The sequence below is a fragment of the Ambystoma mexicanum genome, chromosome 10, assembly GCF_040938575.1.
Source record: "Ambystoma mexicanum isolate Mex_15411 chromosome 10, UKY_AmexF1_1, whole genome shotgun sequence".
Lineage (NCBI taxonomy): Eukaryota > Metazoa > Chordata > Amphibia > Caudata > Ambystomatidae > Ambystoma > Ambystoma mexicanum.
Genome location: NC_090932.1, coordinates 416,002,101 through 417,155,533, shown reverse-complemented (window position 1 = coordinate 417,155,533; position 1,153,433 = coordinate 416,002,101). Strand labels below are relative to the sequence as shown.

Below are 1,153,433 nucleotides of genomic sequence, written 5' to 3'. Positions count from 1 at the left end.
AGAATAATCTACAGTAGAGAAAAGAAATACTTCATATCGGAAAAAATAAGGGGGAAGTTCATGGATGTCTATTAGTCTTAATTAATCAAATGGATAACTGGGGTGGGGGTGGGATGGAAGAAACTGAACTATACATATGGCTTTATGTATATAGTTAAGAACAATTACTTTTTGTTTTTCTAGTTTTTAATATTGTAATGTATATTTCTATGTTTGGATGTTTTAATTCTACGATTTCAATTGTAATTTAAACAGTTTAATTTATGATGTTACTTTATGAAAATGTAAATACATTATTTTTCCCACTTGGAAGTCATTTATTTTTATGTCATCATCCTGAGTAATTTAAGATTAACCATTCATTGTTCAGTATGATGTGAACATATTTTTATTTTGTTTATTTTTACAGTGCCTATTGTTTGATATAAAAATTACACAAAAATAACAGACACATACCATTCAGGATAACATTAATACAATACGTTCTCAAAATACATTTCAAATCAACATCATTTTGGTTCCATGTCCCTTTGCTGACAACTTTTTTTTAAGTAATTTTTTTAATTTTGGGGTGTCCCTCCAAATTCGCCCTTTCCTATACTATTATCCCTAACACAATCCCCTCCTCAGCACTTTTAACCCCTTACCCCTTATATATTTCAATTTTTGTTCATAGTAATTGTTTTGTTGAAAATTACTTTGAAAAAACACCTGTCGGTAAAACGACACAATACCCATCTGTTACACCTCGCCCTCGGCCATGCCGCGTTTCCCGGGTTCTGCCTCGTTGCTCTCGTATGAGCAAGAACAATTGGGGAATTCCGGTTAGAACCAAAATAAGGGACAGGAAAGTGATCGCCCTTCATAAAGGGATACGGCGCCGGCACGCGCCCTTCTTATCGCGCTGGCAGCTGCCATGGCAAATTTCTACACGAACTACAGTATCCAGAAAACCTGTTACGTTGTAGTTCTCGGCGTTGAGAGGGGAGCCTCATTGTCAAACGATACGCCTCTTGTTGTTATTTATTCCACAGCGGCATACAGAACGCTGCTTCTGTTTAAAGTTACTACCGGCATACTTTCCGAAGTGCCATCCCGGTATCTTGAATTGTGAAGTCCTTGTTTTCCCGTGTACCGACCCTGCCTGCACACGGACTCCTTATTCTGAATCCCCGATTGAACTGTTTTCTGACCACCCGTGTACCAGACCCCTGGCCTGCTTTCGGAACTCTTGGACACTGATTCTGCTGTGTTTCGTGACCGCTCGTGTACCAGACCCTTGCCTGCTTTCGGAACGCTTGGACACTGATTCTGCTGTGTTTCGTGACCGCTCGTGTACCAGACCCCTGCCTGCTTCCTGGACTCTGAGACAGTAACTACTCCGGTAAGAAAAACTCTAATTGGAACACCATTTTCTGTGGAATTCGACTTCATTCCTAAGTGCATCTTTTTGAACGCTTTGCTGTGGTGCACCATCCCGAAACCAGTGCGACCCTCGTTCCGTTCGGGGATAGCTACCTTACTAACCTCCCTATTTTTTATTTTATACTTTCGTTGTTTTCCAGGACTCTTACTTCAATCCTATTTCCATCAGGGGTAAAGTATAGTTTTTCTTGGTTTTTCCATACTGCAGAATTATACGTTAGCCATATACTAAGACCTCTCTACTTTATAGGTTACTCCGGTTCCTTTTGGCTTAAGGGGAGATTAAACCAGGTACTACTAAAGGGGAATAGTCTTGGGAATAAACCAGTTTCATTATTGGCAGATTATTAACTTGTTATCCTTTCCTTTACAGCTTGGGTTTGAGACGGTCTGTTCTCCCCGCTTTTTTGATCGATCGGTCCCCTTGTCTGTACAGTTCAGCAAGTGGTCATATCGGTTTAAAGAGCTCATTCCCTCACAGAGAGGAGGCTTGGGTAGGAGGCTCCAACCCTAGCTCCTTCAAGCAACTCCCCAGCAATAGAGGTCCGGCCTGTTTACGTACTCTCCATTTCGGTGAGTAACAGAAACAGAAGCCATGGAAGAAGTTGATCCTTTAACCACCTTGGTTCGCTTGGTATCCGAACTTCGTTCTGATATGACAACCGCACATAGTGCTCTCCATCAAAGGATCGACAATTTGCTGAGTTTCCCAAGCCCCCACACCCTGGGGGTGGATACGTCTGCTGCTACGGCATCAGGTTCAACCGGTCCCATACCCTCTGCCTCTGGCTTTACGACGACCCCGGTGCTTATGGCTACTCAATTCCCACTGGCCCCCCCAGAACGATTCTCTGGGGATCCTAAACATTATCGCACGTTTATCAACCAGTGCAAATTACATTTTCTCTGTCGGCCCACTGCTTTCCCTAATTCTACAACGAAGGCAGCCTTTGTTCTCTCTCATCTTGGGGGTACTGCAGCCGCTTGGGCTAATCCGTTACTGGAATCTAATAGTTACGTCCTATATGACTGCGATGCTCTCATCACGGCCATGAACAGAGTATTTGACACCCGCTATAAATCCCAGGCTACTGACCTGGAGTTCCTCAATCTGCGTCAAGGCACATCCTCTTTGTTTACATACCTTACTAAATTCAATCAGTTGGCAGCTGAAACTGATTGGCCGGAGGAGAAAAAATCAGCCGTGTTTTACAAAGGGTTGTCAGAGGAATTAAAGGACGTTTTGGCCACAGTACCAGTGGTTCCAACCACTTTTGGTGAACTATTAGACCTGGTATTACAAATAGATGCTAGAAGAATCGAAAGAAGGGGTGATCGCAAGTCACCAGCCCCTGTTACTCTGCAGGTGGAACAGTCTTCTCCTTCTACTTCGCTTCCCGAACCTATGCAGATCGGGGCAGTAAGAGGTCCTTTGACTTCTGCACAACGGGATTATCGCAGAACGCATAATTTATGCATGTATTGCGGATCTGCTGAACACCTTCTGAAAGATTGCCCTAAGAGACCTGTCAAAAAGCCGGGAAACGCCAGAACCCGGCGATAGACAGGGTCCCTACGCCGGGGGTGCTTTCCTTGGACTCTCATGGTGCTGTTGCTATTCCTGTTAGCCTTCCTGTGGTATTTACCACTGAAGATAGTACCTTTACTTCATTGGCGATCATTGATTCCGGGGCCACCGGGAATTATATGGATTACGATTACGCCACAAGTAAGAACGTTTCGGTTGTCCCTAAAGCCCAACCCGAGGCTGTTCACGCTGTGGACGGTACATCCTTGGTCTCTGGCCTAGTCACACAAAATACCTCCTTAATTCATATGCAAACCAGGGAAGGACATGCTGAATCGATCTCCTTTGATCTCATTAAAGCCCCTCAATTCCAGGTCATCTTGGGCATCCCTTGGTTGCAACATCATAATCCAGCCATCGACTGGACAAGAAAAACGGTGCAGTTTCCTTCCACTGAGTGTAACGAAAAGTGTTTCCTAGACACTAGTGTGTCCTCTGAATCTTCTTGTCAAGCCTTGGTAGCATCTATGTCCATGATTGGAGCCATCACTAAATCTCCCGAAACCGAAATCCCTCCTGAATACAAGTCTTTCTGTGATGTGTTTGACAAGGGAGGGGCAGACCAATTGCCACCTCATAGGCCTTACGACTGCCCAATCGATTTACTGCCAGGTGCTAAGGTCCCGGCGGGTAGGGTCTATTCCCTTACGGTTCCAGAAGATAAGGTATTAAAGGACTATATTGACAAGGCATTGGCCACGGGGTTCATTAGACCTTCCAGGTCCCCTGCGGCTTCTCCGCTCTTTTTTGTTCCGAAAAAGGAGGGCGACCTCCGCCCCTGTATTGATTATCGGGCTTTAAACGCGGTGACGGTAAAGAATCAATATCCCCTCCCGCTCATTTCAGTGCTCCTGGACCAGCTCGGTTCTTCTGTAGTCTTTACCAAGCTGGACCTTAGGGGGGCATATAATCTCGTTCGAATGCGAAAAGGGGACGAGTGGAAGACCGCATTCAAAACACGCTACGGACTATATGAATATCTGGTGATGCCGTTTGGTCTCTGTAATGCCCCTGCCACCTTCCAGGCATTCATGAATGATATTTTCCATGACTGTTTGGATCAGTTTGTTGTAGTATATTTGGACGATATCCTCATATATTCACCCTCCAGTGAGGAGCACACGAGGCACGTGCAATTCGTCTTGCAACGGTTGAGGGAAAACCACCTGTTTGTCAAAGCTGAAAAATGTGTCTTCAACTCCACTGAAGTGGAGTTTCTTGGTTACGACCTGACTAGTAGGGGTATAAGAATGAGTCGCTCTAAAGTCAGGGCTGTCTTGGATTGGCCTGTTCCTACGTCAATGAAAGCCTTGCAATCCTTTTTGGGGTTCTCGAACTTCTATAGGCGCTTCATCCGTTCTTTTTCTTCTATATCAGCGCCGTTGACGGCTTTGACCAGCTCTAAGAAATCCTATCAATGGAACCAGGAGGCACAAAGAGCCTTTGACACCCTTAAGGCAGCCTTCACTTCCGCCCCAGTGTTACAGCACCCTAATCCGTTACTCCCGTTTTTGGTGGAGACCGATGCCTCTGGCTCGGCTATTGGGGCGGTTCTATCTCAAAAGTGTCCAGATTCAGGGGAAGCCCATCCGATTGCATTCTTCTCAAGAAAATTGACGCCCTATGAGCGCAACTATCCAATCACAGAAAGGGAACTCCTAGCCATAAAAGACGCCTTTTCCGAATGGCGGCACCATCTTTTGGGGGCTCGACATCAGGTCACAGTTTTTTCGGATCATCGGAGCCTTTTGGCGTTTAAATCAATGAAATGTCTTACTGCACGACAGGCTCGCTGGCATCTCTTCTTTTCCCAGTTTTATTTCACAATCACATATCGACCGGCCCGATTGAATACTTGTGCAGATGCTTTGTCACGCATTGCCTTCCATTCTGACAACAAAACCTCTGACAAACCGCTCTTGTTACCTGGTAACGTTGTTTGTGCCTGCACTCCTCAACCTAGCCTGCGGACTTTGATTTCGGATTGGGTCTCCGCGCATAAAGAAGAATGTGAGACTCTCAATCTTGATGTGGTTCATGGCCTACCCTACATCCAAGGACGCTTGTTTGTGCCTCCAGGACAGGCACGATTACGGGCTCTAGCCTGGTCTCATGATTCCCTATGTGCGGCTCATCCGGGTCAGCAAAAGACGCTGGAGGCATTACGCCGTTGGTCCTGGTGGCCTACCATGTCAAGGGATGTGATTGACTATTTGGCATCCTGTTCTGTATGTTCCCAATGCAAGGTCTCCCGTTCCAGACCTGTGGGTTTGTTACGCCCTCTCCCTGTGCCTCACAAACCCTGGTACATGGTTTCCATGGACTTTATTGTGGACCTACCTCCTGTGAAAGGTTTTGACACTATCTGGGTAGTAATTGATTATTTCACCAAGATGGCGTTGTTCATTCCCTGTACAGGTCTGCCTTCTGCCCCTGTGTTGGCTTCCCTTTTTCTCCAGAACGTTTTTCGGTTCTTTGGATTGCCTGCCATCCTGGTCTCGGATCGTGGCTCTCAATTTACATCACGTTTCTGGAGGGCTTTGACTGCTTCATTGGGTATTGACGATCGGTTCAGTTCTGCTTATCATCCTCAGACGGACGGGCAAACCGAAAGGGTAAATGCCACCCTTGAACAATTTCTTCGGTGTCTCTGCCTTCGTTTCCAAGCATCCTGGTTGACGATGCTTCCCTCTGCTGAATTTGCGTACAATAATTCCATGCATACCGCCTCAGGGGTCTCCCCGTTTTTTGCCCTATATGGTTGCCATCCACGATCTTTACCGTTTGATCCTACGCTTCCCATTGATAACCCGGCGGCTTTGGACTGTGTAAGGGAATTGGTGACGACCCGTAGTACGGTTCGCTCTCATCTACTTCTAGCTCAGGCCAGGGCAAAGAAAAATGCTGATCGTCACAGAAAACCGGCACCTGCTTACAAGGTGGGCATGAATGTTTGGTTATCCACCCGTAATTTGCGGATTCCTGGCAAGCGCTTGTTGTTGCCTAAATTCGTGGGTCCTTTTCCCATTATTGAGATTATTAATCCGGTGGCTGTACGCCTTTCTTTGCCTTCCTCGTGGAATCAACATCCGGTATTTCACGTATGTCTCCTGAAGCCTTGTCCACCCTCTGTTCGGCTGCCCGATCATGGGGATGATGAATACGAAGTGGCGGACATCCTGGATTTTCGTCTCCGTAGGGGGCGCCCCTTTTATTTGGTGGATTGGAAGGGTTACGGTCCCGAAGACAGGTCCTGGGAGCCCTTGTGCAATATACATTCTCCGGCTCTCTTACGCCGTTTCCATGCACAGAGGGGGTCTGCGCCGCCTTTGGGGGTGGATGCTGTTACACCTCGCCCTCGGCCATGCCGCGTTTCCCGGGTTCTGCCTCGTTGCTCTCGTATGAGCAAGAACAATTGGGGAATTCCGGTTAGAACCAAAATAAGGGACAGGAAAGTGATCGCCCTTCATAAAGGGATACGGCGCCGGCACGCGCCCTTCTTATCGCGCTGGCAGCTGCCATGGCAAATTTCTACACGAACTACAGTATCCAGAAAACCTGTTACGTTGTAGTTCTCGGCGTTGAGAGGGGAGCCTCATTGTCAAACGATACGCCTCTTGTTGTTATTTATTCCACAGCGGCATACAGAACGCTGCTTCTGTTTAAAGTTACTACCGGCATACTTTCCGAAGTGCCATCCCGGTATCTTGAATTGTGAAGTCCTTGTTTTCCCGTGTACCGACCCTGCCTGCACACGGACTCCTTATTCTGAATCCCCGATTGAACTGTTTTCTGACCACCCGTGTACCAGACCTCTGGCCTGCTTTCGGAACTCTTGGACACTGATTCTGCTGTGTTTCGTGACCGCTCGTGTACCAGACCCATGCCTGCTTTCGGAACGCTTGGACACTGATTCTGCTGTGTTTCGTGACCGCTCGTGTACCAGACCCCTGCCTGCTTCCTGGACTCTGAGACAGTAACTACTCCGGTAAGAAAAACTCTAATTGGAACACCATTTTCTGTGGAATTCGACTTCATTCCTAAGTGCATCTTTTTGAACGCTTTGCTGTGGTGCACCATCCCGAAACCAGTGCGACCCTCGTTCCGTTCGGGGATAGCTACCTTACTAACCTCCCTATTTTTTATTTTATACTTTCGTTGTTTTCCAGGACTCTTACTTCAATCCTATTTCCATCAGGGGTAAAGTATAGTTTTTCTTGGTTTTTCCATACTGCAGAATTATACGTTAGCCATATACTAAGACCTCTCTACTTTATAGATTACTCCGGTTCCTTTTGGCTTAAGGGGAGATTAAACCAGGTACTACTAAAGGGGAATAGTCTTGGGAATAAACCAGTTTCATTATTGGCAGATTATTAACTTGTTATCCTTTCCTTTACAGCTTGGGTTTGAGACGGTCTGTTCTCCCCGCTTTTTTGATCGATCGGTCCCCTTGTCTGTACAGTTCAGCAAGTGGTCATATCGGTTTAAAGAGCTCATTCCCTCACAGAGAGGAGGCTTGGGTAGGAGGCTCCAACCCTAGCTCCTTCAAGCAACTCCCCAGCAATAGAGGTCCGACCTGTTTACGTACTCTCCATTTCGGTGAGTAACACCATCATTTTACCACTTTTACAATACATTTTGTGAGCTGTACGTACAACATTGCTATCTTGTATGAAAGTTAAAGACGCTAAGTATGCTATTCAGATTAAGCACTAAATTGATCCATTTTAGTCTGACCGAATACTTAACACGTGTTATTACAAGAGAAGCCACGTTACCAGTCCACAACCTGAACCAGAAAATATCTGTAGAAATAAATGCTGTATTTTGAACATATCTATTAAAATACGAAATGTGCAATGCATGCAGGGTGGGGCACTCTATTAACAGTGGTTTTAAAGTTTCATATTCCAACATACAATACCTATATGTAAGTTTGTTTTATCACTAATGATGAATATTTCTTCAGTTGGAAACATATTTAATCAAAATCAGATTAATTGCGAATGCTAGGTAGTCTTAGAAAACTTTGTTAAGTATGGAGCAGCCTCACCCAGATGTTAATGTTCAAAAGCCAGGTTTGAGAACAATTTATAGGGTATAGTATTACAAGTATTAAACCAGTCCCACTGCTAAAGTAGGCTTTTTACGCAAGTTGGATTTTCAACTAAGGCAGTGGGATCTAAGGCAAGCTTTGTGAGTATGTTCTGGAATAACTCTGTGACTTTTTTCATGGATCAAGAATTTGGAGTAGGATCAAGACATTTCTTATAAAATAATAATTGTTTTCACTCCACCTGGGTATTAGTGGACACTAAGCCAAGTTTGAAACATAACACTACAGATGGAGGACAGTTGGGTAGTGTGAGTGCCCTCCGACCAAATAGCAACCCAAATAAAGCGCAAGTCAACATCAACCACCTGATGGGAGGTGTCTAACCCATAAAGTAATGTAGGTATAGCTTTTGCTTTATAGAGATTTATGACAGGCAACACCAAGACCTTGCCATAATTATTTGTCATTCTTTTTATCTGGGAACACAAATAGGCTGCTTTCCCAAGCAACCTTTAAATGATCAGATCTTCATTGGGTCTGGAAGATACTGCAAGCTCTAAGTAGATCAGATCATTTACAATATCAAGGTTACGAATTCCAGTTGTCCAGAAAAAACCATTCTGCTTCTTGGAAATCAAAAGGCGAATAACGTTTTTTCAGAGGCAAGATACAACAATGAGATTTGTCTATCAATTCCCCTCCAGCACCCAAATTATTTTGGAAAGCGGTAAGTAGGCCACTAGAAGGTCTGCCATATTTTTACCAGGTAGTTGGTTGGATACAAATAGTGAACATTTCAACTGCACTTTTTTCTATATTTTTGTGTAGCGATCACTTTCGTAATTCAACTCCTATTCTGCAGGGACTGTTGATATGGAAGAAGCAGAACTAATCTTTCTAGGTAGGAAATACCTGTATTTTCTTAAACCATTTTTATGAGCCAGGTAAATAAACTTTGACTAATCAGAATCAATACAGGATTTGTTCATTCAATTACATTTTTATTTTATTTATTTAATTTGCTGAACACTCCTCACTATCTGTTTGATTTGAATTACATACCCACTGATACCCGTATTTAAGATTTTACATTGAGCTCATGGGTAATGACTCAGGAAATGTTTTGGCTAGCCCCATGCAGTGATGTGAAACCACCAAAATGGAAGGGTGGGCCAGAAGACGTCGTGGGCCTCATTAGGACCCAGGCGGTAAGGGGTTTACGGCGGCGTAAACAGCGCCGACCCTTACCGCCTGATTCCGAGGTCCCTTAGCGCCAGGGAGGATTTAACACCTGCTTTTAGCAGGTGTTAAAATCCATGGCGCTAAGGGACCTTGTTGTTAATTACGCCACAGTAATTTACGGTGGCGTAATTAACGCCTTCCCCACTCCCATTATGCCCTATGGGGCAAAAATGGGAATGGGGAAGGGTAAATGGGGATTGGGGACTTACCGCCCCGCCAACCTCGGAATGGGGCGGTAAGTCCGCCAACCACCATGGCGTAAACGTAGTTTACGCCATGGTGGTAAAGGTACGACCCAGGCGGTAACTTACCGCCTGGGTCGTAATGAGGCCCCATGTGTTATAAACTACAAGGGAATCTTCTCCAGCCAATCAACTTCGCACAGGCCAAGGTTTTATTCCCAGATGAAAGCCCATGCTCAACGCCGCTGGGCAGGGCCATGTCCTGACTGCATTACCCTTTCCTGCTCTTTCCCACTGCCCTCCCTCTACCCCACACTGTTTTATATATTCCTAGCACTGCACTCTGTAGTCCCAGTCTTAAATGTCTGGTCTCATGCATCTGGCAGGCACTTCAATGCCAATGATATGGAAATAGAAGAGGGGCTTCCATTTACATGGTGGTCCTTTTTTAAAACTACAGAATTTACGACTGCTACCTCATACTTAGCACCACAGGTGTTTGTCCCTAGTTAACAGCAGCCAAAATGCCCCATTCTTCTGGCCATACAAGGTGGTAACAGCCTCTGTAAAATGCCCTTTCTTAGTTCATATCCATTAACTTGGGCTTTAGCCACTACCACCCAGTAAAACCCTCAGAAAATGGAATGATGGCTTAAAATAACATTTTCCAAGCTGAATCATTCTGTGTGTACCCTCTTTCCAGGGAGGTTTCTAGGCAATATAGAGCTGATGGTGAAACTCTAGAATGGTCACCCTGAGTTACCTGGGGGCAACCAGACGTGGACTCCCTGCTCACTGTGCTCAGAGAGGCACTGCTTCACCTCACCGATGAGGCCCAACAAGGCTGAAACACGTATATGGGGTTGCTGTTGGTACTCTTGTTCAGAGAGGAATTACCATAGTATTTCGGTGCTGGACTGCCCACGTGGGTGGGACAAAGACTGATATGGAAATGGATATTTCCCATCTGTGAAAGGTACATTGAGCAAAAAGTGTGTGCTGCAAACTCTCATCTCAGAACAGGTTATCATGCCATGTTCTTTCTGGAGAGGAGCACCTGCTTCCTTTTTTTGAAACTCTAGAATGGACTCGACACCGCGAAGCATGCACTGCAGCCCCCCAAAATGATAAAACCATTACAAAATTAACAAAAGCGAGTGTTATTAACGTGTATTTAAAGTAATTTAAAGTAATATGTAGACACAGCAAAGTAGACAATATTGAAAAATAGAATTCACTTTCATTATCTTGTCCATATGTTCACTGTCTAAACCACACTCTGCTAGATTTTGCAGCAGCAAAAGTGTCTATTGCTGGTGCATTATTTATTCATTTATTATCATTTTGCTCTCCATTGAAAGTGTAAACAAAGCCAATAGCCTCACTTTAATTTACTGCAACTCCTGTCAACTATCACAAAAAGCAACTGAAATCAAGATCCTTAGGGCAACACACACATTTGCAAACAACCAATATTCCTTTGTACAGTGAAACCGTTATAATAAAGAAAACGTTTTCAATGTACACAAGCCATATTTTTTTTGCATTACCACTGCTGTAGTACAGTTCAGTTTACCAAGAGTGACATTTGTTTCAATAGTGTATCCTGCGACCTTAATCGCTTCTAGGCACTACCAGATAAGGCATGGTGAGATACATGATTTTCCAGCATGACACACTTTGGATAAGCCAGATTTCGATCCCAGTCTGCAATTTTGGTAATTGACCAGATAAATAACCAGCTCCAGTTGGTGCTGATATATATTAATATTAACCAGTGATAAAATAATATTTTGCTGTTAGAGTTGACTTTAAAATGTACACAAATCACATAATAAACCAACATGACAAAATATTGTTATAGAAAGATGTTGAGCAAAAGTAGTATAATCATAACTATTTGTTCTACTGTGAGAAACCAGAAGGTGTCACACCCAGTAGTCCCCAGGGATCTGACATCCAGGTGGCCAGGACATGGACATTGCTTTTAGATCCAGTTCCTGGGGGTGTACCAGTGCGGGAGGATCGCCTGGGTGAGGGGTCTTCAGGTAGTGGCAGTGGGACACCGAATGGTGAGACATGGTATCTCCTTCACTGTAACACCTTTAGCCCATCCTACCAGGTCGGATATTTAGGAACTCCACCCCCCCCCCCTTTTACAACACAAACACTTTCACATGGACAGCACGCTGTGAAAGAAAACAGACTAACACGAGAGCAGTATACCTGACGTGTCCCAACACAATGGTCAGGTGAGGTCCGGCAATTACTGCCCATCACACACACAGCTGACTTCCATTAAGCTTCCGCACATGGAGAAAAGGCGGAGCATGAGAGCACAACCTGAGCGAGACAAAGCACATGAGGAAACAGCAGTTTTGAGATGGTAGCTGAACGAGAGAGGAAAGACGGCAAAACAGAAGGGGATTGCAAGGAGGGAAGTTCCATTTACCTTTTCAACAAGGAATGGTTACTTTCCAGTGACCTCAAGAATTGAAAGCTTAAAACCAGGTAACCAGGCTAAACAATCCTGCATTGTGTGCCGAAGATACCCGGGGCCCACCTGCGTCAATAATCAAGGCGAGGGGAAAAGCAGCAGCCACTGTGGTACCGTCCTTGGCTCCAAGAACAAAGCAGCCTCAGAGAAATCAACACAGCTGGTGAGTTGGGGAGACCGATATAAGACTTGTCTGTGTTGAATCCAAGGTTGCAAGCAGCAACATTGTATGGCGAGCACTGGAACAAACATTCTTAAAACGCACGTGATAAGAGACGCAAGTAAAGTGAACTGATGATGAGTGATTGAACTTTGAAAGTAAGATGCAATACCTTTGACAGAGTGGTCCGGCACTGCGTGGCTGCTCAATCAAAGGTCTCCGTAAGGCATCCAGCTCAAAAGCGGCAAAAGTGATGGTGAGGAAAAGTTCATATCAAGAAGAAAACAAGTAATTATGAATCGAAGTGGTCCTGCGACGGGTCAAGCAAAATCCTGTGCACAGTCGAAAGTCTCTGATTTGGATGAAGCAGAGAAAGTTTGGAAAAGTAGAGAAATTTGGTCCGAGCCCGGCGGAGGGAGACCAATTGAGGATTTTGTGTCAAAGTGCTGGCTAACCATTGCAAGAGCAATTGCGGGGGCAAGACTGGATTACTGTAACTTCCTCTTTGCTAGTACCTTTAAACGGAACATCAATAAACTGAGATTATTCAAAATAACTCTTCAAGCTGCTCTAAATATTTCCAAAAGAGACCATATCTCAGCTGCCAGAAAAAAGGCGCACTGGCTCCCCATTAGGAAAAGGATCATCATCAAAACTATATCAATTACCCATAATTGCCTGAGCAACACTGCCCCACAATATCTGGCTAAGAAAATTGGAAGATCAAAATCCAGCATCCCGGGAATGTCCCTCCACGCAAATCGGCTGGTCCTCCCCAAAGTGAAAAGAGCCAAAGGAGGTGGAGTGAGCTTCCCATTGGTGGGCGTGTACCAATGGAACGCCCTCTCCCCAGAAATAAGAACAGAAGACCCCTACTGGGCCTTCCGCAAGGCCCTGAAAACCTGGCTATTTGCCAAGCAGTCCCTCTAGGACACAACCAATGCCTACTGCTCCTAACTGTACTGTTACCACGCTGGTGTGTCAGGAGCGACATGACACTCCTCTACTGAAGCTTTTTGTTTCATGTAAATGGTTCGCAACAGCGCCCTGATGCCTCAGGGTTTAGTCGTTTTAATAATGTAAAAATAAATAAATAAAGTGAGTCTGAGCCTGGCGGAGGGGGGCCCGGGGTAAACAGTAAATCACCTGAGAGAGGTTAGAAAGGAACTTTAATGTTTGCTGTGTTGCATCAGGCCCTCTGAAATAAGAGGCTTTGAATGGCAAAGAGACTTTTGCACAGAAGGCCCTGATGCTGAGGTTTTGAACAGCAACCTCCTGCTAGAAAAGCCACCAAGTGTGCTAAGCTTGAGGGTGTGGCCTTGTCCCATTCTGAAAACGTGGGGAAGGGAAGCCAACGGCTTGAATATCATGACATATCATTTCTTGAGCACTTTTCTTTTGCATAACGTTGTTTACCACACTATTTGAATTTAGAAGTAAGGATTGGCAAAAGGTTTATTAGTAAAGGCCCTTTTATTTTGACAGACTCGACTAGGACTGCCTTATTATTATTTGATGGTCGTAGCTTGCTCCCATCTTTAGATTTAGTATTAGATAGGTGGTTTTCAAACCCATTTGAAGTTCAATAAACACCCTTGAACTGTGATCAGTTGTATCTGTCTTACTGGTTGATACAATGCCTTCCTTACACTACCCATAAATAAAAGTCAGCAGGCAGGCCAGGCATCTGTACATTGAGGACTGGTAAAGTCGGGCATGTGGCTGGAACTAGTAGGCGGTGTTCGCAATGTCCTCCAGAGAAAGATATCAGAGGACCTGCAAACAAGATACTTCTTATGTAGGCCGCCATTCCACTGACATTTTCCTAATGCCTTTCCGTGTCTGGGGCGGGAGCATCACTCCAGCAAGAGGAGGGTGTCGGCATGATGGCATGGCATACCAAATGTAGAACAGAGCACTGTGCTAGAAGCAGGGACGCCTAGGCCCAGCGTCACACTGCCAGCATACAAAGGTCTCTGCTCGAGGATACAAAAGTCTCTGCTCGAGGAGTGCTTGCAACTGTGGCTTCAAACCAGTGGTGGCACTCTTAGTCTAAAGTGATACCCATGCTTGTCCTCATTTTTTGAAAGCACCCATTTTCTTTTTTCTGACACTAATTTGTCTCCACTACCCAAAACCAACGATTCTGTAATGTCCATTACACAACCCACATGCTTGAAAATGCAAATTGTTGCCATTTAGTCTGCAAGATTCCATTTTCTGTTTTATTGAAGGTCTGGTTTTAGGAATGGGTATTCATATTTCCTTTCTGTGATACCTTTCACTGGGAGTGTTCCTTTGTCCCGGTTATCGCTTGTCTGCTCTCTCACTGTCTCTACACCAGGTGCAACTGCTCCAGGGGATTGAAAAAGCCACAAAGAGGACTTTTCTGTCAACTTTTACAAAAGAAATCCAAAACTCAGGCTCTTTCTATCAGCCGTTTAAGAAAATTCTAATTCCAGTAATACACATAAGCCACTGCACACTTTTCTCACCTAACAATTATTTCAATCACACTCTTAGTTCTCTAAAATAGGCAGTAACAGAACTCTTAAACCCTGTATTGTCAGTCCTTTTTTCTTTATTGCATGCCGTTTTGCATTTCTGTGTACTTTCCACATAATAATGTAGTGCCTATAAGTACCAGAATGGAATAGGCTATCAGCCTAAAAGCCAGGACTGACTGATTATTTTTGTTGCAATGATTAACTTTTCGTAACTTTCTCTCCATTGACATCAATCGAGCACCCCCCAGGTTTTTGCCAGGAGGTAAGTAACTTTTTTGCCTTAGCTTCCTTTCTCAGATTAACTCTTTTCGGGCACTGGTCTGCCTTTATGGCTACTAGTGCAGAGAAACCTTTTCCCCATTGCAAGATGCCTTCAATGTTTTACTGTAGTACACATTACTTTGGATTGAAGATCTGCAGGGGTATTTTGTATCCCTTTTCCTTTTTCTTTGTAAAACCTTTTGTTACATTTTCTGATTTGCCCAAAACATGCTACTAGCACTGGATATTTTTTCGAATGTATTTTTAGTTTTTTCTTCGTGCACTTTAATGGTTTACTGAATAGTACCCTATAATCAGAATGGCCATGCTGTGGGTTCTCCGCCCTGTCTGTTGCCCGTCTTGTCCTCTGGCCTGCTTCCTGCCTTCAGAGGTCAGAAAAAGCAATATGTGGTAAGCCCTTTCCCAGGCAAAACCTTGAGTTTCCTAGACAAACCGGTGGTGCGTGCACTGCAAATAGATATGGAGTTTGGGTCTATCTTCTCCAAATCCACGTTTCAGGCAGGGGTTGTCTGTTTCTGGGCAGATGTGGGGCAAGAGGCTGTCCAAACTGGACAGCCGATGCCAAACTGAATGGTGCAAGTCCTTGCCGGTCTTCAAGGCGCTCCTCAGATCATTGTTTGAGCCAAGGCCACTACTAGGAGGACCTGCCTCTATGTATTAATCCCGAGAAGACCCGTGTCAGTACTTTGACTCTTGGGCTGGTGGGACCAACTAGTCCAGGCCTCTGTAGAAAGATCCTGATGACAGAAGCCTTTTGAAGTGACCACAACCATCCTGTGGGATAAACTGCTTAATTCAAGGGATCTCGGTTTCATCGGTCCCTGTTCCTAGTTACAACTTGCAACACTCCAGGTTATCTACTTTGGTCCCAAGAAGTGTCCTGCAGCTGCTTCTCTCCAACACAAAGAGTGCTCTTACTGGAGCTGTGCCTTCTTCATCACTACAAGTGTCCCCTGCTGTCCCCTGATCGGGGTGCTCCTCGCTGCTGCCCATCCTATTTGTGACCTGTGGGTCTCCTGTCATTGTGGGACCTTTGGTGGTCATGGTTCCTGTGGCATTGATTGTTTGGCTTCAAGCCATCTCGTCGGAGAACTGAACCATCATCTAGCCTCACCCACTGCCAAAGGTGAAAACTACGACTGCACCTGCGGACCCACTGCAACTGGACAACTACTGAAGCAAATGCAAAACAAAGGGGGGTCTTCACCGAAATTCTAGGCGATTCTTCTCTGAACAAGAGTACCAACAGCAACCCCAGGCACATGTTTCGGCCTAGTCGGGCCTCATCAGTGAGCTGACTTGGTAGAGTCTCTCCCAGGTGCCATCCACCCAAGAACAGTTCAATTGGCTGTGTTTGTGCTGGTAGAGGGTCTCCCAGAAACCCCCTTGTTTTACTGAAGCAAGTGAGCACAGCAATTCTAAGGACCCTATGGGTGGTCCATCAGAACATTGATTAAGGGGCAGGAGCTTGTACATTGCTTCCACCACCTCGCCAAAGGGACGGCATGGGCATGAAGCCCACTCTCTAACTCTGCCTTGCTTGGTCGTGAAAGGTGGTGTTCTGGCTAAAAATTCCCTCCCACGTTAACCCTGAATGATGTGGGATTGGGAAATACCCTAATCTTCTTGATTGACCTCATATCCTTAAAAGTGTTTTTTCATCTGGAACATTTACTTACCTTATTGCGTCCAACTCCCTGCAACAGGTACTTAACTGGGACTTTGACACTTTCTGAGGCATCAGATCTACTTAGCTAGCAGGGACGTACTTCAGTGTGATAGGTCCCTGAGGGACCTTATACGTATAGGGCATTGTATACGTTTTAATTGCTTTGCATTGTGTTTTATTTCACTTTACTGACTAAAATGTACTGTTTTTTTATTGCCAAACTGTTTTACTTTTTAGCAGTCTAAAGTGTGGCTGATCTGCAGTCGAGATCATTGGGATCATAGAGAGAGAGAGAGATAGAGAGAGAGAGACAGAGAGAGACAGAGAGAGAGAGAGAGACAGAGAGACAGAGAGAGAGACAGAGAGAGAGAGAGAGAGAGAGAGAGAGAGAGAGAGAGAGTGTGTGTGTGTGTGTGTGTGTGTGTATAGGATTGTTTTAGGGATAGTCGCTTACCTTTCATTTAACCAATCTACAGTATTTTTAAAGGCTTTGTAAATATAGGAGTAATTTTTTGTATTGTTCATGTACACAGTCTTCTAAAGGACTTTATACGCATCACATTATTAATATTATACAATAGCATAATTCCCAACAACCTACATACAACACTTAACACCCTCCTTTAAAAGCTATAAAACATATACACAACATTTCATATAGTATTTTGTATTTCTGTCTAATCTGATTTATTTGAGTGTTCTGTGTGTGGCTCACTATACCATTACATCATCCACAGAGCTCCTGATGTTTTGACTTACGGCTCGGCTTCATTACCTTGATAGAGTTTGGCTGGACGTAAATGTCAATTACCCTGTTCATCAATTAGGTTGACCTTTCAGAATCCTCTGACAGGGTTGGTTCTGGAAATCCATCTTGACAATGTCATGCCTCACAAGAAAATCACAGATTTCTTTTTAGTTGCTGTTTCTGAGTGGTGTGCAACTCATTATGCAGGACGTGAATACAATTAGCAATCTGGCAAAAATGTTGAATAATGAACACGTTGTTTTCATGTCCATCCAGAAGATACAGCACACAGACTGCCTTGTGAGGTTTAAATCTGTGGTTTATTTCCTGAAGGTATTTACTTGGGAGCAGGCATATACTTAGGAGTTAATGTAGATTGAGGGGCTTTGCAATGCCAATAAGTCAACACAGTGAGCTGTGACATATGAGATAAATGGGCTAATTGTTGCCCATTTCATACTACCTTATGCTGTAGCCTGTAATAAAAGACATACCAAATGGGTTGCTTAAAAGAAGCAAAGACACTTTTAGGGATGGGGAGGATTGCCTGCAGCTACAGCCTGTGAATCCCTGCTGGAACATTTCCTTACCTTTCTTTTAAAGCCCTCGATCACTGACTTCCTGGCACAAACCTCAAAGAGTAACATTTCATTGGAAAATCACAGAGGCCCTTCAAGGGAGTCTGCCCAGCTCATTCAGCCCAGAGCATTAATTTCTTGAGGGGGTTGAGCCCCATGGAACCATTTAACTTGGCACCTATGGTTGAGTTATAAACTCAGATTCCTGCTAACCAAAATGTAATACATTTTACATATGTATTACCCATCTTAAATGGAGGTAAATTCGTTTTACATTTTTAAAAGATTAATTTTAGTGTAGATATATATTTCTGAGGCATAGTTTATCATATTTCATTAGGGTCTGTGAAGATTCAAAAATATCTTAGGTTTGTTTGACTCCAGCAATATTACTAGAGGTAAGATTTAACACCTCACCCATTATTTCTAAGGTTATCAGTGAAGAGGCTAAATGATTTATTGAGCATCCTGGAATAACAAGGAGCGCCTGTTAAAATTAGTAACAAGGTCCTTTTGTTAGAGTGACTCGTGGAAGTAAATATGCCTTTGCCTTTCATGAATGCAACAACGATGGTGAATGGTTTTAATTTGCAGGCATAATAAATGCATTATTTTGGCTTGCTATCCATCCGTATCCTTCTCCCATATTTCTAAAAGCAGGGCTATTCCTTGCGTCTGTCTCAGCAATCTCAGCAAAGCAAAACATTTTTGAGTATTATAATATCATCCCCACAATCCCCAAAGAAGAACACTTTACATGCTTTTGAGTGAATCCAGAGGTTATTCCCTGTTCAGGAAAATAACAATGTGTTTTGGAAGTTATAAGTCGTAGCTGAGAGCTATTGCAGAAGTTGAGCAGTTGGGATTTTGCTAGTATGACAACTACGATATTTTGAAACATAGTCTCCATGTATGACACTGATAGTTCTTCTGGCTAATACATTATGCAGGTTTGGCCTACCTGGCCTTCAGCTCTTTTTCAATTTAATTTGAATGTATTTGCATATGTTCCACTTCAAGACCTCTCATGGATTGTCCTGATTTTCACTCCCATTATCATCTGTGTCCCTGTTACCATCCTGCATTAATAAGTGGAATGAGGCAATTAAAGCTGGAGCCTCCCGAGTTTGCTCTACTGCCAAACAATATTACATCTTCTCCTCGTACTGGACTTTTGTCTTCGTATTAGAAATTAAAAAGAACAATGAATAGGCATGATAGCGAATTTTTCCAATTTTCTGCAGGCTTGAGCTCTTGGAGATGTGTCTATCGTCAGGTGGCTTCAATCTGGACAGCTGATTTAGCCTGAGGAGAAAACCGTTGAGATTAATGATACTATTCGCTGCTAGATGAACTTTGAACTTCTTTTTTATTTTCCAAAACAGAGGACTTTAACCAGGTTAAATCATAATAAATAATGTATTTATTTGAAGTATTGTTGTTTCAACGGTTCTAGCATCATAGGCTATGGATGATGGAACTTTATTTGCTGTATTTGTGGTTTTTCTTTGTTTAAACAGTTGTGGAGGCCTATTATCTCTTGGGATATATACAGAAGAGTCTATATGTTCACTTCTCTAAACAATGAGTGCTCACTCCAAAGGAGCTTTGTTATAGCTATCCTCCCCATGTTTCACGAATACAAAGCTTGTGAATCCCCCCAACCCCCTGCCTGATTAGTTATGTCTTCCTTACTCGGGTGATCGGAGAGGGAACTTGTCCTTGCCTCAATGCACCTACATTCTGGCTGATCTTTTATGTACCATTTAGTATTGTTCCATTATTGGTGCAACTGATTTTGGTCCCAGGAATCCAGCATCCATGGTTGTGATTGGGGTCTTTATCTACCTGCTGCTTTCACTTTCTGGCTGTTACCTTGTTCCCCATCCCAAATCTTAGGGTGCCTTCATGCTGCAAACAAATCTCATTGCATGATGTGCACTATAAATCACATATAATTAAATAAATACATACATTATCTTACGATTTCTGTGTGAAGATTGAAGATTGAGTAAGTAGTCTGGTCCAGTCAAGTATTTTTCTAGAAATCCTAATATAGATAGTAAAATATTACTCAACTTTTACATTAGCAGCCTCGGTGGGTGTGTCAACCAATCAGGTTGCTCAAAACCCGGTCTGAATCTATTGATACAAGCTCGAGTTATGAGCAAACCGAGCAGTGGAGGCACCCGCCGTCCATCTTCCCTCCCGCGCGCCCCCACTGTCCCCCATTTACCAGTAGTGGGGCCATGGCACTCACCTCACCCGACTCCACCGATGGCTGCCATGGAAATGGAAGAGGGGCTCTGTAGCAGAGCCCTGACTTCCAGTTTCATGGCGGCATCTTAAGTGAGAAATGGATGCCTTTGATGCAACAAAGTGTTGCACGCTCACCGTAACCTGTTGATTCATACACATATATTGCTGTTGCCACCCAGAGTGTTAGACTTTCGGTGCTAATAGCAATAATCAGTCGTTCTAGGGGCTTCACTGGGTGGTAACAGCACCAGATCTGGCGTTAAGGCCCTTGTGCCGATCGGGCATATAACTTGGGACAGAGGCCATTACCACCTGGTGAAGCCCCCAGAATGGCTGCTTATTGCTATATTAAACAGACCACAAAAGCTGTGGGTTCCAAAGATTGACAATTTCTCACAAATGGGGCTGATTCCCCCAATAATTATTTTGATTTACTTTCTTACATTTTTCTATTAATTAATAATTCATTTGATTAAATGGGGATGAATGAGATCCTGATTCTTGAATTGATTTATAATAAATTGAATTGTTTCATATCTTAGGAGGGCTATAGCATTTCATTAGATGAACATATGATTATCTGTTTGTTCCTTTACTACTAAATCGATTTAATTTATACACAATTGATTTAAAGTCTAATTACTTATTATCTCCCTAAACAGCTGAATGGCGTTTATCTTTATTTACAATGCCTTCAGTACAAATGCCTTATCCTTGTAGCAAGTGGGGGTGACCATCCTTATACTTCATAACCGAAGTTACAGAAAAGTGTAAATTTCAGAAAACAAGTTCATATGCTGTGTTGCATGCCTTTTACCATTATTTATTTGTGCAATCAAATTTATTAAATGAATACATTTGCTTAGTGGGGATTTAGATAGTGACATCCTTAACGTTTTATTTTAATGCAACAAATTCACCTTAGAGCACTGTGAGGGGGAGAAGAGGAGAGGTTAGATTGCCTAAGAGGCCTAGTAGGTCTTGTGACCCATTAATTATACCTAATAGGTGCAAGGTAGGGATCATGTGCAGGTAAGGATATTTACAGTTCATACAATGAAACAACATAGGCGATTATCAGATACAGAGTTCAGGTAAAACAGAATAGCTGGGCAAGAATCCCAACATGCAAAACAACCTAATGGCTGTATTTAAATTGACGTTACATTCATAGTCCGCAGACATTTGTCAGTGTCTCTAAGTTTGTATACAGTGTTGCCAAATGCCTGGCCAAATAGCATTTCATGTATTTTTTGAGTTTTTGAGAGCTTGTTCTTGCATGTTTAAAAGCTCATCACTGCTGATCGTAGAGAGGGGTCTTCCTCCCAAACATAGACGCATTGGATGACTCACATAACGCAGTTTGGCTGACGTAGGGTGGGTAGTTCTATTGGGAGCATAGGGTTCCATATAATATTGGAGCTATATTGCACCTTTTAACCAAGTATGCCATGTGAGTGGTGCAATATTCAAGGAATTCCATTCTTTATTTTATTGCAAGCTGGTAAATATGTGCTGTTGCTCCAGTTATGTGGAACCTGTTCCTTAGGGAGTAAATCAGACTGTGGCTCTGTTCTGAATTACTTGTAAGTCTAGATTGGGTTATTCATTTTGGGGATTGAGGATAGGTTGGCGCTAAATGTTATAACTAGGATCCTCACCTGTACAGCAGGGGCATTTGTGGAATCCCTAAAATGGGGGAACAGATAAAGTGCAGGAGAGGTATATTTCTCGACCTGCAGAGCAGGTCAATTTCCTCTCCATTTAGGCAGCATATCCTGAACTTAGTCGTGGATGTTTGCTAGTCAGTACATTAGGTTACTGGGGCTTGATGTAATCTTTCTCCAGGAGGACCATGAGTTGACAGTCATTACCATACAGTTACAATGGTAAGTTAAAGGATTTAATAAAGGAGTGCATGGGTCTTGTATAGAGATTAAACACAGACATTGTGAAAAGGCAGATCCTTCAGAAAGCCCCCATGGTACCGGAAACTGACCGATAAGTAATATTTCATTTTGGCTAGCACCATACATTTGAGCAACCCTGGGGCTGGTTTATTTAGACACATGTAGGTTTCTACTCTGTGTATGGTCCACCACATCGTAGGCTGCAGACAATGCTAGTGCAATACAATGAAGGCTGTTCATTGATTGTTGTTTTTTATCCCTATTTTGCAGAAGCCCGTTTAGCAAACAGGGGCTTTCCCTACAGGCAGGCTGCTCTTGTTTTGCAAAATGCACCGCTAATGTATCTATGCTATGGCATGGCTTACACACAGTGCCAGAGGGTTACATAATATATAACAAAAACAGAGAAAACGGTATAGGCGGAGGAGTTGCCATCATTGCCAGAGACACTTTGAAGCTATACAAAGCCGATTTTGTATGCTCGGGCTGTGAGGCAATCCAACTAAAATTTACATTTTCACCGAACGATAGTCTTAATATCATTACCCTCTATAGACCACCTTCTCTAATCTCCGATTTTGAAAACGAAGTCACTTCTCAAGCTGCTAAACTTATCTCGACCAACACCTCCACACTGCTGGTAGGAGATATGAATAGATGGAGAGGGAACATCGAAGATAAGGAAGCAATACAGCTGGAGAAGTCCATGAAGAATCTGGGCTTCCCGGTAGTAAATAAAGAACCAACCACCCCCCAAGGGAATCAGTTAGATTGGATTTTCACCAATAACTTGAAGTGCCATAACGTTGTTACCGAACCATGTATATGGTCGGATCATCATTTGGTCACTCTGGAAATAGAACTAAACACACCTTCCGCACGAATCAAAAATCCCCACATTAAAGTTTGGAGCAGACATTTTAAAAATATAGGCCCTGAAATATTAAAACCACGCCTACAGAAGGTTGCTGAGTCCTTTCTGGAAAAGGAGGACTGTGAGAGCATGCTTAAGAAGTATAATACCCATATGCAAGCTCTGGTGGAGGAATATGCCCCTCTGAAACAGAAATTGGTGAGGGAAAACAACAACCACCGTACATGGTACAGCGGAGAGCTTAATAATCTTAAACAGGCGAAACGAACTAAAGAAAGGATATGGAGGCAAAATCCCAACCAAATTAATAAAGAAAATTGGAAAAGGGCTGATCACTGTTATAGGAAGGGGATTAAGGAGGCAAAAAAGCTATTACAATAAAGAAATTGAAGCAGCATCCAACACCAATAGTACAATTTTTGACATACTTAAGGGGATGGAAAAACCCAGGGTGTTAACACCACCACATACACCTACCAGAGAAGATTGTGATAAGGTGCAAGAAGCTTTCGCTAATAAGATACAAAAGGCTAGAAACAATATTATTACAGCCAGAACCGATTGTGACAGACCTGTCACCCAAGCCGCAACTACTAATGCGGAAGCAAATGGGAGTTTTAAGTTCCTACCCATATCAGAGGACGATTTATGTAAGGTCCTAGCCAAGATGAAACCGACATTGTGTGCAGAGAATACTCTGCCTACCAAAATTATTTTGGAGCACAAAGAACTCTTCCTACCGGTTTTAACGAAGATAGTAAATGCATCTCTCAGTGAAGGGGTGGTGCCTAAGGACATCAAGGAGGTAACTATTACACCACTAGTAAAAAAAGCAGGATTGGACCCCAAAGATCCTGGGAACCTACGGCCCATCACTAACTCGAACTTTATTTTGAAGGTGCTAGATAAAGTTGCCACAAACCAACTGCAAAAACATGTGGAAGACCTGAAGCTGTTGCACAATCAACAATCAGGTTTTAGGGCCGCCCATAGAGCTGAATCTGCTTTGCTGGACCTCCAGTCACATATGTTGAGCCTGAGAGATAAAGGCAAAAAAGGGGTTCTCATGCTTCTCGATCTAAGCGCGGCCTTTGATTTGGTGGATCACCAGCTCCTTCAGGAGGCACTGGCCAACATTGTTGGTTGTTCCCCTAAGGCTTTGGCTTGGTTATCATCCTTTCTCAAAGATCGGAGCGCTAGAATACACTGGGGTGATAATTTCTCCAAGGCCGCTCCCATCCATTACAGAGTCCCGCAGGGAGCTAGCCTGTCACCTCTCTTGTTTAATCTATATCTGAGAAGCCTCTGCGAACTCCTGGAACACATCGGCGTTTTCTTTACTAATTACGCTGATGATACGCAGCTCATCTTTGAACTCACTGGTGATTACACCACTGACAGTGCTAAAATCTCAGAGGTTTATAACATCATAGACCACTGGATGCAACATCATTGGATGTGTTTAAATAATACCAAAACAGAGCTGCTGATTTTCGGCACGCGACAGGCCAGATGCAAACTAGGGAATGAATACAAGTCCTTTACCATCAAGGACGCTAACATCCCGGTGTTGCCACATGTTAAAACTCTCGGGATGATGGTAGAGGCCTGAGTGGGCGCAGAGATACAGGTAAGATACCTGCAGAAAAACAACACCTACTATCTACGACTTATGAGAGCAATAAGACCATTCATTAATGAAGTCAATGCTGCGACAATCGCTAGGGCCATCATCCTGTCGTGACTTGACTATGGCAACGCTCTCCTGCTAGGAGCCACAAAAAGGGAGATTCAAAAGTGCCAAGTCATACAAAACAAACGCAGTTCGCATAGTTAAAAACATAAATAATAGAGAACATGTGTCAACAGGGAGAAGAGCACTACACTGGCTAAGAGTGGAGGAGAGAGTCAGGTTCAAGGCTATGACTATAATTCACAGATGCCTATATGGAGAGGCCCCTAGCTACTTCAAAAAACATTTCTCTTTCTATGCTCCTGGAAGATGTCTAAGATCAGCCGACAGGGGCACGCTGAACAGACCTGGGGCTAAGTCCGCACTTAGGCAAGGCAAATCTTTCCCGGCGAAAGCAGTAGACCTCTGGAACAAGTTGCCGACGGCATTACGGCTTGAAGCTAACTACCAGAGTTTTAGGAAATCGCTAAAAACCTCATTGTTTCAATGAGCATTAGAGCTTCGCTTCCCTAGGTTTTCTACCTGTCTTAATGAGGTGTTTCGTGTTTCTGATCTTCTTGGTTTCCCGCAACCTAATGCCTGCGGGCTACCGGCGCGTAATAAGCACGCACATAACATAACATAACACAGAAGTCCGATAAGTAGTGTGGAAGAGGGCAAGCAGGCCTCCAAGGGGTTTCAGGCAGGGGTCTCCCTGCATAATGAGGAAGGCATTTGAGGGTGGTGGGGGAGGGAAATGGTGCACCACATTTGTCTCCCAAGCAATATGCAGAAGGGGTGGGGGCATTGGGAAACCATAAAACAACATGCAGGAAAGTGGCCAGTGAGCAGTGCAAGAAAGCCGCCACAGGGAAAAGGGAGAGACAGGTCCTTTGAGAAAAGTGGCTTGTGGGAAGCCATCATAGAACCATTGTTGTCCTGGGATGTGTGGACATTTTGGTGACTGGTCAATAATATAGACTCTTGTTTGTTTGTTTGTTTGTTTGTTTATTTGGTAATGCACACCAAAACCCTTAGGTAGCTGGGCGCAGCAGTTACAAGAATACTTAAAGCTTGGTTACAGAATACAGGCAAGTGCATAAAATATGATACAACATCAAGATTCAATTTGCATACAGGTTAGGTCTGGTATCCATGGGAACTGGTAGTTACGTGGATAGGCCAAAAGAGGGAAGGTCAATAGGTATACATGCAGTGTTCAGGCAGAGAGGTCGGGGTCCAGCTGAGGTTAATAGCTAAGTGTCATTGGTTCGTAACCAATTCTGTAGGTTCCGTCTGAAGCAGGAGTACGGCTTCTCCATTCTGAAGGAAGCAGGTAATGCATTCCAGCAGAGAGACGCTTTAACAGGGAAGCTAGATCCGCCTGCTTTGGAGAGTTTGTATCTGGGAATTTCAAGGCAAAGATGGTTGGATGCTCTGGTGTGGTGCGTTGTAATTGTTCTGGTCAGTCTGGCCGAGAGATACAGGGGGCGGCATTATTGAAGCCTTTGTGGGTAAGGGATGCTGTTTTGAGTAGTATTCTATCACTGATTTTTAACCAGCGCTGGTCTCTTCTATGATTGGAGATATGCTCCCTTTGTGGTATATTCAGAGCTGCTCTCAAGGCATTATTTTGTAATATTTGGATTTTGTTGATGGTGCTTTTGTTGGCTCCGGCATAAAGGGCGTTACAGTAGGCTGTAGAGGAGGCCATGGAGCTGACTTGTTTTTTTAGTGATAGTGTGGAATCCAAGTAAAAGCCTAGTGTTTTTACCTGATTAACTACTTTAATTATGCTGCCGTCGATAGTGAAAGCAGCGTAGTTGGGAATACGTTTTTTTAGGTTAGAGTCCGAGCCCAGGATCAGGATCTCAGTTTTTGTCAGCGTTCAGACAGAGACCATGTGAGGCCATCCATGCCTGAAGGAGGAGGTATATTCTGTTCACCAGAGCTGTGACTTCGACAAAATTGCCTGAGAGGGGAATGAGAATCTGAGTGTCGTCAGCATAATTAGTATATGTGACACCCAGTCGGTCAAGTTTGTCGAAGAGGGGCTTGGTGAAGATATTATACATTGTTGGTGAGACACAGGAGCCTTGTGGGACACCACAGGAGATTTGGATTGGGTCTGCAGAGGCTAATGAGGAGAACATTTTCATTGTAGGGTTAGCTAGTAAGGATTGAACCCATGCTATAGCGTCACTCGAGAAGTGAGCAGCTTATGCAAGATGGTCGCATAATACTGCATGATCCACCAAGTCAAAGGCTGCCGACAAGTCAAGGAGGAGTAGTATAGCTGTTTTACCTTTATCCTTCAACTCGTCAATTTGTGTCTTTAGGTCAATTAACGCTGTTTCAGTACCATGTTGAGGTCTGTATCTGGATTGGCGTGATCCTAAGAGGTGGTTGGCCTCCAGATAGGTTTGGATTGGGAGGTAAGATACTCTATCAATGTATTTGAGGAGAAACAGAACAGTAGTAATGGGTCTGTAGTTGGTGGGGATGGAAGAGTCAAGGGTCTGTTTTTAAGAAGTGGTAGAACCCACGATTCTTTAAGATTGGTTGGGACAGTGTTAGAGTTGAAGGAGGCGTTGATGAGTTTGGAAATGAAAGGAGCTAGCTCTCTGGCAGCATCCTTGATTACTTGTGCGGGGTAGCTTTCACCCTGGAAGTTGGAGGGTTTCAAAGAGAGTATAGCCTTTTCAGTATCCAGAATGGATATGTTGGTAAATTTGAAAGGCGTAGTCAAGTTGGATATAATAATGGGAGGAGGGGGGTGAGTCTCAGTAGGGTGCAGGGAGGCTTTCTTGGCAGCTATTTTGGTCTGCAGAGTGGCTATTTTGTTGACTACGGCATTTTGGATGCTGGTCCACCATTGTTTGTTTTTCGGGACATTGTGTGTAGGTAGTGTGGGATTTTCCATTTCGCGAAGTATAGTGAAAAGCTCCTTATTATTGGAATTCGCTTTGGCGATTCTTTCATTGAAGGTATTTCTTTTAGTGCAGATTATTTCCTTTTTATACATATTGGCAAAGTTAGTTAGTGTAGTTTTGTTCTCCATAGTAGGGGCGTGTCGCCAGATGGCTTGGCGCTTTCTCTTTCGTAACCTTAGTTCTTTAAGCTGTGGGGTAAACCATGTATTGAGGAGGGCCTGTTGTTTACTTTTTACGAAGTTTAGTAGGTGCAATGATATCAAGGGCTTTCAACATAGTATCATTAAAGGTAGATACTAGAGTACTGGGGTCAGTACTGTAGGTGTTAGATAGTGTGGGTAGAAGGAGTGGGAGTAGTTTTTCCGCTGTGATGTCTTTTTTGCCTCTGGTGGGGAGCGGTGGTACTAATACAGAGTTTTTCTGTTTTGGTGACTCTATGGCGGTTGAGAAGTTGATCAGATAGTGGTCAGTCCAGAGTTGAGGGGTTATTTTGGTGATGGTGATGTGACAGTTTAGATTGGCTACCCAGTCTAAGGTGCGCCCTTTTGTGTGTGTCGGGGTGAGGACTTTTTGGGATAGGCCATGATCAGTCAGAATATTTTCAATAGATAAGGCATGCTTATCCCTGGGGTCATTGAAACCCAAGTTGAAGTCACCTAATAGTGAGATCTGTGAGGTGTCTTTGATGTTATTAGTGAGGAGGCTGGGGAGGTCTTCTTCGAAGGTGCCAATTGGACCAGGAGATCTATATACTAGAAAGATGGTTAAGGTGCTATTGTCAGAGATAGGGAGTTTAGCAGAGGGTAGTTTACAAGATTTAAGTTCGGGGGATGTGGATAGCCTCAGTGCTAATTTAGTTTTAGTTATGATGGCAAGGCCATCCCCTCTGGCATTGGGTCTATCTACTGTAAGTATTTGGTAGTCCTCGGGTATGGCTAACATGAGGACTGGGCCAACTGCGTAATGGAGCCAGGTGTCAGTCACAGCTAGAATGTCTAGATCATCCATAGCGAATATATCTGCTATTTCTGTGGAGTAGGCCAGGAGGGATCTGGAGTTAATAATGGCTCCAGTGATGGTTGTCGCTTTGTGTTGCCCTGGGGTGGAGGGAGGTCTTTGTTTATGGCTGTAAGTTTTAGGATGGGTTCTATACACACTTTCTGCAGGTGGTGTAGGTAGGTAGACGTGAGCATTTTTCATGTTACATGTTATGCTGTCTGTCAGAGACGTGGGAGTTGAGGCTATTAGTCTTAGGTTCGTAAATCTAAGCAGTCTTGCTCTGAGTCTTGTGTTTCTTTCCTGTGAGGTGCAGGGTATGAGAGTGAGGTAGGCCATAGTTATGAGCATGCTAAGACATAGCAGCCATGTAAATGTTAGTTGGAGCTCAGGAATTGTCATGGTTTAGTTAGGCAGAGGGGGAGTAGGTGCCCCAAGTGGTAAGTATCGCCAGAGTGAGCTAGGGGCAAAGTTAGTACATAGTAGGGGTATGTGCTACCAGATGGGAGGGTTAGGACACATCATTCCACAGTGTATTCTTACAAGTACAATCCGTAAAAAATCAGGCAATGCGTATTAGGGTGCATTGAGATGCAGTACAAGTTATAAACAGTGTGTGCTAACAGTTATAAACGTTCAATTCATGAAGCAGGTTCGCGCAATGCTCTATTGAAGGTGCAGTAAGTTCACAGTAGGTTGACAAAGTGATGTTAGAAGGAAAGGCCAATTCGATTGAGGCTGATGACTATAGGCTATTGGGTGGCAGGTTCAAGACACACACAGTACAGCATTCTGCGGAGTAAGTTTACAGGTGCATTCAGCACAGAATCAAAGGTGGAGAAAAGTGTGTTAGCGCCGGAGGGCAGGTTTCAAAACAACATTGGTAACAGTATAAGCTAGGTAGGCAAAGTTCTACTCGTGAACAAGTCAAGGGTATATAATTGAGGTACAGACAAATCGCGGTAGATGTGTACTGTAAGGGTGGAGGGGATGGGCAGGTTCACTTTAACGGTAAAGACTTAATGTTGAGACCAATGGCTGGTTTGGCAATCGTGGGAATACGGTGGTCTGGTTTGAGACACTTAAAAACACCATCCATTAGTTTGAAAAGGTGCACAGTTTGCAGTACACTGTTCATAACATTATAGTATAATAGGAGTTTATAGTAGCAATGATAACTGCCGTCAATATTTCCAGTGCTGGGCAGAAGTCTTTTATACCATACACGTCAGGTGGTGCAAACAGAGGCTCAGGAGGCAGGAATGTAAATATAACGAGTCCAACAAGCAGTGCTGTGTTGCTAGATCGCGAATCTGCCTATTGTAAGGGCAGCACAGTATGACCGTATGGTCTATAACATTGGCTTGTGATGCGAGGTGATAAGTGACAGCCGTTGCAGGCGTTGAGGAGTTTGTAGCCCAATATGGAGGACATGTGGGGGATGTTCGTTGCCATGTAGAGGAGGTAGAAGCCGTGATAAGTTTACAATATGGCCGTAGGTGCAAACCAAGGATCGAGGCACTTGCTTGTGGAGCGCAGAAGGCAACAATGCAAAGGTGAGGAATTACCACTACTCTGTGTTTCTTCCTGGTCTAAATCCTGACTGCTGATTGTATTATATTATTGTATTGTTTATTCATTTATAGAGCGCACCGGGCCGTCAGACATCTTTGCGCTTGCAACAAGAAATGTTTGGTAACTTACAACAGAACACGAGAACTACAAGATAAAAGCAACATACAAGGATAATTTACAATAATATGTGAAAGTGCAGAGAAGGTACAGTAATACATTTATACACGTCATAGCTGGTTATCCAAGTCATTCGAGTATAGGTACAATAATATAGATACATTTGTACAAGTCATAGATTTATGCGTCAGAGGTCACTGGAATGTAGCCATTGTTTAACATTGGTCTTGAATGATTGAAGGAGGGTGAGGCTCTTAAGGTGTCGGTATTGAGTTCCAGAGTTGTGCTGCCAAGACGGTAAAGCTGGATCCTCCAGTTCTTTTAAGTTTGAAGTTAGGGATTCTAATACTATTGGACTGTGCCTTTCTAATAGGGCGTTCAGATGTATGTTGGTGAATTTCTCTGAAAGGTATGCTGGTGCTTTGTTGTTGTGTCGGGGATGGTTGGATTTACTGTAGGCCTGGTGTTAAGTCACCACTTTCCTCTAAAGAACTTGACCTTCAAAAGGAAAGTGGGATATTGAACTGTAGTTGGCTAGAATTGATGGGGGGTATGTTTGTTTTAAGCAAAGGTGTGCTGGTGGCTGACATTAGCCTAGTGGGCACACTGCCTGGTCTCCGGGAAGGATTTCAAAGTCTTGTTAAAGCAGAAGTTAATGTAGTGTTTATTTCAGCCAGCCAAAAGACTTCATTTCAGAAAAAAAACATAAAGGCATTACATTACGAAGAAAAAAACATCTAAAATATAGCCATCACAGGAATCTGATACAAATAGCACTTTTAAAATGGCATTGGCATAGAATGCACATAGCTATGCAGTTTTCCTTCTAATGGCAGAACGCAAAAATAATTGGATGACCCAAGAAAATGCATGATCTGGAACCAAACGGGGATTAGAAAAAGGGCTGGGCGACATTTCGCAAACCCTCCCTCGCCCCTCACACACACAAACAAAAGGGTAAACATTGATCACCACTTCACATGTCAATTCCCTGTTCAGGGAAGGGTTTTGGTTTCACACCCCTCTTCACAAGGCTTCCTAAGGGCCAGCCCTCCTCCCCCATTCCAAGAGGCTGCTGGTTGAAGCCAAATCAAGAAAGAAGGGTGAATTGAGCTTCAAGATGTCGTGACAGGCTTCTTCTATGTGAGGCTTTATCCTAGCACTTATCTGCCGCCTGTCTTGTGCGTTATCGATAAGGGCCCTCACCATCCCATTGGGCCTCTAATTTAGAGCGACCTGATAACACTCGGGGGGTCATTTTGTAAGTCCCGTGGAACGGAGTAAAAGGTGTAATGAGAGCATTTATACATGAACACTTGTCTTTACACCTTATTGTCCAATGGGGGATTTTCTATACGTTTTGAAATGGAGTGGGGCCACCGAAAGCACTAGGCGAGTTCATCATGCTTCCCTCCTCCACTTTAAAACATCATACAGCTCATTTCCCCAGTCCCGGGGTAAATACAGGTGCAAAAGACTGGCATAAAGGTGTTAAACCTGTCTTCACCACCTTTGTTCATGCTCCAGGGCATTTTATTTTTTTAAGACGTAAGAGGTGGTGGAATGGGAATACATTACCAGCTCCCTTTTCCCCTCTACCTTCAATAAACACTTGGTTTTAGGCTGGGGTAGAACAATGGATTCCTGTGGAATCCACCTTCTTTTAACACCAACAAAAAGCAGGCAAATTCCATAGGAATCCATTGCAAACGCTGCCCACTGCATATACTTTTTTAGAGCTACAGAGTGCAAAAGGGAGTTATAAAGATACTTACACCTCCCTTGTGTAATCCACAGTTCAAATGGCATACATTGGCCAGAAGGGGACTTCTATGCAATTTCCGCTTTAAAAAAAAATGTGCTCCCATGGGTTTCTATGCTATAATTAATCCAATATGGAATCCGCCTGACTTTTTTAATTATAAATGCCTCCCTCGCTCATTAATCGCTGGAGGCATTTACTTTTTTCTGACAGTGGAACCACCCAGTGTTAGTTGGCCCACATCGCTATGTGGGCGGGCCGCCGTTGCGGCCTTGGTGCGAGACGTCCAGGACGTGATGTCAGGGGAAGGGGAGGGGCAAGGGAACGTTACGGCAGTTGCCACCTGTTCTTGAGTAAAGAAGGTTGTACGTAAACCCCTGGCTCCCGCATATCGTTGGGGAGGGCCCTGCTGTACCAGGCACACGGGGAGCGATAATAACAATGGCGACGAAGGGTAGCAGAACCCATCCGTGCCGTTGCGAGGTCTGCTGCCGGGCAGTGTAGTGCGTCGGCGCACCTCGGCCAACCAGCACATTCGCCCCACGAATGCTGGGGCACAGGCATACGCAGTTGGCCCTGCAAGAACTTGCATGCTGCGAACGAGCGACACATGCCCACAACCACTTGCCTGACACGGGGAGAACACGTGGGCACGAGGCGAACGCAGGCAGACCTGCTCATCACCATGGTGGCAATCGACAGGCACAAGAAACAGGCCGTGTCTAGCGATGAGCACCGCACACGCCCCACTCGGGCCCCATGGGGCTGACCACAAAGATATTCCACCTCATCACGTCCCACGGACAGAGCAGGGAGCTAAAGCCCCAGCCCATCAAAGGCAGGGAGGAGGGAATACGAATCAATAAACACGAATCAATAAACACGTAACTCGCTCCCTCAGAACAAGGGAAAATATACCGAAGCACGCCACAAGAGACAGCAAACACCCACCACCCAAAAGCAGGGTTTCAGGATACCAGCCATAATGTCGGACTTAGCAAGAACCACAGCCTCATCATCAGGAGGGGTGGGCGCCGCATCAGCATCGTCAGGAGGGGCTGATGCCACCCAAGGCAACAACCAGCCCACACAAAATGAAGGGGGCGCATCACAAGTCATGCACATGCCAAACCCATTTGAGATACGGGACACCTCGAACCTAGGGCCCCGCTGGGCCATATGGCTCCGGGATTTCAAATTCTATGCCGGTGCCATAGGTTTAACGGACGATGCAAGACTAAAAAACACACTATCCATGGCAGTGGGACCGGCAGTGAGAGACATTGCGGGCGAATTGCTAAATGTAGACACTGTGACGTATGGAGAACTCCATGCCAAACTGTCAGATTATTTCGCACCGCACACGAATGTTGACTATGAACGCCATATATTTCACACGACCAGACACAAATACTCCAATGAAGAAGTGCTCAGATCGCAAGTGATCGCTGGATGCCTCTCACAACCATTCCGCAAACAACTCCTACAAAAGCAGAGGTCCCTGGAAAAAATCTTACCACTGGCCCGCATGGAAGCCGCAGTCGACTCATAACTGGACAACCTAGGCAAAATGTCCCTACAACAACATGCGGAAAACACTGAAACAGTCAACAAGCTTTACTCAAACCCTACTCAAGGAGGAAAATGCCCCGAGGCCACATGCTACAAATGCGGGTACGAGTACCCCCATGCTGGGGAATGCCCAGCCGTAAGACAACAATGCGCCGCATGTGGGGCATGGACCACTACAGGGCCATGTGCAAGAATGCACAGGTACACACCAGGCAAACCCCGAACTTAGGACAGGCGCAAATACATCCACCAGAGCTCACCCAGGTCCAGAGGGGAGAGCGACCGAAAACCTACGAGAAGAGAAGAAAGCGATCGGAAAAGCTGCTACACTCGGGAGGACAGATGCTCATCCGAAGACACAAGACGCTCACATAGAAGGCGTTTTGTAAGATACATCGAGACACGGTCCCCCACCAGCAGCGAAACTCCAACGTCAGAGGAAGATCAAAGGAAGAAGGGTTATGTGTGGGCCATAAACGACAACACTGCAGCTACTCAACAAAGCCCCGTACTGAAGCTACATGTGAACGACACCCCGCTAAAATTTCTAATAGATACCGGAGCAACGGTCAACATCATCAGCGAACAAGCTTACGAGTCGCTTGCACCACCTCCAAAAATCAAGAAAGCCTCGGTGGACATTTACCCCTATGGCTCCGCGACACCTCTGCCGTACAAAGGCACGATCACGGCTTAGTGCACCCATAAGGAACACACAGCAAGGATCCCACTGCACATCCTAAAAACCGAAGCTAACAGCGGGTGCATTCTAAGTTTCAGAACAGCAGTTGACATGGGACTGGTACACATCTTATACCAGCTGATGGCTCACAAATATTTCGCCAAACCAGAGGCAATTGAACAGACTTTCCCGAAATTATTCACCGGCCTCAGAAAACTAAAGAACAGGAAGGTACACCTTCACATAAATCCACTCGTCAAACCCTTGGCCCAACATTATCGAGAAATCCCGATCAATATTCAAAGACAGTTGGAAGAGGAACTGGACAAACTAATCAAAATGAATGAAATTGAACATGTATCGGGACCCACACCCTGGGTGTCACCCACCGTCCCTGTCCCCAAGAAGTCACCGGATGGATCTATACGCCTGTGTGTCGACATGCGCAGAGCCAACATCACCATCAAGAGAGAGAGGCACCAGCCACCCAGGATCACGGACATGATCCATCTCATCCACGGAGCAAGAATTTTCTCGAAACTAGATTTGACGAAAGGTTACCACCAAATTGAAATCGCGCCTGAATCTCGATATATCACCACTTTTGTAACCCACCTTGGCCTTTTTCAATACAAAAGACTCTGTTTTGGCATCTCCTCCGCTGCCGAAATTTTTCAAGAGGAGATTCATAGAGTGATTCGACATGTCCCAAACTGTTTGAACTATTCAGATGATGTTCTAGTATACGGCAAAACACAAGAGGAACACGACATGGCACCACACAGAGTGTGTCAGGCATTGGAGGAAGTGGGACTAGCGCTAAACAAAGCAAAATGCGAGTTTTCAAGAGGGTCACTAAGATTCGTTGCCCACATATTCTCGGACAAAGGAATGAGACCGGATCCAGACAAAGTCAAGGCACTCAACTCAGCCACCACCCCCCATAAACACGACAGACCTGCACTCATTTCTGGGCTTGGCCAGTTACTGGTCCAGGTACCTGAAGGACTACGCCACTGTGAGCAACCCCTTGCGCCTGCTCTTGTGCAAAGACACACCATTCATCTGGTCAAAGGAGTGCCAAGAGGCATTCGAAGTGATCCGAGGTGCCATATCGCAGGCAGAAGACATGGCATACTTCGACGCGAGTCGAGACACCAAAATAATTGTGGACGCCAGCCCCGTAGGACTCGGCGCCATACTTACCCAAAAGGACCCAGAAGAGCCACGCAACATCCACATAGTGGCGTATGCCAGCAGAAGTTTGACGACCACGGAAAAGGCGTACTCGCAAGCGGAAAAAGAAAGCCTGGCAGTAGTATGGGCCTGCGAGTATTTTCATCTGTTTCTGTTCGGCAAGCAGTTCACGATAGTCACTGATCACCAGGCACTGCTCACCATCTACGGTAACCCCAAAGCCAGGATGCCGCCAAGAATAGCCAGATGGGGCCTGCGGCTACAAGACTATAAATTTACAGTAAAGCATCGCCCTGGGAAAGAGGAAAACCCTGCGGACTACCTATCCCGTCACCCCACGGCCTCAACCGCGTCTCAACCATCCATCGCAGACGCATACATAAACTACGTCATACACCACCTACAACCGCTGCCGGTCGGATGGGCAGAACTGTCGGTGCAGTGGGAGTTGGACCCAGCACTCCGAATTGCAAGGCACTGCCTGCAGACAAACAAGAAGACCCTCATGAGACAGCAAGCAAGATCAGAAACAGACACGACGCGGGAAGACGTCAAGTGGCTCAACCAAGTCCGAGAGGAATTAATGGTGGTAGAGGAAAAATATACTGCTAAAAGGCTGCAAAGTGATCGTCCCCAGAACTCTCCGGGAAAGGACAGTACATCTGACTCATGAAGGACACAGAGGGGTGGTGACCACGAAGTGCCTTCTCCGACAAAAGGTGCGGTTCCCGTAGCTTGACCGCCTTATAGAAACCATTGTGAGGGGCTGCCACATTTGTGCAAAGATAGTCCCAACCCCACACCCAAATCTATTACAGACGTCACAACTACCGAAACAAGTGTGGGAGGAGCTTGCAGTAGACTTATTTGGACCGCTGAGTGATGGCACGCACGTGGTTTTTGCTCATGGATGAATACTCACGATACCCGGACGTGCAGATCGTGGAAAGCAGTGCAACATCAAGCGTCATCCCAGCACTCGACCGAATGCTGTCAGCATACAGAATTCCCAACGTCATAAAGTCGGACAACGGTCCCATCTTCATAAGTCACGACTTCTAAAAGTTTGCAAATTACATGGGGTTTCAACATCGACGAATAACCACTCGTTGGCCACAGGCAAATGGCATGGTCGAAAGGTTCATGGCTAGTGTCAAGAGGACCTTACAAATTGCACACATTCAAAATAAATCATTTCAGCAGGCTCTCAACCAACTGCTCAGGGAATACAGACACACACCCTATAGCACGACGGGAATATGCCCCGTGGACCTGCTATTCCAGAGGCCGATCACCACAAGGTTACCAGAGGATCCGAGACCAAAAGAACCAACGATTCCGGAACAAGAGGCAAGAGTCAATGATGAAACGAGCAAGGCTAAAATGAAGGAAATCACTGACAGGAAGAGACGTGCCCGAGAGAATCCAATGCAACCATGTGACGAAGTATGGCTCCGACAACCAAAGAATCGAAAGGAGGAAGACACCTTTGCACACACCCCCCTCATCGTAACACAGAAGAAAGGTACAATGGTTACGGCACAGAGGAGTAACTGCTCGTCAGTGACCCGAAACAGTTCGCATTTCAAGCGCGTGATACCCCACCAGGGAGATTGGTGGGAAATGGACAGAGACAGTGAAGAGGACAGAATCCATGAAGAACCATACCATGGAGATGGGGAAGAGTCTGGAAGTGAAGCAAGTACCACAACGCCAGCAATCGAGAGGACGACCCCGGGCAAGTCGAGGCGCCCACAGAGGAGCCGCATGAAGCCACTTCGCCTCATAGAAGAAATGGGGTAAGAAGAAGGACAATGGTCTTGCATGCTAAAAAGGGGGGAGATGTTAGTTGGTCCACATCGTTATGTGGGCGGGCCGCCGTTGCGGCCTTGGTGCGAGACGTCCAGGACGTGACGTCAGGGGAAGGGGAGGGGCAAGGGAACGTTAAGGCAGTTGCCGCCTGTTCTTGAATAAAAAAGGTTGTGCGTAAACCCCTGGCTCCCGCGCATCATTGGGGAGGGCCCTGCTGTACCAGGCACACGGGGTGCCATAATAACACCCAGTTTTTCATATTTGTTTTCCACTCTATTTCAGAAATTATAAATATTCCATGGAGGGTCATTTTTTAATGTAATTGCAATGTCCCCGCACCGAGTCCTACACGTCCTCGTCATGGTCCTGTAATCCCTCCATCTCTACATAGTTTGCCTTTGAGCGTTAGGGAACTGCTTGGTTAGTACTAACAGGAATATTGGTTAGATGCTTCATAACCAGTGTAAGGGGTGGAGATTACAATTATTTTTGTAATTGAAAGAACTAACGTGGTTGCCGGTTTCCTGGACATGGCTCTTCCCCCAGCGAAAATGGATGAAGAGTAAGTAGGACTCAATATAATGAATATTGGCAGTAAAAGAATCAGTGCATTTGGATACACGTGGCATAACACTAACAGGCCTCATGTTCAACGAGCACATAACGTAAAATAATGATTTAAATGGAAGGCTTTTACGCCATTCATTCATGTTACGGTTCATAGTCAATCATTTTCACGGAAGAGACAAGAGGTAAAAACACAACTTGAATTTCCGCCGCCTCTCTTCCTCTCCACCATACAAATGCTACAGCATTTGAGCCGACATGGATTTCGAGGGTGGCACAAATGCTGAAGATCCCTATGCGGTCTACTGTACACAATGCCTGCCATGGTCGCTTTGGCAGGCAGCGTATACAATTACAGTTAAACCCTGCCTGACATGCGCACATGATGGGGAGGGCTTCATTGTAATTGTGAAACGAGCAAGGCTAAAATGAAGGAAATCACTGACAGGAAGAGACGTGCCCGAGAGAATCCAATGCAACCATGTGACGAAGTATGGCTCAGACAACCAAAGAATCGAAAGGAGGAAGCCACCTTTTCACACACCCCCCTCATCGTAACACAGAAGAAAGGTACAATGGTTACGGCACAGAGGAGTAACTGCTCGTCAGTGACCCGAAACAGTTCGCATTTCAAGCGCGTGATACCCCACGAGGGAGATTGGTGTTAAATGGACAGAGACAGTGAAGAGGACAGAATCCATGAAGAACCATACCATGGAGATGGGGAAGAGTCTGGAAGTGAAGCAAGTACCACAACGCCAGCAATCGAGAGGACGACCCCGGGCAAGTCGAGGCGCCCACAGAGGAGCCGCATGAAGCCACTTCGCCTCATAGAAAAAATGGGGTAAGAAGAAGGACAATGGTCTCGCATGCTAAAAAGGGGGGAGATGTTAGTTGGTCCACATCGTTATGTGGGCGGGCCGCCGTTGCGGCCTTGGTGCGAGACGTCCAGGACGTTACGTCAGGGGAAGGGGAGGGGCAAGGGAACGTTAAGGCAGTTGCCGCCTGTTCTTGAATAAAAAAGGTTGTGCGTAAACCCCTGGCTCCCGCGCATCATTGGGGAGGGCCCTGCTGTACCAGGCACACGGGGCGCCATAATAACACCCAGTTTTTCATATTTGTTTTCCACTCTATTTCAGAAATTATAAATATTCCATGGAGGGTCCTTTTTTAATGTAATTGCAATGTCCCCGCACCGAGTCCTACACGTCCTCGTCATGGTCCTGTAATCCCTCCATCTCTACATAGTTTGCCTTTGAGCGTTAGGGAACTGCTTGGTTAGTACTAACAGGAATATTGGTTAGATGCTTCATAACCAGTGTAAGGGGTGGAGATTACAATTATTTTTGTAATTGAAAGAACTAACGTGGTTGCCGGTTTCCTGGACATGGCTCTTCCCCCAGCGAAAATGGATGAAGAGTAAGTAGGACTCAAATATAATGAATATTGCCAGTAAAAGAATCAGTGCACTTGGATACACGTGGCATAACACTAACAGGCTCATGTTCAACGAGCACATAACGTAAAATAATGATTTAAATAGAAGGCTTTTACGCCATTCATTCATGTTACGGTTCATAGTCAATCATTTTCACGGAAGAGACAAGAGGTAAAAACACAACTTGAATTTCCGCCGCCTCTCTTCCTCTCCACCATACAAATGCTACAGCATTTGAGCCGACATGGATTTCGAGCGTGGCACAAATACTGAAGATCCCTATGGGTCTACTGTACACAATGCCTGCCATGGTCGCTTCGGCAGGCAGCGTATACAATTACAGTTAAACCCTGCCTGACATGCGCACATGATGGGGAGGGCTTCATTGTAATTGTGAACACCACTTACCATGCGCGCCTGGTAATTAGTGTTCAGAATTGAAATTAAACCCTGCGAGGATGTCTGGCAGGGATAATTTGTAATTGTGAGCGCTAAGCGACACTCACAATTAAAAGTAAATGCTGTCTGACATGCAAGCATGACAGGCAACGTTTACTGACTTTACACGACCGAGTGCAAACGTGCAGGGAAAAAGCCACCTATGTGTATGTCAACAAGTAAAGGCTCTCCAATGTCAAATTACTAATTTATGGAACATTAACACCGAACTGTTTTGTTATTTATGTTGCACACAGGTCACCTGTTCCTACTGATTTATTTCCTTTAGGATTACTTTCTGAAACTATTACTGTCCATTACTCGTTTGTATCAATGTTCGTATTACCTTTCTCTGTGGCGTCTAACTCAAGAATGTGCGATTACTTATAATGTACTTATTATAAAGCATTGTAAATAATGAACTATATTTCCTTTGCAGTTTTTCATCTATGCAACTTTCTACGCACTGATAGCTGGAATGTTCTTCATAAGAGGAATATACACCCTTGTACGTGCAAGCAAGATAGCGGACCATGGAGAGCGTATGCCAACAGACCAATGCACCAAGTTTTGATGGCCCAATGGACAAAGCAAACTTTATATTTGTGTGTTTTTACTTAGGCCTTCTCAAGCTAGTTAGGAGCTGCGAGTAACAACATGTTTTTCTTGTACAGGTGTAAATAGAATCCAACATTTTAGCGTGCATACACATTATGGATACAGGTAGAACGTCTCATGACTGGCATTACTATTAAGAGCAACTTTATCTTGTACATTTGTAAGTAGAATATATCGGAGACGTTTTTCTTCTCTCGAATATGTGATATTCCGTTAAACACACGCTACCATTTTTCTTTTGGGGATTACATTTTTCTTCTATATTGATGCATTATGCCCCTTCTATTTGAAGTCATGGAGAGTTAAGTTATTGCAATTCCACCTAATCTTCTATATAAATAAAAATATAAATATATGTTTGTTCAAAATCTTAAATCTCCGAAAGTTCTTCACTGATTACTTTGAAATTTTGACACAATGTTGCATTTGAATTGACACATGTTTTTATATACCTACTATACATAGACGTCACACCTGTGACAGGGAAAAACAGCCCCATCTGTTGGATGTAAAACATACTAAATATTTTACGTTTTTTGGGAAAAAAGCGCCATCTATTGGACGTAAAAGCAACACACGCTATACTAAATAATTTACGATTCCATTTCAATGTTTCCGATTTAGAATGGCTCAAATGCAGCCAAACTTGAGGATGCACGGTTGCGAACACGCCGATCGCGCGCATCTCATTTAAGAATGTATTAATTTGGCTGATGGGTGCAGCAACTGCCAAAGTTATAATGCTCATGGCAGAGGGCTGAGGAACACTAACTGAGCTAAGTAGCATTCCATGCTGTGTGTATCCTGCAGCAGGCAAGGTAGCACAATGCAACCTCTGACCCATGAAGAGGGATAAGCGGGGGCACAAAACCCGGACTACAAGCAAGGAGGGAATGGAACTGCACTCTCTCCTCCGCCAATGGCACCACTGAGAGGGGGAAAGACTATATACCTGACTCCTGGATTATAGGGGAGGAGGAGAGGGCAGGGGGGTTGTTTTGCACTTTCTCTTTTCATTCTGTTCCATTTAACCAGACTGAGCCACAGCAACGCGTGTCCGGGGACAGCTAGTGCGTAATAGCACTAGATGTCTGTATTCCACATGAAGATCCACGAAGCTAGCAGAGGAACCACTATAAAGTTGATCAATTGTAACCAGCAGAATTACTTGCAGCAATAATTCCTCCAATCAACAAGGGAATCCCCTGGGACTCTGAAAGGGAATAACATTAACTCATAAGGATGTGAATTTCTATACTGGGATAGCAGTAAAAGTGACTGGCAAAGTTAGCCCTGAAAATCCCCCTAAAATCGTAATTAGGGCCAAAATACTGTGAATAATGTATGCTTTGTGTCCCTCGTGTGCGTCTTTCCTTTACAGCATCTCAGTTTTTTTCCTTTTCACGAGAGTTGAGACAATGTTTTCAGCCAGTCAAGAATGTTTATATTTAGAACAGACGTCTATGCCTATAAGCTTAAAATTATAAGTATTATAATTATGGTTGTTCTTTTATAACGCGCATAATACTGCTTAATACTGGATTTCGAACCTGTGTTGGGCTGTGTTGTCTTGCTTCCAAGAAAAACGCGTTGCCCCTGAGCTATCCTGTTGTATCTGTGTCTTGGCTCTGTGTGCATGTCTTGGTGAGCGGTGATGTCAGTGTGGAATGTCAGCGTGGAACTCTGTGTGTCTGAGCAGAATGTTCTGTGACTGGAGTTCTGACGTAGGCAGTTGATTGAGATGTAGCCTGGGTGGTGGGAGCCAGTGGGCACTCCACAAGATCTCTCTTGATGATACCTGTTGTAACCTGATTACTATGATGTGGTTCTGAAGAAATAAACTGATGAACTATACTACGGAGTTGGCATGTTATTATGAAGCCCACATCATAGCATATCCTTACTCACTTAGATGAATACTTTTGTGCCTGAGAATATCAGCATTCGACAAGTGCTTTTCAAATGGCTGGAATATTGAGGAGTGGTACCTCTCCCCAAAAAAACAATCAATGGTTAAAATCTGTTGACCTTCCTCAGTTTCATCCAGAAATTCTTGCACGTAGAGCCTGACCCAAAACACATGCCTTAAAGTTGCACTTCGCTTTCACTGGCAGTATGAAGGGTGTGGCAGTTGATATTGGGTTTGCCTGTTCTTGATGCTAAATGAGACACTGATAATGATTCTCCAGTATGTCATCATGACTACCTCTCCAAAGTCCACACCCTGTTTTTCTGCTTAGGCATTTACTAGCACATTAGTTCCTTTAATTTTTGTCATCCGTACTTTGGATGTGTTTCTTTCAACATTATTGGGTCTCCTATAAAAAATCTCCTTTGGGGTTTGCCACTCCCTACTGGGTTTGGCAAATCTGTAAAATTCATCATACTGGAGGGAAGATCCCTTTTGATCATAATGGATTGAAATTAGGAGCACACACATTTGAAGACCTGCCTTAAATTCTTATATCATTCATTTCTAAGTATGGGTTATTCATGTTTTCCATGTAAATGAACCAAATGTATAAATTTAGTTGAAAGCATAGAGGAGCTACTTTTGTCTTAGTCACACACTTTTTTAGTTTTAGCTATTAGGTGGCACTTTAGCACCACTTCTAAAGCCAACGCTATTGGCACAGGAGAACAGCTAGGAGGGAGATAGAATGTGAGGAGGGACATGCAGGCCGTGAGAGGAGATTTTTTTATCCACCCATGCTAATTCCTATGGCTTTTTCCACCCACAGATTTCCACCCGAAACACACTTCTTTGAATTGTGTCCTTCATTTGAGTCTCTTTACCTATTGTGGTGCTTTCAACTTCTTTCAATATCCTTTACAATGTATACAGACAAAGCGTTCAAGGTTTCCATAGCAGCAGTTTGGGAGTCATTCAAACTGTCCCCCTTATCTTCCTCGGATATAAGGTTTCTGCGTTATGTCTTTTTAAGAAGAATCTTAGTTTGGTATTTTCCATTTTGCACTGCATTTCTATTGATGCATAATTGATAATGTACACATTCCTTCCAAGGTTGATACTATTCAGGGTTATAGACCATAACATGTCTAAGTATTCTGCATTTCTTTTCACTGTTTCTGATACAGGGGATGCACGTAAAGTTTGGCAGGAAATGAATTGCAAATGTTTAGATATTGTATTGCATTGCAAATGCCAAGAACGGTATTGCAAAAGAGTTGCTGCAAGGTATATGAGAAAGGTATTGGCTTCAAAGGCCCATTTGTGTTGGTACTCGCTTGATGGGAGTCTAAATATGCAATTAAGTGTGAAAGTGAAACTAAAAACTGCAAATAACTAGTCCCCTTGCAATTGTACCAAGCAACTGAATTTCTATTGTTTCAATTTACACATAAGACCCAGGGCATTGTGGGACAGATCCAGAGAAATTGTCCGCCTCTCGACAGAGGATGAGGTTGGGTTTATTAGCAGAGGTTACGCCCCTAAAATGTACTATATTTGAAGAAATCACTAACAAAAAACCCTAACAAAAAACTTGACTTCAAAATTGGACCAAAATTCTGCAAATGCACTGAATCCCAGTGCCTGAGCTCTCACCCATCAACCTAATCCCGGACACAATACATATTGAAATTGTGAATCTACACAGATGAAAGATGGAGTCAGTTAAACCTAGTCTCTTTTTCGGACCAATTGTTTCATGCAGTCATACCATCCAAATTCATGAAGGGGGTCATAAAATGGTGCCTGGTTATCAACCTGCAAATGTAATGTTCACCATCACATACATCTGTGACAGAGCAATGTGTTAAGGTGTCCAACTTAATTTTTGTGTAAGGAACAAAGTCCTCAATTGGGTCTGCTCTCAAAAAAGGGGCCAACTTTCATTGTTGGGTTCGAGCTGGATCGGGGATAGCCTCTGCAAAAGTGACATCTGCAACATTGCTCCACATGTGGCTAATCTTGTAATGTTTTTCTAACATGAGTTGGGATACTGCACAGAGACGTCATTTTAACAAAATGCCAGGGGTAGCACAAGTGATATCACAGGACCCTTGACCTCTGATGACATCACAGGAGGTGATGTCAGTTGAGCCCACCCACAAGTGACATCATGGGAAGTGATGGCACACGACCATCAGATGCGTCTAACATCTGTGTTTCCACCCAGAACATTCAAACACACACTATCACATTCCTACTCATTCTCCCACCAGTCACTAACTCATACACCTTCTCTTATATCCACTCTCACTGCATTCTTCAAACTGGCACACACCCACCCAGATCATTAAAATACACACACTAGCACATTTCTTCTCATTCACCCACCGCTCACTGACCCATAGCTAATACATACATCTGGCACACACTTCACACGAGCAAAACACACATCACATTTAAAAACAAAAAGCCTTATTACCTGTTTTTCCAGCTTTGGCCCATCACTCCAGGCCACCCTTGTCTCCTCTGTGCTGCTCACAAATAGGAACCAGGAAGCTGAGAGAGCTTCCAGGTTCCTGTATATGAGCCACGAGGAAGCAGGACGAGAAGGGTTTTGAGCTGAACGTGGAATGTGACACGTGCCATATGTCATGGTCAGCTCAACCTACTGAGCGTTTCCTTCTCACGCTGCACTGCAAGCCCTTTGCCCAGCCTTACCTGATGGTTGAGGTCTGGGCCACACCCAGACCAGGTGTGGCAAAGCATCTACTACTTCAGTGCCTAGGAGCCTCCATTCTTTTTGTTTTGTTTTTTTTATAGGGGTAGAAAGGGAAACCACAGAGGTCACAGCTGTGACCCCCAAATGACGTCGCTGGTCCTGCATGATTGTTAATTCATGTATTTTAAAAATAATCAATTTATGTGTATTTGTTGTAGGTGCTGTACAGTAGTCATACATGTACATAGTGTTGTAGTTGTGCAATGTGGTTCAATTGTTATTATTGATTATTCATAGTATGTATTGTCACAATAAATATATATAGTTTTTATACATTTGTAACTAACTTTTATAAATTGTATGATTGATTTTGAATGTTGTATTTGTTAATTCTAGTTATAGGTGTATTGTACTTCTGTGAAGTGGTTTTGGGAATGCCCAAGGCAGGGGTCTGCAACCTGCGGCTCTCCAGATGTTTTGGACTATTACTGCCATGATCTCTCCTCATTGACTATTCTGGGTAGGGCTGATGGGAGTTGTAGTTGAAAACATCAGGAGAGCCAAAGGTTACACACACCTGCTCTAAGGAAACATGTGTTGCAGTTGCACATAAAAAGGATTGTCATTCCCAGAGGCAAAAGCTGTAAAGGTCCTGCCCCACAACTTGGACCCTTCAATAACAAAAGCACTGAAAAAATGGAAAGACAAAGACCAAGGACAACAATAGGCACCCCTGCTTAGTGCCCCTCTTGAGAACATTTATGTACACCTAGCTTGCTTCTGTTATCAACGTAAGAGTGGCCTACCAGGGACATGAAGATAGGTCATTGAATACTTCAACATAGAGTTCTTCACAACTCCATTGAATGTTTTATGGGTATCCCAGGACTTTGCTTCCTGCTTCTCCTCCAACTCTCCTCCCAAATCCAAAATGAACTACAATAATCCTGTGGCAGATGAGGAAACTCTCAACTAACAAACATGGGGCTTCATTGCAACCGACCCAGTATGGAAACAACGGTGGCGTTAAACCCGCCGCCACCGTTGTTTCCATGCCAGGTGATCACAACTCCTGCAGGCGGAGGCGTCAAACCCGCCAGGTCTGACCTGGCAGATTTAACACCGCCCGCCTTCAGGCGGACGAGGAAACACAGGCACCATCACGAGATGGTGCCAGTGTTTCCATGATCCCCGTTCCCATTGAGTCCTATGGGACTCTACCAAAACAGTCCCTGTACAGATGACATTATGAGATGGTACATGCCTTCTGACATCCATGCACTCGCACACCATAGAAAGATATCTAACATGGTTCTAGAACATGAGATTCTTTGGTAGGTTCACATTCGCAACATTAAAGGCTCAAAGAGAATCAAGTAAGAGTTGTATTTAACCAAGGGACGTTAGAGCCTTATCGGGATGTTCTTCGAAGACCAATGTAGAGACGCAGTTTCATGCCTCTGCAGGAAATCCCGCCCCCCTACCTCCTATATGTTGCAAGTCTGAGATCGTGCCATGTTTGACACCAGCAGTTGTGCCAATACCGCAGCGAATATTCAAAAGAAGGTACCCTCTAAAACAACCCTATTGAATGTATTCCTGTAGAGATGACAATCTGAGGGAGGAACTCCCTGAAGAAATATGAAAAGGAGCAAAAAGAGAAGCTAGTGACATATGGGACGTCCCGAGAATACTGGCTGAAGAGAATGTATGGATCTTAAAGAAACTAATGATGAAGTTACGAATCGAGTCAACTTTGATATGCAAGAAGAAAAATTGCACGTTTGCGAAGTGCTGCAGAAAATCAACTGTTCAATAATTATACAGATGCTGAAACGCAAGTAGACAAAGTCATCATAGAAGCTGGCTATACGTAGTGAATAGACTACAGGTGAAGCCACCATTGTATAGAAGTTGGACATCAGTGTCATGGTAAGCCATGGTAAGCCAGAACCCATGAAGAGAAAAGGTGAGAATTGTGTTGCTGCAAGAATAAGCTGAAATTATGGAGCTGCATGGTGAGGCTGTCTCGCCTGGTATCAAACTGAAGCAGCCAAGGTCGGTTATCTATTCTTGAAAGCAGTGAACGTGCAAGGATGAATCGTCCCTTGTTAAGGTGCAAAGAAAGAACACAAGGGTGTCAAGTTTTATTCATTTAAGACATTTAAAAGTTGCAGAATGGACCAAATCGTGGTCTCCTGTCATGCCAACAATGGAAATAAGAGTTGAGCTTGGAGTCCTAGAACAACGATAGTGAGTGCCTGCAGTCCCATATATTTCCAGAGACAAGGATACTTTGCAAGGCCAAATTCAAAGACAATCTTCATGGCAGAAGGCATGGGTGATGAGAGATGTTGGGCTAATTGTATGGGGAGGTAAAGTCAAGTCCACCTCCTGGCACCTGGGTCTGGGCTTACGTGCTGCTAAGTGAACTGAATGTTCCAGACATGGCACAAGCGTGCCTACCAATAGTAAAAGGCCGTATAATGTAGGGCCTTATAGTTTGAAGACCAATGATAAACTGTGTACTTAATAGTGTTGAAGATTAACAGGGTAATTCATAGAATTTCGCACAAAAGTGGCGCACGCGGCTGGCGCACAGTGTTCCCGTGCGATACACTGCGCCAGCCGCGTGCGATAAAATCCATTTCATCGCACAGCGTATTCATGGATTTTAGCCTCCAAAACCAGCCGTGGCGCAGAGTGGTGCAGCGACCCTGCAGCAGTGCCAGTTATGCCCCCAAGAACGACCTCGCGCAAGGAAAAGCCATCAAAATCCCCAATTCATCGCAAATGTCTGCGCTAACCCTGGACCAGTTCACAGGGCTGCCAAACAGCAAACGCCAAGCGGGGAATGTGTATTTCAGGGGTTCGCGGGAAGTTTCACACGCAATTGTCCTGGGTACGTGTATTTCAGGGGTGCGCGTGAAGTTTCACACGCGATTACATCAGGGCACGTGTATTTCAGGGGTGCGCGGGAAGTTCCACACGTGATTGTCCTGGGTACGTGTATTTCTGGGTGCGCGTGAAGATTCACACGCGAATCCTGGAGGGTACATGTATTTCGGGGTGCGCAGGAAGTTTCACACGCAAATTCAGCAGGGTACGTGTATTTCAGGGGTGCGCGGGAAGTTCCACACGCGATTGTCCTGGGTACGTGTATTTCAAGGGTGCGCGTGAAGTTTCACAGGCAAAACCTGCAGGGTACGTGTTTTTCGGGGTGCGTGGGAAGTTTCACACGCAAATTCAGCAGGGTGTGTGTATTTCAGGGGTGCGCGGGAAGTTCCACACGCGATTGTCCTGGGTACCTGTATTCCAGGGGTGCGCGTGAAGTTTCACACATGATTCCATCAGGGCACGTGTATTTCAGGGGTGCGCGGGAAGTTCCACACGCGATTCTCCTGGGTACTTGTATTTCTGGTTGCGCGTGAAGTTTCACATGCGAATCCTGCAGGATACATGTATTTCAGGGGTGCGCGTGAAGTTCCACACGTGATTGTCCTGGGTACGTGTATTCCAGGGGTGCGCGTGAAGTTTCACACGCGATTCCATCAGGGCACGTGTATTTCAGGGGTGCACGGGAAGTTCCACATGCGATTCTCCTGGGTACGTCTATTTCGGGGTGCGCGTGAAGTTTCACATGCGAATCCTGCAGAGTATGTGTATTTCGGGGTGCGCGGGAAGTCTCACACGCGATTTCAGCAGGGTACGTGTATTTCAGGGGTTCCGGGCAGTACTACACGTGAATTGGCCGTGTGGGTCCTCCCAGGTGTTCCCTCTACACCCTCCACGGCCCCTGCAAGCATCCCACACCACAGGGGACTACCCTGCACCCCTGCTCATGTCCCGCATGCAGCCCATCCACCATGGGCATGCCCCCAAGCCACATGTCACCTTGCACTACTGATCAACAACGCATGTCTCCCAGCACCCCCACCCCCCAGCACTGTGGGGCACCTGCCAGCAGGCCCCCCCCACTCATGTCCAACTCATGTCCCCCTGCACCCCCACCCCCCAGCAGTCAGGGGCACCCTCAACCAGGCCCCCACACATGTCTCCCTGCACCCCCACCCCCCAGCAGTGCAAGGCACCCTCCACCAGGCCCCCACACATGTCTCCCAGCACACCCAACCCCCCAGCAGTCGGGTGCACCCTCCACCAGGCCCCCACACATGTCCCCCTGCACCCCCACCCCCCAGCATTGCGGGGCACCTGCCAGCAGGCCCCCACTCATGTCCCACTCATGTCCCCCTGCACCCCCACCCCCCAGCATCCAGGGGCACCATCCACCAGGCCCCCACTCATGTCTCCCAGCACCCCCACCCCCCAGCATCCAGGGGCACCCTCCACCAGGCCCCACTCATGTCTAACTCATTTCTCCCAGCACGCCCCACCCCCTAGCAGTGCAAGGCACCCTCCACCAGGCCCCTACACATGTCTCCCAGCACCCCCACCCCCCAGCATCCAGGGGCACCCTCCACCAGGCCCCCACTCATGTCCCCCTGCACCCCCACCCCCCAGCAGTGCAGGGCAGCTGGCAGCAGGCCCCCACTCATGTCCAACTCATGTCCCCCTGCACCCCCACCTCCCAGCAGTCAGGGGCACCCTCCACCAGGCCCCCACTCATGTCCAACTCATGTCTCCCAGCACCCCCACCCCGCAGCAGTGCAGGCCACCGTCCACCAGGCCCCCACACATGTCTCCCAGCACCCCCACCCCCCAGCATCCAGGGGCACCCTCCACCAGGCCCCCACTCATGTCCAAATCATGTCTCCCTGCACCCCCCCCAGCATCCAGGGGCACCCTCCACCAGTCACCCACTCATGTCTCCCAGCACCCCCACCCCCCAGCATCCAGGGGCACCCTCCACGAGGCCCCCACTCATGTCCAACTCATGTCTCCCAGCACCCCCACCCCCCAGCAGTGCAGGGCGGTGGTCGGTCAAAAGGCCGAAAAAAAATCCCGAATAACAAAAATCTCGAAAAAAAAGGGCGAAAAAAAAAATATCTAATTTATTATTTTTTTATATATATGTATTTTTTGGGTCAGGTAAGTAAAAAAAGGGTTAAAATAAAAAAAATAGAAAAAAGGGGGGTTAGGGGGGAACCCCCCCATTTCGAAAAAAAACGTCATAAAAAAAAAAAAAAACGATTTTTTTTTTTGGGCCTTTTTTTCGCGATTTTCTTTCTTCGAGATTTCTAATTTCGGTTTTATTACCATAAACCGTGCAGGGCACCCTCCACCAGGCCCCCACACATGTCTCCCTGCACCCCCACCCCCCAGCATCCACGGGCACCCTCCACCAGGCCCCCACACATGTCTCCCAGCACCCTCACACCCAGCATCCAGGGGCACCCTCCACCAGGCCCCCACTCATGTCCCCCTGCACCCCCACCCCCCAGCAGTGCAGGGCACCTGCCAGCAGGCCCCCACTCATGTCTCCCAGCACCGCCACCCCCAGCAGTGCAGGGCACCCTCCACCAGGCCCCCACTCATGTCCAACTCATGTCCCTCTGCACCCCCATCCCCCAGCAGTCAGGGGCACCCTCCACCAGGCCCCCACTCATGTCCAACTCATGTCTCCCAGCACCCCCACACCCCAGCAGTGCAGGGCACCCTCCACCAGGCCCCCACACATGTCTCCCAGCACGCCCACCCCCCAGCATCCAGGGACACCCTCCACCAGGCCCCCACACATGTCTCCCAGCACCCCCACCCCCAGCTTCCAGGGGCACCCTCCACCAGGCCCCCACTCATGTCCCCCTGCACCCCCACCCCCCAGCAGTGCAGGGCACCTGCCAGCAGGCCCCCACTCATGTCTCCCAGCACCCCCACCCCCCAGCAGTGCAGGGCACCCTCCACCAGGCCCCCACTCATGTCCAACTCATGTCCCCCTGCACCCCCACCCCCACCCCCCAGCAGTCAGGGGCACCCTCCACCAGGCCCCCACTCATGTCTCCCAGCACCCCCACCCCCCAGCATCCAGGGGCACCCTCCACCAGGCCCCCACTCATGTCCAACTCATGTCCCCCTGCACCCCCACCCCACAGCAGTCAGGGGCACCCTCCACCAGGCCCCCACTCATGTCCCCCTGCACCCCCACCCCCCAGCATTGCGGGGAACCTGCCAGCAGGGCCCCACTCATGTCCCACTCATGTCCCCCTGCACCCCCTGTTAGGGAGAATTCTCTGTTTAGGCTGAATTTCCTAACCTAGTGAGTCCCCCAGCAGCTTTGCTGGATTTCTGGAGTTTGTTTTTTCCATCCTGCCAAGAGTGAGACTCTTTTCTCCCACTCTTGGACATGAATGTGGTTAATTCCTTTGAATGTCAATGTGTTCTATGGGCTATGGAGTCTTTTACTCCATAGGGTCTCATATGTTTTTCTATGTGTGTTACACCACAACCTCTGTGCCGTAACACTGGGGCGTCTTAGAGGATCCCCACCATAGACTCCATACCCTGGGACTGACTACTGTCTCCCAGGGCATGTAAAGTCACCATTGGCTTTACTAGACCTAAATTTACTAACAGAACTAGTACAAACCATCCTATTGTGGACGTACTGGTAGGGGTAATTCGATTACCCCTGGGTCTGTTATTCGAGGGGGCACTGTCCCGTCCCCCCTCGTCGAGTTTTGGCTGGTGGCAGTGGAAACTACTTGTTATATTCGACCCCGAATATAACTCTATGGGATTCTTCCCATTGTTGGAGGTTAAAACTTTTTCTCGTTAATCTCTAACATACCACCGGTTTATTTATCTTAAATAAATCTATCGGTTGGTATTTTCTGCCAGAACTCGGTTTTTAAAATGGCGTCTGTGTTCGTCTCTGTGACTCCTAAACCAAAGGTTGAGGCCTTTGTTCCACTTTTGGCGGGCTTCTACACAGAGGCCCTCCAAAGTGGTGCCATTCTGTCTGGGTACCACAGGGGGTGTGGGAGGGGGTTTAGGCACCCTGGACTGAGTTGCCTTGCCAACTCAAGTCGCACTCTGGTGTGATTGGCCCAAGTGGTGAGCCACCCCGCTCACCACTTAGTGTGTTTTGATTGACAGCTAGGCTGAATGAATGGGGGATTTCTGCATAAAAGCAGGGCTTTTGGGACTGGATCTTCAGAAGTCGCCACAGGACCTAAGAATCCGACGAGGGTAAAGCTGAGCCGACCTGCAACGACGACACCTCCGGTGGAGCCCTGCTGAACCGACTCACCACTTCCCGACGAGAGAGGAGATCTCCCGGCTGGAGAGACTTCTTCCCCTGACTGGTGGGAACAACCAGTCCCCTTTGCTTTTTCTTCGCTTCCAGGGCATAGTGGTTGAATTGCCCGTGCTGAGCACCCCGGCAACCGGATAGCCACTAACCCGTACCGCGACCAAAAGGTGGTGCCTTGTGACGGAGCACTCTGCGGCTGGTCTCTTCCCTGGTGGTGCAACGATCTTCAACTTTCCTTCGACGACAAGACCATCTCTTCTCTTGGCAAAGCCCCGACTTGCATCCACCACCAGGAACAACTGCCCCCGCCGGAGCTGTCTCTCCACATACAAGGTACCGTGTCCGCCTGGCTTCTCTTTTTGACGGGTAGTGTGAGTTGTCTTAATCCTCGCCTCTCCATTGGGTCGCCTCCAAGCCTTCTTAACTTTCTGTTCTGAACTGGTCCAATCTTTCCATAACAATTTGCGATAAAGACTCGAAGCGCAGTTCCACTGAGACACTTTTCTTTTTGGGACATATCGCCTTGCCTCTCTCTGAGTGGGCCTGGCCTCTGAACTTTGTGATCTGCCGTGGACCCTGCTGTACTTGCCTTGCATTTGTTCGTAAAAGTGTTGGTGCCGAGTGATTTCATAACCTGCCTTTTTCTCTCCCGTCCTAACGAATACTAGAGTGCCATCTAGGTTAAAGCAGACACCTCTGTCTGAAAATAAGTGATGCCGTTGAACCTAGACTTGTCGAACTATTGTTAGGGGGATTGATCTTTTTCTTATAGTAATTGTGATTGAAGTTGTTTGCCGTATTAGTGCCCGAGTGTTTTTCATAGATGTGTTTTTATAAATAAATAACTATATATCTTTACACCGAAGCCTTGTTCCGTGTTTGCTTGTTCTACTGTGTAAATTGCCCTATTTTGTATACTCCACATACTGCCTAACTCTTCTTGAGGGAAGTCTGACTGCTCAGCCACAGCTACCAAGTGAATCTGTGTGGTACAGACTGCTACCAAGTGGGTTTACTGCCAAACACCTGTAGTCCTAAATCTTTTGCAGTGGTCCCAGAGGGAACTGCACAGGTTTCCGCCTAACACTGGTGGCAGCGGTGGGATTTGTATTGAGTATACATTTTAGAGTGCTTTTCAACACTTTAGGATAACTAACCACAAAGCTTAGCACTAAAAAGCAACTTTCAAAAACATGTCTACTATGGAAGTTTACAGTCAAGAGTCCTTGTCAGGTGAAAATACTGAGAGTTTGAGAGCTCTCTGTAGACAAGAGAATCTTTCTGTAAGAGGCAAGAAAGTAGAACTGATAGCGAGATTGCTGGAAAACCAAAGTCTGGGTACTGGTTCAGAGGAACCAACTTCTCCAGCAAATGTAGATAACAGTTATGGTGTTGATCTAAATCAAAGTTCCGGTGATAGCGATGAAGAGGCTGAAGAGGAAGGAGAGTCCAATGAAACTGTCTCCCCTGCTCCTCTGTCTGCCTTACCAGCTGTGCCTACAGGGCCTAAAACAGGGCCCACACTAAGTCCTCAAGTCCTTGATCTAGAAAAAATGAAAATAGACTTGGAATTCAGAAGGATTACTGCTAAAACTGAACAGAAACAACAAGAAATGCAACAAATTCTTAGGCTCCGAGAAATGGAGCTCAAGCATGAGTTAGAAATGAAAAAGTTTTCTGTCGAAACTGCTTCTGTCTCTGGCTCCTCTGGAAGCTCCAGTCCCAAAAGACCCCGGATGCCGAAGGAATTAATTGGTATGTATGAACCAAAGTTGGATGTGTTGGATTGGCTGAGTTTGTTTGAGTACAATCATGGGCTCCAGAACATCACAGGTAACGAGTTGCTTACCTGGTTGTTCTCTAGGCTCCCCCCTGGTGCAACTGATGTGGTAATGGAGTTGGGGGAGGAGGATAGGAAAGAGTACGAAAGTTTGAAACTAGCTTTGATAGCTAGGTTCGGGAAGACCCCTTCCCAGTATCTTAAGAGGTTTAGGACCCTCAAAAAACATGATGGTACCCCTTAGGCTACCTGGGTGAGTGAAGGGTTGAAAAACTTAGAGGGATGGATTAAGGGTTACAAAGTGAACACTTATGAGGGTATGAAGAATCTTTTTATGTTGGAGTCTATTTATGATGCCTGTTCTCCTGAGCTCAGACAGCACTTGGCTGATTCGAAGGAATTGGATTCCAGGAAGCTAGCTAAGGCTGCTGACTTGTGGGTTGCCAACAGGGCTACTCATAAGGATTCTGGGGCAAGTCAGAAAAAGGATGAGGGAAAACAGCCTAAAAAAGACTCAAAAGAGAATTCTAATAACTCAAATTCCAAAGAGGGCCCCAAACAAAACCATAAGGGTAAGCCACAAGGAAGACCGCAGCAGAATAGTGTGCCTTCTGGTACTAAACCGGAAGGAGGCCAGAACAAGCCACCATTCCAGAAAGCATTCGGTAAATGCTTTGTTTGTGGCTTGACTGACCACGTGAAAGGAGATCCCAGATGTAAGGGTAAACCTTCAGGGGTCCAGCTTGTCTCCTTAGCCTTCGCTCCAGAGGAGGAAGTCCAAATGGCAAGTGGAAACTTTCTACTGCTGCCTGATGAACCCACTGGAGTCTCAGCCAGTGTTTCTTTAGTGTCTCTGGGGTTGTGGGAACAACAGAATTTAGATGTCTATAATTTTATCCCCGATAATACTAAAGAGTATTATAAGGACAGTGTCCAGGTGAATGGTCAGGAGACTCCTGCCATTAGGGACACTGGGGCCAGCATAACCGTGGTGGATAAATCATTTTTTCAGGCTGAGGATGTTGCTAAGGCACCCAAACGCCTCACCAAGTTAGCTGGAGGGCCTGTGCAGATGCTTCCCCAATTACCAGTTCTCATCCAGTGTAACGACATGACTGTGAAGATACCTGTCAGCATACAGTGAGGTGCCAGGACGCGTTCTGTTAGGTAACGACTTGAAAACTCTCGGAGTTGTGTCACATACCCCCAGACCTCCTAGTAAACGGTTACAGGAGCTAACCAGACCTGCAAGGGAGAGAACCATGCGAGGAACTCTCCAGGAGATGATGAAGAAAGATATCACTCCTGCTCCACTGGAATTGTCAGCTGCTGTCTCCAAGAAATCAGAAGCGAAAGGGAAACCTAAGAGTTCTATCCCGAAACCAGCAGCCAGCATTCCAGTGCAGCCAACAAGGACTTCCCCGCGGTTGTCCAAAGTTACACCCGTAACTCCCCCTCCAGCTGAGGCTGAGAGGGAGGTACAACCCTGTGTGGTAGAGTTAGACTATGAAGAAGAGCTAATGGAAGGCCAGGAACTCATTGGAGATCTGGATCCTGTTGACCATCCTGAGCTGCAGTCTTTACTGGCAGAAGGTGGACCCAGCAGGGCAGACTTCAGTAAGGGACAGAGAGAATGTCCAACTCTGGAAGGTCTTCACCACCAGGCAAAAGCTCAGGCTGAAGGGCAAGAGCCTGGGAAATACAGGTTGCACTGGGAAGATGGCCTCTACTACAGTGAACCGACCGAGTCTGCACCTGGAGACTACAAACGACTTGTAGTACCCCAATAGAACAGACCACAGTTCTTGCAGTTAGCCCACGAGATTCCTTTGGCTGGTCACTTGAGTTCCAAGAAGACTAAGGAAAGGCTCTCTCTCTACTTTTATTGGCCGAAGATGGGGGCCGAAGTAGAAAAACACTGCAGGAGCTGCCACACCTGCCAGACCTCTGGTAAGGTTGGCTCCAAGAATGTGGCACCTTTAGTGCCTCTCCCAGTTTTGGGAGTCCCATTTGAGAGAGTAGGGATTGACATTGTTGGTCCCCTTGATCCTCCAACCTCCTCAGGCAACAGGTTTATACTTGTTGTAGTAGACCATGCTACTAGGTATCCTGAGGCAATTCCTATGAGGACTGTTACAGCTCCGGCTGTGGCTAAGGCCCTCCTTGGTATTTTTACCAGGGTCGGGTTTCCTAAGGAAGTAATCTCTGACAGGGGGTCAAACTTTAGGTCCCACTACATGAAAGCCATGTGGAAAACCGGTGGGGTTACTTACAAGTTCTCAACAGCCTACCACCCCCAAACCAATGGGTTGGTAGAACGGTTCAACCGAACCATGAAGAGCATGATAGGTACTTTAGAAGAACCCCTTAAGCGTAAGTGGGACCTTCTACTGCCATGCCTTCGCTTTGCTTATAGAGAAGTCCCTCAGGAGGGAGTAGGTTATTCTCGCTTTGAGCTTCTCTATGGTCATCCCATCAGAGGTCTATTGGCCCTGATTAAGGAGGGGTTGGAGAGTGCTCCTTCCCCCAAGCCAGTCAGAGTGACTGACTACGTGATAGGTCTCCGGAGAAGAATGTCGCACATGATGACAGAAGCAAGCGATAACTTGAAAGCTGGACAAGCATTGGTCAAGCACTGGCATGATCAAAAGGCTAACATGGTTGAGTTCGCTCAAGACCAGCTTGTTCTCGTTATGATCCCAACAAGGCAGAGGGCCTTGCAAGACAAATGGATGGGACACTTCAGAGTTGTGGGTAAACTCGGAGAGGTCAACTATCTGGTGGACTTGGGCAATCCCAAGGAGGCTCCGACAGTCTTCCACACCAACCAACTCAAAGCATATGTCTCAAGACCTGATGTAGGAGCGTTGCTTCTAGCATCATCAGAGGAAGAAGAAGAGAGTGAAGCTCTTCCGGATCTCCTCGGAGGCTTACCTTTAGACGAAAACATTGAAGGAGTCTCTCTTCAAATCTGACACCCGAGCAACAAGAAGAGTGCAAATCTATGTTGAATCAGTTTGGCTCTCTGTTCTCGCTTTCACCAGGCTTGACCCCTTGGGGGCAGCATGACATACTCACTGGTGACTGTCTGCCAGTCAAAAGCAGAGGATACCGAATGTCATAAAACGTACGAACCCACATCAAAGGTGAGGTCAGCAAGATGCTTGATCTCGGGGTAATAGAGCCCTCTACTAGTCCATGGTCTAGCCCAGTAGTGTTAGTACCAAAGGCCAGATCTAAAGAACTTAGATTCTGCATGGATTATAGAGCTCTTAATGCAGTCACCAAGACTGATGCCCACCCTTTGCCAAGAACAGATGAGTTGGTGGATAAACTTGGCGCAGCCAAGTTCCTCAGCACATCTGACTTGACGTCAGGCTATTGGCAAATAGCCCTGACAGACCATGCCAAGGAGAAAACTGCATTTTCTACCCACGTTGGCTTATACCAGTTTAAGGTAATGCCTTTCGGATTGAAAAATGCACCTGCTACATTTCAACGGATGGTAAACCAGGTTCTGAATGGGATGGAGGACTTCTGCATGGCATACTTGGATGACATAGCAGTGTTCAGCAATTCCTGGGAAGAACATGTAACCCACCTGAGAGATGTTTTGCAGGCTCTTGGACGAGCCAATCTGACCATAAAGGTGAGTAAATGCCAAATTGGACAGAGTAAGGTAGTCTATCTTGCACATGAGGTAGGATGTGGAGAAATAAGGCCTTTGCTCAGTAAGATTGAAGCTGTGCAAAATTGGAAAAAAACCTACTACTCAGACCCAAGTGAGAGCCTTCCTAGGCCTCACTGGGTATTAAAGGAATTTCATTGAGAACTATGGGACCATAGCTTCTCCTCTGAATGTCATCTCCTCTCCCAAATTTCCTAAAACGGTTAGATGGAACGAGGAGTGCAATCAGGCTTTTGAAAACCTGAAAAAGGCTCTTTGCCAAGCCCCAGTACTCAGAGCTCCTGATTACCACCAAACTTTCATTGTGCACACAGATGCTTCTAATGTAGAAATAGGTGCCGTACTCAGTCAACTGGATGGGAAAGGTAGGGAGCACCCCGTTTGCTTCATCAGCCGCAAGCTGAAGGATCCTGAAACAAGGTGGGCAACAATCGAAAGAGAATGCTTTGCTATCGTGTGGGCTCTGAAGAAGTTTAGGCCATACTTGTATGGTTCAACTTTTGTCATTCAGACTGACCACCAACCCTTGAGATGGTTAATGCAAATGAAAGGGGAAAACCCAAAACTACTGAGATGGTCGATCTGCCTGCAAGGGTTTGATTTCACCATTGAGCACAGGTCAGGGTGTCACCACCAAAATGCTGATGGTCTCTCTAGGATGTATGTCATCGACTAGAGGTATGAGATTCATCCAGGAGTGGATTAAATCCTCCTGTCCCTTAGTCTGGGGGGGGGGGGTAGGGAGAATTCTCTGTTCAGGCTGAATTTTCTAACCTAGTGAGTCCTCCAGCAGCTTTGCTGGATTTCTGGAGTTTGTTTTTTCTATCCTGCCAAGAGTGAGACTCTTTTCTCCCACTCTTGGACATGAATGTGGTTAATTCCTTTGAATGTCAATGTGTTCTATGGGCTATGGGGTTTTTTACTCCATAGGGTCTCATATGTTTTTCTATGTGGGTTACACCGCACCATCCGTGCCGTAACACTGGGGCGTCTTAGAGGATCCCCACCATAGACTCCATACCCTGGGACTGACTACTGGCTCCCAGGGCATGTAAAGTCACCATTGGCTTTACTAGACCTAAATTTACTAACAGAACTAGTACAAACCATCCTATTGTGGACGTACTGGTAGGGGTAATTCGATTACCCCTGGGTCTGTTATTCGAGGGGGCGCTGTCCCGTCCCCCCTCGTCGAGTTTTGGCTGGTGGCAGTGGAAACTACTTGTTATATTCGACCCCGAATATAACTCTATGGGATTCTTCCCATTGTTGGAAGTTAATACTTTTTCTCGTTAATCTCTAACATACCACTGGTTTATTTATCTTAAATAAATCTATCGGTTGGTATTTTCTGCCAGAACTAGGTTTTTAAAATGGCGTCTGTGTTCGTCTCTGTGACTCCTAAACCAAAGGTTGAGCCCTTTGTTCCACTTTTGGCGGGCTTCTACACAGAGGCCCTCCAAAGTGGTGCCATTCTGTCTGGGTACCACAGGGGGTGTGGGAGAGGGTTTAGGCACCCTGGACTGAGTTGCCTTGCCAACTCAAGTCGCACACTGGTGTGATTGGCCCAAGTGGTGAGCCACCCCGCTCACCACTTAGCGTGTTTTGATTGACAGCTAGGCTGAATGAATGGGGGTTTTCTGCATAAAAGCAGGGCTTTTGGGACTGGATCTTCAGAAGTCACCACAGGACCTAAGAATCCGACGAGGGTAAAGCTGAGCCGACCTGTACCGACGACACCTCCGGTGGAGCCCTGCTGAACTGACTCACCACTTCCCGACGACAGAGGAGATCTCCCGGCTGGAGAGTCTTCTTCCCCTGACTGGTGGGAACAACCAGTCCCCTTTGCTTTTTCTTCACTTCCAGGGCGTAGTGGTCGAATTGCCCGTGCTGAGCACCCCGGCAACCCAATTGCCACTAACCCGTACCGCGACCAAAAGGTGGTGCCTTGTGACGGAGCACTCCGCGGCTGGTCTCTTCCCTGGTGGTGCAACGATCTTCAACTTTCCTTCGACGACGAGAGCATCTCTTCTCTTGGCAAAGCCCCGACTTGCATCCACCACCAGGAACAACTGCCCCCGCCGGAGCTGTCTCTCCACATACAAGGTACCGTGTCCGCCTGGCTTCTCTTTTTGACGGGTAGTGTGAGTTGTCTTAATCCTCGCCTCTCCATTGGGTCGCCTCCAAGCCTTCTTAACTTTCTGTTCTGAACTGGTCCAATCTTTCCATAACAATTTGCGATAAAGACTCGAAGCGCAGTTCCACTGAGACACTTTTTGGGACATATCGCCTTGCCTCTCTCCGAGTGGGCCTGGCCTCTGAACTTTGCGATCTACAGTAGACCCTGCCTTACTTGCCTTGCATTTGTTCGTAAAAGTGTTGGTACCGAGTTGATTTCATACCCTGCCTTTTCTCTCCTGTCCTAACGAATACTAGAGTGCCATCTAGGTTAAAGCATTCACCTCTGTCTGCAAATAAGTGGTGCCGTTGAACCTAGACTTGTCGAACTATTGTTAGGGGGATTGATTTACTTATAGTAATTGTAATTGAAATTGTTTGCCGTATTAGTGCCAGAGTGTTTTTCATAGATGTTTTGTTATAAATAAATACCTATATATCTTTACACCCAAGTTCTGTTCCGTGTTTGCTTGTTCTACTGTGTAAATTGCCCTATTTTGTATACTCCACATACTGCCTAACTCTTCTTGAGGGAAGTCTGACTGCTCAGCCACAGCTACCAAGTGAATCTGTGTGGTACAGACTGCTACCAAGTGGGTTTACTGCCAAACACCTGTAGTCCTAAATCTTTTGCAGTGGTCCCAGAGGGAACTGCACAGGTTTCCGCCTAACACCCCCACGCCCCAGCATTGCGGGGCACCTGCCAGCAGGCCCCCACTCATGTCCCCGAGCCAACACGTCATCACAATCTAGATCCCTGGCCCTTATGGGCAGCCTCCACATGCCAAACACCCACCCAAGTATTGCATCCACCCACTTAGAAATGCCAATTACATGATACAACCCCAATGGCAAGTATGTAAATGAACACATGTCCCTCACATACACACAATGGGTGTCAGTGAATGTCAAAACCCATATCATGATATGCATGAAACCAATGAGATGATACTACACATTGAAGTTTGATGAAAAAAATGTATTAAAAGCAACATAAATGGAATCAAAAATAAACAAATGACAATGGGAATTAAAAACCAAAAGCAGCATGTACGTAAAATAATGAAAAACCACAAATCATAATCCAAAGGAAAGGTGTCCAAAGTCACAGTTCAAAAAAGTAAATCCAATGGAAAAACAAAACCGAAAACCATTGCTCCATGTGTAAAGTCCCAAAAAAAAAACAAAATCCAACAGTCAACTATATACAGATAAACAATCCAGAGTCCATGTCCGAACGGAAGAAATGAAACCTATCTAATAATACTACCTAATAAAAAAACTATATACAAAAATGTGGTCCATTGTCCAAAAGGTCCCAAAAAAATAAAAAAGCAAAGGAAACCTAACACTAACTACATAACTATTAACAAGGGCAGTGGGCTAGTCCGACGGCTCACTGGTTGTTGTCATGGGCCAGGGCATCATCGAACTCCTGTTCAATGGCTTGGAGGCGGGCATGTTCCCTGGCCCTGAGGTCTCGCAGGGATAATGCAGTGTCCAGCTCCAACTCCCTGCGAATACCCTCGAGGCACTCAGCCCGCCTCAGCGCCCTCTGCATGGAGTTCTCCGCCCTGACCATTGTGATCTGTTCCTCCTCTGCCCGCTGCTGCTGCGCACCTATCTGCTGGCCCAACCGCTCCCACACGGAAGACACTCCCATTCCAGGGTTCTCCTGCCCTCCGGCGGATGCCTGCCCCCCTGATGTTGATGGCCCCGAGCCATGATGCCTCCCACGTCGAGCCTGCCGCTGCCTCCGACGCAACTGCCTGGCCAGCACAACGGCATCCAGGCTGATGGAATCCACCGACGCCGTCGTGCACGTGCCCTGCCCGATGATGCCGTCACATCCTCCATCTGCTGGGGTCCAGTTGCTGGTGTGTCCACCCCTGCTGGACCTCTGACTCCCGACTGTGGCAGGGATGGGATCCCCACCGAGTTGGCTGCGTTGGTCGGGGCAGGTCCACAGGAGGCCCTGGTGGCATCTGGGCCGGAAGACGGCATGGAGAACGACTGGCGCATAGCCTCCATAGAGGAGGAGAGGGTCGCCAGAGTGCCCGACACATGTACAAAACCCCCGACCATGGCCGCTCCCAACTGGGCCATGCTGGCACGGTGCTCTTCGTGATGATGTGCGTGCTCCCCTTGGGAAGCACGCACCTCATCACGAATGACACCCGTGCGCAACGCGACACCAATCAGGACCTTCTCCATACGGCCAGGGGTCCCCTCGTCCGCAGGTGGAGGGGAGTCAGATGACATGGACATCCCCCCCTAACTGCGGACAGGCCTGGGATGGGGCATCCCTGCTGGTGCATGGTGGTGCAGTCACAGTGTCAGGGACAGTGAAATGCACAGTCACCTCCACGGCGACCTGTGCTGCCTCCTGCCCCTGGACTGCACCACTTGCACCAGCAGGGATGCCCCCACCAGGCCCCATGTGCGGCTCAGTAGGGGCCTCCTCCTCCTCTGTGGAAACCACCAACCTGGATGGCTCCAACCCGTCTTCCGCCGTTGCAAGCCCCTGTGTGGGCTCACCCACCCCTTCCGCTGCAGCCATGTGGACATCCCCGCCGCTTGTTATGGAGAATTCTCTGTTTAGGCTGAATTTCCTAACCTAGTGAGTCCCCCAGCAGCTTTGCTGGATTTCTGGAGTTTGTTTTTTTCCATTCTGCCAAGAGTGAGACTCTTTTCTCCCACTCTTGGACATGAATGTGGTTAATTCCTTTGAATGTCAATGTGTTCTATGGGCTATGGGGTCTTTTACTCCATAGGGTCTCATATGTTTTGCTATGTGTGTTACACCGCACCCTCCGTGCCGTAACACCGGGGCGTCCTAGAGGACCCCCACCATAGACTCCATACCCTGGGACTGACTACTGTCTCCCAGGGCATGTAAAGTCACCATTGGCTTTACTAGACCTAAATTTACTAACAGAACTAGTACAAACCATCCTATTGTGGACGTACTGGTAGGGGTAATTCGATTACCCCTGGGTCTGTTGTTCAAGGGGGCACTGTCCCGTCCCCCCTCGTCGAGTTTTGGTTGGTGGCAGTGGAAACTACTTGTTATATTCGACCGCGAATATCACTCTATGGGATTCTTCCCATTGTTGGAGGTTGATACTTTTTCTCGTTAGTCTCTAACATACCCCCGGTTTATTTATCTTAAACAAATCTATCGGTTGGTATTTTCTGCCAGAACTCGGTTTTTAAAATGGCGTCTGTGTTCGTCTCTGTAACTCCTAAACCAAATGTTGAGCCCTTTGTTCCACTTTTGGCGGGCTTCTGCACAGAAGCCCTCCAAAGTGGTGCCATTCTGTCTGGGTACCACAGGGGGTGTGGGAGGGGGTTTGGGCACCCTGGACTGAGTTGCCTTGCCAACTCAAGTCACACTCTGGTGTGATTGGCCCAAGTGGTGAGCCAACCCGCTCACCACTTAGCGTGTTTTGATTGACAGCTAGGCTGAATGAATGGGGGTTTTCTGCATAAAAGCAGGGCTTTTGGGACTGGATCTTCAGAAGTCGCCACAGGACCTAAGAATCCGATGAGGGTAAAGCTGAGCCGACCTGCAACGACGACACCTCCAGTGGAGCCCTGCTGAACCGTCTCACCACTTCCCGACGACAGAGGAGATCTCCCCGCCGGAGAGTCTTCTTCCCCTGACTGGTGGGAACAACCAGTCCCCTTTGCTTTTTCTTCGCTTCCAGGGCGTAGTGGTCGAATTGCCCGTGCTGAGCACCCCGGCAACCCGATAGCCACTAACCCGTACCGCGACCAAAAGGTGGTGCCTTGTGACGGAGCACTCCGCGGCTGGTCTCTTCCCTGGTGGTGCAACGATCTTCAACTTTCCTTCGACGACGAGAGCATCTCTTCTCTTGGCAAAGCCCCGACTTGCATCCACCACCAGGAACAACTGCCCCCGCCGGAGCTGTCTCTCCACATACAAGGTACCGTGTCCGCCTGGCTTTCAATTTTGACGGGTAGTGTGAGGTGTCTTAATCCTCGCCTCTCCATTGGGTCGCCTCCAAGCCTTCTTAACTTTCTGTTCTGAACTGGTCCAATCTTTTTATAACAATTTGCGACAAAGACTCGAAGTGCATTTCCACTGTGATACTTTTTGGGACATATCGCCTTGCCTCTCTCCGAGTGGGCCTGGATCTCTGAACTTTGCGATCTACAGTAGACCCTGCCTTACTTGCCTTGCATTTGTTCGTAAAAGTGTTGGTACCGAGTTGATTTCATACCCTGCCTTTTCTCTCCTGTCCTAACGAATACTAGAGTGCCATCTAGGTTAAAGCATTCACCTCTGTCTGCAAATAAGTGGTGCCGTTGAACCTAGACTTGTCGAACTATTGTTAGGGGGATTGATTTACTTATAGTAATTGTAATTGAAATTGTTTGCCGTATTAGTGCCAGAGTGTTTTTCATAGATGTTTTGTTATAAATAAATACCTATATATCTTTACGCCCAAGCTCTGTTCCTTGTTTGCTTGTTCTACTGTGTAAATTGCCCTATTTTGTATACTCCACATACTGCCTAACTCTTCTTGAGGGAAGTCTGACTGCTCAGCCACAGCTACCAAGTGAATCTGTGTGGTACAGACTGCTACCAAGTGGGTTTACTGCCAAACACCTGTAGTCCTAAATCTTTTGCAGTGGTCCCAGAGGGAACTGCACAGGTTTCCGCCTAACACCCCCACGCCCCAGCATTGCAAGGCACCTGCCAGCAGGCCCCCACTCATGTCCCCCAGCCAACACGTCATCACAATCTAGATCCCTGGCCCTTATGGGCAGCCTCCACATGCCAAACACCCACCCAAGTATTGCATCCACCCACTTAGAAATGCCAATTACATGATGCAACCCCAAAGGCAAGTATGTAAATGAACACATGTCCCTCACATACACACAATGGGTGTCAGTGAATGTCAAAACCCATATCATGATATGCATGAAACCAATGAGATGATACTACACATTGAAGTTTGATGAAAAAAATGTATTAAAAGCAACATAAATGGAATCAAAAATAAACAAATGACAATGGGAATTAAAAACCAAAAGCAGCATGTCCGTAAAATAATGAAAAACCACAAATCATAATCCAAAGGAAAGGTGTCCAAAGTCACAGTTCAAAAAAGTAAATCCAATAGGAAAACAAAACCGAAAACCATTGCTCCATGGGTAAATTCCCAAAAAAAAAACAAAATCCAACAGTCAACTATATACAGATAAACAATCCAGGGTCCATGATCCCAACGGAAGAAATGAAACCTATCTAATAATACTACCTAATAAAAAAACTATATACAAAAATGTGGTCCATTGTCCAAAAGGTCCCAAAAAAATAAAAAAGCAAAGGAAACCTAACACTAACTACATAACCATTAACAAGGGCAGTGGGCTAGTCCGACGGCTCACTGGTTGTTGTCATGGGCCAGGGCATCATCGAACTCCTGTTCAATGGCTTAGAGGCGGGCATGTTCCCTGGCCCTGAGGTCTCGCAGGGATAATGCAGTCTCCAGCTCCAACTCCCTGCGAATACCCTCGAGGCACTCAGCCCGCCTCAGCGCCCTCCGCATGGAGTTCTCCGCCCTGACCATTGTGAGCTGTTCCTCCTCTGCCCGCTGCTGCTGCGCACCTATCTGCTGGCCCAACCGCTCCCACACGGAAGACACTCCCATTCCAGGGTTCTCCTGCCCTCCGGCGGATGCCTGCCCCCCCTGATGTTGATGGCCCCGAGCCATGATGCCTCCCACGTCGAGCCTGCCGCTGCCTCCGACGCAACTGCCTGTGCCAGCACAACGGCATCCAGGCTGATGGAATCCACCGACGCCGTCGTGCACGTGCCCTGCCCGATGATGCTGTCACATCCTCCATCTGCTGGGGTCCAGTTGCTGGTGTGTCCACCCCTGCTGGACCTCTGACTCCCGACGGTGGCAGGGATGGGATCCCCACCGAGTTGGCTGCGTTGGTCGGGGCAGGTCCACAGGAGGCCCTGGTGGCATCTGGGCCGGAAGACGGCATGGAGAACGACTGGCGCATAGCCTCCACAGAGGAGGAGAGGGTCGCCAGAGTGCCCGACACATGTACGAAACCCCCGACCATGGCCGCTCCCAACTGGGCCATGCTGGCACGGTGCTCTTCGTGATGATGTGCGTGCTCCCCTTGGGAAGCACGCACCTCATCACGAATGACACCCGTGCGCAACGCGACACCAATCAGGACCTTCTCCATACGGCCAGGGGTCCCCTCGTCCGCAGGTGGAGGGGAGTCAGATGACATGGACATCCCCCCTACCTGCGGACAGGCCTGGGATGGGGCACCCCTGCTGGTGCATGGTGGTGCAGTCACAGTGTCAGGGACAGTGAAATGCACAGTCACCTCCACGGCGACCTGTGCTGCCTCCTGCCCCTGGACTGCACCACTTGCACCAGCAGGGATGCCCCCACCAGGCCCTATGTGCGGCTCAGTAGCGGCCTCCTCCTCCTCTGTGGAAACCACCAACCTGGATGGCTCCAACCCGTCTTCCGCCGTTGCAAGCCCCTGTGTGGGCTCACCCACCCCTTCCGCTGCAGCCATGTGGACATCCCCGCCGCTTGTTATGGAGAATTCTCTGTTTAGGCTGAATTTCCTAACCTAGTGAGTCCCCCAGCAGCTTTGCTGGATTTCTGAAGTTTGTTTTTTTCCATTCTGCCAAGAGTGAGACTCTTTTCTCCCACTCTTGGACATGAATGTGGTTAATTCCTTTGAATGTCAATGTGTTCTATGGGCTATGGGGTCTTTTACTCCATAGGGTCTCATATGTTTTGCTATGTGTGTTACACCGCAGCCTCCGTGCCGTAACACCGGGGCGTCCTAGAGGACCCCACCATAGACTCCATACCCTGGGACTGACTACTGTCTCCCAGGGCATGTAAAGTCACCATTGGCTTTACTAGACCTAAATTTACTATCAGAACTAGTACAAACCATCCTATTGTGGACGTACTGGTAGGGGTAATTCGATTACCCCTGGGTCTGTTGTTCAAGGGGGCACTGTCCCGTCTCCCCTCGTCGGGTTTTGGTTGGTGGCAGTGGAAACTACTTGTTATATTCGACCCCGAATATCACTCTATGGGATTCTTCCCATTGTTGGAGGTTGATACTTTTTCTCGTTAGTCTCTAACATACCCCCGGTTTATTTATCTTAAACAAATCTATCGATTGGTATTTTCTGCCAGAACTCGGTTTTTAAAATGGCGTCTGTGTTCGTCTCTGTAACTCCTAAACCAAAGGTTGAGCCCTTTGTTCCACTTTTGGCGGGCTTCTGCACAGAAGCCCTCCAAAGGGGTGCCATTCTGTCTGGGTACCACAGGGGGTGTGGGAGGGGGTTTGGGCACCCTGGACTGAGTTGCCTTGCCAACTCAAGTCACACTCTGGTGTGATTGGCCCAAGTGGTGAGCCAACCCGCTCACCACTTAGCGTGTTTTGATTGACAGCTAGGCTGAATGAATGGGGGTTTTCTGCATAAAAGCAGGGCTTTTGGGACTGGATCTTCAGAAGTCGCCACAGGACCTAAGAATCCGACGAGGGTAAAGCTGAGCCGACTTGCAACGACGACACCTCCAGTGGAGCCCTGCTGAACCGTCTCACCACTTCCCGACGACAGAGGAGATCTCCCCGCCGGAGAGTCTTCTTCCCCTGACTGGTGGGAACAACCAGTCCCCTTTGCTTTTTCTTCGCTTCCAGGGCGTAGTGGTCGAATTGCCCGTGCTGAGCACCCCGGCAACCCGATAGCCACTAACCCGTACCGCGACCAAAAGGTGGTGCCTTGTGACGGAGCACTCCGCGGCTGGTCTCTTCCCTGGTGGTGCAACGATCTTCAACTTTCCTTCGACGACGAGAGCATCTCTTCTCTTGGCAAAGCCCCGACTTGCATCCACCACCAGGAACAACTGCCCCCGCCGGAGCTGTCTCTCCACATACAAGGTACCGTGTCCGCCTGGCTTTCAATTTTGACGGGTAGTGTGAGGTGTCTTAATCCTCGCCTCTCCATTGGGTCGCCTCCAAGCCTTCTTAACTTTCTGTTCTGAACTGGTCCAATCTTTCTATAACAATTTGCGACAAAGACTCGAAGTGCATTTCCACTGTGATACTTTTTGGGACATATCGCCTTGCCTCTCTCCGAGTGGGCCTTGCCTCTGAACTTTGCGATCTACAGTAGACCCTGCCTTACTTGCCTTGCATTTGTTCGTAAAAGTGTTGGTACCGAATTGATTTCATACCCTGCCTTTTCTCTCCCATCCTAACGAATACTAGAGTGCCATCTAGGTTAAAGCATTCACCTCTGTCTGCAAATAAGTGGTGCCGTTGAACCTAGACTTGTCGAACTATTGTTAGGGGGATTGATTCACTTATAGTAATTGTAATTGAAGTTGTTTGCCGTATTAGTGCCAGAGTGTTTTTCATAGATGTGTTGTTATAAATAAATACCTATATATCTTTACACCCAAGCTCTGTTCCGTGTTTGCTTGTTCTACTGTGTAAATTGCCCTATTTTGTATACTCCACATACTGCCTAACTTTTCTTGAGAGAAGTCTGACTGCTCAGCCACAGCTACCAGGTGAATCTGTGTGGTACAGACAGCTACCAAGTGGGTTTACCGCCAACACCTGTAAACCTAAATCTTTTGCAGTGGTCCAAGAGGGAACTGCACAGGTTTTCCGCTTAACACTGGTGTACAGCGGTGGGATTTGTATCGAGTATAAAGTTTAGAGTGCTTTTCAACACTTTAGGATAACTAACCACAAAGCTTAGCACTAAAAATCAACTTTCAAAAAACATGTCTACTATGGAAGTTTACAGTCAAGAGTCCTTGTCAGGTGAAAATACTGAGAGTTTGAGAGCTCTCTGTAGACAAGAGAATCATTCTGTAAGAGGCAAGAAAGTAGAACTGATAGCGAGATTGCGGGAAAACCAAAGTCTGGGTACTGGTTCAGAGGAACCAACTTCCCCAGCGAATGTAGAAAACAGTAATGGTGTTGATCTAAATCAAAGTTCTGATGATAGCGATGAAGAGGCTGAAGAGGAAAGAGAGGCTAACGAAACTGTCTCCCCTGCTCCTCTGTCTGCCTTACCAGCTGTACCTACTGGGCCTATAACAGGTCCCACACTAAGTCCTCAAGTCCTTGAACTAGAAAAAATGAAAATAGACTTGGAATTCAGAAGGATTACTGCTCAAACTGAACAGAAACACCAAGAAATGCAACAAATTCTTAGGCTCAGAGAAATGGAGCTCAAGCATGAGTTGGAAATGAAAAAGTTGTCTGTCGAAACTGCTTCTGTCTCTGGCTCCTCTAGAAGTTCCAGTCCCAAAAGACCCCGGATGCCTAAGGAATTAATTGGTATGTATGAACCAAAGTTGGATGTGTTGGATTGGCTGAGTTTGTTTGAGTACAATCATGGGCTCCAGAACATCACAGGTTATGAGTTGCTTACCTGGCTGTTCTCTAGGCTCCCCCCTGTTGAAAGTGATGTGGTAATGGAGTTGGGGGAGGAGGATAGGAAAGAGTACGAAAGTGTGAAACTAGCTTTGATAGCTAGATTTGGGAAGACCCCTTCCCAGTATCTTAAGAGGTTTAGAACCCTCAAAAAGCATGACGGTACCCCTTGGGCTACCTGGGTGAGTGAAGGGTTGAAAAACTTAGAGGGATGGATTAAGGGCTACAAAGTGAACACTTATGAGGGTATGAAGAATCTTTTTATGTTGGAGTCTATTTATGATGCCTGTTCTCCTGAGCTCAGACAGCACTTGGCTGATTCGAAAGAATTGGATTCCAGGAAGCTAGCTAAGGCTGCTGACTTGTGGGTTGCCAACAGGGCTACTCATAAGGATTCTGGGGCGACTCAGAAAAAGGATGAGGGAAAACAGCCTAAAAAAGACTCAAAAGAGAATTCTAATAACTCAAATTCCAAAGAGGGCCCCAAAAACCAGAAGGGTAAGCCACAAGGAAAACCGCAGCAGAATAGTGTGCCTTCTGGTGTCAACCGGAAGGAGGCCAGAACAAGCCACCATTCCAGAAAGCATTCGGTAAATGCTTTGTTTGTGGCACGACTGACCACATGAAAGGAGATCCCAGATGTAAGGGTAAACCTTCAGGGGTCCAGCTTGTCTCCTTAGCCTTCGCTCCAGAGGAGGAAGTCCAAATGGCAAGTGGAAACTTTCTACTGCTGGCTGATGAACCCATTGGAGTCTCAGCCAGTGTTTCTTTAGTCTCTCTGGGGTTGTGGGAACAACAGAATTTAGATGTCTATAATTCTATCCCCGATAATACTAAAGAGTATTATAAGGACAGTGTCCAGGTGAATGGTCAGGAGACTCCTGCCATTAGGGACACTGGGGCCAGCATAACTGTGGTGGATAAATCGTTTTTTCAGGCGGAGGATGTTGCTAAGGCACCCAAACGCCTCACCAAGTTAGCTGGAGGGCCTGTGCAGATGCTTCCCCAATTACCAGTTCTCATCCAGTGTAACGACATGACAGTGAAGATACCTGTCAGCATACAGAGTGAGGTACCAGGACGCGTTCTGTTGGGTAACGATTTGAAAACTCTCGGAGTTGTGTCGCATACCCCAAAACCTCCTAGTAAACGGTTACAGGAGCTAACCAGACCTGCAAGGGAGAGAACCATGCGAGGTACTCTCCAGGAGATGATGAAGAAAGAAATCACTCCTGCTCCACTGGAATTGTCAGCTGCTGTCTCAAAGAAATCAGAAGCTGAAGTGAAACCTAAGACTTCTATGCCGAAACCAGCAGCCAGCATTTCGGTGCAGCCAACAAGGACTTCCCCGCCGTTGTCCAAAGTTACACCCGTAACACCACCTCCAGCTGCGGCTGAGAGGGAGGTACAACCCTGTGTGGTAGAATTAGACTCTGAAGAAGAGCTAATGGAAGGCCAGGAACTCATTGGAGATCTGGATCCTGTTGATCATCCTGAGCTGCAGTCGTTACTGGCAGAAGGTGGACCCAACAGGGGAGACTTCAGTAAGGGACAGAGGGAATGTCCAACTCTGGAAGGTCTTCGCCACCAGGCAGAAGCTCAGGCTGAAGGGCAAGAACCTGGGAAATACAGGTTGCACTGGAAAGATGGCCTCTTCTACAGTGAACCGACCGAGTCTGCACCTGGAGACTACAAACGACTTGTAGTACCCCAAGAGAACAGACCACAGTTCTTGCAGTTAGCCCACGAGATTCCTTTGGCTGGTCACTTGAGCTTCAAGAAGACCAAGTAAAGGCTCTCTCTCTACTTTTATTGGCCAAAGATGGGGGCCGAAGTAGAAAAACACTGCAGGAGCTTCCACACCTGCCAGACCTCTGGTAAGGTGGGCTCCAAGAATGTGGCACCTTTAGTGCCTCTCCCAGTTGTGGGAGTCCCATTTGAGAGAGTAGGGATTGACATTGTTGGTCCCCTTGATCGTCCAACTTCCTCAGGCAACAGGTTTATACTTGTTGTAGTAGACCATGCTACTAGGTATCCTGAGGCAATTCCTATGAGGACTGTTACAGCTCCGGCTGTGGCTAAGGCCCTCCTCGGTATTTTTACCAGGGTCGGGTTTCCTAAGGAAGTAATCTCTGACAGGGGGTCAAACTTTATTTCCCACTACATGAAAACCATGTGGAAAACCTGTGGAGTTACTTACAAGTTCTCAACAGCTTACCACCCACAAACCAATGGGTTGGTAGAACGGTTCAACCGAACCATGAAGAGCATGATAGGTGCTTTAGAAGAACCCCTTAAACGAAAGTGGGACCTTCTACTGCCATGCTTTCTCTTTGCTTATAGAGAAGTCCCTCAGGAGGGAGTAGGTTATTCTCCCTTTGAGCTTCTCTATGGTCATCCCGTCAGAGGTACATTGGCCCTGATTAAGGAGGGGTTGGAGAGTGTTCCTTCCCCCAAGCCAGTCAGAGTGACTGACTACGTGATAGGTCTCCGGAGGAGAATGTCACACATGATGACAGAAGCAAGCGATAACTTGAAAGCTGGACAAGCATTGGTCAAGCACTGGCATGATCAAAAGGCTAACATGGTTGAGTTCACTCAAGACCAGCTAGTTCTCGTTATGATCCCAAAAAGGCAGAGGGCCTTGCAAGACAAATGGATGGGACCCTTCAGAGTTGTGGGTAAACTCGGAGAGGTCAACTATCTGGTGGACTTGGGCAATCCCAAGGAGGCTCTGACAGTCTTCCACACCAACCGACTCAAAGCGTATGTCTCGAGACCTGATGTAGGAGCGTTGCTTCTAGCATCATCCGAGGAAGAAGAAGAGAGTGAAGCTCTTCCGGATCTCCTCAGAGGCTTACCTTTAGATGAAAAAATTGAAGGAGTAAATCTCTCTTCAAATCTGACACCTGAGCAACAAGAAGAATGCAAATCTATGTTGAATTAGTTTGCCTCTCTGTTCTCACTTTCACCAGGCTTGACCCCTTGGGGCCAGCATGACATACTCACTGGTGACTGTCTGCCAGTCAAAAGCAGAGGATACCGAATGTCAGAAAACGTACGAACCCACATCAAAGGTGAGGTCAGCAAGATGCTCGATCTCGGGGTAATAGAGCCCTCTACTAGTACATGGTCTAGCCCAGTTGTGTTAGTACCAAAGGCCGGATCTAAAGAACTTAGATTCTGCGTGGATTATAGAGCTCTTAATGCAGTCACTAAGACTGATGCCCACCCTTTGCCAAGAACAGATGAGTTGGTGGATAAACTTGGCGCCGCCAAGTTCCTCATCACATTTGACTTGACGTCAGGCTATTGGCAAATAGCCCTGACAGACCATGCCAAGGAGAAAACTGCATTTTCTACCCCCGTTGGCTTATACCAGTTTAAGGTAATGCCTTTCGGATTGAAAAATGCACCTTCTACATTTCAACGGATGGTAAACCAGGTTCTAAATGGGATGGAGGACTTCTGCATGGCATACTTGGATGACATAGCAGTGTTCAGCAATTCAACCCACCTAAGAGATGTTTTGCAGGCTCTTGGACGAGCCAATCTGACCATAAAGGCGAGTAAATGCCAAATTGGACAGAGTAAGGTAGTCTATCTTGGATATGAGGTAGGAAGTGGAGAAATAAGGCCTTTGCTCAGTAAGATCGAAGCTGTGCAAAATTAGACAACACCTACTACTCAGACCCAGGTGAGAGCCTTCTTAGGCCTCACTGGGTATTATAGGAATTTCATTGAGAACTATGGGACCATAGCTTCTCCACTGAATGTCATCTCCTCGCCCAAATTTCCTAAAAAGGTTAGATGGAACGAGGAGTGCAATCAGGCTTTTGAAAACCTGAAAAAGGCTCTTTGCCAAGCCCCAGTACTCAGAGCTCCTGATTACCGCCAAACTTTCATTGTGCAGACAGATGCTTCAAATGTAGGAATAGGTGCCGTACTCAGTCAACTGGATGGGAAAGGTAGGGAGCACCCTTTTGCTTCATCAGCCGCAAGCTGAAGGATCCTGAAACAAGGTGGGCAACAATCGAAAGAGAGTGCTTTGCTATCGTGTGGGCTCTGAAGACGTTTAGGCCATACTTGTATGGTTCAACTTTTGTCATTCAGACTGACCACCAACCCTTGAGATGGTTAATGCAAATGAAAGGGGAAAACCCAAAACTACTGAGATGGTCGATCTGCTTGCAAGGGTTTGATTTTACCATTGAGCACAGGTCAGGGTGTCACCACCAAAATGCTGATGGTCTCTCTAGGATGTATGTCATCGACTAGAGGTATGAGATTCATCGAGGAGTGGATTAAATCCTCCTGTCCCTTAGTCTGGGGGGGGGGGGCGAGTGTTAGGGAGAATTCTCTGTTCAGGCTGAATTTCCTAACCTAGTGAGTCCCCCAGCAGCTTTGCTGGATTTCTGGAGTTTGTTTTTTTCCATCCTGCCAAGAGTGAGACTCTTTTCTCCCACTCTTGGACATGAATGTGGTTAATTCCTTTGAATGTCAATGTGTTCTATGGGCTATGGGGTCTTTTACTCCATAGGGTCTCATATGTTTTGCTATGTGTGTTACACCGCACCCTCTGTGCCGTAACACAAGGGCGTCCTAGAGGACCCCCACCATAGACTCCATACCCTGGCACTGACTACTGTCTCCCAGGGCATGTAAAGTCACCATTGGCTTTACTAGACCTAAATTTACTAACAGAACTAGTACAAACCATCCTATTGTGGACGTACTGGTAGGGGTAATTCGATTACCCCTGGGTCTGTTGTTCGAGGGGGCACTGTCCCGTCCCCCCTCGTCGAGTTTTGGCTGGTGGCAGTGGAAACTACTTGTTATATTCGACCCCGAATATAACTCTATGGGATTCTTCCCATTGTTGGAGGTTGATACTTTTTCTCGTTAGTCTCTAACATACCCCCGGTTTATTTGTCTTAAACAAATCTATCGGTTGGTATTTTCTGCCAGAACTCGGTTTTTAAAATGGCGTCTGTGTTCGTCTCTGTAACTCCTAAACCAAAGGTTGAGCCCTTTGTTCCACTTTTGGCGGGCTTCTGCACAGAAGCCCTCCAAAGTGGTGCCATTCTGTCTGGGTACCACAGGGGGTGTGGGAGGGGGTTTAGGCACCCTGGACTGAGTTGCCTTGCCAACTCAAGTCGAACTCTGGTGTGATTGGCCCAAGTGGTGAGCCACCCCGCTCACCACTTAGCGTGTTTTGATTGACAGCTAGGCTGAATGAATGGGGGTTTTCTGCATAAAGCAGGGCTTTTGGGACTGGATCTTCAGAAGTCACCACAGGACCTAAGAATCTGACGAGGGTAAAGCTGAGCCGACCTGCAACGACGACACCTCCGGTGGAGCCCTGCTGAACCGTCTCACCACTTCCCGACGACAGAGGAGATCTCCCCGCCGGAGAGTCTTCTTCCCCTGACTGGTGGGCACAACCAGTCCCCTTTGCTTTTTCTTCGCTTCCAGGGCGTAGTGGTCGAATTGACCGTGCTGAGCACCCCGGCAACCGGATAGTCACTAGCCCATACCGCGACCAAAAGGTGGTGCCTTGTGACTGAGCACTCCGCGGCTGGTCTCTTCCCTGGTGGTGCAACGATCTTCAACTTTCCTTCGACGACGAGATCATCTCTTCTCTTGGCAAAGCCCCGACTTGCATCCACCACAAGGAACAACTGCCCCCGCTGGAGCTGTCTCTCCACATACAAGGTACCGTGTCCGCCTGGCTTCCCTTGTGACGGTTAGTGTGAGGTGTCTTAATCCTCGTTTCTCCATTGGGTCGCCTCCAAGCTTTCTTAACTTTCTGTTCTGAACTGGTCCAATCTTTCGATAACAATTTGCAACAAAGACTCGAAGTGCATTTCCACTGTGATACTTCTTGGGACATATCGCCTTGCCTCTCTCCGAGTGGGCCTGGCCTCTGAACTTTGCGATCTACAGTAGACCCTGCGTTACTTGCCTTGCATTTGTTCGTAAAAGTGTTGGTACCGATTTGATTTCATACCCTGCCTTTTCTCTCCCATCCTAACGAATACTAGAGTGCCATCTAGGTTAAAGCATTCACCTCTGTCTGCAAATAAGTGGTGCCGTTGAACCTAGACTTGTCGAACTATTGTTAGGGGGATTGATTCAGTTATAGTAATTGTAATTGAAGTTGTTTGCCGTATTAGTGCCAGAGTGTTTTTCATAGATGTGTTGTTATAAATAAATACCTATATATCTTTACACTCAAGCTCTGTTCCGTGTTTGCTTGTTCTACTGTGTAAATTGCCCTATTTTGTATACTCCACATACTGCCTAACTTTTCTTGAGAGAAGTCTGACTGCTCAGCCACAGCTACCAGGTGAATCTGTGTGGTACAGACAGCTACCAAGTGGGTTTACCGCCAACACCTGTAAGACTAAATCTTTTGCAGTGGTCCCAGAGGGAACTGCACAGGTTTTCCGCTTAACACCTCTTTGCTCCACAGTGCCGTCTCCGCCCTCTTCTTCACTTTGCGCTGTGTAGAGGGAGACATAGAACACAAGCATCAGGGTACTGTAAAATGGTCCCCTAGACAGGAAGCAATAGCAGATGAGTGGCACTGTCAAAGATCACTTCCATCATGTCCCTCCACAACACATGGGTCAGTGCAGGCAAAACACATGCAGTAATAGTCATGGCACATGCTATGGACATTAGCAAACATGTCCAAGGGACTCTTGAAACATACAATGTTGTTTTTGAACTCACATGCATCGTGGGTCATGCCTATCACATGCACACACTTCACCGTACTTTCTTCCATCTGGACTCGTACACCCCAGACACAGTGGATGCAAGGATAACTAGGCTGCATCAGTGATTCTGAACATTGTCACAGACATGTGTCATGCATCCATGGCATTCACAAGTCACAGACACGCAGGTCAGACACACAGACATGGACACCATACATGTACATGGCATCAGCACCCATCCCTCACCCCCACGCATGTCCAGGAACAGAGACTGGCATGCTCTCATGTGTCCATTCCGCATAGGGCTCCCCATGTTGCATTTAAACACATACACCAACCGTGTGCTTCACACATTACTGGTCTCACATGCATGACCATGATGTCCCTGTACACACACACGCATACATGGCCTATGTCACACATACAGGCAAGTATCAGACAACCAGCACACTGCAACATGCCCTGTCTCACACAGCAATGCTTGGCCTCGTACCGCTCGACTCCAGACGGGTCTACCTCTCAAGGATCTGGGCATGGAGCGCTGGGCGTACGCGTTCCAGGACCCTCAGCTGGATGGTACTCATGCTGCCCCAGCCCCCTCCACGAGGCGCCGGGCCTTCATGAGGATCCTGGACCTCAAGTCCTTCCAGCGCTTCTTGACTTGCTTGATTTTGCGGGTTGCCACCCCCTCCGCATTGATGGCAACCACAAAGTCGTCCCAGATCCTGTCCCGTCCTTCCTTGTCGGCGCGTGATGATCCGAAGAGGGCATCATAATGCCCCAGGACAAGCTCCACCAGGACACCAACTTCCTTCTGACTGAAGCTGGTGGCCCTCTGCCCCTCTGGCTGGGGGTCGCCAGTGGTCTCGGATGGTGTTTGCCCCGACATGGCGACCCCCGAGGCAGGTGTGGGTGGGCAACTGGGTCCTGGGGCTGGGCTGTGGAGCGATGGTATCCCAGTCGGGAGTCTTCTGTTCCAGCAGGGGTGGACACAGCAACTGGACCCCTGCAGATGGCTGATGTGCAGGCACCAAATGGCAGGGCACGGTGGCGGCAGGCAGGCAGGCAGCAGCAGATGGCTCGTGGGAGGCTGCTCGGGGCTCTGGGGGGCAGTAATTCGGCTTTTTGGGCAGGAGCGTGGTCTTCCGTGTGCTTAGGCGTGGCCAGCTTGATACGGAGTGATTTGGCACGTGAAAATTCTGCACGTCAGCGTGTAATTCGAGGTAAGGCCATTAGCGCGTAAGCGCGTCAGCATGCATACGCGATTCCATTACACCAAAGGCCCTAAGCGCGTAAGCGCATCTGTGATGTATCATGCACGGGCGTTGCCCTGGCAGGGCTTGAAGATCCCACGTGGTTTTCCATTGCTCTGTACGTGCTTTTTGTGGGGTGCGGTGCGTGTGTTCTGCAGGCGTTGGGGTTCACACGCTATTACTTCACAGCGGGTGGGTGTTGGCTACGCGTTCTTCTACACTCAAGGCAGACGGTGAGTGGTACCCTGCTCCCCCAGGCCCGATCGCGTGTTAAACTACCCACGAGCCCCTGAAATACACGTACCCCGCTCCCCCAGGCCCGATCGCGTGTTAAACTTCCCGCGAGCCCCTGAAATACACGTACCCCGCTCCCCCAGGTCCGATCGCATGTTAAACTTCCCGCGCACCCACGAAATACACGCACACGCTATTATTCACACAGCGGGTGTCCGTGTTTGTCGCGTACCCCTTTGCATGTCATTTAGGGGTGCGCGTGAAGTTTCACACGTGAATCCTGCATGGTATGTGTATTTTGGGGTGCGCGGGAAGTTTCACACGTGAAATCAGCAGGGTACATGTATTTCAGGGGTGCGCGGGAAGTTCCACACGCGAATGTCCGGGGTACGTGTATTTCGGGGTGCGCGGGAAGTCTCACACGCGATTTCAGCAGGGTACGTGTATTTCAGGGGTTCCAGGGAGTACTACACGTGAATTGGCCGTGTGGGTCCTCCCAGGTGTTCCCTCTACGCCCTCCACGGCCCCTGCAGGCAGCCCACACCATAGGGGACTACCCTGCACCCTGCTCATGTCCCGCAGGCAGCCCATCCACCATGGGCATGCCCCCCAGCCAAGCCACATGTCACCTTGCACTACTGATCAACAACGCATGTCTCCCAGCACCCCCACCCCCCAGCATCCAGGGGCACCCTACACCAGGCCCCCACTCATGTCCAACTCATGTCTCCCTGCACCACCCCCCCACCAGCATCCAGGGGCACCCTCCACCAGGCCCCCACTCATGTCTCCCAGCACCCCCACCCCCCAGCATCAAGGGGCACCCTCCACCAGGCCCCCACTCATGTCTCCCAGCACTGCCACCCCCCAGCAGTGCAGGGCACCCTCCACCAGGCCCCCACTCATGTCTCCCAGCACCCCCACCACCCAGCAGTGCAGGGCACCCTCCACCAGGCCCCCACACATGTCTCCCAGCACCCCCACCCCCCAGCATCCAGGGGCACCCTCCACCAGGCCCCCACACATGTTTCCCAGCACCCCCACCCCCCAGCAGTGCAGGGCACCCTCCACCAGGCCCCCACACATGTCCCCCTGCACCACCATCCCCCAGCAGTGCAGGGCAGCTGCCAGCAGGCCCCCATACATGTCCCCCGAACACCTCATGACGATCCATAATCATGGCCCCCATTCCCCCTCAATACACTGCCCACGCCACCCCAGTCCGAACACACCACCAGGTATGACATCCACCCCACAAAGAAATCACCAGCACATGATGTATCCCAAATGGCTAGTCTGCACATCAACATATATCCGTCAAACCCACACAATGACAGCATGTGAATGAAAAAACACACATTGCGACATGCATGAAACCAAAGAGAGAATACCACACATTGAAGTACCAAATGATAATGTATTAAAGAGAAAAGCAAGGCAATGAAATGGAACAGAAGAAAATGGAAATAATAAATGAAATCCAGCATGTCCAATAAATGAAAAAGACGCATGAAATCCAAATGAAAAGCAATCCAAAAGCAAGTCTCCAAAGTGTCAGTCTGAGAAAATAAATCCAAGGTGCAAAAATAATAAAAAACCATTGATCCATGGAAAAAAAAAAATCAACAATCCAAATCCATTGTCAAACTATGTACAAAGTGAACATCCAGGGTCCATGTACCCAATCCTTTAAGTGAAACGTATAAAATAAAATCCTACCTAATGAAGAACTATATACAAGTAGTTGGGGCATTGTCCAAGCGCCCCAAAACAAAACAAAACCGAAAGGAAACTTAACACTAAAGAACTATTTACAAGGGCAGCGGGCTAGTCCGACGGCTCACTTATGGATGTTCCGGGCCAGGGCATCATCGAACTCCTGCTCAATGTCCCGGAGGGTCCGCAGGGATGATGACATGTTCTCCTCCAACTCCCTGCGGATTGCCTCGAGGCACTCGGCCTGCCTCAGCGCCCTCCGCATGGAGTTCTCCGCCCTGACCATCGTGAGCCGTGCCTCTTCTGCCCGCTGCCGCTCCGCATCTATGGCATGGCCCAACCGCTGCCACATGGAAGACACTTCCCGTCCTGGGTCCTCATGCCCTCCGGCCGATGCCTGCCCCTCCGATGTCGAAGGCCCCGAGCCATCATGGCTCCCACCTCGTTGCTGCTGTGCCTGTGCCCGTGCCCTGGCTCCTGCTGCCTGCACATCCTCCACCGGCCGGGGTGCAGTCGTTGATGTGCCCACCCCTGCTGGACGTCCGACTCCCGACTGTGGCAGGGATGTGTCCTCCACCAGCCTGGCCGCACCGTCAGAGGCAGCTCCACAAGGCACCCAGGTGACAAATGGGTGGAAAGATGGCACGGAGGACGACTGGCGCATAGGGTGTTCAGTTGAGGAGGGGGTCGGAACAAGCTCCAGCAAACGGAGGAATCCGGCCTGGGTAACCTGTCCCAGTAGGCCGACGCGGTCAACGAGCCATTCGAGATGACGTGCAGTCTCCTCATGAAAAGACTGCAGGTCACCTCACATGGCCCGTTGACGCAACGCCACACCAGTCAGACAGGCTCAACCCGTACCTGGATAGCCACGTCCGCAGTCAGAGGAAGGCCAGTTGTTGTAAGCTCATCCCCTGCCTGAAAACGGGTCTGGACGTAGGCATCCCTGCTGGTGCAAGATGATGCAGTGACAGGATCAGGGACAGGATTGCACACAGGCACCTCCGCGGCGGCCTGTGCTGCCTCCTGTCCCTGGTCCTGCACTGCACCACTAGCACCAGTGGAATCCCCACCTCCAGACCCCGTCTCTGTCGCTTGCACGGCCTCCTCCTCCACCAAACCCCCCACCAACCTGGATGACTCCGTGCCATCTTCCCCCGTTGGGCCCTGTGGGGTCCCAGGTGCCCCTTCTGCTGCTGAGGAGTCCAACTCCGACCTCTGCCTCTTGGACCTCCCCCCGGCAGCTGCAGCCTGGGACGCGGCACCGGACTCCTCACTCCCCGACGAGATGACAACCTGGGAGGGGAGCCGGGCCTTGCGTCTCCGGCTGGTGGTGCAATCCCTGCCGCTGTGCTCCACAGCACCTTCTCCGCCCTCTTCATCAGTTGACGCTGCAGACAGGGAGAAATAAAACACAGGCATCAGGGCACTGTACAATTGTAACGCTCACCTGATTCCCGTAGAGGCGCCGGTCTTGACTGGGCGTATACCGTATCTTCAAAGGTGATGTGTAACACACGGCTGGCTCTTTGGGCTGGACCTCTGTGCACTGTATGTCTGACTCGAAGGGTAAGATGTCTGCAGATAGAAAATATGGGATTAAGGAACTGGGTTATTGAATGTCTCTCTCTTCTTCCCTTTCTCTTCTCCTGTACAACCCCAAAGGTTAACGCTCTCACCTTAGGTAAGTGAACGCCGTGCTCTCCATCTGCCTCGGGGCAGGGTGCTGTAACCAGTTTCTTCACTGGATAAGGGGAGCAGGCCTCTTGACTTCAGAGGACTGCTGTCCGTCGTTTACTGCACGAACGGTAAGTTTCGAGTAATTCTAATGTCTTTAAAGTCTTTAGTAATGATGTTTCTTGTTTTGCAGGGTTCCGGCGATGGCGGGCTGAAGTGAGTTGAAGATGGAGCCCGTGTGATGAATAGAAGCGCCTGGAAGCACGTAAGTAAGCGCTTGTTGCCTGCTTCACGATGCGCTCTAACTGTCTTTTTATTTTGCAGGTACAAGTTCGGAGCGGCTGCAGGGTGCCGGAATACCCACTGGGTTAGATGTGGAAAGGAGTAATGGCACGTGAGTATTAAAGTTCCCCAATGTCTTTAAACGCACCTTGTTTTGTCTTTCAGATGCGGGATGCAGCGCCGAAGGCCTCCGGAGCGTGCGAAGAGTTGGTAAGCTTTTGTCTTTCAGATGCCGAAATGCAGTGTGAAGACCTCCGGAGCGCACGAAGAGTAGGTAAGCCTTTGTCTTTCAGATGCCGGAATGCAGCGCGAGGCGTTGGTGACAGCCGATGGACCAGGTAAGTGAAGAGCTGTCACTGAAGACCGTAATGCTAACCTGTTCTTTCTTGTCTTTATAGGTGTTGCTGATGACTGGATTCAGGATGGTAAGCCTTTTTCCTTAGGCCCAGGATCAGATTCAGAAGACACGATGAGCGTTCTGCTGCAGAGGATGCAGAATAACGCAAAGCAAGATTCATCCATCGGGTGTGGTTTAAATAGCCTCCTGTAGTGCTTAGGTGTCTCCTTCCACAGCCACGCCTAGGTAAGAAAAGAGTTCCTGCTTTCCAGAAGAGTTCCAGTGTTCTGAATCTAGGGAGTGGCTCCTGCCCCACCCAACAGGAAAAGTAGTTCCAAACAGAAGAGGATCAGAGGATCAACTGGCAGGCAAGTAAGCAGCATGGTCCGCTGCAGGTAAGTCCACCCAAGCATTATGAGCCCGGCGCTTCCAGCGCTGGGACTGGGCATATTTATGAGCCTGGTGCCACTGGCGCCAGGACTGGGTCCAAAAGGTCCCAATTGGGACTGGTTGGCACTCGGAACCTGGGTTATGGATCTGCTTCCAAGGGAGTTGGGAAAACCCTGACCTTTTGGAAGCAGAGATCATGACAACAATGGACACATACACACATGACAGTTGTACATGAGTGGCATTGGCAAACCTCAGACATGGCATCACAATCGCCAACACACATGTCATTTCAACTCGCACACATGAGCCATACCACAGCCATATCGCAACAGCCAGCACGATCCATACACATACAACAGCATGAGCAGGCAAAGGTGAGCCAGACATCACATGCAACACAGGGAGTGCACTACACATGCACACACACCACCACACTTGCATACATGTGTACACCTCTGCCAACTGTTGCAGTGTTGAGATCGGCATCCATGTCACATATGCCAATCAGTCTTCCACATCCCGGTGTCACATACATCCATGTTTCATCACTGTTGCCCCCTTGTCAAATACACACACATGCATATGTACACAGTGCAGATACATGTAGCTGAAACCAACATCCATGTGTGACATCACGAACATGCCTACTTACATACACATTCATTCAAACATGTGTGCCCACACATCTGCATTTGGCATGCAAGCCTACACACACAAGCACCATCCATGTCTCACACATGAGAGCCCTCGCATGTGTTAGCCTCATGGCCCTGTACACCCCCCCCCCTACTTGGCCCCATTAAAACACATGTGCAACCTGCACACTACTGGCACACCACCACACGCACAGCTTACAATCAGGATGCATGTACACTTACCGCTCGACTCCAGACGCGTCTGCCTCTCAAGGACCTGGCTGTGGAGCACTGGGGATATGCGTTCCAGGACCCTCATCTGATCTTCCGACAAGTGGCCCCGGTGCCCCTTAGCATCCGCTGCCTTCAAGAGGCGCCAGGCCTTGTTGAGGGTCCTGGACCTGAAGTCCTCCCAGCGCTTCTTGACATGATGGAATAGTCGGACTGCCACCCCCTCCGCGTTGATGGCAGTCACAATGTCCGTCCAGATCCGAGTCCGTCCTTCCTTGTCGACGCGCAAACTTCCGAAGAGGGCATCATACTGCCCCAGGACTTGCTCCACCAGGACACCAACTTCGGTGGCAGTGAAGCTGGTGCCCCTCTGCCTCTCTGGCCGGGGGTTGCCAGTGGTGCCAGATGTTGCAGTGCCCGACATGACAACCCCAGAGGCAGGAGTGGGTGGGCAACTGGGTCCTGGGACTGGTCTGTGGAGCGATGGAATCCCAGTCGGGAGTCTTCGGTTCCAGCAGGGGTGGTCACAGCAACAGCACCCCTGGCTGATGTGCAGGCAGCAAATGGCAGGGCACATGGGCAGTAGGCAATCAGGCAGCAGCAGATGGCAGGTGGGAGCATGCTCAGGGCTCTGGGGGGCAGTAATTCGGCCTTCTGGGCAGGAGCGTGGTCTTCCGTGTGCTTACGCGTGGCCAGCTTGATACGGAGTGATTTGGCACGTGAAAATCCAGCACGTCTGCGTGTAATTCGAGGAAAGGGCCATAGCGCGTAAGTGCGTCAGCACACGTACGCGAATTCATTGGCCCAAAGGCCCCCAGCATGTAGGCGCGTCTATGAGGTTACGCGCACGTGCGTTTTCCATGGCGCGTAGAAAAAATAAGCATGTCAGAGTGTCATAGCGTGTAATTGGTGGAAAGGGCCTCAGCGCGTATGCGTGTCTGTGACGTGCGTGCGCGTTTCCCTGTACACCGGTGCATGTTACACGTCCAATGACTGCACGTCAGAGTGTCAGCTCGTGTAATTGGAGGATAGGGCCTTAGCGCGTACAAGCGGAAGTGACGCTGGACGTGTGGGCATGTTTAAAAGGTACGTGTAGAACGCCATTTCCTTGTACGTGCTTTTCGTGGAGAGCGAGTGGGTGAAATCTGTACTTCTTGTCGGTTCACATGCGATTTACTTCACGGCGTTCCAAGTTCGTACTCCTTGTTACCTCTGACAGCTTTTTCTCTTTTTGTCTTTTTCCTGGGCCTGTTTCCTCAAACAGCGTTCACTTCTTCTGTTGTCCTGTCTCCTCAGACAGCGTACAATTCTTCTTTTGGCGGGGTGTTGCCAACGCGCACACATGCGTCTTTTTCACGCTATTTTTCCAGGCAGACAGTGAGTCGCGCACGTATTTAACATCTGTGCTTGCCCCGTGTGTCGCGTACCCCTTCCGAGGTCATTCTAGGCTGCGTGTGACACGCATACGTTCATTTTTGTGTTTCTGGGTGCTACAGCGTAGTGCAGGTTTATTTTTCCATGCACGTGGTCTCAGAGGGGTTGCGTGCACATTATCTCCCTTTTTTGGGGTGCCTGTGCGTTGCGTGACCCGTCATCTTCCCCCAGGGGTCACATACAGCCTTGCTAGAGCACTAGGGTACGAATTCCATCTAGTACCTACCCCTTTGACCCCCAATTGCCCAGGACAATAGTTTACTGCAACTCCCATACGCACAACAACATCAGTGCCATGGTTGGGAGGCGAGCACGCGGTAAGGGTGGCAAAGTTGGCCGAGCCTCAAGAGGTGGCCGTGGTGGATACGGTAGGGGACGTGGCTGGGACTTGCAGGGTGCCCCTAGCCCCCCATGTGTGGGTGACCAGTCAGGGACACCCATGCCCCCCCCCCTGGTTGAGGGTAACGTGGCTGACACCATCCGTGCTCAGCCCTTGTTGGACCAGCCCATTGTGGCACCAGACCTGGCAGAGGGTGACTCCATGGCTGACTTCCAGGTCAGCAGGTCTAGGCCACGTGTGGCGGTGCATGTTGGTGTCACCAGGCCACGTGGATCAGGGGCAGCTATGTCATCCGCTGCCCCGAGTAGGCAGGGTGGGGAGGCTGCAGGGGCAGCTGCGGCTCCATCCACCCCAGCTCAGAGTCTCCCAGCCAGGACAGTGTCGGTCCCAGTCCATCCTGCTGATGTTCCCCCTGACTACATCACATTTCAGCTAATGCCTGCACCAAGTCCCATGGTGAGTGTTCATTCCCACACTCCTAGTCCACAGTCCACTGGGGCTCCTGCCCCTAGTGTCCAGAGCGGCGTAGGACACTCAGGATCCCCACCACCTTCCAAGCAGAAGAGGAAGAGGGCTCTTCCAGTACAGGCTGATGCCCCAGACACGGCTACACAGTCCGGCCCGCCAAGGAAGCCCAGCTTCAATCAGGCCGAACGTGATGCACTTGTGGAGTATGTGTCCGCACATGACAGCGAAATGGTGATTACTGCAGGATGCAAGACCACACCTGCACAATGTCTGGCACACTGGCAGACCATCGCAGACATAAGTGCCCTTGGATTCGTGAGGCGCACAGCTAATGATTGCTACAAGCGCTGGAATGTCCTGAAGCGCAGGGCAAAGAAAAAGCTGGCCTCAAGTCATCAGGGCCGCCTCCAAGGGGTGGCCATGGCCACCCTTATAAAAATGCTGCCCCCCCCATCGGCCACCCCATGAAAAAGCAAAAAAATACACTTTTTTTTCTTCCCCTCTGAACTGTGCATGGACAATAATCACATGTGCAGTTCAGTGTGAGCACATTTTTTTGTTTGTTGCCGCAGCTCACCACCCGCGATGGACTGGATCAAGCCACGTATGATGGTGGCCCTACCCCCATTGATCGCACAATAAACACAGCCTGAGTGCACGCATTTCTGTTTTGGCTTGCACTTGCAGGCTTTGTTCACTTCCAGGCACTGAAAAGGAGACCTGGGCTGCGGCGCTGAGGGATCGAGTGGTTGTCCTAGGCAAGCACTTCAGAGTTGAGGTATGCGGCACCAGGGGTGGTGCCAGGCATGGGCGTGGGAGGGCTAAAGTCCTCCCCCTTCTGCAGCTGCCTATTTGCCATGCACAGGCCTGCTCGCTTGACCTCAAGCCGGCGCTTTCCACACCGCTTTATTTTCTCCTCACAAAACTGATTGTGGGGGAGGGAGGAGGCATTAAAATGTAACAAGCCCATTATTATTAAATAGAACAATTGTGGAGGTGAGACGCCCCTGGAAGAAGAGAGTACCTGCTGGCTGCGAGATGCATGCTGGCCACCTTAGCAGGATAATCAGTGTCTCTTTCAGTGAGGCCATTCTCCTTGTACCCATCGTGAAGAGTACACACTTTGTCAAAAACGTGTTGCTGCGGTGCCTGCCAATTGAAAGAGCAGCTCTTTAAATTGTATCTGGCCTACGTGGCCAGACCATGTCGTATGCGAACCCTGCCACGTCGTCATTTGCCAATCGGCAAAGAGCAGTGCTGCCATCATTGCTGCCTATCCAAAAACAGGGCCCCTCCTGTCACAGCCGTCCCCTGGACTAGAGGCCCATGTTCGGTGACCTTTACTTTCTACCCCCAAATACCTTTGCCCTTCTACCTGCCCATTCGACAGGTGGGAGGCATTTCACTGCCCTACTCTCCACACAAGACACGTGATTGCTGCCCACCTTCACCCCACCCTTGACCGAGGCCAGCACTGCACTGCCCTGATCTCCCTACACAATTCTGCTCTCCTCACACACGCAATTTCTTTATACTTACACCTCCTTACGCAATCCCGACCGTTCTGTCACCACCCAGAACAAATGAGCTCCTAGGCCTGTTGTGCACAGCTAGATTTGGTCCCTCTATGTAGGACTTCTAGAAACATTTAAATTAAATAACTATCAACTTTCCCACTAACAGATGTGACTCCCCTCATTCTTGTGTGCACTTCAGAATGCTGCATTAAAATAGAAACGAGCACCCCTCTCTAATGCTTCAGAGGATGACAGTGTCCATATTACTTGCCAATATGCTTCAATACACCAAGTCCTTCCCTTCCTTGACATAGTCCTTACAACTTGCGGCACTTTCACCTCTCGAGTCACCTTATGTAAGCAAATAGCTTTCAAATAATACTTTAGTTTAATTCAAATGCGGACTCCAAATAGCACTCCTCCCACTCCCAGAATGCTCTCTTTGGCTAGAAAGCTCCTAAGCATGTGCACAGGCTGGCAGCATTACTTGGCAGGGTAGCAGGAGGGTTGAGAGTGACAAGAAAGAGTAGGATTTGGAGTAACGCGAATCCCCTGTGGACACTATAGCACCTTCCTCGCCCCAGTTGTAGATATATGAGGCTATAGCAAGCACCATTAAACACACACACTGGAAATGCTGCAACACATTTGCTGAAGACCAGATCCTTAATGAGCAATGCTTTCTGAGCTAAAATGAAGTCCAACAAAGTCTACAACATGAAATGTGTAATGCTTAATGAATGTTAAGGGACACATGCTTACATTGTGGTCCTGCAGATTTTGGGCACTGATACACACCTCCTTTCTGCCCATAAAGCTGCAATGCCACCCGAGTAATGAAATTGGATCACATTAAGTAGTAGAACTTTCTGGTGTCCTTAGTCCAACACAATCCTTTGCTTTGCCCATCTGCCTTTGATAGTAGTTGCATGTTTCCAGCTCCATTTCCCTGGAACAAAAGCTACTAACAGTGTACCAACAGAGCGAAAAGGAGCAACCCTGTGTAAATAGATGGCCCTCCCTAGGTACAACATATGAGGCAGCCCATCAGGGCAGTTTTACAGACTGAAAGTAGGGAGAATATGCTTCAGTGATATATGAAAGGGCATTTACTTACGAACAAACCCAGAGTAGAAGTCATTTCAGATGAGGCTCAGAGGAAAGAAGTGCCCCCCAATTTCCCTAAGAAGTGAGTTGAAGTAATAGCCACTAAATGAATAGTGCCATAAATGACAAAAGCTGCAGGTGCACCTTTTGCAGAAGGGTCTAGTCGGGAGACTCACACTCTAAGTGCATGGCATGTTTTACTGCCATTTTTGTGCAATGGAAAGCCTACTTGAGTGTTTGTATGTGATGGTGGGGTTGGAGTGGGGATGGGTGGGGGAGAATACTGCAGTGGGGCTGGCCTGGCAGGGTCTTACTGTGGCATGGAATGTTGTACTCGCATTAAGGTCAAAGGCAACATGAGTGTTCTTACATTGGGAGCGCATGCTTCCTTATCTTGACTTGGGTCTTTATTATTTTACTGGTGTTTAAGGTCAAAGGCAACATACATATTGTTACATGGGGGAATATAACATGATGTGTGCAACATAAATGTTCTTATATGGGGGGATTTGTGTGATGATATGCTATTTATATAGCGCTTTCACCAAAGCGATTTTCAGAGAACATATTTACATCAAATGTATCACCCAGCCGAAGTTTGCACTCATTTAATGAGCTTTATTTATTTATTGCATTTATTGACATTGCGCAAACCCATACGTATCACAGCGGTGGTACAACTTGGTGAGCAGGGAAAACAGTACAGTACAGAGTAAGAGAGGTAACAAGTTGCAAAAGCAACATAATAGTACGAGGTCCATATAGGAGGGTAGAGATCACAGAGATCACATTGAAGTATGAAAGACAGAGTTGGCCTTGCCTGGATTTGAACCTGCGAATCACACTCGGATTACAAAAGCATGCGCTCAGCCCAGTGAGCTATTTTACCGGCTTGCCAGCAAGAGCATGTTTTCTTTCTGTGGCATTGCAGTGTATTACTGGTGTTAAGGCCAAAGGCAACATACGTATTCTAACATTGGGGTGGGGGCATTCGTGCTGCCTGCAAGGCTATATGTTTTTTTACTGTGGCATGACATTTTTTATTGCCGTTAGGGAGCAAATACAACATGATGAGTGTTATTATATGTGGAATGGGGGATTTTTGTAGCCAGCAAGGATATATTTTCTTAATGTGGCATGGCTCTTTTTTCACTGGCATTAAGGCAAAGCCAACAGGAGTATCTTCTTACATGGGGATTCTGGCGCGTATTGGGAGAGCTAGCATAAACATGCTTTGTTATAGTATCGTTACTGGCATTATGGACAAAGCAAACATGATTATTGTCATATATGGAAATATTGGCATATATAGGTGCACCAGAAAGGACATGTGTGAGCACAATCAATATGAAAATGCTTTTTTACACTTGCAGAGTACTGGCATATAGCGGACAAAGGCATTATGAAAATGTGTTTGAAAATGCTCCGGTGCATTGTTGGTGGTTTGGAATCTAACATACTTTTCATGTCTTACCCTACAAAATCGATTGTAAACTGGGTGGTTTTTACCTAATTTATCACAAATTGTACTGTAAAATGCACTATATTTTAACACATTATTTAAAACCTTTTCTCAAGGGGACAAACCCCCTTTGATTGGTTCGCCCTCCCTCAATACTCTGTCACTCCTATGTATTTGGCTGGGGGCAGAACAAGTGCCCTTCCTTCTGCAGGCTCTTCTTAATGTGGGCCCTACTACATTAGCTCCAGGCCCCACTTGTTACAGAATAACGGCTACGCCTCTGGTGAGTTGGGGTGAAAGATGGATCTAATGGGCCAAAGGAAGGCGTGATATCTACTCAGCCTACTGGACTTGCAAAGCGGATGTTAGGACGAGGGTGGTTCAGTAGCCCAATAGGTTTAATGTCCGGGCTCACTAACAGTTTTCAAAACTGCCATCCAGCCCCGCCAAAATGTTGAGGCTGGATCCGCCCCTGTTTGGCACCCTGTGTGCCACCCCAAGATTTCCTGTGGCCTCATCAGGCCACCCCTATGAAAATTTCTGGAGGCGCCACTGCAAGTCATGCCGCTACTCTAGTGACTGGAGGTGGGTCTCCAGCAGAGGACATTGAACTCACTCCACATGAGTATGTTGCTGGGACCTACGTCACGGAGGGACAGATCCAAGGCGTGGGAGACCTGCCAGATTACGAGGCATTGTCCGGTGACTGCACATGCATGTGTGTGTCATCCATGTGCATGGTGTGTGTGTGAGGGCTTCTGATTCAGTGCCAGGTGAGGGTGTGTGTGCCTGAGTGGTTTGGGTCACCCATGTGCTTCATCCAATACATTCTGCGCACCAGGATTTGGGTATTGCAGTATCCCTTCTGGCAACAGTAGACATTTAGCCACTCCTCACGCCAGTTGCCCTTGAAGTGTCATCTTGCCACAACATTGTTGCGTATTATTCTGTGTTCATTCAGGCTGATTGTTTGCATTCCACCACTTTCACTAGGCATTTCTCAGTCCTATTGTCACATGTGTGACATGGCTATGGTACATGCCATCTGTGTGATGGCATGTGTCATGTATGTGTATTGGACATGCCAATCACAGGCCAATGTGTGATGGCACTGCTAGCCAGCATGCAGCAAATGTGTTGGTCTTCCATCTTGGTGTCATCAATGTGTGCCATTTGCCTCCCCTTCATACGCAGTGACGGTGCATGCATGGGAGGGTTATAGTCATGTGGGACATGTGTCAATGAAGTACTGTTTATGTTGCTTCTCAGCCCTGATTGTGTGCCATGGTGCTAATGCCTGTTCCCATTTCTTTTCTTTCATGTCTTTGCAGGGGATGACGCACTTGATACTGCTGGGGTTGTGGAGATGGTGCCGACCCAGGAGGGGTCTCAGGCCCGACCGGGCACCAGTGAGGGACGTGGTGTGATGGTGGGTGAGAACCCACACTTGCTGCAGACCATTATCTCAAGGGGTGTCTCTGGGTGCACCTCCCCCGAGCTCTATTCAGGTGTCGATTCGGATGATGAGACCTATGTGCGGTCGCAGGTAAGTGTTTCTGGGAGGGATTCTGTACTGTCCAACCCACCTGCACCAGGGGAAGAACCCTCAATGGGGATGTCAGTGTTGGTAGGTCCGCCTTTTGTGGTTACGGATGCAGGGTCACACTCTGCAACATCTGATCCTGTTCCTGGGCCAGCAGATCAGAGGGGCAATGCAGTCCTGCAGCCTCAGGCAGTGCCGGCACAGCAAGGCGCAGTTCGCCTTGCCCCAGACAGGTGTGGTGCCCGCCGACGCGGTGGCCGTACGCCACCTGGCAATACCGCATGGGAGCAATCCATATACGGTATGGCAAACCAACAGGCAGCATCATCTGAGATGATGGCTCAGGCCATGGATAGGGTGGCCACTTCCATTGTCCCACAAGAAAGGCTGATTGAACAACTACAGCAGGCAACAGACTCCATTTGCCAGTCACACAGGGAGGACATGTTGGCGTCCAACAGGGACAGACGGGCGGCACTGGTGACTCTGCGGGAAGCCATTTCTATTGAGTCCCAGGGCCACAGGGAAGCCCTGAGGGTGGAACTCTGTCAGCTCAGGGTGACTCTTGTTGAGCTTGAGGCTTCAACTGACATGAGGACAGAACAGCAGCTGGAGCGGCTCACACGTACGCTCTCAGCTGAGATGCAGGCAACTAGGGAGGAGGTCCGGGCATCCCGTGAGTTGTTGCATGGGGACCTCCGCACGATTAACCTCCAGAACCATACCTTCCACACCCGCATGCTTGCTGCCATGGAGGACCAGACTAGGGCTTTGCGTGGGCTGCCTCCCATAGTGCCACCACCTCCTGATGCAGCTGCAGAGGGTGAGGAGAGCGACAGCAGCGATTCTCTCACAATAGGGTAGCCGTGCAGGTCATGAGCCCATGGAGGTGTTTTTTTTCCCAAAATCCACACAGGTGGGTTTTGGTGTGCGCCCTGTCCTCGGACCTCCTGGGAGGCCTCCCCCACCCCCCCCCCCTTGCCATACATGGCCATTTTTGATTTTTGATTTTTTTTACAGTGGCCCTCATTACGACCCTGGCGGAAAGTGACTGACCGGACCGCCACAGCGTAAATAGCGTTTCCGCCATTGCACGAAGGAGCAAAGTGCGGCCCATTCCGACCCATCGGGCACGAGCACCACGGCATGGCGGAAGTGCAAAGTCCGCGATGGCGGAAATGACCCCAAAACGGCCCACACCGCCGCCGTACGGCGCCCTAGGTGCAATACCGCCACCCATCACAGCGGACACCGCAGTGTGCGCCTACCGGAAAGTACGGTGACCGGAAATATACGGAAACGGAAGTTAAAACATGGGCCCGGAACGGGAAACATCCCGCCGTACACCTATAAACCCACTAAAACCACACAACCACTAAAATCACTACCCTGAGACACACCCCAACCCGTCATCCACCCTAGCGAAACCAAGAAAAATGGGAAAAGTAGCGAAGAAAGCGTGCGACCGCAAGCGGCAGGTCCACTTCTCCCGTGAGGAACTCACCGTGCTAACAGAGACCCTCCAGGAGAATGCTGCCGTCGTCTTCTGCACGCAAATGACCAGGACGGCACTTGCAAACAAGAAGGCCATATGGGCTCTGGTGGCACAGCGGGTAAGTGCGGTGGGGACCGCACCCCGCACCCCACAGCAATGCCGTAAGCGATGGGACGACCTGCGGATACGCGTCCGCAGCATACTCTCTGCCAACCGCAACATTGCCACAGCCACCGGGGGAGGTCCTGAATCACCCATCAAGTTGACCCCCTGGGAAGAAATCTGTGCCTCCACCATCGGAATGGAGAGCATAGAGGGAGTCGGAGGGATGGAGAAAGGAGTGCAGACATCCGAAGATTCAGGTAGGTGGGCCAAATAAAACAATGCCAAATCCACAAAGTCCATCCATGTGAAGTACCATGCGTCCACATAGTGCAACAGAAACACATGTCCAGGAGAACGTCCACACACATCGGCCTGATAGCGCACGTTAAAACCCACAATAAATACATAAATAATTAAAAACCCCTAAAACACGCACTACACGTGCAGCAGGCACACCCTAACTGCAGGCTGCCAAACAACTGCACCCTCACTCCACACACAAATGAAAGCACCTCCAAGGCCCCGACCCAAATCACCCTCAGGTACCACCCCAATGCATGTGATACAATGCCATTCCAATTCCCACAGACCCATCAATAACCCTCGCCCTCCTTTACTCCACCACAGGGTCCGATCCAAACGACGAGCTTCAGGACACCCCTACCAGCACACCTGCAAAGAGGGCCAAGACCAACGGCCAAAGACCCTCCACCTCAGCTGCACGCATCAAGACACGGCAGCAGCACAAATCAGGTGGCAGCACAGAGGAGGGAACATCAACAGGCACCCCAGCAGCCAGCATGCCCACAACACCACCACCACAGGTCCCCCCAACGGATGCCACAGAAGGCACTGCCTCCGGTGGCAGCAGCACCATAGGTGACACCACATTGATGGCAGCATGCTCCGACACAGAAGACGGGGATGTCGAAGTCAGATCCATCCATGACCTGTCCCAATCCCCCTGTCTGTCCCATCCCGTACAACATGAGGATACCACGCAGGGGCACCCACAAGACGACTGGCCATCCCCCACAAGCCCTGTGGCAAGGCAACATGAGGACAACAGCCCCTCTGTGACACCCCCGCAAATGGCCATGGCCCAGCAGAGGCAACAGTCCCTCGACCAGTTAATCGTGCAACAGCAGCAACTGGCCACGCTCCTCAAGGACCATGCCGATGAATGTGGGGGCACTAAGGCAGACATAGAAACATCAACTGAGACACTAAGGGCACAAATGGAGAGAAGCACCGAGAGCCTGAGGGGGGAACTGCATGCGACGTCCAAGGACGTATGTGCCGAACTTGCCGCAGTAAACCGTGTGCTCACTGAGCTCTCGCAAACCCTTAGGGACATGCATGGACGTGAGCAGGCAGAGACATCATCCGTTGCAAGTTCCGTCCAGGGCAGCCCCCAACGTAGATCTGGGAGGAACCTGCGCTCCACAGGCAGGGGTGCCCCTGATACCCGCAGAGGGGGCTTGCAATAGCGACTGCCCACTGACAATGAGCATCTTTGGACACTGGTGTTCGGGGGGGAGGTAGGAGGGTGGAGGGGGTGTGTTGGGCTCACTTGGGTGGCGGGTCGATAGGGTGTACAACATGATATCACATATGCCATAAAAAGTGCACGATCAACCAATGAGATGTGTGGACATTGATCTTTGTGTACTAGGCCATCATAGGCGTACAGTCCATATTGTGCATGTCCCAGACACACACAGTGCCACGAGTCCCGTGTCCATGTATCAGCCACCAGGCGTGAGTGCTAGAAGCATACATCAATGAGATGCTGACGAATGTCACGGCCCTCCGGTGCCTCGCAGACTCCTTGAGGTGCTGCCACATCCCCACCCTCATCATGACCATCATCAGGTGCTTGCAGTTCTGCGTCAGGGGGCATGGGCACATTTCTACGTACGCACATGTTGTGGAGCATGACACATGCCATCACCATCTTTGCAACCTTCTCATGGCGGTACAGGAGTGCCCCGCCAGACCTGCTGAGGCAGCGGAAACGACCCTTCAGTAGGCCGAATGCCTGTTCAATGACTACACGGGTACGTGAGTGGGCATGGTTGTAGTCCTCCTCATGCTGGTCCCGTGGGTTCCGGACTGGTGTGAGGAGCCATCTCTTCAGTGGATATCCAGCATCACCTGTATGTGGATGAGAAACGTATGATGTGGAATGCCATTGCTACGTACGCACACCCCCCCCCCTTCCTGCCAGGTCATTGCCGAATCACATACCCCACATTATCATGCATGTAATGAGACTCACCGAGTAGCCAGGATCTGTTCCCTGCGTGTCGCTCCATGTAGCGTGGTATTGTAGAGTTCCTCAAGACCATAGAATCATGGGTTGATCCAGGGAATCGGGCACAACAATGTGTAATGATCCTGTTGGAGTCACACACCATTTGTACATTCAGAGAATGAAATTGTTTTCGGTTGCGGTACTGGGCCTCCATGGCATGTGGGACGACCAATTCCACATGGGTGCAGTCGATGGCACCAATGCAACCCGGTATGCCGGCAAGTGCATGGAATCCCACTTTTGTGTTGGTAATTTCCTGCTCCGAGCGTGGTAGGGAGATGTAGTCGTCTGCGTGCTGCAGGAGGGCATCGAGCACTTGCAATAGTGTCCGTGAGAACAGTGGCTGAGAAATGCCATGCAACTGTCCGACTGTGTGCTGGTAGGTGCCTGTGGCCAGGAAGTGGAGTACAGACACCACCTTCAGTAGGGGTGGGATGGCGGTTGGGCTATCTATCATGCTGACAAGGTCAGCCTGTGTCATGTCCACAATGGCGGCTATGGTGTCCCGGTCCAGACGGTAGAGGGTGTGGATCTGCTCATCAGTGAGGTTGAACGGATGTGCTCGGAGGCGTGGGATTGCGGGCTGCCTGCGTGGTGGTAGTGGCTGTGCTGGCGGCCTTTGCTGGCCCTGCCTTGGCCTCCTCCTCCTGCGTCTCCTCCGTGCGGCCGGTTGTAGTTGGTGTTCGTCTTCTTCTTGGAGTTGGAGTACTTGCAGTGCTATCAGGTCCCCCAGGGCCAACATCGCGAGTCCTGCCGGTAGCATTTCGGTGTGGTTGTGGGAGGAGACTGGCTGTGCAATTTATGTGTTTTCAGGCTGAATGGCCTCCACCTGTGGTGATTCATTCCACCTGTGCAAACTGCTCTCCCCTTTGGCCGAGCACGTCCCGCGCACAACGCTGCAATTCGTGGAATGGCATCTTGCTATTGCAATCATGTATTTGTACCCGATGGCCGTGTAACATTGGTTGATATGTTCATTCTGCTGTGGTCCCATTGTTTCACATACTATCTGTGCAGTCGCGAACAGAGTTGTGAAGGGTCAGTGGAACGTAGTACTCGAGTAACGGTGGGCCCTCATTCATCACTGTACCGAGTTGCAACGACGGGCGGGGCGTCCCATTCGTGGGTGAAGGCAGTTGCCATTTTCACACACAGCCGCACTCGATGGATTAATTAGTGTTTTCAAACGGCCACAGATGCCTCTTCGACGTGATGTTGCAAATGAGGAATTCGAAGGGCGGCGCTTTCGGTTTTCAGCTAGCGGCGAGGAAATGGCCACAGGTCTGACTGCAAATATAACGTTCTATTGTTCAATGTCCTTGAGACAGGGGCCATGGCGAGAATGCAATGATTGATATGAATGGTTTGGGATGCGCAATAGCGACGTGGGCGATGAGGCCGGACGTTCCCAAATACATGTTACTTCACTACACTGGAATTACGGGCTGGGGCACTGTGGATTTTGCAGGCTGCATAACGCACAGACTCAATGGATATTTCTAATGTTATGTGAGTAAATATTCAGGCGTTTTAATACCGGGATGAGGGAATGATGAATGGATGCATGGGCAGGTGATTTGATACAGAGTTTGCCATGTACAGGGCTTCTTGGGATCTATCCGCCTCCCCTACGCTATGTGATGCAGGGCTGCCATAGTGGGACCATCGTCTATCTGGCCTTGTTGAGCCCTCCCTGTCTCGACGCGCCCTCAGACACTTGTGTCCATGCACGTTACCAATCCCATCAGATGGATTCTGTTTTCACAGGCGCATGCACAGGTACACTCGTTTGTGATGGTGTTTACACCTCGATATAGATAGTTATGAGTCGCAAGTGGTTTTTGGGTGGTGATGGACCTTTGGAGTGGGCTAGCATACATGTGGCTGTGGATTTAGTGTGATCATTGCAGTGAGTTGTTGGAATGTAGTACTGATGGCCATTCTGTTCTTTTTCTTTTCTTTTGGTTGACAGGTATCTCCTCCCCTTTTGCCACTGCCATCTGTATGCCACTCCTGCAGATGGGTTTTACTCCCGACACCTGCTGCTTCGTGTTAATCAGTGGGGCAGCATTACGATCTTATGGGACGATCGCCAATGGGCCACATGCCCTTACGCAGTACTGGTGGCTCGGAGCAACATTTCGGCCTTTCAGCTGGACTAGTGCCTCCCCATTGGGACGGCCCTGCGGTTCTGTGCGCTTCCATGTTGCCTTTTCGTACGTGAATGTGGCTCTGTGTACCATGAGGGAACAGGGCGTCACACAAGTAGTGGCTGGTCATTTCTTGCGGATGCAGCCCACAATGGTGAAATGTGTTTTGGAGTTCATGGCCTGATGGCTGTATGGGCTTGGTGATTTTGATGTGCATTAAATTTCTATTCTGATTTGGCCCGTGTAGCGTTCTTCTTTGCAAGTGATGTGGCATATGCCTATTTGGGGGGCGATGTATTGTGAGGAGATCTGCACTGGGTTCCAGCTTCGGAGTTTAGTTGCGTGGTACTGTACTGGGCGCGTTTGCCTACGAAGCCCGTGAGGTCAGGGATGGGGGCTGCCAATATGACAGTTTGAATGTTGTCATGCTCAGGGGCGGGGGATTGGGTTTTGTGTAACAGATGCCGGTCAGCCAGGTGGACTGGTGGAATGATGTGATTTTCGGAATATTGCTGGTCACAGGTGCCTGTGTTTGCGTGCGTTTCTTGGTGGGGGACTGTGGTCATGTCCATTGGGATGGCTTCTGTATTCGTGCCATCTGTGCCCTGCAGCTCCCATTGGCCCCTGTTGTGTTTCTTTTGTTCGTTGGCATGCATGGGTGACTTGTACATTTCACTGGTTGCATTGTGACTTCATTGCACCTACGGGGAGTTGTACTTTGTGGGCAGGGAGCGGTGTACGGGCACTCAGTGGGGCCGTTTACGGTTGATTCGCGATGCCGTACTTCTCACCATGGCGGAATGGTGCATTCCGCCATGCTTGATGGCGTTAGGTACATGTCCGCTAGGGTCGGAATTGGCGTACCCTTGCGCCATGGTGGTGTTTACGGTTTGGCATGGCGCGCGCGCGCGTGCTTGGTGCAGTTAGCGTTGGCGTTCACTACGGTGTCGCTAATGGCATCGTACTTTGCGGTGACGGGTCATAGTCGCACCGAGCGCTATTCGATGGCGCTATTGCATTTCCGCCATCGTTTTCCGAATTCCGCCAGGGTCGTAATGAGGGCCAGTGTGTTGTATTGTGGCTGGGCACATGCAGGCTTGTCCTGAATTTGGGTTAGATGCTTGGGTTTGTGTGACACACACCCCTCCTGCTTCCCGTTTCCATGGGCTTGCAAAGGGTGTGCCCAAGTGACATCGACTTACACAGTGACGTTGGACTCCCATTTGATGTGTGGGCAGTCTGTAGTCAATACTGTGTATACATTCCCAGTGCATATTGTTGTTGTATTGTACACTGCATGGTGTATTGATATGTGCCTCTGCATCCTTCTCATCCTCCTAATTTGCAGGTCCATTCCTCGTGTCTTCACAAGGCGGTCTACTTTGGAAATGGAGTCCATGTTGTAAGCAGTGCACCTACACTTTTGCGTGGCGCTAACACTGCACAGTTGGAAGTGGTCGAAGTGCTGGCATTATCAGGTAGTGAGACTACCAATTTTTTAAATCCATACTTTCATGTTTATGGTAGGTTGGAGGTTGTGTAGGTGATTAGTATTATTGCTAAATATTTGGTAATGTGTGTTGTTGGTCCTGCATTACTATGAGCATTTCATGTGTGGCCAGTTTCCATTAGGGACACTGTACTTTGTGACACTTGTGTCATGTTGTGGGGATTAATTTGTTGGCTCTCACATAGCATGACATGCCATGGTGTGTTGTGTGGCGGTGCCGGGGAGGGGTTGGGTGACATGGCACTGTTCTCATGTTGTATTTTGCAAGTGGGTATTCATTTTTGCTGCATAGAAGTGTGTCTTTTGATGACACTGCACTGGTGGTGTTTGTGTAGGTAGGGATGCACACATTGTTACACTTCCAGGTGAACAATCTCAGGCTGCTATGGTTCTGACAGTTGACTGTCCCTTCATTCATTCATCATAATTGTCAGATTGAGGCATCATTGTTTGTCAGATGGTATGTGCCAGGGCTGTGTGCACTCCACAGGGGTGTGATTTCTATGTGAAGTAATTAGCCACCAGCTGCGTACGGGGCTGCCTCACCCCGTGCCCTTTCCCCTCCCATGCGCAGCGGGCGTGCATGTGGTTGGGGATGTGGGGGCACCACCATGTCCACAGCCAGGCCCCGGCATGTTGCAACATTGTGCAGGACACATGCTGCCACTATGATCCTGCACACTACTGGGGGAGCGTATAACAGCTGCCCGCCAGAACGGTCAAGGGAGCGAAAGCGTGACTTGAGCACTCCGAATGTGCGCTCCACTATGCCCCGGGTTGCAATATGGGCTGTGTTGTATCTTACCTCGGGAGGCGTGATGGGGTTCCGAATTGGTGTCATCATGTGGGTGCTCAGAGGGTAGGCACTGTCCCCTGGGGAGGTGGTGATTGGGGTTCATTAGTGGGGTAGTGACATTACTTTGTATCTGTCATGCATGCGTGTGCTGTGGCATTTATACTCACCAAGCAGCCATGCATCGCCATGCCGCCCAGCTTCCATGTCCCGGTTTAGGGTTGACATCCTGTAAATGAAGCTGTCGTGGGTGGACCCTGGATAGTTGGCATATACTGAGGTGATGATTCCCTTGGCATCACATACTACCTGGACATTGATGGAATGCCAGTGCGTGCAGTTTCTATAGATGTGCTCAGATGCCCTGGGGGGACGTAGAGCCACATGGGTGCAATCAATGGCACCTAGCACTTTGGGGAATTGTGCCACCCCGTAGAAATCCTGGCTGACAGCCTGCGTTTCTGCAGGTGTTCTGGGCAGGTATATGTGCCTGCGGACTGATGGGCGTGCAGTGATGATGACCAACACCTGGTGTAGGCACCGTGAATGCGTGGCCTGTGACACTCCCCCCACTATGGCACTTGTCCGCTGTAATGATCCGGTAGCCAAGAAGTGTAGTACATTGAGGACCTTCTCCAGGGGGCTGAGCGCTTGGGAGCACAGGGTGGGTGATGTGAGGTCATCCTCCCACTTACTGACCAGGTCGAGTATTATGTGAGGTGGAAACCTGTACCTCCCATACACCTGGTCATCAGGCATACCAAAAAGGCTGGTTCTGGGTGTAAAGATTCTGGCCCTGACTATCCTCCTCCACCTCCTGCGGTATCCCACGGCCACTGCTGCTAGGAACGGTATATTCATCCTGGCGTCTGAGCTTGTTTGTTGTTTGTGCACACTTTTATGCTGCGCGGGACGTGCGCCTGCTTCATGCTGGCGTACGTGTTTCCGGATTGGACCTTTTTTTTGGCGCGTTGTAGGCGACCGTGTAAATCTTCCCGCCCACCCCAGGAATACACGCAACACGCTCTCCCAGGCCCAGTCGCGTGTAAATATTCCCGCCCACCCCAGGAATACACGTAACCCACTCTCCCAGGCCCAGTCGCGTGTGGAAGTTTACGCAGACCCGTTGTTAGGCGGAAACCTGTGCAGTTCCCTCTGGGACCACTGCAAAAGATTTAGGACTACAGGTGTTTGGCAGTAAACCCACTTGGTAGCAGTCTGTACCACACAGATTCACTTGGTAGCTGTGGCTGAGCAGTCAGACTTCCCTCAAGAAGAATTAGGCAGTATGTGGAGTATACAAAATAGGGCAATTTACACAGTAGAACAAGCAAACACGGAACAGAGCTTCGGTGTAAAGATATATAGTTATTTATTTATAAAAACACATCTATGGAAAACACACTGGCACTAATACGGCAAACAACTTCAATCACAATTACTATAAGTAAATCAATCCCCCTAACAATAGTTCGATAAGTCTAGGTTCAACGGCACCACTTATTTGCAGACAGAGGTGAATGCTTTAACCTAGATGGCACTCTAGCATTCGTTAGGACGGGAGAGAAAAGGCAGGGTATGAAATGAACTCGGTACCAACACTTTTACGAACAAATGCAAGGCAAGTAAGGCAGGGTCTACTGTGGATCGCAAAGTTCAGAGGCCAGGCCCACTCGGAGAGAGGCAAGGCGATATGTCCCAAAAAGAATCACAGTGGAAATGCACTTCGAGTCTTTGGCACAAATTGTCACAGAAAGATTGGACCAGTTCAGAACAGAAAGTTAAGAAGGCTTGGAGGCGACTCAATGGAGAGGCGAGGATTAAGACACCTCACGCTAATCGACACAAGGGAAGCCAGGCGGACACGGTATGTATATGGAGAGACAGCTCCGGCGGGGGCAGTTGTTCCTGGTGGTGGATGCAAGTCGGGGCTTTGCCAAGAGAAGAGATGCTCTCGTCGTCGAAGGAAAGTTGAAGATCGTTGCACCACCAGGGAAGAGACCAGCCGCGGAGTGCTCCGTCACAAGGCACCACCTTTTGGTCACGGTACGGGTTAGTGGCTATCCGGTTGCCTGGGTGCTCAGCACGGGCAATTCGACCACTACGCCCTGGAAGCGAAGAAAAAGCAAAGGGGACTGGTTGTTCCCACCAGTCAGGGGAAGAAGACTCTCCAGCCGGGAGATCTCCTCTGTCGTTGGGAAGTGGTGAGTCGGTTCAGCAGGGCTCCACCGGAGGTGTCGTCGTTGCAGGTCGGCTCAGCTTTACCCTTGTCGGATTCTTAGGTCCTGTGGCGACTTCTGAAGATCCAGTCCCAAAAGCCCTGCTTTTATGCAGGAAAACCCCCATTCATTCAGCCTAGCTGTCAATCAAAACACGCTAAGTGGTGAGCGGGGTGGCTCACCACTTGGGCCAATCACACCAGAGGGCGACTTGAGTTGGCAAGGCAACTCAGTCCAGGGTGCCTAAACCCCCTCCCACACCCCCTGAGGTACCCAGACAGAATGGCACCACTTTGGAGGGCCTCTGTGCAGAAGCCCGCCAAAAGTGGAACAAAGGGCTCAACCTTTGGTTTAGGAGTCACAGAGACGAACACAGATGCCATTTTAAAAACCGAGTTCTAGCATAAAATACCAACCAATAGATTTATTTAAGATAAATAAACCGGTGGTATGTTAGAGATTAACGAGAAAAAGTATTAAACTTCAACAATGGGAAGAATCCAATAGGGTTATATTCGGGGTCGAATATAACGAGTAGTTTCCACTGCCACCAGCCAAAACTCGACGAGGGGGGACGGGACAGTGCCCCCTCGAATAACAGACCCAGGGGTAATCGAATTACCCCTACTAGCACGTCCACAATAGGATGGGTTGTACTAGTTCTGTTAGTAAATTTAGGTCTAGTAAAGCCAATGGTGACTTTACATGCCCTGGGAGACAGTAGTCAGTCCCAGGGTATGGAGTCTATGGTGGGGATCCTCTAGGACGCCCCAGTGTTACGGCACGGAGGGTGTGGTGTAACACACATAGTAAAACATATGAGACCCTATGGAGTAAAAGACCCCAAAGCCCATAGAAAACATTGACATTCAAAGGAATTAACCACATTCATGTCCAAGAGTGGGAGAAAAAGAGTCTCACTCTTGGCAGGATGGAAAAAAAACAAACTCCAGAAATCCAGCAAAGCTGCTGGGGGACTCACTAGGTTAGGAAATTCAGCCTAAACAGAGAATTCTCCCTAACACTCGCCCCCCCCAGACTAAGGGACAGGAGGATTTAATCCACTCCTGGATGAATCTCATACCTCTAGTCGATGACATACATCCTAGAGAGACCATCAGCATTTTGGTGGTGACACCCTGACCTGTGCTGAATGGTGAAATCAAACCCTTGCAGGCAGATCGACCATCTCAGTAGTTTTTGGGTTTTCCCCTTTCATTTGCATTAACCATCTCAAGGGTTGGTGGTCAGTCTGAATGACAAAAGTAGAACCATACAAGTATGGCCTAAACTTCTTCAGAGCCCACACGATAGCAAAGCATTCTCTTTCGATTGTTGCCCACCTTTTTTCAGGAACCTTCAGCTTGCGGCTGATGAAGCAAACGGGGTGCTCCCTACCTTTCCCATCCAGTTGACTGAGTACGGCACCTATTCCTACATTTGAAGCATCTGTCTGCACAATGAAAGTTTGGTGGTAATCAGGAGCTCTGAGTGCTGGGGCTTGGCAAAGAGCCTTTTTCAGGTTTTCAAAAGCCTGATTGCATTCCTCGTTCCATCTAACCTTTTTAGGAAATTTGGGAGAGGAGATGACATTCAGAGGAGAAGCTATGGTCCCATATTTCTCAATGAAATTCCTGTAATACCCAGTGAGGTCTAGGAAGGCTGTCACTTGGGTCTGAGTAGTAGGTGTTGTCCAATTTTGCACAGCTTCAATCTTACTGAGCAAAGGCCTTATTTCTCCACCTCCTACCTCATGTCCAAGATAGACTACCTTACTCTGTTCAATTTGGCATTTACTCGCCTTTATGGTCAGATTGGCTCATCCAAGAGCCTGCAAAACATCTCTTAGGTGGTTTACATGTTCTTCCCAGGAATTGCTGAACACTGCTATGTCATCCAAGTATGCCATGCAGAAGTCCTCCATCCCATTCAGAACCTGGTTTACCATCCATTGAAATGTAGCAGGTGCATTTTTCAATCCGAAAGGCATTACCTTAAACTGGTATAAGCCAACGGGGGTAGAAAATGCAGTTTTCTCCTTGGCATGGTCTGTCAGGGCTATTTGCCAATAGCCTGACGTCAAGTCAAATGTACTGAGGAACTTGGCTGCGCCGAGTTTATCCACCAACTCATCTGTTCTTGGCAGAGGGTGGGCATCAGTCTTGGTGACTGCATTAAGAGCTCTATAATCCACGCAGAATCTAAGTTCTTTAGATCCGGCATTTGGTACTAACACAACTGGGCTAGACCATGAACTAGTAGAGGGTTCTATTACCCCGAGATCAAGCATCTTGCTGACCTCACCTTTGATGTGGGTTCGTACATTTTCTGACATTCGGTATCCTCTGCTTTTGACTGGCAGACAGTCACCAGTGAGTATGTCATGCTGGCCCCAAGGGGTCAAGCCTGGTGAAAGCGAGAACAGAGAGGCAAACTGATTCAACATAGATTTGCACTCTTCTTGTTGCTCAGGTGTCAGATTTGAAGAGAGATTTACTCCTTCAATTTTTTCATCTAAAGGTAAGCCTCTGAGGAGATCCGGAAGAGCTTCACTCTCTTCTTCTTCCTCGGATGATGCTAGAAGCAACACTCCTACATCAGGTCTCGAGACATACGCTTTGAGTCGGTTGGTGTGGAAGACTGTCGGAGCCTCCTTGGGATTGCCCAAGTCCACCAGATAGTTGACCTCTCCGAGTTTACCCACAACTCTGAAGGGCCCTCTGCCTTGTTGGGATCATAACGAGAACGAGCTGGTCTTGAGCGAACTCAACCATGTTAGCCTTTTGATCATGCCAGTGCTTGACCAATGCTTGTCCAGCTTTCAAGTTATCGTTTGCTTCTGTCATGTGCGACATTCTCCTCCGGAGGCCTATCATGTAGTCAGTCACTGTGACCAGCTTGGGGGAAGGAGCACTCTCCAACCCCTCCTTAATCAGGGCCAATGGACCTCTGACGGGATGACCATAGAGAAGCTCAAAGGGAGGATAACCTACTCCCTCCTGAGGGACTTCTCTATAAGCAAAGAGAAGGCATAGCAGTAGAAGGTCCCACTTACGCTTAAGGGGTTCCTCTAAAGCACCTATCATGCTCTTCATGGTTCGGTTGAACTGTTCTACCATCCCATTGGTTTGGGTGTGGTAGGCTGTTGAGAACTTGTAAGTAACTCCACAGGTTTTCCACATGGCTTTCATGTAGTGGGACATAAAGTTTGACCCCCTGTCAGAGATTACTTCCTTAGGAAACCTGACCCTGGTAAAAATACCAAGGAGGGCCTTAGCCACAGCCGGAGCTGTAACCGTCCTCATAGGAATTGCCTCAGGATACCTAGTAGCATGGTCTACTACAACAAGTATAAACCTGTTGCCTGAGGAGGTTGGAGGATCAAGGGGACCAACAATGTCAATCCCTACTCTCTCAAATGGGACTCCCACCACTGGGAGAGGCACTAAAGGTGCCACATTCTTGGAGCCAACCTTACCAGAGGTCTGGCAGGTGTTGCAGCTCCTGCAGTGTTTTTCTACTTCGGCCCCCATCTTCGGCCAATAAAAGTAGAGAGAGAGCCTTTCTTTAGTATTCTTGAAACTCAAGTGACCAGCCAAAGGAATCTCGTGGGCTAACTGCAAGAACTGTGGTCTGTTCTCTTGGGGTACTACAAGTCGTTTGTAGTCTCCAGGTGCAGGCTCGGTCGGTTCACTGTAGAAGACGCCATCTTCCCAGTGCAACCTGTATTTCCCGGGCTCTTGCCCTTCAGCCTGAGCGTCTGCCTGGTGGCGAAGACCTTCCAGAGTTGGACATTCTCTCTGTCCCTTACTGAAGTCTGCCCTGCTGGGTCCACCTTCTGCCAGTAAAAACTGCAGCTCAGGATGGTCAACAGGATCCAGATCTCCAATGAGTTCCTGGCCTTCCATTTGCTCCTCTTCAGAGTCTAATTCTACCACACAGGGTTTTACCTCCCTCTCAGCCTCAGCTGGAGGTGGAGTTACGGGTGTAACTTTGGACAACCGCGGGGAAGTCCTTGTTGGCTGCACTAAAATGCGGGCTGCTGGTTTTGGTATAGAAGTCTTAGGTTTCCCTTTCGCTTGTAATTTCTTGGAAACAGCGGCCGACAATTCCAGTGGAGCAGGAGTGATTTCTTTCATCATCTCCTGGAGAGTACCTCGCATGGTTCTCTCCCTTGCAGGTCTGGTTAGCTCCTGTAACCGTTTACTAGGAGGTCTGGGGGTATGTGACACAACTCCGAGAGTTTTCAAGTCGTTACCCAACAGAATGCGTCCTGGTACCTCACTCTGTATGTTGACAGGCATCTTCACAGTCATGTCGTTACACTGGATGAGAACTGGTAATTGGGGAAGCATCTGCACAGGCCCTCCAGCTAACTTGGTGAGGCGTTTGGGTGCCTTAGCAACATCCTCAGCCTGAAAAAAAGATTTATCCACCACAGTTATGCTGCCCCCAGTGTCCCTAATGGCAGGAGTCTCCTGACCATTCACCTGGACACTGTCCTTATAATACTCTTTAGTATTATCTGGGATAGAATTATAGACGTCTAAATTCTGTTGTTCCCACAACCCCAGAGATACTAAAGAAACACTGGCTGAGACTCCAATGGGTTCATCAGCCAGCAGTAGAAAGTTTCCACTTGCCATTTGGACTTCCTCCTCTGGAGCGAAGGCTAAGGAGACAAGCTGGACCCCTGAAGGTTTACCCTTACATCTGGGATCTCCTTTCACGTGGTCAGTCGAGCCACAGACAAAGCATTTACCGAATGCTTTCTGGAATGGTGGCTTGTTCTGGCTTCCTTACGGTTTGGCACCAGAAGACACACTATTCTGCTGCGGTTTTCCTTGTGGCTTACCCTTCTGGTTTTGTTTGGGGCTCTCTTTGGAATTTGAGTTATTCGAATTCTCTTTTGAGTCTTTCTTAGGCTGTTTTCCCTCATCCTTTTTCTGAGTTGCCCCAGAATCCTTATGAGTAGCCCTGTTGGCAACCCACAAGTCAGCAGCCTTAGCTAGCTCCCTGGAATCCAATTCCTTCGAATCAGCCAAGTGCTGTCTGAGCTCAGGAGAACAGGCATCATAAATAGACTCCAACATAAAAAGATTCTTCATACCCTCATAAGTGTTCACTTTGTAACCCTTAATCCATCCCTCTAAGTTTTTCAACCCTTCACTCACCCAGGTAGCCCAAGGGGTACCATCATGCTTTTTGAGGGTTCTAAACCTCTTAAGATACTGGGAAGGGGTCTTCCCAAATCTAGCTATCAAAGCTAGTTTCACACTTTCGTAATCCTTCTTATCCACCTCCCCAACTCCATTACCACATCAGTCGCAACAGGGGGAAGCCTAGAGAACAACCAGGGAAGTAACTCATTCCCTGTGATGTCCTGGAGCCCATGTTATATTCAAACAGTTTTAACCAATCCAAAACATCCAATCTGGGTTCATACATACCCACTGATTCCTTAGGCATCCGGGGTCTTTTGGGACTGGAACTTCTAGAGGAACCAGAGGGGAGAGAAGCATTTTCCACAGATAACTTTTTCATCTCTAACTCATGATTAAGTTCTATTTCTCTGAGCCTTAACTCAGCTTGCTTCTGCTCAGCCTGGGCATTCATCCGTCTGAACTCTAGCTCTTGGTTTCTTTCAGATTGAGCCAAAAAACGCTTGCATTCTAATTCGAGCTTCATTTTTTCAAGTTCAAAATACGCAGGGTTACATGTGGGACCTGGTATGGGCCCCGTAGGTACAGTAGGTAAGGCAGACAGAGGCTCAGAGTGGCTAACTTCATTAGGTTCGCTTTCCTCTTCTGACTCATTATCAAGACTTTGATTCAGATCAATATCATTATTGTTTTCTACATTCGCTGGGGAAGTTGATTCCTCTGAACCAGTACCCAGACTTTGGTTTTCCAGCAGTCTCGCTATCAGTTCTACTTTCTTGCCTCTTACAGAAAGATTCTCTTGTCTACAGAGAGCTCGTAAACTCTCAGTATTTTCACCTGACGAGGACTCTTGACTGTAAACTTCCATAGTAGACATGCTTTTGAAAGTTGCTTTTAGTGCTAAGCTTTGTGGTTAGTTATCCTAAAGTGTTCAAAAGCACTCTAAACTGTATACTCAATACAAATCCCACCGCTGTACACCAGTGTTAGGCGGAAACCTGTGCAGTTCCCTCTGGGACCACTGAAAAAGATTTAGGACTACAGGTGTTTGGCAATAAACCCACTTGGTAGCAGTCTGTACCACACAGATTCACTTGGTAGCTGTGGCTGAGCAGTCAGACTTCCCTCAAGAAGAGTTAGGCAGTATGTGGAGTATACAAAATAGGGCAATTTACACAGTAGAACAAGCAAACACGGAACAGAGCTTCGGTGTAAAGATATATAGTTATTTATTTATAAAAACACATCTATGGAAAACACACTGGCACTAATACGGCAAACAACTTCAATCATAATTACTATAAGTAAATCAATCCCCCTAACAATAGTTCGACAAGTCTAGGTTCAATGGCACCACTTATTTGCAGACAGAGGTGAATGCTTTAACCTAGATGGCACTCTAGTATTCGTTAGGACGGGAGAGAAAAGGCACGGTATGAAATCAACTCGGTACCAACACTTTTACGAACAAATGCAAGGCAAGTAAGGCAGGGTCTACTGTAGATCGCAAAGTTCAGAGGCCAGGCCAACTCGGAGAGAGTCAAGGCGATATGTCCCGAAAAGTATCACAGTGGAAATGCACTTCGAGTCTTTGGCGCAAATTGTCACAGAAAGATTGGACCAGTTCAGAACAGAAAGTTAAGAAGGCTTGGAGGCGACCCAATGGAGAGGCGAGGATTAAGACACCTCACGCTAATCGACACAAGGGAAGCCAGGCGGACACGGTACCTTGTATGTGGAGAGACAGCTCCAGCGGGGGCAGTTGTTCCTGGTGGTGGATGCAAGTCGGGGCTTTGCCAAGAGGAGAGATGCTCTCGTCGTCGAAAGAAAGTTGAAGATCGTTGCACCACCAGGGAAGAGACCAGCCGCAGAGTGCTCCGTCACAAGGCACCACCTTTTGGTCGCGGTACGGGTTAGTGGCTATCCGGTTGCCGGGGTGCTCAGCACGGGCAATTCGACCACTACGCCCTGGAAGCCAAGAAAAAGCAAAGGGGACTGGTTGTTCCCACCAGTCAGGGGAAGAAGACTCTCCAGCCGGGAGATCTCCTCTGTCGTTTGGAAGTGGTGAGTCGGTTCAGCAGGGCTCCACCGGAGGTGTCGTCGTTGCAGGTTGGCTCAGCTTTACCCTCGTCGGATTCTTAGGTCCTGTGGCGACTTCTGAAGATCCAGTCCCAAAAGCCCTGCTTTTATGCAGAAAACCCCCATTCATTGGGGGAGCGGGGTGGCTCACCACTTGGGCCAATCACACCAGAGGGCGACTTGAGTTGGCAAGGCAACTCAGTCCAGGGTGCCTAAACCCCCTCCCACACCCTCTGAGGTACCCAGACAGAATGGCACAACTTTGGAGGGTCTTTGTGCAAAAGCCTACCAAAAGTGGAACAAAGGGCTCAACCTTTGGTTTAGGAGTCACAGAGACGAACACAGACGCCATTTTAAAAACTGAGTTCTGGCAGAAAATACCAACCGATAGATTTATTTAAGATAAATAAACCGGTGGTATGTTAGAGATTAACGAGAAAAAGTATTAAACTCCAACAATGGGAAGAATCCCATAGGGTTGTATTCGGGGTCGAATATAACGAGTAGTTCCCACTGCCACCAGCCAAAACTCGACGAGGGGGGATGGGACAGTGCCCCCTCGAATAACAGACCCAGGGGTAATCGAATTACCCCCTACTAGCATGTCCACAATAGGATGGTTTGTACTAGTTCTGGTAGTAAATTTAGGTCTAGTAAAGCCAATGGTGACTTTACATGCCCTGGGAGACAGTAGTCAGTCCCAGGGTATGGAGTCTATGGTGGGGATCCTCTAGGACGCCCCAGTGTTACGGCACGGAGGGTGCAGTGTTACACACATAGTAAAACATATGAGACCCTATGGAGTAAAAGACCCCATAGCCCATAGAACACATTGACATTCAAAGGAATTAACCACATTCATGTCCAAGAGTGGGAGAAAAAGAGTCTCACTCTTGGCAGGATGGAAAAAAAACAAACTCCAGAAATCCAGCAAAGCTGCTGGGGGACTCACTAGGTTAGGAAATTCAGCCTAAACAGAGAATTCTCCCTAGCACTCGCCCCCCCCCCCAGGCTAAGGGACAGGAGGATTTAATCCACTCCTGGATGAATCTCATACCTCTAGTCAATGACATACATCCTAGAGAGACCATCAGCATTTTGGTGGTGACACCCTGACCTGTGCTCAATGGTGAAATCAAACCCTTGCAGGCAGATCGACCATCTCAGTAGTTTTGGGTTTTCCACTTTCATTTGCATTAACCATCTCAAGGGTTGGTGGTCAGTCTGAATGACAAAAGTAGAACCATACAAGTATGGCCTAAACTTCTTCAGAGCCCACACGATAGCAAAGCATTCTCTTTCGATTGTTGCCCACCTTTTTTCAGGAACCTTCAGCTTGCGGCTGATGAAGCAAACGGGGTGCTCCCTACCTTTCCCATCCAGTTGACTGAGTACGGCACCTATTCCTACATTTGCAAAGCTGCTGGGGGAATCACTAGGTTAGGAAATTCAGCCTAAACAGAGAATTCTCCCTAACACCCGTAATACACGTACCCTGCTGATATCGCGTGTGGAAGTTCACGCGGACCCGTAATACACGCACCCTGCTGAAATCGTGTGTGGAAGTTCACGCGGACCCGTAATACACGTACCCTGCTGATATCGCGTGTGGAAGTTCACGCGGACCCGTAATACACGTACCCTGCTGAAATCGCGTGTAAGACTACCCGCGTACCCCTGAAATACACGTACCCAGGCCAATCGCACTGCTGGGGGGTGGGGGGTGTGGGAGACATGAGTGGGGGCCTGGTGGAGGGTGCCCCTGGATGCTGGGGGGTGGGGGTGCTGGGAGACATGAGTGGGGGCCTGGTGGAGGGTGCCCCTGGATGCTGGGGGGTGGGGGTGCTGGGAGACATGAGTGGGGGCCTGGTGGAGGGTGCCCCTGACTGCTTGGGGTGGGGGTGCAGGGAGACATGAGTGGGGGCCTGGTGGAGGGTGCCCCTGGTTTCTGGGGTTTGGGGGTGCAGGGAGACATGAGCTGGACAAGAGTGGGGGCCTGGTGGAGGGGGCCCCTGGATGCTGGGGGGTGGGGGTGCAGGGAGACATGAGTGGGGGCCTGGTGGTTGGTGCCCCTGGATGCTGGGGGGTGGGGTGCAGGGAGACATGAGTGGGGGCCTGGTGGAGGGTGCCCCTGACTACTGGGGGGTGGGGGGAGTGGGAGACATGAGTGGGGGCCTGGTGGAGGGTGCCCCACAGTGCTGGGGGGTGGGGGTGCAGGGGGACATGAGTTGGACATGAGTGCAGGCCTGGTGGAGGGTGTCCCTGGATGCTGGGGGGTGGGGGAGCTGGGAGACATGAGTGGCGGCCTGGTGGAGGGTGCCCCACAGTGCTGGGGGGTGGGGGTGCAGGGAGACATGAGTTGGACATGAGTGGGGGCCTGGTGGAGGGTGCCCCTGGATGCTGGGGGGTGGGGGTGCTGGGAGACATGAGTGGGGGCCTGGTGGAGGGTGCCCCTGGATGCTGGGGGTTGGGGGTGCAGGGAGACATGAGCTGGACAAGAGTGGGGGCCTGGTGGAGGGGGCCCCTGGATGCTGGGGGGTGGGGGTGCAGGGAGACATGAGTGGGGGCCTGGTGGTTGGTGCCCCTGGATGGTGGGGGATGGGGTGCAGGGAGACATGAGTGGGGGCCTGGTGGAGGGTGCCCCTGACTACTGGGGGGTGGGGGGAGTGGGAGACATGAATGGGGGCCTGGTGGAGGGTGCCCCACAGTGCTGGGGGGTGGGGGTGCAGGGGGACATGAGTTGGACATGAGTGGGGGCCTGTTGGAGGGTGCCCCTGGATGCTGGGGGGTGGGGGTGCTGGGAGACATGAGTGGCGGCCTGGTGGAGGGTGCCCCACAGTGCTGGGGGTGGGGGTGCAGGGAGACATGAGTTGGACATGAGTGGGGGCCTGGTGGAGGGTGCCCCTGGATGCTGGGGCGTGGGGGTGCAGGGAGACATGAGTGGGGGCCTGGTGGAGGGTGCCCCTGGATGCTGGGGGATGGGGGTGCAGGGAGACATGAGTGGGGGCCTGGTGGAGGGTGCCCCTGACTACTGGGGGGTGGGGGGAGTGGGAGACATGAGTGGGGGCCTGGTGGAGGGTGCCCCACAGTGCTGGGGGGTGGGGGTGCAGGGGGACATGAGTTGGACATGAGTGGGGGCCTGGTGGAGGGTGCCCCTGGATGCTGGGGGGTGGGGGTGCACGGAGACATGAGTGGGGGCCTGGTGGAGGGTGCCCCTGACTGCTGGGGGGCGTGGGTGCAGGGAGACATGAGTTGGACATGAGTGGGGGCCTGGTGGAGGGTGCCCCTGGATGCTGGGGGGTGGGGGTGCTGGGAGACATGAGTGGGGGCCTGGTGGAGGGTGCCCCTGACTGCTGGAGGGTGGGGGTGCTGGGAGACATGAGTGGGGGCCTGGTGGAGGGTGCCCCTGGATGCTGGGGGGTGGGGGTGCAGGGAGACATGAGTGGGGGCCTGGTGGAGGGTGCCCCTGACTGCTGGGGGATGGGGGGGTGCGAGACATGAGTGGGGGTCTGGTGGAGGGTGCCCCTGACTGCTGGGGTGTGGGGGTGCAGGGGGACTTGAGTTGGACATGAGTGGGGGCCTGGTGGAGGGTGCCCCTGGATGCTGGGGGGTGGGGGTGCTGGGAGACATGAGTGGGGGCCTGGTGGAGGGTGCCCCTGGATGCTGGGGGGTGGAGGTGAAGGGAGACATGAGTGGGGGCCTGGTGGAGGGTGCCCCTGACTGCTGGGGGGTGGGGGAGGTGGGAGACATGAGTGCGGGCCTGGTGGAGGGTGCCCCACAGTGCTGGGGGATGGGGGTGCTGGGAGACATGCGTTGGTGGGCAGTAGTGCAAGGTGACATGTGGGTTGGCTGGGGGGCATGGCCATGGTGGATGGGCTGCCTGCGGGACATGTGCAGGGGTGCAGGGTAGTCCCCTGTGGTGTGGGCCGCCTGCAGGGGCTGTGGAGGGTGTAGGGGGAACACCTGGGAGGACCCACACGGCCAATTCACATGTAGTACTCCCCGGCACCCCCGAAATACACGTAGGCTGCTGGATTCGCATGTGGAACTTCCCGCGCACCCGGAGTACACGTACCCTGCTGAAATCGCATGTGGAACTTCACGCGCACCCCGAAATACACGTACCCTGCAAATTTGCGTGTGAAACTTCCCGCGCACCTTGGAATACACGTACCCTGCTGAAATCAGGTGTGAAACTTCACGCGCACCCCAAAATACACGTACCCAGGCCAATCGCGTGTGGAACTTCCCACGCACCCCGAAATACACGCACACGCTATTTTTCACACAGCGGGTGTCCGTGTTTGTCGGTACCCCTTTGCACCTCATTTGTCCTAGAGGGCCACAGTATGGATCATTCATCATAGCTGTATATAGGTGCTTTTTGTTAGCGTACATTTTGGCGCACATTTATTTCAGGCGCAGGGACGCTACCGCCTGCTTTCTTGTGGCGGACTTGTTTGGCCCTGTGCGCGTCTTTGCCCGTGCGCTGGTTTGCCCTATTCGATTCCATGAATACGAGTTGTAGGCGAGCGTGTGGGCGTTCCGCGCACTTGCCTCCTGTACTTCCCCGTGACGCCCATATTTTCACGCGTTGTTCCCCATTCCGATTGTTACGCCCCGTGTTCCGCCTACTTTTGTTATGTGCGCCGCGCTATGTGCGATTTCGCTGTGGCCGTGGCACACGCCGTTGGATGACCTGTGCGCCGGCGTGCGGTGCACACTTTTTCAGTGCAAATCCAATATTTTTCTCGCGCACGGACTTCCATGAATCGATGTGCGCTGGTTTCCCTGCGATTTTCGCTCTTGCACTGCGATTCGCACGTTTTGGCACCACTGCGCCGGAATTTTCGGTGCACATTAATTCCATGAATCGGCCTATAAATGTTTTAGAGGTAGGCATAAATTGTCCACCTGACACTATCCTAGTCCCTATAGAAAGTATATTTAGATGTCTGCCTTAACCAATCCCAACCATTGATAGGTTTTCTATTATTTGCCACGTAGTATGATGTCACCTCTGATGTATTTTTTGCATACAAGGATGTAGTTATGAGAAAATCATTGAGAGGCTGAGCGACCGTCCCTTAATGTCCATTGCAATTCCCTGTTTTAGATAACTGTTAATAAAAGAGTATCTTTGCCATCTTCCTGAGTTGGTTTGATGATTTGGAGTCAGAGTTATTCTGCAACCCCATCCATTGCATGCATCTTACTTAAGGGCCATAAGCTCACGTGGTAGCAGAGGATGGTTGAAAAAGATCCAAACTAGTTCTGCTACAGTGTTTCGGACAATAGGGAATCCTCCGCCAGTAGCAGTAAGATCGCAGGGTTTCCTTGGAGAGCGGCCGATAGAAATAAACTTGCAAGAAGAAGCGAGACAGTGGGCAGGTGCCTCTTTGACAAAATCCCTGCCCGGTTTCCACGGCGCTCTGAGGACGAAAGACAAAGTGGTCAGATTGAAGGAGGAGTCGATACCGAAGGCCTCGAGTCGATTCAGGGGTATAATAAATAAAGGGAATGGGATTGTGATACATTTTTGAGCAACGGGAAATATTGTGAAGAGAGAAGGTAGCGCCTAGGAGCTCTGCCTCAAGGGAGTTTAGAAGGAGATGTCTCAAATCCCAGCGGGGGTAGAGCAGAAACATATTAGTGTTTTCACCTCGTTGACCCCGGATCAGCCTTGTAGAGTTGTTGGAATATAAATCAATTATTACGTTTAGGAATGTGCCTGGGACATTGAGCACTGAAAATAACTGCAAATAATACTGGCGATTTATAGAATCAAGAGCCGTTTGTGATCTACAAAGACAACAAATAATGTCTCCTTTCTGAACATCGCATATTTTTGTATTAGGGCAGGAATAAGAAAGAAAATGTACCTACATTGCCTGCTCCATGCCGAGAGCCGGCCTGCAGGTGTGAGGGGATCTGATGAGCAGTTGCCCTCAGAGACTGCTGTGTGCCTTGATGCGTGGAGAGACACCCCTGTTCGCAATTGTGCTGGGAATAAGTGTCTACTTAGACCATACAGATGTACACAACGTGCAGAGCGCGGTCAGAGCAGAGTGAGCAAGAGCAGTTGCCCACAGTTAGCCGCAGTTTGACGTGAGACGTGGGAGCAACCAGAGGTGAATAGACAGGGCTAAACGGGCCTGGGCTAGCTCTCGAACACATCACAAGGCCGGTGAGTGAATTGTGCGAGAGCTCTATTGCCTCATGGTGGGAACTTAAATTGCAATTTATCTCACAAATTGATAAGAAAAACATAACAATGGTATGCCTCCAACACTGGGGAGAAAAATAATACCCCTCGAGGGGGAAAACATTGTTAGTAGATGAAACTATCCAGGGGACTTGTGTGTTGTCTCAAATAAAAAAAAAAAAACGAACTGGAGCGCATTTGGGGGCAGAGAATATCATCACGCAAGAGGCAAATCCATCTATATTTGTCTCAGGAATGCAGGGATCCCTAACGCCCATTCGGTAGAATAGCCGAAGCAGGGAAAAACTATCACCCCAAAAATGAATGCGTTCTTCTATAAACCAAGTACACTTGAAGGGGGGAACAGAGAAAAAACACAATTGTTAAATGTGCAGATGTCATCTGGCCTGGAGAGGCTTGATTTAACTAACAAACCACCTAATGATATTACATCCCTGATTGTAAACGAAAGAAGGGAAATACAAACTAAAAGGAGGGGGGGGCTAGAGAATGGCGGAAATCTACCACTGATTACTTACTCAAGACTATAACAAGCACATGCTGAGCAGTCATCGCTGAATGAACAGCCGGAAATCACATTAGTCGATATCACACCAGAAGCGGACAATAAAGGCACTCATGAGCAACACCAGATAGTGCGAAAGCTAAGGGCAGCCCTTTCTGCCCCACCAGTGTTATACCAAGACTTTTTGCCTGATGATTTTAATGAAACCTCATCCTCTGGTGATTCCATGCTATTGATAAGTGCACGACTAAATCTTTCTAACCGTACTAAAAACAACGGAATCGTGTAACCCGGCCCGATGGAGTTAGCATTGACGACACTCACTAAACTGTATGATTACATAACCACAACACAGCAGAGGAACATAGACCTGACACCCATCACTAAAAAAAAAGAGAGATTTGAAGCCTGGAAAGGTACGAGGTTCAACACTGCACCTGTTCTAAAATCAAGCTAAAGACAATTAAGTGTGGCGATGGGATACCAGGAAATCGCTCCCTTGAGCGAAATTGAATGTCAGTCTTTGTCAATGTTTATTCAATTAAATGAAGAGGAAGACACTGTACTGGAAGGAAAATTACTTTTGCCACAAGAGACGCATGGATTAACTGAGCCGGAAGAAAATAAGGTTAATCTTGTACTGAGCTGAAGTGAATTAAACACCACAATAACAGAGGAAACTGAGGAACCAATAACCTAATCCTTGCTCCAGCCTAGGAAAACTAAAAAAAAGGGAGAAACAAAAACAAGACCAATGGAAAAGAAATCCAAAAATGAAGTTGCCCCTAGTAAAGTTGTAAATAAAGGATCAAGGAAGTTCCTGTGAAATGTAACCATCTTGACCTTTTTAATGGACTGAATAAGGAAGAACCTAAAAGCCAAAAAAGGTAGGGGCTACTAAAATCAAAATAAACAGAGAAGAGCCAATAAAGTCTCTAGAAAATGTCTCCCAAATGGAGGTTATAATAAAACTCTCTACTTATATGGTACATGAGACATTGATTCCTCCTATACCTTTGGAAGAACCGGCAAGGCTAGATTCTCAGAGGATGATCCTCATTTATCAGTCTCAAATCCATGCTGACAAAGTCACCTCTGGTCGCAGAACGGATGACAAGGCCCAGGACCCAACGGGCCTTGCCTTGATTTTTTGATACCCTTGACGAACGACAGGCCCATCTAACTCAATCAAAGGTGAACAAAGCCCTTTATTCATGCTAAAAAGAGGGCCTGCATACAGACAGGTCAACAATGGACTCCTGCCTCCTACTAGAGAAATTGCCAATTTGTAAAAAATACAGTCACGTTAAACCAGATGAATGTTTTGCGCCTGTTTGACTCAATACCAGCCTTAAGGCTCATTGAATCTCAAGATATAAGTCAAATAGAGTTTTGCAGAGACAAACATTTAGATGAGGTTTTCATGCATGTTTCTTCATCTCTGATTAGGGCGGTCATTTTAGAAAATGTTCTTACATATGTGCTTTGGCTTACTAGAAGTCAGTAGGAGAGAATTTTTTGAGACATTACATTTTGTCGGAGAACAGAAGAACCAAGCAGTGAACACATCTCTAAGAATACCCCTTAGAATAACCTGCTTGGTTATGGGAGAAAAGTGTGTGTGCAGGTTGGTCTAGGTGTACAAGGGGTGGAACCTGATGATTGGTGCTGGGTGGTGAGTGCTTTGGTGGAGCGGTCTAACATCTAACTAGAAAAACCAAATAAAGAGTTCTGTCTTCAGACGGGATCATGGAACACAAGAGGTTTCTCACACTTATTAAAGCCCTGGGAGAGCTTTTTGGGAATATGCAATCTAATTCTCCTTCACGTAACCTGGCTATCACAGTCACCAATAAGGGATGGCTATTCAAACCTATTGATTACAGCTGTAAGAGGTACGAAAGGAAGTCCAAAGTCAGGCCTTTTAACTTTAGTGAGAAATGGATTGGTTATGATTGTGAAACCTTGGAAATACCCTAATTAATTAATACAGGCAATACAATTGACTTTGAATCCTAAGATTTACTCAGGAATGCAAATCACTTAAAACATTTTTCTATCGGAACCCCAAGGCTATAGATACTGTCACTTTCATCAATGAGGTCATGGACCTAATCAATGAACCCCTCTCTGCCAAATACGTGACCTTGATCATTGTCTGTAGTGACCTAGACATTTCTTGTAAGGAATTAGATTGTAAGTACCCCAAGCAAATATCTATACAGGGTCCTAATTGAAAACAGGCCAATGCATGGTCTGACATGATGGAGATCAGAGGTCTACATGTGTTGAATGGGTCAGTGTGGGGAGACATACCGGCAAAGGTCACTTGGGCTAGATCAAACCAACAGGCTATTCTTGACTATATATTTACTTCTAGTAATATACAAGCATATGCAGTGGAAATGAATATAGTCAACACTACTAATAGTGACCACAACATAATACAGACATGCTGGAATTTTCCCAAAATTGAGCAAAGGGACCGTTGGAATAGGACAAGATAGATAGAGAAAACATTAGGTAAATGCACCTATGCGATAGGGCACTGGTTGGATAGACAGGTCACAAATCTCCAAAGGCAGTAGGAGTAATATACAGCTATACTTGATCTATTCGTGCCCAGCTCTATTATTACAGACAGATCCATTCATAAACATTGACATAGTTTTGATCTAAAAATACAAAAAAAGAGAATTAAGAACGGCCATAAGAGGAATGAAGGAAGAAGGGTCTAGGTACACCAACCTCAGTAAGGAAGCTGAAGCAAAGGTTTAAAAATTAGCTATGGGGATATAAAGCGGCATTTTTGCAAAACGATGCAGAGGCTATGCTATGGGCTATGGCGACTAAGAATACATCTGATATCTGGAAGATGCTAAAAAATATTGACAGCCCACAGAGTGCCCTGAAACAAATCCAATTGCTGAGGATATCTGGGAAGCCTATTTATTGAATATCTTTTGAAAGCCTAAATTCTAACGAGATGCTTAAGAGGTTACCAAACAGGGAGCCCTGCCCTTAGATTTTTATATGGAAGACATTTGTGTCTCCTATATGGAAAAGTAGCTCCCCAAGAGCTCTTGGAATAGACAGGCTTTCTAATTTTGTTCTAAAAGCAGTCCTTGACATCCAGGCCAGTGCCCTTTCCAAAACATTTACCAAACACTATAAGATCTAAAATAATACCCACTTCTTGGAAGAAAGTGGTTGTGATCACCATCTTTAATAAGGGGGACAGAACGTTCCCTCATAACTAGCGTCCCATCACGCTTTTAGATGCATTGGGCAAATTGTTTGCCTTGTTTGTTTTGGGGGATCTAAGAGAATGGGTTGTAAGGTCCCACACTATGATAAAAATCAATCAGGCTTTGTCTGAGGGACGGGTACTGCACTGACTGGTTTCCTTCTGATTTTTTTGAACAAGGTGGCATTAAAAGCCGGAACTTCTATGTATCTGGCTTTCATTGACTTTGCAGGTGCCTTTGATAGTTTGTGGACAGATCTCTCCTATGGCAAAATTAAAAGAATGGGGCTGCCCTTGTGGTCTCTTAGAGATCATTATCCAATTGTATAATGACACCGCAATTTATGTACTACTAAATAAACAGGGTAAACTGTCAAGGCAAATTCCAATGTACAGAGGCCTCAAACAAGGATGGATCCTTGCCCCAGCCCTATTCAACTTATTTTTGTCAGACCTATAGACATGGCTAAGGTCTTGGTATTTGCACCAAGAATAAAAGGTCATCAAATTCAGCGGCTCTTTTACACAGACGATTTGGTGGTATTAAACAAAACCCCAATCGGACCGCAAAGATCTCTGAAAGCTCTTGAAAGTTACAATGAGCGTAATCACCTAAAGGTAAATAGTGAACAATCAAACATCATGGTGATTGCAGCTAAGAAAAACAGAAAGAGAAATTAAAAGTTTACCTGGGTTATTTCAAACAGAGTAATGACCAGAGTTAATGATTATCGTTACTTGGGTTACAACTTTAATAATGAAACAAGTGAAGTTGTTTGGACCACCACATTTAGATCAAGGATGGAGTAACTAGCCGCACAAGTACTACTCATATTAACAAAATTTGGAAAATATACTTTACAATATTTCAAACTAAACGTAGTCCCTATAAATACATACGGAGCAGATATGGAGACTACCTAAAAGTGTCCCTATCCAAATCATTAGGTACAAACTGGGGTTATTGTTCTTGCAAGTTATGGTGAGGTGGAAACATTTAAACCTATATCGAAGGCACTTGTTGACAGATAATGACTCCTTGTTCCACATCATTTCTGAATCCCTAGAGAGAGGAGACATCACTCACCTGAAGAAAGAGAGAAGAATTCAAGGAGACCATAATGTAAGCAGGCTGTGATGAAGCAGGTCTAATCTCAAACCCCCAACAGACAAAAACAAAAATGTGGAGGAATGAGTGAATTAGGACTTTTGATCAGTGCACAACTTACAAAGTGTTTAAAAGCTTTGGGGATGAAGCAAAAGCACGGAATCACGTACCGCAGTACCTTCAGAAATATATAGACGCAAACTTTAGGAGAGCCTTCTTGCAGATGCGTTTTAATCTATTGCCCACAAGCAAGGTTTTGGGCATTAGAGCAGCATGGACCACTCAACAAAGATGATTTGGATTTTGTACAAACCTGGACAATCTGGAGACAACCAGGCATCTCCTGGTAGATTGTAGAGACCTGGCGGACATACGAAGCTCCAAACTAGACAAATACATCGTGCAGCACAGTTGGTGGGCCATAATGTTTAGTGGGAAATACTTCTGCCTCTTGATAACAATAATGTGTTTCTTGCCCCACTGTTGGAGAAGGATTTGATGTGAGTTAGTTTGACAAAAGGACTTAATGAGTCAATGAACATCTGGAAGGAGGGGGTTTAGCAGCCGGAATCAGTGTATTTTAGTTATGTTGCATCTTAAGTTGATGTGTTTTGTGGCTCATGGTTCAGATTTAATGAAGAAAATGGTTCTATCGAAAAGTGTTTTAACTGATGTATTTAAAGTGAAATGTGTTCTATTTTATCTTTGTAGAGCTCACCAAGCACTGAGGCATCTGGGCGCTTTACGTTACATGGTTACATACAGGTTAGTGAAGTACAGCAGGTTCAGTAAAGTGCAAAGCAACAGTGCAGTCAAACAAACAAGAGAAGGAAAAAGGTTACTACTTCTCTAGTGAGTTGAGCCGCATTTTAGCATTATTCCTGAATATATGGTAAGAGGGTTCTGTTCTTAAGGTTATGGGTCGAGAGCTAGATTGCGCTAAAGGTTTGCTTATGCTAACCAAAAGCAATACATAAAAATAATAGTACATTCAAATAAATATTGGTCGATACTTCCCTGGCTTCCTTCTGCTATCAGGCTGGCCTTGTAGAAAAACAGAGCTCTTCCTAGCCCAGAGGGGGAAGGTGGCAGTTGGCAGGGCCTAAGCTCATGTTTCCACACTAAGTGCCTATATGTGCTTGGGCAATATCACTCATAATCACCCCATACTTTTGTATGAAAATGCTTGCTTGTCTCTTTTTTCTCATTTAAGGCAACTACCAGCATACTCAGTGGATCGCAACAAACAAGGCGATGGGTTGGTGGGGATGCTGAGGAATGCAAAATTCCTCGCCACTCTAGACCTTACCACAGGCTACTGGAAGGTGCTGCCGGAGAAAGAAGCTAAGGAACAAGTTACTTACCTGTAACTGTTGTTCTCCAGCATGGGTCTGACATGGATTCACATGCTCATGAATATAAGAATACATAGCAGTATACACATGCACAACCACGAGAGGTGGCAACAGGCTCAACATTAAGCAATACAACAACTCAACATTAAGCATCTCTTACCTCCTCACCAGGCTCACCTTAAGCGAACAGGTTGCGCAGCACTGCTTGGCCGACCCTGGACTCCTCCCTGGAGTCCCGATCGACGCAGTAGAATCTTCTGAAGGTGTGCGTCGACCTCCACGTAGCAGCCCTGCAGAGGTCCAGCAGGGGCACACCAGACAGGAACGCCGTGGAAGCAGCGATCACTCTGGTCGAATGGGCTCTCGGACGGCCGGGCAGCGGTCGGTTTGCCAACCGGTAACAGTGCATGATGCAGCCGGAGAGCCATCTGCAAATGGAAGCCTTCGAGAGAGCCTTCCCTTGATTCACAGGCCCAAAGTTCACAAACAGCTGTGATGTCTTCCGAAAACTCTTCGTGCGGTCCACGTAGAACTTCAGCGCTGTAGCTACGTCCAGCGAGTGCAGAGTCCTCTCGGGCTGCGACGAAGGCGACGGGAAGAAAACTGGCAACACCAAGGGTTCATTGAGGTGGAAGTCCGACAGCACCTTGGGCATAAAGGAGGGGTGCGTCCTCAGCACCACCCTCGTGTCGTGAAAAGTCAAGTATGGAGGCTTGCACGATAGGGCCTGCATCTCTCCCACTCGTCGTGCGGAGGTGATGGCCACGAGAAATGCTGTCTTCCACGACAGGAACTTCAACAGCGCCAAATGCATAGGCTCGAATGGGGCCCCCATGAGCCTGGTCAGCACCAAGTTGAGCTCCCACGCCGGGGCAGGGGCCTTCACCGGCGGGAACGATCGGAATAGTCCCTTCATAAATTCCTTCACCAGGCGATGAGACCACAAGGACGCCCGTCCTGTAGTTCTGGTGTATCGGGAGATGGCAGCCAGATGTATCTTGATGGAGGCTTGAGCCAGTCCAGCTTTGGCCAGCGACAGTAGGTACGCCAATACTTGAGGGGCCGTAATCCGCAGAGGGTTAATCTTCTGTGCACGGCATCAGACAGAGAACCTCTTCCAATTATGTCCATAGCACTTGAGAGTTGAGGACGCCCTGGCTTTTGCAAGAACCTATCTGCAGTCAGCCAGCATATCGTATCCTCCAAACTCTAGTGCTGCAGGAGCCAAGCCTGCAAGTTCAGCGACTCCGGGTCGTGATGAAGAATGGCGCCTCCTTCTGTGGAGTGAAGATCTGCGTCCGTCGCAAGCTTGATAGGTGGGGACGTTGACAAGTCCAGAAGGTTCGGGAACCAGATCTGTCTTGGCCACGCCGGTGCGACGAGGATCATCCTGCACCTGCACCGCTTGAGCTGGTTTATGAGACGGAGCAGCAATGGCAACGGAGGGAACACGTACAGGAACAGGCCGTCCCAAGGGAACGAGAAAGCATCGCCCATGCTCCTATGCTGTGTGAACCTGCTGGCGAACCTCTGGCACTTGGAGTTCATCACCGTCGCAAACAGGTTGATCTGGGGTTTGCCCCATCGTTGAAAGATCCGATCCACCTGGTCCTGGCGTAGTTGCCACTGGTGGCACGAGCGCAGCTCCCTGCTGAGTGAGTCGGCGATGGTGTTTTTTATTCCTGCCAAGTGGAAGGGAACCAGAAACATCCCCTGGGCGACGGCCCAGTGCCACAGATCCTGGGCATCCTTGGATAGGGCTGGGGATCTGGTGCCTCCCTGCTTCCGGATGTAGAACATCGTGGTGGTGTTGTCAGTGAAGATCCTCACCACTTTGTCCTTGAGGGACGGAAGGAACGATTTGAGCGCCCAGAACATGGCTCGTAGCTTCAGGATGTTGATGTGGAGAGACCTCACCTCCGGGAGCCAGAGGCCTCTTGCGTGGAGATCTCCGGTGTGGGCCCCCCATCCCTCCAGGGAGGCGTCCGTCGTCACCGTCTCCTGATACGCCGGGGTCTGAAAGTCTGTGCCTGCCGCAAGGTGTGCACGGGCACCCCACCATAGAATCGCCCGACGGAACTCCTCGTCGAGCGGGATCCTGTCTTCGAAGCTGCCCGCGCTTGAATCCAGCGGGTGTCGAGGAACTCTTGTAGCGGACGCATCCGAAGTCTGCAAAGGGGCACAAGGTAGATGCATGAGGACATCATCCAGAGGAGGGACTTGATGGACATCACCCTGGCCACATCCGTGGCTAACAGGCGCTGCACCTTGCCCAAAATGGCCTTCGTCCTTTCTTCCGACGGAGATGCCAATCGCTCCACTGTATCGAGCTTCGCTCCCAGAAACAGTGCCACCTGCGACAGAACCAGGTGGGATTTGGGGTAGTTTATGGCGAATCCCATTTCTGGGAGCAGGCGGACGTCCTCACTGTGTGTTCGATGGCGAGTTCTCTTGACCTTGCACGGATTAGCCAGTCGTCAAGGTAGGGGTAGACGTGGATCCCCTGCAGGCGCAGCCGCACCGCCACTGGTGCGAGGCACTTGGTGAACACCCTGGATGCCGACTTTAATCCGAACGGCAGTGCTCTGAATTGGTAGTGACGCCCCTGGACTACGAATCTCAGGAACTTTCTGTGTCCTTTTAGAATGGGGATGTGGAAGTAAGCATCCTCCAGGTCCAACGACGATAGGAAGTCGCCCTCCTCCAGCTGTCCCAGCACATGCTGGAGGGTGACCATCCTTAATTTCTGTGCCTTGATGTACTTGTTTAACCGACGCATGTCCAGGATAGGGCGCCAACCGCCTGTCTTCTTTCTGACGAGGAAGCACCTTGAGTATACTCCGGAGCCCCGAAGCCTCTTGGGGACGAGCTCGATGGCACCTTTCTTGAGCATCGCCCTTACCTCCAACAGCAGTTGAGGGACGTGATTCTCCTTCCTGGCCACGGGAGGAATGCGAGGATACTTCTTTTGAAATTCTAGCGAGTGTCCGCGGGCCAGGGTGTCCAGCACCCAACGGTCGGTGGAGATGGACTCCCACACGCTGACGAACTTCGTCAGCCGGCCTCCCACCGGGGTGCTTCAGTGGGGGCCCGACGCTACGGCCGGTTCAGTCCTGCTTGGAAGAGGCCTTGCCGCCTTGGCCTCCTTGACGATGGCGGCAAGACCCTCCTTGCTTGCCGCAACCTCTGTAGGCCTCCTGGACGAGGAGCGGGCTGCCTGGCGGTACGTAGAAGAGCCACCGCTGGATCCCTTGGAGGCTCCCTGTCTGCCTCCGGAGCTCCGAAAGGGCCGCCGTTGCTGAAGGACTCCTAGGGCTCTGGCTGTCTCTGTGTCGGTCTTGATGGCCTGGAGGGACTCATCCACCGTCTTCCCAAACAGGTTGTGCCGTCGAACGGCATATCTGGTCTGGACGTCCTGGTGAAAGTCCGTAGCCTTGAGCCATTCTCGTCGTTGAAGGCAAACCCTGTTGCCCAGCTGGCGAAATCCGGTATCGGCAATGTCCGTTGCCACCGTTATGCGTGATCCGACGCCACCTCATCTTCCTGCAGAATCTGTAGGGCCTCCGCCCTCTTGTCGTCTGGTAGGAAGTCTAGCAGGGGAACTATCTTGAACCAGAGCTCCCTGTTGTAAAGGGCCACAATCGCTAAGGCATTGGCCACCTTAATCGTCGTCGCCGCCGACGAGATGACTCGTCATCCCATGGAGTCCAACTTTCTGCCCTCGCTGTCCGGCGGGGAAGTGGAAGTTGAAGCCGCCGCACCCGCCGCTTTCTTCTTGGCCGCTGCCGAGACGACCAAATCCGGCGTAGGCTGGGCCCTGAGGCACAAGGGGGCGGCGTCGGGGACCCGGTACTTCTTCTCGTACCTGTCCCTTTTGGCGGGTGTCATGGAAGGGTTCTTCAGGATAGCCAGTCCTTCGTCCCAGATGTCGTCGAGCAACGGTACCGCGAGGACCGTCTTTCTCTTGGCCTCCCCTCGTTGGTAAAGAAAGCCTTCCTTTTTCTGTTCCTCAGGGCAGAGCTGGAAGAGCTCCGATGCCCTGGCTATCATGGCATGGAAAGAGACAATTTCGTCGGGCGGAGAGGCCCGAGGGGGGGTGATGAAGGAATGTCCGTTGTATCATCGCCACCGTCGTCGTCCGTCCCCGTCGCTGTATCCGTCGCTGTATCATCCCGAGGGTCCGGTGAGGGGGATGAGGGGTCCACAGGCCTTGTGGGCATGAAGGGCGGTGCGGGGTGGACTCTCCTCTGCTTGTTCAGAGGGCTTCCCGACGGTCCAGGTTCTGGATCCTCCGTCGGGGTCCGTGGTAACCTCGTCCTTATCTCAGTACATAAGGATTGGATTGCCAACAAAATGGCCGCTGAGCTATCCTGGGGCTCGGGCAATGGCTGCAACGGGCGGGATGGCTGCTCCACTGGGCCCTCGTCGTCGCCATCGTCGCTATCTTCGATCACATCAGCAGGATCCTTCCCCTGGGATCGAACCTTCTCGAACCTCTCGTTGAGGCCTTTCACGGTTTCCACCAGATCCTCCTCGGAGGCTGAATCTGAGTCCGTAATGGCCACCGCTCCCCCCCCTCTTTTTCCACCGGGGTCTTCACGGGGGTCTTAACGATGGGCTGGAAAGAGGATTCCCTCCGCGGTGGCAGGGAAACTCTGGGCCCGAGGCCGCCTCCACTGGCGTAGTCTCTGCCGGCTTCGCCAGGGCTGCTGCAACAACTTCGATAGAGGCCTTTGCTGGGTGGATCAAGACCCTCACCACCTTAGGTGTGTCCTGGGCCTTCGCTTTGGGGGGAGGGTCATCGCCTCGCTCCCCCTCGGCTCCCTTCGAGATCGACTGGGGCCTCTCCAGAACCTTACCCGGGTTCTCGGACTTCCTCTTCCCCGAACCAGAGCGCTGGCTCGCGGTTGATCGTGCCGGGGAAGTCACGCCCTGCTTGGCAGCCGAAGAGCCCGACTTTTTGGCGCTCCCGGTGCCTGTGGACTCACGGTGCTTGGCCTTCTGTTGGGCCCCCGTCGCCGGGGCCCCCTCACAGGATTTAGAAGACCACTCAGACTTTTTCTTCGCCTTCTCACCTGCTGTGCCCTTCTCCAGCCAGGCAGTGAGGCGGGAACGACGATCTTGCTTGGTCCGTTCCGACAGATTCTTGCAGAACGCACAGTCCTTTTCCACGTGCGTCTTGTCCTCATGAAGGCAGTAGAGACATCTCGAATGCTCATCCTCCTTGAAAACATTTTGCAATCCGCATCCCGGGCAGCTCCTGAACAGCTTGGATCTGGGAGTCGAGCTTCCCTTGTCCTGGGCCATCCCTTGTCCTGGGCCATGTCCGTTGAGGTAGGCCTCAGATCTTCTGGAACCTCCAAGAAGCGTAACTCGACGAAAACTTCACCCTTGAGGGGCGTAGAAGAATTCCGAAACAGGTCCCGTTATCGGAAGTGGAAACGGTGGAGCTTGAGGCTCGATTAAACCGAAAAAATGAGAAAATCTCCTGAAAAAGTGCGAAAACGTAGTAAAAGCTCGAGAGCTAAGCACGAGGACTCCCAACACTTGAACGTGCGGTAAAAATCTGAGGATGGCTGCCAGGGGAGGGGCTTAGGGAGAGGGCAGTCATTGGCTGGGGGCAGTATGACTCAGAGATCAGTGATTGGTTACTACTAAGAAAGACAGATCAGAAACGAAACTGATACTGATTTTTTCTTTATCGAGGATTCCCAGCCTGACGACGGGGAATATTCATGAGCATGTGAATCCATGAAAGACCCCATGCTGGAGAAACTTAAAACTGCCTTTTCAACACCAGAAGGTCTTTTCCAATTGGCAAAAGTTCCATTTGCCCTTCAACGGTTACCTGCTACCATTCAGAGACTAATGAACCATGTCAAGCAGTTGCTTGAGCATATCCTGACAACATTGTCGTGGACAGTATCACCCGTGGAGCTCAACTAAAGCATTCAACTGCCGCATGTGACCAGCTGTATTTTTCATACACAATGTATGAAAAGTGGAGTTAAATACATATTCATAGAAGGTCATTGAAATTCCTAGAAATAGATCTTCACAGATACACATATTCCATAGGCACAACAAAATGTGTTCACAACAAAGACATACAATGAAAGACACACGTATAAATGAATGCAAATATCTCACTTAAACACAACATTCCCTCATTTGCCCATCTCCACTTTGCTTTCTTCCTCTATCTCAGGAGAGCACTTTGCTGCACATACGGAGTGATATTTTAGAGATTTCCTTAATTATGTTACTTTTTTATTAAAATGTTTGATATAAATAAGGATGACCAAGTACGAAATAATTGTGATACAATAGAATCTGCAACTGTGTGTATACATATTTGAATGAATGAATCCTCTAATCTTACATTTTTTCAAAAGTGGATTACGGTAGCTTGCATTTAGTTTCAGTTTGCCCCGAAATGCAATGGGTACACAAACTGAGATCAAGTGAGGAAAAAGATAACCTTCGGGCAAACAGAATAAGTCTGCTGCTTGGTCTGACCAGTCAAATGGAAGCATACATGTATTTGAAGGAGCTATGTTCCATGTGATAAGCCAGTACAGGCTGCATCCCCTATGTTTTTGGGAGGTATCCAGAAAGTGAAATCCAAGATGGACAATAATGGAGTGCAAGAATGTCATCTTTGAGCCACTATCATCAATAAAATCCTAATTAAAATCGCCTAACATCATCAGTGGAAAATAAATCTTAAAAAGGGAGATTAACTCCATGAAATGATAAATAAAGCTAGAGTCACAATGGTGGGCCTCACTGTTAAAGACATCTGGAAATTGGTCCAACAAATCCTGGATGTCCTTTTGTTGTTGGGGTGTTAAATCAGGGGAGATTAAGTTGCTTTCTGGTGCTCCTGTCTTTTGCAACATGGCCATCAAAACTGAAGAGGTTTCGACTGGGTCCACCCTCCACTCCCTCAGGAGGTTTATGTGATATACCTGGGTTTTTACTTTCCGGTCGGATTGGGCTACGCAATAATTGTACCGTTTTTTTCTACTATTTCACATGGCCCATACCATTTCTAAAGCAACTTCTGATATGGACAAAAGAACAAGTACCATTTGACCTACAGAAAAGGAGCGATGGACTGATTGTAATGGGCCTTCTGGCTTTCCTGGGCTCACCCTAGATGCTTATTTACTATCTCTCTTACAACAGCAATGCGTTCTTTCAGATTTTGTGTAGTTTGTAACATGGGGAGGGTCGCTTCTTCCCTCTCTTCCCAGGTTTCCCGGCGCATATATAAGACGTCTCTCAGATCACGTCCATAGAGAAGTTCAAAAGGAGAGACACCTAAGGAAGCCTGGAGAGACTTTCGGATGGTGAATAGAGCCCAATGAATCATCGGGTCCTATGTTATAGCATCTACTGTGATATTCTATGTCTGTCATGGCAGTGATTTGTTCAGCAGCCAGGTTTGTAAATGTTCAAGAACTTCAACCCTTTCTTTTACATAGCTATTATCCATATCAGATAATCTACCAGATAACTTCAACTCTTCCTCTAGGGTCTGGAGAGTTGCATGCATTAGTCTTCCTCTCAGATTTCTTTGTCACCAAAAGTTGGTCTGTGTGTGTTCCAATCATCTCTCTGCCATGGAGATCCCCAAGCCAACTCGCAGCAACACCAATGCTCTTTGACTTGTTCAACCAACAGGGCTGCAGACTGGCGACTCCATTATGCAGCATTGTGTGTGCAGACCTGGTGCTACAGAGTAGCCTCCAATACCTGCCACTGCAGTGTGTCTCTTTTGTTCTAGAAGGTCACTGAAACTGCCAGGTAAGCATATCTTCAGCGTACCCACATACTTAACTTTGTAGTCCTGCCATATAATATGCTGGTTACCAGTATTGAAGTTAAAAAACAAGACAAGAAGACTAAGGAGTCGCATCAAGAATGGACACATTGGGATTCCATTTATTATAGACTTGTATGCCAATAAAAGGACAGTATCTCTACAAGCCCATTAGCCAATCCAACCAACATCCAATTTGCCTACCCAGTTTAATGTCCTCTTGGTCGGGCCCCTTGCATTGCATGTCACTTCCGTTCAACTTCCCGGCCCCCAAAACACAATGGCATCCCTTGTGAAGTTACAGAATCTGTCTTCTGTTTCCGTCTCATCATCAGTTGTCACGTCACCCTCGGCTTCCGGGTCGGTCACTCTGGTTTGACAATATTCGCTGTCCACCTCCTCAGGTGAGGGGTGTAGGTCCACCATCACCAGAAATGGTTCTGCAGAGGAATAAGGCTCTATTGTTCTGACCAGTACGGACTGGTCTGATCCAAAGATGGCGGCTGGGTGTCCTTCACCCAGTTACTCAGAGATCCTCTAAAAGCACTGCCTCGGGAGCACTCTCCTTCAGAGAGCCCTCGAGGAACTGCATTAATAGAAACCAATTTGTGGTGATTTCTCTATCAAATGTCCACTAGGATTTAAAGAAAAATAATAAACGCTCAGGCTATATGAAGTGAGTGGAAATTCAGATATCATTTACCTATATATTGAGACTGCACATCATGATATGCCTTCATGGCGTTGTCAAGATACAAATCCTTGCCCCTCCCTCACGGTCTGTCCACGTTCACACTGGTTGCGTAGCACGAATATCGGTGTGTAATGGGATTAAGATGTAGCATTCAGGAATGAAGCAGTTATTTTCTGTAGCGGCTCTGTGGACACCTTATGAAAATGGTTTTGAGAGTATTCCTTAGACATTGAGTGGTAGTTCATTTGAAATCGCTGTCAATGCCCTAATCTGGGTTTTAAGGATTTTGAATTCACGGGTTAAACTACATAGCCATGTCGAGGAATAATGTTTTTTTCTGGTGACAGATCGCTCACGGATGAGCTGATCAAGGGAAATATCGATTTCCAGAAATCTGAACATTTTTAGGATAGGGAGGGATGGTCCAATGTAAGGCATGGTATGGAGCATGAGAGTATTTCAATGTACAGGTCCATTTGTGCTAGACACCCTATAGGTAAGGTCCATCATCCATAGGAAATTCAACCATCAAAAGATAAAAAGTGTAAAAATAATTTAAAAACGGGGGGCCTCTTTATGCATTGGTTTTGCCATATGGAAAAAGTAAAATTTTTGCCAAAGTGCACAGCCCAAATCACTGGATGGATTTTTGCCAAATAAAAGTGTGCAAACGAAATAAGGAAGTCAGTTATTGGTTTGGTGTTGATTCGTAGAGCACGATTTAAACGTTTGCTGGAGAGGGTGGTGCCAACGGCATTAAAAATATTTATATACCCCTATCATAATGCATTACTCGAGCAAAGGCTTTTAATTTCTTAAAATGCACCATATTGAAAAATGCAATTAGCGAATGCAAATGTTTAAGATTCATTTGTGAAAAACGTCAGTAAAATGATATAAGGGGATGGCAAGTAGGGTTGTTTTACAGCTGGGAAGCATGTTAGCAATGCTAGGGAAGTGGATTTTTGGAGTTTTGGCGTCTAGGGAAAGTGTCGATTTTTGTGTGTGTTTTTTTTCCCCGAGATTTAAGATATAAATACTGATCAAGCAGCAATTAAATACAGTTACGTGGAAAGCAAAGTATGAGCATGTTTAGGGGAGAAACGTGTTTTAATGAAATCAGAAAGCAAACCCTGTTTTTTGATTTAATAGAAATCGAGGGGATCAAATCCTAAATTCACTAAACATGTCTGAGGACCTTGAAAAAGAGGAATTTGAGGTTTTGGTATTGGAGAGAATATCCTAGCTTCTCCTCTGAAAGTGAACCACAGAAGCATCATTGGTTGTGATGTGTATTTTCAATGTCCCGTGTTTTGATTGGACAAGTATGTCACATGATTTAAGAATTAAGACCTTAATCTTCACATTGCGTTAGCGCTGACAATCACAATCTTAATATAAGATCCTTGAATTTAAGTACATATATAAAATAACACGAATATTTATCAGAAACATGGAAGATGAAGAGTATAACAACAGGTATGGATCGAGTCACTTTGGAAACTGATGATGGGAGAATATTATGCCAAGGTGGGGAATTGTATATAGTTTTACAATGGATAGGTAGAAAGAAAAGTACTATTTGTTGAAGCGTCTCAATTTGTATTATGGTGGCTGAGTGCACTTTTAAGATCAAGATCTTAGATCTAGATTTTTAATAGGGAGAACATAAACAAAAAATGGTTCATTATTAGGATTTGGTAGTTATGGTAAAATAAAAATGTTAGTTGAAAAATATTTTATGAGAGATTTTACCAGGATCACAATCCCATAGCGTAACCAGTATGGAAGACCGTGATCTGTAAAAAGGATGCATGAAAAGGAAAAATGTTTGGTGAAAAAATAAATATTAGTACATTGCAGTGTGGGGTGGCTTGGGTAGTCTTTTTTTTGCGACTTTAGCTTTCAGGTCGATTTTTCAAGTCTGGTAAGATGTAATCTTTGTGGCATGTGTTTTTGAAGATCTCATTCTTAATACATGTATCCAGAAATGGTAAAGAAATAAAATAATGTACTGTTTTTAATGAGGAAGGACATTTTTTATGAGGATAAAAGAGACGTTTTGGTGTGTAATGGTCAAGTAAGTACAAAGATAAAAATGCACTATTTAGTGAGATCTCTATCTTCAACTAAAGTATACACAAAAGAAAAGTGTTACTGCACACATGCTTTTTGTTAATCGAGATCTGATAGGATGACTTTTGAGCGGGGGTTGGGGGGTTTGAAGACTTCGATCTTCACCTTAACAAACACCCTGAAGTTGGACATGAGTTATGAAACAGCGTGGAGCAGAAATTGACTTGTCCTAAACAACTTCCTCTGTCTTTGGAGCATCAGTTCTTGCCCATCGATTGAATTCCCCCTCAGACTTCCATTTTATGTTTTTCCTCTCTTGTCTTCCCTTTGGTTGTTTCTCAATTGGCGTTTAAAGATACGTATTGTACGTATTGTAAAATGTTTAGTTTTTTGTGCTTTTACATTTTCTGTAGAATGGAGAGGGATGAGCCCAAGGAGTCAAACACGGATGAGAGGTAAAGGAGGTGACTGCATGTGGAGTGCATCTGGAGACTGTGGAGGTGAAGAGCCCTGCCCCAAGCAGGAAGTACTGGCACAAGCTTTTTATCCACCCCTCTGTGCTGTACCGCACCACTTTCGGAGGTGGAGCAGGCCGAATGCACCTGTAGCCAGGTGATGCGTCATGGATTCATAAGGTTGTCAGTGCAGAGACTGGGGACGATACTGTTTGTAAAACCAGCAGATACAGTGTCAGTGGAGGCAGATGGATCAGTCCTTCTGGGACACCTCCAGGAGGTAGGCTGTCCACCTGCGTGCCAGCATTTTTGGCCACTTCGTCCCAACAATCCTCTTTATCATTTACTGCTGCTGTGGCAGGAGTGGTTTCAGCCTTAGTGCCTCTTGTTAATGAGTCATCAGGGACCACCATCCTCAGCTGGTTACTCCATGCCGGCGCAGATCTCCGGTTAGGTCACAGCTGACCTGCCACACAGATTTTGAGCTAATGGCACAGGCTTGGTTAGAGCATGACTGTCACTGTCCTTATTTCTCTTTTCGACCTCATTTCAGTTATTTCTCCCGTTTTGTTTTTTCAATTTAAAAGATTAAAACAAACAAAAATGTATGTTCCAATCCCGTTTCTTCCATCCTTGTTCATTTTCCCCTCCCCACCTTAACCCATCAGAGGTTCTTTTCAGAATCCCCATAGTAGCTAAAAAATAGAATGAACATTATAAGGCATTTGGCATCATATTGGTGCTGGCGTGGAGTAAAAATGTTGTGTAAATTGTATGCATGAAAATGTTTCACACGAATTTTAGTGTACGCCATATTTCCTCCATTGGGCAAGGATCATAATTTATGATTCTGCCTTCCCTTTCCTCGCTGCTATACACATATTTCAGCATTTACATCAGCACATTATTTTCATGCTGGTGTAAACGCTGTGGATTCCCGCTGAACTCGCCTGCTTTTAACGCACGCAAAAAATCAGGAGGGTTCCATAGGAATCGCTTATTTGCATGTTGGACTGCCGAAGAGAGGAGTAAAGGCATTTTCACCTCCACGTTCCGCCTCCCTTTTGCACTCAGACGCACATACGATGACAATTATTACAGGAAAGGAATTTGTTTGCCTTTAAGTGCGCATGCAACAGGTCTTCCTCTATGTAATTTGCAAGGAACTCGGAAATGGGCCCGCTATATGGTAACTGTCTTTAGGGGAACATATACGGCTGTTTCATGGCATATTGTCCTCTGTATGCAGATTTCCCCATTGAGAAAGCTCATGTGAGCCAGTTTGATAAGTATTCTTTCATGACCACTCTGGTGTACAGTGGTGCAGATAGTCTTTGTATTTTTGCAACATGTCCCAAATGGGTCCACACATGTGGGCCAATATGGTGACACATTGCAGCAGTTATGATAACATTAGCATAGAAGTATGTAAAAAAAATTACTATGCCACAGTTAGAAAATATGAACAAAGTGGCTTTACCAATGTTCGGATGGAGGGTAAGCTACAGGAAACGCACAAGCATTGAAAACCCTAAATGCATTTTGTAGACAGAAATTGCCAAAGAGCATTAACTACATGTGGATTTTGTGGACACGATAGAAGTTAGAGTATTAAACCTTCAGTGTTCATTCTGAAGGGAGAGAGCAGCATAAAAGCACTAAGAAGCCCACGTGATTGATAAAGAAATCAAGATTTGAGGAGCTGTTTGAAACAGAAGAGGGAGAGACAAAAACAAAAAAGGGTGGAGAAAAAGAGTGGGGAGGCTTGTGAGAGTGTTAGCAATTTTAGCACAAAAGAAGAGGCAATAGTCAGTAGTAGGAAGGGACACACTCAAAAAATTCGACAAGAGATGAGAAGTGATATTTTGAGCAACACTTAAAGGGGCCGTCCCTCTCTCTAGTCTCCCTTGGCACTTCGCCCTAACTCAGGTATCTGTAACCCACTGTTAAAACTACCAATCGGTAATCCCTATCTAGCTTTGCCTTAGAATACAGATGACTCCCTAAGACGATGGCTCTCTAAACTTCTTAACTAGCCATATCCTACCCAGTTGTTAATGTTACGAGGGGCTAGAGAGAAGAGTACCTCTTCCTTTCCATTCATACGGTCTCTGTTAGGCAGAACTATATGCAGTACCCTTTGGTAACACCATACACAATTAAGACTGCAAGTGACAGTACAAATTCACCTTCGGTACACGCCTGCACTACACAGTTAAAGTGGTAGCATTGGCTGAGCAGCCAGACTTATCTCAAGAGTAAGTGAGTAGTATCAAATTGTTACACAAAGGACAGCAATTACTATGATTCAGGCAAACACTGACTCAAGGTTTCCAAGTAAAAGAACATACATTTATTTCACTCTTCAGTTGTATAACATTACACTATTATAAGCAGTTTAAAAATCACACTCTTAATACACCACACCACTCCCAAAATGTTCCAGACAAGTTAAGCTCACAAAATGAAGTGGGAGCAAAATGGCACTCCAGCAATTTAAAAGGGAGGGAAAAACAAAGTTAATAGAAATTGAACCACACCAACAGGTAAGTACTCAGGGCCATTGAGCAAGAGGAACTACAGTGATAGAATCAGGTAGAAAAGGCTTAGGGCCAAAGCAATGGGTCAAAAGTCTTTTGCTCAAGATCACACAGTTCAGGGTAGTTCGCAGTAGAGTTTGTTCAAAGAGAAGAGGAGGACAAGCCCTCGGTTTGGAGAAAGATTTGAAACACTTTCACCACGGCTGAATGAAACGAACAACTGGCTTTTCACAGTACCTTAAAACGGAAAGGAAGCTGTAGCTGAGGCGGACGTTCCTGGTAGTTCCTGCAGGCTCATGGTTCCTGAAGCGACTGTCGGACTGACGAGAAGTAGGAAGACTGGAGGGTCCTGCACTTCCCAGGGAAGAAGCCAGCAGCAGAGCAAAGCAGCAAATAAAAGGTGTGCTCCTTAAAACCAAAGCAGGGTCCGACCTTCCTGGCTATCCGGCCCACTGTAACTCTGTACAGCGAATTCGTCCAGAGGAGGGGTCGTGGCTTGCAGTTTGGGCAAACTGGTTGGTCCCACCAGCTCAAGGGAAGAAGTTTTCTGGAGGATCTTCTTTGTCGTCGGATTCTGAAGATTCGGACCTGCAGCAGGGCTTCACCGGGCGGTTCAGTCGTTGTAGGGGTCCTCTTCCATCAGCTCCTCGTTGGTTCTTTCGTTCCAGTGGTGACTCTGAATTTCCAGTCCCAGAGACCTGCTTTTTATGCAGTTTTCCCCCATTCATACAGCCTGGCTGTCAATCACACAGCAGGGTGGCTGTCCTGGCAAGGACAGTCACTCAGCCAATCAAACAGGAGTGCGACTTGGGTTACCAAGGGAACCCATGGCAGGGGTCCTAAAACCCCTCCCTCACATCCTGCCTACCCAGACTTTCAGGCGCCTTAAGGAGGGCTTCTGTGCAGAAACCCGCAAAAAGACGGCAAACAAAGGGACCAAACCTGGTTTGGCACGCAGAGTAAAACCCGAGAAAGACATTTACAAAAAGAAATGACGATTAAACCCAGCCGGAACCGTAATAAAATACATATGGTCAAGCAGGTTTATGTTTGAGGCTAATATAATAGCATAAAACAATACCATGGTTAAGATAACTGTGGTATAAATAAAAAGGGTAGTTACCACTGCCACCAGCCAAGTCTTGATGTAAAGGGAGCGAAACAATGCTCCAAGAGACACAGACAAAAAGGGATAAGAATTAACCCTTTCCAATACTCCATGTAAGATGGGGTGTACTGGGTCTGTGGTTTAAAGTGACTAAAATAAAGTTAATGGCAACTTTATCTTTTCTGGGGGACAGTAGTCAGCCCCAGAAAATTGAGTCATTGGGAAGTCTCATAGACAACCCTGTGTCACTGCACTGAAGGTGCTGTGTAACACACATGAAAAATATGATGCCATGGAGTAGGTGAGGCTCTATTGCCCAAGATCACACAAAAAGTAAAAACACACACAGCAAAACACATGTAAGAGTGGGAAAAAGGCTCACACTCTTACCAGGTGAAAAAAATAAACCCTAGAAGTCCAGCAAAGCTGCTGAGGGACTCATTAGGTAAGGGAAATCAGCCATTTATGAGAATTCTCCCTAACAGTTTCACACGCCACCTTACTTCACTCACCACTCTTATGTCCCTAGAAGGTTTCACTCCTCCTAGGTCACACTGCCACCCTTTGATCTAACCCCTCCTCCCAGTCCTTCTCTACTCCTGTTACCACTACAAAACCTTTCCACCCCTACACACTACGCACTATTACACTCCTCCTTCCACTACAATTCTCCTCTCAGTACTGTTGCGTGTTGGCCTAGTGGTTGGATTGAGAGAGAGCGTCATGACTATGTCATGACGCCTCTCTAATAAAAGGAGCTCTGTTGGCACGCTGAAGGCAGTGCAGCAGAGCCACAGGAAGCGGCAACTCGTGTCTGTGTGGACTTCTTTGGGGGAGGTCTCAACCATGTGATCGTGGCCTGTGCGGGTCGGCTCGGCCTGGGTGCCCCTTGGACGAGGCCGACACTTGCTGGGTGCCCCCAGCAGAAAGGAACTGCCCGGTGATCCGGGCCGATCAGGGTGATCCCTGGTCCTGGCTCGCAGCGTGCCCTCCGCCACTACATCTGTGTCGTGTGTTCCTGACCCCTGTGGAAGCCCCCAACAATGGCGACAAGGGCGGACTAGGCCCCACATACTGAAGAGTGTGTGGGCTGCTGGAAGCCTGTGGAGCGGCCCTGCGGAGTCGGCCGCAGAGGACTGGGGGTGTCTTCAGCCGCGCAGCTGTTGGCCCAGGGACCTTGTGTGGGACACAGGCATGGGTTGCCTGGTGCCAGCGAGGGGGGCTGGGTTGTTTGAGTCTTTGGTTCCGTTGCAGCAATGGCCGCGTGACTGCAGAAGCTGCTGGGCGGGGTGGTCCGCCCAGGACAAAGGAAAGGGGCAGAGCCTATCCTCTGTCGGCCCGGCGCAACTGTGCGTGGGGGGAGAAGTGGCCCCCAATTGGACCCGGGCCACCTGGCGGCGGTTGAGTGGCTTGTGTGCCAGAAATAAAACAATAAACCACTCTTCCTCTGATTTTTGTTGCGGCATCGGCTGCACGTGTTGGGACACTGCCGGGCCACGTGGTCCACCTGACACAAAGAAGGGGTTGGAGCCTAAAGGCCCGGTCCCGCGACCCATCCCGCCACGAGTGATGAACGTGAGCATCGTCCCCATCAAGACCCGGGGCGCGACGGGTGAAAACATTATTAAGTTGGGCTGTGTATGAAAAAAAATACAAAAAAAATATATTTCTTTTGAAAGTGGATCTTGAGGCCGGTGAAGCGGCCCGAAAAGGGTGTGTGGCCTCCATTGGACCAGGGTTCACCATTACCGGGGACCAAATGGGAACAAAGGAAAGAGGCGTGGCCTACTAAACCCAGCTGCGGCGGTGACCAAAAGGAGAACAGCATAACACCAACCCTTCCTGGGTGCCACATCTGCGCCAGACCTGAAGGTAGCGGCTCCACCTGGAGTGCTCGAGCGCCCTCAGGGAAATCTACGCTGTCTGGCACCACTGAAGCCCATCACCAGAGAGTGCCAGGGGTGTGGCCTGCAATGGCAGGAACTCGCGAGCCCAGGCAATTGGGCACGAAAACAGGGCGGGACCCATCCCGGCATCTCTGACACCACCAATCTGCCCAAAAGGTAGCAGCCCCCTAAGAAGTGCTTGTGCGCCTTTCGAAGACTTCCACAAAGGGGGGGTCAAGCCACTAAAGGCCCGCTGACTGTGAGCACACCTTGAAATTCGCCAGCAGTGGTCCCATCCTGAACCCCCAGTGGCCATCATGGCGGACGACGACAACGAAGGGGTATGTCAAGGCCAGCTCGTGCCTCTACATCATTTTGGTTCCCCGGCCAGTTTGGGGCCCCGGTGGACAGCCTGGGTAGAGAACCTGGAGCTGTACTTTGAGGCAGTGTAGATCAAGGACGCAGCCAAATGCCCAACACTCTTGTACTCCGCCGGACTGGCTGTTCAGAGGCTATTCAAGACATTAAGGCCTGCAAACCAGTCATATGCGGCAGCCATCGCAGCGCTGAACGAATACTTCCGACCCATGGTTAACAGGGACTATGAACGGTTCAGGATGAGGTGTGCGAGGCAGGAGGAAGGGGAGAGCCTCGATGCGTTCCATGGGAAGCTGCGCGGCATTGCCCTGTCCTGTGACCTGGGAAACCTCGAGGAGGACGAGATCAGAGCGCAGATCATCTACGCTGGCAAGTCCTGAGGGACCCAGCGCTGACCCTCGTCCGGATACTAAACCTTGGCTGTGCCCAGGAACTGGCAGAGTTGCAGGCCTCAGTCATGGACTCATCCAGACATCACCTCAAGCTGGAAGCCCCCATGCAGCGGATCAAGCTGGAGGAGGTGTCGGCGGTCGGCAAGTGGCAAGGAGGAAAGCCAATGAGGAGGGGAGACTGGCCAAGGAGAGACCCCAATGCCACAATATGCAATCAGTGCGGGCGGGATCTTCCACACTCGCAGGACTGCCCGGCGAAAGGGCACAACTATGGGAAGTGCGGGAAGGTGGATCACTTTGCACGATTTGCCTCTCCCCGACACCAGCCAGCATGGCAGGCACATCGGGGGGGAGTGAGTCGAAGGGGAGAAAGACCCCTAGAGTGGCTGCGGTCCAAGTTGCGGAAGACCAAGGGAGAACGCAGTCTGATGTGGGAGAGGAGGAAGATGAAGAAAATGTATTCATCTTGGCATGCAACAGCGCCACTTGCCAGTTCGATCCCGGAGTTGGATTAGCCCGCGCTGCCGGGCCTTGTGGTGTGCAGACTGGAACACACCTGTTTGTTTGCAGTGCTAAAAGTTTAAGTTTGTGAGTAGCTAGTAGGTGGTGCTCGGACTGGAATGCACCCAATGTTTGCAGTGATGATTTAGGAGCACAATGGGTGCGTGGACTAGAAAGAACCAAGTTTGACCCAGTAGAGGGATCGCTGTCTGCAGTGGGGGGTGATTTTTCTTTTGTTATAATAAAGGAGGGAAGTTGCGTGTTGGTCTAGTGGTTGGATTGTGAGAGAACATCATGACTATGTCATGACGCCTCTTTAATAAAAGGGGCTCTGCTGGCACGCTGAAGGCAGTGCAGCAGAGCCCCTGGAAGCGGCGTCTCATGTCTGTTTGGACTTCTTTGGGGGAGGTCTCGACCACGTGATCGTGGCCTGTGCGGCTCAGCTCGGCCTAGGTGCCCCCTGGTCAAGGCCGACACTTGCTGGGTGCCCACAGCAGAAAGGAACTGCCCGGTGATCCGGCCCGATCAGGGTGATCCCTGGTCCTGGCTCACAGCGTGCCCGCCGTCACTACCTCTGTGTCGGTTGTTCCCGACCCCTGTGGAGGCCCGCCCTGGTGACAGCAGGTGGGCCCCCAACAAGTACTACCCTCAGACACCCTCCTTCCATCTAGTATTAGCCACTTCAAAGTCACTCCTTAAAATAACTTACTCTACTCTGTCGTCACACAAACACACACAAGCTCAAACGGCAGAACCCCCTCCACTCCAACCAACACCTCACCTGACACATAAATCTCCAGCAACTGCTTCTTTCTGCACTTTATTTAAATATCTTTGCCTTTGTGGGGATAAGTTCCCTATCACTTTCCAATCTATAGTCACCTTCGCCCCATGGGTGCCTATGTGCAGGAGAGAAGTTTCAAAAGCTGGATAAACCATGTCCACTGCCTCTAGGCAGGCTTGCTGTCCTACAGGTATGATGGCAGGGAACAATCCAAGTTCTTTTTTTCAAATGCGTCCCCGATCTGGGAATGCTTAATTTGAGGCCATGGGGATGCAGGGGTGAGAGAGGTAGAAGATCAGCTCCTTGGTTAGTCCCCATTGGACCAAAGGGCCTAGGAGATTGTGGTGGGGTTTGCATGGTTCTCTGTGGTAGCCCTGTAAGGATGTTCCGGCCACCACATAGTTGTGCAGACTCTGTGACTCTCTCCACGGTTTCTCCTTGCATGAGTGCTATCAGCTGGGTTCGGCAGAGACTCTGCCTCTTTGTTTCCCCTTGGCGACCCCTGCTTTTCGAACAGCTGCACTCCTTCCAAAGACGATCCAATCGCCAGTCCTCCTCCTGGTGTGGCTGCCTCATTTCTCCTCCTAGTTTTGCGAACACAAAGAAAAGACGGCAAGTAGGTTAGGTAGGGGTTAGAAATCTGAAACCAAGCATACAGAGACATGTCCTCATGCCCACCCCCTATATGAGAAAGCCTGGGTAATGGCCTTGTCACACATGCCTGTATTTTCAAAGTATAGCGTTAAACTCAAGAGTAAAACGAGGCAAACCTACCTTTACACTCTGGGCTTTTACAATCCGTATTGTAAATAAAAAGTAAATACTGCTTGCAAAATATCCTTTGGAGGGAGTGTTTACTAAAAGATTTCTATGGATTCTGCCTGCTCATTAGCAGATGTAAATGCTAAGTGCATTCCATAAGAATTCAATTATTTTACTCCTGCATGAAAAGGTCATGTGTGCGTAGTGCATGCTCTTACAAGACAGAGGAAGAAAGCAAAGTTGAGAAGGAAAGTTCTACTTTACGACACTCTACCTTGGAAGAAAAAACGCAAAGGGCATGTTTCACGTGAGGATCGATGGACCTAACCCAGTTTCCCACATTAATAATGGGTAAGCCACCAATGAAAGTCCTTGACCCACTAGAGTACCCCCTCGAAAATCATGGAGTCTGGAATAACATAACACAAACTTATTCATAAAAATATTTATTTTTTATTTTACTGTTGTTTATTAACACAATCACAGTCTTATTGACTGGTGGTTGCCATCAATTCTGACTGGCACGGTCATTAATTCTCATGGTCGGAATTAACAATTAACAATTAACACATGCTACTTTCAACTTCCACGACGACTAAATCATTATATCCAATAGTCTTCATCAGGACCAAAACTACAGTGACGCAAACCTCCATGGTCAACAAAAATAAAAATAAAACACAAACCTCATGTGTCACTCATCAAGGTCTATTGGCTCAGACTCGATATTTCCAAGAGCAACCTCAAAGGTGGGGAAAAGGAAATGAAAACAGAATTAACATACCTCTGTGAATCAACCGTGCAGAAAATGTTCCAAAATGGGTTGCTTCATTGAATATAACAGACATCCAGGTGTAGTATGTCTCCTGGAAAATATAATAAATGCTCAATGTTACTGCACATATGAGCATGCTCATCTCACGTTGAGATGTAAAATCTACTTTGTGACACTCCACCTTGGAAGGCCAAGCAAATGATATGATATGATATGCATTTGTAACGCGCCTATACACAAGTGTTTCAAGGCGCGACGAGGCAGGGAGGGGGGAACAAGGGGAGACAGACAACAATCCTACTAGGCCAGGTGTCTTTCAGATCGCGCATGTGCATGGGTAGAGGGGAAGGGAAAAGTGCAAGGGGGAAAGGGAGAGGGGAAAGTGCAGTACAGGGTTAGTAAAATACAAGATAACTAATAAGGGCCAGCTGGTGGCAAGTGCAAGATAAGTGCAGACAAGTGCTGGGAAGGGGGGCTGTAGGGATACAGAGACAGTCCCGAAGTGCAGGGGTTGCCAGGGAGGCAGTGCAGGGGAGAGTGGCTGGGTCAAGGACCGAGATTGGTGAGTGGCCCGGTTGCAGATTCAGTGCAGTTTCAGTGATTTAGCAGGGGAGAGGGGGAGAGAAAGCAGAAGCAAAGAGGAAGGTTTTGAAGTGCTTCCGGAACCGGAGATGGTTCTCCTCAAGTTTCAGGGAGGCAGGAAGGCTGTTCCAGAGGGAGGCCCCTGCTGCGGAGAGAGATCTCCCCCCAACTTGTTGCTTGGAGAAGCGGCTGACCCTGAGGGAGTTGGAGGCGGATGAGTGAAGAGCTCGAGAAGGAAGATATTTAGGAAGAGAGAGTTAAAGGTATTTTGGCCCAGGCCCCAGAAGGCCTTGTGGACAAGGCAGAGGGTTTTGAACTTAATCCTCGCAGCCACTGGGAGCCAGTGTAGCGATTTCAGTCCTGGAGAGATACGGTCCCTGGGCTTGAGGCCAAGGACAAGTCTCGCAGACCTGTTCTGGGTGAGTTGCAGAGGGCGGAGAGTAGAGGCAGGCAGATTTAGATAGAGGCTGTTACAGTAGTCCAGCTTTGAGAGAACCAGGGCTCTGGAGACAGTGAGCTTCTGGGGGAAGGAGAGGAAAGGAAGGATACCTCTGAGGAGGTGCAGCTGGTAGTGTGACTTTTTAGAAACGTCAGAAATGTGAGGAGAGAAGGAGAGTGTGGAGTCGAAGATGACCCCAAGGTTTTTTGCCCTGCAGGTAGGAGCAGGAAGAGGGCCAAGAGAGGCCGGCCAGAGAGCTGCAGGGAAGGAGGGAATGGGTGTGCCGATGGGTAGAATCTCAGTCTTACTGGCATTAAGGCAGAGGTCATTGGCGGCACACCATTCCTGGATAGCAGAAAGACAGTCAGAGATGAGGGAAGGAGAAGAGGAGGCTGAGGGTAGCCTGAAAATGAGCTGGGTATCATCCGCATAGCACTGAAAGTTGGGGCAGAGAGCAGCGATGCGGTGGGCAAGGAGTGCCAGATACTGGTTGAACAGCCAGGGAGAGAGGTTAGATCCCTGGGGGACACCACAGGTAGAGAAAAAGTTGTCAGAGAGGAAGGACCCCAGATGGACCTGGTAGGGTCGATTGGAGAGGAAAGAGGTCAGCCACGCCAGGGCCTGACCAGTGATACCCAGGTTATCACAGAGACGGTTGAGCAGGATGGCATGGTTAACAGTATCAAAGGCAGAAGAGAGATCGAGCAAAATGAGAACACACAGAGTGTTAGAGTCAAGGTTCGAGAGCAGGTCCTCACGGATGTTCAGGAGAGCAGTTTCCATGCTTCTGGCAGCTCTGAAGCCAGACTGATGGTCATGAAGGTTACCAACAGATTCAGCATGGAGCTTAAGCTGGGAGATGGCCAGTTTCTCCAAGAGCTTGTCCAGGAAGGGAGTGATGGAGATTGGGCGATAGTTAGCTGGGCAAGAGAGGTCGGAAGAGGGTTTCTTAAGAAGAGGGTGCACAAGGGAGTGCTTAAGGGGGGATGGGAAGACTGCAGATGCGAAGGAGTGATTGCAGAAGTCAGCCAGGGCAGGAGCCAGGGAGTCGATGTGGTCCTTGATAGTTTTGGAGGAACAGGGGTGGACCTGTTTTGACGAGACTTTCATAGATCGGACTTGTCTTGAAACCTCGTCAGCAGAAAAAAGGGGAAAGGCAGAGAAGGAGGGAGGAGGGGTGGCTGCAGAAGGGTCAGAGGAAGACCAGGGAATAGAGGGGGGGGAAGTGATAAGAGGAGAGTGAGGACAGGATGTCCTGAGTTTTTGAAATGAAGTGAGAGGCCAGTGCCGTGCAGATGGCCTGGGAGGGGACAGGAGAGGTAGAGACTGCAGCAGGGTTGGCCAGCTCCTTGCAGATTTTAAAGAGTTAAGCCGAATTGTTAGATGCCGCGGAAATGCAGGCTTGGATAAGGGCTCTCTTCTTGGTGAGAACGGAAAGCCGGTATTGCCTTTGGAGCAGGCGGCAGGCCAGTTTGTCAGAGGATGAGCATGAAGCACGCCATTTCCTCTCTGCCACCTGCCAATAAGGTGGCGTGTACAACTGAAGCATAAAACCAATAGGTATTGATTGTAGGTTTTCATTATGCAGTCTGATTTGTGTAAAATGGCCGCCGTATTATCTTCAGATGCTTGTGACACGCGATAATTGGCAGTTTTGGGCTATCTTTTATTAGATAACAGTGCCTGTTTCTGTTGGACCATCCTGCAACCAATCATTGGGCATATACCCTGAAGACATTGCCCCCTGTGTGGACTTTGGAACATCATTTATATTCAAAAGGCCTTCTTTGGGCATGCTCCAATGAAGATAATTATCAACACGATTAAGGTTTAGCAGTGGGGAGTAACTGGCATCCTTTTAAAGGTATGGAAGAACTGCCAGTCTTCAGATTTATTTATTACATTTGTTAAACGCCCAAACCCTTGGGTATTATGGCGTTGTTGCAGTCATATTACAGTAAAATTCAACAAGTCCAATTACATCCAGGGAGGCACTGGTACAAACGATATGTACATAGGTTAAAACATTGCATGGTCACATTCATTATTTACAGATTCTGGTAACAGTCAGCCCAAGGGAGGCATCTAGCTGGGCCTATGGCTGGTAGCTATTTTAGAATACGTATGGTTTAACTAGTGTTGGTTGAATAGCCAGGTTTTTAGTACTTTTTTGAAGCAAAGGAAGGAGTCTTCATTTTTAATGTTTAGTGGAAGCTTGTTTCAGAGTTTTGGGGCCATGACTAGGAAGCTGCTGCCTCCTGCTCTGGAGCTTTTGAAGCGGGGGACCGCAAGGAGCGACTTTTTGTTGGATCTGAGCGTTCTGTTTGTGATGCTGGAAATGCATTGGAGGGACAGAGCCTCTGAATCCTTGTCCTTTATTGCTTTTTATCATGTGTTCTGACTTGTTTTCCGTGCAGGAGTTCATGTGGGACTCCTAGCGGTGCGGCTCTTCCTGTATTTGGTTTGGTGAACAGACCCTTGGGATACCCATATGGCACCCATGGGTGAGAGTATGACCCTGTACTCCTAGTGTATGTTTTTGGGCACCTGTGTGTGGCCCACACAGCAGGGTACAGGCTGGTGGCAGCTCCATGCTGAATTGACAGGTGCTCTGCGCATCCTCCATTTTGGGATGCCCAGGCCCTGTCATTGGAATCAGTGGATTTCTGATGGAGACAAGATGGCCCTCGTGGCCTCTTGCCTTCCATCGTCTGTTACCTTGGATTCCCGAAGTCCCGGGAAGCCCTAAGTCTGTCCCTTCCCCCTGACTGGCTGTTGGGTGGAAGTTCCATATATGGTAGTGTGGCGACGTGCCGACCAGACTGGCTGGAGCCTTCCCAACGACCGTATGTTGTGGGTACGCCCATGGGGTGGGACCTGGGTGAATGGAGTGTGTGACGAATACGCATTCTGTGTTATGGGTGTCTAGTATCTGGTTTTTGACACAATGACTGAGACAGCCCTGCCCGAAACTGGTATGAATGCAGTGTGTAGTGCTGAATGACAGAGTGCTTGTCCAAATCCACATTCTGTGTTGTGAGTGCCTGGATGGAGAAGAATGGCCTGAATGCACTGTGCGCCTGATTGGCTGCCTGACTGCCTGAATGCCCTTCTGAGTGATTGGTTGTCTGAGTGTGACCCAGCAGAGTGAATGGGAGATCAACAGTATATTTGGGGGCCTCTCACTGCTAGAAATTGTTCAGAAGCTGAAGTTGATACTTGATACTGACTCTCGAAGCCGAGCCAGAAGAAGGTGAACCGCTGTTCCCTTCCTTGCAATCTGAAAGCTGCTGTGCCTTCAAGAACTGATCCAAGAGAAGACCTGGCTAGGATACCTCTCCCCGAGCTACGAGGGACCATCGTGCACCAGCTGATCTTTGCCAAAGCTCCCTGGTAGACCGACCTACGAAAGGCAGCCGACCGGAGAAGGGGACCGCCGAGGAGAACAAAGGGAAGCACGGGACAGCCGTCCACCGTTGATGATCGCTGTCACTGACCGGAGCCGCCGTGCTCCCTTTGCCTAAGAACATTTGATCCATGGAATCCCTTGCTCACACTCGTCGACCGCTTTCGTCTTGCCATGGAAAGCCAAGGTCGTCGACGACCGAGGGGAATCCGCCGGTGGGTTTCCTGCCACCCGAAGACCTCAGAGACGCAGACAAAGCTATTGAAGCCAGCCGTGGTCACGTCCCGTTTGCCGTAGCCAAACGCCGACGACTCGACACCCTTGCTGGGCCAAAGTTCTTCATTGACTCTTTGCAGCACGCCTCCCCTGGCTGTTGCAGGACGTTTTCGATCACTTGTCTACGAGCGCCGCAAGGACTGAAGCTGCTGCCCCAATGACAACATTCACCCTTTCTTCATCTCAGAAGTTCGACGACCCGTGGCTCCTGCCTGAAAGGGAGCGTACTCAAGAAGGGCCCGTCGATTCCCTGATGAAAAACTCTACAACACAAGGTACATTTGGGTTGCAGAACTATAGAAGATAAGACTCTAATAGAAAACATATGGACTGGGCTTGTAGTGTATCTTCATTTACAGGTTGCCCAAGTGGGGGGATCCTCATACAAAACTGGGTCTGGTTGGTAGGGACTCAGTATTTTGCCAATTGTCTAACCAACTTGGCTTCCTCCTAAGTCTAAGGATGATATTGTTTGGCTGTGTTGATTCCTATGCTATTTGAACTGAGTACAGTTGATGCATTTTAATGGAATCAGAGTAATCGTGGTACCACCTAGAACTGTATATATTTACCATTTTAGAATTGTCGGAGCACAAAGTGTATTATTGTGATTGTGTATATAACCTTGAGCCTTATTTATATAAAGACTGTGTTTTAACTAATACAGTGTGTGGACATTCCTTTGTAGATGCTTGGGGACTACACTGTACTTAAGAACCAGCCTGCATCACCTCCTAAGAAGCAAGGCCTTGACTGCTCGCCACGTTTACAATATAGAGAATCTTGGCTTGGGTCCCCTGTGCCTCTCCTCTGCCATATAGAGAACAGGAGTACAGACACCACCCTCCGGTTGCTTTACACTGGTGACAACGGTGGGATGTAAGTAGATGGGAGCTTTATTTGCAAGGCATTTATGGGTAACACAAAGTGATTTGAAAATGATTCTAGCATTGATGGATAACCAATGAGTCTCCTTCCTGATATTAGAGATATGGTCGGACTTCTTGATTCCTATGGCTGCTTGTAGCGCTTTGTTTTGCATTTATTGTAGTTGGCCTAATAAAAGTACATTACAGTAATCCAACTTAGATAGTATTAAGGCTCTGGCTGGGTGATGCAGTATGTGGGCGTGAGGTACTGGCGACTCAGGGCAAACAATTTAGAAGTGTAGGATGTGGATGACGATAGAGCGCTTACATGCCTAGTCATTGTTAGATTAGCATCTAAATAAACTAGTGTTTTGACCTGTTTTGATACTGGGATCAGAGAATCATCAATGTTAATAGATGCATAGTCTGAATGGAGGGCACTGATTTTAGCTTGGGAGCCCAAAATGAGTATCTCCGTTTTCTCATCGTTAAGGCAGAACCATCCCATTTTAGATTATTTCATACATCTTGTTGATGATCATTGTGTCCTGGACATAGTCCCCTGCGAGCGGGATGAGGATCTGGGTGTCATCTGCGAAGTTGGTGTAGATGACACCCATAGCATCCAAAGACGAGAAGAGAAGCTTAGTGTACGTGTTGTTTAATGTGGGGGGGAGACAGGATCCTTGGGGTATCCCAATGGGGACTGGTATGGGATCTGCAGCCTCTTTACCAATGCTTATCTAGACGTGCATTCGGCTAGAAAGAATTTCACCCAGAGGGTGGCATCTTTAGAGAAACAGATATCGTTGGCAAGAGTGGCACATAGTTTATCATGGTCCACTAAGTCAAATGCTGCAGATAAATCTAAATCTAACAGCAGTAGTATACAAAGTTTGCCTCAGTCCCTAATGGTATCTAGCTGGATTTTCAGATCCAGGAGAGCTGTTTCTGTGCTGTGGTTGGGCCTGAATCCAGATTTTCTTGCTCCAAGGAGCTGATTTTGTTCAAGGTAGGCTTGAATTTGGTTGTAAGCTATTTTATCAATAATCTTGAGCAGAAACGACACTGTGGTTATTGGTCTGTAGTTAGTGGGTACTGATGCATCAAGAGTTGTTTTTTTTAGTAGTGGGGTCACCCACGCTTCTTTTATACTTGCTTGAACGGTATTAGTGTTGAATGAGGCATTCACAAAGTTTGTGATGATAGGGGTGAGGAGAGGGGCGCAAAGTATATCTAGGTGGTCCAGGAAATTGTCCCCTTTGCAATTTAAGGCTTTTAGTTTAGGGATAGTGTCTGCCACTGTGTCTTGGGTCACTGGGGTAAATTGGAATTGCAGGTTCACATTTTCCTTAGTTTTATTGAGGTTGGTATTCGAAACATTTTTATTGGCTAAAGTTTTTCTTTTAGTGAGAATTTTATTTTGGAGTAGTTCAATTTTAGAAGCTAATGCGTTTTGGATGGTAGTGCATCATTCCTTGCTGGAGTTGGCAGGGGTAGTAATTGGCATTGGGTTTTCCAATTCTTTAAGAATGGAGAAGAGTTCTTTAGAGTTAGAGGAGGCATTGCTAATACGAGTGTTATAGACCTTAGTGAGTTATGATTGCAGTTTTATAGATTTTGTTGGCAACTCTGAAGGCATTGGCCGAGTCTGGTGTTGGGCATTTTTTGGTAATATGTTGTAGCAATCTTTTAGTTTGTCTTAGCGAGACTAATTCCTCATTAAACCAGAAACTCGATTGTTTGCCAGCACGTTGTGTTTTGGTTTTTAATGTAGATTACCCCTGCTAACTGCGCAGGAAGTATTAATTCTATTAAAGACTAGGAGACGAGCATTATGCTTCAACTTCTTTTATTCACTCTACAGCAGTTTCAACTATAAACATAAGAAAACTGAAAAAGTGACTTTCCCGTAAGCACTTTTCTTTTCTTTGTTTACAAACTACAAGTCCATTGGTTTCTGTAGTCCTTTTAACCACTAGTACATGTTGTGACCACAAAATCTCCTTAAGCTCCTCCTCTTCTTTTGATGCTCTGAACTGCATCCTTTCAAACTTGAAATAACGAACGGTCCATCAAACGTGTTGAACCTTTCCAACTGATGCTTGCTCTTGCTGCGAATCTCGCTGTGTGGCGAATACTTCTCCCTGCTTGGACACTCGGACATCTCATCTTCAATTAATCTTTTGGTCGTCTCCTGGGGAGCATATAAACAACAATGTCAGGGTGGTGTTCAAGTACTGTCCTCATAATAACACAATAGTGCATACAATTGTACAGTACATATGAGGGTTGGAAATGAATGCTTGCCTCCTAGTCTTTAATAGAATTAATACCCCCTGCGCAGTTAGCAGGGGTTATCTACATTCAATGACAAGACTGGAGGCGAGCATTATGCTTGTCTAAAGCTTCCCTAGCACTGTTGTTGCTATCCCTCTAATCGGTTTAAAAAAATGTACAAGCACTAGTCCAGTCTGCTGCTTGCATAATATCCTGCAGAGTTACTCCTGTTGCAAATAGTTTGGACGCCATGGCCCCTCTTACTGAATGTGCCCCGTATTCTTTGAGGTTGATGCCTGCTAGCTGCATCACCTTGCGCAAACATCTAGCTATGGTGGCCGTAGCCAGCGCCTGGAATAGTTTCCTGCGTGCTATTAGCAACTGCGTGGTGCCTGCTGCTCTGCACTCCGCTGTTCTACTCTCGTACTCTTTGATACATCTGGCGACGCACCATTTGGAATTATTAGGAAAATAAGGGTAATGTACTGAGGTGGATCCTGTCTTTGTAGTTGAAGCATAATGCTTGCCTCCAGTCTTGCCATAGAATGGTGCTACTGTGTCGATAGTGGCGGTAAGGCACTTGTGGTAGGTCTCTGTCAGGAGACAAGGGTTGTTGCTGGTGACCATGTTAGAGGTCAGCTCATCGGTTATGATGGGGGCTAGATTCTGTCTGGAGCGATGTGGAAGAAGAATCGTGATTGGAAGATCCACCTGGTCAACAAGACCGCCTACAGTGTTTTTTGTTGTCCTTATGGACCAGGGACTGTTGTTCAGTGTGATGTTCAGCACTGGACAACCTCGAACAAGTCCATTTGTCACCTTTTGCCTTGTGGAGGAATGGGAACAGTTGTACCAACTGTTCAAAAAGCGGGTTGGGGTTCATTAACTGACAAACTGCAATCGTGTGTGCCATTCCCCTCACTGAGGCAAGAAAGACAGATCATGTGGGGATGAGAGTTGGACATCTGATGTCCACAGTCAATTCAGGGTTTAAAACCTGAGGACTTTGACGGATTCAGCAAAATGTCAAAAATATGAGAAGTAGAAAAACTTTCAAAATGAAGCCGTGTCCCTGAAGCGAGTGCGTGGAAAAAAGGTAGTAAGGTCACGGGGCACGGAGATTCAATATATTCTTGCCCCAACATCATACCCAGATTGGAGAGCATAATGACGTCAGCTGGAGCCAATGCAGTGCCACGCTGCACTCCCTGGTGGCAGAAATGTTTTCAAAGAGTAGTTGTGCTGGGAGATCTCAACAAGGAGGAGTCCATTAGAAGATGAACGCAATACCCTTGACCTACAGTATGAAGCCCCCACTTGTCGGACTTTATCCCCTCCCATGGATGGGTGGATCAAGTGAATCTCCCACCTACTGGGAAGCCATTGCAAGGGACTTGGACCTTGTTGTTACTTAGGTGGTAAAAGAACCCCCTTTTTAGTGTCTGACCTCTTTGCTTTTGTCCATGGTGTTGACGTAGGGTAGATCGAAATGTATAGGTTTGTGGTTGAGGCATAGTGAACCACCCACTACTTGACGTCTGGGTTGTCTGGGATGTGGCATGCACATATAGTGTGGTACAAAAGCACCCCACATTAGTCGCGGATTACCTTTGTTGGTAGTCTCTGCTTCAGGGTGTTGAGATTTGTTTGCCTTCTCAAGTGCTCCATCAACTGCCTTCCCAAAGAGAACGGATTCCTGCAAAGGTTTGTCCAGCAGGGTGGCTTGAGTCAATTAGTTTGAATCCAATTTCCCTTATCCAGGTGTGTCATTTTAAGACTGTTGCCCCAACCTGATCTGATGTTTCAGCTATATCCAGAGTATTCTTAATGACATTAGCTGTCCGTTTCCCCTCTTATAGGAACTTTGGAAATGATGGCTGTAGCTCAGGATGTCCTTCCCCAGGGCTTACATGACGTTATTTTTATAATTGTATTTTTATTGTTTAACGAAATGACCTTCCTCGAGAGCAGCAGACTGCTGCACAAGGTATAGGTAGTCTGCATTTAGGCTAGAATCCTTTAACAGTAGCATAGTACTCTCAGTTTCTGTCTCTACTTTGGTATGTGCATTCATTGGGATTAGCCCATGGTCAGGTATTGTTGGAAAAGCCAATTTTTGAGAGATTTGCAAAATTGGAGAATTGTGGGGGACACTCAGGGTAAATAGCGGGATGCAGTTCCAGAGCGTGGGTGCATGACAAGTAATGTTTGCAAGTCTTCTCTTTGCGGGCGAGTTGTGACTTGAGCAAGTTGGTCGATTTTCTGTGCAAGGAGCGTGTGCCATAAAATATGTGGAACTTATCTGCCAAGTATGCTGGTATGATACTCGTGACTGCTTTGCAGCAGATACATGCAGATTTGAACAGTTTCCTGGCCTGGAGAGGAAGCGAATGTCGCTTGCATAGGATGGGGAGTTTCAGCGCACCCTTAATATGACAAGCTGCCTCATGGTGGACTGCTTTTAGGGGAGCTAAACGAGACGCTGTGAGCTTCGTCAGGAGGGCCTTTCAATGTTCTATATAGTGCCTGCACCACAGTCTGGAAGTCCTGCAGTGGGATGCAGGGTTTAATTTGGGCCTTCTTGGCTATGTTTTTCTGGAAGGAGAGGCTGCTGTTATTGGTGAAGCCTAGGAATTTTGCTGAATCCAAGAGTAGCAAATCAAATCCTTCTAGGCGCACGTCATTGAGCCATTACTGGCCTAGTTGTTAAGCAGGGGGACCGTTGAGGACAAATTTAGTCTTGGATGGGTTAAGTTTGAGGTAGGCAATTGACATCCACGACTGGATGAAGGCTAGGTAACAGCAGAGACAATGGATGTCCTATGGGATTTTTACTCATGTAAAACTAGTTATTGTCCATGTATTGGTGGGTGGCTATATGGGGATCTTTGAGGAGTGTGCCCAGAGGCTCCATGTAAAGGTTAAAAAGGATCAGTGAGAGGATTGAGCCTTGTGGAACTCTGCAGGAGATGTGGCGTTGGTTGGAATGCAATGTTCATCTGGACGGTCTGATGTCTGCACAAGTGATAGGAGGTAAACCAATTCAGGATAGTTCCGCAGAATCACATGCTTTCAGCAAAGAGGAGGATGCTGTGGTCAACAGTGTCAAATGCAGCTGAAAGGTCAAAGAGGAGGATGAGGCATGAATTGCTCTTATCCAGGATTCGGAGGGCATCATCCAACTGGATGGTGGATGTCTCAATGCTACACTTGGGGCAGAACTACAATGAATAGTCATTTAGGCGGTGTAATTGTTCAATTCTGGCGAGTAGTTGTGGAGCGACTACTTTTTAAAGATTTTGCCAATACATGGAGGTTCATAATGGGCTGGTAGTTGGCCAATTCTTATGGTTTTATGGTCAATTTTTCAAAAGAGGTCCTATGAGACCAGTTTTGAGGGTATGCAGGAAAGATCCATTTGTGAGGAAGGCATTAATGATGCAGGAGTGCATTGAGCACTAGGCCTTTCAATTGTTTAATGATGGAGCCCGGGAGGCGATCAGAGTAGGAAGTCGGTATGAGGGAACCCAATTGTTTTTAGGAGGTCCGGGGAAATGAGGAGATAATTCTTTCCAAAGGGGCAGTGTGTGCTGGGATGCAAAAAAGGGGGAGGAGGAGGGGCCAATGATGTGGGAGGTTGAGTCGATCTGTCGGATTAGGTCTACTTTTTTTAAATATAAAGGTTGATCCCATCGTATTTTTCCTGAGTTGCCGGACCCTTAGGATCGGGTAAGGGTTTGGTGCAATGCTTCACTACTTCAAAGATGGCTTTGCTCCTGTTAAATGCTGCCGCAATGGTGGTGGAATAGAAAGTAGCTTTGGCCTGGGTAATACGAATCCTATATTTGACGTAGATAGATTTGATGTTGGAAGATCTCCAAAGTTGTTGTTTTTGCACCGCCTTTTCTCTAGGGATCTGATTGATCCTTTGTTGGAGGTCAGCTTGGGGGGTTACAATTTTTTTGGGGGGGCAGAAGGATCCACCAGTTTCAAAGCAGAGTTGTTGAATAATTCTAGGAGGACTGATGCATTTCCTGTGGTGGGGAAGTCTGCAAAGTTTGCTTCTAGATCATTGACCGGGAACATTTTGAATGAGCAATACTGACTGATGGGACGTTTAACCTGACCTTTGTGGCCCATAGTCGACTGGGTGAGTGATAGTGGGATGGCAGATGGTCGACCAGTCAAGTGGGATAGGGTCTGCACAGGTGATAAAGGGGGGATGATGTAAAGACTTAGTCTAGGGGGATAGGGGGTGAGGGTGTGTGCGTGTGTTTTTTTTTGTTTTCTTTCTTGTGCTCCATGGATCCGGTCAGTGTGCTTCAAGTGTGGCTGTCAGCGTGGGACTCAGGGACCTTAAAATCTCTGAGAAAGACAGTGTGTGTGAATTTGCAGGAGGAGACAAAGTTGGAGATGTCAGCGATGAGTCACTCCTGTGAGATGGTCTGTAGATGGGGGGGAAGGTGATTGATTCCCTGCCATGTCTTGATATATAGATATAGATAGGGTGTTTATTGTGGATTCTGCCTTATATTGTTGTCTGCTGTGGGTGGAAGATAAATATTGGTGATATCTTTTATTTTAGATGATGGATGGATACGTTTTTATTTTTTCTTGGCACTTGCCGGGAATTTTTTGACTATTTGGCTTGTAGTTGACATTTGGCCAATATTTTTCTTGCTGGGTCATGTGTTTGGATGAACAAGTTACTCTCTTACCTGGTAACGGTCTTTCTTTGGGATAGTCTGACGACGTATTCCATATCTATGACAGTAATCACCACAGCTGTGCTGCTTCGGAAAATCTTTTGGCGTCTGCGTCGATGACATCGATATGCTGTCCTCGAGGGCCTCCGTCGAGCCGACGTCACCGGATGTTATAAGTAGGACGCACGACGCCCGTAGCCTCAGTTGTAGTTTTTTCCCCAGAACGTGTGGCACCAATCTTCTGCAATTATATGACCATGAAAAAGGATCCACATTCTTAATCCTGCACCAGTTGCAGAACTTTCTCCAACGGCAACGGTACAGGGACTTGGTTACAGGCCGTCTGGCCGAAAGCAACACCTCCATCAAGTCTTCAGGGAGGTCCCAAACCTAATACCTCAACCTTTCAGAAGCCAAGCGTGAAGGTTGAGGGATCTGACCTCTGGATGGAGAACCTGACCCTCCTCCCGTTAGAGCAGATCGTCTCGGTAGGGAAGACAACGTGGAGGGCAGATGGACAAGTCGAGAAGGTCTGGGTACCACGTTCTCCGGGCCCATGCCGGAGCAATGAGGATCATCCGGGAACCGAACCTCCGTAACCTACGCAGCACTTGCAGGATGACAGAGACTGGAGGAAACGGGTACAGCAGTGGGAAGGACCACTCCACCACGAACGCATCACCTAAGGCTCCACTTGGAGGAAATTCCTGCGAGCAGAACCTTTCGCACTTCCGGTTGACACTTGAGGCGAAGAGATCTACTTGAGGGGTGAGCCGCAGCCAGACGAGGCATTTGGTAAACACCCTTGGTGTGGATTTTAGGCCGAAGAGCAAAGCCTTGAACTGGAAGTGTCATCCCAGGACTGAACTGTAGGAACCACCTGTGGTGTCGAATCGTGATATGAAAATACACGGCATCCAGGTCCAGCCATGACAGGAAATGTCCTTCCTGCTGTTGGCTTAGGATGTGCTGGAGTATAACCAGCCGGAAGGTTTGAGACTGAAGGATGCGCAAGTCGAGTATGTGTCTCCAGCTGCCGGATTTCTGGATGAGAAAGTATCTTGAATAGATACCTTGGCCTTGCTGGTGGACCGGGTCATGCTCAAGTGATGAATGGAGGGCGGGCACCCAATGAATTCCAATGTGTGCCATGCTGGATTAAGGACAACACCCATTAATCCATGGTGATGGAGCACCACTGCTTGACGAAACTGGAGAGGCACCCTCCCACTAGGGTGTGAAAGTGGAGAGGCGGGTCACGGCCTGGTAAATTCTGCTTGGAAGATTGCCCTCTGCTGTGAGAGGTACCATGGCAGTGTTGAGTGCCCCGGTAGGCATGGTACCTCCCTTTGAAGGTGTCTAAGGTGGTGTATGTGTTGGAATGGTAGGTATGACTGAGACAGATAGAAAGGTCTGTAGTTGCATGATGTCCATGAAAAGTACGTTTTGATGGCACAAAAGGACCGACACCATGGCTGGAGCATACCAAGAGAAAAAGTTGCAGCGTGTCTAACGTGTCCATGACCAAGGTGCATGACTCCCCATCTGCGACTCTAAGAAGGGTTTCTCAGGCCCGAGACTCAGCACCTGCGCTTTCAGTGCTACTGGGGCCTACTTGTACACATTCACTCTTTACACTGGTGCCACATGTACTTTCAACTGTTTCAGGTCCTTTTACAGTTCCCCCAGAGGACATATTCGAGCATGTCATCGATACAGGCTGTGAAGGTAATGAAAGGTGTTTTTTCTGATGACAAATATGTGGAGGTTCCTCCATCTCCCCCGGCTCAGTCTCCATCTGTCATGCTGCCGCCATGTGCACCGTTGCGCCACCTTTAAATCAAGCTCCCAGTCACCGTGAGCCTCGTGACGTCTCCATTGACATTTTGTATCCAATGCAGAGACTGGTCCTACTCTCTCCTCCTATTCATCAGAATCTTCCTGCACAACCATTACCTGCTCCTCTGCCTGGACGCAGGTGGTTTTCCATCTCCTGCCAATCTGACGGATACAAATTCGAGGATGACACCTCTAAGGGTGGTGTGTCTACTCTCACAAATACTAGTGATGAATTCCACAATCTGGTAACAGTGGATTGTGAACCCGACAATCTTATGCTCAGAGGTTTTTCCCCTGTTGAGATTGGTACTTCCACATTCTCATGTCTAGGGCTGCAAGATTCTTCGATTTGATACCAGAAGAGCAGAAAAAGGAAGTTTTCCTATGTCAGTGGAGGGAACCCAATAGAAAATGTGTGGTCACCATGCCGATCTCCCGAAGATGGTCTCTTGGCCTTCAACACTTTGACTACTCCTCCCAAGAAGGGCCGATATGAAAGGATAAGGTGCCTGATTCTGCGCCTCAGTGTCTGGATGCGCAGCCCAGCTAGGATTCAGTTGTCCCTGCAGCCTGAAAACACTGCACCAATCCATCTTCTCCATGCAGTCCCGCCCAACAAGGAGGAAAGGCAACTGGATTCCTTTAGGAAGCGTATAATCTCTTTGGCCATGACCACCATCTAGGCAGCTAATTCCATGGCTGTCCTTTCCCGCTATGACAGGGACTTATGGTACAAGATGGGCTCCATTTTGGACTTTCTGCCTGACAATAAAAAGGAATATCCTTTTGTTCTCCTTCGTGAAGATGGTGCTGCTTTGGACCATGCTATATTTGCAGGAGTCAATATTTCAGACACTGATTTCTGGCAGATGGGTAATGGGGCAGTCCTATGACCACCAAGGCTGGCTTAAGACCACTAATTTCCAATTTGAGATTCAGTCTAATGTAGTCGATATGACTTTTGATGGAGTAGAGCTTTTTGGTCGATGAGACACTTCATGCCATTAAGGCCGATACTGTTCCCCCAGAGGACATATTCGAGCATGTCATCGATACAGGCTGTGAAGGTGGCTGTGCATGGAGCTGGTAGCAGCTGTGCAAGGAGGCTGTTGCACCGTCAACAGTGTTGTCAACAAGGTTGTCAGGGTGTACAGGGCCATAAACGAAGTCAACGGAATGAATGGCATGACCTGCCTATTGGCCTGCGACGAGTGTCCTCGACGGGGCGTGACTAGATATCAACGATTGCTTCTTAACAAAAGACTAATGCAGGCTAGCAGATGACGTGGATGCGAGTTTCGTAGATGTTGCTGATGATATCGTAGGCTATGCTGTCGACGACGTCATGGTAGCCCAAGCGTGGTTGGTATGCCCCTTTTTAATTCTCTTCCCATGGAAAGAATCAACGTTAGACCTTAACCTCTGAAGAGCAAGTACGCTCTAGTGGTCTGCTCTGCTGAAGGGAAGCATGACTTCGGACAGAGGATGATTCAGAGTCTCCAACACCTTCGTCCAACCAAGCCACTAACCTTCTGTGATGGTCCATGACCGTCTTGGTGGAGAATGATTGGCAAATGAAGCAGCCGTTGACCTTGTGGCCCTGGTAGAGACATTAATGACAGTCATGAAGACCTTCAATATACACATTCTTCAGATGACAGGAGGAACAGGCCTTGAAAAGGCTTTTCTTTCTGTAGTTTGCCATAGTGTCAATAGACACACCAAAGGGTCTCAACGACGGAAGCTGAAACTGGAGGCTACGAGAAGCTGGAACGTAAAAGATTCGGGGAGGAAAGCACAGAACCTCTCAAAATGCATAATTTGCATCATCAAAATGAAGAAATGGCAATCAAATTGTAAAAAGATGGAGAGATTATTTTGAGGACTCTCAACGCTGAACGTGCAGTAAAAAAATCTGAAGATTCCTCCAGGGGTGGAACTAAGGAAGACCGATCTATTGGCTGTGGGCAATATAACCAAAATATCCAATGGAGCACTAAGGCAACAGCAATTTTAAAATCTGAACGTAAACTGCTTTAATGCTATGGAGGATTCTCAGCCTGACGGAGGGGAATATTCAAACAGCATGTGAATTCATGAAAGATACAATGATGGAGAAGAAACCCACTTAGCCGCCTGGCAAATATCGAGAACATGGGCTCCACATTGAACAGTTGTGGTAATAGCCTGTTCTCCGTGCAATGTGCTCAGAAACCCTTAAGCACGTCTTTACCAGCCAGATCATAGCATTTCAAGGTGCACAGAATAAACCACATTTACAGGGTCTGTTTGGTCACAGCCCTGCTAGCACAGGCACCAGCATAATCAACAAAAAGCTGGTCATCCTTCCTCGCCTCTCGTCCGAGAGAAGTACTAGTTGAGGGGCCACACCTGGTCCAGCCGATCGAATCATTCCTCTGCCTTGAATGGGTGAGGAGAAAAAAAAGAAGAAAAGAAAAGACAGGTAAATTGATCTTTTGGGAGAGATGAACATCAGAGTACCTTCGGGGGCAAGAATGGTCTCATGTTCAACATCACCTTCTCCTTAGAGAAAACCAAGTAGGGAGGATTAACGGACAACACCTGAAGCAAACTCACCTGTCTAGCGGAAATTATGGTGACCAGGAAAATTACGTTAAGGGTGAGCAATATTAATGAACAAGAATATAGAGGCTCGAAAGGTGCACCCATAAGAAAAGTTAACACAAAGTCCCATGCTGGAACAACAAATTGGAATGATTACATGGAGCCAACAAAAATTGGATGACCATGGAGATAGTGAAAAAGGATCCCAGCTCAGATGTCCTCTTGTGGAAACATAGAAATTGACATGAGGCCGGGAAGCCCAAAAGGAAACACACCAACACAGGTTACAAAGGACATACAAAGCGCTTTATTTCAAAGTTACAAAGTTACCAAAGTCAATTGACATGCGAATAGCTATTCGGCTCTCTGACTAACACACGAACCTTCAACGTTAGGTTCGCACTGAAAGTGGGAGAGACCGACCATCGGGATGCTTGGGTTTTTATACATTTTAGTACTGCATTGGCCAGCCCTCTTACAAGTTAACCATTTCTGGAACCATGGCTAGGGTTCGTAGCCAGGTCGAACACACAATTTCCATACATTAGATCAGTTCCGCTGATACGGTTACATATTTACACATAGGTTAAACAGAGGACAGGGTCTTAGTTCATGACCCTAACAAGTAGCCTACAGACATATTATTCATTCACGTGTGCGGAGGTCACCATGGCCGAAGTCTTACTCGAAATGTCATTCGGCCTCCATTTTGTGATTCAGGGTGACTTCCACACTGCAAGAGTACCTAAAATGGCGGCTAGATTCAAGATGGCGGCTTACACGATACATTAAGGTCAAGACCTTGCCGCGGAACCTATGTACATAGTATCCTTTAGACAGCTTGGCGTAGGCCAACATACATTTAAACGATGCGATTGGGGTCATAATATTATATCGATTTCCACAGACCCTCCTTTTGGCCTATGCCAAGTGCTAAAACATTCTTTCCTAATACTTTTGAAAATACTTGAAGGCATCAGCATCCATAGGTTCCGCGTCATTGTCTGAAATGTCAATAGCCATAAAGTTGTTCATAAGAACTTCTTGCAACATGAATTCTTTAGATGCTGTCTTCGGGGTATATATTCTACGCCCTATTGCGCTCATAACTTGGGCACAACATCCCCCTATCATTCCGCATATACTCGGGAGGCATTGAAAACAGCAGCAAAGGAATAACAGAGTCCCTAAAATAACAGAAAGCACCTTCCACCCCCAAGATCGTAGAGAATCCCAAAACCAAGTACTAAGGCTCCAATCTCCTACGGGGATATGGACTTCAGAACTAAGAGTGTGTAAATTCTGAATTGCTTTGAATATTGTTGGTGAAGAATCTGGTACAAAAACACAGCAAGCGGACCCCACTAATTTACATACTCCACCTCGTTCAGCTAAAATGACATCTAATGCCATTCGATTTTGAAGTGCTACCAATCTTATCGCCTTTTGCTCTAAGGTCATATTGTAAAGTATGTCCGTGGTCCGGTTGATTGTTTTCTCCAACACCCTCGCTAATCCCCTGATGTTTTCTGAATTTGCTATTTGTCCCCAGAAGGGAACTACTGATTTGGCTATATCCCCGAACACTTGTCCAGGGGTATCTCCATCATTATCCCGTCGCGGGCGAGCCTTAGATACCTCTAAGGTACTGGCTATAAATACACCTGGTAACAATATCCCTAAATAACAAGTCCCCTGCCAATCCTTGGGCAACCAGGGAAAAGCTAAACTACCACACACAAAATAAACCGGTCCCCCTACATACAAAGGCCTATTTTCCCCAGTCAAATTTACAATATTTATACAAGGCTCAAAATCTCCCATTGGCCTAATGCCGTTTCTTTGTACACAGAAAGGGACAGAATCAGGACTGTGTTTATCAGACGGCCTAATAGAAGCAATATTAGGTCTACTCCTATTTGCGAAAAGCGAGCATCCCAGGGGAGTCAATTCACGTTTTTCAAATTCATTCAAATTAGTCCCATCGAAGTTCCCTGAGATGCTATCATTCCATCGGCCAAAAAAGAGTGCTCTAAGAGAGGCATAGCAAGAGGTTGTTAGAGGTAAGGGATGTATATACCATCCCAGTCCCTTGTTCCCATGTTGTGGTAAGTGAGTGCAGACCCAACAATTACTCCTATTAAAAATTGCATGCGTAGCATTCATCACTATCATCAAAGTGTTATTATAATATTTCTGTCTATGCCGAGAGTCCCTAGGGGACAGAGTGTAAAGGTGTACAGAGGGAGTCAAAACAGTTGGTACAATTTTGGTCGGTAACAGAGGCTTCAAAGGATAAATTTCTTCAAAGTACCAAAGTCCCACGGCAGCAGTTGCAAAACTAACAATAATCAAAACGAGAACACAACAGTATGTTTTCGGGGCCCAGGCACATTGTCCATTGTTCGAATTGGTCACCTCCTTATCTAATAGTTCAATACGAAGAGCAGCGGTGAAGGCGGCAGGCATCATAGTTATCCCGATCGACGGCCCCAATGTTCGTTGCTGGCGGCACTTCGGCCGCGCGACTTCTTAGTCCTTCCCAACCCTAGCCAACAGAACCCTCCTTTTCTGTGTTCCAAAAAAAGGGAAAGACAATTGTATTTCAATCACTCCTTTTTCTCCCAGATGCACGATACTCGTGCGGCGAGTCTATTTTCGTGGCCGAAGGTTGTACCTGATGGTACCCAAGTTTGTTGAATCCAAAAGCAAAGTATCGTCGCTCCCTGAGGGGAGCGTCGTATCAGTAGCGACGGACGTCGCAGAGCTCAAAACAAGGTTTTCCGGAAGTGATTGATCAAGGGAGTGCGGAGACAAAATGGACGGCTCCCCGAGCTCCTCAGGCTCAGAGAACTTCTCCGACGCACTCACAACGCTGCCTGCTACTCCGAGATCAGAGAGTGTAGCACCAGCGAGGGGTTCTGTTTCTTCTGTAACGTGTGGCGTCGGGTGAGGGATCTTCTTGATATGTGTTGCATGTATCCAGTTCTTCTTTCCTGCCACCCGCACTGCCGTCCTGGTGACCAATAAAACCTGGTAGGGTCCCCGCCAGCGAGGCGCGAGACAGGAAGACCTTTCGTAGGCCTTCACCAGGACCCAGCTGCCGGGCAATATATCGTGTCCTGGGCCCGTAAACCGAACAGGTAAGGCGGCATTCACCTGGTGGTAAATGAAATACAGATTTTTAGTCAATTGATTACAATAATCTATGAGCAATACATTCTCCACATCCCTTAGGGCTTTAGGTTTAGGGAGACCCCAAATATTAGCAGGCCTTCCCATGACTACCTCGAATGGAGAGAGCCCAGTTCTAGTCTGGGGTGTGGTGCGCATAGCTAACAATACAATAGGTAAAGCATCTGGCCATTTTAATTTAGTGTCGGCACATGTTTTTGCAAGTTTGTTTTTCAAAATACCATTGTGTCTTACTACCAACCCCGCACTTTTAGGGTGCCTAGCTGAATGAAAACGTTTCTCTATCCCTAAGGCAACACATATTTGCAACATTACGGCTGCGATGAAGTGGGGGCCGTTGTCCGACCAAATTATCCTCGGGAGCCCAAATCGAGGAAAATAGTCTTTTACCAAGATCTTTGCGGTGGTCATGGCGGTAGCATCTTTGACGGGGAAAGCCTCGACCCATTTGCTAAAAGCACAAATGATAACAAGAACATATTTCAAGTTATTACATCGCTCCATTTCAATAAAATCGAGGTGAATGGTTTCAAAGGGGACAGAGGGGGGCCCGAAACTTCCCCTTGGAGTCACTGTCCCTTTACCCACATTGTGCTGCAGGCAAATCATACAGTTCTGAATGTATTTTTTTGCAGTTTCCAAAATTTTATCATTCACCCAAACCTGCTGTAATATCTTCGCAATTTGCTGGGCACACACATGTGTTGGACCGTGTGCCATCGTGACCATTGCTAATACATAAGAATCAGGAAGCAACCATTTCCCGTCAGATGCGTCCACCCAACACCCTTCGTCATCCAATTTCCCCATGCCTTCAGCCCATTTCCTAGATTCTTCAACAGAGGCATCAGTCTGAATATCTCGCACAGACCCAATGCCTTCATCTATTATACAACCATCTCTCACTTCCCTCGAGGTGTACATGTCTATGCTAAGGTCTGTAGCTGTTTGTCTAGCTATCAAATCTGCAAAAGCATTTCCTCTTCCCACATTGTCTATGACCTTGCGATGTGCTGCACATTTCATGATTGCTAATTGTTCAGGGAGTGAGAGCGCAAAAAGTAGTTGTACTATTAAGGGACCATGCTGAATCTTGGTCCCGTGTGAGGTCAGAAACCCTCTTTCCGACCACAGTTTTCCGAAATTGTGAGCCACCCCAAAGGCGTACTAACTATCCGTATAAATGTTAACTCTATGCCCTTGGGAGAGCTCACAAGCGCGGGTCAACGCTATAATCTCTGCGGCCTGCGCGGAGTTATGCGGAATCCTTTTAGTTTCTACGATCTTGTTCAAGGTAGTAACTGCATAAGCAGCTGTAGACGTGCCATTCGGAAGTTTAAAACAGGAGCCATCACAAAACAGCTCCCCTTCCGCATTCTCCAAAGGAGTATCTGAGAGGTCTATTCTGCCCTTTGTTTCTTGTTCGGTGGCATACAGGCAGTCATGTGATCCGTCATCGCCGCAAGCAGTAGTTTGCGGGAGAGGCAAAAGTTCAGCCGGATTGAGAACACAACACCTTCTAATTTGGATATGAGGAGCAAATAGAATTAATTCGTACCTGGTCAACTGGGCAGAAGTAAGGTGTTGTGTTTGAGTTTTATTCAATAGAATATCGACAGAGTGAGGTACCATCAAAATTAAATCGTGGCCTAGGACCATCCCCTCACTCTGTTTTACAGATGCAGCGGCAGCAGCAACAGCGCGCAGACATCGCGGCAAAGCGCATGCAACAGGATCGAGGGCGGAGGAATAATAGCCGCACGGCCTATTCTTCCCTCCATGTTCCTGTGTTAACACAGACAAAGCACATCCATTACATTCATGCACAAACAACACAAAGGCCTTATCGTAATTTGGTGTACCCAGAACCGGTGCTGAACACAGCACGGCTTTGAGAAGCTCAAATGATCGTTGATGTTCCGATTCCCATGGCAATGGCAGAGAAATGCCCTTCTTCGTCAAAGCCAACATCGGTTTTACCACTAGGGCAAAGTTCGGGATCCACAGTCTACAGTAGGACGCCATCCCCATCAGGGCTCTGACTTCCTTCTGTGTTTTTGGGACAGACATGCCAGAAATGTGTTTTATTCGTTCAGGTGTCAATCTTCTCCCCTCCTTTGACAGGAGGTAGCCTAGATAGGCAACCTCCTGGCAACAATATTGAAATTTCTTAAGTGAAGCTTTGTGACCATTTTCAGCTAAATGAACAAGCAACAATATAGTGCCTTCTTTACAAGCTTTCTCAGAGTCTGCAGCCAGGAGCAAATCGTCTACATATTGAAGCAGCGTGCAAGTAGATGGTAATTCAAGGGTGTCGAGCTGCTCTTTTAAGGCTCTACTATAGATACTAGGACTTTCAGTATACCCTTGAGGTGCCCTTGTGAATGTAAACGAGCGTCCCCCCAAGGTGAACGCAAACAAATACCTGCTCTCCTCATGTATCGGAATACTAAAGAAGGCGTTTTTTAAATCTACAACACTAAAGTGTGTAGCCGTAGCAGGGATCATTGTTAAGATCGTTGTTACATCAGGCACGATTGGAAATTGTGGGGCTACCACCCGGTTAATAGCACGAAGATCTATTATAAACCGGTACGGAATTGCATTGTCGCCTTTCTTATATACTGGCAAGATCGGGCTATTACATAGGCTACCTGTAATCTCTTCGATCACTCCACGATGTACAAAATCGGAGACAATGCATTTCAGAGCGTGCTCTCCTTCAATTGAAATTTTATATTGCGGAATGCGCGGTAGCTTAACCCCATGTTTCAATATTATCTTAACAGGATCGATGTGCAATATCCCGACATCATTATCGTCTATTGCCCACAAACATTCTGGGACAATGTCAAATTCGAGAGGTAGAGGTCGGGTCAAGTATTGGGAGAAAAAGGGTTGCTGTGGTGAAACTGTTAATCTTATTCCGTCAGGGGAACAATGAATCACTGCATTCAGTTTCTTCAACAAATTCAACCCCAGCAAATTTTCTCCACAGTTTGAAGTAAGAAGAAAAGGGCACTGGTCTGTAAAAGGACCCAAAGAAACGGATACCGGCGCAGAAACCGGACAAACAGTTGGTATGCCAGAGAACCCTATAGAGACGTTTGTTTGCCCTGACAGTGGGATGTTTGGAACCCTCGAATGGTCGATGGAGCACTTTTGTGCTCCAGTGTCGATCAAGAACTGATGTTTCCTATTCCCCACCAATAATTCAACATAGGGGCCCTTCTGTATAACGGGAATAGGTAAAGGTTCCAAACGCTGCTTCGGGCAATCCTAGTAAGGCAGAACTTCATCAAAGGGAAGTTCCTCAGAAAGATAGGCGGCGGAAGGGTGATCAAATATATTTCTCGAGTCCATACTCGGAGTCTGATTTTCCCGTGAAAAAGGTTGCTGGGGATCTTGTAGAAGCTGACCCCTATCAGGGCCCCCTGCTCCGGGGCGGCCCCTTGGTCGCCTACCCATACCTCCAAATGTGCCTCCTGACCTCTGACGAAGGGCAGGGCACTGTGCTCGCCAGTGACCTTCCTGGCGGCAATAAGCACACTGATTAATATTTATAGAATTTGGAGGAGTGTTTCCTCTTGGAATATACTGACCTCTAGTCTGCGTCATACCTCCTCTGGGGTTTCTGACAATTTGCTGCAACAATACCTTAGTCTTTAGGTCACCCCTTCTTTTTTCGATTTTCTCTTTTTCATTATTAACCCGATTCTCATAATACTGAGCCATATGCAAAACCTCTGACTGAGATTTTGCCTGCCAAGCGCTCTCTGAGGACATAATTTGTGACTGGATGTCGGGCAACAATCCACGCACTAATTTGTCCACAAACAACCTCTTCCCCGACTCTGTACCTAAGTCCTGTCCACTGAAGTCGGAGAACACCTGTTCGAATCTATTAAAGAATTCAGTAGTACCTTCAGTTTTCCCTTGGACGCAGGCCGTAAGCTTGTCCCAAATAATCCTTTTTTCTGGGATTATAGTTTTTAATTTGGCAACTATTCTATCAGGTAAAGTGAGTATTACCTGGGGTGGTTTCTCACCAGCTGGTCGTTCCCCATCTATTCTAGTTAAGTTTACCCATGTATCCCCTAACCCCGGCACATCATCTATTGTTCGTACCTGTTTCCATACATCAACAGGTAAAAGCACTGGAAACAATAAATCCATGTCACTTAAGGTGAACACAGAAGACTGCAAAACGGACTGATTGTCTAATCGTGTTCACTTCCTGTCGAGAGAACGGGACGTGAACAAACTGTGATACGTAATGTGCAGGGATATCCACCGCGGCAGCACCAGTCGCCGCGTTGGCGTGGATTTCTAATTTTGGGACAAGGGTCGGAGGGACCTCTCTCATAGGCAACTGAGATATAGGGACCTCCGACCGCTTACTGAGCAATAAGGCCAAATCGAGCGCTAAAGCAGCTGTAGAAGTGTCGGGCGAAAAAGCTCTTTTACAAATACCCAATAACTCTATGGGGCAACCAACCTTCTTCCTTATACATTCCTCCTGTAAGTGCCGTACCATCACTTGGATTACCTTCCTTTGCATCTCTACCGTGTATTGACTATTTGTGTCATACACCTCATCTGGCGCTATCGATGAATCCGAGATCCATCGAATCGCGTCTTTGGTACAAATTCGTACTTCCTCAGGTGCTGAACTTCGGCACGAAAGGAACCGTTTCTGTGCATACATCCTGTCGTCCTCATCATCCTCGTTTTGTAACTTTTCAAAATCCCTCCTAAACTCAAACAATCTGTCAACATGTCCATATACTTTCTGCTCTGTATCCCTCGAAAGTGCCAAGGCATTCAGATCTCTCACCCCTTGTGGGAGATCCGAAGTCTGCAATCTACCCCACATTACACCTAAATGAATCCCCAGTCCTTCAATAAAAACGTTTTTCTCGGGAAAATCGTGCAAATTAGATAATGTTGAAAGTACATCAGTTTGATCACCTTTTTCCATGCAATGTTTAGCCCAAGCAAATAGTTCCTGTTTCCTGCCCGCAGGAACAGTACTACGAGTCACAATTTTCGACCCTGCACCGGGATCTGATTTAGTGAACACGGGACTCCCCAGAATCGGAGGTGTAGGTGAACCTAACAAGGGTGCAGGGGAAAGAGGTAATGTAATAGACGAAATAGACAGAGGAGCGACAACCAAAGAACTAGGGGCAGTAGGCTGCGCAGGAGGAGTAGGAATAACGATAGGAGCAATAGCAGGAACGGGCAAGGTGCCCACAACGGGAGCATACGGAGGTGGCGCTGAAGAATCAGGCCTCCGTTCGTTTAATATTTTCTCAATAAACTCCTCGGAAACATGGAAATCTTTAGAGGGGTAAATTTTCTGGACCCCGAGCGAGAAAGCTCTATCCATCTTCTGAGTTTCATCTAATCGTTTTTCCTTGTCATACAACAATGCCTTTTCGGCATTCGTTTTATGACGTTGTGCATGTTTATCCCTACTTTTAAGCTGCTGTAATGCTTCCTTTTTCCATTTTTGTAACACATCAAAGGCTGCTGGCCTAGCCTTCTTTTTAAGCAAGATCGACTCTAAGTATTCAATACGGGGGATCTCAAAGCTACCATTGATTGGCCACTGAAATTCGGAGGCATTTCTGGTCTGTCTGTGCCAAATGTCATTAAATACAATACTACCAATGCCATACTTACAGTACATAGTACACGCCGGCGACCCCTCCTGTGGTGCCGGACGGCTAAATTCCAAAGATTGTCGATCGCTGCGGAACAGAACCCTAAAGCAGCTAGACAATTTCCCAGGCATTTCTCAAAAAATTGGTGTTACCTGGTCCAATAATTGTGTCTGCAGATACAATACGCCAAATTCAAATTGTCAGGGTTAAATTAAGAGCCGGGTCACGACTGCACCTGACCAAACCTAAGGAGGACCGTACGGTTTACAAAGGACTTCAACTAACAAATTTTACCTGCGTTCGGTGGTTTCGGCAAATCTGCCCGCCTCGGAATTGGACCCTCGTCAAGATGCCGTGTCGGACCGCACGACTATCGCCCAAGGATCGGATCGTGCAGCGCTGCCGAGGTATCGCGTCTCGATCGGTCGGGCCCGCAGAATCACACCGTCCGATCCCGATTCGATAGTCTGCGTCAACCTTCAATGATCCGGCATCAATCTTGAGGGTCCCTATTCGGGCGCCAACTGTGGAAACATAGAAATTGACATGAGGCCGGGAAGCCCAAAAGGAAACACACCAACACAGGTTACAAAGGACATACAAAGCGCTTTATTTCAAAGTTACAAAGTTACCAAAGTCAATTGACATGCGAATAGCTATTCGGCTCTCTGACTAACACACAAACCTTCAACGTTAGGTTCGCACTGAAAGTGGGAGAGACCGACCATCGGGATGCTTGGGTTTTTATACATTTTAGTACTGCATTGGCCAGCCCTCTTACAAGTTAACCATTTCTGGAACCATGGCTAGGGTTCGTAGCCAGGTCGAACACACAATTTCCATACATTAGATCAGTTCCGCTGATACGGTTACATATTTACACATAGGTTAAACAGAGGACAGGGTCTTAGTTCATGACCCTAACAAGTAGCCTACAGACATATTATTCATTCACGTGTGCGGAGGTCACCATGGCCGAAGTCTTACTCGAAATGTCATTCGGCCTCCATTTTGTGATTCAGGGTGACTTCCACACTGCAAGAGTACCTAAAATGGCGGCTAGATTCAAGATGGCGGCTTACACGATACATTAAGGTCAAGACCTTGCCGCGGAACCTATGTACATAGTATCCTTTAGACAGCTTGGCGTAGGCCAACATACATTTAAACGATGCGATTGGGGTCATAATATTATATCGATTTCCACACTCTAGAAAACCGAAATGGCAGCATGATACCCCTTCTCAGCACCAATCTGCAGGTCTGTCCGGTGCAAAGAAAAAAAGAAAAACAGATAAAAAGGGCCCAGATCCCTTTCCTGGCGCCAAGCTGATAATGTACACCACCTACAGGCATAAATGGATTTGGTGGCGGATCTCCTCACCGAGAGGAGCACATCCATGACACCATCTAACAAATCCCACTCCTTATACCTCGACCTTGCATCAACTAAGCATGAAGGTTCAAGCTTGTTGAGGTTCAGATGCAGTATTTGTCCCTCTAATTGGGAGCCAGGGAGGACAAATGGCCATGTCTAGCGACTCAGGGCCCCGTTCGCTGGGCCCTGCCCGGAGCTATAAAGATCATTTTTGAACAGGCGTTCCCTCCCGAGAACCAGGAGTATGACGGGGATTAACAGAAAAACAAAGAATAGGTGAAAGGCCCTCAAGACGGTCAAATCATCCTGTTGAGCTCCAGGTTGTGGATATTTCCTGAACAGGACCACCTGCACTACCTGTTTACACTGGTAGCCACCTCCTTCAGAACTTCGTGACAGATCTCCTCACAGGAGTTCAAAGTCTGCCTGCTTATGGCATCCACAATCATGTTCGCCCTGTCGGCCACATGAGCTGCCATCAGGGACACACGACCAGACAGAGCACAGAACTACAGTCACATTGCTTCTCTGCATAGAGGCAAGGAGCCCACACTACACAGTTTGTTGAGGTTGTGCATGGCAACAGTGTTGGTTGCCCGGACTAGCACAGTCTTGTCCATACTGAAGGGGGGGAAAGTGACTAGAGCCACCCTGATCGCTCTTTACTCTAGCAAATTGATGTGTTCCGGCCTTCTGGCAGAGACCACAGGTCACTCACCATCAGTTCTTGCAGGCAAGCATCATAGCCTTTCAGGGTCATGTCTGTGAGACTTCCTGACGTTCATTGAGAATCCCAAGCTGTGCAACAGGTTGCATTTCCAGTACAAATGTGTCAAGACCTGGTCTGGGGAGCAAGTTTGGATGAGCCAGTCATCCAGATAGGCAAAGTCATGGATGCTCTCCCTTCTGAGGCTAGCAGCTACCAGTGCCAGTAGCTTGTTGAAGATCCTGAGTGCCAAAGAAATGCATAACAGCAAGACCTTTGATTGGTAAAAGTATCTCCCCACAGTGACTTCTAGGTGCTACCTGTGGATAGGCAGATGGAAGTAGGCATCCTAGAGATCCAGGGAGACCACTCAATCCTGCAGATCTTGGGCCTAAAGTATCTGGGGTCATATGACCATCTTGAACTGGTCCGTGTATACGTACAGGTCCAGTAGCCTCAGATCTAAGATGGGGTGAAGACCCCATCTTTCTTCAAGACCAGAAAATAAGCTGAATAGCAGAACTTGCCTTGTTCCGAACAGGGTACTGGATCTGTGGCCCCTTTTGCTACAATCTGATGACGCTGCCCCAACAGGAGGGGGTCTGGAGGCAGGCACTGGTTAGTCAGAGGGTGGTAGAGCAAATGTGATACAGTATCCCTGATTAATGACCTGTAAGACCCATGCATCAGAAGTGGCAGGTATCCATTCCTTGCTGAAGCAGGAGATTTTGCCTCCCACGGTGTGGAGGGGGTGGGACTTTGCATTAGGGGCACAGCAAAGGTTGACAAACCTCCCCCTAGGGGCATCCCTTCCCTGACACCTGTTGGTGCAGCATTGCTCTTGCTTGCCTGAGGGAGCTTCACCTCAGCCTCCATGGATGTAATTAGTCAAGGGGTGAAAACCTCCTGCACCATCCGGGTCACAAACTGTTGCGGTTGGACAGCCAGGTCCAAACATTATGCAATAGTCTTCGAAGCCTGGACTTTTTGGAGAGATTTATTGGCCTTCGTACCAAACAATGTTGCCTTCAAATGGCATGTCCAGATGTTTTACTGGGGCAAAACCGACTTTCTTAGCCAAGAGTATTTCCTCCATACTACGCCGGTGGCCATAGCTATTGCCACACAGTCTGCAGTGTCCAGGCCCAATTGGAAAATCTGGCAGGAAGACACCTTGCTATCCTTCACTGGGGCCTTAAAACCATCCCTCATGTCACCCATGGGGATGTGTTCTGCCACCTCTGAAATAATGGAAGAAAGTCCAAATGAAAATTTGGCTAAGACAAAGGAGGAGTTGATCCATTTCAGACCAAGGCTTCCTGAGCCAAAATTGTTTCTTTCTCACACATCTATCCACTTGCCCTCCCTATCTGGGGGAAAAGAGGGGAAAGATATTGTCTTCAGGTTCGCCGTGGGAGGCTGGACAACAAAGCTGGTGATGCTTGGGTGGATAGGAACAGCATGTTCGTTTTGTCTAGGTGTCAGTTTACAGTTAGGATTGAGGACAGCTTGGACAATAGTTCAAGGACTGGTGCTTCTAGTGCTTGGGTGAATGGCAGTAGAGGTTCTTTCTTTGGGTCCGCATCCAGAATGTATGTTCACTCTTAATGCATATTGGGTCAAAATGGGGCCGATAACCCCAAGGTATCAACCACCTTGGCTATCAGACGCTGAAAAAGCTGCCTGAGGCTTACCCAGAGAATGAGCAGAGAGCGTGTCGAGTTCTGGCGAGGTGTTCAGACAACTTGCATCTTGTAGATCAGTAGCAAGTTCCCAGAGGAATTCTATGGAGAGGAAGGTGACTTGGTGACAGCCCTCTACTTCTCTGAGGTGTAGGGGCTCCAGTCCAAAAGGAATCCTAGAGAGAGGAGCATGCTCCCAAGGAATTCCAGCATCGGTTGGTACCGGTTGCACCCTGGAGCGAAGAGTCTAGGTCATAGGATTGACTTCCAAAGACACAGTGGTGCAACCTTGAGACTGGTTCTTATTAGTTTTCAACGTGGCCGAGCCCAAGAAAGTACGGTCTCGTGATTTTCCTGTGCCTCTGCCCACTCTTCCAAGTGTCTTACACTCAGGTGGCACCGGTAGAGCAGAGTCCAAAGCAGTCGGCACTGAAGCCGCCTGGGACTTGGCAAAAGATGTTGAGCATCTTGAGCCTGAAGATCTACCATTTAACTGCAATAGAGGAATGAGTGGAGAAAGGTACCCGAGATGCTTGATCTTCAGAAGTGTCTGGAGCGATGTGGAAGAAGAATCGTGATTGGAAGATCCACCTGGTCAACAAGACCGCCTACAGTGTTTTTTGTTGTCCTTATGGACCAGGGACTGTTGTTCAGTGTGACGTTCAGCACTGGACAACCTCGAACAAGTCCATTTGTCACCTTTTGCCTTGTGGAGGAATGGGAACAGTTGCACCAACTGTTCAAAAAGCGGGTTGGGGTTCATTAACTGACAAACTGCAATTGTGTGTGCCATTCCCCTCACTGAGGCAAGAAAGACAGATCATGTGGGGATGAGAGTTGGACATCTGATGTCCACAGTCAATTCAGGGTTTAAAACCTGAGGACTTTGACGGATTCAGCAAAATGTCAAAAATATGAGAAGCAGAAAAACTTTCAAAATGAAGCAGTGTCCCTGAAGCGAGTGCGTGGAAAAAAGGTAGTAAAGTCACGGGGCACGGAGATTCAATATATTCTTGCCCCAACATCATACCCAGATTGGAGAGCATAATGACGTCAGCTGGAGCCAATGCAGTGCCACGCTGCACTCCCTGGTGGCAGAAATGTTTTCAAAGAGTAGTTGTGCTGGGAGATCTCAACAAGGAGGAGTCCATTAGAAGTTGAACGCAATACCCTTGACCCACAGTATGAAGTCCCCACTTGTCGGACTTTATCCCCTCCCATGGATGGGTGGATCAAGTGAATCTCCCACCTACTGGGAAGCCATTGCAAGGGACTTGGACCTTGTTGTTACTTAGGTGGTAAAAGAACCCCCTTTTTAGTGTCTGACCTCTTTGCTTTTGTCCATGGTGTTGACGTAGGGTAGATCGAAATGTATAGGTTTGTGGTGGAGGCATAGTGAACCACCCACTACTTGACGTCTGGGTTGTCTGGGATGTGGCATGCACATATAGTGTGGTACAAAAGCACCCCACATTAGTCGCGGATTACCTTTGTTGGTAGTCTCTGCTTCAGGGTGTTGAGATTTTTTTGCCTTCTCAAGTGCTCCATCAACTGCCTTCCCAAAGAGAACGGATTCCTGCAAGGGTTTGTCCAGCAGGGTGGCTTGAGTCAATTAGTTTGAATCCAATTTTCCCTTATCCAGGTGTGTCATTTTAAGACTGTTGCCCCAACCTGATCTGATGTTTCAGCTATATCCAGAGTATTCTTAATGACATTAGCTGTCCGTTTCCCCTCTTATAGGAACTTTGGAAATGATGGCTGTAGCTCAGGATGTCCTTCCCCAGGGCTTACATGACGTTATTTTTATAATTGTATTTTTATTGTTTAACAAAATGACCTTCCTCGATAGCAGCGGACTGCTGCACAAGGTATAGGTAGTCTGCATTTAGGCTAGCATCCTTTAACAGTAGCATAGTACTCTCAGTTTCTGTCTCTACTTTGGTATGTGCATTCATTGGGATTAGCCCATGGTCAGGTATTGTTGGAAAAGCTAATTTTTGAGAGATTTGCAAAATTGGAGAATTGTGGGGGACACTCAGGGTCAATAGCGGTATGCAGTTCCAGAGCGTGGGTGCATGACAAGTAATGTTTGCAAGTCTTCTCTTTGCGGGCGAGTTGTGACTTGAGCAAGTTGGTCGATTTGCTGTGCAAGGAGCGTGTGCCATAAAATATGTGGAACTTATCTGCCAAGTATGCTGGTATGATACTCGTGACTGCTTTGCAGCAGATACATGCAGATTTTAACAGTATCCTGGCCTGGAGAGGAAGCGAATGTCGTTTGCATAGGATGGGGAGTTTCAGCGCACCCTTAATAAGACATGCTGCCTCATGGTGGACTGCTTTTAGAGGAGCTAAACGAGACGCTGTGAGCTCCGTCAGGAGGGCCTTTCAATGTTCTAGATAGTGCCTACACCACAGTCTGGAAGTCCTGCAGTGGGATGAAGGGTTTAATTTGGGCCTTCTTGGCTATGTTTTTCTGGAAGGAGAGGCTGCTGTTATTGGTGAAGCCTAGGAATTTTGCTGAATCCAAGAGTAGCGAATCAAATCCTTCTAGAGGCGCACTTCATTGAGCCATTACTGGCCTAGTTGTTAAGCAGGGGGACCGATGAGGACAAATTCAGTCTTGGAGGGGTAAGTTTGAGGTAGGCAATTGACATCCACGGCTGGATGAAAGCTAGGTAACAGCAGAGACAATGGATGTCCTATGGGATTTTTACTCATGTAAAACTAGGTATTGTCCATGTATTGGTGGGTGGCTATATGTGGATCTTTGAGGAGTGTGCCCAGAGGCTCCATGTAAAGGTTAAAAAGGATCAGTGAGAGGATTGAGCCTTGTGGAACTCTGCAGGAGATGTGGCGTCGGTTGGAATGCAATGTTCATCTGGACGGTCTGATGTCTGCACAAGTGATAGGAGGTAAACCAATTCAGGATAGTTCCGCAGAATCACATCCTTTCAGCAAAGAGGAGGATGCTGTGGTCAACAGTGTCAAATGCAGCTGAAAGGTCAAAGAGGAGGATGAGGCATGAATTGCTCTTAACCAGGATTCGGAGGGCATCATCCAACTGGATGGTGGATGTCTCAATGCTACACTTGGGGCAGAACTACAATGAATAGTCATTTAGGCGGTGTAATTGTTCAATTCTGGCGACTACTTTTTAAAGATTTTGCCAATACATGGAGGTTCATAATGGGCTGGTAGTTGGCCAATTCTTATGGTTTTATGGTAAATTTTTCAAAAGAGGTCCTATGAGACCAGTTTTGAGGGTATGCAGGAAAGATCCATTTGTGAGGGAGACATTAATGATGCAGGAGTGCATTGAGCACTAGGCCTTTCAATTGTTTAATGATGGAGCTCGGGAGGCAATCGGAGTAGGAAGTCGGTATGAGGGAACCCAATTATTTTTAGGAGGTCCTGGGGAATGAGGAGATAATTCTTTCCAAAGAGGCAGTGTGTGCTGGGATGCAAAAAAGGGGGAGGAGGGGGGGGGGGCAATGATGTGGGAGGTTGAGTCGATCTGTCGGATTAGGTCTACTTTTTTAAAATAAAAAGGTTGATCCCATCGTATTTTTCCTGAGTTGCCGGACCCTTAGGGTCGGGTAAGGGTTTGGTGCAATGCTTCACTACTTCAAAGATGGCTTTGCTCCTGTTAGATGCTGCTGCAATGGTGGTGGAATAGAAAGTAGCTTTGGCCTCGGTAATACGAATCCTATATTTGACGCAGATAGATTTGTTGTTGGAAGATCTCCAAAGTTGTTGTTTTTGCACCACCGTTTCTCTAGGGATCTGATTGATCCTTTGTTGGAGGTCAGCTTGGGGGGGTACAATTTTTTTGGGGGGGGCAGAAGGATCCACCAGTTTCAAAGCGGAGTTGTTGAATAATTCTAGGAGGACCGATGCATTTCCTGTGGTGGGGGAAGTCTGCAAAGTTTGGTTCTAGATCATTGACCGGGAACATTTTGAATGAGCAATACTGACTGATGGGACGTTTAACCTGACCTTTGTGGCCCATAGTCGACTGGGTGAGTGATAGTGGGATGGCAGATGGTCGACCAGTCAAGTGGGACAGGGTCTGCGCAGGTGATAAAGGGGGGATGATGTAAAGACTTAGTCTCGGGGGAAAGGGGGGGGGTGTGTGTGCGTGTGGTTTTTTTTGTTTTCTTTCTTGTGCTCCATGGATCCGGTCAGTGTGCTTCAAGTGTGGCTGTCAGCGTGGGACTCAGGGACGTTAAAATCTCTGAGAAAGACAGTGTGTGTGAATTTGCAGGAGACAAAGTTGGAGATGTCAGCGATGAGTCACTCCTGTGAGATGGTCTGTAGATGGGGGGGGAAGGTGATTGATTCCCTGCCATGTCTTGATATATAGATATAGGTAGGGTGTTTATTGTGGATTTGGCCTTATATTGTTGTCTGCTGTGGGTGGAAGATAAATGTTGGTGATATCCTTTATTTTAGATGATGGATGGATACGTTTTTATTTTTTCTTGGCACTTGCCGGGAATGTTTTGACTATTTGGCTTGTAGTTGACATTTGGCCAATATTTTTCTTGCTCGGTCATATGTTTGGATGAACAAGTTACTCTCTTACCTGGTAACGGTCTTTCTTTGGGATAGTCTGACGACGTATTCCATATCTATGACAGTAATCACCACAGCTGTGCTGCTTCGGAAAATCTTTTGGCGTCTTCGTCAATGACATCGATACGCTGTCCTCAAGAGCTTCCGTCGAGCCGACGTCACCGGATGTTATAAGTAGGACGCACAACGCCCGTAGCCTCAGTTGTAGTTTTTTCCCCAGAACGTGTGGCACCAATCTTCTGCCAGTATGAGCATGAAAAAGGATCCACATTCTTAATCCTGCAACAGTTGCAGAACTTTCTCCAACGGCAACGGTACAGGGACTTGGGTACAGGCCGTCTGGCCGAAAGCAACACCTCCATCACGTCTTCAGGGAGGTCCCAAACCTGATACCTCAACCTTTCAGAAGCCAAGCGTGAAGGTTGAGGGATCTGACCTCTGGATGGAGAACCTGACCCTCCTCCCGTGAGAGCAGATCGTCTCGGTAGGGAAGACGACGTGGAGGGCAGATGGACAAGTCGAGAAGGTCCGGGTACAACGTTCTCCGGGCACATGCCGGAGCAATAAGGATCATCCGGGAACCGAACCTCCGTAACCTACGCAGCACTTGCAGGATGACAGAGACTGGAGGAAACGCGTACAGCAGTGGGAAGGACCACTCCACCACGAACGCATCACCTAAGTCTCCACTTGGAGGAAATTCCTGCGAGCAGAACCTTTCGCACTTCCGGTTGACACTGGAGGCGAAGAGATCTACTTGAGGGGTCCCCCAAAGGGTGAAGATCTCCAGGAGAATCTCCTGAGCCAGCTCCCACTCGTGAGATCGTGCCCTGCCTGCTCAGAGCGTCCGCCGTCTCGTTTTTGTCTCCGGCCAGATGAACTGCCGAGATCGAAATTTCCTGCTGGATGGCCGAGAACCAGAGTTGCTTCGCCTTCCTGCACAGAGGAAGTGACCCTGACCCCCCCTTTTTTGTTGAGGTAGTGCTTGGCCACTGTGTTGTCCGTCAGAATCGGGACATTCTTTCCTCGCACAGTCGGCAGAAAAGCCTTCAGGGCAAGCCTGACGGCCCTCAGCTCCAACAGATTGATATGGAGTCTGGACTCTGACGGAGACCAATGACCGCTGACTGTCGACTCGTTGGCATGAGCTCCCCATCCCGTGAGGGATGCGTCAGTCACAATCTTCACCTCCGGCCAGGGTAGCCAAAATGGAGCCCCCTTCATCAGATTGTCTTCGAAGGCCCACCACAGGAGGTCCTGGGCGACCGAGGGCGGCACCTGCTGGAGGACTGTGACCACTGCATCTTGAGAGCCCATTGCAGAGATTTTATCTGCAATCTGGCCTTTGGCACCAGAAGAATGCAGGATGCCATGAGGCCGAGCAACCTCAAAGAACCCGAACGCCGGGAGACTGTGGGCATGCTGCAACTTGTGCACCATCTGCTGAATGTGATGAGCCCTCACCTGGGGAGGAAAACACTGCCCCAGGGATGTGTCGAGCACTGCTCCGATGTACTGGAGCCACTGAGTTGGCGTCAAGTGGGACTTCTTTAAGTTGAGGGAGAAGCCCAGCTTGTGAAGGGAGCGGCAGGTGACGGACAGATGATCAGGACTTGCTTGGGAGAGCGCGCCCTGATCAACCAATCATCCAGGTAGGGGTAGACGTGAATCCCCCCTTTCCTGAGATACGCTGCCACCACCACCATGAGCTTGGTGAAAACCCTTGGGTGGAGGTCAATCCGAACGGCAGGACCCGAAACTGAAAGAGAGTCGCCAACCGCGAACCACAGGTACTTCTTGTGCTTGGGATGAAGCGGCACATAAAAGTAAGCATCCTTGAGGTTGAGAGACACCAAGCAGTCCTGAAGTTGAAGGGCCTGGAGGACTTGAGAGAGAGTAACCATCTTGAACTTGTCCTTCCTGAGGAGCTTGTTCAAACCACACAAGTCCATGATGGGTCTCAATCCCCCGTCTTTCTTTGAAATCAAAAAATAAGGGGAATACCATCCCTTGTTCCTCTCCGCTTCAGGCACCAGTTCTATGGCGCCTTTCTCCAGCAGTGTTAGGGAGAATTCTCATTTATGGCTAATTTCCCTCACCTAGTGAGTCCCTCAGCAGCCTTGCTGGACTTCTTGAGTTTATTTCTTTCGACTTGGTAAGAGTGTGAGCTTTTCCCCCACTCTTACCTATCTTTTGCAATTTGTATTTCTCTGTTTTTATGATTGTGGACTCTGAAGTACACTACTTCAGTAGTCCCCTTCTTTTTGTGTGTCACCCAGCACCCTCAGTGCCGTGGCACAGGGTTGTCTTTGAGACTTCCCCCGATTTAATTTCTGAGGCTGACTACAGTCCCCCAGAAAAGGGTAAAGTTTCCATTAACTTTACCTAGTTAATCTACCACAGATCCAGTACACACCATCGTCCATGGAGTACTGGAAAGGGTTAATTCGTATCCCTTTTTATCTGTACCTCCTAGAGCATTGTTTTGCTCTTTTAACATTTAGACTTGGCTGGTGGCAGTGGTATCTACCCTAACTTTTCTACTGCATTTATATTAGATAAACATGGTATTGTTCTTGGCTATTATATTAGTCTTTCTTTTGGCCCGGGTGGGTTTATTCGCCATTTCTTTTTGTTAAAGTCCTTCTTGTGTTTTACTTTGCGTGGCAAACTAGGTTTGCCTTCTTTGTTCAACATCTTTTGGGGGGCTTCTGCTCAGAAGCCCTCCACCAGACGCCTGGGTGTCTAGGTGGGCTGAATGTGAGGGAGGGGTGTAGTCACCCACTGCACAGGGTATCCTAGGAAACCCAAGTTGCGCTTTGCCATGATTGGCTGAGGTGGTTGTCTGGGCTGGACAACCCCCCTGCTGGGTGATTGACAGCCAGGCTGTGTGAAAGGGGGTTTTGCGCATAAAAGGCAGGTCTCTTGGTCTAGAAGTCAGAGAGTCGCCACTGGAACTACAAGGAACCGAAGAGAAGTGGAGAGAATGACGGCTGCTGAAACTATCCCGTCTCGGTGAAGCCCTGCTGCAGTCCTGAGCTATCTACCCTTTAACGACTAAGAGAAGATCCAGTCCGGAGTCTTCCTCCCTTGAGCCTGGTCAGGATAACCAGCTCACCTTCCACAGCCAGAGGATCCTCTTCCTTGGACAAATCGCTGCATACGGCTGTAGTGGTCCGGATAGCCATTTGAAGAGCCTCTCCTGTTTTTAAGGAGCGCACCTTTTATAAGTTGTCGCGGCTGCCGGCTTCATCCCTGTGTGGTGCAGACCCCCTTCAGACGTCCTCCTTCACAACGAAGCTCCAGGAATCGTGGGTCTGCGGGGAAACGAAAAGGAACAACTGCCAGGGCACCAGCTGCACCATTGGAATAAAGTACTGTGTTCTGCTTGAGGAAACTGGGTGAACCCCTTTTCTTCATTTCCAAGGCTTGCCCTTGTCTTCCCTCCTTCTTATAACTTTTGCTTCCGAACATTGACAATATCGAAGTACTCTTGGCTATGTTGAATCGTGAACTATCTGACTGTGTGATCTTCGGCAACAGGCCCCCGGTGTCACTTGACCCTGGTCCGGCCCTTTGACTTTTGAACTCTTGTCACTGAGTGTTTCTCGATTCTGTCTGCCTAACCAAAATATTGCCTGTGATTTTTACCTCCAACTCCCTCTGGGTATCTCAGGTGCTAAGTGTGTTTTTGCCCCAGTTGCATTTCTTGTCACTGATACGCGTTTATTTAGTAAACCGAACTGTCAAAAAGTGATTACAATCGTATTCATGGTAACGTGTTTTGTTCATAACACCGGTTCATTCAAACACAGGGTACTTACCTTGAGACATACTGTACAAAGTGAAATGGTTAGTTGTAGTATACTTGACATGTGGTTTGTGTTTAAGTTTAATAGTAGTGTTGTGTTTATAACGAATGGTTTAAAAATAAATGTACTTATATTTTCTTACCTGAAACCTTGAGTCAGTGTTTGCTTGAGTAACAGTAATTGTGGTCCCTTTGTGTAATCTCTGCTACTGCTCATATACTCTTGAGATAAGCCTGGCTGCTCCGCCACTGCTACCACTCTGACATGGTAGTACAGGCTTGTACCAAGGGTAAAACTTGTATTGCCAGCTGTGGTCTTAATTGTGTGTAGTGGTCCCTAAGGGAACTGCACAGGATTCTGCCTAACAAGCAGGGATTGTATTTCCTGCGCAAGAAGCGGATCCGGACTCTTCAAAGAGAGATTCCCTGGTGGATTGTCGTGAGGCCTCTGCCGGAAAGGAAGACAGTAGCCGTGGGCTATGATCTCCAGAACCCACACATCTGAAGTAATGGCACGCCACTCTACAAGATGCTGCGCCAGCCTTCCCCCAACTGGCGAACCATGGGACATGGCCTCATGACTGAGCCAAAGCGGCTGCGGCAGTGCCTGAGGGCAAAGAGGCAACTGCCCGAGCGGCTCTGGTACCTCGAGTACCCCGTTTTCCACCTCTGGCACTCCTACGGTGGCCCCTTTGACTTGCAGCTCCTCTCGATTTACCAAAAGATGAGTAATATCGAAAGGAACCTCCCCTCCATTGCTGTCCCCTAGGACGAAAAGGCGGAGGTTGGCGAACTGCAGCGCTCAACGACTTCGCTGCAGCTTTGGAGGTCTGCAACCTCTCAAGGCTCTCGTCAGCCTTGCTGCCAAAAAGATGTTCACCATCAAAGGGCATGTTGAGGAGCCGGGCTTGCACATCCGGAGCAAACCCCGACTTCCGCAACCACACAAACCCAAGTATTACGGTGCTTGCCGCCATGGACCGGCTCACACAATCTGCCATGTCCAGACCCGACTGAACGGATTCACACATGGCATCCTTGCCATCCTGTACAATAGCAAGAAAACCATCCCGTTCCTCCCCTTTGGGAATATGTTCAGCCGCTAACAAAATACAGTTCCACAGTGTGCGTGAAACGTGACAAGGCACACACGGAGTTGGCTGCCTGCAAAGCCATACCCCCTGAAGAAAACACTTTTTTCGCCCATCCATCAAAACGCTTGTCGTCCTCATCAGGAGGGATGGTAGGGTATGACGCCTGCTTTGCTGGGGCCGTAGCCGCCTGCACCACCAAACTCTCCGGCGTGGGGTGCATGGTCAAGTAGCAGGGGTCACTACTGGCTGGGCGGTATTTTTACGGCAAAGACTTGCTCACTGCTGGGAACCTCTCTGGAGCAGTCCAAGCTGCATCCACCCTTCTCTGCAAGGCCATATGGAAGGGCAGTACCGGCTCAGTTGGCGGACCTTGGTCGAGGATATCCATCAGGTCATCCTGCAGAAAATCCACTGGTGGCTCCGACCACCCTAAGTATTCCGTGACCCTCGACATAAGGCGCCGGTACGAGGACTCGCCATGGGTGCCAGGCTCAGGCCTACAGAACTCCACCTCCGGAGAGGTGTCCAGACCACTGGCGTCGTGCAACGACTGACGCAGGTCTTCAATTTGGCTATGACCAGACAAAATGTCGTAAGGTACCTCCTCAGGAACCATACCTTCCTCAGACCCCTCATCCACATCAGAAATATAATCCAGAGGCTGGAATGAAGGCATAGAAAAAGGGACAAAGACATTTTTAGCCTTGGCCAGAGCCTTTCTAGGGGGTTCCACCGTGCCACGTGGTACCTCTGACAAAGCAGCCTCGAAAGGCGTTGATGGAATCGGCATCGACATCGAGCGTGGTGCCGATAGCTTCGACACAGTCCTCGAGGGCGGAACACCAAGCGTGTCCTTCGACAGCCTGGGCGCCGATGGCGTCGACGGCTTCCTCAGAGGCGGAGCCTCGAGAGAGTCCCTCAACGACCTTGGCGCCAAAGACGTCGATGTCTTCTTCAAAGACCTCACAGGCTCCGACGGTCGCAAGGGCGTCGTGGACCGTGACCTGGAACGGGCATGTCTAGAGAGACCATCCTTGTCCGACCGGGACCTCGAAGGTGCCCGGTAATCGTGACGACCGCTCGAGCCCGAAGGCGTGCGAGTGGCGTCTCTAGCACGGTCATGGCCGGCGTCTTTCGCCGTCGTGGACGGACCAGAGCCCTGCGACTGAAAAATCACCAACATCTCCTGCCGAAATTAATCCCATTCCGCAGGAGTGAAGTGCTTGTTGGGACAAGCTACCCGCCGACGGGCAGAGTCCTCGGACGAGTGCGGGGAAGGCGACCAATTTTTCATGGAAAAAACAGAACTGAGGCTACGGGTGTCGTGCGTCCTACTTACAACATCCGGTGACGTCGGCTCGACTGAGGCCCTCAAGGACAGCGTATCGACATCATCGACGCATGACGCAGAATATTTTCAGAAGCAGCACCGCTGTGGTGATTACTGTCATAGATATGGAATACGTCGGAGGACCCAATCCCCTCGAACAGGCGTTACAGGTAAGAAACATATTCGTTCCCAGCATAGGATCTTTCATAGATTCACATGCGGTTTGTAAGATTACAAAGCAGTACACACAACAGCAAAAAAGGGCAGACGTAAGTTCACCTTAAGGAAACACTAATCATCGGAATAGGATGCATAGCACTGCCTGGCCGACCCTGGACACTTCCGTAGAAGCCATGTCAACAAAGTAGAACCTTGTGAAGGTTTGAACCAACCTCCATTTGGCAGCCCAGCAGATATTCAGCAGGGGAAAACTGGAGAGTAATGCTGTTGTAGCAGCAACAGCCCCCGTGGAGTGCTATCTAGGTCTGCCAGGAATAGACCGTTTAGCAAGATGACAGAAGAAAATACATGAGGATAGCCACTAAGCAGTAGATTACTTCGAAAGGGCTTTGCTTATGCCAGAAAGATCAAAAGTCACAAACAGCTAAGAAGATTTGTGAAAGGTCTTAGAGCAAGAAATGTAGAACTCGAGGGCTCGTACCACATCCAAGGAATGCTAGGAGCGTTCCGCGGGAGAGGAAGGGGAACTAAAGAAAACTAGTAACACCACTAGTTTGTTAAGATGGAATGGAAACAGAAACTTGGGCATGAAATTCGGGTTTCTGCGAAGGACCACTTTGGTTTTATGAAAAGTAGGGCGGTTTGCATGAGAGAGCTTCTATTTCCCCCACAGGCCTCGCAGAGGTGATGGCAACCAGGAGGGCTTCCAGGATAGAAACTTCAGAGAGGACTTGTGCATACGCTCAAAAGGGGGTCCTCATGAGTTTGAAAAGGACCACATTCAACTTCCAGGCTGGTCCAAGTGCTCAAACAAGAGGAAAGGAGCAGAAAAGCCCCTTGAGGAATTCCTTTACTAGACTGTGCGACCACAGAGACAGTGTAACTGTGGAAAAATCAAATCTGGAAATGGCAGCAAGGTGTAACTTGGAGGAATGAGCGAGACCAGCTTGAACCAACGATAGGGTAAGACATCCTGAGCTTGTACACAGAAATGGGCAAGGCCTTTGTTAGTGCACCATACAGAGAAATGCTTCCACTTGCTTTCATAGTGGGCAAACATGGAGGCGGCACAGGCCTCGGCCAATGACTCCAGACAGTCCGGAGGCACACTACCAAACTCTAGGAAAGCAGGTGCCAGTCTGTGTCGTGGTTTAACACTGCTCTGCTGTCCCTGGATAGAAGGTTGACTAGTGGAGGAAGCCTGGTGGGGGCTGTTGACGAGAGACTGAGGAGGTCAGAGTACCACAACTGCATCGGCCAAGCCGGGGTCAGCAAGATCAGTCTGCAAGAGAACGTGAAGGTGTCTCCAGGATTCCCACATGATGTAACCTGCTGGCGAAAGCCACGCATTTCTTTTTCACTTTGGTAGAAGAGGTTGTCATCCGGAGTTCCCCACTGGATGAAGATGCAGCGAACTTGACTTGGAAGAAGTTCCCACTCATTGCAGGATCACAGCCACTGTGTTGTGTATGCCTGGAAGGTGGAATGATAGGAGGAACATATGATGATCCAGAGCCCAAGTCCATAGGGCCTGCACTTCTTTTGACAGAACGTAGGAGCATGTGCCACCTTGTTTGCAAATGTAAAATATCATGGCTGTGTTGTCGGTAAACACCCACACCGCTCAGCCCCGAAGTTGTGGTAGAAAGCACGTCAGGGAGCAAAACATAGCCCACAGTTCCAGAATGTTGATTTGAAACTCCTTTCTTCCTGAAACCAGAGGCCCCGGCATCGAGAAGATATGTGTGCGCACCCCAGTCTTCCATAGGTGCGTCCGTCTGGTCTGTGACCGGATGGTCCGGCAGACGAAAAGGAGCACCGTGGTTGAGATTGGCATGGAGCATCCACCAGCTAAGAGATTTGCTGAAGGGTAGCGTGAGATGGATCTGGTCTTCATTGTGAGCCGATTAACTCCTGAAGAGGTTTCATTCGCCGCCTGCAGTGATAGATTAGGGGAATGCAGGACAACATCATTCCCAGCAGGGACTTCAGGTTACAGACGGACGCAGTCTGCTTCTGTGAAAGTAAAAGGCCTTCACATGAATGGACTTCATCCAGTCTTCCGATGGCGTAACGACACATGACATTGTGTCCAGACAGACAAGCTCCCAAGAACAGAGCGCACTCAGAAGGGGTCAAGCAGGATTTTGCATAGTTGGCAGAGAACCCAAAGGATGGCAAGCAACGGATTGTGGCTTCTGTATGCTGAAGAGCCAAAGGAAGATAATCTGCACAAACAAGCCAGTCGTCGAGGTGCGGGTACATGAGGGCCCCCGACCCCCAAACGACAGCAATGAGTCACCATCGGGGCGATGCATTTGGTGAATACCCTTGGCGTGCAACAGAGGCTGAAGGGCAAGACCTTGAACTGAAGTGCTAACCTGCAACGTTTAATAGCAGGAACCCTCTGTGGCGTGGATGAATTGGAATGTGGAAATACAAGTCTTCCAGGTTCAAAGATGAAAGGAAGTCTCCATTCTGCAGTTGAGTGAGGATGTGCTGGAGAGTAGCCATCCTTAAGTTTGAGCTTGCAGGAATTTGTTGAGGAGATGCAGATTCAGAATGAGTCTCCAACCGCCATATTTCTCATTGACGAGAAATGATCTGGAGTATACTCCTTGGCCTTATTGTTGAAATGGGACATGTTCAACCACTCCTTTGGACAGGAAGGACTGGACCTTGTGCAGAAGTAAAGACCAGTGCTTCTCGGCCTTTGACAAGAGCTGAACGGTGGATGGGTGGCCAATGAATTCCAGCATGCATCTCTAATGGATTAGAGAGAACACATTGTATCAGGCCCGGGACCTCAATACCTTCAACTTCTGCCTTTGACACGGTCAACCATGCCATCCTGCTCAACTGTGATAACCTGGCTATCACTGATGAGGCCCCGCCTTGGCTGACTTCTTTCCTCTCCGATGGACCCTCCCAGGTCCAACCTGGGTCCTTTCCTCTCATCTATCCCTACCTCTGGTGTTCCCCAAGGGAGTAACCTCTCTCCCTGGCTTTTCAACCAATACCTGGCACTTCTTGCCCACTGCATTGCCACTCTCTTCCCCAACTTTCAGTGCTATGTGGATGATAACTAATTTTCAGACTCCCTTCCGCCACCTCTTCTCCTTCTCTCATCCCCGACTGCATCTGCTATCCAGGAATGGTGTGCCGCCAATGATCTCTGCCTTAATGCCAGTAAGACTGAGATTCTCCTCATCGGCACACCTGTTCCCTCCTTTCCTGTCACTCTCTGGCCGGCCTCTCTTGGGCCTCTTCCTACTCCCACCTGTGAGGATAAAAACCTCTGGGTCATCTTCAACTACACACACTCCTTCTGTCCTCACATCTCTGACGTCTCTAAGTCGTCACACTACCAGCTGCTCCTCCTCAGAGGTATTCTTCCTTTCCTCTCCTTCCCCCAGAAGCTCACTGTCTTCAGTGCTCTGGTTCTCTCTAGGCTGGACTACTGCAACAGCCTCTTTCTTAATCTACCTGCCTCTACTCTCCGTCCTCTGCAACTCATCCAAAACAGGACTCAAGCCCAGGGATCGTATCTCTCCAGGACTGAAATCTCTGCACTGGCTCCCAGTGGCAGTGAGGAAGTTCAAAACCCTCTGCTTGTCCCCAAGGCCTTCTGGGGCCCAGGGCCTCAATACCTTCAACTCTCTCTTTCTAAATATCTTCCTTCTTGAGCTCTTTGCTCATCCGCATCCAAATCCCTCATGGTCAGTCGCTTCTCCAAGCAACAAGTTGGTGGTAGATCTCTTTCTTCTGCTGGGGCCTCCCTCTGGAACAGCCTCCCTGCCTCTCTGAAACTTGAGGAGAACCATCTCTGGTTCCGGAATCACCTCAAGACCTTCCTCTTTGCTTCTGCTTTCTCTCCTGCTCTCCCCTGCTGATGATCTGGCTGAAATTGAAACTTCACTGGTTACCTGGCTACCCTCTGTTCTCGGGCTAGGTCCCCTCCCTGCCAGTTGCACACCTACACTGCCTCCCTGGCAACCCTTGCATTCGGGTTTCTATATCCCTACAGCCCCCTATCAGCACTCTGCACTTACCCATGCACTTGCCACCAGCTGGCCGCACCTTTTATTTATAGTCTTATTTATTTTACTGTTTATCCTATGCACTGCCCCCTCCCCCTTTCCTCCCGCACTTCTCCCCTTCCCTCCTCCCTTGCACTATCTCAATGTCACCTGGCCTAGTAAAATCGTTGTCTCTGTATTACCTCTGGTCCCCTCCCTTGCCTCACCGCACCTTGAAACACTTGTGTATAGGCGTGTTATAAATGCCATATCATATATCATTAGTCTCTTGTGATGGAACACCAATGATCAGCGTATTTGGAGAGCCGCCCTCCCACTATGAGGTGAAAGCAGGAGGGTGGTTTCAGAGCGTGGCCAGGCCTGCCTGGGTGGTTGGCCCCTGGTGTGTGAGGAGCTGCAGAGGCGTTGATTAACAATCTAGGCTTGAGATTTATCATTGTGAATGTCTGAGGCAGCATAGGTATTGGAACAGTACGACTGGGACCAATAGGAGGCACTTTAGACACATGATGTCCTGAAAAAGACACGCCTTACTGGAACAGATGCTGTTGCTGTATTGTGCCCAGGAAGCAGGCGGTATCCGCTTTGATGAGTCTCATCGACCTTACCGAACAGGTCCTCTCCGTAGATGGGTAGATCTACCATTTTGGACTGGACTTCTAGTCAGACATGTGTGGCCTTAAGACTTATATGTTGCCATGGACTGCCCCATTTCCAATCTGTCTGAAACCGGTGTCTGCAATATCGACTGCCACTGATATAGCGTGGTCTGAGGCAAGCTCCCCTTCACAAAGAAGTGCAAAAGACTCATCCTTTTTGTCGTCTGTAAGGAAATCCAATATAGGACCATCTTAAATCACAATTCCCTGTCATAGCGGGTCAGAATAACCATGGAGTAGGCCACCTTAATAGTGATTACAGCAGTTGAGATGATACATTTGCCAAAGGCATCCAGCTCCTTTCCTTCCTTTTTAGGAAGAACCATGCATGGAGAGCACGGTAAGTTGAATACTTTTGAGCCGCAGCATACACCACAGAACCTGGGCTGTCCACTGACACTTAGGAGCCTTTTTATTACCTTCTCAAACCTGCCCTTCTTGGGAGGGGCAGAAAAGGGATTTTTCATGGTCTAGAGACCATCCTTCCAAATGTCAGAGGATGGGTATGGACACCACAGACTTTCTTGCTGGCTGCCTTGGTTGGTATAAGGCGGCTTCCTTTTTCGATTTATCAAATCAAACAACTTGCCAGCTCTGGACAGGAGAGTGTGGAAAGAACCTCTCACCCGGGGGGAATCTCTGATGAGAGGATTATCCGGTTTACCAACCTGTGGAATCACATCAAATTCGTCAATGTCATTAGGGTAGGTAGACCCTCCAACTTGAGACACTCATCCTCAGAATCGGTATACATGAGATTGGCATGAGGAAGATTTACAGGTGCGAAGGGCACCCCATTGGAGGAGGAGGAGTAGGTAATGGACCAGCAGAAAGATCCTGACTAGGAAGGGGAGACGAGACAGGTAGTCTATGTTGTAACTCAGACTAATGTCTGCAGTGTAGACAAAATGTGCATAGAGAGCTCTTGAGGCTCTGGTTTAGTGGAAACCTGCTTTGGAGGTGGCCAAGAGGTAACAGAAATGCCCGCGAGGGAGGCATGCTCACTGTAGCAACACCTGGACTAGATGGTTGAACCTCCACCTAGTCATCAGAAAAGAAACCCTCACGACCCTCAAAGTCTTTGCCAAAGGCATGTTGAAACATGTCCTCAGGTGGGATCAGAGAAGGACTTGGCACAGAAGGAGGTACATATGGAGCGACAGTAAAAAGTTGATGCGAACGTGCAAGCCTTGGAAAGGCCGACGGCACAGTCTCTAAATGGGAAAACCACTCTGAGTTGCAGATGAGGAGGCAGGTACCTTAGCCGTGGTTGTTGCAGTTGATGCAGGCCTTTGCACTGTCAACTGAGTTGTCAACGAGTTAGTCGTCGGAATGGTTGTTAATGGGACAGTGGACTGTCTTAGACGGCACAGTAGACTTTACTGCATGAGACATCGACTGGGCGGTCGATGAAATAGTTGATAGGGCAGCCGACTGAATCACTGAGTGCTTCTTTGCCAAACACTACTGCAGATCCCACAGAAGACATGCACAGGCGCTTCTTAGATGAAGAAACAGACTTTTCATCGATGACTATGTGGCAGCCTGGTCGTTGGCTGTATGCTCTTTTCTAGCCCTTTTCCCATGGGAAGAATCAATGTGAGATCTCAACCTTCCCTGATGTCACAAACTGTCTCGTTGGAAAATGACAGGCAAATGGAGCAGTCGCTGATCTTGTGATCAGTATAGAAACAATAGAGACAGTGGTTGTGAAGATCTTCATTATATACGTTCCTCAGATGACAAGTAGAATATGCCTTGAAAAGGCTCTTCTGGTGTCAAACATGGTTTCTCAGACACCATCCGAAGGCATCAACAAAAGGAAGAGGAAACAGCATCTCCGGAGGAGTCTAGGTGCTTGAAAGGACCCTTCTGCTGGAGGAAGCTTCTGGATTCTGAAAAGTCAATAACAACAGTAGAAAACATGAAGAAATATCAAATAATTGAAGAATTAAAATATTTTTTGTGGAATCCCAACACTGACCAGGCGGTAAAATCTGAAGATGGCCTCGAGGGGTGGAGCTATGGGATACCTGTCAATTGGCTACGAGGCAATACAACAAAAAAGGACTCTAGTCGAGTGATCGCAGTTTTTAATTTTTTTTTAAATGTAAACTGCTTTAATGTTAATGAGGATTCCCAGCTAGATGACAGGGAATATTCTAACAGCATGTGCTTTAAGAAAGATACAATGCTGTAGGAGGAATTACTTACTGTAATGGTCTTTCTATGGATTCTTGTCCAGCACATTTCTCATTTCATAGATATCCTCATCCAGCTCTGTCACAGGTTTCCCCCCTTCTCACCTGTCTATGTTGCCTGATGTCCTCTTTAGGCGGAGTCTTCTTTCGTATGGTTCGGGACTTAAATAAGCCCGCTCGGCCATCCTCGGCTTCCGGATTACGTTCAGCTTCGATGTCCAGGATCACGGGAAACTCCAGGAGTATTCAAGAAGGTGTTGGGGGCACGCGGAAGCGGCACAGGGATTCCGGGAAGTAGGAAAGAGGGAAGAAGTCGGGAGAAGGGAATCCAGGGGCCAGGGGATAGCAAGTAGCACTAAAGAAGGTTCGGAGCACACGTCCGATCAAAGGATGATGTGCACCAGACCCACCAATCATTACTTAGCTTACATAAACTCACAACTCCTCCCACCGCCCCGTCTGCCTCACAAAATCCAACATCACACTGCTCCTCCTCCTGCCTCTCACCCCGTCACCTCCCAGCAAAGTCCTCCCACTCAGCTCAGCCACACCTAGCGAAGTCAACCGAACCCTCATCAATTCTCTCTCTTCAACATGTCTCTCACACCTAAGCAAAAAATGTCCCACAGTCTCAGGCACCCCACACACTGCACAGTCCCTCGACTCACGCTTCCCCACTCGAAACAGACAGTCATTCAGCCCCACATGCCCTATCCTCAATCGATTCAGCATCACCTCCTCCCCCCTCCTCCATTCCAGACTCCCCGCATTCACCTTCACCGACACTTTTCCACGAACACCAAACATCCACCTGCCCTTCACCCCACTAACCCACCTCTCCTGCCACTCATCCATGACCCGTCTCACCATCACAGCCTTCACCTCATCCAGACTCAAAGGCAACCTCACATCAACCTGCGTGGGTCTGCCCACGCCTCTGATAATTGAAAGAAGGAAAGAAGGAAAGAAGGAAAGAAAGAGACGCGCGGGGCCGCGGGGGTGTGGCTTCTTTATAGAGGACGCTGCGTAGAACGTGAAGAATGGCGAGCAGCGTTCTGAGCTTGCCGCCATGTTGGTAGTATTATGGAGTGTAAGGCCCGACTTGTCAGGGACCAGGAGGCCCAGAATGGGCGAGTTCGATGGTTCATGACAAGCTCTGCTGCTCAGAAACTTTGACAGTTGGTTTAGTGGATGTCAACTCGGCCGTCGATCAGTCTTGTTCAGTGCTCGATTGTCGGCTCAGGACGGGACGCTGAGAGTTGTATATATACCATGTCACTATGCCCCATACCTCAGTTCCCCCTTTTTTCCCCTGTGCTTGAACGCTGCAGAGGAAAACGATGGGAGAAAAGGCTAATCAGCCTGTCATAATTGACAAATGGGAAGCATTCCAAAGAGGTTAAAAACAGCTTGGAATAAAGCTCCCAAGAATTAGTGAGAAATGAGGAAGATTTTTTTTTGCTGTTGGAAACAAGCGACTAGCCAGATAGGAGCTGTCACCTCAGAGCCATCGCCAGGCCTCCCTTCGCTTAGACAGATTCGCCAAGCTGTAAGAACTTTCAGAGCGGGGATAGATGGGAGTGGAGATGAAGAATGTGCAAGAGAAGAACCCATCGAAAGGACATTACGGTAATCTGGTAGACCGTGAAGTCTGCGTGCAGCCAGCAACACCTCAAGTACCTCTCCTGAGAGAGGTCCCAGTCATCATATCTCATCCTCTCAAGAGCCACGCATATAGCTTGAGGGACTCTGTCCCCGCCAGATAAACTGCAGAGACTAAGATTTGGTTCACCAGCAAACAGAACCACAGCTTCATTGCCTCTCTGCAGAGGGGAAGGGAGCGCACTCCACACTGCTTGTCCAGGTAGTCCATGGCCAACGTGTTGTCCGTCAGTATCAGGACATGCTTCCCTTTGAGAGACGGGGCGAAAGTCTTCATGGCTAATCTGATGGCTCGCAAATCCAGCCGGTTTATGTGCAACCTGGCTTCCATCGCTGACCAAAGGCTGTTCACTTACAAGTCCTCGCAGTGAGCGCCCCAATCCTTCAGAAACGCAACCGTGGCCACTCGGGCGGAGGCAAAGGAGGCCAGAAGGGATCCCCCACCATGAGATTGCTGCCATCAGTCAACCAGCTGAGGTAGTCGACCACTGACCTGGACACCCTAAAGGAATCTGTGAGGGCTCCGAAGTACTATGACCACTGACTTCTCAGGAGCCACTGTAGGGATCTCATGTGCAGACTGGCCTCTGGCACTAGAAAAATGAGACCTAAGAGGCAGAGGAAGGAAGCCGCTGGTAAGGTGGCATTGATCCGGAACAAGTCCAGCATCTGTGCAATGCTGTTGACTCTTCTCAGGAGAGAAGGCCTTCCCTACCCGGGTGTCTAGGACTGCTCCGATGAATTGGAGTCTCTGGAATAGCATCAAATGGGACTTCAAGTTCAGGGAGAAGCCCGGCTTGTACAGTAGAAGGCAGGTGTCCTCTAGATGAGACAAGAACTGTCCCACCAACTTCTCTTGGTTCACCCAGTCATCCAGGTACGGGAATACATGGACCACGGATCTCCTGAGGTGAGCTGCGACTAGCGCCATGAGTTTGGTGAAGACCTTTGGAGCCGAGGTCAACCCAAAGTGCAGCACTCTGAACTGATAGTGCTTGTCACCTATGAGGAACCTCAGGAACTTCCTGTGTTTCTGTGCCGGGCGATAGCACAGCGAGTAGAGCGCTCGCTTTGACATCTGTGCAGAGCCTGCTGACGCAGGTTTGAATCCCGCAAGGGCCAAACTCAGCCTTTCATCCTGCCGTGGCCGATAAATGAGCACCGCACACCGTGGGTAATAATAAGCAGCGCTCAGATACCCGAGGGGGCGTAGGGTTCGTAACGCTATATAAATGCTAAATCATTATTATTATGAATCGGCACATGGAAATAAGCGTCCTGCAGATCTATTGATACCAGCCAGTCCTGAAGTTCAGGAGCGTGGAGAATTTCTGTCAACGTCACCATCCTGAACTTGTCTTTCCTCAAGAACTTGTTCAAGGCCCGTAGGTCCAGAATGGGACTGAGACCGCCTACCTTATTGGGCACCAGGAAATAACGGGAATACCAACCCGATCCTCTGTTGGGGAGGTGCCCCTTCCACAGGTTTGTGCAGTTCTTCCTAGAGCTCCTGTCCCGGTTGGATTGGAGGTGGTGGGCGCCTGTCCAGTGGTTTTCTTAAGAAGGGCAGGCAATAACCCCACAGAACGAGCTGCAGCGGAGGCAACCTCTTGCCACTGTGGCCAATGCTCTTCCAACCGTCAACCAACCAGTAAGTAATTGGAGGAGAAAATCAAAGCAGCTTGGAGGGAGCAGCCACCCAGCTGCTGTTTGCTGGCCTCTAGAAGCCTCTCTGCCCCTTCCAGGGCATGAGAAATGCTTCTGCCCCTGCCTGATTGCAGGAGCTACACCTTCCTGCCGTAAGGCACATAGCACCTGTAGCTCTGCCTCTAGAGACAAAGCTCAGGGCAGTTTTGGCCGGCTGCGCAGCTAGGCCCAGTGATTTTGTTGCTAATTTAGACTTTTTCCAGACAGTCATCCGCCGTCTGGCCAAAGAGGAACTCTTCCCTCAAAAGGCATGTCAAGTAGCCTATTTTGGACGTTTCAGAGAGAAGCCAGAAGTATGCTTGTCTCCTCAAGACTACGACAACCCCATTGAATGGCCACATCCAGACCTGTGTGCAACGACTGCTTAGCCACCTTCCCCCATCTTCTACCAGCTGCGAAAAACCTTCCTGTATTTCACCTTTGGGGATGTATTGAGCTGCCTGCGCTACTGCTTTCCATAAGCCAAAAGAGTATTTTGCGAACCCACAGGCTACATTAGTGGCTTTCAGTGCCATGCTACCAGAAGTAAAGACCTTCTTGGCCATTACGTCCAACCTTTTACCTTCTCTATCTGGGGGAAGATTAGAAGTGGAGGTTGCAGGCCTGGTGGAGATTGTGCCTGCCTGCACAACAAGCCCTCCTGTAGAAGGGTGAGAAGCCAGACATGATGGATCTCCTCTCGCCAGCCTGTAGTTCCCCTTAAATGTAGAGCCGACTGGGGAAATGGAGCAGGAATGCTGCCACAAGGAGGTTAGGGGATCCTCAATTGCTACATTATGTGGCATGTTACGTTCTGTCACAGGACCCTCATCCAATAGGTCTGTCAGTTCCTAGCCCTGAGTAGGCACTGACGTGGCCTTTAGACCTACAGTGTCTACCAGCCTTTCCGCTGGGGCCCTGAACTTAACATGGGTGTAGGGCTGACCTTTTTAGTTCTACATCTGGAGTGTCAACAGGTCTGCCTGCTCGTCGAAAAAGTCGATGCCTCCCGACCCAGTCCATGTCCCCTTGGTCATCACCCTGGTCGACCCCATGGGTTCAAAGAATCTTGACATGGAGAGAGGGACAAAGGATTTGTCCCAGAAGATTTCTTTAGACATCGATGGAATGGCAGTCGGCGCTTAGGCACCACTGCGACGTCATGAACGTCGGCCTCTTGACGCTCTCCAGAAGAACCGGCCATCGATGGCTTCTGCACCTGTTTTAGCCCAAAGGCTTTTCCGACACTAATGGGGCCGAGAATGTTGCGTGCGCGGAGTCCGGAATACCGAGCGCCGCTTTTGCCACTGAGGCCTGCTGTTTGGGGGGGGCGCACCCACACCAGCCTGAGTTTTAAACATAGCCAGCATTTGGCTCCTGAAATATTCCCACTCCTCTCGAGTGGTTGGGACAGCCGATGGCTTACCTTTTTCCGGCAACGAGCTGGACTTGTGTCGATGACAGTGGCGCCTCTTTTTCTTATGCGATAAAGACGAGGAAGTGTGGCTCCTTGAGTGCAACCGTTTTTTGGCCTTGCCCAATACTTTTCTTTTTCGGGGGTCAGCCCTTCTGTCATGAACTACAGAACACGTCCCTATTGGACTTCCTGGTCCTTGTCACAACGGGGCGTGCACTCCATAATACTCCCAACATGGTCGTCCAGCGTGAAACCCCTTTCTCTCTCCACGCGCTGGACGTAACGTATTCTATTACTAGACCACGCCTTCCCAGGCTCTGCACGTCTCAATGCTATTGAAAAGTAGCGATCCGACATGTGTCCCGTAGCTCGCGGTATTGTTTCCTTGTACCTGGAGAGAGATGTTTGCTCCACATCAATTCCATCCTTGAACTCTCCTGGACAAAACAAATTGGTCATACTACAGGAATTTCTATCACCCTCCAAGAGCAAGACCTATCCCATTTTGGCCTTGGTAGACTGCGGAGCTATGGTGATCTTCATTGATCATGATTGGGTTGCTAGTCACCAGATTCTGTACGAGACACGAAGTACCTTGCAGCCTGTGGAAGCCATCGACGGAAGACCCCTCACTTCAGGGACCATAAGCCTGCAGACCAAGGAGATCCAGCTCTCAATAAATCACCATCAGGAGCGGATTAGGTTCGACATCATTAAGTCAGCCCACTACCCCATGGTATTGGGTATGCCCTGGTTACAAAAACACAATCCCTATATCAACTGGACAGCAGGATCACTATTCCTAGGCTCAGAGTTTTGTATGTCTCACTGTCTATTCCTGGAACCTTCATTAACACCCCTTAAGGAACCACATAAAGACCAAGAAACCCCACTCATGGTTTCCAATATCATACAAGTCCCTGAGGCCTACCAAGGTTACGCTGATGTGTTTTCGACTGCCATAGTCCAGGCCTTACCCCCACACAGGCCTGAAGACAGCACAATAGAAACGGAACCCTCAGCAGTGATTCCCTTCGGCAGGATGTTCATCCTTTCTGAACCCAAGAAAAAGGCCCTCAAAGAATACCTGGATACCAACCTTGAAAATGGCACCATAAGACCTTCAAAATCTCCAGCAGGTGCTTCGTTATTCTTTGTTGCCAAAAAGGATACCCAGGAACTCAGACCCTGCCTCCATTATCGTGGCCTAAATCAATGCACCCTCAAAGACCGATTCCCACTACCCTTGATTTCGGATATCCTGGAAGCCGTAAGAGGCGCTGTAATATTCACCAAGTTGGATCTCCGGGGTGCCTATCATTTGATCCGTATCCGGGAAGGAGACTAGTGGAAAACTGCCTTTAGAACACCCTTTGGCCATTACGAATACCTGGTCATGCCCTTTGGACTAGCTAATGGCCCGGCCGTCTTCCAACGTTTTATGGATAGGGTGTTCTCGGACATGTTGTTCCTCTTCGTCATTGTATATCTGGATGACATTGATCTTTTCCAAGGACTTCAAAAGCATGAAGAACACGTAAAGGCAGTACTACAAAGACTCTGTGAACACCAACTCTTAGCCAAACTCGAAAAATGCTGGTTTCACGTTACCTCTGTTCACTACCTAGGATTTATCCTTAGCCCAGAGGGAATTGATATGGACCCTTCAAAGGTAAAGGCTATTCTGGCATGGCCTGCTCCTACGTCTGTGAAACAAGTTCAATCCTTCCTGGGGATTGCCAATTTCTACCGAAAGTTCATATCCACCTTTTCCGAGATTGTTCAACCAATCGTTGCTCTCTTAAAGAAGGACACCCCTTTTTATCTAGTCCACACAGCAAGACACAGCGTTCCAGCGTTTGAAGACCGAGTTTACACAAGCTCCTATCTTAGCCCAACCCGACATAAGCCAACCATTTCTAGTGGAAACGGATGCCTCTAATTACGCCATAGGAGCAGTGTTGAAACAGAAATTAGAAGATAAGCTGGAACACCCCATTGCTGATCTTTCACAAACCCTGACTCCGAGTGAAACACACTACTCCGTCCTGGAAAAGGAATTGTTAGCCATCCGCCAAGCCTTCACTGAATGGAGGCATCTACTTCTGGGAGCTAGACATCCAGTCCAAGTCCGTACGGACCATCGGAATCCTCAGATTCTACAGTCATTGGAATGTAGAAATAGTCGTCAGGCGTGTTGGGCTTACTTTTTTGCCCAGTACCAGTTCCACATCACTCATGTTCCCGGATCACATAACCCGATTGCTGACGCCTTATCTCGACATCCTGACTACGTAACCACTGAAGATAAGGCATAGCCTAACATGTTTTCCCCCACGATCTTCGTAGCTCAAGCAGTCAACCTCCTGGAAGAAATCCGAGCGCAAACCCAATCCTCTGAGTTATGGAAGGATATGTCAAGGAAAAACCAATGGAATCTAAGAGCCAAGGAAGGATATTTATTCAAGGACAATGCACTGCTCATTCCAACACAGAAATTACAACAGAAAATAATAAACCTCTGTCATGACACACTTCACTCCAGGCATCATGGCATCACCAATACCCTCCGTCTTATACAGAGACAGTTGTGGTGGCCTAAGATGAAGACTGACGTACAGCAGTACATCCAAGCTTGCGTTGTCTGTGCTCAAAATAAGCATGATAAGAGACCAGCGGGTCTTCTACTGCAACCAACACTGCCAACTAGGCCATGGGAATTCATCGCTACAGACTTCATTGTGGAACTACCACCATCTTGAGGATACACTACTATCATGGTTACCATAGACTTGTTCACTCATATGGCTCATTTTACGCCCCTCAGTAAACTACCATCCTCCTCCGAACTAGCTGGAATCTTTCTGGAACACACATTCCGCCTGCATGGACTTCCTTCCAAGATCATATCTGATAGAGGACCTCAATACGTCTCACAATTCTGGAAACATCTCTGTCGAGTTCTGGGAATTCAACGTGCCCTTTCTTCAGGGTATCACCCCCAAACCAATGGAGCTACAGAACGTGCGAATCAGACCCTGGAACAGTATCTTCGATGTTTCGCCACCAAGGTCCAGGATGACTGGTCACTCCTGATACCCGTTGCTGAATTCCCCTACAACAACTCCGAACATTCAGCACTCAAAACCAGTCCTTTTTATTGTAGTTAAGTGTTCCATCCATTGGTTTTACCCTCTGTTCTTCCTCATTCTACACTGGTACCTACTGTTAACTCCTGGATCGAAACCCTCGTCAACATACACCAGGAGGCCAAGGAATACTTAGAGAAGGCCAGAACGCAGACCAAGAGATATGCCGATTCCAAAACACGACCAGGCCCCTCTTATGCAGTCGGTGACCAAGTATGGTTGTCATCAAAATTACTACCCCGACATCTACGACCAAACAAATTGGCCCCCTAGTACTATGGTCCATTTCCCATCAAGGAAATTATAAACCCTGTCTCATACCGGATCAAACTACCAGACTCCTGGAAGAAAATTCATCCAGTTTTTCATACCTCCTTATTGAAACCCTACATTCCATCCTCCCGGAAATCCTGTAGACCTCCTCCTCTGCTGGTCAACAACCAACTGGAACATGAGGTATCCCGGATTTGCGATTCCAAGTATAAACGGGGCCAGCTTCAATACCTGGTTGAATGGAAAGGATACCCTCCTAGTGAAAGAACATGGGAACCTATTTCTAATATCAAGGCCCCTCGGTTGCTCAGAAGATTTCACCTCATACACCCGGGCAAACCTGGAGGAAAGGGTCTTCGGAGGAGGCATGCTGTCATGAACTACAGAACACGTCCCTTTTGGACTTCCTGGTCCTTGTCACAACGGGGCGTGCACTCCATAATACTCCCAACATGGTCGTCCAGCGTGAAACCCCTTTCTCGCTCCACGCGCTGGACGTAACGTATTCTATTAATAGACCACACCTTCCGCGGCTCTGCGCGTCTCAATGGTATTGCAAAGTAGCGATCCGACGTGTGTCCCGTAGCTCGCAGTATTGTTTCCTTGTTCCTGTCTATCTACCCATTCCTTGCCCCTTCCTTTCCTCCTATTTCCTGGACTTGTGTGCTAGTTGCACCTTTCCTAGTTCCACGGATTCCTGGATCTGCATCCCAGAAACTGAACGCACTCTGGAGTCGGAAGAGACTTGGGCAGCCTTGTTCAAAACCAGTTCCGTCCGCAAGAAGGCAGCAACCAAGGACTCCAGCAAAGAACGGACCCAGGTGAGAAGGGGGGGGGGGGGGGACTCTTTGACACCTTCAGTCTCTGCCTCGGAGGACTGGAGGATTGACCGTGCCAAGGATTTCGGCCCCAGACAAGTTTGGCAGCCCGCTCGCGTATGGACTTTAAGGGCATCTTGGAGCACGGCGTACATCCCTCCCTGTGGCGATCCATACCCAGACACCACAGACAAATGTTGTGCGGGTCAGCCATGGACATTTTGAAATGGCAGTGGTTGCACCTTTTAAAGCCCAAAATCCGGGGAAGGGACATGTCGCAGTCGAGGTTTTAAAAAATAGACAAATGTAGTCAAAACGTCAAAGACTCAGTGTCGTGTTCCTGATAGCAGCATGTCGAGCGCGCTGAAAAAGGAATTGATGTATGGGGCATAGTGATGTGGTATATACAAGACACCCGACATCCTGTCTGTAGCTGATGATTGAGCACCAAACAAGACAGATGGACAATCGAGTCGAAGTCCACTACGCCCCATGTCTCAAAGTTTCCGAGCAGCAGAGCTGGAGTAGGATATGTATCGGATGAGGAATCTGCAGAAGAAAAGCAATCCATTGAACTCCACATACTGTTTTGTGGGATGTGATTCAACATGCTGCTGAGCTTCCTAAACATCCAAGTGTATTTTTGGGGTCTTCTGCTCATGTTCTTCCTCAAATGAAACCATTTTGTTCATGGCACCCATGAAATGTGCCAGTCTATTCCTTTAAGGTTTGCAGATTGGGCAATATGCGTCACTGTTTCGGGTCGATGGGGAGTGTCAAGCTTGGTAGGATTGATATCTTCTCCACCACCTTCCGCCCAGTTCTCCTTCGAAAACTCTAACTCCTGATGCATAGCAGAGGAGGAAGATGTTGCCTCATTGTATGTTCCTGTAAAGGAGTTCTACAAGCTGTTAGCTGGGTCTTGTCTTTTTGTTACTTTTGTCCGAGTAGACTTTGCTGAACTACCTGTGTTTCGAGGTATGCTTGATGCCCCTGGAGTGGCTGTTCCCTGGTGCTAATGTTTAGGGCAATGAGTGCGCAGCCTATTGGTCGCCAGGTGTTTTCTGCATGTAGAAGAGTCTTGGGAGATGGGGGCCAGCTGTGAAGTTTTTCCTTTTGGTGGTGTGACCCGTAGTGGTCTGGGGCATCAATAGCGTTCACTGTGATGCTGACCTCACCCTGCACCTCCTCTGCCTGCAGGTATAATAAGCCCAGCGTTTAAGTTAACAGTCCTTTAAGGTATTGACTTTAAACCTGACACGCCTGGCAGCAGTCCTCAACGTGATCCTGGGGAAGACAACTGTTGCACAATTTGTGCGTGTCCTTCCAAGGAAATTTGGAGTTGCACACAGGACAACATTTAGAGGGGGTATCCTCCATTTAGGGATCAGGAATCGAGCAGAACCGATAATATGAAACATTAAGGTAAGAGCAGCAATCTCTAGGCCTCCTCAATCAAATGTGTATAAAACCCCCTCACCCCACCCTCTCCCAACTGTGCATCTGAAGTTTGAAGAGTATCAAGTCTTTGTCAGTTTAGCTTCGTTAAGCGTTGATTGTCCGAAATCCATGTTATACACCGAATGATTTAACAAAGTCATGGTCATTCGATGGGAGAAAAAAAAACCACAGGATGCTGATGCATTAATAATCATGGGTCCCTATAAACGTAGGCTAGAGACCGTGCAGCAAACGCCCATTTGCACAACCTGTTTGCAAAGTCGAAAAACAAGATGTAATGCTCTAAGCCAACCACTAGGGGTTGGCATATGGAAAGAATGCGAGTGTAAGCAGATTCACAAGTCTCTCAGAGAATGAATATATATATATATATATATATATATATATATATTCATTCACAGACAAAAAACATTGTTAAACCTATGCAATTCAATGGACAAATGTTACAGGGACGACATTTGTGATGTCATGGGTGTTAGTCCTTGCAGTGCACAAGGGTAGTGCGAGTTATGGTTGCTTAGCTTACCATAACTGGCGAATTTCTGGGGGTTTTCGGTTTTACCTGTAACCATAACGTCCATGTAACAACATTTGTCCATTGAATTGCGTAGGTTTTTACTAGTGCAACTTAACCATAATGTCCCTTTAACAACGTTTTTGTCAGTGAATTTCAGTGGTTTTTAGTAGGATACCCTTAGTTTGTAAAGAAGGACAAAGGCATAGGAAGTACACCATAACGGAATGCATCAACAACAGAAGTGATGTCTGCCTTCACCAATCTTACTGCACTACTACTGTAAAGGGGAACAAAGAACGAACGGCCAGAGTAACGACTGGAAAGTGCTAAGACCTGAATGTCACTACAATGCAGTAAGGACCCTAAACTTTGTCTAATAATTGCACAGGTGCTGCAGTATGTAATAGTACAGAAGCATAACGTGTATTTGTAACGCAGCAATGGCAAGCACCTTGGAGTGGTAGGAAGAAAATGTCCCTCATGACGCAATGACTTTCTATAGTAACCCCATTGGTACGCACAGTGCTGTGAACTGTAAACTATGTAATATATTGCTGCATGTATACCAAACACATTCTCTTTTCGGTAAGAGAACATATTGGAAAGGAAAGCAAGGCAGTACAAACGGCAACCCTTCCACAACAGCATACGGGCATAGGAATGGAAAGAAACTCAGTCAAAGTGGAAAAATTGGTGAAAAATTGTGCCCCTTTAAAGGTTGAGTACAAGGATTTGTTTTGGACAAGATGAAACAGCAATGACACACCTGCACGTATACTCCTTCCCCATGTCGGGGCCCGCCATTCCCTCACAAACTGTTTCATGGGAGACGTTACGGTAATACATCAATCTCTTCCTCCCCTCACAACCAAGTTGTGGAAATCCCCATTTCCCCACAATAAGTACTTCTGCTACCCCATCCCTTTCCAAATGGGATGTGTACAAGTAAACAGTAATAATGAGAATGTTGCTGAGTGTTTGTGTGGTATTCTTTTTTACCTGAAATAGGGTTCTGACTCAGCGGCACACAGTCCTTGTTACAATGTCTGCAAGTAAGAAAAAGGTAGGTGTCCTACAGACACCGCAGCTGTCCGACCTATCCACAATGACAATGGAGGCATCCATACGCCGCCAGCAGGCTCTGCATGTTGTTCACCACCAATCAATGCGTGTGGGAGCAGACGTTTGTGCGTAGTGCAAGTACACACGTGTATCTATTCTTCTGTGTCCTGGTAACATCGCCACTGTGAAGCATATGCGAAGGAACGTTAATTAGGTCGGGGCGTCCACCCACGTCCTACAGGTAGCTATACAGATAAACATCCCACCTGCTGTACCCTATAAATAGCCAGCGTCTCCCTAAATGGTTGGCACATGTGTGGCACACTTTTAGTCAGTAGAGAAGAGGCAACGGTGTGCGTAGGACACCCATGCACGTGCGCACAACGTATTCTGCGTAAAACGAATCCAGCGGACAGCGGTCCCAAAGGAGAACAGTGGCAACGTCACCATGCGACCGCACCCACGCTGTACGTGGGCCCTTATTTCGGGTGCAGGAGCCAGACCCTCGAACAGCAGCAAACTGCAGGGTTGAGCAATGTACGGAGTGTTTTTCGGAAAGTACACGCTTACAAACAAACCACAATGTGCCATTGCACATGTATGTATGTTTTGGAACAATGTAGGCATGCTTTCCGGATGGAAGTTGTCCATAGCAATCCTACAAAAGGGCACACCCCCAAGGTGCTGTGTAATCGGTTTGCAGCTTTTCAGAACAGAGTAGCAGGCCACATAGGTTTGCCCTGTAAGTAATGGTGCACCAAATCTGCTGCGTCTGCAACTAATAGCAACCAAGTCAGTCCGGCTGAGTACGCACAGTAATGAGAAAATTATGAACGGGCCTTGCTGTGACCCACACCCGCAGCTGCAACAGTCCCCATTGTCCCAATCTCATGGGTAGTTAGCGGCAAAGGGGAGCATGCGCACATGCGTTTCCCCAAGGACGACGAGGGCCGTGTCCCAATGAAGCACAAACATTCCTTCTTCCCTTTCCAGTTTCTTCTATGCAGCACGCCGTCATTGCGTTCTGTTAAAAAGTTCCACACGCTTCTACCAATGACATTGAAGAGCTCTCCATGTAATAGTATCAGTTTTGTACAACAGTCCTCTGCATACACACCACGCCCAGAAACATTGTTGCGCAATCCCTGTGGCTTCACAGTCCCATTTCCATGGCCGCCATCCTGATAGTCCCTAGATGTGGCTTTTGTGCTGCGTTCGGGCGTGGGGGAATAACTTGCAACCGGGGTAGGGGGAGTTCTTTGTAAGGGGCGGCTCTCAAAAAAGAGCCTTTTTTTAAGATGCTTCTAGCGAAACACCTTTTTTCACTTTTTATTTGATTTTGTGTTTTCTTGTGCAGACATTGTTACAGTAAACTCTTCACCGCATCTTGCAGACAGGCAAACAAAACAGCATTACCAATGGGCGACAAAGAAATGGCAATTGCTTGGAAAAATTCCACATTTCCACAACTAATGAGGTAATTGTTGCAGAAGAACATCCAAGCAGCAGACAAAAAAAGTATACATGCTTCTGTTGATGAGACACCTTCCTGCCTCTGGCTCGGAACAACTTCCCGGATCAATGTCCCATACTCTTCATGGTGTTATGGATGAGAAAAGCACCTTGGCAGTGGGAAAAAGCCTCTTCACCAGATTTAGCAACTTCTTCAGTCAAACGGAACAAGCCTAACAAGACACGTAACCCATATGCATGCCGCCGTAGTGGATGACGATAACATCAGCTCTAGCAAAAGTGGCCAGGTCTTTGCAAGTGCATGCATGTCGGCAATACTGTGCTCGTAGACACCGTTCCACAATGGGACCACTCCTTCCAACCCGAAATTGCCATCAAAGTTTCTTTCCAGGGCATACTTGTGCAGATCTAGTAGAAAGGCATCACCTACAGCAACACAAAGAGTTTCGCCATGTCAGCCAGCCTCACTACGCAGAGTATAATGTACAGCAGTTTGACCGCCCCTTCCTGTGAACCGCACCCACAGTACCAGATTGGATAATCCCGAAAGTCCCAGGTCCATTGGCCAGCAAGGTAAGAAGCACAGATTGTGGCACGTTCAGTGCCCAAAGTACCGCGAGGGCCGCATCCCAGTTAAGCAGGAGCAGTCCTTCTTCCCATTCCACTACCTTTTGTCTAGCACAACCTCATTGGGTACGGGTAAATGGGGGCACACGATTCCACCAATGCCATCCAAGACGTTACCATCTAACACTGTCAGTTCTGCACAACACTTCATAGGTACCGTTACAAACTCAGCCTGCTAGAGTGCCGTCACTGGACAGCACGTCCAGTAGAAGGTTCAGTACAAGATTGCAAGATTTGTGCATCCACATTCATCCACTTGCGCACCCATCAGCACAAAATGGAGGTTGTAACACTCACCTGGTATCCACGGGGACGTCACTCAGCCTGTTCTGACATCTTACGACCTCAAACCCTTCCCTGGAATCTACTCAACTGGAGACTGGGCCTTGTTTGCTTGGAAAGTGTGCTCTCCGTCCTGCTTTCAGCGCAGGGACGCGTTGATTGATGCGGGCTCGTTGCTGCCTAGTTACTTCACTGGCAAGAGTCCGACAGGTAAGTATAATGAGTCTTTTGAACAGTTCCCTAACTTCGTTCCTTTCCTTCCTTAGATGATGGCCGGCGTCCGGGGATGGCGACGTGCTGCTGAGATGAGTAGCGCTGAAGGTGAGTGAGAGCGCAATGCGACCCTTTCGTATTTGTATTGAACTGAGTTCTTTTTCTGTGTCTTTTAGGTGCCGCAACGTTTTCAGCGTGGATGCCGGTTATGAAGAAGAAATGCAGTGAGTAAGCGCGGTATGCGGCGCCTCTAGATGTTTCCACGCTAACCTGGAGTGTCTTTTCCCTCTTGCAGATGGATGAGAAGTTCCAGAGACAGAGTCTCCCCAGAGCGGCTGGGATTCAGGTAAGCGTTTGAAGCTTGTACAGTCTTTAAAAATAAGCAAAGATTTGCTGAATGCTTACTAATGCTTTTTTTCTGTTCTTTTCCCTTTTCCTTAGGAAGCAGCGTGCTGGGATGGGAATGACACCGTCGAAGATGCCCGCAGAACAGAAGAAGCGATGAATGATGTGCAGAAGCGCCGCAAGGTAAGGCTGTTCCTAACGGTGTTCTTGCAGGAGCTGAGCGCAGAAGAAAGATGCAGGCCTACTGGAGACCGATCCAACCACGGTGAGTGTCACGCTGCAGGTGCAGAAAACACAAAGCATGTTTCTCAGCCTGGGCGTGGCTTAAATTGTGTGTGGGTATCCCAGGTGTCTCTGGGCTGAACCACACCCAAAAGACTAGACTGCACATGCATTTCTGGGAACCGAAATATGTGGGGGCATCCATCTTGTCCCCATCAATGCACTACAAGTCCAATCCCCAATGTTATCCTAGGGGAGTGAGTGAGTCTGGTGCCACAAGCGCCAAGTCTGACTCCAAGTGGGTCTTTGGAGGGAAGGAGAGGCCCTTGAGGTCCATGTAGGTGATTGTGGCCTGGCTCCAGCTTGACATCTTGGAGGGCTGGGGACATGAGGGGCAGGAATCATGACAGAGGTACGGAAACATTTTCTGCACTATGTGTATGACTGTGTTATAAGTGCCTCTGCGCACGGTATCTGCCACGGAGCGGCCATTGCGTTCTTTAAAAGCATACTGTTTTTTTTCACATCCCCTACCATGAAGTGGCACTTCAGTGATATGTGCTTGCAACATACTCATTTACCCATATCATACCGTTTAATATCGAAACAGGAACATCCTGCTTTCCTTCCGACAATGCTACGAAATGTTTTCCCCACTAACCCACCTCCTACATAATTCGTAAACAAATGCCATCAATAGCAGCGTTGAATGTATCGTACCAAGTGAAAGCAACTTTCCAAAAGATCACTGTCTGTACTTCTGTCTAGGCTGCATAATTGCCACAGGCTCTTTTTAAATCTGCCCCCTTCTACTCTCTGCCCTCTGGAACGCATCCAGAAGAGTAGTGCGCAACTTATGATGGTAGCTCTCCTGCACTGAAATGTCGCCAATAGCTCCCAGTGGCTGCGAGGAATAAAGTGAAAAGACTCTGCATTATGCAGAAGGCCTTCTGGCCCCTGGGACCTCAATACTTTCAACTCTAACTCCCTATATATCTGTGTGTGCAAGCTCTGCCCTCATCCGCCTCCAACTCCCTCAGGGTCAGGTACTCTGCAAAAAAATCAGTTGGTGGTAGATGTGCTTTTTTGCCTGGGGCCTCCCTCTGCAACAGTCTCCCTGACACTTGAGGGGAACCATTGCCGGTTCCGGAAGCATCTCAAAGCCTTTCTCTTAGCGTCTGCTGTTTCTGCTCCTCTCCCCGGCTAACTGCCTGACGTAAACTGATTCTGCACTACTTACCTGGCAACTGTCAGGTCGGGCCCATGTCACCTCCCCCCCACCAGGCGAAAATATTGCGCACACGCAGCACAGCGTGCATTTCACTAACTGCAAACCAATACATACAGTTCTCATGCATACACCCAGCATGCCTGCCCCTTACCTTGCACACTTCCACCATAGCCTTCTGCACTTCTTTGTGCAAAGAGACCTTCTGGCACAGTGTTTGCGTACACACCAGACCCACCAACCTTGTAGAGCAGTGTCTTTTGCTCCACAGTTTCCTTTCCATGGCTTCCATCCAGAAAATGGCTGGATGAGGCATGTGAAAGCGTGAAAGTACAGCGTAACCCACTGAGTTTTCATGCTAGGGGGGACAAGGGGTAAATGTAAAACAGGATAGGGGTTTGGGTCTGTAGTACTGTCTCAGAAAACAAAAGGTTTTCTTTGTCCTGTTTTTGTTATGTACGTGCTTGCATACAATAATTGTTTTTTAATCTCTTTCGATGAGTTTGTTTGCTTCTCCTCCTGACATTTGTACAGACTGAATGTCAACACTTCTCTTACAGTTCTACAGGATTGTCTGCAACACAGCGTGCAGAGTGGCAAACAAAACAGCTTTGCCAATGGAGGTAAAAAAAATACAATTTCCTTGGAACCACTGCAAATCTTGCTAGTTAATGCGGTCATAGTCGGTGCAGAACATCCCAGCACTGCACAAAGTCTCACATGCTGGGGGCGTGGCTTGGACGGCCATGTAAAGGGACGTGCTCTCGTGGAGCTCCGCTGATCCTACAATGATCCTGGAGGAGAAGTGCGTGCACGGGAACCGGCCGGCACTGAAAAATAATGCCCATGCATGTGAAGATGATGGCTACACTCGCTGAAACTTTGATGCAAGTGGAGGGTGAGGACACTGAGTTATACTCGTCTGCGGGCCACGGATCGGCGAGTGGAACAAGATGGCGGCAGAGACAAAGAGGACAACAGGGGTCACGAGATGTAGGTCCTGTAAAGCCCCTGCATCGAACTCCAAGACCAGCGATTAGAAGCAGACCGCAGCACTTGACCGGAATGCGCTGTTGCTTCACCGAGGCGGCGCACATCTGTGGGCACACGCACCCGGAGATGGTACAACCTACGGACTGTACATTGCCGAGACTCATCGAGCACATTGATAACCGACGCTGGGCCCGCGGCGTAATCGGATCGAACGCCGGCAGAACTCAGGAGTCGTCATTGTGGCAGCGCACCAATTAGGTGGCCGCGGATCCTGGGGCCGACGCGAACGAGCGGGTGGTGGTGGCTGCAGTTTTCCACAGCGCAGCAGATCAACTCTGTATACACGGGATGATGGGAGAAATCCCATAGATTTAGACGAAACATCGGCGCAGGCCAGTGGTTGGGGCCAATGCGAGACAATTGCTGATCCCCTGCACTTAGAGCGGCCCCTCTGGGCCTGGGCATTGTGGGCTGGATGGCCTTGTGATCGCGGAAGAGGGGGAACAAAGGGAGTGTGGCGAATAGGTGAGCGCACTCGAGCACTGGCCACGGAAGGAACACGACAGAGACCGGGCCACGACACCAAGAGGGTACGAGCACATGGGAGGAGACGGCCCACTTTGGGTGCGAGGGAAGAGACAAGTACATACAAGTTCATGCTTGGCCTGCTGAGAGTGGTCCGTGACCACGCGGACCTTTGTGCGGAGGGAGGCACGGCAGGCCCTCGCCCAGCTTACATAGCAGGATGTCCTCTAAAGTGGTTAGACCCAGGATCCGACAGTCCACGATGGAGACCTATGCCAGGTCGCCCCCAGAAGCGGAGGGGGGGCAAGAGCAAGGAGACACCCACGGCAGCAGCGGAAACACCGGGCACGATCCAGGAGGTGCTGGCAGCGATCGCAGACTTAAAGGTGGCCTGGGAGACTAAGTTGGGCCAGGCAATGAAAGAGCTGCTAAAGGGCCTGGACCTCAAGATCGGAGCGGTCCAGGAGGAGGTGAACCTGCTGAGACAGGACGTGCGAACAATTGCGGAGCGCACTGGGGCCTTGGAGAAGGAGATGGCCCCGAACACGGAGGCGTGCGCCGCACATGGAAAGGAGCTTCATGCCCTCGTGCAACGGGTGGGCAATCTGGAGGACAGAGCTGAGCAAGCAGAAGGGCGCGCCAGACGCAATAACATCCGTATAGTGGGCCTGTCGGAAGGTATGGAAGGGTCAAACCCCACAGAATACGTGGAATCCATGCCTTTACAGGAGATAACAGGCGGGGTGCTGACCCAGGGGTTCACGGTTGAAAGGGTGCACAGGGCCTTGACAAGGAGACCGCCCCTTGGAGCCCCCCCGCGGCCGCTGATCGCAAAGATCCTGAACTATCGGGAGAAGATCCTCAAATTTTTCCGGAGGGGAGGAACGATTGAAAAGGGTTCCGCAAAAATCACAGCCTACCCGGACTATCCGCTGCTTGTACAGCGTAGTAGGATGAACTTCGGATCGGTGAAAAGGAGGCTTAAGGACGCAGGCCATCGCTATATGTTGCTCTACCCAGCCAAGTTGAAAGTGTTTTATAAAAACAGATCCCTTTTTTTTGAGACGCCGACCGAGGCAATGGACTGGCTGGACATGCAGGGCCGACCTCAAGAACCGGATGTCCAGATGGGAGCTGCAGGAGATAAGTAGCGGACGGCTGTGGCACCTAGGGTGACATGGCCAAGATATTGGGACTTGATTATAGAGTTGTATTAAGCTTGTGGGGAGTGTGTTGTAGTATCAACTGGCTGGACCCACTGGACGCACCAATCCTAAAATAGACGACTGGGAGCTCCTGGGAGGCATCCCTTGTACCCAATAGTAATATACTTAGGTCACTGTTAGATCGGTGACGCCCGCGGGGTCCTAGTCCTCGGCGACTGGACAGGACCAGACGCGGGTGGGCCTGAGATCCAGGGATGGAGCTGGGCATTTGTTGGGGTAGGGCAAGGTGGGGGGAGGGGCTGGGTTGTGTGCAGTGGATGGGAGTTGGGTAACAGGGAGGGGGGAAACTGTTGAGGGGGGGGAAGGGGGAGAGCCGGAAAACAAACCATCGAGGGAAGCATTGAAGGGAGAGGTGGGTTGGGAACAAACCGAGTAGATGGCATCGGGTAACCTCAGAATTGTGACCTGGAATGTACGGGGCCTTAATAGCTATCTGAAACGTAACACAGTGATGCTGTATCTAAAAAGGATGCACAGTGATGTGGCCCTGCTGCAGGAGACTCATCTCACAAAGGAGAAGTTGGAGGTTGTCAAGCGTAAATGGAGGGGACATGTTGTGGGGGCTACGTATTCTGCGTACGCTAGAGGGGTTATCACTTGGGTGGCACCGCACGTGCCGCTCCAGGTGCTCAGCTCAACGGTAGACCCAGAGGGCAGAATGGTGGCAGTGACAGGACTCCTGGAGAACAGGGAAGTGCATATCAGAAATCTGTACGCCCCCAACCATGATACAGCGGCTTATTTTAGATCCCTTTACAGCAAAATTAGCCCCCTGGTTGGGGTTGCGGTGGTGTGGGGAGGGGACTTTAATTGCATCCTGAATCCCAAAATGGATAGGTCAGTCGACAAAGCGGGGAAGCCGGCGCTGGCAGCCAAAGCACTGGGGACATTGTTAAAAGATCTAGACCTAGAAGAACTGTGGAGAAGGTTGCATCCAATGGATAGGCAATACTCGCACTATGCAGCACCACATGACCTGCACACGAGGCTAGATTATGTGTTCGTAGCGGCTGAGATAGCAGGAGAAATGGTGGGAGCGGAATACAAAGCCCGGGTACTATCTGACCACTCGCCGTTGGTGGTAGAGTGGCGACACCAACCCCCCAGAGCGCGGATCCCGACATGGAGACTTAGGACTAAGGCATTACAAGATGAGGGGTTCCGGGAGGATTTGAGGGAGGCCATCGAGGAATATTTTGATATAAACATGGGCAGTGTGCGCTCGGAAAAGTATGGGAGGCGTTCAAGGTGGTGGTGCGTGGAGTAGCCCTTTCGAAATCTAAAGGGCTCTAGGGGGGCACTGAAAGGGAACTTCAGGAAACGGAAAGGGAGCTGGAGGGCCTCACGCGACATGAGGATATGGCCCGGAAGAATAGCGATAAGATAAAAGACCTACAGTTAACCTGCAGTGGACTCTGGGATAGGCTATGTAGACTAAATTACAAGAAATACACGGCGAGGCTACACGCAGGGGGCGATAAGCCGGGCAGATTGCTGGCCTGGCTGTATAAGAGTGAGACCCCCCCCGCACAGTGATCAGTGAGATAAGGGATGAGGAAGGTTGCATCTGTAATACCCAGGAGGGGGTGAACGAGGAGTTCCTCAAGTTTTACAGACACTTATATGAGGACGCAGGGGAGGACAGGAGCCAAGACATACTGGACACGTTAGAGGACATAGAGCTGCCCACCCTGGACGACCTAGAACGCGCGGAATTGGACGACCCTATCACCTCGGAAGAGCTGGAGGTGGCGATCCAACATTTGCCCACGTGTAAGGCACCCGGGACGGACGGGTTGCCTAGCGAGTTTTACAAGACATACAAACAGGAGCTGCTTCAGCCACTGCTTGCTATGTTCAACGAGGCCTATGAGCAGGGGGAACTGCCATTGTCCCTTTGCGAGGCGATGATCATCCCACTCCTAAAACCAGGCAAGCCGGCCGCGGAGTGTGGGTCTTACAGACCCTTGTCCATGCTGAATCAGGACAGCAAAATACTTACGGCAGTGCTGGCCAATAGGCTGAAGAGGGTGATCGGTAAGCTGATACACCCAGACCAGACGGGATATGTCCCCGGCAGGAACATCACAGATAACGATAGGCGGCTACACCACATCATTGACCACACTGAGGAAGATACGGGTCAGCTGGCCATCGTGTCGCTAGACGCGGTCAAAGCCTTTGACTCGGTGCGATGGCCGTGGTTGAAAGCAGCCCTGAGGGGATACGGAATGGGACCTGGGTATATCAGGTGGGTTCAGTTGTTATACAGCACCCCGGTGGCGAGATTTAAAACAGGATCCATAATCTCAGATACTTGGCAACTCAGCAGGGGGACCAGACAGGGATGCCCCTGGTCGCCCATGCTATACATTCTGGCATTAGAGCCGCTGGCAATATGTCTGAGGCAACAATATGGGGAGGTGGGGATTAGTACAGTAAGTGATAGACACCTCGTATCGCTGTACGCAGATGACCTGCTCCTTTATCTGCGCTATCCGGAGGAGAACTTGCAGTATGTGCTAGAGGTGATGGACCGATATGCCACCCTCTCGGGCATATCGGTGAACCCTAGGAAGTCTAGTCTGTTCCCCTTGGGTAGATACAAGAATGTCCCATTACAGAGGCTGCCTAGCCTGCCGATACCATGGCAGACTGAGACATTTAGGTATTTGGGAGTAAATATTTACCACAGGATCGAGGCGGAGCACCAACATAATACAGAGAAAGCAATAGAGGGGTCAAGAACAGCATGGTGTTTTGGTCCAGATTGCCCCTGACCATGATGGGGAGAGCGGCCTTGCTTAAGATGGTGGTCCTATCCAGACTCCTGCACTTCTTTGTGAATGTCCCGTTTTTGATTCCCAGGAGCCTATTTGTGAGACTTCTTAGCGTGTGCAGGGGCTTCATATGGGGTAACTCCAGGAACAGAGTGGCCCTGTGGAAACTCCAGAACCCATGTGACATGGGAGGCATAGGCCTGCCTAATTTTGAGCTTTATTATCTGGCGGGGCAGCTGCTGTATGTGGCCAGGTGGCTGTCGACTGAAGACTCGGCGGAAGCCAGGCTTCTGCGGGAAGACTCGGCCCCATACTTTTTGAATGAAGTGGTGTGGTTACAAAAGAACAAACTGGTGGGAAGAGGGCGGCTGTTGAGGCTGGGAGGTTTGGCGCAGAATGTGGAGAATGATGGGTGACATAGAGCCGTTCTCTCAGCAGGCCCTGCTAGTGGCACTATGCGGGAACGACTCACAACTGTTTGAAGCGGTCTGTAGATATTGGGAACCGGTGGGCCTGGCCACCCTTGGGGACATATGGCAGGAAGGGGAGGCATTGGAATTTCAGAGGTTGCAAGAAGATACAGGGGTGCATAGAGGCCAGTATATAACCTACGCTAGGCTCATGAAACGGGTAAGGGAGAGATGGCCAGAGACAGTGCTAGCGGATGACCCTGATGCCTCCCTGGAAATTATGTATGATGTGTCGAAGGGCGGGCACGAGATATCTAGAATATACGAGCTTCTAAGAGCAAAGGTAGGGAAGGAGCTGCTTCAATTGAGGCAGGACTGGGAGGAGGAAGTAGGAGGACCCATGACAGATGGGCAATGGAAGAGAGCCCAAAGGTACCATAAAAAGGTATGCCGGAATGCGAGACTCCAACAACTCCAATTGTATGTCACCCACAGGGTTTATTTGACTCCCGGGAAAATTGCAAGGTTTGGAGGCTCGGCTACGCAGAAATGCCCCAGGTGTGGGGAGGTGGAAGCGGGGCTGCTACACATGTTCTGGACTTGCCCGGAGGTGCACAGATTTTGGGACGAGATTAAAACTAAATTGGCTGGTGGGGGAGTGGAGCTGGATTTAAAGCACATAAGCAAAATGAAGGATTTAGCCTACATACTGGCCAAGCGCAGGATCGCAATGGGTTGGAAGGCGGCCCACAGACCCAAGGTGGAGCTATGGTAGACGGACCTCCTCAGATGGGCGGAGGCGGAATCCGTAGTTTGGTTTGAAGCGGTTACTAGGGGGGGAGAGGAGGAAGTAGGGCCCTTGTTGGCCTGGCGGCAATTGGTGACCTCTATGGCAAACCCTCACCAAGACAATAGCGAATCAGAGGACTCTGATGAGTGCACAAGCACTGCGATACCCGATAATGCTCCCATAGATGACATGAGTGAGCCGGCTCTAGTTTGTGGGGTGGGAGGGGGGAGGACGGAGAATTATACTGTATAATGTGATGGTTTGATGCTGATTCTGTACACCCTAAACAGTTGTAATGTGTGTTATTTTGTTTGGTTTTATTGAAAATAAAAATACATTTTTTTTAAAAAAAAGTCACACATGCTTCTGTTTATCAAACACCACCAGACCTTTGGCTGTGGACAAATTACACCGGCATGGTGGTATGGAGGAGCAAATCACCTTGGCAGTGGGAAAAATCTGCATCACTGCTGTCATCAACTTCTTCAGGTGACGGAGCACACATGAGCATGACATGTACCCCAAATGTAGTGCTCCATAATGCACGACCACAACATCCACACTACCAACAGGGTCACACATGTACAAAGGAGAACCATGGCTCCGAAACCCCTCTCATACACTGTGCCCCAAAAAGCCTTCTCTCCTTCCAACTCAAAGTTAGTATCAAAGCTTCTTTCCACAGCATACCTGTGCATATCTTGCACAAAGGTATCACCCACAATGAGCACTCTCCATCTCGGTCAACCTCACTGCATCGAGGTTTGGGGAAATATATCACTGCCCCTTCCTGTGAATCACACCCTTGACAACTGACTGAATAATCCCCACAGTTCCATTTGCAAAGGCACCATGCTCAGCAGGGCAGATTGTAGCACGTTCGCCTTCCCAGCTACAGCGAGGGCTACACTCCAGTAAAGGACAGGCACTCCTTATTCCCTTTCCATATTGTATATGCAACACACCCGCATTAGGTAATATTCAATAGTCACACACATTTGTAGCGTTCACATCCAAGACCTCTGCATCGATCACTATCATTTCTGCACTGCACTGCAGACATACCTTTACACATTCACAGTACAGGTCTTGTGTCATGTGAAAGCATCTCCAAGTAACAGCTCTCCAAACCGATGCATGCTTTCAGCAACACAAACTGCAGGTAGCCATAGGTTTTTTTCCTCCCAGCACTCCAACTCCAAAGATAAAATACTTCAAAGTGCAGTACAGTAGCTCTTAATGTACGCAAGCACATACACTATGCAGTTGAACCCTATGCGCTGGTACACACACATTTTCTCACTACAGCACTCGGTGGACACACTGCAGAACTGTTCACACCCTAAGCTACTGCCATGCACTGGAAAATGAACCATGTGCGAACAAGGAGCACACCCATGGAATCAACAATGCATGCACAACTCACAAACCACACACGAAACACAACAATCTGAGGAGTAGTTGCAAGCAACCCACATAGCTTTTCGTGTAAGGCTTGCAGCCATGCATCCAAGACGCTAGGCCCTCACCACACACAGCACACCCTAGTGCCCCCCACATTGTACTCCTCATGTCATGTGTAATGCATTCCCCATCTGAAATTGCGCCTGCTACCTTTCACACTGGCCACATCTTTGTATGCATGACTCCATGACATTGCGTTAGCTGTGCTGAACGGTATGCGAGTGGCTCTGTACATTGTCCATATTGCAATTTTCTGATGCTGATGACTTCCTTTCATGGCGCAATATGTTAAACACTTCCTCAAGCAAGGATCTTGTAAAGGCCATCCCATAGCAAATGGAAATGCTAACATATTGCCCCCTAATGTGCAACACATGCAATGACCTACACCGCGTGCTCGTGAACGCATAGCACCTCACTGTGGTTGTTCCACCAAGTGTAAAATGCTCTCCGCACCCATTATTCAAAGGTCACCATCCTCGGAGAGATGCAGAGGCAACTCTGCATGGCTGCAGTATGGTGTGCTGGCTGTCAAGAGATAGGCTCTTGGGTGCATGGCCAACAGCCTACAGCCTTTGGCCATGTGCCCAATGGTGTAGGCCTTACCCACACACAGCACAACATAGTGGCCTCATGCAGGGGAACTTTTGCCACATACCACAATCCACAACCGTACCATAGGATGGGTAGTGCAAAGGGCAACTCATGCCAAACGTAAATAGTGCCATGTGCCTCCCTAATGTCCAAGGTGGTGGCATAATGTATACCATATGGTACTGGACGCATATCAGGTCACTTGTGCTGTTATACCACGTCTACAAGGTCCTGCAGAACCATTTTTTGAACGTCACCAACATCCGAGACACGCATACTTAAAACTGAATGTCTACGTTACGGTGGCCTGCTATGGTGCAGGCCTAGGCTGTTCTGTGCCTGGCCTACGGCCTTTTGCCATAAACCCAACAGTGTAGGCCTTAGTCACACCCAGCACAACATAACAGTCATGCAGGTGAACAAGTGGCCAGGTACATGCAGCTCACCCCTAGCCACTTCTAAGCATCCACTACTTCACCACTGCACCCACAGGACACACTAGAGGAGTCAACACTCCATCAGGTCAAAGCATGTACTACACAGTAAGAATTGCAACCAATCCCCACATTTTATGCAATGATCACAAACCGCACACCGAAGGCAACATTAGGAAACCTACTTCACCCCAGGGCACATATTTGGCGGTACACGGGTGCCACCCATTCATCGAAAGGGCTACGGGCTTAGCATACGCAACACAGCGCACTGAAGTGTACGTTTCAAGTGGTCTTCATTGTACTACCCTTCCGACATTGCTTTACCATTACTGACCGCTAGAGCCTCACCACACACAGCACACCCTAGTACAACCCATGTTTTACTTCTCATGTCATGTGTAATGCACTCCCCCATCTGCAATTGCGCCTGCCAACTTTCACCCTGCCCACATCTTTACATGCATGGCTCCATGACGTTGTGTTGCCTGTGCTGAGCGGTATGAGAGTGGCTGTGAACATTGTCCATATTGCAACTTTCTGATGCTGATGACTTCCTTTCATGGCGCAACGTGTTCACACTTTCTCAAGCAAGGGTCTTACAAGGGCCTAACCATAGCAAATGCAAATGGTGACATGTGGCTCCCTATTGTGCAACAGGGGCAATGATGAACACCATATGCTAATGTACGCATAGCCGCTCACTTGTGCTGTTCTACCAAGTGCACAATGTCCTCCGCAACCATTGTGTGCTACTCACCAAATTCAAATGCATGCAGAGTGACAACTGCATCGCTGCATTATGTTGTGGTGGCTGTGATGAAGGCCTAGGCTGTTGGCCAACAGATAGGCCTTGGTCACACTCACCACAACATAACAGAGCCATGCAGGTGACCATTTAGGCATGTGCCAGAAATCACAAAGGCAACATACATACCAGCACTTCCACCCAACCACTGCCCCATAAAGCAGGGAGGCAACAACAAGAGTTCCACTTACCGTAATGCAGAAACATATCGCTGTGCTTGGCACCGCTACGCACTTCCAATCACAAAACATAAGCATGCCAACCAAAAAAGACAATCTTCACAACATTACGGCTGCTCCCAACAATCTAGTATGTGCATAGAACCAATGGTGCGTAGTGCACTGCAACACTTACTAATCTAAGCACACATAAGAACCGGTTGCACCGTGACCTTATGTACACTATTCCATTAGTGCACCCAGTGAACACACTGCATGACTGGTCATTGCACCATCTTCACCAATACACCGACAACTGCAGGTTGTTCTACCAACCACCACACTCATGCAACCAACATTGTGTGCACTGCAGCCAAACCACATACAATAAGCGACAATGTGGCACCTACTTTCAACCAGTGGACATACTTTTCTGTGCTAGTGCTGCAGCCATGCATCAAAGGGGCTACAGACTTACCTCACACAGCACACCATAGTACATGCTGTTTAAATCCTCATGTCTCGTGGAATGCACTGCCCTTCTGCAAATGTGCTAGCCACCACTCATCACAGAAAGACATCGCCTCTGCAGCTCGCATGCCATAACGAAGGCTGCCTGCAATGACCACACAAGAATTTTGCCTGTTGAGGTATGCGCGCATTGGCGGAGAATGCATCTATAGCGCTGGCACACCACCGTCTTCTTCTAATGAGATATATCACATGAAGCACGTCTCACTCCTGCACCCTTTCCATCCCTTCTTCCCACCACCTGATGCCGTACACTATGTTTTTCAGGCCCTTTCGCCGCTGCATTGTCCTCCGATACAACATACTGCCGTCATGGAATACTTGAGACACATCCCGTCACTGCAGTGCAATGACATTTTTGACCGCGCAGCGAACATGGAAATGGGACGCCGGAGCGGAGCCAGATATGACTAATTTTAGTGTGCACACTGCTATGTACAAGAGGCCCAGCCATGCACACAATGGCTTAGAGCCTTGCCACACACACCACAACACTATCCTCCAATACACCATGGCGGCATTTCCAAAAACCTTTCACGCACAGCACACTTGCCTCCAGCCAACCACTGGCCACGTCCAATGTTCGCCGACATCACAGTGTACTGCAGGCCAATGAGACTTTAGTCCGCAGAGCGAACAGGGAAATGGGTCAGCAGAGACTTATGACTAAGGTTATCGGAAAATAAAATGCAGAAAAAAGCCATTTACAGGTGGAAAAAACATTAAAATGCCATCAAGCTCGAGAGTTACAGGGGGAGGGGGTGCAGGCAAGAGGAGAGTTGGGGGAGGGGGTGCAGGCAAGAGAATACCATGTGAAATTTGGTAGTTGGGGCTAGAGACCAAGTTTGCAACACGAGGCTCATACATTTTTCATACACCGTCGGATATAACTAGTATAACCACGGATACCCGACATTTCAACTGAAACTGCATCACAGAAACAATGAGTGTTCTGGGGGGGGGGGGGATGGGAGGCGAGGAGGCCCTCAGGGGTGTGGGGGAGCAGGCACACATTAGGGGGGCACTTGGTGAGGGTCTGGGAGGGCAGGCAGGGAAGCATTTTCATTTTCACCCCCCGCCACCCCCTGATAACCACAGGTATACCCTAGGGTGTACTTGTGGCTATTTTTTAAAAAAGTGAGTCATTGAGACACATAGTGATGTCTGGGTGAAAAATCATTGGCCATGGCCAGTGACTCTGTAGTCTTTTAAAGTAAAGAGTGGGCATGGCTAGTGGCCTATTAATGTTTTAAAAAAATACAGTGGGCACAAGCAAAGTCGGTGCCCAATGCCCATGGCCAGTGGTCTGGTAGTGTTCTAAAATATAGGTAGTGTTATAGCGGCCACAGCCAAAGGTCATGGCCGGTGGCATAATAGTGTTCTAAAATATACATTGGGCATGGGCATTTTTCAAGTGCGAAAAAAAACTGAAATTCAGGAAAAAAAAAATCTTCAGTTGCAGGGACGTTAAAGGTAAAATTTTATGCAACAAAAGCCCTGAAATTCAGCTAAAGCCACCTTACCTTCGCACCCCCTGTTGTGGAGCCTATGACCACAATGACGACATCACAGATGACATCCCACCCCTACCTGCAAGGCTAAGAACCTCGGGGTCATCTTTGATTCCACACTTTCCTTCTCCGCCCATATCTCTGAGGTCTCTAAAAAGTCAAATTTCCTACTGCACCTCCTCAGAGGTACTCTGCCTTTCCTCTCCTTCCCTCAGAAGCTCAGTGTCTCCCAAGCTCTGGTTCTCTCCAAGTTGGACTACTGTAACAGCCTCTTTCTAAAACTACCTGCCTCTACTCTCCGACCTCTGCAACTTATCCAGAACAGGACTGCGAGACTTGTCCTTGGCCTCAAGCCCTGGTATCTTATCTCTCCAGCTCTGAAATCTCTCCATTGGCTCCCCGTGGATGCACAAATTAAATTCAACACCCTCTGCATTGTCCACAAGGCTTTCTGGGGCCTGGGTCCAAAATACCTTCAGCTATCCCTCCGCAAATACCTCCCCTCTCGAGCTCTTCGCTCCTCCAACTCCCTCCAGGTCGTTTTTCAAAGAAATAAGCTGGGGGTAGATCTCCATCTTCGGCTGGGGCTTCCCTCTAAAACTTGAGGAGAACCATCTCCGGTTCCGGAAGCACCTCAAGACCTTCCTCTTGGCTTCTGCCTTCACCCCCCCTCTCCCCTGCTGATCTGCTCTCTTGGCACTGTGCACCTGGCCACCCTCTGTCCCCGGGGCCCAGGTACCTGCTCACCCTGCCACCCTCCTGTATTGTCTCCTGGCTACCCCTTGCACTGGAGACTGTATCTGTACCCATACAGCCCCCAACCCCATTTTCTCCTTTTTCTGCACTTATCAGACTTACTCAGTCTGCTGCCTTAAACACAGCACTTGCCACTTGCTTGGCTGCACTACCACAGTTTATTTCCTCCATTTTCTTTTTAATTTATATTTATTATTTTATCTGCTCTCCTCTGCACTTTCCACTCTCCCCATTCCATGCAGTTTTCCCCCTTTTCCCTTTCCCATGCACTTGCGCGTTCTCAATGTCACTGGGCCTAGTAAGATCGTTTTTGTTGTTCTCCCATGTTCCCCTCCCTTGCCTAGTCGCACTCAAACACCAGTGTACGAGCGCGATACAAATAAAATCATATATTATCCCTGATGACATCACTGATTACATTACAACGCAGACCAACCATGCCAAATATTTTAACACATTAAGGGGCCACTAGCCAGGGACTCCATCCATGGCCAGTGGCTACAGCCGTCGGAGGTGCCCACTGTATATTTTACAACACTAACCGGCCACTAGCCATAGGCTTTAGCCATTGCCAGTGGTCACAGCGTTCAGCCGAGCCTACTGTATATTTTAACACATTAAGGGGCCACCATCTATGGCCTTTGGTCATGTTCAGTGGCCAGTCTAGCCATGTGAAAGGCCATGGCCTAAATTGTTGTTTAGTTAATCAAAATCTTTATTAGCTAAGCCATAAATGTTATGTCCAATGCCATCACAGAGGGCATCAGTGATGTCATATATGTATTATGTAATTAGTGATGCTATCACTGATGCCATCCATAAATGATGTAATTAATGATGTCACTAAGGATCACTGGGTTCATAGGCTTCACAACAGAGGGCATAAAATTAAGGTGGCTTTAGCTGAATTTCAGGGGTTTTGTTGTGTTACATTTTCACCTTTGCGTCCCAGCAATTAAAGTTTTTTTAAATCTTGAAATAGATTCCCATGCCATGCTGATCTTATCCCTTGTTCCCAAACCCTCTACCTTCCACCTCCAGGACTCGCTTAGATCTCATTTGGAGGACACATCCTTTGCAGTGTTCTTATACTGTGTTCTTAAAACTCCATTATCTGATTTGTATTTCATGTTACCTTATGCCAGTGGTCTTCAAACTTTTTTGGCCTGGGCCCCCCCCGAGCAAAGTATGGACAGGCCGGGCCCCCCCAAAAGTGCCAGATGGACAGTATGTAGAAATCGCTATGAACTTTTGCGCGCCGTCACCGTACCCTACTCCCAGTAAAGACCCTGGGCTCTCCCCACCCTACTCCCACCACTATCCCAGTGCTGCTGCCCATCCTGCTCCCACCACAGTCCCATAACACAAGCATGCACACATCCATACACATTTAAATAAAAAATAAATCGCCATAAACATACCTCGCTTGGTTGCTAAAATGCCCCGCTCCAGGTTGCTCTGCTTGTATGTGCGAGGAGGCGCAGGCGCACCCCCTCGCACATACATACATACATGCAGTGTCCCAGCCAGCATTTCCAATGAGCTATGCAAGGCTGGCGAAGCAAAACACCCCCAGGGTTGCATGGATCAGTGATCATGTGCGGCTGGGGAAATGATATATGGCATGGCATTGGTAACGCGCCTATACACAAGTGTTTCAAAACGCAAACAGAGTTTCCCTTTGACAGTTCAGCCAGCCCAGGAGCACTCCCTCAGCTGGAAAAAGCAGCTGAGGGAGTGCTCAGTGTTTCACTGGGCTGGCTCTTCGGCTCCTCCGTAATGGGTGAGGTGGCCGGTGGGTGGACGCCCCCTCACCCATTATGGATGAGCCGGAAGGCTTGGACTGGCCTATAGAGCAATAGGGCGATGACGTACCGAAAATGCAGAATGCTAGTGTAGGCCAGTAAAAATGGGCCACTTTTTTGGCCAATGTGGGCCATTTTGAGGAGTTACTTCACTATGCAGCTAGTAGTTTTGATCATTGTTGCTGAATAAATATTCTTTAAATATCACCATTTGTTTACATTTGAACAAAAAACAACCCTTTGGGTACTGTTCAAACAGTCTGTGACTAAACACTGAATATCCATTTGCAACTGCTGGACATTTTTTCATTGGTGCCTAATACCGTTTTATGGCCCAGTCTGACCATGTGAGCTGACCCTTCCCAGTTCCTCCAATCTAAAAAAATAAAAAAAAAAAAAATCTTTTTTTTTTTTACATTTCATGCTGGGCTCTGGCGCCCCCCCCTGGGATGGGGGCGCACCCCACAGTTTGAAGACCTCTGCCTTATGCTATGTTTTTACTTCATGGCTGTGTGGTTATGATCTGCCCTGCTTTGAAAAGCTGTGCTTTGTTAGCTTAATTTAGCAGAGCATAACATAAACCTCTGCCTATCAAGATGCCGGGAGATATTATGCAATGTTGGTCTGCCTATTGGGATTTGTTTTGTTCCCAAATGCATCCTTGCAGGAAAAGATATTAATTTGTGCTTTTTAATGGATACATGTATTTTTCATCACTAGAACAATTCACGCAAAAGGATGCCAGACTGTCACCTCATACAAAATGGCAGACATCTGATCCACCCCTCTCCACTTACCACGCGGTGTGTTGGGAAAGATTGTCTTTTTGATGCTTTCCTCCTGTAGTCTTCTATGGGACACCCCATCTTTTTCCTACTGTTTGCTTGCTAACCCAGTTTTTGGAGGGACGTAAAGCCTGCTTTACTTCCCTTGCTTTTTGCTCACTCTTATGGGGAAACAGATCCGTCCCTAAGGCTATCAGTAATGAGAGACTAGGTCTTCGCTAGTGGTCTTTGTGATTTCTTATAACTACACAAATCAACTTAAAGTTAAGTGCAGTTAGGACACTTTGCAATTGTAACCATAAAGTTACAAAAGAAAAAGCTACATGCATACGTTTCCTGGGTAGGATGGTGGCAGCAGATATTGTTCCGTTATGTTTTTCAATTTTTATTCGTGCATTTTACCATACACTCTACAATGGCCATGCAAAAAAGATTTTCACGTCATTTTGTACTTTAGCCTTCCTGCCCAGTTGGGTCTGGAATTGCCATATATGGAAGCCCTTTTTTGGGCAAAGAGACAGTCTATGTCTGGATGTGGGGGCTAAGACCCAGTGGTCCCAATTCACATCCAAGCCACAGAGCAATCTGTTGCTGGGCAGAATGTTTGACCAGTGGCTATCCATGACTGGACAGCACCTGCCAGCTTGAATGGTGCAGCTCCTTTCCTTTGGTGGATCTGGTTGCGACTCCAATCCTGGATAAAAGGAGGACTCCTGCAGCCAATCGACTCACCATCGTTAGAGCCAAGATCCCTATGAAGAAGGGCAGACCGGTGAAGAACTGCGGACGACCAGTGCAGCCGACATATCGACTCTAGCCCAGTCCTGGGGAAGCACTGCTCCTCTGTCCTGAGCTGAAGAAGGCTCTTGTTGGTGCTTTGACCCCTAGGCTGATGGGAAAAACCTGTCGTGACCCCTGTTCGAAGATCAATGCCTGCGTTAGAGTCCCTGGACCACTGTGGACTGACCAGATTGCTCCTGGCTACCTCAGTTTGTTGGTTTGTTCATTTAATATAGCGCAAAACCAAACCCGCAGGCAGCCGGGCGCAAACATTACAAGGATACTTGAGAACTTAGTTACAGTGACACACAAAATAGACAGTAGGACAGTTCAGCAGCGTTACAGTCTGAATATACTTGTACATTTAATGCCAGGTGTCGGCAGCATAGGAGCTAAGTCACAATCAACCACAGTTTGTAGTCCCGCTAGGATATAATGAAATTCCTAGATGCTAGCAGTGGTAGTCAGAGGTTCCTATGGGGGGTCAGGTTAACAGTTGGCATAGTCGAGAAGTGTCCCTCAGGGCGAGTGGTTCTAGTAGAAGAGGGTGATCACTTTAGATGTCATTAGATCGTATCCATGAGAGAACCGTATGCCTGAAACTTGGGTAAGGTTGGCCCTTTCTAAGTTCTAAGGGGAGTTTGTTCCAAGTTTGGGCAGCTATGACTGGAAAGCTAGCACCGCTAGCTGTACTCTTTTTGTATCTAGGAACCATCAAGGTATAGGCGTTAGTCATTCTTGTGGGGCGGTCTGAGGTTCTCTTGTTAATTCTATTAGCTAGATAGGGAGGAGCTATGTTGTTGAGGCATTTGGAAGTGAGCGAGAAAGTTTTGAGGGTGATCCTGTCTTAAATGTTTAGCCAGTGGATATTCTTTCTGGAGGTAGACACATGGGCTCGGTTAGGAATGTTTAAGGCTACTCTAAGAGCGTTATTTTGGAGTGTTTGGAGTTTGCGAAGGATATACTTGTTAGATCCCGCATATAGGGCATTACAATAGTCCAATCTGGATATGACAAGTGCATTAGCTAAGGTAATACAGCTAGCCTCTGTTAGGAATGGTCTACATGCTCGGATCAGTTTACAAGTGTAGGCTGTAGAGGAAGCTAGAGAGTTAATTTGTTTCTTAAAAGTGAGTGCTGAGTCCAGATAGACCCCAAGGGTTTTGACTGCGGGCATCACTTTGATGATATTGTTGTCAATGTTAAATGAGGCATAGTTCGGGTCAAGTTTTTTCATCACTGTCTCTGTGCAGAGGATCAGAATCTCTGTTTTATCGTCATTCAGACAAAGGCCATGTGATGCCATCCAGGCCTGAATGAGGAGATATGTCTTGTTTAACAAAGCTGAGTCTTCCAAGAAGTTACCCGAGAGGGGGGTGAGGATCTGAGTGTCATCTGCATAATTCGTGTAGATGACACACAGTCTATCCAACTTGTCAAACAAAGGTTTGGTAAAGATGTTGTACACAGTGGGAGACACACATGATCCCTGGGGGACACCGCAGGAGACTTGTATCGGATCAGCAGCTGCTAAGGGGGAGAAGACTCATTGTCCGGTTAGCAAGGAAGGATTGTACCCAAGTTACGGCATCGCTTGAAAAATGGGCAGTGGAGCCGAGGTCAGTGTTGCAGTCGCTGTTCCAAGTGCACCCTTCAAACTTGGTGGATTGTCAACTTGTACAACAAGATGTAGGCTTGTTCAGTTGAAGCCTTCTACACTGAAGAGAAGCTGTGCAGGGCCTGTTCCTTTGTTCAGACTATGAAGATGGCCTGTCGCCACCTGATCGTATTTACTTCTGCAGGAATCCATCTTCATGTCCCAGAGGTCTCCTGAGGTTGCATGGATATCTGAACTTCGTGTCACCGTTGTGTCCAAATGTCCAGTTATACTAAAGTTTAAATCACGTACTAGCTGGACACAATCCAGATGCCAAAACTGACCTCTGTATCCGGGGCCTGTGGACGTCCCTTGACCGGGACCCATCGCAGAAGAGGGCCAGATGAATGTAGGAACTCCTGAAGTAGTGCCTGGAAGAATCGGAGAAGGGGGGGGGAGGGGTAACGTTATCCTACCCATTTCTGCCCCCAAACAGTCATAGGGTTGCATGGGCGTAAATTCCTCTCTAGCATGACTAAGACTGGTGTTGGTCAGGTCAAGGATTCCCTCCTTAGGCCTTCCCTTGAGTGGCGAGACTGGGAGAGAACCCTTTCTGAACTTTCCTGAACATTAGAACACTTACCTGCAGCCTGTGGTCTTCAGTACAGCTGTTGTCGGTATCTGACAGTAAACCCACCTGAATAGCAGGTCTTGTGGAACTGGTGACTATTGAGCAATAGGCGTCGTTGCTTGTCAGGGCTGGATTAACTAAGTGCTAGGGACCTTGTTTTAGGTTCACCTGTAGGTGTTCTACCTAAATTACTTACCGGCATTTACTGGTTCTGACACAAACTGTTTTCTATTCCACATTAACTTTACTACTCACAGTTGAGTGCTACTTCTGCTACGATTGCATACTGTTTCTAGAAATAAAGTGTTGGTGTTCCGTTAGTAGAACCCCCACCAAAGGCAAATCCATACAAATATTTTTATTATAGTTGTATCATAATACTTAACTAGCGGTATCAATGGTTAGGAGTGTATCTTAAAGGACTTATTGCATATTTGTATAATTCTTTATCTAACTGGAATTATTGCAGTGCTTCGTGTAGCCCTAGATCACACACTCACCCATGCAAGTGCAATGTCATAAAAGTGTGCGCAAGTATAAGTGGAGAGATCTCTTCTAGAACGGCATTATGCGCTTGTTAGTGACTCAGTGGTGTTGGGGAGATTCATAATTTTCCTGCTTCATTCGTTCTCCTAGTGAGATCCCCAGCACTTTTTCCTTGACTTCTGGATCCTTTTCTTTCTATCCTGAATGAGGGGAGCCTTTTTCCGCTCATTCATTCCTATTTGCTTTGACTTTTGGAACTCTGTTCTCAGTGTTTTAACTTTACAATGGAGTTTGCTTTCCTCCATATCTCTTTAAATGCACCAGAGTAATTTTTGCAGCACACATCACCTTATGTGCAATGTTCCTGGGAACCCTTTGGGTTCGCCTTTGAGATTCTTTCTTGTTAAGACGGATTTCTGAACTCTGTCCTGGTGGCGCAGAAGTTCAGAAGGCCAACCTAATTACTTGGAACAGGGTAACCTCTGGACAAGCCAGACCAATCAAGGTAGCGATCGCGGCGGTCAAGACTAGGTCTCAAGAGGGGTGAGGGTGACTGAAAGCCCGCAATGAGCACACAAAGCAAGAGCGCTTACAAACTACTCCAAACAGTTGTTATATCAAAAATAGATACACATTTATTTTAAGGCCTTTAAAACAATGACCGTAGCGAGAAAATCACAATATCACAATATTAAACCAACACATACCATATCAACACAATATATATACAAATACACAGTCGCAAGCGTTTAAAGCACGAAATATGTAGTCCACCTGCCAGGGAAGGAAAACAGGCAGTGCGATAATGCTTTCGACTCAGTTCGCCTTCATAGGCACCTAACTAGATGGAAGTCCGAGCCCTGCGAAGAGTGGAGCCTTGTGCTCAAAGTACCTGCCACGCCGGTGCCGACGGGCACAAGGGGAAGCTCTTCGGAGGAAGTCAGGCGGTTCACGTTAGTGCACAGCAGAAGAAGAACAGGTTCCGCAACTCAAGCGCAGCCTCCACAGCGGGCAGAAGCAGAGCGTGAGCGCGGCAAAAGGGTGCTGTTTTTACACAGCAGGGAAAAGCAATGGGATACTGCAGGAGGGCGACCAGATCCTAGATATACTACTCACCGGTCCCCGAAGCAAGCAGACCCAGGCTTCTCCACGATAGTTTCAGCAGCTGGCAGGTTCAGAAGAGCAGGAGACGCTTTGTAGTCGTGTAGAGCAAAAAGACGTCCCAATCGACGAAACCGGCACAGTTTTGTTGCCGCACAGGACAACGGAGCGGCCGTGTGTATTTGAGCCAAATGAACCCTCCTCCCTTCAGACCTGGGGACGCCAAGCGTACGAAGCGTGGGAGAGGGACAAGGACTCGCAATACAACACAACCTGGCGGCGGTTGCAGAGCCAAACTCCTTTGTAAGCTGGTCAGTCAACTGGATGGCCCAGAGACGCTTCCGAAGGCTTACTTGGCAGGAGATGGTTGAAGATGCCGGGAATAGCTGTTCCTGCTATTCCAAAGGTCGAAGCACCAGTACAGGCCTTCTGGTTCGATCAAAGGAGGACAGGGGCTCTCCGGACGACAGCAGTGCAAAGGAGGATTCCTTCAGCGGGTCACCAGCGATTCTTCGGTCCAGCCTCGTAGTTGCAGGATACTTGGCTCCTGTATTCCTTCGTTCGTGAGAACTCAGGAGATCGACATGGTAGTGGTGTTTCCAGCCCCCTCTTATCCACGGTTCCCTTCGCGCCAAAACGGAGGGGAGCCAATGGGAGATCCGCTCATCAAAACACATACCATACGTGGACCAATCACGGACCACGGTGGTCCCAGGCATTCACACCACCCTAGACTCTCTGGCACCCAGGATGTGTATTGGGACCAGACATCCCAGCCCACACCCTGGAGGCACACAAACGACATGTAGAAGCCCGCGAAAGCAACCACGTTTCGCGGGAAAGTACATGCCCAAATAAGGAAGGCCCCGGGTCGCCGGACCTGGGGAAGGTGAAGGGAGCAAGACGGTCAGTGGACAAGACAAAGGAGCCTCGCGGCCTGGCCATTTTGGGTTCAGTGCAAAAACGTGCTCAGAACGCCAAAAGGAGCTCAAAATAAACAATACGATCGCTGCCACCATTCGAGTCCCTGAATGACTTGCACCGATCAAATACATTCCTAAAAGAGTATCTAGGGCCTGTAGAAGGCTAGAGACCCAAGAGAGCTGTAACTTAGCTTACAGTGCCCTCTTGTGTCGTGTTGCACTAAAGCTGCGACACGATAAAAGAAACTACGGGAAACCACGTTCCCCGGTACTGACTGTTTTAAGGGCATGTCAGTTTCCCCGTAAGAAAGGAGCGAACGCCCAGAGAAGTGCGGCAGAAGGCTGTACTTCTCTGGCAAAGTCAAGAACAAGGTTAAAAACAATAGCAAAAAGTTTAGGGGTTGCCACATGGAAGGAAAATTCCCTACAATAACGAAATCTTTCCTAACATTTCTTTATCCTTAAAAACGACAGTTCTTAAGGATAGAGGGATACTTTGTATTCCTCCAAAAACATTACACTATGAGAGATTAGCACACACCAACTTATGTGGAGTGCTAAGGGGATACCTAGTATCCCCCTTCTCTGCTCCTGTGTCTAGTCACATAGACAACCCTATAATTTATGGCTGGTGGCAGAGAAAGTGTTCTACCAGCTATTGTGCTATTTTGTCCTGCCGACTTTATTCACAGTCTCGGTTGTGCACAATAGGGTCACCTATGTCCTAACATGGTGGCTCCTTTCTTTTTTCACCATTTCTATTGTGGTTGTTCTCGGTTAGCCCATCTTCTACCATTCTGGGAGGGGGAGGTCTGCATGTGTGTTTTGCCTTTGGCAGCAACACTTGGGTGTCCCTGCCTAGGATCCATTGTGTCTGGGCAGGCAGGTAGTGGGCGAGGAGTTTTTCAGTCGCCTCCCCTTCTGAGTGCCTGAATGGAACCAGTTCCCACTGGGGGGGCTGGCTGTCCTGACTGGACAGCCACCTGCCCCTTTCTGTAAAATGTTGAGTTTGTAGAGGAGTCTGTGGGAAAACTGAAAAAAAGGTGAGGTGAAATGCAAGTCTATCACTGGAACAGACGAACTATAGCGGAGGACAACCAGACGTCTGCAGACTCTTCTAATCTCTGTGAAGCGACCACTGCTGTCCTGACCCTGTTTTCTACTCAACAGAGGAGCTCCAAAGAGGATGCCTCCTTGCCTTTGGCTGGTGGGGCCAACCAGCCCTATGACCAACTACAAATTGAGCCAACTCCCGAGGTGCTGTGGCTTTCCAGAACTGCAGTCCACGAATACCAGGCGACCTCTGACCCATTTGCAGTGCAACGTCTTTGCAAGGCTGCATCCGTCCAAGTCTTTGGTGAGCTCCAATTGGACCTCCAGAGGCACAATCCCGATCATCTAAGTCCCCTCAACAGAGCCCTTTGTTGGTACTTAGAAAAAGGCCTCAAAACCACAGACTGACCAAGGAGACTAAAGAAATCCATGCCAAGGGTCCTCTCTCGAGACTGCTGCTGAGACATCCCATTCAGAGCCCTTCCTTTAATCACTAGACCGAGGAATCAGGAGACCAGGTCTGTTGCTGCTGCACAGAGGAGAATCCAGCTACGAACATTTCTTCTAACCCAAGGTACTGTGGGGTGAAAGGTATAACTTACCTTGAAGCAAGAAGTCTCTCCAGAGTGACTCGAGTGCGTGAAGAGGTGCCAGGATTCCACTCTACCTCTGATCCAGGCTTACCAATCCGTGTCCCTTTAGGGAGTCCTTTTGCAGGGTCCTCCTCATTGTGTTGAATTGCACAGTATCTTATTCTATAGACTAAAATGATCTTGAGGAACCTTTGCTGTTCTGCTGCTGCTTAAGACTTTTAATCTACTCCTACACTGACCTTTTCGTTTAGTTAGGGATTGACTTTAAAAGCATTGGTTTGTCCGTAAAAGTGTCTCTAGAACGTTAGGCTCTGCTGCTGTGTAATTAACCAACCTTTTTCCTTCCTAAAAGACTTAATCTTATGTGGTTTTGCTAACTAAAAACAATTACTGTATGTGTTTGTCTTAACGTGCGTGCACGGTAGTACTGATAATACGGTAGAACTGTCATAAGTGTCAAACTCACCATTGTACCGCGAGCAACTACCATTGAAGCAATGGGCTTTAAAAAATGAACAATTTCCATGTGTGTTGGTTAAGTGAAGTACATATCTACCTTCCTATATATATTTTAAGATATCATTCTATGTCTAAGTGTTTCTTTGGACTATTGTTTTTACTGTGTTCTGTGTACTTACCTACAGCACACATCTTCCTCCTATGACCAGCCTGACTGTTCTGCCCCTCTACCACGTTTCCACGAGTAATACAGACTTACACTAAGAGTTTGGGACCTGTATGCCAAGGGATAATTTTATGAAGTCTTACCGCAAGGTGACTTTAGGAAAACTCACCTGACAAGTGGTTACGTGTTTTCTGTGGTGCGACATTGTAGCCTACAAAAACATGTACAGAAAAGTATGTTTTCATAATCTTATCACACATTAAATAAGGTTTTGTAGTTAGGATTTATTTGGATTATGTAGGTTGAGCTTTAGTAAGTGCAGTTGTTAGTTGATGTATTGAGAAAGGGGTCTGCCATTTTAAAATACATCATTGTTGAAGGCTCTAGATTTTTCGTTTGTGTGCTAGGATGAATTTTTAAGCTATGATAATTTAATGAAAGGTTGTGCTAGGCCACATTTCTAAGCTATGATCACTTAATTTAAAAGTTTATTTCTGCTGGTCAGCAGAAAACTCCCAAGCACCCCAGTACTGGATGGAAAGAGATGCAGAATAGTTCTCAGGGGCCTGCAAAGAGACTTAAGACAACAGGTGCCTTCACAGACGAAGACAAATTAATACATAATGGTTGTGAAGGACACAGTAGGATACACAACAATGCCAACACAGTAGCATTGCCAAATTGAAGAACTAGGATGTGAGCACAGCGTCCCCACTGAGAGCAGGACATTTGGTTTGGAGGTAAAAATGCCTTAGTAGAATGAATAAATACACAAAATTAATTTCCAAAAGCAAGACCCCAGATGCATTTTTTCATACAGCAATTCACTGCAAGGAGTTAACTAGAAGTTTTGTGAAGAATTGGCAACATGTCTGGAGATGGTAGTTTCTGAGTGAGCAGGTGCAAGGAGTGGGAAGCCAAGGGGGACAACTAAGGAGAAGGGATTGTGGTGTTCCATGGGATCCAACAACGTTTTGACCTGGCTGATTCCCACTCGCATGATTGGTCCTTCTTGGTGGAATGCTTCAGCCCGAGCCATCTCAGGTGCTGCTGTCCAATAAGGGTAGAGCTTTTTTTTTTAATCAATTACTACATGAAGAGTGCCAGCCAATGAAAATGGTGTATTTTGTGCGGACTATGAAATTATATCATGATCCAGAGGTGGTATTTTGATGGTCGCGAGAAAGGAAACTCCCAATTATAATGTTTAATGTACAGTGTTTCTTTAGGGGCTTGATGAGGAATAGCTAATTAGACAAGTAGCCAATTGAAATGTTAGAATTAGAATGAATGTTGCATTTGGAGAATATGTTAATTTTGCAGTTTTCCACCTTAAATACTGTAGCAAGGAATGGGCATGTTGAGATGTTTTTCGTTCAACTCCATGGAGCAGTCTGCTTCTATCAGATGTATCTGCAAATAAAAAGCTGTTTTCTCATGCAATTTTTGCATTCTATTTAAGATTACCTTTTGCCTTAGTTCCTGGAGAACTTTGGAGAACTTCACCTTTACACCGAGTCTAAGCCTTACTGATCTGCTACACTACCTTGACTGGGTTTAGCTAGACTTCAGTGTCTTCCTGTTCACCATAATAGGCTGGCCTCTCAGAAACCACCCAATGATTGATTCTGAAAATCCATCTCAACAATGTGTTTGCTTTTGACTTTCTCAAAGTAAATTCTTGACGTGGCCACTAGGTTTGGTGGTACCAGAAATTCTGTTCTGGAGTTTGTTTGGGGGGTGGGCTAGGGGAATAAAACATATGCTTTGGTAATAGAAGCTGACAACACTTCAAGGGTTCACTTGATTGGAGTCAATCACACAGCCAAACATTCATGTTAATACCATTTATCACTCTGAAACTACCCTCAACTAAATATTCCCCTCTATTTCAAAGGTCATGAATGCATTAAGAAGATAGATTTTAAGGTGTATGATCTACTTTGACAGCTACTTAACTTATCCCACCTCCGTTTGACTCACCGCTGAATGATTGTCTCTAGCCTCCTTCCCCCACTGCTCCACCCATTCCCCACAGATTACAGACTGCATAACTCACGCATGAGCACAATAGACCAACTTTCAGACAATCCTATGCATTTGAGATCACTACATTGGTAATTTGGTACAATACAAACATTTTCTAACATCACCAAGTTTCCTACTCAACTCCTTCCTAAGCTCTCAAGTTGTTTGCTTGTTCACACTTACTGCCGCTTGACCCATATTCTACCCTTTTCCATTGTCTTCATGCTATGGTGTGGGTTAACCTTGGTGATGGTCATAAGAAGCTGCACTTGGGACAAGCCACGGTGCTGTAAAATCACTAATTTACAGCAGCAAAGGTAAGGAAAAGAAAATCAAGCACCATTGATATTAAGGCTAGGCAGTGTCGCAACGAGTCCATATACAGAACCTGAGCACTAAATACAGTAGCAACTCAAAAAAGTGCAAGGATGAGCCTCAGATTCATCATTCATCTCCCACCCAAGAATCTAACCATCATTAAAAAAACATTTTAAATCTGCAAAGCACATTTTTAGATCTTTTGTAGCATGCATGAACCAAAACATCTATACCCGTGGTCTAGTGTGTAAACATGCAATCCAAATAGGGACGGTTTGATCTTCTATTCAAAAACATTAACATCCAAGCACCCAAAAGAAAAACCACAGGATGCCATACATTCATGGTACAAATAGCTATTTGGTTTTAATGCCCTAGTAGTTTAAGTAAGGAGCATTTAAGGAATGTCCTTCTTGAAAAACACCCCAAATGCATGCAATAGTGAGCTTCCAATTCTTTTGCAGCCCATGAAATCTTTTTAACCTCAGGTTGGGAGCCTTTGTGGTTCACCGTCTTAAGGATAGCATGCCGTATATTAACCAACAAATTATACATAGCCAGCTCCACGAAGAGATCAAGATAAAGATGGGAACAGTCTACAAATTGTTCAAGTGACACCTTACCCCTTGAGATGGACTTAGATAGTCGTTATGGACATTAATGACATCCAGTTCATTCTCTGTAATGTAAAGAATCCAGCCGGTGTATGTTTCCAGTACACATGCACACAAATTTGCAGGAGACAAGTTAACCTTTGTATTTATTTCACAAAATTGCATTTTTAAATGACTGCAGCTTTTAATTTTAATTGTATATCTTTTAAAAAAGTTGACATGAGAGCTAATAGAAATCAGATTTAGTAAACACAGTCAGAAATGCAGATGCAAATTTCTTCCCTGAATCTCAACCACCAATAATTTAAGAACCACGATTTGAAAATCAGACCACAAGGAAATAATTCCAACAGGTTTCAAGTAAAAATCCACCAAGTATTTTTGTTTTAAAACATTAAAAATGTTGTGTAAGAAAGCAGCCAGTAGAACATTACTTGGCTTGGCTTTCACCATGATCAATTTAAAAAATCTCATTTTAGAAAATGCGGCGTGCAATCTTTACAAGGGAAGAATCTTGATGAAAAGAAGAAATCCGTTTTTCTTTAGTTCAAGTCTTCACAAAGTGATCCTCAGAAAAGCAAGCAGAAGAAAGCAAGAGCTTTGATGGAACGTAAAAGTCTCACCAGTCCATAAACGATAGTAAAGTGTTCTTTGTTAACAGTTTTCACAAAATCATTGTAAAATGTTCAGAAATCCTAAAAAATGTGCAGGAGTTTTTTCTTTTTAAAAAAAAAAGGATTAAAAAAAGTGTAAAGAAAAAAACTTCTGATACTAGGATCTCCTCGTATGTTTTCCTCAAAATATACTTGCTGGCTTCATCACATTCACAGCTAAATCATAAAGAAACACCAAACAGTCGTTCACAGAACCTTAAAGAAGACAAGATTCCTAGTCAGGATACAAAAACAGCCTTTAGCGCAGAAGGCATATTGCCGGCCAACCATCCTGTCAGAATCGACCTTTGTCATGGTCCCGGGCCTACTGTTAGTGCACATATTAATCAAAGGGCCTGTTGCCCTTTTTCGGTCTGTTCTTAAAAGCTACAGTTGTATGCTGTGGGAGATATTGCTTAGTCAAAACTAGAGAATGTCACTCAAGTGGCAGTATTGCAGAAACTTTGAACCGGCGCAATGCAATTAGCACGGTGGCAAAAATTGCAATACGCAACAAACATTCTTCCAATGTATTTTGCCACAAGGGCAACATTTGCCCTAGTCCTAACACTAGTGAAAAAGGTGTCCTGGTGCAAAAATACATTCAATGAATAAGTCCCTGAAGTCAACTGCACCCGCACCAATGTGCATTTTCTGTAATGTGGCCCAAGGTCTCTCGGCAAACCGGTGGGCTACATCTTTCATAACTCAGCCACAGGCTATGTAACATTTTGCAGCCTGAGTGTCTGGTGAGTACTGTTAGTGTTATGAAGTTGTGGCTCTGTTCACAGCCTTTAAATGAATAAAAAAGTTACATATTTAAGTGATGAGGAACCCCTCGCCACTCTTCAAATAGGTGAAAGGAATCAGTACAAAATAGTATTGTTACACAGAATAAAATAAAGGTCAGAGCATTTAGTTACGCATCCTCAGGTGCATTGCTAGAACATCACAGTCTGTTTCTTAAAGTGTACTGCTTCTTAGTAAAAAAAAGTCTAAGTTTACTGCTAACTTGTACAAGGATCGTGCACTGAGAAATTACCTAGCATACTTAAATTGCACATACTTGCCACTTCTCCATAGTTTTTGTCAAACTTTTTTTTTTTACCCCATGTTATTTTTCTTCTCAACGTCCCAAATATCCAATTGCTCCACATGTGCGTGCTTGGAAGTTTGGTAAAACTGAAGTTCCTGGCAAAGTCATCAAATATCAAAGATTTTAGATCATTTTGGTAAGCATTTAAGTGAACAATGGAAACAAAGTGCAAACAATAGGCTGAAATTGAAGTAAAGGTGTGCCCGTTCCTTATTTGATAAGCAAAAAATATGGAGTAGAATGAATGAGCACAGTTTTTGAAAAGTACAAGGCAATACAGAAAAAGTCGTTGTCTTTTCAGATTGTGGGAACCACAATAGCCAGGCCTTTTTAACCAAGGCTGTGCTGCTGCATTTCTGGGGCAATGTGTTTCATTTTCTGGATATTAAGGAGCAAAGAGTGTGCATCGTTTATAAAAGGATGTATATGTACGCTGGGACTGACTGATGAAACAGCCATTCAAACAGTCCCCAGCCAGCACACCTCATTAACAGATGTCTGCGTTGGAATTCACATTATACAAATCAAAACTGAAGATTGAGTTACAGGGCATGGATTGCTCAATCCTCCCACAGTTCAGAAAGTTAAGCAAGCAACACTCAAAAGACAAGGTTACTGTACAGCCAAACAGATTGCCTAACTATACCATTACCCTCGCATGGCCTACCACAAGCACAGAAATAGCAGAGACCAACGGCACGCAGCATGTGTCCTTACGCACATGTGTCCCCTGCACTTTATGAAGCAGCTGTAAATCTTAGCGTACTTTAAAATACCTTAAATATTTAAGGGTTGACTACACATTCCATTGATACCTTTTGCCGATCCGCTGTCTCATCAGACATGAGCCCTGCCAGAAATAGTCATATGCATCCCTTGGCCAAGATTGCTTTAAAATAGGTCGTCAAATAATGAGGGTAGGTACTCTAAACCACTCAGAAAGGCAAGTATTTAACTCGGAATGGTCATACGGTATGTTAATTTCTACTCATAGTTAGGCCATCTTGCATTTAAACATTCGTGTATGGTCATGACACACTGGTCAAAGTGACTTTATTCTTTCAAGCATGATTCTCCCAGAAGAAGACCCCAATTATGCCTCAATGGTGCAGACAAGGTAAAAAGCAGCTTGCTCGTTATTTATAAGCAGCAATAAGACAAACAGATACAGTATATATTTTCTCTCAAACAATTGAAAAGACATGGTCTGAGAAATATGCAAGTTAGTGCAACCTCATTTCTGTATCTGTTGTGAGGCAGCAATCTGAGTAAAAGCAGCAGTGGGAACATTTGTGGCTTCACCCAAATCTCAGACAGCATATCTTCTATTAAGGAGGGCCAGATCAAACCATGAAATTACCTTGCGTTTAGCATACAACTTCTTCAGCTCTGGCGGGCTATCACAAGTAATCAAGGGCTTGGCTGTCTAGTCTATGCTGCGATTGTGCAAGACAGCAGCGTAGAGCTGGATGAGCGGGTCTCAATATAAATCCTGCACATGGAGTGAACCTCACTATGGGTGAAGTTGCAAGGTCAAGCTAAGATAAAGTGTGTCAATTGAAACATTATGCATGATATTTAAAGCAGATTTAGTCTTATTGGTCCGGAGATGGTGGTATTTACCCAACAAATACTGTTCAACCAAAGTAATGCATACCTCCCACCCCCACCCCTCCTCCTACATATATGGAACAAACCGGGAAAGAAGATTTGGAAGTTGGGGGGTACAGATCAACAAAGTTTTAAAGCTTATGTTCTAGGATTAGGTGACCGGATTGTTACAACTAGGACAATGAACACTGCCTATGCCCTGCTCATTCATCCCATAAATTTGTTGACTGCTTTACCTCCTTTCCGCTACTGAAATAGATTGTGAAGGTGACAATTATTTAGTTTCCTTATAAACTTAAATATCATTAAAAACAGGAGGTGCAATGTAATTCTCCCCCTCCCAATTACAAACACTGCATAGATGTTGCCTACACCCCCAAGTTCAGATACAAATAGTAAGATTTGCAGGGAATTATTACAAGACATCTTCAGTGGTCCAGTGCCATTCCTTATGGGGATTCTCCTCATCCGCCACGTCCATGCCTGGCTGCTGGCTGCCCCCAGAATCCACAAACATGTTGGGGATATTCTTGCCAAAGTAAATCTTGCTGTTTGATGCAATGGATTTGTACTTCATCAGCTGCAGGTACTCTGGTGTCAATTTGAGCTGCCGAAAAGAGAAAAATTGGTACATACATGACACTGAAAGATGTCAAATATATATTCGTGAATTACAAAGTTGTGTGCTAGTCTTCTGGACAATGGCATTTTACGTCTTGGAGGCAAATTATAAATACCTCTATGACACAGCTACTGAATGATACACAAAGAAAATATAAGGGTGTTACATGCCAGGGTGTAGTTCCATCATGCATTGTCTACTGTTGTAACGGGAAGACTGTAGACAGCCACTATCTGCAAGGTTATGTGGCATTTACAAAGGAAATCAATTGCTACAAAATAAAGGGAGCCCATCACCTAACTCTAACAGGAAACCAAGGGAATATGCAGGTATTTTAAACTACTAGACCACAAAACTATTCACCTTCACACGTTGGTCCTTGTATTGTACTTTGGTTTCAACTGTTAAAATCAAAAGTAATTTGTGTACCACAGTAGGCTAAAACTTGCAGAAGTACAAAAACATAGAACACAAGTTAAATGAGGTTTTTAACAGTCTAAATTGAAGCTTACATGTAGAATACAGGTAGTAGGCAAGGGTCAACGTGATCTCTTTTGTGGTCTAGTATCTTTAACAAAAGAAACCACAGCACAACAGGATTTCTTTTTTAATTTTATTTGCATTTTTGTTTATTTAAACTTTTAGCAAAAGTCTTTAAGAATATAAGAACATAGCAGACAGGGGGAGGGGGAGGCAGAAGAAAGGAAGAGAGAAGCTAAAAGGCAACAAGGTGACTTCTCGCCTGTCGGCAGTAATCCGAAGCGATTTATTTTCTACCATGTTCTCAGTCCTGTAAGCGTATTCGCCACCCGCCCTCGTCTTTAAGGCCCATTTTAAAAGATGTAACCGTAGCAATCACCAGAGAAATCTTTTCCCCCCTTAACAGACGAGACCACCATTCTTCTGCTGTCCAAGTTGAGACATCTACCAAGAATCGAGCAATTGTATTTGACCTTAGGTCAGTCGGGCCGTACAGAACTTACGGATGTGTTTTAGTGTCTCTGGTGTACCATCTCTATTGCAGAATCTTCATGTATCGTTCCTTGTTCCAGACTGGTTTCTCGCAAATAACACCTCCTTTGTTATTAACAGGTTCAGGCGCAGCAACATAAATGAGTCCTGCACAGTGGGTCTGGAAACTTCCTTATGTGTTCTGGGACCTTTCCCCAAGGTCTAACTTCTTTTGTCAAGTACTTGAACATCTTGTATTGGTTAGCTTCTTCACATATTTAAATCCAGTTTAGGTCCCACATCTTTTTTTTAGTTTGTTTGAGTCGGGTGCCAATCCTCCACTGTCGCCTTAAGGCTCTCTAAGGTGTTTCAGCAAAAAGCTGCCCATCTAGATACCACTCCACCAGTGTTTTTAGTTAGGTCTGCTTTAACTGTAGTATGGGGTGACTTCGTCCTTCATACATTTGCCAAAGAACGTAACACTTCCAGTCAGATGTTCCTTTTAGTGAAATTAAACCTAGCTCCCTTCTTAAAACTTGTATGGGCACAGTTTTAGCGAGTTCCAATACCAGCTTCCAACACAACCCCTCTAGAGCTGACCAATGTTTCTTAGGGAACTGTACCAGTGCTTCGGCGCCGTAGGTCAGAATCGGAATGACCTTTCCTCTGTAAAACTCTAGCAAGGGGAGTAGTGAATAACGGCAAAATCTTCTTTTCTGCACCAGAACTTGGTTTGCCAACAGTTTGGTCTTATTTCGTAGGGCCTCAAGATTATGTAGTTCCACTGAGCTTTTTCCCACTTTCACTCCCAGATATTTAAAGGAGTCCACTTTTTCCAAGAATAGATCGCCAAACCACCAGTTGTATGATTCCGTTTTTTTTATTCCCTCAACCTTTTTCTAGCACCAGGATTTTCGTTTTGCTGGCGTTAATTTGTAACTCGTTCTAAACAGTGTATTTGACTAGTCTGTTCAGTTGACGTTGAGCCCTATTGCTGTTTGGTTCAACAGGACTAGGTCATCTGCGTAGAGTAAATGGGTGACGTGTGTCTGACCACATTTTGGGTGGGGGGGGGGTGCCTACATTTTTTCATAAATGGGTAAAAGTCTGAGAGGTAGAGGTTAAAAAGTGATGGTGCCATAGGACAACCATGTTTAACCCCCTACCCATCTCGATTTCCTCTGATAATCTTGTTTAGTCTGACTCTCATTCGTGTCTGTATGTAGGGACTTCATTTGGTTGATCTTCTGGGTAATACCAGGCTGACAATTTGGACAATAGTCGCTCAGGATTTATTCTGTGGAACGCCTTGGCCACGTCCACAAAGGCTAGGAAGATTCTGCCATTTGATCTGCAAACCTGGTCCTTAAATGAAAAGTGGAAAAATGGAGGGGAGGTGCCCAGGCCCTTCACAAAGCCACATGGTAAAGGGTTCAGAAGGCCTGCTCTTTGTGCCCATTCATTCAGGCGCTTCAATAGGAGAGAGGCACAGACCTTGGCCATCACGTCCAAGAGGGCAATAGGGTGGTAGTTGTTTGGGTCATCCCTATAGCCACTCTTGAAAATTGGGATGATATTTGCTGATTTCCACGAAATAGGAATAGCTTGTGCGTCCCTTACGTTTAGTATTAGTCTTGCCCATTCTTCTGGATTTTCCTTTAGCATAAAGGTCAAGACTTCGTCAGGGCCTGGGGTCTGTGAGGGTGATGCACGTTTTATAAGTGTCACTATCTCTTCCTCGTCATTAGAAATGGACCACAGCACCTGTGTTTTGTATGCTTGAGGGTCATTAGGAGGGAAAGCCACGTGTAGTTGTTTAAAGTGAGCCATCCAAATGTTCTCTGGTTTATCTGCATCACGGTTTGGGAGTTCCCCACTGACTTAATGCAGTTCGATTTCTGATGAGTTTTTGTTGGTTATAGCCCTCATTTATTCTGCGTCCTGCTGTATTAAGATGATCTTGTACCAAGTAAAATCCAGTTCTTGTATTGGTTTTTAAGAAGGTTAATACTGCTTTCTTTGTTTGGTGTATGGTTCTTTTTTGCGTGCCTAATCGCGATTCTCAGTTCTCTCCTTTTCGTAAGAACGTGTTGATGTTCCATATGGGTCATATTCATGTAGGATTTAATCATGAATGGGGCCAACATTGGTGTGTAGTCCACCTCCATGGGAGGGCCTCGTCAGCAAAGTTATTAGATGGTTTACTGGGTATTGAGCCACCAGTTTTTTAACATCTTTTTTTGAAACCTTTACCCGAGATCTGTTAACACATTCCACTGGTAGTGGCATTTGATTGGCTGTTTGTTAGGTCCCCCTAGCCAGGCCACTTTAAGGATGTTGTGGTCAATTGCTCTTGTATTCTTTCGAAAGAGGCTATATCGTTAATTTAGTCTCTTGAGACAAAGATGTAGTCTATATCCGAAGATTGCCCACCACGCTCCCAGGTAGGGTGAGGGTAATTGTCCCCGTCAAAATGTACATTCAGATTATACAGGTGAACAGAAAAGGAAGGGCGTGGGAGGAGGCAATAGGGACAAGTGCACCCAGTCCCGTCAGAGCATGGGTTAAGTGCAGAGAGATACCACTCTCATGGGTCGTAACCGAAGTGCAGTAGTACTGTGGCAAGTGCAAGGCCCGGGGGCAAGTGCAGGAGACTGGTGAGGAAAGCTTGGGACCTGTGAGGCTCTGAAGGTATACCAGGCAGCCAGTCAGCGCAACTGAAGCAGAAGTAGAGAAGAGAGCTAGAGAGCAGGAAGAGATGGTTAGCATGAGAGAAGGAGGAGAAGTGGAACATCTTCAGAAGCTTCCAGAATTTAAGGAGATCCAGCTCAAGACGGAGAGAGGCAGGGAAGCTGTTCCAGAGGGAGGAACCTGCAGAGGATAAAGATCACAAAATCCCCCTCACCCCCGCTCTCTCCCCAAGTTTCTGCTTGGAGAAGCAGCTCACCCGCAGAGAGTTGGAGACAGACGAGCGGCGGGCTCGGGAAGGCGACTATTTAGGAAGAGAGCATTGCAGAGTGGGCCCAGGCCCCAGAATGCCTTGTGGACAATGCAAAGTTTCTTGAACATAATCATTGTAGCTACAGCGAGCCAGTGAAGGGATTTCAGTGCCAGAGAGATGCGGTCCCTGGGCTTGAGGCCAAGGATAAGTCTTGCGGTTCTGTTATGGATAAGTTGAAGAGGACGAAGAGTAAAAGACGGCTGGTTGTGAAAGAAGCTGTTGCAGAAGTCAAGCCTAGAGAGGACCAGGGCTCTGGAGAGGGTGAGCCTCTGGGGGAAGTGAGAAAAGGTAGAATACCTCTGAGAAGGTGCAGCTGGTAGTGGGACTTTTTTTGAGATGTCCGTGATGTGAGGTAAGAGTGGAGTCGAAGAGGACACCCAGGTTTTTTGCCTCGTTGGTAGGTGGAGGCACAGGGCCAAGGGAGGCCAGCCAGAGAAAAAAAAGAGAAGGTGGGAGCAGCGGTCCTAATGAGGACAATCTCTGTCTTACTAGCATTGAGGCAAAGGTCGTTTGCACCACCCCACGACTGAATTGCGGCCAGTCAGGTATGAGTGAGGAAGAGGAAGAGGCCGAGGGTAGCCTGAAGGAGAGCTGCATCTCATCCACATAACACTGAAAGTTGGAAGTGAAGGTGGCTATCACACGGGCCAAGGGTGGCCATGTAGCCATTGAAAAACCAGGGGGGATAGGTTAGATACCTGGGGGACACCGCAAGTAGAGAGTGATAGGGGAGAGGAAAGACCCCAGTTCCACTTGGGATGGGTAGTGTGAGAGAAAGGATGTTAGCCACACCAGGGCCTGATCAGTAATGCCCAGGGTATCACAGAGATGCGATCAGGATGTTGTGGTTCACCCTATCGAAGGCAGAGAAGATGTGAAGTAGAATGAGGACAGAGGGAGAGTTCGAATCAAGATTTGAGAGCAGATCTTCACGGGTGTTCAGAAGAGCAGTTTCCGAGCCTCTGGATGCTCTAAAGCCAGACTGGTGGTCATGGAAGCAGCCAACATAATCCATGATTAGGTTAAACTGGGAAATAGCCAACTTCTCTAGGAGTTTGCTCAGCAAAGGAGTGAGGGATCGGGCGATAGTTGGCCGGAATGGAAGGGTCAGCAGAAGGTATTTTGAGGACAGGGTGCACAAGGGAGTGCTAAAGAACAGTGGGGAAAACACCAGTGGCGAAGGAGTGGTTGCAGAGGTCAGCCAAGGCTGGGGCGAGAGAGTCCATGTTGGCCTTTATGATTTTGGAGGGACAGGGGTCCACCTGCTTGAAGAGGCTTTCATAGACCGGATTAGTGACCTCCTCAGGTTTGACAGGACGAGAAAAGAGAAGAAGGGGAGGGGTGGAGGTGGCCAACGGTGTACAGGAGATGTTGGTGCATGAGGTGGTGAGGAACAGAGAGGATAGGATATCCTGTGTTTTTAAGGTGAAGTGTGCAGCCAGGGCCGATCAAAGTGCCTGGGTGGGTGCAATGGTGGAGGAGGCTGCTAGTTCCTTGCAGACTTTGAAAAATGCGGCCGTGTTATTGAATGCTGCGAAGATACTGGCTTGAATAAAGAGTCTTTTCTTGGAGTGGATGCAGAGTCTATACTGCCTTTGGAGGAGGCAGCAGGCCAGTTTGAGGGTGCGCCCGAGGTATCCCATTTCCATTTCGCTGCCATGCACTTGCATTTAAGGGCAGCCAGTTAGGAGTCGTAGCAAGATGTGCACTATTTGGTAGGCTTCAGTCGTACCCTCATGACAGGGGCAAGAATATCAAGAGTGGTGGAAACTGAGAGGTTAAAGATAGTGAGGGCTGTGCCAGGGTGGGAGTCAACCACAGGAGTGGAAGGAGCAGAGTAGGTGGAGGCAAAGGCAGCTAATGACACTCTTTTCATGGGTCGGATGACCTTGTAGGCGGGAGGCAGTGCTGGGCTTACTGATGCGAGAGGAGAGCTTCAAGTGAGAAGAGAGTTATCAGTCCAGGAGAGTGAAGTAGTGAGAGGGATAGAGAATGTCAGTTGAGATGAGAGCATCCAAGGTGTGGCCAGCGCAGTGCGTTGGGCCAGCTGGTAAGATGGAAAGAGAGAGTCACAAAGGTTGCAGAAAGGTGCTGTGGAATCAGGTGAGTCGAGATGGATGTTGAGATCACCCAGTAGGAATAGCTGAGAAGGAGGAAAGGGGGGAGGAGGTTAGGTCAGCCGATTCCGAGAGGAAGAGGGAGGGCTGACCAGGTGGGCGATAGTCGGCCAGCAGGAGAGAGGGAGTGCATGCAGACCAGGCACTCAAAGGATGAGTAGGTCTGGGTAGGAATGACAGACACAAGGATCCATTCAGGGAAGATCAATGGTACTCCCCCCCCCCACCTGGTCTGTTTGGTCTAGGCAGAGGTAGTATCGTGTAGCCTTCTGGGAGAAGTGGGTCAAAACTTGTGACAGAGCTATCCTTGAACCAGGCTTCAGTGAGGGCAAGAACATCAAGATCCAGGAGTTCAAGGAGGTTGCAGATATCAGAGGAGTGTTTGACAGCTGAGCGAGTGTTAAGTGTGGCAATGTGGAGCAGAATGCCACCAGTGAAAGACTTGCGAGGGGAACAGGGGCAAGGGGGCCAGGGCTGCAGAAGGAGCTGGTGCAGAAGGCGGAGGGTGGTTAATAAGGCGGGGGAGGAGCCTATCAAACAGAAGAAGGTTGGGTTGAGGGCCATGTACCATGATGGTACTATTGGGGTAGACATTAATGAGGACCCTGGAGGTGGAGAGGGCAAGAAGGACCTCCCAGCGGGTGCCACCATTGATGGGTGAGGAAGAGAAAGGAGAGTGATCATATGGAGAGTGCATAAATCGGGTGAGGGAACGACCGAGTATGTCGGTGAGAGTCTCTCTGGCAGAGGCAGAGACGTAGGTGTCTGCAATCGGAAGGCCAGTATGTCCTTCTTGAGTTTCTTTCTGCCGGACTTGGTAAGGGGAGAAGGATAAGAGATAGAGAAGCAGTTTCAGAAGATAGGAGCGATAGAGCGCGCCATAGCAAACTACAATGAGTGAGGAACACTTAACCAGGCTGAGGTTACAGAGGCGCGGGGAGAGCAGTAGGTAGAGGAGGTGGGGGGAGATAGGGCACAAGACTGAGTAGGGCTGAGGGGAGTAATAGAACAGAGGGATAATGGGAACTGAGGGGGGCGGGGGAGCAAGCAGACTAGACAGAGTACAGAGGGGGCAGACTTGTTGAAACATTCTCATAAAGCAGGTTATGAACACAGCTAAAATACAAATTTTAAAACAGCAGCAGGACATTGATATGTGCATACAGCTAAATACAAATTTTAAAACAGCAGGACATCGATAGGTGCATACAGCTAAAATACAAATTTTAACAGCAGCAGGACACAGACGAATTTTAAAATGGTAGCAGGACATTGATATGTGCACACAGCTAAAATATGATTTTTCTGTTGGTCAACAGGTAGAGGCAGGATAGTACAGGGGTGTAGCAGTGGGGTGTAGTCCAGGAAGATGTGTGTGTTAAGGTTTGGCGTTTTTTTTATACTATACAACTGTAAGACGAACATGTTTTCAGAGTATAGTTAATAAGGTTGTTGGGAGAGGCTCGATTTTCACAAGATTATGCAGTCAGCATAGAAAACAGGTCCTCACTTACGTGATTGCTGAGGGGGCGATCACATTTCCCAGGAGTGCCAGGATAGGGAACCCCCACACGTCCAGGTGCATCAAGAGGGGTCGGGAAAGAGGGGGCCCCCAAAGCCCAGCCAGGAGCAGACAGGGCCTAGATGTGGACCCTTGAAGAGGGGGCCGGCTAAAGTCTCCCAGTCCCCGAAAGGCCAAATGAAGGAAGAAAGCCAATCAAGAAGAGGGAGCCGAGTGAGGAGGAAGTCTGGGGGCCTTCACAAGGGCACACACGTGAAAGTTGCACACACAGCCACAATGCCAACTGATAGTGCAAGTTTCTTGGAGATATACGAGGTCTGATGTATTATAGCTTGTTTCCCCTTCTTAAGGCGGTGCGAGAATCTTCTTGTGTTCCATGAAAGCAATGAAGGGTTAAGTCTTCTTTTTATCGGGGTGCTTATTTAGGCTGACTTATCATTGGCTAAAGTTGCCGGGTGCCAGTCCCATTGCGCGACCTCCATGGCCTCAGCGGGGTTTTGATTTTTCTGAGTCCATTTTATTTTTGTGCAGTCCGCTTCCAATTCCTTTTATTGTTAAGTCCTTCATCAGTGAGCTGGCAGTCCCCATGAAAGGGTGTCAGTCTGCCTGGCTTGTGATGTTGCCCTCCCCCGGCTCTCAATAGCGACCTAGTCGGTGACAGTGTCGAGGACATCAGATCTTATTTTCAGGTTTGAATTGGATGCAGGTCGAAGGTCGTTCGCCAGGTCTGGCCCCCTATTTTCAGGCTCTTTCTCGAGGGGTAGTTTCAAATCAAAGCCCATAAGTTGAAACTCGAAACTGCTTCTAGGATCAATTGTTTTACTATCCTTGAGCGGAGATGTATGTAGACTAGGTCATACCTCTCTTCCTGTGCAAACTCAATTATCGAGATGTCTTGAGTTATTAGGCGTCAATTTTGAATACATTGAAAATGGGCTAAAATATCTATTTAGGATAAAGTCATCATCTCTGCCTACAACTCTTTCTAGCCCAAGGCCTCTTGTAGGGTCTCTAAGATGGGTTAACATTCTAAAGGAAATGCACGTTGCAACTTCTCCTTGTTCTGTTCAACGGTTGTTCTTCCGATTGTTGCTACCCTTCAATCCCGACATGGCGATTTGTCTTGCCGGCACCCTGAGGGTCACAATCTTTTATGATGTCTTTTCTATAAACATGTAATGTCAATTGTCGGCTTCTGGGCCCTTGTTATGTCCGTCTTTGTTGTCAGGACTTAATCTGATTTTCATTCAAGGCTTCCTTGGGGGCACATTTCCTTGTTCTGTATCTCTTCCTAGGATCTATGTTTAGCTATTGTCCTCCCTCTTTTCCCACACCACTTTGGTTAGGCATTTTCTCTCTTCACAAGTTTTTTTTTTCCTTTGAGTGCTAAGAGTTCTTAGATGTAGGTAATAGCACTTTTCTCAGGAAAGACCTAGAGTTGCTTTGTTTCACCAGAAAGGGCTGTTTATTAGGTTTCGGTTGGGTGGACCTTTGTTCGTTTTTATGCTCGTCTTTCCCAAAGAGTGGGTATAAAGTTGTTATTGAGGCCTGTTTATTGGGTCTTTAATCTAGTACATTCCCTTTCAAATGCTTAGAGATTGTTTTAGCCTTGTGGTCTTGCCCGGGGGAAGGTGGTAACATTTATGTCACTGGGCCTTCGTACGTTTTCTTTTTTTTTTTTTAGACTGGGCTCATTCTCTGCCAAGTCATGATGTAATGTTCGTGAAGCCTCTACCCCCCCATCCAACCTGGCGGAGCGAGTGGCTTGCATCAAACTTCTATCGTCGATCCCCACCTGCCGCTGCCGGACCGCCACCATAGTATTTCTCGCCATAATGAAACCTTCAATGAAGATCTTGGAATGGAGCAGTGCTATTAAAGTTGTCTGATCTTTTACATTGTCACTTTCTTTCATATAAATTCATGAAGTGGGCCATTGCAATGGTGACTGATATCTGTGGACATGTCGGCTTTTTTCTTTATGTGAGGCGGCTTCCCTTTTTTAATTTTTATTATTGGTTTGATCAATCCTGGGAGGATCTGGGTGTGAATGTGGGGTCAAGGAGGGCGGAGGTGATCTTGATGTAGATAATCCAGAGTTGCCCTGGCCGTCCTTCTCGGCCCTTCTCCACACAACCTTTTCAGTTCTTCTAGGTAACGACAACCCTGGTAATGCCATGATGTCGATAGAAACATTCACTGGATGCACAACTCTCTGATTGGATCCGGGTGAAGACCGCGGGGGTCGAATCTCTCCTGTCCACTAGGTCAATCCTTTGTCTGAGATTGTCTGTCTCTTTTTTGTGGTAAAGCCACCGTCCTGGTGCGGGATGAGTTGCTAGGGCCCCAGAGCACGTTCTCAACAAGATCCGTTCTGGCGTTGTTGGCATCCGCCGTGTCCTCTGCCAGACAGAGAGAGGCGAGTGCAGAGGAGGTTCAAGATAAACAGTCAAGGATACCAGGGCTGGGGTTCTCGTCAGCTTAGACGAGGGACTTTATGTCTTACCCAGAGATCCATTCGATGGTAGAGGGGGCCCGAGGTCGTCCGGCCCGACCTGCCCTGAAGAGGGATCAGCAGGCACACGGGAACTCCTCAAAGTTCTGGCTTTGTCATCATGATCACGCCATTCTGTGGTGTCGCACCTAGTGAGTTTCCGTGCCATTGCAGCCAGGCCCCACTCTGAACACGCCGGTTGGCCTCTGTCGGCTGACTGGCGAGTGACTGGACTCTTTGTGCCGGTGCTCCGCACCCTCTCTAGTAGTTTATAGAAATTATTAAGTCACAACTGTAAAGACGCCGTTGGGGGGTGTCTGTACTTATGATATATATGATATGATATGGCATTTGTAACGCGCCTATACACAAGTGTTTCAAGGCGCGACGAGGGAGGGGGGAACAGGGGGGAAAGACAGACAACGATCCTACTAGGCCAGGTGTCATTCAGATCGTGCAAGTGCAGGGGTAGTGGGAAGGGAAAAAAGTGCAAGGGGAAGGGGAGAGGGGGAAGTGCTGAACTGGGTAATTAGAATACAAAAATAAATAATAAATAGGGCCAGCTGGTGGCAAGTGCAAGGTAAGTGCAGACATTCTCTATATGGTAGAGGAGAGGCACAGAGGACCCCAGCCAAGATTCTCTATAGTGGTAGCAATGGATGAGCAATCAAGGCCTAGCTTCTCAGGAGGTGATGCCGGGTGGTTCTTAAGTACAGCGTAGTCCCCAAGCACCCACAAAGGAATGTTCACACACTGTATCGGTTACAACACAGTCTTTATATATATTCAAAGGTCTACACAATATCACAATAACTCACTTTGTACTCCGAAAATCAGCAATGGTAAATATATACAGTTCTAAAGTGGTACCACTAACGTTATCAGATCTCATTAAAGTGCATACGATCAGAATCACACACAGATCAAAATAAAGAGGAAACCAACAGTCGAGAGAGGAAGGAAAGCAAGATAGTGGAACAATTGGCAGAATACTGGCCCGGATACCTAGACACAGTTCTGTGTGGAGATCCCCCCCACCTGGGCAACCTGTAAAGCAAAGATGTATCACAAGCCCAGTCCATATATTGTTCCCACTAGACTTTCCAATAGTTCTGCAACCCCAAAGTACCTTGGCGTACTTTGGGGTTGCAGACTGCTCAGCATGCATCCTAACTGTGTTTGAACACCACCCCATCCGTGCCCCCTTGTGACTGTCTTTTTTAATATAATGGTTTTGTAGCAAAGTAGTGTTCCTCGTCGGGGAATCGACAGCCCTTCTTGAGTGCTCTCCCTTTCAGGCAGGAATCATGGGTCGTCGAACGTCCGGCGGAGAACAGGTCGAGCTACGACGTTGAAGTGGCTGCATCGTTCCTAGCGGTGCTCGTTGACGGGGATGCGTAAATGTCCTGCAAGGACGAGGCATGCGGGGCACCTCGGTGTCGATAGTTCTGGACCGCAAAGAGTTTGAAGAACTGTGGCCCAGCAAGGGCGTCGAGTCGTCGGCTTCTCTGTGGTCTTTGGGTGGCGGGAAACCCACCGGCGGATGCTCCTCGGCGTGTCGATGGTCAGGCTTTTTCCAGCAGGATACAGCGGCGACGATGCGGACGAGAGCGTCCTTGGATCAATGAAGTTCTTAGGCAAACGGGAGCACGGCGGCTCCGGTCGACTACTGCGGTCGGCGACAGTGGCGGACAACAGTCCGGGCGCTTCTCTTTGGGATTTCGCAGTGGTCCCAGTCTCGGGTCGGCAGCCTGTCGAAGGTCCGTGTACCAGGGAGCTTTGGCAAAGATCTGCTGGTGCACGATGGTCCCTCCTAGCTCGGGAAGAGGGCGCCTTACCAGGTCCTCTCTGGGTCAGTCCTTGGAGACACAGCAGGTTTCAGATTATGAAGGAGAGCAACAGCAATTCTTCTCGTCCAGCAGGGCTTCAGGGTCAAGCTTCAGTTACTCGTCGTAGTGGACTTCAGCTTCTGAACACTTCTGAACACGAATTCTAGCAGTGAGAGGCCTCCAGATATACTAGATGATCTCCCATTCATTCTGCTGGGTCAGACTCGGGCAACCAATCGGTCAGAAGACCATTCATGCAGGCAGGCATCCAATCAGGTGCATAGTACATTCAGGCCATTCACTCCTCTCCAGACTCTCGCAACAAGTTATGTGTATTGGGACAAGTACCCAGCCATTCAACACTCCACACTGCATTCATACCAGTTTCGGGCAGGGCTGTCTCAGTCATTGTGTCAAACACCAGATACTAGACACCCACAACACAGAATGCATATTCGTCACACACTCCATTCACGCAGGTCCCACCCACAGGGTGTACCCACAACATACAGCCACTGGGAAGGCTCCAGCCAGTCTGGCCTGGACTTCACAACAACAACATATATGGACTTTCCACCCAACAGCCACTCAGAAGGAAGGGACAGAGTCAGGGCTTCCGGAAAATCAAGGTAACAGGCGATGGAAGGCAAGAGGCCATGGGGGCCATTTTGTCTCCATCAGGAATCTACCAATTCCAATGACAGGGCCTGGGCATCCCAAAATGGAGGACGCCCAGGGCACCAGTCATTTCAGCACGGAGCTGCCACCAGCCTGTACCCTGCTCTGTGGGCCACCCACAGGTGCCCAAAAACATACACTAGGGGCACAGGGTTGAACCCCTACCCATGGGTGCCATAAGGGTATCCCATGGGTCGGTTCACCCAACCAAGAGAGAGAGCTGCACCGCCAGGAGTCCCACACAAACTCCTGCACGGAAAACACAACAGAACACAATAAAAAGCAGTAAAGGACAAGTATACGGGGGCCCTGTCCCTCCGATGCATTTCCAGCATCACAACAACCACCAGAAAATGCGACGTGCCTCAAACCGATTCTCACACGCCAAGATACCAACAGGATTTCACATACAAGTAGGGCATTTGAGCCACATGACCTTCAAATCTGGGGCTCTTCAAACATAGCATTTACATGAAGTTTACTGGAAGGCTGCTCAAACCCTGTAGCGTCAAGTTCTGTAGTTCTTGGCTGTCCACACCCTCGTGGGCTATGTAATGAGGGACTGTTTAAATCCTGCAGTGGCATGGTCTGTGTACGCGAGGGTTGCTTAAAACATGCAATGGCATGGGATGAGAATGTCAGTGCCCTTAATACCCTGTTGTGACAAGTAAGGTGTACTTCAGGGCTTTTTCGAACTCGGCAGTGACATAATTTTTGCATTACAAGGATTTTTAAACCATGCAGTAACGCGAGCCCTGTACTTCAAAGGGGTTCAAACCATGCATAGCCCAGGGCTGTGAACATTAAACCCTCTACAACCCTGCATGGACAGTGGCTTCATGCTAATTGACCCATATTGTTGCATGGGCTGTGTATGGCTGATCTCCCTCATTGTATTAGCTTGTTTTGGTTAGAGTACAAATACTAATTTGTAGATGTGCATACCCTCAAGAAGCAAGGTGACATACTGTGGCATATATATATGAAATATACTTAACATTTACAGAAACATACAGTAAAACCTCCACATTTGCCACAGTTTTCTCTTCAGAATTATTCCACTGTGTCTTTCTTATCTATTTATAATTTCAATTCATTTTTATATAACCCCTTTTCTGGCAGCACATTCACTGTACTCTTTGATGGCACATCTTTAGGACTGCAGAGATTTAGGTTTACAATCCACAACAACACCCACAGTTCCAGCCATCAAGAATGCAACATGCTTTTAAGCCAAGTAAAGCCTTCTACATGTCTGCTCTTCTTATAAACTCTTGTATATCCCACAACACCATCAAGCCAAGGCTGGTGACCATTCAAGAAATCAACCATCTCACTGCCTTGCACAAAGGCATTAAGAGGTCTGCTGGAACTGTTCAAAGATGAAAGACAACTCTCGTGCATGTGCTGGTCTTGAGACAACACACATCAACCAAATTATTTGTTCACCACTGACACTGAAAGCATTCATGATGACAATAGGGCAACGTTAATAATTTAGAGTCTTACACCAACAGCCTTTTGGAATACCTAAGGGCAGTGACATGTGCTAATAGGGAGTACAGATGTGTGGAACAATGCCTGTCCGTCTAATGTGGACATGTGGCTGTAACACCTAGGAAGCATAGTCACTGTGGAGCAAATATCCTTTACACAGGCGGGCATTGTAAGATGCAACAGAATTTGGATATCTGTTTGGGCATGTATCCTTGCTAAACAATCAAGGTCTATGGATAGTTATTTTATGTGACCCTATACACCCCCACCCCCTTATCCCCAAAGTGTTCTTCTCATCCTTCTTCCAGCTCCCCTTTATATGAGTTTACCCTAGTTTGGACGATGACATCTTAGAACGTATGTTGACATTTTTGTGCATTATATGTAGTCTACCCTACTCTATGTGGAAAAAAAAACATTGATGTAAAAAAGGCATGTCTATAAAATCAATAATCATATTCATTCACTTTGACTCGCCTGCCCAAATAGCAGCAAAACCACCTTGTGCAAGAGGGTTACAGTAAAAAGTTCTAAATCATACTGCAGTACATGCAACATCCTCTTTATAGCACACATCACAACCTTTAGTTCAACAAGTATTCTTCCACTGAATAAAAAGTCTTAACGCTTGTGTTTAGTTCCATTAAGAATTTGTCGGTCTCCATGTCCTCCCATGTTTAAAATGATTTTTGCCTGAAGTGCCTAGTTTGCCATTTTGGTAGGTCAAGTCCGGTCTGTCATAAACCCGCCTTTAACCTTTGTGAAAGCCGCAGGTTGTATTAGATTAGTTATGGGATTTATAACTTGCATATCGTTACGGAACCAATCAGTAAACTGCATCTAGGCACAGATGTTAAAATTCTTTGCTCCCATCGGGACACAGTCACAGAACCCATTAAACATTGGAACAAATGTGTTTTTAAAAGATTTTTCCGAAAGGGAATAGAAGACATATTCCGCAATTCTGCTGGAAGTGCATTCCAGAGTTGAGGGCCCCTAATGGAGAAACATTGATCTCCCCGGGAGAGACATTTAGATGAGGGAACAGCCAGGAGATTCTTCCCGGAGGAGCGTAAATGGCTCTGGTATTGGACGCAACATGGCAGGTGGGTGTGGGGGGTTAATAATGTGTCTTTATAGGGTACCATAATCCCAGAGTCTCTACCATTCCCCCTTCCCCTTCCCATCTGCTCGCTTTTCCAACCCACTTACCACGCCTCCTCTGCTGGCCCATCTTTTGATTTGCATGCATTATGCAGAGGATGTTTTTGCACTGGGTTATGTGCGAAATGCCCTCTGTTCCCCTACAAAATACATGGCATGCACAACGAGAACACATCCTATGTGGCACCAGTTATCACTTTCTACTCAAATGAAAATATATTTACTTTTTACAAGCCAACTTTGCCAATGTATTCAAATTCAAAAGGGGAGACACTTGCTTCCAAGTCTGGTTTGTGAAAAGGCAAGTCCATCAATGTAGGTTTCCCTGATCCCCTGAATTACGTATAATGGTTTGGCAACTCTTTCACCTTATTAAATCATGCTGTTGTGGATTGTGAAACCCACACATTTGGTTATTTCATTCATAACATATTCCATTATTTTTGTCGATCAGACGTCTGGCTGAGGAGTTTGTAATGGAGAAAATCCTCCATGCTCCTGTTTTTCTAGAGTATGTATGTTGCTTGGTAAATTTCCTCTAACAAATCCAGATTTAGATTTCCTTTCTTGAAAAGCTCCACACCTCTTAATGTTCAATTAAGGTATAAACCTGCCAGTGTCTGATGATCTCAATGTATGTCCTGAAGTGACCAGGCTAGTGAATGTGTATACAGATGTCCACTATTGTGAATGGTGTTACTTTGTATGGTCCTTAAGCAGGAGTGATGAAGGCAACATCAATGGCAACAGAAAACCACTGCCCATTACTCTGATGCATGTTACACTGTTGGAAAAAAAGATTGAGCAAAAGTGTAACATTACAGCAATGAAACAATTTCCCACTGTGCCACAAAGCCCTGAATAGACACAGCAGCTAGCTCTGGTAACTATTGTTAGGGGAGTTATTCTACAGTCCCACTTGGAGGTAAGACTTTAGTAAGCTATTGCAGTGGTTTGCAGATCCCCAACTCATTTCATCAGTCTGTACTATTTGGAGACCTTAGAGTGCAGAGCAGTCAGACATATCTTAAGAGGAAGATGTGAGCTGTAGGTAAGTACACTGAACCCTGCTAGTAATGCACAAAGAAACACAATCACATATATTTATATTTAAATATTGATTTATTATATTTGCACAAGAGTCACTGTTAAATACTTAGCACAATTAACCAGCAAACAAAGGTATACTTTGCAATACTTTCAAAAGGTCACTTCTTAGTTGGTAGTTGCTGAACGTGTACAATTGTTACAGGAGTTGGACAGGTCTACCGTACTATTGGTAATAACGTGCACCCACAAAGTAATACCGTAATTGCATTTAGTCAGCATACACATACAAGATAGTTATTCTTGGGAAGGAAAACATTTGGTTAGTGTTATCCTAGCAGAGCTTCAGGTTCTAGAGGAGTTTCCCTGTACAGCAATTCTTTTCAAGTCCAAAACTCAACACTAGCTAAGAGGTACTTCGGAAAGGCTTAAAGTCATGAAAAGCGGCAGGATTCAAACGTTCCTGTGGATACTTTCTAGTCTCTAGGAAAGAAGATACAAGAACACTTAACCAGCGTTGGAGACCCTATTAAAGGACTTGCTAAAGGGACACAAGCAGCGGCTTGAGTCTGAGGTAAGAGGGTTGCCCCGGATACCTCTATATACACTCCAATGCTCTGTAGAGACTTTCTGGAATAAGGTAAGCAATACCTTTTCCCCACAGTACCTAAGATTTGTAGAAAACGTTTGTAGTGGATGCTCTGCAATGTTGCAGCTCTGGACCAGACCTCCGGATTCCTAAGTCTGATGACGAAAGGCAGGACAATGGACAGGATTCTATCAGCATCAGTCTCGAAGGAGGACCTCTGACACGGCTGTCCTCAACTTCTCTGCAGCACCAACAAAGGATGCGATTCACCTGGTTAATCTTCTTCGGTTACTGCAGTCCCACACTCTGATGAGGGGGTCTGGACAAGTTGGATTGGGTCTCTTGAGGGCTCAGCAAAGATTTGGATGGATTCAGCCTTTCTAAGACGCCTCACTCAAAATGGGCAGTAGGTCTCCTGGTATTGGGGGTTTCGCAGCTCTGGAAACTCCTAGGTCTTCAGGAAATGGCTCAAATAACAGTTTGTCTTGGGACTGGTTGTTCCCACCAGTCAAAGTGAAGCAGTCCTCTTCAGAGTTCCTCTCTCACACAAAAAACTGGGTCAGGACAGCAGTGCTCGCGTCACGGTGTTGCAAAGGTTCTGCAGGCATCTCTGGTCTTCTTCGGTTACTTCAGCTTCCAGTGGTCTACTTGCTTTTCACTCCAGGAGCCTCACCTTTTATACAGTTACAGCACTCACTCCTCAACAATCTTCTCAGCAGTTTACAGAATGGGGCGTTTGGCTGTCTAATCAGGACAGCCAGTCCCCCAGTGGGAGCTGGTCCCATTCAGGAACTCTGGCAGACAAAAAAAAAACACACAGGCCTCCCCCTCCCAGAATGATAGAAGGGCTGACAAAGGACAACCACGCTAGAAATGGTGAAAAAAGAAGGGAGGCCCCAAGATGGTACTCGGGCGCCCCTATTTGCATCTACAAGGGCTATTGACATAGCCTGCGGCAGAAAAATTACACAATAGTTGGTAGAACACATCCACTGCCACCAGCCATAAACTAGGAGATTGTCTATGTGACTAAAAATTCACAGGAGCAAAGAGAAAGGGGATACTAGGTATCCCTTTGGCACTCCACATAACGGTGTGTGTGCGCCAATCTCTCAGACTTTGGGAGAGATACTAAGTATCTCTCTATCGTAAAGAACTGTAGTTACTCTAGGACACAGAAAATTAATCTCAAAGGAGGACCGTAAAGGTCCCCAGAAACACTGTCCATGAGGTGCTGTGTGCTGCAATAGTAAAATACAGATGTTTCTAAGAGTTATGAACCAAAATAGACCCAAAAAGGAAAGGTACAATACGATGAATAGAGTTCCAAAAGACAAAGCCCAAAAAAATGAATGAGCGGAAAAAGGCTCCACTCATTCAGGACTTCAGAAAAAGGTCCAGAAGCATAGCAACAAGTGCAGGGGGTCTCAATAGGAGTCTAGGAGGGGATGAAGCATAAAAATGATAAATCTTCCTGGCACTTATCTTTACAAAGTCTGTGAAAAGTAGGCCAGTAATGCTTTGATAAATGCTGCATAGGTCCAATCATCCCTCATTGTATTCATATTCTGTAGTTACATGTGCTTAATGGGTCAATGTAAGTACTTTGGGTTTTTTGATATTTCACAATTTACAGAAATGCTCAGTGCACTTCAGTCTCACTGTTAAACATTTCTACCTTGTGCAATAAAAGTGTGCAAGAGTAAACATCTGAGCTTTAAAAAGATTGAGTGTTCAAGCTCGATCTTTGGAGCTTGAAACACGGCTGAACTCTTATCTGCAAGGAACTCACCAATCCTACCAGTCTCCTCTTCTCCTCCTTCCTCCCAGGCCTTCTGCTCCACACTGGCCTCCCACTTTCCCCCCAAAACTCTAGACATCATGTCATCTGCTCCCACCTCACTCCTTTCACCTCTTCGGACCGCCCTCACCACCACATCCCCATACACTCCTCCCACTCTCCCATTGCACCAGATGAGATTTCTAGAGATGTCCGCGCTATGAAAGTCTCCTCTAAACAGGCTCCTGCAGAACCATCAAGGACAACATTGACACTCTCGCCCGTGCCTTGGTTGATCTCTGCAACCACTCTTGCCACAGGCTCCTTCCCTCAACCCCTCAAGCACTCTACCCTAAAAAAAGCTGTCTGCTGACCCATCTTGCCCAGCTAACTATCGACCTATCTCCATCACTCCTTTCTTGGGCAAAGTTATTTACTTTATTTATTTGCATTTGTATAGTGCACTTGCAGCCCCGGGGCATCAAGGTGCTGTTACAAGAATTTGTTGGACTTTTGATTCAGAGGTTCGACAGGTGACCAGAGGTCTCCTAGTTACACAGATACAAGAATAGTTACATAAAAATGCATGATATGCGTTTTACAGTTACAGACTCATATCATGTACATTTCATACAAAAGCTTGGTTTTAATGGCTTTGCGGAAAGCTTGGGGGACTCAATCATTCTTTCGTGAGGTGGCAGTGCGTTCCAGTGGGTGGTGGCCTGGGTGGGAAAACTGGAGCCACCGGCGCGCACCTTGTGTGTTTTAGATGTGACAATCATGTTGGAGTAGCACTTCCTTAAGGGTCTTGTGGCAGTATGCTTGGTGATTCTTTGGGTCAGGTAGGGTGGAGCAAGTTCATGGAGACATTTGTGGGAGAGGGCGAGTGTTTTGAAGACCATTCTCTCTTTGACAAGGAGCCAGTGGGCCTTCTAACTTCGGAGATGTGGTCTTTTCTCGCGGTACCTGTGGCCGCCCTTAGTGTGTTAAGAAGCTGGTCATCCCCCATCTAACCCTCCACACCGAAATGGCTGGCTGCCTTCATGACCACCAGTCCGGTTTCAGGGTAGCCTGAGGCACTGTAACTGCTCTCATGAATACCTGAGAAGACCTACTCTCTAATGGACTAACTCTACTTCTGTTCGGATCCTCCTCGATCTCTCGTCTGCTTTTGACACTGTCAATCATTCCATCCACATAAACCATCTCCGTGATACCCTAGGCATCACGGACCTGGAACTGGCATGGCTTACCTCTTTCCTCTCTAACAGACCCTCCCAAGTTCAAATGGGTCCTTTTCTCTCCTCCACCTCACTTTCTACCTCTGGCGGCCTTCAGGGTTCTATCCTATCACTGTGGCTCTTTAACATCTACCTGGCCCCTTTGGCCCACCTGATCTCCACCTACTCTCCTCACTTCCAGTGTTACAGACGAGACAGCCCTCTGTGGCTGCATTCCCCTACCACCACCTCCTCTTACTGCCTTGTACCCTACTGCCTGACTGCTATTCAGGCATGGTGCTCTGCCAATGATCTCGGTCTGAACGCCAGCAAAACATAGATCCTTCTCATTGGGATGCCTGCTCCTAGTTTGCCCCCTCACCCACTTGTAAGGCAAAAAAACCTTGGGATCATCTTTGACTCCTCTCTCTCCACACATCACGGACCTTACCAAGAAGTCACATTTTCAGCTTCATCTTCTCTGGGGCATTCTACTTTTCCTCACCTTCTTCCAGAAGCTCAATGTCTCCAGAGCCCTGGTTGTCTCTAGGATTGACTATTGCAAAAGCCTCTTCCTCAACATTCCTCTTTCCTCCCTTGGTCCCTCCAAGTAATCCAGAATAGGACTGCAAGACTTATCCTTGGCCTCAAGCCCAGTGACTGCATCTCTCCAGCCCTAAAATCTCTCCACTGGCTCCCGATGACTGCAAGGATCAAATTCTAAACCTTTTGCATCATCAGCAAGGCTGCCTGGGGCCTGGGGCCTCTACATTCAGCGTTCCCTCCCTAAATACCGGCAAGCCAGAATCCTTCAGTCTTCTGGCTCCAACTCTCTGCAAGACAAAGGTTTCTCCGAGCAGAGTGTGGGAGGTAGATCCTGCTCCTTGACTGGCGCCTCCCTCTGGAACAGCCCCCACCCCCTCAGACTTGAGTCAGATCTTAAGTTCCGGAAACTCCGCAAGACCCTCCTTTTCTCCTCTTCCTTCCCTCTCCCCCTCCTGTGCTAAACTCTCCACCTACCGCTGTGACTGGGGCCTTGTCCCTTCAGAACATACAAGGACCAGACCACACCCCTACCAGTCCCTCCCAGCATCCTTTGCCAGCACTTGCCCTCAGGCTCCCTTTCCTGGACTATCCCAACCCAGTCCTCCTGTTCACTGCACTTTCCCTCCCCTCACCCCTCTTTACCCTGGCATTAAGCTGCCTTGGCCTAAATAGCACTCACCCGCCCCAACTTTTGCACTTCTCCCTCTACCCCCGATATCCCCCCCTTGCACTTAACACTTTGTTATGCACTTGCACAGTAGGATTGTCACAAGGCCAATATAACTTTTTCTTTGTTCTTGTTTTCTTATGATATCCCATGCCCCCCACCCCCTTCTCGTCTTGTGGTGCCTGGAATAGCATGTGTATAGGCACCATACAAATGTCCACTAAAATAAAAATGCCTCCAGTGATCTGTTGCATCACGCATTACATTGGCAGCAATGGTCTATGTAGGTCAGTTCTAAATGGCATGGTTGAACCAACCAAATATAAAGGTTCCTGTATGAGTGAAGTTTCAGACAGTCTGTGAGGGCACATTTCGTATAGACTCTTATTAATTGAGCAACAACTGCATTAAACTACAAACAAGCATATTTGAAGGCACATACTGTTACAATATTTATTGCATTTGAAAGTTCATAGTTTGAATGTGTTAATTTGCGTGCCCTAAACCATAGTTCTGCGTTTGCCGTCACACCAAAAAGGTTTTCGCACCTCATGTGCAACCCGGATTGGAAAAAGATTACAAAATACCTCCTCTAAAGGGGTGTCAGACCACTGTTCTTGTTTTTGTGTACCATTTCCTTCTTCAAAGGTTTTTGCATTATTGATTTCACTGCCTTGTGCATTATTCATTTATCCTGCTTTTTTACACAGGAGGATCATGGAGTTTACTCCACATTTCACTTCACATGGAGGCATCGTCACTTTAGTTTTTTTTTTGCAAAACACACGTTTCTTGTCCACTCAGGAACACCAGTCTCAAGAGTCTCTAATTTAGTCCAAGAGGTTAGGCTTAAGGAGGTAGGACCCATCTCCTGCCACCCCATTGTTATACAGGCTGCTTTTATTATGGTACCCTTTCAGTTGGAACAGATCAGCCATCTTTTCACAGGTTTCGATCACATACAGCACAATGGGTACTGTGGGAAGCCAGAAGACTGATGCCGACTCGGAAGACATTTTGTACTACCTTTTATTAAAGTAAAGATTATAAGGCCTAACTTTCAAATCACTATGGGTGGTCCTGGCCTATGTTATTAACTAGGGTGATTGTCAGTCATGTGTGAATGTCCAAAGGAATAAGTCTACTGTCCAAAGCTAACCTAACTGGTCCTACCACTATGGAAATGAACTTAAGTCCGGAGAATGACGACTCCTCCCGGAGATACTTCTAGTATCAGTCTATAGGATTCTTGATTAATAGATAATGCTCAGTCGCTCGTAATTTCTTGGATCATTCTCTGTAACTCTTCAAAAGGATTATTGCCTTTTTCCTCCTTTTTGGGAATCGTTTATGTTTGAGTAGATTTACATCTTTGTGCAAAATTCTCTCCACCTTTGAGTCACCCAGCACTTTAATGTTATTTCCTTGTGGAGTCATGCGCTTTCCTCCAATTTTAAAGGAATCTAAAATGTACTAAAGCAGCACACTGCACTTTCTGTGCAGTGTTGCTGGAGGATGCTAGAGCTTCCCTGCAATTGTTTTCACTTTACTTGGCAAATTCTTAAAGTTACCAGGGCAGGTGGATACTTTTTATCCTACCTGTGTTTTACTTTGCAAGATCAGCACACTCCACCTTATAGAGTGCTGAGGGGATCCAATGTATCCCTTTTCTTGACTCTCCAGTAACTTTTTGGTTGCTACAAGTCTGTTTTGGCTGGTGGCAGTGTAACTTTTACAGAACATTTTGTGAACTATCATCGCAGGCTGTTAGGGACGTTTTCCTAAAGTCCTCTTGCGATAAGACTATCCCTTGGCATACAGGTCTGCAACTCCAAGTCTTTACTAACCAAAGGATCTTAGTAGAATGGCAGAGCAGCCAGGCTTATCATAGGAGGAAGATGTGAGCTGTAGGTAAGTACACTGAACCCAGTAAATACAATAGTCCAAAGAAACATTGACACGTTAAATGTTATATTAAAAATATACAATTATTTACACAAGGAAGGTAGATACTTATTTCACTAACCAACACACAGGAATTTTTAATACTTTGCAAAGGTGATAAATAGTAGTTGCATGCGGTTACATTTGTTAAAGAGTTTGACGCTAATATCGGTACCACCGCAGACTCGCATTACTTCACAGATATACAGTATTTGTATTTAGTTAGCAAAAACCACAAAGTCTTAAGGAAGGAAAAAGGTTGGCAATAAACACAAGAGCAGAGCTTAACGATCTAGAGACACTTTTCAGAGCTTTAACACTTTCAAAGTCCAATCCCCAAATATACGAAAAAGTCAGTGTAGGCATGCAGATAAAGTCTTACTAAGTAGCAGAATAGAATAGGTTTCACAGGATACTTTCAGTATCTAGGATAAGATTATACTTTAATATAAAACAAATTAGGAGGACCTTGCGAAAGGACTCCCTAAAGGGACACAAACTGGCAAGCTTGGGTCAGAGGTAGAGTGGACACCCTGGACACCACTTCACGCACGGCAGTCACTCTGCAGCTTCTCAGTTCAAGGCAAGTTATACCTTGCACCCCACTGTACATTAGATTAGGAGAAATTAAACATATATGAATTCTCTATGAAGCAGCGACGGATTCCTCGGTCTGGTGACAAAAGGAATGACTCTGAATGGTATGTCTCAGCAGTAATCTCGAGAGAGGACCCTTGGCAGGGATTTCTTCAGTCTCCTTGGCCGGTCTACGGTTTTGGCGCCTTTCTCAGCACCAACAAAGGACAGTATTCGTCCTCTGGAAAGGCACAGCAGCTCAGGAGATGGCTCAAGATGTAGTTTGTGTCAGGGGTGGTTGGTCCCCCCAACCAAACTGAAGGAGTCCTCTTCGGAGCTCCTCTGGCGATCAAAAAACAGGGTCAGGACAGCCATGCTCACTTAACGGTGATTGGAAGGATCTGCAGGCGTCTTTGGCTGTATTCAGCTTCGTTTCTTCTGTTCCAGTGTTCTACTTGCCTTTCACCTCAGGTGCCACACCTTTTATTCGGTTTCCCCACCCACTCCTTTGCAATCTCAGCCTTTTACAGAAAGGGGTGGGTGGCTGTCCAATCAGGACAGCCAGCACCCCAGTGGGAACTGCTTCCATTCAGACACCCTGGCAGACAAAGAGGAGGGTAGTGAATAACTCCTCCCCCACTTCCTGCCTGCCCAGACACACTGGAGCCTAGGCGGGGACTCCCAAGTCTTGCTGCCAAAGGCAAAACGCACACCCAGACCTCCCCCTCCCAGAATGGTAGAAGATGGGCTAACAAAGAACAACCACTATAGAAACGGGGAAAAATAAAGGAGCCACCATGTTGGAACATAGGTGACCCTATTGTGCACAATCGAGACGGAGTACAGTCTGCAGTAAAAATAATAGCACAATAGTTGGTAGAGCACTGCCACCAGCCATAACTATATGGTTGTCTATGTGAATAAAAAGTCACAGGAGCAGAGAGAAAGGGGATACTGGCTATCCCCTTATCACTCCACATGAGGTGGTGTGTGCTAATCTCTCATAGTATAACGTTTTAGGAAGGAAACAAAGTATTGCTCTATCCTTAAGAACTGTAGTTAGTAAGGATAAAGAAAGAATCTCAAATGAGAACCCAAAGGGTTCCCAGAAACACTGCACACAAGGTGCTATGAGCTGCAAAAAAAAGTTAAATGCAGATGCCTTTGAAGAGATATGGAGGAAAGCAGACTCCATAGTAGAGGTGAAACAAAGATCAGAGTTCCAAAAGTCAGAGCAAATACATGAGGGGAAAAAGGCTTCAGGATGGAAAGAAAAAAGGTCCAAAAGTCCAGAAAAAAAGTGCTGGGAGTCTCACTAGAAGAGGGAATGAAGCACAAAAAGGATAAATCTCCACAACAGCTGTCTTTGCAGCTGCAGTTTGAATGGTGCATCGGATACGATTGGTGGAGGTCCAAGAGCTGAAACCCAGAGTTGACCAGTAGAACAGAAGACTCCAAAGAATACCGAAGAAGGCATACACCAGCAACTTCCAGCGATCCCCAGCGCCTGCTGAGTAACTACTGCTGTCCCGAATCCTTCCTTGGATTGGTAGGCCTACCCAGTCCTAAGACGGACTGCATTTTGCACCATTCCTCGAAGAGCTGTGACCTCCACAGTCTGCAATTCGCCAATATCATGGGACCTTGGCTGCATCGCTGTGCATCGCCTCCTGAAGTGCGGTTTCACCTGAAACATTGTGGGCATCCTTCTAAACCTGTAGTGATCCAGTTTCCCAAAAATCCCCTCACCCGAGTAGAGGACCGAGAAACTGAGAAGTCACCCGCTGCGACAACCATCCTTCAACCTAGCCTGAAAAAGGCACCAATAACCCAGAACCAAGAAGATCCTTTGCTGGGCGTCTGTCTGCACAAGAGCTGTCGCAAGATCCACTTAAGTCCCCCATAGTCTGTCGCCAAGCTCGAGAAACCAGTGACCGGGTCTGCTGTCGCCTCACCTCAGTAACCATCCTACAGCAAATATTTCTTCAACTAGAGGTACTGTCCTACCCCTGGTACAGCTTACCAGTGGGTTGTTTGCTTGAAATCAATGATCCTGTACGTCGCTATTCCGATTCGCTCATCGCTTGATGTGCTTTGCACTCTGAAGTAAACTGCACTGAGAATGGGTGTTTGTGGCTGGCTGAGGTACTCCGAAGCTGACATCAGGAAGGCAAGAGTTGGTGTGCTGCTCGTACTGGGACCTTCTGTGCTCCCTTCCAACCTGTTGCCTCACCTTGGTGTGGTGCAGTTTGTTGTGATGCATATGTTCCAGAAACGGTGCATTCTAGGGTTGAGGACCGGTCCTTCTACGACCACACTGATGTTTCGCCAATTTCAGGGTACCGTCTCATGTGTCAAGGTGCTGAAATCCGGGGGAAGGGGTGGTGTTAAGTAGCCAGTCATGTCTGGAGGGTCCCATTTGGGGTATTTTGGTGAAATGGTGTGGAACTGTATAAGGAACAAAGCTTTGATATGGGATACATTACTCACTGTAATTGTATTTCTGATGCTTGTATCTGCTAAGATTCACATGCTGTGCATAGGCCGACATCTAGTGGAAGCTGTGGAGTATTACAGTTTGTTTTTCGAAACTCAAAAAGGGGCGTCAAACTAGGTCGTGCCAGTAATACTATCCCTAGTGTGACGTCCAGTGTACCCATGATCCCTCACGCGTGTAAGACCCTCAGATTGTATTTTTTCTGACATGAGGAGTAGCGCGAGTACAGAGTATCCAAGCAGATAAGATAGATAAGACTACAAGCATCCATGCCCCTTCTCTCAGAGGGGAGGAAGGGTGGGCATATGTGAATCTAAGCAGACAAGCATCAGAAATACGATTACAGTAAGTAATGTATCCCTTCTGAGGCTTGTGGATTCTGCTTAGATCACATGCTGTGCATAGATTAGCGAGCAGTGTTAGAAGAAGGAGGAGGGTGGATGTGAGAAGGGTCATGAGCGAACAAATGTCTTATAACCGCTTGTCCCTGGCGGAGTATCTGTCTTGGAATGAGTGTCAATGCAGTAGTGCTGAGTAAAGGTGTGAATAGAGCTCCATGTAGCTGCTTTGCAAATGGTGTCAAAGGGTACATTTAGAGTTTTATCTGAAAGGGAATAGCACAATTGGATACATCAGACTATCCACTTAGAGATGGCATTCTTAGATACTCAATCTCCCTCTCTGCCTGGAGCTATGGAGACGAACAGTTGATCTGTCTTTCTTAGCAGTCTGGTCTTGTCTACATAGTAGAGGACCGCTCTCCTCCCATCTAGTGTGTGGAGTTTCACCTCAGCAGAGCTTTTGGGTTCCTGGAAGAAGGCTGGTAGCTCAATAGACTGGTTAACATGGAATTTGGAAATGAACTTCGGTGAGAACCTAGGGTGAGTGCGTAAAACCAGTTTATCCTTATGAACAGTAAAGAAAGGATCCTGCACTGACAGAGCTTGAATTTCACTGACCCTTCCTATGGAGGTGATGGCTACTAAGAAGGCAGTTTTATAAATCAAATGTTTGAGACTAGATTTGTGCATGGGCTCAAAGGGGGGGGGCATGAGTTTAGCAAGTACCACATTAAGGTCCCAGCCTAGTGGTGGGTTAGAAATTGGAGGGTGGAGTCTCTTTACCCCTTCCATAAATGCCTTGACAACTGGCACTTTCCACCATGACACCTTGTTATGGGAAGTGGTGTAGGCTGATAAAGCTGCCAGGTGCACTTTACGTGAGTTAAACACTAACCCTGCATCCAATAGGTGGAGCATATAGGTGACGACATTAGAAGGAGTACAATCAACTGGGTTGATTTGTTTATTTTGGAACCAAATAACAAATTGTTTCCATTTGTCATAGAAACAGTGCCTTGTGTTTTTTCTTGACTCTTTCAAGATATCCATACATCTCTGGGGTAAATTGAGATGTCCGAACTCTAGGACTTCAGGAGCCATGCTGCCAAGTTCATTGAGTTGGGCTGAGGATGCACTGTTAGCCCCTCATGCTGGGAGAGTAGGTTGTACCAGCACAGGAGTTTGATGGGGTCGCACACCGCCAGTTTTCGTAGGTGTGGATACCATGGTTGTCTCGCCCACATAGGAGCAACTAGGATGAGCGTCATCGGTTCCCTGTGGATCTTGCTCACCACCTTCCTCATCAGAGGGGTTGGTGGAAAAGAGTAGGCAAACATCCCTGACCAATTCATCCATAGGGTGTTCCGCTTGGAGCCTGGCTGGGGGAACCTGGATGCAAAGTCTGGGCATTGCCTGTTTTCGCTTGTGGTGAATAGGTCTATAGTGGGGAACACCCACTGAGAGAAGAGGTCTCCTACGACTTCTTCGTGTAGTGTCCACTTATGTTCTTCTGGGAGGGGATCCCTGCTCAGAGCATCTGCTAGCTAATTGAGATCCCCTGGAACATGTTGGGATGACAGGTAAATCTTCTGTTTGAGTGCCCATCTCCAAATTTTCTGGGCAAGCTTGGACTGATTTGGCGAACGAGTGCCCCCTTGTTTGTTTAAGTAAAACATTGCCGTTGTGCTGTCTGTTAGGATCTGCACTGACAGGTTGGACAGGAGGGGTTCGAATGCCTGAAGTGCTCTGAAGACTGCCAGAAGTTTTAGCAGATTTATGTGGTTCTGAGCCACTGTGTGAGACCAGAGACCCTGAGCTGTATGGTGCAGGTGGTGGGCTCCCCACCCTGCTAGGGAGGCGTCTGTTGTGACAACGGCCTGTATCTCTGATTTCCCCTTCGTAAGATTCTCTCTTGTCCAGCAGCGAAGACTCTGCACTAGTGTTGGCGAAACGACCACTAGATTGTCCCACTGACCACTTGCTTGAGACCACTGTTTCGCCAACCATTCCTGTATGGGGCGCATGCGCAGGCACGCGTGGGGAACCAGGTAAATGCAGAATGCCATCATGTCTAGCAAACGCATCGCTTTGCGCACCCTTACTTGGCGACCGGCCTGATTGAGGAATTTGCAGCAACAGATTTCGAATTCTTTCCTCTGATGGAAAGACCAACCCCTCTTGGGTGTCTAGGACAGCTCCTAGGAACTGTTTTGAGGTGCCTGGCACCAGGCTTGATTTTTTCTTGTTGATTGAGAAGCCCAATTGGAAGAGGAGGTCGATAGTTCTTTGGATGTTTAGTCTGCAAATCAAGGGGGATTCCCCTGTGATGAGCCAGTCGTCCAGGTAAGGGTACACTGGAAATGCCTCCCTGCGTAGGTGCACCGCCACCACCGCCAGTACCTTGGTGAATACCCTTAGAGCCGAGGCTATGCCGAAGGGCAGCACCTTGAACTGGTAGTGCTGGTTGTCTATTTTGAAACGCAAGAATCTTCTGTGCGCTGGCAACATTGAAAAATGAAAATAGGCATCTTTTATATCCAATGTTGCCATGTAATCCCCTTTTTTAGTAGGGGGGATTACCTCTTGAGTGTAGTCATGCAGAATTTTTGTGGCTTGACATACTTGTTTGCAGGGCGCAAATCTAATACTGGGCGCATTGTTAGATTTTTTTTGGCACAAGGAAGTAGTTTGAATAAATACCCTTGTTTACCTGGTTGCCCGGGACGAGTTCTATGGCGTCCTTTGCAAGTAGAATGGTGATCTCCTCGAGAAGGATTTTCTGGTGCTCCAACGAGTGTACCTTCTGTTGGTCGTGGGGGCGCTCTAGTAGTTCTATACAGTATCCTGTGGACACTGTGGACAGCACCCATCTGTCCGAAGTGATCCCTTCCCATGCGTGGGTGAAGGTGCAAATGCACCCCCCTACTGGGGATGCATGGAAGGGCACCCGAAGAGGAACGTCACTGTTTACTGGGTGGCGTACCACCTCTGACTGGGCTGCCACTACCCCTAGTGCGGCCCCTGAGCTGGCCTCTGGTGAATCCCTGTGATGCCTGGAATTGATTGTTGCCCCATGAGGTTCCTTGATTTTGGTAGTAGTTGGAACCCCTCTGGGAGCCTTGGCTGTAAAAGCGATGAAAATTATTATTTCCCCTCTGACCTGGAGGCTTATTTGTGAGTTGGCCGAGAGATTTTAGGGTCTCGTACTCATCTTTAGCTGTCTTTAGTGCTACTTCGACTGCCTTGCAGAATAGAACGTTTGGCTCTACTGGCATGTCTAAGTGTGGCTTGGGTCTCAGGTTTCAACCCCGACTGCCTTAGCCAAGCGTGGCGTTTTATTACTGGGCCTTCGGCTATCAGTCTCCCAGCATTATCTGCTGCATCAAAATTTGTCATAAGGATGCATCCAGATACGGACCTTCTGTCTGCTGCAAGTTGGGCCAACTGGCCTTTTAGTGGTTCAGGTGCAGAGGATACTAGAGCAGCTACTTCTTCCCACTGATGGCAGTTGTAGCTTGCTAAAAGAGTAGTACTGTTAGCAATACGTGCCTGATAGGCTGACGTGGAGGCAACTTTCCTACCCACAGCATATATTTTTTTGCTCACCTTATCGGGAGGTGCTTCGGAAGAAGCAAGTGGTGTACCTGCCCTCTTTCTGGTGGTTGTTACTACCAGGGAGTCTGGTTTTGATTGACCCCTAATGTACATGGGATCAGAGGGCGCAGCACAGAATAATTTTTCCACTTGTGGATTCACTGCCAGAGTAAGATTTGGGGTTACCAGCGAGGGATCGATTCTACGCTGGATCGATTTTAATATCGGGATAGCCTGGGTAATGGCTCTCTTGTCACCTAGGATTTCTTCCACGAAATCCCTATCTTCTTGGACACCCTGTGCGTCTAATGTGAAAATGAGCTGCTGCCTTAGCCAGTACCTCATTGAGGAGTGGCTGATTATCAATAGGGGAGTCATGCACCAGGGGGTCCTTAGGAATTGGGGAGTCAAGATTGTAGGCTTCCACCTCATCCTCCTCTTCCTGGTCCTCATCATCCTTATAATCAGAAATAATTCCTGTCTGGTCTTCCAGCATATTTGTTTGTCTCCTCGCAATATGACTCTGGATGGTAAGGTTCAATTAGCAAAGGGTCTGAAATCAAGCCCTGCGCCGGAGCCTCAGAGCAGAGCCTTTTAGTAGGGGGTTGAGAGGCCTTGGAACCCGAAGGGGCAGAGGTAGCTGGTTTGTTGGTATAGCTATGGAATAAATGACACCCTTCTCATTACCCTATCAATGTCTGCAGAATTCCAATTGTTTTGAGCTAAGAATGACTACAGGATCTTCTTCCTCCATGCCCATATCTTGAGCAGTGGGAGGAATAATCTTCTTGGTGACAGGGTCAGGGACCTTGGATTTTCCTAAATATTTAGGGGCATTTTGTTTTTCCTTATGGACATGGTGTTCTGAGGGTTTCTTATGTTGTTTATCCCCTTTCCCCTGACTAGAGGAATGTTTTCCAGAGCTCTTAGGGACCCCCCCCCCCCCCCCGAGGGATTTCATGCCTCGCGGCGAGATTCAGAGGTGGTATTCGACACCTTGTGTCGAGATTCGGAGGTTTTGGAAGAGGGATGCCGAATCTCGGGAGTAGACGTTACACGTGCTACTTGGGGATTGAGGTCGGAATCGTCTTCTGACAACCGGCCCTCTGGGACTATTGGGAGTGTGGCACCTTTCTGAACCGCGGACGGTTGTTCTTTGTCATGAGACGAACGTGACCGGGAACGCCCAGAGGACACAGATTCGGTGGAGCGCTCTCTCGGTGCCTTTAGTTGCCGATTGCTCGACATGCGTGTCGAGTCACGGCCAGGGTTAATGTGCTTGGTGGAAGTGGTGTGTGTGTTGCGCTTATGCTGCCGGATGTTGTCCCCATAACTGGACCGCCGTCCTCCGAGGTTAGGGGCTTGCGCAGTGTCTGAAGTTTTCCCTTTGCCCTCGCCGTCCGATACGGCGGCGTTGCTGCCATCGCTGAACGATCCCTCGACATCCATGGCCTCTAGCTGCCTGGCGTAGTAGGCCCAGCTCTTCGTGGAGCAGTCCTTGAGTGTTTTGGGCTTGAAGAGCTTACAAGCTCGACAGGTAGCCTCGGGATGGTCTCGTGGGAGACACAGGTTACACATATTGTGTTTGTCTACCCAGGGAAACTTCCTGTTACACTTCGGGCAGAATTTAAAAGGAGTACTCTCCATATGTAACAATTTGGCAGCGGGCGGATAAATGTGGGAGCCTGTATGACCACCCCCCACTCTCCCTACTTGTACAGGTACAGGCCGAGGCCAGAGGCTTTCCCAGGCCCGAAGTCCGTTGTGGAGTTTCGACTGCTTGTTTCCTCGCTCTTCACCAGCGTCGATGTTCGGCGTAGGGTGGAAGAAACGGGGAACTTTTAACAATAATTTTAGTCTAATTGGCTAATGCCAAGGGAACTCCGCAATATGCGTCCGACTGGTATGGCGGAAAAAAAAAACAATCTGAGGGCCCTACATGCGTGAGGGATCATGGGTACAGTTGACGTCACACTAGGAATAGTATTACTGGCATGCCCTAGTTCGACGCCCCTTTTCGAGTTTCAAAAACAAACTAATACTCCGCAGCTTCCACTAGATATCGGCCTATGCACAGCATGTGATCTAAGCAGATTATACAAGCCTCAGAAATATATCTATATATTATATTGAAAAAACATACGTACCTCGGTACGTTGTGCAAATTGCACTCCAGAGAGCAGCTGAGGATAAGGTATCCTTACAGCACAGAGAAGAATCACCATAAAAATCCAGGCAACATAATATTCTTGATTTTGTGCCTTGGAAAGAAGAAAACAGATGTACGACGCGTTTCGCGGTTCCCACACCGCTTGATCACGTGGGGAATATTGACACAGATGATGGACCATATCTGACAACTCTATGGTCGCGTAATGCTGAAGAGTATCTCCATCTAAATGAAGGTCGAGTGCATAGTGATACGGTCGGACATCTTGTAATGTTTCAAATGCATACTTGTTGTAACATTTGGCTGCCGCATTTAGTCCTATTGACCATATCATAGGTCTTACTGCAAGTTACCGTATTTCGCAATAGGTCGTCGTTGGCAATGTAACATTTTAGTGTTGACTCACCATACGCACTACGATGACAACTTCTACCGTATAAAGGAAGGATTTATCCATTAAACACCCTCTCTGTATAAAAGAAGTGATGCATCTAGCACAAGTGGCCTTAAGCATAGAACGGAGAAGAGAAGATCAAGATAACCTGTGCATGTGGATAATATTATTCACTAAAGAAAATATTAACAATGAACATTGCCAACTGTATCCTCCTTATTGCTACACACGGCAATAATATGCACATGGACATGTTGTATTACATCTCTTTGAAAACGGCCTTGCATTTGATAAATCAAAGTTATAGTCCAACAGTGATGTTAGCTTCTGAGGGATTTTTTGAAATGTGCAAATAAGCAAAGCAGCAATTATACAAATGTGCAATATTAAGCAAAGCAGCAATGAATATAAAGTGCATAGTGCTCTACGCCCATGCATATATGTCGTACAAGAAGACTTGTATCAATGTTAGCTGTAAAGAGTAACACATACACAATTCATGATTGCGTTGAATTCCAAAAGGTCTAACATTTCTAAAACAGAAACGGGTCCTATTACAATCATAAAACCTCGAATAGACCTAACATCTACTGAGGTGTATGCATGGGCTGCCATACAATAAAGTGCTATATAGTAAAGTGCATTGTGTGTGCAAATATTGCCTACATAAAGTGCCTTGTGCTTAGGTATAATCCCAAATCCATCTAGCTGAACAATCACAAGATGTCTGTAACCAGCAGTCGAAATAGTATATACATGACCTTTAAAACCACTCATTATCATAAGAGCGGAGTCTAGTATAAAGAGGTACATAATCTCTGTGTCGCATGGACATTGTCCATCCTCAACTGTCCAAAACGTACACTTCTACAGTATAAATCCAAATATCATTTCTCAATACATAAAAGCATAAAAACCGGGTGTATATACAACATATATACAATCTCATTTTACCAAAGTTCAATATTCTTAATAGCGAATCAGGAGCAGTGCAATGAATGAAGATCAATATTTCTTCATTTTGCTAGCAAGATAGGGTGATGATTAACATATCTATATATCGGAAACATTCCTAATTCAACACATGAGGAGATGAGACTACAGGTCTCCCTAATCTCAAGTACCCTAAAAAGTGTGAAGTTCCTCATCAAGGTTATGGCTTCTTGGTCTCTTAGTTTCCAGATCTAAAATATACTTTGTTTAAAGTTGCCTTAAGGAAAGCTCCCGATTACCGCCTCTAGGTGATTTCAGCACGGAGTGAATACCAAAATAGTCAAAGCCATCCAATTTGCCACCATGTACTGCTTTGAAATGAAGTGCCTTGGGGTGTGTAGGGTCAACGTTCTTAATTGCACCTATGTGCTGGAGCATCCTGAGTTTTACATTTCCAATGGGGCTCCCAACATATCATTCATCACATGGGCAAGTTAGAACGTACACTACATACTCAGTCTCACAAGTAATACGTGACCTTATTGCTATATCCTTACCCAAAATTGGATGCGGATAGCTAGCGGTGTTAACTGCATATTGGCATGCCTTACATTTCAAGCATTTCTGATATCCCACTATCTTGGTATTAAGCCAACATTGACCCAATGAATTAACTATGGACTCATGCAACTAGACACCAGATTATCTTTGAGCAAAACAGATCTTTCGAAACGTGATATTCATTTTTTCACCCAATATTTTGTTCAAATGTTTGTTCTAGTTTCAACACGTGCCAGTGTTTATGCATTATCTGGTGGATATTCTGTGCCCCATTGCCATAGGTCAAAATAAGGCGTGTTTCACCCCGAGGAACTATGTTGGACACCAACAAAAAGGTGCAGTCTTCATCTTGTGCTTTCATGTAGGCTCTTTCAAGTATTTTTTTGGGGTAGCCTCGATGTAGAAACCTTGACGTCATACGGGCACATTCACCATCAAAAATGTCAATTTTGGAACAGTTTCTTCGTATGCGAATGAACTCCCCATAGGGGATGCTCCACTTTAGGGCTGTCGGATGATTACTCTTGGTGTGTAGTGGTATATTGAAGCTGGTAGGCTTTTTGTATAAACTAGTTACCAATTTACCCTGAGCCACTGTAACAAGAATACGCAAGAGTACGATAGTCTTGTTGTGGCTCTCAGTGAACTTCAAATTCAACTTATTAACATTCAGTATCTTAACAAAGTCCAGCCATTCAGTACTTGTCCCATCCCAAATAATAAATAAATCATCAATGTAACGAAGCCAGAGAGCAATTTTGGCTGCATAATGGCTATTGCTGGGATGCCATACCACAAACTTCTCCCACCAGCCCATTGTTAAATTTGCATATGGGGGAGCGAAAGTACCCTGGAGTTGAGTGTTAAACTCTTTGTTGAATAGAAAGCTGTTATTTGTCAAACAAAGATTAATCATGTCCAGTAACATCCATCCATGTTGTAGGTAATTCATTGATCTGGTGTGCAAAAAGTACTCGCATGCTCGCAAACCATCGGAATGTTTGATCGACTTGTAGCAAGACACTACATCCAATGTGGTTAACAGAAAAGTGGAATCCTATGGTATGCCATCGATTCTATTTAAGAAATCCTTAGTGTCTCTTAAATATGAAGGTAAGGTAGTCACAAAAGCCACCAATGTTTGGTCCAGAAATCTTGAGGTGTTTTTAAGTAAGGCCCCACAGAGAGTGACAATTGGTCTCTCCGTAGGCCTTGTCACGCTTTTATATACTTTGGGCAGAAAATCAATTGTTGGCATAACTGGGAATTTAGGATGTAGAAATTTGCGCATTTCATCATCTAACAAGTCTCTATCTTTCCATGTCGTTAGGAGCTCAAAAAAGTTTAGCATTCATAGCTCCTGAGGGGTCTTTTTCCAATTTGGCATAGCAAGCTCTGTCTATTAGTTGTCTTTCGGCCTCTTTAATATAGTCATTCCGATTCATTAGAACTATATTGATCCCTTTATCTGAAGGTTTTATGATGCACTCAAGGGACCCAGTTGTATCAGAGTGCGTTGTTCATGAAGGGTTAGGTTATTTCGCATCAGAGGCTTTTTCTTGCTGATTTTTTTCAGATCGCTTATCACCAGATCCTGAAAGGTTTCAATGTGTCCTCCTGGATTAAACATGGGATTGAACCTGGGTTTCAATTTAAGTTCACTTTTCCCTGGCCAATTGGTATGAATATTCATCGAGTGCCATTCTTGATCATTACTGTCTTCAGTTTCTTGATTTTCAAATTCCAGTTGTATAAGATCGCCAAGAGTTTGCATATCCTCGATGGGCACAGAAGTACATCCTTGCATAGACGTGTCTGTGTTGGATTTAGGCGGATGGATAGCAAAGAATTTCTTTAATCTAACTTTGCGCATGTATTTATGAAAATCAATGCGAGTCTCTGCATAGTTGTAAGAGGACGTAGGGCAGAAATTAAGGCCCAATTTGAGTATTTGTAATTCATTGGAAAGGGAGTGGGTTGAGAGATTAATTATGGACATATCTGATGTTTCCATGTTTGTTATGATTTCTTGGTTCCAGAGCGTGTTTGCCGTTACGATTTCTCCATATCCGTTGTTCCTACTACATTTTCCCCTCCTTGTTTTTCTTCCTCGTTGCCCCATTGGTTTGCCTCGTCCTCTGCCTCTTGTTTTTTTGCTGCTGTTTCTTCCATCCATCTCCTCTAAAAAATGAAGCTTCCTTGGGGGTTGTTCATTTTCACTTTCCGTGGTGTCCACGTCTGAAGAGGATAAATCTGTGGATACTTCAATTTCAAACACTCTTCCCTTTTTATAATCATCTTTATTCCGTATGAATTTCCGTTGTTTCCCGAGTTTGATTTGATTTCTTCAAACATTTTGTATCCCTTTTCCACGTTGATGCGAATGGTCTTTCCTTCTTCTCTGGGGTCTATGGTCTGTAATTGTTCCTCTCTCGCCTGTATTTTGGACGGTATCTTGTGTCCATCTGTCCTTGCATATTTCATTAGGATAGTCAGGAAAGTTACAGAGGAATAAGTTACTTACCAACTGGTAACGTTCTTTCAACTGGATGTTCCTCCAACATTTTCAACACACAAAACAGAAATCGGAGAACAGCTTCTCCCGAGCTAGTTAGTTACTAAGCAATCAAAGCACAGTCCTTACACTCTCCTTAATTGCAATAAGGTATCTATCCTGTCCCTTTGTGGTGCCACTAGCCCTAAGCAGCGCTGCTGTACCGACTATCGAAAAAGGATAGAAGAAGGAGGGCAAATAAATGGTCCAAAGTTGTGACGTCTAGTCCCACGTGAACTGTCCGTTGTACCATAGTGTGCAGATAGGGGATGTGTATTCCTAAGCTGCAATTTTATAATCACTTTGTGCAAAAATTAGGATATCGATAAAAACATATTGTGGCAATGGCTATTTGTAAATTATTTCACCACATGTAAAGAATAGGGTGAGTTTCCCCTTCTTCTATCCTTTTTTGATAGTTGGTACCGCAGCGCTGCCTAGGGCTAGTGGCACCACGAAGGGACAGGATAGATACCTTTTTCCAATTAAGGAGAGTGTAAGAACTGTGCATTGATTGCTTAGTAACTAGCTCGGGAGAAGCTGTTCTCCGATTTCTGTTTTGTGTGTTAAATGTAGATTGTGGTAACAGAAAGGACAAATTAGACTAGAGGTATATTTTTTTTTTTTAAAACTTCCCTGTGTTGTTTATAGCCTCCAACATATTCCACATCTTTGACATGTAGTGTCCACAGCTGTGCACCTTGGAAACTTTTTCGGCAGAGGCCATCCTGCGTCGATGACGTCGGGTCGATGTCCCTGGAAGGCCTCCGTCGAGGGCGACATCACCGGATGTTATAAATAGGACGCACGGCGCCCGTAGCCTCAGTTTATGTTTTTGCCTCATAACCTCTAGCACCAATCCAATGCCTGCTTGACTACACATAGCTTTGCGGAAACGTAAGCTGCAACTGCATCGGAAATTCTCCAGAGGGGCAGGCTGGGAGGGCGATGTGGAATACGTTGGAGGAATATCCAGTCGAAAGAACGTTACCAGTTGGTAAGTAACTTGTTCTTCGAATGGATTGTGTCCTCCAACATATTCCACATCTTTGACAGACTCCCAAAGCAGTACCAGAGAAATGGAGGAGGGAAAAGAATTTAGAGCACCCAATCAGATTGCGGAATAAAGAACCGCCTTACCAAAGGCCATTTCCCGACCATGGATCGTATCCAGGTAGTAATGCTTAGCAAAGGTGTGGATCGAAGCCCATGTGGCTGCATCACAAATATTCATAATCAGAACACCCTGTTGGAGGGCAGTGGAAGTAGCCATGCCCATAGTGGAATGAGCTTGCAACCCTTCAGGAGGGTCCTTACCTGCCAACCGGTAACACTCAGTAATGGTGAGGATAATCGACCTGGACAAGGTTGGTTTGGTAATATCCCAGAAAGAGTCAATTGTCCACTCTGACCCTGGACATCCTAGAAATATAAAAGCTCAGAGCTCTCCTAGGATCCAACCTATGGCGTCTCTCCTCTTCCTTACCAGGATGATGAGGAGGATAGCAAGAAGGAAGAAACACACCCCAAGTAGTACCCTGTCCTTGTGGAACACAGTAAAGGGCGGCTTAGATGAAAGTGCCTGCAATTCACTCACTCTGCGAGCGGAAGTAACTGCAACCAAGAACACGGTCTTGAAGGACAATCTCAAAGGACAAGAGTGGCAATGTTCAAACGGAGCACCCACGAGAAATTTGAAAACCAAATTCAAATCCCAAACCGGCACCTGTAAAGGGGACGGCGGAACACATTAGTCAGTCCTTTAAGAAATTGAGAAATGAAAGGAATCTTAAAGTAAGAACATTCGTCAGACAAGCGCTTAAATATAGACAGCGCCACCAGGATACCTTTAATGGTACCTACTTGAAGGCCCCTGTGGGCCAAAGAAAATAAGGAGGACAAAACCATAGGAATGGAGCACTGAAAAGGATTAACATTGTGAACTCTGTACCAGTCGCAGAACTTAGACCAATGGCTACGGTACAGGGATTTTGTTGCAGGCCGCCTGGCCGAAAGCACCACCTCCATCACGTCATCCGGGAGGTCCCAATCCTTATACCTCAACCTTTCAGATACCAAGTGTGCAGGTTGAGAGTCTTGGCCTCTGGATGGAGAACGAGACACCCCTCCCCACTGCGCACACCGCCCCCCCAATGCGCGCCCCGCGCCCCCTTCGTGCGCACGAGAGAGAGAGAAGGAGAAGATCCTCTCGGTAGGGAAGACGACGTGGAGGGCAGATGGACATTTCTAGAAAAAGGTCCGGGTACCACGCTCTGCTGGCCCAATCCGGAGCAATAAGGATCATGTGGGAACCGAACCTCCGTAACATTTGAGTAATGACGGGGACTGCAGGAAACACGTACAGCAGTGGGAATGACCAATCCACTACAAAAGCGTCTCCTAAGGCTCCTCTCGGAGGAAATTCCCTTGAGCAGAATCTCTCGCACTTCCGGTTAGCACTAGTGGCGAAGAGATCCACTTGTGGGTTTCCCCAAAGGGCGAAGATCTCCTGAAGAACTTCCTGAACCAACTCGTGAGAGATCGTGCTCTGCCTGCTCAGAGCGTCCACCGCTGCATTTTCGTCTCCGGCCAGATGAACTGCTGAGACCGAAATTCCCTGCTGGATGGCCCAGAACCAGAGCTGCATTGCCTCTGTGCACAACGGGAGTGACCCTACCCCCGCCCCATTTTTGTTGAGGTAATGCATGGACACTGTGTTGTCCGTCATGATCAGGACACTCTTACGCCGCACAGACGGCAGAAAAGCCTTCAGGGCTAGCCTGATGTCCCTCAGCTCTAACAGGTTGATGTGGAATTTGGACTCCAACGGAGACCAACGACCGCCGGCGGTCAAGTCGTCGGCATGAGCGCCCCATCCTGTGAGGGAAGCATCCGTCACTAAAGTCACCTCCGGCCATGGCTGCCAAAACAGCTCCCCCTTCACCATGTTCCCATCGTTGGCCCACCACAGAAGATCCTGGGAGACCGAGAGTGGAATCTGAAGGGATCCGACATCTTGCATGAGAACTGCGACCATTGCATCTTGAGGACCCACTGTAGGTATCTAATCCTCGGCCTGGCCTCTGGCACCAGAAAAATGCAGGATGCCATGAGGCTGAGCAACCTAAAGAATTCGAAAGCCGGGAGACTCTGGGCATGTTGAAACTTGTCCATCATCTGCACAATGTGATGAGCCTTTACCCTGGGAGTCTAGCACTTCCCCAAGGACGTGTCTTAACACAGCCCCGATGTACTGGAGCTGTTGGGAAGGTGTCAGCTGCGACTTCTTGAAATTGAGGGAGAAGCCCATCCTGTGGACGGAGCAGCAGGTGAGACCGAGGTGATCCAGTGCTTGCTCGGGACAGCGCGCCCAGATCAGACAGTCGTCCGGTAGGGGTAGACGTGAATCCCCCCTCACCTGAGATACGCTGCCACCACCACCACCAACACCATTAGCTTGTTGAAGACCCTCAGGGACGGAGGTCAATCCGAATGGCAGGACCCGAAACAAAGTGCGAGTCGCCAGCCGCAAACCTCAGGTACTTTCCGTGCTTGGGATGCATCGGTACATGAAAGTAAGCATCCTGCAGGTCCACAGACACCAACCAATACTGAAGTTGAAGGGCCTGGAGGACTTGAGAAAGAGTAACCATCTTGAACTTGTCCTTCCTGAGAAGCTTGTTCAACCAACGCAAGTCCAGGATGGGTCTCAATCCCCAGTCTTTCTTTGCGATCAAAAAATAAGGGGAATACCATCCCTTGTTCCTCTCCGCTACAGGCACCAGTTCTATAGCGCCTTTCTCCAGCAGGGTCAAGAATTCATGCACAAGGAGCTGATCTGGAATCTTCAAAGAGTTTCTCCGGTGGATTGTCGTGAGGCCGCTTTAGGAAGGGAAGGCAGTAGCCGTGGGCTATTGTATCCAGAACCTACGCATCCGGAGTAATGGCTCACCACTCTTCGAGATGCTGAGATAGCCTGCCCACAACTGGCGAACCATGGGACATGTCCTCATGACTGTTTTGGAGCGGCTGCAGCAGTGCCTGAAGGCAAAGAGGCAGCTGCCAAAGCAGCTTTGGCACCTCTATTTCCCCAACCACCAAAGGTACTTTTTCGCTGGCCCCTTTGACTGGCGGCCCCTCTAGTTCTACCAAAGGAGGAGTAGTAACGAAAAGAACCTCCCCTCCACTGCTGTCCCCTAGGACGAAAAGGCTTAGGTTGACGCACAGCTGCGCTTAAAGATTTTGCAGCAACTTTCAAGGTCTGCAACCTCTCAAGGCTCTCGTCAGCCTTGTTGCCAAACAAATGTGCGCCATCAAAGGGCATGTTCACAAGAAGGGCTTGCACATAAGGAGGCAAAAGGAACAAGTTACTTACCTGTAACTGTTGTTCTCTAGCATGGGTCTGGCATGGATTCACATGCTCATGAATATTCCCCGTCGTCAGGCTGGGAATCCTCGGTAAGGAAAAATCAGTATCAGTTTCGTTTCTGATCTGTCTTTCGTAGTAGTAACCAATCACTGATCTCTGCGTCATACTGACCACAGCCAATGACTGCCTTCTACCTAAGCCCCGCCTCTGGCAGCCATCTTCAGATTTGGTAGCACGTGAAGTGGCAGTATGACCAAGTGAAGAGCCGCAGAGGGGTAGGCGGGAGGGTTCGCATGTGAATCCATGCCAGACCCATGCTGGAGAACAACAGTTACAGGTAAGTAACTTGTTCCTTCTCCAGCATGGGGTCTGGCATGGATTCACATGCTCATGAATATAAGAATAAATAGCAGTACACACATGCACAACCACGGGGGGTGGCAAAAGGCTCAACATTAAGCAATACAAAAAACTCAACATTAAGCATCTCTTACCTCCTTCACCAGGCTCACCTTAAGCGAACAGGTTGCGCTGCACTGCTTGGCCGTCCCTGGACTCCTCCCTGGAATCCCGATCGACGCAGTAGAATCTCGTGAAGGTGTGCGTCGACCTCCACGTAGCAGCCCTGCAGATGTCCAGCAGGGGCACACCAGATAAGAACGCCGTAGTAGCAGCGATCGCTCTGGTCGAATGGGCTCTCGGACGGCCTGGCAGCGGTCGGTTAGTCGGTGGCAGTGCATGATGCAGCCGGAGAGCCATCTGGAAATAGAAGACTTCGAGAGAGCCTTCCCTTGATTCACAGGTCCAAAGTTCACGAATAGCTGTGATGTCCTCCGAAAACTCTTCGTGCGGTCCACGTAGAACTTCAGCGCTCTAGCCACATCCAGCGAGTGCAAAGTCCTCTCGGCCGGCGACGAAGGAGACGGGAAGAAAACAGGTAACACCAGGGGCTCGTTAAGATGGAAGTCCGACGGCACCTTGGGCATAAAGGAGGGGTATGTCCTAAGCACCAACCTCGAGGCATGGAAAGTCAAATACGGTGCTTTGCAGGATAGGGCCTGGATCTCTCCCACTCGTCGTGCGGAGGTAATGGCCACCAGGAATGCAGTCTTCCACGACACAAACTTCATTGGTGCGGAGTGCATCGGCTCGAATGGGTGCCCCATTAGCCTGGTCAGCACCACGTTAAGTTCCCACGCCGGGGCCGGGGTCTTCACCGGCGGGAACGACCGGAACAGTCCTTTCATAAACTCTTTTACCAGTCGATGGGACCACAGGGACGTCCGTCCTGTGGTTCTGGTATATCTGGAGATCGCCGCCAGATGAATCTTAATGGAGGCATGGGCTAGCCCAGCCTTTGCCAGCGATAGCAGGTACGGAAGCACTTGAGGGGCCGTAATCCGTAGGGGGTTGATCTTCTGTGCTCGGCACCAGATAAAGAACCTCTTCCACTTATGACCGTAGCATTTGAGAGTCGAGGACGCCCTGGCCTTTGCAAGAACCTCTCTGCAATCAGCCGGTTTATCGTAGCCTCCAAACTCTAGCGCTGCAGGAGCCAAGCCTTTAGGTTCAGCAACGCCGGGTCGTGGTGGAAGATGGCGCCTCCTTCTCTGGAGAGAAGGTCCGCGTCCGCCGACAGCTTGATGGGAGGGGATGTTGACAAGTCCAGAAGGTCCGGGAACCAGATCTGCCTCGGCCACGCCGGTGCGACGAGGATCATCCTGCACCGGGACCTCTTGAGCTGGTTGATGAGTCGAAGCAGCAACGGCAACGGAGGGAACGCATACAGGTATAGGCCGTCCCAGGGGAACGAGAACGCATCGCCCATGCTTCTCGGCTGGGGAAACCTGCTGGCGAACCTCTTGCACTTCGAGTTCGTCTCTGTTGCGAACAGGTCGATTTGGGGTTTGCCCCATCGTCGGAAGAGTTGATCCACCTGATCCTGGCGCAGTTCCCACTCGTGACACGCGCGCAGCTCCCTGCTGAGCGAGTCGGCAATGGTGTTTCTTTCTCCTGCCAGGAGAAAGGGAACCAGGAACATCCCCTGGGCGACCGCCCAGTGCGCCAGATCCTGTGCCTCCTTGGATAGGGCTGGGGATCTGGTGCCTCCCTGCTTCCGTATATAAAACATTGTCGTGGTGTTGTCCGTAAAGATCCGCACCACCTTGCCCTTGAGCGACGGGAGGAACGATTTGAGAGCCCAGAACATAGCTCGGAGTTCCAGGACGTTGATGTGCAGGAGCCTCTCCTCCGGGAGCCAAAGGCCTCTTGTGTGGAGATCTCCGGTGTGGGCGCCCCAACCTTCCAGGGAGGCGTCCGTCGTCACCGTCCCCTGGTACGCCGGCGTCTGAAAGTCCTTGCCCGCCGTGAGGTGCGCTCGAACACCCCACCACTGAATCGCCCGCCGGAACACCTCGTTGAGGGGGACCCTGTCTGACGGTGCCGCCAGGCGCCTCACTGTATCGAGCTTAGCTCCCAGAAACAGGGCCACCTGCGACGGCACCAGGTGGGACTTTGGGTAATTTATGGCGAATCCCAGGTCTGTGAGTAGCTGGACGGTCCTTGCAGTGTGTTCGACGGCGAGTTCCCTCGTCCTTGAGCGGATGAGCCAGTCGTCCAGGTAGGGGTAGACGTGAATCCCCTGCAGGCGCAGCCGCGCCGTCACAGGTGCTAGGCACTTGGTAAAGACCCTGGGGGCCGACTTCAATCCGAACGGCAGTGCTCTGAATTGGTAGTGGCGTCCCTGGACGACGAACCTGAGGAACTTTCGGTGACTTTTGAGGATGGGAACGTGGAAGTATGCATCCTCCAGGTCCAACGACGATAGAAAGTCGCCTTCCTCCAGCTGTCTCAGTACGTGCTGGAGGGTGAATTTTTGTGACCTGATGACCTGATGTATTTGTTCAAACGACGAAGGTCCAGCGCCCGTCTTCTTCCTGACGAGGAAGTACCTTGAGTACACCCCGGAGCCTCTTCGGGACAAGCTCGATGGCGCCTTTCCTGAGCATCGCCCGTACTTCCAACAGCAGTTGCGGGACGTGACTTTCCTTCCTGGCCACAGTTGGAACGTGAGGGCACTTCTTCAGGAATTCGATAGAGTGTCCTCTTGCCAGGGTATCCAGCACCCAACGGTCGGTGGAGATGGACTTCCACACGCCGACAAACTTAGTCAGCCGGCCTCCCACCGCGGTGCTTCGGCGGGGGCCCGAGACCACGGCCGGTTCAGTCCTGCTTGGAGGTGGTGGCCTTGCCGCCCTGGCCACCTTGCCGATGGCGGCGAGGCGCTCCCTGCTTGCTGCGACCCCTGTAGGCCTCCTGAGACGAGGAGCGTGCCGCCTGGCGGTAGGACGAGCCACCGCTGGATCCCTTGGAGGCACCCTGTCTGCCTCCGGAGCTCCGAAAGGGTCGTCGTTGCTGAAGGGCTCCTAGGGCGCGGGCCATCTCCGTGTCCGTCTTTATGGCTTGGAGGGATTCGTCCACCGCCTTCCCGAACAAGTTGCTGCCGTCGAACGGCATGTCCAACACCCTGGTCTGGACGTCCTGACGGAAGTCGGTCGCCCGGAGCCAACCCCGTCGTCGTAGGCAAACACTGTTGCCCAGCTGGCGGAACCCGGTATCGGCAATATCGGTTGCCACCGTTATGGCGTGGTCCGACGCCACCTCGCCTTCTTGAAGTATTTTCAGGGCCTCGGACCTCTTGTCGTCCGGTAGGAAGTCCAATATGGGGGCCAGCTTAAACCAGAGCTCCCTGTCGTAACGGGCCACAATCGCCAGGGCGTTGGCCGCTTTGATTGTCGTCGCCGCCGACGAAATGACCCGCCGCCCCATGGCGTCCAACTTCTTTCCCTCGCCGTCTGGCGGGGAATTCGACGTCGAGGCTCCTGACCCCGCCGCTTTCTTCTTCGCCGCCGCCGAGACAACCGAGTCTGGCGTTGGCTGGGCCCTGAGGCACAGGGGAGCGGTTTCGGGGACCCGGTACTTCTTCTCGTACCGGTCCCGTTTGGCTGGTGCCGTGGAGGGGTTCTTGAGAACCGACAGGCCCTCCTCCCAGATGTCATCGATTAGAGGCACCGCAATGACAGTCTTCCTCTTTGCCTCCCGGCGCTGATAGAGGAAGCCTTCCTTTTTCTGCTCCTCTGGGCAGAGCTGGAACAATTCGGACGCCCTGGCGATCATGGCGTGGAATGAGCCAATCTCGTCGGGCGGCGAGGCCCGGGAGACGGGAGACCCGTTCCGTCGTCGTCGCCCTCAGAACCCGTCGTCGAGCCCATCGCACCGTCATCTCCCGACTCGTGGGAGGATGAGGAGGGAACTGTAGGCCTTACAAGGGCGAGTGGAGGAGAGGGTTGGGTCCTCCGTCGTTTGTTCTGAGGACTTCCCGACGGGCCAGGTTGCGGGTCCTCCGGCCTGGGCCGTGGTAATCTCGTCCTTATCTCAGAGCATAAGGACTGGATCGCAGACAAAATGGCCGCCAGGCTATCCTGAGGCCTAGGTTCCAGCTGCGCCGGAAGGGAAGGCTGCTCTTCCGCACCATCGTCGTCTTCCTCGGTTATCTCCAGAGGATCTTCCTTACGGGATCGAACCTTCTCGAATTGGACTTTGAGATTCCTCACGGCCTCGGTCAGTTCCTCCTCCGAGGCTGACTCCGAGCTCGAGGAGGCTACCGTGCCCCCCCCCTCGCTTCTTCCATCATGGTGGCCATGACGATGGGCCGAAAAGAAGATTCCCTCCTTGGCGGCAGGGAAACTCTAGTCCCGGAGGCAGTCTCCGCTGGCGGGGTCTCTGCCGGCTTGGCCAGAGTCGCCGCGATCGCCTCGATAGAGGCCGTTGCCTGCTGGGTAGGGGCCTTCACCACCTTAGGTGCGTCCCGGGCCTTCTCCTTAGGGGGATGGGCGACGCCTCGCTGCCCCTCTTCCGAGATCGGACGGGGCTTCTCCCAAAGCTTACCCGGGGTCTCGGACTTCCTCTTCCCGGAACCGGAGCGCTGGCTCGTGGTTGACGGTGCCGGGGAAGGCGCGCCCTGCCTGGCGACCGAAGAGCCCGACCTTTCGGCGCTCCCGGAGCCAGCGGACTCGTGGCGCTTGGCCTGGTGTTGGGCCCCCATCGCCGGGGCGCCCGCACAGGACTTAGAAGCCCGCTCGGACCCTTTCTTCTTCTTCTCACCCGTTGAGCCCTTCTCCAACCAGCTGGCGAGACGGGATCGACGGTCCCTCATGGTCTGCTCCGACAAGTTCTTGCAGAACTGGCAGTCCTTCTCTACATGAGTCTTGTCCCCATGAAGACAGTAGAGGCATCGCAAATGTTCGTCTTCCTTAAACACATTCTGCAGCCTGCATCCAGGGCAGCTGCGAAACAGCTTGGGTCGGGGTGACGAACTCGCGTCCTGGGCCATCTCGAAGTAGGCCGCGAATCTTCTGGAATCCTCCAAGAAGTTGATTCGATGAAATCTTCACCCTTGAGGGGCGTAGGAAAATCCTGTAACGGGTAGCCGTTAACGGGAGTAGAAACGGTGGAGCTTGAGGCTCGATTAACCGAAAAAATGTGAAAATTCACCTGAAAAAGCACGAAACACGCAGTAAAAGCTCGAGAGCTAAGCACGAGGACTCCCAACACTTGAACGTGCGGTAAAAATCTGAAGATGGCTGCCAGAGGCGGGGCTTAGGTAGAGGGCAGTCATTGGCTGTGGTCAGTATGACGCAGAGATCAGTGATTGGTTACTACTACGAAAGACAGATCAGAAACGAAACTGATACTGATTTTTCCTTACCGAGGATTCCCAGCCTGACGACGGGGAATATTCATGAGCATGTGAATCCATGCCAGACCCCATGCTGGAGAACCAGACTTCCGCAACCACACAAATCTGCGTCTAACAGTGCTTGCAGCCATAACACTGTTGGCGGTATCCAAACCCGACTGAAGGGATTCGCACATGGCATCCTTGCCGTCTTAAACGATAGCAAGGAAGCTATCCCTTTCTTCCCCCTCGGGAATATGCTCAACCGCTAAAGAAACACAGTTCCACAGAGTGTGTGAGAACCTTGCTAAGGCACAAGTGGAGTTGGCTGATTTCAATGCCATGCCCCCTGCAGAAAATACCTTGTAAACCCAACAGCCCAAGCGTTTGTCATCCCTATCAGGAGGGATGGTAGTATGGCGTCTGCCACAAGGTGGCCGTAGCCGCCTGAAACACCAAACTCTCGGGAGTGGGGTGAGTCACAAAAAAGTACTGCCCTTCCGTTAGCGACTCTAGCTATTTATCCAATGATTTATTAACAGCCGGATGAGATTCCGGTGACTGCCAAGCAGCCGCCACCCTTTTCTGTAAAGTGAAATGAGAAGATAACACCGGGTCAGAGGACAGACCTTGGTCTAAGATGTCCGTAAGATCATCTTGGACGGAATCTTCCAGAGGACTGGACCAGCCCAGATATTCTGTCACTCTAGCCATGAGTCGCCTGTAGGATGACTCTGCATGAGCCCCAGGCTCAGGCCTGCCAAATTCCACTTCCGGAGAAGTGTCCAACCCACTGGCATCATGGAGAGTCTGCCTTAACTCCTCCAATTGACTGTCTCCAGAAAAGACAGGAGTCACATCCTGCTCAACAGGGTCCTCAAAATCAGACCTTTCTTCCTCCTCATTAAGGTCATCCAGAGGGAGGTGAAAACCAGGTCTGGGGACAGAAGATGGCCTGGAGTCCACTACTGGCCTCACAGACTTAGCCATAGCCTTTCTTGGAGGATCCACCAGATCAGGGTACTCCAATGGTACATTTCGGGCAAAAGTCCCTGACGGCGTAGAGGGCGCGAAGGCTTCGGCATCGAAGTCGAGAGCGCAGAGGGCTTCGGCGTTGACAACGGTGCCGATAGCTGATAAGAAGGCAAAGCCTCGAGGTCCGATTCCGACTGAGACAGCGCCAACTGAGTCAACGCAGGCTTTGGGCCTTTAGCAGGATTCTGCGGTCTCGCTGGGGACGAAGACCGAGACCTGGCAGCACGTCTATTGCGACTTTCCAAAGCCTTGTCCGAACAGGACCTCTAAGGTTCCCGGTGCGAGTCGCGTCGAGGACCCGAGCCCGAAGGCGTGCGAGCCACAGTACAAGACTGTTCCCTGCCGGCTTCGTTAGAAGGCGCGACCGGAACTGTGCCCTGCGATTGGAAAATCGCCAACATCTGCTCTTTAAAGGCAGCCCATTCCCCCGGACTGGAGGACATCGTCAGGCATGCCACTTTCCTCGAGGCACCATCCTCTGAGGAGGACAGGGAAGGCGACTGGTGACAGTGCTTCCTAGAGTGCCGGGACGAGGAAGAAGAATGGCGGGAACCACTCTGGGACCGAGATCCTCGGGCCTCCTCCTGACACACAGTCGCCTCTCGAGTCGTCCGTGGAAACCCCCTTGGACGATTTAGATTTTTTGGGACATACTGGGTTTAGATCCCCTTCCCACCTGAAGCTTCCCCTTACGCTCCTGCAAGGCCTTGGCAGTCAGCGACTGGCATTTCGAACAGCCGTCGTCGTGACTCTCGCCCAAGCACCACAAACCAATGCGATGCGGGTCGGTGATCGACATTTTAGACTTGCAGTTCCTGCAAGTCTTGAAGCCAGATCGCGGAGTCGGAGGGGTCGAAGAAGACATCACTACGATGAAACACAAGAGGCGCACAGAGTTCTCGAAGCAAACATGTTTGTGGAAAAAAAAGGAACTGAGGCTACGGGCGCTGTGCATCTTATTTATAACATCCGGTGACATCGCCCTCGACGGAGGCCTTCGAGGGACATTGACCCAACGTCATTGACGCAAGACGCCCTCTGCCGAAAAAGTTTCCGAAGTGCAAAGCTGTGGACATTACATGTCAAAGATGTGGAATACGTTGGAGGACACAATCCATTCGAACATGTGTTACTTGACTCTCCCCATTCTTGCAACATGGCAGGATCTTGTTCCTCAAATGTAGGCGTGGTGAGAATGCACAGGTCCCTAGGAATTCATCCCGCATCGATATAATTTTGCAAAGAGTGCTCTTCCCAACACTTGCTATCTCCTGTCGTTGCAATTTCTTCAGTTCTCTTAAAAGTCTAATTTCATTATTGGGTTGGGTTTCAGGTGGTTGTCGCCTTGGTATACTGACTTTGGTAGTGGTTTGCTTTTCACAAAACAGTGAAGCAACTTGTTCTCTTCGCAAGTTTCTTTATCCAATTGTGACATTGTTTCTAGTGCGCACAATGTTGGCAGGATATGGGTGACCTGACTTGAAACGATGTTCGCTCTCAAATACAAACAACCCTCAATCTAACAGGTTAATTTGTAATTCCTTATACGGATAGCCGAAAAAAGCAAAGCCCCCACAAGGGTTCAGAAAATGCATGCAGCAGACCTACCGCAGCAGCTGGGCACTCTCCCCGTCCTCCGACGTGGCAACCTCCCCGTCCGCAACATCGGCTGGTCCAGCTGCACACACAAGCACTGGTGTTTTCTTGGACTAAGTGTATGCTGCGAGTTCTTCGTACCTCACTACATCCCTTCTTCTTCCTTAAAATAAGCTTGGCTGCTCGTCATTCTACTAAACCTTTGTGTGGTTCAGGCCTAAACTAAGATGTGTAACCCGTTCACCTAGCAGGGGACGAAAATAGTATTTGTTCACCAGGAGCAAAATGCAGCTCCTGGGTATCGACATCACCCATTAGTCAGGAGCTAGCAAACCAAATCTTACTTGTGTGCAAAATGCAGAATAACTTTGTCCACAATACATTATCCAATATGCTTTAAGTGCCCCTTAAATATGTCCTTTATTCTCTTGTATACACATTCCCAAACCTACACAGTTAATATCACATCTCTATGTTTGTATAGCAGCACTTGACTGTGAGTCACAAGTAGCTCCTGGCAGTTCTTGACTTCAGGCTAACCATCCTCCACCTTGGATATAACCAGTTGCTAAATAGCACTCGGCAATTTCAAACTTTGAAGGGTGGGCTTTTCCAAGTTCTGTCACAGACAGCAACATGTGTAAAACTCCCAAACTTTTTATAAGAGCTCTTCTCTGGTTTGCTTGTTTCAGTGGATCCTTGGAAAATTCTATTCCTCCGATAGGATTTCCCTCCTAAGGTTTTATCGTTCCACTTCTTCTGGTTACTTGCCTTGATTCCGCAGAATAGTTTCTTTGAACTCTGGCTCAAAATGTTCTTGCTCTTTTCTAGTATGCGCTTCTTGTACAGAATGTCTAGTTTCTTTCCCCGTTCCCTCTCCTGTCTGGCCCTGCAGGCATCTGCCTTGTGGCACCAGAGTGCCCCAGATGCTGTCCTTGCTGCCTGCCCCTCATGGTAAGCCCACTTGGGCTCTGCTATTTTAAACATCTTGGCCCTGACATTATGGCTGCCAAGGTGGAGGAGGTAGACACCATGGCCTGCAGCAACTCCCTGGACCCGCATCCGGGGTCCACTGATTGGGCGAACTGTGTTTTTCTTCATGTTTCCAGTCGGAGCCGGCAAGCGACGACGGCCCTGTTAAAGGACTACATTTAAGGCCTTACCTTCACTCCTGTCTGGCCCTGTCCGGGCCTGGAGGCTATGGCTGCTAACACTCCAGTTCACTCTTATTTTGCATTGCTGATCATCTCACCGCCCCCTCTCCACCTCACAAGTTCAGCTATGTGGTTAATGACTTTTCACCCTCTTTGTCTTCCGATTCTGCTTGTCCTATCTGCAACTTTGTGTTACTACTGACTTGCCGTCTTCTGCCTGGAACTTTGGACCCTGCCGTTACACCTGGTGCATTGACTTTTGATACTACATCCGGTTATCCCTACCCTCGGCCCCATGCTGCATGCCGCTCTGGCATTTCCTTCCTTTCTACCCCCCTAACCGTGTTGCTGCTCGTTTACACCATGTTTCTGCCATACCATTCCATCAGGGCCCTCCAGACTACCTCATGCTTGAGCGCTTGGCTCCTAGATGTCCCCTTGCAGCATGATTTCATTACTCCTGGCCTTAGTGTTTGCTTATTCATCGCGCTTCACTATTGCCACAAGCACCTTGCATCACAAGTTAACTTTTCTGTTCACTCTGGTCTCCCTTGCTTTCCCTCTGAACCTGCTGTTATGCCCATGTTACACTGTGCCTTGAACTCTATCTGATGTGGCCGCTTGACTTGACGTTGATGCACTCCCATTTTAACTTTCCTACTTCTATACACTTACTGTACCCCTTACTTGTGATCGGTTTTTGCTGTGGCTCATGACGACCTTGGTTGATGCGGTTTTGCACTTAATGTACCTTTCCTTCCTCCCCCCACCTGACTGCTTTTGGTTTGGCTTCCAACCGCTTCCTGTGTTGGGGAGAATTCTCCCAAATGGCTAATTTCCCTTACCTACTGAGTCCCTCAGCAGCTTTGCTGGATTTCTGGGATTTATTTTTTTCACCTGGTAAGAGTGTGAGCCTTTTTCCCCTACTCCATAGGCATCATCTTTTTAATGTGTGTTACACAGCACCTTTAGTGCATTAACAGGGTGGTCTTTTTCAGACTTCCCACTTTATACTCCATATTCTGGGACTGACTACTGTCTCTCAGAACATGTAAAATTGCCATTGACTTTATTAGTCTTTTTAAACTCACAGACCCAGTACACCCTATCTTACATAGAGTACTGGAAAGGGTTAATAGTTATCCCTTTTTGTCTGTCTCTCTTGGAACATTGTTCGTTTCCCTTTTCATTAAGACTTGGCTGGTGGCAGTGGTATCTACCATATGTTTCCTACCGCGGTTGATTTAAATAGCCTTGGTACTATTTTAGGCTATCTTGGTAGCCTCGAACTTAAAACCACTGGGCCATACTCACTTTAATTTGGTTCTGGCTGGGTTTAGTCGCCATTTCTTTTTGTAAAAGTCTTTGTGTTTTACTCTGTGCGCCAAACCAAGTTTGGTTCCTTTGTTCACCATCCTTTTGGGGGCTTCTGCACAGAAGCCCTCCTTAGGCGCCTGAATGTCTGCGTAGGCAGGATGTGAGGGAGGGGTATTTAGGACCCCTACCATGGGTTCCCTTGGTAACCCAAGTCACACTCCTGTTTGATTGGCTAGGTGACTGTCCGGCCAGGCCAGCCACCCTGCTGTGTGATTGATAGCCAGGCTGTGTGAATGGGGGAAAACTGCATAAAAAGCAGGTCTCTGGGACTGAGAAGGCAGAGTCTCCACTGGATTGAGAGAACCAAAGAGAAGCTAAGGAAAGAGGACCTCTACCACAAATGAACTTCCTGGTGAATCCCTGCTGCGGGTCCGAATCTGCAAACTTCGACGACAGAGAAGATCTGCAAGGAATCTTCTTCCCCTGAGCCGGTAGGACGAACCAGTTCGCCCAAACTCCACGCCAGACCTCCCTTTCCTGGTCGAATTTGCTGTACACAGATGCAGTGAACCGGATAGCCAGGAGGCTCAGACCCTGCTTGGGTTTTAAAGAACACACCTTTTATTTGTCGCTGGGCTCTGCTGCTGGTTTCTTCCCTGGGCAGTGCAGGATCCTCCAGTCTTCCTCCTTCGTGTCAGTTCGACAGTCGCTTCAGGAACCGTGAGCCTGCAGGAAAGTGTTTCAAATCTTTCTCCAATCCGAGGGCTTATCATTCTCTACTCTTTTGAATAACCTTTCTTTCGACCAACTTCGTTTCGAACTCTTGGCAGACTTAACCGCAAACTACTCTGAACTGTATGAGCCTGAGCAAAGACTGTGACCCATTAACATTGGCCCTGGCCTATTGACTTGAATCCTCATTGTAGAAGCCTATACTAGATTGCCTGACTATTCACCTGTTGGTGCTGCTTAATTTGGTATAACATTGTCTTTCCCTCCCTTTTTAATTGCTGGAGTGCCATTTTGCTCACACTTCATTTTGAGCTTAACTTGTCCAGAATTCATTGGGTGTGGTGTAGTATATTAAGAGTGTGATTTTTCTGCTGCATTTTCTTAGTGAATTGTTTTACAACTGATGTGTAAATAAATGTATATTCTTTTACTCAAAAACTTTGAGTCAGTGTTTGAACCATAGTAATTGCTGTCCTTTGTGTAACTGTTGATACTGCTCACTATACTCTTGAGATAAGTCTGGCTGTTCAGCCATCGCTTCCACTTTACTGTGTAGTACAGGCTTGTACCAAAGGTGAAATTGTACTTACACTTGTAGTCTTAATTGTGTGTGGTGTTCCAAAATGGTACTGCATATGATTCTGCCTAACATCCTGCACTTCCCCCTCCTCTCCCCTGCGCCCGGGCTTTAGCATGTGCACGTTCCAAATGTTTCAAGACCTTTTTAAGAAAGTTTTGTTTTTGGTTTATACCTTCCTCCTCATCCTTCCTCATCCCTCCCCCTGGTCTTGATACGCCTTGTAACTATTTTTGTTGTATAGTGCGCATTACAAATAACCAATAAAAATAAATAAATTGTTATGAATTGTTATATTTCTCTCAATATTCACCTCTTCGGTAATCCTTTCTCTTGTACCACAACATTTTGAGTTAATCAGTTTCAGTTTTAAATTTTGCCTCATGACTTCCACTGAGACGAGTGATTCGTATTTCCTCGCGGCCTCCCATTATTCCCATTCTCACTGTTACCTTTGTGTGAATAGAGAACATCTTCAGGAGCCTAGCATCTCAGGGACCTGCCCTCAGTTTTCACACAGTACGTCTGCGGAGCTCCATCAGCTTTCTCTCCGTCAGACTTCCCTTTCTTCTTGCGGTGTCTCAGTGTTCTGAGTATGGACGCGACACCCTGATGCGATATACCAGCGGTAATATCGGCGATGGTTTGTGGACCAGCTGTCCACCACTGATCCTTCGTTGTCTCTTGTCCTTCCACCTTCTCTCGCTGGATATTCACTTTAGCTCTGGCATTCAGCATTTCATTATCATGCTACTTTGAACCTCGCAGTCTTCCCTTGCCAGCGTATGCATCTCTCTGCCTATGTCTCTCTGCCTTCTCTCTCTTTCAATCATCGAGTACATGCTATTCAAATGTAGCTTGCTGAAGGTGGAGGGGTTTCCTCCTTGGGGAGAAGGGACAAACTCCCTTGATTCGTCTTAGTACCCTTTTACATAACCAAAGAAAAAAATTAATGGGTTATCCATGTTATACTTTTGTCTGATGGGTTTTCCAAACCTCCCGTTCTATGCGTCTCTGGGCTTGGTTCATTCTTTCAATGGCTCAATGCAACCCAGCTGCTTTGGGTACTCTGCTTACTGAATTTAAGCCTAACAGCAATTTTAACATCAGGCTGAAGTACTATCTCGATGTCTGCACTGTGCTGCTCTGCCCGCAAACTTTCACAGTATATAGGCAGGCGGCAATGCCTTGCTCGAAGAGTGTCGATGTCTTGTATACATGCTTGTGAGCAGGATCCATGCTTGTGAGCAGGACCATGGGGCAGCAAGCGCACTTTGCCCCCCGATGGTTGTACATGATGCTAGTATCACCTAGTCCCCAAAGGGATTAGTTCTGCTATATGTGATTCAGCAGTGTTTGTTTGAGGTTTGAAGCACCTTCTAGCAGAACCTGCTCCCCCTGAAAAAAGCTATCTTGATACTAGGCTCTAAAAATGCCAAGGTTGCTGCTCAGAAGTATCCCCCAAATGTAAGGTTGCCCTCAGGACTCCTGTGACAAGCACTGCCAAAGCACCTGGGGATCCGGTCAAACTTTTGCATCCCATACCCTTTTCTCCATGCTTCTAGGATGTCCAAACAGACAGAGCTAGAGTCGGTTGCCTAGTAGTAGTTGATTAAATTCCTAGATCTTCCCCCTACGTTGGTACACACAATGCCAACCATCGGGTGCTTCCACGTGTGCCCGGTCAACATCCCCCAGTCTCATGCTCTACAGCAACAGGAACGGTCCTGTGCTTGGCACCCTGGGGAATTTTGTTTGACAGAACGATAGTGTAAGGGTTCATTCCAAGTCTTGAAGCTCGGGGACTGTATCAGTAAGGACACAACCAGAGACTTGTAAGCGGCACAACAGCACCCACCCTGTACCATATCTATGTAGAAAATGTCACTGCTGATCTTGCCGTGGTAGGTTGGCTTTCTTACCCGGACGTATCCCCTCCAGGAATCCAAATTGATCCCACTTGGTAGGGGGATTTATTATGTTCAGCACACTATCAAGAAGGAAAAACTCACTGACTAGATATATTTCATCTTCTCCAACATGTGTCTCACATTCCCAAATGGTTAAAATCAACAACTTCAACATAATTTCAGCTGAAGACATAAAAGTGATTACATCTTATTAGCCAATATGTCATACATTTTTTCGGTTATCTTTTCTCAATTAATTTTGAATGCATTGCTCCTCCCACAGTGCAAAATGTGTCAATGAGAGAAAGAGAGACATCATTTGATAATGTCAAAGTGATAAAGTGAAATAGGAGCGATGTGCAGAGGCGAGTGGGAAGGAGACAAGACTGCTTTACCATGTCAGGCAATGTAATGCTTTTTTATGTATTCTCATGTACTTTTGCCTTGCTAGGACATCACACCTTGACCTCTTAAGCATGTTGTGTTATTCATAGTATTAGGTGGTGCACTTTTTGACAGAATCTTTGGTTTAAGACCGTCTCACAGCCAGGCTTAATCTAACGCCCACCTGGGAAAGTGGTTCTGTATTGTTTTGTGCTCCACCTTAGTAATCCTTAAGACTCTAAGGCAGAGGTACCCTAAAGGCTCCCCATAGTGTTCCAGGGTAGATATATCCTCTCATTTAGCTAGGCTGGTGGTAGTTGTCCTTTGTGCAAAATAGCCTCCTTTCCTGGGCAAACTCCTGGAAAAGCTGGCCATCTCCCAACTTAATCTTCACACTGAATCTGTTGGTTGTCTCCATGACCATCAGTATGGTTTCAGAGCTGCCAGAAGCACCGACACTGCTCTCCTGAACATCCGTGAAGACCTTCTCTCCAACTTTGATTCCAACACCCCCTTTGACACGGTCAACCATGACATCCTGTTCAACCGTCTCCGTGATAACCTGGGTAGCAATGATCAGGCCCTGATTTGGCTGACTTCTTTCCTCTCCAATCGACCCGCCCAGGTCCAACTTGGGTCCTTCCACTCCTCTAGCTCTATCTCTACTTGTGGTGTTACCCAGTGGTCCAACCTCTCTACTTGGCTGTTCAACCAATACCTGGCACTTCTTGCCCACTGCATTGCCGCTCTGTGCCCCAACTTTGTTGCCCACCACATTACACCAACGATCTCTGCCTTAATGCCAGTAAGACCGAGATTCTCCTCATCGGCACACCTGCTCCCTCCTTTCCGGTCACTCTCTGGCCAGCCTCTATTGGCCCTCTTCCTGCTCCCACCTGTGAGGCTAAAAACCTCGGGGTCATCTTCGACTCCACACTCTCCTTCTCTCCTCACATCTCTGACGTCTAAGAAGTCACATTACCAGCTGCACCTCCTCAGAGGTGGTATTCTTTTCCTCTCCTTCCCCCAGAAGCTCACTGTCTCCAGAGCTCTGGTTCCCTCTAGGCTGGACTACTCCAACAGCCACTTTCTAAATCTGCCTGCCTCTACTCTCCGCCCTCTGCAACTCATCCAAAACAGGACTGCGAGACTTGTCCTTGGCCTCAGGCCCAGGGATCATATCTCTTCAGGACTGAAATCTCTGCACTGGCTTCCAGTGGTGGCGAGGATTAAGTTCAAAACCCTCTGCATTGTCCACAAGACCTTCTGGGACCTCAATACCTTCAACTGTGTCTTCCTAAATATCTTCTTTCTTTAGCTCTTCGCTCATCTGCCTCCAACTCCCTCATGGTCAGTCGCTTCTCCAAGCAACGAGTTGTTGGTAGATCTTTCTTCTGCTGGGGCCTCCCTCTGGAACAGCCTCCCTGATTCTCTGAAACTTGGAGAACCATCTCTGGTTCCGTAAGCACCTCAAGACCTTCCTCTTTGCTTCTGCTTGCTCTCCTGCTCTCCCCTTCTGATCTCCTGGCTGAAACTGAGACTGCACTGGTTCCCTGGCTACCCTCTGATCTCGGGCACAGGTCCCCTCCCCGCCAGTTGCACACCTGCACTGCCCCCCTGGCAGCCCTTGCACTCTGGGACTTTCTCTGTATCCATATAGCCCCCTACCAGCACTTGACACCTGATGTCTGCACTCACCCTTGCACTTGCACTGCACCTTTTATTGTCTTATAACTGTTTATCCTATGTACTTCCTCCTCCCTCTTTACCCCCTGCACTTTACCCCTCCACCCTCCCGTGCACTTGCACGATCTCAACGTCACCTGGCCTAGTAAGATTGTTGCCTCGGTCTTCCCTTGGTTCCCCCTCCCTTGCCTCGTTGCGCCTTGAAACACTTATATAGGCGTGTTACAAATGCCATATCATATCATACCAGGTAGAACCATTTTGTGTAACTGGCATCCTTTTTGACCTCTCGTCCACTTACCGAAAACAGTGGTTGCCATTTTTCAACACAAAGTTCTGATGGTCACGTGATTATACCATGCCCCTTTGTATATCTATTTGGGGGCAGAGTACAGGGGGAAGAAGTGCCCATATATGTTTATGTTTATTGAATTTATATAGCACTTTAAGCCAAAGCGCTTTTCAATATAACAACAGGTACAAAGTATATAGGACCAGAGGATACAGGCCCCAGCTTAGACGGTCTGTAGCCCGCCTAGAGAGAATGTGGATTTGGTCCTTTATGTGAAACCTCTCTCCTGACTCTTGGCAAAGCCTGTGTTGGAGGTCAGTAATTGGCTGACTGCCACAATTTTTTTTATGTACATCAGTGTGTGATAGGATACAGGAGTCACCCCCACCCTACTCTGTGGTAATAAAAGATGATACCCACTCATTTGGTCTTGCTGCTATAACACATCTGCAAACCTGGAAGGCTTCCTGCTCCAGGAAGGGGACTTCAGATCTGCACCTGCAACGTTGGTGCTTCATGGAATCAGATGGTGAAGCTCACCCTCACCAGCAACAAAAGAAACAGAAAGAAGCACACATCCCCATAATCCAAATGGGGACAGATGAATCACCACACGTGCTCAAAAGAACGGTTCTTTATGAAGCTCCTGGATTTGCCTTCATTTCCTATCCGAGAAGCGGAGGACAACCCAGCAATCCTCTGGCTGCTGGACCACAGTGCCTCATCTGGAGACATGCGGTTCCATTCCTCGCTGGACATTCCAGTGCCTTGTGCTGTACGTTGTTGCTCGACCACATTGCCAAACCTGTAATCCGAAGACTCAGGGGTCTCTGGCAAAAAGGGATGCAGCTGAAAGGAGCCAATGCTGTAGGACTTTTTCGTGGACCAAGTCCTCATTTTGGGGTCCCCTCTTTAGATCAAAAGGTCTTCCATTCCCTAGGACCTGTTAACTGACCTACACTGGCGTAAATTGGCTCCTGGCTGTTAGACGTGAATGAGAGCAGTGCCCCTGGAGCTCCGGTGCAATGGTCTGGGAGTGTGAGCTGTTAGAGGCGACGAGAGGGTATGCAGTCTCCTGTGCGGCTGAAAGTGGGCATTGAGGCCTGCATGCACCTTTCTGTTACTGCGGCTTGAGCTGTGCACAGTTGCTTGACAGTGTGAACGCTGAACCGGGAGACTACACTTTAGCCAATTTGGACACAAAGAAAGCACTCGACTTGGTGCAGTGGGAGTTTATGTTGGCAACACTACGGAAGTTTGGGTTTGGTCCAGGGATATGTAATTGGATTTCATCACTGTTTAATGGCCCGGTGGCAAGGGTGCAGACTAATATTTCACCCCCAAATAACATCTGCAGAGGTACACGGCAGGGATGCCCACTGTCTCCCGGTTGCTCGAACAATGGAACTGCTGGCGTGTAGTGTCAGAAAGGACTTCGCGGATTCATGGATAAAGTAACCCAGGTGTCGCTATCCCAAGACTGCTCGACGCGATAGAGTGTTTCGGCCAGGTATCCGGCCTGAAAATTAACTGCAATAAGTCACTATTGTATTCTCTCACTGGCGTCAGTCAGTTTTGGCTCGATGGTCTCCCCCGAGGGTTTTGAATGAGTATTTTAAATATTTGAGGATAATGGTAAATGCCAAAATTGGGGTGGTCCTGAAGGAGAAATTATGGGACGTGTTGCCGCAGCTAGACAGTCTTGTTGCTACTTGGTCTAACCTGCCGCTGTCGCTCGGTGGCAGAATCGCAGCAGCTAAAATGGTGATCCTGCCATTGCTGTTGCACTCTGCAAATGCTCCCGACTGCTGTTCCCACAGTTCTTTAAGAGATTATATTCTATATTACTGAAATTGCTGTGGGGGTAAAAGGGGGGTAAGTCACGTAGGGTTGCTCTTGCCAAGTTGAAGTTGCCGGTGGAGCATGGTATGCTGGGGACTCTGGACTTTCAAAGCTATTACTATGCTGCACAGCTGCAGCATGTGAGTTGGTGGGATGACCATGAGTTAGATCTGCCTACTAGAATGATCCAAGAGCTGATAGGTGAGCGTAGGCTGTTCAATGTACTGTGTCTGGAGCCAGTGATCTCTGCAAAATTACTGTTACCAGTCGGAATAATACATGGGATATGGGTCAAAGTGGGCTTGCACAGTGGTGACAAACAGGTGATGGCATATGAGCTCCCATTATGGGGCAATGGGATATTGAAGGGCCCTCTTAGCAACAGCGAGCACAGGGGTTGGGACCAAAAGGGCTGTAGAGAGATGGGGGTCCTATTTGACTGGGGCAAGGCGCTATCATTCCACGACTTCTGTGCCAGGTGGAATATGGGGCTGTCTTAGTAGTTCTTAGCTTACGCGGCCACATTGACAGCCATCAGAGCGGCACGGGAGGGGTGGCCAGAGATGCCTGTTGAGCGCCCAGTTGTGAACTCAATTAAGGGATTGATCGGTGGTGGAAAGAGCGTTTCGGCCCCATATCAGGCCCTCCATGTGCAGAGTGACCCCATTATTGGCAGAGTAAGGGAGCACTGGGAAAGGGATCTAGATGTTGTTATAGACAATGCTTTGTGGAGGCAGGTGTGTCTGCATGTTAAGGAAGTATCGAATTCGAGGTTGAAGCTGATACAGTACAAGTTTGTGCCCACATTAGCAAGTTGCGAGGTTGTGGCTTGCCCCAGGTGTTCCGCTCCGGCGGCGGACTTTCTGCATATGGTGTGGCAGTGCCCACCAATAAATGCAGTCTGGCAGAAAGTGGTGTCCCAGCTTGTTGTACTATCGTGGTGGGAGGTAGAGTGTCATTCACTGGTGTGTATTCTGGGTCAAATCCTGAGGTGCAAGGGTGGAGTCACCAGGAAATTCATCACCCTAGGGCTGATTCTGTTTAAGAGGCGGATTGCAATGCACTGGAAGAATGCTAACCCCCCGGCGCACGTTGATTGGCAGCGGGACTTGCTGAAATGGACATCTGCAGAGAGAGATCTTTATGTTCAGTGGCGATAAGGGCGGGATCTGCACTCAAGATGGGACGAGTTTCTGAACCACCTTCAATATCCTGCTGACCTGCGCCCTCCATGAACTTGAGTATGGAGGCTGGAGGCGGAGTAGGGGGATATGGACTCCCTGGAGGAAGTAGTTGGCAAGGTAGTTGGGTCATTTTCAGCCCAGTTGATTGGGGCGATAGTTTGTTTCTGGGACAGGACAGTGGAATACGCTCAGGGGTGGTTTGAAAGAACTTGTCAGTACTCGAGCACTTTTGTTTTTCAATTTGCACCAGCTAAGTTGCACTGGAATCAACTCTTCCCTAGGCCTATCCGAGTGTATCGGATAACCTTAATTTTATCCAACTATGGAAATGTTCTATAATCGCAGCACAGCCTACTGCATTATTTTCTATATAAACTTACCTGAAGAAGGTATACTTTGGAACTGGTGACATTTGGGCGGAAGGCCTCAAACCATTATAGGGTCGTACTTATTATGAATGAGGGAAGCTGTTCTTGTGTTGATTCTGAAGAGTTTGGCCTATTTTTCTTGCATCAGCCTACTCCCCTGTATTGCACTTGTAATTGATTCATATGCAATTCAATTTTCCCAATGGTAAATGTGTTTCTATGCGTTATAGGGTTTTGAGTGACATTACTTACCTGTGATTTGTTAAGGTAGGGTTTCACTTTTATGCATAATCTCCTCCACATGCGAGTCCCCTAGTACTTTTTGCAGGATTTATGAAGTTTTGGTCTGGTCCCATGAGTGAGTGGGAACCTTTTTCCACTCACTCATTCTTTGATCCCATCTTGTGATACTTTGCATTTCTTTTTATACACTTTCCTGCATGCAAGTTTTATGGCATCTGTCTTTTGACTTTCGCATCACACAGTGCACTCTGAAGTGTTGCTGGGAGCCCTTTGGGCTTCCCTTTTTATTTTCTGTTATAGGGGGATATTTGTATCTTTCCTATCTTTTGCTATTGTGAGATCAGCACACCTCACCTTATGTGGAGTGTTGAGGGGCTACATAGTATCCCTGTTCTCACTGCTCCTGTAAATGTCTAGTTACAGTGTCAAGCTAACCTGAATGTGAATGGCTGGTGGCAGTACAACGCTGTTACAAAGCCAGCCTTTTATTCACCGATTATTTCACCAAAAAAAACAAATGTGGGAGTGGGTACGCGGATATAAGGGGTGGGGGGAGGGCAATAGGGACTAGATAATACGGAAGGGGGGTTTGGGAGGAACCCCCTCCCCAATATATATTTTTTAAAAATTGGTTTTTCGGCCCAAAATATCCAGCAAAAAAACTCAGAAAAAAAAAACAGGCTATGTAAGAAATGTAAGAACATAGAACTGCTGGTGGCTGTGGTTTTATACTTCCTACAGTAGTGCACAGAAGGGTCACAATTGACCCAGAATGGTGACTGTATTCTTTTTTCACCATTTCGGGTTTGCTCGTCCCTTTCTTGGTCCTTCTGCCGTGCTGGGTGGGGGGAGGTCATAATTTGACATTTGTCTTCGGCAGGAATCCTTTGTGAAGCCCACCAAGGCTCCAGCAGGTCTGTGAGGACAGAAAGCAGGGGAGGACTCCGAAACTCCACTGTGGTTTGTCTTCTGGCGTGCCTACCTGGAAAATGTTCCAACTGGGGGGGCTGCCTGTCCCGAAAGGACAGCCACCACCCATGGTTTGAATGGTGCATGTTATGTTATGTTATGTTACTTTGCATTTATATAGCGCCTTATGTACCATTGGTATAGTCTCAAGGCGCTGGTAGGTTGAACGCCCTCGGGAACCGAAGTTCAAGTCAGTAGAGAGAGTATAAAGGCGTCAAAGATGCGTGTGCGCACCGTATATGTGTGCTGCAGGTGTAGCATTCATGTGGAGGCAGCTTCTTAGCATTAGGTGTGGTGGTTGAGGGTTGAGGAGTATGTGTTCGTTCTGGCCGGATTATCCAGATCGATTGAGGCTGCGTTAGGCCTGAGGAGAACGCCGGCTGGAGGGTGTAACCAGCAGTGTTTAGAGTGATGTGTAGTATGAGGAAGATGTTGGTATGAGAACAGCTATACCGAATGGTGTCATAGTATCGCTGTGTTCTAGTTGGGTGATGGTGTAAAAGAAGAGAGTAAGCGTGGTGATGTGATATGATGCGTATGAGATCGGATTATATCTACATACTTCCTAATTCGTCGCTCATGCGTTCGTTCGATCATGCATTCAACTGCACTAAGGAATCACCGGCTCTACTAGCTGGTACTTCGTCTGGTCTGCGCACACATACTTCTGATCTATACACAGGTGCCTGCTCTACATACACACACACACAAGTCTGCTCTACACACACACACGCGTGCATGTCTGTTCCACGTCAGCTCTATACACAAACACATATACGCGCGTCCGCTCTACACACACATACGTCTGTTCTACACATACACGTCCGCTCTATACACACTCACACGTCCGCTCTATACGCACAGATGTCCGCTCTATACATACACATGTTTGCTCTACAGATATGTCTGCTCTACACACGCACACCCGTCCGCGCTACTTACACATACACGTCCGTTCTACATATACATACGTCCGCACTACACACTCCTGTTCACTTTACACACACTCCGGTTCGCTTTACACACACCCATGTCCGCTCTACACCTACATTTATACATCTGCTCTATATACACACATACGTCTGCTCCACACATGCACACGTCTGTACTACACATACATACGTCTGCTCCAGACACATACATACACACACACGTCCGATCTACAGACACACATCCATGTGCGCTCTACGCCTGCATGTCCGCTCTACACGCACACGTCCGCTCTATACACACGCACACATCCATTCTAAACACACACACGTCCGTTCTGTACACACGTAAGTTCACTCTACACATGTACACACGTTCGTTCTACACGTGCATACACGTCCGCTCTATACATAGACGTCTGCCCCACACATGCACACACGTCTGCTCTACACACGCACACACGTCCGTGCTACATACACATCCATGTCCGTTCTACATACACATACGTCACGCTCTACAGACATCTATGTCCGCTTTACACACATCCATGTCCGCTCTACACCTACACACATAAGTCTGCTCAACGCACACACACATCTGCTCTACACACACACACACATCCGCTCTACACACACACACGTCCGCTCTACACACACGTCCGCTCTACACAACACACAACACACGTCCGCTTTACAGACACACATACATCTGTTCTGCTCGCATACCTACGTCCGCTCTATACATACTCACGTCCGCACTGCACACACCCACGTCCGCTCTACACACATAATTCCGTTTTATAATGTACGTCCGCTCCACACTCATACGACAGCTATACGTGTGTGCCAATTGGCTGGGTTCCTGCATAAAAGGCAAGGATCTTGAGGCTGAAGACAATCTGACCCCTGTAACCGGAAAAATCAACAAGGAAGAAGAGGAAGAGAGATGTACGCAGCGGCTTTCAGTTGACCGGAGATGCCTTCTATGTATTCTCTGCTGTCCGACCGCATTTTCAAAGCATCAGCAGAACTCTGAAGAGGACGACTCTCCCCTTTAGACTGGTGGCACCAATCAGTCTTGAGACTATCTGCATTTCGAGCCATCCCTCGACAAGCAGTGACCTTCATGGGCTGCAAACCGACAATACCCTGGGACCTTTGGCCACTGGGCAGTGCATCATCTCCCAAAGATCAAATCCTCCTGACACTTTGGTGGACTCCTTCCAGACCTCCAGAGGCAAGATTCCACTCCTTGAAGTACCCTCACCAGAGTGCAGGACCGAGAAAGCGAGACTAATCGACTGGGGGGTAATCTTTCTTCACTGGTGCTTTCCAAAAGGGGTTAAAATAACAGAACCCTGAAGAATCCTTTGATGGAAGCCTCTTTGCTCGACTGCTGCTTCGAGATCCACTCCAATGCCCCTTCTTTCATCTGCCTGACCAAGAATCCGGTGACCGGGTCCGCTGCTGCTGCATCGTGGGGGCATTGTGCTGCAACCTCTCCATCAGCCCTAAGGTACTGTGAGACTCTTGGTAGAACTTACCTATAGTTGAATTACGGCTCATATGTTGCTGGAGTGCTGATTTTTGCGTTTGGGAGGGTTAGGGAAATTTATAATGTGTATGCTTCATCCCCTCTTCTAGTGAGACCCCCAGCACTTTTTGCTTGACTTCCGGCCCTTTTTCTTTAATCCTGAATGAGTGGAGACTTTTTTCACTCATTCATTCTTATGGGCTCTGTCTTTTACAATTCTGTTCCACATGGTTTACCTCTCCTATGCATCTCTTTAAGGCCTCTGTATTTTACTACGGCAGAACACATCTCCTTACAGGCAGTGTTGCTGAGAACCCTTTGGATTCCTTTTTGAGATAATTTTCTTTATCCTAGAGTAACTACAGTTCTTAAGGATAGAGAGACACTTCGTATCTCTACTAAAACTTTATATTCTGAGAGATTGACACACACCACCTTATGTGGAGTGCCAAGGGGATACTGGTATCCTCCTCCTCCTCCTCTCTGCTCCTGTGACTTTTTAGTCACATAGACAACCTAGTTATGGCTGGTGGCAGTGGACATGATCCATCAACTATTGTGTCATTTTTTACTGCAGGCTATGTTCATACCCTTAGTTTTGCACAATAGGGTCACCCAAGTACTAATTTGGTAGCTCCTTTCTTTTTTCACCATTTCTAGCGTAGTTGTTAGCCCTTCTTTTGCCATTCTGGCAGAGGGGAGTTCTGTGTGTGTGTTTTGCCTTTGGCAGGAACCCTTGGGTGTCCCCGCCCAGGCTCCAGTGTGTCTGGGCAGGCAGGAAGTGGGGGGAGGAGTTTTTCACTCCCCTGCTCTGTTTGCCCGAGTGCCTGAATGGAACCAGCTCCCACTGAGGGTCTGGCTGTCCTGATTGTACAGCCAACCGCCCCTTTTCTGTAAACTGCTGAGAGAGATTGCAGAGGAGTGTGCTGAAACTGAATAAATGGTGAGGTTCCTGAGGTGAAAGGCAAGTCGACCACTGGAAGCTGAAGTAACCGAAGAAAACAACCAGAGACGCCTGCAGAGCCTTTGCAACACCGTGAAGAGACCACTGCTGTCCTGACCTCTTTTTCTGTGCGAAAGAGGATCACGGAAGAGGACGACGACTGGTGGGAACAACCAGTCCCAAGATTAACTTTAATCAGAGCCATCTTGAGAGGTCCTGTGAACTTCCAGAGCTGCTGAACCCCAATGCCACGAAACCTCTGGCCCAATTGAAATGCATTGTTGTGGAAGGGCCAAAGTCTTTGCTGAGCTCCAGGTGAACCACTAGAGACACAATCTGACCCTTCCAAGTCCCCTCACAAGAGTGAAGGATTTCAGGAACTGAAGAAGATTGACCGGGCGAATCTCATTTGTTGATGCTTCAGAAAAGGCAGCAAAACCGCAGAGTGACCAGAGAACTTGCTGAAATCCGTGCCAGGGGTCCTCCCGCAAAACTGCTACTAAGAGATCCCATCCATTGTCCTGCCTTTCATCACCAGACCAAAGAATCCAGGTCAGGTTCCAGCGCTGCCACTTCGAGGAGAATCCAGCCACAAACACATCTTCAAACCAAAGGTACTGTGGGGAAAAAGGTATTGCTTACCGTAATCCGAAAAAAACACTCGAGAGCATTGTAGTGAACATAGAGGTGTCCAGGGCAGCTCCTCCTACCTCCGACCCAAGCTGCTGCTTGTGTCCCTTTAGCAGGGTCTCCAACATTGGTTTTTATCTTCTAGAGACCAGAAAATATCCACAGGAGTTTGTAGTTCTGCTGCTTGTCAAGACTTCGAGACCTCTCCAAACTGCCTTTAGCTAGAGTTGCATTTTGCACTTAAGAAACCTTAAGCCCTGCTAGTGTTACCCTACGTAACTGGTTTCCTTCCTAAAAGTCATTATCTTATGTGATTTTGCCAACTAAATACAATTACTGTATTAATTTGTGTGTGAACGAGTGCGCGTTCTTACCGATAATACAGTAGAACTGGGTAGAACTGTCATTAGTGTCAAATGCTGTAACAATTGTAGCTGCAAGCAACTGCAAGCTAAGTAGTGGCCTTTGAAACATATTCTAAAGTAAAGTTTTTGGTTTAATGTGCTAATTATTTAAAAGTGACTTGTGTCTATATAAAAATCTATATTTTAATATACCTTCATTGAGTAAGTGTTTCTTTGACTTGCTTTACTAGATCGGTTCAGTGTACTTTCCTATAGCTCACATCTTCCTCTTATGATAAGCGCAATTGCTCTGCCACTCTACCAAGGGTTCCATGAGTAGTGCATACTGATACTAAGAGTTGGGGGATATACAAACTATTGGGATAGTTTTGTGAAGTCTACCTACAAAGTGGACTTCAGGAAAACTCCCCCAACAGGGATTTTGTCCATACACGTTAACCCAGGTCTCTGAACCTACAGGGAGAATCCTGAAGTCCCCGACCCTATATCCCAACTAAAAGTGTACTTGTTACTAAAGACTTCCTCTGGAACCTTTTGAACCGTGGAGGGCAAAACTAGATAGGGATGGATTTCTGAAGTGTCTCTGAAAATATTTACAAATATTTACCCAATTTATATTGGTTTTGATTCCTCCAATTGTATCTGAAAGACATATTCAGAAAGTTATCACAACATTTTGACTTGCCTTTGAATTGCATACTGCCATTCTAAAAGTATTACACAGTGGTTTACTCACTGTGGATAATGCATTGGTTTTTCTACCTTTCTGAAGAATTACTTCCCTTAGTTTATATATCAAATAAACCAATATTTGTATATAACTGTTAGTGTGTCAGTGTTTCTTTGGCCTAAGTGTATATATTCTTTGTACTGCCTACAGCCCTTTCTCCCTCCTAAAATGGGCCTGGCTGCTCGACCGTTGCGGCAAACAAAACTTGTAGTTGGAGCCCTGTATCCCAAGTGTGATTCTTCACAAGTCCCAACTATTGGTGGACCTTTGTGAAACTCCCTAGCATGTTTTTGTATATGCTTTATGCATTACTAAAGGCCTAATAAAAAACTGTAATTGCATATAGTTACCGTCTAACTATAAACACTGGTGTTGCTTGGTGTGGACTCAATGTAGGCCTAGACCACTCTCACACTTTTCCTAAGACTAAGCCTTTACTGCTCGTTTGTCTAACCTCTTAGTTTCTTCCCCGTTTACCATAAATAGGCTGGTGTGCAAAACTCCTCCCACCAGGGCAGATTTTGGTAATCCATCTGAACACTCACACAAAGGCCACTGCCGCTGAGATGTTGCCCATGGGGCCCACCTACATAGAGAATACCATGACCACACCAATTTCCTGAACTGGTCTCCCACTAACCTTCCTGCACCAACATTCTCAACCTCTTGGCATAAAGACACTATGGCATAAAAACTAGGCTTCCCGTGCAACAATTAATTAGTGCCCAAATTACATCAAACATACATCACTACAATCAACTTGCATATCCGTACCGGCCAGTGCAACATAGCACCATAGGCATTAAGGGCTCCCCTGTGCACACACATGCTTCTATGTTCTCCACACCTTCTGGGCACACTCCCCACTAAGTTAACCCACCCCCTGTTTCTTTCAGATCTGCCAGAGCACTGGGGACCTTACAAACTGCAGTGGTGTGCTGTATAAATCCCAGTAACACAAAACAACAACACCTCATTTTTGAAACTGGCTATCCTAATTTAAGTTGCAAATATTAGTGGCAAATAAGCCTTCAAAATTACCTTCGCACATCGAAGGTGCTGATGTGACAAATATAATTTAGAAGGATGCAGCAAAATAAAACATCAAAGTGAAAAACTAACTTTTCACACCATATTGCAACTATGATATTAAAAAGTAAAATATTTTGCAGAGGCAAGTCGTTGCAGGGTTTCCTTCAAACAAATGATCCCCATTATGTTAGCTAGGGAGTTGACATATTTACTATCTTTTGTTTTGTAGTGAAGTGCAACACTCCCATCAAAATGAGTCTTTAAAGTAATTCAAACCAACAAACGCTAAGAAAGAATATGTTCTTCAATGTTAATGAAGATAAATAAAGTCATACAAAGGAAAACAAGTTTCAATGACTTGCCAAATCGAAAGAGACCTTGGTGTAGCCAAGAACGTTTGCTGTACTGCACTGGAGAAGGCTCACTTCCACCATGCCAAGGTGAGAATTATGGGTATAGTGCTTACGTTACGAGCAACTAGGAGAACAGTGGTCCCTCACAGAAGAAGCAAATCATGTTGAAATAAACAGAGGCATGCAATTAAAGACCATAGTGATAAACGCAAAGGCCAAGAACTAGCTTCTAGGGCAATATAGATATTTGCACAAGCATGCATAAAGCTCCTTTCGATCCAAATGAGTGGTTACCTTGTTGGCTTCTGCTGCTTGGTGAGCTGAATAATATTCTGCATCGGCTTTTGCTCTCTCCCGAGCGAGGTAGGCAGAGTCTGGAGGGGGAATGAGGAAGAAAAAGACAACCCTATTTAGTAAAATGTTCATTTATGACAAATAAAACACATAACTTAGATGGCCTCTAAATATAGCCGAGAATCGTCAGCAGGCTTCTTTTAACTTTGTTGAAATATATTGTTCAAAAGAGGCACTCTCCATGATAACAGGATAGGAAACAAAAACTGTCACAATCAACATCGAAACTATGTAATGGGATCCATTAAGTGCGCTTCCTACAATAATCCATATTCATTTAAAGGCTAAAATGACTTGCTTCTTGAAGAGCCCAAGTTTGTGAGGTGTATTTTTGGTGGCCTTAACGACTTCATTGATCTGCACTTTAGTGTTCTCCGGTGTCTTAAATGCGGCACTTATTGCATGGCTATATGCACTCTATTGCAAGCTCTCTGGGCATCACGGCTTTTAAAATAAGAGTTTCAATAGTTTACTACTTCTGGATTAGCAAAACTGACAGGTCTTTTGCTGCTGGAACAACCTGTATTTCTCATCTACTAGCTCCTATGCAGTGCTATGATATTGTTTGTGTATATTTAAAGCAAGTATGGCCGGGGCATCTAAGTGCTAGGATCGTAGGAAACATAGTAGAGAGTAGGCCATTACCTAAACAAAGTTTTCAGCCTTTTCCGAATGATCAAGAGATTATTTACATGAAGGTCAGAGAATTCCAGAGCTTGAAGGCTGGCACTTTGAAGACCACTCTGTTACTCTTGAGCGTTTGAAACGCCATTCGGACAAAAGGAAGGAAGAATCGGAATTGTGGGCAGTTTTCTGTAAAACCTTAAAAAACGGTCAAAGACTTGCATTTGATTCTAGCCACATTTGGTACGCAATGGAGCTTCTTCAAAGTACGAGATATATGATTTTAAGGAAGGACAATTATTGTACATGCAGCATTATTTTTACTTATCTGCAATTTGTTCAGTAGTTATTTGGGGGCACCAAGAAGCAGTAATGAGTTCCCATAATCAAGCCGTGACCATAATCAAGCCGTGACCTGATAAATGCACGGGCAATGGTGGCGGCATGGCCTTCTGATATGAAGGGCCTAATTTGCATGAGGATCATTAGATAGTAATTTACTTAAAAGGCATTAACAAAGGAGGATTGTTTTTCATAACTCCTGACACCCCACCCCACCCCACAACTTGGACACGTTACTTTTATAATAGACTCAATTTAAATGCATTCTGAGTTTGTGCGAGTAGCAGTAAGGCAGGCCCAACTGAAGTCTTACTCTGCATTTCATTAAGTGGCTCACTTTTAAGGACATCATTCCAGAGACAGTATGCAAGAACCTTCAAGATCCAGAGCGCACATTTTCAACTAGGCCAGATTTAATTAGGCATTGGCATATATTAATTAGGAATTGTATATATAGTGTTGGTGATGAGCTGTGATGGATGCAGAGTACACCTGAAAGCCACCAGGATGCTTTGCTCACCTGTTAAGCAAGGAAACAGGCGAGTATTGGACATGGATGTAGCCATAGCCATCGCCTACCTGTCATGGACCTGGCCGGATGCATTTATGTGTGGTCTAGTATTCACTTCTGAATCCACATCCTCACTGGGTGACCAGGAAGAACGTTGGGAAGGCTTAAATGCGATGACCATTCCCGGTTGAATGATTGTCAAATGTCCAAATGGTGCAGTTGGCCCGACTGGAGTCTAAATAGGCATCCAGCACCCAAGAACTGTATGAGTGTAGATGCTTGAAAACCATACCCTTTTCATGCTGTGGGACTCACTTCAAAGCTACTGAAGACGAAATGTATCAAAGACTATGGCTCTTTGTAGAGGGTGGGGAATCGCTAAAGAAATGAATACCGCTCTGCTAAAGTACCTACTCATCATAAATCTACTAATAAACCAGCAGTGATCCCAACTAAGTCAGCTTTTATACCATCCTCCGGTGGGGATCCGACAACTATCCCTAGGAGGGGAATGCTAAAATAATTGTCAAGAAATTCAAAACAAACCTCTCAAATGATGGTAGTGTGGTCAGAACGACAAGGCTTACATCTCACATAGAGGTAGTAGGTAGACAAAAATCTGGAAGACCCACCACACTGCTAGACTGAAAACATACCAGTACAAATAAGTAATACAGGCATAATGTACAGTAAAGACACCAAGTATATTTATAAGCAGTAATGCCCATTTGGGGACTCTCCTAACCCCAAGGTCTCGATCTGTGGATTATTCTCCAAGGACAACCACCCAGTATTAACACAAGGTACTGGTACGTATGTGGATTGGCCTATAGGGAGGTGTAAATGAATTAAAGTCCTACCTCTGGTCCAAACCTATGTAACCCCTAGGGTGGTTACATCTACATATAATCTGTATACATCTCAAACCAAAACATCCAAGAGAATCATTCAAGTTTGTATAAATTTCAAACAAGGCTTTATAATGAAAAGTTGTGCATAAAATGAAAGCCCAAAACCATAGGGGCATATACAGTCAATAACGCAATTTGTACACACACAAAAAAAAAATTATTTAAAAAAATTTCTTTTAAACATATATTGAGAAATCAAGGTACAATGAAACAAGACGAAACTGTGAAGTTTGAAAAAGGAAAACACCAAGATCATTAAAACATGAAGAGAAATCAATATAGTATTTCCCACAGTGTGATAACATCAAACTAGACAAAATTTGAAAAAGGTAACAAATACTTTTTTTCAATATTATATGGTCATATTGAGTACCTATGAACTCCCAGTGTAGACATTTTACATTGGGGTAGGGGTCTGCCAACGCATGAGGGGGAAGAAAAGATGAAAAAAACAAATGGACAGTGAAGTCAGGAAATCAGCAGAGTTTCTGAAAAAAGTATCCTGACTAACTGAAGAAACAATTCATATATAATTAGGTGGGAGGTCCAATTTCTAATCGGATATTCTGTGCGGACCTCCAATCCCCTCTAGACAGTGATGCGTTTCGGCGCTATCAAGTGGATGAAAAAGATGCTCTTCACAACTGAAGAGACCACTCCGCCTTCATCAGGGCAGTATTAGCAAGTCCCTGTAGAGAACAACAGAAGGAAGAAGGAAGAGTTGTTTTAATAGAAAAAAAGGAAGTTTAGAGGAAAAAGAAAAAAGGAATAGATATGATGAGTGGAATGATCTATACAAAACAGTTTATGTAGACAAATTGCACTAATCAAAAGAACTGCAAACAATTGAACCTAGTCATGTTTGCAAATCACATCATGGCCATGTCTAGGTCTCCTGACATGCCGGGATCACCTGGTGGCCTACCGGTGCGACCCCCCCTGGAGAACAAAAGATACTGGCCTGAAAACCCCTTACAGAAAACAAAACACATGGGCCCCAGAACACCCCCAACCGGATACATCGACCCCGCGGAGTGTGGGACAGCGGGTGGGGCGAGAGCGCAACAAAACCCAGTGGGGGTCTAAGTGGACTCAACAAGGGGAGTGCCTGTTGAGTAGAAATGAATGTAACTTACCATAAAGTAGTGGTGGAGAAAGTGGAAAATTGTGGCACGTAGTCGTGTGTTAAGGCATTAAGGGAGTGCATGTGTTGCCTGTGTGGAGAACTGGGAAAACTCCAGTCCCCCACCAGCCTGGCAATCGATTGCGTCAGGCCATGTAACCAGTATCTGGAAATAATAACAGAAATTATGTACAAGTAATGTACAATTGCGACCGGTGTGGGGAGGAGGTAACAATGAGGGCCTCCCTTTGGTGGGAGTAGGGCCAGATGAATCGTAAGATTACCTGCACAAGAAGGACAGGTATACCCGCCTCCGGTCGCTGTGGAGGCACTGAAGACTGTGTGGTATCAGTGAAGCAGATGTACGCATCAAGAAGGTTCGTGTCTTAAGATGTGTACTAATCCGTGAAACTGCAACAGGACAGAGATAAAGTGCTGTATAAGACACTAACCAAGGAGTGCCTAGCAGAGAGGTTAAATTGCCGTGTCGTGGACATCGGCTGTACAGTACCTAAGAAATGGTGGAACTGGTGCTCCATGGTCAGCAGCCTGAGTGGGTGGGAGAGGGAGAGACAGCCTGCGGCTATCCGTGTCTGCCGCGCCGTAAGCTCCGCTCCGAGTGGCTGCAGGAATGTGGAGGAAGAGCAGTCCTTGCCAGGAAGACGTTGTGACGTGTGGGGGCGGGCGTGTGGGCCGGTGCCTGGTGTGTGCGCGGCAACCAATCAGGTGCCCGTACGTCCGCTGGGATGCAGGGGGGGTGTGTTCCAGCTATCCAATCATATTTGATGGTCGAGGACCAAGGTGTGCGTGTCAGTGTCGGGTAATGATTAAAGCATCGCGGCAACAGGGGAGCGAGTGATAGTTTGTCCGCCAGCTGCCAAAGCTAACCGGAGCGTGGGAAACCATCTGCGCAGGAAGGATTGAGTCCCGTGGACCGGGGGACAAGATTGTATGCACGGTGCCTGGAGGTGTCAGAGCCCGTGCTCGATCCAGGTTGTTAGGTCGGAAGGATCTGTACGACGGGGGATGACTCGTGAGAAGGCATGTGCTAAAAAACGCAATAAAACATCTGCGTTAGACAAAACAAGACCCGTGGTACCGGGCCAGGGTTGCCGCCACGTGACCCAAGGATGTCCGAGCTATGTTCAAGAAGTGGTATACCTGGACAGAAAGATCTGCCAAGTAGGGGTGGGTTTGTGAGTGTACATGAAAAGGGTAGTCATTCTTTGCCAAGGACAACCACCCAAACATGGAGGTGTGGAGAACCACGATACCATACAACCTAACAAGTAGATGAGCACCCAGTAGCCTTCACAACTAACTGCAGTGTCCAAAAGACACATCCAAATCCTAGTACATGTATAAGGCCCTGGCCCTGATGGTCATCACCCAACACTTATGGCAGAGTATGGGATTAAAAAGGGAAACAAATTTTACACAAAGGAAAGATTAGCAAAAAATGAATGTTAAGATGGATTTCCATAATAAACCCTGGGGGTGGATTTTAGAAAACCAGCCTATTATGGTTAACAGGAAAGACACTGAAGTCTAGAAAAACCAAATAAAGTTAGAGCAGTAAGGCTTAGGAGGGTGTTTTGCTTTCACATAGTGCCCAGATATGTAGAGTTGTGGTGGGAATCAGAAAAAAACGGCGCTTGCCATTGAAATTCTAAGTGAACCTCTTTGGTTCTTTGTCAGATCTCAAATAGGATGGATTACTCATGTTTACAGTTGATTTCCACAGCTGTTTTTATTAGTGTTCAAGGGACACTAATAAACAGTAATAAAAACAGCTATGGAAATTGTTAGGCAAGATTGTATGTAGTATCCCTGTGTGAGACTACACTAGCCTTGTCCTCTTTGCAATAGATCCAAACTATTGGTATAGGTCTGTACTACACAGGTTGGTTGAGTGACTGAGCAGCTAGACTCATCTCAAGAGGGGTAATTGTGAGCTGTAGAGAAGGCACATAGAGGTCTACAAATACAAGAAGTCAAATAACACATACTCAAGGTTTTCTAGTAAATTCAATTCTTATTTAACAGTCAGTTTTTTTATAAGCCTTCTTTAGAAAGGGCAATTGGCAACAATAAAATATACTTCAAAAACACTTCCTCAGATTTAAGTTTAATCAAGTATAAACCCTTTTGGGATGTCACATACACACTTCCTACACCCTGAGGTGACTTCAATAGCTAGGACACTGTGGACATAAATAGATCACTTTTAACACTTAAATGCAATACTGAGTTGTGGAAAAGGAAAAGATTAGAGAAGGAAAAAGTTTAACAAGTTCTCTGAACACGTAATTACTTTACAATCCCCCAATGAAGTATAGGTTAACAAGTAATTTATGTACCACCTATGAGGGAAAGGTAAACACAAGGTGAATGGGTCAGAAGAGTCTGCAGGGAGCCAGGAAAGCCAATGCCAGTTGAACAAAGTCTAGGGGAGCTGAGGCACTTCTGGAAGATAGCACAAAAGTATTGCACAACGTTATATTGAGAATTTGTAGAAAAAATTCACTGTGGGGCCACAAGCTGTAAGGCTTGTGGAAGCAAAGCTGCAAGCAACTCTGCAGAAAAAGCAGCTACTGTAAGTCTTCAGTTAGGCAGCCAAGCTACAGACCAAAAAGGCAAGTACCCCTTTAGTCAAGACAGTACCTTAGGTTGGAAGAAGGGGTCCAGCTGGCTTCTGTTCAGGCTGCAGTCCCTGGGTCTCAGTCGTGGAGACAAGAGGGAGGACGTCTGGAGGACTCCTGCACTGCAGTTTGGAGGTCAGCTGCGGCAATGGGCTCTTTCCAAATCAGCAGCACTTCGCAGTTTCAGCTACCAGTCAATAGCAACACTGCAATTTTCGGACACTTGATGGGCTCCCCTTACTTCTGGGGTCCAGTACTCTGTTGAGGTGGCTCAGGCCTGGGTCGTCCTGCTTCAGGAGGGTACTCTGGAGCTTCCAGGAAGTCTGGTCCGCTTAAAGACAATGCACTCGATTCTGGTGTTCCTGACCCCTGGCACTCGGTTCCAGCAGCAGTAATGAAGTACAGACAGCAGAGAAAGGGTTTCCAGGTAAGTCCGTCTTGGGGTCAGTTGGTCCCACCAACCCAAGGGAAGAAGTCGTCAGTTCCGTGCTTCTCTAGTCGATACGAAATTTGGAGCTTCAGCACTGCAGCAGGGCTTCACTGGGCAAACCAACAGTCCAGAAGGATGCAGCAAGCTTCTCTTCCAGTTTCTTTCTTCGGGTTCCTTCGTCCAGTGGTCGACTCTGCCTTCTGTATGACAGACCTTGCCTTTTATGCAGGTTTCTCCCATTCATTGGTAGCCTAGCGGTCACTCACACAGCAGGGTGGCTGTCCTCCAAGAGAAAGTAGGAAAAGGGGATACTAAGTAACCACCCAGTACTTCCCCATAAAATGGGGTGTACTGGACCTACATATAGGAAAAACAGGCAAGTAAAGTCAATTTTACGTTACTGCTCTTGGGAACAGTAGTTTACCCAAGAGAAGGTATTTAAACCTTTGGAGAAATCCAAAAGACCTCTGTGACACTGTACTGAGGGTGCTGTGCGTCACAATACAAAAGGTGATGCCTATGGAGTTTGTCAGACTCCAAAACCAAAAGAAACACAGAGTCCAAATCAAATCCAAATACATGAGTGAGAAAAAGGTCTCTCACTACGGGACAAAAATGTAAAAGTCCTAAAGTCCAGCAAAAGAACTTGGGGGCTCCAAGGTTGAAGGGGATTAGCACAGAAATGAGAATTCTCCCTTACAGAAATCAACCGAAAACATGAGTAATCCTTCCTTCTTGGGATCTGACCAAGAACCAAAGAGGTTCACTTAGAATTTTAATATGAAGCGCCGGTTTCTTCGGATTACCACCACAACTCTACCTTATCAAAACTTGGGACAATTGAGCACTGTCCCTTCGGAAACTACAAACTGGCAGCAGAGCGTAAACTAACAAAAACTCTGATCAGCGCGGTAACGCAATGTTTCTAGTGCTCTAAACTCTGACAGTGCGTCTCCGTTACATAGAACTCTTAGCTGTTTTCTCCCCCAGTGCACTGAATGAAAACCTTGGACGCTTACTCACACAGACCTAACTGCACTGCTAAATGGCTCTTTACGGCCTCTTATTCATGCCATTGACAAAAACAATAAATGAATGGATAAATGCAGCACACATACTGAACGAATAAGTGAATGCTATAAATGTAAAGAATAAAAAGTCGAACTAAAATATATCACTGTTGACATAGCAGCGGAAAACATCCCCATATTGCCAGAAGTCACTGAAAAGCCCTGAAACAGTGAAGGAGAGAGATCGCAGCATCAACGGGCCTGGAGCGATGAGTCCATCCTCCAAGTGAAACTTTCTACCTGACCACCTCGCCACCCCTCGTTTTAAGTCCTGCGCAATCACGGGTGTCACCTTCTAGAACAGTCTGGCTCTCAAAGTTTCTACCTGCTGGCAATTCTCATTGGCCCCCAGCCGGAGTGACGCATAGTAACCTTCAAGGAGCAGAACTCTTCCCTCCCTCTCTCAAGAATGCATGAAAAACAACTCCATAGCTCTCACACAGTTTTGACAATGTCCATGGTAACGTTATCAGGTACCAGCCAGCACCAGCCTATTCTAGCCTATTTGTGCATCTTTTTTTCTCAAGAGTCCTTGGATGAGCAGTGCAAACTAACATAAGCAATGAATAACGTTGAAAACGTGTTTACCAGTGGAATAATAGAGCAACGTTGAAAAACTATTCCTCAGCAAAATAGTTCACATCGAGTGCCGATTCCACTGAGGCCTGAAGCAAATGTCCACTATGGCTTAGAGTGCACAACAATGCACAGCGCACAAGCAGTGCCAAATCTGCATCCTGGCCATCCAAGGTATCCAGACAATGTGTAGCAAACATGTGCAGTGAATGGTTTATAGTGAAAAAACCGAATTACAAAATATCGAAAACAAAAATCTCGAATCCAAAATATCGAAAACAAAAATCTCGAATTTTTTTTTAATACGTTTTTATTTCGAAATGGGGGGGTTCCCCCCCAACCCCCTTTTTTCTTTTTCTTTTTTATTTTACCCTTTTTTTATACTTACCTGAACCCACAAATACATATAAATAAATAAATAAATAATTCGAGATTTTTTTTTGTTTTCGAGATTTTGGATTCGATATTTTTGTGATTCGATATTTTGTTTTCGGTTTTTTGACCGACCACCGCAGTGAATACCATGTCGCTGCTTGACATATACCCATGGTTGGCTGCTACTACTCTAGTGGAGTCTAGTCCATCCATGACAGTTTTGCCTCCTATGTAATAGCATTCTAAAAAGGCAAGCACAACTCACCTGGATGTGGTTTGCTTGGTTAGGTTTTTTTCATTCTGGGACCTGTGTAACCAAAGATCAATTGCTCTTCTGTTCTGAAATGGCTTGTCCTCGATGTGTAAAATCTTGGAGAAGTTTTCGGGTCCAATCTGTGCAACTCCCTTCCTCCTCTGAAGGATGAGGAGGCGGGAAGAAAGCCAGTAAATTATTCGGTGTTGAATGAAATTTAGACACCACTTTGGGGAGAAAAGACAGGCGAACGCTTCGCATTAACCTTATCCTTAGCAAAGATAGTGAAAGGTGGTTTGTATGACAGGGCCTGGAGCTTGTTCACTCTGCACGCCCATGTTATGGCAACGAGAAATGCAGTCTTCCATGAGGGAAACCTGAGTGGGCAAGAGTTACGAATGTTAGGACCAAGTTCAGATCGCACATTGGCAAGAAAAATAAGAAGGGAGTGGGGGGCATTAGACACCTGAAGCCCCTGTAGTGCTAGTGCAACAGGAAAGTGAGTACTGCAGCGATGTTGCATGATAGAGAAGCCAAATCTCTAGCTCTGCTCCAGCTGCAAAATGTCTTCCATCGGCAGCGGTAAAGAGCTTTCATTGCTGGTCTTCTAGCTCAGAGCAACACCTCCATAACGTCTTCTGGAAGGTTTCAATCCCTGCATCTCAAACTCTCAGAAACCATGTATGGAGATTGAGAGTTCTGACAAGACATTGCAGGGGCCAGATGGGCAAGCTCAGAAGGTTCCTGTACCACATTCTCCTGGCCTAGTCCAGGGCTATCAGAATCATGGTTGTGCCGAACCTCCTCAACCTCCTGTTGAGATTTGATATGAGAAAAGGTGGGAAGTTATTCAGCAGTGAAAAGTCCCTGTCCACTACAAAGGCATCTCCTAGTGCTCTCCGCTCAGGGGACAATCCCAGGACCATAAAAGCTCACTCTTCTTGTTGGAGCTGGATGCGAACTGATCTAGTAGAGGGGGTCCCCAGAGGGCAAAGATCGCTGCAAGGACATCCTGGCATAGGTCCCATTAGTGGGAGATGGAGTGCGGCCTGCTCAGGGTGTCTACAGTAGTGTTATTTCCGGCCAGGTGAAGTCGCTGGTAAGAATTGTCTTTGCAGCACCCAAAACCAAAGTTGTATTGCCTCTCTGCACAGTGGTAGTGACCCTATGGCTCCTCTTGTGTTGTCCGTCATGATCAGAGAAAGTCTTCCCCAGTATCAAGGGTAAAAAGGCCATCAGCGTCAGTACGATTGCCCTCAACTACAAAAGGTTTATGTAGTCTTGCCTCGGTTGCGGACAACAGTCTGCTCACCATGAGCTCGTTCAGGTATGCGCCCCAACCTCTTAGCGACACATCAATCACTACTGTCACTTCCGGCCAAGGTTGCTAAACTGGTTCTCCTGCCATAATTTTCTACTTGCTGGATCATCACACAAGGTCCTGTGAGACCCATGTCTGGATCCGTGGAAGATCTGTCTTGTTGCAAAGAACTGAACACTGAGTTCTGAAAGCCCACTGAAGTGATCCCATCTTCAGTCTGGCTTCTGGCACCAGAAAAATGCAGAAAGACATGAGGCCAAGGAACTGTAGAAATTCCAGGGGCGGTAAAGTGTGGGCATTTTGAAATTTGGAGACTATATGCTGGAAGCTCTGTCCTTCCCTTTTCCATTGTTATGGGGAAACGCTTCTTGGAATTCTTGTATTTTTAAAAATTGCACACATCACCCGCCTTCCAGTGAACTGCAACTAGGATACTTCGAATACTTACAACCTTTCGGGTTTTTGGTTATGTTTTATATGTGCCTAAAACAAGCTGGTGGCATAAGTGATATTTTTACTACTTTTTATGTTTAACTTGTGCACTTTTACATTTACCAAGCATGGCTTCTAAAGGTGACTAGCATGCAAAGAGGGGAAGAGGGGAGAGACTGACTGATGCTTTCTGCTCCCAGATCACATGCCCTAGCACCAGAGAGTCTGTTGCTAGACGGATGTAGAAACCAGTTGTTATCCATGATTGGACAACCACTTTTTAAAAACATGTATTTTATTATATTTTTATAACACGCCAATGCAGCAGATGGTGTTTCAAGGCACCACAAGACAAAAAGGGTGTGTCGGTGGGTGAACAGGGATGAAAAAAACAATAACTGTCCTACCAGGCCTTATGTCATTCGGATCGTGCAAGTGCTAGGACAGTTTTTCTAAAGCCCTATCACACTTCTGAACCATATCTGAGGAAGTAAATAAACTCCACTCTTAGTCCAAGGCTGTACCACCTGATGACGGGGTAGCAGAGACAGAGCAGGCAGGCTCATCTTAAAAGGGAGAGAGGACTGTAGTTAGGGCCAAAGAAATTATGGCGTAAATATGGTCCAAAGAACACTGAAACACCATGTATTGCAAAAAGTAAAGGGTTTATTTAAATACAAGTAGACCAAGATAATTATTGGGTAAGTACTATAACATCATAAGAACCAATTCACTACCTATGGTATGCAAACCAAGCTATAACCTTATTTAGAGGAGCAAGAAGCAAGTCAAGGCGAGTCAAACCTTAGGTTATACATTCAGGATAGTACTATACTATTCCTGTGGAATAGGACCAGGTTAGATATACTTTTAGAATACAAATCAGTAGTTCACGGGTAGTAGACCCTGTTAGTCAAACAGTGCCACTCAGTTATGAAATCACATAAGAAACCAACCCTGTTACAAGTATACTGTCACGACCCTCAGCCCTGATCCCCACTGGCAAGCCCATTGGCCAGGTGGAATCAGGGCTCGGATAACTAATAAGGCCTGGCATCAACTTTTCAGGCCCTCTTGGCGCCAGGCTCATCAGTAAGAAAAGACATCTGCTTGAGGAACTACTTTATTTAGGCTTTCAGCCAACATGGAGGCATCCACATAGCTTGATTCCTAGAACCAAGCTATGCGGTCTAAGGTTTTGGGTGTGGTGGCCTAGGGACTACTTTACCTGGACTACTTTACAGTGGTTATTTAAACCACACCCGAACAAGACAACACGCTTCGTGTTACTTTGCTTCTAGCAACGTGACTCTCACTGTGTCCAGCTTTCTCAGAAGCCTGGTGAAATTCCAGACCTGCAGAAAAACCAAGAACATTGTTAGCAGCAGAATCTTACCTGCATTCATCATCCTTCACCGCTGGCAGCTCCTGAGCAGTTCTGTTGGTGGAGTTCACCGCCCGGATCGAAGGAGCTGAGAAAAGGAGGAAGACATCATCAAAGGAGGTAGTGGAGACATTACAACCACAAAGCGCTTAAAGACTTACCTGGTTGGTTGCTTTTCGGCCGGCATAGCTCTGGAACTCCATCTGTGCTGGGAACTCACCGCGACCTACGAAAAGAGAAAAGCACAGGTCAGTGAGGACAAGACATCGCTGCGCTACGCAAAGCGCCTCCTTACCGCATCATAGCGCTATAGCACGCCATTATCTCCCGGTGAGAACCAGCATATCCAGTTCTCCAAACGTACACTCCGCGCTCCTAAGGAGATAAAAAAAGACATTTAGAACAGAGAAAAGACATGCAAGAATTACAACGCCATCAATTGCAGTAAGACCTACCTGAAAAACACTACAAGGGCAGCAGTCAGTGAAGTAACTGGACCGCCCGCGCCCACAAAAGACAACGCGCCCCTGCCCAGAGAGCAGGACGGAGAGCCCACCGATTCCGACAACCAGGTGAGAAGAGAACCTGGAGGGGCTGGAAACACAAGGGAGGTGGGGGAAAACTTATCTTGGTCACCCAGTCCTAATATAGTCTTCATTTCCAGGCACAATCCCATCGACACCGAGACCACACTAGGGAATCATTGGGAAGGGCACCAACGACCAACTGGCTGGGTGGCGTCCCTGTGGATACCAGGTGAGCGTAACATATACACCTGGCAACATTACGTTTTAGAACACAGTTGAGAAAGTAAATGAGCAGATTTACTAGTTCTGGAGGGGCCTCTAGCTACTCAATGAGAAGTATGAACACAACTATTTTAGAATACACTAAGCAAAGCAGGGAAAGCAAAACCGAATTACACTTTAAGAAAGGCAATGTATTTCAAGGTATGTAATTGACCTATTGGTACCTAACTATCCTTTATCCAATAGCTAGTTTTAACTAATATACTTTTAAGAAGTGTATCATACAATTTCTACGGTAAGAACTGTATGAAACTATTTTAGAATAGCACCAAAGCAATTCAGGGAGGCACAACCCAGGGTTACAGGTTTAGATGAGCAGCAGCTAATCAAGGTAAAACCTATAAACTTTTCAAAGGAGCTTCCTGCTACTTCAAGGTAGGTATAAACCCAAAGACTGTTTTAGATCTGTATAAAGTAGACCAGGGAAAGTAAATCCCAATGTTACACTTTAAGAATGACACAAAGTTATTCAAGGCAGGTAAACCCTATTGGTAAGCTTTTACACTTATTCAGTTGAGCAATGATAAAGCAGTACAAACACTTATTACTTTTTAGAAGGTGGGAAACACCATTCAAAGTAACGTATACGCTTTTTAAGAGGGGCACAAAGCAACTCAAAGGCAAGAATAAACTTAAATTACACGTTGTAACAACTTCTTTCACAGAGATACAGTTACCACACTAATCTCTTTAGCAAGTAAGTACTTTGACACTTGTTATACTTCAAGGCGGAATCATTTTCTTATGCAGTCCTTCCCTAAGTCTATTACAGGAGTTCTCTGAGGCAGAAGAGGGACCCTAGTGGTCTAGGTGCCAGCTGTAGTCAGTTTGAGAAAGGGTTCAGTTAGAGGAAAGTCAAAGTTACAAAGGAGATCTTCTTAAACAAGTATGTATTCACATTTAGAGTTAGATAAAGTGTCCAGGGACTTCACAGTAGGCTCCCTATATGTGTTCCAGCACTAGACCTGGGCAAGTGGTATGGGCAGACTCCCAAACACACAAATCACCCACTCAGCCACACCGGATGCACACCAGACTTAAGGTAAGTATTACCCAAGCCAACACAGTACCTTAAGAGTAAAGAAGAGCTTCGGAGTGGATGCCTTCAGGATGCAACAGCACAGGACCCAGTCCATGGATTCTTGGTCTGGAGACGAAAGAACTGGACACTGGATGTGAATTGCAGCAGCAGTTGTCAGAAGAGGCTTCCAGCAAAGGACTCTTCACAGATTCTCACGGCTCTGTGGATTTGGCTCCTTTTTAAAGCAGTCCGATGAAGAACGAATATCGCTGGTTGAATTATCTTCACTAATCTGGTCCTGCACTCTGGTGAGGGGACTTCAAGGATTCCAATCGCGTCTCTCGAGATCCAGCAGGAGTTTAAAGTTTCGGATGGATTCGGACTTTGGAAGACCATGCACCACACTCGGGCATGAGGTCCCAGGGTATTGGGACGTTGTGGGATGGCTCAAAGTTCAGGTCCTCTTGCGACTAGTGGATCTCGCCAGCCTCCGGGTACAAGGAATCGTGTTTAGGACCCTCAGGTCGATTGGAAAGAAGGGTTACACCATGCTCCTGTTACACAGCAGGCTCTCTGGTTGCTACAGATGTCCTTTTTCATCTTCATCTTAGGTTTCAGCTCCAGTGGTCAACTTGTCGGCAGCTTCAAGGTTCTGAGTATTTATCAGGAACTACAGCACAACGTCTGCAATCTCTCCCCGCATTTTACAGAAAGGGGCAGACTGGCTATCCAATCAGGAAAGCCAGCCCCCCCATTGGGACTGGGATCCTTTGAGGCAAGGTGGAAGACAAAAGGCTGCATAGTTTTGGACTCCTCCCTCGCTTCCAGCCTTCTCACTCTGGAGCATTGACGAGGAATACGCAGGATTCCCACCCAAGACAAAATTTCCACTGAGGTCGTACCCGCCTAGAATGGCAGGGGAAATCCTCTGAAACAAGGATACTGAATGGCAAAAAAGAAGGAACCCACCATCCTAGCAGAATGGTGGCCCTTCTGTGCATTACCAAAGCTGAATTAGCAGCCTGCGAGTAATAAGACTAAAGAGTCACCAAGGTAAAACCACTGCCACCAGCCATTCAAGTAAACCTGCAAGTGTAACAAAAATGTTAACAGGTAAGTGAGGAAGGGGATAGATTGTATCCTCATAGCACTTCACATTAGGTGGGGGTGCTGGCTCACTATTTAAACTGTAAAGGGGATGAAAATCCCCATTTACCCTCGAGAACAGTAGTTCGCCCAAGTACATTAAAGAGAAATTAACAGGGAAGCCCAGATGGGCAACCCAGCCGAAGCTCAAAAGTTATAGGAAACTAACTCCAACCATACACTATAGAGAGTCTAAAAAAGGTCACTCATAAAAAGAGTAAAAGACTAGGTGAGAGGGGAACACGATTCCAACTCACCTAGGGACAAGGGAAAATAATCCCAAAGTCCAAGCAAAATGTTCTAGGGTTGACACTGGTCAGGAAGATTTATCAAAAATATGAAAATCTTACCTAACTGGGGGAGGTATGGCATGGGGGAGTCCTGGTTGGAGGGAATGTGCATGGTAGGGTGGGAAGGGAAGTGCAGGACAGAGTGGGGAGTGTGCAAGTGCAGGGGGGAGACAGGGGCTAGGCGAGTGCTAAGGGGAGGCCAGGGGGACAAGTGCCAGGGAATGCAAGGAGTGCAGTAGGTGAAGGTCCACATGTTAAGTGGGAGGACAGGGGTGGAGTGGCGAGGAGGGCCTGGTGCCCTGCAGAACTCATAAGGGACCAGGCAGCCAGTCAAATGTAGCAGACAGGCATTAGCAGGAGAAGGAAGAGGAGAAAAGGAGGGCCTTGAGGATCTTCCAGAACTTCAGGAGATCCGGCTCAAGAGAGGGGCAGGGAGGCTCTTGCGGAAGAGAGATCTACCCCTCACTTTCTGCTTGAAAAAGCATCTGATCTGAAGAGAGTTGGAGCTAGAAGACTGAAGGGCTCAAGTAGGGAGGCATTTAGCGAGAGAGAGTTGGATGTAGCAGGGTCCCATGTCCGAAAACGGCTTGTGGATGATGCAGCGGGTCTTAAACTTAATCCGTGCAGCAACTGGGAGCCAATGGAGAGATTTTAGGGCTGTTGAGATGCAGTCCCTGGGATTGAGACCAAGGATACATCTCGCAGTACGATTCAGGATTAGTTGAGGGGGCGAAGGGAGGATAAAGGCAGATTGAGGAATAGGCTGTTGCAGTAGTCCAGCCTAGAGACGACCAGAGCACTGGAGACATTGAGTTTCTGGGGGAAGTTGAAGAAAGGGAAAACGCCTCTGCAGAGGTGCAGTTGAAAGTTGGCCTTCTTGGCAAGGTCTGCAATGCGAGGATGGAAGGAGAGAGAGAGGCGAAGAGGACACCAAGGTTTGTCGCCTCACAGGAGGGAGAGGGGAGGAGACCCATGGAGGGCGGCCAGAAGGTAGGAGAGAAGGTGGGAGCTGGGGTCGTAATGAGTAGGATCTCAGTCTTAATGGCATTAAGGCAGAGATTGTTAGCAGGCAACATGTCAGGAATGAGAGGAAGCAGTGGAGGGAAGCTTGAAGGAGTGCTGCATGCCATCTGCATAACACGAAGTGAGGAGGAAGCCAAAGATCAAGTGGGCCAGAGGGGCAAGGTAGATGTTGAAGAGCCACGGTAAGAGGATAGAGCCCTGGGGATCCCGGAGGTGGAGTGTGTGATGGAGGAGAGAAAAGGGACCCAGTTGTACCTGGGAAGGTCGGTCAGAGGGGAAGGAGGTCAACCAGTGTAGCACCAGGTGCGTGATGCCAAGGGTATCACAGAGCCGATTTAAAAGGGTGCCATGAATTACTGTACCAAAGGCAGAGGAAAGATCAAGAAGGAACAAGTTACTTACCTGTAACTGTTGTTCTCCAGCATGGGTCTGGCATGGATTCACATGCTCATGAATATTCCCTGTCGTCAGGCTGGGAATACTCGGTAAAGAAAAAAATCAGTATCAGTTTCATTTCTGATCTGTCTTTCTTAGTAGTAACCAATCACTGGTCTCTGGGTCATACTGCCCCCAGCCAATGACTGCCTTCTCCCTAAGCCCCGCCCCTGGCAGCAATCCTCAGATTTGGTAGCATGTAAAGTGGCAGTATGACCAAGTGACGAGCCACAGAGGGGTAGGAGGGAGGGTTCGCATGTGAATCCATGCCAGACCCATGCTGGAGAACAACAGTTACAGGTAAGTAACTTGTTCCTTCTCCAGCATTGGGTCTGGCATGGATTCACATGCTCATGAATATAAGAATACATAGCAGTACACACATGCACAACCACAGGAGGTGGCAAAAGGCTCAACATTAAGCATTACATAAACTCCACATTAAGCAACTCTTACCTCCTCACCAGGCCCACCTTCAGGCGAACAGGTTGCGCAGCACTGCTTGGCCGACTTTCGACTCCTCCCTGGAATCCCGGTCGACGCAGTAGAATCTTGTGAAGGTGTGCGTCGACCTCCACGTAGCAGCCCTGCAGATGTCCAGCAGTGGCACACCAGACAAGAACACCGTAGTAGCATTGATCGCTCTGGTCGAACGGGCTCTCGGACGGCCAGGAAACGGTCGGTGGGCCAACCGATGACAGTGCATGATGCAGCCGGAGAGCCATCTGGAAATGGAAGCCTTCGAGAGAGACTTCCCTTGGTTCACAGGTCCAAAGTTCACAAACAGCTGTGATGTCTTCCGAAAACTCTTCGTTCGGTCCACGTAGAACTTAAGCGCTCTAGCTACATCTAGCGAGTGCAAAGTCCTCTCGGCCGGCGACGAAGGCGACAGGAAGAAAACTGGCAACACCAAGGGCTCGTTAAGATGGAAGTCCGACGGTACCTTGGGCATGAAAGAGGGGTGCGTCCTCAGCACCACCCTCGTATCGTGAAAAGTCAAGTATGGAGGCTTGCAGGATAGGACCTGAATCTCCCCCAAGCATCGTGCGGAGGTGATGGCCACAGGGAACGCTGTCTTCCATGACAGGAACTTCAACGGAGCCGAATGCAAAGGCTCGAATGGTGGCCCCATGAGCCTGGTCAGCACCATGTTGAGCTCCCACGCCGGGGCTGGAGCCTTCACCGGCGGGAACGATCGGAACAGTGCCTTCATAAATTCCTTCACCAGTCGATGAGACTACAAGGATGGCCGTCCTGCAGTTCTGGGGTATCGGGAGATCGCTGCCAGATGTATCTTGATGGAAGCGTGAGCTAGTCCAGCTTTGGCCAGCGACAGGAGGTATGGTAGCACTTGAGGTGCCGTAATCCGTAGAGGGTTGATCTTCTGTGCACGGCACCAGACAGAGAACCTCTTCCACTTATGTCCGTAGCACTTGAGAGTTGAGGACGCCCTGGCCTTTGCAAGAACCTCTCTACAGTCAGCCGGGATATCGTACCCTCCAAACTCTAGTGCTCCAGGAGCCAGGCCTGCAAGTTCAGCGACTCCGGGTCGTGATGAAGAATGGCGCCTCACTCTCTGCAGAGAAGATCTGCGTCTGTCGACAGCTTGACTGGTGGTGACGCTGAGCGGTCCAGAAGGTCCGGGAACCAGATCTGTCTCAGCCACGCCGGTGCAACGAGGATCATCCTGCACTAGGACCTCTTGAGCTGGCTGATGACTCGAAGCAGCAGCGGCAACGGAGGAAATGCATACAGGAACAGGCCGTCCCAGGGGAACGCAAAAGCATCGCCCATGCTCCTCGGCTGGTGAAACCTGCTGGTGAACCTCTGGCACTTGGAGTTCGTCGCCGTCGCGAACAGGTCGATCTGCAGTTTGCCCCATCGTTGGAAGAGCTGATCCACTTGATCCTGGCTTAGTTCCCACTCGTGGCACGAGCGCAGCTCCCTGCCGAGTGAGTCGGCGATGGTGTTTTATATTCCTGCCAGATGGAAGGGAACCAGAAACATCCCCTGGGATAGGGCTGGGGATCTGGTGCCTCCCTGCTTCCGGATGTAGAACATTGTGGTGGTGTTGTCGGTGAAGATCCTCACGACCTTGCCCTTGAGGGACGGGAGGAACGACTTGAGCGCCTAGAACACAGCGCAGAGCTCCAAGATGTTGATGTGGAGAGACCTCTCCTCCGGGAGCCAAAGGCCTCTTGCTTGGAAATCCCCGGTGTGCGCACTCCATCCCTCCAGGGAGGCGTCCGTCGTCACCGTCTCCTGATGTGCCGGGGTATGGAAGTCCGTGCCCGCCGTGAGGTGTGCACGGGTGCCCCACCACTGAATTGCCCGACGGAAGACCTCATTGAGCGGGATCTTGTCTTCGAAGCTGCCCGCCGCTTGCATCCAGCAGGCGTCGAGGAACTCCTGTAGAGGACACGTCCGTAACCTGCACAGGCGCACTAGATAGATGCATGAGGACATCCTTCCAAGGAAGGACTTGATGGATCTCACCCTGCTGCACCTTGCCTAAGATAGCCTTCGTCCTTTCCTCGACGGAGATGCCAATCGTTCCAGTGTATCGAGCTTCGCTCCCAGAAACAGTGCCACCTGCGATGGAACCAAATGGGATTTCGGGTAGTTGATGGAGAAACCCAGCTCCGTGACTAAGCGGACGGTCTTCGCCGTGTGCTCGACGGCGAGTTCTCTTGTCCTTGCACGGATGGGCCAGTCGTCCAGGTAGGGGTAAACGTGGATCCCCTGCAGGCGCAGCCACTGGTGCTAGGCACTTGGTGAACACCCTGGGTGCCGACTTCAAACCGAATGGCAGAGCTCTGAATTGGTAGTGGCATCCTTGGACTATGAATCTGAGGAACTTTCGGTGTCCTTTTAGGATGGGGATGTGGAAGTAAGCATCTGTAACGCTCACCTGATTCCCGTAGAGGCGCCGGTCTTGACTGGGCGTATACCGTATCTGCAAAGGTGATGTGTAACACACGGCTGGCTCTTTGGGCTGGACCTCTGTGCACTGTATGTCTGACTTGAAGGGTAAGATGTCTGCAGATAGAAAATATGGGATTAAGGAACTGGGTTATTGAATGTCTCTCTCTTCTTCCCTTTCTCTTCTCCTGTAGAACCCCAAAGGTTAACGCTCTCACCTTAGGTAAGTGAACGCCGTGCTCTCCATCTGCCTCGGGGCAGGGTGCTGTAACCAGTTTCTTCACTGGATAAGGGGAGCAGGCCTCTTGACTTCAGAGGACTGCTGTCCGTCGTTTACTGCACGAACGGTAAGTTTCGAGTAATTCTAATGTCTTTAAAGTCTTTAGTAATGATGTTTCTTGTTTTGCAGGGTTCCGGCGATGGCGGATGACGGGCTGAAGTGAGTTGAAGATGGAGCCCGTGTGATGAATAAAAGCGCCTGGAAGCACGTAAGTAAGCGCTTGTTGCCTGCTTCACGATGCGCTCTGTCTTTTTATTTTGCAGGTACAAGTTCGGAGCGGCTGCAGGGTGCCGGAATACCCACTGGGTTAGATGTGGAAAGGAGTAATGGCACGTGAGTATTAAAGTTCCCTAATGTCTTTAAACGCACCTTGTTTTGTCTTTCAGATGCGAGATGCAGCGCCGAAGGCCTCCGGAGCGTGCGAAGAGTTGGTAAGCTTTTGTCTTTCAGATGCCGGAATGCAGTGTGAAGACCTCCGGAGCGCACGAAGAGTAGGTAAGCCTTTGTCTTTCAGATGCCGGAATGCAGCGCGAGGCGTTGGTGACAGCCGATGGACCAGGTAAGTGAAGAGCTGTCACTGAAGACCATAATGCTAACCTGTTCTTTCTTGTCTTTATAGGTGTTGCTGAAGACTGGATTCAGGATGGTAAGCCTTTTTCCTTAGGCCCAGGATCAGATGCAGAAGACACGATGAGCGTTCTGCTGCAGAGGATGCAGAATAACGCAAAGCAAGATTCATCCATCGGGTGTGGTTTAAATAGCCTCCTGTAGTGCTTAGGTGTCTCCTTCCACAGCCACGCCTAGGTAAGAAAAGAGTTCCTGCTTTCCAGAAGAGTTCCAGTGTTCTTAATCTAGGGAGTGGCTCCTGCCCCACCCAACAGGAAAAGTAGTTCCAAACAGAAGAGGATCAGAGGCTCAACTGGCAGGCAAGTAAGCAGCATGGTCTGCTGCAGGTAAGTCCACCCAAGCATTATGAGCCCGGCGCTTCCAGTGCTGGGACTGGGCATATTTATGAGCCTGGTGCCACTGGCGCCAGGACTGGGTCCAAAAGGTCCCACTCGGAACCTGGGTTATGGATCTGCTTCCAAGGGAGTTGGGAAAACCCTGACCTTTTGGAAGCAGAGATCATGACAGCATCCTCCAAGTCCAACAACGATAGGAAGTCGCCCTCCTCCAGCTGTCCCAGCACGTGCTGGAGAGTGACCATCCTGAACTTCTGTGCGTTGATGTATTTGTTGAACCGACGTAGGTCCAGGATGGGGCGCCAACCGCCTGTCTTCTTTCTGGCGAGGAAGTACCTTGAGTATACTCTGGAGCCCCGGAGCCTCTTGGGGACGAGCTCGATGGCACCTTCCCTGAGCATTGCCTTTACCTCCAACAGCAGTTGAGGGACGTGATTTTCCTTCTGGGCCACGGGAGGAATGCGGGGACACTTCTTTTGGAATTCGAGAGTGTGCCCGTGGGCCAGGGCATCCAGCACCCAACTGTCGGTGGAGATGGACTCCCACACGCTGACGAACTTCGCCAGCCGGCCTCCCACTGGGGTGCTTCGGTGGGGGCCCGACGCTACAGCCGGTTCAATCTTGCTTGGAGGCGGCCTTGCTGCCTTGGCGACGACGCCGAGATCCTCCTTGCTTGCCGCGAGCTCTTAGCCTCCTGGGTCGAGGAGCGGGCCGCCTGGCGGTACGTAGAGGAGCCACCGCCTGATCCCTTGGAGGCCCCCTATCTGCCTCCGGTGCTCCGAAAGGGCCGTCGTTGCTGAAGGACTCCCAGGGATCGGGCCGTCTCTGTGTCGGCCTTGATGGCCTGCAGCGACTCATCCACTGTTTTCCCAAACAGGTTGTTGCCGTCGAACGGCATGTCCAAAACCCTGGTCTGCACGTCCTGACTGAAGTCTGTCGCCTTGAGCCAGCCTCGTCGTCGAAGGCAAACACAGTTGCCTAACTGGCGAAACCCGGTGTCGGCAATGTCCGTTGTCACCGTTACGGCATGGTCCGACGCCACCTCACTTTCCTGCAGAATCTCCAGGGCCTCCGCCCTCTTGTCCTCTGGTAGGAAGTCCAGTAGGGGAGCTATCTTTTACCCAAGCTCCCTGTCGTAACGGGCCACAATCGCTAAGGCGTTGGCTGCCTTAATTGTCGTCGCTGCCGACGAGATGACCCGTCGCCCCATGGCGTCCAATTTCTTACCCTCGCCGTCAGGTTGGGAAGTAGAGGTTGAGACTATCGCCCCCGCCGCCTTCTTCTTGGCCGCCGCTGAGACGACCGAATCCGGCGTAGGTTGAGCCCTGAGGCACAAAGGGGCGGTGTGGGGGACACGGTACTTCTTCTCGTACCTGTCCCTCTTGGCAGGCGTCGTGGACGGGTTCTTCAGGATTGCAAGTCCCTCGTCCCAGATATCGTCGAGTAACGGCACTGCGAGGACAGTCTTTCTCTTGGCCTCTCGCCGTTGATAGAGGAAACCCTCCTTCTTCTGTTCCTCAGGGCAGAGCTGGAAGAGCTCGATTGCCCTGGCTATCATGGCATGAAAGGAGCCAATTTCGTCGGGCGGGGAAGCCCGAGGGAGTGGTGATTGAAGGTCTGTCCCGTCATCACCACCGTCGTCATTCGTCCCAGTCGTATCCGTCGCTGTGTCATCCCTGGGGTCCGGTGAGGGGGATGAGGGCTCAACGGGTCGTGGGGGCATGAAGGGTGTGGAGGGATGAACTCTCCTCTGCTTGTTCGGTGGGCTTCCCGACGGGCCCGGTTCTGGATCGTCTGCCGGGGTTCGTGGTAATCTCGTCCTTATCTCCGTGCATAAGGTTTGGATTGCCATCAAAATGGCCGCCGAGTTGTCCTGAGGCTCGGGCAATGGCTGCGACGGGAGGGATGGCTGCTCCTCCACTGGGGCCTCGTCGGTGCCACCGTCGCTTTTTTCAACCACCTCTTCGGGATCCCTCCCGTGGGATCATACCTTCTCGAACCACTCGTTGAGGTTCTTCACAGTTTCCACCAGCTCCTCCTCAGAGGCTGAATCCGTGTCCGTAATGGCCACCGCGCCCCCCCTCTTTTTCCACCGGGGTCTTCACGGGGGTCTTGTCGATGGGCTGGAAAGAGGATTCCCTCCGCGGTGGCAGGGAAACTCTGGACCCCGAGATCGCCTCCACTGGTATAGCCTCCCCAAGCTTTGCTAGGGCCGCAGCAACTCCCTCGATAGAGGCCTTAGCCGGTTGAATCAAGGCTTTCACCACGTTTGGCACGCTTGAGGCCTTCACCTTGGGGGGAGGGTCACCGCCTCGCTCCCCCGCGGTCAAATCCTTCGAGATTGACCGGGGCCTCTCCTGAAGCTTACCCGGGTTCTCGGATTTCCTCTTCCCCGAACCAGAGCGTTGGCTCGTGGTCGATGGTGCCGGGGAAGGCACGCCCTGCCTGGCAGCCGAAGAGCCCGACCGTTCTGCGCTCCCGGTGCCCGCGGACTCACGGTGCTTAGCCTTCTGTTGGGCCCCCGTCGCCAGGGCGCCCTCACAGGACTTAGAAGACCGCTCAGACCTTTTCTTCTTCTCACCTGCTGGGCCCTTCTCCAGCCAGCTGGCGGGAACGACAATCCCTCATGGTCCGTTCCGATAGGTTCTTGCAGAACGCACAGTCCTTCTCCACGTGCGTCTTGTCCTCATGAAGGCAGTAGAGCCATCTCGAATGCTCGTCCTCCTTGAAAACATTCTGTAACTTGCATCCAGGGCAGTTCCTGAACAGCTTGGATCCAGGCGTGAAGCTTCCCTTGTCCTGGGCCATGTCCATGGTAGGCCTCAGATCTTCTGGAATCCTCCAAGAAGCGCAACTCGACGAAAACTTCACCCTTGAGGGGGCGTAGAAAATTCCGAAACGGGTCCCCGTTGATCGGAAGTAGAATGGTGGAGCTTGAGGCTCGATTTAACCAAAAAATGAGAAAATCTCTTTGAAAAAAGCACGAAAACGCAGGAAAAGCCCGAGAGCTATAGCACGAGGACTCCCAACACTTGAACGTGTGGTAAAAATCTGAGGATGGCTGCCAGGGGCGGGGCTTAGGGAGAGGGCAGTCATTGGCTGGGGGCAGCATGACCCAGAGACCAGTGATTGGTTACTACTAAGAAAGACAGATCAGAAACGAAACTGATACTGATTTTTTCTTTAACGAGGATTCCCAGCCTGACGACGGGGAATATTCATGAGCATGAGCATGTGAATCCATGCCAGACCCAATGCTGGAGAAAAATGAGAACAGAAGGATAGTTGGAATCGAGATTTGAGAGCAAGTCTTCACGGGTGTTCAGGAGAGCAGTTTCCGTGCCTCTGGCAGCTCTGAAGCCAGACTGGTGGTCGTGGAGACAACCAACAGATTCAGTTTGGTGGATCAGTTGCGAGATAACCAACTTCTCCAAGAGTTTGCCCAGAAAGTGGGTAATGGAGATGGGTTGGTAGTTAGCTGGGCAGGAGTGGTCAGCAGTAAGCTTTTTGAGGAGAGGGTGCACAAGGGAATGATCGTGCAGATCCTTACCATTGGTGGGCTTGAACCAGCTTCCAGCCCACAAATCTGGATAAAGGAACTCCTGCTGCCATTCTTCAGATCCACGTTGCAGCCAAGATTTCTGCGAAGAGTATCCCGTAGACTCCTGCAGCTGACCAGCATCAACTTTCCGTGATTGGCCTGGCGAAGCCCTGCCTGATCTCAGAAGACCCTTGTTGGTGCTTCAACCCATGGACTAGTGGAGCCAACAAGTCTTGACCTGAGATAGAGAATTTGTGCCTGCAGAGCCATCGGATGTGCCCCTGGGCTGCTTGGTAGACTCACCAGCTCCCTCCTGCTGCTGCCATCACTGTTCCAAGCTGAGCCTTGGAACTTGGTGGGTCCTCGTCTTATGCCATACATTCTCCTGAATTGTCAGCTTCCTATCTTCAAGGGACAACGTGCTGGAGCTGCTCTTTTGTTTGTCGCTGAAGGATCACCTGTAGCAGCCTGATCATGGTGACTGTAGCTGGAACCAGTCTTCACCAGTTCTGTGAGATGTCTTACGGGGGTCTGTACTGCAGAGGTCTTAGTTTTTTTTTTTTTTGGACCATCACTGGAAAGCTATCGAGACAGCAGAGTTAACCCTTTCACCTTCAACCCCCAAACCTCTCTCACCCAAGCAAAAGCCATTGAATCATGTCCCCAGAGAAACCAGGACGACCTGCAGTGTCACTTTGAAGATTTGGGATCAGGGGGTAGGTATCTGTCCTGCGCCTCCTCCACATCCCGATCCTTCATTGGGTGCAAAGCACCATGTCCCCCCAACTGCCTCTGGCCTGACTTTTGGTCGTCAAACCTGGGTCAAGGATCCTAACTTTAGGACTAACCTTGGGACTAGGTAGGATACAGAGGAGTACTTATCTGATGTTGGGCAAATACTAATTTCACTTTGAAATACTTTGAAAACCTTTTTAACTCTTTTGAAATCAGCACCCCATCCCACTTCATCTTTTCACATATACCTTACCTGGAGAAACTGGAACCTGGGACTTTTGGGCACTAGGCATCTTAGGGGTAGACTTCTTAAGATAGAGGGAGCTGGGTTTGGACTGATTGTCTATTTTTCTTGCATTGTATCACTTACCTGATAAGTGGTATTATCTCGAAATGAATGTGTATATACGAATATGCTTTTTGATTGTAATACTTCCCTCCGATTTTCAGCTTCTAGTGTGTCTTAAAAGGCCTAATCAATTACTATTTGTATACATACACTGCCTAACTAGAATTATTAAGTGTTGCACCGTGTGGACTCTCTATAGCCCTAGACCAGTCTCCCACTTTCCCTGCAGATAAACCTTGACTGCTCATTCACAGTACCTTTATTGGGATTTGACTAACCTCTGTGTATTCCCGTTTACCATAACTAAAGAGGGGCTGACTTTAGAAATCCATCTCAACACCAAGGAGGAGTTCAGTGCTGCTCCCATAAACTGAGGTGGTGTAATTTGGGAGTTCTTGAATTTGGACACTTTGAAACACAATTTACTTGATGTATAAGCACCTTACAAATGCACAATAAATATAAGCCCAGTCTGTGTAGGAAGTCTAGATGATTTCGGGTTTGCTCCTGTGAGTGGGCCCCGGTTAGCAAGGCCTCCAAGTAGGGTGAGACATGTATACCCTCCCTTCTTAAACTGACTGCCACTACAGGCAACAATTTGGTGAAGACCCTTGGCACGTAGGGGAGTCTGAACTGCAGTACTCTGAATTGGTAGTGTAGGATCTTTGTGTCGGGGTAAACACATCAGGCCAAAAATGCCACATTTCCTTTTTTTAAATGCATTTCACGGCATATATTTCTGTGAGGGTGACCCCCGCAGTCCCCTTATAATCCCACATGTATTATTAGCCTTACTCCCCTCGACACACACACATATATATATATATATATATATATATATGTGCAACAAAATGCATCGCTCGGCATTCAGCATTTTCAGCCTCAGTATTCTGGTACGATACTGTAGTGTTCACAGTCGATCATGATCTCAGGTACTTTCTGTGCATGGCGTGTATCTGCACATGGAAGTCATCCTGAAGATTCAATGAAGCCAGCCAATCCTGAAGCTGTAGAACCTGGAAGGATCAGCTAAAGTGTAACCATCTTAAATGTGTCTTTTGTAAGTGGTTTCAACCCAGCACTCCACCTAAGTCAATGCCTGGCGTGAGATGCCCAGCTGGAACCCTTAATTATATATTTTTATGTCTGAAGTTCTTTTATTTCTGAATGATGTACCCTTATATGACGCCCTTTCTTTGAATCCACTCCCCCACCCCCCGGTCTCACTGAACTAAGAAGTAGGTTGTTTTGCAAAGTTAAAAGATTTATTTTATGAATTGAACAATATATATATATATATATATATCACACTTTTAATATCTATACAATGATCACCAATGGGTGATATTACAATCACAATCTCTAATCAATAGGAGTATGGATGAGAAGAATAATGTAGCATAGAATAAAACTTTGTGTGGTTTCAATGAAATGCAATGATAGGAAAGAATGCAGCAGAGAAATAAAACTTGATATGAATTCAATCAAATGCAATGTAATCACTCTTTCCCCCTGATACTACTCAATCCCCCCTAATATGCAATATAGAGATGGAAGGAGAGAAAACAGGTTTCAGGAATAAACAATGGAGTTTCAATCCCAATTCCTCCCAGCAAGTTTAGAGAGAAACAGGAATGATTTTAAAACAAGTCAAATGCTATTGAATGTGGCTTGTAATGAATGGGAAAAACACTGAAAAATGACTTTAATTTGCTAAAGTGGATTCAGAACTAGTGGGAGCGGCTTTGTATAGCTTCAGGTAAACACTAGCAATGATGACTGAATAACTAGCCGATATAAAACTGAATTCAGAGGTTGAATGCAAAGAATAGCTGTTTTACATGGGATGAAATTGAGCCAAATACAGAATTGCAGCAAACTTTTCTGTGCGCGTTAAGCACGATTGCGGCAAAACTATGAAGGAGTTGGAATGCAGTTCGGGGTTCAGTTCGTTTGAAAGCTGAGGATGTTAGCTTCGATTTGACACTTAAATGTCGCTCCTAGCATGTACGGTTCAGTCGTTATGAAGGTTTTAGTAAAGGTCGATTTTTCTCCAAGAGAGTCAAGATTTCAAATGAAAGATGCGCTTTTGATTATTACAAACAAGGATTGGCTTTACACTAAGGGGCTATGAGGATGCAAGATACCAACGGTACAGCCACCAGTTCAGAGGCGCCTCTGTCTGATCTTTGCCCGCTGCGACACTTGCCTTTCTTCAGCAAATAAATATTAGCGCAAAGATGATTATCATTACAATTATCACAGGATTATATGGCTGAAAGAAAGATTCAGGACAGACAAAAGAGCTTCTACAATGCAGTCTGGATATGATGGAATGGGTTGGATGGGATTACTTAAGGATAAGAGATTGGCTATGGACAATTCTATGCTAAATGCTCACAACTATGGTTTTGGAATAGGCCCGTCAGGATCTGGTCAAAGGGTTTTGGACTGGAATCTGCTAGCCACCAGACAGGATTCAGGCGCTTGGTTTTGCACTCAGCAAGGCACTCTGGTCTCTGCACGGCCTCTTGGACTGGATCTGACGGGTTGGTTCTGGGTTACAGCTCTGCTCTACTGGTTTGGATCTCTGGGTTCTAGCAAAAGTTCTTGGCAAGAAGCAGAAAGATAGCACAGCCCAGCTGTTCAATTTATTGTGCCCCTTGGAAGTTTAGGGTTAAAATCAGGTTGCAAGATTTTAAAGGCCAGCTGAAAAGGGTTCAGCTTTGGAATGGGCCTCCTGCTTTCAGAGTTCTGGAGTCCGGATCTGGGTTCTTCCTGCAGAGCGCTTCGCCAGTAAATCAGTTGATGGGTGAATGTGTGTCTGTCTCTAGGTCCTCAAAGTATTCCCTCTCTCCTGATTTGAGAAGGAAACCAGAGTGTCGTGGTGTGTCATGATGATGATGTGTTTATGGTCCAGGGAAAAACCTCCCCTTTGTTTCTACACAGAACATATATTTTTCATATAAAGCATATTTACAATATCACCAACTTGCTAATACATATTTACATTCCCAATTAAATAAGAAATGTATCCGTCAAAGTCCCATCTTCTTAAGAGTTTCGGTTCACAATTGACAGTTTTTTGAGCTTTTGGTTGGTTACCCAGTGTCAGATCTGTACACATTGTTCCACATACATGTGCATAACATCTGGGCATAATCCTGTAAATGTTTATATTCCTAACATTATCACAATTACTACAAAGTCAACAATTTAGTGGTTCAGTCTCTGAATATCGCACAGATTCCAGAATAGTTTCAAACTAAGCAACATTTTCATTTTAACAACCTATACATTTCAGATTTTTACAAGTTTGTCACAATTTTCTATGAGTCTTTCTCAAGAATATATTTTCTCCAGTACCAGATACACATTTCAGTCTAGCCCCGCCTCCAGGGTTTGGCCGAGCCAAGAGCAACCTGAGCCTCTTCTGCAAGCAGCTGGTTTCTGTTGATGCCCAAATTTGCATTTCCTTTCCGTCAAGGGAGTCTTTTGTCTCCCGTCAGAGCAACAGGCCAAAGTCCTCCTCCCACCTCCTTTCACAACTCGTTGCCAGCTCCTCAGCAGAGAGCAGGGGGCAAGATTCCTTTGTTTGGGAGAAGCTGTGGAGTCTTTGAAGCCCAGTGTGTCTGGCTTTAACTCACTTTTAAAACAGTTTAAAATAGTCTTTTTCTAAAATACAATTTTCATTTTTAACAAATATAGCCACAAATCTCTTAATTCCAGCCTTTTTAATTTTTATTTTAAAATTTGTTTATTGGCATTTATGGTTAAAAGCGTTTTACATTATTACTGGTCAGGGCCTTTATACAGGGTACCTGACATACTTATTGCAGTTATGCCTTGTTATGAAACAAATTAACAACATTCATACAACAAACTTAACATTAACAGTCTCCTTACAATGGGCGAATGGTGGTTGGTATTGTCGGGGAGGGTGAGTGTAATTTCCACAGGTGAGCGGGAGGAGTTCTTTTTGGAGTAGTTCAGAGTTTGGGGGGTATGGTGCTTGGTGTTCTATGCCTTCACGTTTGTCAGTGGGATAAATATTTGCGACGTTCAGGGGGGTTTATCATCAGAGGATCGGAACAGTTTAGATAAGGTCTTTCCATGCCTCTAATGCCATGCTTGAGTCTTCGGTGGATCTGGTTACACTGTCCTCCCAGGCTCTGGTGTCGGCGTTCGCTCATCTTTCCAGTTCTTTGCACCATATTTTGTGGCTTGGTCCTGTGGGCTTTTTCCAGGCCATGGCGATAGTTCTTTTGGCCGTTATGCATAGCAAGTCCATTCATTTTACAGCATGTTTAAGTTTGGCTAGCCTAGGGTAGCTGCCTAGGAGGCACTCAGCTGGAGTCCATTTGTATCTTGTGACTTCCGCTTCTTCGCAGGTTTGTTTTACTTTCGACCAGAGGTTCTGTGCCTTGGTGCAGTTCCATCACATGTGATTCAAGTCTGCCCCATCTGTCCCGCACCAGGTGCATTGTGCCTCAGTGGTTCTGTTGAACTTTGCTATCTTACTCGGGGGTCAGGTAGGTGCGGTATAATACATTGATTTGTATTGATCGAAATCTTTGGTTCCTGGAGACCTCTTTTGGGAAGGACAGTGCTCTGAGCCATTCACTTTCTGTTATTTCGTGTCCCATGTCGGTTTCCCAGCGGGTCTTTAGTGTAGCACTGCGAGGGTTGGGGATGTCCCTTAGAAGACTATATATTTGAGATATCGCTTTTCCTCCTTCATTTAAGTTGTACATCAGTGTCAAGAAGGGGTCCTCTGGCCAGGTGGACCATCTCGTGCGGGCTATGTTGCGGATCTTTTGATACCACAGGAATTGACCAGCCTGGATATCTTCTACCACCTGAAGCTCGGGGAATTCTCTGAATGTACCGTCGGTGTATAGGTCACCCCAAGTACATATCCCTTTCCTTTCCCATAGCCTGATGTTGTATAGGTTGGTATCTGTTTTGTCGAGCCCTGAGATAATTGGCACTTCTCGGGAGTATGGATGTTTCAGGCGCAAGACCGTTATGGTTCTGTGCCATATCTTCTTGCCTAGGGTCGCCAGTAATGGTGGTCTATGTATCAGTTTCTGTGGGGCCCAAAGCCATTCTTTCAGCTGGATCGGGGCAATCATGGCCTGTAGCAGGGGGGTCTCGGATGTGGCTTCATCCGCTAGCCATTTGGACACATGGCTCAGTTGGGCTGCCAGATAGTATTTTTCTAGATTTGGTAGTTGGATACCACCTTGGTCGTATGGTAGGACTAGCGTGGATAGGGCTACCCGGTGTCTGCCCTTCCCCCATAGAAATGCCTTGATTATTGTGTCAAGAAGTTGGAAAAAGGGTTTTGTGATATAGAAGTGGACATTTTGGAATCCGTACAGGAATCTGGGGAGAATGATCATCTTGGCTATCGAGGCCCTCCCTAGCATGGATAATGGAAGCTTTGCCCAGAATCTTATGGATTTGCGTAGTGCGGGTACTGTAGCCTTCGTATTGTGTATGTGCATTAACTCTGGGGTGTGCATTATTTGGATCCCTAGGTAGCGGAAATTTGACGCCCACTTTGGGGAGATCTTCGCTGCTTCTGTTTTTCAGTCCTGCCAGAGGGAACAAGCAGGATTTAGTTTTGCTAAACTTGATGCCAGAGTATTTGGCGAAATTGTCGAGGACTTCCAGTATTGTCGGCACATTTAGGTGGGGATTGTTGACATATATTAGAACATCATCAGCGTATAGTGAGATGATATGGTCGATTCCCGCCAACCTGATCCCCGCATCGAAAAATTGCTGTCTGAAATAGATTGCTATAGGTTCCAATCCTAAAACAGAGCATGGGGGAGAGTGGACAGCCCTCCCTGGTACCCCTCTGAATGTCCCATGTTTCAGACACGTATTTCCCAGATTTCAACCTGGCCTTAGGTTTGTGGTACAGGATCTTGACCCATCTGATGAATCACTGGCCAATTCCGAATCCCTCCAGGACTGCTATTAGCCACTCCCAGTATACGGAGTCGAAAGCCTTAATGGCGTCTAAGGATAGTAGTGCTAATTGTTTGTCGCATGTGTCAGTCTGGGCTATGATATGTTGGAGCCTACGCAAATTTGGGGATGTGTTGCGGCCGGGTATGAAGCCGTTTTGGTCTGTATGTACTATTTCTCCTATGACTTTGGATAGTCGCTTTGCCAGGATCGTCGTTAATATTTTAACGTCGTAGTTAAGCATGGCGAGCGGGCGATAAGAGTCGCATTTGTCGGGAGGCCAATCGGCCTTGAGCATTGGGATCACTAGGGTCTCTCTCATACTGTCTGGAAGGACGCCTCTTTCGTATGCCTCTGAAAAGACTTGGTGTAGTAGTGGCATTAGGGAGGGTTCGAATGCTTTATAGAACTCAGGGGGGAGCCCATCACTTCCCTGGGTTTTACATGTGGCTAGGGACCGAATGGCGTCTGTTATGTCTTCTGGTGTGATGTCAGAGTTCAGGGTGTCGGATTGTGCTGGTGATAGCTTAGGTAGGCCTATTTCCTCCAGTGTATCCGCTATTTGTTCTGGTGGGATCTTGTCCGCATGGGAGTATAGATCTGCGTAGTAAAGTTTAAAAGTGTCGTTGATACTCTGCTGGGTTCTGTGCTCTGTGTCGTGTTCGTCCCTTAATATTGTGGTTATCTGTCTGGGGTGTTCCTGTTTACACAGCCAGGCCAATAGCCGGCCTGGTTTGTCTGCTTCTGCGTGTGTTCTGTCGGTCCTGGCACTAAAATCAAATTTGGCTAGTCTGTTCCACGGAGCAGGCATCTCTAAGGGTTCTAAGGTCGTCTTCCCTCCCGGGGGTTTCTATTGGGGTGGCCTCTAGTTTCTGGATCTCGCCTTCTTTCTGTTCAAGTTCAGCTCTTAGTGTCTTTCTGATGCCTCCCGCTTTCGCAATAACTTCCCCTCGGGTGACTACTTTTAAGGCCTCCCAAACCACGCTGATGTGTTCTACGCTACCTGAGTTTTCTGCTATGTAATTCTCTATGGATTCTTGCAATTCCTCCCTAAAGGCTGGGTCCTTCAGGGCATTAGTAGGCATTCTCCACATGGGGATGGGTGGTCTGGGACTGTTGTGTTGCCAGTCCATCAGGAGTGGGGAGTGGTCAGAGATAGACCTCCCTAAATATTGCATGCCCCCTACTTGTGGCAGGTGCTCCTTGCTTATGAAGAGGTAGTCCAGCCTAGTGTGGAGTTTGTGGGGGGATGAGTAGTATGAATAGGCTCTCTCGTCTGGATGTAACACTCGCCATGCATCTGTCAGGTCTAGTTCCTTGACCAGGGTGGCTAGGGACATGGTGGCAGTGGAGGGACCTTTCACTGGAGGCCAGGACCTGTCCAGCACAGAATCGTGGACACAATTGAAATCTCCACCCCACAGGAAAAAGCCCTCTCTAAATTGCACCATCTTGGCACTTAGTGTTTTCAAGTGGGCAGGGATGTTGTTGTTGGGGAAATATGAGTTCACTATGCAGATCTCCCTTTGCTTGAGAGTGCCCCATATTATTAGGTATCTGCCCTCTGGGTCTTTTTCCATATTAGTTAAGTGGAATGGCACTTGGGGGTTGATCCAGGTGTAAACCCCTCTGGCGTATTTGGAGTAGGGTGCTCCGGAACCTTGTCCTCCCCAGTGTTCCTTCAGTTTTGCATTGGTTTCTGCGGTGCAGTGTGTTTCCTGTAGTAGGGCAATGTCCACTTTTTTCCTGCGTAAGTAGGATTTTATCCTATTTCTACGAAGATAAGTGCCCAGGCCCCTCACATTCCAAGTTAATATTTTAATGTGCTCCGCCATCTTGGTACCGCTGGAGGGTTCAGGAGATGCTCGCTTTCCCCCGAAGTGCTCGTAGCCTCGTCTAGGGCCCCAGGGTCCTCGCCAGCTCGTGGATTCCAGCCCTCCTCGACCGCCATTCCAGCCCGCCAGATCACTGGTTGCATTTTACTGTATGGAGACTTACTAACTGTTTTAACTATCATTCCGTGGAATGAATTAACTAGGAAAAACAACAAAGAACTGCCCCCAGCAGTCGTTTCGAACTGACAACGCTCGGGGGCTCCCGGGCCTTCCAGTCCTGTCCAGGTCTTTCGGCTCAGGTAGTGTGTAGGTTTTTTGCCTACACCTTTCCGGTGTGGGGGGGGGTCATCAGCGGTCTTGTGATTGGGCTTCCAGTTTCCTGCCCAGTTGTGATATTTCCTTGATGCGGCAGTAGATTTGGTCTCGATATTTAGGTGCATGTGGGGCCTTTGTGTGGTTTCATCCTTTGTTGTGTTTCATCGATTCCTCAGTGTCTTCTGCAAGGTTATTGTGTTCAAGCCATAGATTTGCTGCGGCCGGGGTCTCCAGGAAAATGGGCTTTCCCTTGTGTAGTATTTTAATTCTTGCCGGGTATAGCAGCATATATTTAAGGTTCAGTTTTCGTAATCTGGCCTTTATGGGAATGTAGGAGTTCCTTGCCCGTTGTACCGCAGGGGTATAGTCAGGATATATGACTATTGATGCATTGCTTCTTTTGATCTCACCTCCCTCCCTCCCTCGAGAACCTCAGTATAGTCTCTCGGTCTCTGAAGTTCAGTATTTTCGCAATCATTGGTCTTGGGTAAGACCCGGGAGGTGGTCGCTTCTGAAGAGACCTGTGGTCCCGCTCCACAGAGAACCCCTGGGTGAGATTGCCCGCTCCAATTTCCTGCATCAGCAGTGTTTCTATGAACTCTGGGGTTTGAGCCCTCCATGTCTTCCGAAACTCCCAGAATTCGGACGTTATTTCGTCGAGCCCGGCCTTCCGCATCTTCGGAGCGTGCTTCCAACCGAGCCACTGTTGTTTCCAGCTCTTTAACTTTCGCTACTAGCTCCTGTGTGGTCTCTGTGGTTTCCAGTAGAGTGACTTCTGTGGCAGTGATTCTCTCGGCCAGGTTACGGGCGTCCTGCCTTATTAGTTGTAGTTCCGATTTTATTTCTCCTCTCATGTCTTCAACAGTTGTTTTCAGTGCTGCAATCGCCTGAAGGATCTGAGAGTCACGAGGGTCCTCTGGCGGGGTCGGTGGCTCGTTCATGGTGTCCCCTTCTTGTGGCATATGTGTCTTCGGTCGAGCTGTAGTAAACGAGTCCATCGTTACGGTTCTGGACCTGTTTTTGGGGGGAGACATCGTATCATACGGGGTGTCCGGGTTTTCGTGTAGTATGATGTTAGCTTTGGCAGTTTTGGTCGGTGGCCTTAGTTTGATGCGGGGAGCCCACCTCTGGGGGACTCTGCGAGTGTGAGGTTGAGTCGTGCGTTGATCTGACTCCTCGGTGGCTGACCCTATGCGGTAGTTAAGCGGAGGCTGGTATGAGGAGCTTCCCTTAGCACAATACCTAGTTCGCTGCCCACAGCCTGCGCAGGGAGGATAATTGCCCCCATATAACTGGTGACAGTGTGGGGTAGTGAGAGCTTAGATGGGGCAGCCACTTACTTCATTTTGGGTTGGGTGGGTCCACAGGTGTCGTCAGGATTCACTTGCTTGTGCCTCGTGGTGGCCGTCCGGAACGCCGCGTGGGTTCCTGCCTGCTCCCTCGTTTGGATCTACCCGTACTTGTTATTTGGCTTGTCTCTCGTGTTGGGGGGCTTCCTCCTCAAGCGGGCTAGGATGGGGGCCCGCAAAGCTCCAGCCGGGGTCCACGGTCACACTGAGGTGGGTTGCTTCAGGGGGCTCACTCCCCAGGAGAGCCGGCGGATCCGGCTGCCTTCCGCCACCCACAGGCCACCGCAGGGATATTTCCCCTTTTACCCACCGCAGGGTGGGGTAGTGGGAGCCTGATGGGGGTATTGTCCGCTTCCGTTGCTGGGTCAAGCTGTCCGTGGAGGCCTACAATCTCCGTTAGCCTCCGCGATCCGCTCCGTCAGAGGCCGCTCGGTGCGACCATCATCTTAGGTGTCGTTAGGGGGGAATCTTAGGGCGCTTCGTTTCAGGCGCCGGGCGAGTCGGTTCCCCCGTGGCTCCGTTTGATTTCTGCTCTACCAGGCCCGCGGCTCCCCAGCCGGGCCTCCCAGTCTCGTAATGGCAGGTCACCCTCGGGAGCGCTCCCGCCGAACGGTCCGACAGGGGCGACGGCGAGCCCCGCCCGGCTTCCTCGTCCGGTGCCTCAAGCGTCTCTGCTCCCCCTTGCCTTGGGATAGAGCTGTGGGAGCACGATGGTGGTGTTTCTGGTCAAGGGGAGGCAGGTTGTTGTGGCGTTCAGCGGAAGCCTGCGGGTCTCGTTTCTGTCCCGCCTCGCCTAGTGGGTCTCTCCGTTGCGGGCCGCCATCTTGAATGTCGCAGGGGGGGGAAATCTCAGGGTGCTTCGTTTTCAGCTTTGCCTGCACCGATTTTCTCCGGTATTTCGGTCGGGTACGCTTGAAAGGTTCTTTTGTGGCTCGGTCAAATTTCAGCCCTGGAGCTTCAATATTTTCGCCGTTATTACTTGTGCTGCAGGATCATGGGCAGGAGCTCCTTGGAAAGCTGCCTTCACTACATGCGCGCTGGCCACGCCCCCTTCCAGCCTTTTTAAAACAGAGATTGGATTGTATCAACCTTTTTTATTTTATTCAGATTTGTAGAGCGCACGCCAGCCAAGGGGCATCGTGGCGCTTGTTACAGACAATATCTTAGTTACATAGGATACAATATTTACATACAAATACAATATTTACAGTAGACATGTACAAATTAGCAATTCAGTATATTTACATGGGTTCACGAGAGTTTCCTATTAATTTGCAAGGAATGAGGTTTTCAGTTTCCTGCGAAAAATCGGGAGTGAGTTTTCCGCTCTAATGTCTGCAGGAAGAGCGTTCCAGGTCTTGGCTGCAATGTAGGGGAAACTTAGACCTCTGGCTTTGGCTTTTTTGATGCGCGGGATGCAGAGTAGGTTGGAGTATTGAGTCCTGGTGGGACGGGAGGAGGATGGTTTGAGGATGGTTTCTGATAGATAGGACGGGGCGGAGAGAGAGAGGCATGTGTGTGTGAGGGTGAGGATTTTGAGAGTGATCCGCTCTTTGACCGGGAGCCATTGGGCTGAGTGTCTGCATGGGTGATATGCTCTCTTCTTGGGATACTAAGAGCGGCCCGGAGAGCATTGTTCTGCGTGACTTGTAGTCTGTTTAGGTTTTTGGCTGATGTGCCTGCCAGGAGTGCATTGCAGTAGTCCAATTTGGCACCAATGGTTGCTCTAGCTATAGAGAGGCAGTTGGGTTTAGAGAGGTAGGGCTTGATGGCGTTTATGAGTTTGGTGGTGTGCGCAGATGAGGAAGTGATTGCGCTGACTTGTCTAGTTATAGATAGTGAAGAGTCAAGGTATACTCCCAGTGTCTTTACAGCTGTGGATACGGGGATGATGGAGTTGTCAATGGAGAAGTTAGCGTACAGTTTGTCAAGTTTGTCTAGGGTGTTCTGTTGACCTAATATGATTTCAGTCTTGTCTCCATTGAGGCAAAGGCCATTAACTGCCATCCATGCCTTGATGATGGAGTAGATTGTGTGGAGTGCCTTGGCGTCTTCGTTCTATGATCCTGAAAGGGGTAGAAGTACTTGTGTGTCGTCCACGTAGTTTGTGTATGTGATTTTGTATGAGTCGAGTTTGTCAAAGAGGGGCTTGGTGAAACAGTTGTAAAGTGTTGGTGCAGTGCATGATCCTTGAGGGACCCCGCAGTGGATTGTCGTGGGAGTGTCTTTGGCGATCTCCGAGAAGACTTTCATGGCTCTTCCCTCTAGGAAGGAGGTGATCCAGAGAGCTGATTCTTCAGAGAAGTTGGCTGAGTGTGAGGTGTGAAGTGAGAGTCTTGTGATCAACCAGATCGAAAGCGGCTGAGAGATCTAGAAGGAGCAGAAGAGCAGGCTTGCCTTTGTCCATGATTTGGGTGATCTGACTCTTCACAACCACCAGGGCTGTTTCTGTGCCATGTCCTTTCCGGAAGCCTGATTGCCTAGTCCTGAGGATGGAGTGGGTTTCCAGAAAGTGTTGGATTTGGCAATATGCGGCTTTGTCCAGTAATTTCAGGAGGAATGGCACCGTGGTTATTGGTCTGTAGTTGTTGGGTTGTAAGGGGTCGAGAGTAGGTTTTTTTTAAGGAGAGGCCGGACCTAGGCCTCTTTGAGGTTAGCTGGGATGATGCCTGTTTTAAAGGACGCATTGATGAATGCCCTAAAGAGCGGCGCAAAGCAGTCTGCGCAGTCTTTGACGAGTTTTAGTGGGCAAATATCGCCTTTACAGGGGGAAGGTTTGAGATTTTTTAGTAGGTTGATAACTTCTGATTCAGTGACGTCCCTGAAGGAGAAGTCAGGTATGGTGGGCTTGGACGAGGTGGGTGGGGCGTTGGTAGGCTTAGTTCCTGTCTATTGAGGAAGTGCTTTTTGATTTTCTTTTGGAGAAGGTCAATTTTGTGTAGCATGGCAGCTTGAATGCTGGTACACCAAGCTTCATCTTTGATTATTTCGTCCGGTGTACTGAGGGGGAGATGAGCTCGTTAAAAATGGCAAAGATCTCTTTAGAGTGTGATTTGGCATTAGAGATTTGTGTGTTGAAAGCGTTGGCTTTGGCATCGGTGATAGCTGTCTTGTATTGGTGGGAGAATAAATTGAATTTGTTTTTGGTGCTGGTGCAGGGGTCAGATTGCCAGTTTTTTAGTGCTGCTCTTTTGTGGGATCCAATTGAGTGCAGTTCTTCAGTAAACCATGAGTTGGTGTGTAGAGATTTCTTCTCTTTTTTCCATTCGAATGGTGCTATTTCATTGATAGCTTTGGTGATGACATCTTTGTAGATGTCATCTAGGATATTGGGGTCATTAGCGAATGGGGGTGCTAACTCGGGGCTATTGAGGTATGGGCGCAGGTTATCCTTGGTTAGTTTTCTTGAGCTTCTGACTTGTGCAGCGCTAGCAGGGGTCAGAGCTTTGTGGTTTTTGGTGATAGGAATAGAGAACTTGATGCAGTCGTGGTCAGTCCAAGGCAGTGAGGAGTTAGAGGTGATACTGGAGAGGCAATTATGGTCTGCAATCCAGTCAAGAATGCGGCCTTTGGCGTGAGTAGGACTTGCTACTTTTTGGGTGAAGCCCAGGTCATTGAGTTCCTTGGTGAGAGTGACTGCAGATTTGTCCTTAGTATCATTGAAACCGAGATTAAGGTCTCCTAGTAGAAGGGTTTTGGTGGAGCTTTTGATATTATTGCTGAGGATGTGAATGATGTTTTCCTGGGAGTCTGAGGTGTTGCCTGGGGGGCGGTATAGTAGGTGAATGTTAATGGTGCTGTTGGGTGACAGTGTGAGTTTGGCCGATAAGAGGTCAGAGTTGTTGGTCGAGGGGTGACTGATAGGTCGAAGCTGGAGGTTCTCCTTGTAGATGAGGGCTACTCCGCCTCCTATTCGATCTGGCCTGTCTTGTCTGAGCATGATGAAGCCTGGGGGTAGTGCAAGTGCAATGGTGGGGCCTGATGCTTCATGTTACCATGTTTCTGTGATGGCTAATAGGTCAATATTATTGTTGGTTATTGTCATGATGCCCGCTCCCGGGGAGCCGGTTCAAGCCCTGCGTCCCCGAAAGCGGACAGCAATTTTAGGTTTACCATTCTTGTGTTATTTCAGATGTGCAAATTTCGCATTTACCGCATATGGCTAATACATGTGGCTAGTGCCCCAAAATGTCCACGGTACCAGATTTTCGCTTGATCTTTGGCCATATTGCGGTTTGACCTTCCTGCTTTGACTGGTCAGGAAATCCCATACAAGGTCATGCACTTGCCCGGGAAGGCTGCAGCTTACCCCCCACACGTGGTACCAATAAGTCTACGTGTGGGGCATGAGTGAAATCAATAGTTGTCCCTGATTGGACAACTACTGGCTGTTTGAATGGTGCAGATGCTTACCATTGGTGGGCTTGGACTTGCTTCCAGGCTGGATTTTAGATAAGAAGAGGACTTCTGCAGTAATTTCTTTAGATCAGCGTTGGAGCCAAGAATCTCTCGTAAAAGCACAGCCGACCGACAATCCAAAGAAGGCTCCTGAAGAGGCCCAGCATTCCTTCCTGCGTCTGGATCGATTAAGCCCTGTTGTACTACGTGATCTGCAAAGGCTCTATGGGTTGCTTCAACCCCTTGACTGGTAGGACCAACGAGTCGCAACCTGCTTTAGGATCCAGCCGTCCTGAGCCTTCAAAGTGGGCTTGGGACAATCAATGGACTAACCAGCTGTTCAGTGGTTTACCTCGCTAGAACATTCGCTGTTCCACGCTTGCAGCCGGAACTTTGGTGGTCGCTAGCATGTGGTATAAGTCGCCTGTCAAACTTCAGACTCCCAGCTTTAAGGGATTCGGCTCTGGAAGATCTACAACTGCGACTGGAGGGATGCCTGCGGTCTGTGTGAGGTGGCCGTCACTGGAACTTGCCTTTTCCCGTCCTGTGCAGCGTACTGAAAAAGGCTGCATCCGTGCTTTCTGCATTTCTACGTCGCCAAGCATTGCACTCAGCTACTGGACCAGACAGGAAGAATTCTTGCACCGCAGCTTCTGGACACCTCTCACCATAACCAACGGCAGGAAAAGCAAAATCCGGCGACTACCAATTGACCCATCCATTCCTCTGAGAAAATCAAAGTTGGGCAAGGGAGAAATAAACGCAAAGCTTCAGTCTTCCCCTTGTCCGCCATAGGATAACAGAACAAGACTCTTTGTATCCTTCAATTTCACTGTTTTTTGGTCATCGCACCCGATTAGTAAAACCTGAAAGTCCAGAACACATTTTCCTTACCTAGTAACTTTGTTTAGTCTCTTTTGAACAATCACCAGCACAAATAACTTACCTGCATCAGATATATTCTGGGGAGAAGAATTGTGACTTTTGGGCACAAGGCCACACACTCTTTTTGTGGAGTAATGAAGCTAGGGTATATATATGTAAAGAAAAAGAGGAGAGGGGAGGGACCGCACTCTCCGTGCACCCAACAAAGTTTAAAAAAGTTCCAACAAAGTTTCCAAAAAAAGGGAAAGCGCAGCTCACACAAAGTAGAAAAAAAGGTAAATATTTAATAAATTCTTAGCTGTACAAAATGCACAGAACAAAAGGCTGGGGAAACAGCATAAACAAACAGAGGCAGGACGCCTATGGGCACGGCCCGCTTACAACGCGTTTCACGCTCAACTGAGCGCTTGATCACGTAACACAACAAAGGACAAAGACATGGTTAAAAGGTGTGTAGTCCACCTTCTATGTCAATTATAAAATCAAGGTGCATTTATAAAGTAATTCAACAGTGGCCATCTTGGAACGGAAAGTCAAGTTATTGCCTACCATACAACCGTAATGTACCGTAATTTCCACCATATGTTACCATTAAAAGACAAAGCCAAGCTAGATTAACATTTAATTAGAAGCCTAGTGCATTGACTTAGGTCAAATTGTGTCTTATATAAATACAGACAACAGCTTATATAAATCAATCAATTCAGGGGAAGTGTAATGTCATCATATACATGTAGATTAAAAGAAAAGGGCCAACTCGGGCTATGTCATTGTAGATAGATTTTCAAACTAGCCTCCGGTTTAGCATTGTGCAAATACACAAAATAGCAGCATAAATTGGCATACATGGCATCTGATTACTTGGATGGACTAGAACCTATGTCTTGTGCAAAATTGCAAAGATAAAAACACATATAATATGGTTAAAAATCCAACACAATTGCAATATCAAAATAGACATAGAGACTACAATTCAAGTAACAAGGAAATGCAGCGCAGTCATAGTTTCCAGAGATTAATTATAAAAAAAATATTTTTGATACTTGACCTAATCATGTTTAAAAAGGAGGGAAAGTGCAAGTGCAAGTCCAATAATGGCAACCTGAGCGATGTAAAAAATAGGCAAGGTCATAAAAGTGACCACGTTGGATGAATATCAAATCATCTGCACATCACTAATGTAGATTATGCCAATAGCCTGGCCAGGACTACTGCTATATAGTCCTTACCTCAAATACATGGATATAATCTATTCTAGATGACAATTACTTTTCTAGCTGCATTATCTGACTAAATGTATGTACATCTGAGATCCACTTGTGTAAAATGCACCAATAGTAACATATTTGAAAAAACCAAGTAACCACAGTGAAACTATGGACACAAAATACCAAATTATTCACCAGTCAAGAATCCTTCAAGGTCGTGAATATAGCAACATAAAAGAAATTATTTTTTCCCTTACCCCTTCCATCCTCATTTTAAGCCATAGTGGCAATCAAATCATTAAAACGGTGGAAGCAAAAGGAATTTTTTAGTACTTGAGCACAGGCCAGGAACTAATCAGTGAATTTGAAAAACACATTAATTTTCTAATGATTATTGAACCCACACTTGAAGAACATAAATCAATTAAACATAGTCAAAATAAAGTAGTAGATGGAAATAGACCGATTCAGAAAAACACAGTAGGGAGTGAACACATTGTTATATACCTAGAAACGTATAAAGCTCCTCGTCAAGGTTATGACCATTAGGGGATTTTGTATCAAAATCCAAGATAAACCGGGTCTCCAATTGTCTCAGTCTTAATACACGATCTCCACCTCTCGGATGAATCGGGACATGTGCCACCGCAAAAAATTTGAGAAGAGTAAGGTCATTGTCATGTTCTAATCTGAAGTGCTTAGCCATAGGGTATGCGGGATCTGAGTTTTTAATTGCCCTGAGGTGCTGCAATATTCTAAGCTTTAATTTGCATGTGGTGCTCCCCACATACCATCTCATGCAGGGGCATGAAAGGACATAGACCACAAAAGCAGTATCACAGTTTATCGAATACTTGATTACCTGTTTACATTTGGTGACCGGATGTACAAAGAATTTACATGCAGTGGCATGGGCACAGGCCTTGCATTTTGAGCATTTTGTAAAGCCTATGGGGGATTTCATCAAGGATTGCATCAGAGAGGGATTGGTGTCGCTTAGTGGTAGAAAACTGGAAACCAGTTTATCCCTAAGTGAGGGTACGCGTTTATAGGTAATAGTTGGACGATTGGCCAGCAAGGGACATAAGTCTTTATCCACGGTGAGGACCCGCCAATGTCGCTCTATGATTTTACGAACATGATTAGAGGCATTGTCAAATGTGACTATAAGTCGGGGTTCATCATTCATAGCGGTTTTCGCAGGTTTGTTACCATACAATAGAACATTCCTGCTTAGTCCGCGAGCTTTGGTGTAGGCCATTTCTATCACTCTGCGTTCATAGCCTTGTTTGACAAAATCAATAGCCGCCAAAGAGCAATGATGATCAAACGATACTAGATCGGTACAATTTCTGCGGTATCGAATGAATTCACCATATGGAATACTACGTTTACATGACGTAGGATGGGAACTTGTTGCATGCAAGGGTAGACCAGTGTTTCAGGGTTTTTTGTGTAGTTCAGTATTGAAACCAGATCTTCCAAGGGTCACAACTACATCTAAATATATGATTTCAGTCATACTATTGCACTCTGTAAAACGTAAGTTAACTGTATTGGTATTGATATGTTTCACAAATGATAGCCACTCAACTTTGGTCCCATTCCATATGACGAACATGTCATCTATGTATCGCCACCAAGCGACGATATGCGTAGCAAAGCTAGATGCAAGTAGATCACTAAGGAAGGTGGCTTCCCACCATCCCATGGTCAAATTTGCATAGGATGGTGCAAACGTACTCCCCATGGCAGTGCCCCTTATTTGGTGGTAAAAAGAGCCTTCAAACAGAAAAACATTGTTAGTTAAACAAAAAAACAACATTTCGAGAATCATAGAGCTATGACCATGAAAGTTCAATGAACGGGTATCAAGAAAAAATGTACATGCTTCCATCCCAATTTGATGGTCAATGGAGGTATACAGGGAGACAACATCAAGGGTTGCTAAAAGCAAGCCATCCTCCCAAGGTGTATTTGTAATGTGTTGCAAGAAATCCTTGGTATCCCGTAAATAGGAGGGCAAAGCTGATACCAGAGGAAATAGTGTTTCGTCCACATACTGGGCCATATGTTCAAGGAGAGAGCCACATAGAGTAACAATAGGTCTCCCTGGTGGATGAATAAGAGACTTATGAATTTTTGGTAAAAAATAAATGGTTGGTATAGTGAAAAAGGAGGGAACAAGAAATTTAACAAACTCGTCATCAATTAGGCCAGTATCCACCCATTTTGTACACAAATTTTTAACTTCCAATTGTATATCACCAAAGGGATTTTTTGAGAGTTGGGAATAACATAATCGATCCTTCAGTTGACGATTGGCTTCAGCCACATAATGTATCCGATCTTGAATTACAATGTTAGACCCCTTATCAGCTGGTTTGATGATAATATTTGATAAGCCTTGTAATTCACTGATGGCCATAAGTTGGGCAGAGGTGAGGTTTTGTTTGTTTTTGATGGTACTTCTCCTTAATTTTCTCAAATCACTAATGCATAAATCATAGAAAGCTTCAATACATCCACCAATGGGAAACTGTGGATTAAATTTAGATTTGACCCTGAGTTTTGTATGTACATCCCAATCAGGGTCAATATTGAAGTCAGTAAGGCAGGCATTGGAAGGATCAAAGTCAGAATCTTCAAGACAGGCCAGATCCATTAGAGATGGAATGTCTGAAATCAAGAGATTAGTACGGCCCAACCGCGGTGTTGTTGGTTTGGGCACGATGGTATTCAATGAAAAGAATTTCTTAAGTCTAATCTTTCGAATAAATTGGTCAAGATCAAGGCGCACTTGGACATAGTCAAATGCTTTAGTAGGGCAAAAATTAAGTCCAAGTGAAAGAACCGAGGTTTGCGCTTTGGTAAGCACGAGAGGACAGGTTGGTAATTTGGCATAGCTTCATGTTGTCAATGATTATTTTTTAGTCCCAGAGCGCGTTGCTCTGCTCTCTTGGCGTTTTTCTGAGCCGTTTCCCACGCTGGCCTCGCCGAGTTGCTTTCCTCCTCGTGTCTTCTGTCCCTTTCCTCTTCCTTTTCCTCTTCCTCGACCCTTTCCACGTTGCTTTTGATTCTTTCCATCCTGGCATAGCAGCCGCATCTCGTCTAAAAATTTTAATCTGACGGAGGGCTCCTCATTGTCCAAAACTGAGACGTCTGATTCAGATAAGATCGAGCCAGGATCACCGTCAACAATGGGCTCGGTTGTAGGATTTTTTCGTAATGAATCAAACCTTTTGGCAAACGTGAAGATCCTGCCTGTTTCGTAATCAATTTTGTCCCTAATGAACTTGCGGTGTTTTCGTTGCTTAATGTCATCTTCATATATGATTAGGGCTTCATTGATTTTCACACAAAGTTGTTTACCCTCCTCAGAGGACGACATTTTATTAAGTTCTAATTCCTTTTTCCCCAAGTTCTTCCATTGCCTTCGCTCGATCTGATTTGGCATATTTGACCAAAATCGTAAGAAAGTGTGCTGAGCACCCTTTGCTGGCCTCTCCCCATTCCTGCAGCATGCCAGGGTCTTGATCCTCAAATGAGGGCATAGTCAAAATTCTTAGTCCTCGCGGTATTCGTCCAACATCCAAGTAGTTTTGTAAAGAGTGTTCCTCCCACCAATTGGAAATCTCCTTTTTCGTAATTTTTCAATTTCTTTAAGTAATACTATTTCAGGGTTAAGACTTGAAATATTCTTTTTGGCCCCAATAGTGGGAAAACTGGTGGGCATCACTTGGGTTTCACTGAAAAGATCCTTGGCCTGTGCAAGACCCGATGTTGCCCAGGCGTCCTGCATGTTTGTAATACTGAAAAGATCCCCAGGCCTTTACAAGAAAACAAAGAATTGTCTAAAATTCAAAAGATTTCTAAAATGAGTGAACAATTCACATCAAAACATATGTGAGCAGAAAAAAAGCGCTACTGAGATGGGAAAATCACGGCATGCCCAAACTATTGCAGCCGGCAGTATATATATATATATATATATATATATATATATATATATATATATATATATATATATATATATATATATCTTGTGACTTGGTTGCATCTTACTGCATCACTTTACTTACCTCTTGTTGATTTTAGGCACCAAATGAATTTTAAAAACCTATGGTGATTGTATGTATGTTTATTGAGTACTGTGCGATATCACCTGCTTGTTTCATTTTATAGTGTGTTTAAGGCCTAGAATAAATAACTATTTGTACACATTCCTTTCTAAATTGAATTATTGTGTGCTTTACTGTGTGGGCTCATTATGGATCCCTGACCCCCCACTCTCACTATCCTAAGAAATCCTTGAATGCTCTTCATTGCTACCTTGATTGGGTTTTGGTTAACCTCTCAATTCCCCTCTTCAAAATAACTAGGGTGGCCTCCTAAAATCTCTCCACCAGGCCAGATTCTAGAAATCCATCTTAACCATCTGAAACAATGTTTACAACCCCTCCTCTCTTTTCCTCCTTTGGGATGTTCTCTGCAGCGTTTTCAATGACCGCTCAGCAGGTGTGGGTATAATTGGCTAAGGCACAGGAAGAGTTTCCTGCCTTGTGGCATGTTTCCTGAAACAATTCTTTTTGTCCCATGCATCTGCACGTTTATTACCTCTGTCTTCAAGGCAGAGATGGGTAGGCTGTTGACATAGACCCTAATGACATAGACTACAAGACTCTCCAAGTTTGAGTGTTTTGCCAGGAAGTCTGGGACTGAGGATGCTGGCCTGTACTTTTTTGTGAGGGTCCCCTCTTACTGCTGACACTAAGCAGGGCTTCTGCCATAGCTCAATAAAAAGGTATTTTAAGGCTGCATGAAAGGGCAGAACTAGCTCCTGTATTGGACCCCTAAACAGGAAGTCTGATAAATCATACTTAGTTACCCTTTTGGCAGAGGGTCCCCAGTTCAGGGCCTCCCCAACTCAGGGCCTCCCCAACTCAGGGCCTCAGTAACCTTCCCAATGTCAGACCTGTATGCCACATTAAGGTGAGCATGGGGGGGTGGAGGGGTCTTGCTAGTATATATCACTTCAGGGAAAGTGTCTAACCTGCATGCCTCCTTTAGATCAGCAGCCAAATCATGAATAAATCACATCATCTGACAAGAATTCCTCAGGAGGATCAGCTGGCTACACAGGCTTAGCACAAAAGGATTTCCTCACCATCAACATCCAAAATCTTCTCCAAGGAAGACATAAAAACGTTCTCAATCTCAGTTCTTTGTCTCTTGTCGCAGGTGGGCCTTTTTAAAAGGTAGGCTTGGGGCGTTGTTGAACACCTTCAAGACAGACACTGGCGTCAACATCTATGTGTTCTTGTAGAGTTGTTTTTGGCTTTTCAGCACACAGGACAAGCTTTTATTAGCATCCGCAATGGCTTTGGTATACGCAGTGGGCTCTGAACCCTTTTCTTTCTTCGACTGGGAAGAGGAGGCCAAGCCACAGCTTTCTCTAAAACTTTGAGCAACTTTTGTCTAAACTATTCCCATTTCTCTGCAGAAGCTGATTTTGAAAGGAACCTTACCTGTGCTTCCAGCAAAGATTCACTTTTAATTCTTCGAAGAAGAGTGATGGGAATCACTCCATGAGTGTGACCGCTTAGATTTCCTCGATCATCTCTAGGATTTTACTGAAGATAAATCGGTTTCTTTCATGGAAGGTCGAACTTTCAAGGGTGTGGTGCTCAGTGATTTGGAGGAAGAGCTGCAGTTGGTAGTCTCATGTTCAGCACTGTGACACTACAAGCAGATCTTGTGAGAATCTGTAATTGACATCTTCGCGCCACAATGCTCTCAGCGCTTGAAGCATGTTGGCTTTGGCGTCAAACTGAGGTCACGGGGTGCTGGGCCCGCTAGTTGTATCAATGTCATGCCCAGTCCTGATGCAGAGGACGGTTGAGGGGTTCTTCATGGTGCCCCCTGGAGAAGAAAACATTTCTGAAGTTTGCTGCTGCAGCAGAATACGTCGTCTTCCCAGTTTTCGGCCCTTGTCGTCCTCCACGTCATCATGGATCGTGTATATGGAACCCCTGGTCTTCCGCGTCTGAGGACGAAACATCAGTTCCTTGTAGTACGACTCGCACTGACGTCTCCTCACCCTCCCTCGCTTTTTGCATCTTGAGGGGTCCGATTCGGGCTTAGCTCAAGCATCCTCTTTTCCAGGGTTCTCTCCACGGCCCAGGTGGAGGCTTTTTGCCTCAGGGGCAGGGACACTCTGGGCACAGCCAGGGGTATCTGACCGGGTCAGCCTCTTTGGCCTTCGAGAGAGCGGCCGCTACCATCTCTATCGTCAACGACGATTCTTCCTGCGCCTTCTTAGGCAGGTTGGTCGCCTTCTCTTGCACCTTAGGCCTCTCAGACTTCTCCTGCAGCTTAGCCGGGTTGGCCGACTTCCTCTTGAGGAGCAAGACCGATGGTTGGAGATGGAGGCGGATGGTGAGGTTCATCGTGCCCTGCCCATTTCGGGACACGCTTGCGCGGCAACCGCAACGCAAACAGACTTGCGTCGCTTGGCCTGGTCTTGAGCCCCCACAGGACTTATAAGCCCGCTCCTCTGATTGGCCGGTCCTGGGTGAGGCATGCCCATACTTGGGGCACGGGGTAGAGGCCTTGGCGCTGAGCCACACCACCAGTCTACTTTGATGATCTTTCATGGTTCACTTGTTGAACCCGAGGCAGATCTTGCAATCTCCTTCTCGGTGGTCCGGGTGAAGACAGTAGAGGCACTGAAGGTGTTTGTCCTCCACAAAACATTCCACAGAATGCAGCTGGAACAGCGCTTGAAAAGGGAGTGTCCTTCCTCTTCTCTGACATGTTCTGGCATGCCTAGTAGGCCCAATGGCCTTCTGGAACGTGATGAAAACTCGACGATCATTGTCCTTGAGGGGTGCCAAAATTCACCAACAAATGGATCTCCGCTTGTCGGCCGATGTAGAGAAAGAGCACACGGCCTCCATTCGACAAAAATAGGACTTTCTCCAAAAGGCGCGAAAAACGTAGAATAGCTCGCAGAGCAAAACTCGAGGACTCCAACACTTGAACGTGCGGTAAGAATCTGAAGATAGCTGCCATGGAGGGGTTAGGAAGAGGGCCGTCATTGGCTGGGGGCAGCATAACAGAGCTCAGTGATTGGTTTAGAGGAGAAACACAGTTTGTAAGTAAAGTGAAACCTTTTTCTTCTACCAAGGATTCCCAACCTGACAGGGAATATTCATGAGCATGTGAATCCTTGCCAGACCCCATGCTGGATAACCCATAATACATTTCAGAAGAACTCGGGATTGCCTCTTAAAATATCATTAGAAAGCCCATCCGGGAGAGCCGCTTTACACGGTTTTAAATGGCCAATAGTGTTCAGATCCTCTAGGTCAAAATGTAACCGTTATCGAGCAGCAAGAAAACAAATGTTAACAGTTACTGGGCCAGGTGTACTACAGACAAACTGATTAGTGTAAAAGGCTATACTCTCAAGAGATGTGTGAATGCGGTTTAGCAGATAAAAACAGTGAGGTAGAACAGTCCAAAATAAGGGATGGTCCAATTAAGGTTTGATAAAAATATACATACTTTAATTAATACACCAGGTACAATACTAACAAGGAAAACACTACACAAAACCCACCACTGAGGAAAGAACACAGAATAAGCCAAGATAGCAAGATGCAGCACTCTGGGTAATGAATTAGGGCTTCAATGCAAGTAATGACCAAAATGTTAAGGATATTTTCTTGTGTGCAAAAGGGATAAAAATGACCAAACGAGTATCTAGGGCCCAAAAATTAACCAATGAGGCAGTTTGCAGTCAATCGTAACTTTTTGCGGTACTTGGTGGTCCAGCAGCGCCGAATCACACTCCTTGGTGGTCCTTGTGGTTTAAATGGGTAAAACGGTTCTTGAAACACTGCTCCAAGCAGTTCAACAGGGAAAAACACTAGGCTCCCGGTTGTCTTGGTACTCAGGATGCCGAGTCCCAATCCAGGGTCTCAGGGACAAGAGGAGTCCTTTTCTTGTGCTTCCAAACACGGGGAGACTGGCAAACAACTGCAGGAGGGGGGAGTCCCTGGTACTGCTATGGCTGGCAGAGAGGCAGGTCTTGCTCTAGCAGGAGGTTGATATGATATGATATGGCATTTGTAACGCGCCTATACACAAGGTTTCAAGGTGCGACGAGGCAGGGAGGGGTGAACAAAGGGAAGACAGAAAACGATCCTACTAGGCCAGGTGTCATTCAGATCGTGCAAGTGCATGGGTGGAGGGAAGGGAAGAGTGCAAGGGTAAAGGGAGGGGGGAAAGTGCAGTACAGAGTAGTGGAACAGCAGATAAATAATAGGGCCAGACTGGTGGCAAGTGCAAGGTAAGTGCAGACAAGTGCTGGTAAGGGAGGCTGTAGGGATACAGAGACAGTCCCGCAGTGCAGGGGTTGCCAGGGAGGCAGTGCAAGTGGAGAGCGGCCCAGTTGCAGGTTGAGTGCAGTTTCAGTCAAGAATTTAGCAGGGGAGAAGGCAGAAGCAAAGAGGAAGGTTTTGAGGTGCCTCCGGAACCGGAGATGGTTCTCCTCAAGTTTCAGGGAGGCAGGAAGGCTGTTCCAGAGGGAGGCCCCTGCCGCGGAGAGAGATCTACCCCCAACTCGTTTCTTGGAGAAGCGGCTGACCCTGAGGGAGTTGGAGACGGATGAGCGAAGAGCTCGAGAAGGAAGATATTTAGGAAGAGAGAGTTGAAGGTATTTAGGCCCCAGGCCCCAGAAGGCCTTGTGGACAATGCGGAGGGTTTTGAACTTAATCCTCGCAGCCACTGGGAGCCAGTATAGAGATTTCAGTCCTGGAGAGATACGATCCCTGGGCTTGAGGCGAAGGACAGGTCTCGCAGTCCTGTTCTGGATAAGTTGCTGAGGGCGGAGAGTAGAGGCAGGCAGATTTAGATAGAGGCTGTTACAGCAGCCCAGCTTCGAGAGAACCAGGGCTCGGGAGACAGTGAGCTTCTGGGGGAAGGAGAGGAAAGGAAGAATACCTCTGAGGAGGTGCAGCTGGTAATGTGACTTCTTAGAGACGTCAGGTATGTGAGGAGAGAAGGAGAGTGTGGAGTCGAAGATGACCCCGAGGTTCACCCCCAACGGTCCCCACAGGAGCCAACACATGTGATATCAAATTGGATGTGGCCTGCAATGACGACTAGTGCTATGCAGTTCCTAGTGATTAGTTTCGAGTCAAAGTTTCGACTGACAAAAAGTTCCGACACAAAAGTGTCGAAAAAAAGTTTAGATTTTTTTTTTTCTTTTTGTTTTTTTAATGGGGCGGCCCACCCTAAACCCATTTTTTTAAAAACACTTATTTAACTATACTAAATTAAAATAAACCCTTTAATATTAAAAAACATTAATTTGAAACTTTTTTTTCGGTACTTTTGTTTTGTAACTTTTGTTATTCTGAGCTATTGATTCAAAACTTTGCCTGGACACCGTGCTATGCACCATGCCTTAACTCGGGCATAGCTTATTATTAGTATATTTTTGTTTTTTAGAGTTCACCCCACCACCATCATGGGCTACTTATGATGGTCATAGTTTTGGTACAGGGGTGCATGTCTTAAATGCAGCCCCTGAACCACAGAGACTAGGCTTTCAGTGCAGCTGTGAAATTGGCAAGTATGGCCTCTGTGCCACTGGTAGAGCAAGTGCTGAAAATCAGGATATAGCTGCACACTATGCTTTTGACATGGAGCGTATGAACGGGGAATCTGATCAGCACATTACCCTTTCAGAGATGAAATTAGATGCATCATTTTATTATTTAATAAAAATGTTAAAAAGCAAGGGCTTTCACACCCTTTCCAGATGGAATTTCATCACAGGTAACAAAATAAAAGTCTCCAACCAGGTTCTATACAAATAGGATCGTTAACTAAACTAGCAAAATTCACCCTAAAAATAAATAAAAGACTACTGCACAGCCCATTCAGGGAGACTCAAAGTAACAGATATTGCTGCTGAAATCTTTACCTGAACACAGTCTACAGCCCAGACTGCCCTTCACATGAAACAACTTAATTTAATGGGCACGCTGGCTGGTAGACAGGGTTGCTCAGGCAAAGATTTCCGAATCAAAATGTCAGCAATGTCTTTCAAATGGAAAGGAAGCTGCTTAGAATCATAAGGGTCCTTGAAGGTGACCACAAGGACCAGCCCACTTCAAATACCTTTAGGTCCCATCTTTCAGGGCTCAGCAGCATAGTCAGACTTTCAGTCATTCAACAGGGATTCTCAGCTCTTTTGAACAGAGCCAGAGAGCGGTGGTGCCGCACCCCAAAAGGTACAGTGCTGTTCGGCAGGAACACTGGACAGCAGCCAATGTTGGGTCAGCGGTACTGGCAGAGTATGGCCTAGTGTACTGAAAAGCAGTGACTGGCCTTCAGCGACGAGCTAGCTGAACACACTAACGGGGTGCTAATGTAGCAATGGATTGGAACTCAAAGAAACTTGTAACCAGGCAGGAGGTGTGGAGTTGGGATGCAAGAAGACACGGCAGGACTCGGATGCAGAGACAAGAGAGCATCACTGACAAGCGGAATTCAGATGCCGAGGCAGTCTAGCATCAAAATCGAACGGGGCTCCAGTGGTTTCCTTGCAGCAGCTTGGACGGCATCGAAGGTTATGAGATGCAGGGAGAGCCACAGGTCGCTTCCTTGTTTCTCCTATTGCTGGAAGACCAAGACCACCTTCTCAGAGGCAAGGTTGAGTCCTTTATTCTGCCCTTCTCAATGAGGAAGTCTTGTTGTGAGCATTTGCAGGGTTCGGTCACCTCCAGTGAGCAGGGTCCTGGGTATCAATGCCTCTGTTGCAGTAGGCCTTACCCCAGCCAGCTAATCACCCCAAATAAACCCTGTGAATTGTTAGAAGAACTTGCTTCTTCCCTGGAGCTCCTGTCTTCACCTCTCTGACAGAGTTTCTTCTTGTAGTCTCTACTCTGTCAGGGTTCAGTGAATTCTTCAAAAGTGGCCCAAAGTGGAAACTAAGGCAAGGGACTCTCTCCCCCCCCCCCCTCTCCCCACCTCTTATATAGGCAAAATGCTACAGTGGATTGGTCCAAAGCAATTGTGTTAGTAAGGGCCCAATCCTGGCTGCTTCAACAAATGTTCTTAGACTGGTAATGTCATACTCAGGGTAACTGGACTACAAAATATTGGGCGGGTGTGGGGGGAAGTGTGGGGGTTTGGAGGGTGCGTGCTGAAAGTTTAGGAGACCTAGCAAAAAAACAAGATAGGCAACCCCTGTGGTCTGAATCTCTCCTTCGGGCTACATACTCTAACTATGCCCCCTTCCCCCGTCAGCCGACTGAGAAAGAACTACAATAAATCAGCAACCTGGTGTGAGATGATTAATTAATAAGAATTAATTAATTTTTAATAAGACGCTTAATACTAGAGACCAGTCACTATTTGAGGAACCAGGATTTGAACTGGTGTTGCTCTGCATGGACTTGCTTCCAAGACAAACACGTTACCCTGAGCTATCCTCCTGGCCCAATGTGATGACAAATGTTTTTAAAACCAACAATTTCTACGATACTTTCTGGGAAGGCTTCTTTTACCTGGCTGAAGGAGTCGACCCTCATCAAGAGCATCAAAGAGGCTTCCTGGACCAGGTCCTACATGGTTGTTTTAATTACACACAACTCTGGCATGAATAAGACTCTTCTCACCAAGCTGACAAGAACATGACATCCAATGCTTATTGAGCTATAGTTGTGCAATCTCAGTAGCCACCATATCATAACTAGATATCGCTTATACTGAAATGTGTTTATCTGTCACCATGCTACTAGGGTACACAAATATTTTAAACCAGGAGGTGTAGATTAAAAAGCCACCTCTGCCTGTTGTGTTCCAACACCTGTGTTCAGGGATGCACATGACCTTTAAACCTCCCTTGCTACAGTACATTTGCTCAGGATGTTGGGAGACACGTGCATGTTCCTTGCTGCGATCATTATGCTTTCCTGAATGAAACATTATGAAAGTGGAATTAGATAAGCAGATCTAAATTTGGAAAACTGAATTAGCTGCATCATTTTATTCTGTCACAATCACACCCTCAGTGGACTGTTAGGGAGAATTCACAAAATGTGCCAATTCCTCCCACCTTAGAGCCCTCCAGCTCTTTTGCTAAACTGTGGGACATTAATTCTGTTTGTTTTCTGTGTTTATTTTCTTTGGTTATGGAGTCTAAACAACTCCATAGGCATAATTTTTTCATACGTGTCATACAGCACCATCAGTGCAGTGGCACAGGGAAACCTTTACAGGCTTTCCCAAGGTTTAAATACCTTCTCTGGGATAAACTACTGTTTTCCAGAGTAAGTAAAGTGAAATTGACTTCGCTAATCTTTTAAAATTCCTAGACCCAGCACACCTTATCTTACACTAGAGTGCTGGAGGGTTTACTTAGTATCCCGTGTCTAGATACTCATGTAGCAGTCAAATGCTACCCTTTCCTCTCAAAATGGCTGGTGGCAGTGGTTTTACAATGAACTACCATGATTTTTCCCGACCGCGAACACTGGTAGCTTTAAATTGCGGGAGACATGTTTTTCAAGATGGCTTCTGAGCCTCCTCTCTAAAAACAGGTTCCGGTCTTCTTTTTTTGCCATTTCTTTGTGGAAAGGTCCTTCTAGAGTTTTGCTCTGCACGCCAAACCAGGTTTGGTTCCTTTGTTCATTCGCCTTTGGCAGGCTTCAGGAATGAAGACCGCCTCTGGCGCCCGAGTGTCTGGGGTGGGCAGGAAGTGAGGGATGCCCGATACTCCCTGTGCTTAGTCTCCTAGGAGACCCAAATGCACTCTGTGGTGATTGGCTGGCTGAACATCATTACAGCTCACATTCCCTCTTGAGATAAGCCTGGCTGCTCAGCTCCGCTAACAAAAACTGTGTAGTACAGACTTACACCAAAGGTTGGTTTTGCTTACACCTGTAGTCATAGTTGTGTGTAGTGGTCCCAAAGGGTACTGTCATGATCTCTGCTTCCAAAAGGTCAGGGTTTTCCCAACTCCCTTGGAAGCAGATCCATAACCCAGGTTCCGAGTGCCAACCAGTCCCAATTGGGACCTTTTGGACCCAGTGGCACCAGGCTCATAAATATGCCCAGTCCCAGCGCTGGAAGCGCCGGGCTCATAATGCTTGGGTGGACTTACCTTCAGCAGACCATGCTGCTTACTTGCCTGCCAGTTGAGCCTCTGATCCTCTTCCGTTTGGAACTACTTTTCCTGTTGGGTGGGGCTGGAGCCACTCCCTAGATTCAGAACACTGGAACTCTTCTGGAAGGCAGGAACTCTTTTCTTACCAGGAACTCTTTTCTTACTTAGGCGTGGCTGTGGAAGGAGACACCTAAGCACTACAGGAGGCTATTTAAACCACACCCGGTGGATGAATCTTGCTTTGCGTTATTCTGCAACCTCTGCAGCAGAACGCTCATCGTGTCTTCTGCATCCGGTCCTGGGCCTAAGGAAAAAGGCTTACCATCCTGAATCTAGTCTTCAGCAACACCTATAAAGACAAGAAAGAACAGGTTAGCATTCCGGCATCTGAAAGGCAAAGGCTTACCATCCTGAATCCAGTCTTCAGCAACACCTATAAAGACAAGAAAGAACAGGTTAGCATTCCGGCATCTGAAAGGCAAAGGCTTACCTACGCTCCGGAGGCCTTCGGCGCTGCATCCCGCATCTGAAAGACAAAACAAGGTGCGTTTAAAGACATTGGGGAACTTTAATACTCACGTGCCATTACTCCTTTCCACATCTAATCCAGTGGGTATTCCGGCACCCTGCAGCCGCTCCGAACTCGTACCTGCAAAATAAAAAGACAGTTAGAGCGCATAGTGAAGCAGGCAACAAGCGCTTACTTACGTGCTTCCAGGCGCTTCTATTCATCACACGGGCTCCATCTTCAACTCACTTCAGCCCGTCATCCGCCATCGCCGGAACCCTGCAAAACAAGAGACATCATTACTAAAGACTTTAAAGACATTTGAATGACTCGAAACTTACCGTTCGTGCAGTAAACGACGGACAGCAGTCCTCTGAAGTCAAGAGGCCTGCGCTACCTATCCAGTGAAGAAACTGGTTACAGCACCCTGCCCCGAGGCAGATGGAGAGCTCGGCATTCACTTACCTAAGGTGAGAGCGTTAACCTTTGGGGGTCTACAGGAGAGGAGAAGAGGAAAGAGATAGGGACACCCCAATAACCCCAGTTCATTAACCCCATATTTTCTATCTGCAGACATCTTACTCTACACGTCAGGCATACAGTGCACAGAGGTCCAGCCCAAAGAGCCAACCGGGTGCTACACATCACCTTTGAAGATACGGTAGTCGCCCAGTCAAGACCGGCGCCTCTGCGAGAATCAAGTGAGCGTTACAGGTACTGCTTACAAACTTTGCCTAACTACTGAGAATTTCTAGATCACCCACCTAGACCACATAGCTGGGGAGAGTTTATGAGCCACCTTTAGAAATTGTTGTAGGTTGCAAAAAAAAGACCAAGTTGACCAAGGCATTCTAATGGTTAATAGATCAGAGTTCAGTGAACTGCACTGGACATGAGGTAGGTGCAGAATAAAATACAGCCTATCAAAAACAAAGTACAAGCTTCATTAGTAAACCTCCCATTATTCAAACCCAAGCAACATTTCTTTGCAATAAAGTACCAATAGTACCCAGTGAGCCAACCTTTGGCACTACTCTGTGCAATCCCGCAGAACATGTTCCTTAAGATGATTTTATGGACGGATGAGTGCCAGAAAGCATTCCAGGGGCAGGGGAAAGCCATGTTTGTCCCATTCCTCACGTGTCCGACTACAGACTATAACCATAATGCAAACCGACCCCTTATACAGTAATCAAATCAGTTCAATCACAAATGGATGAGAAAATCAGCCCATCAACTTCATTGGTTGCAACTCAAAGGAAGATAACTAGTTTAGGGAAACATGGAGAAAGAAGGTTATGCCATTGTTCGGTTCTTAAGACGTTTTGAACCCTACCTTACTGGGTCTACCTTTGTAACCCAAACCATTCATTTGCCCATAAAAGTAGCTTACGAACACAAAAGGGGAAAACCCCAAACTGCTCAGGCGACCATCAGCCTGCACAGCCTTGAATCTACCATCAAATAAAGGGTTGGAATGATACATGGGAATGAAGAGGATCTTTCTACAATGTACAGCAAATTAGAACAGGAAGAAAACCTTTGGGGAGCGGGGGCCGAGGGGAGGTGTTTGAATTTCATCATGGGGCATACATATTACGTCAAAAGGTCCTAACCTGTGACTCCCCTCATGTTTAAATAATTGCATCACATTCTTTGAGGCAGGTAACAGAGTAAGCAGAAAAGCCTTGTCCTCACTCATTTTGAATATCTTGTACACCTACTCAAAAGCTGAAAGCCAGGATGCCACTCTTAGGGATGGTCTGGAGGGTTGCCCAGAGCGATGCCAGAGGTTAAGATTCATTCTAAACCTTCCAGCCATCACCTCTTTTGTTTTGCTATTGTCACCCCGAGTGGGACGGGTATGCCCAGACGTGGGTCCCGTGCCTGCTGGGCCTAGAGACCCAAGCTACTCCTCACTGATGACGCCCAACAAGGCTGAAACATGTCTGGGGATGCTTGTGGTCTAGTGCAGAAGGGATGTGACCTAGCAGTTCGGGCCGGACTACCCCTTTGGGGGTGGGACAAAGCCTGATTTGCATATGGTCTTTCCCCTTTTGTAATGGCTTGGCAGGCGAAGAACGATAGTCTGGAGGGTTGCCCAGAGCGATGCCAGAGGTTAAGATTCATTCTAAACCTTCCAGCCATCACCTCTCTTGTTTTGCTACTCTTAGGGATGGAGGCATGTAGAATAAGCATATGCGCAATTATTGCAGTTTGGATTTCAAGTTTCTTAGGCTCCAGCTGTTGGGCAGTCTTTCTTCTTTTCAGTCCGTTCAGGTTCCAGCCTCATTCTTTCAAGGAGTAAAATGTCTCTTTAGTTTTTCACCCAGCTGATCCTCTGCCAGCTCATATTTCTGGCAGCCCAGTTCCAATTCTCTTAGATACATGAGCACTGAGGCATTGGAGGGGATAGCCAAACTCTGCATCATCTTGTAATGTCATGATTGTATCACACAATCTCTCTTTTGTCAGGTCATCAGTTTTCAGCTTTCAGGCTTTGAGTTTTCTGCACATTTGTTTGAATTTCTGGCAGCCAGGATGCACTTGGGAGAACAGCTCTATCTCATATGGCTTCTTGTCAGAGGATATCTCATTGCAGCTATGGATGGTATGGTAGAGGATTTGTGAAGTGCAACTCATCGCCTCTGAGGAGGCATTGCGGCACTAACAACATCGTTGCGTAGTGTTGCTCGTTAACAGGGTCAATGTTTTATTTTCCCCACTGTTACCACCAGAGGGAACCATACCGGTACACCCTTCACTTAACTTGGTGGGTACAGCAGCATTACCAATCTCCTGGACTCTGGATTCCATTGAACTGCACATGAGTAGGTACAGTCTGCAAGCTATGATTGCCAAATATTTCATCTCAACTGCTTTGAATTGGTGTGCCACAGAGTCTGTAAGCTCAGCTATCAGTGTTTAAGTGACATCCAGGCTTCTTGTGCCATCCTCCTTGGCCAGGAGCCAAGGTCTACACATTGTGCACATTCCCTGCTAGGCTGAGTGTTGGGGAGTTTTACAAAAGTCCACCTTAGGTAAGACTTTAGGAGACTGTCACTTGGGACACAGGGCGCCAACTCTTAGTATAGGCCAGAACCACACAAGTATGTTGGTAGAAATGGCCAGGCTCCTCTTATGAGGGAGAACAAGTTACTTACCAACTGGTGACGTTCTTTCGACTGGATGTTCCTCCAACGTATTCCACATCTGTGACATGCAATGTCCACAGCTGTGTACTTGGGAATTGTTTCCGGCAGAGGGCGTCCTGTGTCCATGACGTCGGGTTGATGTCCCTCGAAGGCCTCCGTCGAGGGCGACGTCACCGGATGTTATAAATAGGACGCACTGTCCCGTAGCCTCAGTTTAAGTTTTTTCCCCCAGAACGTTTGGCACCAATCCAATGCCTGCTTGACTGCACATAGCCTTGCGGAAGCGTAAGCTGCAATCGCATAGGAAATTTTCCAGAGGGGCAGGCTGGGAGAGCGATGTGGAAAACGTTGGAGGAACATCCAGCCAAAAGAATGTTACCAATTGGTAAGTAACTTGTTCTTCGAATGAATTGTGTCCTCCAACATATTCCCCATCTTTGACAGACTCCCAAAGCAGTACCAGTAAATGGAGGAGGGAAAAGAATCGAGTACCCAATCAGATTGCGGAATAAAGAACCGCCTTACCAAACGGCATATCCGGACCATGGATTGTATCCAGGAAGTAATGTTTAACAAAGGTGTGGATCGAAGCCCATGTGGCTGCATCACAAATATTACTAATAGGAACTCCCCCGCTGGAGGGCGGTGGAAGTAGACACGCCCCTGGTGAAATTAGCATGCAACCCTTCAGGAGGATCCTTACCCGCCAATCGGTAACACTCAGTAATGGTGAGGCTAATCCACCTGGACAAGGTCTGTTTGGTAACAGCCTGGTCCAATATGTTTCCAGCATATCCCACAAAGAGTTGATTGTCCACTCTGACCCTGGACATCCTAGAAATATAAAAGCTCAGAGCTCTCCTAGGATCCAACCTATGGAGTTGCTCCTCTTCCTTACCAGGATGAGGAGGAGGATAGAAAGAAGGGAGAACCACCTTCTAAATCAAATGAAATTCAGATACTACCTTAGGTAGAAAGGAAGGACGTACCCTAAGTACAACCCTGTCCTTGTGGAATACAGTAAAGGGCGGCTCAGAGGAAAGTGCCTGCAATTCACTCACTATGCAAGCGGAAATAACAGCAACCCAGAACACTGTCTTGAAGGACAATAATCTCAAAGGACAAGAGTGCAAAGGTTCAAACGGAGCACCCATGAGAAATTTCAAAACCAAATTCAAATCCCAAACCGGCACCTGGAAAGGTGACGGCGGGAACACATTAGTCCTTTAAGAAATTGAGAAATCAAAAAGGAATCTTAACGTAAGAACATTCTTCAGACGAGCGCTTAAATATAGACAGCTCCGCCAGGTAAACCTTAATGGTACCTACTTGAAGACCCTGTGGGCCAAAGAAAGTAAAAAAGACAAAACCATAGGAATGGAGCACTGAAAAGGATCAACATTGTGACCTCTGTACCAGTCGCAGAACTTACGGCAACGGTACAGGGATTTTGTTGCAGGCCGTCTGGCCGAAAGCAACACCTCCATCACGTCATCCGAGAGGTCCCAATCTTTATACCTCAGCCTTTCAGATACCAAGCGGGCAGGTTGAGAGTCTTGACCTCTGGATGGAGAACCTAACCCACACCCCCTACCCCCTACCCCCATCCCCACCCCCCTATCGCGCAAGAGCAGATCCTCTCGGTAGAGAGGACGGCGTGGAGGGCAGATGGACATTTATAGAAGGTCCGGGTACCTCGCTCTCCAGGCCCAATCCAGAACAATGAGGATCATGTGGGGACCGAACCTCTGTAACCTCCGCAACACTTGAGGAATGACGGGGACTGGAGGAAATGCACACAGCAGTGGGAATGACAAATCCACTACGAACGCGTCTCCTAAGGCTCCTCTTGGAGGACATTCCCTTGAGCAGAATTTGTTGCATTTTCCGGATGGAACTGGTGGCGAAGAGATCCACTTGCGGGGTTCCCCAAAGGGCGAAGATCTCCTGAAGGACTTCCTGAGCCAACTCCCACTCATGAGGGACCGTGCTCTGCCTGCTGAGAGTGTCCACCGCCGCATTTTCGTCCCGGCCAGATGAACCGCCGAAATCGAAATTCCCTGCTGGATGGCCCAGAACCAGAGCTTCATTGCCTCTTTGCACAACGGGAGTGACCATACCCCCCCCTCTTTTTTGTTGAGGTAATGCATGGCCACTGTGTTGTCCGTCATGATCAGGACATTCTTCTCCCGCACAGACGGCAGAAAATCCTTCACAGCTAGCCTGATGTCCCTCAGCTCTAACAGGTTGATGTGGAGTTTGGACTCCAACGCTGTCGGTCAAGTCGTCGGCATGAGCACCCCCATCCTGTGAGGGAAGCATCCGTCACTAAAGTCAACTCTGGCCATGGTTGCCAAAACAGCTCCCCCTTCATCAGGTTACCTTCGTTGGCCCACCACAGAAGATCCTGGGAGACCGAGGGATCCAATATCTTGCCTGAGAACTGCGACCACTGCATCTTGCGGACCCATTGCAGGCATCTCATCCTCAGCCTGGCCTCTGGCACCAGAAAAATGCAGGATGCAATGAGGGCGAGCAACCTTAAGAACTCGAAAGCCGGGAGACTCTGGGCATGTTGAAACTTGTCCACCATCTGCACAATGTGGTCAGCCCTTACCTTGGGAGGCGAGCACTTCCCCAAGGACGTGTCCAACACAGCCCCAATGTACTGGAGCTGTTTGGAAGGTGTCAGATGTGACTTCTTGAAATTGAGGGAGAAGCCCAGCTTGTGGAGGGAGCGGCAGGTGAGACCGAGGTGATCCAACGCTTGCTCAGGAGAGCACGCCCGGATCAGCCAGTCGTCCAGTATACGTGAATTCCCCCTCTCGCCTGAGGTACGCTGCCACCACCACTATTACTTGGTGAAGACCCTCGGGCGGAGGTCAATCCGAATCGCAGCACCTGAAACTCAAAGTGTGAGTCGCCAGCTACAAACCTCAGGTACTTCGTGTGCTTGGGATGAATCGGCACATGAAAGTAAGCATCCTGTAGGTCCAGAGACACCAACCAATCCTGAAGTCGAACGGCCTGGAGGACTTGAGAAAGAGTAACCTTCTTGAGCTTGTCCTTCCTGAGAAGTTTGTTCAACCAACGCAAGTCCAGGATGTGTCTTAATCGCCCATCTTTCTTTGGGATAAAAAAAAAAAAAAAAAAAAAAAGGAGAATACCAATCTTTGTTCCTCTCCGCTACAGGCACCAGTTCTATAGCGCCTTTCTCCAGCAGGGTCAAGATTGGAGCGGATCTGGAAGCTTCAAAGAGAGTCTCACCGGTGGATTGTTGTGAGGCCACTGTAGGAAGGGAAGGCAGTAGCCGTGGGCTATTGTATCCAGAACCCATGCATCCGAAGTAATGGATCGCCACTCTTTGAGATGCTGAGACAGTCTGCCCCCAACCGGCGAACCATGGGATATGGCTTCATGACTGTTTGGAGCGGCTGCGGCAGTGCCTGAAGGCAAAGAGGCAGCTGCCTTAGCGGCTTTTGCACTCCTATTTCCCCGACCACCACAAGTACTTTTTCGCTGACCCCTTTGACTGGCGGCTCCTCTCGTTCTACCAAAGGAGTAGTAACGAAAAGAACCTCCCCTCCACTGCTGTCCCATTGGACAAAAAGGGGGAGGTTGACGCACAGCGGCGCTTAAAGATTTCGCAGCAGCTTTCGAGGTCTGCAACTTCTCCAGGCTCTAGTAAGCCTTGCTGCCAAACAAATGGGCGCCATCAAAGGGCATGTTCAAAAGACGAGCGTGCACATCCGGGGCAAAACCAGACTTCCTCAACCACGCAAACCTGCGTATAACGGTGCTCGCAGCCATGGACCAGCAAACACGGTCGGCCGTATCCAAACACGACTGAAGGGATTCGCACATGGCATCCTTGCCATCCTGCACAAGAGCAAGGAACCCACCCCTTTCTTCCCCCTCGGGAATATGCTCAGCCGCTAGAGAAACAGTTCCACAGAGTGTGTGAAAACCTTGCTAAGGCACAAGTGGAGTTGGCTGATTTTAACGCCATACTCCTGCAGAAAATACCTTGCGAGCCCAACCGTCGAAGCGTTTGTCGTCCCTATCTGGAGGGATGGTAGGGTACGCTGCCTGCCTCGAGGTGGCCGTAGCCGCCTGAACCACCAAACTCTCGGGAGTGGGGTGAGTGGATAAGTAGCTGGGGTCGTTAACGGAAGGGCGGTACTTCTTTGTCAAAGACATGTTAACAGCCAGAAGAGAGTCCGGTGACTGCCAAGCAGCTGCCACCCTTTTCTGCAAAGTGAGATGAAAAGGTAACACCGGGTCAGAGAACAGACCTTGGTCTAAAATGTCTGTTAAATCATCCTGCACGTAGTCTTCAGGAGGACTGGACCAGCCCAGATACTCCGAGACCCTAGCCATGAGTCGCCTGTATGAAGACTCAGCATGAGCCCCAGGCTCAGGCCTGCCAAATTCCACTTCCGGAGAAGTGTCCAACCCACTGGCATCATGAAGGGTTTGCCGCAACTCCTCCAAAGGACTGTCTCCAGAAAAGACTGGAGCCCCATTATACTCAACGGGGTCCTAAAATTCAGACCCTTCTTCCTCTTCATATATGTGGTCCAGAGGGAGGTGAAAACCTGGCCTGGGGACAGAAGAGGACTTGGAGTTCAATACTGGCCTCACAGACTTCGCTGTAACCGTCCTTGGAGGATCCACCAGATCAGGGTACTCCATGGTAAATTGCGGGCAAAAATACCCGAAAGCGTTGAGGGCGCCGAAGCCTTCGACGCCCAAAGCATCGACAACCTCAGCGTCATGAGCGCCAGAGGCTTCTGCGTTGACAGTGGTGCCGACGGCACTGTGGGCTGATAAAACGGCAAAGCATTTATGTCCGAGTTGGACAGACACAGAACCGACCCAGTCGACGCCGGCATCGAGCCCTTAGCAGGTTGCAGCGGTCTCGCTGGAGACGAGGACCGAGACCTGGAAGCACATCTTTTGCGACTATCCAAAGCCTTGTCCGAATGGGACCTCGAAGGTTCCCGGTGCAAGTCGCGTTGCGGACCCGTGCCCGAAGGCGTGCGAGCCATGGTACGAGACCGGTTCTTGCCGACTTCGTTAGAAGGCGCGACCGGAACCGTGCCCTGTGATTGAAATATCGCTAACATCTGCTCCTTAAAGGCAGCCCATTCCTCTGGAGTCGAGGACTTCGTCAAGCATGCCACTTTCCTCGCGGCTCCCTCCTCCGTGGAGGACAGTGAAGGTGACCGCGCTTCCTAGAACGCTGCGATGAGGAAGAAGAATGGCTTACGATTTAGAAGTACGGGACTTGCTGGGCTTAGAACCCCTACCTACCCGGAGCTTCCACTTACGCAAGGCCTTGGCAGTCAGTGACTGGCATTTTGAACAGTCGTCGGTGTTGTGACTCTCGCCCAAGCACCACAAACAAATGCGATGTGGGTCGGTGATCGACATTTTCGACTTGCATTCCTGGCAAGTCTTGAAGCCAGACCGCAGAGTCGGAGGGGTCGAAGAAAAAGACATCTCTGCGATGACACACGAGGCACACCGAGTTCTCGAAGCAAACACGTTTGCGGAAAAAACAGAACTGAGGCTACGGGCGCTGTGCGACCTATTTATAACATCCAGTGACGTCGCCCTCGATGGAGGCCTTCGAGGCACATTGACCCGATGTCATCGACGCAGGACGCACTCTGCCGAAAACGTTTCCGAAGTGCACAGCTGTGGACATTACATGTCAAAGATGTGGAATACGTTGGAGGTCACAATCCATTCGAACAGGGATGTAGGTGGTACACAGAACTTTGAGTATACCAACAGGACAAATAAACACTGACTCAACAAGTTATAGAAAAATAATGGTTTATTTTATATATACACATAGGTACAGTTAAAAGGTAAGTACCAACTTTAGGGAAACAAATACATTATTCACAGTAAGTAAACGACTTTGTAATACTTTTTAGAATGGCAGTAGCCAATTCAAAATATGAGTTAAATATTTTGGTAATAACGGTTTCAGGTAAAATAAATGAAATTAAAACAAACACAAGGTAAGTAAATACTTGGCAATAATTTCAGAGGCCTAACACTTTAGAAGTCCAGGCCTAACTAGTTAGGAGTATCTCAGAGTCAATTTGGAGGGCAAAACAGGTAAGGCACAGCTGTAGAAAGTTGAAAAGTTACAGAGGAAGTCATTTGTAGCAAGTAACTAACTTTCTTTGTTGGCAAAGGGCATTTCAGCATGGCAATTAGTAACGCTACCACTGCATAGCTGTATCATTAGCTGCCAAGTGGACGGTCTTACTCGCAAATCCAAGCAAGAGGTTTTGTGACTGCAGGGTGTTAAGCAAAGTTTGTATGCAGTACCCTCTGGGACCACTACACACAACTGACTACAGGCATAGGCAACCCAACCTTTGGTATAATAAGCTTGTACTACACCGTTTTGGTAGCGTGTTGAGCAGCCAGGCTCATCTGAAGAGGGGTAAATGTGAGCTGTAGTGGAGGTACACTGAATTATAGTTACAGGTATTCAAATAAACTTACACTCAAGGTTTCTTGCATAAGCAATTATTAATTTATTCATCAGTCAGTTAGAGCCTTCTTCAGAAGGGGGAAATACCATAGTAATACACAAATACACTTCAATACGGTACACTCTTAGTTTCTAAATCAGTAAAGACCCTTTTGGGATGGCCCACAGACACAACCTACACCCACAGGTGACTTCAATAACTAGGGTGCTGGGACATTTATATCTTACTGTTGGCATTTAGAATACTTTTAGGAATTGGTAAAAGGCAAAGGTTATTAGAACAAGAGATCACAAATATTCTTAAGCAGGCAAATACTTTTGGATCCTCCAAGAAGAGTCATACAATTCAACAGGCTAAGCCAAAGTCAATGGGCACAAGTCTTGTATAGGATGAAGCACTTCTGATAAGTAAATGGAAAGTCTTTGCACAAGTTCTTAGGAGTCTTTGATGGAAAGGAGAATCAAATGTAGGGCCACAAGCTGATTAGACTTGTGAGTTGTAGAAGTTTCAAGCAACTTTACAGTAAGAGGCAAGTTCTCTTAGACTTGTTTTACAGTACCTTAGAAATGAAGAAAAGATGCAGCTGATGACTTCTGTTCCTGTGCAGCTCTGCAGATCTCACTGTTCCTGGGCCTCAGTTGTGGTGACAAGAGGGAGGAGGTCGGGGGACTCCTGCAATGCACTGGGATGGTCAATACTTGCAAACTTCACTTTCAGTAGCTGTTTAGTGTTTCAGCCTTGCGTATACCACAAATAGCAACACTGCGGTTCCTGGCTGTCGAGATGGACTTTCCTTGCTTCTGGGGTCTCGCACTCTGTTGAGTGGGCTCTGGCTTGGTTAGTCCTGCTTCCTGGGAGTCCGGAGGATCTTCCAAAAGCTCCTGGCCAGCTTAAAAAGCAAAAGCACACAATCTGGTGTTCCCCTCCCTGGCTATACAGTTTCCAGCAGCTACTCTGGTAATTCAACCAGCTCCGAGATGGATCTCTAGGTGGCTTAGTTTGGAGTTGATGGTCCCACCAACTCAAAGGAAGAAGTCGTCCTTGCAGGGGATTCTCTGTTGATGCGAACTTGGCGTTCCGGCACTGCAGGAGGGCTTCAACGGGCAAACCAAAGGTCCAGGAGTTGCAGCAAGCGTTCTCTTCAAGCTCCTCTTCGGTTCCTTCGTCCAGTGGTCGACTCTGCCTTCCAAGCCAAAGGACTCACATTTTATTCAGTTCTCTCCTATTCATTCCAGCCTAGCTGTCAATCACCCATTAGGGTGGATGTTCTTGCTGGAAAGTCAGCTGGCCAATCACCACAGATTGCATTTGGGTCTCCTAGGACACTAAACACAGGGAGTTTCAGGCACCTCCCTCCTATCTGCCTATCCCAGACACTCTGGAGCCAGAGGCGGGTTTCGCTCGTGAATCTCGCCAAAGGCAAAATGAAAAAAAGAGACCAAACCTGGATTGGCGCGCAGAGTAAATCTCAAGGACCTTTCCACAAAGAAATGGCGAAAAAAGAAGACCGGAGCCATTTTGACAAGGATGGCACCCGTGGTTGCTTTACAGCAGCTGCGAACACAGCCCGTGGCAAATGCACACCATGATAGTTCAAACGAAACCACTGCCACCAGCCATTCGATGAGAAAAGGGTAACATAAAAAATGTTACATGAGAAGCTAGACAAAGGGAATATTAGGTAACCCCTCCAGCATTATATTGTAAGATAGTGTGTGCTGGGTCTAGAAAGTTACAATGGTAAGTAAAGTCAATTTCACTTTACTGCTCTGGTAAACAGTAGTTTATCCCAGAGGAGGTACTTAAACCTTTGGGAAATCTGGAAGACTTCCCTGTGTCGCTGCACTGAAAGGTGCTGTGTGACAATGTAAAAGATGATGCCTATGGAGTTTGTCAGACTCTACAACCAAAAGAAACAGATAGGTAAAATTCACATCAAAATACATGCAAGAGTGGGAAAAAGGGTCTTGCTCTCTCCAGGTTAAAAAAAATCAAGTCCTCAAAATCCAGCAAAGTTGCTGGGGGTCTCTAAGGTGGAGTGAATTAGAACATTTCTGAGAATTCTCCCTAACACTGGGTAACCAACAATGCCATTTTATTTCAAACAATATGGTTTGATCTTTTTACAGACTGCTAGTGGCTCATTCAAATCGTACAGCTAAGCGGACGCAGCATTAGCGCACATGGTAGCGAGAAACGCCATCACACCTTAGCTTTATAACCAGCTGTCAAGTGGACGGTTTGACCTGCATATTTAAGCGAGAGGCTTTGTTACTGCATGGCAACAAACAACGTAATTACACTTTAGCTGCAGCACTGGTGGTTTTTCTTTCTATGTAGGTTGTCGAAGCATGCCACTATGATATTTTAGGACATCACACTTTGATTGCAGACACAAGCATGCATATCAAATACCATTCTCCTCTTTTAATTACTACATGTTCTTTTATTGCAGAATGTCAATACCATATTGTTCAGTTTATGCAAAATGGAATGCTTTGAATTGCTGGGATTGATGAAACTGCAATTTAACATTTGGAAACAGAAGCAATTCATGAAGGATGAAGGTGAGCGTACTATTGAGGGTGCTACCTTAATTTTTTGTCACTGTGTAACCCAGTATTTAGGCAACAGCAACAATTGCCAGTTATTACACTTTTTGCTGCTGTCTTTTTCTGCTACATAGATAACAATTGATGGCAACTTCTGCACCAGTTATTCAGCCCAGTTGCCGCTTCATGGAGTGACATGTGGACAGGTTTCTGATGACAATGCATTACTTACCGTAAAAGCATTTCTGATGGTTGTATCTGCTTAGATTCACATGCTGTGCATAGTCCGACATCCAGTGGTCACTGTGGAGTATTGCATTTTGTTTTTCGTAGTCAAAAAGGGGACGTCGACAAGGCGTGTCTGTAACACTATCCCTATAGTGACGTGCAGTGTACCCACAACCCCTCACGCGTCGAGGTCCCTCCGTTTGTATTTTTTCTGCCCTGAGGGAGCCTTCTATACGTGAGTGAGTACAGAAAAGAGAGAGAGATGTAGAAAGATGTCTATGTTCCTTCCATCTGAGCGGGTAGGAAGGGTGGGCGCATGTGAATCTAAGGAGATCCAACCATCAGAAGAACAAGTTACTTTCTTACCTGGTAACGTTCTTTCAATGGGATGGTACGACGACGTATTCCATATCTATGACATGTAATCACCACAGCTGTGCTGCTTCGGAAACTTTTTTTCGGCGTCTGCGTCCTGCGTCGATGACGTCGATGCGCCGTCGTCAAGGGCCTCCTCCGACGTCAGATGTCATCCGATGTGATAAGTAGGACGCACGACGCCCGTAGCCTCAGTTGTAGTTTTTTCCCCCAGAACGTGTGACACTAGTCAACTGCCAGTCAGACACAAAGCCTTGCGGAACGTAAGCTGCAATCGCAAAAGAAATTCTGCAGCGGGGCAGGCAGGGCGGGAGCGATATGGAATACGTCGTCGGACCATCCCATCGAAAGAACGTTACCAGGTAAGAAAGTAACTTGTTCTTCGAGGGGATTGGGTCCTCCGACGTATTCCATATCTATGACAGACTCCCAAAGCAGTACCAGAGCAAGGAGGAGGGAAAGAATTTAGAATCAAAATTTAGAATAGCCAATCAAATAGCAGAGCAAAGGACCGCCTTGCCAAAGGCCAGATCCTGTGCTCGGATGGAATCGAGGGAATAGTGACGTACAAATGTATATACTGAAGCCCAGGTGGCTGCATCACAGATGTTGCGAATAGGAATACCCCTCTGCAGGGCAATAGACGCAGCCATACCCCTGGTAGAATGGGCCCGCAAGCCAGCCGGTGGGTCCTTACCTGCCAAGCGGTAGCACTCCGAGATGGCCAAAATAATCCAGCGAGACAGTCTGTTTTGTCACAGCTTGCCCCAAACGCTTTCTAGCGTAACCAATAAAGAGTTGATCGTCCACTCTGACCTGGGACATGCGTGAAACATAAAAGCTTAAAGCTCTCCTAGGATCAAGCCTATGGAGCCTCTCCTCTTCCTTACCAGGATGCGGAGGAGGATAGAATGCCGGAAGAACAACCTTCTGGGCCAAATGAAATTCCGTCACTACCTTCGGAAGAAAAGAAGGACGAACTCTAAGGACAACCCTGTCCTTGTGAAAAACAGTGAAGGGTGGCTTAACTGAAAGTGCCTGTAACTCACTCACTCTGCGAGCGGAAGTAACCGCAACTAAAAACACAGTTTTCAGAGTTAACAGCCTCAAAAGGCAAGAATGTAAAGGCTCAAACGGAGCACCCATAAGAAACTTAAGAACTAGGTTTAAATCCCAACCGGGCACCAGCAAAGGTGACGGAGGGAACACATTAGTGAGCCCTTTCAGAAACTGTGAAATTAAAGGGATTTTAAAGTAAGAACACTCTTCAGACGAGCGCTTAAAGATGGACAGCGCCGCCAGGTAACCTTTAATGGTACCCACTTGCAAGCCCCTGTGGGCCAAAGAAAGTAAAAAGGACAGAACCATGGGGATGTCACATGCAAAAGGATCCACATTCTGAACTCTGCACCAGTCGCAGAACTTACGCCAACGGCACAGAGACTTTGTTGCTGGCCTTCGGGCCGAAAGCAACACCTCCATCACGTCTTCAGGGAGGTCCCAATCCCTATACCTCAACCTTTCAGAAGCCAAGCGTGAAGGTTGAGGGATCTGACCTCTGGATGGAGAACCTGACCCCCCTCCCGTGAGAGCAGATCGTCTCGGTAGGGAAGACGACGTGGAGGGCAGATGGACAAGTCGAGAAGGTCCGGGTACCACGTCCTCCGAGCCCACGCCGGAGCAATGAGGATCATCCGGGAACCGAACTTCCGTAACCTCCGCAGCACTTGCGGGATGACGGGGACTGGAGGAAACGCGTACAGCAGCGGGAATGACCACTCCACCACGAACGCGTCTCCTAAGGCTCCTTTTGGAGGAAATTCCTGCTAGCAAAACCTCGCACTTCCGGTTGACACTGGAGGCGAAGAGATCCACTTGAGGGGTCCCCCACAGGGCGAAGATCTCCAGGAGAATCTCCTGAGCCAACTCCCACTCGTGAGAGATCCTGCTCTGCCTGCTCAGAGCGTCCGCCGTCACGTTTTCGTCTCCGGCCAGATGAACTGCCGAGATCGAAACTTCCTGCTGGATGGCCCAGAACTCGAGCTGCATCGCCTCCCTGCACAGAGGAAGTGACCCTGCCCCCCCCCTTTTTGTTGAGGTAGTGCATGGACACTGTGTTGTCCGTCAGGATCAGGACACTTTTTCCTCGCACAGTCGGCAGAAAAGCCTTCAGGGCTAGCCTGACGGCCCTCAGCTCCAACAGATTGATATGGAGTCTGGACTCCGACGGAGACCAACGACCGCTGACTGTCAGCCCGTTGGCATGAGCTCCCCAACCCGTGAGGGATGCATCCGTCACGATCGTCACCTCCGGCCAGGGAAGCCAAAATGGAGCCCCCTTCATCAAGTTGCCTTCGACGGCCCACCACAGAAGGTTCCGGGCGACCGAGGGCGGCACCTGAACCGGGTCCGACATCCTGCCGGAGGACTGCGACCATTGCGTCTTGAGCGCCCACTGCAAAGATCTAATCCGCAGGCAGCCTCTGGCACCAGAAGAATGCAGGATGCCATGAGGCCGAGCAACCTCAAGAACTCGAACGCTGGGAGCGTCTGGGCATGCTGAAACTTGTGCACCGTCTACTCAATATGAAGAGCCCTCACCTGGGGAGGAAAACACTGCCCCAGGGAAGTGTCGAGCACTGCTCCGATGTACTGGAGCCGCTGTGTTGGCGTCAAATGGGACTTCTTTAAATTGAGGGAGAAGCCCAGCCTGTGAAGGGAGTGGCAGGTGACGGACAGATGATCCAGGACTTGCTCGGGAGAGCTCCCCCTGATCAACCAATCGTCCAGGTAGGGGTAGACGTGAATCCCCCCTTGCCTGAGATGCGCTGCCACCACCACCATGAGCTTGGTGAAAACCCTCGGGCGGAGGTCAATCCGAACGGCAGGACCCGAAACTGAAAGTGCGAGTCGCCAACCGCAAACCTCAGGTACTTCTTGTGCTTGGGATGGATCGGCACATGGAAGTAAGCATCCTTGAGGTCGAGTGACACCAACCAGTCCTGAAGCTGAAGGGCCTGGAGGACTTGAGAGAGAGTAACCATCTTGAACTTGTCCTTCCTGAGGAGTTTGTTCAAACCGCGCAAGTCCATGATGGGTCTCAATCCCCCGTCTTTCTTCGAAATCAAAAAATAAGGGGAATACCATCCCTTGTTCCTCTCCGCTACAGGCACCAGTTCTATGGCGCCTTTCTCCAGCAGGGCTTGAATTTCCTGCGCAAGGAGCGGATCCGGACTCTGCAAAGAGAAGTTCCCCGGTGGATTGTCATGAGGCCTGTGCCGAAAGGGAAGACAGTAGCCGTGGGTTATGATCTCCAGAACCCACACATCTGAAGTAATGGCTTGCCACTCTACAAGATGCTGCGCCAGCCTTCCCCCAACCGGCGAACCATGGGTCATGGCCTCATGACTGAATGGGAGCGGCTGCGGCGTTACCTGAGGGCAAAGAGGCAACTGCCCGAGCGGCCTTGGCACCACGGGTACCCTGTCGTCCACCTCTGGTACCCCTGCGTTGGCCTCTTTGACTGCCAGCTCCTCTCGCTTTACTGAAGGACGAGTAATAGCGAAAGGAACCACCCCTCCACTGCTGTCCCCTAGGACGAAAAGGCGGAGGCTGGCGAACTGCAGCGCCCAACGACTTCGCTGCAGCTTTCGAGGTCTGCAACCTCTCAAGGCTCTCGTCAGCCTTGCTGCCAAAAAGGTGTTCACCGTCAAAGGGCATGTTGAGGAGCCGAGACTGCACATCAGGAGCAAACCCCGACTTCCGCAACCACGCAAACCTGCGTATCACGGTGCTTGCCGCCATGGACCTACTGACGCATTCAGCTAAGTCCAAACCCGACTGAACGGACTCACACATGGCATCCTTACCATCCTGGACCATAGCAAGGAAACCATCCCGTTCGTCACCTTCGGGAATATGTTCAGCCGCTAACGCAACACAGTTCCACAGAGTGTGTGTGAAACGAGACAAGGCACAAATGGAGTTGGCCGCCTGAAGCGCCATACCACCAGAAGAAAACACTTTCTTCGCCCAGCCATCAAAACGTTTGTCGTCCCTATCAGGAGGGATGGTAGGGTACGACGCCTGCTTTGCCGGGGCAGTGGCCGCCTGCACCACCAAACTCTCCGGAGTGGGGTGCCTGGTCAAGTAGCAGGGGTCGCTACTGGCTGGACGGTATTTTCGCGACAAGGATCTGCCTACCGCCGGGAGACTCTCCGGAGCAGTCCAAGCCGCCGCCGCACCGGATCAGTTGGGGGACCAACATCAAGGATGTCCGTCAGATCATCCGGCCAAATACCCCTGGGGGAGCAGATCGTCCCAAATACTCAGAAACCCTAGCCATAAGGCGCCGGTACGAGGAATGGGCATGAGAGCGAGGCTCAGGCCTACAAAACTCCACCTCCGGAGAGGTGTCCAGTCCACTGGCATCATGCAGTGACTGTCTCAAATCGTCAAACTGACTATGGCCCGAGACAATTTCATCTGGAACCTGACTAGGAACCAGGCCATCAGAATCCTCATCCGCCTCTGAAATATAGTCCAGGTGGCGAAAAGAAGGCACCCGAGAGTGCTTGCTCTTAACCAGAGCCTTCCTAGGGGGTTCTCCCGTGCCACGGGGTACCTCCGACACGAAAGGCGTCGAGCGAATCGGCGCCGGCGTCGAGAGAACCGGCATCGGCGCCAAGAGGATCGGCGTCGACGAAATCTGCGTCAGATGCAGCGCCTCCAGCATCGGCAGCGTCGACACAGCCCTCGAGGCCGGAGCCCCGAGCGTGTCCCTCGACGACCTGAGCGTCGACGGCTTCGACGACTTCCTCGGAGCCGGAGCCTCGAGAAAGCCTGTCGACGCCCTCGACGCCTCAGACGTCGATGTCTTCCTCGAAGACCTCACAGGTGCACACGGTCTCGAACGCGTCGAGGACCGGGACCTGGAACGGGTACGGCGAGAACGAGTCTCCTTGTCCGAACGGGACCTCTCCCGTGACTCGTGCCGACCACTCTTGCGAGCGGTGTCTCTCGACCTCTCACGACCGACCCCACTCGGGGGCGCAGACGGCTTAGTACCCTGCGACTCATGAATCGCCAGCATTTTCTTCCCGAAGGAAGCCCATTCCTCCGGCGTCGCACGGCTGGTGGGGTAAGCGACGTGCCGGGCAGAGTCCTCCGAAGAGGACCTGGAAGACGACCGGTGTCGGCGCTTCCGAGAATGCCTCGAAGAGGCTGAGGAGTGGCGAGACCGACTCCTAGAAAGGAGACCCACGAGACTTCCGACGATGACGCGGAGAGTCACCCCTCGAATCATCCGTTGAAAGCCCCGCAGACTTCGACTTCCTGGGCTTGGACACACGACCTACCGACAACTTCTTCTTACATTCGCGTAAGGCTTTGGACGTGAGCGACTGGCAGTCGATACAGTCATCCGTGTCGTGGGCCTCCCCGAGGCACCAGAGGCAGGCGTCGTGCGAGTCCGTCACCGACATCTTGGACCCACACTCCCCGCACTTCTTGAAACCCGGACACGGGGTCGAAGACGAAGTAGAAGACATCTTCACACGAAGGATTTCCACGAAACGAACAGGTTCGAAGAACCGAGAAGAACAGAACTCTAAAGAGTCGAGGCGTGAACCGAGAATCACGAAGCAACATATTCGCGGAAAAAACGGAACTGAGGCTACGGGCGTCGTGCGTCCTACTTATCACATCGGATGACGTCCGAGGAGGCCCTCGACGACGGCGCATCGACGTCATCGACGCAGGACGCCGAAAAAAAGTTTCCGAAGCAGCACAGCTGTGGTGATTACATGTCATAGATATGAAATACGTCGGAGGACCCAATCCCCTCGAAATGCTTTTACGGTAAGTAATGCATTGTCTTCTGATGTTTGTTAATCTGCTTAGAATCACATGCTGTACATAGACTACCAAGCTGTACCTGGAGTTGGAGGTGGGTTGTGAGAAGGAATAGTAGAGAAAAGATCTCTTAATACTGCTTGTCCCACCTGGGAATCGGATCTAGAGTGAGCATCTAGACAGTAGTGTTTTGTAAAGATGTGTACAGAACTCCAGGTTGCCGCTTTGCAAATGGACTCAAGGGGAACGTTTGCAATGAATGCTATGGATGCCCCAGTGCCTCGAGTAGAGTGTGCTCTTGGGTTGAAGGGTAGTTCTCTCTTAGAAAGAGAGAAACAGAGAGTGATGCCTTGAACAATCCATCTAGATATAGTGGACTTTGCGACTGCATCTCCTATCTTCCTGCTGCCACCGAGACAAAAAACTGATTAGTCTTTCTCAGTGGCCTAGTTCTTTCCATATAAAACATGACTGCTCTGCGCACATCGAGTGTATGCAGGCTCTTTTCTCCCAAATTGGAAGGGTTTTGAAAGAACGTTGATAGTTCTATTGACTGGTTGACATGGAATTTCGATATGAATTTCGGTGCAAACCTTGGGTGTGTGCGTAGAACCACCTTATCTTTGTGAACTGTTACGAAGGGGTCTAGAATAGAAAGAGCCTGTAGTTCACTTACTCTCCTAATGGAGGTGATAGCTATTAGGAAAGCAGTCTTAAGGGTGAGGTCCTTAAGAGTTGCCTTGTGCATGGGTTCAAAGTGTGAGCCCATGAGCCTGGTAAGTACCACATTAAGGTCCCAGCCGGGAGCTGGGTTTGCTATCGGAGGGTGTATTCTCTTTACCCCCTCCATGAAGGCTTTGATAACTGGGACTTTCCACCATGACACCTTAAGTTGAGAGGTGGTGTATGCAGAAAGTGCTGCTAGATGGACTTTAATAGAATTGAACACTAGACCCGAGTCCAGTAAATGGGTCAGGTAAAGGACAATTTGTGTGGGAGAGCTGTGGACTGGGTTGATGCTCTTACCTCTACACCAGATGACAAATCTCTTCCACTTGCTAGAATAGCAGTGGCGAGTGTTGGGTTTTCTAGCTTCTTTGAGAATGTCCATGCATCTCTGAGGGAGTTGTAAATGGCCAAATTCTATGACCTCAGAAGCCAGGCTGCTAAGTTCATGTTCTGTGGGCATGGGTGTAGTGTCTTGCCCTTGTCCCGTGACAGCAAGTTGTACGGGCAGGGCAGTTTCACTGGTGGGGACAGGGACATCTCCATCAGGTGCGCAAACCATGGCTGGCGAGCCCATATCGGGGCTATCAGTATCATGGTGACTGGTTCCTGGTGCATCTTGTGCACTATCTTGTTCAGCAGAGGAGTCGGGAGAAAAGCGTAGACAAATTTCCCTGACCGTGGTATCCAGAGACTGTTCCCCTTGGAGCGGTTCTGTGGGTATCTGGAGGCGTAATCTAGGCATTGTGAGTTCTCTAGAGTTGCGAACAGGTCTATTTCTGGGAAGCCCCATTGTGTGAAGACGATGTCTTCGTGTAACCGCCATTCGTACTCTGAGGGCAGAGGGAAGTCTCTGCTGAGTTCGTCTGCTAGCAGATTGAGTTCCCCTGGTACATGTTGTGACAATAGGAACATGTTGTGTCTGAGAGCCCACTTCCAGATGTTCTGGGACAGCTTGGACAGTCCTGGAGAGTGAGTGCCCCCTTGCTTGTTGAGGTAGTACATGGCTGTGGTGCGGTCCGTGAGGACCATCACTGTCTTCCCTTGTAGGTGTGTCTGGAAGGCTTTTAGTGCCTTGAACACCGCAAGTAGCTCTAATAAGTTTATGTGCTTGGAAGCTACGCTCGGAGTCCAGACTCCGTGAGCCGTCTGATGGGATAGGTGAGCCCCCCATCCTGTGAGGGATGCATCTGTGGTTAGAGTGGCTTCCACTGCGGGGGTGGCGAATGGTTTCCCTATTACCAGGTTTTCCTTCGACCACCACCGTAGCGAGAGAACCAAGGCCTGCGAGACCACCCCTAGATCGTCCCATTGTCTGCTGGCCTGACACCACTGGCTGTTGAGCCACTCTTGCATTGGGCGCATGCGCAGGCGCGCGTGAGGTACCAAATAAATACATGACGCCATCATTCCTAGCAAGCGCATTGCTTTGCGTACCGTCACCTCTCGACCGGCCACATATTGAGGGATCTGAAACAGCATATTTTGGACCCTCTCGTTGGAGGGGAAGACGAGGCCGTCCTTTGTTCGAATTAGAGCCCCTAGGAATTGTTTGATTTGGCTGGGGTCTAAGCTGGACTTCTTGTCGTTGATGGAGAAGCCCAGTTGGAACAAAAGGTCTACTGTCTTCTGGGTGTTTGAGAAGCATGTCTCGTAGGACTCCCCTGTTATGAGCCAGTCGTCGAGGTAAGGGTATACCGGTATGGACAACCTGCGCAGGTGGGCCGCTGCCACTGCCAGTACCTTCGTGAATACCCTCGGTGCAGACGCTATGCCAAAGGGTAGCACTCTGAACTGGTAGTGTTTGCCCTCTATCATGAACCTGAGGTATTTTCTGTGCGCTGGCAACATACAAATATGAAAGTATGCATCTTTCATGTCTAGTGTTGTCATGTAGTCCCCCTGAGATAGCAGAGGAATTACCTACTGTAATGTTACCATACAACATTTTTGTGGTTTTACAAATTTGTTCGCTGGGCGCAGATCTAGTACAGGGCGCATGATTAGGTTCTTTTTGGGTACAAGGAAGTACACTGAATAAATACCTTCCATTACATGAGATAGGGGCACGACCTCTATTGCTCCTTTCTGTAGCAGCTGTTCTACTTCTTGCAGGAGGATGACTAGGTGTTCTGGTGACACGCGTCGTCCCCTTGGAGGTCTGTAGCTGGGGGACCGATTGAACTCTATACAGTACCCGTGGGCTACGGTTGACAATACCCACCGGTCTGATGTTATTCCCTCCCATGCTGAAAGGAACGATGTTATCCAGCCCCCAACCGGAGACGCATGGGAGGGGACCCGAACCTTCGGGTCATTTGGTGTTACTTGCCGGGGTGCCTCTGGGGCTGGAGCCCCGGCCTCTGCCCTTGCCACGGCGTTGTCCTCTTTGGTTATACTGGTTACTGGTACCCTGATTAGAGGGCCAGTTGCCCGCAGTGTAATGCTGTTGCTGCTGCTGTTGGCGTTGGCCACGAAAAAAGCGCTTGTTCCCAAATCCCCGCCTGTTTGGAGGCTTTGAGATTTGGTCTAAGGTCTTTATGGTGTCGAATTCTTTCTTCGCATTTTACAGTGCATCGTCCACTGCCCTTCCAAAGAGATTTGACTCTTCTATTGGCTTATTAATGAGTGACGCCTGCGTTTCTGCCTTGAAACCGGAATTGCGAAGCCAGACGCGACACTTCAGCAGAATTTCCTGCACCAAAGAACGGCCAGCAGTTTCTGCCGCATCAAGAGTGTTCTTAATGATGCTTTGGTTGACCAGAGCTCCTTCTGTAACTGTAGCCAATAAGCGAGTTCTTAGAGGTTCAGGGGCTTCTTCGATGTCCTGCTTAAGCTTTCCCCATTGAGCATCAGCATAGCTTGCGAACAATGTATTATTGTTGGCAATCCTAATTGAAAACACTGCCGAGGCGGAAATTCTTTTGCCCAAGGCATAAAGCTTTTTCCCTTCTTTATCTGGGGGTGCCTCGCTGGTTGACAGTGGAACCCCAGCCCTCTTCCTTGTGTTAGTCACCACTAAGGAGTCCGGGACTGAGTGACCCCTGATATATAATGGGTCTGACTGAGAGGGTGAGAACAATTTCTCGATTCTTGGATTGACCCCTCTTACCAGCGCGGGGGTGGACAGCGATGGGGTGAGTCGTCTCTTAACCGAGGCGAGGATAGGAATAGTTTCTCTTTAATAATCCTTTCGACGAAATCAGTATCTGGGGTGACCTCCCCAGTTTCAACTTCGAAATGCGCTGCTGCCTTCCTCAGTAGCGCATTGAAGGTGGGCTGATCGTCTACTGGAGATGGGTTCCTGACCGGTGTGGTCTGAGGAGAAGAAATGTCTATAATGTTGGGGTCTGTAGACCCTCATGGCGACTGCCAGGGCTGTAAGCCACCTTCACCTGTGTCCTCCTCGTAGCCCTCCTCACCTAAGTTAGTGTCATCATGAAAACCTTCTGCCTCTTGTTGGTCTTCATTATTCACAAACTCATCCTCTTCCTGGAAGTGAGAGTCCTCTTCAGTGAGGTCGTAAGAGTTCATGTCTTCCTGTAGGGGGTTAAAGAGCTTCGGGTATTTAGCCCATGGCCCCTCCTGGAGTACCTCCCTTAGCCTCTTGGGTGTCCTATTTTCTGGGATGGCCATGAAGCTGTCTAGCTTGTCCATACATGACTGGAACCTCTCTACAGTCCAGTAAGGTAGGCCAGAGTGGTCTGGAGTGAAAAGGGAGTTCCCTCTCCCTGTAGTTGCTTAGTTCTGTCCCATAGAGTCGAAGATGGAGTCCCTTCGCCTTCTGAGAAACCCTCTCGCTGGCTAGGGTCTTCTGTCGACGGTGGGAGCTGTCCCAGCCTACCCTCCGGCGTCCTCTGTGTTTCTTTGGCCTTGTGAGCGGTTTTCGACGTGTCACCCGCCGTCCGTCTCTGGCCGTCTTTAGAAGCTATACGCGCGAGGCTTTCGGCGATCAGCTTTTCCGTCGAGGGATCGCCCGCCGGCGCGCTAGACAATGCTGAGTCTTTACTGGCAACGTACGCACTCTTGCGAGGCGCGTCACCTGAGGATTTGGGGTTAGAACCCTTATTTACAGAAAGCCCGGTCGCAGAAGCGGTGGCGGGCTTGCGACCCTTACGGTCGGCGGAAGACGCTGGTGGACCCGACGCCTCTGTTGACGCTATGGCTGCCTTCATCTTCGACGAATGCGTGCCGTGGGGTATGTGCTTATGTGTTTTTCTGTGTTCGTCCTTGTCGCCGAGGTGTTCATCCCCATAAGCGGGGCGTGAGCTGGGCTCGTCGGGGCCGGGGACGGACGACGAGGAGCGGGAACGCTCCTTCGAGAGGTCTACAACCTCTCTTGCGGAGGCCGTGTAATCACTGTCCTCGTCACATTCAGCGGCGGTGGCAGCTGGCGAGGAGTCAGACCTAGACATCGCATAGGCTGTCCACCTTTTGACCCTGCGGTCCTTTAAAGTTTTGGGTTTAAGTAACTTACAGGCCGCACAGCCGTCCTCTTTGTGATCGAGGGGCAAGCAACGGTTACGCCGTTTGTGCTTGTCCTTCCAGGTAAACTTGCCCTTGCAACGCGGGCAAAACCTAAAGGGCGTCCTCTCCATAGCTGAGGGCATGAAATGTGATTACGACCTTGAAAGAGAGGGAGGGGAAATAGAAAGGCATTCTCAGAGTGTTAACAAAGAAATGACCAACAACCCCACTCTCCCTACTGTGTTAGGCCGGCGAGGCCCGGCCACGTGTTCGGCAGCGCCGAAGGATCTCCTCCGCTCGTCCCTCCGTCGAAGTGCTTGCTCGGCGGAGAACAGCTTGGCAGCTACGTCGAGGGAGGGATCTATGTGATAGTTAATAATAATAAAACGACCAAGGGTCGAGGAAATGATTTCGCAATATCTCTCGAGGAGCTCCGCATAAAGGCGACCAATAACTGGGCGGAAAAAAACAATCTGAGGGACCTCGACGCGTGAGGGGTTGTGGGTACACTGCACGTCAATATAGGGATAGTGTTACAGACACGCCTTGTCGACTTCCACTTTTCGACTACGAAAAACAAAATGCAATACTCCGCAGTGACCATTGGATGTCGGACTATGCACAGCATGCGATTCTAAGCAGATTAACAAACATCAGAACTGAAATTATTTCTGCAAGACATTGTTCCACGTTGTGTAATCGGTAATATCCACTTCTGTAATTCCATCAAGGCTGCTATACTAAGACCACGTTTTTTCTGTCCACATTTCTGACCTTCTCAAAATCTCCATTACTGTCGTGCCTGTCAAGCCAGTCTCTGTGCACATGTTGATGTGACAACTGTAGTGCTTTGTCCCACATTTTAAGTTCATTAACTAAATAAATGGCAAATTCATTGGACTAAATCACAATTGTTTTTAATTGCTGTTTGTTTCATTTGTAGGACTGTACTCATCCTGCATATTTGGAGATATTTTTCCGCCCTGATGAAGGCTTTGCTTGTAAGCGTCATAGTATGTGCAGCAGGAACCATCTTGTAGATAGTCAGGATAGAGGATTCTACACAGTCAGTCAAAGGCTGGATTGATGAAGATATATTGAATGTGCAGGAAAACAGCAGATAAATGCTTGTAGAAACAGACAAGGCTGTTTTCAAAGGGCAGTAGTAAGGCGCCTGGCGAAACCACGGGTTGTCAATTACACGGTCAAGACGCATTCGCGGATGACAGCGTCTTGACCGTGTAATTGACAACCTGCGGTTCCGCCGGGCGCCTTACTAGCGCCCTTCGAAAACAGCCTTGTGTAGAATCCGCTATCCTGACTATCTACAAGCTGGTTCCTCATGCAGATACTATGACGCTTTTCTTAGCGACTGCATCAAAACATTTATCGGCACGCCTTTTCTAATCCACAGTTGCATCTTGAATCATGACCTCAGTTTTTGTGCGCCTTTTTCATGATACCAGCTCTGCAACCCTCGGCTGACCACTTACAAAGGAGCCGAGAAGGACAAGACACCTTTTGCCGCAAAAGCGACACTCAACGTCAGCATATCTTGGCACTAGTAAAGAAATTCCTTCTAGTCTGACGAGTCTATGATCGACTCTTTCTCACCTAACATGGAGGAATCAGTGATGTTTTCACTTGCATCATAAATTGGGGTAAATCATTTATGTGAAGATTTCTTGGAAGAAATCCTTTGTCCTGAAGATGGCCGTGACATCTGTTTTCAAAAAGACACTTGAGATAATGTCTAATTTAATGTATGGCCGAAACATGTCGACTCACTATCTCTTAAAAGACTACTAATGATAGTAGTCAGATTAATTAATTCTGCAAAAAGTATTGTTCACTGAGTGACTTACACCCCCTTGACTATGTTTTAGCTTATGTTTTGCCTGTAATTGCGCACTGATTTGCTTAGTCCCCTTTTGTGAGTACTGTGCTTTTAACATTTGTACAGTTAACATTAAACCACCTTATTTTTGCTAAAAAATTCATTTTTGTTGTCTCCCGTTATCTAAGTTGGTCTTGTTATCAAGTGAGCAGCATGTTATGTGAATGTTAAATATCGTGTGACAACCACCTCCATCTCTAACTCTGAGGCTCGTGTAGAGAGGGGTAATCAATTCTCTGTGTTTTGTACTCATTCTGTCTTCACACTCCCTTTTGAGAATCGATCCCCCCTATAACAAAAAATGTGGGAGTTTACCTTTCTTGTTCGAGATACCGGTCCAGAAGGAGTCCAACAAGGTTTCGGGAGGGTTCGATCTTTGGAAGATGATGCACTGCAGTGGGCACAGGTGCCAACGTATTGGTGGTTTGCAGCCCGTGAAGGTTAAAGCTCATCGTGGGATGGCTCGAAATGCAGGTTGTATCAAGACTGATTGGTCCAACCAGTCCAAAGGAGAGCGTTGTCCTCTTCGGAGTTCTCCTGATGCTTGGAAGAAGGGGTAGGACAGCAGCGATAGAGGACATCTCCGGTCATCTGGAAGTGGCTGTGGACATCTTCTCTTCTTCCTTGTCCGATCTTCTGTTCCAGGGGTCAGCTTGCCTTCAACCTCAGGATCCATGCCTTTCTGCTGAAGACAAAAGTCAAACCAAGACCTCCTCCACCCAGCATGGCAGAAGCACCATTTTGTGTCATTGGTGATCCTTCTGTGCATTACCTCGGCTGTGAGTACAGAGCCAGGGAGTAGAAATTGCGCAATCGTAGGTAAGATAAAACCATTGCCACCATCCATTCAGTTTAGCTTGCCAGTGTAACCAACAAATTATAGGATCAGTGACAAAAGGGGATACTGTATCCCAAAAGGATTGGGTAAAAGAATGAGTGAGTGTGGAAAAAGGTTTCACTCACTCAGAGAAACAGACCAAAAATCCAGTAGCCCAGCAAAAGTGCCTGGGTTTGAGGGGGGGTGGCTTGCTTGTAGAGGAGATTGTGCAATAAAAATGTAAAAGGTTACTTTTACTTTGTACAGTTTGTGTTTTATTTCAATGTGAACATGTTACTCACTTACAAAAGACACAGAAATAAATATACATCTACATAAATTGTTTCAAGCAAATGTTTAATTATAAAACTTAATAGCTCATTTCTATACATATATCCATTAAGTGTAATCACTTTTTTCCAATACCCATGTATAGAAAACTTGAAATATATTCTAATAAATTGTTGTTCCTTGTTTTAAAGCACTTCTCATGTAATGAAAATGATCCGTGTACACATTTTTCCTACAATAAAACAAGTATTTACATATGTTCATTTTAAAATGTAGTAAATAATTAGGATTCAACATGTGTATTTCTAGTATTTTTTGTAACTGTATGTACATATTCTAGTTAAAATAGTGCTTTTATTTAATTTCTTTTTTCCAAAGTGTGTTTACGATTGGAACATGATTTACTAAATGAGAAAACTAGTCGGCAATCAGTTAAAAAAGTAAATTTACCATGTTAGATCCCTAATCACTAGTACAAGGAATATACTCAAAACACCCGGAACATGTGTTAGATACTAGCATAGTGTTCTTTCTGTAACTATTGGGATTAGTGAAGCTTTTTTCAAGCCCTAGTACCCATATGTATGAATGTGGTTAAGGGCAGCTTGGGGACTCCAGGTTCATCAACAGTCTAGTTTTAGAAGACAGCCTCTGTTATGGCTAGACCGGCACCTTTAACCCAAAATGGTATTTCAGTGCTCGTAGAAAGACTTTTTAATTGTCTAGATAATTGCACTCACCTTCGATTTCTGAAATTTTCTTCTCAGTTTCCTTTTCCATCACCTTTTGCGCAAACTTTATTTCAGCCACCTGTGCTACTTTTTCAGCCTCTGAAAAGTAGAAAAGTGGTTTAGGCCCTTCACAATACATTAAAATCTCTTACAATAAGATAGGCGTTTTCCCTTTGGATTATACTAGATAATAACAGGCTACGTGACATACATTATTAACAAGGCCAAAAACCGAATTGTGCATTCGAGAATTACATATGTTTAAACATAGATATTTAAATAAATTGGTTGCAACTTGTTTTTTAAGGTACTGATGATATGAACATGTAATGGGGCGTAAAAGTCAGGAGATGGAATGAAGTACAACAGTTGTAGTAAAAAAACATTTTTCCAACTCTGGTTCCGACAAGGATTCCAAATCTCGGCGGCAGGATAAAATATTTGCTGAATCGAAAGGCAGTTTATGCAGTTACTTTTACTGCTAATGGACATGCACGTCAGCTCAGTTTACAGGCAAAACATTACATTCTTGGATTGCATTGTATATAGTGGCAGGAAAGTTCCCAAAACTAAAAGATCGATCAGACACTGAAAGATCAAGATATGGCAGTTACATGCGATTGTGTGGTAAGGTTGTGGGGCTAGGAGGTTAAAATGTACTTGTCAGATCAGATGAATACAAAGTCTACTCGCATATATTTTACCTAGTCCAGTGAGGTCCACAAATTAAGTGAGTTCAGAGATATGAATCTAATCAGAGCACAAAGAAACCCTAGAGCAGAGCACTGATTGGGGCTTGATAACATTGATTAAATGGTATGTTAAAGGAGCTAAACTGGTTTTTATATTGAATGTCAAAACGAAACAAGTCTAAAGTCAGCCCAACATGCTGCAGATCTCCCAAAAGAAAGTTTGCCCTGCCTGCCACCATCCTGAGGTAGACCTTTATATCTTGGGCCTTTATCTTGTTATTGAAAACTTAATTTGTCTCTATGCCACTTTACGCTCTTCAACCACCCCTCCTGCACTCAGAGCAACGGCTGGCGACAATAGGGTCACACATCCTCAAAATCTCTTCTAGCAAGTGCATCCTTTGTCCCGGTGGCTTGGAAAAAGACAGTGCGCAAAGGGCAATGGCAGTTATCTGTTAGCTTAAGGCATGTGACCGTTCCCCTTGTTAGGGAGATCAGTTTTATGCTTAATCCCCTCTCCTAGTGAGACCCGCAGCAGTTATTTGTTGGATCTCTGCACCTTTTTCTTTCTATCCTGAATCACGGGAGCCTTTTCCCCCCTCATTCGTTCTTATTTGCTCTGACTTTTGGAACTCTGTTCTCTGTGTTTTACCTTTACTATGGCGTCTGCTTTCCTCCATATCTCATTAAAGGTATCTGATTAACTCTTGCAGCACACAGCACCCTATGTGCAGTGTTGCTGGGAACCCTTTGGGCTCTCCTTTGAGATTATTTCACTATTCCCAACTGCTGTTCTTGAGGATAGAGGGATACTTAATTTGTATAGCTCAGCGGCAACGTGCTTGCCTTGGAAACAAGACGACACGGAGCAACACAGGTTCGGTCCACGCTTAGAAACCTCTGGGTATTAAGCGCGTTATAAATAACCTATCATATCCTTCCTAAAACCTTACCCTATGAGAGAATAGAACACACCACTTTATGTGGAGTGCTAAGGGGATACCTAGTATCCCCATTCTCTGCTCCTATGACCCTTTGATCACAGTGACAACCCTACAGTTATGGCTGGTGGCAGTGGACGTGTTCTTCCAACTATTGTGCTATTTTCTACCGCAGCGGGTATTCACAGTCTCAGTTATGCCCAGTAGGGTCATCTATGTTCCAACATGGTGGCTCTTCTTTTTTCACCATTTCTAGCATGGTTGTCACTGGCAGCCCTTCTACCGTCCTGGGAGGGGGAGGTTGGTGTGTTTTGCCTTTGGCAGGAACCCGTGGGTGTCCCTGTCTAAGCTATAGTGTGTCTAAGGAGGCAGGAAGTAGGGGAGGAGTTTAACACTCCCCTGCCCTTTGTCTGAATGGAACCAGTTCCAACTGGGGGGGCTGCCTGCCCTGATTCAACAGCCATCCACCCGATTCTGTAAAATGCTGAGAGTTGGCAGAGGAGTGAGTGGGAAATCCAAATATAAGGTGAGGTTCCTGAGGTAGAAGGCAAGTCGACCACTGGAACAGAAGATCCGAAGCCGACGACTAGCAGAGACACCTGCTAACGATTCCAGTAAATGAAGCGACCACTGCTGTCCTGACCCCGTTTTTGTTATCGAAGGAGGAGCTCCGAAGAAGACTCCTTCACTCTAGCCCCACGACGAAATACAAATCGAGCCGTCTCCTGAGGTGCAGTGAGGTTCCAGGGCTGCAAACCGCGAATACCAGGAGACCGCAGACCCATTTGCAGTGCAACCTCTTTACGAGGCCGAATCTGTCCAGAACTTTGTGAGCTCCAGTTGGACCTCCAGAGGCACCACCCCACTCATTTAAGTCCCCTCACCAGAGTGCAGGAGTTCAGAATCGAAGAAGATCGACCGGGCAATAACCGTCCTTTGTTGGAGCTGATAAAAAGGTGCCAAAGTGCATACCGACAAAAGAGATCAAAGAAATCCATGGTGAGGGTTCTCTCTCACAACCTCCGCTTGCAGGGTCCCAATACAAGTGCGTTATCTTGCTAAGCATTTGTTTCTAGTGACTCAAGTAGCCTGAGCAACTTTGCCTTTCCAGCTGCTACATAACATGTATCCACATCTACACTGACTTTCTGCTAGTTAGGGATTGGATTTATAAAACATCAAAGCCTAAAAAAGTGTTGCTAGAATATACAAAGCTGCTCAAGTGTGTTTAACCATCCTTTTTCTTCCTACAGACTTTCTGCTGGAATTTTGCTGAATGAACGGCATTACTGTTTATCTGTGAATCAATTTGAGTGTGCGGTAGTAACAATAACACGGCAGAACTTTCATTAATGTCATTCTCTGTAACATTGGTAACCGCTAGCAACTACTAGTGAAGTGGTCACTTAAGTACCGTTATTAATTCCTATGTGTTTTGGTTATCTAAAAAGAGCATTTACTTACCTTCCTTGTGTATATATAATTAACATTTTGATAAAACTAAGAGTTTCATTGGGCAATGGCATTGACTGGGTTCACAGTACTTAACTACAGCTCACATCCTCCTCCTAAAATAAGCCTGGCTGCTCTGCCATTCTAGCAGATCCTTTGGGTAGTACAGATTTATACTAATAGTTGGGGACCTGCATACCAAGGGATAGTTTTATAGAGGTCTTACGTGGACTTTAGGAAAACTCAGGGCCCTAACAGTCCCTCCCCACCCCCAAATAGGATTGCCTATTCCAGTTTGAACAGTACTGGTTTTACCATTGGTGGACCATAGTGCATTTCCAGTCCAAATCCTGGATAAATGGAGGACTCCTGCAGCCATTCCACAGATAATTTCTGGAGCCACAACAACTACGAAGAAGAGCAGCCCACTGACGACCGGGGGGATGACTCCTGCAGCTGACCAGAACCAACTCCAGTGAAGTGCTGGTGAAGCCGTGCTCCAATGCTGTATCTAGAAGACCCTTCCCAGTGCTTCTAATCTTGGACTGTTGAAAACGAGCAGTATTGTATCGAACCCCTGCTCGAGGATGTCTGAGCCAAGTGTCCCTGTAACTAGTGGACTGACCAGCTCTTGCTGGGCAACCTCGCTGCAGCAGCTGCTGTTCAGAGCGCATCCCTGGAACTTGTTGGACAAGACACCTGCGCCTGCATTTTCAGCCTTCTTGCATCAACTGAAGCTGTGCAGGGCCCACTTCTTTTTTGTCCATTGAAGAACACCTGTTGCCGTCTGATCGGGGTGACTCCCACTGCAATCTGTCTTCTTGGCTCACTGAAGGTGTCCTGAGGTCGCCTGCTCTGCAGAAGTCTTCATCTTTTCTTTGCAAGGGTGTTCAGCTGGAAGGTGCCTGGAACTGATATTCAAGCACCATGACCGACCGAAGCTCGATTCAGTATCCAAAAGCGTCCTCTGCATCCGCCAACCCTGTGCCTTCCTCGAATGGACCAAACACAGAAGACTGTGTCCCTAACGGAGTACAGAACCTCAGCAGTGATCTCTGGAGAATTAGGAGTCTGGGGGTAAGATAAGCCTACCCGTTATTCCCCCTGCCCACCGCGACCTTCAAACCGTTACGTGGGCGTAATTGTCCATATTGCTCTCTTTACCGAATATGGTTGGTCGTAACAAGGTCAAAGATCCCTTCCTAGACCTATCCTAGTGTAGAGGGATTGAGAAATACTTACCTGAACTTTCTTCACCTTTTTGAGTTTGCAGTCAGAACCACTGGCATCATCCAATCACACAGTAAACCTACCTGAAAAGTAGAGCTTTGAACTAGTGACTTTAGGGCACAAGGCCCCAATCAATTTCAGGGCTGGACTGACTAAGTGTTGGAGAAATGTTTTATATCTTCTCTTAAGTGTGAATGTATATATCTGTTCTATAATAAGTGTGACAATATTGGTCTAGAGATTTCATTTTCGTATTGTGTATTTTAAAGGCCAAATAACTCATTGCATATTTTTGTACTTACACGTTTAATTGAATTAATGGTGGGGTTCTTTGTGGACTCATTGTAGCCCTAGACAACCCCGACACCTGCTCCAAAGTATAAGCCTTAATGCTCTGCTACCTACCTTGATCGTGTTTGGCTAGATTTTTTGGTGCCTTTCCTGTTCACTTTTTTTAAGTTGACTTTGGAAATCCATCTTAACCTTCACACAACACTAATCACTGCACTCACGGATCACTTCTCGAGTTCTGCTCACATGATCAATGTTCAGACTCTAAATGCTGCTTTGTGTCTCCCATCTGCTGCACCCTTGAACTATCTCTGCATTCAATACTCTGACTGTTGGTTGCACCCATACATTGATTTGTGATTCACATGCACTGCTCCGATCGTCACAACTCACACATGGATACACAGATTGTTCCAGGTCATATACTGATTATTTCATCCAACTGCATGTCATTACGTACTGATTGTGACACCAGCAGGTCCCCCTCACAACACATCCAGATAGCTTGACTGCTTAGTTCCTTGGTGTTCATTGCAAACTATTTGATGCCCCGCTACCTTATACATTCACAGCTATGTCTCACATACTGCTCCTTGATTGCTTTACACAATAGATGTATTGTTTGCACACCATATACTCCGGTGTCTGCATTTTTAGGTTTCATCCAATTAAAAGGTTGAAAAGCACAACCGAGATGTTGTTTGGAAAGTTGTTTTTTGTCCCAACTTTCCTCTATGGGGGTCCCCCAACATGTGCTTTTTGTTTGAAACCTTAGGCCCTTACGCCCCCACTCACCTGTTTCTCTCATTTTGTTTGAGGTGGACGAATCAGTACCTATGGCTATCAATCAGTATAGGTAACGTGTTGTCAGTGGGTGCTATAGGGACACCATGTTCCATTTTAGCATCCAAGTTACTTTTGTGGTATATACTGAACAGGCTGGGGGCACTGCACGACACCGCCATGTAACTTTATTTACTACAATATCGCCTTTTTGATTACCATATACTCAAAATGAAACCTCTGCGTCACATTTTTCTCTTCAGGTCACAAAACGCCAAATAGTGGTATACACCTTTGCAGCAATCTTCTACATGATCCCAGGCAGTACTTTGTGTATGAAGTGGCTGAAACTGGGTCTTGGGGCTGTCTAGGCCCAATTCACCCTTAAGCTAGGCTATGTCCTGTTGCTGGGCAGAATGCAAGGTGGCAAGATGTCCCAGATTAGACAGTGTCAATCTGATTAACGTTGCTAGTCCCCGATTGGGTAGCCCCCAGACCGAATTTCGGCTAGAAGGAACCAATCAAAATCTCTTAACTACAAGATCCAATCATCTAGAGCTATTCGAGTTATATGTTGACCACAAGATCCAATTATCTGAACCCCAACTACAACCAGAGGACTGCCCGAGGGCTGCATCAGCTGTGTCTGGCGCTGTTTATGCAAACCACAGTGTTTCAAACCTCTCACTTCAAATCAACTGCAAAGAGAATAAATTGGGTGCCTTCAGGGCAAACCAGTCTGAAGCTCAGCAATTCATCCATAGCTTTTTTCGAAGATCTGAGTTGTTACTGTGCCTGCATTTGGCCTGCACCGTTGCTTGGACACTTTCCCGTCAAATCGCTGTAAACTTTATTGGCTTCCTTAGAGCTCTGCTGACACCTAGTCAACCTGTTGATACAGTGCCTCACCGACGTCTGATCACAATGCTGCTACATATCTGCCCACCCTGTTCTGGGTCACCCCAACATCTGCTCTTGTCCACAACTGCTAAAAGAGGACACCCCTGTGCTACTTAAACTAAAATCTATCTGTCTTCACACTGTCCAGGAATCTGCAGGGGCCTGACTCAATAGGTGGTGGAAGCCTCAAATTAGTCACAACCTGTAAGTCTTCAGCAACATCATCCATGGTGAGCCTCATTGTCCCCATCAATTCCCTGTCAAAGGTGGTGTTGCAACTCGAAGTCTGGATTTGAGACTGCAAGGTACAAGTTACTTACCTGTTACCTGTTCTCCAGCATGCGTCTTACATTGATTCACATGCTCATGAATATTTCCTGTCAGGCTGGGAATCCTCGGTAATATAAATCAGTTTAGCTTTAAGCTAAAAACTGCATTTCGCTTATATAGCATTTGCCGTCCCGTGGGTAATACTGGCCCAGCCAATGACATCCATCTCCTTAGCTCCACCCCTGGTTGCCAACTTCAGATTTGGTTGCGCACATACAGTGGCTGTAGGAACCAATAAGATCTAAGAGGGGGAAAGAGGGAGGGTTTGCATGTGAATCTATGTAAGACCCATGCTGGAGAACAAGAGTTGCAGGTAAGTAACTTGTACCTTCTCCAGCATGGGGTCTTCCATGGATTCACATGCTCATGTATACGATTACACAGCAGTACACTCAACAACCACGGGAGGTGGCAAGGCTTAACAGAAGCAATACACTTACCCCTATAACAGACTCACCTCATGCAAAACACCACCTGTCCAACAAGACTCCTCCCTGGATTCCCTGTCGACACATTAGAATCTCATGAAGGAGTGGATAGACGCCCATGTAGCCACCCTGCAGATATCCACCAGAGAGCAATTTTTGGGGACATTTCGTCCCATGGGACGGGACCGGAGCACTTTTTGTAAAAAAGCATCATATTGAAAAATGTGTTCTCTTTTAATGCGGGGTACCGCACTCAGCCGTAACCCCGCCCTCGTGAGCTCTGCCCCACGCATCGCCCTTCAGTCCTTTTCTATTGCCATTTAAGCAATAATAGAGGATACTTATTAGAGGGGACGGCGGGCGTATGGAAGAAAGGGAACTATGTACTAGGAGCAAGGTAGTCACTACGGTGAGTAACTTTGTTCTACGTCCTGTCCCATTTCCTCCATAGTTTTGGGAGATTACCAAGCACTCCTCACAGGAAAACGGGTGGATGGAACTCCTTTTACTGAAAGAGGTTTTTAAGAACCGCCTGCCCGAATTGAGCATCAGCTCTGGAGCTCGGGTCTAAGCACTAATGCTTACAAAAAGCTGATGGGAACGCCCACGTAGCTGCTCTGGTACTGGTTTCCTAAGGAACATATTTCTGGAGAGCAGCGGCCCGCACAAGATGGGCATGAACTCCCTTTTGGAGGCTTAAGGCCCTGAACGGTATACGCCTCCGAAATACAGGCAGCAATCCATCGGGAGATAGTTGCTTTTGAGGCCGGCTTTCCTTTCGGGTCGCCGAAGGTCACAACAAGCTGGGAAGAGCTCCTCAGTTTAGATGTTCTGTCCAAATAAAACTTTAGAGCTCGTCTGACATCCAAATTATGTAATACTGTCTCGGCATCTGAGGTCGGGTCTGGAAAGAAAACGGATAAGGAAATAGATTGGTTCAGATGAAAATCGGATACCACCTTTGGAAGGAAAGAAGGATTAGTCCCGAGGACCATCCTTATGTAAGGGGAGGAAAGATGTTCTACAGGCAAGGCCTGAAGCTCGGTTACACACCTTGCCGAAGTCGCCGCAATCAGAAAAGCCATTTTCCACAAAAGGAACTTCAAGTCCTCCTTAGCCATGGGCTCAAAAGGTTTATGGGATAAGGCAGTGAGAACCAAATTCAATTCCCACTTTGGGTGCGGATTGCGCAGCAGAGGATAAAGATGCAATAGACCTGCAAAGTGTCTTAATTACAGGGTTTGTCAATGAAAAAGAGCAAGAGTCCTGGGCCAGGTATGCGGCGATAGCCGACAAATCCTACAAGACAAGACATGTATGCCTGAAGATGCCAGATGAGAAACGAATGACAGGACCGTGTCGATGGTAGCTTCTCTGGGGTCCAACTGCTTAGCTAAACACCAGTGATAGAACCTGGGACACTTGCTCCTATACCGATACCTCGTCAAAGGTTTTCTAGCCACCTTGATAATACGCATATTATCTGCAGACAAGATGAAACTTTCTAAAGATTTGAACTCCGGCACCAGGCCGCCAAGCTGAATAATTGTGGGCAGGGGTGCCACATCTGCTGATCGCTCTGGTGAAGCAGGTCGGGAATCAGCAGAAGCCTGATCGGTGAGCAGACTGACAGATGCTGAAGCTCCGAAAACTAGAATCTGGCTGGCCACCACGGGGCAATGATATATGATATAAGGCATTTATAGCGCGCCTATGCACAAGTGTTTCAAGGCACGGCGAGGCAAGGGAGGGGGAACAGAGGGAAGACAGACCACAATCCTACTAGGCCAGGTGTCATTCAGATCGTGCAAGTGCATGGGAAGGGGGAAGGGGCAGTGCAGTACATAGGATAATAGAATAAATAAGTAAGTAAGGTACAGCCAACTGGTGGCGAGTGCCAGGGTAAGTGCTGACATCAGGTGTAAGTGCTGCTATTGGGACTGTAGGGATACAGAAACAGTCCCAAGTGCAGGGGGTGCAAGGAAGGCAGTGCAGGTGTGCGACTGGCGGGGGAGGGTATCTGGGCCCGAGAACAGAGGGTGGCCAAGTAACCAGTGCAGATAAGGTTTCAGCCAGGAAGTCAGCAAGGGAAAGGAGGAGAAAAATCAGAAGGAAAGAAATGTTTTGAGGTGCTTCCGGAACCAGAGAGGATTCTCCTCAAGTTTCGGGGGGGTAGGGAGCCTGTTCCAGAGGGAGGCGCCAGCCGAAGAAAGATCTACCACCAACTCGTTGCTTTGAGAAACGACTGACCCTGAGGGAGTTACAGGCGGATGAGCGAAGAGCTAGAGAGGGAAGATATTTTGGAAGAGAGAGTTCAAGTTATTGAGGCCCAGGCCCCAGAAGGCCTTGTGGGCAATGCAGAGGGTTTTGAACCTCATCCTAGCAGCCACTGGGAGCCAGTGCAGAGATTTCAGTCCTGGAGAGATACAATCCCTGGGCTTGAGGCCAAGGACAAGTCTTGCAGTCCTGTTCTGGATGAGTTGCAGAGGGCGGAGTGTAGAAGCAGCCAGATTTAGAAGGAGGCTATTGCAATAGTCCAGCCTAGAGAGAACCAGAGCTCTGGAGACAGTGAGCTTCTGGGGGAAGGAGAGGAAAGGAAGAATACCCCTGAGGAGGTGCAGCTGGTAGTGTGACTTCTTAGAGACGTCAGCGATGTGAGGCGAGAACGAGAGTGTGGAGTTGAAGATGGCCCGAGGTTTTCAGCCTCACAGGTAGGAGCAGGGAGAGGGCCAAGAGAGGCTGGCCAGAGAGTGACAGGAAAGGAGGGAGCGGGCGTGCCGATGAGGAGAATCTCGGTCTTACTGGAATGAACAGGAGAGTGCAATTCGTCGTGTTCCTGAGCTTGCATAGCACCCGGTGAATCAGAGGAAGAGGCGGGAAGGCGTAGGCCCTCATGTTGTGCCACAGAATCTCGAGAGCATCCCCCAGGGAAGAAGCTCTGAGCCCGTTCCTGGAAGCATAAAGAAGAAGTTTCCTGTTTGATTACGTCACAAAGAGGTCCACTCTGGAGTGCCCCCAATGGTGAAAAAGGTTGGAGTGGATCTCTGTGTTCAGCTCCCACTCGTAGCTGACCACCGCTCGTCGGCTGAGAGAGTCCGCAGTCACATTCAGTTGGCCCAGAATGTGCACTGCCAGCAGCCAAACACTGTGCTGAATGGCCCATTCCCAAATCTGAATAGCTAGATCTGCAAGGGGAGGTGACCTGGTACCCCCCTGCTTGTTGATGTAAAACATGGAGACCACATGTCTGTGCGGATGTGGACCACTTTGTTCACAATCACCGGCTTGAAAGCTTTGAGCGCCAGGAAAATCGCCAGAAGCTCCAGATATTTTATGTGAAAATATCTGTCCGGTGGCGACCACAGGTTGAAAACCTGAAGATGATCCATCGTCGCGCCCCACTCGATAACGGAGGAGTTCGTCGTAATGGTCGTTTGAGGGGAGGGCTCCTGAAAAGGAGCACCCACCGACAGATTGCTAGAAGATGACCACCAAAGGAGATCTATCATCATGCAGGGTGGAATCAGAATCATTTTGGTGTCCGGGTCCACTGCCTGAAGCCAGGAGCTTCGGAGAGCCATCTGCGTGAGTCGCATTTGGAGACGAGCAAGGGGAAGAGCAAGCACGAGACCATGAGTTTTTACTAATTAGTAGTAATTACTATTACTAATGAAAATTAGTAATAGGCCATGGAAGAAAAAGGCAAGTGCCCGGGGCAACTGAAAGGCACTATCCAACTAGGGTCCCCGACAAGGGTCACCTAGATTGTTCCCAGAGGAAGTTTTGATGGTATCCAGTCATTCCATCTAAACCCAAACCATCGAATGTCAAACCATCAAATTCTTTTCAACGAAATACCATTCCATCGAATGGCCATTTCATTGAAAAAAATGTGATGGTTCTATCGACATCTAATGGTAAGTATTAGGGTTGGGGCTTGGGTTAGTTTAAGGGTTAAATTAGTGTTAGGGCTGGGGCTAGGGTTAGGGCTTGGGTTAGTTTAAGGGTTAAATTAGGGTTAGGGCGGGTGCTTGGGTTGGGGCTTGGGATAGTTTAAGGGTTAAATTAGGGTTGGGGTTAGGGATAGGGTTAGTTTAAGGGTTAAATTAGGGTTAGGGTTGGGGCTTGGGTTAGGGTTGGGGGGGTTGGACGGGCCGGGGGGGAAGCCCTTGCAAACATTTAAAGTTACAAGGGGCTGGCGAGTGCTGAAATTTCAGCACTGGACAGCGCCATGTAACGTTTCAAAGTTACACAAAAATGCCTGGAAATGCTACTTTTTACATGTAAAAGTGCATTTCCATTGAAACTAGTCCATGTATATTGTCGATTGACTGGTTTTGATGGAATTGCACTTTTACATATAAATATATTTTGTCGATGCTTTGGCATTCAATCATTTTTTTTCAAGGGAATCACTATAAACTGTTTTGATAGATAAGGGTTTGCCTTTAGGGCATTATGTGAAGACCGATAGCTTTTAGATAATAGGGGTTACCGATCATTAGTACCAGCCCAGGGTCAAGGGTCAGGGTCAAGGGGCCTCCTGTGTTGGAGTGAGACTGCTCACTCCTAGGTTCGAGGAAGAGAGAGAGGATAGTTATTAGGCACATTAACTACATCTGGGGGTAGGTGTATTCGTGAGGCCATCTGTGACACTAGCCCATCAGATGGCCATTCATGTAATGACATTACAGCAGATGATGAGCCGTGTACCATTCTTAAAGTAACCCTGTAGACTAAAACCAACAATACCTGCTCAATATTATATATGATAATATAAACACTTAAGTTCACGGGCTCAGCAGCTGCAGCCTTCTAGGGTTTTTAACAAACCTATACATTTCCAGCCCAAAAGTCCAATAAGCAGGGGCTTTCTCAACAAGGCACTCCCCCTTCCTCCTTGAGTCATACGACCAAACAATCTTGCACTCAACACAGAAACCTCACACCGACAGAGCATCCAGTGTTCTTATTTTTTATTTTTTTTATTTTATTGTAACATTAGTTTGATACAAAAGAAAGAAAAAACTTTAAGTTACAGTTCTTCACCAAATAAGATCAAAAGTATCACTCCGTGTTGTTGTTTATCCTCAGAGCATCCATAAAATGTATTATAGCACAAGTTAACTGAGTATCGAGTCGTGCAATCAAGTAACACCACCATGCATCCATGTTTCCAGACAATGGTGCAAAGTGTGCTAAATGTAATCCACGCTGTGCTGTGATCGCTTTGCATTCAATAATTAGATGCCGCACAGATTCTGTCGCTTGATTGCAAAACCGACACTGTGCGTCCTGTACAAGCGGATCACGCCTCAACACTTGTATCTCCCTTGTTTTGTAAAGGTTGAGACGTAGGCATAGGAACATGTTCCGATGATAGCATGATGGGAATTTCTCCAAGTATTTGGGGATTGCATCGAGTTTGTTTAAAGCGCTTCCAAGGTCCAAAGAAGATACCAGTTTGTTACGACTCTCTTCTTTTGTTATCCAGTTTCGTAGTCGAATTCTGTTTTTTGCAACTTGAGGACGTAGCAGCACTGCCTCGAGGGAGACATCAGCATTGTCTAATACGAGATGTAATTTTTTCCCCCACTCATTCAGTAAAAAGGCAGATGGGTGCTCTGAGACCGAGTGTAGAATTTTGTATGGTTTTACTACTGACTCCAACCGCATTTTCCTAAAGGTGGAGATGGAACAAGTTACTTACCTGTAACTGTTGTTCTCCAGCATGGGTCTGGCATGGATTCACATGCTCATGAATATTCCCCGTCGTCAGGCTGGGAATCCTCGGTAAAGAAAAAATCAGTATCAGTTTCGTTTCTGATCTGTCTTTCTTAGTAGTAACCAATCACTGATCTCTGCGTCATACTGACCACAGCCAATGACTGCCATCTTCCTAAGCCCCGCCTCTGGCAGCCATCTTCAGATTTGGTAGCACGTGAAGTGGCAGTATGACCAAGTGAAGAGCCGCAGAGGGGTAGGCGGGAGGGTTCGCATGTGAATCCATGCCAGACCCATGCTGGAGAACAACCGTTACAGGTAAGTAACTTGTTCCTTCTCCAGCATGGGGTCTGGCATGGATTCACATGTTCATGAATATAAGAATACATAGCAGTACACACATGCACAACCACGGGAGGTGGCAACAGGCTCAACATTAAGCAATACAACAACTCAACATTAAGCGTCTCTTACCTCTTCACCAGGCTCACCTTAAGCGAACAGGTTGCGCAGCACTGCTTGGCCGACCCTGGACTCCTCCCTGGAATCCCGATCGACGCAGTAGAATCTCGTGAAGGTGTGCGTCGACCTCCACGTAGCAGCCCTGCAGATGTCCAGCAGGGGCACACCAGATAGGAACGCTGTAGTAGCAGCGATCGCTCTGGTCGAATGGGCTCTCGGACGGCCTGGCAGCGGTCGGTGAGCCAACCAGTGGCAGTGCATGATGCAGCCGGAGAGCCATCTGGAAATAGAAGACTTCGAGAGAGCCTTCCCTTGATTCACAGGTCCAAAGTTCACAAACAGCTGTGATGTCCTCCGAAAACTCTTCGTGCGGTCCACGTAGAACTTCAGCGCTCTAGCCACATCCAGCGAGTGCAAAGTCCTCTCGGCCGGCGACGAAGGAGACAGGAAGAAAACAGCACGTGCAGGAGGGTGATCATCCTGAACTTTTGTGACCTGATGTATTTGTTCAAACGACGAAGGTCCATGATGGGGCGCCAGCCGCCCGTCTTCTTCCTGACGAGGAAGTACCTTGAGTACACCCCGGAGCCTCTTCGGGACGGACTCGATGGCGCCTTTCCTGAGCATCGCCCGTACTTCCAACAGCAGTTGCGGGACGTGATTTTCCTTCCTGGCCACAGGTGGAATGTGAGGGCACTTCTTCAGGAATTCGATAGAGTGTCCTCTTGCCAGGGTATCCAGCACCCAACGATCGGTGGAGATGGACTTCCACACGCCGACGAACTTCGTCAGCCGGCCTCCCACCTGGGTGCTTCGGTGGGGGCCCGAGGCCACGGCCGGTTCAGTCCTGCTTGGAGGTGGTGGCCTTGCCGCCCTGGCCACCTTGCCGACGGCGGCGAGGCGCTCCCTGCCTGCCGCGACCCCTGTAGGCATCCTGAGACGAAGAGCGTGCCGCCTGGCGGTAGGACGACGAGCCACCGCTGGATCCCTTGGAGGCCTCCAGAGCTCCGAAAGGGCCGTCGTTGCTGAAGGGCTCCTAGAGCGCGGGCCGTCTCCGTGTCTGTTTTTATGGCTTGGAGGGATTCGTCCACCGCCTTCCCGAACAAGTTGCTGCCGTCGAACGGCATGTCCAACACCCTGGTCTGGACTTCCTGACGGAAGTCGGTCGCCCGGCGCCAACCCCGTCGTCGTAGGCAAACTCTGTTGCCCAGCTGGCGGAACCCAGTATCGGCAATATCGGTTGCCACCGTTATGGCGTGGTCCGACGCCACCTCGCCTTCTTGAAGTATTTCCAGGGCCTCAGACCTCTTGTCGTCCGGTAGGAAGTCCAATATGGGGGCCAGCTTAAACCAGAGCTCCCTGTCGTAACGGGCCACGATCGCCAGGGCGTTGGCCGCTTTGATCGTCGTAGACGCCGACGAAATGACCCGTCGCCCCATGGCGTCCAACTTCTTTCCCTCGCCGTCCGGAGGGGAATTCGACGTTGAGGCTCCTGACCCCGCCGCTTTCTTCTTCGCCGCCGCCGAGACGACCGAGTCTGGCGTTGGCTGGGACCTGAGGCACAGGGGAGCGGTCTCGGGGACCCAGTACTACTTCTCGTACTGGTCCCGTTTGGCTGGTGCCGTGGAGGGGTTCTTGAGTACCGACAGGCCCTCCTCCCAGATGTCATCGATTAGAGGCACCGCGATGACAGTCTTCCTCTTGGCCTCCCGGTGCTGATAGAGGAAACCTTTTTTCTGCTCCTCCGGGCAGAGCTGGAACAATTCGGATGCCCTGGCGATCATGGCGTGGAATGAGCCAATCTTGTCGGGCGGAGATGCCCGTGCGACGGGAGACCCGTTCCGTCATCGTCGCCGTCGCCCTCAGAACCCGTCGTCGAGCCCACCGTATCGTCATCTCCCGACTCGTGGGAGGATGAGGATGGAACTGCAGGCCTCACGGGGGCGAGCGGAGGAGAGGGTTGGGTCCTCCGTCGTTTGTTCTGAGGACTTCCCAACGGGCCAGGTTGCGGGTCCTCCGGCCTGGGTAATCTCGTCCTTATCTCAGAGCGTAAGGACTGGATCGCAGACAAAATGGCCGTCGAGCTATCCTGAGGCCTAGGTTTCGGCTGCGCCGGAAGGGAAGGCTGCTCTTCCTCGCCATCGTCGTATTCCTCGGTTATCTCCCGAGGATCTTCCTTGCAGGACCGAACCTTCTCGAATTGTACTTCGAGATTCCTCGTGACCTCGGTCAGTTCCTCCTCCGAGGCTGACTCCGAGCTCGAGGAGGCTACCGTGCCCCCCCCCCCCCACCCTGTTCCATCATGGTGGCCATGACGATGGGCTGAAAAGAGGATTCCCTCCTTGGCGGCAGGAAACTCTAGTCCCGGAGGCAGTCTCCGCTGGTGGGGTCTCTGCCGGCTTGGCCAGAGTCGCCGCAATCGCCTCGATAGAGGCCTTTGCCTGCTGGGTAGGGGCCTTCACCACCTTAGGTGCGTCCTGGGCCTTCTCCTTAGGGGGAGGGGCGACGCCTCGCTCCCCCTCTCCCGAGATCGGACGGGGCTTCTCCCAAAGCTTACCCGGGGTCTCGGACTTCCTCTTCCCCGAACCGGAGCGCTGGCTCGTGGTTGACGGTGCCGGGGAAGGTGCGCCCTGCCTGGCGACCGAAGAGCCCGACCTTTCGGCGCTCCCGGAGCCAGCGGACTCGCGGCGCTTGGCCTGGTGTTGGGCCCCTGTCGCCGGGGCGCCCGCACAGGACTTAGAAGCCCGCTCGGACACTTTTTTCTTCTTCTCACCCGTTGAGTCTTTCTCCAACCAGCTGGCGAGACGAGATAGACGGTCCTTCATGGCAGTCCTTCTCTACATGAGTCTTGTCCCCATGAAGACATTAGAGGCATCGCAAATGTTCGTCCTTAAACACCTGGGCCATCTCGAAGTAGGCTGCAAATCTTCTGGAATCCTCCAAGAGGTTGATTCGACGAAATCTTCACCCTTGAGGGGCATAGGAAAATCCCGCAACGGGTACCCGTTAACGGGAGTAGAAACGGTGGAGCTTGAGGCTCGATTAACCGAAAAAATGTGAAAATTCACCTGAAAGCGCGAAACACGCAGTAAAAGCTCGAGAGCTAAGCACGAGGACTCCCAACACTTGAACGTGCGGTAAAAATCTGAAGATGGCTGCCAGAGGCGGGGCTTAGGGAGATGGCAGTCATTGGCTGTGGTCAGTATGACGCAGAGATCAGTGATTGCTTACTACTACGAAAGACAGATCAGAAACGAAACTGATACTGATTTTTTCTTTACCGAGGATTCCCAGCCCGACGACGGGGAATATTCATGAGCATGTGAATCCATGCCAGACCCATGCTGGAGAATGATTTCCACAGAACTGACCATATAGAGAGTCGATACCTAACTCGTACCGTATTGCCGCAATTGAAGAATTATTCTGCAATCTTAAAACCTTGCACCAAAATTTCCCTTCGAGCTTGTCCCACAAATCTTGTGGAATATTCCAGCTTGTTTCACTCCCAAAGGTTATCGCAGGAACTACTTTTTGGAGATAAAATGTTAAGATTGGCTTAAAAGTAAATTTTCCATGTGCTGCATGCAATTTTGCCCCCTGTAATGCAAACATTTTCATGCGAACCAACAGATCTTGCGTCCAATCCCACTCTCGTATTGAGGTGTTGAATAATACACCCAAGTATCGGATGCTGTGTGATATCTCAAGGAATTTGTCATTTATCTTCCAGGCAAATTTACTTAGTCTCTTTAGCTTGCCTTGACCAACCACAATGATCTTTGACTTTTTGCTGTTGATTCTAAGTCATTTTGCAAGCAGTAGCCTTGCAGCGCATTTAACAGTCGCTGTAGTCATATTGGAGTGGAATCCATAAGCACGATGTCATCTGCATAGATAGCCCAACTTATTTTGTGCCCGTTGACTGACGGGGGGGAAGACCCTTTGGTCATTTAATGTCAGCGGCAAGTCTGAGATGAAGAGCTTGAATAGTTAAGCAGCAAGGGGACAACCTTGCTTCACTCCTCGTTTTGTGTAGATTTCATCTGATAGGTCACCTTGCTCGTTTAGCTTCACTCTGATGGACGTCTTAGTGTGTAGAGCAATCAGTGGAGAGAGCAGCTCACTAGGACAATTCCAGGCGTTTGTTTTTTCCATAAAGGATTTCGATTGATGCTGTCAAATGCCTGACTCAGGTCTATGAAAGCGATGAACAACTTTCTCTTCCGCATCAGAGTATCTAATTTTAAACAGTTCAGAAGGACCAAATTAAGCTCAACTCCCACTCCTTTTGTAAGACCTGTTTGACGCGAGTCAACCACTGCGACATCTTCAGCCCAGCGCGCAAGTCGTTTCTGAAGAAAGGAACCAAAGACCTTGCCAATTGTATCCAAAAGGGCAACCGGGCAGTAACTGTTAGAGTCGTCCCGATTACCCTTTTTGAATATCGGCACGACCACCGCCTTTACCCATGACTCAGGCAGCACTTGCTCATGTGCAATTCTTTCAAAAAGAATACTCATCAGGTTGGCCCATAAGGTACTATGAGTTTTCAGTATCACATTTGATACGCCATCCGGACCGGCCGCCCTAGAAGACTAACTTCTGGATTGCCCATTCGATGTCTTCTTCTGAATCTGCCACATTCCATCTTCCAGCAGTTAAAATTAGTGGTGGGACCTCAATACAGTTGTGGTCGTCAAATACGTTCGTGAAATGCGCCACCCAACTTGCCCCATTTACCCCGTTTTGACATTGAGTATGTATGTTTGACACTACCAGTGTTGATGATCTCCCAAATATGTCTATTGTCTTTTTGTAGAATTAATTTTAGCATCTGTTCGGCTTGCTCCTGTACCCGAATCAGATTGAAGGATTTAATCCAATTTCGGTAGTGCTGTCTTCTTGTTTTTATTTGCTTAATGTTACTGCCAGAGTGGTCTTTTTTCAGAAGTCTAATATCGTGACGAAGTTTTTTCTTTTCTCTACTTATTATTGAGTTAAAGGGATGTTTTGCTTCAATATCGTTCACCTTATGTATGTTGCTCCTCACTTTAAATTGATGTAGTAACAAGGGATAATTTATCCTTGAAGTGGTTGAGTTTGCATTAGCAAAGTTAGTTTTCATCATTGCCAACTGGGGTGCATTCAGGCGTAGTAGTCTGTTTGCTCCTTTATTTATGGTGATCTTCTCAGAGTACTTATTAGTCGCAATTTTTGGAGCTTTTAGCCAGTGCAACATCAATGCATCGTGGTCACTCTTGTCTGTCTTTATGACTTTGAGAGATATGACTTGGTCTAAGAAATTCCTGGACACCCAGATATAATCGAGTGTCTTCTTGCACTCGCCTCGCTTCCAGGTAAAACCTGGGGGGGGGGGATGTCTCCACGTGTGCATCCATTCAGCATAGAGCAATCTCTCAGGGCGATCTCGTTGGACCATTGATCGCCACGGTCCTGCATTTGAGCATCACTCCTTGATCCAGATGTTATACATTTTATCGCAGGACTGTTTAACAAGGCGTAATTAAAGTCCCCACATATTAGAATTGTGGGATCTTTAAATGATAGTAGGCACTCATCAATAGCAGACATGACTCCTGCAATGAAGATCGATTGTAAAATCATTGCAGTGTTCCAATAGATGTTGACTATCAGGATCACTTGAGTGCGTGGATTTGAGGTCCGGGTATTTTGAATTGTGGTGACTTGCACAAACATGTTGAAATTTTTCGAGGATAGAATCTTCCAGTCATTGCTGATTTTTACCATTGTGACCAAACCAGAAAAGGGGCAACCAAATAGGTTCTTTCCAGCCAGATTAAGGAGAACTGTGTAGCCATCGACCCCGGACATTCGCGCAGCCAAGTTTCTTGCAAACATATGATGGAAATTTGATCCGAAAATTGCCAGTTTTCGTCAAAAAGGTGGGCAAATCCTCGGGTATTCCACGATAATAACTGATGATTAACATCAGAACATTCCACATTGAGCTATCGGCTGATTTGTTTTAAGTCCTTAGGGCACGGTGAGCGCTTGATACACATCTGAGCCCACAGTTCTTTCCTTCTTTTTTCATTTTCGGTTTGCTCCACTAACAGGGAATGTGCGCTTTCTTCATCATGGTCGTCGGCACAAAAAAACTTCAAAACCGAAGAACAAAAATTCCTTGGCGGCATCCTTTACGGCTAACCTTAGAGTTCTAGATTTAAGGTGTAGATTGACCCAATCCAGGTGGTCCTCGGACATGTATTCGACTACCGCTATATCTTCTGATTTTGTTGCTCGCAACGTTGGAATGCAATGTAGAAGTTTTAGTATGTTCCGTCGGTTCAGGTTTACCTCTTTGTTCGGGCAAGGAGTTTTTGATTTCTATTTTCCATACACCTTTATCGGTTCTTGCATTTAGTTTTTTACTCTACATATTTGAGCCTCTGTCAAGTTTTTTGAGTCGGCTCTTTTTTGTCCTCGTTTGTGGGCGCTAACTTGTGATGGAATAGCACTTGGTTCTCCCAACCGGGGATTGGTTTTGTTACCTATACCCACGGCAGCTGATAAACTTTCCGCTGTAGTGACAACACCACCATCGACATCTTCGTCATCGATTGAGTACGTTGAGAACTCACATAACTCGATGGAAGCTTCAGCGATTGCATCATCATCACAAACAGAGCCTTCTCTTGCTCTTTTTGGGCAGTGGTGAGGTGCCGTCTTTTTCCCTGTTTCATGTTTGGAGTTACGCAGGGCCTCCTTTGATTTCACAGGGCGAATAAATATAGAAGGGTGCGGCGGAGTTGAGAGATTCCGTATGATTTCTTTTCTACCCGTTGTGCGAGCGCGTTTAGCCACTTGAATCCGGTTTGAGCGTTTGAGATATTTGGTCACCGTTCTTTTTTTTTCTGAGGTTGGCTTTCACTCGCTTTCTCCAACGTTGTGGGCTTGTTGAAGATCCCAAAAGAGAGCTTCTCTGTTAAATTGCCTAGATCTACTTCCACCACCCCTTGCACAGGCGGCCGAACACCAAGTGTTTGCCCCATCTCCAGCACTGCAGCCAGAGCAACACCATTTCTGGTTTGATCAGGGGCTACCTGCTATGGAATTGGATTGTGCGGGGGGCAATTGACTTTCGCTTGCTTTGCTTGACGTTTGGCCCTTTTCGCACACAGCGGGGGAGAGCTTTTCAGGTTCCGTGGTTCCGCGATCTAGACATGCTGGGGCCGCACTGCGGCCGGGCTCTCCTGTGATTTCAAAGCAGTTTTTGGGGACCTGGCTAGGCTCACCAGTTTTTGCTTCTGACATTGGTATTTGTCTAGGCGGGGCGTCAAACCCTTCGCTTCCCGTTCACTTTTTTGTTGGTATGTTGTGGCGCATTCACTTTGTGTACTCAATTACAGCATCGGTTAGAGATGATTTGTCCCCATTTGCCTGTCACGCAAGATCACATAGCCTGCTTTGTCATTTTGAAGATGTTTCAGCTTCGCTGTCAAGTCTTAGGGCAATTGTTTGCGAAAAGGATTCAAGAGTGGAAATCTTGGCATTGACAGATGCCAACAGAGACATTTGGTCACACACAGCATCATGCAGTGATTCGTACAATTTCATAAAAGGCAATAAGGCAATTGATGTTGCAGCCAGTACGTCGTTATGGATTTGGATGCCTGCAGCCGTGGATAGGGAGCTTTTAGAAGGTTGTTCGAGTCTTTCTTCCTCAAAAGCCACCTTTTTTTTCCGTCTGGCAGTGGCAGTATTTTCTTTAGGCAGTCCAACCAAACTTGGATTACTCATCACAGCTCCCATCTCTACTTCCTTTGTGCCTGAAGGCTCCAAACTTCCACGAGGTCTTTGAAGCGGAGAGTTATTAATCAAAGCCGACGTCGATGCTTCAGATATGTTAGATGTATTACAAGGTAAATTCATTGGTGAGGTGGTTTCCGCGGCCTCCATCCTGTTTGTGCAGTTTGATTTAGCAGAAAACTGTCATTTAGGCGTTAGTATCTGGCCAGAAAGTCTGCTTTTAATCTTGCTGTCAGCCGTGCTTCCCGTGCTGAGAGTTCAGTAGAAGCAACTTCGGTAGGGGACTTGCTTTTAGAAGTTTCCGACGACTTTTGCGGCTGCAATGTGTTCGAAGCATTTCTTGCGGCCACCTCTGATAAAGCCGTTTGGCTTACGTCTATTACCTGAGCTGAGGCGTTTCCAGGTGATTTGGAGCTTGCAAGGGTTCGGTACACTTGCCCCCCCCCAGATATTATTTCTTTGGAAATTTCAAGGATGCCGACCTTCTTGGCACCGAGCGACGTTGGAAGCACAGCCAACATTTTTTTTTTTAACATCAGGAAGTTTTGGAAATGAGAATGCACACGACTCTCCGAAACTTCGAATGTCAAACAGGCGGGACTGCGTCAGCACCTTAACCTGAGTTAAAACGTTTGGGAGGTTGATTGCCAGGAGGTCAGAGTCAGTTAATTCAAAGGGAGAAGTTTGAGCGACGTCACTGGCATCGACATACACCGAAGGAGAGAATAAAGTAACCGGCTCAGCTGGACAGTTTTCAGAGCATACCCATTGAGGAATTATGACGCCGTCACTTCCAGGGCATACTTCCACCGTGGAGGGGGGACCCAATAATGATCGAGACAAGGAGGCTAGCGAAGGCACTATGCCTCTCCGAGCGTCTAGCAACCTCCATATTGTTTTCAGTCTCAATTGAAACATTTGAATCATTTGGATCAGTCAGGTCGACTAGGCTTACCTCCTTTGAAAGTCTCTGTGGCAGCTTCCTTCGGGATAACAACGATTTGTGCCGAGTCTGCGGGCCTTCCTTCGCAGTCACCATGCTGCACTGATCTTCAACAGCGGCTCGGATGATTAAAGGAAGCGCACAGGCGACAAGCTGCGGACGCACGGCGGACTGCGGTAGACTGAACTAGTCACCAAACTCCGCTACGCGCTTCAACGTAGCTTTTGTAGGCTTGGCCAAAAGTTAGAGACAGCAGTCCAGGCAGCCCAGGGTCCGTTGCAGCAGCTCCTCACAAGATCCACACATAAGGAGTTTCTGCGGTAGACTGAACTAGTCACCAAACTCCGTCTACTTATTTACTGCTGGCCACATTAAACTTAAGACATGGCATGGTTACTTGTTTCACACAAATATAGAGCCATACAATTTGGATATCATATTGTCAGCTTGGTGAGCAGTGCTTGAGCAAATAGAGGGCTGATGTGTAATAGCGGTCTGGCCTAGCATTCTCCACAACAGCAATGTGGGACAATGCCAGGAGGTTGCTTCTTGGATTTTCTTGAGGAAGGCCATCAACTGCCTCTCAGTGCACAGGAGCACTACCCTGGAGGTCCCATGGAAACCAGTGCTTCAAAGCAGTCCTGGTACAACAAAGCCACTCTCATATCAGTGTGCGAGTCCTTTTGATGTATGCAGGTATGGGTAGAGGGCGGAGTTAAGCCAGATGGGAAGTGTAGGCTCAGTGAGGCATTTCACTGCTTTTGTTTCAGCTATGGCTCTACAATTCCTAGCCCTCCTCCACTTCCTACAAACGAAAGCGTTCTGGTTCCGTACGAAGGCAAAGGTCACTTGTTAAGACCTCCTGGATTGGACGCTTGCCAACAGAATTGTTTTGGTCCAATCAGTTGTAGCATTTTGCTTTTATAAGGACAGGAAATCTATCTTCGGCGATTGATATTTCAAGAGAAGGAGGATTCCTTGGAACTCTGTTAGGAATACAGTTAATTCCAAAGTCGCCTACCATAGAGGTGATGGCAAAAGATTACAAGGCAGATCTGAGCTATGCACCCTAACAATCCCCAAGGGACAGTGGGGATGGCACTGTTGTTGGAGAAAGGCTTCTAGTGTCTGGACATTTTAACCCAGACCAAGATCATTAGAGGTGAAGGACCTCCTGCAGATTCCAGACAGGATACCGGGAGTGGAAGAGCAGAACAGGACTTTTCTTGTCCCTGGATCTGGACTTCCAGAAACTCAGAAGTCTAGAAGCACCTTTGAATCATGTTCATCAACTTAACAACATCCTTGAAATGGCTGGACTGTGCTATACCCACTTCATGGGTCGACATGGTGCTGCTTTTAGCTCCCCAAGCTCTTCAAATCACAAACATTTACTTCGAGCCACCAGATACCAACTCAACCTATTAAAGCGGACCGCCTCATCTCAATCTGATCGACAGCTTTACACTGGAAACAGACCAACGCAAACTCAACCTGCTAGAAGCCACTGACTTGCCAGTCTCAAACACAGACAACCCAGCAAAAGCATTGCCTCAACGCTGAATATGGCAAAACCCAAACAGCTGGAAAACCTCACTCGACCGTCTTCCGTGCCGAGTTGTAACACTGTCACCCAAGCCTCGAACTGAGTTGCTACTGGCAAAGCACACCTCCACGCTCCCATCTGCAGTAAAGCATCTACAAAACCGGTTCAATGCTGTTGAACCCCAAAGACAAGATTAAAAAGGTACCATTAATGGTTCTGTCTCTCAGCCTGCCTTTGAGGGCCCTAGTGACAAGACCAAGCTTTCTAGCTTTTGAAGACATATCCTTTGACCATTGGTATTGCTGTTGATATCTAGCAACCCACAGTGACGTTTATTCTCAGAAATCTGCATTCTCAGTTTCCTTTAGAGGGCTAGGTCTATAGTTTAGTTAAAATAATCTATTTATAATACAGTGGCTTGAAATTGTTCTCCTTTGGTACCAGTGTACTATAGTTCGTGTTGCAACTGTATCAGCTCACACCCCACCTGATAGCATAGCCTTCCCTCAGCATAAATTACCAAAAGATGCAAAGGAGGTATACCAGTCAGGCTGTGCCCGTTTCACCTTTAGGACTAGGATTACTGCTGCTTTAATAGTAGTTTGGGCTAAGTAGGCAGTTTAGGCAATACTCATCCCTTAACACCTGCAGAGCAGCAATCATTTCAACACAGGTGCTCACTCTGGTGTTCTTGCCTGAACAGCTGTCCCAAAGATGGAGATTAATAGTCAATTGACACCAGCTGCCTTCCATCTGTTGCTCCGTCATTTAGAAGATACCAATTACTAGCGAGCAGGGCACAAGAGGCAAAAGTTTGCAATGCAAAGTGACCCACCCACAGGTTACTTTTAAACAGCTGTGTTCAGAGGACTGAACAAGTGAAAAGCTCTTTGGTGGTAGCCACATGCTGCTCATTGATATAGGGATTTTTTCAATGCATCAAAGGGAAGAAGCACAGATTAGCCCTGAACTGGATTGCTCAGAAGAATCCTATATTGTTTCTCACAAAGGAACATTTTGGCCACCAAGTCTCACATTTTCAGTCTACAATGATGCAGGTTTATGGTCTTTCCATTAAAAGAAATGCATCGAAATGCATTTCCATCTATGGAAATCCATCGAATGCCATTGCATCGAAATGCTATCTTTTATATGTAAAAGTGCATTTCCATCTAAACCAGTCCGTCGAAAAATATAAATGGACTGGTTTAAATGGAAAGGCACTTTTACATGTAAAAGATAGCATTTCAATGCATTTATTTTCTACATGATAACGTTACATGGAGCTGTCCAGTGCTGACATTTCGGCACTGGCCAGCTCCTTGTAACGTTTTAATGTTTTTTTTTGTATATTGGAAGGGGGATCCCCCAGCCCTCACAACCCCAACGTCCACCCCCAAACCCCAACCCTAACCCTTAATCTACCCTAGCCCAAACCCTAACCCTAATATTACCCTTAATCTAACCCTAGCCCCCTAACCTTAATTTCAAATATACCATCGAATTATAGTCAATGAAAAAGGCATTTCGATAGAAATGCTTTTTGTTGGATATAATTCGATGGTAAGGCATTAGATGGAACCGATTTCGCTGGAATGACCAGATACCAATGGCGCAATATCGTCCCCTTCAGAAGGGACAGAGATGGCATGTCCAGATTTAAAAATAAATGCAGGCTAAAAAGATATATACAAAAATATCACAATGTAAAATATAGGAGGGCAGTGACGTTAATAGATGAACTGGTACGGATGCACAGTAAAGAAAAAGTCTTACATGCCATTGAGGAATTCAGCAGTGTGAGCTTTACACACAAGTATGACAAATCAGTTTCTTAAAACATACCAGCATTCATCAAGAGTACATAATTTGCATCTGCCTCTTCACCTCCTCCCAATAACCAACCCACCCAGTCACAGAGGATTTTAACAACTTCAGACTGCAGCAGTTAGCTCAAGGATTTTTTATGGTCACATCTTAAATTACGTGAACTGGTTTGGCAAATTGAATGCTGGTCCTCCTCTGGGACCCTTCCTCTCTAGCCCACGCTTCGCTATTCCTACAGCAGAGTACGATGAAGATCAGCAACATTTAATCCGTACTGAAAGTATCCTGAGGAACTTTGCTTATTCTGCAACTTCATAAGTCTTATTTATTGTTTGCTTGTTAGGCGCTTATACAATAACAAAATACTGTTTCAAAGCCCCCACAGGACAGGGAGGGTGGGAAATAAATTACAACACAATATTTAAGAGCAGAGGATGAAGAGGGAGAGGGACGACCCTACTATGCCTTGTGAGTATTCAGAATGTGCAAGTGCAGAAACGAGAAGGAAGTGCTGGGGAGTCCAAGCTCGTGGGTGAGGCATAAACGAAGTGCTAGGACTGTCGAGTGCTACATAGCCTGGGCCTCAGGAGGTGTAAGTGCGAGCCTCCAGAGCAGAGGGTGTGTAGATGCAAAGTGCTGTGGATAGACAGGAACTGGGAAGAATTGGTGTGGGAGGTCGAGGATGCATAAGGGCCAAGGACAACGATTCAGCAACTGTGGGATTAACAGAGGTGAGAAGGAGGGTAGGAGGAGGAAAAGAGGAAAGTCTTAAAGAGCTTCTGGAATCTGAGAAGATCCTGCTCAAGGCGCAGGCGGAGGCTATTCCAAAGGAGAGAGCCTGGAGAGTAAAGTGAGCAACTCCCTGCCCTCTGTTTAGCAAAATGCTTCACACACAAAGAGTTGGTGCTAGAGGAGCGAAGTGGTCTAGGGAGATATTTAGTGAGATAAAGTTGAAGATAGTGAGGTCCCCAGGCCCAGATAGCCATGTGGATGTTGCAGAGGGATTTGAATTGAATCCGTGCAGCAACCGGGAGCCAGTGAAGACATTTTAGTGCAGGAGAGATGCGGTCCATGGGCTTAAGGCCAAGGATAAGTCTGGTTTCCCTATCCTGGATAAACTGGAGAGTTTGCGAACATTCAGGAGGAGGCTGTTACAGTAGTCAAGTATAGAGAGAACCAGGGCTCGAGTCACATTGAGCCTCTGAGGGAAAGTGAAAAAAGGCAAAATTCCTTTCAGAAGGAAGAGCTGATAGTTGGGACTTCTTGGCAATGTCCTGAGTGTGAGGGAGGAAGGAGAGAGAGAAGTCGAAGATGACTCCATTGTTTCTGGCTTCAGGTGAAGGTGCAGGAGGAAAGCCCAAGAAGGAAGGCCAGAGTGAGGGGAACAGTGGTCCCAATGGGAAGGCTGTCAGTTTTACAGGCATTTAGGCAGAGATCATTGGAGGCGTACCAGGACTGGATGGCAGATAGGCAGTCAGGGATGATGGAGGGTGCAAGAGGGTCAGCATGGAGTCTGAAGAAGTTGAAGGAGAAAGAGGATATGAGGCATGCAAGGAGAGCAAGGTAGATGTTAAAGCGCCAGGGGAGAGTATAGAGCTCTGGGGGACACCACAGGTGGAGATAGAAGTAGGAGAGGACACGGGGCCCAGGCTGACTTGGGAAGAGCAGTTAATAAGGAAAGAGGACAGCCAATCCAGTGCCAGTTCCGAGATACCAAGTGTATCGTATTGGCAAATTGGCACCACTCCTAAACTGATGTTTTCTGCATAGTTAAGGATTGGACTTAAAAAGCATTAGAAGCTCTAAAAAGTGTCCCTAGAATGTTAATTATTGCTAATGTGTGTATAACAAACCCTTTTTCTTCCAAAATACTTAATCGGATGTGGTTTTGCTAACTAAATACAATTACCGTTTATGTGTAAAGTAACATGAGTGCGCAGTAGTAACGATTATATGGTGGAACTGTCAATGTCAAACTAACAATTGTAACCGCAAGCAATTACTATTAAAGCAATCATCTCTGAAAAGTATTAAAAATTCCTCTGTGTTGGTTATTGAAATAAGTCTTTATCTACCTTCCTTGTGTAAATAAGAATAATGTACATTTTAATATAACATTTACTATGTAAGAGTTTCTTTGGACTATTGAATTTACTGGGTTCAGTGTACTTCCCTACAGCTCACATCTTCCTCCTATGATGAGCCTGGATGCTCGGTCATTCCACCAAGAGCCTTTGGGTAATATAGTCCTATACTAAGAGTTGGGTACCTGCATACCAAGGGATAGTTTTATAGTCTCTTACCTCAAGTGGAGTTTAGGAAAACTCCCCTAACACTGGTGTTACAGCTGGTGGGATTGAGCAGTGTTGGATTACATTGACTCCTGGTTGTACCTGTTTCCAAAGAATACATCCACAAGGCTGGTTACTATACTGTGAACTACTAGATCACTTTAACAATGGAAGACTAAGGCTGAGGCTCTCGTCAATCTTACAGAAGATAAACTAAAACATGAGTAAAGAGAGGCCACGGTAGAAAAGGAAAGAAAATTGAATAGATACAAAGTTTGTTGGATCACCAGGTTACATTGGGTAGGCCTGTAACCCCTACTCCCAGAATTGATGAGAATGAAGATGAATGGCAGAGTTTTAACACTTGGTCCTCATCTTCCAAGAAGTGAGGTAGAATAAGATGTATGCGCTAAAAGGATTATTGCTCCACCTCCAAATCTCCTAGCCTCACAAGCAGGGCTTTAAGTGGGCCGGGGCCTGCCGGGGCCGGGCCCCGCCAGTCTCCAAAAAGTGGGACTGAGCCGGGGCCCTGCCGGGGCCCCCGTCCCACCACACACAACATTGGCGGATGCATTATCCCGTCGCGGCAGCAGCCGCGACGGGATATGCGCCTGCCATGAAGTCAGGCGATCTGACAGAAGTGGCAGCCAGCCACAGCAATGCTGTGCCTGGCTGCCACTTCTGTAAATCATAGTAACTGCCTCTGGTGACCTCTCGCGCGAGGGGTCACCAGAGGCAGTTACTGTCCATTTGTTTCCCCAGGTCGCCGACGCGTCTTTAACCCTCGGCGAACCTGGGGATTCCTTGATATTTTTCGAGGTTTATGAAAGATGGCTTGAAAAGTACACAATTCAAGCCATCTTTTATAAAGCTTTGACTACGGACAATTTTGTCCGTAGTCAAAGCTTTATAAAAGATGGCTTGAATTGTGTACTTTCAAAGCCATCTTTTATAAAACCGAAATGTTTTTTTAAAAAAATGGCCTGAAAAGTAGGCAAACCGTAAGGTATGCACACACACATATGTATGCATGTTATATATCTGTGTGCGTACCTTACTATGGTTTGTGTTCTTTGCAAGCCATCTTTTCTAAACATAGAAATACATATTTCTATGTTTAGAAAAGATGGCTTGCAAAGTACACAAACCATAGTAAGGTACGCACACAGATATATAACATGCATATATATATGTGTGTGCATACCTTACGATTTGCGTACGTTTTAGGCCACGCCCCCAAATGAGGGCCCCCCCTCGATTTCTTACCCCACTTAAAGCCCTGCTCACAAGTACCTATCTCTAACATCTCAGCAGAACTGGTTCTATATATGAAAATGCAGCTAGAGTTCAGAAAACTGGAGATACAAACAAATGCAGGAAAAGAAACTAAGGAAGGAACTGCAACACAGAGAAAGAGATGCAGCATGTTTAGGATATTAAAACGTTGTTTCTTGACTGCCCTTCTGCTTCAGGGTCTTCACTGCCAGACACCTCCAGGTTCAGGAAGCATTGTCTCCCCAAAGATATAATCAGATATTCTGGATTGGCTGGGTACATTTGAGTTTACATGCAAAGTGCAAGGTATATGTGGGAGTGAGCTTGTTCCAGGGGTTATCTCCAAGTTCCCCCAGAAATTTGAATGGTGATGACAGAGAGGATCACCAGTTGATAAAGACTGCGCTCATAGCCAGGATTGGGAAGACCCCTTCCCAATACCTGAAAAGGTTTAGGGACCACAAGAAGAAAGATCGAAGCTTGTGGGCAACGTGGGTTTGAGAAAGCCTGAAAAATTTAGATGGGTGCATTAAGAGCTACAAGGTGAGCACTTATGAGAGGTCTTGTCATGCTAGAAAGTATTTTTGATACCTGTTCCCCAGAACTGAGACAGCACCTAGCTGACTCTGGAACTGGACCCCAAGTAGTTAAGTTAGCAACAGCTGCTGGCTTGTGGTTGGTAATCTTGGCTACTTTTCAAGTATTCTGGTGCTCCTCACAAGAAAGAGGAGTGCAGGAAGCATAAGAAAGACAAGGATCATTCCAAATATCTGCCACCAAAAGAGGGCCACAAACATAAACAAGGGTAAATTCCCCCATAAACAACCTTATATGGCTAGTGAAACCTCTGGATCCAAACCAGAGGGTGCTCATCAAGAAAGCCCATCCCAAATGACTTTTGGGAAATATGTGGTTTGTGGGTCTGGTGACCATGTGAAAGGAGATCCCAGATGTAAGGGTAAACCTTCAGGGATCCTATCTATCTCCTTAGCCTTCACGCATGATGTGGATGTACAAAATGACAGGTGCTAGCTTTCACACTCCAGCTGAAGAACCCATTGGGGCTCAGGCTAGAGTTTCTTTAGTATCTCTGGGACTGTGAGAACAGAACAGTGGTCTATAATTCCATTCCAGATAATACTAAACAGTAACAGTGTGCATGTAAATGGCCAGGCCACCCCTGCAATTAGAGACAGTGGGGCCAGCATAACTGGTAGATCAAGCTTTCTTTCAGCCTGGGGAAGTTGGTAAGGCTCCCAGAAGGCTTACCAAGTTAGCAGGAGGTTCAGTCCAAAGGTGTCCCAAACTGCCAGCTATAATTAAATGTAATGACATGACTGTTAACAGTGTTGAATTGAAGGCCCTGGGTATAGTTTCCAGCATACCAAAGCTTCATTCTAAGTAGACAAGGAAGCTGACAAGAAAAGCAAGGGAGGCAACCTTGAGAGCCCTTCCCAAGGAGAAATCAAGAGTCTCCTAAGAAAAGAACGGCCCCAAGCCCAAATCTTCCTCAAAGAAGAGAGTTCCTGTAATCGAGAATCTTCAGGTCACACCTGTGACCCTACCACCAGCTAAGGCTGAGTTGGTGACAGAAGAATCTTCCAAAGAAGCATCTTCTGAGGAGTAAAAGGTGGAGGAGCTTCAACCCCGTCTAGAGGATCTGGATCTTAGAGACCATCCTGAGCTGCAGATTATGCTTTCAGAAGGTGGCCCCTCTAGGACAGGCATTAGTAAGGGGCAGAGAGAGGATTCCCTATCTAGAAGGTCTGCGCCAGCAGGCAGGTTCCCAGAGTGAAGAGGAAGAACCTGGGAAGCATAGGCTCTATGGGAGGATGACCTCCTCTACAGTAAACCTATGGAATCTATTCCAGGGGACCTCCGGAGACTGGTGGTGCCCCAAGATCTAAGATCCAAGTTTCTGCAATTAGCCCATGAAAGCCTCTCTGGCTGGTCATTTGAGTTCAAAAAGGACTTCTATTGGCCCAAGATGGGTGCAGAGGTAGAGAAACATTGCAAGAGTTGCCACACTTGCCAATTTTATTGCAAAAATAGTTCCAAGAATGTGGCACCTTTAGTGCCTCTCCCAGTTGTGGGAGTTCCTTTTCAGAGGGTGCGGATTGACATTGTTGGCCCCTAGGCCCTCCAACATCCTCAGACAACCAATTCATATTGTTTGTAGTGGACCATGCCACTGGATACCCTGAGGACATATCAATGAGAACTGTTACTGCTCAGGCAGTGGCTAAGGCCCTTCTTGGTATATTTACCAGAGTAGGATTTCCTAAGCAGGTTGTATCCAACGGGGTCACATTTTATGTCCCAATACATGCAGGCCATGTGGAAAACTTGTGGGGGTCACCAATATATTCTCAAAATCCTACAACCCTCAAACACATGGGTTGGTAAAGAGGTTTAATAGGACTGTGAAGAGCATGATTGGTATTTTAGAGGAACCCCTTAGAAGGTGGGACCTTCTAGTGCCATGCTTTCTTTTTGCCTATAGACAGGTGCCTCCAGCTGTTGTGGGGTTTAGCCCCTTTTAGCTCCTCTATGCTCATCCAGTCAGAGGACCATTGGTCCAGATGAAGGAGGGTCTGGAAGTGCTCCAACCCTTAAGCCTGTACAAATTACTGACACTGTGCTAGGCCTCAGACAGAGGATGGCACAAATGATGACAGAGACTTCTGAGAATTTAAAAGCTGGTCAGGCGCTGGTCAAACAACGGCATGACCAGAAGACTAACATGGTGGAGTTCACTCCAGACCAAGAGGTTCTGATAATGGTTCCAGCAAAACAAGGTCTTGGAGGACAAATGGACATGACCCATCAAGGTTGTAGACAAGCTTGGAGGTCAAATATTCGGTAGTCTTTCATACCAAAGGCCTGAAGGCTTATGTCTCTAGACCAGAGATAGGAGCTTTGCTCCTACCTTCTGATCAAGAAGACAAGAGTGAGCCTCTCCCAGATCTTCTAAAGAGACACCCTTCAGATGGGTCTATAGAAGGAGTTAAACTCTTCTAATTTAACTCTGCAGCAGCAGAAGGAGTGCACGTCTTCTTTAACTCAGTTTGCCCCTCTGTTTTCACTTACACCAGGCTTGACCCCTTTGAGCTAGCAGGACATTGGCACTGGTGATAAGTGTGCCTGTAAAAAGCAGGGGCTACATGATGTCAGATCATGTGAGGAATCACATTAAAGAGAAGGTCAACAAGATGCTTGACCTAGGAGTAATTGAACAGTCCACGAGTCCATGGGCTAGCCCAGTTGTGTAAGTTCCAAAAGTAGGTACCAAGGAACATAAGTTTGTGTGGAATATAGGGCCTTGAATTCAGTTACCTAAACTGATGCCCACCCTTTGCAAAGGATGGATGAACTGGTGGATAAGCTGGGCTCAGCAAAATTGCCATGACTGACAATGTCAAAGAGAAAATAGCATTTTCTACCCCAGAAGGCCTGTACCAGTTTAATGTCATGCCCTTTGGATTGGAAATGCACCTGCCACTTTCCAGAGAATGGTAAATCATGTTGTGAATGGGTTAGAGAACTTTTACATGGCATACTGGGATAGGTATTGTAGTGTTCAGCCCTCCCTGGAAAGAATATTATCCATCTGGAACAAATGTTGCAGGCTCTTCAACATGCCAATCTGACCATCAAGGCAAGCAAGTGCCAACTTGGTCATAGTAAATTGGCCTACCTTGGACATGAGGTAGGAGGAGGTGAACCCAAGCCCTTACCCAGTAAGGTACACGCTGTACAGGACTGTGCCACCCCAACTACTCAAACTAAAGAGCCTTTTTAGGATATTACAGGAACTACCTTGAGAACTATGGTACCATAGCTTCTCATCTGAATACTGTATCTTAAGTCTTATTGGAACAGGCATTGTAGGACTGCTTTCCCTGCTTGCACATCCTCGGTATGCTGCATTTTCAAGGCAGTAGTGCCTTGCAAAAGTATGCAGCACTGACCAGGTAGCCGCCTGGCAGATGTCTGCGATCAGAACCCCTGACCACCAGGACATCGAGGTCGATGTCGCTATTGTGGAGTGATCATGTGGGGGTGCCTGGAGGGGCTTCCATGGTGATTTGTGACAGAGTGCGATGGTAGACGAGATGCACCTCGCTATGCTTTTCTTGGAGAGTGCATTGCCTTTATTCATCGGACCGTATGACAGGAAAAGCTGCGTCGACTTCTGGAAGGACTGTGTCTTGTCAATGTAGTATTTTAACACTCACTTGACGTCGAGCAAATGCAACGCCACTTGCGCTGGGGATGTTGGCTTGTTAAAGAAAACTGGTAAGGAGATCATCTAGTTCTTGTGGAAGTCCGAAGGGACTTTGGGAATTAAATGCTGGTTCGTCAGCAGGAGCACTTTGTCTTTTTGAAAACGCGGGTAAAGCTGGTTAACAGCTCGGATACCCTTCTGGCTGATGTAATTGCCACCAGAAACGCCACCTTCCATGACAGATATTTTAGTGATGTGGTGGCCATCGGCACAAATGACTTCCTCATGAGCCCTGAGAGAACAGTATTAAAGCTCCATTCCGGAGATATCCATTTTACCGGAGGGAAACGCCTAAACAGGCCTCTAAGGAAGTGTTTGATTAGCATGTGGCCTTAGAGGGGAGGGCCTTTAATCTGCCTAGTCTTACTAGAGATGGCTGCCAAATGTATCCTTGTGGAGCTGTGGGCGAGGCCTGGCTTGGCTAGCCTGAGTAGGTATAGCAGTATGTCCTCCAGCGTTACCCGGAATGGGTTAAGCCTCTCCTGGTGTCCCACACACTGGGTTTCACACCACTTACAAAACTGCATACACTTCAGGCCGAATGACTTAGTGGAGGGGGCCCTTGCCGCCACCAGAATGTCTCTGCACTCTTGCGGTACAGTCAGGCCTCCTAACTTGAAGTCACGAGCCAAGCAGTCAGGCAGAGTGATCGCAGGTTGTGGTTTATGATTTTCCCTCTGACCTGGGTGATGAGGTCTGGCCGATCGCTGGGTCGATTGGGTTTGTCCCTGGACAGCTGGACCAGGTCAGAGTACCAGGTCTGGAACGACTAGTTTGATGCGATGAGAATCACCTTGCAGGAGTGCCGCTTGATCATCTATATTGTTGTGCGCAGGATTAGGAATAGGGGAACCCGTACGCGAAGAGGCTGTCCCTTTGAGCACCTTTGCTGTGTCCTGCTGGTGTACCTGGCACACTTTTTGTTGTGGACTGTTGCGAATAGGTCTAGTGTTGGCTGTCGCCAGAGCCGGAATAGCGACTCTAGTGGTGAGCAGTTGAGCTCCCACTCTTTGTGACGCTCGCCTGCTGAGACTGTCCGCCGTCTCGTTCTGTACCCCTGGAAGATGAAATATGGAATGCTTGAATGCTGATACAGTGGGCAATGGCCCATTGCCAAGTCAGTAGGGATTCTTTGTACAATGTCTTGAACCTTGTCCCTCTCTGCTTCTACAGATAATACATTGTGGTGGTATTGTTCGTTAGGACTTTGACAGTCTGGCCTTTCAGTATTGGGAGGAAGTATCTGAGCGCCCACCAAACCGCTCTGAGCTCGAGCACATTTATACGTAGGGACGTCTCCTGGGGTGTCCATAGTCCTCTGATGTGAAGTTGATCCATGTGTGCCCCCCACCCTTGGAAGGAGGCGTCCTTCACCAGCAATTTGTTGGGAGTCGGACCCCGAAACGTCTTCCCTCTGCGTACATTGGCCTTGTTGGCCAACCATTGGAATTTCGAGCACAGCCTGGGAGGGACCTGCACCTTGTCCCCCCAACGACCCGGTTTACCTGGGACCAGTTCACCACCAGGAATTCCTGCAGCGGCCTCATGTGGAGCCTGCAGTGCAAGACCAGGGGTATGCATGACGCTATTGTACCGAGCAACTGCATGCAGTGGCACAGTGTTTATATTCTTTTGGTGTGAAGGGGTTTTGCAGTATTGCAAGGGCGTTTACCCTGTCCTGCGAAGGATGTACTCTGGGTTCTTGGGTGGAGAATTACACTCCAAGGAATATAGATTTCGGAGATGGCTGCCAGAAGAATTTTTTCTAATTGATGGCAAAGCCTAATATTTGGAGGAGACGCACTGTTGCCGCCACAGAGCGCTTTGCTCTCACCTTGGATGGTACGTGCACTAGCCAGTTGTCTAAATAGGGATAGACATGATGGCCTGGTTTGCGAAGATTGGCCGCAACTGCGCAAGACGCTTTGTAAAGGTGCGAGGAGCAGATTTCAGACCGAATGGAAGCACTGTGAATTGGTAGTGCACACTCTCCTAAAAAGCAGTCTGCATACCCTTCATGCCCGGCTAACTACCGCCATATCTCTATCACCCCTTTCTTGGACAAAATCATGGAGAAGCTGGTCATCCACCCACTGAATCTGCTGGCTGTCACCACGACCACCAGTCTGGCTTTAGAGCATCCAGAGGCACGGAAACAGCTCTTCTGAACACCCGTGAACACCTGAATCAAACTCTCCCTCTGTTCTGATCCTCCTTGATCTTTCTTCTGCCTTTATCACGGTCAATCAAGCCATCCTCATAAACCTCCATGACAGCCTTGGCATCATGGACCGGGCACTAGTGTGGCTGACCACCTTCCTTTCAAAGAAACCTTACTAAGTGCAACTGTCCTTTCCTATCCAACCACCTCATTCTATACCTGTAGCGCCCCTCAGGGCTCCATCCCATCACCATGCCTCTTCTAACATCTACCTTGCCCCTCTGGCCCACTCGATCACCTTCTCCCCTTACTTCCAGTGCTATGCTGACAACACACAGCCCCCCCCCCCCCTTTAAGCTACCATCCTCTACCTCCTTCTCCTGTCTCTCCATACACGAATGCTTGACTGCTATTCAGGCGTGGTGCTCTGCCAATGATCTCTGCCTTAACGCCAGTAAGACTGACATTCGTCTCATTGGGACACCTGCTCCCAGTTTCCCCCCCACTCTCGGCCCCCCTTACATTTCCCCCTCACCCTCGTGAGGCTAAAAACCTTGGGGTCATCTTTGAGTCCTCCCTCTCCTCCTCCCTGCACATCACAGACCTTGCCAAGAAGTCCAACCTTCAGCTTCACCTCCTCAGAGGCCTTCTCCCTTTCCTCACTTTGCCCCAGAAGCTCAATGTCTCCAGAGCTCTGGTTCCCTCTAGGGTGGACTACTGCAAAGGCCTCCACCTCAATCTGCCTCTTTCCTCCCTTCGCCTTCTGCAACTAATGCAGAACAGGGCTGCAAGACTTATCCCTGGTCTCAAGCCCAGGTACTGCATCTCTCCAGCCCTAAAATCCCTCTACTGTCTCCAAGTGACTGCAAGGATCAAATTCATGACCCTTTGCATCATCCTGTCACGCCTCTCCGAAGACGTTGGTCTTTGTGGCATCGTTGGTCCCATAGTCGGCAGATTTCGGCCATTTTTACTTCCAAGATGGCCGCTGCAACAAAAGGCGTGGGGCTAGACGATGCACAGCCCAGCACCAAGGAAGCTCCACCCTCCTACTCGGGATTCGGTTTATCTGTCCCTGCTGGCAACGCACGGATGCGTTGCTACTCTTCACAGACAACGCTATGTAAGTTTGCATCTAGAAACACCTTTCTAATAAGCCTTTCCTGCATTCAAAACTTGGATTCATTGCGCTTAATTCTGTCCTTCGTTATTTCTTGCTTTCAGACTCTGCTTTTCTACTTGACTCCTTTCCTACCACGGAGCCTCAAGCCCTCTCTCTTACACACCTGTTCATCGGCTCCGTCGCGGAAACCGGCAAGCAGACTGCTAGGGAGTCTCAGGTCCCAAATTCCGGTACGAAGGATAGTTGTCACAGGAACTCCAAGATCCAAACAGCGAATCTAAGTTGACACATTTCCTTCCGTTATTCAAAATTTAGGGATTCCGAGTTCGGTCTACATACCCGCTCAATCAACACATACTATTGCTGTATGTACTTCCATGCGCTTCTTTCAGAACTTGCCAGGTAAAGACCCCGTAATTTTACACTTCCTGTTTACTCTATACTCTGTTCTGTGCTAAACTTCCGCACTCAAATAGGCGATTACCACAAGTCATCCCTTCCAGCGTGATACCTCTCCTAATCCTTCTTAAGGGTAACTTGATATATACTTACCTTAATTTTCCTATCACTTACTTACCCTCACTTAACTTACCAAACTCTCTTCTTCCATCAAGACCGCTTTCCACCAGTCTTCACCTGAACATTCGCTGCACAGACGACATCAATCCTGCAGCTGCTGACACAGGGTTTTCTTCCCCAGAGGGTTTTCCTGAGACCTTTCTTCTCCTTTAGTCTTCTAGAGGTAGGGGAAAGGGTTTAGGGAGGCTTTCGTGCTCATCCCCATGTTGGAAGAAATTCGAGACAGAGAGAAATAGAGGAGAGGAAGAAGATTATCGGTGAGTCCTTGGGGTTGCCCTTCAGTTACCAAACTTTGTTCTGAACACGCATTTATTATACATCCACATGGCTGTCTGGGGCCTGGGACCTCTACATCCAGCTTTCTCTCTCTAAATAACCCCCTGCTGCAGTCCTTCGGTCCTCTAGCTCCAACTCCCTGCAGTTCAGACGTTTCTCAAAGCAGAGAGTGGGAGGTAGAGCCATCTCCTCGGCAAGAGCCTCCCTCTGGAATGGCCTCCCTGCCCCCTCAGACGCGAGCCGAATCTAAGTTCCAGAAACTTCTCAAGACTTTCCTTTTCTCCTTCCCTCTCCCTTGCTAGGGTCACTCTGCCGTTGACTGTTGCCTGGTCCCTTATGAGTCATCGAGGGCCAGGCCCTTATTTGACCAGTCTCCCCCAGCATCCCTAACCAGCACTTGCCTCTGGGCACCCTTCCCAGACTAGCTTAAATCTGGTCCACCACATCTACCGCACTGTTCCTCCCTCTTCCACTTATCCTCCGGCACTTGACCTCCGTGGCTTTTCTCCGCACTTGCTCAGCACCAATCCCCCCCACTCTGGCACTTCACCCCCGCACCTCTTCTCAGCCGTTCCCCCTTACTTCCACCCTCTCCTACACTTCTGTGTCTCTGTACTTGCACATGTTACAAGGCATAGCAGGACCATTACGGTTTAATTTTCCTATGTATCCCCTCCCCTCCCCTCCCCTCCCCTCTTTTTTTGCCTTGTGGTGCCTGGACAAAAGCGTGTATAGGTGCCATTCAAATGTCCAATAAATAAAAACACGCAGTTAGAATCTGAGGGGAAAAGTAGGGTCTATTCTAGGACTACTCGAGGTACTATTGGTGGGGACCACAACCACCCATAGCAAGGGTGTTAGGCTACAAAATGTAGGTTCTTCCAGCCTCTAGCAAGTGGAATCAAAAGTTTACCGAGGATTTGCATCCTGACAAAAAGGGAATATTGACAGCATGTGAATCTATGAAAGATCCAATGCTGGAGAACTAAAAGATAGGGAAACAAGGTGGGCAATCATTGATCGTGAATGTTTTTTCTACTGTATGGGCTTTAAAGAAGTTTAGTCCATACCTGTATGGAACTACTTTCAGGATTCAAACTGACCACCAACCCTTAAGGTGGTTGATGCAGGTGAAGGGAGAAAATCAAATATTGCTCAGGTGGTCCCTTCACAATTAATCATCAGTCAGGTACCAAACATAAGAATACTGATGGTCGCACCAGAAAGTAGGACTGACTGGAACCAGATAGCCATCCAGGAGTGGATTGGATCCTCTTGTCCCTTAATCGGGAGATGGATTTGGGTGAGCGTTAGAGAGATTTATAATTTGTATGCTTCATCCCCTCTCCTAGTGAGGCACCCAGCACTTTTTGCTGGACTTCTGGACCTTTTTTTCCTTTCTATCCTGAATGAGGGGTGCCCCCCGGCCCCTCATTCATTCTGATTTGCTCTGACATTTGGAACTCTGTTCTCTGTGTTTTACCTTTACTGTGGAGTCTGCTTTCCTCCATACCTCTTTAAAGGGATCTGTGTTTAACTTTTGCAGAACACAGCACCTTATGTGCAGTTTTGTTGGGAACACTTTGGGTTTCCCTTTGAGATTCTCTCACTACCCTTTAACAACTACTGTTCTTAAGGAATGAGGGATACTTTGTATCCTTCCTAAAATGTTATAGTATGAGAGATTAGCACACATCACATTATGTGGAGTGCCAAGAGGATACTTGGTATCCCCTTCTCTCTGCTCCAGTGACATTTTAGTCCCAGTGTCAACCCTACAGCTATGGCTGGTGGCAGTGAACATGTTCTACCAACTATTGTGCTATTTCTTACCGCAGACAGTATTCACAGTCTCGGTTGTGCACAATAGGTTCACCTATGTTCCAAATGGTTGCTCTTCTTTTTTTCGACATTTCTCATGTGGTTGTCTTCGGTTAGCCTTTCTTCTACCATTCTGGGAGGGTGAGGTCTGTGAGTGTGTTTTCTCTTCAGCTGGAACCCTTGGGTGTCCCTGCCTAGGCCCAGCGAGTCTTTGAAGGACGTATGGGAGTAGTTTTTTCACTCTCCTGCCCTTTGTCTGCCAGAATGCCTAAATGGAACCAGTTCCCACTGGGGGGTTGGCTGTCCCGATTGGACAGCCACCCACCAGTTTCTGTAAAATTCTGAGCAAGTTTGCAGAGTGTGTGGGAAACCAAATAAAAGGTGAGGTTCCTGAGGTGAAAGGCAAGTAGACACTGGAACATAAGATCCGACGCCAAAGACGACCAGAGACGCCTGCAGACCCTTCCAGTAACCGTGAAACGACTTCTGCTATCCTGACCCCCGTTTACTCATCAACAGATGAGCTTCGAAGAGGACTCCTTCCCTTTGGCTTGTGGGACCAACCAGCCCAGAGACAACGAGCATCTCCGAGGTGCTGTGCCTTTCCAGAGCTGCTGAACGCGAATACCAGGAGACCTCGGACTCATTTGCAGTGCAATGTCTTTGCGAGGCCAAATCTGTTCAGAACTTTGGGGAGCTCCGGTTGGACCTCCAGAGGGATGATCCCACTCATCTAAGTCCCCTCAGCAGAGTGCAGGACTTTGGAATCGAAAAAGATCGACTGGGCAAATTCCGTCCTTTGTTGGAGCTGATAAAAAGGCACCAAAATCACAGACCAACCAAGGAGACCGAAGAAATCCGTGCCACAGGTCCTCACTCGAGGCTGCTGCTGAGACATCCCATTCAGAGTCCTTTCTTCTGCCACCAGACAGAGGAATCGGGAGACTGGGTCAGTCGATGCTGTACAGAAGAGAATACAGCTATGTTTACTTATTCTAACCTAAGGTACTGTGGGGTTATAGGTAGAACTTAAACTGAAGAGTCGCTGCAGTGTGACTGGAGTGCATGAAGGTGTCTGGGTGTCTACCCTACCTCTGACCCAGGCTTGCCAACTTGTGCCCCATTAGGGAGTCCTTTTGCAGGGTCCCCCTAACTTGTGTTATATTGTTGCACATCTTATCCTAGTGATTGAAGGTATCTGGAAGAACTTTGTTTATTCCGCTACTTCATAAGGCTTTGGCTCCACTCCTACACTGACCTTTTTGTATAGTTAGGGATTTGACTTTAAAAGCCTTCGAAGGTCCGAAAAGTTTCTCTCGAACAAGTATTGCTGCTGTGTATAAACAATCTTTTTCCTTCAAAAAGACTATCTGATGTAGTTTTGCTAACTAAATACAATTACTGTTTATATGTAAAGTAACGCGAGTGCACGGTTTTTGTAACCACGAGCAACTACTATTGAAGTAATCACCTCTGAAAAGTATTAAGAATTCCTGTATGTTGGTTAGTGAAAAGTATTCATCTACCTTCCATGTGTAAATAAGAATAGATTTATATTTTTAATTTACCATTTACTGTGTAAGAGTTTCTTTGTATGGTTGCATTTACTGGGTTCAGTGTAATTACCTACAGCTCACATCTTCTTCCTTGAATAAGCCTGGCTACTCTGACATTCTTCCAAGATCATTTGGGTAGTACAGAACTGTTTGCCAAGGGATAGTTTTATAGGGTCTTCGCCTCAAGTGGACTTTAGGGGGGAAAAAAAAAAAAAAACCGATGTGGCTTAAGGGGCCACATGTTTGCATAGTCCCTTCCCTGTGAGATATGGCGAACCCGTCCGCGACTCATGGCATGCAATTATATAGAGCGGAACTGTCTAACCCTGTGGTGCTGCGGGGAGCCGGCGCTAACCTGACTGTGGAGGTATGAACTCTTGGGGGATTACCAAATCCTGTGCTACAACTCAATTTAAAGGCTGCCATATGCTACAAGACACATCTGGTGATTGCTACTGAAAAGACGCCGTTTCTCCAGCTATATGGAACATTCAGGGATTACCACTGTTCCAGTGGTGCTTGTACAGCTATCATTTTCGTATTGAGGAGCAATGTATTTGTGAATCCATGACAGACCCATGCTGGAGAACAACAGCTACAGGCAAGTAACTTGTTCCTTCTCCAGCATGGGGTCTGGCATGGATTCACATGCCCACGAATAAAGAATATATAGCAGTACACATATGCACAAACACGGGAGGTGGCAAGGCTCATCATTAACCATCTCTTACCTCCTCCTCACCAGGCTCCAGGTTGCGCAGCACTGCTTGGGCGACTCTGGACTTCTCCGTGGAATTGCTGTCGACGCAGTAGAATCTCGTGAAGGTGAGCGTCGACCTCCACGTAGCCGCCCTGTAGATGCCCAGCCGGGGCACACCAGACAGGAACGCCGTAGTTGCAGCGATCGCTCTCGTCGAATGGGCTCTCGGACAGCCAGGCAACGGTCGGTTTGCCAAACGGCGACAATGGGTGATGCAGTCGAAGAGCCACCTGGAAATGGAAGCTTTGGAGAGGGCCTTCCCATGGTTCACAGGGCCAAAGTTCCCGAAAAGCTGGGACGTCTTCCGGAAACTCTTTGTGCGGTCCACACAGAACTTCAGCGCTCTAGCCACATCTAGCGAGTGCAAAGTCCTCTTTAGCCGGTGACAAAGGTGTCGGAAAAAATACAGGCAACACCAAGGGCTCGTTTAGATGAAAGTCCGACGTCCCCTTGGGCATGAAAGAGGGGTGCGTCCGTCGCACTACCGTCGTCTCGTGGAATGTCAAGTAAGGTGGTTTACAAGACAGGGCCTGGATCTCTCCCACTCGTCGTGCGGAGGTGATGGCCACAAGAAACGCTGTTTTCCACAACAAAACTCAGTGGCACCGAATGCATAGGCTCGAACGGAGGACCCATGAGACTAGTCAACACCACATTGAGCTCCCACACCGGGGCTGGAGCCTTCACCGGCGGGAACAAACGGCACAGTCCTTTGACAAACTCCTTAACCATACGATGTAACCAGAACAATGACCGTCCTGGAGATCTGGTGCAGCGGGAGAGAGCCGCCAGATGGACCTTGATGGAGGCATGGGCCAGTCCAGCCTTGGCAAACGACAGAAAATACGGCAGTACCTGCAGAGCCGTGACTCGCAGAGGATCGATTTTCTGTGCACAGCACCAAACGGTGAACCTCTTCCATTTATGTCCGTAGCATTTAAGAGTAGACAATGTTCTGGCCTTGGCCCACTGGAAGATCATAGCCCCCGAATTGTAGCGCTGCAGGAGCTAGGCCTGCAGGTTCAGCGATCCTGGGTCGTGGTGCAGAATTGCACCTCCTTCCCTGGAGAGAAGATCTGCGACCACCGGAAGCTTGACTGGGAGGGGCCGCTGACATGTAGAGAACGCCCTTGTACCATATCTGTCCCGGCCACGCCGGTGCGACGAGCATCATCCTGCACCAGGACCGTCTGAGTTGATTGACTAGTCAAAGAAGCAACAGAGGGAACGCATACAGAAACAGGCCGTCCCAGGGGAATGAGAATGCGTCCCCCATGTTCCTCGACAGGGGAAACCAGCTGGCGAACCTCTGGCACTTGGTGTTTGTCGCTGTCGCAAATAGATTGATCTGGGGATTGCGCCATCGGCGGAACAGGCGATCCACTTGGTCCTGACGAAGCTCCCACTCGTGACAAGAACGCAGCTCCCTGCTGAGGGAGTCGGCGACAGTGATCTTCCCTCCTGCCAGGTGAAACGGGATGAGGAACGTCCCCTAGGTGATGGACCAGAGCCACAGTTCCGGCGCTTCTTTGGAGAGCGCCAGGAACCTAGTACCCCCACCGCCCCTGCTTCCTATTGTAGAACATTGTGGTGGTGTTGTCCGTGAAGACCATCACTACCTTGCCTTTGAGTGACGGAATTAAAGACTTGAGGGCCAAAAATACTGCCCGCAGCTCCAACACGTTGCTGTGCAACGACTTCTCCGGTAGCCACAGGTCTCTTGCATGAAGACTTCATGTGTGGGCTCCACATCCTTCCAGGGAAGCGTCCATCGTAACAGTCTCCTGGTGAGGTGGGGTCTAGAAATGCGCACTTCTGGATAGATGTGTGTGAACTCCCCACCACCGTACTGCTCGACGGAAACTCTCATCAAGTGTGATCTTGTCCTCGGAGCTTCTCAACACTTGTATCCAACGGGCATCAAGGAACTCCTGTTTTGGGCGCATCCGCAGCCTGCACAGTCGAATGAGGTACATGCACGACATCATGCCGAGTAGAGACTTGATGGACCTCACCCTTGCGATCTTCAGGGCCAACAGCCGTTGTACCTTGCCCAAGATGGGCGCTATCCTCTCCTTCAACGGAGACGCCAGGCACGACACTGTGTTGAGTCGGGATCCCATAAACAGCGCGTCCTGCGATAGAGTCAAGCAGGACTTTGCATAGTTCACCAAGAACCCCAGATCCGTTAGGAGCCGGACGGTCCTTGCTGTGTGGTCGACGGCAATGTCCTTTGAGCTTGCCCGGATGAGCCAATCGTCCTGATAAGGATATACATGGATCCCTCGTAGATGCAGTTGTGCCGCCGCCGGCGCCAGGCACTTGGTGAAAACCCTTGGCGCCGACTTCAATCCGAAGGGAAGGGCCCTGAACTGGTAATGCTGCCCTTGAACCACGAAGCAAAGAAACTTGCGGTGTCCCTTGTGGGTGGGGATTTGAAAGTAAGCATCCTTTAAGCCCAGCGACAATAGGAAATCCCCTTCTTCTAGCTGTCCTAGAACGTGTTGAGTCACCATCCAGAACTTTTGGGACTTTATGTACTTGTTCCGACGACTGAGGTCTAGGATGGGCCTCTAGCCGCCGGTCTTCTTTTTGATGAGGAAGTAAGGAGAGTACACTCAAGAGCCCCAGAGCCTCTTTGGGACAGCTCTATCACGCCCTTTCTTAGCATGGCCCGCACCTCCAGCAGCAGCTGAGGGACGTGGTTTTCCTGTCGGCCACTGGTGGTATTCTGGGACACTTGCGTTGAAATTCCAGGGTGTGACCGTGAGCGAGAGCATCCAGCAACCAACGGTCGGTGGATATGGTCTTCCACACGCTGATGAAATTCGCCAGCCGGCCTCCCCCCGGGGTGCACGGGTGGGGGCCTGATGCTATGGCTGGTTCAATCCTGTTTTGACGTTGAAGGGCCGCATTGGGGACCCTGGTGACGACAACGTCCTCCTCCAAAGGCCTTGGAACGGCCCCTGTTCTCCTGCGCCGATGAGCGGGAGGGTTGACGGTAGGAAGAGGCACCTCCACTGAAACCTTTGGAGGATCCTTGGGATTTACCGCCTGAGGTCTGGAAGGACGACCGCCGCTGTTGAAGCGTGCCCAGGGCACGAGCCGTCTCTGTGTCCGTCTTGATGGCCTGAAGAGACTCATCCATGGCCTTACCGAACAAATTGCGGTGAAGAGCATGTCCAACACCTTCGACTGAACGTCCGGACAAAAATTGGTGGCCTTCAGCCAGCCCCGTCGACGAAGGCAAACGCAGTTGCCCATTTGGCGGAACCCTGCGTCGTCGATGTCTGTGACCACCGTGGTCTGCCGCCAGCTCACCTTCCTGCAGGATCTCCAAAACTTCCGTCCTCTTGTCGTCGGGAAGGAAGTCCAGGAGGGGAGCGATCTTCAACCACAGCTCCCGGTCGTAACGCGCTACAATGGACACAGCGTTGGTGGCCTTGATTGTCGTCGCCGCTGGTGTGATATCTCGTCGCCCCATAGCATCCAACATCTTCCCCTCACTGTCCGGGGGTTGGGGAGTGGAGGCTGCCGAAGAGGAGCTCGAAGACTTCTTGGCTGCTGCCGAAAACCACTAAGTCCGGCGACGGTTAGGTCCCCAAGCACTTGGGTGCAGAGTCCGGCACCCTGTACTTCTTCTAATAAGGAACAAGTTACTTACATGTAACTTTTGTTCTCCAGCATGGATTCACATGCTCATGAATATTCCCCGTCGTCAGGCTGGGAATCCTCGGTAAAGAAAAAATCAGTATCAGTTTCGTTTCTGATCTGTCTTTCTTAGTAGTAAATCACTGATCTCTGGGTCATACTGCCCCCAGCCAATGACTGCCCTCTCCCTAAGCCCCTCCCCTGGCAGCCATCCTCAGATTTGGTAGCATGTAAAGTGGCAGTATGACCAAGTGAAGAGCCGCAGAGGGGAAGGAGGGAGGGTTCGCATGTGAATCCATACCAGACCCATGCTGGAGAACAACAGTTACAGGTAAGTAACTTGTTCCTTCTCCAGCATGGGGTCTGGCATGGATTCACATGCTCATGAATATAAGAATACATAGCAGTATACACATGCACAACCACGGGAGGTGGCAACAGGCTCAACATTAAGCAATACAACAACTCAACATTAAGCATCTCTTACCTCCTCACCAGGCTCACCTTAAGCGAACAGGTTGCGCAGCACTGCTTGGCCGACCCTGGATTCCTCCCTGGAGTCCCGATCGACGCAGTAGAATCTTGTGAAGGTGTGCGTCGACCTCCACGTAGCAGCCCTGCAGATGTCCAACAGGGGCACACCAGACAGGAACTCCGTGGTAGCAGCGATCGCTCTGGTCGAATGGGCTCTCGGACAGCCGGGCAGCGGTCGGTTTGCCAATCGGTGACAGTGCATGATGCAACCAGAGAGCCATGGATGCCTTCGAGCGAGCCTTCCCTTGATTCACAGGTCCAAAGTTCACAAACAGCTGAGATGTCTTCCGAAAACTCTTTGTGCGGTCCACGTAGAACTTCAGCGCTCTAGGTACGTCCAGCGAGTGCAGAGTCCTCTCGGCCTGCATCGAAGGCAACGGGAAGAAAACTGGCAACACCAAGGGCTCGTTGAGGTGGAAGTCCGACAGCACCTTGGGCATAAAGGAGGAGTGCGACCTCAGCACCACCCTTGTGTCGTGAAAAGTCAAGTATGGAGGCTTGCACGATAGGGCCTGGATCTCTCCCACTCATCGTGCGGAGGTGATGGCCACGAGAAATGCGGTCTTCCACGACAGGAACTTCAACGGCACCGAATGCATAGGCTCAAATGGGGCCCCCATGAGCCTGGTCAGCACCACGTTGAGCTCCCACGCCGGGGCAGGGGCCTTCACCGGCGGGAACGATCGGAATAGTCCTTTCATAAATTCCTACACCAGGCGATGAGACCACAAGGACGCCCATCCTGTAGTTCTGGTGTATCGGGAGATGGCAGCCAGATGTATCTTGATGAAGGCGTGAGCCAGTCCAGCTTTGGCCAGCAACAGTAGGTACGGCAATACTTGAGGGGCTGTAATCCGCAGAGGGTTAATCTTCTGTGCACGGCACCAGAGAACCTCTTCCACTTATGTCCATAGCACTTGAGAGTTGAGGACGCCCTGGCTTTTGCAAGAACCTCTCTGCAGTCAGCCTGGATATCGTATCCTCCAAACTCTAGTGCTGCAGGAGCCAAGAATGCAAGTTCAGCGACTCCGGGTCATGATGAAGAATGGCGCTTCCTTCTCTAGAGAGAAGATCCGCGTCCGTCGCCAGCTTGATAGGTGGGGACGTTGACGAGTCCAGAAGGTCCGGGAACCAGATCTGTCTCGGCCACGCCGGTGTTAGGGAGAATGCTCTGCAAGGCTAATTTCCCAAACCTAGTGAGTCCCCAGCAGCTTTGCTGGATTTTTTGGGGTTTATTTTTTTCTCCCCTGCTAAGAGTGAGATTCTTTTGCTCCCACTCTTAGACATGATTTGAGGTGTTCCTTTAACTTTCCATGTGTTTTATGGGCTATGGGGTCTTCTACTCCATAGGGTATCGTGTTTTTTTGATGTGGGTTACACAGCAACTTCCGTGCCGTAACCCAGGGGTATCGTAGCGACCCCCCAACATAGACTCCATACCCTGGGACTGACTACTGTCTCCCAGGGCATGTAAAGTCACCATTGGCTTTGCTAGTCCCAAATTATGAACAGAAACCAGTACAAACCATCATATTGTGGACGTACTGGTCGGGGCAATTCGATTGCCCCGGGGTCTGTTGTTCGAGGGGGCACGTCTCCGTCCCCCCTGATCGAGTTTTGGCTGGTGGCAGTGGATACTACTTTTTATATTCGACTGCAAATATATCTCTATGCGATTTTCCCATTGTTCGAGGCTACCAACTTTAATTATTTAATTCTTATAGCCCCGAACATACAGCCGGTTTATTTATTTAATATTAATTCACCGGTTGGTATTTTTTGCCAGAACTCGATTCTAAAATGGCGTTTGTGTTCTCTTCTGTGACTCCAACCCAAGTCGAGCCCTTTGTTCCACTTTTTGGCGGGCTTCTCCACAGAAGCCTCCAAAAGTGGTGCCACTCTGTCTGGGTACCACAGGGGATGTGGGAGGGGGTTTAGGCACCCTGGACTGAGTTACCTTGGTAACTCAAGTCGCACTCTTGTGTGATTGGCTCAAGTGGTGAGCCGGCCGGCTCACCAATTAGCATGTTTGATTGACAGCTAGGCTGAGTGAATGGGGGTGTGCTGCATAAAAGCAGGGCTTTGGGGACTGGAACTTCGGAAGTCGCCACAGGACCTAAGAATCCGAGGAGGGAGAAGCTGAGCCGACCTGCAATGACGACACCACCGGTGGAGCCCTGCTGAACCGTCTCACCACTTTTCCTGACGACAGAGGAGATCACCAGTCCGTCTTCTTCCTTTGACTGGTGGGGATAACCAGTTTTGCCGTCTTTTCATCTTCCTGGAGCATCTCGTGGCCGCCTTACCCGTGCCAAGCACCCCGGCAACCGAAATACCACGGTTTACCACTACCGCAAAGAGAAGGGTAGTACCTTTTAACCGGAGGACTCCGCGGCTGGTTTCTTCCCTGGCAGATCAACGACCTTCATCTTTCCTCCACGGCGAGACCTCTTCTTCCTCTGGTCGAAACACCGACTTGCACCTGCTGCCAGGAACAACTGCCCCCGCTGGAGCTCCCTTCACACTTAAGGTACTGTGTCCCGTCTGGCTTCCCTTGCGACAGATCGTTCGGGGTGACATTAAAGCCTCGACTTTCTAACCTGGGCTAGCCTGGGACAACCTAGCTAACTTTTCCTGACTTGAATTTCATCCTTTTTGTGCGAACTATCTACAAGACTCTTTGGGCATAACCCCACTGTGTGAACCTGGACCCCTTCCGCTTGCTCTCTCCAAGAGTGGGCCTTGCAATTGACTTCATTGCTCTCCAGTAGAACTCTGCCTATCCTGCCTTACTGTGGTTCTTGGTAAAAGTATTGAAACTTGTGTGCTTCCTTAACTCTGCCTTTTTCTTCCCTTTCTTTACAACTTATTAGAGTGTCATCTTATGTTAAGCGCTCACCTCTGTATGAAAATAAGTGGTTTTTCTCACTAAGACTTGTCTAATAAGTGAATAGGGTTGTATATATATGATAGTGACTGTGCTGAATTTACTCACCTCGTTTTTTTTTGCTAGTGTAAACTACAAGTGTGTTTTTAAATAAATAATTATATACTTTTACACCAAAGCTCTGGTCAGTGTTTGTTTGTACTACTGTGACAATGTACCTGTTGTGTATACTCTGCATACTGCCTAACTCTTCTTGAGGGAAGAGTGACTGCTCAGCCACAGCTACCAAGTGAATCAGTGTGGTACAGACTGCTACCAAGTGGGTTTACTGCCAAACACGTGTAGTCCTAAATCTTTTGGAGTGGTCCCAGAGGGAACTGCACAGGTTTCTGCCTAACAGCCAGTGAGACGAGGATCATCCTGCACCTGGACCTCTTGAGCTGGTTGATGAGACAGAGCAGCAACGGCAACGGAGGGAACGCGTACAGGAACAGGCCGACCCAAGGGAACGAGAAAGCATCGCCCATGCTCCTCGGCTGTGTGAACCTGCTGGCGAACCTCTGGCACTTGGGAGTTCGTCGCCGTCGCAAAGAGGTTGATCTGGGGTTTGCCCCATTGTTGAAAGAGCTGATCCACCTGGTCCTGGCATAGTTCGCACTCGTGGCACGAGCGCAGTTTCCTGCTGAGTGAGTCGGCGATGGTGTTTTTTATTCCTGCCTAGTGGAAGGGAACAAGAAACATCCCCTGGGCCTCCTTGGATAGGGCTGGGGATCTGGTGCCTCCCGCTTCCGGATGTAGAACATCGTGGTGGTGTTGTCGGTGAAGATCCTCACCACTTTGTCCTTGAGGGACGGAAGGAACGATTTGAGCGCCCAGAACACGGCTCGTAGCTCCAGGATGTTGATGTGGAGAGACCTCTCCTCCGGGAGCCAGAGGCCTCTTGCATGGAGATCTCCAGTGTGGGCCCCCATCCCTCCAGGGAGGTGTCCGTCGTCACCGTCTCCTGATACGCCAGGGTCTGAAAGTCCGTGCCTGCCGTGAGGTGCGCACGGGTACCCCACCATAGAATCGCCCGACGGAACTCCTCGTCGAGCGGGATCCTGTCTTCGAAGCTGCCCGCCGCTTGAAACCAGCGGGCGCCGAGGAACTCTTGTAGCGGATGCATCCGAAGTCTGCAAAGGGGCACAAGGTAGATGCATGAGGACATCATCCCGAGGAGGGACTTGATGGACATCACCCTGGCCACATCCGTGGCTAACAGGCGCTGCACCTTGCCCAAAATGGCCTTCGTCCTTTCTTCTGACGGAGATGCCAATCGCTCCACAGTATCAGGCTTTGCTCCCAGAAACAGTGCCACCTGCGACGGAAGCTGGTGGGATTTGGGGTAGTTGATGGCGAATCCCAGTTCCGTGAGCAGGCGGACGGTCCTCGCTGTGTGTTCGATGGCAAGTTCTCTTGACCTTGCACGGATTAGCCAGTCGTCCAGGTAGGGGTAGACGTGGATCCCCTGCAGGCACAGCCGCGCCGCCACTGGTGCGAGGCACTTGGTGAACACCCTGGGTGCCGACTTTAATCCAAACGGCAGGGCTCTGAATTGGTAGTGCCGCCCTTGGACCATGAACCTGAGGAACTTTCGGTGTCTTTGTAGGATGGATGTGGAAGTACGCATCCTCCAAGTCCAACGACGACAGGAAATCACCCTCCTCCAGCTGTCCCAGCACGTGCTGGAGGGTGACCATGCGGAACTTCTGTGCCTTGATGTACTTGTTCAGTCGTCGCATGTCCAGGATGGGATGCCATCCTCCCGTCTTCTTTACGAGGAAGTACCTTGAGTAAACTCCAGAGCCCCGAAGCCTCTTTGGGACGAGCTCGATGAAACCTTTCTTGAGCATCGCCCTTACTTCCAACAGTAGTTGAGGCACGTGATTTTCCTTCCTGGCCACGGGTGGAACGCGAGGGCACTTCTTCTGGAACTCAAGGGCGTGCCCTTGGGCCAGGGCATCCAGCACCCAACGGTCGGTGGAGATAGACTCCCACCCGCTGACGAACCTTGTCAGCCGGCCTCCCACCGGGGTGCTTCGGCGGGGGCCCGACCCCACGGTCGGTTCAATCTTGTTTGGAGGCTGCCTTGCCTCCTTGACCTCCCTGTCAACGACGGGCACCACCTGACTTGCCACGTCCCCTGTAGGCCTCCTGACACGAAGATCTTGCCGCTTGGCGGTACGTCGAGGAGCCACTGCTGGATCCCTTGGAGGCACCTTGTCTGCCTCCGGCGCTCCGAAAGGACGGCCATCGTCGTTGGAGCACTCCCAGTGCCCGGGCAGTCTCCGTGTCTGTCTTGATAGCCTGAAGGGACTCAACAACCGCCTTTCCAAACAGGTTGTTCCCGTCGAAGGGCATGTCCAAAACTTCGGTTTGTACGTCCTGGCGGAAATCCGTCGCCTTGAGCCATCCTCGTCGTCTCAGGCAAACCCCGTTGACCAACTGACAGAAACCGGTGTCGGCGATGTCCGTAGCCACCGTGATGGCATGGTCCGAAGCAATCTCCCCGTCCTGTAAGATTTCAAGGGCCTCAGCCCTTTTGGCATCCGGAAGGAAGTCCAATAGAGGGGCGATTTTGAACCACAACTCCCTGTCGTAGCGGGCTACGATAACCAGGGAGTTGGCTGCCTTGATAATCGTCGCTGCGGATGAGATGACCAGTCGTCCCATCGTGTCCAGCTTCCTGCCCTCGCCGTCCGGCGGGGAAGTTGATGTCGAGGCCGATGCCCCCCAGCTTTCTTCTTTGCGGCCGCCGAGACGACCGAATCCGGGGTAGGTTGTGCCCGAAGGCACAAGGGGGCAGCGTCGGGGACCCGGTACTTCTTCTCGTACCGGTCCCTCTTTGCAGGCGCCGTGGCATGGTTCTTGAGGAGGGAGAGCCCCTCATCCCAGATGTCATCCAGAAGTGGTACGGCGAGGACAGTCTCCCTTTTAGCCTCGCGCCGTTGGTAAAGGAACCCTTCCTTTTTCTTCTCTTCGGGGCAGAGCTGGAAGAGCTTGGATGCCCTGGAAATCATGGCATGGAAGGATCCAATCTCGTTGGGTGGGGACGCCCGAGCAGGGGGCGATGGGGGACACGTCCCGTCGTCGCCTCCGTCGTCATCTGTACCTGTCGTAGCTGTGTCCGTGCCTGTATCATCCTCGTGGGTAGTTGACCGGGGGGAAGGCAGAGCGGGCCGCAGAGGCGGGAGAGGTGGCAGAGGATGCGTCCTCTTCTTATGCAGTGGACTTTCCGAAGGTCCCGGGTCCGGTTCCCCCGTCGGGTCTGGCTCAGGTACCTCCGTCGGGGGGAGGGACAACCTTGTCCTTATCTCCGAGCATAAGGACTGAATCGCTGACAAAATGGCCACCGAAGTGTCCTGAGGCACCGGAAACGACGGGCGCGTGGGCTCTTGAGGAACCTCATCTGCGACACCGTCGCTCTCGTCGTCGCCCTCGTCGGGATCCCTCCCGATGGGCTGGGCCTCCTCCACGACTTCGATGAGCTCTTCTTCAGAGGTCGTGTCCGTATCCACGATGGCCACCTGCCCCTCCCCCTCCTTTTCCAACGGGGACTTTGCGGGGGTCTTCTCGATGGGCCTGTAGGACGACTCCCTCCGCGGTGGCAGGGAGACTCTGGATCCTGAGGTCGCCACCACTGGCGTAGCCTCCACAGGCTGAGCCAGGGCCGCTGCGACATCCTCAATCGAGGTCTTAGCAGGGTAAATTAAGGCCATCATCACCTTCTGCACGCCTGGGGCCTTCACCTTGGGGGAAGGGGCCGAGCCTCGCTCCCCCTCTGCCAGAATCTTCGAGATCGACCGGGGCCTCTCCAGAAGCTTCGCCGGGTTCTCGGACTTCCTCTTACCTGAGCCAGAGCGTTGGCTCGTGGACGATGGCGCCGGGGAGGATGCGCCCTGCCTGGCAGCCAAGGAGCCCGACTGTTCGGTGCTCCCAGGGACTGCGGACTCGCGGTGCTTGTCCTTTTGTTGGGCCCCGTCGCCGGGGCGCCCTCACAGGACTTAGAAGACCGCTCAGACGACTTCTTCTTCTTCTCGCCTGACGGGCTCTTACCTTCCAGCCAGTTGGCGAGACGGAGGTGGCGATCCTTCATGGTCCGCGCCGACATGTTGCCACAAAACGCACAGTCCTTCTCCACGTGCGTCTTGTCCTCATGGAGACAGTAGAGGCATAACGAATGCTCGTCCTCCTTGAACACATTCTGAAGCTTGCATTCCTTTCTCCTGGGCCATGTCCGGGGTAGGCCTCAGGACTTCTGGAATCCTCCAAAAGCATAACTCGACGAAATCTTCACCCTTGAGGGGTGTAGAAAACTCCGAAACGGATCCCCGTTGATCGGATGTAGAAACGGTGGAGCTTGAGGCTCTTTTTAACCGAAAAATGAGAAAAATCTCCTGAAAAAGTGCAGAAACGCAGCAAAAGCTCGAGAGCTACAGCACGAGGACTCCCAACACTTGAAGGTGCGGTAATAATCTGAGGATGGCTGCCAGAGGCGGGGCTTAGGGAGAGGGCAGTCATTGGCTGGGGGCAGTATGACCCAGAGACCAGTGATTGGTTACTACTAAGAAAGACAGATCAGAAACTGATACCGATTATTTTCTATACCGAGGATTCCCGACCTGATGATGGGGAATATTCATGAGCATGTGAATCCATGCCAGACCCCATGCTGGAGAACAATAGAGTAAAACTCTTTCAAAAAGCAAAAAACGCAGTAAAAGCTTGAGAGCCAAGCACAAGGACTTCCAACACTTGAGCGTGCGGTAGAAATCTGAAGATGGCTGCCAGAAGAGGGGCTTAGGTAGAGGGCAGTCATTGGCTGGGGGGCAGAATAACCCAGACACCAGTGATTGGTTGTTCGGACAAAGACAGTTCAGAAATGCAGCTGAAACTGATTTTTCTTTCTTTAATGAGGATTCCCAGCTTGACGACAGGGAATATTCATGAGCATGTGAATCCTTGCCAGAGCCCATGCTGGAGAACTAGGACAATATTAGAGGTACTTTTGTCTAGATGCATTTTATTATATAGGTCAAGCTTAACTTTTTTTTGTCTGCAACTTCATTGATTAATATACTTTGTATTTTATCTATTCACAAATTTAGATGAGCATAAACTGTTACATAAAAGAGTATCATTCTGCCCTGGAGGGGACAGAATATTAAAAATGTAATATAAATATAGGATTCCTGTACCTTCTCACTGTGTACGTTTTTCAGTCATCTTTGGTTTAATGCAGTGTGTCAAATATTCTAGCTAGAAAGTATGGTGATAATTCATTGACTGCTATAAGGTTGACTTTCTTCCATAAGGCAGGTATTACCACAGTTTATGAAAAGGACTTTGGTTAATGGTTACACTACCCTCACCCTCAGAATAGTGAGGGACTTGTTACACCAGCATCAAGAATTAAAGCAAGGACCACTCCAAGAATACATAGGAATCAGCGAAACGTCTCCTAGCAGCTCGGCAGACAAAAAAAGGCAGCAGCACAGCAGTTAATGGTCCCAGGATGGGGACAATGGCTCGAGGCACCCTCAGACATCCAAAGCTGACAAAGTGATCAAGACCGCTCGACACCAACAGCAGCCCACAGTCTTAGCAGTAAACTTCAGGATGCTTATGGTCAGGAAAACGGTTCCAGGGTGGAGACCTCAACCCATCAGATGTGGGAAGTTTTCAGGAAACTTGGCCTGAGCCTGCAATGGCAAAAAAATACAAACCGATATATGCTCAAGCCAATGCACTAGGCAAGTATTGCCAAAGTGAGGGCTTAAGAAAATTGCAAAAATGGAGGGGAAATAAAATCACTGGGAAAACTCTTCAGCAGGTCGGCAGATCTGATGCATCTAAATTAAAGGAACAAGAAGGAGCGAAAGGAAGGGAAGGACAAAGCATAGATATCCATGCACAAGGGGGATGGCCAAAGGCCAGGCAGCCAATCACTAACAGGGGAAGGGGCCAAAGTGTCAGCTATGGTCAGTCAGTAGGGCTGCCGCTTAGCCTTATCCATCTTAACAGGAAGTGATGGGCATAGTCTAGTGGTAGGACAAATATGGAGGCTGACATTGTTGGCCGAAAGAGAGTCCATTTGATCATAATGCCCATCTTGAGGCATATTTCTTGTTCACAAAGGAAAGTCCTGAAACACAACATTTTCCACAGTAGGAGATACCCCAATGGCTATTAAAAAGGTACATTGCGTTACCAATGCGGTGAAATGGCTTGCACCCCCGGTTAAAGTATAGCTGCCACCAACCGACTTCTTAAAATCTGCTTTGGGCGATAGTCATCCTAGGGTAAAACTGGGGCGACCGAGTGGCACCACAGGTACTCAGCACCTTGGGGACAACAATACCATATACCTTATTTAAGGTAAAAAAAAAAAAAAGAACACATGTAATGGCAATGGGACTTCAGAAGAAATCACTCTAGCCATCAACAAAAGTTGAGGAACCAAAAAAAAAAAGACCAGGGTAAAAAGGGGCTCCAGAATTGGCATTAGAATCCACAAAATATGAATTCTGGCTTAACAGCCACTACAAACCAGATGGTTCAAGATCATTGGTTTCAATCCCCCATGATCGTCGGCAACCTCTTCACATCAGCTTTAGATGGGTTGGTTATGCATGCAGAAGCGCTCCCCAGTCACATTTCTTCTTCCTGTGTTTATATGCATCCATGGGCCATCATTCCACCCCTCCACTCTCCCCCTTGCGATATGGTTGAATCCGAATCCAGACACCGAAGTCTACACTGCAATGCTCTCATCAACACAACCATACACCAATCACCCTATGTTAGCCGCTTTGGCTAATTCAACTTCCTGAGTTCGGAATTACTGGCATTCCTGATCACTTGAAAAGTATGACAATCCAACAGTCAAGTCTTCAAGACTGCCATTAAAAACCACCTTGACTCCAAGAAGAAATTGGCAGCATAGAGTGCCATCACATCCCCACAATGATCCCCAATCATCCAAACCACTGGATTGAACATGTGCATACATCTGTAAATACTGCCATTATTAAAGATCTATTTAAAGTCTGTCCTGCCCTCACTTAGGTTTTTCAGGACCACGATTGATGCAGCGTAATGGGAAACAGACTTTACTGTCCCTGCAAAGGTTTCATACAAACGTCTGAACTTAACTCGCTCTTGGCGACAAGCAGTTAGGCTGCAACTAAGGAGATCAAGGGTTTGGTGTAAAGTACATTTAACAGGAGACTGACAGTCAATAGACTGTCCACATAGATTCGTACAAAATCATTTAAATTAGAAAACACATCAAGTCAAAGAAATGAAAACATATACAAGGTTTAAGTTACTTAACTAACTATTGTTCTCCAGCATGGGTCTGGCATGGAGTCACATGCTCATGAATATTCGCCGTCAGTGTGGAATCCTCGGTAAAATAAAAACAGTTTCACTTTCAAACTTTATTTCTCCTCTAAACCAATCACTGTCCTTCTGGGTCATACTATTCCCCCTTCTTCCCCCCCCACCCCCACCATCCAATGACAGTCCTCTCCCTAAGCCTCGTCTCTGGCCTATCTTCAGATTTGGTAAGCACAGAAAGTGGCAGTATGACCAAGAAGGGCCAGAGGGAGGGTTTGCATGTGAATCCATGCCAGACCCATGCTGGAGAACAACAATTACAGTTAAGTAACTTAAACCTTCTCCAGCATGGGGTCTGGCATGGATTCACATGCTCATGAATAACGAATACACAGCAGTACAACATTACACCACCACGGGAGGTGGCAAGGCTCAACAGAAGCAATTAACACTAACCCCTGGAACAGACTCCCCTCAAGCAAACAGGTTGTGTAGCACTGCCTGGCCGACTCTGGACCCCTCCCTGGAATCCCTGTCGATGCAGTATAACCACGCGAAGGTGTGTGTAGACCTCCACATAGCTGCCCTGCAGATGGCCAGCAGGGGCACGTCAGAAAGGAACACAGTCGTCGCAGCAATTGCTCTGGTGGAATGGCCTCTTGGAAGGCCCGGCAGCGGCCGGTTCGATGTAGCCAGAGAGCCACCTTTAAATGGAAGGCTTGGACAAGGCCCAAGGCCTTCCCATGGTTCACAGAACCAAAGTTCACAAACAATTGGGAAGTCTACTGTAAACGTTTGTATGTGTCACGTAGAACATCAAGGCACGAGCAGCGTCCAGCGAGTGCAAAGCCCTCTCCACTGGAGACAAAAGATTTGGGAAGAAAACAGGCAACACCAAAGGCTTGTTAAGGGGGAATTCCGAGGAAACCTTCGGCATGAAAGCTGGGTGTGTACGCAGCACCACCCTTGACTCATGAAAAGTCAGATATAGTTGCTTGCAGTGTAGGGCCTGGATCTCACCCACACGCCTGGCGGAGGTGATAGCCACAAGAAAAGCAGTCTACCATGAGAGATACATGAGTGGGGCCTGATGCATAGGTTTGAAGGGTGCCCCCATGAGCCTCGTCAGGACCACTGCATTCCCAATCCAGTGCAGGAGACTTCACTGGCGGGAAAGATCGGAAAAGTCCAGTGAGAGACAAATCTGTAGGACCACAGCAAGGGTCTCCCCGGGGATCTGGTGTAGCGTGGGATGGACGCCAGAAGCAGTCCAGCCTTTGCCAAGGACAGCAAGAATGGAAGAACCTGTGGGGCCGTAACCCTCAGTGGGGTAATCTTCCGCGACCAGCACCTCATAGCAAAACGCGTCCACTTCTGGCCATAGCACTTTAGAGTTCACAACGCCCTGGCCTTGGCGAGGACTTCCCTGGAGTGCGCTGGCAACTCATAACCTCCAAACTCTAAGGCTGCAGGAGCCATGACTTCAGGTTGAGCGATCCTGGGTCGTGAAGGATTGCGCCTCCCTCTCTGGTGAGCAGATCCAGAAGCACAGGCAACTTGACTGGAGGAGATGCCGACAGGCTGAGAAGATCCAGATATCAAATATGCCTTGCCCACGCCGGGGCGATTGAGTATCATCTTGCATCAACAGTGTGTTGATGACACGTAGCCGTAGAGGGAACGTAGGAAATGCATACATAAACCAATGCGCCCCCCCCCCCCAGTGCCTCGACTGGTGGAATATGCTGGCAAATTTCTGGCATTTGGAGCTTGCTGTCATGGCAAAGAGATCGATCAGGGGTCTGCCCCATTTGACTAACAGGAGATCCTCCTGAACCTGACGACGTTCCCACTCGTGGCAAGAGCGCAGTTCCCTGCTGAGGGAGTCTGCAATGGTGTTCTTGACGCCTGCCAGATTGAGCCGGATGAGAAACATCCCCTGTCCAATGGCCCAGTGCAACAAGTCCTGAGCTTCCCTGGAGAACGCCAATATAGAACATGGTGGTAGCGTTGTCCGTGAAGATCCTCACCACCTTCCCCTTCAGAGTTGGAAGGAAAGACTTGAGGGCCCAGAATACTGCCCGTAGCTCCAGGATGTTGATGTGCAGATCCTTCTTCTCTGGAAGCCACAGGCCTCTGGCGTGTAGATGACCCGTGTGAGCCCCCCAAACTTCCAGAAAGGCATCTGTGGCGACAGTCACCTGCAATGGCAGAGTTTGAAAACCCATCCCCCCTGGGCGATGTGGGAGCATACCACCCACCACTGTATCGCACGCCGGAACTCCTCGTTGAGAAGGATCATGTCCGCAACATTTCCAGACACTTGTATTCAAGGTGCATCCAAGAATTCCTGTAGGGGGTCTGCAGACATGGACGAGGTAGCCGCAGGACGACATCATGCCCAGCAACGACTTAATGGCCCGCACTGTGGCCGTCTGTTAGGACAGTTTTTCTGAAGTCCAACTGAGGCAGTACAAGACTCCACTCTTAGTATAAGGCTGTACCACCTGAGTTCATGGTAGCGTAGACGGGGCAGCCAGACTGATCTTAGGAGGAAGAGAGGGCTGTAGAATCAGTACAAATGACATTGTAATACAAATGGTCCAAAGAAACACTGAAACACTATATATGTAAAAATAAATTATTTAAATATACAGGTAGGCCCAGCTAAATCTAGGGGTAAATAAGTAATATCACACATTATATGCAAACAGAATTATCGCAACACTATACTTGAAGGTACACAGACCAAAGTATAAACCTTATTTGGAACACCTAACAGTAGTTCTAGGGAAGTCAAACCCTTTTCATACACATTCAGTATTGGTCACACCTATTCTTGGGGAGTATAAACCAATGGTTATTTTCACAATTACATTCAGTAATGAAGGGCAGTGGACCCTACCAGTTGTACAGTGATTCTCAGAACAAATCACACAGTCAACTGGACAATATACGTTTTGTGGGTAGTGGAACACTTCCAGGTAGAGTAATAACCTATAACTACTTTTGTGATAACACAGTTATACTAGGTGAGTAAAACCTAAGGATGTAATATTAAATTAAAGGTGCTTTTGAAATCAGTGAAACACAGAGAGATAAGCAGTAACTCAGGCAACTTTTTTTTTGGATGGCACACAGCTAACTCAAGGCAAGTAAAACCCATATACTTTTTTAATCTCACAATGAAGTCCAGGTTAGATCTTTTCCAGCTATACAAGTAAGTTAGGTACGACTTATAAGGGACAGTTAGAACCCACAGACTCTTCTTGTGTTGGTCTACAACAGTACAGGTAAACCAGAACCCAATGTTACACTTTACTGAATGACTCAGTTATTCTGGTTGGGCAAAAACCTAATGCAGACTTATTCTGGACAGGCTAACAGCAAGTGAGGGGAAGCAAGACCCAGTTGGGGGACACTCATACAATTATCCTGCAGGAATAATATGGTGAAAAAAACACATTACTTTTGGGAAGAGGCACAACCTAATCACAGGTGAGTAATATACCTTTACATTAACTTTCTATCAGAATGGCAAAACAGTTTAAGGAAAGAAAGATGTTAACCATACTTTTGAGAATAGTGCATCACACATCCAAGGTAAGTAAGAACTTTTGTAACTTTTCACTCTTAGAGTTACAGTTACCAACTAACTCTTTACAATTTTTAAACACTTATTTTCTTTTCTAGGCAAACGGCCCAATCCTTAAAAAGCATTTCCCTAGTTCTTGGAGCATGAGTGTTCTCAGTGGCAAAAGGGGGGTCACTAGGGACTAGTGACCAACAGACAGTGTCAGAATAGGTTCTTAAGTAGCAAAGGTCAGAGTTTCTTAGGAAGACTAGGCAAACGGGTGAATACTTTACTTTCTTCCCCATAGCTTCCATCCTCTTTCCCTCGCTGTCTGGGGGAACCGACAACAATGAGGCTGGGTTAGCTGAACGTTTCCTTGTGGCAGCGCCAAGTCCGGTGATGGTCGGCACACTGTACTCCTTCTCCAACCTGTCTCGCTTGGTTGGAGCCATGCAGGAGTTCTTCATGAGGACTAGACCCTCTTCCCAAATGTCGCCCAGAAAAGATACAGCCAAGATGGTCTTCCTCTTGGACTCTCGCCTCTGATCCAAGAAACCCTCCTTCCTGGTTTTTCAGGCACCAGCTGCAACAGCTTGGAGGCCCTGGTGATCATGAAGTGGATTGAGCTCACCTCTGGTGGAGAGACTAAGAGGAGTATCCAAATGCGGTGATTGATCAAGTCCTAGTCTTCGTCGGTACCGGTGGCCGTATCCGTACCAGTACCTGTCCCCGGGACCGCTGGTAGAAGTCGGGGCACGACGTGGTGGAGGAGGTTGATGTGGGGGCGGGATGGTGTCTCATGACGCTTGCTCTTTTTACACAGAGGATGATCAGGAGCCTGTGGCGGTGCTGGTGCTGGGGACAACCTCTGCTGAATCTCTGTAACTAAGGTGTGGAGAGTCGACAAAATGTCCACGGAAATGACCCTTGGTTGAGGATTTAACGAAGGAGTGCTAGGCCCTGCGCCGCCTTCCTCGTAGACCACACAAACTGACTCTTTGTGGTAGTCGTCCGTGAATGAGACATCCATTGTTTGAACGCTAACCTTTGAGGGCTGTTTCAGGGCCTACTCAGTCCCCCCGCCCCTCTTTTTCCATCCTCAGGGCTTTGAACCAGGACCTGGACCAGTGTCTTTACCCCTCCAGGGGTGCTTGCAGCCGCTGGTGATGCATCTGCGGCTGTGTCGCACTGCAGGGGTAGGTATACTATCTGCACTGTGGGAGCCACCATCGTAGGATCGGCGCCCTCAGCTGCCGTGGCGGTCACAGCAGATATCGAAGAAGTGGCCAATTGAGACTTTGGCTGCGCTGATTGAGCATGCTTGGGCTGTGTGGCCACCTTCTCCTCCTCCGCTCTGGGCTTATTCAATTTCTCCCGTAACTTGGCCGGGGTGGATGACTTCCTCTTTGAAGAGGCGCTTGATAGGTTGGCTCCAGAGGCGGACGGCGATCGTGGCCTATCCAACCTGGGACCCGCATCAGCAGCGAACCCGGTGGACTCAGACTTGCGACTCTTGGCCGTATCTTGGACCCCCACGGATGGGGCGACCTCAAATGACTTGGACTTCTTTCCAGCGGGAGACCGCTCTTTGGACCAGCTGGTCCTGGACGAGGCATGACCCTGCTCGGAGCACGGAGCAGAGGCCTTGTTCGAATTGAGCCATGCCGCCAGCCTGCTATGCCTGTCTTTCGTAGTCTTCTTCGAGAAGCCCAGGCATATCTCGCACTCCACCTCCTTGTGGTCTGGGTGCAGGCAGTAAAGACATTGTAGATGTTTGACCTCCACAAAGACATGGTCGGAGTAGGCCCAAGCTGACCTTCCATAAAGTGTGCGAATCTTCACTGACAATGTATCCCCGCTGTCAGCACATGAGGAAAAGCACACATGGGCTCTTGGAAACAAATCCAACGTTTTCGCGAAAAAAACTCGGAAAAAACGTACAATAACTCTGAGAGCAACTCGAGGACTCCCAACACTGAAAAGTGCAGTAAAAATCTGAAAATGGCTGCCAGAGGTGGGGCTTAGGGAGAGGACCATCATTGGATGGGGGCAGTATGACCCACAGGACAGTTTAGAGGAGATACAGTTTTAAAATGAAAGTGAAACTGTTTTCTTTTAGCAAGGATTCCCAGCCTTACATTGGGGAATATTTCATGAGCATGTAAATCCATGCCAGACACCATCCTGGAGAGAAGCAATAATGCATGCATGTATGTATTCATGGTTTGGTGCCCAGAACGGGACACAAGTCACAATTTAAAATTCACACAGTAACAACAGCCTAAAGTGGGGGGAAAGAAGTTAAACAATATAACATGGGCCTTATAATGTTATAAGAGTGACATGGTGACCCGCCACAAAGAGTCACGCAGACTCTTAAAGGGTGTATATTGAAATAAGTGGTCAGAATGGCTTTTAATCTCAAACTTCTTTGGGCCTACTGGGGTCTTTGTGGGATTGCCGCTAGGGCTGGCACTTTTCTCGCTTATCTGCCCCGGACTTGATTCCCAACTCCTTAACCCAGAAGCCCCCAACGGGTTGTTAGTAATACTAGGATCAGTAACCCCCATCTGTCTTTTGTTCTCCCTGCACTTGTGGTGTTTTCCCCAAGTCACCAGCTTTCTGGCTCCCTAGGGATCTTCTAACTCTTCCTTGCCTATACTCAGGGAGTAATGAATGGTGACTTCAATCACCCAGTGTCATGCTCACTGTGTGCATACACTCATCTCTGTCCCGGATCCCTTTTAAATCTGCCTCCTCCCACCTCCCTTACTGACCCTCCAGTCTTTCACTCTGCCTTTCCACCTCCACCCTTCGATCTTACTTATTTATTGAATTTATTTATATAGCTCCTAGACAAGGCCTGTAGGCATAATAGCGCTAAGACAGGACAAACTGACAAGGTTCTAACATAAAGAAGCAGAGTTAGTAGTTGCTAAACCCAGGAAGACTGGTATCAACATACAAAATCAATGAAAGGGTACAGTTTTAAGATCCTGTTTAAATGTCACAAAGATGGAACAAGCTCTTAAATCTGGGGGCAGGGAGTTCCAACATCTGGAAGCAGAGTGGGGGAAAAGGATCCTTGAGTAACTATGGTTAGTTTAGATTTTGGGATTTGGAGTAAATGAGAATTATTCGATCTGCGAACTCTCTGATCCGGAAGTCAAGAAAGTCTGCTGGCCAGGTAACTGGGGCTCTTGCCATGAAGGCACTTATGAGTAATACAGAGCGTTCGAAAAGAAACCATCAATGGGGAGCCAATGCAGAGCCCTCCTTGTAGTTGAGACGTGATCAGATCTATGAAGGCCTTCCTAAACGGGTGCTGCGTTATCACCACTGGCAGCTGCTGACCCCATGCCCATTACCTGCGGTGTGCCTCAAGGCTCCTGCGTCTCACCCACGCTGTACAACATCTTTACTAAGCCCCTTTTTTGATGATCTAGATAGTCTGGGTATCACCTACACAAACTACGCCGATTATACCCAGATCCTCATCCCGTTGACGGGGTATTATGACAAGGATTTGCCCTTTGTAAACAGAGTGTACCTCATCATCCAGGCATGGATGGCCTCACATAGACTATGCCTGAATGATGACAAAACAGAACTCCTCATTCTTGGCACTTCAGCTAACATCAAACTTGGCCAAAACTACTCATCATTTGTAATTGACAACATTATTGTTGTGGCCAAGGAGGTAAAAACCCTTGGCTTCTACCTAGATTCCACATTATCTTTCAAAAAACAGGTAAACGCAATGGCATCCGCCACCGCCTATACCTGTAAACTTATCAGAACAGCCAAACCATTCCTATCCCCCAACAACTGCATTACCTTGGCTAGAGCTCTGATCCTTTCCAAGTTGGATTATTGCAATGCCCTCTATGCAGGTAGCAATAAATACATCATAAACAAGATTCAAATCCTGCAAAATAACGCTCTAAGAGCAGCCCTAAGTCTCCCACGGAAAGCCCACATTTCAGATACCAGAAGATCCGTCAACTGGCTTTCCACGAAAGATAAGATATTCCTTAAAATCTGTCTTTGATTCACAAATGCCTTCATGACCTGGCCCCTAAATACCATATATCGAGATTCACCAGACAGCCATCCTACCGCCCGTCCAGAAAGGCCAATGCCAACCTTCTATTAGTGCCAAGATTCAAACGCACTCTGACCGGAGGGAGCAGCTTCCCTGTCAAAGCAGCATTACACTGGAACTCACTACCACCACCCCTAAGAGAAAACCTCCCTTATCCACAGTTTAGGACGAAGCTTATCCAATGGATTAAGGATCATGACAACTAACACATAGTCATCCTTCCTGCCCTGCTAATCCGACAATTTCATACCTGCAAATTGTAATTTGTGAATGCTGCATGTTCTCATATGTATAACGAATTACTGTAATGACTCTATCCACATGAACACTGTCTTGGATAACCCGTTCTGCTCTGTAACTATATAGGACGATATCCAATATGCCCTGTGTAACTAAGCTAAACAATCATCTTGCTACTCCTGCGCCTTGTTACCCTTGGGTTATGTGCGCATTATAAATAATAAAAACAAACCTGTAAGTAAACCATATTGCTGCTCCAAATACCCTGGAGGAGACTTGCACAGTAGTCTAAACTGTCTGAATAATCACCCTGGCGATGGTGGCACAGTTAGAAGGGTTAAGAAAGGGCCTAAGTTGCGTGAGGAGTATCAGGTAATATGCCGAGCTGGAGACAAGGCTGCTGATGTGCGCCTTCATATTCAGTTCCTGATCTAGTATAACACCCAGTATTTTGATTTTGGGTAATGTGGGAACGGCACGGCCTGCGATCTAAAACAGCAGATACTCACTGCCATACTTGCGACGTTGAGGCCCTGTACCAGCAATTATAAGCTCCGTCTTAAGTGTTGTTAAGAGCAAGACCATTGTCCACCATCCAGGACTCAATCAGGTAGTAAAGGATTTTAAGTGTTTTGGTATCTTTTTCGTGAACCCCGAGAGCGGAATGAGACACTGAGTGTCATCGGCATAGTTTGCATAAACCACTCCTCCTGCATCCAGTATCTCCAGAGGAATTGTGAAGATGTTAATAAGTGTAGGTGTAACACATGATCCCTATGGTACTTCACCAGGTATTCAGCTGCCATATAATCCTCTGAAAATACTTGGGCTTTGCAGTTGGAGAGAAAAGAGTTGATCCACTCCACCCCCTCAGGAGAATAATAGGCCCAATTATGTGATCTGTGGACAAGTATCGAATTGTCCACAAGTCAAATGCAGAGAACAAATCAAGGAGCATCAGAATTACTGTGCACACTTTAAAAAAAAAAAAATAATAACAATTGCATTGAGATCCAACAGGGTGGGCTCGGTACTGTGAGCTCTCTCAAAGCCTGATTGCTTGTGACCGAGTATGCTATATGTGTCCAGGAATTCTTGGGTCTGTATAAACGCCACCTTATGAAGAATATGTAACAAAAAAGGTGCATGGTTATAGGGCAATGGTTTTCTGGTCGGGCCGTGTTCAGGGAGGGTTTCTTCAGCAGTGGAGAGATCCATGCTTGCTTGATAAGGCTCAATGATATTTTCCTGAAATGAGCAGTTCACAAATTGCGTGATTAGTGGCATCAACGGCAGATCACAGGCCTCGACAACCGAGGCAGGGCAAATGTCCTTCTTAAAGAAAGTAGGTTTCAATTTAAAACAAAAACCTTTGATATTTCTGATTCCGTAACTGGCCTAAAATTAAATAGGGGAATGGGGGCTGGTGGTTGCTGGTTATCTTTAACCACCCTAGGTTTGTTCCCTGATGATACGCCTTAGGGTCACATTCTTTTTTTATCAAAGCATCCTGTATCGAAACAACATTTTATGTCTTTGTTGACAGCATTGAAAATGGGACAGGGATTTTTTAGCACTTTTAGAATTTTAAAGAGCTCTCTGATGTTGGAAGATGCATTATATTATCATGTTTTTTTGCTTTCCAGTTAGCAATTTTGTGACGATGTTCTATTTGGCTCCATTTTCAAAAGATTTCTTTTCCCATAGTTGACCGGATTCAGTGCTTGTATCTCAGCGGAGTAACATACTTTCGATGGAACTTCCTTTGCCAGGCTCATTTTCTTTTGTTTACCACGCTGGCCGTCATTTTATGACATGCTTCTGCTAGGTTGTCCACGGTATTAAGGTTGGGCAAGTTAGCCAAAGTGGAAGCAAAGAGCAGAGCCAAAGCAGGGGTGGAATTTGGTCCAGCATTTTATTCCTGTGATTTTGGTGAGAGAGCGACACAAGGAAGGTTGAAATTGACAAAATAGTGGTCCGACTATGGACAGGGGGAAACCATAATGTCATTTAAAAGTACGTTGTGTGGCATCCCAATCCAGCATTCTGCCCTTATTATGCGTCACTGTTTTCACGTGTTGGTAGAAGCCCAGATCGGCCAGAGTGGATTTGACGATGCTGGTCATTCTGTCGGTTGGGTCTGTCAGCCCTAGATTCAGATGCCCAGAACAATCACTTTAGAAGAAGTTTTGAGTAGAGGGAGAATCACATCATTTAGATTCACCCCTCCTTACTATTGCTCTAATTCCAAGCTCCGTTTTACTCTATACCACTCCCACTCACTGCCGCTCTCCCTGTCTCTTTCAATTGTTATTCCCCCTCCGCTACTACCCCACCCTTCTCTACCTTACTCTCTGGGATATCGTGTCCAGCTCACCACCTCTCGCAAGTCCCTGGTCAGACCCTCAGGGACACCCAGGAAGATGGGGCCCTGCACACCCCTCTACTACCGACTACCACTTCTAAATTCCTACACTCGCCACTCCCAATGCCTACTATCATTACTCCCGACTACCACCTCTGCCACTACTACACCCCTCCGCTACTCCTGCTCCATCTCTACAACGCACACTCTTAGCTCTCACACAAACACTTCACAGACCCCCATCTTAACAAAAGCCTCTGCACTCCTATCGCTCTCGCCTCCTCTGGTCTCTTGGAAGTCCTCCATCGCCTCCTGTCCTCACCTAACTAACCCACACCTCTTTAAATACCGCACCCCCTACCAGGATTGGATACTCACTTTGTCAAATCACTTAACTTGCTCAAGGGGGTGTGATAGGGCACGGCCATGGTAGAACTTAGAAGGGCTAGTAAGCCCCACCTCTTTCCAACATGACCGCCTGCTGCATTATATCCTGAAGCCAACTGTTTTCCCAAGCCTCGCTGGATGCTTTTTCCCCCCTCTCAAAACTCCATGGTGGTTTAGTGGGGCCCAAATGTATGAGGCCTTTCTCCCATATAAAACATCCCTGGTGGGCCAGTGGGTTAATTTCCCTCTCCTCTCACTGTAACTGGTTTTGTCCCAGTAGCCCCTCCCCCTGCAGATCTGCTTGGCTGCGTCTTTGACAGACTAGTGTTGTGGCGTTCATGGCACGCCTTGACAGGGATGCCCCGTCATTCTATGAAAATGAAGCGCACTTATCTCCTGGCTGGTTCTCTGCTTCGGCGGCCTGGAGGCCGCCATCACTGCAGGTAAGGAGGGGGCCTGCCTGCGCTCAGGCACCAGTGTTGGGTTGGGGTGGGTTGCCTCCATCCTCCACAACAGGACCACAATGCTGGCCCTGGCATTTAAGGCAAAACCAAAACTTAAATACTAAGTCTAATGAAGCCAAACCCTATATTACAGAGTCCATCAACGTTTAAGGTATGTAGCTAGGTTTTGGATACCCTGGGGGAAGTTTGTAATGTATTTCAAAGTGAATACACGTTGAAAATGGCCTTGCTCCCAAAAATCAGTCCAGTATCACACAAACCACCTGCAAGTATGTTAGCTGTGCCATGGAAATGGATAGTAACATCTTTAATTTTTCCAGCTTTCCAAACAACCTCATTTACTGTTTTTAGACCCCTCCACACCGCTAGCCACTTTAATGCATTAATGCCATTTTGTGACTTTACATAGGTTTGCAAAGCACCCAGCAAAGAGACTAGACTTACTCCGCCATTGGTATTTCCTTTACAATGTTTATTGGTGAAGTACTTATAAATACAACTTGTGAAAGACTCCATTAGCAATGTTATAAACCCCCTCGACACCCAAAGCGGAAGAGGAATTTATTTTAAATGTCCAGTGACCAGGTCTTATTTGACAATTCAAGCTCTTGCCAACACATCAAAAGACTAAAGACAAAGGAAAGAATGATAGATACCAATAAGAGCCTTCTTTCTCTCAGTCTCAGCTTCCTTCTCCACGACTTTCTGCTTCTGAGCTGCAATGAGAAGTTTGGTTTTCTCGCTCTCCCTGATGGATTAGAACAAACAGTTTTTGGGTTTAGTAAAATAATCTAGTTTGTAATGATGCATTTCTAGTACTGAATGAGAAAGATCTGCAGGGCAAAACACCCCCAACCCCTTTTACAAAAACGTGTGTGAACACCCTTGTCAGTATATGTTTAAACTTTGCAGGTCCATAGGATACTATGGACATGATCAGCTTAGACAGATCTAACACAATCTAAACCTATACATACACTCCAAATCCTGGAGATGTTTCATAACCATGTCCAAATGTGTTTACTTTGACTGCAACTGGTACAGGCATGCTACCATAATAGTATAAACGCAGCATGGGGAATACCCATCACAGCCTTGATCGGTCAGGTTCAGGATCATTGAGCATGCCAGAGTAGTCTCGATAAACCAGACTTCAGAGCATTCACAGACTTATTTCCTTGACATACATTTCGGACTATAGAGTGTGCTTTACTCTTCAGTAAGCATTACAATACTTTACAAAGAAGAGGGAATTAGTCAGAGTCATTCAAAGGTCAGAGTGGACAGCAAGATTAGGTATGAGAAGAACAAGTTACTTTCTTACCTGCTAACGTTCTTTCGATGGGATGGTCCGACGATGTATTCCATATCTATGACAGGTAATGTCCACAGCTGTGCTGCTTCGGAAAATCTTCGGCGTCTGCGTCGATGACGTCGATGCGCCTTCCCCGAGGACCTCCTCCGACGGCATCACCCGATGTGATAAGTAGGACGCACGATGCCCATAGCCTCAGTTGTAGTTTTTTCCCCCAGAACGTGTGCCACCAGTTTTCTGCCAGTCAGACACACAAGGCCTTGCGGAACGCAAGCTGCAATCGCAAAAGGAATTCTGCAATGGGGAAGGTAGGGAGGGAGCGATATGGAATACGTCGTCGTAACTTGTTCTTCGAGGGGATTGGGTCCTCCGACGTATTCCATATATATGACAGACTCTCAAAGCAGTACCAAGCAAGGAGGTGGGAAAAGAATTTAGAACACAAATTTAGCATGCCCAATCAAATTGCGGAATAAAGGACTGCCTTGCCAAAGGCCAGATCCTGCCCTCGGATGGAATCGAGGGAGTAGTGCTGTACAAAAGTATGTACTGAAGCCCAGGTGGCTGCATCACAGATGTGACGAATAGGAACACCCCTCTGCAGGGCAATAGACGCAGCCACTCCCCTGGTAGAATGGGCCCGCAAGCCAGCCAGAGGGTCCTTACCTGCCAAGCGGTAACACTCAGAGATAGCTAAAATAATCCAACGAGACAAAGTCTGTTTCGTCACAGCTTGTCCCAAACGCTTTCCAGCGTAACCAATGAAAAGTTGATCGTCCACTCTGACCCGGGACATGCGCGAAATATAAAAGCTCAACGCTCTCCTAGGATCAAGCCTATGGAGCCTCTCCTCTTCCTTACCAAGATGTGGAGGAGGATAGAACGCCGGAAGAACAACCTTCTGGCTCAAATGAAATTCCATAACCACCTTCGGAAAGAAAAGAAGGACGAACTCTAAGGACAAGCCTATCCTTATGAAACACAGTGAAGGGTGGCTTAACTGAAAGTGCCTGTAACTCACTCACTCTGCGAGCGGAAGTGACCGCAACCAAAAACACAGTTTTCAGAGTGAACAGTCTCAAAGGGCAAGAATGCAAAGGCTCAAATAGAGCACCCATAAGAAACTTCAGAACAAGGTTCAAATACCAACCGGGCACCAGAAAAGGTGACGGAGGAAACACATTAGTGAGCCCTTTCAAAAACTGAGAAATTAAAGGAATCTTAAAATAGGAACATTCTTCAGACGAGCGCTTAAAGATGGACTGCGCCGCCAGGTAACCTTTAATGGTCCCCACCTGCAAGCCCCTGTGGGCCAAGGAAAGCAAAAAAGACAGAACCATGGGAATGTCACACTCAAAGGATCCACATTCTTAACTTTGCACCAGTCGCAGAACTTTCTCCAACGGTAGAGAGACTGTTGCCGGCCGCCTGGCCGAGAGCAACACCTCCATCACGTCTTCAGGGAGGTCCCAATCCGTATATCTCAACCTTTCAGAAGCCAAGTATGAAGGTTGAGGGATCTGACCTCTGGATGGAGAACCTGACCCCGCTCCCGTGAGAGCAGATCGTCTCGGTAGGGAAGACGACGCAGAGGGCAGATGGACAAGCCAAGAAGGTCCGGGTACCACGTCCTCCGGGCCCACGCCGGAGCAATGAGGATCATCCAGGAACCAAACCTCCGTAACCTCTGCAGTACTTGCGGGATGACGGGGACTGGAGGAAACGCGTACAGCAGTGGGAATTACCACTCCACCACGAACGCGACTCCTAAGGCTCCTTTTGGAGGAAATTCCAGCGAGCAGAACCTTTTGCACTTCCGGTTGACACTGGAGGCGAAGAGAACCACTTGAGGGGTCCCCCAAAGGGCGAAGATTTACAGGAGAATCTCCCAAGCCAGCTCCCACTGATGAGAGATTGTGCTCTGCCTGCTCAGAGCGTCCGCCGTCTCGTTGTCGTCTCCGGCCAGATGAACAGCCGAGATCGAAACTTCCTGCTGGATGGCCCAAAATTCGAGCTGCATCGCCTCCCTGCACAGAGAAAGTGACCCTGCCCCCCCTTTTTTTGAGGTAGTGCAGGGCAACCGTGTTGTCCGTTAGAATCAGGACACTCTTTCCTCGCACAATCGGCAGAAAAGCCTTCAGGGCAAGCCTGACGGCCCTCAGCTCCAACAGATTGATATGGAGTCTGGACTCCGACGGAGACCAACGACCGCTGACTGTCAACTCGTCGGCATGAGCTCCCCATCCCGTGAGGGATGCGTCCGTCACGATAGTCACCTCCGGCCAGGGCAGCCAAAATGGGGCCCCCTTCATCAGATTGCCTTTGACGGCCCACCACAGAAGGTCCTGGGCGACCGAGGGTGGCACCTGAACAGGGTCCGACAGCCTGCCGGAGGACTGAGACCACTGGAGCTTGAGTGCCCACTGCAAAGATCTCATCCGCAGACGAGCCTCTGGCACCAGAAGAATGCAGGATGCCATGAGGCCGAGCAGTCTCAAGAACTCGGACGCTGGGAGATTCTGGGCAAGTTGAAACTTGTGCACCATCTGCTGAATGTGAAGAGCCCTCACCTGGGGAGGAAAACACTGCCCCAGGGATGTGTCGAGCACTGCTCCGATGTACTGGAGCCGCTGTGTTGGTGTCAAATGGGACTTCTTTAAATTGAGGGAGAAGCCCAGCTTGTGAAGGGAGTGGCAGGTGACGGAGAGATGATCCAGGACTTGCTCGGGAGAGTTCCCCTGATCAACCAATCGTCCAGGTAGGGGTAGACGTGAATCCCCCCTTTCCTGAGATGCACTGCCACCACCACCATGAGCTTGGTAAAAACCCTCGGGGCGGAGGTCAATCCGAACGGCAGGACCCGAAACTGAAAGTGCGAGTCGCCAACCGCGAACCTCAGGTACTTCTTGTGCTTGGGATGGATCGGCACATGGAAGTAAGCGTCCTTGAGGTCGAGAGACACCAACCAATCCTGAAGTTGAAGGGCCTGGAGGACTTGAGAGAGAGTAACCATCTTGAACTTGTCCTTCCTGAGGAGTTTGTTCAAACCGCGCAAGTCCATGATGGGTCTCAATCCCCGTCTTTCTTCGAAATCAAAAAATAAGGGGGGGAATACCATTCCTTGTTCCTCTCCGCTACAGGCACCAGTTCTATGGCACCTTTCTCCAGAAGGGCTTGATTTTCCTGCGCAAGGAGCGGATCCGGACATGTCAAAGAGAGGTTCCCAGGTGGATTGTCGTGAGGCCTCTGCCGAAAGGGAAAACAGTAGCCGTGGGTTATGATCTCCAGAACCCACACATCTGAAGTAATGGTGTGCACCTCTACAAGATGCTGCGCCAGCCTTCCCCCAACCGGCAAACCATGGGACCTGGCCGCATGACTGAGTGGTAGCGGCTGCGGCGTTGCCTGAGGGCAAAGAGGCAACTGCCCGAGCGGCCTTGGCACCTGGAGTACCCTGTTTTCCACCTCTGGCACTCTTACGGTGGCCTCTTTGACTGCTAGCTCCTCTCGCTTTACTGAAGGAAGAGTAATAGCGAAAGGAACCTCCCCTCCATTGTTGTCCCCTAGGACAAAAAGGCGGAGGTTGTCGAACTGCAGCACCCAACGACTTCGCTGAAGCTTTGGAGGTCTGCAACCTCTCAAGGCTCTCGTCAGCCTTGCTGCCAAAAAGATGTTCACCGTCCAAGGGCATGTTGATGAGCCGGGACTGCACATCAGGAGCGAACCCAGACTTCCGCAACCATGCAAACCTGCGTATTATGGTGCTCGCCGAAATGGACCGGCTGACACAATCTGCCATGTCCAAACCCGACTGAACGGCCTCACACATGGCATCCTTGCCATCCTAAACCATAGCAAGGAAACCATCCCATTCATCCCCTTCGGGAATATGTTCAGCCGCTAATGCAACACAGTTCCACAGAGTGTGTGTGAAACGAGACAAGGCACAAATGGAGTTGGCCGCCTGAAGCGCCATACCCCCTGAAGAAAACAATTTCTTCGCCCAGCCGTCAAAACGTTTGTCGTCACTATCCGGAAGGATGGTAGGATACGACGCCTGCTTTGCCGGGGCCGTAGCCGCCTGCACCACCAAACTCTCCGGAGTGGGGTGCCTGGACAAGTAGCAGGGGTCGCTACTGATTGGAAGTTAATTTCTCCGGAGCAGTCCAAGCCGCTGCCACCCTTCTCTGCAGAGCCATATGAAATGGCAGTACCGGGTCGGTGGGGGGACCAAGATCAAGGATATCCATGAGATCATCCTGAACGAACTCCCCTTGGGGAGCTGACCATACCAAGTACTCGGTGACCCGAGACATAAGGCGCCGGTATGAAGAATCGGCATGAGTGCCAGGCTCCGGCCTACAAAACTCCACCTCCGGAGAGGTGTCCAGTCCACTGGCATCATGCAGTGACTGCCTCAGGTCATCAAACTGGCTATGGCCCAAGAGAAGGTCATCTGGTACAGTAACCGGAACCAAGCCTTCATCAGAGTCTTCATCACCCTCTGAAATTTACTCCAGGCAGTGAGAGGAAGACACCTGGGGACCAAAGCTATGCCTGACCTTAGCCAGAGCCTTTCTAGGGGCTAACCCCGTGCCACGGCGCCCTTCCGACACCTCGAAAGGCGTCGAGGGCGCCGAACGAGTCGGCGTCGACAGAAACGGCGTCAACGTCAGCTGCAGCGCCGCTGGCATCGACGGCGTCAACACAGGCCTCGAAGCCGGAGCTTCAAGCGTGTCTCTCGATGACCTAGGCGCCGACAGCGTCGACGACGCCCTCGGAGGCAGAGCCTCGAGAGAAATCGTCGATGACCTCGGCGCCACAGGCGTCGACGTCTTCTTTGAAAACGGCACAGGATCACGCGGTATCGAGCGCGTCGAGGACCGGACCTGGAACGGGCATGGCGAGAACGGCTACCCTTGTCCGACCTTTGTGCCGACCACCCGAGCCCGAAGGCGTACGAGCGGTGTGTCTCGACTGGTGCCGACCGACCCCACTCGGAGGCGCGGACGGACCGGTGCCCTGCGATTCGCTAGCATCTGCTTCCCGAAGGAAGCCCATTCCTCCGGTGTCGAAGCGACCCGCCGACGGGCGGAGTCCTCAGAAGAGGACGGGGAAGGCGACCGATGCCGGCGCTTCCGGGAATGCCTCGAAGAGGCGGAGGAGTGGCGAGACCGACTCCTGGAAGGAGACCCACTGGACTTCCGACGATGACGCGGAGCGTCGCCTCTCGAGTCATCCGTCGAAAGCCCCTTAGACCTCGACTTCCGGGGCTTAGACAACCGACCTACCGACAGCTTCTTCTTGCGTTCCCGCATGGCCTTGGCCGTGAGCGACTGGCAGTCGACAGTCGTCCGTATCGTGGGCCTCCCCGAGGCACCAGAGGCAGGCGTCGTGCGAGTCCGTGACCGACATCTTGGACCCAGAGTCCCCGCATTTCTTGAAGCCCGGACGCGGGGTTGAAGACGAAGTGGACATCGCCACGAACAGGTCTTCACAAAAAACCGAACAGGTTCAACGAACCGAGAAGAAAACAGCAAACTCCAAAGAGTCGAGGCGTACCGAGATTCACAAAGCGAACACGTTCGCGGAAAAAACGGAACTGAGGCTATGGACATCGTGCGTCCTACTTATCACATCGGATGACGTTGCTGTCGGAGGAGGTCCTCGGGGACGGCGCATCGACGCAGGAGTCAAAGATTTTCCAAAGCAACACAGCTGTGGACACTACCTGTCATAGATATGGAATATGTCGGAGGACGCAATCCCCTCGAACCGTTTTTTCAGAAGATGGTTGTTTAAGAAGCAATGCTTGGTCTCACTCTTGTAGATGAATGACCCAAACCACGAACAATAAATACAGCTTGCAATGCAAACAAAAGTTTATTACATGCAAAAAGTATCAGACGGTCCCGTAGAAGCGTACTAACACAGAGCTCTCCCCACCCACAGGAGTTACAGCTTTTATAGCGGAAAGCCATAAAATACACCAAATTTAGCACAATCTAGATTACAACATGATCCCACACTCCTCATTGGCTAACACCTATATAGAATTCTAATCATCCCCTATAGTCCATTACCCTATTGGTCATACATTATCTAAAACACATTCCCTAACCACATGACCTAGTACATCATCACTACGAAACTCAGTAGATGACAACCAGGTACATTGTTGCAATAATACATTGCTTTACTGAGTAAATACTCTTGACCATCACGTGATGCACAGTCCTCCGTTGGAGCGCGTCAAAGTGTGAATAGCAAGGTCAACTCTGCTTGGATAATACAATGGCCCTCCTCATAATACCAGACACTGGGCACATGCAGACAGCTCCCTGCCCTTGTAGATGCATGTATTGGCTTCACCTCCGCTTCTCCCTTCCCAAATCAGCAAGGGCTGTAGCACATCTCCTCCCTTATCTCTCTGGGAACACAGTTGCCCATTAGTGGTGTGATCGGGGCAGCACTCTTATGTTTGAATTATGCTTATTTATGGATCACTAGAGCTCAGCGCCTGCATTTCAAATATAATGACCGTTCTTCGGGTGAGGGCAGTAGTGCTCCAAATCTTCACCCAGCCTCTTGGCATCAAAGAACCCCATGCCCTACTGGCATTAATTCAGCCTCCAAAGGGCACATCCCCCACCCTTCCTCCCAGGATCGAGCATTCCTTCCCCAGCTCTTCTGAGCTCTGCAGCTGCACCCTACCTGTCATCGGCACAGCGCAGCTGCCTGTGACTTTGCCCGTATATCTTCTCTCTGGGGCATGGAAGTAGGACTGGACCGAGCCACAGCTCCACGTTAGGCCTGTTTCTCGTACTTTCACAAGCGCCTCCTATAATGTGCCCTGAAATCAAACAGGGCGGAAGTCCTGCTACCTTAGCCCCTGGACCTCGCCTCTACCACAACACTGACTCCATATCACACGCCTACCTACGTCCGCTACCTACTAGCACAACTCTTAAAACATAACATCACCATCTTTACTGTCACACCTGGGCCCCTAAAACTGCCTGAATCCAGCGCACACCCAATATATGCTCCGGGCCACAGTAAAACAGATAACATTTCCTTGCCCAAACACAATCTGTATGTTGATGCCTATGCTGACTCTAGCCTCACAAACTTCTGAGGCTTGCAGCCGGACCCCCACTCTCACACCTGCACATTGTGCCACCGTCCATCTTGGTTCATACTCACCTACTTAACAGCAGAAGGCAAGATTGTCCTCGTGAATGCATGGAACAGCCCCTCAAAAGTTGATAAAACTTTCTCAGGCATTGCTCTGAAGCCCCCTCTATATACACACCAATTCTTACTTCCCTATCACGAGCTGTTACACAACTAAGCTTCCTGCTACTTCACGCACAGGCTAAGAAAACCCCACGTGGAAGACCACCACATCTCAGGCCACATACCTCTTCTACAACACACTCGCAACACCAACCACCTACTTACCTCATCTTCTGCCTCCCTCCAGTAGATGGGTAAAACCAGAACCTTAAGACTCGCCTCTCGCACGCTTGCACCTACACGCCTCTGACCCCTCCCACCAAGCATTATTTACCACCAACACATGTCCAAACCTAGCTCTGACCTTGCCACACCTTCTGACCAATCTCTTTATGCGTTGATCAGAGCGCAGGAATCTATTATCGCCCATGCCGCCGACGTTCAATACCTCATCACAAACAGCATCTAGGATATCCTAGCCATAACGGAAACTTGGCTACACCCTGCAGCAGGACCTGCTCTCCCCATCGCTATTCCCGTAAGCCACATCACCCTCTGTTGTGATCGTCCTCTACACAAAGGAGGGGGAGTTAGTTGCTCTTATCCATAAAGATATCTTATCCTTTAAAACCCTTCCCTCTACCTCTCCTCCTTCATGTGACCTACTTAGAATTTGGCTAGGTATTTCACCAACATCAACCTTAACCATCCATGTTATCTATTGTCATCCTGGTCCAGCCAAATCCTTTGAGGATACCAGACCCACGTCCAAAGTTTTAGTCCTCAGTGACCTAAACCTGGGACTGGTGGACCCGGCTGACAAGGACCCCCTTTCGCTGGATAACTCACTAACCTATCTTGGGTTTATAAAGCGCATCTCTAGCCCAACCCTCCAACTTTGAAGATCACTAGACTGGATGGCTGATGAATTGGAATGTGAACAAAAGTCTCATCTCCCCTAAACCCTGGTTACATCACTATACCATTTTCTTCAGTCTGCCCACCACTCCCTTCCTCCGTTCGAACACCCCCCCTTACCACCTGCACTCATTAGATGCTCCTGTAACCTTCTCAAGAAACGTCTTCTCCCTATCCTCACAGCCAACCATACAATCGCCTGAGCCTTCCAGTCCACGGACCCAACCAAATAGGTTAACACCTACAACTCCTCCATCCTCTCAGCCATTGATGCCCTTGACACACTTAAAGCCAAACACATCATACATACATTCTTGGTTTACCCAGTCTCTCCAGGACACAAGAGCCAAAAAAAGTACCCTCAAAAATAGTTGTCTCAAACTCCCATCTGCAACCAACAAAGCTAATTTCCTTACCCTCTTAAGGAATATAAATAAAGCCACCCTCACTGCTAAAGCATCTGCACTCTCCAACAGAATCCTTAAAGCTCAGTGCCACTCTGAACTATTCTCCATGTTACAGCAGCTCAAAAGGCTTAGTGTCCCCACTTCCAACTGCACCAAAGATGATACTTGGTGCCAGATCATACAGGATGCCCTTACCAACAAAATAAATAGTCTCCCTGTTGGAATCTTCTTCTGACTTGGTAGACCACCAGAGTCTCTGCCACAACATTACCATCGCCAACTTCGCCCTGCCTGCTGTCCAGTGGATCTCATACCTCACAGACCGATCTGCCCAGGTCTACGCAGGAAACTCAGCTGCCCACCAATTCCTGCCCCCTCCGGGGTCCCACAAGTAGCCTGTGTTTCGCCAACTTTATACAAGGTCTACACAAAATCTCTTTTCGGCCACCTCGATTCCCTGAACCACACCAATGACACCCAAATACTCATCTCCCTTTCAGGCAACCGCAAACAAGATTCGTGCAACATTAACGTCATCTGTATCATCCAAGTCTGGATGGCTTCTCACCAACTCGGTCTGAATGATGACAAGATAGAAAGCCTGATTTTCAAGCTCCAGACTATCCAGAACAATGCCATCTGGGTAGCTATGGCCCCTCCAAACGTGAACAAATGGCAGCACTCCGAAGAGCTGCTAATTGGCTTTCAGTTAAAGAATGCATAAACTTTAAAATCCTTTGATCACTGGTAATGTTTATTTATAAAGCACCTATACACAGGCAAGTGTTTCAAAGCGCTCAAGGAGGGTGGGAACATGGGGAAAAAACAACTGTCGCTCAGAGCCCTTGAAATTCTGAGACGATAATAGTCTGCACAGGCAGAGTAAGTGCATATGACAATGCATTACTTACAATAAAAGCATTTCTGATGGTTGTATCTGCTTAGATTCACATGCTGTGCATAGTCCGACATCCAGTGGTCACTGCGGAGTATTGCATTTTGTTTTTCATAGTCGAAAAGGGGACGTCGACAAGGCGTGTCTGTAACACTATTCCTATAGTGACGTGTGGTGTACCCACAATCCCTCACGCATCGAGGTCTCTCTGTTCGTATTTTTTCTGCCCTGAGGAAGCCTTCTAGACGTGAGTGAGTAGAGAAAAGAGAGATATAAAAAGATGTCTATGTTCCTTTCATCCGAGCGGGGAGGAAGGGTGGGCGCATGTGAATCTAAGCAGATACAACCATCAGAAATGCTTTTACGGTAAGTAATGCATTGTCTTCTGATGTTTGTTAATCTGCTTAGAATCACATGCTGTGCATAGACTAGCGAGCAGTACCCGGAGTTGGAGGTTGGTTGTGAGAAGGAACAGTAGAGAAAAGATGTCTTAATACTGCTTGTCCCACCTGGGAATCAGATCTAGAGTGGGCATCTAGACAGTAGTGTTTTGTAAAGGTGTGTACAGAACTCCAGGTTGCCGCTTTGCAAATGGACTCAAGGGGAACATTTGCAATGAATGCTATGGATGCCCCAGTGCCTCGAGTAGAGTGTGCTCTTGGCTTGAAGGGTAGTTCTCTCTTAGCAAGAGTGTAACAGAGAGTGATGCTTTGAACAATCCATCTAGATATAGTGGACTTTGAGACTGCATCTCCTTCTCTTCCTGCTGCCACCGAGACAAAGAAATAATTAGTCTTTCTCAGGGGTCTAGTTCTTTCCATATAAAACATGACAGCTCTGCGCACATCAAGTGTATGCAGGCTTTTTTCTCCCAAATTTGAAGGGTTTTGAAAGAACGTTGGTAGTTCTATTGACTGGTTGACATGGAATTTCGAGATGAATTTCGGTGCAAACCTCAGGTGTATGCGTAGAACCACCTTATCTTTGTGAACCGTTACAAAGGGGTCTAGAACAGAAAGAGCCTGTAGTTCACTTACTCTCCTAATCGAGGTGATAGCTATTAGGAAGGCAGTCTTAAGAGTGAGGTCTTTAAGAGTTGCCTTGTGCATGGGTTCAAAGGGTGAGCCCATGAGCCTGGTAAGTACCACATTTAGGTCCCAGCCGGGAGCTGGGTTTGCTATCGGAGGGTGTATTCTCTTTACCCCCTCCATAAAGGCTTTAATAACTGGGACTTTCCACCTTGACACTTTAAGTTGGGAAGTGGTTTATGCAGAAAGTGCCGCTAGGTGGACTTTAATAGAATTGAACACTAGACCTGAGTCCAGTAAGTGGGTCAGGTACAGAACAATTTGAGTGGGGGAGCAGTCAACAGGGTTGATGTTTCTTCCCCTACACCAGATGACAAATCTCTTCCATTTGCTAGAATAACAGTGACGAGTGTTAGGCTTTCTAGCCTCCCTGAGGATGTCCATGCATCTCTGCGGGAGTTGTAAATGTCCAAATTCTATGATCTCGGGAGCCAGGCTGCTAAGTTCATGGTCTGAGGGCATGGATGCAGTGTCCTGCCCTTGTCCTGTGACAGCATGTTGTACGGGCAGGGAAGTTTCACTGGAGGAGATAGAGACATCTCCATCAGGTGAGCGAACCATGGCTGCCGGGCCCACATAGGGGCGACTAGTATCATGGTAACTTGTTCCTGGTGCATCTTATTGAGAAGGGGAGTCGGGGGGGGAAAAGCGTAAACAAATTTCCCTGACCATGAAATCGATAGGCCGTTCCCCTTGGATTGGTTCTGGGGGTACCTGGAGGCGTAATCTTGGCATTGTGAGTTCTCCAGAGTTGCAAACAGGTCTATTTCTGGGAATCCCCATTGTGTGAAAACGTCGAAGACGATGTCTTCGTGTAAACGCCATCCGTACTCTGAGGGCAGAGGGAAGTCTCTGCTGAGTTCGTCTGCTAGCAGATTGAGTTCCCCTGGTACATGTGACAGTAGGAACATGTTGTGTCTGAGATCCCACTTCCAGATGTTCTGGGACAGCTTGGACAGTCCTGGAGAGTGAGAGCCCCCTTGTTTGTTGAGGTAGTACATGGCTGTGGTGCTGTCCGTGAGGACCATCACCGTCTTCCCTTGTAGGTGTGCCTGGAAGGCTTTTAGTGCCTTGAACACAGCCAGTAGTTCCAGTAAGTTTATGTGCTTGGATGCTACGCTCGGAGTCCAAACTCCGTGAGCAGTCTGATGGGATAGGTGAGCCCCCCCATCCTGTGAGGGATGCGTCTGTGGTTAGAGTGGCTTCCACTGTGGGGGTGGCGAATGGTTTCCCTATTACCAGGTTTTCCTTCGACCACCACCGTAGCGAGAGAACCAAGGCCTTCGAGACCACCACTAGATTGTCCCATTGTCCGCTGGCCTGACACCACTGGCTGTTGAGCCACTCTTGCATTGGGCGCATGCGCAGGCGCGCGTGGGGTACCAAATAAATACATGATACCATCATTCCTAGCAAGCGCATTGCTTTGCGTACCGTCACCTCTCGACCTGCCACATATTGAGGGATCTGAAACAGCATGTTTTGGACCCTCTCGTTGGAGGGGAAGACGAGGCCGTCCTTTGTTCCAATTAGAGCCCCTAGGAATTGTTTGACATGGCTGGGGTCTAGGCTGGACGACTTCTCGTTGATGGAGAAGCCCAGTTGGAACAAAAGGTCTACAGTCTTTTGGGTATTTGAGTAGCATGTTTCGTAAGAATCCCCTGTTATGAGCCAATCGTCGAGGTAAGGATATACTGGGATGGACAACCTGCGCAGGTGGGCCGCTGCCACTGCCAGTACTTTCGTGAATACCCTTGGTGCTGATGCTATCCCAAAGGGTAGCACTCTGAACTGGTAGTGTTTGCCCTCTATCATGAACCGGAGGTATTTTCTGTGCGCTGGCAACATTAAAATATGAAAGTATGCATCTTTCATGTCCAGTGTTGTCATGTAATCTCCTTGTGATAGCAGGGGGATCACTTCCTGTAAGGTCACCATACAAAACTTTTGAAGTTTGACAAATTTGTTCGCTGGGTGCAGATCTAATACAGGGCGCATGTTTAAGTCCTTTTTGGGTACAAGGAAGTACACTGAATAAATACCTTCCGTTACCTGAGATAGAGGCACGACCTCTATAGCTCCTTTTTCCAGTAGCTGGTCCACTTCTTGCAGAAGGATGGCGAGGTGTTCTGGTGTCATGCGTCGTCCCCTTGGGGGTCTGTACGTTGGGGAACTGTTGAATTCTATACAGTAGCCGCGGGCTATGGTTGATAGTACCCAGCGGTCTGATGTTATTCCCTCCCATGCTGGAAGAAAAGATGTTAACCGGCCCCCGACCAGCGATGCATGGGAGGGGACCCGAATCTTCGAGTCATTTGGTGTTGCTGGCTTGGGAACCTCTAGGGGTGGAACCCCGACCTCTCCCTTTGCCATGGCGTTGTCCTCTCTGGTTGTATTGCCCACTGGTGCCTTGGTTAGAGGACCAGTTGTTTGCAGAGTATTGCTGCTGCTGATTTTGCTGCTGGCGTTGGCCTCGAAAAAAGCGCCTATTGCCATAGCCACGTTTGTTAGGAGGCCTAGAAATCTGGTCTAGGGTTTTGATGGTCAAACTCTTTCTTTGCCGTTTCTAGTGCCTCATCAACCGCCTTTCCAAAGAGGTTGGCATCTTCTATAGACTTGTTGATTAGAGATGCTTGTGTTTCAGGTTTAAACCCCGAATTACACAGCCAGACATGGCGTTAAAGGAGTATTCCTTGGACTAGGGAACGGCAAGCCGTTTCTGCAGCATCCAGAGTGTTTTTCACGATGCTTTGGTTGACTAGGGTCCCTTCAGTAATCGTGGCCAGAAGCCGTGTACGTAGGGGTTCTGGTACCTCCCCGGCGTCCTTACGTAGCTTGCTCCACTGTGCATCTGCGTAACTTGCTAGCAAGGAGTTGTTGTTTGCAATCCGTGCGGAAAAAGCAGTGGAGGCTGTGATTCTCTTCCCTAGGGCATACCATTTTTTACCCTCTTTATCTGGTGGTGCTTCGCTGGTAGACAGCGGGACCCCTGCTCTTTTCCTTGTATTTGTCACCACTAGGGAGTCTGGTACAGAGTGGCCCCTGACGTACAACGGGTCTGAAGGAGAGGGACTGAATAGTTTTTCTATCCTCGGGTTGACCCCTCTGACCAACGCGGGTGTAGATAGTGAAGGGATAATTTGTCTTCTTACTGAGGCGAGGAGGGGAATGGTTCGACTGACAGGGGGTTTCTCCTTGATTACCTTCTCCACAAAGTCAATGTCATGAGAAATCTCCCCAGTGTCTATTTCGAAATGCCCTGCTGCCTTGCGTAGTAGTGCATTAAATGTAGGTAGATCATCTATAGGTGACGTGTTCCTATTAGGTGAGTCCTCGGGAGGGGACAGGTTTAGTGCATCAGGGTCCGAAAACGCTGATGGGGACTGCCAGGGCTGTGAAGTACCTTCCTCTGGGTCTTCTCCGAAGCCCCCCCACCTATATCTGGATTATCTTCAAAACCCTCCTCCTCTAGGTTTTGTTCCTCTTCGTTGCCTAAAAATTCGTCCTCATCCTGAAAGTGGGGGTCCTCTTCAGTGAGGTCATATAAATCTACATCCACTTGGGAGAGATTAAACAGCCTAGGGAATTTAGCCCTGGGGTCCACCTGAGGTTCCTCTCTTGCCCTTTTGGGTGGTGGTAGGTTTTGAGTCTCCATAAACCTCTCCATCTTCTCCATACAGAACTGGAGTCTCTCCAGGGTCTCATGAGGTACCCCTGAGCGGCCTGGAGGGGGGGAAAAAATAGGGTTTTCGGCCTGAAAACGCTTCGACCCTTCCCATAAAGTCGAAGAAAGGTTTCCGTCGCCGTCTGAAAAGCCTTCTGGCAGGCTAGGAGTCCCTTTAGATGAAGGGGGCAGTTCCTGCCTTCCTTCCGGCCTTTTCTGCGTTTCTCTAGCCTTCTGTGCGGTATTCGACGTATCTTTCGCCGTCCGCCTCTGGCTATCGGCGGAAACGATCCTCGCCAGGCTCTTGACGACTAATCTGTCTGTGGAGGGCTCTGGTAGGAAAAAGTTGAAGAGGGATATCCTGGTCTCAAACTCAAAAATCTGCAAGTAGCTGGCCAATCCTTCTGCAGACTCCACCTCTCCTGTTCCCTTCCAGACCCTCAGTACAGCTCTGACTTCTCACTTCACTAAAACTCACGACATCCCGTCCTTGCTCTCCTCTACCTCTCTCGGCCCCCCTCTGGCGTCTCACTTTCCTGCTCCTTTCTCCTCTTCCTCTCTGACAACATCCGACGATGTTTCTAGACAAGTCCGATGTATGAAAGTGTTGTCCAAACAGGTGCTACCCTGCTCCTCCAAAACCATCAAGGACCACCTTGACACCCTTGCTCCAGCCTTGCCCGATTTCTACAATCACTCCTTTGCCACTGGATCTTTCCACTCTTCCCCTCAAGCACTCCCCTTGTGCACCCCCTCCTTAAATAGCCTTCTGGCGATCCTATCTGTCTGGCAAACTATCGCCCAATCTCCATCACTCCTTTCCTAGGCAAAATCCTGGAAAAGCTGGCCATCTCCCAGCTTACTCCCCACATTGAATCTGTTGGTTGTGTCCGTTGCCATCAGTCTGACTTCAGAGCAGCCAGAGGCACGGAAACTGCTCTCCTGAACACCTGTGAAGCTCTTCACTCAAGCCTTCCTTCTGTCCTCATCCTCCTTGACCTTTCCTCTTCTTTTGAGACAGTCAATCATGCCATCCTGATCAATCGACTGTATGAACCTGGGCATCACAGAACAGGCCCTGGAGTGGTTGATCTCCTTCCTTCTGGACCGACCCTCCCAGGTCCTACTCGGATCCTTTCTCTCCACATGTGGTGTTCCCCCAGGGTCTATGCTCTCACCCTGGCTCTTCAATGTCTACTTGGCCCCTTTGGCCCACCTGATCTCTACCTTCTCTTCCAACTTTAAGTGTTATGCGGCTGACTCTGCTCTCCTGCAGGTTACCCTCAGCTTCCTCTTCTCTTTCGCACATTCCTGACTGTATCCACGATTCAGGATTGGTGCACCTCCAATAATCTCTTCCTTAATATCAGTAAGACTGAGATCCTTCTCATTGGGACCTTCCCTCGTACTCTGGCCACCCTCATTGGGCCCTCTTCCTTCGCCTTCCTGAGAGGCAAAAAACGTTGGTGTCATCTTCGACTGCTCTCTCCTTCTCTACTCACATCACAGACCTTGCCAACAAAGCACACTACCAGCTACACCTACTCAAATGTACTTCATTTTCTCACTTTCCCCTAGAAGCTCACTGTCTTCAGAGCCCTGGTTCTCTCTGGTACGACGTCCTATCATCAACACCTGTTTTTTTGACGGTTGTTTTACCCGAACAATTTTTGGTGAAAAGACATCCAAATAATTTTTTTGTTAGGTTCGAAAAGGGCATATAAAGGGCTAGGTGGGTCAGGAACAGTAAAAAAGGGCAGACTTGGGAGGATCAGCCCCCAAAATAAAAAAATTAAAATGTAGAGTTTTTTCGGCAACATTTTTTTCAGAAAAACACCCATCAAAAAAACAGGTGTCGATGATACGACATAGAACCAGTTCCCTCTAGGCTAGACCACTGCAACAGCCTCTTTCTCTATCTGCCTGCCAGTTCCCTCTACTCTCCACCCTCTGTAACTAATCCAGAACAGGACTCCAAGACGTATCCTTTGCGTCAAGGCCAGGGACTCTCCAGCCCTAAAAGGTCACCAATGACTCCCAGTGGCTGCAAGAATCAAGTTCAAGGCCCTCTGCATCGTTCACAAGGCTTTCTGATGCCAGGGCCCGCACTACATCCAACTCTCTCTTCCAAAATACCTTCCTTCCCGAGCCTTTCACTCAGCTACCTCCAACTCGAGCGTCAGACACTCCTCCAGGCAGAGAGTGGGGGATAGATCCCTCTCCTCTGTAGGTGCCTCTCTCTTGAAGGGCCACCCTGCCCCTCTCAAACTTGAGCCGGACCACTTGAAGTTCCGGAAGCAGCTCAAAACCTTCCTGTTCTCCGCTCCGTTCTGTCTCTCCCTACTCTACTGACCTGCGCCGAATAGTTGCTTGGTACCCTCAAGAGTCTCACTGAGTACCAGGCTCCTCCATGAGCAGGGTCTGCTGCACTGCCTCTGGGCCTACCGCTCAACTTGGGGGCTGTAACTGTAACCTCTACAGTCCTCTGCCTCCTTGCACTTACCCAAAGCCGCGCTGCCCTGATAGCACTTCCCCCTCCATCTCCCTGACACTTCACCCCTATCCCTTCCCCCTGCACTTTGCGTTGTCGCACTTGCACCATCTGAATGACACAAGGCCTAGTAAGATCATTTGTCTTGTCCTCCCTCTGTCTTCTCTACCTTGTCTTGTTGCACCTAGAAACACTTGTGTGCAGGTGCATAATAAATAACATATCATATCACTTGCATCCCAACACTCTGAAGAAACTTAACCTGAACATGTTTTAGTCTTGGCATACTCGGAAAAAATAGCTCATACTAAGTCAGCTTATTCTACTCAAGTCCCCTTGAGAAACCTTTCACTGGAGAATGTAAAGGGTTTTTAATGAGATGTGCCTTCAAATTATAACTAACCAATTCCAAATTCTTGACAAGCTACAATTCACTTTGCAGAGGAGTTCATAGCCAACTGTAAAGAGAATGGGAGGTTTTTGCTGCAATCATGCTACTGACAAAGAAGTGCAAAGTCTTCAACGGGAGGTCATGAATAGTCACAGTGATCCAAGGTTTGCTATTGCTTGGGCTACCAAGTTAATTTCCGAATACATTCTTACACATGATACATATGCTAGCCACACGCACGCTTCTTGGTAAAAGACACTCCTGCTAGCACATAACAGACTGAACCTATAAACAACAGTCTTAAGAAATATACAGTTAGCCAGTAAATGTTCAATCCCTCATCACTACACTTGAGACGGTGTGCCATTCACAATAAGAGTGAGCATTCCTCCATATAATATGATAGCAACACAATGAGACGGAAAAGAAATAGCCACAGAGGGCCAGCACTAATGAGGGAATACGACCAGGTACCAAACACAAAGTTTATTTCTTTAATGGCACACTTGTGATATCTGCAACTTTAGTGCCTCTTCTTTTAGCCCGTCTGGTTGTAGTCTAAAGTATTTGCTAGCTTTCCCCAAACGTCTGCCCAAAAATACATTTTACCCCCTGGGCCAACTGGTGTCAAACATACCTATTTGACATTAGCATTAGAACACACCTAGAAGGCCATTAAGGTGCAATGGGTGATATGCAGTAGACAAAATTAAATGTTGTTGTCATCACATGTGGAATTTCACCATGTATAAGCTGCAGGCTCACCAGAGCTAGCACTTGCGTACTAAGTGATGACCAATACCAAGGTGCCGTTTGTATCCCATGCTCATGAAATCTTAATTTTGATCCCTGTTCCTGAACACTATAGTATATTAAAAGCAAGATATATACCTTGTAAAAATTCTGCACCAAATTATGAGAGGCAGATTAACGGGCTTCAGAAGGCAAAATAGACTCATTTTGCTGGGCATCAAGTATGTAGTGCTAAAAAATTCCATAATCCCAGAGAGGCATACTCGAACAGTAACAGCCAATTCATACTATGTCAGTTAACCTGGACTAGCTCATCATTACGCTGCCGCTACACAACGCACCACAATGCCTCTGCATTCTGTGGGGTGTGCTCTCTTCTCAAGATAGCCTATTACAACAGCTCAGACGCTGCCCACATGCACTAATTAGTACCATGAACCATGTGACACTAAGAGCTTCTTCTTGAAGAAATTAAACTGTTGTGTCCTTACAGAGCAACTAGATTCGGTCTATTGGCGGCACTAAACTTGCATGAAAGGCAATATTGTCTGTACTTGGGCCTTTTACACGGCAAAAACAAACTAGCACATTTTGAAGGGCAAAACAACAATCCTGTAAAAACCAAATGCATCTTTAGTTAAGAGCTACAGCAATCCTCAACATACACAGAAAATAAATATGGCATAGAGCCAGAGTATGCCAAACATGGTAAATATTATTTACATGTAATAGCATAAATGGCCGGCATGTCATCTTGCGCTACCTCCCAATCCGGGTACCCTAAGACCCTGGCATTTTTCATCCATCAGTGCACAAATCCATTTAATCAGTGTCTGTACTCCAGAAGGTGTTGGGTGGCAGCCTAGGTATGGTTCCTTTTAAGCTGTAGTAAATGGCAAGTGTGATAGACAGGTGAACAAGCTACCTGAAGGTGTAAAAACAGTAGGGACCGTCTGAAGGTTGTCTTTTCTGAAGTGTATTCTGTTTTAGCAGATTTCCAATGAGGATATAAACCTAAACGGCAGACGTCCATCAAACAATGTGAATATTCATAAATAGCCTTAAGTTGCCTACGCTCTACATTCGGTTAGGAGTCTAAAGAGCGGTTACAAAAAGGCCTTCCTTGCCGATTCCAGGGCGAGAAGGCTGCATATCTGCAAGGACAGCCTTTTGTCACTGTCCCCCTCAGGGAGTACCCCCCTGAGCCCTGCAGCACACTTTGACTGCCCTCCACCGATTCCCAGTACCCCACCAGCACTTAAAAGCTGTGGGCTCCAGCTGCCTCTTTCTGGCAGTCTGGACACTGTGACCCTGAAATCCCAACACACAGCACGTTGCGCTTTTGTGCACAATCCTTTGTGTCTTTGGATTGCAGTATCTAGATAGCAAATTCTACATTCTTATCGTAACAAACCCAGACCAATGCTTGTGTATACCTACAAATCTATTGCAAAACCTGCTGCAGGGTCAAAAGGAGACTAAGGTTTAAGTTACTAACCTGCAACTATTGTTCTCCAGCATGGGCCTGGCATGGATTCCCATTTGTCAGGCTGGGAATCATCTGTAAAAGAAAAGCAGTCTCACTTTCAAACTGCATTTCTCCTCTAAACCAATCACTGTCCTCTGGGTCATACTGCCCCCATCCAATGATCGTCCTCTCCTTTGGCTCCACCCCTGTTGGTCATCTTCAGATTTGGTAACCATGTAAAGTGGCAGTATGAACAAAGACGAGCCCACAGAGGGGAAGGCGGGAGGGTTTGCATGTGAATCCATACCAGACCCATGCTCATACTTAGAGGTAAGAAACTTAAACCTTCTCCAGCATGGCGTCTGGCATGGATTCATATGCTCATGCATAACGATTACACAGCAGTACATAGACACAACCACAGGAGGTGGCAAGTCTCAACAGAAGCAATAACTCCTCACCTCTGGAACAGACTAATCTCAAACAAATAGGTTGCGCAGCACCATTTGGCCGACTCCGGACTCGTCCCTGGAATCCCTGTCAACGCATTAGAACCTCATGAAGGTATGTGTGGACCTCTACGTAGCAGCACTGCAGATGTCGAGCAGGGGCATAACGGAGAGAAAAGCTGTTGTTGCCGAGATGGCTCTGGTGGAGTGGGCTCTCGGCCAGCCTGGTAGCGGCCTGCTAGCCAGTTGATGAGTGCATGATGCAGCCGGAAAGTCACGTAGAGTTGGAAGCCTTCGGCAAGGCCTTTTATTGATTTATTGGTCCAAAGTTGACGAACAACTGAGGTGTCTTCTGAAGTTTCTTCGTTCGCACCACATAGAACTTCAAGGAACGAGCAATGTCCAGCGAATGCAAGGCCCTTTACACTGTTGACGACAGATTCAGAAAGCAGACAGATAAAGTTTGTTGAGGTGGAATTCCGACAGAACCTTTGGCATAAACGTGGGGTGTGTACGCAGTAGCACCTTCGAAGCGTGGAAAGAAAACTAAAGCTGCTTGCAAGGCAGGGCCTGAATCTCCCCGAACCGCCTGGCCAAGGTGATGGCCACGAGAAAAGCCGTCATGCACGCCAGAGAAACTTGAGCAGGGCATGATGCATAGGTACAAACGGCGCTCCTATGAGCTTAGTTGGCACAACATTGAGTGCCCAAGACGGGGCAGGGTCCTTCGCCGGAGGAAAAAGCCCTGAAAAGTCCTTTGAGGAACTCCTCGACAAGCCTGTGAGACAACAGCAAAGGTCTGCCCGGGGAACTGGTGTACCTGGATATGGTTGCGAGATGCACCTTGATAGAGGCGTGAGCCAGCCCCGCTTTTGCCAGGAAAGCAAATAGGGTAGAAGTTGGAGCCGTGACACGCAGAGAAACATTTCCATTTATGTCCGTAGCACTTCAAAGAGTCTCTGGGTCAAGATGTGGCCATACTCCCAACCACTGAATCGCCCGACGGAACTCCTTGTTGAGCATATTCTTGTCCGCAAAGTTCCCAGACACCTGCATCCACAAACGCATCCAGGAACTCCTGGAGAGGCTCATGCGAAGTCTGCACAGGTGAACGAGGCTCATGCAGGAGGACATCATGCCCAGCAGCGACTTGATGGACTGAACCATCGCCACCGACGACAAGTGCTGTACTTTGCCCTGTATGGCTCTCACCTTCTCCTCCGAGCGCGACGCCAAACATGTCGGCATGGCATTAAGCAAGAGATCGGATAGTTTATGGAGAACCCCAACTCCGTCAGCAGATGTACAGTCTTCGATGCATGAGCCAGTCATCCAGGTAGGGGTATATGTGGATGCCTGGTAGATGAAGATGTGCTGCCACTGGGGCCAGGCTCTTCGAAAAACTCCCTCGGGCCGATTTCAATCCGAAAGGCAGAGCCTGGAACTGGTAATGCGGACGTTGGACTATGAACCGTGGGAACTTGCAGTGTCTTGTGAATGGGGATGTGTAAGTAGGCGTCCTCCAGATCCAACGTCAGAAAATACCCTTGCTCCAGCTGGCCGAGCACGTGTTGAAACAGGATCATCCAGAACTTTGGGACTTCAACTAGTTATTGAGAGGACGAAGATCTAGGATCGGCCTCCACCGCCCCTTGTTTTCTTTTGAACCAGAATGTATCTGGAGTATACTCCAGAGCCCCGGAGGCACTAGGTAACAGGTTCTATTGCCCTCTTATTTAACACGACCTGCACCTCCTGCAGTAGCTGTGGTCTATGTTGTTTTGGTGGCTGAATGGATGGAATATGAGGACACCTGCGTTGAAACTCCAAGGTGTATCCAGCACCCATCTGTCCATGGTGATCTTCTCCCACGTGCCGATGAACTTTGCCACCTGGCCTCCCACTGGGGTGCCTAGATGGGAGCCCGAGGCCAGTTCAGGCCTGCTTGGGGGTCAGAAATGTGCACTGCAGGCGGCGCCGCCGCTGTCCTTCGCTGCCTTGAGAGGGACCCATGTACGCTTCTTGAGAGGAGGAGCGTGGAGGCCGTCGGTATGGTGCATTATAACCTTAAGAGGATCTTTCTGGTTTTCCCCTGGAAGAGTGGAAGGACGATGGCCGTCGTTGCTGCAAAGTTCCCAAAGAGAGTGACATCTCCGTGTCGGTCTTTATTGCTTGCAAAGACTCATCGACTGCCTTTCCGAAGAGGTTCTCCCTGTCCAACGGCATATCCAATATTAGTTGCCTTCAACCAACCTTGATGACGCAAAGACACCCTGTTCCCCATCTGGCAGAAACCTGTGTTTGCGATGCCCACTGCCACCGGTATGGTTTGATCCAAAGCCACTTCCTCTTCCTGAAAGAGTTCCAGTGCCTTGGCCTTGTCTTCAGATAGAAAGTCCAGAATAGGACCCAAATTAAACCATAATTCCTGGTCATATTGAGGCAAGACGGCTAGGGCGTTAGCTGCCTTGATGGTAGAGGCTTCCATATACATTATTCTCTTGCCCATTGCATCCAGCTTCTTTCCCTCCTGGTCCAGAGCTTCCTAGCTGCTGCTGAGACCACCGAATTGTGCGAGGAGACCTTAAGCACCTGGGGGCTGAATCTGGAACCCTGTACTCTTCTCCAGCCTGTCCCGCTTGGTTGGGCCCTACTCAGGTTTTTCATTAGCACCAGGCCTTCCTCCCAGATGTCGTCCAGGAAGGGAACAGACATGGTGGTCTTTCTCCTCGACTTTTGCACCGTTGATATAGGAAGCCTTCTTTCTTGGTCTCATCGGGGACTAAAACAGTTCGGGGCCCTTGATATGACTGAATGAAAGGATCCAACTTCGTCGAGTGGGAAGGCCCTATGGGGCTCGTCCGTGTGCAGCTTTTCCCGTTGGCCACAATGAAGTTGTCGTTCTCGGTACCCGTGGCAGCTGTGTCTGTGCCCAGGGCTCTGGGTGGGGTCTTTTCGCGACAAGGTGATGGTGGTGGAGTAGGATGATGGCGAGGGCCAGCGCCCCTTTTGGCCTCTCTCTTTCGCCGGGCGAGCTTAGCCTTGCAGGCTCGTGCGTGTCCCGTGAAGGAATAGGTCCTGGAGGCATCCGATGCTGGATTTCGGTGACCAGTGTGTGCAGGGTCGTTCGAATATCCAGTGACACGTCCCTAGGTCTAGGGGTAAACGGAGCCAGCGGAGTAAGGTCTGGGCTGACGCGCCTCCTTTTGCAAGCAGGAGAACACTCATGATCCATCTAGCAATTGTCCTGCAGATTTTCCTCGTTGGTACTCTAGGAGATCTGCGTCAGCCTATCTGGGACAAGTTGCTGGTCCACGTACTGGGGGAGACCGTCTTTCTCACCTTCTCAGGAGGCTGCTGGGTCTGTGCGGTCGCTGGGTTCTTCCCTGACCCCGGAGTGGCCACCAACTTCATTGCTGCTTCCGCAGTCATATCTCGCCTCAGGGGTAAGGCCATCTGTGGAGTGGCCGCCACCTCCTTCGCGGATCCACTCTCCTTCAGCGCTATCGCAGCAGTCATTGACTTTGTCGACGATGTGCTTGTAGCAGCTTTTGTCGACTCAGTTGACCTGGCATGCTGCAAGGTCTTCGCCAGCTTCGACGAGTCCTCTCCGGACTTGTCCTTCGTCTGCTTATCCACTGATCCACAGAGTTTTTCCAGGTTTGGGGTCTTCCTCTTTGAAGAGGACCTTTTCGTTGGTAGGCTCACCATAGAGGCTGATGGCGATCACCTTTTGACCGACTCGGGACCCGCATCAGCAGCAAACCCAGCAGCGCTATCATCGCAGAGCCTGTCCTTCCTTTTGGACGCCGATCTCGAGCTCCTCCCGGAGGGATTTTGCTCCTCGACAGGCCGGACCAAGATGAGGCTCGACTCTGCCCCATGGATGAGTCAGTAGCATTGCTCGACTTGAGCCACGCTGACAGTCTTCTGTAGCAGTCTTTTTTGGTTTTCTTTGAGAAACACAGCACACCTGGCAGCCCTCATCATCATGGTCCGGATGCAGGTACTATAAGCATTTATGATGCCGATCTTCCACAAAGGCATTCCTTAATCAACACTTCGCGCAGAGTTTGAAGAGGCTTCGACTTTTCTTTTTCTTTTCACTCATGGTTGAAATGTGCGAAGTATGCCCTTGAAACTTCGATGACGATCCAACGGTGGATGAAGATCTTTGCCGGTAGCGGCTCCCCGCTGCCAGCTTCTGTCCTTTGTCTAAGATAATTAATCAAAAATCGGTCAAAATTCAAACTATTTTCGATAAAAATCAGAAAAAAACAAAATTAGCATGGAGAGCAATTTAACTCCCCCACTGAAGCGTGCAGTAAAAATCAGAAGATGGCTCCCAAGGGTGGAGCTAATGGATGGAGAGGACCGTCATTGGATGGGGGCAGTATGACGCAGAGGACAGTGACTGGTTTAGAGAGAAGAACAAGTTACTTCTTACCTTGTAACGTTCTTTCGACGGGATGTTCCTCTGACGTATTCCTCATCTTAGATATCTCCTTCCAGCTCTGCTGGCCTCGGAAAATATTTTCTCTAGAGGGCGCTCCGCGTCGACGTCCTCCGAGTCGATGTCCCTCGACAGCCGCCGTATCGACGTCATCCTGCCTATAAAGGCCGCGCGCAGCGTCCGTTGCTCAGTTCCATTTTGTAGCCCACAATAATACTTTCTGGACTAGACTAATCACCCTAAAGGAGCGTAAGCTGCAACAACAAGGGAAGTAGAACTGCGGGGATGGATGGGAGGGTCGATGAGGAATACGTTGGAGGAACATCCCGTCGAAAGAACGTTACAAGGTAAGAAGTAACTTGTTCTTCGAAGGGATTGTGTCCTCCGACGTATTCCTCATCTTAGATAGGCTCCCATAGCAGTATTCTATTATTGGAGGAGGGAGTACTGACTTCACGCTGTCTTCTATTGATGAATAGAATGCAGTACAGCCCTTCCAAACCTAGTCTCTTGACTGGAGGAGGAATCCAAATTGTAAAATCGTGTAAAGGTATGGACAGACGACCATGTAGCGGCCGCACAGAGGTCTTTAACCGGCACACCTCTTTTGAGGGCCGATGAAGCTGCAATACCTCTGGTCGAATGAGCCCTAAGGTTTTGAGGGGGCTTTTTCCCTGCCAGTTTATAACATTCCAGAATGGCTAGAATGATCCATCTGGAAATGGTCTGCTTAGTTATTGGTAACCCCAGCTTGTGACCTGTGTAACCTACAAACAGCTGGTCTGCCTGTCTTATCCTGGCTAGTCTACTGATGTAAAAACTTAAAGCCCTTCTAGGGTCTAGCCTGTGTAACCTCTCTTCCTCTTTCCCCGGATGAGGAGGAGGAAAGATGGTAGGGTAATCTTCTGAGTGATATGGAATTCAGAAACCACCTTTGGGAGGAAATTAGGCTTCACTTGCAGGACAACTTTGTCTTTGTGAAATATTGTGTGAGGGGGTTTACAAGAAAGAGCTTGTAATTCGCTCACCCTTCTAGCAGATGTAAGTGCAATTAATAAAACAGTTTTAAGGGTAAGGAATCTTAACGAACAAGAATGGAGTGGTTCGAAAGGTGTGCCCATCAGGAAAGTTAGTTCTAAGTTTAAATCCCATAGGGGAACTTGGAATGGTCTTGGGGGATAAACATTGGTTAACCCCTTTAGAAACTTTATTACCAAGGGTAACTTGAAATAGGATGGTTCTTCCGCAGTGCGCTTAAAGATGGATAGCGCTGCAAGATAGCCCTTAATGGTGCCAACTTGAAGGCCTGAATTTGCCAAATATAGAAGGAAGGACAAAACCATTGGTGTACCACATGAAAAAGGGTCGATATTCTGTTCTCTACACTAGCTGCAAAATCTGTTCCAACGGCAGCGGTATAAAGACTTTGTTGCTGGCCTCCTTGCCGAAAGTAACACCTCCATAACATCATCAGGGAGGTCCCAATCCTTGTACCTCAACCTTTCAGAAGCCAAGCGTGAAGGTTGATGGTTTTGATGTCTGGATGGAGAACCTGACCTCCCTTCTGTGAGAGTAGGTTCTCTCTGAGTGGAAGTCGAATTGGAGGGCAGATGGACAAGTCTAGAAGGTCCGGGTACCACGTTCTCCTGGCCCAATCCGGGGCAATTAGGATCATGGGTCTCCGGAATCTTCTCAACCTCCTGATCATTTCAGGAATGACAGGGACCGGTGGGAACGCGTACAGAAGCGGAAACTCCCAGTCCACTATGAACGCGTCTCCCAGAGCTCCTCTCGGGGGGAAATTCCCTTGAGCAGAACAGATTGCATTTCCTGTTGACGCTGGTGGCGAACAGATCCACCTGAGGGGTTCCCCAAAGGGCGAAGATCTCTTGAAGGACTTCCTGAGCTAGTTCCCACTCGTGGGAGACTGTGCTCTGCCTGCTCAGAGCGTCCGCTGTCAAGTTCTTCTCTCCGGCTAGGTGAACTGTCGATAGAGAGATTCCTTCTTGGATTGCCCAAAACCAGAGCTGCATCGCCTCTCTGCACAGGGGTAGTGATCCTACGCCTCCTCTTTTGTTGAGGTAATGCATGGCCACTGTGTTGTCCGTCATTATCAGGACGTTTTTCCCTTGTACAGCTGGCAGGAACGCCTTCAGCGCAAGTCTGATGGCTCTCAGCTCTAACAGGTTGATATGTAGTCTGGACCCCGATGGAGACCAACGACCGCTGATGGTCAAGTCGTTGGCGTGGGCTCCCCACCCCGTGAGTGAGGCATCCGTGACTACTGTTATTTCCGGCCAGGGTTGCCAAAAATGTTCTCCTTTCAGAATGTTCTCCTGACAGGCCCACCACTGAAGGTCTCGAGCCACCCTGTCGGGAACCTGAAGAAGATCTGTCATTCTCCCTGAGAATTGTGACCACTGAGTCCTCAGTGCCCACTGGAGGGATCTCATTCTCAGGCGAGCCTCTGGCACTAGGAAAATGCAGGATGCCATGAGGCCTAGCAACCTCAAAAAGTCGAAGGCTGGGAGACGTTGGGCATCTTGGAACTTGGTAACCATCTGTAGAATATCTTGAGCCCTCACCTCTGGTGGCGAGGCTTTTCCCAGGGAAGTGTCCAGGATCGCTCCTATGAACTGGAGTCTCTGCGATGGTATAATTTGTGACTTCTTTAAATTGAGGGAGAAGCCCAGTTTGTGAAGGGAGTGGCACACGTGATTTAGCTGGATCTGAGCTTGTTCCGAAGAAACAGCCCTGATCAACCAATCGTCCAAGTAGGGGTAGACGTGAATCCCTTCCCTTCTTATACTTGCCGCCACTACCGACATTAACTTGGTGAAGACCCTCGGGCGGAGGTCAGCCCAAATGGCAGCACTCGAAATTGATAGTGAGAGTTGCCAATTGCGAACCTCAGGTATTTCCTGTGTTTGAGATGGATAGGCACATGGAAATAAGCATCCTGAAGGTCCAGAGATACCAACCAGTCCTGGAACTGAAGGGCCTGGAGGATCTGAGAAAGAGTGACCATCTTGAATTTGTCTTTCCTGAGGAATTTGTTCAATTCTCGCAAGTCCAAGATGGGTCTCAGTCCTCCGTCTTTCTTTGGAATGAGAAAATAAGGGGAGTACCAGCCCTTGTTCCTCCCCGCTACAGGTACCGGTTCTATGGCACCTTTCTCTAGCAGGTCCAAAATTTCCTGCAAGAGGAGCGAATCTGGAGCTTTCTGAGAGCTGATCCCCGGTGGATGACTGAGGTATGCGTAGGAAAGGCAGGCAGTAACCTTGGGCAACTGTTTCCAATGCCCAAGCATCTGACGTGATAGCCTGCCATACCACCAGATGTTGAGTCAACCTGCCTCCTACAGGTGTCCTGTGAGGGAAGTCCTCAGAGTGGTTTTGGGGCGCCTGATGCAGATGCCGATGGTAAAGAGGCACCTGCTGTTGCTACGGCTTTTGAATATCTACCCCGTCCACCTCGGGTAGTTCTTCTTTGTCCCCTTTGAGCCGGTCGTCCTCTACCTCTTCCGAATGCGGAGTAGAAGCGAAAGGACTTGCCCCTCGCAGAGGTTCCTGTGGGACGAAAAGGTGTCTGATGGATTGCAGCGCCTAGGGATTTTGCTGATGCTTTTGAAGTTTGCAGTTTCTCTAAACTGTCATCCGCCTTTTTCCCGAACAAAGAAGAGCCATCGAATGGCATGTTCAAGAGCCTGGCTTGCACATCTGGGGAAAACCAGACTTTCTCAACCAAGCGAATCTCCTGGTTGTTGTACTTGCCGCCATTGCTCTGCTGATACTGTCTGCCGAATCAATGCCCGTCTGGAGGGATTCGCACATAGCGTCTTTACCGTCCTGTATGATATTCAGGAACGCCTCCCTTTCTTCTCCCTCCGGGATGCAGTCAGCCGCTGTAGAAGCACACTCCCAAAGTGTATGGCTGAATCTAGCAAGGGTGCAAGTAGCATTAACAGATTTTAACGCCATGCTACATGCCGAAAAAACTTTCTTTGCCATAGCATCATATTTTTTATCGTCCCTGTCCTGTGGGACGGTAGGATAAGCCGTCTTGACATCGGTAGAAGATGATGCCTGTACCACCAGACTTTCTGGGGATGGGTGTTTTGACAAAAACTCTGGGTCTGTAGAGGATACCCTGTATTTTGTAGACAGTTTTTTATTTACTGCCGGGACGACATCTGGGGTTTCCCAGTTCGTCATAATCTTCCTCTGAAGAGCTTTATGAAAAGGCACCACAGGATCCTCCTGTGGGCCTTTGTCAAGAATATCTGTGAGGTCATCTTGTTGGAAAGATTGTGAAGGTGCAGACCACCCCATAAACTCTGTGATCCTGGCCATTAAGGCTTTCTAGGGGGTTAGGGGGTTTCAGCATGCTCCCCCGGGTCTGGCCTAGCAAACTCCACCTCAGGGGAAGTGTCTAACCCACTTGCCTCATGTAAGGAATCATGAAGATCCTTTAACCTGCATTCTTCAGAGGAAAATTCCTCTCTAATTGGGGTTACAGGTCCCTGCAACTCAAATGTGTCTTCCTGTTCAGACAATTCACCCTCTTCCAGAATTGAGGACATAGTTCTCAATTGTTCTGAACTCATAAAGGGTGTAAATCCCATTTCCAAGGCAGAGGGTGCCGAACTTGTCATAATCTGCCTCGAAAACGTCGATGTCGTCGACGCCGAAGGCTTCGAGCGCGGCGTCGAAAACAAAGGCGGAGGCCTCAATGACCTCGACAGAATTGGGATTCTACTCGACAATCTTGAAGCCATCGTCAGAGGACCTGGGGATAGTCACTGGGTGTGTCGTGACCGTGACTTTTCTTGGCGTCGACGCCGGTGTCGAAGCTGGCGTCGAGTCGACAGACCCGTGTGTCGAAGGTCCCTTCGACAACGGCGTCGAAGACACCGACCTTGGCGTCGACGGAACCTTCGAGGAAGGTTTGGAGGTCATAGTCCTACTCGAGGGTTCGAGACGCGCTCGAGAGGTTTCCTTCGCCGGGTACTGCGACTCACGGCGTTTTTGACCTTCGGGTCTTTCGACCAGAGCATCGCTCTCGGCAGTCTTCGAGGGGGTCGAGGCCGCTTTCTCGAAGACGCTCATCATATTTTTGCGGAATTCCTCCCATTCAGCCCGGGAACTATATTTCGTGGGGCAAGGGATTCTCTTTGGCGAAACAGAGGAAAAGGAAGATGGAGAAGGGGATCTTCGATGTCTCCTCTTCGAGTGCTTCGATCTCGAGGAGTGATGGGACCCACTCCGAGACCTGGAGCGCGAATGGTGACGAGGAGACGAAGAAGAAGCTTTAAAAGTCTTACCTTTCTCCAGCTTCCCCCTACGCTCCTTCAGGGCCTTAGCGGTCATTGACATACAGTCCTCGCACTCCGAACAATGGTGTTCAGCTCCCAAACACCACAGACAAACTCTGTGAGGGTCAGTCAGCGACATCTTTTTCCCACAATCTCTGCATTTTTTGAAGCCGGATCGAGGAGTTGTCGGTTCCGACGAAGAAGCCATCGAGTACGGATCGAATAACTCTAGGTAAATAGGTTTAACCTGAAGAAACTGAGCAACGGTATTCCGAGGCACTGAGTAAGCGCGGAAAAACAGAACTGAGCAACGGAGCTGCGCGCGGCCTTTATAGGCAGGATGACGTCGATACGGCGGCTGTCGAGGGACATCGACTCGGAGGACGTCGACGTGCAGCGCCCTCAAGAGAAAAAAATTTCCGAGGCCAGCAGAGCTGGAAGGAGATATCTAAGATGAGGAATACGTCGGAGGACACAATCCCTTCGAAATACAGTTTTGAAGTGAAAGTGAAACTGTTTCTTTTACCGAGGATTCCCAGCCTGACGGGGAATATTCACGAGCATGTGAATCAATGCCAGACCCCATGCTGGAGCACTATGAATAAGTGGGTAATAGATAGAACCTATTAATTGATAATTGAATCTAACAAAAAAAAATAGAATAGGGCCCCAGAAATGCCAGCTTCCATGAGTAACGCAAATCCTGTTTGAGGTAAAGATTATTGTTCTCTGTGAGGAAAGGCCAGAGAGGCACACTTTGTAAAAGAGTGCCATCCCTTCCATATCTTGGCTCATTGATCTTGTTCCATGGTCATCTCCCAATTCGCCCCCAATTCCATTTCAAATATGGACATCCTATACCAGTTTGAATACTGGAGGAATTCCCATTTTTTAGTAGCAGGCCAGGTCATATTTCTAAAAGCACATTAAAATAATTTCTTAGGCAGTACTCATTTTAAAGTATCAAAGAATTTGAAAGATGAACCTGATGTGCACTGCCCATCATAAACAAATTAAAAGAAAAATTCATCCATCTGACAAAACACCTCTTTCAGCAATTTTAAGTCTTTCGTTAAGGGGGAACGGGGGAGAGAAGTTCACAAGAATGTTTGTGATCTTTGGAAAATTAGGTTTTTCCTGTAAATATAAGCAGCAAGTGGTCTCTCCCTCTGGTTATAGCGATGATGCAGTTTAGCTTTATGATCAATAACTGCAGTGTGCGGCTGATCTAGTAGTATGTCATTTAATACTAATCCGGTTAACAGATTTGAGGTTTACTACTTTGTTTTCAAGTTACTCAATCCTTGCTCTTTCACCCACACAACCCCCATCTCCGGAGCAACTATGCACATCTTGAATTTTTAGAGATTGCACTTGCATTTAATATCATCGTCATACACCAGGTTCTTGATTATCTTTTCAATTAAATAATTTAGGATAGGCTGGTGAGATATGATCTCTGCAAATTAACAAGGGGGGGTCCTGGGAGTCTCTCTGCCAGACATTAGTCCTGGTTGCGAGAGCCTTACCAAGATTCTTTAGCTCACTATCTTTCACAGAGGAGACATTTCCAAAACATATCAGTCTTTGTCCTGCTGTGGGGCAGTCCAGCACCGAAATGCTAGGCAATTCTCCTCTGAACAAGAGTACCAACAGAAACCCCAGACAAATGTTTCGGTCTGGATGAACCTCATCAGTAGGGTTGAGCGGTGCCTCTCTAAAAATAGTGAGCAAGGGGTCCACGTCTGGATTCCCCTAGTAACTTAGGGTGAGACCTAAAGCTACTTAAATTATGCAAAATAATCAATGATTAATTATGCAATGATCTCTGCCATAAACTCAGACAAGAAGCACTCTGGGTGAGATTTGGTGGGGGATTGGTCAGATTTTAACCTTAACACCCACCACCAGGAATGTGGAATTGTCCTTTCTTGCACATTTTCTAGATTCACCATTTGTGGTTTACACGTGGGAGGCGAGAGCTGATCTGTTCCCTGATCCTCCCTCACCCTTTCTTGCGGATCAGTTTTCTTGGTTGGCCAGCACCCCATGTGAGGAGAGGTGCTGCTGGAGTCTGTTCTGTGCCCAACAGGAATGACAGTATGCCCTAGAAGTACGTACCAATCGCATTCAGTCCAGTAGGGGGATTGGTTGTAGCGGGTATTGTCACCCACCACTGCACCCTGCTGCTCCTAATATTTTATTTAGGATCAAGATGCTTGCAATTTATCAAATTATTTCCTACGGAAAGTGGGCAAGGGCAAGCAGTATGGAGCGCTGGCTCAAACTAATTGAAGACTGCATGCAGAAAATATGCATGTCAATGCACAAATCATAATTCAATATTTAGTGGGCACCCTACATTTATTGAGTTGTGGGGGAGACGGTAGTGAAGGATGGCAAGGAGGCAGCGGTGCCTCCTCCTCTTCTTGGCTGGCGGTTCCCCCGTCACCAGCGGGTCGGCCGTAACCGGAGCCGCGGGTGGGGCTGTCGTTGGTATAACCGGCATCCTCCTCTGCATCTCTGAGGCCAGCGTATGCAGAGTAGAGAAAATGTCCACTGAGAGGTCTCTAGGGGGCGGCTGAGGCAGAGGGCATTTAGGAAGCTGGGATGCAGGGGCGGAGCCAAGGCCCTCGTCCTGACGTTGCCTTCCTCGATGATATCTTTGTGGTTGTCACCCTCGTCAGCGCCCTCGTTGTAGGGCGCGACTCAGACGTTTCCCTGGTCGGGTCGCCATAGCCTTCTTGGACGGTCTATAGGTAGACTAGCTCCTCCTCTGAGGAGATATCCGTGCCCTGGAGGACTTCCGCGTCCCCCTGCCCTTTCTTCGCATCCAGAGGGGATGGTCTTGGGGAGATGAACGGCATCCCCTTCTGCAGGGCCTTCTGAATGGGCTGGAACGTCATCTCTCTCCATGGAGGGAGGGACACTCTGGCCTTGGGAAGTGCGCCCTGTGGGTCCACCCCACAGCCTTTGAAAGGGACGCTACCAGCACCTCAATGAAGGTGTTGCCTTTGTCTGGTGCACCTGGGCCTTCACGTCAGGACAGGTTCCTTGTCCTGCTTGGCCTTCATGGTCGTCCAGGACACCTTGTCCTGCTTGGCCTTCTCCTTAGGGGACGGGTTGGAGACTATGTCCCCTTTGGCTTTCTCTGTCAAGGGTAGGCTGTACGCCGTACCCTGTTTGGTATTCTCTTTGGCCGCCTCCTGGGCCACCTTGAGCTTGCCCGAGTGGTCCGACTGCCTCTTTGATAAAGATCCAGCGCGATGACTGGCGACCGAAGCAGCTGGAGATGTGGAACGTGCCCTGACTGCCAAGGAGTCCCCCGCAACGGCACTCCCGACGGTAGTAGACCCGCGGTGCTTGTACTTTTGTTGGACCCCTGTGGGAGGGGAGCCCTCAAAGGACTTAGAAGCCTTTGAGGGCTCCCCTCCCAGATCCTGGAGAGGCATGCCCCTGGGTGGCCCGGGGTTGAGGCCTTGGCCTGCAGCTACTCCTCCAGCCGTTTACGCTTATCCCTCATGTGCGTTTCGAGAGCACACAGCAAAACACACAATCTTCCTTCTTGTTTGCTGGGTGCAGGCAGTAGAGGCACTGGGAATGTTTATCGTCCATATAAACATTCCGCAAACTGCAGTAAGTACAAAGCTTGAAAAGACAGAGGGAATCTGTCTCGTCCGCCATGATCCACGCTGTGTAGGCCATTAAGAATCTTCTGGAAGCCTCCACAAAGAAACTCGACGAAATCCACCCTAGAGGGGCGCTGAAGAATCCGAAAAACAGGTCCCAGTTAATCAGAAGGTTGATCGGTGGAGCACAAGGGCTCAATTGACCGAAAAATTTAGTAAATCTCTTCCAAAAAGCAAAAAACGCATTAAAAGTCAGAGAGCTAAGCACAAGGACTCCCACATTTGAACGTGCGGTAAAAATCTGAAGATGGCTGGCAGAGGAGGGGCTTAGGTAAAGGACAGTCATTGGGTAGGGGCAGTATGACTCAGAGCTCAGTGATTGGTTGTTAGGAGAAATACCGTTCAGAAATGCAACTGAAACTGATTTTCTTCTGTTACCGAGGATTCCCAGCCTGTCGACGGGGAATATTCATGAGCATGTGACTCCATGACAGACCCCATGCTGGAGAAGCAAATGTTCCTGTGGATACTTCAGTCTCTAGTTAAAGATGATAGAGGAATTGACGCAACGTTGGAGACCCTATTAAAGGACTCGTAAAAGGGATGTGCACTCCAACACTCAGGAGTGACTTCTTGGTTCAATGTAAGCAATACCTTTTCAACCCACAGTACCTTAGCTTAGAAGAAATTGTTTGTGTCTGGATTCTCCTCTGGACAGCAGCAATGGGCCCAGTCAAGGCAGGACAATGAGCGGGATGTCTCGGCAGCAGTCTCGAGAGAGGACCTCTGGCATGGATTTCTTCAGCTGCTCTGGTCAGTCTGCGGTTTTGGCACCTTTTCTGCAACACCAACAAAGGAGACAATTTGCTTGGTCACTCTTCTTTGATTCCTGGGGTCCTGCACTCTAGCGAGGGTACTTGGACGAGTCAGATTGTGTCTCTGGAGGTTCACCTGGAGCTCAGCATAGACTTGGACAGAATTGGCCTTGGCAAGATGATGCACTATGATTGGGTCGGAGGTCTCAAGGGTATTCACGGTCTGCAGCTCTGGAAAGGCACAGTACCTCAGGAAATGGCTCAGATTGTAGTTCGTCTCATGGCTGGTTGGTCCCACCAGCCAAAGGGAAGGAGTCGTCCTCTTCAGAGTTCCTGTCACATAGAAAACAGGGTCAGGACAGCAGTGGTCGCTTCAGTGTTGCAAAGGGTCTGCAGGCATCTCTGGTCATCTACTTCTTTGGTTACTTCAAGTTCCAGTGATCTACTTGCCTTTCACCTCAGGAACCTCACCTTTTATTCAGTTTCAGCACACACTCCTCCGAAATCTTTCTCAGCAGTTTACAGAAAGGGGAGGGTGGCTGTCCAGTAAGGACAGCCAGACCACCAGTGGGACCTGATGCACGGGCACTCAAACAAAGAGCAGGGGAGTGAAAAACTCATCCTCCCCTTCCTGCCTGCCCAGACACACTGGAGCCTAGGCGGGGACACCCAAGGGTTCCCGCCAAAGGCAAAACACACACACACATACCTCCCCTTCCCAGAATGGTAGACGAAGGGCCAACAAAGAACCACGCTAGAAATGGCGAAAAAAGAAAGGAGCCACCAAGTTAGTATTGGGTGACCCTATTGTGCATAACTGGGACTGTGAATACAGTCTGCAGTAAAAAAAATAGCACAATAGTTGATAGAAAACGTCCACTGCCATCAGCCATAACTAGAGTGTTGTCTATGTGACTAAAAAGACTATTAGGTGGTGTGTGCCAATCTCTCAGAATATAAGGTTTTAGGAGAGATACAAAGTATCTCTCTATTGTTAAGAACAGTAGTAAGGATACAGAAAGAATCTCAAAGGAGAACTCAAGGGTTCCCAGCAACACTGGCCATAAGGAGCTGTATGCTGCAAAAGTTAAACACAGATGCCTTAAAAGAGATATGGAGGAAAGTAGAATCCATAGCAAAGGTAAAACACAGAACAGAGATCCAAAACACGGAGCCCATAAGAACAAATGAGTGGAAAGAGCCTCAACTCATCCAGGATAGTCGGATCTACGTGATCCGAACGCAGCTGATTTGCCTGCGGCCGGAAAGTTTGCATGATAAAGGTGCGAACCACCAAAAGTTTGCACCTTTCTCATGCGAACACACGTACATACCCACATCCCCAACACACTCATGACACACCCCCCCACCCACACCCTCAACATAAACAAATCACACTTACCTTTTTCTTCAAGCTGAGTCCCTGCGGTGCCAGTTCCCTTTCACTTCCGTGATCGGGAACCGGCGCCGCAGGGTCCTTTTCTTTTTTTCTTTTTTCTTTTACAGGGGCCGCATAGGTTTCTCCACAACCCCTGCTCACTATACTGTGAAGTACAGTGAGCGGGGTATTGCAGGGGACACCACCGCAGCCCCCGTTTTTCTTTTTTTTCGTGGGTGTGATGCGGCGGTGTCCCCCGCAACACCCTGCTCACTATACCACTCAGTATAGTGAGCGGGGTGTTGCGGGGGACACCACCACCAGTCTTTTTAACGTTTTGTTTACTTACCTGCAATGCTACCACCAAAGGTTCAAACTTTTGGTGTTCGAACCTTTGGCGGTAGCATTTTTAGACCTTTTTGTACATGCGACAGTTTAGATACGGTCAAAACGTACAATACTCAGATGTCCAGCAATAAGTGCTTGCAGTCTCACGAGGAGAAGGGATGAAGCATACAAATTATAAATCTCCCTACCACACAGAACTTAGAAAAGCCCACCTTGGATGTACAGGGCTCCAAAGGTTTGGCCTGAACCACACAAATGTTTGGTAGCAATGGCTGAGCAGCCAGGCTTAGTCTGGGAGGGGAGGAGGAAGGTACAAAGAACTCCGAGCATACACCTATTCAAGAAAGCACTAATACACTTAATATTGTATGAAACAGTCATTTAATATATATACAATATGGCACACTTAAATATTTGAAGTTAAGTACTAAATAAACACTAATGTAGAAAAGAATTGCAAGTTTCTTAAATAATAGAACATAGGTGTAGTCACAATAACTTATAAAGTAACATCTCTTAGTAAATCCATCTGAAACATATGTGCAAACTTTTCCAACCTATGAGAACTTTCAATAACTTTGATCTAACCTGTTTTAAAGAGTCCAACCCTATCCTAGGAGAGTCTCACAATTTTCAGAGGGGCACTAGGCCACCAAAGGCGAGTAGTTGAGCAGTATAGGCAGGATACAGTGTTCAAGGTTCAAAAGTGGCAGAGCTCAACAGGATCTCTTCTGGGTTTGCAGATAGGTAAAGTTAGGTTTTTCCAGTCAAGGATGTCTAGGGGTTTCTTTACGGAGTTGCTTCAAGAACCAGTGTCCCAAGGCAGGAGAGAGTATAATGGGTTGTCCATCCCAATGTATGTCTATGGGAGTCGTGGAAGGGCGCGGGATACAGCTATCTACAGCCTCCAGGAATACAGGATCAGCAAGCAAAGCTCCAGGTAAGTTTCACAGAGAGCAGGACAGTACCTTAAGATGAAGAACCTGTTGCTGCAGGACGGTTCCAGTAGAGAGGCGACAGCAGACCTGGTCACATGTCTCTTGGTCTTGGCAACAGGAGGTGTCTTCAGTGGATCTGGCGACAGCTCTCATGCAGACAGACACCCAGCAATGGATCTTCTCGGTTCTAGCTTGTTGGCGCTTTTTCCAGGCTCGGGTGAAGGACGGATGTCATGCCTGTAATTTCTTCTCCTTTTCTCGGTCCTCGTCTCATGTGAGGGACTTTGGGGAGCTGGATCGAGTCTCTGCAAGTCAAGGAAGATGCCCACAAAGTTCCAGGTGGATTCGTTCTTCGGGCTACGATGAACAGCACAGCGGCACAGGACTGCGAGTATTGGTGAATTGCAGGTCGTGGACGCCGTAGCTCTCCCAGCCAGGGCGCAAAGTTAGTCTTGGGACTGGTTAGGCCCACCAGTCCAAGAGAGGAAGTCGTCTCATTCGGACCTTCCATGTCGCTCAGAAGTGGTGGTTGGGACAGCAGGGGTTACTCAGCGGGCTCTGGCGGTTGCAGGGAGTGACTGGCGCCTCCTACCTTCGGGATTCTTCGGTTCCCATGGTTGACTGAGTTTCTGCTCCAGGACCTTGGAATTTATGAAGCAACACTGGCTGAGCCCACCAATCACATCCCATGCAACATTTAGAACGGCTTTCCAATAGGGACAGCCATCGACCTAGTCAAAACTGGTTTCTCTCGGGCATTCTGCTGGACAAAGACACTCCAAGAGCCTGTGCGGGTTTTCCAAGGGAAGACCAGCGAAGACAAAGGAATTAGGGGAACCTCCCCCACCCAGGTAGGTAGAAAACCACTGAAAATACAGCAGACAGGTGAGTTTCTTTCTCCTTTAAGAGCTTATATACGCACCACTGGCTTCCTTCAAACAGCTCTCTTTCTGTTACTCTGTGCTTCTAAACATGAACATTTAATGGAAGAGGCATCTTGTTACCATTCTACCTGAAGTGCGCTACATTCTAGTGTTCCAAGCACAGATGTTACAAAGTGCAGAATGATACACATCTCCCTTCTTTACAGATTTTTCTCACAAAAGAATACCCTTTGTGCACATGACCGTAAGATAGACAAAGTTAACGATATACACTGACACAACCCATTTACAAATGGAGTCATTTACAATTGGAATTACGTCAAAGCGAACATGGTGAATATACAATAGACTACAAGTGGTAATCATCAAACCTTGTTGTCCAGGTATCTCCCCAGTCCCCTCAGTGGTGGTGACAGAAAATCTCTCTACATCTAACCTCAAGTAAGATGGCTTGCAAAATTCTCTTATTGGTCGACCTATATCTTTATCGATAGATGCAGTACTAAACTCCATTTAATTATTCTTTTTCCTTTCGTCGACCCGACAGCAACACTATTTTTGTTCAAAACTTTACCAACAGATGTTCTGTCAGCACCATACAGCACCTTCATCACTTTGATCAGATCTGACCAACTCACTGCACCGTCTTTCCTCCGTTGAGGCAGTTTAATACGCACTTCATCACCCACTACAATCTTCCTCCCTTTCACAGCTTTCCAGACACCAAAACTCCTCTTATTCTGTAATTGTTTGTTTCTTACTAATATTATTTCTAATGTTCTGTAAATCCACGCTTCTCACCACTGCCCTAATAAGCCATGGAGGACAAACTCTTATTATGCTTCCTGCCCCAGAGCATCTCAAAGGGTGAAATGCCTGTAGTGGATTGAGGAGTGAACCTATACGCTGCTACTACTTCATCAGCAGCTTTCCTCCAATGTCTCCCGACAGCAATTGCCCAGCTGATTATTATTATTACCTACCTCTTGAGGACCATTAATATTGGACTGTTTGACCATTTTACTTCCTCTGTTTGAAGTACTTGCCTTTTAGAATTTGCCAAATATATTAAGTCTAGGAAGTAGTATGTATCATCAATCTACCCATTCATTGTGTTTTATAAATATGCTGTGTTTGTGTATGATAAATGTAGTACTTATTTAACAGGGTTTAACCAATATGCAATGCCTATAGTAAAGTATATACTTGTTCAGTAATCGTACGTACCCTTCAGTGTATGCATACATGTCCAATTTTACTGTGGGACCAGAGCATCCTCTCCTAACAGTACAGTCTGACTGTTCAGCCACAATACAAGGCATTTCCTGACCTGAGAAGGCAGGAAGAAAGCCAAAGAACAATATGGCTAAAGAACAATGTCTAAGGAACAAGTGAGCATCTCTTAAGAGTTGGGACTACATTGATGGACATGCTGGAATTTCACTAGGGATAAGTGGCCATACCACCCCCCCACCCCCCCACCCCCCCCAACAGAGGGCTGTGGATAAGCCATAGGGAATTGTTGAACATATCTATCTGAAACACTTGTGTATAGGCGTGTTATAAATGCCATATCATATCCCTGCACCCAATTCTCATAATAGTGGAAGTGGGTACTGGTGAGAAAAGTGGGAGAAGGCTGTGACCACAGAAATTATTAAAAGGATTTCTCAGGCTTTGGACATGCACTAGATAACTTACATGAGCTCGTAGTTTCTACGGATCGTCTCTGGGATGTTGGGTTTTGTAACTCGGACAGCCTGGAAAACACATTTATTAAATGGAGTGTTAGTTCAATGGCTAAACATTAATTCAAGTTACACATGCTCTAAAAATAAGTAAAAGAAGAAACACACTAAACAAGTGATGAAAGTGCACACAAGTGCATAAACTGTAGTGAGGCTCACTTAAATTATCAATAGAAGGCACAGAGCCTGCATAAAATGATGCACTTTTTAAAATCATCAATGAAAGTGATGCACTACTTGTTAGGGAGATGTATCAGTTGTATGCTTAATCCCCTCTCCTAGTGAGAACCCCCAGCATTTTTGCTGGAATTCTGGACCTTTTTCTAGTTCTCCTTAATGAAAGCCTTTTTCCCCCCCTCATTCATTCTTTTCTGCTCTAATCATGGGAACCCTGTTTTGTATGTTTGTAAAAGTCTTACTTTCCTCCATATCTTTTAAGTGCATCTGTACCTTTGAAAGGCATCTGTGTTTCACTTTTTCAGCACACATCACCCTATATGCAGTGCTGCTGAGAGCCCTTTGGGCTCTCCTTTTTATATTCTTTTATTTTCCTTGATAACTACTGTTCTCCAGGATAGAGGGATACTTTTTATCCTTCTTAGCTTTTCCTTTTGAGTGATCAGTTTTAGGTAGGAATTGGTGCAGTCCAACAGGTGTGGGACTACACAAGACTTATCTCTTGGTATTCGGTAACCCACCTTTCAATATAGGCCTGTACTACACAATTTGGTAGTGTGACTGAGCAGCCAGGCTCATCAAGAGGGGTAATGTGAGCTGTAGAAATCAGTAAATGCAGGTATCCAAGTAAACACTTAGTTATATTATAAATATTTATTTATATATACAAAGATATTTAACATATTCTTTAAAAAGCAGCAACTAACAGTAAACTTAAAATCCCAAAAGTTTGGATTCAATTGTAACAGAATCAATAAGGCAGGTGAGTAACTTTTCATATGTTATACATTTTTCAGCACAGAGTGACATCATTTGAGGTCAGTAATAACCCTTACTTGTGATCACCATTGCAATATTGAGTTATAAGGAGGGAAAGGTTATAGTTAGATCAGAACATAATTTGTACTTTTCAAAAACAGTTGGATTCTCCCAGAGGAATGTAGGCAATCTTTTATCCCAGCAACAGTGTTTAACAATTAAAACCTGTAAGGGGACAAGCACTTGCAAAGCCAATAGGTTCAGAAGGGGGCCTTTTGGGAGCCAGGACAGCCAGTCAATGGCCTAGTTGAAAATGTTGATACTCTCTTTTTGGAAAATGTTTTAGCAAAGTCAGTAGTTAAAATACAAAATCACAGCAACTCAAGAGGAGTCACCTTGAAAAAGCACAAGCTGAAAGGCCAGTGCAAGTGAGTCGAGTTCAACTCTAAAGAGGGTAAAATAGCACTCCCCAAGGAAGGAAGCACCACAAATGGCGAAAGGTTGATGTACCTCAAGCCCCACAGTACCTGTGAACTGAATAATTTGTTCCAGCTGCATGCCTTCCTGTTGCAGTGTAGCAGACCCTTGTTCCTGGTCCTTGGTCATGGGGACGAAAGGGAGGACATCTGGCAGGCTCCCGCGGCAGCACTTGAGAGAGGGACTCGGCATCAATGGATTCTCCTTGATTCAGCGGCTTTTTGTGGTTTTGGTGCCTTTTTCTCAGCGCCAAAGAAGAACCAACAGATCTGGTTAGAAGTTAATTGATGCCTCAGTCCTGGACTATGGCGAGGGGACTCTAGATGAAGTTTTCCTGCTTCTGTAGGGTCCTCTGGATGCCCAAAATGGTTTGAGCCGAATTTGCACTTCGGAAGACAATTCACTTTATGATGGTCAGGGATCCCTGGTATTGGGATTCTGCAGCCTTAGTGAGTCACAAGTCACAAGTCGGGGGTTGCACCACAATGAAGAGAGGGGTCATTTTGGGAATGGTCACCCTTGGGTGCTGTGCTGCTGCTGAGGATTCAGCCTGCAGATACATGGCACAAGGTAGTAAAAAAACAAAATACTGCCACCAGCCATTCAAGTTAGTTAGTGTAACATAATGTTACATGAGGAGTGGGATAAAGGAGTTACTATGTAACCCCCCAGCACTCCACAAAGGGTGTGTATGCTGGACCCACAAAAGAAAAGGTAAGTAAGTCAGGGGTAATCTTACAATACTTGGGAACAATAGTTCACCCAAGAAAATGTAGTTAAACATTGAGAAGAGTCCAAGGGACTTCTCAGTGCCACTGCACAAATAAGGTACAGGTACAAAAAGGTACAGGTACAAAAATTGTCACAATTCAAAAAGCAGATGCCTATGGAGATTACCAGACTGCATTAAACAGTAAAAAACACAAAACTCCTAGGAGGAAAAACACATGAGAGAGTGAGAAAAAAGTCCCACTCAATCAAGAGTTAAAATTAAAAAGCCCTGAGTCCAGCAAAAGAGCTGGGGGTCTCTAAGGTTAAAGGGAATTGTCACAGAAATGAAAATTCTCCTTAACAATTAGCACACAACACCCTGAGTGGTGTTACTTAGTATCCCCTTTCTCTCTGCTCCTGTAACTCTTTAGTTACAGTAACAACGCTATAGTTATGGCTGGTGGCAGTGGACATGTTCTACCAACTTTTTTGCAATTTTCCCCTGCAGGCTGTATTCAAAGATGCAGTTATGCACAGGGGGGTCACCTATGTTCCAACATCCAAGTTGTCGCTCATGGAATGTTGTATCCTGTGTTTGGGTGTTCACCCAAACCCACTGCCCAGGCTCAATGCTTGTGCGCTTATAGGGAGTCCTTTCCCAGTTCCCTGATGTAAAGAAGCCAGTGGGGGGTGTCTGTACTTCCGCTCTCTATATGGTAGAGGAGAGGCACAGAGGACCCCAGCCAAGATTCTCTATTGTGGTATCAATAGACGAGCAATCAAGGCCTAGCTTCTCTGGAGGTGATGCGGGCTGGTTCTTAAGTACAGTGTAGTCCCCAAGCACACACAAAGGAATGTCCACACACTATCGGTTACAATACAGTTTATATATAATTCATATTCAAAGATATATACAATATCACGATAACTCACTTTGTACTCCGAAAATCAGCAATGGTAAATATATACAGTTCTAAAGTGGTACCACTAACGTTATCAGATCTCATTAAAGTGCATACGGTCAGAATGACACACCAATCAAATAAAGAGGAAACCAGCAGTAGAGAGAGGAAGGAAAGCAAGATGGCTGAATAATTGGCAGAATACTGGCCCCGATACCTAGACACAGTTCTGTGTGGAGATCCCCCCACCTGGGCAACCAGTAAAGCAAAGATGTATCACAAACCCAGTCCATATATTGTTCACACTAGACTTTCCAATAGTTCTGCAACCCCAAAGTACCTTGGCGTTGTAGCGTTCCTCGTCGGGGAATCGACGGCCCTTCTTGAGTGCCCTCCTTTTCAAGCAGGAGTAATGGGTCGAACGTCCGACTGAGAACAGGTCGAGCTACGACGTTCAAGTGGCCGTGTCGTTCCTACAGGTGCTCTTTGACGGGAAGCGTAAACGTCTTGCAGGTGTGTGGGGCACCTCGGTGTCAATAGTTCTGGCCCGCAAAGAGTTTGAAGAACTGTGGCCCAGCAAGGGCGTCGAGTCGTCGGCGTCTCTGTGATCTTTGGGTGGCGGGAAACCCACTAGCGGATGCACCTCGGCGCGTCGACGGTCAGGCCTTCTCCAGCAGGATACAGCGGCGATGATGCGGACGAGAGTGTCCTTGGATCAATGAAGTTCTTAGGCAAACGGGAGCATGGCGGCTCTGGTCGGCAACAGTGGCGGACAACAGTCCGGGCGCTTCTTTTTGGGATTCCGTGGCGGTCCCTGTCTCGGGTCGGCAGCTTGTCGAAAGTCTGTCTACCAGGGAGCTTTGGCAAAGATCTGCTGGTGCACGATGGTCCCTCGTAGCTCGGGAAGAAGGCGCCTTACCAGGTCCTCTCTGGGTCAGTCCTTGGAGACACAGCAGCTTTCGGATTGTGAAGGAGAGCAACAGCAATTCTTCTCATCCAGCAGGGCTTCAAGGTCAAGCTTCAGTTACTCCAGTTACTCGTCGTAGTGGACTTCAGCTTCTGAAAATTTCTGAACACTTCCTAGCAGTGAGAGGTCCCCAGATATACGGTTGATCTCCCATTCATTCCGCTGGGTCACACTGAAGCTTCCAATCACTACGAAGGGCATTCATGCAGGCAGGCAACCAATCAGGCACACAGTGCATTCAGGCCATTCACTTCTCTCCAGAAACTCACAACAAGTTATGTGTATTGGAACAAGTACAGAGCCATTCAACACTTCATACTGCATTCATACCGGTTTCGGGCAGGGCTGTCTCAGTCATTGTGTCAACCACCAGATACTAGACACCCACAACATAGAATGCGTATTCGGCACACACTCCATTCACCCAGGTCCCACCCACAGGGTGTACCAACAACATACAGTCACTGGGAAGGCTCCAGCCAGTCTGACCTGGACTTCACAAAACCACCATATATGGAACTTCCACCCAACAGCCACTCAGTGGGAAGGGACAGAGTCAGGGCTTCCCAGGACTTCGGGAAGATCAAGGTAACAGGCGATGGAAGGCAAGAGGCCATGGGGGCCATTTTGTCTCCATTAGGAATCTACCAATTCCAATGGCAGGGCCTGGGCATCCCAAAATGGAGGACGCCCAGGGCACCAGTCATTTCAGCACAGAGCTGCCACCAGCCCATACCCTGCTCTGTGGGCCACCCACAGGTAGCCAAAAACATACACTAAGGGCACAGGGTTGCACCCCTACCCATGGGTGCCATAAGGGTATCCCATGGGTCTGTTCACTAAGCCAAGAGAGAGCGGCAACATACTGTTTGGAAAGGCCATCTGCATTATCGTGACTCTTCCCTGGTCTGTGCTCTATGGTGAAGTCTAGCCCTTGCAGGCTAATGGACCACCTGAGCAGTTTCGAGTTTTCACCCTTCATCTGCATAAGCCACTTAAGGGGCTTATGATCTGTTTGGACCTTGAAGGCAGACCCGGTGAGGTAGGGTCTAAAACACCTAAGGCTCGAAACTATACTAAAACATTCCTTTTCAACAGTAGTCCACCTAAATTCCCTACCCTTAAGTTATCTACTGATGAACATGATCGGATGTTCTCTTCCTTTGTCATTAACTGGGACAAGACAGCTCCAATTCCGTTGTCGCAGGCGTCAGTTTGAACGATAAAGGGCTTGCTGTAATCGGGCGCAAACACCGGGGCCCTACACAGACTTCCTTTCAAGCCATCAAAGGCCCTCTGACAGTCTTCAGTCCAATTAACCTTCCTAGGCTGTTTGGGTGAAGTCAGAGCCGTCAGGGGTGCAGCTATGGTTCCATAGTCTGCCATGAAATTGCGAGAATACCCAGTGAGGCCCAAAAAGGCTCTCACCGGGGTTTGAGTAGTGGGAGTCTCCCAGTCCTGTACATCCTGTACTTTACTGGGGAAGAGGTTGACTTCGACCGCCCCCCCCCCCACCTCATGACCAAGATACGTGACTTTCCCCTGAGCTATCTGGCACTTGGTGGCCTTGATAGTGAGGTTAGCCCTCTTTAAGGCTTGCAACACTTTAGCCAGATGCGTCAAAAGCTCTTCCCAGTTGGAACTGTAGATCGCAATGTCGTCTAAGTAAGCCACACAAAAGGCTTCCAGCCCACTGAGCGCATGGTTGACCAATCTCTTGAAAGTGGCAGGGGCATTCTTCAACCCAAAAGGCATGACCCTAAACTGGTAGAGTCCCTCTGGTGTTGAGAACACCGCCTTTTCCTTGGCATGGTCTGTCAGAGCTATTTGCCAATAGCCCGAGGTAAGGTCAAAGGTGCTCACAAATTTGTCAGCACCTATGGTGTCCACAAGCTCATCAGCCCTGGGCAATGGGTGCGCGTCAGTTTTGGTGACGGCATTGACTCCTCGGTAGTCCACACAGAACCTCCAATCCTTGGAACCGGCCTGGGAACTTGCCTTGGGGACAAGGACCACTGGACTGGACCAGGGACTGGTTGAGGGTTCAATAACACCCAGATCCAACATCTTGGCGACCTCAGCCTGGATGTGGTTCTTTACAGTATCTGACATACGGTAGCACCTGCTTTTGACAGGCACACTGTCAATCTCGTGCCTACACCACGGTGTAAGGCCTGGTGTCCGTGAGAACAGAGAGGCGTACTGCCGAGTCCTGCAGGCCTTCTGCTGCTCTGTCGTCAGGTCGGGAGAGAGATGTACTCCCTCCACTGAGCCATCCTGAGGGTTGCTATGCAGCAAATCAGGAAGGGGTCTCACGCTCATCCTTTTCTTGTTCTGAAGCTAGCAAGAGACATGAGACTTCGGCTCGCCGGTGGAAAGGCTTGAGCCTATTAACATGGGATACCTGAGGGTAGCGAGGCTCCCATGTCAACCAGATAATTGACCTCGCCCATCTTGGATTATCCTGAAGGGTCCAGTCCACTTATCTGCCAAAGCCCGAGGCTTGGTAGGCTCCATCACAAGGACCTCCTGTCCCGGAGTCCAGTCCACTTGCGATGCTTTAAGGTCATGTCAGTACTTATTCAATCCCTGGCTGGCCTTAAGATTCGCTGTTGCCTGACCCATCTGTGTCATCCTCCGTCTGAGACCTAACACATAGTCCCCCACTTGCTTGGCAGGACCTGGAGGGGTGGCCTTCGAACCTTCTCTGATTAAGGCAAGGGGCCCCTTCACGGGATGTCCAAAGAGTAACTCAAAGGGGCTGAAACCAACAGCCTCTTGAGGTACCTCTCTGTAGGCAAACAGCAGGCATGGCAGGAGAAGATCCCATTTCTTCCTTAGGGGCTCTTCCAAAGCACCTAGCATGCCTTTGAGAGTTTTAATAAATCTCTCAACCAGACCATTGGCCCGGTGAACAGATTCTTAGTTATGGTGATACTTAATCCTCCAGAACAAAGACTCCAAAAACAAAGAAAAAACAAAGTCCAAATCCGATTAAAATACGAGAGCGTGAGAAAAAGATCACTCACTGCAGTATAAAAAATAAAGTCCTAAAGTCCAGCAAGAGAGCTGGGGGTCTCTAAGGTTGAAGGGAATTAGCACAGAAATGAGAATTCTCCCTAAAAGGAGCCAGTTGTGGGGGAGCAGGAGACTGGTGGAGGAGGAGTTTTGGCTCAACTCTCAGAGGTCTCTGTTCAACATAACTAAGAATCTGTCCACCGGGCCAGATTCTAGATATCCATCTTGTTGGGTAGAATTTTAATCTTGTGTGTAATTCTCCCAATTTAGTCAGCACCCAAGCACTTTTTGCTGGACTAATGGAAACTTGCCTGCCCGACTATCCCGAGTGAGTGGGAACACTGTTCCTCACTCATTCTTTTCTGCGACTTGTGACTTTGAGAACCCTTTTTGTTTTCTCTTGATGGAGTTTGCTTTCCTCCATCTTATTATGGCATCTAGATTTTCCTATTGCAGCACACGGCAACGTCTGTTCCTGTGTTGCTGGAAGCTACCAGAGCTTCCTGCTTTGGTTTTCTTTTACATTCCTGTGATAACATACATCTGCTTTTTGTATTGTGACACACAGCACCCTCAGTGCAGTGACACAGAGAAGTCCTTTGGATTTCTCATAAGGTTTAAGTATCTTCTCTTGGGTGACATTGACAAAAGTAACAGCTGTGCACTCTCATTCTTTCTTTTTGTCAATATATTCACTTCCGTGTAATATTGAGAGCAAGCACGCGATTATGTCATACGAGGAAATTGCGAAACTAACAGAAACATGAGCAACAACATTAGGCTTTTCTGCCGAAGAGGCAAATGCAATTCTAGGACTAATCAAAGAAACTAGTAGTTCAACTAAAGATACAGACCCAAACAAAAAGAACAGCTAGAATATATCATCAGAAAAGCAATCAACCGTAAGCTTCATGCAGTAACTCCAAGTCGCTACTATAAGGCACAAAGAATACCACGTGGTCTTAGAATTGGATTGAAACCGACTATGTAAGGAGAATAAAGAATTTGTACAGAAGTGGGAACAAATCCTAAACAAGTGCTCCTTAGATTTAATACTGCTGACTATTAAAGAACTTTCAAACAACTGAGTGTTTGGAGCAAGAAATACAAACACTATCTGAAGAGATCACTGCCTTTACAAGTACGGATATACTTGAAGAGATTCTTACAGATATCAATAAAAAACTGGAAGCGTACAAGGAAGATCTAGAAGCCAGAAAGATCAGGAAATTTAGGAGAGACACGTTTGATTATTTACGCAACAAAGTGTATACATTGGTGGATAAATATCAAAACCAACCACAAAGACCGCGTAACCCTAATTCCAATTCAGATAACAGTAGCTCAGACACAGACTCAGAGGTGACCAACCAACACAACCAGAACAACAAAGAACAGGAGGCCCGAGAGAAAGTAGCAGGACCACTCCAGGCACTAGCAACACCAGCGCTACACCACAACAACCTTTTTTAGACGAACAACGAGGAGGAAACGAAGGAGGGGCAAGAAGAAAAGGCGCGGGAGTACAGACTATATTCCAAGCACAAACAACTTAGTGGTGAACATCTCCAACAGAACACTTACAGAACCAGAAGTGAGAGTTCTACAAAAAGGCTTGAAATTTGTTCCGACCTACAACACCAACCTATTCAATACCAAAGTCGAGTTACATAAACTCACCAGAAAATTGAAAGTTTTCTTCTCAGAAATGGAAAACACAGAGTCTATGCAGACACCACCGGATTTAGTTGAGTTTAAACCTAAGAGCACCTTTTCACCTCTTATTAATGTTCCAGCAATTGACATCTTTGAAAAAATGGTTATATCAGACCTCAAGAAAATTAAGTACAACACTTCAAAAAATAGAAATCTAAGTAGAGGAGAGATGTCTATAATTCAGAACTTATATTCAGATGACGCAATAACTATAACCCCGGCAGACAAAGGAGGAGCCTTAGTACTACAAAACACAGAAGATTACGAGAAAGAATGTAAAAGACAACTTGACAATGCCAACGTCTACTCAATTGACTATAATCCAATCGCAGAAATACGAAGAAACTTGGAAGAATTACTTGATAAAGCAGAAGAAAGATGATAACTAAGAAAACTAAGGCATTTACTTAATCCGAATCCTAAAACTCCCCATTTTTACCTCCTACCAAAAATTCATAAAAGTCTGCACGACCCACCTGGGAGACCAATAGTGGCCGCCACTGGAGGCATCCTACAACCATTAGGAACATATATTGACTATTTTCTACAGCCTCTGATACAGAAAACACCTACTTATGTAAAAGACAGTACTCATTTTTTGAACATTCTGGAAGAAATACACTTAACAGAACAAGATATCCATTTTACCATCGACGTAACCAACTTATATACAAGTATCCCTCACGACTTGGGGCAGGAAGCGGTGGAGTGGCTACTTTTACAAGAGGGAGAGATAGGAGCAGTAAAAGAATTCATTCTCACTTTACTCAGATTTATATCAATGAACTCCTATTTTGAATACAAAAAGGACTTCTACATACAAACCTCAGGAACGACTATGTGGGCAACAATGGCACCTACGTACGCAAATGCATTCATGTACAGATTTTTTTTTTTTTAATAACACATTTTATTGGTGTTTTTAGGAAAAAACAAGGTTAAACAAATAAACAACGTAAACAATCAATACATGCGCATTGCCGGAGAGGGTTACTGGCTGTTTCAGATGTTGTACCCATATGTTTGCAAAGGAAAAAAGGGGGGGGGGACAGCTTTAGTTGAGCCCGCAGGCAGCGTCCAGTTGTTTTATAATCCTCATTGGGCATCTTCCCATTTCCTCCACACTTTCAGGGCTTTTGCCGGGCATCCTCTGGCCGCGTATACTCTGTATTCCGTTGCGACACAGATATCCACATCCGTTCTCCATTGTTCATAGCTCGGTATTTGGTCCGAGCCCCATTTTTGAGCAATGTTCCTTTTCAAAAGTGCGGTGGTGGTGAACAAGAGCAGTTTTTCATATCTAGATAGGTCAATTTCATCATCTATCCCCAATAGTAGTAGCTTAGGGTTTCTGGGAACTGTTTTCCCCATAACTCTAGAGAGTTCCGCACAGCATGCCTCCCAAAGTGGTTGTATATGTGTGCAATCCCATATGATGTGGAAAAAGGTACCCTCTTCCGTTTTGCATCGCAGGCAGTTCGGATCATCTATTCTTCCCCATCTGTGTAGGGCCACCCTGGGATAGTATACTCTGTGTAATATCTTTAATTGAACCAATCTAAGCCTTGATGAAATCGCTATCTCCCTAGGGAACATCAATGTCATGACCCATTCCTCCGGCAGTATGGCCCCCACGTCCGATTCCCACTTGGTCCGCAGTGACAGTAGATCTGGTGTGCCAAAGGAACTTATGGCACTATATAGAACCGATGTCACTCTCCGGGTAATTGGTTCCGGGAGTAGATTTCTCTCAATGGGGGTGAAGTCCGGTAGGGGGCTCACTTCGGGGAGGATGTTTCGTAGTGCGTGTTGTAGTTGAGCATAGTGGTAATGTTCGGTTTGGGGAAGTCCAAGTCGGAGAGCCAGCTCTGCAAAAGGGACCATGGTGTTATCTTTCACAACGTCTCCCAAGATGGGCGGACCTTGCCGGGACCAGTTCGGCCACCTGGGGAGCGTGTATACACCTGGAAGGTTCTTGTTGTTCCACAGAGGTTGGGCCTGCGATAGTTTGTCGCCCCATCCCACGAACTTGTGTGCGTCTGTCCAGATTTGTGTTAGCTGTGCGCGCATGTTGGGAGTAGCCGCGCGGTCTCTTTTCTTATAAAGGTACAGCATGATGGGTTTTCCAGGAGTGTCCGACTCTAGAGATTTGTTGTGTGGTGCATCGGTGTCGCCGTGTAGTTGGTCATTCACTTTCATCAATTGACTGGCCCAATAGTATGTTTGCATTCGGGGTAGTCCTATTCCGCCCTCCCATATGGATCTTTGGAGTGTAGCTAGGGCTATGCGTGGATGACCGTTATTCCACAGCAGTCTGCGGAGTGTCTGGTCTATTTTCCTAAATATGTTTGAAGGGATGTGTAATGGGGCATTTTGTAATATGTAGAGTAGGCGGGGTAGGGTCATCATTTTGAAGAGTGCAGCTCTACCCAGTAGTGTCAGCGGGAGGGATGACCAGTGACGGGCATCCTCTGCAAATCTTGTCATGACTGGGTACAGGTTTCTGGGCACATAATCAGTCAGCTTATTTGTTATTAGAATACCTAGGTATTTGAATTGTTCCCTTTCTACCCGGTAGGGACATTGGGGTGGGATCGAGTCTCCCTCTTGCTTGAGTGGGAATAAGGTGGATTTGTCCCAGTTTACTTTCAGGCCACTGAAGGAGCCGTATTTCTGCAGTAAATCAGTCACTATGGGGCAGGATCTGACCGGGTCTTGTAAGTAAACCAATAAGTCGTCCGCGTATAGGGACACCTTATCTTCCCAGGCTTCAGACCATCTAAATCCCTTCCATGTTTCGTTTGTTCTTAACAGTATAGCGAGTGGTTCAATCGCTATTGCGAATATCATGGCCGACAGTGGGCATCCTTGTCTGGTTCCTGTGCCGATTTCAAAGGGGCCTGACACGTGACCATTCACTTTCGTGACTGCTAGCGGGGATTTGTACAATAATTTAACCCAGCTCATAAACTGGGGCCCGAATCCCATCCTTTGCATTATCTCCCAGATCGCATCCCACCTGATAGAGTCAAAGGCCTTCTCGAAGTCTACGGCCAACAGGGCCAACGGGTCTCGGATGGTGGTCGCATTCTCCATCGCCATGAATAATCGATGTATATTCATCCGCGTGGATCTCTGCGGCATAAAACCACACTGATCCGGGTGGATCAAGGAGGGTATAACTTGCTGCAATCTATTGGCTAAGGTTTTCGCTAGAATTTTGGTTTCTGTATTGATAAGGGAAATGGGCCTATACGAACTGCAGCACTCTGGGGGTTTGTCCGCTTTGGGTATGACCACTATGGTGGCCTGTCTCAGGTCTTGTGGGAGGGACCCTTTGTTTCGGGAGGTTTCATACATTTTCAGCAAGTGTGGTGTAATTACGCTCGTGCCTATTTTCTTCCATACCTCGACCGGAAGGCCGTTGGGTCCCGGGGCTTTCCCGGGTTGAAGGTCGGCTATGGCTGCAGACAATTCATTCTCCGATATGTCGGTTTCTAGCAGGGCTCTTTGTTCAGGTGTCAGGGAGGGAAGGGTGATTCCCGAGATGGGTGTAGTGTCAATGGGGGAGATTGGCGGTCCATAGAGTTCCTTGTAGTAGCTTGCGAACTCTTCCGCTATGTCACGGTCCGCTGTCACTAGTGTATTCCCCTGTGTTCTGATCGCTCTAACATGTCGGAGCCCCTCGTCACGCCTCTCCAGCCACGCCAACATTTTGCCTGCCTTATCCCCGGTTTCGTACACTCTGGTCCGCATCGCTGCGTGTGCCTGTTTGGCATTGTCCAGGGCGACGTTTTGAAACTGTTTTTGTGCTAGCTGTAATTCGCGATGGGATTCTGGGAGGTCTTGGGATAGATGAGCTACCTCTGCCTCTTGTACTCGCTTTTCGGCCGCCCGGATCGCCGCGGCGTGTTTTTTCCTATGGGCTGCGATCTGGGATATGAGTTCCCCTCTCAGTACGGGTTTGTATGCCTCCCACAATGTTACAGGGCTATCCACTGAGGTTGTGTTCAGTTCAAAGTATGATTCTGTTCCTTTTTTGATATGTTCGACTAGGTCGGGGAAGCCCAGATAATAATTGTTTAGCCTCCACGTGGGTGGGGGAATCGGCCTGTGTGTATTGAGCACCATTACGAGCGGGGAGTGGTCCGATATACCTCTGGGTAGGAGGTGTGCATCGGTTGCTAGATGTAATTCGGAGATCGGGAGAAAAAAGTAATCAAGTCTAGATAATGAGGCGTGTGCTCCGGAGAGGAAAGAGTATTCTCTCGTGCCAGGATGCAAATGTCTCCACACATCTTTCAGGCCTATTGCGTCGGCGAACGTGGCTAGTTTGGTATGCGTAGCTGGATTTCTCGAGCGGATGTGTGTTCGGTCAAGTTCTGGGTGCATGACCTCGTTGAAATCTCCCCCCACCACCATCAAGCTCGAGGAGTCCGCCGCCAACATTGGCGTTATATCTTCAAGTAGTGCAGTGAGTAAGGTAGGTGGTGCATATACGGCTAGCATGGATATAGGCCGCTCCCAAAGAGTCGCGGTTATGTGAACGAATCTACCTCCTGGGTCCTGTGTGACGGATGAGAGGGTCAGTGGAAGTCGTTTGTGCACGAGGATCAGCACCCCCCTAGCTCCCATGGAGAAACCTGAGTGTATCGCGATGCGGTAATTAGTTCGCTTGAAGAGGTTGCAGTTTGTGCCCGCCAGGTGCGTTTCGGTTAGGAAGGCTACATCGGGCGTATAACGGTTCAAATATTGGAGTACAAGGCGTCTCTTGATACTGCTGCCTAGCCCATTCACATTCCAGGTCATTATCTTAATAGACCTGTTCTTGCTTTCAGCGGTGTGGTCAGTCATGGTGGTCGGGAATCGGACATGCCGGGTAATGTTGTGTGTATCTCCGGGCATTGCCCCTTATCCGCCCCCCTGGAACCCGACCCCAGCCTATTGCGCGCATTGATCTTAGAGCAGCAAACCAAACAAATAAACTCTGTCCTAAACACAAACTCCCTCGTACCCTCCCCATACTCCACCCCAACTGGAAGTACCTGTCGCCCCAACATTAGGCCGAGCCTGACAAGGGTCTGCTCGGACCGAACAAACAATCAATACATTCGATATAACTTCTTTGCGATTCTGTCGCCGTTGCTCGGCGCTGGTCCTATTACCTTTGTTGAGGGGGGGGGCCCCCGCTCGAGCCGCCATTTCTTCAATGTGGGGGGGGGGAAAAGCTCTGACAGTGCATTGCTATCAGCATGTGTCCGCACACTTCAGTCGGCTTCTCTTGGTGGTAGTCCATCCTGGCCTTGTAGTGGTTGTGCATTCGGGGATCTGTCCGGGCGCGGTCTATTTCGTTCACGTTCCCTTCTATTTGTGGGGCCCCAATCTCCCTCCAGGTTATTTTCTGCCCAATTCCATGCATCCTTTGGGTCATTAAAGTGCACGGTTGTGCCATTATGGTAAATTTTCAGCTGTGCCGGGAACAGGAGACCATATTTGATGTTTTGGGTCTGTAGCTTCTTCTTAAGCTGGTCAAATGATTGGCGTGCTCTTTGTACTTCCCGTGTGAAATCCGGGAAGAAAGCGATTTTCGCGCCGTTGTAGGTCGTGGCTCCCTTGGATCTGGCCATTTGCAGTATCGCGTCGCGATCTCTGTAATTTAGGATTTTGGCAATCACAGTGCGGGGTGGGGCCCCAGGCGTTGGTCTGCCTGTTGGGACTCGATGTGCACGTTCAATGGAGAAAAGTTTCGAAAAATTCTTTGGGGCGTATAGGTCCATGAGTAGTTGTTCAAGGAATAGTTCCATGGAGGGGCCTTCACTTTTCTCAGGTAATCCCAGGATTCGTATATTGTTCCGTCTAGAGCGCCCCTCTCCTTCCTCCACCCGTTCCTCTAGAGTCTTAACACGTTGCAGTACTCTGGTCATCTGTTGATGGATGTTTCGGAGGCCATCTTCCGTGTTGGATATGCGGGTTTCCGCCTCTCCCGTGCGGGACGTGAGTTTCTGCAAGTCATGGCGTAGGAGGGACACTTCTGTGCTGATGCCGTCCATTTTAATCTCCATAGCGGTTCTGGAGTTGGCTATGGCGTTCATAATGTCTTTGAGAGAGGGTTCGGGTTCCTCATCTTCAGTAATTGCCGATCTTTCCTGTGTCGGCTCCGTGGCCAGTGTGGGCACCGCGTATTGTTCCATTTTGCTTTGCGTCGTGCCTCTCCTGCTCTTGTCCTTGCCCATGACCGTTGCAGTCACAACTTCGATGAGGATCCGCCTTGATGATTCTAGTAGCGTTGTGCGTGGGCCGGGGCACGGATTTAACTCTCGATCTAATCACAAGCGATTTTCTGGGAGCGGGCAAGCGGGAAAGCTGCTCGCAACCACTGCCTCCCGCCCACCCTGCTCCTCACCGTTTCGCGTGCCCAATCACGTGCCTCTCCGTCGCTGTCTGTCGCCCCTTGTTCTGAGTTGGCGGGCGCTCAACGCGGAGCGGAGCGGAGCGCGTACGGTTGGTCACTGCCTTCCCATCAACCGTTCGCTCCTCCTGTATGGCGCTGTTCTTCGTGCCGGATGTCAGTGGCGCACTATCCCAAGTCACTGTCGGCCATCTTGGATCGAGTTCGGCGGGTGCCACGCTCTATCACCTTCCACCGCAGTTATCTTCGCCTCCGGCCTCCGTTTTGTTACGGGAGCAACTGCAATGTGTCGTGTCGTCTGTCGGCCAACTTTTCGTAATTTTGCAGGAGTGTCGCAAGTCAAATTCCCCCAGGATTTGGCAGGATGTGTTGGCGGCACCGGGAGCTCAGCGAGCACGCGTCTACATCGGTCGCTCGTTGGCCACGCCCCCCCCATTCATGTACAGATTTGAAACAACACACATTACAGAAACCTGAATGGAAAAGTCAACTAATAAAATGGGTACGATACACAGATGATATCTTTGGCATTTGGCGAGGAACGAAAGAATCATAGGACAAATTTATGATTTACATTAACAATATAGATCCGCGTATACAATTTACTTCAGAAATTGGATCTCCTGGTATACATTACTTGGACATTAAAGTGAATGTACACAACAACCAGATTACAACTTCTCTTTTCACCAAACCCACTGACAGAAATAACATATTGCATCGCATGAGTTTTCACCCACAGAACACCTTGAGGAATCTCCCGTACGGACAGATGCTACGTTTAAAAAGGATTATCAGCGACCACCAAGAATGTGAACAAGAACTACCAAAACTGAGAAAAACTGAAAGAAAGGAGATATCCTAATGAAGATTTACAAACAGCTAAAGATACAGTGGATGCAAAGACAAGAGAAAGCACACTTATACCTAAAGATAAAAAACAATCACCAACCCTTGTACATGTATCAAAATTCTCATCGCAGAGTATGCAAATTAAAAGATGCATCACCAAGCATTGGACGATACTGAAAAATGATGAAAGAACAAAAATCCTTTTTTCAGATGTCCCTACTTTTGCCTATCAGAGATCTAGTAACTTGAGAGATTTGCTAGTCAATACCAGAAACATAACAAAGAAGAAGAATAAACCCAAAAGAACAGGAACCTTCCCTTGTTTGAACTGCAGCAACTGCAATAACATCATAAAAGGGCAACTAGTTCCCCACTCGTACAATGGAGAGAAGATCACAATTAAATGTCACGCCACTTGTAACACAGAAAATTGCATTTACTGCATACGATGCCCATGCGGACAATACTATGTAGGGGAAACAGGCAGAAAAATAAAAATCTGCATGAATGAGCATAAATCATGCATACGCAACCATAATGCAAACTCAGCAGTTGCAAGACACTTTAATGAAAAGAAACAACATCGCACAGATCAAGTTCCAAGTGTTGGAAATTATTGAAGTACAAGGTTCCTACATGGACATCAGGAGAAGAAGGCAACAGAGAGAAGCCTACTGGATAGACCGATTGGAGGCCCTATCCCCAAGAGGGCTAAATGAAGAACTGGACCTTAACTGTTTATGATAACAATGAGGCATAATGTGACTAATTGGTCTTTACAAGAATGTGCATAAACATTATTTACTGATTAATTTGTTTGCGAAAAATCAGTTATCTTGGATCCTAAATGCCCATATTTTGTTACTGACCTATTATCTTGCAGCTAACACAAATACGTAGTCATTAGATAACAAACACAGAGCAGTCGACAAAAACGAGGGAACAAAGTTGCCCCTACCAAAATGGCCGACGCACGTAGCTAGGTGCGGCCATGTTGGTAACCAGCGTTGATATAGCAACGCCCAGGACCTTAGCAAACATTTGCAGCCGGCGCGCGAGAAGGAATGATCGTACGCTAGTAACAAGGTAAGCGACCGCAACAGCACGGCGGTCCACGATCGCTTAGGAAACATTATGCAGATATTGCTTAAACTGATAGGGTTCTGCTAACACGATCTTACCTCCTATTGTAGAGTGAGCATTACGAGATAGTGTATCTCGTCACACAAAGAATTAATAGGCAAACAGGTCAGTAATTCACGTAGGGTGTATATTGCCATAAACACAAGAACACTTCTCCAACAATAAAATGACATATGAGGGAAGGGAATACTAACAACAACAATGGGCACACTGCATGGGTTTATACCAGTAAGCATACTTGGATAATGTACACAACATAGAAGGATAACTTGGTTACTTTTACGTATATATTGCACGACAACATAGGCACTGGGCATGATAAATAAGATGGTTCACAGATGCCATAAGGAATAACAATTGAGAATTGCTACAACAGAAATGCCATAACAAAATATATTCATGAGATAATTTTGTGCTTATGTTTTCTCCTATCTGTTGATTGTGTGTTTGTAACTGTGGGCGCCCTGTACATATTATATGGATCAAATGTGTTTCATTAATGTCCTTATGCATAATTGATTTGAACATTCCAATATATAATGTATTCTCTGTATTTATGATTTAGTTGACATTTACAACCTGGCTCTGATGAAGGATTTCATTCCGAAATGCATTAGCCACATAGGGTTGCATTATTGTTTGCCTCTGACACAGTATTAGCCTATTTGGTGAAGCTGCACTTCAAAAAAATTGGATAATTGTAATCCAAGAGATATTTGAGAAATAAAGGATCTTAACATAACCATACCCAGATGACAATTTTTTGATAAAGTTTCACAAAACTGCTGAACCCGAAGTGGGTATTAAGGGTGTGCGGCCCACACCGAAGGCTTAAAAGTCTTGGTCTCTTTGCTTCAGACTTTGATGATATTGCCATCTATATTGAACGAAGAGTATTAGGGATCCAGTTTATTTAGGTTAGTAGGGGCACCTAGGATCAGTAACTCCGTCTTCTCATCATTCAGGCAGAGGATGTGGACTGCTATCCATGCCTGGATGATGAGATAGATTTTGTTTAGTAAGGCACGGTCTGAGTCATAATTGTCTGAGAGGGGAATAAGTATCTGGGTGTCATCTGCATAGTTCGTATAGATGACACCCAAATGATCCAGTTTATCAAAGAGTGGCTTTGTAAATACATTGTACATGATTAGAGAGACGCACAAGCTTTGTGGCACTCCGCATGTGATGGGGACTGGGTCCACCACAGCAGAAGAAGCAAAGACTCATCAATCTGTTACTTAGAAAAGATTTAATCCAGTCTGCGGCCTCTTGCAAGAAGTTGGCCGCTAACGAGAGTTGTTCACAAAGGATATTGTGATCCACCAAATCAAAAGCGGCTGAAAGGTCTAGTAGGAGAAGTAATGCACATAGTCTATTATCTTTCAGTTGATCTATTTGCATTTTCAGATCGATCAAATCGGTTTTTGTTCCGTGGAATAGCCTAAAGCCCGATTGTCTAAGTCCTAAGAGATTATTGGTCTCTAGATACTGCTGGATCTGAAGGTATTCTGCTTTATCAATTATTTTAAGTAGAAAGGGGACGGTCATTATGGGCCTGTAATTAGTTGGGATGGTTGGGTCTAGTGTAGCTTTCTTGAGAAAGGGCAGAACCCAAGCCTCTTTGAGGTTTGTGGGTACCTGGCACGCCCTAAATGAAGCATTTATTAGTTTGGTGATGAAAGGGGCAAGGTCTCTGGCGGCTTCTTTGATTATTTGGGCCGGACACGAGTCGCCTTGACATCTTGATGGTTTAAGGGAAGCTATGGTCTTTTCAACCTCTACGGTAGTAACTTGGGCAAATTTGAATTCTTGGAGTATATTCAGGGCAGGGGGGGGGAGGGTTAGACCTCTGGGTGGTCTCTGAATTAGAGAGTAAGCCTTTTTGCTGCTATTTTGTTTTGGAGGGTGACCATTTTGTTGGAGAGAGCATTTTGGATGTCCATGCACCATTCTTTGTTTTTTGGGCACAAGTCATCAGGGAGCGTTAGGGAGAATTCTCTGTTTAGGCTGAATTTCCTAACCTAGCGAGTCCCCCAGCAACTTTGCTGGATTTTTGGGGTTTATTTTTTTCTCCTGCCAAGAGTGAGACTCTTTTACCCTCACTCTTGGGCATGATTTGAGTGTGTTTTTTGACTCTATATGTATTTAATGGGCTATGGGGTCTTTTACGGTGTCCAGTCATAATTTCGAAAACATAATTTCGAAAGTCAAAAAAGTTGAATCAAAAATGTCGAAAAAAAAAATGTCTAATTGTTTTTTTTCGGCTCTAGTTTCTGTGAAAAAAATAGGTAAAAATAAAAAAAGGGGGGGTTGGGGGGGAACCCCCCCATTTCGAAAAAAAAACGTCATTACAAAAAAATGCGACATTTTTTTTTTCGACTTTTTGACTTTCGAATATTTTGTATTCGAAATTATGTCTATGAACCGTCTTTTACTCCATAGGGCTTCATGTGTTTTTGTGATGTGTGTTACACAGCACCCTCAGTGCAGTAACACAGGGGTGTCATAGTGACCCCCCCAATATAGACTCCATACCCTGGGACTGACTACTGTCTCCCAGGGCATGTAAAGTCACCATTGACTTTACTAGTCTCAAATTCTGAACAGAACCAGTACCAACCATCATATTGTGGACGTACTGGCCGGGGCAATCCGATTGCCCCGGGGTCTGTTAGTCGAGGGGGGACGTCTCCGTCCCCCCTGATCGAGTTTTGGCTGGTGGCAGTGGATTTTGGCTGGTGGCAGTTGATACTACTTTTTATATTCGACCGCGAATATATCTCTATGGGATTTCCCATTGTTCGAGGCTACCAACTTTATTTATTTAATTCCTATAGCCTCGAACATACCGCCGGTTTATTTATTTAATATTAATTCTCTGGTTGGTATTTTTTGCCAGAACTCTGTTCTAAAATGTCGTTTGTGTTCACTTCTGTGACTCCAACCCAAGTTGCGCCCTTTGTTCCACTTTTTGGTGGGCTTCTCCACAGAAGCCCTCCAAAGTGGTGTCACTCTGTCTGGGGTACTTAGGAGGGGTGGAGGGGGATTTAGGCACCCTGGACTGAGTTGCCTAGGCAACTCAAGTCGCACTCTGTCCTGATTGGCCCAAGTGGTGAGACGGCCGGCTCACCACTTAGCATGTTTGAGTGACAGCTAGGCTGAGTGAATGGGGGTTTTCTGCATAAAAGCAGGGCTTTGGGGACTGGAACTTTAGAAGTCGCCACAGGACCTAAGAATCCGACGAGGGAGAAGCTGAGCCGACCTGCTACGACGACACCACCGGTGGAGCCCTGCTGAACCGTCTCACCACTTTTCCCAACGACAGAGGAGATCTCCAGCCCGGAGAGTCTTCTTCCTTCGACTGGTGGGGATAACCAGTCTGCTTCCTTTTTCGCTTCCTTGAGCATCTCGTGGCCGCCTTGCCTGTGCCAAGCACCCCGGCAACTTGGATACCACGTTGTACCACTACCACGAATCAAAGGGAAGTACCTTTAACCGGAAAACTCTGCGGCTGGTTTCTTCCCTGGCAGTGCAACGACCTTCATCTTTCCTCCACTTCGAGATCTTCTCTTCCTCTGGACGACGCCGCGACTTGCACCCGCTGCCAGGAACAACTGCCGCCGCTGGAGGATCCTTTCCACATAATGTACCGTGTTCCGCCTGGCTTCCCTTGCAACCGACTGTACGGGGTAGATTTAGCCCCCGGCTTTCGACCCTGGGTTAGCCTGGGACACCCTGGCTAAACTTTTCTGAGCCTAACTAAAACCTTTCTGAACTCCCTGCAAGACTTTTTAAGCCTGTTGTCATTGTGTGATCTTGGGTGCATTTGTGCCCTGCTCTCTCCAAGAGTGGGCCCGGCCTATGGACTTTGGCTCACAAGTAACTTTTGACTTTCCTGCCTTGCTTAAGAGTTCCTAAGTATTAGTGTGGTGTATTTTCCTACATTCGGCCTTTTTCCCACCCTTTTTTGTTAACTTATTGGAGTGCCATCTATAGTTAAGCGCTCACCTCTGTCTGGAAATAAGTGGTGTTACCTAAGACTTGTCTGATACGGGATGTATATATAATAATAGTAACTGTGTTTAGAGTGATTTACAATAATAGTGCTGGAGTGTTTCAATAAGTGTGTTTTTAAATAAATAATTATATACCTTGATACCAAAGCTCTATCAAGTCAGTGTTTGCTTGTGCTATTGTGTCTGAGTGCCTATTGTGTATACTTTACATACTGCCTGACTCTTCTTGAGGGAAGTCTGACTGCTCAGCCACAGCTACCAGGTAAATCTGGATGGTACAGACTGCTACCAAGTGGGTTTACTGCCAACACCTAGGTCCCCAAGGGAACTGCACAGGTTTCTGCCTAACAGGGAGTATGGTCGATTCCAGTTCCCTTAGAATTACAAATAGTTCCTTTGTGCTGGAACTGGCCTTATGAATCCTTTCGTTATAAGTTTGTTTAGTTCGAATAATCTCGGCTTTGTATTTTGAAAATATTTTATTCACCTAGTCTTTATTTTCTTTTCATGGAAGGTTTTTCCAATTGGCTTCCATTTTCCTTTTTTTCTACCTTTAGGGCTTTCAACTGTGGGGTAAACCATGTGTTGAGGTGTGTTTTTGGTTTACTGTTTCTTAGTTTAAGTGGGGCAATGGAATCTAGAGCTTGGGTAATGTTATTGTTATACAGATCGACTAATTCTGCTGGGTCTTGCGATTTAGAAGAGTTTAAGGTTGGGAGCAGGATCGGCATCAATTTATCAGTAGTAATATTCTGTTTGTTTCTGGTAAGGAGGGCTGGGGCAATTTTGTTAGATTTGTTGGCTGGTCGATTGGCACAGGTAGAGAGAGAAATCTGAAAGTGGTCCGTCCAGGTCTGGGGTTCGATGGCTTCGATTGAGGTTTCACAGTTGAAGTCAGCAACCCAGTCTAGAGTTCACCCTTTCTCATGGGTAGGTTCGAAAATTATTTGCGTGAAGTCTAGTTCAATTAATGAGTCAGCAAGTGCCTTAGCTGAGTGGTCGTTGGGGTATTGGAATCGTAAATTTAAATCGCCTAGCACCAATATTTGTGAAGTGGGTTTGGTATTGCCCGAAAGTATGGAGATAAGGTCGTCCTCGAATTACCCAATGGGGCCAGGAGGTCTGTAGATTAGGTGGATAGTTAAGGTGCTGATTTTAGAGGTGGCTAATTTAACAGAGGCGTTCACATGACTTGACTGTGGGGGTGGTCGTTACTCTGAGCGCTAGGCTAGACTTGGCGATAAAGGCGACCCCACCTCCTTTTGTCTTTTCTCCATCCGCTCTTAAAATGGTGTAGGTGTCAAGAATGGCCAGAGGGAAGGATGGTCCTGCCGCAGCATGGAGCCACGTCTCGGAGATAGCTAGGAATTCTAGTTCTCCCTTATTAATAATATCAGCTATATCTTTAGCATGCGCGATAATAGATCTTTCATTTCTGAGGTCGCCACGACAGGGCCGATTAGCTGTTGGTTTAGTTGTGAATAGCTTGATCCATTATGTAGGGGTAGGAGTATCGATAAGGTTAGTTAGCCTGGTTAGGTTCGTATTATGGCTGCTGGAGCTTCGTTTTAGATGCGGAAGAAATCAGGTAGGTTTGATTTATGAGTCAGGTGAACTGTATTTCAGCAGCGGGAGAAATTTGGTCGGTTTAATCTCAAAAGACACGGATAAGGTCTGTTTAGGTTAGCGTGTGTCAGCTGCAGCTGAACGTAGTTGATCACTATGGCGTGAAGGAGGCTGGCGGCTAGTAGGAGGCTGGCGGCTAGTAGGAGCCAGGGGCTAACTATGTGAGGCTTGAAAGCATACATGCTGTTATATGCTGTCACCAGTAAGCCCCAGCCCCAGTTGGGAGGTCTAGGGATCAGGCAGATCACTGAACCGAAGGTAGTCTAGATACAGCGTGAGAAACTGTGCAGACCAATACTGATAGAGTAGGTCGTTGTTGGTACTAAGCGGTGGGCTAAGGAGGATGCTAGGTGTGGGTCATTAGCTTCATGGTATGATAGGTCTGGATTTATACCATCCCCCGACAGCCAAATAGGCTAATGCATATAAATACGGATGCAATATATGGAAGCAGATACAATAACATTTGCTGTAACATGAAAAGCAATTGCTGTGAAGATCATCTGATGGGGATCCCTGTGACCGAGTCTGACCGCCTCCTCCCGCCAAATGTTCTTACTCCAAGCACGAAGGCCAATGACCCGACCCAGAGCTGCTGTCGTCTTAACTTGGGGACCCGCCAGTGATATTGTTGTTCATCGAAGAAGGTACCGTCTTACTCCAGAGTATTTACCTAGACAGTTTTTGTGTTGCTATTCACTCCTCCTGAGCTTGAGTCACGTTGGGGTGGACGACCCAACAAAGTTCTCGCGTGCCCGAGAACATCCCGTCCTAGAGGCAGAAATCCTTCAAGTGGCCTGTCTTGCATCCCTGAACACATTGAATCCAATGTCGTGACTACGTAAAGCATCATCTGTGAATGTGACAACTTTGACGGTATCTGGCTTCCTTTGTTCTGCCGCCCACAGGTCACTGGTGCACCAGTGCCCCCTTCTGACTTTTGAGACTCATTCCCCAAAAAGGGCTGGAGTTCTAAAGTTTAGGCCCAAAGTTCTCCAACTTGCCAGTATTGTTATTTAGTAAATGTTGGTTGATGGATGATTTTCTAACCTAAAGCTACTCTTGCTACTTACCCATTTCTCATCTAAAGGTCTACTATTGATCAGAGTATTGCTACAGCAAATGTCCTACTGTACACATGTGAAACTTTCCTTACTTACATGTACTGTATTTTGAGTTTAACATCTCCCTAGTGCATATAATAATCATACTGGTAGTTAACGAACAGTGTGTATGTTTTTTTTTCTTGACTTACGTGTACAGCCCACTTCCCTCCTAGACCAAGCCTGGCAGATCAACCATAGCTACCAAACCTTTTGGATAGTTCAGGCCAAACCTAAGAGTTAGAGCCCTATCAAGAGTGAGTCTTCCACAGTCATACTACAGGCGGACTAAAGTAAAACTCCCCAACACAACTTAACACTCGTTACCCGCTAATGTTAATAGTAAATGTTACTGATTGCTAGTGGTGAAACATGAGATTTAAGTATGCCTGGGCTAGGGAGGGAAATCCTGTGTGAGGAGAGGGACATTTAACCACCCCTTTTCCATCCCAGTGCATTACAGTGCACACCTAGCATAATATTGAACAACCAGAACATTTTAACAGTGAATAATCTGCACAATTTGTTTTCACTGAGATGGTAGCTCACTAACTCCCTAGGGTCCTCCGAAATATCCCTATTATAGCCTTACTTAGTGATCTATAGGGACAGAGCCATGCACACACTCTTTTGCAATCACTCAAATCAATCACAGTCTCACCTCGCCCTTCCACTATCCTTCGACTCTCCTCCCCAGCCACTTTTGACCCTCCAATGTTTCACTCTGCTTTTCTACCCTCAGATGTTACTTGTCTTCCGCTTAGTACTGCCTCTAATCTCGTCCCTGACCGCTACTCAACTTCTACCCCTTCTTCCCCAATACTGCTTCTCTATGACTACCACTCTACTGCCCAGCCCTACTGCCACCACAGCCAACTCCTCTCACTACTAAGGCTACCTCACACACAACTAATGCCACCTCTTGCTACAACCACTGGACTTCGACCATTAGGACTTTTTTTGCACCTTTCCCGCCATAGATTTTTATTGGCATCCATTATTTCTGCCTGTCTTGAACCCTGCCCTGACTTTTTGGAGGTCAGTAAAGCCTTCTGCTTTACTTCAATCACCAATTTTGCTCATTCTTATGGGGAAACTGACCAGACCCTTAAGACTGTCTGTACTGAGACACTATGTCCCACCGTATATATTACAATTACACACATCACCTTGCAATGAAGTGCAGTTAAGATACTTTGAATATAATGGTTTACTGGTTACTTTGAATGCTGCCACCAGTTTGCAAAATTATGTGATTTTTACAGTTTGTGATATTTTTCTTCGCATGCTCGCATTTACCGCAAATGGCAACTATGATGGCTAGCACCATACAATGAATGTGCCACGAGATGCTCACTTGGTCTTTGGACTTCTTCCTGTCTTCTCAGGTCAGGGAATGCCGTATATGGAAACCCATTTCCAGTGGGGGGCTGGGACTACCGTCTGGTCCCAGTAGCCATCCTCTGGCATCCAAAAGTCAGTTGCTGGGCGGCTGTGATGACCAGTGGTTGTCCATGCTTGGAGCGATCACCTAATCCGAAGCACCAACGCAACTACTAACATACATCACAAAAACCACCAATTCTATAAATAAACTAGAAATCAATAAACATTGCAAACTTAAAATAAAAGCCCGGAATCCACAAAACTATCAAGCACCATCTCAGAATAACCCAAAATCAAGGAAAAAAAACAGACAATCCAATCATGGATTAAAAAAACAATAGATGACATTGCACCAGAAAAACCTTTCAACACATTGCTTAAGAAAACAACGGTTAACTGGTTCACACGCCGCCTCACAGCATTGAAGAAAAAAACAACAGGAAACTGGAACAAGAATGGAGGAAAAAAATACGACCAGCAGACAGTTAAGACTATAAAAAGCATAAATACTTCATACAAAACATACAACAAACACATCATTAACTCAAGCAACAGCCAGAAAGATGTTCAGCATCATTAACGAGATAAGAAACCAGACAGCCTGCAACAGGCCCACTCCCTTTCAAAAACTGTGTGAGGACCTTGCAAACGACTTCAAAAACAAAATCACAAACATCCAGCGAATCATCAAGAGTATACCCAAAAACGGCAACACCCGTGACCAACACCACCAAAACCAACTGCTAGACTGACGAGAATTCACACCAATATCTTCAACAGCCTACAAAATCAATAAAAGCAGCTCACATGCAGACGCTTGGACGCAAAATATGATCAAGACTATACCCACCCAAAAAACATTGGAATACTTTTGCAACCTCTTTAACCATTCACTAGCAACAGGAAACATGCCACAAGCCTTCAAATCAGTACACATCAAACCACCTCTTAAAGACCCAGCAGGATACTCGGAAGACCTTACCAGTTCCTGACCAATTTCAAACATCACATACCAGGCAACACTCCTACGAACAAATCCTGGAACATGCAGAAAACAACTGCACTCTAGACCAGGCACAAGTCCGCTTCAGAACCATGAGAGGAACGTAAACAGCACCATCTATATGGGACGATCTTAAAACCAACACACACTCGAATGCCACTTCGACACTAATACTACTGGACCCATCAGCAGAGTTCGATGCATGAAACACACATCATAAGACTAGAGTAAATCGGAATCAGCAACACTGGGTTACTATGGTTAAAAGTCTTGCTGACTGAAAGAACGGAAACATGGCTAACCCCCTTAAATTTAGGACCACGCACAACAACCTGCAGATTCCAACAAATCACTATCACCACTCCTCTTCAACATGGACATGACTCCTCATCGACCTCATCAAAAGACATGGACTCACCTGCTACAATTACACAGACAACACACAAATATCTACAAAATCAATACTAGCGGAGAACAATACCCAACCATCATCAACTGCCTCACAGAAATAAAAGCTGAATCAGCACTAATAGCCTCAAACTCCCAGACAAAACAAATCATGATCACGACCAACAACTGTTGAACAAACACATCCCATGGCCTTCCCAAATGGGAAACCGACCAGAAGCTTCCAAGCGGTAGCAAAGCGCTACTTCCAACTACACACAATCAAGCAGATGAACAAGTTATTTCTTACCTGGTAACATTCTTTCGATGGGATGGTCCGACGACGTATTCCATATCTATGACAGGTAATCACCACAGCTGTGGAAACTTTTTTCGGCGTCTGCGTCCTGCGTCGATGACGTCGATGCGCCGTCGTCGAGGACCTCCTCCGACGTCATCCGATGTGATAAGTAGGACACGCACGACGCCCGTAGCCTCAGTTGTAGTTTTTTTCCCCCAGAACGTGTGACATTAGTCAACTGCCAGTCAGACACAAAGCCTTGCGGAATGTAAGCTCTAATCGCAAAAGAAATTCTGCAGCAGTGAAGGCAGGGAGGGAGCAATATGGAATACGTCGTCGGACCATCCCATCGAAAGAACGTTACCAGGTAAGAAAGTAACATGTTCTTCGAGGGGATTGGGTCCTCCGACGTATTCCATATCTATGACAGACTCCCAAAGCAGTACCAGAGCAAGGAGGAGGGAAAGAATTTAGAATCAAAATTTAGAATTGCCAATCAAATAGCAGAACAAAGGACCGCCTTGCCAAAGGCCAGATCCTGTCCTCGGATGGAATCGAGGGAATAGTGACGTACAAATGTATGTACAGAAGCCCAGGTGGCTGCATCACAGATGTTGCGAATAGGAACATCCCTCTGCAGGGCAGTAGATGCAGCCATACCCCTGGAAGAATGGGCCCACAAGCCAGCCGGCGGGTCCTTCCCCGCCAAGCGGTAACACTCCGAGATGGCCAAAATAATCTAGCGAGACAAAGTCTGTTTCGTCACAGCCTGTCCCAAACGCTTTCCAGCGTAACCAATAGAGAGTTGATCGTCCACTCTGACCCGGGACATGCGTGAAACATAAAAGCTTAAAGCTTTCCTAGGATCAAGCCTATGGAGCCTCTCCTCTTCCTTACCAGGATGCGGAGGAGGATAGAATGCCGGAAGAACAACCTTCTGGGCCAAATGAAATTCCGAAACAACCTTCGGAAGAAAAGAAGGACGAACTCTAAGGAAAACCCTGTCCTTGTGAAATACAGTGAAGGGTGGCTTAACTGAAAGTGCCTGTAACTCACTCACTCTGCGAGCGGAAGTAACCGCAACCAAAAACACAGTTTTCAGAGTTAACAGCCTCAAAGGACAAGAATGCAAAGGCTCAAACGGAGCACCCATAAGAAACTTAAGAACAAGGTTTAAATCCCAACCGGGCACCAGGAAAGGTGACGAGGGAACACATTAGTGAGTCCTTTCAGAAACTGTGAAATTAAAGGGATTTTAAAGTAGGAACACTCTTCAGACGAGCGTTTAAAGATGGACAGCGCCGCCAGGTAACCTTTAATGGTACCCACTTGCAAGCCCCTGTGGGCCAAAGAAAGTAAAAAGGACAGAACCATGGGGATGTCACATGCAAAAGGATCCACATTCTGAACTCTGCACCAGTCGCAGAACTTACGCCAACGGTACCGAGACTTTGTTGCTGGCCGTCGGGCCAAGAGCAACACCTCCATCACGTCTTCAGGGAGGTCCCAATCCTTATACCTCAACCTCAAAGGTTGAGGGATCTGACGTCCGGATGGAGAACCTGACCCCCCTCCCGTGAGAGCAGATCGTCTCGGTAGGGAAGACGACGTGGAGGGCAGATGGACAAGTCGAGAAGGTCCGGGTACCACGTCCTCCGAGCCCACGCCGGAGCAATGAGGATCATCCGGGAACCGAACTTCCGTAACCTCCGCAGCACTTGCGGGATGACGGGGACTGGAGAAAACGCGTACAGCAGCGGGAATGACCACTCCACCACGAACGCGTCTCCTAAGGCTCCTTTTGGAGGAAATTCCCACGAGCAGAACCTCTCGCACTTCCGGTTGACACTGGAGGCGAAGAGATCCACTTCAGGGGTCCCCCAAAGGGCGAAGATCTCCAGGAGAATCTCCTGAGCCAACTCCCACTCATGAGAGATCGTGCTCTGCCTGCTCAGAGCGTCCGCCGTCACGTTTTCGTCTCCGGCCAGATGAACTGCCGAGATCGAAACCTCCTGCTGGATGGCCCAGAACTCTAGCTGCATCGCCTCCCTGCACAGAGGAAGTGACCCTGCCCCCCCCCCTTTTTGTTGAGGTAGTGCATGGCCACTGTGTTGTCCGTCAGGATCAGGACATTCTTTCCTCGCACAGTCGGCAGAAAAGCCTTCAGGGCTAGCCTGACAGCCCTCAGCTCCAACAGATTGATATGGAGTCTGGACTCCGACAGAGACCAACGACCGCGGACTGTCAGCTCGTTGGCATGAGCTCCCAATCCCGTGAGGGATGCATCCGTCACGATTGTCACCTCCGGCCAGGGAAGCCAAAATGGAGCCCCCTTCATCAAGATGCCTTCGACGGCCCACCACAGAAGGTCTCGGGCGACCGAGGGCGGCACCTGAACCGGGTCCGACATCCTGCCGGAGGACTGCAACCATTGCATCTTGAGTGCCCACTGCAAAGATCTCATCCGCAGGCGAGCTTCTGGCACCAGAAGAATGCAGGATGCCATGAGGCCGAGCAACCTCAAGAACTCGAACGCTGGAGCGTCTGCGCATACTGAAACTTGTGCACAATCTGCTGAATGTGAAGAGCCCTCACCTGGGGAGGAAAACACTGCCCCAGGGAAGTGTCGAGCACTGCTCCGATGTACTGGAGCCGCTGTGTTGGCGTCAAATGGGACTTCTTTAAATTGAGGGAGAAGCCCAGCCTGTGAAGGGAGTGGCAGGTGACGGACAGATGATCCAGGACTTGCTCGGGAGAGCTCCCCCTGATCAACCAATCGTCCAGGTAGGGGTAGACGTGAATCCCCCCTTGCCTGAGACGCGCTGCCACCACCACCATGAGCTTGGTGAAAACCCTCGGGCGGAGGTCAATCCGAACGGCAGGACCCGAAACTGAAAGTGCGAGTCGCCAACCGCGAACCTCAGGTACTTCTTGTGCTTGGGATGGATCGGCACATGGAAGTAAGCATCCTTGAGGTCGAGAGACACCAACTAGTCCTGAAGCTGAAGGGCCTGGAGGACTTGAGAGAAACCATCTTGAACTTGTCCTTCCTGAGGAGTTTGTTCAAACCGCGCAAGTCCATGATGGGTCTCAATCCCCCGTCTTTCTTCGAAATCAAAAAATAAGGGGAATAGAATACCATCCCTTGTTCCTCTCCGCTACAGGCACCAGTTCTATGGCGCCTTTCTCCAGCAGGGCTTGAATTTCCTGCACAAGGAGCGGATCCAGGCTCTGCAAAGAGAGGTTCCCCGGTGGATTGTCGTGAGGCCTCTGCGGAAAGGGAAGACAGTAGCCGTGGGTTATGATCTCCAGAACTCACACATCTGAAGTAATGGCACGCCACTCTACAAGATGCTGCGCCAGCCTTCCCCCAACCGGCGAACCATGGGACATGGCCTCATGACAGAGGTAGCGGCTGCGGCGTTACCTGAGGGCAAAGAGGCAACTGCCCGAGCGGCCTTGGCACCACGGGTACCCTGTCGTCCACCTCTGGTACCCCTGCGTTGGCCTCTTTGACGGCCAGCTCCTCTCGCTTTACTGAAGGACGAGTAATAGCGAAAGGAACCACCCCTCCATTGTTGTCCCCTAGGACGAAAAGGCAGAGGTTTGGCGAACTGCAGCGCCCAACGACTTTGCTGCAGCTTTGGAGGTCTGCAACCTCTCAAGGCTCTCGTCAGCCTTGCTGCCAAAAAGGTGTTCACCGTCAAAGGGCATGTTGAGGAGCCGGGACTGCACATCAGGAGCAAACCCCGACTTCCGCAACCACGCAAACCTGCGTAGCATGGTGCTCGCCGCCATGGACCTGCTGACGCATTCAGCCATGTCCAAACCCGACTGAACGGACTCACACATGGCATCCTTACCATCCTGGACCATAGCAAGGAAACCATCCCGTTCGTCCCCTTCGGGAATATGTTCAGCCGCTAACGCAACAAAGTTCCACAGAGTGTGTGTGAAACGAGACAAGGCACAAATGGAGTTGGCCGCCTGAAGCGCCATACCACCAGAAGAAAACACTTTCTTCGCCCAGCCATCAAAACGTTTGTCGTCCCTATCAGGAGGGATGGTAGGGTATGACGCCTGCTTTGCCGGGGCCGTGGCCGCCTGCACCACCAAACTCTCCGGAGTGGGGTGCCTGGTCAAGTAGCAGGGGTCGCTACTGGCTGGACGGTATTTTCGCGACAAGGACCTGCCCACCGCCGGGAGACTCTCCGGAGCAGTCCAAGCCGCTGCCACCCTTCTCTGTAGAGCCATATGAAACGGCAGTACCGGGTCAGTTGGGGGACCAACATCAAGGATGTCCGCGTGATCGTCCTGCACAAACTCGCCCGACCTTTGAAGAGATTTACTGCACTGTTAAAGTCAGCTGTAAATGCACAGAATTGTGTGACTAATTGTGCTGCGCGGTGTTGCAGAGCTTCTATCACTGAAGATGGATAAATCATATTCAACTCAATGTTAAAGGCTATTTATACTGTGCACTATCACCACTGCAGTGTTCCCCTGGCGGATCTGAAAGGAAAAAGGGTAGTATGGGTTAGTAGGCTTGAGTGTGAAAAGTGCAAGAGAGCTGTGATGTGCTGTTGGGAGCTTCAGTTCGGTTAATACAGTTTGCTGTGCTGTGTAGACATCACACAGGTCCCACCACCCAGAAGCTGTATTTCCACAGTCTGCTAGAGACAGCACTAATATGTGAGGGACATGGACAATTGTGCAGGCTACATTATCCGCTGCAGAGCCGGGTCATTTATTCCATATCTCTAAACATGTTTAGTGTCCTCCTTAAACAGAAGATAGGCCATGAAGAACACTTTTTAGAGAGTTATGTCTGCTTGGGGGATCATCCCATTAAAGAGTACCCGAAAGATTGGGCTTTTGTCAAGGCAAAATTAACATACCACATCCGAAATAAAAACATGTTATGTCCCTTCTCCATGGATCGAACATGAGTGGTAGCAATTAACCCCGTTCAGATTCAGCCAAATAAATCAAGGGCCATGCATGACATTGTTGGTACTTCCGTTTCAGGCCAGTCCCCGCCCCCAATCAAACTCACCAGACAGAACCTGTGCGTTTTGAAGAATTGATTTAAAAAAGCAACTGCTTGCAGCGATTCCTGTGCTAAGCACATGCCCTTTCCACCATGCCCAAAAGTGTGTGTCTTACTCCTATCACAGTAATATGGCACAGCAGTTCACACAAAGCTAGCATTTGCTAAATATGTGTTCCAGCGCCATCTACTGGAAAGAAAGAATAGGGGAATTCTCAAAAAAGTACTGTGGCCAGCATGCGTAAATGGTACGAAAGTAATAAAATGTGGCGTTTTTACGTTATTTTACTGCGTAAAAAGCCCCAATACGCTCCTTATCTGGAGGGCTGGGAGGACGTCTGGGGACTCCTGCTCTGCAATAGGACAGTCAGCGGCAGCAATGGGCAAACTTCAATTCAGCGGTCCTTCGTCTGACAGCAAATGGCAACACTGCAGTTCTCGGATACCACTTCAGACTTTCCTTGCTTCTGGGGTCCAGCACTCTGATGAGGTGGCTCAGGCTTGGTCAGTCCTGCATCAGGGAATGTCCGGAGGATCTTCCTAGCGCTCGGGTCCGACTTAAAAGCAATGCACACAATCTGGTGTTCCTCTCCCTGGCTCTTCGGTTCCAGCAGCAACTGCAGTGGCAATACAACCAGCTTTTGAGAGGATGTCCAGGCGGCCTCTCTTTGGAGTGGATTGGTCCCACCAACTCAAAAGGGAGAAGTCGTCCTTACAGGGCTTCTCTAGTCGAGGTGAATTCGGAGCTTCAGCAAAGCAGCAGGGCTTCACCAGGCAAACTAACGGTCCAGGAGTTGCAGCAGGCGTCTCTTCCAGATTCTTCTTCGGATTCTTTCATCCAGTGGTCGACTCTGCCTTCCAAGCTAAAAAGCCTCGCCTTTTGTGCAGGTTTCTCGCATTAATTCCAGCCTAGCTGTCAATCACAAAGCAGGGTGGCTGTCCTAGCCGGACAGCCAGCCAGCCAATCACCTTTGGGTGCATTCCTGACACCAAGGGGAGTAAGCAGAGGGAATTTCGGGCACCTCCCTCACTTCCTGCCCCTGCCAGACATACTGGTGCTTCACTCGTGAATCCCTCCAAAGACAAATCGAACAAAGAGACCAAACCTGGTTTTGGGCGCAGAGTAAATCTCAAGAAGGACCTTTGCAACAGAAAATGGCAAAAAAAGAAGATCAGGGCCATTTTGACGAAAAATGGGCACCCATGGGTGTCCTATTGTGGCTTCAAACGCAGCCCGCGGTTAAAACTCACAATGATATTGTGGTCCTATCCACGTTGGATCTGATCCTCTGACCTTTGGTTTCCGGTCGGAGCAGGCCCAAGGGGCTTCGGGTGTGTTTTGGGGTGGGAGATCTGCACTGCATGCTGGGGTTGGGCAGTGAGGGTGGGGATTGGCGTAATTGGGGTTGTGTTAACAGTTAAAAACATGGCTGAGAGACGCATGACTTCAACTCAACACTACTGTGCACATGGCAAGTGCATAAGGAAAAATCCTTACGAATACTACTACTGGGATGTTCCATAATATATTGCTATGGCTCTGAACATTGTCACATGGAATGTTCTTGGCCTAAGCAATTTCACCAAGGCCCGCAGGATAACTGCCTATGCCCAGCGACATGGCGCCAAAATCCTCTTTCTCCAAGAAACCCACGCCCTCGGGCGCCTAGCAGCATGTCTTGCCCCCACATGGGGCAACAACAGATTCTATACGAAGTACTCCGCCGAATCCAGGGGGGTCCTTACTCTAATCCATAAGTCAGTCCAGTTTTCCCTGCGCTCCAGCCATATTGACCCCGAGGGTAGATAGATGATCCTCCATTGCTCACTCGCTAATATGGAATGCCTCCTAGTGAACAAATATGCCCAGAACTTTGATGCCCCCGAGTTCTTTGATGCCATCACCACCACGCTTCTGAAATATATGGGGATTCCCATCATTTGGGGCGGGGACATGAATTTGATCCTAGACAAAGACCTGGATCGGTCCGGGACGGCCCGCAGAGCCCCATCACGCACTGCCCATAGGTTACACGCCCACATTGACACACTAGATCTCAGAGATGCAGGGAGAGCTCTCAACCCACAGGTTAGAGAGTACACTTTTTACTCATCGGTACACGACAGCCTCTCCAGGATCGACCTTTTCCTCATATCGAGCTGCATGATGGGCAGGGTCATAGAGACCAAGATACTACCGCGCACACTATCGGACCATTCACCGGTAACACTCCAGATAACACTGGGACACGACCAGCCCCCCCCGCTCCTCTTGGAGTTTTAAGTCAGAGGCCCTGCTAGACAGTCTTTAAAGCCGATATCTTAGCTGACATCAACACGTTCTTCGAGTGTAACAACAGGCATGACACCTCCGATGGAGTGCGCTGGGAGGCATTCAAGGTCTTCATGAGAGGGATGTGCATATCTAGAGAGGCTGGGGTCCTCAAGGCCATAAAAAATAGCTTGCAACAGTCAGAAGCGAAATTAAAAGAGCTTGAGAGGGCATATGCCACCTCCCCTTCCCCCACCGCACTGGCACAGATTAGAGCGGAATTAGAAACGTTCGAGTCTCACGCCCTAAGAGAAGTTTGGTACTTCGCCCGCCCTGTGGCGGCCAGGAAGTATGGTGAGGGGGATAGGCCGGGTAGGACACTGTCCAGACTGGTACGAACTGAGGGGGGCAACAACCGCATTGATTGCGTCAAGGACACACGAGGCACCATGTGCTGGTCCGACCAGGATATCCTTGGGACATTCACCACATTCTATACGACCCTATATGGCCTCCAGCAAGAACACAGCCTGCAAGACACCGACGCCCTGTTAGATCAGATACCCATGACCCTCCTCTCCCGCGCGACCAGCGACCTCCTTGAGGCCCCCGTCACCCTCGATGAAATAACCACGGTCATCTCGAACTGCCCTAGGGGCAAAGCGCCAGGCCTGGACGGCCTCACCTCGGAGTGTTATCGGGAGCATGTAGCCATTCTGGCAGCCAGACTCCTGGAGGTGTGGAACGAATCCCTAGAGTCAAACATCCTACCCCAATCCATGCGTGAGGCACTTATAACTGTATTACCCAAGCCAGGTAAACCGTTGGACGAATGTGGGTCTTATAGGCCCCTTTCTCTGATCAACACGGACACAAAAATATTTGGCAAGATCATTGCCAATAGGTTTCTCCCCATTATGCCCCACTTAGTCCACCCCGACCAGAGTGGCTTTGTGCCTGGCAGATCCACCGCCCTTAATATCCGTCGCCTGTTCAATGTTCTGGCTAGAATTGACCCCAACGCACAGGCCGTGGCCGTCACCCTCGATGCCCAGAAGGCATTTGATATGGTGTCCTGGCAATACATGTGGGCGGTGCTCCACAAAATGGGAATTGGCCCACGCATGAGGTCGTACATCAAACTCCTCTACACAAGCCCTGCAGCCAGAGTCCTGGTCAACTCCAGGGCCTCTGCCCCCTTTGCTCTCCACAGAGGTACCCGCCAGGGCTGCCCGTTTTCTCCAATACTCTTTGCGCTTGCCATAGAGCCCATGGCTGATAACGTAAGGGACAAACATACGCGTAAAGGTATACGTCTCCGTGAAACTCACAAGATCATTTCTCTATATGCCGACGACGTGCTCCTATATATTAGAGACCCGGCTGCCCACCTAGACCCGATATGAGACATAACCAAAATTGGCACTTTCTCAGGCTTCACCATAAATTATTCCAAATCTGAAATCTTCCCGCTCACCCTGTCTACTACACAACCACCCTGCGAATTCCCCCTCCGATGGTCACCGAGAGGCATCAGGTACCTTGGAGTGCAGGTGTCCTTCACTAAAGATTCACCGTTGGCTGACAACTACGCAGCTGCGGCGCAGCTTGCTGAGGCTCAAATGTTGAAATGGCGCAGTCTCCCACTCTCTTTGTCGGGTAGACTATCTCTAATCAAAATGATTATGGTCCCTAAAGTCCTCTACGTCTTCTCAAATGTGCCGATCTGGCCCGGAAAGTGATATTTCAGGAACTTACACGCTGCGTGTGCCCAATATCTGTGGCACTCGGGCGCGGTTCATAAAAAATGGCAACACATGACTCTTCCCTATGGTAACGGGGGTTTCACCGCCCCCAATTTTGCCAAATATTGGACAGCGGCGCAGGCCCAACACGCCACATACTGGTACACGTTCTCCGACCCCCGCCCACATGTGAAGCTCGAGAAACTAGCGAGCGAGAGCGTTAACACCCTCTCCCTCATTCTCCATCACACATATCACGCCGACGCCCCGGCAGACACTGTAGCGGCCACTGTCAGGGCCTGGAAATATATCTTGCAGATACCACCTGACCACCACCCGTACTACAAATGGCTGCCCATCTGGCAGTTCCCGGGCCTCAGCCCTACACATAAGCTTTTAATGAAACACTGGCATGATCTGGGCTATCTGGCCCTGACCAAGTTTTACCCTGACGGGAAGTTTATCACTGTGCAGACGTGACGCCCCGGACACCTAGGTACTGCATTGGAACTGCTACAATACTACATGCTGAGGGCGGAGTCCCGCGCTTGGTGGCCTTCATACCAGATGAGCCCCCAGACTTACCTGAGATCCAGTATATATCCAACTCGGCTGGTGTCAAGGGGATAGTGTCCGCGCTGTACAAATTGTTGATGGCCGACCCCACAGACATGCCAGTCAAGGCGTAAGATACGTGGAGTGAGGAGCTGGGCCTCCCCATCACGGGCGCAATGTGGGGAAAAATGTGCACACATAGGTGCATGCAATACAAGCTCCTTAACAGACTATATTACACACACCTCAAAGACTGGATAGGTTTGCACACACCCAGGCCTGCACCTGCCCTAAGTGCAGTTCTCCTGCTGCAGATCATACTCATATGTTCTGGTCCTGTGACGCGCTGGGCCCATACTGGAAGGCCATAATTGAAGCTCTTTCAGACATAACAGCGTCCCGTATCCCTGCAGAACCCCTAGCTGTACTGTTCGGCCTGTGGGATAGCCCGGAGTTGAGGAAAATGTCTAGGTTTCTCAATGTTGCCACCATAATAGCCAAAAAATGCATATTACAATGTTGGAAGCGCCGATTTCCCCCCCCCCCCCCTCGTTTGAGATGTGGATGAGGGCCCTCACCTGGACTCAAACGTGCAAGGAGGACTACATCAATACTCTCCCGCTGGCCTCCCGTCCCAGGAATGTGTGGACAGAATTTTGTACATATTTAAATAACAAAGACGACTTAGAACTATTGTCCTCCCCTCCTCCTGGTGATGTAAACTAATCCACTGCTGTGCCGCTTGGATCCGGACAATGGCCCCACCGGTACCTGCCTAACATTCCCATGTATTGCACTACTATGTATGTACCTGTTACTCTTGCTATGCTGTACAGTGTGTTGATTGTCTGTTCTCTCACCATGCCAATAAAGAAAAGTTAAAAAAAAAAAAACTCACAATGATAGTAAAACCACTGCCACCAGCAATTAATTGTGGAAAGGGTAACATAAAAATGTTACATGAGAAACTAGACAAAGGGGATACTAAGTAACCCCTCCAGCACCGTATGGTAAGATAGTGTGTGATGGGTCTTGAAAGTTAAAAAGTCAATTTCACTTCACTGCTCACGGAAACAGTAGTTTTACCAAGAGAAGGTATTTAAACCTTAGGGAAATCTGAGACTTCCCTGTACCACTGCACTGCAGGTGCTGTGTGACATTGTAAAGATGATGCCTATGCAGTTTGTCAGACTCCAAAGTTAAAAAACAAAGAATTTTAAATCTCATTAAAATGACATGAGATAAAAAAAAAGTCCTACAGTCTAGCAAAAGAGCTGGTGGTCTCTAAGGTAGAAGGGAATTAACACATTTCTGAGAATTCTCCCTAACACAGACACATACACGAACACCACCCAACCTCCAACTACACACAAACAAACCCAGCACAGTGACCAGTAATGGCGAAATGAAACTACTAACAGCACAAAGATTTCTAGCGCTCGCCCTCTGGAGCTCACTAAGCAGTCCCCGTGCAGCCTCCCCAATCCCTCCTTCCTTTTTAGATCAGCTACAGTAGCTAAAACCATGAAAACGGCAGTGGTGTGTGGCACAAATTAAAATATCATAACAAACCTCAAATAGTACAAGGTTTTGTGTGGCAACACTTACCTGTGATATTTACATGTTTAGTATTGTAATAGATAACCATTTTTATATGACATGCATTACTTACCGTAATAGCATTTCTGATGATTGTATCTGCTTAGATTCACATGCTGTACATATGGTAGGGCATCCAGTGGTAACCGCAGAGTATTGCATCTTGTCTTTCAGGGACTGAAAGGGGATGTCGGCATAAGCGCGTCTGTAACACTATCCCCATCGTAACGTGTAGTGTACACAAAATCCCTCACGCGCCGAGGTCCCTCCGATTGTATTTTATCTGCCATGAGGGAGCCCAAGGCTATAGTGAGTGAGTACATGAAGAAGAGAGAAGTAGTAAGATGTCTATGTTCCTTCCACCCCGAGCGGGGAGGTAGGGAGGGAGCATGTGAATCTAAGCAGATACAATCATCAGAAATGCTATTACAGTAGGGAATGCATATCTTCTGATGCTTGTTAATCCGTTTAGAATCACATGCTGTGCATAGACTAGCAAGCAGTACCCGGAGTTGGAGGTAGATTGTGAGAAGGAACAGTAGAGAAAAGATGTCTTAGTACTGCTTGTCCCACCTGAGAATCAAACCTAGAATTAGTGTCTAGGCAATAGTGTTTTGTAAAGGTGTGTACAGAACTCCAGGTTGCTGCTTTGCAAATGGACTCAAGGGGAACATTTGCAATGAATGCTATGGATGCCCCAGTGCCTTGAGTAGAATGTGCTCTAGGCTTAAAGGGCAGTTCTCTCTTAGCAAGAGAGAAACATAGAGTGATGCATTTGACAATCCACCTAGAGATAGCCAATTTAGATACTGGATACCCTTCTCTACCAGCTGCCACTGAAATGAAAAATTGGTTCGTTTTTCTCGGTGGTTTAGTTCTTTCCAGATAGAACATGACTGCTCTGCGCACATCTAGTGTGTGTAGGCTTCTTTAGGCCAGGCTAGTGGGATTCTAGAAAAAGGTAGGTATTTCAATCGATTGGTTAACATGGAACTTTGAGATGAATTTAGGCATAAACCTGGGGTGAGTGCGCAGAACTAACTTATCCCTGTGGACTGTAACAAAGGGGTCTAAAACAGAAAGAGCCTGTAGTTCGCTAGCCCTTCTAATAGAAGTGATAGCCACTAGGAAAGCAGTTTTATAAGTCAGGCCTTTTAGGCTTGCTTTATGCATTGGCTCAAAGGAAGCTCCCATGAGCCTGGTCAAAACCACATTTAGGTCCCACCCAGGAGCTGGGTGAGAAATGGGAGGATAAATCCTCTTAACCCCTTCCATAAAGGCCTTGATCACCGGCATCTTCCACCACAACACCTTTTGTTGTGATGTGGTGTAGGCTGAGAGTCCAGCCAGATGAACCTTTAAGGTATTGAAGACCAACCCTGTGTCTAACAGATGGGTAAGGTACAGCGCAACGCGTGTGGGTGAGCAATCTATGGCATCGACGCCCTTGGAATTACACCAGATGACAAAACGTTTCCATTTGCTGGCATAGCAATAAGAGTGTTAGGTTTTCTAGCTTCTCCGAGTATATCCATGCACCTCCGAGGGAGCTGTAAGTGTCCAAACTATGACCCGAGGAGCCAGGCTGCTAAATTCAGAGTTTGTGGGCATGGGTGTAGGGTCTCCCCCCCCTGTCCTGAGACAACATGTTGTATGGGCAGGGTAGTTTTACTGGTGGGGAGAGGGACATTTCCATCAGATGAACGAACTAGGGTTGGCGGGGTCACCAGTATCATGGTAACTGGTTCCTGGTGCATCTTGTGCAAAATCTTGTTGAGAAGGGGAGTCGGGGGAAGGGGGGGGTGAGAAGCGTAGGCAAATTTCCCTGACCATGTTATCCAGAGACCGTTCCCCTTGGTGCGGTTCTGGGGGTACCTGGAGGCATAGTCTTGGCATTGGGCGTTCTCTTGAGTTGCGAACAGGTCGATCTCTGGGAAGCTCCATTCAGCGAAGACGTTGGAACGATGTCTTCGTGCAGATGCCATTTGTATTCTTCGGGCAGAGGAAAATCTCCGCTGAGCACATCTGCCAGAAGATTGAGGTCCCCTGGAACATGTTGGGACAACAGAAACATTTTGTGTTTGAGAGCCCATATCCAAATGTTTTGGGACAGCTTGGATAGCCCTGGAGAGTGTGGCCACCCTGTTTGTTCAGGTAATGGCTGTAGTGCTGTCCGTTAGAATCAGCACTGTGCTCCCTTGTAGTTGCATCTGAAAGGCCTTCAACGCCTTGAACACCGCTAATGGCTCCAGCAAATGTATATGGTTGGATGCTACTTGAGGGGACCACACTCCATGTGCTGTCTGCTGAAGCAAGTGAGACTCCCACCCAGTTAGAGATGCGTCTGTCGTGAGAGTGGCTTCCACTGCAGGGGTGGTGAAGGTCTTCCCCTTCAAGAGGTTTTCTCTTGACCACCACTGCATAGAGAGAACGAGGGCTGGTGAGACAACTACCAGATCTTCCCATTGTCCGCTGGCCTGACACTACTGGCTGTTGAGCCACTCTTGCATGGGACGCATGCGCAGCTGCGGCCGGGAACCAAGTATATGCACGACACCATCATTCCTAGCAAGCGCATGACTTTGCACACCGTCACCTCCCGACTGGCTACATATTGAGGGATCTGGAAAAGCATGTTTTGAACCCTCTCATTGGAAGGGAAAATGAGGCCGTCTTTCGTCCGGATTAGAGCTCCCAGAAATTGTCTGGGGACTAGACTGGATTACTTCTCGTTGATAGAGAACCCCAGACTGAAGAGAAGGTCCATTTTTTTCGGGTATTCAGAAAACGTGTCGTACGAGTCCCCTGTTATGAGCCAGTCGTCGAGGTAAGGGTAAACCGTGATGGATAACCTGCGCAGGTGTGTCGCAGCTACTGCCAGGACCTTGGTAAACACCCTTGGCGCCGAGGCAATGCCGAAGGGGAGTACCTTGAATTGGTAATGCCTGTCCTCTATCATGAACCTTAGATATTTTCTGTGTGCTGGCAACATTGAAAGATGAAAGTATGCATCTTTCATGTCCAATGTTGCCATGTTGTGCCCCCCTGTCAACAGTGGTATCACCTCCTGTAGCGTTACCATGCAAAACTTGGTTTTATGAACTTGTTCGCTGGGCGCAGGTCTAGAACAGGGCACGTGGTGAAGTCCTTTTTGGGTACAAGGAAGTACACTGAATAAATAACCTTGTTTACCTGAGGAATAGGGACGGCTTCTATGGCGTCCTTTCCCAGCAGTGCTTCCACCTCTTGATTCAGGATCTCCAGATGGTCCGGTGAAAGGCGCTATGGTCTGAATTGTGGAGGTTGGGCAAATTCCACACAGTACCCATGGGCGACCGTCTTTATGACCCACTGGTCTGAAGTTATCCCCTCCCATGCCGTGAGGAAAGATGTTAACCGAGAGTTACCTCCTCTATGAGGGGAAGGTCTTTGTGTAATTTGTTGTAGAGACTTAAGAGTCTCGTGCTCTTTTTTGGCTGTTTCCAACACCTCATCTACCGCCTTTCCAAAGAGGTTAGCGTCCTCAATCTGTTTATTGATGAGCGAGGCATGTGTTTTGGATTTAAACCCTGAGGTACGTAGCCAAGCATGCCTTTTCAGTACAGTCCCCTGGGCTAGAGACCTGCCTGCTGTTTCAGCCGTGTCCAGAGTGTTCTTTAACACATTCTGGTTCACCTGCCTTCCTTCGGCCACAATAGAGAACAGCTTGGACTTGATGGGTTCTGGGACCTCCTGGAGGCCTTCCTGAAGTAGGTTCCACTGCGCGTCAGCGTAACTCACGAGCAGCTTAGTATTATTTGCTATACGCCTGGTATATGCGGCAGCCGAGGTGACTTGCTTGCCTAGGGCATAAAGCCTCTTGGATTCCCTATCCCGAGGTGCCTCCCCCGTGGCAAGGGGTACTCCTGCCCATTTCCGGGTGTTAGTCACTACCAAAGAATCGGGGGTGGCATGTCCCTTAATGTATTGTGGATCTGAAGGAGCTGGCCGAAATAATTGTTCAACTCTTGGGTTCACTGCCCGGGTTTGAGCTGGTGATACCAGGGAGGGAGCCAATCTTCTCTTGATGGAGTTAAGGAGGGGAATGGCCTGGCTAGAGGGAGGTTTCTCCTTAAGGATATCCTCTACAAAGTCCTGTTCAGGCACTGCCTCTTGAGTAGAGATTTGAAAATGATCAGCTGCCTTCTTTAAGATGGTATTGAAGGCCATCTGATCATCTACAGACGAGGCTTGGCGAGCCGGAGTGGACAGAGGGGAATCCAGGCACAGTACACTATATGGGATTATTTTATGAGAAATTTTGTAAAAGGTTTTTAGGAATTTTTGCAATTTTCAAATGATGTTTTACAGAGTTGTACATTGTTTTGTGATTTATAAGAAATTAAAATTGTGATGTTTAAATTGTGATTTTGACTTAGTACCTATTTGTTAAAAGTACTTAGTGGTTTGTTGACTTGGGGGAGACAAGAGGGGGTAACAGGTTGATGTGGTGTGACCCTTGGTTGAAGGATTGTCCTGAATTTGTGCTTAGGAGCCTGGTCACCACGTCATTAAAATGGCTCCATGTCTCTAGGTGGTTGTTGTACAGTACATCAGTGTCCTGATCTTGCTGTGGAAGTGTCCACGGGTCTGTAACCTCTTGTTGGGTTTCTTCCCAATTGTCCGTGGCATCCGCCTGGTCCTCTTCATAATAGGAAGGTTTCCTCATCTTCATTATAAATGTCCCTATAAGTGTCCATTTGGACGATGTCTTCATGCTGGATGGGGACAGCCGGCTGATCATCTTCAAAATGCGAAGTAGATTGAAGATTAGGCTCTCCAAGAGAACTTTTCGGGGAAGGATGCTCAGAAAAACTAATTTTTTCTAGACGGTCCATGCACCATTCACATTTTTCCCTTGTCCATTTAGAGGATCTAGAAGGGCCTACGGGTGGAAAAATATCGTCTTCCGCTCTTTGGCTTTGAAAATTGTCTCTTAGGGTATAGGAAAGAGGCTCTTGAGTGTCCTCGTAGGTATCGTGAGAATCGGGGCCCCACGGCGTATCTACAGATCTGCCTGCGGCCTGCCCCATGTTTTTCGGCGGAACCGGCATAATCCCAACTGCTGACGCAATTCTCCCGATGCAGTCATCGACTATCGCCGAATCAGCGTAAGAAAGTGATTCCAATGGCCTATCGGTAGGTGTATTGCCTTCTGCAGCGTTAGACGGCCTAGCGGTCGGTTTTTCGACTTGAGGCCTAGTCGTGATTTTTGGGCCTACCGCGGCCTTCGGGACCGTCGTAGCGTTGGATTTCGGCCCTTCGGTGCGTAAACCTGAATTAGGGGTAGCGCCCTTATTTGTTTTTGAATGCCCAGTCGCAGAGGCCCTGCTGCGGATGCGGGGAAGGCTTTGGATCTGTACGATCCGAGGAATCCGTTGAAATTTTCGACAGCCCTGCTGGCACTTTCACCTTTTTCGACATACTCGTCGAAATAGGTGTAGGGGCTGTGTGCTTGGTGAGATGTTCTTGTACGCCCGTCGCCGGGTGTTGTGTTGTCTTTGAAGCGAGACCCGAGTCAGGCCTTAAAGGGTCGGGGACGGGCGTGGCGGACCTAGAAGTGTCCGCCTCAAGGTCTACCACATCCGCAACGGATATTTGGTCATCAAATGTGCCCTCGTCACTTTCGGCAGGTGTGGAGGTAGGGAAGGGGGTTCCACCCGCGACATACCGTATGTGGCCCACCACTTTACACAGCGCTCCTTAAGGGTCTTAGGCCAAATGAGTTTACACGCTGCACACCGCTTCTCGTTGTGATCTAAGAGGAGACAGGCGTTGCACATACTGTGCTTGTCCTTCCAAGGATATCTGACCCTACACCTTGGGCAGAACCTAAAAGGAGTCCTTTCCATAGCAAAAGGGGAAGATGACCAGACCTAAAGGGTAAAGAGGGGAAAGAGGATAGACATACCGAAAATATGGCCACCCTGACCCCACTTTCCCTACTGTAAAGGTCAGCCAGAGGGCCCGACCACGTGGAGCTCCAGTCGCCGGATCTTAGGCGCAGAAATCCACCGCCGTAGACAATCCCCCCCGCAGTCTTCGTCGAAATTGTTTGATAATCGAAGTGACTTTACCGTGAATAAACGACAAGTGGGTATAAGATAAACAATGTCTCTTATGTAAGAGCTCCGCTATAGAGCGACCAGTTATCTGGGTTGAAAAAAAACAATCTGAGGGACCTCGGCGCGTGAGGGATTTTGGGTACACTACACGTCACCATAGGAATAGTGTTACAGACACTCCTATGCCGACGTTCCCCGAAAGACTAGATACAATACTCCACGGTTACCACTGGATGTCAGACCATATGCACAGCATGTGAATCTAACCAGATTAACAAGCATCAGAAACTTAATTTCTAACACAAATTATCAGTGTTGGTCTGTGTGGACTCATTGTAGCCCTAGATGAGACTCCCACTTTTCCTGAGACTAAGCCTTCAATGCTCAGCTACCTTAACTTGATTGGGTTTTGGATAACCTCAGTGTCTTCCCAGTTTAGCATAAATAGGGTGCCCTCCCACAATCTTCTCACCCAGGGCTGATTTTGGAAATCCATCTCAACAACCATCCCCTATCCTCAGCTACTACAACCACCTCTCGCTACTACCAGTTATCTTCTACTGCTATCGCTCACAAACTCTCCCTCTTCTAACTCCAGGTTTCGCCCTCTACGACTAGCACACTCTTCCACTACCAATACCACTCACCAATACTACCTCCTACTATAACTATCCCACTCTCCTCCTACCACTCAGACATTCACTTCGCAGTCCAATCTATCCAACCACCACCTCCATGCACTTTCCTCATGCTGGTCTCTTGGTCCACCTTCCCCCTCTGACCATCTCCCTACTAAGCCCCGCCACTAAACCTTTCCTGTTTCCTCTTTAAATGTCATTCCCCTCCCAAGATTGGCTGGCTCCCCCAGCCAATATAATTGGACTATTCTGAAGGGAGTGTGTGGGAAAGGCTTGGAAAACTTCAAAAGGACCTTAAGCTCCACCCTCTCCACGCCGCCACACACTCACCACGTTCAGGCTGGGCAAGGGCCTCTGTGGATGGACTTCCCCAGTTGTTGCAGCCTGCTTGCAGACAGATTCCTAGTGGGCCCCTCCATACACGCGAGATCCAGCTGGTGATGCTTGCTGAAGTTACACTTCTCTCCAAGAAGCTACGTCCGCTAGTGGGGTCCCCACAGAATCTCTCTCTCCCTCCTTATGTGCCACCCACACCACTGTACCCCCCCCCCATCCCTCTGTGGCGCAATCTGGTAGGTTTAGGGACCTTGGTGCCAGCCGATTTGAATAGCGAGGGGTGCATCTTTTCTTTTTTTAATAGTGTCATGGGGACGTATGCAGCAGGATTTTTCTTTTTTTCCTTCTAAAATATTTTCTATGAAATCTAACTCAATAGATTGTTCTGCCATAATCCATAAGCAATGTGCTGCTCTCATGACTAAATCGGAGTATAGAAAAGTTTCTTCCATAGGGGATGACACAGGTAGCTCATCCTCATGGTCATCATTCTGAAGGTTCATATGCGAGTCTGAATCCTCGTGGAGTTCCTGTAGGTCATGGAATGAATAGGTCTCCTCCTGGGGTGTAGACTGTTCCTGAAGCTTTGCCTTCTTTACCAGAGTCTCCCCTGAAGAGGAACAGAAGTTCTCTTTTTGGGGTGTTTGAAGCCCTCCATGAAGGAAACCTTCCTGGCTACTGATTCCTTTAACTCTCTCATGGACTACTCTTTTTGACATTGAGAGGGTTCCTCTAGCATGTTGTGGACCGTTGTCCGGTTTTCAGTGTCAAAAGGTTTCTATGTATGGGCTACCACCTTCCTCCTCCGAGTCTGATATTTCCACCAGCACCTTCTTTTTCAGGGTTTTAGAAATGGAGCTAGAACACTTTGCAGGTTTGTCCTCGTGAAGAGGGTGTAGATGTAATGAATGTACCCTTATCCTTTGTCTTATGTATGCGCGTTTCCCCTTATCAGCATTGTGTGCTTGTGTGCTCAATGATTGCGTGTCTTTCAGGGTTGATGAGTGCCACGGTCAGGTTCCCACTGTGCATTCAAGCTAAGAGAAGGGTCTGGGCACACAAGGGATGTGTGAGGTGCAGGAGAGGTGCAGGAACCAGAGTATGGTTTTAAGTATGAGGTGATTGGCAAACGTTCTTTTCATCCTTAACATTAGCTATGTAGGAGGCTGGAGTAGTACCTTTCCAAGATGGTGGGGATGATAGTCAGTGTTGATTGGCTGAGCAGTGTGAGTGAGGTAGTTTAGAATCTTGTAAAATATTATAAACAGCCTTTCATTCTGTAAGGTCCCAGCTCATCATTTTTGCAGGAGTAGACTATGAATCCTCCCGACCTCTTGGACTCACTCTCTCTACAATCTTTGATTTACTAATTGCAGAGTTGGCAACCCCAGGGGAAAAAGGGGAAATGGATCCAAAAAAAAGATAGTTGCTTGCTGCCCCCTGTGCTGCTGGACACTGACTGATAGCTCGACTGACCCTGAAGTTAAATACAATTATTAGTACTGTTTTCTCTAAACTATGATCTCCCTGTATGCCTTTTAAATGTACATTCCCTTAGTTACACAACATCCTTTGCTCTAAGGTGAAAGGCTCTCTTGTGTTCTCTGCTCCTCCTCAACTTCTTGTTTTCCCCAAACTACTGGGTCTCTTTTCCTTATGGTCTATTTCCCTCAGGCTAACCTTGGTTCAGCTCAGTTCCCTGCCATGAAACTTATTTACATCCGTGAACAGCTTGTGGCGTTCATAACTGAAGATTACATGGCCCCACTTCCTCTGTTGGCAGAAAGAAACTTTGCGATTGTGGAGGTGCAAAAAAACTAAGAATTTTGGTGAACATATTTGTCAACAAATGTCAGTGGAGCAGCTTCAAGAGGGGGCGAAAGGAGATCCGACTCGACAAGTTAGGGTCTACCCTATGTGGATTCTAGACTGCATTTACCTTTTGAAGAACTGCGGGAGGTGGCATGGAAGTTTTGTCACTATTCCCCTTTGGCGGGACATCCAGGTTACAGGAAAACTCTCGAATTTCAACAATGAGAATTCTGGTGGAAGGGAATCCATGAGAGCACCTTAAACTATGTGAGAACTTGTGAGGTGTGTGCCCAGGCCAAGTCTGAACATCAAAAGCTTGCAGGCCTTCTATTAACTTTACAGATACCTCATCGTCCCGGGCATACTGTTTCCATGTATTATATTGTGGATCTTCCACCCGGATAAGGGTTGTACAACCATATTGCTAGTTGTGGATGTGTTGACCAAAAGCATGCTATTTTAGAACCAAGGAGCAGCTACAACTTCATCTTTGGCACAAGCCTTCTTGCAGAGTATTGTAAATCCTCATGGGTTGCCCAGCCAGGTGATTTCTGACGGGGGTGGTGGGATTTCAATTTGTTTCTAAGTTCTGGCAATCATTCTGTAAGGAGTGGAAAATGTAGGTCAGCTTAACCACAGATCATCATGCAGAAGCGAATGGTCAGATGGAAAGGGTAAACCAGGTGTTATGTGAAGTATTTACGCTGCTACTTGAAGTCAGGCAAGTGCCAAGTAGAGTTGTTATGGCTAGCAGAATTCAGATATAACAACACGACAAAGGATTCCACCTCTATATCTCTGTTCTTTGTGAATCAGGGGTGCCATCCATATCTTCTTAGAGAAGTGGTTCTGGAGGATGTACAAGTTGATGATGTTGAGAGTAGAATTAAGGCAATAGGGGGTGGGGAGGGGAGGGAAGAGAACCTCAAAAGGGCCGTAGAAGTCTTGCAAAGGAGCAAGCAGAGTTATGAGAAATTTGATGATCTCAAGCGTAGATCAGCCTTATCAAGTGGGCGAATTGGAGTGGCCGTCATTAAGAATATTGCCCTGAAAGGAAAGAATAAGTCAAACCATGCTTTATTGGTCCGTCTGAAATTGAGCAAATTATCGCCCCAGTTTCAGTAAAGTTAAGGTTGCTGCAGGGTCTTAAGGGGCATCCCACTTCTCACGTTAATCGTCTGAAGCGCTGTAGAAAGGGAACTAGATTGCAAGAGTTACCGGGCCGGTGATATCAGAGGATGCTGGGAATGATGAAGTACAGGCTCTACTGGACTTGAGGGTGGTGCGTTGAAAGTTACAGTATCTGGTGGATTGGAAAAGGTACGGCCCAAAAGAGAGATCATGGGAGGAAGCTGAAGACGTACAAGCCACTGAGGTTGGTCAGATATCACCATCTCAGGTTCATGAAGCCAGGCCCCGGGACATGGCTTTAAAGGGAGAGGAGGGCAATGTCATGTTCCCACTTGGCATTCAAGCTAAGAAAAGGGTCTGGGTACACAAGGGATGTGTAAAGCAAAGGAGAGGTGCAGGGGCCAGAGGCTGTTGAGTATGAGATGATTGGCAAACATTCTTTTTCCTAAACATGTGCTATGCAGGGGGCTGGAGTAGTCCCTGTCCAAGATGTTGGGGATGACTGTCGGTGTTGATTAGCTGAGCAGTGTCAGCGAGGTAGTTTGGAATCTTGTAAAACATTCTAAACTGCCTTTCATTCAAGAAATAACAAGAGAAGGTCACAGCTCCTTGAGTTCCTGCGAAAACCTTCGAAAAGAAACAAGAAAACCCCATTTTAGAAGTTAGCAGTAAAGAAGTCAAGAGCAGAGCAAGAAAGAAGACGTCAGAAGATTGCAGCAGGACTAAGCTAAGTGCTGGAGTCATTTTGTTGTATATAGTTGTTTTGAAAAGCAAGAAAATAAGTGGCTAAAAAGGTACTAAGCCTTTAAAGGTTTCCCTGGAGTTAAATACTGACTCTTCACTGTTGGACTAAGTGGTCATACTGCACCCTGCTAATGATTGCCCTCTCCCTAAGCCCCTGCTCTGGCAGCCATCTTCAGATTTGGTAGCACGTAAAGTGGCAGTATGACCAAGAAGAGCCGCAGAGGGGCAGGATGGAGGGTTTGCATGTGAATCCATGCCAGACCCATGTTGGAGAACAATAGTTACAGGTAAGTAACTTGTTCCTTACCCAGCATGGAGTCTGGCATGGATTCACATGCTAATGAATAAAGAAAACCTAGCAGTACACACTACACAACCACGGGAGTTGGCAAGGTTCAGAAGCAATTAGTCTTGCCTCCGGAACAGGCTCACTTTCAAGCGACCAGGTTGCGTAGCACTGCTTGCCCGACCATGGACTCCACTCTGGAATCCCCGTCAATGCAGTAGAATCTTGTGAAGGTGTGCATGGACCTCCATGTAACAGCCCTGCAGATGTCCTGCAGAGGCACTACTAACAAATGGTAGGGGAGCCCCAATTGTGATGCAGCTATGGTGGGGGTCATAGAAATCAAATACAGGTAATTCCAAAAGCTGCTATGATATAATTTTAGAATCAAATTCTTTTAATTCAAGTCTGGGTATCCACAAGTCGGATATCCCTTAAAATTATCCCATCGTGCATCTGAATTTAAACATCAATATAATTCATAAATTTGAAGGTTTTTTTAAATTTAATTACAAGACATAAAATATGTAAAACATGGAAGGAGTATGTTCCAAACAAATCAAAAAAAGAACAATGTGTTTTCAAAGTGCAGGTAAGCAAATGTTCAATGTTTTCAAAAAGAAAAAAAGAAAAAACAAATTGTTATCAAAGAAACTGAAACAAATTGCAATAGGCAAACACTAAATGTGCACAAAAAGGTTTTTTTCTTTTTCCAAATAGTCAAATGCAACTTTTCTCTTGGCAGGTCTGCCAAACAGACAGGAATGCCGTTGTCACAGCGTTCGCTATGGTGGAATGGGCTCTCAGACAGCCGCACAGCAATCGGTTTGCCAGCGGTTGACAGTGTGTGATGCAGCCGGAGAGCCACCTGGAGATGGAGCCTTGGACAAGGCCTTCACATGGTTAAAAGGACCAAAGTTCGAGGATAGGTGAGAAGTTTTACGGAAACTCTTTGTGCGTGCTACATAGAACTTCAGCACTCAAGCCACATCAAGCGAGTGCAAAGGTTTTGGAAAAAACACAGGCAACACCAAAGGCTCCTTGAGGTGGAATTCCGACAGAACATTTGGCATCAAGGAGGGGTGCGTCCCAGCACCACCCTCGTGTCTTGAAAAGTCAATACGGCTGTTTGCAGGAAAGGGCCTGGATCTCACCTACCCTCCTGGTAGAGGTGATGGCCACGAGAAAAGCCATCTTCGATGAAAGAAACATGAGAGGAGCCTGATGCATAGGCTCGAAGGGAGCCCCCATGAGCCTCGTCAGCACCATGTTGAGCTCCCACGCCGGGCCAGGGGCCTTCACCGGCAGGAATGATCGAAACAGTCCTTTGAGGAACTCCTTGGTGAGACGGTGGTACCAAAGAGAAGACCGTCCTGTAGACATGGTGTAGCGGGAGATAGCCGCCAGATGTACCTTGATAGAGGCGTGCACCAGCCCCGCCTTGGCCAAAGACAAGTACAGAAGAATCTGCGGGCCGTGACCCTCAGAGGGTTGATCTTCTGCGACCGTCACCACGTAGCGAAACACTTGAACTTGTGTCCGTAGCACTTAGAAGACCCTCTGGCAAGGACCTCCCTGCAGTCCGCCAGCAACTTATACCCCATGAACTCTAAGGCTGCATGAGCTAAGCCTTCAGGTTCAGCGATCCTGGGTAGTGATGCAGATCCTCGACCACTGGTTGCTTGACTGGAGTTGACGTTGACAGGCTGAGAAGGTCCGGATACCAAATCTGCCTTAGCCACGCTGGGGCAAAGAGAATCATCCTGCATGGGTACAGTTTGAGTTGGATGACTCGCAGCAGGAGAGGCAACAGAGGCAACGCGTACAGGAACAAGCCTTCCCACGGGAAGGAAAGCATGTTCCCCATGCTCCTCGGCTGGTGGAGCTTGCTGGTGAATTTCTGGCATTTGGAATTCGTCACCGTTGCAACAGATCGATCTGGGGTCTGTCCCATCTGAGTAAAAGGCTGTCCACTTGATCCTGTCGAAGTGCCGATTCGTGGCAAGAGTGCAGCTCCCTACTGAGGGAATTGGCGATGGTGTTCTTGACCCCCCCACCCCCCGCCAGGTGGAAAGGAATGAGGAACATTTCCTGGGCGACGGCCCAGTGCCACAAGTCATGCACCTGTCTGGAGAGCGCTGGGGATCTGTTCCCCACCTGCTTCCTGATGTAGAACATTGTGGTGGTATTGTCCGTGAAGACCCTCACCACCTTGGCCTTGAGGGACGGGAGGAACAACTTGAGGGCCCAGAACACTGCCCGCTGCTCTAGGACATTGATGTGGAGATCCCTCGCCTCCGGTAGCCACATGCCTCTCACGTGGAGACGTCTGGTGTGGGCTCCCCAGCCCTACAGTGAAGCGCCTGTGGCAACCGTCACCTGGTATGGGGGAGCTCTGGAAATCCTTGCCCCATGCGATGTTGGAGCGCACGCCCCACCACCTTATTGCTCGATGGAACTCTTCGTCGAGAACAATCTTGTCTGCGTAGCTTCTGGACACCTCAATCCACAGAGCGTCCAGGATTTCCTGAAGGGGTCACATCCACAACCTGCAGATCAGGTAAACGCATGACATCATGCCGAGCAGCGACTTGATGGTCCGCACGTTGGCAGTCTTCAGTGCCAACAGTCATTGCACCTTGCCCAGCATGGCCGCTATCCTCTTTTCGGAGGGGGCCACCAGGCAGGAGACTGTCGAGGCTGGCCCCCAGGAATAACACGTTCTGCGATGGTATCAAGCAGGATTTGGGTTAGTTGACTGAGAACCCCAGATCCGACAGCAGACGGACAGTCCTCTCTGTATTTGATGGCTGCATCCCTGGACTTGGTGTGGATGAGCCAGTCGTTGAGGTACGGGTACACATGTATACCTGGTAGACGCAGATAGGCCGCCACTGGCAGCAGGCACTTTGTGAACACCCTGGGTGCTGACTTCAGTCCGAAGGGGAGGGCCTTGAATGGTAGTGCATACCCTGTACCACGAAACGTAGGAACTTCTGATGCTTCTTGTGAATGGGGAAGTGAAGTATGCGTTCTCCAGATCCAGCGACGACAAGAAGTCTCCTTTCTCCAGTTGGCCGAGCAAGTGCTGCAACTTGACCATCCTGAATTTTTGGGACTTGAGGTATTTGTTTTGGTGCTGCAGGTCTAAAATGGGCATCCAGCCCCCGGGGTTCTTTACCAAGAAGTATCTGGAGTAGTCTTCGGAGCCCCGGACTCGCTTTGGAGCCAGCTCTATCGCCCTGTTTTTTAACATGGCCTGTACTTCCTGCAGGAGCTAAGGGATGTGCTGCTCCTGCCGGGTCACCAGTGGTATCCGCTGACACTTCTGCTGGAACTCTAGAGTGTGTCTGTGGCGAGAGCGTCCAGCACCGATCGGTCGGTAAAATCTTTTCCCACACGCTGGCGAAGGCAGTCAGCCAGCCTACCACTGGGGTGCAAGTGTGGGGGCCCGACGTCCCGGCCAGTTCAATCTTGCGTCTGTGCCTTTGCGCCGCGTTAGGAGCAACGACATCGGCCACCTCCGAAAGCTCGGAACAGCCCCTGTAGGCCTCCTGGGTCGTGGAAGTGGAGGGCTGGTGGTACGAAGACGTTCCCCTGCCGAAAACCTTAGACAACCTGTCGGATTTTCCTCCTGAGGTACGAAAGCAAGGACAATGTTGCAGAAGTGTGCCAAGGGCCCGGGCCATCTCTGTGTCGGTCCTAACGGCTTGCAACGATTTTCTGACGGTCTTCTTCAAATGGGCTTCCTGCTGGAAGTTGGTGGCTTTTAACCAGTCACGACGACGGAGGCAGACACCGTTCCCCCATTTGTCAGAATCCTGTGTCCGCAATGTCCAGGGCCAGGGTTATGGCATGGTCCGATGCCACCTTGCCCTCTTGGAGGATCTCAAGCGCCTCGAGCAGTTTGTAGTCGGGGAGAAATTCCAGTAGCGGGGCCATTCCAGTCTGCACAGGATTGCAAGTGTATTCGCTGCCTTGACCATCACCGCCGCCAAGTAGATCACCTTCCTACCCGTGACGTCCAACTTCTTCCCCTCGCTGTCCGGGGGAACAGCGGCTGAAGATGAGGCACTAGAAGACTTCTTCCTCGCAGCCGCCGAGACCACTTAAGTCTGGGGAGGGCTGAGACAGTAGGCACTTGGGTGCGGACTCCGGCACCCAGTACTTTTTTTCCAGTCTGTTCCTCTTAGTCAGGACTGAAGCCGGGTTTCTCACCAGCACCAGGCTCCCATCCCACATTTCATCCAGGAGAGGCACAGCTAGAATGGTCTTCCTCTTGGCCTCACAGTGTAGGTAAAGGAAACCTTCCTTCTTGGTCTCTTCTGGCGTCAGCTGGAAGAACTCGGATGCGTGGGCGACCATGGCATGGTTATGACCCCACTTCGTCCGGGGGAGAAGCCCTCGGCAGCGGAGAGATGCCACTGGCGTCTGTGTCTGTAGTTGCTGTGTCAGTTGCTGTATCCCTAAGGGGGGGGGGGTGAATGGAGTGCATGTGCGGCGCCGTAGGGTGCAATTCTCTTCTTCATCGGTGGCCGACCGTGCCGGGGGTGCCGTTGGCATCCTCTTCTGGATCTCTGCGTGTGGAGAGTTGAAAGGATGTCCAGCGATACGTCCCTGGGAGGTGTCGAGGGCGGGGAGAGGGTGGGTTTGCTGGGCTCAGCGCCCACGTTATCATTCCCGCCGCAGTCGTCCTCTCAGCATACAACGTCGCTCCCCATGTCCTATGGGACCGTGTGAATGGACGGCAGGTCCTCCTCGTCTGAAGAAGAAATATGCATTCGAGAAGGTGGACGACACAAGATTGATTGTCAAGGATGACTTCTCCTGGGCCTTCAGGGGCAGGTTGGACACCTTACCCTGTGCCTTGGTCTTCTACGGCTTCTCCCACAGTTTCCCTGGGTTACCAAATTTCCTCTTCAAGGAGGGGCTGGAGCGATGGATGGTGAAGATGCGCATGCCTGGCTCGTCACAGGATCCGATTGCGCAGCAACCCCGATGGAAGCGGACTCGCAGTGCTTGGCTGTGTCTTGGGCTCACAGGGATGGAGCACCCTCAAAGGACTTAGAAGCCCGCTGCACGGACCGGCCGGTCCTGGGTGAGGCTTGTCACATGGGGGAGAGGCCTTGGCGTTGAGCCACGCCACCAACCTACCTTGACGATCCTGGACAGTGTGCTTGGAGAAACCCAAGGCAGATTTCACAATCTGCTTCCTTGTGGTACGGATGAAGACAGTAGAGGCACTGGGAGTGTTTGTCCTCCACAAACACGTTCCTCAATCTGTAGCAGAGCTTGAAGAGGGAGCCTCCCTCCTTCTCCTCCGACATGGTCTGGCATGCGATGTAGGCCCGATGGCCTTCTGGAATCTTCTATGAAACTCTCAACGATTCTTCCTTGAGAAGCGTTGAAGACGCCGACAAACGGATCCCCGTTTGCCGGTCAAAGAGACGAAAGAGCACACTGGCTCCATTTGACAAAAATATAACTTTTTACTGGAAAAGCACGATAATTTAGAAAAGCTCTCGCAGCTAAACACGAGGACTCTCAACACTTGAACGTGCAGTAAAAATCTGAAGATAGCTGCCAGAGGAGGGTTTTAGGGAGAGCGCAGTCATTGGCTGGAGGCAGTATGACCCAGACCTCAATGATTGGTTGATAGGAGAAAGACATTTTGTAAGTGAAAGTTTTTTCTTTTAACGAGGATTCCCCGGCCTGACAACAGGGAAGCATGTGCATCCATGCCAGAACCCATGCTGGAGAATTGAATTAATTCCCATATAGCCAACTAACAGGGTTATTTTGTTGAACATCGCAATTAACATTGCCCCCAGTTTGAATACAAATCTAGTCTATAAAGTAATTGGGTACTCCCATTTCAGGTTACCAACCTGAAAGTCCCTACAGGGAAGGGTGCATTAAAAACTAAATGTGCTACGGCTTCCCATTCCCCTGATCCCTGTCTTAAAGCAGAGGGGTTCCAAATGATCAACTAAATACCTGGAATTTATGTGCTGGGACAGAACAACAAGTTACTTTCTTACCTGGTAACGTTCTTTCGATGGGATGTTCCTCCGACGTATTCCACATCTATCACAGGTAATCGGCACAGCTGTGCTGCTTCGGAAAAATGTTCGGGGTCTGCGTCCTGCGTCGATCACATCGATACGCTGTCCTCAAGGGCCTCCGTCGAGCCGACGTCACCGGATGTTATAAGTAGGACGCATGACGCCCATAGCCTCAGTTGTAGTTTTTTCCCCAGAACGTGTGGCACCAATCTTCTGCCAGTATGACTAGAGAAAGCCTTGCGGAAACGTAAGCTGCAATCGCATATGAAATTCTGTAGAGGGGCAGGCTGGGAGGGTGCGATGTGAAATATGTCAGAGGAACATCCCATCGAAAGAACATTACCAGGTAAGAAAGTAACTTGTTCTTCGAGGGGATTGTGTCCTCCGACGTATTCCACAACTATGACAGACTCCCAAAGCAGTACCAACGTATGGAGGTGGGAAAAGAATTTAGAATTTTATAATGCCCAATTCAATTGCAGAATAGAGGTTCGCCTTGCCAAAGGCCAAATCCTGCCCATGGATAGCATCCAGGGAGTAGTGTTTTACAAAAGTATGGACAGAGGCCCATGTGGCTGCTTCACAGAGGTTGCGAATGGGAACACCCCTCTGCACAGCAGTGGAGGCAGCCACACCCCTAGTACAATGGGCCCGTAAGCCTACCGGAGGGTCCTTACCCGCCAGACGGTAGCATTCAGAGATTGTCAAGATAATCCATCTGGTAACTGCTTAGTAACAGCTTGACCCAAACGCCTTCCAGCGCATCCTACAAAGAGCTGATCGTCCACTCTGACCCGGGATATGCGTGAGATGTAGAAACTTAAAGCTCTCCTAGGATCCAACCTATGGAGCCTCTCCTCTCCCTTACCAGGATGCAGAGGAGGATAGAACGCCAGAAGAATGACGTTCTGGCTCAAATGAAAGTCCTACACAACCTTTGGAAGAAAAGGAGGACAAGCCCTTAGGATAACCCTGACCTTATGGAACACCGTGAAAGGTGGCTTGGCGGATAGTGCCTGCAACTCGCTCTCTCTGCGAGTGGAAGTAACTGCAACCAAAAATACAGTTTTAAAGGTCAACAGTCTCAAAGGACAAGAATGTAAGGGCTCAAACGGAGCTTCCATTAGGCATTTCAGAACTAAGTTCAAATCCCAACCGGGCACCAGGAAAGGTGATGGTGGAAACACATTAGTGAGCCCTTTCAGAAACTGAGAAATCAAAGGAATCTTAAAATAAGAACACTCCTCAGACGAGCGCTTAAATATGGACAGAGCCGCCAGGTAACCCTTAATGGTACCCACTTGCAGGCCCTTGTGGGCTAACAAAAGCAAAAAAGACAGAACCACAGGAACAGCACATGAAAAAGGATCCACATTCCTAACCCTGCACCAGTCGCAGAACTTTCTCCAACGGCAATAGTACAGGGATTTTGTTGCGGGCCTTCTGGCCGAAAGCAACACCTCCATCACGTCTTCAGGAAGGTCCCAATCCTTATACCTCAACCTTTCAGAAACCAAGCATGAAGGTTGAGAGACTTGACCTCTGGATGGAGAACCTGACCCCCCCTCCCGTGAGAGCAGATCGTCTCAGTAGGGAAGACGGCGTGGAGGGCAGATGGACATGTCGAGAAGGTCCGGGTACCACTCTTCCCTGGCCTATGCCGGAGCAATGAGGATCAATCGAGAACTGAATCTCCGTAACCTCCGCAGCACTTGCGGAATGACGCGGACTGGAGAAAACGCATACAGCAGTGGGAAGGACCACTCCACTACGAAAACGTCCCCCAAGGCTCCTCTTGGAGGAAATTCCCGCGAGCAGAATCTTTCCCACTTCGGTTGACACTGGTGGCGAAGAGATCCACTTGTGGGGTCCCCCAAAGGGCGAAGATCTCCAGGAGAATCTCCTGAGCCAGCTCCCACTCGTGAGAGATCGTGCTCTGCCGCCACACAGAGTCCGCCGCCTCGTTTTAGTCTCCGGCCAGATGAACTGCCAACATCGAAATTTCCTGCTGGATGGCCCAGAACCAGAGCTGCATCGCCTCTCTGCACAGAGGGAGAGACCCTGCCCCCCCCTTTTTGTTGAGGTAGTGCATGGCCACTGTATTGTCCGCCAGAATCAGGACATTCTTCCCCCGCACAGACGGCAGAAAAGCCTTCAGGGCTAGCCTGACAGCCCTCAGCTCCAACAGATTGCTATGGAGTCTGGACTCCCGACGGAGACGCAAGACCGCTGACTGTCAACTCGTTGGCATGAGCTCCCCATCCCGTGAGAGATGCGTCCATCACAATCATCACCTCCGGCCAGGGTAGCCAAAATGGAGCCCCCTTCATCAGATTGCCTTTGACGGCCCACCACAGAAGATCCTGGGCGACCGAGGGCGGCACCTGAACGGGATCCAACATCCTGCCGGAGGCTTGCGACCACTGCATCTTGAGAGCCCACTGCAGAGATTTCATCCGCAGTCGAGCCTCTGGCACCAGAAGAATGCAGGATGCCATGAGGCCGAGCAACCTCAAGAACTTGAACGCCGGAAGACTCTGGGCACGTTGAAACTTGTCCACCATCTGCAGAATGTGATGAGCCCTCACCTAGGGAGGCGAACACTGCCCCAGAGATGTGTAGAGCACTGCTCCGATGTACTGGAGCTGCTGGGTAGGTGTCAAGTGGGACTTCTTTAAGTTGAGGGAGAAGCCCAGCTTATGAAGGGAGTGGCAGGTAACTTAGATGATCCAGGACTTGCTCGGGAGAGCGCGCCCTGATCAACCAATCGTCCAGGTAGGGGTAGACATGAATCTCCCCCTTTCCCGAGATACGCTGCCACCACCGCCATGAGCTTGGTGAAGACCCTCGGGCCGAGGTCAATCCGAACAGTACGACACGAAACTGAAAATGCAAGTCGCCAACGCAAACCTCAGGTACTTCTTGTGCTTGGGATGAATCGGCACATGAAAGTCAGCATCCTTGAGGTCGAGAGACACCAACCAGTCCTGAAGTTGAAGTGCCTGGAGGACTTGAGAGAGAGTAACCATCTTGAACTTGTCCTTCCTGAGGAGCTTGTTCAAACCACGCAAGTCCATGATGGGTCTCAATCCCCGATCTTTTTTCGGGATCAAAAAATATGGGGAATACTATCCCTTGTTCCTCTCCGCTACAGGCACCTGTTCTATGGCGCCTTTCTCCAGCAGGGATTTGATCTCCTGCGCAAGGAGCGGATCAGGAGTCTTCACAGAGAGCTTCCCTGGTGGATTGTCGCGAGGCCTCTGCCTGAAACGAAGACAGTAGCCATGGGCTATGATCGCCAGAACCCACACATCTGAAGTAATGGCTACCCATTCTACAAGATGCTGCGCCAGCCTTCCCCCAACCGGCGAACCATGGTACATGGCCACATGACTGAGCTGAAGCGGGTGCAGCAGTGCCTGAGGGCAAAGAGGCAACTGCCCGAGAGGCTTTGGGACCTCGAGTACCTTGTTTTCCACCTCTGGTACTTCTACGTTGGCCCCTCCGACTGCAGCTCCCCTCGATCTACCAAAGGTCGAGTAGTATCGAAAGGAACCTCCCCTCCATTGCTGTCCCCTAGGACAAAAAGGCAGAGGTTGACTTCGCTGCAGCGCTTAATGACTTCGCTGCAGCTTTGGAGGTCTGCAAGCACTCAGGGCTCTCGTCAGCCTTGCTGCCAAAAAGATGGTCACCATCAAAGGGCATGTTGAGAAGCCGGGACTGTACATCAGGAGCAAACCCAGACTTCCGCAACCACACAAACCTGCGCATCACGGTGCTCGCCGCCATGGACCGGCTGACACAGACTGCCACGTCCAGACCCGACTGAACGGATTCACACATGGCATCCTTGCCATCCTGAACGAGGGCAAGAAACCCATCCCGTTCCTTCCCTTCGGGAATATGTTCAGCTGCCAAAGAAACACAATTCCAGAGTGTGAGTGAATCTTGCCAAGGCACAAACTGAGTTGGCTGCCATTAAAGCCATACCCCCAGATGAAAACACTTTCTTTGCCCAACCGTCGGAGTGCTTGTCATCCCCATCAGGAGGGATGGTAGGGTACAACGCCTGCTTCGCTGGGGCCATAGCCGCCTGCACCACCAAACTCTCTGGAGTTGGCTGCAAAGACAAGGAGCCGGGGTCGCCACTGGCTGGACGGTATTTTTTCGGCAATGACTTATTCACTGCTGGGAGACTCTCCGGAGCAGTCCAAGACGCTGCCACCCTTCTTTGTAAGGCCATATGAAATGGCAGCACCGGGTCAGTGGGTGGACCTTGGTCCAAGATATTTGGCAGGTCATCCTGCAGAAAATCCACGGGTGGGCAGACCACCCCAAATACTCAGTCACCCTCGACATGAGATGGCTGTATGAAGATTCGGCGTGAGTACAAGGCCCAGGCCTGCCAAATTCAACCTCCAGGGAGGTGTCCAGACTACTGGCGTCATGCAAAGATTGACGCAGGTCTTCCAACTGCCAATGACCAGACAACAGTTCATCAGGAACCTCCTGAGGAACCAAACCTTCCACATCCGACCCTTCATCCACCTCAGAGATATAATCCAGAGACTGGAAAAAATCCCTGGATGAGGGCACAGAAAAAGGCTCAAACACAGGCCTCACCGACTTACTCAGAGCCTTCCTCGGTGTATCCACCGGTCTCCGGGGTACCTCCGATAAAGCCTCCTCAAAAGGCGTCGAGGGCGTCGACGGAATCAGTGTTGATGCTGAGCAAGGCGCCGACAGCTTGGACAACAGCTTCGAGGCCGGAGCCCCGAGCGTGTCCTTAGACGGCCTTGGCGCTGATGGCGTTGACGTCTTCTTAGAAGACCTCACAGGCTCCGACGGTCTCGAGGGCATCGAGGACCGGGACCTGGAGCGGGCATGGCTAGAGCGATCCACCTTGTCCGATCGGTACCTCGACGGCTTCTGATGATCGCGCCGACCGCCCGAGCCCGAAGGCGTGCGAGCGGTGGCCCTAGCGCATACCCTGCCGGCTTCTCTCGAAGGTGCGGACAGAACAGAGCCCTGCGATTCAAAAACTGCCATCATCTCCTTATGAAATGCATCCATTCCGCAGAAGAGGAATGCTTGTTGGGACAAGCTACCCGCCCTCTGGTTTTGTCCTCGGACGAGGACGGGGAAGGCGACCGGTGACGGCGCTTCCAAGAGTGCCTAGAAGAGGCAGAGGAATGCCGGGAACCACTCCGGGACCGAGACCCCTGGACTTACGCGGAGAGTCACCGCTCGAATCGTCGGTCGAAAGCCCAGCAGATTTCGACTTTCGGGGTTTGGAAACCCTACCTACAGATAGCTTCTTCCGCTGCCGCAAGGCCTTCGACGTCAAAAACTGGCAACGGTCTCAGTCATCGGTGGCGTTGTCCTCGCTGAGGCACCAGAAGCAGACGTCGTGCGGGTCCTTAAGTGACATCTTGGAACCGCAGTCCCGACACTTCTTGAAACCCGACCACGGGGTAGAAGATTATTTTTTTTTTTTCTTCTTTACTAGAAGATGAAGACACGATTTTTCACAAAAACCAAGACGAAGAACCGATTCAATCAGGAGAAGAACCGAGGCGTGACGAGATTCCGGAGCGAACACGTTCGTGGAAAAAACAGAACTGAGGCTACGGACGTCGTGCGTCCTTTATAACATCCGGTGACGTCGGCTCGACGGAGGCCCTCGAGGATAGCGTATCGATGTCATCGACGCAGAAATTTTTTCCGAAGCAGCACAGCTGTGGTGATTACCTGTCATAGATATGGAATACGTCGGAGGACACAATCCCCTAGAAAAGTGTCTTCCCAAAGATAAACAGAGTGGAGTCACTGATTTAAAAGCACACCTTCTACTGAAAGTAAGGAAGTGGCTCCTGTGAGAAAAGGGAGATTTTACCTTGCATAGTGGTGAAAGAGAAAGAGTTTCAAATCAAAATACAAAGTGTGTGCTCAGAAAGGTTTGTTGTGCTTTATAAGACTGCCAGCATTGTTAAGAGCACAGAACCAGTCCAAATTCTTTTTACATGTGATTAAATTAAACCAAACTGTTGGCATTGCCAAGTGTGCAGGGAGATTAAAAAGAGAGCGCTGCATGTGTGACATTGTTTAGCCTTGGGTAAAAGTGTAGCAAATCATTTAAATTAAACTTTATATAAAGTAGTGTGTCTAGCTTACAATCTTGTCATGTTTCAAGGTGCTACATGCCATTAAAAGTGGAACTCCTGCAAAGGATTTTGACTGTACATGTTGTAGGATTAAAAAAAGAGTTGGTGATCTGTAATAAACTGAACCGACTAGTGTTTCAATTTGTGTAATAAAAAAATTATAAGGAAGAAAAGCATTTTGGCCACAGAGTGAGGTGGCATTATCAATGCTCATTTTTCTATTCTGTAATAAACATTCTTTCTATACACCGGCCTGGTTCTTCGTTTATCTGTGGCACAGGGCGAGGTATCTTTGTGGCTCTATACGAGTTAGAGAGGGCTAAGATTGGATCAAATCATTGGTATATTATCAGTGGTGCTTTTGATTGGGGGGGGATGAAATCCCCATTTTGAAGGGTAGGCCATAAATATCACAACAAATTAGTAAATCAAAAAGTGTACAGAGGGCAAGTCCAACGGGTCTGGAGGATTTGTATACTCGCTCCTGCAGGAATGAGGAGTTCGGACCTTAAAGCCTTGTAGCGTTCTTCCGAGTATTGTCGTGTTTATGCTGGGACTTGTCTACTGCAGCGTCTCGATCGCCTGAAGACTTGTGTCGATGTGCCGGCAAAGCTGGGGTTCGGACCCGATTCATTCCCTGCTGGTGCCTCTTTGTGCGGCTGTTTGGGAACGGCCTCCACCTCCAGTCCCTGATGTTTGGTTATTGACTTGCCCTCTGCCGATTCAGACTAAGCGTGATCTTGGGGAACGAAGCGATTACACACTTTGCAATATTAACTTCCTTTGGTGGGACATACAGTGTGGGCAAAACTTAAATGCTGTGTTCTCCAGAAGGGAATTGGGTTTTGAACGCAGCCTTAAAGTTTGGAAAAATGAGTGCGGTATGTATTCCCTAATGAGGAACATACGAGATTAACAAAGTTACTCACCGTAGTGACTACCTTACTCCTAAGTCCATAGTCCCCTTTCCTCCATACTTGTGGGACATTCCGTCCTTTTGGTCGGGACCAGAGCACTTCTGTCAAAAAGCATCAAAAATGAAAATATGTTGTCCTCCTATTTTTATGCGGGGTTCCGCAGGCGGCCGTAACCCTGCCCTCCTGAGCTCGGCCCCGCGCATTGCTCTTCGGTCCTTTTCTATCGGCAAGTATGCGACCATTTAAGCAATTATAGAGGATACTTATTAGAGGGGATGGCAGGCGTATGGAGGAAAGAGGACTATGGACTAGGAGTAAGGTAGTCACTACGGTGAGTAACTTGGTTATACTCCTACGTCCCGTCCCCTTTCCTCCATACTTGTGGGAGATTTCCAAGCACTCCTCACAGGTAATACGGGTGGATGGAAACTCCTTACTAAAATAGGGTTTTATGAACAGCCTGGCCAAATTGGCCATCGGCCCTAGAGCTCTGGTCCAAGCAGTAATGTTTACAAAAAGCTGATGGGGGAAGCCCACGTAGCCGCCATGGCAATGGTTAACATACTTTTAGAAGGCAACAGCAGCCGCTTTGCCACGTACAAGATGAGCATGAATGCCCCAGAAAGGGAGACCTCAGGGCGTACACCGGTGTCTGTGTGCAAAGCTCCAGAAACTGAGACCTCAGAGCGAACTCTGGTATCCAAATCCACAGATGAACTGGGCTAAAGTTTAGCACCTGACAGGTGAACCTCGGAACGTGGTCTGGTTTTGGCAGGTCCATCGTGGGAACCCTCTGAGAAAACTCTGGTGCGCTTATTAGGCCTGCAAGGTACCTCAGGCGAACCCCTGGTAGCAGAGCTGCTCAAGCCCCTCCCGGACCTGAAGTCCCCGGGACGGAGTCCCCAGGCCGGGGCATCCTAAAAAGTAAGGAACTTACCGGGTGTCTCTTCTTATCGTCGATGAAAAGCTGAAAATTAGTTGGAGGCACGCACTGAAAGACCTCCTCCCACTGAAGACGACGACGCTGGAGTTCCCGGATGGAGAGGGAGACGCAGTAGAAGAACAAGTTACTTTACCTGGTAACATTCTTTCGATGGGATGTTCCGACGACGTATTCTATGACAGGTAATCACCACAACTGTGCTGCTTCGGAAAATTTTTTGGCATCTGCGTCAATGACGTCGGTACGCTGTCCTCGAGGGCCTCGGTCAAGCCGACGTCACCAATGTTATAAGTAGGACGCACAACGCCCGTAGCCTCAGTTGTAGTGTTTTCCCAGAACGTGTGGCACCAATCTTCTGCTAGTATGACCACAGAAAGCCTTGCGGAAACTGCTGCAATCGCATAAGAAATTCTGTAGTGGGGCAGGCTGGGAGGGTACGATATGGAATACGTCGTCTGAACATCCCATCGAAAGAACGTTACCAGGTAAGAAAGTAACTTGTTCTTCAAGGGGATTGGTTCCTCCGACGTATTCCATATCAATGACAGACTCCCAAAGCAAAACCAACGTATGGAGGAGGGAAAAGCATTTAGAAATTTAGAATGCCCAATTAAATTGCAGAATAAAGGACCGCCTTGCCAAAGGCCAGATCCTGCCCATGGATAGTATCTAGGGAGTAGTGTCTTACAAAAGTATGGACCGAAAGCACATGTGGCTGCTTCACAAATGTTACGAATGGGAACACCCCTCTGCAGAGCAGTCGAGGCAGCCACACCCCTAGTAGAATGGGCCCGTAAGCCTACCGGAGGGTCCTTACCCGCCAAGTGGTAACATTCAGAAAATGCCAAGATAATCCATCTAGACAAAGTCTGCTTAGTAACAGCTTGTCCCAAACGCCTTCCAGCGTATCCTATAAAGAGCTGATCGTCCACTCTGACCCAGGACATGCGTGAAATGTAGAAACTTAAAGTTCTCCTAGGATCCAACCTATGGAGCCTCTCCTTTTCCTTACCAGGATGGGGAGGAGGACAGAACGCCGGAAGAATGACATTCTGGCTTAAATGAAATTCCGACACAATTTTCGGAAGAAAGGAAGGACGAACCTTAAGGACAACCCTGTCCTTATGAAACACAGTGAAGGGTGGATTAACAGAAAGTGCCTGCAACTCACTCACTCTGCGAGCGGAAGTAACTGCAACTAAAAATACAGTTTTAAGGGTTAACAGTCTTAAAGGACAAGAATGTAAAGGCTCAAATGGAGCACCCATGAGAAATTTTAGAATCAGGTACTGGAAAGGTGACAGTTGAAACACATTAGTGAGCCCTTTCAGAAACTGAGAAATTAAAGGAATTTTAAAATAAGAACACTCCTCAGAAAAGCTCTTAAATATGGACAGCGCCGCCAGGTCCCCTTTAATGATACCCACTTGCAGGCCCCTTGTGGGCTAAAGAAAGTAAAAAGGACAGAACCACGGGAATGTCACATGAAAAAGTATCCACATTCTGAAGCCTGCACCAGTCGCAGAACTTTCTCCAACGGCAAAAGGACTTTGTGGCAGGCCGTCTGGCCGAAAGCAACACCTCCATCACGTCTTCAGGGAGGTCCCAATCCTTATACCTCAACCTTTCAGAAGCCAAGCGTGAAGGTTGAGGGATCTGACCTCTGGATGGAGAACCTGACCCCCCCCCCCCCGTGAGAGCAGATTGTCTCGGTAGGGAAGACGGCGTGGAGGGCAGATGGTCAAGTCGAGAACATCCGGGTACCATGTTCTCCGGGCCCATGCCGGAGCAATGAGGATCACCCGGGAACCGAACCTCCGTAACCTCGGCAGCACTTGAGGAATGACGGGGACTGGAGGAAACGCGTACAGCAGTGGGAAGGACCACTCCACCACGAACGCGTCCACTAAGAATCCTCTTGGAGCAAATTCCCGCGAGCAGAACCTTTTGCACTTCCGGTTGACACTGGTGGCAAAGAGATCCACTTGTGGGGTCCCCCCAAAGGGTGAAGATCTCCAGGAGAATCTCCTGAGCCAGCTCCCAATCGTGAGAGATCGTGCTCTGCCTGCTCAGAGTGTCCACCGTCTTGTTTTTGTCTCCGGCCAGATGAACTGCCGAGATCGAAATTTCCTGCTGTATGGCCCGGAACCAGAGATGCATCGCCTCCCTGCACAGAGGAAGTGACCTGCCCCCCACTTCTTGTTGAGGTAGTGCATGGCCACTGTATTGTCCGTCAGAATCAGGACATTCTTCCCTTGCACAGTCAGCAGAAAAGCCTTCAGGGCAAGCCTGACGGCTCTCGGCTTCAACAGATTTATATGGAGTCTGGACTCCGACGGAGGCCAACGACCGCTGACTGTCAACTTGTTGGCATGAGCTCTCCATCCCGTGAGGGATGCGTCCGTGTTATGGAGAATTCTCTATAAGGCTAATTTCCCAAACCTAGTGAGTCCCCCAGCAGCTTTGCTGGATTTTTTGGGTTTATTTTTTTCTCTCCTGCTAAGAGTGAGGTTCTTTTGCTCCCACTCTTAGACATGATTTGAGGTGTTCCTTTAACTTTCCATGTGTTTTATGGGCTATGGGGTCTTCTACTCCATAGGGTCCCATGTGTTTTTTTGATGTGGGTTACACAGCATCCTCCGTGCCGTAACCCAGGGGTGTCGTAGCGACCCCCACCCCACCCCAACATAGACTTCATACCCTGGGACTGACTGTCTCCCAGGGCATGTAAAGTCATAATTGGCTTTGCTAGTCCCAAATTATGAACAGAAACCAGTACAAACCATCATAGTGTGGACGTACTGGTCGGGGCAATTCGATTGCCCCGGGGTCTGTTCGAGGGGGCACGTCTCCGTCCCCCCGGATCGAGTTTTGGCTGGTGGCAGTGGATACTACATTTTATATTCGACCGCGAATATATCTCTATGGGATTTTCCCATTTTTCGAGGCTACCAACTTTAATTATTTCATTCTTATAGCCTCGAACATACCGCCGGTTTATTTATTTATTAATTCGCTGGTTGGTATTTTTTGCCAGAACTCGATTCTAAAAAGGCATTTGTGTTCTCTTCTGTGACTCCAACCCAAGTCGAGCCCTTTGTTCCACTTTTTGGCAGGCTTCTCCACAGAAGCCTCCAAAAGTGGTGCCACTCTGTCTGGGTACCAGAGGGGGTGTGGGAGGGGGTTTGTGTGATTGGCCCAAGTGGTGAGCATGTTTGATTGACAGCTAGGCTGAGTGAATGGGGGTGTGCTGCATAAAAGCAGGGCTTTGGGGACTGGAACTTCAGAAGTCGCCACAGGACCCAGGAATCCGAGGAGGGAGAAGCTGAGCCGGCCTGCAACGACACCACCACCGGTGGAGCCCTGCTGAACCGTCTCACCACTTTTCCCAACGACAGAGGAGATCTCCAGCCCGGAGAGTCTTCTTCCTCCGACTGGTGGGGATAACCAGTCTACCTTCTTTTCGCCTTCCTGGAGCATCTCGTGGCCGCCTTGCCTGTGCCAAGCACCCCGGCAATCGGGATACCACGTTTTCACCACTACCGCGAACCGGAAGGGTAGTACCTTTGTACCGGAGAACTCCTCGGCTGGTTTCTTCCCTGGCAGTGCAACAACCTTCATCTTTCCTCCACAACGAGATCTGGTCTTCCTCTGGACGACGCTGCGACTTGCACCTGCTGCCAGGAACAACTGCCCCCGCTGGAGGATCCTCCCCATTTAAAGTATCGGGTTCCGCCTGGCTTCCCTTGCAACCGATTGAACGGGGTGTATTAAATCCTCGTCTCTCAAACCTGGGTTAGCCTGGGACACCTTAGCTAACTTTTTCTGAACTGAACTAAACCTTTTTCGAACTACCTCCACAAACTTCGAAGACTCGGGGTAACTGTCTGATCTTGGGCATCTTCCGCCTGGCTCCCTTGAAAGTGGGCCTGGCGCCTAAACTTCCTTGCTCACAAGTAGACTGTGCCTTCCTAACTTGCTGTGGTTCTTTAAAAAGTGTTTAGTGTGCATGCTTCCATAATTCTGCTTTTCCCTCTAACGCTCACCTGATTCCCACGGAGGCGCGGGTCTTGGCAGGAAGCTGTCTGTGACTTGAAAAGTGATGTGCAGGACTCGATTGGCTTCTGGGGTCGAACCTCTTCGCACTGTGTGTCGGACTCGAAGAGTGAGGTTTCTGCAGGTGAAAGAATATGGGGGTCAATGGTCTGGGTTGTTGAATGTCCCTCTCCCTCTCTCTTCCCAGCTTTTTCGTAGAGCCCCCAGGTCAACGTGCTCACCTTATATAGGTGAATGCTGGGCTCTCCATCTGCGTCTGGTGCAGGGTGCCATTGCCAGTTCCTTCACTGGTGAAACACAGGCCTCTTGAATTCAGAGGATGGTTACCGTCGTTATCTGCACGAGCGGTGAGTTTCTGGACACCTTTTGTCTTTATAGTCTTTACATGCGTGGCACGTTTATATGCAGACTCTGTATAATGCCTTTCCCTTATGTATTGCAGGGCTCTTGAGATGAAAGATGAAGTGAAGCTCTTGGAAGTTCGTAAGTATGGCAAGCGCTCTAGCTGTCTCTTTCCTTGCAGCTTAGTTCGTGTTAAAGAGACGCCGGAGAATTCGCAGGCGTTTTATTGCGACGAGCGTGATGAACGTAAGTAAATACCTGCTTAATGTCTTTTCTTTTGCCTTTCAGATGTTGGGTTGCAGGGCCGGAGTCCGCGGAATGCCAGTAAGTTGTTAACAATACTTTGTCTTCACAGGCGGCGATGCAGAACGAAGAAATCCGGAATTCACAGCGTGCCGGTAAGTATGGCAATGCTTTTGTTCTTGCAGGTGGAGATGCGGCGTGAAGAAATGGCCGCCGCCGATGGATCAGGTAAGTAAGCACTGCGTGTAAAGTTCGCCTTGCTAACCTGTTGTTTCTGTTCTTTGCAGGTGCTGATGATGTCTGGATACTGAAATGGTAAGTAGGATTCTTGCAGGTCCAGGATCGGAAGAAGAAAGGCCGGAGCAGACTCGGTGAGCGTTCTGCTGCAGATGCAGAATAACGCGAAGCACGCTTCATCTATCGGGTGTGGTTTAAATAGCCTTGGAGTGATGAGGCATCTTCTTCCACGGCCCCGCCTAGGTAAGAAAAGAGTTCCAGTTTCCAGAAGAGTTCCAGTGCTGTATCCAGGGAGTGGAGCTGCCCCACCCAGGTAAGAAAGTAGTTCCTGTTCTCAGATGGCTTCTAAGTGGCTCGTAAGTAAGCAGCATGGTCTGCTGCAGGTAAGTCCACCCAAGCATCTTCACACCTATTATGAGCCCGGCGCTTCCAGTGCCGGGACCAATGGTTTTGATGAGCCTGGTGCCACCGGCGCCAGGACAAGGTCCAAAAGGTCCCAGTGGGGACCGGCTGGTGCTTAGGATTAGGGTTAGGGGCCTGCTTCCAAGGACGTTGGGCTGGTCCTGGCTCCTTGGAAGCAGTGATCATGACAGTACCCCCCCTCAAGGCCCCTCCTAAGCGTGTCTTCTCCGGGGGTTTTGGCTTGTCGGGGTGATTCAGATGGAATTTCTTGACCAGACGAGGTGCGTGGACATATTCTGAAGGTTCCCAAGACCTTTCCTGGGGGCCGTAACCTTTCCAATCAACCAGATAATATAACTTAGATTTGGAGATCTTGGAGTCTAGGATGTTCTTAACTTCGAATTCAAGTTCTCCATTTACTAAAACCAGTTCTGGGAATTCAGTCAATCGGGTTTCTGGTTGTACTGGTTTTAATAAGGAGACATGGAATACTGGGTGTATTTTCATATGCGTAGGTAACTCCAATTTGACAGCCACCGGATTAATTATGGCAGATATGAGATAGGGTCCAAGGTATCTCGGGATGAAGGTGCGGGGTCCCTTTAGAGGCAGGTGCTTAGTGGATAGCCAGACCTGATCTCCTACAGCGTAGTGAGGAGCCTCTTTACGGTGTCGATCTGCTCCTCTTTTGAATTGAGCTGTAGCTCTTTGCAGATGGGCCGAGGCTTCCTTAAAAGCACGGGTGATCTCCGAGTGCAAGTGATCCACAGCAGGTGCTTCGAATTCTTGGGGAGGATCCAGGTTAGAGGTTCTAGGATGGTGTCCGTATAGTAGGAAGAATGGAGTCTTCCCTGTTCCAGAATGAATCGAATTATTGTAAGCGTATTCAGCGATCCAAAGAATATCCTTCCAGGGGTTTTCAGTTTGTTGGAGCATGCAATGTAGATATTGCTCTAGAGTTTGATTTGTCCTTTCGGTTTGTCCGTCAGTTTGGGGATGGTGACTAGTTGAAAGTCTTACATCAATTTGGGCTAGACGACAGCAACTGCGCCAGAAGTGAGAGATGAATTGACTTCCCCTATCGGAGACTAAAACCGAGGGAAAACCGTGTAGCCGAACGATGTTTTCTAAGAATTCTCGGGCCAATACTGAGGCTGATGGTAGACTCTTCAGGGGAATGAAGTGAGCCATCTTGGAGAATAGATCCACGACTACTAAAATGGTAGTATACCCCGAGCATGGAGGTAAGTCCGTGATGAAATCCATGGACAGGGTATGCCATGGACAGGGAGGGATGTCTAGTGGCTGTAATAGGCCGGCTGGTTTCTCCTTCTGACTTTTATTCTGGGCACACACACCACAGGAGATTACAATGTCTCTAATATCCTTTTTCCATGACGGCCACCAGAAATGTCTTTTAATCTTTTCCATGGTTTTGGTAATGCCAGGATGACCCTCCATTAGAGAGTCATGATAACAGGAGATTACATGTTTTTGTATTTTCTCACAGGGTAAATGCAATCGTCCTCGGAAATATGGTAGGTCTTGATCCACTGAGAATTCTTTCCCCTTTAATTGCCAATCTTGCAAATCGCCCGGAGTTAAGAGTGATTTAACCATGGTCTTGATGTCTTCAAAAGATTGAGCGCTGACCAAACCCAAAATTCTTTGTTCTGGGATTATGGGTATTGGTTCTGGATTGGTCAAATGTTCATCTACTCCCATCCGGGAGAGAGCATCTGCTTTTCCGTTCTTACTGCCTGGTCGATAAGTAATTATAAAGTCAAATTCTGCTAGAAACAGAGCCCAGCGAAGCTGTCTGGAAGACTGAGCTTTGGCTGTCTTTAGATATTGTAAATTGCGGTGATCAGTCATTACAGTGACTCTGTGTCTGGCTCCTAGAAGATAATGCCGCCGATCTGATGGCCAAAAGTTCCTTGTCTGTAATTGAATAGTTGATCTCGGGAGGCGAAAACTTGCGGGACCAAAAGGCAACAGGATGTAGTTGGTGTGTGACCGGATCTCTTTGTGATAAAACTGCCCCCATAGCAAGACTAGAAGCATCCGTTTCCACGATGTAAGGGAGTTCTGGGCGAGGATGTTTTAAAAACAGGTGCAGAAATGAATTTAGCTTTTAAGTCCTGAAAAGCTTGTTCTGCTTCAGAAGACCACTCAAAACGTTTGTTCTTCTTCAACAGAGCGGTGATGGGCTGAACTACCCGAGAAAATTCAGGAATTAATCTGCGGTAAAAGTTAGCGAACCCTAACATGCTTTGAACTCCTTTTACAGAGGTTGGTGATGGCCACTTGATGATTGCATCAACTTTCTTTGAATCCATATGGACTCCGTTAGGTGACAATATGAATCCCAGGAACTCGACTTCCGTTACGTTGAAAACGCATTTCTCAAGCTTAGCAAAAAGATTGTTGACGCAATCTCTCGAGAACCTTTTTAACGTGTCTCTGATGTTCCTCTTCAGATGATGAATAGACGAGGATGTCATCAATGTAGACAACAACACACACGTCTAAGTTCTCTAAGGACATCGTTCATAAAATACTGGAAAGCAGCAGGAGCATTACACAGTCCAAAGGGCATCACTTGATACTCGAATAGCCCGTACTTGGTGCGGAAGGCCGTTTTCCATTCATCGCCCTCTTTTATCCGTACCAAGTGGTAGGCTCCTCTGAGTTCCAACTTTGTGTATATACATGCATCTTTGACTTGATCCAGGAGTTCAGGGATCAAAGGTAACGGGTATCTGTTTTTAACGGTGATCTGATTCAGGGCGCGGTAATCTATGCAAGTCCTAAGGTCTCCTTCCTTTTTCGGAACGAAGAACAAAGCCGATGAAGCTGGAGATTTTGAAGGACGGATAAACCCGTTAGCTAGGTATTGGTCTAGGTATGGTCTGAGGTGAAGGTTCTCTGGCTCGGTGAGGGCATAAATCCTGCTGCAAGGAGGAGTTGTTCCAGGTATCAGATCTATTTGACAGTCGTAAGACCTATGAGGAGGCAGGGTGTTGGCTTGATCCTTCCGGAAGACGTCTTGGAATTCCTGGTATTCGGGAGGTAATTTGGGCACCTCCTCAGAAGAGATTGCCGCCAGTGAAACTCTTGTCGGGCGAGGTTGTTTCCCTGCTCAGAATTTGTGGTACAGGTATCCGCGGCTCCTACAGTCTTCTTAGCTGGTTTCACTGGACAGTCCCGAAGAAAGTGCCCTGAGTTTCCGCAATAGAGGCATAATTGCAGCTGCCTTCTTCTTTCCCACTCTTTCTGGGTTAAAGGTCCTTTCATGCCCCCTATTTGCATGGGTTCCACAGTGTCAGCTCCCTTATTCGAGGTCTGTGGTTTAGAAAACACTCGGGTATCAAATCTGGAACGATCTGCCTTCCTGTTCTGTAGTCTATGGTCCAATTGGACAACTAAGTCAATATAGTCAGAACATTCTTGTGGAGGATTCACAACTTGCGCTAACATCTTTGAGCTCTCCACGCAGGCCTCTGTAGAAAAGCGGTATTCTCTTGTCCTCGGGCCATTGTGTTTCCACTATGAGTCTATTGAAGGAGGCTATATAAGTCAAGAGGTCTTGATTACCCCGTCGTAATGAGAGAAGCTCATTGTCCAAGGCCTGCCCTTGTGCATGTCTTGCGAACAGTTTCTCCATGCTGGACTGGAAGGCCTGAAAATCATGTAAAACCGGATCATCCTGGGTGACTAAAGGGATCGACCAATCTGCAGCGCTGCCACTGAGATAAGAAAGCACGAAAGCCACCTTGGTCTGGTCTGTTGGGAATGCAGCTGGTCGACATAAGAAGTGTAGGCGGCACTGATTGATGAACACTGCGAATTTCTTTGGATCACCGGAAAAGCGTTCGGGCGGAGCCAAGGGAACATTACCGGGCAGATTGATTTGCACTGGATTTAAAGATGATGCAGAAGGATAACTTCCTCCTGGAACAGGCAAAGGTGTCTGTCCTGCCTGCGTTTGTAACAACTGCCTAGCAAGGTCCTCTGTTCGCTCCTCGGAAAGTATCAATTCTCTTCTTAGAGAGTTAGTTTCCTGACGAGCTGCATGTACTTCTGCTCTTAATTCCCCGAGCAACTGGGCTAGTTGATCAGTGTCTGAGGTTTCCATTGCGCCTGGGTAGGAGTTTTGTGGTGGTGGCTTCGCGTTCTGTAACGCTCACCTGATTCCCACGGAAGCGCGGGTCTTGGCAGGAAGCTGTCTGTGACTTGAAAAGTGATGTGCAGGACTCGATTGGCTTCTGGGGTCGAACCTCTTCGCACTGTGTGTCGGACTCGAAGAGTGAGGTTTCTGCAGGTGAAAGAATATGGGGGTTAATGGTCTGGGTTGTTGAATGTCCCTCTCTCTCTCTTCCCAGCTTTTTCGTAGAGCCCCCAGGTCAACGTGCTCACCTTATATAGGTGAATGCTGGGCTCTCCATCTGCGTCTGGTGCAGGGTGCCGTTGCCAGTTCCTTCACTGGTGAAACACAGGCCTCTTGAATTCAGAGGATGGTTACCGTCGTTATCTGCACGAGCGGTGAGTTTCTGGACACCTTTTGTTTTTATAGTCTTTACATGCGTGGCACGTTTATATGCAGACTCTGTATAATGCCTTTCCCTTATGTATTGCAGGGCTCTTGAGATGAAAGATGAAGTGAAGCGCTTGGAAGTTCGTAAGTATGGCAAGCGCTCTAGCTGTCTCTTTCCTTGCAGCTTAGTTCGTGTTAAAGAGACGCCGGAGAATTCGCAGGCGTTTTATTGCGACGAGCGTGATGAACGTAAGTAAATACCTGCTTAATGTCTTTTCTTTTGCCTTTCAGATGTTGGGTTGCAGGGCCGGAGTCCGCGGAATGCCAGTAAGTTGTTGACAATACTTTGTCTTCACAGGCGGCGATGCAGAACGAAGAAATCCGGAATTCACAGCGTGCCGGTAAGTATGGCAATGCTTTTGTTCTTGCAGGTGGAGATGCGGCGTGAAGAAACGGCCGCCGCCGATGGATCAGGTAAGTAAGCACTGCGTGTAAAGTTCGCCTTGCTAACCTGTTGTTTCTGTTCTTTGCAGGTGCTGATGATGTCTGGATACTGAAATGGTAAGTAGGGTTCTTGCAGGTCCAGGATCGGAAGAAGAAAGGCCGGAGCAGACTTGGTGAGCGTTCTGCTGCAGATGCAGAATAACGCGAAGCACGCTTCATCTATCGGGTGTGGTTTAAATAGCCTTGGAGTGATGAGGCGTCTTCTTCCACGGCCCCGCCTAGGTAAGAAAAGAGTTCCAGTTTCCAGAAGAGTTCCAGTGCTGTATCCAGGGAGTGGAGCTGCCCCACCCAGGTAAGAAAGTAGTTCCTGTTCTCAGATGGCTTCTAAGTGGCTGGTAAGTAAGCAGCATGGTCTGCTGCAGGTAAGTCCACCCAAGCATCTTCACACCTATTATGAGCCCGGCGCTTCCAGTGCCGGGACCAATGGTTTTGATGAGCCTGGTGCCACCGCGCCAGGACAAGGTCCAAAAGGTCCCAGTGGGGACCGGCTGGTGCTTAGGATTAGGGTTAGGGGCCTGCTTCCAAGGACGTTGGGCTGGTCCTGGCTCCTTGGAAGCAGTGATCATGACACCCTCCCTTTTTATTTAACTTGTTGGAGTGCCATCGAACATTAAGCACTTACCTCTGTCTGGAAATAAGTGGTGTTAACCAAGACTTGTCCAACAAGTAATCAGGGATGTACATATGATAATAGTGATTGTGTTTTGAACTTATTTTACCAATTTAGTGCTAGTGTGTTTTATAAGTGTGTGTTAAGTAATTATATACTTTTACACCCAAGTTCTGGTCAGTGTTTGCTTGTGCTACTGTATTTCTGTACCTATTTTGTATGCTCTGTATACTGCTTAACTCTTCTTGAGAGAAGTCTGACTGCTCAGCCACAGCTACCAAGTGAATCTGTGTGGTACAGACTGCTATCACGTGGGTTTACTGCCAAACACCTGTAGTCTTAAATCTTTTGCAGTGGTCCCCAAGGGAACTGCACAGGTTTCTGCCTAACAGTCCGTCACGATCGTCATCTCTGTCCAGGGTAGCCAAAATGGAGCCCCCTTCATCAGATTGTCTTCGACGGCCCACCACAGAAGAACCTGGGCGGCACCCGAACGGGATCCGACATCCTGCCGGAGGATTGTGAACACTGCATCTTGAGAGCCCACTGCAGAGATCTCATCCGCAGCATGGCTCTGGAACCAGAAGAATGCAGGATGCCATGAGGCCTAGCAACCTCAAGAACTCGAACGCCGGGAGACTCTGGGCATGTTAAAACTTGTGCACCATCTGCAGAATGTGATGAGCCCTCACCTGGGGAGGAAACACTGCCCAAGGGATGTGTCGAGCACTGCTCGCTCTGATGTACTGGAGCCGCTGGATTGGAGTCAAGTGGGACTTGTTTAAGTTGAGGGAGAAGCCCAGCCTGTGAAGGGAGTGGCAGGTGACTGACAGATGATCCAGGACTTGCTTGGGAGCGCGCGCCCTGATCAACCAATCATCCAGGTAGGGGTAGACGTGAATCCCCCCTTTCCTGAGATACGCCGACACCACCACCATGAGCTTGGTGAAAACCCTTGGGCGGAGGTCAATCCGAACTGCAGGACCTGAAACTGAAAGTGCGAGTCGCCAACCGCGAACCTCAGGTACTTCTTGTGCTTGGGATGAATCGGCACATGAAATTAAGCGTCCTTGAGGTCGCGAGACACTAACGAGTCCTGAAGTTGAAGGGCCTGGAGTACTTGAGAGAGAGTAACCATCTTGAAATTGTCCTTCCTGAGGAGCTTTTTCAAACCACGCAAGTCCATGATGGGTCTCAATCCCCAGTTTTTTTAAAAATCAAAAAATAAGGGGAATACCATCCCTTGTTCCTCTCCGCTACAGGCACCTGTTCTATGGCGCTTTTCTCCAGCAGGGATTTGATTTCCTGCGCAAGGAGCGGATTCCGGACTCTTCAAAGAGAGATTCCCTGGTGGATTGTCGTGAGGCCTCTGCCAGAAAGGAAGACAGTAGCCGTGGGCTATGATCTCCAGAACCCACACATCTGAAGTAATGGCATGCCATTCTACAAGATGCTTCGCCAGCCTTCCCCCAACCGGCGAACCATGGGACATGGCCTCATGACTGAGCTGAAGTGGCTGCATCAGCGCCTGAGGGCAAAGAGGCAACTCCCCGAGCGCCCTTGGCACCTCGAGTACCTTGTTTTCCACCTCTGGTACTCCTACGTTGGCCCGTTTGACTTGCAGCTCCCCTCGATCTACCAAAGGAAGAGTAGTATCGAAAGGAACCTCCCCTCCATTGCTGTCCCCTAGGACGAAAAGGTGGAGGTTGGCGACTGCAGCGCTCAACGACTTCGCTGCAGCTTTGGAGGTCTGCAACCTCCCAAGGCTCTCACCAGCCTTGCTGCCAAAATGATGGTCACCATCACAGGGCATGTTGAGAAGCCGGGCTTGTACATCCGGAGCAAACCCCGACTTCCGCAACCACGCAAATCTGCGCATCACTGTGCTCGCCGCCATGGAGCAGCTGACACAGTACAGTCTGCCACGTCCAGACCCGACTGAACGGATTCACACATGGCATCCTTGCCATCCTGTACAAGGGCAAGAAAGCCATCCCGTTACTCCCCTACGGGAATATGTTCAGCCGCCAATGAAACAATTCCAAAGAGTGAGTGAAAAGTGCTAAGGCACACACAGAGTTGGCTGCTTTCAAAGCCATACCCCCTGAAGAAAAGACTTTCTTCGTCCAGCCGTCAAAACGTTTGTAGTCTCGATCAGGAGGGATGGTAGGGTACGACGCCTGTTTTGCTGGGGCCGTAGCCGCCTGCACCACCAAACTCTCCGGAGTAGGGTGCATGGACAGGTAGTCGGGGTCGCCAATGGCTGGGCGCTACTTTTTCAGCAACGATTTACCCACTGCCGGGAGACTCTCCGGAGCAGTCCAAGCCGCTGCCACCCTTCGTTGTAAGGCCATATGGAATGGCAGTACCGGGTCAGTTAGAGGACCTTGGTCCAAGATATCTGTCAGGTCATCCTGCAGAAAATCTACTGGTGGCGCAGACCACCCCAAGTACTCTGTCACTCTCGACATCAGCCGCCTGTACAAAGAGTCAGCATGCGTACCAGGCTCAGGCCTGCCAAACTCCACCTCCGGGGAGGTATCAAGACCACTGGCGTCATGCAAAGACTGACGCAAGTCTTCAATCTGGCTACGACCAGACAAAATTTCGTCAGGAACCTCATCCAGAACCAAACCTTCCTCAGACCCTTCCTCCACCTCAGAAATATAATCCAGAGGCTGGAATAAATCCCTGGAGGAGGGCACAGAAAAAGGCTCAAAGAGAGGTCTCACCGACTTCTTCAGGGCCTTCCTCTGGGTTTCCACCGATGCACGGGATACCTCCGATAAAGCATCCTCGAAAGACGTCGACAGAATCGGTGTCGACGTCTAGCGTGGCGCCGATGGCTTCAACACAGGCATCGAGGGCGAAGCCCCGAGCGTGTCCTTCGACGGCCTCGGCGCCGATGGCATCGATGACTTCCTCGGAGGCGGAGCCTGGGGAGTCTTTCGACCAGCATGGCGTCGATGTCTTCTTCGAAGACCTCACAGGCTCCGACAGTCTTGAGGGCATCGAGGACCTGGATCGGGCATGGCTAGAGCGATCCACCTTGTCCGATCGGGACCTCGAAGGCGCCCGATGATTGCCCCAACCACCCGAGCACGAAGGCGTGCGAGTGGTGGCCCTAGCACGTTCCCTGCCAGCTTCTTTCGAAGGCGCAGACAGAACGGAGCCCTGCAAATGAAAAATCGATATCATCTTGTACGAAATGCATCCCATTCCGCAGGAGAAGAACAAGTTACTTTCTTACCTGGTAACGTTCTTTCGATGGGATGGTCCGACGACGTATTCCATATCTATGACATGTAATCACCACAGCTGTGCTGCTTCGGAAACTTTTTCGGCGTCTGCGTCCTGCGTCGATGACGTCGATGCGCCGCCGTCGAGGACCTCCTCCGACGTCCGACGTCATCCGATGTGATAAGTAGGACGCACGACGCCAGTAGCCTCAGTTGTAGTTTTTTCCCCCAGAACGTGTGACATTAGTCAACTGCCAGTCCGACACAAAGCCTTGCGGAACGTAAGCTGCAATCGCAACAGAAATTCTGCAGCGGGGAAGGCAGGGTGGGAGCGATATGGAATACGTCGTCGGACCATCCCATCGAAAGAACGTTACCAGGTAAGAAAGTAACTTGTTCTTCGAGGGGATTGGGTCCTCCGACGTATTCCATATCTATGACAGACTCCCAAAGCAGTACCAAATCAAGGAGGAGGGAAAGAATTTAGAAACAAAATTTAGAATAGCCAATCAAATAGCAGAGCAAAGGACCGCCTTGCCAAAGGCCAGATCCTGCCCTCTGATGGAATCGAGGGAATAATGCCGTACAAATGTATGTACTGAAGCCCAGGTGGCAGCATCACAGATGTTGCGAATAGGAACACCCCTCTGCAGGGCAGTAGATGCAGCCACGCCCCTGGTAGAATGGGCCCGCAAGCCAGCCGGTGGGTCCTTACCCGCCAAGCGGTAACACTCCGAGATGGCCAAAATAATCCAGCGTGACAAAGTCTGTTTCGTCACAGCTTGCCCCAAGCGCTTACCAGCGTAACCAATAAAGAGTTGATCGTCCACTCTGACCCGGGACATGCGAGAAACATAAAAGCTCAAAGCTCTCCTAGGATCAAGCCTATGGAGCCTCTCCTCTTCCTTACCAGGATGCGGAGGAGGATAGAAAGCCGGAAGAACAATCTTCTGGGCCAAATGAAATTCCGTCACTACCTTTGGAAGAAAAGAAGGACGAACTCGAAGGACAACCCTGTCCTTGTGAAATACAGTGAAGGGTGGCTTAACAGAAAGTGCCTGTAACTCACTCACTCTGCGAGCGGAAGTAACCGCAACTAGAAACGCAGTTTTCAAAGTCAACAGCCTCAAAGGGCAAGAATGTAAAGGCTCAAACGGAGCACCCATAAGAAACCTAAGAACAAGGTTTAAATCCCAACCGGGCACCAGGAAAGGCGACGGAGGGAACACATTAGTGAGCCCTTTCAGAAACTGTGAAATTAAAGGGATTTTAAAGTAAGAACATTCTTCAGATGAGCGCTTAAAGATGGACAGCGCCGCCAGGTAACCTTTAATGGTACCCACTTGCAAGCCCCTGTGGGCCAAAGAAAGCAAAAAGGACAGAACCATGGGGATGTCACATGCAAAAGGATCCACATTCTGAACTCTGCACCAGTCGCAGAACTTACGCCAACGGCAACGGTACAGAGACTTAGTTGCGGGCCTTCGGGCCGAAAGCAACACCTCCATCACGTCTTCAGGGAGGTCCCAATCCTTATACCTCAACCTTTCAGAAGCCAAGCGTGAAGGTTGAGGGATCCGACCTCTGGATGGAGAACCTGACCCCCCTCCCGTGAGAGCAGATCGTCTCGGTAGGGAAGACGACGTGGAGGGCAGATGGACAAGGCGAGAAGGTCCGGGTACCACGTCCTCCGAGCCCACGCCGGAGCAATGAGGATCATCCGGGAACCGAACTTCCGCAACCTCCGCAGCACTTGCGGGATGACGGGGACTGGAGGAAACGCGTACAGCAGCGGGAATGACCACTCCACCACAAACGCGTCGCCTAAGGCTCCTTTCGGAGGAAATTCCCGCGAGCAAAACCTCTCGCACTTCCGGTTGACACTGGAGGCGAAGAGATCCACTTGAGGGGTCCCCCAAAGGGCGAAGATCTCCAGGAGAATCTCCTGAGCCAACTCCCACTCGTGAGAGATCGCGCTCTGCCTGCTCAGAGCGTCCGCCGTCACGTTTTCGTCTCCGGCCAGATGAACTGCCGAGATCGAAACTTCCTGCCGGATGGCCCAGAACTCGAGCTGCATCGCCTCCCTGCACAGAGGAAGTGACCCTGCCCCCCCTTTTTGTTGAGGTAGTGCATGGCCACAGTGTTGTCCGTCATGATCAGGACAGCCTTTCCTCGCACAGTCGGCAGAAAAGCCTTCAGGGCTAGCCTGACGGCCCTCAGCTCCAACAGATTGATATGGAGTCTGGACTCCGACGGAGACCAACGACCGCTGACTGTCAGCCCGTTGGCATGAGCTCCCCATCCCGTGAGGGATACATCCGTCACGATCGTCACCTCCGGCCAGGGTAGCCAAAACGGAGCCCCCTTCATCAAGTTGCCTTCGACAGCCCACCACAGAAGGTCCCGGGCGACCGAGGGCGGCACCTGAACCGGGTCCGACATCCTGCCGGAGGACTGCGACCATTGCGTCTTGAGTGCCCACTGCAAAGATCTCATCCGCAGGCGAGCCTCTGGCACCAGAAGAATGCAGGATGCCATGAGGCCGAGTAACCTCAAGAACTCGAACGCCGGGAGCGTCTGGGCAAGCTGAAACTTGTGCACCATCTGCTGAATGTGAAGAGCCCTCACCTGGGGAGGAAAACACTGCCCCAGGGAAGTGTCGAGCACTGCTCCGATGTACTGGAGCCTCTGTGTTGGCGTCAAATGGGACTTCTTTAAATTGAGGGAGAAGCCCAGCCTGTGAAGGGAGTGGCAGGCGACGGACAGATGATCCAGGACTTGCTCGGGAGAGCTCCCCCTGATCAACCAATCGTCCAGGTAGGGGTAGACGTGAATCCCCCCTTGCCTGAGATGCGCTGCCACCACCACCATGAGCTTGGTGAAAACCCTCGGGGCGGAGGTCAAACCGAACGGCAGGACCCGAAACTGAAAGTGCGAGTCGCCAACCGCGAACCTCAGGTACTTCTTGTGCTTGGGATGGATCGGCACATGGAAGTAAGCATCCTTGAGGTCGAGTGACACCAACCAGTCCTGAAGCTGAAGGGCCTGGAGGACTTGAGAGCGAGTAACCATCTTGAACTTGTCCTTCCTGAGGAGTTTGTTCAAACCGCGCAAGTCCATGATGGGTCTCAAACCCCCGTCTTTCTTCTAAATCAAAAAATAAGGGGAATACCATCCCTTGTTCCTCTCCGCTACAGGCACCAGTTCTATGGCGCCTTTCTCCAGCAGGGCTTGAATTTCCTGCGCAAGGAGCGGATCCGGACACTTCAAAGAGAGGTTCCCCGGTGGATTGTCGCGAGGCCTGTGCCGAAAGGGAAGACAGTAGCCGTGGGTTATGATCTCCAGAACCCACACATCTGAAGTAATGGCACGCCACTCTACAAGATGCTGCGCCAGCCTTCCCCCAACCGGCGAACCATGGTACATGGCCTCATGACTGAGTAGGAGCGGCTGCGGCGTTACCTGAGGGCAAAGAGGCAACTGCCCGAGCGGCCTTGGCACCACGGGTACCTTGTCGTCCACCTCTGGTACCCCTGCGTTGGCCCCTATGACTGCCAGCTCCTCTCGCTCTACCAAAGGACGAGTAATAGCGAAAGGAGCCACCCCTCCACTGCTGTCCCCTAGGACGAAAAAGCGGAGGTTGGCGAACTGCAGCGCCCAACGACTTCGCTGCAGCTTTTGAGGTCTGCAACCTCTCAAGGCTCTCGTCAGCCTTGCTGCCAAAAAGATGGTCACCATCAAAGGGCATGTTGAGGAGCCGGGACTGCACATCAGGAGCAAACCCCGACTTCCGCAACCACGCAAACCTGCGTATCACGGTGCTCGCCGCCATGGACCTACTGACGCATTCAGCTAAGTCCAAACCCGACTGAACGGACTCACACATGGCATCCTTACCATCCTGGACCATAGCAAGGAAACCATCCCGTTCGACCCCTTCGGGAATATGTTCAGCCGCTAACGCAACACAGTTCCACAGAGTGTGCGTGAAACGCGACAAGGCACAAACGGAGTTGGCCGCCTGAAGCGCCATACCACCAGAAGAAAACACCTTCTTCGCCCAGCCATCAAAACGTTTGTCGTCCCTATCAGGAGGGATGGTAGGGTACGACGCCTGCTTTGCCGGGGCCGTGGCCGCCTGCACCACCAAACTTTCCGGAGTGGGGTGCCTGGTCAAGTAGCAGGGGTCGCCACTGGCTGGACGGTATTTTCGCGACAAGGATCTGCCCACTGCCGGGAGACTCTCCGGAGCAGTCCAAGCCGCCGCCACCCTACGCTGTAAAGCCATATGGAACGGCAGTACCGGGTCAGTTGGGGGACCAACATCAAGGATGTCCGTCAGATCATCCTGCACAAACTCCCCTGGGGGAGCAGACCATCCCAGATACTCAGACACCCTAGCCATAAGGCGCCGGTATGAGGAATCGGCATGGGAGCCAGGCTCAGGCCGACTAAATTCCACCTCCGGAGAGGTGTCCAGTCCACTGGCATCATGCAGCGACTGCCTCAAATCGTCAAATTGACTATGGCCCGAGACAATGTCATCCGGCACCTGACTAGGAACCAGGCCATCCGAATCCTCATCCGCCTCTGAAATATAATCCAAGTGGTGGAAAGGCACCCGAGAGTGCCTGCTCTTAACCAGAGCCTTCCTAGGGGGAACACCCGAGACACGGGGCACCTCCGACACGAAAGGCGTCGATGGCGTCGAGCGAATCGGCGCCGACGTCGAGAAAACCGGCAACGGCGCCGAGAGGATCGGCGTCGACGTCGAGGAAATCGGCGTCGACGTCAGATGCAGCACCTCCAGTATCGGCGGCGTCGACACAGCCCTCAAAGCCGGAGCTCCGAGCGTGTCCCTCGACGACCTGACCGTCGACGGCTTCGACGACTTCCTCGGAGCCGGAGCCTCGAGAAAGCCTGTCGACGCCCTCGACGCCTCAGACGTCGATGTCTTCCTCGAAGACATCACAGGTGCACACGGTCTCGATCGCGTCGAGGACCGGGACCTGGAACGGGTATGGCGAGAACGAGCCCCCTTGTCCGAACGGGACCTCTCCCGTGACTCACGCCGACCACTCTTGCGAGCGGTGGCTCTCGACCTCTCACGACCGACCCCACTCGGGACGCGGACGGTTGAGTACCCTGCGACTCAAGAATCGCCAACATCTTCTTCCCGAAGGAAGCCCATTCCTCCGGCGTCGCACGGCTGGTGGGGTAACCGACGTGCCGGGCAGAGTCCTCCGAAGAGGACCTGGAAGGCGACCGGTGTCGGCGCTTCCGAGAATGCCTCGAAGAGGCTGAGGAGTGGCGAGACCGACTCCTAGAAGAAGACCGACGAGACTTCCGACGATGACGCGGAGAGTCACCCCTCGAATCATCCGTCGAAAGCCCCGCCGACTTCGACTCCCGGGGCTTGGACACCCGACCTACCGACAATTTCTTCTTACGTTCGCGTAAGGCCTTGGACGTGAGCGACAGGCAGTCGACACAGTCATCCGTGTCGTGGGCCTCCCCGAGGCACCAGAGGCAGGCATCGTGCGAGTCAGTCACCGACATCTTGGACCCACACTCCCCGCACTTCTTGAAGCCCGGACGCGGGGCTGAAGACGAAGTGGAAGACATCGTCGAAGGAATATTTATCACAAACGAACAGGTTCGAAGAACCGGAAAGAACAGAACTCCAATGAGTCGAGGCTAGAACCGAGAAACACGAAGCAACACGTTCGCGGAAAAAACGGAACTGAGGCTACTGGCGTCGTGCGTCCTACTTATCACATCGGATGACGTCGGAGGAGGTCCTCGACGGCGGCGCATCGACGTCATCGACGCAGGACGCAGACGCCGAAAAAGTTTCCGAAGCAGCACAGCTGTGGTGATTACATGTCATAGATATGGAATACGTCGGAGGACCCAATCCCCTCGAAGAGTGCTTGTTGAGACAAGCAACCTGCCGACGGGCGGAGTCCGAGGACGGGGAAGGCGACAGGTGACGCACTTGCACGAGTGCCTCGAAGAGGCAGAGGCATGGCGGGAACCACTCCGGGACCGAGACCCCCTGGACTTACACCAACGACACAGAGACTCGCCTCTCGAATCGTCGGTCGAAAGCCCCACGGATTTCGACTTTTGGGGCATGGAAACCCTATCGACAGAAAGCTTCTTCTTCCGCTCCCGCAAGGCCTTCGATGTTAACAACTGGCAATCGTCACAATCATCCGTGGCGTGGTCCTCACCGAGGCACCAGAGGCAGGCGTCGTGCAGGTCCGTAAGCGACATCTTGGAACCGCAGTCCCAACACTTCTTGAAACCCGGCCGCGGGGTAGAAGACGACGAAGACATGATATTCTTCACAAACGAACAAGGTCTATAGACCGATAGAATATAACTCAGAAGAACCGAGGCACGCCGAGATCTCTGAAGCGAACACGTTCGCAGAAAAAACAGAGCTGAGGCTATGGGCGTTGTGCGTCCTACTCATAACATCCAGTGACGTCAGCTCGACGGAGGCCCTCAAGGACAGCATATCGACGTCAGGACACAGACAATTTTCCGAAGCAGCACAGCTATGGTGATTACGTCGGAGGAACCAAACCCCTCGAAACACGTATTGCAACGATGGTCCGGGCCCAGACACTCCAAGCAGAGAGAATGGGGATCCGCCCTAGAGAAGCGACGTTTGCATGAAGAACAGGACACAAATCTCAGACGCTCCGGCATAGACAGAGGACTGAGCAACTGCAGAACCGGAGAAGGACAACGGGAACAAAGAAAACATTTCCCGGTGATGCAAGTGCATCCAGCCCCGACCGTGCAGAGAAAAGGACTGAAGGGCAATGCGTGGGGCAGAGTTCAGGAAGGCGGGGTTATGGCCGTGTGCGGTACCCCACGTAAAAATAGAAGGACAAACGTTTTCATTTTTGATGCTTTTTGATAAAAGTGCTTCGGTCCTGTCCCGAAGGACGGAATGTCCCACAAGTATGGAGGAAAGGGGACTTATGTAAAATCAATAGCTTTAAAACTGTTTGCCCGCTCTCCATACTCTATGCTTCGACACTGTAGCCGTTGCAGTCTGTTTTTATGCGTCACCTGCCACCTCCTTTCGGCGTCGCTTGGTGTCAACGTCTTAAGCCTTGTGTCTAAAATGGTGTCGAAAATGTCTCTCCATCTCAAAGTTGGTGGCAGAAAAACAAAAAACAAACAGAGGACATTGACGCATAAATGATTGTGGGTCCCTGTACACAGAAAGATAGAGATAGTGTTACAGGAGAGCCCCCTCTATCGACGCCCAAGTTTTTTTTTAATTGGAAAAAGATGTAATATTGAATACAACCACTAGATGGCCGACTATGCATAGCATGTGAATCTAAGCAGATTCACAAGCTCCAGAAACAGACAAAAGTGATCTATTCTCCGAGGTGTGCAATACCAATATTTGCACATTTGCTTAATTATTTTATCTTGTTGGTTATATAGGTGTTTACATTCTATTTATAACCTCCGCTATTTTAGTAATTGTATTGATACGTTGTGTAGAATTTTAATTCGATTGTATTTTAAACTGACTTGAGGCTAGGCTCAGATCATTTTGAAGAGAAATAGAAAGTGAATACAGTGTGTGTTTCTATAACGCAACTTTAAGTGCCTCCTGGGTGTATTACGCCGGATCAGCTATTGCTGGTTTCCCTCACATACTGCACAGCACTGGGGACTACATTTTGCATGAGTTTTGTAGTTTAGGCTGAACTCTTTACCCCGGCGCGAACAGACCTGCGCGTACGGGTCAAGCCCATTACAGTCTGCGACAGTTCGTGACTAGTAGGAGACTTTGGCACTACACTTCTTCCTATCAAGCTATGGGCATACAAGAAGTACTTCAGGTAATCGCGGCTGAAAAAATTAAATCTAGCATACGAACAATGGCAGCGAGCATAGATACCAAAACCATTTTGTCAACAGTGGCCGATGATGCAGCGGCATTTAAACTTAATACGGCTCCTATTATTACGGAAGTTAACTCATGGGATACGAATACATACAGTATAGATAAACAGACATAAGGGTCTGGCTGTTACTCATTTAGAACCCAATCCCATCTCAGGCACAAATCCTACATCAGGTCTAAGTGAACTTATTTCACCAGATATCGTGAATTGCTTTTAAACACACAATCGTTGGCAAAACACGCTAATGATGTTGCAAACATTATCGAGGACCAAAAACTGGACCTTTGTGCTCTCTCAGAGACCTGGGGAACCAAGACTGAGGCTCCCTCTCTGAACATGGCCATTCCAGAAGGGTATACCATGATTAGGAAAGATAGGGAGAGGAGGTGAGGTTGCATTCATATTAAAGGAGACTTTAACTGTCTGGGAAACAGCGGGGCTTACCTTGGATGGGATAGTACATTGCATATAAAAATTGGTATGAATGCGGAAGCTACCACTAATTTTGTTTTAATTTATCGTCCTCCTTCCTCAAAAATGTATCTATCTGAAGCTATTAATAATGACCTTTTACCACAGCTTAAAATCACTTCAAGATTTATAATTCTGGGTGATTTCAACCATTGGTTGGGTTCCATGCAGGACCAGGGGGCCACTGAGTTAAAAAGTTGACTAAACAATCTGGGTTTCTCCCATTGCATGTTGTCTCCAACTCACGTATTGGGTCATACACTAGATTGGCTTTGTGTACTTCATACCGCTTGTAGCGAGGTTAGCTCTAGTACTTGCCCTTGTTCAGAACATTTCTTTGTTAATTTTACCATTTTGGTACCTTTTGTAATTAAAAAGAACCACATACTGCAGGAAAGACTTTCCCGTAACACAAAACAATTGATAACTGCCAACATTGAACCTCTGATTGGCAACATACTTGATTTTGCACCTGAAAGAGCTCTGCATTTCAAGATATGGTCACTGCGCTAAATACCAATTTGGCTAGTATCTCAGATAAATTAGCACCAAACAGAAAAAGATACGTAAAGACAACAATAATAAAAAGACCTGGTTTTCTGAGTAATTGAGAAAACTCGAATCAGTTTCGATGAAATCCTATTTTGCTTGGAAACGGGACCTTAACCCAGTCTCACTCACCGCATATAAGATAGCTGCCCTGGACTATAAAAATGCTATACTTCTGGCTAAGAGAAACTATCACAACACTTGCATAAGTAATGCTGTTTCTGATACTAAAGAATTGTTTAGAATTTTAAAGGAACAGGAAATTACGCCTGCTCCTCTGGGCTTAGCTGAAACAAACGATAAGGACTGGTGTCAATTAATCCAAAACACCTTGCAAAGTAAGCTGAATAACATCCGAGCAACCAAGCATGAAAAAAAAGAAGCCGATTTCGCCTCCTCGGATACTACGTCACCGAATGTCTTTGAGGAATCCAGATATCCCCATATTCAACTTTCATCCAATAATCCAAAAATTCCAAGAAATGGAACTTGAAAAAATAATAGGGCATATGAAACCATCACAGTGTAGAGGTGATGCCTGTGCTTCCACGATTATCAAATCCTGTGCTCCGTCCTTAGTTAAAGCAATCTGTATCTTTGTTAATGCCTCACTTAAGGAAGGGAAAGTGCCTTTGGAATTAAAACAAACTAAAGTTACCCCAATCATCAAGAAACCAGGATTGTCAAGAGATAATCCTTTGAATTTCTGCCCCATTTCAAATGCTCCATTTTTGTAGAAAATTCTTGATAGAGTTGCTTACCATCAGATTGCTGAACACTTGAATCAACATCCAATCCTGCACTCTCAATTAGGTTTTAGAAAACTGTTTGGAACTGAAACTTCTCTTCTGGAGTTAAAATCCAGGTTATTAAGACAAATGGACAAGAGCGGGCTCTCACTGATCATATCACTGTATCAATCTGCAGCCTTTCGATTTAATCGAACACTCCATACTGAACATGAGGCTCAAGGAAGTGGCTAACTTTTCCAACCAGGCCGCTGCTTGGATTGCTTCCTTCTTAGAACACAGACACAGTAGTGTCTGTTCGGATATCGCAGAAGCTGACTCAATCCCAGTTCTCTATGGAGTTCCACAGGGAGCTAGCACCTCACCATTTATCTACAATCTCTTCATGGCACAATTTTTCTACATGTTGGGGCAGGAGGGTGTAATCTTTTCAAATTACGCTGATGACACCCAATGTGTGGTGCATCCAACTGGTTCCCATGAACTAGATGAGCCAAGACTGAATTAATGATTGTGGCTTCCCCACATTCACTGAAGGTCCTAAATCATTCCTACAGCTCTTTAATGCTGGGAGATGATATCATATGCCCACTCCCAAAAACGAAAATATTGGGCGTCATCCTTGACCAGTCTCTGAACATGAACGCACACGTGTCCTCGGTCGTGTCTTCATCAGTATATTATGTTAAACTGCTGTCACATCTGAGGCCCCTTATATCTCAGAAAAGCGCTGAAACTATAGCAAGAGCAATAATAGGGGCCAAACTAGATTATTGTTGCAGCCTTCTATTAGGTATCGGTAAATTGGCTCTACAGAAACTACAACAGGTTCAGAATTGGGCTGAGAGAGTTGTAGTGGGGCTTTCTAGGCGAAAACACGTTTCTGAAGCCAGGTGGGGACTTCACTGGCTTCCAGTGGAGGCCAGAATCAAATTCAGAACACTGGTTGTAACATTTAAATGTAGAATGCAAATGATGCCTCCATATCTTCAGTGTTACATCAATGATAAAGTAAACACCAGTGTGTTAAGATCTGGAGCTCACAATCTTTTGAAGCAACTTAGACCAAAAACCTCAAAAGCAGAGAATTGGGCTTTTGTTTTTAAAGCTCCCATTCTGTGGAACCTACTTCCAGATTACTTGCGCGAACATAAACTCCTGGCCATTTTCAAGAAAGAACTTAAAACCTTTCTCTTTTCATAAGCAGGCCTTCGGGGCAGCGCTGTCGAGGAACTATATGGCCTGTAGGTTTGGTCATTGCGACCATCCTATATAGGACTTGTTTAGGCTAGTATAGGTGACCCTTTCCGTTGTATGTCTTGTACTTTTGCTAGCGCCTTCATGCCTACGGGCCCATAGTGCGCTTTATAAATATAATGTAATGTATAATGTAATGAATGTAATAAATACAAACTAAGAGCCTGAACCAGACTCCCACTAGAAAGCAAAGGCATGAATGTTTATACAGCATGGGGTTGTTAAGCCAAAACAAGCTCTGGTGCTCTGTCAGTTTGATCTGGGAACGTAAGAGATGCTACACATCTTGATGGCAGGAAAATAGGTTGTTTTAAGAACAGCAAATAACAGTGCAATTTAGAAAAACTGAAGAGACAGAGCACAGGCAAGGGGGAAAATGAGCTGACAAAAGCAGGAACAGGGCTACAAAAATTGAAAAACAGATCTAGGATCAGAAAGTGGACGTTGAGGCACTGCATGCCCAGTTTACTATGAAATACAAAGTCTGGAAATTAAAACATTTAAGAAACTATAACAGATTTACAAGGATCTCTTCACTGGATTCACCAACATTTCTTTCTAGACAGGCATTCACTTATCCTTTGAGGATTCACTTCAATGTATGGCCACCATACACTATGCATTACCTGTATAATGAGTCCAGGGGCCATGGAGGTTAAATCTAGCTGCAAAGAGAACTTGAGGTTTTCATCAATCTGATCTAAAAAAGAAAAAAAAAAAGAGTGGGTCAATCATTGGTCCCCTTTTGCCTTCTCTACATGTCACAAAGTGAAAGATTGCAACCACGACAACATTGCACATCAATGAGACGGGACCAGCACTGCTACACTGTCAGGAAAGTACATCTTACAGAGAGTGTGCTGTAGACATACCAGTGAAACATACAGATGTATTTACTAGTAGCGGACCAACCTGGTCTGGCGGAGGTCTGCAGGGCCGATCCCAGGGCATATAAAATGATTACCTTTGAGTTGGATAATATCACAAAGTCCAGACAAAAATTCTTTTTGTGGTGCATACAGCTTGTGAATTAAACTCAGTGGCTGTTTTTTTTTTTTTTTTTTTTTTTTTTTTTTTTAAAAGGATGTGTTCTAGTCAACGTCAGACATTTTCAAATTATTTCTTCTTATGCAGAAGCGAGCTTTCATCAAGTCCTGCTTTTCCATAGTATTTTTTGCATCAAAATCACTAATTGCCAGGAGAACAAACCTTTTAAGAGTCATTGTGAACAGCAAATTATTAATTGTAACATTCCTTTACATGTATACCATTTAAGAACATGGGAGACTCCTCAACTTTAGAAATTGAGACAGGAGCACACTGGTTCTGGAAATCAATTTCCACGGGAGGGCAACAGCAACATTCCATGGCCAACTCCTTCACAGCATCGTCATTAGTGACGAGAGGAAGAAATACAAATTATTATGAAGAAAGTAAAAAACAAACCATCGCCCCCTTTTCTTTCAGCAATCTCAGGCTCCCCAAGAGCTGCTTGCCTTGAGCAATGTGAAATATGCTTTGCTATATTTTACTGTATTAAAAAAGTAATTCTGTGGGACCAGAATAACTAAATTACAGTTTGCTTGCACACAGCAGGTACCTGCTGATTCCATGCAAAATCTCCAAACACCGACAGGCACACAGTCAACACATCCAAATGGCAGCAGAGCAATGCAACCAACCTCTGAGTAGTCCTCAAAATGGCAGTTGCCATTCTGCTTACCCTTCAGCATGGAATGGGGCAGGCGGCAGCCACTGGCCAAGGACAGACACAAAAAGGACACTGGACCCCACTGCTGGAGTGTGGCAAAGTGAACCAGATGGTGCAGTACAGTGCACCTACTCAAGAACGCAGCCTCATTGCCCAAAGCAGGACTAAGGTGGCCCAGAGTCTCAACAAAGTTACATCCTGGGCAGTGGTCGGTCGGACTCTACTTACAGCAAGTGCTGACAAATGGAGCTAGGAGTGCTGGGGATAGGCAGCCTTTCTGTGCCTGCTCAGTCAAGGGTGGAGAGCACCGATGTGGTTGCCTCCGCTTGTGTAAAGAAGTCTGAGTTGCACAGATATTAGCAGTACTTCGCAGTCACTTGCAGATTAGGGAAGTGATGCTTCAGGCTAGTTTGCTTGGTCTTACTCAGGTGAGCAATCTTCAGCGGTTTGGGGGAAGAGCCCCAGAAAGTAACACAAGTGTAGATACCCATTTCTTATACAGTTCTTGGGCGTTTGGTGCACATCCAGCTTCCAATCAGGCACACTGCACTATTAAAACATTTTCCAGCCAGCCACCCAATCAGGGCACATCACAACATTCAAACCATCCTAGGCATCTTCCCTGGCAAACTCAGGATGTGGATTCAGCAGTGAATCCCCAACAGTATTCATCCATAAGACAGATCTAGTCATGGCTATTCTGAGGTCACAACCTAGAGTGTCAGGGACGCCATGACCATATATGAAGCAAATTTGCTTCGATACCCACAGGGTAAACACAGCCTTGTTCTACAGTCTTAAAGCTCTTTGTTCAGAAAGATTTCTCTTTAGGCAACCTTCTCCACCATATGCTATGGATCCGTTTGCGGTTGTTACAAAAGTAATGTCCAAAACAGCACTTAGGAAGGCCCTTCTTGAACAGCTGCTGCTATTTTAAAAGTGTAACATTGGACTGTGCTTACCTTGAATTGCTTAATGCCATTCTAAAACAGACTTAATGAGTTCTTACGTATCCATGAGTAGCAGACTGCCCCTCTGAAAAGTATATACATTCTTTACTGGCCTTGAACTGTGTTCTAAAAAGTAAGTTGTGGGGGTGGGGGGAGGATGGTGGGGAGGACATATCAAGTTGACATCTGAAAAAAGTAGGGGGACTACTGAGAAAAGTGGGGGTCGGAGTGGGACTCCATCCACCCGCATGTACCCTCGACTTGAGTCCTGGCTATTCGGTCATGTTTGGTTTGCATACCATAAGCATTGTGTTGGTTTTTATAATTGTGTTTATGAGATATGAATAGTGCTTGCCTTTCTGAAGAATTAGCTTTGCCTGTGTGTATATATAAAATAAACCATTATTTGTATTCTACTACGCTCTCGCCCTCGTTAGATAAGCCTGTCTGCTCTGTCAAAGCTACCCAAATATCTCAGTTGGCACAGCCTTATACTAAGTGTGGAGTTTCTGTTTTGCCTCAGGTATACTTTTATAAAGCCCTTAGGTGGACTTTATAACTGTCCTAACAAACAGTCCATAAACGTGTAAAGTCCAACCCCAAGTTGATTGGGAAAGGCTCCAAAGTTCTCAAAGAGATTTAGGAGTTGTGAAAAAGTCTGGGAAAGGGTCCTGTGGATGAGAAGATTGGTCCAGAAGTATGTCCAAGGCTTTTACTGGTTAGTAGAACACGGTTCGAGCTTTTGGAACAAAAAAGTTACTGAAGCCAAGAGTTGTAGAATAAATCAACATTCTTCACAAACGTGGAGGTAGAGGCACCAGTAAGTATTGTTACTACTCGCTACCTGTATTCAGATTGTTCTTCAGATTTGGCAGGTCGAAGGAAGTTCACTGAAGATCGGTTTTCCCACTGTTGGATCCAATAGCAGAAGCACAGGAGCTGCAGGTGCAAGCGAAGTTCTGGTTGGGTCCAGGAGCAGAATGCAACCCTTTCCAGTGGATGAATGCAGCAGGCACTGATGCAGGAATCTTCTGAAAACTCAACCAGATGAGGGGTGGCTGGTTTCAGCCATTGTCACCATGCACTATCGTATCCTCCAAACTCTAGTGCTGCAGGAGCCAAGGCTGCAAGTTCAGCGACTCCGGGTCGTGATGGAGAATGGCGCCTCCTTCTCTGGAGAGAAGATCCGCGTCCGTCGCCAGCTTGATAGGTGGGGACGCTGATAAGTCCAGAAGGTCCGGTAACCAGATCTGTCTCGGCCACGCCGGTGCGACGCGGATCATCCTGCACCTGGACCTATTGAGCTGGTTGATGAGACGGAGCAGCAACGGAGGGAACGCGTACATTAATAGGCCGTTCCAAGGGAATGAGAAAGCATCGCCCATGCTCCTCGGTTGTGCGAACCTGCTGGCGAACCTCTGGCACTTGGCGTTTGTCGCCGTTGCGAACAGGTCGATCTGGGGTTTGCCCCACCGTTGAAAGAGCCGATCCACCTGGTCCTGTCGTAGTTCCCACTCGTGGCACGAGCGCAGCTCCCTGCTGAGTGAGTCGGCAATGGTATTTTATATTCCTGCCAGGTGGAAGGGAACCAGAAACATCCCCTGGGCCTCCTTGGATAGGGCTGGGGATCTGGTGCCTCCCTGCTTCCAGATGTAGAACATTGTGGTGGTGTTGTCGGTGAAGATCCTCACCACTTTGTCCTTGAGGGATGGAAGGAATGATTTGAGCGCCCAGAACACGGCTCGTAGCTCCAGGATGTTGATGTGAAGAGACCTCTCCTCCGGGAGCCAGAGGCCTCTTGCGTGGAGATCTCCGGTGTGGGCCCCCCATCCCTCCAGGGAGGTGTCCGTCGTTAGCGTCTCCTGATACGCCGGGGCCTGAAAGTCCATGCCTGCCGTGAGGTGCGCACGGGCACCCCACCAGAGAATCGCCCGACGTAACTCCTCGTCGAGCGGGATCCTGTCTTCGAAGCTGCCCGCCGCTTGAATCCAGTGGGTGTCGAGGAACTCTTGTAGCGGACGCATCCGAAGTCTGTAAAGGGGCACAAGGTAGATGCATGAGGACATCATCCGAGGAGGGACTTGATGGACCTCACTTTGGCCACATCCGTGGCTAAGAGGCGCTGCACCTTGCCAAAAATGGCCTTTGTCCTTTCTTCCGACGGAGATGCCAATCGATTCACTGTATCGAGCTTCCCTCCCAGAAACAGTGCCACCTGCGATGGGACCAGATGGGATTTGGGGTAGTTGATGGCGAATCGCAGCTCCGTGAGCTGGCGGACGGTCCTCGCTGTGTGTTCGACGGCGAGTTCTCTTGACCTTGCACGGATTAGCCAGTCGTCCAGGTAGGGGTAGACGTGAATCCCTTGCAGGCGCTGCCGCGCCGCCACAGGTGCGAGGCACTTGGTGAACACCCTGGGTGCCGACTTTAATCCGAACGGCAGGGCTCTGAATTGGTAGTGACGCCCCTGGACTACGAATCTGAGGAACTTTGTGTCCTTTTAGAATGGGGGATGTGGAAGTAAGCATCCTCCAGGTCCAGTGACGATAGGAAGTCGCCCTCCTCCAGCTGTCCCAGCACGTGCTGGAGGGTGACCATCCTGAATTTCTGTGCCTTGATGTACTTGTTCAACCGACAGGTCCAGGATGGGGCGCCAACTGCCCGTCTTCTTTCTGACGAGGAAGTATCTTGAGTATACTCCGGAGCCTCTTGGGGACGAGCTCGATGGCACCCTTCTTGAGCATCGCCCTTACCTCCAACAGTAGTTGAGGGACTTGATTCTCCTTCCTGGCCACGGGAGGAATGCGAGGACACTTCTTTTGAAATTCCAGCGAGTGTCCGCGGGCCAGGGTGTCCAGCACCCAACGGTCGGTGGCGATGGACTCCCACACGCTGACGAACTTCGTCAGCCGGCCTCCCACTGGGGTGGTTCGGTGGGGGTCCGACGCTACGGCCGGTTCAGTCCTGCTTGGAAGAGGCCTTGCTGCCTTGGCCTCCTTGACGACGGCGGCGAGACCCTCCTTGCTTGCCGCGGCCTCTGTAGGCCTCCTGGGACGAGGAGTGGGCTGCCTGGCGGTAAGTAGAAAAGCCGCTGCTGGATCCCTTGGAGGCTCCCCGTCTGCCTCCAGAGCTCCGAAAGGGCCGCCGTTGCTGAAGGACTCCTAGGGCTCGGGCTGTTTCTGTGTCTGTCTTGATGGCCTGGAGGGACTCATCCACCGTCTTTCCAAACAGGTTGTTGCCGTCGAATGGCATGTCCAACACTCTAGTCTGGACGTCCTGGCGAAAGTCAGTCGCCTTGAGCCATCCTCGTCGGAGGAGGCAAACCCTGTTGCCCAGTTGGCGAAATCTGGTATCGGCAATGTCCGTTGCCACCGTTATGGTGTGATCTGACGCCACCTCTCCTTCCTGCAGAATCTGTAGGGCCTCAGCCCTCTTGTCGTCCGGTAGGAAGTCTAGCAGGGGAGCTATCTTGAACCAAAGCTCCCTGTCATAACGGGCCACAATCGCTAAGGCATTGGCCGCCTTAATCGTCGTCGCCGCCGACGAGATGACTCGTCGTCCCATGGAGTCCAAATTCTTGCCCTCGCTGTCCGGCGGGGAAGTGGAAGTTGAAGCCGCCGCACCCGCTGCTTTCTTCTTGGCTGCTGCCGAGACGACAGAATCTGGCGTGGGCTGGGCTCTGAGGCACAAGGGGGCGGATCGGGGACCCGGTACTACTTCTCGTACCCGTCCCTCTTGGCGGGTGTCGTGGAAGGGTTCTTGAGGATAGCCAGCCCCTCGTCCCAGATGTCATCGAGCAACTGCACCGCAAGGACAGTCTTTCTCTTGGCCTCTCGTCGTTGGTAAAGAAAACCTTCCTTTTTCTGTTCCTAAGGGCAGAGCTGGAAGAGCTCGGATGACATGGCTATCATGGCGTGAAAAGAGGCAATTTCGTCGGGTGGAGAGGCCCGAGGGGGGGGGTGATGACGGGATGTCCGTTGTGTTATCGCTGCCGTCGTCGTCCGTCCCCGTCGCTGTATCCATCACCGTATCCTCCCGACGGTCCGGCGAGGGGGATGAGGGGTCCACAGGCCTCGCGGGCACGAAGGGCGGAGCGGGGTGGACTCTCCTCCCTGGTTCTGGATCCTCCGTCGGGGTCCATGGTAACCTCGTCCTTATCTCAGTACATAAGGATTGGATCGCCAACAAAATGGCCACCGAGCTATCCTGTGGCTCGGGTAATGGCTGCGACGGATGGGATGGCTGCTCCACTGGGCCCTCGTCGTTGCTATCTTCGATCATATCAGCGGGAACCTTCCCCTGGGATCGAACCTTCACGAACCTCTCGTTGAGGCCTATGAACCTCTCGTTGAGGCCTTTCACGGTTTCTACCGGATCCTCCTCGGAGGCTGAATCCGAGTCCGTAATGGCCACCGCCCCCCCTCTTTTGCCGCTGGGGTCTTCACAGGGGTCTTAAACGATGGTCTGGAAAGAGGATTCCCTCCGCGGTGGCAGGGAAACTCTGGGCCCCGTGGCCGCCTCCACTGTCGTAGCCTCTGCCGGCTTTGCCAGGGCCGCTGCAACAACCTCGATAGAGGCCTTTTTTCCCGGGTGGATCAAGGCCCTCACTACCTTAGGTGCGTCCTGGGCATTCGCTTTGGAGGGAGGGTCATCACCTCGCTCCCCCTCGGGACCCTTCGAGATCGACTGGGGCCTCTCCAGAAGCTTACCCGGGTTCTCTGACTTCCTCTTCCCCGAACCAGAGCGCTGGCTCGTGGTTGATCGTGCCGGGGAAGTCACGCCCTGCCTGGCAGCCGAGGAGCCCGACCTTTCGGAACTCCCGGTGCCCGCGGACTCGCGGTGCTTGGCCTTCTGTTGGGCCCCCGTCGCAGGAAGACCGCTCAGACTTTTTCTTTGCCTTCTCACCTGCTGTGCCCTTCTCCAGCCAGGCGGCGAGGCGGGAACGACGATCTTGCTTGGTCCGTTCCGACAGGTTTTTGCAGAACGCACAGTCCTTCTCTACGTGCGTCTTGTCCTCATGAAGGCAGTAGAGACATCTCGAATGCTCGTTCTCCTTGAAAACATTTTGCAATCTGCATCCTGGGCAGCTCCTGAACACCTTGGATCCGGGCGTCGAGCTTCCCTTGTCCTGGGTCATGTCCGTTGAGGTAGGCCACAGAACTTCTGGAATCCTCCAAGAATCGTAACTCGACGAAAACTTCACCCTTGAGGGGCGTAGAAGAATTCCGAAACGGGTCCCCATTATCGGAAGTAGAAACGGTGGAGCGTGAGGCTCGATTAACTGAAAAAATTAGAAACATCTCCTGAAATAGCGCAAAAACGCAGTAAAAGCTCGAGAGCTAAAACACGAGGACTCCCAACACTTGAACGTGTGGTAATAATCTGAGGATGGCTGCCATCGGAGGGGCTTAGGTAGAGGGCAGTCATTGGCTGGGGGCAGTATGACCCAGAGATCAGTGATTGATTACTACTAAGAAAGACAGATCAGAAACAAAACTGATACTGATTTTTTCTTTAGCGAGGATTCCCGGCCTGACGACGGGGAATATTCATGAGCATGTGAATCCATGCCAGACCCCATGCTGGAGAACTAAAGACAAAGACTGGTGCGCTAGCATTCAGTCCGCCATGCTCAACAAAATAAAACTCCTCCAGAATAAAATACAAAACCACTGTAAATCCCTCCCAAACCAAAAAGCAAACCGCCCTACACAAGACATGTGTAGCAATTTCAATCACGCGCAATTTGCCTTCAGAGATGTCACTGAACCTGAGGTCCTTAATCTCATCAAAAATCTCAAACCATCTCTCTGCAAAGCAGACATCTGCCCTCCTAAAATCATCAAGGAATGCGCTAATGACCTAGCACCCTTGATTACTGCCTTCATTAACGCATCATTCCAAACAGGAACTGTCCCAAACAATCTCAAGGAAGCCTGGGTGCAGCCACTCCTAAAAAAAGCCACACTTGACCCAGCGCAACCCAACAACTATAGACCGATAACGACAGTCCCGTTGCTCTTCAAAATTCTGGACAAAGCAGCTCCCAACCAGATCCAATCATACATAGAAGCTAATTCCATACTAGGCAAAAGGCAATCTGGCTTCCGGGTCGAGCATTGAACAGAATCTGCCTTATTAAACCTAAAAAATCAAATCACACAGATCACGGACAAAGGCAAACCGGCCCTGCTTCTCCTTCTCGATCTATCAGCAGCTTTTGACCTGGTAGATCACCAAACACTTACCACCCACCTCACTCATGCAGCCCATTTCTCTAAACAAGCAGCATCCTGGATCACTTCCTTCCTCGAAGGAAGAGCCATGAAGGTCTACTCTGACACAGCAAACGCAGATCCTACTACTATAAACTGCACTGTCCCCCAAGGATCATGTACAGCCCCCACCCTCTATAAGCTCTTCACAAAACCCCTTTTCGACTTACTTGACTCACTATGCAGACGACACTTAAGTACTGATACACCTAACTGGACTCTACTACCAAGACGCCACTACCCTCCACAATATCTATGCTACGATCCAAGCATGGATGGCAATCAATGGCCTCTGTCTCAATGGAGAGAAGACTGAAATTCTCATTCTTGGGCAAAAAAACACAATAACGAAGCTAAGCCCCCAATACGTCAACTTCAACATAGACAACTCAACCATCTCTATATCATCCTCCGTCAAGACCCTAGGTGTTCACATTGACACTAATCTATCAATGAACAAACAAGTCAGCGCCATAGCCTCTGCATCAGAATTCAGCACCAAACTCATCTATGCCATTAAACCCTACCTATCTGCCCCCAACCGTGTGGCCATAGCTAGAGCAACTATAGGCGCTAAACTCGATTACTGTAACGCTCTCCTAGATGGCACCTCCGCCAAGAACATCCACAGACTGCAAACCACACAAAACAACGCCCTCAGAGCCGCTATGAGTATCCCCAGAAGGGACCATGTATCTCATGCCAGACGTGCATCAAGGTGGCTTCAGGTCAAAGACCGAATTACTCTGAAAATCCTCACCATCACACACAGATGCATCAACACTGCTCCCACATACCTATCTGAAGCAATATCAAGGACCACTTCCACCCACCCCACCAGAGCTCAGTACACCAACCAGCTCCACATAACACGCATCAAGAGAGCCTCAGCTGGAGGCCTAGGCTTCTCCTATATTGCACCACAACTCTGGAACTCTCTCCCTGCGACCCTTAGAGCTGAAACCTCCATCTCTGCCTTCCGCAACAACCTCAAGACCACCTTCCTCAACTAGTACCACGACTGCCTCCTCTACTCGTGCCATATATATTGTAATATAAACAGAAATGTAATATAACTTTATTGATATATATTTATATATATAGCTCATGACTATGTAACTAAGCTTTGTACTGTAACAAGTGCCACAATGTCCTTGGGCTGATGAGCGCTATATAAATATGAATAAAACAAACAAACAAAACGCCCCCAAGGTTTAAATGTTGCAAGGCTGTTTGATGGCTGGGTACCTGCATAAGAATCCAATCCTGGAAGCTGAAGAGGTAGTCGACCACTGGAACCAAAACCGAAGAGGATGATGAAGGAAAAGCAGCCGAGACAATTTCCAGCGACTGGAGAGCATGCTGTAGCCCTTCCTTCCAATTGACCTGGGGGCTCCGGAAATGAAGACCCTGAGCCTGGTGAGGCCCACTAGACTCAAGGAGATCTGCATTTTGAGCCTTCACATGCCGTGCTGCGCCCTTGCAGGGCTGCAATACCCCAATACCCAGGGACCTAAAACCATTGTGTGGTGCACAGTCTTACGAATCTCGCTGAAACTTTGTGGGCATCCTGCTGATTCTCCAGAGGCAAGATTCCAGTTTGAAAAGTCCCCTCACCATAGTACTGGACCTTGCAAATTATGAGAATCCGACCAGCGATATCGTCTTATTCTGTGCACCTAAAAAGGCGCCAAATCCACAGAGCCGCATCCAGCCGTGAGGAAAACCTTGCCTAGAGCCTTCCCTGTTGATCCCTGCTGCAAGGTCCTGTTTTCAGTCACCACGACAAGGAATCCACCGAGTGGGATTTTGGCTGCATATCCTCAAGTCCTCCTGCTGCAAAATCTTATGTGCTGGCTTGGGTTTTTACTTACCTCAGGTCACTTGCGATTCCTCTGTAGTTTTGGGGTGTTTTCTGTGATTGGGAGTCCTCTCATCCAGTGCACCCATGCCCCTGCTGGAATCCTCCTAGGGTGTCTTCTCTGAAGCCACTCGACCCTCACCTAACTCTAAAGTAAAATAATCGCCTCTTTGAACAGTCTTCCATAGGAACTCTGACTTTTGCTACTTAAGAACCTATCCCGACACTGCCTGTTGGACACTAGACCCTAGTGCCCCCCTTCTGCCACTGAGAATACTCAGGCTCCAAGAATAAGGGATGTTAGGCAGAAACCTGTGCAGTTCCCTCTGGGACAACTCCAAAAGATTTAGGACTACAGGTGTTTGGCAGTAAACCCACTTGGTAGCAGTCTGTACCACACAGATTCACTTGGTAGCTGTGGCTGAGCAGTCAGACTTCCCTCAAGAAGAGTTAGGCAGTATACAGAGTATTCACAATAGGTCAAGAGAACACAATAGAACAAGTAAACACTGACCAGGGCTTGGTGTAAAAAGAGATATAATTATTTATTTAAAACCACATCTAGAAAAACACACAGGCACTAATAGTAAGCAATTCAAAAACACGGTCACTAAAAGATATACACTCCCTTAAAAGAATATTAGACAAGTCTTAAGTAAAGCCCCACTTATTTTCCGACAGCGGTGAGCGCTTAACGTAGATGGCACTCTAATAATTAGTTTTAAAACGGGAGAGAAAAGTAGAGAATAAATTGAAACAGATCCCAACACTTTTTCACAAACACAACAAGAGAGGAAGGCAAAGTAACGCCGTGAATTCAGAGTCAGTAGGCCGGATCCGCTTTAAGAGGATCCAAACGAAATGTGTCCAAGGTCGCACGGTTGCAGTGCACAAAAGTCTTGTAATGGTTCAAAAGGGAGTTGGACCAAAGAAAGGGACCAGTTGAGGGTCAAGGCGGCCAGCCCAGTCCAGAAGGTTAAGGGGTTATTATTACCTTGTAGCAATCTTTAGAAAGGGAGGCCTGGCGGACACGGTACTTTGAAGCGGTGAGAATACTCCAGCGGGGGCAGTTGTTCCTGGCAGCGGATGCAAGTCGGTGCTTCGTCTGGAGGAAGAGAGGATCTTGTCGGGGAGGAAGACAGTCTGTTGCACTGCCAGGGAAGAAACCAGCCGCAGAGTTTCTCAGGTACAAGGAGCGGTCCGTTGATTCGCGGTCCAGTGGTAAGTGGCTATCCGGCTGCCGGGGTGCTTGGCACGGGCAATTCGACCACAAACCGGTCTGGGGTGCGAAGAGAAGAAGTTAAACTGGTTGTGCCCACCAGTCAGGGGAAGAAGCCTCTCCAGCCGGGAGATCTTCGCTGTCGTCGGGAAGTGGTGAGTCGGTTCCGCAGGGCTCCACCGGTGGTGTCGTCGTGGTAGGTCGGCTCAGCTTCTCCCTCGTCGGATTCTCAGGTCCTGTGACGACTTCTGAAGTTCCAGTCCCCAAAGCCCTGCTTTTATGCAGCATACCCCCATTCACTCAGCCTAGCGGTCAATCAAACATGCTAAGTGGTGGGCCAATCACACAAGAGTGCGACTTGAGTTACCAAGGTAACTCAGTCAAGGGTGCCTAAACCCCCTCCCGCACCCCCTGTGGTACCCAGACAGAGGGGCACCACTTTTGGAGGCTTCTGTGGAGAAGCCTGCCAAAAAGTGGAACAAAAGGCTCGACTTGGGTTGGAGTCACAGAAGAGAACACAACCGCCATTTTAGAATCGAGTCTTGGCAAAAAATACCAACCAGCGAATTAATATTAATTAAATAAACCGGCGGCATGTTCGAGGCTATGAGAATGAAATAATTAAAGTTGGTAGCATCGAACAATGGGAAAATCCCATAGGGAAATATTTGCGGTCGAAATGCGGTTGAATATAAAAGTAGTTTCCACTGCCACCAGCCAAAACTCGATCAGGGGGGACGGAGACGTGCCCCCTCGACTAACAGACCCCGGGGCAATCGAATTGCCCCGACCAGTATGTCCACAATATGATGGTTTGTACTGGTTTCTGTTAATAATTTGGGACTAGTAAAGCCAATGGTGACTTTACATGCCCTGGGAGACAGTAGTCAGTCCCAGGGTATGGAGTCTATGGTGGGGTGTCACTATGACACCCCTGTGTTACTGCACGGAGGGAGCTGTGTAACACACATAGTAAAAACACATGAGACCCTATGGAGTAAAGGCCCATAAAACACATTAATAGTCAAAGGAACACCATAAATCATGTCCAAGAGTGGGAGAAAAAGAGTCTCACTCTTGGCAGGAGAAAAAAACAAACTCCAGAAATCCAGCAAAGCTGCTGGGGGACTCACTAGGTTAGGAAATTCAGCCTAAAGAGAGAATTCCCCCTAACAAGGGAAAGGCTTTTAAAGGATTGTGCCTTTTACCTAGAAAAGTGAATAAGTGTTTAAAAGTTACTTACCTGTAAAAGAATTGGTTGGTAACTGTAACTCAGAGTGCACAGTTACAAAAGTTATTACCTTGGAAATGTTCTACCATTCTGAAAAGTATATATAAGGTTGTTTTACTTGCTTTACTTTTCAGAACGGCAGAACATTTCTAGAAATAAGGTTATTTTACTCACCTGTGAATTGGTTGTGCCTCTTTGCCAAAAGTAACGCTGTTGGCTTCACTTAAATATTTCTTTCAGAAAATCAGTGTAAGTTTCCCAAATGGGTCTTGCTTCCCCTGACTTGCGGTTAGCCTGTCCAGAATAAGTCTGCATTACGTTTTACCTACCTACAATAACCTTGAATCGTTCATAAAGTGTAAAACTGGGTTTTACTTTCCCTGGTCTGTTTTAGACAGACACAAAAAGAGTCTTATGTTTATACCCGCCTTTAAGTTGCTTATAGATCCTGTAAAAAGTGTATAGGTTTCACTTACCTTGAGTAGTATCATCCTAAAATAAGTTGTAGTTATTGCTTCCCTTAGTCTGTGAACTGAAAAGCAACTGTAATTGAATATTACACTCCCAAGGTCCAACTCCCCTAGAATGACTTTTATCCTGAATAAGAGTTATAGGTTTATACTGTTCCTAGAACCTGCGCTCACTAGATCAGAAAAGTATATTATCCAGTTGATATTACTATGCGATTTCTTGCTGAGCGTCATGCTACAACTGGTAGGGTAGGTATTACTGAAAGTAATCTAAAAGTAACTATTGGTTTTTACTTACCTAGAACTCCTGTTAGGTGTTCCAAATAAGATATGAATTGATCTGTGTACCTTGAAGCATAGTGTTGGGTTTTTAGAAGAACAAGTTACTTACCAACTGGTAATGTTCTTTCGACTGGATGTTCCTCCAACATATTCCACATCTTTGACATGTAATGTCCACAGCTGTGTACTTCGGAAATGATTTCGGCAGAGGGCGTCCTGCGTCGATGGCATCTGGTCGATGTCCCTCAAAGATCTCCGTCAAGGGTGTCGTCACTGGATGTTATAAATAGGACGCACGATGCCCTTAGCCTCATACACAATGCCAGCTTGACTGCCTAGCCTTGAGGGAACGTAAGCTGCAATAGCATAGGAAATTCTCCAGAGGGGCAGGCTGGGAGGGCGATGTGGAATACGTTGGAGAAACAATCAGTCGAAAGAACGTTACTAGTTGGTAAGTAACTTGTTCTTCGAATGGATTGTGTCCTCCAACGTATTCCACATCTTTGACAAGACTCCCAAAGTAGTACCAGAAAATGGAGGGAGAAGAATTTAGAATACCCAATCAGATGGCCGAATAAAGAACCGCTTTACCAAAGGTCATATCTTGACCATGGAGCGTATCCAGGGAGTAATGTTTGACAAAAGGCGTGGATAGAATCCCATGTAGCTGCGTCACAAATATTCCTAATAGGAACTCCCCGCTGTAGGGCTGTGGAAGTAGCCACGCCCCTAGTGGAATGAGCTTCAGGAGGGTCCTTGCCTGCCAATCTATAACATTTAGTAATAGTGAGGATAATCCACCTGGGCAAGGTCTGTTTGGTAACAGCCAGGCCCAATCAGTGTCCAGCATATCCCACAAAGAGTTGATCGTCCACTCGGACCCTGGACATCCTAAAAATATAAAAGCTCAGAGCTCTCCTAGGGTCCAACCTACGGAGTCGCTCCTCTTTCTTACCTGTATTAGGAGGAGGATAGAAAGAAGGAAGTACCACATTCTGGCTTAAATGAAACTCAGACACTACCTTAGGAAGAAAGGAAGGACATACCCTCAGAACAACCCTATTCTCCTTGTGGAACACAGTAAAGGGTGGCTTAGATGAAAGTGCCTGCAATTCACCCACTCTCCGAGCGGATGTAACCGCAACCAAGAACACTGTCTTGAAAGACAACAGTCTCAAAGGACAAGAGTGCAAAAGGTTCAAATGGAGCAGCCATTAGGCATTTCAAGACCAAATTCAGACCCCGAACCGGCACCTGAAACTGAGACTGCAGGAACACATTAGTGAGCCCCTAAGAAATTGGGAAATCAAAAGGAATCTTAAAATAAGAACATTCTTCAGATGAGCGCTTGAAGATGGACAGCGCCGCCAGGTAACCTTTAATGGTACCTACTTTAAGGCCCCTGTGGGCAAAAGAAAGCAAAAGAAAATAGAACCATGGGAATGGAACACTGAAAATGATCGACATTTCGTCCTCTGCACCAGTCGCAAAACTTACGGTAACGGTACAGGAATTTGGTTGCCGGCCACCTCCATCACGTCATCTGGGAAATCTCAATCCTTTTATCTCAACCTTCCAGATGTCAAGCGTGAAGTTTGAGAGTCTAGACCTCTGGATGGATAACCCAATCCCCCAATCCCCCGGCATCTCCCCCTCTTGCGCGCAAAAGAAGATCCTCTCCGAAGGGAAGACAGCGTGCAGGGCAGATGGACATCTCTCATCTCTAGAAGGTCTGGGTACGACGCTCTCCTGGCCCAATCCGGAGCAATGAGGATCATGTGGGCTCCGAACCTCTGCAACCTCCTTAACACTTGAGGAATGACGGGGACCGGAGGAAACGCATACAGAAGTGGGAATGACCAATCCATGACGAATGCGTCTCCTAAGGCTCCTGGTCGCGAAGATATCCACTTGTGGGGTTCCCCAAAGGGCGAAGATCTCCAGAAGGACTTCCTGAGCTAACTCCCACCCGTGAGAGATCGTGCGCTCTGCCTGCTCAGAGCGTCCACCGCTGCATTCTTCTCTCAGCCCAGATGAACTGAGCGTGATATTCCCTGCTGGATTGCCCAAAACCAGAGCTGCATCACCTCTCTGCACAATGGTAGTGACCCTATCCCCCCTTTTTTGTTGAGGTAATGCATGGACACTGTTGTTTGTCATAATCAGGACACTCTTCCCCCGCACAGATGGCAGAAAAGCCTTCAGGGCCAGCCTGATGGCTCTCAGCTCTAACAGGTTGATGTGGAGTTTGGACTCCGACGGAGACCAATGACCGCTGGCGGTCAAATAGTCAGCATGAGCTCCCCATCCTGGGAGGGAAGCGTCCGCCACTACTGTCACTTCCGGCCATGGCTGCCAAAACGGCTCCCCCTTCATCAGATTCCCCTTGTTGGCCCACCACAGAAGGTCCTGGGAGACCGAGAGTGGAATCTGAATGGGATCCGACATCTTGCCTGAGAATTGTGACCACTGCATCTTGAGGACCCATTGCAGGGATCTTGTCCTCAGCCTGGCCTCTGGCACCAGAAAAATGCAGGATGCCATGAGGCCGAGCAACCTTAAGAATTCGAAAGCCGGGTGACGCTGGGCATGTTGAAACTTGGCCACCATCTGCACAATGTGATGAGCCCTCACCTTGGGAGGCGATCACTTCCCCAAGGATGTGTCCAACACAACCCCGATGTACTGGAGCTGTTGGGAAGGTGTGAGATGCGACTTCTTGAAATTGAGGGAGAATCCCAGCCTTTGGAGGGAGCGGCAGATGAGACTGAGATGGTCTGTTGCTTGCTCGGGAGAACGCGCACGGATCTGCCAGTCGTCCAGGTAAGGGTAGACGTGAATCCCCCTGTCGCCTGAGATACGCTGCCACCACCACCATTAGCTTGGTGAAGACCCTCGGGTGGAGGTCAATCCGAATGGCAGGACCCGAAATTGAAAGTGCGAGCTGCCAGCTGCAAACCTCAGGTACTTTCTGTGCTTTGGGTGAATCGGTACATTAAAGTAAGCATCCTGTAGGTCCAGAGACACCAACCAATCCTGAAGTCGAAAGGCCTGGAGGACTTGAGAAAGAGCGACCATCTTGAACTTGTCCTTCCTGAGAAGTTTGTTCAACCAGCGGAAGTCCAAGGAGGGTCTCGATCCCCCGTCTTTCTTTGGAATCAAAAAATATGGGGAATACCATCCCTTGTTCCTATCTGCTACAGGCACCAGTTCTATAGCGCATTTCTCCAGCAGGGTCAAGAGTTCCTGCACAAGGAGCGGATGTGGAAGCTTCAACGAGAGAGTCCCTGGTGGATTGTTGTGAGGCCGCTTTAGGAAGGGAAAGCAGTAGCCGTGGGCTATTGTATCCAGAGCCCATGCATCCGAAGTAATAGCTCGCCATTCTTCGAGATGCTGAGACAGTCTGCCCCTGACCGGCGAACAATGGAACATGGCCTCATGACTGTTTTGGACCGGCTGCGGCAGCGCCTGAAGGCAGAGAGGCAGCTGCCTGAGCGGCTTTTGCACCCCTATTTCCCCGACCATCACGGGTACTTTTTCACTGGCGTCTCCTCTCGTCCTACCAAAAGAGGAGTAGTAACAAACGGAACCTCCCCTCCACTGCTGTCCCCTAGGACGAAAAGGCGGATGTTGACGCAGAGCCGTGCTCAAAAGATTTAGCTGCAGCTTTTGAGGTCTGCAACGTCTCAAGGCTCTCGCCAGCCTTGCTGGCAAACAAATGTGTGCCATCAAAGGGCATATTCAAAAGATGAGCGTGCATATCCGGAGTAAAACCAGACTTCCGCACCCCTGCAAATCTGCGTATAACGGTGCTCGCAGTCATGGACCGGCTCACACAGTAGGCTGTGTCCAATCCCGACTGAAGGGATTCACACATGGCATCCTTGCCATCCTGCACGAGAGCAAGGGACCCATCCCTTTCGGGAATATGCTCAGCCACTAGAGAAACACAATTCCACAGTGTGGAGTGTGTGAAAATCTTGCTAAGGCACAAGTGGAGTTGGCCGACTTCAGTGCCATACTCCCGGCAGAAAACACCTTGCGTGCCTAACCATCAAAGAGTTTGTCGTCCCTATCAGGAGGGATGGTAGGTTACGCCGCCTGCCTCGGTGGTCGTAGCCGCCTGAACCACCAAACTCTTGGGAGTAGGTTGGGAGGAAAGGTAGCTGGGGTTGCTACTGGAAGGGAGGTATTTTTTAGTTAACGACTTGTTAAAAGCCGGAAGAGATTCCTGTGGTATTATAATTTCATTTGTACTGATTGTACAGCCCCTTCTCGCTCCTAGGATGAGCCTAGCTGGTCGGTCTACGCTACCATGAACTCAGGTGGTACAGCCTTATACTAAGAGTGGAGTCTTGTACTGCCTCAGTTGAATGCTTTTACTAAGCCCTTAGTTGGACTTCAGAAAAACTGTCCTAACATTAAGGAAACTTACACATTTAAAGTTATATCCAAAATAGTGATTTATTTTATATACACCAACAAGGCAGTAATAAACTTAAAGAAATATATGAACTAGCAACATCAAACGTTCATGTAGATTATCAAGGGAATAAAGCAGGTTAGAGATGTGTTATATACTTTTCTTATCCACACACAGAGTGACTTCAGGTCAGTAAAAGTACTTATTTTAACTCAACTGTGCAGGATTCAAGTTTTAGTTTGTTTAAGAACAATCACAGGTAAGCAATACTAGTAGCAACTCATAAGGTTTGGCAGTCTTTTACCCTAACAAGGAAGGAGGTATTCAGTTCAGGTTTTGGAGGAAACAAGTGGAGCCCAAGCAAAGAGGTTCAGAGGATTTACTGTTAGGAAACCAGCAATGCCTAGGACAGTTCTGAAGCAAATCTTAGCACAAGTAATAAGTTGGTTGGTCTTGAAATAAATTCAGCAGCTTAGGAGAAGCCTTCCTGGAGGGACACATGCAGTTAGTCCGGGATGACTGAAAATGGGTGAACACCCAAACAGTGAAAATCAGTGTTCCAAAGCAGAGGAGCGACACAATGGCTTCAGGTAAGTTTCCCTTAAGCCCCACAGTACCTTTTTTTTAAAAAAACTTTATTTTGATTTTCAACAAGTACAACAAAAACAGCTTGTGTTAGTTAAAGCATGTACAGTCTCTGTTCTTAAAACGTGTAGCAATCCATACAGTTTCTTTATCGGGTAACAAAATTATCATGAGCGTCAGCGTTTGGGATAGCTTCTTGATCAGTTCGACTTGGATGGGGAGGTGAAAAATGCTCGTTGAGTGGAGTGTCTATCTAGGGCCCTATAGTTGGGGGCTCGTGGTGTCGGTGGAGGACAGGAGATGAGTAATGTAGGGTCCCCAAATATCAGGTGGGCGTGCGTGGAGAGGGAGTGTCCTTATAAACTCAGTGTCCATATCTTGACAGTAGAGGATGTCTTTTTTCCATGCCTCCAGTGTAGGGAGTGGTCCACGACCCCACGTCAATGCCACTCTCCTGCGCGCAAGGACCAGGAGCAGTGCCGCCAGCTTCCTCACCGGGGCCTGTAGCTGTCTGGTCAGACCCAGGAGTGCCACCATCGGGCAGGGAGTTTGGGTCTCTCCAATCACATCACCTGTGTGTTGTAAAACCGCGGACCAAAATCGGGCTATTCCGGGACAGTCCCATGCAAGGTGGATGAAGTCTGCCGGGGAGGACCTACACCTTTCGCATTGGTCGGAGGCTTCAGGGTGGTGTCGTCGTTTTAATTGTGGGGTATAATACGTTTGGTGCACGAAATTAAAATGGATCTGCTTGAGGCGCGTGTTTAAGGCGACTTTTTGGGTTTGCCGGAGGACGTACGTCCAGTCCTCCTCTGGAATTGAGGAGTGGATGGCTATCTCCCACCGGTGCTTTGCTCTGAGGACAGGAGCAACTGTATCGGTTATCAGTGATCAGTGATCTATATATTGTAGAAACCAATTTCCCTTCCCCTTTAGCTTGGATTACGTTATGAAGAAGGGCCCATATCGGTGGTTGTTTAGGGAATGTTGGGAAGAGGGTCTGTAGGGTGTGTCGTAATCTGAAGTAAATAAAGATGTCGAGTGACGTAACACCGCCCCTTTCCATCACCATTTGTGGGGTGAGGAACGAACCGTCTGGAAAAAAGTCGCCAACAGAAAGGATGCTGATTTTATCCAGACAAATCAGAAACACTTTTTCGTTAGTCAGGGATAAATTTAATGGGCAATAGCGGGGAGTATCTTAAGTGTATCTCGTATTTATGGGCGATCCTCCTCCAAATGGCATAGGATGATAGCATCGTGTTTAGTGTATTGTAGGGTATCGGTAGATTGCTGAGAATTACTGCTGTGAGAAAGTTGGGTGAGGCCAAGGCGCGTTCGACCTGTACATGTGGGCGGACGTAGTCAGAGGCGTACCAGTGGCTTAGAAATTGCGCCTGTGCGGCCCAGTAGTACTTCTCTACATCGGGAAGGGCAAGGCCCCCCTGCATCACTGAGTGAGCGTAGTGTAGGCGACTCTTGCGGGTTTACTGGCCCATACGAGTTCTAGAATAAGGCTTCTAATTTTTTGGAGGAATGAACGTGGTAGTATTAGGGGTATGTTTGTAAATAAGTATAAGAGTTTGGGCAGGATCATCGTTTTAATCAGCGAGACTCTCCCCCAGAGTGTTAGTGGGAGCGATTTTCACCTCTGGATACGTTCGTTAATAGATTGGAGTACCTTCCCGTAGTTGTTTCTGAATATTTCTCCGTGGTTCAGTGACATGAGGATGCCCAGATAGCGGACCTTGGTGCTTTCCCATTTAAATCCATGATCATCTTGGAACTTAGTGGTGGCCACTGTCAATGGGAAAATTATTGATTTGGAGTGGTTGATTTTCAACCTGGAGATCCCACTAAAGAGAATCACCTCACGCATAATAGGATTAAGATTAGTTTGGGGGTTGTTGATGAACAACAGTACGTCGGCCCAGAGTAAGGCCTCGATTAATTTGGTGGACTCTCAGTCTGGAGGCGAGAAGTTCCATAATTAGGGCAAATATAAGTGCTGACAAAGGGCAACCTTGACGGGTGCCGCGCTCTAATTGGACTCCGGAGGATTTAGTGTTGCCTAGGGTGATGTAGGAGCGGGGGTTCTTGTATAGAAATGATACCATTTTAATGAAGTGTCTCCCTAGGCCCATTTGTGTGAGAGTTGCGAAGAGATATGGCCATTAGACGGAGTCGAATGCCTTCTCGGCGTCTAATAGGACCGCGATGGCCTGCTGTGCGGGGTCAAGTGCCGCGATGACTCCAAACAGACCCAGTCCCACTCCCTCAGCCGAGTAAAGCAACAAAATCCCAGAAATCTGGCAAAAGTGCTGGGGGTCTCAGGTTGAGGGGAATTGGCACAAGAAATGAAGATCCCCCCCCCCCCCCCCAACAACCATCACCCCTGCTTCACCTCCAGCTTCACGCCTGCTCCACCATGCATGGAATGACTAACTGTCAAGAGGCAAATGGTGACGGAACCCGCACTAAATGGTGCCGGCAGTGAAGAAATAAGCCTGTCGCCCTACAAAATCACAGGAGAGGCTTACTGACTCATTAAGGAAATGCATTAGTTCCTGGGTAAAAACCAGGATGCTTGGGGGGGACTTACCCAATAAACCATACAACACACCACACATATCCAGCAGTGGTGGAGAGTGGCTATTTATACCCCCGAGGGTGTCCAGTCATTTGGTCGACTGAAAACTGGTCGAATGACATTTGGTCGACTCAATTTGGTCGAAAACCAAATGGTCGAATTTTTTTTTAATTATATATTTATTTTTCGGGTTTTCGTTTTTTAAAAAAAGGGTTTTTTAGAAACACCCGTCCCCCACCCCCCCCCCCCCAAAAAAAAAGGGGTGAAAAGAAAAAAAATAAAAAATTCGACCTTTTGGTTTTCGACCAAATTGGTTCGACCATTTGTCCAGTCGACCAATTTTTTTCGACCAAATGACTGGTAACCCCCCTGAGCACCTGGACAGAGGCAACTCAGCAGACATTGATGCTTTTCATCATCTGACTTTTCCTTCGACCTATTATTGTCTGAGGAGTTAACGTAGTACTTCGGGCAGGCGAAACTCCCATGAAAGAGGGGTAGGGGGTGGAAAAGGAGAAGCCTTAACCCCAATAACCTCAGGGACTCCAATCTCTAACAAGTATCCACCAATGAGTCCTGTCATCACCCCCACCCCCATCGATATTCCCCCCGCTATGAACACTAATGAACCAGAGTCTGCAGCGGTGCTGGCGAGCATGTGTCAGAATGCCAACATCTAACCCATCACCAGATTGGAGACTGGTGAGGGGGTTGGGGGGGCTGTCAACCAGGAAAACCCCAAGGAGAGACCACAAGGACAGTGAGACCTCAACTCTACGGGGGCCCAACCCAGATTCGAAGATGCTGGCATCACTCCTACCACTCCCATCCTTGATCAATTTGGTTGCATCAGTGACACCAACAGAGCCCCAGGACACAGAGTATATGGCACCCTGCCCCAGACACCACCCTTGACATTAGTCCCCGAGCCTATAGGCATAGCCCTGAATAAATAACATCTAGAGCTGTGCACTGAAAGAAACCCCCCTGCTGAGTTTAACCCCACCCAAGCACTCCCTGTCCCCTCACACCATCTGGCCCACACACCGGGCACACTGCTATGCCAGTCGCAGATGGGGCACACATGGTCTGTGGATGTAAATGCAGTTTCATCCTGTCAGAGTTAGTAGATCTAAAAAAGCTGCTCCTGGCACTTCTAGAAGCCCACGGGAGAGGGGAAGCCATGGGGGGGTGGGGAGACCCACAACTGGTAAAGGCTGGCGCCACAAGGGTTAACAACCACCTATGGAGGTAGTCCACAGTCACTCGGATGCCGTCAAAAACACAGAGTATCAGCATGACGGGGCTGGGGCCCATCTGTGCAAAAAGAGGAAACCCTGGTCCTAATAAGGCCTTGGCCAACAAGGTGCTCCAGGCCATTATCCATTCTGGCTGCCCTGCGCCCGCCCCAAGACCATGGAATCAAGTTGCACAATTGGTACAGCAGCCCAAACCATGGTGGGTAGACTATTCATCCAGTAACAACCCAAAGAATGATAAACCAACTGGTAGGTCTAGTTATACAGCACACAACTATGCCCCTAATGATGCCTTCCCTTGGGTATGTAGAGGATGGCTTGGGGAATTCATGACCAGCAGGGTGACAGAGGACGAAAGAGTGAAAGTGTATACATGCAAAATGTCCCCTAACCAACTAGAACCCAGGGATGCGCTTACAAACAAATGTCTGCACTGGCTCTGCACTGTCCAATCGTAACCCGTGAGGCCATCCTAAACTGTGAACCCGGGGGATAGCGTTTATGACTTTCCTCAAATTGAATTTAGGGCACTGAGGTTGGCCAGTGGCACCTTGGGCATCAGATACCAAACTCTCAACAGCACGATTGTAATTAGTTCTTATACCCATTATAACACGGCTCACCCATCTAAAACCAGGCCTCAGCATTCTGTGCTATCCGGCCCTAATGCAACACCTCTGGGGAAAAGAATCTTGGGCAAGTGCAATTAACGGGCCTGAAAGCAAGCTGTGGGACTCTGGGTCTAATGCAAATGCTATGTTATACTATGGCAGGTTGTTGATTATTTCCTTGTAATTCTATTTTAATAAGTATGTGTTCATTTGTACTTTTATGGCCCTACGGCTGAAATAAAGTTAATGACTGAAAACAGATGAGCAAGACAAGTAAAGTAAAAAGGCTCAACTTATCGTCAAAAGTCAGGAAAGGAATCAAACAATAGCAAAAAGCAGAGGGGGTCCTTTTATGTCAATTGAGAGAAAGCTGCAAAAAGAAAATCTGTCCTAACAATATGGAACAGGGTTTGCTCTGAGTTGTTGCATTAGCGCAGCTTAAGCCCATTTAATAAGACTAAAGCTTTGGAGTTCCTTGGAATGGAATCCTTACAGTGATGCATTATATTCAAGCAGGAACGTGGCACCAGTCTCCCATGGGATGTGCATATAAAGAACACCTTAGGGGAGACTGGCTTTGCAGGCGTTGGGGAAAACCGGCTTAGTATTTGTCCAAAAACTGCCAGCATTGAAAAAGAAAAAATCCTGTTGTGATACCAGGAGACATTCCTGGGCAAGCAAAGTGGAAGCAGACAGTTCATGGAGATTCTCAAAGTCCAGGTTAATGATGAACATGAAAGCTGTTTAGATATGATCATGTAAGTAGTAGCCTTTTTTCGGAACTTCATTTAGGAATATTGCTAGTGGTAGTTAATACATGGAGTAAACAGAAAGGCATGCTGCTTGTATATATAGCTGGGCATCAGGAAAAGTCATAAATTAGCACACCATCTTACCGAACAGCTCGATGTAAACCTCCTGAAGGGTGTGCACGCTGCAGAACTGATTCAGCTCATGATGAACTTTGTTGAAAATCAGAGCCTTGTCGTAATCCGCTGTAAAATTCTTGACAATATCATAGACTGGAAGAGAAAGAGGCCTTTTAGAACACTCACCAGACACATCTACCACATGACCAGATACTACCACCTCATGATAACAGGGTTGTGTGTGGATGTGAAGCAGCCCTCAGCTGTCACAGAGGAGAGGGAGAAGAGATTGAAAGGAGGCCAGAGCAAATCAGAGAGAGTAAGCAGTCAACTATTGGCAACGTGTGCAGAAGTATAGGTGTTCCAACCCGAAAGAGTCATCAACAATTAAGTGACATTGCTGAAAGAATGAACATTTGGATTAAGGTAAATAGCATGAGCCGCTAAATGAATACAGCTGGAAACGAGACATGTGGAATTGCCGAATTAGTCATAAAAAGGTTCAAGAAAGGTAGCATGAAACAAGTTCCTTCCGTAACTAGTGTTAGGTAAGAATTGGTGCAGTCACACTGTGTGAGACTACACAAGTCCTGCTTGGGATTAGCTAACCCACCTTTTGGTATAGGTCTGTACTACAGAAGTTGGTAGTGTGACTGAGCAGCCAGGCCTATCTCAAGAGGGGTAATTGTGAGCTGTAAAAATGAAATTTGTCAATACAAGTAACCAGTTAACACTTAAGGTTTCAGTTAAAAATAGTTATTTAACATCAGTTTTAAATAAGCACTGTTTAAAAGGGCAATGTTTGTAATATGTCAAGCAAACTTTTGGATTACTTTACAGAATCAAAGCTGGTGAACACTCTTTGCATATGCTCAATACATTTCTCCTACACCCTGAAGGGACTTCAATTACAAGGATAATATTTCATTTATATATCACACCAGTATACTTTGGAGACTCTGGATTGCAGAAAGGAAGGGTTAAGGAAAATAAAACGTTTAGAACGGGGTCTTAAAAGGTTTAGGACAACTGAATACTCCAATGAAATCTAGGTAAGCCTCTCCCAGCAGTAACAGTATTTAACAAGCACAACCTATGGATGGACAAGCAAGACCAAAGTCGATGGATTTGGAAGAGTGCCTTTAGGGAGCCAGGACAGCCAACGTTATCTGGACAAAGTCTATTGTTCTGATGCACTTCTTGGATAACAGGTTGTTAGGCAATATTATATGCAGTACCCTTAGGGTACACTACAACAACCCTGACCTCCTGGCAGTAGTAACCCAACCTTTGGTATAAGTCTGTACTACACAGGTTGGTAGTGTGGACGAGTAGCCAGGCTCATCTCAATCGGGGTTAATGTGAACTGTAGGGGAGTTACACAGAGGTTCACAATGACAAGTATCCAAGCAGACACACACAGGGTTTCTTGCTAAAAACAATTATTAATTTACCATTCAGTTAATGTAAGCCTTCTTCAGAAGGGAGCACTGTAAAACACCACACAAATATACTTCAAAACTACACAACCACTTAGTCCAGAATCAGTAACTACCCATTTGGGATGGCATACAGCAGAGACCTACAACCTCAAGATGACTTCAATTGCTAGGGTGCTGTTGACAATGTATTACTGTTAGCATTCAGAATTAGTTAAGAGCAAGTAAAAAGGGAAAGATTATTAGAGCAAACAAGATATCACAAATATTTCTTAAGCAGGCAAATACTTTCAGATCGCCCAATAAGAGTCATTCAGGTAAAACAGGCTAAGCCAAAGTCAATATGCCAGAGTCTATATGGGCTGAAGCACTTCTTTGAAGATGGGTAGAAAAGTATTTGTACAATGTTTCAGAAGTCTTTGAAGAAAAAGATGAATCAATGTAGGGCCACAAGCTGTTAGACGTGTGAGTAGTAGAAGATGCAAGTAACTGTACAGCAGGAGATAAGTTCACTTAGACTTTGTACAGTACCTTTAAAATTAAGAAAAGATGCAACAGATGACTCCTGTTCCTGTGCAGCTCTGCAGATCTCACTGTTCCTGGCCCTCAGCCGTGGGGACAAGAGGGAGGACGTCAGGGGATCCCTGCACTGCACTGGGACGGTCACATTTCGCAACCGGCAAACTTCACTTTCAGTGGCTGTTCAGTATTTCAGCTCCTTGCATCTACCGCAAATATCAACACTGCTGTTCCTGGCAGTAGAGATGGACTTTCATTGCTTCTGGGGTCCTGCACTCTATTGAGGGGGTGCAGGCTTGGTCAGTCCTGCTTCCTGGGAGCCCAGAGGATCTTCCTGGAGCTCTTGGCCAACTTAAAATCAACGCACACAAACTGGTGTTCCTCCTCTCCCTGGCTCTACGGTTTCCAGCAGCCACTCTGTGGAAATTCAACCAGCTCTCAGATGAATGTCCAGGTGGCTTACTTTGGAGTTGATTGGTCCCACCAACTCAAGGGGAGAAGTCGTCCTTGCAGGGACTATTCTGTCAATGCAAACTTGGCGTTTCGGCACTGCAGCAGGGCTTCACCAGGCAAACCAACGGTCCAGGAGTTGCAGCAGGCGTCCTCTTCAAGTTCTTCTTCGGTTCCTTCGTCCAGTGGTCGACTCTGCCTTCCAAGCCAAAAGGCTCGCCTTTTATACAGTTCCCTCCCTTTCATTCCAGCCTAGCTGTCACTCACCCAGCAGGGTGGCTGTCCTTGCCGGACAGTCAGCCAGACAATCACAGAGTGCATTTGTGTATCCTAGGGGACTAAGCAAAGGGAGTTCCGGCCACCTCCCTCCCTTCCTGCCTACCCCAGTCACCCTGGAGCCAGAGGTTATTGTATTACTGTATTATTGTATTGAGCCAGGCTATTGTATTACAATATTGTACAAGGAATTAAACAAGGCTTCATGTCCATGAAGTTACAATGGTGCTGTTGGTTCTCTGATCCACAGTAAGCCTTGTTCCAAGAATCGCTACAATGCAGTTCAGCCAGAACACACGATCGGAGTTTGTTTTCCATTGTCTTAGTGTTTATATGAGGATGAGGCTTGTGAGCGCAGACAACACTTGGATTGCAGTTCATATGAGTCACAAGGTTTCTTTGCATTGGTCAAACAGTCTGCTCTCGGTCAGCCTAAATATTAACAAAACTCAAAGGTCATTCGGCTTGGCTGCAAGTTGAAAACACAGTCCACCATTTTAGAACACAGAAACAAGAGTTGAAATCAAAATGGAGAACGATTCTTAAAATGGCAACGGAGTTGATCGAAAAGCAGAATATTACAGGTGCGGTTTTCCGTGTAACGCGAATGGGCTTAGGCCAATATTCATAACAAGGTGGTAATATGCAAATACGGTTTAACAACATAAGATGGTGTGTGCTGGACCTACAAAGTAGAAAGGTAAGATCAATTTCACCTTACTATTCTTGGGAACTGTAGTTCACACAAGAAAAGGTATTTAAACCTTAAGAGAAATCCAGAGGATTTCTCAGTGACACTGCACTGAGGGTGTTGTGTGTCACTAGACAAAAAGCAGATGCCTATGGAGTTTGTCAAACTCCAAAAACATTGAAAACATAAAATCCAAATCAGGGAAAAATACGAGAGAGTGAGGAAAAAGGTCCCACTCACTCAGGAGTTAAAATTAAAAAGTCCTATGTCCAGCAAAAGAGATGGGGGTCTCTAATGTGGGAGGAATTTGCACAGAAATTAGAAATTCTCCCCAACAACTAGGATCACACATCATTAGGATGTCCTTTGGGTTTTGAGTGATCTATAAATGACATGTCCAATTAACTCCACCCCATCTATTAAGTTACTGACTTTTATGCAACTTTAATCAACATGTAGCATATCAGTGTTTCTATTGCAATTGAACAAATAATTAAGGATTAGGTATCCAAGCTGCATCAGTAGACACGTTAGGAAAGATTTTCTTTTTGCTGCACTCCTTCCATTGACTTCTACGGGATACCCATTTTTGTGCTGCTTTGTTTAAAATCCTGAACTGACTTTTTGGAGTCAAGATAAGCTGTCCGCTTTACTTCCCTTGTGCTACTTTTTACAGGGAGACTGATCTGTCCATAGGACTATCAGTGCTGAGAGACTGTCTTCATGGATTTCTTGTATTCTTACAACTGCACACATCACCCTAGAATGAAGAGCTTTTAGGATACTTTGCATCCTTATAAAATGTTCTTTTGTAGCTTTTTGGTTACATTTACAACGTATCCAGGATGGGTTGGTGGCATTGCAGGTATTTCCATCATGTTTTGAACTCTTTACTCCAGCACCTTTTCATTTGTCGGGAATAGCTACTAAGAATGGCTAGCACTCAAATAGCCGTGCCACAAGATTGTTCCTGGTCCTTTGGTCATATTGTTCTTTGGCCTTCCTGTTCTCTACAGTACAGAACTGCCATATATGGGAAGCCCTTTTATGGGGAAAGCTGCTGCTTTCCCCAGGCAAAGGGGCAGTATGTGTGCGAGGATGTATGTAGGGGCTGTGGACATCTAGTCGCAGTCCACATCCAGGTGCCCGAATGTCTGTTGCTGGGCAGATGTGGCACGTGGCTATCCAAGATTGGATAGCCACTACCAGATTGAATGGTGCAGGTCCTTGCCGTTGGTAGACCTGGGCGAGATTCCAGTCCAGATCTTAGATAAAATAAGACCTCTGCACCCATGACGACCAGAGGCCAATTTCTGCAGCTGACCACCACAAACTCCAGTGAAGTCCCGGTGAAGCCCTGCTCCTCTGCCTGAACCCACGGTGACCCTTGTTAGGGCAGATTTTCATTTCCATGCTAAATCCTCCTCACCCGTTAGATCCCCAGAACTTTTTGCTGGACTTGGTGAAAATTTTTCCATGTTCCTGAATGAGTGGGAATCTTCTTTCCCCCCACTCACCCTTTCTTTTAGTCTTTTGCGGGGTGACCTTTTTATGTCTCTCCCTAATGTATTTTTGAAGATATAGTTTCTATGACTTTTTGGGCATCTACTTTTTACTATGGCAGCATACACTGCTTTATGTGCAGTGTTGCTGGGTTATCCTGGGGGCTTCCCTTTATATATACTCTCGATTTACCTTGGTTGAACGACTGTTCCCAAGGACAGAGAGGGACTTCCATCCCTTTTACATTTTATATGTGAAACTAGCACACCCCACCTTATGTGGAGTGCTGGAGAGATGCATGGTATTCCCTTTCTCACTGACTAGTAGCCTTTCTGTTACTGTGGCAAGCAAACTCTTAAGGCTGGTGGCAGTGTATATACTTTAATGACTTAAGTTAATGCACAGGACAGTGACCGTTCTGCTAGAATTGTGGCTTCTTTCTTTTTTTCGCCATTTGTAGTGTTCTCGTCCTTTTCCTCTGCTGTCCCAAGGGAGTGAGGTCCTGGTTGAAGTTTTGTCTTCGGCAGGAACGGTTTTTGTTTCGTGCCAAGACTCCAGTGTGTCTTTGAAGACAGGAAGTAAGAGAGGAGTCCGAAACTCTGCAGCCCTTTGCCTTATGGTGTGCCTGAGCTAAACCAGTTCCCACTGGGGGCTAGCTGTCCTAATTGGACAGCCACCACCTCCTTCTGTAACTGCAGGAAATGTTTGCAGAAGTTGTTTGTGGGTTCCTGTATAAAAGTCCGATTCTGGAAATTGAAGACAAGTCGACCACTGGAGATGAATCCAAAGAGGAAGAAAGGACAGCTGTAATCGACTCCAGCGACCGGAGATGCATGTTGTGTAACTCGAGCCTATTCTGACCTTGACTTCCATGCAACCTGGGGATCCCAAAACAGACAATGACCCCTACCCAGAGCAGGTGACATCTACTAGGCTTGAAACGACTTGCAAAATGAACCATACTTTGAAGCGCTGGGACCTTCCAGGGCTGCAAACCTGCCAATACTTGGGGATCTCGAGCATGAGTGGTATGAAACGTCTTCCGAAGTCAGATTTTTGATGAAACTTTGATTGACTCCTGTTGGATCTCCAGAGACACGATCTGAATCCCTGAAGTACCTCATAAACAACAAGCAAACGAGAAATGGCGAGAAAAAAAAAACAGAAGCCCACCATTCTACCAGAATGGTGGCCCTTCTGTGCATTACCAAGGCTGATTTAACAGCCTGCGAGCAATAAGACTAAAATGTCACTACCGTAAAATCACTGCCACCGGCCATTCAAGTAAACGTTCAATTGTAACAAAAATGTTACCAGTTAAGTAAGAAAGGGGATACATTGTATCGCCCCAGCACTCCACATAAGGTGTGGTGTGCTGGCTAACTATATAAAATGAAATCCCACTTTACTTCTTGGGAACGGTAGTTCACCCAAGAAATAAGAATTAAAAAGGAAGCCGCTGCGTTTAAAATGCTGTGTGCTGCCATATTACATTACAGTCAGTCCAAAATTATAGGAAACTATAACTCCAATCTTACACAATGGAGAGACATAAAAAGGTCACCCATAAAAAGAGAAAAGGACTAGGTGAGGGGGAAAAAGCTTCCCACTCACCCAGGGACAAGGTAAAATAATTACTAAATCCAAGCAAAATGTTCTGGGGTTGACATAGGTCAGGAAGATTCATCATAAGTATGAGAATCTTACCCAAAAATAAGTACTTTTATACTTGTTACAATTTCACGACAGAATCCTCACCATCAAAGGCTTTCCCTAGTCCATACCATGAGTTCTCTCAGAGGCAGAAGAGGGACCCTTAGTGGTCTAGGTGCCAGCTGTGGGCAAGTCAGGATACGGTTCAGTTACAGGAAAGTCAGAGTCCCAAAGGATATCTTGTCTAACAAGTATTAGCTTCAGAGTTAGTTAAAAGTGTTCAGTGACTTCAGAGAAGGCTCCCTTTTATGTGTCCAGCAGTAGGTCTGGGCAAGTGGTATGGGTAAACTCCCAACCACACTAATCACCCCTGCAGCCTCACAGGATTCACACAAGACCTCAGGTAAGTATTACCCAAGCCACAGTACCTTAGGAGAAAAGAAGAGCTTCGGAGTGGATGCCTTCAGGATGCAGCAGCACAGGGCCCGGTCGCTAGATTCTTGGTCTCGAGACTGAGGAAATGGACACTGGATTGGAACTTGCAGCAGCAGTTGCCAGAGGAGGCTTCCAGCAAAAGATGTGTCACCGTTTCTCAAAGCTCTGTGGATTTGGCGCCTTTTTATAAGAGCTAGATGAACGAATTTCGCTGATCGGATACTCTTCACTCTCTCTGTCCTGCACTATGGTGAGAGGACCTCAGGGATTCGAACCTGGTCTCTGGAGGTCCAGCAGGAGTCCACCAAGGTTTCAGCAGGTCTTCAACCTAGTGGGTCTCCCCAGCCTCTGGGTAGGAGTCATAGTTTTCGGGACCGCTATGTCGGATAGAAGGAAGGGTTACATCTGCCTCTGGTTATACAGCAGGCTCTCTGGTTGCTGGAAGTCGCTACCGCTGTTTCTTCATCTTCCTTATCCTCAAGTAGCTTTAGGCCTCTAGGTAGTATACAAGTTAAGTTACTCCCACTCTACTGTGTTCTAAATGTTAACATTGGTGTGCAACTGTAGCCATTCTTGATTGAAGAAAGTTATAAATGTTGCAAGGTAGACTTGTAACACCGGTGGTCCTTTAGGGAGATTTATCATTTTTACATTTCATTCCCTCTCCTAGTGATGCACCCAGCACTTTTTGCTCGACTTCTGGACCTTTTTTCTTTCTATCCTGAATGAGGGGAGCCTTTTCCCCCCTCATTCATTCTTATTTGCTCTGACTTTTGGAACTCTATTCTGAGTTTACCCTTTACTATGGAGTCTGCTTTCCTCCAGATCTCTTTAAAGGCATCAGTGTTCTTTGTTCTTTGTTCTTTTTTTTTTTTAGGTATAGAGGGATACTTTGTATCCTTCCTAAAACGTTGCACTGTGGGAGATTAGCGCACACACCACCTTATGTGGAGTGCCAAGGGGATTCCTAGTATCCCCCTTCTCTCGGCTCCTGTGTGACTTTTTAGTCACATAGACATCCCTCCTGGTGGCAGTGGGCGTGTTCTACCAACTATTGTGCTATTGTTTTACTGCAGACTGTATTCACAGTCCCGGTTGTGCAAAATAGGGTCATCTATGTTCTAACATGGCTTCTTTCTTTTTTGGCCATTTCCATCGTGGTTGTTCTTTGTAAGCCTTTCTTCTGCCATTCTGGGAGGGGGAGATCTGTGTGTGTGTGTGTTTTGCCTTTGGCGGGAACCCTTAGGTACTGCAGAGGCTCCATGGAGTCTGGGCAAGCAGGAAATGTGTGGGGGGGGGGAAGAGTTATTCACTCCTGCCCTTTATCTGAGGGCCTAAATGGAACCAGTACTGATTGGACAGCCACCCACCCTTTTCTGTAAAATGCTGAGAGACTTTGCATAGGAGTGTGTGGGAAAACTGAATAAAAGGTGAGGTTCCTGAGGTGAAAGGCAAGTAGACCACTGGAACAGAAGAACCGAAAGCTGTAGATGACCAGAGTCGCCTGCAGACCCTTCCAGTCACTGTGAAGCAACCACTGCTGTCCAGAGCCAATTTTCTACTCGACAGAGGAGCTCCAAAGAAGACGACTAATTCACTTTGGTTGGTGGGACCAACCAGCTCTAAGACGAACTAAAGAAATGAACCATCTCCCGAGGCCCTGTGCGCCTTTTCTGAGCTGCAGACGGTGAATACCAGGAGACCTCCGACCCATTTGCAGTGCCACGTCTTTGAAAGGCCGAACCCATCTAGAACTTTTGTGAGATACAGTTGAACCACCAGAGGCACAATCCCACCTATCTAAGTCCCCTCACCGAAGTGCAGGACTTCAGAACTGAAGAAAATCGACTGGGTGGAAACAGTCCATTGTTGGTGCTAAGAAAAAGGCACCAAAACCGCAGACAGACCAAGGAGACTGAAGAAATCCATGCTGAGGGTTCTTTCTCACGACTGCTACTGTAGTCCTTTTGGTCACCAGATCAAGAAAGAGGAGAGAATCCAGCTGCATTATCGTCAACCACCCTAAGGTACTGTGGGGTGAAAGGTATAAGTTACCATGAACCGAAGAGGCGCTCCAGTGTGACTGGACTGTGTGAAGAGGTTCCAGGGTGTCCACTCTACCTCTGAACCAAGCTTTCCAGATTGTGTCCCTTTAGAGAGTCCTTTTGCAGGGTCCCCCTCGTGTTATATTGCTAAGTAACTTATTCTAGAGACTGTAAGTATCCCGAGGAACTTTTGCTCTTTTCGTATTGTTAGGGTTTGCACTTTAAAAGCATTAGCCTGAAAAGTGTCTCTAGAACGTTAAACTCTGCTGACGTGTGATTAACCAACCTTTTTCCTTCCTAAAAGACCATTTTATGTGGTTTTGCTAACTAAATACAATTATAGTATATCTGTAAAGTAACACGATCGCGCGGCAGTACTGATAATACGGTAGAACTGTCATTAGTGTCACACTCTAACAATTGTACAGTGAGCAACTACTATTAAGTAATGCCCATTGAAAAGTATTATTAAGAATCCCTATGTGTTTATGAAAGTTATAGTTAAGTCCTAAGCGTTGAGCGGGAGACGGGGGGGGGGGGGGGAGCGGAAAGGGGGCTCAATACATCAAAATGATTGTATTTGCAATTAGGACTGTGCAATAACGGTTCCCACTGGTGGTTCGACGTTGGACTGACAGTTTTCATCCAGTCCGAATCAGACGCCACCAACCAAGGATGCAAACCCTCGATGACAGGGGGAAAGGAGGAGAAAGAAGACAGAGAAGGGGATAGGCTCAACACAATTAATATTGGGACACTGAATGTCAAGGGACTCAATTCCCAAACCAAGAGGTCACTAGTGACCAGAGAATTCAAAAGGGCGAAACTCGACATACTCTTCTTGCAGGAAACTAGATACATTAAAGGGGAAGAAAGAAGGGTCCTGTAAGCCAGGACCGACACTGAATACTGGGGCTCAAGTCCTCTCAGGAAAGCTGCGTCAGTATCCTAATCAGTAAAGGACTCCAATTTGAAATCTTGAAAACTTGGATAGATGTAAGCGGCAGAGCATTCGTACTGGTTGGCAAGATACCATCACACTTGACGCATCCATATATGCCCCTAACTCTGGACAGTCCAGATTCCTACAACATATAGTCCCCAGAATCATGATCGAAGCAGAAGGCTAAGTAATCTTAGCAGGCGACCTCAATATGTGGGCGGATGCAACACTGGATAGACAAGCCGGCAACCCACAGACGAATAACCCACCAGAGGCCGACCGCTCAGAAGAAATAGACATGCGGGACATCTACAAACTCAAAGACACATGCCGTCATATGAACTCCCAGCAAACAAGCTTCATGTTCTATTCTGCACCACACGCCACATATACCGGAATTGACTATCTATATCTCACACCAGAGCTAATGGAGGTGGACAATGTAAAGAAAGATGGGTGTCAACTATAGAAAATGGGAATGACCCCCGCAGGAATCTACCCACCAACATCCCCGAAGCCTTTGCCGACTTCTACGAGAAACTGTACACCTCAGATACCACACCGGACGAGAGGGCAACCACAGAATATATGAACAAGATAACTATCCCAAGCCTATCCCTGGATATAGCACAAGCCCTTGACACTCCATCACAGGCAAAGAAATAGAAGACGCAATCAAAAGGCTCCCAACAAGGAAAGCCCCAGGAAATGATGGCTACACGGCAGGGTTCTACAAGACCTTCATTGATACCCTCCTTCCATTTATGGTTGAGCTCTTCAACCACATCCTCCAAACCGGCTCCGCACCCGAATCCTTCTCCGAAGCACTAATTACGGTCATCCCGAAAGATGGCAGAGATCCCAAGCAGTGCGCATCCTATTGCCCTATTTCCCTCCTAAATACAGATGCCAAAATTTACACAAGGGTCCTCACTGCACGGTTGGAGACGCACATGCCCGACATAATCCACAACGACCAGGTGGGATTTATCCTCGGTAGACAGAGAGCAGACTCCACCCACAAGACGCTTCACCTCATACACGAAGCCAAGAAAATGCCAAATACACCTGCACTATTAATCGACGCGGAGAAGGCATTCGATAGGGTGGAATGGCACTTCCTGGAAGCAACACTAAAGAAAATAGGCCTCTGCCCTGCTCTTCGGCGAGGAATCAAAGCCGTATACACCTCGCCTCGAGCATCCGTAAGAGTAAACTCCCAGTACTCCTGCTGGTTCCCTCTGGGCAGAGGCAAGAGGTAAGGACGCCCTTTCTCGGCACTACTGTTCGCGCCATCACTGGAACCACTCACGCAAACGCTAAAAACAGATGAAAGTGTCAAGGGTCTGAAGGTGCACGGAAGAGAGTATAAGTTGGCCCGATATGCAGACGATATTTTACTCCATGTACAAAATCCGATGACATCAATCCCCCCCGAGCGATTCAACTCATTGAAGAATATGGCTCACTATCATGCTTCAAAATTAATAGAACCAAATCCATTCTCTTCCCACTATGTGAACCCACCACGAGCCAAACAGCGGAATTCGATCAACTGGGCCATACCATTGGAGGCCCGACACTCTGATACCTTGGCATCAACCTGACGAGAGACGTCACTGATATATACAAGGCCAACTTCCCCCAACTTCTCACCGCTTTCCACGCGGACCTCACAAAATGGCGCCCGCTCACGACCTCCTGGATGGGACGCTTGAACGCCATCAAGATGGTTAGTCTCCCACGCTTCCTATACCCCTTCCAAGTTCTCCCCGTGACTGTCCCAGAGGACTTCTTTAAACAAGTGAAAAGGGCAATAACCAGATTCCTGTGGGAAGGGAAGAAACCTAGAATACCCTACGAAACCCTCACACTACCCAAAGATTAAGGGTGGGGGGGGGATTTGCCTCCCCGATATCGAGCGATACTACCAAGCGGCCCAGATGAGAGTCCTCATCCCTCATCTGAGAGACAGGAAGGACTTACAATGGGTCCAGCTGAACAACGATAACCTGACCCCCGTGTGACCCCCGCGATGCTCTCAGAATGGCTATGGGTCCCCAGACCACAACTCACACGAAAAATACACAATCATCCAATACTAGGGACAATATGGAACATATGGAAGGAGGGAAAAGGAATGACGGCAGTGACCACATGGCCATTCCCCTTGAGCCACCTATGGGCCCCTGGAATCAGAGAAAAAATCACAGAACACCCTAGGTACCAAACCTGGTTCGACGCTGGACTCGAAAGGGTCGGACAGCTATGGAGGGAGGACAAATTTATAGCAATTACAGAATTGGAGGAAGCCCTCCAACTGCACCCAATACAGATCTTCCTCTATCTACGTTTGAAGGGCGTGTTATCCAAACGAGAATGGAAAGAACAAGTTACTTTCTTACCTGGTAACTTTCTTTCGATGGGATGTTCCGACGACATATTCCATATCTACTACAGGTGATCACCACAGCTGTGCTGCTTCGGAAAATTATCGGGGTCTGCGTCCTGCGTCGATGACGTCAATACGCTGTCCTCGAGGGCCTCCGTCGAGCCGACGTCACCAGATGTTATAAGTAGGACGCACGAGTAGTAGTTTTTTTCTCCAGAACGTGTGGCACCAATCTTCTGCCAGTATGACCACAGAAAGCCATGTGGGAAAGTAGGCTGCAATCGCATAAGAAATTCTGTAGCGGGACAGGCAGGGCAGGAGCGATATGGAATACATCGTCGGAACATCCATCGAAAGAACGTTACCAGGTAAGAAAGTAACATGTTCTTCGAGGGGATTGGTTCCTCCGACGTATTCCATATCTATGACAGACTCCCAAAGCAGTACCAACGTATGGAGGAGGGAAAAGAATTAGAAATATAGAATGCCCAATTAAATTGCAGAATAAAGGACCGCCTTGCCAAAGGCCAGATCCTGCCCATGGACAGAATCTAGGGAGTAGTGTTGTACAAAAGTATGGACCGAAGCCCATGTGGCTGCCTCACAAATGTTACGAATGGGAACAACCCTTGCAGAGCAGTAGAGGCAGCCACACCCCTAGTAGAATGGGCCCGTAAGCCTACCGGAGGGTCCTTACCCACCAAGAGGTAACATTCAAACATTGCCAAGATAATCCATATAGACAAAGTCTGCTTAGTAACAACTTGTCCCAAACGCCTTCCAGCATATCCTATGAAGAGTTGATCGTCCACTCTGACCCGGGGCATGCGTGAAATGTAGAAACTTAAAGCTCTCCTAGGATCCAACCTTTGGAGCCTCTCCTCTTCCTTACCAGGATGCAGAGGAGGAGAAAACGCCGGAAGAATGACCTTCCGGCTTAAATGAAATTCCGATACAACTTTCGGAAGAAAGGAAGGATGAACCCTAAGGACAACCCTGTCATTATGAAACACCATGAAGGGTGGCTTAACAGAAAGTGCCTGCAACTCACTCACTCTGCGAGCGTAAGTAACCGCAACTAAAAATACAGTTTTAATGGTTAACAGTCTCAAAGGACAAGAATGTAAAGGCTCAAATGGAGCACCCATGAGGAATTTTAGAACCAGGGTCAAATCCCAACCGGGCACCTGGAAAGGTGACGGTGGAAACACATTAGTGAGCCCTTTCAGAAACTGAGAAATTAAAGGAATTTTAAAATAAGAACACTCCTCAGACGAGCGCTTAAATATGGACAGCGCCGCCAGGTAACCTTTAATGGTACCCACTTGCAGGCCCTTGTGGGTTAAGGAAAGCAAAAAAAGACAGAACCACGGGAATGTCACATGAAAAAGGATCCACATTCTGAACCCTGCACCAGTCGCAGAGCTTTCTCCAACGGCACAGGGATTTTGTTGCAGGCCGTCTGGCCGAAAGCAACACCTCCATCACGTCTTCAGGGAGGTCCTAATCCTTATACCTCAACCTTTCAGAAGCCAAGCGTGAAGGTTGAGGGATCTGACCTCTGGATGGAGAACCTGACCCCCCCCTCCCATGAGAGCAGATCGTCTCGGTAGGGAAGACGGCGTGGAGGGCAGACGGACAAGTCGAGACGGTCCGGGTACCACGTTCTCTGGGCCCATGCCGGAGCAATGAGGATCATCCGGGAACCGAACCTCCGTAACCTACGCAGCACCTGCGGGATGACGGGGACTGGAGGAAACGCATACAGCAGTGGGAAGGATCACTCCACCACAAACGCGTCCTCTAAGGCTCCTCTTGGAGGAAATTCCCGCGAGCAGAACCTTCGTATTTCCGGTTGACACTGGTGGCGAAGAGGTCCACTTGTGGGGTCCCCCAAAGGGCAAAGATCTCCAGGAGAATCTCCTCAGCCAGCTCCCACTCGTGAGAGATCGCGCTCTGCCTGCTCAGAGTGTCCGCCGTCTCGATTTAGTCTCCGGCCAGATAAACTGCTGAGATCGAAAGTTCCTGCTGGATGGCCCAGAACCAGAGCTGCATCACCTCCCTGCACAGATAAAGTGACCCTGCCCCCCCTTTTTGTTGAGGTAGTGCATGGCCACTGTGTTGTCCGTCAGAATCAGGACATTCTTCCCTCACACAGTCAGCAGAAAAGCATTCAGGGCAAGCCTGACGGCCCTCAGCTCGAACGGATTGATATGGAGTCTGAACTCCGATGGAGACCAATGACCGCTGACTGTCAACTCGTTGGCATGAGCTCCCCATCCCGTGAGGGACGCGTCTGTCACAATCGTCACCTCTGGCCAAGGTAGCTAAAACGGAGCCCCCTTGATCAGACTGCCTTCGACGGCCCACCACAGAAGGTCTTGGGCAACCGAGGGCGGCACCTGAACGGGGTCCGACATCCTGCCAGAGGACTGCGACCACTGCATCTTGAGAGCCCACTGCAGAGATCTCATCCACAGTCGAGCCTCTGGCACCAGAAGAATGCAGAATGCCATGAGGCCGAGCAACCTCAAGAACTCGAACGCCGGGAGACTCTGGGCATGTTGAAACTTGTGCACCATCTGCAGAATGTGATGAGCCCTCACCTGGAGAGGGAAACACTGCACCGCTCTGATGTACTGGAGCCGCTGTGTTGGCGTCAAGTGGGACTCGGTTAAGTTGAGGGAGAAGCCCAGCCTGTGAAGGGAGTGGCAGGTGACTGAAAGATGATCCAGGACTTGCTCGGGAGAGCGCGCCCTGATCAACCAATCGTCCAGGTAGGGGTAGACGTGAATCCCCCCTTTCCTGAGATACGCTGCCACCACCACCATGAGCTTGGTGAAAACCCTCGGGCGGAGGTCAATCCGCACGGCAGGACCCGAAATTGAAAGTGCGACTCTCCAACCGCGAACCTCAGGTACTTCTTGTGCTTGGGATGAAGCGGCACATAAAAGTAAGCATCCTTGAGGTCGAGAGACACCAAGCAGTCCTGAAGTTGAAGGGCCTGGAGGACTTGAGAGAGAGTAACCATCTTGAACTTGTCCTTCCTGAGGAGCTTGTTCAAACCACACAAGTCCATGATGGGTCTCAATCCCCAGTCTTTCTTCGAAATCAATAAGGGGAATACCATTGCTTGTTCCTCTCCGCTAAAGGCACCTGTTCTATGGTGCCTTTCTCCAGAAGGGATTTGATTTTCTGCGCAAGGAGCAGAGATTCCGTGGTGGATTGTCGTGAGGCCTCTGCTGGAAAGGAAGACAGCAGCCGTGGGCTATGATCTCCAGAACCCACATATCTGAAGTAATGACACGCCATTCTACAAGATGCTGCGCCACCCTCCCCCCAACCGGCGAACCATGGGACATGGCCTCATCACTGATCTGAAGCAGCTGCGGCAGTGCCTGAGGGCAAAGAGGCAACTGCCCGAGCGGCCTTGGCACATCGAGTACCTTGTTTTCCACCTCTGGTACTCGTAGGTTGACCTCTTTGATTTGCAGCTCCCCTCGATCTACCAAAGGCAGAGTAATATCGAAAGGAACCTTCCCTCCATTGCTGTCCCCTAGGACGAAAAAAGGCGGAGGTTGGTGAACTGCAGCGCTCAACGACTTCGCTGCAACTTTGGAGGTTTGCAACCTCTCAAGGCTCTCGTCAGCCTTGCTGCCAAAAAGATGGTCACCATCAAAGGGCATGTTGAGAAGCGGGGCCTGCACATCAGGAGCAAACCCAGACTTCTGCAACTATGCAAATCTGCGCATCACGGTGCTCGCCCCCATGGACCGGCTGACACAGTCTGCCACGTCCAGACCCGACTGAACGGATTCACACATGGCATCCTTGCCATCCTGTACAAGGGCAAAAAAGCCATCCCATTCCTCCCCTTCGGGAATATGTTCAGCCGCCAATGAAACAATTCCACAGAGTGTGAGTGAAACGTGCTAAGGCACACACAGAGTTGGCTGCTTTCAAAGCCATTCCCCCTGAAGAAAAGACTTTCTTCACCCAACCTTTGTCGTCCCGGTCAGGAAGGATGGTAGGGTACGACGCCTGTTTTGCTGGGGCCGTAGCCACCTGCACCACCAAACTCTCCGGAGTAGGGTGCATGGACAATTAGCTGGAGTTGCCACTGGCTGGGCGGTACTTTCTCAGCAACGACTTAGCCACTGCCGGGAGATTCTCCGGAGCAGTCCAAGTCGCCGCCACCCTTCGTTGCAAAGCCATCTGGAATGGCATTACCGGGTCAGCTGGACCTTGGTCCAAGATATCCGTCAGGTCGTCCTGCAGAAAATCTACTGGTGGCGCAGACCACCCAAGTACTCTGTCACCCTCGACATAAGCCACCTGTACGAAGAGTCAGCATGCGTACCAGGTTCAGGCCTGCCAAACTCAACCTCCGAGGAGGTATCAAGACCACTGGCGTTGTGCAAAGACTGACGCAAGTCTTCAATCTGGCTATGACCAGACAATATTTCGTCAGGCACCTCATCCAGAACCAAACCTTCCTCAGAGCCTTCCTCTACCTCAGAAATATAATCCAGAGGCTGGAATAAATCCCTGGAGGAGGCCAAAGAAAAAGGCTCAAAGAGAGGTCTCACCGACTTCTTCAGGGCCTTCCTCGGGGTTTCCACCGATGTACGGGGTAACTCTGATAAAGCATCCTCGAAAGGCGTTGAGGGCGTCGGTGATGACGTCGAGCGTGCCGCTGATGGCTTCGACACAGGCCTCGAGGGCGGAGCCCCGAGCGTATCCTTCGACGGCCTCAGCACTGATGACTTCCTCGGAGGCGGTGCCTCGAGAGAGTCCCTCGACAGACATGGCGCCGATGGCGTCGATGTCTTCTTCTAAGACCTCACAGGCTCCGACAGTCTCAAGGACGTCGAAGACAGGCACCTGGAGCGGGCATGACTAGAGCGATCCACATTGTCCAATCGGGACCTTGAAGGCGCCCGATGATCCTGCCGACACCCGAGCCCGAAGGCGTACGAGTGGTGGCCCTAGTACGTTCCCCGCTAGTTTCTTTCGAAGGCGCGGACGGAACGGAGCCCTGCGACTGAAAAATCGCCATCATCTCCGTGCAAAAGGCATCCCATTCCGCAGGAGTAGAGTGCTTGTTGGGACAAGCAACCTGCCGATGGGCGGAGTCCTCGGACAAGGAAGGCGATCGGTGACGGCGCTTCCGCGAGTGCCTCGAAGAGGCAGAGGAATGACGGGACCCACTCTGGGACCGAGACCCCCCTGGACTTACGCCGACGATGCGGAGAGTCGCCTCTCGAAAAGTCAAAAGCCCCGCGGATTTTGACCGTCGGGGCTTGGAAACCCTACAGACAGAAAGCTTCTTCCATTCCTGCAAGGCCTAAGACGCAAGAGACTGGCAATCGTCACAGCCATCCGTGGCGTGGTCCTCACCGAGGCACCAGAGGCAGGCATCGTGCGGGTCCGTCACCGGCATCTTGGAACCGCAGTCCCGACACTTCTTGAAACCCAGCCGCGGGTGGAAGACGAAGACATGACTTCACAAACAAAGTTCGATCGAACCGATAGAAACTCAGAAAAACCGAGGTGTGCCGAGATCTCCGAAGCGAACACGTTAGCGGAAAAAAACGGAACTGAGGCTACGGGCGTCGCGCGTCCTACTTATAAGATCCGGTGACGTCGGCTCGACGGAGGCCCTGGAAGACAGCGTATCGAGGTCATCGACGCAGGACGCAGAAAATGTTCCGAAGCAGCACAGCTGTCGTGATTACCTGTCATAGATATGGAATACGTCGGAGGAACCAATCCCCTCAAAACCAAGATACATAGAGAACTCGACGCGTTTGGGAAAATTCTTGACACGACCACCACCAATAAAGGCTTGATAGCACGCATGTATAGTGCTCTGCTCTGTAAAGATCAAGACTCAAGCCTCTGCCTCAAAGAAAAATGGGAGAAGGATTTCAATAGAGAATTCGATCAACAGGCATGGAACACAATATACAAAACACCATCCCGAATATCAATTGCCGCACAATACAGTCTACATGCAATAGAATTACTTCATAGATGGCAATAAGACCCTCACAGACTATCAAAAATGTATCAGACCATCAGCCCAAAATGCTTGAGACAATGCAGAATGAACGCCAACTATTAACTATTAGGTGGGACTGCCCCAAAGTCCGCATATACTGGAATGAGGTGCTTGGATGGATTAAACAAATAGATGGCATTGAAAGAAATCCAACTCCCCTCTTGAATTTATTTGGTCTGGAAGAGGAAGATGACGAACTAATCAGGATAAAGGGGCTGGCATCCCCACTGTTACTAGCTGCGAGAGCCGGCCAAGTCATCAAATGGAAATCTCCACACCTCCCAGCAAAAAAAGAATGGGTCAATATTGCAACAAGCATATATACAATGGAGAAAATCACGGCGGCCCTCCATGAAAAGGCAGCACGTCATGAAGAAACCTGGTGTGACTTTGCCGTCTTTGTCCCAAGCCAAAGACGAAAACAATCCGAAGACCCTGGGTCCCCGTAAGCAACACACTGATATGAGAACTGCACATCAGTCACCAATCCGTAGGTGAAGAGGCCTGTTGCACGACATGAACACTTGAAAACCAACTGAGATAATGTCCCAGCTCGCACTGAACACAGACTAAGTTCTTGCCAACGAACCTGATGAATCCAACAGACCGTCTTGGGGTGTGGGGGGAGGGGAGAAATGGATAGAAACCTACCTTAACGCAAAAGGGAGGGAACGTTATCTGTGACGATAGTAACGTTCTTGTTAAAACACAAGAATATATCGATGTAACAATGTGAAGACAACATGAATGTACCTGTGTGCATTACCCTTATGTTTCAAAATCAATAAAAAAATCAAATAAAAAAAATATATAATAATCCCTATGTATGATGGTTAAGTGAATTAAGTATTTATCTACCTTCCTTGTGTAAATATAATTAATGTATATTTTAACATAACATTTTATGTGTTTCTTTGGACTATAGTACTTACTGGGTTCAGTGTACTTACCTACAGCTCACATCTTCCTCCTATGATAAGCATGGCTGCCCTCCATTCTACCATGATCCATTGGGTAGAACAGACTTGTACTAAGAGTTGAGGTCCCTAAGAGGACTTTAGAAAAATTCCCCCAATACTGATGTTACAGCTGGTGGGATTTAGCAGTATTGGATTACATTTACCCCTGGTTGTACCAGTGTCCAAATAATCCATCCACAAGGCTGGTTACTATACTGTGTACTACTAATTCACTCTACACATCTTTTAGTTTATCTACTGTTGCCACAGCCTTTACGTTTTCCATTGTTAAAGAGATGCCTTCGTATAAAAGGAAAGAAAAGTGAACTGATCCAATGTTTGTTGGATCACTAAGTAACTGAGTAGGCCTGTAACCTCTACTCCCAGTATTGATTTAAATGATGAAGAGAAATGTTTTTTTTTTTTTTTTAGAAAACTATTTAAGCAGACAGGCAGCCAGATTGGATGCAGGTTGCACTCCACACACAATACATGTAACAATGAATAACAGAATGGTTCTTGTCGGATATTGGTCCTCTGCAGACAGCCAAGCAAACTAGTGTTTTATACACTGTTAGACTGTAGACTGCCCTTTTCTCAGGTATTCATGCAGGTGGTCTCGTATGTTTTAGGTCTACTAGTTGCACTCACACAGTTGCAATATAACCCTCCTGCCGCTCGTTCACATAGGTAAGCTCTTTAAGCCATCCCGTGCCTGTCGGTGCCAGCTTGGATTTCCATTTCAAAAAGATGCATTTTTTTCACAACTATACAACTTCTGTTAAGCAGTCGATGTGTTTTGGTTGAAACTTTAACCACGTCTCCCAATAAGTATTTGAGGGGGAGTAGTCCAGGGGTATTCCAAGGTGCAGAATTCCCACCATCTCCTGCCAGTATCGCGATATTCTCGAACACGTCCAAAAAACATGGATTGAGTCAGCTCCATCTTTCCCACACTTCATGCATTTACCATCAGTGTCCGGGGGAAAACGTGCTACCCTGGCAGGTGTATAATGCAATTGGTTTCGGACCTTGACTTGATTCAGGACAGGCGTGCGTTGCGTGAGACTTCTTTCGTCAATAGACAAAATCTATGCCATATGGTGTCGTTAATGTCAATAGCTAGGGTTTTTTCCAATTTGGACTTTGCAGTGTTACTCAACAGCAGAGCTGCCTGTACCCCCCCCCCTTGTATAGTTGACACCAACCCCTTCTGTGAATCCTTCTGTACCACTGCATCCATGCACTCACATGTTTTGGGCTCAAGAGAAAACGACAGCCATTTCCTACATGCTGTTGCTCTCCTGCGATAATATTCTAACAATTTAACACGGTAAGCACCCAGTTTTACAGAGAACTGCTCTTGAGTCACAAACCTTCCTTCAGGAAATAGATCTCCTAGTGTCATTGTTTTCCCCAGATCCCAGGACATCTGTATATCAGGGTCATATGTAGGAGGTAGATCCAGACATCACCAGAGCCAAACCCTGCTACTATAGGGTATTGTTATCCCAAGCTGCCTGAACACTCGGGCCCATGAATTAACTGTTGTCCGCACCAGGTCGAATGTGCAAGTGTCTGTATCGGTCCTCTAATGTAACCAATTTAAGGTCTGTCAGGGCTGCACTGTATCTTTCCAGTGACAAATGCACCAGGCCAGAGCCAGGCGCATACCAATGTCCCACGTAGCCTTCCCAGACAAATTGCACTGCCAGTGACCAGAGCTTTACAAAAAAGGTCCCACCCGGCCAGACTGGTATTGAGGTATAGTGTGATACAAACGTTTGGGGACCACCACAGTTTTTTTAACAAGGATAATCTACCATACAGGGAGATCGGGAATCTAACTCACAGTGCTAGCTTAACCGCTAGAGCATTCAGGTATGCTTCATGATCGTCTTCGTAGAGGGTTTGTTGTGTCCGAGACACTATGACACCCAAGTATTTAAAGGAAGTCAGAGCCCATCAGAATCCTCCAGGGTCACCTGGTGTTGTAGTCTTGTCTGCTAATGGGAACAATTTGGATTTAGATGCATTGATCTTGTATCCGGAGTGATTTGTCAATCTGGCCACTTCTTCCATGATTGGATCCAAGTTTTCATTTGGATTCCATGTATAAGGTTCATAGTCATAACATCGAAAAAAAGAAGTCGAAAGTCATAATATCGAGACAAGAAATGTCAAAAAACAAAAAGTCGAATTTCTTTTTTAATACGTTTTTTTTCGAAATGGGGGGGGTTCCCCCCCCCGAACCCACCCTTTTTTTTTTTTTTTACCTTTTTTTCATATATGAGAGCCAAACAAAAAATATAAATAAAAAATAAATAATTTGACTTTTTTTTGTTGATATTTTTGTCTTTCAACATTTTTTTTTTCGATATTTTGACTGCACACCCATGTATAACAGTATCTGCATACAGTGATATGATTTGTGGGGGTCCGGCTATGTGTATTTCCTGTATGCATTTTGATCCCTGATTAATTGTACTAATGGTGCTAATCTCAGTGCGAACAGCAATGGGGAGAAGGGACAATCCTGACATGTACCCCAGGCCAACGAGAACCCTCGGGACATGGGGGTCATGCCGAGTATGGTGGTAGGGGGTTGACAGCACCGGTAAGGATGCCGGTGCCATTAAGCCCCTACCGCCGCATTCCGAGGTCCCTTAGCGGGTCCCACTAGGGCCGGCTGGTTTTACCAGCCGCCCTTAGCGGGACCCGTTAAGGGACCATGGAGCGAATAACGGGCCCGCATTATGCGGGCCCATTATTAGCTCCTTCCCCATTCCCATTGGGGCTCAAATGGGAATGTTTTTCGAAATGGGGATTTACCGGGTCCGCATAGGTCGCAATGTCCCGGTAAATCCCCATTCCGACTACCCGGACCCGAGTTTGGAGGCAGCCATGGTGCTAATAGCACCATAGCTACCCCCAAACTCAGAATGACTCTCATTGTGCCTTTTGTACAGACCCTCGCTACCGGATTACCGTACAACATTCTCACATACCTAATCTGTTTGGGTTTTGCTCAGAGTCAAAAGACTTTTCGGCATCTAATGATGCTGCCACTGCTTAATGCCAAAATGTTGCTGTAGATTAAGGGCAGTGGGAATAAAGCCTGATTGGTCAAGCAGCGCTAGGTAAGTCATGTGTGGTAGGAGTCGGATCGCCAGTACTTTCGCAAAAATCTTTGCATCAACGTTAATGATAACGGAAAGTAGGAAGCAACCTCACTCGGTCTACCTGGTTTTGGGAGCACAGATATTACAGCCTCAGTAAGCGTGGATGGGAATCGCCCCACTGTCTAGTGCTAATGTCCTACTGTATGCCTTGTATAGTTCTATGCCCAGTGTTAGGCAAGAATTGGTGTAGTAACCCTGTGGGAGACTACACAACTCTTGTCCTCTTGGTATTAGGTAACCCACCTATTGGTATAGGTCTGTGCTACACAAGTTGGTAGTGTGACTGAGCAGCCAGACATTTCAAGAGGGGTAAATGTGAGCTGTAGCATTGAAATCCACCAATACAAGTATCCAAATAACCCTTACACTCAAGGTTTCTGGTAAAATAATTATTTATTGAACGGTCATTTTTAAATAAGCATTCTTTAAAAATGGCAATATGCAACAATAATAATACACTTCAAAATACTTTCTCAGAATCAAGCCAAGCAAGTGGATACTCTTTAGAGATGCTCCATACACACTTCCTACACCCACCGTGAGGTGACTTCACCAACTAGGACAGTAATAGCATTTATATATCACTTATACACTTTGTAAATTCTGAGGTTGGCAGAGAGGAAAGGTTAAAGGAATGAAAAGGGTTAAGCAGGTTCTCAGAGCATGTGAGCACTTTTAAATCTCCCAATAAAGTCTAGATAAAAACCTTTCCCAGGAATATTAGTTAATAACCAATGTATCCCCTATGAGGGACAGTAAGAACCAAAGTCAATGGAATAGAAGAGTCTGCAGGGAGCCAGGACAGCCAAGGTCAACTGAAGCTGAGGCACATCTTAGATAGCAAAAAGTCTTGCAAAGTTAGAGAGTTTGTTGTAGAAAATCACTGTTGGAGCACAAGCTGTTACACTTGTGAAAGTTGGAGCTGGAATCAACTCTAGAAAAGCAGCTCCTGCAAGTCAACTGAGAAGAGCAGAACTACAGACAAAGAGCCAAGTACCCCCAATTCAGAACAGTACCTTTGGTTAGAAGAGGATCCAGCTGGCTTCTGTCTGGTTGCAGTAATGCAGATCCTGTGTTCCTGGGCCTCAGTCGTGGGGACAAGAGGGAGGACGTCTGGAGGACTCATTCACAGCAATTCAAAGGTCGGCTGCAGCTACAGGCGTTCTTCGGATCAGCGGCACTTCGCGGTTTCAGCGCTCAGTAAATAGCACCACCACAGATCTTGGACACCGGTTGGGCTTCCTTCACTCCTCGAGTCCAGCACTCTGGGGAGGTGACTCTAGCTTGGGTCGTCCTGCTTCCGGAGGGTCCTCAGGAGACTCCTGGAGATTTTGTGCGGCTTACAGACGTTTCACTCAAATACGGATTTCTTGAAGCCTGGCACTCGGTTCCTGCAGCAGCAAAGAAGTACAGGCAGTTGGGGGAAGGTCTTCCAGCAAAGTTCGCCTCAGGGTTAGTTGGTCCCACTAACCCAATGGAAGAAGTCGTTCCGTCCGGAGCTCCTCTTGTCGATCAGAAAAAGGAGTTTCAGCACAGCAGCAGGGCTTCACCGGGCAATTCAACAGACCAGGAAGATGCAGCACGCTTCGTTCACGGTTTCTTCATCGGGATGCCCTTCCCTGTCTTCAGTCCAAGAAGCCTTGCCTTTTAAGCAGGTTTCTCCCATTAATGCACAGCCTAGCCGTCACTCACAGCAGGACAGCCAGCCAACCAGGACTGGGTGGATTTAGGTAACCATGGAGAGAAAGGACAGTGGAGTTTCGGGCACCTCCCCGACTTCCTGCCCTTACAGACACACTGGAGCCAGAAGTGGGTTTCAGTACGGAAGCCTGTCAAAGGCAAAACGAACAAAGGGCTTAAACCTGGTTTGATGCGCAGAGTGAAACCCAAGAAAGACCTCACAAAGAAGAAATGGCGAAAAAAGAAGACCGGGCCATTTTGACATAATGGTCACCCATGAGTGCTATACTGCAGCTGAGGATTCAGCCTGTGGTAGGAAAGCACAATGGTAGGAAAATTAAACCACTGCCACCAACCACTTAAAGTAGTGAGGGTAACATAAAAAGTATTAGATGAGTAAGAAGGAAAAGAGGATAAATAACCCCCCCAGCACTCCACATAAAATGGGGTGTGCTGGACCTACAAAGAGAAAAAGTAAAGTCAATTTCACTTTACTATTCTTGGGAACTGTAGTTCACCCAAGAAAAGGTATTTAAGCCTTATGAGCAATCTAAAGGATTTCTCTGTGACACTGCACTGAAGATGCTGTATGTCGTCATACAAAAAGTATATGCCCATGGAGTTTGTCAGACTCCGAAAACAAAGGAAACCCATAATACAAATCAGATCAAAATACATGAGGGAGTGGGAAAAAAGGCTCACTCACTCCAGGGTTAAAATTAAAAAGTCCTAATGTCCGGGCAAATGAGCTGGGGTCTCTAATGTTGAAGGGAATTAGCACAGAAATGAGAATTCTCCCAAACACCCAATTCATCAGGACTGGGGGCCTTACCCGACGAAAGCGAAGCTACGGCTTCCGCAATCTTGTCAGAGGTGACAGGGGTATCTAGTGCTTCGCATATTTCCCGGGGGACACTCAGTAGTGCTGTACCATTTAAATAGAGTTCTACATCCTCTTCAGTGCAGGTATATGCATAGTGTTTTATAGTATCACAGAAATTCCTCATTAATTGCCTCGTTGTAGGTAAGAAACCCTCCCAATGCCCCTTCGATTCCGATAATGGGCTTCACTCCCCCCCCCCCCCCCCCAAAATCACACCAGCCAAAAATCGTCCAGGTCAGTCTTCCTCCCCAGATCTGCGAGCTTGAACTGGCTTTGTCATGTGTTGTACTTCACGGTCCGCTATTTCACAGAACTTCAACAGGTTGTCCTTAATTACAATTACCCACAGTAGTGTCTTATTGTCAGTAGTGCCCTAGTCATTCTCTAATCTGCATAGCCCCTGTTCGGTCTCTACTAATTCCAATCTAGGGCCTTGAGTACCCCAGTTGTAACTGAAATAAGCGTACCACGTAGCCAGGGCTTAAAGGTTTCCCATATAGTGGCATAAATTGAGACCGAGTTTTCATTGACCTCAAAAAATCCTTCTATTTTCTTGTATAAGGTCCTCAACAAGTGTTTTGTCCGAAAAAACATTTTGTGACATGGTCCAAAGCAGGCGGGGGATCATCAAGTTACAGTGATATCACCACGGGGGAGTGATCCGATAGTGTACGAGGCAGGACTAAGATCCCGCGCAAGCGTGGGGCACATGTTGATGAAAGTAGCCAATAATCAATCCGCGACGAGGCGTCATGGGCTGTAAAGTATGTGTATTCAGTCAGCATAGGGTGTTCCTCCTTCCATATGTCGATTAGTCCAAGTTGTTCCATTGCTTGTTAAATCATTTTAGCAGCGGCCGTAGGGCCATGTTCTGTGGTGGTTGATCAGTCTTCATGTAAATCCAGGATTGTGTTAAAGTCCCCTACCCCCATATGATGGGAGCCTATGCCATCTTTGCTAACCTCCCCGAAATCTGGCCATAGAATCCCGGGTCATCTATGTTTGGTTCGTATGATTTTACTAATATGACCTTTTCACCTGCCATTACCCCACTTATTATGATGGATCATCCCTCTGAATCCGTTATTGTCTCCTCTGCTTGAAAACGTATGGAGTGGTGCACCAAAATGAATACCCCCCAGCCTGCGAGGAGTACATTGTGTAGAAACTTTGTCGGTCCCATTTGGGTGCAATTCCCTCATGCACTGCTCCCAACACATTTGTTTCCTGTAGCATTACGATTCAGGGGGAATGGCGGTCAAGGTACGCTGTAATCTTCCTAGCCTTAATTGGATTATTCAAGCCCCGGACATTCCATGATAACAAATCTACCATTTCAGCCGGTATTTAGTTGTAGGTCACAACAATTTTTATGTTTCTGTCTCAGACAATTTGCGCTTAGTACATCCCACATTCAACAATCCTCCCAACACTGTCTGCTTTTAACTTCCCATGTATCCCCTTCCAACTCCACATTTCCCCGATCTCCCCTGCCTGTGGTGCTCCCTCAAAATCCCAACATGCCCTCCTCACCATCTTCCCCAACTCGATGATGTTTCCCTTGAACAACCATGAAACTTTCCCGGGGATCACCGTGAGCAGTCGTCGCTTGCAACAGCCAGTTCCACTGCCGTGTGCAACATGTTGGAGTCAAATATTATTGTCATGAGATCATTTGGGGGCTTCATGTTCAGTCTCCCACATCGATGCAGTTAGCTTCTGTCTCAGGGCCGCGATTTCGATTATTCCCCTGGCCGCGGGGTGGGAGCGGGATCATTGCTTCAACATAGGCTATGGCTTCTGAAGGATTTTCAAAGAAGTGTGCCCTGCCCACACGCCTAGCTCTCAGTAAATTCTTTTCAGGGTCATACGATCGCCTCAGGACCAGTACTCCAGCTTCAAAACCTGGGTAGCTGTGGATGCTGGATTCGTATCAGAGTGTCCCTTCTTCCCTGGACATTCTCAGGAAGAGGTCCCTGCCTCGGTAGTTGAGTAGCCGTACTATTATTGTGCGCGTAGGGGCCCCTGGTCTAGGTAAATGGGGCAAGAGTGCAGTGGGCACGTTCAAGTGTGTGGAGAATTTGGCCGATTCAAACATGGTTGTTAGCAGCTTTTCGACTAACGGCTCCATGGACCCCTTGCATGCTGCCTCAGGGATTGCAATGATGCATATGTTTCGCATCGAGAGCGACTCAAGGTCATCGCTCTTGCCACGTATTTTAGTGAGTTTGGTGCTAAGCTCAGCTATGTCTCAGTCGTGTAGACCCACTGTGTCCTCCAACTCGCCAATTCTGGTTTCTAGTTCATTAATACGGGCCATCTCCTCCTCCAGCTTGGACTTCAGGGACCCAATCGTTGCCAGAATGTCGTCCAGTTAAACATTAATGGACATGAAGCGACTCTGCATTGCCAGCATCAGTTAGTCTTCGCGTGCCTCCCCGGGTATGTTGTTCGAGCTCTATCCTCGATTCTGGTTTACGGGTTGAGGGGCCACTGGTAAATGAGTCCATTGGGCCTTTTTTCTTCCCAGCCCCTTTGTTCGAATTGTCATAATGCCTTAAGGATCCCAGGTCCTCTCTGCCGCTTCGTGAATAGTAATAAGCTAAGTTGCTGATTCTAGCAAGGATCTGTCCACTATGTTCCTATCATATGTCAGTGGATCTAATGGTTTCACACTGAGTTTGCGGCTGGCGGTGCCCGGAAGTGTCCCTCTCAGTCTATTCTGGCGAGTATGGGTCCACGGCCTGTTGCTGCCTAAAGATAATGTGCTCAGGAGCTGGATGCTGCTGGGTTATTGCCATTTCTGATGGGTTGCAGGGTCTCAAGTTCGTGTCACACTGTAGGGGTCGTGGCTGTCTCAGAAAATGATGTAGAGGCTGCTCAATTTTCGTATTTATATCCCTTTATGGTGGCCCTATCAGGGACAATCATGGACCTATTAGTGTGTGCAGGGGTGGGGGGGGGGGGGGTTGTATGCCACTTCTAGTAAAGAAAGATGGCAGTGGCACAGCATGCAGTACGGCTGTCGCTATGTGGCCCCAGGCTTATCCTATTTGTAGCCCCACTGGAAGGTTATCACACCGTCCGGAGGGAGGAGATCGAAACAGGGCCTGTTTAGCGTAGGTGGTTGCTACTGCTAGTGAAGAAGCAGTCACAGAAGCGGGAGCGCCTCACCCCGGCGTTCCACTCTTTTGTGTCCCTCCTCACTTCTGCCCGGGCAGACGGGGTTTCCAATAGGGTCCACGGGATGTTAACGGGATAGCTGTGTCCACAGTGATTGCCACAGCTTGCCAGGTTTGCTTGGCTTTCGTGACGCAGATGGTTAATGCTGGGTGGGTTGCTGTTTTCTCGGCTCCTCCCCCCATTAGGCCGACAGCGCTGCAGTGTCGGAAATCGTCGCCACCAGTTCTCCTGAAGGTCTATGGTGGCACCAATCAGTCAGTCACACCACAGGATCTATGAAGGGTCTGTTCACCCCTTCTAGCCAGTCGATCAGGACCAGTCTTGCACTGCAGTCTGAGCATCCTCTGGAGGCTTGTGTGTAGTTACAGCTCCAACATTAAAATGATATTGCCTTCAGGATTTTGTCTGGCCGGAGCTCTCCTTCAGACCTCCATTACCTTTGGCTGCTCGACAGCACCCCATAAAGGACAAAGTTTAACTCTTAGGCCTCACCTTCCAAGAAGCGAGGAAGAAAGTGATATGGATGTTAACATGATTATTGATCCACCTCCTAACCTCACCCTTACCTATGTCTAATATGTCAGCAGAGCTGTTTCTAGAAATAGAGAAAATGAAAATGCAGCTTGAATTCAGAAAACAGATACAATCTGAAATAAAAGAAAAGGAACTAAAGTAACTGCAACTCAGAGAGAAAGAGATGCAGCATGAGTAGGATATGAAAGAGTTGTCTCTTGACTCGCCTTCTGTTTCAGAGTCTTCTTTGCCAGACACCTCCAGGTACAGGAAGCCTCGTCTCCCAAAAGATTTGGCGAGTGTGTATGATGTAAAAACTGAAATTCTGGATTGGCTGGTTACATTTGAATTTACATATAAGGTGCAAAGTATACGTGAGAGTGGGCATGTTCCATGGGTTATCTCTAGGCTCCCCCAGAATGGCTGTGATGGAGTTGTATGAAGCCGATAGAGAGGATGACCAGGTGGTAAAGATTGCTCTCATAGCCAGGTTTGCGAAGACCCCTTCCCAATACCCAAGAAGGTTTAGGGACCACAGGAAGAAAGACAGAACCTTGTGGGCAATTTGAGTGTGTGAAAGCCTGAAAAACTTAGATGGGTGGATTAAGGGCTACAAGGTGAGCACTTATGATGGTATGAGATATCTTGTCATGCTAGAAAGTATTTTTTTTTCATAACTGTTTATTTGGATTTAAACAGCAAAAACAACATAGGCATAAACATAGGCATTCATCAGAAAATCACGGCAGTATTGTCAGTGACAAAGGCGACACAGGCATAACGATAACAATGATACATCCGCAAAGCAAGTAATAGATGGCAATTCTGGTTACGTCCCATGTCTGAGTTAGGAGAGGGGGTGAAGGGGAGAGCGGGGGGGGGCGGAGCAGGAGGTAGGGAGGGGATGCGCCTCAGTGAGCATCCAGCCATTTCCCCCATATCTTTTCAAATGCTCTGGGGCCGCCCCTCGCATTGTAGATACGGCGTTCCAGAGATGCGCACCTGCTTAGTTCGTTGATCCAACGGTTCAAGCTTATTGGGTCCGCTGAGCGCCAGTTTGCGACTATGAGTCTTTTCCCTGCACCCAGTTCCACCGCCAGGAACATTTTTTCATACTTGGTAAGGTCAACCTCCCCCAGATTCCCGGAAGTGTCATTTTGGGGGATTTAGGAATTGGCGTTCCTAGGATAGTGGAGATTGTATTAGTGCACTCACCGCAGAAGACCTGTAACACTGGACAGTCCCAGATCATGTGAAAGAAGGTGGCTGTCTCCAGTTTGCATTGGATGCATGTCTCATCTTTGGTCCCTCCCCATCTGGCCAGGGCTGTACGAGAGTAGTATGAGCGGTTGAGTATTTTGAGTTGTATCAATCCGAGTTTGGCCTCGATACCTATCTCGGGGGGACATTAGTGCGTCTACCCAGTCCTCTGGTTCCAGATCACCCAGATCCCTTTCCCACCTTTCTTTCAGCTTATCAAGTTCTTTAGCACCGAAGGAGTTAAGGGCCTGGTAGTGCGTGGAGTTGACTTTGGAGGGGATACGTTGCGGGAAAACGGTCTCTATGGGGAAGCCGGGGGGTATAGTGGTTATGTCTGGGAACTGGGTGTGTATGGCGTGAGCAAGCTGTGCATGTCGAAAACCGGTCCATAGGTGCCAAACCAAATTTGTCTTGCAGATTATCAAAGCTTAGGAGGCATCCCTCTTGGATCATGTGTGCTAGTGTGGTTATCCCTCTTGTTCCCCAGTTCTCAAAACAGCCCATTTACCTTATTTCTGGGAGATGTGCGTTGTGCCATATGGGTTGGGCTAGTGTTGGTTTTGTCTTCCATCCAACGAGTTTGTGTGCGTCCCTCCAGGCATGATGGATATGGCGTGTCATTCTTGGTATTGTCGGGAATTGGTTGTTGGTGGCATGTAGGACCTGTAGGGGCAGCACTGGGAGCATAGTCTCTATTTCAATGCGGATGTGCGGTAGTATGGGGTCTGCGTGTAGCCAATCGTTTACCACCCCTATCTGTGTTGCTAGGTAGTATGTGCGTATGCATAGTAGTCCAATGCCTCCCTCCCACACTGATCGTTGGAGTGTAGTGAGGGAGATTCTGGGTGGTTTCCCTCCCCATAGCACCGTACGGAGGTTCGTATCTATGAGTGTAAAGGTTTCACATGGGGCATGGAGAAGCGGAGCATTTTGGAGAATGTATAGGATTCTTGGGAGTGTCATCATTTTAAACAGGGCTGCCCTGCCCATTAATGACAGGGGGGAGCGATTGCCAGTGGGAGAAATCTCTGTTAAACCTATCAAGTACAGGTTGTAGGTTGAGTTGGAGGAATCAGTCTAGGGTCGGGCCAATGCGTATGCCCATGTATTTAAACTCCCTGATACAGAGGTGGTAGGGGCAAGTCTCGGGAATCGCAGTTTCGCCGCCCTGTATCGGGAAGTAGATAGTTTTGGACTCGTTCACCTTCAGGCCAGCAAAGGTTTGGTATTCCTTCAGGATGAGGGATACAATCGGGCAAGAAGTGACCAGATTACTAAGATATATAAGGAGGTCATTTGCATATAATGAGAGCCGGTCTCCCCCCCCCCCTATCCAGGCGAATCCGACCAGCTTTTATTCGATCTAAGTTCGATTGCTAGTGGCTCGATAGCGAGCAGGAAAAGGAGTGGGGAAAGGAGGCATCCCTGTCTGGTTCCTCGGCCCAGAGGAAATGGTGTGGAGGACTTGCCGTTCACCCTCACGGTAGCCTCTGGGGATGCGTAGAGGAGTCTAACCAAGAAGATGAAGCTTCGCCCAAAGTTCATTCGGGCCATGATTTCCCATAGGGCATCCCACCCCACAGAGTCAAACGCCTTCTCAAAGTCCACTGCCAGGAGGGCCAGTGGCGACGGTATCTCTGAGGCTCTGCCTAGGGCAAGTTGGATTCTGCGTAAGTTCATGCAGGTAGATTTGTTGGGCATGAATCCACATTGATCTGGATGGGCGAGTGTCTCCATCACCTTGAGCAGTCTGTTAGCTAGTGCCCTGGCAAGGACTTTGGCTTCTCCATTGATCAGCGAGATAGGACGGTAGGAAGCACATTCTTCCGGTGGCTTTCCGGTTTTATGTATGACCACTATGTTCGCTCTTCTGAGGTCTGGAGGGAGTGCGCCTTTTTCTTTACTGCGTAGGATCATGCAGTGCATGTGTCCCGTTAGTGTGCTGCCAAGGCATTTCCAGGTCTCTGTTGGGAACCCATTTGGGCCCGGAGATTTTCCAGGTTGGAGTTGTGCAAGCGCCTCTTGAATTTCGTTTTCAGTGAATTCGGTGTCTAGGAGATCTGTTTGTTGTGTTGACAGTTTCGGGACCTCAATCCGGTCGAGGAAGCTAGAGGGAGCAGGTGTGGGGTTCCCGATTGGTGGAGTGTGGAGTTTTTTGTAGTAGGCGGCAAATGTTTCTACTATGTCAGTCTTCAGTCATCAGTGCCCCCTCCGGAGATCTGATGGGTCGCAAGTGCCCTTTAGTTTGTTCACGTTTCTCCAACCAGGCCAGGGTTTTATTTGCCTTGTCCCCTTGCTCGTAAATTTGAAGTCCGGACTAGCCAGTGGGCTGCCTGTGCATTATCCAGGGCTATGTTACTGAGGGCTTCTTGAGCTGTTACCAGGGCTTCCTTTGTGCTTTGGGTACCGTGTGCAAGGAGTTGTTTTTCACACTCCAGTACTTGCTTTTCGGCTTCCACGATCTTTTGAGCGTGTCGTTTCCGGTAGGCCGATACCGTGGAGATTGCCTCTCCGCGGAGGACAGTTTTATATGCTTACCATATCGAGATTGAACATTCCACTGAGCCTTCGTTTATTTCGAAGTATTCCACAGTCTTTTTCTCTAGCTCTTCAACAATTTCGGGAAGCCGCAGGTGGTATGTATTCAGCGGTAGGTGGTGTCTGGGTGCTGGCGAGCATTTTCATTAGTTATAAGGAGCGGGGAGTGGTCCGAAATGCCTCTCGCCAGGAACTCACCGGATACAAGCCTGTGGGATGTGTTGCAGGGGATGAAGGCATAGATAATTCGAGAATGTTTTGTGCACGCTGGAGGAAAAAGAAACCGGCCTCGCTGTCGTGCAGTGATCGCCAAGTGTCCGACAGTCCCAATGTCTCGGCAAACGTGTACAGAGCTGTCAGGCCGAGTCGAGTTCCAGACTTCCTGCGGGACCTGTCGGCTGTGACATCCATAACTTTGTTAAAGTCCCCTCCTATGGCCCATAAATCGCATCCTCCTCCAGGAGTATGTTCGGCAGTTCGCCAAGTAGTCCCTTCGTAAGTGTGGGGGGAGCGTAGACTGCGGCAAGACCCCAGTTTTCGCCCCCGATGTCAGCAAGTAATATCACAAATCGGCCCCGTGGTTCGGTCCGTACTTTTCGGACTTGTAGGGGGTCTTGTTTGTGGATGAGTATCAATGTACACCTGGCACCTTTTGTGAACCCAGCCTGGTAGGTATGCGGGTAGTTGGATCTTCTAAAGAAGCTGTTACCAGTTCCGATCAGATGTGTTTCCGTAAGGAGAGCTATATCTGGTGAATATCGATTGAGATACTGGAGCACCAGTCTTCGTTTCATGCTGGAGCCGAGGCCGTTTACAATCCAGGTTAATCATGACAGCTCGTCGGTGTTTGCTCCAACTGCGTGGGTCTCGTTGTGAGGCATCAAGAAGGATCTGATGTCTTGGTAGCCTCTTGGGTCGTATGTAGTGCCCTCTCGAGCTCTGTCCAGTGTGTCCCGCGTCTGGGTCCGTCGCTGTTAATGGGGGCTTAGTGTAGACCTGGGGTACCCAGGTGCATCTCCTGGAGGGAGTCGTCCAGAGGTTGCCATGTAACTGTGTAACTGGTGGCTGGATAATGCGGGTATCTTGGGCCCAATAGATGGGCAGTTTGTGTTTCCTGTGCCATTAGTAATAGGTGTCTTGTCCTGTGATGCCGATTGCCTACACCCGTAGAACTCCCCCCCCCCCCCCCCCCACCCACCCAGTGCTCCCGCCTCACCCCCCAACTGGGAGCACCTGTCGCCCAAACATTGAACTTTTAACTGTAAAACTTCTTCAGGATAACCCGGACTGGGGTAGTGATTGCACCGCCTAGTGGGCGGTGGCCGCTAAATTAGAGTTCCCATAGTGTTGCGTTGCAGGTCGGTCCCTATGGTGTAGAGGCCTCATCCATTCTCTGTGGTGCTTTTGACAGGATGCTGTGGCATTTCGGCTTCCGGGGCCACCGGGGTTAGGGGGGGGGGCGAGGGCTGTCTGGGCTTGGGTTTCTGTGCAGACGGTCTAGAAGGCGAGCGTCGGGACATTTGAGGATTTGCGTTTCAAGCCATTTCCATGCCTCTTTGGGGTTGTAGAACAGGTGGGTGGTGCCCTCGTGATGAACTTTGAGCATTGCCGGGAAGAAAAGAGCATACTTGATTGACAGAGATTTGAGTATCTTCTTGACAGAGTCGAACGACTGGTGGGCCTTTTGGACTTCCTTAGTGTAGTCTGGGTAGAACCCTACTCTGTATTCGTTGTATGTGATTGGGCCCGAGGCCCGTGACATCTGGAGGATAGCATCACGGTCTCGAAAATTTAAAAGGCGTCCAATTATCGTTCTTGGCGGGGCTCCAGGGGTGTGTCGCCCGGTGGGCACCCTATGTGCTCTTTCAATGGAAAAGTACTTGGATAGTTTTTTGGGAGCGAAGATATGAGCCAGCCAATCTTCCAGGAAAAGTTTGGCACTGGGGCCCTCTTCTTTTTTCCGGGATCCCGAGAATCCTGAGATTGTTGCGTCGCGCCCTACCTTCGCTGTCCTCAGCGCAGCATTCAAGTTGGTTGGGTGATTACGGCTAGTTGCTGTTACAGTCGGCGGACAGTGTCCTCTGTGTCTGATGCTCTTTGAGCCGCTTCGCCGACTCTAGACGATAGGTTGCGTAAGTCTTAGCGAATAAGGGACACTTCTGTGGATAGCCCTCCAATTTTTGAGTTCTAGAGACGTTCTCGAATCCCCAATCGCTTTCATTAGGTCGGTCAGTGAAACAGGAGGGCCATGAGCCTCTTCCCTGGTTTCTTCCTCCTCTGGGGTCTGTGTCTCCAGGCGGCAAGGGGCCCCTACTGTGAAGAGGTCCATTTTACTTTGGAGGGTTTATCTTTGGGCCTCATCTTTTCCCATAGCGCAGTCGGTGATCCCGGTGAGGTGTTGGGTCAAGGTAGGTCGTGTTAGCGTCCCAAATAGGATTGATGTTGGAGTTGGGGGATTCTTCATGTGCCTAGCCTCTGCGCTTCCGACCTCTCTTCTGGGGTGCCAGTGAGGTTGCCTGCAATCCCTTAAGGGTAGATACCTTATTTTGGCTTGCCTGTTGTGTCTGGTTAGACGTTGCGCACTCAGTGAAGGGTGTCCACTGTTGTGTCCATACGTGGGTGATCGCCACGGCTGTAGGCTGTGGGTGGAGAGTGTAGGAGACTGCAGCCTCGAAGGATGGCTTCTGGTTCTCCCCTATGTAGGTGGTGGTCGCCGCCCTGTGAACGGAGTCTCCAGAAAGGTTGTTGCTTGGGCCGTACTGGGGGGGCTCCCCTGTGGTCGTTAGTTCCGAGGCCAATTTGCCTGGGTTAGCCCAGTGAGTTTTGGGGTTTACCCAGCTGTCACCCTGCTGCTGTTCACCCACCCAGAAAGTATTTTTGATGCATGTTCCCCAGAGCTGAGACTGCACCTTGACAACTCCAAGGAACTGCACCCCAAGAGGATAACACCATCTGCTGGCTTGTGGGTGGCCAACAGGGCTCCTCACAAGGATTATGGGGCTCCTCACAAGAAAGCATGGGAAGAAGCATAAGAAAGATGAGAAGGAACATTCCAAAAATCCCCCACCAAAAGAGGGAAACAAACGTAACAAGGATAACGTCTCCCATAAACAACCTTATAGAGCTAGTGAAAACTCTGGACCCAAACCAGAAGGGAAATGTGCGGTTTGTGGGTCTGGTGACCGTGTGAAAGAGATCCCAGATGTAATCGTAAACCTTCATGGATCCCATCTGTCTCCTTAGCCTTCACACATGTGGCTGTACTGATGACAGGTGGTAGCTTTCACACTCCATCTGAAGAACCCTTTGGTGTTCAAGCTAGAGTTTCTTTAGTATCTCTGAGACTGTGGGAACAACAGAACATAGGTCTATAATTCCGTTCCTGATAATACTAAAGCGTATTATAAAGACAATGTGTTTGTAAATGGTCCGGACACCCCTGCCATTAGAGACACTGGGGCCAGGATAACTGGTAGATGAAAGTTTCTTTCAGCCATAGGAAGTTGCTAGGGCTCCTGAAAGGTGTACCAAGTTAGCAGGAGGTCCAGTTGAAATGTGTCCCATACTGCTAGCTATCATTAAATGTAATGATATGACTGTTAAAATCACTGAGTGTCCAGTCTGAAGTGCCTAGTTGGGTACGGTTAGGCAATGACGTTAAGGCCCTGGGTGTAGTTACCAGCACACCAAAGTCTCCTTCTAAGAAGAGAAGGGAGCTGAAAAGAAAAGTAAGGCGGCAACCTTAAGAGACCTTTCAACTGAGACCAAGGAGAAATCTCCTAAGGAAAGGGCCTCAAGCCCAAAACTTCCTCAAAGAGTACCTGTAAAAGAGAAACTTTGGGTCACACCTGTGACCCCACCACCAGCTGAGGCAGAGTTGGTGACAGAAGAATCCCCTGACAAACCATCTTCTAATGAGTCAGAGTTGTAGGAGATTCAACCCTGTCTAGAGGGTCTGAATCCTAGAGACCATCCTGAGCTGCAGACTTTGCTTGCAGAAGGTGGACCCTCAAGGACAAACGTTAGTAGGGGACAGAGAGAAGATCCGTCTCTAGAAGGTCTGCGTCAGCAAGCAGCTTCCCAGAGTGAAGGGCAAGAATCTTGAAAGCATAGGCTTTACTGGGAGGATAGCCTCCTATACAGTGAGCCTATGGAATCTATTCCAGGGCACCTCAGGAGACTGGTGGTACCACAAGAATTAAGATCCACATTTCTGCAATTAGCCCATGAGGTTCCTCTGGTTGGTCATTTGAGTTCAAAAAGGACCAAAGAGAATCTCATTGTACTTTTACTGGCCCAAGATGGGTGCAGAGGTACAGAAACAATCCAAGAGAGTTACCACACTTGCCAATTGTCTGGCAAAATTGGTTCCAAGAATGTGGCACCTTTAGTACCTCTCCCAGTTGTGGGAATTCCTTTTGAGAGTTAGGGATTGACAATGTTGGTCCCCTAGACCCTCCAACTTATTCATGCAATTTATATTGGTTGTGAGAACTGTTACTGCTCAGGCAGCGGTTAAGGCCCTACTTGGTATTTTTACCAGAGTAGGTTTTCCTAAGAAGGTTGCATCCGACAAGGGGGGGGGGGGGTCACATTTTATGTCCCACTACATGCAGGCCATTTGGAAATCCTGTGGGGTCACCTACAAGTTCTCAACATACCTTCAAGGTTGTAGGCAAGCTTGGAGAGGTCAACTATTTGGTAGACTTAGCCAACCACTAGGAGGCCCCTATGGTCTTTCATACCAACCTTCTGAAGGCGTATGTGTCTAGACCAGAGATAGGAGCTTTGCTTATAACTTCTGCTCAAAAAGAGGAGAATGATCCTCTCCCAGATCTTCTAAAGGTGTCATGATCTCTGCTTCCAAAAGATCGGGACTTGCCCGACTCCCGTGGAAGCAGACCCATAACCCCGGTTCCGAGTGCCAGCCAGTCCCAATTGGGACCTTTTGGACCCTGTCCTGGCGCCAGTGGCACCAGGCTCATAAAGATGCCCAGTCCCAGCGCTGGAAGCGACGGGCTCATAATGCTTGGGTGGACTTACCTGCAGCAGACCATGCTGCTTACTTACCTGCCAGTTGAACCCCTGATCCTCTTCTGTTTGGGACTACTTTTCCTGTTGGGTGGGGCAGGAGCCACTCCCTAGGTTCAGAACACTGGAACTCTTCTGGAAAGCAGGAACTCTTTTCTTACCTAGGCGTGGCTGTGGAAGGAGACACCTAAGCACTACAGAAGGCTATTTAAACCACACCCAATGGATGAATCTTGCTTTGCGTTATTCTGCATTCTCTGCAGCAGAACGCTCATCGTGTCTTCTGCTTCTGATCCTGGGCCTAAGGGAACAAAGGCTTACCATCCTGGAATCCAGTCTTCAGCAGCACCTGTAAAGACAGTCTTCAGCAGCACCTGTAAAGACAAAGAAAGAACAGGTTAGCACTACGGTCTTCAGTGGCAGCGCATCTCTTACCTGGTCCATCGGCTGTCACCAACGCCTCGCGCTGCATTCCGGCATCTGAAAGACAAAGGCTTACCTACTCTTCGCATGCTCCAGAGGTCTTCGCACTGCATTCCGGCATCTGAAAGACAAAAGCTTACCAGCTCTTCGCATGCTCCGGAGGCCTTCGGCGCTGCATCCCGCATCTGAAAGACAAAAGAAGGTGCGTTTAAAGACATTGGGCAACTTTGTTACTCACGTGCCATTACTCCTTCCCACGCCGAATCCAGTGGGTATTCCAGCACCCTTCAGCTTCTCTAAAGCTCCGAACTTGTACCTGCAAGATAAAAGGGACAGTTAGTGCGCATCGTGAAGCAGGCTACAAGCGCTTACTTACGTGCTTCCAGGCGCTTCTATTCCTCACGCGGGTTCGATCCTCAACTCTCATCAGCCCGCCATCCGCCATCGCCGGAACCCTGCAAAACAAGAGATATCATTACAAAAGACTTTTAAGACATTTGAAGTGCCCAGAACTTACCGTTCGTGCAGTTAACAACGGACAGCAGTCCTCTGAGGTCAAGAGGCCTGCACCCTTATCCAGTGAAGAAACTGGTTACGGCACCCTGCCCCGAGGCAGATGGAGAGCTCGGCGTTCACTTACCTAAGGTGAGGGTGTTAACCTTTGGGGTTCTACAGGAGAAGAGAAAGGGAAGAGGAGAGAGGCACCCAATAACCCCAGTTCATTAATCCCATATTTTCTATCTGCAGACATCTTACTCTTCGAGTCAGACATACAGTGCACAGAGGTCCAGCCCAAAGAGCCAACCGTGTGTTACACATCACCTTTGAAGATACGGCATTCACCCAGTCAAGACCGGCGCCTCTGCGGGAATCAGGTGAGCGTTACAGAACGCAAAGCCTATCGCAAAACTCCCATCCAGGCGCTATGGAAACCTCGGATACCGACCAGCTAGCCCAGTTACTTGGGGAACTAAGAGCAGAAGTGCATGCAGCCCGTCAGGAAACGAATGCTCTAAGAAGGGAACTGATTATTTCCAAGGAGCGAACAGACGATCTCGCTAGACAATTGCTACAGTCACAAGCCGGACAAATTCCGTTACCCGCATCAGGGGCAAATCTTCCTTCAACATCCTCTACGAACCCAGTGCAGATCAACCTACCTGGGAATGTACCTCTGGCTCCGCCCGAACGATTTTCTGGTGACCCAAAGAGGTTTGCAGTATTTATTAATCAGTGCCGGTTGCACTTCTTATGCCTGCCAGCAGCCTTTCCAACTGATCAAGCTAAGGTAGCTTTCGTGCTTTCGTACCTTAGTGGCAATGCGGCAGACTGGTCGATCCCTCTAGTTAATCAAGATGATCCGGTTCTCCATGATTTTCAAGCTTTTCAGCTCAGTATGGAAAAACTGTTTGCAAGACATTCACAGGGGCAGGCCTTGGACAATGAGCTCCTTTCATTGCGTCAGGGTAATCAAGACCTTTTGGCTTATATTGCGTCTTTCAACAGACTGATAGTGGAAACTCGATGGCCTGAGGACAAAAGGATTACGCTGTTTTATAGAGGTCTACGTGGAGAGCTCAAAGATGTGTTAGCCCAAGTAGTGAATCCCCCGCAAGACTGTTCGGACTATATTGACTTAGTCGTTCAAATTGACCACAGACTGCAGAACAGGAAGGCCGATCGTTCCAAGTTTGATGCTCGAGTATTTTCCAAACCACCAACTCCTACCAAAGGAGTAGACTCCGGGGAACCCATGCAAATAGGGGGCCTGAAAGGACCACTAACACAAAAGGAGCGGGAAAGGAGAAAACAGCTGCAATTATGCCTCTATTGCGGAAACTCGGGGCACTTTCTTCGAGACTGTCCGGTGAAACCAGCCAAGAAGGCAGTAGGAGCTGCAGTTACCAGGGTCACAAACTCTGAGCAGGGAAAAGACCTCGCCCGACAAGAATAGAGGTCCTCTTGCCGAGCGTTAAAACCAGTTCCGTGACCTCGCATTTCGTGATACCTATGGTCCTCATTAGCCCTGAACATCCGGATCGATTACATGCGATTGAAGCTTACGTCGACAGCGGTGCCATCGGCAATTATGTGGATCATGAAATGGTTTTGAGGATGAATCTGACTCTTTGTCCAAAGGCTATAAAGGACGTCATTACTACGGTGGATGGTACGGAGATAGCCTCCGGACCAGTAACGCATACCACCCAAGAAGTGACGCTAGTAAGTCAAGATGGACACCATGAGAAGATCGTGTTCGATGTGATCAAGGCCCCTCAGTTCCAGATTATTCTAGGAATTCCTTGGTTAGAGAAGCACAATCCTCAGATCGATTGGCGAGCAAGAACGGTTCAGTTTCCAGAATGTGTCTCTACTCGTCACCCTCGACCTGGTGTTGCACTGGCAGCAATTTCCTCGGAGGCTCCTCAGTTACCTCCTGAATACCTAGAATTCCAAGATGTTTTCGGGAAGGATCAGGCTAACTCTCTACCTCCTCATAGGTCTTATGACTGCCAGATAGACCCGATACCTGGATCTACTCCTCCTTGTAGTAGAATTTATGCCCTCACCGAGCCTGAGAATCTTCACCTCCGACAATACCTGGATAAATACCTAGCGAATGGGTTTATTCGTCCTTCCAAGTCCCCTGCTTCCTCAGCTTTGTTCTTCGTTCCAAAAAAAGAAGGGGACCTTAGAACTTGTATAGATTATCGCGCCCTGAACCAGATCACCGTTAAGAATAGATATCCGTTACCTTTGATCCCTGAACTCCTGGACCAAGTCAGAAAAGCATGCATATATACAAAGCTGGATCTTAGAGGAGCCTACCACTTGGTACGAGTAAAAGAGGGCGATGAATGGAAGACGGCCTTCCGCACCAAGTATGGGCTATTTGAATATCAGGTCATGCCCTTCGGACTTTGCAATGCCCCGGCCGCCTTTCAATATTTTATGAACGATGTCCTCAGAGAGCTCATAGATGTGTGTGTTGTTGTTTACATTGACGACATCCTCGTTTATTCTTCATCGGAAACTGAACATCGGAAACACGTGAAAATGGTCCTCGAGAGATTGCGTCAACACAAACTTTTCGCTAAGTTGGAAAAATGTGTTTTCAACGTGACTGAAGTTGAATTCCTGGGATTCATATTATCACCTAGCGGAGTGCGTATGGATTCAAAGAAGGTCGATGCAATTCTCAAATGGCCATCGCCATCCTCCGTAAAAGGTGTTCAAAGCATGTTAGGCTTCGCTAACTTTTACCGCAGGTTTATCCCCGAATTCTCTCGAATAGTCCAGCCCATCACCGCCTTGTTAAAGAAAAACAAACGTTTTGAATGGTCTACCGAGGCGGAACAAGCTTTCCAGAATTTGAAGACTAGATTTATCTCTGCACCGATCTTAAAACATCCTCGCCCAGAACTCCCCTACATCGTTGAAACTGATGCTTCGAGCCTTGCCATGGGGGCAGTTCTATCACAAAAGGACCCAGTAACCAATCAGTTGCATCCCGTGGCATTTTGGTCCCGCAAATTCTCGCCTCCTGAAATCAATTACACTATTACTGATAAGGAACTTCTAGCTATCAAGTCCGCCTTTAAGGCTTGGCGGCATTATCTTCTGGGGGCCCGACACACCGTCACTGTGATTACAGATCACCGAAACCTGCAATATTTGAAAACCGCAAAAGCTCAATCCTCTAGGCAACTCCGTTGGGCACTATTCTTTGCCGAGTTTGACTTCATAATTACCTATCGACCTGGTACAAAAAACGGTAAAGCTGATGCCCTTTCTCGGATGGGAGTGGAAGAACATTTGATCAATCCTAAACCTGTACCTATCATTCCCGAACAAAGAATTCTAGGTGTAATCGCCACACAATCCATAGAGGAAGTTAAGGATAAAGCCAGGCTACTGGTAACTCCAGCAGACATACAGAATTGGCATCTGCAGGGAAAGGACTTTACGGTGAAGGACAACCTATTATATTTCCAAGAACGGTTATACCTGCCCAGCACAGATTTACAGAAAAAGGTAATCTCTTGTTATCACGATTCTTTAATGGAAGGACATCCCGGTATGACCAAGACCTCGGAAAAGATCAAGCGCTACTTCTGGTGGCCGTCTTGGAAAAAAGATATCAGAGACTTTATAATGTCCTGTGGAGTATGCGCCCAAAACAAGAGTCAAAAGGAAAAACCAGCCGGCCTCTTACGCCCTATTGACATCCCGCCTCGCCCTTGGCATACGCTTTCTATGGACTTCATCACCGATCTACCTCCATGCTCCGGATACAATACGATCCTAGTAATCGTGGACCTATTCTCCAAGATGGCGCATTTCATTCCACTCAAAGGCTTACCAACAGCAGCAACTCTGGCCCGAGAATTTCTCGAAAACATCGTCCGACTGCACGGTTTTCCTTCAGTTCTAATTTCGGATCGAGGTAGTCAATTTATTTCTCATTTTTGGCGAAGTTGCTGTCGGTCGGCTCAAATTGATGTGAGACTTTCGACCAGCCACCACCCTCAAACCGACGGACAAACCGAGAGGACCAATCAAACTCTGGAACAGTATTTGCGCTGCATGCTACAACACACTGAAAAAACTTGGAAAGATATCCTTTGGATAGCCGAATATGCCTACAATAACTCTGTCCACTCGGGAACTGGGAAGACCCCGTTTTTTCTTTTATACGGTAGTCACCCTCGAACCTCGGAGTTGGATTCACTCCAAGATCTTGGAACACCAGCAGTAGACCACCTGCATTCTACAATCACCCAAGCCTTTAAGGAAGCCGTTTCTCACCTTCAAAGGGCTAAAGAACAATACAAGAAAGGAGCAGACCAACATCGGAAGGAAGCCCCCCAATATCAAGTAGGAGATCAAGTCTGGTTATCCACCAAATATCTACCTCTAAAAGGACCACACACATTCAACCCAAGATACCTTGGTCCCTATTCCATCACTACCATAGTAAATCCAGTAGCGGTCAAGTTGGACTTGCCCCCTCACATGAAGATACATCCGGTCTTCCACGTCTCTCTATTAAAACCCGTGCAACCTCAAACCCGACTAACTACATCTCCAAAACCTATTCTAGTTGATGGAGAACTCGAGTTTGAAGTCAAAAGCATCCTGGATTCCAAGATCTCAAAATCTAAACTATTTTACCTGATTGACTGGAAAGGCTACGGTCCCCAAGAAAGATCCTGGGAACCTGCAGAATATGTCCACGCGCCTCGTCTAATCAAAAGATTTCATCGAACATTTCCTAACAAGCCCAAACCCCCGGAGAAGCCCGGTTTGGGAGGGGCCTTGAGGGGGGGTGCTGTCATGATCTCTGCTTCCAAAAGATCAGGACTTGCCCGACTCCCGTGGAAGCAGACCCATAACCCCAGTTCCGAGTGCCAGCCAGTCCCAATTGGGACCTTTTGGACCCTGTCCTGGCGCCAGTGGCACCAGGCTCATAAAGATGCCCAGTCCCAGCGCTGGAAGCGCCGGGCTCATAATGCTTGGGTGGACTTACCTGCAGCAGACCATGCTGCTTACTTACCTGCCAGTTGAACCCCTGATCCTCTTCTGTTTGGGACTACTTTTCCTGTTGGGTGGGGCAGGAGCCACTCCCTAGGTTCAGAACACTGGAACTCTTCTGGAAAGCAGGAACTCTTTTCTTACCTAGGCGTGGCTGTGGAAGGAGACACCGAAGCACTACAGGAGGCTATTCAAACCACACCCGATGGATGAATCTTGCTTTGCGTTATTCTGCATTCTCTGCAGCAGAACGCTCATCGTGTCTTCTGCTTCTGATCCTGGGCCTAAGGGAACAAAGGCTTACCATCCTGGAATCCAGTCTTCAGCAGCACCTGTAAAGACAGTCTTCAGCAGCACCTGTAAAGACAAAGAAAGAACAGGTTAGCACTACGGTCTTCAGTGGCAGCGCATCTCTTACCTGGTCCATCGGCTGTCACCAACGCCTCGCGCTGCATTCCGGCATCTGAAAGATAAAGGCTTACCTACTCTTCGCATGCTCCAGAGGTCTTCGCACTGCATTCCGGCATCTGAAAGACAAAAGCTTACCAGCTCTTCGCACGCTCCGGAGGCCTTCGGCGCTGCATCCCGCATCTGAAAGACAAAAGAAGGTGCGTTTAAAGACATTGGGCAACTTTATTACTCACGTGCCATTACTCCTTCCCACGCCGAATCCAGTGGGTATTCCAGCACCCTTCAGCTTCTCTAAAGCTCCGAACTTGTACCTGCAAGATAAAAGGGACAGTGCGCATCGTGAAGCAGGCTACAAGCGCTTACTTACGTGCTTCCAGGCGCTTCTATTCCTCACGCGGGTTCGATCCTCAACTCTCATCAGCCCGCCATCCGCCATTGCCGGAACCCTGCAAAACAAGAGATATCATTACAAAAGACTTTTAAGACATTTGAAGTGCCCAGAACTTACCGTTCGTGCAGTTAACGACGGACAGCAGTCCTCTGAGGTCAAGAGGCCTGCACCCTTATCCAGTGAAGAAACTGGTTACGGCACCCTGCCCCGAAGCAGATGGAGAGCTTGACGTTCACTTACCTAAGGTGAGGGTGTTAACCTTTGGGGTTCTACAGGAGAAGAGAAAGGGAAGAGGAGAGAGGCACCCAATAACCCCAGTTCATTAATCCCATATTTTCTATCTGCAGACATCTTACTCTTCGAGTCAGACATACAGTGCACAGAGGTCCAGCCCAAAGAGCCAACCGTGTGTTACACATCACCCTTGAAGATACGGCATTCACCCAGTCAAGACCGGCGCCTCTGCGGGAATCAGGTGAGCGTTACAAAAGGGACACCCTTCAGAGGAGTTGTCCCTTCTAATTTCGCACTGCAGCAACAGGGGAAGTGCACATTTTTGTTAACTCCATTTGCCCCTGTGTCATCACTTGCACCAGGCTTGACGCCTGGGGCCAACATGACTGACACTGGCGATAGTGTACCTGTAAAAAGCAGGGGCTACGGAATGGTCAGATCATGTGAGGAATCACATTAAAGAACAGGTCAACCAGATGCTGGACCTTGGAGTGAGTGAACATTCCACAGGTCTATGGGCTAGCCCAGTTGTGTTAGTGCCAAAAGAAGGTACCAAAGAACGTATGTTCTGTGTGGACTATAGGGCCTTGAATTCAGTTACCAAAATGGATGCCCATCTTTTGCCAAGGGCAGATGAACTGGTGGATAGGCTGGGCCGAGCAAAATTCCTCAGTACTTTTGACTTGACAAGTGGTTATTGGCAAATGGCCTTGACTGACTATGCCAAGGAGAAAACAGCATGTTCTTTCCCAGAAGGATTGTACCAGTTTAAGGTCATGCCGTCTGTATTGAAAAATGCACCTGTCACTTTTCAGAGATTGGTAAATCATGTTCTGAATGCGTTACAAAACTTTTGCATGTCATACTTGGATGTCACTGCGGTGTTCAGCTGTACAAGAAAATATTATCGACCTGGAACAAGTGTTGCAGGCCCTTCAACAGGACAATCTGACCATCAAAGCAAGCAAGTGCTAAGTTGGTCCGAGTAAAGTGGTCTACCTTGGACATGAGATAGGAGGAGGGGAGATCAAGCCCTTACCCAGCAAAGTACAAGCTGTACAGTACTGGACCACCCCTTCTACTCAAACTCAAGTAAGAGACCTTTTAGGACTTACAGGAACTTCATTGAGAACTATGGGACCATAGCTTCTCCTCTGAATACTGTGTCCTCTCTCAAGCACCCTAAAAAGGTCAAGTGGAAGGAGGACTGAACAAGCTTTCCAGGGGCAGAAAGATGCACTCTGTAAAGCTCCAGATTATACTTTGGCCTTCTTAGTCCAGACTGATGTTTCCAACACAGGGATAGGGGCAGTCGCTAGTCAATTTGGAAGCAAAAGGCAGGGAGCACCCCATCTGCTTTATTAGTAGAAAACTAGAAGATAGGGAAACAAGGTGGGCAACCTTTGAACGCAAATATTATTTTTCCCTAGTGTGTGACTTAAAGAAGTTTAGGCCATACCTCTATGGAAATATTTTCATGATTAAATCTGACCACCAATCCTTAAGGTGTTGATGCAAATGAAAGGAGAAAATCCAATGTTGCTAAGGTGGTCCATTAGCATTCAAAGCTTTAACTTCACTGTTCAGCACAAATCATGTACCCAACTTAAGAATGCTGATGGTCACTCCAGAACGTATCATCAACTGGTACCAGAAGTTCATCCAGGATTGGATTAGAACCTCCTGTCCCTAAGGCTGGGTGTGTGGACAAGTGTTGGGGAGATTTAGCATTTGTATGCTTCATCCCCTCTCCTAGTGAGACCCCAGCACTTTTTGCTGGACCTTTTTCTTTCTATACCATAGCAGAAACAGACTCCGATGAGAACAGTGATGCAGACTCACTAGCTGAACATTGCAGTATTAAAGTTAAGATGCATTGGAACCTCACACAAACACAGCTTCGAGGTTGGCACCTACATTTTATATATTTGTAAGTGCTTCCATGTTAGGTGAACAATTGTTGCAATAATTCCACAGCACAAAACCATCTCTGCGTGCTTTCAAAGTCTTCATTGGGCAAACTGAGAAAAGAGCAAGGAAAAATGTGGGAGGAGCTACTTAATGGTTTGGTACCTTGAGGGCCATTTCAGTGATAAAAAGGCTAACACTGCTCCTTCAAAGGTACCATACCGTTCTCACTTTCCCCCAGAAGCGCACTGTCTCCAGAGCTCTGGGTTGGACTACTGCAACAGCCTCTTTCTCAATCTGCCTTGCTTTACTCTACGCCCCCTGCAACTAATCCAGAACAAGACTGACTTATCCCTGGCCTCAAACCCAGGGACCATATCTCCCCAGCCCTGAAATTTCTCCACTGGCTCCCGGTGGCTGGAAGGATTAAGTTCAAGTCCCTTGGCATTGTCCACAAGGCTTTCTGGGGCTGGGGCCTGCACGACATCCATGCTCACTTCCAAAATATTGTGCCTCGAGCCCTTTGCTCAGCTACCCCCAACTCTAAAGGTTAGCCGCTACTCCAGGCAGAGAGTGGGGGGGGGGGTCGATCTCTCTCCTCTGCAGGTGCCTCCCTCTGGAATGGCGTCCCTGCCACTCTCAAACTTGAGCTGGACCACCTGAAAGTCTGGAAGCAGCTCAAAACTTTCCTCTTCTCCTCTGCTTTCTCTCCCTCCCATGCTGACCTACCCGTCTGCTGTACCGACTGGTTGCTTGGCTACCCTCAAGTGTCTCACTGGGTAGCAGCCTCTTTCTTGATCAGTCACCCTTGTACTGCCTCCGGGCGGACAAGCACTTAACTAACCCTACAGTCCCTTGTTCTCCTTGCACTACCCAGAGCCACACTGCCCTGGCTGCAATTACTCATTGCTGCCCTATTTTCCCCTCCCCTTTCCCTTGCATTCCCCCATCCCTTTCCCATCGCACTTCTTGTTCTCGCATGATCTGAATGACACAAAGCCTAGTAAGATTGTTTGTCTTATTCTCCCTCCCTTGTCGCGCCTAAAAACACTGGTGTACAGGCACGTTATAAATTACTTATATCCTGAATGAGGGGAGCCTTGTTCCCCCCTCATGCATTCTTATTTTCTCTGACTTTTGGAATTCTGTTCTCTGTGTTTTATCTTTACTACAGAGTCTGCTTTCCTCCATATTTCTTTAAAGGCATCTGTGTTCAACTTTTACAGTACACAACGTGCAGTGTTGCTGGGAACCCTTTGGGTTCTCCTTTAAGATAATTTTGTTATCCTTACCAACTACACTTCTTAAGGCTAGAGGGATACTTTGTATCCTTCCTAAAACTTTATACTATGACAGATTAGCACACAGTACCTTATGTGGAGTGCTAAGGGGATAACTAGTACCCCCCCTTCTCTCTGCTCCTGTGACTTTTTAGTCACAGACAACCCTATATTTATGGCTGCTGGAAGTGGACATCTTCTACTAACTATTGTGCTCTTTCTTTTCGCAGACTGTGGGCGTGTGTGTGCATGCATGCGTGCGTGTGCCTGCCCGGGCTCCAGTGTGTCTGGGAAGGCAGGAAGTGGGAGGGGGCAGCGTGGAGTTATTCACTCCCCTGCCCTTTGTCTGGCTGAGTGCCTGAATGGAACCAGTTGGCTGACTGGATAAAAGTTTCCTGAGGTGAAAAGCAAGTCGACCACTTGAACAGAAGAACCGAAGCTGAAGACGACCAGAGACGGCTGAAGACCCTTCCAATCACTGAAGCAACCACTACCATCCTGACCCTGTTTTATACTCAACAGATGAGCTCCGAAGGGGACTTGTTCCCTTTGGCTGGTGGATCAACCACTGAGACAAACTACAAATTGAGCCATCTCCCGAGGTGCTGTGCCTTTCAGACCGCGAATACCAGGAGACCTCTGACCCAGTTCCAGTGCAATCTCTTTGCAAGGCCGGATCCGGCCAGAACTGTGGACAGCTCAAGAGGCACAACCCCACTCATCTAAGTCCCCTCACCAAAATTGACCGGGCGAATACCATTCGATGCCGAGAAAAAGGTACCAAAACCGCAGACCGACCAAGGAGACTGAAGAAATCCGTGCCAAGGGTCCCCTCTCGCGACTGCTGCTGGGACATCCCATTCAGAATCCTTCCTTTGGCCACCAGACCGAGGACTCAGGGGACCAAGACCGTCGCTGCTGCACAGAGGAGAATCCAGCTTGTGTCCCTTTAGGGGGCCCTTTTGCAGGGTCCCCTGGTTGTGTTCTGCTGCTAAGTAACTTATCCTAGAGGAAAAGTATCCGGAGGAACTTTTACTGTTCGGCTATTCTTAAGACTTTGGATCCACTCCTCCACTGACTTTTTCGTATAGTTACAATTAGGACTTTAAACGCGTTAGTTAGCCAGAAAAGTGTCTCTAGAACGTTAAGCTCTGTTGCTGGGCGATAAACCAACCATTTGGTTTTGCTAACTAAATACAATTACCATCTATCTGAATTTACGCGAGTGTGCGGTAGCACCGATAATACAGTAGAACTACAATTCGTGGCATTCTCTGTAACAATTGTACCGCGAGCAACTACTATTGAAGTAATGCACTTTGAAAATAAATTAAGCATTGCTATGTGTGCTGGTTAAATGAATTAAGTATTTCAAGGGCAGCTGGCCAAGCCGCCATACCTAAATGAATGCTGAAAAAGAATCCAGAGCTATAGGCCTCTTTTATGCTGGAATTATTTGAATTAATCAAAAACACCAAGAAAATACCGGTCTCATGGACCAAATCTGATAGTGCTGATATTCAAGAAGGGTGATGGGTCTGATCCTATCAACTACAGGCCTATCGCCCTCTTTGATGTTGTGGGCAAGATTTTCACAGCACTAATCCTGAAAGCAGTCATAAATTGGAGCACCCACACGAAGCACTGACTGCTGGCAGGAGGGTTTCGTGAAGGGAATCCGAACAGCATTAAATCTTTTCCTGATAAACGTTCTCAAAACCAGAGCCAAGGCCAACAAGAACTCTAAAATATATTTGCCGTTGATCGACCTGGCCCAGGCTTTTGACACCGTCGATAGCACCTGATGCCTTCCTGGACGCCACTCTTTTTCCCCACTTAGCACGCCCCGCCCACCTGGTGCCTTCCTAGTTGTCACTCTTTTTCCCTACTTAAGGAACCCTCCAGCCTCTTGATTTGCAGTTGAGGAGCAGGTGCAAGTGGATCTTGGTCACCTGGCCTAAGCCCCGCCCACCTGGTGCCCTCCTGGTTGCTGCTCTTTTCCCAGTTAGGCAAAGTTTGCATGCGATACTCTTTGGGACTACTACACACAACTATGACTACAGGTGTAAGCAAAACTAACCTTTGGTATAAGTCTGTACCACACAGTTTTTGGTAGAGAGCTGAGCAGCCAGGCGTATCTCAAGCGGGAATGTGAGCTGTAAGGGTGTTACACAGAGGTCTACAATTACAAGTATTCAGATAGACACTTATACTCAAGGTTTCTTGATAATTTATTACACAGTCAGTTCGAAAACATTCACTAAAAGGAGGCAATCAATATCACAAAAAATATACTACAGTACTTCACTCTATTCGGTTCTGTGACATTTAAACTACTTTGAAGTCGGAGCGAAATGGCATTCAGAGCATTTGAAATAGGAGCAAAAAGGCATAAGATAATAAAACAAATAGTACAGTTACTCTTAAACAGTGCAAATAGTTTGAGTTCACCAGAGGAGATGATTCAATGCAATAAGTAGGCCGAAGTCAATGAGCTATAGTCTTGGATAGGTCAAAATGGTTCTGGTAGTTAAACGGAAAAGTCTTTGCCACGGTTCTCAGAAGTAGTTCATAGAAGAAAGGTTTGTATGTCGGGTCACAAGCAGACTAGGCCTGCAAGTTGCCAAAGTTTCACGCACTTCACAGTGAAAGGCAAGTTCTCTCGATCGGGTTTTCACAGTACCTTATGTTGAAGAAAAAGATGCAGCTGAAGAAGCTGGTCCCTGGCAGTTCCTGCAGATCTCGGTATTCCCGAGCCTCAGTCGTGGGGACAAGAGGGAGGACGTCGGGGGATTCCTGCACTGCACGGGGACTGTTCATAAAACTGGCAAACTGTCAAATCTTCGATTCCGGTAGCTGTCGTCAAGAACACAAACTGGTGTCCTTCTCCCTGGTTATTCGGTTTCCTGCAGCACGTTGAAGAAAATACAACCAGCTCTGAGAATGGTGTCCAGGTGGCTTACGAGTTGATTGGTCCCACCAACTCAAAAAGGGAGAAGTCGTTCTTGAAGGGCTTCTCTGTCGAAATGAACTTGGCGATTCGGACCTGCAGCAGGGCTTCACCGGGCAAACCAACGGTGAAGGAGTTGCAGTAGCCGTCCTCTTCTAGCTCGTCTTCGGTTCTTTCGTTCCAGTGGTCGACTCTGCCCATCAAGAAAAGAGACTCGCCTTTTAAACCGTTTTCTCCCATTCATTCTAGCCTAGCTGCCACTCAGCCATCAGGGTGGCTGTCCTTGCTGGACAGTCATCCAGCCAATCACGCCAGAGTGCTAGACTAAGCACAGGGCGTTTCAGGCACCTCCCTCACTTTCTGCCCACCCCAGACACTCGGGCACCAGAGGCGGTCTTCAGTCCTGAAGCCTGCCAAAGGCGTAGGAACAAAGGGACCAAACCTGGTTTGGCACGCAGAGACAAACTCTAAAAGGACATTTCCACAAAGAAATTGGGAAAAAAGTAGACCGGGAACTGTTTCAACAAAGGGGGCTCAGACACCATCTTGAAAAACATGGCTCCCGTGATTTTTAGCTACAGGTGTTCGCGGTCGAGGAAAATCATAGTAGTTTGTTGTAAAACCACTACCACCAGCCATTTCGATAGAAAAGGATAGCATTTTACTGCTACATGAGTTTTTAGACATAGGGGATACTAGGTAACCCCTCGAGCACTCTATTGTAAGATATGGTGTGCTGGGTCTAGGAATTTGAAAAGACTAGTAAAGTCAATTTCACTTTACTTTCTCTGGGAAATAGTAGTTTATCCCCGAGAAGGTGTTTAAACTTGGGAGAGCCTAAAAAGGCTTCCCTGTGTCACTGTACTGAGGGTGCTGTGTGGCACACGAAAAGATGATGGCCATGGAGTTGTCTAAAACTCCATAATCAAAGAACACAAGAGTAAAAAACACATCAAAATACAGGTAAAATAAATAGTCCTCAAAATCCAGCAATGTTCCTGGCGGGCTCTAAGGTGAAGGGAATTAGCGCATTTATGAGAATTCTCCCCGACACCCCGCACTTAGCACGTCCTGCCCATCTGGTGCCTTGCCACACTTTTTCCCTACTTAAAGGGATGGTCTAGTAAAAATGTTTATTTAAAAAATAAATAGGCAACATAAAAAAAAAATACTAGCATTCTCTGTTTTAAAACTTCCTATGTAAAATTTTGAGCTATTCAAGCTCAAAATTCGCAAAAGCAAGCACATGGGTGCATCCATTTTGTGAAATGGAGGCCCTCCCGTGCTGGCTTTTGCGGCACTAATGAAGGAAAAGCCAGCCAGCTGTAGTAAACAAAAGATACCGCTGGGTGGCTTTCCCTTCATTAGTGCTGTAGGCGGAGGACGGGGACCGGAGACCAGAGCAGGAAAGCTGCAGCTGAATCTCGGTAAGTGCTATTTTTTTTTAAATAAGCACTAGCTGCGGTTTTTTTTCTAAGTTTTCCGGGCTGGAGGAGCCCGGAAAACTTAGAAATAAAACCGCAGCTTTAAAAATGTTGCATTTATGTTTGCGGTCGCTTTTGAAGCGACCACAAACATAAATACAACGTTATTGTGTTAGAAATCGCTGCAGATGGGGAGCAGGTACAAGTGGATCATGGTCACCTGGCCTAAGCCCCGCCCACCTGGTGCCCTCCTGGTTGCAGCTCTTTTTCCCTACTTAAGGAGCCCTCCAGCCCCTTTTCCTTTGCAGTTGGGGAGCAGTTGTAAGTGGATCTTGGTCAAGCCCTGACCACCTGGTGCCTTCCTGGTTGCCGCTCTTCCCCCCCCCCCCATTTAGCAAGCCCTGCCCACCTGGTGGCCGCTCTTTTTCCCTACTTAAGGAACCCTTCAGCCTCTTTTCCTTTGCAGATGGGGAGCAGGTGCAAGTGGATCTTTGTCACCTGCCCTAAGCCCTGCCCACCTTGTGCTTTCCTAGTTGCCGCTCTTTTTTTTCCCCCACTTAGCAAGACCGGCCCACCTGGTGCCTTCCTCGTTGCCGCTCTTTTACCCTCCTTAAGGAGCCCTCCAGCCTCTTTTCCTGTGCAGATGGGGGGCAGGTGCAAGTGGATCTTGGTCACCTGGCCCAAGCCACGCCTACCTAGTTGCCGCTCTTTTCCCCCCACTTAGCAAGCCCGGCCCGCCTGGTGCCTTCCTGGTTGCCATTCTTTTTCCCTACTTAAGGAGCCCTCCAGCCTCTTGTTCTTTGCAGATAGGGAAGTAGGTGCAAGTGGATCTTGGTCATGTGGCCCAAGTCCCGTCCACCTTCTTAGCCCTGCCTCTTCCTTCCTGCTCTTAACTCTTAGATCAAGGGCATCTCTCGCACGGGCAGACAAAGAAAAGGGCAATTCCTGTTTGGTCCTGTGTGGACCAGGAGGATCCAGGGGCCGAACACCTGCTCAAACAACAGGTAAGCATGTACCAACATGCGTTGACTCCTTCTGTCCCCCAGGCCATCCTCACCCCTCTGGTCCCCCGTGATGTTCCCTTGTGCCCCCCCTTCTCGCACACAGGTGTTGCCTGTTTTGCTTGATTCTTCTACCCTGCTCCTCCTCTCCCCCCTTCAGCCTACTTCTGCAGGAGTCTGTCCTGATACATTTTGGTTTCACCATCACTGTTGTGTGGCCAATGCTGGATTTTACTTTTATGGACTTCATTGATTCACGGTGTGTCACCCTTTCTCATGGTGGCCCCGAGTCATGCTGTTTTCATCTTGTATCCAGGCTTTCAACATTATGTGTTACTACTGACATCTGCAATTGCATTCGCTCTCCCCTCTTATTTCTCCACTCTTTTTGACTGCTTACTCTTTTCTCTACTTTCTTCTATGCACTTAATCATAATTGTCCCTGGACCTAGTATGATAGCAACCTGTCTATCTCCTCCCCCTCCCGTTAATTGTCCCCCCTACCCCCTCCAGCACTATCTGAAATGTCGTCGGGCCCAGTACGATAGTTGCTAGTTTTGTGCCTCCCCTGCCTTTGGACAGCCCTCTCCCTCACCTTTTGTGTTCTCTGGCTCTACCAGAAATGTTGTCAAACCTGGAACGGTAGTTGCCCGTCTGTTTCCATTTCCTACCCCCTTCCTCATCTATGTCTTAGCTCTTGCACCATCTTAAATGTCGTCAGGCCGAGTACGATAGTTAATTTCACATCCTTACTGTTCATGGCCAGTAAGAATGTCCTTGTATTTTCCCTTGTTCCCTCCCTTGCCTTGAAGTGCTTTCAAACGCATTGTGTATAGTTACTATATAAATAAAACTATCATATCATATATCATAACTATTCTTTGGTCAAAATTAAAAGCCTGGGATTGCCCTCAAGACATCAGAGAAGCCCTGAAGGCTTTGTAATCAGATACGTCTTTTAGAGTGAGACTTGACAATTTGGGGAATTTGTCCGAGCCCATTCCGACGGCTAAGGGCCTAAAGCAAGGTTGTACCCTGGCCCCAGCAGTGTTCGATCTGTTTATAACAGATATAGAGAAAGCATTTACTAACATCCAATGCTTTCCACCACGATTAGCAGTCAAGCCTTTTAGTTGATTATTGTACGCCGATGATGTGGTGCTGCTGGACCAGACTCATGTTGGTCTCCAAAGAAATGGATGCGTTGGCACTTTGTGTTACTAACGGGTTGAAAATAAATCTATAAAAATCGAGAATTCTAATCCTGGGTCACAGACCTGGACGAAGCGGCAAGGAGAACACCTGGTATTTGAGAGGGGAGAAGATCATGGAGGTGGCCTCCCTGACTTACCTGGGAATGTGCCTAAGGGACTGTGCTACCTATGCATACATAGAAGATAACACTGCATAGCAAGGCGAGATTGATACTTGTGAAATACTGTAAATTCTCCTTGCTTCCGGTTATAGACTTATCATATGAAAGTTATGCCAATATTTACCTATGGTGCTGAGGCCTTTTTGCTTTATCGCTGGAAGTGTGGCCCAAACTGGAAGTTACCTTTTGGAGACATGTATTATCTTTGCCAAAGTGCATGCCTATTCAGCCTATCAGAATGGAACTTGGCCTCACCTCGATGTATGCCTTAACGATTTGGAAATCCCTGTCCTTTTACCATAAGTCGAACAATGTCGGAGGATTTGCTGTCTTAAAGAAAGCGCTGATAAATAACTGAACAGACCCTCATTGAATGGAGGGAGATTTGCAGAGCAATTCTGGCGAATGTATCCAAGGTGTCCTAATTGAGAACCCAGCCTTAGTGAAGCGGAAACTGTATGACCTTGATTGGATCGAGACACAGGATGCTAGAAATAAGCTTAAAGTTTATGACAACAGAGTTCCACAATGTAGGACTCAAGGTAAGGTGCCTAGCTATTTGTCAAAATGTCCAAGTAGTTACCTGCGTTGACAGTTTATGCGTTTCTGCTTCAATTTGTTTCCAACGAAAGAAGTGACAGAAGTAAGGAAGTCTAGCAACGTGAGACACTTCCTGCAGACTGTGCCATCAGAATATGGAGTCATTGCATCATCCAACTTTATTATACCCATCTCTAAGGGACATTAGATCTCAGGTAACGGGAAAGTTCTTTAAGGAATCACTAACTGCATCAGTGGAAGATCGGTGGGTTCTACTGACGCAAGAGGATAGGATCTCATTAACATTGGCATTGTTAGCCTTTTTGAAGGAAATATTTTTGATAATTGAGGTCAATACAAGATCAAGCGGTAACCTCCAAAGAATGTCTTTGTTGTTCTGACCTGTTCGATTACGATGAGATAAAATTGGCGTTTTTTATTTTAGTTAATTTTTTTAAATGCGACATATGATGAGCTAAACTGTTGATACTCTAAAATTGAAATATGGTCTGTAATTTAGAAATTTCGATTTTATACCATATGGTAACAAAAACAAAAAAAAGAACATTAAGTGTTTATCTACCTTCCTTGTTTAGATATAATAAATGTATATTTTAATATAACATTTTATATCTAAGTGTTTCTTTGGATTATTGTGGGGTTCAGTGCACTTACCTACAGCTCACATCTTCCTCCTATGATAAATCTGGCTGTGCTGCTATTCTACCAAGATCCGTTGGGTGGTACAGACTTAAACAAGAGTTGGGGACCTGTTTGCCATGGGTTAGTTTTATGAAGTCTGACCTCAAGTGGACTTTAGGAAAACTCGCCTAACATGGTCTAATTAAGTGGTTCTATAACTAAAAACACTATATATCCGGACCAATAGGGTCTGCTGCCCTAGAATTACTTATGATATTCTAAAATTCTAACTACTGTGGTTTTACTCCCCAAGAATAGCTTGGATCCATTCTGAATGTGTTTTACGTTGTACTCACCTTGACTGCTTATTGTCATCTAAAGAAAGGTTATACTTTTGGTTTATATACCGTTAAGTATGGAGTTGGTTTTTATAATTGTGTATATATGATATGTGATAGTACTTACCTTTCCCAACATTGATCGTAGCCTACTTGTATTTAAATAAACCCTTTATTTTTACAACACATAGTGTTTCAGAGTTTCTTTGGACCATATGTATGCTGCAATTTGTTTGTACCAAGCTATAGCCCTCTCTCCCTCCTAAGATAAGCCTGGCTTCTCGGTCTATGCTACCAAATGTTCTCAGGTGGTACAGCCTTATAATAAGTGAAGTTTTGTACTGCCTCAGATATGGTTTCATGAAACCCTAAATTGGACTTAAGAAACTGAGCCAGTTCCCCGCCCTCTCCCCCTACCCCCAGTTCTTCAAAAGATGACATGGGTGTAAAGTCCTGTCCCTATCTTTCTGGATTTCGATCTGTGGGGATCTGGTCAAGGATCCTCCGCTAGGCCTGTCCTAATGTAGTGGGATTGAGAGTGTTACTTAACTGAACGTTCTTCATCTTTATAGAACTTTGTGTCGCAAGCACTGGCATCCTAAAATCACAAGGTAAACCATCCTGAAAAGTATAACTTTGAAATAGATGACTTTGGGGCACAAAGCCCCAAACCATCTTAGGGCTGGACTTACTAGGTGGTAGGGATTTGTTTTATTGTTGCTTTAAAAAGTGCTTCTACTCTATCTGACTACTTAGCTGCTTTACACTGGTTTTGAATCATATGCTATTTCTATCTTCACCTAAGGGTGCATGTATGTATTTTGTATTAAGCATGTGAAAATATTTGCCTATAAGTTTCATTTGGTTAGTGTGGTTTTTAAATTCTCAATAAAATTATTGTTTGTGTACTTACCTTTCTATCTGGCATTATGGTGCTGCTCTGTGTGGACTCATTGTAGCCCTGAACCACTCTCACAACCCCCCCCCCCCCCCCCCCCCAAGTCTTATCTTTACTGCTCTGCTACCTACCTTGATTGGGTTTGGATATACTGGAGTGCTGGACTGCCCCAGGGCAGGACAAATACTGATATGTTTAGGATATTTCTTCTCTGTGAAAGGTAGTGAGCTAAAGACTCTGGGTAAGTCTCTCGTAACCAGGACTAATGTCTGGCAGAGGGACTCCCAGGACCCCCCTTGTTAATTTGTGTCATCCTGTTCACCATAATAGGCTGGCTTTCCTAAATCCACACTCGGGTCGATTTTGGAAATCCTTAACACCACCGAACAAGGACTCTGACTCCAACAGCTCCCTAGTTTGCACTGGCTTGATGTCCAACTCATTAGCTCCAGGCAGTACAATGTGACCCTATATGACATTCATTACTTACCGTAAAAGCATTTCTGATGATTGTATCTGCTTAGATTCACATGCTGTGCATATAGTCCGACATCCAGTGGTCACCGCAGAGTATTGCATCTTGTCTTTCGAGAATCGAAAGTGGATGTCGGCATAGGCGTGTCTGTAACACTAGCCCTATAGTGACGTCTAGTGTACACAAAATCCCTCACGCGCCGAGGTCCCTCTCATTGTATTTTTTCTGTCGTGAGGGATCCCATGACTAACGTGAGCGAGTACAGAAAAGAGAGAAAGTAGTAAGACGTCTATATTCCTTCCATCCGAGCGGGGAGGAAGGTTGGGCGCATGTGAATCTGAGCAGATACAATCAGAAATGCTTTTACAGTAAGTAATGCATGTCTTCTGATGCTGCTTGTTAATCTGCTTAGAATCACATGTTGTGCATAGACTAGCAAGCAGTACCCGGAGTTGGAAGTGGGATGTGAGAAGGAACAGTAGTGAAAAGAGGTCTTGGTACTGCTTGTCCCACCTGAGAATCAGACCTAAAATGAGTGTCTAGGCAATAGTGTTTTGTAAAGGTGTGTACAGAACTCCAGGTTGCCGCTTTGCAAATGGACTCTAGAGGAACATTTGCAATGAATGCTATGGAAGCCCTAGTGCCTCAAGTAGAATGCGCTCTAGGCTTGAAGGGCAGTTCTCTCTAAGCAAAAGTGTAAGAGTGTGATGCATTTGACAATCCACCTAGAGATAGTAGATTTGGAGACTGGGTCTCCTTCTCTACCTGCTGCCACTGAAACGGAAAACTGATTTGTCCTTGTTAGTGGTCGAGTTCTTTCCATGTAAAACATGACTGCTCTTCGTACATCAAGTGTGTGCAGGCTTCTTTCTCCCATGTTTGAGGGGTTTTGAAAGAACATTGATAGTTCTATGGATTGGTTCACATGGAACTTTGAAATTAATTTAGGCGCAAACCTAGGGTGAGTGCGCAGAACCACCTTAGCTCTGTGAACTGTTACAAAGGGGTCTAGAACAGAGCGCTTGTAGTTCACTTACTCTCCTAATGGAAGTAATAGCTATTAAAAAGGCAGTCTTGTAGGGGAGTTCCTTGAGACTTGCTTTATGCATGGGTTCGAAAGGAGACCCCATAAGTCTAGTTTACACCACGTTCAGGTCCCATCTGGAAGCTGGGTTAGAAGTGGGAGGGTGAATTCTCTTTACTCCTTGATGTAGTGTAGGCTGAAAGAGCAGCCAAGTGAACCTTTTAGGGAGTAAAAGACCAGGCATGAGTCAAGTAAATGAGTCCGGTACAAAATAATATGTGTAGGAGAGCAGTCAATGGGGTTGATGCTCTTAGAGTTGCACCAGATGACAAAACGCTTCCACTTACTGGAATAGCAATATCGAGTGTTAGGTTTTCTTGCCTCCCTGAGTATGTCCATACATCTCTGAGGGAGTTGCAGGTGCTCAAACTCTGACTTCAGAAGCCAGGCCGCTAAATTCAATGTCTGCAGGCATGGGTGAAGTGTCTCCCCTTTGTCTTGCGACAAGAACATGTTGTACGGGCAAGGCAGTTTCATCGGAGGCGATCGAGACATCTCCATCAGATGAGCGAACCACGGTTGGCGGGCCCACAAGGGGGCCACCAATATCATTGCAACTGGTTCCTGGTGCATCTTGTGCACTTTCTTGTTGAGTAGGGAGTCGGCGGGAAAGGGGGGAAAGCATAAACAAATTTCCCTGACCATGCTATCCAGAGTCCGTTCCCCTTGGATCAGTTCTGGGGGTACCTGGAGACGTAATCTTGGCACTGATTCCGCGAAAACGTTGCAGACGATGTCTTCGTGTAATCGCCATTCGTACTCTATTAGTAGTGGGAAATCTCTGCTGAGTACGTCTGCCAAAGATTGGGTTCCCTTGGAACATGTTGAGCTAGTAGCCCATTTCCAAATTTTCTGGGACAGTTTGGACAGCCATGGAGAGTGAGTGCCCCCTTGTTTGTTCAGATAGTAGATGGCCGTGGTGCTGTCTGTGAGGATCAGGACCGTCTTTCCTTGCAGTTGAGTTTGAAAGGCTTTTAGCGCCTTAAATACTGCTAACAGTTCCAACAGGTTTATGTGGTTGGATGCCATGTTTGACGACCAAACTCTGTGCGCCGTTTGTTGAAACAGGTGAGCTCCCCACCCTGTGAGAGATGCGTCTGTAGTTAGAGTGGCCTCCACTGCGGGGGTGGTGAAGGATTTGCCTTTTAAGAGGTTCTCCCTCGACCACCACCATAGCGAAAGAACGAGGGCTGGCAAGACAACCACTAGATCGTCCCATTGTCCGCTGGTCTGACACCACTGGCTGTTGAGCCACTCCTGCATTGGACACAGGTGAAAGTGCGCGTTAGGCCCCAAATAAATACATGGCACCATCATTCCCAACAGTCGGATAGCTTTGCGTACCTTCACCTCTCAATTGGCTACATACTAAGGGATTTGAAACAGCATGTTTTGGACCCTCTCGTTGGAGGGGAAGACGAGGTCATCCTTTGTTCGAATTTGAGCCCCTAGGAACTGCTTGACCTGACTGGGTTCTAGGCTGGATTTCTACTCTTTGATGGAGAATCCCAGGCTGAATAAAAGAGCCATTGTTCTTTGGGTATTTGACAGACATGTTTTTCGTAGGAATCCCCTGTTATGAGCCAGTCGTCGAGTTAAGGATAAACTAGAATGGATTGCCTGCGTAGGTGTGCTGCTGCCACTGCCAGTACTTTTGTAAATACCCTTGGTGCACAGGCTATGCCGAAGGGTAGTACTTTCTTTGAACTAATAATGCTGGTCTTGTATCATGAATCTGAGGTATTTTCTATGCACCGGCAACATTGAAATATGAAAGTATCTTTCATGTCCAATGTTGCCATGTAATCTCCCTGTGTGAGCAGGGGAATTACTTCCTGCAGAGTGACCATGCAGAACTTTTGTGGTTTTACAAATGTGTTTGCTGGGCGTGGATCTAATACAGGGCGCATGGTGAGATCTTTTTTGGGTACAAGGAAGTACACTGAATAAATACCTTCATTTACCTGTGAGAGAGGTACGACCTCTATGGCTCCCTTTTCTTGTAGTGTCTCGACTTCCTGAAGAAGGATATGCAGATGGTCTGGCATCAGTCTTGTTCGTGGAGGTCTGAAATTTTGGGGACCGGCAGAACTCTATACAGTACCCGCGGGCCACGGTCTTCAGTACCCACTGGTCTGTAGTTATTCCTTCCCATGCCTGAAGGAATGATGTTAGCCGGCCCCCGACCGGGGAGGCATGGGAGGGGACCCGAATCTTCGGGTCATTCTGAACCTGAGGCCTGGGAGCCTCTGGGGGTAGAGTTCCGGCCCCTTCCTTTCCCACGACACTGACCCCTTTGGGGATACGGAGTGGTCTATCCGCTGATTCCTTGTGTAGAGGACCAATTATTTCCCGAGGTGTACTGGTTTTGAGGGAAGCGTTGGCCACGAAAAAGGCATCTGGACCCAGTTCCTCGCCTTGTGGAGGGCTTTTGTGGGATTTGATCTAGCGTCTTAAGGGTGTAGTGCTCCTTTTTTGCAGTCTCGAGAGCTTCATCGACTGCTTTTCCAAATAGGTTGGATTCTTCCAACCGTTTATTAATAAGTGACGCTTGAGTTTCTGGCAGGAACCCAGAGTTTCTTAGCCATGCATGTCTCTTTGGGAGGGTGCCCTGAGCCAACGATCGACCCACTATCCCAGCGGAATCCAAAGTGTTCTTGAGTATACTTTGGTTTACTGGTCTGCCCTAGGTTACCATGGCCAGAAGACGAGTCCGTAGCGGTTCAGGAACCTCCTGCAGGCCTTCCTGTAACATGGCCGATTGAGCGTCAGCGTAGCTGCCTAACAAGGAAGTATTGTTAGCAATGCACGTAGAAAAAGCTGCTGCAGCCGTGACCCTCTTTCCTAGGGCATAGAGTCTTTTACACTCCTTGTCAGGGGGTGCCTCCCAGTTGACAGGGGAACCCCTGCCCTTTTCCTTGTAGTGGTAACCACCAGTGAGTCTGGGGTGGAGCGACCTCTGATGTAAAGGGGATCAGAGGGGGAAGGCCGGAATAGCTTTTCTATCCTTGGATTAACTGCTCTTGTGAGGGCAGGTGTTGATAACGAGGGAGCCAGACGCTTTTTAATTGAGTTTAGAAGAGGAATAGCCTGGATGGCCGGCGGTTTCTCTTTAAGAATGTCCTCTACAAAGTCAGCCTCAGGAACAGCTTCATCAGTGGCGATTTTGAAATGTTCTGCTGCTTTGCGCAACATGGCGTTAAACGTAATTTTATCGTCCACTGGAGAGGGCCGTCTAGTGGGAGTGGTCTGGGGGAAATCTAAACACAGGGCATCAGGATCTGATGAAGGATTTGGAGACTGGCAAGGCTGAGGGTCACCCATATCCGGGGTTTTCCCCCCACCCCTCATGGGTCAATGAAAGGATAATCATCCTGAGTGTCTGCAGGAACCTCCTCCTCAGTGAGATCGTAAGTGTACACATCCTCCTCCTGAGAGGGATCAAAGAGTCATGGAAATTTAGCCACAGGGGAAAAAAGGTCTTCTTCCCATGGTCTTTGGGGGGTGGATTGCTCGGAGAGGGTTACAAACCGGTCAAGCCTCTCCATACAATTCTCAAATTTTTCCCTAGTCCAAACAGAAGAACTAGAGGGGTCTAGAGGTGGAAAGGGCTCTTGTATACGATCCCTTGACACCAAACGTCGAGATTTGTGTCTCAACGCCAAAGAGATACCTTCTTCTTCTGAAAACTCTTCCCGGGGGACAGACAGAGGTTGCGTGTCTCTGTGCTTCTCCTTATGCTTGGCGTAGGGTTCTGGTATTTCCTTCAGCCTATCTTTGGATTTCGACGAATCCATGGGCTTCCTCGCAGGCGTCGTCGAATCCTTTGACTGTCGCTTCTGAGCATCCGCCGGAACAATTTTCGCAATACTTTCGGTAACATCCTCCGCAGTAACAGGGGCCTTGTCGTCGACAGACGCCTTTTTACAATGCGTCTTGCCGGTTCTTGGAATATTGGAGGTAGCGCCCTTCAATTTAGAGTGCCCTGTCTCTAGGCGCATCTGCGGCTGCGGGGAGGGCTGCTGATCTTGCCGGTCGGCAGGCACGACCAAAACTTCAGGTGTGAGGAAGAATTCTCTTCTAAGGCTAATTTCCCTTACCTATAGGGTCCCCCAGCAGCTTTGCTGGATTTGAAGGGTTAATTTTTTTCTCCTGCTAAGAGTGAGACTATTTTTCCCACTCAGACATGTTGCTAATGTGTGTTTTAGGCTATTTGTGTGCTTATGGTCTATGGGGGTTTTCTCACCCTCCTTAGGTATCATCTTTTTACATGTGTGTTACACAGCACCCTCAGTGCGTACCACAGGGGTGTCATAGTGACCCCCAAACAGAGACTCCATACCCTGGAACGGACTACTGTCTCTCAGGGCATGTAAAGTCCCCATTGACTTTACTAGTCAGTAGTTATGAACAAAAACAGTTGTTAAGATGGATTTCTGAACTCTGTCCTGGAGGGGCAGAGGTTCAGAAGGCCAGCCTAGTTTCTTGGAACAGGGTAACCTCTGGACAAGCCAGACCAATCAAGGTAGCGATCGCGGCGGTCAAGACTAGGTCTCAAGAGGGGTGAGGGTGACTGAAAGCCCGCAATGAGCACACAAAGCAAGGACACTTACAAATTACTCCAAGCAGGTGTTATATTAAAAATATAGACACATTTATTACAAGGCCTTTGTAACATTGACCGTAGCGAGAAATCACAATAAAACTCAAGTAAACCAACACATCACAATAAAATACAATATATATACAATTACCAACGAGTCTAACGAGTTAGACGCACGAAATGCGCAGACCACCTAGATGGGGAGGAAAACAGGCAGTGCGAATAATAGTTAAACCCTGTCCGCCTTCAGAGGCACCTAACTCGAAGGAAGTCCAAGCCCTACGAAGAGTGGAGCCTTGTGCTCAAACGTACCTGCACACGCGGGTGCCAACGGGCAAAGGGGAGTCTCCTTGAGGGAATCGGGCAGTTCAGTTCGGTGAACAAATGAAGATGAACAGAGCTCCGCGACTTAAGTGCAGCCGCCACTGTGAGCAGAAGCAGAGTTCGAGTACGGAAAAGCGTGCTGTTTGACACAGCGGGGAAAAGCTATGGGCTACTGCAGGAGGGCGACCAGTTCCTAGCGATGCTACTCACCGGTCCCCGATGCAGGCAGACCCAGGCTTCTCCGCGTCAGTTTCAGTGCTGGCAGGTTCAGATACGAGCAGGGGACGTCTCGGCGTCGCGTAGATTCCGCAGCAGCAGAAGTTAGAGTTGAGGATGTCCCAAACGCAGTGAACCCGCACAGTTTGTTACCACAGCAGGGCAACGGAGCGGCCGTGTGTATTTCAGCCCAATATACACTTCTCACTTCAGACCTGGGAATGCCAAGTGTACGAATCGTGTGAGAGTGACAAGGACTCTTAATACAGCAGCAACCTGACGGCGTTTACAGAGCAAGAGTAGGCTGGTCAGTCCACTGGATGGCCCAGAGACACTTCCGAAGGCTTACGTGCAGGAGATGGTGAAGATGCCGAGAATAGTTGTTCCCACTATTCCAAAGGGTCGAAGTACCAGTACAGGCCTTCTTGTTTGATCAGAGGTAGAAAGGGTTTCACAAAGCGACCGCAGTGCAGAGGAGCAGTCTTTCAGCGGGTCACCAGCGATTCCTCGGTTCAGCCTCGTAGTTGTAGGATACTTGGCTCCTGTATTCCTTTGTTCGTAAGAACTCAGGAGATCAACATGGTAGTGGCGTTTCCAGCCTCCTCTTATCCATGGTTCCCTTCGCGCCAAAACGGAGGGGACCCAATGGGAGATCTGCTCACAAAACATTCACACCAGGAAGGCCCCGGGTCAGCTCGACCTGGGGAAGGTGAAGGGGGCAAGACGGTCAGCGGGCAGGACAAAGAGCCTCGTGGTCTGGCCATTTTGGAAGCCAGGCCACCATTTTGGGCTAAGCGCGAGAAACGCGCTTAAAACAGCCAAAAGGAGCTCAAACACAAAGAAATGATCGCTGCCACCAGTCCCGTCCGTGATTCACTTGCACCGTTCGTTAACAATCCAAAGAGAGTGTCTAGGGCCTGTAGAAGACTAGAGACCCAAGAGAACAGTAACTTAGCTTACAGTGCCCTCTTGTGCCATGTTGCACGAAAGCTGCAACATGATAAAAGAACTACGGAAAACAACGTTTCCCGGTACTGACTGTCTTAAGGGCATGTCAGTTTCCCTGTAAGAATGGAGCGAAAGCCCAGAGGAGTGCGGCAGAAGGCTGCACTTCTCTGGCAAAGTCTAGATCAAGGTGAAAACAACAGCAAAAAGTTTAGGGGTTGCCACATGGAAGGAAAATTACCCACAATTAAGAAATCTTTCTTAACACCAGTACAACCCATCTTACTATCGAAAGTACTGGAAAGGGGTAATCGTTTTTGCCTGGTGTTCATTTTCGAGGGGGAACCGTCCAGTCCCTCTATCCAAAGTTTCTGGCTGGTGGCAGTGGTTACTACCATAAATATTCAACCGCGAATATTTTCCTATGGGATTTTCCCATTGTTCGAGGCTACCACTTTTACTGACAGCCTCTAACATGCCGCCGGTTTATTTTAATATTAACTTTACTCCAGTAGGTTTTTATTGCCAGATCTTTGATAATATTTCTTTCTCGTGTCTTTCTCTGAAATCCTAACCCAGGTTGGGATCCTTTGTTCGTCCTTTTGGCAGGCTTCTGCACAGAAGCCCTCCTTTCGGCGCCACAGAGTGTGGGGAGACAGGATGTGTGGGAGAGGGAATAGGCACCCTGGACAGGGTTACCTAGGCAACCTAAGTCGCAATCTGCCGGGATAGGCTGGGGGGTTATCCCGCCAGGATAGCCACTTCACTGTGTGAGTGACAGCTAGGCTGTATGAATGGGGGGGTTTTCTGCATAAAAGCAGGGCTCTGAGGACTGGAGGACAAGACGTCACCACTGGAACTAAGAAACCCCAAGAGGAGAGAAGCTGAAGACATCTGCAACGACTGAACCACTGGTGAAGCCCTGCTGCAGATCCTCACCACTTTTCTCCGACGACTCGAGAAGATCTTCACCTGCAAGAGTCTGCTTCCCTTGAGCTGGTGGGGCCAACCAGTTTGCCAATCGCCTTCCAGGACCTGCCATGGTCAAATCGCCAGTACCCAGCACTAGGAGACCGGATAGCCAGGCACCCATCCACCACGACCGCGATTTAAAGGAGCGTACCTTTTATTTCGTTTTGGCATCACCGCGGCTGGCTTCATCCCTGGGCAGTGCAGTAACTCGAACCTTCCTCCACAACGAGAGCCTCTCTTCCTCTGCTGGATCTCCCGAACTGCCAGGAACTACCGCCACCGCAGGAGCCTCTTCCACTTCCAAGGTTCATTGTTCCACCAGGCCTCCCGTTTCGTTGGGTACTGCTAAAGGGTTTTTAAATCCTTAACTTACCTTCTGGGCTGGCCGCCCCTTTCCTCTAACATTATCTTTTTACCTTCTGCAACCGCCTTTTCAAATCGTTAAACAAAAACTTGACTGCGGCTACTACAACAGTTTGATCCTGAGCACTTTTGCCTTGTACCATTGACTCTGGCACAGGCCTATTGACTCTGGCTAAATCTGTTACAACTGCCTCCTCTAGATTGCTTTTCACTAAGAAATGTGTTGGTGCACCTAAACTCTTATAACCACCTTTCCTTCCCCTTTTTATATTGCTGAAGTGCCATTTTGCTCGGTTTTCACCTAAGTATTGCTTATGTTAAAGTACTGCCTTGCCTAACTTGTTCACAATCCAATTGGGAAGTGTTGCTGGTGTGTTTAGGAGTCTAACCCTGTATGACTTGTCCTTTCCCATTTCTGCTTGGTTTACACTGTGCCGTTTTGCTCAGTTTTCACTCTTGCTCAAACTTGTCTACAATTAAAATAGGGAGTTGTGTATACTTTTCTTGACTGTTTTAACTTGCTTTAATGATAGTACAGACTGATACCAAAGGGGATTTCTTGCATATACCTGTAGTCTGATCCTTCTGTAGTGCTCCCTAAGGGAACTGCATAGGATTCTGCCTAACAGGGTGTGCCCGTTTGCGCTGTGATCCGCTTCGACTTCGAAGACTGGTCGGGGGCTGTGTGCTTAGTGAGTTGAGAGTGTTTGTCTTTTTCGCTGGGGTGTACATTCCCCATATCAGTGCCTGAGCCGTGCCTGCCAGGGCCAGACAGAGCGGGAGCGCTCCGCCGAAAGGTCAATGACCTCCGAGTCAGGGGCCTGCTCTTCACTGATACCCTTTTCGCAATCAGCGGTTGCGGCAGCGGGTGAACTCTACTCGACCTTCGACATCCCGTAGGCTGCCCACGCTTGACACGGCACTCCTTCAATGTCTTCGGACGGAGGAGCTTGCAAGCCGCACAACCTCTTTCATTGTGATCGAGGGGCAAGCAACGGTTACAACATAGATGCTTATCTCTCCAAGGAATTTGCCCTTGCAAATGGGGCAAAACCTAAAGGGAGTCCTCTCCATAGCTGAAGATAAGGCAAGTGACGAAGACCAGAGAGGAAAGAGGGAGGAAAGGGAAAGGCATTCTCAGTTTTTACAGAAATGTCCCCCCGACCCCACTCTCCCTACTGTGTAGGCGGCTGGAAGGCACGGCCACGTGGTCGGCAACGCCAACTGGATCAATGTCCGTCGAAGGTCCATGGAGGTTTCGGCGGAGATCCGGAACAGCCGTCTATAGGAAGGACGGTCAGGGTGATCTTGAAAAATAATATTAATATTTTCGACCAAAGGTCGATGGAACAATTAGCAATGTCTCTGGACGAGCTCCACATAAGGCGCCCAGTATGCTGGGCAGGAAAAAAAACAATCTGAGGGACCTCGGCACGTGAGGGATTTTGGGTACACTACACGTCACTATAGTGTTACTCCAACTTTTAGCCTAAGGCTTAAACACCCGAGATATTTGGTAACGTGGTCAGAGCTGCCAGGCTCATTTTAGGAGGGAGACAGGGCTGTAGATAGGTACAAATAAATTGTGTCATACGTATGTTCCAAGGAAACACTGATACACTTATGTATTGTAGAAATAATGGTTTATTTTAAATGCACACAGGCAAAGGTAAATCTTTGACGTCTGCAATAGTACTTACTTTCCAAACACAATTATAAAAACCAACACAATACTATGGTATGGAAGCCAAATTATAACCTTATCTAGAACAGCAATATGCAGCCAATGTGAGTAAAACCTAAAGATAATACATTTAGAATTGCAATCAGCTATTCATGGGGAGTAAAAAACAAAATTAGACTTGGATAATATAGTAAGTAATTAAAGGGCAGCAGACCATATTGGTCATAACCTTACACCTTGCAACATATATAACGTTTCTCCTGTTATGAATGGATACAGTTACAACACCACAATGACTTTACAGAACACAGTTCAGATACAGTAAAATAACTACTTTTAAGAGGGGCAGTCAGCTACTCATGGGCAAGTAAGAACCTTAGTAAACTGTTTTAGAAGTGCACTAAGCAAGTCAAGGTAAGCATAACCCAATGTTACAGATTTAGAAGAGCAGCAGCTATTCAGGGTCAGTAAAACCTATAGATATATAAACTCCAACACTATTTCTATTACAGGAATAGGCTGTTAAACCAATTCTACTTTACAGAAGTGTGGAATACAATTCTAAGTTAAGCAAGAACTCGAGCAGACTTTCAAGAAAGGCCATCAGTTGTTCAAGGTCAGCAAGGAGCTATATACTTTTCAGAGGGGCAGTATGCAACTCTAAGATAAGTGAGAACTCCACTACTTTGGAAATGCACGAACCAGATCAGGTTAAGCAAATCCCAATGGTGTACATTTAGAAGAAGAGCAGCAGCTCTTCAAGTTGAGTAAATCCTATTGTTAAGCTTTTACACTCATTCAGTTTTAGAATAATAAAAAAAAAACAATACCAACTCAATTACTTTTCAGAAGAGTGAAACAGTTCAAATTAAGTACTTATATACTTCTTAGTGGGGCAGTAAGCAACTCAAAGGCAAGTAATACCTTCAGGATACTTTGTAACTTATTCAGTTCAGGAATCAAATTTTATGCACACGCATTTACAATTACTTTTCCACGCTTGTTATATTTTCAAGTCTGATGCCTTATCTTTTAAAGGGCTTCCCTATTCTAGGGTACAAGTGATCTCAAAGGCAGATGAAGTACTTTAGTGGTCTAGGAACCAGCAGTAGGCAGGTCAGGATGGTGTTCAGATGCAGGAAAGTCAGAGTTCCAAACGATATCTCGAACAAGTAGGTATCGACTTCGGAGTTAGTAGAAAGTGTTCAGGGACTTCAAAATAGGCTCCCTAGATGCTTTCCAGCGTTTGGTATGGGCAAACTTCCAAACACACAAATCAACCACTCAGACACAAAGGATCGACACAAAACTAAAGTCAACTATAACCCAAGCCAACACAGTACCTCAGCAGAGAAGAAGAGCTTTGGGACTGACGCCATCACGCTGCAGCAGCACAGGACCCGGTACCTGGATTCTTGGTTGTGGTGACGAAAGAACAGACACTGGAAGGGAACTTGTAGCAGCAGTCGGCAGAAAAGGCTTCCAACAAAGGATTCAAGGCTTCTCGTGGCCGTGGATTTGGCGCCCTTTTACAGGTACCTGATGAACGGTCAGATTCTCTTCACTAATCTGGTCCTGCACTCTGCTGAGGGGACTTCAAGGATTCAAATGGTGTCTCTGGAGGTCCAGAAAGAGTACAAAGTTTTGGCGACGATCTGACTTTGTAAGACCACGCACCGCACAACGGCACGAGTGTGATGCTGGAAATGCATCGGAGGGACAGGGCCTCCGTATCCTTGTCCTTTACCGCTTTTTATCGTGTGATCTGTCGTGTTTTCCGCGCAGGAGTTCATGTGGGACTCCTGGCGGTGCAGCTCTCCCCTTTTTGGTTTGGTGAACAGACCCATGGGATACCCTTATGGCACCCATGGGTGGGGTGCAACCCTGTGCCCCTAGTGTATGTTATGTTATTGGGCACCTGTGTGTGGCCCACAGAGCAGGGTATGGGCTGGTAGCAGCTCCATGCTGAATTTGACAGGTGCTCTGAGTATCCTCCATTTTGGGATACCCAGGCCCTGCCATTGGAATCAGTTGATTCCTGATAGGAAACAAGATGGCCCCCGTGGCCTCTTGCGTTCTACTGCCCGTTACCTTGTTTTCCCAAAGTCCTGGGAAGCCCTCACTCTGTCCCTTCCCCCTGACTGGCTGTTGGGTGGAAGTTCCATATATGGTGTTGTTGTGAAGTCCAGGCCAGACTGGCTGGAGCCTTCCCAATGACTATGTTGTGGGTACGCCTGTGGGTGGGACCTGGGTGAATGGAGTGTGTGACGATTACGTATTCTGTGTTATGGGTGTCTAGTATCTGGTGTTTGACACAATGACTGAGACAGCCCTGCCCAAAACTGGTATGAATGCAGTGTGGGGTGTTGAATGGCTGGGTACTTGTCCCAATACACATAACTTGTTGTGAGTGTCTGGAGAGGAGTGAATGGCCTGAATGCACTATGCACCGGATTGGCTGCCTGCCTGCATGAATGCCCTTCTGACCGATTGGTTGCCTGATTGTGACCCAGTAGAATGAATGGGAGATCAACTAGTATATCTGGGGGCCTCTCACTGCTAGAATTCGTGTTCAGAAGCTGAAGTCCACTACGACGAGTAACTGGAGTAACTGAAGCTTAACCTTGAAGCCCTGCTCGATGAGAAGAATTGCTGTTGCTCTCCTTCACAATCTGAAAGCTGCTGTGCCTCCAAGGACTGACCCAGAGAGGACCTGGTAAGGCGCCCTCTTCCTGAGCTACGAGGGACCATCGTGCACCAGCCGATCTTTGCCAAAGCTCCCTGGTAGACAGACCTTCGACAGGCTGCCGACCAGAGACAGGGACTGCCACGGAATCCCAAAGAGAAGCGTCAGGACTGTTGTCCGCCACTGTCGACGACCTCCGACGCCAACTGGAGCCGCTGTGCTCCCGTTTGCCTAAGAACTTAATTTGATCCAAGGACGCTCTCGTCTGCATCACCGCCCGCTTTATCCCACTGGAGAAGGCCCGACCGTCAACGTGCCGAGGAGCATCTGTCAGTGGGTTTCCCGCCACCTAAAGACCACAGACGCCGACGACTTGACTCCCTAGCTGGGCCACAGTTCTTCACCTCTTTGCGATCCAGAACTATTGTCACCGAGGTGCCCCGCACGCCTCTTCTTTGCAGGAAGCCAACGCTCCGTCGTCAACGAGCACCGCTAGGAACGAAGCTGCCACTTCACCGCCGTAGTTCACCCTGTTCTCCGTTGGACGTCCGATGACCCGTGACTCCTGCCTCAAAGGGAGGGCACTCAAGAAGGGCCGTCGATTTCCCGTCGACGAACGCTACAATTCCAGGTACATTGGGGCTGTAGGACTATTGTAGAAGGAAGTAAGACTTATAGAACAATATATGGAATGGGCTTGTGATACATCTTTGCTTTACAGGTTGCCCAGGTGGGGGGGATCTCCACACACAACTGTGTCTAGGTAACGGGGCCAGTATTCTGCCAATTGTTTCATCCATCTTGCTTTCCTTCCCCTCTCTACCGTTGGTTTCCTCTTTATTGATCTGTGTGACATTTTGACAGTATAGTTGATGCACGTTAACGAGATCTAATAATATTTGTGGTACCACTGTAGAACTGTATATATTTACCATTGTTGATTTTCTGAGTACAAAGTGAGTTATTGCGATAGTGTACATAACCTTGAATATTAATTATATAAAGACTGTTTTAACTAATACAGAGTGTGGACATTCCTTTGTGGGGGGCTTGGGGCCTACACTGTACTTAAGAGCCAGCCTGCATCACCTCCTGAGAAGCTAGGCCTTGATTGCTCGACCATAGATACCGAATAGAGAATCTTGGCTGGGGTCCTCTGTGCCTCTCCTCCATCATATAGAGAGAAGAAGTACAGACACCCCCTCCAGTCTTTACAACGAGGTCCCCTGGTATTGGCGGTTTGCAGCCCAGCAAGGTCGATGCATGTTGAGTAATATCGACTAAAAAAGTAATGAAAGTAGATTAACTGCCATCAGACACAAGAGTTTATTTGCTATAGCAACAGAAATGTTACTACGTCAATGAGAAGGGAATGCCATGCATCCCCCCAGCAAACCACATAAGGTAGGGTTTTGCTGGTCTCACATATGAAGTATAAAGGGATGGCGATCCCACTTTACCCTTAAGAACAGTAGTTCACCCAAGTGCATTAAAAGAAATTAAAAAGGGAAGCCCAAAAGGCAACCCATCAACACTGGCCATAAGGAGCTGTGCGCTGTCATAGTAAAACGCATTAAACCCAAAAGTTATAGGGAACTATAAATCCAAACATACACCATAGAGACACAAAAAAAGGTCACCCATAAAAAGAGTAAAAGACACAGTGAGAGGGGAAAAATATTCTCACTCACCCAGGAACAAGGAAAAATAATCAAGTCCAGCAAAATAAAGTTCTGGGGTTGACACAGGCGAGGAAGAAGCATCACATAATTGAAAATCTTACCCAACAGGAGGCCCAAACAATGTACCTACAGTAATCTTTAGAATACATCTGTCGTGATGAAGCCAATATTGGTCTAATGAAACATAAGGGAGAGAAGCAGCATTCAGCCAAACCGGTATTACAGCTGGGAAAACCAGTCAAAGGTAAATCCGGATGAAGGAAACTGCATACCTTCTACATATAATTATAGCTTTACTTCTGGTGTTTGCGTGTTCTGTGTACTCCGTTGTGGTAAATTATACAAGAAATGGCCAATTGACAATTCACAAGCAAAATGTCAAGACAGTCTTAAAAGAATTGAGTAATGCCGACATCAGGTGTATGTTTAACATCGCACTCTTTTCAGGGATGCCAGTCAGGTTGTATACAACATACGCTGCACTGGTGAAGATCCGAGAGATCACTGCAGCAGTCTAGATGGGAATAATCTGGCAGCACAAATCCTCGTTACCTTTCACCAACCTATGACATGGTAGACCTCGACAAACTGCTATTCGTGGCAAAATGAAGAGTGGATTTGAACAGTTTTGGAACCAATGTAAAAAACAAACTTGGGTTATCATGATGGCAGTACAGATAACACCTAGAACTGACAGTGAGGGGGTCCAACCACAAGAACTAAAGAGACAATGCAAGGCGGAACCGACCATCAGCAACAACCCAATCAGGACAGAATAGCTAACAAGCCTGACACACAACAGGCACAACTATAAACCTTACCCACTACCAAGCATCCCCAGACATCCATGACTACATGAACCTTGTGTAAACCCCAACCCAACGCAATTGTGCATCCCCACTATCCAACTACTACCTCACAAGACAACCATCCTCAAACCAACCCCTCCATATGAGCTAACCCGTCAGCCAAATGAAGCCACTAGCGCCGCACTAAGAAACCCACACCTAAGCTAGTAAGTAGACGACGGAATCCACTAGACCGACATACACAAAACCCTAACAGTATTACTGGAGATGCACCAACTTCCTAAACGACTAACCCACACACACACGCACACAACAAAATCATCTGAGACATAGGTATGGTGATTCACTTGCGTCAATCCAGACATCCTGGCAAGGACTGAACTGTGCTGCGTCGCACTCAGACAGAGCTATGTGTATGGGCATAGGTCACAACTAGATAGATCCGCGGGACCAGTTTGCATCAGGCACAGATTGGGATGTAAGGGCTGGCCTGAGTAAGGACAGAGATAGAACTTTACAGATTAACTAACGCAACATATGGACAGTGAGATGAGGGACAGCCTTGTCGTGCTGAAACTAGATCAGTAAGAAATGTGTCTAAATCGCGAAAGACACACAAAATGAGTGTGCGTTTCTCCAGACAACAAAGCTAATAACCAACGCTACTAAAACCTCACACCTCTTCATACACCTCTCAAACCCCAACTAAACACAACATACCTCTTAAACCACAGCAACAACAAACCCACCACACAGCCTTACACAACAGCCCATGACAGACTCCGACCCGATACCACACCAAAAAGCTCAGCAAACAATGTTAACCGAACTGAAGCTGCCAATAGCACATCACAGCTCCCTTGCTCTTCCTCCAAACTTTGTCCTACTAAACGCGCCCTAACCTAACCTCCTTTCTTTCAGATCCGCCAGAACGCCAGGGGACCACTATGGTGGTGATAGTGCGCAGTATTAATATCCTTTAACATTAACATGGCATTCAATATTATTTGATTTACAACCCAACCTCGAATAAATTAGAACCCATTTATAAAATTGGACACTTGTGTGGGGGAGCTTTAGGGGGTAGGAGGGCACAGGTGTTTTGCGTGCGCTGCTTGCCATTTTTTGTCCCTGGAGGACCACATTCTGCTGCTGCCGACTACGCCCCCTCCCATTTAAACCCTACGCCCAGCCTGCAGGGGCCCACAGGGATAGGGCGTGGGTGTTTTACTCCCACAGGGTGTTCTGCGCCAGGAGTGAATATACTGCGGAGGACCAACTTCAAAACCTGCAAAACCAGGCACGAGGACGCCACCCCGTTGCATGACGAGCCCAGTTGATAAGACAGACGGGGGTAACGCCGTTGTAACATCACCCTAATATCACCAAAGCCACATTGTATTGACATTTCCAGCAACTCTCAGGCACTTGACTGAAAACATCAAAATGGTGTTAACAGCCACAAAATCCAAGGAGCACCCACACAATATCCAGCAAACTTGGCCGCCATGTCACCCATTGCACACAAACAGACAATGCTGAATTTAAAGGTGTACAATCCCAACAGATTCCTCACTACTCCCACCACATGGTGCCACTAAGAATAGGCCGAATACCTCTGCAAAGCCTGCAGGTGAGGCATATACCCCCCATCAGTGGGATGCATCAGTTCCTCAGCTACATCAATGCCCCTGCGAGCTTGGACCCTTAGGGTGGGGGTAGAGGGGGCAGGTGAGAGGTTAAAGACAATGTACAAGTCACCAAGGACAAAAAGGATGACCTATTCACTAGCAGCAGTGATGGTGATGTAGCCAGCAGCCACACAAACAGGGTTGTAGATCACCTAGCCAAGAAGTCAGCCCACCAAGGCACAGGGGGGAGCATACGATAACATCTTCAACATCATCAACCTCTGATGGATTCTGAGGCCCATGATAATATCACCACCACGCCACTCTGATCCCCATTCAATGTTGGCTGGATAATGTTGTCACCAGTGGGTAGGAGGGGGAGGCGCAATTTGACAGCATGGTTGAACGCCCCCGATCCTTAATACAGAGCAGCGAACACCAGAAAGGAGTGCAGGGGGGTGGACATTGCAAGATGATGGGTAATATGAATGTGTTGAAGCAGGCTGCATCACCGGGGGCCAATAGTGACACACTGCATCGCATTAACTGCCCCAGCTCACCTCTCTCCCTTGCACCAGCTGCAATAGCTACCCCCGTCTTGGCCGCTGTGGTGGCCCCACGGGTACATGCCTGCAAATCCAGCTCCAAGAACACGGATAAGGAGGGACCAAGGGGGAGCCACCATTTAACCTGAAGGGCAAAAAGGGGGAATCTAACACACCAGAGATAGCAGGGACTGCAAATCTTGCAGCTTGTCTAAAAAATACCAACTTTATCCATCCCAGGCTGGGATGCACTAGTCCTTTGGCTCCCAGATGTGTTTGGACTACCATTCCCATCCGGCCTGTACAGCATAGTCAATGTCAGGAGATCATGGGAATGGTAGTCCAAACACATCTGGGAGCCAAAGGTTGCAGACCCCTGCATTAGTGGAAACAGAGAGAGCCCCGGACCAGAAAGTGCCTAATGTGAGCAACTTCCCCTGGCCCCAACAGACCCAAGTAGCTGCGACAACAGCCTGAGCACAAAAATGCCCACACCACTCCTATTTATTTATTTCTAAAGCGCTGGAACAAGGCCCGCAGGTATAGAAGCGCAAATACAAAAACAACAAAAAACCAAAGATAATGGGAGAATTGATAAAACAGTCAAAAAATGTAAACAAATATACATATTGGTCAGACATTCACAAACTCAAAGATGTCGGCAGACAGCCCAAGCTTCGACAGAAAAGGCTTTCCACATAGAACTAGAATGCATACGATACAAACATTTAAAGGAAAAGTTCATTCAGAACAATCCTTAAATGGGACACAGCTGACATATTGGTCAGATTTTTATATAGACTCAAAAAATGACAGCAAAGGAACAAGTTACTTACCTGTAACTGTTTTCCAGCATGGGTCTGGCATGGAGTCACATACTCATGAATATTCCCAGTCGTCAGGCAGGGAATCCTCGGTAAAGAAAAAATCTGTTTCACTTCTGAACTGTCTTTCTCCTAACAACCAATCACTGAGCTCTGTGTCATACTGCCCCAACCAATGACTGCCCTCTACCTGAGCCCCTCCTCTGGCAGCCATCTTCAGATTCGGTAGCACGTAAAGTGGCAGTAGGACCAAGAGAAGAGCCGCTGAGGGGTAGGCGGTAGGGTTCTCATGTGAATCCATGCCAGACCCATGCTGGAGAAGAACAAGTTACTAACCAACTAGTAACGTTCTTTCAACTGGATGTTCCTCCAACATATTCCACATCTTTGACATGTAATGAACACAGCTGTGCTACTTTGGAAATGTTTCAGCAGAGGGCGTCCTGCGTCGATGGTGTCAGGTCGAAGTCCCTCGAAGGCCTCCGTCAAGGGCGATGTCACTGGACATTATAAATAGGACGCACGGCGCCCGTAGCCACAGTTTATGTTTTTTCCTCCATAACGTTGTGACCTGCTCGTACACAATGCCTGCTCGACTGCACATAGCCTTGAGGGAACGCACGCTGCAATAGCATAGGAAATTCTCCAGAGGGGCAGGCCGGGAGGGCGATGTGGAATACGTTGGAGGAACATCCAGTCGAAAGAATGTTACCAGTTGGTAAGTAACTTGTTCTTCAAATGGATTGTGTCCTCCAATGTATTCCACATCTTTGACAGACTCCCAAAGCAGTACCAGAAAATGGAGACGGGAGAAGAATTTAGAATACCCAATCAGATGGCCGAATAAAGAACCGCTTTACCAAAGGCCATATCTTGACCATGGAGCGTATCCAGGGAGTAATGTTTGACAAAAGGTGGATAGAAGCCCATTTAGCTGCGTCACAAATATTCCTAATAGGAACTCCCCGCTGCAGGGCCGTGGAAGTAGCCACGCCCCTAGTGGAGCGAGCTCGCAACCCCTCAGGGGAGTCCTTGCCCGCCAATCTGTAACATTCAGTAATGGTAAGGATAATCCACCTGGACAAGGTCTGTTTGGTAACAGCCCCCCACAAAGGGTTGATCATCCACTCTCACCCTGGACATCGAAGAAATATAAAAGCTCAGAGCTCTCCTAGGTTCCAACCTATGGAGGCGCTCCTCTTCCTTACCAGGATGAGGAGGATAGAAAGCAGGAAGTACCACTTTCTGGCTTAAATGAAACTCAGAAACTACCGTAGGTAGAAAGGATGACATTCACTCAGTACAACCCTATCCTTGTGGAAACAGTAAAAGGTGGTTTAGATGAAAGTGCTTGCAATTCACTCACTCTGCGAGCGGATGTAACCTCAACCAAGAAAACCGTCTTGAAAGACAACAGTCTCAAAGGCAAGAGTGCAAATGTTCAAACAGAGCACCCATCAGGAATTCCAAAACCAAATTCAGATCCCATACCGGCACCTGAAACGGGGACGGCGGGAACACATTAGTGAGCCCTTTAAGAAATTGGGAAAATCAAAGTAATCTTAAAATAAGAACATTCTTCAGACGAACGCTTGAAGATAGACAGTGCCGCCAAGTAGCCTTTAATGGTACCTACTTGAAGACCCCTGTGGGACAAAGAAAGCAAGAAAGACAGAACTATGGGAATGGAACACTGAAAAGGATCGACATCGTGACCTCTGTACCAGTCGCAAAACTTAAGCCAACAGCACAAGGATTTGGTTGCCGGCCACCTGGCCAAAAGCAACACCTCCATCACGTCATCCGGGAGGACCCAATCCTTATATCTCTTCAGAAACCATGGAAAGAAATAGAAAGAGAAAGCGAAAGAGAAGGAGGAAGAGTGAAAGAGAAAGAGTGAAAGAGAGAAAGCGCGAAAGAGCGAAAGAGCGAAAGAGCGAAAAAAGAGAAAGAAAGAAAGAAAGAAAAAGAGAAAGAAAAAGAGAAAGAGAAAAAAGATCCTCTCGGAAGGGAAGATGGCATGGAGGACAGATGGACATCTCTAGAAGGTCTGGGTACCACGCTCTCCTGGCCCAATCTGGAGCAATTAGGATTATTTGGGATCCGAACCTCCGCAACCTCCTTAGCACTTGAGGAATGACGGGGACTGGAGGAAACGCATACAGAAATGGGAATAACCAATCCACGACAAATGCGTCCCCTAAGGCTCCTCTCAGAGGAAATGACCTTGAGCAGAATCTCTCGTACTTCCGGTTGGCACTCGTCGCAAACAGATCCACTTGCGGGGTTCCCCAAAGGGCGAAGATCCCCAGAAGGCCTTCCTGAGCCAACTCCCACTTGTGAGAGATCGTGCTCTGCCTGCTCAGAGCGTCCGCCGCCGCATTCTCCTCTGCGGCCAAATGAACTGCCGAGAGTGAAATTCCTTGCTGGATTGCCCAGAACCAGGGCTGCATTTCCTCTCTGCACAACGGGAGTGACCCTACCCCCCCCTTTTTTTGTTGAGGTAATGCATGGCCACTGTGTTGTCGGTCATGATCAGGACACTCTTCCCCCGCACAGATGGCAGAAAAGCCTTCAGGGCCAGCCTGATGGCTCTCAGATCCAACAGGTGTATGTGGAGTTTGGACTCCGACAGAGACCAACGACCGATGGCGGTCACATAGTCGGCATGAGCTCCCCATCCTGTGAGGGAAGCGTCCATCACCTTCGGCCAAGGTTGCCAAAATGGCTCCCCCCTCATCCTGCGAGACCGAGAGTGGAAACTGAACGGGATCCGACATCTTGTCTGAGAATTGGGACCAATTCATCATTGCAGGGATCTCATCCGCAGTCTGGCCTCTGGCACCAGAAAAATGCAGGATGCCATGAGGTCGAGCAACCTTAAGAATACGAAAGCCAGAAGACTCTGGGCATGTTGAAATTTGTCAACCATCTGTACAATGCGATGAGCCCTCACCTTGTGAGGCAAACACTTTCCCAAGGACGTGTCCAACACAGCCCCGATGTACTGATGCTGTTCAGATGTGACTTCTTGAAATTGAGGGAGCAGGCTAACTTGTGGAAGGAGCGGCAGGTGAGACTGAGATGATCCAGAGCTTGCTAGGGAGTACGTGTTAGGAAAGATTTCTTAATTGTGGGTAATTTTCCTTCCATGTGGCAAACCCTAAACTTTTTGTTTTCACCGTAATCTAGACTTTGCCAGAGAAGTGCAGCCTTCTGCCGCACTCCTCTGGGCTTTCGCTCCATTCTTACGTGGAAACTGATATGCCCTTAAGACAGTCAGTACCGGGAAACGTTGTTTTCCGTAGTTTCTTTATCATGTTGCATGTTGCAGCTTTCGCGCAACATGGCACAAGAGGGCACTGTAAGCTAAGTTACTGCTCTCTTGGGTCTCTAGTCTTCTACAGGCCCTAGATACTCTCTTCGGATTGTTAATGAACGGTGCAAGTGAATCACGGACGGGACTGGTGGCAGCGATCCTTTCTGTGTTTTTGAGCTCCTTTTGGCGTTTAAGCCCGTTTCTCGCGCTTAGCCCAAAATGGTGGCCTGGCTCCCAAAATGGCCAGACCACGAGGCTCTTTGTACTGCCCGCTGACCGTCTTGCCCCCTTCACCTTCCCCAGGTCGAGCCGACCCGGGGCCTTCCTTATTTGGGTATGTACTTCCCCGCGAAACAGATGCTTTCGCGGGCTTCTACAGGCCTTGTGTGGGCCTCCAGGATGTGGGCTGGGATGTCTGGTCCCAATACACATCCTGGGTGCCAGAGAGTTTAGTGTATCGTGAATGCCTGGGACCTCCGTGGTCTGTGATAGGTCCACGTATGGTGTGAGTGTTTGATGAGCGGATCTCCCATTGGGTCCCCTCTGTTTTGGCGCGAAGGGAACCGTGGATAAGAGGGGGCTGGAAACACCACTACTAGGTCGATCTCCTGAGTTCTCACGAACGAAGGAATACAGGAGCCAAGTATCCTACAACTGCGAGGTTGAACCGAGGAATCGCTGGTGACCCGCTGAAGGACTGCTCCTCTGCACTGCTGTCGCTTGGTGAAACCCTTTCTACCTCTGATCGAACGAGAAGGCCTGTGCTGGTACTTCGACCCCTTGGAATAGTGGGAACAACTATTCTCGGCATCTTCACCATCTCCTGCACGTAAGCCTTCGGAAGTGTCTCTGGGCCATCCAGCAGACTGACCAGCCTACCCAGGAGTCTTGCTCTGTAACCGCCGTCAGGTTGTGTTGCATTACGAGTCCTTGTCACTCCCACACGATTCATACACTTGGCATTCCCAGGTCTGAAGTGAGTAGTGGACATTGGGCTGAAATACACACGGCCACTCCGTTGCCCTGCTGTGGTAACAAACTGTGTGGGTTCACTGCGTTTGGGACATCTTCAACTCTAACTTCTGCTGCTGTGGAATCTACACGACGCCGAGACGTCCCCTGCTTGTATCTGAACCTGCCAGCACTTAACTGACGCGGAGAAGCCTGGGTCTGCCTGCATCTGGGACCGGTGAGTAGCATCTCTTGGAACTGGTCACCCTCCTGCAGTAGCCCATAGCTTTTCTCTGCTGTGTCTAACAGCACGCCTTTCCGTACTCGCGCTCTGCTTCTGCCCACAGTGGAGGCTGCGCTTGAGTCGCGGAGCTCTGTTCATCTTCATTTGTTCATCAAACTAAACTGCCTGATTCCCTCGAAGAGACTCCCCTTTGCCCGTTGGCACCAGCGTGTGCAGGTACTTTTGAGCACAAGGCTCCACTCTTCGTAGGGCTCGGACTTCCTTTTAGTTAGGTGCCTCTGAAGGCGGACTGGGTCTAATTATTATTCGCACTGCCTGTTTTCCTCCCCATTTAGGTGGTCTACACATTTCGTGCGTCTAACTCGTTAGACTCGTTTGTATTTGTATATATATTGGATTTGATTAGTATGTGTTGTTTTACTTGAGTTTTATGGTGATTTCTCGCTACGGTCAATGTTACAAAGGCCTTTTAATAAACGTGCCTATATTTTTAATATAACACCTGCTTGGAGTAATTTGTAAGTGTCCTTGCTTTGTGTGCTCATTGCGGGCTTTCAGTCACCCTCACCCCTCTTGAGACCTAGTCTTGACCGCCATGATCGCTACCTTGATTGGTCTGGCTTGTCCAGAGGTTACCCTGTTCCAAGAAACTAGGCTGGCCTTCTGAACCTCTGCCCCTCCAGGACAGAGTTCAGAAATCCATTTTAACAGTACGTGCTCGGATCAGCCAGTCGTCCAGGTAGGGGTAGACGTGAAGGCCCCCCCCCCACTCGCCTGAGATATGTTGCCGCTGCCACCACCACCATTAGCTTGGTGAAAACCCTCAGGTGGAGGTCAATCTGAATGGCAGGACCCGAAACAAAGTGCGAGCTGCCAGCCGCAAACCTCAGGTACTTTGTTCTTTGGATAAATCGGCACATGAAAGTAAGCATCCCGTAGGTCCAGAGACACCAACCAATCTTGAAGGCCTGAAGGACCTGAGAAAGAGGGACCATCTTGAACTTGTCCTTCCTAAGGAACTTGGTTCAACCAACGCAAGTTCAAGATGGGTCTCGGTCCCCCCATCTTTCTTTGGAATTAAAAAATATGGGGAATACCATCCCTCGTTCCTCTCCGTTGCAGGCACTAGTTCTATAGCGCCTTTCTCCAGCAGGGTCAAGATTTCCTGCACAAGGAGCATATCCGGAATCTTCAAAGAGAGACTCCCTGGTGGATTGTCGTGAGGCCGCTTTAGGAAGGGAAGGCAGTAGCCATGGGCTATTGTCTCCAGAACCCACGCATCCAAAGTAATAGCTCGCCATTCTCTGAGAGGCTGAGACAGTCTGCCCCCAACCAGCGAATAATTGAACATGGCCTCAAAACTGTTTTGGAGCAGCTGTTGCAGCACCTGAAGGCAAAGAGGCTGCTGCTTGAGTGGCTTTGGCACCTCTATTTCCCCGACCACCACAGCTACTTTTTTCGTTGACCCCTTTGATTGGCGGCTCCTCTCGTCCTACCAAAAGAGGAGTAGTAACAAAAGGAACCTCCCCTCCACTGTTGTCCGCTAGGACAAAAAGGTAGAGGTTGATGCACTGCTGCACTCAAAGATTTAGCAGCAGCTTTGGAGGTCTGCAACCTCTCAAGGCTCTTGTCAGCCTTGCTGCCAAACAAATGAGAGCCATCAAAGGGCATTGTTAGGGAGAATTCTCTGTTAGGGCTAATTTCCCAAACCTAGCGAGTCCCCCAGCAGCTTTGCCTGGATTTTCAGGGTTTATTTTTTTTCTCCTACTAAGAGTGAGACTCTTTCTCCCACTCTTACACATGATTTGAGATATCCTTTGACTTTGTAATGTGTTTTATGGGCTATGGGGTCTTTTACTCCATAGGGTTTCAGGTGTTTTTTGGTAAGTGTATTACTGCACTGAGAGTGCAGTAACACAGGGGTGTCATAGTGACCCCCAAACAGACTCCATACCCTGGGACTGACTACTGTCTCCCAGGGCATGTAAAGTCACCAATGACTTTATTAGTCTTAAATTGGGAACAGAACCAGTACAAACCATCATATTGTGGAAGTACTGGTAGGGGTAATTAGATTGCCCCTGGGTCTGTTTTTCGAGGGGGCACTGTGCAGTCCCCCCTCATCGAGTTTCTGGCTGGTGGCAGTGGTTACCACGCCAAATATTCCACCGGAATATTTCCTATGGGATTTTCCCATTCATTTTAAACGCACCACTTTTTGGTGCAATGTTAAAGATACCGCCGGGTTATTTATTTAATATTTATTCCCCGGTTGGGTCTTTTTGCCAGGACTTTGTTTTAAAATGGCGTTTGTGTTCGCCTCTGTAACTCCAACCCAAGTCGAGCCCTTTGTTCCACTTTTTGGCAGGCTTCTACACAGAAGCCTCCAAAAGTGGTGCCACTCAGTCTGGGTCCAACAAACTCAAGTCGCACTCTTGTGTGATTGGCCCAAGTGGTGAGCCGGTCACTTTATGCAACCAATGGTGAGGAAGATGGCCTCGTTTGTAAAAGATACAACACAGATAATAAACGAGATGGAAGGTAGACCTTTTGACAGCAAATCTGAGATGTTGATCAGCCTAGACGTAATAGCTCTGTATACAAATATACCACAGAGAGCATCGCTTGAGGTATTGGAAGAAAGATTATTAACAGAAACGATGAATACCAATACTCCAGTGTCTTTCATTACGTGGTGTGCCGAGATGGCACTTATGGAAAGCTATTTTCATTTTAATGGTTCATTTTTCAAACAAATACAGGGCACGGCCATGGGAGCCACCCTAGCCCCAAGTATTGCGAACCTGTATATGGAAGCCTTTGAGAAACACTGCATCTATAACGAGACTAATCCATACAAGAAGAACATATTGGTATGGAGGAGGTATATAGATGACGTGTTGATCATCTGGAGGGGTGATGAAGACGAGGCAACCAGTTTCTTGGATTGGATTAACCATCAAAACCAACATTTAAGATTCACGGAAAGCACAAGCAAGGTAGAGATTAACTATCTGGATATTATCATCAAAGTGGATCCAGCAAGGGGAGAACTCTTTGTGAAATCATATAAAAAATCCACGGATCGCAATACTTTGTTGCACTATACAAGTTTCCATCCGAGGCACACACGTGACAACCTGCCCTTTGGTCAGTTTATTCGACTAAAAAAGAACAGCACTAATAGTGCAAATTATAGAGAAGGAGCACAAAAATTGAGGTCGAACCTACACGAAAGAGGCTACCTGGCTAAATTGACAAAAAAAGCAATGAAGAGGGCAGATAACAACAGAGAAGCCATTCTCGAGCAAAACCCAAGAGAGAAAAATAAAGACAACTTAGTGTTCGTCAATACGTTTAGTAATCTATCTAATAGAATTCAAAAAATAATCCACCGCAATTGGGGGATTCTTGAGAAAGGCAAAGTACCTCTGCAGAGACCGTTGATGGCATTCCGACGAAGTAGATCTATAAAAGATCAGGTAATGCGGAATGATATTACTAAACAGATCAAACCACAAATGACACTAACAGAGACCTGGGGGATGCGAGCCCCAGAAGGGCATTACCCATGTGGATCGTGTACCTGTTGCCAACAGACAAAAAAAACCACGGAAATCGATCTAGGTCTAAAGAACCCTTGGAAGCAGAATGTTCTGACTAATTGCAACTCGGTGTTTGTTGTATATGTCATCTGGTGCCCCTGTAATAAGCTATATATAGGGAAGACGGAAAGAAAAATTAAAATCCGTATCACAGAGCATAAAAGCTGCATAAGAAATAAAGTCCATTCGGCTCCCCTTGTGGGACATTTCATTGAAATGATACACAAAGTAGAGGAACTAAGCTGGTCTGTGGTTAGACCGACGAACGATTTGAACCTTGACAGGAGAAAGTTAGCACAGAAAGAAAAATAATTAATTTTTCTCACAAAAAGTACAGAATTGGGACTGAACGAAAAGAGTGAATAAATAAAACTAACTCTGGCCTGTGCTGTTTTATGTACAGCCTCTCTAGGATGACTGAATAAAAAAACGACAAAGAGTAAGGTCCAACAGGAAGTAGGAAAAAGTCAATGTGGCATAGCCAGTTTTGTAAGGGAACCCTAAAACCCACTCTCATGGGTCCCCCTTCCATATTCAAATGACTCAATCAGGAATATCAGTACTGGTTGTTTGTCGTGCACATACCCCCGTGAATATCATACGATCACGACTACAATGTGGGGAAATGCCGTGGCCTGGCTGGTAAGGGAACCCTCAAGATTACCATTCCCACGGGTCCCCATCTATAGTCAAACTACTCAATCAGGGACACCAGTACTGTTTGCCATCGTGCATACATCCCCATAAAATCATTTGAGCATTATCCACGTTTACCAACGAGATATACAATATGATCACGTGCCGAGTGTGGGGCTATACGAACCACGGATATTTGACTTTAAGGCATAGAGAGATTCCGACCCTGTTACGGACTCATGATGTGTCGATCACCGCTCCCTGTTGAGCAGGAGGGGTCTCAAGTCAGTTAGAGCCATAGAACGGTAAACAATAATCGTGAGAGGTGGAAGGCTGAGCGGTGTTGGTGACCCGCCAGTCAAATAACAAATGACATTAACCATCGAGCTGAAACGATGTTAAGTGAACGTTAGGAAAAAATGAGCGGCGTAGGATGTTTGGACATTAAAAACGAAACCAACGATACTTACGTAGCGGGAAATATGTGTTAGCCAATGCCGATGGAGTTTTGGCTGCCGACCTCAATAGAAACCGCGAGGTTTTCCCGTGCGGTGGGACTATGTAGCGTCCACACTTGGCTGGGTTAGGTGGGGGCCGAAGGCAAGATGGGTTATGACAGTTTTTAAAGAGAAAGAGACCATTAAGGTGCCGCCTCCTGATCACGTGACTAATTGGTCATGTGGGGGGCGAAATCCAATAAAAAGCGAGAGAATTTAATGAAAACAGGTAGAAACGGACACCAGGCGGAGAAAGGAGTGTGACTTGAGAGAGAGGACAGCCACATGTGAGCAGCGGATGTAACCCCGGACAAGGCGGCAAGGGCAAGTTCGTTAAAGGTAAGAGCATAAAGCCTTTTGGTGATATCCACACTCTAATTTTAAATGAACAGCGGTACGAAGAAGAATCACGACCCAGTACCTGATGTGCCTCTCTCTATTCTAGAAAACGCTATATAGAGTCGTCCCATCCCACGTGAGAAAATTAAGAAGATTTATCTAAATGAGGAGCGGCACGGGATAAAGTCAACTATTAAATAGAACAGGAATCCACAAAGTAATCACGCTAGGTCAGTATAAAGATATGCATGGTGGTTTTGAGCACGATGAACTGACAAATAGAATAAACATCAAGCCAGGCTACGCCAATTGGTTCACTTGTGACTTTGTCTTAAATAGGAATGCCTCCCAGTGATCGCAGATAGTGTTATCCAGTTGAGAGCCAAGTACACGCCAACATCAGACAGACTTTAACTTGGAAGAGGATTGTAAATCTAGGGGGACCCCCCCAAGACGACACACAAGAAGAAGTCAGCCTGTAGAAGGTAAAGCAAATTCATAGACATACTTGGACAACTTAACTGTACCGCGTGATTGGATTAATTGATTATAAAGTTGTGAAATACTCAGTTTCGTAGTTAAAGATTAGACCTGAAGTGATAACAGCATGGGTTTGGTCTTGAAGGACCTAGTTGCAAACAGGGGTTGAGGTGTGAAGATATAACAGATGTAAAAAAGGTGATGGTCTAAGTAAATACACCCTTCCGCTGATGATTGACACATAGCAGGTTGTGCATAATATAAATGTCGACCGGGATATTATCTCGAATATTAAATTTCGATTATCCCACACTTGCTTCCCACAGTGTATTCGTTTTGAAGGTTGGACCTTAAAGAAAGTGCGATGGGATCTCATCGAAAGCTGACCCCGCAAGAAATTAAGTCTACAAGAAGACTTATACGATTGTGCATTTAATTGAATGTTGTGTAAATGTTACCCCTGAAGAATTTCCTTGTCAATAGTGTGTAAGTGTGTAAGGAATGAAACATGTCGGGTACGGTATGGATGTGGTATGAAAGTAAGCATGAGTTTTAGGAAGAATAAGTGAAAGGTTTTTACGGACTGGGTTGCTTGTCTCGACGATAGGGGTGAGCAACTTGTAGATCCAGGTTAAGAGATGAATTTTGTTAATTGTTAAATGGTCAACTGTTACATGAGATTAAATGTACACAACGCTATTGCATGGCAATGGTGCAGATATTGTGATTTGCATACTATCAGAAATACTCCTTTTTTTAAAAAGATTAAAAAATTGGAACTGTGAAGATAAAAGAAAAAAGTTTTTTACTGTTGAAATATGAAAAATAAAATACTATTTTTTGATACAATGTGGTGTAGTATGAGAATTTAATGGCTACTAACCTCATACAGTAAGGTTCAACCAAATATGGACTTCGGGAAGCAAGGGACCGAGTGAACATTGTGTATTGTTTAAGAGTTCTGTTTATAGAGGGCTGTTCACTATCGGTCATAAGAAATATTACCTCTAGTCTCTCTTAAGTTTGTGAGCCGGCCGGCTCACCACTTAGCATGTTTGATTGACAGCTAGGCTGAGTGAATGGGGGTGTGCTGCATAAAAGCAGGGCTTTGGGGACTGGAACTTCAGAAGTCGCCACAGGACCTAAAGAATCCGAAGAGGGAGAAGCTGAGCCGACCTGCAACGACGACACCATCGGTGGAGCCCTGCTGAACCGTCTCACCACTTTTCCCGACGACAGAGATCTTCATTCCGAAGAGTCTTCTTCCTTTGACTGGTGGAGATAACCAGTTTGCCCGCCTTTTCGCCTTCCCGGATCATCTCGTGGCCGCCTTGCCTGTGCCAAGCAACCCGGCAACCGGGATACCATGATTTACCACTACTGCGAATAAAAGGGTAGTACCTTTTAGCCGGAGAACTCCACGGCTGGTTTCTTCCCTGGCAGTGCAACGACCTTCAGCTTTCCTCCACGTCGAGATCTTCTCTTCCTCTGGACGCCGCCGCGACTTGCACCTGCTGCCAGGAACAATTGCCCCCGCTGGAGGATCCTCTCCATTTTAAAAAGGTACTGTGTCCGCCTAGCCTCCCTTGCAACGGTCTGTACGGGGTGTCTATTAAATCCTCGACTTACTACCTGGGCTGACCCTAGGCTGGCTAACTGAACTTTTCTGAGCTGAACCAATTCCTTTTTGAACTCTCTTCAAGACTTTTTCAAGCCTATTAAACTGTGATCTTGGGCGCATTGGTGCTCTGCTCTCTCCAAGAGGGAGCCTGGCCTCTGAACCTTTTGCTCACAAGTAGACTTTGACTTTCCTGCCTTGCTGGGTGCTTCTAAAGTATTAGTGTTGTGTACTTTTCCAATTCCTGCCTTTTCCCTCCCTTTTTTGATAACTTATTGGAGTGCCATCTTCAGTTAAGCGCTCACCTCTGTCTGGAAATAAGAGGTGTTAACCAAGACTTGTCTAATAAGGATTAAGGGATGTATATATATTAATAGTGACTGTTTTGAACTTGCTTACAATAATAGTGCTGGAGTGTTTCTATAAGTGTGTCTTTACATAAATAATTATATACTTTGATACCAAAGCTCTGGTCAGTGTTTGCTTGTGCTACTGTATTTTGGTACCTATCTTGCATACTCTATATACTGTCTAACTCTTCTTGAGAGAAGTCTGGCTTCTCAGCCACAGCTACCAGGTAACTCTGGGTGGTACACACTGCTACCAATTGGGTTTACTGGCAACACCTGTAGTCTTAAGCCTTTTGCAGTGGTCCCTAAGGAAACTGCACAGGTTTCTGCCTAACAGGCATGTTCCGAAGACGGGACTGTACATCCGGAGCAAAACCCGACTTGCGCAATCACGCAAACCTGCATAAAATGGTGCTCGTAGCCATGGACCGGCTAACATAGTCGGCCATGTCCAACCCAGACTGAAGGGATTCACACATGGCATCCTTGCCATCCTGCACGAGAGCAAGGAACCCATCCCCTTTCTTCCCCCTCGAGAATATTCTCAGCCGCTAGAGAGACGCTATTCCACATAGTGTGTGAAAATCTTGTCACGGTACAAGTGGAGTTGGCCGACTTCAGCGCCATACTCCCACAGAAAACACCTTGCGTGCCCAAACATCGAAGCACTTGTCGTCCCTATCAGGAGGGATGGTAGGGTACGCCACCTGCCTCGAGATGGCCGTAGCCGCCTGAACCACCCAACTCTCAGGAGTGGGGTGAGTGGATAGGTAGCTGGGGTCGCTACTGGAAGGGTGGTATTTTTTAGTTAACGACTTGTTAACCGCCTAAAGAGACTCCGGGATCTGCCAAGCAGCCGCCACACTTTTTTGCAAAGTCAAATGAAAAGGCAACACTGGGTCAGTGGACGGACCTTGATCGAAAATATCAGTCAAGTCATCCTGAACAAAAGCATCCGGAGGACTAGACCAACCAAGATACTCAGTAACCCTAGCCATCAGTCTCCTATAAGAGGATTCAGCAGGGGACACAGGTTCAGGCCTGCCAAACTTCACCTCAGGAGATGTGTCTAAGCCACTGGCATCATGTAGTGATTGACATAACTCTTCCAACTGACTGTCCCCGGAAAAGACAGGAGCCACATCAGGCTCAACAGGGTCAAACTCCTAATCTTCTCATCCAGAGGAAGAAAGAACTCCTGCCCAGGGACAGAAGTGGGTCTGGATTCGCCAACAGGCTTCACAGACTGACTTCCTTGAAGGATCCACAGTACCAGGGACCTCCATCTGCAAATTCCGGCCAAATGGCCCAGAGGATGTCGACAACGGCGCCGAGGGCTGGAGAGAAGGCAAAGCACCAACCACCGTATCCGACAGACACAGCGTCGACTGAGTCGACGCCGACCTCGAGCCCTTACCAGATTTCTGCGGTTTCGCCGGGGACGAAGACCGAGACATGGACCTAGCACGTCTCTGGAGATCAACCTGAACCTTGTCCGAACAGGACCTCAACAGTTCCCGATGTGTATCGCGCCGAGGACCTGGGCCCGAAGGCGCGCAAGCATCGGACCGAGACCAATCCCTGCCGGCTTCTTCCAAAGGCGCGGACGGAACTGTGCCCTGGGATTGAAAAATTGCCAGCATTTGCTCCCTGAAGGCCTCCCATTCCTCAGGAGTCTAGGATTTAGTGGGACAAACCACTTCCTCGTGGTGCCATCATCTGACGATGACGGCGAAGGCGACCGGTGACGCCGCTTCCGGGAGTGCCTAGACGAGGACGACGTGTGGCGGGTACCACTCTGGGATCGAGATCCTGGGACTCCTTCTGACAAGGAGAATCACCCCTCAAATCGTCAGTGGACATCCATGTCACAGCTTTTCGGGACTTACTGGGTTTAGTACCCAGACCTACCTGTAACTTCCCCTTACTCTCCGGCAAGGCCTTAGCAGTCAGCGACTGGCATTTCGAACATTCGTCGGTGTCATGACTCTCGCCCAGACACCACAAACAAATGCGGTGTGGGTCTGTAATCGACATCTTAGACTTACAGTCCCGGCAAGTCTTAAAGCCAGACCGCGGAGTCGGAGGGGTAGACGAAGAAGACATTCACGAAGAATACATGAGGCGTGCCGAGTTCTCGAAGCAAACACGTTTGCTGAAAATACAGAACTGAGGCTACAGGTGCCATGCATCCTATTTATAAAATCCGGTAACCTCCCCCTCGATGGAAGCCTTTGAGGGACATCGACCCAACGCATTACACTCTGCTGAAAAATCTCCAAAGTAGCACAGCTGTGGACATTAAATGTCAAAGATGTGGAATACGTTGGAGGACACAAACCATTTGAACAACAGTTACAGCTAACTTGTTCCTTCTCCAGCACGGGGTCTGGCATGGATTCACATGCTCATGAATAAAGAATACATAGCAGTACACACATGCACAACCACGAGAGGTGGCAAGGCTCAACATAAGCATCTCTTACCGCCTCACCAGGCTCACCTTCAAGTGAACAGGTTGCGCAGCACTGCTTGGCTGACTCTGGACTCCTCCTGGAATCCCTGTCGATGCAGTAGAATCTTGTGAAGGTGTGCATCGACCTCCATGTAGCAGCCCTGCAGATGTGCAGCACGGGAACACCAGACAGGAACGCTGTAGTTGCAGCGATCACTCTGGTCGAATGGGCTCCCGGATGGCCAGGCAACGGTAGGCTACCAACGGGTGACAATGGGTAATGCAGCCGGAGAGCCACCTGGAAATGGAAGACTTGAAGAGGGCCTTCCCATGGTTCACAGGATCAAAGTTCACAAAATGTTGTGACGTCTTCCGGAAACTTTGTGCAGTCCATGTAGAACTTAAGCACTCTAACCACATCCAGCGAGTGCAAAATCCTCTCAGCCGGCAACAAAGGCGTCGTAAAAAATACAGGCAACACCAAGGACTCGTTTAGATGAAAGTCCGACGGCACCTTGGGCATGAAGGAGGGGTGCTTCCTCGGCGCCACCCTCGTGTCGGGAAAAATCGAATAAGGTGGCTTACAGGACAGGGCCTGAATCTCGCCCACTCGTCGTGCAGAGGTGATGGCCACGAGGAACGCTGTCTTCCACGACAAGAACTTCAATGGAACTGTCTGCATAGGTTCAAGAGGGCCCATAAGCATAGTCAGTACAACATGAGTTCCCACACCAGGGCCGGAGCCTTCACCGGCGGGAACGAACAAAACAGTCCTTTGACAAACTCCTTAACCAGACAGTGTGACCATAACCACAGTCCTGGAGATCTGATGTAGCGGGAGATAGCCACCAGATGAACTTTGATGGAGGCATGGCCCAGTCCTACTTTGACCAACAGCAGCAAATACGGTAACACCTGCAGAGCCGTGACTCGTAGTGTGTTGATCTTCTGTGTACAGCACCAAACGGCGACCCTCTTCCATTTACGTCCGTAGCATTTAAGAGTAGAGGATGCCCTGGCCTTGGCAAGAACCTCCTTGCAGTCTGCTGGGATATCGTAACCCCCAAACTCTAACGCTGAAGGAGCCAAGCCTTCAGGTACAGCGATCCTGAGTTGCAGTGCAGAATTGCTCCTCCTTCCCTGGAGAGAAGCTCAGCGACCACGGGAAGTTTGAATGGAGGGGACGCTGACATTTCGAGAAGGTCCGGGTACCAGATCATCCTGCACCAGGACCGTCTGAGTTGACTGACTAGTCGAAGAAGCAATGGATGGAACGCATACAGAAACAGGCCGTCCCAGGGAAATGAGAATGCGTCCCCCCACGCTTCCCGGCTGGGGAAACCTGCTGGCGAACCTCCTGCACTTGGTGTTCGCCGCTGTCGCAAATAGATCGATCTGGGGATTGCCTCATCTGCGGAACAGAGTGGTCCTGCCGAAGTTCCCACTCGTGGCAAGAGCGCAGATCCCTGCTGAGGGAGTCAGCGGCAGTGTTCTTCACTCCTGCCAGATGAAAAACGGGACGAGGAACATCCCCTGGGCGACGGCCCAGTGCCGTAGGTCCTGCACTTCTTTGCAGAGCGCCGGAGATCTGTTGACCCCTCGTTTCCTGGTGTAAAAACTTGTGGTGGTGTTGTGCGTGAAGACCACCCACACCACCTTGCCCTTGAGGGATGGAAGAAAAGACTTGAGGGCGCAAAACAAAGCCTGCAGCGCCAACACGTTGATGTGCAAAGATTTCTCCTAAGGTAGCCATAGGCCTCCTGCGTGAAGACTTCCGGTGTGAGCTGCCCATCCTTCCAGGGAGGCGTCCGTCGTGACCGTCTCCTGGTAGGGTGGGATCTGGAAATCCACGCCTCCGGACAGATGTGCACGAACTCCCACCACTGTATCGCACGACGGAAGCTCTCGTCGAGAGTGATCTTGTCCTGGAAGCTTCCCGACGCTTGAACACAACAGGCGTCGAGGAAAACCTGTAGTCGACGCATCCGTAGCCTGCATAACCGGATGATGTAGATGCTTGATGACATCATGCCGAGCAGGGACTGGACAGACCTCACCGTGGCGACCTTCAGAGCCAACAGTCGTCATACCTTGCGCAAGATGTCCCCGCTATCCTCCCCTCCGACGGAGACGCCAGGCACAACACTGTTGAGTCGGTATCCCAGAAACAGCAGGACTTTGCATAGTTCAGAGAGAACCCCAGATCCGTCAGTAAGCGAACAGTCCTCGCTGTGTGGTCGACGGCAATGTACTTTGAACTGGCCCGGATGAGCCAGTCATCCAGATGTGAATCCTCCGCAGTCGCAGCTGCGCCGCCACCGGCGCCAGGCACTTGGTGAAAAACCTTGGCGCCGACTTCAATCCGAAGGGAAGGGCGTGAATTGGTAGTGCTTCCTTTGAAACACGAAGCGCAGAAACTTGCGGTGCCCCTTTTGAATGGGGATGTGCTGAAGAGTGACCATCCAGAATATCTGTGACCTGATGTACTTGTTTAATTGACGGAGATCGAGGTTGGATCTCCAGCCTCCAGTCTTCTTTTTCACGAAGTACCTAGAGTACACTCCGGAGCCTCTTTGGGGCGAGCTCTATCGTGCCTTTTCTTAACATGGTCCGCACCTCCAGGAGCAGCTGAGGGACGTGGTTTTCCTGCCGGGCTACAGGTGGTATTCGGGGACACTTCCATTGAAATTCCAGAGTGTGTCCGTGGGCGGGAGCGTGCGCACCCAATGGTCAGTGGAGATTGTCTTCCACATGCCGACGATGTTCGCCAGCCAGCCTCCCACCGGGATGCACGGGTGGGGCCCCGACGCCACGGTCGGTTCAATCCTGCTTGGACTTCGAAGGGCCGCCTTGGGGACCTTGACGACGACAACGTCCTCCTCCGAAGGCCTTGGAGTGGCCCCTGTTGGTTTCCTGGGCCAAAGAATGGAAGGGTTGACAGTAACTCAAGGAACCCCCACCGAAACCCTTGGAGGAGCCTTGGGACTTGCTGCCTGAGGGCCGAAAGGAAAGCCTAAGTTGTTGAAGAGAGCACAAGGGCTGCACTGTTTCAGAACCGTCTTTATGGCCTATGGTAAAGACTCATCTACAGCCTTCCCGAACAAATTGTCCCTGTCGAAGGGCATACCCAACACCTTCAACTGAACGTCCTGACGAAAGTTGGTGGCCTTGACCCAGCCACGACGGCAAAGGCAAATGCAGTTGCGCATATGGCGGAATCCGATGTCGGCAATGTCTGTGGCCCCTGTGATGGTGTGGTCCGATGCCACTTTGCCTTCCTGCATAATTTCCAGCGCTTCCGACCTCTTGTCATCGTGGAAAGTCCAGGATGGGGGCGATCTTGAACCACAGTGCCCGGTCGTAACATGCTACGATGGCGAGGGCGTTGGCAGCCTTGATGATCGTCGCTGCAGAATAGATGACCCGTCATCCCATTGCATCTAACTTCTTGCCCTCGCTGTACGGAGGGGTGGAGGCTGCCGAGGAAGAAGCGCCCGAGGATGACTTCTTGGACACCACGGACACCACAGAAGCCGGAGACGGTTGGGCCCGCAAGCACTTGGGTGCAGAGTCCGGCACCCTGTACTTCTTCTCAAGGCGATCCCTCTTCGCCAGGGCCGTAGAAGGGTTTTTCATGAGAGCCAAGCCTTCGTCCCAGATGTCATCCAGGAGTGGGACTGAGAGGATGGTCTTTCTCTGCGCCTCGCGGCGCTGATATAGGAAACCCTACTTCTCTTCTGGAGCGAATTGGAAAAGTTCTGGCGCTCTGGAGGTCATCGAGTGGAACGTGCCCATCTCATCCAGCAGGGAAGATCTGGCGGGCGGAGATGGGAAGTCCCCTAGCCCGCCGTTGTCATCCGTGCCTGTGCCTGTCGTCGCTGTGTCAGGTTCCGTCTCATCCCTTGGGGAGGATAGGGGGGCAAATGGTGGCAAGGAGGTGGAGGGTGAACAATTTCTTGGCCAGAGGCTCCCATGTTGCCAGGGGGTCAGCTGTCACCCGCGCCGCAGGTGGGGTCGCCGTTGCGATAGGCATCCTTGTCTGCATCTCCGAGACCAGCGTATGCAATGCCGATAGAATGTCCACGGAGAGGTCTCTAGGAGGTAGCTGAGGTGGGGGAGGTAGCTGAGGTGGGGGTGGGAGCTGATATGTAGGCGGAATAGGCCAATGGGCCACCGGCTGGGATCCCAGGCCCTCGTCGCCTTGCTGCTCTTCCTCGATGGTGTCCTCGCCGGCGTCAACATCGTCATCTCCTTCGTCGGCGCCTTCGTCGTAGGGCCTGCTTCCCACGTTTTCCTCCTCCTGGATGCCTTGCAGACCGGTGTGGTCCTCCTAAGAGGAGATATCCGTACCCTGGAGGGCCACTGCACCCCCCAACCCCCTTCTTCGCCTTCAGAGTGGAAGGCCTCCGGGAGATGACCGGCATCTTCTTCCCTGTGGTTTTCTCTAAGGGCTGGAACGCAGCCTCCCTCCTGGGAGGAAGGGACACCCTCGCCTTTGGGGTTGCGGCCTGCGAAGCCTCGGCAGACTTCGCAAGCTGCCACCCCGGTGTACCTGGGCCTTCATGGTCAGGGCCGGCACCTTGTCCTGCTTGGTCTTCTCCTTAAGGAGGGAGGGTCTGTGCCCAGATCCCATTTGGCCTTGGGACGGACTTGGACTTCTCCTCGAGCTTGCCCGGATGATCAGACTTCCTCTTGGCGGATGATCCTGAACGTTGACTGGCGACAGTGGCTGGAGACGTTGCTCGCGCCCTGGCCGCAGTGGAGCCTGTCGCAACGGCGCTCCTGATGGCTGTGGACTTGCAGTGCTTAGCCTTTTGTTGGACCCCCGCCAAAGGTCTTAGAAGCCTGCTCAGACTTCTTGGAGCTGGGAAAGGCGTGCTGCTAGGACCCACCCAGAGCAGGGGCCTTGGCCTGTAGCCACTCGTTCAACCGCCTGTGCCGATCCATCATTGTGCGAGGGGCCATCTCCTGGAAAAACGCACAATCTTCCTCCCTGTGCGTGGGGTACAGACACTTGGAAAGCTTGTCGTCCGAGAAGACATTCCACGAGCCGCAGCTGGAGCAAATCTTGAACAGGAGAGTCATCCTCCGACATGGGCCAAGCAGAGTAGTCCTGAAGAATCTTCTGGAAGCCTCCACGAAGAAACGCAACGAAATTCGCCCTTGAGAGGCGCTGTAGAAACCGAAAAACTGGTCCCTGTAAATCGGAAGGTTGATCGATGGAGCACAAGGCTCGATTGACCGAAAAATAGAGTAAAAACTCCCAAAATGTGAACGTCTGGTAATAATCCAAAGATGGCTGCCAGAGGAGGGGCTTAGGTAAAGGGCAGTCATTGGCTGGGGGCAGTATGATCCAGAGCTCAGTGATTGGTTGTTAGGAGAAAGACAGTTCAGAAGTGAAACTGAAACTGATTTTTTCTTTACTGAGGATTCCCAGCATGGCGACTGGGAATATTCATGAGCATGTGAATCCATGCCAGGCCCCATGATGGAGGACTGCCATGACCACAACCTATGACGATAGTCGGTATTGCCCCTGGAGCACCATTTCTTAATGTGCAGCCTACGCAAAAGTCTAAGGTCCTGACCTCTAACACACCCATGTCCCACTTTGGAGTGGGACCAAAATAAAACCTTGTTTCTAAGTGAGTGTCTGGTGTCGGTCCTCTGATTTAACTACATTAGTGATGACAATGTTCCTACCATCCGTAGCAAGCGTTCCCTGAGAATCAGATATCGCTGGCATCCTTGACTACTTAGATGACTATCCTTGCCATGAGTAGGCATAGAAGAACTGGATGAGGGGTTTGCCATGTTTTCAGACTGATTAAAAAGGTACAAGAACCTCTCCCGCACGTTAGAAGAGCTGGCATCAAGGTAGATTAAATTAGATTGAGGAACACTGGTTGGCATACTGGTGTTCATAAAGTCGGTTTGACAAACCTTACCCTTGAATGCAAATCCAATAAGTCACGTTGGCATGTTCACCCTATCCTGGGGGGCAGGTAACAAACTCATCAAGAGAGTCCACCCATGCACAGACATCCCAGTTTGTTTTGCTTTGATTCAGGTCCTCCATCATTTTCTCCTTCATATTTTTCCAAATTACGGACTCTCTAGGCCCCCCAAGCAACCCATTATTTCCCGTGTAGGACCGTGACATGGCTTCAGCAATCCCCAGGGCCATACTTTTCAAAGGGTATTGTCGCCTCCCACGCAGCTGATGATATTTGGACATGAATTACACCTTGACTCAAAACATACATCAGGAAAACTAACTTGAGTTTTCTCCACAGCAACTTCTTTCAACTCTACTATAGGGTTTGTCACTGGGACATCCAAGTTAGCGCACCCAACTTCCTCAGTTGAATCCATGCTCTCTTTGTGGAGATGAGATCTCCTAAGGTCACTCTTTGCTAAGACCTCTGACACCCGATGATTAGCCTGAACTATGCCCCTGGGAGAGCTACCAACTACAACATCAATAAACTGAGGGGCAGCCCTAACCTCAGTTAACTCTTGCTTCTTTTTTGGCACATCTTGGTAACGGGAATATTAACGGCCTTAAGACAGACTAAAAATTCAACAGGACAGGCCTTCTGTGTCAGTTTAGACAGGCTAACACGTTTGACCCAAGGTATAAGTGGACCTCAGGAGCTAACTTCAGGAATTCACAAGACCTGTGCAATACCTTGAAAAGTTAAGGAGTGCAGGGCCCCGGACTCCTCACCTATCCTCAGCGCCTCTCTCCTCACCCCACACTGAGTGTAGCAGCCTCTCCATGACCCAGGGAACAGAAGCACAGATCCCGGAGGTCCAAACGGGATACAAACGCCAAATAGTCAGCAGGGATCAATGTGCGTTGAGCCGCGCCTACCTAGCTTGCAGCTTCCAGGATTATAGAAGGGCACCTGGAGGCTTAGGAGGCGGCGTGCTGTCAGTAGTCAAGCCGCACTGCAGAAGCAGTCTCTTTCGAAGCAGTGAGGATTCCGAATCGCAGACCCCTCCCACAACGAGGACAATTGCTGTCCCCAAGACAAATGTCTCCTCTGTAAAGCCACGTAATTGAACCACCTATGTGTCACCTAACCCTACGACCAAACTTAGCAGAGCGATAGTGGCTTGCACAGGTGATCGATATTTGTACATAAAGTCCGCAAATTGGCCACAAAACGAGGGAAGCTCTTGTGAACAAGTGCACCCACTTGATTCGGGCTGTGCAGGGCTGCCTATTTGTAACACAGCAAGTGATTCTGGGATGTACTAGATTGCCCTAACGGGGGTAGCGCCTAGGACCCTGTTTGCATCAATTTTAGGGTGCCAAGTGTGGCAAAAAGTATCGCGTTTTGTCAGATGTCACCCCCACAGCTAACAGCTTGATCAAAGCCAGAGGCCATCCTGGGGAAATTGTAGATACCTTCTTGACAATAGGCTCCATTGGTTGGTGCTTTCTGGTGCAAACAGTCCCCTGGGGAAAAGGACATGGGCCAACCCCTCTTAGACTTAACTCCTGTGTCAAGTTAGTTGCCTAGTCCCAGCCATGCAAAGAAGTCCTTCCTGGGAATTCAGGACCACTTGGGACATAACTTGGATTGGGGGAATTGTATATGACGTAATTATAATATGCATGAAATGTATGAGTTATCAATTTATATGCATCATGATGTACTTTTATCGCCCCAGGCCAAGATAAAGTTATTGATGACACGGCCTATAGTAGTGGCAAAATAAGAGTAGATTTGAAGAGTGTTTTGAAACTAGTGTTAAAATAAAAAAAGTGGGTTATCGTGATGGCACTCATTCTTTGGTTTACAAACCAACCTCTTAAATAAATTAGAACCCATTTATAAAATTCCAGAACTACTCTTGAAAAACATAACCACTGTCGATGTCCTTGCCATTTCATTTGTCCGGTATTTAGATTATTGAATGAGGCATTTTCAAAAAATCTACAAAGACTACAGTAAAATTGTTGGGAACTAATTGGCAACAATATTATTAAGGGTGTTCCTTGTAGGACATCATGCCGTTGTAACAAAAGTTTTAGAAATTACAGATAAGAGCTATATTTAATTCTTTATACTGTTTATCGGAAAGGGGAATTCAGAGACCAGTTTACAGAAGGTACGTATAATAATTGAAACTACCATTCCTACTGGAACTAGTTCTAGCAATTCCAAAAAATGGTCACATATTAAGAGAGTAAAACATTTAAAAAAAATAAAAAATCTGCGCCAAGAGATGAAATTACAGGATGCACGGGAAACTTTAGGAAGTAGAAACATGGATTCAAATTGTATTTTAATAAAATAAACCCAGAAGAAATGAGATTTATAGGATGAAATGTTTAATCTCAAGTATATTACTGAGTGACTGCAACCAAACTACCCTCTGATCAAGCAATGGATTTAGTGGGATCATCCTGGATTCACTTCTGCGTGTACTTCTTTATTATTCCACACTTAAAAGTGCAGATTAACTAAATCGAGAAGACCTATTACCATAAATCAATGAAAGTGATACTATTTGCAATATTCCTAGACATTGCAAAAGTGTTTATTTGAAAGAGGACAGAAAACGAAGAATGAACGGTTCAAATAGAGACAGTAAGCTAGAGACAAGGCAGGTGGGGACACAAGCTAAGAAAAAGGGGAGGCATAAAGCACAAAAGAAAGCAATTTCTACACCAGAGAAGAACAGATATAGATCAAGGGAAGGACAGGTAAAAGAAAGAAGGCAGCTGCCAAAATGCAAAAGAGTAACTAGGGGTGGAAGGGGGTGGCGGGGGAGATGGGGCGGTCTGTCTAACTGTCAAGACAGCCTCAGGGTGGAAGTCAAAGAACCAGGTGTTTATGATAGCAAACAAGGTTTGTAAATTAGCACATACAGAGGAGTAGGAGCCCCATTCGGAGAGCTCTGTTGAAACAGATAGGAGCAAACCCAGCAACTCACCGGATGAACATACTGAATGGGGAAAAAGGTGATTAAATATCTTACCAGCAGCAGCATTCAAGAAGTTTACTACTTCAATTCTGTCAAAGTAGATCATGACTCCTCCACTAGCAAACAGGAGAGAGAATATCTTTTAGTTCAGAATGCAGTTTCGCTACAAGTCAGTCAAACAGAACATTTTCAAATAATTAAAAATAAAAATTGTTCCAGCATGAGAGGATGCACTCTTTAATTCTCATTAGAACCATAATCATCAATGAACAGGTCTAATTTCACCAGTGTTAACAGGTTTTCTTCATTTTACCAAAGGATTACAATTCAGTTTGTCTCATCACAACATGAAATCACCTTTGTTAGAACTTTTCAAATAAAGGACTATCCTTCTTTGAGTTATGAGATAGGCAGGAGGGGCACTAAAGAGACTCAACTATTCTGCAATTAAAAGGAAGAGTTAAGGGACAGCAATTCAAACAAAAATGGTAAGGGCAGATGTTTGCCTGTTAAGCTAGCACGCGTTTACCCAAGGTTTTGGCATAAGGCGTTGCAAGGAAATGAGGCTTATGTAATCAAATTACGCTCTTCTGGGATTGAATACATCTGCATCCAACTCAACCAGCCTTACCCCTCTTAAAGACCAGTGAAAAATCATGCATTGTTAGGACAGTTTTCTCAAGTCCAACTAAGGCCTTCATATAGGCATACGTGAGGCAGTACAAAACACTTAGTATAAGGCAGTACCACCTCAGAAGATTTGGTAGCATAGACAGAGCAGCCAGGCTCATTTTTGGAGGGAAAGAGGGATATAGCTTGGTACAAAGAAATTGTAGCATACACATCTGAAACACTATGTGTTGTAAAAATAAAGGGTTTATTAAAATACAAGTAGGCCAAGATAAATCTTGGGAAAGTCTAGTACTATTACATATCATTTAAACACAATTATAAAAACCAGCGCAATACTAATGGTATACAAACCAAAGTATAACCTAATGAAAAATAGCAGTCAGTAGTTCAAGTTAAGTCAAACCTATAACACATTCAGAATGGCATTCAGCTATTCTTGGGGAGTAGAACCACAGTAGTTAGACTTTTAGAATACCATAAGTAATTAAATGGCAGCAGACCGCATTGGTCTGAATATACAGTGTTATTCAGTTACAGAATCACTTAATTAGACCAACACTTGTTACAAGTCTATCTTGCAACATATTTAACTTTCTTCTTTCAAGAATGGATACATTTACAAACCAGTGTTAGTTTTAAAAACACAGTAGAGCCCTTTAATAAAAGCACAACGAATTAATACAGTTTACAGGAGCTATTCAAGGTCAGAATAACCTATTGGTGTTTAAACGATTACACTATTTCTAAGAATAGGAATAAACAGTTTAACTAATTAAACGTTTCAGAAGTGTGTTATACAAGCCTAGGGTAGGAACTTGTATACTTTTAAAGGACTTCAGCAATTCATAGGTAAGTATTAACTACTAGACTGTTTTAGAAATGCTTTAGGCAGATCAGGAAAAGCAAAACCCGAGTACACTTTAAGAAGCGCACACAGTTATTCAAGGTATGTAAACCCTTTTGGTAAGCTTTTACGCTCATTCAGTTAAGAATAATAAAACAGTACCAGCAAAATTACTTTTAAGAAGTGTGGAACACTATTCAAAGTAAGCAACCTTTATACTGTTTAAAGGAGCAACCAGCAACATAAAAGATAAGTAATAACTTTGACACTTTTTTACCCATTCTATTTCAGAGATACAGTTAACAACACTAACTCATTTACAAGTAGGTACTTTTAGACCGGTTATATTTTCAAAACAGAAGCCTTATCTTTCAAAGTCATTCCCTAGTCTGCAGCATGAGTTTCCTCTGAGGCAGAAGAGGGGCCCTTAGTGGTCTAGGAGCGAGCTGTCAGCAGGTCAGGATAGGGTTCAGTTGCAGGAAAGTCAGAGTTCCAGAGGATATCTTCAACAAGTAAGTATTAGCTTTAGAGTTAGTTAAAAGTGTTCAGGGACTTCACAGAAGGCTCCCTTATATGCGTTACAGCTTTAGGCCTGGGCCAATGGTATGGACAAACTCCCAACCACACAGATCTCCCACTCAGCCCCACAGGATTCACACAAGACTTAAGGAAAGTATTACCCAAGCCAACACAGTACCTTCGGAGTAAAGAAGAGCTTCTGGGTGGATGCCTTCTGGATGCAGCAGCACAGGACGCAGTCCCTGGATTCTTGGTCCGGAGTCTGAAGAAATGGACGCTGGATGGGAACTTGCAGCGGCAGTTGCCAGAGGAGGCTGCCAGCAAAGGATTCTTCCCGGGTTTCTTGCGGCTCTGTGGATTTGCCACCTTTTTACAGGAACCAAATGAAGGACGAATATCGATGGTCAAATTATCTTCTCTCTCTCGGTCCTGCAGTCTGGTGAGGGGACTTCAGGGATTCGGATCGTGTCTCTGGAGGCCCAGCAGGAGTACAAAGTTTTAGTGAGGTTCAGACTTCAAAGACCATTCACTGCACTCAGGCTCGAGGTCCCTGGGTATTGGTGGTTTGCAGCCCAGCTGGATCGCAGCATGTCGAGGGATGGCTCAAAATGCAGGTCTTCGCGAGTCTAGTGGATCTCACGAGCCATCTCACCAGCCTCTGGGTATGAGTAGTCTCATTTGAGCCCCCAGGTCGATTGGAAGGAAGGGATGCATCAGGCTCCGGTTACACAGCAGGCTCTCTGGTCGCTGGAAATGGCAAAAAAAAAGACTTATTTTCTTCAGCGTCCTCTTGGATTCAGCTCCAGTGGTCGACTGGCAGCTTCCAGAATCAGAGTATTTATCAGGAACTACAGCACAACATCTGCAAACACTGCCTGCAGTTTCCAGAAAGGGATGGTCTGGCTGTCCAATCGGGACGGCCAGCCCCACCAACCCCCCCAGTGGAAACTGGTTCCTTTCAGGCAAGGGAAAAGACAAACGGCTGCAGAGTTTTGGACTCCTCTCGCTTCCTGCTTCTCACACTCTCTGGAGCCTCTGCGGGAAATACAAAAAGACTCCTGCAGAAGACTACCTCGGAAACAACAAACAAACAAGAAATGGCAACAAGAAAAAAGAAGGAGCCCAACATTCTAGCAGAAAGATGGCCCTCCTGTGCATTACAGAAGCTGATTTGACAGCCTGCGAGTAATATGACTGAAAAGTCATTTAGGTAAAACCACAGCCACCAGCCATTCAAGTTAACTTGCAAATGTAAAAAATAAATAGAAAAAGAAATTTTACCAGGTAAGTAAGAAAGGGGATACATTGTATTCTCCCCATCCCCTCCTGAACACTCGACATAAGGTGGGGTGTGCTGGCTCACTAAAATAAATGTAAAGGGGATGGGAATACCACTTTACTTCTTGGAAACAGTAGTTCACCCAAGAAATGAGAGAATTAAAAAAGGGAAGCCCAAGGGGCAACCCAGCCTAAGCCGAAACGTTATAGAAACTAACTCCAATCACACGATGGAGACTTCAAAAGATCACCCATAAAAAGTGCAAAAGACTAGGTGAGGTGGAAAAAACATTTCCACTCACCTAGGAATAAGGGATAAAAAGTCCAGCAAAAAGTCTTTGGGTTGACGCAGGTCAGGAAGATTCATCACTGAAATGAAAATCTTACCGAACATGCATTATAAAAAGGTGCCTGTGAAAAATGTCTCACAAGCAGTTTAAGAGTTTTGATTGTCATTTTGTGGGCCCTCATGGCTGTTCCTCTATCGTCTGGTGTAGCACATCCATCCTAACCGAGGTGTCTGACCTCCAATAGGTTAGTAGATACAGAAGGAGGGCCCCTACAGTTTATTTCCATTTTCTGCTACTGGTGAGCTCTAAAAGTTCTCTGGTACTTCCCAACTTTACCTACACTGTCGTGCTGTACTGGGATTTGTGCCTTACAAATACCTGGTTTGGTTTAGGCTCCGTCCAACACATTCAATCTCACCCTCTCCCTCTGCTACCATTTTCACTTACCCACTCATTCCTCCAAATCCACTGTCCCTTCGATCTTCTCACTCCTTTGAGGTATTGCCGCCACCCTTGCAGGTTTCTCTTCCTTCCCATGCACCACTACTCCCTCCAAACTACTCAAACGCCCTCCTTTCATTCATTATCATAACACATCAGTCTTTCTTGTGCTACCTTTCCAAACACACCTGTCACACATCCCACCCACTCACACAGAAGTACTATTTTCACTTTGAGTCAATACCACACCTGCTACAGAAATCACCTCCTGTCTGCCACTCCTTCCACCCTACCTCCTGCTCGTCACTGTGGGGAGCTAAGCCCCGTCAACTTTTTTGACATTGTTCTGGGTCTCTACAATTTAAGTTCTATTGATAAGGGTGGCTACTGCTCCTTTTTTGGTCACCAGTGGTTCAGGGGGCTCTTGTGTAGTTGTCCGGTGTGGCAGGGGCAACTCTGCATAGTTCCCTTTTCTGCAGAGTAGGGAGGTGGCTTCCCATTCTGTGGCCTCTCTCCCAGTCTAGGCTCTCTACAGTGTCTAGTGTGCATCTTGTGAGGTCATAGCTTATTTCTTCTCAGCAGATGCCCTTCAATCTGTGGCCAATCGCTGCTGTGGTCTTTCAGCGATTCTGCTCTCATCTTTGGAGTTATGTCCAGATGGGATTTCTTGATTGCTGGCTTGAGTGTGGTTTCTAAAAGCAACAGAAGGACACTGGCAAATATCTGACATTGGAGGTAAGACTCAAAATGACCATGGGCTGCACAGAAATATGCTGGCGGTAAAAAGGGGACGGCGCGAACTAGGGCACTTAACTGCCACAATCTACTCAGGGGTAAGAGTGGCTTTGAACTTCTCCCTGGTAGGCTTCCCAACCCCAGCCGAGAGGGTTACCATCCCCTCTTGACAAGGAAAGATTATGGGCCTTGTCACACACCTCTGTCTCTCCCGGCTCACTGAATGGCTAAGAGTAGCGTGAGAAACAAATCCACATTGGCTTGTTTGGTTCCAATCTGGTGTTCTATTGTGAACAAAAATGGCTGTAGGAACCACCGCAGGACGCTTGGATTGGTATTTTTATTCCTGGCCATCCAAACTAGTGGAGCATGATCTGTCAGTAATTAACAATTAACATTTTCGCCCAGTGAGAACATAGGCTGCACACTGGCCATTTGATGACAACGGCTTCAAGTTCAATTATAGGACAATTCAGCTCTATAAACTGGAGCCTTGGGCTGATGTATATTATGAGTTTCTCTTATCCATTTTCAGCTTGCATAATACAGCACCCGGACCTCCAGTTAAAGCATCATTTTGCAAAAGGAATTCTTTAGGGAAGTCTGGCATTATGAGAATCAGATTTTTAGTTAAGGCCTTGTGGGCTTTGTCCTGCCACTTGACAATGTTGGGATGTTCCTTCTTTAGTAAGTTGGGGGACCTGCAGTTTGAAAACTTCGGTAGGACCCAACGATAATAACCTACTAATCCTACCAAGGCCAGTATGTCCTTTGCGATAGGCCTCATCCATGCTGGGCATCCTTGACATTGGCTCTTTGTGGGTATACTGTGCCATTTCCCATGTGGATACCCAAGTATTTTACAGATGACTGGTCTAGAGGACACTTAAGAGGGGTTGGAGGTCAGGCAAGCTCATCTCAGCTTTCAGACGGCTGTGATGTGCTGCAGATGTACTTCTCAGCTTGAGCATTAGACCACATTATCCAGATACACCCTGGCACAGGTGAGACATGGGGCTAGCATGTGGTACATCAGCAATTTGAATGTGGCGGGTGCCCCATGTAGTACAAAGAGTAGTACTGTGAAGTTAAACAGACCCACTGGGGTAGAGAAGGAAGTCTTGTTTTAGCCTCCTCATCCAGAGGTACCTGCCAGCAACGCTATGCTAGATAATGCACAGAAATGATATTCACTGGCTCCAGTCGCTCGGCCAACTCTTCAATTCTGGCATGTGGTTCAACACCCGAAACTCTTTGCAAAACCTCCATGTATAGTCCTGCACAGAGCATCACCTGGCTTAGTGGCAAATGCGCAGTTGAGAAAAGATCTGGTTGGTGTGTAGACAATGCATGTGGCAAAATTGTGTTTCTTTATTGAGGACGGCAGAAGCGTGGGGGCTGGGTGGCAGAGGGATGTCCTGGGAGTAGGGTGGAGCAGTAATCAACTTTAATGAGAACTAAAGTGGCGATAAGAGTTTGGCATGTTAATGGTTGGGGTGAAGGCGTTTCTTCCAGATATTTAGACGGTCAGTGGGAGTTTGATGTCCAAGAGGCACCCACAGTTGCAAGGCGAGGGCGATTAAGTGAAGAATAGCACGCCTGATTCACGTCCTCATCCAACGTGCCAGCCCAGACTACACTGTGGATGTCACGTAGGCTAAATCCGAATAAATCGTCACTTCCTTCTCCCTGCTGTGCTCCAAGGCCACTAATTCTGCTGCTTGTGCTGAATAATGGGACAGCAGATGTGTGCTCGTCACTACCTTGCTTGTCTCGTCTCTCAATCTCACAACTGCTGTCCCAGTATGCCTTTCCCCAGTCGTTTGATCAATGGTTGACGACCCGTCAATATAAAGTAAGTCTCCCCCCTCATGTCCTGTACCTTGCGAGTTATTGAATTCTTTTACGTTTGCTGTGCATTCGTGTATATTGTCCCCAAGACGTCGGTGATAACGGTTGCCGGGTTGACCAGTCTGCATCTCACTAACTTCAGAGCCAGGTTTGATAATAACACCTTGTACCCCGAAGCTCTCTGTGTTGTCAATGTTCTCTTCAGTCTTTCCAGTATTGCAAAGAGCATGATCCACATAGAGTGGTGCTGCATCCCATGGTAATACTCACTGACTTGTCCACTGCGAAAGCGGCTGCAGCAAATGCCTGTTCTCATGGATGGCGTCCTCATGACTGGGTCTTATTTCCCACTGTAGTAGGCAGAGGCTTGTGTCCCATGCTCGTCTTCTATCACTACTGCGGTCATAACTACTCCATCAGAGTTTGAGAATAGGAAAAATTCCTCGTGGGTTTTGCTGTCGTGCGTATTGCTTCTGTCCTTTCTGGTGTTACTCTTCTGCCATTTTGGGATATCATCTGTCCAATGTACAACACTCCTGTCTGGCAAAACTGTAGCTTGGCTTGGTCAACCTTGTACCCTTTTTCTGCTAATACTGCCAACATGTGTACCGAGTCATTTCTACACTGTTCCTCTGCCTTGATGCAAATCAATATGTCATCTACGTAATGTATAACTGTGCTCTCCATCTGTACACTGTCTAGGTCCATTTGGAGTACCCTATTGAATATAGAAGGTGATTCACAGTAGCAGTGAGGCAGTCTTGTATGTTTCCACTTCTTAATTCTATATAGAAATTAAGCCAAGTCCTGCGTGTCTGGGTGTAGTGGTATAGAGAAGAATGCATTCTTCAAATCTATGACCATGAAGTAGGCAGCTTCCGTGGGGATGCTACACAGAATTGTCGCCGGATTCGGAACTAAAGGAAATTCTGCTTCTACAATGTGTTTAAGAGGGCACATGCCCTGTATAAAATACCATGACCCCCCGGTCGCCTTTTTGACAGGGTACACAGACGTGCTGCATGGTGATTCTGATGGCACTAGGATACCCTGCTTCACTAGTGCTGCAATGATCTCATAGATGCCTTAAGTCTGCCTCTCTCGAAAGGGCATACTGCCTCACTCATGGTAAAATGGCTCCTGGCTTTAGCTTCATCTTAACTGCTCGTATCCTGGTCAGAAGCCCACATCATAGTGACTTGTGGTTGATAAGATGCTGGGGCCCTTTGCCGAGTCATCTTCGAGAAAGGTCGGCGGTGCCTTCAGCACCATCGCCATTCTCTGTGGTACCTCTCTGTAATGTATCCTCACCCAATATGTGATGCTCATTTCGAACACCATCTTGTGGTCTGATCTGTTGTCTTTGAATAGTTCTTCGTCTGTAACTGTAGTCAACCTGTATGATTCTGCCGCAGCGATCACTGCTCGCCATTGGTCGCTCTGTGTCGTCTGTCCCATGCACTGCTATCCAGTCATCCCCCCCACTATTACTGCCTCTAATTCTAGTGGCACTATTGTCCCTTACTTCTCATCTACATGGTACTTCTTGCCTGGATAAGTACTAGTTTGGAATGCGCCACATTTTCCCGAATCCTTGGGAGCCATGCTATTATTTCAGTCGCACGAAACAGCTCCTCGTCTACTGGCACCTCCCCCTCTGTACCTTCTGTCCACAATATGCTTGAATGATCTCCCTCACGTTTAGAAGGTGTATCCCTGGTGTGGAACACACTATCCCCTTGTCAATGAATGAAATGGTCATGTTAAGTCTGCTCATGATAGCTCTCCCCAGTATGTTTACAGATGTCTGTCAAGGATACAGTAGGGGCAAAGCAAAGTCGTGTTCCCCTATGGAAAGTGCAATATCTTCTGTAAAAGGAACCACTTCTGTTGCCCCAGAGGACCCTTGAGCACTCCTGGCATCGCCTGACATACTAGATTTCCCTTCCCGGATGCAGGATTTAGTCGCCCCCGTCTCTACAAGAGAGGAAAAAGTTTTGTCACCTATCGTCACCCATATGCATGGTTCCTCCGCCGGGTTTAAATCGATAGGAAGGAAGACATCAAGTCCGTCTGTGGGCTGTCCTATTGAGGGTATAATGACATTCCAGTTCCTAAGAAGGGGTTGCCCCCACTACAGTTTCCATATTGGAGTCGTCATGAGGTCCATGTGTGCCACTGTCCCATCGTTTGGTTGTGTGCTGTTCTGCATCTGCAGTATTTGCTGTGCCGTATATGCACGTTATGGGTTACCTTGCATGCTTCATAGGCAGTTGCAATTGTGGTGCTGGTCTCTTGGGCTCGTGTGTCAGCGGGAATGCGTTCTGTGTCCACCCTTCTTGTTGTGTCTGGTCCTGGGCATAGAACTGGTTTTGTTCTCCTCGATATGCTGGTTGGTATTGCATTCTACCATTTTGTTGCATCCATCCTCTGCTTCTGCATACCCTCGAGATATGCCCTAGGTGTCCACACACCCAGCACTGGGGTGGTTCTCTCATTTGTCACCCATACCACCCCAGAAAACCATTCCGGCCTTGCTGCCTTTGCTGCCCATACCCTCGAAACCCAAACCGGAAATCCCCCTTTGTTCTGTTGCATCTGAGGCTCGTACCCGCATCCCCTTGGTGGCCCACCTCTTCCTCGGAACCCATGTTGCGCATGCCGCCGCCCCATGAACCCACCTCCCGTGGGCGGCGGTGCGTAAAGCGTCTGCGGTGGCCCTTGTTCTCCCGTGCTTGTTAATACTGCCCCGTCCATGGCGTATTTAGATAGCTTCTTCTGTGCCAACTTCGCCTCCTCCTTTCTTTTCCTGCACTTTTTCCTTGCATTAGCCTACAGTAGTGTAATATTGTACATTGTGTTTCTGACCACGATTTTGCTTCCATCCCCACCAGCTTCTTCAGTTGCCTTTGCACCTGTTCGGGCACCCCCATGCATAGTATATGAAAAATAATGCCACTTTTACACCACGGTTCTCGCGTTTCAAAGGCACCAGATCTCTTGAATAGTCTGAATATAGTGTAAGAGTGTCTTCATCTTCCCCCATTGTGTGCCATAATCGCACTAATGTCCGACGTGTCTGGGTATTGTGTCCGTAGAGCTTGCCATACGGCCGCTCCTAAGTTAGCGAATGGCGCACCATTGTGCGCAGTGTCCTGGGTGGTTACTCCTGGGTACCCCGTCCTTTTTTTCCATACATCATCAGCAGGTTTGCCACCAACAGCCCCTTTACGTATCCCACTGCCAATTTATGTCCTGCTGTCACGCTTCTATCTGCGCTTCTCCCGATTGATGCCCGAATCGCCCCTTTCCCTCATCCTCACTTACCCCTACGTTCCCGTCCGATTCGGTGCCTGCCACATAACGGTCAATATCGTCCATGAAGCTTAGCCTCCTTGAGGTTCTGTCTTCGCTTAGCTTCCCCTCAAAGTCTATCATGTTCTCGCTGTCCCCCCTCCCAGGGAACTCTGCGTCTGTCCTGTCCGATGGTGTAGCAGTCGTGTCATGTGTGCCGCTGCGGTCTTGCTCCGTTTGCCCATCTCCTCCCACCTTGTCATCTATCGTGCCCATTCCCCACTTTACTCCATGTACCTTATTGCATGCTTCTCCTCCTCCTCCTCCTCCTCCTTACATTTGCACTCTCTTGCAAGCCGCTCTCGTTCCCACTTTCTCCTTTCCCTTCTTACTAAAACTTGCTTTTCCTTCTAGTCTTCCTCTCGTCGTCCAACTCTTCGAGCTCCCTCATCTCTCGCCGCTTTTCCTCTTCTTCCCTTTGCTGGTCTCTTTGCACTCTCTCGCTTTCATCCTTTTCTTCCCTCTCTTGCCTTTCCATTTCCTCCATCATCTCTTCCCATTCTCGCGCTTTGCTGCTCCCCTTATGGCCCACTACTTCTTTACTCACCACTTCCGGTTCTCCCATTGTAGTATCTGCCCTCCTACCCACTCGTTCGATACTATGCCCTTTAGCCCCTCCTTGGGGATAGTCTGGGTCTCGCTGTGTGCTCCTTTCCCACCATCTGTCAGTCCAACCTCTTTCTGCCCCTGCTCCTTGGTATATGGAGGTTGAAATATGGGATTTGTTTACCCGTCCACTGCCTTTAGCTCCCGTATAGGGTATACCCCTCCGCTCCTGCTGCAGCCCCTTCTTTCTTGTGCTCAGGATGAGGTGGGGGAGCGGGGACCGAGGGCGCTGTGCCCGGTGTCTCCTGCTGGCTCAGCATCCATTGACGCCTCGTTACTTCCTTTACATGTAAAGAATGTATATGATGTAATTACTGTATATAACACATGACACCAACAAACTGTAATCTGTAACCAAGCTCCAAGTATTCTTGTTATTCTGCGCGCCCAGCTACCCAAGGTTTTTTCTGGCGCCCTATACATAAACAAAGAAACTTTCGCCTCGTCCTCCTGGAGCATCTTCCAGAGTTCAAATATCGCCATGAGATTGGTCAGCTTCTTCCCCTTATAGGTGTCTTGTATGTGTGTCTGTAATGGTTGCTGCACATTTCTGGAGACAACTTCTGCATTGTAGCCATGGCTTAGTCAATTTACCTTCTGTGCTTTTCGTCCATTCCATGCTAGATTTACATATCTTGTCCTTATATTGCAAAAGGGCCTTACATAGGTGATATAGGGGCATATCCCCCACCCCAGCACTTGCCCTGATACATTGCTTTATACTTACTTGACCTCAAGTCGAGGCTTTCGATACTTATACAAGCACAAAAAAATACTTTCAATTCAGTTTTCTTAATTTCACAAGTTCCAGGTCTCATCAATTCTTCCCGAGCCTGTTACGCTCAGCAGTGTATAGCGATGCCGAGAAAGTGCTTCTTAAGGGCCGCACAAGCTTGGAATATCGAACGAGAGTATGCTAGCCTGGGGTCCTTGCTCCCCTTCCCGTGGTATGGATTCTGTTGCCCTGCTGCGAGGAGCTCACCTGGTGTATTGGTGTGTGAGCACTCTGTCCTGCTACGTCCAGTTGCATCGAGCAGGGGCGCTTGATGGACGAGGACCGAGTTTCTGCACTGGTCCGTGGTTAGGTGGCAATATTTTAGTTTAGTTTCGGTCTCCTGTATAGTCCTGCCACTGATTGGCTTTCATGTAGCAATGTTCGTTCTGTTTTGTATTGCCTGCTCTTGTCTTACCCCGTGCTTGCTCTTTCTCTTGCAGGAGTGGCGATGCGGACCCGTGGAGCTGCTGCGGTCAAGGCGACTGCTGGATCGGCAAAGAAGAACGGGACCCGCACCCGCTTGTGGATGGTAAGTTGTCTCGCTGGGGGCGCGCATGCTGAAGATGCAGCGCGGTCTTCTCAGAAATATCCTAACCTTGCCTTGTTCTTCTCTTGCAGCGGTCGGAGATGCCAGAAAAAGGTAACTGCAGAGCGATGCCAGAAAGGAATGATGCAGATTCCGAAGGTGATTATCAGCAAGAGGACCATAGAAGAAATAAGTCTGGAGCAGGATCGCCGGACCAAAGGCGAGTGTCAGGAGGTTCACGCGGCGGTGAGCGTCTCGTTGCATCAGAGTGCAAAATAACGCAAAGCACAAGCCTCGTGAACAGAGCAGCTTATATAGCTGGGCTTCGGTGCCCAGCCCATCAGCCTGGCACACACAGCCACACCTAGTAACCTGCACGTGGGACTGGCCCATGGATAACCGGTCCCAAATTGGAATAAAGTAGTCCCTCTTACTTCTGCAAAAGAGCCTGGCACTGGGTCCCCTGTTTAGATTTGCCCTTAGAGGGCATACATGAGCCAATTTAGGGTAGTAACTCACGGCACCCACTACCTGTGGGTGCGGCACATGTGTCCTTGGACCAGTGGTCATGACAGAGCCTCTCTGGCTCCCAACCAACCTTCCAGGCATGCTCCATGCACCGCCCTCCTAAAACTCTCTGCCACCTCAGGCACACCCGCCAATCTTGTGCATGCGCCTTCCAGGTGCATTTTCTTCAATATGCCCAAGCTACTGTAGGGCTCAAGGTAGTACTTACCTCAAGCCGATTTTTCACTCCTGTGTGACTGGAGTGAGATACCAGGTGTTTGGGTGTTCACCCATACCCACTGACCAGGCCTAAAACTTGTTCACCCATATGGAGTCTGTTCCAATGTCCATATTAACTTTTTATTCCACTAAAGACTTCTACTTAAAAGTAACAAAAAACATTGCATTTTCTGCTGCTGCGGAAGTCTTTGCACCGTCAGTCCCCCCGACTTTAAAGAACAATGAACTAGTTAGGGAACGGACTGCTAAAGTATTAGACTCATTGAAAAGTATTACAAAGTAGTAGATTGCTGTTGCTAGTATGAATAACCCTTTTTCCTTAAAACAGAACATTATCAGAGTGACTTTATTAAGTGCATTGATGTCTAGCTGAACTGTGTTCATTGCTGTTACAAGCCACTACTATTTAAGCATTTACCTGAACAAGCGTTGCTTACATTTTCCATTGTGTGTTAGTCTAAATAATAGTTACTTTGCCTTGTGTTTATTAAACGCACATTTATATTTTACTAGAACTACAAGTATGGGAGAGGTTTTTTGGGCTAATGTTTTTTACGGGTTTGCTGTACTGACCTAGAGCTCACATCCTCCTCATAAGATAAGCCTGGCTGTTGTGCCATTCTACCAAACCTTTGGGTATTACAGACTTCTGTTTATTTATTGTTTGTTTACTTGATAAAGCGCACCAAACCCGCGGGTAGCTGGGCGCAACCATTACAAGTATACTTAAAGCTTAGTTACAAGGTAGATGGGTACATACAGGAAATAACAGGCACATAAATTACAAAGATACTAGTGGTCGCATATGGGTATTCCAAGATTACAGTCGGGTGGTACAATAGTAACAGATACATTGAGCACGGCAAGGCCTAGCAGGCATTAGGTGGCAGGTGCAGTCAAGGTAGAAGTACAGGAAACAGATAAGTTAAGGGGTCAGTAGGTCGGCAGTTTTAGGCATCGTTGGTTCGTACCCAGGTGAGGACTTTCCGTCTGAATCTGTAGTAAGGTTGGTCTGTTCTGAGATCTGCAGGGAGTGCATTCCAAGATTGAGCAGCTATAACCGGGAAGCTAGAGCCGCCAGCTGTGGTATGTTTAAATCTGGAGACCTCTAAAGTGTGGGCGTTGGCAGATCACATGGGGCGGGCAGTGATTCTCTTGTTTATTCTATCTGCAAGGTACGGTGGCACTATATTGTTCAGGCATTTGGACGTGAGAGAAAGAGTTTTAAGGAGCATCCTGTCATGGATCTTAAGCCAGTGTACATCTCTTCTGAATGTAGAAATGTGATCTCTGTTTGGGATATTTAGAGCTGCTGTAAGGCATGATTTTGGAGTCTTTGCATTTTGTCAATAATGTACTTATTGGCTCCTGTGTACAAGGCATTACAGTAATCCAATCTAGATATTATAAGTACATTGGCTAGGGTAATGCAGCAGGTTTCAGAGAGAAAATGGTCTGCAAGCTCAGATCAGTTTGCAGGTATATGCTGTTGATGAGGCTAGTGAGTTAACTTGCTTCTTAAAGGTGAGTGCAGAGTCAAGATAGAAGCCTAGGGATTTAACTGCAGGCATCACTTTGATGACATCGTTGTCAATGTTGAAAGAGGCCTAGCTGGGGTTAAGTTTTTTAATGGGCGTCTCGGAGCCTAGGATCAGTAGCTCCGTTTTGTTGTCATTCAGGCAGAGGCCATGGGATGCCACCCAAGCCTGATTGAGGAAGTATATCTTATTTACTAAGGCCGAGTCCTCCACGAAGTTGCCCGAAAGGGGAATGAGGATCTGGGTGTCATCTGCGTAATTTGTGTAGGTGACACCCAGTCTGTCCAACTTGTCAAACAGGGGTTTAGTAAAGAGGTTATACATAGTGGGAGACACACATGATCCCTGAGGTACTCCGCAGGAGACTTGTATGGGGTCTGCAGCTGCTGAGGGGGGAGAAGACTCATTGTACGGTTAGCTACGAAGGACTGAACCCAGGTTATGGCATCACTTGAGAAATGGGCAGCCGACCTAAGGTGGTTACATAAAACTGCGTAATCCGCCAGATCGAAGGCTGCAGATAGGTCAAAGAGGAGTAGCATAGCTGATTTCCCATTGACCTTCAACTCGTCAATTTGGGTCTTGAGGTCTATTAAGGCTGTTTCCGTGCCATGGAGAGGGCAGAAGCCAGACTGGCGTGATTCTTATAACTGGTTGGCTTCTAGGTAGTCCTGTATTTGTAGGTAAGCTACTCTATCGATAATTTTAAGTAAGAAAGGGACTGTAGTGCTAGGTCTGTAATTGGTTGGGATGGATGGGTCTAAAGTTTGTTTTTTAAGCAGTGGGAGCACCCAGAATCGTTTAAGGTTATTAGGCACTAGGTACGTCTTGAAGGAAGCATTGATGAGCTTCGAGATAAAGGGGGCTAGGTCCCTAGCTACATCCTTTACAATTTGGGCTGAGCAGTGGTCTCCTTTACAGTTTGAGGGTTTTAGCGAGAGTATGATTTTTCCTGTCTCAGAGATAGAAATTTTCTTAAAGCTGAAGGGTGGGGTGGTACTGTCGGGTGTGTTTAGATGGGGTTGCTGTTCAGGAGAGAGCTGCTCAGGTAAAAACAGTGAAGCTTTATTTTTGGCTATTTTAAGTTGGAGAGAGGCGATTTTTGTTTGATAGAGCATTTTGTATGTTGGTACACCAAGGCTTGTCCTTTGGAATGTTGTCAACCTGTGGTATTGGCGATTCCATTTCCCGAAGGATGGAGAATAGTTCCTTAGTGTCCGACTTCACCTTAGTTATTCTATTGTTAAATATATTATTTTTTCTGCCAATTATTTCATTCTTGTACAGTTTGGAGAAGCTTGTTGACTTGGCTTTATTCTCATCGGTGGGCGACTGGCGCCAAATTGATTGAAGCAATCTTTTGTGAAGTCTTAATTCTTTAAGTTGTGGCGTGAACCAGTCATTAAGGTGATATTTCTGTCTACCTTTACGGATTTTGACTGTTGCAATAGTGTCCAGCACCTTGGTCATAGCACTGTTAACGACCTCCACTAGTAGAGTAGGGTCTGTATTACTGGCTAAATTGTTGATAGCGAGGAGAAGATGTGGTAGTAACTTTTCCGCTGCAATGTCTTTTTTACTTCTAGTGGGGAGTGGCAGTGCCATAACTATGGTTTTGGGGCAGATGAGGTCGAGAGTAGCAGTAAAGGTGATTAGATAGTGGTCAGTCCACGACTGCAGGATGACATTAGTGATAGTAGTATTGCCATTCAGGTTGGCCGCCCAGTCTAGGGTCCTTCCTTTAATGTGGGTAGGGGTGATGACTTTTTGTGTCAGCCCATGATCCTTCAGTAGTGCGGCCACTGATTGGGCAGGTTTGTCATCGGTGTCATTGAAGCCAAGATTGAAATCTCCCAGCAGTAGGATTTGTGCATGCTCTTTTATTGGCTAGGAGGCAGGTGAGGTCGTCCTCAAAGGTTCCTAATGGTCCTGGTGGTCTATACATCAAGTGAATGGTAAGAGTATGGTTATTAGAGAGGTAAAGTTTAGCTGCAAGTATCTCACAGGATTGGTACGATGGAGAAGTAGCAAGTCTGATGGGTAGATTAGTTTTAGAGAGAATAGCTAATCCACCACCTCTGACGTTTGGTCTATCAGCTCCAAGTATCTGGTAACCATCTGGTACCACTACCATAAGGGCAGGTCCTGCAGCTTCATGGAGCCGGGTTTTGGTTATGGCAAGCAGGTCCAGGTTCTCATTAGTTAGGTTGTCTGCGATATCAGCGCCATGGGCCACCAGGGATCTGGCATTGATAAGTGACCCTGATAGTGATAGGGTGCTTTTGGGTTTGGTAGTAGGAGGATATTTAGTTTAAGTGTCTTAACTCTTTGGGGGGTTTTCGGTATTGTGGCAAGGTGTGCAGAGGTCAGGTTATTGGAACTGTGCGGCTGTGCACGTTTAGTGGGTTTATACTACTAATAGTTGGGGCCTGTAGACCAAGAGATCGTTTTATAGAGGCTCACCTCTTGGTAGACTTTAGGAAAACTCTCCCAACAGTGGTTTAACAGTTGCACAGCCTCATTCTCTCCAACAACAAGTGCATCCAGGATCAAGCACAACACTGGATTGCCCATTGTCTCTGAACCAATCGTTTTGTAGCTCATTTAACTCTGCCACCTTTACTCCTACCCCCCCAAAGCTCACATTTACTGCTAGCAAGAAGCTATTTGAAATTGAGAAACAATGTTGCCAGTTTTAAAAACAGATCGGTTGCTGGTACTTGCATTTTAAAATTCTGGCTACCATACGCTTCTTGGTATGTTATGTGCAGCACTTGTGTGGAAGTTGCCAGTCTTGTGGCAGAGGTCTACTCAAGTCTCAGACCTCCTTTCTTCTTATCAATATCTCCCCATCCTCAAACCTACAAACTTAAATTGCAATGTATGGGCTGTCCTCACTGATGCCTCTTCCACACCTACTGTGGTTCTGTGTTAAACATGTATTAATTGTTAATTCTGCACATAGATGTTATCCTTGAGTGATATGGCCAAAAAAGGCTGCTAGATTTCTGACCCATATGACTAAATAAAGAAATGAAAAGGTTGCAATATCCCGGTGTCAGGTCTTCGGTCCTTCTGTTCCAGTGGTAAACTTCTTCTGCCTCAGGATCCTCATCTTTTATCAGAAATTCACACTCGTCCTCTGCAAACTCTCCGTGCCCTTTTAAGAAAGGTGCAGGTGGCTGAACAATCAATTTGCAGCCTGAACATTGGTGGTTGCCAGCTTGTGGTGACACATTTCAGCCTCCCAGCTTCAAGGGATCCTGCCCTGTAAGAACTTTTGCAACTGTGACTGGCCGGTGAGGCAACAGCAGTGCCGATCACTGGTTTCTTTGTCTAGGCGACAGAAGAAAGGGACTTCAGTGGATCTGGTGACAACTCTCATGCAGACGGACGCCAAGCAAAGCATCTTCTCAGTTCAGGCTTGGTTGAAGGACTGTTGTTGCAGTGGATGACGTCTCGGTTTCTCTGTCCTCATCTTGGGTGAAGAGACTTTGGGGTGCTGGATCAGGTCACTGTAGGCTTAGACGGATAGCCACAAAGTGTCAGGTGAAACCGTGCATCAGGAGAATATGATCAGCAATGCAGCCGAGGCCCCAGGGTATTTGCGAATGGCACACTGTGAAGGTTGCAGATCTTCAAGGTATGGTGCAAAATGCAGTTTGTCTTGGGACTGGTTAGGCCCACCCGTCCAAGGGAGGAGGTAGTCACACTGGAAGTTGCTGGTGTCGTCCTTCGGATTCTTCTGTTCCACCGGTCAATTCTGGGTTTCAGCTCCAGAACCTCTAGATTTATGAAGGAAACCTGGCCGAGTCCACCAATCTTATCCCATGCACTATTCAAACTTGGGAATGGCTGTCTAATGGGGACAGCCAGCCTCCCATTCGGAACTGGTTTCTCTTGGGCACACTACAGGACAAAGGACAGGGGTGTTACAGTTGCCCTCTCCCACTTCCTGTCCGTCACTCAAAGGGTCCTCGCAGGGTTTCCAAGGAAAGCCCTGCAGAGACAAAGGTACAAGAGGACCATCCCCCACCTAGCAGGGTAGAAGAGGACATAAGAAAGGACTTAGAAAAGTACAGCCACCATTGTGGCTGCCACCACAAACTCACTCCAGCCCCGAGTGCTTCCCTTGCCCATACGGCTCTAGGCACCAACAACCCCTCCTATCTAGCAGAACAATACCAACAATGCCTTAACCAAACTATTGACCTACTTGCTCCCATCACCACTAAAACCCGTAGACCGGACAAACGCTCCTGTTTTTGGTTTAATGAGGAACTTGTAGCCTTAAGACGCACAAAAAGATCACTTGAACACCTCCATAAGAAAAACAATACCCCAGAATCGGCATTAGCCTTCGCTGAAGCCAACAAAACTTATAAATCAGCAATAATCACCCAAAAAGCCAATGCCTTCAACCTCCGCATTACTAATGCGTCCTCAGACAGCAAAGAACTGTTTACCATCCTTAGAGAGCTCGAAAACCCTGGTCAAACCTCAGCGCCTTCCAACGCTAGCAAAGACTGGTGGACCACTATTCAAAACGCAATCTCATCGAAAATCCTCCTACTGCAAAATAAAATCGATAGTAAAAAAAAAACGCTCCTAGCTGACAAAACTCCACCCACCATATCAATGACCACATCAAATGCCACTACTGGCCCCCCATTTCAATTCACACCAGTGACTAACAAAGAAGTATTTGACACCATAATGAAACTCAAAGCTTCCAACTGTAAAGAAGACCAATTCCCCTCCCACCTAGTGAAACTTTGTGCCCCCACCCTCGCACCTATCATCACCGAATTCATCAATGCCTCTTTCCTCACAAACAGTCCCCACCAGTATTAAAAAAGCTTGGGTGACACCACTTCTAAAAAAAAAACATCCCTGGACCCAACAATACCCACTAATTACCGACCTATTACAACGGTCCCATTTCTCCTAAAAATAATTGACAAAATAGCCTACTGCCAAATTCAGAACCATTTGGAACAACATCAATTACTAGGAGACCGCCAGTCAGGATTCCGTCCCAACCATAGCACAGAGACAGCCCTCCTTGATCTGAAGATCCAAATGGATGCCACTAGAGAAGCAGGCAAACTCTGTCTACTTATGCTCCTGGACCTCTCAGCGGCCTTCGATCTGGTTGACCACGCTAAACTCTGTAACACTCTAGCAAATAATTTCAACCTAGCTCAGAACACTACCAACTGGATCAAATCATTCTTGGCTGATAGGACTTCCAGAGTATCCATCGGCAAAGAATCAGAAGACCCAGTGCCTGTCCCTGCAGGTGTGCCGCAAGGTTTCTGCCTATCCCCCACTCTGTATAATGCCTACACCAAGCTATTATTTGCAGCGTTGGATGCCATGGGTGTCATCTATACCAACTTCGCCGATGACACCCAAATCCTCATTCCTCTCTCAGGCAATCATGAACAAGACTCCCTCCTGGTTAACCAAATCTACTCGCTCATCCAAAACTGGATGGCTAATAACAGCCTTTGTCTCAACGACGACAAAACCGAGCTCCTCATACTAGGCTCCTCCAGCAAAATCAACACCCTTGAGCCCGCTTTCAAATCATTCACCATCGATGGAACCATAATCCCTGTTCTTAAACAAGTCAAGACCCTTGGCGTCTACTTAGATGCAACACTATCCATGTCTAAACAAGTAAACACATTAGCCTCGTCCACTTCCTACACCTCCAAACTCATTTCCCTCAGCCGTAAATTCCTCTCAGCCAACAACTGTGTTACTCTAGCCAGAGCACTCATACTGTCCAAGCTAGACTATTGTAATATCCTATTCCTTGGCACTTCCAAAGCCAACATAGCCAAACTTCAACTCATGCAGAACAAAGCCCTCAGAGCAGCTCTAGGCATCAAAAAATCCGAACATATCTATAACACCAGAAGAGACCACCACTGGCTCCCCATCCAAGCCAGAATTCTATTTAAAACCCTGAGCATCACCCACAAATGCAGGGCTAACGAAGATCCCAAATACCTCAACAACACAGTCATGATGAAGCCCCAGACCAGACTCCTCAGGTCCAACAAAAACGCATACCTTGAAACCCCCAGATACAAAAGAGAGAAAGCAATGGGTAGAAGCTTCAAAACACTGGCCCCCAGACATTGGAATGCGTTAACTTCCCACATTATGAATGAAACCTCCTTCCCTAAATTCAAAAGCTTCTTGAAGACTTGGCTCTTCAATAAGTTCTAACTGAACCAGAGCACTAATCCCCTCCAATTAACTGTTTATACCCGACTGCTTTGTATATTATTGTATATTATTGATTCCTGACTGCTTTGTATATTATTGTATATTATTGATTGCTATTCCTGTGGACCTCTGTGTTCTTTCTAAGATTGCATTCTCCCATTGTCTGTAACTACGCCGTGATACCCCCGGGTCTGGGCGTATAACAAATGTAATAAAATAAAAATAAAATAAATTGTGTCCCCGACCGCAAATGAGAAGACAGCCTGCAATTAAAGTTCACAAAAAGTTGTGTAAAGGGTACACTGCCATCAGTCTAACCAAATAGACCTGTCACGGAAACCAAAACGTTACTGGAGAGTCTAAAAAAGGGATACGTTGATACCCTCAGCACTCAACATAAAGCTGGGGTGGCCTGATCTGGCAAAATAAAAACACACGTAGGATAAAAAGGATCCCTCCGACTTTGTAACTTTAAGAGTTTGCCAAGTAAAGTAAAAACAAAAATCACAAGGAAGCGCCAGTAGCCTCCAAGCAACACTGTACAGAAAGTGCTGTGGGCTGCTTTAGTAAATTGTAGATGCCTTTAAAATTGGAGAGAAGCACGACTCCACAAAGAAATACCAAAAGAGAGGTTAAAAAAGGGTTCCTATTATCAGAGTAAAAGAATGAGTGAGTGTGGAAAAGGGTTCCCACTCACTCAGGAGACTCAGTCCAAGAGTCCAGCAAAACGTGCTGGGGAACCAGCAGGTGAAATGAATTTTGTGCAAGGATGGAAACCTACTCCAACATATAGCAACAAAATCTGACGTGTACCATAGCTGTCGGTCCAAAATCCTCCCTCCATCCCCATCCCTACCCATGAACCCTGCAGTGCTTCCATCTCCTTTTCATTCTTGGCACCCTTCCAATGGAACTACCTGCAGAGAAATAACAAAATATCACCGTTGTCGCGAGCTACTGAGCTCTTATACAATAGATCCGCCTAACCAGAGACAACCACTAAAACTCATGCAAAACGCATCATCCGACCTTCTCTTTCGGAATGGACTAAATAGAAGGCTACCAGCCTTGCCCAAATTCCTCCAATTCATTTACCAATCCAGCCTTGATAAAGACCTGTTCAGGGTCGAAACACGTGCCGGCACCATCAAGAATAACTTTAATAAATCACTAAAGAAAATTGTGTGAACCATACTTATTATGCTCAAAAGAGTGAATTAGGTAAACGCATATGATAAAATGCACCAGCGCCAAATGAGTAGAAACAACAACCAAATCTCACAAAGGTATGTTTGGAGTTACCTGGAACTAAATGCAATTGGTATCCATATTAAGTACTTGCATGTATATTTTGTATTTAATTCCTATTAACAACTTTATTATAAATAATGGTTTACAGCCATATTGTGTGGACCACTCATCATTGGGTGATTTATCATAAGTATTTACTGAACATTTATAATTGTTCACACCTTCTGGGGGTTGCCTTAACTGCTCTGGCCATTGTGCCACTTAGACATGCAGGAGCCCAGTGGAAAACCTTGCAAGTTACGCAAAGAGAAACATCTGGGCTTTAGAAAGTGGGCCTAAGAAAAATCTCTGTAAAACCTAGCATCGTTTGTGCTATCAAAGTAGAACTCTGCGAATAGTGACTGCTACAGTACAATGTGTCTTCAACAACCTAATAGTTTGGTGCATAGGATTGGGAATAATAATGATACAGAGTTTCCCTTTCCTCAACTAGTCCTTCTGCCATTACAATTCTGTCACACAATCCCTACCAATGTTAAGCCCCATTTCATGGGAATTATCTGTCCTGTATGCTATGACTGGAGTGCATTTGCTATCAGAAAACAGAACTTGAGTTGTGGGTGCCAAAGAAGTCAAATCCCCCTGCACCAGTGTCGACTGTTTATATAGTTTCAAAACAAGCAGCAACCTAAACTAACACTCCAAAGTGTTAGTTGAGGGGTTTTATTGTATCCTTTTCTCGAATGGTTCAATTGTTTTTATACATATGCCAACAAGTGCTTCACACAAGCTGTATCGAGAAAAAGATGTCCCCGTCCAAACAGTAAATTTGAAAACATGCAGAATGCTTTCTATAACGTTAACATAGCGCGTTTGTGTTAAATTAGTATTGCCTTACATGTGACATATTTTGGTAGCCCAAACGTAAAAAATAAGCACGGGTGGTAGAGAATTTAAGTGCAGCAACTTGCCTGGCGTTTATAAAATGTGCTAATGGTGGCACAGGTTATATTGTTGGGTATAATCTTTCAATTGTAAAGCAGACTCCTGGTGTGTTTGAGAATATTAATAGGTTCCAGTTTTAAAGGGAAGAGTAGTTTACTCTTGTTTGAGGTCCGGTGTAACAATTTCAGGAGTAAAACAATTCATTCCCATTACCAATGTGGGTATTCTGTAAAAACATATTTTAACTATAAAACAGATAGCTGTTTCAGTAATGTATAGGACTTTGTACCTAGTAATTTGTGTAAATTAAATATGCATGTTCTACTTAATGTTACTTTTGAGATCAAGTTGTGATCAAATTAGAGCACCTTCCTGTGCCCTGCTTTGCTAGTACCCACCTTATCTGAACATATCCGTGGAGCTTTGTGGGTGAAAATAGGGGGCAAGATGCTGTATATCTGAAATTACAATTTTTAGTATTTTTTTCTATTTCTTTTTTAAAAAGGAGACTATTTGTACTCCCTAGTTTTCATTGTTGGGCATATTTTGTCTGTTTTAGTGAATATAAGTGGCTGCTACAACACTTATCTGTAAGACTGTGAAATACATTATATTGGGTGTTTTAGTAGCCTTTGCATTCAGCTTCCCAGCATGTCATTCTGGTCGTCCAACAGAGACATTTACTAATTACTGAAGAAATAATTGAATACTGATCTGCAGCTCTCAAATTAGTAGTAAAAATGTTGATATTAATTCTCAGTACGATATAAAGATTTCATCGTCATGTGTCGAACCCTTTGGCCATACTTGTGCAATGATAAGTGGCTCCTTAGGCAGAAAGAGATACAGAACATGTGTAGTACAGCAACAAGTCGAAGTTTTAACAGTCATATGACCAAGGAAGCACACAACTACTGACACCAGAACAAGTTTAAAGGGGTTTATTAAACAAAAATGAAACATTTAGGATGGCTGCAACCAAGATTCTTGGGAGACGTAGCCCTTTAACTCAGGATTATGAACCAAGGACAGCAAACAAAAAGGCATTCAGAATGTTTGACACAAAAGTCTCCTGTCTACGTCGCTCTAGCATTGAATATGATAGGAATTTGATAGGTTATTTAGAACGCGCTTAATACCCAGAGGTTTCTAAACGCGGACCTGGGATCGAACCTGCGTTGCTCCGTGTCGTCTTGCTTCCAAGGCAAGCACGTTGCCGCCTGAGCTATCCTGCTGAGACAGGTTTTACAATCAGGTTTAAGTTTAACAGGCTTTATCGCTTCTTCTGGGGACACAAGGGCTTGCTGTAGATGCCACCACCTTGGAGTGTTGTGAACAGGGTAAGAAATTGTATGCCTGGACTCTGGTTATTTTGATATTACAATGAGCCATTTGTGACTACCCAGGCAAACTGAATTCCAAGCAAACACAAATCTAATATTATCTCAAAGTTTGCCAATGTTTATTAAAGACACATCTAGAAGACATTTGAAGCCTACTGAATTATACATAAAAAAGGTCAGATTTGCAGCGAGCTATGTAACAGCTTCTGTTTCCCTATATGTAGCTCCTCCCTTACTGGGTGATGCGGATAAATAGGAGCCACATTTCGCTTCTGCTCAACAACTCTTACTCAAGCCCCAATTTAATGTAGTAAAAGGTTAATAAATGACAAGATCCGACTTTGCAGACTGTCACGATAGGCTTTTAGACCGAAGGATGGGTCATTAACACAGGATCACTGAGGTTTGGAGAAGGGTCATTATCCCAGGCAATAATGACACCTCCCAAGGTCTATAAAGCTATTAGTACATAGTAATACAAGTTTCTGGAGTTTTGGTGGTGAAGTAAAAACAGTTACTTCAATAGAGAATAAAGTAAATAGGGAAATTAGCTAGTAAATCAAATGTGGTTTATGTTGTATTTAAACAACAAGGATGTCTTTTTATGAGTTTGGCATTTTAATTTTAAACTTAAACGGGATCATGATTAATATTAGCATGAATAAGGTGTCACAAAAATATACAATTTTTCTATAAGAAATTGAAAGCATTTTCTTAAATTGTAGCTTTCTCTTCAGTGAGATAAAATGGATGTTGCAGCAAAAGACAATGTGTACCCTCAAAGAGGCAGTGTCCCAATGAAAGAAATGTTAACTAAGTTTCTTTGTTGTTTCGCGGTCTGCTTTTGAAGTCAGCATGTTCAGAAATCAGTCAATACCAGAAGTTATTAACTGTACTCTGAACATTCTGATTGGCTGAGAGGAGGTCAATAACTATATCCATGTGTTAATTGTGGACATTACAGCAGCACTAAGAAATAATATTTGAAAATAAATTATGGGACATAGTGAAATTCTTGGCAAGAGGCTATTTTTAACTACGACACCTTGGTCTGGAGGAGTGGTGGCCACAGGAAGCACAGTGCAAATCAGTAATGCTGGTAGGCTAATGTGAGACCTGACCAATTAAATGCAGCTCCACTTTGGCACAGGATAGATGCAAACACGCCCGAGTGGTTAAACAGCCTTCAGAGGAAGCCTTTCTTTTTATTTTATTTTTTATTTGCATCAAAATTGCATAAACAATTTTTTTTAGCAAAACTGAAGTTAAGAAAATAAACAGAAGAAAAAACAAAACAGGAGTATGTTACCACTTTAAAATTGAAATTAGAATTGAAATTAAAATTTTCTGGAGAGAGCACTCTCCGGGAGGACCTCCAGCAAAAATGTCATCACTGCTAACACATAGGATATTTTTTGACCCGACATTAGGTGAGATCACCATACTCTCCGCCATCAAGATGAAGTCCGAAAAAAAAAAGAGCGAAAATGTTTACAACGCTGATCTTTCAAGACGGGACATTGAGCCATCAAATGGAAGAGAGACCCTGGTGTCTCAGGGTCCTGGCAATAACGACACAAACTGTTGTCCACCTGGCCTCGGATTGCTCTAATTTCATTTGTTGGATGTAGACTCAGTCTTGTTCGCAGAACAAAAGTCCCTAGCCCTTTTGTCTGGGAAAAGTTTCAAGTAAGCACAGGGCGTATTTTGACCGGACATTTCAGAAGGAAAGTTTGCCACTAGCTTATACCCTTTGGCCTGATCTAGAGTTTTAATCCAGTCGTGCTCCTGGGCTTTCCTCTTTACTCTCTCAGGATTGGCCAAAAGTTGTTCCAAAGAACTGCCGATTTCGTCCAGCAAGGACAAGGACGCGGCTGACCATTCCACCAATGTTCGATTTGAGCCCGTCTGGATCTCTCTTATAGATCAAATCTACGACCGCAGGCCGAGACTGTTCGTGACACTTTCTGAACAAGGCCAAACTGTTCCACCCTTTTAAAATCAGGTTCAAGTTTCTTAACATGCCGCTCCTTTAGCTCATGATTGTAGTCAATATGCCCAAGAGTGAAGCATGTCGTGGCCTAGAAGTTTACACAGTAAAAGACATTACACATGGCCAGCTTGCCACCAACTTCTCAACGCAATTCAGCCTTTCAGACTCCAACATCTTACCTTGTCCCACAAGGAACATTCTTCACCTCATCTGTCTGCAGTGTACTCTAGAAGAGAAAGGAGGCAACATCAAAACATGCTGGGCGTGCAAAAGAAGACACACTGAGGCCACTGCAGCCCTTTCACTTGTGCATCTTATAGCTTCATAACAGAGCATTTTGATAGGATGTGATGCACATAACTTATTTTGCCACACTGGCCATGAGCATCCGAATATGGAAGAATTTCCTTCAGTGAATGGATGAGCAATATGCTAGCTACAAGGACTACAGTACAGCAAATATTTTATTTGGGCTCATCTTGAAGTTGTCCCATTGGAGAAAAAAATAAATAAAATAAAAATAAAAATTGCAAGCTCTTCAGTAGACTAGGACTTTAGCTAGGCACACAGTACTAGTGGCACTTGGCTCCTCCCAAATCGCAGTATAGTAAATTAGGATGTTTTAGCCTAATAGCAGAAATATTTCACATACCTGTACAGACTTAAATGATGTTATGAAAGGTAGCATCAAGTGGAAGCCTGGCCCACTGGTTGATGTCAGCAAGGCACCACCTCTGTAGAAGAAAGGAGTAAAACAAAAAGCATTTGTCAGTTTGTGGGATCGTGTGATGGACCTCTTCACAATGACAATACCACGGGTAACAGTCAAACTGTTCACTAGGCATGGCACCAAGTTACTGTTTGCTCCAAAAAGGACATTCCTAGAGTCCTTACTATACGAGGCATTTTTACCGACAGCAAAATCCTCTAACATAAATGTCATGCAGCAGAAACGTATTTTTAGCAAAATATTAATCAAATAATAAAATAACGGAGCATTTCAACATCACACCACCACACTTATGATGCTGGCAGAGATATTCTCAATATGGACTTAAATGGGTTCATTCAGAAATTGCTCCTAATTAAGCCACACCTATAAAAGAGTAGGGGGGGCACAGATGCCACTTTTCAAAGGATTCCCACTACACAAATACACAGACTAACGCCTAGCCATTCACACGTTTGAGAAGTCCTAAGCATTAGGTCTATGGGGCAGAGCGGTTCCTGTAATACAAACCATTGTTCTTTAAAAAGGGTTATTGTCTGCCTATAGATGTTGGCTATTTGGGTGAGGAGGCATTAGAGGGTATGTATGTACATTCTAAGCCCTTATGCAGTGGGAAACATACTTAAACCAAACACTGTTGCAGCCGGCCTAGGACTCTCACAAATCTTAAATGCCCCACCTCCCGCCCCCACAGTCACCTCTACATAAACAAGCATTGGCAAAACAACAGTTTTGGCTTGTGTAGGAATGGTATATATATTTGCCAGGCACGGTCATAATGGTTCTAGCTGGACATTAATGGTAGCAGCTGGAAAATGGTGTGAGCTGGGCATATGCCAGCAGTACCTGACAAATCCCCATCTAATACCTATACACAAGCCAACACGGTTGGCTTTGTCAAGGTCCGTTTTTAACAGGACTTCAGTGAAGGGCATACAACTGCTTCTAAATCAGGTGGCTGAAGGCACACTCATTTAATGCCCCAGTTGTGCATTTATTGCTCTAATTAAGCCATTAACTCTCAGGAGGCTGCTTCAAGGTAACACTGGAAAGCACTTCAAGCACAACGTTTGAAGTTACTGCTTGATAGATCTAGCTTAAAGAGATCCCTGGATGTGTGTTTGCGGGGGAGAAGAAAGTGAGTGGGAATGGTCATAGGGATTACCTAATAGCTGCAACAAAGAGAACATTACTTGGTGTAGGACATGACATAATACTAGATTTACAAGTGTGTGCATTTCTTCTAAAATATTCAACACTTGCCACCAAATGAAATGAAGGGTGCTGGAATTAGTGGACATTTGATGGGGAAACTAAGAAGTCCCTAGAGGAGGGAAAATGCTGTAGGACAGCCATTTTTTGGTGCATTTATACACCTTAAGATGGACAAGTATCGTCTTGCTCCCGAGAGGAAGAAAGGTTAAAACATGGGAAGTAAAGAAAATAAAACTCTGCTTCCCACACGCATCATGTTAAAACAGGAATTATGATATTGTCTTAGCAAATAGTCCTGGTTAACAATGGATAGCGTTTAGAAATTAATATGCTTGTTGAATCGGGGGCAAGGTAAGGAGTTTCCGAAGTGGAGAAACTATTTTATACTGCAGACGTTTAGGCAGATTAGATTTGATCTATGCTCATTGGAACCCGGTTATGAGAATATTTGTAGACTGATGGAAACGTGCATATATGTTAGTATTGTTCATCATGGGGTTTGACCATGTAATTTAGTACGACATGATGATATTGTATGCGCTGGATCAAAAGGTACTTTCTTTTAACCTGAGGATTTATAAAGTCTTGTCTCAATACGGTGGGTCCCAAGTATTCATTATCACACTGCTTGCCATAAACTAAGGGCATTTTGTGAAGGCCTCAGGAAGTAGGCACAAACAACTGAAGAAAGGTTGGGCTACAAACTTTTATTTAAACTTTACAGTGGTTGGGATAAGCCCCATCTTGCCCAATGCTAAAGCGGGATTTCCCTACCTAATTAAAACTAAATCATACAAGTCTGTCAGGAAGTCCAAAGTAAATGTCTGTCTGTATCCAAAACATATACTTGCCCTTACAGGGATGTCAGCATCAAATGAAAGTGTTCAAGCAAATGTTCAGAGCTTCTTCAAGCTCTTGGTCGGAAAGGAGTTCTCCCTTCCCCAGGACTCCAAATAGTTCACTTTCAATCACTGGTTCTATGTAATTTCATCATCAGGCATTTCAAAGCCTGCAATTTAAACGTGTTTGACAGTTCATCGAAATCCCCTCCCCCCCAATCCTCCCTTCCGGCACCTATTTTTACCTATATCCAACCCCCCCCAACCACTTATCTGCCCTCCCTGCCCCCCCCAAATAAATAAATAAATCGATGAACTGTCAAACACGTTTAACCTGCAGGCTTTGAAATGCCTGACGAAAGAACGTCGTACCCAATCACAATGGGTTCCCTTCCCCAAACTTCAAACTTTCAAGTCTTCGCTGTTTTCACAACAACACAATTCCTCTGGATTCTTCCCAGCTTTCAGGCTTTTTGGCTCTAATCAATATCATAAAGTTCAACTTTTTAAGTTCCCAATGTATCAGCTTCTCATCATATTCAACCATAAACAGTCAAGTGGCTTCTCTTTAGTTGGGTGTAGTCAGTCTAGACGCTGTTGACGGCCCACACAGTCCACATATCACGCAACCGATATGCTCGATTAGCTTCTTTTCCACAACCACAGCTTCAGCTCAACAGTGGTATTGGACTTCTATTCTTGCAGTCCTTTTTAACACTTGTTTTGCCACAATTCACTTATTGGATTATCAACTTTCTCATAGTGTTGCCACAGTTTTTGTACAGTTCTTCTTGTCCTTATGGCTCTTGCCGACGCTTGCCTTTTCTCAGCCTATATAATTCACATTTCTTTATAATCATTAACAATGCTGGCTTTCTTTAGGTTCCATGATTCACAGTTCTTTTATATCAGGAAATGCTTTTCTCCACTCATGTGGCATTCACTCATTACTTTCCTCTTGTTCGGTATTCAAAAACAACATAACTGCAAATCCCCAGTTCACTCTCCAGCTGGGAATTTGGACTCTGCTCACAGGGTTCTTATTCAATTTAAAATGTGCTGCTTTTCTGGACCTCTTGCAGCCTTCTTTCATACAGCTCGGTTAATCAACATTCACATTATCATAGTCAAACATCTGTGTTTTACATCTGGACCGGCAATCCCATTGCCTCTCGCTCACTAGCGAGCGCTCTGACCTTCCTTCACAAGACACGCACCACAGCATCCCGGAGTCTTTCAGCCTTGACTCACAGGGTGCGCTGTCTTCGTGTGCCCTTCTCAGTTTTGGTCCCGGCAAGCCCCTCTTACTGGGTTTCAAACACCTCTGATTACCGGAGTGGGAGTCTTCTATACTCAGGCAGCCTGGCCCTGTCGCCGGAGACCTTCCAACAGCACCCGCCACACTTTGCTTCCAATGCAACCACTCTGCAGAACCTCAGCACTTCAGATACACGTCTCCCTGCCTTCACCTCCGGCTTCTTTGTCAGCAAGCATTCCACAGGCAAACTTCCAGGCGATCCCATTAGCCTCACCCGAGTGGGACATTTATACCGCCCCTTTGGCTTCAGGTACAGGCCAGTCACATTGATTACTCTGCACCGCTCTTCCCAGTACCAGAGTGGTATACATTGGGAGATGGTTTTCTAACACAAATGGGAAGGGATTGGAAATATCCCGTAAAAGACTGGGGAACATTTGATTCCTGATGAAAGGGAAATGGGGGATACCATGTCTCACCCAAGGGTGCCTCAAACCCGCTCCCCAACTCCTCCCAGATGATCCTCCCTCGCATATTCACCCCCAGGGTTAGGATCCGAAAGGGACCGACTTTCCCTAGCCACCTGGGGGAAGGATATTTTGGGGAAAAAAGTGAGGACGCCCTCAGATTCCTCACATACGGGATATGTGCTGTGTCTTTCAGTTTGACACAAACATTCAGGCTTCCTCCATCTACAGCTTGGGCCTATTTGGTAATCGAGAAATTGTGTGAACTGGGAAAGTCAACTGGCAGTTTCTAGGGAATATCAAACTGAATGGTCACTGTAAACATTACGATTTGAAACATCCAGTTCACAGGGGATGCCACATTGGAAGTTTAGTGGTAACGACATTGGAAGTTTAGTGGCAACGTCAAAAGTAGGAGATTCTTAAGAACGAGGATCTCACTGGGATTGTGAAATTAGGCACTTCCTGGGAATGTCATGAACAAGTCATGCTAAATTAAAAGGAACAAGCTACTTACCTGTAACTGTTGTTCTCCAGCATGGGTCTGGCATGGATTCACATGCTCACGAATAAATAATACATAGCAGTACCCACATGCACAACAGGAGGCGGCAAGGCTGAACATAAGCATCTCTTACCTCCACACCAGGCTCACCTTCAAGCGAACAGATGGAGGCATGAGCCAGTCCCGCTTTGGCCAACAACAGCAAACATGGTAGCACCTGTAGAGCCGTGACTCGTAGAGGGTTGATCTTCTGTGCACAGCATCAAACGGCGAACCTCTTCCATTTATGTCCGCAGCATTTTAGCGTAGACTATGCCCTGGCATTGGTAAGTACCTCCATGCAGTCCGCTGGGAGATCGTAAACCCCAAACTCTAACGCTGCAGGAGCCAGGCCTTCAGGTTCAGCGATCCTTGGTCGTGGGGCAGAATTGCGCCTCCTTCCCTGGCGAGAAGGTCCGCGACCACCGGAAGGTCCGGGTACCAGATCTGCTTCGGCCACGCTGGTGCGACGAGGATCATCCTGCACCGGGACTGTGAGTTGATTGAGGAGTCGAAAAAGCAACGGCAACGGAGGGAATGCATACAGAAACAGGCTGTCCCACTGGAATGAGGATGCTAACCCCCATGCTCCCCGGCTGGGGAAACCTGCTGGCGAACCTCCGGCACTTGGTGTTCGTCGCCATCGCAAACAGATCGATTTGGGGATTGCCCCATCTGCCGAACAGGTGGTTCTCTTGGTCCTGCCGAAGCTCCCACTCACGCCAAGAGCAAAGCTCCCTGGTGAGGTAGTCCACCTCGGTGTTATTTACTCCTGCCAGATGCAACAGAATGAGCAACATCCCCTGGGCGACGGCCCAGTGCCATAGGTCCTGCACCTCTTTGGAAAGAGCTGGGAATCTGGTGCCCCGCCCCCCGCTTCCGGATGTAAAACATTGTGGTGGTATTGTCTGTGAAGATCCGCACCACATTGTCCTTGAGGGACGGGAGGAATGAGGGCCCAAAACACAACCCATTGCTCCATAACATTGATGTGCAATGCCTTCTCCCCCAGGTGCCATAGGCCTCTGGCGTGAAGACTTCCGGTTTGAGCTCCCCATCCTTCCATGGAGGCATCCGTCGTCATCGTCTCCTGGTGTGGTAGGGTCTGGAAATCCGTGCCTCCGGACATATGATAGCGCACGCCCCACCACCTTATCGCTCAATGGAAGCACTCGTCGAGCGTGATCCTGTCCTGGACGCTTCCCGACACTTGGATCCAACGAGCGGCGAGGAACTCCTGCAGAGGGCGCATCAGTAGCTGGCATAGTCGGATGAGGTAGATACACAACAACATCATTCCGAGCAGAGACTTGATGGTCCCCACTGTGGCGATCTTCAGTGCTAACAGCCGTTGCACCTTGCCCAGGATGGCCGCTATCCTTTCCTCCGACGGTGACAACACCATGTTGAGTCGGGATCCTAGGAACAGGACGTCGCGCTTGACGCCAGTGCAGGACTTTGCATACAGCCGGTCCGACTGCACAGCGAGTAGAGCACTCGCTTTGACATCTGTGCAGAGCCTGCTGACGCAGGTTCGAATCCCGGCAGGGCCAAACTCAGCCTTTCATCCTTCCGAGGTCAATAAATGAGCACCACACACAGTGGGTAATAATGAGCAGTGCTCAGATACCTGAGGGTTTGTAGCACTATATAAATGCTAAATTATTATCATTATAGTTCACCGAGAACCCCAGATCCGTCAGAAGGCGAACAGTCCTCGGTGTGTGATCGACAGCGACTTCCCTTGATCGGGCCTGGATGAGCCAGTCGTCCAGGTAAGCATAGACGTGGATCCCTTGAAGTCCTAGATGGGCCGCCACTGGCGCCAGGCACTTTGTGAAGACTCTGGGTGCCGACTTCAGCCCGAAGGGAAGGTCCTTGCATTGGTAATGCACCCCTTGAACGACGAAGCGCAGGAACTTGCGGTGACCCTTGTGAATGGGATGTGGAAGTATGCATACTCCAGGTCCAGCGACGACAGTCTCCCTCTGTCCGAGCATGTGTTGTAGAGTGACCATACAGAACTTCTGGGACTTTTATCTATTTGTTTAGTCGTCGTAGATAGAGAATGGGCCTCCAGCCCTCGGTCTTCTTTTATATGAGGAAGTACCTGGAGTACACTCTGGAGCCGCTTCGGCACCAACTCCATCGCCCCTTTCTTTAGCATGGCCCGGACCTCCAGCAGCAGCTGAGGTACATGGTTCTCCTGGCGGGGGTCGACATCCGGGCCAGTTCATTCCTCCTCTGAATCCCAGATACCAGTGTGCAGAGTAGAGGGAATGTCCGCTGAGAAGACTCTAGGGGGCAGCTGAGGCAGAGGGCATGTAGGAGGCTGGGGTGCAGGAAGAGGGCCAAGGCCCCTGTCGTCCTGAGGCTCTCTGTCGCCTTCCTCAACAGTATCCTCATCGTCGTCACCTTAATCATCAAACTCGTCAGCACCCCATTCGTAGGACGTGTCATCGCCCTCCTCGATGGTCTGAAGGTAGGTGAGCTCTTCCTCAGAGGAGATATCCGTGCACTGGAGAACGTCTCCAGCCCCTTTTCTTCGCGTCCAGAGGGGACGGTCTCAGGGAGATGACTGGCATCTTCTTCTTTGGGGTCTTCTCAATGGGGTGGAATGAAAACTCCCTCCTGGCAGGGAGGGACACTCTTGCCTTCGGAAGTGCACCCTGCGGGTCCGCCTCCAGAGCCTTCAAAAAGGGACGCCACCACCTCAATGGAAGGCGGAGCCTTCGTCGGGCGCTCCTGGGCCTTTATGGTCAGGACCGGTCCCTTGTCCTGCTTGGCCTTAGGGGGCGGGTCGGCGCCTCGGTCCTCTTCGGCCTTCTCCGGCAAGGGCAGGCTGGATTTGGGCTTCTCCTTGGCCGTCTCCGAGGCCACCTTGAGTTGGCCCAGATGGTCAAACTTCCTCTTGGACAAAGATCCTGAGCGTTGACTGGTGACTGAAGTCGCTGGAGACGTTGGACGCGCCTTGCAGTGGACTTGCGGTGATTAGCCTTTTGTTGGACCCCCGCGGGAGGGGCGCCCTCAAAGGACTTAGAAGCCTGCTCAACTTTCTTGGATCCGGGAGAGGCATGCTCCTGGGACCCACCCAGTGCAGAGGCCTTGGCCTGTTGCCACTCTTTGAGCAGACTATGCCGATCCTTCATCGTGCGAGCCGTAAGCTTGAGGCAAAAAGCACAATCTTCCTCCTTGTGCATCAGGTACAGGCAGTAAAGGCACTAGGAATGTTTATCGTCCATATAAACATTCTGCAGACGGAAAAGATCTTGAAAAGAGAGGGTGGAATCCTTCTCATTCACGGGGTAGGCCTTGAAGAATCTTCTGGAAGCCTCCACGAAGAAACTCTACAAAATTCGCCCTTGAGGATACCTGATGCAAAAATTTCCAAGCAGACCGCTAAGACAGCTCTTTATCAAAGCAAGGCTCAACTTGTTGCCGACAAATGAATTTCTACACATCAGAGGCAGTAGATCATCAAATTCCTGCAGACTCTGTAAAGAGGAGGAGGCTGTAGAATCGGTGCGACATTTACTAACATCATGCCCTACGTTGAAAGCGCTGAGAAAGGCCTACTTGTCACTGATCTTGGAAGCGGTATCTCTTCGTGAAGAGGAGACATGGTGGCCACGACTAATAAGCGGACACAAAACCTCTTGGGCAATCGCCACGGCAAAAATCTTGCCACACACCTTCATTCTGATAGAACAAAGGAAAGAAAAAGGCCAAGCAAACGACATGCGACAATAAAGGCGAACGCAAGTTAAGGTGTACAAAGACAAGGGACTTTCAGCTTTGTTAAAACCAAATTGTTTTTGGAAAATACAATAAAAAAATAAAATTACAAAAATGGTCTATGTGTCTCAGCAAGCAGTGCAGTTGCACAGCAGCCCATTGGGCACATCACGTCGTAAACTCAGACCCCGGCCAAGCTCACCGCTTGTACTCCAGACATTCTCCAAGACTGGAGATTCAGTTTTTCTTATGCAGACAAAGCATTCCCAGTTCGGCAGAGAGCAGTCTAGACCTGCAGGCCACGGACAGGGCTATTCCCTTGTATCTCTATTGAAGCCCTGTACAAAACTTGACAAATTCTAGCATTACAGGAGTAATTTGCTTGTCTGCCAACAGTTCAGAAAGAAGCCTGCTATGCCATTTTAGTTAACACTAGGAATCCTTTCTCTTCCTAAGGAAAGAATGAGACACTAAACAAGAATCAATTCATCAAAGAGCATAAAGACCTCTATACTGCAATTGCATTTTATAGTGCTCACTCCAACATATGCGGGCAGAGACAAAGGCAATCTGCCTTCCAAAAATGTCTACTGTATTGGGGATGGTATAAACTTATAAGCATGTGTTTCAGTATTCATGGCTATATGCATGTATGCATGTGCAATATGGCACTATATGAACCAAAGATGGAACCAGTGTTCGGTAAAAATTAGTACAGTCCAAGTGGTGAGGAGTACACAAGACTTATCTGTTTGGTATTAGGTAACCCACCTTTTAATACAGGTCTGTACTAAATAAGTTGTTAGTGTGACGCAGCAGCCAGGCTTATTTTAAGAGGGGTAATGTGAGCTGTACAATTGAAATCAATAAGTTCAGTAGCCAAGTAACACTTACACAGGTATATATAATTATTTATAATATACACAAGGTTTAAATAAGCATTCTTTAAAAAGTTGTATTATTTATTATATATATATATATATATATATATATATATATATATATATATATATATATATATATGATACATGATACATTACTCACCGTAATCGTATTTCTGATGCTTGTATCTGCTTAGATTCACATGCTGTGCATAGGCCGACATCTAGTGGAAGCTGCAGAGTATTACAGTTTGTTTTTCAAAACTCAAAAATGGGCGTCGACACAGGGCGTGCCAGTAATACTATCCCTAGTGTGACGTCCACTGTACCCAAGATCCCTCACGCGTCTAGGATCCTCAGATTGTATTTTATCTGACATGAGGTAGCATGAGGAGTAGCGCGAGTACAGATAATCCAAGCAGATAGACAGAAAGGTAAGACTACAAGCAATCATGCGCCTTCTCTCAGAGGGGAGGAAGGGTGGGTCGCATGTGAATCTAAGCAGATACAAGCATCAGAAATACGATTACGGTGAGTAATGTATCCCTTCTGAGGCTTGTGGAATCTGCTTAGATCACATGCTGTGCATAGATTAGCGAGCAGTACCTGAAGAAGGAGGTGGGCTGTGAGAAGGGTCATAAGCAAATAAGTGTCTTAGAACCACTTGTTCCACTTGTGTATCTGCCTTGGAATGGGTGTCAATGCAGTAATGCTGAGTAAAAGTGTGAATAGAGCTCCAAGTAGCTGCTTTGCAAATGGTGTCAAGGGGTACATTTGCAATGAAAGCAAGAGTGGCCCCAATGCCTCTAGTAGAGTGGGCTCTTGGCGTGAAAGGCAGAGTTCTTTCAGAGAGTGAGTAACAGCTGGATACAGTTAATAATCCACTTCGAGATGGCACCTTTAGAGACGCGATCAACCTCTCTGCCTGTAGCTACGGAGACAAACAGTTGATCTGTCTTTCTTAGGGGTATGGTTTTATTTACATAGTAGAGGACCGCCCTACGCACATCTAGGGTGTGTAGTTTCACCTCAGCCGAGCTTTGCGGGTTATGGAAGAAAGCCGGAAGCTCGATGGACTGGTTTACATGGAATTTAGATATAAATTTAGGTGAGAACCTAGGGTGTGTGCGTAAAACCAGTTTGTCTTTATGGACAGTAAAGAAGGGATCCTGCACTGACAGAGCCTGAATTTCACTGACCCTTCTTATAGAAGTAATAGCTACTAAGAAGGCCGTTTTATAAGTCAGGTGTTTGAGACTGCTTTTATGCATGGGTTCGAAAGGGGGGCCCATGAGCTTGGCTATCACCACATTAAGGTCCCACCCTGGTGGTGGGTTTGAAATAGGAGGGTGAAGTCTCTTTACTCCTTCCATGAAGGCTTTAACTACTGGTACTTTCCACCACGAAACCTTGCTATGGGAAGTGGTGTAAGCTGACAGGGCTGCCAGGTGTACTTTCAGTGAGTTAAAAACCAATCCTGCATCTAGCAGGTGGAGCAGGTATGTAACAATAGTGGAAGGAGTGCAATCAACCGGGTTGATTTGTCTACTCTGGCACCAGATAACGAACCTCTTCCACTTGTCAAAGTAACAGTGCCTCGTGTTTGGTTTCCTAGATTCCTTTAGGATGTCCATACACCTCTGTGGTAAATTGAGATGTCCAAACTCTATGACCTCAGGAGCCATGCTGCCAGGTTCATTGAGTTGGGTTGCTGGTGCACTGTTTGACCTTGGTGCTGGGACAGTAGGTTGTACCAGGCTGGAAGTTTGATGGGCTCGCACACCGCCATCCTGCGTAGGTGTGGGAACCACGGTTGTCTTGCCCACATGGGAGCAACTAGGACGAGCGTCATCGACTCTCTGTTCATCTTGTTCACCACTTTCCTGGAGAGGAGTTGGTGGAAAAGCGTACGCAAACATCCCTGACCAGTTCATCCACAGGGTGTTCCCCTGGGAGTCTGGTTGGGGGAACCTGGATGCAAATCCTGGGCATTGTCTGTTTTCGCTTGTGGCGAATAAGTCTGTAGTGGGGAAACCCCACTGAGAGAAGATATCTTCTACGACCTCTCTGTGTAGAACCCATTCGTGTTCCTCTGGGAGGGAGTCTCTGCTCAGAGCATCCGCTAGGGAAATGAGCTCCCCTGGAACATGTTGTGATGACAGGAAGATGTTCCGTCTGAGAGCCCATATCCAGATTTTCTGGGCAAGCTTGGACAGATTTGGCGAGCGAGTCCCTCCCTGCTTGTTCAGGTAGAACATGGCTGTTGTGCTGTCCGTCTGGACAGGTTTAGTAGGTGGGGCTCGAACGCCTGAAGCGCTCTGAATACTGCCAGAAGCTCTAGCAGGTTGATGTGGTTCTTGGCCACTGAGTGAGACCAGAGACCCTGAGCTGTGTGGTGAGGATGGTGAGCTCCCCACCCCGTCAGGCATGCATCTGTAGTGACTATTGCCTGTACTTCGGGATCGTAAAAGGGTTTCCCCTGTGCGAGATTGTCTCTTGTCCACCAGTGAAGGCTTTGTACCAGTGTTGGCGAAACGACCACTAGATCGTCCCACTGACCACTTGCCTGAGACCACTGTTTCGCCAACCATTCCTGCATGGGACGCATGCGCAGGCGCGCGTGGGGGACCAGGTAAATACATGACGCCATCATGCCCAGTAAACGCATAGCTTTGCGTACCGTTATTTGTTGACCGGACTGATAATGCGGAATTTGCAGTAGTATATTCCAAATTCTTTCTTCTGAAGGAAAGGTCAACCCCTCTTGAGTATCTAGGATTGCTCCTAGGAATTGTTTGGAGGTGCTTGGCACCAGGCTTGACTTCTTCTCGTTGATTGAGAAGCCTAACTCGTGGAGGAGGTCGATCGTTCTTTGAATGTTTGTCCTGCAAATTCCTGGGGTTTCCCCCGTTATGAGCCAGTCGTCCAGATAAGGGTACACTGGGATTGCCTCCATGCGTAGGTGTGCCACCGCCAGTACCTTGGTGAATACCCTTGGTGCTGAAGCTATCCCGAAGGGCAGTACCTTGAATTGGAAGTGTCGACTGTCCACCTTGAAGCGCAAAAACTTTGTGCGCTGGGAACATGGAAATATGAAAATAAGCATCTTTCATATCCAATGTTGCCATGTAATCCCCCTTTCTTAGGAGGGGGATTACCTCTTGTAGCGTAGTCATGCGAAACTTTTGGGGCTTGACATACTTGTTGGCAGGCCGTAAGTCCAATACTGGGTGCATTGTCAAATCTTTCTTTGGCACAAGGAAGTAAGTTGAATAAATACCCTTGTTTACCTGGTGTCCCGGGACGAGTTCTATCGCGTCCTTTTCTAGCAGAATGGCGATCTCCTCGAGGAGAATCTTCTGATGTTCTAAAGAGTGCACTCTTTGTCGTGGAGGATGGTTCCGGGGACGCTGCAGTAGTTCTATACAATAACCTGTGGATACTGTTAACAGCACCCATCTGTCTGATGTGATCCCTTCCCAAACCTGGGTGAAGGTGGAAATGCGTCCCCCTACTGGGGTTGCGTGAGAAGGGACCCTGAACTGAGCGTCACTGCTTTAGTGGAGGCGTGCCGCCTCCCTTGTTGGGGCTGCCTCTGCCTCTACCACAACCTCTCTTATTACCCCTGCTGTACCCCTGGGTAGACTGTTGGTTGTTGTTCCACTGTGTACCCTGCCCCTGGGAATAGTTAGATCCTCTCTGGGAATTTTGGCCACGTGGGTGACGAAAATTACTATTCCCTCTCTGGTTAGGGGGTTTACTGGTTAACTGGCCAAGGGACTGGAGTGTTTCGTATTAGTCCTTGGCATTCTTTAGTGCGTCTTCGACCGCCTTACCAAACAACAGATCGGTTTCCACCGGTTTGTCCAACAATGATGCCTGGGTTTCTGCCTTAAAACCAGACTGCCGTAACCACGCATGTCTTTTGATAACAGTGCCTTCCGCTATCAATCTGCCTGCGTTGTCTGCGGCGTCGAAGGTTGCTTTCAAAATGCAACCAGACACGGCTCTACGCTCTGCGGAAATCCGAGCTAATTGGCCCCTTTAAAGGTTCAGGAGCAGAGGCTATGAGTGCTGCGACCTCTTCCCACTGATGGCAGTTGTAACTGGCCAACAGGGTGGTGGAGTTTGCAATCCTTGCTTGATAGGCGGACGTTGAGGCTACTTTCCTGACGAAACTGTATAGTTTTTTGCTCTCCTTCTCGGGAGGAGCTTCGGACGATAAGGGTGTTCCAGCCCTCTTACGAGTGTTGGTGACAACTAGGGAGTCTGGCTTCAGATGTCCTCTTATATAGAGAGGGTCAGACTGGGCCGCCCTGAAAAGTTTTTCAACCCTGGGATTGACTGCTCTGGTGAGGTTCGGGTTCACCAGGGACGGATCTATTCTTCGCTGAATGGATTTAAGGATAGGGATGGTCTGGGCAACAGGCCTCCTTTCTCCCATTAACTCTTCTGCGAAGTCCCTCTCCTCCTGGACATCGTGGTTGTCAATGTGGAAGTGTTCTGCTGCGCGTGCGAGAACCTCGTTTAGGAGGGGTTGGTTATCGACCGGGGAGTCGGTAACCGGGGCTTCGTTCTCTACCGGGGAGTCTACCCTGTATGTTTCCGGGTCCTCCTCTTCCTCTTCCAGGTCCTCCTCATCCCCATAGTAGCCCGTCCCGGTTTGCTCTTCTACCATGCCAAATTCTTGGTCCTCACCAAAGGATGCCTCTCCTTGATACAGTGAGTATGGTCTGGAGTATGGTTGTACCTCGAAGGGGTCTGACCTCATCGGTGTTTCAAACCGGGGCTTTTTATTTCTGGGGATAAGATCCTTAGAGCTTGAGGGTGTTTCGCCCCTTGTGGGTCATACGAGAGGAAATGTTCTGGATTTTTATCATAAAAGTCAGCTAAAGAAGACATTCTTGACATGACCCTATCTATGTCTTCACTGGACCATTTTTTGGAACTGGGAATGGCTCTCTCAGCAAGTCTATGGGATTTATCCTGCGTAGCTTTGCTGGTTTTAGACATATCAGCAGACCTTGTCTTGTCTGTCTGTCTAGGGGGAGTGGTGTGTTTCACAGGTATGGAATAGTGCAAAGGTTGTTTCTTCTGCTGTTTTCCACCCTCCCCGTGAGTGGAAAAGTGTTTTCCCTGTCCTTTCGTGGCTCCGGAGGTTTTCGACGCCTGGCGTCGAGGATCAGGGTTGGTGTCCCTGTCCTTCGAGCGTTGGGCCTCGCTGATTTTAACTGCGGGCTCCGACTCCTGGAGCGCGGCCTGGGGGTGGAAGTCGTCTTCGTCTCCCGACGATCGAACTTCTGTTAGCCTAGGGAGCGAGGCACTCTTGGTAAGAGTGGACGATTGCCTGGAGTCATGCGGCGATCTTGATCGAGAGCGCCCAGAGGACACCGAATCGGACCGTTCTGTTTGTGCCTCTTTCCGAGAACTCGACGTCGCCGAGTCTCGGTTGGACTTAGTGCGTTTAGTGTGTGTAGTATGTGAAGCGCTTGTGCCGCCGGGGGTCTTCCCCATAGCCGCCCTGCCGGACGACCTTCCGAGGTCGGGGACCTGCGCTCGGCTGTCTTTCGACGCCGTAATGCCCTCGCCGTCCGAAAGTACGGTGTCGCTGCCGTCGTTCAAGGCGCCCTCCGCTGCCATGGCCGCCTGCCTGGCGTGGTGGGCCCAACGCTTAAGTGTCTTAGGTTTAAACCTACTACACGCTCTGCAGTTCGCTTCGGGGTGGTCCCTCGGCAAGCAGAGATTGCACGTGGCGTGCCTGTCGACCCAAGGGTATTTGCGATTGCACTTGGGGCAGAATTGAAAAGGGGTACCCTCCATACGCACCTTGAAGCAGCGGGCTGTTAAGTGTAGGAAATGTATAAGGTGTACCTATATACCAAGAGTGTAGAGTATGTACCACCCCCCACTCTCCCTACTTGCAGGGCCGAGGCCAGAGGCCTTCCGAGGCCCAAATCCGTCGTGCAGCAGCCGACGGTCGATTTCTTCTCCAGCCGGCGTCGAGTTGTCGAAGTTCGACGTTGGGGTGGGGAAGGATGTCAATAGATTATTCTTTACATTTTTAGCAAAAGTATGGCTAAGGCCAGGGGACTCCGCAAGATGCTTACGACCAGTATGGCGGAAAAAAACAACCTGAGGATCCTAGACGCGTGAGGGATCTTGGGTACAGTGGACGTCACACTAGGGATAGTATTACTGGCACGCCCTGTGTCGACGCCCATTTTCGAGTTTCGAAAAACAAACTGTAATACTCCGCAGCTTCCACTAGATGTCGGCCTATGCACAGCATGTGATCTAAGCAGATTCCACAAGACTCAGAAATTATATATATATATATATATATATATATATATATATATATATATATATATATATATTTATTTAAATGAATTATATTACATTTTTTTTTCTCAATATATTTTTCATTATTATTGTATGGATAATTGTCTACTGTATTTCTTTGTTACACTGATTTCTTCTGTTAATATTTAATAAATTGGTTTAAAAAAATAAAAAGTTGTATCTACTTATCACATTCAATCCAGGTTTGGATTCAGCTTGTAAAGGACAATAACAGTTGGTAAATACTTTATGCCAACATATTCCAGCACACGGGTGGGACTTCAGTTTAGGTCAGTATTGCACTTATTTTCAGTTACCAATTCAGTCACTGAGTTTGTAAAGGAGGTAAAGGTTAGAATTAGAACATACTTTCCACAGTGTAAAACAATTCCAATCTCGCAAATGGAGGCAGATAACTTGTATCCCAACAATAAATAGTGTCCACAATTATAACCTATGAGGGAACAAGTACTGCCAAAGCCAGAAGGGTGCCTTTAGGGAGCCAGGACAGCCAAAGCAACGGACAAAGTCAATAGTTATGATATAATAAGTTATTTATAACTCGCCTAATACCCAGAGGTTTCTAAGCACGGACCCAGGGATCGAACCTGTGTTGCTCCGTATCGTCTTGCTTCCAAGGCGAGCACGTTGCCGCTGAGCTATCCTCCCAGGTCAATCCTCCCACGGTTCTGTTGCACTTCTTCTAAGGTAAAGTCTTGACAAAGTTAATAAGTTTGAAGAAATCACAGTAACTCAAGTGAGGTAGTTTGTAGGGAGCACAGGCTGTTCAGGATAGTGCAGGAGAGTTGGTATCAACTCTAAAGTGGAAATAAAACACTTCGCAAGATAGGAAGCACAATTTGTGGCTAACAGGTGAACATCCTAAGTCCCACAGTACCTGTGATTACGTTCCAGCTGAATTCCTCCTTGCTAGAGCTTGGCAGACCCCTGTTCCTGGACCTTGGTTGTGGTGATGACAGGAAGGACGTCTGGTGGGCTCCTGTGGCAGTACTCGGAAGAGGGACTCCTCAGCTACGGATTTCTTTTGTTTCCGCAACACTTCTGTGTTTTGGCGCCTTTTCCTCAGCGTCAATCAAGAACTAATATCTCTGGTTGGAAGAAGCTTGCTCTCTCGGTCCTGGACTCTGCTTAGGGGACTCTGGATCAACATTTCCTGTCTCTGTGGGGTCCTCGGGATGCCCACGAAGATTTGGCTGGATTCAGACTTTGCAAGATGATGCACTCGTCAAAGGTCACAGGCCCCTGGTATTGGGATTCTGCAGCTCTGTTGAGGCACAGCAAGTAGCTGGATGTGCCAAATGGAAGCTTGTGTTGAGGCTAGTTGGTCCCACCAGCCCAAGGGAGGAAGTCATCCCGTACGGGTCTTCCCAGTCGAAAACCGCAAAAAGAGGGTCAGCATAGCTGCAGGGCTTCACCGGGCCCTTTGCGGTCAAGGAGGGTGCTGCTGGTGTCTCATCACATCTTCTTCGGATGTTCTTCTCCAGTGTAGACTACCTCTAGTCCCAAAACCTTGCTATGCAAATTCACAGCCCATGCCATCAATCACACAGCAGTGTGGCTGTCATTTCAGGACAGCCAGCTGGCCAATCAGGACTGGTTCCACTCAGGCACAGGCACACCTAGAGACAAAGGACAGGGAAGTTTCGGGACCCTCCCTCACTACCCGCCTTTCCAGACACACTGGAGCCTGGGCGGGCTTCAAGGCTGAAGCCCGCCAAAGGCAAAAACACACAATGGACTCAAATCTGCATCAACTAACAGAGTAAAATCCCAGAGGAAACCAACACAGAAAATGGCAAAAAAAAGAAGACAGGGGCCATTTTGGGAAAAATGGACACCCAAGGGTGCTGTCCTGCAGCTGAGGGTACAGCCTACAGTCAAAATGCACACTTGTAGCAAAATTAAACCACTGCACCAGCCATTTATAGTAGGTTAGTGTAACACAGTGTTCATGAGAAGTGGGATAAGGAATTACTAGGTAGCCCACCACATCCCCCACCAGCACTCGACATAGGATCGTGAAAAGTAAGAGGGATCATCTTACTATTCTTGGGAACGGTAGTTCACCCAAGAAAATGTATTTAAACATCCAGAGAAGTCCAAGGGACTTCTCAGTGGACCTGTGCCTAAGGTGCCGTGTGTTACTATACAAAAAGCAAATGCCCATGGAGTTTGTCAGGCTCAATAAAACAGTAAAACACATATTTTAGTCAGGAAGAACACAGGAGCGAGAGAAAAAGGTCCCACTTCAGGTGGAAAAAGTCATAAGCCCCAAGTCCAGCAAAAGAGCTTGGGTCTCTAAGGTTGAAGGGAATTAGCACAGAAATGAAAATTCTCCCCAACAACTGGCACCACTGAGAATGAACAGTGAGAAATGAATGAGTTATGCATAGAAGTATGATCAATGTGGCAATTACTCAAAGCACACGTGTGAGCAAAGGAGCAGTGTCATTCCTAGAAACCCCTATGTAGGCAAACACCCTCTTCCTAACTCTTACCATCGGGCAGTTAAGTAGATTACAGTAAAAATAAGAACTACCCTACCCATCCCACCTTGGGGTGAAAATATTCTATGTCGATCCTAACCAAGTACACTGCAACTTTTTGGGTTGTGCAGGGGTGCACGTTTCCTCAGCAAAGGCGACAAAAGTTGGAACATCTTATGTCTTTGCATTAAAGGCTCCACAATCCCCCCTGATATGTTACCAACATTATAAACACAACCCCTTGTAGGGACTTTACATCAAAATTAATTTCACATGTGATGTCATCAATGACATTTGTGATGTCATCTTTGATATTATGGGTGTTAGTTTTAGCAGTGCACGGTGGTGGCGCGCGTTGTGGTTGCTTAGCTTACCACAACTGTCGAATTTCTGGGGTTTTTCGGTTTTATCTGTAACGTTTTTCCATAGAATTTCATAGGTTTTTGCTACTGCAACTTAACCATAACGTCCATTTAACAAGGTTTTTGTTAGTGAATTTCACAGGTTTTTAGTAGGGCACTGTAAGCAGAATGTTGCTTTAGCATAGCGTTTTCTGTAAAGAGGATAGGTATTTCTAATGCAACATAACCAAAACGTCCCGTTAACAACTGTTTGTTACTAATTCCTTGGCTGCCCTCATGATAAACGTGTGGAAAGGGCAAATTGTCTGGTGTATGTATCCATTTGTGCTACCCCTTACTTTTCAGAAGTGTTGGTGTATCGTACCAATTATAGATGTACATAGTAAATGTTGTTTAGTGGGGCAGTAGGCTCTCTTTGTGTGTTACCAGGGTATGATAAATCTGTGCTGCAGAGTATTGGCCGAGATTACTACAAATGAGCAATATGGACATTTCCTAGGGACTCTGCACCTGGTTGGTTTATGTGCAATCACACTGCAAGTATCCGTAGGACTCCATTAGTGGCTGCATGGCTGCATTTTCAAATGCACTTTTAAGTAGTTGTGGAAGTGCACGTGTTTCCGTTCCACACCTAGACCCATGCATAGATCCTCCACTGTAGGCTGGTAACAACGCCCTGGTCACCAGCCCTAGGGATTCATGCAGTAGGCTACCGCATGTAAAGTACTGCTGCTGACTTCGTGGGTGGCTCTACAAACGTACCAATGTGTGGCTTAAGCACTCCTAACTGTATAACGGCCACTGGTAAACAAGGAACAGCAACCTGCATTGTCATGTGGCCATGTTAAATGTCGCATTACTGTCATTTATCTGCTGTTTGCCTTTCCATGACCCGTGAAACAAATACATTGCATCTGCACTCAGCAGTGTGACGGAAAGTATCAAGCGGTCGCCTGTCGGTGGTCCATTTGAAGAAAACATGTAACTGTAGGTGGGACAGTTTGTACCAAGTCTGCAAAATGGCAAAGCTGCTGGACCTGCCTCACGCACATACTAGTGCATGAGACGGCAAGTAAGGAAACAGCAAAATATGCAGAGCGCAAACAACCTTAGTAGTGGTTAGAAAAGTGCTGTAGCTGCATGGGTCACACAGAATGGCTTCCTGCTGCACGTAATGAAGCTGCGTTTCCCGTCCTTGTAAACATTCTTGTATTCCACAATGTATGAATATCCGTGAATGCTACCCCTAACACTAATGGCGTAGCATAAAGTGTTTGTACTGCATATGACGACAACTGAAATTATAGCACAAGGGTCCAGTGGGCAGGCTACCGCCCTTCCAGCAATTACATAGGGTACTTTCATGTACAGCATTTTGCACATCTGCTGCAGGCAGCAAGAGGGGCACTCCTGTAGGGCAGCAGAGCTGTAAAACAACCTTTGCAAACTATATGCCGCACTACAGACCCTTACCCGGCAAAGGGCATTGTATTATGCATGTACTGCAACGCGCTACTGTACAGAGGGAAGGTACTTGGAAGAGCGTGGGAACGGTTCATACGGGAGCATTACAATGACTGGCGCCTATGTAGATGAGGTCCACCCAATAATTCCGTCTCCCGGCACGTCCCCTATAGTATCCAGGCAGGTACTGCCCCTTCAGTGCCGGACCTTTCCTGCTGTTCCTTCTGTGGCGTGTGTGAGAACACCATAATAAATGAAAATGAACTGTGAAAGGGAAAAAGGTAAAGAAGGCACCTTTCACAGATCAACAACAGAATTGCCAATGCACGCATACAGGGCGGGAGACGTGGCAGTGTGGTAAACACTGTAGTTCAATCGGTTACAGGGGGTGGGTCGCTGTACAAAGTTTTTTTTTATTTTTAGGTGTTGCAGAGCATTTTCTAGAGAATCACAGTGCAACACTAAGTACAAAAAAAGTGACTACTTCCAAGAAGGGCACCAAGCCAATTTAGATGGGGTGTGCACAAATCTGGATGGCTGGCATAGTAAGATAAACGTTATAGCTGGGGGAAAGTATTTGTGCTGTGAAACGACAGTCCCATGGGCGAAGGATGCCATTGCAATGTACCGCTTGGTCTGTATTCACGGACCAAATAGAAAATGACGCTGCCACATTAGTGGCTGCATAATGAGATAGAAACTTATGCAAGAGATCTGAACCAAAGCATGAACTGGGCAAGTGACTCCATCGCAAACAGCACTTAAGGTTGTGTAACATGCTGCGCCATTTTCCCTGCACAATGAACAACAATAACATCGGCATGAATGCGTGTCACCAAAGTGACACTCGGAGAAACCAAAATCTGGCACTTCCTTGTAGCTACTCCATAGCACTACACATGCACATGGTAGATTGCAAAATGAGTAGCCACTGCACAGTGTTTTCCATTCACTTTCACTCAATGTATGTCAGAAATCCCCTAAAACCCACACGTTGTGCCTCGTGAAACACACAGCCATAACCGCACCCTCTGCATTTCTGTTGACAAATACACTGTGTACCAGTCTGTCCGTACACACCACACCCACAAACTATATTGCCCAATCCGATAGCCTCTGCAGGCCATTTCTATGGCCATCATCTGCAATAGGGGCATATGTAACATGTGCCACCCTGCAACTATCGCAATATTTGCTGACTTTTCCTGCTGAATTCGCGCAGAAGAATTACTTTCAACTAGGGGAGCGGACGTCGTTAGGTGTGGTGGCTCTTAAAAGAACCTTTGTTTTTTTTTTTGGTAAAGGTGCTTCTGTAGAAACACTTTTTTTGAGGTCTTCATACGTAAATGTGTGTTTTGAACTTCAGCTCAGATTCTTATAATAGGGTCTTCACTGCACTGTGTAGATTGTGAAACAACATTTCACCACATCTCGGCCACCAGGAAGTTCGTCCACTGCTTACACGTCAATGAACGTATCCTCTTTAAGTCCTTGGCATTTACCCACAAATGTCGCTATGACACAGCACCTCGCAAAAGATTCTTTGCGCCCCTCATCAATCAGACCCGCCAGATCCAGCCTTACCAACCGACTCTCCATTCCTAAAAGCCTCAGGATTAGAGCAGGCGACTAGCTTTCCAGTTCCAGCAGCTACCAACTGGAACCTGTTACCTCCCTCTATCAGAGCCATTGAATCCCACACGGTCTTCAGAAAAGCAATAAAAACCATGCTGTTTGTGTAAACCGCCACAATGACTGTACTACATGTATGTATTCACCATTTGTTCCTGCTCGTCATGCCAACATGCAAGTCATTCAAATACTGTAACATTGCATTGTATTGACTAATGTGTAACCTGTGCATCAACCCCACCTCCTGTAACTAAGTCACATTCCTGAAACAGCGCCTTGATGCCTCTGGGCTGCTAGGCGCTTTACAAATAGAAAAAATAAAATAAATTGCCGCTGTGCGACAAATACATGCCATTTGCCTTGAAAAGGTATATGTATCGCAAACCAATGTTCTCATTCTCACAAGAGAACATCCCAGCAGCACTCAAGAAGTCACACATGCTTCTGTTGAGGAGACCCCTTCCGACCTCTGGCTGGCAACAGGAATCATTGGAATACTTCCACACTATTCACGGGGGTATACATGATAAAAGCACCTTGGCAATAGGAAAAATGCGCTGCACTGCTTTCATCATAATCTTCAGTTGACTCAACACACGGGAACAAGGCATGTAACCCATAAAGAAGGCTCCAAAGTGCACGATCACAATGTGTACAGTTGCCGAAGAGGCCACACGTCGACATTCTAGAAGCAGTCTGCCGCATCAGCACGCTTCGACACTACACCACAAAGCATCCACTCCCTCCAAACCGAAATTGCCAGACAAGTCTTCTTGGAGGGCATACATACACAGATCTTCCACAAAGCCATCACCCACCATGAAAACTGCGCATCTTGCCATGTTTGCCAGTAATGGGAAAAGTGAATGCCGCCTTTTCCTGTGACACACACCCAGAGCACCCGATTGGCCAAAATCCATAGTCCCATTTCCATTGGCCACCATGGTGAGAGGCGCAAAATGTGCCATGTGTCATTCCCCAATAAGCGCGAGAGCCGTGCCCCTATTGGAGCTCTTTCCCGTGACGTACACCCTGAGCATCTGATTGGCCAAAGGCCATAGTCCAATTTCCATTGGCCAGCATGCTGAGAAGCGCAGAATGTGGCACGTGCCTTTTTCTAAGTACCGCGTGGGCCGCGCCCCAGTACAGCAGGAGTCCTTCCTATTGGTGCACTTTCCTGTGATGCACAACCTGAGCACCACCTGATAGCAATCGCTGCAGTCCCACTTCTATAGGCCAGCATGGTGAGAAGTGCATAATGTGGCACCTGCGGGTCCCCAAGTACGTCGAGGGTCGGGCCAGAGTGAAGCAGGAGTCCCTCTTCCTATTGGCGGATACCCTAAGCATGCGATTGGACAATTCCCACAGTTCTGTTTTCATGGCTGCCACTCGCAAAATCCCCAGATGTGGCTTTGTGCTGCGTGTGGGCGTGGGGGAATAACTTGCAACCAGGGTAGGGGTAGTTCGTGGTAAGGGACGACTCTTAAAAAGACCTGGTTGTTATTTTGTTTGTTTAGATGCTTCTACAGAAACACATTTTTATTAGCTTTTGTGAGTTCTTCTGCTCACATTAGTACAGTAAACTCTTCATCGCAGCCTGTAGACGAGCAAACAAAACTGCATTTCCAATGGGGGACAACAAAACACTCTGCATTTCCACAACTAATGAGGTCATTGTTGCACAAAGAACATTCCACCAGCGGACAAAAAAAAAAAGTATACATGCTTCTGTTGATGACACCTTCCTGCGTCTGGTTCGAAACAACATGCATGAGCAGTAGGCCATACTCTTCACGGTATTATGGAGGAGAAAAGCACCTTGGCAGTGGGAAAAAAGTGTCCTCACGACTTTCAAAAATCTCCCTCAGTCTACGAAACAAATCTAAGCAAGGCAGGTAACCCATATGCATGCCGCTCTAATGGATGCGATGACATCTACTACTGGAAAAGTGGCAAGGTCTTTGCAAAGTGCATGCATATCAGTGAAATTGCACTCATACACAGCGTTCCACGAGGAGTCCACTCCTTCCAAACCAAAATTGCCATCAAAGTGTATTTGCAGGCATAGTTGTGCATATCTATGACAAAGGGATCACCTACAGTCAACACAATGCGTTTCGCCATGTCAGCCACCCTCAGTACGAAGAATATAATGTACAACAGTTACACCTCCCTTTCCTGTTGACCACAACCACACTACCCGATTGGCTAATCCCAACACTGCCATGACAATTGGGCAATGTGGTGTAAAGGGCAGATTTTGGCACGTGCGCCTCCCAAAGTAACCGGAGGGCCCCACCCCTGTAAAGCTGGAGTAGTCCTTCACTTTGCACTATCTTCTGTGCAGCTCTACTTCATTGGGTTACGCGTGCATAGGCACACACGCATCCACAAGTCGCATCGAAGCCGCCATCATCCAACACTGTCACTCCTGTACAACACTTGAAATGTACATTACACATTAACAGTACAAATGTGCCATTCCAAAGCACGCCCACTACAAAGTTCAATGAAAGTATGCACGATTTCTCCATCCGCATAGGCACCCTGGATGTGGCACGTGTAATCCTGAAATGCACTACCTTTTCGTGATAGTGAAGGGGATGGGGGGGGGGGGGGCAGAGAGGGTAAACAATATAAAACTAGGTAGGGGATTCCGTCTTCTATCAAAGAAGTATTACGTTTTTTTTTGTGACGTGCGTGCCAGCAATTTTATTTGTATTTTTTCATTATATGCGTTTGTGTTTGCCTCTCGTCACATTTTTAACACATTCTCTTCAATGCTTCTTGCACCTGGGGGCAACCAGACGTGGACTCCCTGCTCACTGTGCTCAGAGAGGCACATCTTCACCTCACTGATGAGGCCCAACAAGACTGAAACATGTGTATGGGGTTGCTGTTGGTACTCTTGTTCAAAGAGGAATTGCCATAGTATTTTGGTGCTGGACTGCCCATGTGGGCGGGACAAAGACTGATATGCAAATGGATATTTCCCATCTGTGATAGGTACAGTGAGCAAAAAGCGTGTGCTGCAAACTCCTCTCACAACAGGTTATCATGCCATGTTCTTTCTGGAGAGGAGCGCCTGCTAGCTTTTTTGAAATGCTTCTTGCACAGTGTAAAAGAAAACGGCATTGCCAATGGCGCTAAAAAAATGCTATTTCTATGGAACGCTGTGTATTTTGCAACCTCATGATCTCAGTGGGTGGATAACATGTCAGCTGTCTACATAAACTCACGCATAATTCTGTTTACAGCACTCCTTCCGACTTCCAGACAAATCCGTCATGGATCCAAACTCCTCTTGGTGTTATGCATGAGAAAACAACCTTCGCAGTAGGAGAAATATGCATCACTGCGTTCAGCAAACTCTTCAGGTGACTGATTAATCATCCACACGATATGTAACCCAAATGTAGAGTTCCATAGTGCAGCACGACAAAGTCAAAGTTCGTGACAGACGCCACATATCTGCAAAGGTGAACCATCCTGCCGAAACTGCAGTCACCCTGACAGGCCCAGAGAGCGTCTACTCCTTCCAACCTGAAACTACCAGCAACGCCTCTTTGCACACAACACCTGTGCAGATGGCGCACAAAGGTATCGCCGACAAAAAGCACTGTGCATCTCTCCATCTCTCCATCTCGACTACCCTCACAACAGTATTGGGACGAAATGGTACTGCCCCTTCCAGTGAACAACGCCCTAAACTCCTACTTGCCCATTTCCCACAGTTTCATTTCCCTTTCCACGCTGCTCATAATGGCAGGATGTGCATGCGTGCTTTCCCCGTCTACAGTGAGGGCCAGGGCCCAGTAAGACAATACTTCTTCCCCTTTGCACGGTCAATTTTTGCAGCACTTCCCCATTGGGTGCTGTCAAATTTTCAAACACACGTGCAGCAATTACATACAAAACCTCTGCATTGCACACTGTCTTTTCTATACACCACTCCATTATTTACCGTTAAACACTCTCAGTACACGTTCCGTTTCATTACAAAGCCACTCCACCAGAAACTTCTGCTAAATAATACACAATTGCAACATCCACAAAGATCCTAAGAGGCACTCCGCACACCTTTGGCCATGCACACAACATTGCAGACCTTTCCACACCCACCACAACACTATAAATCCAAGCAAGCAACCATGTGGGCGCCTAACATTATGCACAAACGTAACATACATACCAGAACTTCTACCCAGCTCCCCCACACCATTAAACACCCATTCACGAAAACGTATCACACTTACCAGAATCCAAAAACATACCACAGCCTGCATAACTCCTACGCTCTGCCATTCACAAAGTATTGTGTGACTGGCAAACTATGCACAACAGCTGCACATTATTGGGCCTACTTCAATAAATCTGCACACAGCAGAGTAACCAACCACATATAAGCTGCACTTCAACCATACCCACTTCCATACTCACATTATGTACACACTGCACCCTGTGGCCACACTGCACAACTCATCACTGCACCATCTCCTGCTCCACACCAAATACTGTAGCATGTTGCAACTATCACCACAACCATGGAATGCACAATACACACTTTGCAACTCACTTGTGGTGCTAGAGCAAGTCGACAATGTGCTCCACACCCATTCTCCAAAGATCACCACCCTGGGTCTCATGCAGAGTCAAACCTGCATTGCTCCAGTGGGCGAGCTCCTTCCACAAATTCCCTGCACCGTAATGCAATCATGCATGTCAGCATGTCACCAACTGCCACTATGCACATACGCACCACTGGCACCAGTACTCCTAACCAACCTCCACACCGCAATGGACATGCAGAGCGTTACATGCAACAGTTACCATAATGTATAAACATTACATGGTTTCCGGCACCCCTACGCCCCTTCATTCACATAGTTGTCTTACCGAATTCCACTCAGAAGAAATTGTGTCACTGCCAACATAACCACAAAATGTTTACAACATTGCTCATACTGCACGCATTGTGCACAGAGCACACTATCCACGCATATATAAGCTGCCCTTCACCCATACCCTCTACCATGCTGACAGTATGCAAACACTGCACCCAGATCCCAGACTGCGTGCCTATTCACCGCAGCATCTCCAAACACAGTGCACTGCCATGGAGCTAAACAGCAACAAATTGCAACAGTTACCATAATGTACAAACACAATCTCTCCTGCATCCCTGTGCACTATCAATCACATACTATGGGCATACCCACTTCCATTCACAAAGTATTGTGCCACTTCCAACCTACCCAAAATCTGTTTGCAACACTGGCCTATAACGGCTAAAATGTGCTCCACAACCATTCCTTACATGTCACCACCCTGTAACTGATGCACATTCAAAAATGCATTACTGCCATGGGTGTCCTCAAGGCCTAAGCTCTTGAGAGCATGGCCTTCGGCCATGCACCCAATAGACTAGGCATTGAACACACCCACAGCAACGTAATGCCACCATGCATGTCACCAAGTACGACAATCCACATACACACCACTGCCACCAGCACTCCTACCCAACATGCGCACAACCATGCAGCAACAAATTACACCAAAGAAAACATGCTCTCCTGCACCCCGCTGCACTTTCATTCACTTACTATGGATGTACCCACTTCCATTCACAAAGTACTGTGTTACTGCCAACCTACCCACATTCTGGTCGCAATACTGGCCCTACTGCAACCAATCTGCACACACCACACTACACAAGCACCACCCTGTACCGAATGCAGAGTCAAACATGCATTCCTGCGGTGGGTATGTTGCAGCCCTACGCTCTTGAGTGCATGCCCGACACCCTATGGCCTTCGCCCATGCACCCAATAGTCAGACCCACCACACCTTCATTCACCCAGTCATGCCACCATGTGTCCAACTACCGCATTCCATCCACAGGGCACAGCCACCCGCGCTGCCACCCATCCTATGTCATGCCAGGTCGGATTTCCACCAATGGGGGAGGTTTCGTGCACGTGGGGGGGGGCGTGGGGGCAAAGTTATAGGCAGTTGAGGCAGGCGCTGGGTGCTTCGGTCAGAAAGCGTGCTTTTGTCTGTTTGGTGGAAATCCGACCAGTAGTTTTGTTGCAAACTGAAATGTAAGTCCCAAATAATTAGTGAAAAAATTGTGATATCTGGGTCTGCTCGGCGGACCCATTTCCCTGTTTGCTCCACGGACCAAAGTGTCATTGGCCTGTGGTACGCTGTGCTGTCAACGTGGCCGGTGGTTGGCTGGAGAGAAGTATGCTGTGCGTCAAAGGTTTCTGGAAACCCTGCCATGGTGTATCAGAGGATAGTGGCGTGCCGAAAGGTGTTGGTAAACATGGTTTGCAGGATCGGCTTGGTGAAAGAGGGCAAAGCGAAGATATTGGCAATGTTTTGTGCTGTAGGCTACGGCTGCCGGTGGTTATGTTGACTTAGTGCGTTGGCGTCGTTTTACGACAGTGGGTTTGTGGGGAATTGTTCCCATGCTTGTCTGACTTGGCTTGTAGTGGTTGTGGGTAAGGCGTAGCCTTTTTACTGCATGGGCATGGCATGTAGAAAGAGCCCAGGGCTTGGGCACCACCCCGGCAATGTAATACCTCAATGCATAGGAGAGCAGTGAGGCACATAGCGGTTAGGTATGCGGCCGAATTTGGTCACACTGTTGCCGCAAGGGAAGCCATAACGACATGGAGAAATTGAAGGATTGTGTGGCAGCACACCGTTGCGATATGGACCATTCCCGCAGCTACTCACACTGCATTGGTGTTTAGGTGCACAGGGGACCATCATATGTTGGTCAGTGTAGGCAGACTGTATAGGGGATGGGGAGTGCATTGGAGACAATATGAGGATATTTGCAGTCAGAGTGCTATGTTGTATTGTGCCTGCAAAACCCATAGTGGCTTGTGTGCATGGCTGGGGACCTTGAACATAACAGGGTGGGCACTGGTTGGAAGTAGGCAAAAGATAGTTGCCTTGATTGGGTTCATTACTGTACCGATATATACTTGTGGACAGAAAAGGTAAGTGGTCACATGTTTCCATTGCTTTGCAGTGGGTGTGGCAAAGGATTAGGCTGTTGACAACAAAACCGGAATGAAATGCTGCCATGTATGGGACTACTGTGTTATTGGTATGTGGATTGCACACATGTACAAAGAGTAGCGTAGGTGTTCGGCACTTTACCTGAAATGCAATGTAGGCATGTATGGGAGGACTGTGATAATGGTGTGCGAATTGCACACATACGTAGAAAGAGTGCATTGAGTCCAGATAGAGTACACTCGGGATAGAGAGTGAATTGGAGGTAATATGAGGGTATTTGCAGTTGATGTACTATGGTGTGTTGTGCCTGGAAAGGTGTACTGGATTTTGTGCATGGCTAGGGCTCTTGGATGCAACAGTTTGGCCACCGGTTGGAAGTAGGTTGGAGAATGTAGCGCTGTGTAAGTTAGTGAACCCATACGTACCGGTAGTCAGGAAAGGTACATGGCCACATGGTAGCATGCATGCCTCTATTGCATTTTATTGGGTGTGTTGAAGGAGTAGGCTATTGGGCCCATGGGCAGAGGCCGTAGGCCTCCGCTTATGTACCCAAGAGCGTAGGGCTTGGGCACAGCCTTGTTTTAGGGAGGGCAGTCAGACATTGGCACATGGAAGGAATTTGTATGCAGGTACTCACATATACTGTATCAGTAGGTAGTTGTAGAGGCGACTATCATTTTTCTGGTGACTGCAGGCAGACTCCATTGGGGATGGGGAGTGCACTGGAGACAATATGAAGATATTGGCAGCCGGAGTGCTATGTTGTATTGTGCCTGCAAAACCCATACTGTCTTGTGTGCATGGCTGGGGCCCTTGGACATAACAGGGTGGGCACTGGTTGGAAGAAGATAAAAGAAAGTGGTCTTTGGTTCATTACTATACCAATATGTACCTGTGGACAGAAAAGGTAAGTGGTCACATGTTTCCATGCATGGGTCTATTGCTTTGCAGCGGGTGTGGCGAAAGAGTGGGCTGTTGCTAACAAACCCGCAACGCAATGCTGCTATGTATGGGAGTACTGTGATATTGGTATGTGGATTGCAGACATATGTACAAAGAGTATGTTCACTTTGCCTTCGGTCATATAAGTTATTATAAGCATACATTGTGCCATATAATACACTTGTAAATTTGTAAGTGTCCTAAGGTCTGCGCCTTTGCAGAATCACTGTGGAGGACATGGTGCAGTTCGTAAAGGAGCATTGGTGAGATAAAACACCATTTGCATTAGGAGTGGTGTGGCCGTGAACAGATCCTCGCTTTAGGGAGTGTAGTAAGAAAGTGGAACATGAAAGAATTGTTTTACTGCGTAACGTTTGCGACATGGCCCATGTACGCAGATACCTACATATAAAGCGCTGTGGGGTAGGTGCGCAGGTGACAACCTTCAGGGTCTATTGGGGATGGGGAGTGTATTGCAGATGATATAGGGATTTTTGTAATCGGTGTACCATGTTGTGTTGGGAGTGGCAAGCGCCTACTGCCATGTATGGATGGCTACAGGCCTTTGACGTAACAATGTGGACATTGTTCGGAAGTAGGTTTCAGAATGTTGCATTCTTTGAGTCAGTTCTTATACCGATATGTAACTCCAGCGTACACTGTTGGAGATATGTATGTCTCCTATGGGTGCTCACTGTCACAACACAGTTGGAGGAAGTGGCGTGAATTGACTGCACTTGAATTTGGTGTATGTCATTGGCCTTGTTGCCATTCACAGACTGAGATGCCACAATAAATGTACAGTATGGTATAACTCATAATATCCTGTACTTTGAGAGCGAAGGAAGGTAGTGCGACATGACACAAGTTAATAAGCATTACACATGCAAAGTATGGTTAATGTATAGTCCAACACACATACATTTGCAGCCGAAAACATCATGAACGCTGTTAAGTCCAGCCATATACAGGATGGCAGGCCATCTGAACGTTACCTTTGTTTGGCATACTGGTTGAGATGGGGAACAGAAGTGGTTGGAGCTTTTAGTGTGTGCAATTTTAATGTGTGCATCGCTTCCATTAGCTATGCCTGTGTGCTGCATACACCATCGCAGCAGTCACTGGCATCAGGGACTTTACTTGTGGACAGTCATTCCTCCCCGCGTGCACTCCAGGTATTTATTTTATGGTCGTGCCAAGCGTAGTACACTCGGTCATGTGAGCACCTAGCTCTGGAAAGGAACACAAACAAAAGCAGACATGCGCACACAAAATCCGGTTCCAGAACATTCTGTACTTTAGTAACAATACAGTGAGTGGTTGGAACTGCTTTATTTTGCCACAGAATGTAAACGACAACGTGCAAGTTGGTGCATTCATCTCTCTTTTATTTCGCAAACAAAATCCTTTGACCAATGTTATCTACTAGACGAGAACTGAAGTACAGAATTGCACAAAGTGGCAAAAGGAGTACGCAGTGGTGCTTGGTGGACCGTGTGGAAGAATACATTTTCTTTGAAAGATAGAGAAGGCTGGTGCCTCTGGGATGCCTTACAGAATAAAGGTTTGCAGGTTGGTTCGTATAGCAGCAACCGCGAGTGGACATAGCAGGCCATATCGGTCGACCCCGATAATGATGGAAAAGAAATTGCTTATGGTAATCTTCCAATGGTTGGTCCACCAGTCGTCTTTTGTAACGTGGAAGGTGTGGTGCGGAAAGGATAATGTAGTAATAGCTGGCTGCCTGATGGACCATGAACTGTGTATTAGCGCGTAGCTTCATATGTTAACCCACTGCCTTGGTCTCTGGTTTGTAGGTAATACTGTGATTGTAAAGCTGCACACAGGAAAATGTTTTGGAACCACTTGGGACTAGATGTTGTTTTCATGCGTTTCTTTTTACAAAGTTGACAGTGATAGCGAGTGTAGTTGGACCCACAGCACAATGTGTCTGTGTGTCTGCAAAGAAAGTAATACAACAAGAAACCTAATGAGGGTCACCTCGCATTGCTGGAGAATGGAGGAGCTGCTTTGGTAAGAAGTGCATCAATGAAATGTGAGCTGTAGATATTTGTGTGCCGATTGACCGCTGCGTGCACCGGTGTCCGTTACAATGTTCAGTATACTCAGGATGCGTAGACGTAGTAATTGTGTGAAAGGGCATAACAGGGAATGTAGGAGTGTACGAGTGCGCAGGTGTGGTGCTTTAGTGTACGACTTGCGTTCCATGTTCGTCTTGTATGTCTGCATTTGGAGGGGGTGGGGAAGAATGGATGCAAAAGAAAATACAATGACAATTGCAATTTACTGGGAATGGTGGAGACATGGCAGTGTAACAGCACTTTCTTTTACTGCCGTCACAAAGGTACGTGTAATGTACTGGGAGAAAGTGAGAGGTAGAGTACATTTTTAAATATGCACACCGAGGAGCACGACATGTGATGTAAAGGTGTACTTACATAATTTCAGCAAATCCCATGCTTCTATTGGGTGGGCGTGAAATTGCAGTGTACGGCGTATGGGATCGTTGCAGACTACCTTTGGGGCACATGAACAGAGGAACTGCAGTGTAAGTTATGCATCTTTTTTTGCTAGACTTCTATACAATATCTGACCTTGGAGCTAAACATGCTTCCCCCCTCAAGGCTGTTTTAAAATGAGTGTGTGTCCTGTTGAAGGAGAGGTTTGTTAGGTTTCGATTTCCAGAGATGATGCAGGCCAAAAAGAAAGGAATCAGTCGGCAACGTCTTTCGATTGTAGCATGCATTTACGAATGTTTGTAGTGTCATTCCGTGAAGGTAGTGCAACTTACAAGTTGATATGACAGTGCCGTACAAATGGTGCCGTGAATGCATAGATGGCAAAATATATAAAATGTGCTTTTACAGTGGGTAAGGACTAGTTATATGTGCAGTGTGTTACGAGGCAACGGTGGGTGATGTCAGACTGTGTTTGCTGCTTTAGAAGACGCAGGTGGGGGGAGTTCATCGTACGCAGTTTGGTGTTCTGCTGCATGACCTTGTTTGGGGCTACTGTTCAGGAAAGGAAAGCAGTTAGTGTGAACGTTTGTCTACCATTGTAAGGTAGTTATGAGCTTTAAATGGTGTGGGAAACAGAAGTTTAAAAAGTTAAGCAGTAAGGCAGTGGTTGCAATAGGGCTGGGGAGCTATGATCTATGCGCTGCAGTGAAATATGGTTTTGATAAGTTTCTTGGAAATGGTGAACATAACAATGAAAATGACCTAATGGCCTACACAGGGCCAGTGGAAAGCAAGGAGCCCAACGTTGCAACAGTTACGAAAGTTACATAAGATGTATTGATGCATGCATGAAGTTGTATTGTTGCGATTGTGCAGATTGTAGGGTAGGTTACTGTTGTGTTAATTCAGTGTGTGCACTTATGATAGGTTTAGGTGACCAGTGTACGTAGGAAACATGTTATGTATTCTGTGGAAGAAATAGCAGTCAATGTCAACTGTAGTGGCTAAAGGGTAGGTGGCTGTGTTATGTGTGGGGTGAGTGGTACGTGGATAGATGTTTGTATGTATAGTTCTGCATTGCAGCGGCAATAGTGGGCAGGGTGTACAAGGTTTAGTGTAAGGCTGGAGGCCCTACAATGTACAGGGTGTAGTGAGGCATGTAGGGCGTAGGCACAAGCTGCACAGTGTAATATAGGTGTGCATTGTAAATGGTGGTATTGTTACGTGTGTAGCAGAAATAAGTGCACTTATTGCACTGTGGATATTGTAGATAAGTATAATAGCAATTGTTGCAGACTTACTGTTTGGATTGAGGAATGCTGGCACTGTGTTTTGTTTATGGAGTGTAAAATGTTGTGTACCGGTTGCTGCATTATCTGCGGGAAAAGAAAACAGAATGTTAGTGCAGGTATTTCGTTAGTTTGCAGTCCACTACATAGCATACATTTTGTGACCCCTCATAACTAGTACTGGGCAATCAGCGCAGTTCTTGTGGTTCTTTACATAATCATTGGGTCTGTGGGAATAAATAAATAAATAAAAAAAACACTCCATGCTGGATTAAAAAAAAAACAAAAAATAAACCACTGAAATTTCGTTGCTGCTATGGTGCACATTGAAGGATAGTGATGTTTGGAGTGGTTAAAGTGTACTCTTGAAGTAGGAGGAAATGTAACAGTGTATGATATCTGGACTATACATGTTGGTAGGATGGGTGGAGTTTTATAGCAGGTGGTGATTTGTAAAGGTTTACCCGCATCCTTTTTGTACCACTGTTTGTTTATGCGTTCGGTTGCTGCTGGTAGTTTGCAAGTATTATGACATTGATCTGTGCTAGTGCAGAATTCTGATGGTAGTTATGTACCTGTTGGCGTACTGTAACTCCTCATACTTTGGAAGTGTTTGACGCTATGTTGTAGCAGAGTAGTTGTTGAAGGTTGAGTTAGGTAGTTGTGATGCTACAAATAACATTGTCGTATTCAGGTTGCAGTTAGATACCAGGTGGCGTATTCTAACTGTTTACAGTGTCCCATTCGTAAAGGGTACGTAGAGAAGCTTGTGCATACCTGTGGTTACTTGAACATCTGTGTACATTTTGAAGTGGTACTGTCCAATTGCAGATTTACATGGTGATACGTCCATGTGTTGGGAGTTGTAGGACTATTCTTGGAGAGCTGGTGAATGATTTTAGAGGTCACCGAGGATAGTTTTGAACCCTCATACTCAGCACTTTCCCTTCCACGTATCCAGTGGAAAATACTGGTACTGTGCTTTGTGTACACGTACTGTTTGTGTGACTGTACTCCTTGGGTTCATTGGTGATACAATTGTCCAACACACACTGTAGAGCATTTTGTCAATGTTTCCAGTTTGGTATGTTGCTTTAGGTTGATAGTGTGGAAGGAAAAACATTTTTTGTCCACTAACGAAGGTACTGCTTGGTGCTGGGGAGTAAGGTATAGTAGGTTTGCACATCAAGTACATTTTGCCTTCAAGAATATTAAGTAGGCATTTGCAACATTTGCAGGTATTCTGTGCTTTGGACTGATGGAATTATCATTGCATTCCCACCATAACGATTGATTTCTAATGTATGCAGTATAGTGGCCTCTATTGGTGGAGTCCCCTGTGTGGTAGATTATGGCTACAGTTGTGAAGGTTTTTTGCCAAGCGATACCTGTACGTGTGTGAAGGCAGTACGTTTACAGTTGTTTTTGGTACAGTCGGCATTGTACCTTAAGAGCATTGTGATATTAATGCTCTTAAGGTACAATGCCGACGTGACTATGAGTGTATATGTAGCATCAAACGGATATCAGAATTGCACGACGTACACCACATGCTATGGTTTGCATCAGTTGCTGAAATGGAATGGAGTCACAGTTAGGTATTGACACGTACACAAATAATTCGTTAGGGACTCGCTCCTCAATGGCATGGTTGCAAAGAGTGCATGTATGTTTCCACATGTAGGAAATGTGAAAGATTTAATTTAGAAGTATGTTTTTTCTTTTCAGTATTTACAGTAAGTACTTTAGAAATTCCTGTGGATCTTCTTGTCGGTTTAAAGTGAATTTCACCATTCCAGCACTGTCGTCCAATTCTTGCCTTATTCCTGAGACACTATAAATGGTGTCAGGATTACATACTGCATTTCTGTGAAAGACGAGCATTTGCAAACAACTGGTCTGCGCCATTTAAATAAATATGTTTTCAACAACTGCTGGTATTTGGAATAGAACATTGATTGTTACATTTGCATAGCAATGAGCACCTTTTGTATTGGAAAATTTGAATGGTCCAGGTACTTCTGTGTCTGAGCCCTTTGATGGAAGGGTACGTGGATTCTTTGCAGAGGCATCTTTTTGTGGGCGGAGTTGGGTATTGTCTGTCTATTTTACTCCTTTTGTATGTGTTTTTGGTAGTTGCTGTAGCATGAGTTTTTCAATTTCTTTGATGGTAGTGTGGCAAAATCATTTAGTGCTTATGATATAATGAGCCTTCTTTTCAAACCTTTTGTTTTTTGAGCAATAGGGTAAATTATTAGATGGGGTGTGCACAGTGCACGTAGTCTATTTTACTCTATGAGGCAAGGAATTTCTGCACTGACTTCTGTTGCATCACAATTAACTACATACAGTCCTACCAGTGTACATAGCCGTGACAGTGCTACGTAACTCATGCCTCTTTGAAGACTGTTGCCAATATCAATCAATGCTTGATCTAAGGTTAGACCTTGCGATTTATGAATAGTTACTGCATAAGCTAGCGAGAGAGAAAACTGTTCTCTGCGTACATACATGTCTTTGAAAAGTAGGAATCTCGCAGTTGTGCATCCCATCTTCTTGATTTTTGAAAGTTTATCAAACTTGATGTTTACAAACTGAATGCTGTTGTCCCGTGGGTATGTTTGGAAGCTAACAACTGTACCAAGTGCTCCATTAACTAAACCTTGCTCTAGGTCAATGTTACGCTTTAGCATAACTCTACAGTTGACACAAAGTAAAAATTATCTTCAAAACCAGCTGTGTTGGAGATGGAATTCTCCAAGGCTTGTAGTCGCGCTATGCCTTGTTGACACATAGGTATTGTCATACCGTGTACGTCCAGTTTGTCTGTGGCATGAATTTGCACTAGTGGTGGTTTTTCTTTTTGCAGCATTGTTGCATTAAATTGTGTACAGCTTGCTAGAGTTGGCATTAAGGCCATACACATTCCTTTTTGTGGAAACAAGTCCCCTAAGTGGGAACGCGCACGTCTATAACGATATAGGGTCTAATATATATGAAGATTGGAGATAAGTTGCAGCCGTATGGGAAGTTAGGCGATTTTCCACCATCACTTATATATTGAGCATGTTTGAAAAGTACTACCCTTACAGGTTGCCCTTAAACAATCTATTATAAACATTAATTTCTCCACATGCGTGGTTCATACTTTAATTATGTCATGTGACAACCCCAAAGAGAAAAATTGGTAAATGAAAAACGTAATTCAGAGTGAGTGGATATACTCCTGTATTTTCATTCTGACATATTTACATAGCATATTAAATGATTCTGGTGCCATGAGTAAGACAAGCATATAGCATGAGAATGATTTTGGTCACAACGGCATAGCAAATGCCATCAATATTGTATTGGTCACCATAGTGTGGTATACATACACATCACAAAGTTATATACATACACATTTAATCAACGCTCATGTTCATTTGTAAAAAAAACACTAGATTTAGTCAACACTCATGTGTAAAGAAAACACAACGACACGACAACACGTGTTTCAACCTTTCAAGGTCGTCCTCAGGGCGTAAAAATAAATTTTTTCAGTACACAAATTGAGCTTAAGTCATTAATATGTGGCTTTTTTTTCAGCTCCTTTTATAATTCAGTGGGTTCTCATCAATCCCATTACTGCTTGATAGAGCGAGAAGTAGTGAGATTGGCAACCCTTTGAAATTCAGCTCGAAGGGTATCTTGTTAATTCGCTGAGGTAGGTTGGACCGTTCAGTATAATGAATGGTGACCGCTGTATATGTCCAGCGTTTTTAAGCAGGTTTTGCACTTGTAAAATTTGGGGCCGTATTCAGCATGTCTTTTTGTATAAAGCGCGCAATGGCAAACGTCCTCAGGCAGCACCCCGACAGCTGACATTTTTCTGAGCCAATTGTTCCACGACATCAGTAGCACATGTGTTGCGCCCGTGCAGCTCATGGATGCATCTACTATTGAGGGTAGACTGCGCCTCCTTTGATAGTACACCAATCTGTATTTTTGTTAAATGTTGACATAGGTGAGGTCTGCAGACCGACGCATGTTTTGAGTTACTTCTCTGTATTGGAAAAGATTTACATTCCCGATGCTTCCAAGACTTTTAAAGCACGGTTTGTGTCCTAAGGTTTTGAAGATAGGTTCACCTTTGACTGGTGTCAATTGAAGGAGATCTCCGAAAACAATTACAGGTTTTCCTCCAAAGAGTTCTTCGCAGTCTGTTTTGATTACCTCTTGCAATCTGAGGTGAATCAAAGCCAAAATTAGGTTGGAGACCATGCTCACCACATCTATTAGGAGCATTTCCATTTGTTTCAAAACTCTGCGTAGCTCCATAGCAGATTCTGCGGAAAGTTTATAGTACTTAGTGTTCTAGTAGAAGGTGTAGCAATCGGTGTAGAGTGACTCCACCTATGTTGTAGGCAGCCAAGCCTGTAGGGGCCATTATAACTGCAGAAGGGTTGTTGTTAGTTAACTGTTGGAGGTATTAACTGATAATTTTTATTAAAAATGTTTTACCTGACCCAGCTTCACCACTTGCATACAGAAGTAGAGGTTTGTAGTTGTCACAGGTTCAAGTTTTACTTTTGTGCTGTATACCATGTTCAATGCTTTCACTTCTACAAAAATGGTACGCTGTTCATCGTTTAGTTGGGATTTAAGCACTTCCAACTCTTCTGTTGAGTTCTCATACTGAAGCATAGTGGTGGTTACCTCCGTCATGGGTAATTCCGCCTCCTTTGCTTTGAGTGGCTCTCCAAGTGGCTCTTGGCTGCCTGTTTGCAAAGGTTCACTGCTCTCAGAAGTGTCTACAGTTAGTTGTACTTAAAGTTCTTCTTCTTGTTGGCGTTCACTGTCTAATATGGTTTTGGACAGTGTAAAGTTTATCTGTAATTGTACTTCAGTGGTTTTTAAAGCATCTTCACAAGAGGTGTAGGTGGCTAATACATATTCTTTTCTCCATGGTTTGAAAAGTTGCAGTAGAGCCATGTAGTACAATTCTTTGTTTTGAGTTTTTAAGGACAACTTCATATGATTAATTAGGCTGCATTTGGTAAATCTCACCAGGCTGCCTACACAACTTTCCACAGTGTATCTACCTTTATCCTCATTTGGTGTAATGTTTTTCGCATGAGAAGTTTTGGGCTACAATGTACAAGCACAAGGCTTCTAAAGTACTACTTCTGTTTGGGTAGTATGTGTCCAATACGTTGTTCTTCAAAATATCCTGGCTGTTGGGATCGCTTTTGGTGATTGTTTTTATGTCTTTGTACGACTTAAGTATCCTTCTTCTGGATGCAGCAGGCCCAAGGCTTAGCCACACTATGTTGTCAGATTTCTCATAGAAGGCTGTGCCGGTTGTGCGGTCAGCACTTTCGTAGCTGCCACATTCTCTATGGGACAGCATTTTAATGCCAAAGCGGTACAATTTTTGTGCCAGTATTTTGTCGGAGGATATGTCATCCCAGAGGTCTTTGAACTCTGTTTTCTCTGCTTTGGTTAAGTAGGCAGTGACATATCCTGCAACAGCAATGGAATTGTCTACAATGTACTGTACATCAACATTGCCATTCCATAAGAGAGCAATATTTGCATGGTAATCATTGATGTACTTTGATGCTTTGCTCCTTTTTATGCAGCATGTGTTTTTAGGAGATTTTCCTTTCATACTGTGTCGCACCGAAGACATGAAGCTGTTTGCTTGGCCTGCTGTTGAAGCTGGTCTAGGAAAACCAAAGCAGCATTTGGTGTAGTATTTGGCTCCGTTCTTATATTTGCGTCGACAATACTTGCCCCGCTTGCGTCTTTGAAATTGCAAAATGTGTGCTCGTAGGTCACTATAGGTACTTTCCGAAGGGATTTCGCAAGTGACATTTGTGAATGAACTGCAAAACAGTTTCATCACTTTCCTCACCAAATTTAGGAGCATTTCTTATCCACAAAAGCAGGTGGATGTGTGGTGCCCCTCTGGCTTGATATTCCTTTCTCCAAAAGAAGTGTTTCACTTCTGAGGGAAGGAAGTGCTTTATTGCAAATGAAGTGCAGCATGGCAAGGAAGCGAGGATGAAAGTAGCGTGAAACATTTACTGGATCGAGAGAGCACAGCTCTCCTGGTGTTTTCATGTCGACACCAGATTTGTTTTCGTTTGCTATGCGCAGGAAAGTGTGCAAGTCTTCCCATGCATACTCAGTACAACTTAGGTTGCGTAGCATACACTGTATCTCTGCATGCCGTCGGAACCAGTCGCACCACGCATGTTTGCCAAGAGATTTGTAACACTTGACTGTAAAACTTTGTCCTTCTCTTGCACCTTTTGAACTAGTTGCATAGCAAACATGTTTTGGAAATGGGAACCTGTTTTTAATGTGCAGGCAACTCCATAACAGAGTTGCTAGTTCGCTTTCAAAGAGCAGGTGGAATATGTACATGTTCTGTCTAAATCTAGGGTCTTCAGAATACATTCATAAAACAGCGGTATTCTAATGCTGTTATTTGTGTGCTTCTTTTATCATATTTTCCACCTTTTCCAGTGAGGAAGAGTAGCGGAAAGGCGTGTGCTTCCACACTTTTTTCCCATAACGCGATTTTAGCTTGCCGCATTTAATATGTTTCTAGTGCATCATCTATGGTGTCTTTGGAGTGCAGTGGGTGAATTGTATAGTGGACTAAAATACTGGAGGCTGCACTAGGATATAGACATACCAATTGGCCACTTGTTGAGGAGTCCTGAATTATTTCGGTTGCTTCTATCAGGTTTATTTCCTTGTAGTATTCATGGTTTTCTTTAAGGTACGGCAATGCATCTCTAACTTTGGTTAAGTCCACTATGTGTTGCCTAATTTGTTTGCCTTTTTTTAGGTAGACCATTTACCAAGATAATCAAAAGATTTGTGTATTGGCACTCGTAGAGCGTCTACATTTTGTTTGAGATCAAACGGTAAATAGACTACTTTACCACGAATGCCTTTCAGTAATTCGGTAGGAGGTAATTCTGCAGTTTTTGGTAGAAGACGTATTATGCTTGAAATGGGTGCACTGTTTGTATTATAATGCTTTCATACAAATTAAGCTGCTGCAGTGCGTTTGGCAGTGGAAATAGTTCCAAATTATTACTAATTGCCCGTGAAGGCCTTTGGTTATTGTCAGCTTTTGCAGTGCAGTTTGTGCACAGTATGGAGGTGTTGGTAATGTCATACTCGTTTTCTGCTAGAAGGTACAGAGCTAATTGAAACCAATGGGATTCCTCATTGCCTTCTATTTTTTGCATTACATCTACAGTTTTGGTGCTCTTTTTATAGAAAGTTCTACGACAACACACACACATACATAGTTTGGCATTTCAGCAGAAGTGCTTCTGAACTTTTGTATTTCTTTTCTGTATGTGCGATATAAAAAGTTGATAGTTTCACTGTTGTCAGTACTGTTGTCTGAAAATGTTGGGTGTGTAAGTGCTCTTCAGTTCCACAGTATTTCCTTTGCATGTGCTCCATTTCATCAAGCACTTTACTGTGTAGGAGAATATCATTTGCATAGTACAGTTTGTAAACTAGATTTCTGACTGTTGAATGGTGGGTTGCTAACATTTTAATACGGTGGAAGGTGCTTTTGCAAGCTGGTCCAGAAATACAGGCTAAGAAATGTCCTCGTATTACAGTGTAGTTGTCCATGGTTTGTAGTATTTTCATTTTTCTTTTGCCATTGCCTTTGACATGCTGATTGAGGAATTGGTGAAAACCTTTGGTTAGGCATTGGCGAACGTTGCACAATGATGTGCAAGGCCATTTGAAGGTGAGGCGTGTTGGTCTGGTGGATTGGAGAGTGACATCCAAGTTTGATCGGGATATTTCTGAAAGCAGTGTTTCCTCTTCCATTATGGTATTTTGTATCTTTTCATACCCTCGTCCACTCCGATGTAAGGCAAATCTGGTTAGTTTGTTGTTGTTTGTATGATTCTTCATTGAAGTATGGATCTGTGTTGGGGTGTGACCAATTCATCTGTACAGCTGTGGCCAAAAACGTATCTATGCTCACATTGCGTTTGTTTCAAAGTAGTGCTTGCAATTTACCAATTAATCTCGTTAGTGGCTTCATTCTCTTCAAAATTACAATAACAATTTCCGATTCAGAGCTTCTAGGATGACTTTTCTACTGTAGGTTTGGAGGATTGAGCTTGATTTCTGCCTTCTACTTGTAAGGTTCTGAAGGACTCTGGTGGAACATTTTTTGTAAAATTCCTTTTTTAGAATGCTTGCTTGTGATTACATTACCATTTGTACGTGCTCTATTAGCAGTAGTGTGCCTTGCACTGCATTTAGTGGTTTTCTTTACATTCTCACATTTTGCCAGATCACCGACACTGTCTTTACTGGGAGATGCATCAGTTTTCCTTAATGACTGAATTACCCCTTCTCCTTCACCTTTCTTTTCACGTTGAGATTGCAGTGGATGGCTACTTTCTGTGTTTGTAGGTTGTGTGGCTCTATTTCTGCGTTGCTTTCTACGGAATTGCTGTTTGTAGGCATTGTGTAGTAGCTGTTGGCGAAGAAAGGGAGGTGTGAGTGTGTAAATGTTCACATGCATATTTGTGCCACGTGCGTCAGTGGGTGAATGGGAGGGTAGGCCGCTATTTAACTGCAAGTGTGTGTTGTGTAAGGTTAGGTTGGGGACACTGTTAGTATGTGGGCATTATTCTAATGGTGGAGACATAAGAAACACTTTAGCACCTGTAGGGGTGTGATCAGTAACAATGAAGTACATACGGCTGGATGGGCACACATCTATGCGCTACAGCACAACAATAGTGCACTCCTTTAGTAAGACATACAAGAGTATGCTGGTATTGTACTTTGTTGATTACAGAGAGTAGGTTTATTGTAGGCTGTATTTTGAAGAGCACACTCCTGTGGCTTTCCAGAGACAGGTGGGCAATGCTCCTGTATAAAAAGATGTTAAGAAAATATGTTGGCTAATGACAGTGCTTACATTTGTAAATGACATTCTTCAAAAATATATAGGGGGTGTCTTGGGAGGAAGACGAAGTGTGTGTGTGTATAAATGGAAGGTGTACATTATGAAGGGCGCTTGGGGGCATAAGCATGTTTGTTAAGGGAGCAGGTGGGCTATTTGGGAGATTAGTGTATCACTTGTTATGAAAAACCTGTGTGTATTAGTGTAGGCTAGGCCTATTTACTTGAGAAATGCAGTACTGTGCATTGTGGGATGAGACAAAAGGTGCGGAAAGATGTTCAGAGTGCAAAGCACAATCTTTTTGGGCGTACATTTGCATGCAGTTCTTTGCATATGTATGCTTAGTACATGAGTGCAGGCATTGTTTCTAGGTTTTAATTTCATTATGCACATTTATGAATGTTTGTGTTTGAAATTGGTGGTAACTTTTTTTTATTGCTTAACTGCTGTTCTGTATGAGGTGCGGGTGGAAGCTATTGTTATGCTTGAAATGTATGCACTTTGCATAGTTTGGTCGGAAAGGCTGCCCGATAGTTTTGTGTGCGATTTCTACAAATTAGCTAGGAGGTGCTTTAATGGGGAAAGCATTGTAAAAATGATGGAACAAAAGAACAGAGTAACCTTTTTCGTATACCAATGCCTGTTGTGTGCAAAAGGAACCTTTGCCACCACATACCACTGTAGGAGAGATTTAATGGTAGGTGATGGATAACAGTACAAATGTTCAGTACGTTATGGAGATTTACTCCTAGGTACACTGTTGCTACACACGTATAACACAGTTGGCACTGTACTGTAGAAAAAAAAATAGTAATACCTACTGGGTGTGGTGATGGGTAGCAATGCTGATGTTTGTGGGTGCAGAACGCGTAGATTGTTGGACAGTACTTTCTCATGCAGGTGCTTTGATTTACAGGACATTTCACCTCTGCGTGTTTAAAGGCTGTTACGCACTGTTCAATAGATGCGATAGCATTACCTGCACAGCTCTTGGATGTAATTGGTGGATGTGTATGTAATACTTTAACAGTAGCCAATCAGGGAGTGCTGCTGAAAGAGTATTTGAAAGGGAAGGACTGGCCCTGCTTTACTGGGCTGCAGCCCTTGCGGGTAGTTGGGGAAATCGCACATGCTACATGCTGTCCTTTGTAATGTGCTTACTATGCAAATGGCACTACGGTTTAGCAATTCACGTTTAGTCTGCTTTTGTGTTCCATGGTAGGGTGTTCTTTTGTGCCCATGACAACATTAGTGCTTCTAGTGTGACGTTTGTCAGTGGCAGTGATTTTTGTTTTCCTCCTATTGCAATTAGTAATCGGTTGCACTATGTACAATGTACGCTGCAGACACACGTTTAGTAATGTACGGAGGACAAGCCGAGAGCAACCCCTAACAAGGAGCACACAAAAAAAGGTATTTCTTTACACGTCCCTTTAGCAAAATTAGAAAGAAACACTTGCACAACCTCTATGAAGACGCCCATTTTATATGACGCTTAAAATGTGTTTGTGCAGCCCCGTACACAAGGCAATATGTTGGAGAAAGCCGCGCCTTTTGGGGGTGCGCACGTGCTACATCCGGGTCTTTTGAAGGTGGCTGCAATGGAAATGAGACTGTGCAGGAGTTGGGATTGGTCAATATGAATTTGTGGTTGGGGTGTGTAGTAAAAGATTGTGCCAGAACATCTGTTTGCCAACAGGAGTGGACATGGTTACAGGGACGGGTGTGCTGTTCAGTAGGCAGACTATATGGCTATTGGGCGACTTGAGGATACATGTTTACGCAGAACATTGTGCACTAGCAGCACTCCTTGGTTTCCATAATGTCGATGTGCACTGGTACAGAATACGTGGGATGCAGTGGTTCCATGTGGGTCCTCTTTGTGCCAGTTTGGTGATACTTGCTCATCCAGACATTATTATTGTTAATTGTGGAGGGAACAGTTTAGGGCATGTTACCAGCATTTCACTCCAGTTTGCAATGAAGGAGACATTTCGGCAACTCATGGAAATGTTTCCAAAATCACCCATAATTTTTTCCTCGCATTGCCCAGAAACAGATGTAGCTGCGTTCTTCCTTCTGTGGGCCACAAATTGAGAAAGTGCAGCGCAATGTGAACAAGGCTGTTTGCGCGACATTGGTATGTTCTCCTTCCACAATGAAAACATTACGTTTTGTAGTAGGAACATTTTATGTTCAGATGGAGTTCATCTGACTGATGCTGGCAATGAGATTTTTCTGCGTAATAGCCAAAATGCCATGCAGCACTTCCTGCAAGTGTAGGAAGCATTTTCCCTGTGGTTGTGTACCACTTTTAACGTTGAAAATACAAACAGCACAAAAAGGCTCTTTTCAAAGCCACCACTTATTTGCAAATGCGTACAATGCTTTTGACAGCGTCCCGCTGTCCACTGTTGCCATCTCAGTATGCGGCGGTTATAGGCAGCGTGACCGCCTGCATGCTTGCATTCAACTTCTATTTTTGAACAGTGCAAGGTGGCTCTGAAAAGAGCCTTTTTGTTCCCCCTACCTGTGGCTGTGTAGCATTTCTCCTGTTAGAAGACACTCTAGAAAAGCCAGCAGTGGAAGGGAGATTTGGCAAAGGGTACCCACCACAGGGATAAGAAATCGTACGTGGCAAGCAGAAGATGTGGGGGTGCACCTTACTTGGGTAGGGGGCCGTGTTTGTCATGCTCCCGGACCGAAGTCTCAAAAGCACTTTGCAAATGTTCTCCCCTACACAGTACTGCATCGCAGTATATGCACAATAAAGTCACCTTTGAAAGGTAGGGGTCTGTTGCTCTGCATATGTCCTCCAAGGCCGCTTGCGGGACGTGGTGGCCCACTGGAGTGTCCCTAGTGGTGGCAGGAGCAGATGAGGAAGATGCTGTAGAGAACAATAACCTACTGCCTGCTTGGACGGGGACAACCCTTCGAATAGCTGCCTGGTGGTTTGCTTTCAGGTGCCACCCCATGGAGGTGGTGCCATAGCTGTACAAGCCAGGTTTAATGCGACTTGAGTACTCAGTGCAGTGCACCTGGTTTGCACAAGATTTTGGCACATCTCCAATGGTCCTAAATAGTTTCTGCAAACATGCAGCCTGTACTGGCATCCTACAGATGCTTTTATTGTGAATGCGCATAGGGCACCCAGTTGCAGTGGTCGTCCGCCTCCTCCATTTTTCTCACTTGCAATCATCCCCACTAGTGCTGTGCCCTTCACACTTACAATGGCCTTGTTAAATGGGAAAAAAAAAAAAGGGACGACATACACAAATTCACATATCAATCTTTATTAACACACATTCATACGGACTATTCGGAAAGGGAAGGGGGACAAGCAACAGATACATATATTGGGGATTTTACCATTTCAAAAAGCTGCTGATGAGGGGAAGAAGGGATTGAGGTCTCATCGAAGCGTCTCTCATGACACTCAATTTGTGGGGAAGGGGGCTGGGATATGGGGAAGGCGGGCATCTGCAAGTTGGGCAATGATATCTTATTTTCTCCATTATATGTTCCTCTACAAAATTTCTCAAGGCAGCAAATTGGAGGAGCAACTGATCGATTTTGGCGTCCAGGTGGTCAACTTGTATATGCCCAGTATTTACTTCAGTTTCGGTGGCCGTATGTTCCTGTGGAAAAGGTGCCGCTTCTGGTGTACTACTTTACAGTCTGGTATGTTCTGTTAAAAGACAACACATGTGGTTCATTTACATTAAGTATTACATTGCGATTGTGTTCATCTTGCCACCGCGTTCCCTACCGTTGCAGTAACTATGCTCACTCATTTGGTCATGCAGGAAATTCTCCTCCAGACATTCAAGGGTGCTTGCCCTTACAGTAACTCTTTCCCTTTTCACAGTGCGGCAGGTAACAATGGGCCCGTCGTCATCACTCATTTCTTCATGCAGAAACTTCTCCTCCAACCAATCTAGGGTGGAAGCCATTGCTGCGCACAGAAGAAATCATGCTTTGCTACTATTGTACACTACCGGACCTGTGTAATTACAACATGAACTTTCAACTAACCCATGACATCACAAATGTCACTGATGACATCACAGGTCTGGCTCCCTCTTTTTTTGATTAGTGACATATTTACAATAGGTGCTTTTCTTCACCAACAGTGAAAATGTACTAGATTTGTACACCTTACCCTTCTCATGTTCTTAGGCTTTCCTTAGGGTTCACTCACATCATATGGTACATATACATACAGGCAGGCCTCCAGATAAGGTGCGTACCAGGCCTTTTCACGCATGAAAATCTTGTAAATACGACAGCTTTATTATTTTCCTGTGTACATTTACACACAAGTTTAGAGCAGAGGGCAGTGCAAAGGTCAGGTTACTTCCCACAAACCAGACCGCTTCTTTTGATTTTTATCTACATGGATGTAGTTACATGCCATGGATAAAAGCCTCTGAAACACAATGTATTTCTCTGAAGCCTTTCAAAAAAGAAACTGCACACTGCGATTAAAGGAATGGTTTATTTCCATTCAGCTTCTTCTGTGTTGATGCTCATTTTCCTAGCATTTTAGGATGGTATAATTAATAAGATGGAAAACTAAGTTGCAATTGAGAATGAACATTTTGTAACAAATGATGCTTTTCTTTCCAGAGAAAGCAAACCAGTATTGCACAATTGTATTGTCACAATGCAGAATGCTGCTGCATAGTAATGATTTCCATACAGTTTTTGCATACGTCGGCTGGATGTCACATACATTTTACTCTTGTAAATGAGAAAAGTACTTTTTACTCTCTTAAAATCACATTCACTTTCAAAGATTTAACATAGGGAGTAAAATACTCCCACCTCAAAATCTTATCTGGAGCACTGCATACTGGAATAAGGAAGCCTGAAATACAGCACTCATTTCTGTACATTAAGATAATCAGTTAGGTTATGAACACTTTCTGGAAGTACTGCTACATTTTTGCTTACTTTACTTTCTTTGTATGTGCTGCTATTGGTATGCGCTGTGCTCCTTCAGTTTTGTGTGCAGTAGTACATTTATGTAGTGAGGGATTTGTAGCTACTTATCACATGTTTAACAGTCCACAAAAAAGTCTAAAAAGGAAAGCATGCATCATTTCATTATGCAAAATGGGAAGAATGGATATTCCACATGTATGATTCATGCTGCACACACTGCTTACGTTTGTACATGAGTTCGGTCATGTAATGTAATGCAATACTGTTTATAGCAATGCCTTGTCTAATGCCCTACTTATGCAATTATAGTTCTCCCCATGATCTCTGATAGTTTTCTGCCAACATTACAATGACAATCCCTTCTGAAGGCTTTTCATGACAACTAAATGCACATGTGATGTAATCAGTGATGTCATCAATGACATTTAGGATGTCATGGTTGTTATTCCTTGCAGTGCACAGTGATAGCGCGAGTTATGGTTGCGTACATTACCATAACTTGCACATTTCTAGGGTTTTTAGGTTTTACCTGTAACCATAACGTCGCTGTAGCAACGTTTTTCCATTGAATTTCATTGGTATTTTAGTAGTGCAACTTAACCATAACGTCCCTTTAACAACATTTTTTGTTAGTAAATATGTAAATATATAAATAAACGAAAAACTTTACATATGTCCCAAACAGAAGATATTAACTGGTCCTATGCCATTTTAGGGTGTTAATATAAGAATACACGCAATCCCTTGTCAAAAGGCGTGTACTGCAGTTTATTTGGAAGCACCGCAATGCTAAACCAACAAGGTGCACGATTTGTTGAAAAGGAACCATTTATGAGATAAATGAATACTAGCATTACAGTAAGCAGCTTTTTTCATTGTCCTCAGTATTCAAAATTTTAGAATAGAGTAGCAAACATTACCCCAAAACAATGGAAAGAGGGCAAAAGACGCTAAAGAAGTGCCCCACACCAGTTATCTAGGTACTGCTGCAAGACCATAAGGCCACCAAACGTAATCACTCAGCATACTACTGCACAATAATGGATCAGATAACTATACTGTCCAGCATGGTGGCAATTTTGATCTTGCAGTTCAGAACATCAGAAAGTTCTCCGGAAAATATGCTAATGTTTCTTCCGATTACTCTCGGACCTAGTTTCACAGCAGGGTAAGATTCACATGAAAGACTAGAATCATTTTGACAGGTCAGATATATAGCAATAACTGCATAGAATGTGCAAACAACTTCAGCCAATGTTAAGGATACGAAAAGGTAACTTTCCATAAAAAGCATATTAGTTTGGCTGTGTACAAGACTATGGACACAGGCATATCAACATGAACAGGTGTTACGCACTGAAGCAGAGTATGACCCATGTTCTGTGGGAACGAACACCTTATCAAAAGGCAACCCAAATAAATAACACTAAAAAAACAGAACTACATTGAAAGTAGTTAGTCTAGCTTTGTTCACGTGGACAGTGATGTCAGACCGACCAAACCTACTAAGCAAGAATGGTATGAGCCTGACTTTTCAGCAGTACAACTAATCGGCACCCTCTTTTTCTTATGAATATGCGGGTCTAAAAAAATCTACCACTTGAGAGTATTTAAGCTTGTGGATGAAGCTCTAAAATTTCAGCCAAGTCATCCTAGTGGACAAGCCTGGACGCAACTCCCAGCTCTAATGCTTCCAACCCCTTCTCTTTGGGGGATGCAGGGAGGATTGGGGGTGTTCGAGAGGGGGGGGGGGGGGCAGAATGTCCTATGGAGAAGCCTCCATAATGCCCAAGTCATGGGAGGTGTAAAGCCCACTGGTATTTCGAAGGTCAGCAGCTAGCTCCATAAGGTGTGGTTTATCCGTAATTAGTTCTCAGGAAGCTTGGTCCCAAGTAATTTGCAAGGGTGTGAGAACAAAAAGCATAATGTCCCCTTAGGCATAGAGCCCCCTATATCGTTTAAAAATAGTGCTCTCTAGATAAGGGTGTAAAAACTGGCACCTTTCAAGAGTGGAAGGAAATCCTCCCTGTGTAATTAGTTATTTATAACGCGCTTAATACCCAGAGGTTTCTAAGGCGGACCCGGGGATGGAACCTGTGTTGCTCTGCGTCGTTTTGCTTCCAAGGCGAGCGCGTTATCCCCGAGATATCCTCCCGAGAATGTTGGCTTGAAGTTGCCAAGGAAGTGCCAAAGCAGCATTTTATATGAAATAGGATCCAGGGGTGGCATGTGGATGTCAGCCTTTGGCTGCACCGTGGGACCTTCCCTCCTCTCTTGGACATCAATGCCAACGCTTGGGAAAAAAAAAAAGTTGAGCATTTTCTGCCAAAATGCCTCCCACTCTGAGTTCTACAGAGTAAGAGGCAGAGGAGAATTTTAATTTGTTTCCTGAGACGTCGGAAGAATGTTCCCTCCCCCTGATCCCGGCAGGATCAAGGTTCTCATTTTTTAATGCGAGTCAAAGAGGATGACTAGAGCCACTCCTAGATTGATACCAGTTATTGTGCTTTCGGTGGGTTTGACCACACCCGTCTCCTAGAAAGTTCTTTCTCGTTTGTTGACTGTTTATTCACTGTGCTCTCCTTGCGAGAAATAACTTCTAGTTGGGGGGTCCTTGTGATTTCGCCAGTGAGCAGCCTAAGGCCCCCTTCGCTCCATACCATGTATTGCCTTAGGAATTATGGCCTGGCAGGAACCAAACACGGAGGGAAGAGCCCCTCCCCCTAAACCCAGGCCCCCCCGATACTAGATGCAAACATTACTGTTGTCTGTAATCCACATCTTTGAGGTACAATCCCTGCACTGTTAGAATCACAAGGCGTTGGCAGTGCCTGGTATGGGTATTTTCGAAGAAATGCAGAAGAAGTTTCTCTGAGAAGAGCATTCAAGGTACAGGGAGCCGAGTGAGCATAACAAAAGGGAACTGCAGTGAAGGGAATGTGATGTGCCCTATATTTAGTGAGGACGCCTTCACTTCCAGAGCCAAGGAGTCTAATGTAAGAGGATTGGTGCCAAGGAACCCCTTGTCCCCAGCTTCTGATCCGTTTCTGTCAAAACTTTTGATGCCCATCGCATGTTTAACATGAGGAACCTGTTGGAGAATGCAATCCATTAGAAGTGACCAAACAAAAATTACTGACTGTGCTTACACTGCTTACCCCCAAAGGCCATACCAGGGAATGGGTCTCAAGAATACCCTTTGTTCTAGATGTCTTAATGCCACATCTTGACGCAGAACCCCAGATACTAGTTGAAAAAGCACCATCATTCTTAGAGTATGTTTTAATTTTTGGTTTCTTATCTGAAGCCAAAGCTATGAGAATCTTATTTTGAAATCCAAATATGCTGTGCAATTTATGGACATAAAAGTAAGGGTACTGCTATCACAAACGGTTTGACTACCAGATCACTCTGCTCATTCTTTTCAAGGGGATGTGCACTAGGAGACTTGCAAAAAGGTATTTCTTTTAGCTACAGACTGAGTGCCAGGGATGAAGCCTGAGGGAGGTGTGGGGTGGTCTACCAAAGGTGCTTGCATTAAAGGTTCAGTAGAACACAACTATAGATAGAAGTGGAGGGGCGTGGCTTGATGGCTACGTGAGAGGACGTTCCCTGGAGGAGCTCCCGATGATCCAATCCTGATCCTGGGAAAAAAGTGATGGTTTTTGGCGGACTTTCGAGCCCACGGTGCATCTAAAGGCGTATGAAAGTGGGGGGGCACACGGTGCGTGCCCTCCCCAACGGCGGGACTGCATATTCACAGAACTAGACCCCGAAGAAGTTGGCGGTCGCGCAAAGGAAGGGGAGCACCCAAGATGGCCGCCTGTGGACAAAGGGCCATAAAAGGTCCGACGCGCTGAGGAAGACAAGGTTGGTCGGAACGTGGGCGAGCCCAACTAGATAGACGGGTCGCATGCGCCTCGGGCCGAAAGCAAGCACATAAGGACGAGTCCCTACTGCAGCGACCATGGGTTGTGGCGGTCTAGCAGATTGAATCCGCTGGATACAGCTGGGCGTGTGGGCCTAATCGACGCAACAAGATGTCTTCCAAGGTGGTGCGACCCCGGATCAAGCAGCCTACGATGGAGACCTATGCTAGGTCGCCCTCGGGCGCGGAAGGGGGCAAGAGCAAAGAAACCCGAGCGACAGCGACGGACCCACCGGGTGCCATCCAGGAGGTGCTGGCAGCAATTGCTGACCTGAAGGTGGCCTGGGAGACGAAGCTGGGCCTGGCCATGAAAGAGTTGCAAGAGGGCCTCAACCTTAAGATAGGAGCGGTCCAAGAAGAAGTGAATCTGTTGCGCCAGGATGTGCGAACGATCGAGGAGCGTACTGGGGAAATGGAGCAGGAGTTGGCCCCGACTGTGGAGGCGTGCAATACACACGCCAAGGAACTTCATGCCCTCGTGCAGCGAGTGGGCAATTTGGAGGACAGAGCAGGCGGAAGGGCGCGCCAGGCGCAACAACATTCGCATAGTGGGGGTACCGGAGGGAATGGAAGGATCGAACCCTACGGATTTCGTTGAAACCATGCTTTTGCAGGAGATCACAGGCGGAGAGCTGACCCAGGGGTTCGCGGTCGAAAGGGCGCACAGGGCCCTGACCAGGAGACCGGCCCCAGGAGACCCCCCCACGGCCGTCGATTGCTAAGATCTTGAACTATCGTGACCGCGAGAAGATTCTCGAATTTTTCTGGAAAGGGGGCACGATAGAAAGGGGGTCAGCGAATATAACAGCGTATCCGGATTACACGCTGCTTGTACAACAGAGTCGAATGAACTTTGGAACGGTGAAGAGGAGGCTCAGAGAGGCAGGCCACCGCTACATGTTGCTTTACCCAGCCAGGTTAAAGGTGATCCATAAGAACAGATCCCTCTTCTTTGAGACGCCGAGCGACGCGATGGAATGGCTCAATATGCAAGGTCGACCACAGGAATCGGATGCCCAGACAGAAGCGGATGGAGATAAGTAGCACGCTGCAGAGGCACCCGTGAGGCCATGGCTATGACATTGGGACTAGAATATAGTTTGATATTGTGCCTGTGAGGGGGGAAGTCATGGCATCTGCCGACGGGTCCCGTTGACACCCCGCGGGGTCCTTGTTCTTGGTTACGAGACGGGTCCAGACGTGGGTAGGCCTGAGATCCAGGGATGGAGCTGGGCTATTGTTGAGGGGTGGTGGGGGGGGGGGGGGAGGAAGTTGGGTGCAGTGGCGTGAGGTTGGAGAAGGGGGAGGGGGGCACGGTTTGTTAATAGTAGGGAAGAAGCCAGGAAACGACCCTATATGGGGAACATTATGGGGAGAGATGGGACGGAGATAGACCGACTAGATGGCATCGGGTAATCTTAGAATTGTGACCTGGAATGTACGGGGCCTCAACAGGTACCTTAAACGCAACAAAGTGATGATGTACTTAAAGAGGATGCGCATAGACATAGCCCTGTTGCAAGAGACCCACCTTACTAGGGAAAGGTTGGAGGTGGTCGGGAGGAAATGGAAGGGCACCGTTGTGGGGGCGGCGCCCCACGTGCCGTTTCGAGTGCTTGCTTCTTCGGTGGACCGGAGGGTAGAATGGTGGTGGTAACGGGTCTCTTGGAAAACAGAGAAATACACATCATAAATTTGTACGCCCCCAATAACGATACAGCAGCTTACTTTAGGACCCTCTACGGTAAACTTGGCCCCCTGGCGGGGGGTAAGGTAGTGTGGGGGGGGGGGGGAATTTAACTGTACCGCAGACCCCAGTATGGATAGGTCCAAGGATAGGGCAGGGAAAATGGCACTGGCAGCTAAAGCGCTGAATACCCTACTGAAAGTCCTAGGCCTGGAGGATGCGTGGAGGAGGCTGCATCCCACGGATAGACAGTACTCACACTACACAGCACCACATGATCTGTACACAAGGTTAGACTACATGTTTGTAACAGCCAGGATAGTGAGAGAAATAGAAGGAGCAGAATACAAGGCCCGAGTGCTGTCGGACCACTCGCCCTTGGTGGTAGACTGGAGACACCAGCCCCCTACGTGGAGACTTAGGACCGAGGCTCTGCAGGATGAGGGGTTTCGGGAGGGCCTGAGAGACGCTATTGAAGAATATTTTGAGAAAAACACGGGAAGCGTAAGCTCCGTGGGCACACTGTGGGAAGCGTTTAAGGTGGTGGTGCGTGGGGTAGCTATTTCCCAAGTCAAAGGGCTACAGGGGGGGGGGGTTGAAAGGGAGTTCCGGGAGGCGGAAAGAGAGCTAGTGGAACTCACGCGTTGCGTGAGCTCCGCTCATGATAACAGAACTAAAGTAGAGGAGCTACAGTTGTCCTGTGGTGCACTCTGGGATAGACTGTGCAGACTCTGCGTCAGGAAATATACGGAGCGGATACACGCGGGGGGCGATGAGCCGGGCGGATTGCTGGCTTGGTTGTACAAGAGTGAGACCCCCCGCTCGGTGATTAGCGAGATTCAGGGCGAAGATGGTAGCATATGCAACACCCAGAAAGAGGTAAATGAGGAATTTCTTAAGTTCTACAGACACTTGTATGAGGACACGGGGGAGGATATGGGTCAAGACATACTAGACACTTTGGAGGACATTGAGCTGCCCACCTTAGATGATCTAGAACGCTCCGAGTTGGACGCACCCGTCACCTCGGATGAGCTGGAGGTAGTGATTCGGAACTTGCCCACTTGCAAGGAGCCGGGTTCGGATGGGCTGCCCAGCGAGTTCTACAAAACATACCAGCAAGAGTTGCTCCAGCCACTGCTTGCCACTTTCAATGAGGCCTATGAGAAGGGGGGGGGGGGGGGGGGGGGGGAACTCCTGTTGTCTCTCCGTGAGGCCGTAATCATCCCACTCTTGAAACCAGGCATGCCGGCGGTGGAGTGCGGGTCTTACAGACCGTTGTCCATGCTCAACCAGGACAGCAAAATACTCACGGCGGTGCTGGCTAATAGACTGAAAAGGGTGATTAAGAAACTGATACACCCAGATCAGATGGGCTATGTTCCGGGCAGGAACATCACCGACAACCACCGGAGGCTACACCATGTTATGGACCAAACTGAGGAGGACACGGGCGAGCTGGCCATAGTGTCGTTAGACGCGGTCAAGGCCTTCGACTCGGTACGATGGCCCTGGCTGAAAGCGGTCCTGAAGGGGTATGGAGTGGGACCCGGATACCTCAGATGGGTACAGTTGTTCTACAGCACCTCGATGGCGAGAGTCAAGACAGGGTCCACGATCTCAGATTCTTGGCAATTGGGCAGAGGGACCAGACAGGGATGTCCCTGGTCACCAATGCTATATATACTGGCGTTAGAGCCGCTGGCAATATGCCTGCGCCAACAATATGGGGAGGTGGGCATAAACACGGCCAGTGGAGAGCATTTGATATCATTATATGCGGATGATATGCTCCTTTATTTACGCTATCCAGAAGAAAACCTACAGTATGTCCTAGAGGTGATAGAACAGTACGCCATCCTCTCCGGTGTATCGGTGAACCCTGGAAAGTCAAGCCTGTTCCCTTTGGGTAGATATAGGAACGTCCCGGTGCAGAGGCTGCCTATTCTGCCAATACCATGGCAGCCCGTAACATTTAGGTATCTGGGAATAAACATTTACCACAAGATCGAGACAGAACACAAGCACAACACGGAAAAGGCAATAGAGGGGATTAGGAACAGTATGGTATTTTGGTCCAGACTGCCCCTGACCAAGATGCGGAGGGCGGCCTTGATCAAGATGATGGTCCTGCGTCGACTCTTGCACTTTTTTACAAACGTCCCGTTTCTGATACCCCGAAGCCTATTTGCGAAACTTCACAGCATGTGTAGGGGTTTTGTGTGGGGCAGCTCTAGGAATAGGGTGGCTCTGTGGAAGCTCCAGAACCCGTGCGACAGGGGGGGGGCGGGATAGGCCTGCCTAACTTAGAACTATTACCTGGCAGGGCAACTGCAGTACGTGGCCAGGTGGCTCTCGACTGAAGATTCGGCGGAAGCCAGGCTTCTGCGCGAAGATACAGCCCCATACTTTCTGATGGAAGTGGTGTGGTTGAGTAGAGATAAACTGGTGGGCAAGGGGCGGTTACTGAGGTTGGGATGGGAGATCTGGCACAGGGCATGGAAGATGGGGGGGGATTCGGATCCATACTCCCAACAAGCCCCTTAGGCGGCTGTGTGTGGGAGCGACTCCCAACTACTTGAATCGGTCCGCAGATACTGGGAACAGGTAGGCCTAGCCACCCTCGGGGACATATGGCAGGAAGGGGAGGTGATGGACTTTCAGCAGCTGCAGGAAGAGACTGGAGTACATGGTGGCCAATATATAACCTACACTAGGCTGGTGAAAAAGACTAGAGAAAGATGGCCGGAGACAGTGCTCGCGGAGGATCCAGATGCCACCCTGGAAACCATGTACGATGTATAGGAGGGCGGGCACGAAATATCGAGGATATATGAGCTCCTGCGGGCAAGGGCAGGGAAGGAGCTGCTCCAATTGAGACAAGATTGGGAGGAGGAGGTGGGAGGACCCATGACGGATGGGCAGTGGGAGCGGGCCCAGAGGTACCATAAAAAGGTGTCCCACAATGCGAGATTCCAACAGCTTCAGTTGTATGTTACCCACAGGGCTTATTTAACCCCCGGGAAGATTGCAAAGTTTGGGGGATCAGCTATGCAGCAATGCCCCAGGTGTGGGGAGGTGAACGAGGGATTGCTACACATGTTTTGGGCTTGCCCGGAGGTGCATAGATTTTGGAATGAGGTCAAGACGAAACTGGCTGGCAGGGGGGGGGGGGGGGGGTAGTGCTGGATGTGGAATCGGCCTGGTCATGCTTGCTTGGACTATTCCCTACACCCCGGCATTTGAAACACATAAGCAAGATGAAGTACCTGGCCTATGTCTTGGCCAAACGTAGGATCGCCACGGGCTGGAAGGCGGCCCATAGACCCAGGGTGGAGTTGTGGTGGAAAGACCTCTTGAGATGGGCGGAAGCTGAATCCGTAGTCTGGTTTGAAGCGGTCACCAGGGGGGGGGCGAAGAAGAAGGAGGGCCCTTGTTGGCCTGGCGACAATTGGTGGCCTCGTTGGCAAACCCTCACCAGGGTGACAACGAGACAGAGGACCCGGTTGATGGCAGTCTAGGTAGTGTGCCACCCAGTGATGCTCCCGTAAATGATATGTGAGAACTGGCTCTAGTTTAAGGGGGGAGGGGGGAGTTGGGGAGTTTGAAAATGTGTTGAAATATGATGCTTTCTATGTTTTGAAACGGTTGTAGTGTGTTTGTTTGACCTTAAAATAAAAATATATTAAAAAAAAAAAACTATAGATAGAAGTGTAAATACAGTCCATCCAAAAAAAAATAAAAAATAATCCTGCTCCAATATATTCTGAAGCAAAAGATACCAAGCTTTCCCCAGGCTCCAAAGGCGAGACACATCTGAAAAAAAATGTACTGGAATTTGTTTAGAAACAATGAAAAATACACCTTCAAATTGTCCACTATCTACTGATAAGAGTCTGGAGTAGATTATGTAATCATTCAAAAGCATAAATTGAATCCAAGTTTCCATCTTAAATCGGAGACATCAGTATCCCCAGCGTGTTAGCGAGATTTATCATTTATATGCTTCATTCCCTCTCCTAGTGTTGGGGAGGAGCTAGCGCATTGGCTAGTGCCTTCCTGCACCCCTCAAGCACTTTACAATCAGGCAAATCTTCTAAGCACTAGCACTGAGAAGCTTTTTTCATGCAAATATAATCCCATACAGGCGTGGCCAGCCACTAAATGAAAATAGTATTAAATATAAAAGGTGCAAATAACCATTAGTTGAAAACACTTGCAAATGTTATTCTGTGTAGTTTAAAATCTCAAAGCACAGTAAACAGCAGAATCCTCTGTGCCAATAAGAATGCAGCCTGTGGTAAACATATACTACAAGCATTGCCTGGGGCCCGGCCAGCTCCAGCAGAAAGCATGAGGTAACTCAGCAGCTGTTCACGGTCCATCACAAGCCAATGGAGACTAAAAAAGATCCAATGCACGACAGAGTATTTACTATGGGAAAACAGTTTTTTTTGTAGAAATTACTGGACCAGATAATGGAGTGAAGTGTTAAGTATGGCGGGAAGATGGGTTTTATATACAACCGTTTATAACGTAGTAAATGATACTAAACAAGAGCTACAATATATTTCTGCAGATGCAGCATTATGTTATGTAGCTTGTCCCAAACGGAACCCAGCCATGCTAGAAGGAAGAACTGCAGCATCCCTTTTAAGAAAGAGCAACATTTTTGGAGGAGCTCTGCCGGTATCCAGGGACCAAGTTGAAGAGTATATAAAAGGTGCCTGCTTGCCATTAGTTTGGAGGAGCCAGCCAAGGAAGACAGAATGCTGGTCGGAATGACATTCCCCCAATCCTCATCTTTGTACAGATTCAAGTTTGTTATCTTTGCAAGATAGACTCATGGCCTTAATTCCCTGGAGGGGTGCATTTACTCTGGTGTGAGCATGATCAGGGAGTACCCCAATATATTTAAGGGGTACACGTATGGTCTACCTTTCACTAGTGTGACCCGCAACACTTTTTGCTGGACTTCTGGGCCTTTTTCTTTCTATTCTGAATGCGGGGAGCCTTTTCCCCTCATTCATTCTTATTTGCTCTGACTTTTGGAACTCTCTTCGCTGTATTTTACCTTCACTATGGAGTCTGCTTTCCTCCATATCTCTTTAAAAGCATCTCAACTTTTGCAGCACACATCACCTTATGTGCAGTGTTGCTGGGAAACCATTGGGTTCTCCTCAAGATTTTTCCTTATCCGTACTAACTCCAGTTAGTAAGGACAGAGTAATACTTGCTATCCTTCCTAAAGCTTTATACTAGGAGATATTAGCAAACACCATCTTATCCTACTATCCCCTTTCTCTGCTCATCTGACTTTTTAGTCACAGACAACCATATAGTTACAGCTGGTGGCAATGGACACGTTCTACCAACTGTTGTGCTATTTTCGTCGGTTATGCACAATAGGGTCACGTATGTTCTAACAAGACGGCTCCTTTCTTTTTTGCCATTTCCATGGTGGTTGTTGTTTGTTAACCCTTCTTCTACCATTCTGGGAGAGGGAGGTATGTGTGTTGTGTTGCCTTTGCTGAAAACCCTTGTGTGTCCCCGCCTATGCCCCAGTGTGTCTCAGCAGGCAGGAAGTGTGGGAGGAGTTATTCACTCCCCTACCCTTTGTCTGCCAGAGTGCCTGAATGGGACAAGTTCCCACTGAGGGGCTGGCTGTCCCGATTGGACAGCCACCCGGTCCATTATGTGACATGCTGAGAGAGTTTGCAGAGAAGTGTGTGAAAACCGAATAAAAAAGGAAAGGTTCCTGAGGTGAAAGGCAAGTCAACCACTGGAACAGAAGAACCAAAGCTGAAGACAAGAGACGCCTGCAAACCCTTCCAATCACTGAAGCAACCACTGCTGCCCTGACCCAGTTTTCTTCTCGACAGAGGAGCTCTGAAGAGGACAACTCCTTCCCTTTGGCTGGTGGGACCAGCCAGACCGGAGATCAACTACAAATTGAGCCATCTCCCAACTAGTGTGCCTTTCCAGAGGAGCAGACCACGAATACCGGGAGACCTCCGACCCATTTGCAGTGAAATATATTTGCGAGGCTGAATCCATGCAGAACTTTAGTGAGCTCCAGAGGCACGATCCAACTCATCCAAGTCCCCTCAGAATCAAAGATCGATTGGGCGAATACCGTCCTTTCTTGGTGCTGAGCAAAAGACAAAAGAAAACACGGAACGACCAAGGAGACAAAAGACATCCGTGTCAAGGGTCCTCTCGCGAGACTGCTGCTGAGACATCACATTCAAAGTCCTTCCTTTCATCACTAGACCTAGTAATCTGGAGACCAGGTCTGTCGCTGCTGTATAGAGGAGAATCCAGCTATGTTTAATTTTTTCTAACCCAAGGTACCGTGGGGGGTAAGGTATAGTGTGCGAAGAGGTGTCCAGGGTGTCCACGTGACCTCTGACCCAAGCTCGACAGCTTGTGTCCCATTAGAGAGTTCATTCACAGGGTCCTCTGAATGTGTGTTATATTCAAGTAATCTTATCAGAGACTGAAATATTCTGTGGAACTTTTGCTATTCTGCTACTTCGTAAAACTTTACCTCCATTCCTACCAACTTTTTTGTATAGTTAGGGATTGTGTCTCTAGACCATTAAGCTCTGCTGCTGTGTGCATGACCTTTTTCCTTCCTAAAGACTTGATCTTATGTGGTTTAGCTAACTAAATACAATTACTGTACATCTGTGAAGGCGAGCGTGTGGTAGTACCGATAATATGGAAGATTTATATCTGATACTCTTGGTGTTCTTGCCCCGGTCAGGAGGATCCGCTTGAAGCACAAAGCCAAGTGCAACTCTTGGAACGACTCAGACCTTGTCACCCTTAAACGAAAGTGCAGGGTGGCTGAGAGGGAATGGCATGCTTCCCGTACATCCTCTGACAAACTGGCATGCTGCCTGCTCCAGAGACAATACCAGCTCTCTGTCCGCACCAAGAAGCGGGGCCACATCCAAGCCTGCGTCTCTGCGGCATCTAACAACTCGGCCAAACTCTTTAAAATCTGCAAGCAGATGGCCAATCCTGGTGCAGTATCTACCTCTCCTGTCCCCTCCCAGGCCCTCTGCAAGGCCCCGGCTTCTCATTTCATCTTAAAAACCCAGAACACCCCGTCCTCTCTCTCGTCCTCTGCTCCTCCATCTACTGCCTCCTCTTCCTATGGCCCTTCCTCGGCCACCTCTCCTCCCTGCTTCTCTGCTTTTCCCCCGTTCTACTCAGATCAGGTTTCTACACAAGTCTGATCTGTGAAAGTCTTGTCAAAGCAGGTTCACCCCTGTTCCTCCAAAACCATCAAGGACCAAATCGATACCCTGGCTCCTGCTCTGGTTGATTTCTGCAACCACTACTTCGCCACCGGAGTCTTCCCCACCCCCCTGAAGCACTCCCTTGTGCATCCTCTTCTTAAGAAACCCTCTGCCGACCCTACCTGTCCAGCTAACTATCGTCCAAACTCCATCACTCCTTTCCTGGGCAAACTCCTGGAAAAGCTGACCATCTCCCAGCTCAATCTTCACTCTGAATCTGGTGGCGGTCTTCATGACCATCAGTATGGCTTCAGAGCTGCCAGAAGCATGGAAACTGCTCTCCTGAACATTTGTGAAGACCTGCTCTCCAACCACAATTCAACACCCCCTGTGTCATCATCTTACTTTATCTCTCTTTGACACAGTCAACCATTCCATCCTGCTCAACCGTCTCTGTGATACCCAGGTTATCACCGATCAGGCCCTGGCTTGGATGACATCCTTCCTCTCTGATCGACCCTCCAAGGTCCAACTTGGGTCCTTCCTCTCCCCCATCGCCATCTCTACCAGTGGTGTTCCCCAGGGGTCTAACCTCTCTCTCTGGCTGTTCAACCAATACCTGGAACTTCTTGCCCACTGCATAGCCACTCTCTGCCACAACTTTCAGTGCTATGCGTATGACACTCAGCTCATTTTCAAGCTCCCTTCAGCCACCTCTTCTCATCTCTGGCTGTCAGCCATCCAGGAGTAGTGTGCCGCCAATGATATCTGCCTTAATGCCAGTAAGACAGAGATTCTCCTCATCGGCACACCTGCACCCTCCTTTGGCCAGCCTCCCTTGGTCCTCTTCCTGCTCCCACCTGAGAGGCTAAAAACCTAGGGGTCATCTTCGACTCCACACTTTCCTTCTCTCCCCACATCTGACATCTCCAAGAAGTCACACCACCAGCTGCACCTCCTCAGATGTATTCTCCTTTCCTCGCCTTCCCCCAGAAGCTCACTGTCTGCAGAGCCCTGGTTCTCTCTAGGCTGGACTACTGCAACAGCCTCTTTCTAAATCTGCCTGCCTCCACTCTCCGCCCTCGCCAACTCATCCAGAACAAGACTGCGAGACTTGTCCTTGGCCTCAAGCATAGGGATCGCATCTCTCTGGGACTGAAATTCCTGCACTGGCTGCCAGTGGCTGCGAGGATTAAGATCAAAACCCTCTGCATTGTCCACAAGCCTTCTGGGGGCTGGGACCCCAATACCTTCACCTCTCACTTCCTAAATATCTTCCTTCTCGAGCTCTTTGCACCTCTGCCTCCAACTCCCTCAGGGTTAGTCGCTTCTCCAAGCAGTGAGTTGGTGGTGGATCTCTTTCTCCTCCCTGCCTCTCTGAAACTTGAGGAGAACCATTTCCGGTTCTGGAAGCACCTCAAAACCTTCCTCTGATTCTGCTTTCTCTCCTCCTCTCCCCTGCTGATCTCCCAGCTGAATCCGAAACCGCACTGGTTTTCCTGGCCACCCTCTGATCTCGGGCCCAGGGGCCCCCACTGGTCGCACACCTGCACAGCCCCCCTCGAAGCCCCTGCACCCGGGGACTGTTCTGCATCCCTACAGCCCCTACTAGCACTTGAAACCTGATGTCTGCACTTACCCTTGCACTTGCCACCTGCTGGCTGCACTTTTATTTATTCTATTTATTTTCTATATTTATTTCACTGTCATCCTATGTACTGCACTGCCCCCTCCTCTTTACCCCTACACTTTTCCCCTTCCACCCTCCCCTGCACTTGCACGATTTCAATGTCACCTGGCCTAGTAGGATCGCTGTGTCTGTCTTCCCTCCGTTTCCCATCCGTTTCCCCTCCCTTGCCTGGTCGCGCCTTGAAACACTTGTGTGTAGGCGCGTTATAAATGCCATATCATATCATTAGTGTCAAACTAACAATTGCAACCACAAGCAACTACTATTGAAGTAATCACCTTTGAAAACTATTGAGAATTCCTATGTGTGTTGGTTAATGAAATAAATCTACCTTCCTTGTGTAAATAATAATGTATAACTTTTAAAGTAATTATTTCTTTGGACTATTGTATTTACTGGGTTCAGTGTACTTACCTACAGCTCACATCTTCCTCCTATGATAAGCCTGGCTGCTCTGCCATTCTGCCTAGATCATTTGTGTAGTAGAGACTTATACTAAGAGTTGGGGACCTGTATGCTAAGGGATCGTTTTATGAAGTTTTACCTCAAGTGGACTTTAGCTTGTCACTGTGTTGGGGGAGATTTCCTATTCTGGCGCTACTTACACTGCTCAGTGAAAATATTGTGGTGCTAGGCCTTTTGGGGTGGATCAGCACATACTGCCTGAAATCTATTGCAGTCGGTAACCTAACTTCTACATGCGAGCCACTTCCTTAAAGCAACGATAAGGCGTAATTAGGGTGCATCACTACCCCAACATTGAGGGAAGCTTCAATGACCATCTGTGTGTCGACGAGTGACAAGACACAAGATACTCGAATGAGGGCATGTGCCTCAAAATTGTTTGGAGGAGGGCACTAGGGTCTAGTGCCTTAGGGAGGATACAGACCCTTAATGAAAACTAGCTACCTGGGTGTTAGGAGAGGTGGGTGGCATGGAACCTTCAATGGAAGCTCAAGAGGAGGAAGCGGCCAGCGTCATTAAGCCAAGATCACTCTGCTGCTGTGTTTTGAGTTGCATCAGCACAATTTCTTTTTCAGAGGCCGTGCTAAATGTTGAAAGTTTTGAAAGAGTACCAATTACTAGTGTGTATCCAGTAACATAAAAGGCATTATCAGAAAGCCATCCTTCGTTAATACCTTCTGTCTAGATTAAGTCTAACTTCAACCGAAAAAGATAAAGCAACTTTTTCAATCATGATTTACTCTTTGCGAATAAAATTACATTTCAAAAGTAGCTTCTGAATGTATACGGGAATAATACATTCAAATGGAGTCTCTTGTGTGTTTCAACTGCTGAGCAAAGGAGAAAAAAGCTGCAAGATGCTCCAATTGTAGGCATCTGTCCCAAAAAGGCACAGCACATCCATAGAAGTTTGTCGTGGGACTAATATTGGCGGGGTCTCACAGGACTCACTGTTCAGCTGCAGAAATTGATTAAACTCCAAGAGCGTCTCTCTGTGACTCTTCTCTAGTAGGAGTTGTATTCTTTTGAACAAATATAAAAGTCGGCATTTCATACAGAGATCCGTTTATTTTAGTGTGCTGTACGTTCACGCCCTAGTTACAAGCACCATCATCATGGCCCTGTTATTGCTTCTATGATCCTTATATTCCGGTCTAGAGCTCTCTGAAGCAGGGACTCAAGTCCTGACAATACAAATATAAAACCTAAAATGAATAAAACAAACTGACAACACAAGAGTATAGTTCTTGCACATACTGGTTTTGGTGCTAATGAATGGAAATCCATGAATGCCCCCACCTAGGTAGAGACCGTAGGAAGGCTGCGCACACAACCACCAGCATTGTTAATGTGTGTAGCGTCCCTGGAATCCTTCGGCCCTCCTACATACCTCAGAATCCTACTGCCGCCATTCTGCTCTTCTGTGTGCAGTCTGATGCATTACAAAATTCAGAACTCGAATATAACATTGTATTAAATCTCTTTTTGGTTCTAAATAAAAGCCTAGGAGCTAAAATGACCTACCGTCAGTAAGTGATGCAAAAAGAGTCACCCATGAACAAAGTCATCTATAGTAACGACACGACTTTTACTATGTCTGCAAGCAACCCCATGCCTCCTGCTCTACACATCAATATTTTTGACTCACACGGTAGGGCTGAAGTGGCCAAACAGAAAAACAACACCCCAACTTCAGAGTTTGTGTGCACTTTGTTAGTTTTATGTGTTTAATTGCTAAAGTAGTTCTATCGAAGTCAACTAAAAAGACTGCCAGACCAGAATGCGTACATTTGAACATTTACTGTATTCTTGTGTCTGCAGTATTTTAATAAGCATTGAGAAAATAGAAAAAGCTTTTTGAGCCAGATCACACATGCCAAATTGCCACCCCGTAGCAAATCAGAGCCACGTGAGCAAAGTAGCAGCATTGTTGGTATGGGCAATTACAGGGCAATTTTTTTTTTTATGAACACAGCTTCTTCAAGCCAAGACAGTTCCCAAGGATGCACACCACTGCGTAACCGTTTCACCCTTATTATGGATCATCATTGCAGTTTAGGACTTGACATGTGTAGCAAACGACAGTAAAGTTACTTTAAAAAAAAAAAGGCTTAAAACAAATATGCACAACCACCCACCTGAAATGTGAGAAAATGTAGACCAAGCACGTAGTGCTACCCAGTATGCATTACTGGAAGTTCACCACCCGTTCAGAGCCACATGCAAGCCAAAGCCAATAGAAATGTAATGGTGGCAGGCTATGAGGGCCGAGGTCCTTGGTGCTCAGATTCCGTTCGGTAAGGGATACCCCTAACTCATGAATGAACTAGTGCGGTCCACTGATCACTGAATAAACATGTTACAGTACTCACAACATGTGCTGGTACAGCTTCTATATGCCAATATGCATCCACAGCCACCATTAACTGAGGTATACCCACATAAATGTAGGCAGAGGCATGTACAAAATGCATTGCCTCCAGAATTCATGAATCTTCAATTAATAGAAAGGGACACAGCTCCCCCCCCCCCCCCTCTCCCCCCAGAATGCCCTCCACTCATACCCAAATAGGACAATGTGCCCCAGAACTCAATCTGCATAATAAAGCATTGGTGCTCCAACCTCAGCGATGCTTGCAAACCACCGTCCAAGTGCTTCCTTGTGTAGCACATCCTGAGAGTCTGGGTTGCCTGAACAGCCAGCATTTCCCCTGTTTCGGTGTCAGTCTGAAGCTGCTTGTTATTTGTACCAAGCAGATCTTCTTCCCCCAGATACAATGATACTGGCTAACAGCTAAAGCCCTCCGTTACATAAAAAAAAGAAGAAAAAAAAAACATTCCTGCCTGTTCACAGCCTTTACTTTGCTTCAGTTCAGGCCGATTTTTCCACACGCTTCGGGCGAGGGCTGTACAACCACTAACCTGGAGGCGAAGAAACACATACAGCGCAAACGGAAAGCCAAACCTCTTAAATGCTAACATGGACCAGGAGTCAAGCCTCAGGAAGGGGATGTAGGCGGACTCAAGGTACAATTACAAGCATCCATAGAAAATAGAACCTAACACACTGATACTGAAAAATATACACATAAACGTCTTAGATAAGTCTAGTAACAAATGCACAGTATACATATTGTATAAAAACAGTAAAATAAGACAGTCCACATCCCTGTAGTAAAACGTAAGTTCACTTTTTAAGGGTAAGTACCCAACATATAGTGACAAGGGTATGGAGAAAAGGGAACCAGACATTAAACCATACAACTAATATACCTGGTGACTACAAAACAAGTACAATATTACAATAGACATAACAGACTAATCGGTAGATTATAGGCGATAGGCACACAACATACAGAGACATGGATGGGAAAGAAAAGGGAACCAGAAATTAAACCATAGTTAAAATAGTCATTCAGAATCCCTAGTGCCAACAACAACAAAGTCACATTAGTTTAAGACATCTGGGACATAGGACTTGGTCAGGTAGTGGCCGGAGGGGAGGGGTAATTCAAAAACAGTGCGAGAGCATAAAAAGACGAGCTGTATGCAGGCATCACACTTCAGGGAAAATAGTCACCAAAAATAGTTACATTGTAAATATGCACTGTAGATGTGTAGTGCACGGGCTAATAAAAATCACAAGTATAGCTAAAAATCTGTCTCTGACCTAAAGCTCATTGGCCCAAAGGTATGGATGCAGGAAAAATGTTGAGAGAACGCCAGCCAAAGTCCTTTTAGAACAGTTTGAGGCAAGTAGGAAGCTCCCATACAAAATATACAGGAAAAAGTAAATGGGCAACCTGCGTGTAGGGGAAAAGGTATGCAAATGCCAGGTCTGCAACAGGTGCAGATGTGGTGGCAAACAACCTCAGGGGGGCCCAGAGGAGAGCCAAACGAAAAGATCCAGAGGTTTGTTAGAGAACCAAAGGGGATGCAGCATTGCAGGAAAAGAACAAATGGAAACCAATATGTGGTTGAGACCCACACGGAAATATTCTTCATCTTGAACCATCAGGACCCCAGAGGGAGTATCTCGAACAACCCAAGAATCAGAGGTAGGCACACAGTGTTTTCTTCCATAAGGTTGGTTTCCTGAAGCCTAAACAACACTATGGCCCTCATTACAACTCAGGCGTTAAGGGTTAACGCCACCGTTAACCCTTAACGCCCGATTCCCACCTTAACGCCTGCTTTTTGCAGGCGTTAAGTTCCATGGTGCTAAGGCACCTTGGTGCTAATTACGGCACCGTAATTTACGGTGCCGTAATTAGCGCCTTCCCCACTCCCATTATGCCCTATGGGGCAAAAATGGGAATGGGGAAGGGAAAATGGGGATTTACCGCCCCACTCACCTTGTAATGGGGCGGTAAATCCGCCATCCACCATGGTGTAAACGTAGTTTACACCATGGTGGTAAAGTTGGTGCACTTAGCACCTCAGTTGTAATGAGGGCCTATGTATGAGGCTTCTTTTCTACTTGCGGTGTTACAGGTTCTGGTTCATACGGATGCAATGAATGAGCATGTGGAATTCTTCTAGCGGAAGAAAACAGTCTTATGCCGATTTGGGTTTCAAATGTCACAGCGAGCATTAACTGACGCTTTCTTGAAGGACATCTTCTGAGAACAATTAAGCCAGGTGTCTTTGGGAAATATATTAGAGCGAGCACTTAAATATTACACAAACCCAATATTTATATTGATAGATCACAGAAACTAAACATCTACGTTCATTACAAAGAAAACAAGCAAAGCCAAATTATTGAACAGGTTCTAAACATTAAATATGCGTGCATCTCCATCTCGTCCTCCAGCCCAGAGACCATACCTGTAATAAACACCAATGTGCCCTTCTTCGATCTTGTGCACTGCAGAAAACAGAGCGGCTGAAATCAGAGCCACGGCTAAGGCCGCAATGGCACCAAGCTGAGCCATCTCCAACAACCTGCCATGTAACATAAGAGAAGACGGATTACAATGCATAGTTCCAATAAAGAACAACTCACGTTAACATGTTACAATGATACAGTATTTGTCATGGGACAAAGCATTCTGTCTGCAACTCCAGTAGATGAACTTGTAGTTTAGCTGTGCCGCGGTGTCATGTTGTAAACAAGAAATGTTGCTAGTGCTAAAACTTAAAGACGTATTTTGTACAATAATACTGCAATGTAACCAATACACTGCAAGAAAGTGCCATTGCTAAAAGGAAAAATGTGCATGGTACATTTTAAACTTAATCAAATATCCCCAAACCATGGGAACTTAATGCATTGAACAAAAGCATTATATTCTCACAATTACATGGATGAAATCCCCCAGCAGGCCTTAAATTTTAAGAGCATGTGTAAAAGAGGGCCATAAGCGCCAATTGGTAAATGTTAGTTAAGTCTCTACTGAGTAGCATTGGCCTCAAAGTTTGACAAAATTAGACTTTAAATGGCACGAAAGTGTAATTTTGAAGAAAAAACAAAAAGACACCGGACTAAATGGTTAGAAAGCAGATAGTTCAAACTGCTTCATCAGAGCTATAGTCTAATAAAGCAGTCAGATTACATTGACGACTTGGGAAAAGAACAACCAGATCAATACATAGTCATGGTGAATAGCATAAATGGACTAAATGTATTTCTCGCAGCTGAAAGTGTACATATCCAAATATGCAGTTTGTGGACCACCCACAACCTCACACTCCGGTTACAGCAAATATTTGAAAAGGGTACGGAATGTCAGATATACATAAAGATGCACCATGTGCCAAAAGCCACAAATGGGCATTGGTATAGGCAGAAGACGCACATCAAACATTGCGGGCTCAGGAGAATGGAGGCTTGTTCCAAGCCTTATCAGAGACTGAAAGACCACACTTAACTGCAGGTTGGGTAAAGGGGTCCCACTTTGTATTAGGAGCCCCCTAGATAGGGTCCCACATGGATTTGAAAAGATAGTGCAACCACGGCAGCAGATGACTGACCACTGTTCACTTTGTTTTGCAGACAATCAAAGCTCCATCTTTTGCTCAACACCTAATGTGTTGACTGATGCATATACCTGTCTCATCAGTCCAACTGATGAGCAGCACTAAATGCACAATTCATAAACGGAAGGCTTGCTCAACTTCCAAAAACTCAAGCACCAAGTTTAGACTACAATCTATAAAAGGTGCACCAACCCCTAGCAAATGGGAAGATCAGCAGAGTAAGAAATTGTGGGCACAGAGACCGGCCACCCGACAAAGTTGCTCCCCAACCAAATGCAGTCTGTGGGTTTGTATCCCTCAAACCCCACTGTAGACAACCAATTGCAGAGAGACAGTGGATGATACTTGGAATTTATAATGCAGTACTGTCCGGCAGTACCCGTTCTTGTATGAACTGAGGTGTCGGAGCTATAGATGACACTAGAATGTCCAAGCGGGCCAAGGCACAGCCTGGGGAGGTGCCCACCAGAGTAAGCGCAGAAGCGTCAGCAACCCAGGACAACTTCAATTAGGAGAGGAAGACTTGGAGAGGAACTTGTGGGCATAGCCTTCAGAGGAGCTTGCTACTTATAAATTGCTGACCTGTCCGTTCTGGATAGTCCAGCAAATTGATACCACCAACAGTATTTTGAAGCGGTCAATTCTACCCCTGCAAGTGCAGTCACTTCTACCCCTGCAAGTAAATGTGGACAGCACCCCAGATGGCAGCAATCAGGCCACTAATGGCAAAGCAGGAACTGCCTACACTTCTCTCTGGATTGGCAGGCATAAGGTTTATGGCTGTCTCCAACCGTTCCAGGCAAGGTTGTCCTGGGGAGCAAGGAAAACATTGACCCCAAGATTCAAATTGACAGCATTCTACGTTCCGAGTTTTTTCCCCCATTTATTCATATTTGCTTTCCAATGATCCATCTGGCATCGTATGAAAGATGCACAATGAAAAAAACGTAATTTCCCGAGCTTTATTTTGGAATGGTTTAGCAAAGACTTATGGGATTGTTCTTGTAAACGATGTGCTGGTGCTTCAAATGTAATGTAATAGGTGGGAAGGGGGGTCCCTAAAATATAGTAGATTTAGAATTTGTTTTGCCTACTTCATTATATTAGCAAGCCAACCTTGCAGCCTAAACACGTTTGGAATATCCGACCATGCACATTCAGTATCCCTTGTGCGCAAATTAGAAAGCTTGCCCTTCATATGCTAGCATTCAAGAAAGGAGACTTCAGGCTAATTTAACGATGCAAACTTATAGTCGATCCAAATTCTAACAAGCAAAATAAGCGCCCCAACCTATACATCGTGGAAGCCTGGGTTTGATGCCAGATTTCCTATGTCATCAGTTTGCAATTGGGCAGTATACACTGGAGGCAGTAAACACTGGACCACTCGTTTTTATTTAGCACGAAATTGTCATAGTGGTCACTATTTTATGCACACCCAATGTAGTTTTAAGGGAACTGGGCAACAAATTGATACAGTGATTTGTGCAGTATCACAACGATTTTGGTGATGTGAGGAAACTGGGATAGGAATCATGTCTCCAGGTTCCAAATTCTACTTCTCCTACAAATTCAGTTTCTTATTAAAAGAAATCGACAGAGGAAGTAACTAACCTCCATAGCATCACCTCCCACCTAACTATATGTATCGGGCACCATATCAAAACACCTGTATATATTTCTTGAGGTTTTCGTGCGCATGCAGAATTCACAAATGAAGAGAGATGTGTGGCAAGTGGTTTACAAATACAATGTTTACACCCTGCAGCCGATTCACAAGTGGAAGCAACTATCCTCAGGTGTATGCTTTGCGATATGCGTTAAGAATTTGGCTAGCTCTCCCCATAAGTTTGCAGCACCAATATTCGGAGGTGGGTGGAAGGACTGGAGGGAAGATGCCGTGCTTAACAGCTGCAAAAGTAGTTCAAATCTGTCATTATGCCCCTGGTTACACCAGTGTCACTGCAAACATTCCTAAAAAGACTGCCACTTCTCTGATTTACAAAGTGCCTTTGAGCCTTCAGGAAACACAGAAAAGGGGTGCTGCAATCCAAGCAGCCTTACAGAGAAGGGGTGCATCGGTCCCTTTAACTACCTAAAAATGGGCAAATACGCACCAAAAAATACAAAATAGGGAGTACAAATACTCCCAACAAAAAAAAAATAGGAAGAAGCCATGTAGAATAGCGCCCACAGCTTTCACCCCCACAGCCCCATAGATCTGTTTGGACCAGTAGTGCCAGGAACAAACTATTATTTTAACTGTCTGATTGGAAAACGTAAACATCCATCTTTTAAAATGCCTGAATAACTAGGTGCAAACAAATATTACAAAGACATTTCTATTTTTCAGTTAAATATTTTTAGTTGCTTCTAAAATTACTCACTGGCAATTGGGCTTACATTTTTTCCTCCCTAAAAAGTAATTTTACTCCCAAATTTAAAAATAGGGAGTAAAAAGCTCCCACTTCCAAATCTTATCTGGAGCACTGAATCCAATAAATAACTAGCTTATACAGGAAAGACTTGTGCAGTGGACGTTAACGACACTTCACAGGTAACCCATTTTAACTCTTCTACACAAATGGAGCTTTGCAAGGTGAATACCCTTGCAGCGCCTGCCCTGCATTCAGGGACGTCATTTAGGCGTCGCCAGAGGTCTCTGAGGTCTCCCTTGCAACCTTTAAAAAAAAAAAAAAAGTTGTTTTTGTTGTAATGCTAATGTGGCTCTTTACTTCTGGAATGGCTGGCTTTCTTGTTCAGGCCCCTTAAAAAAAAAAAAATAAGAACAGGAGTGCCACAAATCTAACTTTTAGCACTGACCCTAAATAAGAAAGAATAGGAATACCAAATCATGTGTCTTTCTGGAATTGTATACAATAATTGCTAAGCTCATTAAAGGGTTATTTCAGGCACACTTCAGGGGGTGAGTCACTGATTTAGTCTGTTCTTAAACGCCTAAACTCAGCCTTTCATCCTTCTGAGGTTGATAAATGAGTACCAACACAGAAAGCGTTTAGGCACCATTATCATTTGGTCATGGACGTCTGTTTGCATTCACAGTAATTTGTTAATATGGGCCTATACACACACTGATCTTAACGATACATATGGCGATCCATTCTTTTATGAAATGTACATCACATTATAGTGATATCGTAACCATAGGTTTCGTAGTGTACAATGCTATGTGATGCCACTTCCTGTTTTGCCAACGGGTGAAAGGTCGTGTTCCAACTCTTCCTGCTAAATCACTTCGGGGGTGGGGTCAAATGACAACTTCCTGTGATGTCACGGGGGTCAAGGGTCATGTGATGTCACTTCCACTACCCCTCGCATTTTCATGAAATGACGTCCCTGCCTGCATTACTCGCTGTCACTAAAGTCGCTGTCTGGCCATAAATGGACATGCAAATGTCAGGGCGTGGATGCCATTACCTGCATTTTTTATTCACAGAATACGCTGCTTTTAAAACAAGGGGTGTTCTTCTATGGAACAACACTTGTTCAGGTTTGCTTGCACCTCAGAATCGGACCCTTAGTATAGGGAACTCTAAACACTCTGGTACTCCACACCACCAGAAACAATCAGTAAGCAACAGCATAAGTAATGTGGCCTCACATCTGCTCTATTGCTACATATTCAGAACTTCAAGGGGATGCAATGGTCTTATGTAAGGAACTGTCTACTAGGAGTAGAAAGGAGGCAGAAGTGACTGATGGCCAAAATTCGATGCCCTGGAAGAAAGCAATATTCATTTCCAAAAGATTTAATGAAAGAAAAAAAAATATCAATTAAAAGAAACTTTAACAAACGCACAGATCATTACGTTAAATAAAAATGCCACCCTGAACGAAGTGTGAAAAAAGTGAGACAATGACAGTTTGTAAATGTAATGGTTAACGCGAGAAAAGCTTCGTGAAAGCGACACAGGCAAACTTTGTACCCGGCAATAAAAGAGGTTTAGGTATTAAAAGAAGAAGAGGTTAACTTTGAAGCCCTAACGTCTATTCAGAGACAACTGATTCCAGTTACACATTCTTCAATCAAGAATAGACGGGGAGGGGTGGGCAAAAAAATATATCAGTGGAAATAGAAAATGCAAGCACAGGACGGCGCCAGCAAGACAAGCCCTCATTTGCATGCAATGCTCACCTAAAACAACTAAACACGAATTTGCAATACCATACGATTAGGCTCCATACAGACGCGCGAATGCACTTTGAAAATAGCAAATCATTCAACAAAGATATGAGCACGTCGGATAATTGAAAATATTAAATCCGTCAACACACGGAACACCAGCAACGGCAAGCTCCATTTGCCAGCAATTCAGAAAAATCTTGATTATTTTAAAACTTAAATGTACAATCTCCTGTACCAACTACTATTTGCTATTAAATCGCTCTAGTAATGAAGTCCAAATGCGTGCTTGCTCTGGTAATGATTAAAGGATATACATGCCCTCGATGGAGTTGCTAAAAGTTCCCCTGCCCTAGAAAGTGAGACACGCGGCGGCCGGAGACATGATGTGATTATTCTCTAATTAAAAAAGGTGCACTTTGCTGCAACTGCAATGAAACGACCACTTCGGCTTCTTACAACCCTTACCCTCTCTCGCTAGCCTCTTCCCACTTGACAGCCGCAGCATGCAAGATCTTTCTCCGTCTGTCTTCTCTTTCTACTGCACAGCCCTTCCAATTCCTCAAGTCGCTGGACAAAAACGTCACTAAAAGCGCCAAGTCTTCGTTCCTCTGTCTGGATTGTTGCCCTCGATTGAGTCCTAGGTAGCGACTAGTTCCCATCCGAGAAACGGACCATAGCAACAGCCCGCCCACTCTTCTTCACGTGACCTCCATGTCATTAGTGTGATTTCCGGAGCAATTTCAGTCAGCTGGGCTGAGCGGAAATCGAGACTGAGCGGAATGGTTGATACTAGTTCCCATCCGAGAAACGGACCATCGGTTGTTAGGGCCATTTCTCAGATGGGAAATAGCTGCTTCAGTGTGAGTGAGCTAGTTCCCATTAGAGAAATGGCCCTTTTTTGCCCCCTAGTGGCTAAGTCCTGCATAATAATGGGAACTAGCCCACTCACACAGAGAAGGCTAGTTCCCATTAGAGAAATGGCCCTTTTTGCTCCCCTAGTGGCCAAGTCCTGCATAATAATGGGAACTAGCCCACTCACACAAAGAAGGCTAGTTCCCATTAGAGAAATGGCCCTTTTGCCCCTAGTGGCCAAGTCCTGCATAATAATGGGAACTAGCCTACTCAAACTGAGAAGGCTAGTTCCCATTAGAGAAATGGCCCTTTTTGCTCCCCTAGTGGCCAAGTCCTGCATACTAATGCGAACTAGCCTACTCACACTGAGAAGGCTAGTTCCCATTAGAGAAATGGCCCTTTTTGCCCCTAGTGGCCAAGTTCTGCATAATAATGGGAACAAGCCCACTCACACAGAGAAAGCTAGTTCTCATTAGACAAATGGCCCTTTTTGCTCCCCTAGTGGCCAAGTCCTGCACCGAAATGTGTTTTATAACAAAGGAATGAACCGCTCGTGCCCTCTCATACAACGCCTTGCCTGTACCTTCTCGCTCGTGCAAAGTGGTGCTGAGCAGCCCACGTGGTGCAGAGCAGGTGGTAATGGCAAACCTGCCCTTCTACTGCTCCTTGACCTCTCTGCAGCGTTCGATCTTGTCGACCACAATACCCTGTGTCACCACCTAGCCACACAAGCCAACTTCTCCCCTAAAGCCTGCCAATGGATCACCTCCTTTCTCAAAGATAGGGCCATGAAAGTCTTTTCTGAAGTTGCTGCTGCCACCCCCAGCCTCCTCACCTGTGGTGTCCCCCAGGGTTCCTGTATCGCACCTACTCTCTACAACCTCTTCACGAGGCCACTGTTTAGCATCTTGGACTCCCTGGGTATCTCATATACCAACTATGCGGACGATACGCAGGTACTCATCCCACTCACGGGCGACTACCTAGCGGACTCCAACACCCTCTCCTCTATCTACTCTACCATCCAATCCTGGATTGCGGAGAATTGGCTTTGCCTCAATGGTGAAAAAACCGAACTCCTCCTTACTGGCTCACCTTTCACCCTCGACAATCTTGGAGAACAGTATGCCTCCTTCACCATTGATAATATTCCAATTAAACTCTCTAACCATGTTAAGACACTCGGAGTCTACCTTGACTCCGACCTGTCGATGGACAGACAGGTCAATGCCATCGCCGCCTCATCAGCCTACTACACCAAAGTCATCAACGCAACAAGGCCTTTCCTGGCCCGTCAAAGCAGCCTCACGATTGCCAGGGCCATCATCGGGTCAAGACTTGACTACTGTAATGCCCTTCTCGTCGGGACCTCCAACAAAAACATCGCCAAACTTCAGCTAGCCCAGAACAATGCTCTAAGGGCAGCCACCGGCACCGCAAGGAGAGACCACATCTCCGAAATCAGAAGGCAAGTGCATTGGCTCCCTGTTAAAGAAAGAATTGTCTTTAAAACTCTTGCCATTACCCACAAATGCATTCACGAGCTTGCCCCCCCCTACCTGACGAACAGAATCACCAGGCACTCCGCCACAAGACCGCTTAGATCTTTCTACGCCAACACCATTGTCAGGCCTACCTTTCGGAAAGTGCGTGCTGGTGGCTCCAGTTTCCCCACCCTTGCAGCCACGCACTGGAACGCCCTGCCACCTCACCTCAGACTCATCGAGTCCCACCTTGCCTTTCGTAAGGCTATCAAAACCAGACTCTTTGTGTGACTTAACCTGTTTCTGCCTTTATGCCTGCTAACTTGTAACTAAGAGCCTCCGAATGTAATCTTAAATCTGTGTTTCCTCTGTAACAGCGCCTCGATGCCTCATGGGCTGCAAGTGCGCTTAACAAATGCAAATAAATAAAATAAAATAAATAAGAGCAGCCCACGTGGTGCAGAGCAGCCCACGTGATAAGGTGGAGGAGTAGCGTTGCTATGGTCCGTTTCTCGGATGGGAACTAGTGGCTACCTGAGCGGAATGGCTGTGGCTGTGCAATTGGACTCAGCCTGCCTTTGGCTTGCAGCGGTTGGGGTGGGCATTTTCTTTGGAATACCTGGAACGTTTCCACAGACCCTGGAGCGTCCAACTTCGTCTTGTCTGAGCGGCACGGCAAGGCTCTAGCTGACATGCTACAGGAAGAGCAGCAATCTGTGTGCTCTTGGCTAGCTGAAAATATAATTTGCACTTTCTTCGGGATACCGTAAACGTTCCTGCAAGACACCCGATTTAGACTGGGGAGTAGGAAATTACATTTACTTTAAAAATCATGTTCAGCTATTCATCATGAAAGGTATGGAGGGCTAAGGGACAGGGAGACAGTGTATGTATGGCGTATAACTGATCAAAGGGGGCTAATCGAGTAATTTAATGTTTCATGAGGGTGTGTTTAGAATGGGTGGTTTTAGAGGGGTCCGCTGGGGCTATCTGCGTGTGATTCGGGATTGGCACACAGGCATCTGTTGCAAGGGGTTAGGGCCATCTTGCTATGTGGAGGGAGGATCGGGCATTATGGTATTGGTCTAGAGCACGGGTGCACAACTGATTTTGACAGAGGGCCAAAAGTACCTTACATGAGGGCTATAGTGGGCCGAAAAGTAAAAGTAGGCGGGGCGGTAGGCGCGACATGTCGGGAGGCTTTTTCAACCCCCAATTTGTATTAAACACATGGAAAACGAATATGTTTTTGAGGGGTAACGATTTTTATTGCATTTCAAACTTACATTTTGTACTACACATTTTCCATTATTATCATTTATTTCAATGTAGTTATTGTATATCGTCTGTTTAATTAAATTATATATATTTTATTGACCCTTGATTGGACATTCTGTTATTTTGGACTGCTATAGTTTGCTGTTTGGGTTGCCCAAGAGGAGTATGGCCTTCGTTGAGTCAGGTTTCCTCAAAAAGCAAAGGATGTACATCTCCTAACTGTGCCTGTTTTAGCTTTATTATTGGGTTCACTCTTGGAGTGCAACACTATGCCCCATGGCTCCCTCACCACCCCCAACTAAACACTATGCCCCATGGGCCCCTGACCCCTAAGCAAACACTATGCCGCATGGCTCCCACCCCCAAGCAAACACTATATCCCATGGCCCCCTCCCCCCCAACCAAACACTATGCCCCATGGCTCCCTCACCCCCAACCAAACACTATGCCCCAAACACACTGAAGCATGCACCCATACAGACCCGAACCCCCCACCCCCCAAATCAGCACACTCTCAAACATGCACCCATACAGACCCGAAACCCCCCCACCCCCCAACTCAGCACACACACTCTCAAACATGCACCCATACAGACCCAAACCCCCCAACTCAGCACACAAACTCTGAAGCATGCACCCATACATGCATCTCAACATACACAACACGAACATTCAAAAACAAACATTCATGCACATCCGACACCCCCATCTCAACATATACAACACAAACACTCAAAAACAAACATTCATACACATCCGACACGCCCCCCACCCCCCATCTCAACATACACAACACAAACACTCAAAAACAAATATTCATACACATCCGACACGCCCCCCACCCCCATCTCAACATACACAACACAAACACTCAAAAACAAACATTCATACACATCCGACACGCCCCCCACCGCCCATCTCAACATACACTCAAAAACACACATTCATACACATCCGACACGCCCCCCACCCGCCCATCTCAACATACACAACACACTCAAAAACACACATCCGACACCCCCCCATCTCACCATACACAACACAAACATACAGCAGAACAGACCCGACACACAAACACACAGACCACTTACCGGAGACGTGCTGGAAGGCAGGTAAGCTGGAACGATGGCGAGGTAGGTGGAATCGTACTATGGCTGGCGTGGCCAGCAAGGCTGAAATGCCTTCCGGCATCAAGCCTTATGGACCACGCCAGCCGTAGTGCTGGCCCTCCATTGGTGCAGCACACACGCATTACGTGGCTCGTAGGAGCGACGTGGTGCGTGTGTGTGCTGAGCCAATGAGGGCCAGTGTTTTGTCCGGCCCGGAAGACAACAAAGACTTTCCTAATGGAGGGCGGCCGATGCTGCTTGCGGGCCGCCCTCTATTAGGAAAGTCTTTGTGCCTCGCGGGCCGGACAAAAGAGCATGGCGGGCCGCAACTGGCCCGCGGGCCGTATGTTGTGCACCCATGGTCTAGAGGGAGGGATGGGGCATTTTGCTGGGGTCTGAATGGTTGGATAGGTGCACATTGGTGTGGGTTTGAGGGGAGGGACGGGGGCATTGGTCTGGGGAGGGATGGCAGCATATTGGTGTGGGTCTGGGGGAATGGGGGCATTTTTGGATGGGTGGTTTTAGAGGGGTTCGGCTGGGGCTACCTGCGTGTGATTGGGGAGTGGCACATGGGCATCTTTTGCAAAGGGAAGGGGCATCTTGCTATGTGGAGGGAGGATGGGGCATTATGGTATTGGTCTAAAGGGCGGGATGGGGCACCTTGGTGGGTCTGAATGGTTGGATAGGTGCATGCTGGTGTGGGTCTGGTGGGATGGGGCACATTGGTGTGGGTCTGGAGGGAGGGATAGCAACATCGTGGTGTGGGTTTGGGGGGAGGGATGGGGCCAGTGGTTTGGGGGAAGGTTGGGGTACATTGGTGTGGGTCTGGGAGGATGGTTGGGGTACATGGATGTTGGTCTGGAGGGAGAGCTGGGGCACAGTGGGTCTGGAGGGTGGCATGGGTCATCTAGGTGTGGGATCGGGCATCTTGGTGTGGCTCTGGAGGAAGGGGGTAGGCACAAATTGGTGTGGGTTTGATGGGAGGGATGGGGCACATTGGTATGGGTTGGAAGGGTGGGATGGCACATCTTGGTGTGGCTCTGGAGGGAAGGTGGTTCACGTTGGTGTGTGTCTGGGGGAGGGATGGTTCATCTAGGTGTGGGTTTGGAGGGCGGGATGGGGCATCTTGCTGTGCGGATGGAGGGTGGCATCTTGGTGGGGTCTGCAATAGATAGGGGCACATTGGTGTGGGTTTGATGTGGGGGTGAGACACATTGGTGTGGGTTTGATGGGAGGGACAGGGACATTGGTCTGGGAGGGATGGCAGCATATTGGTGTGGGTCGGAAGGAGGGGCGGGGGTACATTGGTGGGGGTATGGTGGCATATTAGGATGGGTGGTTTTAGAGGGGGTCGGCTGGGGCTATCTGTGTGTGATTTAGGAGTGGCACATGGGCATCTGTTGGAAGGGGCATCTTGCTATGTGGAGGGAGGATGTGGAATTATGGTATTGGTCTAGAGGGAGTCATTGGCCATATTGGTGGTGTGTGTCTGGTGGGATGTGGCACATTGGTGTGGGAATGGAGGGAGGGATAGGGAAATGGTGGTGTGGGTCTGGAGGGAGGGATGGGGCGTATTGGTGTGGGTCCAGAGGGAGGGGATGGCACACATTGGTGTGGGTTTGATGGCAGGGATGGGGGACACTGGTCTGTGTGTGGGGACGATGGTTAATCTAGGTGTGGGTCTGAATGGCGCGATGGGGGCATCTTGCTGTGCGGATGGAGGGATGGTAGCATCTTGGGGTCTGCAATGGATGGTGGCACATTGGTGTGGGTCTGAAACAGGTATGGGGCATCTGTTGGTCTGGGAGTGGATTGGGGCATCCTTGGGTGGGATGGGGACAGCTGTGTGCATCTGGAGGGTGGGATGGGGCATCTTGGTGTGGCTCTGGAGGGAGTGGATGGAGGCACATTGGTGTGGGGGGTCTGGGGAGGGACGGAGCCTATTGGTGTGGGTCTGCAGGGAGGGATGGAGCATCCTGGTTTGGGTTGGATGGGGACATTGGTCTGTGTCTGGGGGAGGGATGGGAGCACATTGTGGGTCTGGGAGGAGGGATGGTTCATCTAGGTGTGGGTCTGGAGGGCAGGAGGGGGGCATCTTGGTGTGCCTGGAGGGATAGTGTCATATTGGTGTTGGTCTGAACAGGTAGGGGGCATCTGTTGGTCTGGAGGGTGGGATGGGGCATCCTGGTGTGGGTGGGATGGGCGCATCTGTTGTTCTGGAGAGTGGGAATGGGGGCACATTGGTGTGGGTTTGATGTGGGGTCGGGGCACATTGGTGTGAGTCTGGGGGAGCTATAGGGGCGTGGTGTGAGTCTGGAGGCATGGATCGTCTAGGTGTGGGTCTGGAGGGCAGGATAGCGGTCATCTTGCTGTGTGGAGGGACTGATGGTGGCATCTTGGGGCGGGGTCTGCAATGGACGAGTGCACATTAGTGTCTGTTTGGAATAGGTATGGGGCATTTGTTCTGGAGGTTGGCATGGGTCATCTAGGTGTTGGTTGGGGCCGGTGGAGTTGCGCTAGCTCCTGCATTTGTCTCCGGTCGAGTTCCATAAGCCCCCACTGCGTGGCTTAATAGTCGGCGTGGAAGTGCCATCCTGTGGCCTCCAGGGCGGCCGTGGCGCAATTACCGGCCTCAGTTCAATGGCGTTCGTGGGTTGCTCCCGGTCCTCGGGCAAGTATCAACCACGTACGTTCAGGTCCAAGACGAGGTACGTGTTTCAAGGGGAGCCCTAAGCGGGGTAAATGCGCTCGCCCTGAGTTCCACGGTGTGTGTGGGTTAGTCCTGGAGGAAAAGGCTCTAATGTGGTTGGAGAAGCTCTGAGGGGGGGCCCGGCCAGAGGTCTGCCTGTCTTGTGCCTGGTTTCGAAGCCCCTGAGCCCAGCGGTGGTCGCGGGGAGCCCCAGTGGGGTTCCTATCGCTCCCCACAGGGACAAGCTCTAAAGGGGCCCTGCTAAATCTCCAGGGTAGCTGGGGGGAGGGGGGCCTGGGCCCCGGCTTTGGCCACCTGTCTCACGTCTGGGTTGACTGTCCCCAACCCAAGTGGCGATCGTGGGGAGCCCTGTCGCTCCCCTCAGGGAAAAGCTCTAATGTGGCGGTAGAAGCTCGAAGCTGGCCTGGGCCAGAGCTCCAGGGTGGCCGGGGCTGCTGCCCCCACTGGCCTTGGGCCCCACTCGTGTGCATGTGGGTCAAGAGTCCCCAAGCCTGGCAGCCGTCGCGGGGAGCCCCGTTTGGGTCCCCATTCCTCCCCAGAGGGAGAAGCTCTAAAGAAGCCCTTCTAAAGTTACAGGCCGGTTGGGGGGGGAGGGTGCTGGCCCCCTGGTCTTGGGTGCCTGTCTCACATGTGGGTCGACTGTCCCTCCCCAGAGGGACAAGCTCCAAGGTGGATGGAAAAACCTCCTATGTGGAGGGGGGGGGAGCTCTAAGGTGGCCTGGCCAGAGCTCGAGGATGACGATTGGTGCTGGCCCATGCCCTTGGGCACCTGCCGGTCGCCTGTCCTTTGTCCTTTTTCAAGTGGGGGCCAAGGGCCCTTCCCGTCCAGGCCCATTGGAATGCATTGCCCTACCAGATGGCTGCTCTCCGAGCCCGGCCATCTGGTCATTGGCCATAGGAATGTCTACAAGGACCAGATGGCTGGGCTGCTCTGGAAGTCCCGATGGGCGTCAGTTTGACATTTTTCTCCAGTTGGGTCTATAAGGAGCCTGATGCTTTTGCCGAGAGGTCCCACTCTGTAGCTCTGGGTACACAGATTACAAGAAAGCTTAGTCACCTTCCTCCAGATTCCTATAGACTGTGTGAGAGGGACCTGTCTGCGCTCCTCTTGGTTCTCGCTGCCCGATCCGGGCTTCGTGGCGAAACCACTGCACCTCCCTGGGCTGGCTGGGGAGCGTTCCCCACGCAATGCCCCAGCAGAGAGTGGCCTGCTGGGGGCGCTCTTTTGAGCACTCCATGGGATCGATTTGGCGCACTTGGTCCGTCTAGGGTTGGACTGCTTGGCCAGCCTCGGCTGTTTCAAGATATTCGCTTCCACCCGCCTTGGGACCGTGTCAAGGGTATGCCCCCCTCGGGGAGGGCCCCCTCGTGTGGGTGGCTCTCCCCTCCGTGCAAAGGCAGAGCAGCCCAGCAGCTCCCCAGTGGTCAGAGCAGATGGGACAACCCCCCGCAAGCCACGACGCAGCCCCTCCTCCACCAAGCATGTTTCTCCAGCCGTTTAGAACACACGTTGTGTGCTGACCCCCTCTATTGTCACACCGGTGGCGGTGTGCGGGCGAACCCCTACCAGTTCAAGTTGTGCCTGGGCCCAGCCTCTCCCTCACACCCACCCTGTGGCGTGGCGGAGCAAGCCGGGCTGCCGGCACTCACGTGATCGACCTGTCCACCCGACCTGCACGCGTCGGGTGACGCTCTTTGACGCTCAGGTCCTGCAGATAGCCCCAGAGGGTGCGAAGGTTGGCTCTGAGGTGTCAACGCGGCTCCACCCCGTTGCCACCCTCCAGCAGGTGCGGCTACCTGGATGATTCTGCCATTAGCGTTTGCGTGTCTCAAAGATTAAGCCATGCACGGTAAGTGCACACAACCGGTACAGTGAAACCTCAAATAGCTCATTAAATCGGTTATGGTTCCTTGTGATCGCTCCAGCTGTTACTTGCATAACTGTGGTAATTCTAGAACTAATACATGCCGACGAGTGCAGACCTCCCGGGATGCGTGCATTTATCAGACCAAGACCATTCTGGGCTCGCCCGGCCGCTTTGGTGACTCTAGATACCCTTGGGCCGATTGCACGTCCCAGTGACGGCGACTATGCATTCGGATGTCTGCCCTATCAACTTTCGATGGTACTTTGTGCCTACCACGGTGACCACGGGTAATGGGGAATCAGGGTTCGATTCTGGAGAGGGAGCCTGAGAAACGACTACCACATTAAGGAAAGCAGGGCGCCCAAATTACCCACTCCTGACTCTGGGAGGTAGTGACGAAAAATAACAATACAGGACTCTTTCGAGGCACTGTAATTTGAATGAGTATACTTTAAATCCTTTAACAAGTACCCATTGGAGGGCAAGTCTGGTGCCAGCAGCCGTGGTAATTCCAGCTCCAATAGCATATATTATAGTTGCTGCAGTTAAAAGGCTTGTAGTTGGATCTTGGGATCGAGCTTGCAGCTCGCTTCGTGGCGGGCCATGGCCTGTCGCTGCCTCTTGGCGCCCCCTTGATGCTGTTGACGGAGTGCCCTGGGGGTCTGAAGCATTTACTTTGAAAAAAGTTGTGTTCAAAGCAGGCCGGTCGCCTGAATACTTCAGCTAGGATTAATGGAATAGGACTCCGGTTCTATTTTTTTTTTCGGAAACTGGGCCGATGATTAAGAGGGACGCTCGGGGCCATTCGTATTGTGCTGCTAGAGGTGAAATTCTTGGATAGGCGCAAGACTAACCAAAGTGAAAGTGTTAGCCAATAATATTTTCATTAATCAAGAACGACCGTTTGAGGTTCGAAGATGATCTGATACCCCGACCATAAACGGTGCTGATTAGCGATCTGGCGGCGTTATTCCAATGATCCCCTGTGCCGCTTCCGGGAAACCAAAGTCTTTGGGTTCTGTTGGGAGTATGGTTGCAAAGCTGAAACTTAAAGGAATTGACGGATGGGCACCACCAGGAGTGGAGCCTGCGGTTTAATTTGACTCAACACGGGAAACCTCACCCGGACACGGAAAAGATTGACAGATTGATAGCTCTTTCTCGATTCTGTGGGTGGTGGTGCATGGCTGTTCTTAGTTGGTGGAGAGATTTTGTCTGGTTAATTCCGACGAACGAGACTCCTCCATGCTAACTAATTATTTCCCATGAACGAGAAATTCCCATTAAGTGTGGGTCATAAGCTTGCGTTGATTAAGTCCCTACCCTTTGTACACACCACCCGGCGCTACTACTGATTGGGTGGTTTAGTGAGGTCCTCGGATTGGCCCCGCCGGCACCGCTCCCCTGGCGGAGTGGCGAGAAGATGATCAAACTTGACTAGAGGAAGTAAGTCGTACGGGTTGGCTTAACCTGCTGGGGACGTCCCCCCCACCAGAGAGAGGGAGCCCTGAGCGACCGCTAGATGTGGGGCGCTCCTCCACCCTGACCAGCCAGGGCATTGGTGAGCGCACCCCGGTCGGCAGGGAAGTTCCGAGTGGGAGGAGCTGAGGGAAGCCTGGCCATTCTCGAGGGATGCCTTCCCAGGCAGGCAGGGGCCTGGCACGCCGGGCAAGCCCTGAGCCATGATGCAGGCAGGCATTGAGATTCCCGCTGCCCACATCCATGGGCGAGTGATGGACAGGCCCGCTGTTGCAGCAGGACACCTTCCCTCTTGTCCAGGTACCTGAGCTCGGTCCGTGCGGCCGGGCAGGGGTATGAAGACTCTAGCAATCCCACCCAATCCTGCCCCACCCCGCCTGTGCTGTCTCTTGTCCGCCTCTCCATCCGACCCCTAAAAGGGTAACGGTGGAGGGGTTCGGGAAGGATGAGCGGGATCAGGCTGGGTGAGATGGCGGTAGCGTGGCCTGCCTCTGCCGTGGGATGCCCTGCCGGTGTGCTGCTGCAGGCGGCGGGCAGGCTTCCCAGGCTAATCGCCTGGATTTATTTATATATATATATTTTTTTTTTGTTTTAAAACCATGATGGTCTCAGCCGACTCCTAAGTGGGGACGCTAGACGGAGCGCAGGGCTGTCTCACCGCGGCGGCTGGGACAGGTGGCGCTGCTACCCCCTGGCCTCACTTCGTCCCATTTTGCTTCTTCAATTTCTTATGAAGCTTTTTTTAAATGTTATTTTTATTGCCATTTTAAAGTTTTGAACGTTAACAATCCCCTTCCCCGCCTGATGACCCTTCCCGCCACCCCCTTCCCCCGATCACTGCGCTGCATATCTTATGAGGCAAATGTACTGTGGTAGAACGGGTCTTAATAGTATATCCAATAGTCTTAGTCTCTGAGGACATCATTGTTCACGGTAGTCTTTGTGCAGGAAGTTCAGGGCGGCGTCCCACTCGTTCTTGAATGTAGCGTAATCCCCATGGATGGTGTATGTTACCAATTCCAGTGAAGTGTAATGCCACATTTTTGGTGTTCATTCCTGTTCGCTCGGGACGGTGGTTTATTTCCACTTTTGCGCAATTAGGGAGCTGCAATGCTCGGGACCATATATGCTTTCCTCGGTGGTTTAGTCAGGAGTGTGTCCAGCACATCACTCAGGCCCAGCATAGGTTCTCAATTTTCTCTGTATTTGGGAACCAAAGATGGCTTTCATTTCTTTGTTGACCACTTCCCAGAACGGTTTTAGGATGGGGCAGGACCACCATACATGGAGCCATGTGCCTACTTCTTTGCATCCCCACCAACACATCTGTGATACTGAGGGGTATATTTTATGTAGCTTCTCCAGTGTTAGGTGCCATGTTCCACATTTCACTGACCTGCACCCATCTTATTAATTTGGGGATTTGTTACCACACTTCCCACCACTGTTCTTCGGACATCGGGAGGGGCAGCGTGTCTGCCCATTGTTTCATATAGGGCTACTGGGCCTGTGCCTCTGGCATGGTTAATAATTTGTACAGTTTACTAATTATTTGTCTATCACCGGAATTTTTTAGCAAGTACCTTTCTAGCGGAGTGAATTCTCTGGTGGTGGATTGTTTCATATCTTGAGAAGAGAGCCAGTGCCACAGTTGAGCATAGCGGTACCTATCCTCCTCCCGCAAATCCATGGTTTGTTTGCAGAGCTTGAATGACTTAACCTCCTGTCCCTACATCATGTCCCTTGCTCGAATGCTGCCCGCCTCTTCCCACCTGGCATATGCGCCTTTCTCTAGCCCTGGGATAAACTGAGTTGTGGAATAGGCTAGTGAACGGAGATGGGTAGGACATGATCTTTGCTTTTTTAACCATAGCATCCCATGTATCCCCCACTAGGGCTGTAATTTGGCTTCTGTACATGTTGAGGGGGCCTGTCTGCTCGTGGGCACCCCAGGACCTCGTCCAGACGTCTTCCCACCACTGCCCTATACATCCTTCCACAGATGCTGTCGGGATTCCCATTGAACCAGTCTCGGATGACCCTCAATTGAGCTGCTCGGTAGTATATTTGAAAGTTCAGAACTCCCATTCCCCATGACCCCGTGGGGGTGACCATGACCCTCCCGGCCACCCTCAGTCTTTTCCCTTGCCAGATGTAGTTGCTTACTAGTTTATTCAGGGTTTTGAAGAATTTTTAGGGGACCGCCAGGGGGGAGAGCCTGAAAGTAATATAGCGCTCTGGGGAGAATTATCATTTTAATGACATTGATGCGGCCCATCCATGATATGTTAATGAGCCTCCTCTCTCCCAGCTAGGTCTTGATAGTTTCCAACGATGGGGATAGTTTGCTTGGTACATCACCTTTAGGGTACTGGTTATTGTCACCCCCAGGTATCGAAGGGATCCCTCTGCTTGTGCAAATTGCCCTGTATCTGATGTTTCTGAGGGAGTGCCTTCTTGTAGCACCATTAGTTCTCATGTTTGGTTGTTGGTCTTCAGGCCTGCCACTCTGCCAATTTCCCCTAGGAGTGCCGTTAACCTCGGGACAGAAGTGTCCATGTCTGTTATCACGACCAAGTTGTCGTCGGCAAAGGCCATTGCCTTGTAGTCTTACCCCACCGAATGTAATCCCTTTTATTCCCCTCTCCTGTCTAATTCTAGCTAGGAACGGTTTGAGAAAGATTGCGTACAGGACTGGTGACATGGGGCAGCCCTGCTTTGTACCCCTAGTGACCCTTATCGCCTAGGAGACATGCCGATTGATAGCTAGCCCGATAATTGGTGCTCCATAGTTGGCTTTGCCCAGGTGGAGAAAGCCCGGACCAAACTCCATGACCTCCATGGTAGCAAACAAGAATGACCCTTTGACTCAGTCGAATGCCTTCTCGGCATCTAGCGCTAACACCCCTGCCCTCAGGACTGCCCTGTTTTGACTTCTCTATCAGGTGTGATATTTGCCTAATGTTGTCAAATGTTTGTCTCCCCTTGACAAAGCCTGCTTGATCCGGGTGGATCAAGTCGGGGATTACTTTATCCATTCAAGATGTTAGAATTTTTGTAAAGATTTTGGCATCAAGGTTTATTAGGGCGGTAAGAGCTACAGAGGGTTTGTTTCTTGTTTGGCTTTGGGAAGAGGATAACCTTAGCCTCCTCCATGGACTGGGAGATGCGGTCTGTATCGGAGAAGGAGTTGAACAGGGATGTCATTAAAGGGATTAATGTGGTCTGGAATGCTTTATAGAATGTGGTGGGGTACCTGTGCGGGCCTGGGGCTTCATTTGGTTGTAGCGATTGGATAGCCATGCGCACCTCGCCTTCGGTAATCGTCCCTTCTAAAGCATCACGCTGGCTCTGTTCTAACCTTTTGAGTCGGCAAGATTTTAAGAAGGCCTTTTGGAGGTCACTGTCCTTTGCCTCCGTAGAGTAGAGGCTCGTATAGAACTCTATGAACGCCTGCAGGATCTCTTCTGTACGTGTGGTTTCCTGCCCCCCCCCAAACCATCTGAACGCAGCGTATTGTACTTGCCGCCTCCTTCTGCTTAACCTACCTGTTTAAGAGCCGGCCTGTCTTGTTTGCTTGGAGGTAATACTTCTGCCTCAAGAATAGGAGCGATTTTACTGCTTGTTTAGCTAGAAGGATATTGATTTTCCCTTTGATATACCCATACTCCCTCCTGATCATTATCCCCCCCCCGTTGGTTTCCATTCTCACCATTACCCCTTTTAAATGCTGTTCTAGGTCCACCTGGAAGGCCTTCTCCTGTTTGGCTCGGGATGCCTGCTTTGCTATGAGAATGCCCTGCATGGTTGCCTTAAAGGCATCCCATACTAAATGTTCCTGCACCTCCAGGATCTTACTTTCCCCAAAGAAGTCACGGATGTACTTGTGTATCTCGTCGCAAATTACTGCGTCTCTCAGCAGATGGCAGGGGAACCGCCACTTCCTGCCCCCCCTCCTTCCCATTGGATTTCTATCTGCATGGGAGCGTGGTCGGACAGGGCTATGGGTTCCCTTTCTATGATCCGTAATTGGCCAAGCAGTGTCACCAAACCCATATGTAATCAATTCTTGAGAATGATCGGTGCACATGTGAGTAGTAAGTATACCCCTTGGAGTCCCCTTTTAGTTTATGCCGTGTATCTGCTAATGCCATTCTGTTTATGCTAACCCTTTAGACGTGGGTGTCCTGTCAGCGCTCCTGCATGTGGATGGGCACCATGCCAAGTTAAAATCCCCTGTCAGTATTAACTGGCCCTTGTTAACTTGTCTAGCTTCTCCAAAACCCCCTGCAAGTATCCGTCCTGCCCTGAGTTGGGGGCGTACACTGTGGCGATTGTGAGAGCCCAGCCTCCCCACCCACCCCCCAATTGAAGCTGGACGTAGAGGAATCTACCTTCCTTGTTGGCTTTTCTGCCTATTATTTTGACATTGGGTAGGTGTCTAAATGCTATGAGGACCCCTCGAGCTTTGCTCTTGTCGTTGGCCTGCAGACCTGGAGGTACCATATCAACTTCATTCTGTGTCTGTCTTGCTTACGGATATCGGTCTCCTGGAGCGTTACGTCGGGTTTGGTATCCTGGAGGAGGTTCTCCAGTTTCCGTCTCTTAGCCGGCGTGTTTAGTCCCTAACATTGAGTGTTAGTGTTTGGATCCCTTTTCTGTTAACCATACCACGCAACGCCCTGAAATTAACCATGTCGTAGCGATCCACCATGATTTCCTCCCCCGCACCCTCCACCTTTCCTCTTGCCCCCTCCGGCTAGACCCGGCTCAACTTCCCCCAGGCAGTAACGTCATCCTAGGTTGCCGGATCTCGTTCCCATCCCGGAGAATAACTGTGCGGGGAGAGCCATTCCTGTGCTCTCTCCTGTTTCCAAGATCTGTCACCATTCCCCCTGCCCACCCAGTCTTCCCGAGAAGACCCTTAGGCTGACATTCCCCCTTGTAACCCCACTGAGCCTTAACAATGGTCTCATGATGTCCGCCGCTGCTAAGTGGATGGCCTATTCAAGCCTGGGGCTTCGGTTGCTGCCCCTCTGGCCCCGCAATTGTTTGTGTCTTGTCTTTGACCACTCTACTCTTCTCCACTGCCATGGCTTCTCTTGGTGGCCTTCTTGTTCTGGCCTCCTATTATGCCCTCCCCTGCACCCCCCCCTTTTCTTCAATATTCCCTCATCCAACGTGGTGATGCGGTGTTGGCGCCCTTCCCACTTAAACCATTCCAAAGGGGAATTTCCACCTGGATCTTATCTGGGCTTTGGTAAGGGCTTTGGTATTCTCTTTGTTAGTGTGGATTTGGCCAGGTCCTGGAAAAGTTCTATGCCGGTGCCGTTCACCTTTATCAGGGTTACTTTCCTCGCCGGTTGGAGTACCAATTTGTTTTGGTCGTATCGCTGTGAAGCCATTACCACTTCTCTTGGCCTGGCCCTGGGTTCTTCTCGCTGCGGACTCACGCGATTCTATCTATGAGAATTTCTCCCCCAGCCTCTGTCCGGCAAATCTTTGAACACGTGCTGTTTCCCTGAGGTCGGCATCGCTCACATTTTCTGGCAGCCTCTTCTCCCTGATGTTGGACCTCTCGAGCGGTTCTCCAAGTCCTTGGCTTGGAGCTCCAGGTTGTGTGTCGCTCCCGCCTGCTGCTTCGCTAATGCATCTATCTTCAGGGTGTCTTCAGTGAGTTCTTGAATAGCATTTTCATTTGTATCAATTCAAAGGTCGCCTTTGATTTCCTGCAGCGATTGGGCAAGTTCTGTGCGTATTAGGCTTAATTGTGTTTGAAGGGTAGCCGTCATTTAGTCACTGAATGCCTTAAAGCACTGTTGCAGTACCTTGCTCATGACCTCTTGCCCTTCTGGCAGCGTTCAGGGTTCCTCTGACCCCTGCCTCTCACTCCGGGGCTTCCCCCTCAATTCTCCATAGCTTTTGGAGGGTCCCTTCCTGTTTTCTTGAGATCTTGGCCCCTGGGGGGCTCTTTTTGGCCTCCTTGGGCTTGTTACACGACATTGGCTGGTGATGGGGAGTGCCTGCCTGCACCTTACTGTAGGTGGCTTCTCCCCAGGCCTCTGAGGTTCCCCTTGACCCTGGGATGTTGGCCAGTTGTTCTGTATGAAGGGGATGCTCTTCTGGTCTAGCTCCCCTTTAGAGCCTTGGTTGGTTGGCCCTTGGGGGCCGTGGGGATAGTACGTTCAAAGGTGAAAGTGGTCACGGTTTCAGTGTCACACTGGCCCGGAGCCCAAGAGCTTCTTGAATTTCTTCCTGGGGTGCCCCCGTGCTCCCACTGCTCCTGAGCCTTTAAGTACGCTCTTGCACCCTCTGAAGGTTCCTGCTCAGTTAATCTTGGATGGCAGGGTTAGTTTTTATGTTTTCATAAGGGTGGACGGTGGAGAGGAGCAGCGCTCTCCTGCAGATTCAAATGCTGGGAGTTGGGAGCACGCGCCACTGACCCCCTCTCCACTCCCCGGGTTCCTTCCGTGGCCGTTATCCAGGGGATGCTGCAGGAGACATAGTGCTGTCGCCCTTCTATTACTGCAGTTTGCCTCTGTTGTTTCTGAATTGTATGGGTTTGGGCCTTTGCCTCGGTCCGGGTATGCTGTGGGTCTCCTGCTGTAGGGGGTCTCCTTCCAAGTGAAGGTTATGGTGTATTGGGGCAGATGCTTTCATAAACCCCCATGTCCGTTGTTTGGGAGGGGAACGTCTTTTTCATGTGCCCGCTTTGTGGCTGCCAACTCCCTTAACTATGCTTGCTTACCCTCTGCCAGTTGGGGCACATTACAGCTCATGGGGGGGCCCTGCGCTGCGTGGTTCGTGGAGGCCCTGCACCGCGTGGAGCCGGTCTTGCTATATGGGGCCGAGGCGGTCGCAGGTCTTCAGAGGAATATGTCCCGCTCCCTCTTTACTTTTGTAGCTGGGTGTCTGGGCCATGGCGGCTCTGCTGGATTGCTGCTGTGCTTGCGCCAGCGCTTCCCAGCAGGTGCACTGGTCTGGCAGCCATGTTGGCCGCCGGGGTTCCACGGTGGTCCGCTCACACTCCCCAGTCTCGCCTATGTTGCCGTGGCTGACTGGGCACCCTGCGTCTTCTGCACTACCCGCAGGGGTTCTCTCTGATCTCCTCCGGCTTGGCTGCCAGCCCCCACACTGGCAACCCCCATGTCCGTTGTTTGGGAGGGGAGCGTCTTTTTCATGTGCCCGCTTTGTGGCTGCCAACTCCCTTAACTATGCTTGCTTACCCTCTGCCAGTTGGGGCACATTACAGCTCATGGGGGGGCCCTGCGCCGCGTGGTTCGTGGAGGCCCTGCACCGCGTGGAGCCGGTCTTGCTATATGGGGCCGAGGCGGTCGCAGGTCTTCAGAGGAATATGTCCCGCTCCCTCTTTACTTTTGTAGCTGGGTGTCTGGGCCATGGCGGCTCTGCTGGATTGCTGCTGTGCTTGCGCCAGCGCTTCCCAGCAGGTGCACTGGTCTGGCAGCCATGTTGGCTGCCGGGGTTCCACGGTGGTCCGCTCACACTCCCCAGTCTCGCCTATGTTGCCGTGGCTGACTGGGCACCCTGCGTCTTCTGCACTACCCGCAGGGGTTCTCTCTGATCTCCTCCGGCTTGGCTGCCAGCCCCCACACTGGCATCGCTGCTGGCGGTCTCAGGTCAGCTCACTCTGCCTTCAAACGCTCCTGTTGAAGTTTTCTTGGGGACTGCTCAGTTCACAGATTGTCCCCTTTGCTTTTGCTGTCCTGGGGTCTTATTTTTAACGCTGCTTATTGCTCCTTTTTCGGGTAGCCGTGGAGGAGCGCGCTCCTCACGGTGGAGTGGCCACGGCGGCCATCTTGGAATTTTCTTATGAAGCTTTTTGAAGCCTTTGTCTGGCCTTTCCTGACTAATCTGTCTTCGTCCACACTCCCCCAATCTGGTTTTCATCCCAGATGTGGCACAGAGGGGGTGCTGGTCTCCAACGTTGACGATGTGGTTTGGCTGCGCGACTCGGTTGGCATCGGCGCTTTATTGTTACTTGACTTATCTGCCGCCTTTGATACCATTGACCATGCTGCCTAGCTCGTCCAGGCCTGCTTTTCTGGTGCCGTTCTTTCCTGGTTTTCTTAGTTTCTCTCTGACCGAACAGTCAATTTCCCTCCCCCTTTTCACTCTGTGCCGTCTGCCTTGAGATGTGGTGTCCCTCAGCAAACGTGTACATGCTCAATCACCTGCGGTGTCCCACAAGGCTCTTGCGTCTTGCCCACTTTGTAATATATTTACAAAGCCTCTCTTTGACAAACTGGACCATCTGGGTGTCACCTACACGAATTACGCCGATGACACCCAGATACTCCTTACCCTCTCAGGGAATTAAGAAGGATTACGTCACCCGGATTAATGAAATCTTTTCCATCATTCAGGCATGGATGGCGACACACGGCCTCTGCCTGAATGATGAGAAAACTGAGCTCCTCCTGGTTGGTTCTCCCAACAACCTGCTGAAACTTAGCCCTAGTTACAACAGCATCATCATCGATGGTAATACTGTTCCCATTGTTAAAAGTGTAAAAACCCTTGGCTTTTACCTTGATGCTAATACCAGCCTCTCCAAGCAAATCAACATGACTGCCTAAGCCACTGCCTACACTGGTAAGCTGATCAGAGCTTGTAGACCCTTTTTGTCCACCAACAGTTGCCTTACACCGGCCAGGGCTCTTATACAGTCCAATTTGGACTAATGTAACAGTCTGTACTTAGGTGCGAACCAATCTATAATTAATAAACTACAGGTACTACAAAACAACACGCTTCGTGCTGCACTAAATATCATCAGAAAATCATGTAAATGGCTCTCTATTCATCAAAAAATCAAACTAAAAACCATCTGTCTCACTTACAAAGCCTTAAACAATCTAGCCCACCCTATCTCGCCAACAAATGTACATTGAAACCTGTCACTAGAATGACTAGATCCTCTAAAACCCTATATCCTACAGTGCCCAGATTCACTCTAAAAAAAGCTAGTGGTTCCAGCTTTACAGTCCTTGCCTCCCAACTTTGGTGGAACACCTTGCCATTAAACATCAAATCTATCAAGTCATTTCAGCCCTTAAGGAAACAGGTCAGTTGGTTACTGGAAAAAAAAACTAACTATTACTCTCTTCTCTTTGCCAGGTCTGCTGATTTGCCTATACCCTTATTGTGCTTTTGTACCAAGTAAATTGTATAAATGTAAACTGTATATAATGTATTATGTAACCATCTCTTTGATGCGCCCTTTTACCTCTGGGTCTGGAGCGCTATGTAAATAAAATAAACAAACATGCAACCTCTTATCAAGCTTTTCTGCTCTCATGGCTTCCAATGTTATTCTTAACAGATGACGCAGATCTTGATCCGTTTAGCTGGTTCAAGTTAAACGGGGGAAGAATTGTGGTGTTGGTGGTGGGCCCTCCTTCCTCTACTGCCTTTTGGACACCCTCTTTTTGGCCATCTTTAGGGGTACATATATTAGCGCTTCTGTCTGCGGAATCTCAGATAAGTCCAGTATGTCAAAGGGGTTATCTTCAACTGAAACCCCCATAGTAAGGTTCTTTGTTTACTCCTTTCTCAGTTACGTGCCCTTGTGGTGTCCTTACTTGTTATGTCCTCCATGGACCACTCCAACACCCTATTTCTGGCACAACCTGTATACTTACGGCACCTTGAGGTCCTGCAGAACACTGCAGCCAGAGGAGCCCCTTACACAACTAGTTGTGTTCACATGACTCTATTTGTGCACCATCTTCGGTAGCTACCTATGGCCAAGCCCATTCAGGTCAAGGCCTAATCTCTAGTTATCATGTCTTTTATGGAACTGGGGCAGAATATCTACAGGCCAAATTCTGTCTGTACATTCCTGCTCGGCCACTCCACTTGGTAAATGCGTGATGTTAAATACTGACAAAACTGCCTTGTAAATTCAAATCCATTATTCATCCATATGAAAGTGCTGTGTGCACAATGCGTCATAAAGTCAAAGCAGAACCATATTAGTTCACCAAGGCAAATCATAATTATTGGAAATGTGCAACTGAAGCGGAAAGTGTATAACTGATTTCAAAAAGTGGCAGGTGCACTTCAGAAAAGTCTCAAGTGTTTCTGAGTTCCTTCCACTCTAATCATATTTTTTATTTTAGGCAGTGTGAGTTGCTTTTCATGTTATTTTAACTCCCTGTCCTATAAGCCCATATTTCGAGTGACATTTTTAACTTGGAAATGTTCTTTCTGAAATGTTTTGTTGTCTATAGTTTACCCGAACTTGTTCACACTACAGCACCATTATGTAAAGCAAATAATGTATTGATCGATAATTGCATCACAAACCTCCGGCACTGTGTATCAGCGTGCCCCTGCTAAAGGTGTGAAGTCGTGATATCTGTTGAGCCCTTACAGGAAATATTGTAACAAGAGATTGTGAACATTTGCAATAATAAAGTTTACTTTTTCTCTTATCAAATTCTCGCAGCTTTTCATGTGCAGTTATGAGAACTGTTCCACTAATGTTTCACTATTCGGCTTCTTTTTCTTCCAATCCCCCAGGTAAAGCAGGTTCACTCCATATGGCTCCACCAATTCGATCTTTGCTTTACACAGGTATATGTATTATTTGTTGCTTTACAGTGTAAGCACTTGTCATAATAAAAACACTTCAATTACCCAATTGTCTATTTCTTTAAGGTAATATGTGGTTTGTTTTTAACCCTTTAACTGCCAATGGTCTCACCCCCCCCTCCACTCCCTCATGTGAAATCTCTGCCAAATCTTGCCCCCCCCCTTTCTTCCCACACGTAGGCGGTCATAACCATATCCTAGTTTGCTGAATGGGGTTGAGAGAAAAATAACCAAAAAGGAGCACATTGTGTTTTTTTCCAGGAAATGCCAATAAAATGAAGTACAAAGAAGCCTGTGGTTTTTTCCTTGTAACAGCTAGGAACAAATGGTTTGCTGTGCTGAATTCGCCGTTTTCCAGGTTTACAAGAACAGGTTGAGTGGAAACCAAAAAAAACCTTTTTATAAGGTTACCATCAATTTTGTGAGAGCTATGCGATTTTATTTATTTTTTTGTTACCCTTTTTTTCCCCAATAGTCCGTGTGTGGACGGAATGGAATAGGAAGCTAGGAAAGCTGAATGAGAAGACAAAGGCCTACAATTCATTTCTGAAAAGTAGACAAAATTGCAAGTTTAGGAAAGGGTGATTTGCGCAGGTCGGGTGACATCTCTGTAGGGAAAATGCCCATATTTTGGGGGAAAATGCCAGATAAAAAAGGTATGTGCTGGACATGGTAGGTCCTGTAAGGTAATGGCTTCTGTGAATATTGAGAAAAGCAATGCCCTGCTACATTCCCCTGACTTTTCCAGTTAGGAAATCCCACATTTCTTGTATTGTTTCACAAAACAAGCAATACTACAAGCCAAAAACTGAGACGTGGTACACAGGATTTTTATGCTGATGGCCTAAACAGACATACTTAGCATGTGTAAATAGGGAAAATAAATGTGAGGAATGGCAAGCATACCATTTTTGAAAGAGCACAGGCAGACCTTTTGAAGAGTAGTCACATGTGCAGGTTACAAAAGCATAAAGTGCCTAAATCAGCAACTACATGTAGTTCACATTTGGGAAATTAAAGGGTTGTGTAACAAAGTGCAGTAGCAAATGTATGAAAACCAAGAGAAAACAACAAATGTCCTACCTGCCCACATTGCCACACGTGTTCTGACGAAAGCAGTAACTCACATGGGGTGCACCTACATGGGCGCAAAGGGGAAAGGCTAAACCACTGATAACCCCAAGTGTTTCGGCAGAGCAGATTTTGCAGGAATTTGCTCTTGTGGACAACCTTCAGATTTGGGCCTGGGGTGTCACAGCCACCAAGGAAAACAGGGAACCCAATGCGTTTATGAAAAGAAGGCACTCATGGGAATCCACAGAGGTCTGACTTGTGCAAATTGCCCCAGAATGTATTTACCCAAAAGCCATGGCAAAGTCCAAAGTTTTGGGAAAAAAACTCAATTTTCAGACATTTCCCACCTCAAATCCACCAAAACACACTGCCAACAACACATGTACCTTCCCGTGTTCCCACAGGTGTCCTGACGAAAACTATACCTCATGTGTGGGTGCACCTACCTGGGTGCAAAGGGAAAAGGCTAAACCACTGGTAACCCAAGTGTTTCAGGAGAGCAGACTTGTAACGCTCACCTGATTCCCACGGAGGCGCAGGTCTGGCTTCGAGTGCTGATGCTTCTTCGATGGTGAAGCGCAGGCCTCTGAAGATGGACAGGTAGGGCCCCTCTACTCTGGCTTCTCCGGCTCGCAGGAATATTCCCCTGTGCGTGAAAAGGGAGTATTACCTACTGACTGAGTTATGCTCAAGCCTCCCACTCTCTTCCAACCCTCCACGATACCCTTCCACTATTCCCCGTGATGTCTCACCTTAGGGTCAGGAAAGATGAGCTCTCCATCCTGCTTCTGATGCAGGGGCGCGTTGAAACCCAGTTACTTCACTGGATTGAGGATTGATGGGAGTTCAGGTAAGCTTGACTATTCAGGTAAGGCTCTGTAAAAGTTCTGTTGCAAGTCCAAAAGTCCAAGCTTAATAATAATGTTCATTGTCTTTTTCCCCTTAGGGGCCGGGGTTCGGAATGCCGGAGATATGGCGCCGACCCGAAGTGAAACGTGCAGTTCCAGTAAATGACAGGTAAGTTCTGGATGAGCGCTCGGGTAATGTCTTGCATTCGCTCATTCAATGTCTTTGTCTTTTTTCCCCATAGGGGCCGGGGTCCGGATGCCTGGAAGCGGCAAGACCCGAAATGAAATGGGAATGACCCAACAGGTAAGACTTAGAAGGAAACTGAGCTTTTCCTATTCCCTTCCTTCTCTCACCTTGTTCTTGTCTTTCTCTCTAGGTTCTGGGAAGTGGCTGTGGATCCAGATGATCGCTGCTGAAGATGGTGGCGTCCAGGAAAGGTGAGTGAAATGCAGCGCTGCAGCGATCGTAGCGAAATGCTTTTAAAATGTTGTCTTCCTTTTCAGGATCGTCGGTGTGATGTCTCTGTGGTGCTGATTTAGCAGGTAAGGTCTTTTGTCTCCCTTTGCAGGTGACCGAGGATTCTGACAGGCGTGGCTGAGGTTCAGATGCAGGAGCTGACACGGTGAGCGTCCAGCTGCGAGGAGCAGAACAACGCGAAGCGTGAGTTGCTGATCGGGTGTGGTTTAAATAGCTTTGGAAGAAGTTCCAAGTGTGTATCTTTCCTCCGATCAGGTATGTATCCTTCCCCGACCACACCCGGGTGGAAAGTAATCCCACAGGTAAAGTAGTTCCATTCAGGCCTCAAGAGGACCTGGATGTGGCAGCATGGTCTGCATCAGGTAAGTGCACATTAAAACACTTGAACACATGTCTAGCTTTATGAGCCTGGCGCCTAAGGCGCCAGGACAGGGGTCCTACATGAGCCTGGCGCCTAAGGCGCCAGGACTGCGTCCAAAGGGCCCCAGCTTGGGCCCGCTGGCACTCCCCTGGGGGAAATGATGCCTGCCTCTGGGGTTGCTGGGTCGGACCTGGCTCCTTGGAGGTAGGCATCATGACAGTACGGCCCCTCCCAAGGTTCTTCCCTCCGGGGGTTTTGGCTTGTTCGGAAATCTCCGGTGAAACCTTTGTACTAATCGAGGTGCGTGGACATGGTTACTAGGCTCCCACGATCTCTCCTGAGGTCCATATCCCTTCCAGTCAACAAGATAAAAGAGTTTCGACTTTACCACCTTGGAGTCTAAAATGTCTTTAACTTCGAATTCTAATTCCCCTTCAATTTGAACTGGATCTGGAGGCTTAGACAATCGGGTTCCTGGTTGTACGGGCTTCAAAAGTGATGCATGAAAAACTAGATGTATACGCATGTTGGACGGTAGATCCAGTTTAAAGGCCACTGGGTTGATTATAGCCTTGATGGGATAAGGTCCTATGAATCTGGGATTGAAGGTTCGCGGGCCCTTGAGGGATAAGTGTTTAGTTGCTAGCCATACCTGGTCTCCTACTTGGTAAGGAGGAGTTTTACTTCGGTGCAAATCTGCGTTTTCTTTATACTTTTTCTTGGCTTGCTGTAAATGAGTTGCAGCTTCTTTGAAGGCTCGGGTTATTGTGGAATGCAGATGATTTACTGCGGGCATTTCCAGGGTCAGAGGTGGATCTAGGTCAGAGGTCCGAGGATGATGACCATACAAAGTATAAAAGGGGGTTTGTCCGGTTCCCGAATGCACTGAATTGTTGTATGCATATTCTGCGATCCAAAGGATGTCTTTCCAATTTAACTCGGATTGGTGTAACATGCACCGAAGATATTGCTCGAGAGTCTGATTGGTTCTCTCGGTTTGTCTGTCGGTCTGGGGGTGGTGGCTGGTGGATAACCTCACATCTATTTGTGCTAGTTGGCAACACTTCTTCCAAAAATGGGAGATAAATTGACTTCCACGATCCGAGACTAATATGGAAGGGAAACCATGTATGCGAATTACATTCTCCAGGAATTCCTTGGCCAAGGTGGTAGCAGAAGGCAAACCCTTTAAAGGGATAAAGTGGGCCATCTTGGTGAATAGGTCCACAATTACAAGGATTGTGTTGTAACCAGCACAAGGAGGCAGGTCGGTTATAAAGTCCATTGACAGGGTGTGCCATGGTGCCGGTGGAATATCCAAGGGTTGAAGTAGGCCGGCTGGCCTTTTCTTTTGAGCCTTGTTTTGGGCGCAAATTCCGCAAGACAGAACAAAAGACTTTATGTCTTTTCTCCAAGAAGGCCACCAGAAGTGACGTTTGATTTTTTCCTCCATTTTAGCGATACCAGGATGTCCTTCCATTAAAGATTCATGATGATGGGCAATAACAAGTTCTTGCAATTCTTTACTTGGCAGAAACAACCGCTCCTGGAAGTAGGGTAAGTCATCCTTAACGGTGTAATGAGGACCCTTCTGACTCCATTCCAGTAAGGTTGAAGAGTCTAGAAGTTGTTTTACTTGCGTTTGGATGTCCTCAATAGTGTGCAATGAAGTTAAGCCTAAGATTCTTTGCTCAGGTATGATGGGCACAGGTTCTAAGCTCGAATTAGGTTCTTCCATGCCAATCCGGGATAAGGCGTCCACTTTTCCATTCTTGCAGCCAGGGCGATAGGTAATTACAAAATCAAATTCTGCGAAGAATAGAGCCCATCGAAGTTGTCGTGAAGATTGAGCTTTGGCCGTCTTTAAATACTGTAAGTTTCTGCGGTCCGTAATTACGGTAATGGTGTGTCTTGCCCCGAGAAGATAGTGACGCCAAGCCTTGAAAGCAGATTTGATGGCCAGTAACTCTTTATCGGTAATTGCGTAGTTGATTTCAGGAGGAGAAAATTTTCTGGACCAAAAGGCCACTGGGTGTAGTTGGTTAGTCTTTGGGTCACTTTGCGACAGGACAGCTCCCATGGCCGAACTGGATGCATCGGTTTCCACTATGTACGGGAGATCTGGGTGCGGGTGTTTCAGTAGAGGTGCAGAGGTGAATTTGGTTTTCAGGTCCTGGAAGGCTTGTTCGGCTTCAAGAGTCCATTCAAAGCGTTTGTTTTTCTTTAGGAGAGCGGTGATGGGTTGGACTGTTCGGGAAAATTCCGGGATAAATCTTCGATAGAAATTGGCAAAGCCGAGCATGCTCTGAACTCCCTTCACCGAGCTAGGAGATGGCCATTTGAGGATGGCGTCCACCTTTCGCGAGTCCATTCGGACTCCTTGAGGTGTCAGGATGAATCCGAGAAACTCAACTTCTGTGGTGTGAAAAACGCATTTTTCGAGTTTTGCAAATAGTCTGTGCTGGCGCAATTTCTCAAGAACTGCCCTAACATGTTTTCTATGATCAGATTCTGAAGAAGAGTACACCAGGATGTCGTCAATGTAAACAATGGCACAGACATCGATAAGTTCCCGAAGAACATCATTCATAAAGTACTGGAAGGCGGCAGGTGCATTGCACAACCCGAAGGGCATCACCTGATACTCGAAGAGCCCAAATTTGGTGCGGAATGCAGTCTTCCATTCATCGCCTTCTTTTATGCGCACCAGGTGATAAGCCCCTCGGAGATCTAACTTGGTGTACACACAAGCGTCTTTCACCTGGTCGATAAGTTCAGGGATCAAGGGCAGAGGATAACGATTCTTAATCGTTATTTGATTTAGGGCGCGATAGTCTATACACGTTCTAAGGTCGCCTTCTTTTTTCGGCACGAAGAACAGAGCTGAAGAGACAGGAGACTTGGACGGGCGAATAAAACCATTGGCTAGGTACTGATCTAAATACTGACGCAAATGCAGGTTCTCAGGTTCCGTAAGAGCATAAATCCTACTACAAGGTAGTTGAGCATTGGGTACCAGATTGATTTGGCAATCATAAGACCGATGGGGAGGTAACGTGTAAGCCTGTTCTTTCTGAAAAACGTCTTGGAATTCTTGGTATTCTGACGGTAGCTGTACAGGGGTGAAAGTTGCTGAGGCTAGACCCATAGCTGGATTTCTTGGATAACAAGTTGGTTCACAATCAGGAAAACTTATCTTCTTTGCTCGCCAGTCAATTCTGGGATTATGTGTTTCTAACCAAGGAATTCCAAGAATTACTTGAAATTGTGGGGCCTTGATCACATCAAACACGATTGCTTCCCGATGTCGATCCTGACGCACCAGAGTCACTTCAACAGTGGAATGCGTTACAGGCCCTGAGGCTATTTCGGTTCCATCTACTGTAGTAATGACATCTTGGGTTACTTTCGGGCGGAGAGGAAGATTAATTCTGGAAGCCAATTCACGGTCTATGTAATTTCCAATAGCTCCACTGTCGATGTATGCTTTTATAGCATGCAACTGCTGAGGCTGTTTTGGGTCCACGAGCACCATTGGCATGACAAAATGCGAGGTCAAAGAGTTCGTTTTCAAGCTCGGCAAGCGGACCCCTACGCTTGTCGGGCTAGGTCGTTTCCCGAATCAGGTGTCAATAATTCGTTATCAGTAGCTCCAACCACCTTCTTAAGTGGTTTAACTGGACAATTTCAAAGAAAGTGACCGGAAGTCCCGCAATACAGACAAAGTTGCATTTGCCGCCTTCTCTCTCGTTCTTTCTGCGTTAATAGTCCTTTAACGCCACCGATTTGCATTGGTTCAGATACGTCGGTACTCTTGGAGTTAGCGTGGGTTTTGATCGGTACTCGTTTTTCATACTTGAACCGATCTGCTTTTCTATTTTGAAGTCTGTGATCAAGTTGAACCACCAGGTCTATGTAGTCTGCGCAGATCTGGGGTGGGTTTACTATCTGAGCTAGAACGTCCTTAAGCTCTCCGCGCAGGCCTCGATGAAACAATGTGATCCTTTTGTTTTCTGGCCATCCAATTTCCACAACCAGTCTGTTAAAGGTGGCAATGTAGGACAGAAGATCCTGATTACCTTGTGCTGATGCTTCTTCGATGGTGAAGCGCAGGACTCTGAAGATGGACAGGAAGGGCCCCTCTACTCTGGCTTCTCCGGCTCGCAGGAATATTCCCCTGTGCGTGAAAAGGGAGTATTACCTACTGACTGAGTTATGCTCAAGCCTCCCACTCTCTTCCAACCCTCCACGATACCCTTCCATGATTCCCCGTGATGTCTCACCTTAGGGTCAGGAAAGATGAGCTCTCCATCCTGCTTCTGATGCAGGGGCGCGTTGAAACCCAGTTACTTCACTGGATTGAGGATTGATGGGAGTTCAGGTAAGCTTGACTATTCAGGTAAGGCTCTGTAAAAGTTCTGTTGCAAGTCCAAAAGTCCAAGCTTAATAATAATGTTCATTGTCTTTTTCCCCTTAGGGGCCGGGGTTCGGAATGCCGGAGATATGGCGCCGACCCGAAGTGAAACGTGCAGTTCCAGTAAATGACAGGTAAGTTCTGGATGAGCGCTCGGGTAATGTCTTGCATTCGCTCATTCAATGTCTTTGTCTTTTTTCCCCATAGGGGCCGGGGTCCGGATGCCTGGAAGCGGCAAGACCCGAAATGAAATGGGAATGACCCAACAGGTAAGACTTAGAAGGAAACTGAGCTTTTCCTATTCCCTTCCTTCTCTCACCTTGTTCTTGTCTTTCTCTCTAGGTTCTGGGAAGTGGCTGTGGATCCAGATGATCGCTGCTGAAGATGGTGGCGTCCAGGAAAGGTGAGTGAAATGCAGCGCTGCAGTGATCGTAGCGAAATGCTTTTAAAATGTTGTCTTCCTTTTCAGGATCGTCGGTGTGATGTCTCTGTGGTGCTGATTTAGCAGGTAAGGTCTTTTGTCTCCCTTTGCAGGTGACCCAGGATTCTGACAGGCGTGGCTGAGGTCCAGATGCAGGAGCTGACACGGTGAGCGTCCAGCTGCGAGGAGCAGAACAACGCGAAGCGTGAGTTGCTGATCGGGTGTGGTTTAAATAGCTTTGGAAGAAGTTCCAAGTGTGTATCTTTCCTCCGATCAGGTATGTATCCTTCCCCGACCACACCCGGGTGGAAAGTAATCCCACAGGTAAAGTAGTTCCATTCAGGCCTCAAGAGGGCCTGGATGTGGCAGCATGGTCTGCATCAGGTAAGTGCACATTAAAACACTTGAACACATGTCTAGCTTTATGAGCCTGGCGCCTAAGGCGCCAGGACAGGGGTCCAACATGAGCCTGGCGCCTAAGGCGCCAGGACTGCGTCCAAAGGGCCCCAGCTTGGGCCCGCTGGCACTCCCCTGGGGGAAATGATGCCTGCCTCTGGGGTTGCTGGGTCGGACCTGGCTCCTTGGAGGTAGGCATCATGACAAGACTCCCGTGGGAACCCACAGATGATAACTCAAGTGTTTCAGGACAGCAGACTCCCGTGGGAACCCACAGAGGTCTGACTTGTGCAAATTGCCCTAGAATTCATTACCCAAAAGCCCGGCAAAGTCTGAAATTTAGGGGGAAAAACACAATATTCAGTCATTTCCAACCGAGAAACTACTGAAACATACCACCAACAACCACAGTTGTCCGGATAAAAACAGTACCTCATGTGTGGGCGTACCTACCTGGGTGAAAAAGAAAAAGTGTTGACCTCTCCAAGTCCAGTGGTAGTCCCAAGGAGCTCCAGCAGGGTCCCCATCTGTTCCCTGAGGGAAATTCTGGAATGCTCCTGAGCCAGAGCTCCAGGATGGTCGTGGGTGATGTCCCCGACCTTGGACGACTCTACCATCTGGGTCCACCATCCCCAAGCGCAGTGGCACTTCCAGGGAGCCCCGGCGGGGTCCCCTTCACACAGCGTAATTGTATAATGCAGGCCAGCTCAGAGCTCCAGGATGGTCGGGGGTGCTGTCCCTGGCCTTGGGCGGCTGTCCCGCATGTGGGTTGACCGTCCACAAACCCTGCAGCAGTTCCAGGGAGCTTTGGCAGGGACTGCATCTTTCCCAGAGGGGGAAGCTGTAATGCAACTCAGCCAGAGCTCCAGCATGGTTGGGGGTGCTGTACCTGGCCTTGGGCATTCGTTTCCCATGTGGGTCTACTGTGCTCAAGCACAGCGGCTGTCCCAGAGAGCCCTGGCAGGGTACCCGTCCTTTCCAGGAAGGCGAAGCTGTAACGCAGGCCAGCCAGAGCTCCAGGAAGGTGGGGGTGATGTCCCTGGCCTTGGATGGCTGTCTCCCATGTGGGTCGACCGTCCCTAAATCCAGCTACAGTTCTGGGGAGCCCCAGCAGCGTCTCCATTCCTCCACGGAGGCAGAATCTGTAATACAGCACAGCCAGAGGTACAGCCTGGGCTTGCGACAGTCAACCCACATGGGAGACAGCTGCTCCCAGGGAAACACCAATGCTATGCTGGAATGGGAGCACCTTGTGGCCTGACCCTACATTTGTGTCCCAGCCCACCAAAATACCTCCCCAGAGTGCACAATCCTGTAGAATAAAAAACCACTTGCATAACATTGCTGCTCCTTGCGTAAGAAACCTGTAAACAAAACAAAAAACATTACCTATGTTCAGCCCAGCAAAAACAAATCATAACTATCACGCTCCGATCACTGCCCCCCCCCCCTTTTCAAGCCATCCCTTGTGGTCTAGTGTCTCTCACACCCCAGTAAAAACGCATTTGCCCCTTCCTAGGGGCAGATTTTTATTGAGACTATTAATGACCATAACACCATTTAACCGTATAATTCTAGGTTTATGGATTTTGGTTGACCGCCTCCCCCGTCCCCCCTGCGCCCAAACTGGTTGAAAATCCCCTACCCTCAATTTCTTTACTCTTTGTATACCACCAAAGGTAGATGGTGGGTTGGGGTCAGGCCATATTGGATTGTGTAAGGGGTGGGGAGGTAGGTGGTGGATCGGCGACCTACCCCACAATCTGACATTGAAAAAAATTAGGTACAAAACATTTTCGAAAAAATGCAACTAGTTCAGGTTCAATTAGAACACCTAGATCCATAATTATGCCAATGGCTAAGATATCTTACACTTTGGTCCAATTAAATTGTTATGATCTTGAATATGATATGTAAGAACCATGAACTGATAACTTGAGTTATATAATACATGAAAATAAGGCCTACTTTAACAATACAAATACTTTCATGGAATATAGATGACTGAAAATATGAAACTGTCAATGAAAAGAATTACATATTGAGTACAACAAAGAACTGAGTGACAGCATAAAAAAAGAGTGAACTATGACCATGTTTCTAGGTGGACACATGGGAATGGAGCTGCGACACCCTGTGGGGGCCTGAACCTTCAGAAAGATAATAGCCAGTTTATAAGGTATTCCCAAAGCGTCTACCCTATCCACTTTATCCTTTGCCCGGTACCAGTCTATAATTCGAGACCTGGTAGAGTTTTGAAGAATAAACAACTCTGTATTAGAAGGCCAAAACGTCTTTGGGCACCGTCTATGATCCCACTAAAAGTACATTTGAATACACAGTCTGCAAGATGGACTGTGCAAAAGACCTACTTGAGCTTGAGGGTATGCAATGAAGTTGGCAGATGAAGACGTTCAAGGTTGGCCGAGTTATTGTGCAGCTGCCTGCAGGAGGCACCAGGGTGGGGTCAGGCAGCTACCATGACAGCGCTGCTTGACTTCAAATTGGCAGCTGACAATTTATAACTGATACAAATCACTGGATCTGAAGATGGTGAGTTCCTCAGAAGAGTCAATCACTTTGTCACATACACACAAGGCTTGGGCACATTAACACCCTTCCTTTTCCAGTTTCAAAAGGGGCAGTACTATACAGGGAGGCTTTGGTAGAAGGCCTAGTATAGGAGTTTGGAAACAAGTGTTGCAGTAAAGAGCAGAGCAAAAAAGGAAGAAGGAAGGTGAAGGGGGTGGAAGGAGAGTAAGACTTAAGGTGGATGGATGAGGAAGGTGACGATGCGTCAAAAGAAAGGAAAGGGGAGAGCAGCGTGAAGAGGGAAAAACTAGCAAGGGGGAAGAGGAGAGCGATGGAAGGTGAGACACAAGAGAAAGGAGGAAATTACTTGGAGAACATTTTGAAAGGTACAGACAAAATCGGTGTAGGCAGATGAGGGCCACCGATGGAGGAACATTTTGGGAGAGGTACTGAGGAAGGAAGAAGTGCAGAAGGTGGACCCTGAAAATAATGTAAAAACTGTGGAAGAAGGCCTGTGTCAGTTGAGAAGTATGCTAGATGGAGCCTGGTTGTACATCTTAACCTAGTAACTAGCCCATCAAAAGTAGAGATGGGGTAGTGGGAAGACGAGGAGTGCAGTACCATGGGTAAACCAACTTGACCGGGGTTTAACTCTCAACACCAAGCTGAGTGGGCCTCTCTTCGGTTTCTGGCCCTGCTGATGCATCAAATCATCAGTTTCTGACCCCTGGAAGGGCCTATCTTTGTCTTCAAGCCCATGACAGACAAATGGTCTTTCTGGCCAGGAGAGCAAACAAATCTTCATGCCTAATAGGGCCAATGCGTCGTCAATCATAGGAGGGTCAACCCATGCTCATATAGAGCACTAGAGGGGGACTATCTGAACCATTCACACTTGGCAATAGAACTCTAGTTGAGTAATATTAGAATAGCCAAAGTGGCCATTGGAATAAAGTCCTCTAGAAGAAAGGGGGGCCCCTCACAGTGTTATGCATGTCAGCAGAGGGAATGTTATGGGTGTGGAATGCGAACAGAGAACACTAGAAGAGAATGCAAGGCAAGTAGTACGTTGGTTGGTGTAAGGGTGAGGACAGAGAGTTGTTACTTCATAAAGATGAACTAAAAAGAAATTAAGTCACACATACTGGATGTGTTCTGATTCACTTCCTTAACTGGTGATGCGTTGCGGCAATGACAAAGAGCCTGCACTTGCCATTGATTGTGGTTGTCCTGACTGAGCAGGTACAGGGTTAGTTGCACAGTCGAATGGTGGCTCATTGGGACTCTCCAGGTCTGTATTGGGGATTTTCTGGGCTGTGCGTGAGCCTATGAGGACACAGGAAGCACCCTAGCAGCATAGCCATGCATGCACATGACTAAAGAAAATGACCATTAACACATAATGCTCCACTAACGGACCCCCATGACCAGCCCACTTGAACATAACCAACCTTTGCTTTGCACACCATACCGTTTCTAATGCTGTATATTATTTCCTCCTGTATATTATTGCTGCATACAACATCCACCTGTATACTGTTTCCCTGCATATTACTTACCATTCTTGTTTATTTGTATATACCTATGACCACTGCCCTATTGAATGTATATATGTACAGCACTGTAACCAAGCTGAGAACTCTGCCTGTCTTTTCGGCGCCCTGGTACCCTCGGGTCTGGCGTGCGCTATAAATAATAAAACAAACAAACACACACGTGATCAAAGGACGCATCGTCCGGTGTTGCTAGTTGTTACCTGGCATTTTTAGACATGATAAGGAGTTGACATGTCTGTTGCTTAGTTATGTAGCTAGCTGAAGGCCTTCACTGTGGGCATTGTGCTACATGCTGTGCCTGTCCCACATGCAGTGTAGCAACCGAAAGAAACACTTGCACACATAAAGAAGGGAGCATGCCGTGTATTAGGACAGGAAATGTATGATTACACCGCTGCCTTGATGGCTAGTGCCTCTTTTATTTCTCACCAATTGCAGGCCCGACGGGAGAGGCCCAAAGAAAGCGAAGAATGCAATGATACAGAAACAAACGAAGAATGGCTCAAACCACCACACTTTATCCAGGATACACTGTGCTTCTACAAAACTTCACCCGCACCTGGTTTAAGCCCAGATTCACAGGTCCACATGAAATAGAGGAAGTAACAGATTGAGCAGTGAAGGTAAAGGGCAAGAAGGCCTGGAATTTCCTCTGGGACATCAAGCACTGTCGAGCAGCAGCTTCTCCTAGCAACGACAGCAAAAGGGCAAACATCCTGCAAGAAGAACAAAAAGAACAAGGAGCTTTACAGCCCAGCAGAGGCCAACCTATGATTACTCGCTCCCGAGTTAGAAAGATAGGGAAAGGACTTCCTACACATCCAGAGGCATGCCAGGAGGTTTGTTAAGTATACTGATCCACCTTCACGAGGCCTCCATGATTCAAGTTATGTTAAACCAAGACGGTTCATTGTCAAAACCTATTTTGACTTGAAACAGGCTTAGACAAGGCTCTATAATGGCACTGTGCCTATTTAATTTATATGTCTCAGATGTGAGTAATGCTCTTGCAAGAGCTTTTTTCACTTTGCCTAAAATTGGGGTCTAAAAATATCATGGGCTGCATATGCAGGGGACTTTATTCTGTTTGACTACACACATATAGGATTACAAAGACTAATGGAGGCATTTAATCAATACATTGTGGCAAATAATTTGTGTGGTAATTCACAAAAGTCTGTAATCTTAAGGATGAGTAAACAAAAAACCTTGAACACATTTTCCTGGTTTCAGAATCAAACCAAACTGCAAGTGTAAAAGAATATGATCTATCTAGGCATTCCAATAATTACTTATCCTACGAAGTGCTTTTATCGGAACTATCTTAAAGAAAAGATGCTCAAGTTAGTTGCTCAAACGAAAGAAATTGATAATAAGTATGACAAATTTTCCTTACTTCCAGTCTTAAAATATTATTCAGCCAAAGAGATCACACGGCTGTGTTATGGACTAGCACTTTTTCCAGCCTGGAAAATATCGGAATTGAACAAACATGAACCCCGGATGTGGCGATTATTGTATCCCTAAATGTGTTACCTTTTGTGTGATATGCTATGACTGGGGCTTCAGTCACTCCAAATTTTGGTAGAATGGAGGAGACTGTCTTTCTGTAGAAAACTTTATGTGAGTTCCGATAAAAGCTTATGTTTCTTAATAAATAAAGAGGTGAGGGAAAAAAGATTGCAGGATGGTTTTGTTTATACCTTTTACTCTGATTGTCTAGGTCTATTTGGACAAATTGGGAATTTCATTGGAAACTCTATTAAAGTGAAAAAGTTGATTCAAGGAAACGACTGAGCTCATACCAATGATATAGTTTTAAGATCTTGTCTCTGTGCTCAGATCATCTCAAATCAAAAATAATTAGGTATGGTGGAACCGTACCTGAAGTGTTTTCCAAATAGGACTATGAGAAATAGTTGTATCCGTTTTAGGTTCAATGTTCTGCGTACCAAAGAAATTCTATCCATTAGAGAGGGTATGTTGGAAGTCATGCCTTATTGTCGTTTTTGCAAATATTTGTATGAAAAAGAAACTCTTTTGCATTTGATTCTTTACTGTTCAGCTTTGAGATCACAGAGGATAGAATATTTCATCAAGCATGTGACCTGTGTCCATTGGGTTCCCTTGGATCAATTTTGATGGAAAATCATGCATAATAAATGTGTTTCGCTGAATTTAGCGGTGCTTAGGTATCTAAAGGATACATGTCATCTTTTTAGATTTCTTTTTTTTAGAGCTTATGTAATTTTCTACCTGGTATTATTCTTATGAAATATAATTTAATATTACTTCATTTTAATTATAATGAATTGTGTATTGTGATACAATTTAGGTAATTTAGGTATTTTAGCACACGTTTTAAGAAGTTTTGTATTGAAATTGCATGTTATTAGTATCTTATTTTGTAAAGGGTTGTAAAATCCAAAGCAAACAAATAAATAATAATATTATGTCTCTGGTCTGCACCAACTCTCCCCTGCTTCTAGATTGGTTAAATCCAATAGTTTTTTCTGTAGCTACTGATGGATCTGCGGCTCGAGTACTAAGCTTTTCAATCTGAAGGTTTCCCCAGTTTGTGTCCACTGAGCCCCATCCCACTCCTGACACAATATTATGAGGAACCAGGAATGAGACGTGGACACAGAGGACTCTTAGTGATGGGTATACACTTTTATTAACTTATAAAAGGAGGCTGGAAAATGCCTCACTGTCCCTGACCTAGGAGGAATTTGTTTTTTTCTCAACCAAAACAAAGGGTCTGCCCTGTGTGAAGATGTCCAAAGCAAAATGTCCTGTGTCTGAAATTTTATTCTAGCCCTCTCATTCTAAAAGTAACTCTAAGGTGATAAGGGTATTGTCTTTGGCTTAAAAATGCACCAATGTGCATACTTAACAAAAATGTATAATCCAGCACAGGCTCCAAATGGATAATGTTCACAGTTCCTGGGATTGGCTCCCTTACCCATGTTTCTCTCCACCAAAACAAAAGTACCAAAGCATAACCATGTTATTTAAAGCACAAGCGGCGGACCCCCTCCTCTTGGTGTTACCATGCACTCCAGGGGAAATAACTCCCTTTCCCAAGTCTTTTCCACAATCAAAGTAATTCAGAATCCTAAGGGCATGACTCTTCCATGCGATTCTCTTTTCAAAGTACCACAACTTGGGTGCAGGTCGCAGACTCGCAAAACACCTAGTATACTCTTCTACCAGGTTCTCTCATATAGTTCCTTTGCACAATTTGGGTGTAGGTCTCAGTCTCACAAGACACCTGGTACACTCTCCTGCCAGGTTCTAACTTTATTTCTGTATTTCTTGTATTCACACAGTTCCAATATTCTGTTTTGCTTTTACCAAAACACTGAGTCTCAAACCCACTTTCATTTGCTTCCTTTATCAAATGTCCAGACACCTGGTATACTCCCCTACCAGGTTCTTTCTTTATTCTTGTATTTCTTGTATTCACAGAGTTCAAATATTCCGTATAGCTTTTATCAAAGTACCGGGTCTCAAACCCACTTCATTCACTTTCTTTATCAAATGTCCAGTGACCCAACCACCTTACACTGGGTCATCTGACTCATGTAACTGCCACTTATTGGTGCTTGATGGAGCTGCAAAGCACCCCAGTGACCAAGCTTCCCTTCTCAGGGCTCACCGGCTTTCTTTGGCATTCCCCAGACCTCTTGCAGCAAACCTATAGAAGCGCCAATCCCGCCTCCACTTCATGGGTTTAGCAGCTTTGTCTGGTGGCTTCCACGTCCTTTGCGGCTCCTGCTTCTCTCCTGAGCCTTTCTCCATGTTCGGCCAGCGCTGATACTGCTTCTCTGTTCCCACAGTCGCCAGGAAGGGTCCTCTTCTCTTCTGCTGTGATCGCAGCGCAGCGAACCAAGTCCTGCAGTCCTTTCTCTCTTGCTGTCTCCCCGAGCCTACTTGCTCCACGGTCTTCTCTGAAGCTGCAGCTCTGTGGCTTGTCAGTCTGACACCGAGACAATGAAGCCTCCCCGAACAGTATCTCCTAGATTCCCAGCCTGAGCTGGAAAGTCTTTGCCAGGGTCCTCTCACGTCTCCTTCCTCACCTATCATCCTGAATGCTCAGCTTCCCTGGCAGTGACTAGCTGGTTGAATCTACCAGTTACTTTCATCTGTTCCATCTTTAAACTCCCGCTTCAAGGAAGGGGGTTGCTCCAAGCCAATCATCTTCCTCCAAGCACTAGACCCCTCGTTCTTGTTCTGCTGAGTATTCAGCATTACTCAGCCCCTCTTCTTCATCTCAGTGTTTATCATTCTGTTTGTTACAAAATATTTAGGGATACTGTCAGCAGGATTTTTACGGGTTGTTGAAGGGGATGATCACCGTATTCCATCAAGGCATGAGGAATGGAAGGGATATCCCTAAAAGGGAAAGGGGAATATCATGTCTCATCTGGTGATGCCAGGCCCTCTCCCTTAGGGACGCCTCCCTCATGTGATCCTCCCTCAAATAGCCACCTCCAGGGTCTGGATCAGGTAGCATCTGCCGTCCCTGGCCACATGAGAAGAGGCTACCTCTGTGAAAGGAGTGATGACATTATCAAATTCATCACAATATTCATAGTGAACTTTATGTTCTCATCAAATAAATGTACCCACTACAAACTCCATAAGCCATCCTTGTATGACTTTCCATACAAAGATGGTCAATGGATCTTTGCCAATCCCTGCTATTTGACATATCAGGGTTAGTATCTCAGTATATGGGTTCACCTTGAAAAGTGCTCACACAGAGATTAGATTACCTATATCCAGTGAAAATGAAGTGTCCACTTGTTCCCTGTACTTTCCTTGCAGATGAAAAGACTTTCTGTGAGGCTAATCTCCACTAGTTTAACAAGAAACTCTGTTAAAAATGAATGATGAAATGTACACTTGTTCAACATCCAAGTAATTACTTGTATTGAGACTCGCTGTGGAGCGTCATCAGAAAGGACCTCTAAGTCCATTTGAGCAAATATGTTATTTATGGGACAGAACACAATTTTTTCTATGAATTTGGCATTGCCGTCAAATCCTTCACATATGATTTCATCTTTCATTTTCATAACACCAACTGAATTTATTGACATACATCAAAAGAGGCTCTAATAATGAATTAATTGCAGACACTATCAGATGACCGGGTGGAGCCTTTGCACAATGCTGTACTTTTGAAACAATGTAAAAAGCGGGTATGATATGGTGTAGTTGATTCAGAAATGCACATACTCCGTATGCCATACCTCTTCTAAGCCAGTCATAGTATGTCACCTAATCTTCTTTGATAATTTCTTTGTGCGGTCCTAGGTGAGATTTATAATGCAGAGGATTGCCTAGAAGTGGGGGTACTTCGGAATCCTACTTGATTATGTTCATAATGACAATTGATCTCCCCATATATGTTGGTCTGTTGGAAATGCTATCATCTGCTTGTAAGGTTTTTAGACTTCTTTTTCTTGTTGACTAAGGTTTAAAATGTAAATATTATTATTCCTACCCCACTTGTCTTTTAACCCCCCCTAGGATTTTATTTTTGAAGATAAGGACTTTAGAGGGTGTGAAGTGTTGCACTCATGGTGTCCACACTGATTGACAGGAGAGGAGTCATTTCCTGTTAATCAGCGTGTTCACACTGGAGAGATTAGGGCAGTGGTATTCAAACTGTGGGTCGCGACCCCCTAGGGGTCCGCGGGTGCATCCCAGGGGGGCCCTGAGAGCTCAGCATGAAAAAAGATTTTTTTTTTTTTTTAGATTGGAAGAAATGGGCAGGGGTGGCCCACATGGGCGGGCTGAAGCATGAAACTGTCTCAGGCAACAATGAAAAAGTGGCCCACAGTTGTAAATGGATATTCATTCCTTTAGTCACAGACTGGGCCTCATTACTACTGTAGGGTGTCCTGACCCACGTTTAAGCTACCCTGCTACAACATTTGGTGCTGTGGGCTTAGGAAATTCAAGATGGCGGAAAACCCACATGTGCGCCGAAATCCAGGAAAGCTGCGCAGTTGTGCGCACACCAAAATGGTTACCTAACTTGCCACCCACCAGGGTAAAGAAAGGTCTTTGTTAACAAAATCCACTTTTACTGATGTCAAAAAGTTGCTGAAATCGTGACTCATTGGACCACTTTAAAGATTCAACCCTTTTTGTGGGGTTCCACATAACCATCTTACTGTAAGGAGCCCCATCAAAACAATGTTAAGCAAGGATTTACTACCATGTAAGAACCATTCCTGTTTAGAATGCATTAATCCAAGAAAATCCCAAAAATGGGTGCAGTACCAGTACTCACCACTATCCAAAAGCCGGCGTTTTAAAACCCACTGTGTGTTTTTCTGAAGGCAAGCAAAATGCCTATTTCAAACCTTGCAACATGTGCAAAATATTCACTGAACACCAGCAGACATTTGGCAGAATGGAGTTTTGTGTGCCTACAAAATCTGGGAAATGAAGAGCCCAAAAACAATGCTTATAACAAAAATGCTATGGAGTCAGCAGCTTAAGCCTAACTGCAACTGGATTTAAAACCACCAAAATCGAAAATGTTAAATTAAATGAGTGACCTATGTTTGGTGTCACATGCCTTTGTAACTGTTGAAATGTCATAGTTTTGCACTTAGAATCAGCATTCTAGCTGCATGTGTAAAATTACAAGTTATTTTAAAAGCAACAAAAAGTTAGCTGAAGGTCTGGCTTAAGGAACTTGATTTTGCCTAGCAACGGATCCCATCAGGAGTGAAACTTGAGTCACAACTATGTTCCCAGGCCAATGTTCCTTTTGCTGCCCACACTAAGGATATGCCATCTATCTGATAATTGAATTTCCTGTGCTCTGCCAGAGAGTGAACAAAGCCCTCTCCACTCAGGCAAAGGTTTTTATTACAGACATCGTAAAAAGTGGCTTCCTCCTGGAGAAGCTGGGAGGGGCACTGCCTGTGAGAAGCAAGCTGGCTTGGCAGAAACTGGAAAGACTGGTTTCTGTACCATGTGACCTGAAAAGACACACCCCTGCAGCAAGGATATGGTTTTATAAAAAGGGGGATAATTCATAGTGCGGACATGTGAAAATTTTATAAATGATACCATAATTCTTGTGATTTTTCTGCCCACAGTTTAAGACGTGGTAGGAACCGGTGGTATGTTCGGGGAGGTTTTAGCGGAAAAGTGGATATTACTCTAAATGTGTGCATGTTAAAAATCTGAAACTTCATCAATTAATGTCCCTACCCCCTGCACACATGTATGTAAAGTTGGGTCCATGTCGGAAATTGAAAAAGCAGTTAAAAAGTCAATTATGTACACTCTTTGAATGCAAGCTCCGAGAATGAGCAGATTTGGACATAGACATGGCTAAATTCAGCCACACCATGTATATGTAATTTCAAACAACTGTGTAACTCTGAAGTATGGATTTTGATCATATATATATTTGGGTGCACAGATGATAAGGGAGGTTGTTTCAAGAGATCATAAAATGACATCAATCTGACTCACAGTTCAGTTTGCCAATCAAGCGGAGGAATGGAAGCCTGACCAATGACGAATGAGAGGGGCAAGTCTAGTGATGCAACACACACACCCATTCTCAAGAAACAGATAAAAGCAGAGAGTCAGGACACATAGAGACATTCAATTTCATCTGCCGCTGGAAGCCCTGCCGGAAAAATCCATACTTACCTCCATCAAACTCCAGAAAGCCAAACTAGAGACTTCAATCTATCCAGAGCAGAGACCAGACCAGAGAGAAAGCAGTGCTGTGCCTAGCAGAGACCAGACCAGAGAGAAAGCAGTGCTGTGCCTAGCCGAGACCAGACCAGGCGCTGTGAGCAGAATCCGGAAAGACCTGACCAGACTGAAGATCGTGACCAAGTCGCTTTCCTGTTCAAAATCTCTTGTGAGTACCCAGCAGAACTGTGTAGAACCAATCTCTTAGTTTAAATTCATCTAATTCAATCTATTTAACCTAAGTAGAACTGCCTCCTATCGGTCACCTGTCATTTCTAGTAAAAATTGTCACTTGTCAAAGTGTGCGTTTAAAATTGGCAAAACCAAAAACGACCTTTACTAAATTGCTCATATCTCCGCAACCGTTTGGGCTAGAGACTTGCAATAACTTTCATTTTGAAGCTGAGATCCCAGGCTTTCCTAGGACCCCAAAACGGTAGAGATAGTCCTTGCGGTTCCTCTGTAATAGCGCTCGGCGCATCCGCGAATTTTGCCGCGATTTGCAATTTCTTCACATGTAAAAAAACTGCTGCTGCCTGATTTCATTTGCCAGAAATTCGTTTAACCTGCTAATCATTCCTGCATCATTGCTAGTGTGAGCCTGGACTAATATTAACTAGATACCACTCATCCTGAACCTCTAAAAGGGAATTAAGAGCGTTTCCAGCATATTTCTCATTCATTGCTAGCACCTATCAAAGCATTTGCCTGTGTTTTCAAACTTCTGTTTAAGCTTGCTGGATTGAACTGAATTACAGTTGATTGCATTTCTGAGAACTGTGTGTTTTCCTTCCATTTCCTTGCCTTGCATCAAGGGGGGGAGGGGAGTAGCCAGAGAAAAGTGATTACATTGTTTGGTTGAAATCATATTGCGTATTTTCTGTACTGCATTCATTGAATATTGCATCCACCTGAGCCTACATAAAGCATCCTCTACCACATTATACTTTTGTTCCTATTTACCAGTGTGCTACCTTATCCATTTCATGTCAACTCATTAGTGATTAAAGAAGTGTGCTAGTGCCAGATTCTCCGTTGTTAATATTTACCATATCAGATCAAGTGTGATATTCAATTATTAATTTATTAAAAAGTGTGATATATATTTTAATTTATCAAATAAACCTTTTAAACTTGCAAAACAGAATTACTTCTTGGCTCAGTGGGGTCAGGGGGATTCCAAGAGAGGGGTGTTATACAAGGGTAGTCATCCAGAACGCATGAACTGGACCTAAAGATATATCAATAAGGGTTTTCATTCAGTATTCTAGACTAGGCGTTAACTTGGCTGTAGTGCTGAATTGAATCCTCTTACACTACTATGGCGGACCAGTAACAACGGTGCTGGTAAGCTACCGGCACCGTTGCTACCGTTCCGCCATAGTAAGAGTTGTGCTCGTGGGTGCTTGACAGCCCCCGCCAGGTCTGACCTCAGCTCGTCGGATGCACCGACACCGTTATTAACGGTGCCGGTGCATCCGAGCTCCCCCTTCCCATTTGAGCCATATGGGGCTCAAATGGGAATGGGGATCTACCGGCACCTTCGAAAGGGCAATTATCATGTCCGCCTAACTCGGCATGACCTAGTAATTGCCCATTCGCGGGTGCCAGACCCGGATGCAACTCCAGTGGCAGCCGTGCCGGTTTTACCGGCACAGCTACCGCCAGAGTAGTTATGAAGCCCACTGTTTCAATAGTACCCAAAGGGGTGCTTTGTGTTAAAATGTAAGTAAATTGTGATATATTCAGCAACAATGGTCAACGTTACTAACTGCATAGTGGCCCCTCACCCATTATGGAGGAGCTAAGGAGCCAGCCCAGTGAAACAGTGAGCACTCCCTCAGCTGCTTTATCCAGCTAATGGAGTGCTCCTGGGCTGGCTGAACTGTCAAAGGGAAACACTGTTTCCCTTTGACAGTTCAGTTTAGTTCCCCAGCCGCACATGCTCACTGAGCCATGCAAGTGCTGGGGCGTTTTGCTTCGCCAGCATTGCATAGCTCATTGGAAATGCTGGCTGGGGCACTGCATGTCTGTATGTCCGAGGGGGAGCTCCTGCGCCTCCTCGCACATACGGACAGAGCAGCTGGAGCAGCACCCACACACAGGCCAATGCAGAAGGTACGTTTATGTTCATTGTTTTTATTTAAACATGTGTATGGATGCGTTATGAGTGAGTGTATGGTGATGGATGCTCATGTGAATGATAGAGTGATTGCTGTATGAATGTGCAGCGCCTTGCATATACACATAATCATGTTCATTGTGTTAGGACCAGTGGGGCCCAGGGGACAGGGATGGTATCTTTTTACCGGACATCTATCATTCAAAACCCTCTGCCTTGTCCACAAGGCTTTCTGGGGCCTCGGTCCAAAATACCTTCAGCTATTCCTCCGCAAATACCTCCCCTCTCGAGCTCTTCACTCCTCTACCTCCAACTCCCTCAGGGTCAGTCGTTTATCAAAGAAACGAGCTGGGGGTAGATCTTGTCTTCGGCTGGGGCCTCCCTCTGGAACAGCGCCCTGCCACTCTAAAACTTGAGGAGAACCATCTTTCTTCCTGCACTTATCAGACCTACCCTGTCTGCTGCCTTAAACGTAGCACTTGCAAATTGCTGGCTGCACTACCACTGTTTGTTGCCTTTATTATTTATTTATTGTTATTTATCTGTTTCTCCTCTGCTTCGCACTTTCCACTTCTCCCCCCTTCCATGCACTTTTCCCCTCACACTTGCGCGTTCTCAATGTCACTGGGCCTAGTAAGATCGCTGTTTTATTCTCCTCTGTTCCCCTCCCTTGCCTTGTCACGCTCTGAAACACTTGTGTACGAGCGCGATAGAAATAAAATATCAATGCCTGCCCCCTGGACTCCCAGCAACAATTGCAAACTGTTTGGCTATTTACCCATTTTTTGTTAAAAGTATGCTCTACAATGCAACATTTTAACCTATTATTTAAAAAAAAATTCACAGGGGGAAACCCCCCCGAACCTCCCCTTAATGCCCCTCCGCTTAAAAAAGATTCACCAGCCGCCACTGGCCCTCAGACTGTGTTGGGAACGGGATGGGGGAACCGAGGGACTATGGTGGGAGCACAATGGGCGGGAACCATGGGATAGTGATGGGAGCAGAGTGGGGAGAGCCCTGGGTGTGTGATGGGGTGGGGAGAGACCAGCGACTGGGTAGGAGTGGGATGAGGGAGCCCAGCGACTTTGATGGGAGCAGGTGACGGCGCGCAATATATACTGTCCATTTGGCATTTCTGGGGGGTCCCGACCTGCCCAAATTTTGCTCAGGGGGGCCCTGGCCAAAAAAGTTTGAAGACCACTGGATTAGGGGCAGGCCATCCTGTCCTGTGTTGGGGCACTGGGATTTTTTGAGGGTACGAGCAGGTAAGTGAAGGGTGTGTATGAAATATGTTTGTATGTATGTGTGCATATATGTTTGTGTGCTTATGATTATGTATTCATGCATGTAAATAATTATTTGATTGTTGTATGAATTCATGGGTGAATAAGAGAGTGTATATTGTATGAATGCATGTAAAGTGAATGAGAGCATGTGAGTATGCATGTGTACAGGGGAACAGGGTGCTAAATTTCAGAGTGGGAGCTGCTGGGGGCATGGCATTCCAGTTTGCTTTTCCCCTTGGTGCACAGTAATCGTTATTCACTTTCCATACAAGGTAAAGCAACTCTGGTAAGTGTTATTACATGGCTAGACTGGTCTACTTTGGTAGTGTCAGCCTGCATATACTTTCTTATAGTGGCATGGCATTTTTTTGCTCAGCTTCAAGGGTAACACAAATATGATGTGAAGTGTTATTTCGTGGCTGGTCTGGCCTACACTTGTGGTGTCAGTATGGCCATATCTTCTTACTGTGGCATGGCATTTTTTACTTGGCATCAAAGGTAAAGCAAACATGATAAGTGTTATTATGTGACTACAGTGGCATACATTGATGGTGCCAGTCTGAATATACATTCTTACTGTTGCATGGCATCATTTTATACTGGGCATCAAGGGTGAAGCAAACATGATTAATGTTATTACATAGCTTCACTGGCCTACATTGATGGTGCCAGTCTGGCCATATATTCTTACTGTGACATGGATTTTGTACTGGGCCTGAAGGGTAAAGCAAACATAATACGTGCTATTAAGTTGCTTGACTAGCCTACATCAGTGGTGCCAGTCTGGCCATATATTCCCAATGTGGCATTGCTTTTTCTTTGTGTATTTAGAAAGAATCTAACATGATAAGAGTTATCACATGGCTTGGTAGTGCCCCATTGGTAGCACTGGTCTGCACATACTTTCTCACTGTAGAATAGCATTTTTGATTCTGCATCAAGTATAAAGCAAAAATGACAGGTGTTTTTGCACGGCTAGACTGCCCCAAATTGGGGGGAATTCTTACTGTGGCATAGAATTCTTACTGGGCATCAAGGGTAAAGAAAACATAGTAAGTGTTATTATGCTGCTTGACTAGCCCTCATCGGTGTGCTAGTCTGGCCATATATTCTTACTGTAACATGGCATTTTGTACTGTGTATCAAGAGTAAAGCAAATATGATAAGCGTTATTACGTGGCTGGACAGGCCTACATTTGTAGTGCCAGTCTACATACATTTCATTAATGTAGCAGGGCATTTTTTAGTTGGCATCAAGGGTAAAGCAAACGTGATTCAGTCTGTTCGGTAAACTCGTTGAGACTCACATCAGAGAGTCTGTCTGCAGTGGCTGCAGTGAACGAGGTGCCGCTCCACTCTATTGACTTAAAACACCCTCGTGAGTGCAAATTGCAGTGGTTTGCTGGATTGTGTTTGGTAAAGTCACTGAGACTCGCATCAGAGTGTCTGTCTGCAGTGGCTGCATTGAAGGAGGTGCCTCTCCACTCTATTCAATTAAAACGCCCTCCTGAGCGCTTAGCACAGAGGTGTGCTGCAGTGGGTTTGGTAAACTCGCTGAGACTCACATCAGAGAGTCTGTCTGCAATGGCTGCAGTGAAGGAGGTGCCTCGCCACTCTATTCACTTAAATCACCCTCCTGAGTGCGGAGTGCAGCAGTGTGCTGCAGTGTGTTCGGTGTTCGGCAAAGCGGTGAAGGGTGAGGCTGTCCCACCCTGGAGTGAGGAGATAGTGTTCCGTGAGATACGTATCCAGTTATTTTGGTTTTAAGAAAATCTGGATTGCCGGTGCCCCTGTGAACTGCCCGTGACCAGCCAGTCTGTGGAAGACCTATTAAAGCACTCTCGCCAAGCAAAGTAATGTGCAAACTGTCAGTGTCTGGGTCAGGGGTGGCTGGTTTTTGGAAGTGAAGAAGGCAGAACAACAGTGAATGACACAGTGAGTAAAGTGTTGACTTTGGACAATGTTGGATTCTGTTTTTCTTGCTTACCACTTTACCACCACTTTCACCACCTGTTGGTTGTTGGATTATTGGTGTATTTCTCCTATTTTTGGACACTGTTATGTCGATATATATTATTTGAGAAGTAACCTGAAATTGGCTAAGTCACATAAGACTGTGGAAGATGTAGGGAAGGCAATTTTGACACTGACACAATGGATACAATTTGTAAAACCTTTATTAAAAATGTTGAGGTTGGAGAAACTCCTATTCTGCCCTATAACTAAGATGGAAGTAGTGTCGACCATCAAACGATAAACAAAACAGGCCTAGTGGAGTCTGTCAAATCAAAATGGCCTATGCTAACAAAAACCTAATGCATGCCCTATGTCTTGTACAAAAAGTGTAAAAAGGAGAAAATGTATGCAAAAGGAAAAGTCAGTGTTCAAATGATAATGTGGCTGAACAAGCTCTCCTCCCCACGTTAGGCCTCATGTGGTAAGGTGATCCTTGTAGGCAGGATAACACACTCTGGCTCAGCTTCCAACACAGTTCTGTGAGAAACCTGAGGGTATTCTCCCAGGAAGACCTTGAGAATCCCTTATTTAGGTGGCCTGGGATGGACTGGCGCTTTCAGATTCCAACCATGGGGGTGGACAAGCGAGGGAGGATCACCTGGGTAAGGGAACTTGCTTGGGGGAATTGCCCAGGTGAGATGCAGTATCATACTGGGGAAGAAGGAGAGGAGGGCGAGATCCCTGAGATCTTTGAGGACTGTGCCACATCTACCCTCCTTTTACCCATTGAATCTCTCTTACCCAAACCCACAGATCCCTCTTTATATAACCAATCTGCTAGGATCTCAAACCATCTCACAGTCAGAAACTGTCTCTCTCAAAATCCTTTTTGTCTTATTTTCTACCCGACTACTCAGAAATGATTCTTCTTCAAGTCCTTTTGATAATTCATTTCCGCACATCCCAATCTACCTTGATAAAACAATACAGTTCCCATAATTCTCTCTGTTCATTTCACGATCCCAGCTATTACTGTTTGCCTCTCAAACCCCCCCAAAACCTACTCTTCCGAGAGCACCAAAAATCACTCTAAAACAAGGGTTGTAATTCCATATGTCATCGTTTCCCCATCCTATTCCGTAGGACAATCTGAGACTCCAACCCCTCCCCTTTCGGACCAGAACACTGTTATATTCCATGAAAGACAGCAGACTTGTAATAGAGCTGTTTACCTGACATCTCCTGACACAAGGGTCAGGCAGAGTCAGGCGATTAATAACAATCACACACAGCTGATGGCCCTTTCCTTTCCCCACAGGGATAAAAGGTGGAGCAAAATAGCACAGTACGAACAAGGCAGACCGCCGATGAGACAGCTATCCAGGCCCGGCATTTCCGGAGGAGAAGAAAGGTGGAAAATATTGGGAGGCTGATGAAGAGAGACACAACCTTGGCCTTTTCGACAAAACCCTGCAAAACATCCGCAGATTTAATCAGAAGACCGAGGACAATAGCCCAAGTGTGCTGCAACCAATGCCGATTGTACACAGAGCGTGTCTACGCTGATAAACCGGAGTGAGCTAGACTCTTGCTTTCGTGGTACTAGCCTTGACTCCACTTATGAGGAAAGCCAAGTGGTTCATCAAAGCTGGTGAGTCGAAGGGAGAACCGATAAGAACCGGGCTGTGGTTAATGAAAGTCACAAAGTGGCAAAGTAAGAGAAGTTCAAAGAACTGTAGACTTGTAAAGGGGAGAACAGCTGCCTAAGGGGACTGGCACCATGTGGGTGCTGCTATGAGAAGCTCTGGTCGATCCCCATCTGAATGAAACTACAGATACCAGAAGGCCGTAGGGGAGCCGCCAAGATAGGTCAAAGTTGTCCTACAGGAGGTCAAGCAAAATCCCTGTACAGTCGAAAGCCTTTGACTTAGGAGCTATAAAGAAAGCAAGGAAAGTGAATCCCGCAACATGAGAAAGCAAGGGAAGTAAATCCTGTAAATACTGAAAGTAAATGTGAACGTGAAGTTGGCAAGAGTGAACCCGGAAGAGGGGTGCAGATGAGGAGGGGTCAAAGTCTAAAGTCCCAAGAAACAGTGTGTTGACAAAGGTGAACCCGTCTGAGGGATGTCCACTGAAACTGTTTAAAAAGACATTAAGAGTTGTGAGTGAAGGAAAAGCCATAGTGAACCAGATGGAGGGAGGTTGAAAGCAAAGAGGGGTCTGTGCCCGGAAGAGGGAGACCTGGGGGTGAATCCATCACACGAGAAATATGTAGGACAGAAATTTGGGTTTGTTTCTTGTTTTTCTTGGTAAACCTATCAGGCCCTCTGAACCAGGAAACCACAACCACCAAAGGCCTTGTTATCGATAGGAACTGTCTTAGGATCCAAGCCCGGAAGGGGGAGATCCAGGGGGTGAAAAGCTACCACCCAACACCACGAGGAACAGGGATCAGCACCCAGAAGAGGGGGACTGAAGGGTGAAGAATCCTCACCCTAAGTAAAACCAGGAAACAAACTTTCATTTTGTTGAAGGGAACCTTTGTTTTGTTATTTGAATACTTCAGACGCTCGAAGGCAAGAGACTTTGAAAGTAAAAATGTCTTGGCCATCGAGCTTCCTGATAAACTGGAACAGAACTGTCGACACGTGCTGGGACAGATCGAGTGTGTGCTATGCTCCAAGATCCCACCTTACCCAGTGCTCAAAACGTGGGGCTGTAAGACCCAGATCATCACATCCTGACATATTATTTGTGAACAGTTCTTCCTTTTCTTGAAAACTATACCACATCCTATTTGCATTTGGTTTGGCAATAGGTTTCTTAGTATAGGCCCCTTATTTTTGGCACGCTACTAGGACTGCATTATTTTCATTTGATGGTCGACGCTTGCTCCCATCTTAGATTTAGGTTTAGATTAGGCATTTTTCCAACCTGCATACAGTTTAATAAACACCCTTGAACTTTGATCACTTGTGTCTGTCTTTACTGTTGCCACCATGAGTTCCTTACAGTACACAGTTCAAATCCTTGGATCGAGGCCTGCCTAGCCTCCCACGTTTAAAGTTCCTTTCTCTCACTTTCAAAATAATGTTTCAACTAAAACTTTCCTAAAGGTCCCCCTCTGCCAGGCTCAGACCTTTCACCACACTGTTCTCATAGGCCCCCCTCTGCTGGGCTCAGACCTCTCACAATACAGTTCACACAAAGTTGCAAGGGGGCTTCCTTCCCCAAACTTAACACACTTTGGGTCACCCTCAATCGGGCTCGGACCACTTTCGAATGTCAAAGTCTTTCGAATGTGCGTGGCTTTTCTTACAGACCACCGCAGGACCGCTTTGACTCATAGTTCACTATTTGCTTTCACTCTTGCTATTTGTCCAGTTCTTTAGCTTCAAACAATGCACCTTTCACAGAGACTTTTGAATGGGCTACCTCCTTTCACCGACCACTCAGTTACTTAGTATCGCTGATCTTGAAGCTGTATTTTACTTTACAGTTCAATCACAGGTCTGTGTTCCTTCGCATCTCATTCACATGTGTGCAGCCATCACTTGTGATATGATGTTGTTTCTTCATTCATTTTAACACACACTGGTCTCTCAGGTTGCTTGCCAACTCACTGGCTGTGTGCGCTTCTTTCCTGTTTTGCGATTTTCGAGTCAAGGTTAGTACCATAGGCTTGACCTCGCCTCCTCAACTCTGCTGTTGACCCGGGAGGGTTGCTGGCATTCTTTTCTTTTTTTTCCAAACATGTTTTTATTGGTTTTTCAACAAGCAAGTTATACATTATGGCCTGTGCAATGAGGGTGCTTCAGTCAGCACTGTCTCGCTTGAAAATACATATCAAAGAAATAAACATAAAACATAAACAATAACTGTAGGTCAGTGGGGAAGGTGTCACTGCGTGGGGAGGCCTTGATTCGGTGGGAGTGCCCTCCTCGAGGTCCCGCTTCGGGATAAGGGCTCCTGGAAGTTAATGCTGCTTCAAGATCCTTTTGGGTAAGGGGAGAAGGCCCCCTGCGGTTCCAGGGCTTCACTGTTTCGCCTCTTCTTTTGCTAGCGGGAGTTGATCTACCCAGGAGGGTCTTCCCGACAGCTCTTCCGTATTTTCTTTCAATCATATTTGTCCAACCACCGTAGAGAGGGGGGTTGTCGGGCCAGGCCTGGGTATGTCTGTGCGTAGTCCAGGAAGGGAGACCAAGTATGGAGGAATTTGTCTCTGTTCCCAAACATGAGTGCAGTGATTTTTTCGGCCGCTATTATGTCCCAGCATTTAGTCAACCACATTTGGACCGATGGGCCCTCTGGGTTTTTCCAGAGCCTTGCCACTGAGACCTTGGCGGCAGTCAGCAGGTGGGAGCAAAGTTCTGCTCTGTAGCCTGAACGAAGGAATTGGCCTTCACCGCTTGCACCTAGTGGTACGATACCTGGGTCCCAAGGGATTGACAGGCCCGTGATCGTGTTGATTTGTGCTAGCACTGCTTTCCAAAATTGAGTCGCCTTGGGGCATGTCCAGAGCAGGTGGTATAGTGTGCCTTTGTCTGGGCACCCTCTCCAGCACGACGGTGGGATCGCCGGGTTTCATTTGTTGAGCGATTCAGGGGTTCGGTACCACCTGTAGCATACCTTGAATGTTCCCTCCTTATTGGACACACATTTCGAGCTTCTATTTGCTCTTGTCCAGATCTGGTCCCATTCTTCCGGTTCGATGGGTCTCCCAATCTCTCTCTCTCATTTGAGCATATACGATTCCTTGCGGGTCGGGTCGGTTCTATCTAGGATCTTGTAGAGGGTAGAAATCTTGCCTTTAGGTGGAGGCAATGTGAGGGTTTGCTCCAGGGCTGTCAGGTCTCTGCTTCCGAGGTTTTTCATGCTCCTGCTGGAGAGCCAGTGTTGAAGTTGGGTGTATATGAACCTCTCGTTTTCAGTAACCTTGAATTTCGCCTTGCAGGCCTCGAAGTCCAGGGGGTTTCCCTCCTCGAAAATGTCTTGCACTCTCTCCAGTCCTCCCTCCCTCCACTTCGAGAAGTGCTTGGGGATGATGCCCGGTGAAAATTCCGGATTTGCCCAGATCGGGGTGAGTGGGCCTGTTGTGCTGCGGACTCTCCATAGCCGCCCCGCCTTCTTCCAGTTCGCCACCGTGTTTTCGGTTGCTGAGAGAGGCCCCCTGTCTGCCCAGACAATGGAGCCTTTTCATATGTGGTAGTGCGTTTATCGGGACTGGACTCCAGGCCTCCTCCAGCTCCTGCCAACGGGGCTTAGGCGAGGCAGGAGGCCAGGCGAATGCATGTGCGAGCTGGGCAGCTAGGATATATCTGGCAACGTCCGGTGCTCCCAGTCCCCCCACCGCCCGACCACGCAGCATGAGTTTCCTTGGAATGCGTGGTTGTTTTCCTTGCCAGATGTATCTCATGATGCTCCTTTGTAGTTTCTGTGTTGCTTGCTTCGGGATAGCAGTTGGTAGGGCTGTGCAATGGTATAGCAATCTTGGAATGAGGTTCATTTTCAGAGCCGTAATTCTTCCGAAACAGGAGATCTCCTGTTTCTGCCAGCGTAGTAGATCGCTCTTGAGTTCTTTAAACAGCGGCGGGAAGTTAGCTTTGTATAGTCTGTGGGGTGTGCTTGGCAGCTGTACCCCTAGGTATGATAGGTACTTTTTGGGCCTCGGTATGCGATATTCGCTTTCCAGGTCTGTGGCCGGGGGAGGTAGATGCCCAGCGCCGATGACTTAGACCGGTTGACCTTGAACCCTGATGCTTCCCCAAATTCTTTCAGTTCCGTCCACAGAGCTTTCGGGTCGCTGGCATTCTTGAAACACAATGCAATCTTTACTTGTGGAACCTGGCCTTCTCCATGTGTCTTTCGCAGGCCTTTGGAGGCAACAACCTCCAGTAGGGAAGCCTTTGGGTTTTTGGCCCGCTGCTCTCATCCCTTGGTCCGTTGCTTTGTTTCAGTAGGCATGCCTTTGTCTCAGAAGTTCTGTTAATTCTCGGTTTCTGCCTTGCTCAGAATGTGGCTTTAGGTGTTGCATTTTTATACGTGTGAGGAGAGCTAATTGGTATCAGGTGTACGCACTTAGGTTAAAGTGTCTGACTCTGCCTGATCTGATTAATGGGCCATGTCCAGTATGATGTGAGAGAGTTTGTCTGGTTACTCTCAGTTACCCTCTTCCTCTGCTCAGTGTTTGTGTAAAAAGGGGTGTTGGGACTTCGGAAAATCCTAGAAAATCGGATGGAGTAGATGAACAAAAAAAGGGGAATACTGCGTCTCACCATCAGCTATCTCATTCTCACTCCCTTAAGACCCCTTACCCAGGTGATCCTTCCACACTGGTACACCCCCGGGAACTGGATCCTAAAGCGATGGCCGTGTCCTGGCCACCTGGATGATAAGTTCCTGAGGACTAGCGGGTGAGATATCCTTTGGATTCTCACAAAGAGAACTGTGACAACAAGCCAATTATCAACCAAAGAATCGAGGTTGTAAGCTCTATGGCGTGTTCACCTATTCAGGCGCAGTCAAATGAAGCAGACCTTTGTGTTTCAACTAGTAAATTAGAAGTGGTATGTGTGGGAGAATGCCCCGCAGTCCATAGTGCTCACCCTGAGTTTCCCTTGGTTCTTAGTGAGGTGGATGTACGGGTTTGTTCTGGGCATATGCCTAATATTTTAGCCACTGCATGTGCACCTAAGGAGTCTTATAACATACTTCCTCTTTTGTTGGAGCCCACACAGATGGTGATGGACAAACTTGTGGCAGTGGGAGACACTGACTATCGCCCAGGCTTAACCGGTGGCTTAGGCGTGGCAGGTGGTATGAATGAACAAGTGGGCTTGGCTAGTAATTGTGGGGTTGCTCCGATTACTTTAAATACTGGTTTGCTGTGGGGGGCAACAGAGGCTGTATTTACACAGAAGTCAAGCATGCCAAAGAAGACACGTGCCACACCAGCTGTTTAGCTAACAACATCGGTCTCTATAATGGATGCTGCCCCATTGGTGGTGAATGGGGTGTCCGGTACGACCTGTGAAACTCCAGTACGAATTCAGGAGCAGCCTACTATTTTCCCAGGATGGGTGGCGTCTAAAAAAGTGCTAAGTAAGTCGGACAGGATTCCCAGGAACAACAAAAACAATAGATGTAAGTGCCATAAAGGAAATCGATAATCAAAAGTCAATGACCGACTACATTGTGAACTCTGGAGTTCTGACAAGTATGGAAATAAGACCCATTGCAAAATCTCGTATTGTTGAACAAGCGGTCTTCAATCCTAATATTATTAAGTGATCAAAGTTTTCTAAAGAGTTTTTTTGGAATGTAGCAGTTGGCTGGTCAGGTGAACCATGAACAATGTGTTGACTTGACAGACAGTGAGGATAATGCAGAGAAGAATTTGTCATCTATTCTAGCCGAGCATCCTACGAGTTTGAGCAATTCCTCAGTGGCTATACGTTTGGAAGTTGAGTCGTCTGACAAGCTCCTTTATCACACTTTGAGATAAGCGGATGATGGACAAACTCAATGTAAGTGCCATAAAGGAAATCGATAATCACAAGTCAATGACTGACTACTTTGTGAAGTCTGGAATTCTGACAAGTACAGAAAGAAGACCCATTGCAAAATCTCGTATTGTTGAACAATCGGTCCTCAATCCTAATGTTATCAAGTTTTCTGGAGATATTTTTGGAAATGGAGCGCTTGGATGGTCGGGTGAACCATAAACAATGTGTTGACTTGACAGACATTGAGGATAATGTAGAGAAAAACGTGTCATCTGTTCTAACTGAGCATCCTACGAGTTTGAACAATCCCCCAATGGCTAAACATTTGGAAGATGAGTCGTCCGACAAGCTCTTTCATCAAGCTTTGAGTTAAGAGGATGATGGACAAACTCTTTCAAAAAAGATAGCAGGCGCTCCTCTCCAGAGAGAACATGGCATGATAACCTGTTCTGAGATAAGAGTTTGCAGCACACACTTTTTGCTCAGTAGGTTGGTGTTGGTCACCCTAAGTTACCTGGGGGCAACCAGATGTGGACTCCCTGCTCACTGTGCTCAGAGAGGCACAGCTTCACCTCACTGATGAGGCACAACAAGGCTGAAACACGTGTATGAGGTTGCTGTTGGTACTCTTGTTCAGAGAGGAATTGCCATAGCATTTCGGTGCTGGACTGCCCATGTGGGCGGGACAAAGACTAATATGCAAATGGATATTTCACATCTGTGAAAGGTACAGTGAGCAAAAAGCAGATGGCTGCGAACTCTCAAAGTGGTTAATAACCACTGAACAGGTTATCATGCCGTTCGAGAGAGGGGCGCCTGCTACCTTTTTTGCATTGATGGACAAACTCGATGTAAGTGCCATAAAGGAAATCGATAATCAAAAGTCAATGACTGATTACTTTGTGAAGTATGGAGTTCTGTCAAGTACAGAAATAAAACCCATTGCAAAATCTCGTATTGTTGAACAAGCGGTCCTCAATCCTAATGTTATCAAGTGATGAAAGTTTTCGGGAGCTTTTTGGGAAATTGAGCGATTGGATGGTCAGGTGACCCATGAACAATGTGTTGACTTGACAGACTGTGAGGATAATGTAGAGAAGCATTTTTCATCTGTTCTAACTGAGCATCCAACAAGCTTGAACAATTCCTCAGTGGCTATACATTTGGAAGATGAGTCCTCTGACAAGCTCCTTCATCACACTTTGAGATAAGCGGATAAACTAATCAAGCGAACGGACCCAGAGATTTCAGCACTGAACTTGGTTTTGAGCTCATTCTCATCTTGGTACGGTAATATCCGTTTAGAACTGGATACGAACACTCGCCAGCTAAGTGATATAAAGATCAATATAGAATCTATACATGATTCCTTGCAGTGCCAACATATTATTTGTTCTGAATTGGCGTCTCATGCTAATCATCTCGCCTATACAAATGTCAAAATAAAGATGTGGATAGCTCCATTTCTCTGACAAGTGTACAAGCTCCCACGTATGGGTTGGATGAGTTGAATGGACAGCATTTAACAAAGAAGGGCAAGTGAAGGTGTCAGAAGAACTTAAAATCTAGTTCGAGAAAGTTTCTGAGGACTCTGCACCTCTCTGTTGAAAGTGTTTCGTTGGACTTGGATGGAGTGTTTGACAACAATGTAAAGGTCTTAATGCTTAAGGACAATGAGATGGCCCAATCCGTTAGCTGCCTCGGGGCATCTACTTCCACCTTGGCCTGTCCCCGGTGTTGAGTCAAATCAGCTCTGTTCAACATGTGGATTCTCGGGGGTTGTTCATGATGAGGGAAGAAATAAGAACTCTACTGATTTCAATGGCACCAAAGGTGGGGGTGGGCTTGGAGCACTGATTAAACAAGTAAACGTTTCCCAGATCGAAGGCATGTCTGGGGGCGGGCCCATCTGGTTTGCAGCGGGTCCTAAATACAAAGGAAGTGTACCCTATTTTTGAGTTTTGAAGGGCAAGTATTGCATGTCAGGGCCCAAGTAATTTGGTTAGAGAGTTTACCCAACAGTTCCTTTGTTGAGAGAATGTTCTTGGGCCCCATGTCCACACCGTTGAGGATCCTGTTTTGGTTCTTGGATCTATAACGGCTGTTGGGGGAGCCTTTAATGGTAGAGATCCAATAGTTCCTAAGGGGACAGACCTTCAGGAAACAAGTAAGAATAAGGATGTGTGTGTGCAGTGTTCTTTAGGTGATGTAATCAACTTGGTTGATACTGACAAAGGGAATCATATTCCCACATCAAAGTTGTTAGGGTCGTTGGTGCCCCCGGTCTCTGAATATACAAGATACACAAGTGGGTTTTTGGTGACCGGGCTTAGTTCCTGTGTCTCAAGGTCCGTTGTCTTTTATGGCTGATGCTACTACACAAAAAGTTTCTACGGGCGGTCAGGCTAATGGCTTTGTAATTCCTCGGGCAGTGGACCCAGCCATTGTGGTCTGTAATTATCTCATGTGACAAGAATTTGTGGTGCCATTGTACTGGGTGACAATGTGATATGGAGTAATCATCCAGAATTGGTTAGCCCTTGTGCAAAAGACGTTCATCATGTAGACCATGGCATACACTCTACAAGTTACCAATAACCTTTTCATTCAAGGGCTGGCTTAAGTGGTAGGAATCTGTGTGATGCGCTGACCAAGAGGGTTCTATGTCGTTTCATGGACAGTCATTTTTACGAGTGACTTTTTTACGAGTACACTATTATGAAAAAAGGCATCGAATTTCTTTTTTTTTGGAGGGGTTTCCCCCAAACCCCCCTCTCCCCCACCTATCTTTAACTATTCCGACCCCCTAACACCTTATCTGCCCTTTCCCACCCCCCAAAATTTCGATGACTTTTTTCGTAATTGTGTACTTGTAAAAAAGGCAGTCGTAAAAGTGACTGTCGATGAAACAACAGTATACTGACCAAGAAATATTTTCTTGAGAATCAGTTCGGAGTCAGGCTTTTGAATATTGTTCTAAATTGAACTAATGTTATGAATCTCCCACATGAAATCCCTCAATTACAACTTCTGGGCTCAAAAGATATAGGGGGTCATTACGACCCGGGCGCAAAGGGATACCGGGCACCGGTAATGACACCGGTGCCGGTAATCCCTTTGCGCCCTATTCCGAGGTCCCTTTGCGGGTCCTTCCCTTAACGCCTGCTTTTAGCAGGCGTTATGGACGGGACCCGCAAAGGGATACCGGGGTCAATAACGGTACCGCAATTTGCAGTACCGTTATTGCCGCCTTCCCCCTTCCCATTGAGCCCTATAGGGGCTCAAATGGGAATGGCTTTTAAAATGGAGACTTACCGGTCCTGCAAAGCTCGGAATGGACCGGTAAGTCCCCTTACCGCCACGTCGGTGGCGGTACCGGTATTGGTGCTAGTCATGGCGCTAATAGCGTCATGACTAGCACCAACCTTGGAATGATGGCCATAGTGAGAGTATATTTTCCATCTGATAGCAGGACGGATCTTGTTCAGTTGGATTGAAAATCCAACAATGTGGTCAATTTGATTTTTAGTTAAATCGACTCTATAAGGGCAATGGGGTCCGATTTGGTCCCAGATGTTGCCAGGGACATCATTTTACTAAAATGCCAGGGGTAGCGGAAGTAACATCACACAACCCTTGACCTCCCAGATGACATCACTGGAAGTGATGTCATTTGACCCCCCACCCCCAAGTGACATCACAGGAAGTGGTGGCACACAACCCCTCACCACTTTACATCACAGAAAGTGACATCATCTGCTTTCATACACAACTCGAATGACAGTTTGCACAGCACTTCTTCCATAGAACGCAGCTACCTTTCATGAAAAAGATTCGAATTATAGCTGCACACATAATGACTATCCTCTCGCATACTCCCGCTAGACTATCTCTCTCCACCCACATACCGGCTAGACATGGGTAGCTAGCAGGAACTTAGCCTCCCTATATATCCTCATATTTGCTATAATGCACACACGCATACTAGCACATCCTCGAATTTCCCATACCTAGGACTTCGGTCCCGCCACAAGGTATTCAAACTACAGCGCGTTGTGACCATACCAATTGTGAGATGTGTTATCCAAATGACGCATTACATTACATAGCATCGTCCCATGTGCAACTATCCGCCCCTACAACTGGACAGGGTTTTGTAGGGAACCACGAGTTTCATGAAATTCCAGGCTGCACCCAGCCAGTGAGGGCCCACAGAACTACTCAAATGCTGAGGAGCAAGTTGGGGATGCACAGTGATGCAGTGAGCACTGACAGGTGTTGTGCTTATGCATCTTTTTAAAAGGATGAGGGTTCTCTGTGACTGCATCCCTCTGCAGAGATGCTGTAGTGAGGCCCAGGATGGTTGGGACCATTTATGTCTCCTCTTAACAGGATCCTTGACAGACATTTGACCTTGCACCTGCTTAGGGACAATGGCAAGGAATACTCCCTAATTTGAGTGGGGACTCAATACCATTCAAATGTGTAAACTCCCACATCTGAACCCTGATTTCAGTATGCCAGAAAGGGACTTTGATCCACTTCTTTAATAGCAAAGGGCAGCCTGTGCAAGCCAAACTGCACTGTGTGCCAATTGCGAAGAAGCTGCAGCGTTATCAATGTGAGCCCAGAAACCTTGTGACTCTTTACAGAATGGATAATAGCAATAAACCAATTGATTCTTCTGATACATTCTGGGGGCAAAACATGTAGGGACTGGATGTCTGACCAGCACATCTGCTTTCCCATGTTCCCATTCGATGTAACCTCTGCACGGCCCTCAGGATGTCCCTCAGCCTCACCAACACATCATGCAATGCTCTTCCTACATCAGAAAGAGACCATCACACACTTTGTGTTGTTGCTCTTCTATACACTTTATCGTTAGATGCTTACATGATATGCATGCGCTTCTCAGCTCTTGCGGCAGTGCACTCTGAAAGGAACATGACATTAGAGCATAGCATTATTCTCGGTTTCCATTTATTTTATCTCTCTTTATCTTCTTTGGCGTTTCGATTATTGCCCACATCACCCACTGGCCTAATATACGTTCTTCCTTCATTTCAGTGTCCATGGAAAGATGGTTTTTAGACATCTCGCCTTGGTGAGGAAAAAGGGAATACAATCTTTATGGCGCATGCTTTGTGACAGATTAAGAGAGCCCCCATCCACAAGGTCACATTATTTTTCTGTGTTAATCAAAAAGCTCAACATATCAGTTCTCATCGTGTTTTCTATGGTGTCTGTGAACAGCCAAATGGCCTCTCGGTCTCTTTCTTTCCATCCCAACTACCACGCCTTTGTTGAATGCTGCTCTCAATAAGTGGATGCATCCATCTCCAGGCTTCATCTGTACAGCCATGTGCTTGGAAAATGACTGCATTTCTCCTGTACCAGAAATCTATGCCAATTCTAAACAGAGCACATGGCCCCTACCCGTGCCCATTACATGTGTCCTACTACAATGCCCTGAATGTATCTTCAGACCATTGTGGGAGTCTCTCTACCTCTTCTTTGTGGAGAGGGGAGGTGCGTGTTGGCATGGTAAAGAACAGATCTATTATAGTGATGGAACAATACTTCTTTTAGCAGCAAAGCATGGGAATAGAGCAGTACCCCACTCACCCATCAGCAAGTTCTAGTGGCTCCACTTGATATCATGTGCTGCATGGAGTGTGGCTGGAAGGAGGCACCAACTACGGGCAATGCCTCCTTGTAAACAACCTCAAATACCTGACTGGCATCTGGACACATGTGTCTGGCCCACTGCCACTATGCGGTGGCTTGGCCTTCGCATATGCTAACAGACAGGTCTTTCTTACAGGTCTGGGGTGGTCCCCTTTTCCATTGCAGCCCCCAAGTGTACAAGGCATGGCTAGAAGATCTGTGGCAAACCTTAAACCAAACAAATCCACCCCTGCATCCCCAAGTGGGGGATCACGGAGGCATTTCAGAAGGGACAGATCAGAGGGAAGTGAAAAGAGGGAAACTAGATGAAGAGAGGATCGAAGGAGCAGTGAAGGACAGATGGAATTACTGTCAGGAGGAGATGGCGAAAAGCAAGTGCTGTATACTAAGATCCAGGGAAAGGAAGGTCCAGCCAGTTTAAAAAAAGATGTATATATATTTGTTTGCCCAAGGGTAGCAAGGGAGACAGCAGGGGCCACAGATGCAACCCCTAGCGACTCCCAAATGACATTCCTGGATGTTGCTCATGGGAGCAATTTAGATAATGTCTGGTCACATGATATGGATTTAGAACAGGAACATTTGAGGGGGGCTTGTAAGCCTATAAAAGTAACGTGTGCTGTGGGACAAGGCAACCATATCGGGAGGATAGCTCAGGGGTAACGCGCTCACCTTGGAAGCAAGACGACGCAGAGGAACACAGGTTCGATCCCCTGGTCTGTGGTTAGAAACCTCTGGGTATTAAGCGCGTTATAAATTACCAAATATAATTATAGGGACATCGAACTTGCTGATAAACTCATGAGTATTGGTACCATTGACTTGAAATGGTTTGCGGAATCACTGGAATATTTGGTCAAAAGGTTGAGTGATCATGGTACAGGGCTTTAGTGGCTTCAACGGTCTCCAATATTCTGTCAATAATAAGATGGAATAGCAGAGGTTTTAGCATTTATATGGGTTCTGATGAAGGGACAGCAACATTGTGTGACTCTGATTTTATACATCTTCAAAATGTATGGCTAACGAAAACGATTGTGTTCAATGGCTATACTGTTATTCAGTAGATGGCAACTCCAAGCTTGGGTGGGCGTCCATCGGTTGTTTTGGCTATAGCTACTAATAACATCGTATAAAAAAAGGATGATATGCCGTCTGATACCATCTACTGAATCTTCAGAGTGAGGGTAGTCCTAACTCCCCCATTCTTAGTAAGCTGCTGTTATTAGTTAATATTTATCGTAACTCACGGGACAGTGATTCGAATGCTTTTCTAGCAAATTTATCAGGCATTATTGAGTCTTTCAGGAGTGACGACAATGGTGTGCATGTACTCATTTCTGAGGATTTCATGTCGATTGTGTTCTGGCCTTGGGACAGGACGAGCATTTGGAAAGGTGGTCTAGGGGCTTTGGGTCTAGACTGTTTTTGGTTGGTAAGTGATGGTGTAACTACTTTGATCTGTGTGAATTAAAGATTGCCAACAGAGCCATAGTGGGTGATATCCCTTTTCAGCCGACAAAGCATAGCTGTGGGACAACATCTCACTTGGACTATTTTATTCTGTCTGACAATCTTTTTCAAGTATATGTACAATTGATGATTGGAAATACCGAATTAAGAGATCATAATGTTGTGTTGGCAAAGTTGGATTGCGTGGTCACCAGTGAGGTCATGGGTGCATATTCAAATCTGGAGGTGAACCCTGGTGGGAATCGACCAGCAAGGTGGATAACTGGTACATCTGTCTTTAATGGGAGTGTGTGAAAATGTGTGTTAGAGAACACCTTAGATGACAAGATGGTAATGTTATCTGCTAGTCTCTTCCCTTCTTTCATTGTGAAATTAGATCAGTCAGGTAATTTAACTGGACTTCGCAAAACCAAAGTGACCCACCCTTTCAATCCCGTTATACAAAACAGGAAGACGAATCTAAGAATGGATATTAGGTATGCCCAGAAGGTTCACTTATCAGTTGAGGACTTTGGCGCTCAGGTCAAGCATCTTAGGCAGGTTTATCAAAAACGGGTGCAGAAGTTATAGACATACCCAGCTTCAAAGGGAGGGGGAAAAGATTCTTTCCATTGTTTGTCAGAAAAACCGCACAACTTTTGGAGCATGATAAACGGTCCTATTTCAGACAGTAAATTGGGAGACCACTTTTCCATTCTGTATTCTAGACTTAACAGTAAAACTGTATTTGGGTGTTCCGAAACCGCTTGGTCTGTGTCCATCTCCTTGGAATTGGTCGAAAGACTGTATGGAAAGTATACTATTTCTAGGGCCGCCGGGCCTACTGGGCACTGTAATGCGAACTTGATGAGCGATGCTGATCTTTGGGTACTCTATATACTGTTTTCCAATATCTTATCTTCCAAGACCTACTTGGAAGCAGTCCATGGTAATACCCATATATAAAAAGGGAGCCAGAGATAACCCAGCAAGCTATAGGCCCATCTCACTACTAGATAGTGAGAGTAAGATCTTTGTGGCCCCTGTTCTCAGTGATTTGGATACTTGGGACGAATTAGTAGGCATTTCCAAAAATACCAGACAGTTTTTCGTAAGGGCTTGTCAACATCTCTTAATGGCTTCATTGTTACATGTCTGCAGGAAGGAGCAGGTTTGGGGGAGACACCTGTGTATATATGGCTGCGGTCAATTATTCCTAGGCCTTTGACCATGTTAATCAGACTTTGCTCTAGACTAAACTACAGAACTGGTATGTTCCACCTGCTCTTCTCTCGATATTGGTGCATCTGCATGAGGACTCTTCATTGAGAGTTAGACTGAATGGACAGGGGGCACTGACTAAAAGTATTTAAACTTTTCAAAGCCTTAAACAAGGCTGCGTCCCTGCCCTCTGTCTATTTTCTTTATTTGTCAGACTTGGGGGAGCATTTGTTGAGTACTGCATTAGTACTACCAAGAATATCATTGCTGTCAGTGCCATACTTAACGTATGCAGATGATGTGGTTCTGCTAGATGGGTTTGCAGAGACAGCTGGTTTCTATAAGATCCTAAATGTAAGTGATTTCAACCCCACACTCCACCTAAGTCAATGCCTAGCGTGTGATGCACAGCTGCAACCCTTAATTATATATTTTTGTCTATAAGTTCTTTTATTTCTGAATGATGTACCCTTATATCACGCCCCTCTCTTTGAATCCCCCCGGTCTCACTGAACCAAGAAGAAGGTTGTTTTGCAAAGTTAAAAAGATGTATTTTATGAATTTGAACAATATATATATATCACACTATTAATATTTATACAATAATCACCAATGGGTGATATTACAATCAACAATCTCTTTAATCAGTAGGAGTATGGATGAGAAGACTAATGTAGCACAGAATAAAACTTTGTGTGGGTTCAGTCAAATGCAATGATAGGAAATTAATGCAGCACAGAAATAATACTTTTGTGTGTTCAATCAAATGCAATGTAATCACTCTTTCCCCCTGTACACTACTCAATCCCCCCCAATATGCAATATAGAGATGGAAGGGGAGAAAACAGGTTTCAGGAATATACAATCTCAACCAATACAGTTTCAATCCCAATCCCCCCCAGCAAGCAGAGAGAAACAGGAATGATTTCAAAACAGTTCCCCCACCGCCCGACCATGCAGCATGAGTTTCCTTGGAATGCGTGGTTGTTTTCCTTGCCAGATGTATCTCATGATGCTCCTTTGTAGTTTCTGTGTTGCTTGCTTCGGGATAGCAGTTGGTAGGGCTGTGCAATGGTATAGCAATCTTGGAATGAGGTTCATTTTCAGAGCCGTAATTCTTCCGAAACAGGAGATCTCCTGTTTCTGCCAGCGTAGTAGATCGCTCTTGAGTTCTTTAAACAGCGGCGGGAAGTTAGCTTTGTATAGTCTGTGGGGTGTGCTTGGCAGCTGGACCCCTAGGTATGATAGGTACTTTTCCGCCCAGGGTATGCGATATTCACTTTCCAGGTCTGTGGTCAGAGGCCGGGGGAGGTTGATGCCCAGCGCCGATGACTTAGACCGGTTGACCTTGAACCCTGGTGCTTCCCCAAATTCTTTCAGTTCCGTCCACAGAGCTTTCGGGTCGCTGGCATTCTTGAAACACAATGCAATCTTTACTTGTGGAATCTGGCCTTCTCCATGTGTCTTTCGCAGGCCTTTGGAGGCAACAACCTCCAGTAGGGAAGCCTTTCGGTTTTTGGCCCGCTGCTCTCATCCCTTGGTCCGTTGCTTTGTTTCAGTAGGCATGCCTTTGTCTCAGAAGTTCTGTTAATTCTCGGTTTCTGCCTTGCTCAGAATGTGGCTTTAGGTGTTGCATTTTTATACGTGTGAGGAGAGCTAATTGGTATCAGGTGTACGCACTTAGGTTAAAGTGTCTGACTCTGCCTGATCTGATTAACGGGCCATGTCCAGTACGATGTGAGAGAGTTTGTCTGGTTACTCTCAGTTACCCTCTGCTCAGTGATTGTGTAAAAAGGGGTGTTGGGACTTCGGAAAATCCTAGAAAATAGGATGGAGTAGATGAACAAAAAAAGGGGAATACTGCGTCTCACCATCAGCTATCTCATTCCCACTCCCTTAAGACCCCTTACCCAGGTGATCCTTCCGCACTGGTACACCCCCAGGAACTGGATCCTAAAGCGATGGCCGTGTCCTGGCCACCTGGATGATAGGTTCCTGAGGACTAGCGGGTGAGATATCCTTTGGATTCTCACAAAGAGAACTGTGACAACAAGCCAATTATCAACCAAAGAATCGAGGTTGCAAGCTCTATGGCGTGTTCACCTATTCAGGCGCAGTCAAATGAAGCAGACCTTTGTGTTTCAACTAGTAATTTAGAAGTGGTATGTGTGGGAGAATGCCCCGCAGTCCATAGTGCTCACCTTGAGTTTCCCTTGGTTCTTAGTGAGGTGGATGTACGGGTTTGTTCTGGGCATATGCCTATTATTTTAGCCACTGCATGTGCACCTAAGGAGTTTTATAACATACTTCCTCTTTTGTTGGAGCCCACACAGATGGTGATGGACAAACTTGTGGCAGTGGGAGACACTGACTATCGCCCAGGCTTAACCGGTGGCTTAGGCGGTGCAGGTGGTATGAATGAACAAGTGGGCTTGGCTAGTAATTGTGGGGTTGCTCCGATTACTTTAAATACTGGTTTGCTGTGGGGGGCAACAGAGGCTGTATTTACACAGAAGTCAAGCATGCCAAACAAGACACGTGCCACACCAGCTGTTTAGCTAACAACACCGGTCTCTATAATGGATGCTGCCCCATTGGTGGTGAATGGGGTGTCCGGTACGACCTGTGAAACTCCAGTACGAATTCAGGAGCAGCCTACTATTTTCCAAGGATGGGTGGCGTCTAAAAAAGTGCTAAGTAAGTCGGACAGGATTCCCAGGAACAAAAAAACAATAGATGTAAGTGCCATAAAGGAAATCGATAATCAAAAGTCAATGACCGACTACATTGTGAACTCTGGGCTTCTGACAAGTATGGAAATAAGACCCATTGCAAAATCTCGTATTGTTGAACAAGCGGTCCTCAATCCTAATATTATTAAGTGATCAAAGTTTTCTAAAGAGTTTTTTTGGAATGTAGCGGTTGGCTGGTCAGGTGAACCATGAACAATGTGTTGAATTGACAGACAGTGAGGATAATGCAGAGAAGAATTTGTCATCTATTCTAGCCGAGCATCTTACGAGTTTGAGCAATTCCTCAGTGGCTATACGTTTGGAAGTTGAGTCGTCTGACAAGCTCCTTTATCACACTTTGAGATAAGCGGATGATGGACAAACTCAATGTAAGTGCCATTAAGGAAATCGATAATCACAAGTCAATGACTGACTACTTTGTGAAGTCTGGAATTCTGACAAGTACAGAAAGAAGACCCATTGCAAAATCTCGTATTGTTGAACAAGCGGTCCTCAATCCTAATGTTATCAAGTTTTCTGGAGATATTTTTGGAAATGGAGCGCTTGGATGGTCAGGTGAACCATAAACAATGCGTTGACTTAACAGACATTGAGGATAATGTAGAGAAAAATGTGTTATCTGTTCTAACTGAGCATCCTACGAGTTTGAACAATCCCCCAATGGCTAAACATTTGGAAGATGAGTCGTCCGACAAGCTCTTTCATCACGCTTTGAGTTAAGAGGATGATGGACAAACTCTTTCAAAAAAGATAGCAGGCGCTCCTCTCCAGAGAGAACATGGCATGATAACCTGTTCTGAGATAAGAGTTTGCAGCACACACTTTTTGCTCAGTAGGTTGGTGTTGGTCACCCTAAGTTACCTGGGGCAACCAGATGTGGACTCCCTGCTCACTGTGCTCAGAGGCACAGCTTCACCTCACCGATGAGGCCCAACAAGGCTGAAACACGTGTATGAGGTTTCTTTTGGTACTCTTGTTCAGAGAGGAATTACCATAGCATTTCGGTGCTGGACTGCCCATGTGGGCGGGACAAAGACTGATATGCAAATGGATATTTCACATCTGTGAAAGGTACAGTGAGCAAAAAGCAGATGGCTGCGAACTCTCAAAGTGGTTAATAACCACCAAACAGGTTATCATGCCGTTCGAGAGAGGGGCGCCTGCTACCTTTTTTGCATTGATGGACAAACTCGATGTAAGTGCCATAAAGGAAATCGATAATCAAAAGTCAATGACTGATTACTTTATGAAGTATGGAGTTCTGACAAGTACAGAAATAAAACCCATTGCAAAATCTCGTATTGTTGAACAAGCGGTCCTCAATCCTAATGTTATCAAGTGATGAAAGTTTTCGGGAGCTTTTTGGGAAATTGAGCGATTGGATGGTCAGGTGACCCATGAACAATGTGTTGACTTGACAGACTGTGAGGATAATGTAGTGAAGCATTTTTCATCTGTTCTAACTGAGCATCCAACGAGCTTGAACAATTCCTCAGTGGCTATACATTTAGAAGATGAATCCTCTGACAAGCTCCTTCATCACACTTTGAGATAAGCGGATAAACTAATCAAACGAACGGCCCCAGAGATTTCAGCACTGAACTTGGTTTTGAGCTCATTCTCATCTTGGTACGGTAATATCCGTTTAGAACTGGATACGAACACTCGCCAGCTAAGTGATATAAAGATCAATATAGAATCTATACATGATTCCTTGCAGTGCCAACATATTATTTGTTCTGAATTGGCGTCTCATGCTAATCATTTCGCCTATACAAATGTCAAAATAAAGATGTGGATAGCTCCATTTCTCTGACAAGTGTACAAGCTCCCACGTATGGGTTGGAGCAGTTGAATGGACAGCATTTAACAAAGAAGGGCAAGTGAAGGTGTCAGAAGAACTTAAAATTTAGTTCGAGAAAGTTTCGGAGGACTCTGCACCTCTCTGTTGAAAGTGTTTGGTTGGACTTGGATGGAGTGTTTGACAACAATGTAAAGGTCTTAATGCTTAAGGACAATGAGATGGCCCGATCCGTTAGCTGCCTCGGGGCATCTACTTCCACCTTGGCCTGTCCCCGGTGTTGAGTCAAATCAGCTCTGTTCAACATGTGGATTCTCGGGGGTTGTTCATGATGAGGGAAGAAATAAGAACTCTACTGATTTCAATGGCACCAAAGGTGGGGGTGGGCTTGGAGCACTGATTAAACAAGTAAACGTTTCCCAGATCGAAGGCATGTCTGGGGGCGGGCCCATCTGGTTTGCAGCGGGTCCTAAATACAAAGGAAGTGTACCCTATTTTTGAGTTTTGAAGGGCAAGTATTGCATGTCAGGGCCCAAGTAATTTGGTTAGAGAGTTTACCCAACAGTTCCTTTGTTGAGAGAATGTTCTTGGGCCCCATGTCCACACCGTTGAGGATCCTGTTTTGGTTCTTGGATCTATAACGGCTGTTGGGGGAGCCTTTAATGGTAGAGATCCAATAGTTCCTAAGGGGACAGACCTTGAGGAAACCAAGTAAGAATAAGGATGTGTTTGTGCAGTGTTCTTTGGGTGATGTAATCAACTTGGTTGATACTGACAAAGGGAATCATATTCCCACATCAAAGTTGTTAGGGTCGTTGGTGCCCCCGGTCTCTGAATATACAAGATACACAAGTGGGTTTTTGGTGCCCCGGCTTAGTTCCTGTGTCTCAAGGTCCGTTGTCTTTTATGGCTGATGCTACTACACAAAAAGTTTCTACGTGCGGTCAGGCTAATGGCTTTGTAATTCCTCGGGCAGTGGACACAGCCATTGTGGTCTGTAATTATCTCATGCGACAAGAATTTGTGGTGCCATTGTACTGGGTGACAATGTGATATGGAGTAATCATCCAGAATTGGTTAGCCCTTGTGCAAAAGACGTTCATCATGTAGACCATGGCATACACTCTACAAGTTACCAATAACCTTTTCATTCAAGGGCCGGCTTAAGTGGTAGGAATCTATGTGATGGGCTGACCAGGAGGGTTCTATGTCGTTTCATGGACAGTCATTTTTACGACTGACTTTTTTACGAGTACACTATTATGAAAAAAGGCATCGAATTTCTTTTTTTTTGGAGGGGTTTCCCCCAAACCCCCCTCTCCACCACCTATCTTTAACTATTCCGACCCCCTAACACCTTATCTGCCCTTTCCCACCCCCCAAAATTTCGATGACTTTTTTCGTAATTGTGTACTTGTAAAAAAGGCAGTTGTAAAAGTGACTGTCGATGAAACAACAGTATACTGACCAAGAAATATTTTCTTGAGAATCAGTTCGGAGTCAGGCTTTTGAATATTGTTCTAAATTGAACTAATGTTATGAATCTCCCACATGAAATCCCTCAATTACAACTTCTGGGCTCAAAAGATATAGGGGGTCATTACGACCTGGGCGCAAAGGGATACCGGGCACCGGTAATGACACCGGTGCCGGTAATCCCTTTGCGCCCTATTCCGAGGTCCCTTTGCGGGTCCTTCCCTTAACGCCTGCTTTTAGCAGGCGTTATGGACGGGACCCGCAAAGGGATACCGGGGTCAATAACGGTACCGCAATTTGCAGTACCGTTATTGCCGCCTTCCCATTGAGCCCTATAGGGGCTCAAATGGGAATGGCTTTTAAAATGGAGACTTACCGGTCCTGCAAAGCTCGGAATGGACCGGTAAGTCCCCATTCCGCCACGTCGGTGGCGGTACCGGTATTGGTGCTAGTCATGGCGCTAATAGCGCCATGACTAGCACCAACCTTGGAATGATGGCCATAGTGAGAGTATATTTTCCATCTGATAGCAGGACGGATCTTGTTCAGTTGGATTGAAAATCCAACAATGTGGTCAATTTGATTTTTAGTTAAATCGACTCTATAAGGGCAATGGGGTCCGATTTGTTCCCAGATGTTGCCAGGGACATCATTTTACTAAAATGCCAGGGGTAGCGGAAGTAACATCACACAACCCTTGACCTCCCAGATGACATCACTGGAAGTGATGTCATTTGACCCCCCACCCCCAAGTGACATCACAGGAAGTGGTGGCACACAACCCCTCAACACTTTACATCACAGAAAGTGACATCATCTGCTTTCATACACAACTCGAATGACAGTTTGCACAGCACTTCTTCCACGCAGCTACTTTTCATGAAAAAGATTTGAATTATAGCTGCACACATAATGACTATCCTCTCGCATACTCCCGCTAGACTATCTCTCTCCACCCACATACCGGCTAGACATGGGTAGCTAGCAGGAACTTAGCCTCCCTATGGGCCTCATTACACGGAAGGCGGTGAGCCATGGCGCTATTAGCGCCATGGCTCATGCCGGTAAAATACCGGCACCGCCTTGGCGGAAAGGGGATTTACCGCCCCATTCCAAGGTTGGTGGGGCGTTAAATCCCCCTTCCGCCATTGCCCTTCCCCATTCCCATTTCTGCCCCATAGGGCTCTATGGGAATGGGGAAGGCGCTAATTACGGCACCGCAATTTTGCGGTGCCGCAATTAGCTCCGAGGTCCCTTAGCGGGTTGGTTTTTAACGCCTGCAAAAAGCAGGCGTTAAAGCACCAACCCGCTAAGGGACCTCGTAGTAAGGCGGTAATGGTTAACGGTCACCGTTACCATTAAAGGTGGCCGTTAACCATTACCGCCTTCCGTGTAATGAGGCCCATATATATCCTCATATTTGCTATAATGCACACACGCATACTAGCACCTCCTCGAATTTCCCATACCTTGGACTTCGGTCCCGCCACAGGGTATTCAAACTACAGCGCGTTGTGACCATACCAATTGTGAGATGTGTTATCCAAATGACGCATTACATTACATTACATAGCATCGTCCCATGTGCAACTATCCGCCCCTACAACTGGACAGGGTTTTGTAGGGAACCACGAGTTTCATGAAACTCCAGGCTGCACCCAGCCAGTGAGGGCCCACAGAACTACTCAAATGCTGAGGAGCAAGTTGGGGATGCACAGTGATGCAGTGAGCACTGACAGGTGTTGTGCTTATGCATCTTTTTAAAAGGATGAGGGTTCTCTGTGACTGCATCCCTCTGCAGAGATGCTGTAGTGAGGCCCAGGATGGTTGGGACCATTTATGTCTCCTCTTAACAGGATCCTTGACAGACATTTGACCTTGCACCTGCTTAGGGACAATGGCAAGGAATACTCCCTAATTTGAGTGGGGACTCAATACCATTCAAATGTGTAAACTCCCACATCTGAACCCTGATTTCAGTATGCCAGAAAGGGACTTTGATCCACTTCTTTAATAGCAAAGGGCAGCCTGTGCAAGCCAAACTGCACTGTGTGCCAATTGCGAAGAAGCTGCAGCGTTATCAATGTGAGCCCAGAAACCTTGTGACTCTTTACAGAATGGATAATAGCAATAAACCAATTGATTCTTCTGATACATTCTGGGGGCAAAACATGTAGGGACTGGATGTCTGACCAGCACATCTGCTTTCCCATGTTCCCATTCGATGTAACCTCTGCACGGCCCTCAGGATGTCCCTCAGCCTCACCAACACATCATGCAATGCTCTTCCTACATCAGAAAGAGACCATCACACACTTTGTGTTTTTGCTCTTCTATACACTTTATCGTTAGATGCTTACATGATATGCATGCGCTTCTCAGCTCTTGCGGCAGTGCACTCTGTAAGGAACATGACATTAGAGCATAGCATTATTCTCAGTTTCCATTTATTTTATCTCTCTTTATCTTCTTTGGCTTTTCGATTATTGCCCACATCATCCACTGGCCTAATATACGTTCTTCCTTCATTTCAGTGTCCATGGAAAGATGGTTTTTAGACATCTCGCCTTGGTGAGGAAAAAGGGAATGCAATCTTTATGGCGCATGCTTTGTGACAGATTAAGAGAGCCCCCATCCACAAGGTCACATTATTTTTCTGTGTTAATCAAAAAGCTCAACATATCAGTTCTCATCGTGTTTTCTATGGTGTCTGTGAACAGCCAAATGGCCTCTCTGTCTCTTTCTTTCCATCCCAACTACCACGCCTTTGTTGAATGCTGCTCTCAATATGTGGAAGCATCCATCCCCAGGCTTCATCTGTACAGCCATGTGCTTGGAAAATGACTGCATTTCTCCTGTACCAGAAATCTATGCCAATTCCAAACAGAGCACATGGCCCCTACCCGTGCCCATTACATGTGTCCTACTACAATCCCCTGAATGTATCTTCAGACCATTGTGGGAGTCTCTCTACCTCTTCTTTGTGGAGAGGGGAGGTGCGTGTTGGCATGGGAAAGAACAGATCTATGATAGTGATGGAACAATACTTCTTTTAGCAGCAAAGCATGGGAATAGAGCAGTAGCCCACTCAGACATCAGCAAGTTCCAGTGGCTCCACTTGATATCATGTGCTGCATGGAGTGTGGATGGAAGGAGGCACCAACTACGGGCAATGCCTCCTTGTAAACAACCTCAAATACCTGACTGGCATCTGGACACATGTGTCTGGCCCACTGCCACTATGCGGTGGCTTGGCCTTCGCATATGCTAACAGACAGGTCTTGCTTACAGGTCTGGGGTGGTCCCCTTTCCATTGCAGCCCCCAAGTGTACAAGGCATGGCTAGAAGATCTGTGGCAAACCTTAAACCAAACAAATCCACCCCTGCATCCCCAAGTGGGGGATCACGGAGGCATTTCAGAAGGGACAGATCAGAGGGAAGTGAAAAGGGGGAAACTAGATGAAGAGAGGATCGAAGGAGCAGTGAAGGACAGATGGAATTACTGTCAGGAGGAGATGGCGAAAAGCAAGTGCTGTATACTAAGATCCAGGGAAGGGAAGGTCCAGCCAGTTTAAAAAAAGATGTATATATATTTGTTTGCCCAAGGGTACCAAGGGAGACAGCAGGGGCCACAGATGCAACCCCTAGCGACTCCCAAATGACATTCCTGGATGTTGCTCATGGGAGCAATTTAGATAATGTCTGGTCACATGATATGGATTTAGAACAGGAACATTTGAGGGGGGCTTGTAAGCCTATAAAAGTAACGTGTGCTGTGGGACAAGGCAATCATCTCGGGAGGATAGCTCAGGGGTAACACGCTCACCTTGGAAGCAAGACGACGCAGAGGAACACAGGTTTGATCCCCTGGTCTGTGCTTAGAAACCTCTGGGTATTAAGCACGTTATAAATTACCAAATATAATTATAGGGACATCGAACTTGCTGATAAACTCATGAGTATTGGTACCATTGACTTGAAATGGTTTGCGGAATCACTGGAATATTTAGTCAAAAGGTTGAGTGATCATAGTACAGGGCTTTAGTGGCTTCAACGGTCTCCAATATTCTGTCAATAATAAGATGGAATAGCAGGGGTTTTAGCATTTATATGGGTTCTGATGAAGGGACAGCAACATTGTGTGACTCTGATTTTATACATCTTCAAAATGTATGGCTAACGAAAACGATTGTGTTCAATGGCTATACTGTTATTCAGTAGATGGCAACTCCAAGCTTGGGTGGGCGTCCATCGGTTGTTTTGGCTATAGCTACCAATAACATCGTATAAAAAAAGGATGATATGCCGTCTGATACCATCTACTGAATCTTCAGAGTGAGGGTAGTCCTAACTCCCCCATTCTTAGTAAGCTGCTGTTATTAGTTAATATTTATCGTAACTCACGGGACAGTGATTCGAATGCTTTTCTAGCAAATTTATCAGGCATTATTGAGTCTTTCAGGAGTGACGACAATGGTGTGCATGTACTCATTTCTGAGGATTTCATGTCTATTGTGTTCTGGCCGTGGGACAGGACGAGCATTTGGAAAGGTGGTCTAGGGGCTTTGGGTCTAGACTGTTTTTGGTTGGTAAGTGATGGTGTAACTACTTTGATCTGTGTGAATTAAAGATTGCCAACAGAGCCATAGTGGGTGATATCCCTTTTCAGCCGACAAAGCATACATCTCACTTGGACTATTTTATTCTGTCTGACAATCTTTTTCAAGTATATGTACAATTGATCATTGGAAATACCGAATTAAGAGATCATAATGTTGTGTTGGCAAAGTTGGATTGCGTGGTCACCAGTGAGGTCATGGGTGCATATTCAAATCTGGAGGTGAACCCTGGTGGGAATCGACCAGCAAGGTGGATAACTGGTACATCTGTCTTTAATGGGAGTGTGTGAAAATGTGTGTTAGAGAACACCTTAGATGACAAGATGGTAATGTTATCTGCTAGTCTCTTCCCTTCTTTCATTGTGAAAATAGATCAGTCAGGTAATTTAACTGGACTTCGCAAAACCAAAGTGACCCACCCTTTCAATCCCGTTATACAAAACAGGGAGACGAATGTAAGAATGGATATTAGGTATGCCCAGAAGGTTCACTTATCAGTTGAGGACTTTGGCGCTCAGGTCAAGCATCTTAGGCAGGTTTATAAAAAACGGGTGCAGAAGTTATAGACATACCCAGCTTCAAAGGGAGGGGGAAAAGATTCTTTCCGTTGTTTGTCAGAAAAACCGCACAACTTTTGTCCTATTTCCTATTTCAGACAGTAAATTGGGAGACCACTTTTCCATTCTGTATTCTAGACTTAACAGTAAAACTGTATTTGGGTGTTCCGAAACTGCTTGGTCTGTGTCCATCTCCTTGGAATTGGTCGAAAGACTGTATGGAAAGTATACTATTTCTAGGGCCGCCGGGCCTACTGGGCACTGTAATGCGAACTTGATGAGCGATGCTGATCTTTGGGTACTCTATATACTGTTTTCCAATATCTCATCTTCCAAGACCATTCTGGCTACTTGGAAGCAGTCCATGGTAATACCCATATATAAAAAGGGAGCCAGAGATAACCCAGCAAGCTATAGGCCCATCTCACTACTAGATAGTGAGAGTAAGATCTTTGTGGACCCTGTTCTCAGTGATTTGGAGACTTGGGACGAATTAGTAGGCCATTTCCAAAAATACCAGACAGTTTTTCGTAAGGGCTTGTCAACATCTCTGAATGGCTTCATTGTTACATGTCTGCAGGAAGGAGCAGGTTTGGGGGAGACACCTGTGTATATATGGCTGCGGTCGATTATTCCTAGGCCTTTGACCATGTTAATCAGACTTTGCTCTAGACTAAACTACAGAACTGGTATGTTCCACCTGCTCTTCTCTCGATATTGGTGCATCTGCATGAGGACTCTTCATTGAGAGTTAGACTGAATGGACAGGGGGCACTGACTAAAAGTATTCAAACTTTTCAAAGCCTTAAACAAGGCTGCGTCCCTGCCCTCTGTCTATTTTCTTTATTTGTCAGACTTGGGGGAGCATTTGTTGAGTACTGCATTAGTACTACCAAGAATATCATTGCTGTCAGTGCCATACTTAACGTATGCAGATGATGTGGTTCTGCTAGATGGGTTTGCAGAGACAGCTGGTTTCTATAAGATCCTAAATGTAAGTGATTTCAACCCCACACTCCACCTAAGTCAATGCCTAGCGTGTGATGCACAGCTGCAACCCTTAATTATATATTTTTGTCTATAAATTCTTTTATTTTTGAATGATGTACCCTTATATCACGCCCCTCTCTTTGAATCCCCCCCGGTCTCACTGAACCAAGAAGAAGGTTGTTTTGCAAAGTTAAAAAGATGTATTTTATGAGTTTGAACAATATATATATATATATCACACTATTAATATTTATACAATAATCACCAATGGGTGATATTACAATCAACAATCTCTTTAATCAGTAGGAGTATGGATGAGAAGACTAATGTAGCACAGAATAAAACTTTGTGTGGGTTCAGTCAAATGCAATGATAGGAAATTAATGCAGCACAGAAATAATACTTTTGTGTGTTCAATCAAATGCAATGTAATCACTCTTTCCCCCTGTACACTACTCAATCCCCCCAATATGCAATATAGAGATGGAAGAAGAGAAAACAGGTTTCAGGAATATACAATCTCAACCAATACAGTTTCAATCCCAATTCCCCCCCAGCAAGCAGAGAGAAACAGGAATGATTTCAAAACAGTTCAAATGCTTTTGAATGTGGTTTGTAATGAATGGGAAAAACACAGAAAAATGGAATTAATTCTGTAAATTGGATTCAAAACTAGTGGGAGCCGCTTTGTATAGTTTCAGGTGAACACTAGCAATGATAATTGAATAACTAGCAGATTGGAAACTGAATTCTGAGGTCAGAAGACAAGAATAGCTGTTTTACACGTGATGAAATTGAGCCAAACGGGAATTCGCGGCAAACTTTTCAGCGCGCGAGAAACACGATTACAGAAAAACTACAAGGAGTTGGAATGCGGTTTTAGGTTCACTTGAAAGCTGAGGATGTTAGCTTCAATTTGACACTTACATTTTTAAAATGTACGTTCAGAAGTTATGAAGGTTTTAGTAGAGGTCGTTTTTTCTCAGAAAGAGTCAAGATTTACAAATGAAAGATGTGCTTTTGAAATGATAAACCTAACGATATTCTTTACACTAAGGAGGCTATGAAGATGCAAGATACCCAACGGACAACCACCAGAACAGCGGCGCCTCTGCTCTGACTTTTGCCCGCCAAGACACTTGTCTTTCTTCAGCAAATATATTAGCACAAAGATGAATATATCACTACAATTAACAAAGGACTATATGGATGAGGGAAAGATTCAGAAAAAGACAAAAGAGATTCTACAATGCAGTTCTGGATATGATAGAATGGTTTTGGATTGGATTAATTAAGGATAAGAGATGGCTATGGACAATTCTATGCTATAGATACTCACAACTATGGTTTGGAATAGGCCCCTCAGGGATCTGGTCAAAGGGTTCTGGACTGGAATTCTGCTAGCCCACCAGACAGGATTCAGGCGCTTGGTTCTGCACTCAGCACAGCACTGGGCTTTCTGTACGGCCTCTGGACTGGATCTGATGGGTTGGTTCTGGGTTACAGCTATCAGGTTACAGCTCTGCTCTACTGGTTTGGATCTCTGGGTTGTAGCAAGAGTTCTTGGCAAGAAAGCAGAAACAGCACAACCAGGCTGTTCAGTTTTTGGTGTGCCCCTTGGACGTCTGGGGTTAAAATCAGGTTTCAAGATTTTAAAGGCCAGCTGAGAAGGGTTCAGCTTTGGAATTGGGCCTTCTGCTTTCAGAGTTCTGGCATCTTGGATCTGGGTTCCTCCTGCAGAGCGCTTCGCCAGTAAGTCAGTTGATGGGTGAATCTGTGTGTGTTTAGGTCTTAAACTGTCCCTATTTATGTATTTCCCAAAGGGGTGGGTAGGCTGAATGATACTAAACCCACTCTCTAGGAATCCGATTGGTCAGAGTATTTCCCCTCTCCTGATTTGAGAAGGAAATCTAGTCTCATAGTGATGCTGCATTTTACAATCCAGGGAGTACCTCCCCTTTGTTTCAGTCAGTATATCTATTTTTCACATAAATTATATTTACAATATCACCAACTTGCTAATAATACATATTGACATTACAAATTTAGTAGAGCACGTATCTGTCCAAAGTTCCATTTTAGTGAGACCTTCGGTTCAAATTTGACAGTTTTTTGCGCTTTTGGTTGGTTACCCAGTGTCAGATCTGTACACATTTTTCTCCATACATGCGCATGACATCTGGGCATAATCCTGTGAAGTTTCATATTTCTAGCATTATCACAATTGCTACAACACAACATTTTGGTAGTCCTGTCTCTGAACATCACACAGGGTTCAGAGTAGTTTCAAACTGTGAGCAGCATTTTCATATTAACAACCTATAATTTACACATTTTTACACATTTTTTCACAGTTCTCTATGAGTCTTTTTCTAAAAAGATATGTTCTTGTAATATAAGATACACAAATCTGTCTGGTCCCGCCTCCATGGTTTGCTGGGCCCAGAGCACTCCCAGGCTCCCTTTTTGCTGGCAGTTGTTTTCTGTTGACAGTTGAATCTGCATATCTATTCAATCAAGGGAGTCTTTTGTCTCTCCTCAGAGCAACACGCCAAAATCTCCTCTCACCTCCATTAACAACTCAATGACAGTTCCTGAGCAGAGAGCAGGGGGAAGATGTCTTTCTTTGGGGCAAACTGTGCAATGTGCCTTTGAAGTACTGTGGCTGACATCAGTTCAAATTTAAAACACATGGTTTAAAATTGTCTTTTGCTAAAATAAATCTTACACTTTCAACAAATATACCCACAGACCTCATGATTCCAGTCTTTTTCAAAAATAGAGATTGAATTGTAGCTGTCATGATCACTGCTTCCAAGGAGCTAGGACCAGCCCAACGTCCTTGGAAGCAGGCCCCTAACCTTCATCCTAGGCACCAGCCGGTCCCCACTGGGACCTTTTGGACCTTGTCCTGGCGCCGGTGGCACCAGGCTCATCAAAGTCACTGGTCCCGGCACTGGAAGCGCCGGGCTCATAATTTGTATGAAGATGCTTGGGTGGATTTACCTGCAGCAGACCATGCTGCTTACTTACCAGCCACATAGGAATCCTCTGTGAGCCGGGACTACTTTCTTACCTGGGTGGGGCAAGCTCCACTCCCTGGATACAACACTGGAACTCTTCTGGAACAGGAACTCTTTTCTTACCTAGGCGAGGCCGTGGAGGAAGACGCCTCATCACTCCAAGACTATTTAAACCACACCCGATTGATGAAACGTGCTTCGCGTTATTCTGCATCTGCAGCAGAACGCTCACCGTGTCTGTTCCAGTTTTCTTCTTTCCGATCCTGAACCTGCAAGAACAAACGCTTACCATTCCTGTATCCAGCCTTCAGTAGCACCTGCAAAGACAAGAAACAACAGGTTAGCACGGCAACCTTCACGCGCAGCGCTTTCCTCACCTGATCCATCGGCAGCTACCATCTCTTCACGCTGCTCCTCCGCCTGTGAAGACAAAAGCATAGTTATTCCTGTGTGGAATTACTTACCGGCACTCCGCGAATTCCGGTTTTCTTCAACGCTGCAATCCTGCACCTGAAAGACAAAAGAAGAGACATTAGACAGGTATTTTACTTACGCGCCATCGCGCCCGCAACAATAGGGCGCCTGCAAATACTCCGGCGTTTCCAGCGTCTCTTCAACACCCGAACTCACAACTGCAAGGGAAAAGAGACAGTTAGAGATCTTTTGAAAAGCAGGCAACCGGCATTTACTTACGCATTTCCAAGCGCTTCATTCCAAGACTCTGGCTCGAACCTCGGCTTTCTTCACACCATCTTCTACCTCAAGAGCCCTGCAAGACAAATAGAAAAAGCATTATACAGAGCCCTGTTCCACATTAACGTGCCCACGCACCTAAAGACTGTAAGGACTTAAAAGATGTCCGGAAACTCACCGTTCGTGCAGTTAACGACGGTAGCAATCCTCTGATGTCAAGAGGCCTACGTTTCACCCAGTGAAGGAACTGGCAACGGCACCCTGCACCAGACGCAGATGGAGAGTCCAGCATTCACCTATCTAAGGTGAGCACGTTGACCTTGGGGCTCCACGGAAAAGCGAGGAAGGGAAAGGGAGAGAGATATCCGACAACCCCAGATCATTAACCCCATATTCTTTCACCTGCAGATATCTCACTCTTCGAGTTAGACACACAGTGCGAAGAGGCTCAGCCCCGGAAGCCAATCGAGTCCTGCACTTCACTTTTCGAGTCACAGACACCATCCTGCCAAGACCGGCGCCTCCGTGGGAATCAGGTGAGCGTTACAGTAGCAACCTATATTGCTTTTGATGGCAAGTCTCTTCTTTTCCACAATTTGATTTTAAGACACAAGTTTTAAACTGCCAGTATAAGTAAATGACAGCTCTGACACAGGCGAGTGGCGGTACTGCGCCCATATTCTGACATTTTTCCAGGCAAGCACCTTTTTGAATGTGGATTTTCTTGTGATGAAATGTGCTTCTCCTGACATTGTGCTTAGGTGGATTCTTTAAATAAAGTGATGTTTAACACCCAACAAGGATGTTGGATCTTTTCTGGTGTTTGGAGACCCATGATTTTGCACTTTCAACAGCCAAGGAAAAATGGATTTTAAAGCACTTCTGGGTTTTCCTGGCAATGCAGCCGTGCCTTTTCAGGTAATTCCATTTCACTCTGTGGGCAGCCCAATGACAGGGTTTGGTAGTGTGGTCTCCGGTTCCATCACTGACACCGGCAAAATGGATTGGCGGCCTATTTTTCAGGTTTCCCTGCGCACTTCTCAGAGATTTTTAGCGCATAGAGCTTTTTGGCGGCCATCATGTTGTTTCTGATGAAAGCAGCACACAGTGATGTTGCAGGGCAGAGCCTAGTGAGTTAGAACATCCCACATAAACATTACAGAACAATCTAGTGATTAATGAAACAAAAAACAGCGTTATACAATTCCGCAAGAATCCTCGTAAGAAGATGGGTTTTTCATGGGTGCTGCAGGACCAGGTTCTCCCTCCTGTACTGTCTTTAACTTATCTGGGTTTTGTCTTAGATGCTAAGCCTGCTATTGCTCCCACACTGTCTCGCTTGTTTGCTAAGACCAACCAGTTTTCAGCACAGAGGAGAACAATCAAAATCTGGTACTGTCGGTTTTCTTTTTGCCCTTTAATTAAATTTTATAAAATGAAAGTTATTCCATCATTACTTTACAGCATGGACCAAGGTGTTGTATCTCACTCAATTGATTATGCAAGGGTTGAAAGCAGATTCTGGAAAAGGGCCTTTAATTTGCCAGACTGTCCCGATTAATGCCCTGTGTTTGGAGTTGGGTTTAACATCATTAAGTTGTCATCTGAACTGGAAGATTATTTCTGAATATCGAACATTTTTTAATATCGAAACCTTTTGGATCCACCTCCAACGTCATTGTATGCTGACCTTTCTGATGCAATGATGAGGGGGACGAAGGGCCCAATTAAGGAATTCCAAAAATGCACAGAATTTGTATTTGTGGCATTTGAGCAAACTGTTGATAACTGATTTGTGACAAAAGACTGGTGACAGACAATAAATGGAGTGAGGGGGTTGAATTTGAATAGGTCTCTTTCGGTCGAAGACAAACTGTTGGGTACTGTCCCTTCATGTCTTTTGAAATTTCCTAACCCCTATTAGTGTTAACAATTACTGAGGTTCAGATGTATTGCTGACGGGGAAGGTTTGTCAGGCAAGATTTAATACTAGTATTAAAACCGATGGATTTTGTGATAAGTGCAATATGGAGCGAGGTTTGCAAACAAGGCAGCATATTATACTGGATTGTGGAACTGTACAGAAGGAGAGAACAATCTTGTTGGGGCAATAAGTTCATGATTTTACTTATATTTAGATCCTAACAATCTGTTTCTTAGGTTAGTAAGTGGTGAGGAGATCTGTTTAACAATTGTTGTAGTTAAACTGCTATATCAAGCGAGAATAGTGACACTTAGATATTAGACTCACTTTGTGCCTGTTTATTGGAATTGTTTTATCTCTTTAGTAATTGTTTTATTTGTCTTAATTCAAGCTGTAATTAATGATATTGTGATGATATGATGAAATGTAATGTTATTTAATTTCAAAATGTACAAATTGTCTTGTATTTGAGGACTTTGTGTAAGGATGCCTTGTGCTTCTAATATCACAATAACAAAAAGCATACTTGATATGTGTTATTACGTTGCTTGTCTGCCCTACATTGGTGGCAGCTGTCTGGTCATATATTTTTACTGTGGTATGGCATTTTTTCTGTGCCCCAAGGGTAAAGCAAACATGATAAGTGTTATTATAAATATGTGACAGCCCATTGTTGTCTTCAGAATCCATGTGTCCGCTGTACGAATTCAGCATGCGTGTCCCCAAAAGAATCTCCCATTATTATGTTCCCTGACGGAAAGAGGAAAGAAAGCTGCACCACTCAGGGAGAGAAAACAGCCGAGACATTTCTTTATTTACCCATGTTTGCGTTACTGCGCAAGGAGGATGTTTCTAGGTCAGAAAGTAACCAGACCAGCTATGTAGACATTGTTGGGTCAGGAGGGAGAAAATCGGAAAGATAGGCAGCGGTGTTCTGTAAATTTGGTCGGCGAGCTTGCATTACAAATTGGGCCACGCATCTCAGAAGGAGAATCTCTCTTTTAGGTATGCAGCAGAGAAGAAGCACCAATGGCCCACCCACGCAACCTGAGTTTTAAAAAAAGGCTCAGGAAGGAAAATTAGGACATTGGACATGAGAGATGGATTGATGTAAGCAGTGTCTGTTTCTTTGTTGATTCTATGATGCATCTTGTATACAAATTGTTCGAACTACAATTGTTCGAATTACAATTGACCTTTGCACAATTGACCGAATTGTGAAGGTCAATTGTTACATATATGTGGGGGGAAACCCCCCCGCAACCCCATTATATATATAAATATATATATATATACATATATATATATATATATACATATATCTATAATATAATATAAATATATATACACATATATATACATATACATATATATATATAACCAATATATATATATATATATATATATATATATATATATATATATATATATATATATATATATATATATATATATATTACATGGCCACGGTAGTGGGGTTAAGTTGCTGTTTCCATAGGAAGAGCACTTTTTGGGCGGCTTATAACTTCATTCTCCCTGGACGGATCCTCACCAAACTTTGCAAAAAAAGTATATGGGTCACTCTGAATTTCTTTGCAACATTTGGTGAGGATTCAACCAGGGGGGGGCAAAGTTATAGGGGGGGTCCCAAAACTTTTTCTTTTCCCATAGACTGAATGGGAAAAAGCTTGGCGCACGGCCACAGGCCAAACCGCTGGACGGATTTACACCAAATTTGCGGCAGGAGCGGGGGCTTGGTCCCGAAAGCGTGCTTTTGCAAATTTGGTGTAAATCCGTCCAGTAGTTTTTTATAAAATTACCAAAATGTAAGGCAAAAAAATTAGTGATATCTGTGTTCGCTTCGCGGACGGACTTCCCTGTTCGCTCCGCGGACAGCACCCCGATTGGCCCATGGCCTTGCATCATGTCCGCGGACATGCGACGTGTTCGCTGATTGGACAGCGAGGGGCGTGGAGCGCGTCAGATTTTCTGTGGCGCCCGCCATCTTGTATTCGCCGTCGACCACGTACAGCGCAGTGAAACTTGGATAAAAATTGTATTTAGTGCCGTGTGTTGGTGTGTAAGAGTGTTTGGGGAGGGTGGGGGAGTATGAGATAGGGTCAATGTTTTGTTTTTTTATGTGCTAGACGTTTTTGTTGCATTTGATTTGTCCGCGGAGAACACAGCTGTTCTGACATTTTGTAAATAAACTAAATGGTGGGGTGTTTAGAGGACGGAGTATGTGTCATTTTTGTTCGCAAGGAATGTAAAAATGAGCTATGAACACTTGCGGTGTACTTAATTGTTCGTAAATACACAAACGGGGGGTGTCCTGAGGACGCTGTCCGTAATGTAATCTGTCTAGTTGAATGTGTTCTAAGAACACTCGCGGTGTCCCGAAATGGTTGCAATTACACAAAATGGGGGTATTCTGAGAACGTTGTTTGTATTGTTCGTTGTCAGGGTGAAAGTGTTTTAAGACCACTCCTTTTGTCCGCTAATAGTACAATTTCCTATGGGCGTCAACCGACTTTTTGTCCACTAAAGAAACGATAAATCCAGCTGGTGTGCGCCGACATTATGTGATAATCCTATAACTGGTGCTATTGACCTGGCTGACTTGCTTTTGTGACACTAAATCATATCTCCCGCCCCTAAGCCTGATATTATCAAAGCATTCATATTCCCCGCCTCTCTCCGTGACGTTACAGGGTGCGTCATCAAACGCGCCCAGTCCTCTGCAGTCCTAAGTGACTTTACACAGAACCCGGAAGACAACACATATTATGTCACAACACAGCGTGCCACAATTCGGAATATGAAACAGTGATTTAAAAGCAAACAGCAAGATTGTAAATTTTGTAAAGTACATTTATTTGACATCAAATGTTTAGAGAATATTCAGCAATTTGCATTTGTCTTTGTTGTCGATCCCCAATAGTTCATGTTGAGGCACGTGATGTTCCTTTGCGGTACAGAGGGTGTTAGATCAGCTTACAACTCAGTGCGCCACAATTTGGAATATGAAACTGTGGTTTAAAAGTAAACAGCAGGATTGTACATTTGGTAAAGTACATTTATTTCACATGAAATGTTTAGTGAATATTCAGCAATTTGCTATTGTCTCTGCTGTCGATCAGCAAAAGTTTATTTTGAGCCACGCGTTGTTCCTTTGCGGTAGATAGGCTGTTGGTTTATGATAAAAGCAGTAAATGGTCGCTCTGATAATCGGAAGGTTGCTCCAACAACGAGCCATTAGACCACCCTATTGGTTGGTATGTTTTTTGTAGCCGCTAGTACTGCATAAGGGCATATTGGTCCTTGGCGATTGTCCCATAAAATGGTGAGGGTCATGAGTCTGTAAATCGTGACATAGGCAAAATGGGGCCACATACCTGTTTTAAAAAACATAAATTAGTCTCACCAGCGATCTTTGCTTTTATTTATTAGGGCGTGAAACTATTTGCTATCGAAGATAGTGCAACAAAGTATGTTAATAATAAAATAATAATATTTCCCATTCATATAGCGCTAAGAAACGTGAGGTATCTAAGCGGTGCTTATTATTAACCACGGTGTGTGGTGCTCATTTATCGACCACGGAAGGATGAAAGGCTGAGTTTGGCCTTCCGGGATTCGAACTTGCGTTAGCAAGGTGTGCACGGATGTCAAAGCGAGCGTTGTACTCCCTGTGCCACTTGACAGGCTACAGTGAAGTGGCACAGCGAGTAGAGCGCTTGACCGCCTATAGACCGGTTAAATTATTTCTATTAACCCACCCTGTGTCGTCTGCCTTTTTCAGAGCCCTCTAAACGACAGGGGATCAATTTGGCGGTGATAGTGCGTGGTAGAAAACATTATGCCACTTTCAACGAACAAGTTCAACTTGAGCGGTCTTTAATGCTACGCTATTGTAATTATATTTGGTATAAAATAATCTAAAGGGTTACTTACAGTACAATTGCAATTTCCATTGTCTACGAGTAGTGCAGTCCCAAAATACGACTCAGCGTGTGCGAACGATCTTTCGCATAGTGATATAATATATAAAAGTGGTTTCGTTTCAGAAATTTCATCCTTATCTTCTGTTACGTTTTAGCAACACTCCTTCAAGAGAAGTCTTTCATCACAATCTCTGTCTGTCAAGGTCAAAACACAATCCAACCTTATAGTCCGCTTTGTGAGCCTCTCCGGGGCCCGAGAAAAAAATGGAAGCAGTTGACCTTCACTGTGAACGAGCATAAATTCTTACTTTGAAACATTCTGTGTAAAGCCATCTGTGAGAAGTTAGTTTTTGCACACCATGTTTGTATATTGTTTGCGTGATATTAAAAAAAGTTTGTTTAAGGGACGTTATGGTTCTAAGTACAGCCGAAAGACCCCTGAAAATCGCAAGTTATGGTAAGCTATGAAAAATAACTCGCGCCACCACCGTGCACTGCTAAGACTAACACCCAGGACATCAAAGATGACATCGCAAATGTCATTGATGAAATCTCTGATGACATCACATGTGTATGTACTTTTCATGGAATTTGTGTACTAGGGATTTTTATTATAATGTTGTGAAAAAAGTGTCAAGGATATTGCAATAAATATCATACCGTTATTAGTGTTTTGAACGATGCATTGATATAAATAGCATTGTATTATGGGATTCTATCTAGTATACTGAGCTACTAATGGAGAAACATAGCATTGTGTGCAGAGTACAAGATGAAAGTATAATATTTGTAATGTTAATATGTTGAATAATGAAATGATAATTGTTCTGAAATGTTCGGAAATTCACAAAATGGGGGTGTTCTGAGGACGTTATTCGTATTGTGTGATTGCTTAGCTGTATGCAATGAGGGAATGGCACAGAGAGTAAAGTGGACGCCGTCCGCGGACACCGTGGCTGTTCGTGGACAGGGCGTGCTACATCCGGGTTTTTCCAGGAAATCCAACATGGAAAGAAGACTGTACGGATCAGCCAATCAGATGTCGAGGTTGTGGATTTGTGTTGAAAGAGACTGTGTGTAGTGAAGATGGCAGAAGTGGAGAAAGTCAGGGTGTTGGTGCTCGGAGATATGTTTGTGCATGGTTTACAACAGTACGCTCAATGCAGGCATGTTGCAAAGAACTTTGATGTGAAAGGAGTGGAGGTGGTGTGGAGCACTGTGCGTGATTGCAATGTCTAGGGAATTGTACAAGTTTGTGCGGATATGGCCACGATGAACAGTCTGCATGTGGTAGTTTTGCACTATGGTGCTTTCCATTTGGGCAACGTCAGTGCCCCTACTTTGTTGGCTGATTTGGAACGCTTGGTTCAAGCCGTAATGAAGATCCTTCCAAATGCGAAAGTAATTTTTTCTGGATTACTACCTAGGGCAATATGGGACAATAGTTCAGTTTTTTGTCCTCAGCAAAACATTGCTAGGTGTGTCATCAACCGAGGCATGTGTGCCTTCATGCTTAGAGCTGGTATGTTCTTCTGTAATAATGAGAATATTGATGCCAGTAATGCTGTTAATTTTAAAGAAGATGGCATTTCTTTATCTTTTACGGGAAATGCCTTTCTATTTTGGAATGTAAGGGTTGCTTTGGAGAAGGTTATGTGAAGATTTTAGGAGTAAAGTAAGAAAAAAAAACAAGAAAAAAAATACAAAATAACAGGTGTCTGTCAAGCATCGGTAAAAAAAAAAAAAAACGGCTCTTTTCAGAGCCAATTTCAAAGGGGAAATGGGGCACACTATTTAAATTTATATACTCATATTTGTATGTGCTGTTGTCTCTTTGTGTTTTGTCTGTAATAATTATGTATTAAGTGGGTTTTATTATCTACTTATTACATGTTTCACAGTACGCAAAACTCTAATAAGAAAGCAGTTATCATTTCAGTATTCAACATGGCGAGATTATGAATATGGCACCTTCATCATCTATGCTGCACACACTGCCTATGTTTCTGCATGAGTAGCTTAGTATACTGGATAGAACTTCATAATAGAATGCTATTTATATCAATGCATTGATTAATGCACTAATTATCTCACAATATTTATCCCAATGATCCTTGACAGTTTTTGGTCAGCATTATAAGAATCCCTTGTACAGAGTTTTTATGAAAAGTAAATGCACATGTGATGTCATCAGTGATGTCATCAATGACATTTGTGATGTCATCTTTGATGTCCTGGGTGTTAGTGTTAACAGTTGTATGGGAGGATTGGTCCAAGAGACCCCCCTCCCCTGCATCCTCTCCCCCCTGTGAAGTCCATGGCTCGTCAGGGGTTCCCCCTGCCACCAGGGCCCAGGCGGCGGGTGGACCACTGGCTGAAGACATTGACCAAACATGCTGTATTTAGCTAGGCCCTGGAAACCATTTTGTGAAATCAAAATGGTTTGAGCCCTGTGCACCACAGTGTGGCCCCCACCCCTGGAGAGTCTCGCTTGTCCCTGCGGCCGCAGCTCCCTGGCAGATCCGCTGAGAGCCCGTTCCCACGAACAGACGGACATGAGGTAGTGTTAGATGCAAACACTGTAACATTTCACCTTCCGCAGTGTATCACTGCTCCCAGTATGACCCGACCAGCAGGGCCGGGGTGGAAAAGAACTGTAAAATGGTCCCCTGACAAAAGCAGAGCCCCCAAATACTAATGAGCAAACTACCTGTGATGAAACTCTTCTCTCCATGACCTTTCTGACTAAAAACATGTAACCTCCATGAAGATGGCAGAATGTGTGCTTATATGGCAGTCGGGTTGAAGTACCCACATCCCCGTAGCTATGCGCAAATGGTAAAAGTGTCCCGGGGTTTTCATGTTATATGTTTCGCCGAGAAGACTGCACCCCAAGGTCCCATGCCATAACTGAACTAATGCTGCTAGAGTGCAAAGGAAGACAAATACAACCCTATTGGGAGCTCATGTAAATGGTGCACGAAAATGCACAGTATGTATGTCCAAGCTCACCATGTGTCACTGCCATCAGTCTTATTAGCCGGTTGTTCCTGCGTGCTCCACCAACCTTACTACTACCTCGCTTACCGCGCATGTATAGAAATGTAACAAAATGTTGTGGTTGTTAAATACTTAACATATAGGTAACGCATTTGAAATGGCCATGTAAAAGGCACTAACAATGTTGAAAACATAAACTTTGAAAAGACTCAATGAGTATTGTATATTATATGAATGTTTATGCCTCTTCCACTTAAATCTGCAACACATGAGGAAAATACCTTTGTGGGCATATCCAAGGCCATTCCCCCTTCCTCCCCATTGAAGCCTGCCAGACGGAAAAGCAGAGGCCTGTGCTGCTCTGCTCCACCTCCCCCAATTCGGCTGGAGCCGCTTCAAACATTCACATTCCCCCGCAGCACCCAAGGCCACGGCCTGCCACCTGAGTTATTTACAACCCAGCAGTAAACCCCGGCCATAAACACAGGCCCGAAGGCGCCCTTTCTTAGGCTCCACGACCCACCGGCTCACCTTAGGTTAATGGCCCCTGTAAAATTAGGACACCCAATATTATAGCAACACTACAGGAACACATTCATAATGACTTCTAACGCGACATAATAACTCGGACAGTTTGTCCCTTGCCCTGAGACCCAACCTCGCGACCTATGATACCCGGTCAACAGGACGATGGTAACCATGTATTGATGTATCACCAAAAGACCCCACTCTAGGTGTATTCCTCCTGTGTTGCATTAACCTGTAGAATAACCTATTGGAAGATTTACCGGGGAAGATAATATTGCAATGTTGAATGACTGCGGTGTGCGTGGCCTTAGGGCAGAAAGCCAGGAAAGACGTTCATCACTGACACTGGTCACGGCTGGCACAACAACACCGTCCGGATGAACCCAGCTGACCTGCCCGGCCCGGCCCACGAGGGTAACCAGTGACGTCCACCAACCACGGCAAACCACATCACAGCGGCACCTATAGTTAGTCGTCGCCACCCAATCCCCACGAACTTGTGCCCCCTATAGTATGTAGGTTCTCATAATGTTTTTTGTAAATATATACGCCTGTCTTTGCTATTGTCAGACAGAGCGCTCTCGGAGTTTGCAGAGTCCTTTGCATGCCCTATTCTGATTGATAAACTCCCATTTAAGCTCACCCGCACTTTGTCTTAGCCTTATTCCCATGTTGGGAGAGTCCATTATTGTCTCTCATTGTGGGGAAGATCGTGCTATCCGGGGGACGCTCGCTTTCAGTGGTGACCCAGACAGCGTGATGATTATTTTCTCTTAACATATATATATATATCCCTACCGTCCCTTTTGGCACGAAAATCCCCGGTCGAAAAGGGATACGCACGGTGCGCCGGCTCCGGAAGGCTGCCCGCCAATGGCGACCGGTACGCTCAGAAGTGCGCACTCAACAGAGAGAGGGTACGGGATCCCGGTTGAAAAATCCCCTTTGAGTACCGCTCGCCGGAGCCGGGGCTAACCGTTGAGCGTACGGCAACACTGCCTGGACGGAGCCAGTTCGGAGACTCTCGGTTCAAGACGAGCACGTGAGTATTAAGTGCGAGCGACCATAAAGGGAGTAGGGGAGGAAAACAGGACAGGGAACGAGGTTGTTTGAAAGGGGACACTTTGGGACTGCCAAGAACTACTTAAGACTTTCTTTGCTTTTTCTTTGCATATGGCCATTAGGATCAAGAGGTGAAAAGAGATAAAGAGATGGGAACCTAGCTCCGCGAGGGGGTAGAAGGCGGCGCCGCATAGTGCTATCTTGACTAGTACTGGGAATATATGAGGAAGTGAAAATAAGATAAAGGTGTCTGGTAAAAGGGAGACACGGCGAATATATAAGGGACTGCTATTCTTTCTATTCTTCTCTCTCGGTTTACGGGGAAAAAACAGGGCTAGTACAAAAAAATAATAATAATAATAATGTAAGTAGAAAGACGAGTGTATATCAAAACTACAAGACAAATTAATATCAGACTAAGAAAGAAAGGGACAGCTAGTAAGGGAGGAAAGGGACTACAAATTGAGCGGTGAATAGAGTGTTGTCTATGAGTGTGTAAGCATCACATGTGCCAGAACTTATTTGTCACGTTGAATGTATAAAAGTGGTCATAAGTGTATAATTATGGTGTGGTCATGGTAAGTGCGACCAGAAGAAATTTTGCAAGGAAAAGAGCAATGCAGTAAGGTGACTGTTTTTTCAGTGGATAAATGTGCTGAAGATATTGGCAGGGTACAAAGGGTGCTTTGCTCTTGTATGTGCCCCCTAAAAGCATATGGAAAAAAGGCTGTGCACAGCAATTCTTAGATTGTTCAGGTGGCAGAAGCACACGCAGGTCCCCACATGCAGTGATACACAAACACTCAGATATATCTGGTGGCACATCTATATAAGGAGAGATATATATATATAGATACACATCCGTATCGAGCAGCCACGAACTATGGGGACAGAAACACCATTAGCCCATATTTGTAAGAATCTACCTGGGTATGCTGAAAGCATTAAGAAATATCATGATCAGTGGATCACAGAGCTGAAGGGGGAAGGGTTACCCCAAATATGGCCTGAAGGGCGATCGTTTGACAAGAGTGTCCTAGATATGGTAGCTACATGCATTTATTTGAAATACAAGGGGAAGCAGCTACATAATAGGAGAGAAATATTAGACTTATGGAGATTGTTTGAAGAGGTACCCCCACCTAAGAAAAGGGAATTAGGTACTGATCTGCCATCTACCACTGACAATCCATTACTGATACCAAAAGACGACAAGGTGTTGCCAGAAGGGGAGCCACCGGTAGAGGTAACTAGATTGTACCCAATACTAAATAAGCCAGTGCCCGCAGAAGGATACAGTGACCCAACATATGTACCCCCAACAACAGTCACTATGACTCAAGGGCCAACAGCACCCCCACCATATGAGAGTCATAGAGAGCGCGACCAGGTAAGTACACCAATTGTGAACATAGAGAAACTAACAGAAGACCTAGAGTCCAGGCTCTCTGTAGCAAAAGACGAACTCTCGAGGATAAAAAGCATATGTGAACAGACTGTGACTAATGCTGCTAGGTCAGAGCTCACATCAGAGAGCGCAGAGTCAGGATAAAACCATTGAGGAGGGGTCGAAGAAGGGGGAGATATTGTTTAGGATACAAGAAGAACCGGCCCGAATAATTGAACTAGAGGAGAGGGAGGAGCGCACTGACAATGAGATAAGGACCACAGGAGGTAGAGAGGAGCTATTGTGTGATATAGGAGAAGACTTAGAGGAAAGTGAAAGATTAAGCATGGCAATGGGAGGAGGAAGTGAGGGGTTGGATGGCGCATGTTCAGGGAGAACCATGGAAGAAGAGTGGGCAGGACGACTAAGGAATAGGTTGGGGAAAATGGCACCACTAGGAAAGAACGGAATGAAGGTGAGTGCAGATAAGACAACACAGGGGAGGTTACAACTCCCACTAATACACAGGGGAGGAGGGAGGCCGAATTACATACCCTGGGCTCAGATGGATAAGGCCAACCTGTTAAAGTTATTACCACCGCTATCAGGAGGGGCAAGCAAGTGGATATATGCATTTGAGAAACACACAGCCGAGGTACCTCTAGCAATAGGTGATGTGAAAAGTCTGCTGGTATCAGCAGTAGGGGATCAAGCTGACAGAGTATGGGTAAAGTCTGGCTTCCCGGGAGTAACGTTAGATTGTGATCGCCATGATGGGGCCTCTTTTAACACAGTACGTGCCAGGGTGTGGGACGCATTAAGAGAGACGTTCCCAGACACCCCAGATTTGTAGTCAGTCATGCAATGTACAATGAACGATGGGGAAGATGCTATGGATTACATTTTTCGGGTCCAGGAGATGTGGAGAGCAGAAACGGGCACACCCTGGTATCAATCAACATCATTATTCTACTTCATAATAAAGAGGGGTCTCCCTAAAGAGGTACAAAAGGCACTTGACAAAATTGCAGGTATTGAAGCAAAAGGATGGCCCGAAATACAGAGTATAATAGTTCACCACTGTAAACGAATAAAAGAGAGGGAAAAGGAGATGGCGCAGAAAAGGTTGGCAGACGAGGCAAAATTAGTACAAACGAAGCTGGTGAAGGTCGCTGCAGCAGTAGCTGCGCTCCCACACAGCAGGGAGGGAGAAGAGGCAGAGGAGGGGCTAGTAGTAATACAGGGGAGGATGGCAACAAATTGGGCAGGAGCAGGGCAACGACAGTGGAACGAGCAGGAGCAGAGTGGAGGTCCGCAGTGGCAAGAGTGGGCCCCTCGAGGGGGACGAGGTGGGTACAGGGGTCGTAGAGGTGGTGGACAAGGGTATGGGGGAATGGGAGGAAATGGATGGCAAGGTCCCAGAGGTGCGCAGGGAAGCTGTTGGAACTGCGGGAGGTGGGGGCACTTTTCCAGAGAGTGCAGGAGTAGAACAAACAACGGATTTCCAGAGATAGAACACTATGGCAACCCTCACCCGGGAAGCCCATATGATCTTCCAATGGGGCGACAACAGAGGGAACAAGAGCAGGGGTACCCAGAGCAAAGGCCAGTGCATCACTACAGAACACAGAATCACCCACAAAACAACGACATTATGCACTACACCCCAGGCAACCCCTTCGCAACGAATGCCAATGGAGCACCAGCACCAGCCCCCTATAGTGGTGTCTCAGTAGTTTCAGGAAGTGTCTTCAGCCAAGCGGGGACAACGAGACAACCAGCATAGGACAGCCCACAGAGAACACTTGCATGTCCTGTTCTATCTACAACCTACGATGCAGCGGAGGAACCATTGGTAGGGGCGCAGATAGGAGACAAGCAGTTCATATTCATGGTGGATTCGGGAGTGGCAAAATCATGTATTCGTGAGGGTCGGTTTCCGTTATCTAACCAGAAGTTAGAGACGCAGGGGTTCTCTGGGGCTGTAATTGAAGTTCCTTACACAGAAAATTTGGATGTTACAGTGGGGGGTAAAACGGTAAAGACACCCTTACTGTATTATGAACAATCGCCAAGAAACCTGCTCGGAAGGGACCTTCTTAGCAAGCTTAACATGACAATATCATTTACAGAAAGAGGAATAGTGTGCTTGACACCAGGAATATGCTCATTACGCGTAATGCTGGTAGTACAGGCTAGGACAACGGCACCGGAAATACGTGGCATGCCAGTGGACGAAAGAATGTTCATCGAAGGCTTAAAAACGGTGGCTCAAGTAGTCCCCGAGCTAAAAAAGTTGGAGTGGAAAATACCCGCAGAATTTATCTTCCGCCCAATTGTGCGCCCAGACATAGCACCAGGGTCAGTGGTATCCTTAGACCTGCATGCTGTACAGGTATCAGCAAAAAGGATTGCAGTGATTGGGATGGACGTAGATGGGTGTGAATGGCGCACTGTACTGTGCATCAATGCTGATATTGCCCTACGGGACTTATCTGATGAGGATCTCTTTTCTGACGCGGAAAATGATGGCGAGATAATAATGGAAATAGCAATGCCCTGTGACATTTTGATTCAGACAAGACAAGTTCCCGTCCAGTTGATGGCAGTGGTGGGAACGCCCCCGTCCTTTTTTGATGATGACATGCGACTGGTGCCAAACAATTTGTGGACAACAGGCCCCCATGATGTAGGTTTATTGCATGGAGTGACACTAGTGGTAATAAAGCTCAGACAAGGGGCAATGTTGCCCCGAGTGAAACAATATCCATTGTCCTGCAAAGCTGAGGAAGGGATAAAAGAAACAATAAATGCATTGTTAGCACAGGGGATAATAGTGCCTTCAAACTCCCCATGTAACACCTGTATATACCCGATCAAAAAAGCAAAGGGAGGGGCTTGGAGGATGATCCAGGATTTACGCCCCTAAATGATGTCATACAGAAAGAGTTCCCTTTAGTCCCGAACCCTGCTTCAATATTATGCAGCATCCCAAAAATGGCATCACATTTCACAATGGTTGATTTGAAAAATGCATTCTTCTCCATCCCCTTGGCAGAAGAAAGCAGATACCTGACAGCATTCACATTAGGGGGAAAGAGATATGAGCATTGCAGGTTACCTCAGGGGTACTGTGAAAGTCCAAGCATATTCAACCGCATAATGCACAAAGACCTGGGTAATTTATCAGTTGAAAGCACGATAATTCAGTACGTAGACGATTTGCTCGTCTGCGCACAGAGTGAAGAGACGTGCAGAAAAGACTCAGTAACCCTACTGACGTTGCTGGCGAATAAAGGGTACAAGGTGGACAAGGGAAAGCTACAATACTGTCAGTCAGAGGTGCTGTACCTGGGACAACTGATATCAAAAGACGGGAAAAGAATAATCCCTGACAGAGTGGAAGCAATAAGGTCAGTGAGAGAACCAACAACAGTGAAGGAGATGCAGACATTCTTGGGAATGTGCAACTATTGTAGAGCATGGATATTAGATTATGCAGCCTACACCAGGCCATTATTGCAAGCACTCAAGGAGGCCCAGCAAGAGGACAGGAACATAGAGTGGTCAGAAGAAATGAGTGACTCGACTCGTTTGGGTCGCTAAAAGAACTGATTTCGAGTGCTCCAGTACTCGCCAATCCTGATTATGAGCGCAAATTTTACCTGTTCTCCCATTGTACGGGAACTCTTATGACAGCTGTACTGACACAAAAGACTTCCCTAGGACACAAACCATTGGGTTACTATAGTGGCACATTGGACGCGGTAATGCAAGGCCACTTCGCGTGCGAGCAATCTATCGCCGCCGCCGCGTTCGCCATTGAGAAAAGTGCCACAATAGTAATGGGATGCCCTGTCACGTTATTTGTGGAACACTCGTTATTTGCAATACTTGAAAGATCAAAAAGTACACTGACCACACAGCGAGCAACTGCCTATGAAATAATATTGCCCAGCGCCAATATTCACGTGGTAAGGTGCAGGACAGTAAACCCGGCAACATTCATCACAGACCCATGCACACTAGAGGACATGCAAGAACACAATTGTGCAACTTACACAGGAGAAACTGGAGAGGGCACGGTGGTGTGCGAAAATGCCCTGAGCGACGGAGAGGTGTACTTTGTGGATGGGTCAGCGTCGATTGACATGGACACAGGAGAGAAACATGTGGGACTGGCAGTAGTGAGGCTAGAAGAAGGTGAGTATGAAGTACTAGTACAGTACCGCCTTCCGTCCCATTTCTCAGCCCAAGCAGCAGAACTTATCGCCCTAATAGAAGCATTACAAGCAGCTAAACGATGTGCCGTAACAATATATACAGATTCAGCCTACATGACGACGACAGTACACAGAGGTCTAGCCCGGTGGGGGAGGAGGGGGTTTCGAAGGGCAGATGGGACCCCAGTGCAACATGCTGAACTACTAAAAGAATTGATTGAGGCCCTAAAAGATCCAACAGTGGTAGCAATATTGAAGTGCCAAGCCCATACGTCCAACACAGACGTTGTATCTTTGGGGAACGCAGCAGCAGACGCTGCTGCCAAGGAAGCTTCATATTTTGAAAGACATGGAGCAGGTGAGTACCTATTACAGCACAAAACGGGCGAAGAGCACCCAGAAGGATACAATGCCATGCCCATATCACAAATACTAGAGCTGCAGGAAGGGGCCAGTTGTGATGAAAAGATGGTGTGGGAAAAAAGAGGGTGCAGCCAATCGGCAACAGACTTACTACGGCACCAAATAACTCAGGAAAAGTAGTAATGCCCATCAAACTGTTAGAGATAGCATTTTAGCAATTACACTTTCCCATGCATAACACTAAACAACACATTGCAGCAGAGATACAAGAAGACTGGTTCGTGCCATGTCTCCAAGAACACATATCTAGATTGACAATGGAGTGCACAACGTGCCAAATATATAACTCTGGAATGACGCTACGAACACTCAGGGGGACAATTCCAAAACCCATAGGGCCCTTCAGAGAACTGCACATTGATTACGCGGATATGGGGGAGAGGTGTAATGGGGCACGCTACATGATAGTGGTTGTATGTCCCTTTTCGAGGTGGGTGGAATCAGGCCCATGTGCACGACCGGATGCTAAAAGCGCTGCAAAGTTCCTAGTAAGGGAAGTGTTCCCGCGTTGGGGAATTTGCAACGTAATTCGCTCAGACAACGGTACTCATTTTGTGAACAAGCTCTTCAAAGAAGTGACCATGTTATTGGGAATAAAACATAAATTGTGCTCGATTTATCATCCTCAAAGTAATGGCGTTGTCGAAAAGATGAACGGACTGTTAAAAGGGAGACTGTCTAAATTGTGTTTTTCTTTAAAGAAAAACTGGATCTACTGTTTACCCCTTGCGCTGTTTGAGCTGAGGAATCATCCGAGCAAGGACCACCATCTGTCCCCGCATGAAATTGTGACAGGGAGACGGATGCACACTGCGCATTCCCCACTACGCCAACACTCATATGCACACAGAAGCACCACGATACTGGGAGATGAATTCACAGAATACCTGAAGAAGCTAACTAGGGCAGCGCGTGCAATCTCAAAGCAGCTCTCACCACCATTCACAAGGGAAGGAGGAAACACAACAGTGTCCCTTGCAGAATATGAAGCACAGGCACAATTAATGCCAGGAGAGTTCATTTATGTCAGGAGCTTTGTGCGCCGGTGGAATGCCCCAAGGTTCCATGGGCCGTACGAAGTGGTATTTTGTACCCCTACAGCTGTAAAAGTAAAGGGGCTCAAATACTGGATACATTTGACAGATGTGCGAAAGGCATATAATAGTGTACAGGAAGAGGTGGATGGGGAGGCACAGACAACAGCAAACAAAGGTAATGAAAATGATGAGTGAACGCGAACAAGTGAATGGAGGAGTGTAACTTGCAGACAAAACGGTTAATGAAAGAAATTATATTACAGGTTATCGATCGAGATAAATGAAAAAAAAATAAAAAAAACTTTCAAGTGTAAATAACGATGTGAAAAATATGTATATTGTCTGCTCCCTTCTCTGTACATTTCCCACCTTCCCCCCTCCCCTACCCAACCCATCTCCCTTCCATGAGCTCCTGGCACAAACAGTGCCAAAAAAGAATGTTTACATGCACACACTTAATGCACTTTTATATCTCAAACAGGAACTACCATGGCAACTAACGGGCAGCCTGCAACGGATAGATTTGTTAGATATAGAGAAGTTTTAGCTGAAAGATGTAGATATTCGTATGAGTGTGGATTGTCTGTATGCATTACATTATTTTTTACAATACTGTTTGGCTTGGTTACGTATTGGTTTATAGCGTTCATCTCTATCGAGATGAACGAGGGGGGAGGGAACAACGGGATTAATGCGACAAATGAAACAACAACTGCAAATACTAAAGAAGGTGATTTTTTGGTGTGGGACGGATCTAAACTTGTATGGGGATATTACACGACACCGCCCATTGTTGCTATCTCGACAAATGAAAGACTGCAGGAAAAAATGCGAAACAGCACAACTTACCCACCAAAAGCATCTAATTACAATGCCCACAGTTTAAATGATCGCAACCCCTCTGTTATATCATGGTTATACAACACCCCCACCAGCGTGTCCACTCCCGCAATAGAAAACACACTGCTAGATAGTATAAAGAAAGAGAATGAAAAGATGGCTGTGAGATACGAAGCATTATACAATGAATGGGGAAAGGGGGGCGAAGGGGAAAAAGGGGGGCCTACACTGTTCCTCGCCCACGAAGGTGGGAGATATCTTAGAAATAACAGGAGGAAAAGGGAGGCGGGAAGGAGAAAATACGACGAGTATTACGGGTTGGGACTGGACAAAATGGAAGACCCACGACACCCCCACCAGACAAATAAATGGTATGCGGACATGAGTGCAACGGCTAAGCAAACAACAAATGAGAGCTGTTATGTCTGCTCCCTCATTCCCCATGCTTCAGGTACACCCAAAGTATTGCTGCCCAAAGAGTTGCCTATTGTCGATGCCCAATGTCTCCTTCGTCTCACGTTGTGCAGAATTAAGAACACCTTCCAGGCACATGAGGTAACTTTTAAAATGCTGCAGAATGAGAAGACATGTTATCCGAAGGCGGTAGGAGTGATATGTTTGGAGGAACCATTTTTTATAATTCAAGGGACACTATTTTCAGAAAATAAGTGGAAAGATGTAGAGATAATGTGCAAAGCTGAAGCGCTGCGAGGTGTGGCACCAGAGAAACTGCAATGGATAGAAAAAACTTGCACACCAGTCTGGAAGGAGCACATCTCAAAATTGACTTGGGTGACGGCCATTGAAAAGCCCTTCAAGCTACAGAAAGAAATAGACTATGAACTGTGTTTTTGAAGGGAGATGGGAAAGTCATCATGGGGGTAAACAAAAATTGCAACAAGACCCTCACCATCACAGATATGAGAAAGGGGACAGCGGCCCTCATGGACTCTTATTTGGTATGTGGCAACCAGGCATACCTGCTGCTCATTGGCTACCCTACTTTCCGCACTAATGGTGATACCGGAAAGCCACATTGGTGGGAGCAAGAGAATGCGAGAGACCCCTCAGCAGAATGAGGCCCAGCCAACTGCAGAGTCACAAGTATATGCCCTGTCTTCCGGTAACAAGGAGGAGATGCTGTCACGAAACAAACGATCATCGAACTACATATCAAAAGCATCATCAGAGCTGCTAGCACAGATCCCGGATAGATATCGATTATTCAGTTCTGCAGAAACGTTCTTTGCCTCACTCATCCCTAGCATCCAGGCACGAGAAACTGCAAAATGGCTCCAAATTACACGCTGGGAGCTGATCCAGCTGGCGAATAACACTGAAGAAGGATTTAACGTGATAAAGGTGGAACTGCGAGCACTGCGGCTAATGACCATGCAAAATAGGTATGTCTTGGACCTGTTGACAGCAATGGACGGAGGTGTTTGCTGAAAAATTGGAAGTGCCTGCTGCACTTTCGTACCTTCCGAAGACGCGGATAATGGTTCCTTGTCCCATGTGATCGAAGCAGTACATAACCTAGGCGAAAGAATGAAAATGGAAGGTGGAGCAGAAGCAAGCACATGGTTCGACAACATCTTCTCCTGGGTCCCATCATGGCTGGGAATGACTGTTAAATTGTTGATGCCGACAGTAGTGTTCCTCCTTTTTATCTTTTGTATGTGCCAGGTGGGCCTTCGATGTTGTGCAAACGCAGTACCAAACGGTGCAATGATGATGGTGACAATGGGCAACGCTCGCGGTACGGTACAACATATGCAGGAAGTAGAGGTACAAACAGGAACAGAAAACACACCAAGATACCAGATGGTGCCTAGGTACCACAGCGGAGATGTGGTAGACAGGCTGTGGCACACTACAATTAAAGAGCCCTGTATACTTGAATGGTATGAGGAGGTGTGGGTGGATTTGAACGAGGATGAAGGGTGTATATATCTGACGTGCACCCCGGACGAGTATGCTAGAAGGGGAGAAAGCCTGCGAGGAGTGTGTAGGGCATGGATGCCCATAAAAGGTACCCCTGCATGGGATGAGGCTGTAGCTGAAGAAGAAGAACGCAAGAGGTTGAGGGAGTTACAGTATTCGTTACCTAAGTAACGAAAGGGGGGGAATGTATGGGAGGATTGGTCCAAGAGACCCCCCTCCCCTGCAGCCTCTCCCCCCTGTGAAGTCCATGGCTCGTCAGGGGTTCCCCCTACCACCAGGGCCCAGGTGGCAGGTGGACCACTGGCTGAAGACATTGACCAAACATGCTGTATTTAGCTAGGCCCTGGAAACCATTTTGTGAAATCAAAATGGTTTGAGCCCTGTGCACCACAGCACGGCCCCCACCCCTGGAGAGTCTCACTTGTCCCTGCGGCCGCAGCTCCCTGGCAGATCCGCTGAGAGCCCATTCCCACGAACAGACGGACATGAGCTAGTTTTAGATGCAAACACTGTAACATTTCACTTTCCGCAGTGTATCACTGTTCCCAGTATGACCCGGCCAGCAGGGCCGGGGTGGAAAAGAACTGTAAAATGGTCCCCTGACAAAAGCAGAGCCCCCAAATACTAATGAGCAAACTACCTGTGATGAAACTCTTCTCTCCATGACCTTTCTGACTAAAAACATGTAACCTCCATGAAGATGGCAGAATGTGCGCTTATATGGCATTCGGGTTGAAGTACCCACATCCCCGTAGCTATGCGCAAATGGTAAAAGTGTCCTGGGGTTTTCATGTTATATGTTTCGCCGAGAAGACTGCACCCCAAGGTCCCATGCCATAACTGAACTAATGCTGCTAGAGTGCAAAGGAAGACAAATACAACCCTATTGGGAGCTCATGTAAATGGTGCACGAAAATGCACAGTATGTATGTCCAAGCTCACCATGTGTCACTGCCATCAGTCTTATTAGCCGGTTGTTCCTGCGTGCTCCACCAACCTTACTACTATCTCGCTTACCGCGCATGTATAGAAATGTAACAAAATGTTGTGGTTGTTAAATACTTAACATATAGGTAACGCATTTGAAATGGCCATGTAAAAGGCGCTAACAATGTTGAAAACATAAGCTTTGAAAAGACTCAATGAGTATTGTATATTATATGAATGTTTATGCCTCTTCCACTTAAATCTGCAACACACGAGGAAAATACCTTTGTGGGCATATCCAAGGCCATTCCCCGTTCCTCCCCATTGAAGCCTGTCAGACGGAAAAGCAGAGGCCTGTGCTGCTCTGCTCCACCTCCCCCAATTCGGCTGGAGCCGCTTCAAACATTCACATTCCCCCGCAGCACCCAAGGCCACGGCCTGCCACCTGAGTTATTTACAACCCAGCAGTAAACCCCGGCCATAAACAAAGGCCCAAAGGCGCCCTTTCTTAGGCTCCACGACCCACTGGGGTCTGCGGTGACTGCGGTGTGCGTGGCCTTAGGGCAGAAAGCCAGGAAAGACGTTCATCACTGACACTGGTCACGGCTGGCACAACAACACCGTCCGGATGAACCCAGCTGACCTGCCCGGCCCGGCCCGGCCCACGAGGGTAACCAGTGACGTCCACCAACCACGGCAAACCACATCACAGCGGCACCTATAGTTAGTCGTCGCCACCCAATCCCCACGAACTTGTGCCCCCTATAGTATGTAGGTTCTTATGACGTTTTTTGTAAATATATACGCCTGTCTTTGCTATTGTCAGACAGAGCGCTCTCGGAGTTTGCAGAGTCCTTTGCATGCCCTATTCTGATTGATAAACTCCCATTTAAGCTCACCCGCACTTTGTCTTAGCCTTATTCCCATATTGGGAGAGTCCATTATTGTCTCTCATTGTGGGGAAGATCGTGCTATCCTGGGGACGCTCGCTTTCACAGTGCACGGTGGCGCGAGTTATGGTTGCTTATGTTACCATAACTGCCGAATTTCAGGGGTTTTTCGGTTTTACTTTGAACCATAACGTCCCTTTAACAAAGTTTTTTCACTGAATTTCATAGGTTTTTAGTAGCGCAACTTAACCATAACGTCCCTTTAACAAAGTTCTTTTACTGAATATATATATATGCGGTCAATTGTGCAAAGGTCAATTCGGACCCTCGACTTTCGGTCAATTAGGTCATTCGAAAAATTGTGTTCGAACAATTTGGGTAATACCGTATGAGGGGCTAATTGTCACTGAGGTAAGGTTCCAGAACAGAAACTAGAGAGTAAAGAAATTAAAGAAATAGTTAACAAAATTTGAGTTGAAAAGGTTAAAAAGAGAATAGCTGGGCTTGGTTAAAACAAATAATACTTGGTCCTTGAGCGGGAAAGTATACTGGAGAAAAGAAAGGAGAGAAGGGAGACCATAAAGAAAGGCAAAAGGATGAGGAGAGACAAGGCTGAGGGGAAATAAGCAGGGAAGGCAACAAGAGCAAGGGGGTATTTATGAAAATGTGCAGGAGGTAAGGAAGAGGGAAGACGAAAGTTGATGTGAGTACACAATGGTAGGGGCAGAAGGGATGTGCCCATGTTCCACAGTGATATATCGTGAATGAAAGGCGTAAAAGCCTTTCATTCTTGGCATGCCACATTTTCAATCATTTGTGGCAGAGATGAGGGGCGGATGGCAACTTGAGTTTCCGCCGCTATCCTTCTTCTCCGCCATACAAATGATCCAACATTTGCACCGGCCTGAATTTTCACGCCAGCACAAACGTTGGAAATCCCTACGGAGTATGCTGCCTTTTGCCCTATACATTTACACTCTACTCTGGAAATGACGAACATTTGGCAGCGTTGACCTGGTTACGCCTCAGTGCAAACGTACCAGGTCCTGCTGTCAATGTATTGGAGCAGCTTGAGCTCCTGTGAGTTTTTATTTAGATCCACACCCCCACAAGGCTCCCAGTAGACCCCCGGTTTCTAAAATATTTAAACCAGTCAGTACTCCACAAGCCACAGCCCCTGTGAGGGGTAGGTTAACTTTGAAAGTAAACTTTAAGTTTGATCAAGTGTGAAAAATTCCAGGATTCTTTCACTTCTCCCCAGGCGGGGGAGCCATTCCCTGTGAGGCTAGGGAGGTGAATCTGCTATGCAATACCCTCCATAGGGGTCGAGGCAAGATGGACCTCACCTGGAGAGACTCCACTGTGGGGACAACGACTCACATTCTGGGGAAGACCTCCCTAAGGCACATCCCACTATAACTCCTTCCAGAACATCTTGTGAAGAAAGGGAAGTGGAATCCTCCAGAATGTGTTATTGACATCCATTGACATGGATGAGTAATGATCATAAGTCAAAAACAAATGAAGGGCTTCAACGCTACACTGGGGAAGTCCCATGGTAGTGCAATAAGAGGAGGAGATGGAGATCTAGACAGAGAAATCAGCTTGCAACAAGAAACAGAAGGAAGACTGGGCGTGCAGCGTCCAATGCAGACGGAAAGCCCAGGTACACCGGTTAAAGCCTGGCAACAAAGAAGAGAAGTGGCATAAGAAAAGTGTCATAAGGCATCCCTACCTGGAATGAGGGATAAGTGGTGGTGTGACCATGAACCAGCCATGGTAGAATATTCGGTCCATTAACTAAGCTGACACCACTTATGTTGAGAGAGAGCGAAGCAAGCTGAGGGAAGGAGTGGGAGAAAACTTGCATGAGAAATTGCTGTGAATCCAAAGGGCCAAAATGACATCTGACCAGAAGGGTCCTGCGAGGTTGTACCACCAGTGATGTTTTCCCTGTAGAGCTCAGCTACTGGGGAAAACGAGAGAGCCAGGAGGGGGAACAAAAATAACAACTGGAAGATTCACACAAGTTCGAGTCCACATGAGAAATCGGCAGTGTGTAAGAAGAAAGAGAGTTAATATTGGAACGCTCATACTCAACCGAGTAAAGATAAACTGTCACAAATACATGAAGAGAATCTGAATCAATGCTGGGGCGCTCATACTCGTCCCAGTCAAGATGAAAGATTAGGAACAGATGAAGAGAGCGAGAATCATCATTTGAGCCCTCATGCACATTCCAGTCAAGACAGAGGGCCTTATTATAAGTTTGCCGGTCTGGGAAATACGGTACCCATAAGCTTGCTGGTACCATTGTTCCCGGACCGGCAAACTACGAGTTGTGCTCGCTGGTGCCTTTCTGCCCGCCAGGTCAGACCTGGCGGGCAGAAAGGCACCCACGAGCACATCATGTCGGATGCCCCAGGAACATTATAAATGGTGCCGGTGCATCTGACCTCTCCATTCCCATTCAGCCCTATGGAGCAGAATGGGAACGGGGACCATCTTTTTTCCACTGCCCGCAAATGGGCAATTACCAGGTAAGGCAGCGCTGTAATGACCCGGTAATTGCCCATTCATGGGCGTCGGGAAAAAAATGACACCGGCGGCAGCCGTGCCTGTATTAACACAATTACCTACGTGGTGACTTTTTCCCAAGTGACATTTTCAGAAAGAACCATAAAATGTTAGTCATGATTTAATGTGCAAAAATTAAGTTGAAATGCAGTAATGCTTAACTTGGATCCTCGAACAGCAAGAAAAGATGGCATTTTTTGGGTGAGCCACTCTTTACAGGGGACTATTACATCTTGGGTGGTGGAGGTGGGAATGGTGCACTATGGGATTGTTTGTTTAGTTCTTGCCGCATTGAGAACTACATTAAATCATGACTAACATTTTATGCTTCTATGTGAGTCACCAGGTAGGTAATTGTGTTCCCTGCACCCATAAAAGCCTTGCCCACGTATTCTAGGACAGGTATTATTTAGTTCTAGAATATTTGGGGACAGTGCTTGATTTTCTTGGGTGTGCAAATTTTGGGAAAGGTCACCCCCTAGTGGCCTTCTCCCAGGTGACTTTATCCCTGGATACCCAGTGTATTCTTTACAAACAAGGTCAAGTTCTCTTGAGTGGAGCCGGAGGTAAAAAATGGAGAGTTACAAGATTATCACTGAATAATTAACATCCATGCATAGAGGTCTAGCAGCTGATATTTAAAAACGTTTCTGTTCGTGAAGATAGCACACATAGGAGCAATGGAAAGACACAAACTGCTTGTCCCTCGTACAGTGCTACCTGGATTGGTGTCAATGCCCACACGGCCTCAAGCATGCCTTGCTGCACATACGAGGTGGAGGCAGGAGGGAGGTTCAAACACACCTTTATTATCCAACTCTCAACTTCCAACCAACCTCCCCCTACCACTTCCCGCCACTCCCCTTCTCCCTGTCTCCCATCATGTGATGTGGGTCCTTGACAAGTGTGACGACACCACACCCCCAATACTAAACATGAAGTCCATTCTAGTTCATTTCCTCAATTAGTCTCTGAGGTTTCTTTCGTGTTCTCTGAGGCCTCAGACCCAGGTGTTCTTCACTGACCTCTGGGTGCCAGGGCACTGTCTCCTCACGGGAGCCTTCTCCATCTCCTTCATAAGATGAATCCCAAGCAGGATTTGGAAGATCTGATGAGTGGTCTGTGACTGGGACAATTCCTGGCATCCGCCGAAAGTGCGATGAGTTTCTGGTGATGGTTTTCCTGTCACTTTCAGCTGTGATGAGGGACCCTTTTACTCGAACCACCGTTAAGGGCTCTTCCCCAAAGGCGGCCAAGCTTTTCTGGCTTTGTACTTGCCGAGCGATGACCATGTGTCATGGTTCCAGGTCATTTTCCCTGGCTCTCCGCCTTTCATCTGCCCGCCTCTTCATCTCTTCTTTACATTGTGAGTCTCATTCTCGTATCTCACAGTCTTCGCTGTATCTTTCCTCCTCTCTGGTTATGTGTGGTATTCTTGTTCATATGCTTCTCCCAAACATCACCTCGGAAGGTGTTTTTCCCATGGTGCTGTTTGGAGTGTTGCTATAATCTCTTAGTAACTGGCATAGCATCTTCTCCACGGGCTCCCCAGTTAACCATACAATTTGCACGTTTCTCTTTATGTTGCTCAGGAAGCGTTCCAATATGCCGTTGGCTTGTGGCCACACCGGAATTACTTTCCTGTGGTGGAAGCCTATGTATTCAGAGAATGTTTTGGAGTCTTGCCCCGTGAAAGGGGGCTAGTTGTCCGACTTTAAAACTCTTGGGATACCATAGGTGGTGAACATTTTGTCGAGAGCTGGAATGGTGTGAAATGCTGAGGTGGAGGGTACTATATGGATGTCTGAAAATCGAGAATATTCATCGACTGATACTAGTATATGATCACCCCATCCAAAGGTCCGAAAAAGTCTACTGCGATTTCGTCCCATGCACCTTCTGGAGGGTCGTCATGCATAGGGGTTCAGGTCTCGTGTGTGGGTTGATGACCGCGCAAGTGGGACAGTGCTTCAGCTGATCTTCTACCTGCGCGTCAAGATGGGGAAACCAGAGTTTTTGCCTAAGCATCCTTTTGGTGGATACCATGCCTCTGTGGCCCTCTTGTGCAAGTGCCAAGACTTTCCAGCGCAGAGTCCTAGGGATTACCAGTCTGGTGCTTTTCAGCAGTAATGCCTCCTCCGTTTTTGCTAGTTCGTACTTGACACCGAGGAGACAAATGATGGCCTGATTTGTTTCCTCGCTCGCATTCTCTCTCAACTGACGGGCCTGTTTCCCATGTAGCAACAGATGAAAGTGCTCACAGGCTCACACTATGGCTAGTCCTTCCTTTTCGGCCTGTGAGTACGCTTGTTCAGTTTTGTATAGGCTCCTGCTGGCATAGGATACAATGGGCCTCATTACAACTCTGGCGGTAGCCGTGCCGTTAAAAATGGCATGGCTGCCAGCGGAGTTGCATTTTTTCCGGCTCCTGTGAATGGGCAAGAAGCGGGCCATGCTGAGTTAGGTGGACCCGGTACTTGCCCATTTTTGGGTGCCGGAATCAAGGGCCTCCTCATCCCCATTTTGCCCCATAGGGCTGAATGGGGATGGGGACGTCGGATGCACCGGCAGATTCAGAGTTGTGCCGGTGCATCCGACGTGCTGTGCACGCGGATGCCTGTCAGCCCGCCAGGAAAAACCTGGCGGGCTGACAGGCACCCGGAACCACAACACGTAGTATGGTGGTCCAGGATCTGCGGTACCAGCATGCTTACCGGTACCGTAGTTCCCGGTCCCGGACCGCCAGGGTCGTAATGAGGCCCAATGTGTCTTGATTGGCTGTCCTCGTCAATCTAGGTCAGGATGGGCCGAGGCCCATCGGGCTGGCATCCACGATCAGCTCTGTTTCCCATTTTGGATTGAAGTAAGCCATACATTTGGCGTCAGATATGCGCTGCTTGATTAGTTGGAATGCCTGTTCACATTTCTCTGTCCAGGTGAATTCTGTGTTCTGTTTGGTTAGCGGCCTGAGGGGTTCGCTGACTGACGCAAAATCTTGTATGTAACAGGTACAATAGCTGGCTAGGTCGAGGAATGATCGTAAGTCTGATGTGGAATTGGGTGGCTCAGCGACTTTGAGTGCGATTATTTTTTCAGGATCAGGTGTCATCCCGTTGGAAGAGAATACGTGACCAAAGAAACAGAGTGTCTGTTTTTTAAATTCACATTTGTCCTTGTTCAGGGTGAGCTGGGCCTCTTCGAGGGCCATGCACACTGTCATAAGTGTGTTATCATGTTGCTCTTGGTCTTGCCCGAACACTAGGATGTTGTCACTATAGTTCAGACAATTGGGTATATGTTTAATGACGTTATGGATTTCAGCTTGAAATATTTCCGCCGCAGATGAGACCCTAAAACTAAGGCGCTTATATCTGTATATCCCCAGATGGGTGGCGAACGTGGTGATGTATCATGACGCTTTATGTAGTTCCAGTTGATGATACCCCTTGTTGAGGTCTATCTTGGAGAATATTGTTGCCCCGTTGATTCGATGTACCATATCTGTTATGCGAGGTGCTTGGTGGCGTTCGTGGTGGATGACCTTGTTGGGTCGCCGCATGTGCACACATATGCGGATATCTGAAGAGTCCTTCTTTGGTATGGGGACTATGGGGAATACCCACAGGGTAGGTCCTGCAGCTGGTTTGATGCTGTCCGCTTCTAGCAATTTCATCCATTCTTCCTCCACTTGGTTTTGTATATTTATGGGTAACATTGTGCAACTGGGGAGATCTTAATGCCAATGTGCAGTTCAATCTGGCATCCTTTCAACTTTCCCAGCCCACTGAACAGTGTGGGAATACTTGCTCAATTTTTGCAGTGGGGTCCAAGTACGTGTGTACCATGAGTCTGTATAGGATGTGGATAAGGCCCATGTCAATTGAGGACTTGTAGCTTAGAATACACCTGCTCTCGGTGGCTGCTTCTAGCATGTGCATTGGGATCTCCTTGGATTGTCCTTCATAGCTACACGATGCTGTGAAATAATCTTTGCAGGGCAGCAGTGTCTTTGATCCGTATGGGTAGATCAGTACTTTTGCAGGCCATGGGCGTGGGGCATGTGGTATGCTGTTGTATATCTCCTTGCTTATAACATTTACGGTTGCCACTGTGTCTACTAGGAATTCAGCAGCTTTCTTGTTTAATTTTATGATCAATGTCTGACTGTGCTCCTTTGCCATCAGGTTTCCCAAAACATATAGATATCCTTTTCTTCGTGGTTCTTCCCGTTGTTTTTCGCTCCTTCTGGAGTTTTCCTCCGAGGACGCACTGGAACCACTGCCGGATTGTGAGTGTTCAACCAAATATCTTACATATCTTCTGGGCCTCCTTCTTGACCTAGAAGCCGGTGGCTTGCTGTCTCTCCAGTCTCCTGAAGTTCATTCTCGTCTTCTCTCTGGCTTCTCTTCCTTGTGCCTGCGTTGAGGAGGTTCATACGACTGGCTGAGTGTTCTGGGCAGACTCTGTGTCAGTCTTTCCCTGTCTTGCGATGGTTTCCCGCTCATTCCTTCTCCTCGCATTTGACTGCGGTACATGCAGCAAACCGCTTTGAAGTGGTCCCCCCCCCACACGCTCAACACTGTTGGCCTATGGCCGGGCATTGTCCTTCATGCGGGAATTCGTAGTCGCATTGATAACAGAATGACTCTCAGTTTCCCTTGGAGGCGCCTTACAGCTTGTTGATGCCCTCGCTTTTGCCAAGGGTGATCTTTATCTCGCCTAACCCTTCAACTTGAGATGCCAACGCAGCATCTGAGCGAGCTAGGCTCAGGATTTCTCCTAAGTTATGTGCTTTTTGCAGCTATCTTTTTCTAAAGTCTGCGCATTCACACCCAACTATAATTTGAGAGCATAGAGCTTCTTCATTTGAGTAATTATTGAAGTCGCAGTGCTTCATTTTGAGTCTCAAACGCATCACGAAAGCGTCCATGGTTTCACCTTTTCTCTCTTTGGTTGTGTGAAAAATGTGTATCTCGTAATCCACATTTGTGTGTGGAGAGAAATAATCTGTGAGTGTCGATTTTAGGCTTGTATAAGTGTCGAAGACGCTTGAGGGAAGTTCATCCACGATGTCCCTGACATTTGAGCCAATTGAGAGTGTTAATAAGCTATGCTTGTTCTCGTTGTCTAAGGGGCCTATCGCCTTAATGCACACCTCAAAGTATCTTATCCACCTCTTCCAGTGTGGACCTAATGTGCTGGAATCAGTGAGGTCAAAGTTTGTGGGTAGTTGTGTTATGAGGCTATCTTGCATCTTGGTGGGTAGTGCTTGAGCTGGCGTCAGTGGGATGGTTAAGGTGCCGTCCTCTGACATCTTGAGTAGCTCTTTGATTTCACAGAATGTGCCCTGTGCAGTGCAATGTACTGGTTTGAGCGGCCCACCTTATGGACTGACCTTATTTCACTGCTGGTTGGCGGGAGAATGTTGGAATCTCTTCATTCCTCGCAGAGCCAACGTATCAGTTGAAGAGTGATGTGTGGCTCGTGTCCCCGGGGTTCTGCGGGACCACGTACGTTCTAGCGTAGCGGTTTGTTGTTTCCAGACTGGCTGCTGCCGGAGCGCGTGATCCGCCGAGTTGCTGGGCGTCACGTGTGCTTTTGCCTTTCCTTTTCGGAATGTGCTGCGGTTGCGGTCGATGTTTCTGTTTCACTTATAGTTCCTGCGTCACGTGAGCTATTGCCTTTTCTTTTTGGAACATGCTGCAGTTGCAGTCCACGCTTCCACTACACTTATCCCTGAATTGTAGAGTCCATGCGCCATGTGCACTTCCATTTCTTTATCCAGAACGTTTTGCGGTTGCGGTCCACGTGTTCGCTTCACCTTTCACCAGCGGGGAGCCTTAGCGGGCTCCGACCCGCTTCAGCGTTCTGCCGTTGGTGGAGGAAGTCACTCGTCCTCCCGGACGCTGGATGTGGAGCCACTTGTACCTTGCAACCGGGTCTGCCTGATTTCCGTAGTTGCTGGGCCCCACATGCGCCATCATGAGGGTCTCTGTGTCCGCTGCTCAAGTGGCATCTTATTGATTTAGTGACAAGAAAATGTGTGGAGTCACAAACAGAATACTTGTGCGCTATTTATCACTACTATATTCAGAAAAGGCGTGTCTAGCAGCAATTCCATACCCACCAACCCATCCACAAAGGCTGGCAAAAGTTAACAATAGTATAATGAAAACGGGGGTAGGAATGCGCTTGACACTGTTAAACTAAAGTAAATCAACAATCTTGCTGAATACAATGTTTTTAATAATAAAACTTTCTTTGAAGAACAGCCGACACGTGTTTCGACACTTAGGTCGTTTTCAAGGCTGGTTAACATACATCGTAAATAAGAATAATATAGATGTTCAAAAAGATAACAAAGAAATAATCATTGAATACATAGCAGTAGAAAAATAATCGTTAAAATAAAGTACACATCGATATTCCAAAAAAATATAACGGAAATGCAAAAAATAAAATAAAATGAAAAAACATACCAGGAAAACATGCAGAGGGCGAGGTACAGCAGTTGTGAGTCAGTAAAAGCACAGTGAAATCAAAGATGACAAGAAAAGAAACGATTTAGAAAAAGATATAGACAATGTTCAGATGAGAAATCATCCATACATATTATAGTTAGTACTCAAATATCATCTTAAAGCTAACTGTAGCCAGCACCCCGTGGCACAACCACATGCGAGCCCAGACACCAGACAAAAACAAAGTGCTAATCACAGTCCAGAATAACCCAAAATTAAATGGAGGAATATTGTAGATACAGCATCAGCTAATATTACGTGTTACTAAATAATTAAAAGATACCAATTATATAGAATAGCATAAGGATAATGCAAAATTCCTATCGATGATAATATAATACAGAAAAGTCACTTACCACACAAAACTAAAGATCATCAATTAGCTGGTTATATCCTATTCAAAGTAAAAATATATAAAACAAAAATAGAACTCAGTACAGGAGCTATGAAATCAATTGAACAAAATGATGAGGACTAAAATAAATCACTCACCGGATCAAAATATTGAGAAAGTTCCCATCACTTGGGAAATATGGCGAAATGCAAAAGAACAAGGTACTAGTTGCCGTATTGGCCGACTGAATTATATAGCCTGAAAGGAAACCGGATCTAATAAGAAAGCTGTCGATTTCAATCAGTTAAAGATTCAATATTCACAAGGAGGAAATTACTTACTCGATGTATCGAGTGCGAAACATGTATACCAGGATAAATTCAACCGTCAATGATCGAAAGCTTCCAAGATAAAGTGTGTCGCTAAAGACGTCACAGAAGTGACGGCGATGTAAGTGGAGGCGCGTTATGTCGCTCTGGTGACGTATTGTATCAACAAGGTGACGGTGGCCGTACGAAGTGCGCCCCGGTCGCAGGCTATGACGTCAGATATCAACATAGTTTCGAAAAGGTGACTTACAGTGCCCGATAATTGCCGGAAAATCCTCACAACCATTTAACGTGAACTCCATGCATATGGTATACAAACAGATTCCAAATTAGACTAAAGAGTAATATAAAAATTACTGGTGGTCGAACACGCATGAGAGGTGAGCCACGGTGATAACTGGCCCCAATCAGATAGATATTCAAAACAGTGATGCACATGTATGAAAAAAAAAAAAAAAAAAACAACAACCTTTCTGCTCACAAAATTCAATATTGATAAGGTAAGCCTAATTTAGAGAAAAACATGCATCTCATGATCTGAATTCAACCCACGTGTTGTGCATCTCAGTAGACAAATTAATTTGGCTTCCATCTGTCGCAATTTAAGCTGAAGATTGCCGCCTCTTTTCCCTTTATGTGCTTTCTGCAGACCAATAAAGCGCAAATCAGTGATTGAGTCCAATTGATGCTCTACTTGCCAATGAATTGCTAATGGTGATTTGGGTTCACACATCCTGAGGCTGGCCAAGTGTTCCCTGATGCGTATTCGAAGCTGACGGATGGTACTGCCCACATAAAGTTTGCCACATACACATACAATGGCATATACCACATGGGTAGATCTGCAATTAATGTAGTCCTTAATGGACACTCTAGTTCCAAATTTATCAGTGAAAATTTCACACTTGGGAAACGCCCAGGCACATTGATTGCAATTTCCACATTTACGAAAGCCCGTCAGTTGTTGTAACCAGGAAGTTTCTGTGGTTTTGTTATCAAAAAATGATGGACTCACCCGTGATTTAATAGTTGGTGATCTTAAATAAGTAAATTTCGGTTTAGGAGTCAGGTATGGCTCTAGATCCTTGTCAAGTCTCAGGATGTGCCAATGTTTGGCAACCAATTTGTACATCATGGAAGAATCAGACGTAAATGGGGTAACCAAAGAAATATGGGGTAAAGAGTCTTTAGATTTGGCTGCCTTGTTCAAGAGGTCTGGTTGAGTGACACCAATGAATTTAGCATGTGCTTCATTGATTACAGAGGCTTTGTATCCTCTGTTCAAAAAACGTTGACTAATAATATTCGATTCTTTGTCAAAGCCGATAGGGCGTGTACAGTTCCGTCTGGCCCTGTGAAACTCACCCGTAGGGATATTATTGATAGTAGTTCGTCGATGGTTGCTCTGTGCTGCTAATACGGAATTCACCTCAGTGGGTTTCCTGTAAGTGCACGTATAAATTTGTTGATTCTCGACAAATATATGTAAGTCCAAGAAGTCAATTTGTTTACAATCAGATTTGCCAGTGAAATTAATCCCAAAGGTATTAGTATTGGCATAAGTAAGGAAGTCATTGAAGGTATCCTCAGTGCCTTTCCAAATCAAAAAGATATCATCAATAAAACGTCGCCATGTAACAATGTTGGCATGATATTGATTTTGATTGAAAATATGGGTCTCCTCAAAATATGCCATAAAGAGATTAGCCAGGGAGGGTGCAAACTTGGCTCCCATGGCTACTCCCTTCAGTTGAAGATAGAATTGGTCATTGAAAAGAAAAATATTATTGGCTAGAACAAATTTGAGAAATTGTTTAAGCATAGAGACATGTTCAATATAAGATGCCGAACAATCTTTAAAAACATAATCTAATGTAAGTGAAGCCAGATGGTGATCAATATTGGTGTACAAAGCAACAACATCAATGGTAGCTAGCAAAAAGTCTGATTGCCAAGTAGTGGCAAAAAGGTCCTTAAGAATATGGGTACTATCTCTGATGTAAGAATTCATTCGTATTACATATGGTTGCAGCACTTCATCCAAATATTTAGACAAGCTCTCTGTAGCCCAATGAATACCGCTCATAATAGGTCTGACCTCAGGTAGAATCTCATAAGGTTTGTGAATTTTAGGTAAAAAATACATAGTTGGTATGGTAGGATCAGTAATTAACAAAAAATCTTTTTCATCATCAGTTAAGAATCCTTTAGAGTGCCAATGAGGAATCAGATCAATTAAATCTGACACAACACGTTTAGTGGGATCAGATTTAAGAGTGAGATAGCAGCCAGGGGTTGAAAGATGTTTGAGACCCATGGAAATGTAATCAGAAGTATTCAGAATGACAATGTTGCCTCCCTTATCTGCCTCTTTAATTACAATACTACTGTCATCGGCTAATTCTTGAAGAGCAGTTTTTTGATTTTTAGTAAGATTGGATTTAAAATGGGGTTTGGAGTGCTTGTCCATATATTGATGGATATCTCGAGTCAAAGCTTGATTAAATGTCTCAATGACATTGTCTCCAATAAATTGAGGTGTAAACTTAGATTTCGGTTTAAATTCCATGATATCCAAGTGCAGTGGATTGATATTCAAATCATGGATAACATTAGAGGTGTCACGACCGGCTTCCTGATCCAAGGAAACCAAAGTTTCAATGGTTTTAAGGTCTGAAATGCTGAAAGCACTCGGGGGATCAGGTTTGGGTTTAGGTTTGTACATAGTAACCTGTGTTGCAAAATATTTTTTGAGCTTAAGTTTTCTCAAAAATTTGTAAAGGTCAATCTGAAAATTGATGAAATTGGTACACACACTGGGTGCAAATGATAAACCTTTATTCAGGGCAGATATTTCATGATCAGTCAAATTACGATTGGAAAGATTAGTAACTAAGTCAACATCAATTATTGTTGGTGTTACTCCAATACCTCCAAACATACCAGGGGCAGGAGGGGGGGCAAGCGGAAGCGGAAGTGGCAGCTCAGACGAGGAACTAGCCCGACCGGGCATCTTGACTCGCTCCAGAAAACGTTTGGGACAATAATTGATGTTGACTTAGTTACTAATCTTTCCAATCGTAATTTGACTGATCATGAAATATCTGCCCTGAATAAAGGTTTATCATTTGCACCCAGTGTGTGTACCAATTTCATCAATTTTCAGATTGACCTTTACAAATTTTTGAGAAAACTTAAGCTCAAAAAATATTTTGCAACACAGGTTACTATGTACAAACCTAAACCCAAACCTGATCCCCCGAGTGCTTTCAGCATTTCAGACCTTAAAACCATTGAAACTTTGGTTTCCTTGGATCAGGAAGCCGGTCGTGACACCTCTAATGTTATCCATGATTTGAATATCAATCCACTGCACTTGGATATCATGGAATTTAAACCGAAATCTAAGTTTACACCTCAATTTATTGGAGACAATGTCATTGAGACATTTAATCAAGCTTTGACTCGAGATATCCATCAATATATGGACAAGCACTCCAAACCCCATTTTAAATCCAATCTTACTAAAAATCAAAAAACTGCTCTTCAAGAATTAGCCGATGACAGTAGTATTGTAATTAAAGAGGCAGATAAGGGAGGCAACATTGTCATTCTGAATACTTCTGATTACATTTCCATGGGTCTCAAACATCTTTCAACCCCTGGCTGCTATCTCACTCTTAAATCTGATCCCACTAAACGTGTTGTGTCAGATTTAATTGATCTGATTTCTCATTGGCACTCTAAAGGATTCTTAACTGATGATGAAAAAGATTTTTTGTTAATTACTGATCCTACCATACCAACTATGTATTTTTTACCTAAAATTCACAAACCTTATGAGATTCTACCTGAGGTCAGACCTATTATGAGCGGTATTCATTGGGCTACAGAGAGCTTGTCTAAATATTTGGATGAAGTGCTGAAACCATATGTAATACGAATGAATTCTTACATCAGAGATAGTACCCATATTCTTAAGGACCTTTTTGCCACTACTTGGCAATCAGACTTTTTGCTAGCTACCATTGATGTTGTTGCTTTGTACACCAATATTGATCACCATCTGGCTTCACTTACATTAGATTATGTTTTTAAAGATTGTTCGGCATCTTATATTGAACATGTCTCTATGCTTAAACAATTTCTCAAATTTGTTCTAGCCAATAATATTTTTCTTTTCAATGACCAATTCTATCTTCAACTGAAGGGAGTAGCCATGGGAGCCAAGTTTGCACCCTCCCTAGCTAATCTCTTTATGGCATATTTTGAGGAGACCCATATTTTCAATCAAAATCAATATCATGCCAACATTGTTACATGGCGACGTTTTATTGATGATATCTTTTTGATTTGGAAAGGCACTGAGGATACCTTCAATGACTTCCTTACTTATGCCAATACTAATACCTTTGGGATTAATTTCACTGGCAAATCTGATTGTAAACAAATTGACTTCTTGGACTTACATATATTTGTCGAAAATCAACAAATTTATACGTGCACTTACAGGAAACCCACTGAGGTGAATTCCGTATTAGCAGCACAGAGCAACCATCGACGAACTACTATCAATAATATCCCTACGGGTGAGTTTCACAGGGCCAGACGGAACTGTACACGCCCTATCGACTTTGACAAAGAATCGAATATTATTAGTCAACGTTTTTTGAACAGAGGATACAAAGCCTCTGTAATCAATGAAGCACATGCTAAATTCATTGGTGTCACTCAACCAGACCTCTTGAACAAGGCAGCCAAATCTAAAGACTCTTTACCCCATATTTCTTTGGTTACCCCATTTACGTCTGATTCTTCCATGATGTACAAATTGGTTGCCAAACATTGGCACATCCTGAGACTTGACAAGGATCTAGAGCCATACCTGACTCCTAAACCGAAATTTACTTATTTAAGATCACCAACTATTAAATCACGGGTGAGTCCATCATTTTTTGATAACAAAACCACAGAAACTTCCTGGTTACAACAACTGACGGGCTTTCGTAAATGTGGAAATTGCAATCAATGTGCCTGGGCGTTTCCCAAGTGTGAAATTTTCACTGATAAATTTGGAACTAGAGTGTCCATTAAGGACTACATTAATTGCAGATCTACCCATGTGGTATATGCCATTGTATGTGTATGTGGCAAACTTTATGTGGGCAGTACCATCCGTCAGCTTCGAATACGCATCAGGGAACACTTGGCCAGCCTCAGGATGTGTGAACCCAAATCACCATTAGCAATTCATTGGCAAGTAGAGCATCAATTGGACTCAATCACTGATTTGCGCTTTATTGGTCTGCAGAAAGCACATAAAGGGAAAAGAGGCGGCAATCTTCAGCTTAAATTGCGACAGATGGAAGCCAAATTAATTTGTCTACTGAGATGCACAACACGTGGGTTGAATTCAGATCATGAGATGCATGTTTTTCTCTAAATTAGGCTTACCTTATCAATATTGAATTTTGTGAGCAGAAAGGTTGTTGTTTTTTTTTTTTTTTTTTCCATACATGTGCATCACTGTTTTGAATATCTATCTGATTGGGGCCAGTTATCACCGTGGCTCACCTCTCATGCGTGTTCGACCACCAGTAATTTTTATATTACTCTTTAGTCTAATTTGGAATCTGTTTGTATACCATATGCATGGAGTTCACGTTAAATGGTTGTGAGGATTTTCCGGCAATTATCGGGCACTGTAAGTCACCTTTTCGAAACTATGTTGATATCTGACGTCATAGCCTGCGACCGGGGCGCACTTCGTACGGCCACCGTCACCTTGTTGATACAATACGTCACCAGAGCGACATAACGCGCCTCCACTTACGTCGCCGTCACTTCTGTGACGTCTTTAGCGACACACTTTATCTTGGAAGCTTTCGATCATTGACGGTTGAATTTATCCTGGTATACATGTTTCGCACTCGATACATCGAGTAAGTAATTTCCTCCTTGTGAATATTGAATCTTTAACTGATTGAAATCGACAGCTTTCTTATTAGATCCGGTTTCCTTTCAGGCTATATAATTCAGTCGGCCAATACGGCAACTAGTACCTTGTTCTTTTGCATTTCGCCATATTTCCCAAGTGATGGGAACTTTCTCAATATTTTGATCCGGTGAGTGATTTATTTTAGTCCTCATCATTTTGTTCAATTGATTTCATAGCTCCTGTACTGAGTTCTATTTTTGTTTTATATATTTTTACTTTGAATAGGATATAACCAGCTAATTGATGATCTTTAGTTTTGTGTGGTAAGTGACTTTTCTGTATTATATTATCATCGATAGGAATTTTGCATTATCCTTATGCTATTCTATATAATTGGTATCTTTTAATTATTTAGTAACACGTAATATTAGCTGATGCTGTATCTACAATATTCCTCCATTTAATTTTGGGTTATTCTGGACTGTGATTAGCACTTTGTTTTTGTCTGGTGTCTGGGCTCGCATGTGGTTGTGCCACGGGGTGCTGGCTACAGTTAGCTTTAAGATGATATTTGAGTACTAACTATAATATGTATGGATGATTTCTCATCTGAACATTGTCTATATCTTTTTCTAAATCGTTTCTTTTCTTGTCATCTTTGATTTCACTGTGCTTTTACTGACTCACAACTGCTGTACCTCGCCCTCTGCATGTTTTCCTGGTATGTTTTTTCATTTTATTTTATTTTTTGCATTTCCGTTATATTTTTTTGGAATATCGATGTGTACTTTATTTTAACGATTATTTTTCTACTGCTATGTATTGAATGATTATTTCTTTGTTATCTTTTTGAACATCTATATTATTCTTATTTACGATGTATGTTAACCAGCCTTGAAAACGACCTAAGTGTCGAAACACGTGTCGGCTGTTCTTCAAAGAAAGTTTTATTATTAAAAACATTGTATTCAGCAAGATTGTTGATTTACTTTAGTTTAACAGTGTCAAGCGCATTCCTACCCCCGTTTTCATTATACTAATCTTATTGATTTACACCACGAGTGCGTAGTGTACGAATGTTGTGAGGTTTGTATTGCCTCGTCGCCAGTGTACAGTCCTACCTGGACTGGTGCCAATGCCCACACGGCCTCAAGCATGCGTTGCTGCACATATGAGGCGGAGACAGGAGGAAGGTACAAACACACGTTTATTATCGAACTCTCAACTTCCAACCAACCAACCTCCCCCTCCCACTTCCCGCCCCTCTGCTTCCCGTGGCTCCCTGTCCCCCTTCACATGATGTGGGTCCTTGACAAGTGTGATGACACCACATCCCTGTTTTTCTAATATTCCATTTTGACATACAAATGAATTTGAGTATTGCAAATGCTATTGTAAGAACGTGGTTCACATGGTTGATGTCCTGCGCAGAGAGGAGGCATGACAGCACGCACATACCTCTTTACCCTGTGTCTGTGATCCCTTGTCACATCAAAAGCACAGGGGAAATGTAAAATGGGCAGGGGTCTTCACACTTTGTACCCAAAGCCAGCCCAATGAACGTACTCACATGACGCAGTTGCGACCTCTGGCGACCCCTAAATGACTTCCATGCTATCCACCACATCAATCAAATTCATCAAATATATTTCAGCTCCTAAAAATGACAAGGGCACCCTGTCCTGTCTAAAGTATACTAGCTGCCCAAACTTAATGTCATCATGTCCCAACACCCCTATTCCTGCCATTCTGCAAAAACCAGACACTTCTCTGTTAATTTCTTTTCTTGCTTTGTCAATGGCTGTGGGTTTAGAGCTCCCCTCCATACTCTTTGTGGTATCAATTGTGTTTATACCACTTCCGTGCCATTCCATAATCTCTTAATAAGCCCCAGTTCTTTTTTTTAATCATTTTTATTATTTCTAGCCCAGTGCATTATACCAAGTCATTTTTCCCCAAATGAATGATCAACAAATCTGCCATCCATCTTCTGTCCCTTAATTCAAACAACATCAGCATCAAATTTCCCCACCTCATGTGCCCCACCCTGGACCATACCAGTTCCACCTCACTGTAGGCTCTTCCCAGCTGTTTTCCTTAAGTGCTTGACTCTGTTTGTTTCCTGGCCATTCAAAAATGGAGTGTCCACAAATCCACACTTCCTTCTGCATCATTGGCACTAGATAAACGACAACAGGGTGGACGGTCAATATTCACCATATTCCACTACATATTCATCAGATCCCTTACATGCAATCTAAATTTGCATGACTTCTACCTCCGCAGTAATTTTACCTCCTTGTCACCCAAGCCCAAACCAACCCCTTCCGATGCAGCTCCAATACGAACATGTGTGTACCAAACTCCTTTGAGTCAACGCCCACTCTTTTAAAACTTTTCCTCAGCACTGCTAACGCCTGTCCTCCATGTACAAAAAAAGCACACTCCACTCTGCTTGGGAATTTTTTTTCTCCAAATAACTTCAATGCCCTCACCAGGCATATTTTCCCTGCTTTCAGACCTCCCAAGTTCCACCGCCACCCTTTTTTTTTCTGACCCCTCTTGCTCTGTTTCATCCACAATCATACTCCTTCTTCTGTCCATGCCACTTCGTCCACCCTCAAACCCTCAACCTATCCCTCACATATGCTCTGACACTCTAAACACTACAAAAACAAAACCATAAACATAGCTTTAAACAAACACTCTTCCAAAACAGATGAACCCACCACCTGTAACGCTACCAACAGACTCCTGAGCAAACCCACCGATATAGGCCTGTGGCTATCTTTCTGCCCTCCCCTCTTTCTGGCCCACCCTTCTAATATCCGTTTTCCCAATTCACTTGCTGAGGGTTCATAACCCCTAAAACGCTTCTCATAAAACTCCACCTATGTCAACTTAGCAGTGATAGTCACTGGCGACCGTCCTTTCTTAATAAGCATCATTACAAAGTCCACCATTCCATCCATCTGTTCTATGTCTACCCTGTATCCCACTCCTTGTCTCTCCTAGCATCACTTCCCTCAAACTCTTCCCAAGTGAGCCTGTGTGATGCTCTAGTCAATGCAGCCAAAGACCCTTGAACCCACGGGGGCCCTTTAAATCAGTAAGATGTCATACAATGATGGGGATGCAGAATAACACTTGTACCAAATAATAAGACCAACTCAGGAAGTTGGCAAAATGTTTTATTAACAATTGTCTAAAACAGGGAGTTACAACGGACATCAACAGACGTCGCACAGCATATCTCTCAATGCTTTTCATAAAAAATTACACTTTTATAGTAAAGGTTTGTCATACATGACGTCATACTACATGGCAAACTAAGAAAATCTATGTGAGGTTGTGATAGGCTAAGGGGAATATCTGAGTATACTTTCTATAAGGGTTGGGATTGTGATTGGATCTCTACACTAAGGTCAACAACTTATGCCCACCCCTAGTGCAAGTCATCTTCATCAGTAATTAGATAGACAGTACATGATTGGTTCTCAAACTATAAGGCCCTTTGTTATATTGCCTTCGACAATTGGTTGGCATGCGTGTGCCCTTCTGGAAGATTTGGCTCAATAGCAGCATGTAAGCTGGTAACCCAAGTGTCAGTGGGTGGACTTGACTGTGTCTCCCCACCCAATTAGCCAAACATCCATTATCACCCATGCCTTCTGCCATTCAGATTGTCTTTAAACTTGTCCTTGCAAAGTATCATTGCTCCTGAGAAATAAAAGGGAGTATAGGCACCCTCTTATCGCAGTTCAGGTCTGCACAGCCAACTCCTATTTTCATCCGTGACTCACGTGACAGAGGCCTGTTTGCAGCATTTTAATTGTCTTGAATTAATAAACTTGACACTCATGGTGTTCTTTCCTTGCAGCTTAACAAGGGCTGATTCAGCTTCTCACATTCACTGTACTTCAAGGGTAGAAACCAATTCTTGCCCACTCCATCCTTTGACACCAGGCCAGACAGCCTTCTCGGTCTTTCCATGATCCTTAGCTGTTTTCTTAGTGCGACACAGCTTTTCCGATCCTTCTTTCTCCGTGGGTCTGAGCTTGCTAAATATGTGACACTGAACGTCTAGATTCTATATAATTGCGGCTCCGCCTGCAGACTATTCACTACGTATAGCTAGCTTCTAAGATTACTTAGTCTACTTGCGTTGCTGCATCTGCACAGTTATAAAATGGCTTTGGCTTGTATTTTCTGCAGTGTTCTTCACACGTGCAATCTTAATGCTGCATATGAAAGCTCACTCGATTCTTTATTTCGTCATCAGATTCTATAAGGACTATACATTTTCTTTTCAACTACTCTTCTTAGTGCGTCACGCTTGCTTCTTGTAAAATCACCAGCTTCTCTTTCTCTCATTTTCATATTCCTTCGGGGATCTCCTCCAAGAGATTGTCATCTCTTCGGGGAAACATCATATTGGGTTTTCTCAATGGGTACCTTGTCTCAAAGGTTCTTCGTGGAATAGGCACCATCACAGTTGTTTTGCATGTCGTAACTTCTGGTCTGGCTTCCAACATATGGGCAGGATGGGGGTTCGACTTCCTGCACAGGCATTCAGCTGCTGCTCTACACACCTCCATCAGTTCCATCACTTCTTGATCCCTAAATTCCACAGTTCGGGGGGCATTTCTGTCGAGCATTCGTCTGCCGCTGGTGCCAGCGCACGGAATCTCAACCACTGTGAACGAGATAGTGCGTCAGCAATATTATTAGCTGCCCCAAGAAATTGTTTTGCCCTGAAGATTACATTCTGTTTTAAACAAATCAGCACCAGCCTTCGCAGTAACTTCACTACCCACACCTTTTTGGTAGACTGCCTATTGAACACTGCCGCAATACTCTTGTTATCCACCCTGAACACTACTCTTTTGTTTTCTCAAAAATCTCCCCCACAGTAGCACTATGACTGGAAAAATCTCCAAAAATGCAATATTATACTTCTCTTCCATCCATTCTGCCGGCCATACTGCCGCACACAACTTCCCTTCCCAGTAAACTCCAAAACCATGTGCCCCAGCCACGTCAGAAAATATCTCCACATTCCAATGTCTCACCCAGTCGTCCAGCCACATTGGTATTCCATTGTATCCTGGTAAAAAACACCTCAACACCTCCAAGTCCTGTCTCATTGATGCGGTCACCCTAATCCGATGATGCAGTTTTTTTGCACCTGCAATTGCCACCGCCATCTGCTTACAAAACGCCTTTACCGGCGCTAGCACCCTGCAAGCAAAATTCGGCTGTCCCCAAAGCTGTTGTATTGTCCTCAGCTCACACTTTCTTTGTACAATTTCTCTCTCAATTTTCCAATCTTCTCCAAAGGTAGTCTAGATTCCATTCTTTTTGCATCCAATTCAATGCCCGGGAACGCCAGCACTGAAGCTGAACCTTCTGTTTTTTCTAACACCAGCGGAATGCTCATTTCCTCTGTTAATCTTTGAAATTCCCTTGGTAACCGTTCACATTCCTCTGCATTTTTACGCACCATCAAAAAGTAGTCCAGGTAATGCACCATATTCTTTGACCCAGATTGTTTTGTAAACACCCATTCTATAAAAGTGCTGAAACACTAAGTATCCATGGGCAATGCTTTGTCCACATATTTGCCACCATCAAACTGAATACCTAATAGCTGAAAATCCTCTGGCTGTACTGGTAACAGCCTGAACGCTGACTTTACATCACATTTTGCCAATTGAGCCGTAACCCTACATGCCTTAATCAGTGCAATTGTTTCATCAACTCTAGCATAAGTCACTGTGCAGTCTAACAGATTAATGTAATCATTAGAAGACTCCCCCTCTGGCCATGACAGGTGATGAATCATCCGAAACTCACCTTTTTCTTTTTTAGGCACAATGCCCATAGGTGAAACAATCACATTTGGCAATGGACTGTATTCAAATGGACCAGCCATTTTTCCTTCACTCACTTCTTTCTTTAACTTGTCTGCCACTAAAACAGTATGTTCATTTATAGATTTCCAGTTCTCTGCCCATCTTCCCACTCTTGGACCCTTATACGGTATCCTGAAGCCATTGTCAAATCCCTCTGCTAGTAACTTTGCTGCCTCTCTTGTCTGGGTAAAATTGTAGCCACTCCAATTATTTTGCATTAACTGGAGTATGCCTGTTTTCCCAGTGCTGCCCTGTAATTCCCGGAGCCCCTAGCTCCTCCCTCATTTCCTCTTCCTCAGCATTGTGTGAGAGGATGCCTTCTGGTGTATTTCATGCTTGTACTTGCATGCCGCTCTGGAACACGCTCCTATGTTGTAAGCCCAGCATGCTCCTAAACCCCCATATCCCTCTTTGGATGAGCCTTCCTTGAAAGGGCACAAACGGCACCAACAGTCGACTTGCGGTGTATTTGCCCGTCACTGGCCTCATGAGAGCCATCCTCTGCAGCCATAGCTCTGCATCAATTTCCCCCGCAATCTTCACCTTCATCTTCTGCCATCTGTGACCTGAACTCCTCATCGTACAGCAAACCCTCCAAAAGGTATCTGTACCTTCCTAACCACATCCATGTATTTTAGTAGTGCCACGCTCCGCTCAGGGAACTTTTCACAGTATATGCTGGCATATATGAGGAAAGCAGATGTCCAATTCTCAATGTCAATTGGTACTCTAAGTCTCCTAGCTAATTTCCATTCTTCCTCCTTTGAGCCTTCTTTACCTCTTACTTCTCTGTGCACCAACTTAAATATCTCAACAAATTCTCCCCTCCAAATGTGGTCTTTTGTAGCCAATGTGAGGTGCAACCCTAGAGGCTTTCCTACCCCCATATAGGGCAATCTCTGATTTTTACTTTTCTTATATGCATCTAACCCGTCTTTCTCCTCTGTTATTACGTGCTTCACTTCTTTCTTTCCTACTCTTCCTTTGCCCGCTGCCCCTTCACACTCCTCATCCTTCCATTCTTCTTTCTTTTTTCTATTCTTCTGCTATTTTCAACTAAACTATACTTTCGCCATCAGCCCCTCTTTCACTCTTCTCCTCTTTCTTCTCTCTTTTGTCTGCATCACAACCAATGTTCTTGCGCTTTACTTTTGTAAGAGCATCCCACGAACTGCTCCATCTCTCCTGTCTTTCCCATTCGCTCTTCTCCTTCTTCCTGCTCCTCTCCTCCACTCCCTTTACATACCATGACCATATGTCATTCACCTCTTTGTCTTCATATTTATTGCCCATTCTTTTCTTTTCACTTCTCTTCATACCTGTCATTCTGGGGCTATCCCACAACTGCTGCCTGTGTGCAAATGTCCCCTCCATCTGTCTGTTTTCTCCTGGTTCTGTGCCATTCATCCTGCCTATCGTGCTACTCCATTGTGTCCTTTTGCACTGTTCTCCATTCTCTGATATCTCCCACAATTCCCCCCTTTCACCTGATGCTCCATTCTTTCTATTGGCGACCAAACCCTTCTTTCTTCCGACCGTGCCCAATGTACATATCCGTCCCACCATCCTTTCTTCTAATGTCTTTGGTATCCCATATTCCTACTATCTCAGTCATATTTCTCTACTCCCTTTTATCCTTTTTATCTGTAAAACTATAGCACACCTCCTTTTTCCCAAACTCTCTTTTGCCTTCATGTTTCTCTCGTGCTTCTATCTGCCTAGTTGCTTGCATGTCCCCCTCGTCAAGCATCCTCTTCCCAGGCCATCCCAGCCATTTCTTTGTCCTTGGCGGCAACTGCTGCATTGTCAACCCTTCTGCTGTCCCCTTCTCCTGATGCTGGTCTGCACCCTGGTCCCATACCTCCCTCTTGTTTGCCCCCCTTTCTTTTCTTTCTCCTTTTTGTCTTCCTCTCATGCACCTTCCCACTTCCTTTCCACCCCTTTTTTACCTTCGCTTCGTTATCTCCCCTCTGTACACCAAATCACATCCTCTTCTCCTCGTTATCACTCCCCTTTCCCTCACTCTCAACCTCACTTTCATCTCCTTGTGTCAATGTATTTTGACTTATTTTGCTCATGTTCCCCATCTTCATTATGGAACTCCTTTTCTTTTCACAAATGCCTTTCACCTCAACACCCTTTTGTGCCCCCTTTTTTGTATGCACCTCAATCTTTGAACTTTTTAGTATGTGCTCACCTGTGCCTTCCCCCATCCCCTGTGTCACCTTCTTTCTCTCATCGCCACCCTTCTTTTATTTCTTTGCTTTGGGCTGCTACAAGCCCAAACTGCTGCAGCTACACTAGCTGATGCAGCTCTCCTCGTAGGCCTCCCTTGTACACTCTCCTCCCCATTAGGTGGCTTTTCTGGCCCATCTCGCTCACTTGTCCTTTTTTGTTCTACAACCCCAGCCTCCTCTACCTCGACCCCCCCCCATCCACCCACCCACCTCTGTCCTGCTGCCTGCAGTATTGCAATGGCAGCTGCAATCTCCTCTGCTCATGGAGCTGCTATCTGTGCAGCCATTGCGTCGTTCCCCTTCCAAATTCTCCCTTTTCTTTTTTAGAACAAACATGCATTGTGAACACTAAAACCATAAAACTCTTGTCCAATTCGTGATGACCGGCGTTGCACGTCATCTCCTTCTCCTGTCCCTTCCTCCTTGCACAATGTCCCCGTGGGCGGGATCGTTCCTTCCCACCCACGGGGCCCTCTTTCTAAAGGCAAAAGGCCAGGGGGAGCACTGAGCGAAGGGAGGCCTGTGGCGTACGCTGCCGTAGCCGCTTCGCCCAGCAGGCCTCCCTGGGCCCACGTATCTCCACCCCCTCCCCTGTTGAGGGTGACTGGCGCCCCCCACGCGCATAACCGCAAGCCCCGGCACCAAGGACTGAGACGCACACGTCCGTTTTGGTTCGGGCTTCCCGGTCGCTCTAACGCGGCCGGGAAACGCCCCGTTTATTTGTACTGCACGCGACGGCGTGCAACGTCACGCCGCCGCGTGCGCGCCCGTCATCGGGCGGCACCACACTCCTCCTTTTTCGGGGAGAACCAACAATTACCATTCAGCTATGCACTGCAAACCAAACAACACTGCAATTAGAACAAGTCACAAAACAACATGGCAACGAGAACAAATCACAAACCCCTGTGCCATGAACACCCCTTTATTGGCATCCACCCGGGTCCCCTTAGCTAGCATTTCTCACCCTCCGGATCCTCAACCAATTGTCCCAGCACGTAATCGGTGAGGCGAGCAGGTTTCCCTCGCCCAGCCCTCTGGGGGTACCTCCGGCTCGCCTCCGGCACGGATGATCTGTCCACCGACGGCCCCCGATCTGGGGACTCCGGCATGCAGGGTGGGTCTCCCTCATTCTCCAGGACTCCTCCCAGGTCCGGATCAGGAGGTGGGTCAGTTCTAGGATCTTTACATTTTTTGAAGAAACTTACATTGCAAGTCACTTCCGACCGTCCATCCGACGCAGTCACCATGGAGCCCCGGACCGCCACGACATCCAGTGGCTCAGGCTCATACGGCAGGGAGAGCTTCCCATGCGGGTGTCGATTGCGAATGAGAACCTCATCGCCCGGCTCCAGCTGTTGTGGGCAAAGCCCCCTCCGCACGTTCTCTTGCTCAATTCTCACTTGCCAGTCCATTTCGACTCGTTGGTCGTCGATCACCGCAGGTTCTCGCTCTCCGACCTCCGGCAACAGTCCTCGCGGACACCTTCTAAACATCGCTTCCGCCGGGGCCACCCCCGTGGACGCATGTGGCGTGGTGTGGTATACCCTCAAGAATTGGTACAGGGCTCTCTGTAGGGACTGCCCCTGTCCTTGGGCAATCCTAAATGTCTTATTGAGGGTCCTCATCAGGCGTTCCGCCTCCCCATTCGCTCGAGGCCACAGAGGCATGATCATCCGGTGCACCACCCCGCAGCTCACCATCAGTTCAGTAAACCGTTCACCCTGAAATGGCGCACCGTTGTCCGAGCACAGCGTGTGTGGAAACCCGTGAGCCGCGAACAACTTTTCCACCGCCACCACTACGTGCTCAAATGCCACGGACTCCATGAACTCCACCTTGGGGTACCTGGAGTACTCGTCCACCAGGACCAGGAAGTGGGTGCCCATGGTGGTGGACCCAAAATCGCCATGAACTACCTCCCACGGATGGGTCCCCCTTGGCATCGCCTCGATGACCGGCTCCCGCTGTAAGGGCGAGGCTGCCTGGCACCAGACACAAGCCGCCACAAAGTCGTCCACCTTGCGTTCCAGCTCGGGGAACCACACCTTCATCCGGAGGCGGGCCTTGGTCTTGGCGGCCCCTTGGTGGCCCCGGTGTGCCAGTGCGATCACCTCCCCCACCTTTGACTGGGGGACTACAATCCGGTCACCCCGAAGTAGCAGGCCCGATGCAGAGAAAGACAGTTCTTCGCGAACCTTCCATAGTTGTTCTAAACCAGTCCGGGTCTCCTGAGTGCGCCCCGCCAGGGCCTCGAGCGCTGACTTCCAGGAGCCTTGCCGCATGGACTGCCTCAGCACTTTGAAGCACTCATCCTGTGCCGCCGCAGCCTCCAGCTCCTGGAGAGGCATTGCATTCGGCGTGGCTGCTTCCACCACGACTTGGACATGCTCCTCAGCTTCCTGCTCACAGGTGTCACGGTCTCCTTCACCAGGCGCTCCGGGATGTCTGGATAGGTAGTCAGCTGCGTTATTTGCCCCTGGCCGGTAAACCAGGGTCACCCCATACTCCAAGAGAGCCAGCATCCACCTCTCAATGCGTGCCGGCGGCTTGGATGACGACCCTGCTAGGATGGGCAGCAATGGTTTATGGTCAGTAACCACTGTCACCGGGCGTCCGAGTACATAGAGCCGGAAGTGGCGGCATCCCCACAGCACCGCCAGCGCCTCGCGCTCAATCTGCGAGTAACGTTGTTCGGCGTCTGACAGCACCTTGCTGGCGTACGCGACTGGCCGGACGCCGCCGTCACGATCAACCTGTGTCAACACAGCACCCAGGCCAAATGGGCTGGCGTCGACGATGATCTCCGATGGTAGTGCAGGATCAAAGAACGACATTGTGTCCTCGGCCATGAGGGCACTCCTAATGTCATCAAAAGCCGCATGCTCCAGTGGACCCCAATTCCAGATGGTGTCCTTCCTTGTCAGGGCCCGGAGGGGCTCAGAGCTGGATGCCAGGTTCTTGATGAATCGCCCACAGTACGTGACCATGCCCAAAAAGCTTTGCACTTCCGACACAGATTCCGGTGGTTGTGCCTTCTGTATGTCCAGTACCTTTTTTGGGTCAGGAGACACCCCCCCCCTCCTTGAACACAAACCCGAAGAACTCCAGGGAGGGGCGCAGAAATTCGCACTTCTCCTTATGTAGTGTGAGTCCCAACGACTGCAGCATCTCGAATGTCTTTTGCCAGGCGCCTCAGGTGGTCCACCTCCGTCCCTGCGAACACCAGAATGTCGTCGCTTATGTTTAGGACGCCCTCGAGGTCAGCTAAGGCACCCCGAATGATGTTCTGAAATACTTCCGCGGCCGAGGACACCCCAAAGCTCAGCCTCTTGTAGCGATATAGTCCCCGGTGTGTGGTGAAGGTGGTAATGTACCTTGAATCGGGGTGGAGGACGACCTGGTGATAGCCGGCCCGGAGGTCGAGCTTCGAGAAGAAGCGAGCGCCCTGCACCTCCGCAATGATGTCATCCAGCGTCGGTGTGAGGTGCCTCTCCCTCTTGATGGCTTTGTTGGGGATCCTCATGTCCACGCAGATCCGGACTGCACCCGGTTGTTTGAGTTTCCTTGCCACCACTATGGGGGACACCCAGGGGGTCGGGCCCTCCACCTTTTCTATGATGTCTAGATCGACGAGGCTGTCCAGTTCTTTGTCGACCTGCTCACGGAGGTGGAAAGGTACCCTCCGATGTTTGAGGGCCACCGGCTGTACCGAATCATCAATGTGCAGCCGCACCGGCTCCCCGGCCATCTGCCCAATCCCTTTGAATAGGGCACGATGCTTCTCCAGCAAGTCATTAATGTCTTCCAGGTAGACGGAGTACGCGAAGCTGACGATGCCGAGAGCCTCCGCCGCTGCACAACTCAACAAAGTGTTCTTACTCACTGGGGTCACGTAGAAACGGGCTGTGATGTGAGAGCCATCGTGTTCTACTTTTGCTATAAAGGCCCCGTCCAGAGGGATGGGTTCCACACCACCGAACGCAAAGATGCGGGCCCTTGGTGTGACTAGCCTGGGCGGCTGATCCATGGCGTTGTAATGTTCTCGGGCCATGACGTTCACCGATGTCTCTGTGTCCACGAGGACAGGGACTGGAGACTGGTTCACCTCGACCACGCACCTTGGTTGTTGTCGGTTCCTGCTTCTTAGAAGCTCCACACTTGAGACAAAGAATATGTTCTCTTCGTCTTCTTCCTCGGTTTCTTCCACCTGGGCCTCCTCCTCGCTCTGGTCCACTTGAGCGACATTGGACGGCCGACCTTGGCGAGTGGAAACAGTTCGGCCCTGGCCCCTTGGCACTAATATGGGCAAGGTCGCCCTACACACCCTTGAGAAGTGGTCTGGCAACCCGCACCGTCCACAGGTCTTTCCAGCTGCAGGGCACTCCGCTGGGTGAGGCAGGTCGTATCCGCATTTTTGGCAAATCTCGCCTGCCCTCCCGGCTCTGTTCCGTGTGCCGCCGCCATATCTCCTGGCACCTCTCCCCCCTCGCCACATCGCACAGATCTCTTCAGTTTTGATAGGGCGCGACCCGGCCTCCATTCTTGCAGCTCTCGCCTCTGACACCTCGTGGCACCTTCCTAGCTCAAGGATGCGCTGGAGCGTTATTCCAGGCTCCCTCAGCACTTGGCGCCTGAGCTTGCCTGACGAGCACGCCTGGATAAGCATGGTCCTGATCATGTCCTCTGCATCGCCCCAGGCACAGGCGAGCGACAGACGCCTCAGGCGCCCATAGAACGTGTCCAAAGTCTCGCCATCTTTTTGTTTGGCAGAGAGCATCACGAATCGCTCATAGTCCGCGTTGGCAAGGGGCAGAAAATATGCTTGGAGGGCGGCCTTTGCATGATCGTAGGTTCCATTCCCTTGTGGCAGAGATTCAAAAGTCTCCTGGACAGAGGGCCCTGCCGAGTATAACATCGTGGCCAGCCTGGTGTCGTCATCGACGACATGCGCAGCCCTGAAATACATGTCCAGGTGGTCCACCCACCTTCTCCATCTGGGCCCCAAGCTGGATGGCGGGCCCGACACATCGAATTCGGGGATGGGCTGCAGGGCAGCATGCGCACGTACCTGGGCTATGGCAGGCGCTGCTTGTTGGGCACCAGGTGCCGCAGCTGGTTGAACTGGGGGTTGGAGAGCGGGAACCGCTGCCTGACCATCTGCTGGAGCTGCCGGTTGCTGCATTGGAGGTTGTCGACCCTGCGGGGCCACTGGTGCACGAGGATGAATCTGCGCGGCCACACCGTGCGCTCCGTCCTGATCCTCGGTGTCACTCATGAGTTTGAGCGCACAGGCACCCCCATAATGTTGATCAGGGGCCGCAACTCAAACACCCAGCCCAAATTGATCCTCAGCATGGACCCCCTCTGGATGCAGTGACTCCTACTACCTCTGTGATGATGAAGAGGATGAAGACAGGTGGAGTCACCAGGATGATGATGAAGGGGATGAAAAAGGCATTGTGGCTTTGGCTGTTCCAAAAATTTGTGGCAATATATAAGTAGATTCAGCAGGCCCTGTCAAGATAGGCCTTCTCCTAGCTTCCACTCGACGTAGAAAACCCAAAATTGAGTCGATGCCCTATTTGGGCATAACTCCGTGTAGATGTAGCTGTAAGCTACTAGAATGTCCAAAAATTAGGCCTGGGGTCGCTTCAGGGCTCAAACCGGAGCCTCCTGAAGTCCCACGGCCCGTTGCACAAAATGGCCGCCAGCCGCGTGGGCAACGCACTACCCGCGGCGTGAAACGAAGTCTGTCTTCCGACCTCGTTTCGGTGAAAAATTGTTCCGATGATCACCGCCGGGCCCGGGCATCGTTTCCCCCACTCGTCGCCACTGTTGAGGGTGACTGGCGCCCCCGGCGCACATTGCCGCAAGCCCCGGCACCAAGGACTGAGACGCACACATGCGTCTTGGTTCGGGCTTCCCGGTCGCTCTAACGCGGCCGGGAAACGCCCTGTTTATTTGTACTGCACGCGACGGCGTGCAACGTCACGCCGCCGCGTGCGCCCGTCATCGGGCGGCGCCACATCCCCTACAATAGGGACCAGCTGGGGCACCCTCCCAGACCCACAGATGCCAGCAGTTAGGAGATGGGCATGGGGAGGGTACCCAAGGTGCGAAAAGGGCGGTCTGGGGGGTGAAAGTGAGCCCACCCCCTAAATAAGTGCTTATAAGCACCAGGACACAAGGAAACACCCTCTTTGGTGATCTGACATGGTCGAAAGAATTTCTGCTGTTGGGAGGTAAATGTGGGGGAGGGGCAAGGAACAGGCCTGTTCCTTGTAGTGTGGGCTTGGGGGCCCTTTGTTTGGTTGATAACCCTCCCTCTGCCTGCCTCTCGTTTGGACCTTGCTGTTGATGACGTTCTATTGCCAGACTGCTCATATTAGCAAGTGCTGTTTAAGTGTCTATTTGTATAGCGGTCCCTGTGCTGCGAGTTTCTGCAAGATAGGTGTCTGGGCTTTGAGCTCCTGAGAATGGAGTAGGAGAATGTCCATAATCGCTGGTGTGCTACGGTATAAAGGTACGTTTAGGTGGCAAGAGTGAAAAAGGTAGTTTTGCCTTTATAACTGGTCGGGTACCGCTTTCGTTATTTGAAATGGATCGATGGTATTCAATGTGCCCTCCACATGCCTCGTGTTTGGGGTTAGCTGTGTGGCACGATGCCTATGTCGATGAATGTCTGTTATGGAGAGGAGAGGCCTTTGGGCGGTGTGTTTTTATGAGGGTTAAATGCAGGCTAAGTGAAGCACTTTGGGTTTGGGGCGCATCGCCGCATGGGGAGGGACAGGCATGGCTTTGGGTGAAGGCATTCCCCCTCCTTCGGCAAAGGCCTGTGGTTCAACTATGGATGGCGGGTGTTCCCTTACTGGTGGCACTAGGCCGCTCCATATTATCTGCATGGATGCCTCGCTGCAGAGCTTGGGCGGATCAAACGTTTGCATGGGTAATTTGAGTAGGGAGGTGATGTAGAATAGCCACGCTTTTAGGTTGGCACTGTGTCTGACCACCGTTCATGTATTTATTTATGTGTGTGCATGGTGTGCTGCCTACCTTTGCATGTGGCGTTAGTGCGAAGCGGTGGGGGTGGTTTGTGTTGTCGGGGGAGTACATGATTGCCATTGGGATGGTGGGGTGCCATGCCGCAGGATTGCAGGGGGAGAGGGCAGGCAGAGGTGCATTGCCGGCAGCAGCATGGCGTATATCCAGCTAGAAGTAGTGGGGGGTGCAGCGGTTGGATGGTCGCAGTGTCGTTTGTGGGGCAATTTTGGCGTTGACGCCGGGGCAATCTCTGTGCCGCAGGCACGGCCAAGTTGTGTTCCAGCTGCCCAAGAGCAAGCAGTTGTTTGAGTTGCTGGAGAGTATGAGGGATGGGGTGGTGGTGTGAGGATCATGTTGGGGCCTAATTTGGAAGAAAGAGGAAAGGAAGGCAAAGAGACAGCACTGTGCACAGCACACTAGTTGGACAAATGATGCAGTTTGGTTTTAAGTGTCGGATCGAGGAAGATACAAGATGGCAGGATGGGTCTGATGATTTGCTGATTCGTTCCACGGGTGCACGGGCGGTGTGGGGGTTAATGCGTATTGTGTAGGAAGGGGGTGCATGCTTAAAATACCAGCACTGGGTTGTGAATAACGCAAGGGGCTTTGCTGTGCATTGAACAGCAGATGGTTGTGGGCGGAGCCGGCAGTAGGGGTTGCCGGAATGCAGCAAGAGGGGTAGGGGGACAGGCACGATGGCGGATGGCCAACTAAATTGTTTGACTTTTCAATTGCACAAAAAATTCACTGGTAACGTGTGGATGTAGGTAACTCGTGGTGCAATGAGGTAACAAGTGATTATAACGCGCCAGTACATAAATGCTCCCAGGCGTGTGCTCTGCGCTTATTGAGCTGCCAGGAATTTTTTTAAATGTATAAAGAATAATGCTAGAGTTTCATAGTTTGTCTACACGCACCAAGGGGGAGTGATCGGAGAACACACATACAAGGCTCTGCTCCTAGAGGTTCCAAACACACAGGCCTGCATGGGCTGGGGCAGCCAGAAGAGGGATGGGACAGGGATTCCAGTCTCCAGGTATGCTCATTATTTGTACTGGGCTACTTGAGGGGTAGGCATCAGGTGCGGCAGTGGCTGGTAAAATCTCGGCATCTGTTAAATAATTGTGTGACTTTGGACGAACAGCTCCGTCAGTAGCAAATCAGTGGTGCAAAATAATCCATTCTTGTATAGCTTCTTTGCGGGTGATCACCGGGATCAACTTGTTGATCTGCGGTGCATACACTGCAACATGGGCAGATGTGAAGCAACTCGCAGGGGAGGTGAAGGGGGGCAGCCTTGTGGTTAATGGCGGCGGTGGTGCAATGGGTTTGGGCTGCATGGCTCAGGGGAGGGGCAATGTCAAGTTGGCTATGTAAAAATTGTTTACATTGTATAGTCACTATCATACAGATTGTGCACGAACAAACCGACACTGATTCTGGAGGTGATTTATGTGGAATATGACTTCTGAGATCGCGCTGACTGATCATAGTTTGCGTTAGATTGCCTTGGTAAATCATGTCCATAATATTGTTTAAGGCTTCCATTGTTTAAATACTAGTTCACATAAATTCAATGAAATGACAATCCCGCACGTCTGGAGCCACTGCTGACTAGAATTTAAATACCCATGTGTAACAGCTCATGTATATACTCCAAGTGCAGAGGAGGAGCCAAGAACCCTCACCTCAACCGTTCCGCCCCTATTACATGTATGTTGGAAACCAAATTATGTGACATCTACAGAGCAGTTGAAACAACAAAGACCAAAAGGAATCCTAGAGACAAGATTCCCATTGAGGAAACCATACCCGCATACGAGGAACTATGATGGTTGTTTAAATGAGATTCCTGAAGAAACAGAGCAAATGATGGGTCAAGACAAATGGTGACGTCAAACAGAGCTGAGCTGACGTACCTAGAAGAGATGCAGAACTCAGAGAATGCAGGTATTCTATAAGGCATCAAGAAAGTATCAAGGATAAGTGACATCTTCGGATCAAGGTTAAGAAATTTATGCCACAGAACAGATGAAGATATTAAGCAATGTTACACGTGTACAGATGCAAAGGAAACGCAAGCAGACCAAGTCATCTTAAGGCTGGATTTATAGTGAATAGATTGCGGCAAGCACCAATATATATATTTGCATATGGACAAGTAAAGGATGGATGTTTCCACTACGCATTATTGCAGTGCTGGACTTTAGCAAGAAGGCTGAGAAAGCCTCATTTCCAGGGTGTTGCAGTTGAAAAGTAAATTTAATTATAAAGTGAATCTCAGCAGACAAGGCTGGAAGAGCCAAAGAGGCCAAGATCTTCTCACACTGCAGTAGACTGACATTGGATACAAAATCGAGTGAAAGAACAGAACTCCTGTTCAGAAGGCATGAGCAAAACAAGGAAGACGTCAGAGGTCTATTAGAAAATAGTATTAAAATGCACTAGAAGCTCGATTCCATGGTCTATAGTCACATGGAAGCATGAAGTTGGACGAACAAAATGGTCACAACTACGCATGAGGGCAGAGTGTGCTTTCACTCCCTGAATTTCTTAGAGATAAGAACACTCTCAAGGCCGAGCTTCAAAGCCTAATTGACAGTAGACCACTGAGGTGATGATAGATTGATATGTTATTTGTTGGGAAGCAATGGTTAAGGCGAGCTCACCAGCACCTGGAAGGCCAGCCTGCATGCTGCTAGGTGTAGATGGAAAAGTACTGACAGAGTGCCAACCAATTGTGGAGGAGTGCGAAATTAGGGGTCCTATAGTTGTGTAAACCAGTGGGACATTGTGTATTTAGTGACATTCATAGAGGTCATTTTTAGGGGAGGGCTTAGTTGCCTCACCTGATGTTAAGTAACCAATCACATATTCACACTTTTTTAGACTAGGATGGATTGTATGCTTAGATGTTCACTCAGATCCAATCACCCATACTCAAAGGTTTTTGTAGTTTGCCACGTAGGATGAAGTTGATAGTGATGCAGGTCAACGTCATTGATAAAGAGTTTTGTGTATAAGATCTCAATTTTTTTCTTAAATGCATTGAGTAAGAGGATTGAGCTAATTTGTTGATGTTCATTATGCTCCCTGTTTTAGATCATTGATATTAAAATAGTCTTCCTTTTGCCAATTACCTCAGTCGTTTTGAGTATTGATGTATGACCATCTCCAGGGTAATTGCTGCTCATCTTTAAAGCTGGGTTATCCAGTTCACTTGGTAGTGGAGAGAATGGTTCTGAGCCATCGACATAAGTAAACTTTAGAGTCCCGGCAATATCGAACGACCTTTGCCATTCAGGTGAAAGGACGTGAAGCTTCCCGTAGATAGTGCTTAGTATAATTTGAAAAAGCTTGCAAGCACGGTGTGACAAGTCCCCTGGTTTCAGACAGAATCCCCTCCCACGTCTACAAGAAGCTGATCAGACGAAAGGTTAAAGAGGCGGTAAAAGAGGCGCACGTTCCTGAAGGTCAGAAGACGAAAATGCGAGCGGCGATTAAAAACTGAGAGTTGGCAAAACGTATGGGTGATGAGTGAAGAAAAAAGTGAGTAACAAAGGGAGGCGGGATAAACGTAATGTGAGTATAAGGGTGTTATATGTATATAGTGAGTAGATATTGACTTGAGTGTGGCCAAGCAAAATCAGTATCGTGAGAGAGGCCATGATAAATAGAGTACGCCCTGGCCTGCATTTTAAATAATGTATCAAAAGAAATTTGAACCTAGAGTACCGTAGTGGATGACGTAGAAGACGGATTCGATTAAAGGCAAATCTAAAGAGGTTAAATAACACTTTATGGAGTATTTTAGAGGGCAAGAAAAGTCTTAAAGAGCAGATAGTAGAAGATATATGTGACCAGTCAAGTTTGTCTGTTTGATTTATGTGATTATGAAAATGATGACATCATAAATGGAAACACTAATTGGTTGTTTTAAATTGAACTTGGTGGTTGTTTTTTTTGGCAAGATTAAAGTAAAAAGTGTGATGAAAAGGATTGGAGCCTGTGACGAATGCTGCACGCTCATATTATGTTATTTTTCTGAAATGTACTTTTTAAATCTGTGATTAAAGCAAGCGAGTGTCAAACAGGTTAGGGGTAGACGAGTTGAGAATTGAGGATATTACTTCACTTGTACACCTCTGCAAGCAATTACCAAAACATGCACCTTAGCTTAGACAGTACAGTGCGGAATGGGTTAAAGGAACTGCAGGCAAAATGTTTATGCCATGGCCGCAAGGAGGGTCACTAGCGAAGGCAGTCCTGCAGCATATGACAACATATTTGCATGCAGCATATGCAGGAAAAAAGCTAGACAAGCGACTAGCTAGTTTAAAGCTTTGGAAGATGTACCAAGAGGAGCGAGATGAGCCACCTCATGTAGATTGGATACTTAATGAATGCAAAGAGGGGGGTGAGAAGCTACTCCCGCTCCGGATGAAATAGAAGGTGAAAATAAGAAAGACGATGGGTTATACCCATTGAGGGAGATTAAGGCAGTGACAGGGTATAGCAACCCGATATATGAGTCGCCTACGCAAAGTAGTGACGAGGGCTGTTGGGTATTTTGTGGAGATTTGGGGCCTGACGGTATTTTATTACCGCCGAAAAATAACTTAGCAATAATCACTCCTTGTATTCAGATTGGGCCATTTGCAACAATAATACAGTGGACATGCATTATTTCAGCACCCAGACATGCATATTTGGTATGCGTGGTTGGTATGCGTGGTTGGTGGTATTTTGGTGAGCATAATTCCCTTGTTTTATTTGTGGCCCCAATGTCCAGAATCCCTTATCTTTGCTTATATTTTTCGTGTAATCACTAGAGAGACCTCAGACCTACATTTTAGGAATACCACATTTTCAGTGTTAGTGTTAGTGTGCCACCATGGGCGATCTCACTGACTTATTTACGAGAGAGAGCTATATGTGGTAATTTTGTGGTAATTTCCACTACCTTATATACGGTAGGGAACTATGTTCAGAGAGTCCCTCTTCCCGTTGGCTCATGTACCTCCAACGAGCTATGCTACAAACAATCACTCTCAACTGTCCATACTGAATATGATCATGCACACATCTGTCTTAAAATGACAATTGCATTGTTTAAAAATCTCCCCTCATCATCAGCACTGTATTGGTAAATATAAGACACACCACCCGTCTGCTTTCAAATATTTATCTGTATTATAAAAGTTGCATTTAAACACGATCTCACTCTTTACAGAAATAAATAAAATAGCACAGTAACAGCATTGTCTGTGATACACTGAAAAGAGAGTGGCGGAGAAAAGAACTCGATTTGCAACATTAACATGTGATTAAGGCACCGGAATCTCCTTTCCTACTCTGACTGAATATTCTCGTACACACTCAGCTCCCACACTTATGTAATTACCTTATCTGTTCAGCCCGAGTTTTCTTCAGCTGTTCTCTTTCTGAATGTGGCTCCCTTGAAGATTAACCCCAGTGAAAAGGAGCGGATTTCATTCTCAAACCGGGGTCATTGCCTGGAACTCTCAGCTTTTTCAGCAGAAATGCTCCAACCAGGAAAAATAGGTCCTTCTCCCAGCTCTCCAAATCTCCACTGTCCTGTCTCTCACCTCAAACTCCCCCCAGCAAAACCCTAATCACTGCCTCTAGCATGATACTTGCTATGACGCTGCTCCAATCAGAATCAATCATGCCATCTCCTCCCTCTCTACACAATGGCTCATTTTTATAGTAATACTTTGTAACCAACTGATTTCCTGTTCTTTCGAGCCCTTTTGCTTCCTGTAGTTATGTGGACAGAGCAGCAGAGAAAACGAAAAAAAAATGAATGTGCGTTTAAAAGTTCACTTTCAGAGTAGGCCTATTTCTGCAGTGGAGACACATTTTTATTAGTGGGTTATGTTAAATTCAATTTTTATTAGTCAGGTTATTTATGAGTAATGTTAGTTATTAATTTTCAAATGTGTCTCTTGCACCATAGGCATTTCAGGTGAAAAATGGTGTGCATTTTTGAATGTGCACGTGTGCTTTTATCTGTAAAAATAGATTTGCATCTTATATGTTAAAATCGTTTTTGACTGAATAGCCTGTCTTTCCTTGTTAATCTGGTAACACATATAGCAATGCACCGCACCCTTGTGGTGGTGCTGCATAAAAAAAATTGCTACCTGTGCAGTAGTGCTGTACTCTGTGCTGTAACACGCCAAATATCCTTACATACCCTCCTTTTGTTTTTAGAACTTGGCTACGATCCAAGCCAATTCCTAAAAACAACTTGTTCTTTTTCTTCTTTTCACAATATAGCAATCCAACAAAATGGATTTTGCATGCACGTGCATCAATGAAAAAGTTGCAATCAACACAGTATTCATCTGAGTTCATTAGTTTACAAAATGTTTTACATTTGCCTTTTCAGTGGAAGTGGCATTACTCTAAGTTTAGATTTTACAAGTCAATTAAAAGCAATGAAATAAAACAACTAACCAAAACAAATAATTAATATAACAAATTAAAATAAATAATTAAAATAATAAATACGTGCGATGTTATTTGGTTCATTCGAGTACACTTTCATCTTGGCAATCTTAAATCCATAGGAGTCATCTTTTTTAGCATTCTGGTTATCTTGTCTTCACCTCCACCTGGAGGCAGGCATCTTTTGGTCTTCATCCAGGGGACTCCAGGACTCCATCGTCTCCCGTGGCCTCTGATCCCGGAACCTCCGACCAAATAATGTTAATTTTCTAAATCAAATAGAAAATAAACAAATTAAGTACATAGCACAATACTAACTTCACCCTTTTGCCAAAAATAAAACATGCTTGGTAAAAATATTTCGTTTTTTTTTCTGAAATTAAACACAAGTTAAAAGAAAACAAGCACATATAAACAGCATTCAATATTTAATACATTTTCTCTCCGCACACCAACCATGAGCTTCCATTATAGAGCTTCCATTATTATAAGCCCGCGGGGGACAAGGGCGCGGGTGTTGGCGTCCCGCGGAGGGTGTTTTGGCCCAGGAGGGCCTTCATTGCTGCAGGCCACGCCCCCTCCACCACTTTCCCGACGCCTCTCGGCCCGCCAGGGTGAAGCCCGCGGGGGACAAGGGCGCGGGTGTTGGCGTCCCGCGGAGGGTGTTTTGGCCCAGGAGGGCCTCCATTGCTGCAGGCCACGCCCCCTCCACCACTTTCCCGACGCCTCTCGGCCCGCCAGGGTGAAGCCCGCGGGGGTTGGCTTCCCGCGGAGGGTGTTTTGGCCCAGGAGGGCCTCCATTGCTGCAGGCCACGCCCCCTCCACCACTTTCCCGACGCCTCTCGGCCCGCCAGGGTGAAGCCCGCGGGGGACAAGGGCGCGGGTGTTGGCGTCCCGCGGAGGGTGTTTTGGCCCAGGAGGGCCTCCATTGCTGCAGGCCACGCCCCCTCCACCACTTTCCCGACGCCTCTCGGCCCGCCAGGGTGAAGCCCGCGGGGGACAAGGGCGCGGGTGTTGGCGTCCCGCGGAGGGTGTTTTGGCCCAGGAGGGCCTCCATTGCTGCAGGCCACGCCCCCTCCACCACTTTCCCGACGCCTCTCGGCCCGCCAGGGTGAAGCCCGCGGGGGACAAGGGCGCGGGTGTTGGCGTCCCGCGGAGGGTGTTTTGGCCCAGGAGGGCCTCCATTGCTGCAGGCCACGCCCCCTCCACCACTTTCCCGACGCCTCTCGGCCCGCCAGGGTGAAGCCCGCGGGGGACAAGGGCGCGGGTGTTGGCGTCCCGCGGAGGGTGTTTTGGCCCAGGAGGGCCTCCATTGCTGCAGGCCACGCCCCCTCCACCACTTTCCCGACGCCTCTCGGCCCGCCAGGGTGAAGCCCGCGGGGGACAAGGGCGCGGGTGTTGGCGTCCCGCGGAGGGTGTTTTGGCCCAGGAGGGCCTCCATTGCTGCAGGCCACGCCCCCTCCACCACTTTCCCGACGCCTCTCGGCCCGCCAGGGTGAAGCCCGCGGGGGACAAGGGCGCGGGTGTTGGCGTCCCGCGGAGGGTGTTTGCGGACCCGTGGTGGTGCACCTGGACTGTGAGGTGAGACTGAGGCAATTACTGTGGGGAGGGCCAACAAAGCCAATAAAGCCTATAGCGTGTATTGTGGAGGGCCAGACCTCTACTACCCCCCCCCTGCAGGCGCTCAAGGTCATATCATGGCGGGTCTTCCCCAGGAAATCGCCAATGGAGCCACGGAAGGTGGAGACATTTCCTCTCCTTTTTCCCCACTTCACCTCTCTAAATCCTCTCTTCTATCGAGTCTACAGGGACCCTTGGCCCCGCTGGTGAATCGGAAGCCAATTAGGGGCAGAAGGCTGAGGGGAGGTATGTTGCGTAAAGCACTGGGGGCTACGCAGGCAAAGGGAACTGGCATTGGGAGCCTCTGTGGGAAAGGAGTTCCTGTCCAACTGCCCTCGGTCACTGCTTGCACCAAAGAGGGAGCCTCGTTAGAATCCTTGCTCAAGCCACCCTGCCCCCCCAGCTTGCAGGTGGGGCCCCTACCTAGTCTCTCTGGGACCTCCTGTGATCATGTTTCAATCCCTCTTCTCACAACTGGACATTTAAGCCCATTTCTGGATGACCTTGGGACCCCTGTCAACCTGTTAACCCCTGGAGGAGGTCTTGACTGTGTGGCTACAGCCGGACTTCTGGATACTTTGGCCAACGGATGTGAGAGGATCTCAATAGGGTTTTCAAATCTGATCAAAGGGAATGTGTCGCTGGCCCCATCTAGGGTCCCACCTCTGTTGCCTTCTCTGGTGCCGGCCCCTTTTCATCCATTTTCCGGCCGAAACCATGAGGTTATAGTTCCTCATACTCACGTTGAAGCTGAAGCCCATCCCGCCGCCTCCCCTGTGCCCATGTTTGTGGCTCCTGAGGCCTTGGGTCCAGTCGACTTGAGCAGGGGAGAGAAGTCCTGCCATCCGTCCAGATCTGGTACTAAGCCAACCTCTGATGCTCCCCCAGGGGTTGGCTCCTTGCCCCGTCTTAGCGCTCCCCTGGCCTCTAAATCCATCCCAAATGGTGAACATTTTCTACCAGCCCAAACTTCCTCTGATTCTGCAATCCTCCCTAGCTGTCCCTGGAACCACCTGTTATCAGAGATGGCCGAGATCAAAAATCTTTTGTTAGTGTTGATCAAGGGGACACGGGGGACCTGGGGGGAGGAGGGTACGGGTAGGGAAGGTGAGAGCGCAGTAGGGTCCGGCCCTAGAGGTCCTAATCTTGCCCCTGATAAAGGGTCACATCCCCTGATCCCCTGTCCGTCCCTGGCTACTTCCGTGGCTAGGTCTCCTCAGTCCCTGAGGAGCCGACCAAAGCTAGGTTTTCCCCCACTGTCACCCCGAAGGAGTGAAACCACTGTTCTAGACTCAAGGACTAAGCCCCCATTGATGCAGCACCCTGTGGGGAGGAGGGCAAGTGCCTCAATCCCCGGTCCGGGCAGGCCGAGGTTGGGGCGCCACACTAATGAAGGCTGTAGTAGCTCCATGGTCCTCCTTCATGGTGTTCTAAAACCCACTTTTGGCACAAGAGAACCAAGGGACGCCCTGCGGAATAAATGTCTACATTGGTTGCGGGCTGTGGGGGAGTGTGAGTTTGTGTCCATGGGCTCTTTGTTGGAGTGCACCAGATTGTCCAATCCCTCAGCCAAAACGGACATCGTCAAACTGGTTTTTGGGAGCGCCCATCTGGCAAGGGCCGTATTGGAAAAATGTAATGGCCATTGGCTGATAGGGAAAAGTGGTATCACTGTCAGCGCACCCCCTATACCTGCCCTTGTGTGCCCTGCAAGAGCCTCCTCTGGGTTTAGTCCTCTTTCAGGGGCAAATCTAACCGCCTTGGGCCCGAGGCGCTGCGGGAGATACCTGAGGGAAGGGGGTTGAGGGTTCCTGTTTATTGGCCTAGAGATCTGTGTGGGGGCACTCATGGATGGTTTGGTTCTCTACATGGGTGTGTTGTCGTTCTTCTTTTTTTTTTTTCTTCATGCGTTCATGTATTAGAACTGTTTTTTAGGATGCACTTTGATGGCCTTCCAGGCCGAATAAAGTTGTTTGACTGACTGACTGACTTATTTATTTATTTATGTTATATTATATATTTTTACATATATTACAGTGTTTATGTGCCATTATAACAATCAACTTTTTAACTTCTTTGTCACTGCCTCCTGATTGCACCCATTTATTTTCTCTTTTTGTGTTCAAGGGACTTTATCTGTTTCTACATGCTCAAGCTGCCTGATCTCATGTCTGGGATGGCATGGTTTGATTTGATTTACATGGAAAAACTGCTCTATTGCTGTTTCAGCTTCATTTTTCAAAATTTTATAAACTACAGGAGAGACCTTATCTATAATTCGAAATGGCCCCTGCCAGGCTGCTAGAAATTTAGAATTTTTCTGTTTACTTTTTCCAAAATGAAACTTGTACACCTGATCCCCTACACTGTATTCCTTTACTGATGTCTTTTTGTCATAATAAGACTTTGCACTGTCAGCAGCTCTTTCCAGATTTCTCTGCACAAAAGCAAATGCATGTTGTAAATGCCTCCTCAGTTCATCAATATATTCATGAACTGTGGATGCACTCACAAGTGTCTGCTCCTGTGTTCTATATAGTAGGTGTTGTGGTAACACCATTTTCCTACCTGTCAAGACCTCATGGGGGCTAACACCTGTTGCTTTGGCAGGAGTTGACCTGATTGCCATCAAAACCAACGGTAAACGTAAATCCCAGCTGGAACCTGCTTCTGCCACAAATTTCTTTAAAATATCCACAACAGACCTATTGCTTCTTTCAACTGTACCTGAAGACGCCGCCCGATATGCGATATGTAGTTTTCTTTTCACACCTAGTATTTGCCATACCTTACTCATTAGAGTACTTGTGAAATGACTTCCTCTGTCTGACTCAATTCTTTGTGGCAACCCAAACCTTGAGAACACATGGTTCACCAGCAATGTGGCTGCTATTTGCGCACTACAATCTGGTGCAGGAATGCATTCAATCCACTTCGACATCAAACATACCACACTCAAAATATAACGGTGTCCCCTGCTCGACCTTTTTAAAGGACCTACATAGTCTATTTGCAAATCTGACCATGGGAGAGTAAGGCCTCTTTTCATCAATGGTGCTCTATGCATTGGTGAAGCAGGTTTAAATTGGGCGCATACTAGACATCCTCTAGTATATAATTCCACATCTTGGGACATATGTGGCCAGTAAGCATAATCTTTTAGTATTTCTAATGTTTTTTGTGAACCTCTATGGCCTGCAGTTATGGCATCATGTGCATGGTGTAGCATTAGTCCTCTGAATGAAAGGGGTACTACCCACTGTATTTGTCCTGTTATGGACTCTCTAATCATGAGTCCATCCTGTAATCTAATTCGTGTTTTGTTCTTTAATAGCACCCTCAACTCTTCTTTTCCCATACAATCATTTTCTGTTAAAGGATTTTGTTCGGGATCTATCAAATGATTATAATAGATTCCCAAAATTTGATCATTCTTTTGTGCCTCAATCAAATCTTGGTCTGGCGTGTCATGACTCCACTGCACCACCGGTTGATCTACCTCCTTTGGTGCTTTAGAACGTGTGACTGCATCAATTTGTATTTCACCCATTAAATAATCAATAGGTAGCAATTCTCCCATCACAGCCCCAATCTTAGCTAGGTGGTCTGCCTTATCATTTCCCTCCTTATCCTCTCCTGGTGTTTTTAAATGCCCACGAATTTTTCTCCAGTATATTGTTACCTTATTCTCTGACACCAATTTGTCTATGGCTTGTATCATTTTTCCATGCTTAAGTGGCTTTTTGTTATATGTAACCATGCCTCTTGCTTTCCAACCAGGCAAATACTCCACAAAGCTATTCCGTGCATAGTCAGAATCAGTCACCAGGACAATTTCACTGAACTTTTTATCAACTGCAGTAGCAATTGCCTTATAAATGGCTGCCAATTCCGCCACCTGACTGCTCCTATCTCCAATCCTCATCCCTATACTGGGGACACCTTCACATTTCAACCAGACATTTCCTATTCCTGCCACTAACTGTTTATTACTGTCATTTTCAATGTGAAAAGCACAACCATCCACATATACAGTTGGCAAATCCTTGCATGTTTTTTCATCAAAAGCTTTGTGTGGTGATTGTTCAAATTCCTGCAAACTAGTTTCTACTTCCATTTCATTTGGTATTTGTTCAGCTGCACAGTCATGTAAGTCAGCTAACCCTTGAGCAATTGGGTTCTTTTTATTTTGTCCATATCTCACTTCTACGGGAAAACCTTGTAATGCCAGCGTCCATGAAGTGATTCTGGATTGCGCTAGATTGCCTGATCTAATTCTTTTACTCTCTAAAAATTGCAAAGGTTGATGATTTGTTTCAATAATTACCTTTTCTCCCTGAACAATGGGGCGGAAATGTTGTAGCGCCCACACAGTGGTTAATAGGGCCTTTTCACATTCATAAAATTTCATTTCAACTTGGGAAAATGCCTTACTTGCATATGCAATGGTTTTGTGATTCAAATCGTGTTTTTGTGATAACACTGCTGACATGCAATGTTCAGAAAAACCTATTTCTATAAAGAAATCCCTGTCCTTTATGGGGTATGCTAAACATGGTGCCTTTACAAGACATTCCTTTAATCTAGCCACTGCATCAGACTGCCCTTTTTCCCATTTCCAGGGAGTATTCAGTTTAAGCAGTTTAGTCAATGGTTGAGTGATTTCTGCATAATTTTCAATGAACTTTCTGTTATAGCCTGTCATCCCTAATAAACTTTTTACTCCTTTCACATTTTTAGGATCTTTTAATCTTTGTATGGCCTCTATTTTCTTCTTTTGTGGATTTAGCCCATGTTCAGTCACTTCATGCCCTAGAAAGTTCACTTTTTTCTTGCACCATTGTGCTTTTTGCAAAGATACTTTGGCGCCTGCTTTCTGCAATTGGCCAAGTACATGTCTTATTTCATCAAAATGGCTTTTCAGGCTTTCATTTTTTATCAGGACATCGTCCACATAAACTATTGTTCCTCTTTCCGCTGCATCCGGCATGGCCTTTCTCAAAAATATGCCAAATTCACTCCCACTATTGATGTACCCGAACAGAGCTCTAAGCCAGGCATATTGAGTCCTGTCAAATGTAAAGGAAAATAAATGTTGTATCTCCTCTGCCAATGGCACGCACCAATATCCAGAGGCGAGATCTAATGTGGTAAATACATTTGAACCATGTACCTGAGCTAGGCCCTGATCAATGAATGGCAGTGGCCATCTAGATACTGGTACTCTTTTATTTATCTCTCTCAAGTCTGCACACAGCCCCCACTGACCATTTGGCTTTAACACACCTAAAATAGGTGTATTGGATGTGCTATGAATGGGCCTGATGATTCCCCGCGATTCCAAATTTTTAATAATCTCTGCCAATGATTCTAAACATGCCAGCGGTAGTCTATACTGGCGTACAAACACTGGATTTCTGCTACACCCTTCTGGTAGTGTGGCCACATGTAAATCAGTTAAACCACAATCATAAGCATCTTTTGCAAATACATCCTTAAACTCCATAAATATCTCCCTCAGATTGTCCCTCTCTTCATTGCTTTCACATGCATCCGCTAAGGAGATCTGCTCTTCTACCATTTTGGAAAATTCTGGAAAATCTTCTGGTAAGGGAATCTCGGCGCTTTCCTCTAACTGTGTGGCTATGTCTTTTTGTAAAGCTGCCACTTTTAAATATTTTGGCATATCAGCTTCCACTTCAATAGGCTGATTTTCTGTTTCATTTTCATTTAAATTAAATATTATGCAATCCTCTTGATGGCAGCACACTGTCTCATTTGAATCATAAGGATACACAGAATGAATTTTAAATATTCCTTTGGGCTGAGAGTCCAGGTGTTCTGGTAACTCACCCTTGGCATCTACATACTTTTCAGGAATATTTCCAATCACCATGTTATTTAAATCTGCCGTATAATGTGATTTTTGTATGGCCATTCCTAATGGGGAGTTTTCCTCTAAATGAATATCCTGACAACCTTCATTATTTACCATAATTTTTACAGATCCTTCACCAATATCTACCAATGGAATGTATTCATAATCCAGGCCCTGCTGTTTTATGGATTCATTCAGGCATACAAATGCATCAGAGCCTTTCATCTGCTGTCCATTTTTGCATTTCAGTGTTATTGCAAACTGTTTTGTAAATGCAGGAATAATAGTATCTTTCCTCATTTGTAATTCGATTGCATAAGGAACCAGTTGTGCACAATGATAAGCCCTTCTTTTGTCTTCAAATTCAGGTGCCGGACCACCTAGGCGTGACCATATTTTTTGATTAAGGAAATCTAACACCATACACATTCTGTGCATGATGTCATTTCCCATGTAAAATTCATTTTGTGCTCCACTCACTATCCATACATTATGGTAAATTGTTTTCTGCCCAATGCTAATTTTAAGCATGCATCTGCCTGCAATTCGGTTTTCAAAGTCTGGACTGTCCAACCCAGAAACATATTGGTTTTTAATCCTAAATCTCGGGATTTCTTCCCTCTCCATTATTTTTTGCAACAATTTCTCATTAATGAAACTCCTTTCATGTTCAAGCGCTAAAGTGGCTTTTATTGTTTTAAAATAGTCATTTATACCAACATGAACCCATGGTTGCTCATTTCCCATGTGTATTTCTGCCAGAGTGGTAATGTGTTTTTCTGAATCTGTTTTAGGAGCAATATTCTGTGTGTATGTTTTCTCTTTTAAATAAAAACGTAATGTGTGCTCATCTATGGCAGTCTGCCAATTTTTCCTTGGGTCCAAGTATATTTGTACAGGTAGTTTTTCATTGTCGCTCTGCATTTTGTCTTGACACATTAATATAACAGTGACACTAGGTATGCAGCTATTCTGGAGATATACTTCCACAGTATCATTTGTTTTGGCAACGGTGTGACATTCATTTATATTGCTGTTTTGTGATTTTAGTTTCTTAGGCCGCAATGGTTTTTTGGTTAAGGACCACAAGTCTCCATTCACCCCATCTATTAGAGGAGACAACCTTTTCAGACAATCTGTCCCCATCAGAAATGGAATTTCACAAATAGATGTGATCAATACCTCTTGTCTCATTCTGTGGTTTCCTATTTTTATGTCAACCTCAGTTACACCTATGATGGGCACCTCCTCCCCATTAAAGTTATGCACTGGGCCTTGATTTTCCTTCACTGTGATCTGACTCTGTGGGGGTCTCCCTTCATTGATACTCTTTACCAGCTCCTTGGACATAATTGTGGCCTGTGCGCCAGTGTCAATCATAGCAAAGGTGTGGCATTTTTCTTCTACAGTGATGGGTGCATAATATCTGTCCTCAACTTCCTCTAATACACATAAGAAATGTGAATTCTTACTGATTTCAGGGCTCACCTTTCTCAGGTCTTTTTCACTTTTGGCTAAACACATTGGTAAATGGAAAGACATTTTTCCCTCCTTTTTACCCATTTCTGCGCGAGAGATTTTATTCATTTCTCCATGACCAGAGGTTTTTTGGAGTGTGGCCACTGTTCGCCCATCCATTTGGGTAACATCAGAGACCACATTACAATCCTCCAACTGAACATGTGTAACAACATCATTCAGCAATTTGTCATTTTTTAATTCTGTGCATTTGTGATCATTTAGTGTGATACCAGCCCTTTCAGCCTCTTCAAAAATATGTGGCTCAAAGAATTCTTCAGGTGATTGAATTGTACCCTCCTTGTGAGTATTTCCTTTTTCTGTCTGTGTTTCGTCATTGTTTTGCTTGCCCAGGGAAGGAGCTATAGCATCCCCACTTACTCCCTGTTCACTGGTATTCCCCATGCATGAGTCATTTTTCTTAAATCTGTCCCTTTGTTCTTTTGGAATTCCTAATGTTTCTTTTTCATTTGTGCAAATCTTTACTGTTTTATTTAGCTCTAGGTTAAATTGTACCTCTTTTTTAGAAGTATTTGCACTTTCTGTCACAAGTTCATTTACTGGCACTTTCATTTTTAATCCATTAGGCATCTCAGAGTCGTTATGCAAAATTATATCAGAGCAATCTGTCATTTTGGCACTGCAGTTATCATGAGTACTTAGTCACTTTTCGGAAGCCCCCCGGGCATTGCTATGGCCATCAGCCCCCTCTTTGGAAGGTTGTTTTTGCGCTGTACAGAGCTTTCCTATTTGCTCAGCTAACATTTTCACTTGGGCCTCAAGGCATTGGAACCTTTCCATCTCTCTAGGATCCTCTTTCTGTGGCCTAGGTCGATATTGGTTGTTTTCCCCCTGATTGGATCTATTCTGATACCTCTCAGGTGATTGATGTCGGTTGGGATGGTTTCTGAACTCTTGATTCATTTGTGGAGGGGAGCGGGTTGCACCCATCCTTTGATTATAGTCCCCTGGTGGGGAATCATTGTACTGGCGTGGACTGTAGTTCACGTTTTGCCTCATGTCCTGTCTCTCAGATTGTGGGTACTGGCCCCTAGGTTGATTTCCATTATCAGTAAATCGATCCACATATCGGGGCCTATCCTGATTACCATATATCATGGTGCTGGGATCAAATCTGCTCTGTGTCCCCAATGACTGGTAGGGACCATCATTTCTTTGATCTTGATTTTGTCTCTGGTTATTGTTCATACCTGCCATATCAGGCCGGTATCCTACCCGGGGTCTGTCCCCTAAATACCTAGGGCTGATGTAGCTCTCTCTATTACTAGGATCATGTGATTGGAACATTGGTCCAGGAAATGGCGATCTTTGTTGATTACCCCTTTGTTCAGGTGTCACATTATTTTTACCTTGGCTTTGAGCAGACTCAAGGGACATTTTGGCTGACCTGATTTCCATTACTGTGGCTGAGGGTTCTTTAGATTTAGGTCTAGTATCTTTCATTTTATCACTTTCTCTACCCTGACAATAGAGTACCTCATATAGTGTTGTGCTTTGATGTACAATCCATTCAAGGGACTTATCACGGTCAAATTCACGGACCAATTGGGATATGATGTCTTTCTGTAGCCCATAGAAGTATGCAGTTTTAAACTCATTGGAATTTGAGTCAAAAGATACATCAAAGCGAGAAAATGCTCTTTTTAAGTCTTGTAAAAATTGGCGAGGGGATATATTAGGTCCAGCAGTAATTGTGTAAGCCACTTTCTTTGCCTCCTGCAATGACTGAAAAGGAGAAAAATTACGCCTAATTTCTTTTTCAAACTCCAGCCATGTCATATTCTGCTGTTCATTTAATCCCCTTATGATGCTGGCCGTCGGGGCATCTAAAGTTAAATGAAAATATTGTCTGTACTGTTCCTTAGGTATCTGGAGTGCTTTAAAAATGTCATGCACCGCTTCTAAGTGATCCTCAATGCAGCATTCACCTCCCTTTTTAAATGGTTTGATCAGGGCTTTAATGGATTTCATTATTTTTATGGGGCTACTTGTTGCAATGCATGGAATTGCACTATTTTGTGATTCAATCCTGTTTTCAGGTGTATGAGATTGGTGGCTGCCCCCAATGGGAGTATCAAATCCCCCAAGGGCGCTGCAACCAAGTTCAGTCACCGGCTCAGTCACTGGAGCACTAGCTCTTTGGGCAGAGCTAGAATTCACCTCCACTCCATTAAATGTGGTACCCTGCCGCCTCTCCTGGGACCTGGGAATGCACATTTGCACACTTTTTAAGGAGTCTGTTGGCTTCATCTTGCAAATAGTTGTTTTCACCATTCATCTTATTAATCACCTCCTGCATGTCGCACATTTGCATTTGGCATTCATTGAACTCTTTATTTCTCTTGTCTCTTTCTTGAATCATTTTAATCATTTCTTGTTCTGCACTCTGGAGATCACCTTCTTTTTCACAATGTTCTTTTTGTAAAATCTGCATTTCTGAAACAACCTCATCTTTATCCTGCCTAATGTGATCCACTAAGGCTTTTAAGTGTGCCAATTCTTGCTCACTATCTTCAAATTGTTTCTTGCTTTTGGATAACTGAGTATCAAAGTCTCTGCATTTTAATTGCATGTCTTTTTGGCATACATCCAATTCTGCTCTCAACATTTCCTGATTTTTACTTGCCCCCTCTAATTCAGTCTTTAACCTGTTAATTAGCTGAGTATCATTCTCTTGCATTCGCAGGGACTTGTTTAAAATAAACCATATTTTGCCGCATAGCCGTATTAAACAGTCTTTCTCTGCACTTTTATCGGCTGCATTCAATAATCTTGTAAGGCAGACCTGAATTATGCTGCCTTCTGCAAAAATATTGTCTAGTTTTTCTTTCTGCACCTCACCCTGAATGCGGATACTCCATTCTAACGTGCTATTCGACGACCAATTCCCATGTGCAAACAACTTTGCCTCTAAATATTGCACTAGATCTGAGAATGTGGTTTCCCTTTGTGACATTCTGAAATTCGTTTTTAGTGGCACACTGCTATTATAAAATGGGTTCCCTTTAATGTGCAAATGGCAGTGTGAGACACGCTTGCCACGCCCAGTAGGTACTCTATGATCACTTTCCCGGCCTGCAACGTACCATAAATATGTTGGGTATTTTGTGGAGATTTGGGGCCTGATGGTATTTTATTACCGCCGAAAAATAACTTAGCAATAATCACTCCTTGTATTCAGATTGGGCCATGTGCAACAATAATACAGTGGACATGCATTATTTCAGCACCCAGACATGCATATTTGGTATGCGTGGTTGGTATGCGTGGTTGGTGGTATTTTGGTGAGCATAATTCCCTTGTTTTATTTGTGGCCCCAATGTCCAGAATCCCTTATCTTTGCTTATATTTTTCGTGTAATCACTAGAGAGACCTCAGACCTACATTTTAGGTATACCACATTTTCAGTGTTAGTGTTAGTGTGCCACCATGGGCGATCTCACTGACTTATTTACGACAGAGAGCTATATGTGGTAATTTTGTGGTAATTTCCACTACCTTATATACGGTAGGGAACTATGTTCAGAGAGTCCCTCTTCCCGTTGGCTCATGTACCTCCAACGAGCTATGCTACAAACAATCACTCTCAACTGTCCATACTGAATATGATCATGCACACATCTGTTTTAAAATGACAATTGCATTGTTTAAAAATCTCCCCTCATCATCAGCACTGTATTGGTAAATATAAGACACACCACCCGTCTGCTTTCAAATATTTATCTGTATTATAAAAGTTGCATTTAAACACGATCTCACTCTTTACAGAAATAAATAAAATAGCACAGTAACAGCATTGTCTGTGATACACTGAAAAGAGAGTGGCGGAGAAAAGAACTCGATTTGCAACATTAACATGTGATTAAGGCACCGGAATCTCCTTTCCTACTCTGACTGAATATTTTCGTACACACTCAGCTCCCACACTTATGTAATTACCTTATCTGTTCAGCCCGAGTTTTCTTCAGCTGTTCTCTTTCTGAATGTGGCTCCCTTGAAGATTAACCCCAGTGAAAAGGAGCGCCTTTCATTCTCAAACCGGGGTCATTGCCTGGAACTCTCAGCTTTTTCAGCAGAAATGCTCCAACCAGGAAAAATAGGTCCTTCTCCCAGCTCTCCAAATCTCCACTGTCCTGTCTCTCACCTCAAACTCCCCCCCAGCAAAACCCTAATCACTGCCTCTAGCATGATACTTGCTATGACGCTGCTCCAATCAGAATCAATCATGCCATCTCCTCCCTCTCTACACAATGGCTCATTTTTATAGTAATACTTTGTAACCAACTGATTTCCTGTTCTTTCGAGCCCTTTTGCTTCCTGTAGTTATGTGGACAGAGCAGCAGAGAAAACGAAAAAAAAATGAATGTGCGTTTAAAAGTTCACTTTCAGAGTAGGCCTATTTCTGCAGTGGAGACACATTTTTATTAGTGGGTTATGTTAAATTCAATTTTTATTAGTCAGGTTATTTATGAGTAATGTTAGTTATTAATTTTCAAATGTGTCTCTTGCACCATAGGCATTTCAGGTGAAAAATGGTGTGCATTTTTGAATGTGCATGTGTGCTTTTAACTGTAAAAATAGATTTGCATCTTATATGTTAAAATCGTTTTTGACTGAATAGCCTGTCTTTCCTTGTTAATCTGGTAACACATATAGCAATGCACCGCACCCTTGTGGTGGTGCTGCATAAAAAAAATGGCTACCTGTGCAGTAGTGCTGTACTCTGTGCTGTAACACGCCAAATATCCTCACAGGGCCCAGAGAAAAATACGGAAAGAGATGTAATCTCTAAGGTCCCGAGGGACAAGGAGAGACGCGATAAAGAGAGAAGTGACCGAGCAAGCACATCTCTAGATATAGGAAGAGAAATAAAGAGATGGGAGGGAGAAAGAGACAAAGCTGATGAGTTAGCACTTCTACAGAACGAATGGATGTGTGGTCAGATTTTGCTTAAACTCGATGGTAAAGGCATTGAGAATGTAAGGCAAAGGGAAGATCAAGATGATCAAGATAAAAAGGATAAAGAAAGAGTGGAATGATTAAAAGACGAAGGGGCAAAAAGGAAGGGTAAACAAAGACGATAACAGTTATATCAAGAGGAGCAATTGAGAAAACAAGAAAGAGCAGAAGAGCAAAGAAAACATGATAACAGAAAAAGAGCAATCAATGAGCGGGAAGGGCTAGAACGAAAAAGAATAGAAGATGAGGAACAGAAGTTAAGGGACAAGAGAATACAGAGATGAAAGGATGAGGAGACACGCAGAGCAAACGAGAGACTCTGCGTGTCTCTATAAAGAAAACAGAAGAAGAAAAGGTGCGCGAGGAAGCTTGAAAGCATAGAGAGCTTGATGATGACATAGAACGAAAAAGAAGGCAGAGAACATGCAATCTCGACTGCTTGGAAAAATAGATAAGGAATCCCGAACCAGAAGTAGCATAGGAGGGCATAGAGGAATTCTTCGCAGAATACGAGTCATTACCAGGCCCGTCTAGAGTAAATATAAAGGACGAGTTTGACTCTAGAAGCACTGGGGAAGCGATCGATAAAGTACACCATGAAATGAAAGCCCAGAAAGAATCAAAGGGGAAGGGAAAACATTATCGGCTCGATAAGTACGCAGTTGTACCATATAGAGGAAGCCTCATGTAGTACGAGGCAGAAGGAGCTGTCTTTAGATAGACTGACTCTGAACAGAGACAAAGAGGAGAGAAGTTGCACGAGTTGGGCACAGGAAATGTCAGACAAAGACAGAGACACCTTCCGGGGGGAAGAGAGAGGGGATGTATGTGGTCCGGAGGGATGTTTTTCAATGGATGGGGAAGTCACATGGTCAGATTTGGATGCACCTATACCTCGGTCATCAAAATCATTGACGCAGTCAGACCAACCTAAATGGCAACTTCATAGTGGGAGGGGGGAGTCGCCACCTTATGTGAGCAGTTTAAGATTGCTACCAGGATAAAGGTGATGTGGGAATATTGTCCCTGCAGTGGACAGACAAATGATGAGAGATGAGAATGAGTTTGGGGCTTCACAGATTCCCTTACTAGAGAAAGGGGGGGCAGACCTCAGTATATACCGTGGGACCAGATGGACAAGGATAATTTAAGGTGTAAACTTCCCAGTTTAACTTCTGGCACTGGGAAATGGATACATGAGTTAGAGAAAATGACGGGAGGAAACACATTGGCTATAGGGGACATTAAGGGTCTCCTAATCGCCATACTTGGTGAGAGAGCTCATGACGTGTGGACAAGGGCAGGATATACTGGTGTTACTACAGTTAACACTGCGCACGATGGAGCACCGTTCAACAACTGTAGAGCGGCAGTCTAGAAAGCGCTTAGAGTACTGTATCCGGACACGTCCCATATGGGAGATATAATGACGAAAAAGATGCAAGACAAGGATAATCCGCTTGTTTACATTCAGAATTTTCAGGAGCATTGTAGCTTGGAGACAAGTGAATCTTGGGGAAAATCTATATCTGTGTTCTATCATATATTGTGCCAAGTCCTGACAGACCCTGTAGAGAAGCAGCTCAAGATGTTAGCGGTTATAGAAGCCAAACCGTGGTCAGAGATTCAGTTGACCATTCAGCATTTTTCTAGACTCTTGCAGGAAAAGAATCGCAAGAAAGACGATACTCGGAAAAGCAAAGAGGCTAAGTTAGAGCAGAAGAAATTGTACAAGTATGCATTTGAAGGGGCAATGTTGACTAGCGTAGACAGATCAAGTTCACAGCAGACCACGAATACGCCGCAGGTGAATAACCAAAGGCAGTTTTATCGGGGCAATAATGGATTTGGCCCGTGAGGAAGGGAAGGATTTCGAGGAAGAGCCTTTCAGAATAATCAAGGGAATTGGCAGAATAATCAGGGAAGCTTTCAGAATAATCAAGGTGGGTTTCAAAGTATGCAGAATGACAGTCAAAGTATCCAGGATGGGCAGATTAGGTGATCTCTATATGTTGGACATGTGGTATGACAGGGCACTTTGCTTGTATGTGTAGAAGTGAAGGGTTCATGCAAAATGGCCAATTTCTAAGAGGGGGGATTTCAAACCCATCTGCGTATTCACAGCAGAGTGTAGATGGATATGCTCAGAATCAAATGATGCAGCAGCAGCAAGCACCGAGAGTGCTGCAAGGCTTACAAACACATCAGGTAGCGGTCAATCTGTCACAAGGGCAGTCGCAGCATTTGCCCATGCAGATTCAGCAGAGTACAAGCACAGGACAGCTAATGACTCCTAGAGTAGGGGGTGTCACTGTAGATGGAGGGAATCCTTTTACTGGTAACGGAATGAGGCTGTACCTGCAATAGGACAGCTCAATGGGAGACCTGATGTGTTCAGTACTATTTGTGATGCCGAATCCTCACGAGGAACCGAGGGTAGACGTCAGTATAGGAGGCAAATCTTTTTTATTTTTAGTAGACACAGGTGCACCGCACTCATGTATATGAGAGGGGAAATTTTCGATGTCTGGAAATGCCATGAATACTCACGGTTTTACAGAAGCTACAAGTAGAATTCCTTTCATTGAAGAATTACCACTCTTCATAGTAAAGTGTGACATGTCGGTGCCTTTGCTATATTCAAGGCAGACACCTGTCAATATATTGGGTCGAGATTTAATGACAAAGTTAAATATGACAATTTAATTTACTGATGAAGGCAGAGTGTGTTCAACACCAGGAATGCATTATTTAAATGTGTGAAAATTGATTATGGCATTTGCGAGACAAATGGCCATGTGGGCAACACCTTTAGAACCGGAGGTTTTCTATTATGGAGTACACATTCTGTTGACATGGCTATCAGGCCTAGTGGCAGAACTATGAGAATACCTGATGAGTTTTTGTTTAGACCAAAAATACCAATGCTTGAAGAAGAGGGACAAGTTTTTCCCTTAGAGCTGCAAGCAGCCATAGTGCGAGGTGAAATGGCTTTGCTTGATGGGAATGATGATGAGGCCAGACGATGGTGTGCAGTAATTGCCATCGGGGAATGTTACAGTTTAACTGACGTCACTGATGACAATCTATTTGGTGATCATCCATCTGATGATGAAGTGATATTTGACATGAGTATCATTTATTGGATGAGAGCAATCAAAAGAGAAGTTCCTCAGAAAATGATGTTAGCACAAAAACGTCCCGAGTATTTTTATGAAGATATGGCGAAAGTGCCAGTTTCATTATGGACCACTATGGCATAGGCCTGTTGAAAGGGGTTGGAGAAGCAAAGATTAAATTGAAACCAGGAGCAATTTTACTTCGAGCACGACAGTATCCCATGTCTCGAGAGGCAGATGAAGGTATTTTAAGACAATTTCCGCCATGATGGATCAGGGTATCTTAGTGACGTCAGAGTCACCATGTAATACTGTGGTGTACCCTATCAAGAAATCTAAGGGGGGGGGTTTTGGAGACCAATTCAAGATTTATGCCCGATAAACCAGATTGTAGAGGCCGAGTTCCCTCTGGTTCCAAATCCGGCTACAATCTTATATACTTTACCTGTTGAAGCGCGACATTTCACTGTGATTGATTTGAAAAATGCATTTTTCTCAATCCCATTGCACAAAGACTTGCAGGATCTGACATCATTTACGTTCAGACAGACCAAATTAAAAAGCACAAGTTGACCTCAGTGGTATTGTGAGACTCCATTGATTTTTTCAATAGAGTCCTCCAGATGGACTTAAGAAATATTGATTTAGAAAGTGTTGTGTTGCAATACTTAGATGACATTTTAGTTTGCAGCACTTCAGAGGAAGAGTGCAGACGCGATTCTGTTCCCCTGATGATTACACTTGCTGACAAAGGATATAAGGTTGACAAAGAGAAGTTACAGTATTGTCAACAAGACGTGTAACATTGGCCAATTGATTTCACATGAAAGAAGCTTACTCCTGAGAGAACTGAGACAATTTTGAAAACCACAAAGCCGCACACGATAAAGCACATGCAGAGATTTCTGGGATTATGTAATTATGTCAGAGGATGAGTCTTTGACTACAGCTCATATATAAGGCCTTTATTGCAGGCTTTAAAGAAAGCACAGGTAACGCAGGAAAAAATCGTGTGGACTGAGGAAATGGAAGACGGATTTGAAGGGTTGAAAAAAGCAATTTGCACAGCTCCAGTTTTAGGGATTCCTAATTATGCTGAGGAATTATTTTTGTTTTTGCACATGGACGGCACTGTTATGACAGCAGTCCTTACGCAGAGATCCACATGGGGTACAAGCCCCTTGCATATTACAGTGGGATTTTAGACCCAGTGATGAGGGGACATTTTCCATGGGAAAAACCACTGGCAGCCATCACGTTCGCCATAGAGAAAGCTGCAAGCATAGTGAAGGGATGCTCTATGCGTTATTTGTTAACATGTACTGTTTGCCATTTTAGAGAAACCAAAAGGCAGATTGACTTCTCAAAGGGCTTCTGCTTATGAAATAGTCGTATTGAATCCAGCGATCAAAATAGTTTGATACAGAATAGTGAATCCTGCCATTTTTGTAGCCCAACCACTGGCAGAAGACGAGCATGCTCATGACTGTGCAAACTATGAAGAGTTCTATGATTAAATCCCTAGGATAAAAGAAACTGCTTTAGCAGGAGGAGAAATTGTTTTTTATTGATGGTACTTCAAGAATCGATCAGAATGATTTGCAGAGATACACAGGTGCCGCTGTAATTTCAGACATTGGTAAGTGCATGACTACCGTCTCATTATTCAGCACAGGTTGCAGAGTTAGTGGTGCTGATTGTCGCACTCGAGAATCATGCAGAGTAGGAAGTAACAGTGTACAGTGACTCCGCCTATGTGACATCAACAGTTCACTCAGGGTTAGCATGTTGGAAAAGGAGGGGCTATCTCCGAGCGGATGGCACGCCAGTGCAGCAAGCTGCCTTATTGGACAGGCTTATTAAGGCACTGCAACTCCCAGTAGCCATTGCAGTCATTAAATGCGCAGCACACTAAAAGGGCAGACTTTATCTCATGCGGAAACGAAGCAGCAGACGATGAAGCGAAACTCGCTGCATGTTCAGAAAATGTAATGACATTTGATATGCCTGATGTAAATGAGAAAATGGTTGTAATGATGAAAGATATAGTGATTTGTCAAAGACACAATTAACAGAGGTCCAGGGTGCAGCACATTAAGACTAGAAAGATTTGTGGATCCAAAGAGGGGGATTCTTTAAACCCCTCTGAAGCATTGTGGCGACAGGACAGCACTGGTAAACCGGTGATGCCTGTAGCCTTATTAAGGGAGGCGCTGGAACAGTTACACAGCTACACTACCCTGCACACACAACTAGAGAGAACCTTGCTGCAACTATTGCAGAGGATTGGTTCGTACCAAATTTGTTAGAGCATCTTGCGTTCTATGTAGTGAACTGCATCATGTGACAAAAGTTCATGGCTGGGCATACACTTCGCACAGTTAGGGGAGTTATTCCAAGACCCTATGGCCCCCTTCAGCACTTGCATATCGACTATGTCAACATGCTGTAAGTATGTAATGATATAGATACATGATTGTAGTAGTTTGTCAATTTTCACAGTGGATTGAGGCTGGTCCTTGTACACAGCCAGACTCTACCTGTGCAGCCAAATTCTTAGTGCGAGAGTATTTCCTCGATGGGGAGTATGTGAAGTAATTAGGTCAGACAATGGCCCACATTTTGTAAATCAGACATTTGAGCAGATCAGCATGTCGCTTGGTATAAAGCACATGTTTTATACGGCCTATCATCCACAAGGAAATGGGATCTGTGAACGGCTCAACTGCCTGCTTAAAGAGAGGATAGCTAAGTTGAAGCTTACCTTGAAGAAAGGGTGGTTTTGCCTACCACTGGCATTATATGCATTGAGGAACCAACCAGGTTCGGACCACCATCTCACACCCCATGAGATAGTGACAGGGAGACAGATGAGAACACCGCTCACGCCTCCATCCAGAGTTAGAAGTGATGCTCAACCAACAGCAGAACTGTTAGGGATGGAGCTATGTGACTATCTTACGTGTATGACTCAAAGTATTTCTGTCATTTCAGGTCAGCTACGGTGAAAAGGGTGTGAGGCAGTACAGAACACAGAAGGAGATGCTTCAACAAGTGACGTTCAAGATCTTTGTCTTCCCAAATGATTCTCCAGAGATGCGGCACTAATCCACAATTTCACAAGGAAGTGGCACAAGCCCAGATTTAACGGCCCTTTCATTGTGAAAGGCGTCACGCTGTCTGCAGTCATAGTGCAAGGTAAATGTGCTTGGACTTTTTTAGGCGACGTCAAAGTTTATACTAGAGAAACCCCTCAGCCCCCACCCTCTTCGGAAGCAAGCATCGGGGAAGAACCTCAGCAAATGCAGACAAGGTCTATGATGAGGAAGAAGGATGCAGAGGCTGTCAAGTAAAAGAAACGATTGTATCAGACTGTGGCTTAGTTCGGGACACCCTGTGCAGTCATTTCGGAGTTAAGGGAAGATAATTCGAACACTCTTTTAGCCACTTATAAAAGAGTTAAGAGAAGCTGATTCAAACACTCTGTGCAGTCATTTCAGGGTTAAGGGAAGATCTTTTGTTCTTAAAGCCACAGGAGTTTGGGGTCTGCGGATTGAGGCACGCTTTAAGCCTTGATAAGAAGAGAAATATACCAAAGTCTGAGTTCATTTTGGACAATTGGAAGAGGGCGCAGTACTCTGATTCATTCCTTACTGAGTTTCTGTTTGGATTTGCCCATGGTGATTCCCAATGTCAACGTTTCAAGGATCATATTTGAAGTTTTTCTCTTCATTCTGCGAACTTATCCGGCTATCGTGTACATGTTTTTCTGCAAGATTCTAAGAATGGTCCGATTGTAAGGAGGTTGCTCACAGTAATTATCGAGCAAATTCTGCAGCTACCAGAGTATAGTGGGGAAAGGACAAATGCATCAGCTGATGACGCTCACAGACTGGCCTGTGTGGTTTTCTATCGTCTGATTGAAGAATACCCGCATCTTGTTGGAAGATACATACATTCCTAAGGGACCCGAGAAACAATATAGCACTAAATGAAATCTTGAGAGGCGTCATATTTCAAGTAAACACTTATTCTGCAAGAACTTCGAGGTCTGAATGAAACTTTCCTTCGAGGGACAGATCGAGAGGTTGCTAGTCAGACAGAACTTTTGTTTCATGCTGAAAGACCGTAATCATGTCATCTGGTCTAAGGCAGATTCGAGGAATCGACTGGCAACTGGTGTATGTCGTTGAACTTATCTAGACTTACTGAAGTCATTTTTCTTCTTGCTGGAGCGGCATCCATGTTTGGTCTGGTTAAAGACTGGTTCCAGGAACACATTGAGGAGTTTGATTCTTGGTATCCAGTAAGCAGACAGCTGATCGAGGACAAGTTATCAAGACAACAGAGCAGATTTCAGAAGCAGTACATAATGCTGATGTGTTAAAGTTACTTTTTCCTTCCTTAGGCAATAAAGATGGGACGTATTAGTAGAAACATAATTATGCCACATATAGAGAGACGTCCACATTGTCCACAAAATCGATGCTGTAAGATATCTTATTTGTGTATCATTTACATTGATGTACATGGAACTAAGACTCCTGTGAATCTTCCTGAGCAGAAGGAAGGTATAATTGTGGCAACTACTAGGCAGCTGAGACCCTATGTATTCCTGTTCCAAAGAAAGGTGACAAATTGCCTGAAATTAAGATAAGTGTTACTAACAATCATTCACATGCAAGAAGTGTCTTAGAGACCCTTTTAGGACACAAGAAACAGACATGGCAAGACAGGCAGGAGAAAAGGTTGGTAGAGGGTGAACCTACACAGATAAAGCATGCAATTACACCTGTTTCTGGGATAAATGACCCAGGGATGATTCCTAAAAGACAGTCACACATGGAGATTTTACTCGACATTTTCTTGCCTAAATGGTATGCTGAGAGGATGAAACTCTCTGAACTTTCTCACACTCAGGGAGCACTGATAGGTGTTCCTATAATTGATCCAGCTAGAAGGAGTTATGCTAGCACACTTCATAAAATTATTATAGAAGGTCACATGAGAAGAATGAGACCTAAAAGAAGCACCAAAGAGGATGATTTCGTACTAAATGATTACCTGGACAGTACAGCTCACTTGGGAAACAACATATAGTACCAACATATGAAGGAAGTTGGAAGAACAACTTTGAAGGAGGAATACTTTGTGTGTGCACTCCTGCCGTATAGTATGGAAAATCCAAGATCTTCATAGCTATCGAAATAGATGTCCAGACAGCTCATAGTATTTCGCACATATCACTTTGCAAAACTAGAGGCCAGTTCATGGGCCGGGATGCCTTCCTCAAATGGGCAACTGAATGGATAGATCCAGATGAAGATGACTACATTCAAGACACAAAGACAAGAAACAGAGCCCATACTAAGAATCGTGTGATCAGATACGAAAAGCCTGGAGTAAAAGGACCTGGAATCAGATGGGAGGTAAACAAAAGACTGGAGAGTCCGGGAAAATCTGCAGAAGAAATTTGTAGATGGAAGAACAGAGGCCAAATGCAGATCTGGGGATCTGTGTTATTGTCACGCTCACCTGGGTCTCTGCGGGAGCGATGGAGTCCTCTGGTTCCCGTCCCTGCTTTTCTCACTGCTCTTGGTTGGTTGGAAGGCTAATCTGCCAGAAAGAAGAGAGGTTAGGGGGTTCCTAGATTACTACCCTTCCCTCCTACTCCCGCCCACCCATGTATGGTGTCTGTTTTAGGTAGGGCGTGGCTCACCTTCCTGATTAGTTTGTTGCGCTCTCCATCCTGCAGGTGCAGGGGTGCTATTCTTCAGCTGCCCAGGAAACCAGTTGCTCCACTGGGTCCTGGGTGCTGCTTTGTAGTGAGGTGGAGAGGTTGGCTGGCAGATTTGCTGCTGTGGGCTCAGTTTGAGTTCCAAAGTGAAAACCTCTCACTGGTAAGTTCTGAGATGACCAGTTACTCCACTGGCATTCAAAGGCTGTTCAGGTAAGTTACAGATGCATGCAAGAGTTCAGATGTTGCTGTGCAATAAGCCGTGGAATGAGTGTGTCCTGCCAGTTACTTCACTGGCTGCAGAAAATACATGTGCTATGAGTGGAGCAGGAGAGTCGCAGGATGGCTTTGGCGGGCAGAGGAAACTTTCCGCTACGAATTGCTGTTCTTTGTGTCCCCTTACAGGAGTTCCGGAGTGGTTGTGGCGATGGGGACTGGCTCCTACTCATCCGTGCGGCGTCAGAGGTAAGTAAGCTTGACCCTTTGTCGCGTGGGAGGCTGGGCAATAGGAAGCACAAACTTACTGCTGTCTTTGTTCTTCTCTTTTCTAGGGTTTGCAGCGTTGGCGTAGTGAGGCGAGGAGCCGTTGAAAGAACAGGTAACTGCAGTGATTCAGGAAAGCTGGATCCAGGCGGAGGTGAACGTGTGCATTCTGCAACAGAGAGCAGCGAAGCATGGGCTGGTCTCTGGGCCTGGCTTATATAGGCAGTTATGCTCAGACACTAGAACGCGCTGATAATTCCAATTTGGCACACAGGATCCAGTAACTGTCACGGCTCGCTCCCTTCGCTCCCGTTCCCGCCACTTGGGGGCATGTTTTGGGGTTTATTCCCTACTGGACATTTCCTCCGAACCTTATGCTACAGTGTTGTGATGAATTGGGAGCGCTAAATCCTTATTTTCCAAGTTACTTCCCTTCCGGATCCATTCCAGGTTTTTGGCAGCCTGCATGCTACTTTAATCAAATGACTATGCTTCCCAGAATGCCTGGCTCACTGCTTGACCTCCTGCCTTGCAGGACAAGGTTGGGTGGAGGATAGGCAACACCTGTGGCTGCAGGTGCAGCAGGCGGCACACCTGAGGGGTGTGCTCGTTAAGCAGCTTTAAAAGCCTCAGTTTGCTTCAGTCCAGCGCTGGTCATTGTTCCAGTGTTCCTGTTGTGACTGGTCCCTTGTTCCTTGTTCCTAGCTTTTGTGCCTAGTTCCTAGTTCCTGTTTCTTGTTCCTCTGCCCTAGATTTCGGATTTATGTGCTTAATTGATTTCTGCTTTTTGGATTTCCCTTTCTGTCTTCCTCTGTCTGCAGGCAGCCTTTCTCTGTGCTTTACACTTTGATGCAGCCCAATTTGCCTGTGTTCTCTGTTTCTTTGATGCTGTCCTTTGCTACTGAAAAACTTGATGCATTAGTCTTTCCCTTTTTAGATTTAGCTTCCTGCCTTTTCTCCTTGGATGGGTGGGAAAGGTTTCCTTTTGTGATATCATTTTCCCCGCTCCTGATCCTTAATTTCTATTGGGATCCATTCCATGTTTTCCATTGCACTTCTGCATTTATTTCCCATTGATTATTAGGTGTGGGGTGCTGTTGTAACTAGCCCCTGTGTGAATGCCTTTTGTTTTCCTCACTATTCTATAATCACAATTCCTGCTTGACCCTTGACTTGGGTCTTATGAATTTAGTTATCCTCCACCCATTGCTGTTATAGCCTTCTGGGTCCCTGTTTGATCTACTGGGTTCGCGAATTTACTGACATTCAAGTGGTCTTTCCGGTCCTCGTGAGTACTGTTTCTAAGTTCCTTATTCAGTATCATCCAGAGTGTCAGCTCACAGATCCTGTCCTTGCTTGCCCTCTACGTGGGCTTAGCGCTGTCAGTATCTGTAATAGCATAGTGGGTAAGGAGTTTGCCGACTTTCCTTTCAGTCATAAGGAGGTTCTAAGTGCTTACCCCACATCCCTTTTCATATATTGGTATTATTGTTTCACTCTATTTGTACTCCTGGGTTTTAGTATACACGAGTCTTGGGTATTGTATGCACGTTGTTAGATTCAAAGTTGTTCACTGTGCGATTCCGTGCACATTTCCCTTGCCATATTCATTGCCTTCTTCCTTTCTTAACAGAATGACCAGCCGTTATTCCCGTTTGAATATGGCCAGTTTAAGAAAGAAAGGCAGCAAGGCCACTAAAAAGTTTGTACAGAAAGCTTCCCTTACGTTTACCTGTGACAATCAAATCACTGATCCTGACTTAAATGAACTCCTTGTCACGAATGGGTATTTACGTGCAAAGTATTTTTCCCACAGGATGGCCCATCGTACATTGCCTGATCCTAGTTCTGTCTTTAATTTTGATCCAGATTCTATGTCCGCACAAGCCTTAGCAGCGGAAAACAACACACTGCTAGATTTATTACACACAAGTACCTCTATTGTTGAACCCCATGATTCCGGTTGTGCTTTATCTCAGATTTAACAGTTTCATGATTCAAACATAAAGAATGGAGGGGTTCCTTGCATATCTTCTGTTTTCACCCCTCTGCACAAGTACTTACTGTAGTCCCTAATGCCAAGAGGTCTGATGTCAATAGTCTTCTTAAGGGAAACACAGACCAAGTCGGTAAGAGAGAGTATAGATCACAAAACCTGCAAGCAGTAAATGACAATGTACAATCAGTGCACATCCGGATGGCTAGGGCAGGATCCAGCCCTGATGCCACCATGACTTCCCCTGTGCCTACTGATAGGGATGTACAGTTAAGGCGGGGCATGCTAAAAGCTGAATTTGAGGAGTTAAAACAAGAATACCTTACTTTACTAGAGGAGAATAAAACCTTACAGTCTTTTCTGAATACACCTCAAACTTTATCCGTTGATGAAGTGAATACTGTTCAGTCCCTGAGTGCGGAGATTTTTGTAGGTCATGATACTTGTCAATATGTAAAATCTATTGGGAGTGAAAGTCTTTTTTCTAGCACAGCACTTATTCAGGGCACAGGTTCTGACAATTGTTCTACCGTTTGTCAGGAATTGCTGTTAGCTGAAGATTTACAAGCCACTCCTTTACCTAAGATTTCCTGTGTAGCAGTTTGTCATAATTCTGAGCTTGAACACATACATGCTTCTGATTTCCAAACACAATCCACAATGGTGGCATACACAGAATCAGTCACTACTGTAGGCTTAGGTTCTGCCCTTGATCTAGCTGCTGAGACTGAAGTAGACATTCAAGCTGATGTGTAAAACGATGCTACCTCTGTGTTCGCTCCTCCTTCTGCCAATTTTTCTCACAGCAAACAGTCAAAGACAGTACAGAATTCATGTTTTGATGGACTCATTCCACAGGATACTGAACCAAAGACCCGGCAGGCGATTCCTGAACTGTTGATTGTTAATATGCCACTTTCAGAAGCTAAGACAGAGAAATGGACATTTGACGAAATCCTGATTAACAGAGACTTTACTATGGTGATTCCTCTGGTTGATTTTAACTTCAACAAAGGAAGAGACTCTGTGTCATCCACTAAGGAGAGGGACGGCATGGGTACAGCTCAGTCTTTGGTTACTGGTGCCAAGGAGTCAACCGCCCTAAAGGTGCTTTCCATTCCTGAGCCACAAATGTGTCTGTCGACTTCTGGGACTTCAGTCTGTCCTCCTACAACCATTGACTCTTCGATTATCCAGTCCATGGCTCTACAGTCATCGTTTACACATGTGTCTTCAATCAATGAACAATTTCTATGTCTGCCAGTCACTCAAGAGCCTTCACCATGTACGTGGTCAGAGCCAAAGACCTTGACAAGTTTGTCTTCAGCTAACGAGACGACTCCAGCTTGCATGCCCTCAGCCTCAGAATTTCCTCTGGCATGCCTGTTTTCGGCTACAGTGACTCATCCAGCGGGTTATCCTTCAGCCATGGAGCCTCCGGTAGCACATCCTGAGTGCATGTCTTCAGTCCCAGAGCCTACTGCTAGTTTGGCTTCAGTTCATGAGAGACTTGTATCCTGCTCAGCCTCGCTGCCAATATCGGAGGTGCACCTGTCTACTCTGTCTGATCATGTTGCATATTCTTCTACTTCAGAGTTACCTCCTGAATCCCAACCATTTCTTACGGATGAACGTCCAGCCTGCCCTTCTTATGCTTCAGGGGGATCACCAGAATGCCTGCCTTTTACACAAGTTGATTCTCCCAACTGCTTGACTGTAGCATCAGCGCCTCCCGAATATGCAACATCTGAGTCTGAGACTTCTGCCAGCTCTCTCTTCAGAAACATCAAGCTGGATCACGACTCGGGAGGGCCTTAATTGCGAGGCCATTGGACTTGCCTGGAGTGTTATGAGAGGGAGACGGATACCATCCGCCATGGCCCAGTCACCGAACAAGTAGCCGACCAGGATAGCGGGCTGGGCGGTTCGCATTTGGGGGCCGGTTTGGATCAGCCGCTTGACAGCTTTCTTGTTGCTGGATCCCACATGAGCCTGAGGGAGGGGACGGGCACGGCCCCCCAGCTGCAGCACCAGTCGGGTGCAAGTAGCCAAAGGAAGGGTATGACTGCTGCAGTTCAAGATGTGCCTGTTATTGCTCCTGCTGCGAGTGTGCCTGATGTACCAAGTACTGCGTCTATCACTCCTATCGGTATGCCAAACGTCCCTGCGGTTGTATCCCACGTGCAACAAGGTGGCTACATGACTGACACCAGGAGTGCCAGCCTCGTACAACCCATTGGACTTCCAGGCCCCCAAGGCGTGGAACAGATGCAGTCGAACCTTGGTCACCCTCAACCACAGGCCTTTACCCAGATGGATGACGGGAGAAGATCCGAACCTCTACCTCGGCCGCCACCTTCTTTTTCTGAACATGAACATTTCCTGAAACCTGCTATTTTCTCACCTCCTGTGTGTACGCTCTCGGCAGGGAGGCTACCAGGGCATCTACCATTGTCTAAAGCATGTTGCACCTGCCTGCCTCCCTCCTCAATGATGTATGAGTGTTCGCTCCCAGTGTCTGAGCTTCCTGGACCTTCCAACTCTGCTTCGGGTCCTGCAAGCCCTTCATGCCTTTCTTTGACCCATGAGTCTCTTCTTCACCGAAACCTACCTATGGCTCTTCTAGACTGCGGCCTGATTCTATTCATTCCAGTCCTTCTGCTTTTGCCCGCGGGTCATCGTTTCCGTCAGTGCCACCTCTGAAGACAAAGCGCTCCTGTCATGGAAGGAAGATGTTTTGTGCGGGTGACGATCGCCTGGAGTCAGCCGTGGGAGGGGGTATACTGTCACGGCTCGCTCCCTTCGCTCCCGTTCCCGCCACTTGGGGGCATGTTTTGGGGTTTATTCCCTACTGGACATTTCCTCCGAACCTTATGCTACAGTGTTGTGATGGATTGGGAGCGTTAAAACCTTATTTTCCAAGTTACTTCCCTTCCGGATCCATTCCAGGTTTTTAGCAGCCAGCATGCTACTTTAATCAAATGACTATGCTTCCCAGAAAGCCTGGCTCACTGCTTCACCTCCTTCCTTGCAGGACAAGGTTGGGTGGAGGATAGGCAACACCTGTGGCTGCAGATGCAGCAGGCGGCACACCTGAGGGGTGTGCTCGTTAAGCAGCTTTAAAAGCCTCAGTTTGCTTCAGTCCAGCGCTGGTCATTGTTGCAGTGTTCCTGTTGTGACTGGTTCCTTGTTCCTTGTTCCTTGTTCCTAGTTCCTGTTTCTTGTTCCTCTGCCCTAGATTTCGGATTTATGTGCTTAATTGATTTCTGCTTTTTGGATTTCCCTTTCTGTCTTCCTCGGTCTGCAGGCAGACTTTCTCTGTGCTTTACCCTTTGATGCAGCCCAATTTGCCTGTGTTCTCTGTTTCTTTGATGCTGTCCTTTGCTACTGAAAAACTTGATGCATTAGTCTTTCCCTTTTTAGATTTAGCTTCCTGCCTTTTCTCCTTGGATGGGTGGGAAAGGTTTCCTTTTGTGATATCATTTTCCCCGCTCCTGATCCTTACTTTCTATCGGGATCCATTCCATGTTTTCCATTGCACTTCTGCATTTATTTCCCATTGATTATTAGGTGTGGGGTGCTATTGTAACTAGTCCCTGTGTGAATGCCTTTTGTTTTCCTCACTATTCTATAATCACAATTCCTACTTGCCCCTTGACTTGGGTCTTATGAATTTTACCCTTTGATGCAGCCCAATTTGCCTGTGTTCTCTGTTTCTTTGATGCTGTCCTTTGCTACTGAAAAACTTGATGCATTAGTCTTTCCCTTTTTAGATTTAGCTTCCTGCCTTTTCTCCTTGGATGGGTGGGAAAGGTTTCCTTTTGTGATATCATTTTCCCCGCTCCTGATCCTTACTTTCTATCGGGATCCATTCCATGTTTTCCATTGCACTTCTGCATTTATTTCCCATTGATTATTAGGTGTGGGGTGCTATTGTAACTAGTCCCTGTGTGAATGCCTTTTGTTTTCCTCACTATTCTATAATCACAATTCCTACTTGCCCCTTGACTTGGGTCTTATGAATTTAGTTATCCTCCACCCATTGCTGTTATAGCCTTCTGGGTCCCTGTTTGATCTACTGGGTTCGTGAATTTACTGACATTCAAGTGGTCTTTCCGGTCCTCGTGAGTACTGTTTCTAAGTTCCTTATTCAGTATCATCCAGAGTGTCAGCTCACAGATCCTGTCCTTGCTTGCCCTCTACGTGGGCTTAGCGCTGTCAGTATCTGTAATAGCATAGTGGGTAAGGAGTTTGCCGACTTTCCTTTCAGTCATAAGGAGGTTCTAAGTGCTTACCCCACATCCCTTTTCATATATTGGTATTATTGTTTCACTCTATTTGCACTCCTGGGTTTTACTATACACGAGTCTTGGGTATTGTATGCACGGTGTTAGATTCAAAGTTGTTCACTGTGCGATTCCGTGCACATTTCCCTTGTCATATTCATTGCCTTCTTCCTTTCTTAACAGTAACAGGAAGTAGTCAAGGGCATAACCAAGTCTGAATTATGGGCATACGTCCTTAAGGAGTGAAACCTTGGCCTGAAAGAGTGTTTTGCATGCCAGGCCCCCACCCATATTGCCCCTACCTGCCTTCTCCATATATCCCCTCGTGCTATGAGTGAGAGGGGCTTAAAGGTGGGTCCCTGGCCAGTACCCATGACAGTCCTCCCCCTCAAGGCCCCACCCAACAGTGTGTTCCTGGTCTGGGTTTGGTGGGGTTGTCATGATGAGATTTACGTAACAACCGGGAGCGTGAACGTTCTTGCTTGGTTCCCATGACTTATCCTGTGGCCCATACCCCTTCCAGTCTACTAAGTAGTACAATGTTCTCCTTATTATCTTGTAATCTAGGATCCGTTTGACCTCATACTCAAGCTCGTTGCCCTCTACTACAACTGGAGCTGGGGGTGTTAGTACTCGAGTTCCAGGGTGTACTGGTTTTAGTAAAGAAACGTGGAACACCAGATGTATGAGCATGTGAGGTGGCAGTGCTAGCTTCATGGCTACAGGGGTAATTACTGCTTCGATCGTAAAAGGGCTGAGGAACTTGGGTTGGAATTTTTTGGGCCCTTTTAGAGCGATGTACTTTGATGCCATACCATACAGAGTCCCCTGTTTGGTAATTTGGGGCTTCTTTTCGATGACGATTGGCATACCTTTTCTGTGTTTCTTTAGCTGTTTTTAGATGTGCTACAGCGTTCTTGGCTGCCTGAGTAATGCGTTCATGAAGGGTCTTAACGGCTGGCATCTCGATTTCTTCCGGTGGATCATACACCGAAGTCTGTGGGTGCCGCCCATATAACATGTAGAAGGCGGTCAGCTGTGTGGAAGCGTGCATTTAGTTATTGTGTGCATATTCCGCCATTCACAAAATAGCCACCCAAGCGTGGTCTGTTTGATGCAGGAGGCAGCGTAAGTATTGCTCCAGGGTATGGTTTGTGCGTTCCATCTGCCCGTCGGTTTGCAGGTGTTGGCTGGTGGACAAACGGATCTCTACTCCAGCTAAGGAGCAGCATTTCTTCCAGAACTGCGTGACAAATTGACTGCCCCTATTGGAGACTACCACAGACGGGAACCCGTGTAGTTTGACTATGCGTTCAAGGAAGACTTGGGCTAGAGCCTGGGCTTATGGTATCCCCTTTAATGCAGTAAAGTGAGCCATTTTGGAAAAAAGGTCGACTACCACAATGGTATTAAACCCAGAGCTAGGAGGCAAATCCATGACAAAGTCCATCGACACAGTGTGCCAAGGCGAAGGTGGTACCGGCAGGGGTCGCAATAGGCTGGCAGGCTTTTGTCTTGAGGCTTTGTTTTGGGCGCATATCCCACATGAATTAATAAAAGCAATGGTGTCTTCCCACCAAGTTGGCCACCCATAGGATCTCCTGATCTTCTCAAGGGTCTTTGCAACACCGTGATGACCCTGTAGAGGTGAAATATCGTAGCTGGTAAGCACTTCTCCTTATGAGCATGCTTCGGTAGGTAGAGTCGTTCTTGGTGGTATGGGAGGCTGTTTCAGATGGTAAAGTGGATTCCCTTCTTGTTCCATGCCGTTAACTCTGCTGCAGACAAACAGCTCCTAATGCCTTGTTGGAGTGCATCCATCGGAAAAGGATTAACCATGCTGAGGCCTAAGATCTTTTTGCCCGGGATGATGTCTACTGGATCAGGGTTGCTGTAGTCTTCCTCTCCCTTACCTATGCGAGACATGGCATCAGCTTTGCCATTCTTGACTCCGGGTCGGTAGGTGATCACAAAATCATATTCAGTCAGGAACACGTCCCAGCGTAGCTGTCGAGATGACTGAGCTTTGGCTGATCGTAAATATTGTAAATTCTGATGATCAGTTATGATTGTGATGGTCTGTTTAACCCTGAGTAAGTAATACTTACTGATTAGTTTGGCGCGCTCTCCATCCTGCAGATGCAGGGGTGCTATTCTTTGGCTGCCCAGGAAACCAGTTGCTGGGTGCTGCTTTGTAGCGAGGTGGAGAGGTTGGCTGGCATATAAACTGCTGTGGGCTCACTTTGAGTTCCAAAGTGAAAACCTCTCAATGGTAAGTGCATTCTAAGGCTGTTCAGGTAAGTTACAGATTCAGGTAAGAGTTCAAATGCTGGCGTGCAATAAGTCACAGTATGGTTGTGTCCTGCCAGTTACTTCACTGGATGCAGAAAATTCATGTGCTATGAGCGGAGTGGGAGAGTTGCAGGATGGCTTTGGCGGGCGGAGGAAACTTTCCGGTACTAATTGCTGTTCTTTGTGTCCCCTTACAGGAATCCTGGAGTGGTTGTGGCGATGGGGACTGGCTCCTACTCCGTCCGTGCGGCGTCCGAGGTAAGTATGCTTGACCCTTTGTCGTGCGGGAGGTGGGGCAATAGGAAGCGTGAACTTACTGCTGTCTTTGTTCTTCTCTTTTCTAGGGTTTGCGGCGTTGGCGTATTGAGGGGAGGAGCCGCAGAAAGAAACAGGTAGGTGCAGTGATTCAGGAAAGCTGGATCCAGGCGGAGGTGAACGTGTGCATTCGGCAACAGAGAGCACGCGAAGCATGGACTGGTGTCTCTGGGCATGGCTTATAAAGGCACCACGCTCAGAGACTAGAACGCGCTGCTAATTCCTGGTTGGCACACAGGACCCAGTAACAGGAAGTAGTCAAGGGCATAACCAAGCCTGAGCTATTGGCATACTTCCCTAAGGAGTGAAATCTTGGGCCTGGAAGGGTGTTTTGCATGGCAGGCCCCCACCCATATTTCCCCTACCTGCCTTCTCCATCCATCCCATCGTGCTATGAGTGAGAGGGGCTTAAAGGTGGGTCCCTGGCCAGTACCCATGACAGTTATCGCCAGACAGATGGGAAGAAGGTGTGGTTATCTGCAGAGCCTGGGTGGTCATTGGTTGTTACAAACCTGCCATTGACATTGTACAGAATGGCTGTAAGCCATTATGGCCAAGGCTTGCTAAGCTAGTGACCTGGGTCGAAGACAGAGGAGCACCCTTGCAGAGAGTGTTTTATTTTGTATTTATAGTTGTTTTGATCAGTAAAAACGTGACCTTTCAACATATCGTTACAGATTTAGAGAAAAATATATTTTAAAAAAATTACATTCAATTTTACAAACAATGTTTCATGATAAAATTCCTTCAGTTTTTTACACAATTGGTACATAGATCACTCTCAAAATAATTCAACATGATAATCATAGATTTATCACCTCTCTTTTTCTTGATCATCATTAATGGCTGGTAACTTGATTTTCAATGAGTTTAGATAATTCACAAGCGCATACCTTATGTGTTTTGAATGTCCGCCAAATAATATTGTCAATAATATTGTCCATAATTCATCATGCATGATCACAGTCTTGTTAAACAAATGCTTAAAGTAAATTATTCTTGATAAGAGACCAACACATTCTACCACCAGATGTTTCATTGTTTCTACCTGTTGATTACAGAATCGACAAGCTTGAGCAGATGTCTTCTTCCATCTAAACAATATCTCTCTCGTGGGCCAAATGTTCAATCTGAAGCGCATGAAATCAGTACGATGTCTAGGATTCGGGGATTGCTTTAGATAATTTTCTATGTGGCCTTGTGCTTTTAAAGCAAAAGGATTCAACCCGAATTTCATTATTTTCATGCAAGCGTCTCGGGTTTTAATCCAATCGGATTCCCATAACTTAGTTTTGGCTTTATTGGGATTTTCAATAAGCAAGATTTCAGAGACATCTGCTCCTGTCAAAAAAATGTTAGCACATGCAAGCCATTTCTTGGGAAAGTTTTCATATGATAACAGCAGATAGCTAGATATGATATTAAGTAGCCCATTAGTACTGTCTTTCATAATGCATTTTCTATATAATAGACAAACCTTCCATTTATATGTAGCATAGAGAGATGTAAGACCTAATTCATGTCTAATGATGGAAATAGACTCAGAGTTTGGAAGCATGAGTGATCTTTTCCATAATTTACTTTCATATTTAACCCAATACGTGTATGATTGACATATCTCAACTTCAGACCCATACAAAATAGTGGGCACATATTTTTGCTTGTAATATATAATCATGGGGTGAATAGTGAATTTACAATATTTGGCCCGAATTATTCGTATTTGTGATAGTGCACTCAAATGTTTTAATTGCAAATGATGTTCCTGTGTTTTGTCGGACAATTGACTAGTCACACAAACCCCCAAATAGATGTATGACCTTACAAGCAAAAGGTCAGTACCTTGTAGTTGCCAGCAACAAGGTTTCTGTCCTTTATTGACACCAAATTGCATTACTTGAGTTTTGTTGGTATTAATGCTAATACAATTATGTTTGGCATATGTATCTAATGCATTTAGCATATTACGCAAGCCAACAGGTGTTTTCGACAGTAACACCATATCATCGGCATACAAGAGCCACTTAATGGCTGTGCCTTTCAATTTAGGTGGATCAACAATCAACCCTTCAATGCTGGAGCCAAACTCTAAGAGAAAAAAGTTAAACAAGGCTGACGCCAACAGGCATCCCTGTTTCAGACCCCGTGAGGTCTGTATGGGTTCAGAGAACAGGCCCTCATTATTCAGGCGAACCGAGATTGAGGTGTTTGAGTGTAATTGAATTATCCATTTAAGTATGTACCAAGGGCATCTTAGATCCATCAATTTCTTAAATAGCAATTCCCTTGGGACGAGGTCAAAAGCTGCCCTAAAATCTACAAAGGCCTTATATATTGCTTGGTTACGTTGCTTGTTCAGATGAATAATGGCCTTCAGAGTAATCAAATTGATTGCCGTACCTAATCCAGGGGATCTCTATGATTTAGTTGATTTAACCATCGATTAAACTCACCCAAGATCAGGCGGGCAAAGATTTTTCCCGGGCAATCCAACAAAGCAATAGGTCTGTAAGACGCTGGATTAGTCCTGTCTCCTTTCTTAAATATAGGGAGAATAATTGAAGTTTTCCAATTCAAGGGCACTAGACCTGTCAACATGATGTGCTTGAACATATAATATAAGATGTCCGACCACAGGTGTTTATTTTGTTTTATCATAGCATTGTGTAACCCATCTGGTCCAACAGCTCTGGATACACTCAATTTTGATATGAGAAAGAGTATATCCTCACGGTCAAAATTAACATTGTGATTAGCTACAATGCTATCCCAGATTATACCAAGATCTAGAAAAGATGAAGTATATATATTGCCATAGAAGTCATTCCAAGATTGCTGTGAGATGGAATGCACCTGTAATGTATGTTGGTTTTTAAATGAGGTATTATTTAACAGTGCTCATGTACCTGCTGATGACTTGAGGATAATTTGTTTCAACATTGCCTCCCCATCGTGTTGATATTGGGAGGCACGCCGGTGTCTAATCCAGTTTCTATACTCCCTTTTTAATCGTTTGATCTGATCTTGATTAGACCCTGGGATGGAAGCATACCTATTTGCTAGTTTCTTAACATTCCTTCTCAGTTCACTTTTCTTATATTTTACTTCTAAATCAAAAGCATGATGATGAGACAGGGTGAATCTTTTGGGACATGCCCTCTGTGTTGAAAAGCGCTGCATGACATGTACATAGCAACCAATAACACATTCATTATCACCAGCAAATTGTTCCCACAAGACATCTCTGAACTGCCATAATTTCCTCTGGGTCCATTTTAATCGATTACCGGCAATGTTAACCTGTAAGTTAGCCACATTCATATTCTGAAGAAGTTTCTTCATTTTAGGCCAATCATATTTCAGATGTAATAAGCTATGATCACTCAAAATGTTTGGTTTAATGGAGAACATAGTTATGTTATTCAAAAAATTAGTATTTACAAAAATATAATCCAACGTTATATGGCTATTTGCATTGTGCCATGTGGGTTTAGGAGGAACATCCCCATGTATTGAACCATTGACCATTACAAAGTTGCGATCAGCCATTAGGGTTAACCAGCGACGTTCATCAGACATAGGTCTCAAGTGTTTAGGAGATAAGCGATGAAGATTCAAATCCCCCATTATGAACGTGTTGGTAATAGTAACATCTAATGATAATTGATCAAGAATCATAGTCAGAATTTCAAAAAATACCTTCGAGGATAGATGTTTTTCCCCTCAATAGATGTTTACCATGGCACAGAAACTTTCCCCATAATGGAGATTTACATACTGAAAACAGGGTGATGGTGATCTATGCCAAATAATTTCAATATTCTTATCCTTTCGGAAGGCCATATGAAGCCCAGCCATAGGGCGTCCCTTCAACGGCTCTATGGCTGGTACCACAAAAATATTATACTGGTCCCATGTCGGTATATCACAAAGCCATGTCTCCTGGAACACTAGTATATCAAACTGAAGGAGGTCCTTGTTTCCATTATTAATAAAATGTCTGTGACCTCTTGTGTTCCATGAGAGAAGACTAACTGATTCCATCTTCTGGGATGGTTATGATCTCAGATTATCACTGTCACGGGTCCATGCATTAAGTGTTGCCCCTGCCCCCGATGTCATGGAGGCTGCATTATCACCATACGTTCGACTTTTAGGATGTTCACTATTTGATTGTTTCTGATCGTCATGAATCACATCTTGTGTTAATAAAAAACCCAAATTATAAAATGCAGTTCGAGCAAGCTACAATGTGTTTAATACCACTCTTGATTGCACGAATAAACGTGCTTCTGTTAGATCTCTGTCATTGGTAAATTCTACCAAGCTAATGTCAGCTGATGTTATATCTTCAAGTGCAGTAATATCAGCACAGATATTCAAAAAGCTAGCTCGATTAAGATCATATGAGGGAAATGGATGTCCACGACATTTTATAAGTAGGCGATAATGTTTTTTAAATTGAGCATTAACAAGATGCCTGGACGACCCTAGGTTATGCTCACTCTGTTGTATCTTGGGTAGCATAGTGGTGGATGATAAACCCCTAGTCCCCAAATCCACAGGCTCATGTGATGTTATTTTTTGTAATCTTTTTGGTCCATGTAACAAACGCTCAATGTTGGGCATTTCCCTTTGGGGATCCTGGGTAATTAGATCAGATTTATTCAGTGAGCCCTGATTAAGTGACCTAATAGTTTGCGTTAGGGCTTCATTTTCTCTGGTATATCTTTCGAAAGAGGCTCGTATCTCCTCACGCAAATCTTGTAGCAAACCATCTGAGTGAGTTACTTGTATGTTTTCCCCTTGCAAATGAGTAACATTCATTTGTTTAACCTCATTCTCAGTAATCGGAACAATATAGCGCTGTACAAGAGCCTCATTTACTTTAGCCTGTTTGTCAAAGGAGGCTCGTAGATCTTCTATAATATCAACAGTGGTGCTTGAAGCATTTTCAAACACAGCAGAAGGTTTGGCTCGGCCAACAAATGAACTTTTGGCCAGCATCCTGCTTTCGTCATTTGCGATTTGAGGACCCCCTGTGGTTACAGAATGAGATGTAGTAACCCCACTTAGAATCGGTTTACTATGTTGTAATGGGTTTCGGGATGAGATTGTCACAATGTCAAGCAAATCATCAAGTGGTTTGTATTTTAAAGCTTCTTGACTCGTCATCTGATTTTCAATGTCTAAGCTCAATTTTCGTTTTTTCCTGGCCGATGTCACTAGATTGGCAGCTTTCTTCGCTTTTAACTTGGTGTTTGTGTTGCCAGATGATTGACGATTTATTGGTTCTGGTTCGACTAGAACTTGTCCCATGAGGGCCGCGGGCTGAGGTTTCGAATTACTAAACATCGGTGCGAATGTTACACCTTGTATTTTCGGGGTTACCCCGGTCGTCATGACAGGTGCTGGCACAGCAGAAGCTTCCTGAATTGGGAGCAGAGTACCTTGTCCTTTCATAATCGCCTCGGAAGGATTAACAGGCGCTAATTGAGCTTCCGCATCTGGAATGGTAATTGGAACTGATTTTATATTAGATACTGAGTTTGGCGGCAAATCTACCATCGCATCTAGTTCTTGACTTATGTTTGTTTGGAGAGATTAATTAGTCATCTTATGTGTACTAGAACGAGGTAATAAAATACGTGCCTTCTGTTCTTTTTTTAGGAGCATGTGTAACATATGTATTTCGCCGTTCTGACAACGCATCTTTTCATCTAATGATTCATACAGCTTAGCTAAGGACAATAAAGCAGTGTTCATGGCACTCAATGTGTTGTTTAGGGCCGGGGCCTCAGGAAAAGAAAATCTACTTTCTTTATATGGCATCTGACTGTCACGGATGAAATACGGATGACTAGTATCAGGTTCAGTAAACCTAGTGCGTCTGGGTGTTGGAGCTACAAACGATGTGTTTGAGATTGATGATGGAGATTTATCCAAATCAGGATTCTCAGTCTCAACTGGCAAAATAGTATTTAGCTTTTGTGCGTTTTCTAAGCACTCACTTGTATGAATATGTGAGTGATCAGCCAATTGGATCAAATCGCCCGTATTTGAACAAATATACATTATGTCAGGTGTTTCAGATTCATGAGGACTGGACGCTATCTTAGAGGTTAAAGTATCATCACCAAATTCGCCCACCGCTGTTAGTTTTGCATATTCAGCTCGTAATAACTGCTGAGCTGCGACAGAGCACAATGGCACAGAGGGGGGTTCATTAGGAGGATGTTCATTCGATTTGGCCGCAGCAGTGATAGCTGCTTGTGAAGTGCATATTTCGCCTTATGTATAGGCGAAATATGTATATAATATATATAATAATAATATATAATATATATAATATATTATATCTATATAATATATTATATATAATTATATAATATATAATAATATAATATATAATGCGATCGTAGCATCCGCTAGTTCTCTTCTTGCCTGTTGTAGTTGCACACTAGTAATACATGCTTTTGGATCAATCCCATCCTTCTCTGAATTAGTATTCGTGGTCACTGAATTTGTCACGGCCTCTTCGGAGACAATATTTATGGGCAACGAGACCCCAGGCAGAGGTATAATGTTAACACAACGTCTGATGAACAATGGCCGTCTCTGCCACGTTAGAACAAGTCACCTGGTAAGCCTTAGCCAACTCAGCCGTCGAAGGAACGGATGTTAATGGCAGAGTTTTCTCAGTTTGTAGGGGCGTCAATATAATTTTCTCTGCCCCCACAACATCTGGTGCACAAAAGGAACGAATATCCACATTTAGGGAGATCGCTCGTTTCCTATCTTTATTTTCTTTAATTCTTTTAATGATTAAGGTCTTTTTGGTCACGGGGGCACTAGATTGTACGCGTTTGCTACAGACTCAGGCATTCCCGTTTTTAATTAGTTAATTTGTCGTGACATAATAAATAAAGAAGATTACAAATTAAAACACAGATATTTCACAATGGAGATAAAACACAGCAATGAATGGACCTTACTTTGGAACCCAAACCCGCCCTCCCGCTATACAGCGAGACAGCAAAACACTTAGCAATTCACTTGTGCAATGTCAGGTCCTTTTCAAAATGTAGTTCAGAATCGTGTTTTTATAAAAAAAGGGCTGTAGTGTGGAAATTGTGCTCCAGTGCAGTTGATTACAGGCAAAAGTTTATGTGCAAGCGTTTATAATCTCTGCTTGCAAATATCAGCTGCCAAAGCTCCAATAATGTCAGGTTTTAAGAAAGTACAACTCAGAGACGGGTCAAAGACACAATAGTGCGCAGTCCCTGCTCTGAAAAGGCAGCAGTGTGAATTTGCACTCCTGGCTAGGAAATTACACACCAACTGTCAAGACTTCCGTAAATCTTCATTACTTATAATAGGCGGGTCAAAGACGCAAGCGTCCACAGTCCCCGCAATGTGTAAGAAAAATAAACCACCTAGACAATGCAAATCCAAACAGTGCCCTCCTTGCGTAAATCAACAGAGTCCACAATTTAAAAAGTAAAAGGTAGAGTCGAGGCTGACTGCCAGTATGAGCCACTGGCACTAAACGATTCACGGAGGAACAGATAGATTCAAATCACTTGCAGTAACAGTTCAAGTATTTAAAAAAGAATGCGTTTGTTGCATGTCAGTTCAACAGTTCCTTTTCCAGTTTCCCTTGCTTACCGAGTATGATGAACAGAGTCCTTCAAAAGAGCTGTGGACAAAGCAAAACGAAGCCAATCAAGCAAGGTTTGTAATCCAAGTGTTTTAATTTAAGGGGCCGCAATTCCGCCGACCCCCGCTGAACACTTTGCCTCACTTTCGCTTCGCTTTCGCCGGAATGAAAGCTTTTAAAGGCAGCAGGCTCTTCTGGGAAAATGCCTTAAAGGCACAGTAGATCAACGTTGCTTCACAGGGGTGTAGTGAGGTCCTCAACACTGCAGAACACTTTGCCTCACTTTGCCTCACTTTTGCCTCTGGAAAGTTCAAAGCTGTGCTTCAGAAATAATGGCACAAGAAAAATTGGAGAGAATCAAAACTGTGGTCGCATCTTTATATACCAGGAATGAAACATGGAACAGCAGTAATCATGGATTATTATTGGGCTTGTGGATCCAGGGCGTACATGAAGCTACCCAAGGATTGGGCAGGACGATGCTCATTAGTGAATGTCCATGTTCCACCATTGGTGATTCCAAAAAGTGACTTACACCTTGACAGTTTCCCAAAAACAGATGCTCACCTGAGGAAGAAGAGATCTGTGGAGCTGGTGAAGAGAATGAAGAGGGAGAACTATTTTTCAGCAAAATACATAGAAGCTTTTGATGCTATTCCATATGAGCACGGGCTGTTCAGCCAGACCTGATCAGCGTTCACCTTAATTTATTTTCATGTTGAATATCCAGGTTGGAGCAAATACCAAGTGGCTCCAGATCACAAGATGGGAACTGCTATAAACGATGAACACTACCACAAAGGGGTTCAATGCAATCAGAGAAGAGATGAGAGCCATACGACTGATGACTCTCCAGAACAGATATGTCTTGGATATGCTTACAGCTATGGATGCAGGTGTTTGTGCAAAGATTGGAGAATCATGTTGCACATTTACACCTTCTCATGATGACGAGGATGGAACCTTGGCGGAGGCCATAAACATGTTGACGAAACTCCATGATCAGATGATAGACGAAGTAGAACATGTTGCTGATGACAGCTGGTTTGGATTGCTCTTTTCTTGGGTTACACAATGGAAGGCAGACATTTTCAAGAAGTATGTGGGAAGATGGATCTATTGCAGTCCAAATGAACAATGCAGTTTTATGATGTGCAACCAGGATGAGCATGTGAAAAAAGCAGGATGCTTGAAGGGAGTCCTAAAGATATGGATCCCAAAGAAGCTTTTCTTCAGACTTGAATGCCTAGATGTGAAGGATAATGAGAGAGTGGTCGATGAATCGCCCAGAGGGGGCAGTGTAGAGGAGGAGCCAAATACCCGCACCTCAACTGTTCCTCCCCTATTACCTACATGTTGGAAACCAAAGTATGTGACATATACAGAGCAGTTGAAATGACAAAGGCCAAAAGGAATCCTAGAGGCAAGATTCCCATTGAGGAAACCATACCTGCATACGAGGAAATATGATGGTTGTTTAAATGAGATTCCTGAAGAAACAGAGCAAATGAAGGGCCAAGATCAATGGTGCCGTCAGACAGTGCTGAGCTGACGTACCTAGAAGAGATGCAGAACTCAGAGAATGCAGATATTCTATAGGGCATCAAGAAAGTATCAAGGATAAGTGACAACTTGGGATCAAGGTGAAGAAACGTATGCCACAGAACAGATGAAGATATTAGGCTATATTACACATGTACAGATGCAAAAGAAACGCAAGCAGATGAAGTAATCTTATGGCTGGCGTTATAGTGAATAGATGGCGGCAAGCGCCAATATATATAGTTGCATATGGACAACTAAAGGATGGATGTTTCCACTACGCATTAAAGCATTGCTGGAATTTAGCAAGAAGGCCGATAAAGCCTCATTTCCAGAGTATCGCAGTTGAAAAGGAGATTTAATTATAAAGTGAATCTCAGCAGACTAGGCTGGAAGAGCCAAAGAAGCCAAGGTCTTATCAAACTGGAGTAGTCTGACATTGGATACAAAATCGTGTAAAAGAAAAGAACTCCTGTTCAGAAGGCATGAACAAAACAAGGAAGACATCAGAGGTCTAGTAGAAAATAGTATTAAAATGCACTAGAAGCTTGATTCCATGTTCTCTAGTCACATGGAAGCATAAAGTTGGATGAACGAGATGCACACACCTACGCATGAGGGCAGAGCGTGCTTTCACTCCCTGAATTTCTCAGAGCTAAGAACACTCTCAAGGCCGAGCTTCAAAGCCTAATTGATAGTAGACCACTGAGGTGATGATAGATTGATATGCTAATTGGTGGGAAGCAATCTTTAAGGCGAGCTCACCAGCACCTGGATGGCCAGCCTGCATGCTGCTAGACGTAGATGGAAAAGTACTGACGGAGGTTAGAGTGCCAACCAATTGTAGGGGACTGCGTAATTAGGGTCCTATAGTTGTGTAAACCAATGGGATGTTGTGTATTTAGTGACGTACATAGTGGTCATTTTTAGTGGAGGGCTTAGTTTCCCCACCTGATGTTAAGTAACCAATCACATTTCACACTTTTTTAGATTAGGATGGATCATATACTTAGATGTTCACTCAGAGTCAATCACCCATTTTTTGTAGTTTGCCACGCAGGACGACATTGGTAGTGACACAGGTCAATGTCATTGATGATGGGTTTTGTGTATAAAATCTCAGTTCTTTCTTAAATGCATTGAGTAAGAGGATCGAGCGAATTCGTTGATGTTCGTTATGCTCCCTGTTTTAGATAATTGATATTAAAACAGTCTTCCTTTTGCCAGGTACCACCTGAGTCGTTTTGATTATTGATGTATGAATAATAATCTGCATCCCCGTCCATCTCCACAGTAATTGCTACTCATCTTAAAGGGCTGGGTTATCCAGTTCACCATGCACACTGAAGCATTCACGTAAGGTACTTAGAGTCAGAATCTTAGCGTTTGTAGTACCTCAGTTCCACCATAACCTGAATGCTTTTTGTGAGGGGAGTTGTGTGGGAAATGAGGAGGGCGCGGGTACGTTTTGAGGCACATGTAGGTTATTGGGGAGTACGCTGTTAGTTTGCCAGGCGAATCATGCTCTGCAGGACTCGGATGTGGTGGGGGGAGGATAGGAATAATAACTGTGCACGCGGTAGGGAGGACTGGATCATGGGTATACATGCACACTGCATTAATAGAATGAGGGGCTAGCTACAGCACTGCATGGGGGCAAGATGCTGTACTTGGTGTCACGCACAGTTATAGTAATGGGGCACTCAGCATGCATTTGAGTAATTGAGTTTGTAGTGAATGCGGTTCCCTACCGATTTGTGTTCCCCTCCACTATATTACTCTCTCAAGCCCCTTGAGGCTACTCATGCCCCAGCTTTCTGTGAGCGTGCACCCCACCCCATCTCTCCCCTCGTCCTCTCATTCACCAGACGCCAAGACTACTGAGGCACTAAACAATACCCAGTTGCAGCATATTTCAGTCACTTTGAAATCTCATGAACAAGCGGAAACATTCCCAGCCATGCGTCTCCAGCTGACCCAAACTACCGACTTCTGGTTTGTTGGCAGTTTTTCCATATTGCGTCTCAAAACAAACCTCAAGAAATCGCATTTGTGGTGCCTCGCTTCTGTGCTTTTGTGCTGCCAAATTAAGTTATCCATATTTGGCATGTTACAATTGATTCACTTTTGATGGAGCAGGGGCACGTGGAAGTGGGCTACACACCATTGCCTGTTTGAGTCCGTCGCCTTCCGACTCCCCAAATACCAGGTAGGGTGTAGGTGGGACCCTTTGTCGGTGGCAAAATGTGAGCTGTACAGCTGTGTCATGGAAAACCACCAATACAAGTTTTAAATAACACTTTCACTCAAGGTCTAGTGATAATTATTATGGGAGTTCTTGGTGCGGTCACCAGCAACGATATAACAGGGATCAGAATCCCCCACATGTGAGGAACATTCCTGGCCAGAAGGAATTGTAGGTAGGAGCAAGAGAGGTGAAGTACAAAGTAAAACAACAGTGAACGTACAGCAAAGCGAAGGACTGTTAATTAATGTGAAGTAAGGCAGGACAGTAGACTTAGCAGTAGGGTCCGCCTAATGGAGCATCAAGTAGCGGTTTGTTATTGCACCCAAGCAGATATGATATAATATTTTATGTACAGCACGCCTATACACGAGTGTTTCAAGGCGCAAAGAGGCAAAGGAAGTGGACAAGGGGGAAAACAATACAATGGTCTTACTAGGACCATTAACAATGAGGTTGCGCAAGTGCAGGGAGGGGAAAGAAGGCAAGACTGATAAGGCCGTGAGCAGGTTTGCCACCTCAGCCAACACCCAAAACAACAACGTGGTGCTGTATTAACATGAGAGTTGGATTTCAGATTGGTGTTACATAAAAAGATTGGCAAGTGGAAGATTGGCCCAAGAAGTATTGGCACGGGGCTAAGTTCACATCCTCAGTTCACAGACCATAGTCGGATATAGTGCCACCCAGAAAATGGAAAATGGAATATATACAGGATCACCAAGCTTGTAGGCGCTCAGGGTTTTAATTTGCGCACCCCTTTCTTTCCTTTTACAGTCAGACCCCGGCTTGCACATATCTTTCAGTTGATCGAATGTCAGAATAACCATGATTGTATAATTGAAGTTATACATATTTGGCATATTACAATTGAAAGTGCACTGTAGATCCCCAAAGGCTGGTACACTCGTACTGTACTAGAGTGGGAAGGGGACTATGGCACTAATGAGGATTCCTGCATGCTTGCCTAGTGCTGAACATCTCAAGATGATAACAGGGAGCAGAAACCCACATGTCTGGGCCAAGGAAGTGTTGGTAAGGTAAAGAGAGGTGGAACGTAAAGTAAAACGGTAGGGAACTTTCACCAGCGGAGTGCAGCTAAAGTTAAAAGTAATGTGTAAGCGATTAGTAAGTAATAGTAAGAGAAGTTAATTGTAAGGGAAGAGTCAGACTGAAAAATATGTGAAGTAAACCAGGACAGATGACTTAGCTGGAAGATCCGCCCAAAGGAGTGTTTAGGTATTGCGGTGGTTTACAAACAGATAAGCCATCAAGCAGGTTTGCCACCTCAGGCAACGCCAAACCAAATGAGTGTGATTGCCTGCAAATATGCACCATCCAAGGAGTTACGTTCCATACATATAGGCCTGTACTACACAAGTACGTAGGGTAGATGAGCAGCCGGCTTATCTCAAAAGGGGTAAAAGTGAGCCGTCCTGTGGCACCATTGAGGCACCAAAAAACATACCAGGTCCCAGCAGACAAGTGGATAGTTAGGGCACGCAAGTTGGATCCCCCTCCCCCTAAGGCAAGAATTTACAGGGGAGAGGGGTGCTCTGGCCAGCGAAGAAGGGGGTGCCTAAGGGGGGTGTCCAGGAAGAGGCAGGGAACAGCGCAGCATGTTTGTGGGCTTGAAAGGACAGTCATGAGAGTAATAGTGAGCCAATGGGGGGGGGGTCAATGTTAAACAATGATGGAAGAAAGTGGTTGGCTTCCCAGCAAGTGTATGGTCTTGCTGGGAGAGTAAACAAATAAAGCAGAAGAGGAATAAAACGTAAGGGTAAAGGAAAATTATTAATAATTGAAATATAAAATATAACGTAAAGTTATAAATAAAAGTTAGAATGAGTGAAAGATAATGCAAAGTGCAAAGTTAAAGTAGGGCGCTCAAGTAGGATCCCCTTCTCCCTAAGGCAAGGATTTGCAGGGGACTAAGGCAAGGATTTGCAGGGGAGTGAGGTGCTCTGGCTAGCGTAACTGGAGGCGAGGGGGCACAGTGGTAATAGGGGAAAGTAGCAAGAGTACAGCGCAGGGGTTAGTAGGCTAGCAGCAACGGCAGAGGTTATAGGGATCGCGAGGGTTAGCATACAAAAATGTGGGGAAGTGGAGAGTCTATGTTACGCAATATGGAATGAAGCGGGTCGCGCCACATCACGATTAGAAGGGAATGGGGGTAGGAAGTACGAGCCAGTAAGTGGATGTAAGAAGTAAGAGGTCCTGGTACCCGGGGGAATTTACAGACGGGAAACAGGGAAATATACCTGGGGAAACAGGGATCAAGTTGAGTGAAAAGAGACCAGAACCGGGTGAGGGGCGAAGAAACCTGGGAAACGTGCAAGAAATCAAGAGACCTGGGAAAAGTTTAGGAGGTCAAGAGTCAATATGAAGGCGGCGGGGGCATAACCTTTTGTGCGCCACAGGGGTACGTGGAGGGTGGTGGAAGGAGGGATGGGAAAGTAAAATTAAAGCAAAAGAAAAGTGAGAAGGAGAGTAACTTGAAACGTGATATAATGCGTAAAGTTAAGGTGTAAATTGTAAAGTTAAGGAAACGGAGGTTAGTAGCAAGATATAACTGTTGGGCACCGAACATACATTAAGGCGTGACTAGTCTGAAGAGTCCTTTGGATGAGGCGTCACAAGGACACTGGAAGGCAGAGAGCTGGTACCGAGCCCGAGGTTAAGGCAAGTGGGGGAACTCTCTGGCGCTGTGAGATGCTGAAGAGTCGTGGCAGGGGACTAGGTAACTGGAGGTAGGGGCTGGCAGGCACAGGATATTAGGGTGCAAGGGAATTCAGTTAGTCGGGCAAAGGGGTAAGGGGCCAAAGGTACGGAAAACGGTGCAGCAATTTGGGGACTTGGTAGAGGACTTGTGGTTGGTTACCATGGGGGAGCGAAGGCGAGGAGAGTGAGGGGGAGCAACCCCTAGGGGAACAAGGAATAGTCAACGGGGGTAAGGGAAGGGGCAGTGCAACAGGAATGAAGGCGAACAGGAAAATCTAATGGGGGCATGCAATAGGGTAAGTCACACAAGCAACGGGGAGCAAGTAGTAGGCCTGGAGACCAGGCGGAAGAGGCAGAGGTTAGGTACCAAGGGAGGGGAGGGGTGAGAAGTCGAGAGAGTTACAGGACCCCGAGGCGAGGAATAAGATAGGGACCTAGAAGCTAGGGGTCGATGTATGAAGGGGTTGGGTGAAGGGAAAGTTTAGAGCATTACACCTAGCCAACAGGGAGCAAGGGGGGGCAGGTGACAGGGGTGACAAGATGTTTAACGATCCTGAACCTGGGAAAAGTAGTAAAGTGGAATTGGCTGCAAAGTGAAGCCGTTGCCGAAATGGGGAGTGTTTGAAGTTGAGTTCATACGTTAATAAAGTGGAAAAGTTAACGCTGTCAGCTCCACACAACGGATGCTGCTCACCATCGAGTTTGAGTTAGTAAGTTAATAAAGTGGAAAAGTTAACAGCGTCAGCACCGCTCAACGGATGCTGCCCGCCATCAAGTGGGGAAGTGTAAGGGTTTGCAGCTCAGAGCAGAAAATCCTGATGCTGTATTACCAAGTAACAAGTAACGGAGCACCTGTCAGTTACCTCCTGCTTAATAAAGCAACTGCGGCCTGTACATCCACAACCCGAGTCAGTGTCCTATTTCCAGGGGGTGGAATGGCAAAGGGGAAATGTGTGGAACACCGCAAGGTAAACAAAGTGGAATTGGAGACCAGGTAAATCAAATGCAGGGCCCCGGGAAGGCCAGTATGGGGTGTTGAGGCTAAGACATTCTGGAATTATTCCGAAGCAGATTGTGAGGAGTTGGGTTGTTCTGAATGGCTTTTGGTAAAGCTGTGCCTGGGTTAATTGGGCAAAGGAAGCTTGGGGCGTTACCTACCGTATTCAATGCGGTTATGAGGTTTTTAAAAAGTTCGAATTTCTATGTATTGGTCTTGTATTCGAATCCTTGAATGCAAAAATACGGCATCCACTTTTCACTTGCCTGTCCTGAAAGCCAGGCCAGCGTTTAGCTTTTTTAGGCCTAGTTTTTCACATGCATCCATTAGCCGGTTTCACCCAGCCCCCAGGCTCTTGGTTCCAGGACATGGCATGAAGAGGCTTGGCAGGTGGGTGCCTGGAACTCTGCCTCTTCTTACCTCACCGGCGCATCAACACGACGCGCTCTAGGAGGGCTCATTAACCACCTCTGACACTGTAACCTGCCGCGATGACAAATGAGGGCGTGGGCAGGATGGGAAAACATGTGCTGGCTGCCTGTGAGAGTGGTGCGAGTTGGGGCGCCATAAATCAGACTGGCAGCGCAGGGTGTCAGGGCGGCTGGCACGAGCTGTTATTCCAGCTGTGCTGGCACCCTCTTCCGCAGTGTGGAGGACGGCACACCAGAGTCGGCTGGCGAAGCACATCAGAGGAGCCGATGACCCGCAGCTGCTCAGTGAATCACTGTGACAGGCTGCACCTGTGGGAACATAAGGAGGGCTCGCTGCCGGCTCCCGCCATGCATCCCCTCACATGTGCAGAACACCAAAGAGAAACTTAAGCTTGATCACAGCAATCTCAAACCATCGCACTTTTTTGAGACGGTTTTTATTGTAACTTTGTGTACATTTGCACAGGAACTAGCCTTTTGCCAGGGCACAGTCATGGGCAAAAGAATGCCTCTAAAGGTATCAGAATCTCAGATAACAGCTATGCTGTGAATGGGTTTTTATACCATTGTTCAGTTTATTTGGCCTGAAGCTATGACCTCACCTTTTAGTTTTTTTTTTCTCCCAACAATGTCCTGCTTGCTTACACCCTTCGGCCATCAAACCCACCCTTTGGTGCCAGAATATCGCAAAAACCATTGCTACAGCCAAGAGAGAGTGTAAAGGGTACCAGAAGCTGACTTTTTGTGGTTGGCATGGCATCTGGAAATGCTGTGACATGATCGGCTGATTTGTGCCACCTTCAAAGCTGGTCCAGCATAGTGATCTTTCTTTTCACAGCCAGGAGCAGAGGGGCTATATTTGGGCTGTTTTCCTGGCCCCTTCAGGCTATGTATAGGTTTCTCTTTCTGGATACTGTTAACATAAAAGAAATTTCTTTTTGGAAATGTGCAGTACCACTTACAACATACAGGTGTCCTCATAAGAAATCTCAATCTGATTTCCTTTGAGGACATCTGTATGTTGTCAGTGGTACTGCACTTCACCAATCTATAGTCCTATCTGCTTGGCCATCTCCAGCACTAGAGTTCTTTCTCTCGAAGTACGCCTTCGTTACATTTCCTATTAGCCCTTATATCTCTTTGCTTCTTAAAATGTCACATTGTGAAGCCACAGCAGGCGCCCTTTCCCCAGATTTGAATTGACGTAGAAACAGTGACGGGGAGTGATCAGACACGTGATTATTCTGCAATGCACATTCTGCGGTGCCGAGTAAAAAGTGTATTCTTGCACAAATCCTTCTAGGTATTTTTATGCTATATGTGTATGAAATTGGTGCATTATTGTCAAGGAATTGCCTATTTGATGATAATAGATAATTATTATATGCCTCATTATTTATTTATTTATTGTTTGCTTGTTAGGCGTTTATACAATAAGAATATACTGTTTCAAAGCACCCACATGGCAGGCAGGGAGCGAGGGTGGGAAGTAAAAATGACAACATTACACACAATATTAGGAGCAGACGGGGAGATGAATGGGGGGGGACCTACTAAGACTTGTGAGAATTCAGAACGTGCAAGTGTTGAAAGGAAGAGAGAAGAGGGGGCAAGTGCTGGGGAGTCTGAGCCCATGGGTGAGTCAGGACGAAGTGCTAGAATGTTGAGTGCTACACGGCCTGGGCTGCATTAGGGAGATTCCTGTTTCAAATCATTTTCTTGAATTATTTGTATTTGATTGGTTTGGTCTTTTAATGTAGGGAGGTTTTAAAGGTAAGTTTTTAATTGTTACTTCTGCATTTTATGTGTTTTATGTGCAGGGTTTTGTGTTTTTCTAATATTGAATTTGCACCTCATGTCATAGGCAACGTTTTAATTGTTGTACTTTTTGTGTTTTTATGTGGAGGGTTTCTTGTTTTCTTATTGTTGAATTTGCACTTTATGTGTTATAATGCAGTGACGGATGATCAATTTTAAATGCTGGAAATGCATTTTATTGGAACTCTGTTGTAAGTGGGTTTTGGTAATTGGTGGTGTATTGTCATGACGTGTGTTTTTTTAATGATTTGTGTAATGTTTAATTGTAAACCATAAACACAAAAAAATAAGAAAAATGTGTATACTTTGACTGTTGGGTGTTGCTGAGGCAATGCACCCACCTGTTCACAGGCCCGGCTCCAGGAATTTTCATCTGGGTGGGCCAGTTTTGTGATCAGTGGGCCCACATTCCATTGGGTGTGGGTCTAGGAGTACCCTAATCAAAGTGCTGGCGTGGATCCAGATTTCCCAGATCCGTGATCCAGCACATTCTTTTCCCATATCTGCAAAAATACATTTGCATCGCTCTATCAAAAACAGTACATAGTAAAAGAGAAGCAAGGCAAATAGTGTTGCAACATCAATCTACCTATCTTCCCTTCCCATCTGCTCTCCCCTTTCTGTTATATCTGATCCTTGTTCACCTTTCACCGTCCAGACACTTTCCTTCAGATGCCCTAACCACCGTTCCCATTTACCTACCCATCCACCTATTCCCACCAGCACCCAGCATGTCTTTCCTGGCGTGGGGGAATTGAGGGTGATGCCTCCTCCTCTTCCTCTGAGAGGGCTGAGCAGTGAGGCCTCCAGCCTTTATACCAGCTCAGATGGTGTCTGCCCAACAAAACGTTCCTGAGCACTGTGGCTACTCCCAGCAAGACCAGGAGGAGACGCTTGTGCTCCCTCCAGCTTGTTGTGAAAGATAGACCACCCACCCACCAGAATATTGAAGCAAGGAATAGGAGATTTTGTTTCCTACAAAATTAGATTTTTTCAAACTGCTTTTTATTTCAAGAACAGAACATACCATGCCCAATCAATACAGGTAGTATTGTTGATCTTAACAATATTTAGAGCACAAAAACATATCCTCCAATAACATACACATGTATACAATACTCCCTTCGCCCGCCCAGTCCACATCCCCCCCCTCCTTTCCAACTGAACCCCTAGAGTAGTCCCATTCTGAATGTCTCCCATCAATGGTTCATGTCCAAAATTACATTTTAAACACACATTTTTGTTGCATTTTTGCAGCACATTTTAATTGAGTTGAGAGTGCAAGGCAGTGCTAGGGCTGATAGGGCTGCATCAGGAGGCAGACGGTGCTGGTTGAGGGGTTTCCGTCCTCCTGCTATCGCGCCTGGTGGGGTGGGGCGTGGCATGAAGGAGAGGGCCTTGCTCCACTGCCATGCCCCTGTACATCATTGTCTGGTACATACTGTTTACATACTGGTTTAATATACAACTGTCCATGATGACTCTTTGCTTGATGTGTTTATTTGATTTGGTATTGAATATCACAATTTTGTTCTATAAATGTGGCCCAGATATTTTAAAAGTTAGATCCATGTGTGTGTGTCCTAATGCCTTTTTTTCCCATCTATTAAACCGTGAGTGAGGCTTTTTGGAATAGCTTATAATGCGTACTGAATCACATCTAGGGGCACCTAATTTCAACAGGCAAGGCATAGTGAAATAAAAAGAAAATGCTCAGGATCACACACATTGGTTAAGTGGTAAAGCCATAATTTCAGACTAGCCTGTAGTTTAGATACCATACATCTTCTGAGCTCAAGTTGGTACACATATGTGTTGAAGTTTGGCGTTGAATATCTAAAATAATACTCAATTTTATACAGATTACTTTAAAAATGCACAAGCCACATGATAAACCAACATGACAATGTATTCATTGTAGAAACATATTGAAGAAAAGATTAAGGGGGGCATTTTGTTTTGAATCCTAAACTGCATAAAGTGGTATTCTCCTGTTTGCTCTTCTTGCAAAAGGGGCCATTCATAAATTTTTATTGTTTCCACCAAGTACTGGTAAAGAGTAAAACACAGGCGAAAATCCCTTTAGTCTTTACTTTACCACTATGTGTCTGGAAAAATGTATATCACTTCCACAATTAACGATTGTGGGAGCCATCCACAATGGATTCCTTTTGACTCTGTCCGCTTTTACCAGGTGTAAAAGTCAGGCAGATCCCTTAGGAATACATTGGTTTTCCGCCAACTTAAAAATATATGCTGGTGGGATATCAATTGGATTTGGCAGGGTGACCGTGTTAAGTCTGATCTGCTCTCCAACTTGCCTATCAAACCATACAAAATCCTACAGCTCCATAGAAAGTGGTGCTAAATGCAATTAGCGTCACTTCTTCCACTCTGCTTGACCTGGAAAATAATCCCCTATGACTGTAGCTTTATTTTCCCCATCCTGAATGGAAGCCTACAAGCTCCAGCATAGTAATTAATGAGAACTTACAAAAAATCTCATACAGACACAAAGTGAAATGAAATGCATGACAAGGTTATTGTTTTACACAGCTTGTTCTGTATCCCCTTAATTACTAATCACCCAACAATCACACTTAAACAGCATCTTAAAAAAAAACTATATAACTTTTTTGTTAATGTGCCACAGCAATGGTCACTGCCTTTTTACCTTTTTTATCTTTAATTTATTTATTTAATTTATTTCTAAAGCACTAGGACAGTGGCCCAGAGGCATGAGAGTGCTGACATTACAAACAATAAAAAACATAAAGCTCAGAGAGGCATAAAGAGAATCGTGAGAGAAACTAGTGCAGGCAAAGGGTCCATTTACTTGAAAAGAAAGGTGTTCAGGACACGTTTGAACCTGGGAAGTCTGGCACACAGCCTCAAATCAGGCGGAAGAGTATTCCACAAGTGAGGAATTGCGGCTGGGAAGCATCCATTTTGCACCTGTACCAGTCTGGCCTTTGGAGTGAAAAGCAACCCTGTGTTATTGGATCTTAGATTACGCCTGTTAGGTAGCCACTTCAACTGTGCTGCCAAATAAGAAGGGCTTATTCCATACATACAAACATGTACAATGCAAAGGGTACGAAACTTGATTCTCTTTGTAATGGGGAGCCAATGTAATGCTCTGTGTGCTGTTGAGATATGATCTGTTTTACGCATACCCATAACAACCCTCACTGCGTTGTTCTGGACAACTTGCAGAGGATTGAAATCTCCTTTGCCTAACCCAAGTAGCCTGCTGGCACAGAAGTCCGGGCGCCTCCCAATGATCCCCCTGGATAGGGTGGCACAACTGGAGGCCTCAAGGAATGGTCTGATTTGTGCCAAAAGTGTAATGTAGTATGTTGTGTTAGACACTAGGCCGCTGATATGGGACCTCATTGAGAGCTTTTGATCAATAGTGACTCCCGAGGTTTTTACTTTTTTCAAAGTGGGGAGCAGACAGTCTGCTATTTGAAAGAATCAATAGGACTGAGCAAGCTGGCGCCACTTGGGGCCGGTGCCCAGGATAATATTCTCAGTTTTTGAGTTATTCAGGGCTAGGCCATTATACAGCATCCAGAGCTGGATTTGGTTGTATGTGGCATTAATGACCTCAGTGTCTTTGGAGTGGTCACCTGATAAAGGGAAAAGACACTGAGTATCATCGGCATAGTTGCCATAGTACTTCCTGTTGTAAATAATGTTCCTCTGAGACATGTTAAAAAGATACGATCTCAATAATAGGCCCTGTTCAGTCCTGGCTGTTTGAATTTGTGGGGAGAGGGTAGAACAGGGGGGTGGGTGGCATTGGCATTTGTCCCTTGTCCAAATGTTAAATCCACCTCTGATTGCACTTTAGAAAATATTGAAATACTGCTTTTTAGTCATAAAAGATGTGCACCTTTTATACTTTGCCCGCAACATTATAGAAAACGCTCTTCTTTTTTGTTATTTAATGGGTGTTCGTGTTTCATTTCCGGCACTGCCTAAACACCCAGCACCCAGGATTTACATCATACTTTCCCAACAAATCCCACAACACGCATGACATTTACTGTTTGCATGCAAACTCTGTAAAGTTACTCAAACAGAATGAGGTTATCAAGTCTCATTTACAGAGGCAATTAAGTAATTAAACACTCAAAAGAATGCTTAGATATAACACTGTCAGGCCCTATACAGCAACCCGTTTGGTGTTTGTTTGTGATAGAGCTTAATAAAAAGTTAGGTTTTGGTGGTGAAGCATTAACATAGCCATGGCTAGTCATTAGGTGGGTAAATGACCAGACACATCCATAGGATGTGTGTTTCTCCTCACATTTTATTGCCATTCTATCTGTGTTTCACTGCATGCATTCTGGTTGTACCTAATAGGTAAAAAGTCTCTGAATCAATTAGAACCACCATCATTGCTCTGGCTAGCCTTCCATACCATTGTCTGCATATCAGCCTTGGCCCTGTCACTAATATCAGATGCCCATCCCAAACTTCTAGACCACAGGGCCTAAAAATCCATCCATGTGGTTACTTGTGTTCCAGTGCAGATGGAACACGTCCTAGCAATTGAGATTGACCTGCATCTTTTGGTGGCAGCACCAAAAGTCATTTGCTAATGGCTTGTCCCCTTCTCTAGTGGCACAGCCATACTACAGAATTATGGCATGTAATGTTGCGTTGAGCAACGGTAGTGGTGATGTTTAATTGAAAGCCTTGCATCTATCACCTTTTGATTTGACTACACTCTCCCCTCCAGAATTAAATTTGTGTTACTACCAACCTTATCTTTTCACTTGTACTTAAGTAGTTAATTCAGCAGAATATATACTTTGAATGTAATTTGTAAGGGCTACCAGTCAGTTGACGCACCTTCTGCAGAAATCTGTGTTCAAGCAACTTTACCTGTCAATTATATTGTTTGATATAATTGACCATTTTATTAAGCATGATGTGAGAAACCACTGATGTAAACTCCCTGGTCATTTGTACTTTCATGGCTGTGGGACATAAATCATTGTCTAGGGCAAGAAAACAAATCCTGGCCGGGCCTCCAGCAGTTCAGCCTCTCAGAATGATGTCTCTGAGGTTGCTGATGAATGTTTAGAGTGACATCCACCACCCACTCCCTTGGTTACTAGTGGTGTATAACACCACTGACATGGCCTCCTTTCTAGGGAGCGAAATGAAGATTGCACGTGTGGGAAGCACTGAAGAAAATGCAAAACCAGTTTACAAATGGACAGACGCAGTAACGTAAGTAGACAAAGTAATCATAAGGCTGGCTATGTAGTGAATAGACTGCAGGCAATACGCCAATGTATATATATAGGAATGTATAGAATCTGGATGTTCCACTATGCATTTTAGCAAATTTGGACCCTATGAATGAAAGGGCTGGAAGTGTGGCGCAGCAGAATAGAACAGCTGACGGCGAAGGAAGATTCGAGAAGGCTTAGATGGCCCAGTGTCAAGAGTCGGGGCCGCCGAGCGCCTGTTCTCTACTCAAGAAGATACAATAACGTGAGAAGTGAGCTGAGCTGCTGTTTGAGGTGTAATGGAAAAACCCTAGAAGTGCCAAGGTTTATTCATTTAATAGTATTAGACGCAAAAAAGGAGCTCAAAACGTGGTCTCTAGTCACATGGTCAGATGAAAGTAGACTTTGGGGCGAGCTACACCAAGACCAGAAGATAAGGCCATGCCTTCACTCCCTTTTATTCTCAGGCACAGTGCGCCTTCACAAGGCTGAGTTCAAACACATTTAATTGAATGGCAGACCAGAGGAGTGAGGATGGATGTTGGGCTAATTGGGTGGGGAGGCATGACCAGGCCAACCCCCCAGCACCTGGGGTACCAGCTTGCATGCTACTAGCGAATGGAATATTGCAGTAGGGTACACAAATGCGAACCAATTGCAGAGGGCAACGTAGCAAGGAGCCCTATAGTTTGAGAAGCCAGTAGAACATTGTGTATTAGTCTAACACGGAAGATGGCTTGCACTTGGGGTGGGCTTAGTTGTGCACCTGACTTTAGAGACCCAATCACAACCCCATATCCAATAGGAAGTATATGCAGATGCTCCTATTAACCCTATCATATCCCCTAGTAGATTTTCTTATTTTGTCAGGTAGTATGACGTCACTTATGACACATTTTTTCTATAAAGTTGTGTTTTTATGAAATGTTTTCGAGAACTCGTTGAGCGAGCTGTGCCGCATCCGTTGATGTTTGTTGTACTCCCTGTTTTAAAGACTTGTTATCAAAACAGATAATGTTTGCCAACTTCCTGAGTCAGTCTGATTATTGATGTATGAGTAAGATCTGCATCCCCATCCATCTCAGATACTGTTACCTCGTCTTAAAGGACCCACTCAGGTTCAACATTGCTACTGAGAAACAAAAGTGTAAAGGGGTGCCAGAAGCAGATTTTTTGGTTGGCATGACAACTGGAAAGGCTGTGGCATGATAGGCACACTAAATGTTTCTTGTTCCATAAAGCCAATGTAATCCAATAGTGGCTTATTTAACTAATTTCCTCCCAATTAGGACTACTGTACCATGCCACGTGTCTGTGTAACTTTCTAAGCTGGGGCTGCATAGTGATCTTTCTTTTCGAGTCAAAGGCAGTTGGGCTATTCTTTCTTGGCCCTGTTAAGGCTAAATGTAGGTTTCCCATTCTGGATACTGTTACCATACAAGCAATTCTTTTTTGGAGAGTTGTAGTACCACTGACAACATAAAGATGTCCTCATAAGAAATCCCAATTTGTTTTACTATGAGGATATCTGTTTGTTGTCAGTGGTAGTGCACTTCCCTAATCTCAATGTGAGAATGTGATTTCTTATGTGAACATCTGTTTGCTGCCAGTGGTACTGCACCTCTCCAATAAAATAAGTTGTGAGCACATCTGTAAGTTGTAGTTCACTCCAGAGGCGCAGTACCACTGACAATTATTTTCTCCTGCTCACAACTTGTTCCTTTCTATTTCCTGTTTCTCTGGTTCTTGTTTATTTTATTTTATTTTATTTTTTGGAGCAGTGCAGTACCACCGATAACATACAGATTTCCTCAATGTGATTTACTATATGGATATATGTATGTTGTCCGTGGTACTGCTACACAACACACTGAGACGAGAGGGTTATTTAAAAACCTGATGAGACAACCCCTCTATAAGGATAATATACTACTCCAATACACAAATGCTCCCAGGTCTGTCCATTTCAAGAGGTTCAGAGTGTCGCTCTAGCCAATAACTATGCACCCATGTGTATAAAAACAAATGTATTTAATCGATTTCTTACAGTTCATAATTAACAATAGCAGCCTTTCTTAACATAGCAGCAGACAAATATAGAAACATCACAATATCTTCACAATTATCGAAAAAGTGCAATTATTAGTATAAAAACCGGTCCACAGCTCCTCACAAACAATGTTATGCTAAAATGCTAGTGCTTTCAATATAAAGTGCAATAAGCTAAAGCTAGCCTTTCACTTTATGATTATTTCATCTAAACTTCATACCACATTCAGAAAAGATTGTAGTTCGGGAGGATATCTTGCGCTCATACCATACACTTGATCTAAGTTTTAAATTTTGACAAGTCCAACATCATTATTCATAAAGTCACTTCATGTGTTCCTTCAATATGAATGTTTTTAATTCTTCTAGAGAAAAACACAGCCGACACGTGTTTCGACCACCGGTCGTTCTCAAGGCCCATGTACACTCCCTATATCTCTTAAATTTGAGATCTCAATGTCAAATGATCACACTTGATCTTATGTTGAAAATTCAGAGTTCCAATCCTGTACGGATGAGTCTATTGAGTCAAATGAGTATTGGAATTTCCCGTAGTCTTATAATTGTGAGTTCTAGGCTCCAAAATTATAAAATCACCATTTACTGGGCTTGATCCCAATCTATGTTCATCTAGCTTCACAAAAGGGGGCCACATTCACCCTACAAGTTTCATTCCTCTCTAGATAATAAAAATCGATTGCTAGGAATTTCTTCAGGGGCAATCTGGCTCTCGCTTGTATTTGAATGCAATGTCTGTATTATTTAGATGCTGCACACTGTTGCAGCTTCATCCCATTATTTCTTCAAATCTTCTTAGTTCTGTGCAATGGTGCAAATATTCGTGACAACTCTGTTTCTCCTAGAAATAAACTAACCTGGATTTAATTTACCATGTTGTTATATTTGTTATTAAATATTAAGGGTTAGTATTGCCTATTATCCAACAACAGAAGAACATCTGACCAAAGTGTGCATTTAGACGAATTATAAACTGCACCTCATTGCTCTCCTCAATCCTTTTTCAACCATATTATTCAAGTTTTCAACCACTGGACTATCTTTGCTTCTTGCAGATCTTAGTGATTTCTTCTAATCCAGTTACACTTCTGGAATGTGGCTGCTCTCGAACAACACAGGGGGTTTTGGTCAGAACCTTCCTTTTCTCTGGTGTAACACTGTCTGTTGTTTCTTATTCAACCTTTCAACCAAATAATCAAATTACCTTTCCTAATGTTCCAGCCTTGTTTCCAATATTTCTCTTTAACAGAACTTCAATTGACACTTCTTGCTTCAGGCTGCAGAGGGTATAAACACCAAAGATGCCATTTCCAATGTTTACGTTTTCTTGTATTTAATATTCACAACAATTGCAGCATTTTAACACACTCTATTACCAATGGGAACACAATATTACCTAACGTGGTACTATAGATTGTTTCCATGTGTAGTTTCTGGTAAATAATTAGACTCTGGGATCTGCACCTCTGCAGTAAAATAAGTCTTGAGGACATCTGAAGGTTGTAGTTCATTGGAGAGGTGTAGTACCACTGCCAACATACAGGTGTCCTTGTAAGAAATCACATTGAGATTAAAACTACAATTTAGGACAACTAAGGCTGCAATTATACATACAATGAACAGATGTCACTCCCCACTTCCGCTGTTTCTCATTTCCCCCTTGTGCTGTCCCTCCTCCCCCTTCCACTGCACCTTCTCCCCCCTTGCACTGTCGCTCTATCCCCTTGTGCTATGGCTCCTTCCTCCTTGTGTTGTTGCGCCTTCTCCCTTGTGTTGTTGCTCTTCCCCCTTGCGCTGTTGCTCTTTTCCCCTTGCACTATTGCTCATTCCCCCTGCTTGTACTGTCTCTCCTCCCCTTGCACTGTACCTCCTCCCCCCTTGCACTGTTGCTCTTTCCCCCTTGTGCTATGGCTCCTTCCTCCTTGTATTGTTGTTCCTTCCCCTTGTGGTGTTGTTCCTTCCCCCTTGCTTGGTTGATCCTTTCCCCCTTTGTGCTGTCCCTCCCCCTTGATCTGTCCCCCCCTTGCGCTGCCCCTCCTTCCTCCCTTGTACTGTCCCCCCTCCCACTGTCCCTCCTAACCCCTTGCGCTGTTGCTCCTTTCCCCTTGTGTTGTTGCTCCTTCCCCTTGTGCTGTTGCTTCTTCACCCTTGCGCTGTTGCTCCTTTACCCCTTGCACTATTGCTTAATCCCCCTGCTTTTGCTGTCCCTTCTCCTCCCCATGTATTTTCCCTTCTTCCCCTTGCACTGTCCCTCATCCCTCCCTTGCAATGCCTCTCCTGCCCCGTGTGCTGTCCCACCTTACGTTTTCCCTCCGTTCCCCCTTGTGTTTTCCCTCCACCAATTGTGCGGTCCGCCCTGCCCCCTTTCACTGTCCCTTCTTCTCCTTGCAGTGTCCCTCCTTCCCCTTGCACTGTCCCACTTTCCACCTTGCACTATTGCTCCTTCCTTTTGTGCTGTCACTCATCTCCACTTGCGCTGTCGTTCCATCCCCCCTTGCACTGTTGCTCCATCCCCCTTGTGCTGTTGCTTCTTCCTCTCTAGACCTGTCACTCCACCCAATCATTTGCGCTGTCACTCCTTCCCTCTATTACCTCACTTGAGCCACTAACTCCAGCCATCACCACTATCCTATTTATTCCCATCTACAACCACTACCTCCATTCACCAACTCACACCCTCGCTACTGTCCCTCTCCAGCACAGAATAACTCACTCCAATGCCAGTTACTAAACTCCACCATATTAAAAACTGGGGAACCCATGACCTAGTCTTTTTATACAGGTATCTAACACCTCAACAAGAAAAGTGAACCCTGACTGGAAAATGTATCATAACACCCCTTCTGCAGTTTGTGACAATGGAACAGTTAATCCAACGACCGACTCAGTGCCAGACTGGGAACCAAAAGTGGCCCTGGAAAAATGTTCTCCATATTTTCTCGAACGAGCAAGCACAGCGTGGGAGCCTAACACTTCTATGAGGGAATTAGGAGACTCCCTCAAGAAAATGTTGAATAAAATTTAGACAAAATTAGTGCATTTAAAGTATGATTTAAACATATATGGATTAAAAAGTGATGTTTTAAATAAGTTAATGATCCCTCAAAGTAGATCTTCAGTGAAAGAGGGATCTGGTATGTTACCCATTTTGCAGATGAGAAAAACTAATCTGGTATTAAAGACGCCCAGACAACATGCATTCCTAATCCATTTCATCCTATTGCCGTGCTGGTAAGGGTACATATATAAAAGGCATTCTCAACGAGCATTGGCAATGCCAACAGTTTTGGCTTTTGTTTAGGCATGGAAACTGCACTTGCCAGGCACTGCACAAGTGGTATTAACTTGAGTGTGGCAGCTGCAAAGTGGTGAGAGTACCTGGGCATATGATAGCAGTGCCTGTTGAATGCCTAATATTGATACACAAGCCTAAACTGCTGCTTTGCCAATGCTTGTTTTTAACAGGAATTCAGTGACGATAGATATAGTGCTTATAAATCGAGTGGTTGAAGGCAGACTTGGTTGACAATTTTATTTCACCAGTAGTGCTATCACAGTTCCAATTAAGTCATTTACTCTCAGAAGACTGCTTTGAGAAAACACTGGCAGGCATTTTACGCACATACGGTGCTTTGGCATGACTAGAGTGGTGATTCAGCAGTAGCATAACATAACATAAGCACACATGGCCTGATTCTCAAAAGATTGAAGTAGGAAAACCAAACATATCTTGTGCAATGTAAAAAATGGGTTTTCAAATAACTTTCAAGGCACAATTTTTGACAACCTGCTCTATATGCACGCCATAAGCCTGGCAGGAGAGTGCCAGAAGACTGCCAGTCACATCACTGGCAACATGTACAAAATGCATGTTATTGGCCTGAGAGAAAAGTGCCGGAAAGTGGCAGGCGCATCCCCAGCAGCATGAACATGCTGTTAGCCCCCCTTCATGGGGCCGCTCCACGCACACCAAATGACCACGCAGGAGCCATTGTGCTCTACAACCTCCTCTTTATTCCTCCATACTCTTACTGATCTCCCGCTTCCCTTGCCCCTCCCTTTCCTCCCGCTTCCCGCTCCCTCCCATAGTCCTGGGCTCTCCTCTTAAAGGGGCTCTGTCCCTTTTCCCACTTACAACACCTCCCCCTTGCTTAACATGAGACTTCCGGGGTCACATTTGCTCGATGAGACGTTGGGGTCTCTATGTGGCTCGGTAGGGCCTGCCTGATTGCTCGTGGGTCTCTTCCACGCTCTCTCGTTGCAGTGCTTCATAAGTCTTTGCTCTCTCCTTTTCCTTCCTCTCGATCGCTTCTCCTTTCATTGGTTCCTGCTCTTCAAAGTATAGCTCATGGAGGAGGGGGTCCTTTGGCGTCATTTTGCCGTAGTTCTCTGTCATAGTTGTCACCTGCTCTCTGTCCCTTGTCGCTAGGATGGGGTCTGCGCGGTTCGTCTGTCCTCTGGCTTTGTTTTCTTCTCCCGCATCTTGCTCCGGCACGTGGTCCTTCTTGTGGGTTACTCCGAATGACCTATAGTGAATGCTGATGAGTGCATGCTGTAGTGCTGTCCGGTGGCTGAGACGGCTGTGCCCTATGGCGGGACTCGGTATCATGCGGATGGCGTCAGACACTCTGCGGCCTCCTTGGGTTGGGTCGCATCGTGACTGACCTTTTGGCTGTATTGTCTGTGCGGTCCTCCATTGGCCGGCATGGTCCTGGGGTTTGTCTAAGGGTTTTTCTTCCACCCGTGTCTGGTACAGTTGCCTTGTACCAACGTTTCCTGTGGCTTCCGCATTCCCTCCCCCGTACGATATCTCGAAGGGTACTGGGTGGTTGCGAGACTCATAGTTCTCTCGCAGGACGGGTGAGGTTCGTGTGTCAAGTGCTGGTCCGTCCTCTTTTGGGTGGGTCAACCCAGGGTGGAGGGGGTGTGCATGCCTGTGATGTCTAGAAGGGCTGGTGTTCACGGTCTCTGTGTTTTTCCTGGTCTCTGACAGTGCCATCGGTAAATTCGGGTATCTTTCCTGGGCAGGTGGTATGGGTTGATATGCAGCACTTGTGGGTTCTTGTGTTCCGCATTTTGCTTGAAGGTGACCTTCCTGGCCACAGCGCCAGCTTGTTCGTCCCAAGGCTGAATATGGTTGTCCGTGTGTGTGTTTCCAGCCCCGCCTGTGGAATTGCTCTTTGCTTGGGGTTTGTTGCCGGTGTCTTCTGAGTTTTTGCTGTCTCCAGGGTTGAGTGGGCTTGGACTGTTGCGGTTGCCTTTCCGTAAGGGCCGCGATGGCGTTGCGTTCAACTTACCTCTCAATGGTGGTTGCCTGTGCGTCAACTCTCTCGTAGGTTTTTGCCAGATTTAGTATTTTCGCTAGGGGTAGGAGCTTTATGAGAAGGTGTTTTCTGAATGTTGACGAGGTGCACCCTTCTATGATCCTTAGTCTTATAGCTTCTTCATCATTGAAGTTGGCGAAGTCGCAGTCTCCTATCTTCTGCTGGAGACGTATGACGAACTCTCCAATCGATTCGTGTGGACGCTGCCTTTGTTGGTTAAATGCAAGGCGTTCGTAGTCTTTGTTGGATCCTACTATGAGTTTGTCGTTGACTGCCTCGAGGAGACGTTGGTACGTGGTTTTGTCTGTAGCTGGGATTGTCTTGATGATGTCCTTTACCTCTTTTCCTACCAAGTTTCTAAATATGCTGAGTTTGTTTGGCGGGTCTTTGTTCCCGATTGCACCTAGAAAGTCCTCAAATTCTTCGACCCATTCTTCCCATCTTGTTCCTTGGTCGTGGTGCGGGATCAAGGCGAATGGGTTGGGCCTTCTCATGACGGTGGCATATGACGTGGGGCCCAAGTCTGCTAGGGCTTGCGCGCTTGCGTCGGCATCTGCTTGCGCTAGGTCAGTCATGGTGGCCGGTGTTTAGTTCGGGTATGGAGTCGTGGTGCACTTGCGTGCGGTGTTTGGCGGCAGGTTGCTGTGTTTTGGTCCTCTGGTTTGTATGGGTGGCGTTGCTTTTACTTTCGCTGTTGCCGGTCCCGTCTGGTACGGGTCTTCTCTGCTGCTGATACGCATGAGTTTGGGCAGCTTTCCATGTCTGTCTTCTTTTAGTTTCCTGTGTGTGTCCTTGTGGTGGTGTCTGACCTGCGACGCACTGTCATCACGTGCATAGTCCTTGTTGTGGTTCTGTGTGGGCTTTGGTTGCCTAACTTTCGTATTGGGTTTAGGGTGGCTCCTTGGGCCTGTTCAGATGCCTTTTGGCCGTTTCCGTGAGTCTCTTTCTTGTCTGCCAAGTTTGGGGTTGGCGAGGTGGTCCAATTTGTGGTGGGGTTTGCCCTTCGATGCACTGGCCCTGCCAAGTTTATTTGATAGGGCGCTTTCCGTGTGGGCGCTGCTCTGTAATGTCATGGGCATTGGGCCAACTGTGCGGCGAGGACCTTGCACAATGCTCACGTGGCGGGGTGTCTGGTGGCCCTGTGATTAGTTGGGCTGGTAGTGGTACTCGAGTGAGGGTCCTAATTTGAGTCTCAGTGGGTTATTGATGTCCTACTGGGCTTTGGTGGTGACAGGCTTAGTCCTGTGAGCCTAGTAGCTTGAGGGATTGGCTCGTTATTTTGTGCAGTGTCGTCCTTAGCCCTTTGTTTCCTTTTGTTTTCTTTGAGTCTTGTGGGAAAGCGTGGCAGTGCGCATGTGTTCCCACGTATTGGTGTCTTAGAGTGGTGCGCACGTATTAGTATGTGTCTCTCCCAAGTATTAGAATATGGCTGGGGGCCGTGAAATCATGTGCGTGTTGGTGAGTTTTTCGTCCTTCCACTTTTAAAACATTTTTCTTTTTTTTCCACAAACTGGGAGACACAGGGTCTTATCTTCGTGGCTATGTTCCTGTATTGTTATGACTGTCACGCAAATGGGAGACACAGGCTTAATGCTGCTGGGCCCTGGGTTTTGGCCTTTATTATTCAATGATTCGGTTTATTTATTTATTTATTTTTTTGCCTGTCACGTTGTGGGAGACACAGGGTTTCCCTTATTTGTTTTATCTTAATTATTCTTTCTTTAATGTCACTGTGGGAGACACGGGGTTTGCCTTACTTGTGTCTGGTCTTGGCACCGCCTTCTGCTGCCTGCTCTGTCGGTTGCGACGTTCCTCGGCAGCTCACACGGCGTCCGACGCTCGTGGCTGTCTGTTCTTCCTCGAGCACACGGGCTCACCGCAGGTGCTGGATTCTTCCTCGGGCACACGGGCCCTCTGCAGGCACGCAGTCCTCTACGCTGCCGCTTTCTGTTCTCCTAGGGGCACATGGGCCCACCGCAGGCACTGGATCTGGGCACACGGGCCCAATGCAGGCGCTGGATCTGGGCACACGGGCCTGCTGCAGGCACGCAGTCCTCCTCGCTGCTGCAGGGCGCGCTAGCCCACCGTTGGTGCTGGGCATGCAGGGCCACTGTAGGACGCACTGGCCCACCTGTCAATGCCGAGCATGCTGGCCCGCCTATGCTCCTGGGCACACGGGCCCGTTGACGCTGGGCGCACAGGCCCGCTGCAGGGTGCACTGGCCCACCTCTGTCTGCTGGGCGCGCCGGCCTACCGTTATTCCTGGGCACACAGGCCCTCTGTTCCCTACCCTGCTGGGCGCACTGGCCTTCTTCACTGCGGGCACATGGGCCCCGGGAAGCTGCTGGGCGCACAGGCCCTCCACCTCCTCTGCTGCTGGGCGCACGGGCCCTCGATCACTGCAGGCACACGGGCCCCGGATGCTGCTGGGCGCACGGTCCCTTTTCAGGGCACGGAGGCCCACCACTGGTACTTGGCTCATGGGCCCACTTCAGGGCACACGGGCCCACAGCTACTGCAGGGCACACGGGCCCACCGCTACTGCAGGGCACACAAGCCCTTCCACTGGGCTCACAGGCCCACCTTGGTTGCTGGGCTCACGGGCCCTTCTTCACTGCAGGCTCTCAGGCCCTCCGTTACTGCTGCAGTGCGTGGGGTCGCATCTGCCTCGTCGCCAATTGTTAGCCCCCCTTCATGGGGCCGCTCCACGCACACCAAATGACCACGCAGGAGCCATTGTGCTCTACAACATCCTCTTTATTCCTCCATACTCTTACTGATCTCCCGCTTCCCTTGCCCCTCCCTTTCCACCCGCTTCCCGCTCCCTCCCATAGTCCTGGACTCCCCTCTTAAAGGGGCTCTGTCCCTTTTCCCACTTACAACACATGCACACAATGTATGCTATCTGCCTGACAGGAGATTCGAGGCAACCTACCTGAGCGAAGCCCACATTCACTAAGGGATCTGCTCTAGGGTGCACTCCTTCTAGGGAACTTTACCTTAAGTCTACCTACCTCTCTGCTTCTAAATACACCTAGCAACAGTCACCCAGGGGTACATTTCAACGATTCTGCAGAAAAACAGTTCCCTGTAGTAAGGTCAACTCACAGTCGTTACAGAATGGCCAAAAACTCCACCAAAAGCGGCCCCATCAAACGCGGTTGGCTGCTCCTCCCTGCCAGGTGGTCACCTTCAGCAATCAGCACACACGCTCGCTGGCCATTTGTTACATATGGCAAACAGGAAGTGATTCAGATTAGTGACTGCGACTCACTTCCCCATTGCAGGCAAAACAGACGGAGATTGCAGACAAAGGTTCGCAGTCACATCGTGCACTGAACAACCGTATACATTTAGAGGTGAAGGAGCATTCACCAAAACTTTTATAATTGTGTTGTGATAGCACGGATGGTGCTATAATGTTGGTCCTTGAGCAGGGAAGAACTGTTTCCATCCAATGTGTATAGCAGGGTTAAGGGCAGCAGGTGACCGATTGCTAACCCAGCAGGGATGACTCCGTATTTCATCCTACCCAGAACGATAAATCGAAAGGAATATCTCTTTCGATTAGATCATTATTCTCAGGGCTTTAAGTGGGGTAAGAAATCGAGGGGGGGGCCTCATTTGGGGGCGTGGCTTGTGGGAGGGGCGTGGCCTAAAAAGTAGGCAAATCGTAGGGTATACACACAAATATATATAAATGTTATATATTTGTGTGCGTACCTTACTATGGTTTGTGTACTAGGCAAGCCATCTTTTCTAAAAATAGAGATATGTAACATATTTCTACGTTTATAAAAGATGGCTTGCAAAGTACACAAACCATAGTAAGGTACACACACAAATATATAACATTTATATATATTTGTGTGCATACCCGACGGTTTGCCTAGTTTTCAGGCCATCTTTTTTTTTTTTTAAAGATTTCGGGTTTATAAAAGATGGCTTTGAAAGTACACAATTCAAGCCATCTTTTATAAAGCTTTGACTACGGACAAAATTGTCCGTCGTCGACAAAGCTTTATAAAAGATGGCTTGAAATGTGTACTTTCAAAGCCATCTTTTATAAACGTCGAGGAATCCCCAGGTTCGCCGAGGGTTAAAGACGCCTCGGCGACCTGGGGAAACAAAGGGACAGTAACTGCCTCTGGTGACCTCTCGCGCGAGGGGTCACCAAAGGCAGTTACTATGAATGACAGAAGTGGCAGCCAGTCACAGCGTCGCTGTGGCTGGCTGCCCGCAGCCGCGACGGGATAATGCATTCCACCAATGTTGCGGTTGGACGGGGGCCTCCGGCAGGGCCTCGGCTCAGTCCCACTTTTTGGAGACTGCCAGGCCCCGGCCCACTTTAAGCACTGATTATTCTATACACAGCGGTTCAGTGTAAATCACTTTAGATAAAAAACACTTCACCGTAGCAAGTAACAATATCATTATTACGGATCCCAGCCTCCAGAGTCACGTGACAACATACACTGCAAGGTTGCACGAGGACATGCCATGAGAGGACATGCTCCAGCACAGCCATGTTGAGCTAATAAAAGGCGTGCAAACGCTTGGAACTGGCACTCAATAAGTAGCATGTTATGAACGGTGAACTCCAACTAAAATGGATGGCATACAGCACGTTCCACAAATACCACGCAGTAAACGTGTTAAATTAAGATTGTGGACATCATGTTGCTTGACTTGACTGGTCGTTTTGAGTGATTATTCTAAGGCGCGTCTGGCTATTTTCGCAGCTGGCACACATTTAATCTGTCTTTCAGAGTGGTTTTGGAGATTTGACTCGGCACCCTCACACCAAGGGTATATGCAGTTCTCCCTCTATGGGTCACACTTGCAAAGACAGTGGGGGGGGGGGGTCAAGCCATATTGATGACCCCCGTTGCTGGCAGAATGCAGGGGGTATTCGGAGGCAGGCGTCACACGATTATCAAGGAGATAGTATATCCCCAAAGCTAATGTCTTTTGAAAGCCTGCATGCCCAAAACATAACCTGATCGCCAAAAGTGTGCCCTATGAGGGAGAGCCTGAACTGCAAGTGATTTACAGAAATACAGTCCCTATGCTTGGCAGTGCCTGGGGTAATTCAGGGCGCTTAGGCGCTGCCCAGTCCATACCTGCCCCCCTTTGGATCTGCCAGGCTTTCGCCGACGTATGCTAAAATGGACACATTTTTAAAGTTTTCACTGTTGGCATAATTGCAATAATTTCAAATGTTAGAAGACGACATGCATTTAGAATAACACTGCCTTCCTCCACATCCCATATATAGTGAAAATGCATTCTGCAGCGAGCCTTTGCTCTCACAGTACTGTTGGAAACAACATACCTAGTGCACAAATACCTTGTGTGCACACATATTGTGATACGAAAGCCCAATATTTGGAGATGAAGCACTGACACTCGGCAAGCGAGGAAAGACCTGACAAAGGAGGGCCCTGAAAGACGTCACACACATCGGAGTGCAGGCAGTGGCGTAACACAGGATGTGGGGGCCCCCCTCCGAGCCATGCTGAGGGGGCCCCCCAACTCAGCAACAAATCAAGGGTCGCTCCACACTCTGGGCCAGCCTAGATTATCACACTTGCGCAATACGCACAAACGTGCTGCTGAACGGATATGCCGCACACTGCACTAGAAGAAAGATATACATATGTGTTTTAATATAACATAAAGCACACTGTCTGAGAAAAATTGGCTAAAAAGCCAGAGTGTTTGCAGTTGTTTTGTAGGGTAACACCAATCCAATAGATCCAAGTCACCAACAGAGCACAGGAACATTAAAGCTTTGCTATTAAAAATGCCATACCACAATGAAAACATGTCCAACTGGCTGCACAAGGTAGACCACTGTCGACATGTAATAACAATATAGTAAAGCTTGCCAGGCCACATTTAGACATATCTAGACTGGTTGCACCAAAATGTCAGTCGAAGCAATAACACTCATCAAGAATAGAACACACATTCAAGCCTGTGTCTCTGTGGCCTCTAACAACACGGCCAAACTCTTTAAAATCTGAAAAGAACTGGTCAATCCTGTTGAGGTCTTTACATCTCCTGTTCCCTCCCAGGCCCTCTGTATGGCTCTGTCATCTCACTTCTAAGCTAAAACTCAGGACATCCTGTCCTCCATCTCCTCTTCCTCTCCCTCTTCCTCTCTCGGCCCCCCTTTGCCCATCTCTACCTCTCTTCCTCCTTTCTCCTCTTTCTCTCTGACAACACCTGATGAGGTTTCTAGACAAGTCCGATCTATGAAAGTGTCATCCAAACAGGTGCTCTCCTGCTCCACCAGAACCATCAAGAACCATATTGACACCCTCGCTCCAGCCTTGACCGATTTCTGTAATCACTCTTTCCCCTCTCCCGTTAAGCACTCCCTTATGCACCCACTCCTCAAGATGCTTTCTGTCGATCCTGCCTGCCCGGCAAACTATCGCCCAATCTCCATCACCCCTTTCCTGGGCAAACTGTTGAAAAAGCTGGCCATCTCCCAGCTTACTCTCCACACGGAATCTGTTGGTTGTCTGAATGACCATCAGTCTGGCTTCAGTGCCAGAGATACGGAAACTGCTGTCCTGAACACCTGTGAAGTTCTGCTCTCTAACGTGATTCCAGCATTCCTTCTGTCCTCATCCTCCTTGATCTTTCCTGTGCTTTCGACACGGTCAACCATGCCATCCTGATCAATCCTGATCAATCGACTCCATGAGAACCTGGGCATCACGGATCAGGTCCTTGAGTGGCTGACCTCCTTCCTCTTGGACTGCCCCTCCCAGGTCCAACTTGGTCCCTTTCTCCCCGCTCCATCCTCTCACTCTGGTTTTTCAACCTCTATGTGGCCCCTTTGACCCACCCGATCTCTGCATTCTCCTCTAACTTTCAGTGTTATGCGGATGACACTCCGCTTTCCTTCAGGCTCCCATCAGACTCCTCACATCTCTCGCTCATTCCCGACTGTCTATCCGCGATTCAGGATTGGTGTGCCTCCAACTATCTCTGCTTTAATGTCTGTAAGATGGAGATCCTTCTCATTTGGACTCCTGCCCCTGCTTTCCCTCTCTCACTCTGGCCGCCCGCCTTGGGCCCTCTTCCTTCCTGTGAGGCAAACCACACTGGTGTCATCTTTGACTCCACTCTCTTTCTCTCCTCACATCTCAGACGTTGCCAAGAAGTCCCACTATCAGCTGCTCCTCCTCAAAGGGACTCTTCCCTTTCTCACTTTCCCCCAGAAGCTCACTGTCTGCAGAGCCCTGGTTCTCTCTAGGCTGGACTACTGCAACAGCCTCTTTCTCAATCTGCCTTCCTCTACTATCCAGCCCCTGCAACTAATCCAGAAAAGGACTGCAAGACTTATCCTTGGCCTCAAGCACAGGGATCGTATCTCTCCAGCCCTGAAATCTCTCCACTGGCTCCCAGTTGCTGCAAGTATCAAGTTCAAAACCCTTTGCATTGTCCACAAGGCTTTCTGGGCCCGGGGCCCGCACTACATCCAACGCTCTCTTCCAAAATATGTTCCTTCTCAAGCCCTTCGCTCAGCTACCTACAACTCTCTAAGGGTTAGATGCTTCTCCAGGAAGAGAGTGGCGGAGTAGATCTCTCTCCTCTACAGGTGCCTCCCTCTGTAATAGCCTCCCTGCCCCTCTCAAGCTTTAGCAGACCACATGAAGTTCTGGCAGCTCAAAACTTTCCTCTTCTCCTCTGCTTTCTCTCTCTCCCTCCCCTGCTGGCCTACCTGACCTACCTGTCTGCTGTACCGACTGGTTGCTTGGCTACCCTCAGAGTCTCACTGAGCCGAGACTCTTTCTTGATCAGTCACCCTTACACTGCCTCTGGTCCTACCATGCACTTAGGGGCTGTAACTGTAACCCTACAGTCCCTTGTTCTCCTTGCACTATCCAGAGCTGTGCTGCCCTGACAGCACTTACTCAGAGCATTGCTGCCCTGTTTTTCCCCTCCCCTCTCCCTTGCACTTCCCCCGTCCCTTTCCCCTTGCGCTTCTCATTATCGCACTTGCACGATCTGAATGACACAAGGCCTAGTAAGATTGTTTGTCTTGTCCTCCCTCTATCTTCCTTGTCTTGTCGCGCCTAGAAACACTTGTGTGCAGGTGCCTTATAAATGATTTATATCATATCATTTGATAACAGATGCCCAGAAAAAGATACAATGCTGCATTAAGAAACGGCTGACTGGCAGCACCCAAATGGCAGTCTAGCCAGGAAATTCACTTAGCAGGAATGCTTTATCATAAATGCCCCATTAAAAAAAAAGTCATACCAAACTGAGGTATGACTAGACTGGCTGCACCAAAATGCCTCTCTAGCCACTAATACCACATATCATGCCTGCTTAGCCTGGACATGGACAGCCATTATAATTTGTCGTATAATCCTGCCCCCCACTCTCCTCCCCCTCCCACTCCAACCTCCAAAACCAGCTCCTTCGCCCAGAATTACCTCCACGTCACTCTTCCTTGCCCCAGAGTTTACGGTTGAGGCTCCTTGCCTCATAGGTAAGTACTGGGATGAGGAAGAGTGGGACTAAGAGTAATGAAGATTACAGGTAGCTAAATCAAGCATTACTTCCATGTACCTCTACCTCATCCCAGTACTTGTGTATGAGCAGAGTGCCTTATACACAAGTACTGTCTCATACACACTGGGACGAGGAAGAATAGGGCTAGGAGTAATGAAGATTACCAATAAGTAATCCAGGCATTAAACACAAGTATTGGTGCAACACCATTGAGTTAACTGGGATTCAGCACTCCCCCTCACCCCCCACCTGAAATGTTGAGCTATGTTGACCAGACCTGGCTGACCTTCAGAGCAGTTGCCAGACAGAAAAGGACACAGATGTTAAACTGCACCTGGGTTTCTCTGTTAACAAGAACCCACCAATTACTAACATAAAGCAATTCACTGTTAGTACCTGCATTCAAATGCCAAATTTTTTAGGCAATTGAAATCGTGATGTGGGTTTAATACTTGCATGCCAGGGGAGTGATTGGAAGGGTAGAGAGGGAACAGGAGACCACTCATTCTCACAGCAGTCCATAAGTGGGTGCTTTAAACCTTAAAGGAGAGAGTTAACTGCTTGTAACATTGAAGCTGCACTAAAATAGTCTCATAAAAATGCATAAAGAAATTAGATGACCCAAACAAATAAGTTTGCCCCTCCCCCACCGCCCATGAAGTTGGGACCCCTCCCAACATTTGAAGGGTTAGCCCCCGAAACGTAGGTTTTGTTGCACCCCTGAACGCAAGCACACACACCATTCACCATATACACACACGCACACCCAGCCATCCATACATTTAAGTGTGCATTATTTCACCATACTGGCACACCCAGGCAGTCATCCATACATTTAAGTGTGCACCCTTTCACCATACAGGCACACCCAGGCAGCCACCGATAAAATTACATGTGCACCCTTTCACCATACAAGCACACACACCCAGGCACCCACCCATACATTTAAGTGTGCACCCTTTCACCATACACTCACACAGGCAGCCACCTATACATTTAAGTGTGCACCCTTTCACCATACAGGCACACCCAGGCAGCCACCCGTATATTAAAGTGTGCACCCTTTCACCATACACTCGCACAGGCAGCCACCTATACATTTAAGTGTGAACCCTTTCAACTTACACTCACACACGCACACATCATGGGGTTGAGGGGAGCCCTAACACTTAAAAAAGAAATTGGGCCTCATTACAACTATGCCGGATTGTAAACAACTGGAGATGGTAAACTCACCGGCTCTGTTGTTTCCGGGCCGGCATATTACAGCTCTGCGGGCGGTTGCCGTCCTGCCCGGCAGGTCAGACCTGCCGGGCAGAACGGCACCCACCCGCATAGTTTTCACAGAAGCAGTGGCACCGTTATTAACGGTGCCAGTGCTTCTATGGTCCCCATTCCCATAGAGTCCGATAGGACTTTATGGAAATGGGGACTTACCATTTGCCGGCGCCTGACTTCCCAGACCGCCGGGGTTGTAATCCCCCGGTGTTACCGGGAAGTCGGGCGCCGGTAAATCATTACAGGTCTGGCAGCAACCTGCTGGTAGCAATGGCACGGTTGCCGCCAAACCCGTAATGAGGCCCATCGTTTCTTTTTGAAGTCACTCTGTCTTCATAAAGAAATTATTTCTGTCACAGAAATAATGTCTTTATAAATGCAGAGGGAATTCAAAAAGAAAAAAAAAGATTTAAAAAAAAATATATATATTTTATTTTTGTACAAGTGGGGGCCCCTCCCAGGACATGTGCTGGCGGAGCCCCCCACACCACGGGGGCTGCATGGGCCCCTGTTACGCCAGTGAGTGCAGGCTGCTGAGATTGGCGCTGGGTCTTGGAATTGATAAACAGGCAGAACAGGACTCAGAGTATGGGCCTAGTTACTGCCCAGCTCCTGTTTACTGTTCAAGGGTAAACCCTGCGTGGAGCCTAAGCAATCAAGATTGGTCCAAAATAAAAAAACATATTTCTAATCTACCAATCATCGATTCTTACTGTTGCATGTCGCACCTCATGGGGAGCATGGTAGCTCCCAGGAACTGTATCTGGGAACCATTTGACCATGGTAATAAAAGGGACGAGCCGCTTCCGGCTGGTCAGTCGATCCCAAACTGACTCTTGTGTTTCTGTGCACCATACCGAGGGTCTGCCACGTGGAGCGGGATGAGGACGGTGCCCCTGCTGGGCAACACCGCCTCCATTGAATGTTGATTCTGTGTGATCACAGCGATTGCATGACTGCGGCCTGGGTGCCACCAGGGTCGGGGCTGATGTGTGCTGGGTGCTCCCGGTCCAGGTACGTGGCTCAGGTGCCCCAGAGCTCAGGAGGCCGCAGGGTGCCCCCTGCGGTCTACCACTAACAGAACGTTTGATCCGGTGCTCTGGATATCGCAGGGTGCCCCCTATAGTTCGCCCATCTGCATGAATGCAGAGCGGGCGGGGACCTGGTGATCCAGGCCCCCAACAATGGTGATGATGGCTGGTCCGCCCCGCATGTTGGTGTGTGAGGGCTGCGGGAAGCCCGTGTTTTTTTTATTTGTTGATGTCTGCAGCGTGGGCCTCTAAGGAGGAAGAGATCTGCGAGTGCCCTAGGGCCCTGTGTTTACTGACTCGAGCTGCCTGGTGCCCGCATGGAGGAGGCGGCATCGGCCACGATTGTGGAGCGGCGGCCGCAAAGGTGGAGATAGCGGCGTCAGCTGCTGTCGAACAAAGAAGAGCTGCTACCAGTTGTTTCTCTTTCTCAAAAAGGTGGGCACCATCAAAGTGGTGGTGGGGTAGGCCGCCGAACAGCTGAGGCAGCTCCAGATCACTTCCGGCGTCCGACGCATTGGAGGGAGGTGCCTTGGGAGCGCCGTGGCCATCTGGCAACTCCCGGAGGGAGATGCTGCCGGCGGGCCTTGGGCGCCCACTGGGCGACAACATAAAGACTTGGGCTCAAGATGGGCCCATCACCATCTGGGGCTGTGGTAAAAAGTCGAGAAATATGTTTCAGGCATTGCAAGAGGGCCTACAGCGGCCGAAAGGAGGGCGTGTTGTCTCTAAACACCTTGGCCGTTGCAGTGATAAGTAAAAGCATGTCGCCCGCAGCAGGAAAAGGGCTGCGGCGGTGTACAAAAAAAGACATCTAAAAAAACGGAAAAAGGAAACAAATGCTACGGACCGGAGCACTCAAAAAGAAAAGAAGAAGAGGAACAACGGTTAACTGGGGCCCGCGGCAGCCCTAATGAGGGAGAAAGGTGTGTGTGTGTGTGCCCATTTGCCACGCACAGAGGAGCTGCAGATACCCAGCCCCAGAAAATCAAGAAAGGGGGGGGCAACAAGAACATAAACCCTGCAGCAACTCCTCTACCTTGCACCATGAGGAGGCGCTGCACTCGTCAAGTGGGGGCATATGCAAAGTCCCCCAAAGAGATGCTGAGGCCCATAACGTGACAAGGGGCTGGGCCATCCAATAACCCGGGCCTGCGGCGGTGCAGCAGATCAGTGCAGGATGGCCGTGAAGAAAGGCAGTAGCCACTCAAGGGAGCTGCAGTCGCCAGGTCGCCCAGTGCATCAGGGGGAGTGGGGAAACATCCAAAAGAACAGAAAAGGTCAAGAAGCCATGGTGTTCTGTGGACCCCCACGGGAACAAGGGGGAGGGCCATGTGACCAGCGGCCCCCAGATCCTGAATGGGGTGTCCCACAGCCCAGAATGCCAATCAGTGCGAGGATGCCCGAAGGGCCCATCAATTCGCCCCTCGCAGAGGTTCCCGGTCTTCACCAGGAGGAGCCAGGAAGGGTAGCGGCACCATAAGGAGTGCTTGTGCGCCCTCAATGACCTTTGACTCTGAGTCAAGCCAGGTGCACGCTGGCAGCGGACACAGCTGTGAAACATCAAGTAACCATATTCTTCCTGCCACCATCCAGATACTAGACCGAGGTGGCACCCTGGTATTCCCAAGTGTGGCGTTGCCTACCCTGAACTTGGAGCTGGCCCATCATGGTAACTCCAGCAGCCAGCCATGCTATCTGCCCCCACCAGCCTAGGCCGATGTGGGCACTGGTGCCCCCAGGTGTGGCTTTACCGACCCTTGAATTCTGAACTGTCCTGAAGACATCTCAGTGGGGGTCGGACGGGTACCCTGTGGACCCTGCGATCATACACATCAAGGCTGGGAGCCCACAAACCGAAACTGGCGCAGCCAAAGTATTGGGTGAAGCTGCGTTTTTATGCGTGTGGGTTTTGTAGGAAGGGGCCCCAGGTGCGAACAGTGGTGGTGTGTCAGTGGGGCAAGGTCCACTCACCCAGGGTAATAAAGGGTGTTCTTGTATGTGGAGTATTAACGTGTCACCAGTGGCGCACCAACCCGTGGGTACCTGGGCCCCTAGTGGCATCTGTCGTCCTAGTGTTATTGTGTGCATTGTGTTGTGATCTTGAATTTGTTTTGTTGTTATGAAAAAGGAGGAGTGTTGCATGTCACCCCTCCTGGGGAGCATGGTAGCTACCAGGAACTGTATCATGGTCACATGGCTGTAACCATGTGACCACGCTAATAAAAGGGACGAGCCGCTTCCGGCAAGTCAGTCGATATCAAACTGACTCTTGTGTTTCTGTGCACCATGCTGGTGCAGCGCAGCATGCCGAGGGTCTACCATGTGGCCTGACATGCTGGGCAACACTGCCATCATTGAATGTTGATGCTGTGTGATCACGGCGATTGCATGACCCCGGCCTGGATGCCCACAGGGCCTGGTCTGATGTGTGCTGGGTGCCCCTGGCCCAGGTACGTGGCTACGGTGCCGCGGAGCTCAGGAGGCCGCACGGTGCCACCTGCGGTCCGCCACTAACAGATCGTTTGATCCGGTGTTTCGGATACTGTAGGGTGCCCCCTACGGTCTGCCCATCTGCATGAACGCAGAGCGGGTGGGGGCCTGGTGATCCAGGCCCCCAACATTTACCTGGAATGGCAGAGCCTTAGCTCAGTCAGTCAGCAGTGTCGGCACGAGCGGGCCACGCTGTGCTGCACCTGCTCATGTAATCAGATCTGATAATGCGAGCACAACAGACAGTAGGGCACATGTAGGCTTAATGCCCGGCCCCGGGCATTGTCGTCACAAATGTGCAGGTGCAAGCAACGGGCCGGGAAGTCTCGTCGACCCTGGGCAGTGATGCAGAACAGAAATGCAGCAGCCAGTTATTAGCGAACCACCCAGTCTGGCTAAGGCTGGTCTGGATGTTTCGTTACCAAAATATTTGCATCCTTTTGCCAGGCCTCCAAGAAATAAAAGAGGCCCTATGCAGCCGAGGCCTACCTGGGAAAGTCCTGGTGTCCTGGTGGGCCTGTCCAGCACTGCGACTATTGTTTCCAAAAGTGGAACCAATCCTTCATGAAAAGCGAAAGAATCGACTTCCTGGCGTGCAGCGCTCAGGACTTACATCAGTGTATAGTCAAAATATATTTTCATTTTAATTACTTTATGCAACACAGCCTGGATAAAAACCTTATCAGTTTAGTGCAGCGTTAAGAAGCAAAACACCCCAGTTACCCAAGATATTAATATTAAAAGATGTACAATGTGTGTGTGCATGACACAATTATACCATCAGTGTGTACACTTCATTTCTGTATGTTAAATAAGTTGGGGGTTTTTAATCCATAAAGGTCACAGAAAGCCTGGTGAGATATTTGTCTCTGTGCCCCTCTGTATCTTAAACCCCGCTGTACATCTGTTCTGTTGTTACCTCTGAAAAGCGCTCTGTTATGTATCTGTATTGCTGTATACCTCTGTAAAGCGCTCTGTTGTTTCTCAAAACTAGGTCCGCACTCAGTAAATACCAAAATAATAATAATATTTATTGTCGGTTTATCAACCTCACACTCAGTGAGGTTCCGCTCGATTCTGCAGATGCCACGAGCAAGGGACCCACGTGCAGTCATATCCTTTTTCACATTCGTAGAAAAGTTAAAATCATAAAGTGATGGACAGAAGGTTTGGTTTACTTCAAACCATTCACATTGCTCTGGACAGCCATTGTTAGAGCAATCGCAGGAGGGTCGCAACCCTATGCAAATCATTCTGGTTTCTGCTAAGGAGCAGTCCAGCTCGCACAGCAAGGACACCCCCCTTCATACATAAACACAAGCAACCCCCACGAAATGTTTCGGCCTTCTTGAGCCTCATCAACAACGCGATTTTTGAATATCTATGTTCCAGGGCAAGGGATGAAGATCTGGGCATACCCTTGCTCACTATGGAAATCATTACATCCATAAATGAAGGAATGATATGCTTTGAAGTATTCATAAACGCCTTGCATTGCTCTGGGTAGCCCGCCTTAAAATCATTGTTCAACTTGCGTGCCCCATTACAGAAGGGGCAGGTCCTATGCAATTCAGTCTTGGTCCTGCTACCAATAGGAGCCGTCCAGCATTAAGGCCAACTGGAACAAACATACCCCCTCTGAGCAGGATCACACCCTCCTCCAGCCACAAGCTCACACATCTTTTAGCTACTAACAGAGGACAACACCAGCTCCCTAACTCACTTCACCTCTGGCTATTAACTCCATTCTCTATTGCAAGGGAGTCATGTGCCCATTTCAATTCATGGAGGGGACTCTGCAGCTCAGGAAAGCCTTTCTACCAGGGCTTTGTTACCAGAGCATGACTGGTAGCTGCGAAGTTCCCCTCCCAGTCCCTGCCTCCACCTCATTCTGGGCAACAGTTTCTAAGTCTTCGGACCAAGCCTCTGAAGCTGTAGAGTATGGTGAGATACTGTTTCCCTGTCTTCTCAGGCTTGTTCCCCATTCATATATGCATCCAGGGGATTTCGGTCCAGACCTTGATGAGATCACGACTACACTAGCGGCAGCACAGGATTTATTTATTTATTTTTTGCATTTTTAAAGTGCTCACACAGCCCAGGGGCATTGAGGCGCTGTTACAGGAATATGTCTCTTAGTTGCTTATTTATAATGTGCTTAATACCCAGAGGTTTCTAAGCGCGGACCGGGATCGAACCTGTGTTGCTTTGTGTCATCTTGTTTCCAAGGCGTGCCCGTTCCTGCTGAGCTCCTTGGGGATGTTGTGGCAGAGAAATGGAGAGATGTATTGAGTCGTTGGATCACATATGTCAGCAGTGCTGTCTGCTGGGAAATGATGACCTGGCTTGTGGCCAAGAAGCTGAATTAGAAAAAGGCACGTGGTATGATGTGACGCCACAAAATCCTATATGCCAACAGGGATCTCTGCAGACCCGTAGCAAATTAAAACCAAAATGTTGTGGCTCGAAGGTTTTGAGTCAATCATAACCACTAGCACAGCGCTGGGCAACCCTCCAAACCATCATTTTTCAGCCTGCCAAGCCATTAAAGAAGGGGAAAGCCCATATGCAAATCAGGCTTGGTCACAACCGAAAAGGGCCAGTCCAGCTGGAACTGATAGGTCAAACCCCTTCTGCACAAAACTACAAATAACTCCAGAAATGTTTCAACCTCCTTGGGTATCATCAGTGAGATGTAGCTTTGGTCTCTAGGCCAAGCAAGCTCGAGACTCACGTCTGGGCAGATCAACAGGTCTATGCAAAGGCCCAGCACATAAAGCGTTCCATACGTATTACCAGAGATGGTAAGGTGCTGCAAAAGAGTGAAAGAGAGACAAAAGTAAGGGACTGGGATGCTTCCTGGACCCATAATGGCTGCTGAGCCTGATCACGCCTTGGAAACCAAAGGCCTGCAAATGGTGGGGCAAATCACAAAAAGTAGCTAATAAGCCTATCGAAATACTCCTCGGAAAGGATGTTAGGCAATAGAGCATGGCAAAAATAGATAAGTCTTGGAAGACAAAGGCCTACCTAATGCCAAAACAAGACTGAAAAAGGGAGGGAGTTTTCAAGCAGACAACGAACCAAAGGAATGCTGAAAAAGAGATCTAGATTCCAGGGGAAAAGCAGAGAAGCATGGCCCGGATCACCTATGCAGACTGACAAAGTTGGAAGAGTTCAAGGTCCTGGAAACCTTGGCAAACTGGTCAAGTGTTTCATGCTTAAAGACCACAGTGGTCTGAGAGTCTGTAATGCCTGAGACCCCTGGACAGACTGGAGTTGCTCACAAGTGCGCAGGGTAATACATCACTTACAAGTGTGCTGGGCACTATATCACTTACAAGTGAGATAGGCACTATATCCATGCGTTCCTGGAAGCAGGAAGAAGAGAACCAGACACTTTCCTCATGCCTGCAATACAAATACTGCGCTGAGTGCTAGATCCCTGTGACTGTGATTTGGGGCCAACCAGCGAGTAGGCGATTTATGCCTATGACTTTGATTTAGGCAAAGATGCAGCTGGATGCTAAAACCTTGAGACTTGGTCTGAGAACCAAGAAGTGGCTGGATGCTATATTCCTGTGTGTTTGGGTGTGATAGGGAAGCATGCTGTGTGCAATATCCCTGACACTGTGCTGTCGGTTTAAGATCCAGAGACAAATTGGTACCCCTTTCAGAGAGAGAGAAACCTTACACTTTATAGTATTAGGAAGACCCTTTCTAGTTGCAGATAACCACTAGCCCAGGGGTCTGCAACATTTGGCTCTCCATATGTTTTATACTACAACTCCATCAGCACAAGGCAGCATATTCAATGGTGAGGGGCCATGGGAGTTGTAGTACAAATCACTTGGATAGCCACAGATTGCATACACATGCACTAGTATGTATCTCAAACCCCTCCTTGGCTGGTATGCAGTGATAACATCACAGCAGAAACCTTAGTTCCTCTGGTAGTCCCACTACTCAATGCCCTACCGGATACCAATGATCCTAACTTACTGATTACCTCCTTCAATGAGACTATGACCAAAGCCATTGACGCTATTGCCCCACTCAAATGACGTAAAAGTAAACCTAAATCCCATCTTAACTCGTGGTTCACTCCAGAGCTAAAAACACTCCGCACTGAAAAAAGGAAATTGGAATCACGTTGGAAATCCTCCCCCTCACTGGAAAATAAAACAAACCTTGCCCTCATCACTGCCACTTACAAAAACAAGTTAATCCAGACCAAAAAAGAAACCTACAATGACAGAATAGCCCAAGCTAGTTCCAGCACTAAATAATTATTCAGCATCCTAAGAGAACTAGAGAACCCCAACCCCCTGCCAGATACATGCACCAAGGATAAAGCCTGGTGCACCAGTATACAAAACGCCCTAACCAACAAAATTAAAGGACTTCAGACCAGAATAGCAGACAAAAGGTCACAACTCACAGTCAACACTCCAGCACTACCCTCTACCTCTCATACTAACTCTGTCTTCATGTTTACAAAAGTCACCATACCCGAAGTCCAAAAAATCATTGCGTCTATTAAACCGTCTAATTGTAAGGGCGATAGCTGCCTGGCTCAAATTATAAAAGTCGCAGCGAGAGATATAGCCCCATTCATTACTAAACTCATAAACTCATCCTTCTCTAGTAATACCACCCCAAGTAACCTCAAACAATCCTGGGTTCTACCGTTAGTAAAAAAACAGACCCTCGACCCGGCTATACCTACAAACTATAGACCAATTACGACAGTCCCCTTTTTACTGACAATTTTGGATAGAACTGCTTACCTGCAAATACAAGACTATCTTGAAATGTACAAATTACTTGGAATCCGTCAATCTGGCATCAGACCTCAGCATGGCACAGAAACAGCCCTTGTTGACCTCAAAAGCCAGATTGATGAACTGAAAGATAAAGGAAAGATGGTTATCCTACTCCCACTGGACCTCTCAGCGGCCTTTGATTTGGAGGACCATTCAATACTTTGTGACCACCTATCATCGGCAGCTAATTTTTCCCATTCTGCAGTCTTCTGGATCCAATCTTTCCTCGCAAACAAAACAATGCGTGTGTTCTCACCGTCGGCAGCTGCTGATCCCATCACCATCACCTGCGGAGTCCCTCAAGGATCCTGCGTCTCGCCCACATTGTACAACATTTTTACGAAGCCACTATTTGACAAACTGGACCGTCTGAGTGTCACCTACACAAACTATGCAGATGACACCCAGATGTTCCTCCCCCTATTAGGAACCTATGATATAGATGTTGCTCGGATCAATGAAGTCTACATCATCATTCAGGCATGGATGGCCACACATGGCCTCTGCCTGAATGATGATAAAACAGAGTTACTCCTAGTTGGCTCACCAAACAACCTTTTCAAACTAAGTCCTCTCTATACAATCATCCTCACCGATGGGAATAGTATACCTGTAGCCAAACACGTAAAAACATTAGGCTTTTACCTCGATGCCCAGTTGAACTTAACCAAACAGGTAAACATGACCTCATCTGCCACTGCCTACACCAGCAAGCTGATCTAAGCTTGCAGACGTTTACTATCACCTACCAGCTGCCTTACATTGGCGAGAGCGCTCATACAATCCAAACTGGATTACTGTAACAGCCTCTACCTAGGTGCTAATAAAGCCATCTTAAATAAATTTCAGATCATGCAAAACAATGCACTCAGAGCAGCGTTAAATATCGCTAAAAGAGAGCACATATCAGAAACTAGATAGCATCACAAGTGGCTCTCTATACAGGATAAAACCGACCTAAAAACTATTTGCCTCACTCACAAAGCACTCAACTACCAAGCCCCTCCCTATCTCACAGACAAGTTCACATGGAAAGTGTCCAACAGAACCACTAGATCATCCAACATACCATGTCTGGCAGTTCCCAGATATAACTTAAAAAGAGCCGGTGGTACTAGCTTCCCGGTACTAGCCGCCCAGCTATGGAACACTCTCCCTCAGAAAATTCAATCTATTCAAACATTCAATGAATTCAGAAGTCATGTTATCACATGGACACTCAACAAAACATAAACGCCACAGCTACTAGATACCACTGACCCTAGGTTAGAACTGCATAATGTGTACTTACGCCGTACTGTACTCTTGCTATGACCGAATGTCTGATTGTATAATATGTTTAATATGTATATGTCTACTGTTGTAATCTTACCTGGACTATCAACTGAATCTCTCTTGTATATGTCTATACTCTGCCATGTAACCTTTAATGTCTTACTTGCGCCCAATTACCCCCGGGTCAGGTGTGCGTTATAAATAAAATAAACAAACAAATAAAATCACGGCAAAAATGTTGCCTGTACAAAGAATCGCAGGAAAAATGCTGTGATTTGACCCATTAAAGGTGTACCCTATTACACCATTTAAGGGGAGTGGGGGTTGTATAATGGGTGTGGGGGTTGCGGGGGTGTCCTGTGCATCCTTTACATGGATTGCAGCCGCAAAGCCACAGCCTTTTTGCCGCAATATTTTGTGTTCACGCCCATTTTTGCCGCGATTTTAACACATGGAACCTCCTGGCTGCAGTAAGGGTAGGTGAACATCTATCCTGTGTGTTGCATGTTTTGTTTATCCACCATAATACTCACTATTAGCTTCTGCCCCACACAAGACTCCAAAATATGGCCATGTTTCTCTATTCAACAAGTCCCTTCCATTTCCTAATCAATCTGCAAACACCCTCTCCCTCTAGGTACTAACCTCATCATCCACTAGTCAATAACTTCCACAGACTGCAGTGCAGATAGTAATTCACTTCTCTCTCCAACTTTCCTTCAATTACACTGTCCATATCAGTCATTCTCTAACTTCAACGTCATTGCTACCAATACACTTGTTATGAGGTTAGTGGGAAGAGGAGGTGATCTCCTCTTGTTAAACCCAATGAGTCCTCCCAGGAGAGTTGTCCTGACTCATTTATAAGTATGGGGCTGAGGCTCTGACTACCGTCACAACTTTCACACTACCCCATAACCAGCCATCTCAGTAAAGCGCAGCAGTAGTCGCCAGCTCATTTAGAGATGGGCAGTGATCCCACAAGATGGGTGCTATGACAGCAACCATCTACCAATTTAGGTCTGACAATAGTCCCAATGCAGCTAACCTCTACCCGACGTTTGAGTTTTGTTCAGCCAAACCCTCTAACTCAGAAATGCATGCATCCAAATGCACTTGTATTTTATACAACTTTGCTTCAGTATTCCTTGCCTGTGTCTGCATTGCTTCGTGAGTGGCCATGATCAGTTTTTCTACATGTGAGATAGTGCCCCCTACCAGGCAATGTGGGGGACCTTGGCTTGAATAGTTCCCCTGTAGGTTGCCCTGTGTGCTTAGGCCTCCATTTGTCGTTTTGTGTTGCAACAGCAGTGGTGTAGGTAGAAATCCTGCACCACTGCATGCAACCCAGAAAGTCCACTCCAAGTTCATACCAAATGTGTAGTTTTAAGACATTCCCCATGTGCTTAACTGTCAGGTCGTGTCATCCACCTACTTACATTCTCTAGTAGTGTAGCTGCTCAACACCGGTGCTTTTTCTGTCTTCCTGGGGCATGGGTGTGTTGTGGGGGAATTGAGAGAGTGTCTTGAGCAGCACCAAGATTCTATTTTGTCACTTTGTACGGCACCAAGTTACCCTGTTCGATACATGCCAACATTTTGGATCACCTGAGAGGGAGATTGTGTCTCAGAAAATGGGAGAATACAATTTTCCCTTTAAAATGTATTGGTTTAGGATTATTCTAGGAGGGAGAAAGTAAACAATATCAAAAATTAGCAGTCTGCAGCATATATCGGGAGGGATGGCATGTCTCGGCAGGATAGCTCTGAGGCAATGCGCTTGCCTTTGAAGCAGGACACTACAAAGCAACACAGGTTCGATCCCCGAGTCCGCCCTTAGAAACCTCTGGGTATTAAGGGCGTTATAAATAACCAATTAAATAGGCTGATCAACTGCTTGGTGATGCAAGGGGGTTTGTTATGAATCCTTTTGCAAGATGGATCTTCCCTTAAAATGAGGCAGTGGCTTCAACTCCTAGCCTGTGGCAGGACGTAGAGTGTACGTTTGACAAAAGGGGTAGCTTCTGCTGGACCTAAAATGAAGGCCGTAATACAGATAACAAAAGAAGACTGAAGGAAAATCAGTTATAAGGGCCCTCTGTGCACTAGTATCATCAGAGTTGGAATGGCAAGGAAATGAAAGGCCAAACCATTAGCCAATTATTTTCTAAAATACTAATATAGCCTTATGGGCCATAACTTGGTGCCAGGTCGTTACCTTCTGAGGTCTATAAGGCTATTAGCACCTAGTGGTAGTAGCAAACGGGTTGCTTGGAGTTTTAGTGGCCAAGTAAAAAGAAACACTACTATAAAGTGAGAAAAGTATATAGGCAAAATGAGTTTGTAAATTAAATGTGGTTTTATTTTGTAGCTTTTAAATAACGAGGGGGTTTTCATGGGTTGAGCTTTAATAGCAAATTTGGTTAAACTGAAGTGGTTTTATCATGAGCTTGCATTAGGTGTCATGTAAAAGGAAACAGTTTCTCTATTAAAAAAAGTGAAAGCATTTTCCCATGTTTGAGCTTTTACACTGGTTTGTTAAATAGGACGTTGCAGTGAAAAAAAAGAAGTCCTCCCACAGAGGAGGCGTGTTGTTAAAAGACATTTTGCCTGGAAATTGCATTTGTGTTTCCCTTTCTGCTTTTGAAGACAGATATCCTCATTCCAAGTTTGCCGGTACAGTAACAACGGTACCGGTAAGCTTTACGGTATCGTTGTTACTGTACTGGCAAACTATGAGTTCTGCTCACGGGTGCCTTTTCGCCCGCCAGGTCTGAACTGGCGGGCGGACCGGCACCCGCAAGCAGACTACGCCGGATGCACCGGCACCATTATGCCTCCCCATTCCTATTGAGCCCTATGGGGCTCGAATGGGAATGGGGAGGATTTTTTTTCCGGCTCCAAGGAATGGGCAATTATCGGGTCCGGCGGGGCCATAATGACCAGGTAATTGCCCATTCCTGGGTGCCGGAAAAAAAATGATACCAGCGGCAGCCATGTCTGTTATACTGCCGGTATTGTAATGAGGCCCACAATGTTCAGAATACAGTAAATACCAGTAGTTATTGACTGCTGTCTGAACATTCTGATTGGTCGAGAAAAGGTCAATAATGATCTCCATGAGCTAATATAAATTCTTGCATATGGAGCCCAAATGTACATACAATTCTAAATGTGGCCTAGCTCAGCCGGGCGCAGTGGTACTCTGAAGTGCATCATTGGGCCTCATTACAAGTTTGCCGGTCCGGAAACAACGCTGCCGGTAAGCTTACCGGCACTGTTGTTTCCGGACTGGCAAACTATAAATCTGCTGGCGTGTGCCGTTTCACCCACCAGGTCTGACCCTGGCGGGACGGAACACACCAGCAGACTTTGACGGAAGAACCGACACTGTTGCGCATATTGCTGGTGCATCCGTCCACCCCTTCCCCATTGAGTCCTATGGTACTCAAATGGGAATGGGGAGTAACGATTGCCGCCGCCTGACTTACCGGACCGCCGGGGCTGTAATGCCCCAGTTATTCCGGCAAGTCAGGCGGCGGTAATTCATCACAAGTCCGGCGGCAGCCTTCCGGTTTTACCAGCATGGCTACCGCCGGACTCGTAATAAGGCCCATTGTATTTACCTGCATGACAAGCTGAAAAGAATGGCTGCCTTAGAATAACGATACCTGTGTTCAGTGGCTTCGGCTATGGTGGAAATTGGAGGTTTTCACCGCCTGAGAAAATGAATTGCGGCATACCCCCGCCCCCACAGACAGGGACCTATGAATCATGGATTACAAGTGCTGAGAAGAGCTGTGAACATCCTTTAACCTGTTCCCTGCTTTCTGGCCTCAGTGATTAATTTCGGTTGCGAGCAGACAAAGCAGTGTCATTTGCTGTGTAATGAAGGGCCATTGGCATGTCAGTGTGACATTCTCACGTGCTGCCACACAATGTTACCTCAGGTGGAGCAAGTCTATTAAGTAACCTCTTAAATCCCTATTTGTTCATTTGCACGAAGTACAGTATTCTAATTTCTCTAAAGAAACAGGCCGAGTTACAAAGTGTACGGATTTTCTAAAACCGAAAAAACGACAAGTTAGGGGAACATATTGGATGCGTCGACGTTGTTTAGGGGATTCAACGCGTAGTCACAACAACCATACCAATAAGACACATTGCTGTTTGGAACTCCAAGAACGGCTGATGTTTTCACACATGCACATTAAAGACATCTCAAGTTGGCCGATGTGAGGTGCTCTGTGAGCCTCCTCCTTTAGGCTGCTATCGGATTGCATGCTGGTACAAGTAGCTCTGTGTTTTATACTGGCAGAATAATGTGAGCTGAAAAGCCAGAATGTTAGTTATTTTTGATTTTTGTGTATTTGGTAAACATGAACCGTAAAACTTAATCATTAAAAAATATAAAATCCAACAAAAGTATGCATGTCAAATATTCCAGTACTGATCACTCTTCCTTCAAAATCCGATGCAGGTTAAAACCAGACTCTTAGTTAAGGACTGGGCAAAAACTCGAGAAGAGTGCACAAAGTATTGTGACTTTGACTCAGAACTGTTTGGAACAAAAAACATAGCACACCTGAGTCATACATAATAAAGTTCCCTTCTGCGGTACATAGAAATGAATATCTCTGATTAAGATACAATGTGTGGCCTACGAGACAGGTTCTTGCGTGTAGGAAACTTATCAAGGAATGGTTGAAGTTTTGTCGCTTTTGTTGGAATGAATCCAAAGAAGAAAACTTAAGGCATCTGCTCACAGAATGTAGGGCATTAGTAAAGCAACACAAGCAACATTTCAAGTTAATCGTGGACCTTTATGAAGTTTGCACCTCTGACACCTTGTGGCTAATGATTCACTCGGGTTACTCCACTAAAGTGAGAATACCATCCCTAGCACTGTTAAGCTAGTGGTGTCCAAAATACACTTATCACATTTTAAGGATTGTAATATGGTGCCCGACTTTTTCTTTTCTTCTCTCAATTGTTTTTATTAATCTGGTATTGATGAAATGTCTTGTAAGTTGTAGCTGGGTTCGTAGTGTCAATTTTCTTCTTTTGTTTTACTTAGTGAGTTTTTTCTAGATATGTTTTAATTTGAATGACATTTATTGTAAAGTTGATTTATTTCAGCTGTATCAATAATAAAAAAAAAAGAAAAAAAATATTCCAGTATTTGAAAGAACATAAATCCTTGACACATTATTCAACAGCAGAGTAAAATCAATAAAAGTCTTGTTTGCATAATGCAAAAGGTTTATTTTTTTTAACCAAATGCACTTAATAAACACAATAATAAAAGAATGAAACATACATGGCATCATGTCTCAATACTGTCAAGCATGAATTCATTACGAACGAGTTATGAACGCCAGAATGAAACCATGGCGTGCAGTCCCTTACATGACTGCTATCCTACTGATGCCTGAGCATCTGCTATGTTACAGGCACTGTTCCGGACCAGAAGTACTGCATTTGACATCACATTACAATGTGCACTCACCGCTGTGGGCCTGTGTTGGTCTTCTGCGATGCCTTGCATGCGATTTACAAACTTACGATAATATATCTCATAAAGTGTTAACAGCCTGGAACATTGTGTTAGTAAATTTCTAGAGGTCGCTAACGAACGCTCAGATTGTGCACTTCGTATCCATTAAGGGCGCGTGAGACCAGGCTCCTGTAACCAGACGCGAGGGCACAAGTTAAAACGAAGTAACATAATACCTCTTTGCAAGTTCTGGGCAGGGCCGCAGTGGCGCCCCCAGCCATTTTTCATAGGGGTGGCCTGATGAGGCCACATGAAATCTTGGGGTGGCACACCAAAACAAACACGTAACTGAATTTCAGGAAATCTCTTATGGTGATGTAGTATATAGTCCAGTTGAAAACTATGTGTATATGAGAGAACGAATTGCACATTGATATAGTTCCATGTATTATTTAACAGTTAACTAATTAATGTATCTGATGAGCATACACTAATACCAGTACCACATTCAAGCATGCGCACAATCCCAAAATACAGCCCACGAGACACCAAAATCTAAATATCGTTATGCTACAAGCAAAACACTCCACACACACACATAGACCAAAAAATAAACTAAATTATAACAACGCTTGCTACCACTAATAGGGAATCCACATAGTTTCTCCTCTTGTATTCATGCACAGCCCATCCAAAGTGCAAAGAAATATGATATGCCATATGTGCAACTAGTCAACGTGAATTCACTAAACATAACGCAAAAACATACAGATGTTACATGTTGCTACCACACCAGGAATAGACCAGCCAAATCTGAGTGGCTACTCAAGTAGATGTACTTAGTCTACAAATTAAGTGTGGAGCCACTAAAGACCCAGCTAGCAGAGAATGTTCCACGTGGAGTAAAGATCGTGGAAGAGAACAGCTGAATTATCCTGTTTTGTGGAAAGGGACAGTTGTAGAAAAGGAACAAAGAATGGCGAATCTGGGAATAACACTTCCAGCCAAGTTGTTGGACAGACTGAGAGAACCCATTACAGAGTGGGAAGACTTGTTCAAGTTTTATTTAATAGCAATGGGTGGCAACACATTTTCGGATGGACCCAAACATACCACATTAATGAACTGTTCGGGCAAAGAGGCAGTAAGTAAGCCTTATTAAGAATACCTTGGATCCACTTCCAGCAGCGCAAGCTATAAAAGCAGTGGTGACCAAGAAGAACAAAGCTCCAAGTGCTCGAGGAAGTCCATTAGTGGGAACAAGCTTCAAATGTGCTTGTTTCCTGTATGAATTCATAGGTCACATGGTGTCGGACCCAGGTTGTTCAGCAATAAAAGGGGTGTGCTGGAAATATAGCAGGAGAGGACAGTTTGCTAAAGTGTCACAATCATATTATTCAGGGAGGAAGCAACCCGGACAGAAAGCTCGAATAAACATGGATGAGGCAAGAGAATATTCTATGGTGGTGGTCAGGGGAGTATCCAGCAATTGCAAGAGTGGGGGTGTGAGCCACTAAAAAAGTCCTGCTACTTTCCCCGCAAATGCAGTGCGCGCAATTCTGTACGGTCTCATTCGCACCCCCAATCCACCCACACCTGCCCCAATCTACTTTTTTGGTAACATTAGTGGCAGATGGCATTTTAACACAACAAAAACAAGAAAATTGCAGAATCATTACAGATGCAGGGAACTCATCTATTAGAGCTCTGTCCAGGCTCTCTGGGGCAAAATACATGCAAACCTCCAAATGTGCATAAGGATTGCACCAATAGAAATGACTTGACAGAAATGGAAATTTCAAGGAATATCATCAGTCTTTGATACTTGGAGGCACCATGGAAGTGCCTTTAGAATAAGGTGCCATAAGCAAGCACTTGCAACAACACCAACAGATATCCACATCATGACAGCTCTGCTGAAATGGAAAGAACTGTACTCATGTTTGTATTAAGTAAAATGCATATCGTCGTTACAGAAACACTATTTTCAATTCAACAACAAAATAAAACCTCTACCTTTGGCGATGGTGAACCGAAGACGTAAACCACTGACCAGACCCTGCACAATTGTTCCTAAAAGCCTTTTGCGCACAACAACCTACATGCAGTCTAGTCGAGGATGGAAACTCGGAAATAAACACAGCCTGGCTGGAAGCATGAGCCAATGCAGAAATGCGCACATCCAGGCTCAGGATGTGTTTATTTCCGGGTGCGTATGCTGCCATTTTACTAAGGCCTGCGGTCTGCTTGCCTGCGTTTCTGCAAGATGAGTGCCCGTTCAAGTGTTCTCACCTTTCGGCTTTGTTTAGTGTCACAGTGGCCTCTCATGTTCTGAGGATCTAGGTATGCACAGTGTGCTTATTCAGATACTTATTGGGAAGCATTGCAGGATAGTGGCTGTCATGGGTAGGCATTGCATACACAGCCATGTCTGCAGTGAAAGCAAGGCTTGTTTTCTGCAGCCATCTGTGGGTGGAAGGGCAAATTCCCAATTTTGAGATATACTGTACAGATGTTCCAATTTTTAAATGGAATTGAATTGAATTGCTTTATCCCTCTTATACATCTTAACCTGTGTTTGGGTCAGTTATTGCTTATAAATAAATCAACAAACATACATGCATTTTTCCTAGTACGTGCAGTGCAGACGCAGCGTGGTAATAAACATGTTCTTATAGTGCTCTCAGCATCACTCTTTGGTTCCAGTTCTGAACTGTTTTCACTTGGGTTCCCTACCCAAACCAGTTAAAGAATTAAATATCCATTATCCTTCATGATGGACAGGTACTGCATATATATATTGTTTGGGGAATAGGAAAAACTCTATAGTAAAATGTACTTTTTAGTTTTCATGTAATGCTTGATACAGGGTTTAAGTTATTTTGAATGCTCCCAATTGTGCCAATTTAGGGGATTTAGGACAAGCGATATAAGGTGATTTGCCAAGAATCACACCAATTGCTTCAGTGGAGCTGGCATTAGAACTCTGGCCTCCCTGTTCATACATCAATTTAGCAGCGCTTTGTTGAGTAAAGGTACAAATAGGAGACATCAATGCTATCATTTACATAGGCCGGGTGGATAGCTCAGGGGCAACTTGACAACATACATAGCAACACAGGTTTGAATCCTGGTCTTGCACTTAGAATACCTCTCTGGTGTAAAGCGCGCTGTAAAAGAATAATTATAAAGATACCCTGGTAACACATGCTCCCCACAGTCACCCAGGGATCTTTTTATTTTCCCAAGGGTATCATGAATTCAGCTATGCTATACATTTTGTAGATAGGTAGGTGTACAGGGGCCTTCACTACATGTTGAGTTGTAGTATTCGTGCTGAAGAATCTTTATGGTCCCGTTTGGCAGGGTAGATTGCAGTTTTCAGTGCTTGTGACTAATGGTGCCTCCACTGTTCAATGGGCTAAAGGTTTGCACAGCTGAAGCAATGACGACCTGCTCAATGCGTGTGCGTGAGTGTTTGGGGGCAGAGGTGCATGGGGGTCTTCACTTTTAATCTTTCCTGCTATAGTCATTTCATAATCTTTCCTGCTATGTTTTAAAAAGATAGTTTAAAACCTGAGAGGGAAATAGTCCACGTGGCCGTGGTGCTTGCGCCATGCAAGGGCCTGTGTCTGGATGGGATGACAAAATGGCCTTTCGCCCAGAGCAACAACAAAAACGTTCACTGCCACAGCTCCAGTGCTTATTCTCGTGTGAACTCAGTACTAACAATAATGTGTAGCGTGGAGTGAAGGGTTTCATGTTCATACATCTCTATGTAGTGGGCTGAGAGAAAGAGAGTGTTCTGGAAGGACATCATAAATTCAAATCTCAGCAAGTTTTTTGCTTGTTTGTTCAGAATATAGAGGGACCCAACTCGAAAGGAAAATGTAACTAATTTAAGCCGTTACTTGGATGGAGTGGGGACAGTCACTTTCCCTGCTCGTGCTTTCTCTCCCCCCCCCGCCCTCTGTAGTCGCTGAATCCCCAGTCCACTTGCTCTTGCTTCCTCCCTCTCATCATCTTTTGTGTCCTCTCTCCCACATGATGCCTTTCTACTTCTCCACCTCAGGCCCTCACTCGGGGTTCACTGACTGAGCATGTGAGATCAGTCAGTAATGGGGGGGCCACCATCATACGTGCCACTCTAACCCTATGGCAAAAAAGCAAAAAAAAAGACATTTCTTTTTGCACCGAACTGTGCATGTTGTTTGTCCATGAACAGTTCAGTGCGGAAAAAAAAGTATTATTTTGTTTGCTTTTTTGCAAGGTGGCCAATGGGGGGGCCAGCATTTTTATAAGGGTGGCCATGGCCCCCCTTGGCCACCCCCTGGGGGCGCCCCTGCAGGGCCGGCGCGAGGCGTGTGCAGCATGAGCGGCTGCACTTGGCCCCGTGCCTGCTAGGGCCCCACGCCGAGGGAGCCGTTGACTCCCTTTTGCAGGTTGCAGCGTGTACCGTGTGCTCAGGGTCCCTACGTTTGGTGCAGTTCACTCTGAGCACACAGGCGGCACATGCTGCAGCATGCATGATGACGGGGAAGCTTGCCGGAATATCTTTTTCAAAAGCAGCTGCTGTCGCTGGAGGTTTGGTTCCCTTTTGTTTCTTCTAGGGAGGCAACTTGTCACCTATCAACCTCCTGCTGTGACTCTGGAGAGACAACCCCTTCCCCCACAGAGGCCCAATAGGCGCTGCGGGCCTCATAGGTACTGCTGATCACTTTCTTTTTTAAAACAGGGCGTTTAAAGTGGGTGCAATTTACTATTGATGGCCTATTTAAGAGACCATTGTTGTGTTATGAACTGCGTTATGAACTTCGAATGGGCATTTTATTTTCAAAGCACATGCAAAGCAGCCGTTAGCTGCTTAAAATCTGTGCCTTCCTCCAGAACAATTAAGGGGGTAATTCATAGATTTCAGCGCAGAGGCAGCGCATGCGAACAGCGCAGAGAGGGAGCGTGTGCCAGCGTGCGCCAGCCGTGTGCGCTAAACAGCATTCTGGCGCACCGCGTATTCATGGAATTTCCAAGCCATTTTCAGCGCTGGCGCAGAGAACATCCCGCAGCGCCAGTTAGGCCCCCAAGAACGCCCCTTGCGCAAGGAAAAGCCATTGCAATCCTCAATGCAGCGCAAAGGGCCGCGCTAACCCTGGACCAGTTTACAGGGCCGCTACCAGTGCTTTAAGTGGGCCGGGTATTGCCGGGGCCGGGCCCCGCCAGTCTCCAAAAAGTGGGGCTGAGCCGGGGCCCTGCCGGGGCCCCCCGGTCCCACCACACCATGGCAGGACGCATTATCCCGGCACGGCCGCAGCCATCTTCTTATATTGCATAGGGGGGAGTGAATTGCCACAAGGGGAAAAGTGAACATATTATCTCATGTTGAAACCATATCAGTTTATTTCTGTACTGCATTTTATTCATCATTGCATTTCCTTGAAATCATAAAAGTATTCTCAGCTACCCAATCCTCCCTATACTAACTCCTAAGTAATTAAATCAGTGTGCTAGTGTAACATCATCTATTGTTGATCACTGTCATATACCTAAGTGTGCTATCAAATATTAATTTATTCATAAAAGTGTGATATATATTGTTTACTTTCTCAATAAAACTTTTAAATTGCAAAACAAACCTACTTCTTGGCTCAGTGAGGTCAGGGAGATTCAAAGAGAGGGGCGTTATACAAGGGTTTATCATCCAGATTATAACTTGTCAAAAATATATATAAATAAGGGCTTCCCTTGGGCATCCCAGACAAAGGCATTGGCTTAGTGGGAGTGCTGAATGGAAGTCTTAACAACCTTAACCACAATGATGCTGCCACCTCACTCCTCTAAGAAATCCGGACTGCCTTGACTTTGCCACCTCCAGAATTATGGGTTAGTTCCCTCCTTATGGACTCACTTCTACTGCCTTTGGCTATCACTGTTCTGCTTGTTACTCCCATGTTGTCATCCTGCTGCGCAGTGCTTCCTAAAACCCTTTGCTAACATCCGATTCCAAGATTGAAAAAGTCAAATCTTGCTGTTTTTACTTTGCTCTTAAAAGTCAAATCTTGCTGTTTTTGCTTTGTGCTAAAAAGTCAAATATTGCTGTTTTTGCTTTGTGCTAAAAAGACAAATCTTGCTGTTTTTGCTTTGTGCTAAAAAGTCAAATCTTGCTGTTTTTGCTTTGTGCTAAAAAGACAAATCTTGCTGTTTTTGCTTTGTGCTAAAAAGACAAATCTTGCTGTTTTTGCTTTGCTCTTAATAGTCAAATCTTGCTGTTTTTGCTTTGTGCTAAAAAGTCAAATCTTGCTGTTTTTGCTTTGTGCTAAAAAGACAAATCTTGCTGTTTTTGCTTTGTGCTAAAAAGACAAATCTTGCTGTTTTTGCTTTGTGCTAAAAAGACAAATCTTGCTGTTTTTGCTTTGTGCTCAAAAGTCAAATCTTGCTGTTTTTGCTTTGTTAGAAAAAGTCAAATCTTGCTGCCCATTGCAAAATTCTCTGTATTTTGCTTGTATACTGTTTCTCCTCTGTAACCTGCCAGCCGTGACCGCACCACTCTCTTTTGTCTCACACCTACCTGCCTTAGCCCCCCAGTATCTCCATCCTCTCCTTACCACCACCCCAATGGCGCTTTCTGTTTCTCCTATCTTCTCCAACTGCTTCTCCATTGACTATCCTTCCCTTCTCACTAAGTCTGGTAGGAAGAAGTTCAAAAAGGATATCTTGGCCTCTAATCCTGGTCTTCCTATCGTCGACACCTACTCCAATGCTTCCACCAGACAGACCCTTACCGACATCCTCTTTGTCGTTCCTTCGCCAGATCTACGGACTCCTCATATGGTCTCTGTGCTCTGCCCTATATCCTCCTCTCCCATTAATAGTGGCACTCGCTGGGAAGTTCTCATGGCTTCCTTCGACTCCTCTAAAGCCATCATTAATGTCTACCTAAATGGCACTGTCATGGTCCAAGGCCCTCAGGCCAATCTCCTCCTCTTTGATAGGCGCTTCCCTCGCCTCATAAATTTCCTCTCATCTCCTGCTGTCCCCTCCTCTCTCCCCTTGGCTACCTTGCCCTCTCTCTCCTCCTCCTCCTATGCCCCTCCTAGGGCTCTTTCTCCTCCGCAGGGCGTACCTCTGATCTGTACCCCTCCCCGGAAGGTCTTTAAGGCTGGCAACCTTCTTCATATTGCCACTCTCAACTCTCGCTCTGCCGTCAAACACTCCTCTGACATCTGCCACCTCCTTGAAGAACTAGACCTTGATGTCCTTGGTCTTACTGAGACATGGATCACGGACAGCTCTGTCACGAGCTTTGACACTCTCCTCCCTGATGGCTACAAGATCCTCTCAGCACCCAGATCCTCCCGGTCCGGTGGGGGGGTAGCCCTGATCTTTCCTGAGTGGATTCCTGCCTCTATCATTCCCACTCAGACCTACTCCTCTTTTGAATGCCTTGTCTGTAGGCTTTCTCTCTCGCCTATGCATTCTCTTACTGTGGTTACCATCTACCGGCCTCCTGGTCAAATCACCTCATTTCTCTCTGAGTGGGCAGACCTCTCCTCCTGCCTCCTGGCCTCTACCACTCAACTCCTCCTCCTCTGTGACCTAAATATACATTTGGACTCTCCTTGCTCCTCCTCTGTACTCTTCCGTGACCTCTGCGACTCCCTCTCCCTGTCCATCCTCCCCTCTGGCCCGACTCACTCTGCAGGGCACACACTCGATGTCTTGATCTCCTCTGACCTCCCCCTCTCCATCCCTCTGACCACTCCTCTCTCCTGGAGCGATCACTCCCTCCTCTCATCTCATCTCTCTCTCTCTTCCCCCCAAGCCAAGCCTACCCCAACACTGCCACCTACCTTCTCGGACATCCTGCCCATGAAGCGTGTGTCAGTTGAGGCTTTTGCCGCCACTTTCTCTCCCACCCCCACCTTTGGCTGTCTCACATCCTGACACAGCCCTGTCTCTGCTCTACTCTTCAATTTCTGATACGCTTGATGCTCTTGCCCCTGTCATGAGGATCCGTTTGAAGTCCAAAGCCAAGTGCAATTCCTGGTATGACTCTGACCTAGCTACACTTAAACGTAAGTGTAGGGCATCTGAGAGGAAAGGGACGACTTCCTGTTCATCCTCTGACAAACTGGCCTGTCGCCTGCTACAAAGGCAATACCGACTCTCTGTCCTCACCAAGAAGAGAGTCCACATTCAAGCTCGTGTCTCTGCGGCATCTAACAACTCGGCCCAAACTCTTTAAAATCTGCAAGGAGCTGGCCACTCCTGATGCAGTCTCGAACTCCTGTTGCCTCCCATGCTATTTGCAAAGCCCTTGCTCTCACTTCATTTAAAAAACCCAGGACATCCTGTCCACCTTCTCCACCCAAACCCCTCCTCTTCCCTCTCCATCTGTGCTTGCTGACCCTCCTTTAGCCACCCTCCCACCATCCTTCTCGTCCTTTCCTCTTTTCACCCCTGACGAGGTTGCTAGACAAGTCCGATCTATGAAAGCCTCTTCAAAACAGGTTCATCCCTGTTCCTCTAAAGCCATCAAGGACCACATTGACACCCTCGCTCCGGCACTTGCTGATTTTTGCAACCACTCCTTTGCCTCTGGATCCTTCCCCTCCCCTCTAAATCACTTCTTTGTGCATCCTCTTTTCAAGAAACCCACAGCTGATCCTTCTTGTCCAGCTAACTATCACCCAATTTCCATTACTCCTTTTCTTGGCAAACTCCTGGAAAAGATGGCCATCTCTCAGCTTCACCTTCATTCGAAGTCTGTTGGCTGTCTTCATGACAACCAGTCTGGTTTCAGAGCTGCCTGAAGCACGGAAACTGCTCTTGTGAACATCCATGAAGATTTGCTCTCCAACCTTGACTCTAACATTCCCTCTGTCCTCATCCTCCTCGATCTCTCTTCTGCCTTCGACACGGTCAACCATACCATCCTACTCAACCGTCTCTGTGAAAACCTGGGTATCACTGATCAGGCTCTGGCCTGGCTGACCTCTTTCCTCTCAGATCGACCCTCCCAGGTCCAACTTGGGTCCTTCCTTTCATCTATCTTTGTCTCTACCTGTGGTGTTCCCCAGGGGTCTAACCTCTCGCCCTGGCTTTTCAACCAATACCTGGCAACTCTCGCCCACTGCATTGGCATTTTCTGCTCAAATTTCCAGTGCTACGCTGACGACACTCAACTCATTTTCAGGCTGCCCTCTGCCACCTCCTCTCCCTCTCTCATCTCTAATTGCCTAACTACCATTCAAGATTGGTGTGCTGCCAATGACCTTTGTCTGAATGCCAGCAAGACGGAGATCCTCCTCATCGGCACACCTTCACCATCCTTTCCACTCACTCTCAGGCCGGCTGCCCTCGGCCCTCCTCCTACCCCCACCTGCGAGGCTAAGAACCTTGGGGTCATCTTTGACTCCACCCTTTCCTTCTCCGCCCACATCTCTGATGTCTCTAAAAAGTCAAATTTCTGACTGCACCTCCTCAGAGGTACTCTGCCTTTCCTCTCCTTCCCCCAGAAGCTCATGGTATCTCAAGCTCTGGTTCTCTCTAGCTTGGACTATTGTAACAGCCTCTTTCTAAATCTACCTGCCTCTACTCTCCGCCCTCTGCAGCTAATCAAGAACAGGACTGCGAGACTTGTCCTTGGCCTCAAGCCCTGGGATCGTATCTCTCCAGCTCTGAAATCTCTCCACTGGCTCCCAGTGGATGCAAGGATTAAATTCAAAACCCTCTGCATTGTCCACAAGGCTTTCTGGGGTCTGGGTCCAAAATACCTTCAGCTATCCCTCCACAAATACCTCCCCTCTCGAGCTCTTTGCTCCTCTACCTCCAACTCACCCAGGGTCGGTCGTTTTTCTAAGAAACGAGCAGGCTGTAGATCTCTGTCATCGGCTGGGGCCTCCCTCTGGAACAGCCTCCCTGCCACTATAAAACTTGAGGAGAACCATCTCCGGTTCTGGAAGCACCTCAAGACCTTCCTCTTTTCTTCTGCCTTCGCTCTTCCTCACCCCTGCTGATCTGTTCTCTCTTGGCACCGTGCACCTGGCCACCCTCTGTCATTTGGGCCCAGGTACCTGCTCATCCTGCCACCCTCCCGTACTGCCTCCGGGCCATCCCTTGCACTGGGGTCTGTATCTGTACCCATGCAGTCCCCCCCTTTTTCTTCCTGCACTTATCAGACCTACCCTGTCTGCTGCCTTAAACCTAGCACTTGCAAATAGCTGGCTGCATTACCACTGTTTGTTGCCTTTATTATTTATTTATTGTTATTTATCTGTTTCTCCTCTGCTTCGCACTTTCCACCTCTCCCCCTTCCATGCACTTTTCCCCTCCCCCCTGTCCCATGCACTTGCGCGTTCTCAATGTCACTGGGCCTAGTAAAATCGCTGTTTTGTTCTCCCCTGTTCCCCTCCCTTGCCTTGTCGTGCTCTGAAACACATGTGTACGAGCGCGATAGAAATAAAATATCAATCAATAGATCCCAAATAACCAGCATGCGCATGAGTACAAGTCCGTCAGACACACACAATGGCGACACATGACTGAGAAAACCCACATTGTGACATGCACGAAACCAATGAGAGAAGACCACACAAATGAAGTAAAAAATAAAAATGTATTATATACAAAAATAAATGAATGAAACGAAATTACACAAGAATAAAATGATAAATAATAGGATGTCCGAAATCAAGGAAAAATTAAGAATGGTGAAATGAATAAAATGCAAAGAAAAATGCCTCCAAAGTGTCCGTCCATAACACCAAATCCAAAGTCAAAATGAATACAAAACCATTCCTCCATGGTAAAAAAAAAATGTACAATCAGGTCCATAACTATATACAATGTAAAAATCAAAGGTCCATGTGCCCAACAATCCAAAGGAAACCTAAGAAAAAACCTACCTAATGAATAACTATTAACAAAAAGGCGGGGCATAGTCCATGCACCCCAAAGGAAAATAAAATAAAGGAAACCTACAACTACATAACTATTTACAAAGGCTGCAGGCTAGTCCCACGGCTCACTGTTTGATGTTCCGGGCCAGGGCATCATTGAACTCCATGTCGATGTTCCGGAGGCGGGCCTGTTCCCTGGACTCGAGGTCTCGCAGGGAGGCAGCCATGGAATCCCTAAACTCCCTGCGAGTTTCCTCGAGGCCCTCCGCTCGCCTCAAAGCCCGGTCCATGGAGTTCTCCACCCTGACCATCCTGAGCCGTGCCCTCTCTGCCCGCCGCCTCTCCGCATCTATTTGCCGGGCCAACCGCTGCCACACGGAAGACACTCCCAGTCTGTGGTACTCCTGCCCCTCGGCCGATGCCTGCCCCCGGGGTGTTGATGGCCCCGAGCCATGATGTCTCCCACGCTGAGCCTGCTGCTGCCTCCGACGCAACTGTCTCTGCCACCACGACGGCACCCGGGCTGATGGAATCCCCCAGTGCTGTCGTGCATGTGCCCTGCCCGATGATGCCGGCACATCCTCCATCCGCTGGGGTCCAGTTGGTGGGGTGGCCACCCCTGCTGGACCTCCGACTCCCGACTGCCGCAGGGATGGGATCTCCACCTGGCTAGCTGCGTCGGTTGGGGCAGATCCACAGGGGGCCCTGGTGGCATCTGGGCCAGAAGACGGCAGGGAGAACGACTGGCGTATAGTGTGCACAGAGGAGGAGAGGGCCGCAAGACTGGCCGACACATGGAGGAAACCCCCGACCATGGCCCCTCCCAACTGGTTTCTAGATATTTGGGCTCCTGGTGTGGACCATATTCTGCCCAGGAGGGCTACTCATGAAACAAGGATACAATTGAATAGGTCAAGAGGAATTCCCTTTTGCACCGCCGCTTTGTCCTATGGTCATAGACCAAAAAAGTATCCACAACACTCAATATGTAGTACCCAGGCAGGGTAATTGCTTGTTTTTTTATATAGTTATACAAAATACACTACTCAAAATGGCACATCATTTTTCATAATCATACAGGATGAAATACACAAGAAAAACAGCATGAACAATGATTAATACATTTTCTTGTGTACTGGAGCAGAAAATGAAACCTTCACTGCCATGACTTGACAGTGTTATACATAGAACTATTGAACATTTTACAAAGACATTAACAACAAACAATACAAAGTTCCTTCAGAGAATAGTGACAATACACTGTGATTCTTTAGAAAAAAGGGTGTGTCTACACCAGGTGTTTCAGCCGTCTATGTGGGCTAAATGAGCCTCATATCTAACCCGGCCTTCATCAGGACGGGGGACTGTATGAAAGTAGTTCATGGAGTGCTGTGGACAAGGAAAAAGGAGAATTTGTTTAGAGGCGTGCTAAGCGAAAAAGTATCTAATTAGTAGATAACAAACTGTGCCATGTGACAGGTATCATGGAGGAACACAGCTTACCTATGGGGATGATTCACCACAGGCACTCGTGTGGGAGGCCGTCTCAAGTAGGGGTCCCAAAAGTAAGCTCCTATTTATCTGAAAGAGGAGCAGGGGGGATTTTAAATATTTACTCCACCGGAGCAAACCACAAAAGTGGGACGATGCATATTTAAATGAAATTTATGGCGAGTGTGGCAGCTTACCTCAAAATGGGTGCTGCAACGCAGTGCTCTGGGTTGTACTCGCGTAGGTAAAAATCCTGGAAAAAAGGTAAGATCCTTAGCTGCTAGGGTTACAATTATATGCCCAGCGCACGGAGCGATCCGCGCGCGTTAAATACCTATTAATGGTAGGCTCGGGCGGTGTGTGTCAACAGCGTCTGGCGCGCGAGGTGCTGCAAAAATGTGCAGAAAGCACTGAGCCACTTGTGATCCAAGCGGCGTGGCGTTGCTAAAGCCGTTGTCAAGGAGCTTGAGTGTTTATATGGGCGGCCATTTTGAAACATCACTCCAAATCGTAGCAGTTACAACAAATAAAGCCCAGAGGCCCAGCGGGACTCAAAATTAATAAATAAACAATTTTGGATGGTCTCTGGGTCGATCAAGGAATTATGGTGTGATCGAAAACGAAAAAGTTATTTAAAACTGGTTGCCATGGTAACCGTGTCGGATAAAATGCAAAAACACGGCAACAGCATTGTATCGGTTGTCAATCCCGAACCTGATACCCCGTATGGCAATGTAGTGCGGCATTCTCAATTGAAGTGGCCCAGTGTGTGGAAAACGAGTTAGGGCGGACTAAAAGTGTTTCATAGGGGACAGGGCTAGAACCATCAAGCATGTTTATAGATGCATATACGCACATAATCGTCACAGAACATCAAACCAAAATGTATAAATGGGTCACAAATTGTCAGTACCATAGGTCTGTATCAATATGAGCAGTTGTATAGTATAATAACAATGGTTATCACTGTTAATGGTATCATCAAAGCTATAATGAAGCCATATTAGAGATCATTTTTATCAACAACGGTGGACATTATACAAGTTAACTAATATGTGCATACATCAATGTAACAGTTATGCTGTACCTGTTGAAGACCCAGAGGGGATTCAGGGTGTCTATAGGAATGGCATGAGACCACTATCTATGTTTCTTTGCAACAATACCAAATTTCATAGCGGTAATGCCATATCTGATGGCCTAGCCAAATAGGGGGTTCACATGAAGGCTTTCCATTCAACTGCGATGTTGAGTCCTGTCCGCACACTATCCAATTTTTTGTACCCACCTCTGTAATAGCTGTGTCAAAGTTCTATTCACATCCCACCCTCGTTTGGCGGGTATCACTTTCTGTAGGATAAACCACCTCAGGTCTGTGTCTTTGTGATATTCTTTGTTGAAATGTTCAACAAGTGGCTTGTTGGCCACCTTATTTCTTATGCATGACCAGCGGATGGTCTTCCCTACGTAGAGTAGACCGCAGGGACATTGTATTATGTATACCACACCTTTCATGTTACAATTGGTAAGGTCCCTCATTGTCGATTTATTGGTCTTGTGCTCAAATGATTTTTTCGCTAGGGTCAAAGGGCAAGCCACACACCTCCCGCATTTGTAATGTCCCGTGAGTGGGGGTAAATCCCATAGTGTGTTCTATGCTCGTGGCGGTGGTTCAATGAACGTGTGCACCAAAGAGTGCCTTAAATTCCTATTTTTCTTAAAAGCAAAACATGGTGTTTGGTTTAAAGTCCCCGGTTGTTTCACCAGGTGCCAATTTTTTCTTATGGTCTTCTGTATCAGTTGGCTCAATGGTCCAAAAGTGGTAACACATACTAGCCTGCCCAGTTCTTTCTTTGGCTTCTTTTCGAGACAGATTTGCCTTGGTGTGTGTCTCACTCTTTTTTTGGCTTGTTTGATGGATTTTTGGAGATAACCTCTCTCAGTTAGACAGATTTGTAGATCGTCAGCATGTTTTATGTACCTCTCAGTGTCAGTGCAATTCCTGCAGATCCATAGAAACTGTCCGTAGGGTAAGTTGTATTTCAGTCCCATTGGGTGATAGCTCTGAAAGTGGAGCAAGCTGTTATGATCTGTCGGTTTTCGAAATAGTTCTGTCTCGAGTTGATGTCCTGTTTTGTAAATGTCAAGGTGCAAAAAATCAATTTGATGATGATCCCAATGTATGGTAAACTTGATATGTGTGCTCCGTAGATTCAGCCATTGATGGAAATCCTGTAAATCTAAAGGTGTACTATTCCATACAATGATGACATCATCTATATAGCGTTTCCATAGGGCAATGTTGCTCAGGAAGGGGTTTTCTTCAGTGAATAAATGTTTTGCTTCATAGTTAGACATATAGAGGTTTGCAATGTCTGGGGCAAAAGTTGCCCCCATGCTGACTCCCTTGGTTTGTTTATAAAATTGACCCTGGAAGAGGAAGAAGTTCTCTGACATGGCCAGTCTAGTGCATTCCAGGATGAATTCTCTCGGAAGTATGTATATCATCCCTAGTGTTCAAGATGTCTCGTATAGTCTCTATCCGTTCTGCTTGTGGAATCGACGTATACAATGCTTCCAAGTCCATAGTGGCAAGAAGGCTGTTGTTACTCAGATGAATGTTGTTGAGGAAGTTTATTGTGCTGGTGGTATCCTTCAAGTAAGATGGCATTCTGGTCACAAAGGGTTTCAAAAATAAATCAGTATACAGAGAGAGAGGCTCGAGTAGTGATTCGCAAGCAGACACTATGGGTCTTCCTGGTGGTTTCTGGGCATTCTTGTGGATTTTGGATAAGATATAAAATGCTGGGGTCCATGGGTTTGTCTTATTTAAGAAGGACTGTTCGTCTTCACATATCCAGCCATGGTCAAACACATGTTGGGTCAGGCTTTTGATTTCAGCTTGTAAAGTCATTGTGGGATCATGATTTAGTGGTTCATATGCCTCTTGGTCACTTAGCAGTCTTAGACATTCGATTTTGTAGTCGGCTGTTTCCCACATGACTATGCCTCCGTCCTTGTCGGCGGGCTTAATGGTGATGGATCGATCTGTTCGTAGGGTTCTCATAGCCGCTCTTTCTTCTTTATCCAGGTTGTCCTTGTAGAAGTTCTGCTTGGAGAAACCGGCCAGGACTGTCTTGGTAACCGTTTTCTCGAAAGCTTCAATCTCGCAGGGAACTGTGCTCGGTGGCGGGTAAAAGGTGGATTTTTACCTCCCAATTGGGTCACGTTGGCACACAGCTCTTCGTGATGACGTGTGTGGTCCCCCCAGGAAGCACGCACGTCATCACGAATGACACGTGTGCGCAACACGACATCAATCAGGACGGACTCCATCGGGTCACAGGTCCCCTCGTCCGCAGGTAGAGGAGTGCCAGATGGTGTGGACCTCCCCCCTACCTGCGGACGGGCCTGGAATGGGGCATCCCTGCTGGTGCATGGTGATGCAGTTACAGTGTCAGGAACAGAGACATGCACAGGCACCTCCACGGCGACCTGTGCTGCCTCCTGCCCCTGCCCCTGGACTGCATGACTTGCACCAGTGGTACCACCCCCACCAGGCCCCATTTGCGGCTCTGTAGCAGCCTCTTCCTCCTCTATACACACCACCAACCTGGATGGCTCCACACCGTCTTCCGCCGTTGCAAGCCCCTGTGGGGGCTCATCCGCCCCTTCCGCTGCAGCCGTAGTGGCAGACACGCCACAAGTCCCCTCACTCCTGGATGATGGAACTTCCTGGGAGGGTGACTGGGCCTTGCGTCGCCGGCCGGTGGAGGCATCCTTGCCGCTTTCCTCCACAGCGCTGTCTCCGCCCTCTTCTTCACTCGCAGCTGTGTAAAGGGAGACATTGAACACAAGCATCAGGGTACTGTACAATAGTCCCCTAGACAGAAAGCAAAGCACATGAGTGGCACTGTCAAACGTCACTTCCATCATGTCTACCAACAACACATGGGTCAGTGCAGGCAACACACCGGCATGGCACATGCAACAAAATTTGCATCCATGTCCACCGCACCGTAGAAACATCCAATGGTGGGCTCAAACTTACATGCATCATGGGACATGCTGATCACATGCACATGCATCACCGCAGGGTCATGCATCTGGCCCCGTATGCCCACAGACACAGTGGATACAAGGATGAGTAGGATGTATCAGTGATTCACCACATTGTCACGGACATGTGTCATGCATCCATGGCGCACACACTACTCTGACACACGGACATGTACATCATGCATGTCCATGACAGCAGCACACATCTCTCACACCCCAAACATGTCAAAGTACAGGCACAGGCATGCATACATGTGTGCATTCCGCAGGCTGCTCAGCATGATGCATTGTAACAAATACACCATCCATGTGGGTCACGCCTGACTAGACTCACATGCAGCACCATCATTTCCCTGCACACACACATCCATACATGACCCATGTCACACATGCAGCCGAGTAGCTAACTACCACCACGCTTCATCATGCACTGTTTCAAACATGAATGCATGGGCACTTACCGCTCGACTCCAGGCGGGCCTGCATCCTGAGGATCTGGTGGTGAAGCACTGGGTAAATGCGCTCCAGGACCCTCATCTGCTGGGTGGTAAGATTGGCCCGGTGCCCAACTGCATCCGATGACCCCAAGAGACACCGGGCCTTCTTGAGGGCCCTGGATTTGTAGTCCTCCCAGCGCTTCCGGACGTGTTTGAAGTCGCGGGGTGCCACCCCATCCGCGTTGATGGCACCACTATGTCCTCCCAGATCCTCTTCCATCCTTCATTGTCGGCATGCAATGGTGCGAAGAGGGCATCATAATGCCCCAGAAGTTGCTCCACCAGGATACCAACTTCCTTATCACTGAAGCTGGTAACCCTCTGCCTCTCTGGCTGGGGGTCGCCAGTGGTCTCTGATGGCGTTTGCACCGACATGGCGACCACCGAGGCAGGTCTGGGTGGGCAACTGGGTCCTGGGGCTGGGCTGTGGAGCGATGGAACTTCAGTCGGGAGTCCTCTGTTCCAGCAGGGGTGGTCACAGCAACTGGACCCCTGCAGATGGCAGATGTGCAGGCACCAAATGGCAGGGCAGGTTGGCAGCAAGCAGGCAGGCAGCAGCAGTTGGCTCGTGGGAGGCTGCTTGGGGTTCTGGGCAGGAGCATGATCTTCCGTGTGTTGTCGCATGGCTAGCTTGATATGGAGTGATTTGGCACGTGAAAAAACTGCACGTCAGCATGTAATTCGAGGAAAGGCCCTCTGGGCATAAGCACGTCTGTGACGTGACACGCGCGGGCATTCCCCTGGCACGGGTTGAAGGCCCCACGTGGGTTTCCATCGCTCTGTACGTGCTTTTCGTGGAAAGCGGTGCGTGTGTTTTCCAGGCTTTGGGGTTCACACGCGATTACTTCACAGCGGGTGGGTGTTGGCTACGTGTTCTTCTACTACACGCAAGGCAGACGGTGAGTCGCACATGCTATATTTCCCACTGCGGGTGTCCCTGTTTGTCGCGTTCCCCTTTTTTTCCGCCCATACTAGCCTGCGTGTTGATCACGTTTGTATTTTTTGGGTTCCTGGCTGCCACAGCGTACTGCGTGTGTTTTTTTACATGCACATGGGCTACAGGGGTCCCTTATCTCTTTTTCTTGCTTTTATGGGATGCCTGTGCGTTGCATGACATGTCATTTCTCTTAGGAGGACACAGAATGGGGCATTCATTTTAGCTGTATATACCTGTTTGTAGTTTGCGCACACTTTTGTAATGCGCAGGGACGCTAACTCCTGCCTTCGTGTGGTGGACGTGTTTAGGCCTGTGCGCGTCTTTTTTGGTGCACGGATTTCCCTGTTCATGTCCATGAATACGTGTTGTTAGAGCGTGTGTGGGCGTTGCGAGCATTTACCTCCTGTACTTCCCCCGTAATGCCCACATTTTCACACGTTGTCCCCCATTCCACGTGTTACGCCCCGTGTTCTGCCCACTTTTCTTGTGTGCGCTACACGTTGTGCGCTTTCCCTGTGCGCGTTTGCGCCACACACGGATTTGGCGCACATCCCAGGGTTTACACACGCAGTGCATTCCATGAATCGACAAACGGCTGCATGCGTGGCTTGAGCACGCGTGCGCTGCGATTTTCACGCTTGCGCTCCCCTTTTCGGCGCCCATTTATCCCATGAATTACCCTGTAAATCTATTGCACAAAACCGTTTTATCTATTTGTCTTTTTTCCACATGTTTATATTTCCCAAGACAAAAACAGGGTAATTCATGGAATAAATGTGCTCCAAAAAGAGGATTCAAGCGTGAAAATCGCAGCGCACGAGTGCTAAAGCCGCGCACGCAGCCGTTCATCGATTCATGGAATGCACTGCGCTTGTAAAACCTGGGATGAGCGCCAAATCCGTTGGTGGGGCACGCGGGTGCACACGTCACTAAACGGCGTGCACGACGTGCACACGAAAAGCACACATCGTGTAGCGCACACAAGAAAAGTGGGTGGAACATGGGGCGTAACACGCGAAATGGGGAACAACGCGTGAAAATGTGGGCGTTACGGGGGAAGTACAGGAGGTAAATGCTTGCAACGCCCACACGCACATTAACAATACGTATTCATGGAATCATACAGGGGAAAGCCGTACGCCAAAAAAGAAGCGCTAATCCGGAAACACATACGCCAGCAGGAAGCAGGCGTGAGAGGCCCTGCGCAGCATAAAAGTGCGCGCAAACAACAAACAAGCTCATACATTGTGATGAATATACCGTTCCTCGCAGCAGTGGTCGTGGGACACCGCAGGAGGAGGAGGATAGGCAGGCCCCGCATTTATTTACCCAGGGCCAGCCTTTTTGGGATGCCTGTTGTCCAGGTGTATGGGAGGTACAGGTTTCCACCACTAATAATCCTAGAACTGGTCAGGGAGTGAGAGGATGACCTCACATCACCCACCCTGTGCTCCCAAGCACTGAGCCCCTTGGAAAAGGTGCTCAATGTACTGCACTTCTTGGCTACTGGGTCATTTCAGCAGACAAGTGCCGTAGTTGGGGGTGTCTCACAGGCCATGCCGTCACGCTGCCTACATCAGGTGTTGGCCATCATGACTGCACGCCCCTCAGTCCGCAGGCACATATACATGCCAAGAACACCTGCAGAAAGGCAGGCTGTCATCCAGGACTTTTACGGGGTGGCACACTTCCCCAAAAGTGCTAGGTGCCATTGATTGCACCCATGTGGCTCTACGTCCTCCCAGGGCCACTGAGCACATCTATCGAAACCGCAAGCACTGGCATTCCATCAACGTGCAGGTTGTATGTGATTGTCATGATCTCTGCTTCCAAAAGATCAGGGCTTGCCCGACTCCCTTGGAAGCAGACCCATAACCCCGGTTCCGAGTGCCAGCCAGTCCCAATTGGGACCTTTTGGACCCTGTCCTGGCGCCAGTGGCACCAGGCTCATAAAGATGCCCAGTCCCAGCGCTGGAAGCGCCGGGCTCATAATGCTTGGGTGGACTTACCTGCAGCAGACCATGCTGCTTACTTACCTGCCAGTTGAACCCCTGATCCTCTTCTGTTTGGGACTACTTTTCCTGTTGGGTGGGACAGGAGCCACTCCCTAGGTTCAGAACACTGGAACTCTTCTGGAAAGCAGGTACTCTTTTCTTACCTAGGCGTGGCTGTGGAAGGAGACACCTAAGCACTACAGGAGGCTATTTAAACCACACCCGATGGATGAATCTTGCTTTGTGTTATTCTGCATTCTCTGCAGCAGAACGCTCATCGTGTCTTCTGCTTCTGATCCTGGGTCTAAGGGAACAAAGGCTTACCAACCTGGAATCCAGTCTTCAGCAGCACCTGTAAAGACAAAGAAAGAACAGGTTAGCACTACGGTCTTCAGTGGCAGCGCATCTCTTACCTGGTCCATCGGCTGTCACCAACGCCTCGCGCTGCATTCTGGCATCTGAAAGACAAAGGCTTACCTACTCTTCGCATGCTCCGGAGGTCTTCGCACTGCATTCCGGCATCTGAAAGACAAAAGCTTACCAGCTCTTCGCACGCTCCGGAGGCCTTCGGCGCTGCATCCCGCATCTGAAAGACAAAAGAAGGTGCGTTTAAAGACATTGGGCAACTTTATTACTCACGTGCCATTACTCCTTCCCACGCCGAATCCAGTGGGTATTCCAGCACCCTTCAGCTTCTCTAAAGCTCCGAACTTGTACCTGCAAGATAAAAGGGACAGTTAGTGCGCATCGTGAAGCAGGCTACAAGCGCTTACTTACGTGCTTCCAGGCGCTTCTATTCCTCACGCGGGTTCGATCCTCAACTCTCATCAGCCCGCCATCCGCCATCGCCGGAACCCTGCAAAACAAGAGATATCATTACAAAAGACTTTTAAGACATTTGAAGTGCCCAGAACTTACCGTTCGTGCAGTTAACGACGGACAGCAGTCCTCTGAGGTCAAGAGGCCTGCACCCTTATCCAGTGAAGAAACTGGTTACGGCACCCTGCCCCGAGGCAGATGGAGAGCTCGGCGTTCACTTACCTAAGACATCTTACTCTTCGAGTCAGACATACAGTGCACAGATGTCCAGCCCAAAGAGCCAACCGTGTGTTACACATCACCTTTGAAGATACGGCATTCACCCAGTCAAGACCGGCGCCTCTGCGGGAATCAGGTGAGCGTTACAGAACACAAAGCCCACCGCAAAACTCCCACCCAGGCGCTATGGAAACCTCGGATACCGACCAGCTAGCCCAGTTACTTGGGGAACTAAGAGCAGAAGTGCATGCAGCCCGTCAGGAAACGAATGCTCTAAGAAGGGAACTGATTATTTCCAAGGAGCGAACAGACGATCTCGCTAGACAATTGCTACAGTCACAAGCCGGACAAACTCCGTTACCCGCATCAGGGGCAAATCTTCCTTCAACATCCTCTACGAACCCAGTGCAGATCAACCTACCTGGGAATGTACCTCTGGCTCCGCCCGAACGATTTTCTGGTGACCCAAAATAGGTTTGCAGTATTTATTAATCAGTGCCAGTTGCACTTCTTATGCTGGCCAGCAGCCTTTCCAACTGATCAAGCTAAGGTAGCTTTCGTGCTTTCGTACCTTAGTGGCAATGCGGCAGACTGGTCGATCCCTCTAGTTAATCAAGATGATCCGGTTCTCCATGATTTTCAAGCTTTTCAGCTCAGTATGGAAAAACTGTTTGCAAGACATTCACAGGGGCAGGCCTTGGACAATGAGCTCCTTTCATTGCGACAGGGTAATCAAGACCTTTTGGCTTATATTGCGTCTTTCAACAGACTGATAGTGGAAACTCGATGGCCTGAGGACAAAAGGATTACGCTGTTTTATAGAGGTCTACGTGGAGAGCTCAAAGATGTGTTAGCCCAAGTAGTGAATCCCCCGCAAGACTGTTCGGACTATATTGACTTAGTCGTTCAAATTGACCACAGACTGCAGAACAGGAAGGCCGATCGTTCCAAGTTTGATGCTCGAGTATTTTCCAAACCACCAACTCCTACCAAAGGAGTAGACTCCGGGGAACCCATGCAAATAGGGGGCCTGAAAGGACCACTAACACAAAAGGAGCGGGAAAGGAGAAAACAGCTGCAATTATGCCTCTATTGCGGAAACTCGGGGCACTTTCTTCGAGACTGTCCGGTGAAACCAGCCAAGAAGGCAGTAGGAGCTGCAGTTACCAGGGTCACAAACTCTGAGCAGGGAAACGACCTCGCCCGACAAGAATAGAGGTCCTCTTGCCGAGCGTTAAAACCAGTTCCGTGACCTCGCATTTCGTGATACCTATGGTCCTCATTAGCCCTGAACATCTGGATCGATTACATGCGATTGAAGCTTACGTCGACAGCGGTGCCATCGGCAATTATGTGGATCATGAAATGGTTTTGAGGATGAATCTGACTCTTTGACCAAAGGCTGTAAAGGACGTCGTTACTACGGTGGATGGTACGGAGATAGCCTCCGGACCAGTAAATCATACCACCCAAGAAGTGACGCTAGTAAGTCAAGATGGACACCATGAGAAGATCGTGTTCGATGTGATCAAGGCCCCTCAGTTCCAGATTATTCTAGGAATTCCTTGGTTAGAGAAGCACAATCCTCAAATCGATTGGCGAGCAAGAACGGTTCAGTTTCCAGAATGTGTCTCTTCTTGTCACCCTCGACCTGGTGTTGCACTGGCAGCAATTTCCTCGGAGGCTCCCCAGTTACCTCCTGAATACCTAGAGTTCCAAGATGTTTTCCGGAAGGATCAGGCTAACTCTCTACCTCCTCATAGGTCTTATGACTGCCAGATAGACCTGATGCCTGGATCTACTCCTCCTTGTAGTAGAATTTATGCCCTCACCGAGCCTGAGAATCTTCACCTCCGACAATACCTGGATCAATACCTAGCGAATGGGTTTATTCGTCCTTCCAAGTCCCCTGCTTCCTCAGCTTTGTTCTTCGTTCCAAAAAAAGAAGGGGACCTTAGAACTTGTATAGATTATCGCGCCCTGAACCAGATCACCGTTAAGAATAGATATCTGTTACCTTTGATCCCTGAACTCCTGGACCAAGTCAGAAAAGCATGCATATATACAAAGCTGGATCTTAGAGGAGCCTACCACTTGGTACGAGTAAAAGAGGGCGATGAATGGAAGACGGCCTTCCGCACCAAGTATGGGCTATTTGAATATCAGGTCATGCCCTTCGGACTTTGCAATGCCCCGGCCGCCTTTCAATATTTTATGAACGATGTCCTCAGAGAGCTCATAGATGTGTGTGTTGTTGTTTACATTGACGACATCCTCATTTATTCTTCATCGGAAACTGAACATCGGAAACACGTGAAAATGGTCCTCGAGAGATTGCGTCAACACAAACTTTTCGCTAAGTTGGAAAAATGTGTTTTCAACGTGACTGAAGTTGAATTCTTGGGATTCATATTATCACCTAGCGGAGTGCGTATGGATTCAAAGAAGGTCGATGCAATTCTCAAATGGCCATCGCCATCCTCCGTAAAAGGTGTTCAAAGCATGTTAGGCTTCGCTAACTTTTACCGCAGGTTTATCCCCGAATTCTCTCGAATAGTCCAGCCCATCACCGCCTTGTTAAAGAAAAACAAACGTTTTGAATGGTCTACCGAGGCGGAACAAGATTTCCAGAATTTGAAGACTAGATTTATCTCTGCACCGATCTTAAAACATCCTCGCCCAGAACTCCCCTACATCGTTGAAACTGATGCTTCGAGCCTTGCCATGGGGGCAGTTCTATCACAAAAGGACCCAGTAACCAATCAGTTGCATCCCGTGGCATTTTGGTCCCGCAAATTCTCGCCTCCTGAAATCAATTACACTATTACTGATAAGGAACTTCTAGCTATCAAGTCCGCCTTTAAGGCTTGGCGGCATTATCTTCTGGGGGCCCGACACACCGTTACTGTGATTACTGTGATTACAGATCACCGAAACCTGCAATATTTGAAAACCGCAAAAGCTCAATCCTCTAGGCAACTCCGTTGGGCACTATTCTTTGCCGAGTTTGACTTCATAATTACCTATCGACCTGGTACAAAAAACGGTAAAGCTGATGCCCTTTCTCGGATGGGAGTGGAAGAACATTTGATCAATCCTAAACCTGTACCTATCATTCCCGAACAAAGAATTCTAGGTGTAATCGCCACACAATCCATAGAGGAAGTTAAGGATAAAGCCAGGCTACTGGTAACTCCAGCAGACATACAGAATTGGCATCTGCAGGGAAAGGACTTTACGGTGAAGGACAACCTATTATATTTCCAAGAACGGTTATACCTGCCCAGCACAGATTTACAGAAAAAGGTAATCTCTTGTTATCACGATTCTTTAATGGAAGGACATCCCGGTATGACCAAGACCTCGGAAAAGATCAAGCGCTACTTCTGGTGGCCGTCTTGGAAAAAAGATATCAGAGACTTTATAATGTCCTGTGGAGTATGCGCCCAAAACAAGAGTCAAAAGGAAAAACCAGCCGGCCTCTTACGCCCTATTGACATCCCGCCTCGCCCTTGGCATACGCTTTCTATGGACTTCATCACCGATCTACCTCCATGCTCCGGATACAATACGATCCTAGTAATCGTGGACCTATTCTCCAAGATGGCGCATTTCATTCCACTCAAAGGCTTACCAACAGCAGCAACTCTGGCCCGAGAATTTCTCGAAAACATCGTCCGACTGCACGGTTTTCCTTCAGTTCTAATTTCGGATCGAGGTAGTCAATTTATTTCTCATTTTTGGCGAAGTTGCTGTCGGTCGGCTCAAATTGATGTGAGACTTTCGACCAGCCACCACCCTCAAACCGACGGACAAACCGAGAGGACCAATCAAACTCTGGAACAGTATTTGCGCTGCATGCTACAACAAACTGAAAAAACTTGGAAAGATAGCCTTTGGATAGCCGAATATGCCTACAATAACTCTGTCCACTCGGGAACTGGGAAGACCCCGTTTTTTCTTTTATACGGTAGGCACCCTCGAACCTCGGAGTTGGATCCACTCCAAGATCTTGGAACACCAGCAGTAGACCACCTGCATTCTACAATCACCCAAGCCTTTAAGGAAGCCGTTTCTCACCTTCAAAGGGCTAAAGAACAATACAAGAAAGGAGCAGACCAACATCGGAAGGAAGCCCCCCAATATCAAGTAGGAGATCAAGTCTGGTTATCCACCAAATATCTACCTCTAAAAGGACCACGCACATTCAACCCAAGATACCTTGGTCCCTATTCCATCACTACCATAGTAAATCCAGTAGCGGTCAAGTTGGACTTGCCCCCTCACATGAAGATACATCCGGTCTTCCACGTCTCTCTATTAAAACCCGTGCAACCTCAAACCCGACTAACTACATCTCCAAAACCTATTCTAGTTGATGGAGAACTCGAGTTTGAAGTCAAAAGCATCCTGGATTCCAAGATCTCCAAATCTAAACTATTTTACCTGATTGACTGGAAAGGCTACGGTTCCCAAGAAAGATCCTGGGAACCTGCAGAATATGTCCACGCGCCTCGTCTAATCAAAAGATTTCATCGAACATTTCCTAACAAGCCCAAACCCCCGGAGAAGCCCGGTTTGGGAGGGGCCTTGAGGGGGGGTGCTGTCATGATCTCTGCTTCCAAAAGATCAGGACTTGCCCGACTCCCTTGGAAGCAGACCCATAACCCCGGTTCCGAGTGCCAGCCAGTCCCAATTGGGACCTTTTGGACCCTGTCCTGGCGCCAGTGGCACCAGGCTCATAAAGATGCCCAGTCCCAGCGCTGGAAGCGCCGGGCTCATAATGCTTGGGTGGACTTACCTGCAGCAGACCATGCTGCTTACTTACCTGCCAGTTGAACCCCTGATCCTCTTCTGTTTGGGACTACTTTTCCTGTTGGGTGGGACAGGAGCCACTCCCTAGGTTCAGAACACTGGAACTCTTCTGGAAAGCAGGAACTCTTTTCTTACCTAGGCGTGGCTGTGGAAGGAGACACCTAAGCACTACAGGAGGCTATTTAAACCACACCCGATGGATGAATCTTGCTTTGTGTTATTCTGCATTCTCTGCAGCAGAACGCTCATCGTGTCTTCTGCTTCTGATCCTGGGCCTAAGGGAACAAAGGCTTACCATCCTGGAATCCAGTCTTCAGCAGCACCTGTAAAGACAAAGAAAGAACAGGTTAGCACTACGGTCTTCAGTGGCAGCGCATCTCTTACCTGGTCCATCGGCTGTCACCAACGCCTCGCGCTGCATTCTGGCATCTGAAAGACAAAGGCTTACCTACTCTTCGCATGCTCCGGAGGTCTTCGCACTGCATTCCGGCATCTGAAAGACAAAAGCTTACCAGCTCTTCGCACGCTCCGGAGGCCTTCGGCGCTGCATCCCGCATCTGAAAGACAAAAGAAGGTGCGTTTAAAGACATTGGGCAACTTTATTACTCACGTGCCATTACTCCTTCCCACGCCGAATCCAGTGGGTATTCCAGCACCCTTCAGCTTCTCTAAAGCTCCGAACTTGTACCTGCAAGATAAAAGGGACAGTTAGTGCGCATCGTGAAGCAGGCTACAAGCGCTTACTTACGTGCTTCCAGGCGCTTCTATTCCTCACGCGGGTTCGATCCTCAACTCTCATCAGCCCGCCATCCGCCATCGCCGGAACCCTGCAAAACAAGAGATATCATTACAAAAGACTTTTAAGACATTTGAAGTGCCCAGAACTTACCGTTCGTGCAGTTAACGACGGACAGCAGTCCTCTGAGGTCAAGAGGCCTGCACCCTTATCCAGTGAAGAAACTGGTTACGGCACCCTGCCCCGAGGCAGATGGAGAGCTCGGCGTTCACTTACCTAAGACATCTTACTCTTCGAGTCAGACATACAGTGCACAGAGGTCCAGCCCAAAGAGCCAACCGTGTGTTACACATCACCTTTGAAGATACGGCATTCACCCAGTCAAGACCGGCGCCTCTGCGGGAATCAGGTGAGCGTTACAGTGATGCCATGGGAATCATCACCTCAGTATGTGCCAACTATCGAGGGTCCAGCCATGATAGTTTCATATTCAGAATGTCACCCCTAAAGCGGGACCTAGAAGCTGGGCGGAATGGCGACACATGGCTAATTGGTGAGTATAAATGCCTCTGCACATGCATGCATGTCAAACACTGAGAAATGTGAAAACCCCACTAATGACAACCATTATCACCTCCCCAGGGGACAGTGCCTACCCTCTGAGCACCTACATGATGATGCCAATTCGGAACCCCACCACACCACCCGAGTGTTGATGTCTACTAGAGTTCCCTTTTGTACCCACCCCATTGCCTTCTATGGCTAAGGACCAGAGGCAAAGAACGGCTCCTACAGAGACGGCACCAGATCGTATCTGCAGGTATCTGCAGGAGAAGCAAGAAGCCAACAATAAGTAGGTGTGGAAAGGGCGGGGTCAGAAGCAATTACTTCACGCCATACTACCCCACCACTCATCTTACAAAGCATCACCACTGTACATTCGTTATATCTGTAATATATTTGCATTTGGAAACTCTGTCCTATACATGTGAAAGTTGAATTTAGAAGCGTGCCCAATAGCCGCTCATGGAAAGTTGTATTTAGAAGTGCGCCCAATAGCCTCTCTGTGAAAGCTGAATTTAGAAGTGTGCCCAATAGCCTCTCTGTGAATTTAGAAGTGTCCCCAATAGCCCCTCTGTGAAAGTTGAATTTAGAAGCGTGCCTAATAGCCGCTCATGGAAAGTTGTATTTAGAAGTGCGCCCAATAGCCTCTCTGTGAAAGCTGAATTTAGAAGTGTGCCCAATAGCTTCTATGTAAAAGTTGAATTTAGAAGTGCACCCAGTAGCTTTTATGTGAAAGTCGAATTTAGAAGTGCATTTAGAAGTTGAATTTAGAAGTGTGCCCAATAGCTTCTATGTGAAAGTTGGATTTAGAAGTGCATTTAGAAGTTGAATTTAGAAGTGTGCCCAATAGCTTCTAGGTGAAAGTTGGATTTAGAAGTGCGTTTAGAAGTTGAATTTAGAAGTGTGCCCAATAACCTCTCTGTGAATTTAGAAGTGCCCCCAATAGCCCCTCTGTGAAAGTTGAACTTAGAAGTGCGCCCAATAGCCTCTCTGTGAAAGCTGAATTTAGAAGTGTGCCCAGTAGCCTCTCTGTGAATTTAGAAGTGTCCCCAATAGCCCCTCTGCGAAAGTTGAATTTAGAAGTATGCCCAAAATCTCTCTGTGAATTTAGAAGTGTCCCCAACAGCCCCTCAGTGAAAAGTTGAATTTAGAAGTGTCCCCAACAGCCCCTCAGTGAAAAGTTGAATTTAGAAGTGTCCCCAATAACCCCTCTGTGAAAGTTGAATTTAGAAGCGTGCCCAATAGCCGCTCATGGAAAGTTGTATTTAGAAGTGCACCCAATAGCCTCTCTGTGAAAGCTGAATTTAGAAGTGCATTTAGAAGTTGAATTTAGAAGTGTGCCCAATAGCTTCTATGTGAAAGTCGAATTTAGAAGTGCATTTAGAAGTTGAATTTAGAAGTGTGCCCAATAGCTTCTATGTGAAAGTTGGATTTAGAAGTGCATTTAGAAGTTGAATTTAGAAGTGTGCCCAATAGCTTCTAGGTGAAAGTTGGATTTAGAAGTGCATTTAGAAGTTGAATTTAGAAGTGTGCCTTATAGCTTCTAGGTGAAAGTTGGATTTAGAAGTGCATTTAGGAGTTGAATTGAATTTAGAAGTGTGCCCAATAGCTTCTATGTGAAAGTTGAATTTAGAAGTGCATTTAGAAGTTGAATTTAGAAGTGGGCCCAATAACCTCTCTGTGAATTTAGAAGTGTGCTCAATAGCCTATCTGTGAAAGTTGTATTTAGAATTGTGCCCAATAGCCTCCTTGTGAAAGTTGAATTTAGAAGTGTGCCCAATAGCCACTCATGGAAAGTTGTATTTAGAAGTGTGCCCAATAGCCTTTCTGTGAAAGTTGAATTTGAAGTGTGCCCAATAGCCGCTCATTGAAAGTTGAATTTAGAAGTGTGCCCAATATCCCCTCTGTGAAAAGTTGAATCCAGAAGTGTGCCCAATATCCCCTCTGTGAAAAGTTGAATCTAGAAGTGCATTTAGAAGTTGAATTTAGAAGTGCGCCCCATATCCTCTCTGTGAAAAGTTGAATCTAGAAATGCGCCCAATAGCCTCTCTGTGAAAAGCTGAATTTAGAAGTGTGCCCAATAGACTCATTGTGAAAAGTTGAATTTAGAAGTACATTTAGAAGTTGAATTTAGAAGTGTACCCAATAAGTTGAATCTAGAAGTGTGCCCAATAACCTCTCTGTGAAAGCTGAATTTAGAAGCGTGCCCAATAGCTGCTCATGGAAAGTTGTATTTAGAAGTGTGCCCAATAGCCGCTCATTGAAAGTTGAATTTAGAAGTGTGCCCAATATCCCCTCTGTGAAAAGTTGAATTTAGAAGTGTGCCCAATAGCCTCTGTGAATTTAGAAGTGTCCCGAATAGCCCCTCTGTGAAAGTTGAATTTAGAAGCGTGCCCAATAGCCGCTCATGGAAAGTTGTATTCGGAAGTGCGCCCAATAGCCTCTCTGTGAAAGTAGAATTTAGAAGTGTGCCCAATAGCTTCTATGTAAAAGTTGAATTTAGAAGTGCACCCGATAGCGTTTATGTGAAAGTTGAATTTAGAAGTGCATTTAGAAGTTGAATTTAGAAGTGTACCCAATAGCTTCTATGTGAAAGTCGAATTTAGAAGTGCATTTAGAAGTTGAATTTAGAAGTGCGCCCAATAGCTTCTATGTGAAAGTTGGATTTAGAAGTGCATTTAGAAGTTGAATTTAGAAGTGTGCCCAATAGCTTCTAAGTGAAAGTTGGATTTAGAAGTGCATTTAGAAGTTGAATTTAGAAGTGTGCCCAATAGCTTCTATGTGAAAGTTGGATTTAGAAGTGCATTTAGAAGTTGAATTTAGAAGTGTGCCTTATAGCCTCTAGGTGAAAGTTGGATTTAGAAGTGCATTTAGAAGTTGAATTGAATTTAGAAGTGTGCCCAATAGCTTCTATGTGAAAGTTGAATTTAGAAGTGCATTTAGAAGTTGAATTTAGAAGTGTGCCCAATAACCTCTCTGTGAATTTAGAAGTGTCCTTAATAGCCCCTCTGTGAAAGTTGAACTTAGAAGTGTGCTCAATAGCCTCTGTGTGAAAGTTGTATTTAGAAGTGTGCCCAATAGCATCCTTGTGAAAGTTGAATTTAGAAGCGTGCCCAATAGCCGCTCATGGAAAGTTGTATTTAGAAGTGTGCCCAATAGCCGCTCATTAAAAGTTGAATTTAGAAGTGTGCCCAATATCCCCTCTGTGAAAAGTTGAATCCAGAAGTGTGCCCAATATCCCCTCTGTGAAAAGTTGAATCTAGAAGTGCATTTAGAAGTTGAATTTAGAAGTGCGCCCCATAGCCTCTCTGTGAAAAGTTGAATCTAGAAATGTGCCCAATAGCCTCTCTGTGAAAAGCTGAATTTAGAAGTGTGCCCAATAGACTCGTTGTGAAAAGTTGAATTTAGAAGTACATTTAGAAGTTGAATTTAGAAGTGTACCCAATAAGTTGAATCTAGAAGTGTGTCCAATAGCCTCTCTGTGAAAGCTGAATTTAGAAGTGTGCCCAATAGACTCGTTGTGAAAAGTTGAATTTAGAAGTACATTTAGAAGTTGAATTTAGAAGTGTACCCAATAAGTTGAATCTAGAAGTGTGTCCAATAGCCTCTCTGTGAAAGCTGAATTTAGAAGTGTGCCCAATAGCCTCTCTGTGAAAAGTTGAATTTAGAAGTGTGCTCAATAGACTCCGTGTGAAAGTTGAATTTAGAAGTGCATTTAGAAGTTGAATTTAGAAGTGCGCCCAATAGCCTCTCTGTGAAAGTTGAATTTAAAAGTGTGTCCAATAGACTCTCTGTGAAAGTTGAATTTAGAAGTGTGCCCAATGGACTCTGTGTGAAAGTTGAATTTAGAAGTGTGCCCAATAGCTTCTGAGGGAAAGTTAAATGTAGAAGGGCGCCCAATAGCCTCTCTGTGAAAGTTGAATTTAGAAGTGTGCCCAATATCCTAATAGTCTAATACCGTGCCTGGTTGAACCGACTAATCTCCCTAATAACCTCTCTGTGCAAAGTTGATTTTAGAATCATGCCTAATACCCGCCCTGTATAAAGTCGAATTGAGATAAGTGTGCCTATTAGCGTGCCCTAATTGAACTGACTGGTGTCCAGAAGAGTCTGTCTGCGCTTAGTTCAATTTAGAAGTTTACACGACAGCATTGAGGTTAGAGGCGTGCCTAAATATCCCTTCTGCGCAAAGTCTAACTTAGAAGTATACCTAATAGTATATCTGTGTAATGTAGAATCTAGAACTGTGCCTAATAGTCTAATATCCTCTCTATACAAAATTGAATCTAGAGATAGATCTAATATCATCTCTATACAAAATTGAATCTAGAGGTAGACCTAATATCAACACTGTGTACAGTTGAACTTAGAAGTGTACCTAATAGTACCTAAAAGCCTAATATAATCTCTCTGTACAGTTGAATCTAGAAGTGCACCTACTAGTCTAATATCATCTGTGTAATGTAGAATCTAGAACTGTGCCTAATAGTCTAATATCCCCTGTATACAAAATTGAATCTAGAGGTAGACCTAATACCATCTCTGTGTACAGTTAAATTTAGAAGTGTACCTAATAGCCTAATATTATCTCTGTGTACAGTTGAATCTAGAAGTGCACCTAATAGTCTAATATCATCTCTGTGCAAATTGAACTTGGAGTTGTGCCTAATAGCGTGCCCCCACTGAATTTAGAACTACAATTAGAAAGCCCTCCTAAACTCCACCTAAAAGTCCAACTAAAACCATACCTGGGGTGTTGCTACATTCAATTTCTCCTTAAAAGCTTACCGGTATTCCAGCTTACTAGAAGAAAGCCTACCCAACAGCGTAACTGTGCTGTAGCTACAACTAAATAGGCCGCCTAATTAGCATATCCTAAGGTCTAGCTACACTTTCAAACGGCCTAATATCTGCAAGCTAGTACAAATAGTACACTAAAACCTAGAATAAGTGAATAATATCACCCGGCTTCGTGGAACCCTGAAATTAAGACTACTCTCAGCCAGTGATATAGCCAAACTTATAAAGTCCAATAAACTGTAAGTTGCACTTGAAACTACACCTAACAGCTCGTACCAAGCATGAGTGCACCCACTCCACCAGAGTTTGTCGGAAACGACCACCGTGGACTGCCCCCACTCCCCGATCTACCTTCCCTCCCGTCCTCCCCTTCCCAAATCATCCCACCCGCCTTCGCATTCCCTACCATTCCCCTCTCCAAACACCAAGCCAGAGGGGCACGATGGCGAGCCAACCACCCTAAGACCACTCCTCCCCCGAACCCCACCACCGACCAGCCAACGTTAACCATGCCCGCTCCCCTCACTATCATACCAGGCACACCCCGCCCTGCAATCATCCGCCCTGCGCCTTGCCCACAAACCCCCGCCACCTCCCCCCGACTGCACCCTTTCCCCTCCCTAAAAACTGCACGCCTAGCCCTAGCAAGAACCGAAGCCGCATCCCTCTCCCCCTCTAACCCCCCTACCCTCTCTCACACTCCAATCGCAACAAAGAAACTAAAGATGAAACGTACCAGGTCCCCCTCAATCTCTCAGCACTCTTCGCCTCCCCTTTCTCGACCCACCACCTCATTCCCCCAATCACCTCCTTCCTCCGTGGCTTCACCCTTCCTGAAACCCCCCTCCCTCGATTTCTCATCAACTGCAACTGAAACTCCTAACCGCCCACACCCCACCTTCAAATCCCCCGAGCCAAACCCGATCATCCTAACACACCCAGCCAACCAATCCCGCCCGAAGCCCGCCAATTTTTCTGCTCGCCCACTATTCCCATCGATCCTCACCCACCCTACCCCTTTCCCTCTCAAGCTTCCACTCTCTCCACCACCACCCCCTTCCGCTCCAGCTCCGAGACCAACCTCGCCTGCCGATGTGAACTGCATCCTATTTAATGCCCGATCTGTAGCAAAAAACAGACACTGCATCTTTGACCTCCTCGCCTCTGACAAACCAGACCTTTGTTTTCATCACCGAAACTTGGTTCTCTGACGACTTCGCCCCAATCGCTAATGAAGCCTTTCCCCCTGACTACTCCCTCATCCCACTGAACCGTCCCTCTAGAGGAGGGGGAGTAGCATTCATCTTCAAGTCTCTCTTCCACGCCTCAATGATCGACAACCAACCTTCCATTCCTTCATGCGAATCTCTCCTCGTTAAACTATCCCTCTCCCCGTCGCTCTCACACAGCTTCCTAATAATCTACAGCCCCCCTGGCTACGATAGACAATTCGCAAACAACCTCTGCAACTCTATTGCCACCATTCAACTAAACCATCCCAACCTCACCCTTCTTGGAGACTTCAACATATGGCTCGACATTCCCACCAACCCTATGATGCACTCTCTGGTTGATGGTTTAGACACAATTAACCTCCAACCCCACATAAATGGCCCAACTCACTATAACGGACACACTCTTGATGCCATCTTTAGCTCCAACACCCGGATTCATTTAAACCCCCCCACCCCTATCATCTGGTCCCATCACTTCATTCTCTCTTTCGCCATTTGCTCACCCGACCCCCTTCCCGTACTCGAATCTGAACCTCAATCTATGCAAATGCTGGAAAAAATGAATAATCGTCCTGGACCTAGCCGACGCGCTCCTCCAGTCTCCACCATCTACCTGCCAACTCAATAAACAACTAACCCCTAACGCCTTTGACTCATGGCTCAACGCATCTCTGATGCGGTTCACACCCCCTTGCAAACCATCAACCCACCGTGGCCTCTTCCCCAGATGGTTCACTCCTGAGTTGAAGACCACTAAACAACTATATAAATACCTAGAACACAAATGGCAGAAAGACAAAACCCAGGAGAGCAGGGCCACCTTGGCCTGACACCTTTATCAGTACAAGGCTGAAATACAGAAAGCAAAAAAAGCCCACTACAACTCCCGAATCCTAAACTGCAAAAACCCAAGCAAAGAACTCCACAAAAACCTCTCTGAATTCACCAAACCGGCTTGCACCACGACCGTCCCGACCCCCTCACAATCACTGTGCGACTCACACTCCCTCCACTTTTAAACCATGGCTCTCGAAAGAACAAATACTCTAGCCATCAAACTGGCTCTCTTACATCCACCAGGCAATGCTCCCCCCAAACCGGCCAGCCCACCAGCTACTACCACTATGCAACCAACGTTCAAATCCTTTAGTCCAATATCACCAGAGCAATTTCTGAAATTTCTATCTGCCCGCAAACCATCTGGCTCTCCGCTGGACCCTTGCCCAGCCACAACCCTCAAAGAAATGTTCGCTTCCAACTGCGCAGGAGAACACGCAAGATCCATCATAAATGCTTCCCTTTCCTCTGGTATCTTTCCCGACGCATTCAAAACGGTTCATGTCAAACCTCTAATTAAAAAACCTTCCCTCGACCCTCTTGAGCCCAAAAACTACCGCCCCATCTCAAACACCAGGTTCCTTGCCAAACTCATTGACCGAACCGCCTACTCCCAACTAAATGCCTTTGTCGAAGCCAACTATCTCCTAGACCCGCACAATCAGGTTTCAGAGCCCGTCACGGAACTGAAACCACCATATCCCTAATCTGGGATTACCTTAAAATGACAGCAGACTCCGCGGGATGCGCCGCACTAATCCTTCTTGACCTATCTGCCGCCTTTGACACAATCACTCAATCCTCCTAGACCGCCTCCACTCCGTAGCAATTCGTGGAACCGCTCTTAAATGGATAGCTTCATTCCTCAAAGATAGGTACCAAATAACGATACTCTCCACCTATACCTCCCAAGCCCGACCAGTCGACACGGGAGTCCCACAAGGAGCATGCCTATCCGCCCTCCTGTTCAATCTCTACTTGATCAATCTCCCACCAATAATTCGTTCACACAACATCCTGTGTTACAACTACGCCGACGACACTCAACTAATTCTAAAACTCCTGAACTCAAAACCCAACTCCCGACATGACCTCCTGCCTCCTTGAGAACTCTGGATGACCCAAAGCCACCTCTTGTTAAACCCCTCCAAAACGTAAATCATGGTATGTGGCAACTCCGAACTTCTTCTGCACACACTACCCTGGCCATCCGCCATGGGCAACTCACCGACCCCCTCCAACTCAGTGAAAAATCTTGGATGCACCCTTGACTTTGACATAACACTCTTGCGCCAAGTCAACAACGTCTCAAAGTCCTGCCACTACCACCTTAAAACCCTTAGTCTCATCTTTCCATATCTCTCCTTTCCCAACAGACTCTCCACGGTCCAATCAATCGTTATATCAAGACTGGACTACGCAAACCCCCTATACCTGAGAGTCCACGCGTACCAACTGAATAACTCCAAAGGGCACAAAATGCGGCAGCCAAAATGCTACTTGCGCTCAGCCCAAGAGACCACATCTCCCCAGCCCTTAAGACGCTGCACTGTCTTCCAGTAGCCCGAAGGGTGACTTTCAAAACCTTATGCATCTCCCATCGAGCACTGCATAAAACCGGACCTCAATATCTTCAAGACAAGCTAAAACCCTATCACCCCCCCACGCACCCTAAGATCAAGCTCAGCCGGCCTCCTAGTCATACCTAAGACAAACTCAGTCAGGTTAGGCGGATCATCATTCTCAGCCTTGGCCCCCACGCTGTGTAACTCACTCCCACCCCACATCCGCCTAACTGAGGATTTAACGTCTTTCCGCAAACTGCTGAAAACCTGGCTTTTCCCCTAAAACCAACCCGTACCAAACTAACCCAAACAGACTAACAGCATCTCAATGACACCAATCCAACAAACTACCTGATGTGAGAAATTGACAGCTAATAACCCCTAATATAAACTAGAAGGATAAACAGAATGAAACGAGTAAAGTAGATCAAAGCAGTGAAGTGGTTAATAAGAATAAATCATACAGAAACAGTAAAGAGATTTAAATTCCTGAAATGGACATAATGGATTAGGAGTGAACGAAGTGAATGGTGTGGATGAAATAGTTAGAATGGATGAAGCGTGTGGAACAGATGAATGCGCTGAGTGGGAGAACAGATGACTATATAGTTCGAATGAGTGTGTAAATCGAATGAGTATGTAGATCGGATGAGTGTATAGAATGGATGAACATGTTGAGCGGATGAGTGTGTAGAGCGGTTGGGTGTGTAGAGCGGACGAGCGTGTAGAACGGATGAGTGCGTAAATACAGAGAAGCGAGTAGAACTCAGGAGTGCGTAGAACAGATGAATGTGCAGAACGGATGAGCGTAAACTGGATGAGTGTGTAGGGCAGATGAGTATGTAGAGCGGATGAGTATGTAGAACGCATGAGTGTGGATAGCGGATGAGTACGGAAGTGCAGAGAGTGAGTAGATCGCTGGAGCAGATGATTGTGCAGAATGTATAGAGCAGATCAGTGTATAGAGCGGATGAGCGTATAGAATGGATGAGCGTATAGAGTGGATGAGCGTATAGAGCGGATGACTGCATAGAGTGGATGAGTGCATAGAGCGGATGAGTGTATAGAACGGATGAGTGTATAGAGCGGATGAGTGTATGGAGCGGATTAGTGTATAGAGCGGATGAAGGTATAGAGTGGATGAAGGTATAGAGCAGATGAGTGTAAAGAGCAGATGAATAGATAGAAAAGGATTACTGCGTATTAGCGAATGACTTTATAAGGCTGATGGGTGCTGTTGAATGCGTGGAAAGCACGAGTGCATAAAGCGGATGAGTGCATAGAGCGGATGAGTGCGGGGAGTGGATGAGTGAGGGGAGCGGATGAGCGCAGGGAGCATATGAGCGCATGGAGCGGATGAGTGTGGGGAGCGGATGAGTGCGGAGAGCGGATGAGTGCGGAGAGCGGATGAGTGCGGAAAGCGAATGAGTGTGGAGCATTTCAAAGCCTGCATTTTAAACATGTATAATATAACGAAAGAGTTAATCGAATTTTATTTTGGGGTGGAAGGCCAGATAAGGGGTTGGGGGATCGGATATAGTTGAAAATAGATGGGGGAGGGGTTTGGGACCTCCCTCCCCACCAAAAGAAAAAATAAATCAATGAACTTTTTCATTATATTATACACTTTTAAAATGCAGGTTTTGAAATGCATGGCGATGAAAGGACATAGAACCGTCTTCCTGTACCAACACCATAAGGAAGTCGGACAGTCTTTTGCTACCTTTTGAGACTGCTGGGGCAGCCAGAAAAGCCTTGATTGTGACAATCAGTAGATGGATCCAGGCAGTGATTCAGATGGCATATGAAGCATCTGGCCTCCTCATACCTGCCCAGATGCAGGGTCGTTCCACCAGGGGCATGGCTTCCTCATGGTCTGATGCTCAGGGGTCTTCATGCAAGAGGTTTGCAGAGCAGACACCTGAGCGGACCCAAATACATTCATAAAACACTACAGGTTGAATGATGACAATCCCAAGGATTGGGGCTGTAATGGTGGCTGTAATGGTGTGATTACTGACTGTTGATAAATAAAGTTGGTGGAGGGATGAAGCAATGCTCGTTGTCAACTGGTGTTTTTCTCTCTTTGGTCCCTTCCAGAACATGGTGCTTGGGTGCACCTCATGAAGCAAGTACTGGGACGAGGAAGGGGGACGTGGAGGTAATGCCCCAATTACTTACCCGTAATTTTCGTTGTTCCTGGTCGTACTCTTCCTCGTCACAGTACTGACTTCCCTCCTAAGCACTCCCTGGGTGTGGAAGGTTTCATGATCCGTCTTGGAAAAACTAACAAGGAATGTGGGTAGCAGAGGAGGTGATAAACACCTGGTTTAAAAAATGGCCTCTGTGTGGGAGGCGGTGCTGCATGATGTAAGTACTGTGACGAGGAAGATTAGAACTAGGAGTATTGAAGATTACCAGCAAGTAATGGGGCATTAGCACACACCAGAACGCATAGCACTATTGTTAAGGATGCGTTTATATTATCATGCATATGGCACTTCCGAGGTTCCAATCCTGCTGTGCTGAGTCCCTTCTGATGTTGCTAAATTGAGTACCCTTATGGTTGGTAGTCAAAACTAATATTGCAGCGTTTTTAAACTGGAGTAATCTGACATCATGAAGTATACTGGTCACATTACTTAGAGAAGAAAACTGCATAATGGTATAGGGGTAAAAATCTACGAAGCAGGACGTTTTGGCTCTGCCACTTTGACGCAGGCTGTTTTGGCACAGATCACTTGTCGGCGCGCCAGGCCACAGGGATCTAGATCCACTGGCCAAATGGGCGCATTATCCCTGTATATGTACAGAAAATAAGAAAAAAATGTACTGCTGAATTTGTTGCCATCTGGATTTCTGGTCATCAAGGCAGGCATTTAGCTACAAGAACAAGCGTAGCTCAGACCTTGGACTGCACAACTTGTATACTTGTTATACTCTTAGAGGGCATCTCCACCAAGAACTTCTTCATACTGGTACTCAATTTTGTGCATATCATGCCTTCATCTTCCTGTGAGATTAGTTCCTCGTAACAGGGGATTACCCTCTGAGAACCTATTATACAATCACGTAACTTGCACTTACTTTGCTGGTGTTCTCTTATGATAACCTAATGTCTGAAATGCTTGCAACTCCTGTAACCAGCGCCTTGATGCCCCAGGGCTTAGTGAGCTTTATAAATGGTAAAATAAATAAATAGATATACTTACCTGCAACCAGACATATAGACACATAACATATGTGTATAATGGCAGGTTAAGTATGAAAGTTGTGCCCTCCATCTCTATGTCCCGTTTGGTCATGTGGCTAATTGTTGTGCTTTACAGACTGGTGACCGGAGTTGCATCATAATTATGCGCCTTTTTGGCACCAGTGCGATCTAGGCACAGCTACTGCGTCTAAATGACCCTGGTGGTGGGCTGGCGCACCACTGTGACCACGTCGAAAGGGGCTCTGCCTGCCGCCACAGCGGTGCTGCAAAACCGCTGGCGCCAAAGCAAGGGGCACATAGTAAATAAACAGAGCAGGATGATTAGGCGCGGCCAGTTCGGCGCGGGCCGATTCGCCGCAACAGATTCGGCGCAGGAGACAATTGGGCGCGCCCATTTTGGCGCACCCAGTTCGGCGCTGCGACGTTTGGGCGCAGGGATCTTTTGGCACAGGGGGGGAATTTCTCATTGTTTTGCGTGGTTCTGACTCTTTCCCGCTCGTGCCACCAGATGTACAGGCGCTGTGAGTTTAGCCCCTATCTATACGTCCACTATGTCAATATATGTGTGACTCTTTCCGCAGGGCTCGGGGAGTTCTGGGCTTTGTAACTTTAACTCTCCCTCCAATATTTTGGTATCCGCCGCAAGTTCCAAAGCTGGCAACGCTTGTCTGGGGCACTTTCCTGGCACAGAAATGTTTGGGACCTGGAAGCCACACTTTGGGACACAGGGTGGCAGTGTCGCATTGCAGGCGCTTACAGCTGCACCTCTCTCCTCCACCCCTGCCCACTTTTATGGGTGCGTGTTTGGGCCGCAGCCGCTCATCTTAACGCCAGTCCACCCCAAATTATTTTCAAATGTAACACATTGTCACGCACAGTTCCCGTCAACGTGCTGCATTTGAAAATAATTATGCTTTTAAATTTGGCGTGAGGAAGTTTAGACGTGGCTGCAATGTCAGCCACGTCCAAACGTCCCTCGCGCCAAATCGGCGGCGCCAGAAAGGCTCCCGCGCCAAAATGGGCGCGCCGAACTGGCGCTGCGGCCAACTGGCCGCGCCGAACCGTCCCGCGGCGAAACGGCCGCGCCGAAAGGGGGTGTACCGTAAATATAGGCCCAAAGGCTTATTTATGTGACGCTGCCGCCACCATGTGGCTAAAACGTGCATTTCTGACTTTCTGACTTTCTTTTTTTTGTCACATTGAAACAGAACTGTAACTTTCTGTCGCTGCCCATAAACCATACAGGGTTTGCAAAAGCAAATCTGTCATTGCGTACGTTCTTTTAGGAAAATAAAAGCCAGACTTTTTGTGTGTGCATAATCTAAGTTCCGAGCAAGTAAATCACGCGGATGCACATTGCCTCTCTCGAAGTTTCAGACCTGCAGACAGGCCACATAGTTGATTTTGAATATTCATGTGTTTCGTTCTACAGACCTCTATTTGAGCTGGGGCACATGGACAGCATATCGAAGTATTACGTGTAAACTCACATATTCTCGAAATATGCAGCACTGACATTATTTAACAATATATTATATATGCACTCGCATTATGAGTAGAATGTGATATATCCTTTGGCCAGTAGACGTCTCATTGCCCTTCAAGTGAACACAGTTTCCCACAGGGCCATTTTGGTTCTGGTGAGCAGCACCGCTCAGAATTCTTATTTGTTAAGGGCACAACAACAACACATGCTCCATGTGCTTGTTGTACTGTGCCACCATTGAAACTGGCTGTGGCTACTGCCAGTTTACTCTACCTTACTGTGTCAAAGAGAGGTCAGCATTCTTGGCCCCACGAGGCTATTGCTACTTTGCAGTGATGTCCCAGATTCAATAATGCCCCTGGAACCTTTCAGAGGTTAAATGCAGTCTTAAGAGCCTGGCCAGTTGCCAAGTTTCCATGGATGTCTGTTGCACCAGCTTAAAATTTTACTGTGGTCCTTTTCCCGTGCTAAATCCACTGTTGGGGCAACCAAGTGCCAGGTGGGAAAAAGTGTTGTCATTTATTAGGGTCAACAGGTGGAAAAACAGAAGATACAGACACAGTGAGCTAACATACACGCTGCTCCAGATTGGAAGACACCAAGAACTAAGGTCTAAGTGCGCACTACGTGTCACTGTGCTCATGGCAACTTGAGGTGTCAGGTGTGGCCTGAAGGCATTCTGTTTTGGGTTCAGCATCGGGTTCATGATCACGGTACTGGGGCTAGAGTTCTCGCTCTTGGAAGGGGGACACGCTGGTGCAGATCTCTCAATTTGTCTTGGTCATCATAGTGACCATGGAGCCTGGGGTAGCCTGGTGGAAATTGTAGTGTCTCCCCCGGTTTTGTATGATCAACCCACATCGTTATGTGGTACGACCAAAAAGCCCAGAAGGAAATGACAGAGACGAAAGGGAGGGGCTAAACAGAAGGATGGCAAGTGTGGCGCTGCCCCTTTAAGGGACGCGCACGCGGCAGCATGACGTTGCACTCCACCGCATGCTGTATAAATAAAGGGGGCGTTCCCAGCCGCGTTAGTGCGACCGGGAAGCCCGAGCAGAGCAGACATCTCCGTGTGAGTCTGTGGGTGCTTGGGGGCTTACGGGCATCGCAAGTGGGGAAATGGGACACCCCCAACAGTGGCGACGAGGTCGGTGGAATGCCTGGGCCCAGCGGTGAAAGTCACGTCAATTTTTATTCCTGAAACAGAGATTGTTGAAGTTTTCGTTTCATGCGATAGGCCGTGCATTTACCACGCGGCAGGCAGCCATCTTGGATTTTGGCCGTGGACACTCACTGATCTCCGGTTTGCACAGTGAGAGGCATCCAGGCCAAATTTATGGAAAAACTGCTAGCAGGCAGTTATACTTGCACATCCATGCCCAAATTTCAGATTTTTGCTGGGTTTTGGGTCTCCTACGTCGAGTGAAAGCGAGGTGAAGGGCTGAAATGGCTGGGCCTGCTTAGCCCAAAATCTCCTTGGCTGAATTTTTAGTATCTGTGCCTGCACACAGGACTTCAGCAGCTGTGGATTTATTTCTTCATCATCCTCTTCATCATCATATCAAGCTGCTGCAGTTGGGAATTCACGTGTTCATCATCATGTCCAGCTGCTGTGTCTGTGCATGAGACATTCTGTGGGGTGCATTCTCTGCCATCATCATCTTCACTGCCAGGTTGGACTTTGCATTGCCTGGGTGTGTGTGTCAGAACTGTGCTGTGGTGGTGGGAGTGAGTTGCAGCCCCCAAGATCCACGCTGGGGGTGCCTGTGCACTCAAGTCCATGAACGGGCCTGGTGATCAAGACGGTGGGCAGCCAGAAGTTCAACAGCAGCCTCCTCAGGACGGTGGGCAGCCAGCCGCTCAACAGCAGCCTCCTCAGACTCCACTACCTCAGGCGCTACCAGCGGCACACCCGGTTGGTCAGCTACCACCTCCCGGTGGCTCTTCAGCCCATTCCTGAGTTTGATGTCTCAGGCCCACCATCCAGCCTGGCGTCCAGATGGAAGAGGTGGGTGGACCGCCTCAACATGTATTTCAGGGCCACAATGGTGACGGACAGCATGCTGGCGACCATGCTATATGCGGCAGGTCCTGCGGTGCAGGAGATCTTCGAGTCGCTACAGACAGCGGATGGCACCTATGCGGCGTCAAAGACAGCCCTCCAGGCTCATTTTCTGCCCCTCGCCAATGCAGACTACGAAAGATTTGTGATGCTGTCTGCAAGGCAGAAGGAAGATGAGACTTTGGACACCTTTTATGGCCACCTCAGGCACCTGTCGCTGGCATGTGCATGGGGTGATGCGGATGACATTATACGAACAATGCTCATCCAGGCGTGCTCCTCCGGGAAACTGAGACGGCAAGTGTTAAGAGAGCCAGGCACCACGCTGCCATGAAGTGTCCGAAAGCTCGAGCGATCAGGATGGAGGCTGGATCACGTCCGGTCAAGACCGAGGAGGTGTGTGCTATGTGGCCAGGTGGAAGAGGCACCAGAAGAGCTGGTTCGGGACTCTGTGACAGAGCGGAAAGAGCTGGTGAGTCATGTCAGAAGTGCGGGTACGACCTACCCCACCCGGCTGTGTGTCCTGCGGCTGGAAGAGTGTGCGGAAGGTGTGGTCTGCCGGATCATTTTTCCCGAGTGTGAAAGGCAGCCCTGCCTGTGATGGTGCCAAGAGGCCTGGTTCGGTCCGGATTCCTTCGCCAGAATCCCCCGCCGAACGTGGCTCAGGTGGACCAGGACGAGGAGGGTGCTCCCGAGGAAGAAGTGGAGGAAGAAGAGGAAGAGAACATTTTCTTTGTTTCCAGCGTGCGGGCCCTCAAATCAAAGAACAGGCGACAACTGAGGTGTGTGGTGGAGGTCAACAAGTCACCTGTCCCAGTCCTCGTGGACACTGTTGCGTCGGTCAATGTGATGGCCCGCGGGCACTATGACGCCATGGACATGCCTCCCAAGCTGGTTACACCGAAAGCCCGCATCTTTGCCTTCGGAGGTCTGGAACCCATCCCGCTGGACGGGGCCTTCGTGGCAAAGGTGGAGCATGATGGCTCCCAGATCACTGCACGCTTCTATGTAACGCCGGTAAGCACGAACACTCTCCTGAGCTGCACTGCGGCCGAGGCCCTCGGCATCGTCAGTTTCGCCTATTCAGTGTACCTTGAGGATATCAGTGACCTACGGGACAAGTACTCTGCTCTGTTCAACGGAATTGGATAGATGGCTGGGGAACCGGTGAGGTTGCACATAGACAAATCTGTGCAGCTCATTGTCCTGAAACATCGCAGGGTATTGTTTCATCTTCGAGAACAAGTGGACAAAGAGCTGGACAATCTTGTTAATCTCAACATCATCGAGAAGGTGGAGGGTCCGACTCCACAGGTGTCCCCGATTGTCGTGGCAAGGAAACCTAAGCAACCTGACTCTGTCTGCATCTGTGTCGATATGAGGATACCTAACAAAGCCATTAAGAGGGAGAGACATCTTACCCCAACAATCGATGACATCATTGCGGAAGTGCAGGGTGCTCGATTCTTCTCCAAGCTGGACCTTCGGGCGGGCTACCATCAGGTGGTCTTACATCCTGAATCACGTTACATCACAACGTTCACCACCCACCGTGGCCTCTACCGCTATAAAAGACTGAGTTTTGGTGTGTCCTCTGCAGCGGAGGTATTCCAGAATATCACCCGGGGAGCCCTTGCAGACCTACAGGGCGTTTGAACATCAGTGATGGTATCCTGGTGTTTGCCAGAACTGAGGTGGACCACCTGCGGAGACTGGGAAGAACATTTGAGAGACTGCAGTCGCTTGGCCTCACCCTTCACAGGAAGAAATGCGAATTCCTGCGCCCGTCCATTGAGTTCTTTGGCTTTGTTTTCAAAGAGGGAGGTGTGTCACCGGATCCTAGGAAGGTTCAGGACATCAAGAAGGCACAACCGCCCGAGTCGGTGTCCGATGTGAGGAGTTTCCTTGGCATGGTTACCTATTGTGGATGTTTTATCCAGAACCTCGCCTCACGATTTGAACCATTGAGGGCTTTGGCTAAGAAGGAATCCACCTGGAACTGGGGCCCCCTCGAGCAGGCGGCGTTCGATGACATTAAGGGAGCACTTGCGGCTGAAGGCACCGTGGCGTTCTTCAATCCTGCCTTACCATCGGAAGTCATTGTGGATGTCAGCCCGTTCGGCCTAGGGGCTATGCTGACACAAATAGATTGGGACGGGGGTGTCCGCCCGGTGGCCTACGCCAGTAAGGTGCTATCCGAGACTGAGCAGAGGTACTCTCAAATCGAGCGTGAGGCCCTGGCGGTGCTTTGGGGCTGTAGACACTTCAGGCTCTATGTCCTGGGCTGCCCGGTGACAGTCATGACAGACCACAAACCCTTGCTTCCCATCATGGCAGGATGTTCATCCAAACCGCCGGCGAGGATAGAGCGGTGGATGCTCGCCTTCTTGGAGTATGGGGTTTCTCTGGTGTATCGGCCGGGGGAGAATAATGCAGCATACTACCTGTCCAGACATCCAGGGGCGCAGGGAGGTGAGGTGCAAGATACATGTGCCAAGGAAGCAGATGATCATGTCCGTTTGGTGGTGGAGGCGGCCACTCCCAAAGCAATGCCCCTTGAAGAACTAGAGGCAGCTGCAGCAAGAGACGAGTGCTTCCAGATTTTAAGACACTCCATGCAGCAGGGCTCCTGGAAGTCAGTGCTGGAGTCCCTGGCGGGACGTACTCAAGAGGCCAAGACTGGGCTAGAGCAGCTGTGGAAGGTCAGGGAAGAATTGTCCTTCTCGGCATCAGGCCTGCTGCTCAGAGGGGACCGGATAGTCGTTCCCCAGTCAAAGGTGGAAGAAGTGATCACCCTTGTGCACCATGGACACCAGGGTGCTGTGAAGATCAAGGCCCGGCTAAGGCGGAAGGTATGGTTCCCTGAGTTAGAACGGAAAGTGGACGAATTTGTGGCGGCCTGTGTCTGGTGTCAGGCGGTGTCCCCTCTGCAAAGAGAACCGGCCATAGAGACGATGCCTCGGGGGACGCGGCCCTGGGAGGTGGTACACGCGGACTTTGGATCTACGACGCTGGGTACCCACTTCCTGGTGGTCGTGGATGAATACTCGAGGTATCCAGAAGTGGAGTTTGTGGACTCGGTGGCCTTCGAGCACGTGGTGGTGGCAGTTGGGAAGGTGTTTGCGGGCCATGGATTTCCACATATTTTGTGCTCCGACAATGGGGCGCCGTTCCAGAGCGAGCGGTTCTCAGAACTGATGGAGGGGTACGGGGTACAGCACCGGAAGATTACCCCCCTATGGCCGAGGGCAAATTGGCGAGACCGAGAGACTGATGAGGACACTAAACAAGACCTTCAGGATTGCCCAGGGCCAGGGACAGTGTCTGCAGAGGGCCCTCTACCAGTTCTTGCGCATGTACCGCACCACCCCACATGCCTCCACGGGGGTGGCACCGGCTGAATCGCTGTTTAAGCTGTGCCCCCGAGGTTTGTTGCCGGAGGTGGGGGAGAAGGAGCCTGGGGTGATTGACGATCAACAGGTGGAGTTGGACCGGCGGCTGAGAATCGAGCAGGAGAAAGTGAGGAGAGGGCTCCGCCCACAGCGAGTGGAGCCGGGAGACGAGGTCCTCATCAGGAACAGGCATCCCCATGGAAAGCTCTCATTCCCCTATGAACCAGAGCCACTGGACATAGTGGCTGTCAAGGAGTCCATGGTAACAGCCTCGGACGGGAGGTCGGCTGTCACCCTCAATGTGAGCTTCTTTAAGAAGCTAGGAGATCCTAGAACTGAGCCACCCCTGGAACTGGACTTAATGGAGGTGCCCGACGACGGCGGAGGCCAAACCTCCCTACCCACGTCCCCCGCCCGGGGAGTGCCATTGGATGAGCTGCCCGTGCCAGAGGTAAGCGGGAGGTACCCCCAGAGGGCTGGGCGAGGGAAACCCAATTACGTTGTGGGACAAATGTCATGAGTGGCCCGTGGGCCTGGAAGGTAAGTAAGGGGACCCGGGTGGATGTGAATAAAGGGGTGTGTGGGGATTGTGTTGAAGTATTGTGTTGATGTGTTATTTTGGTTTATGGGGCTTAGTATTAAACTATTGGTATTTGTCCTCCCGGAAAAGGAGGAGTGTGGCACTGCCCCTTTAAGGGACGCGCACGTGGCGGCGTGATGTTGCACGCCGCCGCGTGCTGTATAAATAAAGGGGGCATTCCCGGCCGCGTTAGTGTGACCGGGAAGCCCGAGCAGAGCAGACGTCTCTGTGTGAGTCTGTGGGTGCTTGGGGGCTTACGGGCATCGCGAGTGGGGGAATGGGACACCCCCAACAGCAGAAAGGGCAAGTATGAGAATAAAGTAAGTCTTGCGCCCACCCTCGGATAACAGGCATGAAGTAGTCCAAGCAATAGGCGCATGCTGGTCTCATAACCTGGTCCAGGGAGTCTGCCCAATTGTGGGCCCTGCTAGTGACATGCTGCCCCCAAACGTTGGTCAGTGCAGTGCAAGCAACAGGGGCATGCTGCTTGCCGCAGTTTCTACTTCCATTGGCTCTGTTTGGGCAAGCTGGGTGGTTGCTGGGGTTTTATGCATGTTCTTGGTACAGCCTGCCCAATTATCCTGTGCTGTCGCTGGCCCTGGGACGTACTAGTATACACATCCTCACCACCCTTGGAGGAGGTGGTCGTGTCAGCCAGGTTACTAGTGGGGTCTGCTTTGGGGCTGTGGGGGACGTTTTTGATTGGTACATTTCAACATGACACCAGCCTCCCCACGGTCTACACTTTCTTCCTTATTACCCTTGGGCTCCTGTGCCTGCATTGTCCCCTCTACAATGGCAGGCTCCTCCACCACCACCTCCTCGTCCCTCCCTCTATCTCATCCTCTTCAGCTACTACCTGCTCCTGCATTACCACAGGCTGACCCTCCCCCCGAGGCTCCTCTGAAGAACCTCCTCAGCCTCTGCATCCTCCAACTGCTGGGATGAGACCACTCAATCCTCATCAATGAGGCCCAACCAGACAGGAACAATATTACCATACTACTGCTCCAGGGTACTTACTGCAACTGCTCCCTCCTTGTGTATGAGGAACATGCCTGTGGCCCCCCACTGTACCTGCATGCCCCCCTGCTCCTACAAAGGCCCTGCCTCTGTGAGGACATGTACATCCCCAGCATCGGTGGGAGCCTCCACTGTAAAACCTGCCTTTATGCTCGGGACTTCCTTTGCTGCCCCCGCCTCCTCCTCAACTCCTTCTCTTGGGGCCAACGTTTAAATTAAAATCTTTTATCGCACACATCACTTACATACATACCCTTGTAAACAGTGTACGTCATTTAGTCAAAATATACATTTCGAATTTCACCTCATTGATGGTAAGTGTACTCGATCAGAGATCACTTTGCCAAACATACTGATTGTAATGTTGCCCTCAAACATTTTGCAATGTATTCTGCATTAGGGAGAAATAGTAAGGTTAGAACTGAAATGATAAAAGTTTGAAAGACTGCACGTTTATGAGAATGTCACTATCTAATTGTATCCTATGTAGGATTTACTTTCTTTAATTCAAGGGAACTGTCAGTACACATGCATCATACTCTGGACCAGCTCCAAAGGATGATGTAATTGTAGACAAAGTATCAGCATCCCCCTGTAACACAGTACTTGTTTTAGTATGGATGAAAACAGTGAAATGGAGCAGAGACAATGGGATGCAGACAATGGTACATATAAAGAGAAACCCTTAAATGACACATAGTGTAAACAACCGACAGGACACATAAACATTTCATATTATTTGAAATTCCAAGCATAACGAATTGGTAAAAGGGTAAATTAGATTTGCATTAGATATGTGGGAAGATACAACTCTTGATAATATGAACTTCTGCAAGTCTGTAGGGCTCACCATTGGTATACTGGACGTGTCAGTGGTGTCGTCATTAGCAAGGGTCTGTGCTCCAGTCAGTATGCTCTACTAAAAAATGGACATGTCAAGCACGCGATTACGAAAAGATTATGCTTCTTCTGAAGGGCACTATGGCATTGTTTTCTATGGTCATAATTACTTTCTATGATGCTCCATAAACCAGGGACAGATGTGCAGTAAAATGTACTATAGTTAAAAAGCAGTACAATCTGGTAAATATGCAATTCATCATCCGGGACTCACCTGAGGCAGCATGTGCACGAATAGAGTTGGAATTGCATTTGGAAGCAATTTACGAGACGTTCTGAGTCAATGCTTTTTTGTGTACTGCGATTGGTCAAACATATCCGGGGTAAAGTGCAGGCTTCAGATGCAGAATCGATTGGCCCTCGAGTCTCCCAAGACATCCTCGACTCTACTATCAAGATCGTCCACCGGAAATCCACAACGTCCAACCCATTCTCTTAATAAATCAATATTCGTCGGGAATGTATGCATGATAGTGCCTATTCTTTTGACATGGCTCCTAGAACGGCAACCAAAATAGATACAAGCAGGCATTCTTGAAAAATCTGTATTAAAAAAGTACATATAATTACAATAAAATTCTACTGAGATTGATGGGATTATATCAAAGTTTTCTATGCAATGTTCCTTTTGGTCAAAGAAGCAAAACCAGTGTAGCGTAGTCGAATATACAACGGATAACTTTCATACAGAATTGATTGATGCAATGTAAATCGTAAAGTGTTACTCGTCCGTTGAATGTGCTTTCATGTATCAAAAGGAAACATGCTTATAGACATGGTTCAAGAAAGATGCAATTCTATCACAATTGCCACTGATGAAATTTGCTATATATCAAGGTCAGAACACTTTAAAAAGTAGACAATGGTAAAGGAATTGAGATGAATGAACATTACACTACTAGGTACATTTGTTCAAAATAGATAGAAATTTTGAGATGAGAAAGAGATGATTAGGTGACCTGCCCTTACCTTGACTAGCAAACAATTGGATTCAGCAAGCAGGGTAGTTAGTAGCAGAACAGGTAGCACGATCACAAGTTAAGTTCCAGTGCTCACAGATGTTCTCAGGATAACTATCAAAGGGTTTATAAAGAATTACAAAAGTTGGTGTGTATGTGATGCAGAAAATGTCTGGACAACTGCTGAATGGAGACACACTTATGTACATTGCAGGGGCGCGGCCTGCTTCAGGGAAGCCTGCCTGGAGACACTGGGTCTGGCTAGACCATGTGAGCAATGGCCCCTGCACAGAAGATACCTTTGAAGTGTACATGGTGTTTTGCACCTTGGCAGTTCCCACCCTGCCAGCCCCCTTGGGAAGGCACGTCCACAGGTGCGAACAGGCATTGATACTGGAGGGGGGATGGAGGGGCATGAGGCATGCAGAAAAGGGCCGGAACACTGCTGAATGGAGACACACTTATGTGGATTTCAGGGGCTCTGCCTGCTTCAGGGGAGCCTGTCTGGAGACACTGGGTCTGGCAAGGCTATGTGAGCAACGACCCCTGCGCGTAAGATACCTTTGAAGTGTACATGGTGTTTGGCACATTGGCCGTTCCCACCCTGCCAGGACAAGTGAGTGTGTCCTTGATTCAATGAAAAATGGAAACAACTATTCATAAAAGATGATTTTTATTTTATTTTGTTGCTGATGTTGATGGCATAAATGTACTACAAATTTTATACTTTGGGTTGCAGCACAGTGTGGGAAAATCCCCTGTACTGACCGCTGTCACTGGGGAATTTGGCTCAAAAGGCACCAACGACACAGGCGGGTATTACTCGTCGAACGCGGTATCCAAGCCTCCCATGAAGCCACCATGTACGATAGGCCACCAGCCTGTACCACCTGTGGAAGAGAAACATACAAACTGTATTTAAATGAACATGATAAGTGTACAAACCTTAGTTGAAAATGCAATCTTGTATCCTATGGCATAGTTGCCCGTACAAATATTACTTCATGGATCAATCAACTCGGGCTTTAAAGTGTAGACACATTACAAAAGTGAACCCATGCAATCCATAACGTTTGGTGGACAGAGAAATATTGTTTCTTGGTTGAACGCTTGAAGACACATAAGATGACCACTACGATTTGCCCAAATCGTGAGAAATGTATTGAATTGCCAGACTACATTCATTTGGCAGATGACAATATAGGAGACAAACATGAAATGTTAGTGGTCAAAGTGACATCAAATATAGAGTACACTTACTCGTTACTTGGATTGCGATGGCAAACTCTTGCACGAAGTTCGTGCATAAGCACCATCATAATCCTCAACATGGACCTTGTGAGGCAGGCTGCCCTCAAGTCATGCAGCTTGGTAACACATAGTAGCGGTGTGTCTTCTTCTGATAGGTAGGCCAAGTATCCAGAGTTTTCTCTGCAGCAGCAGTTCTCCTCCTCGGTTGGCATGACCTTGCACCCATTGCAGGTACACTAGGTGGCAACGTCTTCCATGCGACTAGGCTCTGGCTCAGGATCTGGTGATTCGTCCTCCCAACTGTCATCCGATGCCCAATCGTTTCCGCATCTTTCTCTTTCAACTAATTCCGCCTCGGAATACTCTGGCTCATACTGGTAGGGCTGTATTGTTGCCATTATACGACAAAATTAAAATCGATAGTAATGCTAGTACTAGTATCTGTTTGCACAGGCTATAGGCAACGAAGATAGCTGAACAGAGAAGAAACGAGTCACAGGAAATACAAAAATAGACAGTGAAACGATTGAATAAGCAACTCTGATGTTGTCTGATGAGAAGCAGTGTGTTTATGCTTATTGAGGAAAGAGGCGTCCTGCCATTTCCATGAAGACGCGTCATTAGCTGGCGCACAGAGAGCATTGACACGATACGTGCATTTGCATTATGAAATGGGCCATACGCGTCTAGCGATGTCAGCTTCAGGGGTGGGGATATGATTTTGTGCCGCGAGGGCAGTACAACTTACGGTGATGTGGCAACAGATAAGATTAGCACAAGATGGCTGTACCCCGATGCTTGATTTCACATGTGTAAAAGTGAGGAAAACTATGGTAAGGTGCATAGGAAATGTTTTTACGATCGATCACAGATTGCTTTAAACCACATGCCCGAACGCTCAGGACAATAACATTTTTGAGCGCACTATTCCTTTGAGCCTATTTGTGGTGAATTTCTCATACTGACAATTTTTTTTTTTGATGATCTTATTTCTTATTGTATATGTTCACTATCGTCTAAACTTAATAACTTTTTTAATTTACTGCACTAGTTTGGTTGGCTTTTAATGTAAAGCGCTCTTATGCTTTTGGGCATGGACACTATAAAAATGTACTAAACTACTATAATAAATAATAATTGTGCAGACCCCAAATACTTGTGAAAACTCACCTACAGCAGAACTGCAACTACAGCTAACCCTGGGGTGAAAAGTTCATCCTTGCCTCAAAGAATTCACTTATCAGTGGTTCAGCCAGAGGGACCTTCCACCAATCATTCACTGTGCCTCTTTAGTCTCCCTCGATTGTTAAGATGAGCAAGCTCAATGGGTTATCCGCTGACTGCAGATATTTGTACATAACATTCATATTACAGGTAAACATCCTCTTGTGGCTAAAAAAGCCTTTTGAACTTTGAGATGAAGAGCTTGCCTAGCCTATAGATGGGGGCTTCACTTATTAACCCTACGGGTAATTCCAACCCACCCCTGTGCCCCAGTAGAACCAAATAAACAAGTAGGGGGCCCCTGTAAGGCAAGCTAGGGAAATAGGTTCTGCTGAGCTTGCATTGCCTGCGGGCTCGGCTCCCTTTGCATAGATGATGAAAGCACTCCTAAATCTACAAAGAGCGGGATGTGAGCTATGCTTAGGAAACTAAAATGCAGTCAACCAGCCACAAACACCACTGCAAAATTAGAAGTCACCATCAGGGGAAGGAGCTACTAGCCAACTCCTATAACCAGTAACCTAAAAAAGAAGATGGAGTTAGGAAATCGTAGATGGTGGATGCAGTTCCTGAGACTGCGGACCAACAGTTACAGGAGACCCACCCAGGCCCAGAGATGTGCAGACTGGGCATAAAGTGCTTGGGAGATTCACATTTGCATTCCATTACCCCAAAGAGAGGCTGAAAGGCAAGGCAAAAGCCCTAGACAAATCCAAGGGCTATCAGTTGGTGTGGGAGTTTGGAAGAAGGAGGTTGTTGCTTGGAGCTGGTGACCAAAGTTTGGAGAGAAGTGGCGAGCAAGCAGAGGGGAGCTTGGAGCAGGAGCAAGGTGTGGAGAAGCTTGGAGGCCAGAGGAGGAGACAGATCTAGAAAGTGTGGTTAGTTTAAGAATCTGACTGGCATTACTGAGGAGGGAGTTGGGAAATATCAGGATACTAAGCAATGAAGGCTAGTGTTAGGGCCTCATTACGACCCAGGCGGTAAGTTACCGCCTGGGCCGTGACTTTACCACCATGGCGTAAACTACGTTTACGCCATGGTGGTTGGCGGACTTACCGCCCCATTCCGACCTTGGCGGGGCGGTAAGTCCCCAATCCCCATTTACCCTTCCCCATTCCCATTTTTGCCCCATAGGGCATAATGGGAGTGGGGAAGGCGTTAATTACGCCACCGTAAATTACGGTGGCGTAATTAACTCCATGGTCCCTTAGCGCCATGGATTTTAACACCTGCTAAAAGCAGGTGTTAAAAGCGCCATGGCGCTAAGGGACCTCGTAATTGGCGGTAAGGGGTCGGCGCAGCTAACGCTGGCGTAAACCCCTTACCGCCAGGGTCGTAATGAGGCCCTTAGTGTTTCTAAGATGGCGGTTGGAGAGTTTAAGGAGAAGGTGACAGTATTGTCAAGGAGGTTAACAGAGTCAAGGAGAAGGTCAGGAGGTTGTTGGTGGAGGTTGAAGAATTTAAGAATGTGGTGCTTGAGGTAGCAGAGGCATTTAGTGAAGTTACAAAGGTGGTTAATGAAGATTTTCAACAAGGATGTTGTTAAGATTCCAGGGTAGGTTTTTGAAAATTGAACAGGAGATTGGTAAACATCTGAGGGATAGGATTGTTGAGCTTAAGGCGGGGGTGGTCGTAACGATCTACAGTAGGCATTAGGAAAGGAGGAGGGAGGAGATTTTAAGGAGGAAGTTGATGAGAATGAAGAGTGGGTTGATAAACATCTGACGGAAGAGATGAGGAATATTTCAAGTAGGAAAAGTAGTTCAGAGAACAACAAAATGAGGATGTAGAAAAGATTGAGGAGTATAAGAACCCCTTGGAGAGGACGCTAGAAGGGAGTGAGAAGAGGTTTGAAGCCTATCAGGTAGAGATAAAAAGAAAATGTGAGAAACCTGAAGGTGTATCACTTGATAGTCCCCCGGGGATCTGTTATCCCGGTGGTCAGGACACAGCCATCGCTTTTGGATCCAGTTCCTGGGGGTAAACCAGTGCGGGAGGATCACTTGGATGAGGGGTCTTCGGGGAGTGGAAGTGGGACACTGGATGGTGAGATGCAGTATCCTCTTCCCTTTAAGAACTTTTCCCCATCCTACCAGGTATGATACTTAGGAACTCAATCTCCGTCCCTCTTTTGCAACATAAACACTTTCTCATGGACAGCTCACTGTGAGAGAAAACGGAAATACACCCGAGCCGTATACCTGACATGTCCCAGTCCAATGGTCTGGCAGGGTCAGGCAATTGCTGATCATTACACACACCTGACTTCCATCACACTTCCCCACATGGATAAAAGGCGGAGCACGAAAGCACACTCGGAGCAAAGCAAAGCATACGAGGAAGCAGCAGTTCCAAGATGGCAGTTTGATACATGGAGGAAGACGGCAAGACCGGAGAGGGTTGCCAGGAGAGAAGTGCCCTTGACCTTTTCAGAGAAAGACTGTTACTTTCATGAGCCTTCAAGAGTAAGAAACATAAGACCCAGATTAAAAGCTGAAGAAACCTGCATTGTGTTTTGGAGGTACCTGTGGGTTTCGGGCATCGATAGCCAAGGCAGGGAGGAGTGTTTGCCGCTCTGTTACTGTCCTTGGCTCCTACAACTAAGCAGCACCATTAAAGCCAGTGCAGCCGGTTAGTTGGAGAGACTTATACCAGACGGGTCTGTTTTAAAGCCAAGGTTGCAAGCAGCAACATTGTATAGAGAAAACTGAAGAGAACAGTGTTTGAAGGGCATGTGACAAGCAACGCAAATATAATTACCACAAATGAGTGACCAAACTTTTGAAGCCAAGACAGATAATGTAAACAGAGTTGTCAGGTGCCGCGTGGGTGCTCATTCGAAGGTCTCTGTTAGGTATTGAACTTCGAAGTGGCAAATGTAAAAAGGAATTGTGAAATTGAAGTGGTCCTGCAATGGGTCCAGCCAAATCCAGTGCACATTCGAAAGTCTTCGATAGTTGATGCTAACTGACATTGGTCCGAACCCAGCAGAGGGAGACTAATTGTGTAAGAGAAAGGATGTGAGCCTGGCTGGGGAGGATCAGTGGTGAACAGTGAGTCACCTGAGACAGAATATTCTATGAACATTGTGAAAGAGGGTCTGAGCCCAGAAGAGGGGGATCCAAATTGACAATCATTGTATTAAAGGGATCTGAACCCAGCTGAGGGGGATCCAGGATGAATAGTGAATCACGTGAATTGAGTACTTGTAACAGGAAAAGAATGTTTAATTTGTTATGTTTTATCAGGACCTCTGAATCAAGAGACTTTGATAGGCGAAGAAACTTAGACACAGAAGGCCCTGATACTCATGACTGAACTGTATCTTTGTGCCAAAGAAGCCAGAGATTGTGCTATACTCGAGTGAACTGCCTTGTCCCATGCTGAAAACATGGGGAAGGGAGACCAAAGGCCAGAACATCCTGACATATAATTTTTGTGAACACTTCTTTCTTTTTTCATAAACACTACCCCCACACTATTTATATTATTTGGAAAGGATTGTGAATCACTTTTTTAGTATAGGCCCTTCTATTATGACAAGACACCACTAGGACTGCATTTTAGCCTGCTCCCATCTGTAGATTTCGGATTAGATAGGCGTTTATCATACCCTTGTTGAAGTTCAATAAACTCCCTTGACCTGTGGTCACTTGTGGCTGCCTTACTGTTGATATCATGCCTTCCTTACAAAAGATAGAACAGATATTTGAAGATAGTGAGAAGAAGGGCGTTGGAGAGGTTGAGAATCTCTCACAGTTCACCTACTGACAAGGTGGCTGCGGAGCTCATATCAAGTTCCATTGTGCATTTCAAAAACATTCCTTGGCATTGAAACTAACGTTAAATGTACACTCTTATTTTGGCTGACTAGGATGTACGCACAGTCTGTTCCAAATCCCAGCCATTGCCAACAGTGTGATGAATTGACTTCTGTCCCGCAGGAGTACAAGGATGAATAGAGGCTACACAATCATAGAGGTAAAACAGACACATTTAAGATACATACTTTCTTCGCCTTTTGTGGTAACGTGGTCTGAGCGAAGGCTATATTCTCTATATGGGTGTGAATGTGGTTCAGTAGCAACACGAACAGTACAAAACAAAAAAAAGGAATGTCCAATCAAGATTCAATAAAAATATATATACTTTAATCAAACACAACAGGTACAATAATAACTGACTAGAAAAGACTATACAAATCTACCCCTGTAGAAGGTACAATGAATTTGCAAAGATAGAATAGATGCAACACTCTAGGTAATCATACTTGCCAACCCTACCGATTTAGGCGGTAGGATACCGCTTTTTAAGCAGTCCTACAGCCTACCGATTTAGTGGCAACAAATACCGATTTTTGTAAAAAAAAAAAATGTTTTTAATTTTATTTACAAAAATCGGTAGGGTTGGCAAGTATGCTAGTAGGGAGCCTTTGGTCCTTCTTCTGACATCTAGTCCTGTTGCAAAACCAAGGAACTAGCATTGCCTCAGCTATGTCCTGTACATCTAAGGCCCCTCCTCTGGTGAGGAGTGAAGGACCTTATGTCACCCAATTGAGACTCCATGTGCTCGCTCATCCTGCAGCAAAGATTCAGTGAATCTTGGGGCTTCATCTTTCCTCACAGTGATTCTTGCTGAGGCATTGCTCGGAAATCAGACCATGGCCAATCCAGGTGTTATGCATTTGAGGATTCATACTACTCCTGATATATATCCCCATGCATTCATTTGAGTTCCAACAGTCACTGGGCCTTTCCCCTCATCCTCTCAGCGGGGGGACACGATAACCTATATTGGTTTCTCTGTGAGAGGAAAATGTATGTAAAAGGCTAGCCCATTGGACCCACTAGGTGTTTTGGCCACCAATTCCCATCAGCCCTAACCAGCAGTGTCATGGGTGAAGGATCATGGGTGTTGTAGACCAAAATATCTGGATGGTTACTGGTTGCCCTTCACATGCAGTGCCTACTATGAGCACCTGTGCCTAGGGATTGTGGAATGCAGTACACAGATCTCAGCAGCTTTCGGCAGGATCAACCACTCCATTCACACAAACAGACTCTTTGACTTAGGCCTCAGAGACACTGCCCTTAGGTGCATCTCCTCTTTCCTCTCTGGCTGCTCCCAAATCATTTTTCTCCCTCCTTTCTCCTCTGTCCTCGCCCAGTCCCCCACAGAGTCCCTCAGGGAGCATCCCTCTCCCCTTCAACCTCTACATTTTGTCCCTCCTGCGCTCATCCGCTCCCACAATCTCCCCTGTTACAACTATGCCGATGACACTCAAATCACCTTCAAGATCCCCAACTCCCCGCCTTCGCCCCTCCCAGATCTTGCATCTTGACTCTCAGACGTAGACCGCTGGATGATGAACAACCACCTCCTCCTCGATCCTGGGAAACTTGAAATCCTAATCTGTGGCCAAACAGCTCTCTTTCCCCAACCTACCTCATGGCCCCATTCCATAGGACCCCTGCCACTACATCGCCCTCTGTCAAAAACCTTGAATGCACCTTTAGCTCGTACTTGACCCTCTCGCGCCACATCTCGCACCACCTCTATGCTGTCTCCAGATCATGCACCGTCGACATCTGCATTATCAAGCAGATCTTTCCATAGCTCTTCTACCCCTATAAAGTCTCTGCAATCATGGCCATCATCCTCTGGCACCTAGACTACTCCAATTCCCTCTATCTAGGGTGCCTGCTTTTCAACTCAGAAAGATCCAACATATCCAAAACTCTGCAGCATGGCTTCTCCCCTAGAGAATACATCTGCCCCACACTCAGGGTACTTCACTGGCTGCCCGTCAGCCGACAGACCTCCTTCAAAGCCATGTGTGCCATCCTTAAGAAAGACCCTGCTTTCCTCCAAAACAAACTCACATGCTCCCGCCCCACCCGAATACTCAGATCAGGTTCAACACACCTCCTGGTAGTCCCCCCACTTCATGTTCTCCAGACTAGGAGGAGCCTGCTTCTGCGTCCTTGTACCCACTTTCTGGAACTCACTTCCCCTGTCTCTCCATCTCAGTATGGATCACCTGGCTGTTCCCTCATGCATCCTGAACCCCCCAGCACTCCCCACAGACTCTAGCACAGACTCTAGCACCAACCAGCAGCCAGACCCCGGCTCAGCTACCATGCCTCGTCTCTGATTTATCTTTCTGAGCTCTGCCCCCTGCCACCTTCCCCTGAGCCACCGCCCTCATCCGTAGGAGTCAAGAGGGCATCTAGTAACCTGCACATGATGATAATTCTGAGGATGGGAATGGTTTTGCACTCAAACGGACTCTGAGGGTGGGCACTGTATCAAACTTAAGCAAACCTTTAGGTCAAGCAATTGGAGCAATCTGGCGTTTTAAATATTTTATTAGCCAATATGTGGACATTGGGTCCGTGTGAGTCCAAGCTCTCCAACATTCTAATCCCCATATTACAAACCATTCACAACGCAATCTATTTTGCTCAATATTCCATCTCTGTATACACCCCGGATTACAGCTGAAAGCACCCAAATTATCATTTTGCCAAACCAATCAAAATGAAAAGTTAGAATTGGCGTGTAAAAGTGGCATGCCTTCGGACACGTATGAACCAGCTGCAACTTGTATGCTATGTTCCAAAGATAACAAAGCCAGCGGTTGCACCAGCTTGGATAGCACCAACAGTAATGTTTTAGACTGCTATATAGTATCTAGAGGTGCCCCTTTTCCTAGCGGAGGTCCAAAAGACAGACAGGAGTAGGAATGACTTGTCAAATAGTTAACATCTGCAGCTGCAGACAAGAGCAACATTTCAGCATGGTTTAACCGGCCAACATGGAGTCACTTCCACACTACCCAGCAGAGCAACAAGTCCTTTCAAGTAGCATGTTCAATACACAGGGTAATGCACTAGTGTCTCTACAGTGCAACAGAACCATAAAATCAATTAAAACAAACAGAAAACAGTATTGGTGGTTCCACAAGAACTGCATCCTTAAAAGAAGTACTTACGGTGTATACAAGGTCACTTGCTTAGGTATTTGAAATACAACTTTATTATGTTCTAAACGAAAAAAAGGAACGGGAATGACATTAACAAACAGGGTTCACCACTGAAGTGATGTGACTGTAGCAGTCTTTAAACTAGATTTGAAACTTGAGGGGTAAAGTAATTGCAGTCCAAAACAGCTAAATACGCAGGTCCAAAATATGAAGGAATTAATTTTACTGCCACATTCACTCTGAAGCCCATTCATCTCCTTCAGCATCCCAAAGATTAAGCACGTGTTCTGCTCAGCTAGATAATAAAGTGGCAAACACGCTGCACCATCGACATCACAGGACAGTTGCCTTCTGACGCTGGGCTCCAGCCGCACTCCCTCACAGATTGTCGTCTTCATCTGGCAGTGCAGTGGTTTGGGCAATCTGTAAATCTTTTTCCTGCTGTGCTGCCAATGCTGGGTCCATAACACCTTCAGCGGGTGCGATGGCAGGCATTGCTACAAACTCCAAGTTGGGATCACCAATTAGCTTTCTTGCAAGCCACAGGAAGGATTTTTCAAAGTTGTCGTTACTCTTGGCAGAAATATCGTAGTACTGGAAATTCTTCTTCCTGTGAAAGACTATGGATTTCGCCTTCACCTTCCTGTCTTTAATATCCACCTTGTTGCCACAGAGTACAATGGAGATGTTTTCACAGTCTCATACAAGATCTCAATGCCAGTTGGGGACATTCTTATATGTGACTCTTGATGTGACGTCAAACATGATTATTATTTTTTTTGCCCTGGATTTAGCAGCTTATTCAGCCATGGTTGCAGGGTGCACAAGTACACAGAATCCGAGAAACGTACTTCAGTGGGGATGTGTCAAAGCTGCTGCTTTTATAATGGTGTGTTCTTACTGGCAGCAGTTAGCATGCTAGTGCAACCTCCTAGACTGTCAGAGGCGCCCGTGAGATCCGCTCCAGCACTTCTGGATATCAACAGCCACATGGTTCACTGTACCTCAGCTCCCCAGTGACAGTCATCTACATGCTAGGGCGAGCCGCTGAAGCAATGCAGAGCCACTCCTCCTAATGAGTTTCAGCAGTTGTGAGCTTGCGCCAGGAGCCGGGGGGAAACCGCATGGTTCAGCCCCGCCCAGCGCGAGTCTCGCCACTTCCACCCGCCTGCAAGTGTAATATGCTATTTCTTCAGCATAGCTGCACAACGCAGCACCCCTCTCTCCGGCATCTGCTACATACTTGCCAACCCTACCGATTTAGGCAGTAGGATACCGCTTTTTAAGCAGTCCTACCGCCTACCGATTTAGTGGCATCAAATACCGATTTTTTCAATATTTTTGAAACTTTAAGATTCCTACAGATTTTTGGTCACAGAATGTTGGCATGTATGGGTAATGAGACATGGGAGAAAAGGCCATTGAAAGTCCACCATTTTCCAAACAGATATTTCTTGAGGTTGCAAAAGGGATTAAAATGACCTACCCAGTCTCTAGTTTTCAAATATGGACAATGGTAGCAGATATCAGTCAGTAATACATTTGCAAATGTCTTAATGGTTTGATAGAGTCGAACCAGGCTTCTCGGCATTGTTCATGTGATTTCTTCAGTTCATGGATGTGGGAGTTGTGATGGGCCAGTGGCACGCTGGCATTGGGTTCGGGTCGAATGGAAGGCAGTTTTGGTCCTAAAGCATCAACTCGAGCTGTGCAGATTTGATAGTCAACAGGTTCGGTCAGCAGTTGAAATTCGATGGTTGTGAGCTGGTACCAGGATGTGCAGGTGAGTTGATTCGATGCAAAGTCTCAGAGGTTGCTGTTTGGGGACACCAGAGTTGGGTCGATCGACTTCAGGAGAGGTGATGAAGAAACTGCTACTTTGAAAGGTGACATGTGTAATACAAGGGAAGAGCACTTCGTTGGTTTGAGCCGAGGCAACAACCCACTTCGGCTGGCCAGTTTAATGGCAAACAATGGTCACTAAAGAGATGAACACTGAAGGCAACTTTGAAGGGTCCTGGAGGTTCGCTCTGCAGCAAACACGCTCAAACTACATCTCGCAGCGGGTCGACATTGAAAACACAGGGATCTTGGCTGTTCAGGCTTTCAGGATCTGTGAGCCCCACTCCAGGGTCTCAAGCAACAAGATTAGTCCTTTGCTCAAGCTCCCAAACAAGGGGAGGCTGGCATACCCCTTCAGGAGTCCTGCAAAATGGTGAGGTCCTAGGCAACAGTCTGGCTGGCAGAGATGCAGGGCTTGGTCCAGCAGCAGAGTTCTCCCCCAGTGGTCCCTGCAGATGGTTAGGGCACAGGGCTTGCCTTGGTCTTGCAACACCTGTATTACCTCACAACTGTATGACTTTAGAAAGTGGTGTGAGACACTTTCTTTTAAAGGTAAAAGTCCACAGGTGATTGAACTAAAACTAGCCTGCTGTAGGGGGTTCAATCCCTGCTCTTGGAATTAGTGGACTTTGCTCTTCTGACATCACACCCAAAGTGCTTTGTGCTACAAGAAGTGGAGGAGACAGGAAAGGGAGCGAGAGGCAGAGAGAACCAAGATGGCAGAATCTTCCCTCACATGTACCGATGTCTCCCTTGCTTCACTAACCACACCCCTTTCCTGTCACCAGGACAGAAACCTTAGAGTTATGTAGTTTTGGGAACAGGGGTGCATATCCTAAATGCAGCCCCTGCACTGCAGAGTCTTGGCTGTACCTGCAGCTGTCAAGAGGTCACATGTGAGCCCTCTTGGCGCAGACCTGTGGCATAGATCTGAGCCTTCTCTGTGCCACTGTAGGCCAGGTGCAGCCATCTGGTTACTGATGCAGCAGTGCACAGCTGTACATTATGTTCATGGCATAGAGTTTTATGAAAGGGAAATCTCAGCAGATTTCCCTTAATGAAATGGAATTACCTGCATAATTGTATTCACTAATACAAATCAAAAACGCCAGGGCATTTACACCCTTACCAGATGGCAATTGCTCACAGGTTTTTATTAACAACTAACTGTCATTTAAGCTTCATGGGATAACCTCATTTAATTTCTCAATTGCCATTTAATTCTGCCTGCAGTGAAATAGACCCCAAATCTGGACTTGGTGAGAATCATTCAGGTTGGCGGTAGACGAAGACTAAATTAGTGTATTAGGAAGAAATGTCGTTTGCTCTTTTTCATTTGAACTTGATTGCAGTTTTGTTTCTTTCTTCTCTTCAGCAAACCTGAAAATCATCTAAACTAGGTTTGTTTCTCAAACATAAACATACACATACCCATATCCACATACAACCAGCAGAACACATTTCAATGACCCCAAAGAGTTTGCTCGCCAAGCAGTCCAACATTTTCACTGGCATTGAAGTGTTCTTTCTAAATAGCAGGTTGCTCAGCTAGCTGAACTATTCCTCTCTGCAATCTGGATTCAACCAATTGCCATCTTTTAATACAAGTATGTTACTGCAGCTCAGGTACGGCTTGAAAGAGGAGATATATATATATATATATATATGCAAATTATTCCCGAAGAGAATATCGGCTTGATCACCCCCTTCGTAACCTATCACTTCTTCACACACAGAGCACTGTAATGGGCAACAGCAGTGCAAATCCCTATACAAGCAATTAAAATAACATAATATTATGAAGCCTGCTTCCTACTGCTGCTCCCATCATCCCACTGTCCCTCCCCCTACTTTCTCCTGAATGCAGTAAAATGTGCTTTACAATTAAGCAACATAATGTAACATACTAAGCAGAAAATTTGTTATTAGATTACCCAGAATAGTCTGTGTCATGATTCACAAACAATTGGATTGGAGTACATTAGGAAATGCCTGTGAGCATATTCAATTTGCCTCTTTCTACCTTAGTTTCCAAAGACTAAAATCAGAGAAAATATGGAGATGCCTGGGGCATCCTTAAAAGGCTTATGTGCAAACATGATTCACAAATATTTGCATAAGGACATCTCAGAGATGAATCAGCATTTCAAGATTTGCTCAGGTTTTAGAACTCGTAAATCAGGTATAATGAAGGAGGTGCAAATTTGAGATACTCAGGAGAATCTCCTATTTTACTTATTTGTAATACTTTATGAATCACTACCCACGTTTTCCTTGGCAAAATGTTCCTATTCTGGCTTTTCATTTAACGCCTTAATCAATTTCATAAATTGATGTTTTGGTTCACAACCCATGAACCAACTTGAGTGAACCTGGTGAATGACTAACCTACATTGCTATTAAATACAGTACAACTTACATTGTTGGCCTACAACTTCAAACATTCCCTCCCCAGTCCTTACCCTCAGTGCCCTGAAGTGGACTTATTGTTGTATAAAGTGCTATACAAGTATCAAGCATGACTTAGCCTACATTGGCGACAGCCACGCAATTCTTGCAGTCCCTTGTACAGGAACCCTGAGTGGTGCAGAAAGTGTTCTCTCAGATGATATATTAGAATATATTATCAGAATTGAACACAATTCTATCCCACTGTTCCTGCCCCTCAGTATGACACATTGATCAAGAGCCTACACACCTGATTTCTCTTCCCTTGTGTGTCCATCTCTTTCACCCTACACACAGTCTACGCCGGGCTAGCAAGAAGGGCCTATGAGGGAGAATCTGGGGGCTTGTGAAAAGGAAGCAGAGAGTGGGTCCCCTGAAGAGTGAAAGAGTTCCTTGAAGTTCCTTAAAGAGAAGAACTTCTGCTATTTCCTGAAACAGAGGATGCTTTCTTATATTCTGAGGGTGGGTGGAAAATTGTTCAAGAGTCGGGCACCAGTGGATATGATGGTCCTGCCACCAAGCTTAATTTTTAGGGTACCAGAACTCAGGAGTCCTAGAAGAGGATAACCTGAGGGACCTGCTTGAGCAGTATTTGAATGCCATGTGCTGGAAATACCCTTGCTACAGCTTCCAGTAGGTCTGGTGGGAAATCCCGAGGACTTTGAAGGAAGTGCAGGCCTCAAACTGATCTACTTCCGAGGTTTCCATCGCTTAGGCGGAGAATGGTTTAAGGAAGGCTTTGTGTTCTGTCACGCTCACCTTAGTCTCTTCAGCAGCGATGAAGCCCTCTGGTACCAGTTCGGATTCTACTCCACCCGGGGTGATGCGGAGGATACCTGAAAGAGAGTAATAAGTTGTTGGTAATGCCAGAAACTGGCCCTGGAAACCCCCTCCCCTCCTTAACCCCCTAAGTACTGGAATGCTGCGGTGGTGGTGCTAGGAAGGGGTGGCTCACCTTGTGTTTTAGTATGGTGGACTCTCCAACCTGCATCTGCAGGGGCGCTATGATCTGGATCCGCACTGCGCGGGGTTATTTCATGTTTGCTGCAGCCACTGCCTCGAATGGGTTGATGTTGGGTTGTAGCGTATTGGCAGCTGTATTTCTATCTCCAGGATTAGAGTCCGGGAGCCAGTTACAGCATAGATTCCTCAATGTTGCAGGAGGGGTCGGAGAACACAGTTGGGCTCACTGTATCCGGTACGGGTAAGTTCGGAGTTGCACACTCCCAGCTGCTTCACTGGGTAAAGATGTGCAGTTTGTTCCGGTACGTTTGTAAAGTTCAATGTAATTTTCACAGGTGCTAAGTGTTAAAGTTCTAACCTGTTTATTCTTTCTCTTCTTTTGCAGGTCTCTGGAGTTGCTGTAGAGCCGGATGGTGAACGGCGGCTGAAGGAAGATGGAGCGGAACCGCCCCGAAGAGTCAGCGCTTCAGGCGGAATCAGCTGGAGTCCTGAAGAATGGTTTTATAGCACACGGTCGCTAGAGATGTAAGTATGCAAGCGCGGAGCTTCAGCTATGAACTGATTTCTTCTCTTCTTCTTTTTCAGGTACGCGGACACCACTGGAGAGTGCCCGGGAGGGGAGCACGGCTGCAAAACTCTGGTCGATGAATCCGGAATCCAGGAACAGGTAAGCGTGTGCCGCAGGCTACAGAAAGCACACAAAGCATGGTTTACTCCCTGGCCGTGGCTTATATAGGCAGCCACATCCAGAGACTAGAGCATGCAGCATAAAAGTGGGCTGGCACCAAAGAATCCATGTTGGTGGAAATTGGAAGTGTCATTACCTCTTATGGACACTGGGATTTTTTCTATGGGAGGAAAGGATGGATGGTCTATTCCTGGCTTGCCAGGCCTTCACCCACAACCCTCATACTAGCCCTTCCCTGCTACCACTGTGAGATAGAAACGGAAATACCCTTGATGTATGATTCAGGCCTGTACCCATGACAGCCCCCAAGACATCATTTTGTATTTGGCATCAATTTTTAGAAATATCTGTCTGTTCAGCCTAGATGTTCAGCTACCAACGGTGAGTTGTTATTTACTTTTGAGCATACCTCCTTTTCTATCCAGTTTTCAGATTACATTTTTACATATTCATGATTTGTGAGTAATACTGGAGACACCCTTCACTTCCTGAGTCATTCTGACCCCAAATATATGAGTCGCCCCACATTTACCTTTTACCTAAACATAAAAGCATTATAATTCTGATTTTTGCAATACTGGAACCATTGATTAACATATCATGTTATCTGGACTCAGTTTGAGGGGGGAGGAGGTCTGGTACCCCTCTACACCCTTTGGGGCTATTCTGTATTACTGCCCTTCTGTGGCAACTTGTAGGGAACAGTATAGAGTTGACTTTGGTTGGTTTTCTGAATGTTCTTGTGTGTAATCTGCCTGGGTTGCTGTCATTCTTATATCTAGAAAGTCAATGCTTGAGTAGCTATGAGTGTCTGTCATCTGGATACCAAAAGAGTTGGAATTCAGGACATTTTCAAATATGTCTAGGCTAATTGTGCTGCACAACCAGATCATATTCACACCATTTATGTATCAGTACCATTCAATGATGTTGGTGTTGAACTTTGGATTGGAAAAGGCGTGTATGATGTTAGGAAAGATTTGCCCAGGGTGCAATTTTCCCTCCATTTGTGAACCCCCTCAAACCTTTTGCTCTTGTTTGGCTTACCTAACCTGACTTTTTCCAGTGCAGCACAGCCCTCAGCTGCACTCCTCTGGGCTTTGGCTCATTTGTTATGGGGAAACTGACACGTCCTTCAGGCTGTCAATAATAGGAAACTATGGTTCCCTTAGCCTTCAACTATGTTGCCATTTCTTGGTAACTTTTTATCTATGTGTCAAGTACCTTACAGTACCGCGCATAGGGGTCCATTTGTTTTATGGCCCTAGCCAACCTCTAAGGTTTTTTTGGTGTCTGTACAATTTTACCTAGGATGCACTGGTGGCAGCTGTTTAATTTTAAAGTATTTTTACTTCGTTTTTGTGGACTTTATTGCATTTACTGCATTTGGCCTGAGAAGAGCCAGTGCCGAAAATGGCCATGCCACAAAGTCTTCAGTTCTGTCCTTTGGCCATGTTGTCCCATTTTGTCCCTTTGCCTTCCCCCAGGTCGAGAGACCTGGCATTCCTTATTTTGGCATGCAGCCTCCTGCGAATACTGCATCTTTCGTGGGCAGCTGCATGTCACATTTGCTAGTGCCCAGGAAGGGTTGGGACTGTCTGGTCCCAATCCACTCTACTGCTGCCAGTATGTCTGGTAGTCATGAATGACTGGAACCACCATGGATCACGATTGGCCCACGCCTGGTGTGCATGCAAGAGAGCAGATCTTCCATTGGCTATCTGAGATTTGGGCACAAACGAACTTGGATAAGAGAAGGGGCTCTGCATCCATTCCAGGTCGATCTACTGAGTTTCACACTTCATAAGGAGCCAAGCATCCTTAACAAGAAAGCAGAATCAATGAACCACAGGTAACATGCTAGGAACGTTTGGCACCGAGACCCTCCTTTTGTCCCTTCGGACCTCTGTTTCTTCATCGAACCAAGAAGGCCTTCAAGTCCGCTTTGCCCCTTTGGAGTAGTGGAACCAGCTACTCTCGGCACCTCCTACTTACCTTCGCAAAGAGCCTTTTGCAAGTGTTCCTGGGCCATCCATTTAACTGTAAAGCTCGAACGCAGGGTATCACACAGGAGCTCTGCTGTCCTGAGTTGAGACTCGAGACTTTGTGAATTGCTGGCTTGTGGTCCTGTGCCTTCTCATGCCAAAACGTGTTGTCCTAGCTCCTCTGGGTCACAATGTATGAGAGTGTGCCATGCCACAAGCATTTGTGGTCCCTGTGTCGCCCCGCTGTGGGGGCCATTGCTGAAAGTGCCTGCAACTCTGTTCTACCATGTCCTGAGATGTGCTGCACCAGATCTATCCTTCTTCCATCGAGGGCTGAGAAAAGGCTACTGTCCCGCCACAGACAATTATCCTGCCCTGCAGCTGCTGAGAGCTGGAGCGTCCTGAAACTGCAGGGTTAACACCTACAGATGAAGTGGGCTAGACTGCCAAAGTTTGGTCCAGACTGTGTCATAGGTCGGTGAATACTTTTCTAACTTACTGGTGACCCCCTGGCGCATCCATTCATTTTACGCACAAGTGTCCCTCAAAAGATACTGACCTTGGCTGGGATATCCTGCGCTACCCAGCTATTTCCAAACTCCAAAAGTTGCTCTATCCACAAGGGTAGACCATTTTCTAGGAATAGGAACTTATTATTCATCGCCTCTAGCCCCTCCCTGAGCAGCTACTGCCCCCTGAAGAGAACCTGCTTTCCGTTTTACACACAACCGCACATTTTTAATGCCCAACAGTTCTTTGAGTGCTAGGCTCCTCACTTCATAGGGCTGGTCGACATAAGTTAGGATTTGTTGATGAAGGACTGCCTAAACTGATATATGTACCGAAGGAACCCCTTTCTGTTACAGGTTGTGGTTATTTTCTCCCCTATTATCAGCATTAGGCTAATTGCATTATTGTACATATGTTGCATAGTGAATGTGGTAATTAATCGTGTTTTTGTTATGAAGGCCTATAATAAATGTATTTTTGAAATGCAATCTCCAAGGGTAATCTGTGGAGTTTTACTGTGTATGCTCATTGTGGGATTCTGATCACTCTCACCACTCCTTAGACTTAGGGCCTCATTACACGGTAGGCGGAGGACCAAGGTGCTACTAGCACCTTGGTCCATGCCGGTAAAATACCAGCACCACCTTGGTGGAAAGGGGAATTACCGCCCTATTCCAAGGTTGGCGGGGCGGTAATTCCCCCTTCCCCAATTGCCCTTCCCCATTCCCATTTTTGCCCCATTTTTGCCCCATAGGGCATAATGGGAATGGGGAAGGTGCTAATTACGGTACCGCAAATTGCGGTACCGTAATTAGCACCCTGGTCCCTTTGCGGGTTGGCTTTTAACGCTTGCTAGACAGCAGGCATTAAAGTACCTACCCTCAAAGGGACCCTGTAGTAAGGCGGTAAGGGTTAACGGTCACCGGTGCCATTACCGGTGACCGTTAACCATTACCACCTTCCGTGTAATGAGGCCCTTAGTCTTGACGGTCTGCCTCCTAAACTTCTGCCCACCAGAAATCCATCTTAACGTATGGTTTCAAAATGGTTCATGAATAAGATAGCCACTGGCGGTGCATAAGTGGCCCCCATGGCAATTCCTCTTTTCTGGTGGTAGTAACATTTGTCAAAGAGGAAGACATTGTTGCAAGGGAGAATTCAAGTAGTTCTTTCATTATTTTCAGGTGTGAGCAAAATGACGTCGATTCCTTGGCAATGGTGAAGTCAATTGCATGGAGTGCCAATGTATGTTGCATAGAGGTGTATAATGACTTCACATCTAATCCTACAATTAGGTATTCAGGTTTCCATTCAATTTTTCTATTACATTGGTGATGTATTTGCCAAGTGGTTCAGTCATCCTGTCAATGCCGCTAAATATTAGTCTCCCTTCTGGAATGGTGTCGAAAGGATTGTGCACTTTAGGTAGGAAGTAAATTGTGAGCATATGTGGATGCCCCACTGTAAAGTATTGCTTTTCGTCATCCGTGAGGAGGTCTGTTTATGCCAGGTATGCATCATATCTTTAGCTTGCGTCAAAATTGTTGCCATGGGATTGTATGATAGCGGTTCATAGCAGTCAGGTGTCTCCAGATGATTAGTTGCCGTTGTGATGTAGTCCTTTTTTATCTAGGATGACTATGTTCCCACCTTTGTCTGCTTCCTTGATTGTGATGTTTTGGTTGCCTCTAACACTGTTAAGAGCCTGCGATTCAGCATTGCTTAGCTTCTTGGCTAGTCTGTTCCTGGTTTTCATTGTAGTATCTTCCAATTTATGTAAGTCCAAGGTTACTGTCTTATGAATGATGTAGTTTGCTTTGTCTCCTTGGAGGTTGGGAGTAAATTTTGATTTCCATTTCAGTTCCAGTATATTCATACTTTGTTCATAAATGCCCGGTATTGTATTAGTTCCCTTTGGAAATAAGGTCCGAATTCTCCCTGTCATCCGAGAGAAGAAGGTGCGTGTGGGTCAGGTTTTCCAAGCTGACATCATTGATCAGTGGTTTTTCAATCCGTGCCGATCTCCATGGAATTTGTTTAGCAAAACATGTTTTAAGTTTTAATTTCTGTGTTTATTTGAACAGATCAATATGTGCATATGTGAGGTTGGCAGTGCATGTAGGAGCGAAGGATAGGCCTTTATTCAACATTGATTCTTCCATCTGTGTCAGTTTGTGTTTAGACAGGTTAAGTACTAAACTGGGGGTCTTGGTTCCCTCTGTTGTTTTTGAACTCTGGATCTTGTTATACTGTGTTCTCCTTCTGATCTTTGACTTATGTTTAATAATTCCTCCTCTCTTTCGTCTAGTCTTCCGCTGCATATTGTAGTATCTTCTTCCTCTAGGGGGTCTTGAAAGCGTACATGTTTAGTGGTGTAGTTGCTGTTTCCTTTTTTGTAATGTCTTAAGGGTCTAAAAAAGATTATCCTGGATGTGTGGTCGTTCTTCTTTCCTGTATTAGAGCTAGTAGCTAATTATATTTACTTTCTAAACCCCTTCTCTGCTCTACAAATCTTTTCCTACTCTCCCCTCCTCCACCACCCTGTGCCCCCTCCCGCTTCCGCTCTTTCAAACTCCTCGCTCCCTTCCACTTGAACTGCCTCGCACTCCACATCCGCTCTTCTCCCTCCTACCCTTCCTTTTGCTCTTCTCTAAAATCTTATCTTTTCCATTCCCCTCCCTAACACCTTTCACTTCCTCTCCTACCTCTCCCACTGCCTCATAACCTATTTTATCTAGTCTTATTCTTTCCTCTCTTCTTCCTCACACCCTCTAGCCTTCCCTCTTACTTCCCTTCTACTTCCACTAACTCCTCCCTTTTCTCTCTTCCCCACACCTTCTCGCCTTCCCTCTTACTTCCTCTTCTTCCTCCACCAACTCCTCCCTTTCCCTCTCTAACCTCGGTCCGTCTCCACTCCCTCATCACCTCAGCAATATTGTAAACGGTTCCTTATACCGTTTTCGAGTTGTGATTCAATTACCATTTTATGCTTGTTGTATTTTTTCTTATTGTCATGTAAAGCACTTTGGATTAAAGGGCTATATAAATTCAATAAAATACAAATACAAATAATACAATATTAACCAGTTCACCGTCCACATTCGAGCTTACAGTGCAGGTATTAGGTGTGCTTTCTCTTGAGGTACTCTTGTTGGTGTCATTGTACTTCAGTTGAAATGTGAAGACCCTGTCTTCTCTGTAGTCCCTCTCATCTCTAGAGAATTTCCTGCACTTTCTTAGGTTTACCTCATTCTGGTGTTTTTTAAAAAGATTTTGTGCATTGTCCTGAAGTTTTTTTCCTTGGTGGTTACCACAGCGGTATGTGCCTCTATTTTGCGCTTCAGGTTATCGATAGATGTTACTGTCCTCTTATGCTCATGGTCAGCAAGTTCCACAAGTAATTGCAGCATTGTTTTGGAACCTGATATAAGATTTCCTTCCCACTTTTGGGTGAGATCTGCATCCTCTGGGTTGTTGAAATCTGGGAAGATAATAACCCAGAGCCCCCTAGGAATCTTTCCCGTTTTGGAGAGTTATCTTTTCCCAAAATGTATTGATTTCCTGGCTGGTACATTGTCTTTCTTGTCTTGATTTCCCTGGTACACTGTCTTTCTTGTCTGACAAAAAGTTGCCTATGAGGCGTTCATATACAAAATGGCGACGCATGTTTCCCCTCTGCAGACACCTAAAATGATCTTATTATAGCAACAACCCTGGCCATCCCTCTACGAGTCACTGCTCCCATACACGTTTTCACTGGGTGGCCTCCCTGTGCGTGTATTTTCTTTTCTCCATGTGCCATAAACAACAGCTTCACTAAATGATGGCTTGGCATTCGGGGACCTTTACTTTTCCCTCTTAATATACGCAAACACGCCCCATAATGCAAAATGCTATCAATGAACGTACACGGACTGTATTAGTGTGTTAGTCCTGAAATAAGGCATCTTGGAGGCGTGTTTACTCAGCACTGTCCCTCTCTTTCCTCTGTTTACTGGTGATACCAACGAGTTGTATGATATTGCTGTACTTGCTTGACATTGTTGTTAGAGACTTCATTAGCTCTTGCCAGACATAGCTCTCAACTCACAAGCTTTTGGCGGGTGTCACCCGCCTCGTAAACAGCTGATTCACCCGCCAAGCCTCCTGCACGCCCATTCATTTCAATGGGTGTCTCACCCGCCAAAAACAAAATCGGGTGATTTCACCCGCCTTTTCGACACAAATGGTTGAGAGCTAGGGCCAGACCATGCACAACTCTTAATCCGTCTGATCCCCTTTTTCAATACCTTCAGTCGTGCATTGATAACTTTTCAAAACGCCAAATTCCAGTATGTAGCATGTGACAAAATAATCACATACAAGTGAAACGAATCCTTAATGTCAGTAACGTGTCTCTGCAACCCTTCAACCACCCCTACGTGACCCCTACCACGAATTTGTGTACCTACAATCATGAAACACTATTTAAATTTCCCCCTTCACCCTCACAAATAATCTGCTCTCCTTTACCATCTCGTTTCCTTTCTCTGAAATCATGTATCCCAATCAAAGATGGCGTTAATGAAATGTCCAAGCATGCCGTTTCCTTTCTTTGCATCCATTTTACAACAGTGTGTGCATTCTTAAAGATGGGTGACAGAATAGGATTGATGACTCTCCCTCCCATAAGCAAGCAGTGGCATCAATTCTGATTTGATGATGTCAGTACCATATGTGTATGTAAATAGTGGGCAGTATATATTGATATGTATGTTCTTTCTGCCATCTAATAAAGGAGGTGGGGGGGGGAGGGGGGCGCAGAATTTGAGTAAGACACGAAGAACCTCCCGTTCATCACGTGCAAAAGTGTGCAGTACAAATCTCCGGTGCACAGTCTCAAAGAAAGTAATCGCTTTTTATTTTTTTTGGTGCTCATCAATCCAAATTTGCCAAATCACAAAACAAACGCAGCAAGCCATACAAATAAAATATATAATGGTTTGCTTCACTTTAATAAATCTTGATACAAAGCATTACATCTGTGAAGGTGCAATAAATCCAGGTCGTGTTTTTTGTAAAGAAATACGGAAACAGTATGAAATCATTTATCGATTTTAATAAGTTTGAAATATGAAGGTGCTTTCAACAGAAGCAAAACACATTACAGCTATTGGAAAGTGATAGATATTTAAACGGAACGTTGCGTTCTTTCCGGAGTCTGTTGGAAGCTGAGCACTCGCAGTAGCCCTTGGGCCTTTGGTAGGCTGGACAGTACTTTGGGCCTTATTACAAGACTTATGTCCAAGATCATTTACTCTACATCTACATGATCTGGCGGAATTGCTGCCTCATCATGAGCACAGTGATGGCGGTGTCCAGTTAAAGTACCGAATACAAAAGGATCGAATGCCAAAGGGTCGACTCAATTTGAACTAAAACAAAAGGGTCAATTTTTATTTTTTTAAATAGATATTTTTTGGGGTTTCCGTTTTGGAAAAAAAGTGTTTTTTTTACCACAAAAAGGGTGTATAGGGGGGACCCCTCTCCCAAAAAATAAAATAAATACATTTTAAAAAAATTCGACCCTTTGGTTTTCAGCCCTATGCATTCGAATCTTTGACCTAGAACCAGTGATGGCAATATTAATCTCCATTTTTAGAATCTAAATGGTCCCATAGGGTTTCTGGAGGAATAACTAGCAGTATTTCTGCCCGCCTAAGTTTCTCCATTTTTGTCAGTAGCCTGGAGGAGATACTTCCTGCAATATGAGGTATGTGGGATGAATTGCCCTCTGGCAAGGTTGTGAAAGCCCTGTTTTGTTTAAATTAAATAATAAAATGATGTGGGTATTCCATCTCTGATAGGGAAATCTGCTCATCAGAGTCCCCTTTCATAAACTCCATGCGAAAGGCATGGTGTGTACTTGTGGCCTGCCGCATCCTTATTTTGATTAGCAGCACCTGCTCTACTAGTGGCACACGGCAGGTTCAGAGGTCACAGTTGCCGTTTTAACAGCAGCAGTGACAGCCCTGCAGCACAGGAGCTACATTTCAGACCCCTGTACCAAAACTATGATGATCATAGGTAGCCCATGATGGTGGCAGGTTATAATTTCCAATAAATGTATGCCTGAGTTAAGGCATGGTGCATGTTACTACTTATAATCATTGCAGTCACATTCAATTTGATATCACACATGTGTCAGCCCTGTGGGCCCACTTCAGCGGTGGAAGGGTTATGTGTATTCATTCCAGACAAAACTCCCCCTTACCACTAGCAGCACTGTAGCCTTGGGGATTGCCTCTCTTTGTTTCTCTGTAATGGCAGGTAACACCCTTTCCCCTTCCCCAGAGACAGCTGGCCCCATTACAAATGTGACGGTCCAGAAACAAGAGTGCTGGTAAGCTTACCGGCACCCTTGTTTCCGGACTGCCACACTACGATTCTGCCTGCTGGGGTCGCTGTGCCCGACAGGTCTGACCCTGCCGGGCGCATCAGCCCCGGGAGGCAGGGTATTCACGGAAGCACCAGCCCCGTTAGCAACGGCACTGGTGCTACCATCTCCCCACTCCTATAGAGTCCTACGGGACTCTACGGGAATGGGGACTTCCAAAATCCGGCGCCTGACTTCCTACAGCACCGCGAATTGTAATGTATTGGTGGCACCGGGAAGTCAGGCGCCGGATTCAGTGTTATGGGGTTGGCAGCAACCAGCCGGTCGCACCGGGGGTTACTGCCAACCTTGTAATGAGCCCCAGCCACTCCATAGGAAGCTGGCCTGGGAGCAGTAATTAAAGAGCACATCCATTCACAAATAACTAGTCTCAAAACCCAGGGTGCTGCATTTGTGAAGGACTTTGATTCTATTAAGAAGGGAAGAGGTGGGGCTAGTATCGGCAGAGAGAGATCTGTACCGCTTTGGGAAGATTCTGCTATGTTGGCTCTCTCTACCTCACTTTCTGTTTCCTGTCCCTCCACTTCCTGTAGCACAAAGCACTTTGGGTGTGATGTCAGAAGGGCAACGTCCACTCCTTTCCAGAGCAGGCATTGGACCCCTAAAACAGTCTAGCTTTAGTCCAATCAACTGTGGGCTTTTGCCTTTAAAAGAAGGAGTGTCACATCACTTCTTTGAATGATCATTTGGACTTAAGTTGTGAGATGAGTGAAGGTGTTCCAAGCCAGAGGAAAGTTCTGTCCCCTAACCATCCAGAGGGACCATTGGGGGTGACCTCTGCTGCTGGACAAAGATTGCATCTCTGCCAGCCACCCTGTTACTGGGGATATCCCTTTGTTGTGGGACCCCTGAAGGTGTGTGCCAGCCTCCCCCATATTTGGGAGCTGAAGAAAGGACTAACTTTGGCCCTTGAGACCCTGAAGTGGGACTCACAGCACCTGGAAGTCAGAACATCCAAGATCCCTGTTTTCAATGGCAAACAACTGTGTACTATGTGGACCCTTTGATGCTGCCTTTGGCATTCATTGTTCTTCATTCATAGTTCTTCGAACGGCCGTTGCCTGTTTGATTCAATTAACAAATGCATCGCAGCCACTGAAGCGCGTTGTTGCCTTGGCTCGAACCAATGAAGCACTGCTGCCTTGCATTGCTCAAGTTCCTATCTGAAGCACCAGCCTCTTCAGCACCATTCTTGTAAGTCAATCTCCCCAACCCTACTGTCTTCCGAAACGTGACCTCTGAGTCCCGAATCGAATTGACTTGCATGCACATCTCAGTACCATCCTCTTCAGCCGAAATGATCCTGGTGACTGCCCGGTCCACGAGTAGACAATTCGAGACTGCAGCTACTTGTTGTTTGTCCCCCAAATCAACACCTTCTTGCCACTCAGCCACCGCAACTGCCGCATCTTCAAAGTGAATAGAACCTGCGATTCACGCGGAGAAGCCTGCTTCGATGCTGTTGCACTATGAAGAATTTTTCAAAGGTATTATTTACTAATATCTGCGTCCCCTGATTCATCTTCGGGCCCTAGAGACTGGATATCTTTTGGACATTTTGGTCTTTTATTGTATTGTACAAAGGCAGTATTGCACACCTCTAAAATTTAAATATTAAGGGATAAATACATTTCTTTGAATAGAGATTTATTCATAAATTTTAGGTGCGGGGGAGGAACTGAGGTCTTTGCACAAGACCCCTATACAAAACACGAAGAGAGAGAAGATTCAACCTGGGAATCCTCCCGTCCCCTGCACACTATCAAATGTTGGAAAACCAATCACTCAAATATTTAGAGAAAGTAAACAGATAATGTCAGACACATGTAAGGAAAAATTACATAACACAAAGGTTTTTAGAAAAATATAGGTATTTGTGTATTTTTTGAATTTACAGGTTCAAAAATGTACAGGAAATATACAGATAGAAGCAAACAAAATAGTCTGTTTTCTGTGGCGACACGTTTCAAAGAATTTCTCCTCTTCTTCCAAGGCCTAAACGGACTGTTGAGGGGGAATTGAACAAAAGAAATTCAATCAGCTATTTGTTAAAATAACTGAAAAAAGCTCTTATTGCAACATGATTATGCATAAAGTTCATTTTAAAGTGCATCGTCAGGGTAATTAAAAGTTAAAGCTATTGCTAGTCCAACTGTTTGGTGGTAAAGAAATATATGTTAGACAGGTGTACAGCCCTGTAATGACAGGTAGACATATCATCAGTCCCTGTTAATAATCCATTAGCAGTGAGAACTGATATGTACTTGTTACCAAACCTCAACCAAGGTGAAATAATATAGAATAGTGATGAGGCTAGCATTAAATGCTGCTACATGGAGTATATTGAGGAGTGTGACATCTGAGAAATACATTTATCATGTAGAGGTCATGATGAATAAACCCACTGTCCAAATAAAAAAAAAGGATATTGATGAAGAAAGGGTTACCTAATGTGTAGTAGGTACTGGAGAACCTAACGTGCTTTGGGTGCGGACAATCCTAGGGTGATATGTCCACGCATCCAGACGGGCGGGAAATATAGGAAGATGTAGATTCAAAACAATTTCCGTGAACGGACTCACCCAGGGTGTGTGCATTTCTGAAATGTATACCACAAAAGTGATAGCTGTAAAAAACAGTTTGTATAAAAAAAAGGTATTATCGTGGATTGTAAGTGACGTAGCGGCTGCAAATGGCACAGTGCTTGCCCTTCTAATATGGTGGCGTAAACAAGGTAAATCATAACATTCAAGATTAAGGCAAGACAAAGTCTATTGAATTCTCACCTATAAACCTACGAGTCAAGAACAATCATATAGATTTGAAATGCTATTGTGTGCCAGTGAGTTTGTGTATAACCCTCAAGCCTGTGGGAACGGCAGTGGGGAAAACCTGAATCAGGCTACCAGAAGAGAAGAAATAATATATATTAGTTAAGTTGATGCGGCTAACTTCTCACTAGTTTCGATGGTGAATAAAGATATAGACATACCTATAATAGTGATAGATGAGTACTCAGAGATCGAGCCTCACAAAAATATGGATGGCTGATTGAGTAGTCAATCCACACTGGAAGCCGCTGTGTCTTCAATAATACTGTACAGAAGTCATGAAGAACAGGCTGTCAGAGACTAAGAGTGAAAAAAAGGAACCGTGTAAAAAATAAGTAGTTATGAGAGGGTCCCTGCAAGCGGAACACTAAGCAGGGAAACTACCTTCTGTACTGTGAATGTGGTCAAAATGCTGACTCGAACTGGATGGTGTTGACGTCCGTTACCACGGTAATGCACAAAGCCATTTTGGATAAGGATGTATAAGAGTCATGTAGACTATAGAGAAGGGACTAACTGGAGTGAGTAAAATGAGTTTGGTAATCTTAGAGAAGGCCAGTATGGTGACCAATGTAATGTATTGAACACAGATATATTGAAATGCAATTATGATAAGAAGGACAGGAAGAAGAAAAAGGTCGGGGAAGCAAATGAATAAAACAAGAAGTTCGCTACTACTGATAGTCATAGAAAAAAAAGTAATATTTATAAATCAGTATAAAATGAGGCCTCAAATGAATAAAACAAGAGGTTCACTAGTACTGCTAGTCATTGAAAAAAAGTTATATTTATAAATCGTTAAAATGACCCCAAAATCAATTGTTAAAAGCAAATCAATACAGAGGTATAAGGTCAACTGGCCTAAAAAGACACAAGGTTTAAGGAGAATTAGTCAGTGTTAAGGGTCGGGTCATATCTGAAAGGAGAAAGAATCTTTTTGATCATGAGAAAAAGTAGAATTTGACATGTGTTACACCATAATGACATACATGCATATAGTACATACTTCAATTCATATACACAAACAGTTGTATTGTTTCAAGAACACAAATTAATAGTAAGTATTGTGAGCAAAGTTCAACATAGTTAGGTACATATATAACCAGAAGAATGAAACAGTATTTATAATACAGTGTAATGATGACCTAGCAGAATAAAATATTTCCCTGTCACAGCCAATGGTGAATATCAGAGGACAAAGTGATGTAGATATCCTAGCCCAATGTCATGTAGTTACAAATCAATCCAATAGGTTTCAGAGTCAGCATATGCAAAGATCTCCAATGTTAACATAAGAAAGACACAAACTTACAAAAAGGAGAAAGCCAATAAGCAAAAGTAACAGCAAAAAGATGAGGCTTCACAGATAGCAATTTAAACAACACTCTTCATTAAGCCCTCTAGGTTGGACTGTGTCCAACATGTGGATCCAATAGAGTTCTCTTTGTAGGAGGAGGGGCTGGTAGTCACTTCCTCTATGGGGGCGTTCAACAACCTCAATGATCTGGAATGTAAGCTGTGAAATTCTGTGTTTATGGGAGGTAAAGTGTCTAGCAACTGGTTCGCGTTGATTATTGCAGATTATGATTGATTTATGCTCGATCCATCTTACTTTTGCAGCTCTCATAGTCCGTCCAACATACGCTTTCCCACAAGGGCATTTAATCATGTAAATTACTCCTGACGTCATGCAGGTAGAGTAGTCTCTAAGTTTAATTTTTTTGTCAGTGCGTGGATGAGTAACTGTCAAGTCCTTAATGATGTTGTTGCAGTTTGTGCACTCTAGGCATGTCAGGGAAAACTTGTTAGGGCAGAGAAACCCCAAAGGAGAAACAGCAATTCTTAACAAGAAAAAAGATGGGTACTTTTCCATGTCTAGGGTGCACACACTGCAACAACATCATTAAGGGCTTGACAGTTACTTTGCAAAACTGTATAAAGGTGTGATTTATGTTAAGATGGTTTTTTGGCAAAAGGACTGAGGGATGGCTTTCCACCTCATGAAACACAACCCCCTAAACTAAGTCCCCTCCTGCAGGAGGCGACCAGCATAGGCTGACCTATGCGGTTCTTGGGGGTAGGTCTAGCTTAGTTCTGCCCAACAATAAACCCAGGGATGTCACCTGCTTTATATAAATGCTGGGAGCTCACAGGGACAGGACGCACTCTCTCCTGAATTTCCAGCGCCTGCGTATCCAAACATTCCAGATCCACTTTGCAAGATTCCAGACTCTACTGCCAGGCCAAAGCATAGCTGACCCTATCCCAGCAAGGCCGTTGATCCAGAAACCCCACTAAAAACCCCAATAACAAGGTGGAAAAGCTGTGGTACCTTTTGGGGAGCATCCTGTGACCATACCATATTTATGCCCACTACTTGCATGCCCACTGTACTCTTGCCATTCAGTGACCGGACTTGCCCAGCTGTTTGCTGTAAGGGGCACCTGCCGTGCTGTGACCAGAACCTGGTTGGCTGTCCCAAATCCCAAACTCAAGGGCGGATTGTGAGTATTTCCTCATCCCATAGCCACACATAGTCTACCCCATCTTGACCCTTTGTCTTTGTCCTATTTTCTAAGTCATTCTATCCATACCCTGCTAACTTGTTTAAGACTGTTAGAATTGTATGTGCACCCTGTCCTTGATTTTCTAAGCATTAGTGCGATTCTTTCATTCACCCCATCTTGTAACTCATTGGCAATATTTTGAAGAATTTAATTATTTCCACATAAAGAGACACGCGGCATGAATGGGTTTAATGTGGCCACTAAACCTGTTTTCATGGGCAGCGCTATCTTCTTGATACAAATCAATCTAATTAGAAGTATACCCAATAGCATCTCTGTGAAAGTCGAATCTAGAAGTCCGTATAGCGGACAAGTACGTAGACCGAACGAGCACAGATTGCATCCAGTACTGATGAGTGCGTAGAATAGATGAGTACGTAGAAGTGCTGAATGCAGAGAACATGGGGCAGACAAGAGTGCATGCGTGGGGCAGACAAGAGTGCATGCGTGGGGCAGACAAGAGTGCATGCGACGACTGGCGCGCGCGGGGCAGGCTGGAATGCATGAGTGCGTGGAGCGGACCGGAGTGTATGGAGTATACTCGGGTACATGGAGTGGATAGGAGTGCATGATACGGACTGGAGCGCATAGAATTGCATGACGTATATATAGTATGGTTTGGAATGCAGAGAACGTTTGAAAGAGCATATAACCCATCATATCACACCACCACGCTTACTCTCTCCTTTACATCACCACTCAACTAGAACACAGAGATACTATAACACCATTCGGTATAACTGTTCTCATATCAACATCCGCCGCTCACTCCACATCATTCTAACTAAACACTGCTCGTTTCACATCCCCAGCCAGGCGTTCTCCTCAGGCCTAACACAGCCACACCCGGTCTGGATAAATCCTGCCAGAACAAACACATACTCCTGATCTCTCAACCACCACACCTACCGCTAAGAAGCAGCTATTACACGAATACTGCACGAGCTGCACACATACCCTGTGCTCACACGCACCTTTTGACTCCCTCTACTCTCTCTACTGATCTGAACTTTGGTTCCCAAGGGCGTTCAACTTACCAGCGCCTTCAGACCATACCAATGGTATATAAAACGCTATATAAATGCAAAATAACAATAACAATAACAATAATCTAGTTTAAGTAAAACTTGTCCTTTCTTTCCAAACCGATTTTCTCTTTTTAACTGCTTTATTTCACCAAAACCAAATTTCTTTCACCTTGAAAATCGCATTCAATTATTTAGCTAGATGTACTCTTTCACTTCTATATTGTCCCTGTGATGTGTATCTATTCCCCAGCCTAAAAACCACATTCCGGTTCTGTATATTGCACCGGTTTCAAAAAAAAAACTTTTGACATTTAAAGCTGAAAAAAGGGTAAATTGCAACTTTTCCATGTGTGATTTGCCTGCACTGTGTTCTCAATTTCCAGTTGCTTGTGAACTGTATGCTTTTGTGATTTCTTACCTTGTAGTTGCTAGGGATATAACATCCCTGATACTGTGATAAAACATATGTACAACATTATTTAACCACACATATAATTAATTATTTGTCAAAATCCGAGTGTCATTTTAGGCAATTGCAAAGGGTTTTGAAATCCCTTTTGCCTTTTATTTTGTGATCGAAGGTCAGATTTTGATTCTGTTTGCTGCCTCATATCCCCGACTCTCTGCTGCTTCTTTCTATCTACTCATAATTCCATTAATTGGGGATTGAAGGAACATTGCAGAGGGAATGCTTAACTCGGGTGCTATCTACCCAACTAGAAAAAGTGATCCTATTCATTTGTGCTTTGGATATGTTTTTGTAGAAGGCTAACAAAGGGTATTTCCTGGGTTTTCATTATAATTATCACCCCATTGGTGATTGCTGCCCAATAAAAAATGGTGTGATTTTATTTGAATTTAAAATAAATAAATATTATGTTACCACCCACCAGCCTGGTTCATGGTCCATTGTGACCCGGGATATTTGTAAAAGGGGGTGTGAGACGGGTTGGGTATCAGCTCAATTCGAATTCGTAGGCAATAAAGAAAAAGTATTCTCATTGAGCGCTACCTCCTAGGCTAAGGCCAAGGGTCCTGGTCCGGTGTGTGACGCCTGATTGGAATCCTCCACAAATTGGGGGCTTGGGCAGGGAATTTGGATTGTTTATTTACCCATGACAGCTTAACACAGCAGGCTAACCTTCAAGGTAGTGATACTTTGTGTGGTTGGAACACTGTGTTACGCTGTGGAAGTTCCTCCCCAAAACAAAAATCCTAAGTTTCAGGCTGTGTATAAAATTAAAGCTAAATCAACCCCAAACTAGACAAAAGCAACAGAATATGGATTACCCTTTCCAAAATGACCACAGTAGAGATCAAAATAACCAGGGAGCACCTTCTGCACAAATTATTTGTCAGAGGAGAATGGCAGCAACAAGATGAGGAAGTATGGTTAGGAGAGATTGTAGTAAAGCAATGTCCATACTTGAGTTAGGTTGCTTATAAGTAAGTTTACTTCCAGTTCTTCAGTTACATGTCGCAGGACATAAAGACATAATATAGATACTAAAATAGATCACCGGCACCCATCACCCAGGGAGGGAGGGACCAACTGACCCATAAACAGAACACTCAGCACAGCCTTCTCTCACTCATACATCAACATTCCACTTGGTACTTGCATGACATCACAGTACCACAGTGGCTAGCTCAGCTGGCTCAGGCAGTGCCTGAAGAGTGTGACATAACACATCTCCCTCCTTACCGAAACATCTACACAAACAATAAGCACTTTACATATAGGCAAGTCACATCACCATCCACCATACAGCTTCACAAAAAATCCCACAGCTATGCAATTCCAAACTTCACCTACATATCCAGGTCACCCTCAATACCAACACAAATCACCTTCTGTCTATCCCTGCCACGGACAAACTCTAGACTCTCACCCTAGACACATGCCAGCCTATACACCAGGCTAAAGCTACCCTACAAACCAAACACTCGCAAACATAACATATATCCTTCCGCCCGCCCCTGCCACAGGCGAGCCTCCAGGCTGCCACCCTGAAGCATGGCTTGTGATCCTGGCGCAATACTAGACATCCAGGAAAACAACAGAATCACCATACCTATTGAGAGAATTCATAAAACCGCTAACCACTGCTGAAATATCACCACTATGCCTACATCACGAATATACAAACAAATACAACAAAAGGACTAGGCCAGAAGAGCCCAACTCAACCACACCAAGATAAACAGATCCTACAACAACTCGAAGATACTGGCCAGGCATCTCCAAGACCACCAACAAAACAGTGGGTTGGACTAAACGCTAGACTCAATGGCAGCACTGACAAGTCCCATAATCCTGACCTTGGGGTACCTTGGTCTGGATTTACATATAACACAAAAAGAAAACAACTACAAGGCAACTCTTCATCTTGGACAACATATTTCCGTTTAGACAATGTTACCACCAGAGGGCGTCCCCAACCAGTACAACAGCTAATTCTAAGATAACCACTACCACATCTTCACCCAACAAAACCACCTGTCCATTTCAGATAAGAGTTGACTTCTTCTAACAGTGCACTACTACCATTCCTAAGATCTTCCTAAAATCACCCGACAACAACTCCCACTCACCTTAGTGCACTTCTCCACTTACTCACTCCTGCACCTGAAAGGGCGCTACCCCCAGGATTTACTTCACACGTGCCCATAACCAAAAGAGGACTTTACTCACCATGCTTAAGTAAACAAAGGCACTACCTCCGTATACAATGTACCAAAATCCACAACTACTATGGATCCTACCTCCCAGCAACACTTAGTCATCTTAAAACAAGTGTCCCTTGCCAACCAATTGACACCTAAAGGAGGCGCTACCTCAATACCGTCAATTTAAATAAAAGTGCTTCCTCCATCTCATGGGGCGCTACCTAATACACATATTTAAGCAAAAGCGCTACCCCATCTCAACACAGATGGACGGTAATCCTAACTGTCCTAACTCCTAACCTACCAAACAGATTAATGACCCAAAGTCATTTGAACATGAACTAAGCTCACATCATTCATAACCAGATACATATCCATCAGGTTTACTTATTCACAGTCAACCTTATGTACAATGTATGAACCACAAATGACATTTCTTTAGGCTTGGTGATTTAACATAAACATTTCCTACATAGTTCTTTTGCTTATCCATGTTTTGCATTAATCCTAAATGCAAAATATTTCCTACACAGTTCTTTTGCTTGTCCATGTCCTGCATTAATTCTAAATGTCTAAAAGTCCAAAAGTCTATAAAACTCTTTGAACCTAAAAATCCTCAATAAGTTACACTAGCTCATTCACACACAAAGAGCTCCACACGGTATCACATTGCCTTTAATTATGCACCTTTCAGTAAACTGTGTAAAAAGTCCATAAACCTGCAAATATTAAAGAAATGGTTAAATTCTAACTGCAGTGACTTAACCAATTCCATACACAGTCTCACCAGACCAGCATTTCTCATACAACTGTTTTCACCAAAGCTCACACTAATACTCAGTACAACAACAACCAACATTGCATTAATTAAGTTCTTAACTTAACTCGCCCAAAAACCAGTGTTTCACATACAGCGGTTTCCACTAAAGCTCACGATAATGCTCACAGTTGTAACACCAATGAAGCATTAACCAGCAATGCATTAGTTAAGTTCTTGTCCTAAATGCAAAACGAAATGAACTCCATCTCAACATGCATTTAAGCATTATATAGTCTCATACAAGTAGCATTGTACAACAATTTTACCAACATGTTGGCCGCTGCATAGCGCCTCAGTAGTGAGGTGGAGCGGCGTTACCTGTACCCGACCTCATGAGCGAAGGATGCCTTCCACAGTACTTCGCCACGTCGCCCGCTACATCGTACCCCTCACGGGCGGAGGATGTTTGCTGCATACCGAGCAGTACAGCGTTCCTCCCCGCACAGTAAAATTAGAGCGCGTTCCCGAAACACGGGATCGCTTCTCCCTTCCTAGTCTCCGTTCCATCCAAATCCAATTTAAACTCCTGTGCTCCTCCTGTGCTCTATAGTAGACCAACGGTCCGTTGAGCTCCTGTGCTTTCTGCTCTACGCGCTGTTTCTTCACGCACCACTGAAAAGAGATCCGCTCAAACTCCCCAAGCACTGATCATCCGTGCACTGAACAGTCTCAGGAAACATACTTGGCACATATATATTACGTCCATTGTCCTTCCGTTATGAAGCACATAAAGAAGCAATTATCCTTCCTTTACTTCATTTCTGTTTATGGGACCCTTCACTGCGTGCACACAAAGGAAAGGCTTCACTTCAAATTAAAAGGGACCCTTCCATCTTATTGGCGAGCCTTTCATCACTTCTGCAGTTCCTTTAAGTTCCTTATGGCTCCAGACACAGCACTCCCTTAGACAGCAGGCTGCTGGTCCGTCCAAATTAGTCCAGGAGCACTTTTACTAAAGCGGATCAACAAATCTTCTTATTCTAACTCCCCAAGCACTGATCATGCGTGCACTAAACAATCCCAGGAACCATACTTCATGCATATATATCACGTCCATTTAAGTCCAATATGAAGGGTATAAAGAAATGTTTATCCTTTCTTTACTTCAATAATTTAAAGAAACCCTTCCATCATATTGAGGAGCCTTTCACCACTCCTGCAGTCCCATTATGTTCCTTATGGCTACAGACACTTCGCTCCTGTAGAAAACAGGCTGCTGGTCTGTTCATATAAGTCCAGAGGCACTTTTCTTGAATGGACAACCTCTTCTTTTGTCCCACAATCCACCATTCTAGGGCCACCCTTGTTGCATGGACCCCTTAGGCTTCTCATGCCCCGGGACCCTTCACTCCCAAAGCAATGGGCTGCTGATCCAATCTGCTATGGTCCTCGCTATGGTCCTCCTCCTCCCTCTCCTCCCTTGTCCACCCTGGGTGATGGGTACGCTTACTTGGGGGCGGTGATGTCTTCTTCTTTCCTTGGTCCTGTTGGTTCCTGCACCCCCCACAGCAGGTCTCTGCAGTCACCTTTCCAGCTTTCCTTTCTCCAGGGTTCCTCTTCCAGAGATCCTCGTCGCCATTGTAGTAAAGCAATGTCCATACTTGAGTTAGGTTGCTTATAAGTAAGTTTACTTCCAGTTCTTCAGTTACATGTCACAGGACATAAAGGCATAATATAGATACTAAGATATATCACCGGCACCCATCACCCAGGGAGGGAGGGACCAACTGACCCATAAACAGAACACTCAGCACAGCCTTCTCTCACTCATACATCAACATTCCACTTGGTACTTGCATGACATCACAGTACCACAGTGGCTAGCTCAGCTGGCTCAGGCAGTGCCTGAAGAGTGTGACATAACAGAGATGATGCAACAGGTCACCACCATGGACACGGATGTGTGGCAGGACAGTAACCTATTACATCAAGCCTTAAGTGAGTTCTACATGACTCCAAATCTTAAAGAAGAGCCGATTAAAATGGCCCAAATTACAGCCTATGTGAATCTCCACATGGGGGTGATGCAGACGAAATTTGAGGAAAATAGAACTCTGGCGAAAAACCAATCTGAATTCTTAACTCAAATTCAGACTAAGCTAAAACTAGTGGAAGAAAAATTGAAAAAGAGCCAAGATTCTGAGATCCAACTTGACAACTATATCAAACAGTTAAAAGAGGACTTGTCTCTCCAACAGCAAAATAATGTAGACCAAGAGGCCCAATTAGATGCATTAAAAGTAGAGTGTCAGGAAAGAGTTAGTCAACAGAAGCTGACTCAACAATTAACATATAACAGGGCCTGCTCAGGACAAATTACCATGCTGCAAGATCAGGTCAAAAATGTGGAAGAGGAGAATCACAAATTGATTATTAAAGAACTCCTCTTCCAAGCAGAATTTGATCAAGAGCGCCAGAAATTAAATACTATCAAGCAACAAAGGGATGACCTGGCTCAACAGAGGGGCACCCTAAATCAGGAGAAATATGCCCTATATCAGGAAATAAGCAAGCTAAAAATAGATTTACAAGAAAGAGAGTTGGGCCTCCAGAAACTAAATGAACTCAGAATAGAATATGAAAAGTTATTGGAGCACACCAGATGGGTAGAAGGTGCTCTGGAAGAGAACACCAACACTAAAAATGCCCAAACTCAGGAGGTGAATCTCCTGCAACAAAAGGTGTCTCATTGTTCCCAAACCATACAGGCAGCTCAAAGAGACAATGAGGCCCTCTGTGAGGAGAAAGAGGGGCTCCACCGTCAGACGGTAGCTCAAGAGAGGGTCATAGAGGCCAGTAAAGCCTTGATAGCTGAGCAAAAGGCTCAGATCTTTACCTATTATCAAGAGGTAGGGGCTGAGAAGGAGAAACTGGCAAGGTTGGAGAAAGAGGGTGCTAGATTTATTCCGAGCTGGAGGGACCCCGAACAGGTAGAGAGGGACAGGGCAACCCCTGATCATAGTATGATGACCTCTGTACTAAGAGACTCAAACCCATTTAATACTTTGTACACTGCTGACTTCATGTCTACTGGTTCACATGAGCCAGACACCATGAGGCCCTCAGAATCCTAGCATAATGGAGTTGACTGGTCAGCGCCCCCCAGAAATTGAGGGACAAGCGTCCCACCATTCTGTGAGCCCCTAACAAGCTCAAAGAATCAGGGAGCGCCTAGAAGATCAGGAGGAGTCCTCCAACAGTAGCACCTCTGAGTCTGAGGGTGAGAGCACTCAGCTGAAGCGGCAAAAGAAGGCAAATAAACTAAAGAGAGTTCTGGTGAAAGACCTCATTAGGCAGATCAAGGCCATTGGAATTTCATAACACCGTACCACAAAAATGCCAAATATTCTGTCTGGGAACATTTGGAACTCTATGAACAAATAATGGACACTTTTCACCTTAAAGACAACCAGAACTGCATAGAGTATGCTATATGGACGTTCTCTCTGGAGTACTCCAGCTTCTTTGCTGGACTGGAAGACCAACAACATTCAAGATGGTCCACCTACAGAACGGCCATCTTTAAACACTTTTCTGCCCACAGAAACCCCCAAGAGGCTTGCGAAGCGGCCTACAATTTGCAGTGCGGGGAAGATTAGGCCCAATGAGAATTTGTGCAGGAGCTAAAACACGTCCTTGCACAAATCACTAGGAGGGTTCACACGGATAGCAGAGAGTTTATAACTACCTACTTTCCTGCACTCCCAAAATATATCATAACCCAGCTGGTGAGGGATTTCCATGATAAAAGATCTCTGGACTGGGTAATAGAGCAGGCTACCGACATTTATGAAGTCCAAAAAACTGCAGAAAATAAAAACCAGATAAAAAACCCCAGACCAGCCAACACCCATGCTGCTGCTAAGGCGGCGGAGGTGAAGGTTGCCCCCATTTTAGACCTAGAAATGGGTGGGGGGACCTCAAAATGTACCTACCCAAAACCAGCTAAATCAGAGGCCACGAAGGCCTATGGGCCAATCAGCAACAGGGGGCAGTCAGAGGGGTAATCCCACGTATGGGACCCCTAACTCTCCTGATTATGTAAGTCCCAGATACAAGGGCAACTGATCTATCTGGGGAATGTATGGACTCCCCAGCCCAAGTGGTAGGGGGGCCGCTAGGTAAGTATTCCCTCAGCAAACTCCCCTCCTAACTTCCCTAAGGAGGGCAGTAATCCCCCAAATCATGGGTTAAGTTTTTTTCCCTGGTATCCTCAAAACCCCAACCTGCAGGACAACCCTCCTTTCTTTCCCCGGTTTAAGGAGCCCAGACAACCCAATCCAGGAGAGGGGAGGCCAAGGGTGGAGGGTTACCAAAATCCCCAGTGCCCAGTGTACTATGGAAGAAGGGATAGTTACCCTTCCCGTGAACCTCCTAGGTATGAACAAAGACCCCCGTACCAGCCAGAACGGGAGTCCCAACTGGAGCGCCAGGTCCAGAACCTCACACAGGATTTGCGTTGCATGTTGAGGGCTCAGCAGATCCCTCAGATAAACATGGCTGCTCATAACCCCTCAAACCCAGGGTCTGGCACCCCAGAACAATGACAGGGAGAGAACCCTGATAACTCACCGGTTCCAGAGGAGGAGGCACGGGAGGAAGGGGGTGTAAATCCCTAGAGTAAGCTTCCTTCCTTGCCTGTGAAAAGCCCCTGGACACCCAGAACCGGAACTAAAATCTCTTGCCCCCGAAAATCTGCAACCCAGGGAACAGAGGGTGGGTAGGAGAAATAAAGACCTCAAGAAGGCCCATTTTGTGCAGGAAATTAGTTTCCTCCAATTAGAAGGGGAAGGATCCTTAGAGGATTCTGGGGAAAACATCTTCTCCTTCAGGGATGGGGGAATTCCTCCCAAAGGAAAATGAGTCCCAAGAGATCCGAATGAAGACTGGCTGGGTGTGGGGACTGATTCAGAGCCACCCATCCCTGAACCCCAGAATTGCCATTCTGAGAAAGAAATAGGGAAGGAGGGATCCTCCCCACAAACTGGTCCTAGTGACTGCCTTAGGTAAAAGGGGGCAGCACAGAGTGAGGAGGAAAAAGGGGATTCCAAAATCCCATCTATTTCAGGATGTCAATTTTTTATTACAGATTCCCAGACTCTGGCACAGAAAATTGTCCAAACCCCCACCGTGTCGGAGTCAAAAATAAAGAAATTGACCACCCAGCTTGCCCAAAATGCCCATTACCTTTGCCCACTTCAGGAGGAGGGGAGATTTTATGCCCCCGTTCAAGTGCAAGGGCAATGTACAATTTCAGCACTGGTGCACACTGGATCCCAAGCCACTCTTCTGTCAAAAAGGGCTTTTGAGCAGCTAAATTCAGGAAGGAGGGAGAGACACCAGATCCCTCTCACCCCTCTTCCTGCACAACTCCAGAACTTCGACAGGAATGAAATTCCTGTCGAGGGGACTGCGGAATTGGAAATAAAAATTGGGCGACATAAGGTGAAACACCCGGTCATAGTTGTGGCTCCAGAGGGAACACCCTGTCTACTAGGAGATGACATCCTCTGCAGGTTGCCTCCCCTAATAGACTGTGTGAACAAGGTACTCTGGACTCAGACTAAGAGGCCAATAAAATTAAAACAGAGTGTCAACCATGTTAATTTATATGGCATATGCCACATGGTTGAACAAAAATCTGATCATATTGAGTTTCATTTCCAGAATAATCAAATACCTGACGTGACAGTAATTGCTGTAGGACAACAAACTGGTGATGGGAACTCCTCTCCATTCATGAAAATCAACCTTCCTTCCAGTTTTAAGTGGCATTACACACTGGAAGGAAATACTTTGAAATTTTATACTGATTCACAATCTGAAAATCCCATTTCTGTAGTCAAAAATGATGAGAAACCAGCTCAAAGTTTAGCTGACATTCAGAAAATTAGAGAGCAGTTGTTCCTCCCTATTCATTTAAATGAGGGGAAGGAGACTGTTCCCGCCCGAGTGTGCATGAACAACGGAAAGAGCTTCATCAGCGAAGCCATGTTCAGAAAGCTCCCAAAAGATCCAGCCATTCCCACATTTAAATGGATCAATAAGTGGGAAATGGACATGGAAACGGCCTATTCCAAACATCTCCTGCCTGCTCAAAATTTCTATAGGTAACAAAAGCATAGAACATAATTGTTGGGTTGTGCGAGATGTCCCTGCTACATTCTATTTAGGCATTACATTCTCAATCGGTTTGCAATTAATTTGGACCTTAAAAATTACAAAGCCTAGTCCCGACTAGGGCGCAATCCCATGGACTTTGATGATTCAGAAAAAGCATTTCGGTTAGCCCAATTTCTGCCATATGTGGTTAAAGTTCAAATTGTAGAGGAGATTACCATCCCAGGACGGACCCAATAATTCCCACTTGAATTAAAAATTAAAAGAGGACAGAAACTGCAAAATCCTGACATATATGTACACCTCAATGCCCATCTACAACAACAGGGGTTGGGGTTAAAGCCAACACCATTAGTCAATGCAGAACACAACACCATTCCAATATTGATGCATAACAGCGACCCTAGGAGTATCACTCTGGGTGCAGGCACCATTATTGGAATGGTGTTTGATGACTGACATTTTTCCATGGATCCACGAAACAAACTGATAGGACCAATCCCCAATGACTGCTTTGACAATGACAGTGTCAGTGACATACCACCAGATAGGATCTTCACCCGATAAGGGGGGAATTTCTTGCCTGGTGTACTCTTCCTGCCCTTATGGGGAGGAGGAGGTGACTTGTGACATCAGGCAGGATGAGGTGATATTCCATGTCCACAATGACTGCCTCTCCTACCTGAAATCCTCTGTCCAGGTCAATACTCTAACCAGAGACCTCTCCACCTAGCTGGAGGAGGCGACTGAGATAGCAAAACCCAAAGTCTTTCCAGGCTTCAGGCAAATGGTTGAAGAGCAGGTCAACCTAGCTGATGCCTGTGAGATTCCGGAGCAAAAGCAAAAGTTGAAACAGGTGTTCTTAGATTTCCAAGATCTCTTTGCTGTGGACTTGTACAACTCTGGTAGCACCGAGATCCATACTACAACAATTCCCATGGACCCTGGAATGACTCCTGTGTTTGTGAAGCAATATCGCTTGCCTCTTGCATCCATGGAGTCCCTGACAGAAATCATCAAAAACCTTGAGTCCCGTGGGATAAGTTGTCCAGTCCACAGCACCTTTAACAATCCGGTGCTGGGGATTTTAAAACCAAATGGCCAATGCGCAGACCTTAGGAAGCTAAATAAATGGGTCCACATGTCCCGACAGCCTCTCCCTTACATTTACATGGGGCTGGCCCAGATTCAGGGGTCAAAGGAATACACTGCCATTCACCTGACAAATGGGTACTGGACCGTGCCTGTCAGTAGGGAGGACCAATACAAGCTGGCCTTTACCTTCGGGGGGCAGCAGTACACGTGGACCCGGACTCCCTCGGATACATAAACTCCGGCTACAAATTCAACATCTTCCTACATAAGGCCATGCCCGACTTGGGTGAAAGGGGTAACCTTGATAAAAAGCTCAACTGTGGAGGAACACATAGTGGAAATCTGTTATGTTCTGATCCAGTTGTGGGTTGCCGTAGCAAAACTGTCCTTCCAAAAAGCGCAGTGGTGCAGAACCTGTGCCAACTCTTTGGGACATGAAATAACTCCCGAGGGTCTCTGTCCCCAGGAGAAGAAAGTGGAAGCACTCCTAAAACTGAAAGACCCAACGACTGCGTGAGCTAAGAAGCCTCCTTGGACTGAATAATTACAGTAGGAAGTTCATTGAGGATTACGCAGAGATCACAAGACCCCTGATCCATCTGTTGAAGGGGGAGGTCAAGTGGGAGTGGGGTCCAGAACAAGCTGAGGCAGGAAAGCAACTCAAAAAAAGCCTCTCACAAGCGCCTTGCCTAGCTTACTGTCAGAAACAAGGATTTCTTCTTGGAGACAGGGTTCTCAAATACATGCTTGACAGCGGTATTATATCAAAAGAATGACAAGGTCAATAAAGTCATCTCCTATGCAAGCAAGACTTTATCCTCTGTGGAGTAAAAATTCAATGATTGTGAGAAGGCCCTCCTTGCAACAGTGTGGGCAATGCAAAATTGCTGCTCATTCATCCAGGGGGAACACATCATAGTGGACACTCCTCACCAGCCTTTGCAATACCTCCAAAGTGACAGAATCCGGGCCGGAAATGTGATTCTGTCAATGCAAGGCTTTCCTGTGGAGGTCAGATATGGCCAAAACAAGAAGAGTCCCCTCACGCAAGGTCTGGCTCACTTGCATGATTGTTCCAGAGAAAACTTTCTCGAGGACGAAAGTCTTAAAACCCAGGGCAACATGGAGGCATACCTGAATTCCCTGCACAAAGTCCATGAAGAAGACAAGTGCGAGGGAATGCCCACAGTTTTTGTGGACAGGTGCTCCTACCATGTTGACAACAATGGGTAAAAGGAACTGGTGGCCGGTGTTGTGAGTGCCTGGGTGAATGATTCCTCGGAACCCTCCGCTGGGTACAAAATCGGTCCCCACAGTAGTCAGGAGGCGGAGTTGATAGCAGTTAATCAGGCCATCCTCACTGCCGTCCAACACCAATTCCACAAACTGGTCATAATCACTGATTCAGATTATGTCCGGAACGGGTTTGTGGAGCACCTGGTAAATTCGAAAACCAGAGGCACGCTGTGTGCTAATAAAAACCACTCAAACATGGCAAGCTAATCCAAAATATTGATGATCTGGGCACCTCTAATGGGATGACCATCTATTGGAATAAGATCAATGGTTATTCCAGAATAGAGGGTCCAGACAAAATTGGAAACGACTTATCTGATTAGCTGGCCAAAAGCGGAGCCATCCAGGGGCATCATCTCGAGATCGAGTTCCTGTTGGGAGAAATCCAGGTCACTGCTGTCACTGGGTCCCAGACAAATGCTCGCAATATACTCTCAACTGCCCAATGGAGTGAGGAGACCCCAGATGCCGATTTGACAACGGCACAAAAAGGGGATCCAATTGTTGGGAAATTTTATCAACACATTGAGGACCCTGAGAACTTTCCTCTGATGGATACCGATTAAATGGGGAAAGAGGACCTCAGAGTGTTGATGAAGTGCCCCAAAATGTTCTGAATCCAAGACAGTGGGCCTCATTACAACCCGTGCGGTAAGGGATTACCGGTACCGGTAAGGGCACCGGTAACGGTAATCCCTTACTGCCCTTTTACGAGTTCCCTTTGCGGGTCCTCCCTTAACTGCTGGTAAAACCAGCCGTTAAGGACGGGACCCGCAAAGGGACTTTAGAGGTAATAACGGTACCGCAATTTGCGGTTCCAGTATTACTGCCTTCGCCATTCCCATTGAGCCCTATGGGGGCTAAAATGGGAATGGGGAAGGGCCATGGTGAATGGGGAATTACCGCCCCCGCCAACCTTGGAATAGGGTGGTAATTGCACCATTCACCATGGCAGTATCGGTAAGGTTTTGGAGGCAACCATGGTGCTAATAGCGCCATGGCTACCTCCAGGGTCGTAATGAGGCCCAGTTTGTTGGTAAGGAGATCCATATCTGGTTGTGACCAGTGGGTGGTCCCTACCTCATTCCAAATCCTGATGCTAAGTCACTCCCACGAACCAGCCACAGCCGGTCATCTGGGGTTTCACACTGCTCTAGAAATGTTGCAGGAGGTTGCATACTGGCCACCCATGGGGCAGGACCTCGACCAATATTTGAAGGGTGTCTTGTGTGTGCCCAATTTCAGCCAACTTCACTCACACACCGAGCTCCCCTGCAGAAGAGGGGACTGACACTGCATTGGTCAGATTTACAAGTAGATTTCATTGGGCCTGTGATTCGCTCCTCTAAGGGAACAAGTACATGTTAACAGTAACATGCTTCTTTACCAAATGGGTGGAATGTCTCCCAGCCCCAAATTGTAAGGCAGAAACAGCAGCTGCCCTGATGATCAACCACACCTTCTCGCGTTTTGGCCTACCCCAAAGGATTGAGTCAGACCGAGGTAGTCACTTCACCAGCAAACTGATGACAAAGATGTGGGAGATACTTGGGGTAAAAAGGAAACTTCACATTGCATACCGCTGTCCTCTAGTGGGGGAGTTGAGAGGTACAACAAACCAATTGTGAGCATTCTAAAATGTTTGTGGAAGACTCTAGTCCAAGTTGGGATATCCGATTACCGCTTGTCCTAATGGCATCAGATCTACACCATCTTCTGTGACCAAGATGTCTCCATTTTAGCTAATGACTGGGCGAAGGATAGTGCTACCTCAGCATCTGCTCTATAGAACACAAGAGCAGACACTGATAAACGCCTCCACAACTTCCGAATCAGAAAACACCTTCAACATGCTTTTGTGTACGCTCAGCGGAATCTGGAAAAATCTGCAGAGGGGATGAAGACTCAATAAGACTTAAAAACAACCAAAAAGGAATACTAAGTAAGAGACAGGGGGCCTCATTCCGAGTATGGCGGTAAGGGATAGCGGCCACCGCTAACGAGAGCGGTGGCGGTAATCCCTTACTGCCATACTCCGAGTTCCCTTAGCGCCATGGTGGTTTTAACACCTGCTTTTAGCAGGCGTTAAAAACCATGGCGCTAAGGGACCTTGATGTTAATTACGCCACCGTAAATTACGGTGGCGTAATTGACGCCTTCCCCACTCCCATTATGCCCTATGGGGCAAGAATGGGAATGGGGAAGGGTAAATGGGGATTGGGGAATTACCGCCCCGCCAACCTTGGAATGGGGCGGTAATTCCGCCAACCACCAAGGCGCTGCCGGTCCGGGTACGGCGTCAACCAAGGCGTTAATAGCGCCATTGGTTAGCGCCGTACTCGGAATGAGGCCCAGGGTCTACTTGTATAATTTCCAAAGGGACCAGACCAAGGAGCGGAAAATTGTTCTCCCCAGCTGGTGCAGCCCTTTTGAAATTGTAGATAAAATTTCACATGTCGCCTATAGAATCTGCATCCCCAAAGGAGAGTTGGCAGAAGAGAAATGGGTCCATATTAATCAGTTAAAGAATTGTCACCCCAGACTTACTTTGCAGTGGTTAGAGGAGCCAAGACAAAGTCAAAGAGAAGAGACTTCTGTAGAATAAGAACAAGAAAAAGAAGAACCAGAAAGGAACAGGTAGGTTTATAGGTATAATTATTTAGCAGGGAGTATTTTTTTCCATTGTCAATACGAAAGGGATCCCCCAAAATTCTAGTAAAATCAACAGTTATCAGGGTCTTGTGAATGATCATTTGTCTTTATCGTCTAAGTACTGCAACAATCGCAATGCATGTGTGTCCCACTGCTGCCAACCTTCCGGGAAGGCAGTCAGTGGGAAAATGTAGTAACCAGTTCTTATTTATTCACTAGATTTGTACTGGTTTCTCCCATTCATAGACCAAGGAGGACTTTCCCAGGGACCTGGAAAGGAAAGATCAAATAAAAATCTGGGGGTGTCGCTCCACACCACAAAGAGACCCAAGGGAAAGCTGTGGGTGTCGTGCCACACTCCAATGAGAGACAACGGGAGGATTGTGGCATACAATTCCCTGATTGAAGAAGGACTCCACCTGATGAACCCCACTTTGTCCTACTGTTGAACCCCACTTTTCCCTACTCTCCCTCGACAAGAAGTTTCAGAAGAGTTGGGGGGGATTTGTGGGATACATTGACCCACTCAGCAGAATTCCCATCCATAACCAAGCTACACTTCAGCAGTTAACAGCAAAATGGCTGCACTGGCTCATTTGAGCACCACTCCTTGCATCAAATCTACGTTTTGCAGCTACAAAATGATGGCTGCACTGTTTTGCCAAGCACCATTGGGCAAATTGGAACAGGGAGCACACAGAGAAAGGCTGCCACGGTGTGTGCTTGTGTGTACTAAACAAGCGAAGTGAAAAGCAGCACTGCTTTGTTGCTAGCCCAAAGTTTCCCATTGAAAAGGGGGTATATTTTACATTTAAAATGATGCCGTTCTGATGCTCTTTTCATCTGTTCTACATTACACTGCTTTTATCAGTACAACCCTGCCAATCCCATCCATATTCAGATTGTGCTCTAGCAGAAGAGAGCATTATCCCTGAATGACAGGCTGTGTCAGACCAGAATTGGGAAATCCACAGAATCTTTACTTTCAGCCGCACGGAAAAACGCTTGACTTTTGGGCTACAAAATGTCAAAAATCGATGCTTCAAAAGAAACCCTAGCTCTAAGGGCATATGTCAATTTCAGTGGACCTGTGTCCTGAACAGATTGCTGTATAAGAGAAACTGATGAGGGCTGCAAAACAATGTTGCGAAGTAGGATGGAAGAGAAAACCTTTTGAAAGGTACACCCCAGCAGACTCTACCACGTGTTAAAATGTGCTTTTGCAAATAAGGAAAAATACCTGTTTTAAAAGTGTAATGTTGAATAAGGCCCTGTCTTGGCCTAGCAAGGTAAAGGAGGTTATGCTGGGAAACATATATAGGATGTTTTATTCAACAGGCTTGTTTCTGATTCAAAACAAATTAAAATAAAATAAAGAAATATATGTTTTGGCTGTATTGGGAAATCAACCCATACAGGTTTTCTGCTATGGCTCAAGGGACATTTGGGTGCTGACAACAGGAGTGCCCCACCCCCAAGAGAAGCCACAATGGATTTCTGGGACATCTACATGTTAATGGTGCCCCTTGAAACTTTGAATGGACCAGGAGGCAGCATATCACACACTCGTCAGACTTTTTTCTGTGCTGCAGGTTGAGACAATAGATTCTGGGACACTTACGTGTGACTTTTGGAAAATCACCTCCCCTCAACTTCTACTGGAGAGCTTTAAAGCGAACTCCAGAGCATCCTTGTAAGCTGTGCCCTTATGTGGTAGACAATGCTGGCCATCTGGCTCAATAAGGCTATTTTATTAATACATTTCAAGATTTTTATCTCTGAAATTGGACAACGCAGTAAGGCAAACGTTTCACAATCTAGATTCAATTTTGGTGGCATTAATTTAAGACGTGGTAGCCTCACTGGCATATTGGGGACAGAAATGGCAGAGAATTGGATATTCTGAGAAAAGTTTACTTTGAAATATAATATTCACATGCCTTATGATAATCTATACACATGTATAAAGTTATAGAATTTTTGGTAAAATAATGTCATTGAAAATGACAAAAAACTATTAGATGGATGAAACAAAGTCCTACAAACTGGAGGGTTGGATTGCCATGCTCTGAGTGAAATATGTAACCTGCTTATGTAGTTTGCAAAAATGCTGCAACTGTATAAAGGTGTGATTTATACTAAGATGGATTTTTGGGAAAAAGGACTGTGGGATTGCTTTGCATCGCATGAAATACAACCCCCTAAACTGAGTCCCCTCCTGGATGAGGCGACCAGCATAGGCTGGCCTATCTGGTTGTTGGGAGCAGGTCTAGCTTAATTCTGCCCAATAATAAACCTAGTGATGTTACCCGCTTTATATAAATGGTGGGAGCTCACAGGGACCGGACACACTCTCTCCTGAATTTCCAGCGCCTGCGTATCCAGACATTCCAGATCCACCTTTGCAAGATTCCAGACTCTACTGCCAGGCCAAAACATAGCTGACTCTAGCTAAATAATTGAATGAGATTTTCAAGGTGAAAGAAATTCAGTTTTCGTGACATAAAGCAGTTAAAAAGAGAAAATCGGCTTGGAAAGAAAGGACATGTTTTACTTAAACTAGATTATCAAGAAGATTGCGTTGCCCATGAAAACAGGTTAAGCGGCTGCATTAACCCCCTTCATGCCACGTGTCTCTTTATGTGGAAATTAATTAAATTCTTCAAAATGTTACTAATGAGTTACAAGATGGGGTGAATGAAAGAATTGTGCTAATGCTTAGAAAATCAAGGACAGGGTGCACATAAAATTCTAACAGTCTTAAACAAGTTATCAGGGTATGGATTGATGACTTAGAAAATAAGACAAAGACAAAGGGTCAAGATGCGGTAAACTACGTGTGGCTATGGGATGGGGAAATACTCACAATCCGCCCTTGAGTTTGGGATTTGGGACAGCCAACTGGGTTCTGGACTGAAAGGGCTCTGGTCACAGCACAGCGGGCGCCCCTTACAGCAAACAGCTGGCAAGTCTGGTGACTGGATGGCAAAGGTACAGCGGGCATGCAGGTAGTGGGTAAAAATCCAGTCTGGTCACAGGATGCTCCCCAAAAGGTACCCAAGCTTTTCCCCCTTGTTATTGGGATTTTTAGTGGGGTTTCTGGATCAATGGCCTTGTTGGGATAGGGTCACTCTTTTACTTCTATATTGTCCCTCTGATATACCTCTATTCCCCAGCTTAATAACTGCATTACGATTCTGTATATTTCACCCGTTTAAAATAAAATGTTTTGACATTTAAAGCTGAAAAAATGGTAAATTGCTACTTTTCCACGTGTGATTTGGCTGCACTGTGTTCTCAATTTCCAGTTGCTTGTTAACTGTATGGTTTTGTGATTCCTTACCTTGTAGTCTCTAGTGATCTAGTGATATAACATCCCTGATACTGTGATAAAACATATGTACATCATTATTTAACCACACATATAATTATTTGTCAAAATCTGAGTGTCATTTTAGGCACTTGCAAAGGGTTTTGCCTCTTATTTTGTGAGGGAAGGTCGGATTTTGATTCTGTTTGCTGCCTCATATCCCTGACTCCCTACTGCTTATTTCTATACATTCGGAATTCGATTTATTGGGGTTTGAGGGAACACTGCAGAGGGAAACCTTAACTCAGGTGCTATCTACCAAACTAGAAAAAGAAAAAGTTATCCTTTTCATTTGTGCTTTGGATATGTTCTTATAGAAGGTTACCCAAGTGTATTTCTGGGGGTTTCTTTGTAATTATCAACCCATTGGTGATTGCTTCCCAATATAAAAATTGTGTGGTTTTCTTTGAATGTAAAATAAATAAATATTGTGTTACCATCCACCGGCCTGGTTCATGGTTGATTGTCACCTGGGATATTTGTAAAAAGGGGTGTGCTACGGGTTGGTTTATCAGCTCAATTTGAATTTGTAGACAATAAAGAAAAAGTATTCTCATTGACCACTACATCCTAGGCTAAAACCAAGGTCCGGTGTGTGACGCTGACTGTAATCCTTCACAACTGAACAAGAGGGTGTTTTATTTATATATGTGGACTAAACGCAAATAAGGTCACCAGACACCATGCTGTGCTAGGCCACAAGAAGCTCATGAAGGACATCTCTGGGGTATCCGGAGATATTACAAAGCCACACAAAGAAGTGAGGTTCCCCACTGTAATATAATGTTCAAGACATGGGAATAGCCTCTCCAGGTAGGAGCAACTTATGTAATGTGTCCCCAAATGTAACCAGATTAAGTGGCTCATCACCAGTGGCGGCTGCTATTATAGGGCGGCCGGGCGCCGCCCCCCCAGAAAAGAAAGAGAAAAGAAAGAGGAAGCTAAAAGAGATTCAATCAGAGAACTTCTCTGATTGAATCTCTTTTTTAGCTTGCATTTCCTTTGCCAACAGCCGGGGGCGCTGTGGCAAGGCAACACCTGAAGGGCTGGGCCCGGCTGCTTACACAGCAGGGCGCGTCCCGTTTTACTCTAATTTCTTTAATAGTAGAATGCGTGGAGCTCGTAGCTCCACGCACTCTTCGTAAACCCCTTTAATTAGAAGGCTGGCGGGGCGCTTCAGGGGTGGCCCCGCCGCCAGTCTAAAATGTGCGCAAACAGCGCACTAGGTCAGTCCCTCCCCTGCATGGACACAGTAATGTCATTGGCTGTTTGCCAGCCAATGACAACCCTTGCATTGGCTGGCAAACAGCCAATGACATTACTGTATCTATGCAGATCTCGTGCTGGTGCAGGGCGTGTGGGTGCGCTTGCGCCACCTTCACACTCTCCCCTGGATTCTTTGGAGTCAGACGAGTAACGATGCGAGCTCAGCTGCCCCTGACCCCTGAAGACCACCAGAGTCAGCCTGGACCACGACGCGACGAGTTGCCGGTGGGTAAGTACCAGGTGGTCCTGTCCCAGATGTTGTTCTGTTTTCTTTTGGGCCTGGGGTCGGGGACGTGGTCCACGGCCACAGTCAGCAACACTGAAAGACGTGTAGGCCAGGGCCTACGGCTTTCAGTGTTGCTGACTGACTGTGACTGGGCCCGGCCTTGGTGGTAGCGGGCCCGGGCCTGCCTACCCCCAAGGTGGGGGCCAAGGCAGGGGCTGCCTGGCCTGGGCCTTTCTTTCCCCCGGTCCGTGGATCAAGGCCCTAGAGCCTTGGGCCACGGACAGCAAGGCAAGGCCCAGGCAGGCGTGCTGCTGCTGCCGGGCAGTGCCCGTGTAGAATCTTCAACATCCAATGTGCCGTTTTATATTTTCGGCATTTTTCGACAAAAATGCTGAAAATATAAAACGGCACAAGTAGAGCCCTGGGCTGCTGCTGCCTCAGGTGACGCAACGAGAGCGGGCAGGGCTTTAATGAGGCACACGCCCAACTAGTCCGGGCTTCTGCGGTGTGATTGCGGGAATCAGTATTCCCGCAATCCCGCATCCAGTCCCACACAAACAGTGTAGAAAAAAGAAAAAAAGAAAAGAAAAAAAAATAATAATTTGGCTACAAGTGTTTGACAGTTAAAAGGGGCTTCTTGGTTATGTCACGTGTAACCCAGGTTCTCTGAATGGCATGTTATGACTCTAGTCAGTCTAGTGATGACAACAGTGTGTGCAATGGGCAAGAATTTGGCACGATGTATTGGGAGAGCTTAACTGGCAGCGTGATGTGTGTGTGTAAACTCAGCCCTGATGCAGAGTTACAGATGCATACAGCGCCGCTTCCTTCCTTCCGCTCACCTCTTAGCGCTATGGCCAGGCTTCAAGTGAAGGCATATTGCAGCTGTGCGATAGTTCGCGTGCACTCGCCGCCTCGAGATTTCTGTGAAGGCGCAGAGTCAGTGTGCGACTGCAGCTCTTTCAGCGGCACGCCGAGCCTGTAGATGTCACAAGCAGGGGTGGGGGCTGCAGCCAGACCGGTGCTCCAGGAGCTTGTGATTCACAAGTAACTTCTGAAAAGGCAATAGGCAGGGTCTGACAGCAGGCGTGAGGATGGGCTGTTGAGTCGATTGCCTTCATGACAATTGTGTTCCTTCGTAAATGGATCTGAGTGCAGTGCACCATTTTCCATCAAGTTGTTCGCTTCGCCTGATACTGGAATTCACTGGTGACAGCACTGCCTGGTACAGATTTGGCTTGCTCGCCCTCTGTGCGAGTCGAAGGTTGTTGTTGGTGCAGTACAATTGCTGGCTTAACTTACTAGCGCACATACCACATCATGCGTTGGATTTGAAATGGGGGGAAAAAAAAACTCCTGGCAAAGAGCGTGATGGCGATCTGCTCTTAAAAACGGGACCAGCACATTATGGGACAGAAAACAGTCATAGCGATTGTTCAATCAAACCAACCCGATTACAAGCCCCTTCGCTCGCTCCAACTACTAAGTTCACCTGCATGTGACGGGGAGCGGCTAATCATTAAACAGAGCATGTTCACCAAGTAGCAGCAGTATTTCTGCATAAACTCTCAACCAACTTGAGAAGTGGGCTAATTACAAGTTAACCTTCAAGCAGTGGGGTGAAAACTACTTCTTAGCGGTGGTAGTTAAAGCAAGGCCTGGGCCCACCTGCAACAGACACTGGGATCACAGCAAAATCATGTGTTTATAAATTCCCAAAAATATTATAATGAACAGAGGGCAAGGGTGAGTGTGCTACTCCGTAAACCCATGCGCATGTCGCTGGGGTATGGCTGCTGAAACAGCATTCACTGAAATCTTAAGATACGGCAGGGTGTTGTGGTTGTACACAAATCCACACGGCCGGGCTTTTTATTTTATTATTATTATTAGGAGGTGAATGGACACTAATCATTTAAAATCATATTGCTCGTATGATCATATCCACTGAGAGTGCTCAATCTGTGCTCAAACTCTAATGTTCAAGACCCATCATTTTCAGAACTGAACTGGCCTGATAGCCACGCAACGAAACGGCTAGTTCTTACCAACAGGGCACCCAGAGAAACCATTTGTACTGTTATGTGAGCTCAAAGGAAGGAGGGAAACTCATTTTGCCGCTATTGGTATGTGTGTGATACTCAAGGGCAATTGAAAATATCAATGCCCGACTGCCGTGCTGTTTATTGCAATCTGGCAATTTGCGTCTGTGAAGCCTGCTACTTTAAATAGCATTGGGTTTGCACATGAACATGCTTTTAGACAGGTGGACCCTGTGTGTATGTTACTATTTTCTTCTATGGCTTATATACTTTAAATCAGGATGATAGTTTGATGAAAATGTAAAGAAATAAAAATCATAGGAACACATTTAAAACAGTGTTTTTTTTTTAAGGAAGTGTGACATTTCAATTTTAAACGTGGATTTAATAAATGAAGCAAGCATTCGGCTTTGTTTGGCTTCAGCCGTATGATTGACACACTGTTAGATATTCGTCGGAATACTACATTTGCTTCTTGATACACATAAAATAGGTAATAATAATCCCAGCAGCCAGCAAAAGTTATGCATTACACCATAGTACCAGTTATTCTCAATACAAGCTGCTGTAAAATACACCATCACACTTGCACACGTAAGAATAGTGTACCACCATTAATATGTAAAACCGAATGCTTTTTTCATATTTCGGTGGGTTTTTTGGACAGTAAATTGAACATTTTGTAGGCCATTTTTCCAAAAATTTCGTGGCGGGAGAGCCCCCCCCGCTCCCTCCTTGGGGGGGGTGGGCTTGGGCGCTTTGCGCGCTCGCTACTAAATTCACCCTTGCAAATTTACGCCCCACCAGCTTTAAAACTCACCAGCCGCCACTGCTCATCACCTGTAGGAGATGAAAAGAAAATAGGAGTGATTTAGTAAAATCACAGTACAGGGGAATATCCCTGCCCCTTCATGATCTCGAAAGGGGCTAATATAGCAGAACCCAACCTGGGAGTCCTGCAAACTGCTCTTGTCCCAAAAATGGCCTCCTTTGCCCGTTTGCTTCACAAGGGGCTACACAAGACTAGATACATATTGGTCTTGAGGCAAAATTAGACTAGACCTGTCTATTGAGGAAGTTTTGCGTGGAAGGGGAAAGAGATGAATAAGGACTTAGAACCTTGGTGGAAAAAAGAGAGAGAGAGAGAGAGAGAGAGAGAGAGAGCGAGAGAGAGAGAGAGAGAGAGAGAGAGAGAGAGAGAGAGAGAGAGAGAGAGAGAGAGAGAGAGAGAGAGAGAGAGAGAGAGGGCCTCATTACGACCCAGGCGGTAAGTTACCGCCTGGGTCGTACCTTTACCACCATGGCGTAAACTACGTTTACGCCATGGTGGTTGGCGGACTTAGTCCCCAATCCCCATTTACCCTTCCCCATTCCCATTTTTGCCCCATAGGGCATAATGGGAGTGGGGAAGGCGTTAATTACGCCACCGTAAATTACGGTGGCGTAATTAACATCAAGGTCCCTTAGCGCCATGGATTTTAACACCTGCTAAAAGCAGGTGTTAAAACCTCCATGGCGCTAAGGGACCTCGGAATCAGGCGGTAAGGGTCGGCGCTGTTTACGCCGCCGTAAACCCCTTACCGCCTGAGTCGTAATGAGGCCCAGAAAGAGAGAGGGAGAGAGAGGGATATATATATTCCAAATACTTCATTTCATCTCTGCCTAAGGAAGTGGAGACATCCCATGAAAGCTGGAAAATATGCAAAATAAATGACTTTGTTAGCCTAATTAAGGTATTGGTTGTTTTCTTCTGGATCAACATTATATTCAACCCTTGGCTAACACGGGTACAAACTAAATGAAATATATATGTATATATGTATATGTATATTATTTAGTTTAATTCAGCACCCATGATCAGTTGCAAGACAATTTCCAGAAGTTTGAAGTTCTCTTTCTATTCAAAGAGAACGGAACCGCCATAAGCACGTCAGATGCAAAGTAGTGATACTGTTGTGGGAGGCATCTTTGAATGGGGTGCTTTCTATGTTCTGACTATGACACAGAAGCAGAGTGGCGTTCAATTGCTAAGACTAATCTCTGTGTCCAGCTGGGCTGCCACCCGCAGCCCATCAGTATTGGAACCCCGGACATGCTGGGTGGCTCAAAGTATCAAAGTACATGTTTGGCTGGCCTAATGATATCTCATTTGTTTGGAGCAGTTAGCCCTTACCTAAATGACCTAACCCCCCGCCCCATTAGGCCAGGCTCAGTACAATATAGCCACACCCCCTTTTCAGAGCCCCCCAACAATGTTCTATCCCATTTAAAACACTGCACTCTTTAGGTATTTGGTGGGTGGCTCTTTGAGTGAGGCAGATGGTCTTGAAGTGACTCCATGTGTTTATAAGGAATAAATAAATAACTAACACGATTTCAGTGAAGAAAAAATAACAAAAACATTTCAAAATTTGTTCTCTTTTTATTCTAGGAGGTCCCCCCAAAACCCGCATTTCCCTAGCTTTAACTCCATAAACCCCCTGCCTTTTTTAATCCCTTACCCTAGACCCATGTATACTTCCAACCAAAGATTTGACATTTTTGCGTTATTTATTTTTTGTCATAAAAGCTATTCGTTATTTATTTTTCGTTATAATCACTGTATGCCCTTGAAGTCTATGCACTGGTTGACAGAGTGACTTGGGCTTTGTTTGGCTGCACACAGGCTCAGCCTGGCCTATAGTGTAATAGAGCAATTCCCAAACCAAAAATGCAAAATGCTAGCGTGGGCCAGTTTTTTGGGTCAAAGTGGGCCACATTGTTGGCTTATCTGGGTCACTTTACCATGCGGCTAACAGTTTGGACTAGTGTTACTGAATGAATATTCTTTAAATTGCACAAAATGCATTTCATGTTATCAAAATCCTTCCCTTGGGCACTACTCAAACAGTCTGCACAAAAGGAATGAATTGCCATTTGCAACTGTGGGACGCTTTTTCATTGGTGCCCGAGACAATTTTATGCCCCAGTCCGACCCTGACTGCACATAAGATTAAGCACTTAGGCTCCCAAACACTTGTATTTCACATCTGCTACCATACTCGGCTGGGATTCAAGGGATGGAAAGAAACTTTAAAAAGCTACTCTTTGTGGAAAGAGAGCAATATGTCTGCCTGTCCCCCCTGAGTCTGTGGGTTACCAGTCAAATGGTCGAAAACATTTGGTCGACAGACAATTTGGTCGACACCATTTGGTCGAATGCCAAATGGTCGAATTTTTTTTTTTTTTTTTACCCATTTTTTGTTTTTTTTTGGGGGGGTCCCCCCCAACCCCCTTTTTTTTCTTTTTTATTTTTTTTCCCCACACGAAAACCCACAAAACACATATATATAAAAAAAAAAAAAATTCGACCATTTGGCATTCGACCAAATGGTGTCGACCAAATTGCAGTCGACCAGTTTGTTGTCGACCAGTTGACTGGACACCGAGTCTGTGCCTGCTGCAAATGAATACTGGAATGATGTTATGTTAAAGGATATTTATACCATGCACTGTCACCACCGGAGTGGTCCCCAGGTGCTCTGGCGGATCCGAAAACCAAGGGTCTAGGGTAATTAAGTGGTACTGAGCGGTAGAAAGACCAAGAGAGCTGATGTGTGCTGTTGGCAGCTTCAGTTCGATTTACACCGTTCGCTGAGCTTAGGTGTGTTTTTCAGTTGGTAGCCTTCATGTGCTGTTGTGCAAGGCTGTGAGTGGTTTGTTTTGTTGTTGCGGTGTAGTGAAGTGTGTCTGCTTTGTTGTGCTTTAGATGTATGGTTGTGTTTAGTTCAGAGTTTGAAAGGTGTACGCAGAGGGGTGAATTCTTTGTATTAGTAGGGTTGCTTAGTGGTATTACTATCTAGATGGGATGAAGTGCCTCAAGGCTAATCTTCACAGTTCTGTCTGGATGTGACATGCTAATATTCACAGTACTGTCTCGGTGTGACACCATCTGATATTTACAGTTCTGTCTAGATGTGACACAGGCTAATGTTCATAGTTCTGTCTAGATGTGACAGAAGCAGGGACGTCATTTCACCAATATGCCAGGGGTAGCGGAATTGACATCACATGACCCTTGACTTCTGATGACATTGCAGGAATTGATGTCATCTGTCCCCACCCTGAAGTGACATCACGGGAAGCGATGGAACATGACCTTTCATCTCTTGACAAAACAGGAAGTGGCATCACATAGCATTGTTTCTAAGTACACTATGAAAAATATGGTTACGGTATCACTGTAAAGTGATATACATTGCATACAAGAATGGATCACCATATGTATTGTTAATATCAGTGCATATAGGCCCATATTACAAAATTACTGTGAATGTAAGCAGACGTCCAAGGCCAAAAGATAATGATGTGTTATTATATAGTACTTAAGCGCTTCATATACAACAACTATACATAAAATATCACCCAACCTGTGTTGGTACTCATTTATCAACCTCCCCAGAAAGAAAGGCTGAGTTGACCTTGTCAGGAGTCGAACCTGCAACCTGCAGATCACATACACATTACAGGAGTGAGCGTTCTAGCCACCGGGCTATCTTACCGGCTATAGCTACCAGGAAACCAGCAACTCCAGAAGCAAAGAGCCACATGCTGCTGGCCACAGCCCAGGAGCCTCAAGTAAAAAATAAAGTTTTTTTTTAATTTCTTTTTAGGGGTTTCCAAGGGAGACTTCAGAGGTCGCAGTTGAACCCCTAAATGAAGTCCCTGGACCCAAGCTAATATTTACAGTTCTGTCTGGATATGGCACAAGCTAGTATTCCCAATTCTGTCTGGATTTTACACAAGCTAATATTCACAATTCTCTCTGGGTGTGATGCGAGCTAATATGCTTATATACCACAATTCTCTCTGGGTGTGATGCGAGCTAATATACTTATATACCACAATTCTCTCTGGGTGTGATGCGAGCTAATATGCTTATATACCACAATTCTCTCTGGGTGTGATGTAAGCTAATATGCTTATATACCACAATTCTCTCTGGGTGTGATGCAAGCTAATATGCTTATATACCACAATTCTCTCTGGGTGTGATGCAAGCTAATATGCTTATATACCACAATTCTCTCTGGGTGTGATGTAAGCTAATATGCTTAATACCACAATTCTCTCTGGGTGTGATGCGAGCTAATATGCTTATATACCAAAATTCTCTCTGGATGTGATGCGAGCTAATAGTCACAATTCTGTCTGAATGTGACGCAGGCCAATCTCTGAATTCTATGTTAACCAGCGCAAAAAGCATCCGTTAAAAAAAAGAAAACAAAAGCAAATGGACATTATGCCTATAAATTGTGATATGTTTATTAGCATATCACCTGTTTTGATTTACAAACATTCAGGACCATAAAGTTCCTTAGTTCAGGCAGTCCTGAAAAGTGGTCAAGGCTTGTAGCTGAAATTCTAGGTCTTGCCAGAAGAGGGGGCCCACCACTTACTCCTCAGACAAAGCGGACAATCTGACCCTGTGCCCAAACTACAAATGTGGTGCGATTCCAGGAACGTGCAGAGAGAGTTGAAAAAAATTAGAAACTCAATAACGCAAGACTTGGTGACAGAACTGCAAACTTGCTGCCTTGGGCCCACTGGTGGAGGTGCCTGCAGTGACTGGCGCGTCCGGTTAGGTCCAAAATGTGACTACATTGTGTGTGTAAGAACGGAATTGGACTCAGGGACTCTACCAAGATTAATTTACCGAAAATAACGGACATTTAAAATGGCATTTTTCGCTTAATAACAACATGATGTTGCAAGTTGCATCTAATCACTTTTAAACGACGATATTTTTACAAACCGCATTCAGTGCACGCTACAAAATGCAACCATATGCATGTCATTGGAATACCTCACTGGGCCTGCTTTAATGGCGAGACGGAATTTGTTTAGTGTTTTCATATTCATAGTGAAATATGTATGTTCTGCCATTTCTGTTGCAGTTTTCACAGTGCTGTCATCAAATGTGCGTTGCACAGCTTTTTAACAGGCGTACTCCATTCAGTATAATGAATAAAAGACAGAGAATTATTTTTTAACGAAAAGAATTACAACGAAAACACATCGTTTTTTTTTTAAATTTTACATATAGGTAGGGTAGGGGGTTAAAAGGGCTGCGGAGGGGGTTAGGGTGGGGTTGAAGGCATAGGGAAACGGGGAGGTTGCCCCCCTCAAATAAATAAATACAAAATTCGATGTTTTGTTCGTTATAAAAGTTTCCTTAAAAAAGAATTCGCTGAAAAGGATTTCGAAATAATCTGATAAAACCATACTGAACATTTCAAAGTGTTCTCGCCTGCGTAGTTCACTATCTCCTCATTGTATGCAACCCCTCCCCCACCCCTGAGATTTTCACAAAGAACCATAGCCGCACCCAGAGCGCTGGACGAGACAGGGGTTCAGCTTGCATGTGTGTCTGCTCCGGTGCTCCCTGGGATGGAGGCTGAGATTCAGTTTACTTTCAGGGAGATGAAGTCGTCCATTCCAATTTCTAAAATTGTAGAAGCCAGTCTGTTTCTTCTGGCAGTAAATGATTTACATGATAAAGAAAACGCAAGCGAGTAGTTCGTTTAGAAGAGAGTAGAGGGGTCTCGCCTTCTGATTTTAAAATCTGAGAAGGCAACACTGTGGTGTCCCACTCCCGGGGTACCGGAGCAGGACACACCAGATACCAGGGTCACCCGGTTGGACAGACAGGCTGTCCTGGGCCCAGGGCACAGGGTCCAGGTCACGGTTGCTGGGGGCACCCAGCGGGGTCACCTTCAGGCATCGAAGCGGGCTGGGTCAAGGGCACATGAGCCAGCTCGTGGGGTGGTGGGGGCACCATACTGCACCAGATGTGTAACCGAATCGCGGAATCCGCCCAGAGTCAGCCACCAGAAACCCCAAGCCCATGCTCTGCGCCGGGGTTACAAGCAAAAACTAATTTGAAAAAAAAACGCCTGCAACAGCAGAGCGCTCATGGCGGCAATGAGCTACAGAGCTGCTCCGCACCCCTACAGGACTATGATTCAGGTCAAAGCTGCAGAACAAGCAAACTGTAACTTCCTCTGATGACCCCGTGTGAGGGGTCACCAGTAGAAGTTACAGTCCTTGCCGTCAACACGGTTTATTTATTTATTTATTTATTTATTTAATGTTTGCCGGATCCATGGACCCAGATTATTTATTTATGCAAGGTTTGTCGGATACAGTATCCGACAAACCTTGCATAAATAAATAAATATATAAGGTAACCACAAACATTGCATGAATAAATAAATACCCCTATTAACAATGAAACTATCACGCATGATGCAGCCACCCAGCTGCTTTCATGGGGGAGCTGCAGGACCTGTGTAGGTGTGGTTCAAGTAAAAGAAAAGTTGCTTATGGTGAACAGAAATCGCCCCGTTTGAATAGTACCCAATGGAGAGTTTTTTTTAATAAAATGGGATGCAAATTGTGTATTTAAAATAATATTTACTCAGCAACACCAGTCAGAACTATTATCCGCACAGTGAAGTAACTCATCAACAGTGCCATGGAAGTGGTTTAAAGTGCAATTGATATATAAAGAAATTCCACTGTTTTAAACTATTATTTTGGACATTTCCTTTGATTGGAGGTCAACTGGCAGCTCTGCCCCCCAACCTCGCCTCTTCGGGCACCGCCATATCAAATTCTGCCATCAACCGGACCTTGAGGGATCCCCCACCACATTTTTTCCATTTCCACCACTGGCTGTGATGACATGGACCCGGGCAATGGCAACCCGGGAACTTTTTGTCTGTTTTTTTTTTTATTATTTAAGTAAATCCACTGCCTGGTTCACATCATTATGTTTCAGCATGGGAGTGTGGGGGGCGGAGGGATGGTACTGACTGAGTGCAAAGGCTTAAAGTCACCTGACCTGTGACTAGCTGCCACCTGGGCTGGGGCTGCCCTCTAATTAGCAAGCTCAGATCGCGGCTTACTTCACTGGGACAAACCCATCTTCCGAGCTAGCTATTTGAGGCTCCTACATGCACCACACATTCACTGGCTCCCTGCTTCCACTAAGTCCCCTCCCACCCTTGCAACAGAAGCCAGACAGTTAGAATGAAGTCAAAGATACATTTGCCACAATATGTTTGTTCTGCCCCTGGTTCTGAGCATAGCCTCCTCCCAAAAAATGATGGCTGCCATGGACAGAGAAAGGTGGCGGACACAGAAAGGTGGCTTGTTGAAAAGCTCCATTTGCTCTTTTCTGGCGCCATCTTTGTTTGCAGATTTTTTTTTTTTTTTTTGTAAACAGGTTTGCAATCCCCACATACAACAAAAACAAAAATATTCTGCTTATTGATGGGTTTTTGGTGTGCTAATTGTGACAATGACTTCAGGCAGGCCATATCAGTTGTTGATAGCACCACTCCACTCAGTTATCAAGCCTTTCCCTTCATCAAGGCCTTTACCTCAGGCTGGTAGGAAGGCATCAGCGGGTTCAGCCCACCTCACATGAAGATCATTACTGCCTCAAAAAAAGTATGGGACGAGCGGGTCCTTAACTATTATGGGGCTAACGGATGCAGAAAGATGTTTGTCGACCTCCTGAAGAGGGGGTGCAGCAGGCAGGATCATTTTTCAGTTTCTGGTCATGGGGGCACAGCTAGACCAAATTGGGTGATGATGTTTGGCTGCAGTTCGTCCATTGCTGCAACGGTAGTGGGGCGGGCTGCTGTGGGCTAGCGGGGTGGGGATGGCACTCTGTTGTCGCGTAGAAATCGAACGGTAGCGGCCTTAAGATAGTGTAAAGCCTATTATTCTGCGCGGAGTCTGCACATGTGTTATTGAGCCCGTATGTACGTATCAGATGGAATACAATGGGCCCGAGCCCTTCACGAGGGCCAGATTCCTGTATTACTTTTCTTGACATGTGAGTGACTCTTGCCCAGATGCATCGACCTTCCGGAGTCAGCGCCTGCCATGAAATGTCCAGCTTTCTCAGCAGGCTGCCATGCCTCTGCCCCTTCCCACTGCCAAGCAAGCCAGCCCTGCCTTACAAAATGCCCGCCTCCCCGCAGGAGGCTCCAAGAGAACTCCCCGCAGACATTCCTGGTTCTGTCCAAGCCTTTGTCGTCTTCCTTGTTGCGCACTCGGAATGTTAAACTCATGACAGCAGTTGTGTGTGTACTGAACCCCATACGCCCAACTGCAGGCAGCCAGCCCACTGCTGCTCAAGCCTCTGAAAGGTGCCTAGAATGTCAGTTATTTCTTTTATCCCGGCAGCCCCCGCGCTCTCACAGTCACATGCCACCTGACCCCACATATACACATACTTTCTCCGCCACAGGCATTCAGCGTGGATTCCAGTGAAAGGGGGCTGGAGCGCTGAATGTCCCCAAAATAATGGTCGCCCCGCTTTCCCGTAGTCCCATTATGAAGAGACGCACAAAACCTGGGACGGGAGGGAAAGGATGACTGATAACAGAATCTAACAGGTGGCCAAACACTGGCCAAAGCAAGGCGTCTTTTTCCGGTATTGTTTTGAGAAACCAAACACTCTTCCCTGTCTGTGCCCAAAAGCCCGCGGTGTTGTTAAAACTCCACAGGAGACAAATCAGGCCCCCGTAAAGTGGTATGTAAAAAGTCTGTCCAGCCTCATTAGCTGTCACGGGTAACAATGCTGAGCTGGCACAGAGGGCAATTTCCAGCCAGCATGCCATTAATCACTCCGTGTCAGCCGCGAATGGGGGAGGGAAAGGGGAGCCCCTCACCCCTCCCTTCTGCTTCTAGTCTCTGCTTCCACCTATCCCACGTCTCGGGGAAACTTAGCCTAAGGTTGCACGCGTGTGTACAGGGTGCATGGAAGCTGTCATATTTGGGTGACTAATAGCTACACAAATGACCATGCCGATGCTGGCTGTGGCGCGTCCTTACACGCTGCAGCAGTCCCCTCACTGTGGAGCAAACTGCCTGTACTGGAGCCAGGAGTACACTCCGAGATCCCGAGCAGGGCCCTGGGCAGGAAGCCTGCGTAGCTCTGCTTTTCTGTCAACTGTATCCAACCCGTACATTTCAACAAACTCCACTCTGCGCAGTCTCATTGCTCGAATCCAGTATGGGGATCCAGGCACGATCCCTCCGCGTCTAAGAATTGCATGCTTGCTGGTAATATCGCCAAAGTAATGGCAGTCAGTCGTAGCCAGGATTGTCTAACAAGTGGGGCCTGAAGCTAAGGTAGTTGGGCCCGGCGCAGTGACATTGATATCTGTACATTCCCACACAGTGCTTCTGAGTTGGCATTTACAGATTTTGGGTGGGCCTACAGATTTTGGGTGAGCCTTGCCCGCTCAGGCCCTACCCTGTCTACGCCAGTATCCACCTTCTAAGGACGAGGAAGGGCTTAGTCGGTCCAGCTGTGAGCTACACCTCTGCGTATATCGGAGGTGAGCGTTTAACACGCTGAGTGATCTTACAGGGACCGCTGAGTGATCTTACAGGGACGTAGGACAAGCTCCAGCAACTGGAGTCAGCCAATGGCTGTGATATAGTGAGCGTTTACCAGGCCAGGGTCTTGTGACTGCTTATACGCTCGCACAACATCTCACCCATATCTCTTTCCTCACTCAAATCTCACTCCGTGAATCAAAAAGTGATAGCAATCCCATCCTAACCAGATCAGACGTAAAGTAGAGCTTGCTGTTTAAAAAAACAACTTACAGTGAATGCTGGTACACTCACTAATAATCATCAGATGTTTTCTTTGTTGCTTCTGGTTCCTCCCGCTTCTAAGCAGTGTAATTGTTGCTATTATTTTCCCCCCAATTTTGATAGTACTCAGTGTATTGACTTCAGAAGGATACATGGCTCGGTTAGCCCTGCTGGGATCCGAACCCGCGTTGAGGTTGAACAGAGTGACACCGAGCTGAGCTGTCACAGAGCTACCTGAGGTGAGCCCTGAACTCGCTGAGATCAATTACCGACCAACGTTGGGAATGACCACTGTATGTGCACAGGAGGTGGTCTGGTGTTATGGGGCTGACTGTTAAGGGGATCAGAAAACGGTAAGTAGGTCCACCTTGATATTTAGAGTAGTAGCGACAGAAGCTAAGAAGATGAAGGCTCCGCGAATACCGAGTGTCATTCAATAGACCTCTTCCTGGACTGGGCTCCAGAGACACTGCAGAAGAGAAAGTGCGCAAAGGAGGGTAAGCATAACTGTAGCGTGCACGTGGAGAAAGCAGCTTTCTCACAGCTGGACACCTTGAGAATGTCATGCAGGGGAAAGGGTGTTGATGGAACCTGATAGGGTGGCAGCCCTTGTGAGGTCTGTCATGGAGCCATGATCTAGGGGAAATGATGTGTGTGCGTTTTTGCGCCCGTAAATTCCCTCTGATGAAGGAGTTTGTCTTCCCAGAGATTGTTGGTGCCTATGTGGTCACGTCACAGAAAATATTTTGCTTCCTTTCACAATGGGCTATTCTATTGGTTAGGTCATGTAGCCTGTCTTCAAAGTATGCAGAAAGTGAGAGTGGCTTCCCTTTAAATTGCGTTGGCTCCCTTCTTGAATGTAAAAAGCCGGATAATTAATTAATGAGAAAAAAACAAAAAAAGTGCATGTGGAAGATTCGTATGTGGTCTTAAAAGGTAGCTGTCAAAACTACGAGTGCAATATAATCTATTGCACTATGCTTTCAATGTCCTGTGTCATTGTTTGTTAATTACAGGTTTCAAAAGCCAAATACTTCTCATTTTCTTCAATGGAACAAGATCCCATCAGAACTCTATGCCCCTGCTTGTGATTTACACGTGAGCAGCCTTAAGAACAAGACTTGTCCTTGGCCTCAAGCCCAGGGATCGTATCACTCCAGGACTGATATCTCTGCACTGGCTCCCAGTGACTGCGAGGATTAAGGTCAAAACCCTCTGCATTGTCCACGAGGCCTTCTGGAGTCTGGGGCCTCAATACCTTCAACTCTCTCTTCCTAAATATCTTCCTTCTCGCGCTCTTTGCTCATCCGCCTCCGACTTGCTCAGGGTCAGTCGCTTCTCCAAGCAAACAAGTTGGTGGTAGATCTCTTTCCTCTGCTGGGGCCTCCCCCTGGAACAGCCTCCCTGCCTCCCTGAAGCTTGAGGCGAATCATCTCTGGCTTCGGAAGGACCTCAAAACCTTTCTCTTTGGTTCTGCTTTTTCTCCTCCTGTGCCCTGCTGACTTCCTGGCTGAAACTGAAACTGCACTGGTTACCTCGCCACCCTCTGTTCTCGGGCCCAGGTCCCCTCCCCCGCCAGTCGCACACCTGCACTGCCTTCCTGCAACCCCTGCACTTGGGACTGTTTCTGTATTGCTACACAGTCCCACTACGAGCACTTGACAACCTAATGTCTGCACTTACCCTTGCACTTGCCACCTGCTGGCCGTACTTTTACTTATTGTTTATTTATTCTATTATCCCATGTACTGCACTGTCCCCTCCCCTTCCCCCGCCCTTTCCCACTTCCCCCTTCCCATGCACTTGCATGATCTGAATGACACCAGGCCTAGTAGGATGGTTGTCTGTCTTCCCTCTATTCCCCCTCCCTTGCCTCGTCGCGCCTTGAAACAATTGTCTATAGGCGCGTTATAAATGCCATATCATATCATAACATCTACACTGCTTGGAGACGCAGCATGTTGCAAGGACTATTTTGCCCTTTCCTGCTATCCATGAAAAGGTAAAGTTGATGGACGCCCGTCCCCTTTCACCAGAGACAATATTTGAAAGTAAATCCATGGCCTCTGCAGCAAAGCACACCTTAAACATTGTGCCTCTAGTGATTACAGGAGGCAGTCCAAAAGACAGATCAGACACGCCCAACATGGAAATCAGGAAATGTCCTGGTGGGCTAGGGGGACTGAATGCCTGATTGGGCTGGGGCAGAGTCAGTCCCATGGCAGCCTTGGCAAAGTCAACATAAAAGTTAAGGGGTTTACAGAATTTCCAACAAATCTGCCATCTTTTATATTTTGTTAATAGGCAACTGAAAATCACACACCTCGGGCAGGTGTGGACAGAGGTACCAGTAAATTGTACGGAGAGGGAATCATAATATTCCCGGCTTAAAATCTGGAAAGTTGTTCAATTTTTTGTAAATAAAAATACTTCAATGTCTACAATTTTAGGAGTAAATGGTAAGAAGACAGGTAGCGCTCTCATGTGTTCTATTTTTGAAGCTAGAGGAAAACCCTCATCTCCTCAATTGGAGGGAGTGTTAGGGTGGTAAAGGAGGGTTCCCATTATCATGGGCGATTTATCTTGCGCACACCATATTGTTGATGGGGGGATGGCAGCGAACTGGGTCAGTGTTGCAAATCCATATGCATCAAATGTAGTTCATGATATTAAATCTTCACGCACATAGAAAGTTACAATATTAAAACTGCAAATGCAACGCAACCACAATCCACACAATGGGGTGCTTTGCTCCACGGTTAGCTGTGCGCATGAATTCTAAGTAGCAGGGACATCTTGATGGAAAGAAGAATGAGTTGCCTAGTAAGAAGGTCAGAATACGAAGAGAACATGGTTTACAGTCCCTCAAGAGAACAGATGTTTTATTGATTTGTTTCTAATGTGCCACAGCCCGCAGGCATCAGGGCACAACATTTACACAAGACAAATAAGACACAGGGCGAGGAAAAGCAAAAGGAGGATCAACCGAACCGCAAGGCTTTCAACTTCCTCTTAAATGTGATCAACATTTCTTCCTTTCAAAGACTCTCCGGAAGGGCATTTCATGCAATGGCGGCTTTAATTGGAAAAGATTTGCCCTTTCCTCTCATTCTCCTCATCCGAGGGACAGTGAGTAGATTTGCAGTGCTGGAGCATAATATTCAGCTTGGTGTATGCCTAGTTAGTGATTGTTTCAGGTATACCGGGGTCTTACCAAACAGGCACTTATGGGTGAAGGAGAGGATCTTGAATCGGATCCTCTTGGCGACAGGTAGCCAGTGAAGGTCCCTTCGGTAGCTGCAGACATGCTCTTTCCTGGGGATGTTGTGTATTACTCTGCATTATTTTGGATAATTTGGAGTCTGTGCACGCTTTCCTTGCTCGCCCCACCAAGAAGAGCATTGCAGTAGTCCAGGCGAGGCATAATAATTGCTCATATCAAGGTTTTGTAGTTCTTGCGTGAGACCAGGGGATTTATTTCACTAAAAGTACTACACTTTAAGATGATCTTGAGCATTTTTGACAGCATTGTTGACATGTGCATCAGAGCTCATAGATGCCCCTGGCACTCTGCCCAAGTTCTTAACTTTTTCCATCACTGGAATGAGGCAATTCTCTACCTGAAATGTGAGGATGCTTGACTTGGTTTGTCTCTTGCCTGTTTTGTTCTAAAGATCATAAAATCAGTTTTTGATCTGTTGAGGCACACCCAGTTCTTGACCATCCATTCACAGATGGATGAGTAAATGGAGGCGAGGTTAGCCAGGTCAATTGCAAAGTCTCCACTGAGATCCATTATCAATTGGAAATTGTCTGCATAGTTGGTAAAGTGCAGGCCCCTTGATAGCAGTTGATCACACAATGGTTTTATGTATATATTGAAAATGGCTGGTAAAATACATTCCCCTTGGGGAACTCCATATTTCATAGGGACTGTCTTGGAACACGCATTACCCCAGCAGATATTAGAGTATGTTTCACTCAGGAAGGATTCTATAGACATGAAGGCAGTTCCCTGTGGATGCTAGTGTTCTAGGCAGGTGAGAGTGATCCAGCAAATAAATTGAAAGCGGCTGATGAATCCAAAATTATCAGTAATTCAGTTTTACTTTCCTCCAGCCTTTCCAGCATTTGTGATTGTAGATTTATCAAAGAGCTTTCAGTCCCATGATGGCTCCTGGAACCAGATTCTTTAGAGTAGAAGATTGCTGATGCCACAAAGTGGGACTGTAGTGGTGTGGTTGCAGCCTTGTCTAACATTTTCAATAGAAATGGTGTGTTAGTAATGGGTCTCAGATTAACAGGGTCTTTTGGATTGAGACCCGGTTTCTTTATCAAAGGAGTGACTACCACTTCCTTAATGGTTTTTGGATCATATGTGTGTAAAAAGGAGGCATTGACAGATCTTGTTTGGAAAGGGGTGAAGAGCTTATCATTAGCTAGGATTACTTTGGATAGAAGTAGGTCCCCTGGACAGGAAGTTGGTCTTTAATTGGTTAGGATTTCTTCCATTTCTTTCATAGAGATGTTCTGTAAAACAAAACCTGGACCTACATCTTCCTTCCTATGGCTAGACTCAGGATCTTTGTCAGGTGGTATAGCTAACTTAGTTCGCCCAATTTGCCTTTTAAAGTGTGCCAGCAGGACTTTATCCTGAAAAGCGCTTTGAGGATTTTCACAGTCGGTTTCTTCTGGAATGAAAGGCTGAGATAAAGCCATTGGTTTCTCCCAATTCCTGTACATTTCGAATAGTTTCCGGGTCTTGTTGCCTACCTTTTTGATTTAAGATCCTAGCTTTATAGGTTTTTTTCTAGGCATTTCCACTTTAACCTATTTGCTGCTGTTTTAACTTTAGCCCAGTTCCGTTTGGACCGTCTTTTCTCTTTCTTTAGTAAGTTTAGTTCAGGTGTAAACCAGTTCTGTTGATTAGGATGGTCGCGGACTAATAACGGACTAAGGGGGGCATTCTTAGCCAACAATACTGACAAGTGCTGTTTATAGACTTCCGCAAGGTGGTAGGAATGATCTGGATCGGAACAAGGCTTTCATAACAGCCTTCAGACAGGTTTTTAGATCTGTGGCAATCAGTTTGTTAAAGTTTCTAATCAGGACTTTTTTTGGTGGAGCTCTAATAGGCCCCAATGTCTCAGGAAGGTTAACCATGCAGCTTAAAATGCAGTGATCCAACCAGAAACACGCTTTGGTTTCCACTGCACTAACATGACTGTTACATGTCGCCACACAATCCACAATATGCCCCTTTATATGCTTTGGTTCTTGATTTATGACTTGGATGTTTGTGTTAACTAGTTGGAGCTCTAATTCAATAGCCTCTTTATCCTTTGAATCCCCTTTCCAGCAGTTAAAGTCCCTCAGAAGGATGGTGGAGTTTTTTTGGCCGATCCTGTGAATTTAGGAGATTCAAAAGCTCTTGGTTAAAAGATGGCATATCCGATGGGGGGCAGTAAATGAGTATACGGTGTACACAGGTATTTTTATTTTCTTATTTATTTTATTGTTCATTTGTAATGCGCCTATACACGTGTGTGTCTCAAGGCATAACAAGGAAAGGGGCTGGGGAACGATCCTATTAGGCCTTGTACATTGGGATCGTGCAAGTGCAGGTATTTATAACACGCTTAATACGCAAGGTCGATTTTAAGCACAGATCCTGGATTCGACCAAGTGTTGCCCAGCATGGTCTTGTTTCCAAGACCTGCGCCTTGCCTATGTACTATCCTTCCATATTAGTTGGGATCAGTTTGACATGAAGGATTTCACAACTAGCGCACTCTATATTAGATAAAAAAAGTCCAAGTTCTTTCTTGCCTATAACTGATACCCCTCCCCCCGACCTTGTAGTCGGTTTAAAAAAAAGATGTTATATCCTTCTGGTGTGGCTAAGTCGATGCTTGGGCCATTTTCTTTTTGTAGCCATGTCTCAGTAAAAAACGTAATATCTGCCTTGTTCTCCGTAATGTAAGCATGTATTTCCAGTGCAGCATTTGGGGAATGCTAACATTAGCTGGGTCTATCTGTGCCTGCTTTAAAAGGGCCTTGTACTATGGTGTCAGTGTAATCATTCTCAACGTGACATAACCCTGGGCCAGTTGCCATCGTAACAGCGGTCTTAACCAACTTTGCAATCTCATTAATTGTGCCCCCAGAAATCCCGCCCTCAGCACTTTCCCTGCCCACCAACTAAGCAACATTGCTGTCATCGGCAGAGGGCAAGGGCAGTGCTCCTCATCGGGAGGGGGGAGTGATATCATTTGCCATTTCTAGGGGCTTGGGTTTGTAGGATTGTTGACACTCATCTAGGAAGCTTTGTGCCACAGCTTTCCTCTGTAGCTTTTGTACTGCCAGGAGCGAGACCAAATCTTCATGAAGACCCATAATAAAATTGCAAAGTACAGTGTGCTAGAGCCTTACCGTAGGATTGCAGAATGAGCACTGGGAACGGTGCCATGCGGCCGTATGTCAGACATGGACCAATGCATACCAGCCCTAATGCACCGACAATGAAACAAAAGTGACCTGCACTTTGCAGGGAAATTTACTTTTCTGAAACTACAGAGATTCATCCTGTGACTAGCAGTGTAAAGATCTGCGAATCACGGCAATTCAGGAGGCCGTGATTTCTGATTTCTGGGCATCACAGGATTTTCAAACTTAGGTGACAAAAGGTAAGTTATCAACTCAAATTTAGAGCAAGGCTAATTCAAATAAAATACCTAAATATTTACTACAAAAGAATATGTTTGCACACACAGTAATTACTGGCAAAATGTCAGGTTTCATTAAAAAAGCGGCATACATGTCTTTTAAAATGATTAATTAGCAACGATTCAGCTTTCATTCAGTATCGCTCTGCACTCTTCAATCAATCACACACAAAATGGAAAGTGATCTCGCCCTTTGTATTAAAATCTTTAGAGGGGTTTAGTCATTTGTTTGGTGGTAATAAACATGAGACCCAAGGCCAGGGCCTGGTTGTTACAAGTTTTTCCAGGTCATCATAGGCTGTATGTGGCCGCATAAATCAGGTCTTTTAGAGGCACCAAGAGTCTAGGGAATAGAAATCACAATCAGTAGTTCAAAGAAAATCCTGTTTATGCAGACCTTCCTCTATTTGCTAAAATATGTGAGCAGACGATGTGCAATCACACTTAAAGGCCTTAGGCCAGTTATTGCTAGCAATGGATTATGTTTTTAGTACCAGTGTTTTATTATGTATTTACGTCAGGACCTACTACCAATGAATCCTAAGAAGAGGTTTGCTTGTATATGATCTCAAGATGATAATCAAGATGAGACTGACCAATGAAAATGGAAGAATTGGGAAAAGATGGTATTTCTTTGAAGAGGTTTTGTCCAATCATGTTTGGGGGTGGATGGTAATAAAGTATGTGGGAGTTTTTTAATTGTTGCAAAAAGTATATAAGATGCCAACTGGTATTGTAATGTTGAGACTCGGGTTAGTTTGGTCCTGCAACACCATCTAACCACTCCCCGGAGCTTTGTACAATAAACTTGCTTTATGTACAACTGTGTACTCGCTTCTTAAGTGGTGGGCCTGTTTTGGGTTAAGGTGAATAAAGTCCCATCCCCACATTTGGTGTGCCAGGGTAGGAGACCAGGTGTTCCAAGATATTGTAGTTCTTCTGTACACACTTCTCAGCTATGGCACCTCATGATGAGGACAGTCTTCCATGCATGGTGAAAAAGAGGACTGCAGACACCATATTGGTTAAAGGTCTGTCTGCTCCCCGGAGACGTGGTGTCACAGCGTAGCTGTGTGAAACAGTTTGAAGAAGCACCAACTCAGAGCACCTCAGGTTCACGTGAGTGTTTGGGGATGCAAAGCAAAGAGGAAATACGGGTAAAAAGGAGTTGTTTCTTTGATTTAAGTTTTTTCTTTTTTTCTTTTTTGGGATAAGTGTAGACTTGGAGTGTGGGTGTGAAATTAGTTGAGGTTGCAGGGTTTGTAAAAGTGTATGTGTTTTGATATAGTGGTTGAACTGTTCTGTGTATATATTTTTTACTTAGTTTGTAATTTTAGATGTGTGAGCCGGTACCTTTCCCTGCACGCCCAGTGTGAAGCTTGTCCTGATACTCTTTAGTTTGTTTGTCTGGTTGGCTGGAGCCATCACTTGAAGGTGGGGTGGTATCTTAGAGTAACTCCAACCATAGATACCTTTCTGAAGTCGGCCTTGACATTCTTTTGTGTTTGTTGTGTGGGCAGAGCCCCTCAGCTCGATTTTCTTGGTTAGTCAAAGTAGTGAAGGAAAACTTCCTGTAGTCAGGAAAAGACGGGGTTATCTTAGAGAAAATCATACTAGTAATGAAGAGAAGAAAAAAAGGAAAGTTTGTCTCCTGGCTATCTTGCTCCAGTAGTTGAAATGATCGTTCTAACACTTTGGTTAATGCGATACAAGATTCGCTTTTATTAATGATAGTATCAAATTGTTTCTTAATATTATTTAAGATAAGCGTTAAGTACACTCAAAGGCAATGGTGAACCTTGTTTGTCAGCCAGCACATGTTTCGACCCGTGGGTCTTTATCAAGGCTGATGAATATTCAAAAATCATGTGGTTGGTGACATTTGTGACATAGGTTATAAAGGTGCATGTATAGTGGTGTTTGAGTGAAGTGAATAATTGGTGGCACGTGATTTAAAAAAGCATAGCACATACATTTGATGTAATGAATTATAATTCAAAGTAGGAGAAAAGAGGAGAGATAACAGAACAAGGTTAGCAAGGAAGTGGTAGGCGGTTGTAGTCAGGGTTGGGAGTGGCGAGGATAGAAGCCTCTTACCTATTGTCAAAAGGTCTTGAGCCCACTGTGGGGTCCTGGTCCTGATATTGGTGCTGTCCTTTTGACAGGCGTGGCTCCTGTTGGGCCCTGAAATGCAATAGGATTGCTGTTAGGGTGTCTGGTGATAGTTGTAAAAACACAACGGTTCTGTCTAAGATAATGCATGCGTGAATAGACGGGCAAAGATTTGCCTGTTTGGAGTTGTGCTCCCCTCTTGGGGGGCGCTTGGAAATGGATCAAGCGTGGTGGCTGGGGGGGCTGAGCTGCGCTCATGATTGGGGCATGAAAGCGCAGCTTCCTAATGAGGGTTCCTTGTAGGAATTGCATGAGCGCGGTGGCTGTAGGGGCAGACCTGCGCTCGTGCTTCGGGAGTGAGGTTTAGTGGTTGAGTGCCTGGCCATCCGAGCGGAGCGGTGGCTGTGTCCATAAAAGATGGATGTGGCAGGGCGCAACGGCGGGTGAGGGTCTGCCCTGGGGCTTACCTGGTGCTGCTTGTATCCTAGGTCCATGTGGCTCCTAGGCAGTGCCCGTCTGACGGCCATCTTAAATGTTTAACGTGTGGTTGCCGAGTCACGCAGTGTGTGGCCAGCGCAACCGTGGGGGAGTAGTGCCCCTGTTTGCATGAGGGCGCATGACAGGGAAGAAGAGGCGAGGATGGCACATGCGCAGTCCACTGCATGTTCGTTGTGGAGGGGTGTAGCCTGCGCATGCGCGAGGGGATTAGTGTTCCCATGGAACGATGTCGCCGTGATTGGAGGATCGGGCTCATTGGCTCAGGGAAGGGGTTCGCAAAGGGATTGGGTGATGTTCTCGTTGGGAGGCTAATTTATCTGGTGGTAAAGCGATGTGGCAACAATTGTTGCACATGGAATAATACCCTGGCTGTCAGTGGCTGTCCTGAACTTGAGGTGTCGAGTGGCATGGAGCGTGCTTGTCTGGACTTAGAAGGTCCTCGTAGGTCCAATGTACATGGTTCTAGTTTGGGAATAGCGCACTGGCTGTCAGTGGGGAGAATGGTCAGGTTCATGGATGAAGGAGGGTGTTCCCAGGTCCATGGAGGTATTTGGAATGGTGAATTCCTTGTGAGGCCGTGATTGTCCTGGTGTTTGTCATGGGTGTTGGTTTGGTTAAGAGAAATTGGAACTGGTTGGTTGGACAAGGAAGGGAAAGACTTTACAGAAAGACATTGAAATCATGATCCTTGTTAAGGCCATTCTTAACACATCTAAAATGGCAGATCAGTCGTGCTTCTTCTTGTCTGAGTCTTTTGATTCTGTCTCCTCCTCTGGTTCCCAGCCGTATGGTTTTCAGTCCAATGAATTTTATCTGGCTTTTGTCATCCATCTGGTGGTTCCTCTGCCAGTGGTTGGCCAGTGGTAGTTTTGGATCCTGCGAGTGTATGCTGTTCATGTGTTCTCTTATCCGGGTACGCAATTCCCGGATGGTGCTTCCTATGTAGATCTTTTTACACACACAGATTAATGCATAGATTACAAATTTGCTTCTACAGTTTAGGTGCTCCATGATTTTGAATGTTGGGCAGCCTGTGAATTCAGCACATTTAATTTGGGTGGCATATTTACACATTGAGCAGGTTCCACATTTAGTAAAGCCATTTGCCGTCAGTTTACTTAGCCAGTACTGTGCTGAGATATTTTTCTCAGAAAGAAAGGATGGGCTAAGTAGATTTCTTAATGTTGGTGCTCTGCTGAATGCATGCTGGGGTATGTTTCCAATTGGGGTTTGATGTGCTCATCCATGAGGAGCAAGTCCCAATGTTTAGTTAGAATTTTTTGGATGGCATGACTGTCTTTGTTGTATCTGGTTACAAATCGGATCGTGGGGTTTGCATCTTTTTTCTTTGGTTTAGGCGAGAGCAAAGTTTCTCTGTCAATGTTAGTGGCTTGGTTCCTGGCTAGTGTGAGGTTTTTGGTGGAGTAGCCTTGACTTTTGAATCTTTGGTCCAGCAAGTCACATTCATCT

General features: G+C 47.2%; 1 protein-coding gene across 1 annotated transcript; it reads right to left on the bottom strand.

The window, feature by feature from the left end:
- Positions 1–231,527: 231,527 nt before the first annotated feature.
- On the bottom strand, positions 231,528–806,152 carry ERLIN2 (ER lipid raft associated 2). Its single transcript, XM_069617980.1, has 12 exons — positions 805,953–806,152; positions 800,189–800,305; positions 733,372–733,453; positions 732,899–732,945; positions 706,862–706,923; positions 607,566–607,691; positions 583,829–583,902; positions 494,697–494,755; positions 454,815–454,906; positions 387,108–387,197; positions 304,253–304,332; positions 231,528–235,366 (listed from the first exon to the last, which is right to left on the bottom strand). The coding sequence occupies exons 1-12, from the start codon at positions 806,144–806,146 to the stop codon at positions 235,175–235,177; spliced, it is 1,215 nt and encodes a 404-aa protein (XP_069474081.1). The 5' UTR covers positions 806,147–806,152; the 3' UTR covers positions 231,528–235,174.
- Between the last annotated feature and the right edge of the window lie 347,281 nt (positions 806,153–1,153,433).

Excerpts from the sequence above, each read along its gene's own strand:
- ERLIN2 (XM_069617980.1), bottom strand. The coding sequence starts at position 806,146 with ATGGGAACTAGTCGCTACCTAGGACTCAATCGAGGGCAACAATCCAGA. Across the intron at positions 800,306-805,952 it reads GAAGAGGCTAGCGAGAGAGG|GTTGTTGGAGATGGCTCAGC; the intron begins GTAAGGGTTGTA and ends GTTACATGGCAG. Across the intron at positions 607,692-706,861 it reads CTTCTTGAATGCTGCTGCTG|TCTATGATATTGTCAAGAAT; the intron begins GTAAGATATTTA and ends TTTCTCTTCCAG.